This window comes from Rhyacophila brunnea, unplaced genomic scaffold, assembly GCF_057557595.1.
Source record: "Rhyacophila brunnea isolate RB1 unplaced genomic scaffold, BYU_Rbru_1.0 scaffold_18, whole genome shotgun sequence".
Classification (NCBI taxonomy): Eukaryota; Metazoa; Arthropoda; class Insecta; order Trichoptera; family Rhyacophilidae; genus Rhyacophila; species Rhyacophila brunnea.
Genome location: NW_028232837.1, coordinates 31,817,764 through 32,966,795, shown reverse-complemented (window position 1 = coordinate 32,966,795; position 1,149,032 = coordinate 31,817,764). Strand labels below are relative to the sequence as shown.

Below are 1,149,032 nucleotides of genomic sequence, written 5' to 3'. Positions count from 1 at the left end.
ATTAAAAATATTCTGGATATTTATCACAATGAATAATTTTTAAATATTAAAAAAATAATTTAATTTACTGGTGGTGTTAGTAATTATGTGAGGTTACATTGTCAATTTATTACAGCTGTCCAAGTAAGTACGTTTTTTGTACATCCAATGAAACTCTAGAGTTTGTACCTAGGTATCAGTAAATATAAGTTATAACATAATTACTATTTTTACTTATGAAAACGCATATTCCAAATTTGAAAAATGTATGTATGAACGACATTAGTACGAGATGTAATATTGCAATTTTGCAGATACGTGATTGGTTACACCCCGGAAATTGTCCGAAGCGAACCAATCGTATGCTTTCCCGCCAGCCACATGGAGTTATTAATTAATACAATTTTAAGTTGCTGAACACGGAAATGAATTTAAGATCCGCAATAATCGGTACCAAGACTCGGAGAAGGAATCAAGTAATTTAACAGCCATGTTGTTGGTACAACTTAGCTCAAATATTGTGTATCGTGTTGCATTCGCGGATCGATAGCCACATTATTAAAAAATAACACTTTTGAATGCAGGTACACCTAAATTCCAATTAAATAGCCAAAAATATTGATCCACGTTACATTATTAGTGTTTTAAATTACATGTACCTACTATGATGTGAATAGGTTTATTTTTGTTAAAGAAAAAGACTTTGAAGGTCATTGGCTCATTGCACGATTAACACACTTTTTCGTACCTATAGAAAACGTATAAAGAATAAAACAAAATATATAGCAGTATGAATTTGAAAAGAGACCCATAGATCGCGCGGTCCATTGACTGGATGCCACAAGCACTATGTAGTCGGATGAGGATTTAACGATTTAACCATATGTTGATACGGTGCATAGTTGCAGCATCAGTCCCGTGCGGCTCCGTCTCGAGACAGAATGAGCACTTAAAATCACTTCTTTCAAACACGTTTATAGGGTCATAGAAGGCGGCCGTGCAAATCCACGGCTGTAGATACATGACGGGTGGTGGTGGGAACCTAGGTAGATCTCTGACAGCCATTTCGATCATACAGGTCTTCTATTTTGAGACTAAGCACCTTACACTATCGAGATTCGTTTCGAGTAATAAGTGTGGTATCTAGTTGTCAAATGTGATACCTACCTGAACTGAACTAATCCTTTGGCAAGTTCATCTGGTTATTTGGTCGAGCGAGTCATCTTATCTTGTTAATCTGTTTTCGTGTACCGTTTGAAATATTCTCTGTTATTGTTGATTAATCTCTGTGAAGTCAAAATAAATATTAAAACTAGAAGTGTTTCTATTTTATAAATATAACATACCTACTATAACTGGCGACCAACGTGGGCCTAAAGTATTTCTATGTTATAAATAAAAAAAACCATCCTATATATTATAATATAATATTTTTAAATATGGATATATTTATGTGAATGTAAGCAAAACATTTTTTCTATCAAATGTTCAGAAAAATAGTCATGTCAAACGAAATGTGAAAAGTTTGCATCGTAATATTTGAAGAAATAAAAGCGGTAATCGTAAGTTTTTTTTTATAAAACTATATTGTAATAGGTACTATTTAACTACTTATACTGCTAATTTTGTTTTTTTATTAGTTCAAATTGAAATATGCTTTATTAACCATATTTATTTACTCCTTTGCAAATATTATGGAGTAAATACGCAATTCGAGTAAGCTCGCCAACGTGGCAACACGTATTTATGTGTCATTTCTTTTGATCGAAGAAAATATAAAAAAAACTATGCCTGCACTAAATGTAAAATCATTATAATCAATAATTACCCCAGCACGAAAGCGACGATAAAAAAGGATAGGTTTATATAGATTTAATACACCAGGGTGATTATTTGAAATTTCATAACGATTACCTAAATTCTTACATTTTTAAATTTGCGTCGGCTACGAATCGTTTTCCGACTATTAATTATTATTGAATGACTAAATGCATACAATAATACAATGAATATTATGTAGGCACTATTTTCTTTAAAAGATCCCTCCGCAATGTGGAAGTATCATATTTTTTACGGGGATGATTATTAACCTTTTGCCAAACCTACTGCGTCGAAAGCTCTCACTCAGCTGGATCGAAAGATATAAAACAAAACAACATTCAGGGATTCGAACCTGCAATACAAGGAATAAAAGGCGAGTGTTCTAGTCTAGGGTTAGATAACCTTTTTATGTACGAGTGCCAAAAATTCCCAAATATTATTTTTCGACTGTCTGACGTGCCGAGGAGTTTTTCACGGGGAGAAATATTTTTTAAGAATCCTATTTAAAAAATGATGATGTTCTAAATACCACTCACAGAACATAGCACACATTATAGTCTTATAACTTTTTTCAATTATGTCATACGTTTCGGTCCACTAATTTTGAAACTGTATGCCAGAATTACTACTACTAGCTCCATCATGTTTTTGGAGGTTATTTGGTGCAACCATTTTTTGTGAGTAGACATGAAATTGCTTGTTAATGTATTAATTAGTTTGGTTCTTTACGCACAAATTGACACCAGAGTTGCTCCGATCACATAAGGCATTCTCTACAGTGGTTTCAAGCATTGTAAATCGATCAAAATTAGAGGTTCGCGACGCGGCATTCTCCGCCGCCTGATGAGGTTAGTGCGATAATATTATATGTGACGCATAAACCTAAGCAATTATATATTTACATTAAACGTAATGCTTATTCTTGAAGAGTATTTACATGCTATTTTTTATAAGGCGATCTGTCATTTATTATTATTATAGGTATGTTTTTTCTCTTCAAATGCATGCCATGCAAAATCATCTCGCGTGCCATAGGTTTGCTACCACTGTTCTAGTCTCTAATATAGTTGTTATATCATAGTAATATTATATTTGTTGCACAGCTAGTAAAATACCTAGTAGGTACAATAAAAATATAATTAATTAGTATAAAATCTTTATTATTTTCTTAGTAAAGTACAATTCAGATCAATATATTATTCTTGTCATGCAGAGACAAGAGATTGACAAACCTAGCTATAAATATACGATACTATATTTATATTTAAAATCACTCTTATACTACAACACCTAAATATTTTGTTTTAAATGCATTATTTTTGACTTTTTATATTATTGATATATTACCGTTTACATGAATCAAACAAATTTATTAAAATAAACAGTTATTTTTACATATAACAAGTACGTGTATATGTATTCTGTCTGTAGGTATTTACCAACAATTATGTTAAGTTAAAGCTACCAATGTCCATTTTTTTTAGATTATTGACTTAAATTAAATCTTAAAATATTCAGTACAACTTCTATCGATCTATAATATAAAAATACATATAAAATATTATGTTATACTAATGAGTATAAATTGGAGTCTTTATATTTTCACAAATCATGTTACTCAGGTTTATGCTTCTGACTGTCGATGTATTTTTTAATCTGTGGTAGTTCAGATATGTTGGTGACGAGCTTGAACAAGTATGGGTATTTTCCTTCGATTACTTTATCTCCCAGATAGAATTCAAGCACCTCTACGGCACCAGCGAAGAATATGTCCAACCAGGTCATCTGAAATAAAAATATAAAAAATATTGTCAAAAAACAAATTATAAGCTTTAAGGCCACGCGCAGACACGCCAACTAATTAGACAAGTGCATCGGTGATTTTCTTTGACGCAGATAACTCAATCGATTCGTCAGAAAATTTAAAAGGGGGCCTCATAACAATTCACACCAGTCATTTAATAATTATTAAATTATAATCTTATAAAATATGCATATTTCTTCGTAAAAAAGATTATCCTTGAATGTACAAAAGGTCCTATAACATAACCACTCAAACAGACGCGTACTTACACATAAAAAAAAAACAAAGTGTCATCATTGTCAATAATAGTTATCTTTGTTACCTACTGGATGTGATTCTAGGAAGGGTTATACATTGATATTTTTATTAGTTGTAATTTCTGGTTTTTATTTTATCTTTTATCGTAGGGGGCCTCAAAATCAGTCGGTGCCTTGGGCCTACAACTCCCTAAATTCGCCACTGTATCGGTTCTTAATATGCGCTGTATTCCTCTTACGGCTCATCTTACGTGAGCGACAATTCAAACGTATAACCGTATAAACGTACAACCAAAAAAAAGACTACGAACATTTTCACACACGGTTATACGTTTGAGTTGGGCGTGCCGCTCAACGCTTCGCACGACTTCGCCCACATAAAACGCCCCGTTACTGTTCGTATGTGATGTACGCACATATTATGCTACGTTGGACAGGTTTTTCTACAAGTAATTAGTGTCAACCACTAGTGGCTGTGGTTAGTAGTTACGTCTAAGCATGGTATAAAGTACAAATATTTGTTCTGTATGTATGACAATTTTAAGCCCACTTTAGGATGACGTCAGCGATATCAAAAATGCAGCCAAACATAGTAAAGAATTTTCACGAATATTATAAAACAGTGTTGACACGTAATAATGCTGATAGTATGGGATTTAAAATAATATACTATGTAAGGTTACCGTACCCCAAATCTATATATAGTATGTTTTGTTATATTGACTATATACAGAATGAAGACATATACTGATTATCAAATCAATGAGAGTATCTAGACGCGCGCTCCTCTACCTGCACCTCACCACACCAGTCCACCGCTGCTACCTGATCACTTTACATAGTCTCGATGAGTTTTTGCAAGTGCGTTATTCGACAACGTTTGGATGTAGACTTGTGCCATCTACCCGCACCTCATCTCACCACTCAATCGCTGCTACCTGATCACTTTACATAGTCTCGATGAGTTTTTGCAAGTGCGTTATTCGACAACGTTTGGATGTAGACTTGTGCCATCTACCCGCACCTCATCTCACCACTCAATCGCTGCTATCTGATCACTTTACCTAAATAGTTCAAGAAGTTATATCTCGCAACGTTCAGCGCTCGAAATGGAAAATTTTACGAACCGGAGCGTTTGATAATTTTACGAAAATATTAAGAAAGTTTATATTTAATTTTATATGTATTTTATCTAAAGAATGTGTTAGATTTTTTGTTATAGGTACGGCCTATCTAGCTCATATTGTCAAATATTTTTTTCCACGAGACGGAGCGATAGTTTTGGGGATTTTATGGAGTGGTACGGCGCTCCGGTGCGCACCGGTCCATTTCAAGCCCTGGCAACGTTATAACTTATAATAAAATAATTAATGCATTTGTTTATACGAATCAATTCTTGACGTATATTAAATGGAAAAATAATATGTATTAAAAATAATATATTACGTATTTATATTATGCTTGTCAATATAATATTATTCATTGAAATATGAAAACATAGTCACGATTGTTGTAGTGACGTCAATTGCCGAAAATATTAATTGAACACTCGAGCGGTAATGCAGTTTACTGCATTTTCATTTGTTTTAAAAACAAATGAGACACGCTCTCACTATTTCTTATTTTCATTTGTTTTGAAACAAACTTTTCCACTTATTTCCTTTGATTCCATCATTAAACATGAATAATTAAAAATTGCTGTGTTTTTATTATTTGCGAATATTCTTCAGCACAATAAAAGTTTTAATTAGTAGAAACTGAAGAATACTACTTTTTATCAATTTTAAACGATAAATTGTGATTTTTCTCTTATTGAAATGTTTTAACTTTAAAATAAGAAATAATATTTATAAGTGATAATATAATGATTAGTTAAACCTTTAAGAAGAAGAATCCACCATTGTCTTTTACAATATTTTCAAAATTCGCCAAATGAACGTGCAAAGTTTCTTTCTCAAACTTTTCAATTAATTCTGCTCTTTTAACTTCATCTTTTTCTTGAAATACAGCTTCGTGTTCTGAAAAAAAGTAAGTATAATATAATTAATATGCCTTCAGAAATATAAAAATGTATATTTTATTTTTATTTGGATAAGGTTGAAAACATATTGGGATAAAAGACGAGGCAAAACAGCGTAGTCGACGAGCATTCAGCCAACGACACGGCCCTTGTGATCCAATGCGTAAGGCACTGGGTTCTTACCTGGGGGCTCCGGTAAAAACTAAATAAATGACAATAGTTTGTATTCTCATCATGTGTGTAAGTATTTTGTGAAGAAATTTTTACTTGTTGATTAAAAAAAAAGAAATAGGTTTTGAATTCATGTATTTTATTTCGATAAATAAAAATACGAGAAATAATTAAAAAAAAATATATATATATATACATAATATACGTCTTAAAAAAATGTTTCCGCCCGGGATCGAACCGGGGGCCTTCCGCGTGTTAGGCGGATGTGATAACCACTACACCACGGAAACGATGTCCGTAACGGCGCAATTTAAAAATTAAAAAAAAATAAATAATAACAACGTCTTAATGTTACACCTAGATTATTAATAATTATATCCTTACTTGTTGGTCTAATCGCAGTGTTGAATTTTTTTTATTTTAGCATGGATACATGCTTTTGCCTGTGTGGGTGATCGTTTCTATTCTACTATTTTTTTTTTACTAGACTACCGTTATTGGGCCTCACTGCATGTTGTAGATGTAGGTAGTATTAAAAAGAATATTGAACATACATAATTTAATTAGAAAAAAAGTTAGACACCTCGCAGGATCGAACCTGCATCTCTCGGGTATAGCGCCCACGTACATAGACCACTATGCTAAAGAAGTCATACTTTTTTAACTAATGGCTTTTAATACTCACTGAAGCGCTTTCCAAATAGAGCTACTATTGACGATCGGCTTTTGTATTTTAAATAAATGTAGGAATTAATTTAATTACTAACCGACGTCACGGATCACTCCAAGATTTTTTGTTGTAACTTACTTGAACATGCTAATCATTTTTAATTAACCACTTTTTTTACTTACTTTTTTCTAAAAGATTTTTTCTATTGGTTATAATATATTTTTTCAGAAGTTTTCAAAATTATGTATGTTCAATAATTATTAGAATGTTATATTCTTAAATTTTGTAAATTATTCGTGGAATAAAAGAAATAGTATATTACTATATATATATTAATTTAAAAACAAATATATATATTTATAATCAATGATCAATATTATGATAGATAGTAATGTAGAGAAACAAATTATATTATAATCAAGTTATGGAAAAGTTAAAAGATTAATGCCAGCAGCGAATAAGAATAGTGGCGCCTCGTCATGCTTCCGAGTATGTTTTCAGCTTTAGAGAAAATCGTAGGTATATCGTTTAAATATAACATAAAATTTCATGTAAGTGGTATATTTATTTACTCTCTAAAATGTCATAGATGGTCATGGCAAAGGCGTCCAAACGGGCATCATTGGCTTCGTCTCCCGATAGTATTCCAATAGCAGCTCCCAGGAACTTGGCTACTTCGACGGCGTGCTGCTTACCAAAAAGTACTCCTGTAATAATACATAATACTTATAAGTACATATTATAACTTTACTTATGGGCACAACATATTTTTATATTGGTAGGTACATTAATGTTAATAAATAACAATTAACCAAAATTTAATATAACAGTAGGCATTTGGCACTCACATTTCGCATACATTTTTTTACAATTCACCAAAGTGTAGAGATTTTTCATTTACCTACCTAGTGTGACTACTGACTACTAAAATGTTTTTGCAAAGCCTCGCGGAACCTTATAGCCGTTTTACACGGGACACCTGTGTCCAGCCACTGGTGTGGCGAGATTTCGCATTTACATTTAAATGGACGCGACACTCGTGTGTCTCCGTCTGAACACGCCCATTCAATTATATTATTTAAATGCGGTATCTAAACACATCGGTGGCTGGGCACATGACGTATCCCGTGTTAAACGGCTCTTAACGTTCAGAAGAAGCCTAGTTTATTGGGTTTCACTAAATTAATCGATGACCCGTTAAGGGCGAAGATTTTTGTAAATGTTTTATACGTATATTTCTTAGGTAAATGATCAGTAACGTCCCGTGGGGGTAGGCAGATTGAGCGTCGCTTGGGGGCGGCAGTTACCCAAAGGGCGACAAATCGAGGAGAATCACTAGGTATATAATAAATAGAAAAATTCATTAAAAAATTCAGCTCACTGGTTGGAAACAAAATGTATTAATTAGGTACTATAAAAGTTTTAACAGGATTTTTTGTCGGTTCGCGATGTCTAGTTTACTCCCGTTGTATCCATACAATACATTTCTTAGATATTGGAGTCATGAATGGATGATAAAGTACCTACAGTATAAAAAAATGTGGCGGCATTTTGGCACTGCCTAGGGGCGGCATTTTGACTAGGGGCGTCACTGTAAATGATAAATTTAATACTTTGCGTATACTATAATACTGCGTATAATATTGCGTTACCTACTTGTATCAATATACTACTTAATCTTTATTGTTTAGTTATAGGTATTTTAATCGATATATGACGACATTGAAGCAATGATTTTGTATGTCCAGTTTTGACCGAAATTGAGTTATCATACACAAAACACTTATTGCATATTATATGCAATTACATATTATATACAATAGAGTACCTATTTGAGAAAATATTGTCCATTCAAATATACATAAATATTTACTACGCACCTACCTACATTTCGTCTTCGATTTTCAATCGATTCGAATCTTCTAAATTCAATTTTCTCAAAATATAAAAAAACTGGACATGCTCAATGATTATTTCATTCTCTATTAAAATACATGTTATCATCATCGGCACTACAACCCAATGTGGGTCTTGGCCGTCTCCAGGAAACGTCTCCACTCCCCTCTGTCTGTCGCAAGCTCCCTCCACCGTCTCAGTCTCAGGGATGCTGGGTTTCTTTCTATACAGTCCAGCCACCGCAGTCTAAGTCTCCCGACCCTTCTTTTCCCTTCTGGTCTGTTGAAGAGAAGCCTCTTTGGTGGTTGGGTGTCTTCCATCCTTGAGACATGGCCTGCCCAACGAAGTCGCCCCACTTTCACGTGTGAGACTATAGGGGGATCTTCATACAACGCATATAGTTTATGGTTGTACCTTCCTCGCCACGTGCCATCCTCCTCACATACAGCTCCGAAGATTCTTCTTAATATCTTTCTTTCAAAGATATCCAGCTTCCTTTCATCTTTTTTTGATAAAGCCCAGCATTCCGACCCATAGGTTAATATGGGTCTGATGAGGGTATTGTACCTATAACTTTATCAATGTACTTATTTATAAAATACATATTATAATATTTACTGTATTTAACATATTTGGCTTTATATTATATTATTATTAATTAAGTATTATTATATAAGTATATTACCTATGTGGGGCATTGGCCATTGTGCCATAATAAGTATTACAAAATAATAAAGAAATACACTTGTTAGGTTATTCACTACACAAAAGTGTCGAAGGGTGATTTTTGGAATAAGGTGGGCTATGTAGATCAGAGAAAAAGAACACACTTGTCAGGTATATTTACGGGAAATAACAAAATAATACGATATTATTACTGATGAATCGGTAATTTGATGAAATTTTAATAATTCACTGGCGACATAAAATTGAGCGATGAATTCAAATTATGAATATTGAATGCCATATAAATATATATTTTTTTAAATTATCTATATATTTATTATTTTAATAATATATTATACGGAAAGATTTTAGGTTTACGCAGTAGCGCCTATCGTTTTGAATAGACTGCTCCAAGCAGCATGAGATCACGTGATATAAAGTTTATACAAAAAAACATCACAAAGGCAGATGTTGCATATATTTTTTTAAACCTTTGTTTATAATACATTCCTACTTTTCTACGTATGTGACAGATGTCGTTGAGTTGTTGACAAATTAAATTATTTTTATAAAATAAAGTGATTGTTTAAATACGTCAATCTGTAATTAAAATATTTTTCTTTAGAAAGTAGGCTTTAAATAGTAATCGCCTATTATGGAGTCTTCGTCACTGCTACACAATATACATAATATATATAATTTTTTTTAAATGTCATGTATTAAGTAAATGCTGAATCTCTTGAGAAGAAAAAATCAATTAACATTCTTATATTTATCTCACTTTTAAAACACGTTATCCATATAAATAAGTCAATTTTCGAGTACTGCTTTTGATGCAGAATGTCTCTACAACTTTTGCTTACTTTTTAGAAGGTCACGTGGGACAAACTATTTTCGCAAAAAGTCATTTTATTGTCCAATTTTAAACGCAAAGTTCAAAAATCCCTCTTGAAAGCTCGTATATTTTTAACACGAAAATCAAACAAAGAAAGTGAGATGACTGTAGTAAGTAAAAACTGAAAAAGTTGAGTCTTTTGTGAAAAAAATACTCATTTTGTTACCTACGTCTAGAAGATTGGATTGTTATTGTAAGGCTTTAATTTCTAAAACTAATAACATATATTGAATCAATTAATAGCATACCTGACAAATATTGCAATACGGGCCACAGACTGAACTTTATCGTGTAAACTGAAATAAAACAAATTTATTATTCTAAAAGGTATAATAATATTTATTTATTAATCTAATTTTTGTTACTACCGAATGTCTATTCTATAAAAAATATAAAAAAGTTATTGGGCGAAAATTACAAATGTGGACGGGGTAATGAGTGGTTTTATAATAATTATTATAATAATGAAATAGTCCTTATTAGGTATTGGATGGCGTATATACCTATACAATTTCTACATACGATTAAGCTTCTAGGATTTATCATGCGACAATCCAAAAAATGTCCTACGTACTACACTCTACGTCTCATTAGTGCGTAGCATCTTGAATATGGGTCGATTATCTGGTGTCCTTATGAGGTTTCCAATAAGCTTATTTTAGAACGCGTCCAAAAGAGATTTCTTCGATGTCTTTATTTTAAAATATTTAACTATTTTCCTTTCGATAATAATTCATCAAATGATTATTTTCCGACTGCCTTTCTACAAGGCATGCTTACTTTTCACTCTCTTGAATCTCGTAGGTCTCTTCTGCTCTTCAAACACTTTTGCCTGTTATCGCTAGGGATGGTTTCCAATACTGGTGTCCAAATGAATTTGAATTAACAGGCGCCTGTTAATTACCTACGTGGTAGCAGCCATGATTTATTCTGGATCGGAACCGTTTCCTCGTGTCAAGCCTATTAGGCACCATTAGCGACGGGTGCAAGATTAGTAAATGCGCTTCCTAAAGATAATTTTAATGATGTACTTTGCATTTCGTTTTTGAAAATTTGTTTTTCTGTATAAATTGTTTGATTTTTTGTTTTCAAAATTTCATTTTTCTAACCACATGCCCAACATGCCAAAAATGGAATTTTCAAAGCATTACCCTGAACATTCCTTAAACGTTGTAGATAATCTATTTATATAATTTTAAAGCGTTATTATCCTTTATATTTATTATAAACATTTGATGACTGCATAAAGTATTTTTATTGCATAAAATAGTATTCTTTTAAACCTCTCGATCTAATGTTTTAGAATATAGTCATATTTCAGTACATCCATGTGCAGTGGTGTTAATTTTTTTTAGTTTTATTAATTTTTAAACGCATTTACAAAACCATTAGTAAAATTAATGTTAACATTATATAGTGAAATATTTACGATAAAAAAATTATATTTTATAATCTCTGCGATCCCAAATTCGACAAGAATTAGGCATTTTATTATTAAAAAAATGTGTACGATTAACACATTTGAAGATAATTATACAGATACTGATTATAAGCTATATCTTTGACCATTCAAATGTGATAAACATCCTACGAATAATGATTGTTTTATAATAATTATTGACCTAAGAATAAGGTAGTATTTTTTTGAAATACGCCATTTCTATTAGCACTCCCCAGTGGTAAAGCTACAACATACGGTCGTAGCCATAAATCGAAAAACGATAAATGAAGTAGAGAGTAAGATCATGTTAACACGCGTGTTTGAACATGTACCGTTTTAAAAAAAAAATCGGCTAGGTACATGTTCAAAAATGCGCGTTCACATGATCTTAAATCCCTATGTCAGTAAAAAAATATTTCGTTGATTCATAAAAAAATTAGGACAACAAAACATACAAAGAATTAGTCTTGACTTGAAGAATTCAGTCAAGGTACACAGGATATATAAATCTTGAATGGAACAAGATTAGAAGAGACTGATATTGAGATACTGATAAGGGTAGGAAAATATGATGATATGGAGCGGAAGGTATATGCGTTGTATGCATCATGCGATGATTCCCAGTCGTCTTAGACGTCAAAGTGGGATGACTCAGTGGGCAGACCATGTTTTAAGGATAGAAGACGGCCACACACCAAAGAGGCTTCTATTCAACACACCAGAAGAAAAAATATGGTCGGGAAGATCTAGAGTATAGTAGTTGGAGTATGTAGAAATAAACAGAGCACCAAATCCTTCAAATCCAGAAATGTCCACAGAAAAACTAAGACCCGGCTCTATAAAACCGTCATACGCACAGTCGTTGCATACGGGTGCGAGTCATGGACGCTAAATGTGAAAGCAGCTGAAATGGTGGATTGCTTTGGGAGAAAGATCTTGAGACGGATATACGGACCCATGAATGATGGTGGGGAGTGGAGAATTAAGTACAACACGGAACTATACCGCTTATACCAAGATTCAAAACTCTCCACCTTCATAAAACTCCAGAGGCTAAACTGGGCAGGCCATGTCCAGCGCATGTCTGAGTCATGGATACCGAAGATCCTTGAAGGAAATCCAGGGGGGAAAATGCTAGTAGGAAAGCCACGCAAACGATGGGGTGACAACATTACCAAAGATGCCAACCAGCTGCTAAAAATCATGAACTGCGAAAGACGTGCAGAGGTCCGTTCCGGCTGAAGGACGGTTGTGGAGGAGGCCAGGGCTCGACTTGAGCTGTAGCGCCATCGAAGAAGAATAGTTTTAAAAATGTAAATAAACAATATATGTCACATGTTTCAATTGATAAAAAAATAGATAAATGTTACTATATATTGTGAAGAGGGTTGAAATTAAAACATTACTCGTAGGTACCTAATATGTTTAATGTTTAATATATAGTACTTACCTATGTAAATACTATTATATTATATTGTCTGCAATATACGCAGTACCTATCAACAATATGTATTTATTCAAAAGAGTCTGATATAAAAATAATATCATGGATCAAAGTTCACTAAATCTCGAAAGACAAGATGTCGTTTACATATTGTTGTTTAATATACATGTTGTTTAGTATCAATAATTGATACTATTATTTTAAGACTGTATAACTATAACATAAAAGATTTAAGAATGTGTTCTTATTTGTTAAAAAATGTGTAGCTGTAGTATCATGCCTGTTTGAAGTCATTATTAACAGAATTTGAAAATAATTCTGTTAGCCAGAAGGGCAATTGGGTCGGGCGAAAGTTGTACACATGTTTGAATTATGTCGGGTATAATATTAATTATTCTGGGAATTATCTTATAGGTATTCATTTTTTTTTGTTTATCTATATAAAATTTAATATACGTATCTACGCAGTAATCTCATACAACAAACTTTCTTTGTTGACAGCGCTTGAAATGGACCAGAGTGCACCGGAGCGCAGCGATGTTATCGCTCAACAGGAACGCAATATTTATACAGCGTTCCTGTTCGTGAATTATTAAAAAGTAATTCACTGACTAGGTATATTATATTATATATTTTTTTAAAGTTTAATGTTAATTTGTCGTCATGGTAAAAAAAATAATATTTATGAGATGTCGTACACCTCGTTTTTCGCCTGCTACACTGATGCTGACTGCCATAGGATTAATGACTATTATTTTATTTTACTTCCAGACCTAAGTAGGTATGTAATCGAAACATTTAACACACTCATTTGTACGAGTATAGTATAGCCCTCGTAGTCCAGCGCGTGAGGCTCTGGCCATTCATCCGGGGCCTCGAGTTCAACTCTCGATAAGGTCACAATATATTTACATAATTTTCTTAAAGCTTAATTGAGGCGCCGAGCGCCAAAGGAGCTCAAGCACCATTTAACAAAAGTGCTACAAAATGGCCGACAAGTTTTCAGTGAATTTAATTTTAAACTTGATTGTTGAAATGGACAATTATTTTTTAAGCAAAGCAAATTTAAAAAAATCGAAGTATTATTTGCAATAATATTTAATGAAAAATATCTATTGGATTCCGAAAAAAGGTGGCACTTGATACTTTTTTTTGCTGCATAAGCATCTGTGGCATAAACATTTTCAAATTCAAATAATGGCATTAATTTAAAAAAATAAATCATTTAAAAAAAATGTTTTAATGTAAGGGTTTGGATAGCAATAAAAAAACATTTTGATATAAACAAATTTTATTATGCCAAATAAACACTGAAAAAATGGTCAAATTTGTTACATGAGTTTGTTTGGCATAAAATTTGCCTTATAATATTAAATACGTTTTTGCGATTACAGCAATGATTTGAAAGCCTTTGGATTGTTTTTTTTGTAATAACCGTCTATATACCCAATATTATTAATAATACTAAATTAAATCGTTACTCCAAACTGGCCAAAATAATAAATTCATTATTCAAATTTAACAACATCATTTTTTCTCAAGGATTCGGGTGATTTTTTAAATACTTTTTTTAGTGTATATCAATCGTAAGTGGATATAAAACAAGGTGTAATTAGAAATAAGAGTTATTTTCCTTCGTGGAAGTAAAAGTTTAGTAGACATAATTACTAAAATGACGTTAATAACCATATTTCAAAAGTAATCTAAAATATTTTAAACAACAGCGTATGTGAAAGAAAAACGGATAAAACATGTTAAATTTACCGCGATTTTCCTCGTTTACAAGTTTAACACACATCGAAACTATTTTTCTAATCCTTCTTGAGCTCATTTTTAGTTTTTTTCATTGTTGAGAACGTATATTCAATAAGACAAATCTGACAGCTGTTTTGGTGTCGCGCTCTCCATAGTATAATGGCGGATAAGCTTCTGTGGCATGCCGACATAACGACCAAAACAATTATGCCACAGAAAATAAATCTCTATTGTAAAATATCTATAATTATTTGAGTGATAAGACTTTGTGGCATGATACATATCGATTTATAGAAAAAACCTACATTCAAATGTCAAAAATCGTAAAGTTGGCGCTTGAGCTCCTTTGGCACTCGGCGCCTCAATTGTTTATGATTGTTTTTCTTTTATTAATAAATATACAACTGTTTCACTACACTACTGTCATTAGGCCTCATGGCCTGTTGTAGTGTTAAAAATAATATATAGTGGAGTTGCTGCCAAATGTTGGTAAGTTGATAATATAAGTATTTAGAGTTAGTAGCGGATTATGTGTATAAATAAAAATATTGTCTGCTAGAAAAAAAAATCATGGTCATCCGATGTATAGGACATGCACAATATAAAGCACAAAGAAATTAGTAATATGCCTGATTTTAGAGGGAATGTCAAACTTCCATAGCATGATTTCGAAACTTATCAACTTTTCGCAGTAACTTATAATTATAATTATTGACTTATAATAATTATTAAAAGTATATATTTTAAAATAATTAAAAAAATAAAATAATAATTTAATATTTTCAGATTGTACAATTTTCCATTTCGAGCGTTGTTTGTTTTTTGTCGTATTTCCCACAGACATTATAACAAAGACAATTATTACAGTTTATTTTCTCAGTCTAAAAAAAAAATTTAAGTTTAAAATTATTCTTTCATTTATTATTAATTAAAAATTGCAAATTTTTAACAATGTTATTAAAAAAAATACATAAATACCTTCTTCTTTTAGCCATTTTTCAACGGAATCCTTCAGATGATCAACTTTACCCTCTCCATAATGAAGCAAATACATTATAGCCTGTCCAGTTCCATGTTGTTCGGTCTTAACTTGTGCCACAGACATTTTTCACTTAATTAATATTATGGAAATATACAAAAAATGAGAATAATATACCTAATATTAAAAATAATAAATTTACTGTAATATTATTCTTTGTTAACTTAACAACACTATGTTTGGACCCAGCGGAACGCAGCTAAAGTAAAATGTTATTATTTGTGAGGTTATCTAAATGTGAGCTGACATACGAAATTGATAACAAAGCAGCTCGTCGCGTGACGATTATTTTGTAAACGTAAACATTTCGACGCAAAAATAACATTGAGTCACATTGATTGTGCATTTGAAAAAATAATAAAAACAGCTGCATTTTATTTTCGGCGCGGCAACATTGAATGATATTTATTTTTATCGCTACTGGAACGTTTATAAGTTTTAAACTCTACTATTGCCGGCGCTCCATTGGCACGATTTACAGTCTTCGGACTTTTTTTTCGCGTGGAGCAGCCTAGATCTGCGGACTTTTTAATCCGCAGACCAGGCTCGTTGGATTTCAAACATGTTTGATATTTTACTCTCCGAGTTGCCAGACTTCGTCCGTCGATCACTATGCAAATTCGATATTAATACGCGATCATTCGACCGAAAAAATCTGTAATTGTTTTAAATTTTTTCATTGATTAATTTGTGAACTTACACATTAGAAAATGAGAGATTTATCGATTATTTTTTTATTGTATATATATGAAATTCATAAAAGAAAACGTAAAACTTGTGTTGTTTTCAATGCCATATTATTTTATGCAAGTCTACATATAAATAACACAAAATTATAGGATTATCGGAAGACATTACGATAATCGCAACTTTTAACTTTTGACAGCTCGACTTTTTTATTCGTTCGTTGATCAGTAGCAGAGCTTAGACAAATCGGACGATTTATTCTCCTCGGACTTTTGGCTTGCCAATGGAGCGCTGGCATATGGTAAGTAAAGTTGTGATTATATTATTGAGATGCACGTCGTGTACTGTCACGCTGTTCGGCGACAAATTTACTCTATGGTTTCGTCATTTTGCAGAATATTTTGAACGATCACCATCTCTGTAAATTCTATTATGGACAGTGCCAACGCTAATGTATTAGTATTTTGAATTATTATTCATTATTCATGATATTTCAATTAATTTTAACAGTTTCTACGTGTGCGTACGTTAGAATTACTATTATCTCCATAAATAATATTTTGAACAGAACCAAACCTGTAGACTATAGATAATAGACAACATTCTTATACATCCCAACCGCTAAAAACAAAAAACACGCGATTTGACAGATAAAAGAAAATGATAAAAAACGTTCATTGAGTCATGCAGGTGTCGATGCAGTGCGGTACATCATGAAGTGACCTCATTGTTGTTCTGGTGATTTCGGCAGATTTTGCTAACTGAAAATGTTCGTTTAAAGGTTCAAAATGTGCTACGGGATGGGACCATCAGTCTGATAACATTTAAGCACTAAGAAAAACGTCATTACATACTTTTTTCCGTAGCGGCAGCGTACTGCGACGTCACGTGGCAGGTCTTGACTGCACTTAGGGCCTTACGTTTGACGTAACAACACAAGTTTAACATTTACTATTATACATAATGTAGGTTGCTCGATTTTATACATAAGTACTTTTAGTAGACAATAATAATACAAATCGAAAATAATATCCTAATAAACAGATAAATCAGCAACTTATTACATAATATCTAAATGTAATCTCCAATATTTTTCGTTGTTTAGTGTTACCACCAAACTGACCAATAGATATTTTTTACTTAATATACCAGGCTCCCATAGACTTTTCGTAAACATAATATGCGGAACCAGCGCCATCTTTAGATTAATAAAGCCTGAGTATATCTTTTTGCACAAGCAACGAGTGGTCCACTGTTCAGCTGTCAAAATCAGATCCCAGATTGCTTGACATATTGATTCGCCCTTTCTCGTTTCAAATTGAATTATAAAAAAAATCTCAAATCAAATATATTAAACTAGCAGTGTTATTTATAAATAATATACATTCCTCTTATTTATCAGCTGTCAAAGTCAGACTAGTCCTTCACACAAAACCGGTGGTAAAATCGATTTCCAAAAAGTATGCAGCATTGATCTATGCATTACATTTGCAGAAGGTGCATGTAACTCATCTATCCAAATCAAACCATTCCCTGTGTGAACATGACAGACGCGTCAGTATGAGTACTCTATAGAACAATGACAGGTCATCCATAGACAACAACGGGAGGGGCGGAAAAAGTAGGACAAGTCGTTGTGAATGTATCGGCTTTCTACTTGAGTCGGCAATGGCGGAACGCATTCTGACAATTGATATAGATTTTAGAGGTCACAAAGATATATACTATCGATGTTGCCAGGACATGTTAGTGGTAACTTTTTTTATTTTGGTAATAAAAAATATAATAAAAACCAACCAAAAATTGTTCTCAGTTCTTCAATAAAAGTAAGACCGAAGCACGGATCGATTGGAAATGCGATAATTTTTAACCAAATCTTTTACACGGGACTACAGCGACTTTCTGTTATCGTCGAGATCTTGTTGTGGACTAGTTATTTATATTGAAAGTAATGTTGACGATTTGCTACGTGTAATACGGGCTGTTCCCTTCTTCGTCGCAACAGCCGAACCCAACCGAACATAAAAAAGTTAACGTTTATGTTGTCGGACTATTATTAATAGAGCTGTCGATCATTGCATTGCCGCTTGGGAGGTTGAGAGGTCACTGTTAATAACAATAACAACATTTTATCTAGTATTTGATTGATGCATAATATGTTTCCATAAGCCAAATCGCATTACTGAGTTGAAAATTATTTATTCATACATGCAAATACATGTATGTTAAATTTCCTCTCCGCATTCTGTGATTTTATAACCTTCCAGTAAACTGTATGTCGTCCTTCTGACCTCTACCTCTGAGATAATGCAGTTAAGTTGCACATGTCACAACATTACTACGGCTTCCGTGCAGTTTACTTCATGTGAGCTTTAATCCACTTTGCTTGAAGTACGTCGCACCAAGCATGACATGCTGTACACATCTGTAAACTAGAATTATAATTGCAAAGATATTGCATGTCCAGTTTTGTATGTTTTGAGAAAATCTAAATTTAAGATGCATGAGAAATGGATATATATTATTTGAATGATACATTAATATTTCCTCAAATATCTTATTCAGACGTACAATATTTTTACAGCACAAAGATAAATGCAGACGAACGTTTTGTATACTATGTTAACTCAGTTTCGACAAAAACTGGACAAACATCTTTGCACTAAGGCCCTCCTCCCACGGTGCAACTGAAATCTGACAGAACTGGTTTGTGAAGGAACTCATAAACTGGCCAATGTGATGCTTCGCACACGGCGCTACTGAAACCACTTGAAATAATAATCACATAACCTCAAACTGTCAAACTGAACCATCAGCTGTTTTGTACAAAAACCGACAACACGCACGCTGCTGCGTTTATTCGATTAGAATTAAGCTATTTCAATTTTTCTTATCTTGTACTTTTTAAGTTTTGGGTTGTTAATGATTTTTATAGCATGACACATGTTCGCAGTGTGACCAATTTTGATAAAAAAATATGATTTTTCACCGAATCTAATGATGTTGGTACCACTGTTTTACGGTAACTGGAAACTTCAAAGACCGCGCGACTAGCATGTCGCGTCTCTTCGCGACCGTTTTGAAGCTGAGAGATTCCATTCTCGCCGTCAGCGAGCCGCCATTGAAATACATTAGCTAGATACTGGCTGGAATTTTAGTTTCAGTTCCGACGGACATAAGTTGCGCCGTGGGAGGATGGCCTAAACGTCGTAATACATAATATAATATCATCAGACGATGACGGACGTACATAATGATAATATGTTGAATAGATAACAAAATACCTACATGAATTCACAAAATATATTTTTTTAACTTTTACTTTGTAACAGTTTTGTAGCGAGGGTGCAAGAAATGCACTGTATTATTATTATTATTATTCCAGGAATGTCATTATGCTATTTTTAGTAATATCACTCAGTGTTCCATTTTCTTATTTATGGCATATTTAAGACTACCACTACAAATATAGTTGTATTTCCACCATTTCCACTACATACGCAGTGTAAAAATATGTGAGCATACTGTAATGAGGTGACATGTTTTTTTTAACGAGGAATAATAAAATTATTATAGACCGTTTGATCAATTACTATTATTTTTATGGATGACCATGGATGGAGGTCCATGGAGCTAATAGGTTGAGCAAGTGGCTGACATCCATTTCTCGTAAAAACCTGTTAATACAAACCTCCGCTGTGGAGGCCAATATAATCCTATTAGGATCGGACATGGTCAAAAGAAAGAAAGAATAAAGGGGAGAAAAATGGGAACATTGTATACATCGATGATTTTAATTCAAATAAAATACTAAGTTTGCTCATAAGCAAAGATGGACCTCAACAAAATAATATATGTATCGTTATTAGTCATTTGCTTATACATTAATAAAACGACATAATACCATGAAATTATGGGACTTGTCGAATGGTAACCATGGTCTATCGTAAGCATGTCTAACATCAAGCAGGCTTTAGGCAAGTAGTCATTGTTCAACGTAAACAAATGTATCATATTTGGCTGAGGACACTTACAGGAGGCATTATAAATGAAATGACATCCCTTGTATTAAATTTTATCATCATAAAGAAATATGTACAAAATTTACCATTCGTCGTGAAAAATATTTATATTTATGTATTCATTTATTTATTTATTTAAAATGAAAACATATTGAGTAAGTACATGGCAATTTATTAATTAAAGACGTTCACAACGTGACATTTAGAATGAAAGGACCAGTTTAATCAAGTTAGTAGGGAACAAAAAGTCAAAAATAATTAAGTAATTGAATATAATTTTAAAAATTAAAAATATCTACGTCTCTAGGGAGTGCATTGATTAGCCGCAAATTGATACGTTTTGATCTTCTTTTGGGCACTTATTGCGGTCATCGCCAAACTATTCTCCTACTATATAAAGAGTCTACTGCATGACGGTAAGGGGACCTATTTTTTATTATTTTCTGATCCCAATAAGATCATATGGGCCTCCACAGATTGGAGGTTTGTATTAACAGATTTTGTTTTTACGATAAATAGATATCAGCCACTTGCTCAACTTAATAGGTCCATACTCTGACTCATACAAAAATTGAAAAGCAATATGTGTACATGTAAGGCTCAGGATTCGAACCTGGGACCCGCGACGCTATATGTCGACGCTTAAGTCTCGCGGCCATCGTGACGTAGCGAATCACTAAACATATCTACGTCTTTAGGGAGTTAGTTAGGTCATTGATCAGCCGCAAAATGATAAATTTTTATCTTCGTTTGGGTACTTATTGCAGTTATCGTCAAACTATTATCGTACTATGCAAAGAGCCTACTGCGTGAGTTCCTCAGTTTAAAACTACAACAGTTGTTTTACAAAGAACTGCAGAACTTACCAGCCAACGTTTTACATTTATTTATTCAATTGAATATCATGTAACTACAGTCATTGGCAAACGCATCAGAATAAAGGTAGAGTGTCTGCTTCATAACGTTGCACTATGGCTCTAGGATGAAAGTGATGTAAGTAATGTATTCTAAAAATATTTTTTTTCATGTAGATATTATCTGTCTATTTATTTATTACTACATATAATTAATACAAGTAAATATCATTTGATCTAATTTTATGCGAAGTAATCAGGCATATAGGCGTTTCAGTATAGTAAACAATACATAAAAGTGCAAAGGTTTAAAACGTATACTCTACAATATATAATGTGCAAGAGTAAGTGCGACGGATAAGCGAAAACTGAAGAAATGATAAAGTTAAAACAAACTGATTTATATCATTTTTCAGGATTACCAAATGATTGTTTCAGTAATTATAAATGAAGCTTTAACTGTTATTTATATATTGGGAAAAAATATCTGTTTCTAAGGACAATTAAGTACCTAGCGTACATATATATAATAATCGATGCTTTTATGGATGCTAATTTTTTTTACATTTATAAGGTCACGTTGGGGTCTTAAATTTTGAATGATAGCATGTAGTATAGCGACGTGATAATGGTATTATTATAATAATTTGAATTTGTTGCATAAGTCTTTTGAGTGATCTTTGACATTTGAGGTAAATTAGATAATAATATTATGCACCTCACCTTATTGAATTTGTTTGTAAAAAACAATTTATTAATGTAGTGAAAATAGTGTTTACTGATGAGAATTGAAATAAATAATCATGAAGGCCTTCATATTCGAATTTTACAACTTTTTACGTACATTTTGGAATATGCACAAACAGTATTTTTGTTATTTGGAGTCCAGAATTTCTACTTTTGAACCTTTTAGTCACCGGTTTAAATCGTGCATTTTTATATAGTCTATTTTAGGGATTACAATACCGGTATTTAAAAACCGGTATTCAAATATTTATCGATATCAAAACACCCGTTTCAAAAATCCAAAATACCCCTATTTTCTGTATTAAGGTTATACCTCAGTTGAGGCATGGTCTAAAAAGATCGTGGCTAGGCGATGCGCGGATTGCGGGTCGCGGGTCGCGGGTGAAGATGACGCATGCCGAACGAAATATAATTTGTCATATAAATGCAACATACGTCCATTTAATGTTCTGTTTATCTCCTTCCCGTCTTCGGGAAAATATTGGAAAGATTGATAAACAGCAGGATTGAGTCCCACCTGTCGGAAAACTGTCCAATCTCGCAAAGACAATTTGGGTTTAGACCCGGAAAGTCCACCGAGAATGCGATTCGCTTTGTGATCGATTCTGTGGAGAGCTCTGGCAAGGACCTCGTTGCCGGGATTTTTCTCGACATTGCGGGCGCGTTTGATACTGCGTGGTGGCCCTTGGTTCTGGCAAAGCTTAGGCTGAAACAGATTCCCGGGGACCTCTTTGCCTTAGTTCAAAGCTACTTCAGCAATAGGGAGATAACCTACGACTCCGGCCCCAGCCTGATTCACAGGAGAACCACCATGGAGTGTCCCCAAGGCTCCGTCCTGGGACCCCTTCTGTGGAACATACTGTTTGACGACGTTCTGTCCCTGCCACTGCCTCCGGGCTGCACGCTCGTTGCGTACGCCGATGACTTGCTCCTGCTTGTTGGGGCGACGAGCCGACCGGCACTTGAGCGTGCAGCCACGGACGCCTTGGGCAGAATCCTTAATTGGGGGTTGCTGAACAAGCTGACCTTTGCCCCGAGCAAGACGGAAGCTGTCCTCCTCAGGGGTAGTTCTCGGGTCAACATAAATCGACGGCCGCCCACGGTTTGTTTTGGCCAGACCTCAGTGCGTTTCTCCAAAAGGGTTACATATCTGGAAGTAATTATTGATGAAAAGCTGTCTTTCGTTCACCACGCCAAGACGGCCGTCTCTAAGGCTAATTCGGCCTATCAGAGAATGGCCCGAATGGCGGGCAGCAATTGGGGACTTAAGCCTAGAGCCCTTAAGGTTGCATACGGCGCAATTTTCATGGGAATTGCCGGTTACGCCTCCAGCATTTGGCATTCCCGAGTAAACTCCTTAACTCTCGTGAGACGCGCACTACTAAGCGGGCAGCGACTTGCGCTAATCTCGCTTACCAAAGCCTACCGCACAACTTCTACTGACGCGCTTGTCGTACTCGCGGGGGTGCTACCCCTCGATTTGCACGTCCAACTCAGAGGATCGATCACCCTCCTCTTGAGGGGGATCAGCACAATACTCGCCGGTGTCCATCTGACACCACCGCAGAGATCCGAGGACGTTCCTTACAGGAAGACTATAAGTGACATTGTGTACAAGACCGCATTTGCGGCATGGCAGGCGAGGTGGACCGCCTCCCCCAAGGGGCGGCACACTTACCGTTTTTTTCCAGACGTATTCTGCAGACACCATACTAGAAGACTCCAACCTTCGCACTGGATTAGCCAGTTCCTCACCGGCCAGGCTTCGCCGCCAGACTCCACGAGTTTGGCTTGATAGTAGATGGGCCGGGTTGTACCTGCGGGCATGACCACCAAGATGTTGAGCACATCCTCTGGGATTGCCCGCTTATGGAATTCGAACGAGCGGAGCTGTTTGCCAGGGTCCGTCCTCACACGGGCCCAATTGGTCATGGAGATCTGGTAGCAACCGAGGCCAACTTTGCGGCATTTGAGAAATTTGCAGCGTCGTATGGGGAGCGGGATAGTCCCGACTCTTCTGTAGACTCATCCATTTCAATTCGTGACACTCAGTATGCGGGTACACAAAGCGCTTAACGTCAGCGGACAGCAGAGCCAGTCCAAAAACAAACATTTTCTTTCTTAACTTTCTTCTTTAAGCACTACGGTGCATGGTTGCAGCATCAGTCCCGTGCGGCTCCGTCTCGGGACGGAATGAGCACTTAAAATCACTTCTTTCAGACACGTTTAAAGCGTCATAGAAAGCGGCCGTGCATATCCACGGTTGTGCATATATGACGGGTGGTAGTGGGCACTTTAACGTATGTTGTATTAGTAACAATAATAATATATTCATTGACATGTTTTCTTTTTCAAATAAATGGGTAACGTTTTTAGTCATCTTTACACGATTTAAGAATTAATACCCCCGACGCCATCACGAAACAAATTGACGTATTGACACCTCGACGTTCGCTCTCCGAATGCCAGCGAATCCAAAATTTCGTCGCGCCTATAGTTAAAAATTATTTGCCGTTTCACTGATGTATCGTCTTAAGAAAGCATACACGTTTATGTTTTTCGAAAATGAATTTAATGTTATTTTTCATTACTACTACCTACTATACCTATTGTATAATGTATATTCAATTTGGTGTATAAAATTAATGCTGTCAACACGCAAATATATTGACTGAAACCAATGACATTAACAAATATTAAATAATAATAACAAAATCCCTCAAAAATACTTATAGAATTGTCACGATGAATTAAAATATTTCAAAAAAGAAAACATTCATGGCATATATTTTCAATTATTCTATAACTTTGATTCAACGTTGATAGTAGGTACATCCAACAAATGTTAAATTTGAGAGAGATTTTCCGGTACCCGGACTTATAGTATTTGTAAAAATTAGCAGTTCTAAAATATTATGATCTGCACATATAAAGATCAATATAATACATGTAGGTAGGTACTTTAAGTTGATATAAAATAGTGTTTTAAATAGATTTTAATAGATGTAATTTAAGGTTTAATTGGATTGTATTTTTTTTTAAAGATCGATTGTATTTTTAGTTCAATGAAAACAAATAAGTATGCCTGACAAAGTTTAGTGTGCACTATTTATGTCGGATTTTAACTGCCTCACGGATCTTTGTATAGCTTATGCAACTCAATATTGCGCCGGAATCCTCAATATTTTACAGGTTCATTTTTTCACCGCAGGGTTCTAATTTCGAACCTAATTCGCGATCGATGGCTCAAACTTAGGGCCGTTGCTGTTCACGATTTTTATAAATGACAGCATTGGTAATAAAAAATGCTATGTTTTTGTTGTTGGCTGATGACTTGAAACTCTTTTTGGAAGTTGTCACCTTGGACGATTGTCGTCAGCTCCAACTTGATATAGATAATCTATTAAATTGGGGCAGGCGTAACAAACTAGAATTCAATATTGATAAATGCAATCTTTTATCGTTTACCAGAGCCTCAAAAGTGTTGTTTTTCCAATACTCGATGCATGGCAGAGTTCTGTCACGAATATCATCTGTAAGGGATCTTGGCATTACGTTTGAGAGTAAACTGACATTTATTAGCCATATAGTTACCATTTGTAACAAAGCGCTTAAAATGTTGGGCTTCGTCATGCGTGCTTCCCGGGTCTTTTCAGATGTTACGGTATTAAAACTTTTATTTAATTCTTTAGTTCGAAGCAGACTTGAGAGTGGGTCTATTGTTTGGGCACCGCACCAGTTGAAGTATGGCCTTATGGTGGAGAGGGTACAGAAGAAATTCTTGAGACTCCTTTACTTGAGGTTGTATGGATACTATCCGTGGCTTTATCCAACTGACTTTCTCTTAGGCATGCTTACATACTGCAGTCTGCAATTTAGAAGAAATCTTTATTTAGCTACGTATTTTTTTCGACTTATACAAGGTATAAATGAGAACTCTGCCATTATGGGCAGTGTTGACCTGTGTGTCCCTGATAACTATCTTAGAAATAGAGACCACCAGTTGTTTATTCTCCCAAGGTGCAGAACCAACCTGCCACTGGTAATGCCAATTGGGAGAGTGATAACTATGTTCAACGAAATTGCTTCGGGTGTTGATATATTCCACCTACGTGAGAATGAGTTTAGGTGGATGTTGTTTTATAAAATCTTAAAATAGGGTCTGCTTAACTCATCCGGTGTACTTCCTTGTACCTATCTAATTCATCTACTGATATATCTCTTTTTTTATGTAATACTGTTATATTTATATATCTTTGTTTCTAAATGTCATGTTGTGAACGTCTTAAACTTATAATTTGTAATGTCCACAATATGTTAAAAAAATAAATGAAATGAAAAAAAATGATTTCCTCAAACCCATAATGCAGGAAATTTTATAATTGATCACGTGGGCAAGAATGATTGCTAAAATAATAATTACTATATTTTAAATATACTTCAAATAAATTGATATAAAATTGCATTGATAATTGCATATCAATATATTATTATTGCTATCTGAATATAAGTAGATTAGGGGAGGTATAAAAAGGTGATTTTGGATATGTATCTTCAGTTAGTGGATGCCCATTAATTCATAAACTTCTCTCGTCTTTTTCGAAAAGTTTAGGAAACCAATAAAGCAAGATGGCCCCCGTTTATAAGCTGACGTATTTCGACTTCATGGGAATCGGCGAACCGATCAGGTACATGCTGTCCTATGGCGGAGTCAACTACGAAAATATTATGGTCAACCGTAAGACCAACTGGCCCACCATCAAGCCCAGTGAGTACCTAATTTATTATTTTAATTAATTAAAAATTACTAACAGAGTTTATTTGAATTAATGCTTGTAACTGTTAAAAATAATAGTTTTTGGTGATACTTTTCTATTTTACAACGTTTTTATTAGCTCGTATTCTTATTTGTCCGGTGGTTGTTTATCCAGTACAAATCTTGCAATCGATTTTTAACTAACTTCCCGACTAGATAGACATTTGAAACTCTTAGAATGTATCAGAACATGATGCCAATGCATTCTTTTAATACTTTTAGCCATCTTTAAGTAGAATTGAATTCATTTTCAGTTAATTCTGTTTTGTATGAAAAGTATTTCGGAAGAAATCCGTAATCCAATCCACTATTATTAGTTGCTAAGTTGGTGGTCCTAGCAATTAAATTATTAATATATACGTGCGTTACTATGGAAATCAAAATGACATTTCAGTATTCTATATTTGTTTGTTTGTTTTTTATTTACTTCATATCAAGTACAAGTTTGAGTATATTGAGCATAATAATTCAACAGAAAATTTAAAAACGTGGTATATAAAAAATATTTTTTAAAAACAAACAAATAGAAAAAAACTAATAAAAAATTTGGGTAGGATTATTATTTATGAGTTATGAGCATGGCCCCCACACCCTGAAGCGGGACCCCAAGCCAAGATCTTTGGTAGGCCCCCTACCTTTCACTCGGATTAAAGGCAGTAAGACGCTCTACCGTATCGTTTTCCAAATGGTGTTCGACGTAAAATTAAGAGAATTTAGTATATTTTTAGCGATTTTTAGTATTTTTTGATACATCCACTTGAATTATTGAATAATTGTCGAGTATCGATACACATCAAAAATTGCATCGCATAACTACATGTTTTAAAACCATAATTAACATTAACACTTGGAGTACGCTAGCGCCACAGGCACCTTTTTTACTGTTATGGTCAATTTGTGATCTATGTTTATCTCACTTATCTAGTTGACTAACCACGCCGGATGCCCTCAGCCCGGGCTCTCAGGCTAAAGCCCTGTCAGCCCCCCATTGTGGGGGGCATTGTTATGAGTATTTTATATATTCAACGAAATGTAGTTTAATAACATTTTTATATTTTATTTTACTAGAAAAAGCATTGATTTTTCTAAAATGTATAATAATTCTTCTTTGTAATTTTCTTTTATTATTGTCCAATGCTCTTATTTCAACGACGATTTTTAGTAAGTTTTACGATAGTTTTAATCCTTTGTTCTATAATTTTGAAATAAATAACATGCCTTATTATTTTTTCTTAATAGCCGTTCCCTTTGGACATTTGCCAATGTTAGAGGTCGATGGAAAGCTTCTGTACAGATCCATGGCCATCTGCCGCTACCTGGCAAAGAAGTTCAACCTCCTCACCGGAGACGACTGGACCAATGCCCAGCTTGATGCTATGGCTGGCACCATCTATGAACTTTCAGAGAGTAAGACACAAACTTTTTATACAAATTATTAATAAAAAATAATATGTTGATTATTCTAACTTAGAATCCAGGTTAGAAAGATATGTAGAAATAAATAAAAGTATAATAATTATTGAAAAATTTAAAAGATTTTTTTTCCAGTGATCTTTCATTAATTTTTATAGGATTTACAGTATTATATTTTGATGGTGAATTTTATAAAAATGACCAGTGATCTTTTATTCACAATTTTATAACTATTCTTAAAAAAACACGAGGCTTACATTTATCATAAATTCACCAAATTTAAAAAAAATACTGGATTTTTTTAAAACATTATTGAGTTTTTTCGTTGATATTTTGTTACAACAATTTAATAGTCAATGAATAAGTATTTTTGTCGATGGCTAATTGGTCGTTATATCATTATCAAGAGTCAATACGATTAAATTTAATAAACTATTTCTCACTACTTATGTAAGTAGGTATCTACATTTCTCACAGAAAAACACAATATCTTGTTGTTTATTCACTTGAAAAAATATTTGAAAATTAGTAATACGTATTTCAGAAAGTGCATTAATCATAATGCAATTAATTTTAAATTTGTATGTTATTATATTATTTGTTGTCAGAACTGATAAGGTTGCATGACCTCAACCATATATTTATGGTTCCTAATATGTTATTGAAATATATATTTTTTGTTTAAACAAACCAGAGTTGAGATACATAAATACATACATTGCAAAAACATTTATAGATGATCTAATTAATGTAGATGTGAAATCTTTAATAATCCCCTTTTATAACTATTTTAAAGATAAAGTAGGTGTAGTTTCAATAAGGTATATACTTTATTTATAAATAAAATAAAATTTCATTAGACAATTAATAAAAACATAAACCTACGCCGGTATATTATAGTACCCTCCATATTATATACCCTCCTTTGAATTGCACACAGTGACAAGGTTTGTGTGTAATACGCACTCCGTATGATTGTATTAGTAACTTACAGGCACCTGTTGGTTTAACTCACGTTTAAGTATTCAAAATAATTCAAAAAATTAAAAATAATTTAAAAAAGTCTATTCCAAATTGCAAGGTTACATGACGGGTACTCTACAAGAAATAATGAAGAATAATGGTTTATCTTCATACATAGGCTCTTTTTGGGGTAACTTACGACTTGCAAGCATTTCAGTTGAATTTAAAAAAAAATTGTTTCCAATCTAAGAAATAATCTTTGGAAAAATATATTTGTCAACAACTCAAATATCGTAGAATTAGCAATATACTTTGGTTAAAACTTTTATTGGAGTGCAACCATGTAACTTATCTACATAATTGCTGCACAACTAGTTATATAATTAGCATGTTATTTAAATGTGGTATTTAAATATTAATTAAAAGATCAGCAGCGAATCGGTTTATCAGGCTGGAGTCACTTGATAATATAATATTATGTATTTACTGTTCCAATGTGTAATAATGTTAGAGGTTTTTGTTTATAATGTTATTTTCTTTGGATGACCAGAGGTGACAGAGTGGCATCGCGAAACCGATGTCACCAGGAAGACCCAGCTCCGCAAATACTTGGAGACTGAGTACTACCCTGTCTACCTCGATCGCATGGACAAGTACGTCGAGAGCAACGGAGGATTCTTCGCGGGAAAAGTAAGAACATTTATTTTGATCATTTCCATTTCATTTAAGTGACGGAACCCTTACATATTTTGTACAGCATATCGCAACCCCTAAGTAATTTAACGTAGCATATACCACGGTGGCCGCGCGGCTTAAGCGTTAGACTATCACGCCGTGGGTCCTAGGTTCGAATCCTGGGTCTGGCAAGTACACGTCATATTGTTTATCAAGTGGCTGACTTCCATTTCTCGTAAAAAACAAAATCTGTTAATACAAACCTCTACTCTGTGGGATTAGGATCGGACATGGTCGAAAGAAAAGAAAGAAGAATATAAGACAGACAATTTTGTCTATAATTGGAAAAGAGCGTCAGAATAAGTACAATTTTATTCATAGCAGAAGTCTAACATTGCAACTACGAAACATTGAAACCATTATTTGATCTTAAAAAGAAATGCTTACGTTTTGTAACCGTGCAGTAATCGTTTAATTTTGTGTCTTTGTGGCTAAGATATATAATTTTGGGTAACCACAATTTATGACACATAAATTATAGGTACCCATAACTCTTGCTGTATTTGAAATATTTAACCCATTGCAGACAGAATTAATTTTTCAGGATCACTTAACAAGGCACACTGATTACTAAAATTGATATAACTCATGTATTATTCATTCAATTCAAATAAATCTTTTAAATATTATAGGTTTTGAATTTTTCTATTAAGTATTTACATTTTAAGTAAAATTTGTGTATAAGTGGAATGAAAAAAACATGTCAAATATAGTTTTTTGGGTTTTTTAGCCTTTTTTTATACAAAATGACATAGATAAAAAGTCCATGATAGAAGTAAATAATAAAAGGAAGATATACTAAAACTGGAGCTAAATATAATACTCTTCAAGATATTTAGAAGATGAAGGGCCATTTTATGTTTATTATCATGTTTATATCAAACATTATTTTGACAAATTTAAGTAAAAATAGATTTTATAAATCAAATATTTCTTAAAAAATATATCGGACTGTATATAACTAACATCATAAAATGATAGCTACATATATTAATAAGTAATTTCAACTTAAAAAAAAAACAAAATATGATTTAAATTTTTTGATTTTCATCATGTCCTACATCCTGTAACACCGGCGCCAAATTGGCACCGATAGGGCGCGAGTATTATATCGTGATGCCACCGAAATTCTGAATGCTGATTGATAACCCAACTTAAATTATTATAATGGGCGACTTTTAATACATATTATGTAATAATAATCTGATCTGCTTCATGTAGCATCGTTTGAAGTATGCTTGAAATATTTTTAGCCAGTCTTCTTTAATCCTTTTGTCAAAATCTTATATAAAAACATAAATCGCGAAATTATTATTAAGGGAACCTTGCATCAATGTAATAATAATACTTAATGCTATTCCTCGTTAGCCATCGAAAATAGTTGACCGACATCTTAGCATACCGTCACTGTTCTGGCAGAAAACACTAATTCGAAAAAATGACATATTGAGTTAGTTATACCAAAATGTTCCTTATTTCAAACTTTACCGTCTGGAAACCTTCTTAATAAATAAACAGTCTTTATTTTAAAGTCATCCTTTTTACGATTACTTAATAAACTCACATGATAGACCATTTCAAACATTTTAACAACTTCAAAGTCAAATTACTCAAAACTAGTATTCTCCAGTTAGTGTGTTCTGCCAGAACAGAGACGATACTTTCTTCACCCTGTAATACTGCAGTCTTAGATATAAAACAGACTGAAAGTCACGCCACTTTTTTCACCCAGCGTCCGTTTCCACGCTACGTCGTTGCCATGCCTATGAGATAGTAAGAATGTGTCGCCCTTAAGCAAACTTTTCTGCCTGTTCTAAGACCTGAACAAAAACGAACCATAAGTGCGAGTTAGTAAGTATTCGGCACGCTTATATTTCCGCACTATGAATGCGTTAGAGTAAGATAGAGTTTCTACGGCTAAATTAAGTATTTTTTCAATACGTCGCCGGTAAAAATGGATTAGACTGTTTACATTCATTTAAAAACAGCGAGCACGTGTTGCTGAAATTTATTGTTCTTGTGTTAAATATAAAGTTAGTGGTAATTATTTTTAGTTATTTTAGTAGAACATATTGTTAATTATGTTGTGTTTAAATTTGGTAGCCGTACTGAGAAGCAAAACGATGGTGTAACGTTTCATAGTTAAGTTGATAATAATAAAATCGAGGTTCTACTGTGCGTTATACGCAAGAAACATGGCTTCATTTTGCCGAAAAATAGGCGCTCTCTTTAAATCATTACTCTGAGGCCTGTTCCCATTTTTAGTCTGTCATTTTATTTGGTATTTACAATATTTAATTAAAATTATTCTCAGTTATATATACAACAGATAAATACAATGATTTTACTGTCGTTTACAGAAGGCAGACTGTGTCAGCATCGCAGGCGAAATAAATTATTAATTTCGCTTAACATACCATCAAAAAAGCTAATATTTGCATTTTTTTTGTTTATTTTCCGTATTTAAGTAGCTTTTAATTTATTTACTCTAACGACATGTCACTATTTACAACGGTTATGATCTGGAAATACAAGAATATTGAGAAGTGGGATGTCTTTTGTAACAAGTTTTAAATATTGTGTATGGTTAAATATAGGATTTGTTTATTATGGTATTACAGAGATTGGCCAATGCGTCATAGTACATAATAAATAATACAAAATCAGGGATGGAAATGGAACGGAACGCCGTTCCGGCTCGTGAAATTTGTAAAATTATCGCTCCGTCTCGTGGAAAAAATATGTTGACCGTCTGAGCTAGATATGCCATAGAATAGAAAATCTGACACACTTATTGTCATAAAATACACATACGATTTGATGACTATGTACCTAAATATCTTCAGAAAATTTGTCGAGCGCTCCGGTTTGTAAACTTTTCCATTTCGAGCGCTGATTACAAAATATAAAATGATTTAATTACAAATAACAACCGATGTAACCGATATAGAAGAGAAGGTATGTTCATTAAAGTAAAATGATAAAACAATTACAAATAATCTATTTAACACATCCAAGAATATTATATACATAGTTCAATAAAAATAAATCAACCTTTATGTTGCCATTAAACAGGTTAATCGCTCGATAACAGCATCATGAAACATCACATCCGTCCTACGACGAGGTATCATGAAGACCGTAGAGTTACGAATGATATTGGCGGGAACGTAAATATTAATATTTGCCAGTGTAGATAAACTATTAAACACGCGTTGCCTGACCTTTATAATATAGTAAATCAAGTCCGGCTTCAAAACCGTCATCCATGGCTACTGGCTTTCACATTTCTATCTATTTAATGTGTTCTGTGGCAGTGCTAATTTTCGAAAGTTGAATTATGATTATAGGGGTTGAAATACATAGGGCCCGGATTAGCGGATTACCTTAATCAAGTTACATGTACAATTAGATCAAGGGGGTGGATTTATTCTCATTTTCCCCTATTTTCTCATTTTTTGGATGAGATTAAAGAGTAATTTCCTATGCAAAAGTTTATTATATAATGACTAATGTGTAGGTGCATATTTATGATAAATTGATTAGGTATTAAATAAGTTTACTATAATATTATTTTCGTTGATTTCCAGCTGACCTGGGTTGACTTATGGTTCGTGGGCATCATGGAATACATCCACGGTATGTGGGGAGTCAACCTCTTGGAGGGAAAGTACACCCATCTCTACCAGCAGCTCCAGAAAGTGTACAACCTCCCGGCCATTAAGACCTACATTGGCAAGAGGCCCCACTACGAATATTAATTTTATGAATTAATCAACGACTAACCAAAAAAAAATAACTTCTCAAATACCCACCATTAATTTAAATTCAGTAAACTTCAAACATTCGTCTATGACAATCGCGATTTTAAATAAATCCTTACCTGTATAAATTAAAAACTGTTTTCTGCTTCTTTTTGATGTCATTTTGCATATATTTTAATTTATTATTTATTGTTTTTAACTGTGAAATATAATAAAAATAAAAAAAAACTGAATTCCTGTATTTTATTTTTATCTACGAGTAAGTACGTACATTATTATTGTGAAATGAAAATAAAAACAAAATTTAATTAAGCATGTTTAAATTATAATAAGTACTAAATTTCACAATTATAATTATTGTTAAGAGCGTACATAAGTGAAGCGGAAAATAATTTTCAACACTATGTAGGAGTGGGACGTAATTTCGGCCGCGTTGCCATTCGGAGAGCGATAGTCGACCTGTGAGCACGTCAATTTGTTTTGTGATGGCGTCGGAGGAATTTATTATTAAATCGTGTAAAGATGACTAAAAAAGTTCCGCATGTACTTGAAAAAGAAATTATTATTAGTAATATGACGATAAACATTAAATTAAATGGACGCATGTTGGATTTTTATGACAAATTATATTTCGTTCGGCTCGCGTTATTTGCACAATCCGCTCATCGCCTAGTCACGATCTTTTTAGACCATGCCTCAGCTGAGTTATAGCCTTAAGGGGAGAGTGTAGTATTATTAGGGACATCTAGCGACATAATAGTAAGCACAGTACCGAACATCGGTTCGATATAAAATATTAGACTTTTACGTGGTGTGACATTCTTGGTGGTATTGACTTGTGTGTCCCTGTCTAACTATCTTATAAATCGGGATCATCACTTATTTGTTCTCCCAAGGTGCAGAACTAACCTGCCATTGATACCTAATGCTAATTGGGAGGGCAATAACTCTGTTCAACCAAAACGCTTCGGATGTTGATATATTGCACCTACGTGGGGATGAGTATAGGTGGGCGTTGTTTTATAAATTCTTAAAATAAGGTCCACTTAACTCATTCGGTGTGTTCCATGCTTTATAATTTTTGTACCTTTTATTTTACTTTTCATACTGTTTTCATGATAAGTAGATACTGCATATATTTATTTCTTCTTTACACTGTTTTAATACGTACTTACTATTTCTTTTATGAACGTCGTAAATTTATAATTTGTAATGTTCACATGTTTGAATTTGAAATTGCAAGTTAAACTTTAAATAATTACAAGATAAAAAGAACTTTTAATATACAACGCTTTTAAATTTTCTGTTGAATCATAATATAAACTTGACTTGACTAGCTTAAACGACCAAAAAAATTTGTACTTGATAGAAATACTGAATATTGAAATTAATGTCATTTCATATTGATTTCCATAGTAATGCACGTATATATTAATAATTTAGTTGCTAGGGCCCCCCAGCAATCAATAATGGTATAGAAATAACTTTTCATAAAAAACAGAATTAACTGAAAATGAACTAAACGTATTAAAAAATGCATTGGCATCGTGTTATGATATATTCTAAAAGTTTCAAATGTCTAACTAGTCGGGAAGTTGGTTAAAGATCGATTGGTAGATTTGTACCGGACAAACAACCACCGGAAAAATTAGAATACGAGCTAAGAAAAACGTTGTAAAATATACATTATCATCATAAATTATTAACACATTCGAGAAAACTTATAAAAAGATAAATATAATATAACCATAAATATTATTTATGCAATAATAAGGCGAAAGCCACTAACGAGTGAACATTTTAGTACAGGTTTTCTAAATTGTAAATTGTGTTGTATTGTATTGTATACCTATACGTGAATTAAAAAAAAGTTTATTAAAAATTTTAGTGTCTTGATTAAATATAACAATTCACTTCTGCGTATTCTGTTGTTAGATGTACATGGTAGCATTACCCTACTTCACCTTAAATTGTATTGTTCAAGTATCATGTCTTTCCACTAACAGATAACAGTATCTACATAAATTATAATTTATATTACATAGTTGTTATTATTTTTACTTATTCATATTATTTCAGTTTCAAACCATTTTATTATGTTATTTTTGTTTCGACAGCTAATGATTTTTATGTCAGTGACATCTGCGCGGAATAATTATCAACTACCTACTATTATAAGTCGAGTATCATAAAATTATCATAAATAGATGTCTCTAGCATAGTATAATAATATTAAGAGAAATGTTAAATGGGCAATTTATAACTTAATCTTTTAATATAAATTAGAATAATAATAATAACATTAATCTGCATTATGTACCTACCCTCTTTATTTATAACCCACATTAGCAAGGTAATAAGTCAACAAGGATACAGCAAACCAATATAACAAACGTACCTACGTATTAAGGTGATGTCTTTACCTACCAGAGGCACCTAGCCGACAAATACGAAGCTTGCAATTTGAGATATTTTTTTTTTAAATTTACAATATTAACTGTTTTAATTAATAAATATGTATCTGAAAACATTAAAAAGAAATTTTTTTAATTTAAATCAAAGATAAACTTACAATTATTGTAATAAAATGTGATTTTTTTGCTGGACCCCATCTAATTATTACATATATTTTATGGTTATATTTATTATTAAAATTTAGTTTATTAAGTTTTCTATGTTTTATCGTAGAGATTTTTGATTAATTCATAGTTTTAATAGTTTTTATATTTATTTTCAAAAACATCGATTTTTATAAAAATATGAATGTGTATAACTTGAAATCCTTTTTATTTACTTATATCAAATTTTATTGAGGTATGGTCCCAATTTGCCTCCTCATGACACTTTGCTGCTATTATTATGAAGTCTTTCCCGCAATTATTTTATTAGATTTTTGAATAATTTAAGTTTAATGTATTTTATTTGTCCTTATAGAAAAGATAGATATGGGTAGCTCTCGTGATTTCATATATTGGTTGACTACATGTAACAAGTTGCATGTATCGAGATCTAATGACCAGGAGACAAAGATGTTAGCCTCTGCTCTAGTCGGCGCTCAGTAAAAATATATTATTTAATATTTTTTATTAAATTTGAGAGCGGACATTTTATAATTTTATATCACGGTGTGTATTATGCAAAGGTTGACACGTAGGTCACGCATTCCAAACGCGTCTGGAAAAATAATGATATCGCGAAATCTGTCATCAAAGGGGATGAGAAATGGCGCGAAAAATGGGCGCGAAAAACGGGCCCCTCAAAGAGAAAAAATACAGACAACTATTTTACCGACATAATATACCTATATATAATGTAGAGGTAAATATGTTTTGACGCAACGCGCGAGATTTTTTCCACAGATTCTGTAGACCCAATTCATAATGAGTTACTTTGTGTTGCGAGAAAAATGTCGCCTTTTTAAAATTATTTTTATTATTACAAGGTTTTTCGATTTCGGTAAATATTTTATAGCATATTTTTTCAAGGGTGTTTGCAATGAAGAAACATTTTCATTAAATTTGATGAAATATGATGCATTGTATATTACCGCAATCATATTAAAGATTGTCTGTTAATGAAGTTAAATAAAAAGTAAATGAAAAGAATTGTACACACTTCGATAGTTATAGTAAGTAAATAGGTATAAGTGGTATGGTGACCATGACATATGCAATCGATAATGATTTAGAATGTTAAAGACGGTAATATTTATTTCGCTGGGCGAAAAACCGAGTGTACATAATATATAAAATAGACAATTTCGGTATGGTCACAATATTAAAGAACAATTATTTGTTATAAATAAAAAGGATTTCAAGTCAGTGTCGCACCCAGGGGGGGGGGGGAAGCAAGGGGCCCTGGCACCCCCCAAAATATGAAAATCATCAGAATGATTTTACCCATTGAAATTTAAAGCCAATAAACTATACCTTGGGCTTAGACAAATAACACGGCAAAAAAATGATTTGTAATTCTCCAGCACCCTTTTTAGAAAAATGTCTTAGATTTTAATTTCTAACACAAAAATTTCAAAACACTAATGTCGGGTTTTTTTAGAAACCCGTTCCCTAATGAATTGTCAAAAAATTTTCGGTGTCCACCCGAATTCCAGAGTGGTGTAGGTCATGGCTGGGGAGGGCTGACAGGGCTCTAGTGGCTGTGGGGGGCCCGGCGTCTCGCGTTGACCAGATAAGTGAGATAAACACACATCATAAATTAGTTTTAATAGTAAAAAAGTCGCCTGCGGCGCTATTATACTTCATAGCCATGAACATTTTCAATTACTTATATAATTTTGCAATATATTTTTTGATTATTATGTGTCAATACTCGACAGCTTCATTATTAAAGTAGATGTATTAAAAATCGCCAATAATTCACTGTATAAGTACCCTTAATTTTAACTAAAACACAATTTAACGTTAATGTAGTGTTTCACACTGCCTTTAATCTTAGCGGTAGGTAGGGGGCCCCCCAAATATTCTAGCCTGACGGCCTGCTTCAGGGTATGGGGACCATGGTGTAGGTACACCGAGTGCAATAGACAAAAGACCGATAAACGAGATATTAGGCTGTGTTGTGTTGAGTAGGTTGTGTATAAGTTAAATGCAATAATACTTTTCTTTGTCCATTTTCAATTAATATTTTGGAACCTCAATATTACAAAACCAAAAATCTACGATAAACATTCGACGAAAAGAACGACTACATCCACTACAGTCGGTGGTAATGTAAATCAAAAGAACATTTTTTTCGGTGGAATTCGGCATAAATATTGTAGTTCTCTAGACCAGTGTTCCCCAAACTTTCGACATCTGTGTACCCCTTCTATAATTTCCGTAACACTGAGTATCCATCGTCAAAGAAAAATGCATATAAGTTATTTTAATAACGTAGTACATAAACAAAATAATAATAAACGAAAAATAAATTCATTCATAATAAAATATAAATAAAAGTTATATTATAAAAAATAACATTCATTGTAATCAATGAGAAGGATGAAATTGTTTATGTTGAAACGACAGATCATCGTAATTTGGTTCCCTGGTTATTAATTTTAATCTGAGATGCGGTTCCACACCATGAAATTGGAAAAGGCAAGATGTATTTCAGGAATTTCTCTGTTAAAACTGGATACACATGTTGCATTTGCAACCTAAATGATGTTTAAGTACACTCCTTAGATTTATTTTGCAAGAATCCGTTTGAAGCTAATAATTGCTCTTCTTCCGCATGCGATAAACTTTCTAGCATGGATGTTGTATTAATGCTTGTTGCACCAGGTGCAGCTATTGCCCGGTGTAGCGCGTTCCCACCAAACTCTTCCCGTACCCCAGGGGGTACGCGTACCACCCTTTGGGAAACACTGCTCTAGACCAAGCGGGTAGCACAGTCGATATTGTTTGAGTAATGTTTTAGCATACTAGGTGCACGTGTCCAGCATGGTCGCTGTTAGTCACTTCCAATCCGCCAGTCGCTGATGACACGCTCAACGGTTACCGCCACTTTGTCTAGTTAGTCGGAAAGTTAGTTAAAAATCGATTTCAAGATTTGTACTGGATAAACAACCACCGGACAAATAAGAATACGACCTAATAAAAACGTTGTAAAATCCGAATGATGAATATTTGTTAACAATATAATATACTATATGACTTAATACAAACTCACAATTAAATAGAATTAAAATTATTTGAGTGTTTTGTATGCAGATTCATAAAGAATATATATATTAAAATAAACAAATATGCGTGTGTGTCAATTTATGTGAAAAGTATTTGCATTATTTTAATACTTCAGGCTGTTGACAGTTGACAGGACACAATCTGTCACCAAAATATTCGCAAACACCATGAAGTATTTACCACGACTGTGTATCCCATGGAAGTTGTTTAACAATGTCGATGGGATGAAGGGCAAGGGATACAAGTGCAAACGAGATGAATAGATCAAAAGAGATAAGAGATATAATATAAAACGGAAAGGGTGAGATTACGAACAGTGAAAGTAAACCCTAAAAATATTTTTTATACATCATTCAGAGCGAAGACTTGAAAATAAGCGAGTATTTAACATTTACCTTGACTAGAAAATGTACATTAAGGCGAAGTTTTTACCTACCAGCGCATCTATTTTATACATAAGACTGCTTTCGGCCTTTACGGCAGCTAACTAGGGTAGGAAAGTATCGAAATATTAACACTTATTCAGCACTCGAAATAGAAAAGTTTACGAACCGGAGCGTTTTACAATTTTCTGAAAATATTAACTAACAGTCATCAAATGTTATGAAAATAAGTGTGTTATTTTTTTTTGTTATATGGCCTATCTAGGTCAGACGGTCAAATTATTTTTTCCACGAGACGGAGCGATAACTTTACCGATTGCACGAACCGGAATGGCGCTCCGGTGCGTTCCGGTCCATTTCGAGCACTGCACTTATTGTAACAATTATAATAAGTTAGCCGTCTGAACTGTCAAAACTGTATATCTCACTCTAAAATTTATCACAGCCAAGAGAGGTGCTGTTAAAATATAGAACTTATTGTAACAATTACAACTAACTTATTGCAATTGTTACAATAAGTGCTAATACTTGGACACTTTCCTACCCTAGATAGCGCCCGAAAGCAGTATTGTGTATATAATAGATGCGCAGAGGCACCTAGCAGAAAAAAGCTTGCAATTTGAGACATTTTTTGATAATTTACAGTTTCAACTGTACAATTAATTAATAAATTTGTATAAAAATGAAAAAGATTTTTTATTTTAAGCCAAAAATAAACTAACAATTAAAAAAATGTTATAAAATGTGAATTTGTTAAAGGGTCCCCACCTTATTATTACATTATTCTTTAATGTAATAATTTATTATGTTTATTTAAATTAAATTTAGTTTATTATGTTTATTATTATGTTTAAAATATAGAATATTTATTGAAAAAAACATAAATGGGTATAACTTGAAATTCTTTTATTTACTTGTATCAATTCGAGCTTGAATATTGGGACCATACCTAATTAAAATTTGATTTAAATAAAAAGAATTTCAAGTTATACCCAATATATTTTTTTTATAAAAATCGATGTTTTTTAATATAAATACATAAAATAAAATATAATAATATAAGTACAAATTCGGTTAACTCTTTAACTCGTTAACTTTTTTCTTAATATTTTCATGATTCCGGTGCTTTAATTATGTTAATTTTGTGTGTAAATTCAATAAATATCAATTCTAGCCCGTTAAATTAGTAACATAATACTATTAAACTTACTTTGGTTGCAATATCAGTTATATTCTTCAGTAAAAATTTTAATGTTTTTCGACCAAATTTAGTGTACATAAATGTCAGATTAGATAATAATTTCATTTTGCCGTTACGATCAGAAATGTCAACAGAGAAACAAAGATTTGTCTATATTATAAAACTGTTATAGACACATTGATAACATAATATGAAAGCAAATTGTGCACATTGACTGTAAAAGCAGCTGAAATAACGATTTTGTGGGTAATATACTTTATTGGCGAGGGATGGAGCTAGGCTAAGATCCGACATATATACTGCAAACTAAACTTTATCAGTTATAATTGTTTGTTTTCATAAATATTCTTCTATCTATAAAATATCTAACCGGCTTCAATGGAATATCAAAACTAACTGACACTATCTGCAATTTGTAGTCTTAGTTCAATGAAAACAAATACGTATGAATGACTAAGTTTAGTGTGCACTAGAGGTGGGAAAACTGGTCGATTTTGAAGACTAAGACCAGTATAAAAAAATACTTAGTATTGAAACTTGTTCTAAAATACTTACTACTATTCTATACTAGTATTTTAAATACTATATAGAGCGTTTGTCGTGCGTATGCGTCAAAAGTTTCATACTCAAGTGGAACTAAAACCAACTCCATATTAATATTTTGAAATACGTATCGGCTCAGTGAACTCAGACTGTGTATCGGCTTCAATAGAATCGCTAAAATACGCTTAGCTCCGCTTGTCGAAAAGTCCCATTTATTATAAAATTTTAAAAACATTTTAAATTTATGAGTTGTTTTTCTGTTAGGTTACAATATTCTTGTTAAAAGAAATGAATAACAGTGATTTTTTTTAATTTTAAACATGTTTTCAGCGGTCATATAACAAGCCTGTGCGTCAAGTTACCACTGTGCTGCGACACAAAATGTATGACCTATTTATTCATACATTCGAACGCAATAGAATAATGAACTAAAATATACCTATTTTCAATTGCTATCTCGTTCGCGCACATTTAATATCAATAGTGTTGAAAGTCTACCAATTGGCGAGTGGACAGAACAGCGACTTGCGATGGTATTATCATCACAAGTTTCTTGGAATAAGTTTATTGGGCCACACATACTCAGTATTTGTAGTTTCATCCGAAACTTGAGTACACAAACTGGTGACAGTATTTCTAACTCACCTCTAGTGTGTACTATTTATATCGGATCTTCACTCCACACTTCGCGACTGATATACGTACTCATGCGTGAATGTTAGGTGTATAGAATCTGGTATAATGAATAGTTGTATCGCGACTAAAGGCTGGACTGGGCAGCCCATGCCCAGGCCATGCCAGAGACTCGGGTACCAAAAAATGACCTCGTTTGAAACCAAAGAAAAAGTAGGCTACAGGTACATTATATTGAAGGGGTGAAGAAGGACGCAAAAATCCTTATTTTGAATACTACACGCCAGTTGAAGAAAAGCGTTGTAGGAAGTCATTTAGCTGTGACGCCATAGACGAAGAAGAATTTGAATACTTTTATACTCTACATAAATTAAATGAGAGAATTAAAAATGTAAAATGTATTGATTTGTCTTCTTTGACTATTTAACAATCCCAATGGCTCTTGTTTCAAACTATTTTCCTTTTGATTATTTAACAAACGAGTAGTTTCCGACTAGTTTTTTTCAAAGCATGGTCGCTTTTCATCCCCCTGAAGTTCGTAGTTCACTTCAGCTATTACATAATTTTTCCCTACTCCACGTGGTATAGTTTCCAATACTGAAATCAAATTTATATGAATTCGTCAGTTATGACCTCTTTTGGATAAAAACTGTTTCCTCGTGTCAGGCTTATCAGGCACCAATAGCGAGGGCTGTGCGAATGGTCAATGCACTTCCTCAAGAAGTAGACATTTTTAGTGATGCGTTATGTATTATATTTTATTGTTAATTTGTATTTTTATTGAATTATTATTTTTTATTTTGTTTTTAGCTATAAAATTATTTTTTTGGTTTGTTTTTTTATCTCTCTACTAACTTGATTTACCTGTTCTTTTCAATATAAATATCATTTTGTGAGCGTCTTGAATTAACAGTTTGTTATGTAGGTACACCGTACACCACATATTTTTTTAAATATGTACTTAAATAAATTATTCCCATTTAATTTTAAGGGGATCGTAGTTAGATATCTCTGTTTTATCTATTCTGTAACAATAAAAATCGTTTTCCACTATTTGCAGCATATACCGTTTAAATGTGCATGGGTTTACTGCTGACAGTAAGTATTATCACGGCGATAACAAGAAAATGTACCTACGTGAAAACATGTATTATCCTACGGTTGCAAGATTGCATGCGAGAATCAAAAAAGTTCGGAAGCTTCTGAATTTTCATGCGACAATTGGGTTTTTTTCGATCTACGCCTGCGCAGTAGAAAGAAAGTGGCGAACCTGCCGGAGAGACTCATTTTGAGGTTAACCGATTTTTAGGACCTGTCAAATAGAGCCATAAAATGACACCATCGCGTGTTCGCTTACTATTGAAGAATGAGATTGGAGAGACAGTCAGCACTTTTACGTATAAACAGTTATTGTCACGATAGTTTAACATACACACCATTGCTGTCAGTAAATCCACGCACGTGTACAAGCGCTATTAAGCCTTAATTATTCGAGCATGGGGAAGGTTTGGCGAGAGAAAAATATATTTTAAATAATCGCAAAGTTATCTAGATAATTTTAATTCAACGATTAAAAAAATATGAATCAAGTTTGTAACTTGACGGATATTTTTATTTCTTATCAAAGCAAGTCTGAAAGCAATTATTAAGATTGTTAAATCTTGATTAAAAAACTTGAAAGCGAAAAACCCAAAGAATTTACATAAAGTCATGTGAAGTAGGGTATAAGCATATTAATTATTATTACGACTTAAGGGTTAAAATGCAAATTAAGTCATTAAAATATGAGCATATGACACGCAAAGCAATTTTAATTATTGGAACCATTTTTTACATAAGAAGTATCTCATAATTGAATGAACTTAAAAAGAAAGCGGGATTTTAAGATGTTATAATATCGTAATCTATAAAACAAAAAAAAATGTATTTTATAAATCAAATGTAAATTATATTCAAATTTTCCGTTTTAAGGTTTCTGTTTTTACGAGAAATGGATGTTAGCCACTTGCTTAACCTATTAGGTCCATAATCTGACTCATACACAAATTGAAAAACAATATGTGTATTTTCCAGACCCAGGATTGGAACCTAGGGCACTACCCTTAGTGTACAAAGATCATGCACTCTAAAATTGTATCTTTTGAACAGAAAATAGTCACCCCCAGAATCACGTTGAACAGCATTTTTTAGATTTTTTGAATGATCGACGATTTGTTATTCGAAAATGAAATAATATCGACTTACACTCCGTGCGTAATGTCTGCGATAAAGAAAGAGCAGATTACATTTTAGTATCGCTTAGATTAGATGGTCGAACTAAAATATACGTTTTTATACAGCCTGCGGTGCCTCAAGGTGGCATAGTACACACTTTAGCAAAGATAGGTAATGGTAATGAACTACTGTTGTATTGCTTTGGTTACTTACTTACGTAAGTAGCTAGGTACATACGGTTATTTGCAATATTACGTAATTGTTCTTTTAAATAATGATGGTTCATTGTTTAAAATAAATAAATTATGTAATTACATATTATTTATATATATATATATCTAAATATTATTAAATAGAGTTCTTCCAAGTAAATGTTATATCATACCTACCACTCGCGCGGTATTGTTTGTTGGGTTACCCGCTGCGTGGCACTGGACGGTACACTGTTGATGGATAATATATGGAGTTTATGAATGATGATGATAAGTTGTATAAATGATGTGAGCCCTTAGACTATAGATACATCTAGACGCCACCCGTTGAATTGCTAAATGAAGCCGCGTGCCTTGCGTTTGGTTTGTGGGCGAGCGAACACATTCGTCTACAAATGTTCGAGACCATAGACCATTTCGCTAGTGGTCGCCCAAAGTGCTCGCACTAGACGCTCAGAATTAAAATATAATTTTCTATTTTTTTACGTTATGTAGTATTTTTAAGCGGTCAAAATGCAACCATTAGGTAAAGATATCCATAATTTAAGTTATTTTAAAGAAACACTAGGTCACTGATATTAAAATATATAATAAAATACAAATAAATTATCACGAACATGTATCAACTTACCTATGAAACGTAATACCATCTTCTTGCATATCAGTACGGCTACCACATTTTAAAACAACACACAAAACCATCTTTTCTACTTATATAACTAAAAATATTTATCATTGACTTTATGTTTAACTCAAAAAATAGCAATTTAGCAACACGAGCTACGACGCTACGTGAAGCGATTCACCACGATTTGTCGGCGATACTTTTGGAAACTAACTCAAACATGTGTAGACCTTTTATCTTACTCTAGCGCGTGTCGCAGAGATTATAAGGGTGCCGAATACTTTCTCACTCGCACTCATGCATCGTTTTTGTTCAGGCCTTGTGTGAGCCGGTATCGGGGCTTGCCAGGTATTCAGAAGTATCGCTTGGACGACGGTCACACTATATCAAGCTGCCCCGGCCGTGGCCCACGGACAACTTCTGAATCAGTCATTAGAATCAGTCAACAATATTTAAAAGGTTGAAACACACTGAGGCCATCTCATTATATCGGTCAAAATGAAATAATACGAGTAGTATAAATCTGAAAGATGATCAAATTGTAACTGGATATAGATTGAGAAGCGATCTGTTGTGTGCGAAGTTCTTGTTGTTGTCAATTTGAATGCTAATATTCAGGAATTTAGTGATATTTATTTTATGTTTTGAACGACTTTCAAATGTTATTTTCAATTATGTAATTATTTCAATATGTAATGAATTAATAGTAGGTATATGCAATTTTTTTACAACTGCATCTCCAAAAAAAAGTCATCGCACACCACTGATAAGAAGCATATTAATATCTTAACATGTTATTTTTACTTCAGTGTTAGCTTGTAAAAGATTACTAATACCTATACTTTATATCGATATCAATATCTGGAAGTTATCTTTTTATTTATCGATGTGGACGATATTCCATAGGTATTTACTTAAGATAGCATTATTTACCTGACTTAGTTGATAACAATATTCTTGCAATGTGCTTAAGTTAGTAGGTAGGTATTGATACCCATTGATTAAAACTTGATCAAACATTTTTTGATCGAAAAAAATTAGTTTGTATTTAAATCTTATAATATGTTTATTTTCATTAGCTCTTAAATTCTGTGCGATTCTTGACCGCCTCTTAAAGAATTATCTTTTTTTTTTTTTTAAACAGAAATGGTTGTCAGTGATTATGGTCAACTTATTAGATACATACATAAATTGAAAAACACAATAACCGACCTCCGGGTTCGCTAGCGGATATTTTCCCCATTTGTAAAATTTAGGTTCCTTGATAGATGTTTCGGAGACGCTTTTCCTACGTTACGCCCCTATACCTATATGCTTGAGAGGGCATAAAAACGTGGCGGGTGGTAAATAGAAAGTATGCACCATGTTGAATTAGAACCAATATTATTAAAAATAAAGAAATTTAGGGAACTCTACATAACATTGACCAGAGTCGGTACGGAATAAAGGCACTTAGGGTCCGCATAATTTAAGGTTCTATAGTAGACGTTATAATATATAACAGTATTTTTTAATAAATGAGAATTAATTTCAGATTTTAGAAAAACCTCAAAACGAACGAATCAACAACTGACTTTACATCACTTAATAGTATATAATCATATTATTATATTTATATGAGTAGGGATTCTTAACCTATTATGGTTCTCGAAATAATTTCCGCAAAAACAATATTTTTAAGATAATGCTTTATACCTACATACTATATTATATACACAAATCATTTTAATAAAAATTGTACATACCACTCGTCGATAGTGAAAATGATGTTATTAAGAATCCGCTATAATTTATTCGTATACCCACGATAACCGAGCGGCTTACGCGTCGGCTCATAATGTCGTGAGTCCCAAGCTAAAATCTTGGTTCTGTAAAATACACATATTTTTTTCCAATTTGTCTTTGGAGTCAGAGTATGGACCTAATGGGTTGGGCAAGTGGCTAACATATTTAGTAAAAACGAAAAAATCTCTTAAAACAAACGTCCACTCTATGGAGGATCACATTTATGATCTTATTAGGATCGGACATGGTCAAAAATAATAAAAAATAAGGTACCTCATCATATTCTGTATTTCTGTAACTCGAACTGGCAGTACTATCAGATAATGTGAATTACAAATTTGTCAACATTATTAACTTACAAAAGAAATTCAGCAATTCGGTACGATTTTAATACAATCATATATAATTTGTGTGCATTATTGTCGATATTAAAAATCGACCAATATTCAGTAAACACTTAAATAATTGTACTACTATCCAATGGCGAAAGGCGGAGGTAGGCTATTAAAATTCAACATAAATAGTTCACAATAAACTTGTCAGTCATGCGTATTTGTTTTCATTGAACTAAGTCTACAATTTACAGATGGTTGGTGTTGATAAGTTTTTTTTTGAAATTCAATTAAACACTGTGAAAACCAAGCCATACATTTAGTCAAAAAATAATCGTCAATATATAAAATGTCTAAAATTATGCACTTAAACCGTACATAATTTTGTATACCTTATGAATAGAATAACAGTTTTTATCTACTATTGTTTACTAAAAAATTTAACCAACAACATTCTTAGTTCAACGAAAACGAATAAATACGAATGAAAAAATGTGCACAATTTTGTTAAATTGCCCATAACATACCAACATTATTATGGTTTGGTTCAGGCAAGGTTTAATTGATTTTTAAAAAAACTAACCGGCATCATCTGTACATTGTAGTCTTAGTTCAATAAAAACAAATACAAATGACTGACAAAATTTAATATGCACTGATATGTCAGATGTTAACAGCCTACCTCCACCCTTCGCCACTGCTACTACCCATTACCTGTGCGAATCAGGGTTTTTAACACTAACTTTATTAAAATCAAATTTACATTAGACAAATATTTGATGAGCTTTCCAAACTTATTTAAATCCATAGTTCATATTACTGAGATTTACTGTTGCTACCAAAAATGAGTACTAATTTTTTTTATTACTAAAAATAAAATGCATTTCATATTGTATGAGTTTTTTTAAGTAATACTTTTTGAGTCGCAGAAATAAAACTATTACAATAATATAATAAATAAAAAGGTTAAGAAACCCTATAATACAGGAAAATAGATAATATAAGGTAGGTAAATATGAAAGAAATCATTTATATTTTACTTATTGATAAGATATTGTTAATGTTTACTTAGGTAATAATGTTTATTGCAAAGCATAAAAAATGGTTAAGTACCTAGTCAAGTTAAATAAATAGATATTTACCTCATTTTCTGCAGTTTATTGAAGTAGGAAGACGCGTTTGCGTTGTATTTAAAAGATATTTACACTTGAAAAATGCATACACACGTACTACTCTTAAACAATGTTAAAAAAAGCATTACATCATTTACTTATAGTGTTGCTTGGTTGAAACTTAAAGACAAAGCTGGCTGATAAGAAAACAAAGCAAGTTAGTGACATCTATTTATTTATTAAACGCATTATCATAGAAGGGCGAAGGCATCCGAACTTGTTTATTATGTAGAACTCGAAAGGTTCAGAATTTATGAGAATCATGTATGTTGGTGAGGTGGTCATAATTTGCTAATTATCGTTCACATTTATACATAAAAAGGGGAAAAATACCGCTAAATTACATTATATTATTATATGTTGAATATATATAATTACAAGATAAAAAGAACTTTTTATATACCACGTTTTTAAATTTTCTGTTGAATCATATAAACTTGACAATTCTATGTATTAATAATTTAGGACAAATAAGGCAATTATTGTCAACAAATCATTTTTTCGCTATTTTGCAACAAACAATTAAATATAGAACACTGAAATGTCATTTTGATTTCCATAGTAACGCACGTATATACTAATAATTTAGTTGCTAGGACCACCCCCTTAGCAACCAATAATAGTAGATTGGATAACGGATTCCTTCCGAAATAACTTTTCATACAAAACAGAATTAACTGAAAATGAATTCAATTCTACTTAATGATGGCTAAAAGTATTAAAAGAGTGCGTTGGCATCGTGTTCTGATATATTCTAAAAGTTTCAAATGTTTAGCTAGTCGGAAAGTTAGTCAAAAATCGATTGCAAGGTTTGTACTGGATAAACAACCACCGGACAAACAAGAATACGAGCTAAGAAAAACGTGGTAAAAATGGAGCCTACCGTTAAGTGCATTTTTATGGTCAAATAGTCAATTGATTTTTATGAATCAAATTTGAAACATTTTAGCTTAAATAAATGGTCATAATATCTACTCGTACACGCAATGTCAGTTTTATTTATAGTTCATAATATTAATATTATAATTTTTCAAATTACAGTATTATTTGTGTATCTACTATGATATGTCATAAACATCGTTCATGGTTGGAAATACTGCGCCAATCACTGTTAGGTCAAATATTTTTACGAAAAAAAGTTCAACTCTTTAAAATCTTTTGCGTACCTCTAAGGTTATGCGTGCCACAGTTTGGATAACATTGGAATGTACAATATGTGTAAAAAATATACGGTTGCCATTTTCGTTTTTTAAATCTACAGCCCAAAACCTACAACAATTTTCCATAACCATAACGTGTCACGCCTATAATCTGAAAGAATAGTCGAACGATACGAAAACGCTTGGTTTTCGTTGTAATAAGAATATGTGAAGTATGTACACACAAGCATTGATTGATAAGTTTTTTGATAAGGACGGAAAAAAAATCATTGATAAGATAACAAAAAGAAAACCTTACTAACTTAAAAAATCGCTAGTAAAATTCTTAAGACGGTACTTCAGGGAAACGGCAAATAATTTTCAACTATAGGTGCGATGAAATTTTGGACTCGCTGGCAATCGGATAGCGAATGTCGAGCTGTGAACACGTCGATTTGTTTCGTGATGGCGACGGCGCTATTAATTCTTAAATCGTGTAAAGATGACTAAACAACGTTACCCATTTACTTGAAAACATGTCAATGAATATATTATTATTGTTGCTAATAGAACAATAAACAGAACATTAAATGGACGCATTTTAGATTTATATGACAAATAAGATTTCGTTCGGCACGCGTCATTTGCATAATCCGTGCATCGCCTAGCCTCAATCTTTTTAGACCATGCCTCATCTGAGGTATTGCCTTAACTTCTTACAATGATATTTTAATAATATTATATTCAAAATATACATTACTTTGAAATGCCTCAAAAACGTACCATTCAGATAAATTATAGATAAAAAAGGGTTCTTCTTAAGTCGAAGAGACGCTGGTTCGATTCCTGTCGGGTGTCTTACTTTTTTCGAAAAAGATTTTTTCTATTGGCTATATTTTCTCATGAGTGTTTTCAGAATCATGTAAGTATGTTCAATAATAAGAATATTACATTCTTAAATCTTGTGAATTATTCGTTGAATAAATGAAATAGTTAATTAAAAACAAATGTAGATAGCTATTAATAGATACCATCCAATTTTGATATAGATCCAACTGTCCTTTTTGGAAATAATTACCAACGGTACCTATCTGAGATATTTAAAATTCAGTAAAGAATTGGCTACCATTTTTGTCGTTCAAATCAAATAAATAATAATACTGAAATGCTTAATATCATAAAAGGCATAAGTGACAATGTGAAATTTTACAAGAGAGCTATTAGATTTTTTTTATTGGTTTCGTCATAATTTTACACCAATTAATTACCATACGAAAAATATGTAGTTGTAACTTCGTTGTAGTATAATTTTTACTGACTCTTTTGGAACGCTATAAGAGATCAATTAAAAATAATATGACATTATAAATAAAATATGTCAATTTCGACGAAATGTTTCTAACTTTTTTTATTTTTTTAAAACCTTGATATTAAAGTATTTAAATTTAAAAAAAAAATGTTTTATTAAAGAAAAGAATGCTACATTTTAAAATCTTGTATACTTATAGCGTTCTTCAATACAAAATATTTCGTTAATAATACTTAATATTAAGTCATGTGGTTTACGGATTTTTAACTTCAATTACTAGTTATCCCACAAGCGTTACTTGTTACACTTAATTCCATTATATAGTAATCTTAATTAACCACTGTAATATGGGAGATAATATTATATTAATCTTATTTAATAAAATGATAATATTCGCAATTTATAATATTAAAATAACCATTTAATCAAGGCATACAATGTGTCGAGATGAATACTATTTTGACAGCACTAAAATTAAACAAAAGAATATCAAATTCATATTGAATTAATAATTCAAATTTGGTATGAATAAATATTATTACAATATGTATGGTTGTTTATTATACTACTTTGTATTTTATATAATTCGGTGTTGTTTGGGCATAACCTGATACAGTCCTACAAACTTATCTAAAGAACGGTCAAAAATAGAACTACGAACTATCAGTGGCGCACTCAGAATTTAATATTGGGGGGGGGGGGGGCAAGGAGAATATAAATTAGATTTTTAATACATCTACTTTAATAATGGAGCTGTCGAGTCGACATAATAATCAGAAAATATATTGCACAATTATATAATTTAAAATATTCATGGCCATGAAGTATAATAGCTCCGCAGGTGACTTTTTCTTTAGCTAATTTATGATGTGTGTTTATCTCACTTATCTGGTCAACCCGACACGCCGGGCCCCCCAGAGCCCGGGCCCCCAGGCTAGAGCCCTATCAGCCCTCCCCAGCCATGATCTACACCACTCCGGAATTCGGGTGGACACCGAGAATTTTTTGACAGTTCCATTAGGGATTGGATTTATAAAAAAACCCAACATTTGTGTTTCGAAATTTTTGTGTTAGAAATTAAAATCTAAGAAATTTTTCTAAAAAGGGTGCTGGAGAATAATAACAAATCATTTTTTTGCCGTGTTTTTATTTGTCTAAGCCCAAGGTATAGTTTATTGCCTTTCAATTTCAATGTTTAAAATAATTTTGATAATTTTCATGTTTGGGGGGTGCCAGGGCCCCTTGCCCCTCCTGGGTGCGCCACTGCGATCTACCATATGGACGCCATTTTGTAAACGTTATTAGAATGTCAGATTCTGTCCAGTTGCGAGTCTTATTTGGGTAGTTGTCGACAGTGGTTCCCCCATCCATTCTTTAGATAAGTTTGTAGGTCTGTAACTGATTTTATGATAATTTTATGTTAGGAGTTAAAACTGGGTCACTATAGTATATTATTTTCAATTTGATAATAACTTGATATCCATATTTCATTTGAAATGCACAAAACGCTATGGTAATAATAATATGATGATATGTGAACAAATACAGTGGTTAGTTTGGTCAAAACATGTCAAAAGACCTTATCGTAGTTTGGTCACTGATAAGTGGCATTATTTTCCTAATTAGTGGAATATATAGACAATCTAATTATTGTCATATTCTTCTTTAGTTATTTATTTCAAATTGTTTTCTCAATGTTAGACAAAATAATTACAAGATAAAAAGAACTTTTTATATACTTACCACGTTTTTAAATTTTCGGTCGAATCATATAAACTTGACAATTCTATGTATAAATAATATCAACAAATCCTTTTTTTGCTATTTTGAAACAAACAAACAAATATAGAACACTGAAATGTCATTTTTATTTTCATAGTAACGCACGTATATATTAATATTTAAGTTGCTAGGACCACCCTCTTAGCAACCAATAATAGTGGATTGGATTACGGATTTCTTCCGAAATAACTTTTCATACAAAACAGAATTAACTGAAAATGAATTCAATTCTACTTAAAGATGGCTAAAAGCAATAAAAAAATGCATTGGCATCGTATTCTGATACATATATTCTAAAAGTTTCACATGTCTAGCTAGTCAGAAAGTTAGTTAAAATCGATTGCAAGATTTGTACTGACGAGATTACGAGCTAAGAAAAACGTGGTAAAAATGAACCGAGATTTATGTGGGTAATTCATAGCTTAAAACTGCTCTCCTCTAAATTCAACATTTTGCAGTTAGCAGGTTATGCCCAAACAACACCGAAAATTTAGAGTTGAGAAATAAAAAAAAACTCTTCAATATATTTATGAGATATTTAATAAAAATTCTGTTTACTAGATGTTGTTGAAAAGTTAACATTTTTTCTGCCACTGGTTTATTTTCTAACCTAGTCTGGCATATTTTCATGAACTACAGTTGGAAATACTGACCTCAAATGGTAATTTTTTTCTAATGTATAATGTTTGGGGTTCTTAACGAGTTTTATCGTTGAATCGACGATATATTAATGATTACAAAACGGTAATGTAAGTGGAGGGATGAGCCGAAAAGAAAAAAAATAGGGGTGCGTGTAATGGTGTAATAATATAGCATTAACAGAGGCTTTCCTAATGTCTGTTGCGGCAGACTTATTTGTTTCCTCTATAGCTTGTCGAAGGCCGTGGCCTTTATGAATTGTTATGGAAATTATACGCTACACCATTTTCTTATGGTGTTCCCCCAATCATGGTTACTTAAAACATTACAGTATCGAAGATCGGATCTATGTGATTGTACGTTGAAATGCTTACATATTTATGAAAATATATCGACCAACACGAAATCTATTTATAATTTCAGTGATATTCGAAACGCGTTTAGTTCAGAATAGCCTATAATTAGTTAAACCTATAGTAAGCCAATAGACCCAATTATGTCAGAACTAATTGTATCCATAAATTGAACGTTTTTTTTAGAAATAATTCAAGCCAGGTTGACAGCTTAATTCAAAATGGCAAAAAGGCTTTGTGGTGTAGAGTATTTTTCTGGTGTAAAGGAGTGTCACGCGTGTATAAGCAGCAAGCATGTAAAACCTATATAATATACGCTTAATTAATTTTGTCTATGGTTTTGTAGCAAAGTTTTTAACAAAAAACAAATACGAATGAAATACAAAAAAAATCACATTATTTCAGGACTCTATTTTTCATAACGAACAAACACCTTATGATTAATATTATTAATTTGAAAGAAAACAATATGAGAACCATAATATAATATATTATTTTTGATATTTAAAAATATGTATTCGGTTATTTATCCAATCCTCAGACGTTATTTTATAACATATCGTAAATAAAATATCAAAAGTTTGTATCGAAATATTAAAATATTACATAGTAATTATAGTGATTTATCGATAAAGCTATTTTATTAAAACGTTTTTCTTAGGTCGTATTCTTATTTGTCCGGTACAAATCTTGCAATCGATTTTTAACCAACTTCCCGACTAGCTAGATATTTGTAACTTTTAGAATATATCAGAACACGATGCCAATTCATTTTTTTAATACTTTTTGCCATCTTTAAACAGAATTTAAACAGAACATCTTTAAACAGTGTATTCTGTTTTGTATAGAAAGTTATTTCAGAAAAATCTGTAAAAAGTAAAAGACTATTATTGGTTGCTAAGGAGGTGGTCATAGCAACTAAATTATTAATATATACGTGCGTTACTATGGAAATCAAAATGAAATGTTAAAATGACATTTCAGTATTCTATATTTGTTTGGTTTTTATTTACTTCATATCAAGTACAAGTTTGAGCATATTGAGTATAATAATTCAACAGAAAATTTAAAAACGTTGTATATAAAAAGTTCTTTTTATCTTGTAATTATTTTATTTGATTTAATTTGAAATTAGATCGATAATATATAAATAAATTTTTATTCTTATTTTCGTGAATAAATAGGCGAGTCGAGCCGAGCTGTCTCCTTCACGATGTTGTCAGCTTGTGTGCGTACATACGAGAGACAGCAGTGGTAAGGGTGGAGGTCAGGTGTTAAGATTCGACATAAATAGTACACACTAAACTTTATCAGTCATATTTATTTGTTATCATTAAACTAAGAATACAATTTGTAGATGGTGCTGGTTAGTTTTTAAAATTGAATTAAACCCTGCCTAAACCAAAGCACAAGAGTTTAGGTATCATATGAGCGATCGGAAAAAAATAGTACACACCTTTGCATTGATACTTATTTGTTTTGGTTGAATTAAGAATACAAATTACAGATGGTGTTAGTTAGTTTTTTTAAAATTCATTAAGCCCTTCCTACCGAAATCATAATCGATAAAAAATATTCTTATATCTGTAAAATATCTAAAATTATGTATGGTTTATTGGCATAATTTGAGATTTTTTATAGATAAACGAATATTTTTGACTGTTATGTACCATGGCTTGGATTAGGCTGAATTTAAAAATACTAACAAACACTATCTACACTATTCAATGAAAACACATACTTTGACTGACAAAGATTAGTATGCACAATTTATGTCGGATCTTAACAACCTACCTCCACCCTTCGCCACTGGGAGACAGCAATCGCAATAATTATGAGATGTCAATATTAATACGATTAACAAAAAACATAGCTCACCCATGTTTGTAAGCTATCAAACAAATGTGAAAAAATCGGGTTAATAAAATAAATGGATTTTAACAATCAGTAAAAAAATATACAAATCATTTAAAATAACTGAATATTTTTTTTTCTAAAATTAGACCCAATTTTATTTTTACAGTTTTTTTACGACAGAAGATAAAATATTTTCCAAAGCATAGAGATTTCTATAAGAGATTCAAAAAAATATAAAAAAACACTATTTGCCTACCTTATAGCTTTATGATTAAATTTCATTATAATGATTTCAAGACTAAGGACCGACAAGTTTAACGTGGGGCTCCGCGGCGTACCTGCCGCGTTGCCGCTGAGCCTCACGTTAAACTTGTCGGTTTCTACACTGTGTTGACTTCAATCATTGCACAAATGATTAAATAATTTTAATTCGACTGTAAAATATATCGATGGCTCATAAATTTAATCGAGTCATTTGTTTATCAGAAAATATTAAAATATAGAGTTAATTTTTGTTCAACATTAATTGAATGTTTATAATATATTTAGAGTTTTCGAATCGAATCGTCGGTCAGAAAATAAAATTGGATTGTTCAGTGTAATATGGTCATTGATCAATGTTATATGTTGAACTTGCAGAAAAAAGCTTCGCAGGTTTCTAAAATCATAATTTTTGATAACATCTGATGCCTTATCAAAGGTGAAACGTTTATTTTGAAAAGCGTTTGGGTCGTTATGCTGTACGTAACTCCGCATATGATTTTTTACGCATTTCAGGTGAAGTGTATTACAATTTATGTGCGAAATAATATAGTAGTAAAAGTTTTAGAATATTATTTTTAATGTTATTGTTATTGCCAATAATAAACAACTAAAGTACATTTTGTCGGTGGTGAAATGCTGCGTGATATATTATATTTAATATTGATTCCATATACTTCATGGTTTATGAATCGGTTAAGTTTTGTTGAGATAAATGGTGATTTTACTTATCATCGCATGCGATGCTGGCAACCTAATTGAATTTGCACATTAAAATGGTAGTGATATTATATTAATACTATCGTCACAGAAGATACTTGACGGAATTTGAATTTAAATTCTAATGGATTTAAGTTTTGTACTATTCCATTTGAGTATTTTTTGGCGACCCGGGCTTAGCCTTTTGGCATCTTCAGGCACTGTGTACATTCATCAAAAGGCAAATACACACTGTCAACAATATTATAAGTTTAAGAAGTTCACAACATGACATGAAACATTATTATAAAGAAGAAAAAAAGTAATAAAAGCGATAAAAATGAAATTATAAAAAAAGAACATATTATAAACATAAAAAAGCAGTGACAATACTGACAATACAATTATACATATTCTATAGAAGTTCAAAGAAGTACACCGAGTTTATTAAGGAGGCCCTATTTTAAGAATTTATAAAGTAGTGTCCACCTAAACTTACCCTCACGCAAGTGGAATATATCAACACGCGAAGAAATTTGGTTGAACATAGTTATCGCCCTCGCAGTTATTGGCATTACCAGTGGCAGGTTGGTTCTGCACCTTGGGAGAATAAAAAACTGATGCTCTCTATTTCATGACCTGTAAATATATCTAATATTGTTATATTATATATATATATATATATTATTATATTATATGTATTATATATATTATTTTTTATTATGCCTTTATATTATTATTTTAATTTATTTACGTTTAATTATATTTTATTCGTCAAGTAGTAGGTGTGTGAGCATCTTATTAACTAATATTCAATCATTTACCTATTTTTTTTTACCATTTAACTAATTATCAATAATTATCTTGTAATTATAATTACATGGCTATAATAAGAAGAATTTTAATGCACATATACCTAATATACGAAACTATACAATGAGCATTAATATTACTAAGGTTTTATTCTTTGGATTTCTAAACCATTCAAATCATTTTGAAGTACTTTATTTTACATTGATTATTCGATCAGTAGTTGAGTACGCTTCTGTTATGTGAGATCCATAGGTTACATACATAAACCTTCTCGAAGGAGTACAAAATACATTTCGAAAGCTCGTTAATTTCAAAGCTTACTGTTATTTTTTTTTTATTTTTATTTATTAAGGAAACAAACAGTTACATATTGATTACAAAAATTTAAAATATAATAATGAAAAGTTATTGCAACCAGCAAAGTTTCCATGTATACATTATAATAAAGTTAAGCATAACCAGACAGAGAGTAAGAATAACATACATATAAAGAAATTACATGAGAAAAATGAGGAAGAATAATGAATAATTAAATTATATACAAAAAAGGAACCAAAAAAAAATAATATAATATAATATATAAGTATAGGTATGACACCCCGGAAGTCCGGGTAGGGAGAGAGGTCGGGGCCGCACAGCCCGATCCGATCTCCGCGTTCGACTCTCCGGTCGACCGGGCGTCGATGACGCCCTTGGTAGCGTGCCGTCGGTAGGCACGTGGGAGTCACACGACCAGCTTCCACCCTTCGACTAGCTCAGTGATTTAAATTGTTTAGGGCGGTCAATTGAAGCTGGGTTTTGTGTTTGGATAGAGCACGTTCAGTGTAAGGTTAGGTTAGGTTAGGTAAAGATGCAGGATTGACAGTTGATGATGGTGGACATTCAAAAGGAAACACATGTTGTTCGTAGCACAAATCTTTGCCGAAAGTTTTATTATTAACAGTTTGGGTTCATAGAAAGTTACATACACAACACAATATCAACACGCATTAATAATTTCACAACAGTCCTACATTTATTATTGATGGGCGCCGTGGACTGCGGCAATTAAAAATTTAAGGATCTAATCCTTCCGCGTACGTAACACGTGAACTCCGAAATTATTTTTGACAATCGCCGAAAACACTAGGAGGGGTACGCGGGGACACCCAGTCCATCCTACCCAACGGCCTCGGTTTTACTGCCTGCCAGACTGGTTATGTCCTCGTTTCCGCCTTATCGCTGTCCCTCTCGATCTACCCCTGGACGCTCATCCCTCTCTGTCGTTCTCGCCTGCGGCAGAACGCTTGGGCCTTTACTTGGGTTTTACCGTAAGGATCGTCCAGGTCACCCTTTTTGCTAGGTAGTCAAGAGTTACAGCGATTTAGGGGAATTGAGCCCAAAAGAAACAACATTTATAGTTAATTAATACAAAGCATCGTATTCATACAGCGGCGATAGAAGGACTTTGGCTTGGCGAACTATAAGAACCATGAATGTGGCATCCATATCTTCGCTCGTATTTTACCCTAAAGGGGTCTTCCATGCACGCAGAAACGTAGAGGTATCAGGTATATATATCAATTTATACAAAATTTTGGAGATAGCGCGTTTAAATTGATGATTTTATATAATAACAGAGACGAAACAGTAAATTATTTATTTATTTATTGCGTCTTTCATGGTACCATCTTTGAAAAATCGACGTTCTCTATAAGACCAGTAAATCAATGGTTTTGTTGCCGCCAAACCTTCTCTAAAGGGTGTGTTTCCACTGCCCGTTAAGATTTACTATCATGTCAGTCGTATTGATTCTAATTTTATACGAAACTTCTTTATTCGGCGCTCTTGTTTAAATTATGATAGTTATTTCTCCACCGTTGATCCATTCAATAATTCACCTGCTTCATTTAAACGCGATATCTACAATTTTTTGTATAATAATTGATACTAATTAAATTTTAAGTTCTAATGGATTAAAGTTTTGTACTATATGTATGAGGATGTATGGATGTGGATGTAGGTATATATACGTGTGTATATAAATATCTATATATTAGGTGGGTTTATTTGTGGATTTGTTATATTTAAAAAATAATATTAAAAAAGTAGGTATCATATTGTAATTAATAAAATAACTTTTTTTTTCTTTTATTTTGTTAACTGTCAATTCATGGTGGAACTGCATTGTATTGTTGTTTTTATTTAATAAAACGCAATTTTTTTATAGTACTTATTCCACTTTTAATTAGTATATTAGGACCGGTTTCGTCCGCCTCAGTGGGACATTTTCAACTGAATACATTTTTTTTTTAAAACAATATTTATCAAACAAAATTCAACGCGATAGAAATAATATAACAATAGGTACATAATAATTATCCGTCCAATAATACCTTCCCAATAACAGACTAATTTAAAACTAATGAGGTTGGACATTAATATTTCATACTACGTCAGGGGCATTAAACAAATTATTTAAAATATTAACAAACCACAAAATATGAAACAATCTACACTTACAATAACATTAATATCAACAAATAATTATAATTAGTCAAAATTAACAATATTTTTTTTTTTTTTTTTATATAAAAAATAAAATAAAATTATCAATTGAAGTGAGATGGAATAAAAAACAAATACAAACAAAATATGAGTCAGAATTCAATAAAAATAATAAATAATGTACAATATATAAAGTTATGTTATGACAATCCCAAATATTAAATAGGGTACAAAGAACATTTAGCCTGTGCCAAAAATGGTAATGAATCTTCAGCTTTTGGAAATCATTTAAGTTTAAATAATCACTCTTTTAATATCAGTAAAAATTTTAAAATCCTGCATTTGAATGAGAAATCTATAAAATTGGATAAACAGGAAATTCTAGAAATTAATAGGTATAAATTTTTGCCCAATTCTAATTTGTTAAATGATCAATTATATTTTGTGTCTTCTCCATTATTGTACCCTATTTAATATTTGGGATTGTCATAACATAACTTTATATATTGTACATTATTTATTATTTTTATTGAATTCTGACTCATATTTTGTTTGTATTTGTTTTTTATTCCATCTCACTTCAATTGATAATTTTATTTTATTTTTTATATAAAAAAAAAAAAAAAATATTGTTAATTTTGACTAATTATAATTATTTGTTGATATTAATGTTATTGTAAGTGTAGATTGTTTCATATTTTGTGGTTTGTTAATATTTTAAATAATTTGTTTAATGCCCCTGACGTAGTATGAAATATTAATGTCCAACCTCATTAGTTTTAAATTAGTCTGTTATTGGGAAGGTATTATTGGACGGATAATTATTATGTACCTATTGTTATATTATTTCTATCGCGTTGAATTTTGTTTGATAAATATTGTTTTAAAAAAAAAATGTATTCAGTTGAAAATGTCCCACTGAGGCGGACGAAACCGGTCCTAATATACTAATTAAAAGTGGAATAAGTACTATAAAAAAATTGCGTTTTATTAAATAAAAACAACAATAATAAAATAACTTTTAAAGATTGATATCAGAGATAATAATATATCTCAACAGTTAGCTACATTAATTCCCAATACGTTACCATTGTTCCTAGAATGGACGAATTTACACCACTTGAGTATAGTATTTTTATTGTTTAATGACGATTTATTATACGCTTATCAAGTATATAATTAATAATAAGATAGGGGTTTTTTTACAAACACTTAAACTATTCATAATTTGTTTGTTATACTTTTTATTGTGACCCTTGACTTGATAGGTAGGTAATTGAGTTTTTACTTACTTTATTGTATTGATTGGTTTTATAAGTCAATAGTATTCGTTGTCAGTGTTTATTTGGCTTTTGGTGAGTGTACACAGTGCTTGAAGATGCTTAAAGGCGAAACCCGGGTCGCCAAAAAATGACTCAAATGGAATAGTACAAAACTAAAATCTATTACAATTTAAATTCAAGTTCGATAGTATTCATATTATAAATTTTAAACGAATGTCTTTTCTCTTTACTTATTATTCTTTTTTATGTTCTCTTTTACATTACTTATACATACTCGTATTATGTATAATTTTGTGTCATTGCCAACTTATTGGGCTTCTCTATATTATAATTTATATATGAAAAATTTACTGATTGCCATATTATCTTCTCTCTAATATATATTAATAATCAATATAACTTAACTGTTTGTTTTCCTGAATAAATAAAATAAATAAAAATGTTTAAATAATATATTGGTCATTGAACTTTCAGCACTATTGATCACCGCTATACTTCACCTCAATTAAGCTTACCGTATTATGTGACATTTATGTCAATACTGTGTAATAAAAAAATAATCTGGGTAAACATGAACATTAAGGGCTGTGTGACCTATTCACCACAGAATAATATTTTATCCAATGCGGACGTTGTTCATATTTACTTCTTTGTTCTCATAAAAGTAATGATTGAACTTAATGTATAAAACATACATTTTTGTAGGCTTGAAGAAAATCTTTTACTGGACTAATATATTATATTATAAGTGCCTACATATATGATAATTAGCGTACTTGCTAACGTGAGTTACTTTGATACTATGATTATTAGAAATAGCTAAAATTATAAAAAAACATGTATTACAAAATCCAAAACCTATCTCTCAAAAATGAATAACTATTTAATAATTGTTAAGTTAAAGAGTTTGAGTGGCTCTACTTTTACTATAATATAGTACTGAAACGTCATTTTGATTTCCATAGTAACGCACGTATATATTAATAATTTAGTTGCTAGGACCACCCCTTAGCAACCAATAAGAGTGGATTGCATTACGGATTTCTTCCAAAATAAATTTTCATACAAAACAGAATTAACTGAAAATGAATTCAATTCTACTTAAAGATGGCTAAAAGTATTATAAGAATACATTGGCATCGTGTTCTGATATATTCTAAAAGTTTCAAATGTCTAGCTAGTCGGAAAGTTTGTTAAAAATCGATTGCAAGATTTGTACTGGATAAGCAACCACCGGACAAGCAAGAATACGAGCTAAGAAAAACGTGGTAAAATACACTTGAATCTTTTGATAGTTAATTGGTTGGACTACTACAAGACTACTACAAGTTGAAGTACTACATTTGGTATTATAATCGAGCCTTATCGAGAATTAATAATATAGTATAATGGTAGTTAAAATAAATGTATTAAGTACTAAATACTGAATCACAATTTTAATTAAATAATTAAAATGTTAAACAGTCTAACACTATGACTTACATTTAAGATAGAGAGCGACAAAGCGAGATTTAAATTTGATAGTGTGCTTAAAAACAGTAACTACCACGTGGTCATTATTTTTTATTTATTTATACTAGTAAATACAGAGATTATTTTATTAAAAAATCACTTATAGGATATTGACTAATGTGTCTGCTCTTGCTCCGAAAATATGTCCTATTATAAGGTACCTAACAAACGCACTGTTATAATAATTGTTTTGGAGACGTGCATAGCCGTTTGCGGTGTTTCTCGACTGTCCATCATTTTCCATTTTTTTTATTCCCTGTCTGAGGACAATTTTCTTTTGAAGAATTAGTGGTTCTTGACGGTTTAAGGGAAGCCAGCGGCAAACAATTTTTGAAAATAGCCGATATGCTGGATTATTCGTTAGGTTTGGTTAGGTTAAGTTAGGTTAGGTTAGGTTTTCATTCTTGAATTTTGCCAAAATTTACTAAGAAAATTCGCGCTGTTACCGCCTGGCTTCCCGTAAACCGACTTGTACATCCGGCATCCAGCAGTAAATTAACTCCAGCTGACGATGGTGATTAGGGAATCCAATCGCGAGCCAAAATTCTGATCCCGGTATTTCGGGATTACAATTTGACAATCCCGGGATTGGCATTTTTTTCCATTGTTAATATATTTTTTTTAAATTTACAAATAACATTATTTAAGACATTTATTGTTAATATTGTATACGTTCAATCTTGGAAATACATCAGTTTAATGGATTAAAGAATAATTTGAATTTAATATGAGATTGCTGTTTCTGATAGTAAATACTTAATGAATGGGTTAGCTAGATTTAAAATAGTAAAGCAAATCATGGTGTACTTATGGCCTTTTCGCTTCATAAATCTAATTAGTTAGCCAAATATGAAACTGTCGTAAAATGTATGAGATCATGGTGGAATTACTTTGTTAAAAGTGCAAAGCATTGTTTTTTCCAATCCTTCTCATTTTTATTGTGAAAAAATAAAATGAATCGGCAACTTACACATGGGTATAAATCAAACTCAGTTTATTTATAATGTAGTTATTTGTTATTAAAAGTATTTTTTTTGTTATATTTTCGTTTTTATTTTATTTTCCATAAAAATTGATAAAAAATCAATCCCTAAAGTTTCGGGATTATGTTTATCAGTCCCGGAATTCATAGGTATCAAAAAATAGCTCGGGATCCCGGGATTGGAATCCCTAATGGTGATAATATTTATTTTGCGTTTAAATTATTGTTCGTATTTGACAAAAGTACGTTTAATGAATATGTACCTATGTGGATTTTAATCGACTGGATTATTAGGAGATTATTATGTTTACATTACTAGAGAATTGGCCATTAATCGATCGATATGTCCACGATTGCTACGCATCAGGTTTATAATATCGTGGGTCCCAACTTTAAATCCTCGGGCTTGGCAATTTTTTAAATGTGTGTTTGGACCCAGAGTATGGACCTAATTGGTTGATCAACGGACTATAACCTAGTACTCGTTAGTAAAAATATCTGTTAAGACGTGTCCGGAAACTTGTACGTATGCAGTTTGCCGTATAATACTTCACCGTGAAATATTATATTGGAAACATTTGGCCGTACCTATATTAAAAACCGTCCAACCCAACCTTTTGTGGTCATATAGTACTGACATAAAATTCATGTCTAAATAAAATACGGTTCTTGTCAGTTTACACTTTATAGGAAGCCAGCAGTAAATAAATTTATATACTGGATTATTTTTGTAAGGTTAAGTTAGGTTTTCATTCTTAAATTCATGAATTTTGCCAAAATCATCAATGTAAATTGAATTAATGTTCATATTGAATCTAATAAAATTGGAGACCGTATAATATACGATCATCTCTTTCCGATAAGAGAGCTCACAGCGAACTGTGCTACGGTGAAATGTTTTACGTACAATTTACATGTAACCCTGTTAAGCAGTCTCATCGAGAGGTGGCCCAGACCCAAATAGGATTGTAGGGCCAATTAAAAAAAAATCATCAACATCATGATATTAATTCTTGCGTGAAGCTATCAATTTGTTATACAATCTGATTAGGTTTCTCACGAACGCCTTGTGATCGTATCAACTGGGTATATAAATGACCTAATTTATTCAATTTCAACCAAATTCGTAAAAGTGCAAATTTATTCTTAATATGGTAAACAGGTTATTTTCTTTAGTACTTTACATACTTACATAATTATGTACTTTCGAAAGTTCTAAGACGATTTAAAGAATATGTATTTAGCTAAATTTTTACTTGACAGAATTCAAGTTTATTTTGATTTTAATAAGAAATCATTACATGAACATAATATTATTATGTTGTCGTTCTTTAAAAATCATGGACAATTTAGATAATAACATATAATTAATATAATTATTATAAAATGTCTTTGTATCCATATTATCATAAGTAATATTATAATATTGTAATTTTTTTTTTTGTAAATCTAAGAAATTTTAGTTATCCATCCTAATAGCTGTTAAAAACTCATCTTTAAAATGATCACTAAAATAATACGTATAAAAAAACTCTAACATAATATTTGCAACTCTAAGGCATCATCATAATTTTACCTTCCTCTTACCTCCGTCTTATCTTGTAATCGATTTTTAACTAACTTTCCGACTAGCTAGACATTTGAAACTTTTAGAATATATCAGAACACGATGCCAATGCATTTTTTTTAAATAGTTTAAGCCATCTTTAAGTAGAATTAAATTCATTTTCAGTTAATTTTGTTTTGTATGAAAAGTTATTTCGACACCATTATTGGTTGCTAGAGGTTTGGGGTCCTAGCAACTAAATTATTAATATATACGTGCATTTATATGGAAATCAATATGACATGTCAAAATGACATTTCAGTATTATTTCTATCAAGTACAATTTTTTTTGATCGTTTAAGCTAGTCAAGTCAAGTTTATATGATTCAACAGAAAATTTAAAAACGTTGTATATAAAAAGTTCTTTTTATCTTGTAATTATTTTTTTACCAACTTAACATATTATTATCATTGTGTCTGAAAACAGTTTTATGAAAGAATCATACATAAACACCAATTTAATTAATATGACCTTATTATATTTTAATATGTTTTTCGTTAATGATAGCTAAATAATATACTTAACATTTTTTTTCAAAATAATAATATAGAAAATGAATAATAGTAACCGATGGTGGTGATTGATCTATTAAACAAATATTTTTATAAGTTTCTAAATTTTTTTTATCGTCGGAGTTTTAAGACTGAAAATGTTGGAATTGGATGGGAATCATAAATTAATAAAACTATTTTTTTTTATAATGCGCATCTCAAATTAAAATATATTTGTATTTTTGTTACCTACTACAAAAACGGTGTTAAATAAATAATATCAATATGACATAAATAAACATGAATAGTATTCAAAAATTATATAATATATAACTACAAAAATGTATATTAAGTATATAATTATATAATACAATAAATAATAAAACTAATTAATTTATTAATATATTAAATAGTCATAGCGTGTTTTATGAAGTATCGAATTTACTATCGTATAAAGAAAAAAATGTGCTTTTATTTTTTCTATGGCAAGCAATGATGATAAATTAATGGTGGTTTTCAGAAGGTCATCGCAATAAAATAAATCTAGCATAATTATAATTTTCTACAGAGTTTCAACCATCACTGACTCCGTCAGGTGAAAGCATCAGAAGAAGAGGAAAATTAGTGTACGATTTCAGTCAATTCTAGTCAAATAATACTAACTTAATATTAAAAAAAAATCTATTGCCGTGCAGTCAAAATCGTCAAAGTATATCCATTCTACATTTCGGTCACGGGTCGTTTCTCGAGATACTTTTGCACACTGTCCTTGGACTTAATTCTTTCCACAATCCCTGCGAGGTTTGGATATGGTGTAAGGAAATCGGGTTTAAATATAGAAATGGTTTCCGTAAATCCAGTGAAGTAGATATCAACCCACGTAGGCTGGAAAAAAAAGAAAATTGTTTTAGAATATATTTTATATGATTCTTTTGGGAGGGTAACTATGTGAGCATTTTAAATTAATTTATCAACAGGTATTTAGTATATTTAGAGATGTTAAAAAAAGAATCCATACTATTGACGTAATAAACAAATCATCTTTAAAATCACAATAAACCGCCTGAACAATGATAACCTCTGTGGTATGAAGGAAGCAACCACAAACATTGAATTCGACCCAGCGGGGAGTTTATTTGATGTAAATTATCAAACCGATTAGTCAGAAAATTTAAAAGGGGTCCTCCAAATAGTTCAATTCACAAAATACAATCGAACTTGGTTATTACTAGGAAGATGTGACCGACTGAATTTGCTCGTTATAAGCATTACTCGTTCTTTCGTTATATTACATTTTTTGCGCCACGTTCTATTTAAGCTTAAAATCTGAAAACCATCGTAAAAATCCTCAAAACAAGCATGGCATTCATAAACTATAAAAGAAGTTGTTTATTGTAATGAAGTGCTGAGCCGCCGGCGCTGATAGGTACCTACTGACTTCACAAAGCTTGGATTTTTTAGATACCTTTTTAATGTTGTCGGCGAAAACACTAATTAGGTGCTTAGACACTTAACTAGTGTCATAAACGTAATCCGATCCCGGCGGCATCGGTCTAGTTAACTGCTCGGTCGGATTTTATTGCTTAGGGCCGAAAATGTTGTTTTTAAATGATCGACACATTAACAGTTTTGCTCGGTATTCTAGAAGTAGCTCGTTATAAAAACGAATAAATATATAGAGAAAATCATAAACTAAAATGTCAACGAAAGTTTCCTCATTACCTAAATCCGAGATCTCGCTATTTCTGTGATCGTAATAACCAAGTTCGATTGTAATCAAATTATATTGAAAATGAAAAAAAATGCGCATTTCTCATAAATTGAGTGTAAAATACTACCCAAAGCACACCAAAATTGTTGCATTTGTTATTTGGAAAATTAGAAATAGGTTGTTGTTTTATCGTAGGGGACCTCTAAATTGCGTCGGGTATTTACGTCACTAAATGCGCCACTGATCCAAACCCACGACGCATTGTTAGATAGTCTAGATTCTGGAAAGACTTGTATCCTGTGCAGCTCGCGAGTAATGAAAAAGCATGACTAATTTGGCACGAGATGATTAATAGCTATATCTCAGTTTTGCAAAAATTACATTTGGTCTATACTGATATCATCATCATCATCAGCCGGGGTCATTCCACTGCTGGATGAAGGCCTCCCCAAGCTTTCTCCAACTCTCTCGGTCCTGTGTCGTTCGCTGCCACGTATTTCCGCCGAACTTTACCGGTTTGTCAATCCAGCGGCTTTTAGGGCGACCCTGTGGCCGTTTCGTACCCCTTGGGTACCATTGGATGACGGCATTTGTCCAGCGGCCGTCCTTTCAGCGAGCAATGTGCCCCGCCCATCTCCATTTCAACTGTTTGGCAACGTCTATTACATCGCGTACTCTTGTCTGCTCGGACCCTGCGATTATCTGTATTTCTGGCAGCCAACTCGAGCAAGTCAGCAGCTACGTCTATCTCGGACAGCAGGTGTCCATAGACGGAAGCATGCACGATGAAATTGCTCGAAGAACAAAGCTGGGATGGAGTGCTTTCGGACGTCTGAATAGTATCTTCAAGAGTGACCTACCATTATGTATTAAGCGTAGGGTGTTCAACCAATGTGTGCTACCCGTGCTCACGTATGGCTGCGAGACGTGGACCCTCAACACAAGAGATGTCCAAAGGCTAAGAGTCACACAGCGAGGCATGGAGAGGTGCATGTTGGGCATCACGCGAAAGGACCGTAAGAGAAACGAATGGGTTAGGATACTGATATAATGCATTGTAAATTAAATTCATTTTAGTACCTCAGACCCGTAGAAGAACCCATCACTGGCGTTATCATTCAGACGAGAGAAGTAAAATTCAATAGCTTCATCACACTCCTTTTTTGCTTCCGGAGTTTTCAATGTAAATTCCTCTCTGAATTCTGTTGAAATAAAAAAAAATATGTGGGTTAATTTCGAATGATTTTATTAACCCTGCGTGTTTGAACATGTACCGTTTAAAAAAAAATAAAAAAAATTCGGTTAAGTACATGTTCAAACACGCGCGTTAACATAATTTTAATCCCTACTTTAATTATAGTTTGTCAATTTATGGCTACGGCCGTATGTTGTAGCTTAACCACTGGGGAATGCCAAAAAAATGGCGTATTTCAAAAAAACACTACCTTATTCTTAGGTCAATAATTATTATAAAGCAATCATTATTCGTAAGATGTTTATCACACTTGAATGGTCAAAGACATAGCTTATAATGAGTATCTTTAGAATTATCTTCAAATGTGTTAATCTTGCCGATTTTTGAATAATAAAATGCCTAATTCTTGTCAAATTTGGGATCACAGAGATTATCAATATAATTTTTTATCGTGAATATTTTACTAAAATTATCTCGTCATAAATTATACTAATGGTTTAATAAATGCGTTTAAAAATTAATAAATGTAAAAAATCTTAACACTACTGCACAGTTATGTACCGAAATATGACTATATTCTAAAACATTAGAGCGAGAGGTTTAAAAGAATACTATTTTATGTAACAAAAATACTTTATGCAGTCATCAAATGTTTAAAATAATTATGAGGGATAATAAGGCTTCAAAATTATATAAATAGATTATCTACAACGTTTAAGGAGTGTCCAGGATCATGGTTTGAAAATACAATAAAAACTCAATTTTGACTTACAACGAGCATGTCCCCCTTAATGTACTTAAATAATATTTAAGTACATTTTTTCACCACGTGATTTATGCAATTTATTTGAAACTAAATCTTACAATCTAGGCTCAATTTTTATGATGTGAATGCGCAAAACAGATACAATGTGGTTGTCTGTTGATTGTGTTCTTAAGTTTTATTTATCAATGCTCATGGTAAAAAACGTTTTTTCACAAATATAGGTACTTCCAAATAAAGAAACCATTTGATGAGCATGTTTAACTATATTTGGATATACCTCAAGCGAAAGTCCTCATTCTTGCCAGAGGATATTTAATTTTAAATGTATTTTTTAATATTTGGTATGAAGAATAAAAAAATAATACAGATTTAACATAATTCTCGCGGGACACACTTTGTGAACCCCTGCATTAGGACGTATATAATAGTGTAACAAATGAATAATGCCCATTAATGTTTGCCGCACACGGTTTGAGTATAGCAATTTGATTCACGAGTTACATACTCTCTATTCCACGCAACCAAGTACCTATACCTGTTAATCCTTACAACAAATAACCATGTCCAAACTTCCACTGAAATGAGCACCTGATTACAACGTCTAGTAATTGTCATGTGATAATTATGAGCCTAAAACGATGTTGAAAGTACCTTAAAAAACATATACAAGACTCCAAATACCCAAGATTGAATTATAAGAAAACGTACACTATATTAATTATATTCAAAACATCATATTTTATTGAATAAGTTACTCAAGCCAGTTGAATTCAAAATAAATTATGTAATACCAAGGCTTGAACAAAAACGAACCATACGTGCGAGTGAGAAAGCATTCGGCTTGCGGTACATCTCCGCAATATGCGTTAGAGTAAGATAGAATTTCTACGGCTGAATTAAATATTTTTTAAAAACGTCGACGGTAAATATTGATTTTAATGATTAAGTTCATTTAAAAAATATGAGTACGTGTTGCTGAAATTTATTGTTTTTGTGTTAAATATAAAGTTAGTGATAATTATTTTTAATTAATTTCGTAGAAATATGATTAACTATGTTGTGTTTAAATTTGGTAGCCATACTGAGAAGCAAAATGATGGTATAACGTTTTATATTTAAATTAACAATAATAAAATTGAGGTTATACTGTGCGTTATATGCAATAAACACGGCTTAATTTTGCTGGATAATGTCCACTCGCTTTATATAATTACTCTTTTTTTCGTATTTAGGTCTTTTAAATACTGAAAAAATCTTCAAAAAAAAATTGTCACCTTGCATAAAAGTTGTTTTTATGTGGTTTTTTAAGTAAATGAACCGAAAGTAAAGATCTTTGATAAACAAAAGCTGTGATAGCATCTGATTTCTTTTTCGTTTGAAAAATAGTATCAGTTAACATCTAAAGTTTACTCAAACATGCAACGAACCTAAATGTCACGAACGAACCCAATTTTCAATAACCTCACGACGTATTTTTGGCTCAGAAACCAAGGAAAACAGTGCAGCTCTTTACGACATAGTTTCTCGTATAGAAAAATAGTGGTGTTAATGTAATGTAATATTAATGTTTTTAGATTTTAAATATAATCAGGTCAATTTAAAGAAGCTGTGAGACTCATCTGAAAATATAATAATTTAGAATACCTCAGAAACTTACTTAGTCCAAAAAAATATTTGTATCGAAATAATTAAAAAGAGGAATACATTTTGTCCTGGCGCGATTGTACAATTTAAGCGTTGTCTGCCATTTTAATATTAATGTATTAATTAAGTGGTCTAATTACTAACCGACGCCTGGATCACTTGAAATTTTAGTTATAACGTACCTGTTTAAAGCACAAAACCCGATAGCCAACATTTACGCAATTTGACGAGTATTTAATGTAAAAATCACTAGTTAACTTCGTCGTGATTAAGTAGGACGCCCCTAGCTTAAATGTTAAAGCACATTGCCATGAATCCAGTGGTTATTGGTTCAAGTTCCATCGGGCGTCGTATTTTTTCAAAAAATGTTCAAATTATGTGTATTTAATATACATAATGTTATTCTCAAATGAGTCGCCTAGAGTCATAAATCATATTTTATAAATTGTCATTATTGAGTTAAATATACTAAGAACTAAAGGCATTAATCTATATAAAGAAAAAAACCATGGTAAAATCGTTGATGAAGTTGACTGTTGGCGTCATAACTCACATATATTGTTTCAATGAATAATGTGAGTTCTGTCACCAAGGCCTCTAACAAATCAGGGAGTTCTATTTCTCATAGTATGCTGTGTGTCTACAGCCTTAGGAGTATTATATAATTTATTAAAAAAAATGGGTACAGTTCGGTTATGAGGAATACAGCGGAAAACACATTTTGAAAATACCCGATATACTGGATTATTTGTTAGGTTAACCAAACCTAACCTAACCAAACTTAAACTAACCTAACCTAAGCTAACAAATAATCCAGTATATCGGGTATTTTCAAAACGTGTTTTCCACTTTATTCCTCATAACTGTACCAAAAAATGTAAATTGACTCATTAATATTCAAGGGAGTTCAATACCTTTCTTCTAATTACAAAAAAAAAAAACAGTGCTACGGTGATTTTTTGCGATTATCTCAAAACTCGATTTTTTGGAATATATGAGTTATGACTCTAGGCAACTCAAATATTCACTCATCCTTATCATGTCATATAAGCCTAAAAATATATCAGTTTGGTTTACTGAATTGTTAAATTTATTTATACAGACTAAGCTGCTGTAGGCAATAATGTAATAACACCTATTAGTTAACATTTAATAAGGGAGAAGAAGATGAGAATATCCGAATATACTCGTATCATATGTGTTTAATTATTTTAGTTATGGTTGGTTTATGTCTGTTGTTTTTATAAAATAAAGTTTTTGTTATTGGTTAAGTTGAACATATTACGGGTACAACGTGACAGTCGCAAAGGGTGGAGGTAGACTGTTAAGATCCGACATAAATAGTGCACATAAAACGTTGTTAATCATTCGTATTTGTTTTTATTAAATTAATACTACAATTTTCAGATGGTGTTAGTTTTTAAAAAATCAATTAAGCCTTGTCTAAATAAAACCATAATAGTTTTGGAATGTTATGGGCGATTTGACAAAATAGTGCAAACTTTTACTTATTTGTTTTCGTTGGATTAAGAATATATAATACTGATATTGTTGATTCATTTTTTTAAATTCATTGAGCCCTGTATAAACTCAACTAAAATGGATAAAAAATATTATTCTTTCTATAAAATATCCAAAATATGTATCATTTAATGGCATAATTTTAGACAGTTTATAGGTATACGGTTATTTTTGATAATTATCTATGATGGCGTGGATTTCGCAGGGTTTAATTGAATTTTAAAAACTAGCTAACACCATCTGTAAATTGTAGTCTTATTTCAATGGAAACAAATACATATGACTGACAACATTTAATTTGCATTATTTATGGCGGATCTAAACAGCGTACCTCCACCCTTCGCCACTGCCATGCGACGCTACCAAGAACCACTTTCCATAGTCAGTGTCTCTCTGTAATAAATGTTTAAAATAAAATCTTACTCGTTTGTAAATCTCTCAGACTATCGACTACGGCTTCGAGAAGCGCCTCTTTGAACAGGTCCTCGGTGGAAAGTCCAAACCGCTTGCCAATAAAGCGGGCAATAGCCACTGACTGCGTCAATGTTTTTCCATCCACTTCCAGCACAGGTAATTTGTGGAAAGGTTGACCTAGAATCGTACAATGTATATTATTTCATAGAAAGTAAACGAAGTCATTAAAAAAATGTGCTATGCCAATTTAGTTTGATTTATTATATTGTGTCAAATAGTTTAACGTAACATCGTCAAGAATAAAACGGAAGTTCACCGGTTTTATAAATAATATACGCAATGCCACTTTTATAAATTATTAAAACTAAACAATATAATTTCCAGTATTAATACTATCGACCAAAGGTACTTGATGGAATTTGAATTTAAATTCTAATGGATTTAAGTTTTGCACTATTCCATTTGAGTCGTTTTTTGCGACCCGGGTTTCGGCTTTCAGCATCTTCAGGCACTATGTCATAACTAGGGAATCCAATCCCGAGCCAAAATTCTGATCCCGGGATTTCGGGATTACAATTTGACAATCCCGGGATCCCGGGACTGGTCCCGGGATTAGGATTTTTTTTCCATTGTTAATATAAAATTTTTATATTTACAAATAACATTGATAAAATCGGTCAAAAATAAATCTAGTATAATTTATACTATTTACGACATTTATTGTTAATATTGTATACGTTAAATCTTGGAAATATACAAGTTTAATGGAGTAAATAATATTGTAATATAGATAATAATGTGAATTTAATATGAGATTGCTATTTCTGATAGTAAAGACATAATGAATAGATCAGCGAGATTTAAAATAGTAAAGCAAATAATCATGACGTACTTATGGCCTTTCCGCTTCATAAATCTAATTAGTCAGCCAAATATGAAACTGCCGTAAAACGTATGATATCATGGTGGAATTACTTTGTTAAAAGTGCGAAGCATTGTTTTTTTACCAATCTTTCTCATTTTTAATAATCTATGTGAAAAAATAAAATGAATCGGCAACCTACACATCAAACTTCATTCAACTCAGTTTATTTCTAATGTAGTTATTTTGTATTAAAAGTATTTTTTCTGTTATATTTTCCATAAAAATTGATAAAAAAATCAATCCCGAAATCCCGGGATTATGTTTATCAATCCCGGGATTCATAGGTATCGAAAATAGCTCGGGATCCCGGGATCCCGGGATTCGGGATCCCGGGATTGGATTCCCTAGTCATAACTCCGTTAATTCCCAATACGTTACCACTGTTTCCAGAATTGACGATTTTACACCCCTTGAGTGTAGTATTTTTATTGTTTATAATTACTAATAAATTATTATTAGGTCTTGGCGATTTATATAATATGCTTATCAAGTGTATTATTATTGATAAAGTGTGGGATTTTTTACAAACACTTCAACTATTTATAATTTGTTTATTGCGATCCTTGATTCAATAGGTAGGTGATCAGAATTTTACCTACTTTATAGTATTGATTTGTTATATTAATTGTATTTTTTGTCAGTGCATATTTGCCTTTTGGTGAGTGTAGTACATGGTGCCAGAAGATGCCGAAAGGAGAAACCCGGGTCGCAAAAACGACTCAAATGGAATAATACAAAACTTAAATCCATTGGAAGTTAAAATTTCCACTATGTATATTATTTTTACTATCAAATAGAAAATCTCACACCACGCCATACGTGGTCCCGTGGCGAGTAGTACAGGGCAGCTAGTATTAATACTAACATGATTATTCATATTATTATTCTCACGAGGAGAATTTGTTGTAACCATTTGTGTTTTCTTTGTAAATAGGTCGATAAGTCTTTTTATGTTGTCTTACACTTTTCTTGGGTTTTGAGATTATCTACATACTTTGTAAAATACATTTCCATAATATTTAAAAAATAGCATTTTCATATTTTTCAAACTTTTTGATCTATTGTCGAATAATATATTTTTCAATTTGGAGCCCCTTATCTGCGTGGGGCCATATTCCAGATACCGATAAACCATCCCCGATTACTAGTTAAAAATAGGTTTGTTGCAATTCAATATAATATATAATATAATTTATTAAATTACATATTTTTAATCATAGAAAAAACATAATTCGATTCGGAAAGATTATATTATTTATTCAACTGTATTTCGAATTTAAGATAATTACTTTAAAATAAAAATATCATCACTTTAAAGATTAATAATTTACACTGATATTAAAATTATTAGTCTTTTATGTTATTTAGAAATTATGATAGTAAGTGGCATCTTTAAATGACAAACAATATGACTTACACTCTTTTATCGAAGACCAGCTAGCTTTTTCTACGCGATTATCATCATATTCCACGTCGGCGTAAGCAAAAATCAATCTAATGCCTTCTGCAATACCTCGCAGGTTGAAATAAGTGAATTTGTATTCGGAATCCACCATTTTAGAAAGATTTAATTGGAAACTGAAAAAAAAAACATTTTAATGAAAATACATCCGTTCAGAAAACTATTATGGTTTCAAAGATTGTTAAACAAAGGGCATTTTAATAAAAAGTGAGATACTTTGAGGGATTAAAGTTTAAGTTAAATTTATTCTGTAACAAAGTTACATTTTTTGTAGGACGTTAGTTAAAAAATATAAACTAATAAATATTTAATTATCCGCTCCTGAAAAGTTGTAAATTGTCCTTTAAAACCTTTAGGCTTTACACTCTTTACAGTGCCAAATTCAGTTGAATTATATCACGCATACACTTATGGATGACAATTATTGCTAGTAAAACGTTTAAATTAAATAATGAGAATGTAGACGGCAAAACATGCTACCCAAAAACAAAATAACAACTACAGAAAAATATTTTTGAAAATAAATTCGTACAAAGTGGACACGAACGAATGTGCTTTATTTTTTCAAAAATATATTAAGTGGGTATGTATGTTTCCGAAGCGTTCCAATAATAATTGCTACATTATTAAATCTTGTGACTTATTCATTGAATATAAAAAATGGTTTAGCTAAAGAAACATATAATTAAGACAAAAAATGGTTCTAAAGGCTTAGGAATAAAATGCTTATGTTTTTACAAATACAATAATAAAGACGTGATTGAAACACATAAACCCATTTACTATTTTAAAATACAAGAAAATATATAGTACTCAATTTGCATAGTTTTATAATGACCAGGATCGGTTTCACTCGTTTAGAAAGAAATCGTATTGTACAGATTTTTATATAAATAATTAAAAAAAAAAACTTTCAAAACTTGACTTTAGTTTGACAAAAATGCAAGTTACGACCATTCGTTTTATGAAAGTAGTATAGGTCCATGTTCCTTTGAAAGTATTTTTAAATCACTTTTATTTCGCTAATTGAATATATTTTACATATACTTTAAAGCCATTTAATTCTCATAAGTGAAACATTTTACTTTACCGACAATCAATCCGACGTAACTAAAAATGATTTGGAGTTACATTATATTATACATTTTTATTTTTAAGAAAAAAGTCATGTTTTTGTTAAATTAAATAAATAATAGAATAATAGATAGGTACATTAAAACTATAAATTATTAAAAAATATTTAAGTATATGATTTTGACAAGATGATAATAACTAAATTTTAATGATCAAAATGACCATATTATATTAAAATATATTATTATAATGTAGTAATAAAAATCGGATTTTCAACGAAGGCATATTGTTAACGGATTTATTGAATTAATTGTGAGCTTATATTTGAATGCAAAAAATATTTATTTTGTTTAAATAATATGTACGAGTACTTACTGGATATAATATAAATTATTAAAAACACGTCTTAAACATGTAAATAATAATTTGAAAATTACATGCTTTGTATTTTATCGGTAGACACCGCTGGTGGATATACTATATCACTTTACTTCGGCTTAATACATTATCTGACAAATTATAAAAATACTAGATACCTATTACATATTTTAAAAGTAGGCAGATATATACATTGGTAGCGGTTTTACTTGTGCAATAAAATTACTCTGTACGGTGTTTTATAATTTAGTTGGCTACAGTGGCATAGTTATAATTTTTTTTTTTAGATATGATGGAACATAATATTATATTACATTACACACAAACCGAATTTTAAAAGTTAATTTATTGATGAATGTTCTTAACAAAATGATATTAAACTATAGTTTTTCGACAATTATAGTTATTAAAAATAATAACTTGAAGTTTACATTAAACTACATATTATTATAATTATTATTCTATAAAATTGTGACATATAAAATGTAAATCGTAGTTACCTTAATAAAATTTATTAAAAGTAAAATAGGTAAAATATGAAAAGTATATCTTGTATCTAGGAAATAATGTTATTTAAATAGGTGGAATATCATTTAAAATGCTATATAAAATGGTGATACATATGTAAATGTGTGGTCTATTATTAATTCTGATACAATATTATTTCTATTATAGGTACGATATCTAGAATTACTTCTAAAATCTAAAGAGATTAATAAATCAATAGGTAATGAGAGTATTTTTTTTATTGTGCTTTCAAATATTTTTGTTGATATAAAGATAAATTACTAAACATATCTATTTTTATTAATACTAACGTATTTTCTAACTGAACTTAACTAACGTTTTAATACTAACGTACTAAAAATACTACTAATTACTTCCTTCATGTGAAAAAAGTTTGTTTGAAAGAAAGATCTTCATCTCATACATAGCTTTTTTGGGTTGGTGTCTCCGAATTTTTACATTATTGAATATACTTTGAATATATTTTGAAATTAATTTAATTAGTGAGTGTAAAGAGTTAAAAAAAACATAAAATACATGCAGATAAATATTATTTTAATGATGATTGAACGTGGTATGAAGACTGATATGGCTTTCGAATAAATCTAGATTTATTTTAATATAAAGTTATTAAGTATAATAGTGGTTAATAATTGTGCATATTGGTAAAAATATGAATTAATTAATTTTATAAAAACATATTATTTTAACTGTAACTTTCGTATCACACGATATTACGTGTTGTTAATATATTTTTTTTATTAAATTAAAACCTAAAATTATATTACCTATACGTATATATTTAAAGTGTTGATAAAAATAATTCTTATTTAAGGCAGTATTAAAATACTGTCAGATGTTATGAAATAAAAAATGACATTATTTAATGATATGACGAAGTTATAAAAGATACTTACCAACAATTGAGACGATAGAAAACTGACCAACCTCGGAGGGCAAATACAACCGACTGAACTAAAGTAAAAAGTACGCCGAACAAAACGAAAGGGAACGAAGTTAGGTTCAAATGCGTCTCTTTGGTAACCAGGAGATCAAAACATTGTCATAAGGTTATGTAACTTAATGGGACTACAGTAGTCAAGGACAATTGGTAGAACAATGATGGATTTGTACGAGTTTTCACGCTATTTATTTTGACACAATAAGTTGTCAATGTCAGCAGAATCCAGCGTTTAATTGTTATATTATCGTATTTACTTATAGATAGGATACTACATTTAAATGGTTTGTCAAGATTCCCGAAGCTAAAAAAATGCGTGGAGTAAACATACAAATCTGAAATATACACTGACATAATAAAATAAGTACCCTTAGTTATATAAAAAATTAATAAATACATATTTAAAAACTTTCACTTTGCTGACAGATAAATTAATGTAATTCATCCATTTTATCGTTCATTTAAATAAAATAATATGAAGATGTCATGCTAATTAATGAACGTTCATACTGTCAATGCTAGTAATTTAACTTTAATCTACTTAAGTAATCCAATGCACATCTTTGCTTGCTAGTAGAATACAAATATTGTTTTTTGTTTCCAGTGTCTGATCAGAAAATGTTTTAGATTAAAAGCCTTAAAGACCAATTAATTACAGGCTCCGAGAGGAAAATATGAAGATTGTAATATGAGGTAATTTATTGATAATTGAAAAAAGTATTTTTTTAAAGTGAAAGATGCATGACCAATCTATTTTTTTTATAAAATATGAATCCGTTAAAGGATGTCATCTTAATATTTTATGGTTATATTTAACATTAAAATTTAGTAAAAGAAATTTTCACTCAATCAGCAAAGTATTTTTCAATAATTCATAGTTTAAATATATTTTATATTTATTTAAAAAGATAACTTAGAATTCTTTTTACTTATATCAATTTTAATTTCAGTGTAGTGGCAGCATATTTATGAATTATTCTAAGAGTTTTAGATTATCAAAGTAGCTCTTACAGCCAAAAAGGTTTAACACAACTACTTTATATCCTACCATTGATAGATTGAAGCGCCTTGTTTCAAAACCACCTAAAACGGTTTTTGAAAATTTTTGAGTTAGATATGTATTTAGATGAATATTTTTGTTACCTATATGATAACTAAAGTTTGAATTAAAAAAAAACGCCAAAAACCGTCAATACGTATGATCAAAAATTAGTGTAAATTTCAAAACCCGCTAAAATGGTTGGGTGTGGTTTTCAATACCTTTAAAATGGATAAGCCAAAATCCTCTTTATAATGTACGAATTAAATAATAAATACATAAAGTTCACAGATTTAATAGATATGAGTATTTATTATTTTGCTCAAAACTACCTAAAATCGTTTTAGAGGGTTTTGAAACAAGGAACTTCGATTTATGTTTTTTTTGGGAACTGCTTTTATAGTAAATTCAGTCTATTTACAATTTTTCGATTCGATAGTGCTTATTATCCACGTACTTTAAAATTGTGCCAATATGTATTATTTTATAATCCTGAATAATACAACTTTTTGAGGTTCGCCCTTCTATGGTTTTCGACACCTGATTAATTAGCTGTCAGTGGTCACGCTATGTTGCCGCCACGTCATTTTGAATAAGTAGCCATCCAAAAATTCGTCTATTGTGTTGCGCAACACTCGCTTGTGTGATGATTACCTATTCTGACGAACTAAAATCAATGTTAACGCGAGGCTTCGTCTCTAACCAAAAAAAGTAACGAAAAAAGCAGTTCCATAATTCATTAGAACCGCAGACGATAAAAAATTAGGTATTCCAGTACTAACAATTTCGACAATTTAGTACTTAAATAATATAGTAGCAAAATATCCATGCTTCGTATATGTAAACACTTTTTATTAAGTATGTGACATAAATATTATTCAAAGTATCAAGCATGTTATAAAGGAATGAATTCATTAAATTACAAACATGTAATCTAATAGTAAAATGAAGTCTGCATTCATATATAATATATATATTTATACACGCCTACGATGGCCGAGTGGTCTATATTTCTTACATAATATATTTATTTATTTATTTAAGAAAACAAAACATTGTGGACATAACAAATCTAAATTCAAGACGTACACAACATGAGATTTACATTATAACAAATATTACCCTCACAAGATAGAAGAAGATAATATAGAAAATAATATTAATAATAACAAAAAAATAAATAAAATCAAAACATGCTTAAGTACTAGTATTTAATAAAGAAAAATAAAATTTTGAAAACAAGAAACATTCAATTTTATACAGAAAAATAAAGTTTCAGAAAACAAAATGGAAAGTACATCATTGAAAATATCTATGTCTTTAGGGAGCGCATTTACTAATCTTGTACCCCTCGCTTATGGTATATATATTATACACATGGCACCCACATCCTGAAGCGGGCCCCCCAACCTATTGCTAAGGTTCAGAGCAGTGTAATGTTCTAGCTCTCTCGCTCTTTTTAGCGATTTTGAACATGAATTGTCGGCACTTGGCATCATATTATGAAGCACTGATCGCGACCCCCTATTGTGATAGCCAAGTAACATGCGACCCTTCACCATATGCACTTTTATTAATCAGGAAACACGCTAAAAATAATATAAAATTAAAATCCACTTGTGAAATAGCGCCGCAGGTGACTTTTTTTACTATTAGAGCAAATTTGCAGTGTGTGTTTATCTCACTTAATAAGTCGACACGCCACGCCGGGCCCCTCCTAAGTCCGAGCCCCCAGGCTAGAGCCCTGTCAGCCCTCCCATGTGGGGGCCATGTATATAATATTATTATAATATTATTTTTAACACTACAACAGACTATCGGGTCCAATGACCGCAATGAAATGAAACAGTATTCTATTTAGTAACAGAAGAGAAACAAACACAATACTTTGAGAAAATTACATACAAATATTGTGACCACACTGATATCGAACTCGGGGATCCCAGTTTATCATACGCACTGGACTACGAGGGTTATATTATATATAATTAGTCAATGAAATTATTTACTTTTTAATAATTCACGAGCAAGAACGTAATATTTAATTGAAAATTTAAGTGAAAATATCGGGAATTTCATGAACTCATATGATCCTATTAGAATTATCATTACCATCACCGGCTTGTTTATTTCGACTGCTGGATGAAAACGTCCTCAAGTTCTCTCCATTCTTCTGGGTTCATTGTCTTTCGCTGCCACATAAATCCGCCGAATCTTAAAATTTCATCAATCTAACAGTAGCTTGGGGCGGCTTTTTTAATCTATTGAGAAGTTGACAATGTCAAACGCAAAGCGTATGTGGCATAGATGTTCACCATTAATACGAAAACTACTGTGCTCATAATTGTATTGTCTTAACAAATTTACTAGGGAAGCCATAAAAACTTTAGATACGATTGTATCACCTTGATGGATACCTTTGCTGAATTGAAATCTGCGAGATATTTTGTGGGGATTGACGGATCTTATTGCGTGACTGTACACATTAATAAATGTATTTATATATTGTCTGACGGTTCCTTGGTCATTAAAAGTTTCTAGAATGGAAGTATAATATTAATAAACTATTTTTTTATTCAAGGAATTAGACACAAGATTTTAGAATGTAACTTCCTTTTCTTGAATATGTATAATTTGAAAACATCTCATGGATATACAATTAAGGAATTAATTGATACCTACCTTAACTCATTTAGTGCTGACAACACGATGGTGCGTTTGCATTACCTAGCCATTAGATATAATTAACATGCTATTTAAATGTTAATATTACTAAATAATTAAAAAATAATTAAATACTAATTAGCAGATCAGCAGTGATTGTGTTAATTTAATATAGGTACTAAAACCGATAGCCAACATTATAACGCAATTCGATACACATTCCATGTAATAACTACTAGTTAAAATTTTTTAATTAACTAAGATGCTCGTAGTTTAATTGGAAAAACATACTGGCGCGAATCCATTAGATACAGGTTCAAGTCCCGTCGGACGTCGTATTTGTTTACTTCTACAAACTGATTTTTTCTAGTGTGTATATGCATGAGATGCTTTCAAATTATGTATATGAAATATAATAATATATACAATATACACAATTATTAATATGTAGGTAATTGTTTAAAACGTTTTTTTTTAAATTAGCATTCAAATTTATTTGTTTTATTATATTAATATAGATACTCTTGAGTACATATTATACTATTAGTATTTGAGACTCATATTGCGTATCTAGAAAATTGCATACTTGGATAGATTCACAAGATTATTCAAATCTTTAACCCTTTGCTACCCCGGGTAATGTTATGCCCATATAACCCATTATGGTATTGTAAAACAACATTTTTATATTGATCAATTTGTTTTACCACAAATACCATTTGATGGAATGTTTCATTCAAGTTTACAGCCAATTAAATGAGTTGGGCCCACAAAACAAGTTAGCACGATATACCTACGAAAGTCAGTCGCCATATACCAAGACTTTGATGGCAGTTGTAGTTTATGGCATAATGAGGGGTAAGCCAACGCAAGAAATACGAAACTCCCTCTGACTGTCCTCAAAATATAACCAATACAGCATATTATTATGATGAAGACGTAAATAATAAATAATTACAGGATAAAAAGAACTTTTTATATACAACGTTTTTAAATTTTCTCTTGAATCATTTAAACTTGACTTGAAAAATTTTGTAATTGATAGAAATAATACTGAAATGTCATTTTGACATTTCATATTGATTTCCATAGCGACGCACGTATATATTAATAATTTAGTTGCTAGGATACCAGACCCCTAGCAACCAATAATAGTGGATTGGATTACGGATTTCTTCCGAAATAACTTTTCATACAAAACAGAATTAACTGAAAATGAATTCAATTCTACTTAAAGATGGCTAAAAGTATTAAAAAATGCATTGGCATCGTGTTCTGATATATTATAAAAGTTTCAAATGTCTAGCTAGTCGGGAAGTTAGTTAAAAATCGATTGAAAGATTTGTACTGGATAAAAAACCACCGGACAAATAAGAATACGACCTAATAATGTTGTAAAATAACAGGTTCTTTAACAGGTATTGTAACAAGGTTTATTCCATATTTTTCCACACTTGAGAATTGCACATTTTACAATCACACTCAGAAGATAGCGTACGTCCCATTATTTTTGTGTTCTCTGATTAGAATAGTGAATTTTTAGCCAGTTCTGAATAATTTATTAACTATAAAATAAATTGAATTAATGAAATTTGAAATCAGATCTAACTATCATTAAAAGTTAAAACTATATTAAAACTGATAATAAAAAGTTTGTCTGTGATTTCGAATTATTTTCGTTAGTGTAGTATATTGACTAATTCAATGAAAATTTAATAGGGCACTGACGACATAAAATTGAGCGATGACTTTAAAAATAAGTACCTATGTATGATTAAATGCCATATCTTTTTTTTAAATTATCTAAATATTGATTAGGTGTTTTGGACAAAGCTGCAGTCATAGTAATATTCTGCGCAAAGGTTTTAGACTTTTCGATCAGAACCTGGCATATTGAATACAATGCGATAGACAAGACTGAGGTCACGCGACGTAAATGTCATACAAAAAAACATCACCATTCCTGACCGAATAGTTCGATAAATATGTTAAAGACACATGGAGTGCTGTGGCATATTTTTTTTAACCTTTCACAGATGGTTCAGTAATCTGTATTATTCATAGTATATTCCTACATATACGATACTGATGTCGTTGGTAAATAAAAATATATTTATAGGTAGAATATAAAATAATCAAATGATTATTTATATAAATATGTCAATATTAAATCAAAAATTATTTTTCTTAAGAAGGTAGGCTTTAAATAATCGCCTAGTATGGAGTCTTTGCTACGAAACGATATTCATATAAATACAGCGGGTGGTTAGAAGAGAACAATCAATTCGATTTTTTTTTATTGTGTATTCCGTTTTTCACGCCGGGCGATCGTTGTAAACATTTTCATTTTTATCTTACTTACCTCTGTATTATTACGTGTTATACAAAAACTTCACGTGTGTAATTATATATCGATTTCCATATTAAATAGTTTTAATTTTTGATACAGCTAGCAATTACTATTACTGTACGGAAGGAACCGTTCGTTTTAAATTATTCATAATACACTTTCTAGTCAGAGTGTAGTTTGACCTTGTACTCACAAATTTAGGAATATTCAAAACATAATCTAATTTTAATTGATTGAGAACGAAATTATGTTCGAAATTCAATATTCTATGATTATTTACAGATAGGCACACTTATGGTGATAAGTAAAATTAACATCCATCGTCAATATATTTTTGTATATTATTATATGGACGAAGTATGTGAAAAATAAAATCACACCAAAATTTTATAAAGTTTACTTTGCCAGAAACATCCCTTATTACCACGTTTCTCTTAGCTCGTATTCTTGTTTGTCCGGTGGTTGTCTATCCAGTACAAATCTTGCAATCGATTTTTAACTAACTTCCTGACTAGCTAGACATTTGAAACTTTTAGAATATGTCAGAATACGATGCCAATGTATTCTTTTAATACTTTTAGCCATCTTTAAGTAGAATTGAATTCATTTTCAGTTAATTCTGTTTTGTATGAAAAGTTATTTCGGAAGAAATCCGTAAAAAGTAAAATACTATTATTGTTTGCTAGGGGTGGTCTTAGCAACTAAATTATTAATATATACAAGCGTTACTATAGAAATCAATATGAAATGTCAAAATGACGTCAAGTATTCTATATTTATTAACACATAGAATTGTTAAGTTTATATGATTCAACAGAAAATTTAAAAACGTTGTATATAAAAAGTTCTTTTTATCTTGTAATTATTTTTTGTATTCTTTTGTAATAAACTGATGATTACAGATAAAAGTAACGATGAATGAACTCTATGTATAGATCAATATTATTTCTAAACTGCGTTATTTTTTATGCATCATTATAGTTTTTTTTCTCTCACCAATGCGTCTGTAATAATAATTATAATACCTGTTGTTCATATATATCAATGGCGATGGGTGGAGGTAGGCTGTTAAGATCCGATATAAATAGTGCACACTACACTTTGTCAGTCATACGTGTTTGTTTTCATTGAACTAAGACTACAAATTGCAAATGGTGATGGTAATTTTTAAAATTCAATTAAACCCTGTCTAAACCAAACCATAATCTAAGATTATATTGTATGCTATGGGCGATCCGATAAAAATAGCATCTACACAGTTTTTCAGTCATACTATTATTTGTTTTTGTTGAATTACGAATACATATTATTACAGAAGGTGTTGGTAAGTTCTTTTTAAATCCATTAAGCCTTCTATAAAATATGTAAAATTATGTATGAGTTAATGGCAAAGTTTTAGATATTTTATATTATATTATAATATTTTTTCACCATTATCTATCATGGCTTGGGTTATGCAGGGTTCAATTTAATAATTATTAAAAACTAACCAACATCATCTGCAATTTGTAGTCTTAGTTCAATTAAAACAAGTATATTTTACTGTGTTACTCATTTGTACAGCTTTATTTGTGTTGTTTTATTCAGAAATTTAATCCACAAGTCGACCTGAATTTCCATTTTATGCTATTGTCAACTCTAGTGTATACAGTTTTTAAAAAATTGGAAGAAATTACGTCAGTGATTTTAAAACATTTTTTTTTCGCGGTACCTTTACTGTAAGTATAAAAATCCTTTCTTTGTATATTCTGAGCAGCTAATGGCAAATTTTACCTTAATAATCACGATAACGAGCGGCTTACGCGTCGGCATATACTGTCGTGGATCCTAGATTCGAATCCTGGGTATGGCAAATACACAGTATTTATTAATTTGTGTTTGAAGTCAGAGCGTAGACATAATAGGTTGATCAAGTAGACAACATCCATTTCTCGTAAAAATAAAAAAATCTGTTAATACAAACCTCCACCCTGTGGAGGTCCTTATGATCTTATTAGGATCGGACATGGTGAAAAAAAACACGGTTGACAGTTATTTTAAAACTTTTATGAAATGTGTTAGTTGGTGATTAGCGGGAATGGAACAACTAGGCGCCATAACAATTGGGCGCCGCACTGTCGAATGAAATAAATAGAAGTTCGTTACTATTTTATACAGAAACTAGACAACGAATTATTTTGATCAGTTTATATAGTAGTTTTAATTAATTTTGATCTTAACATAAAGTTTTTTTATTGTGGATTGAAAATTATTATCATGCCCGAGGCTTTATGTAAATATTTACAAGATAAAAATAACTTTTTATATACAACGTTTTTAAATTTTCTGTTGAATTATTATGCTCAATATGCTCAAACTTGTACTTGATATGAAGTAAATAAAAAACAAACAAACAAACCAATATAGAATACTGAAATGTCATTTTGACATTTCATTTTGATTTCCATAGTAACGCACGTATATATTAATAATTTAGTTGCTAGAGCCACCCCTTAGCAACTAATATTAGTCTCTTACTTTTTACGGATTTTTCTGAAATAACTTTCCATACAAAACAGAATTAACTGAAAATGAATTCAATTCTGCTTAAAGATGGCTAAAAGTATTAAAATAATGTATTGGCATTGTGTTCTGATATATTCTAAAAGTTTCAAATGTCTAGCTAGTTGGAAAGTTAGTTAAAAATCGACTTCAAGAATTCTACTGGACAAAGAATCACCGGACAAACAAGAATACGAGCTAATAAAAACGTTGTAAAATAAAGGAACTCTCTTCTCGTTAGAACCTAAACATATGCACAATATAATCGTTATTTACGTGTGTATTTAAATTCTTACCAAGTATTAAATAATAATATTAGATATATATTTTTAAAGTACCTATAATTCGCATACGTGTGAATTTCGATGCGTTGCGCCGAGAGTGTCCGGAAACTTGTACGTATGCAGTTCGCCATATCACACTTCGACGTGAAATGTTGTATCGGAAATATATGGCCGAATATTGAAGACCGTCCAACGTCGTTGTGTCGTATTACAGTACTGACATAAAATTCATGTCTGAATAAAACACGGTTTTTGTCAATTTACACTTCACAGGAAGCCAGCAGCAAACAAATTTTGAAAAAAGCCAATATACTGGATTATTTGTTAGGTTAGGTTTTCATTCTTGCTATGGAAATTGAATTAATGTTCATATTGAAACTAATAAAATTGCAGACCGTATAATATACGGTCATCTCTTTCCGATAAGAAAGCTCACGGAAAACTGTGCCACGGTGAAATGTTTTACGTACAATATACATGTAACCAGCGCCCAGTTGTCCGGCGCCGAATCGTCCTAGACCCTGATTAGCCTTCGAAAGTATTATATTCGACATCGACTCCATACATTATATCTGATATACGAGAAGAGCAGTTACATTATTATGAACAGCGCATAATTATTAAGATTGCTTGGATTTTTTTCTGAATTACCTGCGGCGACCCTGAAATTTAATACAATAATTCTGTACAATGTTATTTTTAGATTTGATATAAGTAGACAATAATGGTTACGAATTTTTTGTGATATTTTTCGTGGTAGGTACCTATTTCTTTAAGTTTTTTTCTCGGCGTAAAAGGTGATTTAAAAACGACCGCAACAGCATAGTTAGAGACAATTGAATTTAAAATTAAAAGTATGGTGGATGATCTTCTTCTTCTTCTTTGGCTATATCCGCCCTTTAGTTGGAGCATATGGACACCACGCGGCGCCTCCAAGAATTCCTGTCGCTCTCCAGTCTTTTTGCTTCGTTCCCGCAGTATCCGTAGCTCGGTCGTATACACTCTATAGATAGTATTTAGCGGCCTTCCAGGATGCTGGAATCCGGTCGGCTTGAAGAATAGGCAAGCCAGTTTGAGGTTCTCTTCTGGCATCTGCAGCACGTGGCCGAGCCAGGTCCAATGACGCCTTTTCACTCTCAGCGTGATGACAGGCTGCTTGGTGCGTTCTCTTATCTCCTCGTTGCTCCTAAAGTCATACCACCACCGCACAACCAGTATCCGTCGAAAACATCTGTTTTCGAAGCTCAGTATACGGTTGCTTTGAGCCTTCGTAAGGTGCCATTATACGCTACCGTAAAGCAACACCGTCAAAATGCAAGCGTCAAATAGGAGGCATTTGGTTTTGACCGAGTACAAACGTGAGTCCCAGACACTCCGCATCGATATTATATGATAATGAAAAAATAATTAAATAATCATCAATTATTTTTATTTATTTATTTAGAAAAGGAGTATTATAGCATTACAGCGATTGCCCAATGCGCCATAATACATAATAAATGTCAGTGTCATTTTTTATGTCAGTGATAAATTCAAAATTATAGCTAATTATTTTTTAAATACCAATTTGTTTTTTTATTTCCAATTTCATTAGGAAATACTCACATACTAATTATATCTATGTTCATTGGGTATATATTATTTTATCAAATTAGTTTTTTTATCCATTCTGAATCTTTAAATTAACAGCAAAAGGGGTTTTGTTTATTAATGAGAAATTAAAATGTAATCCTTCATGTTTTCAAGAACAATTAATTAACTAATTTAATATTTTAAAAACGCTACAATTATTATTTTTTTGATGAGAATATTGATTTTGCACTTAAAATAAGACTACATAGTTTTGTGTTACCACGGAATAATGGTAACTGAAATACCTAACGGGTAAGGAGAAGCAGGCAACCGATCTCAAGTAAGGAAGAATAGGGGATAAATTTTAACACGTGTCAAGAATCAATACGTCATACGTCGAATACTGATAACTGCTCTCGGTTTATACATTGACGCTAATTTACAGTGACGTCCCGTGGGGGTAGGCAGATGGAGCGTCGCTTGGGGGCGGCTGTTACTCGAAGGGCGGCAAATCGAGGAGACACATTTGGAATATATAGAAATAGCTACCTAAACTTAGTAATACCGAAAATATCTTCCCATAAAAATTTCAGTTTACTGATTTTGTCGAGTTCGCGATATCTAGTTTACTTCCGTTGCCCTTCGACGTCCTTGGTGACCAAAAACGACACGTGCACATTTGCGAATAATTACAGTCTGATATTTTGTTAGTAATGTATCCATACAACATATTTCTTAACTCATGAAAGGATGATAAAAACACTGTAGGTATAAAAAATGGGGCAGCATTTTGGCGCTGCCTAGGGGCGGCATTTTATCTAGGGACGTCACTGCTAATTTAAAATTGGTATACTATTACACACACTATTGCACGTCTATAATGCGTGGTTCTTGTTATTAGGACACTCACACATTCAAAACCCTGCGTCAAAATTTACTGTATTGGTATTAGACTATCAAAATTCTATTTATTATCTGTTCATTACCTATTTACTACCTATTACATATTTAAAAAAAAGAGAATTTGTATGCTTATTTGTATTTAAAATACATTTCTCTCCTATTTACCTAATAAAGAGTTAAAGTTATGAATTTTCTGTAGATAAAATTGTGATGAGAGATACATATTATTATATAAATAAAAAAGCTTAACAATATATTTTGAAAGAATTTTTATTGGTCCTTTTCTTATATAATAATAATTATTATTGTTTGGTTTTCAATCTTTTTGTTGGTACTATAATATACATTAAATTATTTATGTGCGTGTACGTCGTATGCGGGCCGATTTTCAAGATACTTCTTCAAGCTGGGTTTGCTTTTGACGTTTTCGACAAGTGCGGTCAGATTTGGGTACGGCTTGAGAGCATCTGACTTGTAGTCTGAGAGTGTGTCGGTGAACCCAGAAAAGTACACATCTACCCAAGTTGCCTAAAAAATAATATAACAATATAAATTAATATTTAATAATAGCTCCAAAGCATAATAATTATTACAGATGGGCTAACAAACAAACGAAATATTAAAACTGTTACATAATATTATTTTCTTGCATACAAGTCGGTTACGGGGAATACAGCGGCAAACATATTTTAAAAATAGCCGATATACTGGATTATTTGTTAGGTTGGGTTAGTAGCAAAGAAACATTAATAAAACAGTATTATATATACAAAAAAGAAATAGATCAGCATTAAGCAGTAGAAAAGTGTAAATAATACAAAAAAATATAAATTATATACGAGGAAGTAACATCGAATTAGCTATGCAGATGAATTTATAAAACAATACGCAGGTGGAATATGTCAATATCTGAAGTGATTTCTGATTTCCATAGCGGATGGAAAAAATTTGTGAACTCACTGATTAAATAAATAAGCAAGCGTGGACAGGTTTTGAGCATTTTAGCAGAAATAACGACTCGTGATCTCGTCAAGCCGTGTTAGATTTTTGTGTTTAGCGAGATATTTTTTACGATGTGGACTGTACAAACCACATTTTCATTGCATGATGTTTGGACGTGTGGACCACGGTAAGGGTGGTTGCCACCCCTCAAATATAAAAATATTTTAAAATGAAATTATACCGAATTTAAAACAATTGAAATCAATATATTTTCACTGAAATGTTTAATAATATGATGGAAAATTCTACCATTTTTTGAAAAAAAAAATACTATTCATAAAAACAGTTCATTATGATAATCACCCTTCAAATAATATAGCTCAGTTAACCTCCTGGCTGTATGCAATTATTTTTTTTTGTAGAAACTTTTATGGTAATAATAAAATTATGATAGGATACTGGACAATTCCATTGAAACTTCCCTGAGTGTGGACGTGCGTTTAGCTCCAAACAATCAATTCAAGTACGCGCATTTGTGTAGGACTAAAAGTTCAATATCATTGTATACTTATAGATATCTAAACCTTACAGACAAAATTTTCTCTAATATAATACATACAATCAATTATTGAGCGATAACATATGTTAAATATATACAATGTCTCAAATCTTGTGCATTATTTATTCGTTGAATAAAAGAAATAGTTTATTATATTATTCTCTATTAATCGAATATAATTTTACGATAGATCAGTAAAGTTATTCTAAGATCTAATGTTAAAGCCTCGGCTATATGACACCGTTTTCTATGCGAATTAATAAATGATTAAATTGTTACAAATAATATGACGCATATTGAAACTTCAATAATTATCCATACAGATTCAGAATAAAATAACCTACTTAAGATATTATATATATATACGTTTGGATAATATGTAATATAATATAATCCATTAAAAAATAACTTAATTATTTTTACGAATAAACATATTGTTTACACTTCACTATTCACCTCATTATCTAGCCAGACTCCATTTTACTCTAACTCATATAAGATTTTTGTCCTTAAACGTTTTTGAAAATTCCTTCTGTTACTCTCATGGCTCTTTTGAGGTTTAAACCTTAAAATATTATTATGTTTCGTGTCCGGAAAATTGTATGTATGCAGTTCGCCGTATTACACTTCACCATGAAATGTTGTATCGGAAATATATGGCCTTATATTAAAGACTATCCAATCTCTTTGGGTCGTATAGTTCTAACATTTTGAAAATAGCCGAAATATTAGATTATTTTTGTTAGGTGAGTTTAGGTTCGATTTTCATTCTTGAATTCATGAATTTTGCCGAAATCAGCTATGGAAATTGAATTAATGTTTATATTGAATCTAATTAAATTGGAGACCGTATAGTATATGGTTATCTCTTTCCGATAGAAAGCTCACGGTGAACAGTGCCACGGTGAAATTTTTATGTACAATTTACATGTAACCATTATGTTTACCTTAGTTCCGTAGAAGTATCCATTGGTTGCCACCTTGTCAAAGCGAGAAAAGATAAAATCTGTCGCTTCTTCGGACTCTTTCTGTGCTTCAGCCGTCTTTAGCATAAACGCATTTCGCATCTCTGTTAAAAAAAGAAAAAAATATTTTTTACTATTATTATATTATGTTGGTAGAATATCATAGTTATGTTTTTAATTTTAAAAGGGTAGTATTTCTACATTTTTACATTTTTTACCCAATTGTAAGCCAAATGTCGCCGGTTTGATCCCGCGGCTAGACAATAAATAAATGTTGTTTTTCAATTTGTGTTTGATCCACTGCACGAACTCATTCAACTGGTATAATTAACCATTTCTCGTAAAAAATAATAAACTTATACAACCTCTACTGCTGAAGTCGAATTGCTCTACTTAGGAACAAACAAGATAATTTATTTATTTTTATTCTACATACAAAATACGGTACAAGTCGGTTATGGGGAAGCCAGCGACAAACACATTTTGAAAATAGCCGATATACTGAATTATTCGTTAGTTGGGTTAGTTTAGGTTAGGTTAGGTTAGGTTTCTTGAATTCACGAATTTAGCCAAAATCACAATAATTAGCGCGGTTCCTGCCTGGCTTACCCATAACCGACTTGTACCAAAAATACATAATATAACAAGTATTCTTTACATAAAAAGCGCTATTATACGGCAAGCATAACATAATTATACATAAGCATGTAACATTTTTGTTCAGTCAATTAATATTCAAAAAGTAATTACGATCGGATTATAACCCTCGTTTACAAAAAAAACGGGTGTATTATCAATTTCAATATTGTTATATCTTACTTGACTGCAAGTCTTTGAGACTATCCACCAAGGATTCCAGTTGAGCATCCTGGAACGCATCAGTTGGTGCTAAGCCGAATCGTTTGCCAACGTAACGGGCCATGGCTGTCGACTGGGTCAGTAATTTTCCATCAATTTCCATTACTGGCAACTGATGTAAGGATTTTGCTGGAATAAATAATAGTAAATATAATTAAAGTGAATGGTTACTCCTTGAAAGAATCTTTGTTTTGCTCCAAAACATGTAGCTTTTCAACATATTGTAAGTATTTCTTGAGATTGCATTTTGGAAAAATGTTTGTTAACATATTGCGTCAGAGAGTGAAATAGACTTGAGCAATGTTGATAACAAGTTTCCGTTAACAATGTTAATCTTAGTAGACGAAACCAGTCCTGCGCATTTATTCTAAACACAAGACTGCTATTGGCCGCTATCGGCAGCTGTAGAGGGTAGTTTTTCATATTTTTGTATTATATTAGCACTTATTGGAACGATTACAATAATATAGTTGTAATTGTTACAATAAGTGTTATCTTTTAACATTACCTCTCTTGTCTGTGCTAAATTTTAAAGCGAGATTACTTCGATACAAACATATAAAAAACCACCCTCAATAGCTGCCGATATCAGTTTTGTGTATAGAATAGATGCGATGGTCGTTATTAAAGTATGTAGACCAAGAACTACCCATATAAAGCATTCTCATTGAATTAATTTACACGTATTGGTGAAAAAAATAACTAACTAGCAGCATTGGAACCTATATAGAACTCTGTTTTCTTTTACGGTATGCGGTGCAAGAGAATAAATACATAATCACTATTATAATGAAATACTATAAGAAGTAGCTATATTAATCTTGTTAATGTATTTTTGGTGGGTATTGAAAATTTGAAAATATACTAAGTATAAAATACTGTACTCACATAAGTTGACAACATTAAAATCAGCAACTCAAATGAAGGTTCAATTTTGGAAAAATAAAAAAAATAAGTTATTGTTAACTAATGAAATTACTTACATTCTTTGAGGGCTGGCCAATCATCTTTCGATATTCTGTTATCTTCAAATGGCACATCGACGTAGGCAAAGATATACCGGATTGATTCTCCCAATCCTTTCACGTTGAAGTATGTGAGTTTAAACGTTGAATCGGCCATATTGAAGTCTTGAGGAATATCTATAAAAATCATAATATATAAACCCATCATATAAAATTATGTAATTATTGATAATAAAAACGACAATAATAAATTGACAAAACTTTTGTGGATTATTAATACAGATAGCCCTGCGTCAGTGTATTAATTTACGACTAGTAGTCTCGGGATAGAAAAGGTGACATAATCCATTATACCGTGTTTCAATCTTACTGAGATTTTATAGTCCAAAATTTTTTTTATTATATTTTTTTAATTTTTTCTAGAGAATTAAAATTTTTTGATTGATTTTTCAAGATTCTCGAAATTTTTACGATTTTTTTTTACGGGAAAGACATTTCTCCAGGGGAAAGAGATGAGAATTTTCCATCACAAACCCTAGATTGGACCTCTAATTATAATTATGCTGTCTTTATTATTTTTCTATCCTGAAGCCTTGTACACACTGAGAAAAAGGTGATAATATCACAAAATATAATATTATTGTAATTATCATGATTTCTTTGATATTAAATTCTTTTATTGGGTTGTTGCGTTTAGTATATTTGTTTTATATACTATTTCTTTGAGATTTTATAGGGTAGTCAAAATAGTTGTCTTTATTATGATGTTGACAACTTATATATGGATATTTTTTTACACTCAAAGTTCTATACAATACGTGACAAAGATTTTGCTATCGGGTAACTTTATCGTATATAAGATATTACTGATCTATGATAGATATTAATATACTTACCTAAATAAATACTATATACGTAGGTAAATAAAATATTGTAATGTTAGAATTACATGCATTTATAATTTTTATCTTCATTTTTGTGAAAAACAAGTTAATCATAAAAAATGCTAAATCATTGCTACTAATATGATATTATTTGAGTCACAAAGATAATAATTATTATTCTACCTATCATGGTATAATTATATTATCGTAGTTGTACAGACGAGCTGTTTCTGTTGAAAAATGAATCGTTTATTTAAATTGAGATTTCTAAGTCTAATTTCTAACAGGAGACCAATTTGAGATAATTGAGATAATAATTGATATTCATTATTTCGTCATATTAAAAAAATAGTTGTAACGTCGTCACGGAATAACTCAATATGACGTACTTTTTGGACTTTGAATATGGTATTCAAATAAATATTACACAATAATAAATTACTTTTGTAGTATTCTGGTTCAGCAGAGGATACGTATTACAGATGAAAAACGGTAGTAGTTGATCGTGATGATGGAGGAGGCGAGAATTTATTTACTGTTTCAAATAACTACAAATTCTACAATCGATGCAGTATAATAAAAAATGTACCGGCAATTTGGTGCGATGTGTCTTTAACGGAAACTTGTAATCGAGTGACACATCCAATCGATTCTGACCCGCTATTTATTGACCGGCGCACTATGGAATAACATGTTGAAATGATTATGAAATAATATTAAGAGCGTACATAAGTGAAACGGCAAATAATTTTCAACAGTATGTGGGGCGTAATTTCGGTCGCGTTACCAGTCGAAGAGCGATAGTCGACCTGTGAGCACGTCAATTTATTTTGTGATGGCGTCGGAGGAATATATTCTTAAATCGTGTTAAGATGACTAAAAAATGTTCCGCATATACTTGAAAAAGAAAACAAGTCAATGAATATACTAACTATTATTATTACGAATATAATAATAAACATAACATTAAAAGGACGCATGTTGAATTTTTATTACAAATTATATTTCGTTTCGCGCATCGCGTAGTCACGATCTTTTTAGACCATGCCTCAGCGGAGGTATAGCCTTAATTAATAATGTTATGAAATTGTGGATCTGCTATTTCATAACATTACAAAATCATATTAGGTATATTTATGTACTGACTGATTTTACCTGAAAAATGAATATTTAATAAATAATATTATAATTGAGATCTGGGTCATAGGAATCCGATTAGTCACAGATTATACCTTACATAAATTTCGGTACCTATATCTAAAAAAATATTAGTTAAAAGTTGTAATAATCATTAAGCTTAACTAAATTTTTCTAGTGAATAAAATAATTTCAAACATTGAAGTTCAAATAATTATTAAGAAAAACTAGGATTGCAAATTATGTCGTAAGTATAAGAAAAAAAAAACGCCAAGGTTATTATTATTATTTGGGTATCTCACACGTATTTATGTTCAGGTAAACAACTAACAAGTTACCTGTGACTAGTATCTTAATACTAACGTATTATAAGAAGATTACAATATTACCTATCTGATACTTTGTATTATCTTACATAATATGATAGTATTTTGAAATATGGTAATAATTTGTTTGATATAGTATTATTAATTCTGTTTTTCCATAATAATATGATACCCGTCAATGGTAGGTAGGTATATTATAATATGGCATGACATCGCAATTATTACTGAATTGTGTTAAATTACGATTGTCCATGTCGAAATACTCGTATATATACGAATGGTTTGCAATAGTTTACGCCCATTTCATTATGATTATAGGTACATAATATTATACTGTCTTATTTTATAACTAACTGAATAATGTTGTATTTTAAATATAGTATATAATAAGAAATACTCACCGGCAAACAAGTAACCGGCTTTGACAGGTGTTGCTGATAGACTAAATTGACAATAATTTATATTTTCTGTCAGCTATTTTGATATGAATCATCGTATCTATTTATTATGAAGTTTTGTATATATCACGTTGGCTCCACTGAATAATAAATAACTAGACATCGTTTTTATCGATAGAATGTTTTTTATGCAAGAGTTTTGAGAAGCCAGTCATAGATGGCAGTAAAAAGAAATTTATTTTTTGAAAAATGTTTTGATAATATTTTGTTTTGTGGAAAACGACATCTGATTTAATATTTTACATACTCGATTAAATCAAAATAACCATGGTAGTATTGTGATAATAATACATCTAACGCGTACTTACTTATTATTACTATTTTGAATAAATTTTCAATATTAAATCCACCAGCATAATAATTATTTTAAAATTCGAATAAATACGCAGTTGATGAGTAAATTAATCACTTGTGTAAGATGAAAATTAATAAATTAAATAAAAATAGACTCAGTATAATAGTGATTACTATAGTACGACAACATCTTTTTGGCTACGTGTTAAAACTGTGAACTAGCATACTCCGCCCATTTTTACCCGCAATTCCATTATAAACTAACTAGCTCCTCACATTTAGTAGACAACAGCGCCTAGAAGCGTAGCCAAGAAGATGTTGTCGTACAATAGTGACATCTAATAATGGAAATCCGAAGCAAGCAATTAAATACTAAATAAAAAGGATTTCAAGTTATACACATTTATATTAAAATCGATGTTTTTTAAAATATATATGAAAAATATTAAAACTATGAATTACTCAAAAATCTGTACGAGGAATAATTGAAATTTAAATATGACCATAAAATATAATGTGATAATAATGTAACTGTGGACATAAATATAGAACAAATTCAGATTTTTTTACAATTGTAAGTTTATCTTTGATTTTTATTTTTCTTTTTAATGTTTTTCGATACATATTTTTTAATTAATACAGTTGAAATTGTAAATTATCAAAAAAATGTCTCAAATTGCAAGCTTGTATTTTTTCGCTAGGTGCATCTGCTGGTATTCCGCTGGTATAAGCATCGCCCTTAAGTTTTCAATTTTTCCTTGTAATGATTTTTGACTAATTCATAGTTTTAATATTTTTTATATTTATTAAAAAAAAAAAATCCATTTTTATAAAAATATAAACGTGTATAACTTGAAATCCTTTTTATTTCGAATAGATCTTCAATATTGGGACCATAGCTAAATAAACCTCTAGTAGGTAGAGGATTCGCCTACGGATGAAGACTATTTTTTTATGTTTAGTTTATATAAAAAATAAATTTGTTATAGGATCCCATCTTATTATTACATATTATTAATATGGTCATATTTATTATAACAATTTAGTTTATTAAGTTTTCTATATTGTAATCAATAGATTTTTGGCAAATTCATTGTTTTAATATTTTTTGTATTTATTTTAAAAAACATCAATTTTGATAGAAAATTAAAAATGTGTAACTTGAAATCCTTTTTATTTATATCAAATCGATCTTCAATATTGGGACCATACCTAAATAAACCTTATGTAGGTTGATGATTTGCCTACAGATGAAGACTATTTTTTTAGTGGGATATTAAATATTAGTTTCTATTTTATCCACCGATATAGGTGACTGTATTTGTTGATTGGAATAAAAATAATAATATTATGTTCGTTGCACTTTTACTACTTTTTATTCTGATAATGTTTGTTCACACTTTGATCTGAATTCTCTGAATTCTCTGATTTTCGGTCGACGATATTATGGAGTATCGATTATTCAGGAGATTTTACACAAAATAAATGAATTTAAAATTTAAATCATGAAATTTCATATAAATAAAATCAACACTAATCGGTAGTATGTTCAGACACTGAATTTTTTTTTATGGTGATATATTTATATACCAGTCAATATTTTTCTAAATTATTTAGTTAGCAAACCTCTATAAGAAAAGCTTAGTGACCCCCATGTGAACTTTTGGGTTGAGAACTAGTATCTTAAATATTTGTTGAGGAGATAATATAAATTGTTTATAAAATAAAGATTATAATCACATGACTTATGTGTGAAATCAGAAATTCCTTCGTTTAAAAGTGAATTTATACAGGTTGATGATGATGATGAAATCATCAAATTATTAACCCTTTACTGCATAGTGTCGCAAATTTGCGACATTTCAAACTATTTCGATATAGCCAATGCCATCTGTGTAAATTATCAAATAATATCTTTTTTCGATGCCTAGAAAACTGTTTTACCATAAACATCCTACTTTACCGATTTTGTTTGGACATTTCAAGAAATAAAGCATTTTTGTATTATAGTCTCTGCATTTCTGCTTTGACAGTTGACGAATTCGTATGTACGCGAAAATCCGCATTTGTAAATAAATAAAAAAATGTACAGAAGATTGAAATTGATTGAATAAAAATATCTACACATTAAATTAGGTGTGTACATTAGTTTTTTATAATTGTTATCAATTGATTTTGTATTATGTCATACTGAAATGTAAGATTTCCTAATGTCGTAAATCTGCGACACCACGCAGTAACATACAAAATTTAATGGAATTTTCGAAAAAAAAAATATTTTTCCTTCATTCACAAGGCATTTTGACACTAAAAAAATGAAAAATCATGCAGTGAAGGGTTAAGCAAGCAATTAACCTCCATAATTAAATTACCATTAAATAAAACATTTTTTTAAATAATATTTTGATTGTTTAGGATTAAGGATTATTGGAGAAGTCATACGTATACTAGTATGTAAAATAAAACATATTTATTGATTAAATATATATTTTTTTTTAAAATAAAATAATCGTCGTTATATTATTATAATATTACCATGCATAATGACATAACTGAAATTTACGAGTTTATTTTTGTACAATTAATATTCGATCATGACGTATCCAAATTTATTAGTGATTTTTAGAATGGGAAAATGAAAACAAATTACATATTTTATAAATTTCATTATCGATTGCTCGTAAATTGTACAATAGTGAAATTATTTATCGAATGAATAGGACTATTGACTATAATATTATGAAGTTATAATATTATAATGTCCCATAAAGTGGTAATACAAAATTTACTCATGTACACCATCATACGGAGGTCGCGCTGTAAGATATCTTTTCATTGAGGCTTTACTCTTAACCTTTTCAACGACTGCTGAAACTTTTGGAAATGCATCCAGCATGCCTGGTCTGAAATCTAACAGCATGTCCATTGTTCCTGCAAAATACACCTCTACCCACGTCGCCTGAAATAATAATAATAAAATAAAACAAGTTTTTGAAACAATAACCCAGCTACAATATGGAGAGCAGTAGAACCTCGATTATTCGCATTATTTTTAATATCACCGATATGTCATCAACAAGAAAACGTCTCGTAGGTATTATCATTAAAAGACAAATTGGATATAATCGATGCTTTGAAACGCGGTGACTCGGGACTAGGGATTCTAATCCCGGGATCTCGAGCTATTTTCGATACCTATGAATCCCAGGATTGATTTTTTTATCTATTTTTATGGAAAATAAAATTAAAACGAAAATATAACAGAAAAATACCTTTAATAACAAATAACTACATTAGAAATAAACTGAGTTTGAATTAAATTTGATTTATACTCATGTGTAAGTTGCCGATTCATTTTATTTTTTCACATAAATTAATAAAAATGAGAAAGATTGGAAAAAACAATGCTTCGCACTATTAACAAAGTAATTCCACCATGTCATACGTTTTTCGGCAGTTTCATATTTGGCTGACTAATTAGATTTATGAAACGGAAAGCCCATAAGTACACCATGATTTGCTTTACAATTTTAAATCTCGCTAACCCATTCATTAAGTCTTTACTATCAGAAACAGCAATCTCATATTAAATTCAAATTATTATTTATAAAACAATATTATTTAATCCATTAAACTTATGTATTTCCAAGATTGAACGTATACAATATTAACAATAAATGTCTTAAATAGTATAAATTACTTAGATTTTTTTTGACCGATTTCATCAATGTTATTTGTAAATATATTTTTTTTATATTAACAATGGAAAAAAAATGCCAATCCCGGGACCAGAAATTGTGATCCCGAAATCAGAATTTTGGCTCGGGATTGGATTCCCTACTCGGAACGTCAAGTATCTTGGATATGAAAAAAAAACAAAGTGAAACTATTATGAAGTTTACTAATAATTGTTTAATGTCAGAAGATGGAAGCTCAGAGCGGAAAGTTATGAAAAAATCAGGAAATAAAGAAGTTGAAGAGTGTATTTTTATGTGGTTCATACAAATACGAAAGAGTCACGTAGGTAATACAACCGATGGATCAGGGTGTAATAGAAACATTCAAACATTCATATTATAGAAAACATACGCTTCGACGATTATTGATAGAAGACGAAAATAATGAAGAAACAGTTATCAGCTTCTACAAGAAAATAAATTTAAAAGATTGTTGCTACATGGCAGCAGATGGTAGGAATTCTTTAGATGTGTCAACTTTGAAAAAATCATGGAACAAAATTTTGAAAAGACCATTAGTAAGTTCCAGTAACGCGGTGGAAATAATTGATTTTTTATACATATGTGTATAATATATATGTAAATCTAGACAAATTAAAATTATTCATACTGAATATACTTGTCTTTCCCTGTCAATTATGATTTTTTACGACCGGACTATCTTCATCCCCAATTAGTCCGGATAATAGAGGTTCTACTGCATGTTGAAGTTAAACTAATAGTCATTTCTTAATTAATTATTGAATCAAAACGTACGTACAAAATAAGTAATTAAGCTATAATCATCGATACCATAACTTGGTGCTCTTCGGGAAACGTCTTTATGTTTAATGATGTGTTTATGTACACACACGTGTCCGGAAACTTGTACGTATGCAGTTCGTCGTATCACATACCACCATGAAATGTTGTATCGGAGATATATGGCCGTATATTAAAGAGCGTCCAACCTCTTTGGGTCGTATAGTACTGACATAAAATTCATGTATAAATTAAACACGGTTCTTTTCAGTTTACACAAAGCTAGTAGCAAACCAATTTTGAAAACAGCCAATATACTTTGATTATATGTGAGGTTAGGTTAGATTTTCATTTTTGAATTCATGAATTTTGCCAAAATCAGCTATGAAATTTGAATTAATATTCATATTGAATCTAATAGAATTGGATACCGTATATTATACGGTCATCTCTTTCCGATAAGAAAGCTCACGGCGAACTGTGCCGCGGTGAAATGTTTTACGTACAATTTCTAATAGGAAAGTTTCAGACGAAATGTCATGTTCAATCCAGGGATTCCCAGATCGAAATCGGAATCCTGGAAGAGAAAATTCTATTTGTGATTGAAATTATTCATACTACCTGCTTAGCCTATACATGATTTGTGGAAGTATTTTGATATATTATAATCACGTAAGTATTTAAATTACTTTTTGTCCATAGAAGAATCCATGCGTTGACGCAATTCCCTCAAACAACGAAAAGAATTTATAAGTCGCTTCATCTGCCTTCTTTATTGCTTCGGGAGTTTTCAGAATGTATTCGTCATACAAAACTGAAAACAAAAAATAACAGTGATAGATATTAATTATTATAATCACTAATCAGTCAAGGATACATTTTTTCACCACAAATGAATCATCGTATACATTATGTGCCTACAATGTGCGTCGCTGGCTTTTCGTTTATAACTGCTGTTTTTCTGGTGGGTTAGTGGGTAGGGTACCCTTCACGTAACCTTGCAATTTGGAATAGATTTTTTTGAATTAGTTTGAATACTAAAACGTGAGTAAACTAATCAAGTGCCTGGCATTTACAAATACATTGATACGGAGTACGTACACACAAACTCTTGTCACTGTGTCACAAAATAAATATAAAGGATAATAAGGCTTCAAAATTATGTAAATAGATTATCTACAACATTTAAGGAATGTCCAGGATCACGCTTTTAAAATGCAATAAAAACTCCATTTTGACGTACGCTGAGTATGTCCCCCTAAATTTAGGTAGGTAAAAGGTAAATACAATAATAATGGTGTTGTTATTATGTATTTAACTATCATGGATTTCTGCCAAGAATTAACAGTAGGTACCGATCAAAGAGATCAAAGACCATCAAACCTCTTTCGTACCGATAGAAACGTAATTACGGTAACGACCCCGTTTTTTGCGGCTGGCGTGTTTCAACCCCTAGCAAAGTATAACTAGTCAATTAATCATTTTGCATTATGATTTTTATATATATGTGCATAATGGTATAGTTTGCCCCCATATGCAAAAAGGCAACCATTTGCCAAAATCACATTTCAAGATAATGAGTAGGGAGCGGATTTGTATGCAACAAAAAACATGATTATATTATGCACTTAATTATATACTTAACTATATTAAAATCAATAAAATATGCACTTAAAACCGAAGAAATATGCAGTTCAAAATTGACATTTTTTGTGAGAAAAAATTGTAAATACCCACTTTACCCAATATTACTGACGAAAAATCGAATAACTAGTTAATAATTTTTCAACATAATACGATATCAGAATAAAAAAACAATCAATTACAATTTTCAAAATAGTTTTTTCAAAAGTACAAATAATAAAAATAACCAAACATAACTTAAAAAACAAAAACGACACACTTAACTATTCCTAATTACTATTTTGTTTTTTTGCACGAAAAAAAAATTACAATATTTTTTCAATGAGTACTCTGGCGTTAAATTTTTCTGCATAGATCTGTCAGTATTTTGTTTATATGCGGAAAACGACCTCTCAACGTCCACAGAGGTGATTGGGAAAACTTAAAATAATAGTCCCCGAGTTGACTTCACCTTTTCTGATAAATCCACAGCTCGGAGATTGCATTAAAAATGCATCTAAACTATCTACCTTCCTAACTTAGTTATAGGTATTTCGATAAAATAATTAAAAAAAACTAAAATTATAAATTAAAAAGCTCTAAAATATGCATTTATTCATGAAATGTACACTAATGCCTCAAATATGCTCCAACGTCTCAAATATGCATTTATATGCACAATAAAATTTATTTTTGGATTCTGTATCTTTCAAAACAGATTTCTGTGCAACTCTCATAGCTGTGAATACACCCTAACAAACCATGCACTAGCATATAAATCCGGGCTCTAATAATGAGACATTCACGTTTTTTCAACTTTTCTTACGAAAATTTTTAATAATGTGGACGAATCTTTTGATTTATGGTATAAACAAAAACCAGTATTATTTTCAATCGATGCGGTGTTTTTGCTCTTTATACTGTCTACTTATTTAGAATAACTACCGTTTTCACGAAAAAAAATGAAAAACAATGTGTCGATTTTTATCGTGTCCGGAAACTTGTACGTATGCAGTTCGCCGTATCACACTTCACCGTGAAATGTTGTATCGGAAATATATGGCCGTATATATAAAACCATCCAACCTCTTTGCGTCGTATGGTACCTACTGACATAAAATTAATATCTAAATAAAACACGGTTCTTGTCGGTTTACACTTTACAGGAAGCCAGCAGCAAACAAATTTTGAAAATAGCCGATTTACTGGATTATTTGTGAGGTTAGGTTAGACTTTCATTCTTGAATTCATGAATTTTGCCAAAATCAGCTATGAAAATTGTATTAATGTTCATATTGAATCTAATAAAATTGGAGACAGTATAGTATACGATCATCTTTTTCCGATAGAAGGCTCACGGCGAACTGTGCAACGGTGAAATATTTTACGTACAATATACATGTAACCGTTTTTTATACTGAAATAAATTTTATACCGTTTTTGACTTTATGTCAATTGGTTCAGAATTTCACGTGGAACATATCCGTACACTAACTCAATTTGTGATTTTTGTCAAAAAGCTGCCTTTTTCCTTATGGAGGCAGAGTAGATAACTAACCATAACTAGGCAGTAAGGGGACGGTGGGAATTTCAAAATGTTTTGGAAACCGAGATTTGTTTATTCAAAATTTTTGCTTTTAACAATTAATGCATTTGCGGATCCAGGGAGTTGCATTGAGATAATGACACTTGGATGGAAACGGATAGTTTTGTATTCAGCTGTCGGCTGAGAGTCTTGTGGATGGCCAAATATACATTAATCAGCGAGTTCCAGATTCACTACTAAGTATCTTTGGTTTGCCTTCAGATTTTTCAAATTTTTGGTCAATGTAGTTCACAAAGAAGATGAAAATTTGAAAAAATTGTTGTACGGACTTAATCAAATATGTCTAGCGGTTTTCACTGACACAGACCTTCCGTGCCGCTGAATTCGTAGAAGGCTGTCAAATGTTCAAATCATCCAAGTCCCAATCCTCAGTCACGAGGTTCCAACGAAAAAGAAATCCTTACACAAAAACGGCGACTGCGACGTTATCTTGTTCAGTTTTATTTACCATCATAAATAAAAATATTCCAAACTTTTGCAATGATCCACAATTTTAATTTACAGCTTCGAGATTGGAATCACTGCTTAGAATCGTACCGTTGATACACAATTCTTTTTATCCCTTATTTTGATACGTTTTGAAATTAAATTAACACTCTTAGGCTTGATCATTTGCTAGGGCTTGGCTGTTTGATGCTTTACCCATAAATTAAAATGGTCTAGTTGAAAATGTCCATCTGAGGAGGATGAAACCGGTCCAGTTAATGTTTAATAAAAGTAAAATAATTAGCACTAAAATGTGTTTTATTTTATTTAATAATATAATGCATTATCACCGTGAATTGACAGAGTTAACTGTATACCTAAAAGAAAAAAATGAAATGAATTGAAATATCTTACTCGATTGTAAGTCCCTAAGACTGTCCACCAATGATTCGAGTTGAGCATCCTGGAATGCATCAGTCGGTGCTAAGCCAAATTGCTTACCAACGTAACGGGCAATGGCCACCGACTGGGAGAGTATTTTTCCATCTACCTCTAGCACTGGAAGCTGATGTAAGGATTTTGCTGAAAAAAAAATCAGTATATTTAATTTATTAATGTAGACTATTTATTTCAGAGTGCGACACACTTTCTGGAACAACCTCAAGGGTTCCGTCGTCGTGGCCGACCCTTCTTTACCTTGCAGCGGTGCTACAAAGGCGACCCACACGCTGCAGGTATAGCATGGCGGGAGGCGCGAGAGGTGGCGATGGATTGAGGGAAATGGCGCGGACTTGTGCTTGTTATATGACCCAATCCTATGGCGTGACAGGGTGAAGTAAGTAAGTAATTTCTTACTCATCGCTTATCGTTTCAAGAGAGAAGATATTGGACCTCTCGGTGTGTAGATATTGACGATACTTGTTTTGAGAGGATTAGTCGCTAGCCTTTCACTTTACCATGAGAATCGAATTAAAATTATATATCTAATTTTGAAAAACATCAATTTAAATTAATGGTAAAATACGTACATACTTGGAAAACATTGAAGGCATGAGTTCAATGCATAGATTGGGGGATATATTTTAGTCGATCGCACACTCTATACGCCCATAAAAATTAAGTCGTGAAAATATAGAAATTAAAAGGTTTCAAAACTAAGGAGTCTACTAAAGCGTTGAATTTTTTTCTGAAGATTTTTTTGGCCAAAGTTAGGATCAATGCACGAATTTTGAGTTTTTATTGTTTAATTTACAAGATATGAACATTATAAGTTTCCATACAATATCAAGATTTGAATTTATGGTCATTTACTTAATTTTATACTTTAATAACAATCATTAACCTTGGCAACGGAACGATGAAAAATTGTTCTATGGAAACAATATTCCAAGTCAAAATATATCGAATTGAATTTAGAATACCTAATTTTAAAAACAAAATAACCAAAATTCAATGTGCAAAAAACACAGTAATGATATAATATGAAAGTGATAATTAAATAAGTCCTATATAGCTGGCAATTTTGTCAAAATATTTCTATTCATTCCAAGCGATAAGAATATTAAGATTAAAGCATCAATTATGTTACCTCTCATCTAAAACATTTTTGATTTGTTTATCAACCGGACATGGAGTCTCAGAAACATTTGCTGTCACTCCATGTCTGTATACGCAATATTCCTAATTTATGCGTTAATCTGCCAATATGTCGTATGCTGCATACATACCCGATGTCCATATAACATGTACGAGTATATCATGCATGCGTAGGGGTTCTACCAGTGCAACCTAGGGGCGGCAGGGTATAATAATTATGAAAGTATAAGAAAGAATAAGAAAGTAAGTAAGTAAGAAAGAAAGTATAAGAAAGAAAGGCAGGCTGGTAATCAATATGCGGCAAAATTTCCACATTAACATTATATTATATGGGTACGTTATAATGACTAAAGTAAATCCACTGTGATACCCTGCATTTTTTTTAATCGCGTTGCTATTTCTCGTAAGTTGTCGGCTATATTGTTGGCCTGCTTCATTCAGTTGTATGAGAAAGCCGATTCCTTGCCCCTCTTTTTATTTAATACCTCTATGGGTACAACTATGGTGTTTTTGTCCTGACATAGATATGCTTTTATGACTTTGATCATAGTTTTGATTGAATATCTATATAATAAATGTCGTCATACGAGTTATAATCCTTTACGAATTATAACGTGTTAAAATTATTGATGTTCAAATTATGAAAATATAAGGCTTCAATGAAATCACTTACATTCTTTGATGGCTGGCCAATCAGCTGTTGCTATTCTGCTATCTTCGAAGGGAACATCAGCATAGGCAAACATATATCTGATTGATTCTCCCAATCCTTTCACGTTGAAGTATATCAGTTTGAACGTTGAGCCTGTCATATTAAAGTCTTCAGAAGAATCTAGAAAAGTGAACCATAAAGGCATCAAATAATTTATATATAAATATGGTAAAAGTATTGAGTAATATCGGAAAACAAGCTACCAAAGAAATTTCACTATTAAAGTGGACACGGAAGCAGAATAGGTCAAAATATGATCACTAATTTTCAAAAGTCACCATTATTCATGGCCCCCACATCCTGAAGCGGGCCCTCAGGCTAGGATCTTTGGCGGGCCCCCTACATATCGCTAAGGCTAAAGGCAGTGTGACACACTACATTAATATTTTTCAAATTGTGTTTCAGCTAAAATTAAGGGCACCTATTCATTGTATTATTATCGAATTTTTTTCATTTTTAATACATCAATTTTAATCATAGATTTGTGGAGTATCGTCAAGCAATAATCGAAAATTACATCGTTCAATTATATATTTTTAATGTAATAAGTATAATAACGCCGCAGGCGACTTTTTTACTATTAAAGCAAATTTGTGATGTGTGTTTATCTTACTTATCTAGAGGCCTGTCAGCCCCCCCTTATGGGGGCAATGCCATTATTGCAATATAGTTAAATTTCAAATGACATTCAAATGGATAGTATGTGCATGTGGTAAAGTGGACACCAGTGTAGTCGCATACGCAGAAGTATAGCACACCAATGTTGTATAGCCATGGACGCAAGATTATTGCATGATTATTAATGAAAATAAGGTAGTGCAAATTTTTCAACCATGTTCTCATGTATTCACCTGTTTGCGAATGAATTACATTGGTAGGTATGAGCAAATCCGGATGTCTATAGGGAGGGTTATTTTGTCAGGGGCGTTTTGTATTCGCTCGTTGTATCTATCCATTATTAAGCAAATTAGTTCTATGGATAACACAATATATGAAAACTTTATGTATTAAGATTACAAGGCTCTCTTATGAAACACAAAAATACTTATCTCCTCTGACCTTAAGCTTAGTGCTACTAGCGGTGCCTAGTGACAAGCTTAGAAGCAAGAAGGCAATTATTGTCTGACGAAGGTAAATATTTATGTTTGTAAATTTAAAGATAAAATTATATTTTTTAAAAATCCGTTATAAAATATACATTTAGTAAAAAATCTATTTTTTGTCAGAAGTATATACTTACACTGTTTTTATTGTTATTTTTTCATCAAAAAACGTATTTTAATTAGTTCTTTTGGAGTTGACGTAAAGATTTTTACTATTAATTATGTAGTTGAAAAATAATATACAAATGTGTAGGTAATTAAATGTATAGGTAAAAAGGTAATTTGATTTTTTTTAATATCGAAGCGACCTTCAGTAAAGTCACAATGAGGGATTCCAATCAGGGGATCCTGAACTATTTTCGATACCTATGAATCCCAGGATTGGTAAACATAATCCCGAAACTTTCCGGATTGATTTTTTTATCATTTTTATGGAAAATAAAATAAAAACGAAAATATAACAGAAAAAATACTTTTAATAACAAATAAATACATTAGAAATAAACTTAGTTTGAATTAAGTTTGATGTATTACTCATGTGTAAGTTAATAATTCATTTTTTTCCACATAAATTATTAATAAAAATGAGAAAGATTGGAAAAAACAATGCTTTGATCTCATACGTTTTACGGCAGTTTCATATTTGGGCGATGCTTATACAAGCAGATGCACCTAGCGGAAAAATACAAAGCTTGCAATTTGAGATTTTTTTTAATGATTTGATTTAAAAAAATCTTTTTAATGTTTTCAGATACATATTTATTAATTAATACAGTTGAAATTGTAAATTATCTAAAAAATATCTCAAATTGCAAGCTTCGTATTTTTCCGCTAGGCGCCTCTGCTGGCATGCCTCTACCCCTTAAGGCCTTGTTCAGGTGGCGCGATATGACTCGCGTGCATTCCAGGTACATACGTCCTCATTAAGCCGTCCATACGCACTCGCGACGAGTTATCTCTCGCGCCCGGTCGAGGTACAGGTGACTTCATTAAGCCGTCCACATGCGCTCGCGACGTATGGCGACGAGACACACGTCACCTGGACAAGGGCCAGTTAATAATATTCTATTGTTTTGTTCAAATATGTTTATCCAAAAATCTCGGGAATTTTAAAATTTATAGAATTTAAACTAACATGTTTACGTTTAACAATAATCTCAACCATAATAATGCAACGATATACAAGACGACACAATATTACGATGGTGACAGTACATACACAATATTATAGTTAAGGCTATACTTCAGTTGAAGCATGGTCTTAAAAGATCGTGGCTAGGCGATGAGCGGATTGTGCAAATGACGCGTGCCGACCGAAATATAATTTGTCATAAAAATCCAACATACGTCCATTTAATGTTATGTTTATTGTTATATTACTAATAATAATAGTATATCCATTGATATGTTTTCTAATTTAAGTACATACGTAAAGTTTTTTAGTCATCTTTACACTATTTAAGAATATTTTCATCCGACGCCATGACAACAAATCAACGTGCGAACACCTCGACTGTCGGTCTCCAATTGGCGACTAGGGAGAAATTTCGTCGCACCTACTGTTGAAAATTATTTGCCGTTTCACTGAAGTACGCTCTTAACCAATGATAACATATTATTTTATTTATAATTGAGAATTTTTGTATAAGATCGACTCTTATCTATAATGTATTAAATGCTATCGAGAGTACTTGATGAGAAATAAAATTAGATTTTTAATATATAGTTTTGTATCTTCATATTTAAAAAAAAAGTCAAAACTCATATAAATTAGAGTCTTATCTCTTTTGATATCAGTTAAAAACAAGTTAATCCCAAAAAAAATAATTACTAAACATAATACATCATCGCTTCTTTATATCATATTCAAGTGAAAAAGATTATTTATCGTGATACCAATATTTTAGGCGTCCTCAAAAAACAAGCCGGAACCAGCGTTTGGTGACCAAATAAACGGAGCAGCTGTAAATTATTAATAATATTATTTTATGTACGCATGGAAAGACCAATAGTTAAACAACTTAAGGCGAATTCTCTACCTACCAGGGGCACCTAACGAAAAAATACGAAGCTTGCAATTTGAGACATTTTTTTGATTATTTACAATTTAAACTTGCATAATATATACATGGCGGGTGGAGATGGCGCAACTCAAATCATTGTATTAATAAATATGTATCTGAAAACATTAAAAGGAAAAATATTTTTTTATTTTAAGTCGAAGATAAACTTAAAAAAAATGTTATAAAATGTGAATTTGTTAAAAGATACCATGTTATTGTTAGGTATATAATATTAATTTATGGTTACTTTTATTATTAAACTTTAGTTTATTAAGTTTTCTATATTGTAATGAAGAGATTTTTGACTAATTCATAGTTTTAATATTTTTTATATTTACTTTAAAAACCTTGATTTTTATAAGAATATAAATGTATATAACTTGAAATCCTTTTTATTTATTCACCTTAACCTTGAAATGGCGCAGATTGAGAGTTATTCTCCTGTGCACGAATTACATAGGGTAAAATTAATTATTGTTACCGTTATTATTTCCGATTCCTCTTACATGATGCCTATTGCATCGTTTTCTCTCGTTGGGCGTCGCTCTAACTACTTCAGATAATCTGTCAAAACTATCGAACTTCACGCTTATGTGGTATGTTTACAAGGAAAAATTCCTGCCCAGAGCGTGTTTGTGCAATTCCGGAAAAACAAGGCGTATTTCCCAACGTATTCCGTGGCCAGCAAAATGTTTCCACCCTCTTTTCAATCTCTCTGAATATATTTATGTAGCCCGAGAATGATATATTAACGCAACATTATTTATTATACAATTAACCAATACTTTTTTTTTTTTTGATTTTATTGATCGTCTTTAGTACCTATTTATTTACTAATTATTATTCTGTATTATTGTTAAAAATAAATCCGATTTACTGCTTATGCCTTAGTATATGAAATGTATGGTAATTAAATAATCGAATTATTGTACTTTTAAATCCATTTTACTCACCTGTGCGCAATGAGAGCGACCGTCGATAAGTGGGTCTATTCTATACTTATCGAACACTAAAGTGATAAATAGTATCAAACTTAGGGTAGGTTTGTATCAAAATATTAGCACTTATTGTAACAATTACACGAAGCTGGTTTTTATTGTTGCAATAAGTGCGATATTTTAACAGAAGCAAGATAGGTGCTGTTAAAATATAGCACTTATTGCAACAATAAAAACCAACTTCGTGTAATTGTTACAATAAGTGCTAATATTTTGATACAAACCTACCCTAAGTTTGATAATATTTATCACTTTAGCGGTCGATAAGTATAGAATAGACCCACAGGTAATAATTATTAAAATGGTTTAGATTATTTCATCAGCAAAGTCTCAAACCACATATCATAGCTGTTATTGAACAAGAAGTTTGATAATAAATTTTATATTATATTATAGTCTCTTTAAAATAAAAAAATATAGATGTCAGTGACAAATTCTAAACTTTAAAACATGACAACGCGCAAATTGCGCAATTCAAGATAAGTGTTACGATTGCGCAAATTATTCCAGAGACAAAAAACCATTTTTTTATCTCTCTGAATCTTTTAATTATTTTTCGGGATTTCGGCCTTCGGGATTCCGGCCATTCGTGATTTCAGCATTCGGGATTTCGGCATTCGTTATTTCGGCCTTCGGGATTTCGGCTTTTGGGATTTCGACCCATTGATTAAGACAAGATAAACCTAAGCATGCCGACAACACCGAGTTGAGTCCCGTTTAATAAATTGAGGCTATAGATGGGCAAATGGTTGGCTAGGGCCTCAATGAAATGCACTAATGCCAATAGGTACATTTCTATAAAGTGTTGAGACGCTACTCTACAGATGGCCAACAAATCCTATATCTAGCCTCCACGCGGCGTCTCCTGGGCAATGCAGATGTGGTGTGTCTTGTGACAGTATAGCTCATCTGTAGCTAATAGAGAAGGGTGAAAGGCGAAACTCGGGCGCCTTAAAACGAGAGACCCCTTGGCTACGGGAAGGAAAACCCAGACAGAAAACCACACACCAACCCGTTTGGACAGCGTGGTGTGTTATGTCTAAATACCCCCATGGAACAAGAACAAAAATCTCGGCCCTTATTCTCCGGAGGCCAACCTGACACTGATCACGGCAGCAATCAGCAAGGGAAGGCAGAGGGTGCTAAGAATCCCCGGAAAGACGGTAACGGCTGCCTACCGATGACCATTGCCACGTATAACGCGAGAACATTATCCAGCAACGCCAAACTTCTAGAGCTCGAAGAAGAACTCGAAAAAATCCATTGGGAGTTGTCGGGCTCAGCGAGGTAAGACAACAAGGAGACGATATCGTCAATCTCCACAGCGGACATGTACTCTGTTATAATAGGACTAAGAGCGGACGCACAAGCGGTGTCGGATTTTTAATCCACAGACTCTGGAAAGATCGCATAGTTGAATTTGATTTCTCCTCAGATAGAGTAGCAACTTTAACACTTCAGCTCAGCAAAAGATACCAGATTCTGCTTTTGCAAGTTTATGCGCCCACTCAAAACTCACCTGATGAAGAAGTGGAGGAGGTATATGAAAAAATCAGTACGTTAAAAATAAACGGAAATGTCACTTCACTATCATCATGGGGGACTTTAATGCACGAATCGGATCTCAACACCAGGATGATGTAGCGGTCGGGCACTTCGGACATGGCACCAGGGATGGCCGAGGAGACATGTTAGTGGAGTTTGCAAAAAACCACAATCTCTACATCATGAACTCATTCTTCAAAAAGAAGCCTTCCCGAAAATGGACATGGCGAAGCCCAGCAAAACGAACCAGCAAAATCGACTACATCCTCACCGACAAGAATGATATTTTTCTAAACTGCACAGTCATTAACAGATTTAATATTGGCAGCGACCACCGAATGGTAAGGTGTAAAGTACGATTTAACATCAAACGTGAGAGATCCAAACTGATGCAGAAGCCCAGAGTCCGCAGAGGCTTGAGAAGCAGAGTCGAATTCCAACAAGAGCTGGAGAACAGGTTAGCGGCTTTCCTGGCTGAAAATGACCCCATCTCCCTACAAAACACCGAGGCAATAACAAAAATCATTATAGATTCTTCGGAAGAGACAGTTGCTGCTGTAGTTGAACGAGTAAGCAAACTTTCAAAGGAAACGTTGTATCTTATGAAGCTGCGTAGGAGTACAAAAAGCGAGCAACAAGTTGAAAATGATCTCGAGTACTCCACGCTGTGCAAAACTCTACGTAAAAACATACGAGAAGATCTTCGTAAGTTCAATATGAACCTTGTTGAATCAATTGTTGCGTCAGGAAGGAGCTTACATAAGAACAAGCAGCATCTGTCAATAGGGAGACGGCAGATCACGACACTAAAAGCGCAAGATGGAAGTATCGTGCGTAACTGGGATCATCTACTGGACACTGTTGTGGGGGTTTGCAGCGCAATATACAAAGATGACACTGACATCAATTCAGATCTTCCGGTAAACGGAGAATATGGAGATCCTCTTCCCGAGGTTACTACCACAGAGGTGGAATATGCTATAATGTGCATGAAGAGTGGGAAAGCCCCGGGAGAAGATGGGCTGACTATCGATGTTCTCAAACGGGCCGGGAGGACGGTGAACGAAGTGCTCGCACGTCTGTTCACGTCTTGTCTGCACGAAGAGAACATCCCAGAGTCATGGAAAAATGCCTCCATTATTATTCTCCATAAGAAAGAAGACACGGAAGATCTGAAAAACTATCGACCAATTAGTCTACTGCCAATTCTGTATAAGGTTTTCATGAAAATACTCTCAAACCGTCTCGAAACAATTCTAGACGAGAACCAACCAAGAGAGCAAGCCGGATTCAGAAGAGGTTACAGTACTATGGATCATATACAGGTCGTCAGGGAAATCATAGAGCGCTACCAGGAATACAAACTGCCATTATATCTTGCTAGACGAATTATTGTTATGCAGCCCGTCAATTGTCTCTTGAACGTCCTCTAATGAGTTTTTGACATAAACAGCATAATCGGCGTATTACAGGTTGTACAAATTCACTGTGAGGATGACAGCAAGGGCTTTTCAACTAAGTTAAACCAAGCCCATAATTGGCTGAAGGCTTTGTAATTTAATACGGTTAATCGTTTAAAATTCTTATCACCTCAGTATAAAAACCAAAGAAACAAACGTGTCCAAAATAGTGCGTGAAAACTATTAACGAAATGGCGCGTCGCAATAATACTCAATAACACTAATGAAATCACCTGCATATGTTACTTAATCATAATCACATACGTATCCTTTAAATGGCTTAATAATAATGCTTTCATAAAATAATAAATTGTCAATAATGAACAATCGTCAATATACATAAATGGGAACATTATAATAATAAGTAGGTACCTTGGTATATTATGGTACTTGGTATATTGTGCCGTGCTGGGGCAAAAATATTGTTTTGATTTATATTTGTTTCAAAAGCGTTAATTTTTATTTTTTTATTAAATGATTGCAAAATCAATTAAAATAACTATATCTTTATCAAGAGGTGTGCCGAATTCATTTTAAGTAGATAATAGGATTCCTGTCGACATTTTGATAACGATTTCAAAAAAATATTTATGCTGTGAAATTCTAGAATGAGATTACAAAAATATTGTCTAGCTACGTTCACATATTTTTATCTGAGCGATAATATGTTTTTAAATAAATTAGTACCTACTAGACAGTCTGGCGTTATTTGAAAAATAATATCAGATATGATTAGATATATATATAGATATGTAGGTAAAAAATTAAAATCATATCATACTTGATAATAATAATTTAGTACACCCTTACTCGATAGTAATTAATTAAATCTTCTAGTATCTAATAATAATTAATCTAAACCTCAACAATAATCACACGGTGACTTGCTGTGGATATAGGTATTCCTGATTATTAAAATTCCAAACAACAATTTAAGAACAGGAATAATAAATACATAATATAAAAATAGGTAATGTTTATAACGACCTAATTCACTATAGCAAAGACGGGAATGGGACGATTTGGCACCGCGAACTGGTCGCGGGAAATTGGCCGCCGGGAAGATTGGACCCCGTACGATCGAATTAATTGCGCAAAGGAATATACGTACGCAGTGATTTGGTAGAGTAAATAGTAATTTTTCCTCCAGTTAATTGAATGCCGTACAGTGACAGATATGCCTTGGTCCGGCGGAAATATAATTTATGAAGTCAAAGAGGACGATGAAAAGAAACGGAACAAGAACACTCTATCCTATCTGATACCGGTCGTGACCCCGAACTATTCTGTGACAGGGTCACCAATTACGATACAACATTCACTATTCTCATACAGAGATTTGATTATGGCGACGATATTGGGAAGAATGCCGTATGGTTCTAAAATCCCCCAGAAGGAGAAACGATGCGGACTATCGAAAACCTTCTTGGAATACACAAAAAAGTAGGCCAACATACTGCTCAGCATATGGCTCTGCTTGAAAACACATTGAAGGTTATGGATTTGGTCCGCACACGCTCAAGCTCATCCAGTTAAAAATCGGATAGGTTTTTCCTGAGAACTTGCATTATCAGATCCCTTATTCTCATCAAGAAGATGTTTGCCAAAATCTTTCCCGGAACGCTGAGTAGCGCAATGCCCCAGTAATTATCGTAGCTAAAAGGCTCATTTTTTTGTGAAGTGTGATGACTTCATCGTCCATCCAGTTCATCAGACAGCGCTTCTATTCCTACACCTTTGTCATCAGATAGAAGATCGATGGATAATTATTGTGCTCAGGCTATACTTTAAAGAATTCAGGGTGTATGTCGTCTCTCACGGTGCCTATCCGTTATATAGCCTTTTCACAGCCAATTTTATCTACGCAGATCACTTGACTACCCTGTCTTGTCTCTGCTAGTTTGTCTGGTGGTCCTCAGTTTGATCAGGATCTTTTTCCGCGTTTCTCAGGATTTTAAATTGCGCTCAGTTTCCAATTTCGGAGTCGTCTTTGGGCGACTGAGTTTTAACTGGATACTTCCGATGAATAAGTCGTAGTTGCTGACATTTTGGTTATTGTTAAATTCGTTGATGAATCTAGTTAAGGTATAGCCATACTCGTAATTACGTGTAATACAGGGCTCGAAATGGACAGGAACTCACAGGAGCGCCGTTCCTGTTCCTGAAATCGGTAAAATTATCGCTCCGTCTCGTGGAAAAAATAATTTGACCGTCTGAGCTAGATAGGCCATAATATAATAGAAAATCTAACATACTTATTTTCACACATAAAATTAGATCAAATGATATTCACTTGTAAAATAAATAAATAGATATATGTATATGTAAAAAAAGTATTTTTAGAATAGCATCCTAGAGCCAGAGTGCAAAGGTATTAAGCATATTATACATTATAGAAGACTTTACAATAAAGTATATTTTAATAAAAAAACATGGCCATAAAATAATATGTAATAATAAAATAGGATCAATAATTAACGAATTCAAATTTTTCTTGTTTCTTAAATTGTAAGTTTATCTTTGTCTTTCTTCTTTTTATTGTTTTCAGATTGATACGTATTTATTAATTAAAACATTAACAAATGTAAATTATCAAAAACAAATGTCTCAAATTATAAGCTTCGTATTTTCCGCCTGTGCCTCCGGTAGGCGGCGCATTCACTTTAATTTAAGTCATAGGGCTGATCCTCTACTTTGAGGACAGTGGCGGAGATCGGTTGTCAGTTGGGCGACTGTACAGGCAATTGCCGCTTAAGTGAGTATCTGAAATAACGGATAGGCATATTATAATTTCGCTCACCGTCGACATAATCTATATATAAAAAACAAAGTCGGGTTAGTTACACCATTATAACTCAAGAACGGCTGGACCGATTTGTATGATCTTTGATTTGTTGGATTTGTCTCCGCCCCGAATAGCAGAATTTAAGCATTGGAAAATTTTACGGAAAAAAAAAATATGAAGAAAATTTATTTTCTCATACATTTCGTATGGAACGGCATTTTTTATGATATCCCGAGAACTGATTGACTGATTTTTCTTTGTTCGTCTCGGCCTCGAGAAGTTTCCTCGCGCATTGGAAAAGTAAGAAAAACACAAAAAAAAAATCTGTATACAACGCCATCTCTGATACATGACAAAAACAAAACACGGACAAGGATGAACATGGCGTTGTATGCTGGTTCCAATGGTGTGGTGTGCCCAACATTTCGTGCTGCATGTCATCAGCTGAATTTGCTTGAAAACGATACTCATTGGGACATGATAAACGCTGAAGCAATTATTTCTGCATCTCCAAGTCAGATACGCACATTATTTGCTATCATTATTTCGACATGCTTCCCATCGAATCCACCTGAACTGTAGAACAAGTACAAGGATGACATGTCAGAAGCCATTTTACATCGAATTCGTGTCAGTTCAGGGAATCCCGATCTCGAGGTGAATGAGGAGATACATAACCAGGCTTTACTTTTGATCGAAGACATGTGTTACACGTGTTGTTAGTCAAGTTAGGAATGCTAACGCCACATCGTGGAAAGAACGACGCTTGCAATCAAAAATTGGAACGTGAACGTGAATATATTCGAGATGCATTGAAATAATCAGTTCGAACGAATGTACCACTGTTGAGCCCCCAACAGAAGGGAGTGTACGATACGTTAATAAAGGCAATTGATGATGGAAATGGTAGCTTATTTTTCCTCGATGCGCCTGGTGGAACTGGGAAGACATTCCTCGTGTCATTGATGTTGGCCACTGTTTGTGCGAGATCCAAAATTGCTGTAGCAGTTGCTTCTTCTGGGATAGCGGCCACGTAGAAGGATGCCGACTGGCTCATTCAGCGTTAAAATTGCCGTTAAACCTTCAACCGACATTTAACATTGCGAAACACTCAGCAATGGCCAATGTTTTGGTAGAAAGTAAAATCATCACCTGGGATAAATGCACAATGGCGCACAAACGCGGATTGGAAGCATCCAGTTGAACTATGAAAGATCTGCGCAATGACTCAAGATGTTTTGAAGGCGCAATAATTTTACTATCTGGAGATTTCTGCTAAACACTACCAGTCATTCCATGATCGACAGCTGCCGATGAAATAAACGCTTGCCTCAAATCATCGACTCTGTAGCCCTATGTGAAGAAACAGCTCAGTCAGCTGATGACAAACATTTGCTGACTATCGGTAACGGCCGTGTTCCTGTAGATGAATCGAACGGATTGATTTCGTTTCCGCTGAATTTTTGCAATTTCGTCTCAGCGAAGGACGACCTGATCAACAAAGTGTTCCCAAAAAATCATTGCTAACCACAAAAATCACAATTGGTTGAGTGAACGAGCAATTCTTGCGGCAAAGAACAAAGATGTGGATCACTTAAACTTCACAATTCAAAATCAAATCGTTGGTCTACTGCATTCCTTCAAATCTACCGACTGTGTAATAAACGAAGACGAAGCAACCAACTATCCAACTGAATTTTTAAACTCTTTGGATCTGCCTGGCTTGCCACCGCACAATTTACAGCTGAAAGTTGGCTCGGTAGTCATCATGCTTCGAAATCTGAACCAACCAAAACTATGTAACGGAACGCGTTTGGTGGTGAGAAAACTCATGGGCAATGGGATTCACGCGACGATAATCGAAGGAATGTTCAAAGGTGAGAAAGTTCTCATTCCGATAATTACGATGATCCCAACCGATAAGCCATTTGAGTTTAAACAAATTCAATTTCCGATTCATTTTGCATTCGCCATAACGATCAACAAATCACAAGGCCAATCCTTTAGCGTTTGTGGCCTGAATCTAGAAAGTGAATGTTTCTCTCACGGTCAATTGTACGTAGCATGTTCACGTGTCAGCAAACCATACCCTTTGTTCGTTCTCGCTCCTGACAACAAAACGAAAAAAGTCGTATATCACAAGGTGCTTCAATCGGAAGGAATCGACCTGAGTGCAACCCATCCAGCAAATAGTTTAACAGAAAGTAGTGCAACAATGCTACGCGAATCATTTCGATTCGCTTCAATAAAGCACATGCCTTGCTGCCACGTGAATTACATTCATTTCGATGTAATTAAAATACTTTTCATTTTGATTTGATTTTTGCACATTTATTGAACTCAATTCATTTTGAGTATTCATTTTAACTTAATAAAAAACTGAATTTAATTCGGCTAATAAGTTAACACAAGATTTAGTGATTCTGAGGCGGTACGAAGTTTGCCGGGTCAGCTAGTTATTATTAAATTTAAGTAACCAAATTCCGAAGACAGGTTTTTTTCTGTCCGTAGATTTGATTTTGTAGAATTTCAATGTTACAAGATGGATTAATTTAATTGTGTTAATATGTTGAGTATTGCTGTACAAATCAAAATTATTGCGGATTTTTCATTTTCATAAAATTGTGTTATTTTTAGTAAGCGTTAAAATAGAAAACTGAGTTTTTAGAAAACGTTACGTTGTTAACTTTACGAAATTATTGCCGAATTTTTATTTTATTAAATGTATGTTATTTTAACATACCTATCGTTAATATAGAAAATTGAAATTTCAGAAATTAATTCTTTGTCTAGTTTGGTAAACATTAAAAAATATGATTACGGATTTTAGGTTGGAATTACTACATGACATAATTATGTAAATGTAGTAAATGCCCACTGCATAGAAACAATAAATATTCGATTCAAATATTTAGTTAAATGATTTGATTCCTTATACCTACATCTGATAATAATATTGACTGGTGCGACAGATAATATTGCAGCCATACGGATTTGTCTAATAATGCAAATGACCAAAATTTGAAAGCTAAATTTTGGGTATTGGTAACGCAGATTGATTTTCTTAGTGGAATATTAAACGCAGTATTGACATATTATCACATTTAAGATTCAAAGTAAACAGTCCCAATTCTAACTAATTCGAAATGTATATTATAAACATTCAAACAAGAAACAAATTTCTGCATGCCCGTTCGCGATCGTCTAAAACAGTATTTATTTGTTAGTTTCAAAAATATTCCACTAGCGTATCCGGGGCTTAATTATCAGTTGGGTAGAAACACCCACGGTGGCCGCGCGGCTTAAGCGTTGGACTATAAAGCCGTGGGTCCCAGGTTCAAATCCTGGGTCTGGTAAGTACACATATTGTTTTTCAATTTGTGTGTGTCAGGGTATGGACCTAATAGATTGAGCAAGTGGCTGACATCCATTTCTCGTAAAAAAACAAAATCTGTCAATAGAAACCTCCACTGTGTGGAGGCCCATATGGTCCTATTAGGATCGGACATGGTCGAAAAAAAAAGAAAATAGTTTTATTAATATTTTAAAAGTCTGTACATTGAAAAAAATATTTTGATGTAAGTTTGTTATGATTGCGAATTTCTTTGATGTTTATTTATTTATTTAATAAAAATAAATATACATATATATTGTGGACATGCTGTATCATCTGAATTATGGAGTGTAACATGACTGATATTATTGATAGCGTATCAGTTTAATCACTAGATTGATTAATTATTGTTCTGCATCAGCGAACAGGCCTAAAAAAAAATAATTATGATAATAATAATAGAATTAGTTCGGATCGGAGCACCCAGAATGGCATGATGAAAAAGTGTGAGTTGCTTTTAATATTTTTAATGTAATGGAAATTTAAATAACTAAGAAAAACACGTCTTGTTAGAAATATACCATCATCATTTATAGCCCTACAATCCCTTGGCAAGTCATGGCCTCCTTCGAAAACTTCATCCATCCTGGACGATATAGTGCTGACACTCTCTAGTTATTTTGACTGAGTATTCTTAAATCTCCTGTGGCGCAGTTCAGCTATCTAAATTTTGGCCGTCGAGGACTTCTCTTGCGCTCGGGGGATGCGTACATAGCCCGCCTTGCTGGTATATCCTCCGGTTTTCTATCCACATGGCTGAAACAGCGCAGTCTCTGAATTTGCATATATCACGTGATCTTTTCACCACTATAAAGTGTGTACAGCTACTCATTATACCCTGACCTCCAAATGCCACTTTCTTCTACTAATTCATAGTTTTAATGCTTTTTTATATTTATTTTAAAAATCGTCGATTTTTTATATTTAAAACAAAATGTGTATTTCTTGGAATCCTTTTTATTTACTTATATCAAATCGAGCTTCAATATTGTGACCATACCAAAATAAAATCAGATTTTTGATATGAACAACTTGATACTTATACGATCCCTTACTAGATTTTTTTTTATATAATTTGTACTTATTATTTTATAAATACCTAAGTTATAATATCAATTTTATTCTGTTTTTCCCATATGTGTATATTACCGGTGAGGTTTATTGCGTTATTTTTAAGCGTTTTATGTAGATATGAATTTTATCTCAATACTATACGGCCATCTATTTCCGATGCATTATGGTGAACTGTGTTATAGCCAACTTCATACGAACAAATTTCTGGACACGCGAGATTTACCTTCTTTAAGCGAACAAACAGAAAGATAGAGTGATTTTTTCGTTTTTTTTGTACCTATTCTCTATGTACGAAACATAGTAAAGAAAGATGTTAAAATAAAATAAAAATGAATTTATAAAATCAATAATAGTAATATTATTGAATTAAGCAAAGAAAATTAAGCTAGAATGAAAATTACCAATTAAAAGTAACCATAATTCACCTTCGAGTGATTTTACCGCAATATGTAAAACAAATCTGAACTTAATCATAGTCAACAGTTTTTAACTGTTCCCCCAAAAAATCATCAATACGACCGATTTTTCAACTTCAATTGAAAATTCCTTACATAATCCAAAGCATCAGCATGTTTTACCTCTTCCACCAGAATACAAGTGAAAAGCTTTTTTGTGTCGCTCCCCACGTATGGTATTTTTTAAATCATGTTTGACCCTACGAAGAACATAATTATAAACATTTTTTTTGTTTTTTACAAGAAACGGTTGTTATCCACGTAATCTATTAGGTCCAACATTACAAGATATACAATTATTATTATTTTATATATAATTACGTGCATTATAGCTTTAATTTGAATTATTATAACATTATATAGAAAAAATATACATATTCGATAAACTTTGAGGCTTGCATTTTTTTGGCTCATATGATATAATATGTTTATGTTCATTTTATAAAATTCAAAAATCTATACATTGAAAAACTTTTTTTTAAAATAACCATGATTATGGGGGATGTATTTTTATAGTTTTTTATAGGCTTTTAGAATCACCTATATTCATTGTGATAAGTTTCAGTTGTTTCAATATTATTTCACAAAATATCTATTGCATTAGGTACCAACGGCTTTAAAGGCATCTGAAAATAAAACTCAGTAAATGTAATTCATAATAAAATACATATTTCGTTCCATTGTTAACATTATTTAAGGGAGATCCTACATTTTTTTGTATCTGAAAACATTATTATTTTTTTTTAATTCAAAGATAAACTTACAATTGTAAAGAAATGTGCAATTCACATTTTATTACATTTTTTTACAAATGTAAGTTTATCTTTGAATTAAAAAAAAAATATATTTTTTGTTTTCAGATACATGTTTATATACAGTTGGAATTGTAAATTTTGAAAAAAAAATCTCAAATTGCAAGCTTCGTATTTTTCCGCTAGGTTTTCTGTTGGTCTCGATCTATTCTAGATCTTTTGAGGGGTGTAGTGATACTTAGGGCACCTAGCGGCAGAGTACGAAGCAGGTTATTGATTAAAATTTTAGGGAATATCTACTTTACCGACGTAAGCGTAAAAATGGTGAAAATATGTGATTATTGCGGAAAGATGTCGTTATTTTTTCTCAAAGTAAAATATTATTATTATATATTATTAATTTAATTTAATTATATTTTCATAATTAATAATGTGTAATTAAATATTTTAGTATAATTTGAAACGTAATAGGATTGAGTATGTAATATGTTTTTCTTTTTTCTAATATATTTTTACACTACTTTTCCACATGTGAATTAGTGCCTCCATCCGACTGTAGGTATTGTGGACATAATAATATAATTATTGTTTATATAGTAGTTTTAAAATTAATCGGTATATACAATGACAAAAGTTTAAAATCTATCACCCGCTCCTCATGCCCTAATCGCCGAATCTAATAAAGAAAAATCTTATTTTTTTTATGTTAGTCAAATAATCATTTGAATTTTTAAAAATATGAAGTGTCTGAAACTAAAAATAATGTTACGCGTTTTTTAATTAATTGCGATAGATACACGTCAGCCTATAAGAGACACCTATCTGAAAAATACAAAGCTGGTATATTGGGACAATAAAATTGTTTATAAATATTAAAATTGATCAATAAGAGTCGCGATAAAAAAAGGTTATTTGTACGTATGACATATAATTATTTTATGGTTATGTTTATGATTAAAATTAAGCTTTCTCTAATATATAAAAAAATATTTTTGAATAATTTATAGATTTTATGTATTCTATGTTTATTTAAAAAAAAACGATTTTTTTTAAAACTAAAAAAGTGCATAACTTGAAATCATTTTTATTTATCGGGTATAATCGGGTAATCATAAAAAACCATCCATAAGCTTTCCTTTAGTATTACCAAATTGTGTTTTTATGTTTATTGTTATTATAATTTTGTCGGTAATTTATACTTAACGGAGAGACATGGTAATATTGAAAATCTCAATAATTTATGTAAGATATATTTTTTTGTACTTTACCAGAAATTAATTAAACCATTAACAAACAATTTGAAATTACAAAAAAAAAAAATCAGGATGAAATCATAAAAGGAAAAAGTACAATACATAATTAATTATAGCTAATGTGGATGTGTCCGATCTAATAAGATCATATTGGCCTCCATAGAGTGGAGGGTTGTATTAACAGATTTAGTTTTTATGAGAAATGGATGTTAGCCACTTGCTCAATCTATTACGTCCATATACTCTGACTCATGCACAAATTGAAAAACAATATGTGAACTTGCCATTTAAGCGTCGGCCTATAGCGTCGTGGGTCCTAGGTTCGAATGAAATATTTTATAAATCATAAAAAAACATAAAATAAGAAGTAACTGAAAGCCTATCTTGGTTTTGGTTAATTTGTTTGTAAGCCTATCTTTGAATTACAAATTCAATTTTCTTCTGAATATTTTTTGATACGTGTTGATAAAACTACATACTGAAGTTTCATTAATTTTCAAGAAATTATATCTATTGAATTGTATTCTGTCACTAGATGGCCTTAGTAGCACTACTGATATATATAATTAATATCGGTATTGAACATTGAACCCACTAACGTTTCGGCCGATGATTTTAGGTAGTTACCTAATTATTGTAAAACATATAATTGTTGTAGTGTGTTATTGCATCATTCAGGATAAAGGATAAATAAATATTGCATTTTTCCTTAATTATTGCTATTTCAAATACAAATAGTTCAAGATAATATGTTTAAACAGGGCCGATCTTAGGAAGTGTAAAGCCCGATTGGAGTATGTGCGCGAAGTCTCAAGATATATTTTACTAAACATTTTGGTAACATTATAACAAAATTACTTACTTAAGTCATCGAAATTATATTTGTCTTATCTTTAATTGGAACATCTTAAACATTTAAAAATCTAGCTTTTTTACTTTCAATTGATAACAGTTTTGGGCACTTGAGTCTTGATTGAATTCTTGAACCACAGACTATTTTTTATTAACTTTAAACGTGCTTAAAAAAACTTGTTTTTCTTAACGTTAAAGAAACTGGAAGCGTGTTATAAAATTCTCAGTAAAATAAATAAATTTGGAAAGTGAGTATATCTCTGCCACCAATATTTTGTATTCATATATCTTTGGTTACATCACAGGCTCCATCGATTAATTTGGCAAATCATTAACACTGGCATCAGAAAAATTTAATTCTAACTCTGCTGGGTATTATATTTTCTTGAAATCTACTCGAGAAACTGAGGAGATTAATAAGATTGACTTACAGCTCGAATCTGGTTTAAGGAACCGCATTGCTTTGATTAAGAGCTAACTCGTAATTCTAACTCGTTTCAAATCACACTAGCAGAACCTGAACGTAAAATGTCATTTTGGACCGTTATAGAGAGTCATGGCCATTGTAGAATAGTCGTTTTTTTTTTCTCACGGTTAAATTCTTGGTAATAGTCAACCAAACTATTGCTGACTTTCGATTAAGTCATACGCAAAAAATAAAAACTATGCTACTTTGGCCACGACTCCAGTGAACGATCCAAACTGACATTAACTGAGCGTGCGGCGTGAGAATATGCAAGTGGAGTTGAGCTTTACCCTTTGCGAAAATTTTGCCGGTTACTTCGGATTCTGTCGAAAGCTCAGTGGAGTTAACTAAGGATTTCGTCAAATCCAGTTTCAAGTTTCTCTCTCATAACATTGAACCAGGACATATTCTCCAGTTTTGGTCATTATGGTAATCAGTTTTATGAACTGTTTATTCACACTGATTCACACAATAAACGATTTTCCTTGATATACCTATTTATATAAATAAGTTCAGTTCTAAAAAGAACCTAGCCTACTCGTTGAATTTTTCGAATTAGTAATGCCATTTTTAAATAAATATAAATGTGTAATGTAAATCGTGATTTCTGTCAACTAAAAATTATTAATTTGATCCCGAAATTCGAAAGGAATATTTCATTCCATAATATTGTTTTTTTTTAATCACTAACATTATTATTAAGCAAAAAACTTGAGTTATCACAGTATATCACCATATTGGATGAATAACTATTTTTTATTAATCAGAAAACATAATTATAAAATAAATTTCTATACGTGAATTATCATTTAATTATACTTATCAATCATCAACTCACATCAAATTGTATTGCACAGCCACACATTTTAAAATAGAAGTAATTTTTTTCTATCGGAGAAAATTTGTGATGTGTGTGGTTATCTCACTTAGCTCGTCGACCTGCTGCGCCGGGCACCACCTAAGCCCGGAGCCCCATAGAGCCGTTTCAGCCTCCCTCCTTGTGGGGGCCATAGGGTAGACGATACTAATTTGGAACTGTTGTGTATCACTATTTCCCTATATACTTCGTTTCTTTATGGTGCTGAGTAGGTACAGGTAGATACCAGTGGCGAAGGGTGGAGGTAGGCTGTTAAGATCCGCCATAAATAGTGCACATTAACCTTTTTCAGTGAAATGTATATGTTTTTATTGAAATAAGACTACAATTTACAGATGGTGTTGGTTGAGTTTTAAAAATCAATTAAACCCTGTCTTAACCAAACCATAATAGTATTGATATATTTTAGGCGATTCTTTCATTCTTACTTATTTGTTTTCGTTAGATTAAGAATACGTATTACACATATTGTTGGTTCATTTTTTCAATTCATCAAGCTATGCCTAAACCAAACTATAATAGATAAAAAATATTATTCTATCTATAAAATATCCAAATTTATGTATCATTTAATTGCATAATTTTAGATATTTTATAGATATACGAGTATTTTTTGACTATTATCTATTATGGCTTGGTTTTCGCAGGGTTTAATTGAATTTTAAAAACTACCAACACCATCTGTAAAATGTAGTATTATTTCAATGAAAACATGTATGTATGACTGACAAAGTTTAGTGTGCAATATTTATGGCGGATCTTAACAGCCTACCTCCACCCTTCGCCACTGGTAGATACTATTAAACGTATTTTTGAAGTAGGCAGTAATTTTGAATATGTTTATTAGACACACGTCGAACTTTTTTTGTTTCTTTGTTAATTGCTTTTTTTGATTGGGCTCAATCTGTCCAATCACCCTAATACCGGCTCTGTATTAATTGAAGATCTGAACAGAAGATATTTCAGAAATTTTATAGATAATCATTTTATTATTGATAAATAATATAATATTGTACGCAAATTATGTGTACATGTAATCAATTATATTTTGATTGTATACAAATGGTGCCTATTTATTAGGTATGATTTAATTTCATTATACACCGGTGGAATAATAAATACACTTGTCTTACATACTTAAGGGGGATCCTTATGCCAACAGAGAATCTAGCGGAAAAATACGAAGCTTGCAATTTGAGATTTTTTGTTAATAATTTACAATTTAAATTGTATTAATTAATAAATATGTATTTGAAAACATTCAAAGTCGAAAAGTCAAAGATAAATTTACAATTGTAACATATGTGAATTTGTTACATATTTATGGCATAGGTTACGTTATTATTACATTATTTGTATGGTTATATTTATTATTAAAATTTAGTATATTTAGTTTTCAATTTTTTACAGTTTAAATTTTTGACTAATTCATAGTTTTAATATTTTTTAGTTATTTAAAAAAAAAACGATTGTTATAAGAAATATTATACATGTGTATAACTTGAAATCATTTATCATAATATATCATATATTTTTTTAGTATAATGTAAATGTATATTTATCTATTTAACACGATCGATAAAGTACCTGAGAATGTGCTGATGCTTGAATCCAATGGTAATTTTCACATAATCAGTGTGTCAAAAGATAAAAAATCCTTTAACTTTTTATTTATTTTTTGCCATATCTTGCCATATCTCTTGATTGCATATTTTTTAATTAAAAATCTGCTTAATTTAATAATTACGTCGCTCGTTTATTTGAAATAGTAAATAAACGACAGTTTTTTAAAAAATATGTACCTATGATTATTATTCCACTTTGTAAATTTAATAAATTACTAATTTCTTTACCAGAAAATGATTGGTGTTACAATATATTCGTATGAATGATGCAAAATTTTGACACCCGATTATAATAATTAGGTATTTAGGGTTTAAAACTTACAATTAATGCATATAACTTGTATCGGAGTTTCAAAAATTAAAAAGAAAGAAAGCCTTTTTTTTAAGAGATTTGGTTAATGGTAATGGCTCTTTCTCGGGATGACCACGCTTAGCATTCACCTCTTTGTAAACCACGAAGTCTTTGTTTGGCTTCAGGACCATTAACCGGTTAAGTGCCCAGAGCGTCTTTGGACGCCTTAATTACACCGATTCTTATGTTAATTACTATCAATTAACTAATTGCGGCATAGAAAGGATTAAACGTGAAACGCTTTGCATGTGATAATAATTCGTAAATAAGTCTCATGTTTTTTTCTAATAATCTTTAATTAATCCTAATATTGACGGAGCGTTGGACATTTCTAATATATATTCAGTTTTTTTTGATTCCACATCGTGTACAACAGTATATCCTAAAGCACTCAACGTGTTGGTGGAATATGCTAAAAAGTAAACAAAGTAGAAAGAAAATTATTGACTGATTCTTGATCGAATGTCTGAAAACTTATTTTATTTTGAAAATTGTATTACAGATCGTAAAATTCTTAAATTAACAATAATTTTATTTTAAACAATGTTGTGTCCCCTTTACAACAGTCTAAACAAGGAAAATGATAGTGTTCACGTAGTGCTCAGAAGACGATATAAGCGTTGACCAAAAAAATAATGTTTAGCGTCTATCGACACAGTGTTGTTGATTCAACAAGCATCAAAAGGTGCCAGAATTTACCTAACTTGGGCCATTGTGCAGGGGGCGATAGATTACATTTATATTTTTGGTATACCAAATACGTAGATAATAGTGTAAGTATATAAAAAAAACTGCAGTTAACATTATTGTAATATGATTTTTTTTTTATTTAATTCATTGTATTTATCTTTATGTAGAGTTTTTATTAAACTGTTTGAACTTACAATATAATTAATACACAAGGTAAATACGACGTAGTATTCTGTACAAAGTGACTAAGCTAATTATCAAATTTTATCAATTCCAACTAAAGAGATATAAATTCTAGATAATATATTTAATTTTATATGATAAGTAATACATTATTCCTCACAACAAATTAGAAATAGGTGAAGGCAATATATTTAAAAAAAAAAAATTATATAATAATAATACACTGAAGGCGATGTCTTTACCTACCAGAGGCACCTAGCGGAAAATATGAAACTTGCAATTTGAGACATTTTTTTGATAATTTACAATTTTAACTGTATTAATTATTAGATATGTATATGATTAGATAAACTTACAAAAAATGTTATAAAATGTGAATTTGTCAAAGGACCCCATCTTATTGTAACTTATATATTTTTATGGTCATATTTATTATTCAATTTAGTTTATTAAGATTTCTATGTTGTACCTAAGAGATTTTTGACAAATTTATAGTTTTAATAAATCTCTATGTCAAAACATAGAACACTTGATAAAATAAATTTCAATAATAAATATGACGATAAAATATATGTTTTATTAGCATATACTTTCATGGTTTTATTATCATATACTTTCTATTACATAGTGTATAATATATCCCCATAACGAAAACAAGAATGACTGCTACTCCAATAAATATAATTTGGGTTGAATATGGCTTGTCATTAATTACACAATTTAGACTGTTTTTATTCAAATGCATCCCATCAGGGCAGGAGCAGATTTTTTGATATATAATAGATGTGTCTTCATTAATCCTAGTCATATTTATTCGCTGCAGCATGTCGAAAACCTTCTCAATACTTTTTCCCCCGGTTTTAGATTTAAATACTCTGTTCGACTTGGTAACATAAATCTCGTTATTTATCATCATCATAGATGGTGGAATATTCAAATTTTCATTAATGGTTTTGAAAATCACTTTTTGATCATTTCCGTTGTAATCACAAGAATTTAATTTGAAACCAGTCCAATAAAATATGCGCTCGTTTGCTAAATCGACACTAAAATTTATTATTTTCTCGATCTTAGAATTAAGTAAGATTTTTATATCAGTACCGTCTAAATTGGATCTCATTACTTTGGCGATGGCTTCCGGTTCCATCCAGAAAATTGACTTGCGAAAAGGATCAAAAATAATATTTTCTGGCTTTTCAAACCCATTTCCAACTATGGCTGTATCGACACTGTTAATAAAAAATAATAGTTCAATTAGGATCTTTTCGTGAGAGTTGATAATTTGTTCATTAGTCAAATGTTTAGAAAAGTCGTCAGTAACCAAATTAATATCATCAACAAACACATTTCCATTCAAATTGCGTTTCTTATTTTCTATTTCCAAGTATGAATAGACTGATTTATAGTCATGGAACACAGTATAGTCTAATAGTTTCACAAATAAATTTGCAAATTTATCATTTTTAGACGTTTCTAACATGCAGGTTGTATTTGAATACTCATATTGAACAACAGGGAAAGAATTAACAGAGTGCAATATCCATATTCCAATACAGATAACTGCTATGTTATTATGGAAAAACATTTTTCTTCCTTCTTTGATGTTTGATCAATAATTTTATTTGATATTTATGTTTCGAATCTTCGGTGGATTACAGATGTTCTTGCTGAAAAATAAATTGTATAATACATTAGTTAAACTAGATTTCTTGTAGTATTATCATCATTTCACTTGGTATAAAAAAAAACAATCATAACAAATAAAGCAAACATGTTGGATAACAACTTCAGAAATCCACGGTATTGTGTTCATACTGAATCTCGATTCGATATATTAAATAAAAAAGATTTCAAATTTAATATTTTTTTTGAAAAAGTTAATGATATTAAAAAAAATTAAACTATAAATTATTTAAAAATTTCTCATATAATATATATTCGAGAAAATTTTTCTATATTTACAATACAGAGAAAGCTTCTAAAGATATTATAACTTAATTATTAAAAATCTTAATTAAAAATATATTTTTATAACGTTTTTGTATAGTTATATCAGTGACGAAGGGTGGATGTAGGCTGTAAAGATCCGACATAAATAGTGCACACTAAACTTTGTTAGTCATACTTTCTTGTTTTAATTGAATTGTTAAGGTACAAATTGCAGGTGGAGTTGGTTAGTTTTTTTAAAATTCATGTTACTCTTGCCTAAAGCAACCCATAATAGATAAAACATATTCTTTTATCTATAACGTATCTAAAATGATGTATGTTTTAATGCTATTATTTTAGATGTTTTATGGATAAAAGAATATTTTTTTGTCTGTTATCTATTATATATTAGTTAAGGCAGGGTTGAATTGAATTTTAAAAGCTAACCAACACCATCTGAAATTATTTGTATTATTAGTTCAATGAAAACAAATAAGAATGGCTGACAATGTTTAGTGTGTACTATTTATGTGAGATCTCAACAGGCTACCCTCCAGCCTTCGCCACTGAGATGTATTATCAGTAAATAATCCATAGTAAATCTACCCCCCACCCCCTTGACGGAAGTATTATTTATATTGACATTCTAATTTGGCAGTAATACTAGCCACAGACGACATTCGTCTCAAGAATTGTACTATCTCTGTACCGAGGGAAGATAAAACGTTGGAAATTTTGGGATAAAATATTATCAATTTTATATAAAGATTACAGATAGATTATAGATAGATATGTGAAAATAATCGAATATTTATTAAATTGATTTTTTATTATTTGAAGCCATCTAAAATATGTCATGAGATATCGAAATGTTTGGAATAATCTTCTAGCAATTATCATCATTAAATGATTGATTATGACATCTGTGTAAACTGTAAACAAATATAGTTTATACATAATTCTGAAAACACTCGACATTCGGCAGAAATCGAATCTGCGTCTCTTGGGTATCGCGCTTTGTGCATTACCACTATGCTACGACTGCCATGCTTATTTGCGACATATTTTAACTATTGGCCTTTTTAATACCTGCTCATAAGCACTCTCCAAATTGATTTACGGTAGGCGATCGGTTTTTGTATTCTAAATTAAAGTATTCATTACTTTTTTTTAATTACTAACCGACGTCACGGATCACTCCGATATTTTCTGTTGTAACTTACTTGAACTTGTTAATAATTTTGATTAACTATTTATTTTATTCAACGAATAATTCACAAGATTTTAAAAAAGTACCATTCTAATTATTTAACATACATAATTTTGAAAACACACATGAGAAAATACAAATAGAATTAAAATAATATATAGGTCTATTATGTAGAATTTATTTCATATTATTGCGACTCAATTTTATTTGGATAGTAACAAAATGTACTAAAGCATTATTCTACATTATACAATTAAAAACAAACCTTGAATATCGTTTAGATGATCTTCTATAATCTTCTGATGTAGTCAAAACAGTAAGTCGGTGCTTCCGGGTTAGGAGATGAGTATCGAGGTAGGGGTCTGCTAATTGAAGAATCCAGGAGGACTGGCTTGACGGAATCCTTAATAAGGAAGATATAATATATAATTTTTCATATATGTTTAGAAACAGGATTCGAACACAATTTTTTTACTTTCCAGGTGAGTGCTCGTCCGACGGACGTCGCTTCGACATTCGCCCGGCACCATTTTTTTTTGTAGATTTTGTAGTAGTAGTGTAGACAAGTATTTATCTGAATTGTGTATACATTTTTGACATTGTGTACAATGCTGGCTAATGGAGGTTGCCCCTAGGTTTAAAATTAATAAAGTTGCAGTGATACTGACAAAACAATTTTGATAATTTTTTCTCAATCAGATAAATTGATTTACTTTAATTGACATTTACTTAAATTTATTTACATGTTGTGGAGCTTATTTTGGACCGTGAATTGTTTCTTTAGAGCGTTGGAAAGTTTCTTAGTGACGCAAAATCAATATAAAAATAAATAAATATTGTACCTATCATTTTTTCTCTCGTCTAACACTATATTAAAACTATTTTCAGATACATTGCGTGGTCGACTTTGCTGTCAACGATGAATCCTGAGAACACGTCATTCGTCATTCTCTGGATGGTAGAAATAATGCAGATAAGACATACTCTTGGAGATGGTGTCAATACCTCTACGTATTGTTTTGAAGTTGGAAATATTAAGGAAATATTAATAATAAAATTATAAGACGTGTAAGTTATATTATATAATTATTCTAAACTTATTAATCAAATTGTGATTTCGAAATATTTTAAGGCGAATCGATCAGCGTTTTGACTATTCCCATGATCATAATGTACACAATGCAAGGTTTTTTAAAATTCTAGTCTATCTGTATGCTTTTTTCCAATGTTAATTATGATATACTAGTGTTAGTACCAATGAAATCGTAGGTAATATTTTAGTATACCCGGACCTCTCTTCAACACTCCACCGCTACTATATGATCAATTTGCCTACTCACAACGAATGATTGTATGTGGGTTATTTGACAATGGTTGAAAATAGGAACGCGCCCCTCTATCTTTACCTCACCACTGTATTGCTGTTATATTGACTAATGACATAAGTCAAATTTGATCCCTTTTCAAATTTGATTATCGATTCTATGATTCTCAAAATTGACTTTTCAATGCAGTTCATTTTCATTGATATAAACGCATTAAAATCGTTAAAAAAAATATTATTTTATTCATTAGAAAGAGAGATATTTTTTACAATCATCCAAGAAACCACAGTACAAAACAATCATTCGGTATTGGTTATCACAAAGTGTGGACTAAACGGCGCCAAGGGTTGTTATGCGGATACTGCCTCCACTACTATGATTGGTTAATAGATCGCTTATCCTTTTCTAATATTAACGTTATGTAGCTTTACTGACTACTTCCTCATTACACATTTGAATACGTTATAATTTTTATATTACTTTTGTGAGAATTCGAAGCGATCGCTACTAAAGTGCAGTATCTGCTCTTAAATAAATACAAAGTCTTAATTAAATGGGTAGTAATATCACTATTTTAATATATTCTAATTTAATGTATCTCTCCCTATGTAAAATAAATAAATGTGAAAGATTTTCAAGTATTGAAATCTAAGGTATTGAACTTTATTTTTCATCTACTGAACATTTCATATATTGTCGCTTTGGACAAACCAATACTAAGGCGACGAAGCGTTTGAAATATTTTTTTGGACACAAATATTCAAACAATAAGTACGTTTTTTTATAAGCTATAAGATTGGTCATAAGTGGAAAAGGCGAAACAGAAAGGATTGCAAAAAATGCGATGACACGTCTTACCACTATACGAAAGGATCTGGAAATGTTAAATGCCACGAAAATGATGCTTGTGAACACATTGATAGTTTCCATTTAGTTATTAATCCTGCGAAAAGCAATTAATTCCTTCAAAATGTGATGTTGACAACAAATTTAATGCTTCGTATATTTTGGGCAGAACATAGAAAAAAACAGTCAATAATACAGAGATCTGAGAAAAGAAATGGCTCTCGGCAATATTTTGAGACGCATTTTGAATTTTTTCGGACATATTGTTAATAATATGTCAGAAAATATTCTGGAGTGACTGGTGGTTTTGGTAGCTTCTAAGAAAAGTGAAGCAGAGGAAGAGAGTTAGCATGCTGTAGTAATGAAGTGAAGGAACATACTGAAGGCTGGCTGCCTTCACTCTGCACTGAGAGAAGCAGGAGTCCGTGAGGGGTTGGATGTATTGGTTTGATTGAATGATCTTAAATCTGATTGCTTAATATATAAAGTTTATTAGTCAAAATCCGATGGCTACCGGTTTGAGTCTCACTTAGTAGAATATTTTTCAGAAATAAACCATTTATTTTATTCAAATGAATAAATCACAAGATTTTGAGAATGTAACATTCCATATATTGAACATACATAACTTGAAAACACTTGAATAAAAGAAATGGTTTATTAAAATTGTTAGCAAGTTCAAGTAGACGTTATATGAAATGTTTGGCGAGAGCCAGGCGTCGGTTAGTAATTAAGGTAATTAATATTCCTTGATTTAATACACAAAAATCGATAGTCAATAATAACGCAATTTGATAAGCATTTAATGTAGGACCTACTAGTTTAAATTATCATTATTAGATAAGAGACTCGTCGCATAATTGGTTAATGCACGGATTGGCGCGATACTAATGGTTATACGGGTTCAAATCTCGTCGAGTTTCGTATTTTTTTCGAATATAATTTTTTATAGTGGGTACATATCTGAGACGCAACGCACAGGACCGAGAGAAGTAGAAGCAGCTTGAAGAGCCCTTCATCCAGCAGTGGATATATTCAGGCTGATGATGATGATATATCGGAGGTGTTTTCAAGTTATGTTTTTTCAGAAGTATTTTTTCTACTAGGAATGTTTCTGATTAGTTCCAAACTTATGTACCTACGTTCAATAAAGTATGTTCGTTTTTTATATCTTGTTTATTATGCATTGTTTAAAGATATTATCAAACGTACTTATTGCTTAGGGGTGGAAAATTAAGGAAGGAAACATGTGTACTGATGATGTATGAGGCATGCCTACTATAATTATTGTCAGTAGACATGCATGTAAAAAGTAGATATATTTATATTATATTTATCTGTTTAAGATGACCGGTGACAAATATTGTTTAAATATAACAAGTAATGAATTTAGGTACATGCGTTCAATTGGAAAGAACATCGTTGAAATTAGGAAACCACATATTATGTAGCCAGATCAGTAATTCCCACTTAACAAAATATTTACGCTATTTTCAGATACACTGTATGGTCGAGTGTCAACATTGGATATTAATAACCCTTTATCATCGTCTGGAATCTGGATGGTAGACATAATTAGAGTTGAGATATGTCCTCGGGGATGGTGTCGATACCAATGTTTGGAACTTTTTCAAGATAAAAACATTAAAGAAATGTTATTATAAGATAAAAAGACATGTAAGTAATCTATAAGTACATGTATTAATAATAAATATAAATGAAATTAAAATTGCGATTTCAACATATTTATTATAGATATAGATATAAAATAGTCCCAGAATTAATTTATGTATTATCGATTGATATTTGATAGTTGACGATAAATCATAAAATAACAAATAAAGATTGTGTAAAAAAAAATTTAATATATATAATCTTATATATTCACTGAAATAATATATCTATCTTTTGAAAGGATCGTATTATTTTATCGTAATCAAAAGGGTGCTTATAATAAAAAATATAGTGACTTGAAACATTTTTTTGTGTTTCACATGTGTGTCGTGTTTGATGTAATATGAATTTAACTTTAATTGTTAAAAATATGATCAAGTGGGCCCAGTGTGATAATTATTATCTTAATTCTACTTAATTTATTTTTATTTAAATAATTATTAAATTCTTTCAGTCAATTTGTCAAATAACAATATAAGTCTAATTAAACTATTTTCATGACAACAACGTAAATGTTGTTGGTCGTATATTAAGTATAATATTAATATTGCCACCAAAATTAAAAAGAAACTAAATCTTTTATCGTTGTGTAGGTGAAATTTTATTTATTGTACGAGTATTATGATATCATGATAATGGTGTAATAGCCAAAATGCTACAGACTAAAAAAAATAATTATCGCATCCCATTAGTACTGTCAGGTATCTCATATTATCCTAGAGCTCTTTCCGTTTTGACAAGACCGTGTGCCTTATTTTTAATGCCCGATAGGTGCAAAAAAATCGATCCCCAATTATTGTTCTTTATTAAAAAAAAAAGTACGGAATTTGAGTACACATTATTATTCTGTTAGGGTTTATTTGATTAATCCATAATCTTTTACCATTTTTACCACCCATTTATGTGAGAAAATAGTTTTTTGATAAGTGTGCAATATTAGGCAAATAATTATTTAACATGGCTGCGTATTCTGCAATCATCTGTAATTATATTTTAAAACGCATTTTTATCAATATCTAATTATTTTTGACAAACCATTCTTAATCATATCAAATGATACACATACTTTATTTAAGTTCTGTTGAGATTTTAATTGCGAATAAAAACTTCTCCAAGCAGATTTTATTCTTTTCGATTATATTATGCAATGCTGTGCAGTGACGTCCCGTGGGGGTAGGCAGATTGAGCGTCGCTTGGGGGCGGCAGTTACACGAAGGGCGGCAAATAGAGGAGAACCATTTCGTAAATATAGAAATAGCTACCAAAACTTAGTACCTAATAACGAAAATATCTTTCCATTAAAAAAAACAACTCACTGGTTGGAAAAGAATGTATTAATTAACGTAAAAGCCTTTACAGGACTTTATTATATATATTTACATTGACTTTATTATACCATCGTTAGAAATCCCACTATTGGGGAAAAATATTTATAAATTTAATTTGGTATCTGGTGGTAAGTATATATTTTGTTAGTACCTAATGTAGCCATATAACACATTTCTTAGATATTGGAGCTATGAAAGGATGATAAAAAAATTCTGTATAAAAAATGGAGCGGCATTTTGTCTAGGGACGTCACTGTTGCTATGGTTATTAAAATTGGTGATATTATGTATACAAATTTGATAATATAACAAATATATTATTTAACTAATCAACATGATATTTTTTATGCCTTTTTATTGGCACAGTATTAATTATGGCCTTTTAAAGATGAAGCTTCTGTTTCCTTCGGTAACCATTAATTATTAATAGATAAACTGGAAGAGTGCAAAATACAGAGTGCTTTTATCCGTTTAAAATTGTTGTTTTGCTCTATATCTCACATGATGCCAATTAGATTATTTTGAATGTGTTATTCAATTGTGAATATATTTGGAACATGTCGATCATGATTTTTTTCTAAAAATTATATGATTCTACTGCACGTTTTAACTATTTTATACTTGAAATTAAAATAAACTTTAATCTATCGTTTCACTTTTTTCCTGATTTAATTGCAACTCACTTAAAACGCGATGTCTCCCAATGCATGAGACCCGATTGGGACCAATCAGTCCAATTACCCTAAGACCGGGCCTGAGTAGGTTACTAGCTTAGTATATTAAAACTCTTTAAAAAATATTTATGTTGTTTTCAGATACACTATGAATGGTTAATAATAAACTCTGGAATAACGTCGGTACTACTAATTTGAAATTGGAACGGTCTATATTAACCTGGGATTGACTAGTTCTGATTGCTGCTTATAAACCTGCCGCATGTCACCATTGATAAAATGCCGCCATCTTGATTAAATACGACCAAAACGGCCGTAAAAAGGTTTCTTGCTTATTATTATATTTGGTAAGTATGATGGTTTTATAACAATGTAGGAAATTAACGAAATTTAATTTATCCTAGAATATAATATCTATAGCTATAACGAATAATAAAATAATATACAAAAACCATTTTCCAAGATGGTGGCATTTTCCAAGGGTGCCAAGCCCGAAAGATTCGTAATCAATGGAAATGAAAATTCTAGTCTACCCTAATAGACCCGGATCTCACCTCAATACTCCATCGCTACTATATGACCAATTTGCCTACTCACAACGAATGATTGTAAGTGGGTTATTTGAAAATGGCTTGAGCCCCCAACAAGCAGAAGCAACGGCGTACGCAACGAGCGTGCAGCCCGGAGGCAGTGACAGGGACAGAACGTCGTCAAAAAGTTTGTTCCACAAAAGGGGACCCAGGACGGAGCCCTGCGGGCACTCCATGGTGGTCTTCCTGTAAATCAAGCTGGTGTTGGAGTCATAGGTTATCTCTCTATTCCTGAAGTAGCTTTGAACCGATGCAACAAGGTCCCCGGGGATCGAAGTTTTGCCAGAACCAAGAGCCACCACGCGGTGTCAAGCGTGCCCGCGATGTCAAGAAAAATTCCGTCAACGAGGTCCTTGCCAGAGTTCTCCACAGACTCGATCACAAAGAAAATCGCATCCTTGGTGGGCTTTCTGGGTCTAAACCTAAATTGTCTTCGCGAGATTGGACAGTTTTCCGACAGGTGGGACTCAATCCTGCTGTTTACTAATCTTTCCAAAATCTTCTCGAAGACGGGAATGAGCGTAATCGGTCTATATGCTTTCGGTTCATAAGGAGGGCGACTGCCGGCTTAGTTGCATGATCTCGTGTGAGGCAATATTTTTTTCGATATAAATCCAATTAAACAAGTCAACCCTTTAACTTATGTTTTTTGTTATCCCCTTTCTGGGAAGAAACACAAACCGCTCTCTTCCATCTGGAGAGACACTTAATCCACTAATCTTAGAATAAGCTTTTCCACAGCAACACCCCAAGAGAGGCAATGGCATGGGAAACCGTGCGGACGACCCGGAAGACCCGACTGCGGAAGGTAATCCCAGAGGACTGGTACAATGTACAATCTGACCCCTTCTCCGAGGACTTTGACACTGATGCAGTGCACGATACGACCAAATCCGGGAAGGAAACGGTGAAACTTGCTAATAATTTTGATTAACTATTTATTTTATTCAACAAATAATTCACAAGATTTTAAAAAAGTACCATTCTAATTATTTAACATACATAATTTTGAAAACACACATGAGAAAATACATATAGAATTAAAATAATATATAGGTCTATTATGTAGAATTTATTTCATATTATTGAGACTCAATTTTATTTGGATAGTAACAAAATGTACTAAAGCATTATTCTACATTATACAATTAAAAACAAACCTTGAATATCGTTTAGATGATCTTCTATAATCTTCTGATGTAGTCAAAACAGTAAGTCGGTGCTTCCGGGTTAGGAGATGAGCATCGAGGTAGGGGTCTGCTAATTGAAGAATCCAGGAGGACTGGCTTGACGGAATCCTTAATAAGGAAGATATAATATATAATTTTTCATAATATATGTTTAGAAACAGGATTCGAACACAAATATTTTACTTTCCAGGCGAGTGCTCGTCCGACGGACGTCGCTTCGACATTCGCCCGGCACCATTTTTTTTTGTAGATTTTTTAGTAGTAGTGTAGACAAGTATTTATCTGAATTGTGTATACATTTTTGACATTGTGTACAATGCTGGCTAATGGAGGTTGCCCCTAGGTTTAAAATTAATAAAGTTGCAGTGATACTGACAAAACAATTTTGATAATTTTTTCTCAATCATATAAATTGATTTACTTTAATTAACATTTACTTAAATTTATTTACATGTTGTGGAGCTTATTTTGGACCGTGAATTGTTTCTTTAGAGCGTTGGAAAGTTTCTTAGTGACGCAAAATCAATATAAAAATAAATAAATATTGTACCTATCATTTTTTCTCTCGTCTAACACTATATTAAAACTATTTTCAGATACATTGCGTGGTCGACTTTGCTGTCAACGATGAATCCTGAGAACACGTCATTCGTCATTCTCTGGATGGTAGAAATAATGCAGATAAGACATACTCTTGGAGATGGTGTCAATACCTCTACGTATTGTTTTGAAGTTGGAAATATTAAGGAAATATTAATAATAAAATTATAAGACGTGTAAGTTATATTATATAATTATTCTAAACTTATTAATCAAATTGTGATTTCGAAATATTTTAAGGCGAATCGATCAGCGTTTTGACTATTCCCATGATCATAATGTACACAATGCAAGGTTTTTTAAAATTCTAGTCTATCTGTATGCTTTTTTCCAATGTTAATTATGATATACTAGTATTAGTACCAATGAAATCGTAGGTAATATTTTAGTATACCCGGACCTCTCTTCAACACTCCACCGCTACTATATGATCAATTTGCCTACTCACAACGAATGATTGTATGTGGGTTATTTGACAATGGTTGAAAATAGGAACGCGACCCTCTATCTTTACCTCACCACTGTATTGCTGTTATATTGACTAATGACATAAGTCAAATTTGATCCCTTTTCAAATTTGACTATCGATTCTATGATTCTCAAAATTGACTTTTCAATGCAGTTCATTTTCTTTGATATAAACGCATTAAAATCGTTAAAAAAAATATTATTTTATTCATTAGAAAGAGAGATATTTTTTTCAATCATCCAAGAAACCACAGTACAAAACAATCATTCGGTATTGGTTATCACAAAGTGTGGACTAAACGGCGCCAAGGGTTGTTATGCGGATACCGCCTCCACTACTATGATTGGTTAATAGATCGCTTATCATTTTCTAATATTAACGTTATGTAGCTTTACTGACTACTTCCTCATTACACATTTGAATACGTTATAATTTTTATATTACTTTTGTGAGAATTCGAAGCGATCGCTGCTAAAGTGCAGTATCTGCTGTTAAATAAATACAAAGTCTTAATTAAATGGGTAGTAATATCACTATTTTATTAAATTCTAATTTAATGTATCTCTCCCTATGTAAAATAAATAAATGTGAAAGATTTTCAAGTATTGAAATCTAAGGTATTGAACTTTATTTTTCATCTACTGAACATTTCATATATTGTCGCTTTGGACAAACCAATACTAAGGCGACGAAGCGTTTGAAATATTTTTTTGGACACAAATATTCAAACAATAAGTACGTTTTTTTATAAGCTATAAGATTGGTCATAAGTGGAAAAGGCGAAACAGAAAGGATTGCAAAAAATGCGATGACACGTCTTACCACTATACGAAAGGATCTGGAAATGTTAAATGCCACGAAAATGATGCTTGTGAACACATTGATAGTTTCCATTTAGTTATTAATCCTGCGAAAAGCAATTAATTCCTTCAAAATGTGATGTTGACAACAAATTTAATGCTTCGTATATTTTGGGCAGAACATAGAAAAAAACAGTCAATAATACAGAGATCTGAGAAAAGAAATGGCTCTCGGCAATATTTTGAGACGCATTTTGAAATTTTTCGGACATATTGTTAATAATATGTCAGAAAATATTCTGGAGTGACTGGTGGTTTTGGTAGCTTCTAAGAAAAGTGAAGCAGAGGAAGAGAATTAGCATGCTGTAGTAATGAAGTGAAGGAACATACTGAAAGCTGGCTGCCTTCACTCTGCACTGAGAGAAGCAGGAGTCCGTGAGGGGTTGGATGTATTGGTTTGATTGAATGATCTTAAATCTGATTGCTTAATATATAAAGTTTATTAGTCAAAATCCGATGGCTACCGGTTTGAGTCTCACTTAGTAGAATATTTTTCAGAAATAAACCATTTATTTTATTCAAATGAATAAATCACAAGATTTTGAGAATGTAACATTCCATATATTGAACATATATAACTTGAAAACACTTGAATAAAAGAAATGGTTTATTAAAATTGTTAGCAAGTTCAAGTAGACGTTATATGAAATGTTTGGCGAGAGCCAGGCGTCGGTTAGTAATTAAGGTAATTAATATTCCTTGATTTAATACACAAAAATCGATAGTCAATAATAACGCAATTTGATAAGCATTTAATGTAGGACCTACTAGTTTAAATTATCATTATTAGATAAGAGACTCGTCGCATAATTGGTTAATGCACGGATTGGCGCGATACTAATGGTTATACGGGTTCAAATCTCGTCGAGTTTCGTATTTTTTTCGAATATAATTTTTTATAGTGGGTACATATCTGAGACGCAACGCACAGGACCGAGAGAAGTAGAAGCAGCTTGAAGAGCCCTTCATCCAGCAGTGGATATATTCAGGCTGATGATGATGATATATCGGAGGTGTTTTCAAGTTATGTTTTTTCAGAAGTATTTTTTCTACTAGGAATGTTTCTGATTAGTTCCAAACTTATGTACCTACGTTCAATAAAGTATGTTCGTTTTTTATATCTTGTTTATTATGCATTGTTTAAAGATATTATCAAACGTACTTATTGCTTAGGGGTGGAAAATTAAGGAAGGAAACATGTGTGCTGATGATGTATGAGGCATGCCTACTATAATTATTGTCAGTAGACATGTATGTAAAAAGTAGATATATTTATATTATATTTATCCGTTTAAGATGACCGGTAACAAATATTATTAAAATATAACAAGTAATGAATTTAGGTACACGCGTTCAATTGGAAAGTAACAGATATTAACAATTAAAGGGGGTGGCACTTGGAATATTGTTGAAATTAGGAAGCCACATATTATGTAGCCAGATCAGTAATTCTCACTTAAAAAAATATTTACGCTATTTTCAGATACACTGTATGGTCGAGTGTCAACGTTGGATATTAATAACCCTTTATCATCGTCTGGAATCTGGATGGTAGACATAGAGTTGAGATATGTCCTCGGGGATGGTGTCAATACCAGTGTTTGGAACTTTTTCAAGATAAAAACATACAGACGTGTAAGTAATCTATAAGTACATGTATTAATAATAAATATAAATGAAATGAAAATTGCGATTTCAAAATATTTATTATATATATAGATAGAAAATAGTCCCAGAATTAATGTATGTATTATCGATTGATATTTGATAGTTGACGATAAATCATAAAATAACAAATAAAGATTGGGTAAATAAATAAATTTAATATGTTATATAATCTTATAATATATTCACTGAAATATAATATCTATCTTTTGAAAGGATCATATTATTTTGTCTTAATCAAAAAGGTGCTTACTATAAAAAAATATAGTGTCTTGAAAAAATTTTTTGTGTTTCACACGTGTGTCCTGTTTGATGTAATATGAATTTAACTTTATTTTTTCAAAATATCAACAAGTGGGCCCAGTGTGATAATTATTATTTTAATTCTACTTAATTTATTTTTATTTAAATAATTATCAAATTCCTGTGAGCATGAAGAAAGCTCGTCAATTTGTCAAATAAAAATATAAGTCTAATTAAACTATTTTCATGACAATTACGTAAATGTTGTTGGGCGTGTGTTATTTGTGTGTGTGTTTTTAAGTATAATATTAATATCGCCACCAAAATTAATAAGAAACTAAATCTTTTATCGTTGTGTAGGTGAAATTTTATTTATTGTACGAGAATTATGATATCATGATAATGGTGTAATAGCCGAAATGCTACAGACTAAAAAAATAAATTATCGCATCCCATTAGTACTGTCATTATCCTAGAGCTCTTTCCGTTTTGACAAGACCGTGTGCCTTATTTTTAATGCCCGATAGGTGCAAAAAAATCGATCCCCAATTATTGTTCTTTATTAAAAAAAAAAGTACGGAATTTGAGTACACATTATTATTCTGTTAGGGTTTATTTGATTAATCCATAATCTTTTACCATTTTTACCACCCATTTATGTGAGAAAATAGTTTTTTGATAAGTGTGCAATATTAGGCAAATAATTATTTAACATGGCTGCGTATTCTGCAATCATCTGTAATTATATTTTAAAACGCATTTTTATCAATATCTAATTATTTTTGACAAACCATTCTTAATCATATCAAATGATACACATACTTTATTTAAGTTCTGTTGAGATTTTAATTGCGAATAAAAACTTCTCCAAGCAGATTTTATTCTTTACGATTATATTATGCATTGCTATGCAGTGACGTCCCGTGGGGGTAGGCAGATTGAGCGTCGCTTGGGGGCGGCAGTTACACGAAGGGCGGCAAATAGAGGAGAACCATTTCGTAAATATAGAAATAGCTACCAAAACTTAGTACCTAATAACGAAAATATCTTTCCATTAAAAAAAACAACTCACTGGTTGGAAAAGAATGTATTAATTAACGTAAAAGCCTTTACAGGACTTTATTATATATATTTACATTGACTTTATTATACCATCGTTAGAAATCCCACTATTGGGGAAAAATATTTATAAATTTAATTTGGTATCTGGTGGTAAGTATATATTTTGTTAGTACCTAATGTAGCCATATAACACATTTCTTAGATATTGGAGCTATGAAAGGATGATAAAAAAATTCTGTATAAAAAATGGAGCGGCATTTTGTCTAGGGACGTCACTGTTGCTATGGTTATTAAAATTGGTGATATTATGTATACAAATTTGATAATATAACAAATATATTATTTAACTAATCAACATGATATTTTTCATGCCTTTTTATTGGCACAGTATTAATTATGGCCTTTTAAAGATGAAGCTTCTGTTTCCTTCGGTAACCATTAATTATTAATAGATAAACTGGAAGAGTGCAAAATACAGAGTGCTTTTATCCGTTTAAAATTGTTGTTTTGCTCTATATCTCACATGATGCCAATTAGATTATTTTGAATGTGTTATTCAATTGTGAATATATTTGGAACATGTCGATCATGATTTTTTTCTAAAAATTATATGATTCTACTGCACGTTTTAACTATTTTATACTTGAAATTAAAATAAACTTTAATCTATCGTTTCACTTTTTTCCTGATTTAATTGCAACTCACTTAAAACGCGATGTCTCCCAATGCATGAGACCCGATTGGGACCAATCAGTCCAATTGCCTTAAGACCGGGCCTGAGAAGGTTACTAGCTTAGTATATTAAAACTCTTTAAAAAATATTTATGTTGTTTTCAGATACACTATGAATGGTTAATAATCAACTCTGGAATGACGTCGGTACTACTAATTTGAAATTGGAACGGTCTATATTAACTTGGAATTGACTAGTTCTGATTGCTGCTTATAAACCTGCCGCGTGTCACCATTAAGAAAATGCCGCCATCTTGATTAAATGCGGCGAAAAACGGCCGTAAAAAGGTTTCTTGGATATATTTAGTGAGTATAATGGTTTTATCATAATGTACGGAATTAGCGATCTTTATATTTTTATCCTGGAATATAAGTAATATCATTTTCCAATAAGGTGGCTTTTGCCCAAGGGTGCCAAGCCCAAAAGATTTGTAATTAATGGACAAAATTTAGTTAGAATCAGTCAAAAACCATTTATCCCCCGGCATTTTCAGGTCATGCTAAACATTACTCAATTTAGAAAGATTTAAGAAATACTGTAATAAATTAATGAAAATTGTTATTATCTGCCGACTGATATATCTACCTACACCATAATCACATAATAATTCTCCTACTCACCGTTGATGAATAAGTAGAATTTACCAATATACCTAGTCCCTGATATATATACTCGTATATATATTATATGAAGGGTATGAGGAAAAAAAATGGTGTTACTAAATTTACGAAATTGAGATTTGAATGTCACCCAGTGAAATATTTTTTGTACTTCGTCGCAACACTTCTTCTTTCACCCTGTCACGACCCAGTATTGGGGCATAGGGCAAGCACAAGTTCGCGCCATTTCCCTCAATCCATCGCCAACTCTTGCGCCTCCCAAATGTCAGACCTGCAGCGAGTATATCACTTTTGTAGTACCGTTACAGGGTGAGGGAGGGCCGGCCACGATGACGGAACCCTTGAGGCTGTGCCACAAGGGTACGAAGTGTCGCACTCTTTGGCGGCATCGGGAACACATGTACCAGCCACATAAAGCGTCTTTTCGTGATTACCTCAATCACCGAAGGCTGCTGTATCCACTCACGAGCTCGGGTGTTTGTAACGCGGTCGTACCAATGTATTCCGAAGATTTGGCGGAGACATCGATTCTCAAAATTTAAAAGCCGTGACCTTTGAAGTTTAGTAAGATGCCATGTCTCACAGCCATACAGGAGCACAGGTAGCATGCACGCGTTGAATAAACAAAATTTGGTTCTCACATAATACAGCCTTGACCTGCGTCATCTGCATACTCTAAATCACATAGTCTTTCTTCGCATAGTTCGGTTGTGTCATCATGGTACAACTCCATGCTCACCAAAGTCTACAAGCTGGATAGCGCGAGGTATGATGCTAACAAAGTCGAGTCCTCTCGTACAGAAACTCAGAATCCTAGATCACAAACCAGCACTCAGGAAGAGTCAAAGCAAACCACGCAAAACGCGGACGCAAAGAAAAGGTGTGACTGGAATGTAGAACTAAATGGAACGTCAGACAAACCACGATCTGCAATTGCGCCAACAGCCATGCTTGACAATACTAATAGTCAAAATACCCAAGTCATGAAAACCATGAAAGCGGTGCAAAATAATCAGAACCAGCCATTTTTCGCGAATGTCGCTGAACAACAGGATTGCGAGATGGCAGATACGCCTCGGAGAAAAGATGATGATACATCTAACGATTTCAAAACCAAAATCGCCCTTAGGAAAAACCGTTCCAAATCTGGGACCCCTTTTGAACGCAACAGATTCGAACAATTGTTGCAATCAATCATGTAACAATTCTCCGATTCAAACTCTGCATCAGGCATCAAATGCCACTCCACAATCGGGGGAAACCAGCCACAACTCGGCCACACCCCACAATCACTACAATACAATCAGCCAAGACCAAGCTCTTCTTCATCCAGACGATATCATGGACTAAGTATATTGGCAAATCAACGGTACAATAGGAGAATTATTATGCTGTTTGACTTTCGTTACGCTAAATCTGATACGGTTTGAGCAAACGTTGTGTCTATCATCCATCGTTAACTCGTCATCATCATTCATCCCAAAACCAAATGAAACCGTGAGAGTGACATTCCGAACCCTCCGTTTATCAGTGCGTGAGTGCGTGAACACCGAACCGGCTTCAGCGTGCAGCCAGCCATCTTCAAATTACAGTCCACTGCAAAAGCGCCACCACACACTTAACCTTTTGAAGCGATCACTTAGCTTTTAAAATGCCTAATTTCTAAATATTTTTTTACGACGGTTTTTAACAACCTTTGCTACCCCCCCTCCCCCATCGCCCCAACAAAGCTATCAGGAATCGAAATGGCTGCCCTCTTTCTTTTCACTACCGTTGACCATTCTTCTCCGGTAGTGGAATTTCCAAGAGATTAATTATTTCCGGATACCAGTGTCCCTTCAGATTTCTGCGATGTCGAGGTCTTTGGAGCGAATTCTCGCTTTCCCGCTAACGTCTTCTCGGCACATGTTTTGTCCTTCAAATCTCCGGCATTTTTTTGCGATCTAGTTATTCTAGATGTTGCATTAGTAACGGGTATAACATTAGTACGGCTCGCCGAGTCGTTATGTCTTGATAACAGTTGTTTAGGGTCATTAACTGCATTATCGTCAATTAATGTTGATGTATGTTGCATGTAATTGTCTTCAGTTGGCATTATTAACTGATTTTAACACCAACAGGCAAATCATAATATTATAAAAAATGCTTAGAACACACAAAAGACGTTGTTACAACACTATGGCCATATCCGCCCCTTAACTGGAGCATATGGACACCACGCGACGCATAGGTGGCATTTGGTTTTGAACGAGTACAATTGTGAGTCCCAGACATTCCGCATCGAGTTGAATGTTGCTCCATTCCCATTTGGATAGCGAGCTCTTTCTGCAAAATGCCATCTCCCGTGATGTGTACCCCCAAGTACTTGAAGCTGTCGACGCTCTCGATATTTTGTCCGTCGCTAATCAGAGGAAAATCTGGATCAGGACAGGTGCTATTATACAAGACGTTGGTTTTCTTTGCATTGATTTTCAAACCAAAGCGAGAGGAGTTGTTATGCAACCTGTCGATTTCTCTTGAATGCCCTCGATTGAGTTGTCGAATAGGACAGAATCATCGTCTTATTCCAGGTCGCATAGCTTCACTGTAGGGGTAACAGGTATGCCTCGGTCGGGTGGTATTGACTTCCGTAGTATGAAGTCAAAGATAATGATGAAGAGAAACGGTGAAAGGATACAACTTTGTCTGACTCCGGTCATGACCCCGAACCATTCCGTGACAGTGTCTCCAATTCTGACACAGCATTCGCTATTCTCGTGTAGGTTTTTGATTATGGAAATGATCTTGGGATGGATCCCGTATGCTCCCAGTATCATCCAGAGAGAGGGGCGGTGCGGACTGTCGAAAGCCTTCTCATAATCTACAAAGCAGCACGCCATCGAACTGTTCAGCTCATGGCTCTGCTGGAGAAGACATCGAAGGTTGTGGATTTGGTCTGCACACGCTCGACCAGGTAGAAACCCGGCTTGGTATTTCCTGAGGACGTGCATTATTGGGTCCCTTATTCTCATCAAGAGGATGTTTGCCAAAATATTTCCCGGAACACTGAGTAGCGTAATGCCTCGGTAATTGTCGCAGCTTAGAAGGTCACCTTTTTTATGAAGTGTGATGATTTCACCGTTCACCCAGTCTCTTGGACAGCGTTCTTCTTCCCACACCTTTGTCATCAGATGAAACATAGGGTGCAGGATTGCGCTCAGGCTGTACTTGAGGAATTCAGGATGAATCCCGTCTCTCCCGGTGCCTTTCCGTTCTTGAGCCTTTTCACAGCCGATCTTATCTCGGTGTGCGTGGACGGGCAATTGAAAATATCGGTCGCTTGGGGAATGTCCAAAAGTAAAGCTTCCGCAGATATGTCGTAGGGATCCAATGGGGGTGGGCGGTTCGGCACTCCGCAGAAATAATTCTTCCAAATCTTCTTGACGCATTCTGCGTCAGACTCTATTGTTCCACTGGGACCACGAATAGCTCCGGGAGTCGGTGGTCACCTGCCGCAGACTTCATGGGTGATTTGGAAGAGTTTCCTGGTGTCATTTCTGTTTGTTGCCTTCTCTGCCGCTTCAATTTGCCTGTTCATAAAATTTCACTTGTCCAATCGCAAGGATCGTTTGACTACCCTGTTTTGGGTCTGGTAGTCAGTCTGGCGGTCCTCGGTTCAGTCGGGGTCTGTCTCCTTGTCTCTCAGGGCTTTCAGCCTGGCTCGTTTTCCAATTTCAACCCACGTTTCGTCAGACATCCACTTTGGCTGCTCACTGGTACCAATGACGGTACGGGCTGACGACACAATCGCACTTTTTATGAGGCTCCATTCTGCCTCAATGAGGTCGGATTCAGATTTGTGCCGTTCATAGATACAATCTACACTATCTCGTACAGCAGTTTCGAAGTCGATCCGAATTCTGCGGCGTCGGAGCTTCTCAACGTCAATTCGCTTTGGAGGCCTCGCCTGGCGACTAAGTTTTACCCGGATATTTCCAATGAGTATCGCATGATCGCTATGGATATCGGCAACTCTGTAAGTACGTACGTCGAGAAGTTCCTTTCGGTGCTTCAAGCTGTACAAGAAGTGGTCAATCTGCGTCCTAGTGCGTCCATCAGTAGACGCCCACGTATATTTGTGAATGTCTTTGTGGGGAAAAACAGTGCCTCCGATGGCGAGCTCGTTTAGAGTGGCGAATTTTATGAGCCGTTCACCATTATCGTTGGGGTCACCGAAGCCGTATCGTCCCATCACCGTGGGGCCAAGCACCGGGTCTGCTCCTACTCTCGCATTATAATCCCCCATTATAATCATGCGGTCTCTTCGGAGGATAGCGGAGACTGCCGCGTGGAGAGAATCGTAGAAGGCATCCTATATCAGCGCGTCGGCATCCTCAGTGAGGGCGTAGCACTGAAAGACGATCAAGAAGCTACCAGGCGTCTTGAAAGAGGCACGTATCAGTCTTTCCGAGATTGGTTCTCATTTTACAAGGCAACGGGCCGCTCTCTTTGACATCAATACTGCCACTTCCTGGCGATGATATTGCTCCTGACCTGAGTAGACAATAGAGTGACCCTCAATCAACTTTCTCCCGGCTCCTTTACAGCGCACTTCGCTCAGCTTTATGATGTCCATACCGTGTGGCGTGCAAGTCCTTTCCGGGGGTGCGCAGACATTATAAATGTCCCAATGCGCATACTCGAGTTGTTAGAGAGGATTACTCTACCTGTTTCATGGTCCATTTCCATGCAAGGTCGTCGTTTTACAGAGCCGGTTGTCGTCCGAGGCTGCTGTGAAGGTGTTGTGTTAATCTTTTTGTTTAACTGTTAGCTACAGCTTACGCTGCATTGCCCGGAAGTCGCCGCGGGGAGGCCAGCAGATGGGACTTGCTGGCAGTTTGGCATTTCCCAACTTTTGCTATGAACACATCTACTGGTGTCAATGTGTCCACTTGAGGCCGACCAGCCGTTGACACCCTAAGCTACTAAATACTACTAAGTTACAACACAGCGGTACTAAAAATAAAGCCATATTAATTTCGTACATACCATAGCTACATTTTAACATACGGCTATGAAACTTGGCAAGCATTTTATGTTAATCAAATAATAATAATCATAAAAATTGTACATTTGTATTTTGGGCGTTGGCTATTTACGTACATTGTCAACTATTCTGCAGATCGAAAAAGTGCCAAGTTTGTTGTTGAGTTTTGAAATTGAGTGTGAAATGCACAGGTAAAACATATCGGTTTTTGTTATTAGTCGCCACATATTATTATGCTATTTACAAAACTTACCAGCAAAGTAATCACAGAATAACAATACACGACTATAATTATTATCAAAAAAATATTGATTATATTATATTGTTATCACTAACGTTCAATGTTTTCATAATAAAAAAACCGTAATTAATCGACTTGTTTACAAAACAATATAGAAAATTGTTTATAGTAATTATTATTTATTTATTTAAAAAAATATTTTGTATAAAACAAACCCCCGATCTTGTTATTTACGCCCATGTACTCTACCAACTAAGCTTTGTTCATCCTATATGATTCGCGGGTTTGAATACCGCTGGGCATCGTGTTTTTTTCAAAAGATTTTTTCTGTTTGTTATATATTTAATATTATTTCTCGAAGTTGTTTTCAAATTATGTATGAATACATACATATTATGAATTATTCGTTGAATAAAAAAATGGTTTACAAACAAATTTGTTACTATTGATTTCAAGTTTATTTTGTTTCAACCAAATTACGATTATATTGAAATATGTGACAATTTAATAAGCTCATTGAAAATTTGGGCATATGATTACTAATCGTTTGCAAAGAGTAAAAACTTGATTCCATTTATAATATTCTTAATGTCACTAATAAAATATAAGGCCAAGATTTGATTGATTTTTTGTGTGGAACACCTGATTTTTTCCCCAAAAAGGTCTGAACACGTCAAACAAACTTCATATATAATTATCGGGGATGCAAAAAGTAGGATTTGAAGATAATAATAAAATTAATGGATCCTTCTACTGTACACAATTTATTTAGAAAACTATAGGTAAGTTATGTTAGTACAGATACATAGGCAATATAAGGTATGTATTAGTTATATATCATTTCAAAATCCTCCCTAAATGATAATCATAAAAACATATGTAGTTATGTACAGGACATAATAAATGAATGATATATTTGATTTGTCTATTTCCATTTCGATTATTTCGGTTTGCAAGTTGGAACTTAGATTAGGTTGATGGCGTCATCTACTGCCTAATGGTGGATATGTCACATCCAAGGTTGACTATCTACTGTACTATTTTTTATTTAGGTATTTAAATTATTTTTCGAAATATGAGGCTTTTTATGCGGTTGATTATAACGCCATGTACCTACTCGGCATTCGTGTTTGATATTCCTACAGTCTTACATTTGATGGGTCACAACTTGTGGAATGTCTGGAAAATTTTAATGTTGTCTTTTTAATGTGTGTTTGGATTCAGTGCATGGTTCTTATAGGTTGAGCGACTGGTTAATAATCGTTTATATTTAAAAAAAAAATATACATGTATTAGGAAACTTCTTCGTAAAGTGGTTAAAAAATAATAAAAATGTATTTAATATTTAATTATTTATATGAATTTTGATTTTAATATCTATCGTCAAAATATTAGAATAAACAACTATTTTTAACCATCTCACATTATTTTATTTGCTGTTGTAAAATAAGCACCTCTGAATAATAATTATATTAATAAATTAGGAGTCGCCTTTATTAATGGAACATTATAGTTTATTTTCAGTATTTGTAAAAGTCAGCAGTAACACTTTTTTATGATTGATGTTTTGTGGATTTTTCATGTCAATCAGTAGCAACCTCTACCTTAACTATAAAAATTACTAATAATATAATTTAAGTCAGTAGGTAATGCAACTCAGTAAAATAAAAATGATTGAAGCTCATTCCTATAGTAATATTTTTAATTGTATGACTATAAATAGTTAATGTAGATTGCTTTATTTACACAATATAATATTATATACTTACATAATTTTTTCCTATGCTCATGGTTTCCAGTCCCGATGTTTTAAAAAATGTGAAAGATTAATTACCTGAGTATATTTAAGATTTTTCCGTCAAGGTTAAGACGTATCTTGTTGTCAAGGTTATCAAGTAGGTAACGCGAGGGATGTAAGATTAATCAATGAGCTTCTCATAGACACATCGACGTCACTATTCAGAGTGCTACCCCTAGGTAGAGTTTGAATGCTGTTTAGTTTTCAACTTTGTGAAAATTCGATAGGCATCTACTTAGATATTTTTATTTTTATATTATTTATTTCCGGATACCTTAGGCTTAGATAGACAAATAGTACACACCATCTTCTGAGACTTAGAGTATTTCCACGAAACTTAATCACAAAAAGTAATGGTTTTAGATACATGGAGGTATGTGGTGTGACAAGTTTTGAAAAACTCTTATAAAAATGTTATGATTGCATTAAACAGCTGTTATAATGTGTATTACAATAGTTATTTGAATTTGAGTTAAAATGTCAATAGGTACTTTATAATGAAGCACAAGCATCTTTTGCTTCATAAAAAACCGTCAGTGTTTTCAAAAGTTATAATAATAATTGTATTCGTTCCTTCACTCGCCGCCCATTATAATGTGCCGACCTTATGCAACACATAATTTGCCTACCTCCACGGGATGTTACTGCATAAACGTAGAAATTTCCTTTGAAGTGTTGTATAGTAAGTTTTATATTATTGTTTTTAAGACTAGTCTTTCTTTATTCATGTTTACCATTTAATTTGTTCCATTTTGATCTAAGTAATATAATTATATTATCTAGTAAACATCTTAAATTAATATTTTGTGATGCTTGTAATATATTTTTGGTAATGAATTAATAAAAAATGATTGAGTAATCAAATTGTTCAGTTAACAACGATTAAAGTGAATAATTTAAATACTTACTTTACAATAATTAAATATTTGCATATTTTATAAAATTTGAAATATGGAATCTCGAAAAATTAAATACGTGTACATTTTAAAATTTACTATCTACCTATATCTATAATAAATTTGAATTATTATATGTATAATAATTAGATGTCGTCATTTTTATTTTATAAACATTTCACTGCTCACAACAGCCTCTTGTAAAAATCACCTCAACCGGTTTCAGATTTATTAAAAGTTTATTTTGTTTAAATATTATATTGCAGATGAAAGTGTAATTATATGATTATACCAATAATTATAGAATAGGTTTCTAATACTGACTACTTATTTAATTTTCATGAAAAGTAGGGTGTACTATTCAGTAAAAATTAAAACAATATGCTTTTGTTTGGTATATTGCCTTTTTACCTTTAGCTGGAGTTCCGGGGCTTGGCCCCCTATCTCCTTCATCTTGTGTTTGATGGCTTTTGAGAGGCTTTGGCGATTGTGCGTGTCCTTGTAATTGCATACAAGGGCACGCACAGGTTTACTATCTCACATACAACATATTTTTTTTATGACATTTAAAAAAAATAAAAAATACACAGAATAAAACAAATACAGGGAACATTCTTTTATTTATAAGTAACAGAGATATGACCCAGCTTCAGGTCGTATCTCTGGTCGTTTTGAATCCGGTGATGATGATCTCTGTAGTGACATTGATAGTCCGATGGTCCAACCCCGCCGAGCAGTATTTAATCTTTTATACTTGAATCCCAGTGTCATGATAAGTGTAGTGTGTATTTAAATTTTTTAATACTTGGGTGGAAGGTTCCCTCCGCCTGCACCTATGTCAGGCGGCGGGGTGCCCTTCGTCTTTTATTATCCTCGGGGGGAGGTCGGGAATCAATGCCTTTTCTTGGTGCGCTGAAAAATAACAGGTTAGTCGCTTGGGTGAAAGGGAGTCTCTGGTGAGGATGTGAAGGAACTATGGTGGATGCTTGTCCAGCAGGATTGCCTTAGGCCTCCTATAGACGTAGTCTGTGTCGCTTCCATTTTCGATCAATAAATTTTTAATAGACGCGTTGGGATGGTTTATCATGGATTTGTAGAATCTCTTCGACAACTTCATGATATGTTCATGGATGGTTTCAATGTTAAGGTCTCTGTGGAGTGTAGTATTGCGTACATACCACGGTGCGCCCGTGATTCGTCGCAATGTCTTGTTTTGGATGGTCTGAAAGAGTTTAATGTGTCTAGGATTTGAGTAAGCCCATATGGGGCTTGCGTAAGTGATTGTTGGTCTGGTGATTGCTGTGTAGAGCAGAAGTTTTGCTCGAGTAGACAGTTTACTCTTGGGACCCATCATGGGTAGAAGTCTTGAATTAACTATTACGGCTTGGCGTTTTTTCTCTAGAATATGTTTATTAAATGTGAGTTTGTTGTCTATCGTAAGACCTAGGTACTTAACCGACTTATCCCAAGGGATTATGTGGTTGTGCATTTTGAGATTTATCATTTTAAGGCGGTGCCTATTCGTATGCCTGGCAAAGTGAATGGCTGCGCTCTTAGCTGGATTAATCTGAATACGCCATTTATCGCACCAGTTGGATATTTGGTTTGCCGCTGTCTGGACTTGCTTAATTGCTTTGTTGAGATTGAGCGATTTGCTTAGGATAGCTGTGTCATCTGCGTATTGAGCAACGATGGTCGAGCTACCGTAACTGTCGGTGGGAATCGGTATGTCCTTTGTGTACAAGTTGTACAGGGTGGGACCTAACACGGATCCTTGTGGGACTCCGGCTGTGGGTATTTTTGTTGTGGATCTAATTCCGTTAAGTTTAACATTAAAGCTCCTATTCCGAAGAAAGGAGCTTATCATGTTGATCATGGCAATGTCGAGTCCTGATTCTGATAGCTTGACTATAAGGCCTTTGATCCAGACCTTATCAAAGGCTTTTGCTATGTCTAGAAAGAGTCCTGTTGTAAAGACTTTATAATTGAATGCTTTGGTTATGTATTCGATTACCCTAAGTAGTTGATGGTTGGTCGAATGTCCTGCTCTAAATCCGTGTTGGATTTCTGGGATGAGGTCTGCTTCATCGATCATGATTTGAAGTCTACGTTTTATGACTCGTTCAAAGATTTTACTTAAGGTAGGTAATAGGCTAATAGGTCTATGATTTTCTGGACACGTCAGGTCCTTGCCGGGCTTTGGAATAAGGACTATGTCCGCTACTTTCCAGGCTGCTGGAAAGTATTGGAGCTCTAAGCTGGCGTTAACTATCTGCGTAAGTATTTCTATACCTCTGTCTGGGAGGTTTTTGACGGCTCTGTTTGTTAGACCGTCATTACCAGGGGATTTCCGGTTATTAAGCCACTTAATGAGGCAACCGATTTCCGTGACCGTGGTCGGAGTTAGAGGATTTGGTGGAGGATCTGACCTCTTATTGTAAATATCCCTGGCTTTCCTGGTGATTTGTCTGACATGGTTAACTATTTCTGAATTATTCCTGTCTATAGTGTTTGGAGAGAATTGTTTTGCTATGCTGATTGCAAATGCTTCAGCTTTATCTATAGAAGAATATACCGGGCCATTCGGTCCCTGGATATGTGTTATCTTCTGCCTAGTCTGTCTTAAAAGTTTTGTTAGGGACCAGTATGGTGGGCTGCCCTTGACTAAATTATTGACTTTTTGGCACCAGCTGGCGTCATCAAGTTCAGCTAATTCTTTCCTAATCTCTGATATCAACCTGTTGTATATCGTTTTGGATGCGCGGAGTTTTTGCTTCTGCCATTCCAAACGTGCTTTATTTTTCTCTCTGATTTTATCTTTAAGGCGCTGTGATATGTCTGGGCGGAGTGTATGATTTGATGGTCTAACTACGGTGGCTGAGTTTACGGCTTCTAGTATTTCGCCCGTGAATGTCGCGACTGCGGAGTCTATGCTCTCCTCAGTGTTGAGAAGGGTTGGTTGCGTGAGCTTTTCCTCTAACGTTGATTTAAAGTCTTCCCATGAGGTTTGGGTTCTGATGCGTCTGTTAATTGCTAGGACCACATTTCATGGGTCTCCTAAGTGTAAAAGTACCGGCTTGTGATCTGAGGATAGTTCGTTAACTACGCTGATTTCGTGAAGGAAATCAGTATCCGCGAGTAAAGCAAAATCTATAATAGAAGGTTGACCTTTGTTGTTTAAAGGATAGCGCGTGGGCTCTGATGGAGCTGCTAAGGTTATGTTGTTATCTTCAATGAATTCGTAGATCATTTTACCTCTGAAATCCCTAGAGCGATTGCCCCAGGCAAGGTGCTTGGCATTGAAGTCGCCCGCAATGACTACTGAGGTAACGTTAGCGTCCAGTAAGCTATCTAGATCTGATCTGTTAATAGAGTCGTCCTTTTTATAAGGAGGAACGTAAACTGAAGTGAATTTAACACTGCCGGAGGAGCGAGTATTAACTATGATTGAGCATGATTCTAGTGCCCGGCTTTGTGGGGTCGGAGGTGCCTCACAATGGTCTATATGAGACTTAATAAAAATAACGGTTCCGCCGCCTCTGTTCGTTAGTCTGTCTGTTCTGTAAGTGGTGTAGTTTGGAAAACGGATGCGGGAGGTAGGTTTAAGGTGGGTCTCGCTAACTAGGAGTATGTCGATGTCGTGCTTGGATAGGAAATTGATGATTTCCCCCTTATCAATAATTAAAGTACCGCGAGCGTTCCAGATGGCCGTCTGTAGGGAGGACGGATTGGTCTTAGTAGCCATTTTGCTGGACAAGTTTCGTGGCTTGAGCTACCATGGCGGTAGCTTGCTCCATAGTCTTTTGCAAATGGATAATTGCAGTTGCCAGACTTTTGAGGTCTGAGTTGGAGTTGGTGGAGGGCGTGTTGTTTGGAATCGGATATTTGTTAGGGAAAGCGACCAACCTGTTATTAGTGTGCGTCGTCCTTCCACTGCGATGGTCCGTTTGCTGGGGTCGTGTGTAGTTCTGGGTAGGCTGGGCCAATCTGGGTAGGCTGGGTCGGCTAAGTTTGTCTCTGCCAAGGGGGGGACGGCCAGGTTCGTCTGTGGTTGGGGTTGGTCTGTCCGGGACGCGGGAATTTCGGGCATCCCCGATAGTTTGCTGGATGGGGGCCCGCGCAGTTTGCGCATGTGGCAGGTCCCATTTCCCGAGTGTGATCGCACTCGTGAGTCCAGTGGCTATCTGCGCATTTGACGCACTTTGGTGGTGCGTGGCAGTGGCTGCCCGAGTGGGCGAAGCCCTGGCATCGGTGGCATTGTCCGGTGGCCGTTTTTCTCCTTAGAGACTCCACCTTGATTCGGTGGTAGAGTAGAGTCTCCATTTCAAATATTCTCTTGCCCGCGTCGCTTTTTTCCAGGTCGACCAGTACAAGGGGTAGCGGCTCGTGGTCATATCTGCGGCGCATCCTCTGGACGGCAATTACCGGAAATTGTAGGTCTATTAGTTCTTTTTTAACCTCGTTGACGTCTGTTTCTGTTTGATTAACCTATTTTAAAATAAAATAGAGTATATCATTTTAAATGGTTAAATATAGTCATTAAAAATAAAGACACTTGAGTGTAAGTATACCTATTAAGTTTTCAATATTGGTTAGGTATTAAGTGTGCCTAATATTATTGGTTATCCAATATAGGGAGACATCCATAGTCAACAGCAACTGGTTATGTAGTTCAATAAATTTATTCAAATTCAAGAAATTAGACCATCCAATATTATTATAGTAGTAAACATATTTTTAAATAAATAGATTAAGAATAAAAAATTGTAATACATTTTTTTGTTATTTATACAATAATATTAGATTAGTAACAATTCCCCTATAAATAGCTATAAAATTTACAAGAGCCAATTGAAAGTAGAAGTTCTGATATTTATGCAAAAATTTAATGGTAAATATAAAAAAAATTAAAACATCTCACATACTTACTAGAAAAATCTTTTTGAAAAACAAAATACGACACCCGATGAGACGTGAACCTGTAACCACCGGATTCGTGCCAATGTGATTTAACCAATTAACCTACGTGCATTCTACTCAATTATGATGAATTTAACAAGTAGTAGTTATTACATGAAATGCGTATCAAATTGCGTTATTTTTGACAATCGGTTTTAGTATTTTAAATTAAGATATCATTAATTTCGGTCCCGTCGGGTGTAGTATTTTTTTCAAAAACACTTTTTTCTGTGTTTTAAAATTGTGTAATAATGTATTATAGAATGTAACATTCAACAATTTTCTGAATTATTCGTTGAATAAAAGAGATGGTTTATTTTTTACAACGTTTTTTTTAGTTCGTATTCTTATTTGTCCGGTACAAATCTCGCAATCGATTTTTAACTAACTTTCCGACTAGCTGGACATTTGAAACTTTTAGAATATATCAGAACACGATGCCAATGCATTTTTTAATACTTTTAGCCATCTTTAAGTAGAATTGAATTAATTTTCAGTTGATTCTGTTTTATATGAAAAGTTATTTAGGAAGAAATCCGTAATCCAATCCACTATTATTGGTTGCTAGGGTTCTGGGGTCCTAGCAACTAAATTATTAATATATACATGCGTTAGTATGGAAATCAATATGAATGTCAAAATGACATTTCAGTATTATTTCTATAAAGTACAGATTTTTTTGATTGTTTAAGCTAGTCAAGTTAAGTTTATATGATTCAACAGAAAATTTAAAAACGTTGTATATGAAAAGTTCTTTTTATCTTGTAATTATTTATGATTATTTTTTTATAAAAAGTATTCAGTAATCAGTTCAGTTTGATTTAGTGGGTCTTGTCAGTTACTGTTAAGTGTTAAATAAATGTATATTTTTAAATTTTAATTCCCTCGTATGATATTTTAATATCGCACAATAGGCGTAAAAAATATGATGATGATATGTATGAAATGCTGTTACAATTATCACTCATTTCATAATTGCATTGTATGCAGGTCGGTTTTTAATATATTCCCTCATAGAATCTTTTGCTTTAATTTTTCCAACGATAGCTGTAACCTTTAGAAACCTATTGAGAATATCTGGCTTGTAATCCAAAAATGTATCCATTTTACCAGCAAAGTAGATGTCCACCCACGTCACCTGAAAAATAATTATTATTTATAAGATTTAATTAATGTTGTATAATATATCACTAATAATTTATTCACCACATAAAACAATGTTTTATTTGTATAATACATATTTTCTTTACACTTAAAATTTCAATAAGTTGTTATTATTCAACTATACATTTTAATGGTAAATACTATAAAATAACAAAAAAAATCTTCCTCATCGGTATTTTTTTAAAATATTTTTGATACATAATTAAAGATAAATTAATTTATTGTTAAATATAAATTGTATGTCATTTATGTGATGATTATATGTCAGTCAATGTTTCTCAATGTAATTGTTTTCTCTTTAATTAGTTATGTTATGAAATATTGTTTGTTAACCCTATGATATAACAATTAAATAAATATTATTCATGGAAAGGCATTGTTTTAATTAAAATAAAATAACAAGTGTATTGATTTACTACCATATAAACGATATGTGGAATACATAGATACATATTATGTTTGTATTTTAATTATGAAGTATTATGTATTTAAAACATATTACATATCGACTGTAACAATGAAAAAGGGATTTAACCCTCAGTTTTTTCAAAATAGGTTTTATTGGATTATAAAATGGTACACGACTAAATACACGTTTTGTCCAAAGGATTTAAGCTGACAATGTCAAATTATTATCTAAATTTAGCTATTTAAAAAAAATGGATGTAACAAAAAGACTTCAAGTTTATGTACGAGGGTGGGTCAATAAGTCCTTAGAAAAGCCGACAGGTGGCGCGACTAGTACTGTAAGCGGTTTGTTTTCATGCAGCGGCACTACCGATTCAGTATGCTGCGAAGTTTCAATCAGATTGGTCGGGTTGTTGTGTGTTTCTCGTACATTTAAAAAAAAATTTGCTTGTGGAAAATGGAAAAATGGAAAATGGAGAAAATTGAGTTTAGAGCTGTTATTAAACATTTTAATATAAAAGGGTTAACAGCAAAGGAAATAAAAAATGAGTTGGATTTAGTTCACGGCATATCTGCTCCTTCACTTGCAACTATTTATAACTGGTTAAATGAATTTAAACGTGGTCGTACATCAACAAAGGATGAACCACGCTCAGGACGTCTTGTAGAGGTGACTACACCAGAAATGATCAATAAAATCCACGATATGGTGTTAAGTGACCGAAGATTAAAGTTGAGTGAGATAATTGAGGTTACAGGGATCTCAAAAGGTAGCGTCATTTCTATTTTACATGACAAATTGGGCATGAAAAAAATTTCTGCAAGATGGGTGCCGCGTTTGCTCACAGTCGACAATAAACGCAATAAGGTGGTGGCCTCTAAAGCCCTGTTGTCGCTCATGCAACGCAATCCGGATGAATTTTTTCGTCGCTTTGTGACTGTAGATGAAACATGGATACACCACTATACTCCCGAGACGAAAGAACAGTCAAAGCAGTGGATTGCGAAGGCAAACCATGTCCAAAGAAGGTGAAAACCGTAAAATCAGCTGGTAAGGTTATGGCTACTGTATTTTGGGATGCACGTGAAATTATTTTCGTTGACTATTTGGAAAAAGGAAAAACAATAACATGGGATTATTATGCATCTTTATTGGACCAGCTAAAAAACAAAATTGAAGAAAAACGGCCTCATTTAAACAGGAAAAAAATCCTCTTTCATCAGGACAATGCCCGTGTTCGCACATGTTTACGATCAATGGCTAAAATTGAAGAATTGAAGTTCGAATTGGTCGACCACCCACCGTATTCGCCAGATTTAGCCCCCAGTGACTTTTTCCTTTTCCCAAACTTAAAAAAATGGCTAAGTGGACAACGTTTTTTTTCAAATGAAGAAGTCATCGATCGGACAAATGCTTATTTTGAGGACCTTCCGAAAACTTATTTTTCTGTCGGTTTAAAAAAAATTGAGAAACGTCTAACCAAGTGTATTGTCCAAGGAGATTATGTTGAGAAATAAAAAAAAATACAAAAATAAAAACTGTTTTAATGCTTTTTTCTAAGGAATTATTGACCCACCCTCGTATATTACCACTATAACCATAACAAAAACGTTTTTGTGCCACCTATAAATTTTGATTCGTGTGGGTTAAGTCATGTTTCTTTTTAACAGTTTATATGTAATTATGTACATTATATATTGTTTAATGTACACAATTAGATTAAACAAGAAAATGTTATTATAAGACAAGTCATAATAGAATAACAGAGAAAAGATTATTGTTAGAATAAATATTTAAAAGAAAATACAGTTGAATCTTGAAACTGGTGAAATTCACTTTTTTTCAATGCATATTTGGAGTCAGAATATGAAACTAATAATAGTTTGAGCAAGTGCCTAACATCCATTTCTCGTAAAAAATATAAATTTGTTATTACAACCTCCACTCTGTGGAGGCCTATAAATGATGAATTTTGGATCCCACATGGTGATGTAATGTAATTTTACTGAAAATCTACGTATCTAGGGAACGTATTGATTTGTCTCACAACCTTTTCTATTGGTGCCTGATAAACATGGCACAAGAAAATATTCAGAAGAGGTCATTCATGGGTGTCTGCAGGTAATTGATATATGTACGCATACAATTAATTGGTAACCATACCTTATGGGGAGAGGCATACATAATTTTAAGATTGTATTATTCAGAATAATATGTCCAGCATATACTGGAAATATTGACACCAAGAAAATCTTCGTAGATAAGTCCCAAAAGAAAATATGGAAGATTTAAGGGAACTCTATATTTAGCCGACATGTATTTCCAGTTGCAATTTGTACATGATCCTCTTCCACGGTGTTATACCAAACTTATAATATGTGAATGTATAACAATAAAAATATTTTTATTTCTCACTTCCATATTCTAAAATGAAGGTGTTAAATGCAAGTTTAATTGCATACGTGAGTATAATTTGTAAAAATAGATGTAATCTATAGCTTGGTAAAGAGATTCTGCCAAGTGTCACCCGTTTGCATGAAGGTGTATTGAATTATCTAAAGTCGTTCTTTGTCAATATCAGAACAGCAGGTTCTATTAGGTTCATGAAACCAAAAAGGCATGAAAAGATAGCACCAGAATTTATAAAATATATACAAACAGTAGAGAAATAATATATAGATCGCAAATAATATCCATATTTAAAAAATATATTAACCAAAGCTTTTTTTACAGATAAAAAGATTCGTATATCGTTCTTGACTCTACCATCCTTGGCAATATTAGCCTTCTTCATCTCAAAGTCACCCTTTACTAATTATTTTGACATTTAAAATCTTCAGTAGTGAAATTCTGTAATAATTTCAGTGTGGGTACTTCAGGTTTTATTTTGCTTCAAGGGGTGCGTATGTTGCCCGCCTTTTTAGTAACTTATCTGTCATTTTATTTTTATATACTATATAACCCAGTGGCAAAGGGTGACTTTTGGAAAGAGGTAGGCTGTGGATATCTGAGAAAAAGAGCATACTTACGGGAAATAAAATTGAGCGATGAGTTTAAATTGCGTATTTTTCAAAATATTTATACACATCAAAAATCATTAGATAAAAATTTATTTTTATTTTTAAAAACAATCTATATTTATTAACATGCGATTAAATTTTTTTTTAACGTCCATCTAATTATTAATTATTTTGGACAAAGTGCAGTTATGACAAAAATAATATGCGCGAAAGTTTTAGGCTCTGTGATAGGAATCTACCATATTTCATACAATTCGATAGACTGTCTGTCCATACTAAAAATATCACAATTTTATTCCTTGAGAAATAATCCGACATTTATTTACGTCAAGACGCTGTGATATATTTTTTAAAACCTTTGCAGATTGTTTTGTAATCTGTATAATATATTCCTACATGTTATACGACATCTGTCGTTGGTAAATAAAATTATTTTTATATAATATGAAGTAATCAAGTGATTATATAAATATGTCAATATGTAATTAAAAAATATTTTTATGAAGAACGTAGGTTTTAAAAAATCGCCTATTATGGAGTCCCCCGAAGACAACACTTATTTGTACGTACGTACTTTCTTTCGTTGTTTGCCATTTTTCTCTTGTGATCCTCTGGTCATCAAGGGACGTCAGCATAAGCAAACATAATATATCATATCGGTTTCGCTGCACCCTTCACCTTAAAGTACTATAGCTTATATTTCGCATCGGGTTCCGTCATTTTTTTTTGCTGGCTAAAAAAAGAAATAATTAGTTAACTGTCGACCTATGAGGTACTGCAGTCACAATAATAGGATACATCTTAAGTTAATAAAGTTGCATTTACACTAGCTCTGATAACCCAGAAAGAAAACTGTTCATTAATCACTATATTATAGTTAACGTGCGATTACAAAAATCTACACGTAATGTCACAAAATTGCTTTGTTGTATCGTTCTTATTATTCTTAAACCGCCATTATTGTTTTTTTGTATAATAAATTGGATATGTAGGAAAACCTTGGTAAACTATTAAACAGTATTTTTAGCTGTTATTTCGTTAAATTGAATTAAATGAGTAGCAATGTATTACTTTATGTCAAACATTTCACGTACATCGTCTAAAATTGATGTATATTAATAGATATTATCAATTTATTTTATCAGTTTTTAAAAAGATAAAAAAGCATTTATCTTTCGTAAAAAAATTTATGTTCGAATTTATTTTATATTACAGTATGTAAATTTCAAAACGCAATAATTGTTATTGTAAATGCATGATGATAAAATTCTTACACCGAGTGGAATTTAAAACAATCTATATCGACCGTGTTTTAGAAAAAGGGCGAAACACTAATTTTTTTCGAAAAGTGCTTTTATTATATATTTACAATGTATAAAACTAAATACACGTACTGTAAAGGAAATAAACCGCAAATGCCGAATTATTATCTAAATTCAGGTTTTAATTGAGCCTTAATTAAGTTTTAATTTAAGGAAAAAAGCATTTACCCACAATTTTATTGATTTTTCTGTAATAACTTCTTTAATTATTATTAGATCGAAAAGATATTACACCAAATCATCAATCATCATGCATCCAATATCTATGCCTATTATTTTTTTTTAATTGAACCAAAATCATTCGTTTTGAAAAAAAAACGTTTTTTGCCCCTCCTGTAAAATTTGTTCTGTAAGGGTTACGCCCTTTTTCCTAAACACACTCGATATGATTTTACATTGCATATTCTATAACATTATTGTCTATTTACTATTTTAGTATACATATGATAAGAATATAATATATTTGAAATATTTTTGAATGACATTTTATTGCATTTGAATCATATAATATAATGTAAATAAACTTTTCCTATTTGGTCATTGACGTATTATAATAATTATAGATGAAGTATGTAAAAAATAAATTGACTCCAAGCTGACCGAGCCGCTTATCTTTTTTTTTAGAATCATCTGATATGAATGTTATTCTTTTGTAAGAAACATATGAAAGTGACGGAAAATGAACTCTGCCTACATTATAAGGGTTGATTCATGAGCTGTGTTGAATTATACGTGAGTATAGTATTTTTCTCCCCAACCTGTTTGTATTCTTACGCCAGATAAAAACATATTGTATGACAATTATCTAATTACTAACTAAAAATTGAAGTCTACCTTCATTGAAATAAGGGTGCTTCATACGAATCAAAATCGTTTTTTGGAAAAAGTACCCATTTTTTCTTCGGATTTATATAGAATGGTATATACCGTAGATATATTAACATTCAATAATTAGGGATTGCAATACCGAATGAATATAATATCAATACCGGTATTTCAATATTCCATATTGAATACCGGTATTCGTGAAATATATGAAAAAACAGTAGTAGTATATATCTACCAATGAATTTTGTATCATATTAATATTTTATAGCAAAAATATCTAAATATGTACCTATAATTATGTAAACGTTTTAAAATAGATAAAAGTATGATATGATAGAGATGCTGATGTTTTCAAATACCGAGTAGTTATAATAAATTTATATTATTTAGTGGTGTGTGGATTTTTATACCGAGAGGTACATGTGAATACATAATAGATAGATTTTTGTTATTAAATTAGCAATTATAATAACATTATCCTATATTTTTAAATAGCGCTGGTACCGCGATTCATTTTTTTAAATTTTAGATAAAAAAATAAGAGGCACAATAATTCTGTGCACTCTGTTCAGAAAGCAAGAACTAATGAACGAAATCGGAGCATCTTGAGACCAAAACTCAAATTTACTAAAATATAATATAATTTTATAATAATAATTGTAGTCAACCAATTCGGAATGTTTGGAAGGCGTCTATTATAATGCATGACGGCAGTCTAAATAACGTCGTCCTGATGCTTTATATATTACAATTAAGGGATGAGGTAACATTATGAAAACAGTGCTATTCACTTTCAAATCGAAAACATACGAAAATTCAGCGCACTTACTCGGCTAAGATTGGAAGATGGTAGATTATTGTTGTTTCACTTGATGAAAAAAATGTAACGCAATAATAAGTATCAATAATTATCAATTCAGATTGAGCAACCTGTATCCCGTTGATGACGTTCTAAAACCTGATAAGCAAAAATTGATGTTACATTGATCATTTTTATATACGAGATTTGGTAGGATTTAAATTTTTTTATTTCAAAATAAATTCATTAATAGATAATCAAACAGGAAAATTGTGAGATAAAGGTAGGTAGAAAAATTCTCAACCTCGAAAAAATAATTACTAACTGATCTCGTTTTATTATTTTTTCACCTTTGACAACTTTACAGCTATTGTCGATCGTGAGATATTGAGATCGAAATAATATTCTCAATATTGACAAAGGTCCGGAATATGTTAAGATCAGTACAGGACTCGGCAGATGTGTAACAGATAAACAGTCGCGGATGCCCGAAAAAGTATGTTGGGTCACTAATGTTGGTGTCACCACGGTGGTGTTCGATGTATGGGTTATGGTTACATAATTAATAATTAATTATGGTTACATAAGTACATAATTGTATTGAATGAGTCAGCGGTTTAAATACGAGTAGCTTGTGAATTTTATTTATTATTACAGTCATAATATAATATGATACTATGGAAAAGGATTATTCGACTAATTTTCAATTGCGATACCGTATTTCATATCGCCAATCAATCTGCTGATCCAGGTGTACAGTAAACTTGTTTACCGTTATATGAGTCGCTGAGAAATTATTATTGTGGTCGAATAATTTGATACATTAAAAAATAGATATTTGATCGCTAATATACTGACAGCTACACGTATATAGGCCAAACTTCTCGAACGGTAAAGAAACGTGTGAGTGAACACGAGAGGGCATACCAACTTAAACACTACACGATGTCAGCAATTGCCGAGCATTCGATGGATACAAGACCCAAATTTGACTTTGAAACCAAGGGAATGAGTCGGAATAAGAGATATTTCTCACGATTGGTAAAGAAAGCCATGAAAATTCATAGAAACCTTGAAAATACTAATATTGAATATGGGTTACGGTTAAAAACGTCATGGCTTCCGGCACTGTCAGCAAAATCTAATATTCGATCCGGCATCTCTGGTCGTAACGATTGACACATTACTCTAAACAACATTTTCTCTTAGCTACGAGTACGGTAATAGGATTGCTTTAGGTATTCTTAGAGCGACGTTTGCATTCACACACCTACACTACAATTCATCATAATTAATACATATCTCTTGATAATTGCCTGTGCAATGAGCTTGAAACGTCGAGGAAAGAAGGAAAAAATACACGCAGTAGAAACCCAAGAATTTATTACAATAAAAACACAACAGTGAAAGTCCCAAAAATTATGTCAGTTTTGCATGTTTGACATATTATTTGTTTTATTATTTTTTATCAATGATGTTGGAAATATTGTCCGAGTCTTCTTCATTATATGCAATTATTTTAAACTTTTTTTTTATTTATAAGTTATATTTATTTAGTTGTATGATGCCAATAGCTGCAGTAATTTTTAGAAATATCAACAAAGTCGTGGGCTTGGATTTGAATTCGTTACACATTTTCTGGTAAACGATTGAGTTGAGTTACTGAGCAGGTACAAGATTTCGGCATATTGATTGATGCAGAGTTCATATTCAATTACAAAATTCTTGCCATCAGTTTTAAAGCTTGAACGACGTTTTGTTTTATTATGAGAGTTTTAAGATAATTCGAAAATGTTCGCGTACTACTTAAATTATAATAATATATACATTTAGGTTGATTATTCTAGCATACGTCAGTATTATTTGGCCTCAAATGAAGCCACATAATGTAGTTGGATCGAGTGAACAATATATTATTTCTTCGATTTTACTACGAAAGGAATTTTTTTTCTTAAGATAATGATAGTACTTGTTTCCTTCTGTGTATAATATTTATGCAATCAGTGTCCATCTGAAGTTTGCTTTTTTTAAATTGACTCAATTAAGATATTATATAATATGGTTATAGATTATAATATATAACAAATTTTAACTATTGGCCACTTTTAATACCCACCCATCAGCGTTCTTCTAAATCAAGCTACTAAAAGTGGTCAATAGTAAAAAATTGTCGCAATTAGTATGTCACTGCGTAGCATAGAGGTAATGCGCGGATGGGGCGTAAACCCGGGAGATGCAGGGTTCGATTCCCTGCCGGGGTGGCTTACTTTTTTCAAAATGATTTTTTCTATTGGTTACAATATATTTTCTCAGAAAGTGTTTTCCAAAATTATGTATGTTCAATAATTAGAATGGTACATTCTTAAATCTTGTGAATTATTCGTTGAATAAAAGAAATATTTAATAATAATATATTGCTATTTATGATCATTCTTTATACGATTAGTAATTATTATGAATGCGCCCTGAATCCTAGTAGTGATAGAAAAATATAGGCAACTAAGTGTCAAAATAAAAATAAAATAGCTACAGTATAGTGTTTAAACTGTTAAGTTAGCAGGATGCTAGTAACCATTTTTGAAAATTTTACAGATATAATCATGATAGAGTACTTAGAAGAAAAACTAATAAGTAAGATTATTAAGGATAAAACAATAATCACACAGTATTAAGTTAACCTCAGAAAATCAAAAAGAAGAGACTTTAAAGGGCGACACAGTATTGCAGTTACAGTGCATCCACGTAGGTCTTACTTATTTTCAAATGTATCCGATTAGAATTTACACTCGAATGGACTGCGATGCTGTGTGCATGAGTCCTTGATTTACAGAGCGGCAGCTATACATTGATGACCTATCCATCTTAGTCATCGTTAGACAAAGCATCTCAGCAAGAACAAAAATGTATCGAAAAATACCAAATGATAATAAGTGTAATTGAAATCGTGGTTCAGTATATTTAAGACTATGAATACTTCTATAAAACTAGGCCCTAGGGCAGAGATGGCAAATAGGATATGATCGGCGTGCCAAAATGAGCCGATTTTTTTTTTAATTTGTGGCGCGTGCCATTCCTTTTTAGGTGTACACGTCATGATAATCTAAATCATATTTTTATGGAATATAAAAAAACTAATTAGGTACATGTCTCTATAATAGTTATTGAATATGAGCAAATGATACACATAAAATGGAGGAAAATAAGGAAATATGAAAACATTATTAATAACAATTATTTTTGTTTAAGGTTTTTTGTTTCATGTAATTTGCGAGACTTTTTATATCAGGCTGATAATAATATCGTTGATTGTAAATTATTACATGCTGCTGGATCTTCTTTCGTCAACTTATTTATGGTCTTTGAATGTACATGATTTATTATAGAAAAAATATTTTCAAATGATTACTTGGAAGAAAAAATGGTCAACAACGAGATTGCTAGTTTTTTAACAGATATAAAAGTATCAGCGGGTCTATTCTATACACAATGCCGCTAAAGTGATAGTATTTATTACATACATTATGAGTATTGAGATATTATAATTGTTATAATAATTAAGTCATATCGTCAGACAAAACTGTCTCTCTCTCACTCTAAATCTTAGCACAGCCAAGAGACGCACTGTTAAAATATAGCACTTATTGCAACAATTACAAACAACTTATTATAATTGTTAAAATTAGTGCTAATAACTTTATACAAACCTACCCTAGTTAGCCGTAAATACTACTATTACTTTATCACTTTAGCGGCTTTGGGTATTGAATAGACCCGCAGGTATACTTTTCATGTTTTTAATAATATTATGTTTTCAATTCGGCATTCCGATTCATCAATTTGAGAGAGCCGATGACATTCCAATTCTTCAATACATTTTCAGATGTTTACAAAATTTTCAGTCCAAATAAAAATAGATTGAAAATCATTAATTTCCATTTCAAAATTTTCTAATTGCATCCAATCAAGAGGGCAAGAAAAGAATTTTTGGTACTGTTCGGTTATCAGGAATACAGCGGAAAACACATTTTGAAAATACCCGATATACTGGATTATTTGTTAGTTTGGATTAGTTTAGGCTAGGTTAGGTTAGGTTTGGTTAGGTTAACCTAACAAATAATCCAGTATATCGGGTTTTTTCAAAATGTGTTTTCCGCTGTATTCCTGATAACCGAATAGTACCGAAATTTTCCATATTGAATATTTCTGGATAGTTGATTTTTATTAACTTTTCAATTTTTTTTAAATCGTCAACCTTTGTAAAAACTGTTCTTTGATGGAATTAAGGATTTTGGAAAATTCATCTATGTAATTGAAAGTATTTTTTTCAAATATTTGTGATTCATCCAAAATTGGTTTCAAAATTATTCAAATTTGGCGGCTTTGATATTTCTACTGAATTTAATTTTAAATCCTTTTATTTGTAGAATGTTGTAAAAATAAAAGAATTTTTTTTGCGTGCCGTCAAAGTTTTTTAGCGTGCCAAGTTGGACACGCGTGCCATGTATTTGTCATCGCTGTAGCTTAGAAAACTCATTGGAGAATGTTTAAATCTTCCAACGATACTCGTTTTTTTCGAGGCCGACATTTTTCAGCCTACCCTCTTGCACTATGTACCAATCTATTATGTTCAGTTAAATACACCTGCCAGCAGAAATTCAATATAGTATAGTATTGGATCTAAATAGATAGAAACAATGGTACAAACAGCTACAACACATGTGAAATATTGATTTAAAAAAGGAACAAAGAACAATTACGTATCTGCCATATTTTCTGGTTTAAACAAAATAATAATTTGTAAGTAGACGAATATATTTAAATTTTATTTATTTAACTTAGAAACTATTAAGGTTTTATATACAATGAAATAATATTTATTTTTAATGAATTTTAAATAATGGAATTTCATAAATTTTTTAACCAGGTTATTAACGGCAAAAAATAAAATAAAGGGCCTTTTTATTAATAATGTTCATTAATTTTCTGAATAATCTATTATAGTGTTTCACGATGTAATATTTTTTCAAAAAAAAAAAAATACTATAATCATGTGTTTTATTTATTTGGCTCTACTTGCTGGGCGTTATTAAACGTTCTTTAATACTTCAATATTAGTTTTAATTAATTTATAAATTTATGCGAAGTGCAACACTAATGTACTTTTACTAGAAAATCTAGCAACAGCTTACTACGAATTCATTTTACTATATTATTTTACTAGTAAAATGTCAAAGTATTTTTAGCCGTTAATACATACATATCTAAAAATATAAAAAAGAAAATTATTGAACTTGAAATTTAAAAATCTGTTAGACAATATCGACGGTCTCTACGTAAAATCGGACAAACTACCAAAAAAGCATTTTTTACTTTTTTATGCCAAAACACTTAAAATAACTTCCCCCTTGATATAAAATTAAGAGAAAAAAAATCTCACTTAATTTCAGAAAAAAATGTACGTAAAAACGGACAAATACTGTAATTTTATTAAATGAACCGCGTAAACACGGATATGTTAATATGTCCTTATTTACATCGGACACCAGACAATCTCTTCTGGTCACATAAACAGATAAATGCTAGTTGTCTTTATGTACGTCGTGCAGGTGGCCAGTTGTCTTTATATACTCCGTGTAGGTGGCCTAAACAAATTACATTAAAAACGCACGTGTATTATTTTGACTGTTTTTGTTCGTTATATCAGAGAATGTGTATTTTTAAATGAGCAGTCACATAACGAAAAAAGTCGAAAAAAGTCGAAAATAAAAAATCTGAAAACCATCGTAAAAATCCTCGATACAAGCATGGCCTTCATAAATTACAAAATATGTTGTTTATTGTAATGAACGCTGGTAGGTACCTACGGACTTCACAAACCTTGGATTTTTCAACCATAATATGCGTAGATAAATTTTCATTATTGTCGGCGAAAACAACAACTAGGTAGATACTTAGACACTTAACTAGTATCATAAACGTAATCCGTCACCCTGTCACCCGGCGGCATCCTGTCCTATCGGATTTTATTGCTTAGGGTCGAAATGTTTTTAAACGATCGACACATTAACAGTATTTTAGCTCGATATATCCGATAAATTGCTCGTTAAAACAGTGAATAAATGTATGGAGAAAATCATAAACCAAAATATCAACAAATGTTTCCTCATTACATCCGAGATCTCGCTATGTCCGAGATCGTAATAACCGAGTTTGACTGTAGTGTTATTAATGTTTTATTCGCTGAATGATACCAGTCTCAAGATTTTTTAAATAAAAAATGTTAGTTAATAGGAAGATAATAATAATCTTCTAAATAGTTAAAATTATGAGGATTTCAATAGTAATAAGTAAAGTTGCTAATAATTGATATGATTTTTTTCCCACGTAAAGTGAGACATTGTGGTAGTTGCCTCATTAACGGATGTTTGGAAGTCGACGTAAAGTCGGACAACTACAGTTCTACCAAAAGTATATAATTTAGAAAGAATGTAATAATGCATAAATAAACTGTGCATAGTATTTATAATACTCCCTAAATTTCAGGTGTCTAGTAATAAAAACATAGAAGTTCAGTAGAAAACAAACTATTTTTACTTCAAATAGCTCTCCTGTAAAATTACGTTTTTGTAGATATCCGAGTTTATGTAGGGACCGTCGATATGTGTTTCTTATAAAAGGTTATTTTTAATAATTTGTAGGTAGAGTTTAAATAATAAAGTATACAGTTTTTATTTTCCATCGATTTTTTTTAAATTAAATAAAACTATTTTAATTAGAAATTAAACAAGATTTTATGGTAGCAACATACGTAAAATGATATGTACCTAATAATCAAAGGAAAGCCTTCATCGAAGACAAATTTGTAAATATTTTTTTATTAAATTGTAATAAAATACGCACTGATTCGTTTTGATATTTTAAAATGTAAATTGTATTAAATATAAATATGTAATTTTCATTTAAAATATTAATGAAAATATTTATAACACACAAAATACACAATATGCAGTAACACAATAATGATAATGTGAAAAATATATAAATATTTTTTTTTTTCAAATTATACTGAATGGATATTTTTGATGAAACTATATAAAAAAATATTAAGTCTTTTAGATATATTGTGAGAGGTACCTAATTTTATATAATATAATGTGTATTTAAACTTTTACTCATAATTGGTTTTATTTTTATATTTTAATAATAATGATCAGACTCAATTTATTGACTCTTATTAAGTATCTCTTCTTGCTCATTCCGTCATGGCTAAGGGTCGTGACCACCTTAAAATTCTGCCATTTTCTGAGCGTTTAGATCCTTCCACCCCTCTCGGTTCTCTCAGGGCAGCATTAATTATTGCAGTATTTTCATAATACATTATGACGATCAGTTAATGTGCAACGACTAAAAACTCCCCATATACTTATTAACGAAAAAATGTAAATTATTGGCACATATTAGATTAGTGTATCAATTAATCCTTGAAAATAAAAAAATAAAAACATATAATTATCATTTCCTACAATCTAAATGAATTATTATCAAAGTATTGCTTCAAAATTATCTAAAAAAGCTTTTTATCTAATTATATTTATTCAGAAAATTGTAATCCTTTTCTATACATTTATTAATTAATCTTTATTTAGATAATATTATCAAAAATAATATATTGACGTCATTATAATAATATAATGATGAGATATTACTGATTGTAAGTCAATAGTTGTCAGTACAAGTAGACGTAGTGTTCAACTGAAAGATATGAAATTTAATCCTTTGTAATACATACTCTACAACACGTCAGATAATAAATCGAATACTGTTTTCTTACTTCACCAGTTTTATGTTTTTAATATGACAAGTGCCTATCCGAATAAAAGTTAGTAATTTATTGTTTGTAATAACTTCATCTAAACTTTAATAGACTACAAGTAATTGAGCCGTTGCCCGGAATAATGTTGTATCCAACAAAAATGTCAATGTTGAGTTATTGATGGAATAATGTTGGGTATGTTTTTATGCATCGTTTAAGGTAGGTAGTATGGCAAAGAAAAAATATTTAGGCTTGTGGCAGCAGTTTAAAGTTATTGGTTTGTGGAAGAACGTTGTATATGCTATTGTCAAAATAGCGTCGCCATCCGTCAATATCACGGAGCGTGGTATAATTCACTTGAATAAAGGAAGAAAACGGACATCTAATGTTTTAAATTGGACAAATATCAAAGCTAGGAAGCTGAAGGATGTAGGAAAAGAGTGTTTATCCAGAAAAAATATTATTAAGCCTGCAATTTACCCGTCGAAACAGTTTTGTGGAATAATGTTGTATACCATTTGACAGTTCTGTTGATCTCATGAAAAAAATTATTATGTTCGACATATTATTAATATGTCGAACATTAATCGATTGTATTCAATTGATTTATCCATATTGTTATTGGAAATGTTGTTTGATAATAATGCTGGCATTATAGTGCTCTATATATTGTAACTTAATCTAATACCGTTTCAATTTTTTTTAATCGTTCCTAGTTCTATTTTGCAAGGTCGCGTTTGTGCCAAAAAAAATTTAATCCGGGATGTGTTCTCGATTTTAATATCAAGACAAATATTCAATTAGCATTCAGGTTACTGAATCACAATGGACAAAGTCATCATCTCGTCTCATGTATTGAGAGTCGAATGTCGGACGCTATGTTCAGAAAGCAGACGAAGATAATTCTAAGCTCAAAGACCTCAATGACATGTGTGAATTCATGTTAGATGAGCATGCTGCCTTTTTTAAGGCACTATTCAGTGAAGCAGAATGAATAAAATACATTTTGTGGAATAATGTTGTATGTGAAATTTTCATATACAACATTTTTCCACTAATTTACTATATTTTTTTGTAATAAATCCAAATTTAATTGCCTTTCTTCGCCACTTTACATTTAAAACTCTTAATAATTGTATGTTTATTGTATTTAAAATATAAAATGTAATAAAACATAACTGGTTTATTTTTTTCCATTTTTCTCAAAACAAGAATATTGTTGGATACAACGTTATTCCGGGCAACGGCTCAATTATAAAGTCAAAAAAGAACGTGATTACTAGAAACATCGAGAATCATAAAAATATGGTCATACATTTCAAATTTTAATAGAAGACGTCGTTAATAATATTATTATGCCATGACATGTTCAAATTTGTAAATCAATTGGAATACAAAAGATTTTTTTATAATTCATAAGTTGTACCACCTGTCAATAATCGTGTATTTCTTCTCCCTGTTTCTCATACGTTTACGTGTATATTTTGTTTTATCTGTGAGCTGTTAAATAAACCATGCAGAGTATTTGTAGAGTCTCCTGATTTTGCTGAGCATGTCATCCCATAACTCGTTCATTTGTCAAGCGACGACGCTTAGCCGATAGTTCTTTAACATCCATCATGTTTCTATTTTTTGATTGATTGTGTATGTTGCCCAAGGTTATAGTAGGTTACAGCACCCTATCTATATTATAATTACTCATAAATATGTTGCATAACATACAAATATTTTATCAAAACGCCACTTTGTTGATTTTTTAATACTTTCACTTGATCACAGCCAAAATCTATTTAATTTTATTCGAGTATATTCTCGTAGAAATTGACATTTTTGGAGTCGTTCAAGATTTCAAAATCGTATTTTCTATCTTACACTATACTTCTTTACACCTTTGCTCAATCTGTCACAAATTAATTGTGATTTCGTTGTATACTGTCTAATCACTCGATATGCTATTACCACATTATAAGCATATATCAAACTATTATGAGAGTATCATATTTCACAACCTGATTAAAGTAAACGATTTTTATTTCTTTATTACTATATTTATCAAATTTAGAATTTGCGTTTACGTGTAATGTGCCATCTCCCTGTCTCGCTCTCTCTAATACATTTTCATATGTTTTCTCTTATGTGTTACAGATAATTCAAGACAATTATACTTATACATATTTATATGTGAGCCCATGTAAAAAACAGAAAATGGAAGTGATAATTTTCAAAAAAAACATTGATTGAGACTTCTGACACCTATCGAGCAATATATATTTGGTAAGAGCCTGTTGGTGCTAAAAAAAACTAAATAGTCATCGTGTTTTAAATCTATTGACACCAATTGATAATGCAGTCAGCGCTCGAAATGGAAAATTTTACGAACCGGAGCGCTCGATAATTTTACGAAAATATTAACATTGTTATCTAATTGTATATGTATTTTATAAAAATAAGTTTGTTAGATTTTTTATTATATGACATATCTAGCTCAGATGGTCAAATTAATATTTTCACGAGACCGAGCTTAATATAATGTTTATGTACTAGAGTGCGAAAAGTTTACGGTGATGGGCGGCGGCTTGGAGAACTAGATCCCCTCCTCTTGCGTTTCAGTATTCATTCCCCTCACCTTGAACGCATTTGACGTTTCTTATAAGTGCGCGGTATCAGTCATTTAGACGTGTGGCAAAAATTTTGAAAAGTGACAGCAGGAAGATTATAAGTCACCTTATCTTCTACTGTGAAAAAGAAAAACGTCAAAATAAGCTCATTCGACCCTTTGATAACGTTATCAAAAGAGTTGTTGCGATGACAGGTACAAAACACGCTTGAAATTTTAATGTTGCCATATAAAATGTATACTAAGTTATTGGGAAAAAATGTTTATCATTGTATTTGATTTCGTAAAATTCAATTTTTAGAAGTATCAAAAGCGACCGTGCAGAGGATAAAAAATCAATTCAAAGCAAATCTGATTGGAAAAAAAGAGTGCGATCATTATTATAGTGCACATAGAGGAAAAATATCACGAAAATGACATTAGCATTGATATAGCGATGAACAGTTTAATTATATCGTGTAACAGTGGAAATAGTGACAAAAGTGTTCTAAAATACAATGATAGTGATTTATCAGTGACAATTAATAATTCAATTAATTCTGGTATTAAAGAATTATGTGAAGATGAATCTGATCCAATTCAACCCAATTCTAATATAAATATATAGCTTCAGTAAGTATTTTTTTAAAACTGTTGTACTATCTTTTAAATTCATGTGCAGTGGATATAACAAAATAGTTTCATTTTACATTTCAAATGATACGAAATACAAGTTAAAAATTTGCGAAATTATGTACTTATTTAGGGAAGTCGGAAATAATATCTTCCAATACTGGCAATACTCACAATAGTTCGACATCGAAAATCATATATAATATCATTCAGTGGCGAAGGGTGACTTTTGGAAAGAGGTAAGCTGTGGAGATCAGAGAAAAAGAGCACACTTGTCAGGTAACTTACGGGAAATAACAAGATAATACTTACGATATTACTACTGATGAATAGGTGCACACTAATGACAACGACACACTGGTCATAGGTTTCACCGCTGAATTTGTCAAATTATTTAAATCACTTATGGCAGTAGAATTCCTTCTTTACCAAACAATACGCATCGCCAACAAAAAAGTTTGTTTAATGTATAACTGCCAGTTAAAAACAAATATTTATCATTTATAAATTGTTGTGAAAATGTCTAATATAAGTTTTTTTGCTGTATTCAAATCTAAATGAACCCTTGGAAGGTCAAGCTTTGATAATTTTTAAATGCAATCGTTCGCACATTTTCTACCGGCACACTACACAATTTAATAAATACTTATATATTTAAAGCACTGGCGAATGATTTCGGTACAATATGAGATAATTTATCCACATTCACAGTAACACAATGAATTTTGTATTATAAAATAAACCTTTACCACCGCTTTGAAATGTCAAAATGACATAAACTGTGAATAGCATGTTATGTTTGTCTATGACTGAAGTAACCTAAATAATAATCGCGAATTAATACAATATTTATTTTTAATAACAATTTATAAATTATATGTGATCGAACACAATAGTTATTATTTTTTTAATCATCCTTATTATTTATTATTTGCTTTTAAAGATAAGCAAAGACAATAAACAAATCAACATTTCGAATAAGCTTATCGCTTAACGCTTCCGAGTCTAGAACAAAAACGCAGACATGCATGAAGTTGGCAACTGAATTGCGGTAGAAAATTCGGCTTGGATTATCGTTGAAATAATTCTAAAAATAGCACTCACGTTGGACGTTCCGTCATTTATTTTTGATTCGAAACATGACTAAATTAAAAGCTATACTTATAAATAACGACGATAGATGGCAATCAATATTTTTATTATAACCTACAATGTCCTACAATATAGATATTTATTTATATAAATTAAATACTTGTCCTACAATATAGATATTTATTTATTTAAATTAAATACTTGAAAATAGAAGGTAAGCTTTAAATAATCGCTTAGTATGGAGCCTTCGCCACTGATATCATTATATAACAAGAGCGCTGCCGCCAGGCTTGACGTTGAACTTTTCGGTCTCTAGCATAAAAAAATTATGTTGTTATTTCCTTTTTACTACAATAGTAGTAAAAAATAATAATATTTGATGTTACCATCTAATTTGTATTATCTGTTGTTATATATATCATAATGTCGTGAGTCCATAGTTAGAATAAAATTCCGGGTCTGGAAAAAATCACATGTTCTTTATCAATATGCATTTAAATCCAGAGTATGCAAGTGACTTCCATTCATGTCTCGTAAAAACAAAAATCAGTTAACATAACCTCCCCTCTGTGGAGGCCCATATTATGGTCTTTCTGGGATCGAACATAATAAAAAAATATTATTATAACAATGGAATGTAATATTATGGTGGTTTTAAATTGACTATGAATTACTAACACGCCAGCAAAATACTTAAATATATGTATTTACAATCGAATGGAACTTGAACCAACAATGGGCGATGCCCTACTCACTAACCATGCCATTTTTTTTAAACAATATACCTACCTTCAAATGAAGTGTCTTTAAAATTCCATTCTGATTTTAATATATTTATTTTATTCATAGATCTGAAACATCATTGTCATTGTTGGCACTTGTGGCCAACTTGGAATTCTTTAAAAATTATCCAGTGCCATTTTCCAGTTGCATTGGACGAGTATCCTCAAATCTACCAAAGTGTTATCTTTGAAAAATGTTTTTAATGTTTATACATAATAAAAAAATATTGGTAACCGAATTTTACATCAATAGCCTCATTTACATAAAATATGTTGCTAAGTAAAAAAGACCTCTGTCTACGCGCCATTTCAACTGGATGATTGACATCTTAGCACCGGTAAATATATATAATGCTTATTATCTTCTTATTTTTCGGCCATATCCGCCCCCTTAGTTGGAGCATATGGACACCACGAGGCGCCCACAAGAATCCCAGTCGCTCGCTAGTCTTCTTGCATCGTTCCAGGGAAAACCATAATTTATCCAAAGTATACACTCGATTTTAACTTGTTTAGGATGATTTGGCACTGGGACAACTGGGCGCCATGTAATCAAATGAAATTTGAAAATAAATAGACGTTTGTGAATTATAGCTATTTTTAAAATATATAAGTATGTAATATTATTATTTATATTTATATTATTATAGTATTATTATTGAATACTTAATAAGAATTTAAATATGCACACATCCATAATGATTTATTGTGCATATGTTTAAGTTTCAACGTGAAGAGAGTTCTTTTATTTCCATATAAAGCCTCAGGCATAATATGTATCAATCCGCAACAAAAAACATTATGTTAAGAGCAAAAAGAATTAATACTATTAAGTGCTAGATGTAATTACTCGTCTACTTTCTGTATAAAATCGGAACGAACGTTTATTTATTTCATTCGACAGTGCGGCGCCCAGTTATTCCATTCCTATTTATTGACCTTCCGGGACGCCGGAATCAGGTTGGCTTGGAACAGACAAGCCAGGTTGTGGTTCTCCATCCGCAGCACGTGGCCGAGTCAGGTCCAACGTCGCCTATTCACGCTGCTTGGTACGTTCTCTTATCTCCTCGTTGTTGCTAAAGTCATACCACTGCACACCCAGTATCCGTCGCAAACTTCTGCGACTCTCGTCACTGATGCATAATAATATACACGTTTAAGCTTTATTATAATATTAATTCAAGAAAACATTGAAATATAAAGTTATTTTCATTCTAACATCTAAAATTATTTTTAATATTTGTTGTAAATATAAATAAGTACCCATATTATAAAATAATTAATTATGCACATCTTTAAGTTCTAACAAGGGAAGAATTCTTTTCTTTTTATAAACATCATAAGGCATAATAATTCTCAATCAGTATTAAAAATGTGTCAAGCGCGAAATGTTTAAGGTACAACTACTAAGAAAATATAAGCATTCATTAAACTGACCTGTATACTTTCTTACGTACGTCTATTTCTTCACGCATTAAATTAGACCATGTGGCGTCCAATTGTACCGGCCAGTTTGCGGCGCCCAATCGTCCTAGACCTCACTGAGGCGGACGATACCGGTCCAAATTTATAAATTAAAGTGGAATAAGTACTAAACAATCTTGCGTTTTATTAAAATAAACAATAATACAAAGCATTTTCACCATGAATAAATTGACAATTAACACAATAAAAGAAAATATGTTTTAAAGAAAAACAAACTTATGCTTGTACGAAGGTATTTGAACAAAAACTTTAATTAAACAGTTTTCGTCCAGCCATATGTCTTAATAATATGTACAAGTCCAAAAACCTATCTACTTTATATATGAACAACTATCTCAATTAATGGCCCACATGCTCAGCGTAGGTCAAAATGGAGCTTTTATGGTATATTCAGAGCATAACCCTGGACATTCCTTAAACGTTTTAGATAATCTATTTATTTATAATTTTGAAACCTTATTATCCTTTATATTTATTTTAAACATTTGATGACTGCAGTATTTTTATTACATAACATAGTATTTTCTTAAACCTCTCGCTCTAATGTTTTAGAATATAGTCATATTTCAGTACATCCATGTGCAGTGGTGTTAAGATTTTTTAGTTTTATTAATTTTTAAACGCATTTAAAAAACCATAAGTAAAATTAATGTTAACATTATATAGTGACATATTTACGATAAAAAATTATATTTTATAATCTTTGTGATCCCAAATTTGACAAGAATTAGGCATGTTATTATTCAAAAAATTGGCACGATTGACACATTTGAAGAAAATACTGATTATAAACTATGTCTTTAGCTATTCAAATGTAATAAACATCCTACGAATAATGATTGCTTTATAATAATTATTGACCTAAGAATAAGGTAGTATTTTTTTGAAATACCCCATTTCTATTGGCATTTCCCAGTGGTTAAGCTACAACATACGGCCGTAGCCTAAAATTGCCAAGCGATAAATGAAGGAGGGAGTAACGCGCGTGTTTTTGAAAATTTATCGTTTTTAAAAAAATATTTTTTTTTTCGGTTAGGTGAAATATGACTATATTCTTAAACATTAGAGCGAGAGGTTTAAAAGAATACTATTTTATGTAATAAAAATACATTATGTAGTCATCAAATATTTAAAATAAATATAAAGGAAAATAAGACTTTGAAATTATATAAATAGATTATCTACAACGTTTAAGGAATGTTCAGGATCATGCTTAGAAAATACCATAAAAGCTCCATTTTTACCTACGCGGCGCACGTCCCCCCTTAAATGATTTATTACCAATATTAAAAATAATAATGAAATTGAATTTTTAATATACTATTCTTTTTAACCGGCGTTATGAGGAATGGAGATATTAATTATTAAGATAATTATAAAAATTAAGAACAGAATAAATAATAGTATAATGCTGTTCCTTGTTGATATTTTTTTCTAAATTAGCAATTGGTACGCCGCCAATTATTATTAATATTAGTTTATTGTTTTAGTTCCCAAGTATAAAAAAGATTACCCATTTCTGTCATTAGACACTTTTAACTTTTTGAAGTCTCCATTGGAAAGTAAGTTTCCTGAAACGTTGTTTTAATTTTTAATTTAATTTCAGCGGTGCCTACTATGGACGTCTTCAAAATGATAGCTGCCATCGTGCTGATATCTGGTTTGTGTGGTGTATCTGCAAAACCATTGGGCAATAACAGTAACAACGATGACGTAGCTTTATTTGTATGCTTATTTCTTATTACTGTTGCCTTCCTTATTTTCTTTTTTAATAAAATGTGTATGTATTTTTATAATCATTATTATGATGTATTATTTAAGATTATGTATATTTGTATTATTATTTTAATTGTTCTTTTTATTATTATTATTTTTCATGAATTCATGGATATGATATATAAGAATTATTATTATCCGTTGACATATTATTTCAACGGATAATAATAATTCTTCTGAAAGAAAACAAAAAACTCAAATAATTCAAAATCTCCGCCCAAGTATTTTAAAAAATGGAGGTTGTGCACATACCTGAAGTCTCAGATCCAAGACTCGGAAAACCTTTAAAGCTTAATCCAGATCAAGATTCATACATTTTTAAGACTCCTTTACTTGAGGTTGTATGGATACTATCCGTGGCTTTATCCAACTGACTTTCTCTTAGGCATGCTTACATACTGCAGTCTGCAATTTAGAAGATATCTTTATTTAGCTACGTATTTTTTTCGACTTATACAAGGTATAAATGAGAACTCTGCCATTCTGGGCAGTGTTGACCTGTGTGTCCCTGATAATTATCTTAGAAATAGAGACCATCAGTTGTTTATTCTCCCAAGGTGCAGAACCAACCTGCCACTGGTAATGCCAATTGGGAGAGTGATAACTATGTTAAACGAAATTGCTTCGGGTGTTGATATATTCCACCTACGTGAGAATGAGTTTAGGTGGATGTTGTTTTATAAATTCTTAAAATAGGGTCTGCTTAGCTCATCCGGTGTACTTCCTTGTAGCTATCTAATTCATCTACTGATATATCTCTTTTTTTTATGTAATACTGTTATATTTATATATCTTTGTTTCTAAATGTCATGTTGTGAACGTCTTAAACTTATAATTTGTAATGTCCACAATATGTTAAAAAAATAAATGAGTTAAATTGAATGAATGTTTGTAGACAAACAACCAATGTATAAAGATTGTTCAAAGGTCGTACCAGTGTTTACAAATACTTTTTGCAAACAATTTTACAACGTTTTGATACATAAATCCATGGTCAGTTTTTTTAAATTCCGCCGCCGATAGAAAAAATCGTTCACTTACGTATTTTATTTAGTAAAATTAGACTATAAAAGATCTTTGACAAATATCTTTTTTGAAGTATATTACCTAACTAACATCTATTGCAGTGCAATAATCTATATTATTTTTATAAAATGTCTTTTATAAAAAGTAATAGCGTGACATTAACATCACCTTTTATCAAAGATCTGTTCTTCGTCATCTCGGGTCTTCAATCCAGAAGTTGGCGAAGGCAACACCATTTTCCTCGACATGTAGGATCAAGTTGAAATTGCAGCTTACTAGGCAAGCCATGCGTGCAAATAGGTATTCCATGATTTGTATTTCACCGCACTTGCTGGTTTGGTCATCGGAAAACCCCCATTTCACCATGTTGTTTCGATGTTGTCTCGACACCATGATTTTCAGTTGTCTGTTTAGGGCTTTCCATGTACGGTACCTGAAACTGACTCCGGATGAGAGATGCTCTTTTAAATATTCTTTGGTTGGCTAGAAGCTTTTCAATTATTACTCTTGTTATATTTAACTCATTCAAGAGGTTGTAAAGTTTACTTAGCAAATTCTATAGTTTACTGTATCGTACGCGGCTGTCAAGTCTATGAAGACACCTCCGGTTGCCAGTTCCTTTTAGAATCCATCTTCTATGTGTTGGACGAAGTACTTGTCTGGTGCATGATTTACTTAGTCGGCTAGTCTATGGTAGCGATGGCAAATACGTAGCACGAGTGCCTAACTTGGCATGCTAAAAGTTTTCGACGGCACGCGAAAAAAAAATCTTTTATTTTTTAATATTCAAAAGGTTTATAGCGGGAAAAATATAAATTGAAAGCAAAATCATGTCGATGTATATGTATATTGGATCGAAAAGGAAATCGGCTTATTTTGGCACGCCGATCAAATTTTATTTGCCATCCCTGCGGGTCTTTTTTATACAAAAGGCTGTTTTCGTCCGCTACAACTGCTAACTGGGGTATGTTTGTATCGAATTATTAGCAAATATTGTAATAATTACAATAAGTTGGTTGTAATTGCTGTAATCACGTTAGCGGTCGATAGTCGCCTTTTGTAAAGAATAGACCCGCAGGTCGATAGTATAATGTTTCGTAGAATTACCACATAAAAATTTCAAAATTCATTAGATTGACAATATTGATGTACAATAGTCTTATATTAAAAATACGTATTTGAATGTATATTATTATTAATACATCCATATTATATGCAAAGCATAGAATTATAGCCATATATATTATATTATGCTAGTTGTATATAAAAACAATAATTATTATACCCATTTGAAAAATAATCTCCTATATATTATTATCCTACGACTTTTTCCGTTTTAGCGAGCGATTGTGTGCTTTATTTGTCATGTCCAATGGGTTCATATAAATAATTCGTTCCCGAGAAGTTCGAAATTCGAATGCCACAGTATGGAATATAATTAGTTTCCATACAGATACGGTGATATTTGATTGTTTCCCTGTACATTTTCGATCGATACGCGATTTTATTCACTATGTATATTATTGGGGAAATATTTTTTTGTGTTTGCAACACTGAACATGTATAATATTATCTATGCTGAATAATGGCGGCCGCGGTATACGCGTCATAATGTTTTTCTATAAACTAGGTACTGATACTACAAGACGTGATTTATTTAGGTTTTGGCAATGTTTCAATCTATATACTATTCTCAATCAAGTTATTTGGCGAATTATTTATGTTTTGGTGAATTTTCAATCCGGATATTATTCTAAATCAAGTTATTTGGTGAATATCCAATTCGGAGTTGTTTAGGTAATTTACAATCATAAAATAGACATAATATTGGTCAATCCCTTTGATTGAATGCTAAAGGAAGACTATTTTCACTCATTGTACGTTATTTACCTACTTATTGTGTTATGCTGTGTCATTTATTCTGTTGTGAATAAAGTTATTTAGCTATTGTTTTGTCGCTGTTTTTTTTACCTGTGTGTACTACCAATATTTTGAAAGTACACTCAAAACATAATATTACACATTCAGAAGGTCTGGTGCTAGGTAGAAGGTTAAATCAAATTAATAGATGTGTACCTATATATTATATTAATACACTATACATACGTTTTATCCTAATAATATACATATACAAACATTTGAAATTTTTAAACATATGTACGCCATTTTATTTATATTCTGTCATGTGCAGGGATTTGAACGATGAAAGAATGTTTCAAGTGATGACAATGCCTCATTGGAAGTTTTAACTGACAATCTCCTTTAAAATGTGGATAATGTTGACATGATATTTGCTTTGAATAGTGATTTACGGTATGTATTAATGAAAATGGTGATATAATACATTCTGCTTCTGACTGGTATTACTGAATGAGTATTTTGAAATGTTATAATCGAATGAATGTTTTGAATTCTGAAAGTAGTATACTTAAAACCTAATCAAAGAAAACATAAATCTTTTATAAATGGTACTAACAATTCGCACCCCTAGTTTTAAACTATTACAAGTCGAAAAAGTGACATTTTGAGTTAATAATGCAGAATGGTTGAAAATACCATTATTTATCTGGTCAAAGACTATCACAAGTCTAAATGAATTCTACGGAAATACAGGACAGAAAGAATAGTCTATAATTTTTATAAATAGTATTATGTGATATTTAAAGACTATGCTATTTTGAGTTGTTATAGTCTTAAATTAGGATTCAAATTTTTAGCGAGTTTAAGACTATGACATCTTGAATTATCATAGGTCAGGAATGGACAAAGTAAATAAAACTTGTGTTGTGGTCACACTGGTGACTAGCCATTCTGAAAACATTGACAATTTGACAGTAGTTTGTTGATAAACACAATAATAAATAAAACAAACAGTGATGAAATCATAGAAAAGGATCTCAGAGGAACACGTGAAATCGTAAGAAAATTGATACCGAATTAAAACAATATGTTAGAGATCACATCGAATGCATTCCTAGGGTAGACTCCCACTTCCTGAGAGCTCAAACTTTCAACCATGTCCAATCTAATAAGATCATATGGGCCTCCACGTGTGGTTTGTAATAACATATTTTTGTTTTTTACGAGATATGGATGTCACCCACTTGCTCAATCTATTAGGTTCATACTCTGACTCATACACAAATTGAAAAACAATATGTGTACTTGCCAGACCCAGGATTTGAATCTATGACCCACGACGCTACACCAGACTAACTACCAGACAATTTATTGATGGCTCTTTAAATTTAGCAACACTATAGGCTATACAAAGGAAAGTGTCGACAAAATGATCGACCTTTCGTGAAGTTATCTCAGTATTCTACGATCTTTAATACAGAATTTAATATTAGGCGCTTTCAGTCAAAAAACGATCGATGGTCAGCACAGCATACCTATACAAATTTAAATGATACACAAAAAGCAAAACAATTAATTGCAGTTCTCTCATAACCCTGTGGTGAAGTCTCAAACTTCTATTACACCAGAAAACTTGCAACATATTTCACAATCTTTGATATTGGTGAGAAAAAGGGTTCTGTTGTATCTGGAACGAAGTGACTCCTAAAAGAAATTCTAATGAAATTGGTAGTTGTATTTACACACCATTAATTGAAAAAGAAATTCTAAAAAATAAGAATGTGCATTTTTGGTCCGATAATTGTGCTGGACAGAATAATAATAAATATTTAGTTGCGTTGTATTTATTATTGAAAACAGAAAATATAAAGTCTATAACGCAAAAATATTTGACCACGGGTCACACCCAAAATCAGTGTATTGCGATGCACTCACTCATTGAAAAAGAATGCTAAAAGTGCTCCAGTCTTCATACCAGCTCAATGGATACCCATTATAGCCATGGCTGAAAAGAATGATGAACCTTATAGAGTTAATGCAATGGCAACTGATGATATATTTGACCTGAAATTGCTGTCCGACGAGCTGGGACAAAATTATGTTATAACTACCGTAGGTACGAAGGTAACATGGCAAGCAATCAAAGTCATGCATTTGAAAAAAGAATCACCGTATAGTTTTCTCATTATTTCCAATTTTATTGATTCTTCATACGAGGAAATTAATATAATGCATCGCATGACGGGTCGTCCGGTTCACATGAATATGATAATTTTATAGAAAGCTTATAATGAGCCACCAGGAATAACCATGCAGAAAAGGCAAGATCTTTTAACTATATGCAAAAGAATTGATACCGATGACGTACCACGATTTTTACAATAATTTGAAAGTCGCTAATAGTACTCAAGTGGCAAGAAATGATTTGGTTCACGAAGAGAGTGATGGAAATTACTCTGATTAATTCTAAATTATATAATAATTTTCATTAAGCCGCGTTGACACGGTCCAAGTACGATCCAAGTACACTTGGACAGAATGCCATCCAAACGCATTTGTATGAGACAGCTTCATACAAATTACTCGGATGCGCACTTGGATGACGGCGTCCGATCCAAGTACACTTGGATCGATTGCCATCCAAGTGACAGCTTCATACTATTTATTCCTATCCAAGTGCACTCGTATGAGACATCTTCATACTAATTCCTATCCAAGCTACTTGGACCGCGTCCTACTCATCCAAGTTAACTTGGATAGGAATAAATAGTATGAAGCTGTCACTTGGATGGCACTCGATCCAAGTCTACTTGGATCGTACTTGGACCGTGTCAACGCGGCTTTACATAATATGCAAGAATCTTGGAAAGGTAATCATAATCTTATACAATTATATATTTTAAAAATTCAGTAGGTATGTGATGGTTTACCTGTTCCAGTTATTTTATTTTGAAATAAAAATTTCAAATAACCATTTCGTTTATTATTTTACTTGATATGCATAATATATTGAAGAGATTTTATGTTGTTTCATATTAGTTTGTATTGTGTGCATGATGGGTTATTTCAAAATTTATCAAAATAGTCCAATTTTAGACTATGACATTTCAAAAAAACTACCAAAAATATGTGTTCTGTATAATTTTTCATTATAATAATAATTTCATACAAAAATACAAGACCTCATACATATTGAGCAAGAAAATCAGTTTGGTACATACATTTTTAGATTTAGTTGAGGGGGTTTGAATCTTTGAATCCAATTATCTCAGAATGCTGTTTTTTGACTTGTCATACTTTAAAACTAGGGGTGCGAATTATTTCATAACCTACTCCAACCAACCATTGTCTAGCATCAATGAATAAAGTTTGTTATGTTGCACATTGTAAAGCAGTTAATTTTGCCAGTGAACGGAGTAAATTATTACATAGCTGTTGTCATAGGGGTACAATTTTACATTAGAATAATTTACAATATCCTTCTGAATTGAAAGAACTATTAACGGGAACCTCGAAAGACTCCACAATTTTTACGGAATTAGACAATATAACAGTGCTAATGCCTTTGCTTCATTTGGAGCAAATCTCAAAAGTATTTCAGGTAAAGGTATATATTTTTTAAGAGTCTTCATGCACAGACAGGAGAGACCATCGCATGCTCAGTTGTATAGAGATATTCAATTTCTTTTTACGCGGTCAACAATAAAATTAATAGATGACCAGAGAAGGTATAATGCCCCACCAGCACCAATGAAGTGGCTATTATATATGTATTATAAAGGTTCATAACCTCACACGATAGATGGAGCTATTTATCCAAGAAATTTATAAGGTTCAGAACGCATAATCATGTTATTTAACATTTAGATCATTTTTTTCATTTCATTTCATTCATTTAGAACACCATTCTGGGTTTGCTACCAAGCAATGTAACACTGTGACCTATATGCAATGTTATGCCAGTAAGATAGCTGTACATCGAAATTTATTTAATCCTCTTCATTTTTCAGAAAAGCTATTCCAGCAATATTTTGACTCATGATCATAATATAGTTAGCGAATCTGGTCGCATTAATTACCTTAAGGAGATTCAAAAAAACTTAGGGTGGAATGTTATCAAAGCTTGATCACTCTAGGAACCGCACCTGCAATGATGTTATTCTTCCGTCCACTTTCATCGGAGGGCCACGTCATATGCCTAAACTATACCATGATTCAATGGTAATGGTTCGTAAATTCGGTCATCCAGATTTATTTATTACTTTTACCTGCAATCCTAAGTGGCCAAAGATATGAAATGAGCTGGAGACTACTCAAACTGCTATAAATAGACCTGAATTAGTTGCTAAAATTTTTCAATTAAAGATAAATGAATTAACTTACACTCAACCTGGGTATCTTTGAACTCCTGGGTAAGATTGAACAACACTGTAATATTTCGTTTGACGATTTTTATCTCCTGTATTATTAGTGTGGGATACTTGATCTAAATATTTTTAGTATGTTTAATGAATGCACCGTCTACCATAGACAAAAATAATATGATACCTGTCAAATATTAGCGGGAAATCTGAACTGAAGAGAGTCGTCAAGCGTCAGCTCTGATTTCTTTAGCTGCTAAGCCTGGTTTTACGGTAAGCTATTACTCTTATTGCCTTCTATAATCATTATACTAACTACAACTTTATTAGAGAATACAAACTTATGTGTTTTTATAGTAAAATTAATTCTGAAACTAACTCATCCTAAATATGATCATGAATCTGGGTAACATTGAACATTCAATGTTACCCAGAGCAAAATTTATCTTGATATGGGTAACTTTGAATAACAACATTGGACTGCTATAATTATAACAACGTCATATTATTATATATTTTACCATGTTACATAGTAATTTTATATTGTTAATGTTATATGTTATACACATAGTTATGTGAAAATGACTTAATTTTTTTGTTTTTTTGGTACCAACGTCGCGATGCCTAGAAAAAGTTTAACTGCGAAGCCAGGAGTCAGAAAGTACTGGCTAAAATCAAATTTCTTAGAAGCAACATTAAACAAAGCACTGGAAAAAATTTGCTCTGGGGCTATGACCTCCCAAAAGGCTACCAAAGAATATTCGATACCCCATACTTCATTATATTATAAGTTGAAGTCAAAACATTTGAAGAAAGTTGGGTGCCCAATAATTTTAACAAACGACGAAGAAGAGATATTTAGGGATCATCTTCTTGCTATGAGTGTCAAAAGTATACCCATTTGTATGAGTGGTTTTAGAGTAGTGGTGAAAAACTACCTCGATAAAGAGGGGAAAAATATTGTACGTTTCAAAAATAATTTACCGGGCTGGGAGTGGGGTCAATTATACTTAGAAAGACACCCTATTTTAAAAGAAAAAGTGGCCCACAATATCTCCCGTAAACGTGCTCAAGTCAACGATATTGTAATCAAGGATTTTTTTGACAAATTATACGTGAAAATTGATGGAGTACCGCCTGAAAATATCTTTAATGTTGATGAATCTGGATTTCATGATGATCTAGCAAAAAGGAAATTATTGTTTCGCCGCCAATGTTGTCATACGGAAGCAATAAAAAATTCTACTAAATCTTGTTTGTTATACGCTTGTCTGTTGTGGAAGTGCCGCTGGGAAAATCTTACCACCTTTTATTTTATTTTTAAAGGCACAAACAAGTGGTTCGATTGGCTTATTAATGGTCCGCCAGGGTCACGTATAGTTGTTTCTAAATATGATTGGATTGATGCAAAAATTTATGAAGAATGGCTTAGGAATCAATTCATTCCATTTGTTAATAAGAAAGAGGGGAAAAAATTCTTATATGTGTTACATTGAGCTTACATATTTTTGGCAATGGGCTGAGATTGTGTGCAGATAATCAGATAAATTTAATCTGCTTGGTTCCAAACTCCACGCATTTACTGCAGCCCTTAGACATGGGGTATTTTTCTTCACTAAAATCAACGTGGCGTGATGTTTTAAATACTTGGCGACAAACAGGGAGGGGAATGAAAGCCTCTAATCTTCCAAAGAATTTATTTGCCCAGCTAATCAAAATTACTCTTGAATTGAATATGCCGAGTTCTAAAGAGAATTTAAAAGCTGGTTTTAGAAGCACTGGGATATATAGCTTTTCACAGAAAGTATTACTTAATAAATTAGCAGGATACGCAACCGCTAAAATTGATGTACAAAATGCTATAGGGGAAAACTTCAAGGAATACATAGAAGAAAGATGCAACATTGATTTAAATGTTAAAAGATGTGATAGGTTTCAAATACCAGTTCACACAGGTAAGAGTGTTGTTAAAAGATCTGCAACTCTACTATAAAGCAATTGTGGAAACAGCTAGACAAAAACTGACACAAACTTCTAAAAGAGGACGTCCAGGCGGATCGAAAAATAAGCCAAAAAAAAACTATTGTCACAGAATCTGCTGAAATATATACTAACCCCACGCATCGTTCTTCATCGTCACATTCTGAAAATAATTCTGTATCCTTGGAAATTACTGGATATATTGAAGGCAGTGAATCGAAAAACGAAAATACCATCAATTTGGGCAAAGAGACGAACAATGTTTATCATAATTATACAAATTCTATAGACCAGGAACAAATAATACAAGATTTTTTTATTTCCAATAATAACTCTCTAATTGAAGGCTTCGATCACGGTGAAAATGGCGTTCTAGGTAAGATGGCGTTCTCGATGAACATGGTGTTTTCATCAAAGACAGTGACAACTTTGAAAATATAACGTCTCCCAATGATGCAATGTCTGTTGGTAATTATTGTATTATAAATTATGAAAGTTGTCTTTTTCCTGCAATAATTACAAAAATTGACACTCATCAAGTTGGGGTACGCACATTCCAAACAATTTTTGGTGGTATGGGATGGAGGCTGACATGTCCACCAGACAATTTATTGACAAAGTCCAAGAACATTGTAAACCTCCTAAAGCCTAGTGAGATTACAAAAAAATGGCGTGTTTGTCTTCATCGATGCCCTTTTGTCCATGGAGTGGGGCGATTAATCGATAATATTTTTAAATTTTTTTATTTTATATGTTATCTAATAAACTCTATAATTTTTTTTACTCCCATGGTAACGAAACTATCGATATATATTGTTATGATAATAAAACAGTGAGCATATTGACGTAGTTTCTTTGGTATTTTCCGCTTTTCTTATTTTTTTTAAATATTGATCCACCACTTGCAACACTGAACTTTTCTGTTCTGTTTTAGAAAGACAAATTGACAATTTTTATAAAATTTGTTTGATTCAAAGATACCCCAAGGTCTTATATTATTAAAAATATTAAATTTCGATACAAACTATAATGGTGTTCAATGTTACCCAGTTTACCAGGTAACATTAAAAACTCGCTTTTTCTCGATTTTTTCCTTCAAAAAGTCTTTAAAGTTCGTATTCGGTGTAGAATTCATAAAATATACGAATAAGTCCTCAATATTCATAAGAACTTTATCACAACTTTCATAACAAAAACAAATGCAATCGCAAAAAAGCAAAAATCATCGGGTTACCCAGGTTGATTGTACATGAGTATTAAATTTGATTATCTTTGTCTATTGATTAATCAATCAATTGCATCGCTGAATATTAAAATATACGCCTTCCAAGAATTTTAAATTGACTGAATTATTGATTTATATAAATATTATTTATATAAATACTATTGATTCGAAATTATCGATATACGAGAATACGAATAGATTAAATAATATAATGTAAATAACTAGTAAATACCTAATAAACACTGGAACAAGTAGCAGTAGTAATTAAAATATTGGAAATAGGGGGTTTTAATTATCAAGCAAAAATTATACGAGTAGTATGCTAATAATATTAATTTCACCTCCATTATATATTTTTAATAAATTAGATAACATATTATGTAATTTAAAACTTTTTTACTTTCTGTCGTTTTCCAGTTGATTATTTCATGGTAAAAGAAAGTGCTGTTGGATCAATATATTTTATCAAACTTTGTACAAAGTATATCATTATTTTTTTTCTTATTTATTGGTACATATCCTTGAGGGTAGACCTTAGAAGTAGGCATTGTTACTATTTTACTACCTACTGGTACTACCATTGGTTTTGAAGCGTAGCGCCAGGCTATACAATTACTATAAAATGTTCTAAGTTATGGTAGAAAATAAAATTTTAATATACTTAAAAAAAAAATTAATAAATTATCACTCGGAGCTGAACCGAAAACCGGAACGGTATATATTTTTTTACTTGAACCGGAACGAAAACCGAAACGAAAAAAAAAACGGCTCGAAGCTCTGATTATATTTTAGAAAAAATCGTAGATAGGTACTCTGAAAAATATTTTTAAATTCAAATTATAATTATTTAGTGTTTACATATTGTGACGATACCAAAATTAAATTTGATAAAAATAAAAAACGATATCAAGTTATCGTAGAATACCTATACGTGCTTATAAGTTTTTAAACTTTTTACACACTGAAACTTCTTCTTTGCTTCTTTGCCTGATTACCTCGCATAAAATTAGATCAAATGATAAATTCACTTATCAATACTATACAAAATAAATAATATAGATAATATATGTAAAAAAGTATTTTTAGAATATCATCCTACAGCCAGAGTGCAAAGTTATTAAGCATATTATACATTACAGAGGACTTTACAATAAAGTATATTTTAATTAAAAACATGGCCATAAAATATTATGATAAAATAATAATACAATAGGATTAATAATTAACGAATTGTTTTTTTGTCTTCAAATATTTTCTTTCTTCTTTTTATTGTTTCTAGATTGGTACGTATTTATTAATTAAAACATAAAAAATGTAAATTATCAAAAATAAATGTTTCAAATTATAAGCTTCGTATTTTCCGCCTGTGCCTCCGGTAGGCGGCGCATTCACTTTAAGTCATCGCGGCTGATCCTCTACTTTGAGGACAGTGGCAGAAATTGGTTGTCAGTTGGGCAAATTATAATTTCACTCACCGTCGATACATTATTTAACGACCCACAATATTTTGTATTATATTTTCAAAGCATTAGCCTTTTTGAAGCCTTATTATCCTTTATATTTATTTTAAACATTTGATAACTGCATAAAGTATCTTTATTACATAAAATAGTATTCTTTTAAACCTCTCGATCTATTGTTTTAGAATATAGTCATATTTCAATACATCCATTTGCAGTGGTGTTAAGATTTTTTAGATTTACCTGTTAATTTTTAAACGCATTTATAAAACCATTAGTAAAATTTATGTTGACATTATAGTGCAATATTTACTATAAAAAATATATTTATAATCTCCGTGATCCCAAATTTGACAAGAATTAGGCATTTTATTAATCAAAAAATGGGCAAGATTACCACGTTTGAAGATAATTCTAAAGATTATAAGCTATGTTTTTGACCATTCAAATGTGATAAAACATCCTAGGAATAATGATTGTTTTATAATAATTATTGACTTAAGAATAAGGTAGCATTTTTTTAAATACGTTATTTCTATTGTCAGTTCCCAGTGGTTAAGCTACAACATACGGCCTTAGCCATAAGTTGACAAACGATAACTGAAGTAGGTAGTAAGATCATGTTAACGCGCGTGTTTGAACATGTACCTAACCGAAAACAAAGATTTTATTGTGGGCCCTTACCCAAATTCCGAAGACGGGTTTTTTATGTCTGTGGATTTGATTTTGTAGTATTTGAATATTGCAGGTTGGGTTAATTTTATTGTGTATGTTGAGTATTAGCTGTACATTTTCATTTTCATAAAATTGTGTTATTTTTAGTAAGCGTTAAGATAGAAAATAGAGATTTCTAGAAAGGTGTGTTATTTTCACATACCTACCGTTAATATAGAAAATTTAAATTTAAGAAATTAATTCTTTGTTCAGTTTGGTAAAAATTAAACAAATATGATTACGGAATTTGGGTTGGAATTACTACATGACATGTTTAAATGTAGTAAATGCCCACTGCATAGAACCAATAAATTTTCGATTCAAATATTTAGTTAAATGATTTGCTTCCTTATAAGTACCTACATCTGATAATATTCGACTGGTGCGACAGATAATATTGCAGCCATACGGATTTATATAATAATGCAAATGACCAAAATTGGAAAGCTGCATGCTGGGTATTGGTAACACAGATTGATTTTTTTAGTGGAATATTAAACGCAGCATTGAAATATCACTCATTTAAGTAAATAGTCCCAATCCTAACGAGTTTGAAATGTATATATACCCATTCAAATAAGAAACAAATTTCTGCATGCCTTTATTTATTTGTTAGTTATAAAAACATTTTGTATACTATGGCACTATAGCAGTGGTTTTTAACCTGGGTTCGATCGAACCCCAGGGGTTCGGTGAGTCAGTCTCAGGGGTTGGGCGGAGGTCAAGACATACACCCGACTCATATGATTCGTGATGACACGCTCATTTAGTGTTGAGACAAGAGATGTCAATGATGAATCCCTCGATGAAATCATTGAAATTCAGCAGAACCAGGTTTAACACCAATTCTTCAGAACAACAACGCTCTCAACGTTTTGGTGTCAACAAATGGTAACGTACCCTGTAATTGCTAAGAAAGCTCTGGAGATTTTCATACCGTTTATTATGACATATCTTTGCGAGCAATCATTTTTGAGGATGCTGTACATAAAAACGAAGAAAAGGAGCAGACTTTGTTGCGAAAATAACATGAGAGTGGCATTTGCCAAGGTGAAGCCGCGCATTTCTGAACTGGTCTCTGAAAGGCAACAGCAGAAGTCACACTGATTGGCAGTAAATATTCATTATTATGTTTTTGTTTTTGTGTGAAAATCATGTTTTAATGGTTTAGTTCTTTGAACACAGTGATGTTGATGCACGGTTCATTTTGTGCACCAGTAAAATATATAAGTACCTATGTTTTGAATTTGAATTAAAAAATGTTCGGTGATTGCGCATAAGAAACTGGTGGGGATCAGTACCTCCGACAAGTTTTAGAACCACTGCACTAGAGTATCTGGGGCTTAATAATTCTCTGTTGGGTAGAAAATAATTTTATTAATATTTTAAAAGTCTGTACATAGAAAAACTTATTTTGACGTAAGCTTATTATGATCGCAAATCTCTTAATTCTCTTTGATGTTTATTTATTTATAAAAAAAAATATATTGTAAACATGCTGTATCACTTACTCACTGTATACTTGCATATTTGTGTATTTTGAAATATGATTCGTAGTAATTTGATAGGAGTATTGAAAAGATAAAAGATAAAAAATAAAAATTGTTGTTTGTGATTGGCAGTAATGATACTAGTGGGGTAAAAACATGTGAGTCACTTTTAATATTTTTAATGTAATGGAAATGTAAATAGCTAACTAAGAAAAATAGTTACAAACACTTGTTAGAAATATCATCATTTTTATGGCACTACAGCCGTTGGCGGGTCGTGGCCTTCTTTAAAAACTTCCTCCACCCTGGATAATCTAGTGCCGATACTCTTCAGTTGCTTTGACCGAACATTCTTAAATCTCATGTGGCGCAGTCCAGCCATCTCACTTTTGGCCGTCCAGGTATTCTCTTGCCATCAGGGGTTGTGTACATACCCCGCCTGGCCGGTATATCCTCCGGCATTCTATGCACGTAGTGTGTACAGCTCCTTATTATACCTCCTAATGCCACTTTATTGAACAGGCCCAAAGATTATTGTCAAAACTCTCCTCTCAAATATATTCATATTCCTGTTTGCCGAGTGCCCAGCATTCTGATCCATACGTTAATTCTGGGTATAGGAGAGTTTTATATAAGGTTGTTTTGGTTTTTATTTTTGGATACCAAAATAACACCTATTGACGAGGGTGATCCGGCGACTTATTTCGTCGCTTCTATTATTAGTGTTTGTGACAAGGGACCCTAGATAAATAAATGAATCCACAGTTTCAATAGCGTCGTCGACAATAATAAAGGTGTTATAATTATCTGTGACTAACTTCTTGTGCTGCGAAGAACTGGCATGCATTTTGTTTTACCTTCGTTTATCCGGCGTCCCACGTTTAAGCAGCTGACTTTACGGAAATAAATGCCCGATTAAGAGCTACTGGAGACCAGGCAATGACATAAATATCGTCGACATAATATGCCAATACTTGAATTGATTTATGATTTATTTTTCTTTTTATGTGTCTTATATTATTTAAACAGACATTCACATGGTAGAATTCGATAACGACCTTAATCCGCAGGTTTTGAGATTTTAAATTTTATTGATTGATTGATTTAGAGTTTAAGTTGAAACAAGTTAAAATCTTCCGTTCTACTACAGTGTAGTTTTTATTTTATTCCAAATAGCTGGTTATAATAGATATCGAGATATAAAATTGGTATATTATATAGAATATTAATATAGTAGAGTCCACAGAGTGAAGGTTGCATTAAGGCGATGTCTTTACCCACCAACCTAGCGGAAAAATACGAAGCTTGCAATTTGAGATTTTTCTTTATAATTTATAATTTAAACTGTAGGTATTAATTAATAAATATGTATCTCTAAAATCTCTCCAAAAATCTCCACGTCAAGACATAGAAAATTTAATCAACTACATTTTAATAATAAATATGACTATAAATATATGTAATAATAAGATGTGGTCCTTTGACAAATTCAAATTTTAAAACATTTTTTTCAATAATAATTGTAAGTTTATCTTTGACTTAAAATAAAAAAAACGTTTTTCTTTTTAATGTTTTCTGATACATATTTATTACTTAATACAGTTAAAATTGTAAATCATCAAAAAAAATGTCTGAAATTGCAAGCTTCGTATTTTTCTGCTAGGAGCCTCGATTTGATGTTTAAATCAAAATGTATATAACTTGAAATCACTTTTGTTTATATAAAATCGAGGTTAAATATTGTGACCATCAACGTTCCCTTTAATTTTTCTATTGTGTGTGTGGATCATCAACGCATCTGAGCACTGGCGTAACTAGGGTCGGTGCGGTAAATTTACACCCCCCTCCCCTCACACACACAGATATAATTTTTCATTAAAATCTATATTTCTAAGGTATTTTTTAATTTCAGTCATTTTATATAATAATAACACTAACAACGATAATTTTTGAAGTACATAGAAAGATAAACACTTAAATACGTATCTTTTTTTCGTATACTTTGGCACGCGATAGAAAGGAATGGATATAGTGATCCCGCTCGACGAAAAATTTTACTTGCGTGCTCGCGTTAGTCGCACTTGACCTTCGCCTTCCGAGAAACGAGTTGCGCATGTGATGGTTTCGTGCATTCGAGCAAAACTGAAATCTGTCAAAGGAAAATTTTCTTTTACAATACTTTTGTGTAAGGACTGTGCGGGGGATAGGTTAGGTTAGTACTGTGACTATGTGATAGTAAAGCTTTTAATGTACTTGTAAGTTGAAGTTATTCCAATAAATTATTAAGGGTTGTTGGCAATTCAACAAAAGATTGTTAAATAATTATTCTTTGATAAATGCAAGATTATTAACTAATTTGATGATGGTTAGAGCTAGTAAAAAGCTGCAATGGCTGGTCAAGAGTTATTCATTAAGAGTTATATTATCCTTGGTACGTTGCCATTAGATGGCCATTAGATACTATTAGCATGTTAATTAAATGTGGTAATTAAATAGTAATTTAGTGGTCCGCAGTGAATGTGTTTCTAGGAATCATTAATCTGGTTATGGCGAACTGTCACAATTATTTTGTTAAGTATAGCGAAACTGATGAAACTGTCACCATGCTTTGGTTGGCGCAAAATAACCTGATACTAGACTTTTTCAACACTAGTTCTACTTATAAAGTTTGCAAAACACTGATTCTTACTTTCTATTGAAGATCTTGAAGCAGGACGTCAGTGTTGCGATGCTTGATATTGCAATGTTTATCTGTCACAATGACAGGTGATCCAAGATGGCGGTCTAGCGGCATGACGTCATCGCTACAAGTGACGGTTGACCCAAGACGGCGGTCTAACAGGCGTGACGTCAGTCCCTCGGTGACAGCTGGCAATCAAAATAGTAGATGGTTGGCTGTAGGCTGTAAATTATGACTCAACCCAAGCGGCTCTTCGCCCAGTCGCACATAAAAAATCATCTCGACTGGGTTAATACTCATAAATTAAAACTCGGCGCGACATGCAACTTTCTTATGTGCGTTTAGGCAAGCCAAAATGAATGACGAAGTGCGACATTTCGGGATTATACCTGCGCTGTATGTCGGTTGAAAATAGTTGCATGTGACTCCAGCTGTTTTTTTCAAACTAAAATGACGCATTCCACCAATGTGTGGAGCTCCATTTGGCAACGTGTATTTTGTGAATAACGATCATGTCACATTCGACACGTTCTAGACGAAACGAGTTTAGATGTGCAAGCCGGCTTCTAGATGCGGGGATCCAAGTGTGGAGGACGTTAGGCCAAGCTGTCAATGCAGATGCGGGGTCTGGCTACTAGTGACGTCATTCGAGGGAAAGCTGTGAACAATAAAATGCTCAGACTCTCGGCAATGAGGAGTCCAAAGATTAATTGGTTCTAGCTGGCTGCTTTATTACAAGAATTAATCTAAGATTTATTAGACGCTTTCTTCGAATTATTACGGTCCAAAGAACTTATGACGAACGAAGGACTTCATATCGATGCTGATGCTGTGATTTCAAGGGCCGATGAATGACATTCAATAGAAGAACAGGTTTGGACAAATTACTGGCTGGTGAGAGAATTAAATAATTATTATTCTTTCGAATAATTACCTAACATATTTAATTCGCGTATATTTGAAAAAATGCGATAGAGTAGTAGTGGGAGAGATCTTTCTTGCATAATAGCTGGAAGCGGCGCATTTTCGGCGCTTTTTTATATGATTTTGATTAATCGCTCTTTCTGCTTCATCTCTTTCCTGTAAAATGAAATAGATCCCTGCGTATCGTTCATACCTCATCTGCAGGGGATGGTGTGAAAAACTACGTTGATCCCCTCGGATCTTTTTATGCGATCAAGATTTTGAATTGAATATATAACGGTATAATTTTGCTATATTATCACTTCAGTAATATTTGTGGTTGTCTTCATGCTAGATGATTATCTCTATGAATTCATAGGCCTGGCCGTTTCTCTTTGGAAATATGCAGAGTTTTTTTGAGACTTTGGTGGTCCTTGGAATGGATCCACCAAGTCAACTTCCACCAAGCCAACAGACTCCAGGCAATCTGAATCCGTTTAGTTACGGCCGATTTCGATCGATTCACTGAGTAGGTCTTAATGCGGCCGTGGTCATTTTTGGCTCCTTTTCCTTGACGTGGCGAGCTCATCTGTTTCAAGCGTTTGTCTCTTGGTGAAACTGATGGTGCTGAGTTTAATGCTGGGGAGATGTTGTGGAGTATTCTGGAGACTGTGTAGTATGAAATTTAATAATATGCTATATTTATGTCTTAATTGGACTTTTTGTGTAGTCTATCTAGTTGATAAATTGGCTTGTATTTAGGTCCTAAGGTGGTGCTTTTTGAGAAGGTGATACTTTGTGCGGTATCACTGTATGCGGCTTATAGTGGTTATACATATTTTATATTTTTATAATAACAAAATTATTAATTGGGATTTTATGAATACGTGTCATTTTGTTTGTTTTGAAGAGGCCAAAATTTTTGATTGCATACTAACCAGCAACACATTTAATTATTTATTCGCCACAAAAATATTGTTTTTTTTTTTAATATGATTTCAAGTAAAAAAAGCTTCTGCTTGTATGAAGGAAGGTATATGAACAAAACTTCAATTAAATAGTTTTCGTCCAGCCATATGTCTTAATATACCTACTAGTTAAAGAAACCATCTACTTTATATATTAACAACTACTATCTCAATTAAATGATTTTTTACCAATATTAAGTATTTATAAGTAGTTAAAATTGATTTTTTAATATATTATTCTTTTTAACCGACGTTATGAGGAATATTAATACATAATGTGATAATGCTGTTTCTTATTGATATATTTTTCTAAATTAGCATTATTGGTACGCCACCAATTAATATAAGTTTATATTTTTGGTTCCTAAGTATAAATAAGATTACCCATTTCTGTAATAGACCCTTTTAACTTTTTGATAAGTCTCCATTGGAAAGTAAGTTTTCTGAAACGTTGTTTTAATTTTTTATTTTTGATTTAATTTCAGAGGTGTCTACTATGAACATCATCAAAATGATAGCTGCCATCATTCTGGTATTGCCTTGGTGTGGTGTATCTGCAAAGTTTCTGCACCACAAGAATCTAACATCTATAACTTATGTTACATGTGATGGAACTACTATAAATACACAGAAAGGATACGAATGTACATCTCATAATGAAATTGATCGTCTTTGGACTTCGGATACACATAACGATTGCATTGACGGATTTGATGAAATTGGATGGCATCCAAACTCGGAGTGCATCCTAAAATTAACGAGACGTAACATTGCTAAAATTTACGAAAGTCCTAGCCTAAGATGTGTAAAATATAAAAATCTCGAATGCCAATGCCAATGCAATGTCGATTTTACATTACATGGGGATTATTATGTGGATGAGCATAGATGTGCGCGTCCTGGAAATAATTGTGATAGTCCTAATAACTTTGAGAATCATCCAAGAAACCACAGAGAATATGACGAAATAGTGTATGAATCACTTCCTTCAATACAAGCTAATGAAAAAATGACGTTGCGCAAAGGAGAATTGGATAATATTTTAGGTTTTTGTATAGTTTTACTTGTATGCCTTATTTTAGTTATCTTTGTTTGTTGCTTATATAAAATGTTGAAATATTTAAATAAATGTATTATTCAACAAAATATGTCAACGGATAATAATAATTCTTGTGCTCTAGAACAAATACCTAAAATAATTTAAATTGTCAGCCCACGTATATCTAAAAATGGAGGTTGTGTACCTGAAGTCTCAGATCCAGGACTTGGAAAACTTTTAAAGCTTAATCCAGATCAAGATTCATATGTTTGTGAACAATTAACCGATGTATAGAGATTGTTCGAAAGTTGTACCTATCAATGAATACTTTTTGCAAACATTTACAATATTCTGATGCAAAAGGCCATGGTCTTTTTTTTAAATTTTGCCGCCGATAGAAAATATCGTTGATCTTTGACAAATATATTTTTTGAAGTAATTACGTAGCTAAAATATTTTGCAGTGAAATAATCTATATGGAAAGCATTTTGTGTTAACACATTCCATGCTGGCCAGTTAATTACCAGAATACGGTCACTGCTAAAGACATGTTTGGCGTGTATTGATACATGACAATTAAATGGTGACTTTTTATTTAAAAGCGAGTATAAATGAAATTTAAGCTAAAGACCAAATCTACCCTATAACTGATAAATAAAATATTTAAAAATTTAATCAAATTATATTATTCATAAAAATTTTAAATTTGCATGTTGGAAATTGGCTTTTTAGATTGTTAATTTTTTTTGTTTATCTAAAAAGTGTCAAGTTTCTCTTGTGTCTTGTCGAGTTTTTTTTATTATATATGTTATAGATCATTATAGTATGAAATTGCACATGTAATATGAAAGTATTTTTGTTAGATTTTGACAACATGCTGACTAGGGATTGCAATACTGGTATTCCAGTATTTATCAATACCGAAATACCGGTTTTAAAAATCCAAAATACCGGAATTTGAAAACACACTCGATTACGTTTTTGAAAATGAATTATAAATTATGTGCTGCTAAAATGCAAATATTACAATATTGAGTGAATCCAACAGAGGTGAAAAAATAATAAAAAAAAATTCATCAAATATATTTTACAAATTATCATAACATTATTACGAAATATAAAACATCCGTGACAAAAATGTTCAATTATTCTATAATTATTGATGACTGTACAAGCTTTGAATTTAAGAAGCTTTTCCTGCAGCCGGAATTATTTGCACTTAATGAACTTCTGAGGACTTTAGTTAAAATTATTAATATATTCAAATTATTTGTAAAAAATCACTGTAATATATTGTAAAAATTCTACAACTATGATCAATACATATTTTTATGTATAAACATAATAAATGTAGGTAACTACTCATGTAGGTTTTTGTGATAAAATAATATTTTAAAAAGATTTTAATAGCTATATTTATTGATAAACACCTACTTCTGTTTTTTTAATGTTTAAGAAATACTGAAAGACCGGTATCGATATTTTCATTCGGTATTGCAATCCCTAATGCTGACGTATCGGTATCACATAGATATATTATGCTAGTGTATAAAACAATAATTATACCCATTTGAAAAATAATACAACTAAAAATTTACCGGTAAGACAACTTTACTATTGATCGAAAATATATACACGGAACAGATAATTCTCAGTTCCCTAGACACACCACATTGTACTGATTCTAGTATCTATCAAAAACGTCTTATATGAAGTTACTACAGCAGAATCATAGTATATTAGTCTATGAGCAGAATATAAATAATGTTTTAATCCTTGCATAATAAAAAACCCCAATTCATCGATGTGTTTACAAAATAATTCCTATTTATATAAATTGTCATTCGATAATAATATGAAGATTATAATATAATATAATAAATGATAGTTAACGAAATGTTGTTACCTTTCACATATTAATTATTATAAATACAATACACCATTAAAACTTTATTATACATACCTAAATACCTAACATAAATTTATTTAATTATAGATATTAAAAAACACTGATTTTCAATGAATAAGAACAAGGAGACCTTTTATTGTTTTATATAATAATTTATTGCATAATTATTATTTATTTATTAGAAAAAATATTTAGTATATTATAACAAACCCGCGCTCCTGGAATTCAAGCACATGCCAACTAAACTTTATGCATCCTATCTAATTTGCGGGTTCGAATACCGAATCGTATTTTTTTCAAAAGATGTTTTCTGTATGCTATAATATATTTCTCTGAGGTGTTTTCAAATTATGTATGTATTCTCAAATATTATTTGTTGAATAAAAAAATAGTTTACACACCAATTTGTTAATATTGATTTCAAGTTTATTTTCTTTCGACCAAATTACGATTATTTTGAAATTAGTGACAATTTTATTAAGCTCATTGAAAATTTGGGAAAAATTGACTTCGAATCGTTTGCAAAGAGTAAAAACTTGATTCCATTTATAGTATTACCAATGTCATGTCACTGATAAAATATATCGCCAATATTTGATTCGATTTTTTTTTCAGTCAGGGATGCAACAAGTAGGATTTGAAGATAATAATAAGCTTAATGGATCCTTCTACTGCAAACAATTTATTTAGAATAATAATTAATATAGATAAGTTGAGTTAGTACAGGTATATAAGCAATATTAGGTATGTTTTAGTTATATATTATTTCAACCCCCTCCCTAAATGATAATAATTATAAAAAAATAAGTTATCTACAGAAAATAATCAATTAATGATTTAATTGATAGTTATACTAATTTATCGATTCCCATTCCGATTACTTCGGTTGGTAAGTTGGCACTTAAATTAGGTAGATGGTGTCATATACTTCTGCCTGATTAGAGACTGAAAGTTGAAGACTGAAGATTGACTACCTACAGTATTATTTTTTATTTACTTAAATTATTTTCCGAATTATATCGCTTTTTATGCGGTGGTTGATAATGCCATTTGTGTTTGATAATCCTGCAGTCCTACGTCTAATGGGTCACGATTTCAAATTTAATGTCTGGAACATTTAAATGTTGTCTTTTTATAGTGTGTTCGGATTCAGAGTATGCTTCTTATAGATTGAGCAACTGGTTAATAATAGTTTATATTAAAAAGAAAATATATACATGTATTAGGAAGCTACTTCGTAGGGTGGTCAAAAAATAATAAAAAATGTATTGAATATTTAATTATTTATATGAATTTTGATTTTAATATCTACCGTTAAAATATTAGAATAAGCAACTATTTTTTAAACATCTCACATCCTTTTATTTCACTGTGTTTTTGCTGTTGTAAAATAAGCACCTCTGAATAATAATTTTATTAATAAATTAGGAGTCGTTGTTATCAATGGAACATTATAGTTTATTTTCAGTATTTGTAAAAGCCAGTAGTAACACTTTTTATGATTCATGTTTTGTGAATTTTTCATGTGATATCAGTAGCAACCTCTACCTTAACGATAAAAATTACTAGTAATATATTTAAGTGAGTAAGCTTAGATTATAGAAAAATATAGATAGAGCTATTGCAAGTGTTTGTCCCTCAAAACATGACGCACTTGCCTCGCCCCCTTCACGCTTCCTCCGCGACCCTTTCCCAAGTTATTCGAAAATATGTGTGACTGTGTGCGTGTCGTAGTGTTGCCAGATGTCGAATATTTATTCAAATGTTATAATTTTACAAGCGATGTTTTTATAAATTATATTATGGCAACACTGGCGTGTTGTAAAACAAAAACGATTGAAGCTCATTCCCACTGTATTCTTCGTTGTATGCCTATAAATAGTTAATGTAGATTGCTTTAATTACGCAATATGCACTTACATATTGTTTTCCATGATTACATGATGTTTTAAAAAAATATGAATGAGAAATTATTATCTGAGTATATTTAAGACTTCACCATCAAGGCGTATCTTGTTGTCGAGCTTATTAAGTAGGTACCGCAAGGGATGCAAGATTAATCAATTAGCTTCTTATATACACATTGACGTCACTATTCAGAGTTCTATCCTTAGGCAGGATTTGAATGCCGTTTTCTTTTACTTTTAGTTTTAAACTGTCTGAAAATTCGTAAGGTATCTACATACATATTTTATCATTTATTTCCGACTACCTTAGATAAACCAATAGTACACACTGTCACCAGATGGAAAAAACCCCCGGTCCGCAGTTTCAAATCACATATCCACAACCTAATCATACGCCCTCGAATTAGGGTTCACCACCCCTGATTTACGAAATAACATCGCCACGGGACATTTCAACAGCGGCAAAAAGGGCGAATACCTAAGCCCAGCTACTAGGAAATGGTAACTTGCCGAGAGACAAACAAAAATTTACCGTAATTTTTGTTTCATCCCTTTGCCCCTCCCTCTTGCCTCATCACCCATAGATCCGTCGTAGATAATTGCGGGGAGTACAAATTCTCCCGGGAGAGTGGTAGGTGTCCAGGACCACGTGCTCGGCGTGGCCTGGCCACGCTTGTCTCAATATGATAAGTTAGTGAATCTCTTTCCCCGTTATTGTGTTATTAATAATCCCTATAACCACCTCAAAACCACGCGTCGCGTCCCCGACAAAACGTTTTCGCGCCAGTTTGGCCAATGTGTTCAAACACGTGCTCCCACATAGTGACTGTGCGATATATAAATCTAAGACTCCTGTGCAAGTGTAATTAATGATGTAATCCAACCAATGTCTGAAAAGTTAATGTAATTAAACGTCCCCGCGCAGGGAAATTGTCAAATCAAAAAGACGTGTTTTATCTTGAATTATATGTCCTGATGTCCACACAACCCTCAATCAAGGTGATACTCGTGAAGAACGCTGCCAGCATACATGTGAGTTCCCCACCCATTCTTCTCAGTATCATTCTGGCCCCCGAACGTGGTGCGACAGGAACCGATGGGTTCCGCGAACGTACGCCCTGAGAAACCCAAGTGTGTGACATCAAAAACCCATAGTTTTGTGAATTTTATAAATAAAAATAAATTCTCTGGCGCCCTATTATTAAAAACCCTAAACAAACATAAAAATATAAACTCGCCCACGCTACATACCGATAAAACATAGTGAAAATGAAGAGACAAAGAAATCCGACAAGAATAAATTCGCGCGTAAACCAACGAAATAAAAATCAAAACCAGGGGTGTTCAACCTCATAAACAGTGTTTATAAAAATAAATGCGAGCCTTCAAAAATTAAAACGATGTTATAGTCCGTGAAAAGAAATCTAGTGAAACGAAACCCGAGAATGCCATGAACGTGGGTTCTCACAGAACGGACGTTCCTACGATGCTGCAGCCACCCCGTCTACTGGCAGCTGCCGGGGACCACCGACACCGGAGGTCCTGGAAAAGTCCAGGGTATAACCTGCCTGTCAAGGTCGCCCCCCTCTGCCCGACAACCCCTAGCACGAGAACTCAGCCCTGTCTTCGCATCCCCGCGTCAATCTTGCGACGGCGTCGCCGGACTCGAGCACACGTCCAGATTGCACCTCCCGCCGAACGACACCTGATCTCCGCAACCCTCCGCCTACCCCTGAATAGGCAACCCAGCCCCGACCACTGCAGCAGTCCGAAGAAGCCGATCATGTGACGACACCCTACCGAAACCGGCTACCCCTCCAGAACCGTTGGCACTTGCTGAGGGTATCTCGCAAGACGAACTAGAAACCTCGACGACATCACCCCATAACCACAAAACGTGCCCCATGAAAACATATCAATGTGTTACCAACGCGAACCATTCGAAACCCCCGCAATTTATTAGTAAGATTTTCTTTGTTTTGTCAATACACGCTCCATTCACATTACGTGGTTGCCGATATGAAATTTGAAACAAAAGATGGCAGGGTGGTTTGTCACCAGATGGAAAAAACCCCCGGTCCGCAGTTTCAAATCACATATCCACAACCTAATCATACGCCCTCGAATTAGGGTTCACCACCCCTGATTTACGAAATAACATCGCCACGGGACATTTCAACAGCGGCAAAAAGGGCGAATACCTAAGCCCAGCTACTAGGAAATGGTAACTTGCCGAGAGACAAACAAAAATTTACCGTAATTTTTGTTTCATCCCTTTGCCCCTCCCTCTTGCCTCATCACCCATAGATCCGTCGTAGATAATTGCGGGGAGTACAAATTCTCCCGGGAGAGTGGTAGGTGTCCAGGACCACGTGCTCGGCGTGGCCTGGCCACGCTTGTCTCAATATGATAAGTTAGTGAATCTCTTTCCCCGTTATTGTGTTATTAATAATCCCTATAACCACCTCAAAACCACGCGTCGCGTCCCCGACAAAACGTTTTCGCGCCAGTTTGGCCAATGTGTTCAAACACGTGCTCCCACATAGTGACTGTGCGATATATAAATCTAAGACTCCTGTGCAAGTGTAATTAATGATGTAATCCAACCAATGTCTGAAAAGTTAATGTAATTAAACGTCCCCGCGCAGGGAAATTGTCAAATCAAAAAGACGTGTTTTATCTTGAATTATATGTCCTGATGTCCACACAACCCTCAATCAAGGTGATACTCGTGAAGAACGCTGCCAGCATACATGTGAGTTCGTCATCCATTCTTTTCGGTATCAACACCATCCACTAAGAATTAGAGTATTTCCACGAAACCTACTTACAAAAAGTCTTGGTTTTAGGTACATGGAGGTATGTGGTGTGACAAGTTTTGAGGAACTCTTATTCAAATGTTATGAGAGCGTTAAACCGCTATTATAATGTGTATAACAATGAATTTGAATTAAGATACGAATATATTATACTTTGTATATAATAATCGATAAAAACCGTAAGTGCTTTCAAAAGTTATAATAAAAATGTATTCGTTCCTTCACTCGCCGCCCTTTTCAATGTGCCACCCTTATGCAACACATGACTTGTTTACCTCCACGGGACGTTACTGCATATACGTAGACATTTCATTTGATGTGTGGTATAGTAAGCTTTATATTATTGTTTTTAAGACTAGTCTTTCTTTATTCATGTTTACCTTTTAATTTGTTCCATTTTGATCTAAATAATATCATTATATTATCTAGTGAACATCCTAAATTAATATTTTGTGAAGCTTATAATATTTTTTCGGTAATGAATTAATAAAAAATGATTTAGTAATCAAATTGTTCAGTTACCAACGATTAAAGTGAATAATTTAAATACTTACTTTACAATAATTAAATATTTACATATTTTATAAAATTTGAAATACGGAATTTAGAAAAATTAAATACGTGTACATTTTAAAATTTACTATCTACCTATATCTATAATAAATTTGAATTATCGTATTATGTATAATAATTAGATGTCACCATTTTTATTTTATAAACATTTCACTGCTCACAACAACCTCTTGTAAAAATCACCTCAACCGGTTTCAGATTTATTAGAATTTTATTTTGTTTAAATATTGTGTAAAATATTATATTACAGATGAAAGTGTAATTATATGATTATACCAATAATTATAGAATAGGTTTATAATACTGACTGCTTATTTAATTTTCATGAAAAGTAGGGTGTACCATTCAGTAAAAATTGAAACAAAAAATGCTTACTACTATGTAACTAGTAGGTACACCTTTCGAATCTATTGTCCTATTGTTTGCTCTAACACTGGCTATTAATGCATGTTTTGATAAAGGTTAGGTTTAAATGAGTGTCATTATGATTTTTTGATACAATTTTTAAAAAGAAGTGAGTATATTATTTTAAATGGTTAAATTTATAGCCATTCAAAATAAAGACACGTCTTGTAGAGATGGTTTATTTTTTTATAAAAAAGTATTCAGTAATCATTTCAGTTTGATTTAGTGGGTCTTGTTTAGTGTTAAATAAATGTATATTTTTATACTGCGATATCCCCTCGTATGATATTTTAATATCGCACAATAAGGGTAAACAATATGATGATAATGTGCTGTTACAATTATCACTCATTTCATAATTGCATTGTATGCAGGTCGGTTTTTAATATATTCCCTCATAGAATCTTTTGCTTTAATTTTTCCAACGATAGCTGTAACCTTTGGGAATTTATTCAGAATATCTGGCTTGTAATCCAAAAATGTATCCATTTTACCAGCAAAGTAGATGTCTACCCACGTTACCTGAAAAATAAATATTATTTATACGATTTTTTTTGATGTTATATGTATCAGTTTTTATTCACCACATAAAAATGTTTTAATTGTATAATACATGTTTTCTTTACACTTCAAATTTCAATAAGTTATTATTATTCAACTATATATTATTTTAATGGAAAATACTATAAAAAAAATCTTCTTTATCGGTATTTTTTAAAAATGTTTTTGATACATAAAGATAAATAAATTTATTGTTAAATATAAATTGTATTAAATTGTCCGTCAGTCAATGTTTCTCAATGTAATTGTTTTCTCTTTAATTAGTTATGTTATGAAATATTGTTTGTTAACCCTATGATATAACTATCAAATATATATTATTCACGGAAAGGCATTGTTTTAATTAAAATAAAATAAAAACTGTAATGATTTACTACCATATAAACGATATGTGGAATACATAGATACATATTATGTTTGTATTTTAATTGTGAAGTATTATGTATTTAAAACATATTATTACATATCGACTGTAAAAATGAAAAACGGATTTAACCATCAGTAGGTTTTATTGGATTATAAAATTGCGCACGACTAAATACACGTTTTATCTAAAGGATTTTAGCTGAAAATGTCAAATTATTATCTAAATTTAGCTACTTAGTAATTATTTAAAGAAAAGAAGGATGTAACAAAAAGACTTCAAGTTTATGTATATTACCACTATAACCATAACAAAAACATTTTTGTGCCTCCTATAAATTTTGATTCGTATAAGTTAAGTCATATTTCTTTTTAAACGTTGATATGTAATTATGTACACTATATATTATTAATTGTACACAATTAGATTAAAATAGAAATGTAGTCACAATAAAATAATAAAGGGAAGATTATTGTTAGAATAAATATTTAAAAGAAAATACAGATGTCCTGGGTTTGAATCTCGAGACTGGTGAAATTCACATTTTTTTCAACGCATATTTGGAGTCAGAGTATGAAACTAATAATAGGTTGAGCAAGTGCCTAACATCCATTTCTCGTAAAAAATGTAAATCTGTTATTACAACATCCACTCTGTGGAGGCCCATAAATGTTGATTTTAGGATCCCACGTGGTGATGTAATGTAATTTTACTGAAAATATATTTATCTAGGGAAGGTATTGATTAATCTCACAACCTTTTCTATTGGTGCCTAATAAACATGGCACAAGAAAATATTCAGAAGAGGTCATTCATGGTTGTCTGCAGGTAATTGACATATGTATGCATACAGCATACAAATGCAAATTTTTCATAATATCTGTATTAATTGGCAACCATACCTTGTGGGGAGAGGCATAAATAATTTATGAGCAAAAGTGATCTACGAGAGACCGTAGCAAGAAAATAATCCTTATTTGAAGAATAACTGATTGAAAAAAAAATAAACATAACTATGTAAAAATACATAAATCGAAGACATTTCTTTTGAATGCATTCTAAAAATAGCTTTTAGAAAATTGTATAGGTATGTAATAATCCAGATGATGGACATATATTCAAGAACACTAATCACTTACGAAATGCAAAGTGTAAGTACCTATGTAAGATGTTTTGGATTCCAAAATTGCTTAGATTAACTCACGATGAATCCTAAAGCCTTACTTAAAACTGTAAAAATACAACTGAAAAAATAATGCTGAGTCAAACTTTATGCCAAGATCTTTTACCACAGATTGACACTTATTTAGTATCATTGTTATTATTAATAATTTTATTGTTGAAGTGTTGTCCATTAATTAGTATAAAATTTACCTTATGTCCGCAGAAGAATCCATCTGCTAATGCCATATTCTCAAACAATGTAAAGAATTTATGGGTCGCTTCATCTGCCGCTCTCTCTGATTCTGGAGTTGTTAGAATATGTTCATCATGCAGAACTGAAAATTAAATATTATTGTATTTTTTTTTAATATTATGAAATGCATTGAAGATGTATTATTAAAAAATGATTTATCTGTACTTATATTAATGTTTGTGTTTATACACTTATAATTTATTTTAAAATAAATTTATTTTTTAAATTGAATTGGTGTTTACTTGGTAGAATTCCACTAAAATAGTTTTATCTTTTATGATTAATATTAAAATAATATTGTAATCTATCAACACAATTTTTATGATTTTTTGTGAATAACTCAAGCTTATCGCTAAATATTTTAATTTGAAATTCTTTTTACTTTCTATTTGTTTCCTTAAATTTAATATTATTAGAGTTTTATCTAGTAAAATACAGCAACTGTATTAGCGGGTATTAAATTCAGGAATATTTATTTAGGATTTGGAGCTCTTTGTTTAAATTTCATGCACTATTTTAAAAATGAATATAACATTATTATTTCATAGATGTCGCGATATCTATCACTTTTTCTATTAAAAGATTACATTAAATTGTATCTCATTAATATCAGAATTATGTAAGGAAAGTAGAAAGAGTTGGTCTTAAAATGAACTCCTTAATCCATAATCCTAATGCAGCCATATGGAAATAATATAACTATTGGGAATAACTCATTTGAGAAGCTATACCATTTTTCTTTCTGAACTCAGTTGTTGTTTACCCTAAAAATGATATGAAATCAGAAGTCATAAGACGAATACAGACTAAGTGTTGTTTTGGAATCTAACCGGAAGTAATCATCTAAAATTCGAAGTGCCAAATCGGAATACAAAAACTCAGATATACAAACTACTGCCGACGTCAGATTTCATAATATGGATCAGAAGGTGGCTCTCGTGGTGCAGCATATAAGCTGCTGGCATTTGATCAGGGAGCTCCGGGTTCGAGCCGGTGAGGTCACAATATATTTATGTGATTTTCTCTAAACCTGGGTGTTTGCGATTATTACATTTCTATTACTAAATAGACTACTGTCATTGGGATTTTTGGCTTGTTGTAGTGTTATAAAGAATATTTATTTACATGTATATTTTTTTTTTAAATATTAAAAAAAATGTTGACCCATCACTATCAGTGATTGATTATGATATTTTAAAGGAAGATTCTATGAATGATATCTGGAGCCAAGAATGAATATGCAGTGTGACGCACACGAGGAGTTTGGTGAAGACATCATGATCCAAAAATTGTTACCGTCAAAATTGTGTTGTTTGTTAATGTTTAGTATATTATGTTATAAAATATACTTTATGTTGCTACATGATGTACATGGGAACTGATGTCAGGAAAATCAACGACCGATAAGGGTGGAAAGAGAAAGCCTTCATTTTTTAGTGGCTTGACGCTGTACTTTAAACAATGGGTGACTATCGATTTATCGAAATTGATGTTTTACTTCTGAATAAATACATTTTTATGATCATATTTTCTTTCATTGATAATAAAAAACGTGGTAGGTATAATAAAAAAAACAAACCCTTCGAAATTTAAGTTACAATTTATTTTTTGTACTTTTCCCACAAGTAATTTATAACTTTGTACAAAACCAGTTTCATTCAGATGGGTGTTTTTTTGGCTATCCTGTGTAAACTTAGAATCTTTAAATAATATGTTCATGTTACATAGTATTTATATAAAACGTGAGAAACCCTAACTTGTGTGTCTGTATGTCAACCACAAAAGTAGTTACCTTCATTCGATCGTAGGAATCAATATTCTGTAACCCTAATATAGTATTTTAAGTAAAATTAGATAACTAATAAAGTAGTGAATGTAAAAAAATAACCTTCTTACCTTTTAGCAAATCTATAAGATTATCCACCAATGATTCCAATAATGCCTCTTGGAATAGATCAATGGGGCCGAATCCGTATCTTTTTCCTATATATCGTGCAATAGCAATTGATTGGTTTAACTCTTTTCCATCGAATTCCAGTATAGGTAACTTTTGAAATGTTATTGCTAAAAAATATTAAAAATTATATTCACATACAAAATTAATTAATTGACTTTTATGTAGTAGGTATAACTCAATGATAATATGTTATATTATTTAATTTATGGAATGGTATGTACAACGAAAATAATAATTACATTCATTGAAATTTACCACCCACTTCTCTGGCGTACCTACCACTTATTTTTGAAAAAGTGTATTGACAATAATCTATTATAGTCATGGCCCGCCCCACAAGGGAGATAAACAGAATCACAAATTTTATTTTAAAGTAAAAAAAAAAATTCTCTACACTATTCTATACTTCTTATGTATTCAATTTAAAAAATATGTGGTTTCACGATGCAATTTTTGATTACTGTGTATCGTTACTCGACAATTCCATAATTCAAGTGGATATATTAGAAAATATAAAAAATCTCTATATATATAAAAATCTCGTGTCACGATGTTTGTGGTCGCACTCCTCCGAAATGGCTTGACCGATTTTTATGATTCTTTCTATGTATATTTTTTAGGTATGAGAATAGGTCAACAAGTATATTTCATACCGCTAGGTGATTAGGGTATCTCTATCCAGAAAAATTTTCTTTTATTTTTTTGACAATTTTTTTTTTGTATTTTTTTTATTATTTGGCATAAAAAAATACTTGTAACTCCAAATTTTCACTTTCCTACCCCCACCCTCCCATTTTTTAATCGCGATTATATTATTTTTGTATGAACAAATTTAACCGTCGTTCGTATTTCAAACAGAACGAAATTATTTATGTTGTTGAATAACAGATGGCGCTACGTCCGAGAAGAATTCAAGAGAAGCATCGCATCATTTTGACATTTCATTCGGCATATCACAACGCAGTGCGTGCAAAATTTTGTACGATTTATTTTAATTTATATATTTTTATGTGGGTGTATCAAAGTCACAATGCCAGCAAGACGCAAGGGGGGCCATTTGGGCCGTCGAACGAATAAAGCAACAAACATGCAAAATAGTAGAGCAGAAAGAACAGACGAACAAATCCAACAAGATAACAAAAACGTGCGTGTAAGCATGTCGCAATTGCGTGCATCCCAATCACAAGAGGCACGAGCTGAACGAAATCAACAACGACAATTGGAACGGAGCCAAGCGAACACACGCAAAGCAAATGACCGACAACGCCAACAAGTACATCGAACATTTACATCCGCTTCGTTCCTTCGCCTCGCATTCGAGTACGAGTCAGATATTGAATATTTCGCTCATCCGAAAGTGCTATGGACAAAGAATGTCCCCATTGTCATGCGCTCAAATTCAAACATGACTCAGCGCGTTGTGTTGCGCATCAGGAAAAGTGCAATTACCAGAAATTGAGATACCACCAGAACCATTGAACGGCTTGCTCATCGGCACGGTTCCAGATTCAAACCTATTCCTGAAGTCCATTCGCACATTCAACCCATGCTTCCAAATGACTTCGTTCGGAGTAACAGAAATAGTTCACAATACTGCGGCAAATGGTCAAAAATTCCATTCTACGTTCAAAATCAAAGGCCAAGTATACCACAAAGTAGGCTCATTGCTGCCAATGCCAAACGAACCACATAAACTTTTACAAATCTACTTCATGGGCGGTGAGGACATCAATCACGTGGATGCACGTTGCAACTATAATAGCCTCAATTCGCCTAATGCCAGGCGCATCGTCGGCGAACTGGACGCCTTGTTGAATGAGCACAATGAATTATTGAAATTCTTCAAAGCACACATGCACGAATTGCAAAGTGAAAATCACGCTATTGTCATCAATCCTGATAAAACACCAGCTGGAGAGCACGTGCGTCGATTCAATGCGCTTGTTGTTGACGACATTGCTGGAATCATGGTTGGCGACCGCACATCAACGCGAGACATCGTGATTCGAAAAAGAAACAATAATCTGGAGTTCATCGCTGACACACACCGTTCATACGACGCTCTCCAATATCCGCTAATTTTCTGGAAGGGACAAGACGGATATTGCATAAACATTAAACAACGAGATCCTGTCACAGGTAATTCATTCATTATGAACATCATTACTCATTTTGAATTGAGAAAATGAATGGTTGATGTTTTTTTGTTTTTATCGGCGGTCATCGTCTACAGCACTCTATTTCTCTTTCTGTCATAGATCCCATCCCCACACACTTACGATACATTCGTTATTTTTTATTTAACAACCGAAATATTCACTAGAAATAATTTATATGGCAGAACAACGTTTGCCAGGTCAGCTAGTAGTTTTATAAAAACAACGAATATGTCCTATTTGGATTGTAGAGCGTCACACTTCCTTTAACCTTAGCGATATTTTGGGGGCCACTAAAAATCCTGGCTTGAGTGCTCGTTTAAGAAATTTGGGGCTAGGATTATTGTCATTGGTATGAAATCTGGTAAAGTAATTAATTATTAGTTGAACATTACCAAAATGTGTTTTATTTTCTTTACAATTCGTATATTATATACGTACTTGACAATTTGCGTATATTATTAAGGCTTAGAATATGATTAAACAGACAAAAGAGTCTATCACTATTAAGCTTGACATACAATCGAGTGAGAGCGACTGTATTCGATTTGCTTAGGTCCCAGGCTATGCTCTTTAGTGTAAAATCCGCATGAAGGATGATAAGTTGAAAAATTTTGGGTTATTTTTTAGGTTTAAGATTGGAGATGACGAGGAGTTCATGTGAATTGGCTTGGCAAAATTAAGAGTATTATGTGGTTTATAGTGAGCCTTGAGAGAGTTTAGCTAAGAAAGATAGAGTTGATCTGTGGAGAAGGTTATTGCCTCACGGACAAATCATTAATGTGACGATATTGCTTATATTGCTTATATTACAATTTAAAATTCTACATTTAAATAAAATTTCTAAGATTGTATTATTCAGAATAATATTATGTCCAGCGTATACTGGAAATATTGACACCAAGAAAATTTTCGTAGATAAAACCCAAACGAAAATATGGAAGATTTAAGGTAACTTTATATCTAACTGACGTGTATTTCTAGCTGCAATTTGTACATGATTACCTTCCGCGGTATTATACTATAATATGTGCATGCAATAATACTCGACGCACTCAGAAAACATGGATTCCCTGGGCGCTATTTAAATATGTTCAATAATATATACAGTAGCGCAACAGCATCTGTCAATCTCCATAAACCATCGCGCAGATTTCCTATCAGCAAAGGAGTCCGACAAGGTGATACAATTTCACATAAACTATTTATAGCTACCCTTGAAGACTTATTCAGGCAACTTGATTGGAATGACAAAGGGTTCCCCATAAATGGAGAATATCTGAGTCATCTGCGCTTTGCCGATGACATAGTAATTTTTTCGCAAGACTCAGAAGACCTCCAAAGCAGAATGCAGGAACTCGCTGAAGTAAGCAACAAAGTAGGTTTGAAAAAAAATGTATCAAAGACGAAAGTCATGTTCAACTGTTTTGCGGGCCAAAAATAAATCCTCATCAATGGCACTTAGCTCCAACAGGTGAAAAGCTACATCTATCTGGGACAACAAGTGTCTATAGATGGATGTATATTTGATGAAATTGTTCGCAGAATAAAGCTAGCCTGGAGTGATTCTGGCCGCCTGAATAATGTCTTCAAAAGTGACCTTCCACTGCGCCTAAAGCGCAAAGTGTTCAACCAGTGTGTGGTTCCCGTGATCACATATGCGTATGAAACATGGACCCTAAGTAAAAGAGAGATCCAGATACTTAGAGTAGCACAACGTGGTATGGAGAGGTGCATGCTGGGCATACCGTTAAAGAACAAAAAGAGGAATGAGTGGATAAAGAAGCAGACAAGAGTTTGCGATGTAATAGAGTTTATTAAAAACCTTAAATGGAGATGGGCTGGACAAATAGCTCGAAGAAGAGACAATCTTTGGACAAATCTAGTCATCCAGTGGTATCCAAGAAGTACAAAACGTCCGCAAGGTAGACCTAGAGGCCGCTGGATCGATGACATGATAAAGTTCTGCGGAAGTACATGGCAACGCAATGCACAGGACCGAGAGAAGTAGAAGCAGCATGAAGAAGCCTTCATCCAGCAGTGAATAGATTCAAGCTGATGACGATGATGTGCATGTATAACTTTAAAAAGATTTTAATTTCTCACTTCCATGCCCTAAAATGATGCTGTTAAACGCAAGATTAATTGCATACGCGAGTTTAATTTGTTAAAATTGATATAATCTATAGCTTGGTAAAGAGATTCTGTCAAGTGTCACCAGTTTGCATGAAGGGGTATCAAATTCACTAAAGTCGGCCTTTGTCACTATCAGAACAGCAGGTTCTATTAGGTTCATGAAACCACGGAGGCATGAAAAGATAGCACCAGAATTTATAAAATGTATAAAAAAAGTAGAGAAATATATAGGTCGTAAACATCCATATTTAAAAAATATATTAACCAAACCTTTTTTTAAAGATAAAAAGATTCGTATATCTTGACTCTACCATCCTTGGCAATATTAGCCTTCTTCATTTCAAAATCACCCTTTACTAATTATTTTGACATTTAAAATCTTCAGTAGTGAGATTCTATAATAATTTCAGTGTGGGTACTTCAGGTTTTATTTTGCTTCAAGGGGTGCGTATGTTGCCCGCCTTTTTAGTAACTTATCTGTCAGTTTATTTTATATACTATATGACCCAGTGGCAAAGGGTGACTTTTGGAAAGAGGTAGACTGTAGATATTTGAGAAAAAGAGCATACTTACGAGAAATAAGATAATACGATATTACTACTATGAATAGGTACATACTAACGACATAAAATTGAGCGATGAGTTTAGATTTCGTACAAAACATTTATACACATCAAAAATCATTGATAAAAAATATTTTTATTTTTAAAAACAATCTATATTTATTAACAAGTTTTCGGCTCTGTGATAGAAATCTACCATATTTCATACAATTCGATAGACTGACTGAAACCATAACTGTCCATACGATAAATATCACAATTTTATTCCTTGAAAAATAATCCGACATTTATTTACGTCAAGACGCTGTGGCATATTTTTTTTAAACCAGTGCAGATTGTTGTGTAATCTGTATAATACATTCCAACATAGTATACGACATCTGTCGTTGGTAAATTAAATTATTATTATAGAATATAATATAATCCAGTGATTATATAAATATGTCAAAAAGCAATTAAAATATATTTTTCTGAAGAATGTAGGCTTTAAAAAAATCGCCTAGTATGGAGTCTTCGCCACTTACATGACCGGTTTACCCCCATTAGAGGTTTATACCTTTTTATAGGTACTTACTTTCTTTCATTGCTTGCCACTTTTCTTTTGTGACCCTGTGGTCCTCGAAAGGGACGTCAGCATAAGCAAACATATATCGTATCGGTTCCGCTGCACCCTTCACATTATAGTAAGATAGCTTGTATTTCGCATCGGATTCAGTCATTTTGTATTTTTGCTGGCTAAAAAAATAATAGTTAGTTAACTGTCGGATGTAATGCAGTCATATTAATAGGATACATCTTAAGTTAATAAAGTTGCATTTACACTAGCTCTGATATTCCAGAAAACTGTTCATTAATCACTATATTACAATTATTAACGTGCGATTACAAAAATCTACACGTATAGACACAAGATGACTTCATTGTATCGTTCTTATTATTCTGAAGCCACCATTTTTTTTTAAATAAATTAAAAAAACAGAAAAATACTCACGATAGATGACACCAAATATTTGCCCTGGAAAATAATTAAACAGTATTTTAAGCTATTTTTCCGATAAATTGAATTAAATGAGTAGCAATGTATCACTTTTTGTCAAACTGTTAATCATTTTATACAAATGCTCTAAAATTGGTTTACAAAAATAGATAGGTATTATCAATTTATTTTATCAGTAATTAAGATGATAAAAAGCCCTTATCTATAAAAAAAGTCAACATTCTAATTTATTTTATAATATTAAAAATTAATTATTGCGCCTGCACACGAACATGTATTTACTGGCACCAAATAGTGCGTATTTTAAACTATTGCAATAATATCAGTTTACACGTAATAGTGTTGACAATATAGAATTTTAATACTACTATCAATAACTAATTTCAGACTTACTATAGGAAACTACATACATGATGTTTATATTTATTAATAATAAGAAAGATATGAACTAATAAAGTTTCATTCAAGAAAGCATTACTGACTATGTAGTCTTAAAAGATTTATTTCAAGTTAACCAAGTAAAATAATAGGTAGTCATTTGATTAATGAGATATTTTTATCACCTGGTATTTACCATGAACAAAGATTTTATCACAACACGTGTTTTTGACTAATATTATAAATTGTTATGAATTACCATCAAGTAACCACTGATCCCTCACCAGACCTAGTGTTTAGAGTCAGAGAATGGACCTAAACTAGGTTGTGTAATTAGTGGCTAATATCCATTTCTCGTGAAATCAAAAATCTGTTAATACAAACCTCTACTTGGTGGAGGCCCATATGATCTTCTTAGGATCGGAAATGGTAAAAAAACACTGATTTCTTAGTTTATGAATAAAAAAACATGGATTACCAATTTACATTGCATCACCTTTTCGTACGCATTTCAATATACCTAATATATATATATATTTTTATTTCAAAAGTTTTATCTATATTCACAGTGGCTTCAATACTTTGATTTACATATTTTGTAAGCATAAAAATATATTTTAAGTAGATAAGAGCATCTATCAATGATAATAAATATTTTTGTAAACAAATTTAAGGTGCGGCCGCCCGTTGGATTGGTAACAGATTACGAATTGTGTTAAGGCTATACTTCATTTGAGGCATGGTCTAAAAAGATCATGGCTAGGCTATGCGAGGATTGTGCATATGACGCGTACCAAACGAAATATAATTTGTCATAAAAATCCAACATGCGTCCATTTATGTTTATTGTTATATTACTACAAACAATAGTATATTCATTGTAAAGTTAAGTACATAGTAAAGTTTTTTAGTCATCTTTACACGATTTAAGAATATTTTCATCCGACGCCATGACAAAATAAATCAACGAGCCGACACCTCGACTGTCGGTCTCCGATTGGCGACTAGTGAGAAATTTCGTCGCACCTACTGTTGAAAATTATTTGCCGTTTCACTGAAGTACGCTCTTCAGTAGATATAGCCGTCATATTAAAAAAGATTATTCCTATTTGGTATCAAAATGAAAAAAAGTATCGGTCCAAAGGTAACGATGGTTAAAAGTATTTAGTAGTAAATAGGCATTTATTATACATATTATTAACAACCACGGTGGGAAATTTTGAAGAATAATTAATTAACTTGGCTTGCCTATAGATGCATACAAGTTTGTCGGACTGTCTATATTTATTATGATGGTGACAAAATTTGATTCTCAAAGTAAATAAGAACGAGTTGCTCAAGGCGTATTTATCCGAGAGCCAAAACACTATCCACGCAAAATAACATCATTTTTATTAAAATGTAGTTTTTCAATAATACTCTTTATTGGTTTGCAAAATCACTTAGTACGTTAAAATATATTATTGTGATCGCATACGCAAAATTGATTATTGTGATATTCAGCCAAAATGCATATTGTCAAATAGGAACTTCTTATCCACGTTAAAAAACTGTAAACAGTGTAAACTAACCATCCCTTCCAGTGCAGTGATATGGCACTTCCGTTTTTAAATGAGAAACGCGCTCAAATTTTGCATTTTATTTTACGCTCCCGTGATGTACGGATCTATTAATTTACGTAATTTGAAGCTTTTTATAATAAAATATTTCTAAAATGACCAGGAGTAATGTTAGAATTATTATTAATAAAGTTTTGGTTTATTGCGAATAAAATTTGTTGCATCTAAAATGAGAGCAAATAAAACATTTAAACACGCCACTAGCAAGCGTTGCCGCTATGACAGGTACATCAAAATGCAGTGCACTGAGAAGTCCTCTACATGTGACTATAGCGACTTCCGGTTCTCGATTAACTAGTTTTGTCAGACATTAGTAAAGTGCACGAAATGTAGAATCGAGTGCGATAGTCGCGTCGCATTCACAAGTAAAATCACCGCCATTTGAATCTATACATTCAATGCGAGTTCTTATTATTTTTCTTCACCATACATAGCATTGAATAAATAATATATTCTTGTGACTGCAAAATTATTGTTCAATAGTTTATATAAAATAACACTAAAGCTTCTATATAACGAAAATTTTCGATATTAATAATGACTGGCAGTAAATTAAAATTATATTCATATTTCGCTGTACTTGTCACATCTTACCAAAGTACAGTTACATTACTCATTTTTGTAAAACACATAGGTATATCAAATTATCGACGCATTTTTAATTAAAAGATGTTGCCATATTTGAGTTCACCCCTGTAAAAAAATTCGATTTATTTCATCTCTCTACGATTATAATACTTGTGTATTAACCTATAGGAAGCAACATACTTATCCAGTTATGACATAGTAACAGAGCTTCTGATGTTAGATATCTTTACCGATAGTACTAAGTAAATAAAAATTATGCTAAAAAAGAAGATAATAATACACTTTTTATGACTAACTAAAATTTTATATTCAAGTATTGTAGATAGTATGTCTCACACATAAAATATTCATGAAAATTTATCAAGAAAACATTTTAGTTTTTTTCAGATGACATTCTGTCATTATAATGTTGTGTTGTGAGTGGATAGTCACTGAACAAATACTGTGGAATTTAACAGGTACTGACTGGATACAGAACCATGAAGTCGATGGATATAAGAAAGAACTTCGGCAAAAGTACGTAGCAGAAAAATAGAAAATGAGTGACTGGAATAGAGGTCTTCATCGTGCAGTGGATTAACGCCGTCTCATGATACACACTAGCCGATGGGTGAGCTCAAGGAAAACTGATATGTAAAAATATTACTTAGTGTTTTGTAGTTTTTTTTTTGTATAACCCGTTTCTAATATCTAATTTTTCTGTGGAAGACAACTGAAATGAAAACATTTTATAATTATTTTACAAATAAATTTTCTCTTAGGGAGTTTCAAACGTCTTAAAAGCTTTTACGAGTATATGTATACCTACTTGTAAAGCTATAATACTAACTATACCAGTCAATTAGATAGGGTTCAAGAGACTTTTTGACTATTTAAAGTTATACAGATACCTATCTAGTTATGTACATATTGTATATAATTTAAATAGTTTCAAATTTATTATTTAGTCTAGAAAATAAATTGCCTTATTTTTTTCTATTTCTATAAAACACAAATTTTTCAAGAATATATTCGTAATACCTCAACACAGCATTCTTGAAGCCAAGGAAGCCAAACGGATAGTTAAAGCATAATAGAGTCCTGTTTTACTATATTGAAAACTATTATTTCAATGTACAATTTATTTTATTCTATGTCCGCTTCACGTATGTTGTAGTATATAGAGACTACGAATCGATAAGGTTGGTTTCCTTTGTATTGATTTTTAGGCTAATTTGAGACGAGTTATCTTATAAAATAAATAAATATAATCTTAACGAGATTGGTAAAATGCATCAGTTGCCTGATGCTGAGTACCTCGGCTACACGGAAGTACATTGGAACATGTATGTGTCTGAGAGCGATTGAAGACGCATATCCACATTACAATGTACTCCCTTAAGAAATACATAATATTAATAATAAAATACAAAAAGTTGCAACGGTCGGGAATCAAACCCGGGTCGCCCGCGTGGCAAGCGAGCATTCTACCACTGAACGACCAATGCATACCAGCGATTGTTATATTTTATAAAATTTTATTTTGCATATTACAATATGTATTCACTTTTTAACGTATATTAAATATTAATATTAAGGTTAAAAATATAAATGAATAAGAAATACATATTAATAAAATATAAAAATAAAATATAAATGTTCCCAAGCGGCCACCCATCTAAGTACTATCCGCGCCAGATGTTGCTTAAGGTAAAGTTTACCTACCAGAGGCACCTAGCGAAAAAATACGAAGCTTGCAGTTTGAGATATTTTTTTGATAATTTACAATATAAACTATATTTGGAAACTATGTTTAGAAACCCGTGGTTACCCGGTTTCAATCTAAACCGGTTTTGTTTTAAACGAATTGTTCTGTATTCTGTCAATTATTTCTTGAATGCCCTAGATATTGGATCATCGAATAAGACAGCATCATCGGCGTATTCCAGGTTATATAAATTTAATGTGAAAGTTAAAGATACGCCTCGATCAGCCGGTCTTGAATAGTATGAAATTGAGCAAGGACACAACTCTGGCTGACTCTGGACACAACCCTGAACCATTTCATTAGTTTCGTTTATAACGTTTCACCAATTCTGACAAAAAATTGCAGTTCTCATACAGAGATATGATTATTGCGAATGATCTTAGGACAGGTGCCGCATACTCTCAGCATCATCCAGAGGAAGGAACGATTAGGACTATTGAAAACCTCTTCATAATACATAAAGCAGCAAGTTAATGGACTGCTTAACCTATGGGTCTGCTGGAGAAAACATTGAAGCTAGTAGACTTGTTCCGCACGCGTTTGTATCCAGGTAAAAAATGGCCTGGTTTTTCCTGTGATGGATGTTTACCAAAATCTTTACCGGAACGCTGAATAGCACAATGCTGCGGCAATTGTCGCAACTAAGAGGGTCAACTTCTTTGTGAAGTACATGCCTTCATCGTCTATCCTGTTCATCAGACAGCGCTCTTTTTCCCACATCTTTGTCATCAGATGAAACCAGTGGCGCACCCAGGGGAGGGGGGGGGGGGGGCAGTGTGCCCTGGCACCCCCCAAAATATAAAAAATCATTGAAATTTAAAGCCAATAAACTATACCTTGGGCTAAGACAAATAACACGGCAAAAAATGATCTCTAGCACCCTTTTTAGAAAAATGTCTTAGATTTTAATTTCGAAACACTAATGTCGGGTTTTTTTAGTAACCCGTTCCCTAATGAACTGTCAACAAATTATCGGTGTCCACCCGAATTCCCGAGTGGTGTAGGTCATGGCCGGGGAGGGCTGACAGGGCTCTAGCCTGGGGGCCCGGGCTGTAGGGGGCCCGGCGTGTCGCGTTGACCAGATAAGTGAAATAAACACACATCATAAATTAGCTTTATAGTAAAAAAAAGTTGCCTGCGGCGCTATTATACTTCATGACCATGAACATTTTAAATAATATAATTGTCCAATATATTTTCTGATTATTATGTGTCGAAACTCGACAGCTCCAGTAGATGCCTAAAGTAGATGTATTGAAAATCGCCAATAATTCACTGTATAAATACCCTCAATTTGAACTAAAACACAATTTGAAAAACGTAAATGTAGTGTTTCACACTGCCTTTAATCTAAACGGTGGATAGGGGGCCCGTCAAATACCCTAGCCTGAGGGCCCGTTTCAGGATGTGGGGGCCATGGTGTAGGTACACCGAGTGCAATAGACAAAAGACCGATAAACGAGATATTAGGCTATGTTATGTTGAGTAGGTTGTGTATAAGTTAAATGCAATAATACTTTTTCTTGTCCATTTTCAATTAATATTTTGGAATCTCAATATTACAAAACCAAAAATCTACGATAAACATTCTGCGAAAAGAACGACTACAGCCACTCTAGTCGGTGGTGGTGTAAATCAAAAGAACATTTTTTTCGGTGGAATTCGGCATAAATATTGTAGCTCTCTAGACCAGTGTTCCCCAAACTTTCGACATCTGTGTACCCCTTCTATAAATCTCGTAACACTGAGTACCCCTCGTCAAAGAAAAATGCATATAAGTAGTTTAATAACAATCAAAATATATTTATATTTTCCTTTTGTAGTACATAAAAAAAATAGTAATAAACGAAAAATAAATTCATTCATAATAAAATATAAATAAAAGTTATATTATAAAAAATAACATTCATTATAATCAATGAAAAGGATGAAATTGTTTATGTTGAAACGACAGATCATCGTAATTTGGTTCCCTGGTTATTAATTTTAATCTGAGATGCGGTTCCACACCATGAAGTTGGAAAAGGCAAGATGTATTTCAGGAATTTCTCTGTTAAAACTGGATACACATGTTGCATTTGCAACCTATATGATGTTTAAGTAAACTCCTTATATTTATTTTGCAAGAATCCGTCTGAAGCTAATAATTCCAACAATTGCTCTTCTTCCGCATGCGATAAACCTTCTAACATGGATGTTGTATTAATGCTTGTTGCACCAGGCGCAGCCATAGCTCGGTGCAGCGCGTACCCCCACCAAACTTTTTCCGTACCCCAGAGGGTACGCGTACCACACTTTGGGAAACACTGCTCTAGACCAAGCGGGTAGCTGTAACATAATAAATAGGTTCGTATCGCTCAGATGCCGCAATATTAAAATATATGAGTGTAGGTACCTACAATGTTATCACATCCGACTTAGCTCAAAATAACACAAATGGCGGTATAGCATAAGAATTCCCATCCCTGTAAGAAATAATACCTACTTAACAGAGGGTCGTGAATACCATGATGTCTGTTTGAAACGATTCCTCCAGGTTCCAGCACTTCGGGTTAATAATGTTAAATTAATTATTGTGTAATGGTATAAAGGGGTGCCATCTTGGCCAGATTTCTCCTACGGCATATTTCAATACTCGGAACGTATCAGGACAAGAATTTAAATAATAAAACCGTTTAAATACGTTCCAAAATGGACACTATGAAATTTATTGAAACAGTAGAAGCAAACAGGTAACACGCGGATAACCGCCGAAGTATAATAATAAAGGTTACAATTTGAATCGAAACAAATGCCAATACCTAATAACAAAGCTAGAGTTTTCTGTAAGGAGTTACTACGAGGTTAAGACAAGTAATCTAATCCTGTATACAAGTGATACAATAAAATACCGGTTGCGTGAGTCCGCCATGTTGGAACGGCCGTCCGAAAGCCGTCTTGCTCGTACAAAAATGTGACTGCACCCTCCCAGATCCGGATTAAGACTGACGTTTGCTGCGACGCGCATTTTTTGCGGGCCAGCGCAGGCAATACCAACTTAAGAATTCGTTCCGCGCAGTCTGCCACGTCAACGATATAAAAATATCTCCGGCAATAGGTTGCCATGTGTTCAAACGTATTTTATTCGTGAATAAATTACGTTACAATATAGCACAGCCGATATTATTTGAGTAATGTTTTAGCATACTAGGTGCACATGTCCAGCATGGTCGCTGTTAGTCACTTCCAATCCGCCAGTCGCTGATGACACGCTCAACGGTTACCGCTACTATGCCTCCAATTTAATAAAAACTAGGAAAAGCTGTACAAATATATCGCCATGTATTGTGAAAATATGTAAAAATAATTATATGAAGAAAAAAAGAGCCTATGGGACTAATTGACATTCTCTTCCTTGCCCCCCCCCCAATATTAAATCCTGGGTGCGCCACTGGATGAAACATTGGGTCCAGGATTGTGCTCAGGCTGTATTTCAAGGAATTCAGGATGTATGCCATCTCCCTCGGTGTATTTCAGTTCATGAGCCTTTCCACATCTGATTTTATCTTGGCAAGCATCGGTAGGTAGTCGGGAATGTTGGTCACACTGCAGATATCTAAAAGTAATGTTTTTGTAGGAATGTTGAAGGGGGTGGGCGGTTTAGCACGCAATAGAAATGATTCTTCCATATCTTTTTGATGTATTTCACGTCGACTTTATCGTTCCACTTGGGTCGCAAACGGCTCCAAAAGTCAGTGGTCGCTTGCCACAAACATGACAGGTGATTTGGAATAGATTTTTGGTGTCATTTCTGCGGATTTGATATGCTGGTTCATAAATCGGTGCTTGTCGAGCCACGCAGACCGCAGGTCCTCGGTTTGGTCGGAGTCTGTTTCCTCGTCTCACATGGTTTTCAGTTTAATTCGGATTCCTATTTTGTTGTACGTTTCGTCAGACAATCTAAACACAGAAATTACGAGGGTGGGTCAATAATTCCTTAGAAAAAAGCATTAAAACAGTTTTTATTTTTGTATTTTTTTTTTATTTCTCAACATAATCTCCTTGGAGCTCAATACACTTGGTTAGACGTTTCTCAATTTTTTTTAAACCATCAGAAAACTAAGTTTTCGGAAGGTCCTCAAAATAAGCATTTGTCCGATCGATGACTTCTTCATTTGAAAAAAAACGTTGTCCACTTGGCCATTTTTTTAAGTTTGGGAAAAGAAAAAAGTCACTGGGGGCTAAATCTGGCGAATACGGTGGGTGGTCGACCAATTCGAACTTCAATTCTTCAATTTTAGCCATTGATCGTAAACATGTGTGAACACGGGCATTGTCCTGATGAAAGAGGATTTTTTTCCTGTTTAAATGAGGCCGTTTTTCTTCAATTTTGTTTTTTAGCTGGTCCAATAAAGATGCATAATAATCCCCTGTTATTGTTTTTCCTTTTTCCAAATAGTCAACGAAAATAATTCCACGTGCATCCCAAAATACAGTAGCCAAACCTTACCAGCTGATTTTACGGTTTTCGCCTTCTTTGGACATGGTTCGCCTTTCGCAATCCACTGCTTTGACTGTTCTTTCGTCTCGGGAGTATAGTGGTGTATCCATGTTTCATCTACAGTCACAAAGCGACGAAAAAATTCATCCGGATTGCGTTGCATGAGCGACAACAGGGCTTTAGAGGCCACCACCCTATTGCGTTTATTGTCGACTGTGAGCAAACGCGGCACCCATCTTGCAGAAATTTTTTTCATGCCCAATTTGTCATGTAAAATAGAAATGACGCTACCTTTTGAGATCCCTGTAACATCAATTATCTCACTCAACTTTAATCTTCGGTCACTTAACACCATATCGTGGATTTTATTGATCATTTCTGGTGTAGTCACCTCTACAGGACGTCCTGAGCGTGGTTCATCCTTTGTTGATGTACGACCACGTTTAAATTCATTTAACCAGTTATAAATAGTTGCAAGTGAAGGAGCAGATATGCCGTGAACTAAATCCAACTCATTTTTTATTTCCTTTGCTGTTAACCCTTTTATATTAAAATGTTTAATAACAGCTCTCTAAACTCAATTTTCTCCATTTTTGTAAACAAGCAAATTTTTTTTTTAAATGTACGAGAAACACACAACAACCCGACCAATCTGATTGAAACTTCGCAGCATACTGAATCAGTAGTGCCGCTGCATGAAAACAAACCGCTTACAGTACTAGTCGCGCCACCTGTCGGCTTTTCTAAGGACTTATTGACCCACCCTCGTATTTTCAATTTTCGTAGTCTTTTTATTGTATTATAAAATAGCCCAATCTGTGATCGTTATATTCAATATGTATGCAATAATTTGTGAATTTACTATCTTGAATACGTTACTTTATCAATAATTAGATATACCATTTTGCAGTGGCGGCACTAGCATATTTTAGTATGTGGGGTCAGATGGCGTGAAATATCTCATATATATAGGTATACCTAATTAATATTAATCAAAACGTATATTATATTTTTATTATTATTTTGAATTATGAGATTAATTGTGTGTACTTTAGTTATTTATTTTGTATAGAGGCTGTTGCTTTAGATTCAATAAATAATTCAAAGAAAACATACCTTTTGTAGCTATTACTTCATCTTCATATGCCTCCTGTGTCCAAAAGAGTCTTATAATTATATAACATGGAAAGTGCGTTCAGCCGTTCCTCACAAATTGTATTTCTTGTACATGTTTTGATACGTTTCAGCGTCAAAAAACACCTTTCTGATTCTGAAGTCGTCATTGGGATCGTAACAATAATTTCTAAAAGTTTGGTGACTTCAGCAAATATCTCTTTTAGATTATTCTCGTCCAATGTTTTTGGAATTGTTTTTGAAGTCCCTTTAAATGACGGCGAATTTTCGTAATAGTTTTTTTAATATTACATCATCTTCACATAGTAACTGGAACATTAAGCGAAACACTCGGCTTTAAGGATTCGGAAGTCTCATCGCGGTCACGGATTCCAATTTGGCACGAACCACAAAGTCTTAACACAGAAATTATTTTTGAAAGTATATATCTATTTTTGTCAACTTCTTGATTATGGCGTTGAATATTATGCCTATAGACACTGTCTAATTTTTCAACAATGTTTGATTTACAAAAAACACACAGCATTTTTTATGTGAGACAACGAAGTTTCGTGTGAAGTTAGCCTCTCTGATAAATGTTTTAAATCTGAATAACCAGACTGAGCCCAAACACTTTCACCACCAAAAATTAAACAAGGAAAACAAAATAGTCTTTTTAAGGATACATTCCGATTTAAATGTTATTTTTTTTTGGTTTCACTAGTTCATACACACTAAATCACTAGGTTGTTGAGGTCCTAATCGTTTCACTTCTAGTTTATATTCAAATGTCAATGTACTGAACTTATATTTCATAAAATAATCCACCTTATTCATCATAGTATCTACATAATATTATTTAACAAAATTATTTTACTAACGTGTGATGAAAACTCCCTACAAATAGTACTTTACAATACTAATAGAGAATATGTATTGACAAATATAATTTAAAACTTATTTTAATATATGGATGACCGTTGATCACTGACGTCTGACTGGCAAACTAAAACAACTTGTGACAGGATATGCCCCGACCAACAAGATAATATAATAATAATATGTACGTTAACTTTTACCTAGGTAATAACATTTATGCAGGAGTGGGTATTTTGAATCGCATCCCCGAACCAGCACCAATACATGTAAAACTAAACGTGCATATGACGTGCTTAATGTTCTACACAGTTACCGCAATACAGAATTTTAAGAATCATAACTGATAATCGCATATAGCGTCTCATAATTGCATGCTTGCATAAATATTCGCTTTGATTTGAAACGGGCCATTTCAGAAGGCCCCGGCCACAGGGAACTTGGAAATCTGTTCTCAAAAGTTCTGTGACCCGACAGTATCGTTGTACGTACCTGCTATGTAAGTAGACTGCAGCATTACAAGGGTTGCGCCAAGAAACAAGAATCAAGAATGGGTAAACGGTACAAATAAAAAATATAATTAATTTATACTTAAAAAAGTCAATGTACTGTGGCAGGCATGTGTAACATAAATATTTAATTGAATATTAATTAAAGAATGATGGGGGGGGGGATCGTATCCTCGGCCCCTTAAAGTAGAGCCGCCTCTGCCATTTTGATATACCTTTTTGATATAAATATGATATCATGCATTGTTTTCAGATATAATATAATATTTGAATTATCGAGATATTGTTTTAAGATAAAAATTTTCAATTTTATAGAATTTTCAGTAGATATAAGCGGTTACTCAAAGCATGACCTATCTAAAAACTGTAAGACATTTTTTATATACACTAATATATTATCATCCATGTCACATATCAATCTATAAAGATTTTTTTAAGATTTAAATTCAATAAATAATTTGAAAACACTTCTGATAAATATATAACCACTAGATTTTTTTTAAAAATTTGCGATTCGCAGCAGGACGGTTATAATGTAATTTGTACGTATGCATTTGGCTGTAGCATATTTCTTCGTAAGCGGTTTTCCTGAAATTATAATAATATAATATTCATAATAAATTCATTAAAAATAATTTAATGTTAAAACTACATAAATATATACGATGTTTACATGTAAGTTGTACGTATGCAGTTCACTGTAAGACACTTTTTCGTGAATCGTTGTACTTGAAACATGACGTGTTCGTATAATATTTCATCAAATGACGCATCCGTTGGTCATTGAACATTGTCTCGTGAAGCAAATTGAGCGTAGGTATGTTACAAAATGTGGCAGTATGTTCCAATTAGATTTATTATGAATTTTACGAGATGTCTTTATTGGTTTTAAATGATTTAATGTTAAAAATACATAAGTTTATACGATGGTTACATATAAGTTGTACGTATGCATTTCACTTTAAGACACTTTTTCGTGAGCCGTTGTACTTGAAACATGACGTGTTCGTATAATATTTCATCAAATGACGCATCCGTTGGTCATTGAACATTGTCTCGTGAAGCAAATTGAGCGTAGGTATGTTATAAAATGCGGCAGTATGATCTAATTAGATTTAATATGAATTTTACGAGATGTATTTATTGGTTTTAAATGATTTAATGTTAAAACTACATAAGTTTATACGATGGTTACATATAAGTTGTACGTATGCATTTCACTGTAAGACACTTTTTTGTGAGCCGTTGTACTTGAAACATGACGTGTTCGTACAATATTTCATCAAATGACGCATCCGTTGGTCATTGAACATTGTCTCGTGAAGCAAATTGAGCGTAGGTATGTTAAAAAATGCGGCAGTATGTTCCAATTAGATTTAATATGAATTTTACGAGATGTCTTTATTGGTTTTAAATGATTTAATGTTAAAACTACATATGTTTATACGATGGTTACATATAAGTTGTACGTATGCATTTCACTTTAAGACACTTTTTCGTGAGCCGTTGTACTTGAAACATGACGTGTTCGTATAATATTTCATCAAATGACGCATCCGTTGGTCATTGAACATTGTCTCGTGAAGCAAATTGAGCGTAGGTATGTTACAAAATGCGGCAGTATGTTCCAATTAGATTTAATATGAATTTTACGAGATGTATTTATTGGTTTTAAATGATTTAATGTTAAAACTACATAAGTTTATACGATGGTTACAAATAAGTTGTACGTATGCATTTCACTGTAAGACACTTTTTTGTGAGCCGTTGTACTTTAAACATGACGTGTTCGTATAATATTTCATCAAATGACGCATCCGTTGGTCATTAAACATTGTCTCGTGAAGCAAATTGAGCGTAGGTATGTTACAAAAATGCGGCAGTATGTTCCAATTAGATTTAATATGAATTTTACGAGATGTCTTTATTGGTTTTAAATGATTTAATGTTAAAACTACATAAGTTTATACGATGGTTACATATAAGTTGTACGTATGCATTTCACTGTAAGACACATTTTTGTGAGCCGTTGTACTTGAAACATGACGTGTTCGTATAATATTTCATCAAATGACAGTCCGTTGGTCATTGAACATTGTCCCGTGAAGTAAATTGAGCGTAGGTATATTACAAAATGCGTCGGTGTGTTCCAATTAGATTTAGTGTGAATTTTACGAGATGTCTTTATTGGTTTTAAATGATTTAATGTTAAAACTACATAAATATATAGATATACGATGGTTACATGTAAGTTGTACGTATGCATTTCACTGTAAGACAGTTCTTCGTGCGCCATTGTACTTGAAACATGACGTGCTCGTATAATATTTCATCAAATGATCGTTGATCATTGAACAGTAATTTACCATGAAGTAAATTGGACGTAGGTATGTTACAAAATGCGGCACTAGTTTGCAGACAGTAATACTTCAATTAGGTTTGATACGAATTTTACGAGATGTATTTATTGGTTTTAAATAATTTAATGTTGAAAATACATAAATATATATGATATGATTAAATTTACGGTGATCGGACAAAACAGAACATGACAAAATAGAACAGTGACAAAACAGAACAGCCAGGGGAAAAAAGAAACATTAATTTTTGTGGAATCTATTTATTAATTAAATTTTAAACGAAATACATATACTTATATATTAATACTTAATATTTAAAAAGAAATCAATTTTTAAGTGAAATCATCAAGGTATATATTTTCTATATATATTATATACTTTAATTTTTTTTACAATACCGTTATTTTGAAAATAATGCATTTTTAAATATATAAGGTATATAACATTGTAAAATGTAATCACTGCATGTTGGCGATTCGGTGTAAATACCTCAATTTATCAGTTTGATTTTGGTAATCATGCACGACTGTTGTCACTCGATTACTAAGGGTCTCATACTTTTTCTTTATAACTTCAAGGCGACCTGTATGAGCACTAGCTTATAATAATCGGGGTACCGGCCGAAATCAAAAATCACGAAAAAATGATTTTTTGTCTCTAAAAAATTGCGCAATCGTAACACTTATCTTGAATTGCGCAAATTTTATAAGAAAAACATAAAAACCATTTTTTTGTAGAAAAATGGGGTTTTGTCTCTCCTACAAAAAATTGTGCAACCTCAACACTTATTTTGAATTGCGCAAATTTTACAAGAAAGACAAAAAATCATATATTTTGTAAAATATATGATTTTTGGGTTGGTCCTAGTAGGTAAGAGGCCCGATTGGAGTATAACCGAGGCCTCTAGGTATATTAATTTCCACCATAAAAATTACGGAGTGAAGGGATTGCTTATCTATGTTTTAATTTTTTTTTTTTTAATTATTAATAACCATGTCCTTGTTAGTAATTTTGTACAATCACACCCAGGCTTTGTGAAAAACACATAAATAATTTGTACCCTCACCGGGAATCTATTATACGAATCTACCGGGAAAAATACTATTTATTATAGTCATATAAATTCTTGATTATTTGTATGGTTATATTATTATAAAATATAAGGGACATTTTGATAATATTACATATCTATTTATAACTTAAGAGGGGACATGCTCAGTGTACGTCAAAATGGAGCTTTTATGATATTTTCAAAGCATAATCCTGGATATTCCTTAAACGTTGTAGACTATCTATTTACATAATTTTGAAGCCTTATTATCCTTTATATTTATTTTAAACATTTGATGACTGCATAAAGTTTTTTTATTACATAAAGTAGTATTCTTTTAAACCTCTCGCTCTAATGTTTTAGAATATAGTCATATTTCAGTACGTCCATGTGAAGTGGTGTTAAGATTTTTTATATTTATTAATTTTTTTAAAAGCATTTATAAAACCATTAGTAAAATTTATGTTGACATTATTATAGTGAAATATTTACAATAAAAATTATATTGATAATCTTTGTGATCCCAAATTTGACAAGAATTAGGCATTTGATTATTAAAAAATGGGCAAGATTTACACATTTAAAGATAATTTTAAAGATACTGATTATAAGCTATGTTGTTGACTATTCAAATGTGATAAACGTTCTACGAATAATGTTTGCGTTTTAATAATTATTGACCTAAGAATAAGGTAGCATTTTTTTGAAATACGCCATTTCTATTGGCATTTCCCAGTGGCTTAGCTACAACATACGGCCGTAGCCATAAATTGACAAACGATAAATGAAGTAGGGAGTGAGATCGTGTTAACGCGAGTGTTTGAACATGTACTTAACCGATTTATTTTAAAGGTTTGACGTACGCTGAGCATTAATCAAGATGGTATTTTTCTTGCCTGTTTATTGTAAAATTATTCAAAATGTCATCTCATTATTTTACAGTACCTAATAATTAATTTACTGATTAACATTTGAAGTTGCAAGACAGAAAAATACTGGCTGCTGTTATTCGTCTAACAATATTGTTTTGTGCCGAAATCCAGTAATAGTATTATAAAATTGTACACCTGATTTGACATGATAATTGAATGCATTTTACTCATTAAAAGTCTTACGTTAAATAATTAGCCATTTTTATAATTTCAACCAATCACAATTTCAGCGTTAGAAATAGTGGATATATACGTCGTAGTAGGATAGTATCTTACAGATTTTATCTGTAGGATATCTGTGAGATATATACCTATTATCTAAATAGAAGTATGATCCATAAGTCAAAATTGGAACCCACCTTACAATGGCATGAACAATGTATTGACGTCATATTAATGATTATAATCTAACTGTATCATATTTTATTATTATTCCTAAAATGTATTACCTTATTTATTTATTATTTAATAATACACAGATCCGCATAGTAACTCATAGACATCGTCGATAGATTAAGGGTGAACGTAGCGATTAAAACGTAAAAGTTTCGCAAACAGTTTCGTAAAACCAGAGCAGTTGGCATAACTCCAAAAGGGGCAGGGAGGTATTGATACCAAATGATGCAATAGGACGTGCCTAAATTCCCTTTAAATCTTGTAATCGACAGAGTTAGGAAGAAAAGTATTATAAACTCGTATACTTTTAATATAATATAATAATGGGCGACCTAAAAGCAAAAATAGGCCAACCCAGACAAGACGAATACTTAGCTACGAAATCAAACGGGTACGGAGAAAGAAACCAAAGAGGCCAGAGATTAACACTTTAGAGGAGGCGTTAACCCGAAGAGGGGTTCTTACAAACCAAAAAAACCAATTACATACCATTATTCAATTTATAAATATTATCTAATAGTATTATATACAAAAATAAAAAATCTTAATATATGTATTGATACCGTGAAAAAGGACTCACATGTAGGTTGGTAGATATTCTTGATCCAGCACCACTTCAAGTTGGAGGTTTTGTGTGACATCATGGCAGACAGGATAAATTACAACACGAAAATTTTTAATTTGACAGTTCCACGCGGAACTATTTTTTTATTTACACTAGATCAAACAGGTTTGGAATGCATGGGTTGAGCATGACTGAAAACAAATACCTCAAATTGACGGAGGTTACGCATGTCAGTGGCTTGCTGGCGCGCGGCATTCAACTGGATCACACTTCACTTTGTATTTTTTTTTCACGTGGACGTGTTTACAAATTGGCGAAATTGACGTCGAAGCACTTTGTCGGAGGCGCGATGCGTGTTTAGGGTAGTTATAGGAATTAATATTAACACATTATCAGTAAAAAGGGTGCACTGATATCAATTTAGGGTAACATATTATCCGGCTTATCTTGACAATCGCGCCGCTTCCCGCAGGAGCGACGCGTCCGTTGAGAAACGATTCCTCCACCTCCGGTATATTTAGGGCTTGCGCAGACAGAGAGCGGTCAGGCGGTCTGCGTTCCGCGTTCGAAGTTCTGCGTTCTTTGTACTGTATGGACTTCATACTGTATGGGTACACAGCCGGCGGTCAGACCGCGCCGGTCAATTGGAACGCTAGCGTTCTAGAGTTCTATTCCCGGAATTACAAAGAACGCCGTACCTCCCGTCCAGTCCCGTCATAGGAATTTGAGCAGTCACACAACATAGAGCGAAACCACACGGGGGAGTGAGTACGCAACAGCGGTGCTTTTTCACTTCCACTCGCAGTCGGAATATAGCGGTCTCGCATTATGCAGCGCCTGTGTCACTACAACGTTTGTAAACAAATGGAACGCTTATTGTTGACCGCCACCTGTCTGCTGTTCCTGAACGCTAGCGGTCAATGGTCGGTTGAATGCAGAACTCCGACCGCTCTCTGTCTGCGCAAGCCCTTATTGGATGCACCCAGTGCTTTCGTTTTTTTTGGGACGCCAGTAAGCTCCACAATAGCAATGCTTCGTCTTCAGAAGAGGAGCTGTCAAACGACATTTTGCAACAACGTTTGTATACGAATGGAACGCATATTGTTGACCGCCACCTGTCTGCTGTCCCTGAACGCTAGCGGTCAGCGGTCGGTTGAACGCAGAACTCCGACCGCTCTCTGTCTGCGCAAGCCCTTCGGGGTTAATGGCCAATGCCAACTGAATATTTTTTTTTCAAAAAGCCTGTTGGTTGGTAAAGAGGCGGGAGATGCATCGCCACGGCTGTGGGGTGAGGGGAAAGGGAAGTTTTCGGCTGGCTGACCGTACCTTTTACTTAGTGTACGTCCTGAGTGGCAGCATTTGGCGCAGCGTTGAGCGTTTTGCGCAACTCAAACGTATAACCGTGTGCAAAAATGTTTGTAGACAATGTCTTTTTTTGGTTATACATTTATACGGTTATACGTTTGAGTTGTGCAAAATGCTCAACGCTGCGCCTAACGCTGGCACTGAGGCCTCACACTTAGGGTTTGCAAAATGACATTGGCCTCGACCGTTTCAGGTATAATGCGTTTTGCAATAATATTACTATGTTGTAAGTCAGGAAAGCTAAACCTTTAGTCGAGGTGTCCTAGTGAGGTCTTTGAATAGATTACTGATTTGGAATTTGGAACGTTATCGCGCTAGGGTCTTTTCGTTTGATGACAATATGTATTATACAAAAAATTAAAAAAAAATTAAATAATATTATATAAACTAGAAAATAAGTAGATAAAACGACCATAGATAGATATATATCAATACGTTAGAGGATTAACCACGGAAGTCACGTTTGGACTTTTGTTCAGGAGAATGATTTTAGTGTAGGTTAAATGTTTGAAACCCTATAACTTTTTAAAGAACTATAGTAATTAGGGTCTGGAAACGGTATTATTCATAATTAAATTTATTTTTGACCATAGTATAGATAGAAATACAAATTTTTTTAGAATTAATAAATTAATGGACTTCCGTGTTTTATGTTCTAACCAGTGGCGGCCGGTGATAATAAAATTAGGGAGTGCAAATAAAGACATGCATTTTTCTTTTCATGGTATTGAAAAAAAATCTGCAATAGCCTTCGTGGTGGAGGTAGGCGAATGCTAAACGACGCTTACATTCACGAACAGCATTTATTTGTTGTCAAAGCTACAAAGTTCAAGCCTCTGGTATGATAAGTATGATGCAAAAGGCAATAGGTACACACATTTTTCGATTTTTATTGTACCTAATTACATTTCATATGTGCTGACATAGTTACCATGTTTGTCACTCGTAACTTCCATAAATCGTAACTGATGTAAGTATTTTAGACGTGTGTCATTGAGAAAAAGCCGTAAAATCCTCATTTGTCATCCCACATCATTCTCATATGCGCGTTGTATCATTTTTATAAATACTGGGCATGGATCATTAATTTTCCAACGGGATATCACGTGTATTAAAAATTTGCCACTTTTGTACACCTCCACTCCAAAATTGCACTCCAAATGGGACTGATTTGAAAGACATTCAACATCAAAAATAATAGTAAGTATAAGTAGGTATATTGTATGTATTATGTTACTGACTTACTTTTCTGTAGATTTATTTATATTAAAATTATTTAGTGTTTAATTTTGATAAAAATTTAAATTATAAAATCGTATTTGTATGGTGAGACGGCTGTACCTAACTTAATTATCACAATATTACTCTAATCGATATGTTGATTGATTCAATATTAATATGGCACATCAAACAACAGAGCATTTACCTCATAACGTCATAACGTATGAAATAATAATATACCTAGTATTTTTAAATACTGCGCGGGAACCTTTTACCTACTTCATACGTACGTACAATAATATTATTATAAACGCGCCAGTCAATGGCGACATCCATCGGTCATACTTGAAGCACTAAGAGGGAGGACATTGCTCAAAGCAAGGTAAAAATTGTACGTTCAGTGAGGTTACAATTCGGCAGCATGCAAAAAAATCGTCTACGGTCGGGCACTCGGGCGGTACAGGTCGTCTTTCGAACATTCAACAAATACCATGAAAGACGTACATTTATACACATCTCCAGCTCAGCGGCTGGTTAAAAATACGCCAGAAATACTTACGTGGATGCACTTAGCGGACGGGCGACAAATTAAAGATATTTTACAATAATTAATTATTACAATAAATGTAGTTATTTGAATACGTACATATTATTACATAATAATTTGGGAGATCAGTACACATTTGCTCCTATACAATTGCCGTCCCTGGTTCTAACACATAATGTAGAAGTACCATTAAGCAATACTTCACCTATAGATAATACACGGAAGTCCATAGTACATCATATTATTAATAAATATTTTATTATAAATACACAACATATTTCTGTAAGTCTAAATATGAAAAGGAATTATATATTTTTTAATTTACATAAGTACAAGATTATTTGAAATTTATTATTGCTCTAGAAAAAAATCAACGCAATGAGAATTATTCCGGGACATCAGCTGATTGTGTGGAATTCTATCATAAAATTCTTGAAATTCTGGAGATATCCATTGTTTCATAGTTTGCAGATCTTAACCGGACACGCTGGTTTTGCCTCGAATCTCTTGGTCTAATAGAATCTCCGACTTGCTTATGTGCCGAATTGCAGGATGCCGATCATATTCTCTGGGAGTGTCCCCATATTATGTCGGTTGAAAGGAAAGAGCTACTCAAGTCGGTTTGACCCTCAGTTGGACCGGTCGGCCATTGCGACTTGGTATCTACGGGAGAAAATTTGTCAGCTTTTAAAAAGTTTGCGGCGTTTTACGGGAGTGAGAATGTCGGAGGTCCACAGTTTGGAAATCTTCATCGGAGAACTTCGCCTTATAACGTAGATAACCAGCGCCATCTTAAGATATAAATAAAACAAAAAAAAGGTGTGCCATCAATATTCATTTTTCGAGCCACAAAAGGACCTGAAGATGATGCATACAAAGAGCAATAATTGTTTTATATGTCCCTACAAACTGAACCCAATCCCATGGAGTAACAATCTGCATACCGTTCAGCATCTTTTTTGACGTTCTGTTATAGAGTGGTCAGTGTTTATCTCCATGTGTGTATGGCCTCGTAATAGGAATTTGTGATTTATGATTTTTAGCGTAGGAATGGTTTTAAGAAACCATGTATATGAAAAAACAATCATGATATTCCTATTTTGGCCAGGGCAATTAATTATCATACCAAATCGTCAGCTCTTCAATATTTGCTAAAACATTGCTAGATACCCATTTCATCAAGCAGCAGCCGATCTTATTGTCACCCCTTCCACTTTTTATTTCATCCACATCAGTGTTGTGTCTCACTCACCACTTGCATCATCGTAAATTGTAAAATTCAGGGTCCACAATTTTCTCAGATGGAAACTATATGGCGTAGGTAAACACTTCTCCAAGTCAACCATTATTACTTTCATACTGGTAATTTTTTCTGTTGCAAGAGTTTTATCAATCTTATTTAATTGCAGCTGCTTCCTGTATGTGGTCTTCCAAAAGGTGTCTTTGAATTACTTTTTCTTCAAAAGAAATATGTATTGACATCTTTAAGACTCATCTTAAGGCTATCGCTGGCATCACAGGTATCATTGCTTGTCAAATCAAACCCGAATTATTTTTTTATTTTATTTAATTAAAAATCCATTTTGAATAGCTATATGGCGATAGAGCCACAATTTTGGGTTCATTTATGTAGTTAAATTCTTTGAAGAATAAATCAAACATTTGTGTAATACTTATATATGTATAACTAGCTGCATCACCCGGCGCTGCCCGGGAGTTACGTACAGTGCAAGGGATTGAATTAAAAAAATATATATAATATTTTTGATTTTTATTTTTTTGTACATTTATGCATTTAAATTTCTAAAAAAGTAGTACAAATTCTATTTATTATTATAAAACTGTCCCCGAGGTGCAACGGGCTAAAACTGAAATTCGAGACCCCGACCACGCACTCCGGCTCTGATGCGTCCCCAGGGTGCAACGGGTTAAAACTGAAATACGGGACTCTGACCACGCACTCCGGCTCTGATGCCACTACATACTATTGATACCTCCACGTTTATACGTGAATGGAGGGCCCCTTAAGGTTAAAGTACGAGCGAAGTTATGGATGCCACATTCATGTTTCTTGTAGTCTGCTAGCCATAGTCCTTCCATCGCCGTTCTATGCATAAGATGCTCATATTAATTAACTAAAAATGTTCAAATTACCAGATACGCGAGATAGAGGCTGATCACTTTTTGTTGTAATCCGCTATATGTAAAACTTTGTGAAAGATAGTGTGTTCGCGAAGTTTTCAGTCCAGGATTTTTTTACCCCTGCCAAATGCGAAGCCGATAGCCGTAGGCGCATTAGCGGGTTGGGTTAACCTGCGAAAGGATTTCTGAGAAATGCGTTGGTTGACCGTGCATCAGACGCATGTAATCTAGCGGGCAGTACAAGCGAGGCCGTTGGATAGGATGGACTGTGTCCCCGCGCACCATTCCTAGGGTTTTCGCCGATTGTGAAAAATAATTTCAGCGTTCGCGTGTTACGAACGTGGTGGGATTAGTTCCTTAAATTTTTGATTGCCGCAGTCCACGGCACTCATTAATAACAAATTTAGGGCTGTGGCGAAATTATTAATGTGTGGTGATATTGTGTTGTGTATGTACCTTTTTTTTGTTGTGAACCCTAATTAATAATACAACTTTCGGCAACGATTTGTGCTACGAACAACGTGCGTTCATCATTTTACCATCCCGTCAATCCTGCATTTACCCCCAACTGTCAAGACCTACCGTACACTGAACGTGCTCTACCGAACTAAAAACCAGCTACTATTGACCGCCTTGAACTATTCTGAGCTAGTCGAAGGGTGGAAGCTGGTCGTGTGGCTCCCGCGTTCTGCCGACGGCACGCTACCAAGGGCGTCATTAACGTCAGGCCGACCGGAGAGTTGAGCGCAGATCGGATCGAGCTGTGCGGCCCCAACTCCCCTCCCTACCCGGACTTCCGGGGTGTCACTATTATAATTGTCCGCGAGTGAAGCATTCCGATCTACGCGTAACACGTCGCCCGCGCCAACCTGGCGGTTATTAATTTTTCTAGTCTAACTTTTCCATTTGACCTCCAATCAAGCTGATATAAACGCCAATATTTTTTAAATGTACACATTCTAGCGACATTTTCAATAAAAAATGGGGATTGCAGCATTAACTTCCGCGTTTCAAGACCTTGTACGCGGCGACTTTTTTTCCGCAAAAACTGTAAAACTGTCTCCGGGGTGCAACGGGTTAAATCTGAAATTTGAGACCCCAGCCACGCACTCCGGCTCGTCAGCCCCCGTCTACGGTCCAAATTTTGTTGAAATCCGACTGCGCGCGTGGATTTTTACAAAGAAAAACGAAAATTATAGTATAGATAATACGTACCTACCTAACGTTTGATGGACTTCCGTGTTTATGGAATTATTATAATGGTTTATTAACATTTTTCTTAGAGCATAAACATCGTAAAAAGGACACCCGTTGTTCATGCACTAAAGTGAATTGGACTTCAGTGATTTATTAATTAGCTATATCGGTTAATTTACTACTTATGGACTTCAGTGTTTCATTCATTTGTGTAATGAAATAAAAGAAAATTTTCTGCATAACTCAGAAACGGTAAAAACTGGACTTCCGTGGTTAATCCTCTAACGTACAGATATACATAATAGATATATGCATTAGATATAGTCATTTAACTGTCATTTACTTTTGTTTGTGAGAAATAAAAAGGCTTTTTATTATTATTATTTATTTATTATACATATAATAATATTTGTAACTTTAAATTAGAAGATCGTCGAATGCACAAATGCTCGAATGACCGGGATGTACAATAAAATAATCAATTCCACGAATCGTGGTACAGTGGAAGTACCGTTACTTGAATCTATGTAGCTGGAAGAATAGAGGAAGGCTAGTCCTAGTCAGTAGTTAGCCCTTGACTGCCTTTCTAACGCGTTCGAATTTAATTCGCTATCCTTTTCACTCCAAAGTGCGCGTACCAAGCAGTCTAGTTTTGATAATAACGAATCTAACTAACAATAAATACTATCGACCGAAGGTACTTGATGGAATTTGGATCTAATTTCTAATGGATTTAAGTTTTGTTCTATTCCGTTTGAGTCGTTTTTTGCGACCCGGGTTTTGCCTTTGCGCATCTTCAGGTACTTACTATGTACACTCACCAAAAGGCAAATATACACTGACAACGAATACGATTAACTCTTTTAAAAAAACTTCAAAAACTAAGAACACGTTATCACCTTCCTATTAAGTCATTTTTTTTTGACTTAGGGTCGGAAGGCGCCAACAAAATTTATTATAATTTGAAACTATAAATTAAAGGGGGTGGCATTCTAAGTCTACCGTAGGGCGCATTTTGCCTAGGGACGTCACTGATTGATTATAAGGTAAGTTTTTTGAAAACCTGATTTTGTCTATATGCCTAAATACACCTTTTTTAATTTTTCAGAGTAATGCCAAACCTGCTGTTGAACACGACAGAGGTCGAGCCTGGCCCTCATAAATTGCAGCAACGAAACACAGACCACAGTTTCCCTCAGTGTTGCTCCTGCGATATTGAAGACATTTTTTACGATTTTCTAGATACTTCCCCCTGTGGTGACAATCCATAGGTAAAAATCATATTACTCCTATACATTAATTTTGGTTGACTTAAATATTTTTTGTTATGCTTAGTACAGACCTGCCCGAACACAAATAATTAGTATATAAACAATGTATGTAAGCAAGTGGCTGACATCCATTTCTCGTAAAAACAAAAATCTGTGAATACAAACCTCCACTTTGTGGAGGCCCATATGATCCTATTAGGATCGAACATAGTCGAAAGAAGAAAGAAACAATTTTTGACATTTCTGTTAAACACTTTAACAAAAATAAAATCATTTTCAATTCTAATGGATTTAAGTTTTGTTTGTACTATTTCGTTTGTTAATTTGATAATCATTTTCATTAACTCTTTCAGTGGTCTCCAATGCTACTTTTTTCCAAATTTGAGGTAAAAAGTTAACTACCTAATTGCAAATTAACAATATCGACCGTGGCTACTTGATGGTATTTTAATTTAAATTCTAATTGATTTAAGTTTTGTAGTATTTTATTTGAGTCGTTTTGTTTTCATTTATTGCATTATGTTTTTATGTAAGCGAGAATATAAGTGCAAATTTGCGCAAAGTGCCTGAAGATGTCAAAAGGCGAAACCCGGATAGCATAAAGCGACTCAAAGAAAATCATACACAACATAAGTCAATTAGAATTATAATTTAAGATTTACAAAAATTATACACACACATAAACTATAGACAATTAAATTCTACTGGATTCCTTTACCTATTAATTGGAATTTAAGTAAATGGGAAAGCAGATAGCTTAGCGAAAACAATAACTGTTATAAGGAACATAGATAACTTCCCTATATTTTACAAAGATTTTTTTAAAATCATTTTGGAAAACAGCTAAATTATGGCAAAAAATACTTTAAAAGAACAGGGTATAAAAATAAAGAAGGTATCTTCAATATTGTTGTAGTAGTAAAACAAAACCATGGTATGCCAATAAAATGCTTGATAAGAAAACAATTGTAACAAATAATTGCTGCAAAATAAATTGATCAGTACAATCGCAGGATCACTAAACTTATAGACAAATAAATGATCGAAAATAATAATGGTGAAACGACAATGAAGATGAATTTATAATGATCAAAGCCGAAAGCTTCCTGAAAGAAAAATTCAAATTTATCAATTACCACTTGATTTCGGGATAACTCAGCCAAAAATAAAAGCATGTTTCTGTATCGAAATGTTTTTGAAAGAATGTAACCAGCAAATTGTTGTGTGATAATATATTTTGGAACTAAAATGTAATATGACGTAGCTACCTACGTACATTAAGTTATTCTCAAAACTCGGTATTGTTGTTTTATAGGAATTATTACCTATCTATCAGAGTTTCGAGATACGTTGTTCGAAATAACAGGGTCTATCTTGTGAATGTTGATGTGAATTAGGCTAGGTGACACTAGCACAGTAATTCTATTTTGCGCGTTACATACCCTTAAACCTCTTTGAAGATCATGCCCTTAATTAATTTTATTATTGATTGTATACAAAATTATATTGACTAATAGGAACACATTTTATATTTTCAGTACTACAGATTGCTGCATACAGTCCAACGAAGTCTTTACTTTAATACCAGCTACAATGAAGAACCAACAGACAGTGAAAACAATGACAACTTTACTTATATTATTACGTTTTATAATAATTAAATTGGGAACTGTCGATTCTATTTCCATTCCTATATGCGAGTATACAAATAGGAACTCCAATTTGAAAACATATACGAATGATAAATATGCTGAATTGATTTTGAAGCTTGATAACTTTAGTCGTTACGACAGTAGTAACAGATCATTTTTAGTATTGAATAAAAACTATGGCAACGCCACTACTATTAATTTCAATGTAACGACTTCTTCAGTAAGTCATGATATATTGACCAAGTCGCTTATTAAATCACACAAAGAAACAATAAATGAATTATCAGATTTTGTTCGAAAAATGAAAATGGTTATAATTGGAAAGGGCGGTACAAACAAAGAAAGCATTATAATTGATCATTTTGAGAATTGGATATTTTGGTTGGAACCAGGAGACCATCTTAAGATAATGAGATCGAGATTAGATGGATCGGAAAAACAGATCGTATTTGATTCTGGTCTTCAAAAACTGAAAAGCTTTGGTGTGGATTTGGCAAGTAAACAAGTAATTTATAGGACTACTTCGAATGTAATTGGTTCATGTAATTACGATGGGAGTAATAAAATGGTGATTTTTGAATCGAGCGACAAACTTTTAAATATTGCGTCATCGTTAATCGTATCTGATCAATCGATTTATTTGGTAGAATCAAACGGAATAACGAAAGTTAAAACTTTAGCTGGAAAAAATACCATAACGACAGTACTCGCACAAGTAAATATGACTATGAATAATGACGACTTTATATCACATGAATCCTGTTCTTGCCCTGATGGAATGCATTTATATGCAAATAAATACAAGTGTGTTGTTAATGACGACATGTTCTATGGATTTAATAAGAAAGAAACAATAACATTCAAATTTGTCTTTATTTTAGTAGGAATAGTATTTTTCATTACAATATTGGCTGTTTATATTAATCACAAGTACCAACAATAGATTAGACAATTTTGAATAGATCAAGCCATTCGGTGTATAATGTCATGTACTGATAATAATGTCATTGTTTGGGAAAATTGTACATCATTTGATAAGGTAGAGACAATATAAATGAAGTTTGGCCTTATTTTAGCAAAAATAGTAATTGCCATTCTTATATTAAGTATTTGTTTACAATATTAAATGTACAGATGGTACTCCTAACAACGATTTTACTGATGACAATTTTATTTATTCCGTATGTAATCGGATCCTATTATCTTTATTTACAATGAATTCTACGGCATACAAAGTGGAGATGAACCTATGGCATGGGTGTCACCTGCCGGCGGAATACTGTTGCATTTCAAATAATGTGCCATTAAAAGTTTTGTTGGACGCATTGTCTTACAGCGCGCGCCCAGTATAACGTCTGACTTTGACCTCGCTATATATCCCGTAGAGACCTCATCCGTAGACACTTTCACAGACTTTATATGGATGAGGTCAAGTCGCAACGGCCAGAGGTTTTAGTTGGTGCAGACCGTTGCCAATGGGCGCAGTATTTGAAGAATAAGAGTGCAAGCATTAAAGAGCCCGCTCATAGAGTTTTGTATCATCAAAATCCATTATTTTATAAATTGATAAATAAATTTAGTTGAAAATTAATCTCTATTTGTAATATATTATTTCAAATCCGGATTTATATATTATCTATAGAGATGCAGTCCAGTAGTTACCATGACTTTCATTGAGACGTAGATGATTGTGAGTGGGCTTAAAATGAAGAATTAAATTAAATTTATCTTACTATATAATTTATTATTTAAAGCAAATCCTCTATCTACCAGAGGCACCTAGTGGAAAAATACGAAGCTTGCAATTATTTATTATGCTAGATATTTTTTGGATAATTTTAAATTTAAACTGTATTTATTAATAAATATGTATATGAAAACATCAATAAGAAACATATATTTAATTTTAAGACAAAGATAAACTTACAATTAAAAAAAATGTTATAAAATGTGAATTTGTTAAAGGATTCCATCTTATTATTAAATATTATTTTACGTTAATATTTATTATCAAAATTTAGTTTATTGAGTTTTCTATATTGTTTGAAAAGATTTTTGACTTTATTTTTTTATTTATAAGATTTTTATATTTATTTCAGAAAAAAACATGTATAACTTGAAATCCTTTTTATTTATATCAAATCAACCGTTAATTTTGTGACCATACCTAAATAAGATTGTACATACTACGATTGTTAACTTATGTAAAATAAAGTTATAATATTATAATGAACCAATGAAGTTTCATTCAAGAAAATATTACTGCCTACATACGTGGTTTCAAAAGATTTATTAAAAGTATTCTCAGGGGTTTCTTGTAATAGGTACTCATTCATTTGATTATTGAGTGATATGTGTATCACTTGGTATTTACCATGAATAAAGATTTCTTTAGAACGCATATTTTTAATTAACTAATTTTTATTCAAACGAATTAGATAAGATTCCTATATCATAGTGGTCAATGCACGTGGGCGTTAATCCCGACAGACCCAGGTTCAAACCTGCTGGGTATCGTATTTTTTCAAAAAAGATTTTTTCTATTGGTAATATAATATATTCTCAGAAGTGTTTTCAAAATTATGTATGTACACATGTTTTTGACTAATTTTATAAACTATTATGAGTTACCATCAAGTAACCACTAATCCCCCACCAGATTACGATATCCGAGCGGCTTATAATGTCGTGGGTCCCAGGTTAGTATCCTGGGTCCAGCAAATACGCATATTGTTTTTTAATGTGTGTTTGGAGTCAGAGAATGGACCTAAAATAATTTGAGCAATTAGTGGCTAACATGATATTATATTTCTCGTAAAAAAGTATACAAACCTCTTCTCCGCTGATGCCTATATGATCTTCTTAGGATCGGACATGCTAAAAAACACTGGTCTCTTGAAACGATTATTCATTTGACTAAATTCCATGAAATACAGTCATAAAATACGTTTTAATTTTTAAATCGAATCACGATTCATCTGGAAGTGCGGGCAACTCATTTACATGTTGGTATCGTAACTTTCAAATTGCACTAACACCGTTACAAGGTGATTTCATCGTGGCCACAATGCTAGAAGAATTTGTCCTTCCTCTACTTAAAAATATACGTAGGTATTCTCAGAAGTTTATTTTGAATAATAATAATATACCTAAGCCTAGAGGGATATGTTAACAATATCAGTTTAAGTTATATGGCTATTCTTGTAATTTTTGTTACCTATATCTTTTGTAAACTAAAAAGAAATAAGGCGTGCACACATGTTAAGGGATACAAACCCCTTTCCATAGAAAAGAAAAGAAACGCATTTTGGGTAAATGGAATATTACTTAGGTACAGTAAAAACGAAACAACGATGCGGTTCGTCGATTGTATATGTACGTATATGTACGAATACGCGGTCATCGGATGCCAGGCATTTATCACGGCTCCCCATATGCACGCACACTATCGACCGACCGCATTATTGTTTCGTTTTTACTGTATTATAGTAGTGACATTATGAAATATTTAATATTAACATGAATGATAAAAATAATTAGAATTGTTAGGCCACGTGCACATGATAGCCACTTCTGAGTGCAGGCTAAGGTGTTCATTAGAATCAAAAGTGTATATAGCATATTATAAAGTGGGAAAGTGCGGGAAAAACCGACGAGTCGATGTAATTAATATGAGGCGGGGTAAAAGCGGGGTCAGTGGTATTGGGTTACTTTGAACTATACGATCTCCGTAACGAGTCACATCTGGTATATAAAAATCAGATTGTAATCAAAATTTAAAATTAACATTTAATTTCCTCCGTAAAATATATAATATTATCCAATATTACGGAATTTTTCAGACTTGACACTCCCTTCATATCATTTATGAATGCAACTGTCTAATACATACAGTCTGGTAAATTGTTTATGTATGAATGCAATAATTGGTTGGAGAATAATTAATAATATTATTGAAAATGCGTTATATTTAACTATGTATGTTATTAAATGCATGTAATATACTTCATGTTGATTGCTAGTACATGCAGAATTTTCCATTTAACATTTAGGTACATAAAAAAAGACTAATTCAAGAAAAATACAAATCAAACAATAAAATAGAATTTAAAAAACAGAATACATAATGCATCGCTAAAAATATCTACATATCTATGTTGTGCATTGACCAGCCGCACAGCCCTCGCTATTGGTGCCTGGTGAGCCTGATATTATGAGGAAACAGCTTTCATCCAAAATAGGTGATAGCGACCACGCATGTAATGGACGGGGGGGGGGGGGCATAGAAATTAAATTTTTCCAGAATATCGGAATTGGAAACTATACCACATGATAGTAATATATAGGTATATATTAAAAAAATGATCACTGAAAGAATTTCCGTAGGTACTTAAAGAAAATAAATATCATTCCATTATTAAAAATAATTAAATAAACAAGCCATGAAATGGTATCACGCAGAATTAAAAGTATTTTAATTAGGTATATAAAAAATGTATCGTGTTGTAGTTAGAAAGTAACAGAATATGTTTTTTTTATTAGTATTCGTATATTATAAAGAGATTGTGTTCAACATCTTCGATATATTGTACATACATTATAACACTCATAATAGTAAACCTCTTTCAATAAAAAAAAACCTCTGTGTTGTCTATGATTTTTATCTGACTTTCTGGTAATCACACCGGTCCGGTACATAGGACGTTCAGTAATTTATCTACCTTAGTACGAGTAAAAATTAATAATTAGCTCGTTGAAATCGTCGGTGTTTTGTAAAAAGGGCGAATTAACCAAAATGCTACTTTACAGGAGGAGGGTTTTTAACTTTTTACATTTATTGGTTTTTTACCTGTAGATGATTATAAATATCTAACAAGTTTATAATAAAGCTTAGAAAAAATATTGTCATTATAATAGGTATTATTATAAAATATTTTAAAAGGCCTAATAATATGTCACATTTGCTTTTTATTTCGTAGTTTTAATTAATTTAATTTTAGTCGATTATCGTTTTTAAGTACTTTTCTGTGGAGATAAAGATTCGCCGTTTTTACACAACAAAGCTAGTGAGGTACATATTGTATTTTCATTAAAATCTCGATTTCGCCAAAATGGTTGATTCGCCCTTTTTACAAAACACCGACGAAATGATTTCATACATTTGGAATGTCGTGAAGTAGTGCAAGCATAGTTACAATTATTTAGTTAGACTATGACTTTAAAAGTAACATCATGGCAAGCGAGTCGTCGAGTAAGAAGTACCTACTAACACTTCCCAAGATTTTTTTTTATAATATCGTTCAGTGACACAGTTCTGACCAAGGATGAAAAGGATATTAAAGAACATATTGGCCTTTTTCTGACGTTTTTCTGTCTGCTTCTTTTAACTAGAAAGTGACGTTTTAAATCCGATAGAGAGTTCAGAAATAAAATTTAATCATCATGCCTACTCGGGACGCATTTAATTAACATCTTAAGAAAATGTGCAAAATTGTTAAAGATTTTCGCATTCAGGTGAAGATTTACCAAATACCCGAAGGATCAGAAACATTAGTAGAAATAGTTTGGAAAGTAGCTCGTGAAATATTGGACATATCCAAGGTAAGAATGGGTTATATCTCACCAATTTTCAAATGATTACAGATGGATCCTAGGGACCAATGCTACCAGGATAACTTGGAGCTGCTGAGTGGAATCCCAGTACTATTTTTCATAAAAAAATGGAGTAATAGAAGACTAAGTACAAGACTACCCCACTCTTAAAAAAACAAGGTACAGGTATGAGAAATTGTTTTTGTTCCCAGAGTCCAAACCATACAATACAATCGAGAGAACTAAATTATTATGCTAATAGAATATTATTGATTTGCGGTAGTCTTGTCAAGATGGTTAGGCACGAGAAGTTTATATTCAGAGTTTTGCTTCTTCACGATAACTCGCTGGTGCGGTTTATTTGATTTTAAAATACGAATACAAACAAAACTTGTTATTTTGGAATCCGTAAATAACTGAAATCCAAAATGTTGTCTTGGAACACAAACATCCAGATATACAAAACACTACTGTCAGTTTTCATATATGAAACAGAATTTTAGGTCACCAGCAAAAAGTATGAAAATACTCGTAGACGCCACGGTTGCAACTATAAAGTCTGCAAGGAATTTAGGGAATCTCAAATAATATAAGCCATCAAATTTTCGTAAATTAAATGTGTTATGTATAAATCTATAAATAGGTTATGTTCAACGAATTGTCCAGGGCTGACCAACGAAAGCCACCTTGCGGTGGTCAGATGGCGTGGCCCAAGATGCTGAAGAGACAGGAATTCCGGATTAATTTTAAAACATTTATTTTTCAAATAAATTTTGTATTCAATGTTTGTCGTGTCAAAAAAATTATATTTAAAATATTTTTATTTTTATACGAAAGCTTTTTGACCTGGAGATTTATTTACTATGCTAATTATTGTAGGTGCTAGGACCTCATTCAAAAATAAAAATATTTTACATTAGTTGGCATTTTTAGTGATTGTGGTGCACTTAGAGATGTGGCCACATTGAGGATTAGTGCATTTCAAAGAACAAAATTTAAAAACAGAATAATTTACAGATGGTCAATTCTGCCATATGACTACCGACATATTATTTAAAAACCGCGGTGGGAAATTTTGTAGAATAATTAAATAATTTGGCTTGTCTGTAGATACATACAAGGTTTTCGGACTGTCTATATATATTATGATGGTGAAAAAATTTGATTCTCAAAGTAAATAAGAACAAGTTGCTCAAGGCGGATTTATCCGAGAGCCAAAACACTATCCACGCAAAATAACATCATATTAAAATGTAGTTTTTCAATAATCGTCTTTATTGGTTTGCAAAATCATTTAGTGCGTTAAAATATATTATTGTTATCGCATTAGCAAAATTGTTTATTGTGATATTCAGCCAAAATGCATATTGTCAAATAAGAACTTCTTGTCCATATAATAAAACTGTGAATTAACCATCCCTTCCAGTGTATTGATATGGCACTTCCGTTTTTAATTTTTAAATGAGAAACGCGCTCAAATTTTGCATTTCATTTTACGCTCCCGCCCTGTACGGATCTATTTATATACGTAATTTGAATCCTTTTATAATAACATATGTATAAAATGACCAGGAGTAATGTTAGAATTATTATTAGTAAAGTTTTGGTTTATTGCGAATAAAATGTGTTGCATCTAAAAGGAGAGCAAATAAAACATTTAAACACGCTACTAGCAAGCGTTGCCGCTATGACAGGTACATCAAAATGCAGTGCACTGAGAAGTCCTCTACATGTGAGTACAGAGACTTCCTGTTCTCGCCTAACTATTTTTGTCAGAAAGTACACAAAATGTAGAATCGAGTGCGATGTCACATTCACAAGTAAAATCACCTCCATTTGAATCTATGCATTCGGTTCGAATGCGATGATCGCAGACATAGAATGACCACTCAGTGCCGTCATGAGTCCTTATTGTTTTTCTTCACCATACATTACATTAAATAAAATATATATTCTTGACTGCAAAATTATTGTTCAATAGTTTGTATAAAATAACACCAAAGCTTCTATATAACGAAAATTTTTGATATAAATAATAAATCTTGCAGTAAATTAAAATTATATCCATGTTTCGCTGTACTTACCATATCTTACTATAAGTACATATTTTACATTACTCAGCTTTGTAAAATATATCAAATTATTAACGCATTTTAAATTAAAAGATGTTACCATCTTTGAGTTCGCTCCTGTAGAAAAAACGATTCATTTCAATACTCTACGGTTATAATACTTGTGTATTTACCTATAGGAAGCAACATACTTATCTAGTTACAGAGCTTCTGATGTTAGATATCTTAATCAATACTAAGTAAATAAAACTTAAGTTAACAAATAAGATAATAAAACACTGTTTATAACTAAAATTTTACATTCAATTTAGTAGATAGTAGGTATTACACATAAAATATTCATGAACATTTATCAAGAAAATATTTTAGTTTTTTTCAGATGACGTCCTGTCATCAAAAGTTAAATATAATGTTGTTTTGGGAGTGGATAAAGATGGATGGAGCTGAACAAATACGGTGGAATTCAATAAATACTGACTGGGCACAGCACCACGAAGTCAATGGATACAAGAAAGGACTTCGGGGGAATTACGTGGCAGAAAAAAAAATGAGTGACCGGAATGAGTTAATGGAGGTCTTCATCGTGCAGTGGATTAACATCGTCTGATGATACACACCAATCAATGGGTGAGCTTAAAAATGCCGATAGTACTTAATTGTAAAAAAATGAATTGTGCATTCAAAAATCTGCAAATGAATCGTATGTTTTGAAAAGCTGTTAACCTATTGTAGTTACTATTTGTTATCAACACGACAAAAAATGAATGTAACAATAATTGAAAAGTAGATCATTAAAAATGTTTTTATAATAATATAAATATGCCACCTAAAATAACTGTAAAATCGTCAAGTTACGAATTTACATAATTTAAAATCACCCATGATTGGATGCATGGATGAAACTGTCACGTGGTAAATTATTTTGTTTATCTCAAATTTTCAAATTAGTTAGTGTGTCGTATCTTGTCTTAAATTAGGTATCGGAGTCAATAATTTCTGAAAATTACCATCGTTTTCCCACTATGTTTTAAGCAACACTAGCTTTTTTATAAAATTAATAAGCACCAGTAGAGCTTTTAATGTTGTATAAACTGAGTATAACTGCTATTTCAATTCATTTAAGATATCACTTGTTTGTATTTGGTGATTAGTTGCTATTCAAAATGTAACTAATTTCGTAACACCCCAACTCCAGGATGTCACCAAAAATGGGATCGATTTCGAAGACGTCTAAAATATTTTTAGATTTATATAAAAAAACTCAATATTGTCCATATATTCAAGGGCTCGGTACCTGCTAATGAGAAAATCTTTATTGTATTATTATCATACTTAAACTTTTCCAATTGTATCGATGTGCCTAGGTCGTGATCAAAAATTGTCACACTAATTTTAACTAAACCTGTCATAAGATAATATTAGAATTATACAATATATTTAACATACTTACCCGAGTCTCGTAAAAAATATGACATCAAATGATGAATGAAATATGATCAAATTTCGGAAACGATTATTAATTTTAGTTTAGTCATCGTTTACATCCGCTCAATAATTTCATCACCTGATTGGTAATAAAAGTTTAAATTAAATGGTTGCGCTTTTTGCAGTAGACTGTACTTTTAAAGGATGCTTGTTGATTACGGATCTAGGGGGGGGGGGGGTTAGACGGAGTGTCAGACACTAAACTTTTTTGTTGAGAGAGCTGGCGCGCGTTTGAGCCGGCTCGGTGTTCACGCACTCACGCACTAATAAGCGGACCGTTCGGAGTGTCACTCTCACGGTTTCACTTGGTTTTTGATGATGAATGATGATGACATGTTCAGGAAGGATGATAGATGCGACGTTCGCTCAAATCGTATCAGATTTAGCGCAACGAAGGTCGAATGGGTGTTTTGTCTGAATCACTCTGTAGTGAGCGACGGCTTAGCTATAATAAACCTAGGCGTGCCCGCTGACTAGATGTAACTTAAGCTAACTAGAGTATACTTATGCTTCATAATATTGCACTCCGAATCCAGGATGAAAATGATGTAATATATTCTAAAAATATTTGTTTAACATATATTATCTGTTGATTTATTTATTTCTACATATATTAATAGGTACAAGTAAATAGTATTTGATCTAATTTTATCTGAGATAATCAGGCAAAGAGGCGTATCAGTATAATAAAGAGTGAAAAAAGTGCAAAGTTTTAAAACATTAATATACTCTACGAAAGGGTACTCGATGGACGAATTACCATATACGCAAAGCAGTTTACGAACAATTCACAAGTACGAGTTAGCGACGGTAAAGGTATAAACAGCATTGGTGTAACTAATATTAGTCAATTACGGTCGACTGATGATCCGTAATTGCTGGTCACCTGGTCTTGTGACAATAATACTAGGATTTGAGGGAGGTGGGAAAAAAGGAATGAGAGCCATCATAATTGGCCCAACCATTAAAATTAATCGACACTTAATTATTGGTATATTATTTATGCTGGAGTTGGGGTGCCGCCCGACATTGGGTTATGCATCAGTGACACGGTAGCGTGGATTCCGGCGTCAAAATCTGCAGCACTACTTCAAGAAAGAGCAAGAGATGCAATACTTGACGATCGACCGAGGTAAATGGCCTGACTGAAATTTAAACCTAGCGTTGGAACGCTATGTTTCTATATGAAAAAAAGCCGGGAACCTCTTAGGATATTATGTCCATAGTATAAATTCAAATTCAAATTCAAATTAAAATCCATTATTTTTATAAATCTAGTGAACTTTATAAATTAAACATTACAGATGTTCACTACATGATATGAAAAAAAACAAAGATACACATGCAATATTATAATAACAATAAGAAAAGAGTAAATTTATTACAAAAATCATAAAATATGATAATACAGTCGAACTCGGTTGTTGCGATCTCGGACTCGGTTGTAATGAGAAAACATTCGTTGACATTTGGTTTATGATTTTCTCCATACAATTTTATAACGAGCAACTTATCGGATATACCAAGCAAAAAATTTCTTAAAACTGTCAATGTGTCGATCGTTTAAAAACATTTTGACTCTAAAATAAAATCCGACCGGACAATATGCCGCCAGGATCGTATTACGTTTATGACACTAGTTAAGTGTCTAAGTACCTACCTAATTGGTGTTTTCGTTGACAATATTGAAAAAGTATCCACGCATATGGTTAAATAAATAAAAAATCAAAGGTTTCTGAAGTCAGTAGGTACAATAAACAACTTCTTTTGTAATTTATGAATCCCATGCTTGTTTCGGGGATTTTTACGATGGTTTTCAGATTTTTTTTTATTTTCGACGTTTTTTCGACTTTTTGTGTTATGTGACCGCTCATTTAAAAATACCTATTCTCAGATATAACGAGTAACGCTTATAACGAGTACATTCAGTCGGTCCAATCTTTCTCGTAATAACCAAGTTCGACTGTATATGAATAATAAAATTGAGGTTGTTCTCTTTGACATAATATGATGTACTATAGAAATTGTACCGATATTATGTTTAGAACTCCATAAAGATTAATGTAGGTCTAAGAGGTAAATCTATTCTTATTCATCAAAGTACTTAATCTGATTTCCAAAAATTACCAAGAATTCCTGTCACCCGTCAGTCTTTTTGCATCTATCCAGGTCATGCCAGTATCTTGTAGCTCTGCCTGGTATTTCGCAGCTTTCTAGGATGCCGGAATCCCGTTCGCTTTAAGAACAGGCCAGGTTGAAATTTTCTTAAGGCACCCGTAACACATGGCCGGGCAAGGTCCAATGTTGTCTCTTCACTCCCAGCGCGATGAGATGCTGCTAGGTACTGAGAAAGTTATACCACCGTACACCCAGTATCCGCAGCAAATATAATATATTCTCGGAGCTCAGTATACGGTTGCTATAAGCGTATTGCTCCAGCCGTTCGCATTTGGATAGGAAGCTCTCTTTGCAAATGGCCATCTCCCGTGATGTGAACTCACGTCCGACGTATTGAAAGCTATCAACACTGTCGATGATTTTCCCGTCAGGGAAAAATCTGGATCGTGACAGGTGCTATTTGGTATTTTTCGCGTTTATTTTTAATGAGATGCTAGACCTGCAGCCTGTCAATTGTCTCTCGAACGTCTTCTAATGAGTTTTTGACATAAACAGCATAATCGGCGTATTACAGGTTGTACAGATTCACTGTGAGGATGACAGCAAGGGCTTTTCAACTAAGTTAAACCAAACCCTTATATAACTGAAAACCTTGTAATTTTACACGGTTATCCATCTAAAATTCTTAGCACCTCAGTATAAGAACCGAAGAAACAAACGTATCCAAAATAGTATGTGAAAACTATTAACGAAATGGTGCGTTGCGATAATACTCAATAACACTAATGAAATCACCTGCTTATGTTACTTAATCACATACTTATCCTTTAAATGGCTTAATAATAATGCTTTAATAAAATAATACATTGTAAATAATGAAAAATCGTCAATATACATAAATGGGAACATTATAATATTAAGTAGGTACCTTGGTATATTATGGTACTTGGTATATTGTGCTGGGGAAAAAATATTGTTTTGATTTATATTTGTTTCAAAAGCGTTCATTTTTAATTTCTTATTGAATAATAATTGCAAAATCAATAATATAATCAATCTTTATCAAGTGGTGTGCCGAATTTATTTTAAGTAGATAATAATATTCCTGTCGACATTGATAACGATTTCAACAAAAAAATTGAATCTGTAAAATTCTAGAAAGAGATTACAAATTTATTGATTAGCTACGTTCACATATTTTTTTCTGAGTGATAATATATTTTTAAATAAATTAGTACCTAGTAGAAAGGTGTTATTTGAAAAATGATATCAGATATGATTAGATAATATATAGATATGTAGGTAAGAAATTAAAATCATATCATACTTGATAATAATAATTAAGTACACCCTTACTCGATAGTAATTAATTATTTTTTCTAGTATCTAATGATTTCATTAATTAATCTAAACCTCAACAATAATCACACGGTGACTTGCTGTGAATAAAGTATTACTGATTATTAAAATTCCAAACAACAATTTAGGAAGAGGAATAATAAATACATATAAAAATAGGTAATGTTTATTTATTTATTTATAAAAAGAGTATTACGGCATTACAGCTATTGGCCAATGCGCCATAATACATAATAAATACAAATGTATAAAAATATCTTAATTACAAATAACAATAAAAAGACAGCATGTGTAAATATTAATGAAATATGATAATTTATACAATTATAAATTTAGCCTATTTAATACACATTATCTACAAACATTATATAGTTAATAAAAAACAAATCAACCTTTATGGTGCCATCAAATAAGCTAATTGCACGATACACAGCATCATGAAACATAACATCTGTCCTGCGACGAGGTATCTTGAAAACCGTGGAGTTACGAGTGATATTGGTGGGAACATTAAAATTAATATTTGCCAGTATATACGGATTGTAAATGAACCCACGAAGAAGTAAAAAGAAATGCTTTAAAAGAACAATCACTCTTCGGGTAGAGAGGGATTGCATTGATAGCATACCCAGAAGAAAACGAGTCGGGAAATTCATTTTATTGTCATTATCATAAGGAAAGAACCTGTATGTTCTTAAGTAGAGAAATCTAAGAAATCTATTGTGGACTCGATCCAACTTATAACGACCTAATTTACTATAGCAATGACGGGAGTGGGACGATTTGGCACCGCGAACTGGTCGCGGGATATTGGCCACCGGGAAGATTGGACGCCGCACGGTCGAATTAAATGCGCAAAGGAATATACGTACGCAGCGATTTGGTAGAGTAAATAGTCATTTTTCCACCAGTTAATTGAATGCCGTACAGTGACAGCTATGCCTTGGTCCGGCGGAATCATAATGTATGAAGTCAAAGAGGACGATGAAAAGAAACGGAACAAGAACACTACATCCTATCTGATACCGGTCGTGACCCCGATCTATTCTGTGACAGGGTCATCAATTATGATACAACATTCACTATTCTCATACAGAGATTTGATTATGGCGACGATATTGGGAAGAATGCCGTTTGGTTCTAAAATCCTCCAGAAGGAGGAACGATGCGGACTATCGAAAACCTTCTTGTAATACACAAAACAGTAGGCCAACATACTGCTCAGCATACGGCTCTGCTTGAAAACACATTGAAGGTTATGGATTTGGTCCGCACACACTCAAGCTCATCCAGTTAAAAATCGGATAGGTTTTTCCTGAGAACTTGCATTATCAGATCCCTTATTCTCATCAAGAAGATGTTTGCCAAAATCTTTCCCGGAACGCTGAGTAGCGCAATGCCTCAGTAATTATCGTTGCTAAAAAGCTCATTTTTTTGTGAAGTGTGATGACTTCATCGTTCATCCAGTTCATCAGAAAGCGCTTTTATTACTACACCTTTGTCATCAGATAGAAGATCGATGGATAATTATTGTGCTCAGGCTATACTTAAAAAAATCAGGGAGTATGTCGTCTCTCCCGGTGCCTTTCCGTTATTTAGCCTTTTCACAGCCAATTTTATCTACGAAGATCACTTGACTACCCTGTTTGTCTCTGTTAGTTTGTCTGGTGGTCCTTGGTTTGATCAGGTTCTTTTTCCTCGTTTCTCAGGGCTTTAAATTGCACTCACTTTCCAATTTCGGAAGCCTTTTTGGGCGACTGAGTTTTAACTGACTACTTCCGATGAATAATTCGTAAATGCTGACATTTTGGTCATTGTTAAATTCGTTGATGAATCTAGTTAAGGTATAGCCATACTCGTAATTATGTGTAATATCGAATACATATATAAATACCAACTGATTAACTAGGTATCTACTTTTATGTGTCTTATTGGGTGAGGAAAAACCGGTCCGCCAATCAAAAAATAGCCACAAACTATTTTCAATTCTCGGGGTGTTTTTATTGTATTTATGTATACACACATATATATGTAAAAAATAAATAGTCCAATGTGGTCGTAGTTTTCAACATTTTATTGTCATGTTGTTTCTCTCTGCGGATTATCTTTCATTTTATCAGTTTGTTGTCATAATCTAATATATTTTTGTAATTATCACGTGTTAGATGCAATATTTTTCATTGTTTTTAGATAAAATATTTGAGAAGATAGCGCTGTAGAGTTTTAATCTTTAATTTGATTCCTTTCATTGTATATTGGGCGGTCTTTCGAAATAGTACCTACAAGATAATATTCAGCAAAAAAACATATTTAAAACGAAGAACTGCATACCAAGTCCTGCTATTTCATCATACTTTTGTAAGATATTTTTTTATATTATACACTATATTATTATATACATGTCATAAGTCAATCTTTAAATGCATTTTTAAATTTAAACTCAATAAAAAAGTTAAATTAATTATTATCCTATTTCCTTCTTTTATAAACCATATTGTGGTTGTACCTACTGTTCACTTAATATTTTCATTTGAACGTACAGAGCTATAAATGGTTAAATTAATTCCAATAAAATTAGTATTTTTCTTCTTTTTTTATTTTGCTAAAAGTCAAAGTATGCATTTTATTATTGATTTAATTTATTAAAACGCAAATTTTTTTTAGTACATTTTAAACTGTTGAAAATGTCCCTCTGAGGCGAACAAAACCGGTCCAGATTTATTTATTAACATTGGAACAAGTATCTACTCAAAAAATAGCATTTAATTAAATTAAATCGAAAAATTCAAACAGAGTATGCATAGATTAATAAATCTCTGGTAGTATATAATAATATAGTATCAAGTACCCGACATGCATTGCAATGCCACTCATAGAAATAAATCGCACCACGATTATTTTAGTGTTTAAGAGCGGAATGCACAATCTAAGATTTCGTTCCTAAGGATAAGTCGCCGAAAAGCATGACTTAACTATAGACAATCCTGAGTATAGAGTTAAGGAATCCTTAACCATAGACTACTTTTGTTATGAACACGCCCCCTTCTGTATTACCATTTACCACTGACAGCTGCTGTCAAAATAAATTCGCATGTCTATAACACAGTCCATACACTCAAATTCATTTAACAATGTATCTCAATATGGATATTGATAGTGTTAATTCTTTTGGCATGTACTTGTAGAATATTATTTTACTTTTATACGCCAACCCGCAGAAATACAAAATACCAGGTGAAGAATAACGCTTAACGCTAGTGTTACCATGTTAAAAAAATATCTTGCGGTACCTGTGGAATCACGTATAATGGCTTATAACGGAAACATAAGAGTATTATAATTTAATATTAATATGTATTTACAGTTATTGCATTTATAAAATGCAGTTGTCATATTTTTGTCATCGTTTAACAATTATAAAATAATTTACCTAATTTACCTAACGAGAGTTTTTAAATATGGTTTTATTTTCAATAGAAATGATCTTAACTAAGGACAATGTTTCTGCATAGTGTTTTCTGCTAAGGAAATTTTAGTTATGACAAATGTTTCTGCATTCCGCTCTTAAAGTATAGTTTTGAGATATCAACATTCGAAGTTACAAATCATTTATTATTCTGTAATATTGCGATAAGTTTAAAAACTTCGTATAAGCTTAATATTATAGTACCTATATCAAATCAAAAATATACACTAATTTACCAAAAATATACATCATATTAATGCATTACCATAGTATATCTTAATAATATAGTGAAGCAGTCAACGTCTTAAAATATTTTCAAAATACAATTACAACGCATTTTGTTTGAGTTACTACGTTAAAACAATAAATAAAGCAAATGATTCTGAATAAAACTGCATTATTAACTACAAAATGATAATTTTTGACTGAATACACTAAAGTACTCATGGTGCGAAGTGTTTGTGTTTCAAGTTTTAATTCTGTTTATTGAAGTGTTTTTGGATACACAATATTTTTTGTTTTTCCATCTGGTGCGTACACGAATAAATCTGAAGGTTTTCCAACGCGTCTTCAGGCCACATACAGCTGTCCATGTGAGAAGCATGGATTTTCCAAATTTGGTATAGGAACGCATACGTATAGAAGAAGATAGTTGTACTAATTCAAAAATCTTTGCGGGCGTGCGTACAACAACTCACCAAAGTTTCATTGCAATCGGATGAATGGTATAGGAATGCATACAAATAGAAGACGATAATATAATAGAAGAAGAAGAAGATAGTTGTACTAATTCAGAAACCTTCACGGGAGTGCGCACAACAACTGATCAAAGTTTCATTGCAATTGGATAAATTGTATTTATAGGAACACATACGAATAGAAGAAGATAGAATAGAAGTACTAATTCAGAAACATTTGCGGGCGTGCGCACAACAACTCACCAAAGTTTTATTGCAATCAGATTAATGTTATAAGAACGCATACGAATAGAAGAAGAAAAAGAAGAAGATGGTTGTACTAATTCAGAAACCTTTGCGGGTGCGCTCACGACTCACCAAAGTTTCATTGCAATCGAATAAATGTTATAAGAACGCATACGAATAGAAGAAGATAGAATAGAAGAAGAAGAAGAAGAAAAAAAAGAAGACGGTTGTACTAATTCAGACACCTTTGCGGGCGCGCTCACAACAAGTCACAAAAGTTTCATTGGAATCGGATGAATGTTATAAGAACGCATACGAATAAAAGAAGATAGAATAGTAGAAGAAGAAGAAGAAAAAGAAGAATATGGTTGTACTAATTCAGACACTTTTGTGGGCGCGCTCACAACAACTCACCAAAGTTTCATTGTAATCGGATGAATGGTATAGGAACGCACCCCACTCTTGATGCCGCTACATACAATTATTGTCCGTCAGTGAAGCATTCCGATCTAATGTGGCAGCAATGCGTTGCTCGCACCAACCTGCTGATTAGAGATTCTAATAATACAATTATTTGCATCTAACTTTTTTTTTCTCAAATTTGCCATTTGACCTCCGATCAAGCTAAAATAAAGGCTAATATTTTTTAAATGTACAAATTCTAGCGACATTTTCAATAAAAAATGGGGGTTGCAGCAATAACTTCGGCGTTTCAAAGCCCTGTATGCGGTGGCCTTTTCCGTAAAAATCGTAAAACTGTCCCCGGAGTACAGCGGGCTTAATCTGAAATTCGAGACCCCAACCACGCACTCCGGCTCGTCGGCCTCCATCTACTTTGTCGAAATCCGACTGCGCGTGTGGATTTTTATAAAGAAAAACCGAATGACAGTACAAACATCCAAACATTCAAATAATGTATTCTTCAATTTATAGTACCTATAGATATTTTAATCCAAGATTTTCAGAATTTATATATTTGGCATTTAGTGATATGCTTTAATTTTTATTTGGTGGGTAAAAAGTTTAAAAGCAAGGTATTTTTTCAGTCTTGGAAAACGAAAACCAATGCATATTAAAATAATGTCACCCTTTTTGAAATTATTATTACGAAAAAATATCTTTAATGAAAATATTTTTTTTTTACTTGTAAGGTATGTAAAAGATGATTTGCCATCTCTCAAAATAACCAGAAGTGGTTAATAATCATAATTTTCTATGATTTAACCATTTATTTATATTATACTTGTCTTCATCAATAATTATTAATAAAAAATATTGTTTATTATAAATGAAAATAATTTAATAAAATAATTAAATTATTAGAAATCTAAGAATTCGGGGATGTTTAATAGCGGAGCTTGGGATTCTGGGATGCAAAACCAAACTTTGAAAATTCAGCAGGTGAAAGAAAAGATTGTTGACATACCTGGGGGCTAATCATCCCCGAATGTATTTCAAGATTAGCTATTAGATTTGATATGAAAATTGAGTGTATTTTATCCATTAAAGGTCTTAACCAACCAATCAAAATGTCAGCGTTCGAAAGCATTGTATAAATATTATAATATTATCTAAGCGATAATAATAACGAGTATAAGTGATTAAGTAAAATTTTATATTAATTAAACCAGCTATCAGATAAATTTATTGATGCCATTATAATGATTTTGAACTATATCATATTTTATCGATTTTATTATTTATTATCTTATAGTTTATTATCTATTTATGATGACATTGTTTATGATGAGACAGATCATCATAATTCGGTTCCCTGATTGTTCATTTTAATCTGAGATGCGGTTCCACATATAAAAGCCTGTTCCTTTTTTACTTAATGTCTACAAATGCTGAAAAAGCAACTTCACATAGATATGAAGTTGGAAAAGGCAAGATGTATTTCAGGACTTCTCAGTCAAAACATATTGCATTTGCTTCTTCACTTCTTATATTTATTTTCAAGAATCCGTCTGAAGCTAATTCAAACAATTGCTCTTCTTACGCATGCGATAAACCTTCTAGCATGGATGTTGCATTGATGTCGTATTAATGATTATTGCACCAGGCGTAGCCAAAGCCCGGTGCAGGGCGTACCCTCACCAAACTCTTCTCGTATCCCAGAATGTACACGTACCACACTTTGGAAAACACTGCAGTCTAGAGCAGTGCTCCGCAACCTTTTCTCACCCACGGCACACCAAAGGTCTTCCGAGAATTTAAAGACAGTGTGATACTGTAAAATAGCGTTTTTCAAATGGTGTTCGAGGAAAAATATTGGTCAATTGATTGTATGTTTAGCGTTTTTTTGTATTTATTAATACACCCACTTAAATTATGGTTAGCTGTCGGGTTGAGAACAATTTTATTATTTGTCGAGTATTGACATAATAATAAATTGTATCTTACAATAAATTGGATGTTTTAAAACATTAATACCAGCGCAGTGAAATAGCGCCGCAGGCGACTTTTTTTTAACTTTTCGAGCAAAATTGTAATTTGTGTTTATCTCACTTATCTGATTGACCTACCACGCCGGCCTCCCTTGAGCCTGGGCCCCCAGAGAGCCCTGGCAGCTCCCCCTTGTAGAGGCCATGCACCATAATTACTTAATATAATAATTATTTGTATTATTAATAACTAATTAATGTGATAACTTAGCTTTTTCAATGAGCGTAAAAGTTTTATATATTTTGACTTGATATTTGAAAGAGTAACCCGAAGCCGTCGGTCAAGACCCTTCAAGCAAGACTGCTTATTATTTTTAATTATAACTTAAGTTGAAAAACTTTGCTCACCTAGATATGTCGTATGGAGTCGTAGGTCGTGGGAGCTGAACTGCGATAGCCTTGTCGGAAATCCGAGGATATTATTTATTAACCGAAATCCTGAAAATAGCCAATGGAACATCGGCAAAGTTCAGTTTTAGCGTCCCGTCGTTTCTCAATTCAACCAATTCCTCTCGAATTTATAGGGAAAACCCTTCTATACAATTTTCGGCATTATTTACAAAAGGTTTTCGAATCCAGTCGTATTGATTGTATGAAAGTTATGATGAAATTTCTTTTGCAGCAAAGTTAAATGTTTTTGAAACGGATCCAAAATTAATTGTTTGTTTTCAATGGTGGTCTAGTAGGTTTTTTGGTACATTTGTAGAGATCCTTGTCTTAAAATTATTTGTGTTTTTTTGGAAGCAATGTACCGCGGCACACCTAGCATCGTCTCACGGCACACCGGCTGCGGAGCACTGGTCTAGACTATGGTACGAGTTAATTATTAACTGGTCATGGCCGCTTTCCTGGCCTCATCCTCTCCCAGTATTTGTGGATTAGCTAACATGTTTTTTTGACTATGAATTGCAGGATATATACTACATATTCTTGGAATGTCTTGAAATGTTTACAGAGGAAGCTATTTAGTCGTTTAGACCATCCGAACTAGTCACCACAAAGGCCAATTTTAATATTACGACGACATACGGTGAACGAGAAGATCTTTTTGGTAAGTAAGTTTAAGTTTTTTTTTTTGATTTTTCTTTTGCTAGTTTTTCTATTTTTCTGTTTTCTCCCAATTAGTAAAATATAGTCAAATACACTTGAGTACGTCGCGATAGCAGGCTTGTTAATTATATAATGATTAATAGTGGAGCCTATAAAATAATTGTTCTCAATTCAAGGCATGGTATATAATACCGCACATATAAAATGATTTTGCTATTATGTTATGTCCCTGAAAAGTCCTGGGACTATTGGTGCAATACATTAAATGTGAATATAAAAAAACATGATATAAACATATTATATATATCGTTAAAAACATAAAATGCCTACCACATCTTCTGGGAATGCCATGGAATATGTACCGGATGGTAAAAGATAATCATGTCAGTCTAACCAGTTTTTGTGTCAATGGCACAAAGGCTAATTTTAGGGAATTCAAAAAAAATGCGATGTTATACAACAAGAGAGAGGATCTGATTCATTAACTCGACCATGGTTTTTTACTCTGCCTTGCGATGGGCAATATTTTTTACCACGTTTTTATTAGCTCGTATTCTTGTTTGTCCGGTACAGATTTTTTCTTGTGCAGTACAAATTTTTTCTTGTATTGACCAAACATACATTGAAAAACAACATCTATTTTCTGTTATTTTCAGACCAGGAATTCCAACCGTGACTCACGACATTATAGGCATACACGTTACTCGCTCGACCATTGCGGGTAAACATATTTTACAACGTTTTTATTAAGTCGTATTCTTATTTGTCCGGTGGTTGTTTATCCAGTACAAATCTTGCAATCGATTTTTAACTAACTTCCCGACTAGCTAGACATTCGAAACTTTTAGAATATATCAGAACACGACGACAATTCATTCTTTTATTACTTTTGGCCATCTTTAAGCAGAATTGAATTCATTTTCAGTTAATTCTGTTTTGTATGTTTCGGAAAAAAATTCGTTAAAAGTAATATTTACTACTCACTATTATTGGCTGCTAAGTAGGTCGTAGCAACTAAATTATTAATATATGATACGTGCGTTACTATGGAAATCAATATGAAATGTCAAAATGACATTTCTGTATTCTATAATATTTATTCAGTATTTCTATCAAGTACAATAAAAAGTTTTTATTAATACATAGAATTGTCAAGTTTATATGATTCAACAGAAAATTTAAGAACGTGGTATAGAAAAAGTTCTTTTTATCTTGTAATTATTTACTGATAAATATGGACGTACAACGTAATTACGTTAACGTAACAACGTTAAGACAACTGAAAATGTATCTCATCGCATTTTATGGCTCGGGACACTCCTGATTAAGACCGCATTTGGTAAGAGTAGAGGTAGATGGATTATTTTATTTGTCCCCATAGTATAAGGTTAGTTTGTTGAAAACATGTTTTTGCCTATATATGTCAAAGCACCCTTTTTACATTTTCAGAGTAATACCAAGTCTGCTTTTGACACGGCAGAGGCCACACCTGACCCTTAAGAATTACAACAAAGAAACAGAGACTACGACCATAGTTTGCCTGAATTGATTCCCGCGACGATTTTACAGAAACTACCCCGCGCGGTGACAATCCATAGGTAAGAATAATAATTATTACTCTTAGCCCAGTCGCACATTAAAATCGTCTCGACTGGGATAATAGTCATGAATCAAAACTGAACGCTACATGCAACTTTCTTACGTGCATAAGATAAGGCCGTGCGAGGACAGTAACGTCACTCGGCAATGAATGGCATAGTGCAACATTTCGGGATTATACCTGCGCGTCAGGTGAAAATAGTTGCATGTGCCTCCAGATGTTTATTTCAAACTAAAATGCTTTATTCCAGCAGTGTGCAAAGGTCCATAAGATATCGTGTTGTGAATAACGATGACTTCACGTCGACATATTAGACACTTTGCAGATGAGATGAGTTTATACTTGGAGTATAGACTTGGCCAACAAAAAATAATATATAAAAAATGTTTGACATAGCTTTAAAATACGATAACATGCTCTCCAATGCCTAATTTACCAAAAAAGTTGACGTTATAAGAAATATCTGAAAATTAAAACATTCGACCAAGTGCATTAATTTGATGCAATTTGAATTAAAATTTGTACCATTCCATTTCTTTATTTTTTTTCTCTTATTGAATGAACTTGTTTTATTAGTGAAAATTAACTGTATTCATTGTCAGTGTGCATGGACCTTTGATGAGTGCACATAGTACCTGAAGATGGCGAAAGGCAAAACTCAGGTAGCAAAAAATGACTCAAATGGAATATTACAAAACATAAACCGATTACAATTTAAATTTTAATATATTTGACATTTAAAATGATATACACAAATATAAATAATAGAATTAAATTCTACTGGATTCTTTCACATATTAGAATTCAGACAAATGACAAGAGAGACAGTTTAGCGGAAACAATAACTTTACTGTTGGGAGGAGCATAAATAAACTCCATATACCGCATACAGACTTTTTTAAAATTATTTAAGAAAACAGCTAAAACTATAACAAAATTAATTACTGCAGAACTGATCATTACAATCACGGCATCACTTATGGACATATAACAAATGATTCAAAATATCAATGTTGAAGCGATAATCAAGATAAAAATCATGTTATTTGGCAATTTTCACTTTATAATGGTCGAAGACGAAAGCTACTTGAAAAAAAAAAAAAATTATCAATTACCACTTGATTTCGAGATAGCTTAGCCAAAGATGAAAGCATGTTTCAGTATTGAAATGTTTCTTAAAGAATGTAACCAGCATGTTTGTGTTATAATATATTTTGAAACTAAAATATAATATTACGTAGTTATCTACATACATTAAGTTATTCTCAAAACTCGATTTTTTTTGTTTTCTAGGAATTATTACCTATTACCACAGTTTCAAGATAAGTTGTTCGAAATAACAGGGTTCATCTCGTGAATGTTGATGTGAATTAGGCTTAATGACACTAGTAATCAGTAGTTCTATTTGGCGAATTATACACATTTAAACCTCCTTGAAGACCATGTTCTTAAATTTATTATTGATCGTATATAACATTATAATAAAGGTATTGTATAAACACATTTCATATTTTCAGCACAACAGATTGCTGCATACAATCCAGCTACAATGAAGAACCAACAACATACAGTGGAAACGAAAACTACTTTAGTTATATTATTTTGTTTTATAATTACATTAGGAACTGTTAATTCTATTCCTATTCCTATATGCGAGTGTCCAAATGGGAACTGCATATTGGAAACATATACGAATGATAAATGTGCTGAATTAATTTTAAAGCTTGACAACTTTAGTCGTTATGACAGTTACAAATCATTTTTAGTATTGAATGAGAACAATAGAAACGTATATACTGTAAATTCCAATATTGCCACTTCTACAGGCAGTGACATCATGACCAAGTCGGTTATTAAGTTGCATGAAGAAACTATAAAGGAATTATCGAATTTTGTTCGAAAAATGAAAATGGTTATTATTGGAAATGGAGGTGCAAACAAAGAAAGCATTATAATTATTGATCATTTTGACAATTGGATGTTTTGGTTAGAGCCAGAAGACCATCTTAAGATAATGAGATCGAGATTAGATGGGTCGAAAAAACAAATTGTATTTGATTCTGGTCTTGAAAAATTGAAAAGCTTTAGTGTGGATTTGGCAAGGAAACAAGTAATTTATATGACTACTTCGAATGTAATTGGTTCATGTAATTACGATGGGAGTAATAAAATGGTGGTTTTTGAATCGAGTGACAAACTTTTAAATATTGCGTCATCGTTGATAGTATCTGATCAATTGATTTATTTGGTAGAATCAAACGGAATAACGAAAGTTAAAACTTTAGCTGGAAAAAATACCATAACGACAGTACTCGCACAAGTAAATATGACTATGAATAATGACGACAATATATTATCACATGAATCCTGTTCTTGTCCGGATGGAATGCGTTTATATGCAAATAAATACAAGTGTGTTGTTAATGAGGACATGTTCTATGGATTTAATAGGGTAGATACAATAACATTCATATATGTATTTATTTTGATAGTAATGGTACATATCATTATAGTATTGGTTGTTTTTTCTATAAAACATAATCAAGAGTACAAAAAATGTAGTCAATTTTGAAGTGTTAGCCATTTGGTGTAGTCTGTAGTTAGGCTTTATATTTTCAGAGTTTAAATTTCCCAAAAACAATGAAATATCTGAAAATATAAGTTTTACCTAATCACATATTACTAAGCCTAATGGCACATTGATATTTTTACAAACATTTTGGTATTCGCAATAACGATATTATCCTAAAAATATAGGTACGCACAGTGTACATTCTATTACATAATTGAATTTATTATATCTAAATGATAATTTCTCTTTTAACTTCGACATGTTTTTCACTGAATTCACATTACATCTTGAACTTAAAGTTTATTTAGGCATATTATAATATATTTACAGTTATCCTTAAAAATGCTTTTGAGACATTTAGTATTATTTATAAGTTGTCATATAAGACAAAATACAAAATCAATTGGCATTCACCAGATATTTTACGACATGACGTTTTATTTTAAAATGGTTACGTTATATTATTTTTCATATAAACGAGTACAAATGGAGAAGATTAACTCCAAATTTACTTTTTAAAATAAAATAAAAAAAAATGTTTTCTTTGAAATAATAACACATTACATTGTACTTATTGTATTTTTGGAAAAGAAAAACGACACACCTAAATTATCCACGTAACACATGAGTGTCTTGTAATACAGCCCAACCAGGGTGTAACATATTTGTAAAAAGAATCATTATTTTCTTCTTCTTATATAAACATATTTTGTTAGTGACTAATTTTATAAGTTAAGTTTATCCAAATTTATTAATTATTTATTTTAACTTTAGTGTTATTTATAGAAATAGTTACAAACTAAAAATAACTTTTTATAATATATACAAAGTTTTTAAATTTTCTGTTGAATTATTATGCTCAATATGCTCAAACTTGTGGTTGATAATATGAAGTAAAAAAATATTTACAAGATAGAAAGAACTTTTTATATACAACGTTTTAAAATTTTCTGTTCAATCATATACACTTGACTTGACTAGCTTAAATAATAAAAAAAAAATTATTTGATAGAAATAATACTGAAATGTCATTTTCACACTCATATTGATTTCCATAGTAACGCACGTATATATTAATAATTTCCTAGCAACCAATAACAGTGGATTGGATTACGGATTTCTTCCAAAATAATTTTTCATTCAAAACTGAATTAACGGAAAATGATTTGAATTCCACTTAAAGATGGCTAAAAGTATTAAAAGAATGCACTGGCATCGTGTTCTGATAATTATATTCTAAAAGTATCAAATGTCTAGCTAGTGGGAAAGTTAGTTAAAAATCGATTGCAAGATTTGTACTGGATAAACAACCACCGAACAAACAGGAATACGAGCTAATAAAAACGTTGTAAAATAAATAATATGTAGGTATATGCTTAACTGCTTTTTACTTATGTGGTAAAAAATACTATAATTTTATATACATCTAATTAACCTCACTCTTTTATATAATTCATATACTGTATTATCCTGAAGAATTTATTATTAATTTCTACCTTTGACATTTATTATTATGATATTTATTTTATGATAATTTTATTATATAATACTATACTTATACCTACTTACTTAAATAAATAATCATCTACATAATATTATATGCCTTATTTATTTCGGATTTGGGTCGAAATCCCGAAGGCCGAAATCCCGAATGCTGAAATCCCGAATGGCCAAAATCCCGAATGGCCGACATCCCAAAAGCCGAAATCTCGAAAACCGAAATCCCGAATGCTGAAATTCCGAATGGCCGAAATCCCAAATGGCCGGAATCCCGAAGGCCGAAATCCCAAAAAATAAAAAAAATACAAACATAAATAATTGCGCAATCTTAACACTAGAGAGACAAAAACCATTTTTTGTGTAAAATGGGTTTTTGTGTCTTGTAAAATTTGCGCAATTCAAGATAAGTGTTAAGATTGCGCAATTTTTTGCAGGAGAGACAAAAACCCATTTGTTCTACGAAAAATGTTTTTTTGTCTCTCTTTTAAAAACTGCGCAATTCTTTCGGCCTTTGGGATTCCGGCCATTTGGGATTTCGGCCATTCGGGATTTCAGCATTCGGGATTTCGGCATTCGGGATTTCGGCCTTCAGGATTTCGGCTTTCGGGATTTAGGCTTTCAGGATTTTGACCATTTGGGATTTTAGTCATTCGGGATTTCAGCATTCGGGATTTCGGCCTTCAGGATTTCGTCCGGCATCCATTTATTTCGTAATATCTTTCCGTTTTCTTATTATATGAAACTACCACTCCAGACCAATACTCACAAAACTATTATTTTTACAATAATTTATCCTTATACTTGGTTATTATTATTTCACATAGTGCATTCGGGTGTTATATAACTATGATTAATTTTTCTTTAAATCATATGTGGTGACGTATCTAAAGAAATATATTTAAAAAAAAATTAATTGAATTGGCGTTTACATGGTAGAACCTATTATAATGATTTTGATAACATAGTATTTTGTTAATTTTATGATATTTGTATTAGACACAGGTGTGGGCTATAGAAACATTTTCAGAACGATACTGTGATATAGTTTATCTTATAGTCATCCTGAAGATATCTTTATTGACCGAAACAGTGGTGAATATGCTTTACTGAATTATAGAATTAGCAGAATATTAAGTTTTATAAAATCATAAAAGAAGAAAATTACCACATTCGCTTCTTAGCAGAACACCTCCAAGTGGTGAATGCTTTATTGAATTTTTATGAGAAATGATTGTTTATCATTCACTCTGTGTTGAGCTTTTTGCAATTGGAAAAACGATAATATATACCTATTTATATCAAGCTAGTGAAATTTTCCTGAAAATACAAAAATGAGTTGACTTCTGTGGAAAAATCCTGATTCCTTAAAGGTACCGTGGTAAAGTTCAATGACCAATCAGAGATCACCCATGGTCCAGCCAATCAACAGTCGAGCTGCGAGACTATTATTTGTCACTGATGTCATGTCATTATTTTAAAATTCTTCATGGAATTTTCAAAACAAAAGCAATCGTGCAATATTTTTCAAGTTGATATTGATGTACATAAAATAAAATATAATATTATCTAATAGTGTCAGAATAATATTGATATTCGGCGTTTTTAAACCATACTGATAAAAAGGTTTTGCAACACGTACAGCTGATTATAAAATAAATTAATGGGTAAGTCTAATTTGTATTAAGTACCAAGTTTTTCTTAGCTCATATTCTTGTTTTTCCGGTGGTTGTTTTTTTTGTCGACCATATCCGATCCTAATAGGATCATATGGGCCTCCAAGGAGTGGAGGTAGATTTTATTTTTACGTACAAATCTTGCAATCGATTTTGAACTATTTTCCCGACTAGCTAGACATTTGAAACTTTTAGAATATATCAGGACACGATGCCAATGCATTTTTTAAATACTTTTAGCCATCTTTAAGTAGAATTAAATTCATTTTTAGTTAATTCTGTTTTGTATAAAAAGTTATTTAGGAAGAAATCCGTAATCCAATCCACTATTATTGGTTGCTAAGAAGGTGGTCCTCGCAACTAAATTATTAATATATACTTGCGTTACTATGGAAATCAAAATGATATTTCAGTATTCTATATTTGTTTGTTTGTTGCAAAATAGCAAAAAAAAGATTTGTTGACAATTACCTTATTTGTCCTAAATTATTAATGCAGAGAATTGTTAAGTTTTTTTTTTTTAGAATTATTAATAACCATGTCCTTGCTTTTTCGTACAAGGTGGTTGTTAGTAATTTTGAACAATCACAGACACCCAGGCTTTGAGAAAAACACATAAATGTTTTTGTCATGACCGGGAATTGAACACATAACTCTCGGGTGGAAGGCCAGCGCCTTACCCACTGCACCACGAGAGCCGCCTGAATTGTTAAGTTTATATGATTCAACAGAGAATTTAAAAACGTGGTATATAAAAAGTTCTTTTTATCTTGTAATTATTATATATTATTTTTATTCGCTTGTTGAGTTCGTTAACTTAAAACTAATAAATCGCACTTACGACTCGTGAGAACTGGTGTGACGATGCGACATGAGCACTCGTAGGGCACTTTGTGAAGAATATTTGCGACCATGTCCGATCCTAATAGGATCATATGGGCCTCTACGGAGTGGAGGTTTGTATTAACAGATTTTATTTTTACGAGAAATGGATGTCAGCCACTTGCTCAACCTATTAGGTCCATACTCTGACTCGTACACAAATTGAAAAACAATATGTGTACTTGCCAGACCCAGTATTCGAACCTGGGACCCTCGACACTATAGACCGGCGCTTAAGCCAAGAAGCCATCGCGGGTGTATTTAATATTTAATATTTAGTTATAGGTAATAATAATGTATTGCAAGTTTTAGGATATTTTATTTAGAATATTTTAACAACTAGATTCTTTTTTTCGAACAAAACGAAAGCTATTTTCATTCTTTGTTTAATTATTTTAAAATAATAAATCGATTACGTCATTAAATTTGACAGTAAACTGACGTTTAGTGGTCATATAAATACCATTTGTAAAAAGGCGCTAAAAATGTTTGGCTTTGTCTTGCGTACTTCCCGGGTCTTTTCGGATGTTACGGTACTAAAAATTCTCTATAACTCCTTAGAACAAAACTTGAGAGTTGGTCTATCTTTTGGGCCCCGCATCAGTTGAAGTACGGCCTTATGGTGGAGGGAGTCCAAAAGATTTTTTTCGAACTCCTTTACTTTCAGCTGTATGGATATTATCCGTGGCTCTATCCGACTGACTTTCTCTTAGGTATGCTTACATACTGTAGCTTAAAATTTAAAAGGGATCTTTATTTAGCCACATATTTTTTCAGACTTATACGTGGCGTAAATGTGAACACTGCCATTCTTGGTGGTGTTGGCCTGTGTGTCTCTAATAATTACTTTAGGAATCGAGGGCATCCGTTATTTGTTCTCCCAAGATGCAGAACTAACCTGCCATTGGTGATGTTAATTGGGAGGGCAATAACCATATTTAATGAAATTGCTTCGGATTTTATGTCGTGTCGTGAACGCTTTGAATTTGTAATTTGCTATGTTCATTATATTATGTAAAATAAATACATTTGATTTGATTTGAAAAAGCGCTAAAAATTTGGTTAGTAATAATTGAAAACGAGAAGAAAGAAATTACTGAGAGCAAGGTCGACAAAATAATATCAGATTTGCAATCATTAAATTAATTGATCTTAGAAATGGGGTTGAAACCATTAATTTCTTCCATGTATATACACAATATCATGTAATGTACAATGATCGAATGTAACTGTGTAGTATTATAATCAACCGATTAATATGACTATGAATAATGAAGACTTTATATGAAATAAATCCTGCTCTTCCCAGATTGAATGCGTTTATATCAATATAAATTAAGGTGATGTCTTTACCTACCAGAGGCACCCAGCGGAAAAATACGAAGCTTGCAATTTGAGACATTTTTTTGATAATTTACAATTTCAACTGTGTTAATTAATAAATATGCATCTGAAAATATTAAAAAGAAAACTATTTTTTATTTTAAGTCAAAGATAAACTTACAATTTTTGTACAAAAATGTAATAAAATTTGAATTTGTTGAATCGGACCCCAGGTTATTATTACATATATTTTATGGTCATATTTATTATTAAAATTTAGGTTATTAAGTTTTCTAAGCAACTCTTAAGAGATTTTTGACTAATTCATAGTTTTATTATTTTTTATATCTAATTTAAAAACATCGATTTTTATATAAATATTAATGTGTATAACTTGAAATCCTTTTTTTATATCATATTTTATTTATATATATAAAACATAAGTTTTTTCACTATATTTTAAGCAGAACAAGTTTTTTTATAAAATTATTAGACGCACCGGTAGAGCTTTTAAAATTGTATAAACTGACATTGGTATTTCAATTCATGTGAAAAAAAACTCGACTCTCCAGTAAGATATTACCATTTGTTAGTATTTGCTGGCAGAAAAATACGAAGGTTACAATTTGAGATTTTTTTTTGATAATTTACAATTTCAACTGTATTAATTATTAATAATTAATATGTATATGAAAATATTAAAAAGATTTTTTTTAACTCAAAGATAAACTTACAATCGTAAAAAAATGTGAATTTGTTGCAGGGTTACATCTTATTATTACATTGTATATTGTATTTTTAAAATTTAGTTTATTAAGTTTAAAATTTTTTAACGTTTAGATTTTTGACTAATCATCGTTTTAATATTTTTTATATTTATTTTAAAAAACTTCGATTTTTATAAAAATATAAATGTGTATATCTTCAAATCCTTTTTATTTTTATTATAATTCATATTTATTAATTAATACAGTTGAAATTGTAAATTATCAAAAAAAAACTCAAATTGCAAGCTTCGTATTTTCCCGCTAGGTTCTCTGTTGGCATAACAATCCCCCTTAAAAATGTAACTAATTTTCTAACACCCAACTCCAGGAAGCCTCAAATAAGGCAACGATTTCAAAGACGTATTCTACGTCCAAAATATTTTTAGATTTCTATACAAAAATAATTTAAACACAATATCGTCCATACTTTCATGGGCATGGCAAATAAGAAAATACTTATATACTTATATTATTATCATACATGATATTTTCCAATTGTATCGATATAGGTTTTGATCAAAGATTGTCACTAGTTTTAACTAAACTTTGTCATAAGATAATGGGTAATAGAAGTTGAAATTAAAATTAATCGACCCTTATTTATTGGTATATAGTTCATGCTGGGACTTAGGTACTACCTGACTGTTCATCTTCGTGGCATGGCAGTGTGGATTCCGGCATCATAGTAAACACTGCGGTTCTGCTACAAGAGTGACCTTCACGTTGCAAGACTTGATGCTCGACCGAGGTAAATGGCCTGACTGGTATTTAACAGTCGCGAAAGGTGGAGGTAAGCTGTTAAGATTCTATATAAATAGTGCACACTAAACTTTGTGAGTCATACGTATTTGGTTTCATTGGACTAAAGCTACAATTTATAGAGGGTGTGGGTTAGTTTTTAAAATTCAATTAAACCCTGCGAAAACCAAATAATAATAAATTCTAATGGGTTTAAGTTTTGTACTATTCCATACTCAAATGGAACAGTACAAAACTTAAATCCATTGAAATTTAAATTCAAATTCCATCAAGTTCCTTCGGTCGATAGTATTAATAATATTAATATTCAAATCATAATATGTAATAGTCAAAAAATACTCGTCTATCTATAAAATATCTAAAATTATGCCATTAAATCATACCTAATTTTGGATATTTTATATATATAATAATATTTTTATCTATTATAGCAAAGTTTAGGCAGGGCTTAATGAATTTTAAATAATTAACCAACAACGTGACGTGTAATATTTGTATTTCTAATTCAACGAAAACAAATAAGTATGAATGAAAAATTGTCCACAATTTTGTTGGGTCGCCCAAATTATACCAAAACTATTATGGTTTGGTTTTGGTAGGGTTTGATTATTTTTTTTAAATTAACTAATACCGTCTGTAAATTTTAGTGTTAGTTCAATAAAAACAAATACGAATGACTAACAAAAAAATAATGTGCACTATGTAGGTATGTCGGATGTTAACAGCCTACGTCCACTCTTTGCCACTGGTATTTAATATACCAAGCGTTGGAAATATTCGAGGCTTAAAATTCATAGAAAAGCCGGGCAACTTTTATGATAGTATGTCAATAATATAATGCATTCAAATTCATTATTTTTTAAATTGTGAAGGAGAAACGACGCGGACTATCAAAATTTTTTTTGTAATACACAAAACAGTGGGCAAACGGACTGTTCAATTTATAGCTCTGCTGGTGAAGATCACAGTGAATGTTATGGACTAGGTCCGCACACGTTCGTGCTTATCCAGTTAAAAAATGGATAAGTTTTTCCTGAGAACGTGCATTATCGGGTCCCTTATTCTCATTAAGAAGATGTTTGCCAAAATGTTTTCCAAAATGTTGAGTAGCGCAATGAAATATGATGACTTCAGATGAAACATCGGTAAACGATTGTGCCCAGACTATACTTCTGAGAATTCAGGATGTACCTCTTCCACTCTCCGTTCTTGAGCTTTTTCATAGCCGATTTTATATACGCAGATCACTTGACTACTCTGTCTTGTCTCTGGTAGTTAGTTTGGCAGTCCTTGGTTTCATCAGAATCTGTTTTGTCGTTTCTCAGGGATTTAAATCCCACTCACTTTCCCATTTTGTTGCACGTTTTGTCAGTTATCCGCTTTGGCTGTTAATCTCTTCTGTAATCACGGACGATATGAGTACATGATATAGTGCCATTCTCCATGAGACATCAATCCATGTAAACGAGGTCAGATTGATATCCATGCTAATCATAGACGTGATTAATACTTTCTCGTAGAGGAGCTTCGAAATTGATCTGGATACTGCAGCCACATCGATTCTCAATATAGAATCGTTTCGATTTCGAAGGCCTCTTTGGGTGACTGAGTTTTAACTGGATACTTCCGATGAGTAAATTATAATTGCTGATATTTTGGTAATTGTTAAATTTATTTTAATTAACTATTTATTTTATTCAACGAATAATTCACAATATTTAGGAATGTTCCATTCTAATTATTGAACATCCATAATTTTGAAAACACTCATGAGAAAATATATCCAATAGAAGAAATCTTTTTCGAAAAAAGTGAGACATCCGGCTGGAATCGAACCAGCATCTCTTGGGTATCGCACCCTGTGCGTTATCACTATTAACTATTGGATTTTATTAATACCTTCTCATTAGTGCTCTACAAATTAAGTTACGGTAGGCGATCGATTTTTGTATTCTGAATTAAAGTATTTATTACTTTAATTACTAACCGACGTCACGGATCTCTCCAATATTTTCTGTTGCAACTAACTTGAACTTGCTAATAATTTTTAACAAGTTTAACAAGCTAACAAGTTTTATTGTTTCTGTAACATTTTCAATTTGATTGCTGCGTCCAATACGATTAGTATTAATTCAAACGGAGTAGAAACTAAGACATGCAATCTCGGGTATCTAGTATATCTATATTTTATTCCAAAATTTTTAGAACGCATATAATATTTGGTATTTAGTGATAAATGCTTTTATTATAATCTGGTAGGTAAAATGTATAAAAAAGGTATTTTTTCAGTCTCGGAAAACCAAAACAAATGTACATTAAAGTAATGTCACTCTTTTTAAAATTGTTATTACAGAAAAAAACATTTTTTAAACTAGGTATAAAGTATGTAAAAGATGATGTCAATTCTCAAGAAAACAAGAAGAATGTATAAGTAGTTATTAAGCATAATTTGCTTAGACCTAACCATTTTCTTTATATTACACTTCATCAATAATTTTTAATAAATAAATGTTGTTTATTATAAATCTGGGGTAGTTAACCTGGTCCCTACCGCCCACTAGTGGGCGATCCAGCTTTCATGGTGGGCAATTGGGGTTTAAAAAAGATTTTATAGCCAGATATCCAGTATTTAGTTTCGCAGCATCAGCCTCCGGGATCTGGGAGATCCGGGATTGTATTAATAATTTAATTAAATAATGAAATGTAATTTCATCAGGCGTCATGCTTCTATGGATGGATGTTTATTAATTCATAGATCCGCTTAGTAAATAAATTTTAATAATCATCGATAGCTAAAAGGTGAATGTAGCAAACATTAAGTGGCATATGTATATTATGTAGTATCAATTCTAGCTCTGGTCTATCATACAAGTTAATTATACACTGGTTATGGACGCTTCCGTGGCTTCTTTCTCTTCCAGTATTTGTGAACTGGCCTTATAATTGCAAGATCTTTAATACACCTTTATGTAATGTCCTGAAATATCTATAGAAAAAAGTTTTATATCATTCAGGCCATTCAAACTAATCACCACAAAGGTCAGTTTTAATATTGCAACGTCGTTTGGCGAGCGAGAACATTTTTTTGGTTAGTCAGTTTTAGTTTTCATTCTTTGATTTTTATAACTTTCTGTTCTCTGCTAAATAATAAAATATAATCAAAGCACACTTGAATACGTAGCAAAATCAGTATTTTTAATGATATAAGGATGGTCCCAATTCAAGGCGTGCCTGAAAAATCCTGGGACTGTTGGTGCAATGCATTATAATTATTATGTGCGTATAAAAAAAAATATATAAACATAACATAAATATATATATTATACCCTATCGTATTATTCCTATTTTATATTGTAATACCTAAAAGCGGTTTATTTCATAGGAAAAAAATCACGAGGGCACCCTATAATCTGTCAGCGCCCCAGACCTCCAAGTTCGTAAAAACACCGCTGTTTGAGAATATAGTGTGTTTCGTTGAAATGCTCTAATATTTGGTAGATTATGACTAATAAAATAGGTCGGTAGGTCCCCAACAAATTTTCATACATTTTGAGATTTAAAATAAAAGGGGATGGCATTATAAGTCTGCCCAAGGGCGGCACTTTGCCTAGGGATTTTACTAATTATAATTTTAGTTTTTTGAACACATATTTTTACATTTTTCAGAGTAACACCAAATCTGGTGTAAACACGGCAGAGGTCAAACCTGATCCTCAAGAATTGCAGCAAAGAAACACAGCACAGTTTCCCTGAGTTGTCTGTTGCTCTACCGACGGCATTTTTTACGATTTTCCAGGCACTACCCCGTGCGCGCTGACAATCCATAAGTAACAATCGTTATACTTTCATCCATTTGCGAAGCAATTCGATACACAAGGCGGCTATCAGGGGCTATCAACGGTAGTTTATCATAATTATGTATTGAGGTAGTAAATTTTTACAATAAGTTAACCGTCTAAACTAGCGCTTCTCAAACTTTTTCATGGGGCCGTGCCCCCGAAATCAGAAATTAAAAATCGAAGGCTACCTTGTCTTTAGTAACCAACAGTACTTTATTTACCATTAATTATTTTTAAAGGTACATTTTTATTTAAAATAATAGAACATTTTATATACTAGCTTGTCAAGCAAAAATTAAAAAAAACAAACAAAAATTAACTTAAAATTTATTACAGCCACAGCCTACAAACACAATTTAATGAGAGGGGAATGATTGCATATTTTTAAGTCATAATAAATCAATATCCGGTACAATGTTTGAAATGATAATTCTCAGGGTTTGCTCCAAAGTCACCATTGAAAGAGATGACCTGTGTTTATTTTGTATTACCAGTAATGATTAAAATGCTGTTTCGCATAGGCTTGTTGTCGCAATTAGGTCAATATAAATTTTGTAAAATATTTGTTTTAACTGAAAAATCCAAATAATTTATAAAATATTAGTAGATTATTTATCCATTTCGGATAGAGTATTGTGATCGTGTAAATTTTAACTGATTTGTATCAGGTATCGTCCAGTGATCACATTTTTATGATTTTTTTTCAAATACTGAAATATTTCGCGGTTCCTTGGCAGGAGCTCCAGCGCCCTAGAGGGCTGCGCCTCCCAGTTTGAGAAGTACTGATCTAAACTGTCAAAAAGTTCTATGTTTTAACAGCATCTTTTGGCAGTGTTAACTTTTATAGCGAGATAGACAATTTTGAGAGTTTAGACGGTTAACTCTTTGTAACAATCAATACATAAATATGATTAACTACCGTCGATAGCCGCTTTGTATTTAGAATAGACCCCAAGGTTAAATTTAAGATTTTTATTAAGCTTAGTGCAGACCTACATAAGTCTGGCTGAAAACAAATAAATAATAATATAATATAAAAAATATTTGACATAGCAGTCAAACACGTTAACAATAATATAAGGCGGCTCTCGTGGTGCAGTGTGTAAGGCGCTGGCCTTCCATCCGAGAGTTCTGGGTTTGATTCCCAGTGAGGACACAATATTTACGTGTTTTTCTCAAAGCTTTGGTGTTTATGATTGTTACAAATTACTAACAATCACCTTGTACAAAAAAGCAAGGACATGGTTATTAATAATTTAAAAAAAAGACAACATAATCATTTTCAACGATTCTCTCAGTTTTATCCAATGTTTATTTTTTTCCAAAATTTGACGTAAAAAGTAATACGTATTGTAGGATTCCATTTGAGTAGTTTTTTCATTTATTGTTTTGTTTTATTATATAAGGAAGAATTAACTGTATTCGTTGTCAGTGTGCCTGAAGACGCCAAAAGGCAAAACCCGGGCAGTATAAAACGACTCAAATGGAATCGTATATAAAATAAATCAATTTGAATTTATATCTATTATTAGAGATTTAAAAAAAATATACACACACATTAACAATACATGGTATAATTAAATTCTACTGAATTCCTTTACATATTGGAATTCAAGCAAATAAGGAATCAGGCAGTTTAGCGGAAACAAAAACTGTTGAGAGGAGCATAGATAAACTTCCCATACTTACCGTTTACAGACTTTTTTAAAATTATTTAAGAAAACGGTTAAAACCATAATATAGAAATACAGGGTATGAAAAGGCTTAAATAATTAGTAAAACTAAACACTGGTATGCCAATAAAATAGTTGATAGGGAAAAAATTGCTGTAGAACTGACTATTACAATCGTATCATCAATTATATAACCTATAACAAATGATTCAAAATATTAATGCTGAAGCGACAATGAAGATGAAAGCTTCTTGAAAGAAAAATTCAAAATTGTCAATAATTACGACTTGATCATGAGATAGCTCAGACAAAAATTAAAACGTGTTTCTGTATTGAAATGTTTCTAAAAAAATGTGACCAGCAAGTTTGTAGTATAATATATTTTGAAACTAAAATGTAATATTACGTAAGTACATAAAGGTTATTTTCAAATCTCGGTTTTTCTGATTTCTACGATTTGTTACTTATCACAGTTTTGAGATAAATTGTTCGAAATAACAGGGTTCATCTCGTGAATAATGATGTGAATTAGGCTAAGTGACACTAGTAATCAGTAGTACTATTTTGTGCCTTACACACCCTTAAACCTCTTTGAAGACCATGCCTTAATTTTATTATTGATTGTATATAATATTATAATGACTAATAGGAACACATTTAATATTTTCAGCACAACATATTGCTGCATACAGTCCAACGAAGTCTTCACTTTAATACGAACTACAATGAAAAACCAACAACAAACAGTAAAAATAAAGACAACATTACTTATTTTGTTATGTTTTATGATTACATTGAGAACTGTGTATTCTATTCCCAATCTTAAGTGAGAGTGTACAAATGGGAACTGCAAATTGAAAACATATACGAATGATAAATATGCTGAATTACTTTTGAAGCTTAACAGGTTTAGTCGTTACGATAGTAGTTCTAATCATTTTTAGTATTGAATAAGAACAATACCAACGTCTTTACTGTTAATTGCAATCTTACGACTTTTACAGTCAATGACATTATGACCAAATCGGTTATTTAGTTGCATGAAGAAACTATAAAGGAATTATCAAATTTTGTTCGAAAAATGAAAATGGTTATTATAGGAAGTGCAAATACAGAAAGCATTATAATTGATTATTTTGACAATTGGATGTTTTGGTTGAAACCAGGAGACCATTTTAAGATAATGAGATCAAGATTAGATGGATCAGAAAAACAGATCGTAATTAATTCTGGTCTTGAAAAGCTGAAAAGCTTAGTGTTAGTTTGGCAAGGAAACGAGTAATTTATAGGACTACTACTGAATGTAATCGGTTCATGTAATTATGACGGGAGTAATACAATGGTGATGTTTGAATCAAGTGACCAAATTTTAAATATTCCGTCATCGTTGATAGTATCTAACCGATCGAATTATTTGTTAGAATCAAACAAAATAATAAAAATCAAAAATTTAACGGGATAAAATACCATAGCTACATATTACTCGCTGAATAATGAAGAGTTTATATCACATGAATCCTGTTCTTGCCCCGATGGAATGCATTTATATGCAAATAAATTCAAATCTGTTGTCAATGACAACTCGTACTATGGATTTGATATGGTGGATACAATAAAAATCAAATAATATGGCTTTATTGTAGCAGGAATAGTAATTTACAATATAGTATTGGTTATTTACGTACAATATACTAATCACTCGTACAGTAGATTAATCGATTTTGAATAAGTTAAGTCGTTTGGTATATACAGGCACATACTGATAATAATATCATTACTTGGGGAACTGTAAATCATATAGAGTACTATATAATATTTTCAGGTGAAAGTTCCCAAAAAAAAAATATTCTAAAAATTAGCTATTGCCAGAGAGGTTAATGACAATTTTAATGGAAAATAAAACCTTTTGTTACCTATTCGCAATAACGATATTATCATAAAAATAGTGCACATTGTGTTGCATAATTGAATGTATTATATGTTAATGATAATTCACCTTACAATGTGAATCGGTGGGTATTTTGGTAAATGGGAAACCTATTAACAGTATACGATATGCCGATGACAATTGCTGATAGCTTAAAGAGTTTGCATCAACTGGTAGAAATCAGCAATTCTTATGGTTTAAAAATTAACCTCAAGAAAACAAAACTATTACTAGTATCAAAAATAGCGACACCAAACTCCAACACAAGTTTTGCCATTAGCAGCAAACCAATTGAACGTGTGACCCATTATAAATATTTGTGGGTCAATGAGAAATGGGACCAGTCTCAGGAAATAAAAACTAGAATAATTGAGGTCGCAAGGAGTACCTACCTTTCTCAAAATTAAACGTTTCCTTAGTAATCAAGACCTCAACTTAGATCTGAGACTGAGTATGGTACGTTGTTATATTCTCTCAATTCTTCTCTATGGTATAGAAGTAAAAAGGCTAAACTAAGAGATGTAACGAAGAGTTGAAGATTTCAAGATGTGGCCATATAAACGCACCCTCAAAATTCCTTGGACTGACCGGGTGACAAATTTAATGTTGAAGTTGTCAATCGTATGGAAAGAACCCAGAAGTTCTGCATAGTATCAAAGCCAGGAAACTACAATATCTCGGCCACATTATGATATGACAAAAGTAGAGCATTCTTCAACTTGTTATCCAAGGAAAGATCAATGATAAACGTAGCAGAGAACGACGACGCATTTGGTGGCTTAAGAACCTCCGTGATTAGTACGAGTCCAGCTCCACTGAACTATTCTGGATAGCATATGATAAAGATACATCGCCTTGATGGTGGCCGATCTCCGCTAGGGGATGGTACTACAGAGAAGAACAAATGATGGTTTCTTTTATAACATCGACATGTTTTCACATAATCTCACCTAAAGGTTATTTAGGCATATAATATATTAACAGCAACCCTAAAATACTTTCAAGATATTCAGTGTTTATTAGTTGTCATATATGAGGCGTGTATTTTCAAAGTGAACTTATTCCACTTCAACAAATTTTTGGCAAAAGCCAAAAAACTGTTTACGGTGTTGACGTTATATATGCTTTTGTGTTGGATTAACTTTTGTAACTAACACCGGTTTTGAAAGTGATTTTCTACTGAATTGAATGTTATTAGGTTCTTCTATACAAAAACACTTGTTAAAAATTTTAACCTTTAAATTCTGACATTCATCACTCATTTTTGTCAAGTAGTGGAATAAGTTCACTTTGGAAATATACCCCTCATATGAAAAATAATAAAATCAATTGACATTCACCGAATATTTTATAATATGTGGTTCAATTACATACCTGAAAAGCTTTATTTTAAAATGGTTACGATATATTATTTTCCATATAAACGAGTACGAATAGAAATAAATGTATTTCTAAATTTACGTTTTAAATCCAAATAATATAGTTGTATTTTGAAAAGAATATAGTTGTATTTTGAGCATTTTTTAATTAGCGTTACATGTTAAAATTAATAAAACATTCATGATACACCAAAATAAATTAAATTGTTTGAAATATTAACATATTAAATTGCACTAATTATATTTTTTGAAAAAAATACAATACAGCATCACATACAACATCAGCGTTTCGCGACACGCTGGTTGGGAAACTCAAATTCTCTATTTCTAGAATAATATTCTAAGCAAATATCATTCGCAAAAAATGTTCTCTTTTACAGTTTTGTGGCCAGTTATACTCTACTTTTGAATTATCAATACTTTCTGAAATACTAACAAGTCTATTTCAACATGGATTGTTGAAATAGTCGGTAACTTAATTGGTTAAACTCTACTTCTATCAAATACTTCTAACATACTTCTTAACTTTATGTATTATTTTGTTATATATGTGTGAATTAATTATATGATATTAATTCTATCGATCGAGGGTACTTGATGGATTTAAGTTTTGTACTATTCCATTTGGGTCGTTTTTTGAGACTATTATTATGGTGTAATGCTATTGATATAAACCATTTATATGTCTGTATCATACGTATGTGTACATAATATGTATATATATTAGGTAGGTTGATTTGTGGATTTCTTGAAAAAAAAGTAGCATGTAAGAATATTATTGAATATTTGTTTAACTATAAACTTTTAAGACCGATATATTTGATATTATATCTCATTAGTTAACTCCATTAAATTCCCAATACGTTGCCATTGTCCCCAGAATTGATAATTTTACACCTCTTGAGTCTAGTATTTTTATTGATTATAATCAATAAAGATCTATTATTAGGTTTTGACGATTTATACGCTTATCGAGTGTATTTATTAGTAATATGGTGAGGGTTCTTTTACAAACATTTCAACTATTCATATTTTTTTTTTATTATATTTTTTATTTTGATCCATGACTTAATAGGTAGGTGATAAAGTTTTTACCTACTATATTATATTTATATATTATATAAGTTAGAATTAATTGTATTCGTTGTCAGCATCATTTTTAATCCTTCTTATTTATATGAAATTTTATTTAGGTATGGTCTCAATATTGAAGCTCAATTTGATATAAATAAAAAGGATTTCAAGTTATACACATTTCTATTTTAATAAAAATCCATGTTTTTTAAAACAATTATAAAAAAATAATAAAACTATGGATTAGTCAAAAATCCCTTAAGTTAAGCTTAGAAAACTTAATAAACTAAATTTTAATAATACATATATGTAATATTATGTAATAAGAGGATAGGGTCCTGCGATAAATTCACATTTTATTAAGTACATCTTTTTACAATTATAAGTTTATCTTTGACTTAAAATAAAAAAATTATTTACTTTTTAATGTTTGCAAATGCATATTTATTAATAGTGTTGAAATTGTAAAATATCAAAAAGATATCTCAAATTGCAAACATCGTATTTTTTCGCTAGGTGCCTCTGGTAGGTAGATGAATCGCTTTAAGCCACCGCCCAGGTTTTGCCTTCCTGCATTTACAAATACTAGAAATAATATATTATAATATACAACTGACATGTAATTATTATTATAGTTATTGGTTATATTATATTATATAGATACTAAATTAAAATATTAAACCACTGTAAAAATGTTTATTACAAAAAAGTAATAAAATAATCATATGTAGGTACATATTATAAAAATAAATTACTCACAAACAGAAGTAAATAGTAGTGTTTGGGTAAACTATAAATGGTTTTTTGTGAATATAATTTTGAAGAATCTATTTAATGATATTATAGAGTAATAATATGTATTACGTTGACATTGTTTGGCATTCCCCAGTGGTTAAGCTACAACATACGGTCGTAGCCATAAATTGACAAACTAAAACTGAAGTAGGGAGTAAGATCATGTTAACGCGCGTGTTTGAACATGTATCTAACCGATTTTTTTTTTTAAACACTACCTTATTCTTAGGTCAATAATTATTATAAAGCAATCATTATTCATAAGATGTTTATTACACTTGAATGGTCAAAGACATAGCTTATAATTAGTCTCTTTAGAATTATCTTCAAATGTGTTAATCTTGCCCATTTTTTAAATAATAAAATGCCTAATTCTTGTCGAATTTGGGATCACAGAGATTATCAGTATATTTTTTTATCGTAAATATTTCACTATAATAATATCGACATAAATTATACTAATGGTTATATAAATGCGTTTAAAAATTAATAAATGTCAAAAACCTTAACACCACTGCACATGCATGTACTGAAATATGACTATATTCTAAAACAATAGAGCGAGAGGTTTAAAAGAATACTATTTTATGTAATAAAAATACTTTATGCAGTCATGAAATGTTTAAAATAAATATTAAGGATAATAATGCTTCAAAATTATTAAATAGATTATCTACAACGTTTAAGGAATGTCCAGGATCATGCTTTGAAAATACAATAAAAAGCTCCATTTTGACCTACGATGAGCACGTCCGCCCTTAAAGAATGTACGTTTTCATAAAAAATCAATAAATAAAATAACATTTTTATGAAGAAAAGAAATTTTAATAATATCTACTATAATGTTTTACTAAATAAAAATAACGTTTTTATATCTTAGTGGAATACGGGTAGGTATATATTAATTTTATAAATATGGCCGACTGGTAACTAATTCACATCACATTAACATAAGTATAGTCGGGTAAAATTTACATGTTAGTTTAGTAGTTAGATTCAAACAAATCTAGATTCTAGAGCATGGAACTGTAGTAGGTTGAGCAAGTTGCAGACATCTATTTTTCGAAGAGACGTCATCGTGAGTTGGTCAAAATACACATCGGATTGTAGAACCATTAAGAAAATATATTTTTACATTATATTATTATTATTTATATTAATTTTTGTTGGGATTTTATGACTGAGTATCGTGACTTGGATGTATTAGTTATCTGACAGCCTTCTTCGTGTCTTGGAAAATTTCCTCTTAGTATTCCTTGGTAAGCAGGATCTGTGTCAGTGGAAACCCTGTAGCATTTATGATGTAATTAGTTCATCTGGAGAGAGCTCCTCATCGTCATCTTCAATTATCGACCTAAAAGAACGCGAGTTTACAATCAGGTAAAAGAAAATGGTAGACATGTATAATTATGTGAATGTATTGACACTTTTAAGCACAAACCATTTCAATGTAAAATGAAGGAAATTAAGTTTTATAGATTTATATCATATTATAAGCATAATTTCAAATAAATATTTTTTTAAGTAAATATATTACGAATATCAGTAATGAATTAATATTAAGCACTAATTAACAAAAACTTTCACTAAAAATGTATAAGTTTTCCATGCGCATTTAAAGGGTTCTATAAATGATGTTTCTATGTTACTTGGTGTTAAGAACACATCAGTTATTATTTGAACAGAAGTTTTCATTTGCGCGCATGTGTAACATATTGAAATCGGTAAACGTTAATGATACACTTGTTGGCATTTTGGTAAAACTTCCATTTCGTCGCATATCATTAATTACATTACACTTTATATTACATTGAAGCTGTAAGGTTTTTCATAAACCTTTTTAACTTGACAATTTTAGCGGTCAGGAGCGCCCTTGTCTTGGTCTACCGGAAGAGAGTTATAAGCGAACAGTCAGATTCGGGCGTATCCGTTTCTACCATTATCTATGCTCCAGACACGAGCATAGACAATAGTATGACAGTAGTTGAGTTTGATAAAACCTCTACAGTTCATCGTGTTATAAAAACCGTCAAGAAAAACATATTGAAAACGGACGAATATAAGTTGACGGTATATTATTAATAACCATTTTACAATATTGATAGCACTCAATTTTTGTAAAAAAAAATGGTGACGGAATTTGATAGGTACTCAATTATCATTTATGTTTATTAGTTATTAGTGTTTATTCATTGCATATTATCAATTTTGATTTTTTCAATTTAATACCATATACATTTTTTCTCACTACTCCTTCATTGCGTTTATTTCTATTGGATTTAAATGTCAGATATCAAAGAACAGTTATTACTTTATACCATAAAAAATAATCAATTTAATGTTATCAGTGTACGGGGGTACATTACATTCCCTTTTGCAACCAAAAAAATTTGACATTAATGTATGATATACGTACGACCTATAACTTGATTCAATTATTGCAATTTGTAATAAAATAATTTAAAAGGATTATTCAAAGTCAATCATCGAAGACAAAGTGCAATAGCTAAATTAAATAGCGGAAGCTATAAATATTATTATCATAAAATTGATAGCTATTATTTTTTTACATCTTGTTTCATTTTTTTATTCCAAATAAATAACTATTTCTTTTATTCAACGAATAATTCACAAGATTTAAGAATGTACCATTCTGAGTGTTGAACATGCATGATTTTGAAAAACACTTTCTGAGAAAATATGTTATAACCAATAGAAAAAATCTTTTTGAAAAAAGTAAGCCACCACGGCAGGGAATCGAACCCTGCATCTCCTGGGTTTACGCCCTGTCCGTAGCATTTACTTTTATGCTACGCTGTGACATACTAGAGAATTACATACATTTAGAAGAACTAGAATTAGTATGTCACTGCGTAGCATAGAGGTAAATGCGATTCCCGGCCGGGGTCGCTTACTTTTTTCAAAAAGATTTTTTCTATTGGTTATAGGAATATATTTTCTCAAAAAGTGTTTTTCAAAATTATGTATATTCCAAATAAATGTAATCAGAGGTTATTATTTTTATGGTTAAATTTTATTTAGATGTACCTACTTGTAAGATTTTTAAAATTAAAAAAAATGATTGCGTAAATATTCTTATAATAAAAAATATTTTTCCAATATTGCAGTGGAAGTATTTACGGTCATATACAATATCTTAATTTAGATTTTATCAAATACGTTCATTAATTTTTTTGAATAAAATACTTCTAAAAATAAGTGCATTATTTTTGATACAATAAATGGTCCTAGTTCAAACAAAATTCAAACTATTTTATTACAAAACGAATTATTTTTCATAAGTAGATGAAAAATAATATTTATAATATATAGCTTTACAATTATGATATTAGTATCATGTATACAGGATATGATTTAGTTTTTTTTTTTTTTAAATATTTCGTGTTGTCTATTGATTTGTAAGATAATCTTAGGTTTGTTCCAACGAATCAAACCAAACCATTCAAACCAAACCAAACCAATAAAACAAATTATTTGGTAATGCGATTTTGAACTACTAATTCGTGTTGAAATACCTATGACAAATTCAAAATTTTGTATAAAAAAAAAACAACACGTTTATTCAAATGTTAACTTGCAAACCGAACACCTGAAGTCATGAAAATCCAACCTGCTAAGAACACATCAAATTATTTGTCGTTGTCGTATTTATTTATTTTAGTAATGCTCAATGAATAGGTACCTACCTAATTCTTCTATAAGACAAAGAATTTAAGAAAATAATTGTGCCTAAACCAGTGGTCGGCAACCTTTTGAAAGACTGGTTAAAAAAATTCAATTTCGAAAATCTTATTTCGTTAGTGGGTAAAATTTTGAAACCATTTTTAAGAAACAATTTTATTTTTATAAAATAAAAAATAAGTATATACATATATATAATATAATACATACGTATATTTGCATTATAATGTATGTGTAAATACAAATTTATTTTATAAAAACATTCATATAACATAATATTTTTTTTTGTGGCTTCCTAGGTTTTAATTTTTTTTTTGTAAGTTTTTCAACATTTGGCAAATACGTAGTTGTATTAAGTCGAGCACAGGAATCAAGATTCTCTGGTGTTAACCAATTTTGCATAGTATTCTGGACATATTTCATTTTCAGAAAAGGTTTTTGATAATTTGCTGATAATAGAGAAAAAATGCAAAAAAAAATTGTGGTAATGACGCCCAGCACGATGACTTTGCATTCATGTGATCGTGTTCTGTGTTTTCAAGATGTTGGCGAAGATCTTTAAATTAGAACTGAACATTTGAATTCAATGTATTCTAATGCCAGATTATTTATTCCAAGATATTCAAAATATTTAAGCTCAAGCTCGTTTAAATCCATCTCATCCGGTTTTATAATAAATCTAAACATTGGACCACACGTCTTTAAATCCTAAAATCTCGAGTCAAATTCCGTTTTTATAGCGCTGATATATTTCACAATTATAATATTCATATCTACATCTTCAATGCCTTTGTGTGTTTTTATTGATGGAAAATATTTAAATATTTAACTTTCGATATCATTTTCAAATACAGATAATTTCAAACAAAAACCTTTCCAACATTCAAATAATTTTAGAAGCAAATTGAGGAAAAACTGATCTCAATTTAAGTACTTACTTCAAATTAATAAGTGATAAAAATATTATTATTTATTAATTTAATTTTTTTTTAATTATTGGTATCTTCAATAAAATAATTTTATAAAAATAATAATTTGAAAAAAAAATATCATATTATCTTGGCGGGTAACTCAAAATGTTGTAGTGGGGAATTCAAATACCTGTGGGTAGTAGGTTGCCGACCACTGGCCTAAACCCATTCGAAACCTTATAAAATTTTTACATCGACATAATTTGTATGTACGAATGTAAATTGAGTTAGATAATCAAAACCTGGTCATTTTTAGTCGATTGCATATATAATATTATCCAAAATGCATGAAAATAAATTGTTGGTCTTAGACATGATATTAAAATGAGATTAAATCAAACTTTTCGAATAAAAATTGAATTATGAGATAGTGATAACTAAAAATAAACGCCGTTCTATGTTTGCATATAATTATTTATTAATAATATGTATTGAGTTCTTAGCTATAATAAAGGTACCTAATTCAATGAAATTCCTAGGTCCTATGTATAGACGTCTAAAATATTAATATGAACATCACACGATGTATAAATGCCGAAGAATGCTGTGTTTAGCATCTCGATTTTTCTTAATCCTCTAAATATCATAATTTTCATAGGTAACACAACATGTCGAGAAAATGACAGATACGAAATATTCATAAGAAAATAATGAATGAATGAAATGAGTCGGAGAAAAGTGGTCTGCCTGTAATAAAATCAGAAGAAAAAAGAAATCTCAAATCTCAAATTATGTCCGGTTTAATTACTGCGCATGCACCGCTACAGTACAAACCATGAGAAACGTTTGTTGGAATATACCTATTATCACAGTAGATAAGATATCAAAAGATTGATTGATTGTTGATTGATCTTCATTGATTCTTCGATTTTCGTTGATCCTTCACATTTTCGAGAGAACGCAAGCTAAGACGTTGTATGTTTTATTAGTGGTCCGTCGTATTTCAAAGTGGGATTTTCTTCTTTAGGTAGGTGCAAAATTTTATGATATCATTTTTAGCATGTTTTAATTAATTTATTTTTATACATATTATATTTAAATCATTGTTATTTTCTAATCATACAATAAACTTGATAATAATATACAACGGCCATCTATGAAGGTGCGGCGACCAAGCGGGCGGGTTTGGGGCGTTTGCGCGTGGACTTTAGCGTGCAATTTATAGGATTAATTTATTATATTCATGAAATGTGTTATGTTAGGTTAGGTTAGGTTAAGTTAGGTTACGCGTCTCCGTCGCAAGTAATTTCAATAACTTTCAATGGATAAAATGTTCATGGATAGCTTTGTAAAAGAACCATTTAATTTTAAATAGGATGTAATTTTGGATCAAAAGTTATCTTAGGTAGGTAATTTTCTTTAAATGAGTACTCAACAATAAAAAATACTATTATTTTGCGCGCTACTGTCGGCGCGTTAAGGTCCCACGCGCTGAAGTCGGGGTTGTATTGCGCGCTAATCCCGGAGCGCTAATGCCGGAGCGCTAGAACAGTCCCGCGTGCGAAAGTCGGGATGCCGTCTATGACATCGTAGTTTGTAGATTGATTTCTTTATCCGTGTGTACTCGTCTTTCACATTGTACGTTATTTTCTCAATATAATCAATTCTTGCCGCGCTGGATTTTTATTTGTTTCTTCTATTCCGAAAAGAAAATAAAATTTATGATAATATATCAATAAAGAGAGGTACCTAATAAAAAATATCTTCAGACTATCAAACCATCCGTAGACTAAAACCGCATGTGGTTTTGAACCATGTGTTTATACTAAACTTATGATTTCTGTTCATGGAAATATAATATTTCAACAAAGTATATTGTAACAATCGCTTCGTATCCGTTTATACCATACACTTACAAACTCAGTGAAAATATATTTTCATGAATAAATATCTTAAGTTTGGTATGAATGGCACACGGTTCTAAGCCGCATACGGTTTCGGTCTATGGAAGGCCTCGATTCGGGGTGACACAATGTTGATAGGTTTTATCGAAAATGGATGATTACAATATATCGTAAAAACTTCTTTAATTAATTCATAATCAATAAAACTGAATGTAAAAATCAATAAAGGTTGGTTAGAAAATGGCTTGTTTAATTAAAAGGAAGTTATTGTGTAATGATACATCTAAATTAAACCGAACATAGCTTTGCATGTTGAGTGTTCTCTTTTTATGGGGTTAATACAAACGGGGAAGTTTTTTCACTCGCTTACTCACGTATAAGCGACAGTTGTTTGCTTTAGTATTTATTACAGTGCTTCGTGTAAATATGTTAATGTGAAAATTAGAATGATTATTATATATTATCTGAAATTATGCAATGTGAGAGAATTAAAATATATTATATAATAAATGCTATTATCTACTTATATTATTATTCTACTTGTTTTTCCGTTTTGGGGAGCGATTGTGTATCTTATATTTTGTCATATGCGATAAGTTAAAAAAAATCATCCCGAAAACAATAGTTGAGAAAATAACAGTGTCTGATATCGGTATGATGGTAGACAGGAGAAATTTTGAAAAATAGTGTTTTTCACTGTTACCTGTATTCGGCTTGGAGGGATTATACCTACATATTTTGTATTTGCATAATAGCAAACATTGAAATTAACTGGTGTTTTATCAACATACAAACAGAAGGTATTTTTTTCACTTTAAAACAAATTCAAAAAAAAATATAATATGGAATTATTTATAATTCATAATTAATTAATTAATATTATTATGAACAAAATTTTCAATTAAATAGTTTTCACCCAGCCATTATCCATCATATTTCCACATATATAATACATTCCCAAGTACAGGAAACTGTCTAATTTATATACGAACAACCAGGGCTCGAAATGGACCGTAGAGCACCAGAGCGCTGTTCCGGTTCATAAAATCCCTAAAATTATCGCTCCGTCTTGTGGGAAAGATTTCAGCTAGATAGGCAATATTACCAAAAATCTAACACAGTTATTTTTTAAACTATACATTATAATTATTAGATAACTATGTGAATATTTTTGAAAAATTATCGGAGCGTTCGTAAAATTTTCCATTTCAAGCACTACGAACAATTATCTCAATTAAATGATTTTTTACCAATATTAAGTATTTTAAGCATTGATATACTACTGGATGAATCATATGCTTCTTAAAATGACGCCCGATTTTCAGCGACTCGGCCAGTGTTAAAACTTACTGTTTTAATATCAGCGGACTTAACTCGATATAAGCTCACTTAATATTTGTCTCAAAAATGACCTGGCAATAATTATGAGTAAGCCCGATCTAGCTTGAATCTTACTCTAACTAATAGTCAGCACATGACGATTTGCTCTGTCCGCTCAGACATGAATTTTTGGTAGCTTGCAAGCTTTGGATTGGAGAAACCCTTAGGGTCACTATTCCAAGAACGCAAATTTAGTTTTACAGCCAGGGCAATACGGGTGAAATTCGGGAATCCATGTTAACTGTCTTAATGCATTATACATACAAGGAAATATTATAAGACGATATTCGTAATATCTTCTTTTGTGGTACATTTTTAAAATGACACTTGTATGGGAACTGCTCATCTAGTAGTATATCAATGATTTTAAGTGGTTTAAATTGAATTTTTAATATATTAGTTTTTTTAGCAGACGTTACTCGTATAAGAAATATAAATAAATACTATTATAATGCTGTTCCTTACTGATATTTTAATGGATTTTTTTTGACCATGTCCTATTCTAATAGAATCATATTATGGGCCTCCACAGAGCAGGGGTTTTTTTTAAGAGATTTTTTTGTTTTTTTTTACGAGAAATGGATGTCAGCCACTTGCTCAACCTATTAGGTCCATACCCTCCCTGACACACACAAATTGAAAAACTTTTATATAATACACTTAAAAAAATATATTTGTCATTGATATTGTATAGTCAAAAACCATTATGTAAAGCCTAGTTCAGGCCAATAACATTAATTGTGCGTCAACGATTCTTTCCATTGGCGGCGGAATTTGAAAAAAAAACGATGGAATGTTGGAATATTGTAAATGTTTGCAAAAAGTATTCGTAAACAGTTTTGACAGGTACCTACAACCTTCAAACAATCTCTATACATTGGTTGTTTGTTCACAAACATATGAATTTTGATCTGGATTAAGCTTTAAAAGTTTCCCGAGTCCTGAATCTAAGACTTACAAATCTCCACTCTGCGGAGGCACATAAATGATCCTATCAGGATCGAACACTGTAATTATGTAGGTAATATTATCATATTTTATATGTATCAAATATATTTTTACCCCACTGTTCTAAGTTATTCATAAACTATGTATTGTCCTGAATAAATTATCTGACTAATATAATTATTGTAAGTAGGTACTAAATTGTACTTTTTTATTCTGTATAAATGATATTTTTGTTGTGATAATTTTATAACGCAATACTATGTGCTTACCTACTTAATAAAATATCTCCAATAATTAATAATATGCCTTATTTATTTCGTAATATCTTTCCGTTTCCATCTATATTATATATATATATATATATATTATATATATATAAAAAACAAAGTCGAGTTAGTTACACCATTTATAACCCAAGAATGGCTGGACCGATTTTTTTGATATTTGATTTGTTGGATTTGTCTCCGCCCTGAATAACAGAATAACTATTTAAACATTGGATAAATCACGGAAAAAATAAAAAGTAGTGTGCCCAACATTTCGTGCTTCATGTCAACAGCTCAATTTGCTTGAAAACCCATGGTATATGACAATCGCTGAAGCAATTGTTTTTACATCTCCAAATCAGATACGCACATTATTTGCTATCATTATTTCGACATGCTTCCCATCGAATCCACCTGAATTGTAGAACAAGTACAAGGATGACATGTAAGAAGACATTTTACATCGAATTCGTGTCAGTTCAGGGAAATCCGATCTCAAGGTGAATGAGGAGATACATAACCATGCTTTGCTTTTAAAGATCAAATACATGTGTTACCTCATGTGTCGCAGTTTGTTAGTCAAGTTAGGAATGCCAACGCCACAACGTGGAATGAACGACGTTTTCAATCGAGAATTGGAACGTGAACGTGAATATGATCGAGATGCATTGAACCAATCAGTTTGAACGAATGTACCACTGTTGAACCCCAGACAGAAAGAAGTGTACGATACATTAATGAAGGCAAATAATGATGGAAATGGTGGCTTCTTTTTCCTCGACGCGCCCGATGGAACTGGGAAGACATTCCTCACGTCATTGATTTTGGCTACTGTTCGTGCGAGATCCGAAAATGCTGTAGCAGTTGCTTCTTCTGGGATAGTGGCCACGTTGCTAAAAGGATGCCAAACGCCTCATTCAAAGTTGAAATTGCCCTTAAACCTGCAAACGACTAAAAAACCGACATGAAACATTGCAAAACACTCAGTAATGGCTAAAGTTTTGTTAGCAAGTAAAATCATCACCTGGGATTAATGCACAATGGTGCACAAACGCGCATTAAAAGCACTCAATCGAACTATGAAAGATCTGGGTAATGACCCAAGAAGTTTTGGAAGCGTAATGATTCTACTATCTGGCAATTTCTGCCAAACACTACCAGTCATTCCAAGATCAGCCGCTGCCGATAAAATAAATGCTTGCCTCAAATTATCGACTCTGTGGCGCTATGTGAAGAAACTTCAGCTGACGACAAACATGCGAGTTGCATTGCTAAACGATCCATCTGCCAAAAATTTCTCCAAACAATTGCTGACTATCGGTAACGGCTGATGAATCGAATGGATTGATTTCGATTCCGCTGAATTTTTGCAATTTCGTCTCAACTAAGGACGAACTCATCAACACAGTGTTACCGAACATCATTGCTAACCACAAAAATTACAATTGGTTGAGTGAACGAGCAGTCTTGCGGCAAAGAACAAATATATGGATCACTTAAACTTCACAATTCAAAATCAAATCGTTGGTCCACTGCATTCCTTCAAATCTATCGACTGTGTAACAAACGAAGACGAAGCAACCAACTATCCAACTGAAATTTTAAACTCATTGGATCTTCCTGGCTTGCCACCGCACAATTTACAACTGAAGGTTGGCTCGGTAGTCATTATGCTTTAAAATCTGAACCAACCAAAACTATGTAACGGAGTGCGTTTGGTGGTGAGAAAACTCATGGGCAATTTGATTCACGCGACGATAATCAAAGGAATGTTCAAAGGTGAGGAAGTTCTCATTCTGAGAATTTCGATGATCCCAACCGATATGCCATTCAAGTTTAAACGAATTCAATTTCCAATTCATTTTGCATTCGGCATGACGATCAACAAACTATAAGGCCAATCCTTGAGTGTTTGTGGCCTGAATCTATAAAATGAATGTTTCTCTCACGGTCAATTGTACGTAAAATGTTCATGTGTCGGCAAACCATCTGCTTTGTTCGTTTTTTCACCTGACAACAAAACGACAAATGCCGTATATCACAAGGTGCTTCAATGAAGGGAATCGACCCGAGTGCAACCCATCCAGCAAATAGTTTAACAGAAAGTAGTGCAACAATGCTACGCGAATCATTTCGATTCACTTCAATAAAGCAAATGCCTTGCTGCCACGTGAATTACATTCTTTTTTTTTCTTTTGACCATGTCCAATTCTAATAGAATCATATGGGCCTCCACAGAGTAGAGGTTTATATTAACAGATTTTATTTTTACAAGAAATGGATGTCAGCCACTTGCTCAACGTATTAGGATCATACTCTGACTCATGCACAAATTGAAAAACAATATGTGAAATTGCCAGACCCAGGATTTGAACCTGGGACCCTCGACACTATAGACCGGCGCTCAATCTACGCGGTCATCGTAGATGTACAGTGTGTACAGTTTAGTGTAATTAAAATACTTTTCATTTTGATTTGATTTTTGCACATTTATTGATCTTATTCATTTTGAGTATTCATTTTAACTTAATAAAAAAACTGAATTTAATTCAGCTAATAAGTTAACACAAGATAATTGATTCTGAGGCGCTAAGAAGTTTGCCGGGTCAGCTAGTGTTATATAAAACTACCACTCCAGGCCAATACTCACAAAAGCACTTTACAATAATTTATCCTTGTATTTGGTTATTATTATTTCTCAAAGTGCACTCAGGGTATTATGTATAATAATTATATTTTCTTTAAACCATATGTGACGACGTATCTGAGGAAATATAATATTAAAATAAAATTACCCGAATTCTTGATTTTGTGGTAGAGCCCATTATAATGATTTTAATAACAAAGTATTTTCAGATATTTATTTTGACACACGTGTGGGTTATAGAGCCATTATAAGAACGATACTATGATGCAGTTCATCTTAAAGTCATTGATGTTCTTATAGACCGAAACACTGGTCAAAATAATTTACTGTAATTTAATATAGAATTAACAGTATATAAAATCATAAAAGATGAAAATTACCACATTCAATTCTAAGCAGAACACTTCCAAGTGGTGGAGGCTAAATTGAAGAATGATTGTTAATTATTAACTCTGAGGTGAGTCGTTGCATGGGAACAACAATATACATTTTTATATCAAGTAAGTGACATTTTCCTGAAAACACAAAAACGAACAGTCTTCGTTTTTGGGTGGATTTTTTTTTGACAAAACACCAAAAAATAGTCGACTTATGATTAGTGTAGTGATCAGTATTTCCCAAACTTTCAACATCTGTGTAAGTACCCCTTATATAGTTTTCGTAACGCTAAGTACCCCTCGTCAAAAAATGCATATACTTTAATAACAATCAAAATATATTTGTTTTTTCCTTTTTAGTACATAAAAAAAATACCTAATAATAAACGAAAAATAAAATTCATTCATAATAAAATATAAATAAAAGTCATATTATTTAATAACATTCATTATAATTACTGAGAAGAATGAAATTGTTTATGTTGAGACAGATCATCATAATTTGGTTCCCTGGTTGTTAATTTTAATCTGAGATGCGGTTCCACACCCAAAAGCTTGTTCTTTTTTTTGGCTTAATGTGTACAAATGCTGAAAAAGCAACTTCACATAGATATGAAGCTGGAAAAGGCAAAGTGTATTTCAGGACTTTCTCTGTTAAAAATGGATACACGTGTTGCATTTGCCACCAGAATGATGTTAAAGTACACTCCTTATATTTATTTTTCAAGAATCCGTCTGAAGCTAATTTCAATAATTATTGCTCTTCTTCCGCAAGCGATAAACCTTCATGCATTGATGTTGTATAGATGACAGGTGCAGCCAAAGCCTGGTGCAGCGCGTACCTTCACCAAACTCTTTCCGTACCCCAGGGGGTACGCGTATCACACTTTGGGAAACACTTGAGTGTACATTATAGAAAAATCATGATACTTTAAAGTCTTGAAAAAAAAGTTTGGTAACCTCTGATCCTGTTATTTTTATTCACTTGTTGAATTCGTTAACTTAAAAATAACAAATCATGTATATGATTCGTAAGAGCTGGTGTTACTATATGACATGAGCACTCGTAGACCACATTGTGAAGAATATTCAGTGATAATAAATAATAATAATAGAACTGGTTTTTAAGCAATTTTATTCAGACTATCTGGACAAGTAGATAAGTAATTTTTTGATTTATTAGAACATTACGCCCTATTATTTTGTTTTTTTTTCGAATAAAATGAAATGTGTCGCTAGATTTCAAAATCAGCCAAGTCCATAATAGATGAATAGGAGAAAACAGCATTTTGTTTTTTCAAATACACAGTCACAAGAGTGAAAGTTTATATTATTTTTAGTATATAATATTTAAAATTAATAAATTCCACATTTTCATAATGCAGAAATGTTAGAAAGCAGTAGTTCTTTAGCAATTTACAAACAAGTAAAAAATACCTAAAGGTGGACTTAGCGACACAAATGTACTTTATATTCTTTTATTGAATTATTTTAAAAATTATTTAAAAAAAAAGAAATTTATTGGTAATTGAAAACGAGAAGAAAGAAATGACTGTGAGCAAGATCGCTTTAAAGTTTTTTTTGATCTTCTAGTCCGAAAACAAAGTTAACATTCCATCTTTAGTATGTCAACAAAATAATACCTCATTTGCAATCATTAAATTTAATCTTAGAAATAGAGTTGAAAATATTAATATCTTCCACGTGTATACATACACAATGTAATGTTATCTAATATTATTAAACATAATGATCGAATGTAACTGTATTATTATCTTACTGTTTCCATTAAAATTAATTGGAACATAAATAATTTGAAAACACCTGTAAGAAAATAATATTATATTACCACTAGATTTATTTTTTTAAATACGACACCCAGCGAGATTCGCGCCAATATAGTCTAATCACTAAGCTATAATATTTCATTGGAACGAAGTTAACTAATAGTTTTTTAAATTCTTACTGAAACGGTTTCATTATTATTTTGTGCAATTGGCTTTTGTATTTTTAATCAAAGTATTAATATTATTACCATCATTACTAACCGGTGTGAGGATTTCTTCATCTAGTGGTTATATCGGTGCTGTTTGGGCATAAAATATTAACTGAAAATGTTGAATTAAACCCTCAATTAAAATCTGAAGCGATTTGGTTGAACAAAGTTATTGCTCTCCCAATTGGCATTACGAATGGCAGGTTAGTTCTACTCTTCGGGAGAACAAACAACTGATGCTCCCGATTTCTAAGATAGTTATCAGGGACACACAAGTCAATAAGATCACGAATGACAGAGTTCTCATAAATTCTAAAACTACAGTATGTAAGCATACCTAAAAGAAAGTCAGTTGGATAAAGCCACGGATAGTATCCATACATTATAACCTCAAATAAAGGAGTCTCAAAAATTTCTTTTGAACTCGCTCTACTATAAGGTCATACAACTCATACAACAGGTTTCAACTGATGCGGGGCCCAAACAATCGACCCGCTCTCAAGCCGGCTTCTAACTAAGGAATTATAAAGAATTTATAATACAGTAACATCCGAAAAGATATTAGAAATATATTGGTGAATGTTTCAGATTATAATTAACAAAGAAGTTTTTTTTTGAAGGAATGTTGTATCGAGGTACCATGTTTGTAATTTAAAAAAAAGTTAAACGCTCAACCTAGTAACAATTATAATTATTGTCTATAAGTCGTCTAAGTTTCATAAATCTAATAGTTTCTTACTTATAAATAAAGGAATAAAATGACGGACAGATATTCCAATTTTATTATTTTTACAACGTTTTTATTAGCTCGTATTCTTATTTGTCCGGTGGTTGTTTGTCCGGTACAAATCTTGTAATCGATTTTTAACTAACTTACCGACTAGCTAGACATTTGAAACTTTTAGAATATATCAGAACACGATGCCAATGCATTTTTTTAATACTTTCAGCCATCTTTGAGCAGAATTGAATTCATTTTCAGTTAATTCTGTTTTGTATGAAAAGTTATTTCGGAAGAAATCCGTAATGCAATCCACTATTATTGGTTGCTAGGGGTCTGGGGTCCTAGCAACTAAATTATTAATATATACGTGACTTACTATGGAAATCAAAATGACATTTCAGTATTATATTATATTTGTTTGCTTTTTATTTCGTTCATATCAAGTACAAGTTTGAGCATATTGAGCATAATAATTCAACAGAAAAATTAAAAACGTTGTATCTAAAAAGTTCTTTTCATTTTGTAATTATTAGTATATTATATTTATGTAGATGTGTTGATATGAAAGCTTAAAGTGTGTTATCCAAAAATGTGCCAACTTGATAATAAAATTGAAATTAGCAGCAAATGAGCTTAAAGCTGTAATACTGTTTACCTCTTAAATTTTATGAAGACACTCTCATTCAAAACGGAAAAGGCAAGCTTCGCGGGCGATACTAGCGCCTGCGACCGGAAAAGGGGTGTCGGGAAACTTTTACAATTATGGCCAGCAATAAGTTATTCCTCTTAACTTTCTTTCGTTTTTTCTCAGCAAGATTTAAGACACAGCCTTCGTGCTGCGAAAGCTTTGCAAATAAATTGAAAACAGCTCGAGCGTGACTTAGTTGCACTTTTATGCGAAATCTCTAGATTTTCAATTACCTACGTAGTGTTACTTATAATGCTGTGTTCAGTTCAGTGTATTTTTACTGTATGGTTAGAAAACCTAACCATTTTTTAAATCAATGCCACATATTAAGAATAATTACAATATTTCAGCCCATGGTGGACCATGGGTATTTCAGGTTGTTCTCCACGGTCCAATTTATTCTTCAAATTTCTCCATCAATAATTACGATCACCAGACACCATGAATCACGCCATCTGACTACCACAGTTTGGGTTTTCCAAGGGTTATCCTGAGGGCTTTGCATCGAAAACTTTATAAATAAATCGACCCAGCGGAGCTATTCCTAAACAATACGGTTATCGACGGTAGTTTATAATATTTATATATTGAGGCAGTTAATTGTTAAAATAAGCTAACCGTCTAAACTGTCAAAAAGTGTAATGTTTTAACAGCCCCTATCGTGGCTGTGTTAATTTTTAGAGCAAGATAGAGATTGTTAGTCGATTATGATTGCGCCAAAAATGTGGCCGTTATCCTTAGTCCCCTCCTACTCAAATCCCCTTATTTAGTATTGTAACAAGACCAGACGATAAGCAATTACGGGTCATTGATCGTAATTGCGAAGAACATTCAGTTAGTTCAAGACAACTGGTGCGTATTGGCCTGTTATCGCTAAACCACAGTTTATGGATTAGTTCAGTTATACAGTGATTCAACAGTTAGCTCAATACAACTAGTGCGTGATGGCCTGTTATCGCTAAATCACAGTTTATTGATTATTTCAATTATTATACAGACTGATTAAAAAGTCAGCTCAAGTGATATCCAGAAAGCGGACGTAAGCAAGTTGTTATACTTTACCTACCTACAGCGTGACTCACACAAAACGTATCTGTTCGACCTTCGTTGCACTAAGTCTGTTACGGTTTGAATGATCGTCGCGTCTATATCGTCCATCCATAAAACCTATCATCCAACCTCATGTTATATCATCTATCAAAGTGTATCGTCTATCTACCAGCGTGTGAGTGTGTGAATACCGAAGCCGCTTCAGTGCGCGCCAGCCAATGACATTATTAATAGACAACTCACTCAGTACAGTAGCTAGCAAGTGAATTCGCTCATAGCGACATTCGCACATGTATAGGTAGACGTCAAGCAATTTCCATTACGCGATATCACGCATCGGGAATTTATAGCAATATCACCTTTATTGTAATGGCGTTAGAACAGTGTTTCTAGTGTCAATGTTAATTTGAGCGAACCCGTTCGAACCGAACCATTCGGCAGACCCGACAAAGAGCATCGGGAATTAATAGCAATATCACCTTTATTGTAATGGCATTAGAACAGATTATGCCATTCAGCAGACCCGATAAAAATGTGAGTGTCATTTTTTTGTCTAGATGCTTCGTCTATATTAATGTCATTGGCGCCAGCCCTCTCAATATAAATGTCAATGTCTGGCATACTGTGTAAACCCTCCCCCCCATAGATTCGTAATTCACCATCCACCATCACCTTAAAATTATACAGTCCACCAGCTATGTATGTATATTATATTTGCACTAATTTGGAGTGATTTTAATAATTCTTTTGACAGCTTAGTCATAGTATGTTTACAATCTCGATAAAATAATTATAGTTTTTATTCACAGATCTAAAACTTTTCTCTCGTAAATAATTGTATTTTTTCTATTTTTCTCCCTGTTGGATAGGAAATCTTACGCTACTGTAGATTATTATGAATATAATATGTAGGTGTCTTAATATGTTAAGATATACCTAAAAGTTTATATATAAATAATTACAAGATAAAAAGAACTTTTTATATACAACGTTTTTAAATTTTCTGTTGAATCATATAAACTTGATTTGACTAGCTTAAACGATCATAGAATACTAAAATGTCATATTGACATTTCATATTGATTTCCATAGTAACGCACGTATATATTAATAATTTAGCTGCTAGGACCCCAGACCCCTGGGCAACAAATAATAGTGTTTTACTTTTTACGGATTTCTTCCGAAATAACTTTTCATACAAAACAGAATTAACTGAAAATGAATTAAATTCTACTTAAAGATGGCTAAATGAATTAGAAGAATCTATTGGCATCGTATTCTGATACATTCTAAAAGTTGCAAATGTCTAGCTAGTCGGGAAGTTAGTTAAAAATCAATTGCAAGATTTGTACTGGATAAACAACCACCGGGAAAACTAGAATACGGCCTAAAAACGTTGTAAAATGATATTGTATGATTCAATCGTTATCAGAATGTCTCAATATTATTATTCAATATTCAGATTATATAGAATGATTACAGCCATTTGTGGCATTTATCAACATAGCTTTGAGGTTGTTTTTGAAGAATGTCGAATTCTCTTACTTAGGCTTCTAAAAACATTGCAGAAATATTTGCTGAAAGCATCTGAAACTTTTTAATTAAAAACAACCTTTTGAAAACGTTAATCCATCACCAATTATATGGGCGTCGGTAAAGGAGGTTCTTTGAAAACATCCCTTGCCAAACAAATACAAGAATTTCAATCCAATTTAACAACAGACAACAAATTAAAATGGGGTCGGGCGGGCTTAGGAGGTTTTCTGGGGACCGTATTACACCGACAAACCTAATTCCAAGTTCTGGACAATCGTAATTGAATCAGTTATTGAACAAAAAGATTTAATTGTTAATTGAGAATTCAAAGAACCGCTAGTTAATTTAATCACAAATAGATAAGGCACACATATATTAGTGGTCGTGAAACCCAGTGGGCACAGGTTAGAATCCTGTTGGATGACGTATTTCTATCAAAATAATCTTTTACAGTAGTCATATGTTTCTTTCAGGTGTTTTCAAGTCTCTGTAAACTGAGTCAAAGCACACTTGAGGTCTTAGGCATTTGCTCCTGAGACATTCCTAGGCGTAAAAAACTGCTGATGCTTCACATCCAAGCGTAGGGCCTCGTGATACGCTCGATTAAGACTGAGTGTGATGCGGGGTGGTTGGTTTGGAGGAAACTATTATGTAGGCAGCCACGATTGCCGAACGGCTTAAGTTATTATATATGTACGAGTATATATATATAAACACTCAATACTTGGAAGTAGACATAACTATCTCGTCAATACAGCAATTTCTATCTTTCGGAAGTTTTCTACCTTTTGGTTATCGTTTAATGACTAAATTTGTGCAATTATCCCTAATAACTAGAGTCCTTTATGCTGGCGTTCACATCACGTCACTCGCGGACGGAAAGCATTGTCATCGCGTTCGACTGTATCAAGTTTTCAATGTGAGGGAACGAGAGGGAATGCAGTGTTAAGATGCTGAAGAGTACTTTAAAAAGAAGCCTAGCTAGAAAAAAGCCAAACTAGAAGAGCCTTCCCGAGTACAATACCCAGGGTCAGATACTAGCTTTTGATTGATAGCTTTCAATTATAACCACCGGTGGGATACTCACCATACCCCCTAAATCTTAAGCAGACCCCCAGGCCAGAATCTTTGGCAGGTCCTCCTACTTATCACTAAGGTTAAAGGCAGTGTGATGTTCTACAGTAGCGTTTTCCAAATGGTGTTTGGGATAAAATTAAGGGTAGGTATTCACTAGTATTCAGTGTATTTTCAGGGATTTTTCGTATTTTTTAATATACCTACTTGAATTATAGAGATATCGAGTACTAATATACAATAAAAAAAATTGCATCGCACAACCACATTTTTAAAAATGTTAATATTTCTGAAGTAAAATAGCGCCGATGTCGACTTTTTTTTACTATTAGAGCAAATTTGTGATGTGTGTTTATTATTACTGTGATATGTGCCGTATAAGTTGCTGCGACCTGTCGTACTCAAAAGTTACTTGTTTAAGTCTTTTAGACGTCATGACGTAATATGGCAATATTAAAAGCAAACATTCCTTCAGTGCGGTAAGTAAATCGTCGAGGGCATTCAAGTTGCATAACAACTCCTCTCGCGTTGGTTTGAAAATCAACGCGAAGAAAACCAACGTCTTGTGTAATAGCACCTGTCTTGATCCAGATTTCCTTCAGATTAGCGACGGACAAAACATCAAGAGCGTCGACAGCTTCAAGTATCTGGGGGTACACATCACGGGAGATGGCATTTTGCAGAAAGAGCTCGCTATCCGAATGGGAATGGCTGAAACAACATTCAACTCGATGCGGAATGTCTGGGACTCACGATTGTACTCGGTCAAAACCAAATGCCGCCTATTCGACGCTTGCATTCTGACGGTGCTGCTTTACGATAGTGAATCATGGCACCTTACGAAGGCTCAGAACAACCGTGTTCATATTCGAAAACAGATGTTTGCGACGAATACTGGGTGTGCGGTGGGTATGACTTTAGGAGAAACAAGGAGATAAAGAACGCAGCAAGCAGCCTCCCATCACGCTGAAAGTGAAAAGGCGACGTTGGACCTAGCTCGGCCACGTCCTGCGGATGTCAGAAGAGAACTTCAACCTGGCTTGCCTGTTTTTCAAGCCAACCGTATTCCGGCGTCCTGGAAGGCCGCTAAAAGTGTGTATACAACGGAACTATGGGATGCTGGTTTGACCTGGAACAAAGAAAGAAAACAAGCGAGCGACAGGGATTCTTGGAGGCACCACGTGGTATCCATATGCCCCAATTAAGGGGCAGATATGACCAAAGTAGAAGAAGAAGAAGTAAATCGATCTAAAAATTTCTGATTCGAAGTCCTCCTTCATTGTGTATAGGCCTGGCTTCACGTTATGTTGACATCGTTTTTGTAATTTGTGTAGAAATATCTAATTACATCGAACCCCACATTTGGAATATTTGAATTGCAAAATAAATTTAATGGATATTGTGTTTGGTTGGGTTTATTTGAATCCAGTCTTTCAGTGTAATGCATGCATAGTAAGAAAGCGGCGGACTTAAGGGGGTGGTTTGAAACTTCCTGCGATATTTAATTGAAATTTAAGGAGGCGATAATTAGTTTTTGGCCGCGGAAACAGAGGTCGCTAGAGTCACCTGGCGAAAACGAATTAAGGACGCGGTTTTAATTTACAACCTGTTAAGGTAAGGATCCGTAGGCAGAAAGCGTCTTGGAGCCTAAGGGATTAATAAAAGATAATCAAAAATTCAATTTGGCTTACATTTATATAAAACAAACCAAATTGTTATATCTTAAATCAATTTGAATGTATTTTATTAAAGAAAAAAATATATTTTAACTTTAATAATCCAAGAAACAATTTGAGGACCTAGTTCACTGGCAAAGAAATGATGTGAGTGAATGAAAAAGGCAGTAACTGACTCTCACACACTTTCGAGATAAATAACATATGTTTTTTTATAACTTTAGTAATGTGAACTAATAAAAATCGGTGATAATTTTTATTAGGAGGATGTTAACATACAAATTAAATAATAATAAAAAAGCAATAATTGCAATAAATAAGTGCAATTACTGGCTTTTTGCTAAGAAATTTATATTATTTTAGCAGATGTCCATTTTTTCACTAAGGATTTTAACGGTATTTTAGTGTTAATAATTCTGATTTTTAAGTGAACAGAATATATAGCTTTCAAAATTACTTAACGGATGGCATTCATAACTCAATTTCACAAATTTTGCGAGTTACTGCCTTCTTCCTTGGAAGGGCAGTATAGGCGTCGAACTACCTTCGTCTGCCTACTGGTATACTTTTTATTTCTTATTAATTATAGGCAATTGTAATTCTTTTTTTTTTACATAGTACCGTGAACATTACAAATTATAAATTTAAGACGTTCACAACATGACACTAAAAAAACAAAGAAACAGTGTAAAAAAGAAATCAATATATGCAGTATCAATAGAATAAAAGTAGTACACAGTAGAGTAAAACAGTACAATTATAAAAAAAATATAAATTATAAAGCATTATGGAAGCACATCAAATGAGCTAAGTGGACCCTATTTTAAGAATTTATAAAACAACGTCCACCTACACTCATTCTCACGTAGGTGGAATATATCTATATCCGAAGCGATTTGGTTGAACATAGTTATTGCCCTCTCCATTGGCATCACCAATGGTAGGTTAGTTCTGCTCATCGGGAAAATAAACAACTGACGCTCCCGATTTCTAAGATAGTTATCTGGGACACACAAGTCAATAATACCAAGAATAGCAGAGTTACCATTTACACCACGTGGCCAAATATTGATATTATCTTCTAGAATTTAAACAACAATATGTAAGCATATCCAAGAGAAACCCAGTTGGATAAAGCCATGGATAGTATCTATATAACCTCAAATATAGAAGTCTCAAGAACAAATACATGACATGTTACATATTACAATTATTCCAGCACCGAACTACAAGAAAAGCACAAGATCGCGCCCTTTCCCTCGGTCTAAGTCATGTCCTGTACCTCCGCTTTATGAGTTACACCTGCGTCGTACATATCGCTTTAATAGCACTGATTCAGGATACTAGAGCGACATTCACAGCGATGGAATCTATCCGGCTCTATCGCAAGGCTGCAGAATATGGCACTCTCTGGTTGCATCTATAACACCCACGTTATGTGCCTCTTCGTGATTACATTCATCACCAAGTACTGAGTGTCAACTCATGAACTCGAGTGCTTGTAACTAGAGCGTTGGAGCAAAGCTCGGAGTAGGTGCAGGGCACAGTGGAGCAATGTGGTTATATTTTAAGTAGAAGCGGAGCTGGAGTACCAAAAATTTGAAGTGCTTCACTGCTCCGGATGTTTTTTATTATTATTAAATTTTTGTCTTAAAAACCAATGAAAAAATATTATTATTTGATACTTTGCAACACTGGAATTATTTAAAATACGGCAACACTGCTGTGTAAATAACCTCATTTTTTAATAATGAAAATGACGAATAATAAACCTTGTTTTAAAACTACTTATTTTTTAAGATTTGTATACATATAATAACTATTAAAACTTTTTACCCGGACCGGAACAGATCCTGGAGCGGAGTTGGAGCAAGTATTAGGTCCCGGAGCGGAGCAACTCAAAAAAGGGTCCGCTCTAATCCTCTGCTTGTAACACGGTTATACATTTTTTTTCGACCATGTCCGATCCTAATATGATCATATGGGCCTCCACAGAGTAGAGGTTTGTATTAACAGATTTTTGTTTTTTTACGAGAAATGGATGTCAGCCACTTGCTCAATCTATTAGGTCCATACCCTGACTCACACACAAATTGAATCCACGAACCGAATCATTGTTTTGTTTTTACTCTATCTTGATTCGACAGAGAACTGGACTAATATCATAAGCATTATAATATAGGAGCACAAGTAGCGCGTCCATTTTGATGTATCGGCATTTGGTATTCACTTAATACAACGGTGAACTCCATGCAAATAGACACAGTGTTTATTGTGTTATAATATACATAAAGTAGATAGGTAGTAATACCCCGTTTACACGTGCATGAATTTACTGCTGACAGTACGTATTATATGCACGTGTAAATAAGTATTATCGTGCAAGTTGCAAGATTGAATGCGCGAATCAAAAAAGTTAAGAAGCTTCTGAATTTTCACGCAATAAATGGTACTTGCATGCTGGTTACACATGCGCAGTGGAACTTTAGTGGCAAACCTACCGGAAGAAATACGAACTACACCGCACAGAATATTTTGACGTTTATCGAACCTGTCATATAGCACCATACAATGACAGCGACACGTTTTCGTGTACGCTTGAAGAATATTATTATATTTACGTGTAAACAGTTATTATCGCGATAGTTTAAAATACACGCTATTGGTGCAAGTAAATCTATGTACGTGTACAGGCACTATAACGCAAAAAAACGTGCGAGAATTTATAGACTTGAATAGACTAGCTTAAACGATCAAAACAAATTGTACTTGATAGAAATAATGAATAATGAAACGTCATTTCATATTGATTTCCATAGTAACGCACGTATATATTATTTATTAATGATTAAGTTGCTAGGACCCCCTAGCAACCAATAGTGGTATCGAAATAACTTTTCATACAAAACATAATTAACTAAAAATTAATTCAATTCTACTTAAAGATGGCTAAAAATTAATTGGTATCGTGTTCTGATATATTCTAAAAGTTTCAAATGTCTAGCTAGTCGGGAAGTTAGTTAAAAATCAATTGCAAGATTTGTAGCGGACAAAAAACTACCGGACAAATAAGAATACGAGCTAAGAAAAACGTTGTAAAATTGGTATGGCTTTTATAATAAAAAAATGAATAAATCCAATATTATTTATGGTCCATTTATTGCATTCGAAAGCACAGAATATAACAACTCATCGAGCACACTACCTCAAGGATATATACTAGACATCTTTATTTTAATGTATATAATTATTTTTCTTTTGACAGCTTCTCCAACGAGTATTTTCCAACTAAATTTATTCTAGGCGTGCTCGCCTTTCATTCTCTTGAAGCTCGTAGGTCACTTGCGCTCCTAAAGCATTTTTCCCTGCTCTCACGTGGTATTGTTTCCAATCCCGATATTCTAGAAAAAATGTTTATAATTACATGCGTGGTCACAGCCATGACCTATTTTGGGTGAAAGTTGCTTTCTCATGTCAGGCTCAACAGGCACCAATAGCGAGGGCTGTGCGGCTGGTCAATGCACTCCCTAGAGATATAGACATTTTTAGCGATGCATTATGTGTTCTGTTTTTAAAATTCTATTTTATTGTTTCATTTCTAATTTTTTTTTGAATTATTGTTGTTTTTTTTATTTTATATCTTTTCTATAAAATAATTTGTTGCTTTGTTTTTCTTCTAGTTGATGCACTTGTACTTTTATTCTAAATGTCATGTGAACGTCTTGAATTCATAATTTGTTATGTGCTCAGTGTGTATTTTTAAATAAATAAATAACTAATAACAGAATGCAAGTGCAAGTAAGTTACATCATAAAAACTATTGGAGAAATCAACGACGTCGGTTAGTAATCGAAGTAATAGGTATCTATTTTGATTTAAGAAACAAAAATCGATTGCCAAAGTAGCTTGATTTTGAAGAGCGTTGATGAGTAGGTATTAAAATTGACCAATAGTTAAAATCTGTCGCAATAAGTATGTCACTGCGTACATAGTGGTAATGCGCGGATGGGGCGTAAACCCGGGAGATGCAGGGTTCGATTCCCCGCTGTGGTGGCTTACTTTTTTCAAAAAAAGATTTTTTCTATTGGTTATAATAATATTATATTCTCTCAGAAAGACGTGTTTTTCAAAAGTATGTATTTTCAATTTAAGAATGAATAATAGAGCCTTCGCCTTATGGAAATTGTATCACAATACATGGCGGCATTGATGTAGCGACGTCGTTAATGACTCTGTATTTCCGGTTCACCTTTAAGTGACCGAAAGGGCGCGAAGTCCTCCGACCTAACCCGAGTCGAACTTTTGACCTGCCGACCTCTCACCTTGCAGCATTGGGAGGGAATGGCCGGAGTCTCACTGGCCGGACACCGTGTTTATTGGTTTGACCCTATCCCAGCCTTAGAAGATTCGTTTCACACTTCGTCGTTGAAATCTCAGGGGGTCCATTTGATTTGGTACGTAATTTTGCTATCGCTGTACCAATAAATCCAAGAAGATGCCGAGGATTAAACCACTACAAGTGACATGTGAAGCTTCATTTTATAGTACACAATATATCTAATTTTACGTAATATATTCGTGTAAAATAATTAAAAATATTTGACCCAAGTCTCCCTATAAAGTTGGTAGGTTAAATTCCATTATTATTTATTTATCAGCATCAAGGAAAATATATTTCCCAAGAAAAGGTATTATTTCCATAAATAATTATTAATAAAGTCATCCAAATATCCAGAATGTCTTCCAGTGGGTCTATTCTATAGTTATCGAAGCTAAAGTGATAAATAGTATCAAACTTAGGGTAGGTTTGTATCAAAATATTAGCACTTATTGTAACAATTACACGAAGTTGGTTTTTATTGTTGCAATAAGTGCTTTATTTTAACAGCAGTAAGATAGGTGCTGTTAAAATATAGCATTTATTGCAACAATAAAAACCAACTTCGTGTAATTGTAACATTAAGTGCTAATATTTTGATACAAACCTACCCTAAGTTTGATAATATTTATCACTTTATCACTTTAGCGGTCGATAGGTATAGAATAGACCCACAAAACCGTTCAATAAATCTTTTTCATGCTTTAAATATTGTTCCCTATATCGTGAGGTAAGTCGATAATATTTATGTGTATATACATAAATATGTATGCTAAAAAATTCAAGGTCATCCGATGTATAGAAGATGTACACGAAACATAAAGAAATTAGCAATATAAATGGATGATTTTAGAGGACATATCAAACTAAATGGGTGGTTCAAAACAATTATGGATCAATTCAATCAAAATGGATCCTGAGATATTTGGACTTAAAGTTAAAACTCCGCTTGTAAAATTCAGGAATGTTTTCACTGTATATATCTACCATATTTTGATAGTATATGGACCAATTTTAATAAATATTCGAAACATAAAGTATATTCAGGCTTTATTAATATTAGAAACTTAATGTTAGCAAATACCTCTTTATACTGCTGAAGTAACTGTCAAAATTGACATGTTTCACATTCAATTTGATGTCTTATCAATACTAGTATTGTCATTTATGCGGAAAATTTTAGAGCTACGATTGTGATAATAACACATTATATAGAAATGTGTTTTATCTAGCCACTGAAACAAAAAAATTGAATTTTATGAAAATTGGACTTGATCGATAATTATTGGGAGCCACCTAAATTGTAATTACTCCATAACATGATTTCAACTGTTTTTATTACGTAATATGAATAACAATAACAGTTTTGTTAATCCAATTCAATAATTAATCAACATAATGTTTAAACGATTGAATTGTGCAGAATTACTTCTTAGACACCATATGATTGTGATTCTCTCAATATATTTAATTTATAGAAAGTGGAATGCGGACATAACACAAGACATTTGAAGAAGTCACAACTCTCAACAGTAAAGAAGTAGAATGAGTAACGATAGTGTTGAAAATATCTTTAAGTTGGTATTCAATCGATAAAAAGCCCTATTAATTATTGGTTCAATGTTTTACCAACCTAGCCACAGCTGCTGGTATAGATAAGTACGTATATAAATTCATTTAGAGACTGTAAAGCCATATATCAATAAAGTTTTAACAACCCAACTCTCCCATTGAAATCTGCATCTATTTAAACGACTTCTACTTAAGCAGGCATCTTCATAGGAAGGCCCGCGTATGAGATGCTTAAAGTTGGCCACACTGAGTGAGATGGTTGAAACGGAAAACTTGTTTCATTTCCGGTGCATCCCGCTACTGTGAAGTGGAGTACCCAATAAATTGTGGATGCAAGCAAAGCCAGCCACACGGTGTATAGACTATAGATACTGTATTTAACATTCATATTGTTCATAATAATAATTATGTACCTACGTTTGCACGCACTGCGTTCGCTACATCGAACATATGCGCTGAAGTGGTAAAATGAGACGTATGTTTTGTGTGTCCGGTGCACCGCCATGTTGTCACCTTATTTTACATCGAACACATTACTTTTTTATGCATTATCGTTAGTTGGAAATGGTCACCACTTATCGGGGGGTGAGCGTATGTCCTGTTCTTACCCCCGATGTTATTTTTTATCTTATTTAGAAGGTTGCGTTGAGTGTGCGTAATATGGTAAATTCGAGTAGTGAGGAATAATACACAGTGGTGGTATTTTCTTAGTTTTATATTGTAGATAATAAGTTTGGATAAACACGGCACTAATACAAGACTATCAAATTAGTTTTTATGTTGAGTTTGAAGGTTTAAATTATGATTTGAATTTAGGCTGAACGTTACGCGGAGTTGTGCGCGTATATTGACTATATTGTTGAAAAGCCAAAATTCAACTGCTATATTGACTATCATTTCCTGTTTGTATTATTATCTATGCTATGTAAATGAGCATAGACAATGATGCGTCACTTGTAGGGTTGAGTAAATCTCTACAAAGTAAAGGAATATAAGTCGTAACAAAGTTTAATTCTTCAGTGTGAAGAAATCTGGGATAAAGAATAATATATTTGTTTCAATATGCATCGTAAATGTATTAAAGTTTGTCATATAAACGAAACGTTCATTCAATATTGGTGATATTCGTAGAGATTCCGAAGGGTTTGTATTGTTTGTTTTTACAATCTGTGTTAAACCCCATACCATGAATCCAAAAGGTTACACAAGTAGCTAACATCTTTTTTCATTAATAATTCTTCGGGAGGCGGTCAAGATTCACAATGATTCATAAGAGACAATGGAACGTCTCAAACTATATGCGGAAATCATTATGACGTTTACCAATCTTCGTAGAATACAATATGGTACTGAAAGAAGAATAATAATTACAAGATAAAAAGAACTTTTTATATACCACGTTTTTAAATTTTCTGTTGAATCATATAAATTTGACAATTCTATGTTTTAATATATACTTTTTTTTGTACTTGATAGAAATACTGAATAAGTATAGAATACTGAAATGTTATTTTGACATTTCGTACTGATATACCATAGTAACGCACGTATATATTAATAATTTAGTTGCTATGACCCCCTCAGCAACCAATAATAGTGTTTTACTTTTTACGGATTTTTCTGAAATAACTTTCCATACAAAACAGAATTAACTGAAAATGAATTCAATTCTGCTTAACGATGGCTAAAAGTATTAAAAGAATGCATTGTCATCGTGTTATGATATATTCTAATTTTTTCAAATGTCTAGCTAGTCGGGAAGTTAGTTAAAAATCTTCAATCGTCCAATACAAATCTTGGACAAACAAGAAAAAATTTGTGCTGAACGAACAAGAATACGAGCTAATAAAAACGTGGTAAAAATGATGTGATACGATCAAACAAAAAACTGATTAATCTACATCAAAATTTTGTGTATAAAAATGTACAAGTTATATATATTATATGGGATTAAGAACTAGGGTGTTGTATTGTCAATGCAGACGTTTGTTATACATATGTGGCGATAGGTAAATATATAATATGCAAATATAAGAAAATATAAAGAGATATTGTATTTATTATATAAACCTTAATACTAATCCAGAACTTGTAAGACATAGTTGCAATAATCAACTTCTGAAATCAGGCCTACCTCTGCACTGGATTCACCCCTATGATACCTGAGCTGATTATAGTTATTCTTAAAGTTAACTTTCTACAACATATGCTCAAACATAACTAGGTTTGTTGGTTATAGTAGGTAAAGTTGCCAGGGATTCCTTGAGGAAGCCTTGAGGCTAATTGCTTTATAGAAGACCACATCAAAACTTTGAAACGAGCCTATTCAAAAGAATGCATGGTATTTTCACATTTTACAAGAGGCTTACTACGTAAAAAAAATATCCTTATAATATTCTCTTTTTCGACCATGCCCAATCCTAAAAGGATTATAAGGGCCTCCACAGGGTGGAGGTTTGTATTAAAATATTTTGTTTTTACGAGAAATGGATGTCAGCCACTTTGTTAAACCTATTAGGTCCATACTTTGGCTCATACATATATTGAAAAACAATATGTGTACTTGCTAGACCCAGAATTTAAATCTGGGACCCACGATGCTATATAGGCCGACGCTTAATAATATTAGTTTATAGTTAGTAATATATGTTTATTTGAGTAGAAAAGCTGTTGAAAAATATTTACTTGCATATAATTGGAAGTTAGTAGCTAAAATAAATAAGAAAAAAAAGACTAGAAGCAGTGTAACTAATTTTAAAAGAAACTCTAAAATGAGAGAAAATCTTTATAATTTTGTTTGCATACAAAAATGACACAAAAAACTGAGACTTGCGCTAATAATTTTTATGGGGAAACCCCGTAGACTGCTTCATTTAGAAATATATCCAATATCTTTGGTAATATTACGAATGTTCATCGTAACTGGCATACGAAGAATATAATTTCTCAGTTAGAATCCCACTTGATCCATTTTTCTAATATGTATATTTACTGAGGTTTTTCAAAATAATATAATATTTTGAATAATATTATTAAATTGACAACTTCTGTTGATAAACCATGGGCAAACTAGAAACTGTCCTGCGCTTTTGGGTCTGTCCACAGCTTGTTCTGGAGTAAATGTCCCTCGTGAGATGGGCAGGGTTTAATGAGACGTCGGAAAGGGACAGTACACAGTTGTGTTGTAAAGCCGGAATCATACATAATATTATGCAAACAAGCATAGTTTGGTGAATAATATATCCAGTTGAAAACTGTTACCCAGATTTATTGTCGATAACTATTATGCGTAGTCCTTTTATTTTTAATTAAATAATAATAACCGATCAGCAAAAAAAAATTAGGGAAGCATTATTTACTTTTAAAAATTAAATAGAGTTTCTTCTTCATAACATTGCCGGCTCTAGGATGAGAATGATGTAATATATTCTAAAAATTTAATATTTTTTTACATTATAATATTATTATCTATTTATTTTCTTGTTGCTACATTTTATTAATACAAGTGAACATCATTTGAACTAATTTTATGTGGAGTAATTAGGCAAAGAGTCTAATCAGTGTAGTAAAAAGTGCAAAAAAGTGTAAAGTTATAAAACGTATAATAGTCTAATAGATCTCCTGCTGTATCTTTGCTAGAATAGTTGATAGCTTTAGCCGGCTCTCACATCAAAACTCGTCTCGCCTACATAAGAAGTTATAACTACTGTCGAACAAGATATTCTTGTCAACGTGTTGGAACTAATAAGCCCCTCCTACTTTTAACCGCACTTCGACTGCAACGACATCTGGTTATCTACGAGTTTTCCACGTGTTAAAACTGTGAACTAACAAGCCCCTCCTATTTATTTAATCGCATTTCGACTCCAGCGACTTCCGGTTATTGCCTAGATGTTCGTGTCGGACAGTAACATATTCTGACTTGATGTCAAAGCGGGACAGAGTATAATAATATACCATCATATACCGGTATATTATGCTATCATAATAGCCAACAAAATAAATGTGTTTAATCATTGCCGACTGAAGAGAAAGCCGATACATTCACGACTGGTCCTACCTTTCCGCCACTCTCGTTGTCTATGGATGACCTGTCATTATCTATAGAGTGCACATACTGACGCGTCTCTTGTGTTCACTTATAGATGAGTTAAATGATAAATAATACACTAGCATTAATACACCTTCCACAAATGTAATGCATAGATCAATGCTACATATTTTTTGAAAATCGATATAACCACCGGTTTTTGTATGAAGGACTAGTCTGACTTTGACATCTGATGAATAACAGGAAATAAATAACACTGATAGTTAATATATTTGATGTGAGAATTTTTTATAATTCAATTTGAAACGAGAGGTGGCAAATCAATATGTCAAGCAATCTGAAATCTGATTTTGACAGCTGAAAAGTGGACTACTCGTTGCTTGGGCAAAAATTTATGCTCAGGCTTTATGGCAATATATTTTTTACAGACAATGATGGCGGTGGCTTAATACATCTTTCTTTAACCCTATTTTAATAAAGACCACAGGTAAATTTTGTCATATACCTAGACCTCATTATGTATCATGTGTATTTTAGACTTCAATACAATTTTTTTATTATCCATCTCATATCCAAGATGGCAAAATATGAATATTGTGTTTTCTGTATTAACATAATATTTTCTGAGTAAGCACGCTGTCCGTAGAATAAAAAATAACTTCTGGCATAATATATATTATACATTGTAATATTATAGTGGAATCCCTTCTTAATGCAGTGGCGTAGACCATTTTCGTTGCAACCAGCTTCGCGATTGTCAAGCTGGGAATCGTTTGCATGTTTGTCAGACACCCTTGACGCCAATACGAACTCCACTGGAATAATTGAGTTTCCTCTAAAAAAAATACATTTTTACAGTGCACGACGGTTAAAAATGTCATTCGTTTTTTCTATCTTGGTATATACAGTAAAGGGTACATACATTCTAATGAATATTACACGTTATAAGTTATCCACATTGGCATAGTGGCATATTATAATATGTAAAGTAATTACTTTTTACAAATCCATATAATTTATAAAACCTCAGAAACAGCTAATATATTTTTTTTGAAAAATATGTACACCGAGCCGAACTTAAATCATTAAAATATTAATTTTTAAATGCATTTATAAAACCATTAATATAATTTTGACAATAACACACTTGAATGGTCAAATACATAGCTGCCTGAAGATGCTGAAAGGCGAAACCCGGGTCGAAAAAAACGACTCAAATGGAATAGTATGAAACTTAAATCCATTAGAATTTAAATTCAAATTCTATCAAGTACCTTCGGTCAATAGTATTAAAATAATAATCGTTTTATTTGCTTGTAATATCCAAGATTCAACGCCGTGTTGTAATATTATTGCAATAAAAATTTAATATACAATGATAAAGAACGAATGTGATTTTGTTCTGCTTTAGAGCGTCTATCTATAATAATGGGAAAGTTTAGTACTGTCTTTCTATGATACCTTACTTACTTACACTAAACCTAAAACTCTCACTGGCTTATCCGTGCGATTTATCCGTCAGACAAACAAGGAGAATAATACTTTACTTCTATTATGACATAAGCCCTTGACATAAATCCTTTCTGTCCAGTAAGTTCGTTTATCGCTGGAATTTGTTCATACTGTAAAGAATAAAAAACTATTTGGAAACATTTCGTTTTCGTTTCACAGTATGTAGTCGATAGTCGCATGGAGGTCAAGGCTGTATTCTGTGAGGATCAAATTTAATATTATTTGTTCAACGCGTGCTTGCTACCTGTGATCCTGTATGGCTGTGAGAAATGGCATCTTTCTAAGCTTCAAAGGTCTCAGCTTTTGAGCTTTGAGAATCGATGTCTCCGCCGAATTTTAGGGGTACATTGTTACGTCCGCGTGACAAACACTCGAGTTTGTGAGCAGACACAGCAGCCTTTGGTGAATAGAGGTTATCACAAAGAGACGCTTTACGTGGCTAGGACATGTGTTCCGGATGCCGCCAGAGAGTGCCACACTTTGTACCCTTGTAGCACAGCCTCGGCCCTCCCTTTTCCCTGCAGCGGTGCTATAAAAGCGATTTACGCGCTATAAGTCTAGTATGGCGGGAGGCGCGAAAGTTGAGGATAGACTGAGGGAAGTAGCGCGAACTTGTGCTTGCTCTATGCCCCAATGCTGGGTCGTGACAGGGTGAAAAAATAAGAAGAAGAAGCTACTAAGCAATGGTACTCGTTCTTTGAATAATGCGTCAGTTACAGTAGATTCTACTATTGAATTCCATATCTCGTATAAATCACTTTTTCGCCTTCAAAATAGAGCAAATGAGGTTATTGCACAGTTCCCTAGGTTATTGGTTTCAAAGTTATTTACCTCCATTTTTATATTTTTTTTGATTATGTAATTAACTTATATAATTTTTCCTTCCACCAACCGCCATGTTTTTACACCCGTTATGCAATCGTATACCGTGGCGTAACGAAAGTTGGGCGCCCTTTAAAGTTGTGGTGAGAATGTCCCAGGAGTAACTTTCCAAAAGAGTTCGAGAAGAGAGGAGTTCTCGTGATTCCTATTTTGATATAATATATTACGGTAAATAAGTCTTGATGAGAAAAGACTTTCTTGCTCGCCGTAAAATGCAATTGCAACGGCCGATCGATCCAACTGATGTGATCGGCATCCTGCAATTTGCCACATGAGAAAATCGGAGATTCTATTATTCTATTATATGCATAAACTATGAAATCCAGCTACGTTTGTTGGTCGATTACATTCATTAGCCGCATTTTTTTTTAAATTTCAACCAATTTTAAAAATGGGTAAAATATTTGAATGACATTTAGTTTATTTTCTTATCAGCAATGATTTTGAGCGTCAATCGCCGCGCGCACATAGTGACTCATCTATTAGTTACCTTTCAACCTTCATTGCTTCTATATCTACCATGATTAGAGCGAACGTTGCATCTATTATAAACTCAATACCATTTTTATTCCAAACAAAACCGGTGTAACTGTGAGAGTGACAATCCGAACCCTGGATAAAATTAATTATGTGAGTGTATGAACACGGACCCAGCTCCAGCACGCCATCCACTTCAACATCAAAGGTAAGTGCCTGGATTGAATCGCTGTATAACTTCTACCCCCCGGCATCCGGAATCAACCCCAATTATATTCCAATGAAAAGCGCCGTTAATGTATTTTAATATACAACAATAATAAATTTCTACAAATAGTTTTCCATATTGCATTTGAAGAATGAGCAGTAATTAGCACTATCATCTAAGTTTAGAGTTTAATATCACGGCCTGATTATAGTAGACCCTGAGTGTGGTGCCTACCTAAGCTTACAAGGAGTATTACATTATGTATTTTGAGTATATCGAAATAATATAGGGGAAATGAAAAGCTTGGAATAGTTTGTAAAGTTAGAGTCTGAATAACTCAAGGGTAAATCGGTTTCCTTGACACTAATATTATTTGAAAAATGTCTTTTCCATTCAATATGTACTTATATTGAAGAATAAGAGTATTCAATTTAAGCAAGTAAAATAGAGAGGTAGCTTTAGAAAAGATTTTTTAAGACACGACCATATATTTGACTTGAGTTTTATAAAATGTAGTATTTGTAGGGTTAGTGCCAAAAGTCTCAAAACTATGTTATGGAGTAATTGCTATTTTAAAGTGTGACATAATTTTTTTAGGTTGCTCAATTGGCGTTTAAAAATATGAGTTAGGCATTTATACTAATTATTTTTCTAAAAAATTAAAACATCAGAATTAAATCCGTTGTTTCATTTTTTAGCAGCCGATGTTTACAACAAACTGAAATTAGTTCAAACAATTTTGATATGGTAACTTAAGAAGGCTGAAAAATATACACATGGCGTCCTATAATGTCTATTTCTCCTTGATTGTCAGATTTTTAGCAAGGAGCGGCACAACCGGGACCTTCCGGGTACCATAGCAAACGAGGCCGGAAGAGATGTGCTTTTTAATTTCTGTATTGATGTAATAAAAAAAAATATAATAATGAACGGTGACATATAGAAATGATTCATGACTTTCAGATCCAATGATTGTAGTCATATAAGAATATCTGGCCTATGCGACATTTCATTTTAAACGAACAAAACTCGGCTATAAATTGCAGTTTCCAGTTCCTAATCAATACGTCAAAACGTTCACTAGATTAACCACCGCTTTGTACTACAAAGAATTTTCCATGGTTTTTGCATGGTGGTTTCATTTCAAATTTAAATTAGCAATACAAAGCATTTTTCTCAGCTGGCATAACTTTCCTTTGACTTAGCATCAAGTAGAGTAGTTTGCGTGCCAAAGTTTTTAATGAAATCTAGAAAGTAAATGCAAGGTTAATAATAATAACAAAAATAAACTAAAATGGTCCTATCTTATTTATTATATATTATATCTTTTTAGGGTTGTATTGAAAAACAAGCAGCCTAAATTCTTATTCTCTTGAGGCATCTGCAGTAAGTAACCGAGCCAAATTCAATATACTTAATTGTGACCAAAAGTTTCATACATGACGATGTAAAAGATGAGTGAAACAGGTGTCATATATTTTTTTAAATATAATATAGTGAAAACCAAGTGATTTTATAACCAATTACTAAGGAATATTTGATTCTTTTGAACAGATTAAAATTCAACCTGCATTGTATTTATATTGTCATGATACTGCGGTTTGAGCTATTAAAAATTCTGGTACAGTGCAGCTTGGCTACTCAATTTTTATCAGCACATAATACAACGTGACTTTGACATGCTTTTCCACTTGATTATACGTCAGATTGTTAAGGCTTTGACTAGCGTCTAAAAATAGTATTTTAAGAAAAATAGGGGGTTCCAAATTTATTGCCTTCAAACAATGTACAAGTACAGCCCCTTCGCGTTCTCTATTCTGTCTTGCCTTATTTATTTCCAAGTGTCTAGGTACCACTTTAACTAAACCAATCTACTTCTACGTTTCATCCCATGAGATTCTATTCAATAAAACTTTTTAGTAGAACTTCAGAATTTATTTAAAATAATGTGTTTATTTTATGTTTGATGATTTACGTCAGAAATTCTCAATCCATTTTAATTGGTGGAACCACTGAAAGATTTTAAAAATTCTCGCGGAACCTGGTTAGTGATTACTTCATATGCAACTTCAGCAAAAACACCGTAAATATGCAGTGACAAAGATCACATGCTGTAGATATTATTTGTACTATTATTAGTTGAAGAATCGTCCGTACCAGATACTAGATACAACATTTATTGTCGTCTCGGTTAATTTCGAAGTGGTACCCTCGCAATTCTACCATTAATTTCTAATCTTCAAGCAGCTTGCCACATGTCGCATCCATAATCGTTATCGTATGCATAAGGCCTAAAAATAGTAATTGGGCGTCAAAAAATACATTGTTGTAATATTGTCTGTGATAACAAGTCAAGTAACATAGGTTTTTAAGTTTTTATATGTCAGTTATTATGCTTGTGATCTACAATTATTAACGTAATATTTCTGAGGTATTCATAATATAACATATTATTATAACCATTAAACCTTTGCGGGTATTACCACAACAACTGACGAAGGTTTCATCGCAATCGGATGAATGGTATAGAAACCATATGAATAAAAGAAGATATAATGAAGATGAAGAAGAAGAAGATAGTTTTTCTAATTTAGAAACCTTTGTGGGTGTGCGTACAACAACTGACGAAAGTTTTGTGGCGATCGCATGAATGGTATAGGAAGCATACGAATAAAAGAAAATATAATGAAGAAGAAGAAGAAGAAGATGATGATTTTTCTAATTCAGAAACCTTCGCGGGTGTGCATACAACCATTTACCAAAATTTCATCGCAATCGGATGAATGGTATAGGAACGCATACGGGACAGACAGGCAGACAGACAGACACAGGTAGACATTCATTTTTATATATAATATATAACCTATACTCTTTGCGAAAGTGCAAGCAATAAGTTGACAAAGTTTTATCCCAATCGGATGAACGGTATGGCAGCGCATTAAATACGAACAAACAAACAAAAAAATATTGATTTTTATATATTAGGTAGTATTTGCAGGGTTACTGCCAAAAGTTGGTAAGTTCTGAAATTATGTTATGGAGTAATTGCTATTTTGAAGTGCGACATAAATTTATTTAGGTTGGTCAATTGGCGTTTAAAAATGTGAGTTAGGCACTTACTAATTACTTTTTACTAATTATTTTCCTAGAAAATTTAAACATCAGAATTAAATCCGTTGTTTCATTTTTAGCAGCCAATGTTTACAACAAACTGAAATTAGTTTTAACAATTTTGATATGGTAACCTAAGAAGGCTGAAAAATACACACATGACGTCCTATAATGTAACATAGGTTTTTAAGTATTTTATATGTCAGCTATTATGCTTGTGATCTACAATTATTAGCGTAATATTTCAGAGGTATTCATAATATAACATATTATTATAACCGTTGATAAAATACTATAATATATTATTTCAAAGAACAAGAAAGGCATACATTGGTAGGTATGTAAACAACTATAATATGTTGCCAAAATTGGTATTTTCATTTTAAATTAGTGTAACTGTCGTATCGAAAAACTACCATGGTAATGAAATGTGACTGTACAAGACTAAATGAAATTTAATGGCACAGTATGAGAAAGGTATATTAAAATTGTAGGTGCATAAGAAATACCATTATTATACACCACGTTTATTATTGTGAAACAAGAACTTCTTGTCCACGTCTTAAAACTGTGAACTCACAATCCCATCCAGTACAGCTAATCACACTTTCATTTTCAAATGAGGAACACTCCCAAATTTATCATTTCATTTTACGCTCCCGCTATCTATCTAATCTATCAATTTACGTAATTTGAAGCTTTTCATAATAAAAATATGTCTAAAACAATCAGGAGTAATCTTGGAGTCGTATCTAAAAGGAGCGCCGGTACATTATTTAAACACGCCTCTGCCACGCGTTGCCGCCATGACAGATACGTCAGTGAAAATTCTTCTATATGTGACTACAGCGACTTCCTGTTATCGCAGATGTCTTGTGGTCGGACAGTAGTGATTTGTATGAGGAGTACATTGTTTCAAAACCTCTTTACACTTACCAACCGGTAAAAATAGGTCACAGACCGCTAACGTAACTTAAAAACTATTATTTATATAGTATTTTGTTATGTTATGTAGTTTTAAATCTCACACTATAACAGTTCATTTCCGTTATGGAATATTGATGACATAAATATACCTTTATTATTGTTTGCGATTTTTGCAGTGGACTGTAATTTGAAGATGCTTGTAAATTACGGATCTAGGGGGAGGGGCTTAAACAGGATGCCAAGCACTGACCTTTAATATTGAGAGGGCAAGCGCTGGAGCTGGTTCAGTGTTCACGCACTGGTAAACAGATGGTTCGAAATTTCATTTTCACGATTTCACTTGGGTTTTGTTATACATGATGATGACAAGTTTAGGATGGATGTTAGACGCAACTTTTACTCAAGCCAGATTTAGCGCAATAAAGGTCGAACAGATGCGTTTTGGATGAGTCACTCTGTGGTTAACGACGGCTTAGCGTTAACAAACCTAGGCGCATCTGGTCTCTTGAAGTAATTGAATGTAACTTACAATCACGGTCGACTCATGACCCGTGACTGCTGGTCGCCTGGTCTTGCGACAATAACTGAGATTTTTGGTAGGTAGGAAAACAGGAATGAGGGCCACCATAATTGGGCCAACCAATTAAATGAAACGCATATTCTCATTTTGAGGAATGTAGTTTATCGGATATTTATATTATATTATTGACATAATATATTAATTTGTTATATTATTGTATATTTTTTGTTATATATTATAGATGCGAAGAAACTTGATGGGAGGATAGGTAATTAAGTAATCGGGAAACCTTATACCAACGTTATGACTGAGCTATTTATTTTATAGAATATAATATATGTCATTGATACTGGATAGTGTATTTCTCTATATTAGTGCTTTTCAAGTTTATTCCCGTTACAGTACACTGACATACATATCTATCAAATTTTTCAAAATCCTAAATTAATATAATTTGCGGATTATAATTAAAAAATATCACATAGTATTTATTATATAAAACTCATATAAATGTATAAAAATTGCTTGTTGACAGGTAAGTTCCATAACCACATTAATAGGTAGGCAGTAAAAAGGTAGATTGTAGGGAGCAGTTTTTTAACGGCTATTAAAAATAATTATAGATTATTAATTATTCTCTTATTAAGATGCTTGTTACATTGAATATGGCTTTTTATATGTCTTGCCGATGTTTGGAAGAGCTACTCGTAATAAATTAATAAATGGTCAGTTAATTTTTATGCCAATAGAGAACGGATAGTTTTGGCCGAGATGGGAATACTGTGGTGTAGAAGGACATGGGAATCCATGACATATAACTTCCAGAGAAAACTTTCAACGTAATTGTTATTCTGGTCAGTAAAGTTGGGGACAGTTAGAATAACATCCACGAAAAAGAAGACTAAGTAACCAAACCTTATTTTATATTATGAACATACATATCTCTAAAATATTTTTTCTAATATATATATGATTTTATGTATTTTTAAATGGTAAAACATTATGTTTGGATAAGATTTAGCATCGCATTTTGAATAAATTAATTTAAATTTACTTTATTTCAATTTAATTTAAAATGTATCATTTTTAATAATTTTTCTGAGAAGGACTGATAAAATGTGTGGTTTAAAAATGGGCGATAGTTAAAAATATGTATTTTGCGGAGTTTTTATAAAAACATGTCCTCAAAGAAAAATCTACTTTATCGGTTGTCTGCCCAATCGCAACATTTGTTTTCCTTACACAAAATATTTAATATTACATCTTTATTACGGCTCCGGAATAATAATAACGTTACGTAAACAGGAGTGCAATGAATTTATGAAGGAATATTAATGAAAAACTAACATTAAAAAAAACAACAAAAAGACTGCATGAGATATTTAACAAAACGTAATCATCGAAGTAACCATCGCGCAGATTTCTTACCAGCAAAGGAGTCCGACAAGGTGATACAATATTACCTAAACTGTTTACAGCTACCCTTGAACACTTTATTCAGGCAACTTCACTGGAATGACAAAGAGATCCGTTGACATAGTAGTTTTCTTGCAAGAAGAAGGTGAAGTAAGCAACAAAGTAAGCTTGTAAATAAATGTATCAAAGACGAAAGTCATGTTCAACTGCTTTGCGGGCCAAAATGAGATCCTCATCAATGGAACTCAGCTCGAACAGGTGAAAAACTACATCTATCTGGGACAACACGTGTCTATAGATGGATATATATTTGATGAAATTGTTAGCAGGGTAAAGCTAGGCTTGAGTGCTTTTGGCCGCCTGAATAATGTCTTCAAAAGTGACCTCCCACTGTGCTTAAAGAGCAAAGTGTTCAAGCAATGTGTGATTCCCGTAATCACATATGCGTATGAAACATAAACCCTAAGTAAAAGAGAGATCCAGAAACTTAAGAGTAGCACAATGTGGTTTGAATAAGTGCATGCTGGGCATAACGCGAAAGGGGACAGACAAAGGTTTGCGATGTAATAGAGTTTGCTAAAAACCTCAAATAGAAATGGGCTCGACACATAGCTCGAAGAAAGGTCAATCGTTGGACAAATTTAGTCATCCAGTGGTATCCAAGACGTATAAAACGTCCACAATGTAGACCTAGAGGCCGCTGGATCGATGAAATGATAAAGTTCTGCGGAAGTACGTGGCAACGCAATACACAGGATCGAGAAAAGTGGAATAAGCTTTGACAGGCCTACATCCAGCAGTGGATAGATTCAGGCTGATGATGATGATGAATCATCGAAGTGTGTTCATAATTCCTTAATACATTGAAAAATTATTTACTAGACGGAGATTCGATTTAAATTATCATGTACGAGTATTTGTATTATATAGGTAAAGTAAAAGCTGATAACGTTTAGAATTTGAACATTAATAAGTGAATTTACAGACATTAACGCAAAAAAGAACACAATATCAAGATAAGCTCTGATTTGTTACAAATTGCATTGTTATACTTACATATTTTTGTTTTATTAGTTTATCAATTGGTACATACATAACGTTTGACGTAATTTATGCCAGATATAATAGATTGGAAAGACGCCGTCCTACCTTATGAAATGCCACGCAATATTAACAATATTTATTATATTATAAACCATTGCTTTTATTCAAATCACAAGATTTTGAGAATGTAACGTTCCATAATATATTGAACATACATAACTTGTAAGTGTAACTCTAGTAATAAGTTCAAGTAGACGTTATAACTAAAATATTTGGCGAGAGCCGGGCGTCGGTTAGTAATTAAGGTAATTAATATTCCTTGATTTGATACACAACAATCAATAGTCAATAATAACGCAATTTGATAAGCATTTCATGTATGACCTACTAGTTTAAATTATTGTCGTCATTAGATACGAGGCTCGTAGCATAATATTGGTTATTGCACAGATTGGCATGACACCAATGGTTATACGGGTTCAAATCCCGTCGAGTTTCATATTTTTTTCAAATATAGTTTTTTTAAGTGGGTATATATATTTTTTTTGAGTTTTTAAGTTATTTATGTTTAACATACATAATTTTGAAAAACACTTTCTGAGAAAATATATTATAACCAATAGAAAAAATCTTTTTTGAAAAAAGTAAGCCACCCCGGCAGGGAATCGAACCCTGCATCTCCCGGGTTTACGCCTCATCTGCGCATTACCTCTATGCTTCGCGGTGACATACTAACTGCGACAAATTTTAACTATTGGCCACTTTTTTAAAACCCACTCATCAGCGCTCTTCTAAATCAAGATACTTTGGCAATCGATTTTTGTTTATTAAATCAAAGTACATACCTTTTACTTCAATTACTAACCAATATCGTAGATTTCTCCAAAATTTTTATGATGTAACTTACTTGAAATTGCTAATAATTTAATTTGATTTTTAATTTAATTAATAAATCTTGTGAATTAATCGTTGAATAAAAGAAATAGTTAATTATTTATGTTCAATAATAATGGAATGTTACATTCTCAGAATCTTGTGATTTGGATAAAAGAAATGGTTTATTATATAATATATATATAAGTTATGTATATTCAATATATTATGTTCTATCGTGTTTTATGACAAGATATGGTGTCACTCTACATATTATGTGGTGATTCATCGCGTAGTGTGGCGTGTTTCCAATCTGTTCCTTGCTTATGTCGAAACCCATGACACACAACAGAGTCGAAGCAACATCTACAAATCCAAAGGTATAAAGAGATGGTCAGTAGGAGTCACCAATTCTGCTAGGTTGTTAGTTATTAAGTAGGTGACCTCCATAGTATGCCATTTTGACATAATCGCAAAATACCCGCAAGCACACTTTAAAACAGCAAATAGATTTTTTTTTAGAACAGAGCAAATAGCGAAATAAAATATCTTAAACATCGTAAAAACTAATAAAAAATCAGGTTTAAAACATTAAACAAATCGGCTGAAGAATAGAAACATCTTTGCAGTCAACCTTCTGTTTGATTAACAAACAGAGCTGGATTTGATATTTTTAATGTACATTTTGACTGCTTAATCTACAAACAAGTTAACGGCATTTTTGACCAAAAATTAGATTTTGATGGCATTTTGTTAGAAAGCACGGTTTCAATAGAGATAGCCGGTTTGCAGATTAACACAATGCTTACGGGCCCTTTTAATTAATTTTGTAATTAACGTGTTAATTTGCATTTGAAAAGTAATTAGCAAAAACACAATTTTGTGCGGCCCGTAAGCTATGGGTTAACGCTTTCGCTGCTGAATAGATAATGAGATTTTAATTGCCCCCTTTAAAATGCACGTTAATTACATCGATTGGCCGCCTGGTCATTACGCACCGTGTGCGTCTTCCGCGTCCAAAGTATTAAGCAGTTGACTAGATGTTTCATAAGCAAACAAATTTCTTAAGCAACTGAGAGACCGTATAAAAGGTATAGGATTACGAGGATTAAAGAATTTTGGCCGCAAAAACAACTACTAAAATTTTGATTGGTCACAATCAAAAAAAGAGAAAAATATCACCAATCTGTACTTTTGGCCAAACATAAGATTTTGATAACATTTTGTTATAAATCTTGTTTTCGATGATCATACAAAATTTCAAACTAGTTGCGAATTTTTAATGGTTATGGTGATTGAACAACATAACAAAAAATATTAAATAGGGTCATTTTAAATAATCGATTTATAACTACACTCGCACCCCTTGGATCAGTAGCTGAGCAAAAGCTTTAGTAAAATACACATTAATAAAAACTCTGAAGTATTTCAAATGGAGATGCAATGAACTAGGTATTAAAGTATTGTAAAATACTTAAAATTATGTTTAATATAATATTGTAAGTATCTTAAAAGTATATATTACCATTCTATGGAGATGTTTTTAATCTCATAAATTCTATAACGTACACAATTTGCATTCCGATTCAATGATACAGACTATAAAATGATTTCGCGGTTTGCAAGATATTTTCACGAGTCTGTTAAAGGGGAAATCGTTTCTTCTTTCATCGGGAAATTCCCTACCCGGGGAAAATGTTTCAATGAATAAGAATTGAGACATTTCCACGTTGAATGCTTGCCGGAACGTGTCTTGCCATTAATATATATGTAAATTTAAATTTGCAGTAAGATATTTTCCTTATAAATATTTATTGCAGTGTATATTATAAGAAAATATTATATAAACTCTTGAAATTTTAAAAACGTTTCAAATAGAATACTTACTGCCAATGTAAAAATCAGTATTTATTACATTATATTATAAATGGTCGATGAATAATTGTATTACCAATTATTTTACGACGATAGATTAGCGATATTTTGCTCTTTTCTTGATTGTGACCAATCAAAATTTTAGTAGTTGTTTCTGCGACCAAACTTCTTTAATTCTCGTAATCTTATGCTTTTTTGGGTCTCTCTCGCTACCTAAAAAAAACTCTACTTATGAAACATCTAAATCTGCAAACCGGCTAACTCCATTTGGGAAAATTGTTCAGTAAGGAGAAAAACTTAATAATTTAACTATCGAACGGAATTTAACAATTCCAAAAATATACTTGATTTTTGTTTATTAAAAATAAGCTATACTATCATTTAATACATTATTTTAGCTTACCTTTTATTTATAAAGAAAATTTATCTAAAGAGCGGAGTGGTACTATTTACAATATTGAAAATTTGGCACCTGTAGTTGGCTGTTTTGTGTGAAGAACAATGACGCATTTATTTATAAGTTTAGGAGTTTGAAATTTTTTGCGAGCATAGAAAACATGCTTACTAATAAAATGCCATCAAAATCTCATTTTTGATCAAAAGTGCCGTTAGCTGGTTTGCAAATTAAGCAGTCGAAATCTTTTAAAGTGTTAATTTAGCCATAATAATAAATTTGCCAGGGAAAATTAATTCGTTTCCGCAAAGGAAAATCATAAAGACTTGTTTTTTTCCTATTATTAAGTTCAATATAGAGATAACCACTAAATTCCAAGTAATTAAGAATAACAGTAAAATATTGATTTATCCACCCACCGCCATCTTTAAATTAATAAAGCCTGAACATAACTTTTTGCTCAAGAAACGAGTGGTCCACTGCCATACTATTTATTGATAAAAAAACTTGCAAGCAGAGTTTGGTATTCTATAATGACTGAAGAGTATAAATAGGTTATTAGTTATTGTCGTTTAGAATTGACTGCCACATTCAGACAGACAGACAGACGTCCTAGTTTATGATATTATTATACACAGAAGAGGTTTACTTACGTTGATCGACACTTCTAATTATTGATAGCACAGAACCACTAAATCAGATGAACTCCAAGGTCTCCAAGATACGTTAAAATAATCTGAAACTAAGAATACTCCGACAAGTGAACACGACAGACGCGTCAGTTTGAGCACTCTATAGAGTATAGACAATGACAGGCAATGACAGGTCATCCATAGAGAACGGAAAAGCGGAAAGGTAGGACCAGTGGTGAAATGTATCGGCTTTCCTCTTCAGTCGGTAATGATCCACCCCATATCTATTGAGATATTATTGTCAAATACAATAGGTGCTGACTAAGAATACATTGTATTGTAATTGTGTTATTATTTATAATAATTAAATCATTTTTATATTTTATATTTGGCGCATTGGCCAATCACTGTAATGCTATAATACCCTTTTTTTAATAATCAATAAGTAAATTTACGAAGCATTGTTCAGTGCATAATGCTCTAGTGATGCCTACCCATGCTTGGTCCTCATCGTCTCGGAAAATAGATTAACAGTATATTTTTTTACATTCTAATCTGAAAACCTATTGAAAATACGATCGATGGGATTAATAAAAAGTGGATTTGGTGGTACAGTGATTCAAACAAGCCTCAGTAGGTAAAAATTGAACGAACCGCTCACTGTCGCCTCCTGTAGGTTCTTCGGTATTTGGTGTATTGCGATATATTTTAGAAATTTTCCAAAAGTTAAAAATACCAAAAAGTATAAAGGACATCAACAGCATTATTCAATTCATCTGATAAGTTAACCAACTCTGTTGAAATGTGGTTCCCACTTATAAAACTGTTATTCAACAGATACTTGAACGACAGAAATCGACGGTTACATGTAAGTTGTACGTATGCAGTTCATCGTGGGACACTTATTCGTGCGCCGCAGTACGTGAAACATGAGTTCGTATAACATTTTATCAAATGAAGAGTTCTTCGTTGAACATTTCACAGTGAAATAAATTTGTATGTATCTTACAAAATGCGGCGATAGTTTGCATATAGAACTATTCCAATTAAGCGTCAATTGCATTGAGCTTCTTTACGAGCTGTTTATTGGCGAATTTAAAAGCGGGCAATTCAGCTACTGCAATTTGATGATTACACACAAAACTTTCCATTCGCTGAGTAGCCACATAAGCCAGCGACAATTTTGACAGAACGTAGTTCGTTTTTTTACCGGGAGGTTGCCACTGCGCAGACGCAGTAGGCCCACACGCCGGCGTGTAGTGTGTAAAGTTGACCGGCTTTTAATTTTTCTCGGTAGAGTGTTTACAACCTGCTTGTTAGCTTGTTCAATGATTACACTGGGCGACTTTACAGGCTGATTATAAATTCGCCAACAAATAGCTCGTAAAGAAGCTCAATGTAATTGACGCTTTAGATTAACTCTATCCCCACCTTACCTAACCTAACCTAGTAAAGACATCTCATAAAATTCGCCACACGTTGTAGCATACGTGCAAATATACTCCACGGTGAAATGTTTAACGAAGAACTCGTCATTTGATTAAATGTTACACGAACTCATGTTTCACGTACTGCGGCGCACGAATAAGTGTCCTGCGGTGATTTGTTTACGTAAAAAATTCCGGATACGGAAATCGACACGTGGGAACGCCACAGAAAGATTGTTTTTTCACTGTAAAATGTAAATATTTCTAGTACTGGATAGTAACTCACTCATCGAATTTAATAAAAAACAGAAAATCAATAATACTTAAGTTTTTTGTACTGAGTAGTTAGTTACATGTATTATTGGTATTTATGTGACTCAGATGCTGAAGAGAATTTATGCTCACGTTGAGTAGAAGTTTTGTGCGGGGTGAAGTTTGTAACAGATAGCCCGCATTTTGTTCCAAGACAGTTAGTACAAGTCATGAGATATAGTATAAGTGTGTGAAACGAAAGTAGTTTGTTTTATTTATTTAGTAAAAATCAAAAATATCGCTTTTGATACCTATATTGCTTATATAGTGCCTATTAGGCACATTATATGGATGGAAAATGCAACAATAATTATTTTCATAGCACTCACTAACAGATAGGCCAAGTCGAATTATATAATATGAAACATGGTAAGCCTTTTCCCCTGTTTGAGTTTCAAAATTTCTTGATTCTCGATTAAATTAAATAATTATGAGGTAGTGAAGTATTGTAAAAAACTGAGTGAGCTTAGCAATATTTTAGGAAAATAAAATTTACCGATATGATAATTAACATTTCAAAATCAGCCAAATCCACCTTTAGGTATTTTTGATTTTTTTGTGAATTGCTGAAGAACTACTGCTTTCTAACATTTCTGCATTATCAAAATGTGGAATTTATTAATTTTAAATATTCTATATTCGAAATAATATATACTTGTGACTGTATTTGAGAAAACAAAAAGCTGTTTTTTTCCCATTCATCTATTAATATGGACTTGGCTGATTTTGAAATATAGCGACATATATATACGAGTTTATAAAGTGATTCGATAGACATGGATATTATCAAACTTCACAATATACATGCACGGTTATAAGTCATTATTAAACATTTTTTTATATATTCTAATTAAAATTTTAATGGATTCAAGCTCTGTACTATTCCATTTAAGTTCCACGAAGAAGTTTATTCCACTTAAATGGAATAGTACACAGCTTGAATCCATTAGAATTTAAATTCAAATTCCATCAAGTACCTTCAGTCGATAGTATTAATAAATTCTATTTTTTTTTTGAAAAAAAGGACGTAAATACGATGTGGCTCGATCTGATATACGCAAATCAACGAACGTCCTTCAAGTTAAGTACCCACTGATTACAGCTTACTTGGTTGTTTAATCGTCAGTATAGGACAACTAAGCAAAAAATATAGTATCCCTTAAGTTAATTGCTAGTTTCTTGCTACCCTATATAAATTGCAAAATCAGGATACGACCTAATATCTTACAGTGACCATAATAAGGATATAAATTAAAAATAAATGTTCTTATAAAAGTAGGGAAAAGATATTATTCCATATACCTATCTAAATAATATATTTATTTATTGTATTTTTTTTATTTTTACATAATAAAGTGAACATTACACATTATTAATTTAAGACATTCACAACATAACATTTAGAAATAAAGAAATATTATTAAAATAGTATTATATAAAAAAGAAATCGATCAATATTAAGTTATTAAACAGTAGAAAAGTGTAAATACAAAAAAATACATTAAATTAAATACAAGGAAGTACACCGAATGAGCTAAGCAGACCCTATTTTAGGAATTTATAAAACAACGTTCACCAATAAATACTCATCCTCATGTAGGTGGAATATGTCAACATCCGAAGCAATTTGGTTGAACAGAGTTATTGCCCTCCCAAGTAGCATCACACGTGGCAGGTTAATATAATCTATCCGGCAGTAAGGCCTCTAAGTATCATTCGCAATAATATCTCACATTGTCTTAAAATTATTTGGTGCTCGTCAGCTGTATTTGGAACATTGATCGCCTCAGGAAATAACGAACATGTTCAAAATCGTATTAAAAATCATATACTTATTAATATATTAACATTTCCTTTACTGTCATGTCACCTTAGGTTACTCAGCCATTAAACTGCAAATATTTCTGTTAATATTCACTTCTTCATAAGAATTCTTTATTTTTCGACAATACCTAGTATTACAACACCCTATTAGAATGTTATTGGTGGCGCTTTTAACAGTGGATTGTAATTTGAGGTGGATGGTGGATTACGGATCTAGGGGGGAGAGGGAGGGCTTACACAAAATGCCAGGCACTGACCTTTATGTTGAGAGGAATGTGCGCGCGCTGGGGCTGGTTCGGTGTTCATGCACTCACGCACTGGTAAACGGACGATACACTTTGATGGATGATTTATGAGGTTGATAAATGATGATGATATATTTTATGAATGATGGACGCGACGTTCGCTCAAACCGTAAAAGACTTAGTGCAACGAAGGTCGAACAGATATGTTTTGAGTCACTCGGTAGTTTACGCGGGCGGCAACAAGCACTCGTTCATTGTCTTGAGCTAACTCATGCACGATGGCTGTTTTGAAGTAGGTAACTCAATGTAAATTGCAATCACGGTCTAGTCATGACCCGTAACAGCCAGTCGCCTTGGTCTGGCGACAATAATAAATAAGGGATTTGGAAGTAGGTGGGAAGAGAAGGATGAGGGGTAACATTTGGCCCACGCAGTTATTATTTTCAAAATCGATAGCAATATCCAGTAAATACATATAATTCATAGCTATCCACCAAATTTTCTGTACTATCTATATTCTATATTCTATTCTATCTATTATAGATTAGAAATGCACATTGCACATACAGACCGTCGTATTATATTACGAACAAAAGAGATAGGTCTAAAAGTATATGCAAAGAGAGACATACACAATTGTAAGAAAGATATATAAAAATAAGTCGTGAGATTCACATAGTATTAAGTAAGAATGTATGGAAGTAGCCGTGTAATTGTCATTAAGTTTTGATGTTTTTTTTTAATCATTTTATGGATGAAACAAATAAAAAATAATGATGATGAAACCTTATAAGATTTATTTATTTTGAGAAAATATTCATTTTCTTTTTACATACTGTAATTTAAATTGTCAATCTCGTACGATAACCTAAGGTGACCCACCAAAACGGATGAAATTTATTAACATCGGAAACAAAAGGTTAAGAAAAATTCAACAAATTTTAGATTATAAAACAATATTGCTTTTGCTCGATCATGTGCATAAGATGAACCAGTACAACATGACAAAAAAATATGATATTTGGGAAGCTTGAAAGAAAATGAAGACTTGTTTGACCACGTACGAGTGGTAGTGATTATGTTGAGTTGAATTTATTGACAGGTTTTGTATAGGCAGATGCTGAAAGAGGTCAAAACCATAAAGGTTATAGTGCCAGAAAGAAGAATACGTGTATATTGAAAACTTTGTAGTGTACTCTTAAAGTATTGAATGGTTCGAGTTTCAAGATAATTAATTGAGAAATTATGTATTGATATAATATAAAAGAGAAATAATATGTACTGATTAAAATAGTTTTCGGAAGGCTCTTCAATTGTCTCATGCATTGTTGATCAAATCGTTCCATTTAACTATATAGATGTGCAGTGTATATACAAGTATTTCCTATGCTGAACGGAGAAAGTTTTGGGCGACCTGTACTTGACATGTCAGATGTAAATTTCAGCAAACTGGGTTCGTCGAAATTCCAGTCACTTATCCTCGTACATAGCTATAGTGGCACACAGCATGCATAGTTGAATCCTTATTTGTTTGCTTAAGTAGTGGTAAAAGACGAGGGACCTCTAGTATATTATGATGTATATCATTTTGGTCTATGTTTAACATTAGGATTAAAGTCATCTATATTATATTATAATACGTCTTATAATATATAAATATTTATTTTCTTTACATAATATCTCGAATAATATTGCTTAAATTAGTAGACACTATTATTGATCAAAAATCAAAAATGGAACACCAGCAAACTTTATATTACGAAATATTAGTTGGTTAGGCCAGTTGTGGTGGCCGTCATTCCTCTCTTTCCATCTACCTTTGAATCCTTATTTATTATTGTCACAAGACCAGGCAACTAGCAATTACGGGCCATGACACGACCGTGATTGCGAATTTCAGTTAGCTCTATACAACGGGTGCGTGTAGGCCTGTTACCGCTAAACCATTCATTTATTCAATTGTACAGACTGATTCAAAAGTTAGCTCAAGTGACATCAAGAAAGCGGTCGTGAGCGGGCTTATTATAGCTTAGCCATCGTTAACCACAAAGTGACGCAAAGCGCATATGTTTGACCTTCGTTGCGTTAAATCTGATACATTTTGAGTGAACGTCGCGTATATCATCCATCTTGAATTTTTCATCATCATTTATCCAAAAACCAAGTGAAACCGTGAGACTGATATTCCTAACTGTCCGTTAACCAGTGCGCGAGTGCGTGGATACTGAAGCGGCTGCAGCCCGCGCCAGTCCTCTCAACATAAAAAGATCAGTGTCTGGCATCCTGTTAAACCCCTCCCCCTAGATCCGTAATCTATCAACCAGCATCATTCAAATTACAGTTCACTACCAAAAGTGCTACCACAAGTAATTATTTAGATTAGAAGAAGTGTCAACAATAATATTCCAACGCTTACATCAGATGTACCATCAACCGAGGTCTAATATAAGGTCCTTCTATACTTAAAGGTTTCTAGTTTTTCGGTACCATATACATTCGTCGAACTTAATGGGTTCATTAACTCAACGGATTACGGACTTGTAATCCTCTAATAAGGACAAATTGTCCTTGTAATCGTTTAATGCCCTAATGTACCAATGTATGAATGCATTTGTCCAGCGATGGTCCATTCTGAGTATGTAGACGAATATTGTATGAAATTATTCGTATAATATTGCTAAGTTTAAGTGAGCTAAACATGGACTCTCAGTTGTCAAGAAACTTAAGTTAGCACTGAGTCAGCGTGGAATAAAAATGTGCATGCCAGTTATTCGTCGAATTTATATTTTATAACATTTATACCTATAATTATGTATGGTAGATTTACAAGTAGATTGGCTATCTTCGAAGCCGTTTGTTTGTTACTGCGACTGAGAAAAAGATTTTTCTGTGTCTGTTTTATACACTGTATGGACACAATATTGTATGAATGGTTGAAAAACATTTCTGTTCAAACGTCAGTTAATATAATCTCCGTCAGGTTAAGATTCATACATTTTACATAATATTTGATGAGGGTATACTAAATACCCAAAATGGAAATGGACAGAACATACCTCAAATAAAAGACGATCTGTAGATAAATCTAGTTATCCACCTGTACTTAAGAGAAAAATATTTCTCTCAGGTAGACCTAGAGATCGATGGGTTAACGAGTACAGGATGGATATTGATCATTATGACCAATTAAAAAAGTAGGTAGGTAAATGCATTTAATTATTTTAAATAGTGGATTGGGTTAGTTTAGGTTAGGTTAGGTTAGGTTAGGTTAGGTTAGGTTAGGTTAGGTTAGGTTAGGTTAGGTTAGGTTAGGTTAGGTTAGGTTAGGTTAGGTTAGGTTAGGTTAGGTTAGGTTAGGTTAGGTTAGGTTAGGTTAGGTTAGGTTAGGTTAGGTTAGGTTAGGTTAGGTTAGGTTAGGTTAGGTTAGGTTAGGTTAGGTTAGGTTAGGTTAGGTTATGTTAGGTTAGGTTAGGTTAGGTTAGGTTTAGTTAGGTTAACCTAACAAATAATCCAGTTTATTGGCTATTTTCAAAATGTGTTTTCCGCTGTATTCTTCATAACCGAACAGTATCAGTGGATTTCTTAGAAGTTATTTGATTATTATAATTATTATTAGTAATAAACAGCTACACTGTATTATTGTATATTGTTTACTATTATTTTTTGGCAATGTTCAAATCGAACGAAACAGGTCCAGTACAATAATAAAAAAAGTGGAATTAGTTACTAAACATTTTTAAACGTTTTATTTAATTATTAATACAATGCATTTCTACAATGAATTAACAATTAACGCCATTAAAGAAATATATATTGTTGTTTTTTTTTCTTTCAGAAAACCGTTCATATATGTTTATGCGGCAGATAATAGGTGTTGTGCAAATTTGACATGGTTTTTTTTTGTTATTTGAGATTCCACTACGTGTATAAATAATAATAAAAACATAGAGATAAGATAGCGTTTTATGTCACTATGAGATCGAACTCGGAGTAACATAAAATCGCAACATTTCATAAACTGTGAGAATTTTCTAAGCGATACGTTATGTTACGTTTGGCCTCACCTACGGGTAACTTTACCAATAGATCAGTTGAAACTTTAAAAGTTCGGTGCAACTTCAAAGTATCCATTTATTTATACACCCGATAGCAACTAAATGCTAGAAAAGTATTTTGTCGGTGTTTCAAGCAGGGGTGCATTCAAGGAGGCTGCCAGTCGAGCCCCCACGACGTCTCCAAACGTTTATAAATATCTTTGAGAAGATACTGTGAATAGAAACGCATATCGTCACGCCATCAGGTGTCATTCGAATTTTAATTAGGGCATTCTTGCACTTGCTAATTGATACAAAATATATACCTACATGTCTATAAATGATTTGAGAATATTAAAAAACCTAAAACAGTTACTGATACCTATACATTTTACGATTTTAATGCTTATTGGCTGTTTAAAAAATGGCTATCTGCCAAAAATATATAACAATTTCCCTTATTCCGATGTATATAGATAAGTTGTATGTACTAATATCTGGAGAACGACGAACTCAGGTGGTGTGATGAGTGAAGTCCTGGTACTTTGGTGATGAGAGAGAGGCATCGGGAATTGATCACATTATATTAGGCGGAAATTATAATATTGATAACACATATATTTGGTAACGCTCCGCGCAGAGAAACATTACAGTTACACAAACATTGATTTTACGGGTATATTATAAAGATTAGATAATTAAACACAATGCAATATTTTTATTATTTATAATTATTACTTATGATCTATTATTAGATTTTCACGATTTATATGTTTATCGAGTGTATCACCAGTGTTAATATAGGGATTTTTTACAAATACTTCACATATTCATATTTTGTCTGTTATATTTTTTATTGTGATTTAATAGTACAAAACTTCAATTCATTAGAATTTATATATTAAGTATTGTATATTATTTTGATCAATTCTTTGTTCAAAATTTTAATTACTTCTTTGGTGAGAGATATTACTATTATTTCCATAATATGGAAGGTAATTAACAACTCTATTCCAAACTTGAGTGACAGATAGCTGTTACGCTCTCACGGTTCCACCCTTTTCCTGCTTTTAAGGCTTTTCTTTGGCATGTTGAAGGTTTCGTGGGTAACAGAGTCTGCCAATGAATTGTCTCCGCACAAAAAGAAAAGCCGGAAAGTTTTCTTTAAGTCCCACGCAGACTGCGAAATTTAGTCCCTCTTCTTGATTTCCTAAAGTTTTCCGCTAAGCAAGCTCTATTCATCGTTTTAAACTTGTGGAAAAAATATGCTAAAAATCATATATTATGGAAATGCGTTGGATACATAGTTCAAAGAAAATCGCAGGATAAATTTGGGGGACCCTAAGAGAATACGTCCAAAAATTAGTTCTAGAAAGCATTGGATAGTTGCGGTAGATATTGTAATATAGTAGATAAGTTTTAGGTGTAGTGCAAGCTGTACTACTCTCAGACAACAGATTATTCATAGTATGTTACTTATACTCATTATAAGGCTTTATTAGTGTCTTTACATTCCACTAGTTCTACTTAAAAACTGCGCATTTGACAAATATTAGGCGTCACCATAAATTCTAAAAAGTCGTAAGCCATATTTTTTATTTCAAGGTTGGCTTGAAAAGGGATACATTTTACGCGGATATATACTTAAGTACAGTAGAAACTCAATATAAAAGACTTTGTTGTCAATCGTCAAAACCTAATAATTGATACGCTTATGGAGTCTATTTTTTTTTTAGAATTATTAATAACCATGTCCTTGCTTTTTCGTATAAGGTAGTTGTTAGTAATTTTAAACAATCACAAACACCCAGGCTTTGAGAAAAACATATAAATATTGCATCCTCATGGGGAATCGAACCCAGAACTCTCGGATGGAAGGCCTGCGCCTTACGTACTGCACCATGAGAGCCACCCTATCGAGTATATTAATAGTGATAAAGAAGGGTTATTTTTACAAACACTTGAACTATTCGTAATTTGTATGTTATATATTTTATTGTGATACTTGAGTTAATATGTAGGTGATAAAGTTTTTACCTTTTTTATTGTATTAATTTGTTATAAAAGTTAGAGTTAATTGTATTCGTTGTCAGTGTGTATTTGCCCTTTGGTATACACATAGTGCTCGAAGATACCGAAAAGCGAAACCCGGGTCGCTAAAAAACGACTCAAATGAAATAGAACAAAACTTAAAACAATTAGAATTTAAATTAAAATTCCATCAAGTATCCTCGATCGATAGTACTACCTATTAATATTGAAAATAAACAAGTTGATTTAACCTAATGGAATGACAATAAATGATTGCGTATATATCGATAAAACTTCTCGGTATATCTTCGATAAGATAATCATTTTATGTCGATCCTGTTCTATTACTGTAAGGATATTTAAAAATATTGGTGTGTTTGAATATTTTTTATAGAGCAAGTTAAAACATGATTGACTATACTAATTTAGCAGTGGAACAAGAGTTAATTTTGTTGTCGCTATATCATTTTGCACACGAATTTCCTCTACATCGAAAGTTATAATATTTAATTGAAAAATCATGTTTTTCGAATTTATAGAATAGATGACTCAGTTCATGCGATTTCGAAATATTAGTATATTGTCTATGTATGAAAGATTCAATATAATTTAATATATAAAAATCAATATATGTTTGTTTGTTTGTTTGTTCGTATTTTATGCGCTATTCATCCGATTGCGATAAAACTTTGTGAACTTATTGTTTGCACTTTCGCAAAGAGTATAGGCTATATCTTATATATAAAAATGAATGTCTACCTGTCTGTTTGTCTGTCTGTCTGTCTGTCTGCCTGTCTGTCCCGTATGCCTTCCTATACCATTCATCCGATTGCGATGAAGCTTTTGTCAGTTATTGTGGGCACACCTGCGAAGGTTTCTAAATAAGTATTATATAAAATAAAAAGTTGTTGTTTGTTTGTTCCATCCAATATTGATTTGTTTACTACATATTAATAACATTAATAACGTTTGCATATTTCGGATTCTATTTTAATTTAGTGTCTTTTGTTTGACCTTTACTCATATTAGAATTATTTTAATATTGCCATATTGTATTACACAGATATTTTAATATTAAAAAAATAATTATCCCATATTATTTTTTAAATATCTAAGATAAATATAACCACGAAGCGACCCTATGCGAAGCTGGGTACTTCAGATAGTATTATATATTTATCAATGTAGTTATAATAATACATAATTATCAATAAAACCGTATCAGCTATTTGAGCAATTAGCAACACATTTGTCATGTTTCAGAGTTTATCTTGGCAGTATTTATATACAATTTTGACATCTATACTAAATTAATTACTGTTTGATTGAATTTTAAATGTGTTAAATTGATATTATTTATCTGATGACATTGTGAAGTTAATTATAAATTAATTTATAATGCATAATAACTTCCAGCGATGGCTGAGCGCTTCCCGCGCCGGTTTATAATGTCGTAGGTTCGAATCTCGGGTCTAACAAAATTCTCACGTTGTTTTCCAATTGGTGTTTGGATGGATCTAGTAGTTTGAGCAACTTGATAACACCCATTTCTCGTAAAAAGAAAAAAAAAACTATTAATATAAATAACCTCTGTGGAGGACCGTATGATTTTCTAAGGGTCTAACATGATTAAAAAATGTGAATCGGTCTATCATCATTCAATAATTATTAGTGAAAAGATTTGGAAGTCATTTTTTACGACATTTTTTTCATAACACTAAACTAGAAACGAGGAAGTAATAAATACTCTGGTTATCAGTCTTTACACGTCATAATATGTTAAAATCAGCTGTTTATCTAACTTTCAATCATACGTTTTATTTAGTACGTATTTATAGGTTAAACCACCTATGATTACATTGATAGCAGGTAATAATATAGTTCGATTTGAGTGCTTCCGATTCTGAATGTGTACGATACATAAAAAATAAGTGTACAAAATACCTACTTCTACCTAACAAATAATGTATAGTTTTGTGATAAGTATGTATCACATGAGCTGTTTGAAGTGTAGCACGATTTTTTAGAACTAGAGATGTCCCCGATTCAAGTATCAATTACAATCGATTCTATTTAAGTAGGCAATAATAAATCGATTCTAAAAGAAATCGGAAACAAAACACAACTTCTTTAATACTATATTGATTTATGAAATTTTATTTTACATAATCATAAACACAAAATGAGCTTTTATAATAATTAATAATTTTATCATATTAAAAAAATATAGGTATTTAACACATTGTTAGACATATAAAAAAGAACACTAAAACAATGAAAATACATCACATATTGTGACGGCTTGCTGTAATGGCGAGAAAAATGGTATTTTGACCATCACGCTGAAGTGGGTTTACCCTTTATTAGGTAGGACGTGGCGATAAGCAATCATAGAAAATTGACACAATTGTGAATTTTACGCATATTTCAATGCCGGTGAAATAGTTAGATTTCGGTAGATATGTGTAAATGATATTTCATTGATATAAAAAATAAATCTATTTATAATATTATGGAATCATAAGCAAAAATCTGAAAAGTTTTTCAGTCACGGTTTTACACTAAATTTTCGTCTACTTTCCGGCTCTCGTGTTGCAGTGCATAAGGCGCTGGCTGTTCATCCGGGAGCTCCGAGTTCGATCCTGTGAGGACACAATAATATATTGATGTGATTTTCTTAAAGCCTGGGTGTTTGTATTTTTTTCATTTCTATTAGTAAATACACTAGCATTAAACTACACTACTGTCATTGGGCCTCTAGGCCTGTTGTAGTGTAAAAAAGAAAAATGAAATAAAATATATACTTAACATAAATCTATCTACTCTTTAATATGAAATGATAAAGCAAAAATCTGCAACGTTTTTTGGTCACAGTTTTAGACTAAATTTTCGTCTACTTCCCATATACTAAAAGGCTAGAAGCTAGATACATAGATTGTAATGCGGTGACAATACATTATATTTAAATAAAAGGCCTCCCTACTCCAAACACGGCGTCATATATTATAACGCTATTAAATTATTTTTTTGTGAATGATGTCGTTAAAAAAAAAACATTAGTGTCGTCAATCAACTTTTCAAGATAATGGAGCTTAAATATTGCATAAGTAAGCATTATCGTTTTGAGCGTATAATAAGGGGCTATCGGTGAAGGATCGGTGAGAGGAAAAGGGCAGCCAAAGAGCGAAGCATCCTAATGAGGAGTTGGTCCACCCTATATGATGGAGTTGGGGATTGCAATATCGCAGGAAAATACCAATACGGGTATTTCGTTAATTCCTATTAAATATACAAACAGAAATATCTACCAATAAATATAATAATCATATAAAAATCTTTTTAAAATATTAATATTTTATAGCATGACTTATCATTGCTGGTCACCAAAAATAATGAAGGACCACGGAAGTAAACCAAACATCGCGTAACACGACAAAAAATACAGTCTTGTTTTTATGTTAATTATTACATTTTATTTTCACTGACAATACCGGAAATATCGGTATTAGCGGCCTGCGGGCGCACAATCTTTCCTGCATGAAAGCGTAGTATGCACGATGTTGCGCGGGAATGATCATGTATCTAAAGTCGCGTAGCAAACAGCGGAAAGAGTGAGGTTAGTCGCTTCCAATATTTCACGCATGCCTCACGTCAAATCGCTTTTACATGCACATTTTTTACCGCGTGCTCAGGAGCGTACGCGCCAGATGCATTATTAAGTTTTGAAATGTTTTAATTATTCTGAGAATTTTATAGATGATTACTGTTAACATAATATAATCATGTCTTCTTGTTTTTAATTTTACCAATTTTGTCACTATAAATAGCTGTAATTTTGCATTTCTTGATATCAGTTGACAGCTAAAACCGTTGAATTGTTGTACGCTCTAGCGACTTCCACAATCACGCGGTAATGAATGCGCGATATGCCTTTAGAAGATCAATCCCGGCGTTTGCTCCTTAAAACCCTGTGCAATCTTGCAGGATATAGTTGAGATGTAAATTTTAGCAACAGAAATCTGACACGTGTGATATCACGCGCCAATACCGGGTTCTGGCGCGTACGCTCCTGAGTATGTGGTAAAGAATGTGCGTGTAAAGGCCGCTATTGTCTGATTTTTAAAACCGGTATTTTGGTATTGCAAAATACTGACATACCGGTTTTGAAATACCAGCATTGTAATCCCTAGATGGAGCCTCACTAGTTAAATATAAAAATAGATAAAGAGTAAAAATCTAAACAGCGTCTGTTTAAGGGCATTGGTAGAAATTATATTTTTTTGCATAATTTTCGAGTTTAATATTCAAATAGTGTAACATCGAACGAAAAAGTATGCAGTGCCGCAGAACTCATAACAATTTCTCATCTATTGAAGAGAAAAATATGTTAAAGGTGATTGAGATTTACGTCGCGACGTGAAAACGTAGAAGCGTAAAAAATCTACAAAATTTATGGAATTCGAAAGCGTTTTCTTAAGAAACTCGTGGCATAAGAAAAAAAACCGTAAGTTTTTCTGAATACTAAATTTTCTATGAATATAATAAAGTCATATTTCCTGTTACCGCAGTCGGTACTATCTGAATATTTCGTTTCTTCGTTTTGTTGTGGTGAATCAATACCCTTTGTCTTTAACCTTACACTAACTTCACTCGGGCTATAATATGTATGTAAATGTGTAATATAACATAGGTAACTAACTGTACATACATATTTTTGAAAACACTCATGAGAAAATATAGCCAATAGAAAAAGACACCCGGCAGGATCGAACCTGCGTCTCTTGGGTTTCGCGCCATGTGCATTATTACCACTATGCTACAAATACCATGCTTAACTGGGACAAACTTAACTATTGGCCTTATTATTATCTGTTCATAAGCGCTCATTCAAAATTATGTATGTTCAATAATTAGAATGGTACATTCTTAAATATTTTGAATTATTTGTTAGGTTGGGTTAGGTTTTCATTCTTCAATTCATGAATTTTGCCAAATTCAGCTATGACAGTTGAATTAATATACATATTGAATATAATAAAATTGGAGACCGTATGGTGTACGGTCATGGCAAACTGTGCCACGCTGAAATGTTTTACGTACAATTTACATATAACCTAACTCGCTACGATCTGTGCCCAGTAATTTTCGTTGTTTTATCAATGGGAGTCAATCATATTTCTCATAGTGAAAAATATGGTAAAACTATGCAGTATTTCTGATTTTTATCACGTTTTTATTAGCTCGTATTCTTATTCGTCCAGTACAAATTTTTTCTTGTTTGCCCAAGATTTGTATTGGAAGATTGAAGATTTTTAACTAACTTTCCGACTAGCTAGACATTTGAAACTTTTAAAATATATCAGAACACGATTACAATGCATTCTTTTAATACTTTTAGCCATCTTAATGTAGAATTGAATTCATTTTCAGTTAATTCTGTTTTGTATTGAAAGTTATTTTGGAAAAAAATCGTAAAAAATAAAACGCTATTATTGGTTGCTAAGGGGGTCCTAGCAACTTAATTATTAATATATATATGCGTTACTATGGAAATCCATATGCAATATCAAAATGACATTTCAGTATTCTATATTTATTCAGTATTTCTATCAAGTACAAAAAAAGTATTTATTAATACATAGAATTGTCAAGTAATCGTCGGTCTATCTTGTAAACCTCGTAAATCCCGTTTTGGTCAAAAATGAGATTTTGAGCGAATACGTTACAATGGTTGAATATCTACGTATGTGTTAAACTCTTATATCCACATCACGTTTAATAATTTCAAAAATCAATCCACAAAAACCTCGTAAATCGCGTCCATACAACAATAAAATGTGCAAACCTCGTAAATACCGTAATCCTGCCATTTCGTATGGAGAACTGTCTCAGTGTGTTGAGTATTACATTACCTTTGTCTTGTTTCGTTATAAAACTATACTTTGGGTATCATATTACGAGGAATTGATTTATATTGATACAATATAGATTAAATATTAAGGTAAGCGCTTTATTTATAATGATTTCCAATAATATGCACATGATATTACATTTATAATAGAACGTTTTTTTGAGGTTAGAATTTCATGACATGTATATTTAATGATGTTTGGTTGTTTTCAATGGTTTTTAGTTAGAGAGAAAAGAAAACAAATCAAATTACATTCAAGTACCCACTTACTACGTGAATGCAAAATTTACAAAGTTTAATCTGTTTTCAGATGTCACGAGCTCAAAAAATTATGGATATGCTACAAATAAAAAATAACACAATTGAATAATAGAAGGAAATAATATAGAAATAATCCCAATGGAATATTATGAGACCATACATATTATTCCATTATCACCGCCATATTATGAGGTCATTTCTAACGATGACAATGTTTTAATGAATGATTCACAACACGAAGGTTTGTACAATATAAGTGTGAGACCCCAACTGGCAGAATTATCAGGAAACAATATAATCGACACTATTGACAGATCTTCAAACTATGAAAATCTCGTGAAAAAGCCATTATTTAGTTCCTTATTCCGATACTGATGATTTGTTACAGGAAATCAGTACTGACACTCAAAGGAAAAGGAGGAAAAAAAATGAATGCAAGGCAGATAAGTCTGAGTAGAAAAGTGAAAAAATAAGGCAAATAGAGAATGAGGTGAGCAATATTTCGGAAGGAAAAAAAAAGAACATGCATGGGAGCATGTTCTGTTAAGCATCAAAAAAGTTTTTGCCATCTCTATCGGAAACAGACAGAAGAGAACTACTCCTATATAGCGATGGTTGTACATATCAGAATAGAAATTCGACGATGGCAAATTCACTATTGAACATTGCAATGATGAATGATATTAGGATTAAACATTTTTTTAGAAAAAGGACACACCCAAATGCCAGTTGTTCGATGCATTCTACCATTGAAAGGTACCTGAAAAAACGGGATATAAATGTTCCTGTAGGATATATGAATATAATATGCCGTAATGCTCGAAAGAAACTAAAGCCATATTATTGTGAATATCTGTATCACAACGATTTCAAAAAATTTGACTTTAAATTTATCAAAAGTGTTCGTCCTGGAAAAAAAAAGTTGGTAATCCGGTTGTCACTGATATAAGGGCATTATTATATGAACCAAATGGCACTATACAGTATAAATTAAGATTTTCAGATGTTTGGAGTGTAGTGCCTCATTGATTGCCTAACAGAAAGGACAAGGACGTCACACCTAAAAAGTTTGCTGATCTTTCACCTCTACATGGCAGTCATCTTAAAATCAAACCAAGGAAATATCATGATCTGCAAGAACTGAAGACTGTTTTGTCGAAGGATTTTCACGATTACTACGATAATCTACCACATTAAAAAAAATAACATGTCCATTTATTATTTTTTTTAAATATACCTATATAAGTAAAATTGTTAATAAGTTCAAACAGTACATTTGATATTTTTGTAAACTATACAATGTGTCTTAATTTTCCCCAATACTCGTTTTTATGACTAAAAACCTTCTAAATCCATAAAGGCCGAATACACTTAGTATAAAAGCGTAGTATGAAAACCTCATAAATCCAAAAAAGGCTATTTTTAATAAGTATAATGAAAATTTATTAAAAATAATTACTAAATACAGTTGCTGATTTAAAAAGTAACCAAATGGATTTTTGAAATTTCGAAATTCCATTTAAAACCAAAATTAGACAGTTTTTATTGTCTCCTGAAAAATTAGTTGATTTGGATGTACGAGGTTTACAAGATAGACTGACTATAAATGATTCAACAGAAAATTTAAAAACGTGATATATAAAAAGTTCTTTTTATCTTGTAATTATTATATTATTAGCTATAAACTATCTAATCTAATCATTTTGTATTAAACCTCCGCGTTAGTAATGTGATCAGTCAAGAAAATATTCCGTATAGCTACATCTCAAAAGCATCTAGTTCTTATGGTTTGTTCAATCATAATCTAGGATTCGATCCCGTAGATCAGTACAGATGCAATGTATCATCTGATTACCTTTTGAGCATGAAGTTTGTCTCGATTGCAGAGAAAATAAATATTTTCATTTAAGTTCTTCTTTGATATAGTTTTATTGTGATCCTTGACTTAATAGGTAGGTGATAAAGTTTTTACCTACATTATTGTATTAATTTATTATATAAGTTAGAATTAATTGTATTTGTTGTCAGTGTGTATTTACCTTTTGGTGATTACACATAGTGTTTGAAGATGCCAAAAGGTGAAACCTATGTTGCAAAAAAAGACTCAAATGGAATGGTAGAAAACTTAATTTTAGAATTTTATTAGAATATAGATATTTTTGGTTTATTTGTAATATTTTTAACACTAGAAACTAAGAGTATATTAGGAGAACATCAAATTAAGGATCAAGACGATTGAGTTGGTAGCTGAATTATTATTCCATGTTATTGCTATTTAAAGTTTACGATTATTCACGATGATCGTTGTATCAGGTTGGATCAGGTTGGATCTGGGAGACTGCTAGTGTAATTAGGTCTTAAGGATAGACTTAAGTAAACAGCACCATTTATAGGAATCCCATCTTCAGTTGCATAGTACTAAGTGATCATTGATCAGCGTCTTGTCTTAAAATGTTTGTACATACATTATTGCAGTGGTGGCAAACCTATGGCACGCATGCCACATGTGGCACGCGAGATGATTTTGCATGGCACGCGTTTGAAGAGAAAAAATACATATAATAATAATAAATGACAAGCATTGTATAAAAAATAGCAGGTAAATACTCTTCAAGAATAAGTATTACGTTTAATGTAAATCTATAATTCTATAGATCGGTCTTTAGGCTTTATGTGTCACATATAATATTATTGCACTAACTTCATCAGGCGGCGGGACATGCCGCGCCGCGAACCTCTAACTTTGATCGATTTATAATGCTTGACACCACTGTAGCGAGAGAATTCCTCATCTGATAGAAGCAATTAATTCTGGTGTCAATTCGTGCGTAAAGAACTAAACTAATTTATATTTTAACAAACAATTTTATTTCTACCCACAAAAAATGGCTACATCAAATAATAAGAAACAAAACGTGGTGAAGCTAGTAGTAGTAATTCTGGCAGACAGTTTCAAGATTAGTGAACCGAAATGTATGGCATAATTGAAAAAATCTATATATGTTATAAATATTCTGTTAGTGGTATCTAGAAGATCATAATTTTTTAAATAGAATTATTAAAAACTATTTTTTCTTCCATGAAAAACTGTTCGGCACGCGACAGTTAAAAAATAATATTTGGGACATTTTGGCACACGTACGTAAAAAGGTTTGCCAAGCCTGCATTATGGGTTACCTAATATTTTGTCAATTTGGTGATACGTTGTATAGCTTATTTGTTATATTATAAACATCTCTTTTATGGAGATATCGTTGAATGATTATTGGCTGTTCACGTATCTTGCAAAATTTGTTTGTTATGTTCCAGAATATTTTCTAGTCTGTTTGTTCATAAGTTTCGGACTAGCTATACTAAAATGCAAGTTGTATAAATGCTTACAAAAAGGTTGAAAGCGTTTCGCGTGAGGTGGGTTGTTAAAGTTTTTGCGTATTTAGATACTTTGTATGCGTGTGCGCACCAAAAACTTTCTTTTTGGTTAAACAAAATTGAATATTATAAATTTGGAGAGCTGGAACGTTATAAACTTTTGTTTTGCAAACAATTTTCGTGAGAAAGGTTCTTTGTTTTTCAAATGGTTTACTACCTCAAACCAAAAAGTTTATTTAACAATATTTTCGTTTAGAGTAATGTTTACACTTTAGAGTAACAACGTTTAAAGTAACAGTAAGTCAAATGCTAACGAAAAAAATATAAAGCATGACAGATATAACAATTGGTAAAACGACCAGAAGAAAAAGAGATGGGTATGTATTAAAAGGAGAAAACAGAAGTGTAGATGGCGAGTGAGGATAACACAGCGCATAGAAAATATATACATTTAATCTTCACAGTAGTTTTCAATCATTTTTGCATCATGACACACTATAAAAAGTACACAAATACACACTAAACAATATTAGTTTCTGGTACCTAACTATAAAAAAGTAATATTCTGTATGGACGCATATCAAAAAACGTTAACTATGAAATTTCGTTTATAATCATATTATAATATTCGGCAAGGTTATTTTGATATTTTATTGTAATGTAAGTAATATGATATACTGGTGTTTTCAAATTTTAGAATAATGTGTTATATTATGGTTGAGCAAGTGGCTGACATCCATTTCTCGTACAAACAAAATCTGTTAATACAAACCTCCACTCTGTTAAGGCCCATATTATGATCTGATTAAGATCGGACATGGTCGGAAGAGGTCAAAAAATAACTTTGATTTTGTTAAGCCCGAACGTAATTGTTTCACTACTACTTAATCGGATTTGGAGACTCGTGATATGAACCAGAGATCCATGATTTTATAATCTAATACGTTACTGCTTCGACATCGTGGGTTTTCTCTACTACTGCCTTAATATAATTGAACCTCGTATAGCCTGTTATAAAAATAACTACAAGATAACAAGAACTTTTTATATACCACGTTTTTAAACTTTCTGTTGAATCATATATACTTGACAATTCTATGTATTAATAAATAATTTTTTTTGTACTTGATAGAAATACTGAATAAATATAGAATACTGAAATGTTATTTTGACATTTCATATTGATTTCCATAGTAACGCACGTATATATTAATAATTTAGTTTCTAGGACCCCCTTAGTAGCCAATAATAGTTTTTTTTATTTTTTCCGAAATAATTTTTCATACAAAACAGAATTAACTAAAAGTATTAAAAGAATGCATTGTTAACGTGTTCTTATAATATATTCTAAAAGTTCAAAATGTCTATCTAGTCGGGAAGTTAAAAATCGATTGCAAGATTTGTACTGGACAAATAAGAATACGAGCTAATAAAAACATGGTAAAATGTGCAACAATGGCGAATGTGTATATGTAAGAAATATAATATTTTCAAAATACAGTGCTACGAGGCGGTCAGTAGAGCGACTTTTTTTGGCAGAAACGGCTCAGAGAAGAACGAAATGTGTACTAAGATGTTTTTTTCCCGGTGTTAAAAAAGCTGTGCTTATTAAAATTTAATATGTCAATTAATTAATTGATCATCTCAATAATGCGTTTTTTTTCATTCCTTGCATGCATTATTCTGTGGGTAACAGTATATAGGTATGCTACGTCATACTCATTGAATCATTTTCAGACCAGTAAGCCGAATAACGATGGCAAATGTTCCAGCTGGGTTGCAATTTATTTAAGTTAACCCGATCCACGGGGAGTCGTGCAGTCGTGATGCCGTGCGAGGCTAACTTTGGCAATTTACTCCAATTGTCGGAGCGAAAAACAGCCCCCGGAGGTGCGATTCGCCCAATTGATGATTCGTCAAATGGAAATTATTATTGCACAACTTGGTAGTATTACTTGTAGCTACGAACCCAGTACCATCGAACAGAGATTTCGTATTTTATTGTTAATTACGTGCAAAGGATTACTTTTTCAAATCTTCTTTTTTCTGGCCTCTTTAGTGTTAGCGATTATATAGAGAAGATACATAATACAATTCTTAAACATCAAATTAATATTGTTAAATTTCTTTTATTTTTAATTTCTTTTATTTTGTTAACTGTCAATTTATGGTGGAACTGCATTGTATTGTTGTTTTAATTTAATAAAACGCATTTTTTTGTAGTACTTATTCCACTTTTAATCAATAGATTAGGACCGGTTTCGTCCGCCACAGAGGGACATTTTCAACTTAATATTGTTTTATAACGCACTCAGAGTAACAGAAATTACTTGTAGAAAGTTGAGTTTTTAGTCTGTGACGACCAATGACATTATTAATAGACAACACACTCAGTACAGTAGCTAGCAAGTAAATTCGCACATAGCGACATTAGCATATGTATAGGTAGACGTTAAGTGACAAAATTTCACAATTCCATTATGCGATATCACGCATCGGGAATTTATAGCAATATCACCTTTATTGTAATGGCGTTAGAACAGTGTTTCTAGTGTCAATGTTTATTTGAGCGAGCGATATTGATATAATATTATGAATTATGTCATTCGGCAGACCCGACAAAAAGCATCGGGAATTTATAGCAATATCACCTTTATTGTAATGGCGTCAGAACAGATTATGCCATTCGGCAGACCCGAAAAAAAGTGAGTGTCATTTTTTTCCAGATGCTTCGTCCATATTAATGTCATTGGTGACGACTGTTCCATTTAATCTAAATATGAAATTTTGATACAAATACCACAGTGGAATTGTTATAAATTTAATGATAATGTGTTAAAAGTTACAACTAGGGATGTGAAAAAAGTATTTATACTTTTTGACCGATACTTCGTTACTTTTTTTTTGATAGCAATAATGATTTTGCGATTTTTTTTCCAGAATAAAATCCCTTGCGGACTTGTACCATTCGAGTATCAGCACTTTCTTTAAAAATAACATCCCCAGTTACAACCCTTTTAAAGTATAAAAACTAGTACTGGAAAAATTATCATTAGCTACACGCATCTTATTCTGACTAACCTTCTGACAAGAAGCAATAAAATTAAAGATATTTTTGAAGTTATACTTCTTTTGGCGCGTTTGGGAAATCAGACCAGAGTGTATTTTTGGTGTGTGACATGTAACACATAATTTATTTTTTCACACGAAAAAAAAAACGCGGTCGATTGGATTCGAACCACCGAATGTTCGGTTATCAGCCGAATACACTACCTTTACGCCACATTATGATACTGCAATCGTGGCGATTATAAAGTCTAATATTATAGTTTAGAATTGCTCCGTTGCCTAGGCAGCGAATTCATTATTGTCGGCCATTTGCAATTCCTTACGTAAACAATCTATTAAACGTCAGAGTGACAGTTGGTACATTAAAAATAAAAACAACGAGAAACCATTACATAATATAAGTTAAAGTGTATAGTAATAAACCAACGGCGTTCCAATAAGCGGTCCTTTTTCTTGAGTGTGTAATTTAACAAGATAATTAAGAGCTGGTCAAAGAATCTAGTTTATCACAAGTTTTGTTTTTGTTTTGTTACGCCAAAGAAGTATAACTTCTAACGCGCGTACATAAGTACACACACCGATTTTTTATTTATTCAATGATTTAATAATATAAGATTTGTTAGTTTAAATAACTAAAGTAAGAATAATAATAGGTAATAATGTTGTTATAAAAATTTAAATACCCAGAAATTAATCCATTAGGTACCTACTTTCATAATAATACGTATATGGCGAAGACTGAAATTATTTTTTTACCTGTATATTCCTACTCTTGTACCCTTTTTTCCTCAGACTATAATCTTTAATAATATTCACCATTTTTCAATTTGTCAACAAACAGTATAATATTTAATAACACCTATCGACAGGAAATTGTACTAATTATAGTTTCTACTGATATTAAATTGTAACTTCAGTCGTATTTGAACAATCATATAGACATGGCCTAAGTCCAAACTCACCAGGTAGCCTAGAATCATCAAGATGTCTGGATACTACAGGATACTAACAATAATAATAATTATGTCAACATAATTACAAGATAAAAAGAACTTTTTATATACAACGTTTTTAAATTTTCTGTTGAATTATTATGCTCAATATGCTCAAACTTGTACTTGATAAGAAGTAAATAAAAACAAACAAACAAACAAATATAAAATACTGAAATGTCATTTTGACATTTCATTTTGATTTCCATAGTAACGCACGTATATATTAATAATTTAGTTGCTAGGACCACCACATTAGCAACCAATAATATTCTTTTTCTTTTTACGGATTTTTCTGAAATAACTTTCCATACAAAACAGAATTAACTGAAAATGAATTCAATTCTGCTTAAAGATGGCTATAAGTAGTAAAAGAATGCATTGGCATCGTGTTGTGATATATTCTAAAAGTTTCAAATGTCTAGCTAGTCAGGAAGTTAGTTAAAAATCGATTGCATGATTTGTACTGGACAAACAACCACCGGACAAACAAGAATACGAGCTAATAAAAACGTTGTAAAAATGTCAGATAATTTAATAGTTCATTAATTAGAATTGAAAAAAAATAGATTGTCCGTTTAAAAAAATGAAATTATAAAAATTCTGCATACATAATTCGGTTATTGTCATTCATTATACATCAACATAACTATAAGCATCAATGAGATGATCCATGAATGATGGCTCGGAAAATATGCTTGCAAACTGTATACACGTATGGCGTAACGGCGTGTCAGAAGAACGTCCAACGTAAAATTGGCGCCAGATTTGAAAGATTTACAACATTCATGACAGATTTATGCGCTACGTATCCGACTGTACTGGCTCTACGTCGCGTAGCTCCATTCGTAGCACTGACGTAGAGCTCTAGTATTCCACAGTGCAGTGCTAATTTAACCTTTTCGCTCAATAAAATCTTTTTGTTATAAATATTCAATATAGTATATAGTCTCATTTGTGCTCCTCTAAGTAAGGTCAGTAAGAAATAGTAAATTGAACAAATAGGTATATAATATTTTAAATTAAGTTGATTTATAAATGCGTTGCTTATTTTTATACAAATACCGCGCTGTATTACCATCACCACAATATGCCCAAATTTGGTAAAATAGAGTTGACGCTGTGCCAATTGAATTTTAATTCTATATAAAAGTGCTTCCCAAACTTTTTCATAGCATGGTCCCCAAAATCTGAAAAACATAATTCCCGACCCCAGTCCGGCCGAAAAAAATTTCGACAGAACAAATCGTCATAAATTTTTGAATCATAATGATTACTAATAAAAACTACTAAATATGCGCAATATTATGTAATAGTATCAGTGGATTCATGGAGCTGAATTACAAATATTCAAATCAAAATTTGGTGAAAATGAGTTATCACCATACTGAAATTTCATATCTGCTTGCTCAGTTTACTTGGTCTGTTTAATCCGAAATATTAATTATTGACTTCTAATATTGTCTCATATACAATAAATTCTTCTTTTGATAGTATTTTTTTCAGTCAATATAAATATTTCAATATAAAGTTTGTATAATGTGTAATTATCTGACAAATTAAAATATATACATAATATTATATAATTGTAAAAAATATTTATAAATAAATAATTGCTCTACTGAAACATTTTCCGGCTCCCCCGTAAGGCCACAACTCATCAGTATGAGAAGCACTGCTCTATAATATGATAAATACAAATAATTCATAATATCTTCGATAACAAATAAAAACGTTAAAAAAAACTTCAAAAAACATATTTTAGGCATGAAGAAAAACTAAAAAAAAATATATTATCATAATCATCAGCCTGGGTTACCCCACTGCTGCATTAATCCCAAGCCTACTCTAGCTTTCTCTACTTTTTACGGTCCTTGGTTCTTTGTTGTCACTGAAATATTCACTGAAATCTGTACTGAGATTCATTGATTATGAAAAGACATTCGATTCCATCAAAGAATAATCAATTTTAGACGCATTGAAAAACTAAGCATAATATAAACATTCTAAATAACATATATAGTAATGCAATATATCCGGCATGAAATTTCATAAGCCGTATTGCAAGTTTTCTAATAGTATGTTTAGATTATGTAATTTTATTAAGCGATCTCTTCTAAGACTGTAGGTACAAGTAATGGATTTGTATGTATAATGTATTGCTCCATCAAAAACTTAACGCATTAAAAACAGTCATCATGTAAAACTGGTTAATTAAAATTTTGTTATGACGATAAGGTGTTATTAAAATTATCATAAAACTTTTACTCGAAAGATCGTATTAGACGAGACAATGATAACTAACAAGATAATGTAAAATAATTACAAGATAAAAATAACTTTTTATATACAACGTTTTCAAATTTTCTGTTGAATTATTATGCTCAATATGCTTGCAATTGTACCTGATATGAAGTAAATAAAAAAAACAAACAAACAAACAAGTATAGAATACTGAAATGTCATTTTGACATTTCATTTTGATTTCCACAGTAACGCACGTATATATTAATAATTTAGTTGCTAAGACCACCCCCTTAGCAACCAATAATAGTCTTTTACTTTTTATGGATTTTTCTGAAATAACTTTCCATACAAAACAGATTTAACTAAAAAATGAATTCAATTCTACTTAAAGATGGCTAAAAGTATTAAAAGAATGCATTGGCATCGTGTTCTGATACATTCTAAAAGTTTTAAATGTCTAGCTAGTCGGAAAGTTTGTTAAAAATCGATTGCAAGATTTGTACTGGACAAATAACCACCGGACAGACAAGAATACGAGCTAATAAAACGTTGTAAAATAAAATCAAATTTAGGCTTTTTCAAAAATCTTACATTATTTATGAGGACTAATCTGAATGTTTCTATGCTAATTCATCATCGGCATTACAATATAATACGGGTCTTGACAGCCTACAATAATGTCTCGTCTATCCTCTGTCTACTTCAAGATCCCTTCACCATTTTAGCTTAAGGACTCTCTTTATACATAGTCCAACGACTGCAGATTGGATCTTCCAACTCTTCTGATTTACCGAAGAATAGGTTTTTTTTGGCTATTGTATTCTTCCGTCTTTGAATAATGAAAATATATTATTATTATTAACATGTTCATAATATAATTGTAGTATTTGGGCTTATTATCATCCTAATCTGATCCCTAATCCGCACCAAATATTTCCTACTTACTTATTTTAATCCCAGGCACGTTAATAAATAAATAGTTAGTTACATTATGAACTCCGTCGATTCAATACCTGTAAAGTCGTCAATACTGACACTTCTGAATTGACTGTAAACCGTAGAGAGTACAGGGTGACTCATCCATTCAGTACCTCTTCAACCTCCATCGCGCCGTGATATGATAAGATACGACCGAAGCCGCGGCAACAACACAAGGTGACTCATACATGACGCATCTATTCGACCTACGTTGCACTAAATCTGATATGGTTTGAGCAAACATCACGTCTCTAATCCATCTCGCACTTATCATCATCATTCATCCCAAAACAAATGTGTAACCGTGATTGTAAAAAAACTACCGTCTATTTACCAGTGCGTGAGTGCGCGAATACGGAATCAGCTTCAGAGCACCAACCATCTCAACATCAAAGGTTAGTACTTGGATTGAACCCCTGTGAAATCGCCCTCCTTCAGCATCCAGAATCCACCCCAATTACTGTCCTACTGTCCAATGAAAAGCGTCGCCATGTAGTATCATAAATTGTGAATATCTTAAATTAATAAATATATAAAATTTAAACCGCATTATGTAATCAACATTGTAATAGAAGTATTTTGTTATAATTTTTATTAAAGTGACTGTTTATTTCAATTTGTTTAATTCTCTTGAGAGATAAAAAAGGATGCGAAATTGCGTCCTTCTATCTAATACTGGCTAAAAGAATGCTGGTGGGTTTAACCATCGTATAATTTACGCCAAGTCCGGCACCGTCTTTATGAAGCGATGCAGGGGTGAATTAAGTGTAAGCCTTTCTAATGAATTGAATTATGACCAAACTCTTGGGTAATGAAATTAAAAGGGTGAAAGGGTAAATTGCAATGTAGATTTTTTGGTAAGTAATGGATGTACTAATGAGTTAAATAGAGTTGAAAGTAAAACTATTAATAATTCAATATATTAGCGTATATTTTATTTTTTATATTTTTGCGTTCCTTATATATTTTTAAATTCTTACATAAATAATTACTTGATGGAAACTAAATACCTTCTAATAATTCAATAGCTGAATTTTGACTGTTCTGCTTTATGATGAACATCTTGTGTAGGTAATTGACCATAAAAATCGGAAAGTGACACCATAGGCGAAGTTCCGCGAACATAATTTCTTAATGTCCCCAAAAAGTAGGTAATTTGTATCGTTGCTATCGCTTATCGTATTATCTAACTCGGCATTTCCCATGTTCGAACATATTACTCGCCAGACGAAATGTATATAAATATTATGTACCTACAATGCCGAGAAAACTTCTATGATTCATCATGCGACAATATAAACATTCTAAACCATTGAAGAATCCAAATGTCTTACATACTAACACTCTACATCTCATTAGTGCGTAGTATTCTTGAATATGGGTCGATTATCTGGTGTCCTTATGAGGTTTACTATATTTAAGCTTATTTTCGTCAAATGATTATTTTCCGACTGCCTTTATACAAGGCAAGCTTACTTTTCACTTTCTTGATTCTCGTAGGTCTCTTCTGCTCTTGAAACGCTTTTGCATGTTATTGCGAGGGATGGTTTCCAATCCTCAATGAATTTGAATTTATATGTGCCTGTCAATTACCTACGTAGTCACAGCCATGATTTATTCTGGATCGTAACCATTTCCTCGTGTCAAGCTTATCAGGAACCATTAGCGATGGGGTGCAAGACTAGTCAATGCGCTCTTCAAAGACGTCGACATTTACGGTGACGTGCAATGTATTTTGTATTCGAAATTTTATTTTTCTATATAAAATCGTACTTAAGTATGTTTTTTTTTTATTATTATTATTATTTCATATATTTTCTTCTTCTCTCTTGTGAAGGTAATATTTTTATAATGTTAATCTCATGTTGTGTACGTCTTGAATTTAGATTTGTTATGTCGAAAGAGTTTTGTTTTCTTAAATAAATAAATAAAAACATGGAGAGATCTTGTCCCATTAGTAATTTGGTTCAATTTAATAACGATAATGAAAACTAATTAGTTTAAATACGAGAAAATGATTTCGTAAACGTGGCAACATCTATGAAATATGAGACTGCATTTTTACTGTCGCTTAATATAGTTTTAATGAATAAATTTGTAATGAATTGTCGCGAATATAGTATGAATGACTTATGTAATATTAATACCATCGTTACATATTATTGTCTACTAATATCCAAAATTTACCGCCAGATTGCATTTGTCGTGTCCAGTAAGCCATTTGTGGTTGCAGTAATGGTGCACGTTCAGTTTCATTGAATTCTGCAAATTTAGGTGGAACATTGAAAACGCTGCGTGGCGTTTTTCAAAGCAATTACATTATAATTTGAAACTTTCTACTTACTGTACACGGGACTAAAAAAAATATAAACGTAGTTGAAACATTAATATCACTACGTGAAACTAAAAAAACATTTTTGAATGTGAAAACTCCACTTCTTCTGTCGTGTCCTGGCGAGAGATTGGCCTTAAATTTTGCCGTATATGCTCCATCATCATCATTATCATCAGCCTGAATCTATCCACTGCTGGATGTATACCTCTCCAAGCTGATTCCACTTGTGTTGGTCCTGTGCATTGCGTTGCCAGGTACTTCCGCAGAACTTTATCATTTCATCCATCCAGCAGCCTCTAGGTCTATCTTGCGGCCGTTTTGTACCTCTTGGATACCACTGGATGACTAAATTTGTCTGACGATTGTCTCTTCTTCCAGCTATGTGTCCAGCAAATCTCCACTTAAGGCTTTTAATGAACTCTATCACATCGCAAACCCTTCTGCTTCTTCATCCACTCATTTCTCGTTTTTTCCTTTTGGGTTATGCCCAGCATGCACCTCTCTATACCACGATGTGCTACTCTAAGTTTTTGGATCTCTTTTTTGCGTAGGGTCTATGTTTCACACGCATATGTGATTACGGGAAGCACACGCTGGTTGAACACTTTACGCTTTAGGCACAGTGGAAGGTCACTTTTGAAAAAAATATTCAGGTGGCCAAAAGTACTCCAGCCTAGCTTAACTCTGCGAACAATTTCATCAATAATATACATCCATCTATAGAAACTTGCTGTCTCAGATAGATGTAGTTTTTCACCTGTTCGAGCTGAGTTCCATTGGTGCTGATCTCTTTTTCGCCCGGAAAGCAGTTGAACACGACTTTCGTCTTTGTTACATTTATTTTCAAGTTCCACTGTTATTGATTGTATAATAATTATAAATTGATAAACCTTCCAGTATATTCTATCTGTTTCTTTTGCACCACATTTATATTTTGTGTGGTCATCGAAGATTATTATATTGTTCTTGGTTATGGTTACTCCAGTCTGCAAATATTTTGTCCTCATCCAAATTATAAAATCCTGAATAAACATAGTCGAAAATTTTGTATCTAGCACCATAAGGGAGTTGTGTGGTCACATATTTTATGCTACCTACCCAGTTTTGGTATAAGGAGGCAAAAAAATATTGTGATAGAAAATTAATTCAAATTCAGATTTATTTATTTTACATATAATGAACATAACAAATTGTAAATTTAAAGCGTTCACGACATGACATAAAATAAGTGTTAACAATTTTTGAAATAAAAATACAGGGCAATGTGAGTTAATAATACAATAAGTAATAAAATAAACTAACAAAAATAAAAGTAGATGGAAGCACACAGAGTAAACTAATGATAGACCCTATCTTAAAAACTTATAAAACAACGTCCACCTAAATAATTTAGGTGGATTATTCACCCTCAAGTAAGTGGAATATATCAATATCCGAAGCGATTTCATTAAACATGGTTATTACCCGCCCAATTGGCATTACTGATGGAAGGTTAGTTCTGCACCTTGGAAGAACAAACAACGGATGCCATCGATTCCTAAGATAATTATCAGAGACACACAAGCCAACACCACCACGAGAGGCAGTGTTTACATTTACGCCGCGTATTAGTCGGAAAAATATGTAGCTAAATAAAGATCTCTTATAAATTTTAAGCTACAGTATGTAAGCATACCTAAGAGAAAGTTAGTCGGATAGAGCCACGGATAATATCTATAAAGCCGAAAGTAACGGAAAGGAAACGGGTCACATATTTTGTTCTGCAAATGGATGACCACTGGATAAATACAGTCATATATTGTATCATCTCCAAAGAAAGAAGAGAGAGTTCTCCCTCTTGATTGTGAGTACATAATGATATCATCTTGCTGGGTTATCTTTCGGCGACATATTGACAACAACGGATGTTTGTAGAGAGACGCGGTGTAATTTATTTTCCAGAATACTTACATACAGGTAACAGAGTATACAATAAGCTTTGTTTCTCTCTACTTGGAGTCTGTGATGCCTTATCCTTTCACTCTTATAATGGGCTTTTACGTGTATGTCTGCTTTACAAAATTTCTCAGATTTCTGTCTGATCCGGTCAATTTAAAAATCTATAAAACATGTTATATTTATATGCTATGTCTCGTCGTTAACCCTGTTAATATCTCTATGAGTCAGCTTTATAACGATAACGGCCTCTTTAGGGTTGTGGAGTAGAATTCCCTCAGGGGTGTCAATTATTGATACCCAAATGGAGATGATTATGATTCACATCGGATTGTAAAATGTACTAGAATCTATGATGATTACAATATTATTATGAAGCCGTTTTTTTTAAATCATGTCGATTAAATAAACAACAATTTTAGCCATTAGTATTGCATAAAGCATTGAATTGAGTTTCTGATATTTAAATAAGTAGTTTTGTACCGTTATCTACGGGGCCAATTTTTTCTTTTACAGTGCAATAAATTTAATTAGTATAATTGCATTTTCGTACGTTTTGGATTAAAATTGCCGGCAGCTCAAAACAAAAGTGCAGTGTACAGCTAATTGGAACTTTTTTCTTTCCATCCTCTTTGCGAAAAAAATAGCAAAATATGATCTTAAAATATTCACATCTCTGGCATGGTTGAGTTTTTACTAACTAAATGTTTTGGTTGATTTGTTTCAGCTATTACAAAATATTTTTTGAAGATTTTTAAATACAATTTTTGTTTCATTACGATATTTGAAATGTTTATGGCCTCCCTCACCCTGCAGCGATGCTACAAAAGTGACCTACGTGCTGCAGGTCTGACATGGCGGGAGGCACAGGAGTTGGCGATGGACCGAGGGAAGTGGCGCCAACGTGTGCTTGCCCTGTGCCCCAACGTTGGGACGTGACAGGGTGAAAGAAGAAGAAAAGAAGAAGAAGAATTAAAAAAAATCTGATAAACGCTTGCTCAACTAATAATTTTGATAAAAATACTACCCGCTTAAAATAATAATATTACCTTATGCCAGTTGTCTGCCAAACTGTGTACCTCCTAAGGTTCCAGGTGTGTCAGAGAAAGAAGAAGTCTATGAATCTATCCGTAATTTGTTTTACAATCTATTAGACATAGACATATCCTATAAATTTTGTCAGAAGTACAAAAGACAGTTGAAAACCTCTCTGATTTATGTTTGAAATGTATTTTCCATCATGTACGAGTGGGTCAACAATCCTTTTGCATGACGATACGTCATACTTTACAGTAACAGTGGAAAAAAATAGTAGACTTAAAAAACGATTCAGTGGATAAATTTTCATCTTCTGTAGTAAAATTGTTAGCATTTTCGATTTTGATCTGTAGTCAATATGTTCGATTAGCTATATAATTACAGTCATTAAATTTCTGTTGCGGTTAAATAGCTTAGTAAAAAATGAGAACGAATACGGATAGTAGAAGACTAGTTACGTTTTTTTATCCAATTTAAAAGTGCGTTTTGACATTATTCTTTATCAAAATCAATATTGATATTACTTACAAAACAAAGTTATTTAACTGTTGCCGGTACATACTACGATATATTTTTATTTTTAATAAACTATTTCTTTATTCAACGAAAAGACACAAGATTTCAGAATGTAACATACTATATACTGAATACACCTAATTTGAAAACATCACTCTAGCAACCAATAATGGTATCGAAATAACTTTTCATAAAAAACAGAATTAACTAAAAATGAATTCAATTCTACTTAAAGATGGCTAAAAGTATTTAAAAAAATGCATTGGCATTGTGTTATGATATATTCTAAAAGTTTCAAATGTCCGGAGTTCCACTAAGTTCCGCTAGTCGGGAAGTTAGTTAAAAATTTATTGCAAGATTTGTACCGGACAAATAATAAGACTACGACCTAAGAAAAACGTTATAAAATACGACACCCGACGGGATTCATGCCAGTATGATTTTCCAATTACACAACGGACATCTCAGTTATTTACGACGACCTTAACTAGTGGTTGTTTCATGAAATCGAATTGCGTTATAAGGTTGGCTATCGGTATTAGTACCTTAAATTTAATGTTTACGGGGCGCACAAAATTGTGTTTTTGCTAATTGATTTTCAAATGCAAATAACACGTTAATTACAAAATTAACTAAAAGGGCCCGTAAGCATTGAATTAAATTGAGGTAAGTATCAATTAATTCCCTAATTACTAACCGACGTCGCGGATTTCTCCATTATTTATTTTAATAACGTACTTAGACTTGTTAATAATTTTAATAAACTATTTCTTTTATTCAACGAATAAGACACAAGATTTCAGAATGTAATATGAATACTGACATATTATGTATACTGAATATATATAAGTATGTAATTTGAAAACACCTCATGCATATACACACTAAAAAAAATCATGCGCGAATCCAGCAGATACAGGTTAAAGTCCCGTCGGGTGTCGTTTTTTTAGTGTATGTGTGCATGAGATATTTTCAAATTATGTATATTCAATATATTTTTATGTTTAGGGAGATTTTTATGTGGTGTGCCACAACAAATTCTACTTCCTCAGTGTTCTTTGAAGTAAAATAGTTGGGCAAAGACTACCCTATATAATAAATACAATATATAAATGATATATTACTATTTTATGTATGTATTAAGTAGTATATGGAGTTAAGTTAAATAGTAGTGTAAATCGCAGGCGAAGTTGCAGTAGGGGTACTTACTAAAGGGTAGATAAATAATTTATCTAACATCAAATATTAACCCGAAGGCAATTACTCATTCTTCTTCACGAAATCTTTTGTACTAAAACTACTTTGTGAAAATGCAATAGAGTGCTTTTGAATTGAATTAAAGCACCGATAGCTAATTTATTTTCCCTTTTTAATAATAATTCCCTAAACAAAATATATTTCTTTCATACATGCAAGGCATTGAACAAATTCTAAAGATATTATTTATAACGAGAATTCAATAGACTATTATTTCACACAATAGATTTTCTGGAATAAGTGTTCGGCTAAAGATAGTTTCAACGAAATGTTAGTAATTACGTCAGTTTAGATCATAGAGGTATTAAATAAAAAGATGGGCAAGGAATCTGCTTTCTCATACAATTGAATGAAGCAGGCCAACAATAGCCGACAACTTACGAGAAATAGTGACTCGATAAAAAAATTCAGGGCATCACGGAGGATTTACTTTGGTCATTATAACGTACCCATATAATATAATGTTAACGTGGAAATTTTGCCGCAACTTGACTACCAGCGCGCCTCACCATACTTTTTAACCATACTAGCCGGCTTCACCATACTTTCATTATAACTTGCCGCCCCTAGATTTAGATGACGTGTTTAATATTAGCGAGGCACATTGTTTGATTTCAATGTAGTGTTATCGGTATATCTGTAATATATAATACTTAAAGTTAAGTATCTGAAAAATCGAGACCATTTTATTATGTTGTTTGTTCTCCCGTTCTATAAACTATCGCTCAGTTTCAAAAACTTCCAACTACGAGATTATATTATTGATTTTCTTAAAAATACTAGTGATAAAAGATTATTATTATATAGGAAAGGATTATTTTAATTTTAAATGTATTAACCTTCCCTTTACGAAGCTAATAAATTCAGTCCTTTTGCGTGATGTCACCTTAGGTTACCATACGAGATTGACAATAAAATGCCTAATTTGGCAACATAATTAAGTCTAATAAGGTTTCATCATCATTATTTATTATTTTTTTGTCTTACGTATAAAATTACCAAAAAGGCATAATAGCTCGATTTAAATCATACAATCATTTCTATACATTCTTATAGCCTAAAAGTTATAATACTATTTCTTTCTCATAACTGAGTACCTATGTCTATTTTTGTTGCATATGCTTTTAGATCTATTTCTTTTATTTGTAATGGAATGTGACGCTTTATTTTAAATGTCATTTATAATTTATACCAGTTAAATAAAATCTGACGGATTATGTTTTTACTGGATAATTATATCGATTTTGTAAATAATGACATTAAAATAAGATATAATATGGCTGATTATCGGAATAGCCGAACACGACGATTTCATATTAACTGTAATACTTGCAATTTAATAGGCTGGGTAACCTAAAGTGACACTACAGTAACCAGATTGTTACAAACTTAAATACAATAAGTGGTAAATAGAACTATTATTACTTGTAATTTTTCAGATTCATAAAAAATTCATGTATTTTGCAGCCTATTTCACTCATACAAATTATAAATATTTACGCTAACAACATCATAAATAATAACCCAATACTGTACAAGTAAACTTGGTAGTTTTTGACCAGCTTACGGTATAATGTAAAAATAAAACTTTGGATACGTATATTTAAAAAAATGTAGTAAATGATTTACTAATCAGTTCTTACACTAGTTGTGCAGTTTGTTTCAAATATATTTATCTCTCATTCTTTGTAGTAGGTTCTTAATAATATGACCGAGTTGGTGGAGTAGCCGTTTATGAATTCTATTTTACCTGATGATGTTGTTATTGGGAGATCTAGAGCTATTCATAAAGTTCATGAAGGAATCTCAGTAGATACAAGTGGCGTAGGGTGGAGGTAGGCTGTTAATATCCGCTATAAATAGTGCACACCACACTTTGACAGTCATACGTATTTTTTTTCATTGAACTAATACCAAAATTTATATTTAATTTAGTTTGGCTTGGCAGGGTTTAGTTGATTTTTAAAAACTAAACAACACCACCTGTAAAATAATTGTAGTCTTAGTTCAATAAAAACAAATACGTATGACTAACAAAGTTTAAAGTGCACTATTTATGTTGGATCTTAACAGCCTACCTCCACCCTTCGCCACTGGTAGATACTGGTGGAAAAGATAGACTGCACCAAAAGAGATATTGTGTAGAGATTAAGTGTGACTAAATGGAGAGAAAAACTTTAGGATTAACATGCCGAAAAAATAATAAAATTATAACATGAACCATTTGTGTAATCATATAAAGAAAATTATGATTGTTGATCAAGTATTTCCTTCATAGTATTGTAACCGTATTAACCTGATAATTTGATCGTAAAAAATTAATAGTATTATATTACAAAACAAAGAATTTTTCAATATACATAATAATATTGTATAATATGTATACATTTCTGTTTGACGAACCCGTAACAAGTATAACGAAGCTGAAAGTAAATGGCTGTCACATGTTCACCAAATTTATGTTTTTCTTTATGCCAAAATTTTTACGGCAGCCTCTCTTAATTTGTTTCCTTGTTATGCATTTCCTTGTTTTCTTCCATAAATACTCACTTCTGTTTATCACCAAGGAGCGTGCCTTTTAGTTTTTTTTTCCCCAGCAACCTTAGCGGTGTCCAAACCGTACAATTTTATAATAAAAGTTTGTATGTCTCTAAAACATTCTAAAGCTAGACATCTTCTATAAAATAAGTCTTACCCAAACCTATTAAAATTAAGGTTTTCTTAATAATTTGAGTATTTTCTATTATTTCAGTATACTGTCCAACAACAAGATGTCGTCAATAACCGGAAGTCGTTGTAGTCACATATAGAAGACTTTTCAGTGACATACCTGTCATGGCGGCAATGCGTGTTTAAATAATGTATCAGCTCTCTTTTTAGGTACGACTTCTTCTTTGCAATGAACAAAAAGTTTATTAATAATAATTTTAAGATTTTTCCTGATCGTTTTAGACATATTTTTATTATAAAAAGCATCAAATTGCGTAAATTTATACATCTGTACACCACGGAAGCGTAAAATTAATCGATAAATTTAGGGGCGTTCCTCATTTGAAAACGGAAGTGCGATTAACTAAACAGGAGGAGCTTGTAAGTTCACAGTTTCAACACGTGCACAAGAAGTTCTTTTCCGACTATAGATCACACTATTCAAGATTTACACACAAAGATTATTTATCAAAAAATGGTCATAATTACCAACCCTTGGCAGACAACATTTTACAAATTTTCTCGTATTACTGTGAATTCAAAAGAAATCAAGGAAGAATATCGTCAAAAGTCTTTTATATTGACACAATGGTAATTATAATTCGTCATCAATATAAAAGATAATAATAATTATTGATGATGTTATAATAATAGTACTATCAATTTTTCTTTCGACCATGTCCGATCCTAATAAGATCATAATATGGGCCTCCATAGAGTAGAGGTTTGTATAAACAGATTTTTATTTTTTACTCGAAATGGATGTCAGCCACTTGCTCAACCTATTAGGTTCATATTCTGACTCATACATAAGCCTTAGTAGATAATAGTAAAAAAAAACTTGGCGCTCTGCGCCTAGCGGGGGGCCTTCGTCCCCAGGGCCCCTCAGATGATGGTTACTTAAACCCTGATGGCTAAAATTATTAAACATGGAACATGCTTTGCCTACTGATTCTCTGAATGCTGGTTGTCCAAACTTGAAGGATTCAAACAATTTAACTTTTCTGAAAATTATCTAATTACAATAATAAAACTAAAGAAGTCATAATAACAGTCGAAGAATACGTCGCATAGAATGATGATTGTATACTACTATACGTAAAATCAAAAAAATCGGCGCGCGTAAGTAATCGGGGCGGGCTACGCGTCTATAGTTATTCTACGTATATTTTTCGTAACGATTTTGCGTCGGAAATCATGAGTAAAACATGTTCCATGTTAAAAATTTAACTATAAAATATCTAAAACTATGCACTTATAGCTTAATGGCATAATTTTAGATATTTTATAGTAGAAAAATATTTTTTATCGATTATGGTTTGATATAGGCAGTGCTTAATGAATTAAAAAAAAAAATTACCAACACGACCTGTAATAGGTATTCTTAATTCAACGAAAACAAATAGGTATGATTGAACATATTGTTTGCATTATTTTTGTATCGGATCGCCCATAGAATACCTAAGTTATTATTATGGTTTGGTTGGGCAGGGTTTAATTTTATTTTAAAAACTAATCAGCCACATCTGCAAATTGTATTATTAGTTCAACGAAAACAAATAAGTATGACTGACTAAGTTTAGTGTGCACTATTTATGTCGAATCTCAACAGCCTACCTTCACCCCTTGCCACTGGTAGGTACAGTATTTATTTATGAGTAAATCAATGTCCTGATTTTTGGAGATGGAATAGAGCGGGGCGTAAAATAGTCCGAATTGCGTCAGTCTTTGAACTGCAGCTACCCGTAATATACGAACTACGTACAAGATCGTCTAAAACAGTTAGACTAATAATTATGAAGATAGGTTACGATAGATTTATGAATGCTATAGCCATACGAAGTTTCAAAAGTGGCAAAGGTAAACACATAATAATAATATGCAAGGTATATAATAATAACTCTGTAATCAACAAAATTATACTGACTTAGTAACTTTGTAATCAAATAAATGTCATGCTTCAAATAAATTATCATCACGTTATGTGCTGTCACGTCCTGTCACAGTAAGCTTCCGTTACGGTAAAAAAGTGTTTAATGTCGTTTTTCTTGGTATTTAAAATGTTATCAGACTGATGCTCCCACCTTTTCGCACATTTTGAACCTTTAAAAGAACATTGTCAGTTGTTAGCAAAACCTGCCGAAATCACCAGAACAACAATGAGATCACCTCACGCGTACCGTGCTTCATCGATACCAGCATGACTCAATGAACGTTTTTTTATCATTTTCTACATGCCTTCGAAAATAGCGTGTTCTTTGATTTTAGCGGATTTTCTATTAAATTATTATCTATTATCTATGGTCTGCAGGTTGGGTTCTATTCAAAATATTATTTTTGGCAATATCGTATGTAATTTTAACGTAAAAACTCTGAAAATTAATTAAACTTAGCATGAATAACAAATTATAATTAAAAATTCTAATACACTAGAGTTGGCACTCTTCATCATTGAATTTATAGAGATCATTCAAAATATTCTGCGGAATGATGAAACCATAGATTAAATTTGCCGCCGTACCAGCAAGCGACAGTACGTGAATATAATTGCAGCTTAACTGTCATTTAATTTCTCATGACGTATTCTAGATTAAAACATACGCATAGCTCAACAATGCAGGTTACCGCCATTTTTTTTTTGTAACCGGCTAATTTATATAATTAATGATATCAAGAATATATTAATTGTCATAACCAAATTTCGTGTTACAGATTAAGGGTCGCTGGCATAGTGAGTGTTGTCATGCTTTTGACTTCGGCTCAAATCATATTTTTTGTAGGTACTTCAATTCAAAAGAAAATAAAAATGAACCTTTTAACGTAAGAGTTGAACGAAGTGTACTCCTTATAGGTACTCTCCTTACGGAATATTTACATTACATTTATTATGCTATTCTATGCTTTATAATAGAAAGAAAAACTGTGCAGTGTCACATTTCATTATAAACCAAATATATTGTAAAACTAGGTAGGTATTAATAACAAAAAAATATGTGACAATTAAAAAAAACTTAGACTAAAAATCCAAAAATAAAGTTGTATCATTGAATCGATATTTTTTCCGACCATGTCCGATCCTACTAAGATTATAATATGGGTATCCGCAGAGTGGAGGTTGTGTATTAATAGATTTTGTTTTTACGAGAAATGGATGTCAGGCACTTGCTCAACCTATTAGGTCCATACTCTGACTCATACACTAATTGAAAAACAATATGTATACTTGCCAGACCCAGGATTTGAACCTGGGACCCATGGCGTTATAGGCCGACGCTTAAGCCGCTCGGCCATCGTGGGTTGAATCGATATACTTACTGTATGTTATCAGAATAAATTAAATCGAAATTAAAATAAATTTTATAATTTCAAAAACATCGATTGTACGTAAATACGTCATCGTCATAAGGAATGTTTGCTCACATTATCAGTGTCGACTAAAAATGGTTTAAGGTTCGGTCATTCTCTTTGCTACGCTATACATCGTTATTAATTGTTTAAGAAAAATGCAACATTTTAAATTAAGTTGTTTCATTCTATTTGTTAATAATATAATAGCTTAAAGTGCAACCAATGCATTTATATATCATCTTATGGGCATTTTATTAAACTTTTAACTTAATTTTGAATACTGTAGATTAGAGGTGAGTTGGAAATACTGTCACGAGTTTGTGTACTTAAGTATCGGATGAAACTACCCATACTCAGTACGTGTGACCCAATAAACTTGTTCCAAAAAACTTGTGATAATATCATCGTGAGTCGCTGGCTAGTTGGTAGACTTTCAATACTATTGATATTAAATGCGCGCGAGCTAGGTAGCACTTAAATACAAAATTATATTTTAATTTATTAGTCTATGCACGCGAATGACATCATCTTATGTATGAATAAATAGGTCATTAATTTTCTGTAGCAGCATATTATTCCCTCGGAAATGTGGTGAGGTGACTGAGGTGACGCAGTTTACAATAAAAAAAATCATTGTTATTCATTTTATGTTAACAAGAATATTATAACATAACATAAAAACAACTCATAAATTTAAAATGTGTTTAAAATTTTATAATAAATGGGACATTTCGAAAAGCCCAGGTCAGCGTATTTTTAGCGATTCTATTGAAGCCGATATTTTAAATACTAATATGGAGTTAAGTTTTAGTTCCAGTTTAGTAAGAGACTTATGTCGCATACGCACGCCAACCAATCTATATAGTATTCCAAATACTAGTAAGTATTTTGGAACAAGTTTTGATACTAAGTATTTTTTTATACTGGTAGTAAGTATACTTAGTCTTCAAAATCGACCAGTTTTCCCACCTCTACTGCAGATGTCTGAAAACATGACTAACGATCTATTATATTATACAATACGTAGTGTAAAACTTTTACGATAAAATAAAAATCCAAACGCAATCGCTATACATTCCTCCATATCGGATTTAATTTAAATGTGAACATATAAATCACACCAGCATCCCGTGAAGATGTATTAAGTTTTAGCATGGAGGTAATGCATTGTTCACTAGTTTCATTAGATTTATTGATGGTATGGAATAAATCAAAATATTATGATTGATAATAATAATTATTACCGTATATATATAGCAATGTTAGTAGACAGCGTGTAAGTGTTTTTTAATATCTCATGAATCACTACAGTGACCCAGCGCCATTAGCATGCTGGGGATACCTGACGGAGTAAGTACCTGCGCTTATCAAAAATTAATTGTTTACGTAAACTGCTTAGCAACATTCGTTTCAGCACTTAAAATTAATTTGTTTCATACTATTTTCTAATATTATAATGGCTTAAAGTGCAACCAATGCATTTATCTGTCATCTTATGAACAATTTATTAAACTTTAAACTTAATTTTGAATACTGCACACGTCTGAAAACATGACTAACGATCGTAGTGTAAAACTTTTACGATAAAATAAAAATCCAAACGCAATCGCTATACATTCGTCCGTAGCGGATTTCATTTAAATGTGAACATATAAATCACACCAGTATCCCGTGAAGATGTATTAAGTTTTAGCATGGACGTAATGCATTGTTCACACGGTAAAATATGTTCATTTTAGGAATAATAATTATTTTAAAAATAACTTGTCACAAATCAAATAAGGAGTTCATTATTGTGCGATTAAGTAGTAACAAAGATTGAAATAACGCAGTCGTATGTTTCGTAAGCATTCAGCCAGGTCGCATATCTAAACTCGTATCGACTGCAATACGTCGAATACATCGAAATGATTTAGTTGGTGTTCACAAAACACAATGTGTAATTTAATATACCTTCGCACATAGCTCAAATGCGACATTTTAGTAAGTATTAAAAAAAACCAGCTTTTCAATCAAAACAATTTTCACTCGGTATGGGGCGCAGGTATAAAACCAACAACTCGCATTCATAGCTACGTACTGTGCATGAGTTGCTTTTTAATTTGTTTCGGCTAGCCGCGTGACGTCACTATCTCGGCATGGCTACATATGTGCGCACGAAAGAAAGTTGCGATATTGCACCCAGTTTTGATTTACATTTACGACTATATCCCAGTCGAGACGATTGTCAATGTGTGACCGGTCGATCGCAATACTGTATAGCTAGCCAACTACTTGCAAACGTCCCCTTAGCTATCTATAGTCGGGTCGTGGCAAGAAATTGTGAATTTTGACCATAGTGCTATTTATTGCCTATAGTTCGCCGTCAATTGTGATTTTTGAGTTAACATTTCGTTCGTAATAAATAAATAAAAACTAATAGTTAATATTTGATGAAAATTTTATTAAAATTAAAAATATTTTTTTTCTATTTCTAGCATTGTGGATGACTATGATTATTATTATCCAACGATTATTCTGTATTTGAGTTATGTATCCAATGTCCAGTGCAATTCTAATTGAGGTTTTCAGTGAACTTGATTACTTCACGTATCATTGTTTCATACAATACTATTAATTAATCTTTAATATTATTTATATATTGCCAACCCCTTACCCCCAACCCCAACTCCTACCTAGCCTACCGTCTTATGATATTAGGTTTGTGAACCGAAATTGAGTCCATTATAATATTAACGGTACTGACCACTAGGTATAGTTAGATCCTCGGATAAAATATAGTGAGAAAATGACATTTCTGAAACTTCGAAAATTATTCTCATTTCTCGAGAAATCGGAATATAAAACGTTGGACTGTAGGCCGTAACTAGAATTTTAAAAAACTCACCAGCGAAAAATAGCTTTCAACTTTCATTCTGAACGAAATGCCTAATTTTGAACGTAATTTTATTTTATATTATTATAATTTATTTTATGTTATTGTGCCATGAAAAGCAGAAAAAAATACGTTAGGTACTGGGTGAAAAATATTATAAAATTATCTATGTGCAATATTTCAACATACAGTAACAATATTTCTGCTAATGTGGGCGTTTAATTATATCTTAAATATTAAATATGGATCAAAAGTTCTGCAAGTATTTTCTTGAAAAGTATTATAATATGAACGTTTCAGAATTATTAATGCACACTTTTAACAAGGTTTCGAAATTATTTTTTTATTACGTTAACGGATTATTTACTGCTTAATGCTAAACAATAAAAATATTTTAACATCATAACAATATGCATAATCTAAATCTACAGAATATGAGTGTATAATAAGAAAAAAAGTGATGTAATAAAAGCTATCAATTTAATATGATAAGTGATGAGTGATGACTAAAGAAATAATATAACATGTGTAATGAATATACCTATTTGTAGTCTGATAGTAGTTTTTTTAATTATCTATGACAATAGTTTTAATGTTGAGTCTTGAGTTTTGAATACTACTTTTTTACTTTTAACATTAATACATTTTTGTTTTGTTTTAATTTAAAGTCATGCTGTAAACGCCCTGACTTCGTACGCTATTTTTTCATTGTTCCTACAATATAATGTGGAACTTGGTTGCATCTCAAAAAGGTTACTGAACAGATTAAAAAAAAATATGAAGTAGGTATTGTCCATTTGCTCAACATTTAGGAGTATTCTTTGGATTCAAAAATGCATTCAAAATAATATATTGAATTGTCAGAAGCAGAGTTAGAACCCACGACTTGCCACTTAATAAGCGGACTATACCTACCAATCTTCTATTGGGAAGGTTATATTATGAGATATTTCAAGAAAAATACTTGTTACTCACTCTCTCCAAAAATGGTAATTTTCGTCTATATAACGAATACATTGACGAAACGCAAACAAATATTCCGCCTACAGCTGGTAACGAACTATCATATGACCTTGACATTCAGATAATACGTTATTTTTCTTTATCACAATAATTACTACAATGAAGGCTGATTTATATAATATCTATGTAAATAGATACAGTACCTACAGAAGCATATCGGTTAGATAGGAATTGGTAAACATAAATGTAGTTGTAGAGTATACATAAACCAACCATAATATATCAACATACAGTCATATTGTTGTCCACCTGCGGGCCTATTCTATACACAAGGCGACTATCGATCGCTAAAGTGATAAAATGATAGTATTTATTACATATTTGTATTGAGGTATTATAATTTTTACAATACGTTAGTCGTCCAAACAGTCAAAACAATCTATCTCACTCTAAATTTTATCACGGCCAAGAGAGGTGCTGTTAAAATATAGCACTTATTGCAACAATTACCAACAACATATTGTAATTGTTACAATAAGTGCTAATACTTTGATACAAACCTACCCTAAGTTTGATATTATGTATCACTTTAACACTTTAGGGGTACATAAGAAGTATAGAATAGACCCACTGCACCTGAATATCTCACACATATGTACCTATTATCTAAATGTGAGGACATCAATGAACGAATTAATTAAACGTCACAAAACTATATAAATAGCGGCCACGACCCCTTCGTCTATTATCTATATTATACGTTGTAACGCTTGTCCTGCAACAACAGATGTCGTTGGCAAATAAAATTATTTTTATAACATAAAGTGATTATATAGGTACGAGTACGTCAATATGCATTTAAAATATTTTTCTTAAGAAAGTAGGCTTGTAATAATCGCCTAGTATGCAGTCTTTGCCATTGGTATATTACATAATTCAAATATAATTTATATATTTAAAAAGTATAATATTGCAGAAAAAGATGTCAATTACAATATAACAGCGTAAATCGTTTCCAGAGTTCTTATAAGAAGAAGTAATGAATAATACTTAAAAGTAAAAAATCTGGTGCAGCAAGATGCGTCTCCCTATTCCCTGAGGGCTAATGGCATTATAATTTTCTTCCCTTTTTCGTCTATCTGCGTTTCGCGTGTGTTTTCCTCGACTAATTATTCCATTAACAATGAAAAACGGCTCAAATGAACGTCTTGATTTCCATTTTGAGAGGGGATGCTCGAGTTTTAACCAGGGATTTTAACAAAAACACTCAAAAAATATTTTTAAATTTTTGAAGTTTAGGTTGGTTTTAGAGTGTAAAGATGATCTGAGTAATTCATTAATATTACGTTGTAAGTACGATAAAAAGAAGGTAAAGTACCACAGTTGTTCTTAAGTAGATCGCAGAATAAAGGTTATATTAACAAACGTTTTAGTTTGACCATCATACAAAAAGGCAACAAAAAATGCACCTTTTCCAGCCACGGGACCAAACGCGTGACCCATAGATTCAGTGACGGCTGATAAACAACTCAACTATCGTAGGTTACGAAAATTAGAGTCGATTTACTCAACCATAAACTCACAATAGTTGGATTGGTAGAGTACGCGTTTATGAGGGGAATGGGACGACTTGCCTCCGGACAATTGGACGCCGCACTGTCGTAGACACGTATACAGAACGTAGACGAGATTTTTTATTCAGTTTCTATCTACTAATTAGTAGTTTTAATTCATTTTACTCTTAACATAATGTATTTTTTATTGCGGATTGAGAATTACCATGCCTAAGGCTTTATATAAAATAAAAAAACTCTTTTTTCGTTGGAACTTAAACATATCCACGATTAAATCATTGTTTACGTCTGCATATTTACATTCTCACCAACTATTAAATCATAATAATATAATCATTTAAATATAAATATAAAAAATATTATTAAATATTTTTTTTAAAGTACATATAAGTACCTAACATCTATTTATTTTCGAATTCCGTGGCATCCAGATGTCCCGGTGCCAAATCGTCCTAGACCCTTTATGAGGTATTAAGTATTGTTGTTTTTATTTAATAAAACGCATTTTTTGTAGTACTTATTCCACTTACGCGTCAATTACTACAAAAAAAAATGCGTTTTATTAAATAAAAACAACAATACAATGCAGTTCCACCATGAATTGACAGTTAACAAAATAAAAGAGGTATTAAGTGACGGTTTTTTTTACATAATATAAGATAATATACATTCAATTATTGAGACTTGACTGTAATATATTATATCAAAATAGTAATCGCGCACACTCTAGTGGTCTTGGGAAGTTGCTCCTGGGACACTCTCACAACAATTTTTAAGAGCGCCTAACGTTCGTTACGCCACGATATAGTCTGTACAACAGGTGTGGAGACGTGGTGGCTGGTGGAGGGTAAAGCAAGTACCTCGTATATTTAGATTACGAGTATAATATTCAGTCAGTAGTGAATACCATATAATATTGTTATGTTACTCCATATATTTCCAAATATTTTATAGTCAGTATTATATATTTTGTGAGGTTTTTGGAATATACGCTTATCGAGTGTATTATTATTGATAAGATAGGGGTTTTTTTTACAAACACTTAAACTATGTATTCATAATTTGTTTGTTATATATTTTTTTTATTGGACTCTTGACTTAATAGGTAGGTGATACAGTTTTTACCTACGTTATTGTACTGATTTGTTATATAAGTTAGAGTTAATAGTATTTGTTGTCAGTGTGTGTTTGCCTTTTGATGATTGTACAAAGTGCCTGAAGATGCCGAAAGGCGAAACCCGGGTCGCGAAAAACGACTCGAATGATATAGTACAAAACTTAAATCCATTAGAAAATAAATTATTTGATGAGATGTTTTCTTTTAGTGTTTTTGTCTACCTATGTGGTTTATATTTTTTAAATGACGTGTTGGTTACTTTTGATCCTGTGGTTGGTCACAAAAATACATCCAGTTTTTTTTCAGAGTAAGATCCCGATGAATTGGGCGAATGGCCATCAACAATTATTTTGTAAATGTGTGTTAATAGTGTTAATATAACCTGTAAATTTATTTTTATTACTAAAGGCGATCACCTATGCAAATGTTTTCAAAAGAATCGCGCAGTAAATTTAATAACATCTGATATTTGATTTCTTGCAATCGTACCTATATATTTTTGAAGAAGAAAAGCAAAATACAATTTGGGGATATATTATTTTACAATTTAAGAAATTTACGATTGTAATGCCAAATTTATTTCTGCCAAACACAGTGATAATACCCAAAAGAGTATTTCCTATGCTTTTTTACGAAATAAATAACCAACGCTGACGACCGTAACTAATATATGAGGGGAGCGGTTCGCGCATTAAGCACACCTGGCTCTCAGAATATTACGTTTTCCTTGCCCTTAACTAATACGTCCTTAAAATAAACCAGCTTTACACAGTAAAAAAACGTAGATAGAGCTTTTTTTCAAAAGCTGGATATATAGAGTATAAATGGATACCATAACCATAAGATGTTATTAACATTAGTGAAAAATAATTTATTACTGGACAAGATTATTATTGTAATATAGTGCTACATACCAGTGGCAAGGGTGACTTTTGGAAAGAAGTAGGCTGTGGAGATTAGATAAAAACATCACACTTATCAGGTACACTTAGGGAAATAAGAAGATAACACGATATTTCTAATGATGGATAGGTACACACTAATGATAACGACACACTGATTCGATGAAATTTCACTCACTGATGACATAAAATTAAGCTATGAGTTTATATTATGTACTTTTCTAAACATTTATATACATCAAAAATCATTTTAGATAGAATTATTTTTTATTTTTAAAAATAGTCTATGTTTATATTAAAATATTATGATTGATCGCCATATAATTTTTTTTTTTAAATTATATGATTATTAATTATTTTAATAATATATTTTACGCAAAGATTTTAGGCTTACGCATCAGAGCCTATCGTTTTCTATACACTGGGATAGACATGCTGAGGTCACGTGACATAAACTCCCTACAAAAAAACACCTCAATTCCCGGCAAATAATTCGACAGACTTGTTAAAGACAGCTGATGTCGTTCTGTGGTTTTTATTTTTTTAAACCTTTAACAAATGTGTTGTAATCTGTATTTCTTTATAATAAATTCCTCATTTCCTATATACATGACAGATGTCGTTGGAAAATTAAATTATTTTATAGAATATAAATGATTATATTATACGTGAATAAGTGTGAGCTAAAAAAATATTTTTCTTTAGTAGAATGTAGGCTTTAAATAATCGCCTAGTATGGACTCCACTGCTATATATGCAATATGCCTGCATATATCAAACTCTAAAAATGTTAGGCGATGTAAATTCTTTTTACACGTCTTGAGATAATTCAATTTCTAGAATTGCCGTGTAGTGTGACCAGTAATGTGATTGTATAATTAGTATTCGTATTTGGACATGAAAACCACTACTCACAATCAATAGATTTGCGAAAGTTGACAAAATCATAAATTATATGCGATCACTTATTACCTACTCCTAAAATGATATCAGTCAAGAAGTTAACAGAAGAATAAAAAAACTCATATTACTTAGTAATATTAATATGGGTTTAATGAGGGATGAAATTAAATGGTGAACTTTCTCAAAAAATATTAGAAGAAACTAGAAATCTTTGAAAGAAAAATATTGAAAAGGATCTTTGGAGTTGAAGGCGAGAAAAATAGCGATGAAGGCACAGCCATGTACTTTATCTGATCCTTCCGTTGCCTTAAACGATTCCTGTGACTTCATTAGATAGATCATATTTCAAGAAGTAAAGACACACAACCACCAAAAAGAATCCTCTTTAACACACCAAAAGGAGAAATAAGGATCTGGATACCTATACTGCTGTGAATCTAGCTTGAGGCACAAAAGTGAGTTAATACATTTTCTTAAGGTAGAAAGATCCACATTATGTAATTATGGGGATGATGATAATGAATTATTAAATTGCACATGATGGTTTTTTAGTTGATAGTTATTTCGGTTGTCTCATGAATGTACAAAGATAACGATGATACACAGCTTAAATGATAAGAACAATCACGTGGACAATTAAATATATTGTGAGTTCAATTCCATTGGATCCAACTCTTTTTTCTAGTTTTTTTTCAAAATTGAAGGGTGAGTTACAAAAACAACATATGTCCAAACTGAACAATTGTACAGGAGATCAAAAAAAGTGAATAGAATCTCTTCCTTGTGAATTATGATTTTTTCTTTCTTTTGATGTGCTACACAATAATGTGCTTATTTTTCAATAAGGAATAATAATCATTATAACTTTTGAAGTACCACGAAGAAAAATATGTAATTGACAGATGTCATTTGACTTAATTATTATGATGTACCTATGTGTAGAAAATCTTTTGCCAAATATTTTTTTTTGCTAAAAACTTTATTACCTTTTAACACATATTGTTATGTGCTGTTTTTTGAACGAACGGTAAATGAGAGTATATAGACAATATTTAAAAAAAAATTACATAATATTATGTTGTTTTTGTAAGTCACCTTTCAATTATGTGTAATATATTACTATTAAAAATAATAAAACTTCACAATAATTCTATTCCAAATTTTTGTAAATCTATACAAAAGTATATATCAATAACATACACGTAAACAGGAATTTACACTTTGTATTCCGCTGAATTCTAAGAATTTAATAACATATATGTGTCACTAGATTTCAAAATCAGCCAAGTTCATAATAGATGAATAGGAGAAAAACAGCTTTTTTGTTTTCTCAAGTACATAGTCACGAAGGTGAAAGTTTATATTATTTCGATTACAGAATATTTGAAATGAATAAGTTCCACATTTCGATAATGCAGAAATGTTAGAATGAAGTAGTTCTTCAGCAATTCACAAAACAGTCGAAAATACCTAAAGGTAAGACTTGGCTGATTTTGAAATCTAGCGACACATATGTTTACGTCACATGAGTTAAAAATGATGTCACATCTTTAATTAGTCATGAAACCAATTTTAAATTAAGTCATTGAATGTAAAACTGATAGAATTGAAAACTGTTATGTGAAAAGTTCTGTTGTGTTGTTTTATATTATATGTATGTATCTACGCCTAGAATGGAAAGTAGATCGAAATTTCTTTCATGCATCTTGTCTGGTAAGTTGCCAACAAAAACGTTTCTGTTGTATTGATTTTCGCTCCACTCTTTAAATTCTATTGCAGCTAACGGTTTGGTTTAAATCAGTGCAAAATTATTTGTGTTTTTATATTACATATATATATGTCAACATTCATTCTTGATATATTATTTAAATCTTGATCTTCTTCAGCATTGTTTGCTATTCAAGTCTGCCTAAATTCGTTTTCCTTTAGTTTTAGACTCCATCTTGAGATTATTCATCCATGTTGTATCTCCATTTACCATCCAGTTTTTCTCATGTGTGAATCATATATTCTAGTAATTCTCAAACTGGGAGGCGTGGCCCACTAGGGAGCCCTGGAGCTGCTGAAATCGCCGCATTTTGTAAAATACGTACAAAAGTATTCCACGGTGAAATGTTCAACGAAGAACTCGTCATTTGATAAAATGTTATACGAACTCATGTTTCACGTACTGCGGCGCACGAATAAGTGTCCCATGATGAACTGCATACGTACAACTTACATGTAACCCATTGATATATCTAAATAAAACATGCATCACGCTTTACGTTACCCAGTTGTACCAAGTTTTCGAAGTTTATTTGAATAGTCATATTAATGTCAAAGATAAAGATTTCTTATATCTTATTTTAGTCTTTTTGGATCGCCGATCGTACCTTTTCCTATTTAATTAAGTATGTCTGTGGCTATTTAGTATCCTTGTGGTACTAATGTATGGTGGAATTTGTCGTACGATTATCAAGGGAATGGGACGATTTGGCACCGCGAACTGGCCTCCGCCGATTGGCCTCCAATAATTGGCCGCCGGTACAATCGGACGCCGGCCCAATTGGACGCCGACCCAATTCGACGCCGACCCAATTGGCCTCCGGGAGGATTGGACGCCGCACAGTTGAATTAAATGCGCAAAGGAATAGACGTACGTTACGATTTGTTGGAGTAAATAATCAAGTCAGTTTAATATGCTTCTACCTTCTCAGTAGTTGTACCTTATACATTTCGCGCTTGACACATTTTAAATATAGATTGAGAATAATTATTATGCCTTAGAATGTTTATTAAAAGAAAGTAATTTTTCCCTCGTTAAAACTTAAAGATGTGCATAATCAATTAATTTATTGTCTATACATGGGTACTTATTTATATTTACAACAAATATTAAAAATAATGTTAGATGTTAGAATGAAAATTACATTATATTTCAGTCTTTTATCGACATAATATTATAATAAAGCTTAAACATGTATATTATTATGCATAATTGGTTATTTTAAGATAGTATGAAATTACAAACAAAATATTAAGTAAGTTATCTGCTTAGTATAAATGTTTCAGTAGTTTGATTGATAATCTACTTAGGTACTGGGTGCCGGACGAAATCCCGAAGGCCGAAATCCCGAAAAATAAAAAAATACAAACATCAATAATTGCGCAATTTTTGCATGAGAGACAAAAACCCATTTTTTGTGGAAATATAAAAAAATGTTAAATAAAAACATCAATAATTGCGCAATTTTTGTAAGAGAGACAAATCCCATTTTTGCGGAAAATGGGTTTTTCCGATTGCGCATTTTTTTTTTTCAGGAGAGACCATTTTGTAGAACGAATGAATTTTGTGTCTCTTGCAAAATTGCGCAATTCACGATTGCGCAATTATTGATGTTTGTATTTGACATTTTTTTTTATATTTCCGCAAAAAATGGGTTTTTGTGTCTCTTGCAAAAATTGCGCAATTATTGATGTTTGTATTTTTTTTATTTTTTGGGATTTCGGCCTTCGGAATTTCGTCTGGCACCTAGTACCTTAGTAGTTTATCAATCAAACTACTGAAACATTTATACTTAGCAGATAACTTACTTAATATTTTGTTTGTAATTTCAGAATATCTTAAAATACGCATTTATGCATAATAATATACATGTTTAAGCTTTATTATAATATTAAGTCGATAAAACGCTGAAATATAATGTAATTTTCATTCTAACATCTAACATTATTTTTAATATTTGTTGTAAATATAAATAAGTACCCATGTATGGACAATAAATTAATTGATTATGCACATCTTTAAGTTTTAACGAGGGAAAAATTACTTTCTTTTAATAAACATTCTAAGGCATAATAATTATTCTCAATCTATATTAAAAATGTGTCAAGCGCAAAATGTATAAGGTACAACTACTGAGAAGATAGAAGCATATTAAACTGACTTGCTTATTTACTCCAACAAATCGTAACGTACGTCTATTCCTTTGCGCATTTAATTCAACTGTGCGGCGTCCAATCCTCCCGGAGGCCAATTGGGTCGGCGTCGAATTGGGTCGGCGTCCAATTGGGCAGGCGTCCGATTGTACCGGCGGCCAATTACCGGAGGCCAATCGGCGGAGGCCAGTTCGCGGTGCCAAATCGTCCTAGACCCATTATCAACGTAACCAGCAACTAATTGAGGTAATATATTGTTGGCCGATATTCACTACATTGAGAATGCTTAATTCAAGCCTTTCAAAGCACGGATGGCTTGAAAGGTGTTTGAAATAATTTTTGTACATTTGTAATATGTTATAAAATATTATTCTTAATGTTGAAAATATATTTGGGGGCCTACTTAATATCCCAAACAAACCAACTTCAAGCCAGATTAAAGACTTATGCATTAAATGCCTAATTCCTAAAAGCACTTGTAAAGCCAGTGCTTACCTACGCATCGGAAACCTGGACATTAACTCTGCAAAATGAACGAGCCCTGAACATCTTTGAAAGAAAAATTCTCCGCCGTATATATGGACCGATCAGGGATGGCACCAATTGGAGGAGAAGATATAATGCTGAGCTCTACGGGCTGTACGAAGATTGCAGCGCAGTTCAATCAATGAAGATTGGGAGACTGCGATGGCTAGGTCATGTGCACCGTATGAATGACAATGAACCGGCAAAGAGAGTGATGTCCAGCAATCCAATAGGACGTAGAAGAAGAGGGAGGCCAAAGATTCGCTGGTTGGATGGAACTGCCAGTGACTGCCGTATTCTGGGGGTACCAAATTGGAAAGCGGCCACACTGGATAGGATAAGGTGAAAGGAGCTGTTGGTGGAGGCCAAGACCCACACCAGGTTGTCGCGCCCTGATGATGATGCATTAAATGCCAAAGTTTTAAGGTATTACTGATACTATGAAAATTATAAACGATTTTAATTTCTTGTAAAGTTAAAATAAATACTATTCATTATTAGTTAAAATTTATTAGACACATAATATAATTTTACTTACAACTTAAACTAACAAGATTTATAATGAAAAACAAATCACACATTTAAATATGAAGAAGAAACCGTCCCGAATTGAGCATTCCCAGAATTGATAAATTATCAAACGGTATAAAAAGATTGTAAATTATCTCAGGGCCGCATCTTGAATTGCTCGCAGGCGCCGTGAAACTAAGCGAAAGAGCATCTTTTTATTGAAATCCACGAGAGCATAGCGTCATACAGGCGTGATAATTCAATCCAAGGAACTTGAAATATGTACAATGCTATATCTAGTTTTACTTTGCACAAGTACTATCAAAATATTATCTTCTTCGGTCATATAAAAAGACATAATATTCTTGATGTAGTCATTCATACTTATACTTTTAAAATTATGAGCTAAAGTGATGAGTGGGGCATATCTATAAATGTGTCGCTAGATTTCAAAATCAGCCAAGTCCATAATAGATGAATAGGAGAAAAACAACTTTTTGTTTTCTCAAGTACACAGTCACAAGGGTGAAAGTTTATATTATTTCGAGTATAGAATATTTAACATTAATAGGTTCCACATTTTGATAATGCAGAAATGTTAGAAAGCAGTAGTTCTTCAGCAATTCACAAAAAAGTCAAAAATACCTAAATGTGGACTTGGCTGATTTTTAAATGTAGCGACACAAATATATGTAGATTTAACTTATTGGCCCCACTAAACCAGACCGCCCCGCACCATATCCGGTCTTTATCCGGCGATCGCGGTAACTTATGTTTGAATGTGAAGCACCAGTATTTTTATTACTGAAAATATCTCAGTAGTAGTTACCCAAGACTAATGTTGTCATGCGCTCAAGTGTACTTTAGCCAATGACATTATTAATGGAAAACGCACTCAGTACAATAGCTAGCAAGTAAATTCGCGAATAGCGACATTCGCACATGTAAAGGTAGACGTCATGTGACAAAATTTTGCAATTACCATTATGCGATATCACGCATCGGGAATTTATAGCAATATCACCTTTATTGTAATGGCGTTAGAACAGATTATGCCATTCGGTGACCCGACAAAAAAGTGAGTGTCATTTATTTTTCCAGATGCTTCGTCCATATTAATATCATTGACTTTAGCTGAATTTACATTACTTCAAGTTAAAAGTGTCCATGTAAAGGAAGAGCACATAGAAGCAAAACTAAAAGTTGTAGTAAATATCAAAAGCTGATACGAAATTCTTATAAATATACAATAACGTAATTACGATTTATAGAGTGCAATAACTCAGATAAGTTGTCACATGTTGTTACCTGTTATTGATAATAGGCCGGTATGCTACCGACAAAGGAGATGGACGGATAACGTGACGAGTGATGCAAAAAGGCTAAGTATGATCAATTGGGTAAAGAAAGCTCAAGATAAATATAGGTACCTGGATTATATCTGGCACCTATGTAATATGATTAAGAGTTTATATTATTTAGTTTTCATATTATTCATGCTCGTAATACTATAATGGCAACCTATTTACTTTACAATAAAAATTCACCGTATATAATATATGCTAATAATTAATAACTATGTAAGTACGATTGTACATCTTTCCGATACTGCCAACAGAGTTTCTATAATATAACAAACAAAAGAGATACGAAGAATTTTTAAGTTTAATGAAAATTTTAATAAACCATTTCTTTTATTCAATGCATAATTCACAAGATTTTGAGAATGTAACATTCCGTATATTGAACATACATAACTTGAAAACACCTCAGATATATACCACTATAACTTATGCAGAAATATTTTGTTAATTAAGTTTAATATTCAGAGGTTTTTAATAATTCTTGAGTATCGCTATAAGACTAGATTTATCTAGCGATTGTCCCTTACTTGAGCTACATAAATGTTACCCATTTATATAATATAGTTTTTTTGCAAAGTTTAATACGTTCTAAAGAGTTACGACTTTTTGTTCATTTTTTTGATTCCTTCGCAATATGCCCAACATACATCTTTATATAAACCGTGTGTTATTCTTAGATTTCAATTTATAATTTATAGTGTATGCTGTGTACTGACTAGATAAATATATAGGTTAAACACGCTTCAGAGAAAGGAAGTCACTTTATTCATAAGTTCAAATACACCCTATCATAGTTTTGATCTTCAATTTATATACAAGTACAACATAATGTTAAAAATATTGTTTTAAGTGACTAAATCTTCTAGATATTTAAACTGAAATATATCATTTTTCTCTAACTTTCATTGTGAACTTTATTATTATATTTATTGAATAATATATATGGCAAAACAAGCAGCTTTCGTGTGGTAAACTATAGTTATGTTTTTCGTTCATCCCCTCTACAATCCGGCGTAGCACATCGGAAGATGTATCTCGGTTGTACTCTGCTACGAGCAGTCGAGTTAGGTGGTCGCTACGCAGCAGTCGCGTTCTGTTTTACCTGGCGTAGAGGCGTAACTGCTCACTTACGTCTACGGTTAAATAATTATTGTTTTGGTCAGATTCATCACAATACCACCCGAGTGTTTTCATACTGTCCTGATACCAGAATTGTACCAAGTATTACCAACTATCGACATATTTATCAGTTGGAAAAGTCATTTACCCTGTCTTTTCATCTGAATTCGTTTAAGTGTGCATTGTCAGTGAAAATACATTAGTCTTGTAACTATATAATTTATTAGAATAAATTGAGGTGAAGTGTTTCTATTTTTTTTTTTTAAATTTTGTTTATTTATTAAAGTTGGGTGAGTTTGAAAGCACGGAGCGAAGAATCGTTTACCTGAGATAAATTGCTTCGTAATAAGGTAAAGTATATTTATTATGAACATTATAATTGTGAAATTTAATCACTTTACATATTATTATTTATCAAACATATATTATTATATATCAAGAAATTAAATTATTTTGAAAATAAACCTCAACACTATTAAAACGATTAAGCGATTTAAAAAATATAATTATTGGTTGAACTATGAATATTTTTTGATTCCATACATCAATAAAATAATTTATAAATTCATAATAAAATTATATCTACAGGATTTTTCTTGAATTTTGAATTGAAATTTTTTGTCAATTATTATACAAAATTAATTATTTTTAAATGTATAATTTGGTAACATATTATTTTATAGTAGTATTAGATCACTTGCTTGTCAAGAAAAATATGTCTGTTCGATTTCCACTCAATCGAAGTTTTTTTTTCAAAATTGTTCTAATTTAGTTTTTAAGCTGTAAGAATTGTACTATTGAGAATGAGACTATTTGAAAGGCCACAGAGTTTAATTATATAGTTTTTTATTGTCTTTTTTATAATATATCGTGGTTTCCCGACGTGGGATGCGTTAAAAAGTAAGTTGCATTGATAAGCTTAGAGCTTAATGTAGATAAATTTGTACCACAACACACTCATCTACTTAATTATGTATAATTTTTAATTTTATTGATTTGATTATTAATAATACATAGCAATCAAGTATGTTTATGCATAATTGTATTTTTTTATTTAATTTTAATAAACGTTTTTATATTTTCAGTTTCTAGTTATTTTACTTTTCTCCTCTCAGAAAAAAAGTTAATATTTACTTGCAAAAAAGTGTATTGAGCCAAACAAGTTTTTAAAACTAAAAGTAAAACTATTTTATAGTAATATGTACATAAATTTCTGTTTCCAAAGTATTTAAACTTATTATTATGCCATAATCTATTGCAAGATGATGCACGCAGTATCATCTTGTAGCCAAACAGTTAGATAGAGTTACACTTGTAATAATCGGAGAGGTTCTTAATTTACAAAATGCGGCGTCTTCCTCTGCTACATTTACGGTTGATTTTTTATTTTGGGGAAAATTGTAGTTTTGTACTTTCATAGTGTAGTTGAGGTACTGTAGTGTTTAAATGCCTTTTACCATTCATTCGAGTATACCATTATTTTCACCCTATCTGTCCAAGGAATTTTGTAGATAGATCTTTACAGTCATATATCAAAAGCCTTAACTCTCTGTAATATTTGAGAGTTTCACAAGCATAGTGAACCAAGTCCATTCTGGGTTTTTTTGAGTAAGCTAGGTTCAAACATAATATTTGAGTATTTCTAATTCTGTAAGGGTATTATTGCAATTCTGAAGTGTTATTTTGAGTACGTTAAAGTTATTATGTAAGAGAAATCATAGCCTTACAGAATAAAAAATACTTAAAAATTATGTTTGAACCTAGCTTACTCTAAAATAACCAGAATGGACTTGGTTCACTATGCTTGTGAAACACTCATTTACTGGTTCTCTTTTTCTTCTTGGTCATTCCTTCGTGGTTGAGAATCGTGATCACTTTGGAATGTTGTCATCTTTTGACCGACCAAAACTTTCCACTCCTCTCGATCCTCTGATTCGCTCAGGGCAGACTGAAGACTGCCCCCAGTCAGCTTCTTTACTCGGTAGCTACAGCGTTCCGATGCACTTTCTTTGCTTCACCTTACTTTGAAGCTACCCATATCCACCAGTTTCTCCAGGTTATCCGTTCTGCGATGAATAATATGTTGAAAAAAACTACAGAATACGTCTCAGATATATTGTTCTTTATCTACAGTTCTATATCTACATTTGGCTACATCACAACATTTAGAAGGTTCACCACATTGATTTTCTTCTGCTTCTTTGCTTTCAGGGTTCATGATTCGACACTTTGCAAAAATATGGAGAAAACTTATGTTTGCACAAGCATTATTTTCGTGCCAATTAAAATTCTTCCATCCTTCCATTATACTTCCACTTTACAGATAGATACTTATATATAAATAATAGATAAAGGATCATTAGAATAAACCATAATTTCAGGTCTAGGTTAAAGTCCTAATTTTTGAGGAAACATATCATTTGCAGTACTGCACTGTAAAAATTCTGTTATTGGAAAAAAATGGGAGCAATCTCAGTTTTACTGGGAAGGTTTATACATTTTCTAGTGATAGAAGTTTTTTACTTTTCCAATACATAGTATGCTATTATTTATATGTGTGTTATTTACCAAAATTTATAAATTTTGCAATCATTTAATGATATTATAATAGATTATATTATATAAATGAGTATATTAATATAGAATGTTTTATAAAAGTCAGTTTTTCCTATGCTTGGTAAATTATTGTTAAAAATCTTTGTTCAAAATGTTTTCATGATATTTCAATATATCTATTTGTTTGGTAGATAAATGACAATTAACTTTATTATCTGTCAGTTGAGCATTAATAATTGGTGAATATGCTTAATATATGTAGATGCCATAATATGCGACCCGGATTGAAAATAAGCACAAAACTTAAAACAATTAGAATTTAAATTATATTGTTATTTTTTTATTATTAACAATAAGTAACCGATGTATATTATGATTACCATAATGGAGGTGTTGAGGTAATATGATTAAATATATTTGTAAGATGAGATAAAATAAATGGAATGTGTAATTTGGCATAGCTTTCTCCGATATAGTTTTTTGCCTATTCTCATACCATTCTAACTGTTGAAGCAAAACGACTCGGTTCCATAATACATTTCCCTTCTTTGATTCAAAACCTTTGAATGATTTACTTTTGATCTTAATACTTTCTCCAAGGATTGCCTTCAACGTTTCCATACAAAAACGTATTCGGCTGGAAAAATAACAAAGGGATAAAATGAAAATGACCGTAATTTGCCAAAGTGCGTCGAACAGTAAACGTTGGGTTTTTTATTTGAATCAAAATGTCCAAAATAAACTTACGTATACGGAGAGCTTTTTTGTTCTCGAAATTAAGCAATTTTTGTATGAAGAGAGCTTTTTGATTGCCGCTACAGCATGCAGTATGCTTTTTATGAGCAAAAAGTTTTTTATTTGTATTTTGCAAGCAGACATGAGAATATTCATTTTTGCTAGCTAGACTTGAAAAAAAAACGAATTTAATCTACAAGTATAATATAATCTGGATTCCGAGACGTACATACATTGATTTAAATTAAAAAAGCTTTTTTGCCAGAGACAAAAATCTAAATTTGAATATTTTAGCCTAATTTATATCCATAGTCCACTAAAACACTCTGAAAATATTGAAAGTATTTTTATTAATATATGAAATACCTCAAAAACTTACCTCTAAGAAAAATAAATCTTTAAAAAAGGTTGACCATGTAGGATTTGAAGCTCACATATCTCACTGTTCAGGTGAGTGCTTTTATCTCTTGAGCTACCAATCGAATTACATTTTATGAGGTACTTATTTCAAAAGTATCTGTGTATTTTCAATAAGAAGATTGATTATTCATAATATTGTGTTATTGAATAAATAAAATATTATTACTATCGACCGAAGGTACTTGGTAGAATTTGAATTTAATTCCATTAGAATAAATAAAATCTAATTTATTTGAGATACCCCTTATTAATTATACACGTATTGATTCAATGATTGCTGCTTATTTTTAACTTCACATATTTTTAATATTAATACTATCGACCGAAGGTTCTTGATAGAATTTAAATTTAAATCCATTAGAATTTTACATATTTTTGTTTGCTGGTATTTTAATCTCTCTATTAATTATTAAAGCCAATGGTTTTTAATGGTACGAGGGTGGGTCAATAAGTCCTTAGAAAAGCCGACAGGTGGCGCGACTAGTACTGTAAGCGGTTTGTTTTCATGCAGCGGCACTACCGATTCAGTATGCTGCGAAGTTTCAATCAGATTGGTCGGGTTGTTGTGTGTTTCTCGTACATTTAAAAAAAAAATTTGCTTGTGGAAAATGGAAAAATGGAAAATGGAGAAAATTGAGTTTAGAGCTGTTTTTAAACATTTTAATATAAAAGGGTTAACAGCAAAGGAAATAAAAAATGAGTTGGATTTAGTTCACGGCATATCTGCTCCTTCACTTGCAACTATTTATAACTGGTTAAATGAATTTAAACGTGGTCGTACATCAATAAAGGATGAACCACGCTCAGGACGTCCTGTAGAGGTGACTACACCAGAAATGATCAATAAAATCCACGATATGGTGTTAAGTGACCGAAGATTAAAGTTGAGTGAGATAATTGAGGTTACAGGGATCTCAAAAGGTAGCGTCATTTCTATTTTACATGACAAATTGGGCATGAAAAATATTTCTGCAAGATGGGTGCCGCGTTTGCTCACAGTCGACAATAAACGCAATAGGGTGGTGGCCTCTAAAGCCCTGTTGTCGCTCATGCAACGCAATCCGGATAAATTTTTTCGTCGCTTTGTGACTGTAGATGAAACATGGATACACCACTATACTCCCGAGACGAAAGAACAGTCAAAGCAGTGGATTGCGAAGGCAAACCATGTCCAAAGAAGGCGAAAACCGTAAAATCAGCTGGTAAGGTTATGGCTACTGTATTTTGGGATGCACGTGAAATTATTTTCGTTGACTATTTGGAAAAAGGAAAAACAATAACAGGGGATTATTATGCATCTTTATTGGACCAGCTAAAAAACAAAATTGAAGAAAAACGGCCTCATTTAAACAGGAAAAAAATCCTCTTTCATCAGGACAATGCCCGTGTTTACACATGTTTACGATCAATGGCTAAAATTGAAGAATTGAAGTTCGAATTGGTCGACCACCCACCGTATTCGCCAGATTTAGCCCCCAGTGACTTTTTCCTTTTCCCAAACTTAAAAAAATGGCTAAGTGGACAACGTTTTTTTTCAAATGAAGAAGTCATCGATCGGACAAATGCTTATTTTGAGGACCTTCCGAAAACTTATTTTTCTGACGGTTTAAAAAAAATTGAGAAACGTCTAACCAAGTGTATTGAGCTCCAAGGAGATTATGTTGAGAAATAAAAAAAAAATACAAAAATAAAAACTGTTTTAATGCTTTTTTCTAAGGAATTATTGACCCACCCTCGTATTCATCTACAAGAGCGAATTTACCAGTTCTTAATTAAAATTTTAAAATATTAACATATATTATTTGCCAAAATAGTTTTTGTATATTTTTTAAGTTTCAAAATCGTTTAAAAATAATTCAAGAAAAAAATATGGTCCATGATTCTACGTATCCAGAATGTCGAATTGGAAAAGATGGTAGTTATATTTTTTTTCAAAAACTTTTAATTTATTCAATATTTGAAAAATAAATAACTATTGTTTAATTATACTTACATTTAAGAGATTAAAAATATTTATTCATGCAGTTCTTTGCATTGTTTGATATTTTTTATAGTGTACTTATTACATAGATACTATTTACTATAATACATAGATACTCGTTTTTTTAAATTATATATTAATCTTCTATTAAGTAGTTGTAGTAAAATTCGACTGGTTAAATTTACCCTCGCTGGTATAGAAAAGTAAAACGGATTTATCATATATATTTTGTCAGTCCAAAGTAAGAAATAATGGTAAAAATAAGTACAATGAAGAATGAAAAAATAAAAAAAATAAACATGCATTTTTCTTCTCCTCTTTGTTCAAGACAGTAAAGTCAAAACATATACTGACATATTGTAGAGGGCTCGGTCGTGTATTTCTACACCCTAGCTTGATTGTGCGATGTTTCTTCCAGAATTCAAGTTTTTATCCCTACGAAATACACTTCCTAAACTCTCCCCTCAATGCTGATATCCGTTTTATAGCGTGGCGTCCCAGAAAACTGGGGTGTTAAATATTTCATACTTTGATGTGCGTACAATACATTTCGAATCTTTGATAATAGTATATTATTTGATATAAATATTAAATTTAATAGTATATTTCGTTAACTACTGTTTGGTTATTATAAAAATATGAATTTTATATTCATTCCAAGGTCTAACATAATATAGACCTCTACAGTGTGTGGTAATATAGGGTCTTTCAAGAGATTTAATTAAGTATTAAAGCATTGATTAAAAACATCATCTAATACCTCACTCAGATCCTCAATAATTAGCAGAAGCGATTAAAATAACAAGAATTTTTTGCCAATCAAGATCTCAACCACGGCCGCTCTACCAACATGGCTAAAATGGATGCTTCTTGTCATATAATAAGGATATCGTAGTTGTTTAAGCCACTCTGGATCCACTGCTCAATGAGCACACTTCCTTGCTGTCTCCACTATTCTTGGTGTATTGTTGCCACATACTTTTGCATGAATAGAGTATGTCATAGATCTGATGAGGTTTTAAAAATATGTATCATTATGTCTCTCTAGTATCTGATGATCTGGTCTTCGAATAATATTGCCCGTTTATTACGACTTCAAATTATTAATACTTTTGTTTGTTCGCATGTACCTGTGCATTATACACAACATACATTTTTACATGCCGTGTTGCGTTTATATTGACATTTGAACCTTTTTTTAAATTAAGTCTCCCGTTTCACACTGTTACGTAAATATTTATAAAGGATTTTTGTTAATTGGTTCATAGATGCTGGCAGTTGATTTTTAAATGGAGTATGAAGTCTTTGAAATACATTCTAATAGGTAATAAATTAATATAATTATTTTATTATGAAGGAAGTAGAAAAAAAATGTACCAAAACCTTGTACGAGTACGTTTCCATAAAAATACTTTGAACAGATATGCAACTTCTCCAATAAAGATTTAAGAAATTATACTAGATTAATTTTGAACGATTTAAGTTTACAGCCAAATAAATTAGATATACCCTTCTTTTCATCAATTTTTTGATAATATAGAAACCATAATAATCATAAAAAAATACAGTATAAAATATTGACATTTGGTTTCGTTTGCGATCAATTTTGTCTCTGGTGAACAAGTTTCAGTAAATTAATTTTATCTACATGACAAGTTATTAAATAGCTTTTGACAAATTTTGTTCCACACGACAGTTGTCAGCTTAGTGATAGATTCCAGAGTTGCCTTAGGTCTTAGAATTACTGAACTGTATTTAAAAAAATGAACATTAAAATAAACATAATATCTTAAATTTAATACAAATAAAATTAATGGGTATTATTTATTATTATTCTTCACCCACAATATATTTTTGCAACGTTTTTATTAGCTCGTATTCTTGTTTGTCCGGTGGTTGTTTATCCAGTACAAATCTTGCAATCGATTTTTAACTTACTTCCCGACTAGATAGACATTTGAAACTTTTATTATATATCGGAACACGATGCCAATCATTCTTTTAATACTTTAGGTCATCTTTAAGCAGAATTTAATTAATTTTCAGTTAATTCTGTTTTATATGAAAAGTTATTTCGGAAGAAATCCGTAATCCAATCCACTATTATTGATTGCTAAGGAGGTGGTCCTAGCAACTAAATTATTAATAATATATACGTGCGTTACTATGGAAATCAAAATGACATTTCAGTATTCTATATTTGTTTGTTTGTTGCAAAATAGCAAACAAATGATTTGTTGACAATTGCCTTATTTGTCCTAAATTATTAATACACAGAATTGTCAAGTTTATATGATTCAACAGACAATTTAAAAACATGGTATATAAAAAGTTCTTTTTATCTTGTAATTATTATTATTCAACACTATATCTGTGAAAAGTAACTCATATAGCAAACATATTAGTAGGTAATACATGATTATAATGTCGTGGATCCCGGGTTCGAATCCTGAGTCTGGCAAGTACAGATATTGGACCCAATAGGTTGAGCAAGTGGCTAAAATCCATTACTCGTTCAAACAAAATGTATTAATACAACCTCTAATTTGGGGTTGACTATTTCTACTGCTTAATCTCCTAACTCTCTTAACTCCATTAAGGTACATTGTTCAGAAAGGAGAAAAAACATACTAATTTAACTATCGAGCGGAATTTATTAATTCCAAAAATACACAATTTATTAATTACAAATAAGCTGCACAATGAATTAATACACTATTTTATGTTCTCTTTTACATATTAAGAAAATTTTAATAATGATCGTAGTTATTTCATGTAAGATATTAGAAATTTGGCACCTGCTGGTGGCTGTTTTGTATGAAGAACGATAACGCATTTATTTATAGGTTTAGTAGTTTGAAATTTTATGTGAGCATAGAAATCATGCTTTATTAAAAATTGCAATACCGGTATTGTAAAACCGGTATTCTAGTATTTATCAATACCGAAATACCGGTTTTAAAAATCCAAAATACTGGAATTTTCGGTATTAAGAAAGCACACTCGTTTAAGTTTTTGGAAATCAATTATAAGTTATGTGCTGCTAAAATGCAAATATATTGAGTGAATCTAACATAAGTGAAAAAATAATACAACAAATGTCATCAAATATATTAATATAGGTAAGTAACTGTCGCGATGAGTTATCATAATATTATTTCGAAATAGAAAACATCCGTGACAAAAATGTTCAATTATTCTATAATTATTGATGACTGTACAAACGTTGAATTTAAAAAGCTTTTCCTGCAGCCGGACTTAGTTGCACTTGATGAACTTTTGAGGTTTTAGTTAAAATTATCAATATATTCAAATTATATGTAAAAATCACTAGTTCTACAATTATGATCAATACTTACATATTTTTAATTGCTATAAAATAATATTGTGAACAGATTTTAATGGCTATATTTATTGATAAACACCTACTTCTGTTTTTTTAATGTTTAAGAAAAACCGGTATTAATACCGGTATTCAATAAAAAATACCGAAAAACCGGTATTGACATTTTCATTCGTTATTGCAATCCCTAATCAAAATCTCATTTTTGGTCAAAAGTGCAGTTTATTGGTATGCAGATTAAGTAATCGACATGATCCTCTAAGGATCGATCATGGCGAAATAGTATAAATGATTCACATGACTTATAAGTGAATCGACGAATCAAATGATAAAAGCACTCACTCGGATAGTGAATGATGTGAGTTCCAATACTTTGTTTATATTTGTTATAAACGTATATAAATAGTATTATAATAAAGTTCGCTTGATTTCGACTCATTTGATTATTTCGCCGTATAATACACATATCCGCGCAACATATTTCAAATGTATCTGCTCTCTGTCTTACTTTTACTTATACTATACAAGTCACATAATATACATTTATAAGATGACGTAGACTATCATAAATATTCAAGTCGACCGAATTTGTAGTTTTTTTTCTCTCTTGTATTTTTACAAATTGAAAGAAAAAACATCATATAACTGTATAGCAATGTGTACCGTGACAAACTTGTTCAAAGAATTTATACAGCTTTCGAGAAAAACATCTTTTTTAACATAAATTTTATGAGCTGTGAGAAACAATATATTTCAAAACACGGACGGAATAATGGAAGAAACCGAAGAAATAAGTATTCGTAGCCATAACGTAGAACTGGCGTAGAGGATCGTAGAAGATCGTAGCACAGTGCTGTGAAACTGGTGTACCGTGATACACTCGGTTGGCATGAGTTTTATATAATAATAATGGTGAAAATAATGCATTTTTTTAAATAAATTATACAGTTTAAAATTAATCTAAATTTATTAATTCGCTAGCATGGATTTATGACGGTTCATGATGAATTGACCGCACACAATAATATATTTCAATATCGCGATGTTTCTATCATCTGTCAATTTACTTTTAGAATTATTTATATTTAATACTAAATAAAATCATGTTAAAATATTGTTTCTTCTTCTTCTTTCACTCTGTTACGCCTCAGCATTGCCACTTCATTCGGTCCATCGCCAACTCTCGCGCCTTCCGCCATACCAGATATGCAGCGCGTATATCACTTTTGTAGCACCGCTGCAGGGTGAGGGAGGGCGGGCCACGGTGACGGAATCCTTGAGGCTGTGCCACGAGGGTACGAAGTGTCGTACTCTCTGGCGGCGTCCGGAACACATGTTACAGACACGTAAAGCATCTCTTCAATCACCAAAGGCTGATGTGTCTACTTATGAACTCGAGTGTTTGTAACACGATCGTACCAATGTACCCTTAAGATTCGGTGAACACATCGATTCTCAAAGTTTAAAAGCTGAGATCTTTAAAGCTTAGTAAGATGCCATGTCTCACAGCAATATATGAGCACAGGTAGCACGCACGCACGCACAGCGTAAAACTAACAATAATATTTAAGATGTTCTAAATTTTAATTACATATTAATCTTCCATTCTTCTCAGTCCCTAGTTATTTTGAACAGTTTTGTTTTCTGTTTTACCTATTTTTCCGTGCTCCTCTCACTTATGGACAGTTTTTAATTTAGTGAACGCACACTTGGGTGCGTTGCAAACTCAGTACCAATAGACACCGCTTTGAGAACAGTCAGTCAACCTGAGAACCCTTTTTCAATCGTATGGGTCTTATGTTTATGTAAAACACTGCACCCGTAACATTATTATCTGCACATAAGTTCACCAAATTGTAAATTTATTTCTATAAATGTAACTAAGCTCATTTTTGAGACCTATCCACACACGACTGACAGTTTATAATCCAGGATAAATAAGAAATGAAAATATAATTAATATTAAATTCTACTATTGAATTATCCAAAAGTAATCACATAATTAATGAAAATTTGGTAATGCATTTGTCGCCACTATTAGATATAATTTAAACACACGAATAATACAATTATACTAATAATATTTTAATTGATTAATAATGTCAATCTCGAACACTGTAATTTTGATAAATTTTGATATCCTTTAAAAAAACCCACTTAGGATTTTCAAAGTATTAATAATATTACAATTAATAATAAGTGTACAAATTCATAATATTGCTGGAACGAGTAAGAGAATGTATTCTGTCTCTATCTATACACGTGTAGTATTTAAGCAAGGGCAAGCAGCCTTTCTGAATAGTCTTGATAATGGTGTTACAACCGAAATAGCTATCGACAAACCTTTTTTAAAAACCTGTAGAATTTAATTTTAATTATATTTTCATTTCTTGTAAAATGGAATTCTACCAAGTAAATGCTAACTCAATTAATACAGGATAAATAACCTTCGAAATATGGAATACTATAATGAATCAATTTTTTATTGATTTTGGGCTAGAAAAGTTAGAAGTAAAAGATACTATATATAGGTATATGAGGTGCCCAGTATCAAAATGGGCCGAAGGCACTTTTCAGAGTTTTTTTTACATTTTAAGGGCAAAAAATTTTTTATATCAATATCTACCACTCTTATAATTTTTTTGCATCAAAAACGACTAGAACCTATGCTAAATCGAATTTTAAAATGTGCATGAATATCAAAAACGGCCAAAGGATTGACAAACCAATCACAGGCCTAAACATTTATAGAATCTAATATGGCCGCTATAACACATCATTCGTCTGCAAGACCTATCATGTTTCAATAATTGAAAATGAAAATTATTTTTAACCGTGTTTTATTCAAGTTATAAATAAAAAAAAACACTCAATAAGTTTTGATAAAAAAAAATACGGCCATCTGCATAATTAGTTTTAAACTCGTCCAACAGATCATCACTTATTATCAAAAACGGCCAAACCTAATAGTCAGTATCAAAAGTGGCCGAGAGAATATTTTAGATGTAAAATTTAGCTTTATTAATAAAGTTACACTAAAATTTACTATTTAAAAGTATTCAGTAACATTGTCAAAAGTATAACTATAGTTTTTCAGCCTTTCTGTAAAAAAACTTCAACGTATCTTTGGTCCACTTCGATACTGGGTGCCTCATATATAGAAAATCCCAAAAATACTATTTCAGTTAGCTACTATAAAGGTCTTGTAGCACTGCTGTAGAGGTTCGTAGCAAAAGCGTAGATAAAACATCCCTGGGCCAATTGAAGAATAAAACGTTTGCTACGTGAGTGGTCCAACCAGCAGAGCCTTCGCGAAAAATGCTGCGTAGCGGAAACGTAGCAGCCATGCCTAATATACATTATTTTTTATCGGTTTTGCTTCTGTTGTGAGGCACAAAAGATTCCCAGCGAATACATGCAAGAGTAATTTTATTTTCGCAGTGGATACACTAAAAAAGTTGTCTTTTTTATTGAAAAGGAAAAAAAGTTTGGATAATTTATTCAGTTTCAAAGTTTTACAAGTGGATTGTTTCTCGATAACTTTATATTCACAATATGATTTATATCACATGTATGAATAAGTCAAAACTATTTTATAATTATTATTATCAACTTATTTTGATAAATAAAATAGATAATAATTATTATAAATTACAATCCAATATTGGTTGTCTCCTAAAGTGGTTATATGATAAATTTGTTTTATAAAAGATATTGATAATATACGAATAATTAATTATTTGTTAAAAGAGTTCATATCAATACATCATAATAAGCATGTCAAATAACATCTGTTGATTATATATTTTTTTCTGAAAGGTTCTTCAAAAGTTCTTATGATTATTATTTCTCATTGAAAAATATGCACATCATATTGTGTGCTATGCATCAAAAATGTTATTCATTATGATTCACAAGGAAGGTATTCTATTAAGCTTTTTTGCTCTCCTGTAAAATTGTTTAGTTCTGATATATAATATTGTTTTGTAATAACCGCTTCAATTCCGGTACCTACCTATAATGAAAAAAGCTCTTTTTATAACAAAAAAATGTGTTTTACAAACAATAGATACTAAATGTCATCTGAATATAATTATTGAAATTTAATTATTATACTAAGCTGAAAAAAATCATTTCGATGAGTTGTTGTTGTATACTAATACCAAAAGTGACTAATACTATACTAATACTATACTAATAATACTACTACTATACTAATACTAATAGTGATTGTAACATACATGACAACTTTCGTAAGTTTATCTTTAATAAGATGTTATGAAATAATATTTCAAAATAATAACCAGAGAAAACTTATTACTTTGGGTTGACAAGAAAAATTCATTACATCGATACTTCGATGAGGCAGGTACTTCTCGTAAATCTTATCAAACCTTTGTCTCAGAATCGGTTTGGTCAATGTCAAAATATTGCTAAAATATCAAAAAAGGTCTTTTGTGCACTAATCTTACTATTTTACATGATTTTTCTCTATGTAAGAATATATTGCAAGTAGTACAGGATACGCTACAATAGTGAGAATTTTAATTAAAGTCAATACTTAGAAGTAGAATTAAAAGTAAATGCCACTAATACTAAATTAATGACAAACTGATATAATTTTGATAAGATTATTATTATTATCATTAACAGCAAATCAATCGAACATGTGACCTTTCAAACTCAAATTGTGACATGTGTGAAAACTCAAATTCATGTACTTATTGTAAAATATGGCTGTTCTTGATCTTATTTGCAGTTATCTACCTCTGCCACATCCTACTTACTTTCAAAAGGCACCCCTCATCACTGAAAAGTCTATTATAAATATAAAACCATAACTATTAATATTAATCTTTTACTAGCCAATGTGACAAATTGCATATTACACCAATAGAAAGTATCACCATACTTCACTTTTAAGCTTGACTACTCAGTTATTACGACTAATTTTTACGAGGAGCAACTTTGTCATAATATTATATACTTAATTCCTTATTCTTATGCACATAATAATCTTTTTCTTCTTATTGTGCCATCCCCTAGCGGAATTTGGCCACAATCAAGGCGATCTCAGATTTGTCGTCTGATACACCTGATACACGGAACAGTTCAGTGGAACTGCACTCGTACCAATCATGGAGGTTCTTATGCCACGAAATGCGGCGACGTCTTCTGCTATGCTTACCATTGATCTTTCCTTGAATGACAAGTTGGGGAATACTGTACTTTTGTCCTCTCATAATGTGGCCGAGGTACTGTAGTTTCCTGATTTTGATACAACGTAGAACTTCTCGGTCTTTCTCCATTCTATTGAGAACTTCAACATTTTTCACCCGGTCAGTCCAAAGAATTTTGAGAATGCATCTATACAGCAACATCTCGAAAGCTTCAAGTCTCCGTGACATCTCTTGGTTTAGCGTATACACATCCATAATATAGAAAAGAATTGAGAGAACATAACAACGTACCATACGCAGTCTCAAACCTAGGTTAAGGTCTCGATTGCTAAGGAGGCGTCTCATTTTGAGAAAGGCACTCCTTGCAATCTCAATTCTAGTTTTTATTTCCTAAGACTGGTCCCATTTCTCATTGACCCATATACCTAAATATTTATAGTAAATTACACGTATAATCGGTGCGATGTTAATAAAAATACTTGTGTTGTTGTTTGATGTCATTATTTTTAGTAGTTTTAATAATTTTGTTTTTTTAATATCCATTTCAAACTATAAAAATCGCTGACCTCATTAACTCTTTTTACTATTTGATGTAAATCTTTCATATTGAAACTTTATGTTTTAACAATACTCTTCTGAGGTGCACAGACAAGAAAGAGTCGAAGTTTCTGTTAAGGCTATCTGACAAAAGCTTACGGCGCAAGTTTTGACGGACGCAAAGCTCTTTTCCTGACGATAACAAGTAACCTAATTTTCCATTTCCTTCTGCCATTGGTATATTTGATTGCTTCACGCCATCTCTTTTGGAAACCTTCTGCATTATTATTATTATTTTAGGGTGAAAAATTGATATTGCGGTGCAATGACCATGGACGCTTTTCAATCAAAAATTATCACCGCTAGATTTGGGTAGGTATTTCAAGTTATATACTTACAGACACAATCAAGATTGGAGTGCAGTAATCGCTTATTATTTGAATTGGTAAAAAGAATACCATAGAATACATGAACATAAAGTAGTATATATTCCTTATATATTTTTTTTCTATTTGCAAGCTTATAATAACCTATTTGTCTGATTGCCAGCCCATATAAACGTAGCTTGATCTAGTATTATTGGAGTACATACTAATGATTTTCGACTGATCCTGACTTAGTGTTCTTCCCTTAATCTCTCCCTAATCATCTTTGTGAAACGTAGTTTAGAGAAACTTTATTTTCAATCATGTGTTTTACAGTCATTGAATGTCTGTTTAAAGAGTAGTTTGGAAGTTTAAAAAACATATTTAGAAGATGTTATATGGAGAATATAATATAATGTACCTAATGAAGTATGCCAAAAGCTTTAAATGGAGATACACCGGACTTGTAGATACGTTAGTCGCTATACAATTTATATGATCCAGTGGTACCTGATGTTAGTTAATATGGCTAAAAGGCCATCCAAAGGTATGCCGGATTGGTAAAATATTAAGGGTCAGTGGAATTACGTGGAAATAAAAAACAAGGAATAATTGAGACGAGTAGATTAAACTTGAGAAGGTTATTATCTAGCTGTATATTGAAACAGACTGATGATGATGCAAAGAATTAATGAGTTATTTTAGCAATACAAGTCGAAAAATTGAAACAGATAAATGATAACATTAATTTCTCAAATTGTGGTAAAATCATTTAACTTACCAATGATATGTAACATGTCTTTGCGCGATATTTCTTTTATCTGAGTATAAAATTTCTATAAGGTTAACGGTTACGGAGTTAAGATAGTTAGTTTATGTTTAATTAACTCACTCAGTATACACCTCACTATATTAATTACTGTTATAATTCTCATAGTATCATTTTAATCTTCTTCAAATTTGAACTAAATATGATAAGATGTTAATAATTTTAAATACTAAACGCAAGGCTAGGGTTTTGCAGTGCGGAGCGTGCAACGTGCATATCGTGGACACTTGTTTAACATGCACGTTGCATTCCCCACTCCGCAAAAAGCTGTCACTGAGACCTTATAGCGCCTGTACACGTGCATGGATTTACCGACAGCAATAGTGTGTATTTTAAACTACCGTGACAATAATTGTTTAGATGTAAAAGTGCTGACTGTCTCTACAATCTCATTCTTCAAGAGTAAGCGAGACACAATGTTGTCATTTTATGGTATCCACTATTTGACGGGTCAAACCAAACCTCAAAATTAGTGGTGTAGTTAGTTTTTTACTCGGCAGGTTTGCTACTATCGTTCTACTGGGCAAGCGTAGATATCGAAAAATCTCCTACTATCGCAAGACAATTCAAAAGCTTCCAATTTTTTTTGATTTTTGCATGCAAGCTTGCAACTGCAAGATAATACATGTTTATCCATACGTTATGTAATGTATTATGTAAAATAATTAAATACCAATTAATTTAACAGGGTAAGTTTATAAATAATTATTTATAAATATCCATATAATGTAATAATTTATTTAAGAGACTATCCAATTTAATTCCAATTTTTATGATCATCATAAGACTAGATTAATCCATTGCAGGATGAAAGTGTCTTTTATTCAATTCTATTCCTTCGTGTGGGTTTGAGGATTGCAATATCGAATGAAAATATCATTACCGGTTTTTCGATATTTCTTATTGAATAACGGTATTAATACCGGTATTCTTTAAAAAATATAGAGAAAATGGAAGTATCTATCAATAAAAATACTTTAAAATATTGATATTATTATTAGATAATATATAGGAAATATATCTTACCTTATCTTACCATCATAACATTCTGTTGACGTTTGAAAATATGTATAGGTAATAAATTATAGAACTATTGATTTTTACAAATACATTGTGTGTATGTTCCATTTTTAATAACGAATATACAGGTATTTTGGATATTTAAAACCGGTATTTTGGTGTCGACAAATCTCTGAACCGGTTTTTAAATACCGGTTTTGCAATCCCTATGTAAGTTGTATTGGAACGTACTTCAGCGGAAATTTCTTTTCATTTCCGTTTTGAATCTTTTGGACATTTTCTATACCTTGGTAACTACTGGATGATCAGATCAACTAGATTAATCTTTTTTTTATTCTTCGATGGCGCTACAGCTCAAGTCGAGCCCTGGCCTCCTCCACCGGTCCTCTGCACGTCTTTTCCAGTTCCTGATTTTTAGCAGCTGGTTGGCATCTTTTGTAATGTTATCACCATATTATATCCAACTAGATTAATATTCGACTGTAATACAATAGGTAGGTACTTGATAACGATCAAAAATCACATTTGGACATAACTAGTTTTGATTCGAGTGTAATTACTAATTACGTTATTTATGAGGCTACTTATATATACATCTTGTCGAGCTTTGTCCAAAAGCCGATATAACACGATACACTCTGGCGGCAGATTGCTTTGTGCAGCTGTCGGAGAGATCGGCTTGTTTTGCGTAAGGAAGTGATACATTAGTACATGGCCAGTAGGATGTGGGCAACTATTAATCTGTTTAGTTTGGACTGTAATCTATGTAATGTCCACTAATACTTTCCCTTTGGAGGACCAAAACAGTTAATGAAAGGACTATTTAGTGTAGAATGGACGTAAAATAATATAACGTTAGATAACACTGTGTTTTATATTGTATATTTGTGTACTGTTTAGGTATGGTGGCATGTTGTATTAATGGTTTTGTACTGTAATAGTATATTATTAATTGTATTTGGTATGTTATGTACAAGAAAATGTTTATCACAATAGCTGATTGGATGGCATAAAAGCAATACTTACCAATAGTACTTAAATCGAGCATTGCAAAAAAATTTAAATAGTATTTATATTTATTTCAAGAATATATCGGCTGCTCCAAGCCAAAACGGCGTTAGTAAAATTTTGGTGATTTTGAGTTATTATGAAGTTAGGCTTACAAAAAAATATTTACAGACCGGCAAAAGGGCGTTCTTTGGGCGATGATTGCAAACAGAGTTACGATTTTCCAATTTAAGCGTAAGTGATAACACTACAGAAAGCCAATGGGGCTTAACGTACTTTCCACTAATGTAACGTAACAAAATTAAAATGATTATAATAAACAAATAAAACATAACAGATATACAAACAAAAAGAATAAAATCTTCTTCCTCTTCTTCTTTCACCCTGTCACGACCCAGCGTTGGGGCAAAGGGGAAGCACAAGTTTGCGCCACTTCCCCCAATCTATCGCCAACTCTTGCGCCTCCCGTCCTTCCAGACATGCAGCGCGTAGATCGCTTTTGTAGCACCGCTGCAAAGTGAGGGAGGGCCGGCCACGACGACGGAACTCTTGAGGTTCTGCCTCAATTGTATGAAGTGTTGCGCTCTTTGGCGGCATCCGGAACACATATCCCAGCCACGTAAAACGTCTTTTCATTATTACGCCAATGAACGAAGGCTGCTGTGTCTGCTCACGAACTCGGGTGTTTGTAACGCGGTCATACCAATGTACCAATTCGGTGTTTTCTTTATAAACTTTGTATTTTTTTGGCCAAAAGGAATTAATGATTATCTAATGCAAATAAATACATAAATTAACACTAAATACCTACTACAAAAAAAAAATGGTTCTATCATAAATGAAAAAAACAAAAACTCCAATGCTATGAAAGAAGTTGTTCTCATTAACATTAAATTTTTTCACTATTTTTGCTCTCCTGATTAGAAGCGATTTGTCACTAACGCCCCTTTGTCTTGGAAAAGTTGATATCAGGAAACTCAGAAATAATGGGAACTGAAATACATAACGGGTAAGGCGATAGCAGGTAACCGACTTGAGTTAAGAAGAATCCAAATTAAACTTACACACGTGTCAAGAATACGTTTTACGTCGAATACTGAAAACTGCTCTCAGTTTATGCATTTAAGCTCATTTAATGTTGGTATATTACGCACACTATTGCACGTGCATAATGCGTGCTTCATTTTCGTAGGACACTCAAACATTCAAAACCCTGCATCAAGATGCGACGTATTGAATATAGCCTATCGGTATTCTATTTATCATCTGTTCTGTGGTCGATATATATACAAAATTTATTAAAATAAGCATTTTCATCGAGCCAATATGCCGATTAGCTATGGAAGACTTTAAATAACCACATATTATGGAGTCTTCGCCACTGATACTGATAATAAATGATAATATTTTTACACGATTAATCATTTGGCACATGTCGGTATATTTTATTGCAATCATTTTGACAGATTACAATTTAATGGCTATATAAATTTAATAAGGGTGTTGTACATATTACTTAATATTTAATGATTTTACCTGAACCACTCTTACCCAGTAGCGAAGGATGACTTTTAGGCTCATTAGGTCTTGAAAAAGAGGAAGAAAAAGTAATATCCCATTTCATTAAATAAATTTTATTTTTCCGGACCATCTTGTGTACACGACTGCTGTAGGCTATTCTTTATAATGTCAAGTGTTTGAATTGTATGGTGCAATGTCAAAAAGATTGAGGAAACTATGCTAAATAATATTTTTTAATTCTTTATCGACAATAGATTTTTTACTACCATAAATTACGTTCTGTAGATAAATCACAGGCCTTGTGCTACAGTAATATATTATTACGTTATAAAAGATACAAGAGCAAAGTTACTGGGCTTGGACTCGCAGCTTTAGCAAAGTTTTACACGAGTTAATACTGTATTAGCATTTAAACGAAGTTTACTTTGGGACAGGTCGCTCAAATGGATCCTTACGGGATTAGAACCTGAATATGTTAATGCCAACTTATTCAACATGCCTGCCCATCATAGATGAGTGATGAAAATTTCCCTCCCTTATGGGGTATTGCGGAATTCTCGGAGCAGTAAACTTTGGCCCGTCTCCCGACGAGAAAATGTTTGACACAGTTTTGATTATGTTTATTTTGGCATGTGGAAAAGTTGAAAGCTTCAATCTATAAATCAAAGTCATGTTTTATCTTTGAAAGAAAATTTTCTTCAAATTTTAATCTTTAATACGAGGTAAGTAATATATTATTCATATATAAAATACACACGAGCTTTCTAAATACTTACAATCATAAAAAATGTGTTTTAGTGTAATAATATAAACGATAATCAACATTGTATTTCTTACGTATGCACATAATACTACAATACTATGTTAAACCATATTCTTTCTTTGAATACTGAATATAGGTACACAAGATTTAAGATTATTATATTATTTATTAAAGAAAATACATAACGTTTAAAAAACTTCAAATAGGTACAGATTTTTTTTTTATATATTTTACTTTCTGGTTAAACGGTCTAGTATTTAAGCCGTATATTCAGAATTATAATACTTGTGTATTATTAATATTATAATAATACCTGATGGAATATAATAATAATGCTCTAATACAAGCATGTCTTACTTCAAGTAGGGTAATATAATCGAACCTTTTTAGGCACTCATTGCAAAAGTCATCAATATTATACTAATATGCAAAGAGCCAACTGCGCGACGACTCGAGTAAATATTATTGTATCTTATTGTAAATCATATTGCCTTTGCTGCGATCGTATAAAGTACGTAGTAACGCGACGCACATGATAGAAGGGGAAATATAACCAGATTGAAAAAGCTCTTATTCAGCAGTAGATTGATATACTTACATTATTCAGAAAAAATAATATTTTTTAAAGCTCCGGTTGTTGTATATAAAACAAAATAAAGTAATGCGGAGCTTTTTTGTTACGTTATCACTATAACATTTTTGATTGAGCGTAGAATAGCTGTTAAAATAGCTATTAAAGCCGTGTTAACCCCATTTAATAATACAATTTAGAATGTTGTCACGAACATAGGTATTTGGGTCATTCTATTTTATATATACCTTCATTCAGAAATTACCATTTATTTTCTAAGCAGAACATTTTTGGTCATCTAGAGCAGTGCTCCGCAACCTTTTCCAACCGATGGCACACCAAAGGCCTTCCCAGAATTCCGCGGCACACCACACGTAAAACAATTTATACACCAAAACATGGACTCCACATCTTGAAGGGGGACCCCAGTTCAAGATCTTTGGCGTGCCTCTTACCTATAGCTAAGGTTAAAGACAGTGTAATACTCTAAAATAGCGTTTTTCAAATAGTGTTCGAGGTAAAATTAACGGTATTGATTTTATGTTTAGCGATTTTTTGTATGGTTATATTATATTAATATAATAATTATGGTTAGTTGTCGGGTTAGGAATAATTATTTGTCGAGTATTGATACAATAATAATAAATTGTGTCCTACAATCACATGTTTTAAAATATTAATACTTACTAGCGTAGTAAAATAGTATACTTTTTTTGACTCGAAAATGGGAGCTGACATTCTAACCTTTTATTAAATTTATGCAGGTGCTCAAATATATTAGCAGCCATGTACGAAAATTTGGCTATTGCACCGCAGCACACCTAGAATTGTTTCGCGGCACACCAATGTGCCTAGATGTACATAGCACTGATCTAGAGAATTTAAGGTGATTTTAAATAGATATTTTATGAGGAAGCTTTTGCTGCTTACCTTGGGTAAACACATATAAAATAACGTGATTTTTGCTACTTGTAGAAATCGTATTCATATATAAAACTTGAAAGGCTACTAGATACTACTATGTATGCTTTCAACCAACCGTGATGTCTTGTAAACCATTCAGGCATGTATCATGGAATAATGAACGAGATTTTTTTCTTTATCGAATTAAACGCATATTATCCGAGGACTTTGATATGGTTCATATTATTTTTATCCTCTAAATTCAGTTTATTATTTTCGATCATTTTAGAGATGCTATAATATTATAATAGAGTTGACAAAAACTTCAAATATGGCAATGGAAAAAACACACAGCTTGAAGAAGAGATATTTGCTGGATCAATCTAGTTATCTAATCATGCTCAGTTTATAGATAACGTCTGAAAGTGAAGTTAAACCTAAGAAGCATTGAACCGAATCAATAGCTAGCTAATTTTCTAAAAGAATATGACAACACACAGTACCAATATAAATGCAATTTTAAATATAAATATCTTCATTCAGCAGTGGATTGATCAAGCCTGACATTATACACGGACAAAAAGTGATGTTAAAAGTTATCTCATAATTTTGGACAATTTAATCAGACTTTCTTTCTATTTTAAGATATTCAACCTGGTCTTTTATTCAACGAACAATTCACAAGTTTTAAGAATGTATCCTATATATTTATTGACTATATTACATAAACCGATAGCCAACAATAATAATGTAATTTGATAATCATTTCATTAAAAAACTGCTAAGTAAAATTGTCGTAATTATGTAGGATGACGGTTGCTTAATTGTAAAAGCACACTAGCGCAATTTCAACGGTTACAGGTTAAAGTCGTATTTTTTTTTCAAAATGTCGGTATATGCATGAGATGTTTTCAAATCATAAATATTTTAAGATATTATGTTTAGAGTTGATATCGATTAGCCTTTGTGATACATTTTGTTATTTGAAAAAAATTACCGTAGGCACGAAGTTATTGAAAACTGTTTTCACCCACCAATCTTGCTGAGCTTGATGATTTGACTGGGATAAAGCGATAAACCGCCAGGGTACTCTTTTGTGTATTATAATAATATAGGGGTGTAATTTTTATTATTTATTTCTTCAAGAGTTGTAGGAGGTTTTAATGTATAATTTTAAGCGACAAAATAATATTTTTCTATGCTTAAAACTGGGAAAGTGGAGATCCGGAGAGAACGTTAAGATACTATAGTCCTACTATACAGGGTGGAGGTGTAGACACTCACAGAAATAACGCTCAGAAAGCTAGAAGCTTTTGAAATATGAATATACATATTCGTAATGTTACCATTCCATGTCATTTGTGAGTTGGTATAGGTGAAACACTTTACAGAGTCACTGTTGTATGCTAAAATTGCTTCGCATCTGTTTTGGTATTACAAACGAAGGAAGTTATATATAATATATATACACACGTAACAAATAAAAACGAAATGTGTAGTGAAAGTAGTGTTGTGACAGAAGTTTCTAATGCATCAGGAGTTGGTTTAAGAACGGTTTGGCGTGTTTTAAGAGAAAAACAAAAAACAGGAACCTTTTCGAGACCTAAAAAAGGGTAGTAATTGTTCTCCAAAGTCCTAATGATTGTATGTGTAATTAAATGACATTGCCAACAAAATTATGTCTTTACGGTATTATAATTGTCTTTAATTGTTTAGTTCTCTATAAATCTATAACTAATCTGTTAAATAACGATAGTGATATCGTTAAGGCGAATTCATAATTTCCAAAACATTGTATATTCCTAATCCTAACTAAATAAATAATAATAGACGATGTTTTCATTGAATTGTAACCATCGGTATAAGTAAATAATATATAGCTACCTATGTTCTAATGTACGCATTTTTATTCTTTATTTTATTAAAACAATTAGTTATAAAAATATGGTTATTTACCGTAATTCGTCATGCACACCCTGTGTCAATACTACCAAAGAACACCAACACAACTGCAAATCATTTTTAGCGTACAACAGTGTCCATGTAGAACGAAACATCTATACATGCTGTTATCGTATTGCTAGGTTCTTTTTCGGCAACGTATTGACTAGGAAATCCAATCCCGAACCAAATGTTTGATCCCGGGGTTTCGGGATTACACTTTGGCGATCCCGGGATTGGCATTTTTTTGAGAGTTCATATTAAATTTTGGTACTGTTCGGTTATACGGAATACAGCGGACAACACATTTTGAAAATAGCCGATAAACTGGATTATTTGTTAGGTTAACCAAACCTAACCTAATCTAACCCAACCTAACCTAAACTAACCCAAACTAACAAATAATCCAGTATATCGGGTATTTTCAAAATGTGTTTTCCGCTGTATTCCGTATAGCCGAACAGTACCTACCTAAATTTTTATATATACAAAAAACATTGATAAAAATGGTAAAAAATAATATAGCCCAAATACCAAAGCATGGAGTGTTAGTTTTTTCTATTGTTGTTACGATTGCGCTAGACAGCGAAAAATGGTTATGTATTATCCGGTGATTCCCCCTTGACTAGTGAGTCTCCAGAATAGAATTTTCTGGTAGAAAAGTCTAACTAAATGTTTCTTTATTTATTTATTCTATTTCTCAAATTCATATCACGGATGTTACAAGAATCGTACATATTTTATATTATGTGGAATTTTTAATTTATGTAAAAATATTTACAAATCTAAATGATTTTCATTTATAAAATTTCGTAGAATCAATATTATGTTTAGTATGAGATTGCTGTTTCTGATAGTAAAGACTTAATGAATGGGTTAGCTAGATTTAAAATAGTAAAGTAAATCATGGTTTATGGCCTTTTCGCTTCATAAATCTAATTAGTCAGCCAAATATGAAACTGTCTTAAAACGTATGAGATCATGGTGGAATCACTTTGTTAAAAATGCGAAACATTGTTTTTTTCCAATCTTTATCAATTTATTAATTTATGTTAAAGAATAAAATGAATTGAAAGCACATAGGAAATAAACCGAATTTCATTCAAACTCAGTTTATTTATAATGTATGTTATTAAAAGTATTTATTCTGTTATATTTTCGTTATTATTTTATTTTCCATAAAAATTGATAAAAAACATCAATCCCGAAAGTTTCGGAATTATGTTTACCAATCCCGGGATTCATAGGTATCGAAAATAGTTCGGGATCCCGGAATTGGAATCCCTAGTATTGACAACAACGGATGTTTACAGAAAGATTTTATTAAGGCTTACTGGTATAGGTATCGACGTGCCAACGGACAAAAATCATGTGCCGTTATTGATCTCGATATAAAAACCTGTAAGTGAGAATCAAAATAATAAATACGGATTTTGCAGCCGAATCTGGAGAAAAACTCCATTTCTCTACCCGCAGTATGGGGCTGCGTTTACGAGTGTTTTACCTGCATGTCTGTTTCACAAAATATCTCGAAATTTTGTCTGAGCTAGACAAGCTGTTAATATCCAGACAATATTATTATTCTAAAATCTACAACTAAACCAAACTAGTTTTTATATGCCATGTCTTGTAGTGAACCCTGATCATATCTCTATGAGTCAGCTTGATAATGATCCCGGCCTATTAAGGGTTCCATAATAGATTTACTTAAGAGATGAGACTTTTATAAATGTCTCGCACGGTCCTTATTAGATGGAAGGACAAAGTTACGAACGTCGAAAATGAAACTTTGACTTCGTGAAATCATATAAGATATATCAACGTCTATATACTATAATTTAGAGAATAATCTTTGATAAGTAAAGCTTTGAAAGAAGAAGAACCTTTGGTTTAAGTATCCTAGATAGTGATTTAAGGTCAGTAATCTATACATAACATTTAGAGCAGCCGGATAAGGAAAAAAATAGCAAAGTCATTGCCAACATCCGATAGTGGATATAGCACATACTGAAAAAAAGTAATTTGTAGTCTAGACCAGTGTTTCTCAAACTTTTTCATACCACGGCCCCCGAAATCAGAAAAAAAAATCCAAGGCTCCCCTCCCAAAAAAATTTAATTTTTCGTGACCAACTGTACTTTCTTTACCGTTAATTATTATTATAGGTACATTTGTATTAAAAAAAATGAAAATTTTATCTACTTGCTTGTAAAGCAAAAATTAAAAATAAAAACAAAAAAAAATAATTTCAAATTTATTATAGCTACAGCCTACAAAACAATTTAATTAGATGAGTATGATTGCATATTTTTACATAATAAATTGTGTTTATTTTTTATTACCTACCAGTAATGATGAAATGCTGTTTCGCACATGTAGTTGTCGCAACCATATCGGATAAGTATTAATTGTGATCATGTGAGAGACGTTGACTGATTTGTATGAGGTATCGTCTAGAGCAGTTCTTCGCAACCGGTGTGCCGTGAGACGATGCTAGGTGTGCCGCAGAGCAATGCTTCCAAATAAAACACAAATAATTTTGTATATTATACAATATTTACTTAATAGCCAAATTTGCGTACATGGCTGGTAATACATTTGAGCATCTGCATGAACTTAATAAAATAATGCAAGGTCAGAATGAAAATATATTGACGTGATCTGATAAATTAGAAGGAGTTAAGACAAGTATCTCTACAAAATGTACCATAGGACCTACCAGACCACCAATGAAAACTAGCAATTAATTTTGGATCTGTCTCAAAAACATTTAAGTAACTTTGCTTCAAAAGAAATTTCATCGATACTTTCATACAATCAATACGACTGAATCCGAAACCCTTTTGCAACCAATGACGAAAATTCTATGGTAGCGCTTTCCCTATAAATTCGAGGGTAATTTTTTTAATTGAGAAACAATGCTGAACTTCACCGATGTTCCATTGGCTATTTTCTGGATTTCGATTTATAAAGAATATCCTCGTATTTGTGCTTAATTTTTGCTGTATTTGGCTATCACAGTTCAGCTCCCATTTTCTACGACATATCTAGGTGAGCAAAGTTGTTCAACTCAAGTTAAAATTAAAAATAATATACAGTCTTGCTTGAAAGGTCTTGACCAAGAACTTCGGGTTGCTCTTTCAAATATCAAGTCAAAATATATTAAACTTTTACGTTTATTGAAACAAGATCAGGTATCACATTATTTGTTATTTTATTAATAATACAAATACATGGGAATATGTACATTTGGTTCTTCATCTTGAGTTACGTATATTTAATTATATATCAAATAAAAAACATAACATAAGTATGTAATGTAATTTTGGTGCATGTTCTCCACAAGGTGGGGGGCTCTAGCCTGAGGGCCCAGGCTCAGGGGGGGCGGCGTGGCAGGTCAAGCAGATAAGTGAGATAAACACAAATTACAAATTTGCTCTAATAGTAAAAAAGTCGCCCGCGGCGCTGTTTCACTTCGCTGATATTAATATTTTTAAACATACAATTGTGGGATACAATAATTTATTATTATTGTGTCAATACTCGACAAATAATTATTCTTAACCCGACAACTAACCATAATTCAAGTGGATGTATTAATAAATACAAAAAATTGCTAAACATACAATCAATACCATTAATTTTACCTCGCACACCATTTGAAAAACGCTATTTTAAAGTATCACACTGTCTTCAACATTAGCGATAGGTAGGGGTGGGGGCGCCGAAGATTCTAGCCTGGGGTCCGTGTTTTTGTGTATAAATTGTTTTACGCGTGGTGTGCCGTGGAATGCTGGGAAGAACTTTAGTGTGCCGTGGGTGAGAAAAGGTTGCGAAGCACTGGTATAGAGGTCACGTTGATATAAATATTGAAATATTTCGCGACTTCCTAGCAGGAGCTCCAGGGCTCCCCAATTTGAGAAGTACTAGTGTAGAATATATTGAAAACTATGATATTACATTCTTTTATACTAGAGTGTTATTATGATTGTGTTTAAAAGTACTATTGCGAACTGTATTGTAGAAAACAAATTGCAAATAGTCTACTTTGTGCTTCAGTTGAATTTTATACTACATATACTATTACGTTCATTCTGAACCTGAGCTGTTAAGTTCTCTCATAGTACTACTAAAAGGGGTTGAAAATATACAGAGAGAGAGAGAATAATGGAAAGAAAATAATAAGTTGTATCAATTATATTCTTTTATAGTTTAAATTCCAAATATCATCAGTTCTATAGAAGTTTTTTTTAATAGAATTTATAATATTAATACTATCGACCGAAGGTACTTGATGGAATTTGAAATTTGATGGAAGTTTTGTACTATTCCATTTGAGTCGTTTTTTGCGACCCGGGTTTCGCCTTTCGGCATCTTCAGGTGGTGTGTAATTTTTATTCAACGAATACTTCACAAGATGTAAGAATGTAACATTCTAAATATTGAACATAGTACATCATTTTGAAAACACTTCTGAGACAAAAGCCGATCGCCAAATGGTATCTCAATTTGGGAAGCGCTTCAGTGATATATAAATATTCAAATAGTTAAAATTAGTCGTAATTAAGTATGACTGCTTTGGCATAGTGGACTATGTGCGTGGGCGCGATACCCGAGAGTATCAGGTTCGATTACTGCGGGGTGTCTTATTTTTTTCAAAAATATTTTTTCTATTGGTTATAATAATATAATTTTCTCAGAAGTGTTTTCAAAATCTCTATATATATAAAAATCTCGTGTCACGATGTTTGTGGTCGAACTCCTCCGAAATGGCTCGACCGATTTTTATGATTTTTTTTATGTATATTTTTTAGGTATGAGAATAGGTCAACAAGTATATTTCATATCGCTAGGTGATTAGGGTATCTCTATCCAGAAAATTTTTCTTTTTATTTTTTGACAATTTTTTTTTTGTATTTTTTTTAATATTTGGCATAAAAAATACTTATAACCCCAAATTTTGACCTTCCTACCCTTACACTCCCTTTTTTTAATCGCGATTTTATTATTTTGTATGAACAAATTTAACCGTCGTTCGTATTTCAAACAGAACGAAATTATTTATGTTGTTGAATGACAGATGGCGCTACGTCCGAGAAGAATTCAAGAGAAGCGTCGCGTCATTTTGACATTTCATTCGGAATATCACAACGCAGTGCGTGCAAACTTTTGTACGATTTATTTTAATTTATCTATTTTTATGTGCGTGTATTACAGTGCACAATGCCAGCAAGACGCAAGGGGGGCCATTTGGGCCGTCGAACGAATAAAGCAACAAACATGCAAAATAGTAGAGCAGAAAGAACAGACAAACAAATCCAACAAGATAACAAAAACGTGCGTGTAAGCATGTCGAAATTGCGTGCATCTCAATCACAAGAGGCACGAGCTGAACGAAATCAACAACGACAATTGGAACGGAGCCAAGCGCGCCGGTTTGTAGTTAACACACGCAGAGCAAATGACCGACAATGCCAACAAGTACATCGAACATTTACATCCGCTTCATTCCTTCATCTCGCATTTGAGCACGAGCCAGATATTGAATATTCCGCTCATCCGAAAGTGCTGATTGGTGCTATGGACAAAGAATATCCCCATTGTCATGCGCTGAAATTCAAACATGAGTCAGCCGGGATGTGTTGCGCATCAGGAAAAGTGCTACTACCAGAAATTGAGATACCACCAGAACCATTGAACGGCTTGCTCATCGGCACGGTTCCAGATTCAAACCTGTTCCTGAAGTCCATTCGCACATTCAATTCATGCTTCTAAATGACTTTGTCCGGAGCAACAGAAATTGTTCACAATACTGCGGCAAATGGTCAACAATTCCATTCTACGTTCAAAATCAAAGGCCAAGTATACCACAAAGTAGGCTCATTGCTCCAATGCCAAACGAACCGCATACATTTTTTCAAATCTACTTCATGGGCGGTGAGGACATCAATCGTGTGGATGCACGTTGCGGCTACAATAGCCTCAATTTGCCTAATGCCAGGCGCATCGTCGGCGAACTGGACGCCCTGTTGAATGAGCACAATGAATTATTGAAATTCTTCAAAGCACACATGCACGAATTGCAAAGTGACAATCACGCTGTTGTCATCAATCCTGATAAAACACCAGCTGGAGAGCACGTACGTCGATTCAATGCGACTGTTGTTGACGACATTGCTGGAATCATGGTTGGCGACCGCACATCGACGCGAGAAATCGTGATTCGAAGAAGAAACAATAATCTGGAGTTCATCGCTGACACACACCGTTCATAGGACGCTCTCCAATATCCGCTAATTTTTTGGAAGGGACAAGACGGATATTGCATAAACATTAAACAACGAGATTCTGTCACAGGTTATTCATTTATTATGAACATCATTACTCATTTTGAATTGAGAAAATGGATGGTTGATGTTTTTTTGTTTTTATCGGCGGTCATCGTCTACAGCGCTCCATTCCTCTTTATGTCATAGATCCATCCACTTACGATACATTTGTTATTTTTTATTTAACAACCAAAATATTCATTAGAAATAATTTATATGGCAGAACAACGTTTGCCGGGTCAGCTAGTATACTATAATGTAATGTTCGATTATATGCTAGTTTGTAATATAAATTATTCTTAACTATATTTGATTGAAACAAAAGTAATATAAGAATATAATTTATTTATATTAAAACTTTGTATGGAGTATGCAGGATTTTTTTTAAAGGTTAACAGTTTTACCAGAAATACTGTTAACGTAAGTTGTACATGCCTGAGTCTTTGCAGTCACTCCTATTTCGCCAAGGCATTTTTAATGGACTCGGAAGGTGCGGCAAAGAATTTTCACGTACGATTTTCCAGCTACACTTAATGGCAACGCTTCATGTTAACTAAACATAAACCACCCTTTCGCTCGAGCTTTCATTTGATGTACCTAATGAGAAATAATGTGATAATTTAAGTATTATTTCTATCTTAACATTTTACAGAATATTATTCAAGATTATATTTTATTATTCAATACTTAATCATTATCATCAGTTGGGCTCGATTCACTGCTAAATAAAGGTTCTTCCACTCTTCTTGATACCCTGTTGTACTCTACCGAGCTTTATAAATTTTCTTTATAAAGGTCCTTTGATTCAATTGAATTCAATTTTTTTTAAACATATTGTGGACATTACAAATTATAAGTTCAATACGTTCACAACATGAAATGAAACATAATTATCAAAAAAAGTAATAAAAACGATAAAAATGAAAATATATAAAGAGAACATAATATAAACATACAAAGTGGTGAAAATACAATTATTATATACCTATAATATAGAAGTTCAAAGAAGTACATCGAGTTTGCTTAGGAGACCCTATTTTAAGAATTTATAAAAAACTTGGCCTACGCTGTGTGACTCCATTTGTCCAACGACTACCTAGGTTCCCACCACCAACAGTCATGTATGTACAGCCGTGGATATGCACGGCAGCCTTCCATGACGCTATAAACGTGTCTGAAAGAAGTGATTTTAAGTGCTCATTCAGCCTCGAGACGAAGCCACATGGGACTGTTGCTGCAACGTGTACCGTAGTGCTTAAAGAAAGATTTTTTTGGTCTGGCTCTGCTGTCCGCTGACGTTAAGCACCCTGTGTATCCGCATACTGAGTGTCACGAGTTGAAATGGATGAGTCTACAGAGGTGTTAGCACTATCCCGCTCCCTATATGACGCCGCAAATTTCTCGAATACCGCTAAGTTGGCCTCGGTTGCTATCAGATCTGCGTGACCAATTGGGCCCGTGTGAGTACGGACCCTGGCAAACAGCTCCGCTCGTTCGGGTTCCATGTCCACTGTTAAGTAAACACGTCCAGTTCATTTGTATTTCATCGAATTGGCGACCTTTATCATATCGCTTACCTTATCTGCCACGTTATGTCCGTCATGCACCTTTTTATACCGTGTTGCACTATTCATAGTTTCTGGATGTCTCATTCATACGTAAGCATTGGTAATACACGTAGGTTTAACCAGGAAAAGAATGGGAACTGACTTACCCTACCGGATGTGGTAGGAGTTTTGAAATAGGCTTTGATTCATTACTTTAAGCCATACAACCAAGGAATACAAAGCATTCCGACTGTTCTCAAATTTGACGGAGCGTTATGTTTACGTGAACAACGTGAATGCATTATATAGACGACGTAACTATTAAAAATAACATATGCTTTAACACTTATTTAAATGTATCTCATATTTTTACACACTCGATATCTGTAACTATGTATACCATGCCGGTAGGTTAAGGCAGTTTCCGTTGATTTTGTATTTCCTGAGTTATACAATTTAAGTTTTAGGAATAATGGGATGACACCTTTCTTACATACTATTCAGCCACCCAAATTTAATGTGCTGTGCCAGTTTGATTCTGAGAGAGTTCTCGTCATACATGTTAAACTTTCGTTAATATTGACATTTCTTGCCCGAGATAGACGTAGTTGTTGACCCACCGAATGTCATCAATGATGGATCGTTTTTGGGTCAAAAAAGTAGTTTATCACTGCTTTTCTGTTACATATAAGATTTTTAAATCTTGGATTCTTATTAATGAAAGTCCATAATTTTGAAACACTGAAAAATTTTGACGGGCCACGCGGAAGGGTAAATCTTTCAGCAGTTTTTTTTTTTACTTTGGCTTACAACAGCAATCAATTTGATTAATTTCACGTATAAGAGAGTTAAATTATATATATTTATTCAATAAATTGTGCTTGAAACTACACTATGCACACCAAGTAAATTAGTAAATGAGTTTTGTAGGTAGCTTAGTTTCAGTTTCAATTTTAATATATATGATAATGATCAATATTATGATTATGAGGTTATTAATATAATTATTTTCGTGTATTCATTCTATTGTGAAACAGCATTGTAATTGATGAACAAATGACTCATGACACCCCCTGCGTCACTTGGGCGTGGTGGTTTAATACCCGCAAAAGCCTTAAGCCAACCCCCGTCTCAAAATAACCCCACAACCCCCTAACTCCCCTGGGAAACTAAATTTAATATTTAGGAACAAGCCCTTTTAACCCTCAGGTATTTACTAATGTCGAACAAACTGCGCATAGGGGTAGAAAAAACGGTACGGTAATCTGTAAGGGTAGGTCTGAAAGGAATTTAATATTCCTGGATTTATTAAATACGATTTCGCATGATGTTTTGAATGTTTAAGTACCAAACATAATATAAAAGAATGTACTGTATTTCATTAAGTTGTGAACGCTTTGTATTTTGATGAAAAATAAATTTGTACTTAAATTAATTTAATTGCAATTCTTTATATATAAAGATATGTTGTAGACTTCTTACAGATCATATAAAAATAATTAAAATGTGAATTAGTTACGCAATATAAAAATATAAAAAATATTGCGTAACCAAAAAATAATGTTTACATTTTATCCGATTGTCAAATTTATAAATAAAAATATTAACAGTTAAAATATCAGTATTATACAACAAGATGTATGTAGAAGTATTAATTGACATCAACAACAGCTAGAGTATCCGTTTTATAACTTTGTACTTTTTTTGCAGTTTTTACTACACTGATACGTCTCTTTGTATGATTATCTCGCATAAAATTAGATTAAAATGATATTCACTTGTATTAATATCTGTAGTAATAAGAAAATAAATAGATGATAATATAATATGTAAAAAAATCGGTGCGTGTACTTTATGTATGCGCGTTAGAATTTATACTTATTTGGCGTAACTAAACAAAAACAAAACAAAAAAATAATTTATCCCTCGTGCCAATAATTCACGTAAGTAGAAAATACCGTCGGTCCCTATTAAAAAAGTCGGATCTGCAAAATGTTATTTTTCAGTGCGAGCAATCAAAGATGCTTCATCAAATATCTTTTGTGACCTATTGCTTGCCATAATGAATAAAAATACGGGTTATAGAAACTTTTCTAAACGTTTATAAAAACATCCGTCTGTCCGGTGAACATAGCAGCAACTGTCAGATCCGACGCATCTTGCTCACCCACGCCCAGCCAACAATATCGGTTGGTAAGAACCGACATTGTTATTCGGACACTCTCGTTAGATCCGTCATTTTTAACTTGAGTATCTCGAAATTTTTCAAACAAACAAAAAAAACTGATTGTGGTAAATTTTTTTAAAGTGTTTAAATAACTTTTACGTAATAATCCAAAAATGACGAAATTTCAGATCCGACTTTTTTAATAGGGATCGACGATACGATAAAATAATTGAAGAAAGATATTTAATACAATAAAAAAAGTTTTGATTAAAAAATACTTACAAAAATTAACCTCAAATACTTAAAAACACTTTTTAAATTTATTTATTATTTTGTCACTGATACATTTTTCACTGCACAATGTGTAAATATAAAATATAAATAAAATGCAATACATGAACTGCTTCACTATGGATTTTAACAATAACCACGTGTTATGCTGTGTACCTTGCGTTTGTATACAGCGTTGGGTAGGTATACCCCAATCACGTTCACTGCTAACTTCATCATGTCGCACTTTCGTAATGGTGTGCGCACGCAGCTCTCAATTTTACCCTTTACTAAACGCGCCAAAAGAACTTCAAAAAATATGTTTAAAATATAATATTACATCATTTTCATCCTGCCGCCGGAGTGCAAAGTTATAAAGCAGCATCTCTAGTAGCAGTATTAATACATGTATTGTTGGATGACAGACTTTCCAAGTTTATAACACTTTTCTCAGTCGCATTGTGGTGTGATATTTTATATTCTTACTTCTACTATTTTCTATATATTGGATACCACTGGAAGACTAATTTATCTACAAATTGTACCCTCATCTAGCTACCGGTTCATTTTAATTAGACGCATTTAGTTAAGTATATTACATCGTGTACCTCTATTGGTTCCCGTATCCAGTCGCTTTGTTTTTTTATGTTTTGCGTTATGTCCAATATGTATTTCTCATACCCATAGTGCGATATCCTAAAGTTCAGACTGCATACATCCGGTTAGGTAATTTCCCCATTTCCAGTAATCTTATGATGTCTTAGCTGGCTAACTGTGGGTTCCATCAAGATGAAGAACACATAAAGCTATAATTCGTTAAAAAAAATATACCAACCATGACGTTAAAAACTCTATGATGAAAAATTTTATATGGTGATTGCAGCGTAGTTCAATCAAATAAATGAAAACCTACATTAAACTCTATTTAGTATGTTATTACGAAATTTCAAAGATTCGATGTCGTCGCCGAGTGTTTATTGTACATTGGTACGACCGCATTACAAACACTTGAATTCGTGAGTGGATACAACAGCCCTTGGCAATGGCGGCTGGCCCTTTAGGTCAAATCGTCAATGACCCTCCAAAAATAAATATCTTACAATCTATATACATTGTACAATGTCAAATATCTCCTATATATTATTATCGTACGACTTTTTACATTTTAACAACCGATTGTGCGCCTTATTCGTAATTATTATTATCGACTAAAACGTCAATGTGACGCACGCTAATTAAAATGTACATGTGTGTCTAACCACCATATTTATTATCATATTTCTTAATAATTTTTCTTTCTCTCTCATTTTTCATATGTGAGACGGATAAAAAGCACAAAGCACGCTTTTTTCATATTTTTTTCTCGCCCGTATATACAAAATTTTGGTCAATGCTGAAAATCAGACAGCTATATATTTTCAATGTGTCAAATGAAACAGAATGATATAAAACGTCATACCTACTCAAAAAATTTTCCTTAGCGTGCTTTGTATGTTTCAAGAGTTTTGTTCTGTGGTTTCAAGGTCTCATTTAAGTGGCAAACCTTGTTTATACTTATTTGTTGTCGCTTATTATTTACAAATTACCATTGTCAATGTTTTTTTTGTAATATACTCGACCAAAATAGGTTTTAGTTCAGTTTAAATCCAACCTTTGAGTAATAAGCATCGACTGCATTCTCTGTGTTAAACCATTGTATAAAAGTTACCGATTAAAATGTAATCTGCTATATTAATAATAAAAATTACATTCTAATAAAATCAGTGGAAATATAAAAAGTGTTTATATAATATAAATGATCCCGCCGTTCCATAATACTAGGTATTATAACGGAGTTTTAACTAAATATATTTGATTGTTTTATTCTTATGTAAATAGTATTAGGTACAGTTTTTACGTATATAAATAGACACACAAAATTTAGTTTTTGACCTAATTTACAAAAAAATGTAACGTGTTGCGTGCAATTTCGGTTAACAATGGGTTGGTAATGTGACAAATGGACATTTTATTAAGGGTAAGTACCTACCTATAACAATTTCTAGCACTTCTTCTATAATGTATAAAAAGCCAATTTGCAATACGTTTTTTAAGTATACAACGAAAAGGCAAATAAAATTAATATATTCAAGATTGACCTACCACGTTTTCAGGCCTAAGGCCGCCAGTAGCCCTTGGTGATTAAAGTAGCCACGATGGGACGCTTCACTAGGTTGGGACAAGATGTTGCCAGAGAGTGCGACACTCCGCACCATTGTGGCACAACCTCGAGCGTTCTGTTGCCTTGGGCAACGCTCCTTCAGCCTGCTGTAGTGCTATAAAGGCAATCTACGTACTGCAAGTCTCACATGGCGAGAGGTGCAAGTACTGACGATGTACCTTGTGATTGCTTTATGCCCCGATACTCGGACGTGTGAGGGTGTACTACATTTAAATTCAGTGGTGAAGGGTGGAGGTAGGCTGTTCCGACATAAATAGTGCACACTAAACTTTGCCAGTCATACGTATTTGTTTTCATTGAATTAAGACTAGAATGTGCAGATGGCGTTTGGTTAGTTTTTAAAGTCAATAAAACCCTGCCCAAGCCAAACTATAATAGTTTTGGTGCCTTTGTTATAGGCGATCTGATAAAAATAGTGCACACTTTTTCAATCATACTTGTTTGTTTTCGTTGAACAGATGGTTTTGGTAAATTTTATTTAAATTCGTAAACCATAATAGATAAAAAAAAAATATTCTTCTATCTATAAAATATCCAAAATTATGTATGCTGATAAGGTTTTGAAATCTGAGAAACTTTTGCGAGTCGATAAATTATTAATTCCCTTTGAAGTGACATACAGATTGGCTATCGGCGTGTCCAGAAGATTATACTTCTGTGATTGCCCGTATGATTAAGTACGTAATTAAAAGTATCAATTTTATTTATTTGTACCTACAAAATGTCCGATAATATTGGCGGCGTTTTTGTTAGATATTTGATTTGAGCAATCAATATCGAATTAATGAATGTTTTATTTGTAATATTAAAAAAATTATAGATATGATTGTCTATTCAATCATATTTTATTAATATAAAATACACAGGTTTACTGTTGAAAGATAAAAAAAATACTTTGATAACAATATAGATAACTATAATATTAACTCATCAAATGTTGTCTTTGATAAAACTCTCCCATAAGATCGTTATAAGATTTGGCATTTTTTTTAAGAAATGCCAGAACCACAATAATATAATAAATAATATGGAAGTAGACTCATCATTCCTTTACTCAACTCAAACAGAACAGTGACAAAACAGAACAGCAGGGGAAAAATGAAACATTAATTTTTGTGGAATCTATTTATTAGGTACCTAATTAAACTTTAAACGAAATACATTACTTATATAAATATTTAATATTTAAAAAAATCAATTTTTAAATGAAATCATCAAGGTATAAAAATTATATACTTTCTTTTTTTTACAATACCGTTATTTTGAAAATAATACATTTTTTTTATACGAGTATATAGAGTTTATAAAATTGTATAATGTAATTACTGCATGTTGGCCATTCGGCGTAAATACCTCATTTTATATTTTTGATTTTGATAATCATGCACAACTATTGTAAACACAAATATTGAAATTCCGTTCTTTATCTGATTAATATAATCTATATCTATAAACTGATAATTTCGTTGTACCTAGTCACTCAATCATTTTGAACATATTATATTGATTAAGATGAGATATCCTAAGCTTGCTGGCAACACCGAGTTGAGTTTATTTGAGGCTTTCTAGCGATTAGTAATGCAAAAATTTGATATATAATTTGATTTATGATGGCGTATTGAATATCTGTGCTATTAAAAATCTATCAACATAATAGAGATAGGACAATTTCAATATTAAATTTATATTTTTCCTAAAAGGTCATAGTTATATTTATCGTTGTTCTGTTTTGTCACTGTTCTGTTTTGTCATGTTCTGTTTTGTCATGGAACCGACGTCACCAAACCTAACCATTAGAAATTGTATAAGAGACAAGAAAGACAATAATAATATTCAAAATGAAAGACTTGGAAATATTGTTGATCGAACAACATAATCTGTTATTTAAGAATACAAGCAAGACTTACAATTAAATAATTTTTAAACAATTATTATTCTGATCAATACAAACGAGTATTAACGACAAGTAACTTACATAATTTACAATTAAATGTGACGTCGAAAATGCCCAGCGCGGTGTAGTTAGTTTTTTTCCCGGGTGGTTTGCTATTATCGTTCTACGGGCAAGCGCAGATATCGCACAAATTCCAACTGTCACGTAAATTCAGAAGCCTCTGAAGTTTTTTGATTCATGCATACAATCTTGCAACTTGCACGATAATACGTATTTACACGTGCATATTCTTGTTATTGCCGCTGTAATACGTACTGTCAGCAGTAAATACATGCACGTGTAAACGGAGTATAATAGAGTGAACGAAAACTGTTTCCTTTCCGCATCGATAAATGCAACATGACTGCAATATCGATATTATTAGTCTATCCTGACCATATGCTGCCATGTAAGAAACATAAATAAGTTGCCAGGACGTACACTATACATTCCAATGTATTTGGCAAATTCAGTAAATAGCTTACTGCAATTAAAATTTCTGCAATATCCGTTTTTCCACATAGTCAGCCATATTCAATAACATAAACTCCATATAGAGTAGAGTAGCAGACTCAATTATAATAATTATTTAATAAATATTATTTTCATGATATTATTTTGATTGTAAGTACCTACATCAATAAATAGCAGATCATAATTCATTGGACATGTCACTCGAATATAATATGTTCCCGGTTGGTTAGTATCTCAATCTTCCGCTCCGCACAACATCTCATTCTACCGAGATCGGAAATACGGACCTCGGAACAGTATCATAAATATTGTAACATAATAATTAGTGTAACATACTCTTGTACCAACTGTTTACGCTGCAAATAAAACTCGGTCCTCCATCCATCGGAGCAACCACCAAATCGCGACTTCTTCATCCACAATACTATGCCTACCACAGCGGTGACTATCACAGATAATATATTTGGTGTACAATAATATAAAGAAGCCATTTTGGATAAGTACATAGACATATTGGAGGGAGCGAGGACCACTCAGAGTCTTTGTATTTCTGATGATGATCATATTATAAAATACCCTATTCAAAATGCGTAACCGGCGTCTCAATTTTTACACTCTACTGAATTGCTACAATCGTCTAGCTGTGTAACTTCTTTGTAGCACTGCCTTTGATATTGCTCTACGAAGGTCACGTTTGTTTGCAGAGTGTTTTGTGTACTGGATTATTTAGTTGTAAGTTGATTTCAATGCTCAAGTGAATTTAAAAATAAAACAAGAATAAGGATAGCTTGTAAATTTGTAGATAAAACAAAATGACTCCGTAAAATATTTACATAGATAATGATATAATAGTAAAAGTATATCGGCTGTTTTCAAAATTTGTGTGTTGTTGGCTTCCTGTAAAGTGTAAACCGACAAGCACCGTGTTTTATTTCGACTTGAATTTTATGTCAGTACTATATGATCCAAAGAGGTTGGACTGTTTTTAATATATGGCCATATATTTCCGATATAACATTTCACGGTGAAGTGTGATACGGTGAACTGCATACGTACAAGTTTCCGGACACGAATCTCTACGTGACTAGTGACACATTGAGGTATAAGCGGGTAAATGATAAAATACGCGTAAAAGCAGTATAGTGACATACTTTGACAATTTCCATCGTTAAGCATAGGTATTTAAGTTACCACACCGTACTAGTTTTTGTCTAAAATTGTGTATAAATTCATAATTATATACTTGTATGTATTTGCCTTTTGGTGAGTTTACATAGTGCCTGAAGATGCCGAAAGGCAAAACCCGGGACGCAAAAAAACGACTCAAATAGAATAGTATACAACGTAAATCCATTAGAATTTAAATTCAAATTCCATCAAGTACCTTCAATAGATAGTATTAAAATACTTCAATTAGTGTTGTCGCTAGCCCATCAAATCAAATCAAATTTATTTATTTTACATATAATGAACATAACACATTATAAATTCAAAGCGTTCACGACATGACATAAAATAAGTGTTAATAAATTTAAAAATAAAAATACAGAGAATAAGTAATAAAATAAGAAATAAAATAAGTAACAAAATAAAAGTAGATGGAAGCACACAGAGTGAACTTTGATAGACCCTATCTTAAAAACTTATAAAACAACGTCCACCTAAATTCACCCTCACGTAAGTGGAATATATCAATATCCGAAGCGATTTCATATAAACTTAGTATGACCTGGAAATAATGTCGAGAGACGAAGAATCTCTAATACATTGATTCTGATAAAGTTTTTTTTTTAATTGATTACGGATTTGGGTGAACGCTGCCATCTTTATTATCCTGCTTTATTAAAATATTTTAAATTTCAGTACGCCATCGGTCGAAGTGAAAGTGCAAAAAAATCAAGATAAACACATATAATTTAGTTTGAAAAGCATCGCAAATGTATTATCATTAAATCGCTGATGTAAAGGGCTTTTATGAAAGTTTCTATTGGTGAAATACATTTAATAATTCAGTGTTTGTATGTAGGGAGCTTTCAAAATTTACCCCTATCAAAAATAGGTAACTCTGTATTTAAAGTACCGTATTAAAATATAAATTTAATATGTACCTATAAAGGTTATACACACATTTCCTTTTATATTTAAATTGTTGCTATTATGGACATCAAAAATAGTATTTCATTACACACAATTTTATAAATACAATAGTATAAAATAATATTATTTAAATTTTACCGGTATATACCACTTTTGACGAGAAAGTATGAATTTTGAATTTAAAAAATACGGTTTAACCACATTCTTTTACATTCCGTCAAATCTTTTGTGTATCAGTGAGGGTATACGTACCTCAGTTTGAGAGACGCTGTTATATAGTGACTAATAAATCGTATGATACAGGCGGTGATAATCATATCGAAAATATATCATTGTACACTCATTACGTATTTAATCAGTTTGTTTTTATTTATTATTGTAATTAACCACTCCTTCTAAATTTTGCTCATAAGGTAGGTTATGATCTTTAATAGAGTACAGCTAGACTAGATAGTTATTAAAGTGTGTGTAATTTCAACTACATATATATAATATACGTATGAGAGTATGATTGCATAGTAAAGACGTGCGATGAAAACTTAACGTAAGGTGGATTTTAACAGTTTGGTTATGTTAAGACTGCTAAGTAGTTAAGTACGGTCACCAAATGTGACCCTAAGCCATTTTAATAATATCCACAAATTGGACTAGTATGAAAACCCGAGAGGGTAGCAAAGTGATATGATTAAAAAATGCAACCAATTATAATATATCCAACTAAAGCTCACGCCAAGAAAGCTCTTTTTCAAGATTAGCAACTTTCCAATATTTTAGTTAAATCTATTATAAAACATAATACATTTTAATATACTTCATCATCATCATCAGCAGCCGAGTTCAATTTACTGCTAGGTAAAAACATTCGATGATCTCTTAAGTACCCCGATCTAACGAGTTTTAGACTGCCTTTCCAAGGAAGAAGGGAGTAACTGACTCTCACATACTTTCGAGATAATTGACATAATGTGTTTTTTTTTCAAATTTTAGTATTGTGAATTAATAAAAAACGAAAATATTTTTTATTAGTAGGATGTTAAAATACAAACAAAGTAATAATAAACACGTAGTAACTGCAATAAATAAGTGCAATGACTGCCCTTTTGCTAAGAAATGTGTATTATTATAGAAAATGTCCATATAAGTATTTTAACGGTATTTTAGTGATGATACTGATTTTAAAGTAAATATAATATAATATAGCTTTCAAAATTATCTGACGGATGGCATTCATAACTCAATTTTACAAATTTTGCGAGTTACTTCTTAGGACGGCAGTAGAGCGGCCCTGTGATTGTTTTGGTTCATGGGTACCACTGTAGAACTGCATTATATTTTATTAATTATTGCAATTGGTAAAGCAATTGAAAGTAAATAATACTTAACATTTAAATTAGTTATAGACGTTTTACTAAAGTAGTATTTAAAATACAAATAACTTTTAACCAAAGGTGAAACTAAACAATGACGCTTATAAATAAATATGTAAATAAATAAAAGCTTATTATTTGTTCTTTAGCAAAGGTTAAATTGTGCAACTTTTGACAATTTATAAGAATTTTATTTATATAGTAGGTATATACTGTGCAAGCTCCTTCCATTGCATTAATCAATGCTCTGTCGCAATGTTAATGCCTATTGAAAAGATACCACAATCTTACTACTTATTCTACTCAATAATAACAGATTAATTAGAAACAGCACGATGATAATATATGCCAAAGCGGAATAAAAATATACCGTATTATTTTGTCTCTCAAACTGATTTTTATTTCTATTGCTGTCGATCTTGAATTGTATTTAAATTTAAATTCAAATTTATTTATTTTACATAATATAATGAATATGACAAATTATACATTCAAAGTCTTCACGACATGACATAAAGAAAGTGTTAAATAATACAATAATAAAATAAGAAAAATAAAAGTACGTGGAAGCACACAGAGTGAACTAGTTTGATAGACCCTATCTTAAAAACCCATAAAACAACGTCCATCTAAATTCACCCTCACGTAAGTGGAATATACCAATATCCAAAGCGATTTGATTAAACGTAGTTATTGACCTCCCAATTGTCATTACTTCTCTTCTTGGTCGTGCACTCGTGGCTGAGGATCGTGACCACATTTAAATTTCGCCATCCTTTGAGTGACCAAGACTTTCCATCATTCTCGATCTTCCGCTTCTCTCAGGGCAGAATGGATGGTGCCCCCAGTCAGCTCTTTTACTTGGTCGCTCCATCGCGCAGACGCTCTTCCTCTGCTTCGACTTCCCTGGAGGCTACCCCAAAACTACCAGTCTCTCCAGGTTGTCTGGTCCGCGCCTGACAATATGTCAAAAAAAGTGCAGAATTCTTCTCAGACATGTCGTCGAGAGCCGTTCCTTTATCTTCAGTCTCTGGACGATTGACTGGTTTGTCCTGTGCTCCGTCCAAGAAATGCAAAGCATTCGGCGCCAACACCACATCTCAAAGGCATCAATTGCCTTCCGTTCTTTTGCCTTCAGGGTCCACGACTCGACTCCGTATAGGAATATCGAGAACACTAATGTTTGCACAAACATAATTTTTGTGGCAATCGAAATTCCCCGATCCTTCCATATAGTGGTAAGGCGTGTCATCGCAATTTTTGCAATCTGTGTGCGCCTTCTTATTTCCGCTTTGCATCCGCCCTTTCCACTGATGGTCGATCCAAGATATACAAACTCGTCGACTGTTTCGAGGTTTTGGAGTGTACTTGGTGTTGGTAGAAGATTGGCCCGATCAACAACCATTAACTTGGTCTTATTCCTATTAATAAGGAGGCCGATTTTGCGACTCTCTTTCTCTACCCGGTGTAGCAGCTCTGTAGCATTACTAATGGCTGGTTAGCTCTGCACCTTGGAAGAACAAACAACGGATTCCCCCGATTCTTCGATGATTTTTTTTTGTTCGTCATTTGTTCGTCGTTTGTTGTTCGTTTTGTACGTCAAAATCGAGACGGAGCGCTTCACTTTCATTCGGTTGAACCAAGCCAAACTGCATTCAGAGGAGTATAATATTCATTTACGCGATGCAATCAGCACCGAAGGAGATGCAGCTAATGTTGGTCGATTGATTATTCTACTGGCGATGTACATTGGCAGCCCGCGTCATATGCATGAATATGCGCAATATGCAATGACATAATATTATGTTCGTCATTACGGTCGTCCAGATCTATCACCTTTACGTGCAATCCAAAATGGATAGAAATTGTTCAATTGCTGCCCCCGGACAAACATCAAATGGTCAGTTCGACATCACCGCACGTGTCTTCAAACAAAAAATCCTGTCGCTGATGAACTACATTGTTAATCATCGCGTCTTTGGGGATACTCGATGCTGGATGTATTCGATTGAATGGCAAAAACGAGGCTTACCGCATGCACACATTCTTATATGGTTAGTTGAAAGAATTCGACCAGACCAAATAGATGACATCATATATGTGACGAGATTCCTGATCCCGAAATCGATCCAGACCTGCATGACGTTGTAATTACTAACATGCTTCACGGACCGTGTGGCGCCATCAACCCCCAATCACCGTGCATGGTCGACGGCAAGTGTTACAAGCGTTATCCACAAAATTTGACGGCGGAGACTATCACTGCGAACGATGGTTATCCACTATATCGGCGTCGATCACCCGATGATAACGGTAGAACTATCACAGACCACAGTTTATATTTACGCCGAATTTATTTGAATGAAAAGATACTACTGTCTGACACCATAAATACATTAAATACCTAATAATTTATTATGTTTCGTGGAAATTAGTCAGTATTAGTACCTAAAGACGATACAGTTTTTATATCACCCTATGATATAAGATCAATGACCTCAAGCCCCGAAGCAATGGTTATGGTGTGTAAGTTAATCACTAAAGTAAAGCCGCTTTGGGTGCGGCCATTGCTTGGATAAGATGTTATTTGTTTGAAAAGTAAGTAATCGATAGGTAGCATTGATAACTTTACTGTCTGGTCTAAAGGAGAAATTTGTAGGTAGGAAATGTTTTTAGATGTAAGAGTCGATTTTATTTAGAATATTTGACATATAGTTAATTACACGAATAAACGGGTATTCAATTAATTTGTTTTCCACAGTAAAGCTTAAATATCTTAATCCATGGTCGCTCTTAGAGCATTATGGACACCATGCGGGCATTCAGCAACTCAAAGAATCCCTTATTCGATTTAAGGTAAAGGAGGTTGCGTTAACGAAAGATAAAGTAGGCAGCCATTGTTAAATTAAGGGAAATAAACGGAGAAAATATTACTAAGAAAAAAGTTAGATGTTAGGTTATAAGTATTTTTTTTCTAATGACACGACTATTTTTACCTCTTAACTGGCTCAACTGAGCAAGTATCTAATCTAGAATAAGTACTGAAAATTGAGTGGCGGTAAATATTTCGTGGATAGCTATGCAAAGTTAAAGTATAGAAAGTAAATATCACCAGCGCATATATTCTATATACAATACTGCTTTCGGCCACTATCTAGGGTAGGAAAGTATCCAAGTATTAGCACGTATTGTAACAATTACAATAAGTGCTATATTTTAACAGCACCTCTCTTGGCTGTGATAAATTTTATAGTGAGATAGACTGTTTTGACAGTTCAGACGGCTAATTTATTGTAATTATTACTATGAGTGTTAATATTTTGATACTTTCCTACTCTATTTAGCTGCCGTAAAGGCCAAAAGCAGTCTTGTGTATAGAACAGATGCGCCGGTGAGTTTCAGGGGCTGAGTTCATTGGGCTAATGTTTCTAAAGAGATAATATGAAGAAGTAGAGTTTATCCACATGGTTATCATCAGAGGAAGAAAGGTAATCATACAAAGATGAATAGAACGTTGTCCCGTATTTTATATCAATGGTTTACAAGTTAAAATCTTCAAAATTTAATGGTTAATTTATAGCAACTTACTGAAATGAAACACATTGAACCTGCACCGATAACAACAATAATCACTTTAGAATAAGGAAGATATGCATCGACTGAGCGATCACATTGTTGATCGATATAGATCTGAATAGAAATAACATACGTTGGCATCACCTATATTTATTATAAGTATTTACAAAGCTCATAGTCTATAACTTTTAATTATACTGAAGGTATTAGTGGTAGTACTTTTATATTTTTTTATAGTATTTTTATGATATAGGTATCTAAGATGAAATTTTATATTCCACATTCTTTACTCTTTGTTTCCGGTTCCCTCAACGTATGCATATACATACGAATTGTATTAATAATATTTTTTATACAAGGAAAAACATTTTACCAAGAGAAATGATATACAAGTTTTATAGAAACCACTAAATCACGGAAATCGTAAAACATTCCGCAAGCAACATAAATCTAGAAGTACCTACCTATACTTAGATAAATTCTCGAGAAGCAATATGTTGTATAAATACGCCCGGAATATTTTTATTAATCAGGCAGAGGAAATTGCTCTGACTTCCGATATTAGATTCCCACCAGCAAAGAAAACAGGGTGTAGTTAAACTTATGTAATTTTTTACAAGAATTTTTGAATAATACAGGTTATACCTATATATATTTTTTTTTAATTTCAAAATTAAATTACATTATCTGTTTTTTAATAAAATAGCCGCTTGATTATTTGATCATAAAAACCCAAAATATTATAGATCACGTTTATTCACAGACTATTTCAAATTAAGGCTATACTTCAGTTAAGGCATGCGCCTAGGCGATGGGCGGATTGTGCAAATGACGCAAGCCGACCGAAATATAATTTTTCATAAAAATTCAACGTGCCTTCATTTAACGTTATGTTATTGTTATATTTGTAATAATAATAGTATATTCATTGACATGTTTTCTTTTTTAAGTACATACGTAAAGTTTTTAGTCATCTTTACACGATTTAAGAATATTTTCATCCGACGCCATGACAAAACAAATCGACGTGCGGACACTTCCCTGTCCGTTTCCGATTGGCGACTAGTAACAAATTTCGTTGGAAATTATTTGCCGTTTGCGTACGCTCTTAAAATACGCATAAATTTGTATCATAAAATAAAAAATAATAATTATAATTAACTTTATTAAATAGAGAAATGATTTTTTCTAATTAGTGTAAATAAAATGTTAATTACAAAATCGTTTTAAATCATTATGGCTAGTGCGGGTAGCAGGTATGGTTACCATTAAGCCGGCTTGCACATCAAAACTCGACTCGTCTGCAACGCGTCGAATACGTCGATGTGACGTCATCGTTATTCACACACACGTTGCCAAATAGACATTCGCAATTGCTCGAATGCGACTTTTCAGCTTGAAAAATTATTCGCACACCTACAAATTGGTCATTCCTACACCGGCTCGCTGATTGTCGCATCCATATATATATATTATATACGTTTAGAGAGGTTACGCGCGCTTTTTGCTAGGTAGATATGTGCGGTCTTCAAATGCAACATCGGAGCGACGTTTGTAGATGGTTTGATTTGGAGAGATTTAGAGAGACTGGTTGTTTTGGTAACCTCCAAGGAAGACGAAGCAGATGAAGAGCATCGGCGTGTTGGACCGACCATGTGAAGGAGCTGACTGGAGGGGGTAACATTTACTCTTCCTGAGAGACGAAGAGAATCGAGAGTTATAAGAAAAGTGAATTAAATATAAATTATATTATCAACAACTGGTGTCGATTATCTGCTATAATATAAAAGTCTCTTTTACTTCCTTCGACTTTTGCTACGTAGGTACAATATTGGAATATATTTTTGTTTACTATGTCAATTAAAGATGTATCGTATTTAATATTTTTTATGTGCTGTGAATACCGAGTGCCACATAAATCGTATGAAGGTAGTTCAAGAAATTCACGTTAAATAATGAGTTTTTTAAACTGTCATTTCATTATTTATGAATACAGTAAATATGAAAGAAATATATTGGTATTTTTCCATAAGGCTTTCCGTCGAAAAATTCTCATTACTTCGCCGAAAAAACCAATGAATCATAATCGTAGGCTTTAGTACTCCACCCTTTTTAGGAGGCTGTATATAACACCAACCTCATCCCTTAGAGCGCCAGTTGGACCGTAATAACTGGCTGCGCCCTATTTTGTGGAAGTGTTTCGGTGAAGTGGTTAACACTGTCATAAATTTCCTTAAGTTCGTTTGCCTAAAATATCTTCGGGCCGAAAGGGTTCGGTAGAGTTTTAATTTGAAATGGCTTACATCGTTAGGGAGAGTTTGCACTCTTCGAGATAGAATTATGGGAAACAAAGGTGATAAGGGGGTGTTATTTATAATAGTCTATCTGTGGTCATATTTACAAACAAATACCTGCTTAATTTAATATATTGCATTTCTTTCCTTAGTGCTAACTCCTAGAAGGATTTGGCCACACCTACAAATAGTCTCTACTGACTCTCCATTTCTCCACGCAGTTAATCTACCTTACTTCTAGTTTTTTACTAAATTACATCCGTCGGGATACCTACAAATGGGTACCTACATATGGAGTTCTATAATCGAGCATTCTAAACCATAGCAATGTAAACCAACCATCGCAGTCTTAGTGCTTTACTGAATTTAACATAAGTTTTGGTATTTCATTATGATATCGAGATCATAATTAATTTTTCATCGGTAGCCCCCGATTTATTAAAATTAGTTCAAAGATTCTTTACAATATATTTTTTTAAAGAGTTAATTATTTATTATTATTTATATATATTTAATAATTATTAGTTATTTAAAATAATTAATTTATTTTCTTTGATCTAGACTAGTCAACAAGTTTTGCAACTATAAGTTAACACAGATATTTTTTTATTAATCTCTAAGTTAAGTATATCATGTACCCTTTTAAAGCATTTTTTTTTTAAATATTATTTTAATATATCGTTTTCGTCCTGACAGAAAACACTAAATAACACTGAGTGTAATCAGTACCGCTGAAAACGACAAAATGTGTTCTGACAAAAACACTAACTCGTTTTTTTATAAATAAATAAGAAAATAAACTAAATTATACTTTATTTTTTACTTAAACCTTCATATTAAATATACATTCTTTATTTTAAAGTCATCTTTTTTATGAAACTCACATTATAAACCATTTCAGACATTTGAATTACTCAAAACTAGTATTCTCCAGTACTCCTAGTACCAAAACAGAGACGATATATTATATAGGTTCTGATTTTCTATACTGTCTTTTAGACTAGATCTTTATCAATATCCTGCCCTTTGGAGTAAGGTCATTAAGACTGAAAAATAAAACATTCCAAAGATTCCCAAACCGGAAATTTATCATTTTAGATTTTGCCCTGTAAAATTTCACTAAATAATTATTAGACGCAGAATACTTAATTAGCCCGGCGACCCATTTGCAGTCGAGTTTATCTTCCACTGAATTATTTTAATTGGCAAAAGCTGAAAACGAAAATGGCTGCCGCGCCAGATAATGTAATTACATTACGTTATGATCGGGGCAGAGTAATGCGTCACGTGGTGGAGATAAATTATTTATAAATGAGGAAGAACGTCAAATAATAATTATTATTTTATATACACTGAGCGAAATTTCAATTATCTAATTATTCCTGTTTCCAAAGTTGCGTCTATTACTTAAAGAGGAAAGTTTAATATTAAATCAGAGCGCTGTAAATAAACACAATTTTACGTATAATTATTAAATAATAGGTAGGTATTTAAATAAGGGATGATTTTAAGGGATACATATTTTCATATTTGATAAAAAAAATAAAAATAATGGTACCTAGGTAATAGGTATAGTGTTATAGAAAAATATTACGTATTGTAATTAATTTTGTAATATATCAATTTATTAATAAAGGCTGCGCCAAACCATTTTATTAGCCAGTAAAGGCAGTGACATAATGTAGTTATGTTAAACTTATAAAACATGTTTGAGCCCTTCGTTCGGGGCTTGATATCCGGGAGGCGAAGGCTGGACCTTCTATCTGCCGGAGCTCCCGCGATGATTGTCGATGTCTTTAAAATGCCGTATAATTAATTATTAAGCCGTATAACTTTTGACACTGTTTTAATTTATTGAGAGTTATTTTAACACAATCGACATCGGCAGTTTATTGATAAAACGTTTAATTGTATCGCTGAGTTTCAAAATCCGCTATAACACTTTTTCATTATGTTGAGAAAATCAACAAAAACTTTTTGAACTAAAAAGGTTTTTGAATGTTTCAGTAGTGTTATAGCGGAATTTGATAGACACATTGATTTTGTTTCATAAATGACAGTTAATCGTAGCGGATTTTGAAAGAGGCGATAAAATTTTCATGTAGAGATTTTAATAACGAATCCAACGATATATATATATCTTAATTATTTAAAAAAAAGTGTTATAATGGGTTTTGAAACCCAGCAACACAATTAAACGTTTTATTAATAAATTGCCGATGTTGATTGTATTAAAATAACTCTCAATAAATTAAAACGGTGTCACACGTTATCATTATTACTGTACAGAGTTCATTATTGCCGAGGTGGTTAGCATGCGGCTCTCCCTAAACCTTTGCGCTACCGTTTTGGGCTAAGGCTTCCCAAGGAAGCCATTGCCTAACATTATATGGGTGTCAATAGTAGCTTGGTTAATCCGTGCTATAACAATAGATCCACCAGTATAAGTTGTCTCCTGAGTGAGGGCGCCATATGCTAACATATGACATATAATTTGATCTAATATTATCCGACCATGTTCGATCCTAATAAAATCATATAGGCCTCCACATGGTGGAGGTTTGTATTAACAGATTTTGTTTTTACGAGAATTGGATGTTAGCCACTTGTTCAACCTATTAGGTCCATACTCTGACTCATACACAAATTAAAAAACAATATGCGTACTTGCCAGACCCAGGATTCAAACCTGAGACCTACGACGTTGTAGGCCGGCGTTAATATAATATAAATTTAATAATAATTTTTATTATAACGGATTTAAATTCAAATTCCATTAAGTACCTTCGGTCGATAGTATTAATATAATATGGATATGCCACCAGCACGTGGTATCATAGATGTAAGTTATTGTCCATCCGGAAAACTCTTCTCAGCTGTCAACGCTCAGCATTACTTGCCCTCACTAAGGCTTATAAGACGACTTCTACCGACGCTTTGCCTGTCCTTGCTGGAATGCTTCCGTTAAACCTGCATATACAAATCTTTGGTGCTACGACCGTCTTTTTCGGAGGTCTGGGGGCGGAGGTTGGCGGAATCTTTATATCGCCGCCTTTAGGTCTTGGATCAAATTATTGTACGCGACCTGGCGTATGACATGGCGCTGCGTGCGTGGCAGGGGCGATGGACCACTTCTTCCAAGGGCAGACAAACGCATTTGTTTTTTCTAATATAAAGTGGCGCATGGAGATAACTAGATTGACTCCAGACCATTGGACTTCTCAGTTCTTAACCGGACACGGTGGTTTTGCTTCCAAGCTCTGTCAGCTGGGCCTAATAGAATCTCCGACTTGATTATGTGGCGAATTGCAGGATGCCGATCACATCCTCTGGGAGTGTCGATTGAAAGGGAAGAGCTTCTCAAGTCGGTCCGAAACTCAGTTGGACCGGTCGGCCATTGCAACTCGGTATCTACGAGGGAAAATTTCTCAGCTTTTAAAAAGTATGCGGCTCTATACGGCGAGCGAGAAGGTCTTTTCTCATCGAGAATTGACCGTAATACATTATATGGAAGTAGGGATCACGCACAGTCTAGTGCACGCCAACAAAGGTCTTGGGAAGTTGCTCCTGGGACATTTTCGGTACAAATTTGAACAGCGCCTATCGTTCGTTATGGCACGGTATACGCCTGCATAACAGGTGTGGAGACGTGGCGGGTGGTGGAGAGAAAAGCAAGAATTATTAGTATTAATATAATAATAAAATTTTTATACTGTGATGAGCTTGGTTCTAAATTCGAACACCTGACTATTTATGATGCTATATCACTATAATAGTAGGTAAATATTATTAAAAATTAAAAATTTGCGTACATATTGGAGGTTTATTCTTTTATATAAAAATATTACAAAAAATATTTAAGTAGTAATTTATTGAAGAAAATTTTTATATAAAATATAAATAGTGTACTAGAAATATTTTAAAGTAAAATGTCATTTTGTAAAAAATCTGCAAACGAAAAATGTTTTTAATCAAATTAGTCAAAATTTTTCGTAAAAAATACTATAGGTTGAGGCATGCTAGTTACTTAGTAGCTATTATTTTATAAACTTTATTTCAAGTGATACTAATTATTTATTCTGAAAGCCAAAACCCAGTACTCATATCGAGTATTAGAAACCGGTTTCATATTCGGTATAGTTCCTCTCTCTACAATAGATTGAGTCAAATCGTATAATAAATTGCTTATTTTCATTTTTTTTGCAGGTATGTCGATCATCTGTCATCATTGATACATCATCATAGGTGCTACAACGTCACTTTTCAGCATTAATTTTTGGCAGTCATCGAATTGCGGTATGTTGTTTTTGAATACACTGCTTAATTCTAATTAATGTTAATTTTTAGGCTTTGAAAATCGATTTATTTACTACATTTAGAGGATACATTGATACGACCGCGGTAAAAATACTTGAGTTCATGAGCTGACAAATAAGTTATTGGTGATGGATGTGTTCACGAAGAAGCGCTTTACATGGATTTCGGATGCCGTCCGAGAATGCAATGCTCCGCAAATCCGTATGTCGCTACAACGAACCCTTCCTCACTTTGAAGTAATGCTAAAAAAATGATTTAAGTACTTACAGCTGGTCTCATAATTATGGTAGAAGGGGAGGGATGTGACTTAGCAATCGATCGAGAGAAATGACGTGATCCCGGAGAATTCGTTACCAGGTAACATAATATAATAATAAAAACTTATATTTGAGTTTTATATTCAAAAGTACACCTGATTATAATTTAATATTTACAACTATGAACAATACACATTTATTGTAGATAATTAATTCTCTACATCATAAGTAAAAGGTCGGATGTCACTTCTATAATTTTTTTCAAGAGAGAAAAAAATGTAATATGACATACTCAATGGATTAATTTATTATTTTTTTCCCTCCATGTTATTTTATTTTACAACGTTTTTATTAGGTCGTATTATTATTTGTCCGGTGGTTTTTTATCCAGTACAAATCTTGCAATCGATTTTTTAATAACTTCCCGACTAGTTAGACATTTGAAAATTTTAGATCATATCAAAACACGATGCCAATGCATTCTTTTAATGCTTTTAGCCATCTTTAAGTAGAATTGAATTAATTTTCAGTTAATTCTGTTTTGTATGAAAAGTTATTTCGGAAGAAATACGTAATCCAATCCACTATTATTGGTTGTTAAGGGAGTGGTCCTAGCAACTAAATTATTAATATATAGGTACGTGCGTTACTATGGAAATCAAAATGACATTTCAGTATTCTATATTTGTTTCTTTGTTTGTTTGTTTCAAAATAGCAAAAAAATGATTTGTTGATAATTGCCTTATTTGTCCTAAATTATTAATACATAAAATTGTCAAGTTTATATGATTCAACAGAAAATTTAAAACGTGGTATAAAAAAGTTCTTTTTATCTTGTATATATTATTTTTCGTATCACTAACCGAATATTACTGTTTTGTTGCAATTTCATATTTTATATTATGTATTTAAGTTTTTAGATAGGTACTTATCTGGATCTTAAAAAAATGACTTTTAAAAGATCTTTTAAGACTGGAAATTTTATACGACGACCTAATTTGTTCATTTTGTATTATCATATGGGATTAATTTTTTTACCAATACGTAGACAAATAAAAATTAAAAGTTATAATGTCTATTTCTCATGTTCGATAAAAAACGGACACCCGACCTTTTATTTCTGATTTGTAGAATGATTGTAACGATATATGTTTTTTGAATGACTAATCAGTTTTGTATTTTGTAGAATTTCAAATCATTTACGTACCGTGAAAATAATATATAATTCGCACCCCCAGACCTACACAGACTTACGCCAAAGTCTGAATTTTGCTGTTTTGAGTTATGAATGCATTTCAATTACAATTATTTTTCTCTATCTCAGGAGAACACTGGCGTATCTCTAAAAAATATATTTAACGAGATATACTCCTAACTCCAGTGTTATTTTAAATAAATTGATTCAAATATTGAGAAGAACACTCCAGTAACTCTGATACTGGAGTGCCACTAGAAAGATATTTTTTTTCCAATTCTACAAAAAAAAAATTGGACATTGTTAAGCCATTGGACATTAAATCAAGTACTATAAACATGGTTCAAAAAGTTTGTTTCGGCTCTCCTGGAAAATGGCTGATTTTGACTTACGTCAGTGTAGGTCTGGGGGTGCGAATTATAAAAATCCAAAATATTTTTAGATATTAGAGAGTTCTACTTTTGATTTTATAAAATTTTACTAATTGATAGGACTTTTTATCAATAAAATTCTTGGTCACAAGTCAAACAATTGTACTTATGGTTTTTGCTTTTTGTACAAAAATTCACCCAAATCGTCATATTCACCATCGGACTTGTAATTATTTAAAATGAAAATTTGAAATTGTTAGGCCGCTCAATAAAATAATAACAAGGAGTTTTGCGGTACTACCATCGGGTAATAGCAACTAAACTGCATAATATGTAGGTAAGTGTATTATTATGTTATATACAAATCACATAAGTGTCGAGAAGATACAATTGTAATCTGAATCGTATAAGAATGTTTTTGTAGATTGCTGATTAGTTATTGTTTTCTGCGTGAACCTGGTACTCGTCGTATTCAGATATGAAATATTTTATTAAACATTTTTTTACTCCATAGTTTCAAAAGTGTACGTTTCAAACTTTTTGGCTTCAAACGTCATGGAATATATCAAAATGCTTAAAAGGGTCTTATGTAATAACTTGAAACAGTTCATATAATATTCATCAAATAATTCTCGTATATGTAGTAAAAACCTCGCAAATTTATCATACAAGTATGTTTCAAATCCACTCCCGACATGTTAAAATTGCTTTTAAAGTAAAGTTAGTTAATATTTCATATTATTACCTATTTCAAATTAAATATACATAATATAGAGATACGACACGTGTATTAATATTATAACAGTATTAAAGCATATATTGCATATATAAATATTATTTAAATAACATTAAATATTATATGGTATGCCGATGTTACAGTGCTGATTGGTTATATATAGCTTGAAAGGCTTACATCAAATAGTAGAAAAGGTTAGGTAAAGGGGTTAGAAACTTGTATGGCTTAAAATTGAATATCAATGAATGAAAATAATTACAAATTTCAACGATACCAATTAATTCAAGTTTTGTTATTAACAGCTAACCAATTTTATTAAACGGATGCTCCAATATAAATATTTAGTAAAATGGGTCAGAAATAAGATCAGTCTCATAAAATAAAAATACGAATTGATAACTGTTATGTATCCAAAACTTTCCTACTCTGATATCTCCCCAATGACAATAAATTTTCTTTTGTTTAATTAAGTGACACCATAAGTAACTAATTAAGTAGGTACCTATTGTTAAGAATATTCGAATGGTATGATTTTGACGATTCCATGACAAAACAGAACAGTGACAAAACAGAACAACGATAAATATAACTATGACCTTTCAGGAAAAATATAAATTTAATATTGAAATTGTCTTATCTCTATTATGTTGATAGATTTTTATTAGCACAGATTTTCAATACGCCATAATAAATCAAATTATATACCTAATTTCTGCATTCCTAATCGCTAGAAAGCCTCAAATAAACGGGACTTTGTCGGCAAGCTTAGGATAGGTATCTCATCTTTATCAATATGTTCAAAATGATTGGGTGACTAGGTACAACGAAATAATGACCTAATCTAACATAACACAACATAACCTAACCTAACCTTACCTAAATAGATTCCAAAAAAATTAATGTTTCATTTTTCCCCTGGCTGTTCTTTTATGTCACTGTTCTCTTTTGTCATGTTCTCTTTTGTCATTTTCTGTTTTGTCATGTTCTGTTTTGTCATGTTCTATTTTGTCACTGTTCTGTTTTGTCCGGTTACCGATTTTGACTATTGCAATGTACCTACTCAATATTATATTATTGATCAACCCCAATTCAGTCACCGTAATATTATTATCTAGCTGTGTTACTACATACCAGTAGCGAAGGGTGGAGGTAGGCTGTTAAGATCCGCCATAAATAGTGCACATTAAACTTTGAAAGTCTACGTATTTGATTTTATTGAACTAACACTACAATTTACATAATTATGGTGTTTGTTAGTTTTTAAAAATCAATCAAACCCTGCCTAAACCAAACCATAATAGTTTTGGTATTCTTTGGGCGATAGGAAAAAATTGTGGATACTTTTTCATTCATACTTATTTGTGTTCGTTGGACTTAAGAATACATATTACGTATATTGTTAATTTTTTTAAAATTCATTAAGTCCTGCCTAACCAATACCAATACAAATAATATTATTCTATCTATAAAATATCCAAAATTATATATGATTAATTTGCAAAATTTTAGATATTTTATAGATAGACGAGTATTTTTTTACTATTATCTATTATGGCTTGGTTGTAGCAGGGTTTCATTGAATTTTAAAAACTAGCCAACACAATCTGTAAATTGTAGTCTTATTTCAATGAAAACAAATACTTATGACTGACAAAGTGTAGTGTGCACTATTTATGGCAGATCTTATCAGCCTACCTCCACCCTTCGTCACTGCTACATACATAATATAAACCCATGTACATGAACTTACTAAGCGTCACCAATATTACTTTTTTCATATTTATAACATTGTCAATGATTTTTATACCTTTCAACTCGGACCATTTAATTTGTTCAAACTTAACGCAGTTCTCCTCTCCGAGTTGTTTTACTGCGAATTGAACTCTTCTGAGTTATTTCCAGGGCTCAAAATAGACCGGAACGCACCGGAGGGTCGTTCCAGTTAATAAAATCTGCAAAATTTTTTCTCCGTCTCGTGGAATAATAATTTGACCGTCTGACCTAGACAGGCTATATAACAAAAAAATCAAACACTTTTATTTTTTTATAAAATAAACATTTTTATGTAAATGTTAATATTTTCGTAAAATTATCGAGCGCTCCGGTTTGTAAAATTTTCCATTTCGAGCGCTTGTTCTTTCCCTTTTATTTACACCATATAACTATACTTTGAGATTAATTGACGAATAAACAATACTAGAGATTAACATCAACGGAGTCTTATTACCGACATAAATCTTCCACTGGACCACACGAAGGATCGGGGACCGTTGTTGCTTCCGTTGTAACTTTCGTTATCAAAGACATAATTTATATTAAATTTGAGTAGCATCTTATAGCCCTCTATCGAGTGCCAAGACCTACGTATTGATAATATCATAATTTAAATGTTTATTATTTACTTATTGGCATCTTTATTTTGATCTTAAAATTTTAAATTCTTTGAATAATATTTAAATTCTTTAAATGATATAACTTTTTCAATGCGTAATATTGTATAAATAATTATATATTTTTTTTATTATACATTACTATACATTATTATTCATTACATGTTATACCTACATTATTATACATTCAAATACACCCACTATGGCCGCGTGGCTTAAACGCCGGCCTATAGAGTCGAGGGTCCCAGCTTCAAATCCTGGGTCTGGCAAGTACACATATTACTTTTCAATTTATGCATGAGTCAGTGTATGGACCTAATAAGTTAAACAACTGGCTGACATCCATTTCTCCTAAAAATAAAAATCTGTTAATACTATCTGTGGAGGCCCATATGCTTTTAGGATCAGACATGATCGAAAGAAAAAAAATACATTCAAATTAGTTAATTATATTATTAGTAAGTACAAGTAAGTTACAACACAAAAATATTTTCAAGTAATCCGTGAGTTGGCTAGTAATTAAAGTAATACATACTTTGATTTAAGATACAAACGTCGATAGCCAATCGTAGCTCAATTTGGGAAGAGATTTATTGAGTATTATAAGACCTAATAGTTAAAAATTTGTCGTAATTAGTATGACAGCTTTAGCATAGTGGTCTATGCACGGCGAGCGCGATACCCGAGAGATGCAGGTTCGATTCCTGCGTTACTTTTTTTCAAAAAGATTTTTTCTATTGGTTTATAATACCTACATTTTCTCAGAAGTGTTTTCAAAATTATGTATGTTCAATACTTAGAATATTACATTATTAAAGCTTGTGAATTATTTGTTGAATAAAAAAAAATCAGGGTGTGTACTTATGTACGCGCGTTAGAAGTTATACTTCTTTGGCGTAACAAAACAAAAACAAAACTTGTGATAAATTAGCTAGATAACTAGCTCTTAATTATCTTGTTAAATTACACACTCAAGAAAAAGGACCACTTATTAGAACGCTGTTGGTTTATTTCTGTACACTTATATAACTAAATTATATATTGGTCTCTCGTTGTTTTTATTTTAAAGTACCAACTTACTGTCACTCTGACGTTTAATCGTCTGTTTACATAAGGAATTGTAAATGGCCGACAGTAATACATTTGCTGCTTAGGCAACGGAACAATTCTAAACTGTAATATTATACTGTATAATCGTCACAATTGCAGTACCATACCGTGGCGTAAAGATATTGCATTCGGCTGATAACCGAACAATCTGTGGTTCTAATCCAATCGAGTGCGTTTTTTTTCGTCTGAAAAAATAAATTATGTGTTACATGTTACACGCCAAAAATACACTCTGATCTATAACCTATAAATCTGAAGTATAACTTCAAAAATAGTTAATACATTATTTAGTTCTACAAAGGTATTTATAAAATAAGATTATAATGTACAATACAATAAAACATCTTTTCATTTTATTTATTTTTGGGAATAAAATGAATTTCATAACCTCTAACCAATTTCACAATTGCTTTTCCAAATCTTTTCCAGAACAAAGATTTTCCTTTCAATGAAATCAGTGAAAATTTTCCACCTGTCGAAGTAATTTAATTCGATCGTATTCGAGCACTAACACTGAACAAATAATAAAATATATGAAGAGAATAATATTATTATGGTGCGAGTTTTCATTGTGAGCAAATATTTTGTCTATTTTGTGTTTTTTTCGTAGGAATGTCTAGACGGGCTTTATATAACAAAAGTTGACGCACAATTGACCTTCAGTCTAATTTAATTTGCAAAGTATATTCTGACCCTCACTGTGTTTGATGAGAATGAAAAAATATAAGCCTCGGCTTTTAAAATATTCATAACAATTTATAATTGTATTACTGAAATGTTTGACTTTAATAATTATATGATTTAATTATAAAAAAAATCGGTGTGTGTACTTATGCACGCGCGTTAAAAGTTAAAATACTTCTTTGGCGTGACAAAATAAAAACAAAACTTGTGATAAACTAGATTCTTTGACTAGCTCTAAATTATCTTGTTAAATTACACACTCAAAAAAAAAAACCGCTTATTGAAACGCCGTTGGTTTATTTCTATACACTTTAACTTATATTACTAACTGACGTTTAATCGTTTGTTTACATAAGGAATTGAAAATGGCCGACAATAATAAATTCGCTGCCTAGGCAATGGAAAAATTCTAAACTATAATATTATACTGTATAATCGTCACGATTACAGTATCATACTCTGGCGTAAAGGTAGTGCGTTTGGCTGATAACCAAACAATCGGTGGTTCGAATCCAATCGAGTGCGTTTTTTTTCGTGTGAAAAAATAAATTATGTGTTACATGTCACACCAAAAATATACATTCTGATCTGTTTTTCCAAACGCGCCTAAAGAAGTATAACTTCAAAAAAGCAGTTATTATAGAAAGTCATCACTTATATTAGAACCACTACTTAATGAAAGCTTTCCCTAGGTATTTCGATTCTTAGATTTTCACCGGAATATTATATCATAATTAAGAAATTTGTCCAAACAACTTCATTAGCACATCTTGGTTATAACTATATGAAGACATTCTTCATAGCTGGTGGTTACCCAATAGTTTAGCAACATTTTAAAACTGTTAATATTACTAGAAGTTTAGCCAAATCTATCTTTTCTTAAAGTTTACTGAGTTTAATAAAATTATTAAAAATGCTTTGCGATAGAGAAGAAAAGAGATAATCACAAGATAAAAAGAACTTTTTATACACAACGTTTTTAAATTTCATAATCTTTATTTATATATAAAAATCATATAAACTTGACTTGACTAGCTTAAGCGATCAAAAAAAATTGTACTTGATAGAAATAATACTAAAATGTCATATTGATTTCCATAGTAACGCACGTATATATTAATATTATTAATATTTTAGTTGCTAGGACCCACTCAGCAACCAATAATAGTTTTCCTTTTTACGGATTTCTTCCGAAATAACTTTTTATACAAAACAGAATTAACTGAAAATGAAATCAATTCTACTTTAAGATGGTTAAAAGTATTAAAAAATGCATTGGCATCGTGTTCTGATATGTTCTGATATATTCTACGAAATGTCTAGCTAGTCGGGAAGTTAGTTACAAATCGATTGCAAGACTTTTACCGGACAAATAACCACCGAACAAATAAGAATACGAGCTAACAAAAACGTTGTAAAAAATAGGACGCTCTCGAGTCAATACGGAGAAATAGGTTTCTAAAGGTTATTTTTTTTTATTCCGATAGAAATTTAAATTGTAAAAATAAACCCAAAAAATCTTTATTTTATTGAAAATATCAATACATATTGTCATTAATGTTTGAAAACTATTTCGGGCATATGTCCACCGCGGATTTTGGGTAACTTTTTCGAGCACTGATGGCTTTATATCACGAATTGACGGGTCAATTTCTCGAAATCAACTTATCAGCAAATTTGGATTTCAATAAGTCAATGGTTGTTGTGACTACATGACACGTAGCGTTATCCTGTCGAAGCCACGTCTTGCCAATGTCATCCATATTTTTTAAAAACCATCGATGGTGGTCCGATAACAATCTCAAAGTTTGATGATGCCACCAGCATATAAACCACACCAAACTTTGCATTTTTGTGAATATAATGGAGTCTGTAGGATGTGTCCATATGCGGCAATTTAAAAATAAGCAAGAACGCAATTTTGTTACAATTAATTATGATTTTTGAAATTATACTGACTATAAAATAATGTCAAAAAGAAGCACAGTATCACAGCTCGGATTGACAGTTAACACTTTCGTAACTTCCATATATGCAAAAAACGGTTACATGTAAGTTGTAAGTACGTAGTTCATCGTGGGACACTTATTCGTGCACCGCAGTACGTGAAACATGAGTTCGTATAACATTTTATCAAATGACGAGTTCTTCGTTGAACATTTCACCGTGGAATACATTTGTACGTATCTTACAAAATGCGGCGATGGTTTGCAAATAGTACTGTTCCAATTAGATTAACCATAGCCTAACATAACATAACAAAACATAACCTGACCTAGTAAAGACATCTCCACATGTTGTAGCATACGTACAAATATACTCCACGTTGAAATGTTCAAAGAAGAGCTCGTCATTTGATTAAATGTTACACGAACTCATGTACTGTGGCGCACGAATAAGTGTCCTGTGGTGAACTGTTTACGTACAAATTTCCGGATACGCAAAAAAACACCTGATATGATGAAAATATCTGTAAATTAGGTGAAATGCAAAGCATAACATAGTTTCTTGATACATAACGTCAATCGTCTGTCAAAGATACCATTTACCTATTGAAAGATTCTATATTAAATTATCAGGCCTACTGTGATTGAAGTATGTATATGTTTTTAATGGATTGTGTTTGAATTTAATAATATAATATTTCAAATTTATACTCACAGTAAAATCGTTTTAATTACAAATTTTAGAAGGGCTTAAAACGGATGTCGTTTTTAATCTGCGCCATAGGTACCCCCACAACTTTTGCATTTTGATTTTAAACCCCGAAAAATTACATCGCACACCGAATATAAAAAAAAACTTTCCAAATCAGGCAGATGTTTCTGTCACGGCGGACAGGAAAAATCTCAATTATCTCCACCCCATTTTTCGAAAATGAGTCCAATTTATTTGCGTATTTTGGACGTTGGATGAGTGGCCGATCGGATATTATAATGCCCTCAAGCCAAACACATCCGGAGCTCATAACGATTTAAAAAAGATTAACGAAATCGGTTAGTCACGTGGGATTACTGGATTACAATATGGGATGAGATTAATTACAACTGATAATCTAACTGTACGCACAGGTGGATTGCAGTAAAGGCTGTTATATTCATTTTATGCATTGGCAAATTTCAGCCAAAGCTAGAGGTCAGTAAAATTTTGACACAGAAAAGCCGAAGAGAGAAAGTAACATAACGAAATTGAGACGAGACAGCATAGTGACGCCTTAGTTTTTTTTAACTTGACCCTGTGTTATTCCGCTGCTTGCCCACTACCTGCAATTTTCGAAAATGGAGCCGCCCAATTAGCGAGGAAAAAGCCTAAATACAGACATTTCCAATGATGTATTTTGAATTTTGTTTTTGAAACTTTATTGAACTGTATAAAATTGTATGATTTTGTTTTCAAAATTTTATTTTCTGTATTAAATTATTGTACTTAATAATATGTTTTGATTTAATTTTTTTCTGTTATTATTATTATATTCTATATTCTCTTTATCTCTCTTGTGAGGGTACTATTTGTTATAATGTGAATCTCTTGTTGTGTACGTCTTGAATTTAATTTTTTACGTCCACAATGTTTTGTATTTATAAATAAATAAATAAATAATATTAGCCAACCATGGCTTAGCGTACATATCGATTTAATATCCGTGATATATATCCAAGAATATATTTTTTTTATACCGTATTTTTACTTGGTGACTAATTCTTTCGAATTTATAATTAATCTTTTTTTATCAACATGATTCTTTTTTTGCATATTTAGACAACAAAAGACGGCATTATTATAACTGTATGTCCTATAAAAAACACACAAACTGGCTTACTAAATAAATTATCGATTAAAATTTCCTGTAATCCGTGGCCAGATGGTTGTATCTACATATTATATTGTAGATCTTCTATATAGTCCAATTATATTGTTACATATGTTTGAATTTTTCTTTTTTTAAATGTCTTTCATATTCAGTACCAAGAGTGAGGTTTCATATTACAACGTTTTTATTAGCTCGTATTCTTGTTTGTCCAGTACAAATCTTGCAATCGACTAGACATTTGAAACTTTTAGAATAAATCAAAACACGATGCCAATGCATTCTTTTAATACTTTATAGCCATCTTTAATCAGAATTGAATTCATTTTTAGTTAATTTTCTTTTGTATGGAAAGTTATTTCAGAAAAATCCGTAAAAAGTAAAAGACTATTATTGGTTGCTAAGGGGGTGGTCCTAATAACTAAATTATTAATATATACGTGCATTACTATGGAAATCCATAAAATGAAATGCCATTCCAGTATATATTTGTTTGTTTGTTTGTTTTTTATTTACTTCATATCAAGTACAAGTTTGAGCATATTAAGAATAATAATTCAACAGACAATTTAAAAAACGTATATAAAAGTTATTTTTCTTCTTCGACCATGTCCGATCCTAATAGGATCATATGGGCCTCCACAGAGTCGAGGTTTGTATTAACAGATTTTGTTTTTACGAGAAATGGATGTCAGCCACTTGCTCAACCTATTAGGTCCATACCCTGACCCACACACATATGAAAAACAATATGTGTACTTGCCAGACCCAGGATTCGAACCTGGGACCCACGGCATGATAGTCCAACGCTTATGCCGCGCGGCCACCGTGGGCTTTTTATCTTGCAATTATTTTCTATATAAGTCTAGCAATTGCATTTCAATAGCGCACGTGTCGTTTGTAATAAAACTAATTGGCCGACATTGGCATTGAGAGGATTTGTAATAAAACAAGGATTGATTTATTATTTGTGTAGGTATTTCAGAAAACATTCTCTATGACACTAGCGAACGTGTCATGCTGTATTCACAACTTTAACCAAGAGCACCGTAGTGAGGCCAAGTGAGAGAATTTTGTAGGTGTGCTTGGCGCCGTCATGTACGAAATAGTATCAAGTAAAGTTCTGGCAAGAGTGTGAATACGATTTGAAAGGTTTGTGACCGATAAAGGCTGTACTGTATGCTATTGTTAAGGATCCCCAAAGCGATTCTTAAATAACTTAAGAAACTGATCGAGATTTTTCTTCAAAATGCGATGATCAATTCTGTGGAGAAGTCATTGTAGATCTACAATATTATAATATCTGATATTAAACAATCATAATTGAGATGAATGGAGTACCATTGTTTTGAATTTTAGTTACAGTACATAATGACTTTGGTTTCATAACTCACAAACTCCACAATATATCAAAAATGAGTTATGAATGCACCAATGTTCTCTATATTTACACCATCCATTCAAAATATGATAAAGCATTTGATTCTAAATACACAAACTCCTATTTAAAACGAATGTGAAAATACGATTTATTTTCATAAATAACATTCTCCAAATACTTGTTATTTTCTAAACTAACAACCTCCATTCCAGCCAATAAGAGTACCGCATTGAACTATCATGGTCGACAGTTTTTGTTTATCTATGATGGTGTTAACAAATGTTGCATGGTTATAAACTAGCAATATCCATAGACTCACAGCAAAACTAAAATTCTCCATCTTTAAATTGAAGATATTTAGTATTTGTAGCAGAAATTGTACCATTTATTTATCGAGAATGCATTGAATACAACAATAATCACACTTTTATTTTTAAATTGTACGGAGAAAACGTTTTTTTTTTGACTTTGCCAAAAAAAAGCATTGACGGAGATTGTGAGTTATGAAACCAGAGCCCTCACATATCAGTTAAATATCACCGCTTAAACTGGACGGATCATAATTTAGTAGCGGACTGAACTGACAATGAAACTGTTTGTGTAAGTTAACCATAATATTATTTTTTTTAAAAACGGTGAAAAACAAGAAAAAATAATTGAAAATAGCTGGAAAAATAAATTTATTAAAACAACTGTCCCTGTCTCTTTACAAGTGACGTCAAATAATGTAAAAAAGCCCCTTCAAATACGGGGTGGACGACATGAAAAATATTATCTTAGTCAGTTGTACTTTAAAAAATTACCTTAATGGAGGGTTTCTTATCAAAGTAAAAGCGGACAGTATTAAAATATAATTTCAATGCTTTGAGAGTGAGTGTGTTTGACATTTATGAGGCGGCACGCAATAAATGAGCGCTAATGAGCAAAATACGATACGATTAAAATAAATTTTGTCTTTTAAACGTTGTAATTATTTTAAAATATAATAATAATAGTTTCCTTCAAAATATTTTGATTTTTTTTAAACAATAACGAATAGTTATACAGTTTATTTTTGTTTGCAGTGTTCATGCCATATGGATTGTTTTATATTATCTCGTGATTACAGAGAAGGGGAATAAATAGGGGATAAATGATGCGGCTGTAAAATAACATTTATTTAAATTAAAATAATGATGCCTTGAAAGCATTTTGTTTTTAATTTTGATGACTTTTTTTTAAAAGAAAATAATTAATCTCCATTATTTTATAATACGACTCTATGAAAATGTTTATTAATTAAAAATGTGTCCATTTTGATATTAAAACTCCGTGGATGGTATTTAATGGACTTCTAGGACAACGAAATCCAGTTGACTTGAAGTAGTCATGTTAAGACTGCCATCAAGCAAGATTCAACGTTGATTTCTTGCCTTGGATATGATAGGACGTTGCGTGGTCCACTTTTTTTGGTTCATGGTTACTATGAGATGCGATGATTGGTGCCAATCTTGAGTGGCGTATATAAGAAGTTGGGCGTATTCAAAAGAAAGTGGTGAGTTTTTGATGACCATACTTCATAGCCCACACATTCTGGTCAGCCACAAGTCAGGGTATTTGGCGGGAATTTCTATCTATCGTTAAAGTGAATAACGGTGTGATGTTTTACACTATTATTTCTTTATTACTTAATTACTTCTTACCACGAAGTAAACGATAAATGCTTTGAAAATATTATTTAAAATATTTTATAAATATACAATATTATCAACGCAATTTCAAAAAAGATTAACTGATATAGGTACTTAGAAAGAGTTTTAAAACGACTGAAATGGCGCCATTTTTGTAGTTTTTTACTAGAAAAAGACCTATTACCAATAAGCTCATATCATAATGATTTTGATAGAAGTCTGAATGAACACGAATGTATCCGCATAATACATATTGGTTTAAAGAAGTTATCGCGCTATCACGTGGATATGACTATCAGTGAAACTTTAATCTAAAAGATGGATAATTGAGTAGAATGTGAAAGATGTTGAATTTAAGAATATTATATTAATGATCTTGGCGCCAAGTATGTTCTAAATATGTGCATAATGAAATACTACAAATTTAAAGAAAACACTGTTATTAGATTTGACAATTGTTTTTTACAAGCTAAAATACATATTAACTTGAGAAAAACGAAAGATAAATAGAAACATGATATTACTGATTATAGATACTCGTGATCAATGTTTGCAAAGACATTATAATGTATCAAAGTGAGCACTCATCAGCTCATTCGAACATATTATATTCCTCGGAACAACAGAGTTCAGCTAGGTAATATAAAGGGTATTCCATGTATTTTTCGCGATTTTTTGTATTTTTAAATAAATCCACTTGAATTATTGAGTTATTGACACTCGTCATCATACTATCATGGATGCATTTTGTAGTAGCCAAGTACCTGGATCTGAGACTGCGTATGGTACGTTGTTATTTTCTCTTAATTATTTTCCATGGTATGGAAGTATGGACGCTAAACCAAGAGATGTCACGGAGACTGGAAGCTTTCGAGATGTGGCTGTATAGATGCATCTTCAAAATTTCTTGGACTGACCGGGTGACAAATGAAGTTGTTAATCGTACGGGGAAGGACCGAAAAGTTGTACGTAGTATCAAAACCAGGAAACTACAGTACCTCGGTCACATTATGAGAGGACAAAAATACAGCATCCCCCAACTTTCCATTCAAGGAAAGATCAATAGTAAGCGTAGCAGAGGACGGCGCCGTATTTCGTAGCCTAAGAACTTCCGTGATTGGTATGAAAGCAGCTCCACTGAACTGTTCCGGGTAGCAGACGACAAAGATAAGATCGCCTTGATGGTGGCCGACCTCCGCTAGGGGATGGCACTATGGCATATTAGATAAATAATAGTCATAATATTATAGGCCTCCAGAGTGGAGGTTTTTTTTAAAACAGATTTTTGATTTTACGAGAAATGGATGTTAGCCACTTGCTCAACCTAATAAGTCCATACTCTGACTCAACACATAAATTGAAAAACAATATGTGTAGTTGCCAGGCCCAGGATTCGATCCTGGGACTAACGAAGTTATAAACCGACCTTTAAGCCGCTCGGCCGTCGTGGGACTGATATAGAAACATTAGTTGTTTTAATTTACGCCTATTTTTCAATTAAAACAAAAAGACGCTCAGTATAATATTATAACTGCTCATGTTTATAAATCACGATTTTTTACATAATAAAGCCATTAAAACTAGCAGCGTGTAGCTAAATCATTGTCACAGATGCATTACATATGGCTTAAATATTACAGTTACATACATTATGGGAATGTCAATATTGAATAATTATAGTATATAGGTACATAGCTACAGTAATAATAATATTATGTATGTACAATGCTATACACCTTTAGCAAGATATACAGTTATACATATATACACCTTCATGTGATCTATTTAAATAAAATCGACAACATTTATTACGATTATATTTTGTACATGGTAAAAAGGTATAACTAAATTTATCTGATCGGTGTTGTTGTGGTTGAGGGTTAAAATTATTATTGTCGTAGTAGTTTGTGGGTTCGAACTAACTCCCGGTCATTTTTATGTTTGATCCAGAGCGAAATGATAGCTACCAATTCTTGTAAATAATTCTGTTAAGATAACTTCTAGCGCTTTTTTTCTTTGTATGAAAATGTAAAATTATTTTGCATATCAAATTATTCCAGTAACATATCAATAAATTTATTGTTAAAGTATATTTTCCGATGTTTATCATTGTTTTAGTAACAAAGATTTGAAATTTTGTCACCAGCGCTTATTGAATTTTTGTAGTTATTTTATAGAGGTTCGTAGACTAGTAGAATTAATAGAACATACATCAAAATGTCGCAAAACGTTGCTGTCACAATTTTTGTTGGCCCCATCGGGCCGGGCCGTTCAATCTGGTCGCCATAAAGACCAATTTTATAGAATTTAAAAAATTTCAGCGTGTTATTGCGGACTTATAGATCTCTCCACATAGTTTTTAATTTGTACCACCATTAAATTCATACATTTAATATTAATTCTCTGTGATTTTTAAATCTCTCCCATGGCATTTTTAATGAATTATGTAAATGGGTAAACTCAGTAAAAGCTCACCTGAGAGCATGATGATCTCAATCTCAAAACTACGGGTGCTTTACACCCAAACGTAGGACCTCACGATGTATTCGGTTGAGACCGAGTGTAGTGCTGGGCGGAGTTTGGAGGAGTCATTGTTTGTGTTGTCACATTTTTTGTTGTTAAGAATGGAGAAGTAACGGGAAGGTTAACTGAATTTGTTTGCTTTTCTCCATACACATTTGGCTGGGCAGATGGAGCCCGCACCCCCCGAATGCTGCAGGTATATCAATCGTCGATATTATGAGAAGAGAATTGAAAAATTATATTAGTTACTTCAGGCATGGCCTCCACATCCGGAAGTGGACCCCTAGACCAGAATTTTTGGTGCGCCTACTACCTATCGCTAAAGTAAAAGGCAGTGAGCTTTTTTACATTAGTGTTCCCCAAATGGTATTCCGCAGAACCCCAGGGTTCTTTGAGGTCAAATTAAGAGTGTTTTGTATATTTTTTAGCGATTTTTGTATTTTTAAATAAATCCAGTTGATTTATTGTATTATTGGCTCATCATATTATGAAGCACTAATCGCGACCCCCTGTATGGTGGCCAAGTAACATGCACCTTTTGACATATTGGTTAAATAGCCATTTTTATAGTCAGGAAACACACTTAATATAATTAATCATTCTCCGCTGACTGGATAATGATTTTTTAATTACCACCTTTACTACGTTAATTACATCGATCGTCCGCCTGGTCATTATGCGCCAGGTGCGTCTTCAGCGTCCAAAGTATTAAATAAAATCTACATATTAATTATCTTTTAACTTTATCTATCTTCATATCATATCAAATTTAATAGCATATTATGTAACTGTTTTTTTATATTATAATAGCGCCGCAGCAAACTTTTTATGTATGTTTATCTCACTTAACTGGCTACGCAGGGACCCCTCTAAGCCCGGGCCTCCAGGCTAGAGCCCTGTCAGCCCCTACTTTGTGGGGGCCATGACTTCAAGCATAATAACATAATACTCGTACATTGTGGAAATAAACACTATTTAAAAAAAAGTATAATTATTTTTCATTTACTGTGATAATTAGTCCAGTGGCGAAAGGTGGAGGTAGGCTGTTAAGATTCGCTATAAATAGTGCACACTAAACTTTTTTAGCCATATGTATTTGTTTTTATTGAACTAAGACTACAATTTACAGATGGTGTTAGTTAGTTTTTAAAAATCAATTAAACCCGGCCTAAGCGAAACCATAATAGTTTTGGTCTAATTTGGGCAATACGGCAAAATTGTGCACACTTTTTCATTCATAGTTATTTGTTTTCATTGGATAAAAAATACATATTACACGTATTGTTGGTTAAGTCCTGCCTAAACCAAACTATAATAAATAAAAAAATATTATTCTATTTATAAAATATTCAAAGTTATGTATGATTTAATTGCATAATTTTAGATATTTTATAGATAGACATGTATTTTTTGACTATTATCTATTATGGCTTGGTTTCTCAGGGTTTAATTGAAACTAACCAACACTATCTGTAAATTGTAGTCTTATTTCAATGAAAACAAATATATATGTCTGAAAAAGTTTAATGTGCACTGTTTATGGCGGATATTAACAGCCCACCTCCACCCTTCGCCACTGATAATTACTATGGTAAATATTGAATCCATTAGTAATCATTTAGCCCTATTAGGATAACGTCTATTTTTCCAATATTTGGTCCTCTTAAAAACACGTTATTATAATGCTCTTGAAAACAAACTAGTTTTAGTTTATCGAGCCAATTCATACTACGTGTCGAACATGTCCCGTGCAATTAGTTCCATGTAAAGCTGTGCTCGGTTTGGTTCCAAAAGTTTTCAGTTTTACTTCTATAAACTTTGATAACAACTTCAATAAAGCTATGACGTATAATACGTACGTGAGAAAAATACAGACTATCCGAACAAAGTTATTGGTGCATTTCAATAAACTGAAAGAAGTCAAATTATGTCTCTACCTATCTAAAAAATGTCTAGGTATTATTAAAAAAGTATTCATTTTATTTTTTGGTTAATATATATAGATACCACTAGAAAAAAATCATATTTGAAAAAAATACGAAACTCGACGGAATTTGAACCTGTATAACCATTGGTGTCGCCAATATAAATGCATTAACGAATTATGCTACGAGCCTCTTATCTAATTGTTTTAAATGAGAATTTAAAGAATTTAAGAGAATTAGATTTAAATAATCTAATACTGGCCCTGATATAATAATTAATGCTAATTGAGGCATTGTTTTCTGATAAGTTTTATGAATAATTATTGCGTTCAATATTTCCGCGCATGGCGTAGGAAAGAGCAACACGCGGCTTACAGTTTGACATCTACCCCAAGCCATGGCTCATGAGCCAACCATGCTGGCAATAAATTGGTTAATGTTGAGGTCCTGTAAATTAAAGGATAACAATATATAGACACGCTTTGCACAGTAGCTTCCTTTAACAGTTATGAGAACATATTTTACCACGTTTTCTTAGCTCGTATCTTGTTTGTCCGGTGGTTGTTTATCCAGTACAAATCTTGCAATCGATTTTTAACTAACTTCCCGTCTAGGTAGACATTTGAAACTTTCATAATATATCAGAACACGATGCCAATGCATTCTTTTAATGCGTTTAGCCATCTTTAAGTAAAATTGAATTCATTTTCAGTTAATTCTGTTTTGTATGAAAAGTTATTTCGTAAGAAATCCGTAAGCCAATCCACTATTATTGGTTGTTAAGCAACAACATTATTAAAATATACGTACGTTACTATGGAAATCAAAATGACATTTCAGTATTCTATATTTTTGTTTGTTTGTTTGCAAAATAGTAAAAAAAATGATTTGTTGACAATTGCCTTATTTGTCCTAAATACATAGAATTATCAAGTTTATATGATTAAACAGAAAATTTTAAAACGTGGTATATAAAAAGTTTTTTTATCTTGTAGTTATTTTGTAGTGATATGGCCTATATATATATTGTCTAAGGATATGGCCAATATTTCAGTTACATTTTTCCTTTGATAAAAATACACAGCGCGCCATGAAATGAAATATTTTTGCTCATTTTAAAATAACGAACCGTGATAACCTTTTTACGAGAGCTTTTAACCCGTTAAGTTTCAAATATTGTTTTAGTACCCACGAATGTTATTATTTTATTAATATTTATATAACTATAATATTAAATAAAAGTTTAATGATTATTTTGGAAACATACTATCAAATAAATTACGTGACATGATGAGGTTGTAGTATTGCAATAACATAACTTGTTTTAAAACAATCATTCAGTCATCTACGAAACGGTATTATAGTTGAGTGTTGTTGTTATTTATTTAAAAAAAGTAGAACTGAAATTACTTACTTAAAAACTATTACCTATCGTATTTAAAAAAATATTTTGTCTATTACTTCAATCATAAGAACAGCTGTTTCCATCATTCTTGATCTTCCGCATCTTGCAGGGCAGAATGGATGGTGCCCCCAGTCAGCTCTTTTACTTGGTCGCTCCAAACGCTCTTTCTTTGCTTCACTTTCCCTGGAGGCCACCCAAAACCACCAGTTTCTCCAGGTTGTTTGGTCCGCGCCAGGCAATATGTCCAACTGCAGAATTTGTCTCAGACATATTACTGTCGAGAGCCGTTCCTTTATCTGCATTCTCTGGATGATTGACTGGTTTGTCCTGTGCTCCGTCCAAGAAATACGAAGCATTTAGCGCCAACACCACATCTCAAAGGCATTAATTGCCTTCCGTTTCCTTGTCTTCAGGGTCCATGACTCGACTGTTTATTGATTAAATTTACATTAATATGTCAACGTCTGTAAAAGAACTCGAAATGCATCTGGAATAAATTATGTAGGCGTATAAAATGGTAACAGTAAATGCATTGCAATTTGACGTAAGTAAATAAATGCTGCGAGAAAGACAAATAATATAATAATTATATTCTGTGTCATTCTTATAGAGAAATTAAATTTTATCCATTTTATATTCTAGTGCTCTAGACCAGCGCTGTCCAACTGGCGGCCCGCGAGCTGTACAGCAAATTTTTCATCAAACATTGGGGAGAGAATTACCCATCATACATTAAAATATTATGAAAACATATCATTATAATATTAAACTTCAAATCATTTCTGTGTTCGGAAGTACATATATCTGCGAGCGTGCCTTCTCTGACATGAAATACATAAAATCAAAATATAGAAACAGATTGAAGGACTCCACGCTTGAAAATATAATTATTAGACTTTATTTTAATTATTAGATCTTTGTTTTGTAAACCTAATTAATTTATGATGAATATTTTTTTTTACAAAAAAAAGGGGAAACATGCTCAGCGTAGGTCAAAATAGAAAATATCAAAAGAGCTTTTATTGCATTTTAAAAGCATGATCCTGGACATTTATTCAACGTTGTAGATAATCTATTTATATAATTTTGAAACCTTATTATCCTTTATAATTATTTTAAACATTTGATGACAGCATAAAGTATTTTTATTACTTAAAATAGTATTCTTTTAAACCTCTCGCTCTAATGTTTTAGAATAAAGTCATATTTCAGTACATGCATGTGCAGTGGTGTTAAGATTTTTTACGTTTATTAATTTTTAAACGCATTTATAAAACCATTAGTATAATTTATGTTGACATTATTATAGAGAAATATTTACGATAAAAAATTATATTGATAATCTCTGTGATCCCAAATTTGACAAGAATTAGGCATTTTATTATTGTAAAAATGGGCAAGATTTACACATTTGAAGATAATTCTAAAGATATTAATTATAAGCTATGTCTTTGACTATTTAAGTGTGATAAACATCCTACGAATAATGATTGCTTTATAATAATTATTGACCTAAGAATAGGGTAGTGTTTTTTTTAAATACGCCAATTCTTTTGGCATTCCCCAGTGGTTAAGCTACAACATACGGCCGTAGCCATAAATTGACAAACTATAATTGAAGTAGGGAGTAAATGGTGTTAACGCGCGTGTTTGAACAATATGTACCTAACCGTTCTTTTTTAAACGGTACATGTTAACCTATTAAGTTAGTTAAACTATTAAGTAAACTTGTATATTACACATCGTATAGGTTTTTTTGACTTTTTAATCAACCGTTCAGTCTTAACGTGATAGTGGCAAGACTGAAATTTTGAAACTTTTGTTTGGATGCCAGATCTCATAGCTGTACAAGAACACACTCAATTACACTAAACAATTAATAATTGGTTATTACAATATTATAATACAGCGATAATATACAAAATATATATTACCATATACTAAATTAACTCCCTTCAGGGATTTGGCCGGCTTCTGATGGTCTCAAAATAAGGAGATGGCTGTAATTTAAAATAGTATTATTACTATGTTTTGTTTTATATAAGTTAAGATCACCTGTTAGATTTGTAATATAAATTTACTTGAATCGTACCTGGTGCCAAATTATAAGAAGTCAAATTCAGGTATGATGGCGTCCAGTCATACATCACATCGGCAAATAATCGGCAGTTGGGTTTAAACTTTTTACCGGGGCGGGTTACATGATTTAAATTCTTAAAAAAGCTACATTTTTGTAATGTATAAAAAAATATTATATCACCCTTTAATCTTCCTTTTTTAAATATAAACTATTCTACATACGCCAAGTTGTTTATTGGATGGCCAGAGAATTCAATTTTAAAATGTATTATTTTAATAATAATTATTTTATTCAGGATTTTATAAACAAATAAAAAACCTCAACTTAAAAGCTCAAGACTCAATTAATGGAATATAACAAAACTCATAAATATTAGAAAATTTAAAAAAATATATTCACTGCACATTCGCATTACGCATTCGAGTGGGGAAGCTATATATTACTAACTTTACTTATCTAGAAATTAGTTTTAAATGTTGATATTCTACCTATATTTTAAATTCCTACTGTATTAATTTTATTTCCCACTAACTACCAGATCCTCAGTCTAATACCATACCACATTTGCTCCCAGATATAGAGAATATTACCTGGCAGATAGTTATGATTTTATAAACGTATCAACCGAAATGAAAGGGTTATAAAAAAAGAAAAAACATCAGTCCAAAATGAGCAGAATGTTAGAGAAACCTTTCTGTATTTAAAAAAGAAAATGCTAGAGAGAAGTTTTCCTTGAAAAATACGAGGAAAAAACACAATTATCCATTTTCCGTCTCATTTGTTTTATTCGAATTTCCAATGAAGAGACTCGTTTGCCATTAGATGAAATGGATAGCGGATCCTCTTATATTTTATATAATTTCAGAGTTGGAAAACCTAGAAAAAGTATTAAATTACCTACTGAAATATTTAAATTTCATTAAATATTATTGATTTTGGCAACTTCAATCAAAAGTTGTGATACACCTTTTGTTGTGACTGGGATGTAAATTCATCTAAACCAGGCCCTCTAATCTTACAGTACGACTGAAAAGTAAACAATAACACCGATATATAATATCAGTGACGTACCGTGGGGGTAGGCAGATTGAGCGTCGCTTGGGGGCGGCAGTTACTTGAAGGGCGGCAAATCGAGGATAATTATTTGGAATATATAGAAATAGCTATCTAAACTTAGTGATAACGAAAATATCCTTACATCAACAAAATCAGCTCACTGGTTTTATCGGGTTCGCGATATCTAGTTTACGTCCATTGCCCTTTGACATACTTGGTGATCAGAAACGACACGTGCAGATTTGAAAATAATTAGTCTGATATTTATGTATCTATAATGTATCCATACAACACATTTCTTAGATATTGGACTCATGAAAAGATGATAAAAATACTGTATAAAAAGTGAGGCGGCTTTTTGGTGCTGCCTAGGGGCCGCATTTTATCTAGAGACGTCCTTGTATAATATATCCAGGCAAACGACGTAATCATACCTTTTTAAGTCATGAGTGTCAGTTTGTTGTGCGCCGTCCTTTGTAACGTATCTTATCAGAAAATATTGTTTTTAATATTATATACCCCGGCAAAGTCACTGTTTTTATTATATGATGTTATGTTAAATCTTCAAGCAGCAGTATGTATATAATTAAGCTGTTAATTTATATTGTATCATTATTTACTCTAAACATATTAGGAAAGCTTTGCGCGAAAGCATGCATGACTTGAAAAGAAGATAGAAGATTGTCATGTAACAGAGAGTCGTCTCAGATTAAAATTATTGTAAGTGAGCTTTGTCAGTTTTGAGTTGTTTGATTTTGAAAATTGAATCCAAATGTCAATATATAATAAATATAAACCAGAACTACAAATTAATATATTATAGTCATTGAAATTAATAAAAATATTTTTGCCTTACAACAAAAATATAAAAATACCATAATGAAGTAATACATCTTCTACTTTTAGAGCCGTTTTACATCGAATGTTGGTGATCAACTTGCAATACACCTCCATATCTTAGGTCAGTTGTATCGGATCCCTAACATATTGGAAATTGATCCACTTATAGAGACTCAGTAGCCAAGAATTGCTTATACTCCACCTGATTTATGAGCTGGAGTAAATCATACGTCGTTGCGAAAAAATCGAGCAAAGTAGGTATATAAATGTTCTTTGTTTGATAGTGATATTGGTACAGAAGATCTCATATCTCCTTGACTTATTGTAATGTGATTATTATTTTTATTATTTTGCAATAATTTGTTATTCTTTTGATACTACAATAGGCTATAAGATCCAATGTCAGTAGTGTAACAGAAACAGTATCGTGGTAGTAAAAGTATCACATGAAAACCCAGACTTTGATAAAAATCACATAAATTTATTGTGACCTCACCTGGAATAGAACGTAGAGCCACGGGATTATAAGCTAGTGACTGATGCACTGGACTACGAGGGTGATAATATATGCTTTTGACCAATTTCAAATTAAATTATTTTTTATTCAATTAATAATATAAATAAAAATATTTTTTAAAAATCTATGCCAATGAGATTTACCAATTTTTGGATGGTACTGTGGATTTCATGTATGGTGGATAAATAGGTCGAGATTTGATGGTTGCTCTGATGGATGGAGGAGCGAGTTTTATTTGCAGCGTAAACAATCGGTACAAGAATATGTTACAGTAGTTATGTTACAATACTTATGATAGTATTCCGAGGTCCGAGTCTCGGTAGAATGAGATGCTGTGCGAAGTGATACAGAGACTGAGATACTAACGGACCGGAAGCTTATATTCGAGTGACATGTCCAATAAATTATGATCCGCTATTTATTGACGTACTCACAATCAAAATAATATATTGAAAAGAATATTTAGTAAATAAGTATTATAATTTGAGTCAGCTACCCTACTCTATATGGAGTTTATGTCATTAGATATGGCTGACTATGTGGAAAAACGGATATTGCGGAAATTATAATTGCAGTAAACTATTTACTGAGTTTGCAATAATTGGACACTACGGGAAAGGAATTTGTAATTGCGGTCAGTTAGGAATATCGCCGATCAATATGCTGATACGGATTGAGTTGTTTATCCCCATAGTACTTACTATCTCAGACGAATAAAATTAGTTATGGTTAATTTTGTTTTGAGTAAATATGTTGCAGGTTATTAAATTGGTAATAGGTACACATTAGCTAGATTAATTTTGAGTACCGCCCACGAACAGTTTTTAATATGTATTATATTATTATTATTTATATAAATAACTAAACAAATTATGTACTTGTATTAATTTTAACAAAATAAATAAATTAGTTGTAAAAGTTTAAATATTTCGGTTTTATACAAGCTGACTTGACTGTGTAATATTTAATGATTGGAGTATTCTTCGTTCAGGTTTTATGAGATGCTTTGAGATTCTTTGGAAGACGTTGGCGAGGGGCCAAGTAATACTTTGAAACGGTTATTTTTACGGTTTCGAATGGTGTACGGAGCATGGTGTTTGGCATGCTCATTTTTCATTAATTTATTATTCATTCCAATCAATATGAAATTTTCCGAAGGTCAACCTAGCATGTAAGTTGAAAATAGTCTCAAATTTAAAGAAATCGTAAAATATTAATTTTGTTACATAATTATATATTTCTAATTCCCACGACTTCATAAGAAAATTTTATCACTCATCCATCGTGGGAGTAACAATACTAGTATTGTAATTAATTGTTATTTTATTCAAAACAGAATATTTTTAAGAATGTGCATTATTTTTGAAAACATAAATTAAAAAAGTGGTAGATGTTTAGTGACTGAAATTAAAACATTTCTAATAAAAAAATACTATCGACTGATATAAAATCTTATTAATTAAAATTTTTTATGTACTATTTGAATCATTTTTGCTACCCGTGTTTTTCCATTCTTACAATAAATAGAAATATATTAGAATTTGAAAAAGTATAGTTATTCAGAGTTAATTTTATAAAACATACACTGAATCGGTAGCTTATTAAATTGGTTGAAAGCATTTTCCCGCATTAGGTTTTTTTTTTTTAAATATGTGCATTTTTGTGTATTGTCAGATTATCGTATTATAATTATGTAGCAATTATACCCAGCGTCACAAGAGTGACACACTTCGATATTTATGTTTTGTTGTCAAAACAATCAGCGTGGTGGAAGCAATCGTCAGCATTTCCTCAATCAGAACTTAGATCGATAGTGTTTATTACGATTTATTTAATTGCATCAATGACTCTTGTAATGTATTGATTTACTTTGTAGAAATATTAAGGACGTTCCATAATTCATCACTACTCCACTCGAGTCTGGTCACTAGACACAGTTACTCCTGACTCGTCAAATTGGTAGTCATCTCAACCAGATCGCAGCTCGGTCTGAGCACGAGCTCACTCTCTGTATTACACACCAAGACAATAAACATTCACATCCATCTACACCACTACTGCCTCAATCAACTCACCTGTCTACCTCCTCATTAACGCTAAAATACAAATTATTATGTTTTAAAGGTGAAAATTAAGCAGTTAGCTAACTAATTTGGATTGCAAAAATTATTCATTATGGATGATCTTCCTGTCAAATTGAAAACAAAATGACAGACATGTATATAGGATGGTCGTACTGAAATTCACTATGAGTAATACACCGGGAACTGAGTAAACATTCTGTTTGTGACAGATCAATCAAATACCCTCTCGATCAAAATTTATCGTATGAGTTGTATGGCCTTAGCATATTCTATATATATGTATAATATAATGGTAAATATACCAATACGTAGGTTATAAAATTGGATATGCAAAATGCTTCTACTGATATAGTATTGTATATTATGCAATAGTTTGTGACGTAGTAATTGGATTTTATATTGGTGGCGTTATCAGTTATGACAAACCTATTTGAAGTTAATCTATTTTTTAAATAATTTTTTTTATTAGATATAAATAAATATGTAATTTTATTTTGTCTATTATATATTTACTATTCAGGATTGTATTGTAAAGATTACTAATTAAAATAATTACTTAATACTAGCACGGAGGGGATGCAATCCTGCGCCCCCATAAAAGATGGAGGAATTCAATTAAGAATGATTACACATTATATACAACAAAGCAAGTTTTAAAATGGCCACTGATCAGACGGATACTCATTTTAATAGGAAAAGAACAACACTATCGCAGTCAGTTTTAAGACAACAAATGTTTTGAAATATTCTGTCACATGATGGATTCCTTAAAACACTAATGCATGACCTGGTTATAATACATATAATACTAGGTATATACATAAGAGTGGTGAATGGTGGAGGTAAGCTATTAAGATCCGAAATAAATAGTGCATATTAAACTTTGTCAGTCAAAATTATTTGTTTTCATTGAACGAATACTACAATGTGTAGATAGTGTTTTTTAATTCAATTAAACCCTGCCTAATCCAAGCTATAATAGATATTATTCATTTATATATAAAATATCTAAAAGTATGCCACTAAATCATACATAATTTAAGATATTTTATAAATAGAAAAATATTTTCCATTGATTCTGGTTTGGTATAGGCATGTGTTAATGAATTAAAAAAAATTGTATTCTTAATTCAACGAAAACAAATAAGTATCATTGAAAAAGTGTGCACTATTTGTCGAAATGCCCATGGAATACCTAAACTATTATGGTTTGCTTTAGAAAGGGTTTAATTAAATTAAAAAAAAACAACCAGCACCGTCTGCCAATTGTATTCTTAGTTCAATGAAAACAAATACGTTTGACAGACAATGTTTAGTATGCACTATTTATGTGAAATATTAACAGTCTACTTTCACCTTTTGCCACTGATACATACATATTCAAGTAAAGTTAATGAAAAGAGAGCAAAAAACACAAAATTATTTTTGAAAAATATCACCCTGAATATTCTTTTCAATGTTCTTCACTTTCGAACGCAAAAAAAACCTTCGCGTAATATTGTCATTGAAAAAAGGGAAATTTCTTTTTTTCTGGCTCAAGAGCAGTGTTTAAATGCCTCCTTTGAGCCGGATGAAAGAACCCTGTGCCACAACAAATGCTCAAGATTTAGGTCAATGATAAAGGTGTATCATCACTTAGAATGTCGTAAAAGAAGGTAAATGGAATGTATCTATTATATAATATAGAAAACACGGTTAAATATTATTTACTTCGGCCAATACACTGTATTAAAAAGTCTATTATTATGGTTTTTATATATTAAGATCGACCAACAGGGCCAATTACAGAAGTATACGATATTAATGAGTACCTATGCGATACAAAGTAAATAAATAATTAGTTATGGGCCCAATAATCGACTGCCAAAGAAAACATTAATGATGGTTATCGAAATTTGTAACAAATAGAAGGAGAAATTAAAATAATTACAAGATAAAAAGAACTTTTCAAATACAACGTTTTTAAATTTTCTGTTGAAGTTGTTTATTATGCTCAATTTGCTCAAACTTGTACTTGATATGAAGTAAATAAAAAAACAAACAAATATACAAATAATGTAGAATACTGAAATGTCATTTTGATTTCCATAGTAATGAAGGTTTATATTAATAATTTAGTTGCTAGGACCACCCCTTTAGCAACCAATAATAAACTTTTACTTTTTACGGATTTTTCTGAAATAATTTCCCATAAAAAACAGAATTAACTGAAAATGAATTCAATTCGGCTTAAAGATGGCTAAAAATATTGAAAGAATGCATTGGCATCGTGTTTTGATATCTTCTAAAAGTTTCAAATGTCTAGCTAGTCGGGAAGTTAGTTACAAATCGATTGCAAGATTTTTACTGGACAAATAACCATCGGACAAACAAGAATACGAGCTAATAAAAACGTTGTAAAATGACCACTGTTTGAAAGGAACAAAGAGAAGGAAAATAAAAAAGGTGATGAAGGTATTCAATTTTACTTTATTTTTTAACATATTGTGGACATTACAAATCATAAGTTTAAGACTTTAACAACGTGACATGAAGCATTATTATAAAGACAAAAAATAATAAAAACGATAAAAATGATAATATAAAAAGACAACATTACATAAACATACCAAAGCGGTGAGCACAGCAGTTCTAAGACCGACACCGAGTTTGATAAGGAGACTCTATTTTAAGAATTTATAAAATAGCGTCCATCTAAACTCATCTTCAGGCAAGTGGAATATATCAACACCCGAAGCAATTTGGTTAAACATAGTTATCGCCCTCAAAATTGGCATTACCATTGGCAGGTTGGTTCTGCACCTCAGTAGCATAAAGAACTGATGCTATTTATTTCTAAGATGGTTATCAGGGACACACAAGGCAATACTGCCCAGAATGGCAGAGTTCTTATATACCTCGTATGAGTCGACAAAAATACGTACGGTGGGATAATTGATAGAGTACCACCGTCTCTGAAGCCATTTTTCGTGTGTTGCTACATTTTGAGTAAAAACCTAATAGGTGAAAACCATTATTATTTGTAAAAAATCTGTTATTATAACTTCCACCCTGTGGAACCCCAAGTGCTCTGCTTATGATGAGAACATAGCAATTTACTTTTTAAAATTTCAATTTGTACAGGCGTTTAATTTGTGGTTACCTCCAGTATAATGGATTTTAAACTGTTCATTTTACAATTTTTGAGTTAATGAACGCTATACTTTTATGAGATTCTATAATAGATTATTATGTAGATCAATAGTTAAAAAAAGCTAACAAATTACATAATTAATAATCCAATGTTCCATAATTAACAATAATACTTCCTATTACATACATTTTTTTTTATTTATTAATAAACCTTTACATACTTTAATGTTTTATCTATTAAGATTTACGTTGTTTTTACCATTACAATAATTATAATAAAAAAGAATGTTTAGTAAATATTATATCTATATAAAAAAAAACGCTCTAGGCTGCACAAAATGGTCAAATAGTACCAATAAACATCTCAGATAAATGAATCGTTTTATTGCCTATGTCTTATTAGGTATTAATATAAAATTTTAAAAAAGTCTCATATTATGAAAGATTTTTCATCATGTAATTTTATGTGTTTTTAAGCAGTGGTACATTCAGCTTGCATAAGTACGAGTATCGCATTTAAATAAGTGTTGATACTTTAAGACTCCATTGCAAAATTGTACATCTGCAAAATATGCGTTTTTGACATTTTTGTATAATTTAAAACCGCAAAAATCGCCTTTACACACATGCAAAATAACACAATTTACTAAAATTGCATTTTCGTTAAAATTATGAAAACCTTTTTTGAATTGATTCAAGTGCCATACTTTTCGTAAACTGTTTTTATGCTTCCCTGAAAACTTTAGATTTTGCAGATACATAATTTTTCAAAGGAAACGACGATATTTTGAAGGGAGTTAGTTATATAGCCCAAAAAGACATCCTCAAATATGTATAAAGCTCAGGATATGTCCAATTAAGACTGTTTATGGTTGAAAGTGTGTTGATCGGGAGGCAATATATTTTTTTTAATATCGAAGAAAATCAAATTGAAAATAAAAAATATACTGCCTTATTTTGCAGCCGGTCAAAAATGAATGATGTTTTTGACTGTGGTACTGATTCAGTGCAATGACCAGATATTGTGTTGAACGAATAGTTAACACATATCATCATCATCAGCCGGGGTCAATCAACTACTGGATGAAGGCCTCCTCAAGCTTTTTACAACTCTCTCGGTCCTGTGTCGTTCGCTGCCACGTATTTCCTTGAGTACCACTGGATGACGGCATTTGTCCAGCGGCCGTCCTTTTGGCGAGAAATGTGCCCCGACCATCTCCATTTCAGCTGTTTGGCAACGTCAATTACATTGCGTACTCCTTTCTGCTTCCTAACCCATTCGTTTCTCTTACGGTCTTTTCGCGTGATGCCCAACATACACCTCTCCATGCCTCGCTGTGCGACTCCTTTGGACATCTCTGGTGTTGAGAGTCCACGTCTCGCAGCCATAAGTGAGCACGGGTAGCACACATTGGTCGAACACCCTACGCTTAAGACACAATGGTAGGTCACTCTTGAAAATACTATTCAGACGTCCGAAAGCACTCCATCCCAGCTTTGTTCTTCAAGCAATTTCATCATGCATGCTTCCGTCTATGGACAACTGCTGTCCGAGATAGACGTAGCTGCTGACTTGCTTGAGTTGGGTGCCATTAATACAGATAATTGCAGGGTCCGAAAAACACATATATTTCTCGTAAAAACTCTTAATTTAATCTTCACCCAGTGGACACTCGAGTTCTTCGATTAGGATCAAACATGGTAGATTAGTTTTCAAACAGATGCAGTTACATTTAAAATTCAACATAAACTAGATTAATTTTTACTTCTTGACTATTTATAACGAAAGTAAAGTTAACCCCATTAATATTCATCACATTGAGAAAGTTTTTCCAGTTTTAAAATAAATTGAAGTATGACTGTCGGTTTTTCAGAACAAATAAATATTGACGTAGTTTTGTGGAAACAATCCATCTACGAAGATACTACGTGCTTCACATAAAACAATTACCTATCCAGTCACAACAATCGTCGAGGGAAATTTACATAGAGCATTTAACTCCGACGGTTGGTGTTTGGAATGTTTTCTTGTGATTGAGTAAATTGCTAAGTACACACGAATGAATTGTATAAATTAATATATACTTCATTTATATGATTATTAAATGTGTTATTATAATCAGCACCAACCTTACCCTATCCACTGCTCGATTAAATCTTCCCCGAGCTCCTTAAGTTGTGATCAAATTGAGATGCATGTCACGTCACAGTCACGCTGCAACGCCGACAAATTTAATCTATGATTTCGTCATTTTGAACAATATTTTGAACGCCCACCAACTCTCTAAATTAAATTATAGAGAGTGCCAACTCTAATATTTTAGAATTTTTAATTATTATAAATTATTCATGCTAATTTAAATCAATTTTAACAGTTTCCATGTGTGCGTACATTAAAATTACTTGCAATATTAAATCCATAGATAATATTTTGAACAGAACCCAACCTACAGACCATATTTAATAGACAATATTCTTATGGAAAAAACATAATGCCAACCACTAAACACAAAAACCCTGATTTTAACATGATTAAAAAAATGTGGACATCTAAAAAATGATAAAAACGTTCAAAACGTCATGCAGGTGTCGATGCAGTGCGGTTAAATGTGTGGTGACCTCATTTTTGTTTTGGTGATTCCGGCAGATTTTGCCAACTGACAATGTTCGTTTAAAGGTTCAAAATGTACTACGGGATAGCAGCATCAGTCTGATAATATTTTAAGCACCAAGAAAGGCGATATTAGACACTTTTTTCTCGTAGTGGCAGCTTACTGTGACGTTACATGATAGTCCGCGACATACACCATAATATATTTCGCGCTTCACACTCGTCTAATTCCCAAGTTATTTGCTGATGCGTACGTCCACTAAGCTTTAGGTTTCAGGACAGCCATGTAAATTTATCCAGCACTCGTCTACTCACCAAGCGATATTTTAGTGTGTTGATATTTCATTGACTTACGACTCTATCACACTGTGTTCTCCTGTCAGCTTTCTTTTGTAGTCTTTCTACGTCTCACTCAATAATATTGAGTGAGAAATCAAAAACCTAATAGCGTACCATAACTTGATAATGTGTATATTGAGTCAATATACACATTATCAAGTTATGGTACGCTATTAGGTTTTTGATTTCTCATTCTTCAGGGTTAAATCTTTCACATGCGTATGTGAGGCCGTTTCCGGAAACTTGGACGTATGCAGTTAGCCGTATCACAATACATAACCGTGAAATATATGGCCGTATATTAAAGACCGTCCAACCTCTTTGGATCGTATAACACTGTCATAAAACTCACGTCTAATAAAACACGGTTCTTGTCGGTTTACACATTAAAAGAAGCCAGCACCAAACAAATTTTGAAAATAACCAATATACCTACTAGATAGGTTAGGTTAAGTTTTCATTTTTGAATTCATGAAATTTGTCAAATTCAGCTATGAAAATTGAATTAATGTTAATACTGAATCTAATAGAATTGGAGACCGTATAGTATATGGCCATCTCTTTCCGATAAGAAAGCTCACAAAGAACTGTGCTATGATGAAATGTTTTGCATACAATTTACACGTAACCATTACGAGGCACTAGTAGCATAAATCGTATAAGGATTTGGAGTGGGCGAATCCAATAATCAACCTAAGCTTTAACAGCCGAGATGTATTTATTGGAAAAGACGATTACAGAATTGTCAGGTTGCAAATATACCTAAATTAAAACTAGATATAGGAATGAGCAACTAGAAAAAAGGCACAAAATTGATTCTCAGGAGTTTTGACTTCTGGCATTTAGTCACTTTAAACTTGGATGGATCTCTTTGCTAAACAATTTACCCATACGGATGCTCTTTAACGGCATCGAATTTAAGATTTAATTTAATTATGTAACTTAATTTGACATTTTAAATATAATCAGTTTTATATCTCAGGATGAAGAAGGTTCAGATAGGTAACCATGTATCAATAATGTTTGTATAAATTCTCTGTCACTCCGAACAAAGATCACGAGTCTATATTGTTTATAATAAAATGCCTTAATTTTATTTTATTAATTTTGATTAGTTAAATTATATTATATACTAGCTGAAGTACCCAGCTTCGCACAGGGTCGCTTCGTGATTATATCTTAGATATTTAAAAAATAATAAGAGGTAATTATTTTTTTAATATTAAAATATCTGTATAATACAATATGGCAATATGAAAATAATTCTAATAGGAGTAAAGGTCAAACAAAAGAACACTAAATTAAAATCGAATCCAAAATATGAAAACGTTATTAATGTGTAGTAAAAAAAAAATCAAAATGCAATGGAACAAACAAACAAATACTTTGTATTTTATATAATACTAATTTAGAAACCTTCGCAGGTGTGCGCATAACAACTGAAAAAAGTTTCATTGCAATCGGATGAATGGTATAGGAACGCATACGAATAAAAGAAGAAGATGATTTTCTAATTCAGAAATCTTCGTGGGCATGCGCACGACAACTCACGCCCCAATATTAATATATCTAATGGCCACCTAATGAGGACACAACAGCTGTGCCGTCAGCACTGTAAGGATTAAAATAAGTGCAACAAATTGTGTTTTATTTTAATTGGCAATGTTGGTTTTTGTCTGAATTTTCTAACTACGCGGTTTATTCAATACAATTTTCGATTATCGTCATTTACGTATAGCCAAAATGAAATGAAGCATACTGAAATGCATAGCGTTATAAGACATTACGTTCACTTGATTTGTAATGTATTATTATGACGTAGGCTCCAGTAAGGCTCTTGCTAAAGCTACCAGTAGTGTGCTTATCAGAATACCGCCCACGGTATCGCGCCGTTCGGGCGTTAGGAGAACTCTAACGACCCGCGGATTCGCACCACATTCGCTAAATATCGCGACTAACGGCTAATCTTTTTGCAATCGCCTCAACGTTATTTCGTTCCTCACTTAGGTGAGAACTGACTGCATTTAACAAGCTGGATCTATGTAAGCGGACAATATAATACATCATAATATTTATTAATTTATAAGACATAATGAGTGATCAACACTACATCATTAAGACGATACTTCATAATTTTCAACTATAGGCGCGACGAAATTTTGGACTCCCTGGCAATCGGGGAGCGAACGTCGAGGTGTGAATACGTCAATTTGTTTCGTGATGGCGATGGGGGTATTAATTCTTAAATCGTGTAAAGATGACCAAAAACGTTACCCATTTACTTGAAAAAGAAAACATGTCAATGAATATATTAATATTGTTACTAATAGAACATACGTTAAAGTTCCCACCACCACCCGTCATATACGCACTGCCGTGGATATGCACGGCCGCTTTCTATGACGCTTTAAGCGTGTCTGAAAAAAGTGATTTTAAGTGTTCATTCCATCCCGAGACGGAGCCGCACGGGACTGATACTGCAACCATGCACCGTAGTGCTTAAAGAATAAAGTTAAGAAAGAACAAACGTTAAAGTGCCCACCACCACCCGTCATAGTTATTCACAGCCGCTTTCTATGACGCTTTAAACGTGTCTAAAAGAAGTGATTTTAAGTGCTCATTCCGTTCCGTGACGGAACCGCACGGGACCGAGAAATTCCACGACGTCGGTTAGTAATCAAAGTAATAGTAATAGTTACCTACTTTGATTTAAGAAACAAAAATCGATTGCCAGAGTAGCTTGATTTGGAAGAACGCTGATGAGTAGGTATTAAAATTGACCAATAGTTAAAATTTGTCGCAATTAGTATGTCACGCCGTAGCATATTGGTTAAATGCGACGGATGGGGCGTAAATCTGGGTGATACGGGGTTCGATTCCCCGTCGGGGTGACTTACTTTTTTCAAAAAAAGATTTTTTGTATTGGTTATAATATACTCTCTCAGAAAGTGTTTTTCAAAATAATATATGTTCAATAATCAGAATGATATATTCTTAAATCTTGTGAATTATTTTTTGAATAAAAGAAATAGTTAATACAGTAATTTGATAAAATTATACTTCATACAAGCTGTATTATGTCATAAACACTTTCACATATAATACGATATATTTTGTTTACTCGCTATTTCATTTCACGTAGTAATGATGTATGTTTAAGCTACGGTAACCGTTGCCAACTAATATAATATTAAGCCGTTTGATGAAAATTCATACGACTTATATAATATAAGGGGTTGTAAAGAACAAATTTCTATAATATGCAATAGTGGCTAATGCATGTTACCATACAAATCAGTATGGTTTTAGTTTGGTACGGAAATTGTATATTATAATAGACATAAACGAAATATATTTCAGAGTTAGAATTTATCAATAACATAATAAAAGTACTCAGAATGGAGAATTTTACAAACCGGAGCGCTCAACAATTTTACAAATACATGTCATATTATACTAAAGTATTATGTATGTAATCGATTTTTGGATGGACAAATCCAATCTTATCTACTGAAGAGTTGAATAGGTAAAGTTCGTCAGCGCTGCAAAAAAAATGTGTTTATTTAGAATTAATCTAATTTAAACAGTACTTTTATCGTATTTTATTTCTTTATCAGTGCATGGTTCTTTTGTACTTATAAATGATAATATACGTATTATTTACGATCATTTAGTAATAACATACAATATAATATCAATACACCCCGAACCCCAAATCCTATGAAATATTATAACACTTTAATTATTTATAATTTATATTATAAGTATTGCAACTAATATTAACATAGTTATTAATATGAATCTTAAATTATCATTACAAAAATAGAAAATGCTTTGATTAGCTAATGTCAATGACATTATTAATGGACGACGCACTCAATACAGTAGCTAGCAAGTAAATTCGCATGTATAGGTAGACGTCACGCAGTTTCCATTACGCGATATCACGCATCGGGAATTTATAGCAATATGACCTTTATTGTAATGGCGTTAGAGCAGTGTTTCTAATGTAAATGTTCATTTGAGCGAACCCGTTTGAACCGAACCATTCGGCAGACCCAACAAAAAGCATCAGGAATTTATAGCAAAATAACCTTTATTTTATTGGCGTTAGAACAGATTATGCCATTTGGCAGACCCGACAATAAAGTGAGTGTCATTTTCTTTTCCAGAAGATTCGTCCATGGCTAACGTTGATTGAACAAACTTTATTTAATGATTGATGTTGCTCAAAAAAATATGTCTAGCAAAATAACACAAAAACTCATTATTGCTTGTAGGAATAGTAGTTTACGACATATTATATATTATGGTTTGGCCAATTGTGGTGGCCGTCATTCCTTATTTCCCCACCTACCCCGAATATTATTGTCGCAAGACAAAAGCGACTAGCAATTACGGGTCATGAGTCGACCGTCATTCATCCCAAAACCAAGTGAAATCATGAGAGTGATATTCTGGACCGTCCGATTACTAGTGCGTGAGTGCGTGAACACCGAACCGGCTCCAGCGCGCTAGGCCTCTCAACAAAAACGGTCAGTGTCTGGTATTTTGGTTTACCCCCCCCCCATCCCTTACATCCGTAATCTACCACCAACACTTTTAAATTACAGTCCACTGCTAAAAGCGCTACCATATTATTTTTAATATTAAATGCTTGATTATTCATAATAAACGTTAAGCAATAATAATAAATAAAATAAATAAAGTAATTTAATTTCATAATACTTTACAAACTGGCGGAAGGATTCGTATTTGTACCAAGTGGGATTTGAACTATGTCTTTTGCCTTCCTGGAAAACCGTCTTACTTCTTCTTATTTTGGCGCTGTCTTCTATCGTAGGTCGGTGGTGAAAATCCAGAGGCAATCGTAACAGATCACCAACGCCATGAGAATTCAATTATTTACGGTGATTGTGTACCCAAGAGAATCTTTTTCTGCTACCTTCTACCTTTCTGTACACCACAAGTTCGATTAAATAGTGCAGAAAATACGTGAAAATCCTTCAAATCTAAATTTAATATTCCTAATTTAATATATTATTGTATTTATCCAACTCATCTCACTCGCACTGTTTTATCGTATACGATTTTACTCTGTATGTAGTATGTAGTATTTCCTGCAAAAGTTTCAGTTATACCAAGACAGCAGGAAATCTTATTTTCTTAGAGCTGAAAGCTATAACCGGTACACTATTGCTCTATGCATGTATTTTATTATTACATTTTACCTAACATACAGAACATAATATAACGGATGAACTGTAAGAGTTATCTAACTATTGAGAAATCTAATATTGACGTATAAATATAGCCTTCTTATATTCACCCCTTCATATCAGTAATAACTCTTTATTGATATCAGTATAGTTTTGATATCTTTCAAGATAACAACCATGACGTAATAAACGTGTCTGAATAAAAATATTTTTATTCCTCACTTTCTTCTTCCAAGACGAAGCCAGACGGTAATTGTGTAACAACCAGTAGCGAAGGGTGAAAGTAGGCTGTTGCGCCATACATAGTGCACATTAAACTTTGTTAGTCATACGTATTTGTTTTTATTAAACTAATACAAAAATTAACAGATGGTGTATGTTATTTTTTTTTTATCAATTAAACCCTGCCTAAGTCAAATCACAATAGTTTTGATATACTTTAGGTGATACGACCAAATTGTGTACACTTTTTCATTTATACTTATTTGTTTTTGTTGAATTAAGAATACATATTACACATATTGTTGGTTGATTATTTTAAAATTCATTAAGTCCTTCCTAAACGCAACCACAATCTATAAAAATATTCTTCTATCATTAAAATATCTAAAATTATGTATGGTTTAATGGCGTAGTTTTAGATATTTTATAGATAAATGGATATTTTTTGTCTATTATCAACTATGGCTTGGATTATACAGGGTTTAATTGAATTTTAAAAACTAACAAACACTGTCAACTCATTGTAGTCTTGGTTTGATGAAAACAAATACGTTTGACTAACAAAATTTGGTGTACACTATTTATCTCGGATCTTAACAACCTATCTCCACCCTTCGCCACTGGAACAACTGTCTAGTATGTACTATGGCGCTTAAAGAAAGTGTTTAAAGAATATAAATAATCTTGACTTGCTTTGCTGTTATTTATCTTTAGCGACATTACTTAGATCCATATTTTTCCGTGTAATAAGTAGGAGTCAGAAATTGAAATAAATGAATCTAAAGAGGTAAGAACCTACATGAATAATTTATTCCATTCTTTTCTGTGGATCTCAGGTCGTATGGCTGGTAACTGATTGTATCTAAAGACAACTTAAAACAGTATACGATACCATTTTCATAACGATCACTACCTGCGTTTCCAGTATATGGTACATGTATATCCACCAAAGTGTTAAACAGGGTTAGGTGTAAAGCGGATTGTCTATTGAAAACTTGGTAGCAAAAATTGGATGCCTACATTGAAGGCATACACAAATATGTATCCTTTTCTAATAACTAATGGCGATTAGACATGACCAAACTGACTCTTGACCACTACATCTGTCAATTTTTGACGAGTCATGGTGGATTCACTGCCAACCCTTTTAAGCTGTCCGTGTGATACAACAGCTACATGATGCAAAATAAATCCACGGGAAATGTCCAAGAATGTGGTCTAAAAAGAAGAGAAACTCAAGACTGTCAAACAAGCTGTTGGTCGGGCCCATTGAGCCATCTTGTTTGGTCGCCACAATAGCCATTTTGTGTCTATTAAATTCACTACTATAAACGCAGTCAAAGCACACCTGAATGCATATTGATCTCAGTCTCAGGTATTTGATCCTAAGATATTCCCAGGCATAAACAACTGCTGACGTAGGGCTTTGTAATACGGATTAAGGCTGAATATGGTCTGGGGCGGCTTGGTTTAGTTAGAGTGTCCATATTTGTGTTATTCCTTTCTTCATACGATGCTTCAAGCTTTAAAATATCTCAAAATCCTAGGTTTGGGTTAGAGCCTTGAAAATAGCTCTGGTTGATCAGATCCCATCAGTACCAGATGATGTATATATTCGGTATCTACATTGACGTGTTTGTGGGCATGCATTCCTGACAATTTTCTATCTAATGACAGCTATTTGGCTTGGCCGCAAAGTCACCCGTCTGTAGGACATAATCTAAAAAATAGATAGTGAGATATTTATCGCTTCTTAATGAATGCCGACACATCCACACAATCTGAAATCAAGTGGTGTAATACAATTTTAACTTATTAATCGACTACAATTGATAATATCTTCACTGTTCCGGCAGAAGACTCTAATTCGAAAAAATGACATATTGAGTTAGTTATACCAAAATGTTCCTTATTTCAAATGTTACCGTCTGGAAACCTTCTTAATAAATAAACAGTCTTTATTTTAAAGTCATCCTTTTTACGATTACTTAATAAACTCACATGATAGACCATTTCAAACATTTAAAAACTTCAAAGTCAAATTACTCAAAACTAGTATTCTCCAGTTAGTGTGTTCTGCCAGAACAGAGACGATATTGTAATACACTAGGTAATCGATTATTACAAATTATTATTAAACAATTATTAGAAATTTCATCAGTTATTACGCATAATCTGATAAAATTGGCGGGACTGCCTAACCTACATATTCCCAAACTTATTTAACCTACCTCCCCCTTTTCAGAAAAAAAAAACTTCTCAACGCCCCCATAGAAATCTAGATACTTTAAACGAAGATGCATTGACAAATTGATGTTTTTTATATACCTATTAACTTAATACAACGCAACACAATTAATAAGTAATTAAATCCGTAACCAGATATTATATACTTAAGTAAAGTGCCAACAATAAGCAGATTCAAATTGTTGTACCATACTACCCGCAGCCTCAATTATTATCAAATATTTTTAATGCCTTCTACACTTTTTTATTTCTGCATGGCTAGGTATCTTAAATGGATAAATAAATAAAAAAATCTGATATATACAAATAGTCAACACAATAATTTAGTGCTGAAGGTTGAAATTTCTGTAATATTCAAAGGTATCTACTCTCAAAAGTTATATCGTTCGCATTCATTCCTTAATTTTCCACCACCTTAATAATGTGCTGTCCCTAAATAATGATACGTTTGATGTGAATCAAACAAAATTTTCAAAACAATTAATTGTTTAAAAATGGGATACGCAAAGCTTTTATTTCCAAAAACTTTCGCGAAACGCAAAACGCATTATTCACTGAGCACTAGGGTTCCACAGAACTTGGTTGGAAATCATTGCCATATTATATTCTAAATTTTCTTACTAGGTCCAGTCAAGATATTATCTGAAAAAAATAGATCGCTCGCTAGATTTTGCCCCCAACAATGAGGTTTTGTAAAATGTAGAATATGGAAACGTCGACCAGTTTTTGTTGATATAAAAATGCATTTTGTGTGTTTATTTGGAAAATATTTAATCAATAATTTATTGTAAGTATTATACAATACATGAAACATTTACAAAAAAAAATCAAAAATTTTGTTTTTGATTCCGACCCACCAGTGCCTCTGAGGCTATTACCGCCAATAGATAAATCTAGTACCTCTTAGGAGGGGGATAACACCTACTTTTGGGAAGTACTGCTAATCAAATTAGAATGTCTACAGACCTCTCAATACAAAGGTATACCTACACGCACATTTTAAAATAAATGGAATACATTTTTTTACTTACATTCACCATAATAAATTATCATCAGCTGAATTTGGTATACTGTTGTATGAAGTTATACGCATGTGACTTTTATTATTTATTTACTTTCTAGTTTTTTTATAATTACCGCATAATCTGATGAATTCTTTATTTCAGCAGGTTTTAGGGTCAGTATATCTGATGATTGATACTATCTATTTCTGGATGAAAGTCTCTCCAAACTAAAACCATTCTTCTTAGTCTTGTATGTTGCGTTATTATGTACTTTTGCGTAATTTAACCATATTATTGATCAAAGCGGCCTTGTAGGTCTATCTTATGGACATTTTTTTACTTGTTTTTCTATATTTATAGAAATTGTGTAGTATTCAAGATCATTTTCATTTAATGTTTTTTTCTAATATCGCACAAATCTTAATTTAAGATTTATTTTATGAGTAGCCAATGTAATATATGTATAGTATGGCCTTATATTCATGTAACGGTATTTTATTCCATTGATTTCTATCCAATTTTTATTGAAATAGTGTATTTTTAGATAGAAATTTCGGTAAGATGTTTTATTACATTTATCGCAATTCTCTTAGGCACTGAAGCAAAATATATTGCAAAAAAATCACGATAAATGTGACATAAACTAAATCGGATTGAGAAAAAAAGCTTTTCCGACCATGTGAATCCCAGGTGTAGGTAATAACGCGGATCCCGGCGAGCCCTGTCATCAATAAGGTGGGCGGATTTTAAAGATTTGCGAACGGAAAAAAGGTTCGGCACCCCCACTCTGCCCCGTCACTCCTCACATGAGACACGGTTTTGCGTAAACAATGAAAGGAAATGTTTGCCAAACGACAGAGGTCGGGTGTGTTTGGTCGGCGGATTAATTTTAGTATGCGATATGTTTTTCTTATTTAGGTAAGATTAATTGGAAAAAATATTTATATTCTATTTGAAAAAAAACTCGGAAATATCTAAAAATACTATGTTATTAAATTTTATTATCCTGATATATTATTTATACCGAGTTTTTTAAAAATGGTTAAGAGGGAAAGGCATGCCAGCAAAAAACCTAACGGAAAAATACGAAGCTTACAATTTGAGATTTTTTTTTTTGATAATTTACAATTTCAACTGTATTAATTAATAAATATGTATCTGAAAACATTAAAAAGATTTTTTTTTAATTCAAAGATAAACTTACAATTGTACAAAAATGTAATAAAATGTGAATTCGTTGTAGGGTCATATCTTATTATGACATTATATATTATGGTCATATTCATTACAGTACATTTGAAATTGTAAATTATCAAATAAAAACTAAAATTGCAAGCTTCGTATTCTTCCGCTAGATTCTCTGCTGGCATGTCTCTCCCCTTTAAGGAACCATATTAATTTCACATACTTAAAATTATTGTATATTATGTGAGAAACTTTCTTCATGCAACCATATTTCTTGTGGTATCCAAAAACGCTTGTGACGGCTAGAAAATGACAAGGAAAGCGTAAGAGCTTATCCAGATGACGCGTGCTTCGCCGCGATACGTCGCGAGTGCATGTGGACGGTTCAATGGGATCATCTGTACCTCTACCGCGCGCAAAAAGTGACACGTGGCGATTATATGTGGACGGCTCAATGAAGTCACATGTATCTGGAATGCGCGAGTCAAATCGCGCCATCTGGGCAAGGCCTTAGAGCTTGTCCAGATGACCAGTGTCTCGCTGCAATACGCCGCTAGTACATATGGACGGCTCAATGAGGTCACATATACCTGGAATGCGCGCGAGTTAAATTACGCCAACTGGACAAGGCCTAATAAGAATGTAGGAATCTACGAGGTGGCCTATGTTCCATCCGTATTGTAGCGAAAAATTTAAAAAAATCATTAATGCAAACGTGTAAATTTAATCGTCTGATATACCTATTTGTGACAACAAATTAGCTTAATGCTAATCTGTATTTATTTTTAGCATTTATTGCGTCTAATCGACTAAATAAAACAATATTGCAACAATGAATCGTAAATTGCGTTCATTCATAAATTATACTTACTGTAAATATAAATTATACTTACTGTAATTATATTATACTGAATATGTAATTGAAATATGCTTTAATACTATTAAAATTTACTATCGCCATAAGTTGTTATGCGACACATACAATGATAAAAATTTATTAAACAGTGAGTATGCAAAAATAAATAGCTTGTCTCCTTTCTGTTTGAGAAGCTGTGAATCCAAGTTTTATCTTGTAAATATAATGCAAATATAGATAACCGGACTTCGTCATACGTAGATATTTAATAAAAAATAATACTGTGTTTAGACTCGGAAGACATTAATTATTATATAAATTAAGTATGAATTCTCTAGTAAGTATAAATATTTTTTTATTATACGCCCATGATACCCGAGCAGATAATATTATGTATCGGCCTACTGGCTATCATCAAAGATTCGTATGTTGTTTTTCAATTCAAATGTTTTTGGACCCAGAGTATTGGTCCAAACACACCAATTTCTTGTAAACCAAAAATATGTAAATACAACCTCCACTCCATGGAAGCTTATAATTTATGATCTTAGGATTGCTAGTTTACGTTAATTTAATTCTTAAAAATTTAGAGTCTCATAACCTATATAATCAATGACGTCCCGTAGAGGTAGGCAGATTGAGCGTCGTTTGGGGGCGGCAGTTTCTCAAAGGGCGGAAAATCGAGGAGAGTCATTTGATATATATGGAAATAGCTACCTAAACTTAGTACCTAATAGAACGAAATGTATTAAATAGCATAAAATTTAACAGGACTGTAATTTTTTTGTCGGGTTCGCGATGTCTATTTTACTTCCGTTGCCCTTCGACGTCCATGGTGACCAGAAACGACACGTGCAGGGATGATAAAAATACTGTATAAAAATTGGAGCGTTGCCCAGGGGCGGCATTTTGTGTAGGGACGTCACTGTATATAATAGTCTGTAACAATATAACCAATCAATTTGCACATTACGTATTGAATTGACGACATCAGCTGTTCACTTATCATATCCAGGTTGACATTGAATTTGATTGCCCTTGTATTATCTATTTATAGAGTTCGATGATGTCATATAGATAAATTTACTACGTGTAGATAATCTATATATTATTATGATATATGTCATTGAATTATGCAAACACTGTTATATAATGATAACATTGATAACATAATCAGGGCTGGAGTCACTATGCGAAGGTAGAAAAAAAATATATCAAGACAAAATTAATTAGGGAATCCATAATGTTGCATTTTCTCTAAAATTATGAGTCGATTATAAACTCTATTGCATAATTTTGCGAATATTTGACTATGATTTATTAAATTTTATAAAAATTGAAGAAATATTGCGTATGTTGACAAAATAGTATTTTAAAAGAGTGGTAGAATAGAATCACCGAAAAGATATGTTATCGAATTGACATAGGTTTTTCCTACAAAGTGCACATATTATATAGTCTAGACCAGTGGTTCTCATGTGCGGCCACCGGAAAATTTTGTTGCGGCCACCAACATCATTTTTGGTATATAATTTAATTAACTGGGATAACGTTAAATAAATATTTTAATGGAAATGAGTCATGGCCCAGTACTTAAAAACAATTTTAATAATACCACGGTTGAAAAATTTTGGCCGTTGACCAAGAATCAAGTCAATTCAAAGAATTGGCAACAATTGGCTTTATTAATATTGTCGATTTTTCCTACTACTGTATACTGTAAAAGATCATTCAGTGTTATGTACTTCATAAAAGACAAATATCGAAGCCAGTTGATATATGTAAACTTAGAAGCAGCCATGCGGCTCGCCCTGTAAGAAAGGAGTATTGAGGAATTTCCATTTGCATTATTTTAAAATAAATAAATATGTACTAAAATGTTCAAATGTCTTTTATTAAATGGACTTCCAAGACACCCTCCACCACCCGTGTTTGTACAACCGTGGATTATGCACGGCCGCCTTCCACAGCGCTGTATTGCGACATAATGAATAATTAATTGCTCACATTTCATCCCGAATAGAGCCGCACGGGACCGATTATGTATATAAATAAATTGATTCATTTTTTTAGTAAATAAAATTTAGCTTTAATTTTTTCAATCACAAAAAAGTGAAATTTGGTGCGGCTATTTCCATAGAACTGTCAATGTCGATTGTGCCGCCATAGTTAGTTTTCATATGAGAACCGCAGGTCTAAACTAAGCTTGCAACGATAATTAGAATTCGTCATTTTAGACCCTCACACAGCACTCCACCACTTAAGGTGAATGTTTACAATATGATAAATGAACGATACAATTGATAAAAAAGTAAACATACTATAATCGGTCATATTCAGTGTTGCCATCTGTCGTTGACAAAAACATGCCAGACAGGGTACGAAAACAAGCTATTTGGTAGGAAAAAATGATAGATTTTATGAAAATAAAATTGCAAGTAGGTAAATTTACTTATTCTAGTAAGAACGAACTCAATAATACCTCTCCTCATATCGATAACAATCGAATAATAGTCTCATCACAAATTTTTACAGAAATATATTTCAAAATTGACAACAAAAGCCTATATTGTGTCAACAACGTTCAAGTTTTATTTTATGTTATTCCGATAATCATCAAAATGATGTCACATACCTAAGCACATATTATATTATATGATACAATTTTCACTATAAGACCATTAATGCTCCTATTGTTTCAAGTGTTATTATGTTGTTTATTTCTCACATACTTAAATAGGTACAGACCTACCTGCATTAAATAGGTAATATATATGATAGTCAGCAATTTGATGCGCATGAAAATAAATAAACTAAATATCTAGCGTATTTTCAGCACACTTAAAAGCTGGTGGAGGCATCCAAAAATTATGGTAAAAACGCCACAAGCTAGATGCGTTTTTTGCAAGCTATATGCCTATCGAAAAATGCAAGATCTGGAAAAATTTACACTAAATTGGCAAGGCTGGTCATATTAAATATATTATAAAATGAGGTTATCATTTAAACATATTGTATGTATGTGTATATTATTCGTTATACAGTCCTACAAACTTATCTGAAGAACAGTTATAAATGGAACTATGAACTGCCATATTGAAAACGTTATTTGAATATCAGGTTCTGTCCAGTTGCTAGTCTTGATTGGGTAGTTTTCAACTGTGCTTCCCCCATCCATTCTTCAGATAAGTTTGTAGGTCTGTAACATTTATTTTTCAAAAATCAAATGGCCGTTAATAACAGTATAATTCCATTTAATAATACTAACTAGTTACTAGTATTTACTTATTTATTATAATAATTCTACAATTTTAATTTCGAGTTATTGGTATTGAGAGCTAATTCAGACTTAGGATAATTCGACAGTAATTAACGTGAAAAACTACAAATACTTATTTTAAACTCTATTTTTATGGGGTGGGAGTTTCTGAAAATATATTTTTATTTATCTTTAATATGTTGTAATAAAAGATGTACTAATTAACACATTTAGTTCACTACAAGATAATAAGTATATCAATTTGGATCAAGAGTGTTAATCATTATTTAAATCATTTACGAACTATCTCTGGATCGAACATAGATTGAAAAAATAATGTGCTATTGTTAAACTCGCGACCAAGAGATTTAGAAGTGGCCACGTTACCATTAACGATTCTCATTTTATGGAAAAAAATAGCATTCGATTTTTAAAAATATTGACATTGTTATTCACCACTTATGACAAGGGAGTTCAGAAATAATGGGAACTGAAATACCTAATGGGTAAAGAGAAGCAGGCAACCGATCTCGAGTAAGGAAGAATGCGGGATAAATTTAAACACGTGTCAAGAATACGTCATACGTCGAATACTGACAACAGAACTGCTGTCGGTTAATGCATTGATGCTCATTTAATATTGGTGTATTACACATACTATTGCACGTACATAACGCAAGTTTCATTTTCGTAGGACACACATTCAAAACCTTGCGTCAAACTTTACTGTGTTGGTATATCGGAATTTTATTTATTATCTGTTCTGTGCTTATGATATTATTTATTATTTACGAGATAAAGATCTAGTATATTATTATGTGCCATAAAGTAATCGCTGAATAAAAAATAAAAAAAACATTATGACTTTAATGTACGAGGGTGGGTCAATAATTCTTTAGAAAAAAGCATTAAAACAGTTTTTATTTTTGTATTTTTTTTTTATTTCTCAACATAATCTCCTTGGAGCTCAATACACTTGGTTAGACGTTTCTCAATTTTTTTTAAACCGTCAGAAAAATAAGTTTTCGGAAGGTCCTCAAAATAAGCATTTGTCCGATCGATGACTTCTTCATTTGAAAAAAAACGTTGTCCACTTAGCCATTTTTTTAAGCTTGGGAAAAGGAAAAAGTCACTGGGGGCTAAATCTGGCGAACACGGAGGGTGGTCGACCAATTCGAACTTCAATTCTTCAATTTTAGCCATTGATCGTAAACATGTGTGAACACGGGCATTGTCCTGATAAAAGAGGATTTTTTTCCTGTTTAAATGAGGCCGTTTTTCTTCAATTTTGTTTTTAGCTGGTCCAATAAAGATGCATAATAATCCCCTGTTATTGTTTTTCCTTTTTCCAAATAGTCAACGAAAATAATTCCACGTGCATCCCAAAATACAGTAGCCATAACCTTACCAGCTGATTTTACGGTTTTCACCTTCTTTGGACATGGTTTGTCTTCGCAATCCACTGCTTTGACTGTTCTTTCGTCTCGGGAGTATAGTGGTGTATCCATGTTTCATCTACAGTCACAAAGCGGCGAAAAAATTCATCCGGATTGCGTTGCATGAGCGACAACAGGGCTTTAGAGGCCACCACCCTATTGCGTTTATTGTCGACTGTGAGCAAACGCGGCACCCATCTTGCAGAAATTTTTTTCATGCCCAATTTGTCATGTAAAATAGAAATGACGCTACCTTTTGAGATCCCTGTAACCTCAATTATCTCACTCAACTTTAATCTTCGGTCACTTAACACCATATCGTGGATTTTATTGATCATTTCTGGTGTAGTCACCTCTGCAGGACGTCCTGAGCGTGGTTCATCCTTTGTTGATGTACGACCACGTTTAAATTCATTTAACCAGTTATAAATAGTTGTAAGTGAAGGAGCAGATATGCCGTGAACTAAATCCAACTCATTTTTTATTTCCTTTGCTGTTAACCCTTTTATATTAAAATGTTTAATAACAGCTCTAAACTCAATTTTCTCCATTTTCCATTTTTCCATTTTCCACAAGCAAATTTTTTTTTTAAATGTACGAGAAACACACAACAACTCGACCAATCTGATTGAAACTTCGCAGCATACTGAATCGGTAGTGCCGCTGCATGAAAACAAACCGCTTACAGTACTAGTCGCGCCACCTGTCGGCTTTTCTAAGGACTTATTGACCCACCCTCGTATAAACTATGTATTTATATTATACAAAAATATGTTATTACATAATATTTAATAAATCTTAATACGAGTAGGTATAACAAAAACTAACAAAAATTGTTTGACTCAAGAATAGAAACCTCTCAAATTGCATTTACATTAAATGAATTTGCGACCCCTGACTAAAACAAATAAGCAATGGTGCAAAGGAAATGAGGAACACTTGAAAAGATAAAGCGGCAATGTGCTTCAGGAGTATTCCTTGGCCATTTATGCTTCGCGTTTTGTTTATTCAGACCAACGAAAGGATCGTGGCATGAAATTTTTTTCAGTAAAATAATATGACCATTTTCTTTCACTGTAATAACTGTTACACAGTACCCGTTTCACAATATTATGACAATATTAAAAAATTGGTAATACCAGTTTTTGTAACATTCATAGACAATAATTATATTTCCACTATCTCTTTACTATTTTGTTTCACAGGTGTTTGATTATATCAATATCTGGATGATATTTTTATTATAAATATACTACATTGGTGTGAGGTTCAATAGTTTTAACCATAGCGTTGCAGTGGGACTCGAAGCAGGAGCACGGAGCAGTGGAGCAATATGGTTTTACGGATTGTTGCTGCGGATGTTTTTTTTTTTATTATTAAATTTTCCTCTAAAATCCAATGAAAATATTATATTTGACACTTACTGCTGAGAGCTGGACAAAGTATTTGGTCCTGGAGCGGAGCAACTCAAAAAAGGTACGGTTCAACACTCTAGTTTTAACAGATACTAGCTATTTTCATCGCAATTAGATAGGACGTACGAGTATATAGCGTAGTTGTAATATAATAATTAGTAAAGTTGAAAATACTTACTATCAAAATAAATGCCAAAGTAAGATATGGATACCATTTGGTTAGACGCAGTGGAGAGTAAGTAATACTTAAAAAAACATGATTTTGTAAAAAGTAGATAAAATAATTATAAATAAGTACCTAGACAATATTAAAATCTCGGTATATTAAAAAAGCACGCCTGTGAATAGTATTTCTGCCCACTTTCAAAGAATTTATCATCACACATGGAAGACGCAAAAGACTCATTGCAAACAAATTTCCCATCAAAAGAAATCGTTACGAATATCACCTGAGGCCATATGCAAAGAGCTTTTAACCCTTTATACGAGAAGCTTTCAAAACTTATGACTCGTATCGTGCCAATATCTTTATAAGCGAGGCGGTACGGAAGAAAAGCTCAGAGGTATTACGTAGCAGGTAAAACATATAGAATAATACACCGGATATTTTTATGTTCATGTAATTTGATATTTTAAAAAAATCAGCTTGAGTGGTCTATTATTACATAAATAAACAGTTGAATAAAAATAATTAAATAAAAATAGGAGCAAAGTAAAAAAAAAATAGATAAAGACTACGCCACTGTTACGAATGAGAAGAAAAGCAGATATAAATACAGTGCACCCCTTGATATCAAATATCATAATGCCTAAATCCCCCATCAAAAATCCTTCAATCGACAGAGTTGGGAATATAATGATATTATTGAAACTGTAAATGAGTCAAGGCTAGACCAGGATGCACAGCGAAACAAACAAAAAGAAAGTTACCGTTATCTGTTTCTGGACGGACGAACGATCGAAAGTAGGTACGGTCAGTCGGAAACCTACCCCTGAGTCTTGAACGTCGCCTCTAAATACAATTTTCCACCTTTTTGCGTCAAACCGTGCGTTTACAAATGTTACTAATAATCAATTGTTACTTGTCAAGCGAAATATTTTCTTTCTTTTGACCATTTCCGATCCTAATTGGATCATATGGGCTTCCACAGAGTGGAGGTTTGTATTAACAGATTTTATTTTTACGAGAAATGGATATCAGCCACTTGCTCAACCTATTAGGACCATACTCTGACTCATGCACAAATTGAAAAACAATATATGAACTTACCAGACCCAGGATTCGAACCTGGGACCCTCGACACTATAGACCGGCGCTTAATCCACGCGGTCATCGGAATACTTAATGTCCCTGAATTCGTGTTTTTAATAAGTGGAAAAGTATAAATCAACACCCTACGTAAGCCCATACCTATCACCCTTTATTAATTTTATGACTTGATTATATATTTGATGACTATTTGAGTATGAACCTTTTTTTCTGAATATTTAGTATTAGTTTATCCTAGATCGTTTCAATAATGGATTTATAGCTAGAAACAGCTGTTGTAAAGATAAATAACTTAAAAATCGTAGAATTACCAAAAAAAAAATCAACATGTTTAACAGTCAGTAGATTTTTTTGAAAATGCATATTAGGTATGTCATTTTTGACCCCAATCTAGAAATTTACTCTTTTTATCATATGGAATTACATAATATTATAAAGGTATTTTTAGAGTTATTAATAACCATGTCCTCACTTTTTCGTACAAGGTGGTTGTTAGTAATTTTGAACAATCACAAACATCCAGGCTTTGAGAAAAACACATAAATGTTTTTGTCACGACCGGGAATCGAACCCAGAAATCTCAGGTGGAAGGCCAGTGCCTTACCCACTGCACCACATAAAGGTATTATTCTGAACGTCATTGTTTAAAACTTTAGTTTTAGTAGGTACCTACATCTGGTTTCCGTGATTATATAACCTTTTGAAATATCTACAAACGCATTCAATAAACCATCAATAATAATACATAACATTTTACAGTAAAACGTATTCGGTTGTATTGGAGTTTACAATTGACTTTTTATTTTAGATAATGTTTATATAACATGACTAAAATATATATATATATTATGAAGTAATGGTATGTAATTTGACATAATATTATTTTGGATTTTTCAAACAAAATTGCGAAGCGTTTCGTTAAGTTCATGTTACGAGTATTTTAAACCTAACATTATTCTTATAAAAACATTTGAAGGAACATCAATTTATAAATACAGGTTCAAATAAAATTTAATTCATAACTCGTGCTTTCAATTAAAATCCACTAATATCATTATTATAGTCTTTCGTAATATAATAAATGATGCAGATTGCGTTCGTACGCTATATTATAAATATTTACGACGGCTATTCTATTTACTTAGACTACGATTCGTATATTTTCTTATCATGGACTACCGTATCCACAAACGAGAAAGAAAAATACATATTTATATATTAAAAGATAGCAGTGGTAAACCTTTTAAGGTCGAGTACCATTTTTATGGCCTGTGTAACCAACCCCAAATTGCCCGCGGGGTTTTGTGTTTTTTTTTCTACACTGCAAACATTCCCGGTTTGTTTGTTTGGTTTCCTAGTTTTGAATGACATGTATGCATACTTTGAAATGTTTTTCTAGACGAAATTTCACGCTAAAGGGCGATGGTATAGGGATTTTTTATATACGTTTTTTTTTAATTTGCAATTTTATTTCTTACTTATAGGCTGTTTCTATCTTATTATTATATATTATTATAAACCATAAAATTAATAGAAATCGAATATCTATTACAAAACTCAATAAAATGACAAATCCCCAAAATAAGTATCTTCACTGGTATTCTTTGTATAATTAAATAAACCTTTGCAGCTACCATAAACACACATTTTGCGGTGATATTTTTTAATGGACTCTATATTTTTTGGATTTTGAGTTTTATAGGATATATGGATAGGGTAGACTTCGGGACTTTGGGGACTAACCTTTAGATTTGGTGAGCAGCGAAAGTCTTTCTTTACTCTTGTATCACTCCTGCGTATTGGGTCACTCATTAGCACACTTTTTTGTTATCTGATTATATGTTTGAGTTATTAAATTATACACTCGAGCGCGCGGTCACTTTGTATTATTCTTGTATACGGGTCTGTAATAATAATTATTTATTGCCATTGGTCATGTCTGTCGGATTGACGTTGAATTAAAATGTGCTCATGAAACATAAACGTTCGGAGGGTGGAGTAGCAATTTGGACGTATTGGCATAAACAGTAAAGAATAATAAAAATCATGTATTAAATTTGGTGAAGTCTGGTCTGGTCTACCATCAAGTCACCTGATGTGGAAATCCCATTAACTGAATTCTGAAACTGAACCTGTCATTATTAGATTGACATTGATCGAGGCTTTGCGTGCGTTTTTTGTATACCTACCTACTTATAAATATTATATGATTAAGGGGGGACATGCTCGTCGAAGGTCAAAATTGAGTTTTTATTGTATTTTCAAACCATGATCCTGGACACTCCTTAAACGTTGTAGATAATCTATTTAAATAATTTTGAAGCCTTATTATCCTTTATAGTTATTTTAAACATTTGATGACTGCACAAAGTATTTTTGATACATAAAATAGTATTCTTTTAAACCTCTCGCTCTAATGTTTTAGAATATAGTCATATTTCGGTACATAACTGTGCAGTGGTGTTAAGATTTTTTACATTTATTAATTTTTAAACGCATTTATAAAACCATTAGTATAATTTATTACGAGATAATTTTTGTAAAATATTCACGATAAAAAATTATATTGATAATCTCTGTGATCCCAAATTTGACAAGAATTAGGCATTTTATTATTCAAAAAATCGGCAAGATTAACACATTTGAAGATGAATCTAAAGATACTTATTATAAGCTATGTCTTTGACCATTCAAGTGTGATAAAAATCTTATGAATAATGATTGCTTTATAATAATTATTGACCTAAGAATAAGGTAGTGTTTTTTTGAAATACGCCATTTCTTTTGTCATTCCCTAGTGGTTAAGCTACAACATACGGCCGTAGCCATAAAATGACAAACTATAATTAAAGTAGGGAGTAAAATAATGTTAACGCGCGTGTTTGAACATGTACCTAACCGAATTTTTTTTTATTTTTTTTTAAACGGTACATGTTCAAACACGCGCGTCAATATTATTTTACTCCCTACTTTAATTATAGTTTGTCAATTTATTGCTACGGCCGTATGATGTAGCCTAACTACTGGGGAATGACAAAAGAAATGGCGTATTTCAAAAAAACACTACCTTATTCTTAGGTCAATAATTATTATAAAGCAATCATTATTCATAAGATGTTTATCACACTTAAATGGTCAAAGACATAGCTTATAATAAATATCTTTAGAATTATCTTGAAATGTGTTAATCTTGCCGATTTTTTGAATAATAAAATGCCTAATTCTTGTCAAATTTGGGATCACAGAGATTATCAATATAATTTTTTATCGTGAATATTTTACAAAAATTATCTCGTAATAAATTATGCTAATGGTTTTATAAATGCGTTTAAAAATTAATAAATGTAAAAAATCTTAACACCACTGCACAGTTCTGTACCGAAATATGACTATATTCTAAAACATTAGAGCGAGAGGTTTAAAAGAATACTATTTTATGTAACAAAAATACTTCATGCAGTCATCAAATGTTTAAAATAATTATAAAGGATAATAAGGCTTCAAAATTATATAAATAGATCATCTACAACGTTTAAGGAGTGTCCAGGATCATGGTTTGAATATACAATAAAAACTCAATTTTGACCTTCGACGAGCATGTCCCCCCTTAAGTATTTATATTTTGGTAGCTTTAAAAACAAAGTTCTTTTATTATTGCGATATTTAAGTAATTTCAGTTGAAAACTTTTTAATATTGGGTTGTTAAATTATAATTAAATATAGTATATAATATATAGCAATGAAAGATTTTTTCAAGTTAGAATATTATTTTTTCAAAATATCGAGGCTCGTTAGAAAATATATTAAAAATTCAAAATTATTATGTTGGTTTGTTGGCTATATTTTTAAGAATTAAAGGCAGTAATTACTTAGTTTTTCACATCAAAAATGTGTAAAATAAAAATATTTTTATTGATAATAAATATTATTATAATTTATGTGCTTAATAAAATACGACTATTTTTATTGTTCATAAAGAATAATGATCTATTATTATGTTTTGACGATTTAATATAATATGCTATCGAGTGTATTGTTATTAATAAGATAGGGTTTTTACTACTTCAACTATTCATAATTTGTTTATTGTATTTTTTGTAACCTTTGACTTGATAGGTAGGTAATGGAGTTTTTACCAACTTTATTGTATTGATTTATTATATAAGCTAGAGTAAAGAGAGTTCGTTGTCAGTGTGTGTTTACCTTTGGTGAGTGTACACGGCGCCTGAAGATGCCGAAAGGCGAAACCCGGGTCGAAAAAAACGACTTAAATAGAATAGTACAGAGCTTGAATCCATTAGAATTTAAATTCAAATTCCATCAAGTACCTTCAGTCGATAGTATTAATATTAATATAATATATACTTAAAAGACAATTGAAGTATTCTAGTTATAATGAAACCTACATCCATAAATTTTTATTCCAAGATAATATTCAAGAAACGTTCCAACTTTGCGACTAATAATTACGTAATAAAACATCATGACTGTTTTCGTCCACTAATTCTTAACTGATGAAGTGATTAGGCAACAGAGCCCTCCAGTTATTATATTAAATAATTTGGAATGTTTTACATTTTTTTAATACAATATAATATTATGTCTACGAAGAATTTATATTTAAATTATGATTATATAATAATAATTATAATGAACATGCCATAATATGAATTCAAAGCATTTACTACATGACATAAATGACATGAGGGTGGCCGCGCGGCTTAAGCGTTGGACTATCATGCCGTGGGTCCCAGGTTCGAATCCTGGGTCTGGCAAGTACACATATTGTTTTTCAATTTGTGTGTGATTCAGGGTATGGGCCTAATATGTTGAGCAAGTGGCTGACATCCATTTCTCGTAAAAAACAAAATCTGTTAATACAAACCTCTACTCTGTGGAGGCCCATATGATCCTATTAGGATCGGACATGGCTGAAAAAAAAAAAAACTTTTCATTTACCACGTTTTTGAATTTTCTGTTGAATCATATAAACTTGACAATTCTGTGTATTAATAAATACTTTTTTTTGTACTTGATAGAAATACTGAATAAATATAGAATACTGAAATGTCATTTTGACATTTCATATTGATTTCCATAGTAACGCACGTATATATTAATAATTTAGTTGCTAGAACCCCCTTAGCAACCAACAATAATAACTTTCCATACAAAACAGAATTAACTTGCAAATGAATTCAATTATGCTTAAAAATGCCTAAAAGTATTAAAAGAATGCATTATCGTCGTGTTCTGATATATTCTAAAAGTTTAAAATGTCTAGCTAGTCGGGAAGTTAATTACAAATACAAATTAATTAAACAATAAATTAATACAAATCTTGGATAAACAAGAAAAGATTTATACTGGACACAAAAAAAAAATCTCTACCGGACAAACAAGAATACGAGCTAATAAAAACGTGGTAAAATACGTGTTAACCATTGAAATAAAAATATAACGGGTAATATCCATACAGCTGAAAGTATAGGAGTCTCAAAAAATCTTTCTGAACCATCTCCACCACTTCCCCGTACTTCAACTGATGTGGTACCTAGACATAAGACATACTTTAAAATCTGTTTTTAAGTATGGGGTTATAAATAATTTTTAATACAGCATTTGTGACGACTAAACGCCAGTTTACTGACAAACGTAATGCCAAGATCCCTAACAGATAAGACACGAAAAAACTTGTCATGTTACATTTCACGTGACATGTCTACTTTTCAAACGCAGATATTAAATAAATAATGTTAATTTAATTAACAATAAATTTGGCACAACCTTGTTAAAAGTATGTGTCAACCTTGTTTCTAAAACAATGACGGTTAAAAAATAGGCCAATGAGGTTTCTTCCCGCCTTTTTGAAAGCGTCATATCAACAAATAACTTATTTCCGCCCAGAAGATTTCACTCCAAGATTAGATTCAGTTCAGATTGGACGTGCTCGGTTAACATAATAGAAACAGTTCAGCGCAGAATGGCGCTTCTTCTTTCGGACGGAAAGATAGAAGACAAAATGAGATTCCAGCCATTACACTTAAAAGCTAAGTAATAATTACCATCTTACAACAAAAACTCTAATGTACTCTACCAAGTGAACGCTTCTCAAATTTGTATTAGAATTTTAATATGTTTCCGTATCATTTTTAAATTTCAATGTAAATTGTTTGTGTGTAATTAAATGACACTTTTAACGATTAGCTGTGTTCTTATTTTTATACTGTTATATTTAATTTGTAATTACACATCTTTCAAGGCGCCCAAAAATTATAATTTAATATTTCAACGAGTTTACAAATGACATTTTATTTGAGGTAGATAAATGATTTATAAGGCATTCTTTACAAAGGGTTAAGTTGGCAGAAAGCCGAATCTTATAAGCTGTGAGATTAATAGTACTAAATATTTCATGTTTTATTGATGAATTAGTTGGCACTCCATGTTTAATAATTGTGCATTACAATTATTAAACTTCTTTTACTATTATCATTATAACGTTACTATAACTATTTTACTCTTTTCCCATTTCTTAATTTGACAAACTCTGTAATGTATCGAATATCGGAAAAGCAATACTTGTGAGGCTTTAAATGATACAATGTTACATTTATTAATATTAAAATCCAGTTTATTACGCCTGTCCAAAATATAAAATAATATTATCTATATCAAGTTAGAGTTGAAGACAATCATTCAAAGTGACAACTTAGAGCTAATACTATTGAAATAACATATTTATAAAAAATGAGACGGGTTTAATAATAAATAAAGTAAAACATTGTTGAAAAGTGGTTTAGTTAAGAAAAAAATGTAGGAAACTACCGTTGTCTTTTTTTCGATATTATTAAATATTTTTATATACATTTTTTCGATTTATCTTAATCTAAAATACCCATTATTTGGAGCTACAGGAATAGAAAATTCTCTAGCCTTTGTGCAAGGGACATAAAGTTTACCCACCTAGAAATGCGTAATGTCACTTATCGTTTGCTCACCGCTGCTGAAGATTTATCATATAGAATAATATAATATGATATTATGCCCCTCCCCGAAAACATAAAATGCACGCATCGCCCGTTAGAGGATCGCCGTACCGCCCTTTTAATATTCTCATGTCGGTTACACTTTTACGCATTATTTTATCGTTCAGCCCAAAAAGTATTCTCTTCCCCGCAAATGGAAAGTCTACGCCACTGACATTCAAACATATTTTTTTTATAAAAGCTTTGCCGCATTTTTTGTGGTTTAATTATGTATCATCAGCAGTTTAATACACTAAGGCCAAAATGGAGATTTTATAGTATTTTCAGAGCATAAGCCTGGACATTATGTAAACGACCACTGCACATGGATGTACTGAAATATGACTATATTCTAAAACATTAGATCGAGAGGTTTAAAAGAATACTATTTTATGTAATTAAAATACTTTATGCAGTCATCAAATGTCTAAAATAAATATAAAGGAAAATAAGGCTTCAAAATTATATAAAAAGATTAGAAAAGCATCTTCAAAATAATTCCATTCATGTCGTTGTATTGAAATTTTGTTAATCCATCGGCTTCTAGGTCATTCTTTCCGACATTATTTTACCTCTCGGATACAACATGACGAGTTTTTTTTATTAAACTATGTATCCTATCCATTACCATAACCTGACTTTTATTTGACAACTACATTTGTCAATTTTTGACTAGTCATGGTGGTTTCACTGGTCTAACCAACTCTGAGCTTTCACGTGTTACCCTACGAATGTGAGAGAGAAATACAGGATGTAAAATACATCATTTAAGAATACCCTGAAATATGTATAATACTCAAATTGGTCCAATTAGTTATTAGGCAATCGAGCCGTTCAACCTGGTCGCCATAAAGACTAAATTTATTGCTTTTAAAAATTGTCGGAATTATACTGCAAATGTGAAGATCCTTTCACTTAGATCGTTTGGCAGTTTTATATTAGAATTTAATTTAAATTTTAATATTCATTTCTGTGTGTTCTCCGTAATTGTATGGGTACTCTTAATTTAAGGTCATGTAAAGTCAGTCTAAATAAACTTCATTCAGCCTCAGTACTATGTAACTATTTCTGACACATTCATAGGCATAAACAACTGTTAATACTTTATACCAAATGTAGGAATTCGTGATACGCCTGACTAAGACCGGGAGTGATGCGGGGCGGTTGATTTGGAGGTGTAGGTATATGTTTGTGTTGTATATTAGTATGTTTCTTCATTTATTATCCAAACAATTATTTTTTTGATATTACGCGATTGACTAGACCCAGTTCAAAGAAAACATAATGCTGAATACGAGTGGTAGAATATTTCACAAACATAGATCTAGAACCAGCTGGGTCGATAAAATAGTTTATAAAGTAAAAAATATATTTGTAAAGTGGGAATGCAATTATATATGCAATTAGCTTTAAGATGCTTTCATCCAGCAAAATATTGATCCAGGTTGAGGACGATAATATATTATAATCAAGCGATAAAGCTTACAAAAGGAACACAAAAATAAAAGTAGTCAAAAGTTAAGTTTTCCGAAATACGTGGTAGTACAACGCTCATGATAGATACATTAAGAATCAGCTCGTAAAGGCTATCATCCAGAATTGGACTGATTCATAATGATATTGATCATTTTTGGTAGTACAACTTTTAGCAGGTCCAGCTGATTTGAAAAAGCATTCCAGGTCTTCTCCTGGTCTCAGGGAATGCGTAAATAGCCTGCATTGCTGTTAAATCCTCCGTCATCTATTCGTGTAGCCGATCCAGTATAGTCTCTTCATTTTCATATACCACTCTTTTCACACCCATAAAGTATCTACATCTCATTATACCTTAACCTCTAGATACTATATTATTTAACAGACACAAGCATGCTTTACAATAATACTATTCTCTCAAAGATATATAATACAATATTATATTCCTTCCTAACACGTTAGCTCAAATAAACGATGTTCTGATACATTTGCTAATATTGGGCGCATAAAAGTTTTATGATGAAATATAGTCATCATTATCATCGTCGTCAGACGGGATCGATCTACTGCTTTATAAATGCCTCCTCTAGCTCACTTCACTTTTCTTGGTCCTTAGTTCTTCACTGCCACGTACATCTACCGAATTTTTCCGTTTTAGGGCGTCCCTGTGGATATTAAATTTAGTGATCCTTGTGCGAGGTTGTCCACTCGCTGAGAAACATGTCCAGTCCACTCCTATTTCATCTGCTTAGAGGCCACAATCATATCGCGAATACATGTACCTTATTGATTAGTTTATTTTGTGATCTTTCCGCCTTATGCTCAACATGCACCTTTCCATGCCACGTTGCGCTACTTATAATTTTTGGATTCCTCTCACACTAAAATTGCATTTTACATGTGAGTGTTTGTAGCACATATGAGTTGAATTACGTTTTAAACACAATGGGAGGTTATTTTTGAAGATACTATTCAGGAACCGAAATGCACTCCATATCAGTTTGGTTATGCAAGTAATCTCGTCATACAGGGCAATAACTCGAGGGTAATAACTCTGTTCAACCAAATAGCTTCGGATGTTGACATATTTCACCTACGTGAGAATGAGTAAATAAGTCAACGTTGTTTTGTACATTCTTAAAATAGCTTAGCTCATTTGGTATACTTCCATTTACACTTTTATACTGTTTTTTTGTAGTTTTACCGAGGCTTTGACTGCAACTCGCTATCATATCGCCTCTTCTCTTCTAGAAGGGGATCCGTCGATCAGGTCCTCACTCCTATTCTGTTAAATAACTTTACAATTTTGCCTAGCTCTTTCGTCTTACCCACCGCCAGGACACCCTTCAATTTGTCGACATTCTCATAGATATCCGCAATTCGCAGCTGTACTCTGTGAAATTCATATTTAGGGCATTGTAGTGCTATATGTACAATGTCCTCTAAAATATAACATTCATCGCAGAGCTGCGATTCGCTTCTTCCCACGAGGACATCAAATCTTTTGCCCATTGTGTGCCCTGTTCTTAGCCTCAGTATTAACTTAAGCTCATTCTTTGTCAAAGGAGACTCTACAAACCAGGGCACATCTCGTGGTGATGGTAGAATAGACTTACTCCATTTCCCCTTTTCTAATGATGCCCTATGGTGAAAATCTATCCACATACTTTGGCCCATTTTCTTTATAGCCTCATTCCAGTCCAGGTTTTCTGGTATCCACTGATATGGTACCCATGAATATTTCTACTGTTTAATAACTTAATACTGATCTCTTTCTTTTTTATACAATACTGTTTAAATATTATTTCTTTTTTCTAAATGTCATGTTGTGAACGTCTTTATATAATACCACCGTTAATTGACATTTTTTGTTGTCCGAGATAGATGTAGTTGCTGACCTGCTCAATTTGAGTGCCATTTATGAGGCTCGTCTTTGATTTAACAAAGTAGTTTATCATTATTTTTGTGTTCAAAATGTTTATCTTTAAACCTATTTTACACAACTTGCGTGGAAAGAAATGTAGTTACTTATTTTTGCTTTCGTTAATTATTATGAACCGACTTATAAAACACTAATATTTGCCTTTTTTCTTAGTTAAAATATTTCGTTTTCCATAAATAATTATTATAATGAAGTAATTTTATTCATACAGAGTTATTTATAATCAAAACTGCGTCTAAGTGAGTGATAAATGAGGAGCATTGTTGTATCCTTTTAACAGACAATGGGTTTCCGCCCACATGGAATACATTTTAATTTATTATAATAAATATTTCGCTCCCTCTCTTTGATGTCAAAAATGTTTTTGCGGGAAGAATAGAAAAAAATACTATTCTTGCGTTTGACATTATTTTTGCGAGAAAAAACCAAATGACAATATTTGCATTGAAATATCAGGCAAAATGCGTCACTGAGTAAAGAAAATATTGCAATAATAGTCTTTATAAGGGATTTTAGCCACTATAATATTGGCCAAATGTTTAACTTGCAATTTTTAAATATTGACACGCGTCTTAATTATTTATTTAAAATACAATTACGGCCATGGAAAGTGGTTTATTTAAAATATATTATGAAAAACCTACACTTTACATATTGTAATATTATTAATTTAATCTAATAAAACGCAATTTTTTATCGTACTTCTTCCATTTTTATTTAATATCTGGACCGGTTTCGTCTGAACTGACCTTAAAAATATCCTTCTAAGGCAGACAAAACTGGTTCAGATATTAAATAAATGTAGACAATAAAAATTTGCGTTTTATGAAATTAAATTAAAAATCTAATGCATTTCCACCATGAATTGACAGTTAACACAATAAAAGAGATATTATATTATAAACCAATTCTCTCGTCAATATAAAAATCGATTATATTTTAAACATATTGAATTATTTAGAAAAAAAAATATTTTGATGTAGAATTAATTATAATGATATCTTCGTATTCAGTATGGTATATCACCAACAGCTTGGTAATAATATAAAAGTTTTATATAATTAGGTTCTCTTTTATAACTTAAAAAAAAAATAATATAGCAAAAAAACATACTCCTCTTGCGTAGACATTCTATTTAAACCCATTATCACGTGATGAGATTTGGTTGAACACAGTTACTGCCCTTCCAATTGGTATTATAAATGGTAAGTCAGTTTTGTATTTTGGCAGAATAAACAAAAAAAGATCCCAATTTTTCGGCCAATGCAACCAAGAATGGCAGAGTTCTTATTTAAACCACGCATAAAATGAACACATTACGTAGCCAAGTATAGATAAATTCTTGCGTTTAGACTACAATATATAAGCATACTTGTGAGAACTCTACCAAATCGTAGACATCGATGGTGAATGCTGTCCTAATTGATAATTTATAAAGAAATAATCTAAAATACTGTAAGACGAGACATCTGCAATGGATCAGAATTTCCTGGATTTACAACAATATGCTCAATGAATTTCCAGGAAAAAACCAATACTTCATTGGGGAGACAATGTAGAGGCTAATGCCAGAGCGCTGGTATTGGTGGTTGACTGGGTCATAGCAACTGATGACTGATTGATGTGGAGATGAATAATAAGAAGCCGAGAAGAATGAAATTTCGTGGATCGTTATTTTGATCGGTAAAATTACACTGTATGTTAGTTGTTATAAAGCAACTAAATAAAAATACACCGTCCAGCCAAGTGAGTTGTTCTAAATGGCATAATAACACAAAAGCCACAATTGGCAGGCTCTATCCATCAAAGCCTCCGAGTAAAAGCTTGCGTTACGCAATATTCTGCGGGACACAAAGCTATCTGCGAATAGAGGCAATCATTCTTCGATATCTTCCCATGTAAGGCAAAGCGGTTCCCATTCTTACGACAGCAGATGCTTTTAATGAAATTACAAACCAAATTATTTTATATTTCTTTTAATATCAAACTATTCCAATAATATATTATTTTCATTTTAATTTTATAATGGAACTCAGATTAAAATATATTTATTTACATCAGGCAAACTTTACAAATAATTAGTTTAAGGCGTCAAAAACATGACACATAAAATAAAGAAAATTACTATCAAATAAATTAATGGTTTTCAAATACATATAAATAAAACCAAGTATTAACGAAAATATTACCAAAAAAAAAAACCGAAAAGAGATACCTAAAATATTTTCACTCAGTTGTATGATGACGTAATAATGGACCTCAGCTGTGGAATGTAGCAAACTGAAGAATCTAAACTTGAATTTGGCGAAAAAAAATGCAGAAAGAAGCAGCATTTTTTATGTATCTACTACTCTAAAATATTTTAAATAAAATCTTTGTGTTATAACATGGTTCCGTGAATAAACTTAATTGAGAATTGAGAATAATAATAAAAGTGATAACGTCTCCATTTTTGAAGTCATCACTATCGGATTCTAATTACAGATCTTATGATTTATATTCATGTGATGTTTTTCAACCCAGAGTAGGGATCTTATTGGTTGAGCAAATGGCTAACGTCAATTTCTCGTAAAAAAAATACCTCATCGCAAGGCGGTAAAGAGGCAATCTCGTATTGTATAGCCATTAGACAAATTAAAGAATTATAAAAAAAGATATTTGAGATATCTCTAGGTTTTATAAAATATTAAATAACCGATGCTACCGAATATTATTCTGGTTTCTGTTCACAATATGAGCATTTAAAAATAAATATGTTTTGATACGTAAGCGTAGATGCTGCAGAGAGAGACAAACATAAGAAAAGTTGCATTGTGTGAATACTATGCTATAAAATTGTATGGTTGAAAATAATGAACATTGAATAGTAATAATAATGTATTATTAATTAAATCATCATAAAATATACATAACAATATTAAAATTTTGTTTGACTCAATTGTAAGTTCCAATAGAAAGTTTACCAAATTATATACCTATGTAATATTTTTTAATAAAAATTAAAGATAGTATTGACAAAAGAAAAACTATAAAAATCGCTGACCGTACTACATTACTAATGTACTAAAACTGGAAATATTTTAAATTTAATAACAAATTTAATTTAATAACAAAAAGGGATATAATTTGTAAATTTTAATAATGAAATTTACAAAGTATATTCCTTTATTGTGATTATATTATATTTTTTATTTATTCATGAAAACAAATAATTACCTATATTGTTTATAAAAATAGATTTATAATAGATATTCCAACCAGCAAAGTTTCCAGATATAAATTATTATAATATAGAAAAGCCTACCAAGATATAAAGTAAGAAGAACATAAAATAGAAAGAAATTACATTAAAAAAAACCGAAATGTAACATTTTTATAATATATATTTATATATATATTATAATTATTGAAATTTATAGACATGAGTTATCTACGATAGAATAGAAAAAGAGAATAATAAGGACAGAGAAAATACATTTTAAATTTGATTAGTGTCAATTATAGATGATTTTGGAGATGGCGCGTTTAAATGAAGCAGGTGAATTATTATTGAATGGATTAACGATGGATAAATGAAAATCATTATTTAAAGAAGAATACCTAATAAAAGAGTTTCGTGTAAAATTAGAATCAATACGACTGAGATGGTATAAAGCTTGGTTTTATGTAAGTTTTGATGGACAATGGAAACTCACCCGTTGAGTAGGTTTGAGAAGTCAACAAAACCATTGACGATTTTGAAAATATATAATTTACATGATCATAATAATATTATGTTATTTCTACGATGAGAAAAGAAAGCATTATAATCAAGGCCTGAACAAAAACAAACCATAAGTGCGAGTGAATAATCATTCAGCACTTTTATATCTCCGTACTAAACGGTAGCTATTAGAGTAAGATAGAATTTCTACGGCTGAATTAATTTTTTTTTGAAAACGTCACCGATAAAAATGGAATAGACTGATTAAATACATTTAAAAACTGCGACACGTGTTGCTGAAATTTATTGTTTTTGTATTAAATATAAAATAATTGGCAATTATTTTAAGTTATTTTATTAGAACACATTGTTAACTATGTTGTCTATAAATTTGGTAGCCGTACTGAGAAGCAACACGATGATTTAACGATTCATAGTAAATTTGATAATAATAAGCTTGAGGTTCTACTGTGCGTTATATATGCAAGAAACACGGCTTCATTTTGCCGAAAAACTGGCGTTCTACTCTGAGATTATAATGAAATATATACATATTTGAGACGAACTTTCCAAAGTCATCAGATTTTGCATCTACAACCCCAAAAAATCTTAGTGTTTGACCGTTATACGTTCCCTGGCTCATACACACATGTGACTCAATGCGTTTCATATCATTCATTACAATTTTTTTGCCTACCTTTTCGTTTCTTATAGAAAACGAACAAAATTTTATGTGTAATTGACTTGCGTCTAGAATATCACAGCGATTATTATATAATAGCTGTGCGTATTGGGGAGATCTGCACGGGCGACCCTGGTTTGGACGCCGTCTGATAAATAGCGTCGATTTCCCTACGCACTCCTTTCGGCGGTAAATCACGTTCAGACAATTATTTACCGAGGGAATCTGAGGCTGCCCTAGCCTTGGCCGATCAACCCCCTCCCCTATCTGGCGCACATTTCTGCGATCGTCCACCCCCGATATCTAAAGCCCCCGCGCTGAGCCGGCGAAGAAATGCGGCGGATTTGAATATGCATTAGGTAAACTAGCTTTTTTTGTCGGAGTCGTTGAGCGTAAAATCTACAAGCTGTCTATATACTTTCGATGGGAGCATTTCGTGAAAATGAGAATGTCTGGAAAATGTTAACGTATTATGAAGGCAAGCGAATAAATATTACCCGTTCAAACTAGAGAAGTAAGGGAAATCATTCTATGATGTCAAATATAATTTTCTTAATGGTTATTTTTTATTCCTATTAATTTTATATTAAAACGATGGATCAAAATATAACAAAAAAGCCTATTATAAAATGATCTAATTAAGAAATACACAAATAATTTATACATATTTATAAAAAAAACTGTGGCATATTGTTATTTACAAAAGAAATTAAACCAATTTTGCTGTCAATCTTATTCAGAAGAATTCATTGCCTAATCTTTATTCATTTAACAATTAGTATACGAAGCGCCTAGTTTCAAAAGCCACTAAAACGGTTTTTGAAAAATTTTGAATTAGATGTGTATTTAAATGGATATTTTTGTTACCTATATGATGGCTAAAGATTGAACTTTAAAAAACGTCAAAAATCGTCAATACGTATGATCAAAAATTGGGGTAAATTTCAAAACCCGCTAAAATGGTTGGGAGTGCTTTTTAAATACCCTTAAAATGGAAAGCCAAAATACTCTTTAGAATGTAACAAATTAAAAAATAAATACATAAAGTTCATAGATTTCATAGATATGAGTTTTTCTCAAAACTACCTAAAATCGTTTTTATCATTTTTCTCAGAATTACCTAAAATCGTTTTAGGGGCTTTTGAAACTAGGCGCTTCATAATGTTTCACAAGCATAATGAACCAAGTCCATTTTTGTTATTTTTGGGTAAGCTAGGTTCAAACATAATAAATTTGAGTATTTTTAATTCTGTAAAGGTTATAAAATATTGAGAGTTGAAATTGTTACTTATTAAGTAGCAAGACATGTTGAGATTATTACTAATTTTTAGTTTAAATATTATAATATAAACTAAAGTTTGCTAAAAACCTCAAATAGAAATGGGCTGGTCACATAGCTTGAAGAAGGGACAATCGTTGGACAAATTTAGTCATCCAGTGGTATCCAAGAGGTACAAAACGTCCGCAAGGTAGACCTAGAGGCCGCTGGATTGATGAGATGATAAAGTTCTGCGAAAGTACGCGGAAACGCAACGCACAGGATCGTTAGAAGTGGAATCAGCTTGGATAGGACTTTATCTAGCAGTGGATAGATTCAGATTGATGATGATGATGATATTATAATATTTTTAATCTACATCGTATCATTGCCAGATAAAGCCCTTACCTTACTGTTTCCAGTTTCCACGTTTTTCGTTGTCATAAACTTTCGCTAAGCTTGATTATGTCAACAGATCCAGTTGTCTCATGGTTACCTTTTAGGTCTTCTAATATCTCTGGAGTATCGCTAGATGATGAGTTTTGTACAGCGATGATCTGTTTTCTGCATCATCAATGCTAGTTATTCAATATCAGTGGCGAGGGGTGGAGGTAGGCTGTTAAGATTCGACATGAATATTGCATACTAAGCTTTGTCAATCATATTAATTTATTTGTTTTCATTGAACTAATAATACAATTTTCAGATGGTGCTTGTTAGTTTTCAAAATTTAATTAAACTCTACTTAAACTAAACCATAATAGTTTAGGTATGCTATCGGCGATCCGAACAGCGGGTGATGTTTTGCGTTATTTCTGTTTCACTGAGTCATCATTACAAATGTCGGAAAATAACTAATATTAAGTACTACCCGTATTCATACACAAATTGAAAAACAATATGTGTACTTGCCAGGATTAGAACCTGGTACCCACGACCTTATAGGCCGACTTTTGATAGGCCGTTTATTGGCATCATTTTAGATCGTGCAATCATTAGATCGTAATGCCATGCGTCTGCGCCATAAGGCGTGCAGATAACTAGATTAATTCCAAACCATTCGAATTTCTAATATTGGTAACCGGCCATGATGGTTTTCTTCTAAATTTGGTAAATTTGGCCTTATAGAATTCTTTACATATCAATCTGGGAAATTGCACTTTAAAATATGACAAATGCTGTATTTCTATGCAAGAAGATTTTATGATATAGAAAAAATTAAATAAAAATACTAACTAAATAATTGTTTCTCTTTTGGTTCAAAATAAAATTAATCGATGCGTACTTATCGGTAATATTTCATTTTTAGAATATAACAACACGACGTGCTGTAATATTAGTATGAAAAAGGTAGTTCGTCGTAACGTGTGACAAGTGAGAGGCATGTTATCGTTAAAAAAGTAAAGCACTCTGTTACATAACGTGTCATAAAGTTTCTCTTATCGCATTATGAAACCCTTCCTTTTTAGAGCTGCATGATCGATGTAACAATATTTTTTGTTACACTAACTTGACTTATTTTCCGAATTATAAAAGCTTTTCAGGCATAAGTTACATGAAAAAAATGACGTGACTACATTGGCTTGAGTTATTGCTCAGTGATGTAGAAATATTAGCTATAATATACACTATATATTATTTTTAAGTATTTTTTTATGCTCAGTACATCAATTTTACCGGTAGAGTAAATCTAGTAGAAGCATAGCAAAATATCGTCAAAGTCAATCCGAAAATTGAAAAACAAAAACACAGTGACAGATGACTATAACTTGAATCTTTGGATCAATAACGCAGAAATTTATTCCAAACAAAAACTTAATCTACCATCACTACAAACATAAAAATATCATACAAACTCACAAAGATACTAACAGGCCACGGAGCGGTGCGAGCCTATCTAAAAAGATTTAAATTAAGGGTTGATGACTGTTCTCCATGACGTGACGGCAACACATCTCAAACTGTGTGGCATGTCATCAATGACTGCCCTATACTAGAAAGGGAGCAATGGACTCTTAGGACTCTGTGTAGATAGCATAATCATGAAATTGACCTCCAAAAGCCTCACGAAGTACTAAGCAATAGAACAACACAAGAACACTACACAAAATATTTAATTCTGGCCATAAAGAAAATTAAAGATATAAATGGAGAAACATAATTAGCTACACATAAATGCAACTAACCCTCCCAACCACCTTGTACGAAAAAGCAAAGGCATGGTTATATATATTAAAAAAAAAACTTGAATCTTTGAGGCCGTGAAAAATTATCGTAATGTGTAATAACATAACTGTGGTGATTAATGAGTCATGTGAGAACAAGCATTGCCAGCATAATCCGTGACATACGGATCGAATACGGAAATATTTTTGAATTATTTGTATTTACATTTTTTCACAGGTCGTCAGCGTATCGGTTAGTGCTTAGGTACTCAGTGAGAAAATGTTAACGGCAAAAATAAAACTGTTTAGTTCATACATTTTTAGCATACAAATTTTACATGGATCTAATTACTAATTGCAAATAAGAACTTTTACCTCAATAATATTTATGTTAAAATGCATATCTCACCGAAGGCATGGGATACTCTATAGCGGGGATGAACCCCGATGTTATGTTTAATCGTCGAAGGTTGCTTGCTGTGTGGGTGACATGGTATGCTAGGGTAGATACTAATAATACATGGAGTTGGTAGTTTCTTGGTTTTATATTGTAGTAATAATAAAAGAAATTGATTTTAAGTTTGAGTTTGAGTTGAACGGTTTACATTAATTTTGAATTTTGATAAAGTGAGAGACGCGGGACGCGTGTCGAATACATTGTAGGGAGGCCGGAAGATATCAGTCTGATTTTCATTGCGTTGTTGTCTGTGGCCTATCAATGACCACAGACAACAACATGACAGTTTGTAGAGTTATACAAAACCTCCACAAGTCAATGTCAGCATTATTCAATCGTGAGGAGTTCAATAGAAATAAGTTTTCAAGATTGAATGAATATCTCACTCCGCTTTTATCTTGATCGTGTAGCAATCACTCCATATCAGTCACTCAGTATCGCCAAGCCTCGGGCTACATATCTCACTAGTTTTTATATTTTAAAATATTGTCTTTATTGTACCTATGTAAACTGAACGTGTTAATCTAAGAATAAACTCATGATCTCCACCAGCAACTACAAGTCTTCATACTCCGTTCATCATCTTTAGCAATCTCCATCTCCACACATACACACCTATAACCCCAAACAACTACTTGACAAGTGAATAGAGTGAATGACATAGATAAGGTGGATTAGTGTGAATATATAGGTTAATGCTCATTTTGACTGTACTTTATCTCGATTTTGGCTACCTACAGTAAACATTCAACTTTATCCACAATTGTTTCTACTACCTGAAAGATAGTAAACATGTGCTTCTTTCTACACAGTGTACCAACCTTAGATCAGCTGTCCTAGCCCTCCATCTTCCCTATGGTCTTTCACAGATAAAACTCTTGGGAATCATTTCTCCTGATGTTTTACTGAAATTATTTTTCAACATTTGCTTATATTATCAGTAAATTCATGCCATATATTTGAATATATTATACACATTGATTTTACAAATAATCCATTCATTATTTATTAACCAAGTAATGGAATTTGAACCTCTGGCTTTTAATCGTCACTGTATTATAGGACCGTATAATTTTACAGAATTTAAAACGATGCTTTCTACTAGGAAGTTATACAAAAAAAACATGACTACGACATAATTACTCTAGTCTGGTTTTTCAGTACACTATGTTGAAAATCAGAAAATGTTATATTATGGTTATGGGCAACACGGTTGAAAAAAAGAACCAAACGACGTGTCCCAATAGAGTTGAGCGATCAGATGAACGAAATAACTGAAAATAAATCTAAGCTGATAAAAAAACGGTAGGGATGTGTGATCAAGATGGATTTTTTAAGAAATCGATTATTTTGATTTTAGTTTTATCGACTTTATTGTAAACCTAGGACTATCCAAGTTCCGACATCCGATAAGAAGAGTTTTTCAAAATTATTAGTCATATTTATCAGTTATTTTAGACAGGTTAACGATGGCTGATTTTATACAAAAAATAATGTCCCACGTGCAACTTCCTAACACCTTGGTTGACATGCACTTCTGTGTGTGTGATTCGTATTCTGATGTGATCTAAAAGATCAAGCTCAGAAAAGAAGAGACAATTTGCTCATTATTACATCCCGTAATCTTTTTTGAAAGCTGTGAAATTATCTCATCGACCAATTCTAGATGGGGTCAGACTGATTTCACAAGTTATTTTTTCAACTGATATATGGAAACACTTCACGTCAGAGAATGTTATTAATATTCCAGATTTCACCACATAAATAAATAAAAATATTAGGTCACACAGATACACTATGACGGCAAAATAGCTATATCTGGGTAAGAACTGAGAATCGATAAGTTCTTTGCCTTTTTGTGCCATATCAGTTATCGCACGTTGGCGGTGAGTTCAGTTATCTCTCCCTGTCCATTGCTGTTCTAAATAGGGATAGAGTGTTGAGGATCAAAACAGTCTCTGATATTTTTGAGCCGGAACATACTTCTTTTACTAAAAATTTGCTTACCAAAGAATTTCCTTCAATGATTAGGTGCAGAAGTTGATATCTCTCGGGATGCCGCATGATGTAACTAAAGTATTTTTAGTAAACTTTCTTGTTTTTATTTCTGATTAATTATCTGATCTGGTCCATTTTCGATATTACCTCAATATTTGTAACTTTGTCATTCTAACTGATGTGGAGCATGCGTATGTACACCAACATTTGGAAACCTTTGCGTTTCTTGAGAATTGTTTCTTTGGGTATCCACGCCTTTACTTCATATAATATGACTGACAAAACATAACATCTAACCATTTCCCCCAGATTTAGGAGGTAGCTACATAGTAATTTCCTTAATCTTGTAAAAGCACTTTAGATTTCTCAACTCGGCATTTCAGTTCAATGGTATGGTTTGATCAATTATCTTTTATGAATATATATTAAATATTATTGGGGATAAGATGCAGCCCTGTCTCACTCTTCTTTGAATTTCGATGATTTCGGTTACTTTATTGCTGACTTTAACAGTGGAATTTTATTGCCAGTAGGAGTATGTTTGCAACTAGTCTAAAGTCTTTATTATCAATTCTTGTCGTTTTCAATACTTCAACCGATTTACTATGTTATACTCATTGTGTTAAGTGTCTTTTGAAAATAAATGATACTAACAATCGATCAGTATTAATCAACAGCAAAGCTTCTTTTGCAAGAATTGAACACCCGAAAAGATAGCAGACGATGGACACTGTGCTTTAGAAAGAGTTTTGCATACTTTAGAAGTACTTGTTGTTCTGAGTATCATAAACAAGACGGTATAGAAGAAGGGAGCAAGTAACAACATATTATAATATTATATTCCGTTATTTGGCAGTAAGTTGGCAGTATGAAAAATACCATTACAAAGATTTTTGCAATATCCGCACATCAGCAAAGCAAACAATATGATCCCATTCTTTTCTGTTTGTTACAAAACCCGATTAAGCCGGATAAAAAGGTAATAGTAAAAAAGGGTATTCTACGCGAAGTTATTACCTCCGCAAACCACATAAACGTCAAAAGAAAGCCGTGAATTTCCATTTCTTTTCGTTTGATATTTTCCTTCGAGAAATATTCGCAGACTTCTGCATATTTTACACGCGTTTTCTGCACACTGCCTGCATGCTATATATTATTCTCATATATATTATATTTAATAGACACTCGGTGTTTACAAATATTATGGATAATTTAATACATACCCTACTTATATCCTAATATAAAAAAAATACAAGGTTTCTGTTAATAGTAAGATTCTACCTTGAAAGATTTTAACGTAGATTATATTAATCTATTTTAATTATTCAACAAATAATATTCACAAGATTTAAGAATGTAACATTATTTTTATAGAACATACATAATTTCAAAACACTTCTTCAGAATTATATACTTAATCAATAAAAAATCCTGTTGAAAAAAGTACGACACCCAGTAGAATATTAAGATAATTTTATTCCTACTTTGATTTAAAATACAAAAGCCGATTGCGAATATAATAACTCAATTATTTAGAAAGCGCTTCAGAGAGTATTGTAATAATAATTAGTTAAAATATGTCGCAATTAGATAAGATTCCTATAGCATAGTGGTCAATGCACGTGAGCGCGAGTACCGAGAGACGGAGGTTCGTTTGCTGGGTATAATGTTTTTTTTCAAAAATATTTTTTCTATAGGTTATATGTCTCTCAAAAGTGTTTTAGATTTTTATGTATGTTAGATTATATTTTTTTTTGGCAAGATTTAGTCGGTGGTGTAGGTTTTTTCCATATCTATTTTACAAAGGAAATATTTTTTAATTTTCTCACACGGTTTCGATTGTTCCACTGTTGAATTGTTTGACCCATTCTCCACAAAAGTCAATTTTGTTGAATTCTCTCTGAAAGATCTCTTCATTTGAATTGATCTGCAGTTTTGTATTAGCTTTTGTTAATATAATGTGCGAATATAATTATAAAACGCGCGTCAATATCATTTTACTCCCTACTTCAATTATAGTTTGTCGATTTATGGCTACGGCCGTATGATGTAGCCTTACTACTGGGGAATGACAAAGGAAATGGCGTATTTCCAAAAAATACTACCTTCTTCTTAGGTCAATAATTATTAAAAAGCAATCATTATTCATAAGATGTTTATCACACTTGAATGGTCAGAGACATAGCTTATAATAAATATTTTTAGAATCATCTTCAAATGTGTTAATTTTGCCGATTTTTTGAATAATAAAATGCCTAATTCTTGTCAAATTTGGGATCACAGAGATTATCAATATAATTTTTTATCGTGAATATTTTACTAAAATTATCTCGTCATAAATTATACTAATGGTTTTATAAATGCGTTTAAAAATTAATAAATGTAAAAAATCTTAACACCACTGCACATTCATGTACCAAAATATGACTATATTCTAAAACATTAGAGCGAGAGGTTTAAAAGAATACTATTTTATGTAACAAAAATACTTTATGCCGTCATCAAATGTTTAAAATAAATATAAAAGATAATAAAGCTTTAAAATTATATAAATAGATTATCTACAACGTTTAAGGAGTGTCCAGGATCATGGTTTGAAAATACAATAAAAACTCAATTTTGACCTACGACGAGTATTGGCATTAATAGTATTATTGACACCAGTTTCTCATTATTAACACATTCTCAGAACGATAAACAGACAACTAAAATTAAACTGTAAATAGTGAACTTTAATGCTTAATTTTAATATCGTGAGAGGTATTCTTGGAAACCTATATAGTAAATTTCATCCCTTGTAAATGACGTATTGTAGCAAATGGTATTATGATGAAGGCTAATTGAGTAAACCTTAACAATTATGCTAGGTGTATTCTTTTATCTTACCTTGAGACTATCATCTCATTTTCCCTCTGAACCACAATTTTGAACATGTAAGTCATCTTGTATCAAATTAATATAGAACGATCATATAATATGTGGCATCTAATTTAAAAATAAGTTACACATATTATTATCAAAATTTAACAAAACATTTAGAAAGCGCTTCAACCATTAGTTAAAATTTGTCCTTTAGCCTAGGTACCTTTAGCATAGTGGTCTATGTGCGTGGACACGAAACCCGAGAGATGCAGGTTCGATTCCAGCGAGGTCTCACTATTTTCAAAAAGATTTTTTCGAATGATTATAATATATTTTCTCAGAAGTGTTTTCAAAAATTGTGTATGTTCAATAATTAGAATATTACATTCTTAAATATTATGAATTATTTGTTGAATAAAAAAAGTAATTAACTAAAAATGAATAGCAAGTTCCAGGAAGCTACAACACTAAAATATCTTAGAGTAATCTGTGACGTCGGTTAGTAATTAAAGTAATATTTGATTTAAAATACAAAAGCCGATAGCAAATATTAGCTCAATGTAGAAAGCGCTTCAGGGAGTATTATAAGAATCATTAGTTAAAATTTGTCGTAATTTAGTTTGGTACCTTAGGCATTGTGGCTTATGTGCGTGGGCGCGAAACCCGAGACATGCTGGTTCGATTCCAGCGGGGTTCTTACTTTGTTCAAAAAGATTTTTTCTGTTGGTTATAATATATTGTTTTCAAAAATATATACATTTGCGCAAAAACCACACTTAAAAAAGTTTAAAAGTCTAACAAATTACGGAAATATATTTTTTTTTGTTTATATAATTAAGTATTAAAAAAGGCGTATATCAGCTAATAAAAAAGCTTGTTTTTTATGTTTTTAATTTAAAAATAAAATTGGATATAAAAAAGAAATTTACATCCAAATCAACCCGATACACCTGACACATAAAAACGTATTTACCCAGTAATATTTTTAATAACATTAGCATGTATTTTCTATATAGACGATATTGGTAGTCATGAATAATTAGGATGTGATTGGGTTTTGATATTGCCTTTTCAAAATCTATACGATATATAAAATTCTAGATAATAATATGTTTATTTAATTTTCTTTTCCTACTTGGTCCCGAACTGACATCTGCATAAATTAATAATTACAACATAAAAAGAACTTTTTATATACCACGTTTTTAAATTTTCTGTTGAATCATTTACATTTGACAATTATATGTATTAATAATTTAAGAGAAATAAGGCAATTGTCAATAAATCATTTTTTTTGCTATCTTGCAATAAAGAAACAAATATAGAATACTGAAATGTCATTTTTATTTCCATAGTAACCCACGTATATATTAATAATTTAGTTCCTAGGACCACCCACTTAACAAACAATAATAGTGGATTAGATTACAGTATTTCTTCCGAAATAACTTTTAATACAAACCAGAATTAACTAAAATGATTACAATTCTACTTAAAGATGGCTAAAAGTATTAAAAAAATGCATTGGCATCGTGTTCTGATATATTCTTAAAGTTTTAAATGTCTTGCTAGTCGGAAAGTTAGTTAAAAATCGATTGCAAGATTTGTACTGGAGAAACTACCACCAGATAAACAAGAATACGAGATAAGAAATACTTGGTAAAAATACAAAGTTTGTTTGTTCAAATTACCTTTCCTGCTAATTCTAATTTTAAATTTTCTTTTAATTTGATGTTCTTTTATTTGACTTAGCTGTCAGAATTATTTTAATTTTGACATACTGTGCGCCTACATTTAGATATTTTAATATCGAAGAATTAACCTAATTGTAATTGTTTTGTTGAGTGAGATGAATGTATATAGATCAATGAAGTAATTCAGTACAAAGCCGAGGTTAGTAACAAAGTTAGTCTAGTATAAATAAACAATACATATTAATACATTTTATTAAAAAAAACCTTTGTGATCACCATACAAACTATGTATAGGAATAATATGTTACAATTTTACTTGAAAACTGCTCTAGACTTCCAACTTTAGTATGATCGCCGTAGCAGAATTTCTTTTCAAGCGACGGCAGAAAAGCCTGGGTACCTACCTACCTTATAATAAATCCTTCAAACGATACACCATTTTATTATGATATACTTTTAAAAATATATATATACAATTATTATATTAACTAAATAATAATATAAAATTTGTACATAAAGAGTTTTACTTCTAACTAATTATTTTAACCTAATCATTATGTTAGGGTCTCCTTATTAATAGGAACAAGACTAAGTCAGCGGCAAGTATACTACAATATCTAGAAGTAGTGAACGAGATTGTATATAAATAGGATCGACTATTAGTAGAAAATCGGATGTGAAGCAGAAATAAGAAGGGGCACACGGACTGCGAAAATAGTGATGACTGATAGTGAATAGTCTTAGAACTATATGGAAAGATCGAGAAATATCAATTGGTACGAAGATGATATAAATATAAAGGACTTCATATTATACAGGTTTAAAATTTTTATAAAAATTGTTGTGTTTTTAATATACTTATATTATAAAAACATTAAAACTTAAAAAAATAAATTATAATATTAAACATAATAACAAAATAATATAAAAAATGTAAGTTTAGATAAAAAAATATATTTCTTTATTATGTTTTTAGATATTAAATAAAATATTTTTAAATTAAATTTATCAAAAAAATGTCTTAAAGTCCGTTTTAAGTATTTTCCGCTAGGTGCATCTGGTAGGTGGAGTATTTTAAGTTTCATTCTGTTAATTTTTAAATATAATTTATTACAATATGTATATTTCTAAGGTTGTTCAAAGGAAATAGTATGATGTTCAGTTCTCATATCTTATATATTATCATTTAATGAATGAAAATAATATTATATAAGTGTTAGTAAGCTACATTTAAATTAGGAGAGATCCTGACGCCATCTAAGAATCAAAGCTAGTATTGTTAGTACCTTGATTGTACAATATACCTAATGATCGTTGATATTGACGGAATTTAGAATAATACATCGCAATGAATGATTAGTATCGAATAGAAAATGTGGGATGATGAGGAGTGTAGAGATAAAGTCGTAATTGAAAGTTTCGAGGAGAGAGTTTATTTATCGATACAAGAATAAATAAATACAATGATAAATATTACAGAGTGATGTTATAATTACGGGTACGGATGTACTGATGAGATTGATGTTATCGAGAGATTAATAGGATCTCGAGACTAGACTCGAGTGAATGACAGTTGACTGTGTCGAGTGACCGGACTCGTGATGAGTGACGAGGTATTTATTATTATGGACGCAATCCATACATTACAAGAGATATTGTCGAAATTAAACAAATCATATTAGACACTATTAATTTTGTTTACTACTACTAGGTCCTAGGACAATTGCTTCCGCTATTTTGTTTTGTTTTGATAACAAAACATAAATATTGAAGTGTGTCACACTTATAATGCTGAGTGGTATGATTGCTTTAAATATATACCGAACTATTTCTAAAGTTGTTCCATATTATGTCTGTAAATTTAATTTATTATAACTTGTGTACCTTATTTTGAAAATAATGTATAATTCTTGCGCAAATTATTAGACCCTCTTTGATTATTCTGTTGGAAAATTTCCTTTTGTTACAAACTTTTTGATATTGGAGAGACTTGAAAAACTTGTATTACATTTTTTACGGGTAACCTTTTGTACTGAATTCCAAAGAGCACTTTTATGTTTCCGCAAACAAAATTTAGGATATAATATACATGTGCATAAATTTGTCGTCGTAAAAAAATACTTCTCAAGTTGGATTATTGCCATTGTTTCATTTCGCTATATAAAAAAACTATGAAAAGGGTTTATAAAACATATATTGCTTCCTTTAAAAACAGAACAGTTTAACTTCTTTGTTATTTGAAAGAAGTACCTGCAGGAATTGTATGAATATTAAAAAATATTAGATTATTACATTTTTAACCTTGAACTTTACTTACATAACGTCTACACTCTACACCGATGAAGCGTCTTTATTCGAGGAATCCTTTCTGAAATGCTTCAGACTGAGAACAAACAAGAGGATGCCTGGTGACGTAAATGGATAACACTTATTTAACGTAAGGATCTCCCATCTACAAGTAATTTCGAATCCGCTGGACGAGTCTTTTCTCTTTAGGCTTTCACGCAAATACGGTACATGTACGCCATTTCAGTGCATCTATTCTATATACAAGACTGCTGTCAAAGGTTATCGAGGGTAGTTTATCATATGTTTCTATTGAAGTATTATAAATAGTACAATAAGTTAGCCGTCTAAACAGTCAAAACTGTCTATCTCGCTCTAAAATTTAGCACAGCCAATAGAGGTGCTGTTAAAACATAGCACGTATTGTAACAATAATTAAAACTAATTTATTGTAAAAACTATAATAAATCGATACAAAATATGATAAACTACCCTTCGATAGCGGCCGATTGTGTATAGAATAGATACGCAGGTGTGCTTATATAATGCATACGTAGGGCTTGAAAGACTCTCCACCTTGCGAGTGCGGTGACATTCAGACCATGGAGCACATTATGACGTCATGTATCATATTATTATTTACCTTCTCCAGAAAATATTCAACCATAATACACCAAGCCAAACCTGAAGCTACAGTGTGGATTGAATCCTTGCCGGTTCCACTGTAATCTTAACGACTACATCTGTGATTTTATTTTCTGGTGATTCTTTTTACTATCTTAAATAATATATACTATATGTATAATGTATAATATACTTAAATAATAACTTATATTAATATTAATATTGGTGTGTCCTTGATTACTATCAAAGTTATCAGGAGTGGTAGTTACTTGCTCATTTAAGGCGTTCATTGACTGCCGTTGGAGATGATAATTTGGAGAACAATAATTTAGTTCTGCTAAACCAAGTTGCTTTAGATATTCCACTCATATATGGTTGCGTTTAGATTCTTTTAGAATGCTAAGGATTATGTTCTAACTAATCTCACCATATAACATTTTAGACACAACGATTATATTTGGCTCAAGATCCTCTATAAAATATTGGCACTTTTGAAATTTGTTTAAAACTATTATATTGAATATACATGATTTTTAAAACACTTCTGAGTAAATTTATATAACCAATAGAACAAAATATTTTTTGAAAAAATACGACACCTAGCAGGATCAAACCTGCGTCTATCGGGATTTGCGCCCACGCACATCGACCACAATGCTATGGGCATCCTATAAAATTGCGACAAATTTTAACTTACGGCTCTTCCACTACTCTCTGAAGCGCTTTCCAAATTGAGTTACTATTGGCAATCAGCTTTCGTATTTCAAAACAAAGTAGTTATTAATTACTTTCATTACTAACTGACGTCACAGATCACTCCAAGATTTTTTGTTGTTATTTACTTGAACTTCTTAGAATTAAATAACTATGTTTTATATTCATCGAATAAATCACAAGATTTTATGAATGTAACATTATTTTTGTTGAATATAGATAATTTTAAAAACACTTCTGAGAAAACATAAATAACCAATAGAAAAATCTTGTGAATTATTCATTGAATAAAAAAAAAGTTAATTAAAATATAATGAAGTTCTACCACTTAAATTCCAGGTCTTATAGCTCCGTTTTCTTTTAGTGTCATATCCATTTTCCGACGTCGGTGATGAGTTCGGTAATTTTCTCTATGTCCATTATTACTTTAAAATATAATTTAGTGCTTAGCTGAAATCTGTCTCCAAGGTTTTACAGTCAAGATCATTCTTCTTCTTCAATGGTCTCGCTTGCCGCAGATGCAGAAGTTTATATTTCTCAAGATTCCGTACCTATAACGTGGCAAAAGTATAGTTTTATAGTCTAGTAAGCATTGAAATCATTGACTAAATTATTTAAGTTGGCTATCTTTACAAAATCATTGCTACCCGCTAAAAAAAAGTCATGAAAACTTTTTCAAATATTTTTGCTCTTTTAAGTGGGTTGGGTTATATGAAAATATTTATCTTAAAATCCTCAAAGAATATCACAGCTTTCATAAAAAAAGCAAATTAAGTAACAAATTTTCCTGAGACCATTTTTCCTTCTTTTATTCAGACTGTGTTGACTTTTGGATTAACAGCCGGAAAAATAATAAGAATAAATAATATTTTCAAAAACGAACTTCTCAGTTTCATAGAACCAATTATTTTTCACCGCGGGGATTTCCCGAGACAATTAAGCTTTCAAAGTCTTTATTATTGCTATTATTATTATTAGCAGTGTCCCAAAAATATCTCGCCGGTTACAATGGGGCTTCCTTTGTACCCTTTTCTATGCTTTTGCACAGAAGTTAAAAATCTTTGTGGGCGTAAAATATAGTTATGAAAACAAAACATGATAATTAAAAACAAAAATATGCTTTGTTTATTTTATTCTGATTTACATTTAAAGCAGTATGAAAAATATATTGGTTCATCCATAAATATTAATTTAATTATTGTTTGTCATTAGACTCATTAGGTACTGAGTTGTCGTAAATCTAAGCATTGTCATCTTATAATGCCGGGTTCTAATCTTGGGTATGAAAAATTCACATGATATTTTTCATACGGTAAAGAAATTAGCTTATGCCTGATTTTAAAGGGCACGTCAAACTTCAAATTGCAATAAATCCATAATATGATTTCGAGATTCACCAAATTTTGGCAGTAACACTACGAATATCGATATCTCAAGCCATTTCGTTTAACATAGTTATTGTCATCCCAATTAGCATATCAGAGTCCCAGGTTCGAATCCTGGATCTGGCAAGTACACATGAATACGTGTATTAATTAAGGCGCTAAGTACCAAAATAATAAGAACAGACATTTTTTAGAAAAATGTTCTACATACCAACGCCGATAACTTCAACTATGGTCTAAGAGCCTCAAGCAAGTCAAAAAAATACAGCAAAATATTTAAACCTATCGACATTGTAAGTCCGTTGGCGTGTTTTATTTATAATGGTGTAAATAGCACTGCAGTGGTCAACGGCATCCAATATAAAATGGCTGATGATGGTGTGTTGACACTTGCGAATTCTTAATACCTAAAATTATAGAAGCTGCCGTGATTGATTCACACTGTAAAACCACATTTTTCAAAAGGTCTGCTTCATGAAATTTTTTTGCAATGACTCGGTGTTTTGTAACTACAGGCATACTACTTTTTGGTACTTAGAGCCTTAATTAATACACGTATTCACACATTGTCTTTCAATTTGTGTGTGTTAGGATATGGATCTAATAGGTTGACCAATTGGCTGACATACATTTCTCGTAAATAATAAAATTTGTAAATACAAACCTCTACTCCGCGGAGGCCTATATGATCCTATTAGGATCGGACATGGTCGGGAAAATTTTAACTGAATAATTTCGCTGTCTGACAGCCTTCTACATAGTTTGTAGTCTGTATCAGTGAAAAGACTGTGGCATTATTGTTTTGTCTGTTCATCTAATGTGAGATCTTTCTCTTAATCTTCGATCTTCGGTTCATGACAAGCTCCAAGTTTTTTTAGGTTGTCATCCTTTCAACGTGCAATATGAGCAATATATTATATTTTTCTGCATAGATAATCTAAAAAGAGGCAGTCTCAAGTGTCGAATTTAACTATAGTTCCTATATACATTCATAATTAAAACGCTTCTAAGAAATATATTATAACCACGAGAAAACATCTTTTTGAAAAAAATATACGACAACTAACAGGGTTCAAACTTTCTCCCCTCAGGATCTCTAAATTATAAGCAAGTACAAGTACGTTTTAATAAAAAAATGAGTGATCCTGACACTGGTTAGTAATAATTAAGGTAATACTTTGTTTTAACATGTCCGGTCTTATGAACAGATTGGAGCCCGCTGAAGCTACTTAGAATTGGAAGTCCACCTGTCACCAATAATATCAAACGGTACAAACTGGTAATAAAACGCACGTAGATAAGAATTATTAGTCTCAAGCTCTGGTTATTTTAGACATCTTTAAATGATTATAATCTTATAAAAATCCTTGACATTTTACTAAATAAAAAAAACTCAATCACTAATTGTCTAAAAAAACAATTAATTATTTAAACATTATTATTTTCATACGGTATAGGTATATGAAATAAAAAGACTTGAAGCTTTCGAGATGTGGCTGTATAGACGCATCCTCAAAATTCCTTGGACTGACCGGGTAACAAATGTTAAAGTTCTCAATCGAATGGGGAAGGACCGAGAAGTTCTACGTAGTATCAAAACCAGGAAACTACAATACCTTGGCCACATTATGAGAGGACAAAAATACAGCATTCCCCAACTCGTCATTCAAGGAAAGATCAATGGGAAGCGTAGCGGAGGACGGCGCCACATTACGTAGCTTAAGAACCTCCGTGACTGGTACGAGTGCAGCTCCACCGAACTGTTCCGGGTAGCAGACGACAAAGATAAGATCGCCTTGATGGTGGCTGACCTCCGCTAGGGGATGGCAAAATAAGAAGAAGATATACAAAGTGCATTTAAAATATGGTAGAAGAGATGATGTTTAGAGTGTTAGTAAAGACCTAATAGACAAATTTAATGTATACATTATTGGTAAACTCGACATTTGAGAATAGATTATTCTTGGGTTTCCTGTGCCGGAATCTATAATAATATATTGAAAACACATAATTTATAAATACCTAAGAGAAATATTTATAACTACTAGAAAAAAAATTTTTCAAAGAAATATGACACCCAGCTGAAATTGAACCTGCGCTAAATTGCATTATTGGAACTAAGTGACAGGTGTTTTCAAAGTATGTATGTTCAATAAAGAATCATTATTAAATCTTGTTAACTATTCGTTAAATATTTATAACGACACTATTAAATACGTTATGAAATGAGATATAATGCATATCAAGTATATCAGAATAGTTTCAATGGATATATACATACATATTGCTTAATATTTTATTACGTCACAATGGTTATTAAGCTCTGTTATATGTGAAACTTTCACACAAAAGCTTTCGAAAAAGCTGCGAATTGCGCGATACGACGAAAGCCGGGCCGCTTGGAAAGCGAATAAAAAATAATTGCAGGCAGTTACTGTGGCTCGTGACCGTTCGGAATGATTCGGCCGGAAAATAGAACCTTCGAATTCCGAATGGGATCTCTCACCGGATGTTAGGTGAAATATTTTCGGTTTTATTGTGATGGAATCTTCGGCAATCGGGATCTTTTCGATACAAAATAACGCAGTAAAACGAATTGTGGTACATGGTCAAAAATGACAAAGAAACCTATTGTAAGGATCTTGCAAGGCACTTTGTAGCTTGGACATTATATTGACAAGACTAGTTATTTTTATCAGCTATAAATTAAGTAAACCGTAAATTTATGCAATATAACCATAGAGATAATATTATAAGGTTTATATTACTTATGGATTAACCAATGCACGCATATTTTGTATTGCTATTTATCATTTGTATCCTGCGAGATTTATGTTAAATCTATATTATTTTTTTATTTTTCATATTAAATATTAATAATTACAAGATAAAAAGAACTTTTTACATATTTTATAACGTTTTTCAATTTTCTGTTGAATTATTATGCTCAATATGCCCAAACTTGTACTTGATATGAAGTAAATAAAAAACAAACAAATATAGAATACTGAAATGTCATTTTGACATTTCATTTTGATTTCCATAGTAACGCACGTATATATTAATATATTAGTTGCTTGGACCCACTTAGCAACCAATAATAGTCTTTTACTTTTTACAAATTTTTCTGAAATAACTTTCCATACAAAACAGAATTAACTGATAATGAATTTAATACTGCTTAGATGGCTAAAAGTATTAAAAGAATGCATTGGCATCGTGTTCTGATATATTCTAAAAGTTTCAAATATCTAGCTAGTCAGAAAGTTAGTTAAAAATCGATTGCAAGATTTGTACTGGACAAACAAGAATACGAGCTGATAAAAACGTTGTAAAAATGACTTTTAAAATTAAAATATCCTTGTTCTATTATTTATATATTATTTAAAATTAAATGGCTTATTTATTTATAAGTAGGTACCTGTGTTATTGTGAAAAAACATTTTCTACAATGAGAATTAATAAATCAAAAATAAGATCAAATGAACAGATAAACATATTGCATCTGTTTTGCGTAATCACACCACAAAGTTTGAGCCTCGATTGCAGGATTTAGTTTCAAACAAACAATTGCATAAACCACATTGTAAAAAAAAAATTGTTATTATTTTTAGTATATTAATAATAGTAATAATTCTATTATTTGAAATAATATATTAAATTATTATCATCCTAAAGCCGGAGTGCAAAGCGCTTTTTTCTTTTTTCACGCTGGCGGTATTGCAACAATTTTAGTCGCAAAAATGATCGCGGTGACGTGTATGTCTCGATATAGAAAGCGCTGTTTAGGTGCATTTCGTTGATCTGACTAATATTAACGGTCCGAATATTGTACTCTTACTACGGATAAAGGGTGTGCGGTTGATGTATTTTTTTAAATCACTCTTTAAGACGTGTGATCTAATACTAAATGAGGGTAAATGGTGATTATAATACAACCTAAAGCTCTACAATTTCCTCCAAAAAGGATGAATCACATACGTGAATGTTATTAGAATCCAATGGGCAGAACATGTAGCAAGAATAAAGAGTACGCAACTGCCGGTCGCAAATCAACTGACAGGTCAAAACTTGAATTAGATGCTGATGACAATTATGTAGATACATGGAAGATATTGGCAATGAATAGACAGAGATATGGAAAAATTTTTGGAAGCAATTTCAACCTGCTTTAGGCTTGTTGAAATTATTTTTTCTTTATATATCGTCTGGTCTACAAATTCATAACTCGTCTAAATAAAATATGATATTTTAATTTTTAGTAAAGTAAACCATGTTAATACATTTGAAGCTAAAGACGCATATAGCGCGTAACGATTAGGTAGCCATTCGATATAATTAGCATGTTATTTATATGTGGTAATTAAAAAGTAATATTAGGAAAATAATGTCTCTTATCAGTGATTAAACTATAACAAGGTCTTTGGTGATGTTTTGACCAAACTAACCGCTGTGTTTGGTCACATTTATCATCATATTATTATTTCCATATCATTTGAGTATTTCAAATGAAATAAATGTAAGATACTACAGTAACCCAATTTTTACTGCTAACATAAAATGACCAAAATGCAAAATGCCCAAACAACACCGATATAATAAAACATATCAATACAAATATTAAACTTAGAAAAGAGAAAAATAAAAAATAACGTTGAACAACAAAATTAAATTATAATAGAACATACCTACACCGCGCACCACTGATATGTCTACTTCTGGGGATCGCATCGAGACTCAGAAGGGATCATCGTTGCGACCTCGCAAGTAGTAAAGTTGTTAACAGGTGCATATTATGAATTCAAAATTTCTGAATATAAATGTAAGAAACCATCTCTCACGAGAACAGGTAAAAATGGTTCAAAAGTAGAAATAACCTTTAAGCTTCGAAACAAAGTTATACTTAACAATTTTATGTTTATACATTTCCATTAATTCAAATAAAAACAATATGTGGTACTAGGTATGTAGTTCCATTTATTTTAATATAAGTCAGAACCGACTTCGTCCGCTTCAAAGGGATATTATCGACTGGTAAATAATAATGTACAATAATACAAATATTACATATTATATCAATTAAGCAATTTTAATATTTTTTCTGAAAGCTACGTAAATGTATTTTTTATGATTGTAAGTCTTAATGTATTGTCTGTCCCCTGAATTTTAAGATATTTTGACCCCAGGGACCATCTGCTTTGAAGACGGTGGCTGAGATTGGTCAATAAAACAGGTGAGTGCTATTCAACTGAGTACCTGAAATAGCGAATAAGCATATAAATCCAAAGAAATAATGCAGTAGCTGTTTTAAGATATCCAGGGAACTGGAGGAGGTATTTTATATATTTGCGGAAAACTACTATATTAGTGATTTTATAATTATTGTTTGGTTCGTTTATATATATTACGTGGGTAATATTATTAATATCAATACATGATTAGGAATTGGAAGGCAATAATTAATTAATGGTCACAGTTTATGATTTATCATTAGAAAATAATTATTATTAAGAAACTTAATGGACATACGAGTAAAATAAATGGTAGGTAGGTAAAAACATGTATTGACAAAATTAAGTGGTAAATTAACAGTATAAAAGTTACAGTAAAAATATAAATACAAAATAAAATTTAATATTTCAATATCTCCACATTACATTGTATTTTTAATTAATTTATTTAAAGAAGACACATTGAGCACATAACAAATTATTGATTCAAGACGTTCACAAAATGACAATGATTAGAATAAAAAGTACAGGTAAATCAAATTAATAGAGAAAAAACAAACCAAATATAAAAAAATAATTTTATAGCAGAAGAAATTCAAGAAAAATACAAATTAAACAATAAAAATAAATATTATAAAAAATGTCTACATCTCTAGGGAGTGCATTTGTCAGCCGCACAGCCTTCGCTATTGGTGCCTGGTGAGCCTGAGATGAGGAAACAATTTTCACCGAAAATAGGTCATGGCTGCGCTGCGACCACACATGTAATTGACGGGTGCATACAAATTCAAATTTTCGAAAAAAACAGGATTATAAACTATACCACGCGAGAGCAGGGAAAAATGCTTTAAGAGCAGAAGTGATCTACGTTATAATTGCTATATATGCTAATTATAAGTTATATGATAAATAAGTAGCACAAAATTGAGAGATATTACTGTAAAATTCGTGACTTATATTCTTAACAGGTGGCGAAAATATGACAGATAAGACTACGCGAAAATGAGTTAGTCGACCGAGCGGATAATTACGTCAGACGTGCTACTTTATGAATTGTAACAAGAAATGAGTGATCTTTATTTTATTTATCAATTTACACTTTAAATACCAAAATCTATAAATTAAATTATACATTTAGTGGTACTGGAAAATTATACAATAATCAGGGTAATTTTAACCCAATTGGATTCCGTAACAATACATGGCAACGCAGAGCCAAGGTTAAGTATATAATTTAAGGTGAGAAAGGAGATAATATTAGAAATATCCAGCTGTAGATCAACCATGTGTGATGATGATTAATTACTAAAAAAATAGCCGTTATTTTTACAGTTATAATTCTACATTATGCAATAAGCATTCTATATATGGTTTAAATAATGTTTATTTTTATTTTATAGCGTTATAACCCCAAGTGGATTTTTTATTTAGTTGATAAAATACTAGCAATTCTGTAAAAATGTAATATGATAGAGTAAGAAAAAATGCATCAAATGGGACTTGAATTGCGCGAACCATTGCGCAGTGGTGACGGTGTTTAATTAAATTAAAATGTTTCAAATTATTTATTTAACAATAGTTGATAATCGTAATGGATTATGGCATGACTTTTAATCATTGGTATCAATAAATTTAAATATTATTCTAGACTTATTTGGTATACTAGATTTGGATAGATATTATATATTATGTCAAAGCAAGATAGTTATGGAATCACCTTATCTCAGTGGTTAAGTGGGGAGGGAGGCTGTGGATATCCGATATAATTAGAAAACACTAAACTTTGTCGTATAATATGTTATTTTTTTTTTTTAATTAAATTAAAACACACTTAGACCAAACCATAATAGCAACGATAGGCTGTTGAGATCCGACAAAAATAATGCATACTTTGTCAGTTAAACTTATTAATTTTCATTGAACTAACAATATAAATTTCATTTAAATTATTTATTAAAGCCTGTCTAAACCAAACCACAATAGATAAAAGATAAAAAAGTATATTATATTGTGATTTAATGATAATATTATGATGTAAGATATTTTATAGATATAAGGAAATTATTAAAAACTACATGTATTTTTTACCATATTCGTAATTCGAACCCGTGATCCATGACATTATGGGCCGACAGGTCACCGCTCGGCCACCTTATATATAAACACGATGCCAATCAAATATAAGTAATTTAATAATAATATACGCTATCGATTGATATGAATTTTTAATGCAATCTTTACATAATAAATATAATATGCTAATATGGTGAACACTTTACATTATTATAAATAGTGAACATACTATTTTTTGTAGAGGAGGCCAAATCCCGCCCCGGGATGTAGTGCCGAGAAAGAAGAAGAAGAAGATTATTTTTAATTCAAATAATAATCACAAGATTAAAGATTGTAACATAATTTTAAAATACCTCAAATATTCAGATGCCTGCTAGATATTAAGGTAAGTACCAATTATTTTTGGCTCATCGCTTCAAAACACAAAAGCCGGTAGCAAATATTCACGAAGTAAGAGAAGCAATTTAGTTTCTTTATTTATTAAATTAGTTAATATCATCATAATTAGGTAGAATGCAAGTTGATAAATTGGTAAAGTACTCATTTGATGCGAATTCGAGTTGTAATTTTTTTCTAATAAGCATACCTATTTCTGAAGTGTTATTTACAAATTATGCATATTATAATCGTTTTTTATTTGCTATTTTTTTATATAATATTGAAATAATTAAATATATGTTTTTTGAAATTATTAAAAGCGCTACCTGTTGGGACTGCAAGTCAATTTTAAGTTTAAATAAACAAGGTCTATCGTCATAAAGTCAAAAACCTCGTGCAACACTTTGCTCTCGCGAATTCCACCCTTAAGGTCGCAGTGGTGGCTTTAATCCACCTTTCTAACTGCCATCTGACGGTAGCTTGGCTTAGCTAGATGTCTAGACTAAAGGATTTATTACTGCCTCCCCGTGAAACGTTCTCCTATTTTCAGGAGATATAACTCAAGAGCTGGACAAACACGTTGATTAAATGGAACCCTTTTCGCGGTATTAAAATACTGCGCGGCTGATTTCATAGACTGTGAGATACTGTCGTCAGCCTCAAGGGGTTACGATCTTCATTTCTACTGAATAGTTTTATTTTCCCCGTGTCTGAGTGCGATTAAATATTTAAGTTATCAAGTGAAGATTCTAGGTATTTTTTACGACTTTAAGTTTTTCTAAAGCAAACCATACAGATAAATTAACGTAAGCAAGCAGTGATTTTTTTTCCCTTTATTTGGAAGCAATTGAGCTCTTCTCTGAATGGAAGGCTATTCTGCTTTACAATGGTTTACAAAAGTATACATACACTTTTTAATTACAGACATAAATAGTTACATTATTAATAATACAAAATTACATTTTTGTTACATTATACAGTAGACATTGACGTTACATTTTTGGAGAAATTCATGTTCAATTTTCATAACTGAAATATTTGGTTTTGCCAGGAACGAATTAATCGTGAAAAGTGGGTATAACCTTGCATTTTCCCAATTTATTCAATAACACCTCTCTCTCCTGGTCATAGGCATCACATTGCCAGACAATGTGGTTAAGATCTTGAGTATGATGTCCACACTGACACTGAGGGCTATCTACCACTTTAATTTTGTACAATAATTCGTTGAAACTGTAATGCCCTGTCCTGCTTCTAGCTATTGTCACTATTACATCTCGCTTTATTTTACAATGTTTACTAACAAGCAGTGAATTATTAACGGTAGATAAGTTAAAACAATCATTGTGCTAAAACACAGTTGTAAAAAAAATAACATTTTGTATTTTTCTACTTTATTATGGTATATTTTGATAAAATACCTGTCTCCGATCGTGAGTCGTTATTAATACCGTGTCTCGAAAAAAAACAATGTAGGAATGTTTCCACCTCTACGAGTTGGAGAATATTTAGAAACACTAATTATGACAAGTACCTAATCATTGTTATCTATTGACACAACTCATTAGATATGTGATCAGTGTTTCCTAATCCTATTATACCTGCGGACTGGTGAAAATATCAAAAATATATTAAGATGTGCAAATTATGTATATTCAGTATACAGAATGTTACATTCTAAAATCTTGTGTCTTATTCGTTGTTGTATAAGTACGTTATAAAAACTAAATAATGGAGTAATCCGCGACGTCTTTTAGTAATTAAAGAATTAATTAATACCTACCTTAATTTTTAATATACTAAAACCGATAGCCAACATTATAACGCAATTCGATAAGCATTTCATTTAAGAACTACTAGTTAAAATAGTTGTAATCAATTAAGATGTCCGTAGTTTAATTGGAAAAACATACTGGCGCGAATCCAGCAGATACATCTTCAAGTCCCGTCGGGTGTCGTATTTTTTTTTACAAAATGATTTTTTCTAGTGTACCTTTGCATGAGATGTTTTCAAATTATGTATATTCAATAAAGTTAGTGCCTAGCATCCTAACATAACCCCCTCCAGCATCCACATCCACATCCACCATCATAATCATTCTGTTACAAAACTACAGTCGACTATAAATAGTGCAACCAATATCTATAGAGGTCCATATGCTCCGATTATGAATGAACATAACAATTTATTTATATAACAATAGTTGGACAGGTTTAAACACTATAAATGATACTCACTTAGTCTTATCTAAGTCATGCTTTTGATATGTTGGGGAGACAGTCGACTATAAATAGTGCAACCAATATCTATGGAGGTCCATATGCTCGGATAATGATTGAACATAACAATTTATTTATATAACAATAGTTGGACAGGCTTAAACACTATAAATGATACTCACTTAGTCTTATCTAAGTCATGCTTTTGACATGTTGGGGAGACAATGCATAGCGTTATTAGAAATCGCAATTATTTATTTTATTTTATTTATTTAAAAAAAGACACGTTGAGCACTTAAAAAAATATGAATTCAGGACGTTCACAAGATGACATTCAGAATAAAAAGTACAAGTAAATCAAATAGAGAAAAAATAAGGTAGAGAAAAAAAACAAAGCAAAAAATGATTTTATAGAAAAGAAATAAAATAAAACAACAACAATTCAAAAAAATACAAATTAAACAATTAAATAGAATACATAATGCATGTTTATATCTCTAGGGAGTGCATTTACCAACCGCACAGCCCTTGGTATTGGTGCCTGTTGAGCCTGACATGAGGAAACAGCTTTCATCCAAAATAGATCATGACTATTTGACATGTGCATTGTCATGTGCATAAAATTTTTTCTAGAATATCGGGATTGGAAACTATACCATGCTACTATATTGTAGATTTATAAAATAATAATATATGATAACTCATCGCTGATGATAGCAATAGACAAATTTTATAAAATAATGTCTAGCCTCAAAACTCTTGTAAGAAAAGTAAATGCAAAATTCTCAAAATTATTTTTATCGCCGATGTAAAAAAAAGGCACATAAATCTCGCTATTACATTCGAAATCGACAGCAAGTTTTCGTCTGCTCGGCGCTTTTCCGAGATATGAAACCATATAATTCCAATCTGGGGGCAGCCCGCCAAGTAATGGGAAACTTTTACCGCTCTCGCATTTTCTTTAAAGGGCTTATTGGCCCCTCGCACCATAAAGAAAAGCCCCAGGGCGATTTTTATTGGCTTATAGGCCCCGCGCCATGCGTTATCTATGGACCCTATCATCTTCAGCTCGCAAAAGGTGCGGGGGACCTTTTAAGATGGAGGGTTAAATAGTCCTAGGATTGAACTTATAGTTTCAGGGTACTACTGAAGGATATTTTGTTTTATAAATTGGAGCGTTTTGTTTTGAGACCCACTAGTAACAATTTATGTAAATATATTATGATACAAACCCTTTAGAGTAATACAACATGTAATCAATTACTAATACGTGATTATTATAATAATAATGTTTTCAGCTGAAAATTCTTACTGAATATACAAATAAATTTAATCACAATTTTTATAATGAATAATGAATATTCGCACGATTTAATAATATCATTAAAAATACGTCATATAAAATATAATTATTTTTTTAATATTAATACTATCGACCGAGGGTACTAGCTTGATGGAATTTGAATTTAAATTCTAATGGATTTAAGTTTTGTACTATTCCATTTGAGTCGTTTTTTGCGACCTGGGATTCGCCTTTCGGCATCTTCAGGCGCTATATATACTCACTAAAGGCAAACACACACTGACAATGAGCACTCCTAACTCTAACTTATAAATCGTCAAAACCTAATAAAAGATCATTTATTAGTACTTATAAATAATAAAAATACTACACTCAAGAGGTGTAAAATCGTCAATTCTGGGAACAATGGTAACGTATTGGAAATTAATGGAGTTAACTAATGAAATATTATATCTATGATATCAGTCTTTAAAAGTTATTAGTTAAACAATTATTATTCAATAATATTCTGACGTAGTATTTAAATTTTTATTTTTTATAATATTATTTTTTTAAATATAACAGATCCACAAATATACCCACCTAATATATATACACACGTATGCATACTTAAATCCACATCCATACATTCTTAACATATTATATAAATGTTGTATATCAATATTACTGACCATTTTTTATAGTTTCGCATGCAAACTATCATATAGGATATAGCAATGGGCTACTTGGATAGCTAAATTGATCATTCAAGAAAGGTATGCTCTACAACTGTGATCTATTTATTTCTAATATTTCTTGTAGAATAATTTATAATCATGGTCATCATAGTGATTATAAATTATTCTATCAGGAAAGGGTACCTGCGGGTCTATTCTATACACTAACCTGCTCTCTGTCTGCTACGGCAGCTAAATAAGATAGGAAAGTATCGAAATATTAACACTTATTGTAACAATTACAATAAGTTAACCATCTAAACTGTCAAAACTGTCTATTTTGATCTAAAATTCATCACAGCCAAGAGAGGTGCTGTTAAAACATAGTACTTATTGTAAAAATTATAACTAAATTATTGTAATTGTTACAATAAGACGTGTTAATAATTCGATACTTTCCTCTCTTATTTAGCTGACCCGCTGGAGCGATTTTTGTTATAACGTTTTACTTCTGTAATATTGGTGTCATCGTTACCGATTATAGCCAATGTATGGTAACAGGCAGTACTCGTAGTTCAAGTGCTGGTTTTTCATCCAGCGACCCCAAGTGTGATTATAATATGTGAGGTCACAATATTTATTTATCGGATTTTATGAATCCTGGATGATTGTAATTGTTTCTCTTGTATTACTAAATACACTACTCTTCTCGAGTCTTATGGCCTGTTGTAGTGTTGTAGTGTTAAAATAATACATATATTTTGGTTTGTTTCTCCGCTGGCTCAAATAATTCATACCTGTCTATATATTATTTATTCGTTGATAGATATTATAATTCGCTTGACTTATTGCGGGTCGATAGCTCAACCGATGAAAGCACTCAATGCAATAGTGAAATACGTTTTAATTTCACTCCATACATTTTTCTATTTGCGGTTTCTCGAAATTATATTTATTATAATATATATATATATATATATATTCAGAAATATGAGTTAAAAATATAAATTAAAATCTTACATCTATTTAGGTTCTAAATCACCCGATAATATTACGTTTGACAAATGTTGTTTTTTTTTTTAAACGAGAATCTTTGTGAGGTGTTTTAATTCTCTAATTGGTATATTTATGGTCTGTTGTAACACAGAAAACATTTTTCTAGGATTTTTTTATAATAGTTATATTTTTCAGGGTTTTTTTTAAGTTTTCTTGAGTATATATTTATTGTCTAGAATTATCACAATATGTATTCAAATTAGTAGCTAAATGATTGAAATCCATCTATGACTTCTAGCTCTTTTGATCTTTATTTAATACAGATTGAGCAAAATGATTCATCATCTCACCTCAAAATATAAAATAGGGAAACTCTACGTTGTATATTTATAATTTTATCTTTTTACCACGTTTTTATTAGCTCGTATTCTTGTTTGTCGAGTACAAATTTTTTCTTGTTTGTCCAAGATTTTTATTGGACGATTGAAGATCTTTAACTAACTTCCCGACTTACTAGACATTTGAAACTTTTAAAATATATCAGAACACGACGACAATGCATTATTTTAATACTTTTAGCCATATTTGAGCAGAATTGAAATAATTTTTAGTTAATTCTGTTTTGTATGGAAAGTTATTTCGGAAAAAAAATCGTAAAAAGTAAAACACTATTATTGGTTGCTAAGGGTTGTTAACTAAATTATTAATATATACGTGCATTACTAAAGAAATCAGTATAAAATAATGTCAAAATGACATTTCAGTATTCTATATTTATTCAGTATTTCTATCAAGTACTAAAAAAAGTTTTTATACATAGAATTGTCAAGTTTATGATTCAACAGAAAATTTAAAAACGTGTTATATAAATAGTTCTTTATATCTTGTAATTATTTAAATTAAGAACATATCGTCAATATTCAGGCAGAAGACACTAATTCGAAAAAATGACATATTGAGTTAGTTATACCAAAATGTTCCTTTTTTCAAACTTTACCGTCTGGAAACCTTCCTAATAAATAAACAGTCTTTATTTTAAAGTCATCCTTATTACGATTACTTAATAAACTCACATGATAGACTATTTCAAACATTTTAATAACTTCAAAGTCAAATTACTCAAAACTAGTATTCTTCAATATCGTCTCTGTTCTGCCAGAACAGAGACGATATTATATATTTCAATAGAATAAATATTCTTTAATCTGTTTTACATAATAATTTAGACTTAATAAATTTTATTCTAATAATTCGCAGCTTAATTAAGTTTTAAAGTCCTGTAAATTAACGCGGTATATTTTTGTTTCCAGATTAACTAGAGGATTACAGAAACTTCAGTGACTCAAAGAAAAAAGTAAGTTATTTTTTTGGTTTAATTCTTATATAATTAATTGGCCCGGAGTTTATCGTTACCTTATTCATTATACATAACAGTAGACATAAGTAAGGCATAAATATTTTATTATTAATAAATAACAATTTGTCTAGATTGTATATAGATAGATGACTCGTCCGCTTAGAAAAACTCTGATTCCTTAACTAATTTAGTGCTAACAACGCAACTGGCGCGTTTGCAGTAGTTGGCCATTAGATATAATTAACATGATATTTAAATATGGTAATTAAAAAGTAACTAACTGGTCAGCAGTGAATGTATTAATTAACAATGAACAGCATCTAAACACATTGAAAAATATGATGTAATTGAGCGTAGTTATACTCAAAGCAGCCAGTCCACACAAACCTCAAACAGAGATAGAAGCACTTTTATGTAAAGTGTGTTTCTTTAAATCCACAAAGCCTGTGTATACTGTTTATAGCTTTTGAATGATAGATATTATATATATATATACATATGATTCTGTGTAACTTTTAAAAAGATAAAAGGATAACATCTATGAAATTATGATGTTTTAGTAGTCCAGGGTGTTTTGTGCAAAACCGTTTTTTTAGAATGTTCATTCTGGAATGCAGCCAACTCTTATTTTTGTAAGAAAAATATTTATTTTTGAAACTATTTAAAAAAAAAACCTTCTAAGATACCTACTCAAGTATTATAAGAAAATTCAAAGTTCTGAAAATAATTCAAAAAACTTGTAAATTGTAAATTAATATTTAGCTGCCTGGCACTAATTTTTACTTGAAAAGTCTATATATTAAGTTATATTATATATAATAAAATGAAAAACATATAATCTAATTGAGAAAATAATGTTTGTTAATCGTATGTAGAAAAACACAGTCAGGATTGTAATAATTATGTACATAATATTATCATGTGGTTGCTTTATGCAGATCGAAAACGGCATATTTTTAAAAAGTATTTATATGACATTTTTGTATGACAGCAGTTTGGCTGATTTGTGCAGAACGTAAAACAAACGCGTAAGATTATGAAAATCACAATAACTCATTTTTTTCAAAATTGTGGCTTGGCTACTTTGTGTATAACTACGCTCAATTTGTCCAATCCGGGATTTAAACACGAGACTCATGACTAAATTAATAATATGAGTGTAGTAAAACTACTACTTTAAAATAATTACTAGTTACTGAAACAGTACTGTATAGCTATACTTAATATTATGTACAGGATTCTATCACGTAAATCTCATTTTACAGTATATTAAGAGTTTTATAATCACCTAATATATTTTAATTCTATTAAATTACAGAATGCCAAGTAGTGAATATTAATAAGCATTTAACTGTCTTTGAAACTGTATTTACAAGCTTAAATTATCTCGTATAAAAAAATAGTTTTTTTATGTATTATAAAATGACTAACAAAAATAAATTTATAGGAAAATGTTGTTATAATAACTACTCTATGGATGTATTTATGCTCTAGTGATGAACAAAATGAATATTTATATACATATTTAAAAAAATATACTAACAATAGTTTTTGCTGTAAAACTAAAGGATATAATATAATGTATGTATATATCGTCGTCTTGGTAATATCTACGTTGTTATATTGTCATATGTGACTAGGACATAGGAAAGCCTCTAGACGGGGGATTATCCTATACTTGACAATGCTCGTAACTGAACGTGGTGGGATAAAAACTGCAATTCCGTAGAAGTTAGCTTTTATTAAATAAAATGATGTAGAAAGCTTATGGTAAGCTTATTCTGTATTAACATTAAATTGAAGCAAAACAGAATATTGTTTCATTTTGTTTTGATTTCGAAATAAAGTTTTTTGTTTGTTAATTCTATGATATCGTTTACAATTATTAAATATTATTAACATTATGCCCGTAAGGCAGATAATATCAACATATTCAAGTGGAGGTTAAACTAACGAACTTTTCTACATGGAATTTTATTGTTATTGACTATTCTTTCAATGCAATGAGTTTGTACTTTGTACCAAACTCACTTGAAAAAAAAACTCACCCAAAGCTCAAAAAAAAGGCGCATTACCAATTTATTGGTTACGGTGAAGCGGATAAACTCCTACCCCTATTATTAAAATTTGATCTAGTGTATTGGAATGTATTTTTTGTATACTTACATAAATATATTATATTATAATTAAAGACGCGCCAATTTAAGGTGTTGGGGGTGCATAGGACCAGGGTGGCAACATGAACAGAAAATGCATTTTAAAATACCTAATATTCATTATTAAAAATATAATATATTATGCAACTCAAATACATAAACTAAATCTAATGTTGAAATAATATATAAAGTAACTAAGGGTGACACTTATTAAAGGGGAAAATCGAAGAATTACCGAATGATATAATTAAATGTATGCACAAAATAATCATCGTATTTATGAGTTCAAGATTAATTGATGTATGTTTAATGACATGCATCAAAATATACTGAAATGCATTTCTTTACATTCTAGAAGACATCTTCATAGAACGGTTTAGTGTTCTATCATGGTAAACATACGATATTTTGGAAAATAATATATATCCGGGATATTAAATAAATTATTTACCTATAATATGTGAGATACATTAACAAATTGGTTTAAGGGGGGCGTGGTGAAAATAGAGTTTTAATGGTATTTTAAAAGTGTGATCATGGATATTCCTTTAAAAAACTGTTTAAAAAAAGTTTTTTTCGGTTAGGTACATGTTTAAACACGCGCGTTAACATCATCTTATTCCCTACTTTAGTTATAGTTTGTCAATTCATGGCTACGGCCGTATATTGTAGCTTAACCACTGGGAAATGCCAAAAGAAATCGCGTATTTCAAAAAAATACTACCTTATTCTTAGTTCAATAATTATTATAAAACAATCATTATTCGTAAGATGTTTATCACACTTGAATGGTCAAAGACATAGCTTATAATCAATATCTTTATAATTATCTTCAAATGCGTTAATCTTGCCATTTTTTTTAATAATAAAATGCCTAATTCTTGTCAAATTTGAGATCACAGAGATTATCAATATAATTTTTATAGTAAAAATTTCACTATAATAATGTCAACATAAATTTTAGTAATGGTTTTATAAACGCGTTTAAAAATTAATATATGTTAAAAATCTATACACCACTGCACATGGATGTACTGAAATATGACTATATTCTAAAACATTAGATCGAGAGGCTTAAAAGAATACTATTTTATGTAATAAAAATACTTTTTGCCGTCATTAAATGTTTAAAATAAATATAAAGGATAATAAAGCTTTAAAATTATGGAAATAGATTATCTACAACGTTCAAGGAATGTCCAGGATCACGCTTTGAAAACACCATAAAAGATCCATTTTGACCTACGCGGAGCACGTGGGCCGTTAACGAATAGAAAAAAATCGAAACATCGTAGTAAATATCGTTGGTATATAAATATGTTAATGATAATAAAATAATGATTTAAACTATTTTCATTTATTGTATATTTAAATTTTCAACCACATTTTTATATTTGAGAGGGGGCGGTAACTTTGTGTTGTGGGCTAGCAACCACCCTTGGCGCAGGCCTGATTATCACATGAAGTGATTGAAAAAAATGTCCGTTACCATTTCAGTAGATAGACCAAATTATTACGTTCCGTATACTTTACAAATTTGCCTCCATTCATTCCTCGTTACGCTACTGTTTTAGTTAAATATTTTGGATGCAAACGTGACCACTGTGATACCGAGTGATAACGTCCTGCGTCTTGAGTTCGAGTCCCGAGTGTGCCAAATTTAAAAATTGTTTTTTTTTCAATGTTTGTTTCACCAAGAGCATGGACTTAATAGGTTGATCAAATGGCTAAGATCCATTTCTAAAAACATTTTTTTTTTAATTCAATCTCCACTCTATGCAGACCCATTTGCTTTGATTAAGATCAAATATGGTAATTCACTTCTTTTTTAAAAATTTTAATCGATTCTTTATCAAATAGAAAAAAACTGTTTGCCTTTAGAAGGTTTTCTTTATTGCGTATGACCCCAACATGAAAGCAGATCGGCGTACTGGTAGTACTATTGCACTCAGTTAAGCTCTATCATCGGAGCATAAGGAAAGCATTAGATCACGCCATTGTATTTGGTTCATCGCTACGTTGTACGCTCCCCACCATGTGCAATATGCAGTTCGTAGATTGGTTCAGTGTAAAGTAGAGTTAAGCATGGCTATATGCTGATGCCTGATGTTTGTCAAAATTACTGTGCTCAACTGAGCTATTATCACCTTTTGTCATTTTCATTTTTCGTGATACACAATATTTAATAAATAACCGAGAAATACACAAGTGAATCTATTAGTTAAATATAACATTATATTATATTAATGACTTTTGAGTGAAAGCTGTTTCCTCATGTCAGATTTACCAGGAACCAATAGAGAGAACTATGCGGCTGGTCAATGCACTCCCTAGAGATGTAGAAATTTTAGCGATGCATTATGAATTCGGTTTTTAAAATTCTATTTTATTGTTTATTTTGTATTTTTTTTGAAATATTTTTTTTCTTCTTTTCTATAAAATTATATTTTGCTTTGTTTTTTTTCTCTACCTTGTTTTTTTCTTACTTTTTATTCTAAATGTCATAATGTTAACGTCTTGCATTCATAATTTGTTATGTACTCGACGTGTCTTTTTTTTAAATAAAAAGAAGCAATTATAGTATTAAATATTTTGAATTTAGTAACCAAAAAACCTATTGATAAAATTCATATCATACAAAAGTCCTAAAAATAATATAACTTTTTATCGAAATCCAATATCTACGTTCTGAAATATATGGGGTAATATTTTGCGTCATATTTCAAGAAGCGTTTCCAAAGAATAGGATAATACTCGCTTTCAAAACAAACTTTGTTTAGTTTCAAACAAAAAGACACCGTGAACGTAAACTATGTTTGGCAGGGAGAGTCATTCATTTAACTGTAAAGCACACTTTTCTTTTAAGACACAAAGTGCTACATCAAACTTTGATGCGAAACCGTAGCGGCGTTACGACTCTTTGTAGCTCTACGATTCTCTACAGACTTCTACGGGCGTCTACGAATCTCCACGAAAAAACGTGCAGCGAATGGTACAAAAATCTCTCTCGGGTAATGCATATTTTATAACTCGAATCGAGTACAGAACTTTGGAACTAAATTTATGAATTTATATTTGTTCCTAAAACTGATCACACTGTGGGAGTATGGAAAATACAATCAGTATGTATATTTAGATATATTTAACCCCCAAATTTCAATAAATTTATATATTATACTTTTACGTCGCATGGAGGTCAAGGCTGTATTCTGTGAGGACCAAATGTCGTTTGTTCAACGTGTGCGTCCGACCTGTGCTCCTGTATGGCTGTGAGACATGGCATCTTACAAAGCTTCAAAGGTCTTGGGTTTTGCCTTTTGGCTTGGCCAAATATTAGGGGTACATTGGTACGACAAACACCCGAGACACACAGCCTTTGGTGATTGAGGTAATCATGAAGAGACGTTTTACGTGGATGGGATATGTATTCCGGATGCTGCCAAAGAGTGCGTCACTTCGTACCCTTGTGGCACAGCCTCAAGTGTTCCATTGTCGTGTCCGGCCCTCTATAACCCTGCAGCGGTGCTACAAAAAGGATCTACGCGCTGCAGCTCTGGAATGGCGGGAGATGCAAGAGTTGGAGATGGATCGAGGGAAGTGGCGCAAACTTGTGCTTACCTTATGTCTCAATATTGGGTCGTGACAGACATATAGACGACATACTGTCGTACAATGTAGTCCACCTCATTCAAACCGTAGCAAACAATTGGTTTGTCCAAAATACGTGATGCAAAGGTTAGCCTATCTAGACCGTTACCGTGTGTGTGATAAAAAGAGCGTAATTTGCTTTCCTCACCTTAGAAATAATAAGTGATCATTCGGTTTCAATTTTAGTTACATTTAAATTTCCAGAAAACGTACTTATAATCGTGGCTTCAATAGTTCTGTTAAAAAGCTTTAATATTTAAAACGTGACTAAACTGAATAATAAAAAAAGTCATATTTTATTTAGTTTACTAAGAAAACTTTTACCTAAAAACACGAGCATTGTATATTTCTCCAGCCATTTTTATCTCACACATTGATTCAGTGTCCGTTATCTCGAGAAAGAAAGCTAAGGCAACAAGGCACTGGGCTTATCTTAAAAACCACCCCGTGGGAGCCTTAAAACTTTGAATGTGTAAAAAGGACAAACACTCTTCTGTCCATAATAAATGGAGATTGTATTTGCTTGTTCGCTTTTTAAGTAAACATGTGCCGCTTTTATATAGGTCGTGTCTTTTATTCAGTGATATTTGTATGTGAATAGAATGAAATATGTAAGCATTTATGTTTTACGATGTGGCAAAAAAACAACGGTTTGTCGTAAAAAAGGTATATTATATTATATTTACTTGCAATATGTTATGAACTTACGAAAAAATTCCGAATTGAATACAAATGTTGGTACTGATAACGCCAGAGGGGTAGTAGTATCGAACTTGTTTCAGCCCTACGTGGTAATTCTTAAAAAACTTCTTCTAGTAATAAAGAGGACAAGTTAGTGTTACTATTTGACCCTCTTCAAATGAAGATGTTCAATATTATCTTTTATTTTCAAGAGTGAAATAAAACAAATTTTACAATCAGTTATTCATTTCACTTGGATTAAGTTCATTTTGAAAAACTCTGATAGTTCCCTTAATAAAATTATATGAACAATTATTCAATTTTGCAATATTTGTAATTTCAAAACCTGAACAAAAGTCAACCATAAATGCGAGTGAGAAAGCATGCGGCACGCTTATATCTCCGTAATATGCTTTAGATTAAGATAGAATTTCTACGTTTGAATTACATATTTTGGAACACACCGCCGGTAAAATAAATATTTATTTGAATAAATATAATCATTCAAAAACGTGCGAGGATGTGTTGCTAAAATTTATTATTTTTGTGTTAGATATAAAGTAAGTACTCAATTAACTTTATTTAATTTAGTAGACAATATGGTCAACTATGTTGTGTTTAAATTTGGTAACCGTACTGAGAAGCAACATGATACGAGGGTGGGTCAATAAGTCCTTAGAAAAGCCGACAGGTGGCGCGACTAGTACTGCAAGCGGTTTGTTTTCATGCAGCGGCACTATCGATTCAGTATGCTGCGAAGTTTCAATCAGATTGGTCGGGTTGTTGTGTGTTTCTCGTATATTTAAAAAAAAAATTTGCTTGTGGAAAATGGAAAAATGGAAAATGGAGAAAATTGAGTTTAGAGTTGTTATTAAACATTTTAATATAAAAGGGTTAACAGCAAAGGAAATAAAAAATGAGTTGGATTTAGTTCACGGCATATCTGCTCCTTCACTTGCAACTATTTATAACTGGTTAAATGAATTTAAACGTGGTCGTACATCAACAAAGGATGAACCACGCTCAGGACGTCATGTAGAGGTGACTACACCAGAAATGATCAATAAAATCCACGATATGGTGTTAAGTGACCGAAGATTAAAGTTGAGTGATATAATTGAGGTTACAGGGATCTCAAAAGGTAGCGTCATTTCTATTTTACATGACAAATTGGGCATGAAAAATATTTCTGCAAGATGGGTGCCGCGTTTGCTCACAGTCGACAATAAACGCAGTAGGGTGGTGGCCTCTAAAGCCCTGTTGTCGCTCATGCAACGCAATCCGGATGAATTTTTTCGTCGCTTTGTGACTGTAGATAAAACATGGATACAACACTATACTCCCGAGACGAAAGAATAGTCAAAGCAGTGGATTGCGAAGGCAAACCATGTCCAAAGAAGGCGAAAACCGTAAAATCAGCTGGTAAGGTTATGGCTACTGTATTTCGGGATGCACGTGAAATTATTTTCGTTGACTATTTGGAAAAAGGAAAAACAATAACAGGGGATTATTATGCATCTTTATTGGACCAGCTAAAAAACAAAATTGAAGAAAAACGGCCTCATTTAAACAGGAAAAAAATCCTCTTTCATCAGGACAATGCCCGTGTTCACACATGTTTACGATCAATGGCTAAAATTGAAGAATTGAAGTTCGAATTGGTCGACCACCCACCGTATTCGCCAGATTTAGCCCCCAGTGACTTTTTCCTTTTCCCAAACTTAAAAAAATGGCTAAGTGGACAACGTTTTTTTTTCAAATGAAGAAGTCATCGATCGGACAAATGCTTATTTTGAGGACCTTCCGAAAACTTATTTTTCTGACGGTTTAAAAAAAATTGAGAAACGTCTAACCAAGTGTATTGAGCTCCAAGGAGATTATGTTGAGAAATAAAAAAAAAATACAAAAATAAAGCCTGTTTTAATGCTTTTTTCTAAGGAATTATTGACCCACCCTCGTAGTATAACGTTTCATAGTTTCTTAAAAATAATAATAGTGAGATTCCACTGTACGTTATACGCAAGAAACACGACTTCATTTTACCGAACAATACCCACTCTACTTATAGTACTAATCTGAATCTAATATAAAAATTATTTTTCAGTAATTTTTAATAAATTGTGTAACAAGATCATACGAGAATAAAATTATAACAAAAATGCAAGTATTTCAGTATCAATTTACGAACGCCGCTCTAAGTGGCATTTATAAAAATCTCTTTACCGCATTTTTAATAATAATCAATAATTTTAAGTTTCTTTATAACCAACGCCTAAAGAATGCGGATGTCATTTTTGAAAATAAGTGAGGTAGGTACCCAAGTTCAGTTTGCTAGGTACAGTAAAATACAATAATACGTTTATATATATATCGTATATACATAAAAATAATGTAATTAATCTTTCTAATATCGAATTTGCTTAATGATATTGGTATAAATTTTAAATCATCAAGAGATTAAATAAATATAACAAAAAAATACTGCTCTCAGGAATAAAAAGGACCGTGGCAGTTTAATTAAACTTATTTTTATTTAAAAATAAAATAAATTTTTTTGCTTACAATTTTATTTATATAAAAATATCACATTTCATCATTTTAATTTAAATCTTGGTATTATATTTCAACAACAATTCACGGAAAATAAAAACAAAATGATTGTGTTTTCTAGTTAATCACAGCATAAAAGCTAAATAGAATACGTTGTATTGTTTAATTATAATAATTTAGTAAACGTGGGAAAATTGAATTCTATTCAGTAGACATTTAATTAATTATTACAGTAAAATAAACATATTTTTGTAATCGAAAATGTAGTAATGAGAAAATATGCGATGAACTGTATGTTTAAGATATAATGGTATTATTATAATGTTAGTTTACTAACACGACTTTAATTAATAATCATTTCCGACCATGTCCGATATCCATCATATGGACCTCCACAGAGTGGATGTTTGTAGTAACAGATTTTTGTTTTTACGATAAATGAATGTCAGCCACTTGTTCAACCTATTAGGTCTACACTCTGACTCATACACACATTGAAAAACAATAATATATTGTATACTTGCCTTGAATGAACTTTTTTTTATTATATTACTATTGGAGTAAGTCATATCGTATTCTTATAGTCATCGGTATTTGGTTACCTCCAAATAAATACAGATAACGTAATTGGTAAAACACATAAGCCAGAATCTAGTGCGTACAGGTCCAAGCTCTACTCGGAACCCATATTTAAAGAAAAATCTAATTAATATTACTTCTGAGGTATTCAAAATTATGTATGTTCAACAACTAATAAAATAATACTGCTTCAATACATGAACATAATATAAATATTAGGTAATACTATCCACCGAAGGATTCTAGGATCTAATGGATATAAGTTTTGTACTATTACATTTGAGTTGTTTTTTGCGACCCGGAGTTCGCCGTTCGGCATCTTCAGGCACTATGTGCACTCACCAAAAGGTAAATATACACTAACAACGAATACAAATTAATTCTAACTTATATAACAAATCAATACAATATAGTTTGTAAAAACTTATCACCTACCTATTAAGTCAAGGATCCAATAAAAAAATATAACAAACAAATTATGAATAGTTGAAGTGTTTTTAAAAAACCCTCATATGATTATATACTCGATAAGCGTATAATAAATCATCAAAACCTAATAATAGATCATTAGTAATTATAAACAACTAGCTGAGCCAGCTGGCTCTCGCCAGTCTGTCTCGCTAGGTCTTGCAGACAGCTTTTCATCATAGTGACTTGGTGTTGGATTTTAATATAATAATTGTAAAGTGTGTATAGACGGCGCCATAGTTTTCCCTTTGGGATGGATTTTCATTCACGTCAGACAATTGAAAATTTATCTGATTTGTCAGTTTTACGATATGCATGTCGTCACTGCAAATACAAATTTGGAGTCATGTGCGTGTTCTATTCTGGAGTCTGTCCTTCTCAATATCGTCTGACACCATTTCAGGCTGCTAGGTTTAGCAGAACAGCTGGCAATCGCCGATTGCTGCCACTGTTATTTTAATTTTAATACAATATATGTGTAGGTATGTGCATTTAACAATGATAAGTAATTATACATCTCAATTGTGATTATCATAAATAGCGATCCAATATAACGCGAATATTAATCTCTTACGGGTCCCATGTACATAATAGAAAAAGTTAGCAGCATAAAAAATAAATTTAAACATTATTTTGTTTCATTGTCTATAAAAAATAAATGCTTGGAGTCATAGAATAATATTTTAAAAATCATATTTTGATTTAAAAATTAACCTTAAACAATATAGTTTCCCGGTGCGGGACATTCATATCGACACAAATGTTGATAAATAATGAAGCAATACATATTATATCTGATAAGAATAGGAATTTATAAGACCTAAAGATGTGGAATCAGCTTAAAGAGGCCTTCATCCAGCAGTGGATTGATACAGGTTGATGACGATAATGACGATATAAATGGGTAGGTACAGTGGCGGCTCGACGACTTTCTAGGTGGTGGGGTTTAGCCATTAATTGTTAAATATACATACATACCTACATATTTTCTCATATTATACAAATGATACTTATAATAATATGACGTTATTAATGAGGAAATGAGTAATTTTTCAGAATAAATAATATGATTATCTGAATCGTCACTTAATCACATTTAAAAAGCGTGTTTAAAAATATTAACTTAATTAATACATACCTATTAATAATTATTATAGATTTACCATTATCAGTTTTGAACAACGACAAACAGCGAGCGTTTTAACTCATCATGGGGTCATTTGATTCGCTCCTCAGAATGATAAAATAAATTAAATAGTTAATTTAATCATGTTAATAAGTATGTATATTGTGACAGTGATAAAAATATCGAACTTTTATTTTTGACATAACGATGTGGGGATGGTCCCTACGAACCCTTAAGGTAGAGCCGCCCCTGGGTAGGTATATAAAATCACAAATTTAAAAAAATATTGCAGTTTATATGACCAAGAAAAGTAGAATAAGGTTGGGATAACCTTCATCCAGCAGTGGATTAATCTCGGTTGATGATGATAATGACGATATTATGAATGGGTAAATATAATATCAGCAATTTTGATAAATATAGCAATTCATATGACCGACAGAAATTTAAACAACTTAAGAGAGGCCTTCATCCACCGGTGGATTGATTCAGGCTCATAATGATAATGGAAATATAAATAGATATAATATAATATCACCGATTTTGATAAATACAGCAATTCAAATGACAGAAAGGAGTAGAATCCAGGCATGGGAGGCCTTTATCCAGCAGTAGATGGGTTCAGGTCAATGATGATAAGGAAGATAGAAATAGGTATAATATAGTAGTAGAATCAGGTTGCGGAACCCTCCATCCAGCAGTGAATTGATTCTGGTTGATGATGATGATGATGACGATATGAATATGTAAATAAATATAATATCACCGATTTTGATAAATACAGAAATTCATATGACAGAAAAGAGTAGAATCAAGCTAGCGAGGTCTTTATTAAGCAGTGGATTGTTTCAGGTCGATGATGATGATGATGATAATGATAATAATGACGATATGAATATGTAAATAAATATAATATCACCGATTTTGATAAATACAGCAATTCATATGACAGAAAGGAGTAGAATCAAGCTAGGGAGGTCTTTATTAAGCAGTGGATTGGTTTAGGTCGATGATGATGATGATGACGATATGAATATGTAGATAAATATAATATCACCGATTTTGATAAATACAGCAATTCATATGACAGAAAGAAGTAGAATCTGGCTAGGGAGGTCTTTATTAAGCAGTGGATTGGTTCAGGTCAATGATGATGATAATGATAATGACAATATGAATATGTAGATAAATATAATATCACCGATTTTGATAAATACAGCAATGCATATGACAGAAAGGAGTAGAATCAGGCTAAGGAGGTCTTTAAGTAGTGGATTGGTTCAGGTCAATGATGATGATGATGACGATATGAATATGTAAATAAATATAATATCACCGATTTTGATAAATACATAAATTCATATGACAGAAAGGAGTAGAATCTGGCTAAGGAGGTCTTTATTAAGCAGTGGATTGGTTCAGGTCGATGATGATGATGATGATAATGATGATAATGACGATATGAATATGTAAATAAATATAATATCACCGATTTTGATAAATACAGCAATTCATATGACAGAAAGGAGTAGAATCAAGCTAGGGAGGTCTTTATTAAGCAGTGGATTGGTTTAGGTCGATGATGATGATGATGACGATATGAATATGTAGATAAATATAATATCACCGATTTTGATAAATACAGCAATTCATATGACAGAAAGAAGTAGAATCTGGCTAGGGAGGTCTTTATTAAGCAGTGGATTGGTTCAGGTTGATGATGATGATGTTGATGACGATATGAATATGTAGATAAATATAATATCACCGATTTTGATAAATACAGAAATTCATATGACAGAAAGGAGGAGAATTAGGCTAAGGGGGTCTTTATTAAGCAGTGGATTGGTTCAGGTATATGATAATGATGATGATGATGATGATGACGATATGAATGTGTAGATACATATAATATCACAGATTTTGATAAATACATACATTCATATGACAAAAGAAGTAGAATCAGGCTAGGGAGGTCTTTATTAAGCAGTGGATGGATCCTGGTTGATGATGATGTTGACGATATTAATATGTTTTTAAATATAATATCACCGATTTTGATAAATACAGCAATTCATATGACAGAAAGGAGTAGAACCGGGCTAGGAAGGCCATTATCTAGCAGTGGATTGGTTCAGGTCGATGATATAAGAATGATAGAAATAGGTATAATATCACAAATTCGTTAAACCGATAGTAGTAGAATTAGGTTGCGGAACCCTTCATCCAGTAGTGGATTGATCCAAGTTGATGATGATGATTATGATGACGATATGAATATGTAGATAAATAACATTAGAAATTAAATACTGTCAAGAATACAATCAACGTAGAGAGGCCTTCATCCAGCAGTGGATTTATTGAGGCTCGTGATAATAATGGCATTATATATAGATAGGTAGATAATAATATTATATCACTGATTTTGATAAATATAACAATTCATGTGTAAGTAAGGAGTAGAATAAGGCTGAGGAGGCCTTCTTCCAGCAGTGTATAGGTCAAGATTGATGATTATAGGGACGAAAAAAATAGGTAGGTATTATACAATATCACACATTTTGATAACTATAACAATTCGTATTAATTTCTTTCATTGTTTGCAATGGCAACTTTTTTAGTATGGAAATTAGTAGCCTAGGTAATTATTCAATAACAAAAATAGTGGGTGAACAGCCACAAAGAAGTATTTAAAAAAATCAAATTTGGAATATCACGTTATCTATGATATGACGGACAGTGGCGGACACACCTGTCAGATTTTTATTTACGCAGTGAATTGTAGTAAGATTATGGTTTTTTCACCGGAAAAAAGTGCGCCAATGCCTACATTACGATATTTGAATAAAAATAATCGAATCCGTTTGTCAAATAAAGGATTAGAAGGTCTTAAGCGACGAAGACGTCATTCTGCTGTATGTTAAAAGAAGTATGGCGAATTGTATACGCTATATGAGAAAATATCAGTTATAAACGTCACGTACCTGTAAAATCATTGAAAATTTGTGAAATGTGGTCAATTCAAACGGTAGATGAATCGGTAGCGCACATTTCGAAGTGAAGATGTAAAAATAACAATAAAATGTCGCTTAAATGAGCCGTTAGTGAATTTTCCAAAATCTCTTAGGATAATAATATATAGGAGATAATTCCATCAAGTATATTCGGTCGATGGTATTAATACAATAAATTATCATTTGTAAGCATCAGTTAGTAGGTATTAGTTTTTATTATATGTTTTAATGATGTATGATGTATCTATAGTCTAAGGTTTTAATGTTTATTGTCAATATACTAAATATTATTGTTTTTGGAAATTTAATAATCAACCCAATTTTGAAGTTTTAAACTGATTTCAAAAAATGATATAATATTATAGTCAAAATATTTACGTATTGGCTGATTATTATCTATATTTTATAATAATAACAAGACAAAGTAGAATAATATACACTTAAGTCATTATGTTTCTCTTCAGAGGTCGGTTATAACAAATTTTAATGCGTCGTTCCGATTGTTGCCAGTTTTAAACGTGAAACTCAATTTGTATAAAAAAATCGGAAGTTGCCCGGGAATTTCTCATTGTGTTTATAATAGCATTGAAAAAGCTAAGTGCGTTAGGATTTTATTACAAAAAAGGGGTTTTATGCCCGACCTTTTTAACAATTAAGATTTTTTACGAAGCCGTGATTTTTTTATATGCCCGATCATGTTATCCAAAAGAATATATTATTATTACATCACAGAAGGTTATATACTCGAGTTTTATATTACATTAAAAAGGGTTGAGTTATTTTATGCGAGAAAAAAATACTTTTGTAATTTTAGGCTATTTGGAATTTCCTGAAATATTTCGGTGGATACTCACTCGTGAATACGCGGCTAATTTATTGCTTATTTTATAAATTAAATGATTTAATAAAAAAAAATATTTGGTAAATGTGCCGCAGAGGTGGACATGAGATTTTACAACTTTCTTTTTAGACCAAACCAAACCTAACCTAACATAATCTAACCTAATCTAAACTACCCCAACCTAATATTACCTCATATAATCTTAGTTTGTGATAATGGTTTATCAAAATGTATTAAAATTTCAAATTTTCAATTAACGATTATTGGATCGAAAAGCCGATGCGCCGCCAGAAAAAGGTTTTTATTATAATTGTCTACATGGAATAAACTGTTTTCGTAAAAAAAAATATATAAAAGCTCGTGTTACAGTTACCAAATATTTTAAAAACATTTGAGAACATTAATTGTTTCTAGCTTCGTTTTATATTTTATTGAATTAAATTTTTAATGTAAAGTAACTGAAATTATTGCATGAGATGTGTGGTTCACAATAATTCTGTACCAAGTCCATCAAAATGGATCCTGAGATATTTGGACTTAAAGTTAGAACTCCGTTTGTAAAATTCAGGAATGTTTTCACTGTAATATACTTACCATATTTTTATAGTAGCTACATGGATCAATTTAAATAAATAGTCGAAACGTAAAGTATATTTAGGCTTTATTAATATTATTAAATTAATGTTAGCAAATAACTCTTTATAGTGATGAAAGAACTGTCAAAATAGAGATGATTCACATTCAATTTTATGTCTTATCGATACTAGGATTGCCATTTATGCGGGAAATTGTAGAGTTATGATTGTGATATCAATACACAATATAGAAATCTGTTTTATCTAGCCACTATTTATCTACTGAAACAAGATAAATCGAATTTTATAAAAATTGGACTTGATCCGTAATTATTGTGAAACACTCACATATTAGTTGACCTTTGTTGCGGGTTCGAATTCCTAAGTACATAAAATTCGAGTTGTTTTTTTACCTGTGCTCTTCTCAATTTAACATACGCCTTGCGTATGCTTGAGTAAAAGCGCCTTTTTACGTCTTCGCCACGTAATAAATGTAGACGGTACGGCGTGTATACTTCACAGATGTTCTATAATATTTACTGCATATAAGACGACGTGCCATCCAAATAAATGTTTTGACAATAATTCATTATTCATTATTGATAAAAAAAAAAAAATTAATACACATTGAGTGAATCATAATACGCACACACATACACATATATTAATACATACACACATTACTGTGGGTCATCACCTGCATACCCTAGAAAACAAAATACTACAAAATACGAGAATTAAAGTACATAGCCAACGGGAATATCTTATTAACCAATTATTGGAATACTTCATAGCGATTTTATATGACATTAATACTATCGAAAGAGGGTATTTGATGGAATTTGAATTTAAATTCTAATGGATTTTATATGGATTCAATTTTATCGTAATTCTACTCCAAATCCTCCAATACATACGTACATTTAAATGCAATGGGGTGATTGTCACGATGAATTTATCACATTGATAGTTAGTCTAATAACAACATTCAATTTTATCCCATGCGGAAAGGGTTGCTGCGGCTATTTATGAATGATTTATTATCGCTATCGCCGACAGTGTTAGATCGTGCTTGTCGTAGCGCTTTTTCTCGCTTGACGCCTCTTCCAATATTTTTTATTTCTGGTTCAAATTGTCAAACCTCACTTAAAATGTGATAAGTAGTTACCTATATTATACTTTGAACATGATCGAAATCCTAGCGAAAAGTTAGGAAACATAGTTTTTGTTGATTCTACGATAATTGAATTTTTATTTGGATAGCTGTCTTAAACTCTAAAATTTTTCAGAATAATCGAAATTCATGTGGCGTAGTGCAAATATATTTTCATATATTTTATTTGTTTGTTATTTATTTTTAAATAAGATTAAAAAAAAAGTAGTAATGGGGGAAGGTGAATATAATTGTAACAAAACTAATAACTTCTAAGGTTTATATTCACGTACTTAAAGTTATTATTAATAATTCTCTGTTGTTATAATAATAAGTAGGTTATACGCAATAGCAAAGAGTGGAGGTAGGCTGTTAAGATCCGACATAAAAAGTGCACATTAAACTGTATTAGTCATACGTATTTGTTTTTAATGAACTTAGACTACAATAATTTACAGATAGATGGTGTTTGTTAGTTCACAAAAATCAATTAAGCCCTGCCTAAGCCGAACCATAATAGTTTTGGTATATTTTGGGTGATACGAAAAATTTGTGCATACTTTTTCATTCATACTTATTTGATTTCATTGGATTAAATACATATTACATATACTGTTGATTCATTTTTTACAACGTTTTTCTTCGCTCGTATTCTTATTTGTCTGGTACAAATCTTGCAATCGATTTTTAACTACTCGTAACTTCCCAACTAGTTAGACATTTTAAACTTTTAGAATTTATCAAAACACGATGCCAATGCATTTTTTAATACTTTTAGCCATCTTTAAGTAGAATTGAATTCATTTTCAGTTTATTCTGTTTTGTATGAAAAGTTATTTCGACACCATTATTGGTTGCTAGGGGTCTGGGGTCCTAGCAACTAAATTATTAATATATACGTGCGTTACTATGGAAATCAATATGACATTTCAGTATTATTTCTGTCAAGTACAAACTTTGTTGATCGTTTAAGCTAGTCAAATTTATATGATTCAACAAAAAATTTAAAAACGTTGTATATAAAAAGTTCTTTTTATCTTGTAATTATTTCTAATTCATTAAGCCCTGCCTAAACCGAACTATAATAGATAAAAATATTACTCTATCTATAAAATATCCAAAGTTATTTATGATTTAATTACGTCATAATTTCAGTTATTTTATAGATAATCGAGTACTTTTTGACTATTTTCTATTATGGCTTTTAAGTTTTAACTATTAAGTTTTCGCAGGGTTTAATTAAATTTTAAAAACCAACTAACACCATCTGTAAACTGTAGTCTTATTTCAATGAAAACAAATACGTATGATTGAAAAAGTTTAGTGTGCACTATTTATGGTGCATCTTAACAGCCTACCTCCACCTTTCGTCACTGGGTTATAGATGTTTTTAAAAAAACAAAATATTGTTAAAATAATTCACTCGTATTCGTGTATTGGATATGGCTTTACGTTCAAAATAACTTGTTTTGATTAAAACTGTACCGCTCGGGATTGGAAAAGACAGTTGCGGTCGATTTTATGATTACTATTTCAAACAACATCGTGGGGATGAGAGTATGTGGCTATGAGCCAAATAAGAGTATTGCATTTTAAATTGGATTCAATGGATGATTTTGTTTTTAATGCAATATAGCTTTTACGTTGTGTCAATTAGAATGTTATAATGAATTTAATTAGATATAATATATTAAATAATAATATGTAACATACGTAATTTGATATAACAACTAGAATAAAAATATAATTCCCAGCACTTTATTCAAATACGCGCCCACTGGATTTTTTCAAATGTACCCCACCAATTAAGCTACGTGCGTCCCATCTAATTACGACGAAATTAAAAAGCAGTTCTTTACACATCCCTGAAGTGCCTCATAAATTGCGTTAATTTCGCAGTAAACTTCAATCTATGTATGTTCAATTCAAATTCAAATTCAAATTTATTTATTTTACATGTAATGAACATAACAGATTATAAATTTAAAGCATTCACGAGATGACATAAAATAAGTGTTACCAATTTTTGCGATATAAATACGGAGCAATGTGAATTAATAATACAAGAAGTAATAAAATAAGAAAAGAAATAAAATAACATAAATAAATAAAAGTAGATGGAAGCACACATTGATAGACTCTATCTTGACAAATTATAAAACAACGTCCAACTAAATTCACCTCACGTAAGTGGAATATATCAATTTCCGAAGCTATTTCATTAAACATGGTTATTCTCAAATCTTATGAATTATTATTAGTCGAATAATAAAAATAGTTTATTAAATAATATGTAGGTATGCTATGTAAATAATTAATAGGTAGGTAGGTACTAAGATTTGGTTCAGTAAGAATTTATATCAATTATTAGGATATTTCAAATAATACTTTTTGGCATACCTACTAAATCTAAACTAAACGTTATTTTTTATTGTCATTTTCATGTGAATATAACTATTGATTATAAAGTGGAGTCATGAAGTATCCGAAATAATAAATTAGTATAATATCATCAATATAATATCATATTTATTTATAATATCGTAATTTTAAAAGATGTACAAGTAATATAATATAATTCCTGTCTTTATAAACGGTACCTAGGTATATTGATTTTTTTAATTAAAAATTAAGTAGGTAGTATAGAAAAATGGCTGGAGGATTTTAATTTTATTAACTAAGAACCCAAAATAAATGTTTTAAATAAAATAAAATTACTGAATATATGAAGTACAATTTTAAGACAGAATAATGACGGATTTTATTAACAGACTATCTTGCTTATTTGTCAATAATTAAGGAAACGCTAAAATAAAATAGTTAAAATAATTAAAACAACACCCAAACCCTGAAATCTTAAGTAGATTGAGTTATTTGTGGGACCCCATAAATGAATTTAGAAATGAGGCAACAAAAAACAAGCCTAAATTATAATTGCCATGTTAATATGTGTTCATTGTTACTTACTATAATGGATTAAATTTAACGTCGTCATTATTTCAATGGTAAAACTTTCATTCATTAATATAGTGTTGTAAAAAGTTTCTCGACGAAACTTTCAATATGGCCGCTCGAAATAATGGAAGCTTTCGTTTTTGAAGCTGGCAGTGAATAATGAAAGATTATCACGTCTTCATTTTCCCATAATTACCCATAAGAGAAAAGTGCCCGCCTTGTTACCGCGCAAGTTTTGCCAAACTTTTAGGAATTTTATTAAAGAAAGTAGCTTTTCATTTTTAAATAACTTGCCACGTATTAACATTTTTATTAAAGCTCCCGCGCTCTCTCTCTCCATGAAAGATTTCGCACCATAATTTTTAATCTCTTTTTTTAAATAATCTTATTTGAAAGTTAATTTGTTGAAAGTTACCAAAAATATACTTAATTATAATAACTGGTATTTTACCTTAATTATTATGGCGACATTTTTTTTTACTCAAAAGAGTGTTAAGACAATTTATTGGTCTTGTTTGCGTATTTATAAAGATGTTTATAATCCATATACGATTAAAGTAAACGGATATTATAATATATATGGGGTAAGAATAAGGACAAGGGTAGGTGAGGTTATAATGAGAAGATCAAAAAAATAGGATGCGTGTGATTGAGAATAATTACAAGGTAAAAAGAACTTTGTATATAAAACGTTTTAAAATTTTCTGTTGAATCATATAAACTTGACAATTTTATGTATCTATAATAATGAAATATTATTGCAACCAGCAAAGTTTCCATGTATACATTATAATATAGTTAAGCCTAACAAGATAGAGAGTAAGAATAACATAAATATAAAGAAATTACATAAGAAAATTACATGAGAAAAATGAGAAAGAATAATAAATAATTAAATTATATACAAAAAAAAATTATTTAAAAAAATATATATATATATAAAAGTATATATATATATCTATTTATACAAAATTTTGGAAATAGCGCGTTTAAATAAAACAGGTGAATTATTAAAAGGATCAACGGTGGAGAAATACATATTATAATTTAAACAAGAGCGCCGAATAAAAGAGTTTTGTGCATAATTAGAACTGCTACGACTGATATGGTACAAAGTTTGGTTTCGCGTAAATCTCGATGGACAATGGAAACCCACTCTTTCGAGTAGGTTTGGCGAGTCAACAAAACTATTGATAATTTTAAAAAGAAAATATTGATCAGATATAGAACGTCGACTTTCCAAAGATGGTACCATAAAAGTTGCAGTGGTTGAAATAGAATTAGATAAATCATAACAGTAAGCTTTAAAATTGACATGCTTACGAAATCGCTTTTGTACCGCTTTTGTTTTTAATATAATTATTATTACAAAAATGAAATTCACTACAAACTACGACTGCGAATCAAATTACAATAGATAACTGAAATATGATAGTCCTAGTAAATCAAGCAGATTCTAATTTACTATGAAATGACGATGAGTGACCTAACATATGTGACGCGATTGTTTAGGTATGTTCCCAATATTTAAATGGTTGAACGGACTTTAATATGCAGCCATATATATGTCGCTACATTTCAAAATCAGCCAAGTCCACCTTTAGGTATTTTTTAGTTTTTTGTGAATTGCTGAAGAACTACTGCTTTCTAACATTTCTGCATTATCAAAATGTGGAATTTATTAATTTTAAATATTCTATACTTGAAATAATATAAACTTTCACCCTTGTGACCGTGTATTTGAGAAAACAAAAAGCTGTTTTTCTCGTATTCATCTATTATGGACTTGGGTGATTTTTAAATCCAGCGACACATTTATATCCGATACAACATTTTCACGGTGAAGTCTGATACGGGAACTGCATACGTACAAGTTTCCGGACATGTACATAGGTACGTCACATTTGTGGCATTCTAAGAGATTTTTAAAATATTTTTTTTTAAAGCGAAAACTTTTTTTTTTATATATTTCATTGTATATTTTTTTATATTTTCCCAATCTGAATAGTCAATAAAGAAATCGATTCAAAAATTATGATAGGGTTTAGTTGTGGAATTGAAATTATATTAGAGCAATTTATACCAATGTATAGATATCTTTTGAAACAGCTCAGAATCTAACGAAAAATCTGTCAAGAATAAATATACGCGTATGTGAGTAAGTACTACAAATTACAAAGCAGACTTAAAAATTTCTCTGAAATTTATACAAAATAATGTTCTATGCCTATTCCACTCTGTCGAGCGTAAGACAATTTTAAACCGTGGGTCGCTAATATTACAAAATAAATTCTCAAACTTACATTGTATATTACAGAATTATACAATATACAATAGTTCAAAGAAATTAATTTTCATGAAAAACAATATAGGTATTTTACAGAACTGAGCTTTCAATAATTTAAATGTTGATTTTGTTTTATTTACTTGAGAAATACATACCGCAAAGTTACCTGTATAAAACCTTAAAAATTTTGTTGAAAGCTTCGCAAAAAATAATGCTTTAGGTATATTGTTTTTTTTTCTGCACACAATAATATAATCTTTAAATTTAATTAAAAATATTTATTATATATAGCAAAGATGCATACTCAATACATATTTTGGTAATTTAATATTGTTCCATATAGGTATCTGTAAGAAATACGGACACTAGAAAATATGTTTGCAGAATTTTATTCATATTATATGAATGCTTGTTAATTTCATTTGTTTATTTATGTGCTATATGTATTTATATGTTAATTTTCTTTAATATCACGTTAAACAATACTAAATAACTATTGTAAAATTATTATATCAGTCGGAAGCCAACAGCGGTGGAGTGAGGTTGTACAACTTCGCTTGCGTATTCGGGACGCTACTCGCCTGGTTACTCGCGAACGGTTATAAATACGGGATACAACAAAAATAATATTGTTTGTAAATGAATTTGACAATAAACTCAACATGTGTGGTCCCATGTGATTTTGACAATCAGTGCCAGTGCTTGAGAAAAAGTGAAAAATATTTATTGTTGCACGGATAGTGCACTTTGTGCGGGGAGTGCGTCAAACGCGGTGAAGCGAGGGGTTGTCCACACTGTTTTTTGTTCACACTGTTGCGCGAATTCCAAGACCGCGTGAACGGCAAAAGCAATAAAATGGAAAACACCACGATGGAAGTGAATGAAACCAAAAAAACGAAGAAGAAAAGAAACGATGATGAAGAGGAAGTGGTTGGAGAAAAAGAAGAAGAATGGCAAACGGTGACCTCTGGAAAAAAACCCAGAAGAGACTCTGGGGTCACTCCAAAGGGAAACCAAAACATCGTCATGATAGCGACGGGAAGTAAAATTCCATTAAAATTGAAAATAGCGCAGATGCTGCATAAGGCAGGAGTAAAAGTACAGAAAATTTACAATAAAAATTTAAAGACGTACATCCAAGTAGAAGACGAAAAAGAAGCAGATAAAGTGAAACAAGCTGGAGAACTCAAAGATCTCGGTTTTGTGACCAAAGAGAATGACTCCTGCTCTTATGGAGTAATAAGAAAAGTCGATATTGATATGGACCTCCAAGAACTGCAAATGGAAATCAAAAGTGATGCAAAAGTAATCAACCTTAAGAGGTTGACAAGAAAAGGTGATACAGGAGAGCTGACAAAGACCTCGTCAGTCAGTATTAAATTTGGGGAGAAAATATTGCCGAGAACAATTTACATATATGGAGTCTCTTTTGCTGTAGAACCGTATGTATTCAGGGTTATGCAATGCTACAAATGCTGGCGATATGGGCATATCGCGAACAATTGCGGACGTACAGTAGAAACGTGCCCTAAGTGTGGTGAAAACCACAAAACCTGCGAAAAAAATGAGGAAATTACGTGCATCAATTGCAAAGGTAACCACGCGGCAAACAGCCAAAAATGCCCAAAGTGGCAAGAGGAAAAGAATTGCAAAGAAGCAATGAAAAAAATGAACATACCTTTCAAGGAAGCAAAAAAAAATATGTTAAATAATAGCTATGCTGACATATTAAAACAAAAAAAAATCGTAGGAAGAGATGAAAGCGAAACAATTCAAAAAACTAAGGAAAACAAAAAGAAAGAAGAAGCGGTGGTAGAAGCTTCAGGCTCAACAATAATATCTACAGGTAGTAGCGTAAAGCCTACAAAAAATAAGAAAAATTCAAAGGGGAAGACAGAGGTTAACGCGATGGGAGAAATTATGAAAGTCTTGCTGAAAGGGGGAGACTGGCAGCAGATCATTAAACAACTAATAATTAAAGCAGTGGACTGGGTATGCAAACAATTCAAAGAAGGACACTTAAAGGAAATTCTAGGGGAGGTTCTGGAGCAAAATGGATAATAAAAAACAAATTAGGATTTTACAATGGAATGCCAGAAGTATGAAGCAAAAAAAGGATGATATAGAACTCTACTTAATAAGACAAAAAATTTCAATAGCATTAATCTCAGAGACTTGGCTGAGGTCTGAATTAGACTATCTGAAATTCAATGATTACACGATGTATCGAAAATACAGAAGGGATGGATACGGAGGAGAGCGATTCTGGTGCATAAAACACTGGCGTCTAAAGAAGAAAGAAAGAAAGACGGAAGAGCTAGACAAAATAATTATAAAGCCATTTAATAGAATAGGAGTGAGGACCTGATCGAAGGATCCCCTTCTAGAAGAGAAGAGGCGATATGACAGCGAGTCGCAGTCAAAGCCTCGGTAAAATCACAAAAAAAAAAAAAAAAATTATTATATGTTTTATTTCTCAATAATATGGCTGTTTGGTGTAAACATAAAGCTTTAAGAATTTGTATTCTTAAATAATATTTAAATAATATAATAATGAGAAAAATATTTACTTTTGTCCATATATAATATTTAAACCTTCGACTATAAATAATAAAAATACATTTTATGAAAAGTTCATAGATTTAATATCTCTCTGTAAACCGAGAAAAAACAACAATGCCAAATAATATTAAAAAAATAACTAATTTTGGATCATTATGCAAATAGTTGACATTGAGTTAGAGATCAAATAACTGTATACCTATATCAAATTAACAAACTATTATTGGGGCAAGTACTATCAAGTAATATTGATTTTTAGAGAATTTTATGAGTCAATTGCCATTTACTGTCAATTGATCTGGTTTATTTTAGGTTTCAAATGATATTCAAAATTTTCATAATGAAAGAAAATAGATAATTTTTGTTATGCATTGCTATGTATATGACTGTAGCTGCAGAATAATAAGCAATCAAATATCTATTATATCAAATTACTCTGCAGTAATATATTCCCAGCGAATCCATTTCCAGCAAACAATCTTAGCTAAATCAGCAAGTTGTTTGGCGACATTAAATACGGTATATTATTACATATCACAGCACATTATAAATTATTACGGTGTATTAGCTGAATAATCATTTTTATAGTATCATATTTTCGTACAACTGTAATAACAAATAATATTTCATTTCGCTACTCAATTTAAAATGCTGACTCCATATTTAGTTCAATATGATTATGTAACAGAATTTAATGTTAATGTATTACTTTTAAGTGTATAAATAACGAAGAATAATGTATCTAAATGTCACTCGAATCCAAGTACCTAGCTCGTAACTATCATTGTATAATATACTATTGTACCGATACACTGCTAATAAATCTCACCCTGCTACATCGAAAACTTCGTTATCATCATCCTCTACCTACAAATCGAACACCACACTAGTGACCCAACATGACTAATTTTAATACGTACCTATGAATAAAAAATACTCTATAAATATTAAGTCTGTTACCAATATTTTTATATCAGTTTGAATGCGTTGGGCTAGTTGACAAGTACCTACTAATTATTTAAATTTTCTTTGGAATACCAATTTTCTGCTAAGTACTTCTTAGTACAGAGGACATAATAATATATACTGTACAGTAATAATCAAAAATAATTGTACCGTTTTAAGGTGTTTAAAAAGGGTGAAGAATTAAGACCAGTGTAAATTGTTTGCTAGGGTTGCCACATACGAACATTTTACAAAGCGCTGTACCGAAGTAATGATCTTCTTGTGCAAACGTACCAAAGCCGACGAGATAACGTTTGTACGTTTGCGAATCATGTTTGTGAACATACTTAGCAGACGAAATGATACCCAAGGCCTTTTGAAAATAAGGGAAAGGAAATTACGAAGACGCAAAGAGCTTGTTTAAACATTCTAACATTCAACGAGGCGTTTAAATTTCTTAGACAATTAATTGTTTTGTAAAAATGTGTGCTCAAACATTTAAAACGAACATCCTGCGACGTCTAAGCTGTACTATTAGAATTTAAGTACCCCATATACAAAAATACAAATAACTAATTACACTGATTTTGATATGGTATACGGCATATCTGGGACAACAAGTGTCTATAGATGGATGTATATTTGATGAAATTGTTTGCAGAGTAAAGCTAGGCTGGAGTGCTTTTGGTCGCCTGAATAATGTCTTCAAAAGTGAACTTCCACTGTGCCTAAAGCGCAAAGTGTTTAACCAGTGTCTGCTTCCCGTGATCACATAGGCGTGTGAAACATGGAACCTAAGTAAAAGAGAGATCCAAAAACTTAGAGTAGCACACCGTGGTATGGAGAGGTGCATGCTGGGCATAACGCGAAAGGACAAAAAGAGGAGTGAGTGAATAAGGAAGCAGACAAGGGTTTGCGATGTAATAGAGTTTATTAAAAGCCTTAAATGGAGATGGGCTGAACACATAGCTCGAAGAAGAGGCAATCGTTGGACAAATCTAGTTATCCAGTGGTATCCAAGAAGTACAAAACGTCCGCAAGGTAGACCTAGAGGCCGCTGGATCGATGAAATGATAAAGTTCTGTGGAAGTACGTGGCAACGCAATGCACAGGACCGAGAGAAGTGGAAGCAGCTTGAAGAGGCCTTCATCCAGCAGTGGATAGATTCAGGTTAATGATGATGATGATGATTATACGGCATATATTAGTATCATGGACAGAACACTTAAGGGTGAGCTTATTGCTTCTAGTAACATAATGCAAAAGCTGCCATTCAATTAAATTTTTTAGTATTTGAAATAATCAATTTTTACATAATATGTAATCATTAAGTAAAGGTGTGGTCATAATAATTATTAAAGCTAGAATCGATATAAATAAATCAAATTTATATTTATTCACATATTTAAAAAAAAATACCTTTTTAAGATTTAATTAGAATATACATTAAAATCATGAGTTACCAAAAAACCTACAACATTCGAGGCGACTTATTAAATTATATTTAAAAGATAAAAAATAATATAAATATAATATTATCTATAGGTATAATATAATAAAAGGATGAACTTGTTCAATGACCGCACGTTATGTAACTTTTGTTTTAAATTAAGTCATCGAGTTGTTATGTCCCTCAGGGAAGAAGGCAAAGGAATCAGGTGACCTGTGTTGAAAGGAACCTGCGGTGGTGTGATGGTGTTCTCTTTCTTCGTATCAGGTGATTTACCTTCAAGGATGTGTTTAGACTAGATGGCGAGAAGATGATTAGGAAACAAGAAAGTTTTTACGAAAGTTAAAACATTAAAGTTTATTGAACGGAAATAAATGCAAGTATATAAACGTTATAATGCATTAAAAATAATAGCCAAAGCGCGAGGTGCGTTTCCCTTTTTATACATTTTGGTAATATCATAATTATTAATTAGTTTATTAACGTCCTGTGTGTGATATCCAGGTGTGGGTCCATAGTATTGTGACCGTTTGCTGGGCCACCTTGTGTTTATCAAGCTAGAATATTTCTGTATGTATTGCATCACATTACATGGCTATTGTTAATTAACCCTTATTAACTTGCAATGTTTGGTAGGTATAACATTTTCTGAAACTTGGGACGTCATATGACGTAAGCGCCCAGGGATTCCTTGTTTTCTGAGTGCGTCGAGTTGTCACTTTAAACCTACTAAATAAATGTGGTATATATAATTATATGTTCTCTTCATTATAACTGATATAAAACGGTGATACCAAGTTCTTTTTATAAAAGAAGTGGTTTCATAAATAAATGACCACAGCGAACTTTGCAAAATAATTCTCGATACGGATTTACGACACATTGCGAAAAATAAATCTTTTTAATACCTGTAGACACATACCTTTGCAATGTAAATCTTTTTTCAAATGTTTTAAACTTTTCCTATCCCTAGTGTATCATGAGTGGATTATTGTAACATTGAGTGGATTTGAAAGCTAATTTAAGACAACTAGTACACACTAACACCACATAGACTTTGTTGCAAAACAATTTTTACTTCATTATTCGTATTTTGTATTATTACTGGCTACAATAGAATTCAAATATACCTACTGTATTATTTATATTGCAGTATTGTAATGGGGAAATAAAGCGATATTGGCCCAAAAATGTTGAAGGAATTATTAATAGTTATACTAGAGGGAATCGTCTATTATAAAATAGTCTGCGCTAGAAATGGAAAATTTTATGAACCAAAGCGCTCAATAGTGTTCCGAAAATATTAACATATTTTATGTAATTTTATGTTATTTTTTTATATGGCCTACCTAGCTCAGATGGTCAAATCATTTTTTTCCACCAGACGAAGTGATAATCTCGGGGTCTCGAGGAACCATTGAAGCAAATTACAATTTTATATGCCACTTCAACAAATTCCTCATACACTTCTACATAATGTCTCTTTCCACATAATATACAGTGAAAAGTCTTTCAACCTTCTTTTTATTTTCTAGTCTGTTGATGAAGAGGTTTCTTAGTAGTTAGGAGTCCTCCATATTTGGGACATAGCCTGGCCAAGGGAGTCATGATTCTTTGTTTCTGAAGATTAATGACCGCGATGGGTTATAGTGTCCTAAGCCTGACGATCTGAAAAGTGCAAATCCAGGGTCTAGCTAAATTGAAATTTTGTTTGCAAATTTGTATTTGGACCCAGAGTATGAACCTAATATGTTGAACAAAAGGCTAATATAAAATAAATATCTCATAAAACAAAAAAAAAAACATGTCTGATCTTAAGAAGATCGTAATATAGGCATTTACAGAGTTAAAGTTGTATTCATAGATTGTTGTTTTTACGAGAAATGTATGTTATCTAATTGTTTAACCAATCAGGTCCATACACTAGTCCAAACAAATTGTAAATTTGCAGACCCGGGATTCGAAGAAGCCCTAGTTTGACTATATCATCATATTCGTATAATTTACTAAAGTACATGGCACTAGTTATCGAGAAGAGGCGTAAAGATGCCTTTATCCATTACTTAATGGACCGATTGCAGCTTTTATTTTTTTTAATTATTAATAATCATGTCCTTGTTTTTTCGTAGAATTTTTGTTTTGAACAATCACAAACACCCAGGCTTTGAGAAAATTACATACTTAAATATATATTGATCTAGCACTCCCGGATGGAAAGTCAGTGCCTTACGTACTGCATCACGAGAGCCTCCTCCAACTGTTGATTATCATCATTACTATGTGTTTACTCACAAGTTTTGATCTAGTTGTCGTCTAAGTTAACCTTCTCTCTTTATAACCAGGCAGATTTAGGAGGTTGAAACAATTTCAAACAATTTAAAGTATGTTTGAGCAACCATACCACGTTTCATATAATAAACACTGCCGTCACCGGTTCATTAATTCATAATATAAGGTACTAAGTCACGGGCCTATTATACCGCACAAAATAAATTAACCCATTGTACCCCGAAATTCGCATAAACTTAAACTGGGGTCTATGCAGTACTCCTATTGTAGCCATTTACTAGTTAACCCATTGTAAACAGTTAGCCGAGAAGCGCAGTTACACTGTATTCACAATAAAGCTTTGCACAGAGTTACATAACTGAAACAACAACTTGTTTCGCAAACAAAGAAGCAGTTTTGTTTTGCGCATTCGAGCGAATTTCAAAAATTCTTTCATACCGGCGGCCGTTCTTCGCGCATAAACTGCAGGATTTTAAGACTTGCATTTTATTTTGTAGACTTGTATATAAAATTTTAAAAAGTTAATGAGTTTCAGTATAAAAAATCATGAGCATAATATAACTATACTATAATAATAATCAACATCTGTAATTTTACATTCTTCTTATGTTATACATGGATTTTTGCAGAGGTCTGCTGGAAAAGTAACGGTCTGTGTGTGCAATCTATCCAATACTAGATGAAAGCCTCTCTAAGCTGATTCCACTTATCTTAATCCTGTGCGTTGCATTGCCACGTACTTATGCAGAACTTAACCATTTTATCGATCCAGCTATTTTTGTGATATGTGTCCAGCCTATTTTCATTTATGATTTTTAGCGTACTCTATTACATCGCAAACCCTTGTCTGTTTTCTTATCCACTCATTCCTCTTTTTGTTCTTTCGCGTTATGCCCAACATGCACCTCTCCATACAACGTTGTGCAACTCCAAGTTTCTGGATCTCTCTTTTACTTAGGGTCCATGTTTCATACGCATATGTGATTAAGGGAAGCACACACTGGTTGAACACTTTGGGACAGTTAGGCATAGTAAGAGGTCACTTTTGACGACATTATAGCACTCTAGTCTATCTTTACTCTGCGAACAATTTCATCAAATATACATCCATTTATAGACACTGTTGTTGTCCCAGATAGATGTAGTTTATCACCTGTTCGAGCTGAATGAAGTTGATGCGGATCTCTTTTTGGCCCGCAAAGCAGATGAACATGTCTTTCGTCTTTGTTATATTTATTTTCAAACCAACTTTGTTGTTTACTTCAGCGAGTTCCTGCATGCAGCTTTGGAGGTCTTCTGAGTCTTGCGATTAAATTACTATGTCATCGGCTAAGCGCAGATGACTCAGGTATTCTCCATTTATGGGGATCCCGTTGTCATTCCAGTCAAGTTACCTAAATAAGTTTTCAAGGGCAGCTATAAACAGTTTAGGTGAGATTGTATCACCTTGTCGGACTCATTTACTGAAAAGAAATCTGTCCGATGTTGTTTCACTACTGTATTGAAAATATTTATATAGCACCCAAGGATTCCTTGATTTTTGAGTAACAGTTTGAGCACAGATGGATATTATTTATATTCTCAATTAATTATTTAAGATATATTACACATTGCATATTATTAGATTAAGACTTTTACAACAAGATATGAATAAAAAACAAAGAAAATACGGAGCAGTATTTAAACAAAGAACAATTAATTAGTGTTAATTCAGAAGAGTTTTTTGAAGAGCGTATAATTAAAAATCACACATAATAATGTTATATAGATTCATAAAATGTTGAAATATAATAATTTTTTGCTCATTACAAAAGTAGTTCATCAATTAATATTATTTACCAATTATTTTAAAATGTCAATTTGTTGCTGAGTTTAAAATACGCTTAGTTTAGATTCTTCTAACTAAAACTAGTTCCCCGAAAACCCCCCCTTGTATGGCCATATTACTTGAACCTTCGATGGTTTACGTTTTTCTCCCCGAAGCGAAACAAAAGTGCGGTGGCTAATTTTGCTATTGTTCCCTCGCATTGTTTGTTTGCCTTATATGAGATTACACTTGTCTGATTGCTTGGATAATGAACAATAGAGTTGAACCAGTGAAGCAACGTGTTTAATCGAATCAATCGTTAGGTTTACTTCTAGGTATATTTATTACATAAATACAGTGTTTACACAATAAAGTTATAAATTTATAGATATTGTGGATTTGTATGTATTTTCTTTTTCTTTCTTTTCATTTTATATAATATACTTCATGCAACACCAATAAGAATCCCGTTTGACTATATAATATATTATAGATATCTTCTTCTAGGTAACCGGACAAAATAGAACGTGACAAAACAGAACAGCCAGGGGAAAAGTAAAACATTCATTTTGTAGAATCTATTAATTAATTAAATACTTATAAAACTTAAGTTTATAAACGAAATATATATAAATATTTAATATTTTAAAATTTTACAATTTTTAAGTGAAATCATCAACTGATCATTAGGTAAGTATGTATATATATATTTTTTTACAAAATCGTTATTTTGAAAATAATGATTTTTTTTATTTATTATAAAGTAGGTATTTAAAATTTTGCATGATATGGGAGCTGGTGACTCAGAAAGAATATTGGCATTGAGAATGGTGATCTAAGAATTGAGCAAAGATGTTATTTATGGAGACGGAATATATTTGATAAAACACCCAGCATGTTTTATCAGTTGTATTATACATGGCATGAAAAGATTGGAAATTCATATCATCCATGTATTTATTTTCTTTTGCAATTAAATAATATGGATACATACAACAGAATGTTTACCATATTAAAAAAATTGGTGACCAATATAACACCCCAAAAGATTTTATTGGACTTTAAAAAGCATGTATGTCTGCTGCTAAAGTTGCTTCAAATGGTACGTCCCGTGGCAAAGTGCTGTCCTAAGAAAGCCGTGGTATTTTCTTTAAAGTTTCAAGTGCATACTTACCTAAATGATTTCGCACTTCGGTGCAAGGTTGCATCACCAGTCCCGTGCGGCTCTGCTCAAGACAAAATGAGGGCGTAAATTCATTGATCTGGCAGACGTAAGGGTTATGTTAGCCGGCCGCGTATGACGTGGCTGCATATACATAACGGGTGCGGAGGTGGGAGTTTTACACACTTACCTAAATGATTATCTTAAACTATACTTACTAAGCAGACAAATTCAACAAAAATCTTGAATAAAAGTGACATACTAAATTATACATAATGAATTAGAGAATTTCCACGAATAGTACTCTAAAGTAGCAGAGAAATCTTACGCACATAAATATATGCTATTTTTAAAATATCTTAAAGTAATATTAAGGCAGCAGACTCTTCGAAGCCGAATCCAAATAAGATGGCAAGTGGTGAAATAGTTACAACCATGAACTGTTGGCTGTATAGTGGTCTCCACCTTGTTGGACCACTCAGTTCAGTAGGCATATATATTCAGGATGGAATACACCTAATTAATAAAAAAGCTTATCTTCAATAGGCCACAAGGGAAGAGAAGACATAATATTATACTGCGGTGGTTGGACTGTGTAAAAAGAGACAGCATCACAGAGAGAGCTTGTGGCAGATAAAAGGAAACAGAGTAGGCGGCCAATACTCATATTGGATTTTTGTGTCCGTGATGATGATTGTGGTAGCATAATAATATGCAAGGGGGTGTTTAATTACTAAGTAAATAATCTTGATGAATATTAAGTCAAATTTTAAATACATTAATTTAGAAATAAAACAAATAAAAATCTTTCTTTATTATATTAGAAGATGACGATTTTTTAGTCTTAAAATTAACTCCGTGTATGGCGTAAATATGTTGATAAGTCGAAATACCGATCAATTCACAGGGAATCTATTTGTATGATTATTATTCTGTGGTAAATCAGATTACTTATATATTTTTTAATGATTTTTAATTTTAGTAAACTCTTGTAAATTCTCAACAAACTTATCACATCTAGATATCTATTATTACTTAGACTTTCAATAAATTCACGCCATACACAGATTTAATACCTTTATTTGAAGTAATACGTTTTATTGGCAGATACAAAATTATGTTAATTTTTTCAACACGTTTCACAAAAAATATTCAAAGCATTGCAAAATTCATTATGATAAACTGATTAGATACCTAGTAAATTTAATAAATTAACTATCAAGCAATTAAGTGTATAGTGTTTAAAAATCACTTGTTCCAGCTAATGGACGGTTGCCTTGACCGTGTTTAAGATATTTATTTCATTACCGAATTGTTTATTTTTCTTTGTGGAATTTTTACAGCTCAACAGCAATTATTGTTTTGTGAGCAATATAAAAGCAACGAGCAACATTCCACATTATTATCTTTGGAATTGACAGAAGTTTATGGAATAGAATCAGTACTTGAAATGGAAAATTCTACTAACTTTATTATCATTCGTACTATCTAGGTAAACTCAGTACAAATTTATAAGACAGTTTTGCTTAGCTTTTTGTGCTCAAAAATAATAGCTTAAACTGAAAGATTATATACAATAAAATTTAAATAAAACAACTGATAATACTGACTATTTATATCGGCCAATGGGTAGCCATATAAAGCAAATTCTATCGGATAACAAATATTATGTTAGTGTAATTGACCGTCTTAAATATTAAATTCACCTCTACTTATTTTTTTTCAGTTGACTTGTGGAGGTAAAATGTGCCAGAATATTCCTCGATTATTCTAATATAGTAATTATATTCACATACATAAAAACCAATTTTTGGTATCATTGTTCTGTGCCTTGATTTTGCAGAATTATCAATTACCATAATAATTATTGAGTGAGCTGTTGTGTTCTCGTGCCTCTTTAAATATAATTTGTCTCAAAACTAAATTCATAATAACTATATTGTTAATTAATTTAATTATTTTAAAAATTTTCTCTGTCCTCTCTCTTCTCTTGCCTCGACATTATTGTTCCAAAAACCATTCTTTGCACCTGCCAAAAATTTTGGGCGGAAAAGGAGGAGAGAGACATGATGACAACTCAAAAATCTATTACAATAACAAATAACCGTGAGTGTTAATTAATATATAAAAAAGAAAAATAAAAAATATAAAGATGCCAGACAGAGTTATATAATTATCACATAAAAATATAATTCTTCTTTTCTATCCTAACCTAACATTAAGACTTCTTTACATGGGTTTAGTAATAATCTTTAGTACATGATAGTCGCACTAGCCATTACGTTACTTAAAACGTTGAGTAGAGTTTACACGATTTGACCAAATAGAAAAGTGTAATATTTAGATATCGTAGCACCATTATAGCAAATACAATAAATAACTGAGACGCAAACTCATGAATGTAATCTTATCAATCACTAATGGCCTGTTCGGACTGTTCCAATGATTTAGTAGAGTGGCGAGTGATTTAGTGAATTAGTAACAGAAAAGTGTCCGAACACAGTGCATTAGTGACTGACGTGTCAAAATGAACAGAGCAATGGATATTTCAAAACGGACACCATTCGCGCAACACGAGAGTGCTGCCGTCTGTCAGATAAACTTGTAACTTCAAAAATAATTCAAATGACACGATACAAAAACGGCGTTGACGTAATTGAATCGATTTATGCTCCAAATTTCTATTGATAAATACTAATTTACATAGAATACCTACCTTTTATATTTTTGTGGTTTCATAAATTTTTGTATGCGTACTTATGTATTTTTGTAGTTTGTTTAGGTAATACATAGGTACTTTATGCACACTAGGATAATGTGTACCTAATTTTTTACCTATTCTCAATAACAACAAGTTTTCTGTGAAATATTGCCATTGTATTTATCAACGTATTAATCAACAAATTATCCACACTACCTACCGATATGACATAATATCCTTCATACTGAGTATACACTATACAGAATAAACAACAAGCTTTTTGTAAAATACTGCCATTTATCTGCGGATCTATAAACACACGTTTGCGACGGTTTGTCGCATTGAAGTATAATAACTATAAGTTATATTATTTCGAGTATTATCCTCACTCCAAGGCTGTGTTATCTTTGCGGCAGTCGGCTACTAATAAACTCGCCTATTCAGACTTGTTTAGTGGCTTGTTTAGTATTTAGTGAGAGGTAGTGGGGGTTGCTACTTGGCCAAAATAATAGAATAAAATGGATCGACTGGACTGGCGATTTAACTAAACTACTCAACTAAATTTGTTTGTACTAACATGGTTTTTTACCAAATCACTGGAACAGTCTGAACAGGCCTTAAATACAAGTTGGTCAAGAGTTGGACGGTTTGCATGTTGCGACAAGTTAACAGTGTAAGTTGAGTGGTGTTGACGGTATTTAATATTAATAATTAGTACATACATGGGATAGGTTTCAATTTACTGGCATTTGTATTTTTACTACTCTTTATTAGTATTCGACCTGTTTACACCTGTTGTGTCGGTATAAGTACGGCTAACAAGTACAAATTATTAGTATCATATCCAAGTAAACAAGCTTTTATCTTTACTATAAATTGGGATAGGTTACATAGATTTATCAATCGGTTATTACATACCGATTAACATATCTACAATTCAAGCCCTGGTCCTAATACATTCTTGCAACTTTCAGAGTTTCCAGATTGTTGAAGTGAGCTAACTCTTCTCATCTTGGAAAAAATAATTAAATGAACCTTTTATCGTATCGACTCTGCTTCTGTTTTATTGTTGGAATAAATTGTAAATTTAGTTTGACTGTGTTTAATTAAATTAAAATGTTTCAAATCGTTCATTTAACAATAGCTGATAAGCGTAATGGATTGTGGGATCAATTTTAATCATTGATATCAATAAATTTAAATATTATTCTAGACTTATTTAGTATACTAGATAAGGATAGATATGACAAAAAGATAGTTGTGGAATCACCTTACCTTAGTGGTAAAGGGTGTAATAGATTTGCTGTTATGATCCGATATAAATAGTGCACACTGAACTTTGTCAGTCAAACGTATTTGTTTTCATTTGTCTACAATATTTCGATAGTGTTTATTAACTTTTAAAATTCAATTAATCCCTGCATAATCCAAGCCGTAGTAGATATTAGTAAAAAATTAGTCTTTTATCTATAAATATCTCATATTTTGCCATTAAACCATACATTATTAATTAAAACGTTTTATAGATAGAATAATATTTTAATCGATTATGGTTTGGTTTAGGCAGGGCTTAAAGAATTTTCAAAAACTAACTAACATCATCTAAAATAATATGTATTCACTAAATGATTACGGTTCGCACAAATTTGTGTTTTGCGAAGCGATTTTCAAATGAAAATAACACGTTAATTATAAAATTAATTTTATTAAAAGTGTCCGTAGTCAATATGTTAATTCAACGAAAAGAAATAAATTTGACTAAAAAAGTGTGCACTATTTTTGTCGGACACCCATAGCATACCTAAACATAGATTGGTCGAAGCAGGATTTAAGTGAATTTTAAAAACTAGCCACCACCATCTGCACATTGTTTTCTCAGTTCAATATATGACTGACAAAGTTTAGTATGCACTATTAATTAATGTCGAATAATAACAGCCTACCTCCACCCCACGCCACTGCCCTATCTATACAATCTCTTTATCTACTAACCAAAATGTATATTAGTATATTAAAGAGAGCGTGTTTTTAAAGACATTCATTTACAATTAATGCAACATGCTGCACTTTGAAAAAACATAATATACCCACAAATTTGCATTGTGTAGTTTTAATGAAAAATAATGTACGAAGGAAGCTTGAAAACCATCAGTGCGATTCACAACTCGTAGAATATAAATGAAACAATGAATTATTTTATCTAATTTTTGCCTACGAATTAAGAAATTAGTATATTTTTTTGTGATATTTATTTATTTTAAATAAGATAAAATAGATATTTATTTTAAAATATTGATGTAAAATAGATAGGTATGTAAGAAATTATTACACACCACGTATTGAGAACAAATTAAAACTTCCAATATTGAATAATCTAAGCATACAAGAATTTATATGCGGGTTCAAATAAGCCTTTAAGCATTGTGTACGGAATTTATCAGATTATACCTAATATCGAGCCTCGAATTTCTAACTCATTGAAAATATATCGTATCTTTAGCAGTTTATTAGAATTTTTCGTCAGATATGAAATATTATTAGAGATGTCGGTATTGTACACCGCATTCCACAATGTTGTTGTATACAACTTGGAGCGCAGAGCAAAACCACAGCAACTGGAAACCGGCGACAAAGGAATCCACATAAATCTCCGATTATACTATTATACCACATAGACTATAGGGTACAGAGCCATAACACCCCCTCTTCTCTTCCGCAAAGACAATGACACCGATGGTACTTCTCACATTAACCGCGTGCAGTAAATTAAATAAAGCAGATGTTTTTCATCTGTCTAAGCTTAGGGTGCTTGAAATAAAAGTATTGAAAAATAAATTGGATGTAGGGATGCCTTCCATATACGAGTAATGTAGTATCTAAAAAAAGTTCAGAAGTCAAACTTAAAAACAATACTACTAACTAGTTTGGCAAAAAGCATTTAAAAATATTACGTAATTGTGATTTAACTCAGTCAGTATTGATATATTAAAACTTATGGTAATTTACGTTAAACGGCAGTAAACTCAATATAATTTTGATTTAAGGGGGTTAAGCGGTAGGTAATTGATAATAGGTACTTTTTTTTCAAATTTCAAGTAATTTTATTTTGATGCTAAATTATACAGTCGACAAAGCACATTTTTATATAATAATTATTATATAATATTAGGGTTATGAAATTTATTTTTAACTAATTGGAAGGGGCTCAAAATTACAACACGCTCCATTTTTTTCTAAAAAAGAATCACCGGGAAATTCACATTTTTAATATGATGCTAGCATCCAGAGGATAAGGTATAAGGACATTTGATGAAAGATTTGGATTACTTAGATACTTATCAAGTACTTACAGATTTGAACTAGTAGGTAAATAGCTGAATAATATAACGGCTATAGTAGAACAACTTCTTCTACTGCGCTTGAATTACATTATTTGGTAAATTTAATTATTGTTACCAATTTTATTTACGACGGCCTCTTACACGAAGCCTATTGAATCGTTTTATTTTACTCGACGTTGCTCTAACTATGTCATATTTTCTGTAAAAACTAACGCCTATATGATAATATGTTTATAGAACCATGTATAAGCCGAAATAAAGATGTAGTTAACCAAATAATGATGACATCAAAAGAGTACCTATACATAATTTACTATTAATATGGAATGTTATTCATTTATAGTTTCTCAGATATAAACGTTATTAATCATTTCTAATAAACCCTGATTACGTTGTTATAAGAACCGTATCATAGCGACGTTTGCACTACAATAGTGTCACAAAAACAGCACAATCCGATATAATTATTACAGCTTAAAGCCACAATGAACATCGTGTAATGAATCATTAAAGCAATAATAATTCAGAGTTTGAGAGCCTTTTGAATAAACATTGTTTATCTTAGACGCAAACCATTTAAAGTATAAATCACCACTGCCATCTCTTGGCAGCCTTACCGCGACTGTTTTTGAGCAGCCAAAGATGTGGGAGTAAGCCTTTCTTGCGTCATAAGAAATATTACTCCGTCGGGTGGATTTGTATTTAATTATCTATTTTAACGATACTGAAATGTGAGAACACAGTACTTATCTTTTGTTCTGTGAAAATTGATTAAGACTTGCTAGAATATTTAGAGATGAAATTACATAAATACAAATAATTATTAATTATTACGTCGTAGAAATCAACAATCTTTTATCTTAAATAAATGCTTTAATATTAAATATAAATTAATTAATACTGTCAGTGGTGTAGTTTTGATGGCAATCGGAAGGGTTGCATTTAAGAATTGCAATACCGAATGAATCGATACCGGTATTTCTTATTGAATACCGGTATTCGTCAAAACATATTATAGAAAAAAAGAAGTACCTATCAATAAAAATATAACTATTCCAATCTATTTGAAACACTATTTTATAGCAACATAAAGTACCTACCTACATTACTATCCTTACCTACAATAACCATGTTTAATGAAATCGCTTCGGATATTGATATATTCCACTTACGTGAGAGTGAATTCAGGTGGACGTCGTTTTATACGTTTTTAAGATAGGGTCTATCAAAGTTCACTCTGTGTGCTTCCATCTACTTTTATTTTATTTATTTTCTTATTTTATTTCTTATTTTATTACTTTTTGAATTATTAACTCACATTTATCTGTATTTGTATTTTAAAAATTGTTAACACTTATTCTATGTCATGTCGTGAACGCTTTAAATTTATAATTTGTTATGTTCATTATATGTGAAATAAATAAATTTGATTTTATTATTATGTTGACCTTTATAAATATGTATAGATCATAATACTTTAGAATTGCTAATTTTCCTATTAAGTCAGGGTACAGGAAAATCTCTCTCAAATTCAACAATTTGTCGGATATACTACTGACGTTGGATCAATAGCTGTTATAGAATAATTGGAAATATTTTCCATGAATATTTTCGTTTTTGAAATAATATGTTTATTCATCACATCAATTCTATAAGTATATTCGAGGGATTTTGTTTAAATGTTATTTAACTTCTGTTGGTTTAGGTCAATATATTTGCATTTTGGCATCATAAAACTTATAAATACACTAAATTTAATATATAATACTATAGTAGCAAATAAAGAAAAAATACCATTATATTATTTTGCGAAAAACATAATCGTGTATGCTTTCATAATACCGAAAATACCGGTATTTTGGATTTTTGAAACCGGTATTCCGGTATCGTTAAATAATTGAATACCAATTTTGAATTGCAATCCCTAGTGGCATTACGGTACCTAATATTTTTTTTCAATTTCTATATGGGTATGTGGGTAGCAGTTTGTTCTTTTAGTTTGGAAACGGTGTTCGAAAATAATCCATAATAATACTAAAATGAAAATATTTTAATATATTTTACAGGTATATCATAAATATTATTATTTTCGTTTGTTATTTTCATTTACCTAGTAAGTAGTCTTCGCTACTGTATACTAGATATAATTGATAATAAGAAAAATATGGCCTTTAAGCATTATTATTTAAAGGAGACACTACATGAAGAAATAGTCAACCAATGCATACTCCGGTATTTAATTTGAAAAGACTTGCACAACCTGACGACGTTCGGGTATGTCCCATCTCATAATATTACTAAAACCAATTAAATCGACCAAAATTTTAGGAAGTTGCTCCAAATACTCGACAGAACTTTTAAAGTCAACTACTAAGGTTTGTTTAGTAACAGTTTACGCAGGCACAAAAAGTACACACATATTGTGCCAGCGTGGCCAGTGGTAAAGAAAAAATAATATACTTATAAAAAATATGAATACATTTTATGGATAGTTTTCACAATGCTATAGAAATTTCTGTAATTCATGGAATTTGAAATTCTAATTATATTTAAGTTTGGTACTATTTCATCTCTCCAGCCTTGCAATATCTTTAGACGTAAAGGCACTAAATTAATACATTAAAATATTGTGAAAATAATAATAATTATTATTCTTCTTCTTCGGCCATATCTGCCCCTTAGTTGGAGCATAATATGGACACCACGAGGTCTTCAAGAATCTTTATCACTCACTAGTCTTCTTGCATCGTTCCATGTCAAAGCAGCATCCCGTAGCTCCGCCATATATACCCTATATATAGTATTCAGCGGCCTTCCAGGACGCCGGCAACTGGTTGGCTTGAAGAACAGGCAAAGGTTGAGGTTCTCTTCTAGCATCCGTAGCACGTGGCCGAGCCAGGCCCAACGTCGCCTCATCACTCTCGGAGAGGCTGCTTGGTGCGAATAGTCAGCACAGTTGCCTTCCAATAATAATTATTAGTAAAGTAATAAGTAGAACCCTTGAAGTTTTGGGAAATTTTGAAACCGTTGGAATTTACATAGATACTCACTATTAATACATAATGTTTGTAACAGACGTATGACAATGAAATTACTTTGTAATAGAATAACCATATACCAATAAAAGTGATAATGTATCAAGTTTTATTGCCTATGTTGTAATAATATTTTAATATTTCGACGACATTTTAATAAATCTGTATCAGTGTGCATTTGCCACTATTGGTGGATTAGAACAATTTGAATTATTAAGGTAAAAAATATGAACTTGTAATACAAAAATAAGCACTAAAATGATATAGTATTCTTATATGACCATATAGCATTTTCCACACTTAGCAGTAGCAAAAAGCTTGTAACAAAGTTCCATTCGGAAAACTGATCGTAAATTGTTTATATTGCATTAGAAAGCTGTAAGCACATCTGTTTTGAAATAAATTTGAACTATTCCATTAGCACAGATACAGTTTGGAAATGGCTTTTAGTTTGTTCACGTACGTATTGTTTGTAATACGTAGTACCACCAGATGACGATATCAATGTATGGACTCGAAACAATTTGTATTTTATCAAATTTCGAGCTAATATATTATCTTTGTCTTGTTTTACCTGCATGACAGAAAACATAATATGTAAATGTGAAGAAGAGAATGAGACAGGTAAAAGACATTAAATGTAAGCGCAATCTTTAAATTTGAAAAATAAACTGACACACAAATATAAAGGAATCATTTATTTTAATCAGGTCGCAAAAAAAACAATTGATATGATACACTCATAATACTCGTAGTTTGATAGATGCTTACAGTGTAGTACTAGCATATTATTGAGTATATAATTGTAATTAAACGAAATTAATTACAAGTAATTTGTGACAAGTTAATGGAAAGGTAATAAAAAATATGACGAGGCTAGTTTATCATATTTATGTATTGAGGCATATACAATAAGTTAACCATCTCAACTGTCAAAAATTACCTTTACTTAGTCATCTCTCCCATGGGTACTCTTAACTAAAAGTCATGTAAATTCAGTTGAAGCACATTTGAGTGCATGCCGACTTTAGTCTTGGGTAACTGCTCCTGACACATTCCCAGTCATAAAAAAATGATGCTTTATATCCAAACGTAGGGTCATGTAATACGCCCAATTAAGGCCGGGTGTGGTTTTGTGGGGCCATTAACGTCAATGTCAAAATGTGCTATATTTTAACAGCACCTCTCTTGGCTGTGTTAAATTTTAAAGCGAGATAGACAGTTTAGATGGCTAACTTATTGTAATAATAAATTATTATAAGCCTTAATACATAAATTTTATAATCTACCTTTGATAGCCTCCGATAGCAGCCTTGTATATAGAATATATGCGCTGGTATTAGTAAGGGTTAATCAAAATAATTTGTGTTGCAAATCTAAGCCATATCTAAGAATATTGACAGTAAGTATTGTCATATGGTAGTTTAAAAATAAGTATTTAACTGTTAGTAGTTGTTTGAGTTCTGTGAAAAATACTGGCAGGACGTAAAACCGTCATCCCATCACATTTCAGTATATATATACACACATCCATGTGACTTATAGTTTCTATGTTTTATTGTTTTAGAGCTTTTTACCCCAGTCATATTGCGTCAAGCCACGGAAAGAATAACATAATATGTCACCATATACCGAGCTTTATGACTTGTAATACTTTTTATAATAATTGTTGGATAACTAGCAAAGTAATTGCGGTTTATCTTATTCAAAATTATGGATTTTATTATTGTTCTAACAACCTATTTTAATTTTCCTAGCTGTCCTATATCTACGGAATTGTTGTGTTGATTTAGATTAAATAAATAATCTCAGTTGGTTATATTATCTGCTGAAGAAAAACACCCCCGATCTTCTTCATCTTCTAGGTTCATGTTCTTGGCATGACATTTTGAACCCATTCAAAAAACATTATTAAGTTTACGAACAGCTTTTCAGCTTTACCACCCGTTTTGAACTCATACAAAATATTGGTCTTAATTTGAAGCAAGATTATTAGCACTCAAATAGAAACAATATAATGCTTTCTAAAATTATGTTAAGATAAATGCAAAAAAAATATTTTTTGTCAAAGAAAAGTTAAAATTAAAAAAACAAAAAACGTAATTATACTCCTAGCAACCAATAATCTGTATATTTTTAATGTCTCTTCCATGTATCTGTCCTGCCGGCAAAAAACTCTTAAGCTGATGTTAAAATATTATTTTTAAAATAAATCATTGAAATATTTTAACTGTTTAAAACATTTTTTTTGTAAAAAAAAATATATTATTACGTATATTTAACATTTTTAAAATGTGATGACAGCTTTTGTAAAAATTCTGACTAAAATAAAAATGTTTGTTCATGTTTTATAAACCTGTCATATTCAATTACAGTATTTATAAAATAATAAAATATTTATACAATATGTGTTATTATAATCATAATAGGGTTATTATGGTTAGGCTGAAAGGTAAATAACGCACGTACGTCTTTATGTCGTCTACACAATTTATCACGTCTCAGGTGAAGATATAATATCATCCATTAATTGTTAGGTATCAATTTTATATTGTATTATTGTAATATTTTATATTTACAGACTACTAACATAAATTTAATTATTTGAAACCGAAACGTCCAATAAATACTCAAAATATTAATTATTTTTTTAATTTAATCAATTATATTCACTATTTCTTTTAAATAAATATTACACTTATGATAATATATAATATTTTTACTTCTTCAGAGAGATACATATTTTATCGACAGGGAAGAAAATTTGAAAATTGACCAGTTATTCATTTTCCACATTCTCTCCTCCCAGCCGTTCTCTCGAGCAGCCATCTGATACGCGACTAAGATTCCAAATTTCACGGTTTTTTATTCTTCTTCTGTTGAACTCTACAACATACCGTGCGGCCCGAGGTAGACATGTAGTATTAGTTAAATAGTACTATAGCAGTACCAGTGAAATGATATATTATATTAATTATGACCTCACCGACAATCAATCCCGAAGCCTCTAGATATGAAGCGAGTACCTTACGCATTGGACTGATTTGAATTACCACATCTCCACACGTCATATATATGCACCTTACATGACGCCATAAACATGTTAGAATAAAAAGAATGGTGCTACACTTCCTTGTCCCGAAGCAAAGCTCCACGGGACTGATGTAGCAACCGTGCACATTGGTGATTAGAAAGATTTTATAAAACAAAAAATGAATCTTGATTCTCTGTAGTCATTTATCTTTAGTGATATGAAGTGTCCTCTAGTGACATGAAGTATTGAATCTATGAATGACATAAAGTTTGGTGCTTTTCTAAGTGAAAAGTGAAGGCTTCCACCAGTAAGCTCCTTTAATTAGTTGCGCCAGAGCCCCTACGCTATTCCTCTGAGTCACCTTCCCGTATGGCTATCCTAAACTGCCAGTCTATCTAGTATCCGGTTAAAAACTAGAAAAATGGCAGTTTTTTTTAAACTAATCTGGGTTTCACCTATCAGTATCCTGAAACCCGGTTTTATTATAGATTTTTTTTTATTATATCTTATTCTGTAGGCTTACTTTTATTGCCTAATTTCGTCCATATTTCATCAGTGAGCATAAGAACATGATTATTTAAATAAGAAAGATAATAATTTTATATTATATACCAGCATATTTTTGCGAAATGTTTTGAAGCTTTGGTTGATAATATGATACTCGTAATACATAGATAAGACGATTACTAAAAAAGTATCAATAACGTCATCGAGATAAAAATATCAATACTTTGGAGTATAAAAATACATGCTTTAGTATTGACTTATCAATGTTAATACAATAATGCATAGTGTTAACTATTAGCATGGATAATTAATCATTTTTATGTATTTATGAAACAACTATTGGAAAATAATATTTTAAACTACGCATTTATTAATGATTTGAAACATAATGCACGTAGCAATTAAATTGAATAAGGCAAATAAAAATTTCAATAATAAAAATATTACTATTTTATTTGGCAACCAAATAATATAACGATTTTATGCTATTTGATGATGCATTTTAATCTGTCAATGGATTGTTTGTTTGATTTGAAACGCCAAAGTTGTGAAAATATTTTAACTGCATGTCGCTTTTAAAAAAAAGCTTTGATAGAAGGGAAACGGAAATAAATTGTGAATACTCGTATAATAAATTTTATAACAAATTATCAATATTTCAATAATTAGACTATGAATAAATCAAATATTCTTGATGAGATTACAATAAAATAGAAGTATAAATACCGAGCATACATACTGGATCTAAAATTATATATGAATAAGCTCTCTCACTCATTATACTATGATGATTCGATATATTTAAAAAGATTTTGATAATTGCTAAGTTTCCTATTATAAAAATCACTCTTAAAGATCTTGCAACGATGATACAACATATTTTTTTATATTTTTAAGTAGGTTCTAAATATATTAAATATTATTTGTAATATAATATTAAATATTAATGTTTATGTAACAATATAAAGTAAATAATTTTATTAAATAAAATTTTATATTTGTGTTTGCAATTAATTGGATAATAATTTTGAAGAAATTGTTAAATTGACATACTCTATCTCCCTCTAAAAGTTAGCACTGCCAAGTGAGGAAATGTAAAAGATATCACTTTTGACAGTTAAATTCCTGTGATAAATAACTGCCTGAATACATAAAGTGATATGTTAGAATAGCCTCGCAGGTCTAGATGAGAGTAGACAAATAACGCCCTTTGATTATTATCTTAAGATATTATAAGATTGTTTATTTAATAAAAAAAGAAACACCTCCGGTTTTAATTAGTATAATTAGTATAATAAGATAAGATGACTCGCTCGACTCTCAGCAGATGAACTTGCCAAAGGATTGGTTCACTTCAGGTGTGTATCGCATTTGACAACTAAATAACCACATTTTGCACTAGAAACGAATTTCAATAGTGTAAGTAGCTTAGTTATTTGATAAAAAGGATCAGAGTTAATCAGATTAAGCTGAAACTGAAGAAATGTGAGTGAAGATTACAAAGCAAACATAGGGTTAAATCATATTCCATCTGCATTACGCTTGCGACTTACATAAAAGTAGTGGGCAGCGCCATATGTGTATCTCTTTTCGAATAATTCATAGCCACTACAAAGATACATTCTTTCACAATGGCGTCAAATCGTTCCCGCAGTTTCTTTGACTTAACCTTCGATATAAGTATTTTAGCAATCGAATTCCAACAAATTTATCAGTATATCATAATAAAATTACAAGATAAAAAGAACTTTTTATATACAACGTTTTTAAATTTTCTGTTGAATCATATAAACTTGACTTGAGTAGCTTAAATGATCAAAAAAATTTGTACTTGATAGAAATAATTCTGAACTGTCATTTTGACATTCATATTGATTTCCATAGTAACACACGTATATATTAATAATTTTGCTGTTAGGACTCTAGACCTAGCAACCAATAATAGTGGATTGGATTACGGATTTCTACCGAAATAACTTTTCACACAAAACAGAATTAACTGAAAATGAATTCAATTCTACTTAAAGATGGCTAAAAGTATTAAAAAAATGCATTGACATCGTGTTCTGATATATTCTAACGGTTTCAAATGTCTAGCGAGTCGGGAAGTTAGATAAAAATCGATTGCAAAATTTGTACCGGATAAACAACCACCGGACAAATAAGAATACAACCTAATATAAACGTTGTAAAATAAAACGTTGTATTAAAATGAAGCATAGTAGATAACTAGATAAATATTAGTTAATTATTGTCAGTTTTTCTCTTCACATAACTTAAGTTTTTAGTGCAGGTAACACCCATTAGTTGGTTATGAATAATTAAACATTTTCACACCGCACCGTAACAACTATGAAAATTTTCACATACAACTTTCCCACATAACGTGAGTGCTATTATAAATAATACTAGATAGTAGGGAAAACTTTCTTAATTAAGGCATAGCTGTAGTGCGAACTAAAACTTTGACATTAGGCCAATTTAACAATAACACATAAATGTGTACCTTCCCATTTTCATGATGTAATACTAGCCTTTAGTGTACGGTTTGTCGTTAAGTTCGTGTACTAAATAGAATATTTATTTTGATTTTGTCACGACATGTGTTTATTTACCTATATAGTATGTTTATAATATTTTCTTATATAATATGTTTATAAATTTACTTGTAAGGCATCTGGCCTCAATATATGCAAAATAATTTATGTTTAATATCTCGAAAAATAAATCGACGATACGAATTTTTTGGTACCACAGATTCCAATAAATAAATAAATAATCTCTATGGTAAAGTATTAAATTTAGGATTTTTATTTTAAGTGAATAGAGCATTTTTACTGTCATTTGTATTATAGTATTATATGTTGGTTAGACTTATCTACAAAACAATTATAAAAGTAATAATATATATTTTTTTCGACCATGTCAACCTATTAGGTTCATATTCTGACTCATACACAAATTGAAAAACAATATGTGTACTTGCCAGACCCAGGATTTGAAACTGGGACCCACGGCGTGATACTCCAAAGTTTAAACCGCGCGGCCATCGTGGGTGATAATAATATTCAACTTTTATGTGTTATTAAAACGAAAACTTAAAATTTCAAGTCTCACATTATAACATTTTTGCTCCCATATATAGCAGTACTGGCCAACTGATATATAATATAATCTAAAAGGGGTATTAGTGATGTAAAATTTATTAATTTTTATTTTTTAACGGTGGCCGTGCGGCTTAAGCGTTGGACTATCACGCCGTGGGTCTCAGGTTCGAATCCTGGGTCTGGCAAGTACACATTGTTTTTCAATTTGTGTGTGAGTCAGGGTATGGACCTAATAGGTTGAGCAAGTAGCTGACATCCATTTCTCGTAAAAAACAAAATCTGTTAATACAAACCTCTACCCTGTGGAGGCCCATATGATCCTATTAGGATCGGACATGGTCGGAAAAAAATACCTAGGGAAATTGTGTGCAGTTTTATAACTTAGTTTTTTTCTTATAGGATATTGTAATAATTATCTGACCTACCTAAAGCAAAATTAGTTGAAATAAAAAAAAATCTTAAAACAAAATAAAATCTTTTAATGCGTTGGAATGAAAACAGTAAAACAATTTATAACGTAATAAAATAAATTTATTTTATCGATGAAAAACAAACTTTTATATTAAAACTACATGAATTGGGATATAAAAATCGCGGTGGAAAAATAACAAAAAAATTACCCTCGCCAGGCATTGTTATCGTAAAAATTTCATCTTTATTTTTTAATATTTAAGATATGGGAGTGTTTTCTTAGAGGGCGAGAAAAAGTGCCTTTGTTAGGTTATACCCGTGGATATTACCTAGACGTTTTTTTAGAATTAAGGGATATGCCTCTACAAATTAAAAAAATATTGGATACGTAATTGATTTTTTTTATGTAATGGATTTTATCAATTATAAGACACGCCTTTATTTTTTTTATACAAAATAAAATTATTATTACAAAAGATATTTAGTAAATATACAAAACGATAGTAAACGGATGTGTTGAAACGACGAATATAGTACGTTTTATTAAAATGTCTAATTTAAGTTCAGTGATTCTATTCCCTTGCTCCAGGCGAACAAAATATATATTTAGTTTTCGTTTCAATTCAGAGTAATATTTAAATATTCTTGAGTAATATTTAAGAGATACAATTTATATACAGATTCAAAGTATGTAAACAGTAAAGACTACATCTTAATTTTCATCCATCTACCAAAATACCTATGAAGTATTGGATGCCACTGCAATATTTTTTATTACTAATAATATTTACAAAATGCATTCCGAATATAGAGATAAGAAAATATGAAAAAATTTCCGTTTTATAATCGATGGAAAAATAGGGTATTTGATGATAAATAAATATGCATATTTTTTTATTGATGAGATGTACAAATAATTCATGTTAATTCGTTTAATTACAACAAGGAAAATTTTCTTTCACAATCTATTGTTTCAAATCTACCCACGGTATATAAATAAATTAATAATAAGATTCTTATTTGTGTAGCCTTTTTAATAAATTTCAAAAATTTCAACATTGTTTATATTAATAGTTCGGGATTGCTAAAAAGCTTATTTTAATACTCCCGCTACCCTAATGTCACCTTAGGTTAGTTACATGTAATTTGTACGTTAAACATTTTACCGTTGCACAATTTGCCATGAGCTTTCTAATCGGAAAGAGATGACCATATACTATACGGTCTCCAAACACATTAGATTCAATATGAACATTAATTCAAATTTCAAAACCCATTTTGGCAAAATTCAAGAATGAAAACCTAACCTCACCTAACTTAACCTAACAAATAATCTAGTATATCAGCCATTTTCAAAATCTGTTTGCTGCTGGCTTCCTAATACATGTAAATCGACATGAATCGTGTTTTATTTAGACATAAATTGTATGTCAGTACTATACGACCCAAAGAAATTGGACGGTCTTTAAGGTACGGCCATATATTTACCATACAACATTTTTCATGGTTTAGTGTGATACGGCGAACTGCATACGTACAAGTTTCCAGACACGCCTTAGGTTACCCAGCCCATTAAATTGGAAATATTTTACTTCGTCATATTCATCAATATAACATTTATTTAATTAACATGTTTTTATTTTCAAAATCGATAGAATTATCCAGTAAATACATTTAATTAAAAGATATCCATCAGATTTCTTTTACCTGAAATAAATTTTATTATAAATGCACATTGCACACAGAGCGTCGTATTCCATTACGAACAAAACAGATAGATTGAAAAGTATATGCGACAAAATGCGATCTACTCAATTGTGAGAAAGAGATATGAAAATAAGGCATGAGATAAAGATAGTATTATTATTTGCAGGCTATAAGAATGTATAGAAATACTCCCCCTTTGATAATTTGTATGAATTAAAAATACAAATAATGTTGATGGAAATATGCATTCTCCTTTTATCTATATTAATACTGTCAATCTCGTACAGTAATCCGAGATGACATTACTGGAATGGATGGAATTTATAAGCATCGTAAAGAGAAGGTTAAGAACAATTAACAATATAAAAACTACATTAAAATAATATGGTGTGCTGTAATTGAAATTACCCTATTTTAAGGAATTATATAACTAATTTCATCTAAAATAAATTACTTAATAAAAGTACTTGTTAGTTATTAGCCCTCTTGTTAATTTATTGAGTTCAAATCCTATATGAAAACATTCATATACATTGTTTGAAGAAAACCAGACTTACATTTTTTTTTCATGGGCTTGGTTTCTTCAAGAGGTTTCTTATTAAATGTTAAAACGTCTAATGTCAATCACTCAATCATCTTATATTATCCTATAGTTATCTGAAATTATTCATTGATAGTAGTGTTAAAATTCTCCATTATTATTATTGGCAATGAATACACATATAATATTGCAATAAATGTCTATGCTATTTGAAATGTCACATTACTGTTCGATGTTTTTTTGGATTTTCACAAATTCTAAATTTGAAAATATTTATACTGACACGTCAACTGATAAGCGAAAAAAAATAAATGACAATCAGACTCTGAGTTTGACAGCTGATATGATTTCCAGTGTCATGTTCTTAGATTACAATTTTGTAGTTTTTAGTGAGGAAATATGCATTTATATCTTGTATATTATAAATACCATGCTCTGGATTTACTTAAACATATTTTGAAAGAAAATAAGTAAATTTGCGAGATTATTTTGTATACTTAGTAATTACTTTTTTTACTTTTATTAATTATATCTGGACCAATTTCGTCCGCTTCAGAGACGGATGGAACTGTTCCAGATATAATAATTACAAGATAAAAAGTTTTTACATACAACGTTTTTATGCTCAATATGCTCAAACTGGTACTTGATAATTATGAAGTAAATAAAAAACAAACAAACAATCAAATATAGAATACTGAAATGTCATTTTGACATTTCATTTTGATTTCCATAGTAACGCACATATATATTAATAATTGAGTTGCTACAACCACCCCCTTAGCAACAAATAATAGCCTTTTACTTTTTACGGGTTTTTCTGAAATAACTTTCCATACAGAACAGAATTAAATGAAAATGAATTCAGTTCTACTTAAAGATGGCTAAAAATATTAAAATAATGCATTGGCATCGTGTTCTGATATATTCTAAAAGTTTCAAATGTCTAGCTAGTCGAAAAGTTAGTTAAAAATCGATTGCAACATTTGTACTAGATAAACAACTACCGGACAAACAAGAATACGAGGTGATAAAAACGTTGTAAAATAAGGTTAAATTTATTCACTACAGTTGAAAATGTATTTTATATTTCAAGGTCGTAGTTTATTTCCTTTCATCCGGGGGCTCCGGGCTTGATTCCCGGCGAGGTCACAATATAATATTTATGTGATTTTCTCACTTGTGATTTATTTACTTCTATACGCTACTGTTTCACTATACTACTGTCACTATGATTTGTATTGGATAAACAACCACACGACAAACAAGAATATGAGCTAATAAAAATGTTGTAAAAATGAAAAAAGTAAAAATTTACGTTAATAAATTAAATTGATAATACAATGCATTTCCACCATGAATAATTGACAGTTAACACAGTAAAAGATTTACAAGAACAAGGATTCAAATCAGCGACGCAAAAACGGACTCTCTCTCATTCGTCCAACGCAAGAGCTTACTTACAATACGTAAAATCATTATTTTTGTTATGCCGTTTCCTTTACATTGTCCTTTTAACTCTTTCAAATTTTTGGCGTATTTTAATAGAATGATAAAGCTGCAAGGCATATTCGTTCATCTTTATTGTCACGCGAAATTCTTTCGTTCAAAAAAAGAAAGGGATGAAAAATATACGAGACGCGAAATGTAGAAAAATAGCCATAAAATAGAAGTCATTATGAAGACCTCTCTACATATTTTATAATATTTATACAGTAAAGGCAAACAAATTCACGGAATTAAAGGCATACGTATGAAGAAATTGGATTTTAATATTTTATAAAAATAAAGTTTGCGGGAAACAAATTAATATAATTATTGTTGAAGTTCAATTAATTAAATTTTAAAGTACAATAATTACAAGATAAAAAGAAATTTTATATAATATATTTTAAAATTTTCTTTTGAATTATTATGCTCAATATGCTCAATATGCTCAAACTTATACTTGATATCTCAAAATCACTTTATTTGGACATTCACTGGTCTTACAATGGACCCTTCATATTAGCCATATATATATAATATTTAACAAAACTGACCGTTTATTATTCCTAAAACGAAAAATACACATACAAACTAGTAGGTATGTCTTTCCTATATTCATAATAATATTTTTATATTTAAAATAAACATCACCTATAATATTCATTAATTCGACTGGACACACCGACTTGTCTTTGGACGAGCTATCGTTGCGAGTCGTGTGGACAAATTTGGCGATGTTGGAATTTCCGGAGACAATGTCAGATCGTGTGGTGTTACTGTAGAAATAAGGCTTTTTGATTTTGTCTGCCGCCCAGAACAGTTGTACTCCGGTTGGGTCTACCCAATATTAATCATGGACGTCACCTAACGGAGCACGATAAAGCCGTCGTGTCAAGAGTCTCTGATCGTTTCAATTTGGGTATTTTAAAACTATTTATTTGATTCACCATTCTTGCTGTATTTCTTTTCAAACTTAGCCGCTTGTATTTAAAGTTAGTTATTTCAAATTTTAGTATCGAGCTGCTTAATATCCATTTAATGTATTTTAAATTCTTGTCTTTACGATAATATAGTTTTTGTCAAGTATAAATCGCTCTTTTATTTTATTTGTTCCCATATTCCACACTGTTAAATATTTATCATCTTTCACGGTCGTAAGATCGTGTAGTGCCCAGAAATTTATTATGTACATCCTAAACCCTGGATTGCACGAGCCTTTATCCGTGCAATCCCATTTATTAATCATCAAAATCCAGTTATCAGTTGCGAGATTTCTGAAGGAGTATCGGAGTTCGGCTTGGAAAAGATCAGGTAACTTCACGACCCGGTTCTATGTCTCATGCTCATGCTTTAACTATTTTTATTATAGATAACTATTTATTTTGTAATTGTGACGTCAAAAATCGCAATTACAATTTTTTTTATACAACAATGTGTACATTCGAGATATGGATTTTCAGTAAAAGAATTATCCAATAAAACTTACAATAAAATATAACAATTCGATTAATGGAAAATGCGATGTAATTGAGTTGAGGTACTTAAAGCTCAAAATTTCAAAAAGTGATAATCGCGTTTCTAATAAATGCAGTGGAATCCTAAATGTATAAAACTCTATAAAACTCTGATGAGACCCACCTCATAGAGTAATACAACTACTATAAAAATTTGTTCCATCCATATCATCAAATTAATATAATTTCTTAAATATTATATCTAAAATATGTAATTGGATAAAGATACTTAATAATATTAATAAAAAAACTAATTATAAAAATTCTCTATTTTGTGAACTTTACAGCCCACCTTCTTATACTACTAGGTACATAATACATACTATACGAATATGAAAAAGAAGACCGCAAGAAACGGTGATTGTTACACGTCCGTGGATAGAAAAACATATTTCATGTTATTATAATTTCATGTATATTTATGTTATCCTCGGAATCCACACAAATTTCTCAAATAGTATATTTCAGTTCCATTTTATTTGTCGTAAAGTGCGAAAATGTTTAAAAATAAAACGTGATAAATGTCAAATAATATATAATTTATAAAGATGATTTTTATGTTGATTCTATGATACAAATTAGATTTATGTTTGACATCGTAAATGCCAGTTGCTATCAGCAAAACAATATGTATAATTAATAACAGATACACAAATACTTGTATTTGTATATCTTTCAATGTCTAGAACTTCAAAATTTAACAAATATAACATTGTTATCCTCAGTTTATAAGATTTTGTTAAAATTGAATTTTAGTGACCATAATATGCATGATAACATATTTCACCATCATCAACATCAGCCTGGGTCAATCCACAGTTGAATGAAGGCTTCCTCTAGTTCTCTTCACTCTTATCAGTTCCTAGTTTTTTGCTACCATGTACATACACCAATCTTTATGAGTTCGTCAAGCCACCGGACTTTGGAGTATCCTTATGAAGGGTTAGTGCTCCTTAGGTAGTACTATATGAGGGCATTTGTCCAGCTGTTGTCCAATCGCTGAGTGACAATCCAGCCCAATCCCATTTCATCTGCTATATATTATGTATAAAAATAATGACATATTCAATACTCTGTATTTCATCGGATATGCATTCTTATAGTTAGTTCAAGAATATTTGTTTTTAGGTGAACATGTACATTTGTATGGCAACATTTTTAACGTTTTTATACAATGTTCGAGAACAGTAAGTTTTTTTTATCACTTTCGATTTGTTCTTATTTATATACGACATTCATTTGTTCACGCAAAGATGTATCTTTGTCTGGACTTGACATTGGTAATCTAGTGGTTGGGAAGTTGGTGATAGACACTTTGCTAGGCTTATCCACTCTCCGAAACCCGTAGTTTTTATATCCTCCTTAATTTTGTAGGTAGTTATCTGATATTATATTATAAAGTTAATCGATTATACCAAAACTATTTATTTTACTAGAAAATAAGAGAAAAACGTACTCTATGGCGTCGATATTATCAACTATCTTCGATAAAAACAGGATGGATTTAAAAATCAAATTACAAGAATATTAAAATTACCACTATTGTTCCTAAATAGTCCCCCATAGAGTAAAGCAAGGATTGCCAAAATTCTTGCATGGCGGAAACCATGAAGCATTTTGTAAAATTTCGTGGAACCCTTTACTACGAGTAACATAGAAAGAAAAATTATATAATAAACTCAAACTGCCATCTCTTTTTATTATTTAAAGATAGTTTGTATGCAAAATTAATCTGTAGGCAAATATTTTTTCATGGTTATATCAGTCTCATACTTCCCTTAATTTCGTGCCTTTTTAAAATGTACAGTCCTGAAGCAACGCATGAAGAATTTTACTGATTTTATTAATGATTACATATCTATTAATTTTGGAAAAAAATATTAAAAAGTTGACGTGCAAATTTTAAAAACTTTGGAACAAAAAAATGAGCAATGGTGAGTAAGCGATGACATTCAATAATGATAACTGATATTTATATCATTTTTTATTCTTTAATTCTTTGTTACCGCACGTAAAAGTCTTGTTTTTAATATACAATTTAAAAATACTGTAGTATTTAGAATAGATCGCGTAAAATTTTGTAATTATCCTATTACCGAAACATTTTTAAGTTATCCTTTTTTTGCAAGATTTTACGAATTCTCGCAAATTCCCTGTCATAGCTCATGCAGCCTCAGAATCCTCAAAACCTTGGTTGAGAATCACTAGAGTAGAGGATACATTAACAGAGTATTTAATGAAAAATCGTTTCATCCAAGTCCTTGTTTTACAATAAAATACATTAAGAAAACAAAGTATTCGTTGCCAGACATGGAATCAAATCCACACCCACGGCGGTCTTAAAATTAAGCCACACCGTGGGTGGGTTTGACGAATGCCGACTAAATAACAATAACTAAATTTAGCTGTCGTCTGAAACTAATAGATTTTCTTCGAAAATACAAATACAAATCTTTCACAACAAGATTCCTCACTTAAAATTCATATCCCGTATAGGTGTATTATTCAAACAAATAGGTCATCGTTCTACCATTATCCAATAGTAAATAAAGTAGGTTACTGGTCCCGTTTTGTTATATAAAAGGTGTGTCATTTGGGAGTCTCTTCACGTCGCAAAGACATAAGTTTAAATAATGTATTCAGCAGGAAGAAAGGCGCAATTTTCTTATAAAATAACATTTGGAACACCATAGGCATATACATTAAATTTCGCTATTCCAAATTTGTATTCATGATACAGGTAACTTTTATGCTAGACGCTTTATGCGAAGATCTAAAAAATATGACTAGATGTTTTGATGATTATAATAAAATGTAAATCTTACCTCATATTATAATATAACAATATAATTTTAATATTTATCTATTTCTACACCAGCGAATACCTCAGTCACCTGCATTTTGCAGACGACATTTTAGTCTTTGTAAGCGACTCAGAAGACCTTCAGAACATAATGCAGGAGCTTGCAAATGAAAGCCGCAAAGGAACCTTCTTAACATATATGTCTCGAAGACAAAAATAATGCTGTACGTTAGAACTGAAAGTCTGTAAGTTACGTAGTATTCAAAATTTTGCATTAAAGCAGAACCAAAACTGGCATAGAGTGCATTTAGGCGCTTCAATAGTACCTTCAAAAATTATCCCCTATTATGTTTTAAGCTTATAGTGTTCAACCCGCTCACGTATGCAGACATGCGCATCTATTCTATACACAAGAATTCTTTCAGCCGCTATCTAGGATAGGAAAGTATCCAAGTATTAGCATTTTTGTAACAATTACAATAAGTTTGTTGTTATTGTTAAAATAAGTGCTTTGTTTTACAGCACCTCTTTTGGCTGTGATAAATTTTAGAGTGAGATTTAGCGATGATGCCCACAGAACGCGTCGGGCGCGCGAAGTCCGCGTATACAGTGTTTATTCATAACCATAATCACACGTCTCTTCCCGCGCATTACCCTTCACCTATGTTATAAGCGGCCCAAGCAGCACAAAATAAATATTATTACAGCGCCTCTCATAACAAAGCAATAAAAATATTATATTATTTCGGGGCTTGTAATTAAAATTTACGATGACATTATTCAACCAGCGATAAACTGAACACGCAATAAAATAAAACAATGACTTCTCTGTAATTAAATAATTGCTTTCCGCTGTTGTTTTTACTCGCTGTGTTCAATGAATGGACTCCATTGTATTTTCTTTCATTCGTATCGCCGAGAAGCGGTGATTCGCGAAAAAACGATGATTCATGCGGCGCGCGCGTAAAATGCGTTGTCAAATCCAGTGGGCGCTGGCGTATTTGATTACGTTGTATTTTCGTTGATTTACGCGCCACTTGTAGAAATTTTGCGCGAGCGCCGCACTCGCTGCGTCAATGGGCTTTATGCCTTAGAGTGACAGTTTTGAGAGTTCAGATGGCTAACTTATTATAATTGTTATAAAAAGTGTTAATATTTTGATACTTTTCTACCCTATTTAGCTGCTGTAAAGACCAAAAGTAGTCTTGTGTATAGAATAGGTGCGATGGATTCTTAATGTAAAAGAAATTAAAACGACATAATAGTGTTCTTACTACATATTATTGTAGTGTTATGTTTTCAGCAACGGAAATCCTTACCAACGGGCCCCGATCCTTCACGTGGTCCAGTGGAAGGTTTATGTCAGTAATAAGACTCGATGAACTCACACCGATCGAATATTCTTAACAATTAATAGTACATTATTAGTAACTTAGGGTGTCGATGAATTAAACAAAAGACACTTTATTGTCATTGAAGAGATATCATAGAGAGAGAGTTGCAGATCCATAACAGTAGAAACATCCCAGTACTACATAATAATGTTTTAAAAGATAAATGACTATTTTCTGATAAACAGATAAGACATTTATTATATTTTGTTTTGATTTTTCTTTATCATTGTGAAATACTTAACCGAAACACAAAGTCTTTCTGTGTGTTTTTGTCTTTCTGTGTGTTGTGAGAAACACAAAGTCTTTCTGTGTGTTGTGAGTGTTTTCTTTTTTCAAAGAAATTAGCGAGCCATCGGGTAATATAGGTACCTCTCGGCGTTATTTATAATGGTTTAACTATTGAATATTCCTTCACCATCATGTAGTAATGGTGTATAATTTTTACTGGCTGTACCATTAAACCACTTTTCTCCGAAAATATATTTTTCATTGTGACAACTTCTTTAATATTAATATTATTGCTAACATTTTAATAAGTACAAACACCTTGCAAACTACATCTCTATTTTATCAAAAATGTGAGCTAGTACTATTCATTTATTTTTATGATGGCAAAATATGTTTGTTACTTTCGTGTTCTTTTTCGGCTGTGACATATTTTCAAAGTATTGGCATTTAAGTTTTTAGAGGTGATATTGCAGTAAAATTCTAGGGATATACTACTAGTATGATCGTGTTACAAATTCTCGAGTTTTTGACTAGCTGGTTACTTGTGAGGGATATTATTACTAAGAGGTGCATAAAGTCCACAGTATCAGGACCAATTATCATCATGCAGTAATACAATGACAAGAGCTCTATAATACGTGCTGCAAGGTTGTCATGGTGAAAGATGCAAGATATGGCTCTAGAGTAAGGAACCGATATATCTTTTTGCATACATTATTCTTCATATACTTCTTAAATACATGAAAGTAAAAAGCAAAGCTGTCAGTTTTGAGATCCGAGACAAGTAGTTAGTTTATTTTGCTTTTTCATTACAAATATAGAAGGTTGCAAAATTGAGATCAACCTCATTGTAAATAACGTAAAGAGAGCAATAATCTTCAATAATTATGTAGACGGTAAAAAGTAGATATTATTATGTGAAAGATATACCTTGAAACATAAACTTGAAATGAACGATGATCCTTAAAAGTGAAGGACATGAAAACAAAAAAGGAATGTAATTAAATTTATCAAAAATCTTTAATTTACAAGGTTTTAATAGGATATTTCAAGGATATTTGGAGTATTTCAATCTCAATAATTTAAATAATAAAAGAAACAATAAATTTATATATATGCGAGATTCTTGAATTGACTTCTTACTACATTTTCCCTCCAATGCCCTTCATACCTTGTAGTCAAATAATGATCAAGGCTATAATTTCTCAAACCAGATGTTTTGGGATCAATTTTCGGTGAGCTTACAGATAAATGAAATTTTCTGTTTTTTGAAAATTTTGAAATTTGAAATTTTCCTGGGTGTATTTTTGATGTGTATTTACTAGGTATTGTAAAAATAGGCCCTCGTCACTTGTTGCATTGCAAAAAATATATGATTGTATAATTTAATTATATACGTTATATTATGACTTCTAACTTTTCCCAAATATTTGGTACTAATAATTATATAAATATTTTAAATACTGGCAAAAAATTTTCTTCAGAGAATATTTTGAAGTTCTTTATCCAATTTCGTATTTAAAAATTTTCGCGGTATCCGGTACTTACCATTAAATTTGGGCTGCCATTTAATCTTGTATTAAAAATCACACCTTTTCACAATATAATAGAGTAATTTCCAATTAGTATGGATAATCGACGTTCTACTGTATTGTAAGTCCCTCATCCCATAGAATTTGTATGTCCCGGGGGAAGGAAAATGTCGCGCTTCTTGAATAACAATGTTGCATGTTATAGTTATATTGCGAACTCGAGTTTGATGTCCTTCCTGAGAGGGGGAGGGAAAAGGAAAATGGGAAAATTTAGTTACCCTTCTGAATAGTTATATTGTTATATTATTACTTTGTTATTTGCAACTGTAAGGAATGGAAAAAAGAACTGCGAATTCTGGTTAATGTATCTATTTCGTTGATGTTAATATAATAATATACTTATATAATAATCTACCATAATAATATGATCTGATTAATCACCCCTTAGTTAACACAGGACGTCTTAATTTATGTTATTAAATAGTTGGCATATAATAAGATGTAGATACACAATAATTTATGGAATCTAATAAAATAAATATTAAACAATCCATTATAAATTTAAATTTTACAATCAAAAACTTATCGAATTTAAAATATAAAATTTATTTGAGTAAGTGAAAAATAAAATTGTTTTTATTTCTGTTTATGCGATAAAATAATATAATCCATAAAAATAATTAATGTTTTCTTATTTCTAAAATAGTGAATATTATTATTATTTGTGTAGCAATCGTACCACTTAGCATTAAATGAGTGACACACTTTAATATGTATGTTTTGTTGTCAAAATAAAAAAATAGAATCATAATGAACGTCAGCATTTCCTCAATTATAAGTAGAAGATTTAGGGTATGTTTTGATTTGTTAATTGTGACAATATCTCTTGTAATATACCTATGTACTTAATTTATATAAATTATAAGAAAAATCCATGAGTCTTCACTCACTAATCGAGTCCGTCGCGTGACTCACTACAATTGTCACGAGTTCTTCGCTCGACGTAGTCAACCGTCATTCCACTCGAATCAAGTTTCTCAGTTCATTAATATAATTTATCTCTTGATCACATCAATCTTACCCGCGATTTTAACCTCACACCATCATCGTTATCATCCTTATTATTGTATTTATTTTATTCTCGTATCAATAAATAAACTTTTCTCCCGAAACATCCATGCAAATATAACTTTTTATCTTCACACACCTCATCATTATATCCCCAAATTTATAATTAAACCCGTTTCTGTATACGTAGCATGATTCTAAAATATCTGTTTTGAAATAATAGAGATTAAACATGATGTGATGGTTTAAAAACGATGCCACAATTTGTACTGCGCGTCACCATTATAAGAATTTTAGTATCATTGTGTTGTAAAATTAAAATAATGATTTTTGACAAATCAATTGAACTGATTTACCAAAAACTAGCTTAATCACAATATTGCTATTTTTCCGGAGAATGACTCAACTGTCAATGAATAACTTACTTTTTCATACACCTTTATATGTATTTATTACCATACAATCAAGATAATTTTGCTCCAGAAAAGCTTCCATTCTAAGGTATAAAAAAACGCTACACTTCGCTTAATTAAAATTGAGTTGTTTTGTTTTTAAACATAAAAATATTTTAATGTAAACGTATAATATGCACAGGGTGGTTTCGAAGCCACAGTAGAGGTGCTCAGGGAGGCATGCTTTTAACCCACATTGTTGCATGCATTACAACCCCACACCCCCTTTTTCCGCATTTAACTACCCTTCTCGAGGGGTTGATTTTACGTGACTGTGAGGAATGTGCTGGTAACACTTACCCAAGAAAATGAAATAAGTGTAAAAGTTTTACGTTTTATCTGCATCAGGTTTCATATCCCTAATTTAGAGAAGATCTCATATACTGGTGGTATTACGAAGATTCCATGGAGAGAATGGAAATGTATGGTTTGAGATACCACTGTGGTAGGTACACTAGCGCCATTTCACCTGCATAAATCAGTTCAATCATTAGCTTCAGCAATTATTTTAGCTGAGTCTTATAAAGTCAAAAAAATTGACTATCTGTCACTAATTAATTATATCGTCTGTTCGCTGGATTTAGACATATTTAGATCCTGAGAATCCTCTTCTTTGAAAACGGTGACTGAGATCGGTCATCGATTGACTGATAAAACAGGTGAGTGCCGTTCAACAGAGTACCTGAGAGAGCGATTAAGCATAGCAATCCAAAGAAGTAATGCAGTTGCTGTTTTAGCTACTATTGAGATATCCAGGAGGACAGGAGGAGATTTTTTATATACTTAGAGAAACCTAAGACATTAATATTCTTATAAATATTAGTTTCCTGGTTTTATATCACACGTACTCATAATATTAATACTATCGATCATTTGAGTCATATGTATTTATATCGTCTAATTTTACACATTTCTCATTTAGTGTCTTTTTTTATTATATTAATTAATATAAAGAGGTTTACTCAACTCTTTAACCGACGTATTAATGTATATGTTCATTTGCATAGCATAGACAATAATACTAAGCGGAAATGACTGTCAAAAATGAGTTGCAATTTCGGCCTTCAACGGTATATTATTATAGTCAAAAATATGCGAGCAACTCCACATATCGTTTCAACATTGTAAATTACAATATAAAGAACTGTTTTTTTATAATGAAATAATAAGCTCACATATTATATACCTAATCAAGATGTAAATATTATTTTGATGTGCTATTTTTTTGTGTAAAAATGCTTTAAGATAATAGAACATCACGGAATGTAATCAAATATGATTCACTCGTATGCCAATAAATTTTGCAATCATAATTATTATTAGTGTAATGAAATTATTTTAACAAAAAAATATACATAGGTACCTAAGTAGGTATATCGTCGCTATAGGATTTGTTTCCCGAATATCCATTTTTGTCGAAATCGACATTTTAATGCAGTTCAATTTCTTTTATCGAACTCTACCGAAATCATTTATAAAAACAATATATTTTTATCTAGGAACAGAGATATTTTTTAAAAAAACTCGAATACGCCATGTTAAGTTACAATTACTCCGTGGTGTTCTCCCGAATGTCCAACTATTCGTACCTGAATATCCAAGTTAATTTCGGTCGAAATATATCTCTGGCTGAGTGTTTATTTCCCGAATATGACTTTAGCCAATCAAACCGCGCTCACGCCGTGCATCTCGCTCCCACATTCACGATGTCTAGCTCTAAAACAATCACGCCCACTTTCATATTTTTCGGCCGTCTGGAGACTTCTTTCAAATTTCGTCTTATTGATATTGTTTTTAACGTTACTATTGTTTTAATAGTGAATTCATCAAATTTGAAGAGATCATTCATAGCTGATACATCACCAGTTTGCCCTGAACTTTACTGTAAGTGTGGAAGTGAGTATTTTAACCTAAATAACTGCATTTTGTTTTGATAAATGACACAAAATCCCAACGGTTATATGAATTCTACAGTATGACCCAGCAACTACTATGACGTAAAAAATAATTATTATTTCAAATTATTATTAATCAAACATTGTTTGTCTTTATTTTACTTTTAATCTAGGTATTTCTATGAAAATAAAGGCGATGCTATTATTTATTTTTGAATGCGCTGATAGTTAATTAAATTTAATATGTATGTTAGTAACTATTTATTTGGTGGATATTATATACTTAAGATATTGGTACCTACCTAATATTAGCAGCCAATGGTAATTAATTTATACATGCTATTATTTTGTGTTGTTATTCCTTACAATAGTAAATATATAATATTTATTTGGTGGTTTGTAATAAGTTTAATTGTCAATTATAGAAATATATAGATATAATAATATACAGATATATATAAATACATTTTTTTTTGAAAAAGTATTACTATACAATTGTTAGCAAGTACGAGTAAGTACCTACCATCATAAAATATTGGAGAAATGACCATGACGGCAGTTAGTAATTGAAGTAGTATGAAGATATATATAAATAGATTTTTTTTTTTTGGAAAAAGTATTAATATAAAATTGTTAGCAAGTACGAGTAAGTACCTACCATCATAAAATATTGGAGAATTGACCGTGACGGCGGTTAGTAATTGAAGTAGTACCGTATAATATATTTTCTTAGAAGTGATTTTAAAAAATTATGTAAGTATGTTCAATTATTAGAATGGTACATTCTTAAATCTTGTGAATTATTCGTTCATTAAAAAAATAGTAATTACTTAAAAACTATTTTATTACTTAATCCGAAGAAAACCGAAAAAGCGATTGCCGCATGTTATTATTACATACGAACTTGGGTAATTACAATCATTAAGTATTTAAATAGTAGAGGTAATTATTAACAATTATCATGTAAATAAATATAACATTTGAGGCGCGTACTTTTTGACCACTCAGTAATCTGTAGGCCGTGCAGCAATACGCTACGGTCTTAAATCACGAACGTCCATGTTTTGTCCCGAATATCCATTATTCTGAGAGAAAGCTAAAAATTTCCCGAATATCCACAGTGAGTACTTGTAAATAAAACGTATTTTCTGTGCATTTAATGATTTATACCAGTATATTATTCTTGGAATCTATTCTTAGATAATGTTGCAATCTTACAGTATAGAAAGAACGATTGATACATCTACCGATATTAAAATATACGACAATGAAATTTGTTTTTCGTCTCCTGTAAAATTGACATTTGGTCTATTCGGGAAACAAATCCTATAGCGACGATATAATAAATCCCATATAATAATAACACATCGTTGCCCAGAATTAAAAGAGTATCAGCAGTGTTGTTATAGTTTTATCTGATTTATAATTCCATATCTTATTTTTAAGTAGGTCCATATTATAAATATTTATAATATTTCAAAAGAATATTTGAAAATAGATTTGTATTGACTTTAAGCAAGACCAAATTATGGAAGAATCCTACAATTAGTATTATAGTATCGTTGGAAATAGTAAAGAAACATGATTTAAAAAGCTGATTTAAGAAGCCGTTTTAACATCATGCTTTTATTATTACATTTACATTACATTTATGCGTGAAAAAGGATTTTAAGTATGAAAAGTTTTGGCATTATATTTCAAGCATTGGGATAAGTTTGATAAACTATTGTGTATAATATGCTGTTATATTATGTTCATATCAGTATGTCGAATTTGTGTGTCTTACCTCAAGTTTATTCCACCAAATACTAAATTTAATATAGGCTGATAAACATAATATAGATATTTATATATTAATTGGTCACATTTTAAGATGCGGTTTTAGATAGTTTAAATAGTGAAATTCTGTGACGTTTTTCAACGTGTCTATAGTAATTTATTTAGAAAAGGGCGCATAGGTACATGTCCTTAAAATATTTTCCAACTTTCTAGGCAATAAGGTACCGTCACTTTGACTTTTCCCGTTCTTTTCTGAGTGCCAAGTAAAATAAATTTAACTATAGAATAGTCAAAATAAAATATTAAACTGACAACAAAACTGTTACCTAATTAAACAAAAACATTTGCCAATTACTATGTGAGTACGGTATTTATATATTTCACTATCACTACCAGTTCTAAGTGGAGATCTCTAAGCCTATACCATTCCGTTTGGTTGATATTACCACATAATTTCATAATTAATATAAATTTGCTGTGTAGTCAATCTAGTTCAAGGGTGGCCAACCTTTTCAGCAGCCGGGCCAGATTCTAAAAATGAGATGTCCTACCGGGCCGCAAAACCGATTTTTTTATAATACAAAACAAAAAAGAAATATATATTATATATATTAATAAAATAAAACAAAAATCAGAATCAAACATATTTAATAGATTAAACTTTTTTTAAATAATAAAAAATAAACAAAATAATAAATTTTAGTGAGAAGTTTGATTTTGTGTGGCAGAACTAAGTGCATCAATATCGATATCGAGTGAGGTTGTTCCTACACGCAAACAGTTTTCCAAATGCACATCAGTGATTCGTTTTCTCACTCGGGATTTGATAATATGCTTCATCCGACTAAAAAGCTGTTCACACGTGTAAGTGTATCCAAATAGCGAAGTCATCATTAGAGCATGTTTGTAAAATGCAGGATATTTCTCCTTGTCCAAATATGTTTTGTAAAACTCTTCCAAACCAACCTGATGGAATTTATTCTTTAACTGTTCATCGCAACATAGTTCACACTGTTCCATTTGTAAATTTCCTGGTAATAAATTCACGTCTACAGAGAATGGGGAAACAAATGGAGACACGGTGCTTTTTAAAATCTTGAGCCAATATCGAATCTCAATTTGCGAAATTAGCACATCTAGCGGTAGCATTTGATGTTATTTTTATTTTCTCACTGCTCCACGGGCCACAAGTTTAAACCCAGCGGGCCACATGCGGCCCGCGGGCCGCGGTTAGCCACCCATGATCTAGTTGCATATAGTTCTAACAACTCTTGAATAACACTCGATGACCACTTAATATCCAACGATCTTCTTTAAACTATGCGTAATCCTAATTTCCAGTTAAAGATTTTAGCAAACTTAATTACTTACATAGTATATGCTCGTTTATTTCATTCTGTATTTTTCCATAATACATTGAGCATTAGAGTTATCTAACGCATGGTACTAATTTCATAGTATTGTCATTATTTGTTACCTGTCAAATATTTTGCGCATATTTTTTGAACTTCTACCATTTAATATAAAAGTTGGTTTCTTCATCTAACAATGCATAAAAAATTAACAATCATACTACGAAAATAGAAAACGTTTGACAGTCGTATCACAAAAAACAAACATTTTGCAGTCGAAATCATCACCCAACTGAAGGTTGATTTCGCTAGCTAATATAAAGAATTGATAATTTGAAGAAACTGGTAGCATTTTGAATTGCCTGAAACTTGTACCAGTTTGTCCAGCCTATTTATATGAAAATATTGTTGATGTTTGTGAAAGTGTGGCCGAGGAGCCATAAACGTCGATTACTTGACCTCGCATTCGGTTCTTTATGGCAAATTTTGCATAAAAACCTTCACCTACACCAGCCGAATCAATAAATGCAAGAACTAAAGTCTGCAGATCACGGATAGCGTCACATATTTACCGATTGGGTCTTGGAAGAGCAGGACACCATTGATCGTTTTTCAAGAAAAATCATCTTAAATGATGACCATGACCTTTTTTGGGTGAAAGCTGTTTCCTCGTGTCAGGCTTACCAGGGACCAATAGCGAAGGCTGTGTGGCTGGGCAATGCACTCTCTAGAGATGCATTATGTATTCTGTTTTTTAAATTCTATTTTATTGTTTAATTTGTATTTTTTTATTTTATTTCTTTTCTATAAAATTATTTTTTGCTTTGTTTTTTTCCTCTACCTTGTTTTTTTTCTAATTGATTATCTTGTACTTTTTATTCTAAATGACATGTTGTGAACGTCCTGAATTGATGATTCATTATTTGCTCAATGTGTCTTTTTTAAATAAATAAATAATATCAATTGGTAGGTTAATAAGCGAAACTACAAACAGAAGAAAACCCACAAGTGATTCAAGAGAAAATGATAAAAATGACCGTTACTATCAATGTTGGCGCTATAGGCAAATGATAACTAACCTTTTCTGGCTGGAATCGCAAAATTTCGATTTAGAAAGCATGTGGTTTCAACAATTTCTTGTTTTTCTTCAATTTTTCAATTTCTTACAAACAACGGATTGTGAAACACGTGTCCGGAAATTTGTACGTATGTAGTTTGCCGTATCACACTTCACCGTGAAATTTTGTATCGGAAATATATGGTCATAATAATATATCGTCTCTGTTCCGGCAGAACACACTAACTGGAGAATACTAGTATTGACTAATTTGACTTTGAAGTTGTTAAAATGTTTGAAATGGTCTATCATGTGAGTTTATTAAGTAATCGTAAAAAGGATGACTTTAAAATAAAGACTGTTTATTTATTAAGAAGGTTTCCAGACGGTAACATTTGAAATAAGGAACATTTTGGTATAGCTAACTCAATATGTCATTTTTTCAAATTAGTGTATTCTGCCAGAACAGTGACGATATTAAAGACCATCCAATCTCTTTAGGACGTATAGTACGGAGATAAAATGTATGTCTAAATAAAATACGGTCGTGTCGATTTCCAGGAAGCCAGCGGCGAGGAAATTTTGAAAATAGCCTATATACTGGACCATTTTGTTAGGTTAGGTTAGGTTTTCATTCTTGAATTCAGGAATTTTGCTAAAATCATCTATGAAAATTAAACAATGTTGAAGTTACTAGATTATTGTTACGTAAGGTAAAATTAGAACATTGTTGTTTGCAATGCTCCACGATCAACATGTATTTTTTTCATCTCGATGCTTTACTCTCCATACCTACATCTCTTTCCGATAAGAAAGCTCACGGCGAACTGTGCTATGGTGAAATGTAATACGTGCTATTTACATGTAACCGTGAAATACTGGATTTATTACGTAAAAAGTTAGATGGCCGTTTAATTTTGAGACTTAACTATTTTAATTTTCTTTAACGATAATTTATTCTATAATATATTTGAAATTTATGACAGTATAATAAAAATATTAATATAAATACTTAAAACCATACACTCTTTGATAACTTCTATTCAACATTATAAAATATAATACTATAAAATGCAATATTATAAAATAAAACAGAAAGCGTAGTAAATTTGTTACAGAAAAAAATATAAAGCTTGTTTTCACAAACGAAAACAACGCTGGAGGAAACCACCATAAAAGCTCCACTGAGCTTTCAGTAAAAATAAAATCTTACCATTTTATTCTCAGTGTGTGTTTTTTATATGACGTCATACTATTTACTAAACGTGCATAATCACTCGGCCATTTTAAAAGCTCTCTGTGCAGACGTCATCCCTTTGAAACATTTTAATGAGCGCTTCCACGACGGACGGCTTGCCAGTGTGCCAGTTCATTATAACCTGACCTTGAACTCTTCACCTGTTGTTATTGAAAGCAGTGGTGTAATGGGGTCAGATATGTATCAGTATTTTAACAAATCTTATATTGACATCATTTTATGTTTTGAAAAGATTTGGTTAAATCGACGTGGCTCTTTCAAGAACTAAGATACATCACACATAGAGTAAAACCATTACTAGCTGAGCCAGCTAGCTCTTGCCAGTCTGTCTCGCTAGGTCTTGCAGACAGCTTTTCGTCATAGTGACTTGGTGTTGGATTTTAATATAATGATAATGGAAATATAAATAGATATAATATAATATCACCGATTTTGATAAATACAGCAATTCAAATGACAGAAAGGAGTAGAATCAGGCATGGGAGGCCTTTATCCAGCAGTAGATGGGTTCAGGTCAATGATGATAAGGACGATAGAAATAGGTATAATATAGTAGTAGAATCAGGTTGCGGAATCCTTCATACAGCAGTGAATTGATCCTGGTTGATGATGATGACGATATGAATATGTGGATAAATGTAATATCACCGATTTTGATAAATACAGAAATTCATATCACAGAAAGGAGTAGAATCAGGCTAAGGAGGTCTTTATTAAGCAGTGGATTGGTTCAGGTCGATGATGATGATGATGACGATATGAATATGTAAATAAATATAATATCACCGATTTTGATAAATACAGAAATTTATATGACAGAAAGGAGTAGAATCAAGCTAGCGAGGTCTTTATTAAGCAGTGGATTGGTTCAGGTCGATGATGATGATGATGATAATGACAATATGAATATGTAGATAAATATAATATCACCGATTTTGATAAATACAGCAATTTATATGACAGAAAGGAGTAGAATCAGGCTAGGGAGGTCTTTATTAAGCAGTGGATTAATCCTGGTTGATGATGATGATAATGCTGATGATGATATGAATATGCAGATAAATATAATATCACCGATTTTTATAAATACAGAGATTCATATATTATCAGAACGGAGTAAAATCAGGCTAGGGAGGTCTTTATTAAGCAGTGTATTGGTTCAGGTCGATGTGATGATGATGATGATGATGAAAATATGCATATGTAGATAAATATAATATAACCGATTTTGATAAATACATAAATTCATACGACAAAAAGGAGTAGAATCAGTCTATGGCGGTCTTTATTAAGCAGATGATTGATCCTGGTTGATGATGATGATGATGACAATATGAATATGTTAATAAATATAGTATCACCGATTTTGATAAACACAGCAATTCATATGACAGAAAGGAGTAGATTCGGGCTAGGCCATTATCCAACAGTGGATTGGTTCAAGTCGATGATGATAAGATGGATAGAAATATGTATAATATCACAAATTTGTCTAACCAATAGTAGTAGAAACAGGTTGCGGAACTCTTCATCTAGCAGTGGATTGATCCTGGTTAATGATGATGATGATGACGATATGAATATGTAGATAAATAACATAAGAAATTCAATACTGTCAAGAATACAATCAACGTAGAGAGGCCTTCATCCAGCAGTGGATTTATTGAGGCTCGTGATAATATTGGTATTATATATAGATAGGTAGATAATAATATAATATCACTGATTTTGATAAATATAACAATTCATGTGTAAGTAAGGAGTCGAATAAGGCTGAGGAGGCCTTCATTCAGCAGTGGATAGGTCAAGATTGATGATGATGGGGACGATAAAAATAGGTAGATATTATACAATATGACTCATTTTGATAACTATAACAATTCGTATTAATTTCTTTCATTGTTTGCAATGGCAACTTTGTTAGTTTAATATGACTATATTGTGATCTATGGAAATTAGTAGCCTAGGTAATTATTCAATAAAAAAATAGTGCGTAACAGCCACAAAGAAGTATTTAAAAAAATCAAATTTGGAATATCATGTTATCTATGAAATGGCGGACAGTGGCGCACGCTCCTGCCAAAAGATATTATACGTAGTGAATTGTACCAGGATTATGGTTTTTTCACCGGAAAAAAGTGCGCCAATGCCTACATTACGATATTTGAATAAGAATTATCGAATTCGTTTGTCAAATAAAGGATTAGAAGATCTTAAGCGACGAAGACGTCATTCTGTTGTGCGTTAAAAGAAGTATGGCGAATTGTATACGCTATATGAGAAAATATCGGTTATAAACGTCACGTTTCTGGAAAATCATCGGATATTTCTCAAATTTGGTCAATTCAATCGGTAGATAATTTGGTAGCGCACATTTCGAAGTGAAGATGTAAAAATAACAATAAAATGTCGCTTAAATGAGCTGTTGGTGTATTTTCCAAAATTTCTTAGGATAATAATATATAGGAGATTAACAGATAACCTAAACCGAAGCCTATACCAAAAATGGTAATGAATCTTCATCTTTTGTAAATCACTTATGTTTAAATAATTACTCGTTTAATATCAGTAAAAATTTTAAAATCCTGCATGAGAAATTGAATGAGAAATCTATAAAATTGGATAAACAGGAAATCCTAGAAATTAATAGGTATAAATTTTTGCCCAATTCTAATTTGTTAAATGATCAATTATATTTTGTGTCTTCTCCATTATTATACCCTATTTTATATTTGGGATTGTTATAACATAACTTTATATATTGTACATTATTTATTATTTTAATTTTTATTTAATTTTGACTCATATTTTGGTTGTACTTTTTTTTGTATTCGATCTTTATTTTATTATTTTTTATAAATTTGTATTGTAAATTTTGACTAATCATAAATATTTTTTGATAATAATGTTACTATAAGTGTTGATTGTTTCATATATTGTGGTTTGTTAATATTTAAAATAATTTGTTTAATGCCTCTGATGTAGTATGAAATATTAATGTCTAACCTCATTAATTTTAAATTAATCTGTTATTAGGAAGGTATTATTGGACGGAAAATTTATGTACCTATTGTAATATTATTTCTGTTGCTTTGGATTTTGTTTGATATATATTGTTTTAAAAAAATGTATTCAGTTGAAAATGTTTCTTCTGAGGCGGACGAAACCGGTCCTAATCTATTGATTAAAAGTGGAATAAGTACTCCAAAAAAATGCGTTGTATTAAATAAAAACAACAATTATTAACATAAATGACTAAATTTAATTAAACGCCATAAAAATTCAAAGTCACTTACACTGAAATAATTATATAACCTTTTGTTGTTAATGTGTTATTTCAATTATATTGATAACATTACTATACAAAGTGGTTGGGCCGATTATGATCCCAATTCCATCCTTAAACCCGCAAAAAAATATGTCAGACCTACCATCCTTATTATAATTATCATCCAGGCACTTAACAATCACGGGTCATCAGTAGACCGTGGTTCAATGACAGTCAGTTATTAGTAGACAACGAGAGAGTCAACTTGCTACAGTATGGACGTCGTTTAAGCAAGAAATCTATACGAGACAATCAAAACATCTATTCAAGCTGTGTTACTGGCACAGGGTGTCTGATCACTCATACAAACGTCATCCTTATTCATATTAACCCAAGTGTAACAGTGAGAGTGACACTCTACAACTATTTACCCATTAGTGCATGAGTGCATGACCGGGACCAGTTTCAGCGCACGCCAGCTCTCTCAACATCAAAGATCAGTGCCTGGCATCCTGTTTAAATCGCTCCCCCTCATATCCGAAATTCACAAGGATCCTTCAAAATTACAGTCCACAAAAGCTCAACCACAAAGCTTAATGATAAAACGAGAATGTCCAGCCACAAAAAATGGTACCCGAATTGAGGGACCAACAATTAATTATTGTTATATTTTAATATTCGAATATATAGTATAATAATTTACAATGAAAAAAACATAATTTTCTATAATTAAAAACTTAAATTTAATACACACATTAAATATAAAGCATTGCTTGGCATAGGCTCTTGCCTAATATGCACACCATTGATTAACAAACGACATTACTCAGAAACCAGAACAACTTTTAAGGTGTGCTAATTTATACGCTGTTACATATTGTATACTAGCAAGGTCTGATTTCAATGGGCTAAACATGCGTTTCCGGAACATTAATTTAAGTGAATTGTATTTTTTGATGGAGCTTTCAAAACATTCACCAAGTATTATTCATTTTTTTTATGTTAGGTAGTAAATAATAAATACATACCAACTGATTTAACGTGACTTAAACATATTTTTTGAGAATATTAAGACTATAAAATAAGACTTATATGAATATTGTTTTATTTATTATTATGTATATTGAGGTACGAAATCTCAGCTGAGGATTATGTAGCCGTACATTTTTATACACTGCTATGGTTGAAGCTAATAATGTAATATTATTTACATACCCCAGGAGCGAAGGGTGGAAGTAGGCTGTTAAGATCCACCATAAATAGTGTACATTAAACTTTGCTAGTCATTCGTATTTGTTTTTATTGAACTAAGATTACAATAATTTACAGATGGTGTTGGTTAGTTTTTAAAAATCAATTAAACCTTACCTAAACTAAACCATAATAGTTTTGATATAAGTACCTACTTTAGGCAAAACAGCAAAATTATGCACAGCTTTTCATTCATACTTTTATAACATAATTATAGTGTTGGTCCATTTTTTTTAAATTTATTAAGCCATGTCTAAACCAAACTATAATAGATACAAAATATTATTCTAACTATAAAATCTCCAAAATTATGTATCATTTAATTGCATAATTTTATAATTGTTATAATATAGACGAGTATTTTATGACAATAATCTATTATGGCTTGGTTTTCGCGAGCTTTAATTAAATTATAAAACCAAACACCATATGTAAATAAAATTGTAGTATTATTTAAATGAAAACAAATAAGTATGACTGAAAAAGTTTAGTATGCACTATTTATGGCGAATCTTAAAAGCCTACCTCCACCCTTCACTACTGACATACTCATTATATATTTTATGTACATCTAAATAAGTCTCATCTGAAACTTTGTGGTGTAATAAAAAAATACTGCAATTTGGATATATCCTGACGTTAACTAGGAATCAATGGCTGTTTTAATATTAACGTAATTCAACCAAAACTCAATGCGAGTTCGAGTCCCGCTTAGTATCGTATATTTTTCAAATATTTTTTCTTGTACCTACGTATATTTCTGAGGTGTTTTTAAATTATATAGGTTCAACATAAAATATAAACAATTAATTATTCGTTGAATAATACAAGTTTGTTAAAAGTATTTCTGTTTTTTTGTCATTAATAACCTGCCCCCACGAGATATTTCTCGCGTGATCAAACCAATTAATAATCACACATAACACATTATTCGAACATAAAAAACGGGGAATTTATTTATAAATAGTCAACATGACATTGTTATATTTACCATGGCGCAGGTCAAATAAAATCATGAATAAATAAATGAAACAATAGATTCATATTACTAAAGGTTTTTCACATAAAACGAATAAATAAAAATAATAAACATACAGATATATAGAAATGTATACTTAACAATCTATCAACGTCGCTTTTCAATAAACAAAAAAGATGAAAAATTCTTAGAATATTTTGAAAACAAGTCTTTTCAATAGGCTTTAGTTCTCTCATGTTCAATTTAAAACAATTCGTCAATATTTTGCAAACAACGTATTAATTTTGTTTTATAATGTCATGAAGTACGATTAGTTTTGAGTTACAATAAATTAATATTATCACTATTGGGTATGAAACTATTGGCTGATCTTGACCTACTATAGAAACTTTCTCCATCCTGGACGCTCATCGGTGGCGCATTTAAATTTATTTGTCTGAGCATATTAGTAATCATGTATCATGTATAGATTAATGCCTTTAGATTCATTTGGTATATTTAACTAAAAAACGACAAAATTGCAAAATATGAGTTATATAGCGACTCTTGTATAATATGCATAGCGCTAATGCGCAGTGACAACATACCTAAAATATCAAGTGCATGCTGTTTAATGGAGCCATCTTGGAAAATGATGGATATTTTTTTGGTATTTACTTTAACTTATATCTTATGTTGAAAAACATTTTTAAAATTTTAAAAATTCTCATAGTATTTAAAAAAATAAATATTGTATTGCATATTAATATGTAATAGAATATGTATTGTAAGTATTTAGAATGGTTACTGAGTTGATGGACAAGAAAAATGAAATAGACCAATTTTGAATTAATTAAAGTAATCGTCTTTAATTATTTAAATAAGTTAATTAAATATACTTAATTGACTGTGGATCTTATGCACTCTCTTTTTCATAGATGATCTTTTGAAATTACAACTATTTTCTAAAATGGTGGTAGTAATAGTGATTAAAAACGGGTGATGTGAATAAAATGCAAAGTCCCCAATTTAGAGCAATAATAATTCTTTACAGGTAAAAATTTTAATGCAAAAATCAACATTGTAATAAAAACAAAAAAATACCAATGCAAATGCAAATAATATTTTTATAATATTCTGTACTATAAAGAGAAAAATACATTGAAAAGTGAATCAAAAATATCACGATGTTGATGAATTGTTTAGCAATGAAACAAATTCCTAGGTCTTGTATCTAATTTTTTATTCTCATGTAATACACCCTTCTCTCGGGGGAGAAGGAATTAAATTCACTCGACTTGAAAAACTATCTACATTATTTATTTTCTTGTAATAAATTGCCCGTAAAGAAAAAAAACCTCCGAATGGGAGAAGTGGTTGTTCCGGGAAGTTGATCTATGGCAAACCTGGCAGGGTTCCTATTTATACAATTAATTTTGAAGTGTTTACTTCGCTTGTCTCAAGAAGGGTGACGGCACCAAATTTAATATATTTTCAATAGTGCTTCAACGTCTCGCATTACGTTGATCTAATTCACGTTTTTTTAAGTGCTAACCTTTGTTTTACTTTCATCGTCATCTTGTAAGATGTCTTATATAAAACGTGTTATCATGTTTTTTTCAAAGCTTACTATACTCTTAAAATCATGTCGAAGCTATGGCTAAAGTTTTTTATTATTCTGATGCGATGGCTAATTTTAATTTAAAAAAATACTTAAAACCCACATGTGTTATATATCAAAAGTAGGTAATAATAAGGTTTATACTTGTCAAATTCAATGTAAGCATTTTTTCATGGTAATCTTTTAAGTAATACATACAAATAAGTTAAAACAATCAGTCTACTTCCAAAAACCGTTCATACCACATATTTTAGACAATATTTTACAATACATAATAAATATATATGTTATTTTATTTTAATTATATCGAAATAAATATGTAATGCATATGATTTAAGAATATAATATTCTGATTATAGAATATACATAATTTTGAAAACACTTCTGAGAAAAATGTATTAACCAATAGAAAAAATCTTTTTTGAAAAAAGTGAGACATCCAGCATGATTGAATCTGTATCTCTCGGGTTTATAGTATTTATAATATATCGGATGATATTGATTTTTTTTCCTATCGCAAATATTTCTGATAATTATTACAGATACATATTCCGTTGTTAACTCTAAATACCTCAATTAGCGACATACCAACTTTTGGCAGCGACCTTAGGAATTAATATTAGAAATGTTGAGACAATTTATTCATTTATTATTGTATTTGTATAAATGGCTATAGAAAAATATTGTAATATGTGGAAGAGTCATTATTAAATTACATGAATGGTACTATGTTATTGCTTTATATTATTTTAATTAATAAACAGTATTTTTTGTATATTCATCGAATACTTTTTTATGTGGGTATTATCTGAAACCTAAACATTTTTAAGTCTAAAACTTTCGACCTTGTTTTCTGTATAATGTATAGTTATTTATTTAAATATATCAGTATAGCTCCATACATTTTGTTCTAATAAGTTTACTATATTATAAAAATTATATCTATGGATTATTGATATAACACAATGTCTAGATAGTATAGTTAACTATGATCCACAGGAATCGATGGCTTAATGTTAATATCCCGTGAGTGACTTTTTATAAATTGTTCAGGAAGATAAAAAAAACTAAATATTTAATATCCCGTTTCTGACTGTTAATAGTTCACACAATATATTATTGTAATTCCTTAGCATGCCAATAACCCGTAACGAAAAACATGGTAAAGCAAAGCACATAACGCCTAATATAATGATAACATCCAACAAAATGTAATATATTATTTATTATCTAATATATAAAAATTAATATTTGTGTGTTTGTGTGTTTGTGTGTTTGTTTGTTCGTATTTAATGCGCAGCCATACCGTTCATTCGATTGCGATAAAACTTTGTAAACTTATTGCTTGCACTTGCGGGAAGAGTATAGGCTATACTAATATATAAAAATGAATGTCTGTCTGTCTGTATGTCTGACTGTCTGTGTGTATGTCCCGTATGCGTTCCTATACCATTCATCCGATTGCAATGAAATTTTGGTAAGTGGTTGTATGCATACTCATAAAGGTTTCTGAATTAGAAAAATCATCATCTTCTTCTTCTTCTTCATTATATTTTCTTTTATTCGTATGGTTCCTATACCATTCATCCGATTGCAATGAAATTTTGGTAAGTGGTTGTATGCACACCCATACAGGTTTCTGAATTAGAAAAATTATCATCTTCTTCGTCTTCTTCATTCTATCTTCTTTTATTCGTATGGTCCCTATACCATTTATCCGATTGCGATGAAACCTTCATCAGTTGTTGTGGTAACACCCGCAATGGTTTTTGAATTAGTACAACCATCTTCTTCTTCTTCTTCTTCTTCTTCTTCTTCTTCTATTCTATATTCTTCTATTCGTATGCGTTCCTATTCCATTCATCCGATTGCAATAAAATTTTCGTCAGTAATTGTGCCAACACCCGCAAAGATTTCTGAATTAGTACAATCATCTTCTTCTTCTTCTTCTTCTTCATTCTATCTTCTTTTATTCGTATGGTCCCTATACCATTCATCCGATTGCAATGAAACCTTCATCAGTTGTTGTGGTAACACCCGCAATGGTTTTTTAATTAGTACAACCATCTTCTTCTTCTTCTTCTTCTTCTATTCTATATTCTTCTATTTGTATGCGTTCCTATTCCATTCATCCGATTGCAATAAAATTTTCGTTAGTAATTGTGCCTACACCCGCGAAGGTTTCTGAATTAGTACAACCATCTTCTTCTTCTTCTTCTTCTTCTTCTTCATTCTATCTTCTTTTATTCGTATGGTCCCTATACCATTTATCCGATTGCGATGAAACCTTCGTCAGTTGTTGTGGTAACACCCGCAATGGTTTTTGAATTAGTACAACTATCTTCTTCTTTTTCTTCTTCTATTCTATATTCTTCTATTCTATATTCTTCTATTCGTATGCGTTTCTATTCCATTCATCCGATTGCAACAAATTTTTCGTCAGTAATTGTGCCAACACCCGCGAAGGTTTCAAAATTGGTACAACCATCTTCTTCTTCTATTCTATCTTCTATTCGTATGCGTTCCTATACCATTCATCCGATTGCAATGAAATTTTGATCAACTGTTGTGCTCACGCCGCAACGGTCTCTGAATTGTTACAAATATTTTCTTTTTCTTCTATTCTATCTTCTTCTATTTGTATGCGTTCTTATACCATTCACCCGATTGCGATGAAATTTTGACCAGTTGTTGTGAGCACGCCCGCAAAGAGTTCTGAATTAGTACAACCATCTTCTTCTTCTTCTATTCGTATGCGTTCCTATACCATTCATCCGATTGCAATGAAACTTTAGTGAGTTGTTGTGCCCTTGCCCGCAAAGGTTTCTGAATTACAACAATCATCTTTTTCTTCTTCTATTTGTATGCGTTCTTATGCCATTCATCCGATTGTGATGAAATTTTGACCAGTTGTTGTGCGCAAGCCCGCAAAGGTTTTTAATTAGTACAACCATCTTCTTCTTCTTCTATTCGTATGCGTTCCTATACCATTAATCCGATTGCAATGAAACTTTGGTGAGTTGTCATGCGCATGCCCACGAAGGTTTCTGAATTAGAAAATCATCTTTTTCTACTATTCGTATGCGTTCCTATACCATTCATCCGATTGCGATGAAACTTTTGTCAGTTGTGTGCGGTTTCTAAATTATTATTATATAACATACAAAGTTTGTTGTTTGTTTGTTCCATCCAATTTTGATTTTTTTTTACTACATATTTATAACATTAATAACGTTTTCATATTTTGGATTCGATTTTAATTTAGTGTTCTTATGTTTGACCTTTACTCCTATTATAATTATTTTCATATTGCCATATTGTATTACACAGATATTTTAATATTAAAGAAATAATTACCTCTTATTATTTTTCAAATATCTAAGATAAATATAACCACGAAGCGACCCCGTGCGAAGCCGGGTACTTCAGCTAGTTATATATAAATAAATATTCACATTTGTTATATTACTTACTGTTTTACCTTTTGAATAATTCAAAAGTGACATTTTGAAGCTGAATTTAACACACGTCATGCAACACGCTTGACAGCTTAGAGGCAAGATACGGGCTATTACAAGTTTATTCCTGCAATTTTCAGATACGGTAAATTACTAAAATGGCTGTATCATTTTTGTTAAAATTACTACCGATACAGGAATTTCGCAGTCGATGGGCAGTATTTTTATAGTTTTTAGTATTTTCATCAAAAAGTCATTTTTGTTATATATGTCAGATACGGGGTATTAACATTAGACCATCGATATAACATAATGATAGAGGCGTACTTGCGTTATGCCACCGCAATGCACATCATATAATATACGACCAAAATTGTTCGCAAAGAGGCAAATTTAATCAAAAATTTAATATACGCGATACGAAACAGTGTTCACTTTAATATCGCAAAGTGTTAATCAAAGTTGAGTTATTCAGTTCTCATATTTCATGAATTTATTTTAATTAGAAAATCTTGTTATTTTCAGAACGCCACTGCTGAAGTTGTAATTATTCACGGCAGTGGCGCGCGGTGAACGCCCTGGGGAGGGATGAACTAAGCGAGGGTAACGAGTCTACACGCGCTATGGCACGCGCTATTGCCCGCTTTACTAGGCGCGGTGTTGCGGCGCGAGTCCTACTAGCCGCGCTATTTGCCGCTCTACCGAACGCGATACAGGCGGAGAAGTGTACAACGTAAGTACCATTAAATATAATTCGTTATCATATTGTTTATAATATTGTTACGTTAAGTTATCCCACATTTACTCGTAACCGAAAACACAATCACATATATAAACACATTGTTAGTATAACAACACAAAAGAGAGATAGATAATCTCAAACCAAGCCAACGCGTTTTCACCAGGTTAATGGATTCCAAAAAGTCCCTCATGGTACAACTCAGCAGTTGAGATTACTCCATACTCGCATAGAAAGGTAATTTAATCACAATATAAGTAATGGCATTCTTGAATAAAATATGGAATAGTAATATCAAAATAGACCACAGCTTACTTAAAACATTGATTTTTTCCATTTTCGTTACGAATGTCGATACTTGTACAGGCATGGGTCTCACGGTTGTTTTTCAATCTGTGCTTAGCTCATTCGCTGCTGACTATATAATAAGATTTTAATTAGAACCTTTAAAATGCACGTTAATTACATCAATCAGCCGCCTGGTCATTACGCGCATGTGCGTCTTCAGCGTCCAAAGTATTAATGTCAGAGTATGGACATCAAGGCCTGAACAAAAACGATGCATAAGTGCGAGTGAGAAAGTATTCGGCACACTTATAATCTCTGCGACACGCGCTAGAGTAAGATAAAAAGTTTACAGATTTGTAAGATGATTTGCTATGGTGTCGCCGCCAAATCTCAGTTTGTTGCTTAACAAAGCGTTGATCACCTGCGAGCGCGTGTAGATAAAATTGATATTTTTTGTGCTAAACATAAAGTCAGTGGTAAATATGTTTAGTTTATTAAGTAGAAAAGATGGCTCTGGCTCTGAGCACTAGCGAAATGGTCTATGGTCTCAAACATTTTTTGTATAAGAATGTGATCGCTCACCCACAAATCAAACGCACGGCACGCAGCTTCATTGAGCAATGCAATGGGTGGCGTCTAGATGTATCTATAGTCTAAAATGGACATAATAGGTTGAGCAAGTGGGTAGGTACCATCCATTTCTCGTAAAAACATAAATCTGTTAAAAAAAAAGTCCACTCTATCTGTATGATCTTATTAGAATCGGATATTTTCAAAAAAAAATACCAATAGAATTTATTTTAAGTGATAATAAAACTTATACATTCTTACATCGGTATAAATGCGATTTTAAAAAAGATTATTAAAATTAATGTTTGCACTATATACTAATTATTGTTTGTAGTGAATATACATCAAAATAGGAAAATGTATTACATACTCTTGACCCATAATATAATTTCGTTGATTTAAAATACAAAAAAGTGACATTCATTTATTTTAACAAAATTTAAAGCATAGCTATTATGAATTCTATTGGATCGGTTACACATTCGATTAATAGCACTCATTTGAAAGTTAAAATATGTACCTATGTTTCTAAAGATTTTTATTCAATTCATGTTTATTTACAATATAAAATAATATAGTAATTATTAATTACTCTATAAGTTGGTCTTCAATAAAGACAATATGATTTCTAATAATTAATACTATGTACATAATAATTAATATAAGAGTTCAGATATTATATAAATATTTATATATTGTTATATTATCTGTATATTAAACATACATAATTTTGAAAACACTCCTGAGAAAATATGTTATTAGAAAATATCTTTTTGAAAAAAATAAGACACCCCACCCCGCAGGAGTCAAACCTGCATCTATCACGTATCGCGCCCATGCACGTAGAACCACTATGCTAAAGGATTCATACTTAATTGTGACATATTTTAACTAATAAATGGCTTTTAATAATCACTGAAGTGCTTTCCAAATTGAGCTACTATTAGCGATCGGCTTTTGTATTTAAAAAAAAATCAAAAAGATTTTTTTCTATTGGTCGTAATATTATATTTTCTCAAAAGTATTTCAAAACTATTTATGTAGAATAATTAGAATATTACATTCTTAAGTCTTGTGAATTATTCGTTGAATAAAAAAAAAATTAATCTATATATTAGTTGTGAATGTTTCTAATGCTAGTTTTAATATAAAAAGAAGACATCAAAATATAATGAGAAAAGTTAATATTCCAGACTCAAAAAAAGTAACAGCGTAACTAACAATACTTCATGACTTGGTTTAAAAATATACTTTTGCTATAACTCTCACAAAGACTTTTCCATTTATTTAATCACACTTCTCCTCTTTAATATGTTATCCACGTGTAACGACCATAAGTTTTAGGTCTTGTAATAACCCAAAGGCTAGCGTTTTTTGATGTTATTTTTTGAGGTCTTTCTCTTACGAGGCGAATCCTCGAATTTGCCAATAAACAATTCCGGTATCCTTGTGAAGTCAGCTTATAAGACCAGTGACGGAATTCATCCAATAAATAAATGAATAGAGATGTACTTGCTATGTTTGGGGTAAAATAAGTGATCCAGAAACTTTAAAATATTATATCTAACATAACTAAAAAATATAACATTATTAGTTTATTAGAATCCATTTATTATATAAAATTACTTTCAAATGTTAGTATTTTATGAAGGAAAACTGTAAGTTAGTAACCTAACTCTTAACCAAGCCGCAAAAACTTATTAATACATAATATTATACCCGTCATTTATATGTGAATTGAGGGGTGTATTTTCAAAGTGAACTTATTCCATTTCAACATTTTTTTAGCAAACGCCAAAAAACTGTTTACGGTGTTGATCATAGAGGTATTAAATTAATACTATGGACGCTGAAAACGTACATGTGCGTAATGACCAGGCGGCCGATCGATGTAATTAACGTACATTTTAAAGGTGATAATTAAAAAAATCATTATATAGTCAGCAGCGAATGAGTTAAAATAGGGGGCAGGGAATCGGCTTTTTTATATAGCTAAATGAAGCAGGCCAACAATAGACTAGAACTTACAAGAAATAGCGACGCGATAAAAAAATTCAGGGCATCACAAAGGATTTACTTTTGTCATTATAACGTACCCATATAATATAATGTTAACGTTCAAAGTTTGCCACAAATTGATTACCAGCCCGCCTCACCATACTTTTTCACCATACTAGCCTGCTTCACCATACTTTCATATAACCTGCCGCCCCTAGGTGTTGATGTTACATAATAATGTATTTTGTATTGGAATAAGTTATTTTTCTAACTTACACCGATTTTAAAGTTGATGTTAACGAGTCTACTAGATTAAATGCTATTAGGTTCTTCTACACAAAAAATAGTTGTATCCTTTAAATTCTGTCATTCATAACTCATTTTTGTCAAGTAGTAGAATAATTTCACTTTGAAAATGCACCCCTTAGTTATAATCTGTAATCATCATCATTTATGGTACTACAACCCTTGGTGGATCTCGGCCTCCTTCAAAAACTTCCTCCATCCTGGACGATCCAGCGCCGAAACTCTCAACGTACTGTAACTCAACGTCTCAGCCTTCTCAATTTTGGCTGTCCAGGTCTTTATTTACCATCGAGGGTTGCGTTATTAACCCACCTTGCCGGTATACCCTCCGGCATTCTATATACGTGGCCAATCTAGCGCAGAATTATAATAATAATATGTACTTATGACAATTACAGTAGGTATAAAAAACTTCTGAAAAATTATGTGGGAACGTTTTTTCCATAGCAATGTGGGGAATATTAATTATTGTCCAATAAAACCAGCCAAATTATATGTGACAAGAATTTTCTCATGACCTAATTAAAATACTATTTTAGAAATACTTTTGATGTTTTGTTGATTACTTAACTGCATATTATAAATTAGCGTTCATTATTGAAAACCCAGCACTAATAAAAATCTTCAATTATAATATTTTACACTCTTAATATAAACATTAACTTCAATAATATTACACTTTTATATTATATTATTCATTATAAAATTAAAATAAATACAAGGAATTACAAAGAAAATAACTAACTAAAACTCCTGACACGATTTTGTTTATAGTAATATTATTAACTTGTTGACCGCAGAGCATTTAATTACTATTACTTACTACATTTAAATAACATGCTAATTATATAAAATAGCCAATTAATGAGGACACAATAGGTGTGCCGTCCGTGAAAGGATTAATTATTACCTTAATTTAAATCCATAGCTGATTTGTGTTTCCTTGGCGGAATTTGAAAATATCGTATAGTTTATAACATTTATCTTACATGAGTCATATACGGATCGATAGGTTACCTAACTTAGAGCACTTACCTGGACAGTGAAAGATGTGAGCATGAATCCCACTCAGTCAACATTTTTCTAATATGTTTTTAAATACGTAGTGTAATTCTGAGGATTTATGCATATGCTGTAGTGATTAAAAATAATAATTCAACCAACAAAATGTATCAAATGATGAATTGCTTAAAATTATCTAATTAATAAATAAGCTAAAAAATATTTTTTTGAGAGGAAGACTATGAAATGAGTGTTGACACTGTTTTAAACTAAGCTCTTAAAATATCCCACACACTATTGATTAAATTACTTTATCCGATTGAAAATCGGATTACAAAAATCTGTCTGGTATACATATATGAGTATATAGTTACTCAGTTAAATATTATTAATGACCAATTGGCAAATGAAATATTCTGAAAGTAATTTACCGTTATCTGTTATTATAAAAGTAAATTTCTTTGATTTATACAACATAATATAATAATCCTTGCAATATTATTTTTAGTACGTGATATGCATGATAGAATCGGTGGTAATTTGTTATCGCTCGCTACAATATTAACAATGGTTTTCAACGTCTGATAAAGATCGGCGTGGAGTTGTGGGATATTTTAAGTTTCGAGTCACGTTTTGATAGAAGGAGAAGTGAGGATGCTGCAAAGGAGAAAGAGAAATAAAAAAAGTCGTCCAACTTAAACAGAATATCGAACTGGACTCGCTGTTAAAGTCACTTGGAATATTTATTGCTTTGATGTAAACGTAAACGGACTCACACACAACTATCTTTATGATACACTAATCATCAATTTTACGTCAACTATGCTACACATTAGATTTCAAACACAAAAACACACCATAGATAGATCAAATAAATATATTTCGTTGCCTCAATAATTAATACAACTAGATAACTCTGATTTGGTCATTCCTTTGAAATTTAATTTTAACCTTAATTTGATTAACATAAATCTAGACTACAATCATTATTTAAAATTAAAATAGAAAATTGCGCTTGCCTAATTAGGAACAATTATTGTTCAATTATATGAAAAAAATATTGTAGATATATTATTTTACTTATTTAATGCTTGCATGGTTTTAAAGTTAGGTATCTAATATTTTCAAACATAAAATTAATACAGTTCCCACTTGTGACTTACATAGTTTTATCGTTTTGAAGAGAAGGAAATGTAGAATCATATTCAGCAGCTATCTCAAAAACGGTGAAAATCAAGTTATGTAGCTGTAGTATAAATTGAGGTGACGATTTGATCTTTTAAATTGATTGACCGAAAAAATTTGAGCATTACGCTTGTTAAAAGTTATGAATACAAAGATTATGAAAAATGGGTATTATATTAGAAGTTTTATTTTATATCATAAAATACATATCCACCAAAAATTAACAGACAGAATCATATAAACTTGACTTAACTATTTGATAGAAATAATACTGAAATGTCATTTTGACACTCATATTGATTTCCATAGTAACGCACGTATAAATATTTATAATTTCCTAGCAACGAATAATAGTGGATTGGATTACGGATTTCTTCCGAAATAACTTTTCATGCAAAACAGAATTAACTGAAAATGAATTTAATTCTACTTAAAGATGGTTAAAAGTATTAAAAAATGCATTGGCATCGTGTTCTGATATATTCTAAAAATTGACAGACCATACAAAATAAAATAAAACAGAATAATATTTTTTTGTTAATTAAAATTTAACTTCATTAACATTATTTTTTAGACTTCATGATATGTATATTTCTATTAAATTTTCAACGGATTTCTAGCCTTAATTCCATTTATTATAATTTTTGAATTAACATATTTGAAATAATTACAAAATAAAAATAACTTCTTATATACAACGTTTTTAAATTTTCTGTTGAATCATATCGCACCGTGAGTGTAAAACCAACGTATGTGCAAATTACATAGTTTGGAGATATAAGGGTTTGAAGTTTTCATTTGGTCAGGATAAATAGAGTTTCTAAAATAAAACCATAATATTTGGTGTATGTATACATTATGACATGTTCTTTTATTAATTTTATTTTTTTTCATATAAATCCATCAAGATTACAAGTTTTAGCAGTTGCTATGGTTTTACACTTCCATGATGCATAGAAAATGTTGATATTTCACAGTTACCTGAATTGCAGTAAGATTTTTATTGGGAACTTTGGTAATACCATTATAATATAATATATTATATTATTATTAAATAAATCAAGAATGATATTTACCTATAATATTTTGATATTTTAAGCTTACTAACTATAGTTTATTAAAATAGATGCATACAATTTTAAACCAAAATAAAAATAGCAAATTACAATAATTGTATTGTTTTTATAATTAATTTTATCGACGTCAATTATTATCTGAATCTGTATTTAAATGTGTAGATGAAAGTTTTTTTTATAAAAATTGTGGTGTATTTCTGGTATCACTTTTGATGAACATAGGGAAATCAAGTCATTTAATTTTGCTTCGGTGATCCGAGGTGGTTTTATAAATGCTTTGTGTAGTGTAAGTTGTACTGATTGACGTCCGCCCTGACGTTTTCTAATATTTATTACATCAAACACTTCTGTTTCATACTTATTTTTATAGAACAGGCAATAAGGATTGTTTTTCCTCACTTCAATAACGCAAATGTCTACCCAACTAACATTTTAACTATTTTTGTTGAGTTGACAATTATTGCCCATTTCATTTGCTAACTTGTGAAAATCAAAAATCTCGTCAGTGCCAATTTCCAGTGAATCACTGGAATCCACTGTATTGGTATATAAATTGGACCTGGCTTCAAGACTATTTTTTTGTTTCTCTATGCAAGAGTGTTATAGAGTCACACTCGTTCTAGGTGTGTCCTACGACCAAAAAGTTGTGTGTGATTTTTGGGATATTAAAATTCTGGACGGCGTATAAATACATTGCTGTAATAAATTTATTTTTATTCTGTCCGGCACAATTATCCGAATAAAAAATTACTTCCTTCCCAATTGATTGGTCTTCCAAAAATTTTACAACACAAGAACCAATTGCATTGGCCCCTTTGTTTGTAGTCCCTTCATGCTAAACAAAACAGTAACCATTTTTATTATTAATGTGTGTAAGATGGTAAAATTATGGGTTGAAAGCTTTCTTTTATAATATAGCACTGATATCTGGGCATTTGGTGTTGATAATACGGCCTGCAGATTATAGCAACATACTATTTTATTCGTCTTTCGCCTTCTGTGTTCTCGATAATTGTTTATTTTTTTTGATGAATGTCATATATTATTTACTTGAATTATATTTTTCTCTTCGCTACTGCAATTTTTATATTTTTCACAAAAGTCACATAGGTCCTTGTTTGGTTGAAAAAAGCTTATATTATAATGGGTATTGTTCCTCTTGCAAACCAGCAGCATCCTTATCTATATCCAACATGGGTTCTTCAGCATCAGGAAATGTACTTGTCACATTTTTGAAAACTTGTAACATTGCAAAAACAAAAATATCATAGATCTGATTGATATACTGTTGTGTTAATTGAAAGAGTTTATTATTGTAGGTGCATAAAATAAATACATAGGTACATAAGATAAGTCGATAATAATAAGTTTCATAACAATAATAATATTAAGGTTAGTTTTGTATATCATTTTAGTATAATATTTATCACAAAGTCTTACCTTTTTAGAAGTTTTTCAGCTTTTAAAGCTAACTCCACCATCATTCGAATCCTTAAACTCATATTTGATAAAAACAAAATACACTGCACTACATTACTTGAATCAAAGGAAACAATAATGTGTTGTAGAATACGTCTGGATGCGTTATCAAAGTCTTAGCACTGATCATTTCAATAATTGCCTGCTATCACAATAATAAAAACAATGCCACATTGCATTCACGAAAAGAATGCGTCTGATGCTCGGGTTTCACAATTAGTCATGGATAATCATTTGCAGATACTATGGTTTTACATTAACAATGGAAGTAAATCTTTGTATTGTAAAACCCAAATATCTGTCTTTTTTAATGAAAATTTTTAAGTTTGCAGTAACTTCAATTATACATTATCAAGTTTATGACTTTTGCAGTTGTTTTGCATTTAAATCTCGAAATTGAAAAATTTGCACTTGCTATGGTTTTACACTCACGGTGCGATATATACTTGACTTGACTAGCTCAAACAATAAAAAATGTATTTGATGGAAATAATACTGATATATCATTTTGACACTCATATTGATTTCCAGATTAACGCACGTATATAATAATATTTTTTTAGCAACCAATAATTCTGGATTGGATTACGCATTTCTTTCGAATTTAATTCTACTTAAAGATCAGATCGAAGAAGATATCAGATCGTGTTCTGATATATTCTAAAAGTTTTAAATGTCTAGCTAGTCGGAAAGTTAATTAAAAATCGATTTCAAGATTTGTACCGGACAAACAACCACCGGACAAATAAGAATACGACCTAATAAAAACATTGTAAAATGAGTGTTTTTACTCAATTCTGATTGTTTAAAAACGTCATATTCATTAATAAACAAAAAAAAAAAACAAACCTTATCTACGCCATAAGTTATATTTTTGAGTTTATGAAATAAGCTTATTTTTTTTACATTAAAATGTATATGAATTTTATTCAACGTTTAATTATTAACCTAAGTATTTTATATTATTTCAATTGGCGAAAATTCATTTAAGCTTTAAAACGTTTCAAATTATTATAAGTAGTTAGCTGCCCAAAAATCCAATATACGGTTTGTTTTTAAATACTTGTTTTTTACCTGCTCATATTTAATTACCTGTGAAATGACTTTTATTTAGAGTTACATAAAATATTGTTAATTTGGTGTATCTTTCTTTTTTTTCTTTTGACCATGTCCGAATCTAATAGAATCATATGTGTATCCACAGAGTGGAGGTTTGTATTTACAGGTTTTTACGAGAAATGGATGTTAGCCACTTACTCAATCTATTATGTCCATACTCTGACTCTAGATACAAATCGAAACAAAATTTGTATTTGCCCAACCCACGATATTACAAGCCAATGCGTAAGCCGCTCGGATATCATAGGCGTTATCTATTTTTAACGAATTATATATTAATCTTAACTTAAGGAGTTTTATTGTTCCTTGGAGATTGGTACTATGGCCCCCACAAAAGGGGGGCTGACAAGGCTCTAGCCTGGGGCCCAGGGTTCAGGAAGGGCCCGGCGTGGCGATTCGACCAGATAAGTGATATAAACAAACATCACAAATTCTCTCTAATAGTAAAAAACGGCTTTTTTTTAAATTATGTGGTTGTAGGATACAATTTTCAATTGCGTATCGATGCTCGACAACTCCATAATTATTTAAATGGAAGTATTAAACTATACAAAAAACACTATATATACACATTAATTTACTGCGTACACCATTAAATTTAGAAAATGCTACTGTAGAGCATCACACTGCCTTTATCTTTAGCGAAAGGTAGGGATGCCCGCCAAAAATCCTAGCCTGGGGGCCCGCTTCAGGATGTGGGTGCCATGATTGGTACTAATGGTTGGTCGTACAATCTCCGTGTGCGAGACACCCTAGAATATTTATAAGCAATATGTAAGTACACCTTTTTTTAAACACTCGTTAATATTTGATAACACATCCGAATGATCCTTTTAAGTGTTCGGAACGTATTTCAAAGGTGTTATGAGACGTAAAAGATATGGGCGTAAAGTTGTATTTTTACCCCTCGTATTAATAATAACTGATACTTTTATCCCTGCACGTGTTCTGAAATCCTTGGTTATACAGTATTATTTAATAACTTTTTATTTTATAGACAATTCTCTATATTATTATTAACCTGCGTAAATACGTATATAGATGTTACACCGAATGTGTGAAATTGCGTATTACATGAAATCGGCAAAATTTTGCCTATTTCATGAAAAATGCAAGCCCGTTGCCTTATTCATGAATTAGGAAAATTATCTGTCCAGTGCGTGAATTCGGCAGGGTATGGAATTCTTAAACTGTCAACATGACAGTAGAAAAAGTAAATTTAAGTTAATTTTAATATTTAATAACAATTTTGAGGTTAGATTAGGTAAGGTTTTGTAATTCTGAATTCAACTAAATGTCCATTTTAAGGTTAGCTAACAACTGTCAACAAACTATCAAATCATACTATCACAAACAAATAATCGACCATTGCCTGATATCCAAGCACGAATCAAATCGCGAGAATACCTTTGAATAAAATTCTTCCGTTATCATATTGTTCTAGATTTTTTTGGGCATAGTAAATGGAAATGAACGTCATTGTAGTTATTGATTGGTATATTTTTATATAATCAATGACATTTGACACATTTGGTTAGTTTGATTAGTTTGATTAGTTAGTAGTTAGTAGTCACCACCGGAGTACTACTATCTATTTTGCCCAATGCATGAACTAGGCAGAAAAATTACTGCTGAATTCATGCACTCGGCAGATATTTTGCCTAAGGCAACGAGCTTGCATTTTTCATGAATAGGCAAAATTTTGCCGATTTCATGTAATACGCAATTTCACACATTCGGCGTAACACATATATTATAAATATAATATGTTATATAAACTTATTTATATAATTAACTATATAACTCCGTTTTCAATATTGACGATTAAGACTATCATTTATTTTTGTCCCACACATAGCTGACGTAATTAGTGTAACATCTTTCATTTGGTTGGACCTGAAGGCAATAATTTCTATCTTTCGTATCGATTCTCAATATCTTGAGCCAATCCAAATTACTGTATATACTATCCTGGACATGGGCGCCACATCTTGAAGCGGGCCCCCAGGCTAGGATCTTTGGCGGGCCCCCCTACTTATCGCTAAGGATAAAGGCAGTGTGACGCTCTATAGTCCATAGTATAGCCAAAATGATGATGACCATAATGTATGATGTACGCGGTAAAATTAATGTGTATATATTTGTTTGTATATTTTAATACATACCGATTATGGAGTTGTCGAGAATCGATACACAATTAAAAATTGTATCGTACAACTGTATAATTTTAAATAATAATATTATTGAAGGAAAATAGCGCCGCAGGCGACTTTTTTTTCTAGTAAAGCAAATTTGTGATATGTGTTATTCTCAAATATCTGGTCGACTCGCCACGCCGAGCCCCTCCTGACCCCGGGCCCCCAGGCTACAGCCCTGTCAACCCCCCCCTTGTGGAGGCCATGATCCTGGATATATTATGGTCATAGATTTGCAAATATTTTTATAGACATTCTAGAATGTTTTTACGTTTATTAATTTTAAAATTGGTAAGAATACTTTATTGCTTTAGATTTATTTAATAAATCTTTCGATATTTAACATTTAGTAACGCTTATACAAATTTAAAAAAGCCCGCCTAAGAAATTTCCCCTACCTATAAATACCCAGTCGATGCAAGAAAAATAGTATTACGAGATGTGACCATATAATTATGTCTTAGAGTAACCAATTCAGATGACCAGATGGATCTAACATGTCCAAAAGTATATGATATTCATCAGCAGTTTCATCTAGTCATCGATTTTTTTTATACTCTAGCACTAGCTTATTCAACCTTTAATGTTGATTGTTTGAAATATTTTTAATTATTTGTACTAATAAATGAGACGAAGTTGTATATTTTTCTTCAATAGTTACATTCTAATAAATGTGAGATAGAATACTAAACTTATTACAATTTTAAGTATAATATATTGAATTTTTTTAAAAATCATAATATGCGTTTCAGAGCCCTATTTAAAATTCTTTTCTTCTTTCGACCATGTCCGATCCTAATAGGATCATATGGGCCTCCATAGAGTAGAGGTTTGTATTAACAGATTTTGTTTTTTACGAGAAATGGATGTCAGCCACTTGCTCAACTTATTAGGTCCATACCCTGACAGACACAAATTGAAAAACAATATGTGTACTTGCCAGCCTCAGGATTCGAACCTGGGACCCACGGCGTTATAGCCCAACGCTTAAGCTGCGCGCCCATTGTGAATGTAAAAAAGTGCATGTCAAAGGGAAAAAAACCACTCACCTCTACATTGACCAATATGTGCATATTATTATCTCACATAATATCGTTGAGCTGATAATGCACATATTATAAATATAATACAGTTAGCTATCCTGTGGCTCCTTTTATATATTATTATATTATATAGGTTGACAGAAAGATGAAGACAATACATTCGGTGGATGTACGTGACAGTGAAGAAGGAGCTAGAGTAAGCATTTATCCTACAGTGGCTTGACCCTGGCTGATTATGATTATGATGATGATCCAAGTGACTCATTTTAAATATTCCATATATTGATATTAGACTCGAAAAAGAGACTCTGTTTCTTAGGCAAAGCAGACAGAAACAAGTCTGACTTGTGCCAGACAGAGGAGAAAATAAACGTTTTTTGAAGACAGCTATTGGGTCGTAATGCCAGTGATAATGATTGTAATCAAATATTTGTCTATTGTCAAAAATTTTATAAAATTATTAATTCATTAAACACGGTTAACAAACTTTTTTTTAACATATTGTGATCAGTTTTCCCAAATGTTTGTAGATTTGGTCTTTTTTCAATAATCGTTACAATAGTTAAGTTTATCAGTTGAGTCTTTGTTATCCGGAATTATACTGTCTCATTTAGAATCAACACAAAATCAATTTTCGAATCCGAATAAATCAAAACAAATATATCATATGTACTCACAACTATATATAATATTTAGGTGTGACGAAATGTGATTTTTAAAAGGTTTTAATATAAATTAATAAAAATTAAAACAACCTTTAAGTATTATGTTTTATTCATATTTTTAAAATGTCCTTCTGATCGCGGTCACCAATCTCTTATTAATTTATTCCAACAGAATGGCGCATTAACATCACGAAATAATTACAGTGCAACTCAATCCAGCCGTCGCATTAAGCTTCGTTTAATGGGTCAGCAAAAGCTCCGGGAGAGCTTTCGCATGGCGTCATATCCGGTGATCATTATCAACCACCGGATATGTCGTATAACTTTACCGATAGCGGCGGCCGATGCGAAATTAAACTGTCGCTCGCGTACGCGTCGTAAAACCTCCTTCACTGAAAGGGGCTTCGAACTCAAATTTGATATTATTATTATTATAAAATGGAAACTTTTTGGCAAAGTTTGTAATATGAACTTGGTAAATCGAAGGGTTTCATTTTTGTTCAAATTTAATTAAGTGTGCTATCTATGACAAGTGCCAAATAGTTAAACTGTGTCACGAAAATGTAAATTTAGACGGTAGTGCTAGTTATTGCTCATACTACAAATACAATATGATAAACTGTTTGTAGAAAATGATAATTTTCTTTGAACATGTCATCGCATTGCATTCGACGATAAATAATACTACCACAGTACTTTTCAAATCAGTGCCATGGCCTGAATATAATCGGCTTTATAAAAACTTCAACTCAAAATTTGTAAAATTCGACAATAGCGTTTTTGTACTAGGATAATGTGGCAAGTCAGGACGAATTTATTTCGATTCTGTAACAATCGTGCTGCGTTAACGTTATTTGTAATAGATTTATTATTTGTATACATATTTTGTATATATAATATTTATATGAATGTATATAATATTATATCGTTATGTTACTGGTTGCGCATTTCATACTGGACTGTAATTGATTGGTGGTATGATTATGATCGTGGATGTGAATGTGGATGCTGGGGAGCCAGTTACACAGGAGTTGGTCCAGGTACGGACCTTATTGATGTTTAGGTGTCTGGCTGAAGCTGGTCACTGGTGCATGCCTACACGTTCTAGTAGCCATTCGTACGCTACACTTTTAATGAATGATAAATGCGGAGACACTCTGTACTGGTAACACGGACACAGATGGTTTGATAAATGGAGTTTGTACGGAGACTTGAATAGAATTATGGTTTACAAAACAGTTGCACTGTACATGCTCGTGGTCTACACTTACCTTTTTGAATCAGTGTGTATGTTTGGAATCACTCGTTAAACGACATTCTAGCTCTAACGAGCCTACGTGTGCCTGTTGTCTTGAGGTAACTGCATGCTATTCAATTAATGTCCACAGATGACCCGTAACTGCTGGTCACCTGCACTTGCGACAATAACTGGGGACTTGAGGTAGGAGGGATAAAAACTTCTATAATTGTCCCAAGAAGTTATTTTTTTCTTATGTACAGTCAGTGAATTACGATAAAAATCACAAGTAATTTATGGGGCATATATATTTATTTTATTATGTAGTATATAACACATACCTTGAATGCGGCCCGATTTCGTGAACTGCGTAACCATAATTGATGGTTGTGATAATTTGTGGCATTTCTTCTAATTAGTACATGCTATATGCGGGTGGTCTGGGTGTATTCTATCAGGATTGGACATGGGGATCTGGTAGCAACCGAGGCCAACTTTGCGGCATTCAAGAAATTTGCAGCATCGTCTGAGGAGCATGATAGTCCCGAATCCTCTGTAGACTCATCCATTTCAATTCGTGACACTCAGTATGCGGGTACACAGGGCGCTTAACGTCAGCGGACAGCAGAGCCAGTCCAAAAAACAAAAAAAATCTTTCTTAACTTTCTTCTTTAAGCACTACGGTGCATGGTTTCAGCATCATTATCATGCGGTTCCGTCTCGGGACGAAATGAGCACTTAAAATAACTTCTTTCAGACACGTTTAAAGCGTTATAGAAAGCGGCCGTGCATATCCACGGCTGTGCATATATGACGGGTGGTGGTGGGAACTTTAAGGGGCCGTTATATAAATGGGTATACATATAAAACAACCTGTAATTTGACAACAGTGTTTATTACATTATTATTAGTGGACAGTAGATATTAGAGTATTGTAAGGAGAGAAATATCTATCGACTGGTAAAAACTAATCAGTAGAATTTAATATTCCATTTAATATAATCCTCTTTGAAAAACATGTGTGTATTATATATTATTTATATACAAATATATTGTTTTTATAGGTTTGGGTTTTCATAACCATAAAATTATATTATTCTACGCGTACGTTCAATATCACTGATCAAGATCATAAAACGACTAACACTTGACCCCGGTCCAAGTTTTATCTCCGCTCGAAATTGTGTGTCAGGTGTTGCCATACGACAAGGCGAGTGTGTATTAAGATTTTTGATAACGATTTTATGGGATTCATACTTTTCTATTGGGGAAATAACAAACATATTTTAGTAATTGTTTATTGATGAATTTTATTTCTTTCTTCAGTTTCTTCAACATTTTTCAGGTAATTACTAATGCAAAATAGCTCATAAGTATGTTGCTATTATAGCGATGCAGATTATTTTTTGCAAAGCTTTACAACTCATCTCATTCTTTCATCTGTCATCATTTTTTTGTGAATCTTGACTGCCTCCAGCATATCTCACCAAACCTGTTTATCATGAGCTGCACCCATCTTGAAATTCTGTTTGGAGGCCCAGTATGGTGACTTTCCACGTAGTCAAGCCATCAAGGCATCCCACTTTGATAGATGTTGCTCTCTTTAAATTTATATTAAGAATACATAATATACAAATGGTGTTCATTAGTTTTTAAATTCATTAAGCCCTGACTAAACCAAACTTTAATCGATAAAAAAATATTCTTCCGTCTATAACTAATTCCGTTTATAATATTTAATAATCAGTAATTTGTATTGTTAACGGTATGTAAAATAATTTGAAATACCGTCAAAACTTATAAATATAATAAAAGTATGCATGGATGGATCCAGAAGTAGAATTCATATGCAAGGTAGTATATCAGAATCTTTTGAGGTGACAGCAGGACTAAAACAAGGCGACTCCTTATCACCAATGCTGTTCAACTTAGCTTTAGAGAAAGCCGTTAGAAAAGCTCTGAGAGCAGAAGGTGGAGTTACCCTGAATGGGTCCCATAAAATATTGGGCTACGCAGATGATTTGGTGGTGCTCGGAGAATCTGAAGAAGAAGTCAGAGATATTTTCACTCCTCTGGAGGACACAGCGAAAAGGTTGAACCTACGAGTAAATGTGGGAAAGACCAAGTATTTGAAAATGACAAGAGGCATTGAACCCTCTGGAAACATTGGAATAAGAAACTCCTCGTTCGAGAAAACCTCTCTCTTTAAGTACTTGGGCTCAGACATTACCTCTAAAAATGAAATGTCCCTAGAGCTCTCTGACCGACTGAGAAGTGGAAATGCAGCGTACTTCGCGCTGAGTCGTCTGTTCAGGTCCAAAATGCTGTCCATCAAAACAAAATTCCGGGTGTATAACGTGGTCATCAAGCCAATCGTCATGTATGGATGTGAAACGTGGGGTTTAACAGAAAAACAAGAAAAGGCGCTCCAAGTGTTTGAAAACAGAATCCTCCGGAGAATACTTGGACCCGTCAATGAGAACCACCGGTGGCGCATCCGCACAAACGCTGAGCTCTTCGACCGATACCAACCTAGAATCACTAATATTCTGAGGTCAAGAAGGTTCAGATAGGCGGGCCACGTTGTACGATCTGAAAGATCTAGAACTCTCTATAGGATTTACAAAGGCACACCAGCTGGCACTCGACCTCTTGGCCGCCCTCGACGGAGATGGGCGGACAACATTCAAAGGGATGCGGAAAGGCTGGGGATAGTCAACTGGGAAGAGAGAGTGCTGGACAGAGATGCCTGGAGAAACGTTGTGCAGTCGGCCATGGACCTGAACGGCCCCTAGCGCCAGTTTAATAATAAAATAACGGTATGTAAAAAATAAATAAATTTGAATTTGAATAAAATATCTAAAATTATGTATGGTTTAAAGGCATAATTTTAGATTTTTTTATAGATAAACGAATATGTTTTGACTATTAATTATCTACTATGGCTTGTATTAGGCAGGGTTCAATTAAATCTAAAAACTACCAAATACTGTATACTCATTGTAAACTTAGTTCAATGAAAACAAATACGTTTGACTGACAAAATTTTATTGTGCACTAATAAATAGCCTATCTCCAACCTTTGTCACTGCAATATATATATATATGTAATTATTTATTAATGAAGTGTTCCAAACTTAGTATCTACAGTAATTAAGAATACTACATTTTTAAATGTTATCTACAAAATATTTTATTGTATCTTCAAAAATATTTTTCTCTACATTTCTTGCATCAACACATTCGTTTTACTTTTTCCTCGTAATATCTTTCTATTTTACTTTCCTAACCTTACTTTCAAATAGAATAGATCTTTGATAGCAGTTTTTATGGCCAATGTCTTTATCTTTAATGCGAAAAATAACCGAAGTGGTCAAAAAACCGAATACAAAAACTAAACGAATCTACTTAAAACAAATTTGTTACCATTACTTTATGTCAGGTTGACAGATCACTACAACAAGATGCGTTGTTTTCATTTAACCTCTAAGAAGGAAGACTTCAGACTTTGCCAGCTTCACATAAATAGTTCACAATAAGCTTCGTCAGGCATAGGTGTCAATTGTTTTCATTCATTCATTGAACTAAGTCTACAATTTACAGCTGATGGTGTTGGCTAGTTTTTTTAAAATTCAATTAAACACTCTGAAAACCAAGCCATAATAATAAATAATAATAAAGTAATCGTCTATCTATAAAATATCTAAAATTATGACATCATGCATAATTTTGGATATTTTACAGATATAGTATTTTTTTTATCTACTATGATTTGGTTTAGATAGGGTTTAATATAAAAAAAAACTAACCGCCCCCCTGCCTCTTAAGATCCGGAATTCACAACCTAAATTATAGTCTACTATAAAAAGCACCGCAAACTTCGATACGATATCGATACCAGGTATTGACAGCTCTTCTTTCCATATAATGATCCAAGATGCTTTACCATAATACCATTATCCCATTTCTGTCATTTTATAATAGTAAATCAACTACTATACACTATTTTTAGAAGTAAAATAAAATTATAGATACTCATTACAATACGTATTGTTAAAAATACAATGAAGATGTATCTAGCTACCTACCTTTATAAAACACAATTTATTTTACTATACAGTAGGACATGATTCTTGGTCCTCGGAAAATAGGTCAAGTATTTGTATGCAGGTCTTGGTTATTTTTTCGAAAGCACTGACTTAACGACTTGTTCATGTTTTATGGAGCTGCCAACAGATGCCCCGTTTTGTTTCAAGATGGCGTCCTGGGAGCTTAAACATGCAATTAAGCTGTTTCTCATGCAAACTTTCCTGACCTGATGATATAAATAATGGATTTTTGTTTAGCTATTCGCCGATGCAATGTTGCATTAACAATGTCATGTTCATCACTTTATCATTAAACGGCCCACATGCTCAGCGTAGGTCAAAATAGATCTTTTATGGAATTTTAAGAGCATAACCCTGGACATTCCTTAAGCATTGTAGATATTCTATTTATATAATTTTAAAGCCTTATTATTCTTTATATTTATTTTAAACATTTGATGACTGCATAAAGTATTTTTATTACATAAAACAGTAATATATACCTAATCGAAAAAAAATATATTTTTTAAAACGGTACATGTTCAAACACGCGCGTTACCATGATCTTACTCCCTACTTCATTTATCGTTTATCAATTATGGCTTCGGCCATATATTGTAGTTAAGCTACAGGGAAATGCCAATAGAAATGGCGTATTTCAAAAAAATACTTCCTTATTCTTAGGTAAATAATTATTATAAAGCAATCGTTATTCGTAAGATGTTTATCACATTTGAATAGTCAAAGACATAGTTTATAATCAGAATCTTTAGAATTATCTTAAAATGTGTTAATCGTGCCCATTTTTTGAATAATAAAATGCCTAATTCTTGTCAAATTTGGGATCACTAGGATCATAAAATATATTTTTTTATCGTAAATATGTCACTATATAATGTTAATATTAATTTTACTAATGGTTTTGTAAATGTGTTTAAAAATAATAAATGTAAAAAATCTTAACACCACTGCACATTTATGTACTGAAATATGACTATATTCTAAAACATTAGAGCGAGAGCTTTAAAAGAATAATATTTTATGTAATAAAAATACTTTATGCAGTCATCAAATGTTTAAAATAAATATAAAAAATAATAAGGCTTCAAAATTATATAAATAGATTATCTACAACGTTTAAGGAATGTCCAAGGTTATGATCAGAAAATACCATAAAAGCTCCATTTTGACCTGCACTGAGCATGTGGGCCCTTAATAACCCTTTTTTTACGAACAATGTGATATGTTAGCCACTTGTTCAACCTACTAGATCTATTAATTATTAAGGTTCAACACATATACAAACACTAAGTCAAAATTTTTAGTTTAGTCATTATTCTTCCCATCTCAAAATGCCTTAGAGTCAGGGGCGGCTCTACCTTAAGGGTTTATACGGACCATCCCCACTTCGTTATCATGTCAAAAATACACGTCCGATATTTTGATCATTGTCATAATATAACTACTTAATTACATGATTAAAGGAACTATTTAATTTATTTTATCATACTAGGGAGCGAATCAAATGACCCCATGGTGAGTAAAAACGGTCGCTGTATGTCGTTGTTCAAAACTGATAATGGTAAGTCTGTAATAATTATTATTAGTTATTAATTAAGTTAATATTTTTTAACACGCATTTTAGACGTGGTTAAGTAACGACTAAGATAATCATATTATTAAAAATTACTCATTTTCTCATTAATAACATCATATTATTATAAGTAGCTTGGTGCATAGTGTTCAATAATCATTATGAGAAAGTAGGTAGGTATGTTTATTTAATAATCAATGGCTAAACCCCACCACCTAGAAAGTCGTCGAGCCGCCACTGCTTAGAGTTATATATTTATGTAACAGTTTTGACACAAGTGTGTACTCAGCAATATAAGCAACCTTTCAATTATTTGTCATTGCAATAATAAACAGAATTTTCTCCATCCCTTCTACGGAAACAATTAATTACATTATTAGGCCACTGGCAAGAAACTTTTTAATTATCTCAGGCAAACAGTACGAGTTACCCACATGCCCTAAACTTTTTGCTCTTCCCAGAAAGTTTATGACTTCTCTCTTTTCGGTTAAAGCTTTCAGTGCGTACTTCAAAAGACTAGAATAATTATTATAATTGAGAAAATACTTTGAGTTGGTAAGCACTTATAACACTATCAAAAATTGTATATACTAAATTATTTGTTATTTTAGGATAATATTGTGATTCAATATGAATACTACCAAATTAAGATATTTCGTATTATTAATAATAATAACTATTATCAATCAATAGATTAAACAAATCGCTAACATTCACTTCTTGTAAAAAAATCGTTCAAAACCCTTTCATGAGACCAGCAACATCCACATTGGATTATAGAACCAATGAAAAAAATACATTGAGTAGATAAGATAATGGATACCGCATAAATATTAAAAATAATAGAGCCTGTCTATATAGTATCTGGGGCTGCTATGTAATTCTATTCTATTCTATTCTAATCTATTCTATTCTATTATATTCTATTCTATTCTATTCTATTCTATTCTATTCTATTCTATTCTATTCTATTCTATTCTATTCTATTCTATTCTATTCTATTCTATTCTATTCTATTCTATTCTATTCTATTCTATTCTATTCTATTCTATTCTATTCTATTCTATTCTATTCTATTCTATTCTATTCTATTCTATTCTATTCTATTCTATTCTATTCTATTCTATTCTATTCTATTCTATTCTATTCTATTCTATTCTATTCTATTATACTCTATTCTTTTCTATTCTATTCTATTCTATCCTATTCCATTCTATTCCATTCTATTCCATTCCATTCCATTCCATTCCATTCCGTTCCGTTCCGTTCCGTTCTGTTCTGTTCTGTTCTGTTCTGTTCTGTTCTGTTCTGTTCTATTCTATCCTATCCTATACTATCCTATCCTATCCTATCCTATTCTATTCTATTCTATTCTATTCTATTCTATTTTATCAGCTATAATATGCCGATAGAATATAAAATTTATGTTCCGGAAAAAACCAGATTTCAATACAATATTCGTATTCCGGAAAAAGCAGATTTCAATAATTATTTTAATTAATTTAATTTATTTGATTAAAATCGCACTGATTAAAACATAATATAATCTAATATCCAAAATCATGAATATGCCATTGTGATAATGATACCAAGTAGGTATTGCAGTTGGTTACCATGTGGCATGTAGGTATAATATACTGATTGCATCTGATGTTAGCAAGGTCTTAATGGTGCAATAATTGGGCTAGAAACGTATATAGTCCGCATCTGGTCATCGATCTAGGATTTATAATATTATGTATATTGTATATGAGGCTATATAAAATTTTGTATTTTATAAAAAAATGCTATATTATAAAAGTTAATAAGCTTTTGCCCAACACTGTTATATTTTTATACAGTTAATATACAACATTGATATTGACAGCTTACTTATTCTCGACAAAGTTACAAATCCAATTGCGCTAACCAAGCAATCGTAGGAAAGTGTCGAGTGAGCTTATATTTTATGAGAAGCTTTATTCTCATACTTACAGTAAAAAGTTTATGTCTAAGCAAATCTCTTATTTTTACCTAATGACCCAAAGTTTTCAATTAAGATCCAATATTTATGGGGTATATAAATATTTGCGAAGGTACAGAATCTTTGAATTAACCCTTATTATGTGAACCACGTTCATTTCAAATAATAATTCTACGTTAACTTACCTAGTTAATTTTTATTCATTATAATCTAAATTATATTGTCGTAGGTACATACTTGATTTTTTGTCTACGTATTTCTTTAACGTTATTAAGTTATATGGCTCATTGTAGAGCCCATTCTCGGGAAATAATATTATATTGAAGTTGATTCTGTATGAATAGTAACGTTCGATGTAAACCAAACTGAACCTTTCCCGAAGCACTTATATCAAAATACCAAAGTGCCTTAATTTCATACATTCACAATGGCCGATCGGCTTAAACATCGTGGGTCCCAGGTTCAAATAGTGGGTCTGGCTAATACTCATACTGTTTTTCAGTTTTTATTTGAGTCAGAATATGGACCGTTTCTCGTAAAAACAAAATCTGTTAATACAAACATCACTATAGAGTAAGTTAGTACGTTGATGTTTTGGGAGAACTTTCTCCAGTTTGTTTTATCATCCGTAAGTTTTGTGGTGAATGCTATTGAGTAAATTAAATGATGAACCCTTAATAACAATGGTGCATTACAAATGATGTGGATAGGTCAGTAGCGAAGGGTGGAGGTAGGCTGTTAAGATCCGCTATAAATAGTGCACACTTAATCATGCGAAACCAAGCCATAATAAATAATAGTCAAAAAATACTCGTCTATCTATAAAATATCTAAAATTATGCAATTAAATCATACATAACTTTGAATATTTTATAGATAGAATAATATTTTTTATCTATTATAGTTTAGTTTAGGCAGGACTTAATGAATTTAAAAAAATGAACCAACAATATACGTAATATGTATTCTTAATACAACGAAAACAAATAAGTATGTATCAAAAAGTGTCCACAATTTTATTCGTATTTCCCAAAGTACACTTGGAATGGTTTAAACTGTGATGGTTTAGTTCAGGCAGGGATTAATTGATTTTTTTAAATTAACCAACACCATCTGTAAATTGTAGTCTTGGGTCAATAGAAACAAATACTTATACGGATGACTAACAAAGTTTAATGTGCAATGTTTATGGCGGATCTTAACAGCCTAGCTCCATCTTTTGCTACTGGTATAGGTACCAAAATATATAACCTCATGATTTAATACTCGATAACTAGAAAAACAAAATATTCGAATTTTAATGTACGTAATCATTATATTAAAACCAATTAATAAAGTTATAAAATACAGTACAATGAATGGAATAGCAGTGCAAACTTTTAACAAGCATTGTTTTCAAACGTGAGGCAATCATATATGAAAAATATAAGAGTTGTTTCTTTGGTTACACGAATGTTGACAAAATCATTAGTATTACATACAAGTAAACACCATAAAGAATATTCTAAGAAACATTATGCATGTTATATGCCTATACATTTTTAATACTTAATATATTTCGCCACGTCAAATTCGAATTTAGGAAGAAATTATTTTGATAGGTGCCTATTTATTTTATACGTGATTTTTAAAATAAATAAATATGGAATTTATTGCCATATGGAAGGCGTCAAGTGTTTACCCAAAGGTATTTACTATGTCTTGCACATACGAATAAAAAGTTAAAATAACGTGAATTACTATAAATATTAGGTCATAAGTAAATTATAATTTAAAATTATAAATTAAATTGTAATTCTAAGTATGTACCTACGTAGGTTTATTAAAAAAATCTATTCTCAATAATAGTGAGGTAAGGGATGGAGTGAGATGGAGTAGGTAGGTTCCAATGAATAGAAGGATTTGTGCGTGATAAAGTAGTCCCAGTTTATTTCACTTAACGACAAAAAGCTACAATCGTTAATACAGACTTGTACAAAGAGATTAATGAATTTTACAATTAATATTTACGTAAGTATGTTGTGAAAAAAATTACCAATCGTGAGATCGTGGATGCGACTGTAAGTTAGAATGGCGTTATTACTTGTGTTATTTTGATCATCCGCCCTCTTGGTTTTTATAGTGAATTGAGACAAAGGAAACGCCAAGTTGGCTTGGGACAAATGACCGGTGAGTGCAATGCATGATTATTTCGTAAATTATAAACAATTGATTTTTATTTGAACAATTATGCAGTTTCAATAATTAAGTAAGATTGATTTTCATACAAACAACTTTTGTGCATATCATAGCAAACTTACATAGCATTATTTCTTAATTTGCGATATTATTGATTCATCAAATTATTATATTATTTCACTAAATTAGCTTTCAGTTGAAATTTTATTGACTCACATAAATCGCTTGTTTTGTAATTTTAACAATATTATGTTGCAAGATACAATGTAGTTTTAAATTAATGGTTTTTTTGCCAAGCCATGCTGAATGGTAGGGTATTAAAACAAACTTAAGTTGAAAACTAAAAGTACACTCTGTCTGAAGATCCGTGTAGTACCCACAATGGGAATCTAATTTTATTAAGTATTGTATTGATTATTAAATAAAATAATTATATTTACATATATAAATGTACCAAAGACCACAGATATATACTTAAATACTTGCAAAGTGTTTATCTACGCAAATATCTAATAAATTTTAAAACTTTCAGAAAAGTAATGATTCATTTTCCAACATAGCATAAAATAAATGACGGCATTCAAAATAAAAGGGTAAACAATCATCAATTTTCCTGATTTTATTGATGAAAAATGTTTACTCAGTCTAAAAGTTCTTCTTTTCACTTTAATGGTCCAAGTTTTTCAATTAGGAATCAAAGTTTTCATTTGGTTTTTATGTATGGCGATATAAAAACGGGTACATAAAAGAGCTGACAAGAACCGACTTGTGAAGTGTTTTATTTTGACAGGAGGTCGTAAATTTATATAATTACGTTTTTGAAGAAAGATTTTTTAGCCAGCACGACTCACCTTGAAAGGGTTGAAATCTTTTTGTTCTTCTTTCTGTGGCATGTGTATTATCAGCATTGATTTAGAATTTTTTTCCTGTCTGTCGCTATTTTATACAAGAGTAAAATGTTGAGCTCAAAACTCCAAGATCTAATACATATGGATCTAATTCCATGGAACCCTAAATAGACCAGAATCATTTGCATTTAGATATAGAAATACAAACATCGTTGACCGCAAGACTATCATCTATCATATATTCAACTATGCATATTACACCGCATTGTAAAATTAAATCCACAATGTTCTATGTACCAACAAAGTTGAAATAAAATTATTTATAGCAAACTCTAATTGTTATTTAACATATTGTTTCGTTTTAAATTACATACATCACATCGAAGAAAATACAAATACTTAATGATGACGAACCGTTTAGTGTTAACTAAATTGATTCACAGATAATATTGAAAGTCTCACATAGCAGAGTATCAAGCAGTTTTTGTCTCTCATGTAAATTTCGTTTTTATTATATCATAGGTTTCGACAAGTTAACGATGATAATTACCTAAGTAATAATCTATATTGATTTTATTATTTATAATCAATTCAGACACTGGTATTTCAAAAGGTTTATGTTTAAGGTTTCAATTTTACAAATTCCGGAAACGGATTTCTTTTACCTGAAATTTATTCATTATTAGTCCATTTACAATTGCGTTCTTAGTTCATCTCTGAAATAGCATGTACAACATTTGAATAGATAGTTGTTTGGGTACATTTAAAATATTCTCAGCGCGTACGTCAATGAATACTAAAACCACCCTTTCTCTTCATTTCCAGCCACTGTTCCTCTTGTGAGGGTGAAAAAATTTAAAAGAACCTCTCGGCAAGTTGACATTTATTTCTTACAATTTTCTTTGTCGAATCAGCTTTAGGAAATGCCTTGTTTTCTTAGGCGAGAAAACGTGGACGTTTTTTAAGAACCTGATTTTATATCAGTCTTAAATTTTAGTATGTATATAGAATATTATTTTGCAATCGAATAAAATATTGAGATAATCTATACTAATAATTAAATTGGAATACCAGTATATCAATTAATTTATTCCGTTATAATTAAAAAATACAGGTTTCAAACCCGTGTACTAAATGTCTTGTAACCACCGGAGATGATATATTTGGTTATTACAGCAAAAAAAACTTATTGTAAGTAGCCCGGATGCAAAAAACATAATTTGTATTGATAAAACTAAATATTATGACGTTTTCTACGCAAACTATTTTAATGATTTTTTTTTTATTTTACTTATATCAGTCAAACTTATTTAGTCATTGACACTGGAATTATATAATTCCATCATCAGCCGATGTTGATTCACTGGTGGATGAAGACCTCCTCTAGCTCTCTCCATTCTTTGTTAATCTCTGTTTTTTTTTTTTTAGAATTATTAATAACCATGTCCTTGCTTTTTAGTACAAGGTGGTTGTTAGTAATTTTGAACAATCACAAACACCCAGGCTTTGAGAAAAACACATAATTATTTTTGTCATGACCGGGAATCGAACCCAGAATTCTCGGGTGGAAAGCCACCGCCTTACCCACTGCACCACGAGAGCCGCCTTAGTCTCTGGTTCTTCGGTGACATGTACATCCGCCGAACTTTTTGAGTCCTTGGTCCTATGGTCGTTTAGTGCACCTTGGGTACCACTGTATAACTAAATCTGTCGAGCGGTTGACCACTCGCCAAGCAACATGGCCGGTAAATTGTTATTTTACCTGCCAAGCTACCTTTATCTCATTACTCTTATCTGCTTCCTCATTTATTGATTAATTTTGTGGTTTTTCCGTGTTATGCCCACCATGAAGATGTCATGCCAAGTTGCGCTATTCATAATCTTTGGATTTATACTACATTAAGGATCAATGTTTTACATACATACGTGAGCACTGGTGGCATATATTGGTTTAACACTTTACGCTTAAGACACAATGGGAAGTCACTTTTGAACATACTATTCAGACCCCAATACACACAATGCCAGTTTGGTTCGAGCAATCATAAATATGTTCAAACCATTTGCTCACCACTAAAATAAACAGCGGTCAATACTCATTCTTAATTATTAACCAAAATAACTGCTGTGTCTATAAATGTTGTTTATCACTGTTAAATACCTTTATTGACCTTAAAATCTCATTTTTAAACTTCTTCACTTATCATGTACCTAAACTAATATTTACGTATAAAAGTATATATTACAATTTAAAAGAATAAAAAATGATAGTACCTATATTATCTCCTATTGTAAATCGATTTTCAATCATTCCTGTCTTTTATACCAGATCTCGCAAGACCAACTCAGGCTTTCACGGAATGCGCTATTAGTTATCGGCTTGTATGGCCACACAGCCTACAATATGTCACCCCTTCGTCACCGTGGGGTTCATCTACGGCCAGAAGAGGGGAAGGGTTCGTCTGCGGCCAGAGGGAGTGGGTTCAACTGCGGCCAGAAAAGGGGTTCGGGTAATTTGTGGTTAGCTTACTTACTTGCCATGAAGAGGAGAAAGGACCGTTGAAAAGGGTCTGTAGCTAATTTTTTTTTCAGCGTCGTTTTTTGTTGAATTTATTTAAAAAAAAAAAAAAAAAGTCTCGACCTAGTGTGATTTAAATTTATATGCTGATAGAACTGCGGTTCTCTACTCTTTTGCAACATCTTGTTGGCTACGCTTCTGGGCGCTGTTGTCTACTAAATGCGAGGAGCTTGTTAGTTTACAATGGAAGTGCGGTTACAAATAGGCGGAGCATGATAGTTTGCAGTTTTAACACGTAGACAAGAAGATGTTGCTGATGAGTAGTGCAGGATTTTTTAGAAATTTTTATCTACTTCAGAATATTGTTTTCGTCGTTGCCTCGTTACTGAGGATCGTAATGAGTTTTTAATACAATATGTTGAGAAATTTTGATTTAATCGGTTCCAGGTGACAGTGCTCTTCTTCTTCTTCATTTTTACCATTTACCCTGCCAATCTTGACGAGTGCCTCCAATATCTTTCACCCCTTCCTCATTTGAGGCAATATCTGTAAAGTAATAGCACTTGTACACGTGCATAGATTGACTTGCAGCAATAGTGTGTATTTTAAACAATCACTATAATGTGATAAGTGCTGACTGTCTCGCCAATCTCATTCTTTAAGAGTAAGCGAGACGCGATGTTGTCATTTTATAGTACTATTTGACAGGTTTTGGAAATCGGTTAACCTCAAAATGAGTCTGTATGGCGTAGTTCGTTTTTTTACAAGCAGTTTTGCTACTAATAGTCTACTGCGCAGGCACAGATATAGAACAAATCCCAACTGTCCCGTGAAAATTCAGAAGCTTTCGAACTTTTTTGATTCACACATACAATCTTGCATTTTCTTGTTATGGGTGCGAAAATACTTATTGTACTGTCAGCAGTAAATCTATGAATGTGTAAACGGAGTATTAATCACACATAGGTGAAACAGTCTTTCAGTGGCGTGTAGTCCATTGATGCTGTAGATACGGAGCATCTCCAGAATTAATTGATAAAATATAATGTTATAGTATTATGTAAGTTGGTAGTTACAATGCGATTATTGTATGACAAAGTTTACTTGACTTACTCTTGTTTATATACTCGTAAGAACTACATATACAGCAATAGCACCCTACTTATTAGATCATGGTTTAATTAGGGACAAAACCTTAAGCAAATAATATTACAAGTTTTGTGAAAAATAACAACGACAGGAAATATGAAGATACACTAGCCCTTGGCATGAATAAATAAATATCATAATATTATATTGAGAGCTCCAGAGGGAAGCAAAATTCCAACCACTATCCACAGCCTCTTGTAATAACTCATTAATATTCTAAAATAAGTCGCACATGAACAGCTGACTTGAAAATGTGGGTGTGAGAAGCTGTCTGTATACCAGGTTTTATGCGAATGCAAATGATTCAGATGGCATGGCCAAAAACTACGTTCCCATCCAACCAACGTCTTTCGTGAACGCTATGAAGGTAGGAGAAAGTCGGACGGTACTTTGTCAATGATGTAAAGACAGAAGCAAGTCCGAGTGCTCTCCGTGTATACGTTCAAAAATGGGAATTTTAGGTATATGTGACTCAAATGACCTACTCAGTAAAATAAAGACGTGAAATAATATAATTGATAGAAGCTGAAGAGTAAGTTATCTTTAAATTTAAGTGACTCGTTTTCCATGACTAGCATCAACTGATCGAGATTCGATGTGTAAAACGTCTCATACCATCAATCGCTCACTCTCACCACGTAAAATGTTTGTTACAAATCTGTATACATAGTGAAACATATGAGGTGTCTAATTACAAAAAGCGATAAGACCACAATTCAATATTTTCGGGAAACAACGTTTTTATGTTTCAAGCTTCAATTATTTGTTTTAAAGTGAGATTATTTTTTTCCGTTGTATTCTATGTCGAAATTAGAACCTAATGGTAATTTATTTCAGCCGATAAACTCTTAAATGTAATAAATATAGGCAAAATAAAATTGGACGTAGCGCTACTTGTACCTCACTTTTCAATTTATTCCGCATAATGCACATATTTCCGTGGCACTATCATGAGTTTATCAGATACTACAGCATAGGAGACGCCCTTTTCAATATTGAACGTTCCCTTATTGGTTGATTTAAACACGCGCGAAATCAACAAAGCTTTAAATAATATGAAACACGAACGCGCTTTTTGTAATAAATCGAGACTTAAAATATTTTTTTTTGTAGGTTTATGTCGCGTTTTGGAATTTATAAGTCAATACATATTGTGTAAAATTATACAAAGAATACGTGCGTATTTTTTCTCAATTTTGACCAAATGTGAACTTATTGCTTTTTGGAATTAGACGCCTCATATAAAGAAACATACATATTTTGAAAAATACTTCTGAGAAAATATATATAACCAATAGAAAAAATCTTTTTGAAAAAAGTAAGACATCCGGCAGGAAACGAACCTGCGTCTCTTGGGTTTACTCCCCGTGCGCATTGTCCACTATGCCACTAGGTGACATACTAATTACGACAAATTTTAACTATCGGCCTTTATAATACCTGCCCATCAGCGCTTTTCCAAATCAAGCTACTATTGGCAATCGGTTTTTATTTATTAAATCAAAGTACGTACCTACTACTTTAATTACTAACCGACGTCACAGATCTCTCCAATATTTTATGTTGTGACTTACTCGAACTTGCTTATATTTTTTAATAAACTATTTCTTTTATTCAATGAAGATATAAGAATGCAATTAGAATGGTACATTCTTAAATGTTGTGAATTATTTGTTGAATAAAATAAATAGTTAATTAAAAAATATAAATAAAGACCTCCTGGTTATGAGACTGTCGGATGCCGGTTCCGGAAAAAACTCTAAATGGGGGTTAATTTGGTGAATATCTATCTATTGATAACGTATTCTTTGATGTCTGTATATGATATGGTATACAATTATTGCGCTCCCCTCTAGTAATATGGAAGGGGATATGTTACTTGAACTACCTACCGTAAAAAGAAAAAAAGTAAGTTTACCTCAAAAGATTTCAGTTTCTTTGAAACATTATCCCCTTTTGATACAATATGAGTATCGTTAAAAGTTCCAGGTCCATTTGAAGTTAAAGTATTAACTTCAGTGGTCTAACTGCTCGGCCGACATTTTCATGAATGTGGTTCGCATAAAGCAACTTCCTCTGCTGAACGAAAGAACTTTATTAGATTGATTAAGGGTCATTTTACTCATTGCCTAACTCTGATCCGAAGAGAAGTTTTGCAGATTACTCCGCCCTAAAAGTGAAACTTTTCACACAACCTATTGCCACATTAAAGCTATCGCCAATAAATAGATATTATGTATTGGATATTTTGGAAACACCTTATCCTTACTATCTTCGTACATATATTTTTTAATTGATTTAAGTTTTGTATGTAATTACATTTACTATGTTTAACTTATATCCTCCCGACCATGTCTGATCCTAATAGGATCATATGGGAGTCCACAGAGCGGAGGTTTGTATTACTACTTTGGACGCTGAAAACGCACCTGGCGCGTAATGACGAGGCGGCCGATCGATGTAATTAACGTGCATTTTAAAACTTTGGACGCGGAAGACGCACACGGCGCGTAATGACCAGGTGGCCGATCAATGTAATTAACGTGCATTTTAAAGGAGACAATTAAAATCTCATTATCTCTTCAGCAGCGAAAGCGTTAAAGGTGGTAATTAAAAAATCATTATCTAGTCAGCAGCGATTTTGTTTTTACGAGAAATGGATGTCAGCCACTTGCTCAATCTTTTAGGTCCATACTCTGACTCATACACAAATTGAAAAACAATATGTATACATGCCAGACCCAGAATTCAAACCTGGGACCCACAACGCTATTGGCCGACGCTTAAGCCTTGCGGCCATCGTGGGAGATATATAAAAAATATGATATATATACAAAAATATAAATCAGCTCATATCCCTTACTCATACAAATTATTATTTTGGTTTCAAGAGGCTATAAAAAATATATTTACAAAATTTTCAGTCAGTTACTGTAAGTATCTACTTATGTACTATTCAAGGACAACACTTAATAGCTACTCTAAAACTATCACTGAGAGCCCATATTATTCGTGTCACAAAAAACTCCTCACGTATAAAAGTAGCTGGCGAATATTTTTCGTCAAGTGAGTTGAGTAAAATCCCGCCCTGAATATAAAATGTTTTAATATAAAAATAAGAGCGGACCACAACATTCTTTGGGAAACATAAAAGTTTTCCCTTCTCACAAAAGAACTCTTTCTCAATGCAAAAACTTGGCAAGTTCGTCCGGTCGTTACATGAAAGGGAAAAAAGTTTCGTTTTATAAATCAATCTTGTATTTAGATCGCTGTTTTCGGTTCACGTAACTTGTTTTTACACGGATCCTTAAAAACATGAGAAATTTATAAATTGGTAAGTAATAGAAAAAGTTTAATAATCGTAGGTACCTACTTAGCATAAAATTGTAATATTTTGAATTAATGACTTAAACATTAAACATGTTAGATTTATTTGATAAGTCATTTAATAATCCGTATACGTAGTAAATCTCCATTATTTATAGTAATGTCGGAATTGGACATCCTACCATCCAGCATGACTTGGCAGAAAACCATTACTTCATAACTATAATGTATATCGCAACATCATATTGTTCAAAATCGCGAAAACAATACGTATGGTGAAGCAAGCCATTTATGTAGGCCAATTAAATATCAAAAGATAGCTGATTTCTTCTCCTTCTTCGGCCATATCCGCCCTTTAGTTGGAGCATATGGACACCACGCGGCGCCTCCAAGAATCCCTGTCGCTCGCCAGTCTTCTTGCTTGGTTCCAGGTCAAACCTGCATCTAGTAGCTCCGCAGTATACACTATATTATATATATATAGTACTGGACGCCGGAATCCAGTCGGCTTGAAGAACAGGCAAGTCAGTTTGAGGTTCTCTTCTGGCATCCGCAGCACGTGGCCGAGCCAGGTCCAATGTTGCCTCTTCACTCTCAGTGTGATGAGACGTTGCTTGGTGCGTTGTCTTATCTCCTAATTGCTCCTAAAGTCTAGTATCAGTCGCAAACATCTATTTTCATACCTCAGTATACGGTTGCCCTGAGCCTTTGTAAGGTGCCATGATTCGCTACCGTAAAGCAGTACCGTCAAAATGCAAGCGTGGAATAGGCGGCATTTGGTTTCATATTTATTTAGAATTTACTCATACACATGACTAAGCAACTAAGGATCAAACATGCATTTAACTGTCATTGCAAAATGTACGTACGCAGCAATTTTTTGTCAATAAATAATGCACTCATAGATTCTCAATCTTACCTCCATTTCAGACGGGACACCGGTGTCGCGCTCGTATATAATAATGAGGCATTTGTATTCGAATAATGGGGCCTTTGTATTTTGTGTTTATGAATACCCAGAGCTAATGAGTCAACCCATAATTTTGCGATATAAATTGGAAAATAAAACTGGCTGCGGTCATGAAACATGTGTATCGGGGGCTTGAGAATGTAGCGGCCGACGGAAAAGTATACCAGACATGCTTTGACTCATTAGCTTGGGGCGTTCATAAACATAATACAAAGGCCCTTTTATTGGAATACAATAGCCTCCTTAATATATAAGAGCGCGACACCGGTGTCTCGTCTGAAACGGGCCTTACTCCTTACATCGACGTCACTCGTTACGTAAATTCCAAGAATTCATTCATCAGTATTTTTCATTGTTTCTATTTATAAAAAATGTTATGATAATACAAGCTACTATGAAATAAATTATTTATCGTTCGTAGTATTTCTTATCTACGAAATTTGATCCGTTGTCAGATTCATAGTAACGTGTATTATCATAATATTTATATATTTTTTTATGTGGGAGAATAAACTGGGGATTTTTGTATAGTCACACGCATCCTATCTGAGTCTTATCAATATAACCTCATCTATCCTCGTCCTTATCCTCATCTCCATAGTAGTTATTAAAAACGATGTTATTAATTATGTACCAACCGTGAATAAGTAGGTAACTACACGAAAATATCTTTTCAGCGGAACGATTTACGCTTTGTTATGTGTCATTATCTAATATTATATTTTTTTAACCACACAAAAATAGTATACCGATAAAGTTTTATAATTTAGTCGTATTTTACCTAACTTATTTAATTTATAAGTTATTACGTATGATAATCTGTGGTTGGGCCAATTATTGTGGCCGTCATTCCTTTTTACCCCACCTACCTCAAATCTTTAATTATTATTGTCACCAGACCAGGGCAACCAGCAGTTATGGATCATGAGTTAACTGCGATTGCGAGTTGAGTTAGCTGAAGTTACATCAAGACAGCGGACGCGCTAAGGTTTATTAAAGCTAAGCCGTCGCTAACTGGCACTTGTGAATTATTCGTAGACCGCTGTGCGTATAGGGTAATTCGTCCATAGAGTACCCTTTCAACGTTATAAGCAGTTACATCACAGCAACGAGCGCGTGTAAGCTTGTTACAGCTAAGCAGTCGTTAACCACAGACTCAGACAAAACACATCTGTTCGACCTTCGTTACGCTAAATCTGATACGGTTTCAGCAAACGTCGCGTCAATCATCCGTCTTGACCTTCTTATCATCATTCATCATCAAAAACCTAGTGAAAGCAAGAGAGTGACATTCCGAACTGTCCGTTTACCAGTTCGTGAGTGCGTGAATATCAAACAAGCTCCAGCGCACGCCAGCCCTATCAACACAAAAGATCAGTGGCTGGCATCCTGTTAAGCCCTCTCCCTACTTAGATCCGTAATCCAACATAATCTTCAAACTACAGCCCACTGCTAAAAGCGCGACCAATCTGAAAACAAGACTTACCTACTTATTCCCAGTTGGTACAGAATTATTTATAGTGACAGCTGTTTCGGGCTATAAAACAATCTTCGAGTAAGCTATAAACTATACTTTGGAGCGTGACCACTACAGCAATAAATACAATATGCAGTATTATATATATTATATTATATATTTTGGCGTTGATGGCGGGATATTATTATATATACCGCAGTTTCCAATTTTTAAGCTGCGGTAATATTAGTTACTTTATTCTACACACTAAAATTAGTATTTTAAAGAGCACATTTATTATATACCATTATTTCATATTATAAGAACATAATAAAACTAACGAAATTAACAATTACTCTCCTGCAACATGTTTTTGGCTATGCTTCTAGGCGCTGTTGTCTACTAAATGGGAGGAGCTTGTTAGTTTATAATGGAAGTGTGGTTAAAAATGGACGGAGCATGTTAGTTTACAGTTTTAACATGTAGCCAAGACGATTTTGCTGATGTTTTTTTTTTATATAATATAAAACAACGTTGAACAGGTAGCGAATGTAAGGTATTTTTATACGAAAATTGTAATAAGGGCTTTCCAATAGTTGCAAAATAATTCTTTATATTAGAAATATAAGAAGTTAGATAATCTTTATAATGTTTTAAAAAAACCTATTGTTATACATTTAATCTGAATGAATCGTCACTTGGGTTTTTTTATTTTTCGAGTGCAAACATAGAGTTTTTTAAGAAATGTTATTAAAATCAAACAACCAAAAATTTTGGGATAAAAAAGCGTGTTGCCACGTGGACTTACTACGACTGCGTAATCACGCAATAGTTTAACGAATGAAAAATATTGCATATTATTTCAATTCAAAATCGACTTATTATTTAAACAGGATTATATGTAATAATATTACGACAAAGTGAAATAAAAAAAACTTATGATTACCGTTTTTATTTCTCCAATACAAAAACTATTGATCGGTTAAAAAATATAAACATTAATTTGATATAACCATTTGATAACTGTAAAAATATTATTTTGACGAATTAAATGAACAACCATTTTCTGATTAGCAGGTATTTTATTATTTTTAAAGGTAAAATAACGTTAACATTATCCACAGACAGTGGGTATATTGAAAAAAATTGCTGAATTAAAATTATTGGCTGTGGTCGATATTTTTAATGTACAGTCATCTAAAAAGTTATACAGATTTTGAATCTCTGTTTCGCAGAGTTTTAAAAGAGGGTGAAGGTGGTTGCCTCAAATCGACGCCCCACAAGGACGGGCGTCAGGACGCTGTTATTGAGTAAAAGTGCTTTGAAGGTTGATGTTCAAAGAGATGGATATGTTCTTCCATGTTGTTGTGCGGTAGAGACATTTATTTATAAGAAAACATACATAGGCACCCGCTCATTTGTCATAACCACACGTTGATTTTATTAGGTTAAAATATCTTTTAAATAAATTGCTTAAGAATATTAAAAAATAAATAACATTGAACAAATAAAAGATAGGGGACAATGAAGTTAAAATCCCTCCACCAAAATCCGCCCCGCACCACCCTCGGTCTTAATCGAGAGTATAACGGAACCCTTCAATTGGTGATGTGAAGCATCTGAATCAATTGGACTGAGAGTGTCCTGGGAGAAAATGTCCAAGACTTAAGTTGCTACGCTCCGAGTGAGCTCTGACTGATTTTACTGAGTTTTCTCTAATGCAAAGTGCCAGAGAGAGAAAAATCACATGGAAATTACGAAAAAGAAAGTGAAGTTACGTTGCATATTAAATCAAAAGAACGAAGTTAATCACATACAATGACAGCAAAATTTATGTGAAGAGATCTTCACGCCTGTGAGATGCCGCAAAATTTTTTAAAGCAAGATAATTGGCCTACAGTACCAATTATCGGTCTGCTATTTAATATCGCTGATGAATATGCTGACACGGCTTGGGTTGTTTATCCCCATATAGTATATTCAGCGGAAATACGGGATGCTGGGTATCACCTGAAACGATGCAAGAAAACTGGCTAGTGACAAGGATTTTCGGAGGTGCCACATGGTATCCGTATGCTCCAACTAAGGGGTGGATATGGCCAAATAAGAACATTAACAAATTACATGGCCAGAAGATAAATGGTTTTAACGCCTTAAATATTATAAATGGTAGATCTTGTGAATGGTGTTCTTAACCATTTAGTCAATTCGGTGACCTCTAAGTTAACATTTCTGACATAAACTACTTGTTAAGTATCTTTGAATGATTGGATTTGCCCAATATCTATAGATCATCGATAAAATACAAGATAATAAATTAACTATTAAATATAATTTTATTTAGGAATGTATTTGTTCGCTTATAATTACACTACTAAACAGGTGTGCATACAAATAGTTTTTTTTAACGCAAATAACGCAATTGATTTATCAGAGTATTTCAAAGGGGGTCTTGAAACAGTTCAAACCAGAAATACAAATAATATATAAAAACCTTAATGCATGTATAACACAAATATTATCGAAAGCATAATAAATGTCCTGCAACTAACATCAAAGTACTTACTTATATGAAAAACCTCTAATATTATTATGAGCCAAAACTGTCATCTGGAATAATTATTATTTTTAGTTAAATGAAGTAATTCTAAGAACGATACGTTACGTTGCAAGGTAGATTTAAAAAAAAAATACATTACGAGGGGTTTCGAGATCAATCAGTCCCTCTGGTCTCCACGTTCCCTAACTGGTCATATGCTTAATATTAATATTGTAATTATTTGAAGGCAGTATTAAACTATAAAAACCTTTTCCAACCGTAACCAAAAATTCAAAAATATCAATTTACGAGGGGAGTATTATATTATTATTTCAATGGTTTCAGTAATTTCCGTACGTAATAATGACATGGCGGTTTAAGAGCATACATAAGTGAAACGGCAAATAATTTTCAACAATAGGTGGGACGAAATTTTTCACTCTTCGCCAATCGGAGACTAACAGTCGAGGTGTAAGCACGTCAATTTGTTTTGTGATGGCGTCGGAGGAATATATTCTTAAATCGTGTAAAGATGAATAAAAAACGTTACCCATTTACTTGAAAAAGAAAACATGTCAATGAATATACTATTATTATTACTAATATAACAATAACATAACATTAAATGAACGTGTGTTGAATTTCTATGAAAAAATATATTTCGTTCGGCCCGCGTCATTTGCACAATTCGCGCATCGCCTAGTCACGATCTTTTTAGACCATGCCTCAACTGAAGTATAGCTTTAATAAATAAGCATCACAGTTGATAATTAATCGCTGTTTGAATTTAACATTGAAAATATGGTAAAATAACCTCATTTATTAGGTGTCCGTCTAGTTTTCCCCCTTTCATTAATATTCATTCCGCATATTAAGGACTACGCTAAAAGCTTTCGTGTTACTAGGTCATTTACAAAAGTAAATCTCCCCTGATAAAATAACTCTCATATTTCCTGGCACACCTTCCAGATTAATGCACATGTCATATAGCAGGCGGATTTGTCGCAGGTGCGATGAGTCGTGGCGCAGAGTGGGCGCTTAGGCTGATCCGAATTAGCGTCACATGCACAAGTGGCTCCTGGCTTTAGTATGTACAATACAAATCGAAGCAGCAAAAGAAAGCGACACTATATAGTATTTCACAGTTGCATTAAATATACGATTTCAACTATTCGTACCTATTAGTTTACCTCCGTCGGCTACGTCTATATTCCGCCATTTTGAGTAAATCTCAAAATACAACCAATCCAGAGCTCAAAATGGTCCAGAGCGCACAGGAACGCAGCTCCAATTCAGGAAATACTCAAGATTATCGGTTCGTCTCGTGTAAAAAAAAAAATATTGTGCTTCTGTTGATTTACTTACCTACTAACCGTAATATGAAATTTGTCATGCTCAAATTACATCGGCAGATTGCGTGTGACCCGATCGTCTGCCACAATTGCCAAAATCTATTATCTATGGTTTTCCGGGATCGTTAACGATCGTAAGCAAATTGGAACCAATCCGATTTCCATCTACCACGATTCACGAAGATTCAAGTGAAGATTACCGAGAACGTACGAAAATATCCAAAGCTACCGCCCGCTTGCGGGGTTAGGTTTTGACGTAAAATTGCGAGGGAAAACAGTTTTCGGTCAACCAATATTTTTAATAATAGTAACACTATGTTTATTTTAAACCAATCAAAAGTAAGAACCAACGCAATCGAATCATTGCGTGTAATTGCTTATAGTGTAAAAACGTTGGTCACGACGGTCGGCGTGGATCGTGATAAAAAAAATATGACATGTCGTAAATCCAGTCCAGGAAAAGCACACTGTCGCGAATCCAACGTCGACATATTCAAGTCCCGCTGGGTGTCGTATTTTTTTTTTAAAAAAAGTTTTTTGTAGTGCGTACCTATGTACATGAGGTTTTTTCAAATTATGTATGTTCAATATTTAGAGTATTGTTAGTTACTTATATATTCCTTTGGAACTTATTTGAAACAAATAACCCATGAAACATTACAATGTGTCAAAAAAAAAACACTTTAAAAGAGGTCTAAATACAACAACTAGGACTGACAAGATAGCTGGTAATCTATGAGCTGTCAGGGATAAATGAGTATTATAATATAAATGTTAAGAGGAGCAACGGGATCTATAGATTTAACTAGCCACTACAATTAATTAATTCTTAGTCATAAATAAATATTTAAAAATAAATCTAATTTTATCCATAGATTAATAAAAATTATATTCTAAGTATGCCTAATAATCTTCATAAGTGTAGATCGTTCATATTAGTGCATTACAATACGAAAAATACCAAACTTTATTCGAAATATATTTAAAATACTAGTAATAGTATGTAATAACACTAGGTATCTTTACGTTTGTCGTCGTATATTATTTTAATTTGATATGACCTTTTTTATAGGGATACATATTTGATTAATACACAGATGTGTTTCAATGGTTATTTATGGGTTCATGTCTATTTTAATATTACGATAGTATATTATAGCTTTAATATTTTGCTCATTTTTTGTCTATTGCGGACAAACACAGTATGCTAATATGATCGAATATTCAGTTGAGAGATTATTTGTGAACAACTTGATTGAAAGGTTTGATATCGACTACTCATATAAACATAATAAGTTCAGTTAATGTACGTTTATTTTAATTTATTTTTGTGACGAGTGCTTCATTATCAACTGAGATGGTGAGTTCTATTTTATGTCGATAGATGTTAATATACGTTACCACACTCAACCATCGTCACGTAGCCCACAAAATTGACTCAAAGCCAACGTGTGTAAATATCAGTATTTGTAAATTCATATATTTTTCGTTACGCAGTAAACATCAAATTCCCAGTCGAAATTTAAAATGAAGTACCATGAACTGACTGTAGATTCACTGGAGGTAAAACATTATCACTGAGCTACTGAGCCGGCTGTGAATGTACCCTAATATGAATTAGCGTCACATGTACAACAACTTCCAAGCTAATGAGGCTGCGCGGGTATTTCCCGGAAATTCGAAGCCAGGCGACCCGGACACGTGCGGTCACGTGTGTATCTTCCACGAAATACGTGATTCGATTGATACGGGTGTCGATAGATGGAAAACGAAGGGCTCGGCCGTTTAAATAATTCTTCAAACTGGTACGCTTCGTGGGTGGAATTTAAAAAAAAAATGAAAAGGAAATAAGAGATTTTGTATTGAGGCTTTGAATTATGTATGTTTTTGTGCTGTATGATGTTTATTTGACACTTGACTTAGATGCTGTATAAATATAGACAATGAAGAATTTAATGCAAGGAAGGAATGTAAAGGTCGTAGGGATGAATTATAACGGGGATTATTGTAGGCGTCGCGTGATGTCTATATACCCAAAATTATAGAGTGGACATGAACTAAGTAAGTAAATAAGTGATTAAACCCGAACAATCGGTTAATTTTGTAGGAAAGATTTGCCATTATGATATCATATCTTTTCTTATCATACGAATTAACACTCAATTTAATTGATATAATATAATAATTACAAGATAAAAAGAACTTTTTATATACACCGGTTTTAATTTTCTGTTGAATCATATAAACTTGACTTGACTAGCTTAAACGATCAAAAAAAATGTACTTAATAGAAATACTTAAATGTCATTTTGACATTTCATATTGATTTCCATAGTAACGCACGTATATATTAATAATTTAGTTGCTAGGACCCTAGACCCCTCGCAACCAATAATAATGGATTGGATTATGGATTTCTTCCAAAATAACTTTTCATACAAAACAGAATTAACTGAAAATGAATTCAATTCTACTTAAAGATGGCTAAAAGTATTAAAAATGCATTGGCATCGTGTTCTGATATATTATAAAAGTTTCAAATGTCTAGCTAGTCAGGAAGTTAGATAAAAACCGATTGCAAGATTTGTACTGGGTAAACAACCACCGTACAAATAAGAATACGACTTAATAAAAACGTTGTAAAATATGTTTACCCGCGGTGGTCGAGCGAATGACGTGTATGTCTACAAATGTCTAGAGTCCCGGTTCAAATTCCGGGTCTGAAAATAACAAAAATAGTTGTTTTTCAATGTATGTTTGGTCCCAGAGTATGGATCTAATAGGTTGACCATCCATTTCTCGTGAAAACAAAAAATATATTAATGCCACCACATATTATTTTGATATTTTAATTATACGACAATATAACGTTCGTTTTAGATTATTTAAAATATAGTCATATTTTACTACATGAGACGTTTGTGGTTAAAACATATTTTTAAATATTTTTTTATCTATACGTGTTATAAATTTAATATGATGCTTACTGTATATTACACAGTATATTATATTCGGTGAAACTTTGTATTTTAATAAAGAAGCTCACTTGTCATTTTAAGAAAACTAATATATAAAAAATAATATTTGTTTGTTTGTTTGTTCGTATTTAATGCGCAGCCATACCGTTCATCCGATTACGATAAAACTTTGTCAACTTATTGCTTGCACTTGCGCAAAGAGTACAGGCTATACTAATATATAAAAATGAATGTCTGTATGTCTGTCTGTCTGTCTGTCCCATATGCGTTCCTATACCATTCATCCGATTGCGATGAAATTTTGGTAAGTGGTTGTATGCACACCCATGAAGGTTTCTGAATTAGAAAAATCACCATCTTCTTCTTCTTCATTCTATTTTCTTTTATTCGTATAGTTCCTATACCACTCATCCGATTGCGATGAAACTTTCATCAGTTGTTGTGGTAACACCCGTTAAAGTTTCTGAATTAGTACAACCATCTTCTTCTTCTTCTTCATTCTATCTTCTTTTATTCGTATGATCCATTTATCATTCATCCGATTGCGATGACACTTTCGTCAGTGGTTGTGCCAACACCCGCAAAGGTTTCTGAATTTGTACAACCATTTACTTCTTCTTCTTCATTATATCTTCTTTTATTCGTATGGATCCTATACCATTCATCCGATTGCGATGAAACCTTCGTCAGTCGTTGTGGTTACACCCGTAAAGGTTTCTGAATTAGTACAACTATCTTCTTCTACTTCTTCATTCTATCTTCTTTTATTCGTATGGTCCCTATATCATTTATCTGATTGCGATGTAACTTTTGTTAGTGGTTGTGCGCACGCCCGCAAAGGTTTCTGAATTAGTACAACCGTCTTCGTCTTCTTCTATTCGTATGCGTTCCTATACCATTCATCCGATTACAATGAAATTTTGATTAAGTATTATGCTCACGCCCGCAAAGGTTTCTGAATTGATACAACCATGTCTTCTTCTTTTTCATCTATTATATCTTCTTCTATTTGTATGCGTTCTTATACCATTCATCTGATTGCGATGAAATTTTGACAAGTTGTTGTGCGCACTCCCGCAAAGGTTTCTAAATTAGAAAATCATCATCTTCTTCTATCTGTATGAGTTCCTATACCATTCATCCGATTGAGATGAAACTTTTGTCGGAAGTTGTGCGCACACCTGCAAAAGTTTCTAAATTAGTATTATATAAAATACAAAGTTTGTTGTTTGTTTGTTCCATCCAATTTTGGTTTTTTACTGCATATTAATAACATTAATAACGTTTGCATATTTTGGATTCGATTTTAATTTAGTGTTCTTTTGTTTGACCTTTACTCCCATTAGAATTATTTTCATATTGCCATATTGTATTACACAGATATTTTAATATTAAAAAAAATAATTACCTCTTATTATTTTTTAAATATTTAAGATAAATATAACCACGAAGCGATTCTGTGCGAAGCCGGGTACTTCAGCTAGTATTTTATAAAATGTCTTTGGCATGGTATATTATAATATATATATATATATTTTTTAATATTTAATGACCATGCCCTTGCTTTTTTGTACAATGTGGTTGGGTAGGTTAGTTGCATTGATGTGGGGCTAATTAGGTTCCTCCATTTATTTCTTTATGGCCAGGATTAATAATGTTGTGTAGTGTTCTTGTGTTGTTCTATTGCTTAGTACTTCTTGAGGCTTTTGGAGGTCAATTTCATGATTATGCTGTCTACATCGAGTCCTGAGAGTCCATCGTTCCTTTTCTAGTATAGGGCAGTTGTTGATGACATGCCACACAGTTTGAGATGTGTTACCGTTACATGGACAATAGTAATCATCCCTCAATTTAAATCTTTTTAGATAGGCTCGCACCGCTCCGTGGCCTGTTAGTATATGTGTGAGTTCGTGTGATATTTTTTTGTTCCTGGAAAGAGTGATGGCAGAGTTTATGTTTGGAATAAATTTCTGCGTTATTGATCCTGTGGGGGATGTTGTGTATCTGTGGTTCAATAGCTCTATTGTGTCTTCGCTTAGTTTTTGTTTTGCGTAATTTAGAGGGAAGTGTGTGTAGGTTGAAGGTCTTTTATCTGTTGTGACTAGGGATTCCAATCCCGGGATCCCGAATCCCGGGATCCCGGGATCCCGAGCTATTTTCGATACCTATGAATCCCGGGATTGATAAACATAATCCCGGGATTTCGGGATTGATTTTTTTATCAATTTTTATGGAAAATACAATTAAACAGAAAAAATACTTTTAATAAAAAATAACTACATTAGAAATAAACTGAGTTTGAATGAAGTTTGATTTGTACCCATGTATAGGTTGCCGATTCATTTTATTTTTTCACATGAATTATTAAAAATGAGAAAGATTGGGGAAAAACAATGCTTCGCACTTTTAACAAAGTAGTTCTACCATGATATCATACGTTATACGGCAGTTTCATATTTGGCTGACTAATTAGATTTATGATGCGGAAAGGCCATAAGTACGCCATGATTATTTGCTTTACTATTTGAAATCTCGCTAATCCATTCATTATGTCTTTACTATCAGAAACAGCAATCTCATATTAAATTCACATTATTATTTATATTACAATATTATTTACTCCATTAAACTTGTGTATTTCCAAGATTTAACGTATACAATATTAACAATAAATGTCTTAAATAGTATAAATTATACTAGATTTATTTTTGACCGATTTTATCAATGTTATTTGTAAATATAAAAATTTTATATTAACAATGGAAAAAAATGCCAATCCCGGGACCAGTCCCGGGATCCCGGGATTGTCAAATTGTAATCCCGAAATCCCGGGATCAGAATTTTGGCTCGGGATTGGATTCCCTAGTTGTGACTTGTTTATTATAATAATTATAATTTTATTATAATATATTATGCATATTATATATTTATATTATGATATTTTACTATATTTATATCTGTATGCCCATTATTTTCCATTCAACATGTAAGTGGCCACTAGTCATATCTCTTAAGCCGATGAATTTGAAGACGAATATTGTGTTTTATGAATTAATGTTAATTTTAAGCATCATAATGGCATTTAAGTACATCCTTTCTACAAAATATATACATACCGTTGAACAAAAACTTCTTGTCCTCATGATGAAACTGTTAACTAACAATCCCCTCCAGTGCAGCTAATCACACTCCCGTCTTCAAATGAGGAACGCCCCCAAATTTATCATTTGAATTTACGCTCCCGTAGTGTACGGATCTAACAATTTCCGTTTTTTAAGCTTTTCATTATAAAAATATGTCTAAAACGATCAGGAGTGATGTTGGAATTATTATTGATAAAGTTTTGGTTTATTGCGAAGAAAAAAAGGCGTAGCATCTAAAAGAATAGCCGATAGATTATTAAAACACGCCTCTAACACGCGCTGTCGCCATGATAGGTACGTCACTAGAAGTTTTCTACATGCGATTACAGCGACTTCCTGTTATCACCAATTTCTTGTTGTTGGACAGTAGGTACTCGTACATTGTTTGAGCTTCGTTCCCTAACATATTATCTTGAATTTACTGTATTCAAGCTTTAAATGGTACGTGGGCGGTTATGTGTTTTGTGATAATATTAAATTAATGCTGTATCAGAATTGGTAAATTCGAGCTCTCTAATGGAAACAGATTTTATTTTTATCTTCAAATTAGGTATTTAACTTCATCCAAAAGAATATAAATGGATAGCTGGTATGCCAATTGCCAAGTATTAATTTACATAATTGTATGTTTTTACAAAATATAATTTTTTTATCTAGTGTGTCCTATTTCTAAATAAATTAAAAATAAAATTGCATCTTTTGTTAAACAGTATAATATAACAATTATTTGAATGCATTTGTATATTTTCAATCAATGTAAGTATATTAATTATCTCTATCACTAAGCTTTAGTTTCTATTTACGAATATATTGTAAAATATTCACCAAACTATAATCTTTCACAAATAAATTCGCATTAATAAAACACACGTAACCATCAAACCGTAATCTGTCATTTAGCTCTATTTTGAGAGGATGATACTTGTAGCATAGCCTGAAGGCAAACATTATGACTGAAAGCTTTTCTATCCGAAATCACGTCGCCAGCTCCACGTGGCATCTGTGACGTCGACACGTGTGGCTTAGGAATGACACGTGTTGTCCAGGTAAGGGCGTGTTTGCCTTATTCAGAAGACTAATGACTGCCAGAGGATATCATTGATGTGTGCCATTATTTCGAAGCACGGCTGAATTTTGGAGAGGCTTTTTGTGTAATACGAGTTTTAAAGATGATAGCTTTGTTTGACGTGCTGTTAAATAACATTTTGCGCAAAAGCTTGTTAAGATATTACAGTGGTTAAATTTTTTTTCACAGTAAAACTAATCAAATAAGTAACAAGTTTTTTCAGAAGTAAGTAATAAACTAAAATAGATTCCATGTATTTATAACGTACCTATTTCCATTATTGATTTATAAGTCAAGTCTAGATTCTGACAAGTAATTCTTATTTAAATTAAAAATAATTACAAGATAAAAAGAACTTTTTATATACAACGTTTTGAAATTTTCTGTTGAATTATTATGCTCAATATGCTCAAACTTGTGCTAGATATGAAGTAAATAAAAAACAAACAAATATAGAATACTGAAATGTCATTTTGACATTTCATTTTGATTTCCATAGTAACGCACGTATATATTAATAATTTAGTTGCTAGGACCACCCCCTTAGCGACCAATAATAGTCTTTTACATTTTACGGATTTTTTTGAAATAACTTTCCATACAAAACAAAATTAACTGAAAATGAATTCAATTCTGCTTAAAGATGGCTAAAAGTATTAAAAGAGTGCATTGGCATCGTGTTCTGATATATTTTCGGGACATTAGTTAAAAATCGATTGCAAGATTTGTACTGGACAAACAACCACCGGACAAACAAGAATATGAGCTAATAAAAACGTTGTAAAAATATATCCGATCACCGTCTTTTAAAAATGGGAAAATTCATTAAAATTTTTTATCTCAAGAAGCAATTACTAGGAAACAGAGTTACATTCAGAAATTATAACAGTGTACTTAATTGCTGTCAGATTGATTACAATGCAACGAATACAGTAAGTATTTTTCAAGAAATAGCATTATCAGAAGAACTACAATCTGGTGTGGATCTTTATCACCTCCAAGTTATTTTTCCATATCTGCATATAAAGTGCACAAGTTGCAATGCTTTAATCCGGAGGTTCAGGCTTCAATTCTGGTGAGGTTACAATAATTTCTATTTGATTTTCTTAAAGATAATAAATATATAAATTTGTGATTGTTTCACTTCTATTACTAACTACACTGCTGTTATTGGGCATCATGGCCTTTTTTAGTGTTAATGATATAGGTATATGACGTATAATATAATATATTATATGTAGTTCTTCAGCTTAGTGGCAGAGTGAGGTGGCGTAAATATTAAATCAGTGATACTACCTCGCATTGGCATCCCTCGTAGTCCAATACGTAATGCGTTAGTTTTTCATCCGGGACTCCGGGTTCGACCCGATGAGGTCATAATAGATTTATGTGATTTTCTCAAAGCCTGGATTTTTGTGTGATTGGGTCTCAAGACTTGCAGCTGTAGTGTTAAAAATAATGTACCTTATGTAATGTATCTCGAGTTACGTCTTCCATTTTTCCTTTTCCATCTTCGTTTTTTCTCATTTAGAATGTTCTTGATACATTCTTAAATCTTGTCAATTATTCGTTGAATAAAAAAAATAGTTAATTAAAAATTATTAGCAAGTACGAGTAAGTTACATCATAAAATATTGGAGAAATCCGTGACGTCGGTTAGTAATTGAAGTAGTACGTATCTACTTTGATTTAATAAACAAAAACCGATCGCTAATAGTAGCTTGATTTGGAAGAACGCTGATGAGCAGGTATTAAAAGGCCAATAGTTAAAGTTCGTCGTCGTTAGTATGTTATATCGTAGCATAGTGCATAATGTCTAATGTCCACAATATGTTAAAAAAATAAATGAAATGAATATTATGGTTTAGAAAATTATAATGCGCGGATTGGGGCATAAACCCAGGAGATGCAGGTTCGATCCTGCAGGGTGTCTTACTTTTTTCAAAAAAGATTTTTTCTATTGGTTATAATATATTTTCTCAAAAGTGTTTTTCAAAATTAAGAATGGTACATTCTTAAATCACGTGAATTATTCGTTGAATAAAAGAAATAGTTAATTAAAGATTTGTTATACGCTTATCTAGTCTATTATAATTAATAAGGTAAGGGTTTTTTTACAAACACTTAACGGCCCACATACTCAGCGTACGTCAAAATGGAGCTTTTATGCTATTTTCAAAGCATGATCCTAGACATTCTTTAAATGTTGTAGATAATCTATTTACATAATTTTGAACCCTTATTATGCTTTATATTTATTTTAAACATTTGATGACTGCATAAAGTATTTTTATTACATAATATAGTATTCTTTTAAACCTCTCGCTCTAATGTTTTAAAATATAGTTATATTTCAGTACGTCCATGTGAAGTGGTGTTAAGATTTTTTATATTTAAACTTATATCTATTAGAATTTAAATTCAAATTCCATCAAGCACCTTCAGTCGAAAGAATTAATATTATATTGCTATCATTGGACCTCGCGGCGTTTTATAGTGTTGAAAAGAATTATTATTCAATGTAAGTATTTATGATGTTTCTTATCAGGATAACTGAGTGGAAAAAGTAGAATTCTAACCATTTGCCTTTTCATTTACGTCCGTACTTAATAAAACAAATCCCTGCACTCTGTCTAGATTTCCATAAATTCACACGATATTCGCCAGATTTCTAAAAGATATTGGCCCATACGTTTTGTTCGCCGGGCTATCCATTTCACGCGCCATGTCCGTAAATAAGGCTTTAAGCCAACAGCCCGTGATGAAAACATATTTTCGCGCTGAAAAATCCTAAAACATTTGCGACGAAAATTGTTTACCGTACGCACTTCGCCCTGGAAAAGGTTCACCGGGTTATGGCATATCGAAAAAATTTTCAATTTATTTATAATGTGTGTATTGGGAAATTGAAAATCATAACGTAACAGTTTGGTACATTTTAAACAAGCTTAAAACATCAAATTACTTTTTTCCCTTCTGTTATTATCAATCCATCATGCTTTGTTATTACAAAGGTAACACCAATGTTACGTAAACCATAGAATAAGGTCACATTTAGGTACATTGAATAATAATATAAAATTTTGAAATAAGAATTTTATTAATTTCTTTTATTTTGTTAACTGTAAATTCATGGTGGAACTGCATTGTATTGTTGTTTTTATTTAATAAAACGCAATTTAATGTAGTATTTATTCCACTTTTAATCAAAAGATTAGGAACGGTTTCGTCCGCCTCAGAGGGACATTTTCAACTGTCCTCTGTATCCCTCTGAGGCGGACAAAACTGGTCATAATCTCTTGATTAAAAGTTGAATAAGTACTACATGAAAATTGCGTTTTATTAAATAAAAACAACAATACAAGAATTTTATTAGCTTCGGCATATTATCTTTTTGTAATTATATAATATATATAACGGCATGACTTCAAAAATAGACAAACAGATGTCGCGGCCCATTAACTGAACATCGCAAGCGCTATGTATATATATTAGGATTTAACTCTATGTTTAGCGGGGTGACTTCGAAAAGAGACCCATAGATGGCGCTGCCATTGACTGGACGCCGTAAGCATTATGTAGACGGATGACTATGTTGACTCCGTAATTGATATCTCACACAGATTTCTCACAGTCTTACAGCCAGTCAATTAAGTCTGATTAGCTCTGACCCTTTTGAGCATGCAGGTCCTCTATTTTGAGACTAAGCACCTTACACTGTCGAGATTACACGGTCGAAAAAAAATAACTAATATAAATAACCAAAACTAAAAGACAGGTCGATAGCTTATAGGCAAAAACACTCACCCGGAAAGTGAAAGTTCCTCCAGTCAAGTCTCTCCAACTCGGTCTAACTTTTTTTCTAAAATGAGAGGTATTTCAAAAATTGTGTGTGTATTTATTTTAATAGGTTTGGCTGTTCATTATAATAAAAATGTGTACGTGCTATAACAGGTTAGCAACATAGAAACGTAAACACTCATAAATTTTCTCGTATTCTGAGTTACCAAGACTCTTGGGGCGAGATTAAAGGGTACTCCAAATAAGCTCCACCACCAGGTTCCTTTAATGCACAGATGCTCTTCCTTTGCGTTGCCTTTTATGAATACTAGTCTCTTCAGATTGCAGAATGCGGCATTGACATACTATTATTCATATTGTCGACAGCCATTCCTTATATTTAGAGCCTTTACAGTCATGATATTATTAAATAATATGTCCGTTCTATATATTAATTATCCGAAGAATTTAAATATTTTCTATAAAAACATCTATTGATCAAATTTTATGTGTAGGTATTTATTATTGACCGTAGGGTTAATGATTTTATTGTGACGTTCTTTATAATCAGTATAAATATAATTGAATTTAAAAAGCATATTATGTCGTTTCTCTCTCATTATCTATTATCAAACATACATCATTTTGAAAACACTTCTGAGAAAATACATTATAACCAATAGAAAGTAAGTAAAAACCTGCATCTCTCGGGCTTCGCGCCCATGCACATAGACCACTATGCTAAAGGCGCCATACTTAATTGCGAGAAATTTTAACTAATGGCTCTTAATACTCTCTGAAGCGCTTTCCAAATTGAATTACTATTGGCGATCGGTTTTTGTATTTTCAATCAAAGTAAGCATTACTTTAATTACTAACCGTCGTCACAGATCACTAAAGATTTTTTGTTGTAACTTACTTGAACTTGCTAATAATTTTTTAATTAACTATTTTTTTTTATTTACAAGATTTAAGAATGTAACATTCTAATTATTGAACACACTTACATCATTTTTAAAACACTTCTGAGAAAATATTTTATAACCAATAAAAAAAATCTTTTTTGAAAAAAGTAAGTAAACAAGTAAGAAAAAAGTAAACATCTCTATAAAAAAAAATATTTTTTTTAAAAACGGTACATGTTCAAACACGCGCGTTACCAAGATCTTACTCCCTACTTCATTTATCGTATGTCAATTTATGGCTACGGCCGTATATTGTAGCTTAGCGACTGGGAAATGCCAATAGAAATGGCGTATTTCAATAAAATACTACCTTATTCTTAGGTCAATAATTATTACTCGTAGACTTTTTATCACATTTTAATAGTCAAAGATATAGCTTATAATATCAGTATCTGTAGAATTATCTTAAAATGTGTAAATCTTGCCTATTTTTTGAATATTAAAATGCCTAATTCTTGTCAAATTTGGGATCACAGAGATTATGAATATAATTTTTTATTGTAAATATTTCACTATAATAATGTCGACATAAATTTTATTAATGGTTTTATAAATGCTTTTAAAAATTAATAAATATAAAAAATCTTAACACCACTGCACATGGATGTACTGAAATATGATTATATTCTAAAACATTACAGCGAGAGGTTTAAAAGAATAATATTTTTATTAATTTTATAGTTTATTAATTTTTATGCGCATTTATGAAACCATTAGTATAATTTATTACGCGATAATTTTTGTAAAATATTCACGATAAAAAATTATATTGATAATCTCTGTGATCCCAAATTTGACAAGAATTAGGCATTTTATTATTCAAAAAATCGGCAAGATTAACACATTTTAAGATAATTCTAAAGATACTTATTATAAGCTATGTCTTTGACCATTCAAGTGTGATAAACATCTTATGAATAATGATTGCTTTATAATAATTATTGACCTAAGAATAAGGTAGTGTTTTTTTGAAATACGCCATTTCTTTTGTCATTCCCTAGTGGTTAAACTACAACATACGGCCGTAGCCATAAATTGACAAACTATAATTAAAGAAGGGAGTAAAATTATGTTTACGCGCGTGTTTATTAAGAAAACCAGCGTAAAATTATTTACAAAATGATATTTGTAAAATATCATGTCAAATAATATGTGCTTTTACTTAAGAAAAATGTACAGTTGAAGTCAAAATGTTTTAAAGGTTGTAGTATTACGTCCTTATTTACCATAAACCTTTTTTCATAGCGTTTATACATAAATATCCAATCATTTACGATTTATTATTCACTGGCCCCTGAAAACGTAATATCCCGAAGGTAAAGCGTTAAAGAAAGATTATTTTACCTTCTACAAGGTCGGAAGGCCTCATAAGACGAAGGATGAAGGCTTTGATTTTAAGCTCTGTGTAGTTAAGTATGCTTCAGTGCACCAACGCGTATAGTACGTAGCAAAGCGATGAAATTGTTTGCCTGTCATTGGCTAATCTGAGTTCAAGGTGACGGAACTAAACGTATCTCTAGTTTATGTTGTACTGGCAAACTTTATGATCTGTAAGTCACAAAAGCTATGACAATAAATCAACAACACCACAATTTGATATGGGATTAGGTATGCTGTTACTTACCACACTCACAACCGTATTCCTACAGTCACGAACCACACTCAACGCAGTTAGTGGTTTATCGGCCGAATAAGAAAACTATAAAAAATGCATACGTCACGAAGATGCGTACAGGAATGCGCACCAAACTTAAAATGGCGGCGATCTGAGCAATCTGTCAGTGTCACTTTAATAGACGTCTAAAATGAGTTCATCATAACAAGCGTTTAGTAGGTTTAGTTCGTCTTGATTGAAGTTAACTGCCCGTCGTCGTTAGGCTATAGATGGATTCATGATGGTAAAAATGCTAAAATTGTAAAAATGTATACAGATATCGAAGATCGAGGGAAATGTCAATATTGTCAATGAGCCCGTGAAGTTGTATTGCCATATTAGGGAAATGTTTACAGGGTATACTTTATCGTTTTGTGCATTAAGAAGTATAAAATAAATATGATATTATAACAAATAAATTATTTAAAGTTCATGATAATTATTCATTTGTAATTATTAAATTTATATGGTACCGTTTGCAGATTTTTACACCTATTCACAGTTAATTATCGGGGAGTCAAAATTTAAAAGTTGGTAACATTAGTCACGGTATGACGCGTATTACGTCAGCGACGTGACGTCACTCTACTTAGGTTACTATTTAGACTCTATTTAGGTTTATGCATGCAAATTTGCATTAAATAGCTTGAATGCAGTTTGCTGTTATATGCATACGCCAGTCAGTCTGTTAGCGCGTTTTTCGATGGCGAAAAATCACTCTCATTGCTAGAAATATTTAATGACGTTGCCAAAGCACGCGGCGCGTCTCTCGTATCAAACCCAAAGTAACTGACTAGTAGCGCCATGTATGTACGTATGCATATCTGGGCGGCATCCGGTGGCAACATATGTTTGCACCTTTTTTGATAAATATGTACATACATACGTATTTGTATTCTTTTTAGTTTTTTTTTAAACCATGTGAAAGCAAAAAAACAGTGTAAATAAAAAATAATTGGTACTTTTTTTAAACCGTGTTATTTCGAAACCCTGCAAAAAAATCCGTGTAAAAGGAGGATCGTGTGTATATCATTCTAGGGTTACGTGGATCTGGCAGAAATGAGGTGCATGGATAATATAATATATCCACCCATAAGTTACATATTCAGTGATTCCGTATTCCCCCGGCATGATATCGCAATATCCAAATGAACCCTGACCTACCACTTCCTGGGGTGGTAAAATCTTGTGGTTACCATGTGAAATACATGGTTTTAGATGCAACAGGTGGTGATTATTTTACCACGTTTTTATTAGCTCGAATTCTTGTTTGTCCGGTACAGATTTTTTTTTGTGTATCCAGTATAAATTTTTTCTTGTTTGTCCAAGATTTTTATTGGACGATTGAAGATTTTTAACTAACTTCCCGACTAGCTAGACATTTGAAACTTTTAAAATATATCAGAACATGACGACAATGCATTCTTTTAATACGTTTAGCCATTTTTAAGCAAAATTGAATTCATTTTCAGTTAATCCTTTTTTTATGGAAAGTAATTATTGTTGGTTGCAAAGGGGTCCTAGCAACTAAATTATTAATATTCACGTTCGTTACTATGGAAATCAATATGAAGTGTCAAAATGACATTTCTGTATTCTATAATTGTTCAGTATTTCTATCAAGTACAATATTTTTTTTTATTAATACATAGAATTGTCAAGTTTATATGATTCAACAGAAAATTTAAAAACGTCGTATGCAAAAAGTTATTTTTATCTTGTAATCATTTAATACTTAGTATCTCTATGGATATGGTGGCGTTTAATTAACTCCGATCCTAAAATAAGTATTTTATTATATTAATACTATCGACTGAAGGTACTTGATGGAATTTGAATTTAAATTCTAATGGATTCAAGCTCTGTACTATGCGTGTTTTGCGACCCAGGTTTCGCCTTTTGGCATCTTCAGGCGCCGTGTACACTCACCAAAGGTAAACACACACTGACAACGAACTCTCTTTACTCTAGCTTATATTATAATAAATCAATACAATAAAGTAGGTAAAAACTCCATTACCTACCTATCAAGTCAAAGGTTACAAAAAATACAATAAACAAAAATTATGAATAGTTGAAGTGTCAGTAAAAAACCTAATTATTAAAAACACTATCTTATTAATAACAATACACTCGATAGCATATTATAATAAATCGTCAAAACATAATCATAGATCATTATTCTTTATGAACAATAAAAATACTACATTCAAGAGGTGTAAATCGTCGATTTCTTAGAGTATTAAGGGAGGACATGCTCGTCGTAGGTCAAAATTGAGTTTATATTGTATTTTCAAACCATGATCCTGGACACTCCTTAAACGTTGTAGATAATCTACTTATATAATTTTGAAGCCTTATTATCCTTTATATTTATTTTAAACATTTGATGACTGCCTAAAGTATTTTTGTTACATAAAATAGTATTCTTTTAAACGTCTCGCTCTAATGTTTTAGAATATAGTCATATTTCGGTACATGAATGTGCAGTGGTTTTAAGATTTTTTACATTTATTAATTTTTAAACGCATTTATAAAACCATTTGACCATTTAAGTGTGATAAACATCCTACGAATAATGATTGCTTTATAATAATTATTGACCTAAAGGTTCAAATAGACTATATGACGATCGGGCACATTTATGCTAAGAGCGTTTTATTGTCTATGATCAAATCTATGCCATTCCGACATTTATACATACATATTGTATGACAGCTATGACATCGTATTTACACTCTGTGACACCCTGTGACACAGGACGCCAACATAAGAAACGGGGTTTTCGACATATATATGACCGATCGTCATAGAGTGTATTTGAAGCATAAGAATAAGGTAGTGTTTTTTTGAAATACGTAATTTTTTTGGCATTCAGTAATTAATGTACCGAGTAGTCGTATCTGATGTATTTCTCCAGAACATAGATAATAAAACAGTATAGGAGCTATTAGCTATTGCGCAACAACCGGAAATTAAACATATAAAATATGCAACAGTTAATACCGTACAATAAACAGAGTAAATACAATACAATGGTTGAAAAAACAATTAACCCGAGTATTTATCAAAGGGCTTGAATTACCACTCTAGAGAAAATGATAAGATCTTTTTTGTTCTACAGTTAATAAAAAAAGTTTCTTTTAAATGGTAGCCATCGAAAAAAAAATAATATTCTATGCGATGACGTATTGACCTGCTTTAAACATGTGGCTTATTTTAATGTTAGGTTACACATAATATATGTACCTATGGCATACTATTATTTGTGATAGTTCATCTAAATATTCAAAATAATAATAGCCCATTATATAAAAAAAATACTTTTTATAAATTGTAAGTTAAGTATGTAGAGTAATATAGTAAAAGGTAGACCTACAGGCCGCTGGATCGATGGAATGATAAAGTTCTGCGGAAGTACGTGGCAAAGCAATGCACAGGACCGAAAGAAGTGGAAGCAGCTTGAAGAGGCCTTCATCCATCAGTGGGTAGATTGAGGCTGATGATGATGATGATAATAATAAAATTAGAATATACTTATAGTTATTTTATTTCGCCATTTAAGAGTATGCGTATTGTACGAAGATATCAAAAATAAATAATAATAATTGTATATTACAGATTTAAAAATAATAAAATAATTATAAATAATATTATTTGTAGAAAAGATATTTCTGACACTATTATACTCAGTTTTTTCCCATCATAAAATATAATAGTAGGTACCCTACCATTATACAGAATTTAAAAAATATTAAGCAGATCCTTAAAACATTTTTTTTTTCATATTATATTCAATTAAATTATTATAGTAAAATATGAATGTTAAACCTTCTAATAGAGTTTACAATTGACTATAATTTGTCATCTGTATTTTCCATGCTGTGGTATATTATATTATATAATAATATAATAAGGCATAAAGCCCATTGACGCAGCGAGTGCGGCGCTCGCGCAAAATTTCTACAAGTGGCGCGTAAATCAACGAAAATACAACGTAATCAAATACGCCAGCGCCCACTGGATTTCACGACGCATTATACGCGCACGCCGATATCGGCACGCGAATCACCGCTTCTCGGCGATACGAATGAAAGAAAATACAATGGAGTCAATTCATTGAACACGGCTACCAAAATTACGCTGCTCGAGGCGTTGTCGATGGACGGGCGAAAAGCAATTATTTAATAACAGAAAATCATTGTATAATTTTATTGCGTGTTCAGTTTATCGCTGGTTGAATAATGTCGTCGTAAATTTTAATTACAAGCCCCGAAATAATATAATATTTTTATTGCTTTGTTATGAGAGGCGCTGTAATAATATTTATTTTGTGCTGCTTGGGCCGCATATTACATAGGTGAAGGGTAATGCGCGGGAAGAGACGTGTGATTATGGTTATGAATAAACACTGCATTCGCCGACTTCGCCCGCTCGACGCGTTCTGTGAGCGCTATCGCTTACAGTCATAATTAATATCACGTGTGGTTTTCATGAAAATGTCGGAATAAAAGATTAGGGGATAACTTACTGGTTTTGTATTAAATTAATACCCTTAATTAATAGACGATTAAGTTGTCGTAGTTAACTTATACCATCTGTTGTATAGAATAATATATAATATGTGAATTATTATTTATGCTTTATGGCAGAGTTTATGAGCATAATTAATATATATTTATGAAGAGGTATATTATAATACTATTATATCTTATTAATTGTATTATATATTCCAAGAAATATAATAATATTATCTTCCCGAAACTCAGCCCAGTAGATCTTTATTTAATCTTCGTCTATCCAGAAACTTGAAATTCGATACCTCAATAATTATTGAAAAGGTAACTTAGGTTATTAAGGTAATATATAGTTTAAGTAGATACAAAATCTGCAGTTGAGTAGGTACTAGTCATTTTAGGCAAAATTGGACTGGTAGCCCTTTTAAGTGGACTACAAAAACACGCCCCGCCCCGCACCACACTTGGTCTTAATCGAGCGTATCACAAGGGACTACGTTTGATTTGAAGCATCTGTCAGTTATCTACGCCTGGTAATATATCAGGAGCGGTTGCCCAATACTGAGGTCGCTACGCTATCAAGTGAGTTTTGATTGAGTTTACTGATTTTACTCTAATGCAAAGTGCCGTGGGAGAGAAAAGGCACGGAGAATTAACAAAAAGAAAAAGGTATTAAAATATATAAGACAAAAAAACGAAGCTAATCATACGGACAGTAAAAAATATATGAAGAGATCTTCACAACCACAGTAAGATGCCGTAATTTTTCTAAAAGCAATATAATTGGTTTTTGTGGTTACCAGGTCGAACTGTACGATGAGCCCAACAGCTGCTTGACCAACTCCTCCATCTTGGAGCACATTCTCGGACATTCCCAGAGGATGTGGTTTGCATCCTGTTTTTCTCCGCCATATGAGTATGTCGGTCAGGTAGCATGTCTAAGCTCAAAAAGCTTGCCAGCGAACCTACCGTGGCCTATCAAAAATTGACTTCAAAACAATGGTTATCTCCAATCGCCATTTTATATTGTAGACTATAGTAAGAGTATGGTTTGGATTCTGAAAAGGGGGAGAGGGTTATACAGGTATTCTAGACACTAACCTTTCATGTTGACAAAGCGGACTAGCTCCATGTTACCGCACTCCCCACTAGTACTATCATTCTTGCGGTAAAACTGTCTTGGGATGAAGTTGAGTTTATGATATATGGTAGATGCGACGTTCGCGGTAACAAAGGTCGCGCGATAACTTCTTGTTGTCACCCTGTGTTTTGGTCATCGACAATCAAAACATATGTCGATAATTATGTCTCGACGGGTAACAGGTAAATAGGTATTTATACCACTAATATTGAACAATGCCTGTTATATTAATAGTGTGCCTGGCGCACAAGTGATAATGGTGGGCATGGCCCCCACATCCTATAGCGGGCCCCCAGGCCAGGATCGATGGTGGGTCCCCCTACCTACTTCCAAGGTAACGGGTAGTGTGATTTTCTACAGTAGTGTTTCCTAAGTGGTTTTCACGGAACCCCAGGGTTAAGGGTATTCCATATATTTTTAGCGATTTTTAAATAAACCCAGTTGGTTTATTGAGTTATCGGCACTCAGCATATTATGAAGCACTGATTGTGGCCTCCATTTGCGGTACCGAAGTAACATGGAATCCTTCGCCATATTTGATAGAAAGCCATTTTGTAAGTCAAGAAACACACAAAAAATAATTATAAAATAAAATTCTACGCATGAATTATCATTTAATTATATCAGTCATCATATTATCACATCACACAGTCACATATTTTGAAATGGAAAATAACGCCGCAGCCGACTTTTTTTACAAAGTATTAGAGCAAATTTGTGTATTTAAATGGTTGACTTGCCACGCCGGGCCCCTTCTAAGCCTGGGCCCCCAAGCTAGAGCCCTGTCAGCTCCCCCTTTGTAGGGGCCATGATGGTGGGAGATAGGTAAGAAGTTTGTATTAGATTAAGGTTCTATAATTAGCCCCAAATAGGACCTTAAGGATACTGGTTTTAAGGTATAAATATCAAAACATGATAGTAATTACATTTTAGTATATTTAATCACAAATCAAGTGAAACGGATTCATCGTTAAGCTTAACTAAAATATTTGGTTCAAGTGTTTCAACAGGATAATCAATAGCGTTAGTGAATGATCAAACTTGAGGCAAATTGCATCTCGAGAAAGGAGTATTTATCCTACAGAATCGTTTAATGTATTGCAAGTTTGTATGCGGTTTGAAGCCATTGATAGAATTTAAATGGTTTTCAACTATCGTATTTACATTTCCTGAGGAAGGATTGATAATTATTTAATGTTAATGCAAGCGATGCATTTCGGTAATGTTTGAAAACCACTATATAGTTCCTTAGAATTTCATTACATAGTTAGGTAGGTATGTAGTGCTATGTACTCTTAATTAGAGTTAGTTTTTGTTTTAATCCAGACGCCAGTCATGGAATATAGTCATGGTTTTAAGCCTAATAAATAAACTTTAGCATTGTAACTACCTATATGCTATCAGAATGAAAAAAAACAACTCAGATTGACAATTAAGAAATATAAGAAGAACACTTTGATCGACCGTTTAATTGGTACGAACACTCACTTTATTTCGTACAAATGTATATTTACTATTGATAATTGATTAAAATGTAATAATGGGTTCTTTCAAAATTTCTCAATTAATTTGAAAATGTTTCGTTAAAAGTTATTAATTACTTGGTAATTAATATAACCTTACAGTTAATTTATTAGTTGATATCTGGGAAAACAAAATCAGTAGAAAATGGCTTGCCCTATCGCGGAGGTATAACATGGTATAGATATAATATAGATATAGGGAATATGGAATAAACTTACACATATTTGGTTGAAGAATATGATATTTTCAATAGTTACGTCTGTCTCATAATATGCATTAAAGTTTGTCACGCAAATATAACGCCTATTCAATATTTTTGAACAGTCGGTTCGCTTTGTATCTCTTGGTGTTATGCTTTAAAATAACAACGCTGACCCTGCTTCAAAACTGGTACAACGTACGACGTAGGGTAAGCCAGTTCCCATTAATGTTGTGTTCATTAAATGAGTTAGCATTTACTTGGTAGAATTCCATTTTACAAGAAATGAAAATATAAATAATATTAAATTCTACAGGTTTTTTAAAAAGGTTTGTTCGATAACATGCTAATGACCTCTAATGGCCTTGGGCCAGGCGCGGTGTGCGCACTCAACGAGTTTTACAAAAGCAGTTGTTCTATCCATTTATCAACTTACTATCATTATAATAAATTGAAGGCTCCTTAGGTTTATTCACTTTTAAACTTAGAACACAATTGTTTTATAATAATATTTGTTTTAAAAATATTTTATACTGAATTTTAGATACATTATCCATTAATATAGAATAGAACATACCATCAATTTTCTGTCAAAACCCTTTCAAGTCTTCATATAAAATGAAACATCAAATGATTTGTGATATGATGTAAACACACTCATGTTATTCAGAGGGTAGAGGGCGATAATGGATTATCGTATATCGTTAGACCAATTCTATTTACAGTCATTTTGTTGAACAGCATATAGGTATTACTATATTATAAATTGAAAATGTCGTTTACAATGAAAATCGATTAAAATGATCTCATATACAAATGTTCCTGTTGTACTTACTTAATTTCCGTTATTAATTATTAATTTTATTCAGAGTTAAAGAAATCCTTTTGAAATGTACAAAATAAACAAATTAGCAATTATGGATTGGTAAATGTGTACCTAACTAATTAATTAATATAATAGAATAATATTAATACTATCGACCGAATGTACTTGATGGAATTTGAATTTAAAATCTAATGGATTTAAGTTTTTAAGTATTCCATCTGTCATTTTTTGTGACTCGGGTTTCGCCTTTAGGCATCTTCAGGCACTGTGTACACTCACCAAAAGGCAAATACATATTGACAAAAAATACTATTAACTCTAACTTATATAACAAATCAATACAATAAAGTAGGTAAAATTCTGATCACCTACCTATTGAATCAAGGATCGCAATAAACAAATTATAAATAGTTGAAGTGTTTGTAAAAAATCCCACACTTTATCAATATATATACACTCGATAAGCGTATAATAAATTGTCAAAACTTAATAATAGATCATTAGTAATTATAAACAATAAAAATACTACAATCAAGTGGTGTAAAATCGTCCATTCTGGTAACAATGGCAACGCGTTGGGAATTAATGGAGTAGACTAATGAGATATATCTATGATAATATCATTGATTAACTGATATTATCAGTCTTTAAAAGTTATAAGTTAAACAATTAATATTCAATAATATTCTTGTATGAATGGTAGTTCATCCGACCGAGCGGAGCTGTTTGCCAGGGTCCGTCCACACACGGGCAGAATTGGCCACGCCAACTTGATATAAAGCAAGGCCAACTTTGGGGCATTTGAAAAAATTGCTGCGTCATATGTAGGACGGAATAATTCCGATCCCTCCTTAGATTCATCAATTTTATCTCCTGACTCCTCTATTTTGGCAGAGTTTCAGTATACGGGTACAAATGACACTGTCATTAATATAAATGATGGCAGAGCAAGTCAAGATTCTTTTTATTTTCTAAAATTCTTCCTTTAAGTACTAAGGTACATGGTTGCTGCATCAGTACCGTGCAGCATTGATTCGGGACAAGGAAGTGTGGCACTAAATGTTTTCATTCTGACACGTTTATAGCATCATGGAAGGCGGCCGTTCACAAAACGCGGCTGCATATATATAGCGGGTGTAGATGGGGTAACTCAAATCATGGCTCGTGTAACGTATTGATTGCTTTTATAAGGATGATTGATAAGAACCACTCCACTTGAGTCCGTCACTCGACACAGTCACTCTCACTTCTCACTCGACACTTGTCATACGACATTCATCTCTCAAGCACAGACTCCCGAGCTCGTGCCAATCATAATTACTACTGGATCGCGGCTTGGTCTGAGCACCTAGCTCACCGCGGTACTCTGTACTCTGCATCAAGTTAATAAACATCTACATCACTGCTGTCTTTATCACCTCAACCGATCCCTAAATATATTATATTGAACGAGAGTTATTTCTAATAACATATCTTGTCAGTATGGGGTATAATTTATTAACTGTGGAATAAGTACTAATGAAATTATATCTCAAATTTTGAATTGTTTGTTTTATCTTCTTAAAAATGTATAAGTAAGTACTTTGTTTCATCAAAAAAAATATTATAATTTAAAGTGAGTTTTTAAAAATAAGAGAGCTATTAAATTTAACGTAGGTAGATGCATGCGAAATGTTTATGTACATAATGGCACCAGATTTACTGTACAGTATTATGAACATATTTAATTAAACTGCGAATATTAAATCCCCAGTGTACTTTCATAACTACTTCAAATTATTACTTAAACAAAAAAATATTTTTACATTTTCGCTCTTGTACAATGTAAAAAAAATAATAAAAAAACTGAATAATTCCAAGCTTTTCGGTAATAAACTGTACACTTTATAATGTATGTCTGCTTACAACAGTATTAAAGAATTAAATTTCCCAAGTTTAATTAATCCCCAGCTGCCTGCTCGTGAACATTATTAATATGAGACCCTGCAGTATTGCCCATATATAAACGTACGTAAATTATACGTTATTTCATAATATTTAACCTTTATCAAAGCCCCAGCTAAGATTAAGGCACATAAGCTAACTCTCTTAAGTTAAGTTGCCTTCTCTAATTTAGTGTAGTAGCAGAGCTTAAAGCTTAGAGATAAGACACTGTCTAAATAATAAGTATTATCGTAACAGACGAGATGAAATTTTATTAGTTTCTTTAGGTGCTTAGAAGTTTGTTTTCTTGCCAAATTATAATATTCTTCACGCAGTAAATAGCAGCTAAGTTATCGTACTTGTGAAATTTTAATCTTCTGACAAATTTTGTAATGCCCGAATAAGACTGGAAAGACCATAAACCCAGACGTGTTTATGTTTTTGACAATGTAAAAAGCAATTTATTGGCTTTGATAAAATTGAGAGACTTATGAAAAGCTAAGCAGAGATATTAAATAAATAACAAACCTTGCTACCATAACAAAGACAACTTTTAGTTCAATTAGCAATTTCAATTAAATATATTTTTCTCTCTTAAAATTAAATTACATGTCAATTGAATAATTTTCTTCTTCGGCCATATCCGCCGCTTACTTGAAGCATATGGACACTTCAAGAATCCTTGTCGCTCGCCAGTCTTCTTGCATCGTTCCATGTCAAACGAGCATCCCGTAGCTCCGCCGTATATACTCTATAGATAGTATTTAGCGGGCTTCCAGGACGCCGAAATCCGGTTGGCTTGAAGAACAGGCAAGCCAGGTTGAAATTACATTCTGGCATGCACAGCACGTGGCCGAGCTAGGTCCAACGTCGCCTCTTCACTTTCAGCGTGATGAGAGGCTGCTTGGTACGCTCCCTTATCTCGTCGTTGCTCCTAAAGTCATAAAAATCAATTAAATCAATTGAATAATACAGCTAATAAATTTAATTTTCAAAAATAAAACTTACTTATTTTGTTTTTATTATAAAATTCAAAGGTATACTCAGTAATTTGGAAATATTATGTTGTTTTGACATTTTCTCTTTTAGACTATTTATATAAAATTGTGTAATAACAAAATTTATATAAATATGTACACTGAATAATTGGCGTTAATTTATCAAATATAAATTAGGTTTCTAAACGCATTCTTAAATACCAAGTTATTCATCATTTCATTATTGATTTTTTAAGACTGCGAGAATGGGTGGGGTAAGAAAATCTAGCAGATACCGTACCCTAATAAATAACGTCCCCTCAAATTGTGCACCCCGTACTTTTCTAGATTCATATCCCATACCCTGACATTTCATAAATTTGAGTCTCTGGTCTGTAGCCATACTCACAGATGATCATCTACGAGTGACTGCAATAATATACTGCACCTACAAGTGGTTATAGAATGAACATTGTCTAATCGTTATAATAAAGTTATTAAAATTGTCAGTGTCCGTTTGTGTCAACCACGCTATCATATTTTTAAGATATGCCACGACAGAATTATAAAGCAACTATTGGATGCCCCAGATAGTGCCGCCAATTCTTGAATGCCACGGATCTTTCTCTGACACTTGCCTTGCATGTCGTAGAATGCCGAAAGAAGAGTCAAGAAGACTGTTCAACAACCCAATCATTCAGGTCACAATCCTCAGTCATGAGGTCCTAATGAAAAAAGTAATGATCTATTCACCTAAATAATTTGACTTTATTATTTATTCCTGGGGGGCAGTCCGTACCCGAAACCCTGTCTCTCCTTGTGTGCATGCTTAGTTTATATTATTAGATCGTAAAACTACGCGTTCAATACTTTTTCAAGCGTATAGGCAATGTAGTAGTTTTTAAGTAGGTACCTAATCAAAACGTCTCTTATAATTCTATATGTTCGTTTTGTTTTCAAATAATACCTCGAACTTCATTTATATATAAATATGGAGGGGAAGAATGTCATAGGCAAGCTCTGTCTACAGGATTATTCAGGATATTTCTTGGCGATAGGCTACTTTTCCATGTATCAGCTAACACAAAGATATCCAGGGCTGGTCATATTGACAAAGATGAGGTTTTGAGACAAACTAATAAGATAAGAAAACGATTAGTTACTATCAACCGCAGACCAGCTGTATATTTAACCCATATTTAACGCAATTCAATGTGTGATTTACTCCATAGCCCCCACAAGAGGGGGGGGGGGCTGATAGGCCTCTGGCGTGGGGGCTCTGGCTCGAGAGGGGCCCGGCGTGATAGGTCGACCAGATAAGTGAGATTAAAATAAAAAAATTATTACACATTAAAAATTTGCTCTAATAGTAAAAAACTCACCTGCCACTTACTTCAAAGATAATATTAAAATTTTAAAATATTTGGTTATGCAATAAAACTTTTGATTATTGTGTTTCAATACTCGACAACCCCATAATTTAAGTTGGTAGATGTTTTCAAAAATACAAAAATCGCTGAATAATTTTACATCGAACACCATTTGGAAAATGCTTGTACCTATAGTATAAAATTGCCTTTGACCTTAGCGATAGGTAGGGGGGCTCACCAAAGATTCTAGTCTGATGACCCGTTTTAAGATGTGGGAGCCATGATTTATTCCAAATCATAAGGCAGAGGAACGTAGAAGACAAAAATACAGTAGAAGCGAAGGTAGAAGAATATTTTCCTGGCTCAATTCCCAAGGCGTTGAGGATCTCATACGACTGACAAAGCTACGGAATATCTACTAAAAATAGAATACGGCACCAAACGAAGAAGGCGTATTAGATAGTGTCAGTATAATCTTCATATGAATGATATTGAATTTAAATGTTTTTGCTTGAATTTTTATCCACCTTCAAATACTAAAACAATCAATAAACATAGCAATAGAAATTATATTTGAGAAACATTATATTTTATAGATTGTAAATAACAATTACGTCGAATTTACAATTGTGTATTTAACTTTTCGGTTTTAATTAAAATTTTTTTGCTTAAATTTTTATCCAACTTCAAATACTAAAACAAATAATAAACATAATAATAGAAATTATATTAAAGAAACATTATTTATAGACTGTAAATAACAATTACTTAAAATTTAAAATTGTATATTTAACTTTGCGATAACTAACGGTTCATCTCTATTTATTTAATCCTCAGGAATTCGATTATTCAATATTATTAAAATAAATCATTTTTCCTACATAAAAATAACAATACTTTAAAAAAGCAGTGTCGTGCTAAATGATAAACACACAAAAAGCAAAATAATAACATTATTATGTATGTATTCTATTTGCTTTTTTAACCGACAGAATTTCAATCGGCAGAAACTTTCACCAATATATCAATTCGAAATTTTAGAAATGACGAAAAAAAAAATACAGAGAAACAAAATAAGTTTTCCGAAAACCTGACGCGAAATTGAAAATGTTTCGACGCTTTAGACTGCCAAAGTCGGGCGCATGTGGCTCAAAGTTGAGTCACAATGCAAAAGTTTCACCCGGTAATGTACACCGCGAACTACGAGGCGACTGGGGAAAACTTATACGCGAAACTGCAATAAAGTGACTCGTCTAAATAAACATCGAGAGAAGTGTCACTAAAAGGTACTAAAAAAATAAGAAGTTGGTATTTTCGAAAAATTCCTGCTAGTAATATAATAGTATACTATCACTACCTACTAACAAGAATGTAGTAAAATATTTTCTTGGCATCTAGTAAAATAGCCAAGTAATATTGACTTTTTCGAGAATTGACTGCTATCGTTACTACAACTATCTGAACTTTAACAATATTACTAACCAAATATACCTAGAGCAAAATAATTATTTCGTTATTATTGTTAACGAGCTTTTATTTTTGGGAATATTTGTTATTGCAAGCTATTGAATATGATTCTACATTTCCTTCTCTACAAAATGATAAGACTAGATATGTCAAAAGTTAATGGGAACTGTATTAATTTTGTGTTTGAGAATATTATATAAATTTAAAACCATAAATGCATTAAATAAATAATATAATATCGAGGGTATTGTGACAAAAACCATAAACTCATTAAAACAAGTTCTGAGATAATCGTAAAATTTTTTTTTTCAAAGCGTTCTCCCATGTAGATTTTTTTATGATTTAAAAACATTTTTTCTACATTAAAACTATACTTCTACACTACGTTACAAAGACTAACCTTTATGGCAAACACAATATACGACATGTTGCAAGTCCTGTATTTTGTATACGCAGAACGCATTAGGTCATTATTATGCTTTCTATCAGAATAAAAAAATAACAATATAATTTAATAATGTTTCTATTTTCTCACCATTATATCCTATGCCTTTGTGCGTTTTACCAGGACGTAGAGCGTAAAATTGTATACATTTTGGCATTTAAAACAGAAAAACAGCAAAAACTGAGTTAATACGTTCTGTCAGTATACCCTTGATATATTATTTACAACATTTTTTCATACAATTGAACATTATTTAATTGTTCCCATTTTTATTTTACATAATAATACTTATAATTAAAGATTTATGTTAATCAAGTAAAGTTTAAATTTCATTTCCCAACAATGACCAAATCAGAGTTATCTAGTTGTAGTATTGAGGTTATGATTTATATTGACGTGTTACTTATTTTGATCATTATTTTCATTATGTTTTAATAATAATTAATTAAATTTAATTACAGATTAAAATTTATATACATTTATAAATCGATTAATATTCTAATTTTGTATTATAATATGCCAAAATTTTTAGCTATTAAGTAGAATTTTCATTGAATAATATTATTATAATAATGTATACTGAATTTTATTGTTTTATGTTAACAATTTGAGGTTTCGTTATTTAATTCCTAATACTATTCATTATGAAAATATCAATATTAATTTTATTCAGTTTAGTCATCACCATCATCAGCCGCGGTTGATCTACTGCTAAATGTAGGCCTCCCCTACTTTCATTATTCTCGGTCTCTAGCTCTTTGCTGCCACGAACATCCACCAAACTTTATGAGTTCGTCTATTCAGCGGATTTTAGGGCGCCACTCTGGGCGATTTGTGCCCTTTGGATACAACTGTATAACGGCATTTAGCATATTGCCATTTCATCTGCTTAGCGACCTCATCGTGTAGGTACTCTTATCTGCTTCTTTATTAATTGGTTTATTTTACAATCTTTACGCGTTGTGCACAATATGCAGCTCTCCATGCGACGTTGCGCAACTCATAATTTTTGGATTTGTCTTACATTAAGTGTCCATGTTTTACATGCATACGTGGGCGTTGGTAGCACACATTGTTTGAACACTTTACGTTTAATATTAGTTTTTTATAATGTCTTCTGATAAGCTAGGATTTTATTTATTTTAAACACTGGATTTCTTATAAGTTTATGTAATTATTTAAATTATCTTTTACTTAATTTTTAAATTTGTTAGTATATTATGTTATTATGTTTTATTGTATACTTTTTACTAGTTGATAATTTTCCTCTGAAGGGTACGAAACTGGTTCAAAATAATATTAAAAAGTGGAATTAGTAGAAATATAATGCATTTCAATATTGAATCAAAAAAAACATATGCATACATATTATTATTAACCATAAACGGATAAATAAATTTGTTGGTACAGCTATATAAATTTATAAAAATGTTTATAGCAAAGTATATTAATTTATGTTCCCCGTGGATGGAAAAAATGTAAATATTTACTTATTCACATTACGAAATTTAATTTTGATTAAAGAGCACAATTTTTTACAACGTGGATTGTCTGAGCTACATTTTAATTTGATAGGTATATTTGAAGGAAGTGTAAACATGGGGCATTGGCATAATTTAAATGTTTGCGTATATGTATTTGTATATATTTGTATATATATATATAGTGTTAATTTTTTAATTTACTTGCAGAAATATGTATTTAATGTTTTAATCGTGTTGTTAACTGGAAGATAAAATTTATTTATAATCAATTACTATTATCAATAAAACTGATATTTATATTCGTTGCATAGCATGTTCTGGGTTGAATAAAGACCTAGCAATAGCGTTAACAATACGAAAGAATTTGACATATGGAAACACCTGCGTTTTCATATTTCCTTTCGTAAAATTTATCGCTGAAATAGGTGGCTAGAATATAAAATGAAATATAAGGCATTTGTTACTACTACTACTGATAAAATATGTGCCATGACCTCTGATTTGTAACGTTCTGCTAACACTGGTTTACATTTTTTTTATGTTAACCCCTACCTAGTACGTGTATGTAATATTTTGGTCATAACTCAAATGTATTTTTTCACATAGAATGTTTTTGCGTCGTTATGAAACTGTAGTAATAGAAAAAATGGAAGATTTATGAACAGAATTTAAATTATATTTTAACGTTGTAAACATAAGTTAACTAAACATAATAGTTCATTCTTAGTCTTCATCATTGGCACTATAATCTACAATCAAGTAGTAGTCGAGTGGTAATCGAGTGTAGACAATGTCTTTTTTTTTGGTTATACGTAATGATATAAAACGTATAATAAATAAAACTAAACTAAATTTTAGACTTAAGGTATTAATATATCTATAATGGTAACGTATATTATTTATTGTGGTCACGGTGTTGTTGAAAGTGAAGAGGCGACGTTGGACCTGGCTCGGCCACGTGCTGCGGATGCCAGAAGAGAACTTCAACCTGGCTTGCCTTTTCTTCGAGCCGACCGGATTCCGACGTCCTGGAAGGCCGGCGTGTATACGGTGGAGCTACGGGATGCTGATTTGACCTGGAATGAAGCAAAAAAACTGGCGAGCGACAGGGATTCTTGGAGGCGCCGCGTGGTGTCCATATCCTCCAGTTAAGGGGCGGATATGGCAAAAGAAGAAGAAATATTTATATGAGCATACATAATTACCTAATCTAACGTAAATACTAACCAGTTTCAGTCGACAATTCAGAAGATGGAGTCATAACACGAAATTGCTGCTAACATAAATAACTTGGATATTGTAGAATTGACAAAAAACGTTCGTTATACTTAATGAAGTTCTACCATGTAAACGCCAGTTCAAAATAGGAAATTAGTGCCGTATTTTTGAAAGATAAGAAACATTTAGTTTATAATATACATAAATAATACTTTAAATATTTGTTATATACTTACTAAATTTATACAGAAATTTTCAAGGCAGACTGAATATGATATTATAATATTAAAATGTAACACATTTCGAAGCATTAATTAAGGTTACTATAAAATATTGCAGGGATATAGTGAGACTATTGTAATAAATACAAAAATTGACATAAAATCAGAGTGGAGAGTATATCGATCATGTTTGCAATAATATTACGATGCTGCAAATTTTATAAATACATAAAAATTTACCTTTATGACGATTAGGTTGGAGCTTAATAACTTGAACACCTCATTGTTTTCCGTATATATTTCCCAGAGGATGTAGTATTTCTCTATCACATGGACATATTGAATAGATGACAATAACAAAATCATATAGCTTGATATTATAGCCACTATTTTCAGTTCATAATTATTAATATCACTTGTAAAATAAAAAGTCAAACATATCATACTTCAAACAATATTTTTAAAACCCCTTCTCTTTTTTTGTTACAGAGGTTTTTCGGTAGTCGCACCAGAGGCCGCAGTTCCTGGAAAGACGACAGCTGTCCTCGTAACTCTTCATCAAGAACTTTATGAAGCTAAGAGGCTAGTGAATGTCACTCTTCGGCTGGAAGCGCAGAGAGATAGTGATGGCAACGAATCCACTATTATTGCAGTCACATCGAAAACCATCTACGGTAAGAAAATTTTATTGTGACAGAAAAACTTTCATTATATTTTTTTATTAATTTGGGTAAGAAAATATTTTTTTTTTTTTTTTTTTTTTTTCGACCATGTCCGATCCTAATAGGATCATATGGGCCTCCACAGAGTAGAGGTTTTGTATTAACAGATTTTTTTTTACGAGAAATGGATGTCAGCCACTTGCTCAACCTATTAGGTCCATACCCTGACTCACACACATATTGAAAAACAATATGTGTACTTGCCAGACCCAGGATTCGAACCTGGGACCCACGGCATGATAGTCCAACGCTTATGCCGCGCGGCCACCGTGGGTGTATAAAATATAAAATATTATTACAGGTTACTATCAAATAATATGGTCGTATAATATTCAATAAGTGATAATAAAAATATAGTTTTTAGAGGTTTTATAAACATCATCAGACGGGTCGATCTATTATTGAATAATAAAAACCTTCTCTAACTTTTCCCGCTGTAAATATTATTATTACAACGTTTTTATTAGCTCGTATTCTTGTTTGTCCAGTACAAATTTTGTAATTAATTTTTAACTAACTTCCCGACTAGCTAGACATTTGAAACTTTTAGAATATATCAGAACACGATGCCAATGCATTCTTTTAATACTTTTAGCCATCTTTAAGCAGAATTGAATTCATTTTCAGTTAATTCTATTTTGTGTGGAAAGTTATTTAAGAAAAATTCGTAAAAAGTAAATGACTATTATCGATTGCTAAGGGGGTGGTCCTAGCAACTAAATTATTAATATATACGTGCGATACTATGGAAATCAAAATAAAATGTCAAAATGACATTTCAGTATTCTATATTTATTTGTTTTTTTATTTACTTCATATAATCAAGTACAAGTTTGAGCATATTGAGCATAATAATTTACTTATTTATTTAATAACAGAAAACTTTAAAACGTTGTATATAAAAAGTTCTTTTTAACTTGTAATTTTTGAAATAAAAAATCATGTTATATGAATAGGTATTAGGCGATGTGATATATTGTATCAAATTGTCGCACTATAAAAGATTATACACATCGATCGTTATCATCATTAGACCTATAGTCTTTAATATGTCTTTGACCACTTCTGGAATTTCTCTCTATGATTACCTATTAATTCTGAGCTATCAAAAGTCAGCCAAACGTCGTCAAGTAAAGTATATGATTATTAAATTCCTAGGTATGACGATTTTAGACCTCTTGAGTGTAGTATTTATTGATCTATTATTAGGGTTTGACAATGTATATGCCTACTGATTGTATTATTAGTAAAAGGGGTTTTTTACAAGGACTTCAACTATTCATAATTTGTTGCATACTAGATAGGTGATAAAGTTTTTACCAATTTTATTGTAATAATTTATTTTATAAGTTAGAATTATTTGTATTCACTGTCAGTGTCTATTTATTTACCTTTTGGTGAGTGCACACAGTGCCTGAAGATGTCGAAAGGCAAAACCCGGATTGCAAACACGACTCAAATGGAATAGTACAAAACCTAAATCTATTAGAATTTTAATTCAAATTTCATCAAGTACCTTTGGTCGATAGTATTAATATATAATTATTAATATAATATGCATTCGTGCCATAAAATTATTTGTGTATAATTCATAATATATGAGAATAGAGAGAATAGAGTACTTTTTTATAATTTCACAATATTTCAGTGTTTCTTATAATATAGCATTAACTCGAAGAAGGGATAATCGTTGGACAAATTCAGTCATCCAGTGGTATCCAAAAGGTAAAAAACGTGCGCAAGGTAGACCTTGAGGCCGCTGGATCGATCAAATGATAAAGTTCTGTGGAAGTACGTGGGGACGCAATACAAAGGACCGAGAGAAGTGGAAGCAGCTTAAAGAGGCTTTCATCCAGCAGTCGATAGATTCAGGGTGATGATTATGATGATTATGATAATATTAATGTTGAATAAAATATTTTCCAAATAGGAATCATTAACAATAATTATTTTGACTATGTATGCTTATCTACTTTATAATATTAATCAATGGCTAAAATGCGTTTGTAGCGATCAACAATACCAAACGTTGTCAGCGTAATTACAACAACACAATAATCAGTGATCTACGTACACAGTCACCACATTCTAAAAGTGTGACAAATGAGGGTCGATAACCCCAGATCTTATTGAATATTCATTTCAATGAATAGCAAAGGATTTATTAATAGAAAGATACACTCTATCATAACTTCCCGGACGTAGTGTAGTGTCAGGTACTTTTAACTTCGGATCTGTATTTTGTATCATTGTATTTCTCCATTCAGTAAAATAAACTCTCTCCTCGATTCACTCGAGTAATCTCCAACAGTATTCCATCTCCAACATCACCCTAAACGTTCAATATAACTATCGATTTATTTTTAAAGATAAATATGAAGAACTTAAGTATTGCATTTTTTTGATAAGTTTATTTAAATTAGGTAAATATTAGCTTATATTTATGTACCTATCTTTGGACCCACATTGGAAAATGGGAACTATAGAATAAAAATGAACCACGAGTTGGAAGAGCTGATTAAACAGCAAACAATCATAAGATACTCAAGAGTCCCAAAGTCCCAAGTCCCAAAGACTACGATGGGCGGGAGATGTGGAGAGAATGCCTGAAGTTAGAGCGCCAAGGATCATGACGAAGTGGCTACCCCAACGGAAGAGACCCAGAGGCCGTCCAAGAAGGACATGGGCTGACGCCGTAGAAGTGGACTGACTTCATATAGGAAGACCCGGTAACTGGAGAAGTGTGGCGAGAGACCGAAGTGAGTAGAGAGCGGTTGTGGAGGAGGCCAAATAACACCCCGGGATGTAACGCCGTGGAAGAAGATGATTTCAATAGATTAATTATTGTATTGAATTATAGAATTATAAATTTATAAATAATTTTAAATAATACAAAACAAAACTGTGACTGCATATTTTATTAGTCACTATTCACCAAAAAATGTTTCTAAGACTTTTCAGCATTTTCAAAAATGAATGCAACATTCTTAAATGTTGTGTAGATAAATAAATAAAAAAGACAATCAAAATTGAATATTAATAAAACTTTTTCTCAACGAAGGCATTAAAGTTTATTACTCCTAAAGTAAAAACAAAAAGCTTTTGAAAAACCTCAGCGTACTGCACCACCTTTACACCACCGCCCGCATGTATTTATTCCCCAATACATGCCACTGATTGAAGCCTTGCTCCTCCCATACCCCGCGGAACTTTTCTTTTCCCTTCGTTATTTTATATTCCTTTGCTTTCCACCCTTAGATTTTCGCACTTTTTAAAGCTTGGATTCTCAAAAGTTTGCGGAATTTTATAACGGTACCTGCGTAATTTCCTTTGTAGAATAGATTACTAACATGTTAAAGAAATGTTATATCTTTAGGCTTTTAGAGATAGAAGAAACAAATTACTAACTTTTTTGCTTGTGAGACTTCGTAGCATGTAAGTATGTTATACTGTTTTAAATTACCTTTATGTCCACCTTCTTATATGTAAGTATATATAATAATTATTATTAAATGTTAAAATATAATAAAACACCCAAGGGCGGATATAACCAATTATTAGGCCTTTCTTAGAAAAAACATTTTCAATAAGTTGTTACTGGTGTTTTTGTAGTGGACTGTATAATTTTGAAGGTGGTGGTGGATTATGGATCTAGGGGGGCGGGGCAATTTAACAGGATGCCATACACTGACCTTGTATGATGTTGATGACGGCTCCATGGTCTGGTTGCACTATCTATTGCACTATAGGTTGATGAATGATGATGATAAGTTGTATGAATGATGGACGCGACGTTCACTCAAACCGTAACAGATTAAGTGCAATTAAGGTCGATCAGATATGTTTTGAATCACCCGGTAGTTAACGACGCAGTGCAGCAACACGCACTTGTATTCAACACGTATTCTTGAGCTGACTCAATGTCCTTCGCAATTACGGTCGACTGCTGGCCCGTAATTGCTCGTCATCTAGTCTTGCGACAATAATAAAAAAGGAATTTGAGTAGGTGGTGACTAAGGATGACGGCCACCACAATCGGCGAAACCAGTTACTACCTACAAAAAATGACGCGAAAATCTGCATTATGGCACTTAATAATTAATTTACTGTTACATTAATTTTTTTGCCTTTACATGTAAAATACAATTTGACAACTCATGTATCGTAGATCGATGACTTTTTTTAAAAGGCTCTTAAAAAGATTTGCAGAGTATTAGTCAATTTCAAAAAATCCTAATTACAGGCTCTACGTTATGCAGCTGAAGTCTATATAGAGTAGCGACATCACTTAATAGTGACAAAATTGAAAAACGCAATGACAGTAATCAAAATAATCGAGCATGAACGTACAAAAGCAAACGATTTATTGTATTTCATTGGAGTTTCAGTTAAAATATACGTGCTCTTTACCTTGCGTACCAAAAAACAAAATACAATACCACATTTTTTTACTTATAAGAACGATATTCTCAGTTATTTCGATAAATATCACTTGCGTTTTAAAAGTCTGTCGTTATTTAGTGGTGATACCACATAAGTTAATTATTTAAGCGCTCCCAGTACGCAAGCGGTAACAGTTAGCGATAAGTGGTATCGTGGCTTTATCCAACTCGCATTCTCTTAGGTATTCTTACATTTTCTACCATGTCAAATCCCAATAAGATCATATGGGCCTCCATAGAGTGTAGGTTTGTATTAACAGATTTTTTTACGAAAAATGGATATCAGTCACATGCTTAACCTATTATCTCCATACTGTGACTCATACACAAATTGAAAAACACGTATGAACTTACATAATATTGTAGTTTAAATTTTAGAAAATATTATGTATATTTGGCCATGTATTTTTTAACACACATAAATTTCGTGTCCAGAAACTTGTACGTATACAGTTCGCCGTATCACACTTCACCGTGAAATGTTGTATCGGAAATGTATGGCCGTGTATTTAAGACCGTCCAACCTCTTTGGGTCGTATAGTACTGCCATAAAATTTATGTCTAAATAAATCACGGTTCTTGTCGGTTTATACGTTACAGGAAGCCAGCAGAAAAAAAAATTTGAAAATAGCCAATATACTGGATAATTTTTTTAGGTTAGGTTAGGTTTTCATTCTTGTATTTATGAATTTTGCCAAAATCAGCCATGCAAATTGATGTTTATATTGAATCTAATAAAATTGGAAACCGTGTAGTATACGGTTATCTCTTTCCGATAAAGAAACTTATGGCGAACTGTGCCGCAGTGACATGTTTTACGTATTACAATTTACATGTAACCCATAAATTTGCAGTGTAAAAAATGTTAATTTTTAAAATATATCTATTTTCTAGAAGTTTTTTTATTATAGTTAGAATTACAATAATATTAATAGAAAGTATTTTACATATTTTATAAGTAGGTAAAATATAACGAATACGTTTATAATGTTATGTTGCCATTACTAATAAATTGAATTTACTTTGTGAGAATATAAGTTAAAGGATTTATCTGACACATTATTTAAAATGTAATAAATTAAAATGTAGATTCGCGAGTACAATGCGTGGGCCATATTTACTGAGAAGTGTCTAAGTAACACTTGACAATGACAAATAAACCCAGTTTGACAAGCCTCTCCATTTTTAACACCAACCCCTCCCTGTCTTCGCACAGCTCCCAAATTCACCAGCCACCCCTTCCGATAACACCAACAACCCCCCGCATTAACATCTCTCATCCCTCGGCTATCAACTCTGCGACAATCTTCCGGCCCAGTGGAGCGAGCGCCCCTCTCCCTTATAACCCCCTATGAGTGAATTGGGGTGGGGGTTCGTTTCGTTTTGCGGCACTTTGCTTTTCAGTGTTTTGCATAGGGGGGCGGGGGCACCATGACTGCGATGGTGTTGAATAGATTATAAGGCTTAAGATACCGAAAGACTGACAAACTATTCCGGGAAATTGGCTTGAAATCTTGCAAAATCTAAATTCCCTTTTCGGTTAATCAGTAATGCAGACTGTTATATTCGTGTATATGAAGTACATTTATATACCAAGATATACTATTGCCTATAAAAACGCAATATTAATTTTAACATATTTTGCATAATAGGTTATCATTACCTGATAAATATCTACAATAATCACCATTATCAAGGCTATATAAATAAACAATCTGTCCTTGCTTAAATATTTAATCACAAGAAAGATATTTTTTCCACTAAATGCATCTATCTGCATACAAGGGTATAAAATAGGTCAGACCTTATTACACCCATTTGACCATAGATAGGGTCGTTTACGAAAGATCTTGTACATTTTACATAGTATATAATATTCTGTAGCGGTCAAAGACTTCGGGCCTTGTCGGCATTATTTTGACAGTGTAAGAATTAGCAAGTCATTTAAACTATCGTACAATTGTCACATCTATAAATAATCAGCATATTATCGATTATTGCAAACTTCATCATCAATGACTCGCAATTTTTAGAATATTCATGCATATAATTAGCAAGTCATAGTGTTGATGAGTTAGTCTGTCTAAATACTTATTAGTATCAATCTTAATCTCAGTCCGATCAGTAAGCTTTGTGTCAGTCGCTCTGCACAGCATTCTGTTCCATCGAGCTTTGGACCTCGGAACAGTATCATAAGTATTATAACATAACCATCTTGTAACATACTCTTGTACCGACTGTTTACGCTGCAAATAAAACTCGCTCCTCCATCCATCGGAGCAACCACCGCTTAATCTCAACTTCTTATCTCTCCTCCTGACGACTCTTTATCCACCAGACTAGGACTTAAACATATAATGTGGTAATTTTTCAAACATATGATTTTAAAATACTCAAATTTAATATGCAGTGAGATATCTTATAAAATATGTGTGCTCTGCAACACCCACAATGGCAGAGCGGCTACGCATCAATATTATATTGTCATGGATCCCTGTTTCGAGTCCCTGGTTTAAAAAATTCTCAAAGATTATTTAACCGTAAGGTTATCGTTCAGCTTTCCCCGATCGATTTCGTATATCCATCAGAATGCATAATCGTGATTTCATTCAACTAAATTATAATCTGTAAACTTATCTGTAATAATTAAATTAATATTTATTTGAAAGGAGATAATAAAACCAGGGTTCATTTCATTCACGCACCAAATTCTGAGTTTTTCATTTTGGAGTCAACCTACCCTGCCTTTCCTTATTCCATCTCACTTCTAAAGATGTATGTATGGAGTTAAAGTATGGACCTTATAGGTAGAGCAAGTGACTAACATCCATTTCTTGTAAAACAAAAATCTTTTCATGAGGCGGCCCAGATCCACATAGGATTGTAGAGCCAATTATAAAAATATATATTAATAATTTAAATAATTACAAGATAAAAAGAACTTTTTATATACCATGTTTTTAAATTTTCTGTTGAATCATATAAACTTGACAATTTTATGTGTTAATAAATACTTTTTGTTGTACTTGATAGAAAATAAATACTGAATAAATAGTATAGAAAACTGAAATGACATTTTGACATTTCATATTGATTTCCATAGTAATGCACATATAATATATTAATAATTTATTTGCTAGGACCCCCTTAGCAACCGACAATAATAACTTTCCATAAAATGGCTAAAAGTATTAAAAGAATGCATTGTCGTCGTGTTCTGATATATTTTAAAAGTTTCAAATGTCTAGCTAGTCGGGAAGTTAGTTAAAAATCTTCAATCGTCCAATACAAATCTTGGACAAACAAGAAAAAAAATGTACTGGACACACAAGAAAAAATCTGTACCAGACAAACAAAAATACGAGCTAATAAAAACGTGGTAAAATGTGTAACACTTTGATATTCCGCATTCATAAACACAGGGGTGGTAGTTTTAAAACAAGTTCTAAAACACGGCCTTCAATATCTCGACCGATTTCACCCGGCACGGCCCGCTGCACATTCGCGAGGCGGCTCACATTCAAAGCGACCGACGTAATTAGATGTTCCGCGATCGCGTACAGGTGATCGGAGCTCACTGATTGGAATGGGAATTTATAGAATTATCTCTGATTAACCACCCTCACTTTCCAAAGGAAAATTTACTTCGGTTCTATTTTTTTTCACCGTAATTTTTATTTATTTTTTTACATAACATCAAATGGATTTTAAAGCTCATATGCGGAATAATATAATAAATATTTTGATCAGTTGAGTATAAAGAAGAATATATTGTTTTACCTGCAGTGCTTATTCATCTGTATTATAAATCATTTTTATAACAATGTTATCGACAAGTTAATATAGTCTAAGATTTTCAATGGCTTTATATTATTTAATAATAATTCATACTTAATAATATACAATATTCTCTGGAATAAAATCGGTGTTCAAAAGTTTTGCATTTTTCATTTATTTAGACGGTTTGCATCTAGAAACATGAATCTCCATACTTTCTTATTAATAATTAGCTTATCGATCTCAAATCTTTACTAATAGATTCCTCGAGGATAGCTTTAAGACAGAAATGAAAAAAAATGTCTTTGATTTATTATTCGAAATAATGGAACTTAAATATTCATTGTTTTGCACATGTAGGAACTCGAGCGGGTGATCGGGATAGCGGCGGGATCCCACTTTTAATAATACATTTTTCTGTAATAATATTATACTTAATAAAAATGATAATTTTATGAAGATATTTTAAATACAATTATTAATATTATTAAATAATATACAAATTGTACTTTGGATATAAAATGATTAGAGGACCCTCTGTAGAGGTTGTATAACCCTCCAACTACCATGTTATGTTGTTGTCTAGGGTCATTTATAGACCATAGACAATGACACAACGAAAACACAGTCATCATCGAGCTCTACTAAAATGTAGTCGACACGCGCCGCTCGTCTGTATCTCTTTTAATATCTAAATTCTAAAGTATAATTTAATTCTTGACACTTAAACTAAAATTAATAATATACTGTATATTTTCATAGTGCCACGTTACCAAACTTTATTGCAATAATATTATAAACAAAAAAAATACCAACTCGTATTTCCATTCATCACTGCCCGAACATATTATGTCACACACACACACAACGCAACCATTAGAACAAAATACCTAACATCGAGGGTAAGATCACATCCTACAACATCCCCCCGATATCTTAATATCATATTTGAGTGGAAGATCTTAAAGATTTTTTAAAGTCACATTAGTTTACAATTGGTTTTTTGATCCATGAATAACAAATTATATTATAAGAATGCTTACAATTAGTGAGTCATATTAAAATGACAGATTAAACACAAATGACACTAAAAAAATTATTATTATTGTTAACAGCGAACCTGGTATGAAGAACAATACTGTAATACCTGTAAGTAGAGATAGATTGACTGTGATAATTTGAGTCCTCGTAGAAGGTCCCTAATTGATTAATAATTTTCATTGATGATCATTCAACAAGACTAATTAAACTAATAAAGTAATAATATTATATTCTCTTCCTTTTAACCATATTCGATCCTAATAGGATTATGTCCGCAGAATGCAGATTTGTATTAAAAGATTTATCTTTATACGAGAAATGGATATTATCTACTACATGATCAACTTATTAGGTCCATACTTTGACTCCAAATACAATTTTAAAAACAATATATTATGCCAAACCCAGGATTCAAACCAATATTACATAATATTATAATGTTACTTTTTTAGTATTCATCAAAATAGTGAGTAATGATAGGATAAAATAACATTATTAAAAACTAAAAATGACTATGCTGAATTATTACAGAGATGTTCTAGAATAAACCAATTATTTAAATCAGGATGTTATTTTACATAGTAACAGGACCTCCTCATTTAGGTTTCTTGAATAAAACTCTTAAGGGTGTTTGTCACACCATTTAATTTTCGGATGCTGAAAAATGTCAAGTAATTCAATTTAGTCAGAATTAAATTTAAAACGCCAAATTCGGTTTGAGTTCCGGATTGATAATTGAATTTTTCATTCATTAGTGACATCTGTCGGCTGTCTTCCGACACCTTCGGGGCTTAAAATGGGGATATCATGTACACCTAATAAGATTTTATCTCCCCGTTTAGATAATCTTTTCTAAATATTATTCACTAGCAACTCGTACTCCGCATAAACCTAGTTTAAAATTATAAAAATATTTTTTATAGATTTATAGGTATGGGTTAAGTGTAATATATATGAACTATTTTTTTTTAAATAATAATGTCTATATAATACGTGGAATCATTTAAATAGAAACGTGAATAAAAAGTATATATTTTTAATCATTTGGCTTCAGCCGAATTAAGAGATATTTCTTTTTACTACGATTTGTTATTTATCTGTCCCTATATAGGGGTGGATTTAACACAAAATAAATAATATATTAATTATAAAGACAAAACATATTAATATATTATTATTACCTTTATGAAATAAAATGTGCATGCGCATATTAATGTATTAATAATTGATTCCGTCTTAGACTTAGTCAAATTGGTTTCGTAATTAATGATGTTTTATTGTAGTTGGATACTAACTAACATACAAAATTTTGATGTGAAGATGAGATACGTTAGCAGAATTTTGTCAAGCATAAATTAGAGTTTAAACTTTAAAAAATACCGGGTTTGTTTTTTGTTACTAACAAACGAATAATAAAGGGGGGACATGCTCGACGAAGGTCAAAATTGAGTTTTTATTGTATTTTCAAACCATGATCCTGGACACTCCTTAAACGTTGTAGACAATTTATTTATATAATTTTGAAGTTTTATTATCCTTTATAGTTATTTTAAACATTTGATGACTGCATAAAGTATTTTTGTTACATAAAATAATATTCTGTTAAACCTCTCGCTCTAATGTTTTAGAATATAGTCATATTTCGGTACATAACTGTGCAGTGGTGTTAAGATTTTTCACATTTATTATTTTTAAACGCATTTATGAAACCATTAGTATAATTTATTACGAGATAATTTTTGTAAAATATTCACGATAAAAAATTATATTGAAATCTCTGTGATCCCAAATTTGACAAGAATTAGGCATTTTATTATTCAAAAAATCGGCAAGATTAACACATTTGAAGATGATTCTAAAGATACTTATTATAAGCTATGTCTTTGACCATTCAAGTGTGATAAACATTTTATGAATAATGATTGACTTATAATAATTATTGACCTAAGAATAAGGTAGTGTTTTTTTGAAATACGCCATTTCTTTTGTCATTCCCAAGTGGTTAAGCTACAACATACGGCCGTAGCCATAAATTGACAAACTATAATTAAAGTAGGGAGTAAAATGATATTGACTCGCGTGTTTGAACATGTATCGTTTAAAAAAAAAATAAAAAAAAATTCGGTTTGGAGCGGTACGGAAGGGTACGACGAGCACGTGGGCCGTTAAGTAAATAAATAAAATCTGAAAAATTACATAAATTAAATGTGAAAAAGGATTAATAGTTGCCTTATTATTTATATACCTCAGACATAGTGTTAGACACTTTGTACCTAAACAGAATTATCAAATCTGTCAGATCTAAGTCACACTTTGAATCTATTCTTAATAGAAATTCAAATTTCTCAAAATAATTAAGCCTTAAGGGCATGAAAAGTCTATAATTTTATCATCGCGTTTTCCCAAAGGTGTTATTTTTGGGCTTAAAGTAATCTGGCTCTCAGATACAGATAATAATATGATTCAAATTTATTTTTTATTTTACATATAATCAACATGACTAATTATAAATTCAAAACGTTAACGACATGACAAAAAAAATCGGTGTGTACGCGCGTTAGAAGTTATACTTCTTTGGCGTAACAAAACAAAAACAAAACTTGTGATAAACTAGATTCTTTGACTAGCTCCTAATTATCTTGTTAAATTACACACTCAAAAAAAGGACCGCTTATTGGAACGTCGTTGGTTTATTTCTATACACTTTAACTTTTACTAACTTTAACTAATAATAAATTATATAATGATTTCCCGTTGTTTTCATTTTTGAAGTACCAACTGTCACTCTGAGGTTTAATAGTTCGTTTATGTAAGGAATTGCATGTGGCCGACAATAATAAATTTTCTGCCTAGGCAACGGATCAATTCTAAACTATATATACTTGGGTGTATATGATAAATAAGGAAACACCTTGTACCGGCAACACGACTTGACAAATGGTGTGATTTACTGAGTTTGCACGGATACTCGAATAGAATTATTGCTTCCACGACAAATACATTGTACACACTCGTGGTCTTCACTTAATTTTTTTAGTTACTTAGTATGCGCTTTGCATTACTCGTTAACGATGGTCAAACTATAACATGCCTAGACGCGCTCGTTATTTTGATGTAACTGAAGTTTATTTATTAATAACGGCTGACTGATGATTCGTAACTGAGTTGTGCCTGGACAATAATTTGGATTATAGGTAGGAGGAAAATATTGGGATGAGGGTGACCATAATAATTGATCCAACTGAGTTCGGAGAGATGCACTTTTTAATTTCTGTATTGATGTAATAAAAAGAATCACAATAATAAATAGTGACTTGTAATGATGAATCATGCCTTTCAGATCCAGTGATTTTAGTCATATAAGTTAGGATAAGTATATGCTCAGAATATCAGTCATATACGACATTTCTTTTACCACGGGAAAAGCTCGGCTACAAATTGCAGTTCTCAGTTACCAATTAATACGATAAAATATTCATCATAATCACCACAGCCTTGCGCTACAAAGAATTTTCCGGAGTTTTTGCAAAGTGATTTTATAGGCCCTGGCGGAATTCAAATTAACAATAACCGATGCGGGTAGACGAATGGTTTCCAATAAGGCATATTTATCAGCCGGCACAATTTTGATTTGACTAGCATCAAGTAGAGTAGTTTGCTTGCCAAAATCTTTAAAGAAACCTCGATAGTAAATGCGAGGTATCCATAAAAGCATCTAAAGAAACCATTTTAGTTGATTCAATAATAATGGTAACTAGCACTATTGGTAAAGTAAGTAAAAAGTTAGTAAAAAAAAATAAAAAAAAAGTCTATAGCATAACTATCTAAAATCTTTACTTACGTAATAAACTCACATAAGTAGTTAATTCTCCTCGTAGTCCTCGAACCATCGCGGGTGGCTTACCGCCATCAAAAAGAAGCTAACTCCGTAAAGAAATCGAATCTACTTGGTAGTCGATACTCGAAAGTAATCATACAAAGTATCGAGTTTCAACTTAAGTAAGATTGATTACTGAATTATTCCCAAGTCATTGCTGTAAGGCGGCGATCCACTGGTGCAGAAGATGGCGGATAAATGCTAGTTTATAATGGCGCATTTTATCACAAATAATACCTTATAACGCTTTGTTATATTTTCAATAAACCGATGGCCCCCAGAAAAACCGATATAAGTCTGAATACAGCGTTTTATTAGCTTTTTATAAATTTTTGTTGTGCATATCCTGTAAAAATTTCAGGTCTCTCGATAAACAACGTCGTAGGCTCTCTAAACTACTTCACAAAAATAAGAGAAAATTGTTGTACATGTACGTTAGTCGATCGTGTTTTATTTATTTTTTAATAATATATTATAACATCACTAACGTCATTATAAGATTTCTGCCAGATTTCTGCTGATATCAGTTTTTAAAAATTAAATAGAGCTTTATCTTAGGTATGTTTACATCCTACTGTAGCTTAAGGATTAGAAGGGATCTTTTTTAAGCTACATATTTTTTCGACTTGTACGCGGCGTCAATGCAAACTTTACCATACTAAGTATTGGCTTATGTGTCTCTGATATTTATCTTAGAAATCTGTTATTTGTTCTATCAAGGTGCAGAACTAAGCTGCCTAGTAATACCAATTGGGAGGGCAATAACTATGTTTAATCAAATCGCTTAAGATATTAATATATTCCACTTACGTGAGAGTGAATTTAGCTGGACGGTGTTTAATAAGTTTTTCAGATAGGGTCTATTAACCTAGTTTACTCTGTGTGCTTCCATCTAGTTTTATTTTTCTTATTTTATTATTGTATTATTAAATTTACTCATATTAATTACCCTGTATTATTATTGGAAAGTTGTTAACACTTACTTTATGTCATGTCGTGAACGCTTTGAATTTATAATTTGTCATGTTCATTATATTATATAAAATAAATAAATAAATAAATAATATGAAATCCAATTACGGAAACCTTAAATATTTTTAACGTATTATATAAAAAAACAAAATAATATGCCCATAAAAACATTATTGATTTAATATCAAATACTTTTAAATTTTAATTCTTATTTTTGTGGAAGAGATTAGCGAGGCATTTATCCCTCATTCGTGTCCAATCAATAAATGCCAGCAAGATTTTAAAAATCTATATTAAAAATTGATTGGATTTTCTTGTACCTATTCTTAATTTTTTAATAGAAGAATGGTAGATTTTTTGCTGTATTTTTTATTCATATCATAGCACCCAACCATGTTGCGGAACCTTTGATTTCACTTTGCGAAAACCCATAGATTAATCTGACTCGGGTAAATTAGCTGCACTGAAAGATTTGTAGGGTTATTGAAAAACTACCTAGATAATCACTTTAAAAATAAGTCATTCAATAATAATAGCATTAGATTATGTTAAATATTGTTTGCCTGCAGGGCCTAATTAGGTTTTTTGTATAAAAAAATTGTCAAATAATACCATATTTAAAATAATTTAATTAATTACAGTCATTGTAATGTTCGATGAAGAATAGATTACTTAAAAAAATAATGAAAAGATTCGCTACATTTTTATCATATTATGATATTGTAATATTTATGATGGCATATAATTTTTTTTAGGTTGCAATACCGGTATCCCAGTATATAACGATACCGAAATACCGGCTTTAAAAATTGAAAACACTGATATTTTTGGTATTAAATAATATATTATAATAGCAGAAACCAAATGTATTTAATTCAACTTTAAAAATGTGCCTACAAAATTATTGACAGACGACGCGATTTATGATTCAATTTTTTACAACGTTTTTATTAGCTCGTATTTTTGTTTGTCCAGTACAAATCTTGCAATCAATTTTTAACTAACTTCCCGACTAGCTAGACATTTGATACTTTTAGAATATATCAGAACACGATGTCATTGCATTCTTTTAATACTTTTGGCCGTCTTTAAGCACAATTGAATTCATTTTCAGTTAATTCTGTTTTGTATGGAAAATTATTTCATAAAAATCCGTAAAAAGTAAAAGACTATTATTGGTTGCTAAGGGGTGGTCCTAGCAACTAAATTATTAATATATACGTCAAAATGACATTTCAGTATTCTATATTTATTCAGTATTTCTATCAAGTACAAAAAAAATATGAACACATAGAATAATTTTCAAGTTTATATGATTCAACAGAAAATTTAAAAACGTGGTATATAAAAAGTTCTTTTTATCTTATAATTATTTTGTCTTTAGTGACTAGCAAACGGCACGTGTCGATGTTCTGAACAATATTAAATTGTAGGTAATACATCTAAATGCTTTTCACCAGTCAGTCATGGTTTTTAGGGGTTGTAAATCGTAGACACTTTTTGATTTATCTGAAATCGCGGATTAATATTTGAACGTTTTTATTATTCTTGGTGGCCCGCCACCATAGTGTGTCTTGATAAATTTCTAAGTGAAAAAAGTTTGCAGCCGGATTTATTTGCACGAAGATAAGATCTATACCTGCATACTCTACCTACTCTTGACGAATCAGTCTTTTTGATGGCATATTTTAATTTAAATCGTCAATAAATTCAAGATATTTGTAATAGTCACCATTTCTACCATATTATTTTTCATATGTTTGCTGAGTAGGTACAATATAAATGTGTTAATTGAAGTTATACTTCTTTAGGCGCGTTTGGAAAATCAGATCAGAGTGTATTTTTGGCGTGTAACATGTAACACATAATTTATTTTTTCACACAAAAATAAACGCACTCGATTGGATTCGAACCACCGATTATTCGGTTATCAGCCGAACGCACCACTATTACCCCACAGTATGATACTCCAATCGTGACGATTATACAGTATAATATTATAGTTGAGAATTGTTCCGTTGCCTAGCCAGCGAATTTATTATACAGTATAATATTATAGTTCAGAATTGTTCCGTTGTCTAGGCAGTGAATTTATTATTGTCGGCCATTTGCAATTCCTTACGTAAACAAACTATTAAATGTCATAGTGGCAGTTGTTACTTTAAAAATAAAAACAACGATAAATAATTATATAATTTAGTAATATAAGTTAAAGTGTATAGAAATAAACCAACGGCGTTCCAATAAGCGGTCCTTTTTCTTGAGTATGTAATTTAAAAAGATAATTAAGAGCGAGGTTCGTTTTTGTTTTGTTACGCTAAATAAGTATAACTTCTAATGCGCGTACATAAGTACACACACCGATTTTTTAAAAATATTTATACGGTATAAATGAGAACTCTGCCATTCTGGGCAGTGTTGACCTACGTATTCCTGATAACTATATTATAAATCGGGAGCATCAGTTGTTTGCTCTCCTACGGTACAGAACTAACCCTGCCATTTGTGATTCCAATTGAGTACTAAATAACTCTGTTCAACCAAATCGCTTCGGATGTTGATATATTCCATTTACGCGAGCATCGGTATGTCGTCGCTATAGAATTGGTTTGTCGAATATCCTTATTTTGTCAAAATCGACCTTTTAATGCAGAATGTTTTTTTTGTATCTAAATGGACCAGAACCATCCTTTTCTTTAAATTGCTTTGTAATGAAAACAGCATTCATATGCTGTAAAAATAACAATTTAAATACCTTCGTATATTTAAATATAGGATAATCAAATTTGTTTTTAGTCTCCTGAACATTTGACATTTGGTCTATTCGACAAACCAATCCTACAGCGATGATAATATGTGGGCATTGTTTTATAAATTCTTAAAATAGGGTATGCTTAGCTCATTCGGTGAAGGTACTTCCTTGTATCTAATTTATATATATATATATATATTGTATTTAAACTTTTCTACTGTTGAATAACTTTTATTTTATAATACTGTTTTAATAATATTTATTTTTTTCTAAATATCATGTTATAAAATGTCTTAAATTAATAATTTGTAATGTTCACTGTATGTAAAAAAAATCAAATTTAAATTTGAATAATGATATTTTTCTGTATGTTTTACTAATACCGGTATTGATTCAATTAGAAATACCGAAATACTGGTTTTGATATTTTCATTCGGTATTGCATTCCCTAGTTCTGGTAAATTTGTTTGAGACATAAAATAGTATCATGTTGTTATATCAAATTCTTAGTTTATTATTTCAAACAAGGTGGTATAATAATAATTTAATTGGGTACCATTAGAACATTATAACGTACTTAAAGATGAGCTTTATAGCCATACAAATGAGTGGTTCATCCATCATGAGACGTCTGAAATTAAAGTCTACGTATACAATATCATAAAGTTAATTTTCATATAGAATGTAGATTTTGGTCGCCTCAAATATGTACAAATAAAGATGGAAGGTGGATAATCAATCAAAGTCGAGGATTATCTTTATAATTTAATATTGACTTAATTATCTGTGTCGAGAGATTAAAAAATATAGTATGTTAATGTTTAATATTGTCACATAATATATAGGTACACATAATGTACTAAAATATTAAGGTATTACAAGATTAGTATTTTAAGTAAATTCGAACTAAGGGTTCCGTTTGATTTTATGTAATATAGAGTTATCAAATAAGAGATATATTCACTTAACCTTTCTCTCAATAAGTTGATTGTGTGACTAGCTATATGGCTTATTGCATCATTGTGTTTGAACCACATATCGCCCAGATCAAAATCATCTAATTAATGCCAAAAAAAATCAGTATCGTGTTTCTGTAGCGTTCTCCATTGATAGTAGGTAAATATATTTCCATTTTAGTTTTAAAAAAATACACCTCCAAACCATAAACCACAGAAAAGTGTTTATTTTTGTGGGTGTAAAGGTGTTTTAAGAATAGCAAGTCAGTTTTCATTACTACAAATGCGACAATTGTGCTAATTTACTAAGCTATTTATCCAAAAATTTCAATTTCAATTCAATTCAATTTATTTATTTTTGGCATATTGTGGACATCACAAATTATAAGTTTAAGACGTTCACAACATGAGAAACAAAGAAATATAAAACAGTATTACATAAAAAATGAGATAGAGATAGATAGTAAGTTATTAAACAGTAGAAATGTGTAAATACAACAAATATAAATTAGATAGGTACATGGAAGTACACCGGATGAGTTAAGCAAACCTTATTTTAAGAATTTGTAAAGCAACGTCCATCTATACCCATTCTCACGTAGGTGGAATATATCAACACCCGTAGCAATTTTGAAGATCATTTTTTTATGAAATAATGGGTCTGTTTCAAGTTGGTCTAAAACCCAATCAGTAAAATTTCGACAAACCAAATAGTCATTCGATTTAAGTTCTTGTGTTGACTATATTTTACACGCATACAAATGCAAATCATCATGAAGAATATTCCATGTAGTGCCATAAGAAAGTCAAAGTTCTTGAGAATGGTGTATAATTGATTATTCTAGATTTTCGTACACACTTTGATTCACAACATCAATATGACGTGTTGGATTCTTAACATCACTCAAATTAATCAAAACGTAACTCGAATAGATTTATTATTGTAATAAAATTTGACAATTGTATACGCTATACAACTGTGTATCTAATGATTTTCCAAACAATTGTGAACACAGAAATGTCAATTTAATGGAAAAATGGTTATTATAACGTTTCAAAAATTGATAGTACTGAACCCTTTGTGAGATAGAGATATTTCTGATAAAATAATTAAGTTAGCAAGCAATATATCATCATCATCAGCCGGGGTCAATCCACTGCTGGATGAAGGCCTCCCCAAGCTTCTTCCAACTCTCTGGATACTGTGTCGTTCGCTGCTACGTATTTCTGCCGAACTTTACCAGTTCGTCAATCCCGCAGCTTTTAGGGCAACTCTGTGGCCGTTTTGTGCTCCTTGGGTACCATTGGATGACGGCATTTATCCAGCGGCCGTCCTTTCGGCGAGCAAGGGAGATCAGGAAGACCTGAAAAATTATCGACCAATCAGCTTATTGCCAATTCTGTACAAAGTCTTCACAAAAATACCCTCCAACCGCCTAGAAACTGCTCTAGATGAGAATCAACCGAGAGAGCAAGCTGGGTTCAGAAGAGGCTATAGTACGATGGACCACATCCAAGTCGTCAAAGAAGTTATAGAACGGTATCAAGAATACAGACTGCCACTATACCTTGGTTTCATTGATTATGAGAAGGTATTTGATTCAATAAAAAAATCTTCTATTATAGACGCCCTTAGCAACCAAGGAATTTCCAGACGCTACATAAAGATATTGAACAGTATATACAGTGATGCCACGGCATGCGAGAAACTCCACAAACGGTCATGTAAATTCCCCATTAACAAAGGTGTCCGGCAAGGTGATACCATTTCACCTAAACTATTCACCAATACTCTTGAGGAAATATTTAGTAAACTTGATTGGGAGGAAAAAGGTGTTCCAGTTAATGGGGAGCACCTCAGTCACCTGCGGTTTGCAGATGATATAGTTATACTTTCACAAGACCCGAAAGACCTCTAAGGTAGAATGCAAGAACTCGCGGATGTCAGTCAAACGGTCGGCCTAAAGATAAACGTCTCAAAGACAAAAGTGATGAGCAACTGTTTTTCGGACCCTGCAATTATCTGTATTAATGGCACCCAACTCGAGCAAGTCAGCAACGTCTATCTCGGACAGCAAGTGTCCATAGACGGAAGCATGCACGATGAAATTGCTCGAAGAACAAAGCTGGGATGGAGTGCTTTTGGACGTCTGAATAGTATCTTCAAAAGTGACCTACCATTGTGTCTTAAACGTAGGGTGTTCGACCAATGTGTGCTACTCGTACTCACGTATGGCTGCAAGACGTGGACCCTCAATACGAGAGATGTCGAAAGGCTAAGAGTCGCACAGCGAGGCATGGAGAGGTGTATGTTGGGCATCACGCAAAAGGACCGTAAGAGAAACGAATGGGTTAGGAAGCAGACAGGAGTACGCGATGTACTTGACGTTGCCAAATAGCTCAAATGGAAATGGGCAGGGCACAAGCAATATATACATTTTATAAAAAAATGTCATAAATTACCACCAAATAAACGATGAAGCTCTTGGAAAGACATCCATTTCATCATTAAATAATAGTTTTTATTATATCTAGATTCCGAAGCCTCAGACATTTTAGCGACTTGGTAAAGAAATTTAAAGTCTTAATGAACTTAACTGGAGGTAGTTTAAAAATATTTAAAGCTACATTTTAGCTTACTGGCTAATAAATGAAAACCGTTTGAAGATTTTTTATTAATAAATTTTATATTAATATTGGTACATACTAAACGTTTAATTGTTTTCGATTTATACTTAGGTTAATGTTATGGATTCGATATTAGCTTTCAACATAATATTATTATCATTGACAATGCAGGTGGGCGCAGCAAATGGATAGACAATCACGACGTATTCCGCTGTTTAGTTATAACAACGGTCACAGTTTGTGGATTCATCGGCGTATCCCCACATTATCATAACATCATTTATTATCATTGAATCTGGTTACCTCAACCCATATGCTATTTATCGTTCTCCAATCTGCGAAGCCTTACATAATATATCCAGATGTTATGTCGCTATTTTTCCACTAGGTACCTACCTAGTTCGTCTACTATTGCCACATCATTAGAAAGTGCCATCTCTATGTAAAGCGATGCTCTTAGGCAGACTTATAATATCATTCCCTTTTATTTTTAGTCTCAAATTCTAACCAAAAATATGCACACCTACCAATTTAATCATCCCAAACAGAAAAATCAAACCAAAATCTTGAAAAAAATTAATCGAAATCTACTTTAAAACCACGATAGTTTTATCTACGTAAAGGTCTGAGGCTCTGACAAGTTTGGAGGCCTCCTTGTGAATGTTTAAAATTTAGTTGTCAGTACTTTCTAACGAAGTGACCATGTCGTCCGCTTCATGGAATATCACCACTTCTTTCAAAAGCTGTTATAAACGTAGTTGTTCCTTCACTTGCTACCTTTATAATTTTCCACCCCTAAGTAAAGCATGACTTGCCTACCCTCCTGAGACGTCACTGTCATTAGATATCACGTATTATATTCTATAGGTCTATTGCGTAATGGAGTCGACTTCTGGACGACAAGGCAACTGGCCGACGGACATCTAAGTGCCACATAATTATATTATATTATATTACATTACATTAATATAATATTATTATGATTTTATTTACTTACCTATAAAATTTATTATTATAATTTTTTTAATAACAAAGGTACATCTTTTATGCTCTTTATTAATACCGTTGCATTAATTATATTGTACAGCTATTAAAAAAAATATTTAGCTTACATGGCTTAAAATGGCTATCACGGACGATACGATCTCTTGGAATTGGTCCAAATTAGAAAACGGAAAAATAAAACTGTGTACGGTTATTTCTAAAACGTTGTTAATCATCAAAAAAACAGCGCTTCTACAACAAAAAGATAATATTGACAAAAATATATTGTATTTATTTTCATTTTACAATATTACCTACAATTAATAAACTTATGGTATTTAAAATTTGATATAATTGTAGCACTTTTTGAGTGATTATTAATAATACTAGCATAATTATAACATCATGAATTATTTGATCCCCAATTTACCAGTAAAACTCCAAAAAATGGTATCACCACAGAACACATTAATATAATTCAAATAAGTTATATTATTATACTACATTTTGAAGCAGGGTTTTGAATATTATGTGAGTGTTCTACGAAAATGAAACACATATAATATACATGTAATAGTGTGTGTTGCCACCTTAAAATACACCAGTATTGAATGAGAGTTAGTGCATAAACCAAAAGCAGTTGTCAGAACGAAGGACATGCTTAGAATGACGTATTATTGAGACGTGTTTAAGTTTATTTCATATTCTTCCACACTCGAGATCGGTTGTGTATTACTACACACCTGTTACCTATTTCAGTTCTCATTAATTCTGTGTTCCATGGGTATGACGTTACCAATTTAAGATTAGTCAATATGCCTATTCAAATGTATGCCTTAGAGTAAAAAAGGCATATTTCTTAAAGGAATGAAAAATACATAATTATTTTGATAGTTATTTAATTTTAATTTTTATTCCTATTTACGACGTTTTTAATTTAAGCCATTACCAATCGAAGATATTTTAATACTTTTACTTAATAATTGTATTAATTTTTGTACCTAATTTAATGAAAAATAAACTGACAAATAAAATTACGTATTTGGTATTTCATTAAAACTATGTCTTTTTACAGAGAAATTTAAACGAAAGCTTATTTATTGGTTCATTTTTAATACATAATGGTTTGTCTTATTTAAGGTGTTGTACCAAAAAGCATCATAATGTTTATTTTTCTTCAAATTAATCGGCTTAAGATAAATTCTTACATAATCAAAACTGTGATTTGTTAAATAAAACCTTTTTGTGTCAACAAGTGTCATGGAGGTGGAGAATTGAGGAAGCCAGGATTTGATTTTGGATAATTGATAAATGATTGTTAAACCACTTTTCATATTGTGTGAAGAATACTCCGCTTAGAACGGAAATAAAATTGTTCCTCCAAGCCTTAAAATCTTTCCAAGTTTATTATAGAAATAAAATTTAAAAAAACCATTGTCGTTTTAATTGTTAATTTATAAGTATTTGAGCCAATACGTCCAAAATATCACCTCACCTTCGAAACTTTTATGTTTTCTGGGCATATTATTTTATATCTAGTGCCCCAGGTGACCGCCGCTAGGCTGATAATCAATTAAACAATTAAATTCAACTAAATCAATAACCTTAAAGTACAAGGTGACCTGCCGCGCGAGTATTAAAGTAACTTGACCTAACCATATAAACATAATATGGGTGCGAGTGAGTGATCCAAAATCCTGGAGTCTCACCATTAAAAGGTTGTTGCCTGAAGTCCTTTCGCCTACCGTACTCCACCCAAACTCAACATATCCAAATACAGTCCATTTAAATTACCGCCAATAAGTTTTTTCACTGTCTATCAGTATCTTGAATTTTTTTAAGATAAGTATTATAATGTAATATTAGTATTATAAAAATTATCTTTTTAGTAAGTTTAAAGATTTATTATTAATGATAAACGTCTTGAGAATAATATATGAAATAGTTGAAAAGCCACAGTACAAAGCATTCTTTGATACTCGAGAAGAAAATTTACGTCGTGCACAACGTGAACAGAATGCATTGGAAACGAGATAGCTTAGCAAAACCTTTTAAAGTTTCTATTGCACGTGTATAACATTCATTGTACCTCCTGCATATATACAATACGAATAGTATATACTTCTGTATATGGAAAAGATATTTTGAAACTCAAGTAATATCGAAATATAATATATTTGATAATGATATATAAGAAATTCCGCTACCATATATATTATATATTATATTTGAAATCTAGATGGTAGAACATAATTTTGATTACGTTCATGTGATTTTATATTACTAACATCATGAAATCAATCAACTGGTTTACATTTAAAACTTCATAATGACGTATATTTTCTACTATTATTATTACAGTTTAATTTGGTTTGAGACTGCTGTTTTTAATTACTTACGTAGATGATTTTGATTTAAAATATTATGTAATATTGATTAATTTATTAATTCAGTTGTAATTCATTGCGTATATGTATTTCAATTAAAAAATATCTTTAACAATTGTAATCTGAATGAAATTCTAAAAAGTTTTCAATTAAGTCGATAATTATTTTGACATTCAGAAAATTGTGATAACGAGTTCTTTAGCGAATGTATATGAATCTCGTTTACTACGAGATTTTGACTGGTGAACCACATTTTTAGAGGCCAGTAATTATTATTAACTTGATTAAGTTGAATTATAAAAAAATATTGATAACATATTTTTTTTATTTTATTGCATTATTAAATGCTACAGAGGTATAAAATTGCAGGCTTTTTTGTACTCAATTATGTGTGAACTAAAGGAACTATTTTATTTCTTCTCATAATTTATTTAAAAATGACCTATTTTTTGAAAAAAAATCTGTTTAAATATATTATATATTTTATTAAAAAATAAAATCTCTCAAAAGCGTTTTGAAAAACCTCGAGTTTTAATTCATTTTACTCTTAAGGGCGGACGTGCTCAGCATGAGTCAAAATGGAGCTTTTATTCTATTTTCAAAGCATGATCCTGAACATTCCTTAAACGTTGTAGATAATCTATTTAAATAATTTTGAAGCCTTATTATCCTTTATATTTATTTTAAACATTTGATGACTGCATAAAGTATTTTTATTCCATAAAATAGTAGTCTTTTAAACCTCTCGCTCTAATGTTTTAGAATATATTCATATTTCAGTACATAAAATAAATGTGCAGTGGTGTTAAAATTATTGAAATTTATTAATTTTTAAACGCATTTATAAAACAATCAGTATAATTTATGTCGACATTATTATAGCGAAATATTTACGATAAAAAATTGTATTGATAATCTCTGTGATCCCAAATTTGACAAGAATTAGGCATTTTATAATTCAAAAAATGGGCAAGATTTGCCAAAAGAAATGGCGTATTTAAAAAAACACTACCTTATTCGTAGGCTGTTTATCACATTTGAATGGTCAAAGACATAGCTTATAATCAATATCTTTAGAATTATCATCAAATGTGTTAATCTTGCCCATTTTTTGAATAATAAAATGCCTAATTCTTGTCAAATTTGGGATCACAGAGATTATCAATATAATTTTTTATCGTAAATATTTCACTATAATAATGTCGACATAAATAATACTGATGGTTTTGTAAATGCGTTCAAACATAATAAATGTAAAAAATCTTAACACCACTGCACATTTATGTACTGAAATATGACTATATTCTAAAACATTAGAGCGTGAGGTTTAAAAGAATACTATTTTATGTAATAAAAATACTTTATGCAGTCATCAAATCTTTAAAATAAATATAAAGGATAATAAGGCTTCAAAATTATATAAATAGATTATCGATTATCTACAACGTTTAAGGAATGTTCAGGATCATGCTTCGAAAATAGAATAAAAGCTCCATTTTGACCTACGCTAAGCATGTCCCCCCTAACATAATGTTTTGTTTATTGCGGATTGAGAATTACACTGCCCAAAATGCTTTATATAAAAATAAAAACTCTTTTTCCGTTGGAACTTAAACATATGTACGATTAAATCATTATTTACGTGTGCATATTTGAATTCTCATGAACTATTAAATCATAATGTAATAATTTAAATATAAATAATAATATTGAATATTTTTTTTTAAGTACGTATACGTACCTAACGTCTATTTATTTTTCAATTCCGTGGCGTCCAGTTGTCACGGCGCCAAATCGTCTTAAGCCCATAAATCATCAGTTTAATAGATAAGAACATTTATTTAGTCAAGAAAAGGTGTGAAATCGAATCCCCGGTATCTATGGTTTTAGATTTATGTACAGTTTTCAAAAAAAATAGCATGTTGGATCCGTTTAAAAATATAGTGGTTCCCTTAAAATGATAGGTAATTAGTGTCAATGTACTTAATTGATGTTTTGTACAAAGGATATATTTTAATAAAACAAAATTTAATATACGTTGACTTACTCACTTATGTAGGTAAGCTAATATGATTCAAGTTTACGTTGCCGTAAAAATGTAGATGATCAAGCATTCAAAGAATGACAAGTCCATTCAAAAGAAGACTTGCACGCCATCCCGGAAAAGTTGACCCTTTTTCCGGGCAGACGGTTTTCCATTTTCCGGGTCACCTTTGTTTTCAGTTCGCAGTCTGTATATTGTTATTTTTAACAGGATTTTTACAAAGTAACTTACGCCCTCTTCAAATTACCCTTTATAAAAATGGTTAAGCCAATTTTTTGTCAATTTCGTCGTGACATGGTCATTTTAGACTATTTTTATAAGACTATTAGAAAATGTAACCATAGTTACAAAATACTTAATGAAGTAACAATTATTTTAAGGCAATGAGATAAATAATTCTAATGGGTATAATTTTGTACTATTCCATTTCAGTCGTTTTTTGCGACCCGGGTTTCGTCTTTTGACATCTTCAGGCACTTTGTGCACTCACCAAAAGGTAAATTACACACTGACAATAAATACAATTAATTCTAACTTTTATAATAAATTAATACAATAAAGTAGGTAAAAACTTTATCACCTCCCAATCATAATAAAAATATAACCAAAAAATTATAAATAGTTGAAGTGTTCATAAAAAACCCCCATCACTATTAATACAATCAATAGGCATATATATCGTCAAGACCCTAATAATATATCAATAAAAAAAATAATCAATAAATACTGCATCCAAGAGTTGATTCTATACTACTCAATAAGATAAGTCAAAATTTGCAATGTTTGTCTGTCACGTGGTACAACTTAAAAAGCATTTTTGCCTACTTCCCGTATTTTCAGCGACTTAAAATTAGATAGGTACACAGATGCTTATATGAAGACAATGCGTTACAATAATTTTGGGGCGGTTCAGTACTATAAAACTTTTTATTTAGGATTGTATCGATCGGAAACATTCACTAATAGATTTTTTATAGACGGTTTTAATATAAAAATATTTAACAAATAATATGCGTGTCATCGATATACTTTTCGAGATTACAAACTATAAATATTGCATTAGTGAAAGTTATCATTTGGCGTGGGCAGAGAAGGAAAAAAAAAGGTTTCTGGAGGGCAGTTGAAGCGGATTTTCTTAATCCCTAATGGTGGTTGGGCAGTCGTCGAAGGTGACAAAGAGTGCAAAGCCTCACTAATGTTATCTTATTTTAAACATATATGGGCCAGAGCACTTGGTTGTAATTCTTCATTTATTAGTATGTAGTGCAACTATAATATTATAATACTGCAGATACATTTATTAATCACCCGGTAATATTATGACACTACACATAATTCAATGTTATCTTTAGTCATTTTGTTTCAGTCTCGACGTCAGGCCCTTTTTGGTGTTTTCTCATCCCCAAAAAAAAACCTTTTGCTTATATTCACCTTTGCGAATTACCCCATTGTGAGAAAAGTCAACCCGCTCATGACCTCCTTAATAGAAGGTTGAATAAACTTTGATTTAGAGGATTCAGTTTCACCGATGTTAACACTATACAATAATATTTCATTTTTTTTTTTTAAATTTTATGAAAGTGATATTTTAAAGGCAAATATAGAAAGAAGAATTTTGTAATGAAAAGTTTTCTAAAAATATTTTACTAATTTATTTATATAAAAATTATTAATGATTATCACAATGCCGTTTATAATACTACTCTTTTATAATAGTATTAATATATTTTATGTGATTATCAAATATGAATTTCTCAGATAAGAAAAGACAGCGAATCATAATAACATATACATATTCTATCCTTTAAAAAATACATATTGTTCAGACCAAGCCTACAACATACTAATTATTACTATGACTTGAAATGATAATTTTTGATTTTCACACGGTACCTGTGTGCTTAAAGACCTCTCGTAGAGCCTTAATATTAGACTGGTAACTTCTTCACTCCATTTTCAGATAATTGCAAGAAACAGTCAAGCGTATTTAGGATTATTAGGATATTTTCTCTTTGCAACCGTATTATTAAAATAATTAGAAAAAACAAATAGCGAAAAAAATGTAGTTAAAGTCATTCAAATGTTCTAAATATCATTTAGTTTTAAGAATCAAGAAACATATAAAAATTGTAATAATTTAGATTACTTAATGACTTTGAAACTAGTAGTCTCACATTATATAGATCTTTTAACAAAGTTTTAATAAGGTACTGCATAATATTTTTTAATAATATATACGTTTTCAAGGGTCAGATTAATTATTGACTCATATGTTAAAAAAGTATTGCTCTTTCCCTTAATCTTTTGTGATTTATGTTTATAATCTTTGTACATTTGTGATAAAATCAACGTCATAACCATAATTTAAAATATAACACCATATCCATCAAATATTCAACATAAAATACTGTTCGATATTAACATTTTAACGACTCAAAATAGAATAATATGGAAAGAGTAATATTTAAAATGCAAAATATAGAATATATGTATGGGTCGCCATATGATGGAGGTTGTTTTATATAGGTTAATTTTACGAGATTTTATGTTAATAACATTATTACAACCTATTGTTAATAAACATTTTCCTAACCCGCACGTATTCGATCAAATGAATGGAAATCAATGGAAAAAAAATGGATCTCTTCAAGCCATCGGACTAAATTTGCATCTTACGATTTTATATACGTCCATGGGAATGTGTTTTACTTTGGTAATATATTTTTAGAAACCAACCAGATACTTTATTCAGCCTGGTCTGTAACCACTAAAGCATATACATTAAATACGGTCTTAAAATTTCTACTAGTATAATAATTACATAAGTGTATAATATTTGATAGAATTTATTTTGTATATTATTAAAATAAAAAATATTTTTCTTTTTATTTTATGCGTAAAACCTCGTATTTTCTGGGCAAATTCGGGTTAAAAGTGGCATTTTAATTTGACAAAATGTTTTTTTTCTAAGAGCTTTCAAATTTAGTCGCTAGATTTTTTTTTTATCTTTCATAAGCATCGTGGAAATTACCGAAAAACAGATGAACAAAAATGCCTTTGTTTAACGATAATTACAAAAATTGTAATCAACTCCAGTCATTAATCCTCTTATCTTAGCCTGCCCTCTAGTGACAATAATTGTTATTATTACAAAGGGTGGAATAAAAAAATACATAATTAATGCGAAAAGATACTTTTTATGATCACAGATAATAAAACAATGCTTTAAGAATGGAGAGGTTTTTTTATGAATTTTATTTTAAGAGCTGAATATAAATTTGTTTTTATGTGGTTTTTTATCTATGCCATATTTTGCAGAAAAAAGATAATTTACCACTTGAAACAAAAACAGCTGACTTCTGGAACTGCAGAGATATTGAATTGTTTTAAATGTATAAAGGCGCGATTCCACGACTGGTATTACTTGACAAATATTAATAATATCCTCTTGCCAGTTGTCTGTAAATGTCAAAGGACTGCGACTAATTTCCTTACTAATCGTTGAAACATTCAACAATTATTATTCGTTTATGAGCTAATTTAACCAGGTCTACGAGTGCATAATTTTACTGATACATTTCCAAGTACACCAGTTGTAGAATTCTACCCCGACGTAAGTGCAATTTTATTAAATTTGATTTAATTGAATTTGAGGGTTGAATTAGAAAATGATATGTGGTATTATTATTTAACGTAGAGTTTAATTTAATATAACAATAGTCTATTTGAAAAAAATGTGGAAATATCCAAATAAGAGTGGCGATAATTAAGTATACAGATCTTACAATTCAAAAACATTCCTTTGCTTTACAATAAACATTTGTATGTAAATAAAAATTTACTATATACCAACCTGTATTTGAATCCTTCGGCTGGATTAAATTCACTTGTTGTTCTTTCATAACATAAAATTAAACTGGGCGAATGGCTAATAATCATTTCTTCTGTCTAACATTTATTTTATTGGTTGGCTTTATTTATACACGTATATATTTGACTTTAAATATTTTGGCTAATATACTACTGACTAGATCAGAGATTGGCAACTTTTCCTGTGGAGGGTGCAATAAAAAATAAAATTGGAAATGCAATATGTACATATCTATATTTAAATTCAAATATCGTCACTGTTCTGGCAGACGACTCTAATTCGAAAAAACGTCATATTGAGTTAGTTATACCAAAATGTTTATTATTTCAAACTTTACCGTCTGGAAACCTTCTTAATAAATAAACAGCCTTTATTTTAAAGTCATCTTTTTTACAATTACTTAATAAACTGATACTGATACTGATTTTAACAACGTCAAAGTCAAATTACTCAAAACTAGTATTCTCCAGTTAGTGTGTTCTGCCAGAACAGAGACGATATAAACAAATATTACCCACGTAAATCTTATATACTAATTTTAAAAAAATTGCGCCGATGGTGACTTTTTTACTGTAAGTACACGGAATAAATATATAAGAAAAGTCTTATTAATAAACCCTACCATAATAAGAGAACATTATCAAAATTAGATTTAAGTGAAAAAATAAAAGAAATCCTGACATTTTTTAATGTAAAATGGCTTCTTTTCTTTCTTTGAAAGTTGGCAACACTTGTGAGGGCAGATCAATAATAATTATTTTCTCCGTAAACCGCATTGCTGAACTCATAATATATCATAAAGAATACTATACCATAATATGATACAAATTTAATCATTTTTAAACTACATGATAGACATAATTATGAAGAAAACATACTATTTCTTCGCCTTATAGTAAAATATTTTTACGTTAACAAAAAACAATATAAATAAATTATGAAACATAAATATTAATATGTGTGTAGGAAAAGTTAATTATCATCAACGAAGTTGCCAGCAACTTTTTGCCAATGTGGACACGGCAAATAACATAAAGATAGTAATAGTCACCTCCGTGAACTTATTATCTTCACTCCCGCTGATTCTCCACATGTCTGCACTGGCTGTTCTAACATCCTTAGATACTCTCTGACAGTCCGGTCTGGTATATATTATGATGTCCCTTAGTGGCTAAGTATTGTCCATTATTGTTTAATGACCCATGCATCGGATTCTATTGTCGAGTTTAATGAATATAGAGACACATTCTTATAAGATATTAATTGTAGATTTCCTGGTTATTACTGACAGCAAGTCAACAGTTTTGTATTTGTCATAAAAATAATATTGTTTATCTTTTTGTTTTAGGTCATGGAATAATACCATTGAAGGTACCCATGAGTCCGCCTGGAGCTCACACTCTTCATGCTCTGGTAACGTGTCCTCATCTAACTGCATCATCAAGCTCAAAAGAATGCGAAGTTTTAAGGAGTCACTCCCTCCTACGGCTTGTTGGACCAGTTCGTGACGTCATCGTGAGACCCGATAAGCAAACATATTTTCCAGGAGAAACTGGTAAGATATTTAATTAGTATGTCTTTAAAAAGTCATTAAAAATTTATAAGATAAATTATAACTTTGAAATATAATTTTTAATTTGGTTTTATAAAATATTAATATTGTTAATAATCTGCTTTCAAAGAATTTTACTGAAATAAATGAAAACAATATTTTATAGTAATTTACATCATTTATTTTTCTATAAATAGTAGGTAACTACCAATAATAAAATGATATATAGGTAAGTACACAGTTTAACATCCATGAAGGTGTTGGTAATGTCATGGGTCCCATGTTCGAATCCTGGGTCTAGCAAATACACATATTAATTCGTGTTTAGAGTCGGAGTATGGACCTAATAGGTTGAGCAAGTGGCTAACACCCATTTCTCGTAAAACTAAAATCTGCTAATACAACCTCCACTATGTGGAGGTTCATATGATTCTCTTAGGATCGAACATAGTAAAGTAGTAGTAATAAGTACACAGTTTACTAATTGCTACTATTATTAAATTTTATATAAATAACATTTTGACATCTCAGAAATATAACTATATTCGATTTTTTTTTTATAATATTCCTACTAATCAGGACAAAATTCTAAATCCTACTATTAATTCTAACTTCTAAACTAATTAACTTCTAATCCTAGAATATCCTTTACTTCCCCCTTATTGAACGAATATTCTTATTGGGCCAATATCCACATAATATACACCCTATAACCCAGGGAACTCAAAAATAATGGAAACTGAAATACATAACGAGTAAGGAAATAGCAGGTTATCGACTCGAGTAAGGAAGAATCCAAGTTAAACTTACACACGTGTCAAGAATACGTTTTACGTTGAATACTGAAAACTGTTCTCGGTTTATGAATTTACGCCCATTTAATGTTGGTGTATTACACACACTATTGCACGTGCATAATACGTGCTTCATTTTCGTAGGACACTCACACATTCAAAACCCTGCATCAATATGCGGCGTATTGAATATAGCCAATCGGTATTCTATTTATTATCTGTTCTGTGGTATAACCAGATTGGGTTAAGTTTTGGAGCCCAGGTTATGTTGTATACGTCAATCGCCTTCTAGTATGGACTCATTGTATATCATATGCAGAACCTATCTCTCGAATATACCAAGTGCACGCTCATAGACTTTAGTGATAACCCAATACTCTTACCCATATATCAATATCGGTTGGTTAAACGTCTTGCATAATTATAACGATTTTGATACAGCGCAAAAAGATAATAGGCATTATTTTATTTCAATGACTACAAGAACCTGTTTGATATTATAGTCAACTCTCAGTTTAGTAAAGTATAATAATGAAATAGTTTTAGAGTACGTATTTAAATTTTACGATGATGATAGGTAAAAAATCTGAATAATTCAAAGTCTACTTACATAATATGTATATTTATAATAAATATTTATAATACAAATGAAAGCATAATGGTAAAATTACGTATAAAATACTTCACCATGCGCAGAGATTCATAACGAAATATTTAATAAATGGCTTAATGAGGGATACTACTTAAACAGAAGTTAAACTAACTTAATGCGTCTGTACTTTGGAACTGTACCGATTTCTCAAGCAAATGCGGATATCTTTAGAAATAAAGTTTTAAATGAATCATATTGCTGATGCATTCATTTGGATAATGAATGCACTTATAAGCTGAAAGACTAAAAGCAGTTGATACTGGGGGTTTATACATACATACATTATATTTAATTTTAAGTAATTTAAAAGACCTAAATAATTATTTTCGTAATTTGGAATTACTCAGAATCATTCACATTAGAAAAGTATTAGTACTAAGTGAGACCTAAGTTTGTAAAAATCAGATTCCAACCAATGTAGTTTAGCAATAATTAAGTAATCTGTGCCATACTAACAACACTCGAATAATAAATTAAATGTTCGAAGTGCTATCTCAAATTTCTCTAGTACATATGTACAGATTTTTTCCACAATCGATAACAAATCTTATAGTCATTAATCTTATCTGAGTATTATTCATTGAATAAAAAAATATTAAATAAACGTATTGGCAAAAATAAGTGCGTAACATCATTAGTTTTGAGAAAATTTTGTTGCCATCTATGAATCAAGGTAAAATACAAAATGACAAAATATTATCGCCAATGTTAGTGAGAATTGAAATAAGCTGATAATAGATTGATTGTTATGTAACATTCTTCTTATTTCACCCTGCACGACCCAGCATTGGAACATAGGGCAAGCACAAGTTCGCGCCACTTCCTACTCTTGCGTCTCCCGCCATGTCAGACCTGCAGCACGTAGGTCACTTTTGTAGCACCGCTGCAGGGTGAGGAAGGACCGGCCACGGTGACGGAACCCTTGAGACTGTGCCACAAATTTGCGAAGTGTCGCACTCTTTGGCGGCATCCGGAACACGTGTGCCAACCACGTAAAGCGTCTCTTCGTGATAACATCAATCACCAAAGTGAAGAATGTTACATAATTAATATTTAACAAGTTACTTACTTGGTAAAATATATAAGCCAGAATTCTATAGATTCGAGTTCTGAGATCTCAAGAACAAATAGCATCAAACTCGAAAAAAAATGGATTATTCCAAGCTTTTGTTTACACTTCTTAGTAGACGATTCTATAGATTTAAACATAGTATAATATTATAATATATGTGTGTATAAATCCTATATTAAATACTCAAGACCAGATGGTTCTGTTGGTAAATTTTACCTTTAAAATATCTTTAGTTTATTTAAATTTATTTATTTTAACGGATGTGGGCTTAATTATGGTATAATATTCCGGCGAAAATCTATGAATCGAAATACTTAAGGGGGACGTGCGCCGCGTACGTCAAAATGGAGCTTTTACGCTATTTTCAAAGCATGATCCTGGACATTCCTTAAACGTTGTAGATAATCTATTTACATAATTTGGAAGCCTTATTATCCTTTATATTTAATTTAATCATTTGATGATTGCATAAAGTATTTTCATTACATAAAATAGTATTCTTTTAAACCTCTCGCTCTAATGTTTTTGAATATAGTCATATTTCAGTACGTCCATGTGAAGTGGTGTTAAGATTTTTTATATTAATTAATTTTTAAACGCATTTATAAAACCATTAGTAAAATGTATGTCGACACTATTATAATGAAATGTTTAAAATAAAAAATTATATTGATAATCTCTGTGATCCCAAATTTGACAAGAATTAGGCATTTTATTAATCAAAAAATGGGCAAGATTTACACATTTAAATACTGATTATAAGCTATGTCTTTGACCATTCAAATATGATAAACGTTTTACGAATAATGTTTGCTTTATAATAATTATTGACCTGAGAATAAGGTTGTATTATTTTGAAATACGCCATTTCTATTGGCATTTTCCAGTGGCTAAGCTACAACATACGGACGAAGCCATAAATTCACAAACAATAAATGAATTAGGGAGTAAGATCATGTTAACGCGCGTGTTTGAACATATTCATAACCGACTTTTTTTTTAAACGGTACATCTACAACGTTTAAGGAAAGTCCAGGATCATGCTTTGAAAATAGCATAAAAGCTCCATTTTGACGTACGCTGAGCATGTCCTCCCTTAAAAAGGAAGGCCTTAATTAATAATCGCTTAGTATAGAGTATTTGCCACTGCTGCATTAGTTGGATTTTAATCAATAAACTTTATTCCCAAAATTAATTAACATCTTTTTCATCCAATCAACCGTCTCTTGCAATTAACAGCTTGACTTATTTAAAAGACAATCTATTCGAGATCCTTCCAACAGGAGAAGCTATATCAAGTGACTAATTGCATTCTGAGTGCATCACGCTATAATTTGCTATCTACTTTAGTAAGAAGTCCTTAGCTTTACTTGCCTTCAAAAGTATCAGCTTATACAGAAGAAACTTCTTGGAATTAAGTTGAGACTTAAGTTGGGGGTGGCTTGAAACCACATCGTTATAAAGATAATTGAATTTTGTCATAATTTAGTAAAATCAATTTGATATGCGTATAATAATATTACAACATATTAATAAATATATTTCACTACTAAAACAAGATCCTGAATTTACAATATAATGATATGTCTAATGTCAAAATAGTGCCAGATTAATTTCTCTTTGGAATTTTTTTCTTATAATAATTATTTTCTTTTCAATGTATGTTTGTGATATAACGTAATATGTCAATATAACCTCCACTCTGAAGAGGAGCATTAAGTTTTATTGGGAGAAAAATTTCTAATTTACTTTTAATTATTACCAAATAACAAATTTTATAGGCAGGTGATTGAATTTTATTACGATTTTATATTAGCAAGAAATTTTACATGGTAATCTGTCAGCAATTTGAAACTCTAAATTTAAGGCAGAAATGTAAAATCGTTTCGATTATAAAAATCTTTGTTTATCATATAATTATATTAATATTAGCAGTATTTTAATGGGAAAGAATGGAACATAAAATAATAATTAAATACATTTATTTTCTTATAAATGAAATCATAAAATCTTGATAATTATTCGACTGTTCAAAGTGAACAATATTGTCTTATTAAAAATACATTATAATAATTTTGTATGTTAAATGTGCAATATTGAACTTATATTATCATAATTTATATTAAAATATATTTACTCCTAAATTTGACATTTACTTTATATTCACGAAATAAATCTTGCGTGTTTAATTCAAAATTAGTTTAATAAACTTTTTTATATTCAGCAATGTGACACAGTATATGTAACATAATTAATACGCATAATTAAAAAAACCCCTTGTGCATTTATTATTCGTTGAATAAAAATAATAATTTATCAAATTAGTAGTAAGTGCAAGTAAATTATTATAGATGGCAACCCTTTAAAGTTGGTTTATGTTACTTTTCTAATTGATCACATTTAATGTTTAACATTAACAGGGGCACCTGTGAATAAAAACTATAACTATTCTGTCGGTACAATTTATACACTGCAGATAACGGCAAGTTCTTAAATAACATTTCATTCACATACAAATATAAAGAATAATAAAGTTTAATGCTGCACAGTGCAAGTAAGGGTTATATTAATAATACTTTGATTTAAAATACAAAATCCGACTGCAAAAACAATAACGCAATTTGTGAAAATTATGGTAAAAATTAAAGGAACCGTTAGTTTATTTTGTCACAATTAGATAGAATACACATAGTTTAGTGGTCAGAGCACATGGACGCGACTTCTAAACCCACTGGGTGCATATATTTGCATGCTAAATCAAAGTTTCCTATGACATACTACTTAGATTAAAAACATAATGGATTTGACCAATTTTGATACCAGACAACACAAATATGAATTCATAATTTAGAAATACTATTAGAAAAAATGTATGTAATAATATAACATTGTCTTAACTGATATGGGTTTTGTACTTTTCTATAGGAATTGGTTGAAGCAATTTCGGATGTCGTCCTTTAGAATTTAGAAAACGTGAATTGCTAAATCCAAAGAAATAATACAAAAACTTTCAAATAAATTAAAAACATATTGAAAACCAGTACTTTCAATATACAGTATTAATTTTATAAAATTATTGTTAATAAAAAATCTTGATTTTATTTCTTTTGTAGTGACTTTCTGGATATTAGCACTGGACCACGACCTGAAGTTGCCAAAGAATGTCCTCGGAACCGTATCGCTGAAAGATCCTGCAGGAACAAAAGTGGCTATCTGGGATCAGATTTCTTTGGATGAAGGTAAATAAATACTAATAATACTTACAAGTAGTAGTGTCTTGTCTCAAGTGGTTTTCATTAGAAAGATAAGTTGAGTAGGCTAGTTTAACTGGGCGATTAATCAAAATAATCAAGCATTTCATATATCTGGCATAGACCAGCATTTACCATATTATATTATAATACTGGACTAATGCATAATAATATGATACAATTAATGACTATGTATTTATTTGATGTATATACAATATTAACAAGCGTAGCTAAAAAAATATATGTACGTAAACTAGCTACTTAAACCATAGTTCGGTGGTCTCTACGTAAACACGGATATCTACAAAAATGCAATTTTACAGGAGAGCTATTTGGTGTAAGAATTCTTAAAACTTCTATGTTTTTAATACCAGGTACCTGAAATTCAGTGAGTATTATAAATTAATACTATTCACAGTTTATTTATGAATAAATTATTACATTCTTTCTAAATTATAACTTTTAGCAGAATTATAGTTGTCCGACTTTACGTATACTTTCAAACATACATTAATTAGACAACTACCACATGTCTCACTTAACGTGGAAAGAAGCCATATAAAATTATTAACAACTTTATTTATTACTATTGAAATTATCATAATTCTAACTATTATGAGGAATATTATCTTCCAAAATAATACACTTGTGTCTTTAACCTTCGTTAACGTCTACCTGTGCGAAGTACATACAACTGGCAGTTATCTGTTTATGACTGTTTTATGCCCTGAAGAAAGACGGACATAGTAAGTTTCCTAACATTCATTTACGCGGTTCATTTAATAAAATTAGAATATTGTCGATTTTTACGCACATTTTTTTCCGAAAGTATGTGAGGTTTATTATATACTTTAATTTTATATTAATTATGGAGTATTTTAAGTGTTTTAATAGAAAAAAAGTGAAAAATGCATTTTTGGTAGATGTCCGAGTTTACGTAGGGACCGTCTGTACAATAGTTATAATTTCCAACAAAATCTCTAATGACCGCTACCAGCAAAATGCACTTAAAGAAGAAGTTAGTATTCATCATTTTATTGGTCAAATTTTTAGTAATAATTAATAATACTAGCAAAGAAAGCTGGCGACGGCCACCTATCTCGATAGAACTTGCACTCAACTTGGCATCCTAACCACATAGTTGTTAATTTTAATATTATAATTATGATATATATCTTATATATCTGATATACATTGAGTCGGGGTGCTTGATTACTTTTTGTAGTAGGGATTTACGATGATTTCATGATTCGTCATACCTTTAAGATATTATGATATTCTCTCTAATATCACTTTGACGTGATTTTTTCGCCGACGATCTTCAAAATCCCTTGGAGTAATACCATTGACGTATAATTAACCATGTAGGTATATGGAATGATACCAGGTCTCATAAAACTATCTTTTATATTTTATACGGCGTTACGTATTTTTCATAGTGTTTAAAAATGTTCATAATGTCATTTTTATTTTTAAAAATTGTGACATAATATGCTCACATAGTGGAATAGAGGCTAGAATACTTGCATCTTATTTTCATGAATCCTTAGAGAGAATCTCACTACTAGGTACAGTTGGCAACGTATCCTCGTAAAGAATCTGTAAAAGTACCTTCATATTTTTGAAGTTTGAGTATGTACCTACATAATGTAGTAATATTATTCTATAATATCGATACACATCGTTATAATAATATGTTCCAGGAATACTCAACCAAAATTTTAAGTGCCACAAAATTATATTCTAGTGATGCAGTATATTAAATTTCTTGGAATATTACGTAGGTATATAATAGCTAATAATGTAAAAACAATATTACGAATTTTATTATTTTTCCCGTGTTTTGCTAAATTTTTAAATTGAGACAAATAATAAAAAACATTACGTTAGAAACATTTTTAATATTTGTCTAACCTTCGATATTTATGTTTAATAAATATATTCCCAACGAAACGAAAAAATTATATAATAACTTCAATATAACAGGAAATACTAAATACCGAAAAATGGAAAAATAACAACACGTTTCATGTATTATATACCGTTATTATTTAGAATGTTTTCAATGAAAATATACACAGAAATTTTCAGAAATGTATTTATTATTTTTGAAAAATCTTTGAGAGGCCAATACAAGTATCCACTTAAATTATAAAAGAAAATTTCTATAAAACTCTATTGGTGAAATTGTATTTTAATCATAATATTATAACTGACATAAAAAAATAAAAAAGTAAAATCGTATATGCGACACACAGACTCTTAGGTACAGACTTTTATTGTTTATTATTTTAATATCTCTAATGAAAGATTTTATGTAAAGATATATACTGATAATTATAAAGCCTTTGATACGCTTATACAATTCTAATGAATTTAAGTTTTGTACCATTCCATTTGAGTCGTTTTTTGCGACCCGGGTTTCGCCTTTCGGCATCTTCAGGCGCGATGCATACTCACCAATGGCAAACACACACTGACAACGAACACTCTATCTTATATAATAAATCAATTCAATAAAGTAGGTAAAAACTCCATTACCTATCTATCAAGTCAAGTCACAATAAAAAATATAACAAACAAATTGTGAATACATATTAAAGTTGAAGTGTTAGTAAAAAAAACCCTTATCTTATTAATAATAATACACTCGATAAGCATATTATAATAATCGTCAAAACCTAATAATAGACCATAAGTACTTATATAAAATAAAAATCCTACACTCAACAGGTGTAAAATCGTCCATTCTAGGAACAATGGTAACGTATTGGAAATTAATGGAGTTATCTAATGAGAAATTATATCTATGATATCAGTCATTAAAAGTTATTAGTTAAACAATTAATATTCAATAATATTCTTACATGGTACCTACCTCTTTATTTCATATAATATATATTTTTTAAATATAACAAATCTACAAATATAAGCCCACCTAATAGATATAATATATACACACACGTATTTATACATACCTAAATCAACATCCATACATTCTCATACATATTATATTATATAAATGTTGTATATCAATACCATTGACCATAATATTATAGTCTCGAATGCAAACCTTCATAATATATTATATAATATAGGATATAGCAATGGTCAATGAGAAATGGTAGAGCAATAAGCAATGGTAAAATTGAATTTTAAGCATAATATTATATAAGAACTAATTGAAAAAAATAAAAAGTAAAATCGTATATACGACACACAGACTCTTAAGTAAAGACTTATATTTTATGTTTTATTATATTCATATCTCTACTGAAAGATTTTATGTAAAGATATTTTTACTGGTAATTAATTGTAAGGCCTTTGATACTTTTATATAATTATTGTTATTGACATGTTGATCTGTCAACAGGGGTAAAGAAATTCTCAATCGACCTGAACGATCACGCAACGGGCGGCTCGTGGGCAGTACACGTGTCTTGTGGCGGCGGCACGTGGAGCGGTGCCCTTAATGTCTCCGGGCAACAGAACAGTGGAGGAGGAGGTATAGGATTTGGAGTCTCAGGAGGCAGGCCACCGGCGGCTGAGGAACATTACGTCGAGCTCAGGTTTGGTCCTGGCACGAGGAGACGATATAAACCGGGACTGCCTTTTGTTGGGAAGGTAAGATGCAATGTGATTTTTAATAATAATTATGAATGTAGGTATATTATTTATAAAGATTTTAGATGGAAACTATATAAAATCAATCGATTTGTAGCTTATTGCATGATTAAATGAATTTTTTTTATTACAATATACAATAATTATTAATCGTGACCCAGATGATTAGGCTGTCGTTTTAGCTTTTTCCGTCCTCTCGGCATTCTACGACATGCAAGGGCTGTGGCACCCATAAATCAGTGTGACTATCTAGTATTTAGGGGGTTGGGATATTGTGGGTTTGCTTTAATATTACGATGCGTCATTTATGCAGCGTGGACGACACAAATGGACACTATCGATTCTAATAATTATAACCATTGAGTCACGTGTATTTAGACTCAACGAAGTATAGAGTGTCTAGATACGGAGAATGTACATAGAAAATCACAATACTCCGCAGTTAAAGCGACGAAAAGTAGCAGGCCGAGTAAATGTGGAAGTCATTGGCACCTGGTAGATTTTGTTATCCTAGACCCCTGAAAAATCAATAAAAAATATTGGAGATATTGGGTGCCAACACCACATTTTAAGGCATCAATTAATAATTGCCTTCCGCTATATGCCTTTAGTGTTCATCGACACAAAAATATAGAGAAAACTAATGTTTGTATAAGCATCATTTTCGTGGAAATTGAAATTTCCAGATCCTTCCATACTGACTGCATTTATACATTATGAGCCTAGAAAAATCAAAGTACAGTAACGGATATACCACGGTTAATAATGAAACGATAGGAATGATCTTAATTTAAAATATATTGTCGATAAAATTGCCACAATTAGTTTTGTATGCGTGGACTTTTAATTACGACGTATAAAAAATAACAACACAATATGTCGCACCCGGGGAATAATAGTAGCACAACTCGAAAAAACTTGTTTTTGCAGGAGAGCAGATATTTACTGCTGAATATTTTATTTTGGTTTGTTAAATCAGTTTTTTTTTAAATTTACTTTATAATAGCGTGAAGTTGGCACACTCGAGTCATCTCATTTTGAATGTTATCCGCAATGACAATGGCACAATGACCACTGTGCCACTATTTCTGCTTGAATTCAAGTAAAATGTTAAAATATGATAATGAAAAAAATGCTTTTAAGGCCACCATTATAATTTTAAGAATTATGCCGCTATTTGTGCGGATAGAAATGATATCTTGACTCACTCTTAACTTAACGACTTGACTCAAAAATGACAAATTTGGACTTGTGCCACTATTATTCCACGGTGCAATGTATTTAAACAGGCCAGAGGATTTGACACCACGACAAACGAATTTAGTAGTATGCATTCAGTTGACTACTACTTTACAGCAGACACATATAAGTTTTAAGCTAGTCGATGAATATAAATCAGCGACAAACAGCGTTGGAAACTGAGATTCGATTAATAGTCTACTGCTAAAGTTTCTCGTAACACCAAAATAAAAACGAGAAATAAGGATGAAAAATAAAATATTAAATATAAGCCAGCGTTATTCAACCAGAAACACTTATCCCTCGGGCGCACTGGAGATTTCCTGGGAATACGCGAGAGATTAACAAATAACAAAAGCATTTTAGAATAAATGAAACGATTTCATTTATATAAAAATATTCTGTTGCCGACATGATTACTAGTTTTTTTCTAATTTGTGTTTTATATTATTATTAAACCCAAATTAACTTTATGGAATTGACCACAAACTGCTAACCTAATCCATTATTTAATTTTGATAAATAACACGTGTGATTATATTGAGTGTTTTTTTGCTAATATGGAAATTACAAAAGGTTTAACTGTCAAACTGAGATATGACACTACACTCAATTTTTATTACTATATATTACCCGGTGGTTGTTTATTCACTACAAATCTTGCAATCGACTTTTAACTAACTTCCCGACTAGCTAGACATTTGAAACTTTTATAATGTTATCAGAACACGATGTCAATGCGTTCTTTTAATACTTTTAGCCATCTTTCCATTCCTGATTTAATTCATACATTAAATGGATGCATATTTCTCTTCTTTTTTTACCTAACCAAATACTAAGAGTTTTTTCCAGGTGTTCATCTTGTCTACTTGTAGGTATAGGAATATCGAAAAGAGTCTATAGAGTTGGCTGTTAAACCATTCTTTTGTTCATTAGACGCCAGCATATATACATGAGGATGACTTTATTTTGGTATATGCAAAAAAATGTTGAATAACGCTGATTTAAGCCACTGCTATCGTTTATATAGTAGATATGCCAAAATAGAAGCATACTAATTAATCGAGAATGGATATTGACGTACTAAATTGTAGTGTGAAATTCTTAAGTACAAACTGTCCAATTAAACTGAGAATACTTAGCAAAATATAATTCAATCTACCCTACGTTTACAGTGTTACATACAATATCCCAAACTAAGGACTCTAAACATCCTCTCCAAGGACAAACTGTCCGACCCTCGTTACCTTCCCGGCGGAGGATGAGTAAATCTGTTTGTATGTCAAAGTCTTTGAGAATGTTGAGTCAAGTAGCTTGTCAGTGTCGATGGCACTTGTTTGATGATAACCCGACCACCAGCTGAATGGACTTGACTGATATGTTTTGGATGAAAGGGGCCCTTAAGGGCTTTGTTATGTTGATCTTAGGTGTCTTCTTGAATGAACAAAAATTATTGTATAAAGTTTTGGTTAGATACATACTTTATAATAGATGTTTTATACTAACCGTCTCCAACCGGAAGCTTACAGGTACCTAGTATCCTTTGTAGCTATTGGAAATGAAATAAATAAATATATTATAGATACATAGTATGTACCTACAAATTAATGAAAAGAATTATTTTTATATACACCAACATATGAGAATATGACGATGTAAATGGAAAAGAGAGATAAATCTCGGATACAATTGGAAAATTAGAGAAGTATCCCAAATTAAACATAATGTATACTATGTTTAAATATCTAAATGATAAACGGCATGAATCCAATCAATGAATTGGGTTTATAAAAATTCTCACAGGCATAATAATATAAAAGTTCACAAACAATATGATTCTTAACTGTTTTTTGGCTCTCCTGAAAACTAATATTTACTTTGATGTTAAATAAACGTGATGTCGGTTTTTTTAATTTTATTTTTGTGCATTAACATGTCAATATTATTATTTTTCCAAAGTGCGGCGCAGGTTATATCCATCCAAATATTGGTTACGATTACAAATCCTATAATTTTATAGTAGAGGTAACGTCAGTTTTACCGTTGTATTTTCATTGCGCATTGCAATAATTATAGTGTAAGTGTTATGTTTAAAAAAATTACAAGTCAAAAAAGATATTAAATAATCGCTTAGCATCTTTTTTTAATTCGTTATAAACCGTACCCTCACTTTTTCGTACAAGGTGGTTCTATTATTCTATTGAGATTTTAGAAGATGACTGTATTTAGTACTACGTCATTATGTTCCCACATTTATTTTTTAAATTATTATAATTTCCAGAATTTTGTGTAGTTTTCTTGTGTTTTTTTATTGTTTAGTGTTTTGTCAGGTTTTTGGAGATCAATTTTGTAATTATGTGTGTCTGTCGTCCTCTTATAGTATTGGGTAGTAGTTAATGACATTTATTGTAACGCAAGGATAAATAATGATATAGGTACCGCGGGCGTTTAGTTACCGCGATATATGTGTGTACAAAACAGTTAGCTACTAATTATCTGTTACATACCAGTTAGTCAGGCTTCAATCCACTTTATTATGAATAGAAAAGAACATGAGACTCAGTGGGATAAAAAATCGAATAGGTATATAGATTAAGGTGGAATGTATTGACTAGTTTTACCCATTCGCTTCTAATATCTAGCGTGTATCTAAATGTGTAAGAAATAACATATAATTATGTCCAGAGGGCACCAACCTTATTCGTATTATATCCTAAACAGTGTAAGGTACAAATAATAAATAAAAAAATGCTTTAAGATCAAGTCCAAGATGGTATATGTTAGCACAAGTAATATTTATATAAAGAAAACTAGACTACAACCATTGCGATGGAGAACGAACGTATAAATACTAATTGACTTATAGATATCATGTGGATGTCAAGAACTAACCTCTTTTTGGTCATGCACTCATGGTTGAGTATCGTGAACACACTTAAATTTCGCCATCCTTTGAGCAACCAAGACTTTCCATCCTTCTCGATCTTCCGTTTCTCTCAGGGCAGAATGGATGGTGCCCCAGTCAGCTCTTTCACTTGGTCGCTCCATCGCGCAGACGCTCTTCCTCTGCTTCGCCTTCTCTGGAGGCTACCTAAAACTACCAGTCTCTTCAGGTTGTCCGGTCCGCGCCTGACAATATGTCCAAAAAATTGCAGAATTCTTCTCAGACATATTGTCGAGAGCCGTTCCTTTATCTTCAGTCTCTGGATGATTGACTGGTTCGTCCTATGCTCCGTCCAAGAAATGCGAAGCATTTGGCGCCAACACCACATCTCAAAGGCATCAATTGCCTTCCGTTCTCTTGCCTTCAGGGTCCACGACTCGACTCCGTATAGAAATATCGAGAACACTAATGTTTGCACAAGCATCATTTTTGTGGCAATCGAAATTCCCCGATCCTTCCATATAGTGTTAAGGCGTGTCATCGCATTTTGTGCAATCTGTGTGCACCTTCTTATTTCCGCTTCGCATCCGCCTTTTCCACTGATTGTCGATCCCAATATACAAACTCGTCGAAGAACTTATAATAAATAGGTAAAAACAACGAGGAATAGTGGTGATACAAAGTTACCAGCGGCATCATTGTGTCTTCATTCCAACCTGCCGACGGATGGGGCTCCGAATAACATTTTTTTTTGTCACCAAGGTCTGCGAACTAGCGAGCGATCTTCCGTTTTGATCGGATATTTTTTTCTCGCTCATCCAGGCAGCCAACATTGACGTCCAAGAATTAGTTCTTTATTCGGCCACGAGGCATGGTTAAATATTGCCAGATGTTAGGAACGTTAAATCCTTTATGGTATAAAATATTAAAATATCGTTACACATTCCACATTATTTGAGACGTGTTATTTTGATCAAGATATTATTAGAATATTTTTTATCTTACTTAGAAAAACTATTAGGTAACATTTTATGTGGGTACAATATTATAAATGTAGTAAAATTAGAATATAATATAAAAATATTCAAGAGTAAAATATTTAAATAATAAATGATACATCGAAATATTTACAGTATGAGCTACCTTATTTTTTATTGCTTGCCGCGCTATATCGCTATGTCATGATTGAGTATATTATATACTTAGCTACTATAACATGGTAGGGGGCAACTTTTTTAGGACGGCACTGGATGAGAATACCAATATGTCTAATAAATTAATTCTTAATAATGGGGCGCTACAAAACATTGTCTGGTAATTTATACTATATACTATATAATATATATAATATACATGCTTTTTAGATACGAGGGTGGGTCAATAAGTCCTTAGAAAAGCCGACAGGTGGCGCGACTAGTACTGTAAGCGGTTTGTTTTCATGCAGCGGCACTACCGATTCAGTATGCTGCGAAGTTTCAATCAGATTGGTCGGGTTTTTGTGTGTTTCTCGTACATTTAAAAAAAAAAATTGCTTGTGGAAAATGGAAAAATGGAAAATGGAGAAAATTGAGTTTAGAGCTGTTATTAAACATTTTAATATAAAAGGGTTAACAGCAAAGGAAATAAAAAATGAGTTGGATTTAGTTCACGGCATATCTGCTCCTTCACTTGCAACTATTTATAACTGGTTAAATGAATTTAAACGTGGTCGTACATCAACAAAGGATGAACCACGCTCAGGACGTCCTGTAGAGGTGACTACACCAGAAATGATCAATAAAATCCACGATATGGTGTTAAGTGACCGAAGATTAAAGATGAGTGAGATAATTGAGGTTACAGGGATCTCAAAAGGTAGCGTCATTTCTATTTTACATGACAAATTGGGCATGAAAAAAATTTCTGCAAGATGGGTGCCGCGTTTGCTCACAGTCGACAATAAACGCAATAGGGTGGTGGCCTCTAAAGCCCTGTTGTCGCTCATGCAACGCAATCCGGATGAATTTTTTCGTCGCTTTGTGACTGTAGATGAAACATGGATACACCACTATACCCCCCAGACGAAAAAACAGTCAAAGCAGTGGATTGCGAAAGGCGAACCATGTCCAAAGAAGGCGAAAACCGTAAAATCAGCTGGTAAGGTTATGGCTACTGTATTTTGGGAAGCACGTGGAATTATTTTCGTTGACTATTTGGAAAAAGGAAAAACAATAACAGAGGATTATTATGCATCTTTATTGGACCAGCTAAAAAACGAAATTGAAGAAAAACGGCCTCATTTAAACAGGAAAAAAATCCTCTTTCATCAGGACAATGCCCGTGTTCACACATGTTTACGATCAATGGCTAAAATTGAAGAATTGAAGTTCGAATTGGTCGACCACCCACCGTATTCGCCAGATTTAGCCCCCAGTGACTTTTTCCTTTTCCCAAACTTAAAAAAATGGCTAAGTGGACAACGTTTTTTTTCAAATGAAGAAGTCATCGATCGGACAAATGCTTATTTTGAGGACCTTCCGAAAACTTATTTTTCTGACGGTTTAAAAAAAATTGAGAAACGTCTAACCAAGTGTATTGAGCTCCAAGGAGATTATGTTGAGAAATAAAAAAAAATACAAAAATAAAAACTGTTTTAATGCTTTTTTCTAAGGAATTATTGACCCACCCTCGTACCATTATATATATAAAACAATATTCTATTTTGGATGGAAAAGAGGGTTTAAAAATTAACGATATAGCTGAAAACTCACTTAAATCCCTAGCATTGAATTTATTGGTTTTAAAAATCGCTGGTAAATGACGATGGTTTATTTAAAAGGTCAAAGAATATTGACTCGCTAGACAGAAGTTCTCGTATTTTTTGCTCATTGTTTTTAATGCAAAATAAAAAGGCCAATTCAATTTAAATTTAGTGTCCCATTAAACTTTGAATACGACCGTATAAACCTTACTCTGAGAGAAGTTTATGTATTGCACTCTTTTCAATTTCATGAAAACGCCCCCTTAAAAAGGTAATAAATAGAAGAATACCATCGTATATTGTAAGCTTATACCCTTACAAAAAATGTTATTTATTTAATCAAAAAATATACGACAAAATGTATATTAATTGATGCCAGAAAAATGACACCTATTTATTATATCACTATCACACATGGTAGTTTTTGGTCATGTTCATGGGTAAGGACTAGGGATTACAATACCGGTATTTTAATATTTTTCTATACCGAAATATCCGTTTTAAAAATCGTTTAATACCGATATATTCGGTATTGAAAGTGGAAACAAAATGTATTAATTGACGTAAAAGGTTTAACAACATTATATTTTTGTTGGGTAACGCGATGTCTAGTTTACTTTCTTTACCCTTCAACTCTCTTGAAAATCAGCAATGGCACGTATTATTATTATTTATTATTTTTATACATAAGTATATTTATTTATTGGTAGATACTTCTGTTTTTCCATATTATATTTCACCAATACCGGTATTATTATTTTTATTCGGTAAAACAATCCCTAGGTAACACTAGTAGATCAGCAGAGATTCTCATTTACTGAATCACAGAATTATTATTCTGGATCATTAGTGAACCGTACTAAAGATTATAACCTAATTACTTAGTCTTAAGAATGTAATTCATTCATTGATCTAAACCGACAGAGTAGCTTTGTAAACATTTCAATACTTATGGGTCTCATTATTTTGATAAAGTAAAAATGTATCCAGCAATTGTATACTCATTCATTCATAGTATATTTAGCCATTGACGTGTTATAAGACATACGTTTCCATTCATTTTTTAATATTAGATTAAGCACAAAGTCTGGATTATAGATTCACTAAAGCGAGGTAACTTTTATTATGGCATTTTCACTAACTGGCAGTATAAAGAAAAAATCTGATATGAAGAAATGTATTACTAGATTTCACCTTTAGGTATTTTTTACTTTTTTGTGAATTCCCGTAGAACTACTGCTTTCTAACATTTATGCATTATCGAAATGTTGAACTTATTAATTTTAAATATTCTATACTCGATATAATATAAAATTTCATCCTTGTGACTGTACTTGAGAAAACAAAAAGCTGTTTTTCTCATATTCATCTATTATGGACTTGGCTGATTTTGAAATCTAGCGACACAAATAGTGTGGACGGTCACATCACGTGTTCATGATTCACGAAATTAACTTAAAATCCCTGGCAAATTATTTCATTATATTTCAGTATAGAAACACTCTATGTTTCACCTTCATTCACTAATTGTATTCTATATAAGAGAAACATAAAGGAAGATAGGTAAAAAACATAAATGCAAATTGAATAAAAAGGTGTACTTTGTAAATAACCAATTTTAAATATTTTCAAGTTGTGTGTATCAACAAGTATGCCCACGATAGCCGAGCGGGTAACGTATCGGTTTATTATGTCCTTAATTTTGAGTTCCAATTACGGCTCTGGCAAAAAAAAAATAACACGTTGTTTTTCAATGTTTATTTAGACCCGGAATATGGACGTAATAATATGTTAAACAAGTGGTTAACATCTATTCCACTGAAATTTAGATTATTTTGTGATCGAAAATTGTAACCAATTGGATACCGGTCATGAATAAAATTGAAAATGAACTATGTATTAATAACAGTACCTATAAGTTAAAACGTTTGTTTTTTTCTTCATAACATGTCGTTTCAGTGAATAAAAGTATTATGTCTTGTTTATCTTATTGTATTTATTTGTAATTTTCCCATTATATTCTTTAAGAAAGAATAATCTCTATGCAAAAGGAAATCATATGCCATGAACGAATATTTTTCTTTGATTATGTAAACATAATCATATTTCCAAAATCGTCAAATTGTATACATTTTTAAAGCCGCTCTTTGAAAGAGATTTTTGTTCATTATGTACTAGCTTTTTTATTCGGCCTAAAAGCTACATTGTATTTTTAATGACAACTCGTTTATATATTTTTTTTGAAAAGAGCCTATTTATTTTTAAAAGCTTCTTTTCAATGTTTCTTAAATATATTTATACTTGTAAAAAAATATGAAGAACTTACTTAATTCTTACCAACTATATAAAATTAGGCACCTACCTCTTAAACAAACAATCATATTATTTATGTATATTTAAGGTGTAAGGGATATTTTCCGATACACTCGTATATAATAAATACATGGTTACACCAATGGCCCCCATATCCTGAAGCGGGCCCCAGGCCAAGATGTTTGGCGGGCCCCCCTACCTTCTACAATAGTGATTCCCAAATGGTATTCTGCGGAACTGCAGATTTCTGTGTAAAATAAGGGTTTTCCAAGATTTTTGGCATTTTTAAATAAATCAACTTGAATTTTCGGCACGGTAGATGATGTAATGATCGCGGTACCCCTTTTGTGATAGCCAAGTAACGTGCGGCCTTTTGCCGTATTGAAAAAATAGTCGTTTTTATTAACATAACAGGAAACACACTAAAAATAATTATAAAATAAAATTTCATTCGTGAAATATCTCCGCAGACGATTTTTTTACGATTAGCGTGAATTTGTAGTGTGTTTATCTCACTTAAGTGATCGACCTGGCACGCTGGGCCCTTCCTAAGCCCGGGCCTTTAGGCTAGAGCCCTCTCAGCCCTCTCTTGTAGGGGCCATGGTTACACCATTACATACCGTTTCCATTATTCCAATTTCAAAATTCATTATTCCTAAAATCTCATATTATACTTATGCAAGATTAAAAAAAAAACAAGTCATTTGTCATGATTTGCTATTTACAAATGTTTTCATGACATTTCTCGGTGAAAAAATGATATTCAAAAGAAAAGCATTTTAGTGCTAAAGTCAGAAAGTGATATTTCTAAAACGAATTTTTTTCGCCAATTTAAAGATCTTTGTATTTTCATTCTGCTCCTAATTTAAGAAACTCATTTACATTTTTTTTCAATAAAATAAAATAACTCCTAGTCTAATTATTATTATCCTATATAGATTCACAAAAACAAGTGAAATAGACACTGCTGCTCGGCAATAAACAAAAAAACGAACTGCTTTCAGGGAACACAAAAATATTGGGAAGTATGTAACCTTTTTGGGTTTGGTTGTAAGAAAGTTCAATTCTCAAGTACAGATAAATATGTCAAACAATTAAACACGTAGATGGTAAAGAATAAAATATGTTATTATATTATAACGACTACATACTTACATAATACGTAGCTTCATATTTTATCAAGTAATTTTAATACTTTTCAGCATCGGAGCATAAATAGTAGTTATAACGACGTGCCAATTCTTTTGGTTCATCGTCATTGTATTTTACCTTTTGTCATGCAGTAGATATAGCGTAGACATGGCGTAGACATGATGTAGACACGACGTAGACCTAGCGTAGACATGATGTAAACATGACGTAGACACGACTTAGACATGGCGTAGACATGGCTTAGACATACCATAGACATGACGTAGACATGGCGTAGACATACCGTAGACATATAATACAGATTGCTTTTACGTTAGTAACTTAAAGTTAAAGTTACTTTGAGTAACATCACCGAAACAGGATAAAGGTATATAATTAACGGAGAAAAAAATCGTGCCACTGTGCTAAAAGAATTAAGAGTGTCCCAATCTTGCTCATAATCTATCACAGTGGTTCTTAACCTTTTTGAAATCACGGTGTACTTTTGATTACATGAAAAAATCACCAAAAACAAAAAAATTAAAGAAAAGATACATACATGGAAAAACTGTAACTAAAATTACCCATAACAAAATAGAATTTATTTGATGTAAAAATCAATTAATGTGATACCTGAGCTTGTCGGATTTTGCAGATTTCAGAAAAATGAGGTCTAATATTTGATATAGCTACCCTCAATAATTCTTCGTCTAAATTCGTAAGACTAGTAGTTTTTTAGTTGACATGGTGACCAATTCTTTGTTTTCTTGGTACAAAAATTCACAACTCGATGTACCTATCAATCGTAGCAAATGGATTTCGTATCCAGTCATAATTTTCTATATCGAAGGAAGGAAATTAATATGAAATATTTTCTTCCAATAAACTTAAATGTTCTGTTATAAATAGTGGACATAGTTCCCTCGGCAATGTTTTCGTTAAGTGAAGGTTATTCTGTTTTTATCATTTTTTCACGGTGTACCAGTGCTCCGCGGTGCCCCGGTTAAGAACCACTGATCTATCATAATATGTCCAAACAGGTAGGTGATGCGCCTAGTTGTGACCTCATCCCAAGGACGAGAATGCTAGTTCACGTAGTCGTACCAGTGTACTCTAAGGCCATCGAGACATTGGTTGTCAAAGCCCGTAATCTTTGCAATCCTTATACGTTGGTAACTTATTACGTTTCACAGTCTATCAGCAGAATAAAATAGCACGTACATTTTGATCGAATGATACGTCATAGTCCTCACCTCACATAATATAGCAATGGTTTTCATACAACTCAAGTTTGCCTGAATGTAGTACCCATAATCGGTTTTCAAATTCAGTTCGTAAGAAAAAAACAGTTATTACAGTTTGTAAAATATTACAGTAAAATTATCCAAAGTTTTCCACCGCCAAATTGTGCCTGGAATAAAAGTAAAGCAGATATTAATCCGTTTATTTAAACAAAATTTAATATTTTCCTCCGCGTAGGTACATGTGATTTTCGAAATTAGTTATTCCATTATGTAACAAAGCAAATGGGATTTGCATAAATTTGTAAATCTCGCATGAGGCGTAATTGGATACGGGAAGAGAGTATCACGCAGGATATCCGAAGATTAAATTTTACAAGTATCGCATTCAGTACTTACTTCATAAGAAACTCTGCAAGCGGTACCCAACTACTTACTGACATTTTCACATAATACTATTACCTCCGCAACTTAACAACATAGTAATCTACTGTAATAATATTCATACTTAACAGAGCTTAAATTACCTGTATAGTTAGTTAATTAATAGGTACTTACTAATTAATTGAAGTATGGACGCTAAACCAAGAGATGTCATGGAGACTTGTAGCTTTCGAGATGTAGCTGTATAGGCGCATCCTCAAAATCCCTTGAACTCACCGGGTGACAAATGTTGAAGTTCTCAATCGAATGGAGAAGGACCGAGAAGTTCTACGTAGTATCAAAACCAGGAAATTACAGTACCTCGGCCACATTATGAGAGGACAAAAATACAGCATTCCCCAACTTGTCATTCAAGGAAATATCAATGGGAAGCATAGCAGAGGACGGCGCCGCATTTCGTGGCTTAAAAACCTCCGTGATTGGTACTAGTGCAGCTCCACTGAACTGTTTCGGGTAGCAGACGATAAAGATAAGATCTTCTAAAGAAGATAAGATTAGAAACCTTGATGGTGGCTGACCTCCGCTAGGGGATGGCACAATAAGAAGAAGACTAATTAATAAAAATGAACATTTTCTTCTGTAGCAGAACTCGTTTTGAGAACGATTTGAACGATTATGTACTATTCTTGCTATTATTGTTATCGCAAGTATTCCTGAAAAATCTTCGGTTGCTCTGAGAAAACATTTTATGTAGGTATTTGATTCGTGATTGCGGATATATAGAAGATATAAGAACCAGTACCTATCGCGCCTGCAAAGCGATCTTTATCTTACCAGCAATATTATCTACTCTGACCAACTTATTATATTGCAATTACACTAGCGGCGTGCTGTGACTTTTACTTATAGGAATTCTGTTAAAAAAAACATACATGCATACCAGATACCTAATGATTGAGAAACTTTTTCAAATTCTTACTCCATCTTCCAATCATTTATATCTCCTGTAGATATTTAAAAATCAGTACCAATCGATTGCTGTAAGGTCAACAATATTTAAACAATTAAATTTAACTAAAACGAATACACGTAGAATACAAGGTGACCCCACAATAAACAAAAAACGTGTACAAGTGAGTGACTCAAAATCTAGGAGTCCCATCATTAAAAAAATGTGCTTGGAATCCATTCCTCTATTCACTCTACTCCACAAAACTTGGCCTTATTCAAATACAGTCCATTTAAATTATTGACACATATTATTACCTACTTATTATTTTGTGACTAATAATTGAGTCTTATCAGATGGCCAATAAAAGAGTATGCTATGTCGTGATATAATATAACAATAATTACGTTATATTAATAATTACATAAAACAAAGACAGCGTATTTTACGATGCGGTTTTATAATAAATACCTACATAACTTTTATTGGACAGTATTATATAGATTATTCATGAGATGCATAGCAATTAAAGCATCTACGTACGGCGCGCCACTAAACTATAGTAATACCTCTTCAGATTCTCGCAACGTGACATAAAAATGTGCGTATTGCGAATAAAGCAAAAACACCTAAAATCAATAGGTAATGAAGCAAACAAAAGTATTCTAAGTAATAAAATGTACTTAAAATCAGAAAGAGTCATTTATAGTCAACATGGATCGAAGAGAAAAAAAAAATGCTGAACAAACATAGCCAGGTACCTACCCAAGAAGTAGAAAAGATTTGAAAAGTAGATATAGAGCCTAACTAGCGCCATCTCTAGATTAAGCACAAGCAACGAGTGGTCCACTGTTCAGCTGTCAAAATCAGATCCCAGATTGCTTGACATATTGATTCGCCCTTTCTCGTTTCAAATTGAATTATAAAAAATTCTCAGATCAAATATATTAACTATCAGTGGTATTTGTTTATAAATACTATACATTCCTGTTATTCATCAGTTGTCAAAGTCAGACTAGTCCTTCATACAACAACCGGTGGTAATATCGATTTCTAAAATATGTGTAGCATTGATCTATGCATATCATTATTGTAGAAGGTGCGTTAATGCTAGTGTATTATTTATCATGTAACTCATCTATCCAAATCAAACCATTCCCTCTATGAACGACAGACGCGTCAGTATGAGCACTTTATAGAACAATGACAGGCAATGACAGGTCATTTGTAGACACTAACGGGAGAGGCAGAAAAGGTAGGACTTCGTTGTGAATGTATCGGCTTTCTACTTGAGTCAGCAATGGCCTAACCCAACCCGATGAAATTATGATAACTTGACCATGTCACTCGGCAACCTGTTAACCATAATCTGCAGGATTGATTAATGTTTCAATGCACAGGTAAAAACCATGGTAAAAAGTAGAAGTGGTTATGAGAAAGCCTTGGATTGCCCGTGGTTGATGATTACTATTAATCGAATACAATAATAATGAGTATTCAACAGACACTAAGGCATAATATTATATGATTAAAAAGTTTTGATACTCACCAAGAGACGAACCCTTATATGAGAAACCAGTGATTATGCATTATATTGTGATGACTACCAATGATTGACTGTTTACAAATCACAATATTTAATATATAAAACATATCCTAAAAGTGTGACAGCAAGGTTACAGTATCAATCATTCTAATCAGATATTATGCAAAAGCTCAACTGTTAATTTATTCCTACCTAAGAGCTTTGGTTTGCAAGAGTGCGTCCAATCTGCTCAAATAGCCCATTGAATTACAAATGATTGTTTACTCCTCAATTACAAATTGCAAACTTCCACTTCGCTGTCAAATAATAATAACCTAATTGGGGTTTGAAGACTTACGAATGCCATAACACTTCGTAAACATATTATTTTTCAATACGGATTAAGATTTCAATTATACAATATTCATTTTGTATTCAATAAAGATATTCACTCAGTCAAATTCAACCAAATAATTTTATTAAGAATCATACATTTTGGCTCTATTTTTATAAAAGAAGGATTTTTTCGACATCTTTGATTCAATCAAAATTTTGAGTCAAAATATTTCATAGCCAAACAAAATAAATATATTCTCGCGTCGGTCTGGTTGGCAAAACAGCTGTTATCATTGCAACCGCCAGTGATCCTGTGAAAGGTTCGGCAAAAACCATATAACCATTCCCAGTAATATAAAATAATATTATAATACATATTATGTATATATATTATTTATATGACCTCCACATATACGAGGTTTATATTATGCTCTTGATATTGTATGATTTTATAACGTTTTTCATATCTCGAATTCTTATTTGTCCGGTAAAAATCTTGCAATAAATTTTTAACTAACTTCCCGACAAGCTAGACATTTGAAACTTTTAGAATATATCAGAACACAATGCCAATGCATTCTATAATACTTTTAGCCATCTTTAAGTAGAATTGAATTCATTTTCAGTTAATTCTGTTTTGTATGAAAAGTTATTTCGACACCATTATTGGTTGCTAAGCGGATGGTCCTAGCAACTAAATTATTAATATTAATATATACGTGTCAAAATGACATTTCAGTATATTTCTTCAGTATTTCTATCAAGAACAAATTTTTGTGATCGTTTAAGCTAGTCAAGTCAAGTTTATATGATTCAACAGAAAATTAAAAAAAACGTTGTATATAAAAAGTTCTTTTTATCTTGTAATTATTTACTATTTTCTTTCGGGAGTAATTTACATTTTGAAATATTGTTTTAATCAATCCATAACTATTACATAATATAAATAATATAAACACTTATTTTTTTAAACAAGATAGTTTTTAAAACCCATTATGAATGTGCGTTTGTTAAACCGTTATTTTTGAGAAAAAAACATTTTTATATATTTTAAATAGGCAGTGAATGCTACCTTCATAAATCTAGTGTTCTATTCATTGAATAAAGATATAGTTTATCATTTTAAAAATGTTGGAAATTACAAAGTACTCTGTATGTATTATATTAAAATATATAAATCGGAATGTGTATAATTTTCCATCCCACATAGACTACAAATCATTAAGCTCCAACCAACTGAAAGTTTTAAATAAGATTTTTTTTTTTAATTTCAAATATTTGTTACATAGTATTTTAATTTCTATTACCAAAATGCGTACAACATAGAAAGGCAGACATAGACAGTTACGTTGAAAAAAAAAACGACCCTGTATATTAATGCTAATAGATTATAAGGCTTAAAATAAGGTGTTTCATTTTATCAACGTACTGCAATGTTTTCAACAATGCTCATTAGCACTTAATTTATATAATAACAACATAATAATTTATGTTAAGCTCTATCAATTAATCACATGAAACACCGTTATGAAGTTTCTAAGAAAACACGAAATTAAACGTTAAAATTCCGTGGAATTTATAAAATTATGGTTAAACAAGTCCTACAAAGTGTATAGGGGTTTATATTTTCCCAAAAAGCCTTTTCAGGTTCATTAAAAATTAATTTAAGCTCCTGGAGAATGGCTCATATCGAGATATTATTGGTACGTAAAGAAAAGCCTAAGCTTACTAACCCAAGATGAGAAAAGTTTGCTTTTTTCAGCGTCTGTGGATAGTGGTCTTGTAATTAAATTTGTTACTACCCAAGTCAAATAATATACGTCTGAGTTTTTTTATAATATGAAGGAACCAAAGTATGTTCTAAGAGTTAATGTAAACTTTCAGGACAAAAATAAACTTTAGTTTTGGATGGCGACAATTTTACTTGGAGGTCTACGCCGCGTGTAGAGGTAGTTACGGCGTAGCTAAATTCTACAAGTGCTACGGAGCTTACGATTGAAAATAAATCTAGTTATTTTATTGAATTTATTTAAATTAAAATAAAAAGTTTTTAAATGTGTATTCATATTATACACTTTTATACAAATATGTTTTTGTTTTTTTTATATTGAAATACTACAAGTCACAAGGTCAAAATATGGACTAATGGACGGTGTAGTTAAATAGTAGTGTGTTATAGTAGAATCAGTGAAACAACCACAGAATCACCCGTCTTTGAGAAAATTGCATACAATGTATTATGATATATCCAAAAAATTTACCCGGAATCCATATATCGTCTATACAGTCTGATATAAAAAGAATTCTGATGATTTTGAATTAAAATGGTTCTCTTTCATCTACTTTCAACAAAATGAAAATTTTCTTGTTTAGTGATTATTGTGTTCCCAAAATACACCAAAAATAGTTAAAGCAGATAATATTTGATATGCTCTACTTTTATAGTGTTAATAAATGAACTGTTAAAGTAAATACAATCAACTGATTTGACGTTATTGAAATGCTGATACAGAAAAGAATAGAAATTTCTCACTTTAGAAATATTAAATAGAAGTATGCAGAAAATTGCTTATTAGCCTTCAAAATACGTACCTTGGAGATAATAATATGTTGTTTTATAAAAATATTGAATTATTGATACGGAAATGTTAGATTTAGGGGTACCAATTTAAAGGAGTAAAAAAGAGATTAAGATCAAGAAAAAGTCAAACATCTGCTCGAATATGATGTGCCAAATAGTTGACTGGTATGTGTTTTCAAAATTGATAAATTAGCATCGAAATACCATATTTTAATGTGATGGTAATTAAATTATAAAACAATGTTTTATAATTTGAATTATTCCATCACGAATACGTGAATACGTACATATTATTATAAAGCCGCATGTTTCTAAAAATTGTGTACGCAAATTTACTCACGCTTTACTAATGCAATTACAAACATAATTGAAGTTTTTTCGTTAACAGATTATTCATGAGTATCTAAATCGAATTTAAATAAAAATCTTTTAATTAATCACACAATATAGAGTTCTTTAGATATTTTAATATAACGACTTTTCTGTTATATATAATTGAAATACTTACTATGTATATTCCCAGATAGTAAAGTAGTAATATCTAATAAGTTTTATACTATTCGGCATCTTCAGGTACTATGCGCACTCACAAATAATATCTAATACACACTGACAACACATACAGTTAATACTTGTTTATATAGTAATTTAATACAATAAAATAAGGTAAAAATCTAATTATATTCTAATTAAAGGATTAGGTATTGAATATTTTGAATATTTAAAGTTTTTGTAAAAACCCGTAGTAAAGACATTAGATTCAATTAAAATTCCATCAAGCACCCTTGGTCGATAGTATTAATTTAGTAAAGTAGTCGATTAATGACAGAGAGAGAACCTGTCTCTGAAGGCATGAGTGCTGGTTTAGATTTCGCATCCCACATCTTGTCAACATACGTAATTTTTTCAGTGTTTGAAAAAGAGCAAAAACCTAATGGCTTTCTTGTTTATTTAATGACCATTACTGTTATTAATGATATTATAACATATATTCTGGGAAGGTGCATATATATATATATATACTTTGCTTATTCTTCTACTTCTCGTACCATCCACTATCGGAGGTCGGCCACCATCAAGGCGATCTTTGCTCTATAATTTTTTACTTGGAACAGTTTGGTAGACCTGCGCTTGTTCCAATCACGGTCCACGGATGTTCTAAAACCATAAAATGTGGCGTTATTTTCTGCTACGTTGACCGTTGATTTGTCATGGGATAATAAGTATGGGAATTTTGTACTTGTGTGCTCTCATAATGAGGTTGGTGTACTGTAATTAAGGTTTTGATACTATTCTCTGTCATTTCGCATTCGTTTGAGGATATCGACATTAATTGTCACCTATAAGGCAATGATGGGTGCGGCGTTGAAAACCCAGGAGCAGGCAATAGGGTGCAAGTGTCCAAGGGGAGGCACACATATATTTTTTTTCCAACTGTTAAATAGTAATATGAGATAACCGGTTTCACCCCTGACTACTACATCAGTCAATTCTTGACTGTTCCCCGAACAACATGTTCATCTGACAAATATCAACATGATTCAAACCACATCTTCGGAAAAAATTCCAAGGATGTGCTCCAAAAGGAAAGAGATGCCCAAGTCATTTCAACATCTATTGGATCCATTGGACCATCTGAGTTGGTTGCCACAAAGTCCATTCCCGTTGCAAATCATTTTTGTTAGTTCACCATGCTAATTTCTCCTATAGGCACTTTTCATTAGATAGTCTCTATAAACTCAATCAAACACACTTAAGTCCGTGGTGACTTCAGTCTTAAGTATCTGCTCCTAAAACATTTACATGCCTAAAAATTACTTATGATTCACATCGAAACGTAGAGTCTCGTGTTATTCTCGATTAATATCGATTGGTTTGAAGAGGTCTAAGTAAATTTTGACTCTTCTAAAATTTCTTCTTATTGTTTTTGACCATGTCCGATCCTAATAGTACCATATGGCCTCCACAGAGTGGAGGTTTTGTATTAACAGATTTTGTTTTTACGAGAAATGAATGTCAGCCACTTGCTCAACCTATTAGGTCCATACTCTGGCTCAGACACAAATTGAAAAATAATATGTGTACCTACTTTTTTGCCAGACCCATGATTCGAACCTGAGATCCACGACGCTATAGACTGACGCTTAAGCCGCGCGGCCATCGTGGGTGCTATTTACTGTTTTATTGTTAAGACGGTACTTCAGTGAAACGGCAAATAATTTTCAACTATAGGTGCGACGAAATTCCGGACTGGCTGGCAATCGGAGAGCGAAAGTCGAGCTGTGAACACGTCAATTTGTTTCGTTATAGCGACAAAGGAATTAATTCTAAAATCTTGTAAAAGATGACTAAAAAACGTTACCCATTTACTTGAAAAAGAAAACATGTCAATGAATATATTATTATTAGTAATAGAACAATAAACAAAACATTAAATGGACGCATGTTGACTTTTTATGACAAATTATGTTTTGTTCTGCATGCGACATTTGCATAATCTGCGCGTCGCGTAGTCACGACCGTTTTAGACCGTGCCCTAGCTGAAGTATTGCATAAGTGTTATAATTTATTAAAATTGCCATTTAATCAAGTATCTGAATATTTACTATTTGGTAATCATATTCACATGCCCAAAACAATACAATAATGTAGATTTCAGTGTTTTCAATAGGACAAAACAAACTTTTTTAACGCTCGAACGTTCGTATATATTTTGAAAACTTGTCTCGTTAAAATAACATTACAAATTTGCCATACGGTATATCACTGATGTCTGTTTTTTGCCTATGTTATGCCATCCAATACTTCAGACGCAAAAAAGAATGCGATAGAACACGCCTCAAATAAATATTTTGTTATTTGCACGCACCATAATTTTAACAAAGAAATATAGTTTCTTTCTATCTGTTATTTATAAACGCAATTCTCTCGGTGAAGATATATATTTCTCTAATGTTACACATTTTTTTTTTGCTCGAGCATATCTCAAATTCGTATCATTCGAGGTGCCTCTAGTACTTATCATTACAAATAGGTCTAGGCACGAACTCTATTCTGTTTAGTGCAATCTCAAAGAAGTGATATATGTACGTATGTAACTTTAATATTCATACAATTAAATTAAATATAATATGACAATAATATCGTAATTTAATTAACTATTTTTTTATTTTTATTCAACTAATAATTCACAAGATTTTAGAATGTAACATTCCTTTTATTGAACATACTTATATAATTCTAATTGTTTTAAGTTTTGTACTATTCCATTTAAGTTGTTTTTTGCTACCCAGGTTTCGCCTTTCGGCATTCTCAGGCGCCGTGTAATAAGCCCTATATGGTCTATAATTTTCTACAAACACGTATCTCAAAAAACACAACTTTTCAGGAGGGGCAAATAACAACCTTATTCTCTCAGTTTTTAATTAAGAAATAAATGTTCTTCTATGAAATATCCATTTAGTATAGTTACACATATTTTCATGAAAAAAATGTTATGTTTCTTCAATTTATCGCACTATACTTTCGACCGATTTGTCATATTGTCAATGATACGAATATTACTGCAGTAAACACATATCTGGACTTACGAGAAAGAACTTCAGTACAATCATCTGTCGGAATTCAGTATTCTGTATACTTACAAACACGTAACTCAAGATACGAGTTTATAATATTTATAAAAGTCTTTTATTGTGATACGAGTTTTTGTTGTTACTTAAATCTATTATGTTGTAAAGTATGTTTTGAGATACGTGTTAGTGGAATATGTGCGTATTCAAATTCTGAATTCATTACACCATACAACTCAAAACTGACAAAAAATGAGATACGTGTCTGTAGAAAATTAGCGACGATATATTATGCTAATCTAAAGATTTAATGTATTTGTAAATAAATTTACCTTTCACAAGCTTGCGCGTATAAAATCAATGTTGATTTTTTTAAATTTATATTTTCTGTATGAAATTTTCTATGTGCGGTATTTTCTGTTCGGATTTTTTTTACGCGGAATCTTCCAATCACCGTAATTAGATACAGCTCATGTCTCTGGGATTGAGCTGTGGCAGTGTTATTCGGCGCACGTTGCGTATATCATGTCTTGTCTTGGCAAAAGAAAATCTAATCTGTGATATCTTTATTGTAATTCGCGGATTTTCGAGAATGCTTTCAGGCATTATGGTGCCTTTTTATGAATTTTCTACGAATTATTTCATTGTTGTGCCCAAGGGGATTTGTATTACTCTACTAATCAGCGCTCGAAATGGACAGGAACGCACCGGAGCGCCGTTGTGGTTCGTGGAATTCCAAAATATACCGTTCCGGCTCGTGGATTCATCTAAAATTGCGTTGCGGTTCGTTAGATTGAGGTATTTATGTGTGAATGTATCTTTTAAAGTTTTTCTCAAAATTAAAAATTAACGAAGTTATGTCATGCCGGGCGTGCAAGGGTTAAAAATAAAATTTATGACATCCCTAAATTTCTTACAATTTTCTTTTTTGTGTCGATACATCCGTGTCTAAATGCATTGTCTAAACACTCCAAATAATTGCATACTTACATAAAAAAAGTAACTACAGCTGCAAGCTACAAAAGAATTGTGCCTTTGCTGACATTGTTTGAAAACCTTTTGTACTTAAATAACTTAAATTCAATAAAAAATAAAGATGGCTCCTACATATTTGTATAATAATTTCTAAAGTATGAAATATCTCAGTACAGTTTCGCTTTTACCTTTGACTGGTATGCATTGCGAATTTACTTACCTACTAATTTATTACTTATATTTTATTGTGAGTGATAAAACTTATTTATTTTCATCGCCATCTAATCGCCGTGTTAATTTTATACCCACGTCTATTTTTGCGGGCAAAATTTTCGGTGGTAAAATTAATATGATAAAGTTTGGTAATTTAAATCGTACAATTCCGCTAAAATCTACTTATTAGTGATAATCGCTTGTTTTTTAAAACATTTTGTATTATTTAAATTTGTTCTCTTGAAATTTGGTTAAACATCTCAGCAGGCGATACCTTTCTATATATTACATATAAGTATATTTTTTGTCGTTGGTATCCAAACTGATTTAACATATAATGCTGTTGACCAGTGGCCACAAGCAGAATTTTTTCGTTTTGAAAATGATAAATATGAGTGGATATTTATAAATTTTATGAAGGTTTAATTAAGTAGTAGGTACTTCGTGTAAATCTGCTAAAAAATTAAGAATTCACTCCGATAAGCATTTAAGATCGACAATACAGTTAAAACAGGGTTTTCTGATTCAATGTCATTTCGACAATTGACTCGACGTGTTAAAAATATTTATGACGTGTCGTAAACCCTTATTTTTACAATGAGTAATAAATAAATGCACCATTATGCCATTTTCCTACAAAAATGTTTTTGGTATGAAACTATTGAATAGCCTACCGTAATTAGTTTATTTTTAAGGGACGTTTCTATTGTGTTATTACATACGTTGTAACTTGCTACTTTAAAAAAATAGAAATAATAGATACCTACTATGTAGAGAACTTTTAGTTAATTTTTGTTTGTAAATTTGTTTTAAAAAAAAAGATCCTCCAATAAAATTTTATTACTATCATAATAATAAATTATTGTTCTGTATTATCATTATTCATCACCGTGGCAATAATAATGACTATAATGAGACTAGGTAAGGACAAACATCACAAATTGAATCGTTTAGTTTAAAATACACTCACAAATTAGGTAGGTACGTGTTCAGTGCGGACAACAAATAATTTTAGATGGTAGTCATAGATTAAATAAATACGGTGGTAAGTTCTTTAATCTGAGGTGGTAAGTGTACGTATATTACAATAATGGTAACCAAAGCATCATCATTGTAACATATATGTCATGGTCTCCACAACGAGGGGCTGAAAGGGCTCTAGCCTGGGAGCCCGTGCTCAGGAGGAGCCCGGCGAGGCGAATCGACCAGATAAGTGAGATAAACACACATCACAAATTTGCTTTAATAGTAAAAAAAAAAGAATTTTCTTACAATACTATTATTTATAGTTATGTGGTTATACGAAACAATTCTTAATTGTTTATCAATACTCGACATCTCCATAATTCGTATGGATGTTTTAAAATATACAACAAAACACTAAATATACAGATTATTGTTACCCCGTACATACTGCCTTTATTCTTAGCGATAAGAAGGGGGCCCCACCAAAGATCCTAGCCTGGGGGCCAGCTTCACGATGTGGGGCCTATGGTTTAGGTATATACATACACTACAATATTAGTCCTTATAATGTTGAATATAGGTAGGTACCTACTGATTAATGACAATTTTATATTATTCTATAGGAATCGTGTTTAGCAACTCGAGTTGCACCTTCCGTCATGTTTTATCTTATATAATTAATGATACTTCTTCTTCTACCCTGTCATGTCTTAATATTGGGGCATAGGGCAAGCATTGGCGCCACTTCCCTCGGTCCATCGCCATGAGCCTCCCGCCACGTCAGACCTGCAGCAAATAGGTCGCTTTTGTAGCAACGCTGCAGGGTGAGGGAGAGGCGGCCACGGCGATGGAACCCTTGAGGCTGTGCCACAAGGGTACGAAGTGCCGCACTCTTTGGCGGCATCCGGAATACGTGTCCCAGCCACGTAAATCGTCTCTTCGAGATAACTTCAATCACCGAAGGCTGCTGTGCTCACGAACTCGGGTATTTGTAACGCGGTCGTACCAATGTACCCCTAAGATTCGGCGGAGACATCGATTCTCAAAGCTCAAAAGCCGATAATTAATGATACACCATTGGTGATTTAAAATGCTATAATTACGTAGTTTGGTGATGATGGCTTGAAGCTTTTCTTAGAAGTAGGTATGGCCTAATGGCCCTTATGGTGGAGAAGGTCCAGAAGAAATCTTTGAGGATCCTTTGTTTGAAGCTGTGTGGATGCCATCCATGGCTTTATCCGATTGATTTATCTTAAGAACGCTTACACACTGTGTTCAACCAAATCGCTTCGGATATTGGTATATTCCTCCTGCGTGAGAACGAGTTTATGTGAACGATTTATAAATTCTTAGTTTGATAACTTCTTAAATAATTAAATGGCGTAGTTAGCTCTATCGGTATACAGATATGTACTGTATAAATTTTGTATTTACTCGTCTCTGTATAGGTACTTACTATTTTTTCTAATAGTTGCTGCATCTATTTCTTTATTTTTAAACACTATTTTAATACTATTTCTTTAATTTTTTTTTAAATATTCTGTGCTCGTCTTGAATCTATAATCTGTAAAATTTGTTATATGTAAATTAATTTTTAATTTGAATCTTTATGGTAGGTATGTGGATATGTTGTTTTTTAAGTTTAATTTTAACAAACTGTACTATCCCAAATGAGACAGTAATATAAGTTATAAGCAGTGACGAGTGGTGGTAGAAGTAACATGCCTGCTGATTATGGGTGGTAGATAAAGTAAGAGTAAAGAATAATACAATTCTTGACGGTATACTTTGTTGAGACGAGGTTCTTTCGCCTGCGGCGCTGACAATCCTTGCCCACTTGCTCAATATACATCCGCGTAAGAAGTTCAAAGTTTATTGTTGCATTTATACATCCAACGTACGTACGTATGTAAAGAAAAAAATTAAGCATACCGTTTTTTCGGAAAATTATAGAGCGTTCCTGTTCGTGAAATTTTCCATTTCGAGCACTGCTACTAATGTGCTTCGTTATTATGACTCTGCGTGGCTTCTTTGGACATTTTTTTTTCCTTTTACATATTATTACTTGGCTTGGAATCTATTTGTAGATAACTTTTATTTTGAAAGAAAAAGGAAACCATCTTTTAATGAAAAAAAAGATACTTACCTACCTACTTCATTAATTTTTTTCATAACAAAAAATATTCACAAAATTAAAATTTCATCTAGTTTTATCATGTATTTATATTTTATTTTTTATGGCCATGACCATTGCCAACTCAAGTAGAAAGTGGAAACATTCACAACGACTGGTCCTACCTTTTTCACCCCTCCCGTTGTTATTTATAGATGACCTGTCATTGCCTGTCATTGTTCTATAGAGTGCTCACACTGAAACGTCTATCGTGTTCAAACAGGGAATGGTTTGATTTGGATAGATGAGTTACATTATAAATAATACACTAGCATTAACACACATTCTACAATAATGTAATGTATAGATCAATGCTACATATTTTGTGGAAATCGAGATTACTACCGGTTGTTGTGTGAAGGACTAGTCTGACTTTGACAGCTAATGAATAACAGGAATGTATAGTATTTATAATTTATTATATATTTGATTTGAGATTTTTTTATATTACAATTTGAAACGAGAAATGGCGAATCAATATGTCAAGCAATCTGGGATCTGATTTTGACAGCTAAACAGTAGACCACTCATTGCATGTGTAAAAAGATTTGCTCAGGCTTTATTAATCTAAAGATGGCGCTGCCATGACCCAACGAAAATCAATATAGGAAATTCTAATCGATTTAAGTTTTCTTTATGCGTATTCAGGTACTTTGTAAAACCACCAATAGGAAATCAGCTAATGAGGTAATTTACTGATAATACATAATTATACACAATTCGGTACTACTTGTTTACATAAGTAACAGGTCAAATACTAAAGCGTACTACTAATTTGGCCTCTTTATACGTGGCGGTGTTAGTGCGAGTAGTGATTACTTAAATGATTAGCACTAAGCCTATGTAAACAAGCCTTTAAACATAATATTTTATTATTCTATAACGTCTTTGAAGATGTCATTAATTAAAAGGGGGGACATGCTCGTCGAAGGTCAAAATTGAGTTTTTATTGTATTTTCAAACCATGATCCTGGACACTTCTTAAACGTTGTAGATAATCTGTTTATATAATTTTGAAGCGTAATTATCTTTTATAGTTATTTTAAACATTTGATGACTGCATAAAGTATTTTTGTTACATAAAATAGTATTCTTTTAAACCTCTCGCTCTAATGTTTTAGAATATAGTCATATTTCGGTACATAACTGTGCAGTGGTGTTAAGATTTTTTACATTTATTAATTTTTAAACGCATTTATAAAACCATTAGTAAAATTTATTACGAGATAATTTTTGTAAAATATTCACGATAAAAAATTATATTGATAATCTCTTTGATCCCAAATTTGACAAGAATTAGGCATTTTATTATTCAAAAAATCGGCAAGATTAACACATTTGAAGATGATTTTAAAGATATTTATTATAAGCTATGTTTTTGACCATTCAAGTGTGATAAAAATCTTATGAATAATGATTGCTTAATAATAATTATTGACCTATGAATAAGGTAGTGTTTTTTTGAAATACGCCATTTCTTTTGGCATTTCCCAGTGGTTAAGCTACAACATACGGCCGTAGCCATAAATTGACAAACTATAATAAAAGTAGGGAGAGGGAGGGAATAACTATAAAGGATAATAAGGCTTCAAAATTATATAAATAGATTATCTACAACGTTTCAGGAGTGTCCAGGATCATGGTTTGAAAATACGATAAAAACTCAATTTTGACCTACGACGAGCACGTGGGCCGTTAAGTGTTTTTTATTGATGTAAGACAGACTATTTATTATTTTAACATTAGAATATACAATACTAATTATTACTTAAATAATATTACGAAGTACACATCGGAGCTGGTTTATATATTTTAACTTGTGTACTATCTATTTAAACATTTAATTTTGGAAATCGACGTAAATTTAATTGAATATTTAACCAATATTTTTTTATCTTAACATAAATAACAAAACACGTATTATTTTTATTTATAGTAACTGTTTCATATTTACAATAATATACCAAGCCCTAACTCTTCTCATAGCACACACATGAATTACATTAATAATTATAATCAAATAATAAAGAAAATATATAAAACAAGACAAGTATAGTAATTGTTTTGTTATTTCATTCCAACTCTAAGTAATAGTAAAGAAAATTGATAGCTTGTTATAATTGAATTATTTTGTAGGTGTACATAATATGTGAACATTATTTTTATATCAATACAACATTTTTATTTACGTGAAATATATTGGCTGTGATAGTTGTATAATTACGTGGAATAAGTAATATTTTTATATTATTGTTTAATATTTTAACTAATCTGGATTGCTTATAATTTAATAAGTTAATATCAGAATGCTTAAATGTCAAATCATGTGTAACACTGCTTAACGATACATTACTGTAGTTAATGACACTAAAACACTATAACGACAAGAATTTTACAACGTTTTTCTTAGCTCGTATTATTATTTGTCCGGTTCAAATCTTGCAATCGATTTTTAACTAAATTCCCGACGAGCTAGATATTTGAAACTTTTAGAATATATCAGAACATGATGCCAATGCATTTTTTAAATACCTTTAGCCACTTTAAGTAGAATTGAATTCATTTTCAGTTAATTCTGTTTTATATGAAAAGTTATTTCGACACCATTATTGTTTGCTAGGGGTCTGGGGTCCTAGCAACTAAATTATTAATATATACGTGCGTTACTATGGAAATCAATATGACATGTCAAATACATTTTGTTTGATCGTTTAAGCTAGTCAAGTCAAGTTTATATGATTTACATGACAGAAAATTTAAAAACGTTGTATATAAAAAGTTCGTTTTATCTTGTAATTATTTCGCTTCTTTTGATTCATGTTCATATTGATAACTATTTTTATTCAACGACTATCACACAATATTTACACAATTTACTAAGTGCTTCATTTGTATACACTACTTGTTAATTTCGTCGTAATTAGGCTCAATTTTTTAAAGCGCATTATCCAAAATCCAATGGATATAGATTCGAGTGCCACCCGGTGTTTCTTCTAGGATTATTCTTCTAGGAATTTTTTCTTGGATGTAGTTGAGTGTTTTCAAAATTACGTAATTTTATAATATACTATTAATTATTAATGATGTCTACAAAATATATAAAATATATTATATTTACTAATGATAATTTTCTTTCCAGGTGGAAGCTGTCAGCACTGAGAAGTCTGTTCGAGTGCGAGTGAAGGTGTATGATAACACAACTTCCATCTATAGTCAAGATATAGAAATATCACAAGGAGAAGGAACTTTCACTGTACCTGCTATGCTGGCTGATAGTGACGTCATCCACTTGCAGGTTAGTTATTTTATTATTAAGTATATTCTAAAACATCTTGATAATATAGATACCTAACTACCACTGAATATATTATATTATTATAGGGTTATTATCAGCATGATAAAAATTCTACGAAGGAATATTGGTTTAAACCATCAGACCGATTCAATGATGGCGGGAAATCATTCAAATATAATTAAAATGGAACTATCTTTGTCTAAAAAGTTTTTCACGAATTATTTATTTGAAAATAAAATGTTTCAGATATTTTAAATTAGAAAATTAACAGTAGAAATGTACTTAGGATTCTATTTGGTCATTTTGAATAGTTGCAGTACTAAACTAGGTACTTATGTGTTTTTATATATAAAAGTGATGAAATTTTATATCGAAATGAATAGCAGAGTGTCATTTTTAATTGTAAGTATCTTAAATAAAATATATCCACTTACTTATTTTTGAAAGGATATAATCAAAATTCTCATTTCACTATAATGGTTTTCAGCCAATTAGGAATCATACTGACACTGTCGCCCCAGAAGCAACAATTAATAGTAGTTTATATAATAAAATTGTTTTTTTATAACTATTCTAATTTCAAACAAAAATAATTGGTGGTAGCTCGTATCACGAAGAAATGCAGTTATTTGAATGTAGAATACATCTTGGGGATAGGGGTTGAAAAATGATATGATAGTAATATAGTATAGTAAACTATAAAGCCTGCTTCATTTTATTTAGTACAGGCGTTTGTTGTATGAGAAGTACGATGGAAAGATAATAGTAACTACGTTGACATTTCTTAGAAAAATAATGTTAGATCTATATCATCATAGCTGGGTGAAGGCCTCTCCAAGCTTTTTCCAACCCTCTCGGTCCTGTGTCGTTCGCTGCCACGTATTTCCGCCGAACTTTATCAGTTCGTCAATCCAGCGGCTTTTAGGGCGACCCTGTGGCCGTTTCGTGCCCCTTGGGTACCATTGGATGACGGCATTTGTCCAGCGGCCGTCCTTTCAGCGAGCAATGTGCCCCGCTCATCTTCATTTCAGCTGTTTGGCAACGTCTATTACATCGCGTACCCCTGTCTGCTTCCTAATCCATTCGTTTCTCTTACGGTTCTTTCGCGTGATGCCCAACATACACCTCTCTATGCCTCGCTATGCGACTCTTAGTATTTGGACATCTCTCGTGTTGAGGACATTAGGGGATTAATGGCACCCAACTCGAGCAAGTCAGCAGCTACGTCTATCTCGGGCAGCAGGTGCCCATAGACGGAAGCATGCACAATGAAATTGCTTGCAGAACAAAGCTGGGATGGAGTGTTTTCGGACGTCTGTATAGTATCTTCAAGAATGACCTACCATTATGTATTAAGCGTAGGGTGTTCAACCAATGTGTGCTTCCGGTGCTCACGTATGGCTGCGAGACGTAGATCTATATAATAATATATAATCAGTGGTAAATGGTATCTATGCAAAATACAGTGAAGCATAAAATGTTGGTCCCTGTATTCAACGCAATAGTTGTTATTGGTGCTCACGTTAAAATCGCCAGCATATATGGTTGGTATATCCATGTTTTCATATTTCAATAAAAAGGCAGTCTTAACCACTTCAGAGTAGTCAAGTAAGGCTTTGAAAAAAAAAGATTTTGATGTCTGACAATCTACCGCCAAGATGTACGTAGACCACGTTTCAAATGACTATAACTTTCAGAATTCATATTCAATGCATTTTCCACAATACTTTAATTACTTTCGATATCACACGCCATGAAAAACGTTAAATTCTTCGTACTATTTCTAAATTATGATATTATATGGATTTAAAAAAAATATTATAAACCAGTGGTTCTCAAAGTTTTTCGACTGACGGCGCCATAAGTGAACAAAATTCTTTCACAATATTCTATAAATATCCTAGGATACCCCACGATGCTCACTTTAAATATCATTGGTTCAAACAATTATACATAGTTTTTTGTGAATATAAAACAATAATTACAACATAAAAAGAACTTTTTATATACCATGTTTTTAAATTTTCTGTTGAATCATATAAACTTGTATTAATAAAAACTTTGTATTGTACTTCATAGAAATACTGAATAAATATTATGGAATACAGAAATGTCATTTTGACATTTCATATTGATTTCCATAGTAACGCACGTGTATATTAGTAATTTTGTTTCTAGGACCCACTTAACAACCAATAATAGTGAGTAGTAAATATTACTTTTAACGATTTTTTTCCGAAACATACAAAAACAAAATAGAATTAACTGAAAATGAATTCAATTCTGCTTAAAGATGGCTAAAAGTATTTAAAAAAATGCTGATCAGTTCTGATATATTCTAAAGGTTTTAAATATCTAGCCTAGTTAGGAAATTAGTTAAAAATCTTGGACAAACAAGAAAAAATTTTTACTGCAAAAGAAAAAATCTATACCGGACAAACAAGAATACGAGTTAATGAAAACGTGGTAATAAAATACATATAATGAAATAAGGGTCAATAGTATGAACAAAAAATAACAATATTTTCTAAGTTGATATAAATATTTTTTATTACAAAAATGAAATACTCAATATTCCCAGTCTTGTACAATCAATTTTCGATTCCCAGTGCTGCAATACGTTGCTTTATGGCATCAATTTGATTGAATAAGGAACGATCGCGAATTGTATTGTGCATTTAATCTGTTGCCATCGACGACTGATGCCACAATTTGCCACCAAAGCATCAATAAGATGTTGTTAAGAGCTTTCAGATAGCTTTCGTTTCCTTTTGCAGTTCTACTTACAAACACTGAGCTTTTACGTTTATTTTATCAGTAGATTTATATTATTTCATTTCGTTTGATAACGTTATTTTATAAGTACGATTTTTTAAATCCCAATAATATAAAATCTCATAAAGAAAAGGAATGTGAGACCAAAATTTAACACACAATATCATATAGTATCAAGGTATACTGACGGGATGTAGTCAATTTGACACACAAAGCAGATTTAAAAAATAATAACTTTGAAAGTGAAATCTATGTTTCACACCTATTGGTTACATACAACATAAATGCTCGGCATCATTATGGAGAATTTACTTTTCTGTACCAATAATACAATTTTTCAACAAAACGTTATTTTTGAATAATTGTATTGCAGTTATGATTTTCTTTATATTTTTAAATTTAACTTTATAAATCATTTTTAATACACTATTTTATGTCTACATAAATTATGTAGTTTCTTCTGAACATGATTGTTTTATATTATGAATAAAAACAATAGTTCGTCAGAAATAAATTGTATTCAAGTCTCCAAATAATTCATGGCTCAAAGTACATCCATTATACTTGTTAGGCAAGTTACATTTTAATATATATGTTATATAACTACAATAAAAAAAAATGAAAAAAATACGACAACCAGCTAGATTCAAACCTGCGCCCCCAGGATTCGCGCCCATGTGCTCTACTAAGCTATACGTCTATTACTTTATTGCGACGAAGTTATTTAATGATTTTAATAATACTCTCTGAAGTGCTTTCTAAATTGCGCTACTTATTGGCAATCGGCTTTTGTATTTTAAATAAAATTATTAAATTACCTTACTTACCGATTGGGTTCAGGATCATTCCAAATTCTTATTATAACGTACTTGCATTTGCTAAAAGTTTATTAAACCATTTTTGTTATTCAACATATTTATTAATTCACAAGATTTAAAATTCTGCTATTGAACAGAGAATGTCACATTTTATAATCTTGTGAATTATTCTTCGAATAATAAAAATAGTATATTACAACTAAAGTAATTAATCGTCTCACGTAGCCGAAAATAATTTTGGTACTAAATCAAGCAACATAGCACACGTAATATCTCACTGTTCGTGAACAATGCCATACGTTTGTGATTTATTTAACCATCCAATCCCCGGGCCATGCTCTCCCCGGAAGAAATAGTCATAAAACAGAATACCGGATATTCTGTTTTCTGTAAAGTAGCTGTAGGTATGGCTGTATGTATGCTGGGTGTATTGCAAAGTTTATCTTAGGTAGACCTCAGGGGTTGGCATGTTTGAATTTGAGAGACAAGAGTTGGCGCCGAAGCAAATTTACAAGGAAAATAATCAAAAAGATAATAAAAACAAAATATTTCACATATGAGGTTAACTACTATGAATGTCTTCTTTTTATCGTGCTAGCCCTTAGGAAGGTCGGCCATACCCACGGCGATCTTTGGTATATCATATGCTACCCGGAATAGTTTTATGGAGCTGCACTCATACGAATCACGTATAATCTTAGCCACAAAATCAATACGGTATTATCATCTGCCAATGACAAAAAAATTACACTCACTTTTTTGTCGGGTCAGCCGAATGGTTTGGTTCGAACAGGTTCGCTCAAATTCACATTGACACTAGAAACACTGTTCTAATGCCATTACAATAAAGGTGATATTGCTATAAATTCTCGATGCGTGATATCGTATAACGGAAATTGCGTGACGTCTACCTATACATGTGCGAATGTCGCTATGTGCGAATTTACTTGCTAGCTACTGTATTGAGTGAGTTGTCCATTAACAATATCATTGTTCTCTGCTATGTTTACCATTGACATTTGCTTGGAATAAATAGGTACAACTATGAATGATAATATTCTGGCAAAATACTGAGTAAGCTAACTGAAAGTAATATAAACTTAAGAAAGATGACTCTTATTAAAAGTAATCAATTTATAATTTTTGCATTACATAATTATGTAATTCCCAATACATAAAACTAAATAAAAAATAATTGTGATGAGCAATGTCAATTTATGGTCACATCAAATTTAATTAGGTATATAATTCACTCAGCGCTAGTCACGGGTCTGGCAAATTCACATCTTATTTTTTAATGATTATATTTTAGATCCAGAGTTTGGATCAAGTAGGTTGAGCATGTGGCTAACATCAGTTCTTCGTAAAAAAAAAACAATATTCTATTAATTCAACCTTCACTACGTGCAAGCTTACATGAAAATATATATATATATAAATATTTCACATCGAATTTTAACTTCTTAAAATAAATGTTCTGTTTTACTTAAATTTAGACCAAAATATGGCATCAAATGGATTTAAAGCTTTTTATAAAATGAGTTTTTTACTTAGTATTCAATACATATAAAAACCATTATACAATAATAACTGTTTGTTTTTCATATTAGATAACTTCTTTTTTAGTACCACCATACAGTATTGAAAATAAATTATTATAATAGGTACCTATAAGAACTATACTCGTACGAATTAATAAGAAATCAAGTAAATGTTTAATCTCTTGAAAAGTATTTAAAGATCATATATTATTATTTCTATAATTAAAATCGACTAAATACATTTTTACTCAAACACGGTCTGAAGAATGAAAAAGTCCTATTCTATAACCAGTACTAAAATTAAGTAAAAAGAGTTATTTTTACTATAATTTATCTTCGAAATGATTGAGTACTGAAAAATTATTAAATGAACAAAAGGTTTTTTTAATTTTATTTTACTAATATGAACTTATTTGTATTTTTTTTACAAACTATGCTATAATATATTTTTTAATGGCCTGCCGTGCTATCTAGTCACTTTCTTTCACACCTCTCATCACTTTTTTAAATAAGTTTTATATCAGCAAAACTTGTTTTATACTAAAAATATGTCATGCATTATCTAAACCCATGAAAACATGAAACGACTAATAGTCGAGACAATTTCGCTTGCAACGCTGATTCATTATTGATTATTTAGCTGAAAGATAAAAAACACAAAATATCTTATCGACAAGTATTGTTTAAAATAAAGTTTAAATACACAGTGGCCTAAAACTTTTAAATTTATCATTGTCTTTATAGACAGTAGATACAAACTTATCTGTCTTGATAGTGCATTAAGGCGAAAACGTTCCGGAATAGTTGATTAAATTTCAACTACTAATTTCACAAAGTTTCCACTCGAAGAAAAAAAAGAGGCCGACTCCTGCTAGAAATGCTGGTGACATTCCGAAATGAGACTATGCACGATTTATTGGAGGTTGTGGGTTTTTTTCATTTAACTCCATTCGACACGAGGGACTATCAATATTAAATTTCTTGCATTTTTTAAATAAATCAAATTATATGTGTGTCATGCGAAATATAATTGATTATATGAATTACATCATGAAGTGCTATAAAAAAGATAACTGCCTTCTTATATTATGAGATTCACCATGAATATGTTATCAAAAAGAAGTTTTTATAAGTTATAAATTTACTTATATATTATAATATAAAATAATGCATAAATTTTCACACAATTCACAAAGAATAATAAACTCTTATGGATGTGTCTAATGAAGGACAAACTATAAAACTTTGAAAACTGTAAAATGCATACAACTTCAGATTATTGAAACGTAGTTAATTGTCTTCTTTTGAAGCCTAATATTTATTTATTAAAGAAAGAGTATTATGGCATTAAAGCGATTGGCCAATGCGCCATAATACATGATAAATACAATTTATAAAAATGACTTAATTACAAATAACAACCAACATAACAAGAAAGTATGTACTTATGTAGATATTAAAGTAAAATGATAAATGCAATTATACATTTAAACTATTTAATACGTCCATAAACATGATATAGTTAATAAAAAATAAATCAAGCTTTATGCTGCCATCACATAAGTTAATCGCACGATACACAGCATCATGAAACATCACATCCGTCCTGCGACGGGGTATCATGAAGACCGTAAAGTAACGAGTGATATTGGTGGGAACATGCCATTATTATAAATAATCTTTATTCATATTATTTTAGTGAAATTTATTAAAGAAATATCAGAATAAAAATCTGAAATTTTTGACCAGCTACTTACTGAATTAATTTTTGTGACAAATAAAAAATTAAACTTTTCGGTGATTTATTGATTTATTAATATTTTTCACTAATTTATTATTATTATTGTTTTCAGCAACCCGAGTTTTGTAAACTAGGTATTTAAATGAAAACAAATCTTACTAATAAACATAACTTTTGCAAAATACTGAGGCAATGTTTTAATATTATGGTATATTATAATTATATATACTCCACGTGAAAGTGTGATCAGTGTGAGTTGTATTTGATTGTGGAAAGGAAAAAAGGCATGATCCACACTAATTAAATTTTACAGGAGGCACAAAAACGTTTTTGTTTTGGTTTTCGCTCAAAGTTAAAATTCAAAATAGACATTGAACTTGAAGTGTATGATAATTAGTAATTAGGTTTTTATATCCCGAACTTGATATTAATTATTGAGTTACCTAATTTAAAAAAAAAACCAACAAAAATCATGGTTAAGTCGTTTTTCCTGTCACTTTCTTCTTTTTTTTTTTTAAATCTAGCTAAATTTAGATAATACAACGGAATTTGCAGCTTACATTCTTTGGACACAACGCGTATTTAGTTGTGTATAATAATATTATTATGCAATAAAACCTCTTTTGAAAAAACTGAGGGTTACGCCCTTTTTTCTTTCTAAATTCAAATATTTATATAATGACTGAATAATACGTCGAAAGGTAACTCTTAAATCAGATATAAATTATTAATTATAAGTACTTTTGCGGCCATTAAATAAAAATAAGTTTCTACACTAATCCCAACACTGCAAAAAGAAAAAAAAAACAATTTATCTGAAGAGCAATTTTATTTCTTTAAAATAAATCGTAAATTTAAATTGACCACAAAACTTTATCTATGTTTTGTATATTACGGCATCCATAAGATATCTAACTCGATCACGAAATGGCGGCGTCTGGCATTTTTAAACAAAATGGTGGGCGCGGCCTAGTCTCCCGCCAAATCACAAACAGACAAACGCCGCAATATAAAAACACTTTGCAAATTGAAAACAAACAGACACTTTGAGAATTGAAAGCAAACGGTGCATGTCTGAAGGTTTCCCCCGTTAATAATAATATCAGAGCGGCGGAAGTGGTGACGCCTGGCGAAGGCGCGAACCGGAAATTCGATATGTTATTTAATGCTGTTATAATATGAAATAGACTGTAAAGCGTTCATCATTATTAACATGTTTAAGCTAAAACTTTCTCTGAGGTTATTTTCAAAATAAATATTATTTAGCAAAACAAAATTACAGAAAAAAAAATATATTATACAGATAAAATCACACAATAGTACCCAAGATACACTAGATGGCTTCAGTGCATCCCTTAAAATTCAGCCCTTAATGATAAATAAATATAATTTTAGTAATAAAAAGTACCCATGATCTATTATACGTAACTTTATATTATAACTGCCTTGATTTTAGTTATATAGGCTTTTCTAGAATAGTTCCATTACATACAAATTTCATTGTTTTACTAGGTAATGGTTTTAGTATTTATCTAGAAATTCTTTTATATACTTGGTAATAATATATGTACATTTATATCATCATGCCATTGCACTTGGTAACGGTAAACTATTATTGGCTTAAGCCTTAGATCGTATCTACAATTTATCTTATTATTATTTTCTTTTACTTAGCCTCTGGTGACTGTTTTTTTTCTTGTGTTCGAATATTATGCGGGTTTCAACTAAAAGCTAAAATATCATCATCATAAGTAGGTCACAAACTAAAGGTGGATCCGAGCCTCTTTTTAGAACTTCCAATATCTACCTAACTTAGGCCAGTGTCGTTCAGATGCTTATATCAGTTGCTCTAGTATATTTGTTAAAACTTTTCAATCACCTGATTATAGGCCTACCATTTTACCCAGGATCGTCTAGTCTAGTATCCAGGATTATCCTCGACGGCTAAAGACAGTCCATTATTGCTGTGTAGCATACCTTCTTGATAATGTATTGTCATATAAAACTATTTTAGTCTTATTTCTTTTTATAATATTATGATAATAACTGTATTTAATAATTCAAGTTAAGATGCAGACGAAAATTGGTCCAAATCACGTTTTTTTTTCATATTGATAAAACATGTTTGTCTCATTATTTTTACTTGCCCCGCTCATATACTTGCTTTCTCTTAAAAGAGTGCTGAAAGGAGGTGTCATAATGATTATTTATACAATTTTATATAAATATTATAATACATACAGTTTTAAGATTGCTTTTTGAGCATTATTATGATCATTTTTTTCACTATTTTCACTATATTTATCACTATTATAATACTTACAACAATTTTAATCAAATCAACTACCAAAAAGGTAAAGCAATCAGTTAAAAGAAATTAATGAAAATCCCTAGCATCCACATTCAAGTTAAAATAATAACTGATTGGAAAATTTTGCAATATTTCAAACTGTTTTTGATGAAAAAGTTCACAAATATTATATGTTCTTATAAATGGTAGGTATACAATTACAGTCAAAAATAAATATTGATTATATTATTGACCTAATTATTTAAATAAAAGATATTTGGAATATGGCTGTGCTTTATAGTGGACTGTTATTTGGAATGATTGTGGGTTCCGAATCTGGGGGTGGTGGTAGAGGGCGGTTTAAACAGAAGTCGATCCAGGCACTAACATTGATGTTGTTCGACTTTATGGCTGGAGCAGGTCTCGGGTCATGCACTTACGCACTAGTAAGCAAAATGGTTCTGGTTATTACTCGCACGGTAAACACTTATAAATATGAATGATGATAACAACTTTGTATAAGACACCTGTGCCGGTAGCACTGCTTGATAGTCAGTCTAATTGACTGAGTTCTTAATGAGACTCGAATTGAATTATCGCTTGGACGACGGTCAGACGATGGTCGTAGTCTACGAATAAATGCTTGTTTATCAATTACGGTCAACTGATGACCCGTAACTGAGTTGCGCCTGGACTTTCAACAATAATTTGTTTTATAGGTAGGAGGAAAATATTGGTATTAGGGAGACCATAATTGGCCCAACCGGAATATAAGAAAATATACAGCACTAGTTTTATCCCAATTTTACATATGTTCCGGTAAGGGACATTTGGTTTAAATTACTTCTACAATAATTATTGTAATGTTTGTATAAATTGTGACATTATGTTAATTTATTTATACTTTGCATATTACGTGTGTATTCAGATTTCAAAGAAAATTTATTTCGATCCAATTAAGCCTCATTAATTAGGTATATCTTAAAACAAGTTTGCACGAGTGACGATACGTTATAAAACATTGAATTTACCCCGTAGGTGTATTTCAGATTGAAAACATTACATCCACGCTAAATATATTCTTATATTCTGTTTCAATTTTGTACTAAATAAATAACTAAGCCGTCCAAATTTTCCAAAAGTGTCTATTTCTTGGCACAGTATGACAGAACAAACAAATAACACACCAAAAAGCTTATACATATTTCATGATTTACTGATACCACATATTGAGCCTGAAATTGCTTTTAGTCTGAAAATATCATTCTTCAACTATTCGTAAGTTGTTCACTCGATATTGTGTACGTAACTCAGTTTTGAGACAAATTTAATATTTTTCATGTCTGTTTACTGTAGAAAAATGTATTAACGTAATATGTAATAAAATAACATTTCGTAGGTATATAATATAAAAACTTAAATAGCTTAAGAAAATATTGTTTTTATGATACTAAAAAGTTACTTTTCAAAATAGCGTTTCCCATTTTGTGAGTCCGATAATAATATAAAGAAAGGGTCACGGTAAATTGTACCAAAAGTATCTAAATAAATATACATTTATCGAGTTCGTCATTTTTTCCCCTTGAATTTTCTATTCCAGTTGCTCATTTATTTTGGATATTTCACAAAAATGAGACATCAATTAACAATTTTTATGCATCATATGCATCACGGTAATTGTTTTATATCTCTATATTAGAGCTTGTGAGATTTAATAAAATATGTAGGAAAAAAATCTTTAATGTATAATAGTTATAAGTATTGTATTATATTTACATAATTCTACGCCTAGTCAATGCCTGTCTCTAGAGCCATGGATCCCGGGTCCGAGTACTGCGTTTCTAATATTCATCCGTAGTTTTTCATTATGTATTTTATTCTGGTCATCGACCTAATATACTTGAGAAACTGTCTAGCATAGATTCTTTTTTTTATATAAAATAGTATGTTGCTACTCTATTTTTTGGAATTCTCTATAGTTTACACATCAATAATGCTGATTTATACTTTACTTTATTAAAATTTACTTCAAACGAATATTTGAGTTTTTAACTTAGGACGATTTTAATTAAATAGTAAGCGTCTGTATTAACATTATCCACCATCACGATTCAATACTTAAAAGTAAATTATGGTGTGTAAACAGTACAAAAATGGTTAATATTCAATATTTTTAACCAATAATAAAGAATCATCAACATATTATAATATACATTAAAATAAAAAAAATGCGGACAACATATTATACTGAATACTTCTAATTATTACGACTTACAATAAGCGTACTGAATGAATCAGTAGATGACTTGTCTCTAAATCCGTGAATTGTAAATTCGATCTCACGACTGTCAAAAAGGCATATTGTTTATTTTTATAAATTTGTTTGACATATTGGAATGAATCAATAGTTGGGCAAATGGCTTAAAATAATTAATCCTAAAAAAATCAATTAAAATAATTACCTTCACTCTTCATACTCCCACTTTATTTGACACATAAAAGATTGTTGACGTCAGTCGATCCAATTAATATAACTTAATTAAATGTTAAACAAAAATATTTTAGCCATGCATTTCATTAGTTACATAATATATTATGTATACTTCTAATGTAGTGTATATTAAGTCCGATTGACGAAAATTAGTAAAGTACAGGCTTTTTACTAGTATTATATTTTTAAAAGCCAATTCACTTTTTGTTATTTATAACAATATGAATACTATCGACCGCAGTAGCGAATGGTGAAGGTAGGCTGTTTAGATCCGTAATAAATAGTGCACATTAAATTTTGTTAGTCATACGTATTTGTATTCATTTTAATAAGACTACAATTTACAGATGGTGTTGGTTAGTTTTTAAAATTCAATTAAACCCTGCAAAAACCAAGCCATAATAGATAATAGTCAAAAAATACTTGTCTATTTAGAAAATACCTACAGTTATGCAAATAAATCATACATATCTTTGGATATTAATTGATAGATAGAATAATATTTTTTATCCATTATAGTTTGGTTTGGCAGGGCTTAATGAAAACCGACTATATATTATGTAATATGTATTCTTTATACAACGAAAACAAATAATTATGAATGAAAAAGTGTGCATAATTTTTTCATATCGCCCAAAATGTACCAAAACTATTAGAGTTTCGTTTAGGCAGGGCTTAATTCACTTAAAAACTAACCAGAACCGTCTGCAAATTGTATTCTTAGTCCAATGAAAATAAATAAGTATGACTGACAAAGCTTAGTGTGCACTATTTATGAAGAATCTTAACAGCTAACCTTCACCCTTCGCTACTGATTAGACCGAAGATAGTTGATAGAATTTGAATTTTAAATAAAAGTTATCACAATTTATAAAACCGTAAAGTTATTAATCCATTTACTATTATTATTGAATAAAAATCATTTAATTCCATTTTTTCAGCAGTATTTTTTATGCTACACTAGTTCTCAGTTAAAGTTATTATTCGATTATCATAATAACACGATAAGAATGTTATTCTGGATAAAAAAAATCGCAAAAATCACGTTAAGTTACGCCAGTGTATTAAATAACATTCTTGGAATATTCCCGAGCTAATGTTTGGCGTGGGAAGTATTCGAGAAATAATGGGGGACGAAGAAGAAACGGGAGCGAAAGGAAATTCTCACAAAGAAGAGAAAGGGAATCCATCCACGTCATATTGCTGCCATTTTTATCCGGCACGTTAGTAATGTGCTGGAAGGTTAATTATCTCTCCATCTACCGGATCGGTTATAACAATAACGTATCGACAGTTATTTTTTTTCTTTTGAAATTATTAATTTTTTTTGAGAGTACTACTTACAAAGTGAGAATCTTTACAAACTCTTATTCAATACTTACAAAGTGAGAATCTTTACAAACTTTTATTCACCACCGCATGTGTCATTCTATAATAATATTATCCAAATATTAGAGATAATTTTACCTATGGTGCGATTGTATATTTAAATGACTACCATTAAGGGGGGACATGCTCGTCGAAGGTCAAAATTGAGTTTTTATGGTATATTCAAACCATGATCCTGGACACTCCTTAAACGTTGTAGATGATCTATTTATATAATTTTGAAGCCTTATTATCCTTTATAGTTATTTTAAACATTTGATGACTGCATGAAGTATTTTTGTTACATAAAATAATATTCTTTTAAACCTCTCGCTCTAATGTTTTAGAATATAGTCATATTTCGGTACATAACTGTGCAGTGGTGGTAAGATTTTTTACATTTATTAATTTATAAACGCATTTATAAAACCATTAGCATAATTTATTACGAGATAATTTTTGTAAAATATTCACGATAAAAAATTATAATGATAATCTCTGTGATCCCAAATTTGACAAGAATTAGGCATTTTATTATTCAAAAAATCGGCAAGATTAACACATTTCAAGATGATTCTAAAGATATTTATTATAAGCTATGTCTTTGACCATTCAAGTGTGATAAACATCTTATGAATAATGATTGCTTTATAATAATTATTGACCTAAGAATAAGGTAGTGTTTTTTTGAAATACGCCATTTCTTTTGTCATTCCCCAGTGGTTAAGCTACAACATACGGCTGTAGCCATAAATTGACAAACTATAATTAAAGTAGGGAGTAAAATTATATTGACGCGCGTGTTTGAACATGTACCGTTTAAAAAAAAATAAAAAAAAATTCGGTTAGGTACATGTTCAAACACGCGCGTTAACATAATTTTACTCCCTACTTTAATTATAGTTTGTCATTTTATGGCTACGGCCGTATGTTGTAGCTTAACCACTAGGGAATGACAAAAGAAATGGCGTATTTCAAAAAAACACTACCTTATTCTTAGGTCAATAATTATTATAAAGCAATCATTATTCATAAGATTTTTATCACACTTGAATGGTCAAAAACATAGCTTATAATAAGTATCTTTAGAATCATCTTCAAATGTGTTAATCTTGCCGATTTTTTGAATAATAAAATGCCTAATTCTTGTCAAATTTGGGATCACAGAGATTATCAAAATAATTTTTTATCGTGAATATTTTACAAAAATTATCTCGTAATAAATTATACTAATGGTTTTATAAATGCGTTTAAAAATTAATAAATGTAAAAAATCTTAACACCACTGCACAGTTCTGTACCGAAATATGACTATATTCTAAAACATTAGAGCGAGAGGTTTAAAAGAATACTATTTTATGTAACAAAAATACTTCATGCAGTCATCAAATGTTTAAAATAACTATAAAGGATAATAAGGCTTCAAAATTATATAAATAGATTATCTACAACGTTTAAGGAGTGTCCAGGATCATGGTTTGAAAATACAATAAAAACTCAATTTTGACCTTCGACGAGCATGTCCCCCCTTAAATTATTTCATATTATACAAATTTAATTGTTTTACCATTAATTAATAGTATGTAAGGCGATGTCTTCGCCTACCAGAGGCACCTAGCAAAAAAATACGAAACTTGCAATTTGAGACATTTTTTTGGATAATTTACAATTTCAACTGTGTTAATAATTAATAAATATTATGTAAGTATCTGGAAACATTAAAAAGAAAAATGTTTTTTTATTTTAAGTCAAAGATAAACTTACAATTGTATAAAATGTGAATTTGTTGAATTGGACCCCATCCTATTATCACATAATATATTTTATGGCCATATTTATTATGAAAATTTAGTTAATTAAATTTTCTAAGCATCGCTTAAGAGATTTTTGACTAATTCATAGTTTTATTATTTTTATATATATTTAAAAAAAAACAGATTTTTATAAAAATATAAATGTGTATAACTTGAAATCCTTTGTATTGTTTTATATATTTAAGTGTTTTCAATTTATCTATGTTCAATAAAAGAATGTACATTCTTAAATCTTGTGAACTATGTAGGTAAGTTTAAATTTCTGTTGTGTTAAATTAAATTAATCTATACCTGAGACCCAGATAATCATAATGTTAAATAAACACTCATTTAACTAGGAAACTATATTTAAAATATATCATGGCTTTGTTGTTTTAAGAATTGAAGGGGTTATCGCAAGACAATGATATGCCACATAATTATGAATTTGTTGATATTGAATAAAAACAATTCCCAGGGCATACACTCACGTTTTACTTAAGACACTTTTTTTATTATTTTTTTTAAGACACATGTCTCAATAATTATGATCAATGTGTAGTTCTTAAAAATTGAAATTTTGCTAAAAAAATGGTAATAACAATAATTTGATATGCCATGCCAGTCAAAATTAATATCGGTCAGTCATCCATGCCTTCTGCTCCAAACAGAATAATTAGATATGAGATATATCGAAAATTTTAATGAGGATAGTAATTTTTCTTTTTACAATAGTGAACGAACAAGAACATTAAATTGTTCATATCTCCACACTATGTTTCTGTGGCATATCATTGTCTTGCAATAACCCCTTAAATTTCAAGTTTATAGTATGCTTGGAAAACGTGATATTTTATGTACAAAATCTGTAAATTTTTAGAAAATTTTGACTCAAGAGACACTCTAGTCTTGAGTTAAAGTTTTGTTTTTTAATATCTACATAATTCAAAATAGTTTTACCAATAATTTTATAATAAAAGATATTGTATCAACCGGTTCGCTTAGACAGGGGGGAAATATTGTGCAACAGCTCTGTTGCCACACTTGTATCGCCTGTTTTTCATTAACCTCTATTATCTGGTGGCGCCCAACAATGGAGAAAAAAGAAACACAAACGTTATTTCTACTTTAGTCTATATTGATCCATTCCTTTTGTACGGAATGACATTAGATTAGATGCCTACCAACCGAAATCGAGGAATTACATCCGAGCTTTTGTACTCCATAAAAGAGATTATGTTTTATATATGTGACGAGACCGTGTAAGTGTAATTACCAGATAGCTTTGAAGATATTCTTAATTTATTATTTCTTTTATACTTAAACTTTTAAAGATATCATAAAATATAAGTGAATAACTCAGTGGTTAACTTTCAAAACTGGACATGTCCCACATATGCCGAAAATGGGTTATTATCGAAATATCATTATATAACCTCATACACACCTTGTTGACTTTCAAAAATAGCCACAAAACATCCATTTCATATTGAAAAGAGGTTTCAAAAAGTAGGTTGACATTCAAATAGAGACACGTTTAACGTTGTTGACATTCGAAATGAGACATGTCACTTTCAGCTAATGGCGGGACTGTATTGAGTCACGTGACCAAGTATGTTGTCATACAATCTGACAGTTTGGTTTTTGTCGCGTGCGTGTTTTCGGTTTGTGTTTTTATATTAAAAGTTCATTTATCTCTGAGCAGTGAATAGTCGACATGTCCAGTTTTGAAAAATATTATTCTCTTCTTCTAGTATTCAAAATTAAAATATGAGTTATTAATTCTTATCAAAACTGGATTAACAATAAATATTATTTTATATTTTTAAAATATGTATTTAATTTATTTATCAATTAATATTAAAATTAAAATAGGCTATGAAGCTTTTTTTATTAAACTCCGAAGTCTCGTCTGAGATTTATTTAGCTTGCCGTTTACATAATTATAATATAACAGACACTGTTATTATTACAAAACTTTTACAGTGTAAATTTATTGTACGTATTACATTTCACCGTAGCACAGTTTGCCATGAGCTTTATTTTTGGAAAGAGATGACAAAATTACACGTTATTTGTGGAGCAATAATGTTCCAATTTTATTTGATCCTAACCTAACCTCACCAAAAAAAAATAAACCAGTATATTGGCTGTTTTAAAAATTTGTTTACCGCTGGCTTCATGTAAACCGACAACAATCGCGTTTTATTTAGACATGAATTTTATCTCAGTAATATACAACCAAAGAGATTGAACGGTCTTTAATATACGACCATATATTATTTCAAATACAAAATTTTACGGTGAAGTGAGATAAGGCGAACTGCATACGTATAAATTTCTGGACACGATTATTACAATCAAGCATGCTGCTTTACAATTTAAATTTACAAAAAAAATACACTTGAAGGCCACGATATTCCCATATACTTGGAAACGCCTTGATATTTGGCTGAGCCAATCACGTAGTTTGGCATCATACAGGGTACATTGCCAAACTACGTGATTAATGTCTTCAATCCCACTTCCGCACTGGATCTAGTGTCATTTATTATACCCGCTACATTACATTAGCACAGTAAGCGTGTTTGATCACCCGTTATGGTTGAATAGTAACGTGTTGGTTTATGATGTCATGGGTCCCAGATTCAAATCCTGGGTCTGGCAAATTCACATAATCTTTTTCAATATAATATGGACATAATAGGTTGATCAAGCGGCTAGCATCCATTTTTCGTAATAATAAAAAAAACCTCTAGTTTTGATGCTAAATATACAAATCAGCGCGTCTGTAGATACATAGATATATTATTGTAATAATTATTACATTATATCACGTATATAATATATATATTATATTAGTCTGTTACTGATTTAAACAAAATGCAAACCACATCCTCTGAGAATTCCCGAAAATGTGCTCCGAAAGGGAGGAGATGCTCAGGTTAGTCCAACTAGTTGTAGGGCCCATCGGTCTGGTCACCACATAGGTTAATTTTATTGCTTTAAAAAAATTGCGGCGTCTTACTGCGTTATATATATTATTAAATTGCTTTCTCTTGTTAATTCTTCGTGCCTTTCTCTACGACAACACTTTGTATTAGAGTGAAATCATTATAATCAGTCAAAGCTCACTTGAAAGACTTCGTATCCGGATATTCATACATAAACAGTTCACCAAAGGACGCTTATTCGTGCGCCGCAGTACGTGAAACATGAGTTTGTGTAACATTTAATCAAATGACGAGTTCTTCGTTGAAAATTTTACCGTGGAAAACATTTGTACGTACTACGTATGCTACAACATGTAGAGATATCTTTACTAGGTTAGGTTAGGTTAGGGTGAATCTAATAGGAACAGTACTATTTGCAAACTATCGCCGCATTTTGTAAGATACGTACAAATGTTTTCCACGATGAAATGTTCAACAAAGAACTCATCATTTGATAAAATGGTATACGAACTCATGTTTCACGTACTGCGGCGCACGAATAAATGTCCCAAGATGAATTGCATACGTACAAATTACATGTAACCGAAAGACTTGGGTTTCTGTTCCTGAGACATTCCCAGGCATAAACAACTACTGATAGTTCACATCCAAATCAGACAGGTTGGTTTGGGGAGGTCTGTGATTGTGTTGTTACTGCTATAATGTATTTTATTATAAATTTTATTAAGGAGAATTTAATTAATAATGCCTAACAAGACGTATTCGCCACTGGCATAAGACAAGTAGTGTATAATAATTTACGATACAAAGTATGATCCATCTAAAAGTAAAAAGTATGTATTGTGAAGGAGAATATTATTAAAACTTGTTTACCCTTTGAAAGCACAAATAATAAACACGTTCCACTGAAAAGCAATGACAATCGTAAAAAGATGAAAGTTTATTCTGACTCGGAATAAATACGTTTCGAGAAAACACTATTTCCGAGGAAACTCTTTGACAGCTGTCGCAAATGTCCGACTAGATGCTTAATGAAGAGGCTCTTACACTATATAATAGTTGTTTGTTTTGAGATTTTTCTGTACTGTTTCTAACTTACTTGCGCTTGGCTATTGAATTGCAAATTTCAACGAATATTGTTTTTAAATCTATAAAACGAGACATTTATTGTACGTATCTATAATATTATAGTCATTGCGTAATCTAATAACGTTTATAATATTAACACTATCGACCGAATTGAAATTTGAAATAAAATTCTAATGGATTTAAGTTTTGATGCTATATGATGGTTATGATCATGGCCCCCACAAGGTGGGGCGGCTAACAGGGCTCAGGAGGGGCCCGGCGAGGCAACTCGACCATATAAGTGAGATAAACACACATCACAAATTTGCTTTCATAGTGAAAAAAGTCGATATTTTCCTTCAATATTATTATTATTTAAAATTATGTGGTTATACGGTACAATTTTTAATTGTGTATCGATACTCGATAACTTCATAATACAAATGGATGTATTAAAATATACAAAAAAACACTAAATATATCGCTACACTATTTGGAAAACGCTACTGTATAGCGTCACACTGCCTTTATTCTTAGCGATAGGTAAGGGGGCCCGTCAAAGATCCTAGCCTGGGTGCCCGCTTCAGGATGTGGGGGTCATGGTTATGATTGTTTATAATATGCGAGGCTATAATATGGTGGAATGATATTGAAATAGTAGTAGGTATGTATTGGATGTATGTATGTATACGTGTGTGTACCTAATATGTATATAATATATATTAGGTGGGTTTATTTGTGGATTTTTTATATTAAAAAATCATATTATCAAAACGTAGGTATCATGTAAAAATATTGTTGAATATTAATTGTTCAACTAATAACTTTTAAATACTGATATGATAGATATATCTCATTAGTTAAATTCATTAATTCTCAATACGTTACCATTGTTCCCAGAACGGACGATTTTACACCTCTTGAGTGTAGTATTTTTATTGTTTATAATAATTTTAATGATCTCTTATTAGGTTTTGACGATTTTTATTATACGCTTATCGAGTGATATTATATTATTGATAAGGTATGGGGGTTTTTTTACAAATAATATTTTTTTAATTTGACTTCTATGTGCTCCTCTCCCATGGGTAATCTTATATCTTAAAGTCATGTAAATTCAGTTAAAGCAAGTGCATGGCGATCTCAGTTTTAGGTAACTGATACATTTTTAGTCATAAAAAAATAATGGTGCTTCACATTCAAGCGTAGGGTCCCATGATAGCCTGATTGGAACCGGGTGGGGTTTGGTAGGGTTATTAACATTAAGTAATTTACAATTTTCGGCATATTCGTTAAATTCTTTTACGTAACAATATATGATTTTTATGAAATGGGCAGGACACATAGCTCGAAGACGGGACAATCGTTGGAAAAATATAGTCATCCAGTGGTACCCTAGAGATACAAAACGTCCGCAAGGTAGAACTAGATGCCGCTGGATCAATGAAATTATTATGTTCTGCGGAAGTACATGGCAATGCAACGCACATGACCGAGAGAAGTGGAATCGGCTTGGAGATGCGTTCATCAAGCAATGGATAGATTCAAGTGTATGATGACTAACCTTATGTTTTACTTCACTTGGGGTTTATCTTCCAATGAAAACACAAATATTTTCTAACTGCTAACTTTCTAATATAATATTTTAATCAGGTAATAGGTATATTTTATAATATTGTTATTACATACGTGCAAGGAATAATAATTAATGGATGTTAACCATTTCCAAAATAAACAATGGACAACAAGTAAAAGATAAACTAACCGTTTAATTAATTTTCATTGATATTTTTTGATTAGTAATTTTGAATCCTTATTCCTTTAGCACACACAGTTACTGTTGTTGTTTGTAGTTTATCAGATTGTAAACAAAACATTGTTAAAATTAACTAGTTAGGACCTATATAATTTTATTTAAAAAACAACTATTTAAAATGAATAACTGGTAGAACTGATTAAATATTTGAAGTACGCTGATGACGGAGTCGTTGATTAGTTTAGTAATCCGCCAAAGTTTTTGTATCCTAAACCTTCGTTCTCATTTTCCTTGCCTTAATCATAATATAAGTATTAGATCTCTATATAGACAATTGTTACTATACGAATAAGCATAATATTATAAATCCATATAAATCCAAATGCATATCTGAAGCAGTGTGTATTCATAGGGAACTCACGATTGTACTCGGTAAAAACGAAATGCCGTCTATTCGACGCTTGTATTCTGACGATGCTGCTTTACTGTAGCGAATTAACTGTGTACTGAGTTTCAAGAACAGATGTTCGCAACCGATCCTGGGTGTGCGGTAGTATGAGTTCCTGAGAGTGAAGAAAAGACCTTGAATCTAGCTTAACTACATGTTGCGGATGCCAGAAGAGAACCTCGACCTGGCTTGCTTGCGTGTTTAAAGCCAACGAATTGCGGCATCTAATAATATCTATAGAGTGTATACAGCCAAGCTACGAGATATTGGTATGACCTGGAACGATACAAGAAGACTGCTTAGCGACAAGGATTCTTGAGGGTGCCGCATGGTGTCCATATACTCTAACTAAGGGGTGGATATAGCCGAATACGAAGAAGAATCCAGGACAGGAAGAGATCATTTACGTACCTACATGGGTTTTGATTTTTCATAAATGTTATATGTATTTTTTAATATTATTATTGATAATAATAATAACGATATATACCTATAAATAAAAAAAAACTTATTTTTATTTAACATACATAACTTGAAAACATCTCAGATATATATATATATATATATATATATACCCACCAGAGCTCGATGGGATTTGAATCCGTATAACCACTGGTATCGCGCCAACTGTTGCATTAACCAATTATGCTATGAGCGTCCTGTCTAATTAAGAAAATTTAAAGTAGTAGGTCATACATGAAATGCTTATCAAATCGCGTTATTATTGACTATCGGTTTTTGTGTATTAAATCAAGGAATATCAATTACCTTAATTACACGGAATGTTACATTCTCAAACTCTGGTGAATTATTAGTTGAATATAAGAAATAGTTTATTTGTATTTATGTTAAAATATAGGTTATTTATTTTTTAGTTTTCAATAATATTTAGCAGCTGAAAGAGAATTTAATTGATTTATTAATAAAGCAAATATTTAAATTTATATTTCATAATAATAATTTATAAGTACTTAATGCAAATTTTCTAACTGACTCATTTTTACCAGGCTTATTGTCATCGTTTACAGTGTGGAAAGGACTATTTATCATAGTCCTTATCAACAACTCATTTTACGAGCCTAGTTGTCTCGCGACTCTTCTTATGGGATTATCTTTTCTTTTGTCTTCTAGCCTGTTTCCGGTATGGAGTAAGTAAATTTTTCATACACGTATACAATGTTGTAAGAAAATGACATTTACACTTTTATACAGTTCATATTATTATTTCACAATATACTTGTATAGTATAATCTTATTATTTACCCTGGCGTTTGGCAATTCTTTTAAAATAATGGTTTGTTGAAAGTTATAATGAATAATTAATATAAATATGTAACTAAATCTTAATTTATTAATATTTGAGAAAGTTTATTTATCGTTACCTACAAGAATAAATAAATACAATAATAAAGATGACAGCGTGATGTTATATTCGCCGATACGGATGTACTTATGAGTGGTGTGTCGAGTGACGGACTCGATGAGTGAGTAAAGATTCATGGATTGTATTTCTTATTTATACAAATACAGTACATACATTACAAAAGATGTTTTTGCAATTAACAAATTAATCATAATAGATCCTACTAATCTAGTTATTATTGAATAAATGTTGACAATCATTTTCGTTTTATTAATTTGTTTTGACAACAAAAAATACATATTAAAGTGTGTCACCCATGTAATGCTGAGTGATATGATTGCTTTGATTGATTATTTAATATATCCTCAGATTTTTTTTAACATAGGTGCATCATCACGTTCGATTTTAAGAGGATCGTAAAGGGCCTCCAAAGAAGATTATATTAAAAGAAATGGATGTTAGGCATTTTTTCTACTATTATATCTATAATTTGGGTTAAAATACAGATTCGAACCCGGGATTTACGACATTATAACCCTGCAGTGGCGAAGAGTGGAAATAGGCTGTTAAAATCTTACATAAATAGTGCACAATAAAATTTGTCAGGTTAACGTATTTGTTTTCATTTAACTAAGACTGCAATGTGTTGATAGTCTGTTAGATTTTATAATTCACTTAAACCTTGCCTAATCTAAGCCATAGTGTATAATAGCAAAAATATTCATTGATCTATTAAATATCTAAAATTATACCAGTAAATCACACATGATCTTTGATATTTTATAAACACAACTATTATAGGTTGGTAAAGGCATGACTTAACGAATTAAAAAAAATATCATCACAATCTATAATAATAATAATATGTATTTGTAATTCTACGAAAACATACTCTAAGTATGAGTAAAAAAGTGTGCACTATTTTTGTGGGATCGTCCATAGCATACCTAAACTAATATAATATGGTTAGATAGGATTTAATTGAATTTATTTTAATTGATTTAATATTTAATTTAACTGACAAAGTTTAATGTGCACTATTTATGTCGAATCTTAACAGCCAACCTCCACCCTTTGCTACTGTAATCCAGCATGTTATCACTCAGCCATCGTCGGCTACCTAGCTTCTGACTGGCCACTATTAATTGCTTTGTGATACCATTTTTATTCTGTAGTTCCCATTTTCCAACGTGGGTCCAAAGATTTTTCGGAGTATTTTACGCTCGAAGGCAGTTAATTTGTTGTCCTCGTTTTGAGTTAAGCACCAAGTCTCACAGCCATAAGTGATCACTGGCCTTATAATTGTTTTATATATTAGAAGTTTACTTCTTCGGCCTAGAATTTTCGACCCCACCAGTCGCTTGCAGGCATGCCAGCAATTATTCCCGTAGATAAGGCGGATTTTTATCTCCTATTTTATCGAGTTGGAACAGCAAACAATCATAAGATACTGTAAGTCCCAAAGACTACGATGGACGGGACATGTGGAGAAAATGCATGAAGTTAGAGCACCAAGGATCATGACGAAGTGGCTACCCCAACGGAAGAGACCCAGAGGCCGTCCAAGAAGGAGATGGGCTGACTTTATATAGGAAGACCTGGTAACCGGAGAAGTGTGGTGAAAGACCGGAATGAGTGAAGAGTGGTTGTGGAGGAGGCCAAATCCCACCCCGGGATGTAGCGCCGTAGAAGAAGAAGAAGAAAAAGTGATATCATTTTTGACAAAATGAAAATAAGCGCTCTAACAATATAAAAAAGCTCATTATTTGACACAGCATAAAAATATACTAATATTAAAAAAAAAACAAAATTCTTGGAACGAATGGATTATTCTCCCACATTTATCGCATTATTAGTGAAAGTTTTATCGATTAAGACACCAATCCGAGTATGCATATTAGATTTTTTATAATTTTTGTCGATAATGATAACTATGACGTATTGTAATTTTACTTTGATTCGTAGCTAGCGTACGTTTTACGTAGGTATAATACCTACTTGGACAATGTAATGGATAATGATATTTATGAAACAGCTTAAAAAATATTAAACACACATAATTTTGCAACACTTTGATTTAAAATACAAAAGCCAATGTTGCATTCTTAAATCTTGTAAATTATTCATTGAATAAAAAAGTAATTAATTAAAAATTATTAGCAAGTTCAAGGAAGCTACAACACTAAACTATCTTGTTGTGATCCATGAGGTCGGTTAGTAAAAAATAAAGTAATACTTTGAATTATTCGTTGAATAAAAAGTAATTAGTTCTTCTTCTTATCATGCCATCCCCTAGCGGGGGTCGGCCATCATCAAGGCGATCTTATCTTTGTCGTCTGCTACCCGGAACAGTTCAGTGGAGCTGCACTCGTACCAATCACGGAGGTTCTTAAGCCACAAAATGCGGCGCCGTCCTTTGCTACGCTTCCCATTGATCTTTCCTTGAATGACAAGTTGGGGAATGCTGTATTTTTGTCCTCTCATAATGTGGCTGAGGTACTGTAATTTCCTGGTTTTGATACTACGTAGAACGGTCCTTCCCCATTCGATTGAGAACTTAAACATTTATCACCCGGTCAGTCCAAGAAATTTTGAGGATGCGTCTATACAGCCACATCTCGAAAGCTTCAAGTCACCGTGACATCTCTTGGTTTAGTGGTTAAAATAATTAAAATAAAAATTATTAAAATGTTTATTATTCAGTTTTTATTAAAAAAAATATTTAATTGAAAACACACTATAATACTAAAGTTTGGGTACAAATCTTTATGATATATCACTATGATTTATTTGTTTATTTTAGGTTGAAAAATATATGCCACAGTTCAGTTTTAAATCAAGCAATATTCCTTTGTTGTAGACGCCGCTTGGCGTTCGTTATCAGACCGGAAGTTTATTATTATTATTTCATATCGCCCCGAAAATAACATACTTTGACTTAAGCACTGTGTAAAGAAGAAAATGGGAAAATATTCGACGGCCGACTTTCCGCCGTCCTCTTATCTTTTCCATCCCTTGGGACTTTGTGGATTATACCGCCGTAATAGTGTTATCTTTCTGACAGGAAAAACAGCAAAATAAACTTAATTTGTATTTAAACCGAGTTAATACGACTCATTGAAAGTAATATACAGGCCTACCTTGGTAATTTATGGTTCCCATACAATATATTATAACCGCATAAACCTGTAATGGGTAGAGCTACTACAAACGTTGCCTAAAACGTAAGCATACTGAGAATAAAAAAGACATATCTTTAATGTAATGTTAAATAAAACAGTATATAGTGCGGTTATGTCTATGAAAATATCAACAGAATATGTGAAAATGCATACTTTTAAAAAGCATCAAAAATAATTACAAAGATTGTAGTATTTTGTGAACAAAGTTTGAACACATATGTGTCTTTATTCTATACACACGGATATCGACGGAAGGTTGTCATATTTATGTATTAAGAGCATACTTCAGTGAAACGGCAAATAATTTTCAACTATAGGTGTGACGAAATTTCGGACTCGCTGGCAATCCGAGAGGAAAAACGAGCTGTGAACTCGTTAATTTTTTTCGTGATGGCGAAGGGGGTATTAATTGTTAAATCGTGTAAAGATGACTAAAAAACGTTACCCTTTTACTTAAAAAAGAAAACATGTCAATGAATACAATTATTATTGTTATTAATGGAATAATAAACAGGATATTAAATGGACGCATGTTGGATTTATATGACAAATTATATTTCGTTCGGCACGCGTCATTTGCACAATCCGCGCATCGCCTGGCCACGATCTTTTTAGACCATGTCTCAACTGAGGTATAGCCTTAAAGTATTATAATTATTATTACAATAAGCTAGTTGTCTATACTGTCAAAAATGTCCATCTCTCAAAGTTAACACAGCCAAGTGTTAAAACATGGCACTTTCTGACAGATTAAGGTGTTTAGACGGTTAACTTATTGTAATAATTACCCACTTCAATGCATAAATATGATAAACTACAGTCAATACGTTACATAATCAAATAAAAAATAATTAAACAGATGTATTGATAAAAATTCTAGAGGACTTCACCAAATGAATGACGCTATCGTCCTCTCAATACTTTATAATCAGCCATGCGGACGGCTGAATGATATAGAGATATCTAGAGACAAGTGACAAAATGAACCTTTTGAATTGAGGCATGATGATGAAAAAGTGTTTTGTCGTTAAATTTGATATAAACCGATACTTTTTTAAATAAATAATTTTGGAAAAACCCAAAAATTGCGAGTAGCGCAACGTGGAATGGAAAAGTGTGCAACGCAAAAATATCACAAAAAACTAATGGATTGGGAAGCCGATTAGAGTGTGCGATGTGATAAAGGTCGCTAAGTCAAAATGTCCATCTCGCTCTCAAAGTTAACACAGCCAAGTGTTAAAACATGGCACTTTCTGACAGATTATGGTGTTTAGACGGTTAACTTATTGTAATAATTAACCACTTCAATGCATAAATATGATAAACTACAGTCAATACGTTACATAATCAAATAAAAAATAATTAAACAGATTTATTGATAAAAATTCTAGAGGACTTCACCAAATGAATGACGCTATCGTCCTCTCAATACTTTATAATCAGCCATGCGGACGGCTGAATGATATAGAGATATCTGGAGACAAGTGACAAAATGAACCTTTTGAATTGAGGCATGATGATGAAAAAGTGTTTTGTCGTTAAATTTGATATAAACCGATACTTTTTTAAATAAATAATTTTGGAAAAACCCAAAAATTGCGAGTAGCGCAACGTGGAATGGAAAAGTGTGCAACGCAAAAATATCACAAAAAACTAATGGATTGGGAAGCCGATTAGAGTGTGCGATGTGATAAAGGTCGCTAAGTTGATAAAATGGAAAATAGACTGGATATATTGCTCGGCAAGTGGACAACCGCTAAAAAAATGCCGTTGACACATTCACGTTATACATTGGTACCCAAGGGGCAATAAAACTCATCGAATAAATTGACTTAAATTAAGTTTTGGTAAATATACGTGGAAGCAAAGATTCAGTGATTGAGAAGAGTGAAAATAGATAGAGGAGGCTTTAATCAAGCAGTGGATCAACCCGGCCGATGATGATACATTTTGAAAAATCTATCAAATTATAGTGAAAATCTCAGAAAAACTGTGGATAGATGGTGTCATTCGAACTCACAACATTAAAAATTTTGTAATTTATTAGGTATTATGTATCTAGTAATAATTGAACATTTTTAAATTTTGGATAGGTATATTTAGGTATAATTAAATATTAGAAAAAACAATATATTATTTTACGTATGATTTCAATGCTCTCATAACTTTAAAATAAATACAATCGACTGAAGGTACTTGATGGAATTTGAATTTAATTTCGTACTATTCCGTTTGAGTCCTTTTTTGCGACCCGGGTTTCGCCTTTCGGCATCTTCGGGCACTATGTACACTCACTAACAGGCAAATATTCACTGACAACCAATATAATAAACTTCTATAACAAATCAATGCAATAAAGTAGGTAACAACTTTATCACCTACCTATTAAGTCGAGGATCACAATAAAAAAATTTATAACAAACGAAATAAATAAATCGTCTATTCGATTCTTAACTATCCTAAATCGCAAACCATAAAATGTTCAGGAAAGCAAAATTTTGAAATTACGAACCAATGCTTAATTTAATTTTAGTTCTGTAATATTGAAATATTAAAAAAACTTTTTTTTTGTTTCAAATTACAATTAATTTTGGGGAATTTTTTCGAATTTCAAATGTATGAAAAATTTAATACATTGGCATATAATGTCACTTAGGATAGATAGTTAATAAGTGGCATGAAAATAATTGTATCTTACATTCAATATAATCCTATGCATTTAGGTTTATACAAAAATGTTGGAAACTTCATAGAGAATCGATTGAAGTAAAAAAAACGTATTTCGAAAAAATGGCGTTTAAGATAGTTTAGAAATGAATAGACAAAATTATGAATAGTTGAAGTATTTGTGAAAATCCCTTTAATTAATTAATAAGCATGGGTCATTATAAAAATATATTATACATTAGTCTAATCATGACAGAGCCTATTGAAATAAAATAAATATCGAAGCTTAAACCATGAATCAATTTCTGTTTTCAAATTTAACTTACCGGTTTTACTTTTGTCTGCTCCGCGCATTTTTGCGGAGTATAATACACGTGATATAATATTGTGAAAATGACAAATTTCTAAACTTTTGATCGATCGGTGGAAGTTGTCACATAATAAAGAAAATGAACAGTGCTACATCAAGATATGCTAAAAAGAAAAACTCGTTTCTTAGCCTCGTGATGGATTGCGCAACATAAACAAAGAAAAATCGCTTTTCCTGGAGAACTTTCCGTATAATAATAATAATATATACAATCTTCCGCGAGATACTTAGAATCGAATTATGATAATATAACTATCATATTCATACACTCGTGTAAGTAAATACTGCTTTAATGAAAATGGCGGAATATAATCATCAAAAGGAAACTTATTTATATAACATTAATGTTACTCAGTAAAAACAAAGTAATTATGTATGTAAAGAAACCTTTTTATATAGTATTATTTATTATAAAGAGCCTTTATTATAAATGTGAAAACTTGATAATAAAGAGTCTCAAATACCACTAATTTTCGAACAAACTTTGAATAGGTAAAAATGGTACCTAGTCATTTTTTGTATACTGTGCCTTAACTGTAACACGTCGAATTTATCAACGTAATTTTTTTATTATTATTATACATGTAACCTAATGTTCTACCGCACATAGAGTCAATGCGACATTTTTTGGAGAAAAAAAATATCTGTTTATGGGCTGGTGGTAGAATACCTAACCAGTGTTGGTTTTCACGGGTAATAATTCGATTAGCCGAGTGACGTCACTTCCCGGCATGGTTCAGTCTGCAGAGTTGCAATATTGCCAGCCGTTTTGATTTTTTTTTTTTTGAGTTTTGATTTGAACATATAAGATGTGGATAACATCCTGTAAATTACAATCACAGAAACAAGAAAATATTGAATTCATAATAACTATTTCACGTAGGTACTCTACATTACTTATTTATTTCCTCCATAGTACATACTACGCCTTTTGTCATATCAACCATGCAATATGTAACGTCGCTCTTATAAAATCATTGCAAAGCAAAAAGGGATATCTACAACGACCAAATCCATGGGATAATTGGAAACATGGGAAACAACAAATATCTATGACATTTTGAAAAATGTTAGGAAATGTAATGGTAATAATCCGTCCGCAAATTAACTTTTTTTTTTGAACCGTTTGTTATGTTATTCAAATATTGAGATACTAATTTAAATGATTTTTTATATTAAATGTTGCATCATATAGTCATCATTTTTGACAGTTTACTATTAAAGTAATTTACGTCATCCTACAAAAAGTTGAGTTGAAAACTCTTAGTTTAGTGTTTAGTGATTTGAAAGTAGGTCAGCAGGAGATATTCTGTGACGAAGTCTCAACCAATTGCTGATATGGTAATTAGCGAAAAAGATAAATGACGTAACCCAGTGGTGGTTTTAGGGGATTAGAGGTCTGAGGTACTGGCTGATTTTGGGGTCCCCTACAAAAGGTAATAACATACCTAGTAAAGATATAAATGTATGTTTTTTCTAGAATCACATCTTGTAACTTAAAATAATTATTATTGAAGATGACAGTCATGACTTATAATCATTGTATCAGTGTTTATATTTTATGTTAAAATACGTATCTGTTTAAGTGATTATATGACTGGCTATTTGAAGCCCTCTTTGAAATCTTCTGCCGAATCGATCGCATAAAAAATGCTGACAAAATCGGTAAAGTTCTTATTTTAAAAATTTTCTCCTCCTACAATTTGAAAATTTTCACTTACGTTCTTTTAGCAGTTTGTTATACTTGAATATTTTCAACACGTTTGTGTCACGTGTTTTTTTATTCCTAGAAAATGTTCACACTTCTCTAAAAATGCTTACACATCTTATTCGAAATCACAGCGAGTTAATACGAAAGTGTTCTCTAGCTATATATAAAATAATATAAGCCTGAAGCATCAATATTTACTCGCAAGTTCAAACAAATTACTCTCTTTCTGGAGTCGCATTTCTGGAATCTTCACTTATTTTATGGAATATTTTCACCTCCGATCGCAGAAATAACAATATTATTTGAAGAAAATTTCGACGCCAGAAATGCCGTGATTCTACTTATTGAGAATAAAATCAATTTTGGTTGGGAATATTCTTGATTTTTGTGTTCAACGACTTTTTTACTTACCTACATTATATGTGTTTTCAATTTCATTCCAATTCGATTTATTTATTTTAATACATTATAGACGCAACGAATTAAATTTCAGTACTTTGATAATAATAAATTTAGTTCGCTTAATCAAAAAGGTGTAAGGGATATTTTGTCGAAGATAACTTATTTATTAGGTTACATTATTAAAAAGTTCATCCTTACCATTCCATAAATGCGTCAATAAGGGTTGTTATAAATGAAAAAATTAATAAATTATTAATTACATCCAGCTTAGCAAACTAATTTTACTTTAACATTTTTTATTTATATAAAAGTTTTAAGGTAAATAATATAAATAACTACGAAGAATGTCTCTTCTTGGTCGTACCCTCATGGCTGAGGATCGTGATCAATTTTTAATTTTGCTATCCTTTGAGCGACCAAGACTTTCCATCCTTCTCGATTTTCCGGTTCTCTCAGGGCAGAATGAATGGTACCCCCCCCCCAGTCAGCTTCTTCACTTGATCACTCCAGCGCGCAGACGCTCTTCCTCTGCTTTGCCTTTCTTGGAGGCCATCCAAGACCACCAGTTTATCCAGGTTGTCCAGTCCGCTCTGGATAATATGACCATGAAAAATGTATGAAACAATAATTAATTATGACAAATTACAGTAGGAATAGTGAGGAGTAGGGATTCCAATCCCGGGATCCCGAGCTATTTTCGATGCCTATGAATCCCGGGATTGATAAACATAATACTGGGATTTCGGGATTGATTTTTTTATCAATTTTTATGGAACATAAATAAAAACGAAAATATAACAGAAAAAATACTTTTAATAAAAAATAACTACATTAGAAATAAACTGAGTTTGAATAAAGTTTGATTTATACCCATGTGTAAGTTGCCGATTTATTTTATTTTTTCACCTAAATTATTAAAAATGAGAAATATTGGATTAAAACAATGCTTCGCACTTTTAACAAAGTACTTCCACCGTGATCTCATACGTTTTACGGCAATTTCATATTTGGCTGATTTATGAAGCGGAAAGGCCATAAGTACGCCATGATTATTTGCTTTACTATTTTAATTCTCGCTAATCCATTCGTTAAGACTTTACTATCAGAAACAACAATCTCGTATTAAATTCACATTATTATTTATATATATATTTAATATTATTTACTCCATTATACTTATGTATTTCCAAGATTGAACGTAGATATACAATATTAACAATAAATGTCTTAAATAATATAAATTATACTAGATTTATTTTTGACCGATTTTATCAATGTTATGTGTAAATATAAAAATTGTATATTAACAATGGAAAAAAATGCCAATCCCGGGACCAGTCCCGGGATCGCGGGATTGTCAAATTGTAATCCCGAAATCCCGGAATCAGAATTTTGGCTCGGGATTGGATTCCCTAGTGAGGAATCTACCGTGTATGTATGTATGCATATCTACCTTATTTTTAGAAAATATAAACTTTTACCATCTAAATATACCTTCACGTAAAGGAATATATCAAAAACTAAAGCATTTCTTTAAACACATCTATCACAATTTAACATCATCAATGGCAGTATAGTTATATTAACTTTTGTTAGACAAAATAGATCAATAGTAATTTTTATTTATTTTACACTGCATATTATATTTTTTTTAAAATACATAGCTTAAAATAATTTATACATATTAACTTCTTAGGCTTTACACACTTTTCTGTAGGTATTTAATCTATCAACAGATTTTCAAATTACGTAGTGCGTAGCATTCTTGAATATGGGTTTATTATCTGGAGTTTAATACAAGCTTATTTTTGAGTGCGATCAGACGACATTTTATCTATGTCTTTACTTTAAGATATAATATACTTAACTATTTTCCTTTTAATAATTTGTCGAACGATTATTTTCGTGCTGCCTTTCTACAAGACATGTTCGTTTTTCAATATCTTGACTCTCGTAGGTCATTATTTCTGCTATTGGGAAATTTTTGCCTGGTATCATGAGGGATGGTTTCCAATCCTGGTGTCCTAAGAATTTAATTTAATATTTATCACAATGCACAATATCATGATTCTTATTATGTCATATAACTGATAACTATCAAAAGTAAAATTATGAACATTATATTATTTTCTAACATCAATTTTCATTCCATGTGTATAAAAAGTTGTTGACATATTGTAACGTTATCTAATTCATATATTTTCATATTAATACTATCGACCGATGGTACTTGATGGATTAATATCGCATTAGTTAACTCAATTAATTTCCAATACGTTACCATTGTTCCTAGAATGGACGATTTTACACCTCTTGAGTGTAGTATTTTTATTGTTTATAAGTACCGATGATCTCTTATTAGGTATTGACGATTTATTGTAATATTATGCTCATCGAGTGTATTATTATTAATAATATAGGGGTTTTTTTCTAACAATTCAACTATTCATAATTTGTTTGTTATTTTTTATTGTGACCCTTGACTTGATAGGTTTGAGTTGGATGGTGATGGAGTTTTTACCTACTTCATTGTATTGATTGGTTATATAAGTTAGAGTTAATAGTATTCGTGGTCAGTGATTATTTGCCTTTTGGTGAGTGTCTGAAGATGCCGTAAGGCAAAACGCGGGTCGCCAAAAATGACTCAAATGGAATAGTATAAAGCTTAAATTCATTAGATTTCATATATTTTCCTTTAGCATCGGTATAATGTACCATTATTTGAAAACTAAAGCTATATTTTTATGGAATGTTGAAAATAGTTATATAGAATTTATAATCCTATATTTAACTATGACTAACAAAGTTACATAATGTAAACTTCGATTTTATTAATTTTCGGCTTCTCAATACCCTTTTAGCCACACTTTTCTATACGTAATAATAATAATCTACAAATAAGCAATGGAGTATTATATAGTTTTCAATACATTTATGACAAAGTCCTCTTGTATATCCGTTAAGGTTTTATATTAACACGTAGGAGTTTGTCTCAAATCTGTCGGATTACTAGCACAGCACGTTTTGGAGGTGTCGCGGGGTGAAAATATACCCCGGGGGCCAAAGAATGGGGTTTTATTATTAAAGACGTTTGGGGTATTTTTTGTTTACTTCAAACACATTTTCGTTATAACCTCTTTTCCCTGGCGGAAAATTTGCTTGAGTACTTGATCATTTCACAAGTATCAAAATTCAGTATGAATTTTAAATAATATTGTGTAAAATCATACCAGCAATTTAGTTTTATTATCATCTGCCAAACTTGCTTAAGTTATTGGTATGGTAGTTTTCTACCCATTTAAGCTTTTTTAACTATAGGAATTAAAAATCATAAAAACACTTTTCAAGATAACTATGGTGCCACCGTGATTGCACAAATTGCATTGAATTTTTATAGCTGTACTCGTCGAGTGACATTATTTCATCATCTTAGCGTCCTCCATATTCTTAATGCGTTTTTTATCTGGCCCTTAAGGGTGGACGTGCTAAGCGTGAGTCAAAATAGAGCTTTTATTCTTTTTTCAAATCATGATCCTGGACATTCCTAAAATGTTGTAGATAATCTATTTATATAATTTTGAAGCCTTATTATCCTTTATATTTATTTTAAACATTTAATGACTGCATAAAGTATTTTTATTACATACAATAGTATTCTTTTAAACCTCTCGCTCTAATGTTTTAGAATAAAGTCATATTTCAGTACATAAATGTGAAGTGGTGTTAAAATTTTTTACATTTATTAATTTTTAAATGCATTTATAGAACCATCAGTATAATTTATGTTGACATTATTATAGTGAAATATTTACGATAAAAAATTATATTGATAATCTCTGTGATCCCAAATTTGACAAGAATTAGGCATTTTATTATACAAAAAATGGGGACGATTAACACATTTGAAGATAATTCTAAAGATACTGATAAAAAGGTGTGTCTTTGACTATTTAAATGTGATAAACATCCTACGAATAATGATTGCTTTATAATAATTATTGACCTAAGAATAAGAAAGTGTTTTTTTGAAATACGCCATTTCTTTTGGCATTCCCCAGTGGTTAAGCTACAACATACTGCCGTAGCCATAAATTAACAAACTAAAACTGGAGTAGGGAGTAAGATCATTATAACGCGCGTGTTTGAAGATGTACCGTTTAAAAAAAAGATTTTTTCCCGGTTAGGTACATGTTCAAACACGCGCGTTATCATGATCTTACTCCCTACTGCAGTTTTAGTTTATTCATTAGTTTATTAATTATTAATTATTAATTCATTAGTTTATTTTGAGATCCTTTTGCGCTATGCCCATAATGAAAACCTGCAATGCAATGTTGCGCTAGATATTATAAAGTTTAGAATGTTGTTTACATTAGGTAATAGTTTATATTTTGTATGTATACGTTAGTACTTGTAGTGGTTTTACACTTTTAATTTTAGGCACAAATAAAGATCATTTTTTAAAGTCCCACGATGGCCGCGCGGCTTGTGCATCGGCCTATAGCGTTGTGGGCCCCAGATTCAAATCCTGGGTCTGACAAATACGTATATTATTTTTTAATTTGTGTATGAGTCAGAGTATAGACCTACCAGGGTGTACAAGTGGCTGACATCCATTTCTCATAATAACAAAAATCTGTTATTACAAAAATCTCCACTTTGTGGAAGCCGATATGATTTTATTAGGATCGGAGATGGTCGGATGATTTAAAAAGGGTATTTTACGATTTCTATGATTAAACGTCATCTTATGGCATATTTTCGCATCCATAAAAAAAATGAGAATTATTTATAAAAGCCGTTTTACTAAACGACAATGTACTTTCCTTGTTTCAGGCTGAGCTGGTGTCAGTGGAAGGCAAGGAAATTGAGAGTCACTACATATTGGCGCAGGAACCAATACAAAAATGGAATTCATCTTCGGAATGCTATATCCTCATCGAAGGAATGGATAAACCTTTTCAGGTAACATATACAATATTATCACATTGATTCTGGCTTCATTAATTTTATTATTATATAATACAACCAAGTTTAAAGAACCTATTCCGAGGTCGGCAAATAGAGATATTACCTGAAAGTGTGGTCTACACTCTACTGTAGATATCAGATATTAATGGCGAATAATGTTTGGTGGAGATTTGCGATTTGTAAACAAATAATATAATAACACGATAAAAATATAGATCGTCACTAAGAATAACATGTTTACAAAAGAACCCAATTATCTTGAAATATTATATTAGATCTATATTATTATTGTAACTGTTTATTTCAGGATTATATTATTCTCTACTCTACGCATATTTTACCAAATTTAATAATAAATATACATTGACATTATAATATTTCACCTGTATTTGTAGTAATACTGTCTAAGATCTAATGTGAAGTGTAAATCTGAAAACAAAACGTGCAATATTATAATATCATATTTAAGTTTGTATATTGATTAATTTTATCAATCCAGGTGTTACCTTTTGGCATCTTTATATTGTATGATTGCATACTCATGCCTCATCATTTGCTGCTGAGTAGATAATGATTTTTAATTAGCACCTTTAAAATGCACGTTAATTACATCGATCGGCCGCCTGGTCATTACGCGCCGGGTGCGTCTTCCGCGTCCAAAGTATTAAGTGAAAAACTGTTGAAAATTTAAGTATGTTTTCTACTGTTTTTGTAGCTCATTATTTAAATAGAAATAGCTGGAATAATAATCATGTCAATAATTCTCAGTTATATTTGGTTAGAACTAAATGCTGCTGGTGCTGCTGTACACCAGGGAGTTGGAGCAGTTTACAAAGACTCAGATCAACCAAATATTGATTTATCATTTATATTTAGTATATGGATTTATGCAGAGATAGACCTGACTATACAGTCACTAGTCACGTCCAACTGTCGATAAATTTCTATAGGCGTAGTGTCCTTAGCACACAAAAAACGAATAATAGAACATAACTCAGAGACAGCCACATTAGACTTTTTTTGTCTACACGCTACGGATGCATGAATAAAGTTTCAATCTAGCTTGCCTTTTCTTCAATTAAATGGATTTGAATGTCCTGAAAAACCGTTTTATACTCACATACTATCACAGTGTGTCTATATAATATTATGGTAAAGTTAAAAAATATTGGTATTACCTGTAAAGACACGAGAATATTGGCAAACAACATTTATGGAAACACAGATTCATACGACCCACCGAAAGAGAGAATATGGAATAAATGTGTTTTTTATGATAAAATATTTAAAATTCTTAAAATTTAAAAAATACAAGAATGACAATAATATGCAGACCTTCAAACTTATCTGAAGAATGGAATGGGGGAGCCACTGTCAAAAACTATCCAATCAAGACTCGTAACTGGACAAAATCTGACATTCCAATAAAATTTTCAAAATGGCGTCCTATGGTAGTTCGTAGTTCCATTTTTGGTCATTGTACAGATACGTTTGTAGGTATGTACTTGGCTAATGCTGGATATTGGTTACGATATAAGTGACATCAATTGGCGAAAATAATAAATGAAAGCTCGAGCGGTAATGCAGTTTACTGCATTGTCATTTGTTTAAAAAACAAATGAGTCATGCTTTCACTTTTTACTATTTTCTTTTGTTTTGTTTTGAAACAAGTGAGTCACTTTTTCACTTGTTCTTTTTTTGATTTCATTAAATATGAATAATTAAAAATATTTCTGTGTTTTCATTATTTGCGAATATTTTTCCAGACAATAAATGTTTAAATAAATTAGTAGTAACTAAAGAACTCTACAAGATTATGTACGTGATGTAATTTACCTTAAAGGCAGACGTGCTCAGCGTGGGTCAAAATTGAGCTTTTTTTCTATTTTCAAAGCATGATCCTGGACATACCTTAAACGTTGTACATAATCTATTTATATAATTATGAAGACTTATCATCCTTTATATATATTTTAAACATTTGATGACTGCATAAAGTATTTTTATTACATAAAATAGTATTCTTTTAAACCTCTCGCTCTAATTTTTTAGAATATAGTCATATTTTAGTTCATAAATGTGCAGTGGTGTTAAGATTTTTTACATTTATTAATTTTTAAACGCATTTATAAAACCATCAGTATAATTTATATCGATATTATTATAGTGAAATATTTATGATAAAAAATTATATTGATAATTTCTGTGATCCCAAATTTGACAAGAATTAAGCATTTTATTATTCAAAAAATGGGCAAGATTAACCCATTTGAAGATAATTCTAAAGATACTAATTATAAGTTATATTTGTGACCATTCAAGTGTGATAAACATCCTACGAATAATGATTGCTTTATAATAATTATTGACCTAAGAATAAGGTAGTGTTTTTTGAAATACACCATTTCTTTTGGCATTCCCCACACATAATTTATTTTTTCACACGAAAAAAATTGCACTCAATTGGATTCGAACACCACAGCCAAACGAACTGCTTTTATGCAGTATATATTATCGTTTTAAATTGTTCCGTTTATTAGGCAGAGAATTTATTATTATATGTACGAAAAATTGTTCCATTGCCTAGGAAACGAATTTATTATTGTTGGCCAAAATAAAATAAAAACAACGATAAATAATTATTGGTGAAAAATATTCTTTCGCGTTGTGAATTGTACCTACTCCTTTTTATATGTGATTAGCTGTCAAAACTAAGCTTATTATTTTTAAGAAGTGTGATAGGTAGGTTACTTTTGTTTGCTATTACATATTTAGTTTATGTGAAAACTATTTTCTAACTGTTTGAATATTTTTGGTTGATGTGAATTTTGACTAACGCGGTGTGCGATTATTTTATTTTGTTACGCCAAATAAGTATAACTTCTAACGCGTGTACATAAGTACACATACCGATTTTTTTTATAATAAATAATCTTATATTAGATGTATTCAGTATTGATTAAAAAAATATTAGTAAATATACATAGGTACCTATGTATAAATTATAACTGTGTACAAATTATAACTGTTGTCATCACTATTATAATATACAATCAAATATAAAGACATTGAGTACTATTACGATTATTCTTAAGATTATAAGATAGTTATTTTATTAGTCGAATGTTTTCTCCCATAGACACTCATCACGAGCAATGATAAATCGCTATATAGGTATGTGATATTTATTATCTTTTTCTAGGCCGGATCAAGAGCACACGCAACAGTTGTATCTACTTGCCCGTGCGATAGAGATACTCATATTGCAGCGGTGACTGACGGTCAAGTAACTCTATGGGCAGAACGCCGAGCACCCATGCAGCCTCTGAAGGGTGTCCCATCGAAGGCACCTGCCGCAATCATATCCTGGGGAGGAGTCCAGCCTGGTATCGATGGCGCTGCACTATGCAGGTTCAACTATAGGTAAGTTTTGTTAATTAATAACAAAATAATTACAAAATAAAAAGAGCTTTTTATATACCACGTTTTTAAATTTTCTGTTGAATCATATAAACTTGACAATTTTATGTATTAATAATTTAGGACAAATAAGGCAATTGTCAACAAATCATTTTTTTGCTATTTTGCAACAAACGAACAAACAAATATAGAATACCGAAATGTCATTTTGATTTCCATAGTAACGCCCGTATATATTAATAATTTAGTTGCTAGGACACTAGACCCTAGCAACCAATAATGGCGTCGAAATAACTTTTCATACAAAACAGAATTAACTGAAAACGAATTCAATTCTACTTAAAGATGGCTAAAAATATTAAAAGTATGCATTGGCATCGTGTTTTGATATATTCGAAAAGTTTAGGATGTCTACCTAGTCGGGAAGTTAGTAAAAATCGATTGCAAGATTTGTACTGGATAAACAACCACCGAACAAACAAGAATACGAGCTAAGAAAAACGTGGTAAAATCCGTCATCTTTCATGTTTTAGAAAAACAATAATATGTATTTGTCAGACCCTGGATTCAAACTTGGGACCCACCACATTAAAACCGACTCGTAAGCCGCTCTGCCATAGTGGGAATAAATGTCTACATATGAAGCGCCTAGTTTCAAAAGCCCCTAAAACATTTTTTGAATTTTTTTGAGTAATATATGCATTTAGATGGATAATTTTGTTACCTATTTGATGGCTAAAGATTGACCTTTAATAAACGTCAAAAACCGTCAATACGTATGATCAAAAATTAGGGTAAATTTCAAAACATGCTAAAATGGTTGGGTGTGCTTTTCAAATACCCCTAAAATGGAGAGCCAAAATACTTCTTAGAATGTAACGAATTAAAAAATAAATAGGTATATAAAGTTCACTGATTTAATAGATAAGATTTTCTCTAATTTTTCTCAGAACTACCAAAAATCGTTTTAGGGGCTTTTGAAATTAGGCGCTTCATATAACTTTTTTAATTCGAAAAATATTTACAAGATTACAGAATATTACATTCTTTATTGAACATACATAATTTGGAAACATTTTTTGTATTTTGTCGCTGTTTACATTTTTTTATTTATGGAAAGTTAAGTTTGTGATAGAAAATACGAATTTAATCTAAATCAATGAATGATAAATATAATATATTGTTACAGGTGGTTAATATCTCAGTTGCTTAAATGGTCCTGGCAAAGCACTGAGCGATAAAATTTAGGCTATTATTCCATCTAAGATGAAATTTCTCTGCGATAACTATTATCTAACTACAATAGATATTTGAAAAATATTATTTATGTAGATAATTAATAATCCTTTATAGATACATAACATCAGTCAATTTAAAAAAAAAAAAAAAAAATGTAAATTCTAATGGATTTTAATTGTGTACTATTCCATTCCGTTATTGAATGTTTGAGCAAATAGAATAGTACAAAACTTGAATCGATTAGAATTTAAATTAAAACTCCATCAAGTACCTTCGGTCGATAGTATTAATATAAAAATAAATGTATTTAATATTGAATGAATATTACTTTGCAGAGTATATTACCATGTTTTTATTAGCTCGTATTCTTGTTTGTCCCGTATAGATTTTTTCTTGTTTGTCCAAAAATTTTAACTAACTTGCCGACTAGCTAGACATTTGAAACTTTTATTATATATCAGAACACGACGACAATGCATTCTTTTAATACTTATGGCCATCTTTAAGCAGAATTGAATTCATTTTCAGTTAATTCTGTTTTGTATGTTTCGGTGAAAAATCGTTATAAGAAGTATTTACTACTCACTATTATTGGTTGCTAAGTGGGTCCTAGCAACAAAATTATTAATATATACGTGGGTTACTATGAAAATCAATATGAAATGTCAAAATGTCATTTCAGTAATTTATTAATACATAGAATTGTCAAGTTTATATGATTCAACAGAAAATTTAAAAACGTGGTATATAAAAAGTTCTTTTTATCTTGTAATTATTTTTGAATTAGGTACTGCAGAAACTCAGTATATTATAATATTATATTGTAAACGAGGGAGAAAAGTGTGTTACACACTTCGTGGAAAGAGATTTTTTACTCGGAAGAAGTGTTTTAAATTTATGTGATATATGCTGGGTTCGATTTGAGTTACCAATGTGGGAGTCGTCGACGTGTCGTAGGTCATGGTGTTGAGGATGATGATGAAGAAGTCCAAGATGGATGCAGGAGCGAGTTTTATTTGCGGCGTAAACAGTTGGTACAATAGTATGATACAGAGATATTGTTCCGAGGTTCGAATCTCGGTACAATGAGATGTTGTGCGAAGCGATATAGAGACTGCGATAGTAACGGGCCGGAAAGGTATATTCGAGTGACCTTTCTAATGAATTATTATTCGCTATTTATACATAAAAATAATATCTACCCATTATAATTTAGTAACTATTGTACTATAATTTGACACTACGGAATTGCATATTAAAGAATTTCTAGGTACAGTATTTAATTTTGCCGAACAATCTGCTGACACAAGTAATGAGTTTTTTATCGTCATAAATATTAACCTCTTGAAATAATAAATTCTCTAAAAAAACTCTAAGTAAAAAGTGCATAACTTTTTAAAAGTTATATTAAAAATTAAGGATACTGGTGGCGCTTTTGGCAAGTGGACTGTAATTTATGAAGGTGATGCTTGATGGTGGATTCCAGATATAGGGGGGGTATGATAATGTACACAGGAATACCAGGCACTGACCTTAGATGTGTTGATAGCTGGCGCGCACTGTAGCTAGTTCGGTGTTCACGCACTCACACTGGTAAACTGACAATGCAATTTTGATGGATGATATATGAATGTATATGATGTGCCGTATGAATGACGAAGTCGCGACGTTCACTCAAACCGTATCAGGTTTAGTTCCACGAAGGTCTAACAAATGAGGTCTATCTGGGTCACTTTATAGTTGACGCGCGTTGCTCTTATCATATCAGATAGAGCGCTAGACCCTCGGCTGTCTAGTAGTAACTTTTTGAGTAACGCTGTAGGTAAGAAACAACGGAAAAGTTTAACAATTTCTCACGTTCACTTATTGAGCTAACTGAATGTTGTTCAATTTACATGCGTTTTTGACCCGTAATTGCTAATAGTCTGGTCTTGTAACAATACTAAATAAAACTCGGCTACAAATCGCAGTCCTCAGTTTCCAATGAATACGACAAAATATTCATCATAATCACCACCGCCTTGCGCTACAAAGAATTTTCAAGGGTTTTTGCAAAGCGGTTTCATAGGCCCTGGCCGAATTCAAATTAGCAATATCCGATTCGGGTAGAAGAATAGTTTTCAATAAAGCATATTCTCTCAGCTGGCACAATTTTCATTTGACTAGCATCAAGTAGGGTAGTTTGCGTGCCAAAGTCCTTAAGAAACCACGATAGTAAATGCGAGGTATCCATAAAGGCATCTAGAAGAAAAAAAAACCAAATGAGAGGATTTTAGTAGTATAAATGCGACCACAATTTGGCTCAACCAGATACTTAATAATATTATGAAGTTTATGATACAGCCACGTGTTTTATATTATTGTATATAATTAAATAGACTTACCATTCCTGAATAAATTGAAAGCGGGCAAGAAATTCGCAATGTTTTATAGAGCCGAAGAGAATAAATTTTATATCGAAAATTCAGGTGGCCTAATGGGCGCACTTATTGATTAACGTTTTGCCCGAATCCATTATTTCATAATTCCCGCCGGAAATTAATTTACATAAATTGATTTCCTCGAGGGTTGTAATAAAACTTCATTTCCGGTCTTCGATTTCTTACACCGCCCAAATTTCGTTTATAATAATATTTTGCTTCCTGGAATAAAAATAAAAAAATATCCAGATAATAATTTAAATATACCTAACAATAATGAATTGAAAATATTTATCCGTTTATCGCTACGGTACTCAAAATAATATTTACTTGGGCATTCTTTCAAAAACTCGTTAATTATATATGTCTTACATAATTAATTATATTTTTAATTCATGTATACAACATATTTTATTGAACATTATTATATAATCTATGAAAAACAAAAATTAGAAAATATCAAAAACAAATATATTTACCACATGGAAAGTGAACCAACACGTATTTGAATTCTTTGAATAATATGATTATTAATCTCATGGAAACTCAGTTCACTTCATGTAGTACCTACTATAAATTCCATTAATATATCCGGACATCTTAAAATAATTTTAATCAGCGTATTTACAATAATTCCTAATCAATTTGATTCATATCTTTTCTTGGTCGTACACACATGGATGAGGATCGTGACCACATTTGAATTTCGTCATCCTAGTTTGAGCAATCTATACTTTCCATCCTTCTCGATCTTCCGCTTCTCTCAGGGCATAATGGATGGTGCCCTGGAGAATTTTGGAGAATAGTTTTTTGTCCATTCTAATTCTGGTCGAGTATTAGAAATACCAGGAAGCCTTGAAGAAAGGCAGCCGAAAGATAATTGTTTAAAGAACGTTTAATAATCAATAGCTCTCGAGTCTTCGCTAATATTATTTTACAACGTTTTTATTAGCTCTTATTCTTATTTGTCCGGTGGTTGTTTGTCCAATACAAATCTTTTAATCAATTTTAAACTAACTTCCCGACTAGCTAGACATTTGAAACTTTTAGAATATATCAGAACACGATGCCAATGCATTCTTTTATTACTTTTAGCCATCTTTAAGCAGAATTGAATTCATTTTCAGTTAATTCTGTTTTGTATGAAATGTTATTTCGGAAGAAATCCGTAAACCAATCCACTATTATTGGTTGCTAAGTGGTTCTAGCAACTAAATTATTAATATGGACGTGCATTACTATGGAAATCAAAATGACATTTCAGTACTCTATATTTGTTTGTTTGTTGCAAAATAGCAAAAAAATGATTTGCTGACAATTGCCTTATTTGTCCTAAATTATTAATACAGTTTATAATTATGATTGAACAGAAAATTTAAAAACGTGGTATATAAAAAGTTCTTTTCATCTTGTAATTATTTTAGGATAATTAGTAATAATTAATTGTAATTATTAAGTGATTAATCTACTCAGTTGGTCTTTCTGTCATATTACATGACATTTTGGTTTTTTTATGCAATCCCAAATTAACATGTCAATTAATTATTAATACTAACTATTCAAATATTATTAACGAGGTTTTACTCTTTCTGTTCGAATGTTTAAAATAACCCGTTAACCCCTTCTTTGTATAATACACCAGTAACTAAATCCCAAGTAATTATTATACCGTGTAGAGTGTATTATGGCGGGTGGTTAATGAGGGGTTTGTGTATTTGGGGTTGCAGAAACAAAGTGGAGAGGGATTCGCAGTTTATTGGTGCGACAGCTGCATACATTCCGGCCATAGTAATTGGCACTGCGGGAACGTATATAATTATGTAAACACCTTAAAGGGAAGAGAAAATTCCACATAAATAATAATAATAATAATTATATTAAACTATCTTAATAAAAAAGTTTCATTTCATAATACGCAGTTCAATTTTGAGTATTCTTATAGTAACCTCACTTACACTTGTGTATAATTTTTAAATACATATTACATATCAGTGGCGTGCGGTGACTTTTACTTATAGGGATGCTGTTCAAAAAAAATAATAGATAATAAATTTATATATATTATATAATAATATATATATCAGAGTAATAATATAAATGGAGTCACTATTGTTCGGCAAAATGAACTCGTGTTTCTCGTATATAACGCACAGTAGAACCTCAATTTTATAATTATTAACTTAACTATAAAACTTTTTTTTTTAGAATTAATAATGACCATGTCCTTGCTTTTTTGTACAAGGTAGTTGTTAGTAATTTTGAACAATCACAAACACTCAGACTTTGAGAAAACACATAAAAATTGTGTCCTCACGACAGCGAATCGAACCCAGAACTCTCGGATGGAAGGTCATCGCCTTACGCACCGCACCACGAAAGCCGCCTAACTATGAAACGTTATACCATCATGTAGCTTCTCAGTACGGCTACCAAATTTAAACACAACATAGTTAAACATATTTTCTACTAACGTAACTAAAAATAATTACCAATAATTTTATATTTAACACAAAAACAATAAATTTCAGCAACACTATGCTCGCAATTTTTAAATTAATGTAGTCATTCAAATCAATATTTACCGGCGACGTTTATAAAAAATATTTAATTCAGCAGTAGAAATTCTATGTTACTCTAACGCATATTGTGGAGACATAAGCGTGCCGATTGTTTTCTCACTCGTACTTATGGTTCGTTTTTGTTCAGGCCTTGATACAATATACTATTTGCTACATATTATCTATCTAGGGTTTTGTAATAATTGTTGAATCGTAATAGTTGGCCGATGAAGTTGTATGTTGTGTGAGAAAACAACGTTGATAGCTTTGATATAATATTCTACTTACATCACATTATTACATACGATGTACGTAAGCTATTATTTTTGGACATGCTTCGTATCTGCAGCATAATATTATATTGCACCTCAATGATATAATATACTAACTAACGATAACTTTCTTCGTTATTTTCTATATATCTGGATTTCAAAAACGAAGGCTAATTTAATTCTGCAATATATTTTATTTAAATTTACGGGATGTACAGTAGGTACTCCACAACAACACATCGATTTCATATAAATTGTACATTTTTGAAATACTTTAAATTTAATATAAATGTATATTATTATATAATTCTATAAAATGGCACTCATTAAAAGTGCAAAGAAAACTCCTAATGCACGACGATGACGTATACATGGTTTTATTAATACTATCGACCGAAGGTACTTGATGGAATTTGAATTCAAATTCGAATAGATTCTAATGTTTCTACAAACACTTCAACTATTCATAATTTGTTTGTTATATTTTTTATTGTGATCTTTGACTAAATACGTAGATGATAATTAGTTTTTACCAACTTTATTGTATTAATTTGTTATATAAGATAGATGTAACTGTATTTGTTGTCAGTGTGTTTGTCAGTTGCCAAAAGGCAAAACTCGGGTTAAAAATATGATTCAAATGGAATAGTATAAAACTTAAATACATTAGAGTATACATAATTACTTTTAATTAGAATTGTATCTTAAGTACATTGATAAGTTAGGTTTTTTAATATAACTATTTTTCTCCAATCCTAAATATTCAAATAACGAACGCTACCGATTCTAAAAAGAGGTTATACCTACTCTGTTAATATCTGCTTTGCTCATTGTACACTTTAAAATTATTGTAGAGGCTTTCAAGGTTATGTTAAATAAATAACTCAAATATCTTAGAACTAACAAAAAACGATGTTGTTTATTAAAGAGGGTTGCTCTATGCCAAATTAGCTAATAAAATATTTTTTGAATTAATTTTGTTTATTGAATGAATAAAAGATTAATTATAAAATATAATATAAACCTCCGGATCGGTTGAGTTCTAACGGAGTTCTACGAATAAAATAACCGTCAGAACGCAGTTATTGCGGCCATTTTCTTTTATCTGTCTCGCTGACCTTGAGGGTTAGCCAGGTTAAACTGAAAAGTTAACCTTCAGTTTCCTCACCTTTTTAGTGTATTTCTTCAAATGTTATATGTGATCATAACCCCTTACCTAAGCCTACATTGCTGAATAAAAACATGTAATTCTACACCAAAATCATTATGTTATAACTATTATAATGGAGTTCTACTACGTAAACGCTAGTTAAATAATAAAATACTGACAGTATAAAAATTAGGTATATTTATATTTTCAATAAACTATTTCTTTTATTCGACGAAGACACAAGATTTCAGAATGTAACATTCTATAAATAATACTTAATATACATAATTTAAAAATATCTCATGCATATTATATACACACTAGAAAAATATATTTTGAAGAAAAAATACGACACCTGGCGGAACTTGAACCTGTATCATTCTATTGAATTCACGCGGGTATGCTTTTTCAATTAAGCTATGGGAATCTTATTGAATCACGATAATTTTAACTAGTAGTTATTACATGAAATGTGTCTTATTCGTTAAATCGTTATAAAAATTAAATAATGGAGTGATCCGCGACGTCGGTTAATGATTAAGGAATTAATTGATATCTTTCTTAATTTAATACACTAACACCGATAGCCAACATTATAAAGCAATTCGATAAGCATTTTATGTAATAACTAATAGTTAAAATTTTTGTGATTCATACTGGCACAAAAACAACAGATACTAGTTCAAGTCCCGTCGGGTTTCGTATTTTACAACGTTTTTCTTAGCTCGTATTCTTATTTGTCCGGTGGTTCTTTGTCCGGTATAAATCTTGCAATCGATTTTTTACTAACTTCCCAACTAGCTAGACATTTGAAACTTTTAGAATACATCAGAACACGGTGCCAATGCATTTTTTTAATACTTTTAGCCATCTTTAAGTAGAATTGAATTCATTTTTAGTTAATTCTGTTTTGTATGAAAAGTTATTTCGACACCATTATTGGTTGCTAGGGGTCTGGGGTCCTAGCAACTAAATTATTAATATATACGTGCGTTACTATGGAAATCAATATGACATGTCAAAATGACGTTTCAGTATTATTTCTATCAAGTACAATTTTTTTGATCGTTTAAGCTAGTCAAGTCAAGTTTATATGATTCAAAAGAATATTTAAAAACGTTGTATATAAAAAGTTCTTTTTATTTTTTAATTATTTTTCTACAAAATGATTTTTTCTAGTGTGTAGGAAAAGCATGAAACGTTTTTAAACTATCTATACAATATTTATATGCAAGAAGACAACTGATTATATCTGCATAATATTATTTAAATTCTATATATTTAAAGTAAATTTCTACGCTTCCTTAAGGTGTTGAACGTCAGAAAATCCTATACGCTCCAGAACGCAGTGGCAGCGTGGTAGTTTTATGCGGAAGGGGGACTCGTTTTGGCTTTGCTACATACGTCATTAGTCTTTACGACTTTCAATTAATATTGTACAACGCATGGATATGAGACGGATTTCGGAGGGTATGTGATTTCGGTAAAGCCTTTAGTGTATTTGATTAGACTAGTAACTATATCAGTGAAACTCAGCGTAAAACAATAACAATCTGTCTATATACTACGTTTATAGTATGTATGTGATTGATTATTGCTGTATATACAAATCCACTAACACTAAAGCATATTATACAAAGAAACATTTTTACGAATATTATTAATTTGTCAGCCTTTTGAATAATAATAATAATATATGTATAGTATTAGAAATTTAGGTAGACTGTATGGATAACAGTGGCGAAGGGTGGAGGTAGGTTTTTAAGATTCGATTTAAATAGTATACACTAAGCTTGGTCAGTCATACTAGTTTGTTTTCATTGAACTAAGAATACAATTTGCAGATGGTGCTGATTATTTTTTTAAATTTAATCAAACCCTGCGAACTCAAACCGTAATAGTTTAGATATGCTATGGGCGTTCCGACAAAATAGTGGACACTTTTTGAATCATATTTATATTTTATTTTCGTTGAATTAAGAATTCATAGATAGGTTAGTTTTTTAAAGTTCATTAAACCCTGACTAAATCAAACCATAATCGATAAAAAATATTCTTCCACCTATAAAATATCTATATGTCTGCTTTCATGGCATAAATTTAGATATTTTATAGATAAATGAATATTTGTTTACGATTATCTACTATGGCTTAGATTAGGCAGAGTTTAATTGAAATTTTAAAACTAACAAACCCTATCTACACAGTGTTGTCTTAGTTCAATAAAAACAAATATGTTTGACTGACAAAGTTTAGTGTGCACTATCCATGTCAAACCTTAACAACCTACCTCCACCCTTTGCCACTGATGGATAAGAAACGTTGAAATGGTGGAAGTGTGGAAGCATGGATACTATCCTTTATGTTAAAGTTTTGTGAATAATCTAAAAACTCACAATGTTCACTGTCTCGTTGACGGTTTTTAAGAATACATCTTGTAAGAAGGCTGACTAACCATTAACTGAGTTTATTAGCATACATTATGCAGTTGAAGAGCGATATATTCTCAATGATGGTTTATAAGGTAAAAATATCTACATATTTCTTGAATAATACTGCAGTAGAACACTGATTATAAGTCTGCACGGAATTGATTTGGTGTCACTTACTAGTCCATGTTTTTATTGTACAGCCGTGAAGGTAAGAAGTAAGTTTGGAGATTTTGGCGCCAATCTCATCTGCTTAAAGCGTGAAGTTTTCAATCAATATAATTACCAGTGCTCACATATGCGTCTAAAATATGAGCTTTTACTACAAGAGAAATCCATAAACTACGAGTAGCATAACGTGGAATGGAAAGGTGGTTGTTCGACGTAACGTAACGTAGACTAATGACTGCATTTAAATATTAATTATATTTAAAATGTTCTCTTTTATGATATGATATTTTTGGTTCCATGATAAAACAGAACGGTGACAAAACAGAACATGACAGAACAGAACATGATAAAACAGAACATAACAAAACAGAACAGTGACAAAACAGAACAACGATAAATATAACTATGACCTTTCAGGAAAAATATAAATTTAATATTGAAATTGTCTTATCTCTATTATGTTGATAGATTTTTATTAGCACAGATTTTCAATACGCCATAATAAATCAAATTATATATCTAATTTTTGCATTCTTAATCGCTAGAAAGCCTCAAATAAACGGGACTTTGCCGGCAAGCTTAGGATATCTCATCTTAATCAATATAATAATATGTTCAAATCGATTGGGTGACTAGGTACAATGAAACAATGGCCTAACCTAACCAAACCTAAATAGATTCCACAAAAATTAAGGTTTCATTTTTCCCATGGCTATTCTGTTTTGTCACTGTTCTGTTTTGTCATGTTCTGTTTTGTCCGGTTAGCAATATTTTTGATAGACTCATTAATATTATAACACAGATATTTTATAATTTAAAATAATTTGAAATTTAGTTTAATGGTTTATTATGTTTGACATTGATTTGATATTGCTTTTTATGATAAATTAATATTCCGCTATAAATTTATAATACCTAGCTCGGACATGATATAGTACCAAAGAAAATAATACCCACCTTAAATCACTAGATCACGAAATTAATACTAAAACTAAAATCACATACATTACCTAATCATTGTTCTAATTTACATTATAGCTAGAGTTGGATTAATAGGCAAATCAATAATCATTATTAATTCTATTAAATACTTTTTAAAAAATCGTACATGTACGACTTTAGCGAGCCAAATTTTTAATTCAATCCTTCAATTATTAGGATGAGTGGAGAATAATCAATATTTCATAATATAGGTAAAAATTTATCTTCTTTGCGAATTTCTCAAAAATGCCACAAAGATCCCATTACTGAAGCAATAAGCAATAAGAAATAATCCTCGATGAGAGTAGTGAAATATTTGTCTTATTACAACGTTTTTCTTAAATCGTATTCTTATTTGTCCGGTGGTTTTTTGACCAGTACAAATCTTACAATCTTGAAACTTTTAGAATATATTATCAGAACACGATGCCAATGCATTTTTTTATTACTTTTATCCATCTTTAAGTAGAATTGGATTCATTTTCAGTTAATCCTGTTTTGTATGAAAAGTTATTTTGACGTCATTATTGGTTGCTAGGGGTCTGGGGTCCTAGCAACTAAATTATTAATATATACGTGCGTTATTATGGAAATCAATATGACATGTCAAGATGACATTTCAGTATTATTTCTATCAAGTACATTTTTTTTGATCATTTAAGCTAGTCAAGTCAAGTTTATATGATTCAACAGAAGATTTTAGAAAGCTCTTTTTATCTTGTAATTATTTTATATATCAATACTGATATTAATACTATCGACCGAGGGTACTTGATGGACTTTTTGTACTATTCCATTTTATTCCTAATTTCACTCAAATGGAATAGAAAAAAACTTAAATTCATTAGAACATAAAAATACGTATATACTATTATTATGTTGAGTAAAGAAACAAATTTCTTGAACATACATCATTTGAAAAAATATAGAAAAAATCTTTTGAAAAAAAAATACGACACTCAGCAGTTTCGAACCCGCGTCTCTCGGGAACTATGCCCACGTGCACTAACTACTAAGCTATGGGTATTTTATCTAATTGCAACGAATTTTAACTAATGGTTTTTGACAATACTTTATGAAAAGCTTTCTAAATTGCGTTACTATAATCTGCAATCGGCTTACAATCTTCGGCTTTTGTATTTTAAATCAAAGTAAATGTTAAATTACCTTCATTTTAATTACTAACCAACGTCAAAGATCACTCTATAATATATTCAATAAAAACATTATTATATTCTTAATTCATGTGAATAATTCCTTTAATTAAAAAAAAACGTTGGTTTAACAAATTCATGTTATGTTTCAGTTTACTAGGAGTAGGTATATTCAATGAATTTATTTGTTTTCTTTATCTTTTATTTATTCAATCCAGAAAGATTTTTATAAACATTTTTATTGAATCGTATAAGATTTAGTTTTCGAAAGCGCTATTACGTATTTTAGATATAAATATTAACGAGTTTCTTTCGTTTTGTTTCAATATTTTGTATATTTATTATGAACATGAAAAGTAAACACCGAGAACACGCAACCATTACAAATATTTTCAGACTGTAAACATTATCTGTATTGTATAAATAGTAACGTTGTTTCACGATATATAATGGTGGTTCGAAGTATAGCTTTATTTCTCCACGCTGAGGTCTTGACAATAATTAATTTAATACCCTCAAGTGAATCAGTATATACATTTATGTACAATTGATTCGATGTTGATAAATGATAAAAAAAGCTTATTAAAATTATATATTGATTTATGAAAAATATTATGGCAAGTTTTTATATAAGTTTAGTAATAATAATATTTTAATAATAACCTATTTCAACCATATACATAATTAATAATTTGCTAATGGTGCTATCAAATATGTTAACCACACGATAGACAGATTCTCTAACATGTTGTATAATCGACCCTGCTCGGAATTCAAATCTATGTTTTATTTTTCTTTCTTTATTATTCTCTTCTCTGTTCTCTCTTAAACTGTAAAATATAAATTAATACTGATATATCCATATTATTATAAAATGGTCATCTTTTTGTTTATAATTATTTAATATTATTTTTCCGTACTTTATTTAAAAGTTATGTTATCGCTATATCACTCGACTTTAATATATTATAATTTATATATGGAAGCTTCGCGATATTTTTTCTTTAATCTATTTGTATACATATTACGTATAATGAAAACAACTGTCTGTTTTCCTTAATAAAAATAAAATAAAATATTTTATAATAATACAATAAACTATTTCTTATATTCAACGAATAATTCACATAATTTGAGAATATAAAATTCTATATATTATCGGAACATATATATTTTGAAAACATCTCATTCATAGACCCACTACATTTTTTTTCTAACTTCAGTTTTACATTAATTTTGTATTTAGATATGGTAAGAGACACAGAAGTGACGCGTGTCGACTACATTGTAGGAAAGCCAAAAGACAAGTGTTCTATTTCCGTTTGCGTTATTGTCTATGGTCTATCATTGACCATAGACAGCAACATAACATTTGTAGAGTTATATAATACAAAACCTCTACCGATTTTTTCTAATGAAATGTTTTTAAATTATATATGTTCAATATAATAGTACCTTTTCCTTGGTGTATTTAAAATTTTGTTGGTATAAATGGGCAAATAATAGTGAAAAATTAAAAATCTGAAGTGTAGAAGGATTATTAATGAAACTAAAAATTAAATTGACGGTAGTATACTATTTACGTATTTAGCAGTAGCATTTATCGTAGCATTGAAAGGTGCATGTTAGACATAATGCAGAAAGATCACAAAAAACAATGGATAAGGAGGCAGACAAAAGTATGTGATGTAATAGAGGTTGCTAAGCAAACTGTCATTCTCCGTAAATCTATTTATTTTTCTCCGCATTTTATTGAAATAAGGAATTTATCTTATATCTTCGGTTTATCATCCGATAATAAAAAGGTTTCTAAATGTTAATGGAATAACACAGTAATATGAATACCAAAATATATCGCTCACGTTTTGTCAATTAACGTTAAAATACTGAAACAGCGTCGTTCAGTCGTCATAATGTAATGAAAGACAAACAACATAATATATTGTGTTTAAATAAATCAAGACAACAGAAAATGTATTGGGTACTATTTCAAATAATTTGCTACAAAAATAAAAGATTATATTTTACAAGATGTTTATTGAATAATATTACTTATTGTATTCAATAGTAAGTTACATCGACGACTCCTAATAAAAGCGTTCTAAGTTTTAATTTTTCATTTTTTTTTTTATTATTCTGTACACTGTTTTTATAAATCTCATTAAAATTCATCTGAGGATTTTTGAAATGACATAGTAAGGTTGTTATATCGTGTTTTATAACATACATAATTCGAGTCATACAATTTTTCAAAAAGTAAAGTGATAACTCTAGAGCTATACCTAACATGTACTAACTAATTGAGAGAGAATATCTAATATATATTTTTAATAAAAAAATATGTATTCAAGATTAACTAAGGTTAACAATATCTATATTGTATTATGTCAAACTCTACTATTGTAGAGATATAGCCTAAATATGTGAAATTGAACCAAAAAATGACCATTGATCTAGATATGAAATTAGCTTCAAATGACTTTGCATTGCAAGCTCATTTAAAAAAACTTCACATATTCTCTAATATGACATTTATTTTTCAATTTGCAGGACTTGTAAAAAGACAATATGTTAAAATTGGTAAATAAGTAGCTGATAATACTGCACTTTGAAATAATTATTTAATTGAAAAATCTTTAAAAAAAATCTCTAATGTCGTTTATAACTGCAGTCAAATAAGTATCATAATAACCATCGCAGCCATTGCGTCTGTCATAAAATCGCAATGCCAACATAACCACGCTTCATGCGTTTGCTAAGCAATTTCAAATGTCACAACAGATATAACGTATAAGGCTCCTCTATTTGTAGTCAAAAGTCTTTAATATTAATAACTGAGATATATGTCAGAGAGTAATATATAAATGAATAAATTTCTGTACGAATTGTTTGGAGATCAAAACTAAAACAGAATACATTCGGATGTCAAAAATAAAACATACAAAAGTAACATGCGTATCTATTCTATACACAAGACTGCTATCCGCAATTATCAATGGTAATTTTTCATATGTTTCTATCAGTAAAAACTGTCTATCTTGCTCTAAAATTTAGTAGGTACACCCCAAGAGAGGTTTGACAGTTTTGACAGTTAAATTATTGTAACAATTAACTGCTTCAATACATAAATATGATAAACTACCGTCCATAGCCGCTGATAGTCGCCTGGTGCATATAAAAGCTTCGAATAGAGGTGTTCAAAAATAATTGCCAATCATCGCAATTAGATGGGACGCACGTAGCTTGGTTGATAGATTTCTTCCAGAAGTTTAATATTTCTCTCTGAGGTATTTTCAATATTATGTATGTTAGATACATATTAATGTTTTTAGTTTTTTAAAGATGACAGACAAGTCAGGCCAGAACATTCAAACGAGATACATTGATATATTAGTAAAAACTACATTTATACAATATATCCACGGAATATAACCCAGTGTAATTAACTAGTCATACAAATTAGTTACATGTTTAAATATTATTCTATGCATAAATATTTTTTTTGATGATGTGAAAAGTACTTACAATTTGTTTTAATTTGTAGGTACATACGTATCATAATATTAGTATTATTTTAATCCCAACTATTTTAATTATCTCTTGATAATTAATTAAATTAAATGCCTACTCAATAATATAATATTCAAAAATGTAACGGTAATCAAAGAAGCCTTGATTCTACTCTACATCATGTAAGAGTGTATTGATTAAATTTATATCAAATTTAATTTACAAAATATTATAAGGGATTTAACAGGTAAATAAAAATTATTAAGTTACGCAACTCTCACGTATATTGTGAAACAAATTCCAAACATTCGAGATGTTCATTAATCAAGAGTTTCGCTAGAAATACTTCGAACATAATTAAGTAATATAATCACGACACTTCTTAGGGCTATTATAAACCTTCCGAGTAATTGAAATATTATCCCCAATATCAGTTATTCCCCTTCATTTGGCAAACAATTCAATCTACCACATTCCAGAGCCATGACATGTAATAATACGCGCCGATATTTGAACTACATACCTTCTATCTGTGGAAAGGGTTCGAATGGCCTGGGGGTTTTATAGAAGTCAAAGCGATACAGCACCATGCAATGGAATTTAGACTAGTCTTTAGAATCTCATAGATCTCCAGTGGTACACCATTATGTGAATTTCAATTCTAAAGGAAATTTTAATAATTGATAATCATTGAATACTTGTCACGCCAATCTCAAGGTTGCGCAATTTTTCGTGTCTCGTTGTTTGTAATTGTGTATTTATTTATTTACTTGAGTAAATTTTTTTTCGACCATGTCCGATCCTAATAAGATCATATGGGCCCACACAAAGTGGAGGTTTGTATTAACAGATTTTGTTTTACGAGAAAAATTGATGTCAGCCACTTGCAAACCTATTAGGTCCATACTCTAGCTCATAAACAAACTGAAAAACAATATGCGTACCTACTTGCAGACCCAGGATTCGAACCTGAGATCCGTGACGTTATAGGGAGACGCCTAAGCCCCGCGGCCACTGAGGGTGTAAATATAATATAGTATGTAATAGTTTCTAGTTTAATAAGTAAAGTTGGTTTTGGAAATTATCACAAACGCTTAGGTAATATAATATAATAGATTATGATTATATATATATATTATAGATTAGGCCAAAAATCAGACATATCTCTCTATGGAACTGACAACTTTACAATATCAAGTTAACATAATGTTCTTTCTTGACGTCATCCTAAAATATCAGTCAGATCTCCAAAGTATTGTACTTAATTAAATAACTATCTCACCATTTTTTTGGTATTAATTAGCAAGTAGACAGAGACGATAGACCCCCACGCATTTCTGTATTGACATACACTCCTATCTACTAACTTTCTCAACTTTCATACATCTTCTCATGCAAACTCATCATGCCAAATCAATGTCCATTTCATTTTACATGGTATTTTTTTCAAAAATTATATTTAGTTTATCAATACTGCTTTATAATAAAATTATTCGTTTATATATTATAATTTTATTCTCATTTATGTAAAACGATAATAATATAAGTTCTCATTCTAACGTGCATGCGCCATTTATAAAAAAAAATAGATTAATAAAAAGTTAAATCATTCACTTAAACTAGTAAAATAATACGTATAATAATATGTTTCTGCATTAACACCAGCATTCTCTTATCACATGTAGCACGTAGGTTGGGCACTATGTAAGAGTCCATGTGGATATGCCACAAGAGCGTGGAGTGTCGCACTATCGATCAGTTTTCCAACCGCATGTAAAACGCTTCTTCATGATCACATCTGAAACCAAAAATCAATGAGTATAATCACAACCACGAGTGTTTTCAAAGTGATCGTACCAGTATGCCTCAAAGATTTGGTAGATACATACATTATCAAAAGGGTGTTTAGTCCTTTGATTCTTATTTAAAATTCTAAAGACTCCCAGCACTATATCACCAATGAATGTACTTTATAATCTGTGTATTAACTCGATAGTCAGATCATGAATTCCCAAAAAGGTTTTAACGCCAATGCATGTATGTAGTAGGTACAGCACACGTGTTTAATTTTCTCCACATTCAACGCAATGGACAGCTTTTCAGAGTAAAAAACTCATCATTATATCAATATTTAAAAATGCTGATTTCTCTGTAAATGAGTTTCGCTGGAAATGGAATTCGAACGTATTTGTGTCTATAATTTGCATACTATTTCGTAATCTGTAGTAAAATAATATTAATTATTTGTGATTCCGATCATTTTAATGGTGATGTACTGCAGCTGGACCTTGGCGCTTCAAGCACAGTCTGGAGCTCGATCTTCCGCTGTCCTTATCATCTTTCTTGCTAACTCCCAGCACGCGTTTTGCGGTGGCATATTGCCAACGTGAAGATCGCTTCACTTAGATTATTTGGCAGTTTTGTGTTAGCGTTTGTTACAGTTTTTAATTTTACCTCTACGTGCTCCTTTCTTCTATGGGTACTCTTAATTATTTAAAGTCATTTAAATACAGTCAAAGAACATTTTGAGTGCATGACGACCTTAATCTTGGGTAACTGCTCCTGCGACATTGTTAGTCAGAAAAAAATGATGCTCGATTAAAACCGAGTGTGGTACGTGGCGGCAGTATTTCGTGGGGCTATTAATTACAATGACTCCCAGTACTTCCATCAATCGTGTTTTTTGTAAAAAAATAATCAAATTATCAATGTTATGGTATTATTAATTGTTTCCTGATTAATATACTTATTGAAAAAAAGTATATTCATTAAATTTGTGCTCAGCTGCAAAATCCAATCCACGGCATCAAAGACATCCGCTCTACTCACAGAACAGATAATAAATAGAATACCAATAGGCTATATTTAATACGCCACATGGTGAAGCAGGCTTTTGAATGTGTGAGTGTCCTACGAAAATGAAGCACGCATTATGCACGTGCAATAGTGTGTGTAATACACCAACATTAAATGAGCGTAAATGCAAAAACCGAGAGCAGTTTTCAGTATTCGACGTTAAACGTATTCTAGACACATGTGTAAGTTTAACCCGGATTCATCCTTACTCGAGTCGGTTACCTGCTATCGCCTTACCCGTTGTGTATTTCAGTTCCCATTATTTCTGAGTTCCCTGGCTCTACTATTCTAGATATTGTGGGTCAATTTTATAGCATACTAAATTATGCGCAAAATTATCCAATGTGTAGGTATTTGATCCAGAGAATGAACTAGATGAATTGTTTAAATACGTAATAACGATTATAATGTTTTCACATTGCAATTCATGGCACGTTGGTATGCTATGGTGAACCGATTTAGGAACTCTGTAAGTTATAGGCTATAGCGGGAGGATGCAAAGGCTTTCAGGCCAGCCGGAACTTCCGGTCAGCGAGGATGTGACGTCGCGTTAACGCTGTCACATGGTTCCCGTGGCCGGAAGTCGTATGTTAGATGCTCTGCATGTGACGCGTTTTGCAATCGAAACCCCATTATATCACAGCCTTTGAAATATTATATCGCCATTGTATATATGTAATATCAAATAACTCCTTTGTTTTGATTAATTCACTAGCTTCAAACAATAAAGATGAGGGATTAATGTGCGACGTTGTCATAAATTAAGCTTACACTTAGTTATAATTTAATTGGTGGTTTATACATGACTTTTCATTCAATTCTTCTTCAAATTTATATCATTTACGAGTCTTAAAATTTATTTTCACATTTTATTAACAAAAATATATTTTGATCAAATTTGAGGTTTCAATCAGTGTTTTTCATGTTGAATTATCAATATTTAAGTGCGCATATACGGTAAACAAAATGTAGCACTTGATAATAATATGTGCGTTTTCCTAAAGGCGAGCATACAAGGCGAACATGTCTAATATTTGAGTACGTTATAATATTTTTCCCATCTCATTTTCTCGGTGAGATTATGGCTTCCTCACAAGACTGTTCGTTGTATAACACAAATAAGGTTGCCTCTTGTATAGGTAACGTAATCATATTCCTAAGAAATTCTCGTTTAGTAAATAATATAATAATTCTGGAAAATGTTTAATCAAAAATACCTTCATACGATGGCTTCCACAGCAGAGGAAGGTATTTTATATATTTTTCTTACTTATAAATAAATTAACTTTTATAAAAAGGTTTTTAATTTCTTTCCTGGAAAAAATGCGGAAATATTGTGTGTGCTATTTGAAAATTTATTCAGTTGAGGAAGAAAAATATTTTTTTATCGCCAAGAGACGTGAAAATATCTAAAATATTTTAATTAAATATTGTATCTGCCTTAATTTTTAAATATTTTTCCAAATATAAAAAAAATGCAAAATAGAAATCGAATCGGGTTAAAACTGTAGTGACAGTAAAAACATACCGTTGGGTGTGAGAAATAATTAAGAGTAAGCGAAGCCTAACATGGCTGATGGATTGTTGAAATAATGAAGTGTTTGTTGCTAAAAATACTGAAAATATGAAAAAATTTGGATCAACCAACTACTCGGATTTTTCATTGCATTGATCTAGCGACCTCTAGGTCTATCATTTGGACGTTGTTGCGATAACCAATTTAGTGTTATAAATATACATTTTTTCATTCTCATTGATTAATTAAAATTTTACTATTAATATTAGTAACCCGTTCTCGTTCACTCACTGCTTTTGCGAAAAAGTGTATCGTCGAAACACTGTTAAATCAAATTGATCAATATTAATCATTCTATTCTTAAGGTTTTGGTACATATTATTACGTTTATTTATTTTTCTATTAAAAGTATTATATTTTTTTTAATTGTGTTAACTATCAATTCATGGTGGAAATGTATTGTATTAATAATTTTAATGAAACACAATTTTGTGTTAAAGTCATATAACTTTTTTCAATAGGGAGTGATGGTTATTTTTTTTCAAAATTGTTCTCATGTCAAAAATAAGTAAATAACAAGTGGATAGATATCACACCATAACAAAATTAATATTTTAAAGTCTCGTTAGGTATTAAAAAAAACGAATGATTTTGTAAAGTCATAAAAATAAAATAATTTATACGACGTGTCGGTTTAGTTTAAATCATGGCTTGAATATTCATGTTTTCTTATAAACAATGAAGAAATAAGCGAATCGCCTTAATATCTTTATATTTTTATTACAATTTCCTGAAATTAAAACTCAGCAATAGCACCCTTCCCTTAGGTACTGGAAAACGTAATAAATGCAGTACATAGGGGAAATAACGACAAGGTGGCCACGTATTTTGCGGCCGACCCAGTCACCCAGATTCCAGGTGTCACGTGCTTCGCGACACATTTCCCCTAATGAAAAATCTTTTTGTTTTGCTAGGCGCCATCTCCCCCGCTTTTCCTCTTCTGGCCGGATGTAACGTTTTACTTTCTGGCTCAAAAGACTTTTGTTCCTTCCATCCAAGCGGAGAATCCCCATTTTGTAGCGGACTTGAGTACAATTTTATATACATCAAGAAGCTTTCTTATTGTAACTATGTCCAAATTGTTTCATTAAAATCCCGTTCTTCTTGTCAATTTATTTTTAGTTATTTTTAACTTCTATGATTTAATATTAAAAATGCCATCAGTGCAACCTTTTCAATGCAAATAAACTTTTTCTTCTTCTTCTTTATATTATCACAATCGTATCCGGAAATTTGTACGTAAACAGGGCACTTATTCGTGCGCCGCAGTACGTGAAACATGAGTTCGTGTAACATTTAATCAAATGCCGAGTTTTTCGTTGAACATTTCAACGTGGAGTATATTTGTACGTATGCTACAACATGTGGCGAATTTTATGAGATGTCTTTACTAGGTTAGGTTAGGGTTAATCTAATTGGAACAGTACTATTTGCAAACTATCGCCGCATTTTGTAAGATACGTACAAAAAATGTATTCCACGGTGAAATTTTCAACGAAGAACTAGTCATTTGATAAAATGTTATACGAACTCATGTTTCACGTACTGCGGCGCACGAATAAGTATCTCACGATGAACTTCATACGTACAACTTACATTTAACCATATCATAATAACTGAATATCGTGTCCGCGTAATTTGGTAATCACTGGAAATCGAGTCGAAAACGAAATCAAAAATGTATCAGACCCCAAAATTACAAAAGATCTTAATGGCTCCGACATAATTATCCCTGGTAAGGCTTGTAGACTACAAAATCTACTAAAAGCCATTATAAGAACATTTAATTATATTATATTTATAGAGGTAAGCAACATTATATTCTAATCTACAAATTGTTTTTCCCATTCCGATATCAATGAAACTCACATAACTTATTTATAGACTACATTATTTGTATTAAGTTTTAATTTAATTTAATAAAACGCAACATGTTAATAGTAATTTTTCCACTTTTAATAAATAAATTTAATATGGAAAGGTTTGTACGCCTCAGAGGGACATTTTCAACTAAATAATCTTTATAAAACAGGCATTTATCAAAACAAATTCAAAAGGTGACACAAATAATCTACCAATACATTGAATTATACATCGAACAATTTTTTGTCAATAACAATTGAAATTAATATTACAATGCATTTTCATCATGAATTGACAGTTAACACGATAAAATAAAATAAATGCAATATTCGTAAAAAAAATAATAGAACTTCATCTCGATGTCTCAAAAGATTAGAATATAGATAAACCTACTCAGAAAAAGTAGGCAGATAGTAGTGTTGGAGTAGTGGGGTGGGGGTATGTTTAGAAGGGCACGTGCCTAAATCCAACCGTTGTCTAAAACGTAGTTACAAATTTGGTTGAAAGGCAGATTACATTTTTCGAAGTCAAACAAAGTATGTGGGTGACGGTGTTAAGAGCTTTGAATTTACATTTCAATGATTTTCATATAAGATAATCCGCTAAAGAGGCTAGGTAGTGATCTAACATTTCAGGCGCCCTCCAAAAATAAGTCGGAATCAGCGTTTTCGGCCAAGTAAACGATGTTAGTTACATTTTTTTTTAAAAAATATAAACTAGTTTATTGACAATTACCATTTACAGAAAATGTCTACACAGACACGTTAAATACAAGTTTATGGTATCCTACATCGGGGTTAACTTCTACGTTACAAAAATACATTATCACGTAGCGATAGCGCTCATAGAACGCGTCGAGCGGGCGAAGTCGGCGAATGCAGTGTTTATTCATAGCCATAATCACACGTCTCTTCCCGCGCATTACCCTTCACCTATGTAATAAGCGGCCCAAGCAGCACAAAATAATTATTTTTACAGTGTCTCTCATAACAAAGCAATAAAAATATTATATTATTTTGGGGCTTGTCATTAATATTTACGACGACATTATTCAACCAGCGATAAACTGAACACGCAATAAAATTAAACAATGACTTCTCTGTAATTAATACTTTGGACGCGGAAGACGCACACGCTGCGTAATGACCAGGCGGCCGATCGATGTAATTAACGTGCATTTTAAAGGGGGCAATTAAAATCTCATTATCTCTTCAGCAGCAAAAGCGTTAAATAATTGCTTTTCGCCCGTCGATCGACGAGGCCTCGAGCAGCGTAATTTTGGTAGCCGTGTTCAATGAATGGACTTCTTTGTATTTTCATTAAATCGTATCGCTGAGAAGCGAAAAACGGTGACTCATGCGGCAGGCGGGGCGCAAGGCATCGTTAAGTCCAGTGGGCGCTGGCGTATTTGATTACGTTGTATTTTTGATAATTTACGCGCCACTTGTAGAAATTTTGCGCGAGCGCCGCACTCGCTGCGTCAATGGGCTTTATGCCTTAGACCCCATTTGTTGCATCGTAAATACTCGCTTATACTTGCTTGGCTTCAAAACTCTGTACCTACGCCATTTTTGTTATAAATTTAAAAATAAATACCATTTTCCGCAACAAGTACTGGTCATTGAAATGTGCCCTATTTCGGATCCATTACTAAGACGACGTTATCAGTAAATAATAATCCAACCATTTTTTTTTAAGCCCCAATATCAGATTATTTTAGTGTGCTATTACTCAACCTATGTCAAAAATTCTATTTGTTATAAATTGTTTCGACCAAGTCAAGGGGTGTAAGTACGTCAACGGAGAAACTGAAATTACTTCTGTTTTTATTACAACCCGCTTGTTTTGTATGTAGAAGTTTAATGTTAGTGGCGCGGCATATTTTTCAGGCAAAGAATCTTTTCGACATTGTGAAACTTATCTCTTCGCATTTTATGGTACGTCATGTTCATTCTTTGTCCTTTGACACCTTCTATTGTGAGTTTAAGATTTTTATTGTATTCCTCAGACAAAAAAAAACGCAATCAAGCGCTGTAATTTTGGAGACAATATTAAAACATAACAAAACAGTTACAGCAGGTACCTATCTCTAAATTTAAATAAAAACATCTTTTAAAAAGTTAAGCTTATATTATTCTTCCTGGTTTTTACTCTAATTAAAATTAAGTTAAATCATCATCAGCCTACTTAGTTACTATTGTATGAAAGCATCCCCTAGCTCTTAGCACTCTTTTACACCCATATTCTTTTGATTTCACGTAGATCCATGGAAGTTTATGAGTTCTCCAATCCAGCAAGTTTTATGGCGTCCCTTTGGTCTCGATTAACCTTCTTCGCAACCTCTATGCCAATGTGTACTATTGCCTGTATTAATTAGCCTTGCATATTATTTATACTAAATAACGCAATAAATTCATAAGAGCGTACATAAGTGAAACGGCAAATAATTTTCAACAGTAGGTGGAACGAAATTTCGCAGTCGTCACCAATCAGAGACTGACAGTCGAGGTGTGAGCACGTCAATCTGTTTTGTGATGGCGTTGGAGGAATATAATCTTAAATCGTGTAAAGATGATTAAAAAAAGTTCCGCGTGTAATTGAAAAAGAAAACATTTCAATGAATATACTATTATTATTACGAATATAATAATAAACATAACATTAAAAGGACGCATGTTGATTTTTTATGAAAAATTATATTTCGTTCGGCTCGCGTCATTTGCACAATCCGCGCCTCGCCTAGTCACGATCTTCTTAGACCATGCCTCAGCTGAAGTATAGCCTTAAATCTACCATCAATAATCCCGATATCGGAAAAAATAACTCGTACATCATAATATTTGTAACATTAACTGAGATTTTGTATTGTTTATATTTTTTATTGATTATGTATTAATATTGCCTAAAGATACAGTGAGTTACAACGGCAGCATATCCCTTTTATAATTACAAATAATTAAATTTCTTCGATAACCCATTGTAAACATCTGTCATATTATTATGAGAATATCACCCTATTAAAATAAATTATTCCTCAAATTTTTGAAATATATATAAAATTTATTGGTATAGAAAATAATATTCTTATATGTATCATATAATATTGTCAATACCAATGCAATAAACGTAAAAATATGATGTATTTAAGTTTGGTTTATCAGTGTTTTACATACATTAATTATGTATTAAAATTTTCATTTCATTAATCATCGTATCGAAACGTGACGGCATCGTAATTTTACCGACAACACTATTTAAATTATTATAATACACAATACGTCATAAATAAAATTTACTTGTAGTACCTATATCATAGTTACTCTCACTATTTTTTTCTATAATATTTTTGCTTAGCACCAAAATTTCAAAATTTTTAGAATATTATGTTCAGTGGTTATCTACAATTTTATCGTCATTAATTACAAAAATACCTTCCACCCGGGAATTCGCAAAAAAGTCTTTTACCCAAAGTTAATTGAAACTTAAAATTGTTAGAATAATAATTATTTAGATATCGATTTTCTACACGCAAAAATCAGTCGAGTCATTTTTAGAGCGGGAAATTCCCGAAATTGTTCCCGGGGCTAGAGTAAACTTTCCTCAAAGCTTTTTGAAATTCTTCGAATTCCTAATGGATTGTACGTAAATCACCTTTATGTTATTATGCCACGCAAAATGGTTTTGGAAGAGTTGATTTCATTAGCATGTAAATTTTAATAAAGAAATTTTGTTACATCGTAATAGTCTAATTTGATGGGAAGATGTTATTATCATAATATTTAAATTTAAAAGTATACCAGAATGGCCTTAATTTGATAATACAAGACCTACTAAGTAATAATGAATTACATTTAATATCGGTACTTACGCACAAAATTTTTATGGAATAAAATATATCTAACCAGTCTATTGTTTTTAACGAGTTTTAATTAAGTTGTTTTTTTGTCAGTATATTTTAATATTATAGTCTATGGTAATGTAAATATTCATTTTTATTCCTAAGTGAAATACGCGGTATATTAAAAAGTGGAGATTTACTTAACGGATTTTAACGATATATGTATTTTAACCATAAAAATGATAAACGATAAGCTGGACAACCTAGAACAAACAACCTAACAAACCATTGCTAAATTCTCAAAGTCAAATATCAAGATTCTGGCCAAGTGTGTAACTCAATGGAAGCAACCTAGAGACAGATCATAAAAAAGTAGCTCAACTGAGTAAATGGAGACTGGATCAGGGCGGAATTATAAGAGAAGGTTGGCAAACTATATGTAGCTACTGCAGGACATTATTTTATTTAAGCTGTAAGTTTGGATAAATAATGATAATGTGGAATAATGACTGGTGGAGCACAAAAAAAAACATTGGTACTTAACTGTTGACGAGACCTCAATCTAGGCTTGAGCTTACGTATGGTTTGCTGTTATATTATTATCTCAATTTATTCTTTTCTGTGGCTGATAAGTAAGGGTACTGAAACAAGACATATCACAGATAGTTAAGGCAGACGTTTACTAAAAAATCATTTGACTGACAGGGTGACTATATAAGGATATTTAAATGAATAGGAAAAAATTAAAAAGTTCTGCATATAATGATAACTAAAAAATACTACCTAATACCTCAACTACATTAGGGGATGAAAAAACACATAATTCAGCAGCTTATTATTCAAGGAAAAAATCAAACGTGGTAGACGAACAAGATTTTATAGTTTAAGTTTAGTGCTTTCCAACATCTACTGACGGCATTTATAAAATAAGATTAAATTCAATAAAAATAAATACAAGATAAAAAGAACTTTTTATATTATACAACATTTTTAAATTTTCTGTTGAACCATACAAACTTGACTTGACTAGCTTAAATGATCAAAAAAAAGTACTAGATAGAAATAATACTGAAATGTCATTTTGACATGTCATATTGATTTCCATAGTAACGCACGTATATATTGATAATTTAGTTGGCCGAAATAACTTTTCATACAAAACAGAATTAACTGAAAATGAATTCAATTATACTTAAAGATAGCTAAAAGTATTAAAAATGCATTGGCATCGTGTTCTGATGTATTCTAAAAGTTTCAAATATCTAGCTAGTTGGAAAGCTAGTTAAAAATCGATTGTAAGATTTATACCGGACAAAGAACCACCGGATAAATTAGAATACGAGCAAAGAAAAACGTTGTAAAAATTAGATTTATCTACTAAAATGCCAAATTTTTCGAAGCTAACAATTAATTGCTCTTCTGAATGATTTAGAAAAACAGACATATTGTGTTTTGCCATCTTACTACAGATTTATAACCTATTGCATGATTATTTTTTGCAATAAAATGTAGTTTAGTAAGTGTTCTTGATGTTATAGAAGAGAATAATAAATATTTTATAGTTGTAATATATTTTTATATTTTATTTTTAAAATATCGGTTTGCATAGAAAATAAAAAATATTTAATTTTATCGATTAATATTTAACTTAATTTTGATATTGTCACAATATTATATATTTTGTATTATAGATCATTTATTTAGATACATGAATTATTTAATAACAGTTGAATGTAACCATGATTGAACTAACGAGTTAATCTCAAACAGATGATAAACCTAACCACGAACAAGTCAAAATTCTAAACGACCTAACAAAACCATTCCGTACATTAGGTGGACTGACTATACATAAAAGATGTCTTATCTTTTGTTCAATATCTCCTTAGAAAAATCTATCAGGGACTGAATTTTATGGCATCATCTTTCATAACACATGCCGAATTATAGCATTCTCGCATTAGTATAATAGTATAATAGGTCGATCAGAAGCTGACATAAAGGATTCTTTCGACATGCTAATATTCGAAGCAGAAAACAATATTATCTTAAAGACTAAATGCGTGATGATGGGAATCATTATAACCATTGGGAATTTCTCATACAGATATCCAACAAATGACACTTTGGAATCCAGATACATGGACCAAAATGTTGGTTTACCGTCAACAAAAGTCTCAAAATGATATTTTGATATTTGAACAAAAGATCGTCAAGAAAGAATGAAGATGGAGTGTAGCACATACGTCACAATCGCGAGGTCTACGAGAAATTTGGGGGAAAAAATACTTCGAACCGTCAAAATTTGCCGACTAAAATGGGCTGGTCATGTCGATATCAGTTATACCCAATGACATTAATATGGACGAATCATCTGGAAAAGAAAATGACACTCACTTTATTGTCGGGTCTGCCGAATGGCATAATCTGTTCTAACGCCATTACAATAAAGGTGATATTGCTATAAATTCCTGATGCTTTTTGTTGGGTCTGCCGAATGGTTCGGTTCGAACGGGTTCGCTCAAATGAACATTGACATTAGAAACACTGCTCTAACGCCATTACAATAAAGGTCATATTGCTATAAATTCCCGATGCGTGATATCGCATAATGGAAATTGCGTGACGTTTACCTATACATGCGAATGCGCGAATTTACTTGCTAGCTACTGTATTGAGTGCGTCGTCCATTAATAATATCATTGGTTATACCAGCCTAAAATTGTGAAGGTTTGCATAATATGAGATGAAGTAAGGAGGTCGGTACCGACTCCAAGCTATTATGTTTTGGATGATGATGAATTTAAATTAATGTTTATTAAATTGTATTGGTTTGAAAGTTTAGTACTTCTATTGAAGTTGGTTGGGCCAATTATGGTATCATTCATCCTTTCTTTCCACTAACCTCAAATCCCCAACTATTGTCACGAGACTAGGCGACCACCAGTCACAGGTCATAATCGACCGTGATGAAAGTTAAATTTAGTTACTTAAAGACAGCGGACGCGCCTAGGCTTGTTAAAGCTAAGCCGTCGTTAACTACAGAGTGATTCAGCCAAAACGCATATGTTAAAACTTTGTTGCGCTAAATCTGATATTGTTTGAGCAAACGTCGCGTCTATCATCCATCCCGTACTTATCTTGTCATCATAATTTATCCCAAAACATTTCAAACTGTCCGTTTATCATTGCGTGAGTGCGTGAACATCAAATCAATTCTAGCTCGCGCCAGCCCTCTCAACATAAAAGGTCAGTATCTGGCATCCTGTTGAAACCCCCACCTCCCCAGCCATCACCTTCAAATTACAGTCCACTGCAAAAAGCGCCACCAGCATTACTAAACTTTCCTTAAGAATATTCGCGATCAGTACGATTGCAGCTCCACTGAATTGTTCCAGGTAGAAGTCAATAAAGTAAAGATTGTACGAAAGACGGCACAATAAGAACAATCTGATGATGCCTTCGTCTTACTTTACTATAAAAATGCGGTATTGATTTTTCTCCTTAACCCATTCAAAATGGACGTGTTAAATTCCTCCGCTGTCATTTATCAGCGGGACAATAAAAGAAAACCGTTCCGACGATAGATGAAACATGCGATGCTTCAGAAAAGAGGCCCGCCCCCACTCCCCCCTAAGCCAGCGTAATTCCGTTTGATTGAAGCCTTGCTCCGTCGAAGGCTTACGAAAATTACTTATCTGCGCCCCATAAAACCTCCTGAAAACCTTCTGAAAAGAGAACGGTTTTATACGTTCTAACGTCCGGGGGATAGAATAGATGCAAGGCGCGGCAGATGTTTTATGCTAAAAAAGGTCGGCCAGCGCGAAAGGTTAATCAATATATTTTTTTTAATATAAGCTTTTAAATATTTCAGGTAGTAATATTTTTTAATGAATTTTTCAAAATTTATTAGGCATTCGTACGTAAGTTATATTTTTACATAATATTAATATTATTTTTACCATATCCGATCCTAAGACCATAATAAATATATTATAGACTTTCACAGAGTGGAAATTTCTTTGAAAGTTTTTTAGGTTTCCAGCCACTTGTTCAACCTATTAAGTCCATACTTTGGTCTAACCACACATTGAAAAGCAACAAGTAAAATTTTCATACCCGGGATTTGAACCCGAGACCCACATTTCATATTTTTACTGTGTAGACCTTGGTACTTACAATAGGTAGATAAAAAGTTGGTCTATTCATTTTTTTATCCTACAAATGCTAAAACAGACTAAATTTATATATATAATATATTTTCACCGTGGATAGACAATATTATATATTTACATATGAATGGAAATGTATATTCCATTGCGTTAACAGTTGTTTATTTAGTTATAGAACATAAACAATACTAACACCCAGGCTTTGAGAAAATCATATAAATTAATATATTGTGACCTCACCAAGTCGAACTCGGGCCCCCTAATGAAAAGCAAGTGCTTTCCGCACTGGACTACGAGCCCCGTTAAGTATACGTACGTACAATTGCTGCAACAAACTGCTGTTATAGCTGATATTAATGGTTTAAGATTTCAAAACAATTTGCTCTACCCAACTTCTCAAAGAGATGCCAATTTAAAGTTATACTATTGTGATCTTCTTGGAATATGTTAATGATTACTGTACGAAAACATCTTCTTGGCTACGTTTCCAGGCGCTGTTGTTTACTAAATGGGAGGAGCTTATTAGTTTATAATGGAAGTGCGGTTAAAAATGGGCGGAGCATGTTAGTTCACAGTTTTAACACGTAGCCAAGAAGATGTTTTCGTACAGTACATATGCACATATAAAAATATGATTTACTGATGATATAAACTTTTTTCTTTGCTATATTAATAAATACCGTTTTTAGAATCAACAGACTACATATATATAAAAAGTATCTGTAGACCAGCAATACACAATTAATTTGAGTCATTTATAACATAACCTTTCTATATTTTTTACAATATTATAGTGAAACCTTTGTATATTTTAGCGTTGACTATAAAAATGCACACCGTACGAATTTTTTCATTCTCGTTTCGAATTTCTTTGCCATGCTCAAATTCATACTATTGTTTGAAAACAAATCTTTTATTGTTTCCCAACCAAAATCAACATAATATATAATATGCAGTGAATTAATTTTATGCATTGCATTATAAACAATATTAAATTTTATTTTATTGGAGTAGTAAACCTAAAGTCTATGATCCAAAATATGAAAACAACTCTTGCCATAGTTTAATATTAAAATTTAAAAAAAATATAATATTTTTTTCTTTAATTAATAGCCATGCCTTTGCTTTTTCGTAAAATGTATTTGAGGAGGTTAATGACATTGATGTGGAGTTAATTATGTTCCTCCATTTATGTCTTTAAATTTCTTTATTGCCCAAATTAAATATTTTGTGTAGTGTTCTTGTGTTGTTTTTATGTTTAGTATTTGGAGGTCAAATTCATGATTATATTGTCTACAGAGTTCTGAAACTTTATCGCTCTTTTTTTAGTATTGGGCAGTTATTGATGACATGCCAATCAGTTTGAGATGTGTTGCCGTCACATGGATAGCAGTCATCGTTCCTCAATTTAAATCTTTTTAGATAGGCTCGCAGTGTTTTGTGGCTTGTTAGTATATGTGTGAGTTTGTGTGATGCTTTTATGTTCCTGGCAAGAGTGATTGCAGAGATTATGTTTAGAATACATTTTTGTGTTATTGATCCTGTGGCAATTATTGGATATTATCAGCTGTTCCATAGCTCTATTGTGTCTTCATTTAGTCTTTTTTGCGTAACTTAGAGGGAAATGTGTGTAGGTTGAAAGTAGTTTGTCTATTATGGCTTGTTTAGTATATTTATCAGCTTCCTCGTTTCTTATCCATAAAAATTTAGCGTTTATTCCTATCATTTGGAGCTGTTTCAATAGTGTTAAAATTTCCTTGACTAGTGGGTATGTGAAGAGATACTAGACTAGAGTGGCTGTCTAAAATATGTTTACAAGGTTGTATTTGTACGATTTAGTTTCTTTAGCGCCCACTCAAGAGATTATCTGATTGATGGATTATCTGAGCCAATATTTATGCTTGGAAAACAGTGCAGTAGTTTTCGAACTTAAATTTTTGAGGGGTTTTTACAATATAATAATATGGGACTTAATACAAAACGGTGCTGAGTGATAATAACTAATATCGTTACATATACTCGTAACTAGTAATTATCATGATTGTTATGGTATGCTTAACATGTATAATTATATATTCTAGACAGCCTTTTCTAGCATTGTTTAAAGTCTGATTTAAATGTTTCTTGTTAGTATTCTTTAATCGTTTTATCAAAATATAAATGTTACAATAACGATAAACCTTCACAGATTTTTTTAATTTTATTCCGCGGATACCATTTGAGAACCGCTTCTCTAGAATTTTGTATTTATTTTTTTTAAATATTTTTATATTATTGAAAAATGCTTCTCTACGCTTTCCGATTTGTTTTTTCAAAACATTTATATTATGTTAGTAGAGAAATATAAATTAAAAAAAAGAAGATTACAAACAATCTGTATCCATATATTATTTTGAAAAAAACACTTTCTGATAGAGTATATGATAACCAATAGAAAAAATCTTTTTTTGAAAAAAGTAAGTCACCCCGACGGGGAATCGAACCCTGTATCTCCCGAGTATACGCCTCATCCGTTACCATTATGCTACGGCGTGACATACTAATAGCGAACAAATTTTAACTATTGGTCAATTACTATACCTACCCATCAGCGTTCCTTCCAAATCAGCTACTTTGGCAATCGATTTTTGTTTCTTAAATCAAAGTAGGTATATTACTATTACTTTTGAATACTAACCGACGTCGTGGAATTTCTCCAATATTTTTTAGATGTAGCTACTTGCACTTTCTAATAATTTATAATTAATTATTTCTTTTATTCAACGAATAATTCACAAGATTTAAGAACATATCATTCTGATTATTGAACATATATTATTTTGAAAAAAACACTTTCTGATAGAGTATATGATAACCAATAGAAAAAATCTTTTTTTGAAAAAAGTAAGTCACCCCGACGGGGAATCGAACCCTGTATCTCCCGAGTATACGGATGAGGCGTATACTCGGGAGATACAGGGTTCGATTCCCCGTCGGGGTGACTTACTTTTTTCAAAAAAAGATTTTTTCTATTGGTTATCATATACTCTATCAGAAAGTGTTTTTTTTTTCAAAATAATATATGTTCAATAATCAGAATGATATATTCTTAAATCTTGTGAATTATTCGTTGAATAAAAGAAATAGTTAATTATAAATCTGTATCTAGATACCCATAATATTATATTATGATAAGTGGCTTCTTCGGACAATAGCCCGTCTAGTGGTACATCTGGGTATTGGTCGCTTGCTTAGTCTTAATTATTTTATTTGTGAAATAAAATATCTTTCTACCTATCTGGTCTTTCATTCAAGACACCAAGCACCAAAGTAGGTTCAGTGATTTTTGCATTATTTATATTACTTTATTTAGGAATTATAGAAAGGTAGAAAAAAAATATATTTTATAAAACATGATGAGATTCAAATTATTTACCCGTGTATTGTAATTATATATCACAGTAGTCACCACTTCTAAAATAAAAAAGTATTATTTATTTATAATTCATTATTATAGTATAAACATATTGTATTATAAATTAGATATATAGGTACGTAAACACTCATGATAGAATATGAAAATGATGAGATTCCCAAAACTTCGATTTCAAATAACATTTGCACTTAAACTTTAGCACGAATAAAAACAGATAGATAAAAGCTTTATTGACAAAATCCATATTGCATTCATACCCATAAAACTTGAAATATCGTTTATTTTATTACAGAGATAGCCGCAAAACACGAACCATAAAAAGTGGACATGCATTTTTATTCGATCGCTATGAAAAGTGCACTCGGAAAAACGCATCGGTTGCATTTAAGCCAGAAAATATTTATCATTGTCCGGGTGGTATATTATAATATTCAAGTAGTTTTTCTAAATAGCATATGCGTATAGAAATATATTATAAAATACAATAAAAGCAATTATTTTTTTTTATTCAATACTTAATAAGTATATAAAAATATATATGGAATGCTACATTTTCAAGTCAAATCTTGTGAATTATTCATCGAAAGAAATATATACTTAGTTTATTTTATTTATATAATATATTATTCCACTATTTCATTGTTTTTTTATGTTTCATTTCATATTTATTATGAACACATTTAAATTTTTTAATTTGCAATATTCACAATCTAAATAAATTGATTCAATCACTGTCTAACAAAAGAGACTAGAGTGCACAGCATCAATTTTAAACATGTATGTTATGCAGCGCTCAAAATGAAAAATTTTACGAATCGGAGTGCTCCATAAGTTTACGAAAATAATAAAATATTTATCTAATTTTAAGTATATTTTATAAAAATAAGTGTGTTAGATTTTTTATTTTCTAGCTCATATGGTCAAATATATTTTTCCACGAGACGGAGCGATAATTTTGGGGATTGTATGAACCGGAACGGCGCTCCGGTCGATTTCGAGCCCTGATGTTATGTTAGATAAAAGAATCAGACATATCCATTTTTATGGTGCCTAATGTAGATTTTACGTAATTACGTTTGAGATTGATGTGATGACCACTTTTTGAAAGAAATTTATTACTTATCATATATATATGTGTATTTTTCTAAATTTATATGTCTAGATAATAATAAAATTTTAAAAACTCCAAAGAAACTGTATAGATATACCAGTGGCAAGGGGTGGAGGTAGGCTATACATATTCATCATCGCATCAGTTGAAGTATAGCCTTATGGTGGAGAGGGTTCAGAAGAAATTCTTGAGACTCCTTTATTTGAGGTTGTACGGATACTATCCGTGGCTTTATCCAACTGACTTTCTCTTAGGCATGCTAACATACTGTAGTTTTCAATTTAGAAGCAATCTTTATTTGGCTACGTATTTTTTTCGACTTATACGAGGTATAAATGAGAACTCTGCCATTCTGGGCAGTGTTGACCTGTGTGTCCCTGATAACTATCTTAGAAATAGAGAACATCAGTTGCTTATTCTCGCAAGGTGCAAAACCAACCTGCCACTGGTAATGCCAATTGGGAGGGCGATAACTATGTTCAACGAAATTGCTTCGGGTGTTGATATATTCCACCTACGTGAGGATGAGATAGGTGGACGTTGTTTTATAAATTCTTAAAATAGGGTCTTTTTAACTCATCCGGTGTACTTCCTTGTACCTATCTAATTAATATTTTTGTATGTGCATATTTCTACTATTTAATAACGTACTATGTATCTCTTTTTTATGTAACACTTACTGTTTTGAGTATACTTCTTTGTTTCTATATGTCATGTTGTGAACGTCTTAAACTTATAATTTGTAATGTCCACAATATGTTAAAAATAAATTTAAATTGAAAAAAAATCGTAAATAGTGCATACTAAACTTTGTCAGTCATACTTATATTATGTTTTCATTGAATTAAGAATACAATTTGCAGATGGTACTGATTAAATTTTAAAATTATTCAATTAAACACTGTCTAAATCAAATCATAATAGTTAAGATGTGCTATGATGGATGATCTAATAAAAATGATGCACACTTTTTCAGTCATACTTTATTTGTTTATGTTGAATTAAGAACACATCATATTACAAATGTTGTTAGTTATTTTTTTTTAAATTCATTAAGCTCTGCCTAGCCAAATCATATTCGATAAAAATATTCTTCTATCTATAAAATATCTTAGATTATGAATTGTTTAATGGCATTATTTTAGATATTTTATAGATAAACGATTGTTCTACTATTATCTCCTATGACTTGGATTAGGCAGGGTTTAATTGAATTTTAAAAACTAACAATCACTATTTACACAATATTATATAGTCATTCAATGAAAACAAATACGTTTGACTGACAAAATTAAGTGTAGACTATTTATGTTAGATCTTACAGCCTATCTCCACCCTTTGCCACTTAGGTCTACTTGGATAAATGTATGTAAAAACAACTATGTATTAATTTAATATTGTAGTATCTACCTATCGAAAATAGTAATTATTAAAGTAGCTATGATTTAATATAAGTTTACTTGCTCTATTAAAAAAAATATTTGAATAATAACTTGAACTGCATTTTAGTAATGAACGGTATGTTTATTAATATGATTGTATGCTTGTACCTATCTATCGCTAATTGAATTAAAAACATTAATCATTCACTACTATAATTTGGATACGGTCCAAACAATACTGCGGCAGACAGGTGAAATGGTGTGGTGGGACTGTTCTATTTTTGTCTAAATTTAAGTGGAACACAAAAAGCGCATTATTGCTCCCATAAATTTGGATTCCCTTAAATAATTAACGAAACAAAACTCCCGAAATTGAGCTCATAAAACGTTCAGTTGCACATTTTTACGCTCCGGCAGCAAAATAATATATTTCACCTAGCTGTCCTGGTACACGGTACCTTAATATTGTTTATCAAATTAAATGGCGTGAGCTATCATCTTTTTTAATTTAAAATTATAAATCGAATTTATCAACGCGCGGTATTCGAATATTGTCACTTTGATACTCCATCAAGATAACTTCCATTTTGATTTCGTTAGGAAATTGAATATTTCTACAATATTTAGTTATCTTGTAAAAAATGACAAAAAGCAGTATGACATAATATTATAGCTAGAATATACATGTTGTTCCACTTTGACATTTCTCTCGCGCAGTGGTCAATAGAATTTAATACGGAATACCCAAAGTTAGTACAATTTAGGGCAGTGCCTACCATCGGTATGTAAATAAAATGAACATTTTCAATACGTTGTAACATTTTATTATCGTTAGTCGCATTTTAATTATAAGAGTTTTCTCAGGCTATATTCTGAAAATGACGTTAATTAAGGTTTTTTTTTTACAAATCACAGTGTGTATAAATTCATAGTTGAAATACGAATATATAACATAATATATTATGCTAAAAGACAGTAAAAGCGTATTGTCTGTTTTTTACGGCATTTACCTACTATAGGTTACCTACTATAATTATTATTGAATTTATCGCGTTAATGTTTTCAAGATATCTACTTATTTTCAAAGGGTCGTATGCATGAGATTCGCAAATACTTTATAGGCTAAATACTGCTCATTTGTATGCATGAGTGCAAATGTAATCCGTTGGTTAGCGACGTCACGATGTGACGTCATAATGTGTCATGGCGTCCATATAATAGCAAACTTATAAAATTTCATTCCCCGATCATTAATTTAAAATTTTGAAATTGTTAATGTGTCTGAAAGTGTGCGAACGGCACCATATAAATTTAATAATTATAAATGAATAATAATTATTATGAACTTTAAATAATTTATCAGTTATTTTATCACATTTATTTTATAATTCTACTGTACGAAAGAATAAAGTATTCCCAGTAAACATATCCAATTGGTGGCAATACATAGTATACAGTTATAATATTATGACTGACTTCACTTCTATTATGAGATGTCAAAACGGAATAAGAATAAATGAATGAATGAAATGAAATGAACACCACAACTATGAACTGTTTTTAAAGTTCGCAAATGTCTACAAAATGGACGAGTGCCTCAAGCAAACGTTTTTTTGTAATGAATGCATTATTAAAATGACATTTGAAAGTGACAGATGAAGCAGCCATTTTGAATGACGTGCGACGTCAGATTGCTTACGTCACAAACAGTGCTATACGCTATATGGTGTAAAATTGGTTAAATAGCTTATAAAGAATTTCCGAATCTCATACATACGGCCCAAAGCTTTTATATGAACGATATTAATACTGTCGACCGAAGGTACTTGATGGTATTTGAATTTAAATTCTAATGGATTTAAGTTTTGTACTATTCCATTTAAGTCGTTTTTTGCGACCCGGGTTTCGCCTTTTGGCATCTTCGGGAGCCGTGATACAAAGGGGCTCATAGCTTGTAGCTGTCATTTATAGATGCGCTAATGTACAGAATATTATATTTCAATGACTACAAATTTAAATGCGTAGCCGGGGCCCCTATTTTCCGATGTACAATGCACTGGCTTCGCATTCGAAAGCTCCAGGTTCAATTTCCGGCGAGGTCACAATATATTTTCTGTAATTTCTGGGTTTTTATATTGTGATGTTCACTTTTGCTACAGTTTCATGACCGTATATTGTTAAAAGACTATTAGTATGAACTAGTCGCCTAGAATCATAACTTACATTTTTCAATTTTGTCATTTTTTAGTTAAATATACTAAGTAATTCTAAAGACATTAATCTGTATAAATAAAAATAATTGGCTATCAAAAATCACAGCATGTAAAAGTCGTTGATACAGTTGAGTTTTGGTATCATAACTCACATTTTTAAATTAATAATGTGAGTTCAGTCATCAAGGCCGTTTTAACTAATCAGGGAGCTTTATTTTTCATATGTGTCTACAGCCTTAGGAATATTATATATTTTTAAAAAAATATGTAAATCGACTCACTCACTCATTACTATTCAAGGGAGTTTTTCACTGATGGTTTTTTGCGAGTATCTTAAAATTCGATTTTTGGAATATGTGAGTTATGACACATTTACTCATACATGTATTGTATATTGTTATTAAACTTGTGCACAAAAAATGTTGTAGAATTTCAATCAAATAATATTGTAGCATAATGAAAAATAATATTTTTAATTTAAAAATGATCTCACCATTTAATTCGTCCTGTAGTTAGTAACAGTTGATAAAAATAAAGTTTTCCAATTTATTATACAGTGAAGTCAGCGAATGCTGTTGCATTTCCGAGCAAAACTCTAATATAAAACAAAGAATTTCAAACTGATTTTTTTATTGGATTATATTTCATGGCTAAAGTTCGCGACATCGTCCGTATGAAATAGAGCAATATTAGTGGAGCAATTGATATACATAATGAAGTAATAGACGGATTCGATTTAAATTTTTAAAACTATGAGATATTATTGAATCTTAGCAGTCACTTACACATGCCTCACCTCATCAATCCACCGCTGCTATCTGACACGCTTTATTTACTCGGAATTAGGGATTCCAATCCCGGGATCTTGAGCTATTTTCGATATCTATGAATCCCGGGATTGATATACATAATCCCGAAAGTTTCGGGATTGATTTTTTTATCAATTTTTATGGAAAATAAAATAACAATGAAATAATGCCGATTCATTTTATTTTTTCACATAAATTAATAAAAATGAGAAAAATTTAAAAAAAAAACAATGTTTCGCACTATTAACAAAGTAATTCCACCATGATCTCATACGTTTTACGGTAGTTTCCTATTTGGCTGACTAATTAGATTTATGAAGCGGAAAGGCCATAAGTACACCATGATTTGCTTTACTATTTTAAATTTCGCTAACCCATTCATTTGTCATTACGATCAAAAACAGTAATCTCATATTAAATTCACATTATTATTTATATTACAATATTATGTACTCCATTAAACTTATGCATTCCCAAGATTGAACGTAAACAATATTAACAATAAATATTTTAAATAGTATAAATTATTATACTAGATTTATTTTTAACCGTTTTTATCAATGTTATTTGTAAATATAAAATTTTTATATTAACAATGGAAAAAAATGCCAATCCCGGGATTGTCAAATTGTAATCCCGAAATTCCGGGATCAGAATGTTGGCTCGGGATTCGATTCCCTACTCGTATTGTATTATTGTAATTAATACGTAATCGTATTTGTGAGTGTGTGACGAATGTAAAACCATTGAATAAATAATAATACATTGACAGCATGGGAAGTTTTGTTTTCTTTAAGACGGTACTTCAGTGAAACGGCAAATACTTTTCAACTATAGGTGCGACGAAATTTTGGACTGGCTGGCAATCGGAGAGCGAAAGTCGAGCTGTGAATACGTCAATTTGTTTTGTGATGGCGACGGGGGAATTAATTATTAAATCGTGTAAAGATGACTAAAAAACGTCACCCATTTACTTGAAAAAGAAAACATGTCAATGAATATATTATTATTATTAGTAATAGAACAATAAACATAACATTACATGGACGCATGCTGACTTTTTATAACAAATTATGTTTTGTTCTGCACGCGTAATTTACACAATCTTCGCGTCACCTCCGTGCCATGCCCTAGCTGAAGTATAACCTTAATACACCATTCTCCGGCATTAAATTACGCATCGTGGTTCTCTGGCGTTCGTCGGAAGGCAACAGACTACCGAGGTTTTATCAGTGACGAAGAGTGGAAGTAAGCTGTTATATCCGAAATAAATAGGGCACACTAAACTTTCTCATTCAAACGTATTTGTTTTCATTGAACTAAGACTACAGTGTATAGATAATGTTTGTTATTTTTTAAAATTTAATTAAACCCTGCCTAATCCAAGCCATAGTAGATAATAGTCAAAAAATATTCGTTTATCTATAAATGACATTAAACCATACATAATTGTATAGATATACGTATATTTTTTATAGATAATGATTCAGTTATAGGCATGGTTTAATGAATTTAAAAAAAAAACTTACCAACACCATGATATATAATATATAATATAACGTCATGTATTCTTAATTTAACGAAAACAAATAAGTATGACTGAAAAGGTGTGTACTATTTTTATCGGATCGCCCATATCATACCTAAACTATTTTGGTTTGGTTACGTAGGGTTTAATTGAATTTTAAAAACTAACCAGCACCATCTGCAAATTATATTCTTAGTTCAATTAAAACAAATATGTTGACTGACAAAGTTTAGTGTGCATTATTTGTTCTATGTTCAAAAATTGTTATGTTCAAAAATTGGCTGGTAATCAATTATACAAATCAACGTTTAGTAATACTTCACGATTGTTTGCCTTCTCTTAATCTGAAGATGAAATAAGTTCGATAACAGGTACAAAATCTACTGAAAATCTTTCATCAAACTTCAAACAATATTTGTATTGTGAATAAGTCATTATAGTTTTGTAACTTTAGCTATTTGCTAATGGGCATAGGAGCTGAGTTGTTTCTAAATATAGTTTCCACCCTTCAGTAATGGACTTAATTAGTAACTTTAGAATCCCTTGTTAAAATCTTGTTTTGTAAGCAATAGCGATGACCCAGATGGAAATAAACAAGAGCTTTGTTATACTAAATGGCTCCGTGGTATCGCTTACTCGACCGTTTTGCGGATCATACTATCATTTCAGATTCTGAGAAACAGACGAATGAATTTCACCAATTTTAATTATAAACACTTTTAATTAATTATCATACGATTAAAATATAATTAATTAAAACTTTTATAGAAGTTGTTTTAATACATTTTTTTGCTTAGCAAATGCATCAGATATAGTTATGGTTCTCTATAGCAGTGCTCCGCAACCTTTTCCAACCCATGGCACACCAAAGGTCTTCCCAGAATTCCACGGCACACTACACGTAAAACAATTTATACACAAAAACATGGACTCCACATCCTGAAGGAGGACCCCAGCTCAAGATCTTTGGCGGCCCCCCTACCTATCGCTAAGGTTAGAGACAGTGTGATACTCTAAAATAGCGTTTTTCAAATAGTGTTCGAGGTAAAATTAATGGTATTGATTTTATGTTTAGCGATTTTTTGTATGGTTATATTCTATTAATATGATAATTATGGTTAGTTGTCGGGTTAGGAATAATTATTTGTCGAGTATTGATACAATAATAATAAATTGTGTCCTACAATCACATGTTTTAAAATATTAATACTTACTGGGGTATTAAAAGAGCGTTTTTTTTACTCGAAAATGGGAGCTGAACTGCGATAGCTTTGTCGGAAATCCGAGGATATTTTTTATTAACCGAAATCCAGAAAATAGCCAATGGAACATCGGCGAACTTCAGTTTTAGCGTCCCGTCGTTTATCAATTCAACAAATTCCTCTCGAATTTATAGGAAAAGCGCTTCTATAGAATTTTCGGCATTGGTTGCAAAAGGGTTTCGTATCCTGTCGCATTTATTGTATGAGAGTACTGATGAAATTTCTTTTGCAGCAAAGTTAAATGTTTTTGAGACAGATCCAAAATTATTGCTTGTTTTCAATGGTGGTTTGGTAGTTCCTTTGGAACATTTGTAGAAATCCTTGTCTTAACTCCTTCTGCCAAAGTTCCATTTTATTTTTGACTTCTAATTTATCAGAGCACGTCAATATATTTTCATTCTGACCTTTATTGTTTTATTAAGTTCATGCAGGTGCTCAAATATATTACCAGCCATGTACGAAAATTTGGCTATTGCACCGCGGCACACCTAGCATCGTCTCACGGCACACGGGTTGTGGAGCACTGCTCTATAGGATCATTATTCAACGTCATCATGACATTGTCTTTTGTAGTACTACTGGAAATAAGCGAATGAATATATTTCCAAAAACAAATAGGATCTAAGACAATATTTGACCAATCGACGTTAGATATGATTTGTGAGCCGAAGAGATGTCACATTTCAATGAGTTTCTGAGACAGAAAAATTTACTATAATCTGCAGTCCGTCTATGTTTTTTCCACAGTGCGTGATAATATGCCTTTGACCTTAGATTGTAAATCATTTCTGGCGTTAACCACTTAGGATATGAGTACTTCAGTAGATGAACGAGCCGGCGAAGGAAACATGAGTCCAGACTGTTATAAAATGTATTATAGAAAATATCTTATGCCGTGTTTACATCAATTTGTTTATATCATCATCAGCCGGGGTCAATCCACTGCTGGATGAAGGCCTCCCCAAGCTTTCTCCAACTCTTTCGGTCCTGTGTCGTTTGCTGCCACGTATTTCCGCCGAACTTTACCAGTTCGTCAATCCAGCGGCTTTTAGGGCGACCCTGTGGCCGTTTCGTACCCCTTGGGTACCATTGGATGACGGCATTTATCCAGCGGCCGTCTTTTCGGCGAGCAATGTGTCCCGTCCATCTCCATTTCAGCTGTTTGGCAACGTCTATAACATCGCGTACTCTTGTCTGCTTCCTAACCCATTCGTTTCTCTTACGGTCCTTTCGCGTGATGCCCAACATGCACCTCTCCATGCCTCGCTGTGTGACTCTTAACTTTTGGACATCTCTCGTGTTGAGGGTCCACGTCTCGCAGCCATACGTGAGCACGGGTAGCACACATTGGTTGAACACCCTACGCTTAAGACATAATGGTAGGTCACTTTTAAAGATACTATTCAGACGTCCGAAAGCACTCCATCTCAGCTTTGTTCTTCGAACAATTTCATCGTGCATGCTTCCGTCTATAGACACCTGCTGTCCAAGATAGATGTAGCTGCTGACTTGCTCGAGTTGGGTGCCAGAAATACAGATAATCGCAGGGTCCGAAAAACAGTTCCTCATCACTTTTGTCTTTGAGACATTTATCTTTAGACCGACCGTTTGACTGACATCCGCGAGTTCTTGCATTCTACCTTGGAGGTCTTTCGGGTCTTGTGAGAGTATAACAATATCATCTGCAAAGCGCAGGTGACTGAGGTGTGCTCTCCGTTAATTGGAACACCATTTTCCTCCCAATCATGTTTCCTAAATAAGTCCTCAAGAGTAGCGGTGAATAGTTTAGGTGAAATAGTATCACCTTGCCGGACACCTTTGTTAATGGGGAATTTACACGACCGCTTGTGGAGTTTCACGCATGCTGTGGCATCACTGTATATACTGTGCAATATGTTTATGTAGCGTCTGGAAATTCCTTGTTTGCTAAGGGCGTCTATAATTGAGAATTTTTTGATGGAATCAAACGCCTTTTCATAGTCTATAAAACCAAGATATAATGGCAGCTTGTATTCCTGGTAGCGCTCTATGATTTCCCTGACGACCTGAATATGATCCATAGTACTGTAGCCTCTTCTGAATCCGGCTTGCTCTCTTGGTTGGTTCTCGTCTAGAATTGTTTCGAGACGTTTTGAGAGTATTTTCGTGAAAACCTTATACAGAATTGGCAGTAGACTAATAGGTCGATAGCTTTTCAGATCTTCAGTGTCTCCTGTCTTATGGAGAATAATAATGGAGGCATTTTTTCATGACTCTGGGATGTTCTCTTCTTGCAGACAAGACGTGAACAGACGTGCGACCACTTCGCTCACCGTCCTCACGGCCAGTTTGAGAACATCGATAGTCAGCCCATCTTCTCCCGGGGCTTTCCCACTCTTCATGCACATTATAGCATATTCCACCTCTGTGGTAGTAACCTCGGGAAGAGGATCTCCATATTCTCCGTTCACCGGAAGATCTTAATTGATGTCAGTGTCATCAAAGAGGTCCAATATGTAGTACTCAGAGAAATACACAATGCTAAAAAAATTCCATTTGATAAATTCCATTGCGGATTATGCCTATTCAGTGGCGGAATCGACGCTTCATTTCTGCGTAATACATGCTTAAAAGATACAATTGTGCAAGTAGAGGGATGATAGACATCTTCAGGAACGAGAGGTTTGTCACACGCGCCAATCACCGTGCAACCAATATTCATAATTTTAAAACATGTCATGCATATACACACTAGAAAAAATCATTTTGTAGAAAAAAAAAATACGACACCCGACGGGACTTGTTACTTGGAACCTGTATCTGCTGGATTCGCACCAGTATGTTTTCCAATTTAACTATGGGGATCTTAATTAATAACGACAATTTTAACTAGTAGACTTGTTACATTAGATGCTTATCGAATTATAATGTTGGCTATCGGTTTTAGTATATTAAATTAAGGTAGGTATTGCTTAATTCCTTAATTACTAACCGACGTCACGGATTACTCCATTATTTAGTTTTTATAACGTACTTAAACTTGTTAATAATGTTAATAAACAATTTTTTTTATTCAACGAATAAGACACCAGATTTCAGAATATAACATTCTGTATAATACTGAATAATATACATAATTTGAAAACATCTCATGCATATACACACAAGAAAAAATCATTTTGTATTATATTGGGTACCTATATGCACTAGATTGGCTAGATGTTTTGAAATTATGTATGTTCAACATATAAATTTTTGCTTTAGGCGCGTTTGGAAAATCAGATCAGAGTGTATTTTTGGCGTGTGACATGTAACACATAATTAATTTTTTCACACAAAAAAATAAATTCGATTGGATTCGAACCAACAATTGTTTGGTTATCAGCCGAACGCACAACCATTACGCCACAGAATGATACTGCAATCGTGACGATTATACAGTATAATATTATAGTTTAGAATTGTTCCGTTGCTAGGCAGCGAATTTATTATTGGCGGCCATTCGCAATTCCTTACGTAAACCAACTATTAAACGTCATAGTGGCAGTTGTTACTTTAAAAATAAAAAAAATGATAAATAATTATATAATTTAGTAATATAAGTTAAAGTGTATAGAAATAAATGAACGGCGTCCAATAAGCGGTTCTTTTTCTTGAGTGTGTAATTTAACAAGATAATTAAGAGCTAGTCAAAGAATCTAGGTCATCACAAGTTTTGTTTTTGTTTTGTTACGCCAAAGAAGTATAACTTCTAACGCGCGTACATAAGTACAGACACCGTTTTTTTTAAGTAGTGTGATAAACATAAAAAAAATGTATATAAGAAATCCATCATAAATTATTATGAAAATAACTACAGACAGGCAATATTATAATATTTATAGCTCTTTGTCAATTTTCAGTCGTTCAACTGCATTATAATATATGCATTAGCAATATGGCGTATCAGAAAATTGATGACTCCAGAGATTTGAGAAGACGCGACGTTAATCAACTTGATATATACATAGTCTGGATTAGTTTAATCCATATCGTCCTGTTTTAAAGCGACATTTAAACTAATTTTCAAATATCTACATAGTACCTGAAAGCAACAATGGGATAGTCTAAAAAACTAGTTTCGAGATAGTTTAACTTTGATGTCTGTTTCATACAAATCAAATCGGTAGCTATAATGTATATTATTTGTTTTTTTTCTATTGTTTATTTATAGTAGATGATAATGGTAAGATTTTTTGTATAATATTATTATCAGTAGATTATTTCAATAATTCCACTGTTTCTTTGAAGTTACTTATTTATACTGATGTAACATTCGTATGTTTCTTTTAAATGAAGTAGGTATTTTTTTTAAATCTCATTGATTCATTGTGTAGGTAAAACTTTTTTCAAGAAGTTGTTTATTATTGTAATCATAATATATTTAAGATGGTTGTCAAAGTAAATTATTTTATTTATAAATTAACTATTTTATTGTATGTATTTTTTATGGAAGTTTATTGGACACAGTATTAGAATACTCACCAGTGAAATCATTAAATTTAAACGAAAAAGTGTCTGAAAGATTTCCGGTTTCCCCTTGTTAATATGTATTTTATTACAACGTTTTTATAAGATCGTATTCTTATTTGTCCGGTGGTTGTTTGTCCGGTACAAATCTTGCAATCGATTTTTAACTAACTTCCCGGCTAGCTAGACATTTAAAACTTTTAGAATATATCAGAACACGATGCCAATGCATTTTTTATTAATTTTAGCCATCTTTAAGTGGAATTAAATTAATTTTTAATTAATTCTGTTTTGTATGAAAAGTTATTTCGGAAGAAATCCGTAATCCAATCCACTATTATTGGTTGCTAGGTAATTATTAATATATACGTACGTTACTATGGAAATCAATATGAGTGTCAAAATGATATTTCAGTATTATTTCTATCAAATACAATTTTTTTTGATCGTTTAAGCTAGTCAAGTCAAGTTTATATGATTCAACAGAAAATTTAAAAACGTTGTATATAAAAAGTTTATTTTATCTTATCTATTCTATCTATTTATATTAACTTATAACATTCAAATAGGGTGTATTGTCTTAAAATATATAATAAGAGATAATCGTTGAATAAATATAGTCATCCAGTAGTACCCAAGAGGTACAAAACGTCTAAAGACCTAGTAGACCTAGAGGCCGGTGGATCGATGAAATAATAAAGTTCTGCGGACGTACATGGCAACGCAACTCACAGGACTGAGAGAAGTGGAATCAGCTTAGAGAGGCTTTCATCTAGCAGTGGATAGATTCAGACTGATGATGATTATGATGATGATGAATATATATTAGTATTTTACTACACTAAAAAAATCAAAACTATTACAGAGAACTAGGAGACAGAAGACAGGAGAAGAGGGAGTACATAGCGATTTAAAATTATCGTAAACATAAACAAAAATTGGAAACGTAATTAAAAACTATAGACTGCATGAAAAAGTGTCATCCCATCTTCTTGACTAATTACTAATTAATTTATAATTCCAGCTTCACGGTGAAATCCGACATGGCCCCCTCGAGTCAACTGCTCGTGTACTACGTCACACCAGACGGCGAGCCTGTCAGTGACGTCGCAGAGTTTGAAGTCCAATTACTGCATAAACAGGTAGGTCTCTCTTGATTGCTTTGCTATTAGGGGAAGATTGGACGAGTTATCAAGTAAATTGAGCGAACTCACCATACTCCTAGCCATGACAGGCGTTTCGCGTCACAGTAACGTGGTGCAAGGGATTTCGGATAATTACTATTGGTGGTTTTGGCACACAGTGTATACAACTATAATAATACAGGGTGTCCACCGGAAAGCTTTACTACTTTTTTTGGTCGCCATTTTGGTAAAAAATAATTTTAACAGTTCATCAGAGTTCATCAGATACATGGCAAATTTACTATGAAAAAATATTCGATAAACCAATATGTTTTAATCGTAAAAACATTTTATCAAAATCAATCATCAATAATTATTGTGACGACTAGAAAAGTATGTAAAATTTTGGGTGAAATTATTGTGCCATCAAAAACCACTATTTATCGATAAGTAAATGATTTTGAAGGAAGAGGTATATAACAGATAATTAGAGGCCAAATTATTCATCAGTCACCATTGCATCCATTAAAAGTGACTGTATGGTGCGCTATGTGGTCTGGATGAATCATTGGCCTCTTACTTTTTTTAAGATGAACGTGGCGTTACGGTAACTGTTAATGGAAAACGTTATCGTAACATGATTGACAACTTTTGACACCAGAATTTAATGCTTTCTTCTTTCTTCTTCTTTTTTGTCCATATCCTCCCCTTAACTGGATCATATGGACACCACGCGATGCCTCCAAGAATCCCTGTCGCTCGCCAGTCTTCTTGCTTCGTTCCAGGTCAAACCAGAATCCCGTAGCTCCGCCGTATATACTCTGTAGATTGTATTTAGCGGCCTTCTAGGTCGCCGAAATCCGGTCGGCTTGAAGAACAGGCAAGCCAGGTTAAAGTTCTTTTCTGGCATCCGCAGCACGTGGCCGAGCCAGGTCCAACGTTGCCTCTTCACTTTCAGCGTGATGAAAGGCTGCTTGGTGCGTTCTCTTATCTCCTCGTTGCTCCTAAAGTCATACCACCGCACACCCAGTATTCGTCGCAAACATCTGTTTTCGAAGCTCAGTATACGGTTGCTCTGAGCCTTTGTAAGGTGCCATGATTCGCTACCGTAAAGCAGCACCGTCAGAATGCAAGCGTCGAATAGACGGCATTTGGTTTTGACCGAGTACAATCTTGAGTCCCAGACATTTCGCATTGAGTTGAATGTTGCTACAGCCACTCCCATTCCGTGATGTGTACCCCCAGGTACTTGAAGCTGTCGACGCTCTCGATGTTTTGTCCATCGCTAATTAGAGGGAAATCTGGATCAGGACAGGTGCCATTGCACAAGACGTTGGTTTTCTTCGCGTTGATTTTCAAACTAACGCGAGAGGAGTTGTTATGCAACCTGTCGATTGTCTCTTAAATGCCCTCGATTGAGTTGGGCTTGGTTAACATGTCGTTCTAACAAGATGATACCACTTTACATACAGCCAATGTTACAATGGCATTACTGAGAGATCTGTATTCACAACAAATTGTCTCAAGAAATGGTGATGTCGATTGACCTCCACGGTCGCCGGATTTAACAGCCCCCAACTTTTTTTTGTGGGGATATCTAAAGGGCAAGGTTTATGCCAATAAACCAGAAACACTTCAGCAACTTAAACAAAACATTCGTGACTAAATTAATAAAATACTGGTTGAAATGTGTGAAAATGTGATGAAAATGTTGTAAAAAGAGCCCGTATTTTTAAGGTTAACAGAGGCAAACCTTTAGCTGACATTGTCTTCCATACGTAATTCCCAACATTTAATAAAATATTTATCAGCATTAAACCATTTTGTTTTAATTTTCCATAAAGTTATACAAAATTAAAGTAGTAAACCTTCCCGTCGGACACCCTATCCTATATCACCTGTATATGACTTTATCATGATTTCCAATATAACGCTTTAACTCAGTTTCAGATAATAATATCTACTATTGAGTTGTAGGTATTGTGATATTTCCGTACCTAACAGATGAATATTATGTTTTATTAGTTTTTTATGATTCCTTTATAATTTAAATGCCAAAGTGATGTCATATTATATAATCAATATTTATATTTAATCTGTAGTACTTCAAATTTCACCATTTAGTGGGCAAACTGCTTTACGATTGTAATTGTAAAAGGCGTCTGATTCTCTAATCAAATTTATTTATCGACGTTCTTGTACGTTGGTTTTTAAAAATTCTTTTCTATAATAAATAATCTAACATTCTATATTGAGTATTGAATAAAAAGATAATATTTTCTTATATAACGGTCCAAAACTCTTATTAATAATTAACATAATTCGAAAAAACCTCGGAAACACACCTATTAGAAAAAATCTTGGAATACATATCGGTGCTTGGTGAGACTTTGCTTTGGTCAATGTGCTATATCAATTGAATTACCTGTACCATACCTAATTACGACGAAATCAACTAATACCTATGCAACTGAAGATTTATCAATTTTTTTTAATAATCTTGACCGGCTTGTGTAGTTTGGCTCAAGATACTAATGAGACAAACTTACCTAACTCATGGCAGGCGTCAGTATATCTTAAAATTTCAGTTTTAACGTATGTAATTCTACTTGAAAAAGCTCAAAATGAGAAAAACACATATCATTGAAAAAAATATCTATTTGTGTTTAAAAAATTAATAAGTTAATAAATATTAAAAACTGAGGTTTACAAAACCTATTTTAATTTGGCTTATATTATCTGCCTCACGGAATACATGTCAATTTTTGAAATTGCACTAATAATTTGAAATATTTTTTTTTTTTGAAAAATAATACCATCATAAGATTTACTTAAGATTATACATAATTCTTAAGCACATAAAAACACAGATATTACGAAAAAAATGAAAATGTATCCGATAAACACTGAGAATAATAAATGTATTTATTATGTTTGATGCAACCTTTTATACTAGGATGATTTTTTTCAAAATACACTAAAACCCTATTACGACCGTTAAAAAAGAGTAAAAAAACAAAAAAAACATTGGATAACATTGAGTTAAAAATATATCATAACAGATCTATAAACATACATTTTGCCTTTTGACTGGTTAAATAAATAAAAGTGTTAGTGTTAAATTAACATCTACATACATATTATTATCTAGCCAAATACTAAATAATATTTTCTCTAAGCATAATATTATATTAGGTACATTAATAACATATTTAGATAATGTATAAATTTTGGCTAGTTATGACCTACGTTATAATAATATTGTTCAGTACCCAATTACTTATGTACTCCAAACAGTACCTGTGTGAATTAAAACCGTTATATTGTATCTACCTACTGACAAAGAATGTTAAAAAATCGTCGATTAAGCAATCAGCGTTTTCATAAAATTCTGGCGCAATTTTGACCTTTTTTCAGAGGACGAGTAACGTAACTGAATTATAAGGAATTTTCTGATAAAAAATATTTTTTCATTCTTGCGAGACATATAATTTTACGATACAACTTTTAACGCGCCAAGTTTCCCAGGCCTAACTAATTAACGTGTTTCTGTCCGAAGTCACTATAAGACAATTCGAATAAACTGAATGCCACGTAATGAAGCTAAGCATTTGAAAAATTAAATATATAATAGAACCAAAAAAAATTAAATAAAAAAGGTCATGCTATAGTATATAATTTTTACTTTTCAAAAGCCCACCCCATTCTATAGATATACCATCATAAATCGTAAGGTGTTCGAATTTAGAACTAAGCTCATTACAATATAAAAAAAGTATTGAATGATATTATGTAAAATACTAGCATATTGTGACACCCTCACTCATCTGACAACTTATACTGGTGGATCTAAGTAGTAAAATTTAAAGGAAACATATTATATAATTAGTCTGTTCAGTTGTTCCGTGTGATCGACGACAGTAGGACGTCTCCAATAACGAGATAGCAAGTGTTTACAAATTAATAATAACCAGTTGTGCGTGCGGCGTAACAATAAATTATTGTTACAAAGTTGTTTACATTTAAGTGTCTCTGACTACAGGGGCGCTTATTAAAAATCAAAAAAATACAACGTTGCCAGCAATGGATCACCAAAAAGAAACCCAACAAACAATGTCATATGCATCAGTTGCTCTTTAAATGCAGTTTCCGAAGAAGGAGCAAGCCATCGTTCTAGATGCTATCGATGGCATCTCTATACGAGAATACACGCTATCGATCGGGAATAAGGTAGGTCCATGTAATATAAGATATGTATCTAGGATTTCCCAGGGAAGAATATTTATATACTTGAGTAGTGAAGAACAAGCAGACAAATTAACAGAAAATAAAGAAACAGTTAAAATTGGAAACCACATACTAGAAATCAGGCCGCTGATCACCAAATTAAAGAGGATAATAATATCAAACGTATGTCCTATAATCCCACACAGCGTTTTGGAATCAAAACTCAATGACTTAAAGATAAAAACTACCTCACGTATCACAAGCATCAGAGCTGGTATTAACGAACCGGGTTATGCACATATTTTAAGTTTCCGGAGACAGGTTTATGTAAACACAGAAGACACCATAAAACTGCCAGAGTCAATGCAAATAAATTTTGATAATACCCTGTACTGGATTTACTTCTCCATCGCAAAATTGACATGCTTTATTTGCAAAGAAGAGGGCCATCTGGCCAAATATTGTAAAACAACTGTAAATAATGAACGTCACACTGTACAATTGCCTGACTCTCTCAATGTACCAAAGGTGTTAACCTCTCTTTCGTTAGAGAGAGAAAATACACTCCAGGAGGATGAACTAGCCGCAGATATAGAGTCGGACAACTCTATTATCAACAAGGATACGCCAATCGGTTCAAAAAGGCCGTTGACCAGTCCAACTGATATCAGCAGTGTAGAATTTGAATTTTAAGATACAGTGAAAAGGAATGCAATCACACGCATTCCTGCACTCCAACAGACACCAAAAAAATCGAAAAAAGTATCCACTGAGGATACAAATGAACTTTTGTTACCTGCCAAGGAACATGTTGAAAGTAATCGTCATAGATTTCCCATCGATTATGAAACATTACTCAGTTTCCTTGTGAAAAAACATAGAAATCCCAATACCGAAATGATTGCTAATGAATTTACTACTGATAAAGAAGCTTTTAATAACATGCTAACAGAAATCTATAGTCATTTAAAAGAACGTAGCATTAAAATTCGCATAACAAGGATCAAGGAAAGACTCAGTAATCCACAATTAAAAGTTTCCAGTGAAGATATTAGTTCGTGGGAAGGACAAGAGGAACAATAACATAATGCATAATTCCAGCAACAAAGTTAACCAATTTATTCAATCTGATATACGTATTGTTTTCTGGAATACAAGAAGCATTCTTAATAGACTAGAGGAGCTTAGAGTGATGATAGGCGTGGAAACATGGTTAAACGACACTATTTCTCACATAGTTATTAGCTTCCCAGGTTTTATGGTGCTTCGGCGAGACAGGACGTACGCCAGAGGAGGAGAAAATCTTGGGAAAGAAAAAGGAACACACTACTATCAAAACTTTTATAGTAGATCTCCTAAAACTTGGTTTAGTAAACATTGTAAAATAAAGCGAGATGTAATAGTGACAATAGCTAGAAGCAGGACAGGACATTACAGTCTCAACGAATCATTGTACAAAATTAAAGTGGTAGATAGCCCTCAGTGTCAGTGTGGACATCCCACTCAAGATCTTAACCACATTGTCTGGCAATGTGATGCCTATGACCTGGAGAGAGAAGTGTTATTGAATAATTTGGGAAAATGCAGGTTATACCCTCCTTTTACGATTAATTCGTTCCTGGCAAAACCAAATATTTCAGTTATGAAAATTGTACATGAATTTCTCCAAAAATGTAACGTAAATGTCTAGTGTATAATGTAACAAAAATGTAATTCTGTATCATTAATAATGTAACTATTTATTCCTGTCGTAAAAAAAATGTATGTATACTTTTGTAAACCATTGTAAAGCAGAATAGCCTTCCATTCAGAGAAGAGCTCAATTGCTTCCAAATAAAGAAAAAAAAATAATTAGTCTGTTGATGTGTTATGTCAGATACAAATGCGCCTTTTTGAGATTTTAAATATATACCTATATATATTAGAAGTGTCAACATGATCTGAAATGTACATAAAAAAGTAAATAAATGAACGTTGTCGCTACAAGATGGAGTAGGTGTATCATCACATAGCATAATTCGAATAATATGCTTCCAATTCGTTCAACCACGAATTAGATTTATGTTTTATATAATAGGTCGTGCCAAAGATATAATTTTTTGTGAGATTCAATGTGAAATAAGAAACGAGTATGCTGGATTTTGCCCCACATTGGGCGCCATTTATAAACTGTTTATATAATTAATATTGTATTACTTTAGTAACGTTGATACCCATATTTTGTAATCCCTTCTAAATAACCGGAACGAGCGTTTGGTGGCCTTGTAAAAGGAGTTAGATTCAAATTTATAATATTATAAAGTTTAACGTGTGTAAAAAAAATACCTGTAAGATTTTCATAATGTCTCAAAACTTTAAATACAATATTCGTGAGTCAGTATGGTGGACTCAGTCTTGGTTGCACAAATTATCTTACGTGTAAATAGAGCTTTGCCCCATCCTTGTGATTTCGACGACAATACAAACATTTGCTATTCACACACCTAAATATAAACTCTTGAGGCTATATTTGGACTGGTACTCGAGCAAACTGTATCAGCCATCAAAGCCCCGAGATCACACACGCGTATTTTTACCGGAAGAAGGCCGCTCCTGTGTTTTTTGTACGAAGGGTGGTATTTTTTACCGTCTACGATGATGCTGTAATCACAGCAACATACCAACATTTTCATGTTTTATGTTAAAACACAACAATTCTACAGCATCGCGACACTGGAGGAAAGATTTCGACGACGGTCCAAGGTTACAAAATCACCAAACTAAACAAATATTTTCTCGCTTCACTAAATTCGCCAAAACATCTAGAGATCCACACTAGACATGAAAGGATAGATGCCAAACGCATAGGCCTCTCGTAAAAAGTAACAATATCCCTAATAATATGCAGTTAGACATTTAGAATCTACCTGTTCTTTTGTACTCACTCAAACTTTGACCATTACTTTGTCGATACCTGCGCATTTATTCTATACACAAGACTGCTTTTGGCCTTTACGGCAGCTAAATGGGGTAGGAAAGTATCGAAATATTAACACTTATTGTAACAATTACAATAAGTTAGCCATCTGAACTGTCAAAACTGTCTATCAAACTCTAAAATGTATCACAGCCAAAAGAGGTGCTTTTAAAATACAGCAATTATTGTAACAATTACAACTATCTTATTGTAATTGTTACAATAAGTGCTAATACTTGGATACCTACTTTCCTACACTAAATATCGGCCGAAAGTAGTCTTGTGTATAGAATAGATGCGCTGGTCGGCAATAATGTTTCGAGTATTCATGCGCTGTATTTTTTCTAATATTATCAATAAACAACGTTTTGATCATTGGATTCTACTTTACTCTATCCTCCTCAATAAATCACGCCACCAAAGAGTCTTATCAAGATAACATTCACCATATTTTATACAAAAACTCTGATTATTTTGGAAGATTTCCTTTAAAAAGTACGAAGTAGTAACGGCAATAAAACAAGTGATAATAATCTTACAAACAAATAAGCTACGGTTTAAGTAAATGTTGATAGTACTCAACTCTTAGTAACTTCCAAAAGTTAGTAAGTAGCCGCGTAACTCGCAGGAGCAGAGCAGTGATTGTCAAAGTTTTGTCGCGAGTCATTGGTCCCATGTTACTGTCGTTTTCGCGCCACTCGGCCCGTCCAAACTTTGGAAAGCTGTTTTATTGAGTTGGCTTCTGGAACAAATGTGTTCCGGGAATCCCATAAGGTTCCCTACGGAGCGAAACAATGAGCGCGGGAAACTTGGGCATGTCAGTATTATACTCCTCGGTGATTGTATTATTTAATGTAATGTTGAAGTCTGATATTTAGTTAAAATACATCATACAGGTCGAAAAATCTTGTATCTATCAAGAGATTCTTGAAATTTTCTTTAAAAAAAATAATTACAAGAAAAAAAGAACTTTTTATATACAACGTTTTTAAATTTTCTGTTGAATTATTATGCTCAATATGCTGAAACTTGTCCTTGATATGAAGTAAACAAAAAACAAACAAATATAGAATACTGAAATGTCATTTTGACATTTCATTTTGATTTTCATAGTAACGCACGTATATATTAATAATTTGGTTGCTAGGACCACCCCTTAGTAACCAATAATAGTCTTTTACTTTTTACGGATTTTTCTGAAATAACTTTCTATACAAAACAGAATTAACTGAAAATGAATTCCATTCTGCCTAAAGATGGCTAAAAGTATTAAAAAAATGCATTGGCATCGTGTTCTGATATATTCTAAAAGTTTCAAATCTCTAGCTAGTCGGGAAGTTAGTTAAATATCGATTGCAAGATTTGTACTGGACAAACAACCACCGGACAAACAAGAATACGATTAATAAAAACGTTGTAAAATACCGGTAGCTCACGATGGCAATGCGTGTGTTGACTGTTTCTTCTAAGTATTGAACTTGAAGATTAAAAATGAATGTAGATGCTTAATAATTAAATAGAAAAATTGATTTTATTTTTCATAATAAATTCACTTATTTGTATTACAACATAATATCGTCGTTTCCATTACGAAATTGTATATATTCTAATAAATATGCGTTTTTGTCATTTTTGTATAAAACTCATTCACTGCGGACCAGATAATTAATATTTTTAATATTTAATTATCGCATTTAAATAACATGTTAATTATATCTAATGCCGACACGGCAGCCGTGTCGTCAGCGATGTATGAGTTAAAACCGCAAAAATCGCCTTTACACACAATATGCAAAATAACACAATTTACAAAAATTGCGTTTTCATTGAAATTATGAAAACCTTTTTTGAATTGATTCAAGTGCCATATATTTTTTTAAACGGTTTTTATGCTTCCGTGAAAACTTGAAATTTTGCAGATATACGATGGAAACAACAATATACATAGAAATGTATACGAAAAAAATAGATATCAACACAAAATTACATTTTTAGAAATAGTTATCACTAGATTGGCAGCGCTTGTACCCACACAAATTCATGTCAGCGCATTTTCATCAGCTTGGTGAATGATAAAAATACACTTTTCCGAAGAATAAAAATAAACCGGTTTTAGAAAACTAAGAATGGTACATCCGTACGAATTCTGAGCTTTGCAAATAATTTCAGCCCGACAGTCTTCAGGGACGCTAATACTATATTATTTATTTTATTCAAATCTCGTCGGACGTAGTATTTTTTTCAAATACGAACGATTTAGATTTTATTGTTCCTTCACAAGCGAATAACCTCATTGTCTTTTTGTGACGGTTCTTTTCAGTGGACTGTAATATGACGGAACGATTCGGATGCTGGGGGGGGGGGGTTATATCAAAAATGCCAGGCGCTGACTTTTAATGATGCTGAGGCTGGCTCTGTGGTCTGGTAATCATTCGCTCGCACTACCACTCTCGCGTGTTACTGTTTATTGAGTTACTCTGTGCGCATTGACGGTCAAAACCAGTACACGTACATGACGTCTTAATGTTTTATAGGTGCTTACAAGCGCACGGTTCTAGAATGACTCACTATTAATAATCGGCCTGGCAAGGATAATGATATCAGGTGGGTAGGACATTTATATTGTATTATGGCCACCATAATTGGCCCAACCATGTAATGAAAAAAAGAATGTTACATTTTCAAATCTTATGAATTATTCGTTGATTAGAATAAATACGACGTTATGTTATATAATTTTATCATAATATCAAATAAACATTGTGTATTTAATTATATCAGCTTGCTACGCTATTAAAAAATAAATATGAATAACCATAACATCATTGACTCTTATCATGTCCTTATTTCTATCATGGCATAGGGGATTTTTTTTAATTGGTGAGAGAATTACTTTACATAGCGTACAGGTAAGTTTATCATATTTTATTTACTATATTATTAATTTTTCTTTTTATCATATTAAATTTTATAGAAAATTATTTTAAAAAAATAATTAAATCCTATTATGTTGAGAGAATTAAACTTTATAAGAGAGAAATTAGCCATTTCACTTGCACTACATTGCCCCAAAATCAACTCACTAACATTATTCTCCTGGGAGCGCAAACAATGAAGAGAAGAAAGTTGTCCCGCGAAATACGAACCGGCTCGCTCCGACAAGCACTTCGCCAAACTTCCGAGGCCCTCCGCGGTCGTCTAATGGTTAACTTTAACTTTTCCTAGGGCGTAAATATTTACAGCACTACCGTACCATAATAACAAAGCTGGAATGAACCTTGTTTATTTGAACATTAACACGTGTTTCTGGTAGCAAAAGAAGCCTGCGTAATATTTGAATAATAAATTTAGCGCTCATTTTTCGCGGATTTTGAGCAATGATTAATATTTAAAGTTTCTTCCAAAAGAAAGTATAATAAAATGTGCTAAAATTTACAAAAAAATAAGCCAGTTGCGTTGAGATATACATAAAATTGAGAAAATATGTTTGAAAGTTTTGACTGATTGACTTGAGGAACTGAAGAATGGTGATTGCTTTCCGTGTGACGGCAATACCTCTTAATTAGTGTGGCATATAATTAACGTGCTTTGGGCTCTCGAAGCTTTGTGCATACTACATAATATTATGAAATCGACCCCCAAAAGGCTTAAGCGTTGGACTATATGGGTCCCAGGTTCGAATCCTGGGTCTGGCAAGTGTACGTCATATTGTTTTTCAATTTGTGTGCGAGTCAATAGGTTGAGCAAGTGGCTGACATCCATTTCACGTAAAAACAAAATCTGTTAATACAAACCTCTACTCTGTGAAGGCTCATATGATCCTATTAGGATCGGATATGGTCGAAAAAAAAATATGTAATACTGGTCATAAAAAAATGAATGGAGGAATATCTAGAAACAACTGAAGTCACTACTAACTCGTAATGTAAATATACTAGGTACCCACCTCTATCTTTTTTATATACTTAACCACACATTATAAGTATTTTCCTTATGGGTCGGAGTGCTGTGTGAAGGTCGAAAATGAAGAATTTGCGGCATCTTTGCGAGCTTATCCTAGATAATCTGTAAACGCTGTAGGACAGCGTATGTGTCATTATGATACCTTGTTTTTTCCCATCTTACAAATTAACATTTAATGACTATATTATTATAAAATATTATATGAATACCATACAAAGGTATTGTTGTAAACGTCGTCTTAAAATTGATGGGTATACCCCGTTTACACGTGCATAGATTTACTGTTGACAGTAAGTATTATCGCGGCCATAACAAGAAAATGTATGGAAAAACATGTATTATCCTGCAGTTTGTAAGATTGCATGCATGAATCAAAAAGTTTGGAAGCTTCTGAATTTTCATGCCACAATAGGATGTTTTCGATCCGTGCCTGCGCAATAGAACGATAGTGGTGAGTTTGCCGGCAAAAAAATACTACGAACAAATTTTCAGGTTGACCGATTTTCACTACCTGTCAAATAGTACGAAATAGTACCATATAATGACAACATCGGGTCTCGGTCACTCTTAAAGAATGAATTGGAGAGACAGTCAGCACTTTTACGTGTAAACAATTATTGTCACGATAGTTTAAAATACTCACCATTGTTGCCAGTAAATCCATGCACGTGTACAGGCGCTATAAAGCTATATTTAGTCATCAGATGTCCCTGGTTATAACACTTTTTTAAATTATTAATATGTCAATACATGCATTATATGATATCCAATTTTCATCAAATTTTACAGATTACAGTCAAATATATTCGGTAAATTATTTAATGGAGTTTGTATTCGAATTTTGCGTTCCGTATTTGCCTTTATCTCTATATATATAAAAATCTCGTGTCACGATGTCTGTGGTCGAACTCCTCATATTTGATAGGTATGAGAATAGGTCAACAAGTATATTTCATACCGCTAGGTGATTAGGGTATCTCTATCCAGAAAAATTTTCTTTTATTTTTTTGACATTTTTTTTTTTGTATTTTTTTTTTATTATTTGGCATAAAAAATACCTATAATCCAAAATTTTCATTCTCCTACCCCTACCCTCCCATTTTTTAATCGCGATTTTATTATTTTTGTATGAACAAATTTAACCGTCGTTCGTATTTCAAACAGAACGAAATTATTTATGTTGCTGAATGACAGATAGCGCTACGTCCGAGAAGAATTCAAGAGAAGCGTCGCGTCATTTTGACATTTCATTCGGCATATCACAACGCAGTGCGTGCAAAATTTTGTACGATTTATTTTAATTCATCTATTTTTATGTGCGTGTATTACAGTGCACAATGCCAGCAAGACGCAAGGGGGGTCATTTGGGCCGTCGAACGAATAAAGCAACAAACATGCAAAATAGTAGAGCAGAAAGAACAGACGAACAAATCCAACAAGCTAACAAAAACGTGCGTGTAAGCATGTCACAATTGCGTGCATCTCATTCACAAGAGGCACGAGCTGAACAAAATCAACAACGACAATTGGAACGGAGCCAAGCGCGCCGGTTCGTAGTTAACACACGCAGAGCAAATGACCAACAACGCCAACAAGTACATCGAACATTTACATCCGCTTCGTTCCTTCGTCTTGCATTTGAGTAAGAGCCAGATATTGAATATTCCGCTCATCTAAAAGTGCTGATTAGTGCTATGGACAAAGAATGTCCCCATTGTCATGCGCTCAAATTCAAACATGAGTCAGCCGGGATGTGTTGCGCATCAGGAAAAGTTCAACTACCAGAAATTGAGATACCACCAGAACCATTGAACGGCTTGCTCATCGGCACGGTTTCAGATTCAAACCTGTTCCTGAAGTCCATTCGCACATTCAATTCATGCTTCCAAATGACTTCATCCGGAGCTACAGAAATAGTTCACAATACTGCGGCAAATGGTCAACAATTCCTTCTACGTTCAAAATCAAAGGCCAAGTATACTAAAAAGTAGGCTCATTGCTGCCAATGCCAAACGAACCACATACATTTTTACAAATCTACTTCATGGGCGCGGCGGTGAGAACATCAATCATGTGGATGCACGTTGCGGCTACAATAGTATCGATTCGCCTAATGCCAGGAGCATCGTCGGCGAACTGGACGCCCTGTTGAATGAGCACAATGAATTATTGAAATTCTTCAAAGCACACATGCACGAATTGCAAAGTGACAATCACGCTATTGTCATCAATCCTGATAAAACACCAGCTGGAGAGCACGTACGTCGATTCAATGCGACTGTTGTTGACGACATTGCTGGAATCATGGTTGGCGACCGCACATCGATGCGAGAAATCGTGATTCGAAGAAGAAACAATAATCTGGAGTTCATCGCTGACACACACCATTCATACGACGCTCTCCAATATCCGCTAATTTTCTGGAAGGGACAAGACGGATATTGCATAAACATTAAACGAGATCCTGTCACAGGTAATTCATTCATTATGAACATCATTACTCATTTTGAATTGAGAAAATGAATGGTTGATGTTTTTTTGTTTTTATCGGCGGTCATCGTCTACAGCGCTCTATTCCTCTTTATGTCATAGATCCCATCCCCACACACTTACGATACATTCGTTATTTTTATTTAACAACTAATATATTCACTAGAAATAATTTATATGGTAGAACAACGTTTGCCTGGTCAGCTAGTAATATAATATTATTATATAGAACAGGACGACATTATACTAAAAAGCAGGAATATGAGTCAGAATATAATATATATATATAATATGTGTACTTTAATAATGATTATATCAGTATATTCAAATATTAAACAATATAATAAAAAAAAAATCGTGAATGTTTTTGTAAAACCATTTTTCATAATAATTATTATTTGAAAGCTATCTGATTGATAGTTTGTTAATTAATGATATCTGATAGATGTAGCTCGATTCCAACATAGTTTAGTTTAGAGCCTCTATTCAAGTTTTAAATTAATTTTCTGTCTGGCATGACAGACGCAATTAGTAATCCAGTTATAAAATCTATGTTTATAGTCTTGTCATGCCCGCGAGGCATAATATTGTGACATATTGATTTCATTAGCAGATTTCAGCTTCAAAGTGAACCCTCTCCATTCGAAACTTCCCATTTTGGTCTGGCCAAACAATCTTAAGAGTCCTGGGGCGAAATTTCGGGATATCGTTTTGCTTTCGAGAGTCACTCTACATACATATTTTTAGTAAGTTTTATTGCAAATATTGTTTTATAATTTACAATGACGGGTTTTTATTTAGATTTTTCTCTAAACTAATCTCTCAACATCGATGTTGAAATTATTAAAGTATATGCACGTACAAAATCTTATATTAGGTAGTAAGTTGTTTCTATTAATATTCATGAAATTGACCCCCCCCCTTAAGGCATTAGACTAGAACCAACTTCTGGAAGTCTCACAACTAGGAGTTAACTTCAATTTAGCGAATAATAATTCAAAGTTTTATTTTATATGCTGCTGTGTATACAAATATGCTGTAAGATTTAGTAACGATTATATTTTATTACTCTTATAAAATATATTCTTATGGTAGATATTGGGGGTGCAGTGGTGTGACTTTAAAAGTAACGAGAGTTCATGAAAGAGGACCATGCAGTATCGTGTCATATATTACGTTTCACCTGGCTGGGTCACGTGTTACATGCGTCCCATGAGAGTCTCAACCTCAACCAAGCTTGCTCTTTTTCAAGATAATCAAATTCTGCCATCTTGGAAGCCCGCTAAAAGATACGGTTTGCTAGCATGATTTGGAAATGCGCAAGAAAACTGGCGAGTCAGAGGTTCTAAGAGCTGCCACGTAGTGTCAATATGCTCCACCTAACTTGGAATAATATATTAAGAAGAAAATTCTTAAATTTGTTTGTTTTTTTAATATGTACTGCCATTCATACAAAATTCTGCTGCTAATAATATAAATTATGTTATTAGTGTACATGTGTAGCGTCTAGCTCAAATCAGTCCATTGCAGGCCTTCAAGTGCAGTACAATACGCGTATTACACACTCACGCACACAAGTCAAAACTACATCTTTATTTAATCAACACAAATAAATCTAATATCAAAAGTGCCCTTACGTTTTTCACTGATCAACCACCAACAATACCAATTCCACAATGTGACCCCTACGTGATAAATAAATAACTAAAACAAAAACAGCAATTAATGATTGTATTTATCATACATTTTCGTTTTAATACTGTGAACTTGGAGATATATTTACTTGGATTATTCGACTAGTAGTTTTTGTTATTTACTATTTTTTTTTTATTTTGCGGCTATATGCATCTCTCTTTCATGGGCAGTTTTAATTCAAACTCATGCAACTTCTGTCAAAGGACACTTGAGTGCTTGGTAACTTCAGCCTTGAGTAACTGATTCTGAGACATTTCCAGTCATATTAAATACCGATGCTTCACATTTTAACGTAGGGTCCCGTAGTACGACTGATTAAGATAGGATGTGGTGCGGAGCGGTTGTGGTTTGGTGGGCCATTGAATTCAATACCTGCAATTTTATTTTGACTATCAGTACATAAATACGTCATTTTGTCGATGAGGATCTAACAAATGAATATCTACATACGTACTGATAACTACACAATTGACCTTTCTTCGAGAATTAGACCAGAACCAATCAACTTATTAAGAGTATCTTGCAAATTTTGTTTTTGCCACAAATAGCTTTAATAAGACAAGTACAAACAAAATTGTAATACTTCCTCTAGACTGGCCAAGCTATCTAAATTCCGAGAAGGCATGCCGCAGGTTAACTCACTGGCTGGTTGGGTCATCGAAATTTTACTTTTATTACGTTATAATCTGTATTAGACCGTTTTTTTCTTGTTCTTAAAAGAATTACAAGATAAAAAGAACTTTTTTTATACAACGTTTTTAAATTTTCTGTTGAATTATTATGCTCAATATGCTCAAACTTGTACTTGATATGAAGTAAATAAAAAATAAACAAACAAAATAAATATAGAATACTGAAATGTCATTTTGATTTCCATACTAACGCACGTTAATATTAATAATTTAGTTGCTAGGACCCCAGACCCCTAGCAACCAATAATAGTGCTTTACTTTTTACGGATTTCTTCCGAAATAACTTTTCATACAAAACAGGATTAACTGAAAATGAATTCAAATCTATTTAAAGATGGATAAAAATGCATTAGCATAGTGTTCTGATATATTCTAAAAGTTTCAAATGTCTAGCTAGTCGGGAAGGTAGTTAAAAATCAATTGCAAGATTTGTACCGGACAAACAACCACCGGACAAATAAGAATACGAGCTAATAAAAACGTTGTAATAAAAACCGTTCTCCGCAATACGTTATTGACCAGATACCTAATAATATTTTTTCATATCAAATTATAAACATCTATGTGAATATAATATGTAACTATATACATACATAGAAGCACAACTCAGCATTCTTGGAGAGAGAATCTCTTCAGTGCGGTGCGCCCAAAAAGTTATTGGGTATATAATTAATAACAAGTCTTATGGACTTACACTATACAGTATGGCATCGTTATCTTGATAAATTGAGGTCAGAATCGAGAAAGGACATGATGAATTATTTCCTGATAACGTAATCCGAGCTTTATAACAAGTGCGATAAGAGCCCTTTTTCTCGTACACTATTGAACTACGAATGGGTTTAATTATCTGGATTTTATCCACTTGATTCAGTGTTCTTGTGTGAAAGTTAAGATAGCCAAAGAGAGTCGTAAAATTTATCGAAATTTCTTATCGAATAAGTGCTGTAAATTAATGATCGTAACTGGAGAGGTGGGCACATATTTATTTTTTACCATTTTTAAAGAAAAACTTAAGCAAATCGGCAAACATTTTTTTCCTTATTTATTATATAGATCAAGCACAAATAGCAACAATATAAAATAATTTCGTAATATAAAATTAATAATGTCAGCCACCAGTATTTGTTATAAAATTCTCGTGAATTTTCTGTCAGAGAATATTCTTTAAATTGAAATATGTACGTATCACGTAAAGAAATATCTTCAATCTGATTTTATTTTTTCGTAATCAGATAGATACAAATGAATGTTTTAATTGAGTCTGAATGATAACAATATAAATAGTAGCTCAATTTGTGAAACGCTTCAGTGAGTATCAAATAATGGCCAATAGTTGAAAAATTGTCACAATTTGAATAATTATTTGAAGTATAACTTCTTTAGCATAGTGAACTATGTGCGTTGGCGCGATACTTGAGAGATGCAGGTTTGATCCTGCGGAGTGTCTTACTTTTATCAAAAAAAGATTTTTTCTATTCTCAGAAGTATTTTCAAAATTATGTATGTTCAATAATTAGAATGTTACAGTCTTAAATCTTGTGAATTATTCATTGAATAAAAAAATAGTTAATATAAATATTATATTATACTATCGAATGTTTATTTCAAGTCGAAAGCTATTCTGGTAGAAACACATGTGTGTCTATTCTATACACAAGTTGGCTATCGATGACTATCGATGACTATCGATGGTAGTTTATCATATTTATGTATTGAAGTATTATAATTGTTAAAATAAGTTAACGTCTAAGCTGTCAAAACTGTCTATCTTGCTCTAAAAGCTAAAATACAGACAATAGAGGGGCTGTTGAAACATAGCACTTTTTGACAATTTAGACGGTTAACTTATTGTAACAATTAACTGCCTCAATACATAAATATTACAAATTACCATCGATAGCCGCCGACAGCAGGCTTGTGCATGGAATAGAATTGACCTACTGATGTAAAAACTACCTGATAATGGTATTACAATCTAAATAACTCAGTGGTTATTTTTCAAAACTGGACATGTCCACTATTCACTCCTCAGAGATAAATGAACGCTTCAAATAAAAACACAGCAAAAACACGCACGCAACAAAAACCAAACTGTCAGATTGTATGACAACATACGTGGTCACGTGACTCAATACAGTCCCGCCATTAGCTGAAAGTGACATGTCTCATTTCGAATGTCAACAACGTTGGACGTGTCCCTATTTGAATGTCAACCTACTTTTTTAAACCTCTTTTCAATATGAAATTGGTGTTTTGTGGCTATTTTTGAAAGTCAACAAAGTGTGTATGAGGTTATAGAATGATATTCCGATAATAACTCATTTTCGGCATATATGGGACATGTCCAGTTTTGAAAGTTAACCACTGAACTATTAACTGACGAAAAACATACTGTAAAATTTAATATAATTTATATCACCATCTTGCAGATGAGTGTAATTAAACTTCCTATCTTCGTTAATCCTACATTGTAATACGTGTCATTGCTGCAATTCCGTATTCTTGTCTTTACAGAATAATTGTTCAACTCTGACAAAGTGGCTCCATGGGATCACTTAAATTTGAAAACATACAAATACAATGCATTTGTACGAGTATATAACTCTAGTTGAAAAATTGATTTAGCTACATTCCAATAAAGTACGTGTCAAGTCTTTGAACTATTCTTCCAACGTTGGTAATAGTTTTTTTTTTATGTGAGTGTATGTACGTTTATATCAAATTGAACATAATATGTTTACATTTTTAAATTACCATGAGAGTTAATCTAATTGTAGTACTATAATACGTGTGTACACTATGTACATATCAACGTATTATTTGCACCATGTTGAATTAATCTGACTCAAAAATTTATTGTATTCTGTCTAGTATTGAACTGTACATAACGCCAATTGAGAAATATTCATTAGAAAGAAACTGGTTTGGGAAATAATTATGGAATAAATACTAATAAAACTTATGGAAAAACATAAACTATGTATTTTTATTGTTCAGCGAATAATTCTCAATAGTTAAGAATGTAACATTCTTTTTTTGAACATACATAATTTTAACTCATTGACATTCACAGGGTAAATTTTTGAGGATAATTAAGAAGCACACTGATTACTAAAATTGATATAACTCATTTATTATTCATTTAATTGAGATAAATCATCCTTTAAATGTTTATAGGTATTGAATTATTTTATTATTAATTTAAATTTTAAGTTAATTTAGTATTATCAGTGGACTCAAGAAAACGTTTCAAATATAGGTTTTTGTAAGGTAAAAAGTCTATGATAGAAATAAATGATAAAATAAAAATATTAATAAAAATATCTGATTTTAACTATGTCCTGCATTCTGTAATAGCGGCGCCGAAATTGGCGCCGATTGTTTCTAATAAGTTAAAATACGCCTGAAAAATATATAATCCCAAGAAAGAAAGAAAAATAAGACATCCAGCAGGATTTGGACCTGCTTTATCCGTGATTCGGGCTCATGTGCTCTGACCACCAAACGACGAAACTAACGAATGTATTTATAATACTCTCTAAAGCATTTTCTAAATTATATTATTTATTGGCAATCGGCTTTTGTATTTTAAATCAAAGTAATATTATAATTTATAAAGCAAGTTTAAGTACACAATAACAAAAATTTGGAATGATCCTGACGCCGGTTAGATCTTATTGTAATTATACTAAACAAAATTTACAATATAAAAATATTAATATTAAAGATAAGCAATAGATTTATGGTACCTATAGCTATAAATTAAAATACTTTTTACTTAACCTTACAGACATTAACAATTTCACAAACTATCTAACATAACTATTTAAAAAAAATACTAGCTTCCATTAAATTGTATTCTAAAGATGCAGTATTTTATTTTCTCTATAACAGTACCATTTTGGCAGTTAATAGCCACATTGAAACTTGAAACGCCGTACTTAACATTGTAACTTTTCAGCTTTTCAGTACTATCTCCATCCAAATCCCCGATATTCTCATACTATTCGGTATCATAAAACGTGACGTATAGTACAGCCGTGCACTAAAATCTGAATATCCGAGCGATGATACGCAGCAATAATAGAATCACATACTCGACGAGGCCATACTAACTCGTTTTACATGAATACCTAGTCGCAAACCATACATGAACGCGTATACACGGTAAAATTAAATTTTTTTATATATTAGAGTTTAATATTATGTACTGGTAGTTGATACCAGTGGCGCAGGGTGGATGTAGGCTGTTAAAATCTTCCGTAAATAGTGCATACTAAACTATGTTAGTCATACTTATTTGTTTTCATCGAAATAAGACCACAATTTATAGATGGTGTTGGTTAGTTTTTAAAATTCAATTAAAACCTGCGAAATCAAGCCATATTAGATAAAAGCCAAAAATACTCGTCTATCTATAAAATATCTAAAATTATGCAATTAAATCGTACATAACTTTGAATATTTTATAGATAATGTTAATATGTTTTATTTATTGTAGTTTGGTATAGGCAGGGCTTAATAAATTTTATAAAAATTAACCAACAATATTTGTAATATTCTAAATCCAACGAAAATAAATAAGTATTAATGAAAAAGTGCACACAATTTGGTCGTATCACCCAAAATATACCAAATATAATGGTTTGGTAAGACAGGTTTTATTGATTTTTTTTTCTATCAATATCAATGAATTTTCCATTAAACCTATCAATTTAACACATTATGAATTTAGATATTATTAGAACGATATTAGAAAAGGCTAAAAATTGACTAATTAAAAGTTCTTAATTCTAAATTTATCGATTAGGACTAAATATGAACATATAATATATATATATATATTGAGCCTTCATGTAACAGACTAAATAAAATTAAATTGAAAAACTCTGCAATTTGTGTAGCAAACATGAAATAAAATAGGTACATACGTAAAAACACAGTACTTGACATGCCAAAAAATCATTGCACTATTATAGTAGTAATTGATATATCTTGCTCTAATAGTTGACATTTATTTTAATGAATATTTTCGTTAAGAAAATAATGTGTAGATATAAAATAAATATTACTCATATAATGAAGTGTTTCTTATATGGAATATACAAGTAATAACAATGGGAAAAATAATAAAATTAAATATACCAAATATATTAACATGATCTATATTATATGGCAAAGTATTCCGAATTTATTGATTAATCCACCTGTATTTTAATAGATTTGAATAAGAATATTATTAGTCCCACAATGGCCATGCGGCTAACGTGACAGCTTATAATTTCGTGTTTGGAGTCAGAGTATGGAGCTAATAGGTTGAGCAAATGGCTATCATCAATTTCTCGTAAAGACAAACATCTGTTAACACAAACCTCTATTCTGTGGAGGCCTATAATATGATTTTCTTACGATAAGACATGGTCAAAAAAATATGAAAGCCAATCTAATTGGTCTCTAGCTCTGCATTCGTTTTTATATGGGATTCAAAATTAGCTTTAAAAACGGGTATTTTATTCACTACTGAGTAAATGTTTATGGGTAAAATAAGACAGCTTATAGAAACATTCATCCAGCACTGTATTGATGATGATGATAACGACGAATATGTGATGTATGAAACCCATAAGTTAGCATAATGTATACCGTAATAGCAAAAGTTGTATCTATAATGTATGACGAGCGCTTAAGATCAAAACTTTTCCAAGTAATTCCAGAGTATGGCTCGCAAAATATCTTTGTAATAAATTCGGCCCGCCGCGGGATTTCCCCGAGCCGAAACTTCGATGAATTTACCGCGAGAAATATAACAAAGCCTTTGTGTCACGTTGGGATATTCAAATAAAATAAAACTTCACTCAACTCAATCTTCCTGAAAAAGGTATTATGATTTTGAACGCATATAAATAGGTTACTTTTCAGCAAAACAACTTGATTGAGTTGAGTTAATTTTAGTTTATGTCTCCGTATTATATATTTTCGTTGAAAAGCACATACCTAACAAATTAAATATTTATTTAAATGTCAAATTAATGGCGCAATTTACATATTTTAAAGGATAATAAAAAGCGAATTAAAATGATTGCCATGAATTGGAATTTTTTGACATATTTACATATAAAAAATACCTACTATTTTTTAAAATTAATTTCCATATTTTTAATAACATTTCAACTATTCATAATTTGTTTGTTATAAATTTTTTTATTGACTTAATAGGTGGGTGATAAAGCTATTTCCTACTTTATTGTATCGATTTTTTATATAAGTTAATTATATTGGTTGTCAGTGTGTATTTGCCTGTTGGTGAGTGTACATAGTGCCCGAAGATGCCGAAAGACGAAACCAAGGTCGCAAAAAACGACTCAAATGGAATAGTATAAAATTAAATACATTAGAATTTAAATTCAAATTCCATCAAGGACCTTCGGTCGATAGTATTAATATTAAAATTATGAGCGCATTGAAATCACACGTAAAATAGTATATTGTTTTTTTTTTATTATTTAATAATACCTAAATATACCTACACCTACGGTGGCCGCGCGGCTTAAGAGTTTGACTATCACGTCGTGGGTCTCAGGTTCGAATCCTGGGTCTGGCAAGTACACATATTGTTTTTCAATTTGTGTGTGAGTCAGGGTATGGACCTAATAGGTTGAGCAAGTGGCTGACATCCATTTCTCGTAAAAAATAAAATTTGTTAATACAAACCTCTACCCTGTGGAGGCCCATATGATCCTATTAGGATCGGACATGGTCGAAATAAAAAAATTATAAAGATTAGTTACATATTATTATTATTATGAGTATGAGAGACTGACGTTAGATATATTTCCAATTGATATATTACTGGAAGACAACTGTGCTTTTTTACTACGTTTTTCTTAGCTCGTATTCTTGTTTAACCGGTATTTGTTTATCCAGTACAGATCTTGCAATCGATTTTTAGCTAACTTCCCTACTAGCTAGATATTTGAAACTTTTAGAATGCATTGTAAAGCATATTCAGAGGTAAATTATTTATTAATTCGGGAGCCCTAATGGTATCACTAATTGGGGCTCTCATAAAAAAAAATGGTATCCTTTTCTTAAATCGAATACGTACTCATTGATTTTAAAAACCCTAGTCAATATTATACATACCTACTATAACATTAAATATCTTCAATATCGATTTAATTGATTATAATATTTTCTCCACTTCCAAAACTACTTCTTATATAATATCAAATATATATAAGAGGTTCTCTACTGACAAAAAGTTTAAATTAAAACCATATTTACCAATTTCAACATTACGGAGAGTGACTGCTGTGAACTTCAAAAATGAAGAGAAGTCTTTTTGCTCCTATGCCACTCACTTTTTTTATAATGTTTCATCCTAATAAGTTCATAATATGGGCCTCCACAGAGTAGAGGTTTTTATTAAAAGATTTTTGTTTTAAAAAAATGGATGTTAACCACTTGCTGTACCTATAACGTGTACAATTATAAAATCAATGTGTATTTATCAGACCCAAGATTTGAATCTGAGACCTACGATATTATTAACCGACTCGTAAACCACTCGGCGACCTAATTATTCAACTGTAATTTCCCATTGCAATCGGTTTGATTATATCTATTACACAACGTACTCGCGCCTGCTTCAATATGCATTAGTTTATTTCATAGTCATTTCGCATTATACCAAACATGCACTTTTCCATTACACTGTTATGGATCCGTAACTCCCCTCTCTATGATTCCTCCCCAATGACAATAAATTGTCTTATATTTAATTCATCGACACCCTAAGTTACTAATAATGTACTATTGTTAAGAATATTCGATCGGTGTGATTTAGACTATTACGATGTAGGTACTCAAAATTATATTATTGATCAACCCCAATTTATTCACCATATCTAGTTGTGTTACTACACACATTTAAACCCTTGTACATGAACTAAGCATCACTAATATTACTTACTTTCTATTTCATATTAATACTATTGTAAATTATCCTTGGATTCATTCAACTCAGACCATTCAACTTGTTCAAACATAATTCAGCTCTACTCACCGAGTTGTTTCACTGCGGATCGAACTCTGTTGAGTTCTTTCCCTTTTATTTATACACCATGTGATTGTAAATTGAGTATTGAAGAATAAACATCTCTGAAGATTAACATCCATCGAGTCTTATTACTGACATAAACCTTCCACTGGACCACGTGAAGGATCGGGGACCGTTGGTTAGGATTTCCGTTGCCAGAAACATACACTACACTATCCTTATTATTATAAACCTCTCTTACGAGTGCCTTCATTTAAAAAAACTATCCAGGTGCCTTAAACTTTTCCATACCAGCTTGCTTCTGAGTAGGGAATCCAATCCCGAGCCAAAATTTTGATCCCGGGATTTCGGGATTACAATTTGACAATCCCGGGATCCTAGGACTGGTCCCGGGATTGGCATTTTTTCCATTGTTAAAATAAAAAAATTATAATTACAAATAACATTGATAAAATCGGTCAAAAATAAATCTAGTATAATTTATACAATTTAAGACATTTATTGTTAATATTGTATACGTTCAATCTTGGAAATACACAAGTTTAACGGAGTAATTAATATTGTAATTTAAATAATAATGTGAATTTAATAGGAGATTGCTTTTTCTAATAGTAAAGACTTAATGAATGGATTAGCGATATTAAAGCAAATAATCATGGCGTACTTATGGCCTTTCCGCTTAATAAATCTAATTAGTCAGACAAATATGAAACTGCCGTAAAACGTATGATATCATGGTAGAATTACTTTGTTAAAAGTGCGAAGCATTCTTTTTTTCCAATCTTTCCATTTTTAATAATTTACGTGAAAAAATAAAATGAATCGGCTACCTACACATGGATATAAATGAAACTTCATTCAAACTGAGTTTATTTCTAATGTAGTTATTTTTTATTAAAAGTATTTTTTCTGTTATATTTTTGCTTTTATTTTATTTTCCATAAAAATTGATAAAAAAATCAATCCCGAAATCCCGGGATTATGTTTATCAATCCCGGGATTCATAGGTATCGAAAATAGCTCGGGATCCCTACTTCTGAGTGATATACATATATTTTTGTATAATAATAATGTATACGTTGTATTAATATTACTGTTATAATGTTAATAAGTTTCTCGTGAAATATATTAGCATTTTACTGTTGGTACTTAATAATACGAAACCGACGTTGTATCATGTTAATTTAATTCGTATGACTACCAGCTTTTTGCAAAATATCGATACATAAGATATAGGCTTTAATCCTTCGCTCGGTATTCTGGCCGCATCATCAACTATGCCGTTTCCTTCAGCAATTATCATATTTTAGCGTCGCAGGCGCCGGCGTCACGGCTGTGGTCTCGCGAATGGGTTCGCAGTACTGCGCCTACAGGGACTTGCCTGCTTAAAATATGTAATAAACCACAAAGAAAAGACCTTGTTATTATATCTGAAAATTTCAGCGTGAGATTATTATATTTCAAAAGGTTTTCACTTAGCGGAATATTAATTTTTCGATTCTGAAATAATTTACCTACCTGATTAATGGTATTTTATCTATAGAATAAAATTAATACTTCTCATCTTTAATGAAAAATGTTTTTGAAACATCTCAGTTATATCCACTTTATTTAAAAAAAATGATTAATTACTGTGTTATCATATTACATAGAGATATTATAATTGAATATTGTTAATAATTTTTCACCATTTCCTCAATGATAATATAATATATAAAGGTTTTTAGTGAATAAATTATTATATTACACATAAAAGCCGTACTATTTAAAAGAGAGGCAGTGGACTGTATAGCATTGGGGTGTAACTACCTTCATAGAAAAAAGGGTTGCGGAAAGTATGAACTGAGGAGTACTACAGGTGTACAACAATGGACTATCACTGACAATTATCTGCACTATAACTTAAACTTAAAGTTTATGGCACGTCTATTAGAAGTCAATCTTGGTTTAAACTTTTTTTTATACTTAGTAGTACGATGGTTCTTCGTAATCACTTTTTTTTATAATTATTAAGGACCTAGAAGCTGTACGTCAGAATTATATGGTATGAATATAATATGAGTTTCTCTACTCCACGTCAAATCTATGGAGTCACCGATTAGTATCCACGATATAATAGAGCTAACGCGTAGAATTTTAATGGGACATTGTAGGATCATCTGTTGGCTTTACATAGTATGTGATTCTCTCAAAGCCTGTGTACTTGATTGTTTCATTTATACTACTACATAACTGTATATATATACTACTGTCATTGGGCTCATGGCCTGCAGTAGTGTTTAAAAAGAAAATTATTATGTATATAAACTGGTTCAAATATAATGTAGTTATAGATATGTTATATCAATTTTTGCAAAGATTGTAATTATTTGATTAAATAGGTACACATAGTACTAATTTGAACAACATTATATCAATTTAACTCAAAAGTACGATTCAAATACAAATGACTCAGGAGACAAGTGATTCATTTTTCTTTAGTAGGTCAAAATTACGTACCTACCTAATACAAAGTGATCCTTATCCATAGACAATAAAAGCCAACTATAAATTGAACGTAGGACCTTTTACATGCCAGCTTGTTGATGGTATGACAATCTTTCTATAGATTTTACAATATTTTTACTGTATAAAAATTCAATTAATATCTTTTACACACAACTAGCTGAAGTACAGGCTTCGCACGAGATCGCTTTATTTATATATACACATTTATCTCACTTAACAAAACAATAACAACTATATTTATTGAAATATCGGTACCTATCTATTCATACTCGTACATATCAAAATGAAAATAGTTCTGACAGCAAAGTTAAACAAAATAAATTAAATTCTAATCCAAAATATGCAAACAAAAATTCGAAATTGGAATTTGCAGGAGAGGTAATTTAAACAAAAAACTTTATATTTTTATATGTAGATGCCAGTGTGTTCAATTACAAAAAGGAAATCAAAAATATATATTTTGACTTTTATAATAATATACATAATACAGATAACGAGGCTTATAATTAGATTAATTATTAAAAAACATATTTTTCGACATCATAAAAGTTGTATCAGCAAGAGTTATTGCGTGACAAAATTACAAACATTGTTGTTAGAGTGTTAGTGAAAAATCAATATACAAAACCAACAAACTCTTTATTTCATTTTGGTCTTCTACAAAGTTACAAACTCACTTACCCAGTTTGACTTAACCTACTCAATTTTATTATAATCAAAAATCTTCACAGACAGACTTGTTTTTGTTTAACCGTAATTCTGCTAAGCTTGATTGCAACCGCAATTTAGCGGGAAATTATAATATAATTTAATATATTAAATTATAATAATTATATTCTATATATTATATAATATTATATTCTACGAAGGATGTGACCTGGCCATATCCACTTTGCACACACAATAGTACTTATAATATAATAAACGTAAAAAGCTTTATGATTCAAATATTTGGTATTTAAAAAAATCAAAAACCCTGATTGTAATATTATGAATAATATAATAAATCTACCAAGAAGTGTTTAAAAAAATACACAGAATACTAGAATAGTTAAAACTTAGTGAAAATTTTTTTTGTCAGTGATGATATCACTTTGTATTATATTGTTTTGAGGGGTTTTAAATAAAGTACTTATTTCAAGCCGTTTTTGATTCAAAAACATCAACACTCAAATAATTCTTTTAAGATATTCAGTGTTTTCTCGATGCCAATTCAATTCAAGATAGGTAATATATTTCTTATACAATACATTTAGAAGTGGCGTCAAGTTTGTGAAATGTATATTTTTGAGAATAAATTCATCTAACGTTGTGAGATGAATTTTATCGAACTGTTAAGCACTCGCTCCATGTTTTATTGGTGTTTATTCTTTCTTATAATGCACTATAAGCAACTTTGGATCAGTGGCGTTCTCGAAAAAGGGATTTAAATTTTTTTTTAACCACACGTTAAATAAATCATAAAAGCACTACTCACTGAAGAACTATTAACCTTATATAGAAGATTAATTTATATTAAGTCAATTAGTAGTAATATGAATGTCTTTAAAGTCCACAGTAGTATTCTGCAATAGAGACAAATAACTTGTTTTATTAAAATTGTTTTGAGTCAAGGAACAATGACGGATGAACTATTTCTTAGTGGGCGAAGATTCAAATAATTTTGATTTAACCAATTGCGAAATACTGATCGTCATTTCCTTTAAATTTCGTGTAAAAAGGAATTTTATTTGTCATCGCCAACAATGGGTTGCTAAGAATATGGATAGCAAAAATTACACTTACTACATACATATTTAAATCGATATATATTATATTATTTTATATTTATTATTTTATGAAATATAAAACAAGACTTTAGCTATTTATCCATTACATTATGAATACTCTATTGCTGAACAATAATTTAAACGTATGTTTTAATTTAGTGAAAAGTATTTATAAAGAAACATAGGTGAATTTTAAATATAATAAACGTATTAGCAAACGGTCTTCGATCACAAAGTAATATATCATACAAAATTTTACATTAAGCCATTGAAATTGAATTTAAGATTCAGTTCCCTTTTTAAAGACAAACACAGCTAAATGGTAACCAAACTTAAAATTGTTCTATAATTTATAATTGTCTTTTATTATTAATTTTCAGTTCAAATAATTTTATTTTATGGTGTTGAATACTAACGTGAATTTCATATTTTACAATAAAAAGTTCATAAAATATGAAGATAGCGGCTAATTTTATTGAAATATTTCAGAATCACACAACAAAACCTTACCTAAGTATTTAGTTACTAGCGATTACCCACGACGTATGAAAGACTGAAGAATACAAAAAAATACAATGAATAAAATAACAACATTCGTATTATTAATTCTTTACCTGCACCTTACCTTATAACATTGCGTTATATTCGAAAAATTTCATTCCAAATACCAAAGTATTGAGATGAAATTTTACTGAAAGTTTACTAAATTAGCACCAGCATTCTGAACAAAGCTGTTAATTGAAAAAAATTTAACCTGAGCGTTCAATTGTTTTATAATAATTATTAAAATCTAAAATATAATTATATAATTATACCCATGATGGGCAAATTGGTAGAGAAGCTGAGAAAATTAATGTTGTATTTTTCAATATATATAATAATTATATAATCCAGTTTAAGTTTACAAGAAATGAAAATATAATTAATATTAAATTCTACAGGATTTTAAAAAGGTTTTTCGATAGCTATTTCGGTTGTAACACCATTATCAAGACTATTCAGATAGGCCGTTTGCCTTTGCTTACATACTATACGTATAGATAGAGACAGAATATATTTTCTTATTCGTTCAACAATATTATGACTAAATAACTTAGGGTTTTCAAAGTAATAATAATATTACAATTATTAATAATAACTATACAAAGTCATTATATTGTTGAACGAATAAGAAAATGTATTCTGTCTCTATCTATACGTATAGTATTTAAACAAAGGCAAACGGCCTATCTGAATAGTCTTGATAATGGTATTACAACCGAAATAGCTATTGACAAACCTTTTTAAAACCTGTAGAATTTAATATTAATTATATTTTCATTTCTTGTAAAATGGAATTCTACCAAGTATATACTAACTCAATTAACAGTTTAAGTTTCTTGAGAAAGAAAGAAGGAAAAATTGTTAAGACACTGCCTTGTCGTAAAAAAGTCTATTAATGTATCCCTTCGGTAAAAAAACATGAAAGAAGCCAAATGTGGTTTTACACAAAAATAAAATAACTTACATATCATTAGGCTTAAGAAACGCCGCTGCTCTAAAAGTTCACTTTTTAGATTATACGAGAGCTTTGGTTTGGCAAAGCTCTGAGTGCGTTGCCAGGCACCGTGCTTTATGATAATGCGAGCATTGCTTTATCGATGTTGTTGGTTTATCGAAGGAAATAATACGCCCCCGAGTGGAATTTATTGTGGTGTTTATGACTCGCTTGATAAAGTATTGGGTCTCAGTGACCGGGGAAACTGATGATAAAGTATGTGGGCATAGGAGATCGCCTAAAACTGATGATGGGCCGGAAATTCAGTAAACATATTCCTATTTCGATGCCAAATCCAATCCCATAAAATCAAAAAGTGTTTCGTATCAGAACTTATTATTTTTAAGTTAGTTTTTTTTATAATCCTCGAGACCGATCGAGCAGTTAAAGCTCCAATATGATAATATTAACATTTTAATTCAGTAACAAAAAACATTAAGAAATGCTTATAATTTTCAGTTGTGGAGAATTTTTTTTATACTAATGACAACTAGTAAAAGGTCATCATTGAGTAGTTATAATGAACTTCAGAATATTAATCTTATAATAGTGAAATATTTTAGGTCGGAGGTTTTTTTAATTTATAATATTTGAATGATATACATGACATTAAGAGAAATTGAAATTATAAAAACACTATTATAACAAAACATTATATCGGAAAATGCTTCCCGCCTCGAGCAGTGGCTACCGCATTAGCTTTTCAACTGGTGGGACACGTGATAAAGTCTGTCCAAGTTAACAAGTTTTACACTTTTTTCTTCGGTAAATATTATAATAGTATTATATTATGCATTCATTATTATATTGTAAGTTAATGACCCATGAATACAGTGATAGTATTATTATATTGTTCAATAATGATTACTGAGATCGCTTCAATTCTCAGAACAGCCTGATTTTTTATTGATGGTTTACATATTATATTCCTCAACGTTGTTAATAATATGTTTTTTATTTCGATAACATTTTCGATATAATATATTTAATTAATATATTTAAAAAATTATGCTGATTATACTGGTAGTTTTATTATAAAGAAATGCTTCGAAATATATCGAAAATGAAGCAAGCCTTTTTTGTGGAACGTTTAATCGTATTCAGCCATTAACGGCATTATTTGGATCGGTTTAATCAGTCCAAACGCTCGGCCTCGCTCAGACGCGATAATCCCAGTATCGATCAAAGTTAATTTATTTCAAGAACATCCCTTAAGGTAATTTCCACCCCCTGGCGGCCATAAAGCTCGACACTTTAATCAAGGCAGCCTCTTGGTTTTCTATCGCGGGACAGATCGCGCCAGAGCCTTATCCGCCCAGCCTGATAATTCCCTTATCATGAGAGGAGGAATTACGGCTAATTAAGGCATTAGAATTCATGGGGACCTTACCTACGCAGGGAAAGCTCCCAAAAGCTGCGAAAACCTCCTGTATATAATCGTAATACAAATGTTAAAAGCAATCTAAAGTCGGGCCCCTTATTTTTTAAGTGATCTTTTATGATATTTAAAACGCCCTTAAAAGAGCACCTTGCTTTTTGACATCTATTAATTGGTGCTTGGAATAATAATAGCTCTTTACATTTTCTTTGACGATGATAATTTTATCAATATTTATATTCCGTAAGTTTTCAAAGTCTTTGACATAATTTCATTACAAAAAATATTATAAGATTAATAAGCATCGTTCATGACATGAAATTAAAATGTAACATTTCCTAAGGCTAGAAATAAAATATTTTTGACCCTAAATTGTGAAATTTATAATCTTTACATTTTATTAATATTTATCATATACAAAAATTTGGTTTTCAATATTTAAATATTTTGTATTATTATGGTTATATGTATAATATTGAATTTTAATTATGTTTCTAATATTGGTCATTATTATAATTAAAATAAAAAATATTTAATTTTTTCCATTTTTTTAATCCAACAATTAATAGAATATTCGGTTAAGATTTTTTTACTGATGAAACCGGTCCTGATTCAAGAAATAAAATTTGTGAAAATGTGTAAAAATAATTTTATTTCCAATTTCACTCCTAAGCGGAATATCCATACAGATGTTCACATAATGTATTTACGGTTTTTTTACGGGGTACGGTTATTGGATATTTATTTTAACCCTCTCACTTGATTAATCTCAGCATACATTTCTTCCCACCTACGGTTATATTTGAGGGGTGTTCATTTTCAAAGTGAACTTATTCCACTTCAACAATTTTTTGGCAAACGCCAAAAACTGTTTATGGTATTGACGTTACATATGTTTTTAGTATTGGAATAAGTTACTTTTGTAACTAACACCGATTATTAAGTTGATTTTTTTTACTGGATTGAATGCTATTAGGTTCTTCTATACAAAAAATGTTTGTTTAAAATTTTATCCTTTTGTCATTCATAACTTATTTTTTTCAAATAGTGGAATAGTTCACTTTCAAAATACACCCCTCATTTTATAATCATTCACCAATGGCCAGCCTGCGAACTTGGCTACCGTAGGTACGAGTACACTGCAGTAAATTAAATACGAAATCATTGTAATAAAATCGATGACAGACATTTATCATAGACTTTTTTTTTTTTTTTTTTATTCTATAACTTTTGTTATATTTTTTACAATTGGTGTAACATTATACCTAAACACCGTGTTTTATTCTAAGAGAGGCATGTAAAACACTTTTCATTATAAAATACTGTATTTTATATTAATGGTTTACCCTATGCACGAGTATATCATGTCCAAACATATTACTTTAATTAAGCAATGAATAAACGTTAGAAGGACTTAAATCCTGCGCAACATGCACCCGAATAATAAATTATTACAAAGGTAGATGGTATACGATTATACTTTAAATTAACTCCAAAAGCTTTGCAGTAATATTTCACATTATACCTATTTAAATAAAAGGTTAATGCATCACACTACTCGTGGCAAATATTTATTTAGTATGCGGTAAACTATATTTTGAATATTTACCTGTTCTTTCACTCTGCTTTGTTTCCAATAGCAGAATTTTACATACCTAGGGAATATTAATAGTTATTTAACTTTAACTAATGTTAAAATTAAATTAAAGGAAAATCTTGATTATATAGATGCCAATTATACTAAAATATCAGTTTTGTATTATCACCTGTAAATTGTGTGAATTAACAGACTAAGAAATACGATCAATTCTTTTTTCGATTAACTGGATTTCTCATTACTTATGCTGTCTTTATCGCCACTTTATTTGAATAATTGAGGTTATTATATACTTGTTCTACTCCAAGTTGAAAAAAGTTAGTTCCATGTGTATATTTTCAAAATGCTCGCGATGGCCTAATGGAATCGTATTCGTTTAGTATGTTGAGGGTCTCGGGTTCAAATTCTGGATCTGGAAAATTCACATGTTATTTTTTTCCTTCAACTTTGTGCTTTTGAAGGTAATTTAACATCACAAACCAACCTTGCCATGTGACTTTTTCAATTAAATTACGAATAGTAAGCTCTGTAGGTTGATTTTTTTGGCCATAAATTTCACGTTTTATCCGAAACGTAGCTCAAATAGATTCATTATTGTTTTAAAACAATTTAACGATTTTTATACACTGTATTTCTTTGTAATAATTATTGACCTAAGAATAAGGTAGTATTTTTTTGAAATAAGCCATTTTTATTGGCATTTTCCAGTGAATAAGCTACAACATACGGCCGTAGCCATAAATTGACAAACAATAAATGAAGTAGGAAGTAAAATCATGGCAACGCGCGTGTTTGAACATGTACCGTTTAAAAAAAAAAGGTTATGTGCATGTTCGAATACGCGCGTTAACATGATCTTACTCTCTACTTCATTTATCGTTTGTCAATTTATGGCTACGGCCGTATGTTATAGCTTAGCTACTGGGAAATGCCAATAGAAATGGCATATTTCAAAAAAATACTATCTTATTCTTAGGTCAATAATTATTATAAAGCAAACATTATTTGTAGGATGTTTATCACATTTGAATAGTCAACGACATAGATTATAATCAGTATTTTTAGAATTATCTACAAATGGGTTAATCGTGCCCATTTTTTTTAATAATAAAATGCCTAATTCTTGTCAAATTTGGGATCACAAAGATTATAAAATATATTTTTTTATCGTAAATATGTCACTATATAATGTTAACAGTAATTTTACTAATGGTTTTGTAAATGCTTTTAAAAATTTATAATTATAAAAAATCTCAACACCACTTCACATGGACGTACTGAAATATAACTATATTCTAAAACATTTTGAGGGTTAAAAGAATACTATTTTATGTAATAAAAATACTTTATGCAGTCATCAAATTAATGTTTAAAATAAATATAAAGGATAATAAGGATTCAAAATTATGTAAATATATTATCTACAACGTTTAATAAATGTCCAGGGTTATGCCATTGACAATTGTAAATATATTATTTCTAACATCAAAAATTACTTATAAAGGGTGATTTATTGTATTCTTTACAACATTATGTATTTCCTTTGTCTAAATAAATATGACTGAGAAAATATTTATAAAAATGTTTGATGTCATAAATATTATGTGTGAAAATAAAATTACCATAAACTTTTTATGTTCTTCCTGTAAGAGCAAAAAAATAGTTTTAATAACGACGTCGTTTATAACTTTCATTTTAACATATTACTTTTGTCGGTATCCCACATTCACGGCGCACGTGGAAAATGTTTTTTTTTTACTTTAAAGTAAAAAAATAAATAAAAACAAAAAACACTCTTCTTATGTGATATATTCTGCCGAGGACAAGTTATTTATCGTATGAAAGTGCTGGATTTAATGTGAGTTATCGCTCGAAAACATAAAAAAATACATACCGCGTTGATAAAACGAAACGGCCGTATTATATTGTGAAAATAAGCGATTACGTTTTATGTATGCGCCTGATATATATCATTTTGGTGTAGGTACCCACTACCTCTGGATATTCATAGAGCATGAGGGAGTGTGGAAATGTACTTAGTTTTAAACCCTATAAAGTTAATACTTCAATTATGAACGGTGACACCAATGTAATCCAATTATTAATCATAATTTTTAGACCTTCTAATTTAACGTGGTTGACAAATAATAAATATTACATACACCACGCGTAAATTAAACTACGTCAGTTTTATAATGTCAATTCAATTTATTTTTTAATATATTAAAGACATTATAACTTTAAAGTTTATTACGTGCATAATATGTCATGAAATATTATCATAAAGAAGGAAAAACAATTAATAAAAGCAATAAAAAATAATATAAACATACAAAAGTAGTGAAAATTATACACCTATAGTAGTTCAAAGAAGTACACCGGGTTTAATAAGGAGACTCTATTTTAAGAATTTGTCAAATATTGTTCACTTAAACTCACCTCACGCAAGTGGAATATATCAACACCCGAAGCAATTTGGTTGAACATATTTATCGGCCTTCCAATTGGCATTACCAGTGGCGAGTTGATTCTGAACCGTGGGAGAATAATAAATAACTGATGCTCTCTATTTCTAAGATAGTTATCAGGGATATACATTATCATACGTCCCGGGTTTGAATCCCCATGTTTAAAAATTCACATGTTGTTTTTTAATTTGTATTTGGACCCAGAGAATGGACCTAATAGGTTGAGCAAGTGGCCTTATATGCATTTCTAGTAAAACAAATTAATACAAACATCTACCCTGTGTAAGCCCATATGATCTTCTTAGCATCGAACATGATAATAAGAAACAAAATAATAATTATACACACACGTCACGGTGGCTGAGTTGGTAGAGCGTATATAAATACAATCGTGGGTCATGGTTTTGGGAAAATATTTACGTTATTTCATTTCAATATACAGGATTAAAAACCCATTGCAAAGAGACAATAGGTTGTATAATAGCTTACAACCATTCCGCATAAAATGTTAATATAACTTTCACTATTCGAGACTCGATAGCGTAAATAGTATTTTTTATTATTCATTGTTAATATTTATTTTTTACAACGTTTTTTTAGCTTGTATTCTTATTTGTCCGGTAGTTCTTTGTCCGGTACAAATATTGCAATCGATTTTTAACTAACTTCCCGACTAGCTAGATATTTGAAACTTTTAGAATATATCAGAACACAATGCCAATGCATTTTTATAATACTTTTAACCTTCTTTAAATAGAATTGAATACATTTTCAGATAATTCTGTTTTTTATAAAAAGTTATTTTGACACCATTAATGGTTGCTAGAGGAGTCTGGGGTCCTAGCAACTAAATTACTTTTATATACGTGCGTTACAATGGGAATCAGTATGACATATCAAAATGATATATTAGTATTATTTCTATCAAGTACAATTTTTATTATCGTTTAAGCTAGTCAAGTCAAGTTTATATGATTCAACAGAAAATTTAAAAACGTTGTATATAAAAAGTACTTTTTATGTTGTAATTATTTAATATTTAAAACGAAGCATAGATATAAAAGCGTACTGGGAGGTTTATATTCTTACTTTCAACCTTTGGTGTTACCGTCTACATTCTACATTAATCAATTATTACTTTAAATTAAAGTTTGGAAAACCAACAATGAACTTGTCTTAAAGTCAAGTTTTAATAACATATTTTTTAAAAATACACATGCTGCAATCAAAATAGCATACATAAAAAATTAATAGTAATAAAGTCCTGTCATTATTTTTGCGGTGACTATTCCCGTTTCTTTTTACTGTTGACCTATATTTTAAATAGTTTTACTGAAAAGGAAGGGGTATAAGGCTTTTTTGTAACAAAAAATTGAACATATTGTAATTGTCATTGAGAACCCTTCATCCGCCGCTATTTTTGGGCGAGCGCGTACAAAAATCTGAAGGGATGTGGCGATGAGTATCTAACTAAAAGAAAACATTTTTATTTATTAGATAAACAATTTTAATATGCTTTTGAAATATTCGTATTCATTACTAATAGCGTGGTAGCTTTTTAGAGGCATCGTAGAACTTTTCGAGCTCGTGGAAGCTACAACGTAACGCTATTTCGTAGGCGGGATTCATCTACGAAAAATAAAAGAAGCAATTGTGCGTTTTTGTATGGAGAGAAGGCTATAAAAATAAACAGCTGGTTTTATTGACGCCGTGCTGCGTAGACACGGTAGAGCGTCTACGAAAAGCTACTAGCAAAATTCTTGGTTGTGTCATTTGTAAAAAGTAAATTACCATTTTTACTTTTACATTGAGCATATGGACTTGGTGAATTTATATTCACCTTTTACGAGAAATTGACGTCAGCCGTTTTCATTTACATCCAACCAATCCATTGGAACCTTGCATAAAAATTATTGGTAGAGCTTTTAAGTGGACTGTAATTATTTTGTGAAAGATAAGGAGGTTGGATCTAGGGGCGGGAGCAATGGAACAGAATGCCAAACACTGACCTTTGTGATGATGTTTGATGACTCCGCAGTCTGGTTTAAACTGTCACTCTGGCGGTAAAGTTGTTTTGGGTCACTCGGTTCATACACTCCCGCACTTTGTGATACAGTTTTATGGATGATTATGATGGTGAATGATATGATGATGATAGATTATGAATGAGTCTGTATCTAATAAGTCAATCACTTAAGCGACGGTAAACTATTAGAAGCTCGCAGGCGTCCACTGTCGAGATACAACTGAATGTTCTTTGTAACACCATCTCTCGTGACCCCTAATTGCTTATTGAATGTTTTGTAACAATAACACTGGAGATTAGGAGGTGGATGAGGAGATAAGGAGTGGAATGGGAACGTAAATGGCCCAACCAATTATATTCTTGTCAATTGCGATATTAGATGGTTGTGATACAGAATTGGCGTCCCAAGAAATCTCTTAATTCGCAATAATTTAAGACAATTTATGATTAAAAAACTTTATATAACATTAATTATATTTACCGGTATATATTATTATCGTTTAAATTGATTAATTTATATAAAATACATATTTTCGTTAATAGCATCATAGTTTAAAATCTGAAAAATACCTGCTGATTTTTTAGTATTTTATGGTTACTTTTTTTCTAGAGGAAATTTTAAATGTATTCAAACGCTACTTATAAAAATCCAATTAAAGATTTAACCGGAAAATTTCCCAAATATTCACAATAAAATAAAAAATAACCTGTAACTTTTGAATTTTCCATTTCTCGAAACAAGAAACGAGAATTGAATAAAGTTAAGAATTCACAACTTCTTCGCAGGATCAAACTTGCTGCATACTTCTTGAAAAACGAGTGCTATAGCAAATACGTAAGCTATTCCTACTTTATTTCCAGATGAAATTTTAAATGTTTTCAAATACTACTTATTTCTTCCCGAATATTCTTAAGAAACCAAAATCAACCTCTAAATCTACAAAATCAAATATTCCAATATTTTTGAATTTTAGAATTCTCCAAGAAAGGAATGAGAATCGAAAAAAGTAAAGAATTCGCAAGCTTCAATTCAAGCAGTAATTCAAAAGCTTCGTTTGCATGACTGTTAGTAAATTTTGTCGTATTAGATGAGACGCAGGTAGCTAAATTGGTAAAACACATTGATCGGAATCCAATAAACGCAGCTTTAAGTCATGTCTGGTACAATATTTTCAAAGGTACTTCCAAGTTATGTGTAAAAAGTTTGCGTTGAAATGTTGACATCGTAATAGAGTTTTATCTAGAAATAAATCTCCCAAAAGGGAGGCTCTGCATAGAGCTAGTATCCAATAATAACATTCAAGATAGCGGCTATAAAAGCACGAAGTATAATAGATTAAGAGTATAATTACTAAGTACTAGCACTATGCAAATCCAAGTTTACTCTTAAAATACTTCTTTACAGGTAAGGGGTTATTTTCACTTAACATGCATTTACTGCATAGCGACCAAAAATATACAAATTTATGACAACTAATGGCAATTCAAAAGAGTAAAGTTTTCTTATAATAAATTAAAAATAGGGTGACGATTTATTAAAATTCCGGTGAAATAAAAATTTATTTCCGTGTGAACTTTATTGTAAAGTATGCACGAATAAATTAGGCGGAATGGCGGCAGACAAAAAAATATTCATAAACCGGAAACACGGAAAATGGGCGGAAACGATGCCGATTGAATGAAAATTATTCTCAAAGAACGAACCAAGTTTTCTGCTGACGCTAAGCTGAGGAGGAGAATCGTTATTTCAAAAAGATTTCTCTCTTTGTGGAAACCTCGTTGGAATACAAAAGTAGCCGGTATTATTATATTCGAAATTAAACATTTTTATAAGCAGAGACTAGAGCAGAGCTAGATCAGTGTTTTTCAACCGGTGTATCGTTAGTATACTAGCTATCGACAAATTTTCATAATAAATCAATAAATTCATTCACAACCCTCGATTTATTACGAGTATAATTAATAACCAATTGCAGATAATATTTTTGTAACTATCTAAGCATTATTATTAAGTGTTCATTGTTTGACAGCTCATCGATACGTATATTATTTTAGCATAACGATCGATCAAAAAATTATCATTAGAGACGGTTTCCTCACATTTCACGCAATCGCGCCGTGTCTCGGCCAAACAACGTGACTTACTCTATATTTATAGAAAGCATCATATCTAATTATTAGTATATACATACTATAAGTGTGATCTATAAGTTTGGTAGAAGGTCAAATGTGTCGCGTTAGTATTAAGTTTAAAAAACACTAATCTAGATTAATTCGAAATTCTTATTCTTTTAATGATAATATCACCATCAGAACATTCTCCACATTACTTGCGCTTCACGTTCTTACATCCAAAATAGTTCGATGGGACTGCACTAGTTGAATAGACACGCTTATAATATAATATATTCTAATGAATTTAAGTTTTATACTATTCCATTTGAGTCGTTTTTTGCGACCCGGGTTTTGCCTGTCGTCATCTTCAGACACTGTGTACACTCACCAAAAGGCAAATAAATACTGATAACGAATACTATTAACTCTAACTTATATAACCAATCAATAACTTTGCTAGTTGCAATAACTTTTCATTATTATATTTTAAATTTTTGTAATCAAAATGTAACTGTTTGTTTCCTTAATAAATAAAAAAGTAGGTAAAATCACCATTACCTACCTATCGAGTCAAAAGTCAAAATAAAAAAATATAACAAACAAATTATGAATAGTTGAAGTGTTTGTAAAAAACCCCTAACTTATTAATAATAATACGATCGATAAGCGTATAATAAATCGCCAAACATAATAATAGATCATTAGTAATATTATAATCAATAAAAACAATACACTCAATAGGTGTAAAATTGTCTATTCTAGGAACAATGGTAACGTTTTGGGAATTAATGGAGTTAACTAATGAGATATAATATTTTTGATATCAGTCTTAGTTAAACAATTAATATGCAATAATATTCTTAAATGATACCTCCTTTTTATTTATTTTTTAAAAACCTTCGGTCCATAGTATTAATATTAGATATTATTAAGGTCCTACCGATTTGAGGTCGTTTCAGCATATTGTAATCGTGGTAAGTTTACTAAAAATTATGGTGTGTATTTTTTAGCTGCAAGTTTTTTGTTACACCCATACTATAACGTATATTAATACTTAGTGTATTTGAAATAAAGAGCGACTATTATATAAGAAATCTGATAATATCATTGTGTACGCGTGATAGCGAAATCTCGCTTTATAGAATCGTAAGTACCATTTTGTACATACAAATGAAAAGATGTTAATACATTTATAAAACTTTCATTTGGATTTGGATGTAACTTAAAGCTCTGCTATGTTATAATATTATATAGTTTCAGCTGTGGATAAAACGCCCGCCTCCGAATATGTACGTTTAAGTTATTATTTTGAGGCTCAATCGAGTTTTTTCAATTTGTTCCTAAGCATATACCAAAAGTATTCTATAATCAAAATATTAGCATTAAGGGGGGGCATGCTCAGCGTTGGTCAAAATGGAGCTTTTTTTTTATTTTCAATGCATGATCCTGGACATTCCTTAAACGTTGTAGATAATCTATTTATATAATTTTAAAACCTTATTATCCTTTATATTTATTTTAAACATTTAATGACTGCATAAGGTATTTTTATTACATAAAATAGTATTCTTTTAAAAACCTCTCGCTCTAATGTTTTAGAATATAGTCATATTTCAGTACATAAATGTGCAGTGATGTTCAGATTTTTTACATTTATTAATTTTTAAACGCATTTATAAAACCATCAGTATAATTTATGTCGACATTATTATAGTGAAATATTTACGATAAAAATTATATTGATAATCTCTATGATCCCAAATTTGACAAGAATTAGGCATTTTATTATTCAAAAAATGGGAAAGATTAACACATTTGAAGATAATTATAAAGATACTGATTATAATCTATATCTTTGACCTATCAAATGTGATAAACATCCTACGAATAATGTATGCTTTATAATAATTATTGACCTAATAATAAGGTAGTGTTTTTTTGAAATACGCCATTTCTTTTGGTATTCTCAGTAGTTAAGCTACAACATACGGCCGTAGCCCTAAATTGACAAACTATAATTGAAGTAGGGAGTAAAATGATGTTAACGCGCGTGTTTGAACATGTACCTAACGGGAAAAAAATATTCGAATATCGAATTTTTTTTTAAAACGGTACATGTTCAAACACGCGCGTTAGTCTTGGTCTAGTTTTGGTCTAAAAAGATCGTGGCTAGGTGATGCTCGGATTGTGCAAATGACGCGTGCCGAACGAAATATAATTTGTCATAAAAATCCAACATACGTCCATTTGATGTTATTTGTATTATTATATTGCTAATAATAATGTATATTCATTGACATGTTTTCTTTTTTAAGTAAACTACGTAAATATTTTTATTTTATTTTATTGTAAACATACGTAAAGTTTTTTAGACATCTTTACAAGATTTAAGAATATTTTCATCTGACGCCATGACAAAACAAATCAACATGCGGACACCTCGACTGTCGGTCTCCGATTGGCGACTAGTGAGAAATTTCATCGCACCTACTGTTGAAAATTATTTGCCGTTTCACTGAAGTACGCTCTTAACAATCAATAAAACTAGAAAGTAAAAAAAAAAAAAATTTACTGCTGTAAATAAATGATATTTAGTGACATTAATAATATGACTAACTGCAGATAATTTTATTCAGTCATAATATCTATTACCTCGGTAACTATTTATCGCAAATTTCTTCCAAGGATTTATAACATAATAATATTATTGTGTGTCAATTATTTTTTCAGGTGTCAGTATCAGTCGAGGCGCAAGGTCAAAAAACACCTGGTGATCCAGTCGAAGTGAAGATAGCAGCTGAACCCGGAAGTCTTGTATGTCTCATTGGCGGCAGTACGACAACTGATAAATTTGATCCATGGACAAGGTAAGAAAATCAAATTATTTTATATTAATACGTATATTGAAACATAGTTAATATGTTTTATAATCTTATAAAGTTTTTTGATGATAGATTTTTCATAGTTTTTTTAAGTCTCTTAATATCCATACCATTATTTTCATCAGAAATATTAAAAAAAAAATATTTATTTCAGATTTTGCAAATTTCTCACATCAGACCTTTGTAGAACATTTTTATTACAAAAAAGTATTGTATTATTTTGACACTGAAACAATCCAATTTGATTATAATATCATTTAAATATTTTTTAATAGCTTTACAATCCAACAAGGTTTTGGTCACTTCTGAAAAATTTGACTTATGATATTGGTATAAATTACCAAAATAGTGTGTAGATTGACTAATTTTTAAAAATATCCACAATAACAAAGGTTTTAGAAATTATTCGCGAGAATGGCACTTATAACTGTTTATTGGCTATATACTGGCTATCCTAAGTTATATATTATTGAAATTGTAGAACAGATTAATTAATATAAAAGAAATTTACATAAACCATGGTTTAAAAGCAGATTATTTTATGATAGTCGTGCCATAAAATCTAAGTAAAATAAAGAATGGTGACTGCCATCAATATTGAATGTATGTTAAATTAATGTGACAAATTTCAATATATGTTATTAACGGCCCACATGCTCAGCGTACGTCAAAATGGAGCTTTTATGCTATTTTCAAAACATGATCCTAGACATTCCTTAAATGTTGTAGATAATCTATTTACATTCAGTTTTGAAGGCTTATTATCCTTTATATTTATTTTAAACATTTGATGACTGCATAAAGTATTTTTATTACATAAAATAGTATTCTTTTAAACCTCTCGCTTTAATGTTTTAGAATACAGTCATATTTCAGTACTTCCATGAGAAGTGGTTAAGATTTTTTATTTTTATTAATTTTTAAAAGCATTTATAAAACTATTAGTAAAATTTATGTCGACATTATTATAGTGAAATATTTAAAATAACAAATTATATTGATAATCTCTGTGATACCGAAATTGACAAGAATTAGGCATTTTATTATTCAAAAAATTGGTAAGATTTACACATTTAAAGATAATTTTAAAGATATTAATTATAGGCTATGTTTTTGACCTTTCAAATGTGATAAACATTCTACGAATAATGTTTGCTTTATAATAATTATTGACCTAAAAATAAGGTAGTATTTTTTTGAAATACACCATTTCTATAGTAATTTCCCAGTGGCTAAGCTACAACATACGACCGTAGGCATAAATTAACAAACGATAAATGAAGTAGGAAGTAATATTATGGTAACGCGCGTGTTTGAACATGTACCGTTTAAAAAACGGCTAGGTACTCGTATTATGTAAATAGATTATCTACAACATTTAAGGAATGTCCATGATCATGCTTTGAAAATAGCATAAAAGCTCAATTTTGATGTACGCTGAGCATGTCCCCCTTAACATAATAATATTACAGTGTTCCCTGATTAAATTAAGTACTTTTTAGGCACTATAGGACAGCAATTCTTATTCGGTTATTTAATCTGAACAATTAAAATATAATTGTATTTATATTTTATGATGCTTCATAAAAATATAAGATTTTTTTTGTTTTTATTGTTTAAAATTATATTATTAAAAAGAAGATGAATTCACAATGGTTTGTTTATATAAGGCCATATTTCTCTATTTTTATGTACGATGCTAATTCACTGTGAATATGAAAACAGGCTCGCCGGCTGAATGCACTGTGCACTTATAAAATGTACGCTGAATTAGAGTGGAAGCTCTTCAGCATCATAACGGGGGGTGAAGCATCTACAAGTTCTATGAGCGGATGCTCTAATCATTTGTAATTAGCCTTGCGGCTCTCTGGCTTGTAAACTGTGTTTCGCTCGTGGCAGAAAATTGCGAATGTTGTTTACTCGAAATAATGAAGTTAAAAAACGGAATATTTTTGTTAAAAAATAATTCAAACGAGTAGTGGACGTTATTAATCTTATAATGTTGCATATATGTTTGGAATTAAATTTTCTATTGCATTGTAATTATATATTATAACCTACTCAAAGTGTACAACTATAATTTTGGACTTGTATACATTTTTGAAGACTTCAAAGTATTTGTAGAAAATATTAAAATATATATATATGTATACTATAAACATACCACATAAACGTGAAGTTCGATAGTTTTGTCAAAAAATATGATATAATAAGAGCAACACCGAGCGAGAGAACACTATGCAATTGGCTGCATGTAAGAACAGTCGGATATAATAACGGTGTCGGGTTAAATTTACCCGTAATAATCAAATTTACCCGTTATATGCAATCCCTGTCTACCCGAAGAGTGATTGTTCTTTTAAAGCATTTCTTTTTACTTCTTCGTGGGTTCATTTACAATCCGCATATACTGGCAAATATTAATTTTCATGTTCCCACCAATATCACTCGCAGCTCCACGGTCTTCAAGATACCTCGTCGCAGGACAGATGTTATGTTTCATGATGCTGTGTATCGTGCAATTAGCTTATTTGATGGCACCATAAAGGTTGATTTGTTTTTTATTAATTATATAATGTTTGTAGACGTTTTAAATAGGATAAATTTATAATTGTATATATTATCATATTTCTTTAATATTTACACATGCTGTCTTTTCCTCTTTCTTGTCATATTAGTTGTTATTTGTAATTAAGATATTTTTATATATTTGTATGTATTATGTATTATGGCGCATTGGCCAAAAGCTGTAATGCCGTAATACTCTTTTTTATAAATAAATAAATAAATAAATAATTTGTATGTATATAAAATATCTCCTCCTGTCTCTGGATAACTCAAGAATACCCAACGCAACAAATGCATTGCCTATTTGTATTTAAGTATATTATACTTATTCGTTATCTTGGATACTCAATTGAATGGCACTTACTTGTTTTATCAGTCAAGACAGTCTACCCCATATTAAATATCCAGTACTAGGTAATATCCACTATCAAATATTTAAGAATAATTATTTAAAATATTGAATGAAAATGTTTTACATTAACAATAGGTTTTCTCTTATAATTGCGTATTTTCGAGTAAAAAGCTACTATTTTAAAAACTCGACAGATGAGAAATCCGTTAAACCACCTCTTGTCACCATTTCTCACAAATGTACCATATATTTTCGCAAGGCGAGCTAGTTAGCTAGTAGCAAGTGTTTTATAAACTCTGCTGGATAACAATGGGTACCTACCATTATATAAAGTCGAGATTCTGGTATTAGGAAAATAATATCTCATAGGTAATCAGTTCAGTTATCCTACTAAATTCAATATTAAAACTTTGGTGTAATATTTGTTACGTGTCAAATGTAAAAATACACTAAGCCAATATGTTTTTCTAGCAGATCATTTATATAACATACGTTACTGGGGATGTTTTTAAACAATATGGCTACTCCATTTTCTTCTATCGTATCCATGTAAGAGAAGCGCCTTAAATTTTTCCAACCTCGCCTTGGCCACCGTGATGGATGCGTCATTGTCTTCAACATTGGTGTAATCGGACGCGACTTGCGGACAGACACCGCCATCTTTAGATTAATAAAGCCTGAGCATAAGTTTTTGCACAAGCAACGAGTGGTTCACTTTTCAGCTGTCAAAATCAGATCCCTGATTGCTTGACATATTGATTCGCCCTTTCTCGTTTCAAATTGAATTATAAAAATTCTCAAATCAAATATATTAATAAATTATAAATAATATACATTCCTGTTATTGATCAGCTTTCAAATTCAGACTAGTCCTTTAGACAAAAACCGGTGGTAATATCGATTTCCAAAAAATATGTAACATTTATCTATGCATTACATTTGTAGAAGGTATGTTAGTGTATTATTAATCATGTAACTTATCTATTCAAATGAAACCGTTACCTGTGTAAACACGACATACGCGTCAGTATGAACATTCTGTAGTACAAAAACATGATTTTTTTATTCAAATAAATGACTGTAATATCGTCTAAAACATACCCGTATAAAACACAGATTTTCTTGACGGGAGAGTACTTTATCTATGAGTTAACTCATTCGCTGCTGACTATATAATGAGATTTTAATTAGCACCTTTAAAATGCACGTTAATTAGATCGATCGGCCGCCCGGTCATTACGCGCATGTGCGTCTTCAGCGTCCAAAGTATTAAGCTACAAATCTACGTGTCCTTTTTATTGAGCCTGATTTTAATAAAATATAATATTTATTAAAGAATTTTGACTGTTATAATATTTAACTAATATTAATATTACTAGCGTCTATTCATAAATAAAATAATGACTAGATAAAAAGAGCTTTTTATGTACAACGTTTTTAAATTTTCTGATGAATCATATAAACTTGACTTGACTAGCTTAAACGATCAAAAAAATGTACTTGATAAAAATACTGAATAATGAAATGTCATTTTCATATTGATTTCCATAGTAATTCCGACCATGTCCGATCCTATTAGGATCATATGGGCCTCCGCAGAGTAGAGGTTTGTATTAACAGATTTTGTTTTTTACGAGTAATGGATGTCAGCCACTTGCTCAACCTATTAGGTTCATACCCTGACTCACACACAAATTGAAAAACAATATGTGTACTTGTCAGACCCAGGATTCGAACCTGGAACCCACGGCGTGATGGTCCAACGCACGCCATAGTAACGCACGTATATATTAATACTTAAGTTGTTAAGACCCCCAAGCAACCAATAATGGTATCGAAATAACTTTTCATACAAAACAGAATTAACTAAAAATGAATTAAATTTTACTTAAAGATGGCTAAAAGTATTAAAAATACATAGGAATCGTGTTCTGATATATTCTAAAAGTTTCAAATGTCTAGCTAGTCGGGAAGTTAGTTAAAAATTGGTTGCAAGATTTGTACCGGACAAATAAGAATACGAGCTAAGAAAAACGTTGTAAAAAAATAGCCAAAGGTAGGAATTTAAATAATTATAATTTTGACCTAATTTGATATCACTGCGAATTAAAATAGAGGTAACATTATACCACCGATGTTACTTGATAGGCTAATGATCTAATTAGGGTACCTTACACCTCGAGCGTACTCTTATAATACATAATAGGTATAATTAATAGTTTGCGTTATGTTGGAATGGTGCCTATTGGTAGTGTTGCCAACCGTACTAATATTTAATAATATTTTATATTTTTTATAAACCAGCTATTGTCACGATAGTATAAAATAAGCATTTTTGCATCCAGTAAATCCATGTACGTATACAGGTGCTATTATACTATAAAGTAATTAATTCACATTGCTAAATATGTCATAATATGAAGTCATTGCTAATATTTGATTTGAATGCTTCTTAGAACAATATGTAGAAAGGAATAAAAGAACATATCAGTATGGGTTCCAAAATTCACTATCGACAACTTACTGTCCAATTGTATAACATACGACAGATCTTATATTGATACCCACCATTCATAGACTTTAGGACAGCATATTTGATAAACGTAAACATAAACAGACGGGCACTGTGGATTATAACGGAAAAACTCTGATTTTCTTCAAAGCTTGTGGAATTAACTAGAAAATAAGCATTTACTTTCTAATCACCTAGTAATATGTTAAGGTTGATTGCTTCAAAAGATCAGAATTATTACATTTCAATATATTTCAGTTTTGATAAAACATACAACATATAATTTGTATCTACATAACATAATATACTAACACTAAAAGTTTAATCAATGGACAATAATTAATGTACCAATACCCGATAATATAAATGAGCCGTTATTATTGTAATCAAATTGGTTAATCCTAAAACAAACCAAATCAAAATACGCAAACATAAACAATGACATAACAATTTTGCTACATTGTATTGTTCTGTGGAATGGCAGACATTATAATTTTAATGACGTAATTAAATATTTATTGATGCATGATTAACGACACCATTAAAGATTTTATTTGCATCATTGTTTCCTGATTGTAATTAAGCCACGGCATGAAGATTAGCATTGTTCATGAGCAGGTATATTAATTGTTTAAAATGTAGTAGATTTATAATACAATAACAGTGCCCTCCTGTCCCTCTGACCTCTGCCCTCCTGACCATCTTCGGTGGCCTAACCCATCACTAAACCCCTATTTTTATGACGTTATACGTTCAAAATGACAACACAAATTAATGTAACTTCATTATCTCAAAAAATTAGATCAATGACACCTATATATTTTGTTATATTATATTGGAAAATCTATAAGTGAAAACTTTAGATCGATATCTTCATTACGAAAGATGTTATTTTTTCAAATAACATTTTTTGGAGACCATATATTTGCGCAGTTATTCATAACAGTTAACACTTTAGTTTAGAACATTCAGTCATTTTCATTGGTCCAAATTAACACAAAAAGCATTCAATACACAAGGCGGCATCGACGGCTATTGGCAGTTATCTATAATGATTGGTAAATTCGTAATACGGAAAAAATTTAGGTTGACATATTCATCCGAACCCCAAAATGTTGTATTCGTCAAATATATCAATATAACCTACAATTTTATTAGTCATGTCATTGCGATTGCAGCATGTAATAAAACAAATATTATGTTACCACTAACCACTCGATATTTGACATCTCGCGGGAGATGGCCGTGACGTAATTATTTTTCAAAACAGTCATATCTTGCATCTCAATTCTCAATATGTAAAACTAACGTATTCTATTTCACTCAAAAAGTTAACAGAGCCAAGAGAGGCGTTATTAAAAGATAGCACTTATTTATAGATCTGACGGTTAATTTATTGTAATAATTAATTGCCTGAATATAATATACAGTGTTAAATATTATTATTATTATTATATTATATGTGATATATTTATCATTTTTGGATGTTTAGTGATATGTTACAATAACCTAGTTGAAGTATCTAATGAAAAAGGTTATGTTAGGTTAGATTATTGATACTAATTTACGTTTAATGAATTTAATAAATCGTATCAAAAATTAGTCAAACAAAATATTAACTTTCCTTTACAATGCTTACTTCAACATCACGATTCGTTACATTGCTCTTTTCTATTGATTCAATATTTCAATATTATCCAAAAGCGACCTCATTAGACGTACAAATTCTGTTTTATTCGCGCTGTAAATATCGGATAGAATTTCGTAAAAAGTTTCTCTTTGCGATTTTTATTCAATATTATTTTATTATTTGTATGAACAGATTATAAATTATCTTCTTCGCAAAGATGTGTACGGAGAGCCCATTTCTTTGATGTGAGTGTTCCTGCAATTAGTATAATAAAGCTGGTCGCAAATATTTAGTTTAGTCAGTGGACTGTATATAATAGGGACTTTCATAACAACCATAGTGTAAAGTGTTTGGAGCAACTTTGAGGACAAATGGCAGTTTCTGTAATTGGCAATCGTAAATATTCAGTATGTTAAATTTCGATTAATAATTTTTGGTGAAACAAGTTTTGATATTTATCGTGACATTTAATGAGGTTGCCAGCAACTTGTTGCCAGTGTGGACACGGCATAACGTATTAAAGGTCATACCTTATCTTAGATATGTCTACACTTTTAAATTTGGTATTGCTTATTCAACGTTCTGCTTTACAATTGAGCAGGTGTTGACAAGTTAACATACTGTTTTATATTGATAAATGTGTAAATTTCTCAGCTCCACTTCAAATTCATTAATAATTGAGATCAGCTATTTATCATTTGTCATCGTAGATTTATAGCATTCTTATCATGATATTATGTGCATTGAGATTTAACGCTTTATATTAGTAGTACAAGCCTAAAATGAGTTTTTTATACAAAGTGCCAAGTAGTTTCTCTTCACAACCCTACGCGTCTCCAGGAAAACTTGAAGCTTTGATTATAAATGTCTTACAATACGTTGTGCACGATTCCTATCTTGATTTCTGATATTGGTTTGGTTGAGATTGCAGTTGAATTTTAGATTAAAAAATACCTTCTCTCTTGCTGTATAGTGTCATAAATCTAATAAATTAAAATAATTAATATATGTACAATATACTATGATTGCTTAGTTCAGATAGATTATTTACATATAACCCCAAATAGCAGTTTGTACGTTACGTTAGTATTCAACTAAATTAAACATATTGCGATATTCTTCTTTTTATTTACAAACAAATCAGAAAATATCAATTTAATTTGATCACCAATCCGACTACACGTAAATCATTACTAATTGAATACGAAAAATATAACTCGCTCTAAGTTTACCATAATATCTTTAATGATTAATTTAATATATATTATATTATAATATAAAGAGAGTAAAAACGCATAGTACAAAGTGTATCTACAAGATTTAATTCCTAATGTTAAGTTATTAGTATTATATTTCACCATATCGGTAATTCTGTTTATATTCATATTTTTATGCAATCTTAAAAATATTGCAATCAAAATAAAAATGTAATTATTGAACGCTGATATTCTGACGACACTACTTTATTATAATTCCTCTAATTATTTATTTATTTATTTATTTATAAAAAAGAGTATTACGGCATTACAGCTTTTGGCCAATGCGCCATAATACATAATACATACAAATATATAAAAATATCTTAATTACAAATAACAACTAATATGACAAGAAAGAGGAAAAGACAGCATGTGTAAATATTAAAGAAATATGATAATATATACAATTATAAATTTATCCTATTTAAAACGTCTACAAACATTATATAATTAATAAAAAACAAATCAACCTTTATGGTGCCATCAAATAAGCTAATTGCACGATACACAGCATCATGAAACATAACATCTGTCCTGCGACGAGGTATCTTGAAGACCGTGGAGCTGCGAGTGATATTGGTGGGAACATGAAAATTAATATTTGCCAGTATATGCGGATTGTAAATGAACCCACGAAGAAGTAAAAAGAAATGCTTTAAAAGAACAATCACTCTTCGGGTAGACAGGGATTGCATTGATAGCATACCCAGAAGAAAACGAGTCGGGAAATTCATTTTATTGTCATTATCATAAGGAAAGAACCCGTATGTTCTTAAGTAGAGAAATCTAAGAAATCTATTGTGGACTCGATCCAGCTTAATTGTGTGCATGAACCTATTAGGACTCCAAATAATGCTGGCATATTAAAGATAATTATATCGTATCCTGTACTTTGAAAATAGATCCTTGCAACATAATATACTAAGTGTGCAGTGGTACTTTATTAAAAACTAAAGGATAATAAAAAAATAAACTACACATCCCTATCATCACATCTACTACATAATTTCAGCCATCATCCCTTGAAAGAATCTCAACATATCCTGTGACTTCTTCATTATCTAAAATTAAATTATCTTGGAAGATTTCTAGAAATATTATGGTATATCAAAATTAATCTGAAATATTTTAAAATAATGACAAGCGTTGAGGATTTTTAAAAGCATCGCATGGAGTTCATATTATGATTCACCTTAGAAGCGAACATAGACAGAAAAAGAAAAAAAGAATATTTAAATGTTGTTAAATCGTTGTATTTCGTGCAAATATTTTAGAGAAAAAATAAATTAAATAATAATTAATGTGCATTCACAGTATAAAAAATGTCTGAAAACAATATATTAACAGTTCAGAGGCGTAGATTAGGAAATAACTGCTCCACTTTTGTAAGACAATAAATCACTTTATTGAAGTAAGAAATTCTATCGTCGATCATAAATGATCGTCATTGGTATATTCTTATTTGATTTATACAGCAAAGCGTTTATATTTTAAGTAAATACTTATTCATTTATATTATTTTAATTTAGTACACTTTTTATTGTAGGTTATGTATTTTTATTGTAGTGTTATTTGTATTGTTATGTATTATGTATTTTATTATAATACAATTTTAATAAATTAAGTACATCTATAATGTTGCTAATTATACTGAGATAACTCTGGCTCATGCAAAATAAAGCAAGAATTTCAATATACTTACTGAATAACATGATTCCACAATGTTTTTCACTCAAAAATAATTGATTACTATGTACCTACTTATATAGGCATCCATATAATTTATTGAAAAAAAATATATATCTATAACAATAATAATTACCTATTTCAGACTTATCCTCTTTTTATAGCTATGTAGCTAAAATACTTTCAATTCTTATGGATTTAAATTCAAATTCCATCAAGTACCATCGGTCGATAGTATTAATATGAATATACTTTCAATGCTGACCAATTTTAAAAATACAATCGAACGCTGCTTTGAGTGTTAACAACCTTGGTGACGTGATAAAATTATATTATTAATTATTCATACTCAATTTTGAACAATTTAAAAAAATTATACAGGGGGTGTTAGGAATATTGTGTGTAATAAATATATTATTTATTGAAAATCACGGTCTGAATTTCTTTAAAATTGAGGGGTTTTTTTATCCTGAATATATGGATTCATTTCGGGACGGTGAATATTTTTGCAGGCCAGTTGACAATCCCATAATGTTATTATAAGACACTACTTTAGTTAAATATATTTTTTTAAGCTGTCATTACTTCCCAAGAAAATAATTTTATGTCACCCGGGTTACATCTTTCAACATCTTCGTGGTTTATAATATATTATACGTTATCTATATTTATATTTACATTATATACACCCTAGGAAGCCCAGAATATTGTGTATTCGATTTCACCGCTGTTTAAATTAATATATATTATTATATTTATCAATGTGTGCTTGATTTAGCAAGGGCTTAATGGTTTAGACAAAATGCTAACAATCATTTCTCTAAAATTAATATAACAAGAATTTTTGTTATACTGTAGAGCCAATTTACTATTTGTTTATTGATTTTAGTTGAGAGGTTGTTTATTGCTACGTATTGTCTAGATACTCATATTATAATAGTAGTAACTTATAACAGATCAAAAATAAATCGATGTTACCACGTGCCGCCCCTTCTTTGATAAACTTTTGTCAACTTTTCAATACATACCTAAATAAGGAAAAGTTTCAAACATTAAATTATACATAAGCGTTATGAAATTTTTGAAACTTATTGGGAAATTTACCAAAAAGCAACACACCTTGATGGGTTTTCGTGACATCGGTTTCGTGCCAGTGGCTTACCAAAATGACAATATTATGATTTTAGTAACGGATAATAGACATCTGTACCAATTTAATAATATATTATGCTTTTTTTATAAATTTATATATTTCTTTTTAAGTATGATAATAATTTTAGTAGGTAGGTAATTGTGAAGGTTTTGTATATAAACCTACAGACTGTCATGGTGTAATCTATGATAATTATTGATAGACATAGACAACTACGCCAAAACAGAAAAGGAAACGGTTGCATCTCGACCGTCCTAGAACAGTTTCATGTTAGCCTTTCAACAATGTTGTCGATGACACATCCTTGTTCCGCGTCTCACTTAATCTAAATTCCAAATTATAATGTGAATAATATATCAACTTAAACTTAAAATCAATGTGACAGCCATTTACTAAGTGTGCCATGTTTATACTAAATTTATTACTTCAATATAAAACCATGAAAATACCATCTCTGTGTGTTATTCATCACGTCCCGAAACACTTCATGTCACGCAATAAACAGTAACCTTCAAAACAGAATATATTCATAACATCTGGTACTACATAATGTCATTGGGTACTACCAAGCATCTTCCTATTACCCCCGATATAAGTCTGTGTTAGTTTTATGCGGTCAAATATTAAACGTATAATTTAGTTATGTGAACCTAATTATTGATATGTGTTCAAGCAGATTCCATGTCATTTTAATTGTATTAAAATAAGTTATTTATTACTTATAATAATATTATATTGTTCTCCGTGCTCTAGATTTTATCCAATAATATTAACTGAGACAGGAATATATTCACTCATTTATACCCCGATTTGATGCTAATCACACTGAAATCAGTTCATAGTAAAGTTGTTGCAGTAGGATTCTGATATTTACCAAGGTGTATATACAAAGTGTCATGTAACTATTTGATCAAACAAAATCTTTCATGTGTGAGTGTAAGTTTATTTTGCATAACCTCTTTACAGTGTGTTTATAGACTCGTTAATATTTTTAAAAATACTAACACTCATTAAACAGTGTTTATTTTTAATAATTTCTCATGCAAGACAATATAAAATGTAAATCTGCGCACGTATTTCATTTCGTTGTAACATGATTTGTTTTTAGTATTTTAAGCCATCTTTTATAATACCTATCTATGTCCACATATCTATTATTATTTCTCGCCGTTGCATTCTAGGGTGGGATTTGGCTTTCTTAACTCACTTCAGTCCATGTTTTTTTAATCTCATTACCTTTGCATCTTGCCCTTTCTTCGCATATCTCATCTACATTTTTCGTGGCCTCCGCCAATATAAACATACATCGCTGCCCGTGAAGTACCAACTTGGCCAGAATCTTTAGCGACCTATTATCTGGCACTATTTCAATATGTATATCTCTATGAATCTTTAAATGATTCTTTGTTTATTTACATTAACGAAATCATGGTTCACATTCATTTCACTAGCCTCATTATTTGGTATGAAATCAAGAAACTTGCATAAAAGTTTTCTCTCGAAATTAAAATTCCAAGACACGATGTTCACAATATCACTACTATAAGTTTTTACTGGTCTTGCACATGGTTTTGTATATCAAAAGTTTGTTTCTCGATCCAATATTTTCAACTCGGCATTCGGAAAAATTGTCGAACATGATCTAATTCCTGCTATAAAGCATATTTTTACTTATCCCGGAGTCTTGTTTTGCGTTTTTGTTATATTACAGCTATATAATATTATCCATCAGCATGCACATTGCAGAATCCCTCCCTATGCATGCTGAGCGTTTACTTAGTTTTTGAAACATTGATTATTAATCTATATGCACGCGTGCAGTTCACGCATATCAAAGTCTCTGAAAATTGCTCCTGGGACACTCTCAGCACAACTTAGTGACAAAATTGCAGGTAACGTTCGTTACATCACGATGCACACCGGTGTGGAGTGAAAATACATAGTCCATATTATGCTTCAGCTTTCAATTTCAATGCACCAACGTGGTCTAATTTCAAAAACCACAGATTTACATAATATTAAGAATATCCTACAACACCTATTAGAATATTAGTGCCGAGTGGGACTCAAACCCGCATCTGTCGGTATAATACTTAATCATGATGAAATTATCCAATAACTATGCATTCGAGGAATTTCAATATCAAATCAATTTTGTCGGACTTGTCGGTTCTAGTTAGGCCCATTACTAATATATATATATATATATTTTTTACTAGTTATCTTTCTGAGGAATTTATGTCAGAATAAAGAACCATACCATGTTCGATCCTATGGGCCTCCATAGAGAGGATGTTTGTTTTAACAGATTTTGTTTTTACGAGAAATGGATGTCACCTTGCTCAGCCTATTATGTCCACACTCTGACTCATACACAAATTGAAAAAACAATATGTGTACTTTCTAGACCCAGTATTTGAACCTGGGACCCATGACGTTATAGGCCGGCGCTTAAGCCGCGCGGCCACCGCGGACTGCCCTATTCTTAACATGTGTGTAATAGATTTGAATAAAAATATGACTGAACTAAGCACACACCAAACTTCACTGAGCTGTAGGGTTTGGAATATCTATCAGCATCGTCGCTCAGTACTCTAATATACACGAAATATTCATAAAATATTTAATATTTTTGTGAAACATTCATTTTCTCGGGTACATAAAATTGATAACCCCCTCATTAAATATTTCGTTGCGTCCTCGGCCGTCTTACGTCACCTCGACACTGTAATTTATTTTGTTTGAAGAGTAAATTAGCCAATTACTAAAACTTGCCAGCTTCTCACCGAGTCTCGGAGACTTTGCAGAACTCCAACTTTTAATAATGTCATCAGTCTCCAGACTCTGGCTGCGTGGCATTCAATAGAGTGGTATTTTTAATGAAACGCCTTTGGAAGTTTTGCGTAATTAAGATTATTATTATTCCAAAAGAGCCTGGCAAAAATGTCTTTCTAATTGATAGGCTTTACAAAACTGAAATCAGAATATCTTATTACAGATCACCTGCATTAATAATATCTCAGTTTAGTTTTCTTAGTTTACATCTTTGAAACAGTAAAGCGGTAAAGCTTACCTGCAGGTGATGCAGTATTTTGTAGCCTCACCATATATGGATGTATACAACTAAAGGGATAAACAACTCATTCCGTGTCAGCATATCGATCGGCAATAATAAATAACTTTCCGCAATTATAAATTCTTTAATATACATTTCCCGTAGAGTCCAATTGCAAACTCAGTAAATAGCTTACTGTAATTATAATTTCCGCAATATCCGTTTTTCCACATAATCAGCCATATTCGATGACATAAACTCTATTTAAAATAACTGACTTAATTATAATAATTATTTCCTAATTATTCAAGATAATTTTGGATTGTGAGTACGTGAATAAATAACGAATCATAATAATTCATTGGACATTCACTCGAATATAAGTTCTCGGTCTGTTAGTATCTTAGTCTCTATATTGCTCCGAACAAAATCGCATTCTACCGAGATTCGGACCTTGGAACCGTATCATAAGTATTTTAATATAACTACTATAACATACTCTTATACCGACTACTTACGCTGCAAATAAAACTCGCTCCACCATTCAGAGCAACTATCAAATCGCAGCTTCTTCATCCACCATACCTGAAACCCACACAGCTGAGGATCATTTACATCTCGATGAAAGCATTACTAGCTTCTTCTATTCCTGGCTTTACGCTGCTATGTACTTTCATTGAACTCGAACTATCGGTTTAGTAGGTTTTAGTGTTTCCTTGTGCTCGGTTGATGTCTTTTAGTAACCAATGTACCACATTTTTCTAACGGCTATATTCACTTAGCAACATCCATAAATGATTTTTATTTCTTCAGGTCGGCAATATATTTTGCAACATGTACTGATGTCTATCTACTTGTCTAATAATTATTTTATTAATTTCTAGTTTATTTTGTATTATATTTGCGTTTTGACTAATATATACATTTACATGCCTTATTGCCATAGTTAAAATTTACTATAATATATTTACATGCGTACATGCGTACTTTAAAACTGTTCATAGAAAAATGGTGCAAAACTTTAGACTTATTGAATATTATAATTATTATAATTATATGTGACGGTGATAGAAAGAGAGCTATGTGGAAAAGGGATAGTTGATAAAATTTCAAATCTAGTTATAATTGAGTAAAAGGGGTGGAAAATTGTTAGGTTAGGTTAGGTTAGGTAAGGAAGCAATTAGGCTTTAAAAATAGTGATTGTTACTTTTGTGTGATGAAAATTTTAAAATAACTATTAGGTAATTTTAAAAATGTTCACCACCTCTACTCAATTATAACTTAGAATTTTACTAACTACACATTTTCTACATTACATAGCTTTCATTCTATCCCCAGCACACAGTATTGACAATAATAATATAATATAACATTACATAAACTCAAACAACAATTTCGGTAGTCGTATGTGAGCAAAACAAATATCGTAAAAACAATCCTCATAATATTTGGTGAATACCATGCCATGAACCTATTTTAGAGATTATTATAAACGCTAAATCTCTCGAAAAGAATATATTATTATTAACTGAAATTTTGAAAAAAATTAATTAACAATTATATAGTTTAATAATTATATTATCGAGGGTATACTGACAGAAAGCATTAACTCATTAAAACAAGTTCTGAGATAATCGCAAAAAGGACTTTCATTTTTTTTTCAAAGCGTTCTCCCACGTAGATTTTTTTATGATTTAAAAACATTTTTTCTAAATTATAAAGACTAACCTTTATGGCAAACACAATATACGACATGTTACAAGTCCTGTATTTTGTATACGCAGAACGTATTAGGTCATTATCATGCTTTCTATCAGAATAAAAAAATAACAATATGATTTAATAATGTTTCTATTTTCTCACCATTATATCCTATGCCTTTGTGCGTTTCACCAGGACGTAGAGCGTAAAATTGTATACATTTTGGCATTTAAAACAGAAAAACAGCAAATACTGAAATAATGCATTCTGTCAGTATACTCTCGTTATATTATAATAATATAACAAATAAACAATTAACATAATTGATTATAAGTTATCTTGTTATCTATATATTTTTAAATATTCAGATTATGTTTTATTCTTCCAAATTTCTGAACCTCAGTAGATCTTGTCTACTGTTAAAAAATAATATATTATTAATAAACACAAAAAAATCAATCATTAATAATTGTACATGTTTCTTTATATTTTTACCCTCAATCTGGATGTATTGCAATATTTTTCTCTCCGAAAAACTAATTCCTCTTCCCATTTCCGGTGCGCGTCGTAACACAAAAGGTCAGAGATATTCACTTTGCGAATGAATCGATCCAGGCACGCCGTAACGTATCTGCAAAGAGAGGCGTGTTGTTATTAGGGCAATTCATCATAAAGCGTTCTCGATATTTATAGCTCGCCGGGGATTCCAGAGCTTTTCGAATAAAGTGAAACACTCCCGCTCTGTATGACGGAGCTTTTGCGTTTCATCATATTCAAAGTATCAGAACCAAAAAGCTCAAAAAACCAGTGATTTTGGTCTGCATAAATTTACTTTTTCAATTCCTTTGAATTGATTTACTCTACTATAGGTACTACGTATTTCTATTGAACATATTTATTTATTTTGTGACCTTTCAAGTAAACTTTCATCGCGTGTTCGTATATAAATAAAATTGCTATGTCGGTATCAATTGAATGAAAAGCATTTTATTTCCGATATCAAACGCATTTTCAATTTAATTCACAAAATAAAAACTTAAGTTTTGAGTGAACTGTGAAATTCTAAAAATAGCGAAATGTCATTAGGTGAAGATTTTCCCAAACAAAAGTACGATAAATTAGACATGTATCCTCACCACAGTTTTTGCTTTACATAACGTATGATTTCTTAGTTTTTGAGTTAATTAAGATTCAAGATGAATTAATCTGAATACAATACGCAACAGTAGTATAAACGGCAGAGAAGAATAAAATTACGGATAGAAAATGCGGATCAAAATAATATAGCAATGCCTAATCTAGCTTCACATTATAATTCCTTTTTAATTTTTGCCAAAATTTCGTAGACAATCCGAAGCTTTTTTATGTATATGGGTGTAGAATGCAGCTTCCAAAAATTATTTCACGATTTCTCCATCCAGATCTGTTCCACTTCTCTCCATTTTTGGGCACCCAATATCTTTAAACTCAACTTAACACTATCCCTCCATCTTGTCAATCAGGGATTTTTTACCTTCCGGCTTCCCGAATGTTAGGTTCTTAGTCATGTGTAAATTTGCCATCCTGACTGAACGTCCCAGCTATCTTAGGCAATTCATTTAATCAACTGTATGGCGTACGGGCTCCTGTTTAAATCATAAAGCTCGTTATTGCACTTCCGTCTCCACCATGTCTATATATTGTTATTGATGGGTCTAAAGAAACTCGCAGCATGCTTTACTCAAATGGGAGAAACACTCGTTTAAGTATCGGTCAAATGTCTTGGAACGTAGCACCTTCATTTGACCGACACGACATCTGTTGCCACACACAATTATTCTTTTTTTAATTTTAATTTTTTTGCTTTTCATTGTTACTAAAAAAATCCCAGTAAATAAAAATTTAACCCGCCTGTATGTACCTTTAAACTGTCACAAGGTCTATCTTACCCTCTGGATATAATCATATTAAACATATTTGTTTTTTCCACATAAACATTATTTGTATAAATAACTATTGGTAAATGAATGAAACTTATACGATTAATTTTAATAGACTTTGTGGATTAAGTAGTATATTATTATTAGTATGTTTAATTGAAACATTATTAATCTATTTAAAAAAGTATGAGCATTTTTATGTTTACGTCTTTAAATCGTTACTAAACTAATGTGGACGTATAATTATTTAGTTTGAGATATGCACTAAATACATATTTTAAAAAACTGCTATTATAAAATATGCTACAAATGTAATTTTACACTTTCTGTAAGGTTATAAATGGGGTGACGATATTGTATTGCGAATATATGTATGTATATAATGGGTTTACCTATTTTTTGCGAATAATATAGAAAAGTCCTTTTTGCGACAAAGCCACAAATAAAAATAAAATCTCTCACAAATCACATATCGAAATCTTTGAATTGCCTATAATATATTTTACGATCGTAGTTAATCCGAGTTATTTCATCTTATTACTATGTTTTATTATTGTTACATAAAATTGTGAAAGAACTCAATCGGCGGAATGTGAATTGGTATGAGGTTTTTCGTATGCTGTGACGTGATGAATTTTCTTCGGTTTTCCACGACGCTTTCTAGTGGTCACTAGTCACATAATAATTATGGAAGCTGAAATTTATTATTTTCATGTTAAGGCTCTGTTTGTAAGATATATTCAATTAACTTGAAATACATATAATACATATTATTATCGTGTATACTAATAAAACACGTTTTATAAATCGTCACCTCAATACTACAACTAGATAACTTGATGCTCACTGTACTTAATTAAGATAGAATATAATATATTGAATATAATTCTACATTTTATTCTCTACAAATTGATAAAACTAGGTAATTCAGTAGTTAATGGGAACTGTATTAATTTTGTGTTTGGAAATATTAGCTAACTTAAAAACCATGAATACATTAAATAAATAAAATAATATATCTACAATATGTTTTCATAAAATAATTGAACATTATTAGATAAACACAATATTCCATTTTTATTTTAAAATATAAATATAGCCTAGATTTTTGTTAATCGAGTAAAGTTTAAATTTCATTTTTTCAACAATTACCAAATCAGAGTTATCTAGTTGTAGTATTGAGGTGACGAAATAACATTGAGTAATGACTAGCGATTACCCGCAACGTCTATATGAAATACGGAAATAAAAAGTAGGCTGATAATTTATCCAATTAGGAAATCAATCGAATGAATTTTAATGTATTTTTCCCCTAAGTAGACAACAGTTGGTTCCAAGTGCACGTTATTCCACTAGCACTACATTTCACCACTTTGCCGCTGCTATCTAACCACTTTACTCACCCCTAATAAATGTTTGTTTACAAATGAGTTAATTTTGAGAAGTTTTATCATGTAGGTATCTTAAGAACCTTTATAAATATCTTTTTTTTTCGACCATATACGATCCTAATAAGATCATAAATGGGCCCCAACAAAGTTGTATTAACAGATTTTGTTTTTACGAGAAATGGATGTCAGCCACTTGCTCAACCTATCAGGTCCTACCCTGAATAAAACACAAATTGAAAAGCAATATGTGTATTTTCCAGACCCAAAATTTGAACCTCGGACCCACGACGCTATAGGCCAATGCTTAAACCGCGCAGCCTTCGTGGGCGTAATAACATTCTAAATTGAATGTAAAAAATGATTATATATATCCGGAATATTGACGGTATATGAGTTCAAGTAAGTACGTAGTAATTAAAAATGTTTTTCATTCTAAAAAATCCTAAGTATCAAGTAGGTAATGAGTAAAAATAATGAAATATTATATTTTAATAAACTTATAATTAAAATAAAATCCTGACCAAATGAATTTTAGTCGATTTTCTGATTAAAATGTTTGCCCTTTTATATCAATAGTCTTGACATGATGCTTTACATTAAATCAAATATAGTGTAAATACGTATTTTATGAAAATATTAATATAATCATGTAGGTACTTTTGTTTGCTTAAATATTAATAAACCAAATCGTTTACCTGTATTAGCGATCAAAATTTGTGATTGATTTTTCTAATCTAAAATTTTATGTAGATAAATAAATGTTTGCTGTACAGAAGAATAAATTATTAGTCGCCATGATGCTATTATTTACGTCGTCACAGAAACATCTGTCCTGATTTATGATCTTCTGTGGACAAAATCAATCAGAAGCTTCACAGTGGTAATTTATTATTTCGCGTAACGAATCAATGAATGTTCCTGTCGCATTGTGTTTGCAGTCTTCCATCTATCAGTGATGATTGTTTTCATCCGATGTTTTCGTAAATTTTATATTTAAATTCAACTTCCTAACAAAAATATATATTCTATACTTATTTAAAATTTGAAAATGACCAGTACGATAGTTTATTTATTCTTTAACACTCTCGTTACTATAATATCATCTTAGTTACCCAGCCCATTAAACTTAAAATATTTCTGTTAATACACACTTCGTTATCTTCACATATTGCATCGATATAATGTTTGAGGCTTTCACTGTTGTTTTTTTTATCGTAGTAGATTTTTGAATTTCCACCGTGTATCCTTCTTCCTTCTTTCCTCGACGTTTTGAGCTCGTTGCAGACGCCATTATCAAGAGATGATATTGTTTTATGATGAAATGTAGTGTAAGTATATGAATGTAAACGTTGCTCTAAGAATGTCAAAAGGAATCTGATTAGATAAGCGCAAATTTTGCTCGGAGTAATGTGTCAATCGTTACAATCAGAGATACTGGCTCGAATATTAAATTTTGCTGATAGTGTTAAAAGCCATGACATTTTTAACCATAATCCATAATCCCTATTAATATTTTAAGGGTTTCTATGGATATAAATAGCCTCTTTTACCAATCGTATGAAATATCCTTTATTTTGACCCAATATCTTGGTTTCAAAGTCCAATTTGCGTCCTGTATCCATCAAGTGCCCGGCAATTGCTCAAAAATCCAAATCAAAATCCAATATTACATCTAATTAAAATGTTATTATTTTCAAAATCGATAGTTTTATCCAGTAAAAACATAAATAATTATAAATACACATAACAAACATAGTCGCATTACATTACGAACCAAAGAAATATATCTAAAAGTATACGCCACAAAGGGAGAGATACTCAATTGTGAAAAAGAGATAATGAAAATAAGGGGTAAGATCAACATAGTGTTATGACTTGTATGTTGTAATAATGTATAGAAATACTAGTATGTTTATAATTAAGTTTTGATGCCATTTTGATTATTTGATAGATAAAACAAATAATCTTATTAGAAATATTTATGTTGCCAAAATTGGCATTTCCGTTTTACAAAATGTAATATTGTTAATATCTTACGGTAATGGACAAAATTTATTAGCATCGTAAAGGAAAGGTTAAATTAAAACCTATATCCGTCTTTACAAAAAAATATCTTACTAAGGGTTGACAAATTATACAGTTAATATGTATTAGGCTAACAGAAAGCTTCGTTTATTTAATCGATTGAAATTCAAAATATACTCACCCCAAGGTATAAAATAACAATCCCATATATCAGTTTACAATCAATATGGTATAAAAGGCTCTTGAACCTAACATAGACCTTTTTATAATTTACAAGCTTTTTTGTCACTTTCGATTCCAGTTTTTATGCGTTAATTTGAAATAATACATGCGTACTGATTGGCAAACTATGTATGTATTTGTTTGTTTTATTTTAACTGCTTTTGAAGTGAAATTACTATTAGTAAGTACCTAATTTAGAAAAATTAAGTCAAATTTCATCTAAGATCATGAGTAAAATCAAAGCTTTCTCATCAAGAGAATCAACAAGCCATACATTTCCACTATCTGTTAATAAAATTCTACTATAATAAGTAAACCGTCGTTTTTTAGATTTTTTGGCTGGTCGATAAATTGCGATATTTACTTCAAAAGGTGATTTTCAAGTTATATGTACCATCAACTAGACATAATAATTATTTAAAAAACTAAATTACTTATGCTTAAGTTAAATACACGAAGAAATAAAAGACTGACGTAATCGGATACATGATAAGACGCTAAAAATACTAAACCACTTGATCGCAGTGTACTAGATCTAGAATAAAAAAAATACTACGAGTTCTACGCAATTTTTTTCAAAATTGAATTGTTATAAAATATGTTATGTTTACTACGTACTTACCAATCACCTCAAGTATAAGACTTGAAAAGATAAAAACTAAAGCTCATTCATCCCATAATTTAAAAAAGTCTCTTAAGTGAAAATATACATAATATAGTATTCTACTTGCAATCTTCACAAATAAAGCTTAAAAATGGTTGAAGAGTCAGTAAGTAAAACTGGCTACATTTATCAATACTTTCATAATCCATTTGTTAAATAGACCTACCTATATCTAAATGAAAAATGAACCTATTTTGATATATAAGAAACCCTTGTTACATTGTCATGTTTTTTGTCATTACACAAAAATGTCAACTCACGTGAAAGAGTAACATTGTTAGTCTATGATTAATTTATCATATCACTTAGATCTACATCATAATATATATAACATATGTAAGTATATACGCAGAAATATGTATGCCGGCATATATTATATTATATACCCTTCATGTATCGTTTATAACTCCATTCCACGTCCCTAGATGACGTGACAAAAACCATTCACCGTGTCGATTGTCACACCGGATGCAGCTCAAAATGATAACACCGCATATCCGGTTTACAGTGGTGCGCCTCAAAGTGATTAAGGGGGTTATTTATATATCAATACTAGCGGTCTATAATAATAAATGTAGTATAATACGGGTGTTTAATGGTAAATAAAGATAGAAAATTGTAATAAATTTATTTAAATACTATGTTTTTGTAAATAGGGATTTTTAGACTAACTGGCTTTAATTTTCTTCTTCTGTCTATCTTAAATGTAGAATTTGCAACCAAATTTTTATATTTTATATACCCTAGACTAATTTTATTTAAGGGTGCTGTATCCTAATGTCAAATTTGTGCATCGTACGTAGACAACAGAAACTAGGAGCGACTCCAGACTACCTCTTGAATTGGTTTCTCTGCAGCAGCTGCCAATTAGTTCGGCAGTGTTCGTTTGTGATTTATTGGGAATTAATAATCGCAGAATTTTTTTTTGATGAACATAATAAGAAACCAGTCTGAATATAAATAAAATTTGAGTTATGGTAGTGTACGTTGTTAATGATGTAAACTTCCGATTTAAAGGTTTTCCAATTTTTTTTTAAAACGTAATGTTACTTATGATGATTTGGATAAGTATCATTATTTTTTTTCCTACATACTGTATTTACGTCATCAAAACTATGGCTTTTGAGGCTCACCATACACGATAACCATGAGACGTTGAGATAACTTGCAAGCCAGATGTCCATTGCAAGGATAGTTTGGATAGTGGGATTTGATAGGGATATCACGCGTTGTTCAATTTACACTCGATTTCAGATTTTTTTTTTAGATTTGCTTCAAATTATTTCATTTATGATTTTAATTCATAATTCTAAGCCTGGAACCGCCCCTGGTATCAATTGTAAGGCCTTTCCAGACAGTTATGAAGCTTTCATCTACCATAAAAAACTTTTAGTTATTTTTTGTCTTGCTTTTTTACTAGTTATGATATCTCATATAAGACTTTGGCAATAAATAAATAAATATAAAATGAGAAAAACTTCTTATAAATCAATTTATATAAGTAATTTCCTTTTTTTCGATTGAATAAAAAAATCTATCAAAATATTACTCGCTGTTATATTTTCATACAACGGCACGTGAAATAAATTTATTTTGAAGTAACATAAATAAAATAAACTAAACAGTTCAACAAGTTTCATAGACAAATACATAAGAAATCAACTCATAAAACAACCTCATAATGAGAGTTCATTAAACTAAAAACATATTTATTTTTCAAAGCTTATTTGAAGGATGTTTAATTGATTTTTCTGTGAAAAAAATGCTTTTAATTTATTTCCTCAAAAGCATTTATAGTAAAGTTATAAGATGTATAACTATGTGAGATATATAATATATGGGTAAATTCTTTAAAAAAAAACAAGTATATTTATTATCTTATGTACCATTTCACTAATATATTACTTCTAAAATCATACTAAAACACGTTAGTGACCTAAAGATATTTTACAGATACAGATTATAACTCTTTTTTTGCAAATAAATATAGGTTTATCAGCTAATTGAAATATTCATATAGTAACCATACGATAGGAAAAAGAAGCTGGCATCATAGTTGATACCGAAAAAATGTCATTTACCACTATTAATTATTGAATATTAGAATTAACGTTTTTTTATAGACTATAATTATGATAATATATACATATATCTATAATCTAAAATAGTGCAGTAGTAAAAACTGTTCATTAAATGGAGGTAAATGATTATAATAAAAGATACTTACTTGCAGTACCCAATTATTTATTTTTTGAAATTGAAAATATTACATATTGAGATAATAACATTCAGAATACTGCGACGATGCTTAAAATATAAATATAACCTTTTATAATATTTATCGAATGAATAAATATTGAACAAACATAATTTTTGAGAAACACTTCTGAGAAAATATATTAAAACCAAAAGTAAAAATCTTTTTCAAAAAATTAAGACACCCCGCAGGAATCGAACCTGCATCTCTCGGGTTTCGCGCCTACGCACATATACCACTATGCTAAAGGTACTTATACTCTCTCAAGCATTTTTTTTAAATTGAGCTACAATTGCCTATCGGTTTTTGTATTTTAAATCAAAGTAGGTAGTATTTAATCACTAACCGACGTCACGGATCACTCCAAGATATTTTAGTGTTGTAGCTTTCTTGAACTTGCTAATAATTTTTAATTAGTTACTTACTTTTTTATTCGATGAATAATTCAAGATTCAAGAATGTTCAATTATTAGAATGTTGTATTCTTGAATCTTGTGAATTATTCGTTGAATAAAAAAAGTAATTAATGAAAAAATATTTATTTTCAGGATGAGAAAACATATGACATCATAATGACATATACATATTTCCAACAAAAAAAATCAGGTGTATCCCTTGAACATACACCAAATTATTCATGTTCAACCTTTATACGGCACGTGGACCCTTAATCCAAAAAAATGAACGTAAAGCAAATGGGGTTAATATCACTTTTACTAAGCACTTTCCCAAATATTCCGCACACCTCTGCCATCTATCAAGGGTGATAATAATTAATCCAGGTTTTTTGGGTCATGCGGGGATCCCTGAAAGAAAACCGGAGGGTCCCGGAAGCGCGACGCTCCTGAAAAGCCTTTATGATTAATGAATGACGCGAAACCCCGCCGGAATTTCCCGCGTAATTAATCGTTGTTTTATAGTTTTAATATAACGGTCAGCGAAAATGGTACCTATATTTAAAACTTTCCGGTTATTAATTTGTATCGGGTCTATGTGGCAAGTGATGGGGCTAAGTATTTTTCTGCGTAATAAATTGACCTTTTGTTGTATGGAATCAAAAGCTTCACGCTTAAATTTTAAACTACAAAACATATCGACTGCTTCATGGAATAACACACTAACTCTAAAATTTATACTATTCAGGAGAGCGAAAAAAAACAATCAAAAAAAATGTGTAGCAAAACCGCTTACATTAAGCAAGTTATAAGTTACATCATTAAAATACGAGTCATATAAGTACTCATCTACGTCTCGATTTTGTGACCTAAGAAATAAATAGCTATATTTCTGACAGATAGTTTTCATAAAAATACAGAAACAAAAAAGTGATTATTGATAAAAATGGTGAGTTTTGATTTAATTGGTTTACTACGGCAAAAACGACGTATCCATTCAGTGCTTCAATACTCACTGTAACACTACTCACTGTAACATGTTTACAATATTTCTACCAACCGACTTTTACCAGTATTTTGACAAACTTTTCATGATTATTTAAAAAAACGATATTTATAACAAAATCTTTTTGCATGTGCCAAACTAGGAGTTTTTGTTTTAAATTTAACTAATATTCATTTTTTTACTGAAAATGCAATATAAAATGCAATATAAACCTATAACGATATATTACTGGTCCTGATAACTAAAAATGTAGATTAAGTCTAACAAGGCACCTATTTAACTAACAAAATAATGTAACTTTTTCATAATATTATTAATTCATAGTTGACCATTGACAGCCAATTGTAATAAATGTGCAGAGCACTAGATAACATGTAAAAAGTCATAAAAAATTACATATATTAGAGGTACTTAATTCATTTTGATATTATATTAATCATCATAAGACTGGTTTGATCTTATTTCTTCTGTATGAAAACCTCCCCTATCCCTTCTTTCTGATATAATAAAATAATCATGTATACCGATATTAACCAAAAAGTCTAACATTAAGTTTACACTCAACGCCATTGATGTATTGTAAATATCTAATACTGTTTTCTACTTTGTTTGCAGCCACTCTCATCACAGAACGGGAGCCCAGCATGAAGAAGACTTCCTAGAGGCGGGAGTCTCTCTTTTTCAACGCCGCTGTGGATCAACAACATCGAAAGGATCTGGATTTGGAACGAACCAGGGAAGCGTAGCCAGGTCTAGTGTCACTTACAGAAAAACTACACCGGCTGGTATGAGAAGAAGAAGACCACCGCTGCTGCCTCAGCCGGCTGATAGGATCTGGATGTGGGATTGTTTTAATATAACGTAAGTTATTACTGATATTATAAAATCAATTATTAATGATTACATTATTCTCTGAAAGTATGTAACTACAGTTATTTTAATTAATTCAAAATATTTTTCCATTAATCTATAATATAAATAATATTCATTGAACCTTTACTTTGAGGTTTTGCTAAGCTGCCCAAAATATTTATGTATTTAGTTAATCACTTTGTTTTGTTTAAAATAATTTAATACTTATGTTTAAGGGCTTTTGAAAATATTTTACCTGTACTTATTAAATTTCAATTAACATAATCATACATTTTATTGGTTTATAATATATATATATATCAATTAATAATCAATTGAAAATAATAATGTATTAAACAGCGTAATAATATCGTGTTTTTGAGAGATTCAATGGTAATGGTTTTGATGGTAATTTATAAAAAAAAATTATATAGTACACCAATTACTTGGTCACCAAATGAAAATATTTTATGACACGTGTTTTGATGATATAGTTAGTTTTATTAAGTATGACCACCAAAATTTTATGTCGGAGTTTTATAACATTATTATGATTTATCAATTAATTTACAAAAGGGTATAAAAATAAATTGAGCTCTCATTGCTCTCCATTTCTTTTGAGTTTACATTAAATTAATATTCTCACTCCCACTGCTCAATTTGTAACTAATAAATACTATCATAATAATTATATAAGTATCTTTCTCACAATATACATTTTTTTAATGGATTTGATTTCAAATTCCGTTAAGTACCTTCGGTCGATCGTATTAATATTATACATTTTTTTCTTTATATATTATGCCTTATCACATTGATGATATCGCATGCCGATTATACAATCAATTTTAGCACTAATACTTACCCTTAATTGCTCGGTCTTGTTTTTCAGCAATTAAGTGTATGTGTAAATGAAATTTTATTTAAAAACTTTCAGTTCTCTGCAGTGGAAAAGGTGAGCTGACAAAATAGTTACAATTTTTATTCAATGATGCCACTGATAATGTAATTGTATAAGTGTATAATAATATTAAAAATGAAATGTGATCGATTAGAAAAGTAATATACACGGTAAAGTGTTGCCATCATGAATTTAACTGTTAATAATGCTTACAATAAGACCAACACACGTGTTGTTATATATTTTTTATACGTGGCATATACTACATAATATTATATATATTAGTCATTTTTATCGGAATTACAACCGGATATGGATATTGGCGGTCTTCGGGAAACGTCTCTACTACCCTCTGCTTTCTGCCATAAACTCACTCTATTGCCATTGACGTAGATATTATGCTCTGTCACATTCAACACAAACTAGTTCTCGGAGTCTAGACTTTCCGACCTCCATTTTTCCTTCTCGTCTATTGAAGATCAGCTTCTTTGGTGATCGGATGTCTTCCATCACTGAGTCATGGCGTATTCAACAGAGTTACCCATTTTCACGTGTGGGGCGGGGCGATGGATGGATTATTGTGCAATTCTTAGTTGTATCTCTTTTACCACTAATCACTACACGCATGCAACAAATTAATAGTATAGTATTTAAATACAGTAGTATCGTAATAAACTTTACATTAAATGGCTGAATATTTGTATATTCTTATATTAATTATACATTTTATATTCGAAGAATAGAATAGTGAAATTCTAAGCTTCTTTTTCATCGTGTTGGGTCTTCAATAGCTACAATGTGTCGCTATAGAAGTTGGTGAAGGAAACACTATTTTCCTTGGATTGTAAGATCTCGTCAAAATTGCAGCTTACAGGGCAAGCCTTGCATGAAAAAAGGTGCTCCATGCTTTGCATTTCACCGCAGTCGCAGGTTTAATCATCGAAAAACCCCCACTTCACCATGTTGCCTCGAGTGCGCCTTACCATGGTTCTCAGTCTGTTTAGGACTTTCCATGAACGGTACCCGAAACTGGCTCCGGGTGGGAGATGCTCTGATGGCTTAAAAAAATCTAAGATTACATTAATTTTTAAACAACTTTAGACATAATTTAAATGCTATAAAAATATATTAACTCAACTACACGTCGTGTGCATTTTCAATACAATTTTAGATTTCATATCACTTAACTTTCAATCAACGCTAAAGCGTTTCCAAAGTATCTATTCAATCAAAGCAATAATATTCTCTTTACACGATTTAAAAAAAATCACCAAGTTTGTTCCTTCAAATAAACTTGTATAAAAGCTTCCGATCTTTTATATTATTTGAAAAGCTTTCGTTCAATTAAGCCTTCAAAAAGCTCAGACCAACTTACTCACCGTCCGACAAGTTTTATTCGACGTTCAATAAATTCGAAAGCCTATTTCAATGCCTGATAAATTGTGCCCAATGCACAATATTACATATTGCCAGCGTATGGGCCCTTCAATATTGTATTACCAATAAAGCATTTCGTTGGAATTGGGACGAAATTCAGTATCACTGATTTATGGCTGCTAAAATATATTCTATACATTCGTGTACATGACGTTGATGTATTATTATTTGGACAATTTCATAATTTATTTTTTTTGTAGAGAAACCAGTAAAAATATTTGAAATAAGCTTTTTAAATAATATCTATCATGCTACGTTCTCGACCAGGCTATATCAAAAAAGGGAAAGAATGGCAGTTGTTTCGGACTGCACAATTTGAGCTTTAATTTTGTATATTCTTCGTAATATATGATAACAATATCTCTTTGTTTTACATTACATATCAATTAAGGCATAGTTTTTATTATGGTGGTTTTATTTTTAAACCACGTCTATGAGACTAGAAGTAAAAATAAACGTACACCTACTTACTAAAATGGATTAAAAGCTTACTCGATAAATATTAGGTTAAAAACAAGTAAGTAGACTAGATTGAACATACTTTCAATTACTTATGCCAAAAGAATCACTTGTGGCTATCATAGGATTCCCAGATCTCAATTATAATATTATTTATTAAAATATTAATTTTTCACGTACAATCAGTCAATACTAGGGATTCCAGTTCCGGGATCCCGAGCTATTTTCGATACCTATGAATCCCGGGATTGATAAACATAATCCCAAAACTTTCGGGATTGATTTTTTTATCAATTTTTATAGAAAATAAAATAAAACGAAAATATGACAGAAAAAATACTTTTAATAACAAATAACTACATTAGAAATAGACTGAGTTTGAATGAAGTTTAATTTATACCCATATATAAGTTGCCGATTCATTTTATTTTTTCACATAAATTAATAAAAATGAGAAAGATTGGAAAAAACAATGCTTCGCACAATTAACAAAGTAATTCCACCATGATCTCATACGTTTTACGGCAGTTTCATATTTCGCTGACTAATTAGATTTATGAAACGGAAAGGCCATAACTACACCATGATTTGCTTTACTATTTTAAATCTCGCTAACCCATTCATTAAGTCTTTAGTATCAGAAACAGCAATCTAATATTAAATTCACATTATTATTTATATTACAATATTATTTACTCCATTAAACTTATGTATTTCCAAGATTGAACGTATACAATATTAACATAAAATGTCTTAAATAGTATATTTTTTTTTTCTTTATTTTTAAGCAATTGAGCTCTTCTCTAAATGGAAGGCTATTCTGCCCTACAATGGTTTACAAAAGTATACATACAGTTTTTTAGTATTACATTGTTAATGATACAGAATTACATTTTTGTTACACTATACACTAGACATTTACGTTACATTTTTGGAGAAATTCATGTACAATTTTCATAACTGAAATATTTGGTTTTGCCAGGAACGAATTAAGTATAAATTATACTAGATTTATTTTTGACCAAATTTATCAATGTTATTTGTAAATATATTTATATCCCGAAATCCCGGGATCAGAATTTTGGCTTGGGATGTAGTACTTTATATATATGTAGGTACTAGCTTCAGTACATATATATAATATGATTTCGTATTGTTATGAGATAGCGGATCTGCAATTTCATAACATTACGAATTAATGTTACTTATTTCAAACAATTATTATTTCATAGTGTAAATAGTATAAGTTTCCATGAAATACACATCGCACCGAATTGCCGTTATGCCTATTTATTACATTGCATCGATTGTACCCTTGTAGTTATTTGAATCAGTAAATACATTATTCTCGCCTCCTCTATCATCACGAACAACTACTACCGTATCTCTTCTGAAATAACTATCCTCTATGCAACCAAAGAATACCACATGTATAAAAGAATACTACACACTTAATTTGCTTGTTTGAAATTATGAAAATTATTTTTTTTTAAATATGTTCATCTAAATATTCTAAATAAATAATATTACCTAGCGTAAACAAAAACTAGCATTTAATAATAAATTCTTTCTTTTCGATTTCAATTTTAATGGGGGGAGAGGCTCAAATATATAGGTTGCACTGGGTTACGCATTTTTTCTGATGTGCTTTGCAATACTTTTCAATTTTAGTATTTTTTTAATATATTATGGAACATAATATTTATAAGAGTATAAGTCTATCAATTCAAATATTAATATCTCTACATATAACTAGCAATACGCAAAATGAAATTATCGTTTATGAATATGTGGGATTAATGCTCTGTTAATCTACTAATTCCCAACCAGCATTCCGTGATCATTCCCAAAATTTTGGCGAAACATGCTATTTTTACCACGTTTTTATTAGCTCGTATTCTTATTTGTCCGGTACAGATTTTTTCTTGTGTGTCCAGTATATATTCTTTCTTGTTTGTCCAAGATTTGTATTAGACGATTGACGACTTTTAACTAACTTCCGACTAGCTAGACATTTGAAACTTTTAGAATATATCAGAACACGACGGGAATGCATTTTTAAATACTTTTGGCCATTTTTAAGCAGAATTGAATTCATTTTCAGTTAATTCTGTTTTGTATGGAAAGTTATTATTGTTGGTTGCTAAGGGGATCCTAGCAACTTAATTATTAATATATACGTGCGATACTATGGAAATCAATATGAAATGTCAAAATAACATTTCAGTATTCTATATTTATTCGGTATTTCTATCAAGTACAATAAAAAGTTTTTATTAATATACAGGATTGTCAAGTTTATATGATTCAACAGAAAATTAAAAAACGTGGTATATAAAAAGTTCTTTTTATCTTGTAATTATTTTGTATTTAATAAGGAAATAAAAGTACATTATCAAGATTTTCATGCGACCTATTGATAAAATCTGTGGTTTCCGTGTAAGAGTGCTTAAGTCAGCTGAGATAATCGGTTTTGAAAGAAATCACAGTTTTAAAAATACTCTCGCTTAGAAGCTAACTGGTGTATTATTTTTTTTATTTCTTTTACATTTTTATGTAGAATAAGTTTTTGATATTGTATTGTATTTAATATTTTTAATAAATAATTTTACTTTAAGTTATAAATGATTGTCTCAATTTAAGATATTTCTTTAAATTAAAATATCTATTTATTTTCAACGATATACAAAAAAAGAGCACAAGTTTTTACACAAATATTAAAATCTTAATTTTGTAAAAATGCGACTGCAACCACGGAAATAATGAATTATTTTTAAAGTTTATTTTTGTGTATTTTGGTATTCATTTGAATAAATAATTTTGAATAAAAAAAATATTGTCAATGTATAATAGGCCGTTTCTACTCGGTAGCCTGGCTTACAAAGGCGTAAAGTCAAAATTTTTGTCGTGTTTTACCCCTGTCAAACCTAGTGAGTGTCATACATGTAGAAGTTAACCAAGATTTTACACCATTGTAATCAAAGAGGCTGAAAATTACTGATTTCCATAAAAATATATAATAATTTTTCATTTAATTACTATTTATTCCTTTTCTTAAGATGTTTCACGTAATTTTTTATGTTTTTTTGTAGACTGAATTGTTATTATATTCTTCTATTTGTTTTAATAAAATTATTTTTCTTTTTTTGTAAAGGTCCGACGTATCCCGTCGCCAAGTCGTAATCCCAGACAGCATATTCTCCTCATCGGTAGTCGGCGCATCAATATGGGCTGCGTCAGTAGGAAGTGGTGGTTTGCGAGCTGGTGCAGTTCAGCAACTTCCAAGACCTGAGAGAGCCTTGAGGGCCGCCCTTGCCAATCCGCCTCCTCTGACCGTTGGAGAGACTCTGGAGCTGGACGTTGGGATTGCTAATGATCTTGATTCTTGCATGGATGTAAGTCGAGTAGTTTTCTTATTTTTAAATTCTTACGTTTACGTTTCAATTAACTATATAATCCTTTTAAAGGGATTTAATAATTATCGATATGATATTAAGCCATTTTATATGTGACATATTAATGTAAAACACCTCATAAACATGCTTATTAGAAAAATTCTTTAAAAAAAATATGATTCCGGATGGGAATCAAATCCGCATTCATCTGCTTTTGGCCAATGTACTTTGCCAATTCAACAACCTGCACCGTACTTAATTACGACGAAATTTAATTAAGCGTTTTTCAAATTTGATTGATATTGACGTCCAGTTTTTACGATATACGTATGAAGAATATAATATCATTCTTCTTTGAACAAACATTTTTTTTCCACTAATTTGATATACCTGTCCTTTTCATTCCAAATGTCATGTTGTGAACGTCTTGAATTAATAATTTGTTATGTACTCAATATGTTATTTTTTAATAAATAATTTGGGATAACCTTAGAAACCTAATATTACGTACATATTAGCAAAATTCTAGTTATTTTAGGAACTTGAGCCGATATCCATCGTTATACAGACATTAAAATTTAACAATTAAGCTACCATACGTCTCGATAAAATACTATTTCTACATTAAATTTCAAATCAAGGTAAAAAAAAAAAGATAATTACTGCGTAGATTATCATTTTGCTATTATCCATGCGGAAATTTCCCCATATGGTTCAATAAATTATATTTCCATTATATTTTAAATCGAATTATAAAAAGAAAAATTACAAAGTAGATCATTATTGTAATATGATACGTAATTCAATTGTGTCTGTAGTACCACTATGTTACAGTAACCTTGTTCAACTCACATAGGCTTAACATAATATGACGCTTTCTTACATCAAAGCTGCGATTAATTCAAAGCTCCTCATGCATAAGCTTTTCGGTTAATTACAAAGTCAATTTCGTTTAATGAATTTTCTTCGTGGATAAGCATGCTCCGGATAAGCTTGGTGACGTAATATCATTGTAAGTAGGAACACCGTTGAAGGTGTTTTTTTTACAAAATGAGTTTTGTCTAATTGTATTTTTATATATGTGTATTTTTAAACTTTTAATGGTTAAAACTAATGAACAGTAATTATTGGAAATTTTATCATATTTCTTTATAAATTATGTCATCTTGTAATAAGATTAAGATTAGTGGGTACATATGGTTAACCGTATAATGCAAAATATACTTGTAGGTGCCTAAGTGTTGTAAAGTTTGTTATTAATGTTTGTGAAATTTTCTATAGTATATTCACACTTATCCTAATAAATGTATCAGTATAATACCTACTTAAATACCATTTACTTGGTGGTAGTTAAATTACGAATATAGTTTATTATCTATGCTATCATGTAATTTTTTCAGTACGTGTATATTTAATGCCTTAAGGGGGGACATGCTCAGCGTACGTCAAAATGGAGCTTTTATGCTATTTTCAAAGCATGATCCTGGACATTTCTTAAACGTTGTAGATAATCTATTTACATAATTTTGAAGCCTTGTTATCCTATATATTTATTTTAAACATTTGATGACTGCATAAAGTATTTTTATTACATATAATAGTATTCTTTTAAACCTCTCGCTCTAATTTTTTAGAATATAGTCATATTTCAGTACGTCCATGTGGATTGGTGTTACGATTTTTTATATTTGATAATTTTTAAAAACATTAGTAAAATTTATGTCGACATTATTATAGTGAAATATTTACAATAAAAATTATATTGATAATCTCTGTGATCCCAAATTTGACAAGAATTAGGCATTTTATTATTCAGAAAATAGGCACGATTTACACATTTAAAGATACTGATTACAACCTATGCTTTGACCATTCAAATGTGATAAACATTCTACGAATAATTTTTGCTTTATAATAATTATTGACCTAAGATTAAGGTAGTATTTTTTTGAAATACGCCATTTCTATTGGCATTTCCCAGTGACTAAGCTACAACATACGGCCGTAGCCATAAATTGACAAACGATAAATGAATTAGGGAGTAAGATCAAAGTAACGCACGTGTTTGAACATGTGCCGTTTAAAAAAATGGTAATGTACATATTCAAACCTAACTACCTACCCGAAACGTTTGATGTTTAAATATAAAGGATAATAAGGCTTCAAAGTTCTATAAATAGATTATCTACAACGTTTAAGGAATGTCCAATATCATGCTCTGAAAATACCATAAAATCTCCTTTTTGACCTATGCGGCGTACGTGGGCCCTTAATAAATTTAAAAAAAACTAATTAACCATATATTATAATATTTCAGCGTATTCTTAATTCAACGAAAACAAATAAGTGTGAAAGAAAAGTGTTATTATATAATTATATAAAGCATTATTTAGGTCGAAACTTAACAAACTACCTCCACCCCTCGTTACTGATGCACATTAGATACTATCTATACGATATTAGTTACTAACATTCTTTATTGACTTAAGAAAGAAATTTAGATTTGGTTGGAAACTTAATAATAATTATCAGTGTATTTTAAATAAGATGAGTATTTTATTATAAAAAAATTGTAGGATTTTCTAACAATAATATAGATTTTCAAAATTACCGTTGAATTTATTTGCTCAGTTAAGCAAAAATAAGTAAATCATCTATTCTACAATCTGATTTCTCTACTAAATGTTAAATTTACCTTAATATTTGGATAAAAATTATTATTACTTGGATCGATACATACATAGCCGTGTAGTCATTTTCACGGTACACTAATCATGCATCCCATGCTATGTCTGCGCATTGTAGCATTTCGCAAACTGTTGTCACGCATATTTGAAAGGGCTTCCCCTAGAAATTGTTATCCAACACTGAACACTGTAAAGGCGTAAATGGCAAGCAGTGGATACATTAAAATACGCTATTTGTCTGTTACAATTATGTTTTATTTCATTGTATTTGACTTGCAATGCGCTACATTGTTTTTAGTTTCTAAAGTAATATATTAGTAATTGAAAATAAATTTATATTACGTAATCTGTAGGTATATTAAAAAGAAAAGATTTTATAACAAGTAGTAAAAAATATTAACATAGTATATATTATTATATCATATTAAATAAGTCATAAATTTGAAACACGTCAGATAGCGTAATTATAAATAATTAATCACAAGAAATACACTTGAATCAGAGGTTTAATTGGCTAATGTTAGTAATTTTTTTTTAGAATCGTACTAATTTCTTGACAGTATTATAATTCTCTAAGCACTTGATTAAACTAACTCAACCGGCAAGTTAAAGATTTTATTAAAAAAAAAATCTGAGCCATAATAAAACAATATAAACAACCTTCGTAATTTTACTATATTGATACTGGGTAAATCGTTAAAGAGTACATACTTTACCGCGTACTTACCTTCGCAAATTAGATTGTATCGGGAAGCCAGTACGTATGGATGGGAAAACTGTAGCTTGTGCAAACCTAAAAGCGCGGCTTGCGTGATATTTGGCTTGCTTAAAATTTTGGTTTGTACAAACTCGGTTTGTGCGGTAAAAATAGTACGCGTGGACGGGAGATAATAATATGTGGTATTTATTCGTAAACTATTTTTGAAATATCAACTTTATATCAATTCGTACTCCTACAGTGGAACTTAGTCTAATTTTTGACGAAATACTCAAAATTGTAATATTATAAGTTTGAGATGGTGCAGTTTAATGGCAAGTGTGCAAAATATCCGTTTAATACGTTAAAGCATTCCAATGAACATAGTTTTAACTATTCATATATTATAGTAATGTTTATAAGCACCATACAACACGGCAGTTACACATTTAGTTTGGAAATGATTTTGCATGTAAATTTTAATATTCTACGCGGTAACTAGAAATACTTTGCCAGAATAAAGAGAGATACATTCCCCTAACCGCGCGTACGTGTTCGCCGACTCCAAAGTTACATAGCTGCAATAATTTCCCAGCGAGACGAGAAAATATTACAATTCACATTTTAACACCGTAATATTTCACATGTCATATTTCTGACCGCTCCATTGTTTCGCAAGCTCACAGCAGACTATGGAATGAACAGGAATTATATTGTAGCTGCTTACGGACTGGAAAATATAAATAATACGCAGGTTTCACTGTGAAAATCCATATTGTGCAAATCTAAGCATTTTTCATAATATTATAATATACAAGTAAAACTTTTTCTCATGCAGTACAAATCGGGATGGACCTTTACTGCTTCCGGTAGGTTTCTCAACATTCGATCACTTCCGGCTCTCTCTTATCATACCATAATTCTCTTTATAATCTTTAGAATTTAATGGATAGGTTCTTAATATAGGTATGTATATATTTCTATGGTTATTTTCATGATTTCAAAGATTCTTGCTCTAATATTCCACGTGAGAGATTATGGCTTGTATCTGAAAGATTTGAATGGTGTTCTCTTAAGTATTACTTACTTATTTCACCCTTTCACGCTCCAGTATTGGGTAATAAGGCAAGTATAAAGTCGCACCACTTTCCATAGTCCATCGCCAAATCTCATGCCTTTTCGCTATGCCAAACCTGCAACACGTTGATTTATTTTGTAGCAGCTCCGCAAAAGAGTAAGGGAGGGTCAACCATGGTGACAAAACTCTTGTTGTGCCACAAGGGTACAGAGTGTTACAACACTCTCTGGCGGCATCCAGAACACATATCTCAGCGACGTGAAACGTCTCTTCGTAATTAATTCAATCACTGAGAGCTGCCGTGTCCGCTCACAAACTCTAGTATTTGTAACGCAGTCGCAACTAAAATACCTATAATATTAGGTGGAGTCATCGATTTTCAAAGCTTAAAGGCCAAGATCTTTGAAGCTTACTAAAGTGCCACATCTCCATGCAACTCCCAGTTGGCTGAATGCTTAACAATTATTATACTCTTTTTCCATTTTATAAATGTATACATCTTCTTCTTGGTCGTACACTCATGGCTGAGGATCGTGACCACATTTGAATTTCGCCATCCTTTGAGCGTCCAAGACTTTACATCCTTCTCGATCTTCTGCTTCTCTCAGGGCAGAATGGATGGTGCCCCCAGTCAGCTCTTTCACTTGGTCGCTCTAGCGCGCAGACGCTCTTCCTCTGCTTTGCCTTCCCTGGAGACTACCTAAAACTACCAGTCTCTCCAGGTTGTACCATCCGCGCCTGACGATATGTCCAAAAAACTGCAGAGTTCTTCTCAGATATTATATTGTCGAGAACCGTTCCTTTATCTTCAGTCTCTGGATTATTGACTGATTCGCCTTGTGCTCCGTATAAAAAATATGGAGCATTCGGCGCCAACACCACATCTCAAAGGCATCAATTGCCTTCAGGGTCCCCCACTCGACTCCGTATATTATGTTTTATCTTTTTATCATTTTCAAGAGTCCGTTAACTTCGATTAAGTAAATTCTTCAAAATCTTAAAATATCTGTCCTTTTTCAAAGTAGTCAAGTTTACAGTAGTCATATATAGTTTCCTATACCTACATACACATTATTTTCCTCAAAATTTCTGTATTTGTTGGATGGGGCACGTCCGTTTATTATATGGTACGCGTACAGTCTAGCCAACAAAATCTAACGCTTATAATTAATGGAATTACGAAGAAAACTTTGAATTGACGATATTGTATATTCTCAAATTTTTGCCATCATAAACGGACCCATAAATATACGGTGTATATTTTTTCGTTCAAAATATTTATGAGTTGTTCATTTTACAAAGTTGTCCAAGTATCTAATGCATATAATATCATCACTGCCTTTGCAAGTGTCTTGCACAGGATGCATTCAGTTTTGTGAAATAGTAGATGGCAATTATATTTTATTAATAGATCGAAGATCCAAGCACCTATTTGTCGTCATATTTTATAAGAATATAAAATCAAATGTAATATCGGTTGCTGCCTCTGCATTGCTATAAGGTTTCTTTACACGAACAAAAGATGTATGTACAATAATTTAAAATGTTCCTAAGTATAATACTTTCCCTTAGGTAATTGTTATAAAAATATTAAAATTTATTTTATGACTTGGCCTTTTAGTCAATTTTAAAGCATTCAATAAATTCCATATATTAAATTGCATATAGAGACTAATCCTATTATTAAAATCCATTTATGCAAAATACCGGTAAAATTTCACCATTCCCCATTCAAATCGCAGGAATTCCAATCCGCCCCTGTTCTGGGGATCTTCTTTTGTTCATATCTATGGAATATTAAACGGAAACGAACGGCAGTAAATAGCGGCGGGCGGCCCACTAATTTATTTCGCTCAGCCGCGCCTGGTTTTGTTGGCCACTATTGTATGAATGCTTCTCTTATTCATTGAGCTTTTAGTTACAACCTTCCGAAAGCTTTCGCACGTGATCGTTTCGACTGGCCACGTGGGAGCGGCGATTTGTGAACAATAATTGTCTTCATGTATAAATTAAAAGTATTCATGTTTCACCCACAGCAGCGCAAAGGTTACAACACGTCTTGGTAGTACGCCACGTGTTGTTATACTTATTGCGTAATCTCAGTTAAATTCACAGTATTTTTAACTCGGCATCTGGATTCAAACGTTGGGCATAAATATCACCAGTCTTGTACACTACCAATACGCTACTGACATATACAAGGTTACTATTTTTATATGGAATAATGATATAAATAATATACATTTTTTTATATTTTATAAAGAAAATAAAGAAAGTGACAGCTTATAGTTTCAAACCTCAAATTCAAAAATTATCAGTCGCGTACAGTACTAATACGAAAATACTGACACCACGTTAAATATAAATTTATATGGGCTTCCACAGAGTAGAGGTTTGTATTAACAGATTTTATTTTTTACGAGAAATGGATGTCAGCCACTTGCTCAACCTATTAGGTCCATACCCTGACTCACACACAAATCGAAAAACAATATGTGTACTTGCCAGACCCAGGATTTGAACCTGATACCCACATCGTGATAGTCCAACGCTTAAGCCGCGCGGCCACCGTGGGTGTCGATTAATTTTAGATATATTTGAAACCACAATAAGAATAAATCCACTAAGTTTTGGTTCGTACCTATTAGCATTTTCAATATGCAAATTATTCCTTTAACAAATAATAGATATTCTTATTTATTTAAATAATTATATATTTTTTTCATAGAAATGAGCGTTGGAATATCATTTTTGAGGTATTTTCAATGAAGAAAGTTACATTCTCAAAACTAGTGAATAATTTATTAAATAAAAAATAGCAAGTACAAGTACGTTAAGATTAAAATTTTGAGAGGTCGTAACGACATCTAGTAATCATTTTAAGTACATATTAATATTATTGCATGCTACCTTGATTCAAACCATAAAAACCGAAAACCAAAATTAACGCAATTTCATAAACGCTAATCAGTTGTATATTATAATACTGGTTAGTATCGTCTTAATTAGGCAGAATTCAGGTGGTTTAGCTGGTAAAGCACATTGCCCGGAATCCAATGTATGCTGGTTCGAGCTGCGCTCGGCTTTCGTATTTTTCTTCAAAGATTTTTTCTAGTAGGCATTGTGTTTTTTAACTTTGTATGTTCAATAAAGTATATAATATTTTCAAATATTGTGAATTATTTATTGGATAAATTTTTTTATTAATGCAAAAACGATAAGTAGCTATTCATATTATGTAATCATTAAATACATCGTATAGATCACTTATTTTAAATTATGAATTATTTCAATCGTAACCTAAACCATCTACAATGGTTGTCCAAGAATTGAAGACCTTTATTAATTTTTTGGCAAATCAGATATTATTTTACAAAAAATGGCAGCACTGGCGTATACCGTAGACTTCTCTCTCCAGAACGAGTGATGATCTGGCTCGGTAGCTGCTTTAGTATGACCTTTGCGTCCGTTTGAGATGGACTCTCCACTGTCGAATCCTGCCGCCTGCGAGGTGCATTCAATCATTTGGTTTCTCAACCAGTCCACCCTGATGAATCAGCGGAATGTCATAAAGTGGTGTACTGAGTTTTCCAGGGGTAGAACGATTGATCATGAGGAGAAGGGGAGAGGAAGGAGGTCCTCAATTGCTTTGTTGAAGAAAATCAATGATAAAGTTCGTGAAGATCGCCGTCTGACAGTCTGTAAGTCTACCACACAAACAATTTTGAAGAGAAAATTGGGGTATGCAAAGGTGCGCTCGTTGGATGCCCAAAATGCTGACGGAAGCTCACAAACAGAATCGTGTGAAAAGCGCTTAGGTCTTTTTGAACCTTTTGAACCCATTCAAATAGGATGTCCTCCGTCGTTCTGCTCATAGGCTGGCGCCGAGTTATTTCCATCTTTTTCTTCACCTGAAGCAACGTTTAGCCGGAAAACGCTTCGAGACCGACGAGGACGTGGAGGAAGTGGTGAGAACATTATTGAGGGTGGCAGTGGCGGCGGAGTTCTACGACAATGGAATCAAGGACCTGTGCCACGGTTCACAATGTGCATCGATCGCAACGGGGACGACGTTAAAAAATAATTTTATAAAAATTTATTTTTCCTGATTTTTAAAATAATAAAGGTACTTTACTTCTTGGACAACCCTCGTATGTCGATATTACTTTTTGACTTAAAACAGTTTAAAACATAACTTTTTTTTTTAAACATTTCTATTGACTGGGAGGGACTTCAAATGCACAAATCTCATGTCAATCAAAGTGCTTGACTAACAACACTAGCAATAACGCCGATAGTATAACTTTTATATGTCTTCTGTTTCATTCTTCTAGGTGACCGCTCTTCTTTCACTGTCAGGTGGAGCGCAGTTTGTGAGCAACGGAATGATGTACGTAACGGAAAGGCTGCGGCTGGGACCTCGTGGTGCAACGTCCTTGGTCGTCAGAATCTTGGTAACAAAACCGGGACTGAATAATCTGACAGGTAAGAAAATTAAAACATTTCACAAAATAATAATAACACACCGATGTATAAAACTGAGAATATTTTTCAAAGCTCCTTTGTATATATTTTTCCGTATTTTCTTTTTCAGATTTTTACTGATTTAATCCCCATTTCCATGAAAATAGTCCATGTGGACTTATTAATATAATTTTTTCCATCTCTAGTAACAAGAATTATGAATTAAATTTATAAAAAAACGTAATTTCGAGCTTTCAAATAATATTCTAAAAAAATAAGCTTTTTTGAAAAAGCTGTTATCAACGGTATTTCGCTGAAAAGGTTAGATATTTTTTTCATTTGATATTTATTATAAAAAACCATTGAAGTAGGTACCTAAGAATTTTAGTATTTATATATTTTTTAATACAATTTTATTTACGATATTTAAGAATTACAAGAAATACATATTTTCTTTGAATACAAAATATTATACTTACCTGAAAAATATTGGAATACCTTATAGACTGCAATAGATATTTTTTTCACAGGACAAAAACAATAATTACCATAGTTTACGAATTCACTGCTGAAGGAAACTATATTTGAGCTCTTTCAATACTTCAATAAGCCAGTGAGGAATACTCGTTCTTAAGCAGTTATTTTTCCATAATTTTACCATAAAACACAGTAAAAATATCTATGGTGAGTCAACATTAAAAATTGTATAGTGTTAAATAAAACAAAATAATACCTAATTTATGAATCACTTGTCATATAAATCTGTTCTCGTATTAACTTTGTCTTATCTTAGAAGATAATATTAATTAAATTTATTTAAATAATACACGATAACTTTATCATTCAATTAGATGTAATTATCATTGGTAAGTTTTTATTTCTCATCATTTCAGTATTTTATTATCATTATTATCTACTTATGCCTCAAAAATAATATTGTCCAAGCTTACACCGATGTTTTTAGGTAGGTACTCGCCTTCGATACTCTTCTAGGCACCATTGCTGTTAGCTGAAATATTCATGTCAATTTTAATGATTGATATTTTTCTTCATTTTCTTGTCACTCAGGATTGTAGCTATGTGATGTTTATGTTTCAGATTTTGACATACTGTTATAACATGATTTAACCAGGATGCTATAACTATCCAAAATTAATAATTAAAGATTTTATCATAAATTAAATGACAATTTGAAATCATGGATTTGGTACAAAAGCTCTTCATACATTGACAACATGCGCAATATATAGGTGGAACAATAAACAGAGATTTATTATTACTTTGGATGTTCCCATGGGCAAGAGTCATCATGAGAATATCTAAATCCCTTGTAAGCTGGTAATCGACCGAAACATTAAAAAATATCGATTTTTTGGTGTGAACATTACAATTCATAGCATAATTATACAATATTTATTTCCAACGGAAATTATTATTTATTGAATAAATAAAAACATTGCTTATGCAATAATGTGACAATACATAGATAGGTTTGGGTCGAAATCCCGAAGGCCAAAATCCCGAATGCTGAAATCCCGAATGGCCGAAATCCCGAAAGCCTAAATCCTGAAAGCCGAAATCCCGAATGCTGAAATCCCGAATGGCCGATATCCCGAAAGCCTAAATGCCTAAAGCCGAAATCTCGAAGGCCGAAATCCCGAATGCCAAAATCTCGAAAGCTGAAATACTACTTTTTATAAAAGAAAATGCAATAAATATAAATATAGATATACATATAAATAAGTATATCTATATATTTTGACAATTTATTATTATCATCTAAGTTTCCATTTTTCCACAAAAAAATGGTTTTTTGTCTCTCTTGTAAATTTGCTCAATTCAAGGTGTTAAGATTGCGCAAATTTGTACAGGAGAGACAAAACCCTATTTTTTTACAAAATATAGTTTTATAAAGTATATAAGTTTATAAGTATCTTTTGTAAAATTTGCGCAATTCAAGATAATAATTTAAGATTGCGCAATTTTTGCATGAGAGACAAAAACCATTTTTTTGTGGAAAACTGGAAACTAAGATATTAATAATTGTCAAAATATATATATATATATTTATTTATTTATTGCATTATCTTTTATAAAATGTAGTATTTTTTGGTTTTGAGTTGGTAGTTGTTAGTTAGTTAGTTAGAGTTGGTAGTAGTAGAATTATTACTGTTTGTATTTTTTTATTTTTCGGGATTTCAGCCTTCGGGATTCCGGCCATTCGGGATTTCGGCCATTCGGAATTTCAGCATTCGGGATTTCGGCATTCAGGATTTCGGCCTTCGGGATTTCGGCTTTCGGGATTTAGGCTTTCGGGATTTCGGCCATTCGGGATTTCAGCCATTCAGGATTTCAGCATTCGGGATTTCGTCCGGCACCCACATATACAATATATTATTGTAGGATTTATAGGAACTTTCCCAGTTCTTATCCAATAAATTTGAACTAAGTCTATTCAGTATCTATTCTAAAGGTGGTACCTCCTATTTATATACAATATAACATATTACTGTGGGAATTTTGTCTGGTATTAACTAAATTATTGGTTCATTTATGACATCTAATATTATATTAAAATAATATCAAATATCTATCAGTTGACCTGGCCATTGTAAAGAGTTGTAGAAATTTTTCTATTCTTTTTCACTGTTGACCGTCAATACTTTTGCAGTCGATAAGATATGTCTTCATAAAATAAGTAATTTCATAAAACATATTTTCTAAATAGCATTGTTCGTCAGAGCTGGTGTTTCAATTTTTCTTTATTCACTCTTTACCAACTACAGAAACCTTATCAAGCGCCTTTATTATCATCATCAAGCATCAATCAATCTTACGAAGATTGTTTTTAAATTTTATGTTCAAATTCCTAATACCTACTACCTACATAATATTATTATAAAGAAATAATATGTAGAAGAGCAGAAGTTTTCGCAAGCTAAATTTTGTTCTATTTTGATTATTTTTGCAAACCTCGCATTGCTTTTAGAGGCTGTGAAGAAAATTTTTTTCACATTTTAATCATTATATTTTGATATTTTTGAAGTTATACTTCTTTAGGCGCGTTTGGAAAATCAGATGAGAGTGTATCTTTGGCGTGTAACATGTAACATATAAATAATTTTTTCTCACAAAAATAAACGCACTCGATTGGATTTGAACCACTGATTGTTCGGTTATCAGCCGAACGCACTACCTTTACGCCACAGTATGATACTCCAATCGTGACGATTATACAGTATACTATTATAGCTTAGAATTGTTCCGTTGCCTAGGCAACGACTTTATTATACAGTATAATATTATAGTTTAGAAGTGTTCCGTTGCCTAGGCAGCGAATTTATTATTGTCGCCATTTGCAATTTCTTACGTAAACAAACTATTAAAAGTCATAGTGGTAGTTGTTGCTTTAAAAATAAAAACGACGATAAATAAATATATAATTTAGTAATATAAGTTAAAGTGTATAGAAATAAACCAACGGCATTATAAGCCAATAAGCGGTCCTTTTTCTTGAGTATGTAATTTAACAATATAATATTATTAAGAGCTAGTCGAAGAATCTAGGTTATCACAAGTTTTGTTTTTGTTTTGTTACGCCAAAGAAGTATAACTTCTAATGCGCGTACATAAGTACACACACCGATTTTTTTTTAAATAAATTATATTTGTTTACTATTAAACACAATACGTATATTATTTACTAGTCAATCCGTGAAATATAATATATTAAAAAATATAATATATATTATATAAGTATAGGAAGCATGAGAAAAGCTCTCGAATTTAATTGTTTTAAAAATTTGTTCTTAATAGTATTAAGTAAGTAATTAATTTGATTTCAAAATTTGAATTAGTGAAAAATATTTTTTTTGTGGTAAATAATTTAAATCTTCTTTTATATTCAAATTAAAAACGTGCGTCACGTAGTATGTAAATAAAATAATACTCTTGCAAAATAAATCTATCCCACGTAGCAAGGTAAGCTAGCTCATCCGGGCTTCGGCCGTATACAATTACTTCGGTTTGGGGCCAGGCAGACGAAATGTAATCAAAACTTTTAGAAACTAGATCGGAATATGTATGCGATCCGGCTCGGAATATCAACTGGAGCCCATTAAAATGTTGACATGGCGTCATTGTGATGTTGGCACAACAAGAAAATTCCCCGGAATAATAATGTTTTGTTATTATTATTATTATTATTTCAACTTTGACTGACTTCGTGCCATATGCCGCATTCCGGTTCCGATTAACACAGTAAACAGAGTGATCGAAAATAATGTTGACGGGAATTTCCCATTTTCAAACGTAATTGAGTAATATGTTTATTCTGCTACAGCTATATAAACAAAACTACATAGTTACTCGGGCTGGCTTTTATTTACATTTTCATTCGGTTTTTCTTGGAAGTATATTAATTTATGCTATACCGATAACTATAACGTGTTCGAATATTTCTCTGATAAAATTGTTTTCTTCTATTATATTTAGTAAGGAAATTAATTGTGTATATATTATATAATTATAGTTTATTGACACATTTTAGGATCACTTCAATATTTGAATACCAAATCCTTACAGATGTATCTTTTAAATTTTACAGTAAGTTTTTCACGACGACACGAAATGATAAATAAGAATAGCCGCGTACATAAAAATATATTAAATAATTACAAGATAAAAAGAACTTTTTATATACAACGTTTTAAAATTTTCTGTTGAATCATATAAACTTGGCTTGACTAGTTTAAACGTCAAAAAAATGTGTACTTGATAGAAATAATACTGAAATGTCATTTTGATATGTCATACTGATTTTCATAGTAACGCACATAATATATATTAATAATTTAGTTGCTAGGACCCCAGACTCCTAGCAACCAATAATGGTATTGTTGTTTTTATTTAATAAAACGCAATTTTTTTTATAGTACTTATTCCACTTTAATTAATATATTAGGACCGGTTTCGTCCGCCTCAGTACGACATTTTCAACTTCAATTCAGTTGAAAATGTCCCACTGAGGCGGACGAAACCGGTCCTAATATATTAATTAAAGTGGAATAAGTACTATAAAAAAATTGCGTTTTATTAAATAAAAACAACAATACAATGCAGTTCCACCATGAATTGACGGTTAACAAAATAAAAGAAACCAATAATGGTGTCAATATAACTTTTCATACAAAACAGAATTAACTGAAAATGAATTCGATTCTACTTAAAGATGGCTAAAAGTAATAAAAATGCATTGGCACCGTGTTCTGATATATTATAAAAGTTTCAAATGTCTAGCTAGTCGGGCAGTTAGTGAAAAATTGATTGCAAGATTTGTACTGGACAAAGAACCACTGGACAAATAAGAATACGAGCTAAGAAAAACGTTGTAAAATACAAGGATAAAACAACTATGTTCAGTTATTTTAGTATTTTAAAATATGTATATTATGTCATCTTGTCACCGCAATATGTACCTACATTAACTCTACATAATAAAAATATATATCTATATATAATAATATCTCAAGAAACAACGAGCTTTATAGTTGAGCGTATCATAAGGCATATTAACAAGTAACGAGATGCGTTTGCTGTTTTTAGATCTGAGAATATCTCGAGAACTACTTAACTTTACTAATGATAGAAAAGCAAAGAAAAATAAAATGATTAACACACACTTTATACACAAAAGCGAGTGAGGACAGCGGCTCTGCTGATAGCGTGGATTTTTTTAAATCATTAGAGCCCTTCAAATTGGCGTGTTTTAGAAGCGCTACTTGGCAGCAACATTAAGTAGCGTTTCTTCAAGGGCTATCATAGTTTATAAGTATTAACAAGTGATGAATAATCTTAGAATATACCTTAGAATATATAAGCACCGCGTGGTTGTGCCAAATATGGTAGCCGTCATTTCTTATTTCCACACCTACCTCACACTCTTATTTGGAAGTATTTCTGCAAACAAGATCCAACCCTCACATGTTGAGAAAATTCAATATTTGAGGGATGATTGATTTAAAAAATATGATTTGTGATTAGTTAATGTAAACATCTGATGGGATACTTTAATAAAATCAAATAATCACATATCATTTTAAATCAATACTAACTCAAATATTGTATTTTCTCAACAAGTTACGCATGAGGGTTGGATCTTGTTTGCAGAAATGCGTAAATTTATTATTGTCACGAGACCAGGCAACCCGCAATTACGAATGACATTCAGTTAGTTCGAGAGACATGAAGAAAGCGGTCGTGTGCGGGCCTGTTATATACTTAGCCGTCCATTAACCACAACTCAAAACGCATATGTTTGACCTTCGTTGCGCTAAATCTGATACGGTTTGAGAGAATGTCGCGTGTATCATCCATCCTGAACTTTTCATCATCATTCATCTCAAAACCAAGTGAAACCGTGAGAGTGACATCCCGAACCGTCCGTTTGCCAGTGCGTAAACACAGAACCGAATCCAGCGCGCGCCAGGTCTCTCAACATAAAAAGATCAGTATCTGGCATCCTGTGCAATCCTACCACCAACCAGCATCTTCAAATTTACAGTCCACTGCCAAAAGCGCATATCACCGCATTTAGCTGTTTTTTTTTACGCAAAAAGCCATAAAAACGCTAATGTCAACAACGTGCGGTAACGTTGCTCGCTATGAATTGAGCAACTGACTCGACCAACCTGAATAATTATTAATCTTTCGTTACGGTAAACAATTGATGATATTCAAAAATGATTTAATATAATATTATGGTTTTCATTCTTTAAATCAGAGGAAGATTGCAGAAAAGTTTTTAAATTTAAAAACTGTCAATTATTTAAAAAAATGTTTTCTGTTGCCCCAGTAGTTAGCCGAATATAATAATTCGCCTTAAAGACAGTGGAGGGGGGGGGGGGGAGCGCGCGAAAGTATCCCGCAGTTCCTTTGCGCGGAGCAGTCAAAGGAAATAAATTAACTCGCTTTGAATTCGTCAAGTCTTAAAAAGGACAACAAAGGGAGAGGAGCGCGCAGCAAACACGACTATATTAATTATTCCTTTGAACTACTCTTAGTACCTACTGACTGTGTAGTTCACAAGGAGACAGGGTGCGGATTTTGGTGGATATAATGGAAGAATTTTTGATGAAAATATTGGCGGATTTTTTGGAAAAATATAATGGGAAAAAATATTTGGTATAAGTCGGTTAAGGGGAAGCCAGGCGGGAACCACGCTAATTGTGATAGCCGATTTTTGCAAAATTCGTAATTTCAAGAATGAAAACCTAACCCAACAAATAATCCAGTATATCGACTATTTTCACAACCTGTTTGCCGCTGGCTTTCCCATAACCGACTTGTACCAATTATTTAATTTCATTTTGTATCATATCATTTTATTCAAATATACGTGGTCTTAGACGTTTCTGCCACAAACAGAATCATTTATAGGTGTTATAGGTCACAGCCACCGGTAGCTAAGAACTCTGACGAATAGTTTCAGTCGCAAGCCAGGTTCTAGATCGGTTACATGTACCTAAATTGTACGTAAAACATTTTACCCTGGCACAATTCATCGTGAGCTTTCTTATCGGAAAGAGATGACCGTATACTTTACCGTCTCCAATTTTATAAGATTCAATATGAATATTAATTCAATTTTCATAGCTGATTTTGGCAAAATTCATGAATTCAAGAATTAAAACCTAACCTAAAAATAATCCAGTATATCGACTATTTTCAAAATTTGTTTCCTGCTGGCATCCTATAAAGTTTAAACCGACAAGAACCGTGTTTTATTTAGACATGAACACGGTCTTTAATATACGGCCATATATTATATTTCCGATGCAACATTTCACGGTGAAGTGTGATAAGGTGAACTGCATACGTACAAGTTTCAGGACACGATACGATCATGTCTTGGTATGAGGTATGTACGTGGGAAAAAAATGATAAGGCACGGTTAGGTAGTGTAGGAATGGATTTTAAATATATGACAACGAGAGCGTACATAAAAAAATCAATGATATTAATAATTCTTTTGAACTAGTATTGGTAACTAGTAACCATGCAAGAAACAAGGTGAAGGTATTTCCCAGAATATCAGGATTTTTTTGAGAAAAATATTAGTAATTTCTTGGAAAAAATGTATTTTTTTAAGAACGGTATTGAACGAACTATAAATAAATATTTATTCTGTCAATTAGAAATAATATTACTATATCAATACACTCTATTTTCCAGTGAAAAAGGCTGCCTATTAAATGTAGGTAGACTTTGCTTGGTAACAAAAAGAAAGTCCTGAGATCATAGTCATATTTACAGAACTTGAATTTGAATTTTGTTCATCTTCAGTAATGTACTGAAGAAAAATTATTATATTTTTCTTTTTATAATAGATATTTCACGGAAAGGGACAACAAGCACTAAGATAGAAAAGACCGCGATTTAAATTCGAGCTACAAAATTCTACTGTCTCGGTAGTCCAACGTTTTGTCGAAGCGATCGTTTTGGATCGGATCCAGCGCTAAAACGTTGTAAAATGTACCAAATTAGTTGAAACCTTTGGCGTTATTAGATTTTGTCTATGTTATAGCTCGTTACATATATATAATAGTGGTATTACTACATACTATCTTGCTGACCAAGTCGGCAATCAATTTATTATACATACATACAGAGAGACGACGTGGGCATTTTTTTGGTAGAATATAAAATTAATAATGAAAATATTATTTAAAAAGTTAAAAGGATATAATTTTTTTATTAAGAAGGTGGGTTTAAGTCACAATCACTGCCGACATTTTAATTACCACATTTAAATAACACGTTAATTATATCTATTGCCCAAGTCATGGCCCCCACAAAGGGGGGGCTTGTAGGGTTCTAGTTTGGGGGCCCGGGACCAGGAAGGGCCCGGCATGGCAAGTCGACCAGATAAGTGATATAAACACACATTATAAAGTTTCTCTAATATTTAAAAAGTCGCCTGCGCGCTATTGTTTTTCGATATTGTTATTATTTCAATTTATGTGGTTAAACGATTTACTTTTTAATTGGATATCGATACTCGACAACTTCCATAATTCAAAAGAAAGTACCTATTAAAATACAACAAAAAAAACATTAAATATACTAGATATATTATATATATAATTATAGAGCGTCACACTGCCTTTATCTTTAGCGATAGGCCCGCCAAAGATCCTAGCATGGGGGCCCGCTTCAGGATGTGGGGGGCATGGCCCAAGTACTCCAAACGTGCCAGTCGCGGTGTTAGCAGTGTTAGCACTAAATGAGTTAATTGCCTGGTGTTGACTCTTTGCCACAAGGACATTCTTCAAATTCTTGCACTAACCTACGAAATATCTTTAAAGTATTATAATTTAACCTTAATTAAAACGTAACCTATGGAATCGGTATCATGACTTGTACTATAAATGTTGTGGAAATATTCCAAACTCTTTTACCATTGCATTCATAAAGAGGGTGCAAACGAAATCCGTCTGTGTATAGCTTCAACTGAATTATTAGGGGTGATGTTTAGAACCTGAATGAAAAACTTCCCTCCATCGGATTTCCTAAACGGCAATCACTGCTAAAGTTACTTTAAAACTGCAGTCTTTTAATGTGCGGTGGTGCATTTTTCTTCTTTTACACGCGCAGGGAGTTGAAATCTTTTAAATTAAAAGAAAGTACGATTGTAAAAAAGTTTGATAACATTAACATTTTTATGAACGGGAAACTTTCCCTGAATTTAGAATTTTTGGTATTTTAAGGTTCTAAATCTTGGAGAATATATAGACTTTGTGGGAAAATTAGCAATGGCCTATCTTTTTAAATCATTTAAATGAACATTTTAAAGATCATGTAAAATACGTTTACACCAATTAAAATTAGTATTCGTTGCATAAGATATCCATAGTGCTATGAATTATTCCTAATTATAATACGCAATATAGGTATGTATTTAATTCAATATTAATGGAGTAAAATATCATTGGTAATACTTTCATTTAGAGTATGTATAAATATGTATATAATTACTATTATTATTCAACTCAACTCAACAGTCAATTCTCAGTAAAAAAAAAAAAATTTCGACCATATCCGATCCTAATAGGATCATATGGGCCTCCACAGAGTAGAGGTTTGTATTGACAGATTTTCTTTTTACGAGAAATGGATGTCAGCCACTTGCTCAACCTATTAGGTCCATACCCTGACTCACACACAAATTGAAAAACAATATGTGTACTTGCCAGACCCAGGATTCGAACCTGAGACCCACGGCGTGATATTCCAACGCTTAAGCCGCGCTGCCACCTTGGGCGTGTCTCAGTAAAAAGGCTTTTAAATAATATAATGTTGAGAGTTTTTATTTAAATCTTCATGTATTTAATTAAAATCCTAATTATGTATACTTTAAGAATCTAGCATTTTTTGTTTATATCTTCTCATATTTTTCGCTACAAATATATTTGTGTAATACAATATAGTGCCTCAACGTAATCAGTAACGATTTCAGATCATTATTAAATATATTATGGAATATTATATAATATTTTTGTTAAAATTTATTTGGTAAGTTATATTTTTTTCAGCCAATATTTTAACACTATGACCCATCCTAATGATCATTGGAGAGTGAAAAAAAAATATTAGTAATATTTTTATCACAAATATTTTTAAATAGATCGGTTAACTACCATACATAACTCAAAATCAGTATTTTTTCATTTTATTCTATATTGTGCTAATATTACGGCTAATAATATAGGTTTTAATCACTTATTCACTATTTATTAGACTATGCCATTGCAGAAAGCTATGTGTTTTTTTATCATTTGACTAATTTTTCATAACTTTTAATCTTTTAAAACTTTTTGGATTTCAATGAAAAGTGGGCCTAGAGAACAGCACACTATGTCAAAAGCTGATTCATTGATTGAGCCATTTTTTCTCTGATTTTTCACTTCAACAATTTTTCTTCTTATCTGCCATGTTCAATAATGGACGTCTATAAAAGCATTGATATCCTGTCTGTTGCACCTATAATAACAGATATTGTGCTGTCTTCAATCCAGTCTCTAAGACTCTTGATTAAGAAGATTCTTCCTTTGCAGCTGATGCAGAAGTCGTTAATTCTTTGATTTTCAATACACTATTTTATTCTTTTATTGTGTTGACTGTCAATCCATGGTGGAACTGCATTGTTTTATTGATTAATTTAATAAAACGCAATTTTTTTAAATACTTATTCCACTTTGATTATTTAATAAATTTGAACCGGTTTTGTCCACCTCAAAAGGCCCTTTAAAATAATCAAAATACTAAAATATTTAGCTTTTTATTAAATTATTCAATAAAAATACACTATTTGACATTGTGACTATTTCATAAAGGTATTTAAGCCGCCAATAATAATAATAATAATGAATGTACACGCAAGTATGCTAAAATACGTTCTATCCGCGGCGTGGCTGCCGGCGACTGGTCGCCCAGTGTGGCAGCGCTCAATACATAGTTATAATTATGTTTTCATACATCGCTACCGATCGCCCGACCGGAGAGACCAGAGAGACCGGGAGACCAGGCCGAGCGCACGAACGAGATTTTACTGGTCGCCCGACTTTATTGCTTGCGCGACTACTGGGCGACCAGGTGTGGCATGCTCCATATAACTGCATGCATCGGTCTGGTCTCGGCGACTGATCTGCCGACCAGAGTCGCCCGGTGTGGCTCGGCACTAAGTAATTAAAAAAGCATACTTAATTTAAATTTACTAGAATCTCTGTAATTTCATCAAAATATTTTTAATTTATTCAGTAGTAAAGCACAAGGGCATCAGCCTTTTTGTTCATCCGCAAAAAGCCAATTTCACTTAATAAAAGTAATGTCCCAAATAAAAATTCCCTTTTGTTATAAAACAGTTCACTGAGCACGTCATTAACGACCGTCTGTTTACGTGTTGCAAAACTTTGAAATGAATCGAAAAAGGGTAGCGTTTTCTTCGTCCCTTATTTTCTTACAAAATGGGAATGAGGATTTTCTACAGGACAGCGACAGACTCAAGCTACGTATGGTGACCAGTCGTTGATTGGTATAATTTTTCAGTGATGAACACGTTGACTTGTACACACTTATATAAAATTGTAGAAATTATTATCAAATGTATAATCGCGAACTTGTAATAATGTTGGTAAACTATTTTTCAACTAAAAACAAATATAAAAATCAAAACTCAAACAATCCTTTACTCTATAAATTATTGATATTGCCAGGGAACACATAGTAGAGTATGTTATTTTATTGGTGTGGTAATATAAAGGCTTAATTCTTGGGTGTAAAAAATACGAGATAAACTTGTTAAAGAATAATATGTTACATATAAGCCGGCTCGCACACCTAAACTCGTCTCATCTGCAACATGTCGAATACATCGATGTAACGTAATCATTATTCACAAAACACATGTTGCCGAATGGAGCTCTACACAATGCGATACCTTTGTTTGAAAAAAAAATCTAGTGTTACAAGCAACAAATTTTATGCGATTCACGCTGCGAGTCAAAGGTGCCAGTGTTGCGGTCACGCATGCGCACAGGCTACGAGTTGGTCATTTATATACAGACTTCAAGCTCGCCGGTTACTAGTCAGAGTATATTTTGACGTTTCGAGTGGTTACGCGTGACTGTCGCCAGGCGCTTATGTGCGCGGTTCAATATAACATCTGTGCGATGTTTCTAAAAGATTTATTTTATGGATGTGGAGTTTAGATGTGCGAGCCGGTTTACAGTTGGTAACATAACCGAAACATGCATTAAATATTCGTATTATTTTAGACGTTGTACATTACGCATTTTATAGCATGGCCGTCATTGAATCAATAACAAAATTCAGCGCGACTGGCGCATTTGGAGTAGTTGGCCATTAGATATATTTAACATGTTATTTAAATGTGGCAATTAAAAGGTACTTAAAAGGTCAGCAGTGATTGTGTTAAAATCTTTGTCTTTGATGACTGGCTTTTCATTTATTCAAATTGATGATATTATGTTATTTATTACTCCATGCCAAAATATTCACACTAGAACTATACATTAAAGAAAATACCGCATTAGTTATTGTACATAATGAATTAGGCAGCCCAATATAATCAATTGAAACAGTTTAGATGGACAATCACAAAAAAATCGCGTATATCATACATACGTTATAGCCAAGGATTCCAATCCCGGGATCCCGAGCTATTTTCGATACCTATGAATCTCGGGATTGGTAAACACAATCCCGAAACTTTCGGGATTGATTTTTTATCAATTTTTATTGAAAATCAAATAAAAACGAAAATATATAACAGAAAAAATACGTTTAATAACAAATAATTACATTAGAAATAAACTGAGTTTGAATGAAGTTTGATTTATTACCAATGTGTAAGTTGCCGATTCATTTTATTTTTTCATATAAATTAATACAAATCGGGAAAATTGGAAAAAAACAATCCTTCGCACATTTAAAAGTAATTCCACCGTGATCTCATACGTTTTACGGCAGTTTCATATTTGGCTGACTAATTAGATTTATGAAGCGGAAAAGCCATACACCATGATTTGCTTTACTATTTTTAATCTCGCTAACCCATTCATTAAGTCTGTACTATCAGAAACAGCAATCTCATATTAAATTTATATTACAGTATTATTTACTCCAGTAAACTTATGTATTTCCAAGATTGAACGTACACAATATTAACAATAAATGTCTTAATAGTATAAAATATACTAGATTTATTTTTGATCGACTATATCAATGTTATTTTTAAATATAAAAAAAATTATATTAACTATGGAAAAAATGCCAATCCTGGGATTGGATTCCCTAGTTAATAACTAACCATCTAAACAGACTGCTGAAAATGGTGATAATGAAAACTATTATTTATTGCCACCATGATATATATATAATAATATTATATATAATAATATTATATGACTGTAGATTTAACTAAAATAAAAACGTTGCAGAATTGTCATAAAGTATTTTAATACAAAGGGCCTCCAGTTGTTGTACACAGTTTTTGATAATTTCCAATATAATATTTGTACATAAGAACCGGAATACTTATTTTCAGTGACAAAAAAAAAGATTTTTCAGATACTTGATGTTTATGGTTTTTGAAATTTATTATTTATGTTATGAATGTGTTATTCAAAGTGTGAATTGGCTCTTAAAGATATTAATACTTGTATAATATTTTTGGTAAATTCAGACTGAGCATATGCTGGCTCTATACAGATGTATGAATTATTCATGTATATTATTATAAAATCTACTAGTCACCTTTATTTTGAGTATCTACACAGTAATCTTAAACCCTCGTTATGAATTACTGTTTAATAATAATAATTAATCTGTTGATTTGGTCACACCACAGGATGTTTCAAGCATTATTATTAGCTACAGTAACTACCACTGTTACGGTCGCATAAAAAAGTATGACGTTGCACTTTCCTTTGACCAATATTGCCCTCCAGACCTCGCTCCCCTACTCCACCCTCCGGACTGACGTAGAAGTCGTTAGCTGCGTCGCGACGCGTCCTGGAATAAGGTGTTCGCAACCTTTTAAATATATGTAGATATTAATATTATATAAAAATAGTATGTATAATACTTTTATATATTATATTTTTACCATATCCAATCCTAATAATGTGGAGGGAGTGGAGGTAGTATTAATAGATTCTTTTCGTGAATTGGATGTTATCCACTTGCTCATCCTACTAGGTTCATACTGTGGTCCATACAACATGTTAATCGTCTAGTCTTCAACGTGTCGAATACATCGATGTGATGTCGTGGTTATTCATAAAATACACGTTGACTAATAAATAGAGCTCCGCAGATTGGTCGTATGCGACTTTTTAGTTTTAAATAGCGCTGCTATAAACAAATTGCATGCGTCTCGGGCTGCGAGTTGAAAATGCCAGAATGCATACGCAGTCATTCCTATACCGCCTCGCCGGTCGCCGCATCCAATTATATATACGTTTCGAGACGTTACGCGTGACTGTCGCTAGGTAGATGTGCACGGTTTTCATATGCAATATCGAAACAACGTTTCTAGAAGGTTTGATTTATGGCTGTGCGGCAGACGGGCTAGCTTAGATGTGAGAGGTGGCTTAATTTGCCAGACGCGGAATTTACACCCGGGAACCACGACATATTATATTTTAAATGCTTTTTTTGTCAGACCTTGTGTATTTAAATATATGATAAATATAACAAGTCGCTTATTGAAACAACAGCCTCAATCTAAAAGCCTTAGCCTTGCGAGTAAATAGTAGAGTTTCGTCTCTTTGTAAAATATTTTTTTACCATCGGGTAAATTTATTAACAAATATTTTTAATACCTGTACCTACTGATTGTTATGTATACCTGTTATGAGAAGTGTCTCATTTCTCTATTTCTTTTTTAGCGTAGGATATTCCTGTGGCACATTTTCTGTTAAGTTTTTCTTTCAAACAGGATAGTACAGATGCGCTGATAATTTTCCATAAAACCCCGTAGACAATCATTTCATTGACAACAGTGGTTATTACAGGTAATCACTTGAAATAATGTATACATATTAATTTTAAATAATATATAATAACATGAATAATATATACAATGTATAACATTAACAAGTTTAATCTATTCACAAACTTTTGTTTAAATAATATTAATGATATTATTTAAATCTTGTTAAGTAATCATAATAATATATTTAATTAATAATAGTATTTTTTCAACCGATATTTTCTCAAAAAATATAATTTTAGTATTTTTTTCAATATGATTCATAGTAACAATTATTAATGTAATTAAAATATACGTAATAAAATTGATAGCATTTTACATAGAAAAACTACAAAGACGAGTAGGTATATTGAAGACAGTTTATTTAGTTACCTACCTTAGGATTATAAAATATTTCCTCCGGTCCCTTGGTTACATGAAGTATATAATATTACCTTTTTGAATTACTCTTCGTATTTGCCTTCTGCACTCACACTTTCTTTCGATCAGTGGACTACCTAACTATGCAATATAAATCAATTCAGATGGTCTCTAGGGTCATATTATGTTTAATTATATTACAATTATTAATTATATTCACATGAAAATCAGTAGATATCTACATTAAAAAATGAGAAATTTTAGTTTTGTTAGAGATAATATTATATCACACACTGAGATATATAAGGTCATAACTGCAAATTACATGATCTTGAGTAATTTGAGTTTGAATGTTAAATAATTAACTACAATTTAATTAATTGCAGTAGACTGCTGAAAAATACGACAGTCTAGCACAATAAATATTGTACCCAAGATGTAATATTTTTTAGACAAAAGGGCCTCATGTAAGATAATGCCTCTATATAGGTCCAAATTACAATTTTAAATATCAAATAACCATTGACACAATTGTGTAGGAGGCCACAACTTCCAAGTAGCAGTTAATGCCATATTATAGCATTAAAATAGATTTTTTTGTCTATCGAACTGCATTCATAAGTAATTTTTGGGTTTTTTTGCAGTTATTACCCTATAGATCTCAGTGTGCGATATGAACGAGTAGCGTATCGTCGCATGATGGGTATAATGCGAAAAGACTATATTATAAGAAAACAATTACAAAAATAACAAAAAACTAACAGCAACAACAAACCATCAAAGGAGGCAGACAACAGTACGCGATATTAAAGAGTCGCCAAGCAAATTAAAAGTGCAGTGATCTTAAAACCCGCTGAATCACCAGCTGATTATGATGATATTATTTGGAAAACTGTATAAATATTATATTCCTTTTTTCACTGGCTCTTTGATTCGATATGGATCATAGTTTACGGTCTTATTGCAGACACACATTCAAAACTAATATTTGAATTGGCCAGAATTGTGGTTCGAAACCAAGACCCATGACTTCATAAGCGAATACATAACCACTATTGCAATATTGAATTGATAATCATTCACTGATTGAAATGTTACTATTAGTTGGCATAACTCGAAAACTACTTCGTTAAAGTATCAACATGCCTTGGTAGCGGATAAGTACCGGATACAAATTACACCTTCTACAAATGTACTGCAATGTGAGTACCGAATAGTAAAAGTTGATCAAGTCGGTCTTAACAGCTGTTGAACTCATAGGGGTATCCGGTTTGGTCGCCTCAAAGATTAATTTGGTTGCTTTTAAAAAAATTGTGCCGTCATATATACTGCAAACGTAAGCTCAGTCGCACATTAAAATCGTTTCGGCTGGGACAATAGTCATAAATCCAAACTGAACACAACATAAAACTTATGTGCGTATAGGCAAGGCCATGTGAGGACAGTGACGTCACATGGCAAGCCAAAATTAATGTGGCAGTGCGATATTTCAGGATTATACCTGCGCTGCATATCTGGTGAAAATTATTGCATGTGACCCCACATGTTTTTTTTGTAAATAACGATTATGTCATATCGACTTATTCGACACGTTGCAGACGAGATGAGTTTAGATGTGCGAACCGGATAAAGATCTTTCACTTATATTATTCAACAATTATTTACTAAGTATTGATTTATATATTAATTATAATTTTTTGACGGTTTTACGTGGTTCTTCCACCGGTGGGTACTCTTAACTTGAAGTCATGTAAATTAAATCAAAACACTCTTGAGTACGTGGTAACCTTAGCCTTTCGTATATTTTCTACTGATATATTTCCAGACATGAATAGCTGGTTATGCTTCATACTTAAATATAGCAGCTCGTGATGGTGCATTTTATATTGGGACTTATGCGGGATGGGTATGGAATAAGGTATCACGACTTTTCAATATTAGAATAATACCTACTAAAATATCACGGTTTTATCACTATATTATAAACCCAATTAAAAATAGTCTGTTCCTATAAAAATTAATATTAATTTTAGTTTAACAATATCAGAATACTGCGTTAATATAATCGTTGAAATATTTCTTATATACTAATGATAACATGTTATTCTATTTCACATTATCATACTTTCAAAGTTTATGCAATACCCTATTGTAGGAAACTTTTAAATGGTTTGTTGTTGAATAGATCCACTAAAGAAAGCTCTCAACGCTGATGAGTTTTTAATGTAAAAGAAATCATAGTACATATTATACATTGTAGTTAAAACTGATGGTGTTTTATATAACTGAAACATAAATTAGTAGCAGAACTATACATGGTGGTTTTTTTGAAGAGAAAGATTTCGATTTGTTAGTTAATTTTTATTCACTAGTTTTATATACATATATCGATACATTATAATATTCATTTAATTTATAAATTATGTTTTAACAAATTCTGTATAAGAAAGTCGGGAATAATAGAAGTAGGCATCTGTGGGCTGGTAAGTTAAGTAGTAGTGACAAAGGGTGGAGGTAAGCTGTTAAGATCCGACATAAATAATGCACACGAAACTTTGTCAGTCATTCTTTTTTGTTTTCATTGAACTAAAACTATTAATTAAAGATAGTGTTGGTAAGTTTTTAAAATTCAATTAAAACCTGCGCAAACCAAGTCATAATAGATAATAGTTAAAAATATTCGTTTATCCGTAAAATACTTTAAATTATTCGATTAAATCATTTATAATTTTTGATATTTAATGGATAGAAGAATAAACAGTGTTAAATTTTTTTTTTAAAAACTAACCAACATCATAATAATAAATAATTAATAAGTGTGACTGAATAAGTTTATTTTTAAGTTTAAGTTGAAAGAATATTTTTGTCTAATCGACCACAATAGTATAACAAAACAATTATGAATTGATTTTGACAGAGTTTGATTAAATTTTAAAAACTAACCAGCACCATCTGCAATTTGTATTCTTAATTCAATGAAAACCAATAAATAGGACTGACAAAGTTTAGTGTGCACTATGTATGTTGGTCGGGTCTTAGCAGCCTACCTCCATGCCTTGCCACTGGACTAAGTAGGGATATCAATTACCATAATATATGCCTCAATCTCTCATCAAAAATCGTGTAATAGACAGAGTACACCCCCTAATATTTGTATAAATGAAACGATCGAGCAATGCTAGACCGTGATGTACAACAAAACAAAGAATTCCACGAATCGTCACATGGTGAAAGAAAGTACAGTTATTTTACTCTACGTGACTGGAAACGATAAAAAGAGGTAGTCAGGAAGTAACCCCTGAAATCTCTTCGCTGCTGAACTGCATCCAAACCTAATTTTCCACCATTTTTGCACCAAATTACGCGTATCTACTAGCCTAGTTTTAGCTATAATTTGTAATCCAAAATATAAACTAAGTTTTTAATTAAGTTTAACCAGCGCATAAAAAACAAAACAGTATTTAATCTCCAATAATAATAAAGTTCCCGTAACATATTGACAATTATTATATAAACTTACATTATTTTGGTTACATATATTATCCTATATCTCGTGTAAAATATATTTGATATTATTCAATTGCCTTAAATCTGTGGATTTAATTAAAGTCGTGACAAACACTCCAAAATAAATACCTCCATATCAGTAGGCATTATAAAATTTATCGACGGGCAGTAAAGTTATATAATTATATTATATTATTGTAATATTTGACCACGACGTTTTGAAGCAATATGTATCATTACATACATACTTGTGTTGCTAGTCCATAATAGATGAATAGCAAAAAAAACAGCGTTTTTTCTCAAATACACAGTCACAAGGGTGAAAGTTTATATTATTTCGAGTGTACTCCAGGTTCGACCCGATGAGGACAAAGTATATTTATTTATTGATTTTCTCAAAGCCTGGATGTTTGTAATTGTTTCACTTCTATTACTAAAATTCACTACTGTCATTTGGCATCTAGGTATGTTATATTGTTAAAAATAATATAATAATATATGAATATAATCCTTTTTGAAATAACGTTACTACAATGCTACATTTTAAAATGTTATTTATTGAATTTAAAAAAATGTATTAAACTTGTTATTTTTTTAAACGTATTCATTATTATTATGTAGCTATGTAGATATAAAATTTAGCAAATGGCCAGATTTGTCAACACCTGATTTATCTACTCCAGAGGCTCTAAACTAAAATTGATAAATTCCACATTTTGATAATGCAGAAATGTTAGAATGCAGTAATTCTTCAGCAATTCACAAAATACCTAAAAGTGCACTTGGCTGATTTTAAAATGTAGCGACACAATTAGTTAAATTCATATTGAGTCACCTTTTAAATGTTAAGCAATGATACTCATAATGTCTATCATAATTTTACGCGCTAATAATAACACAGATGAGAACTTTTGTTGGTTCAATATTGTGATATACAATAGATTGTAGTTATAATTTTATTAGAAATACCGCATTATATTATTAACCTTGTCTTCTTAACGTCTTCTTCTTACTTTTTGCAACATTTCAATATTTAATTTAGTTAATATCACAAAAAACAACCAGACTTTAATAATATCGAGAAAAAAATTGTAACCTCACTAGAAATCGAGCCCGAAGCTAAAAATGTTGCTTTTTTTATAAAATCATTATGTGGAATTGGAAAAAAAAGAATGATCATCAAAATAATACGAATATTTTTGCTTTTATATTTGCAGATAGTAATGTTTAGTAGTTTCTAGTTTACCTTCAACTCTTGTTCATCATAGTATTATCTACTTTTTGGAACGATCGAGTTCATACATTATTATTGAGGATAATAAAATTATTTCTTTTGGTATAGAATGTAGAATTGAGAATGTATATAATACAAAGAATAAAGTTAGACCTGTTATTCATACAACTACCTGTACATTATTTATTAGAAATATATTTTTCCAATACATAAAATACTCTACTTATGCCTTTATTATTCTGACGGTATTTTATATCTTTTTGATATTACGGACAATCGCAGATAAATATTATGATCGCAATAAATGTCATATATCAAATTTGCTAAGACAAAAGACCGTAAGGGACATTTTTCGAATTAAGTAAATACTTATTTATAGAGTTGAATTGTTTAGAATACTTGAATGTTATCTTAAGTGTCCCAAAATGTGTTAGCAAATAAGATTCTGTAACAATGTAAGAAATATTTTTGGCAGGGTTCATCTATATTTATGACGTCACACTTTAATTAGGGGATCTGATTTAATATGATATTTTTATGGAAGGAAGGGGTTCAGTATAAAATGTGACGTAACATAACTAACCATATACTTTTAAATTCCTTTTTTATTAAAATAAAATATTCTGTGAGCACATTTGAAGGCAATTTAATGTTACGTAAATGTCATTTTCATAAAATAGAAGAATCATTAGAAAATTCAATGAAACGATTTAAGAATGTAACATTTTTCATTGAACATACATAATTTAAAAATATCTCAGCCATATTATTATGTAGGTATACCAACTAGAAAAAATCTTTTAGAAAATATACGACGCTCAGCAGGCCTAGAACCCGCAATTCGCGCCAATGTGCCTGTAGCTTAAAAATTATTTATTACATTATTTGAAAAAAATATATATATATTAGCAAGTGCAAGTACGTTATAACTAAAATTTAGATTAGATCATAGAGTTAATTATTAAGATAATAGATACTTTGATTTAAAGACGCAAAATCCGACGGTATTAAAATTAACGCAATTTATGAAGTGCTTCAGTTATATTGTAAAAACTACTAGTTGACTTCATCGTAATTAGATAGGCTTAATTTATAGAGTACATTGGCATGAATCCAGTGGATGTCGGTTTGAGTCCCGCTTTTTTATTCAAAAATATTTTTCTTAGTAAGTATACATAATATATTATATCTAAGGTATTCTCAAATTTTGTAAAATCATTAGAGTTTGTATGAAAATTATTGTTTTTGGTGATCCTTTTTCCATTTTCATACCTTTAGGGTCCATCTATATACAATTATGTTCACCATCGTTGGACGATACCAGCAAAATTTTATGTAAAGTTACAAATTGTTACTTACACGCTTTTGTCTTAGCAAAACGATATTATTATCGGATACACAGACGCGTACACTTTACTTTACTTCGTTTCATTTTCCGTTTCCGGATATAAAACTTTTATGTTTTCTTCCATTTTCTTGTGAATAAAATCAATAAACAGGTTTATTTTTGATCTCTCCAATAAAAAAATAGCGAATTGCGTATTTTTTTTTTGAACACGACACTCATAATTTTCTGTTTATTTCCAAACCACTAAATCAGTGTTTGTTAGACTGTAGTACAGATACCATTAAGGGAAAATTTGAAAGATTATACTCTTGATTTTTTTTAAAGTATCAGTGATCTGCATAGTATTGCCGATCGTGTACGAAAGTATGTATAATATAATATACTATGTATGTATGAGAAAAATAATATAAATTGCTATACTAATATAAAAAATGATGTGAAAAATGATTCAATTCATCGCCAAAAGTGGCGTACGCCGGTACTATATTAAATAGGTACTAGCATGAAGAAGTTTGGGATACACTATAAAAAGTTAGAAAATCAAATAACACTTTTATTAAATTTAGAGTATTTAAAAATTATGTTAATTCACATTTAATTTTAAAAATGTAATAAAGAAAAATGCAGAGCACTAAATGCACGTCGTGTGATCAGGAACGCTTTTGCCAAATTTAATTTTGTGAATTTTCAATGAGCCTTCTTCAATCTATATTATTATAATAACATACATAATTTGAAAATACTGGTAAATTTATAACGACTAGAAAAAATCTTTTTGAAAAATATACGACACCCAGTAGGATGTCAACCTACGCCCTTCGGAATCAGCACCCATGTGCACTATCCACTATGCTATCCGTATCTTATCTAATTGCGACAAACTTAACCAATGGTTTTTACGATACTTTCAGAAGCTTTTAAATTGCGTTATTCAAGTAAGCAGATTCAAGGTATGTATGTTCAATAAGAGATTGTTACATTCTTAAATCTTGTGAATTATTTATTGAATAAAAATAAATAGTTTGTTATATTTTTAATTGAGATCTAATTATATTAATTATTGTAGGTGATATAAAAAATGCCATCAATTATATTTAATACGTTTATTTTTACCCATTTATTTAAATATTACATTAAGTGAACTGCCGTCTACATGGTAGATCTTTATTATAATGGTTTTAAAGTAATTTTGTTATTAATTCTACAAACTATTCTGACATCATTCAACTCCTCTCTTGATTCTATATTTTTATTCGTAAAATACAGCAATTTAGCTTAAATATTTGCATATTTGTTTAAGTAAAATAACGCTCACTCAACCAACAAGCATTGTTTATTTCGCTTGTACAAACTGTAGTACAAAGTGAATGCTACAAAACACAATATCCTGATGCAAAATAAACTCGTACTTTATAAAATAAATGCATCTGGTACTGCAAATAATGATTTTGTTACAAATATATATTCATGTCAGTTGGATACTACATTCTAAACATTACATTATCTATATAAGTATTCTTCATTCTTTTTATATTTTTTTTTATTATCTTAACACTTTTCTTTTTTTATCAGATACTTCCACTTAACTTGAATTTCACAATGATTCAGTATCATCATGGTCGCCTTTAATTTTTTTTATCAATCTTGAGCACCGCTAGAAAATATTATTTGTAGAGCCATGAACTTTTTTATTCATAAAATATAACCTGCTTTTATCTACTTTAAAGTCTTAACGAAATGCCGTAAAATTATATCCTCTTACTTTGCACACTTGAGTGCAAGGTGACCTCAGTATTCGGTAACAACTCCTGAAGCATTTCCAGTCATAAAAAAATATACTTCACACCAAACGTAAGGTCCACTGGATATGCACGAATATTACTGGATGTGGTGTGAGGCGAGGGTGATTTTGTGGGGCCACTATTAGGAATCTCCTATCAGTATTAGGAAAACTAGCTGTAATTAGGTCCAGGTTGTGATCGAGAAATCTTGGCTAGAAAATTCTCGAAAATTATTCAAAAAGATCAATCTCAAATCTCGAGAAATTAATTTTTCGAAATTTTAATAACTCTCATATCTCTAGAAATCATCAATCAAATTCCCGTGAAATCACAACCGAAATTTTGAAAATTTGATTTCTCAAAATAAATGGAATTTCCCGCTTATTTTTTTAGCCACAATATCAGAAAAATTAAAAAAAAATCGTCAAAAATTCTCGAAAAATCAAAAAGAATAATCTCACATTCTCGAGAAAATAAATTTTCTTAATTTTGAGAATTCTTGAATTTCGAGAAATCAAAATAGTTGAAAAATCACAAATTCTAGCTATAACTGTTAATCTATTTTAAAAATATAATATTAATACTATCAACCGAAGGAAATGGAATTCCACTCAAATGGAATAGAACAAAACTTAAATCCATTAGAATTTATTTCATAAATTATTATCTTAAAAAGGATAATATTGATGTTTGCCAGCCACGAAGTCCAACCTGCGACCCACACCTTCAGATACGGGTGCTCTTACAAGTAGGCCAACATGAATTCCAACGAAACAGTGTATAATTTATGTAGGTAAAGAAATATATTATATATATTTTTTTTACCAAAATTATTAGCGGGTTTAATAATCAAACATTCTACGTTTTGCATATTTTTTTTCTGTCCAATCAAAAACCTTTGAATTACCATACATACGGCACACTTTTTTATGCCGGAATTAATGAAAAATAAAAAAGTACCTGTACAAAACAAACATTTCAATTTATTTTAACAAGCATGGAAAAAAGTGCGAAATGAAAAAAAATATTTACACGATTCCGAACGAATTTTTGACGCGAAATAAACAGTCAAAGGAAAATAATATTGCGAATTTTCTCTCTGAGAGGAGGAAAATTGACCTGAATTTAGTGACCTGGAAGAGAGCTGGTACCATTATCAACGTAAACATTATATTTTCTGGGGCACAGTTTGCATTGGAAATAGGTTGCATTTGTTGAAAAACTATCATTAGGAAGGGATAATCTGGATTTGCTTTCATAATGTATTTACAGTTAGTTTATGTTAGTTGAAGGTTTATTTGTACCAGTAGGTTTGTTTTCGTTAAAAGTTTATAGTTAACTATATGAAGCACTACATTTTAAAGCGTATATTCAGTAACTAGATAGACCTAAAGACTTATAGTTACTTTTAAAATGGAAGATAGACAGCTTGATAGATATACTATTTTTAGAAGGGTGGCTAGCAGTGAAACAATATACATAATTTATTTACATACACTTTTATTTTATTATACGATACTGATGAAGAAAGATGGATTATCTATCCTGGCTTAAAGTGTATTAATATCCAATTATACCGCGGGGAGAGACTGTCGCGCTATTCAAATAAATCCAATTGGGAAGATACCTGGCCAGTATTCAAAAACTGATTCGTGTTGTAGATTTATCTGCCTCGCCTAGTGTTTTTGTGTGTTGATTAAACTATCAAAATATTTTAATTAGAATTAACCGAGCCTTGCTTGGATCACATTAAAATAAGCCCATTTGTAAAAATTGCACCTGCTTATAAGCCTCGCCTAATGGTGGTAACAAAAGTTATATAATTTAATAATTTTTTCAGTATACTGTTAACCTTATTAACGACGTTAAAAGGATCCAAATATTATAAAAGTTAAGATAAAAAAATATTACTTAAACCAAGTTGCTGTTCATTCAATAAATGGTTATTGTTAGTCAGAGTGTATAAAATGTGAATAAACATTAAATTTCAAATATTAATTTACTTTTTGTACAGTATAATAAAACATCAATTATTGTAGTAATATTTTATGCAAAAATTCATACAATAAATATTTTTCTCTGGCTACCAATTAATTCATAATAGTAAAATGTACTGGAATATAATATTATGTATATTCTATTATTAAGGAGCCACGTGCTACATGAAAGCCTAAAATAAAGAAGAAGAAGATAGAAAGATCATAAGATCTGAAATGATTGGCAAAGCACGAAATATACATTTATTGTTTATTAATATACTTTATAGTAATATATTTACAGTCGGAATGTTTTCTATTGGATTTCATAATTTATTTTGAAGATATTGCAACATTTTCAGCCGCGCGGCATAAGCATTGGACTATCACGCTGTGGGCCTTAGGTACGAATCCTGGGTCTGGCAAGTACACATATTGTTTTTTCAGTTTGTGTGTGATTCAGGGTATGGACCTAATAGGTTGAGCAAGTGGCTGACATCCATTTCTCGTAAAAAAACAAAATCTGTTAACACAACCTCTACTCTGTGGAGGCCCATAATGATCCTATTAGGATCGGACATGGCCAAAAAAAAAGACCCCTAAAATATTCAAAAATACTTTTGGTTATCAACAGCACCATTATAACAATTACTATTTCAATTTAATATAGTTTTGATAATAGTATAACACCCGAAGTAATTACAAAATTTATATTACAATATATTTTTATATTTGCAAACAGTATTAGGTAGGTAGTGATACCGGGGGGAAGGAGGAACTCACATGTCTTCTGGGTAGATGTCCTGATCCGGTATCACTTCGGGTTGCAGGTCATGTGTGGACATCAGGATACATAATTCAAGATAAAACACGTCTTTGATTTGACAGTCCCACGTGGAACTACATTTATTTACGCTAGGGCATAGGCAAACATTGATAATATTACATCGTTTTACATCTAAAGAGGTCTTAAATTAGTTACCGCACTGTCTTTATATTAGGGGTCGGTTTATCATTATTATCCCGCGCACTAAGCACTGATTCACTTTTTCGCTCACTAGGGAATTGATTAACTTTCGTTGGGTTTTTGCGCGAGTCACCGATTGGTATTACAACGATTACGGGTTATTGACGATTGATTTAAAAATGGGCCGGGAGCGTCATTAATTGCGCGGGGGCACGCCTCACGCCCCTCCGGCGTGAAACTTATTTCATGTTATCGCTTTGGTAGGTAGGTCCGGACTGACTTTTCTTTTCAAAAGCATCTTTTAATTTTGGCGGGTCCATTCTACGGAGGGGAAGAGAGAGGGGAAGGTTACTGAACAACGGTACTTCACTTGGCCGCTCGATCCCGTGCTAGGTAAAAAAAATTATGCACCCTTGTCCCTCGTCGGCACGCTGCTTTGGCCGACAGAATGCGTTTTGCAATTATTATTACGTGGATCAGGGAAGCTAAACATTTAGCCGGGGGCGTTTTGATTAGGTTGTGGATTTGTGATTTGAAACTGCGGACCAAGGGTTTTTTTTTGTCTGGTGACAGTAGGTACCTACTTACCTATTCAATGTCTCCACCGCAGAGTTTATCATATTTACTACCTATAAGCTACCATTTTAACTGTACTTACGAACGTTGTTCTGAAATTACTATTAGTGTTGTAGTACAAAAAGTTCGTAATTATAACTCATCTACTACAGTACCTAACTCTTTTGTGAATGTGGATTTTACGTATTAAATTGGGTTTGTCGTTTGCAACATGCAATATTACTTAATAATTAGTGAAGTTAATTGAAACAGCAAGCCTCATATAAATTATACCTTGCTAAATGATAGGTAGGTACTTAATTAATTATTATAATCTAGTTTTCCTGTATGTACCATGTACAGTGTACGTGTACACCGATGTTCCTTATGATCGGGTATGTGCCTATGAATTATTAAATTTAATCTAATCGTTGATCAAATACAATTATCGAAATTTTGATGTAATCATTAGACTATTGTTGAATAGAAGTATACTAAGTAAATGTAAAATCATTGCATTGATCTCTTGAAATCTTGGAAACTCTATTTATCATTATGTATTTTATGGAAACGAGTTTTAGGCTATTTTTTTCATCAATTTTATTTAGTATACTTTACTTGAAACAAATTTTACTGTGCAATTAATTAATGTAATATTAGTGCACGATAATCTTCTTCTATCTAGTTAATCCGTATACAGACTGTGCCAGATTATCGGCTTATTTGTCCACTGTATATTGCATTGCAAATATTCACCTGTATCGGTAGTTTGCTTCGAAGTTGTGCATCGGCTGCACCGGTGCGCAGGACTTGTTCACGGGGACTAATTAATGCAAGCGTATTGTAGTACTAGAGACAGTTTGAAGCCAAACTATACCCAACTTGACCCTATACCGTAAATACTTGAATAGGCTTAGACTGCGGTACTTAACCTAGAAACTCTACGAACTTTCATATATATAAATTAACTGGAATCAAAGATATAACTACCCAATATAATAATATACTATATAGGTTATATTATATACCTTTGATACCAGATGACTTATATATCGACTAATGTTTAGTAGTTTACAGTAATTAAAATTCAACAATACAATATATTGATAAATTATTTTGTTACTTTCATGTTGTAATCCAATAGAGGCTTTGTCACAAACTCACTACTTTATATTGAAACTCCAAGAAGAGGATTTCTGTTAAAATGTATGCAATTTATGTTGTATAATTTATATTTAACATATTATTATATATCACGGATGTTCACGAAAAGAATGTTACATTCTTAAATCTTCTGAATTATTCGTTGAATAAAATAATAGTTTAGTGCAAGTACGTTATAACAAAAATTTTGAGTAATCCTATACAATAATTTAGAAAACGCTACTTAGAGTATTATAAGAAACTACTAGTTAACTTTGAAGCAATTAGATAGGATACGTAAAGCTTAATGGTCAGTGTACATTTGTGCGAATCCCTGAGAACACAGGTTCAAATTCTGCTGCGTGTCTTTTTTGTGGTTATTTAGTTCTCGTAGTATGTAGATTTATTTTGTACTAATTATACACATGACGTGTCTACTATTGATTTCCATTACCATTTCTAACAGATTTTGTATTCGACAATAATTTATTTCAACTTACATACATATTGCAATATATTTTATGTATGTTTCTTTGTTATTTTTTTTTAATAATATGGATATATTTCAATAATATATCCCTTAATACAAGACTGTTAACTTATCCGTTTATAATCATATTATTTTATTTTTCATTTTCAGATATATTTATATTATATGTGGAAAGTTAAATAGTTATAATATTATTTTTTGTCTATTTTTATAGATATTCTATTACACTGAATATGTATATCACTACAGATCAAAGAAAATAATATAATAAACCAGAATATATAATGTATTGAATCATCAGTTAGGTGATATTGATTTCCGTAAAATATTGAAAATACAAGGAGAAAGGATAAAACCAGGTTATGTTGTCTAATTTCAGACATAACATTGATCGAATCTTTGACATTGGTGTCATAATCCACTGTACTTACGTATTTACATAGTTAAGAATACATTAAATGGACTAATTCAGAATAATATAGCAGTAAATCCCTGTTCTTAAATAAATTTACTTAAACACTAGTCTGTTTATTTTCATGACATAATCGTGGTTCGGTGGTTTACAACAATTCCACGGGTGGATATTGTCACTTTTCAATAAGTACGTGTTTCAATTTATAACATAGTATACTACATAAATGTTAGAAAAATGTCTTTATTTTTCGTAAAAGCGTTTGTTAACTTTCACTCTGTAAAAAGACCAAAAGCTTTTCCATGTCAGTTTTGGAATGCATAATATTTTCAAAATTTATTTAAAAATATAAATTAATATAATATAGAAATGTATTCCATAAAATTAAATATATAACTTTTACAGTTCACAGAAGACTTTCTTAATAAAACTATAATAGTTTTATAAAAATAATGATTTTAATTGGGGGTGAATTGTTTGATGAAGCAATTTAATCAGAGCAATATTGCGCCATGTTTTGTCTCAAAGGAATTATCGCGGAAACAATTTCCAACGACATAAAGAACAGGTCAGTGCAACATTTAAGTAATTATTGTTTTCACAATATCGTCGTTGATTCTGTAATACGAGATTCTATGTGCACGTTTTCGGGATGAAATATAACTGTAAAGTAAATAACGTAATGAATCTACTCACAATGTGAGTCTGACATATATATAAGTAAGATATTATAAACTTATAAATCAATCAGGTAATATGTCTAAGTTCGTTCCATTAGGACTAAATCTCACTTTTTTCTACTTGACAGGAGACACAAAAACGCAAGTAAATTGATATTTAATTAACATTAACATGAAAGTATTTTCAGGAGTTGCTTAATGAAATGTTTTTTATCTATTGAATCTGTTATTTTATGTTCAGTAACATTTACGTAACTCAAAATTATTAAAAATCGGGATAGAATTCTTTGCTTCTAAGAGTTCGAAATTAAAACCGTCTTAATGTACATAACAGGTAGATTTTGCAGAATCAACGGCGATGTACTGCAAACATAATGTAATTATCAAAGAAGTTTTAGAATAGTTCAGTAAAGTTAACCCACCACTCAATTACGCAATAAATAAAAAACCAAAAAATGTAAAAGGTAGTTTTTAAATAATTGGATTTAACGGCCCACGTGCTCGCCGTAGGTCAAAATTGAGTTTTTATTGTATTTTCAAACCATGATCCTGGTCACTCCTTAAACGTTGTAGATAATCTATTTATATAATTTTGAAGCGTTATTATCCTTTATAGTTATTTTAAACATTTGATGACTGCATAAAGTATTTTTGTTACATAAAATAGTATTCTTTTAAACCTCTCGCTCTAATGTTTTAGAATATAGTCATATTTCGGTACATAACTGTGCAGTGGTGTTAAGATTTTTTACATTTTTTAATTTTTAAACACATTTATAAAACCATTGGTATAATTTATTACGAGATAATTTTTGTAAAATATTCACCATAAAAAAATATATTGATAATCTCTGTGATCCCAAATTTGACAAGAATTAGGCATTTTATTATTCAAAAAATCGGCAAGATTAACACATTTGAAGATAATTCTAAAGATACTTATTATAAGCTAAGTCTTTGACCATTCGAGTGTGATAAATATCTTATGAATAATGATTGCTTTATAATAATTATTGACCTAAGAATAAGATAGCGTTTTTTTGAAATACGCCATTTCTTTTGTCATTCCCCAGTGGTTAAGCTACAACATACGGCCGTAGCCATAAATTGACAAACTATAATTGAAGTAGGGAGTAAAATGATATTGACGCGCGTGTTTGAACATGTACCGTTTAAAAAAAAAATAAAAAAAAAATCGGTTAGGTACATGTTCAAACACGCGCGTTAACATAATTTTACTCCCTACTTTAATTATAGTTTGTCAATTTATGGCTACGGCCGTATGTTGTAGCTTAACCACTGGGGAATGACAAAAGAAATAGCGTATTTCAAAAAAACGCTACCTTATTCTTAGGTCAATAATTATTATAAAGCAATCATTATTCATAAGATATTTATCACACTTGAATGGTCAAAGACATAGCTTATAATAAGTATCTTTAGAATCATCTTCAAATGTGTTAATCTTGCCGATTTTTTGAATAATAAAATGCCTAATTCTTGTCAAATTTGGGATCACAGAGATCATCAATATAATTTTTTATCGTGAATATTTTACAAAAATTATCTCGTAATAAATTATACTAATGGTTTTATAAATGCGTTTAAAAATTAATAAATGTAAAAAATCTTAACACCACTGCACAGTTATGTACCGAAATATGACTATATTCTAAAACATTAGAGCGAGAGGTTTAAAAGAATACTATTTTATGTAACAAAAATACTTTATGCAGTCATAAAATGTTTAAAATAACTATAAAGGATAATAAGGCTTCAAAATTATATAAATAGAGTATCTACAACGTTTAAGGAGTGTCCAGGATCATGGTTTGAAAATACAATAAAAACTCAATTTTGACCTTCGACGAGCATGTCCCCCCTTCTAAGCCAAGATTTTTTTTGCTGATTTAACGATAAGACTGTGATCATAGATTAGATATTTAAACATTGTTGAAGAAACATTTTTTTAATTTACAATATTACTTATCACGAGGGTACCAATTACTTAAATGAAACAATAACAGAATTACACAGACTTTTCAAATCACAAAATATTGTGATTCGTGACCATAGATACCAAGAATTGAACCCGGGACTCTGAGTATGAGAAACCATTGTCTTACGCATTACGAGAGCTGCCAAATTGTATTTTTTATGTAAACAAAAGATTATCCCATCGCAATTTTTACTGTTATTATAAAATTATAATTATATTTAACGACCTACGATAAAATTTAATATTGCGATGTGGTTTATATATTTTTTATAATATTGATATTAAGTTCGATTTTATTATTTTTATTTTTGAAAAAAAACGTTTTGGTGGGGTTGCCAAAAGTTGGTAAGTCTCGAAATCATGTTATGGAATAATTGCAATTTGAAGTTTGATTTGTCTTCTAAAATCAAGCATAATGCTTATTTGTTTGTACTATATTATGTGCATGTTCTATATCTATATCTACATTTGATATATTATATCAGTATCTACATACTTATATATAGACACATATTCCTTTGTTAACTTTAAATAATTGATTATCGACTTACTAATTTTTAATATATTTCTTAGTGAACAAAACTACCCCTTTGATTATTAATAAATTATGGAAATTAGATACTGTATGTTAAATTGTTTCATTTGTCTCGCCAAAAACTTCAGCGTTTTAATTTTCTAATTTTGAGAGAACAGAATACGTTACGAACATCATTTAGAGTAGTTTTCGTGCAAACTACATACCTAATTGACATATTAAGTTAACAAAATTATATATCTGAGATTATTTCATGTTCATTCAATTCATAATAGTTAAAAAATGGACAAAACTATATTATAATATTATAAATGAAGCGCCTAGTTTCAAAAGCCCTTAAAACAGCTTTTGAAAATTTTTGAGTTAGAAATGTAGTTAGAAGGATTTTTTGTGACCTATATGATGGCCTAAGATTGAACTTTAAAAAACGCTAAAATTCATATAATCAAAAATTAGGGTCAATTTCAAAACTCGCTAAAATGGTTGAGTGTGCTTTTCAAAAACCGCTAAAATGGAAAACCAAAATACTCTTTAGAATGTAACGAATTAAAAAATAAATACATAAAGTTCACAGATTCAATAGATATGATTTTTTCTCATTTTTCTCAAAACTACCTGCAATCGTTTTTCTCATTTTTCTCAGAACTACCTAAAATCGTTTTAGGGGCTTTTGAAACTAGGCGCTTCAAATACTCTTTTGCCTCAAATACAGGAAACTATTATTATAGTAGGCTTTATAGCATATATCTACTACATAGCACTGGTTATCAACAAACTCAATATGCACGGGCATTCCGTAGATTAATTCCACTCTCCGGTCAAATGTTTTCCACCGGATTGCTTCACCAATCCAGTTCATACGAAAACAAGAGGCACAACATACAGCCTCGAATGCAGCAGCTATTCAATATGACATTTATGTGCCAAGTCGTGTACTTATCAAATTGATTGGCTTCGGTAGTCAAATTGGCATTGCATTATATTTTCATATTTATTTATGTACATACTATTTGTCGTTGATAAAATGATATAATACAATATACTATTACGTAATAATACATGTCAAAATATCATTTTCGTATCTATAATAATAGTAATATTAATATTGACTTGTTTATTAAAGTTATATAGCGGCATGACTTCGAAAAGAAACCAATTCAATTTATTCAATTCAATTCAATTCAATTTACTTATTTTACATATTGTGGACATTACAAATTATAAGTTTAAGACGTTCACAACATGACATAAAAAAGAGATAGATAGTATGTTATTAAACAGTAGAAATATGTACATACAAAAATGTTAATTATATAGGTACATGGAAATACACCGGATGAGTTAAGCAGACCCTATTTTAAAAATTTATAAAATAACGTCCACGTATACTCATCCTCACGTAGGTGGAATATATCAACACCCGAAGCAATTTTATTGAACATAGTTATCGCCCTCCCAATTAGCATCACCAGTGGCAGGTTGGTTCTGCACCTTGGGAGAATAAACAACTGATGTTCTCTATTTCTAAGATAGTTATCAGGGACACACAGGTCAACACTGCCCAGAATGGCAGAGTTCTCATTTATACCTCGTATAAGTCGAAAAAAATACGTAGCTAAATAAAGATTTCTTCTAAATTGCAAACTGCAGTATGTAACCATGCCTAAGAGAAAGTCAATTGGATAAAGCCACGGATAGTATCCGTACAACCTCAAATAAAGGAGTCTCAAGAATTTCTTCTGAACCCTCTCCACCATAAGGCCATACTTCAACTGATGCGGTGCCCAAACAATAGACCCACTCTCAAGTCTGCTTCAAACTAAAGAATTAAATAAAAGTTTTAATACCGTAACATCCGAAAAGACCCGGGAAGTACGCATGACGAAGATGGCCAGATGGCCAAGAAGACCAATAGATGGCGCGGATCATTGACTGGAGGCCGCAAGCGCTATGTAGACCGATTAGGATTTAACTCTATGTTTAGCAGCGTGACTTCTAAAAGTGGCCCATATATGGCGCTGCCCATTGACTGGAAGTCGCAAGCACTGTGTAGGATGTAATTGATATCTCTCACAGATCCCTCACAGTCTTACAGCCAGTCACTTTAGTCTGATTAGCTCTCACCCTTTTGATCATACATGTCCTCTATTTTGATACTAAGCACCTTACATTATCGAGATTTGTTTATAGTGATAAGTGTGGTATCTAGTTATCAAATGTGATACTTACCTGAACTGAACTAATCTTTTGACAAGTTCATCTGGTTATTTGGTCGAGCGAGTCATCTTATCTTGTTAATCTATTTTCATGTACCGTTTGAAGTTTTCTCTATTATTGTTGGTTAATCTCTGTGAACTCGGAATAAATACTAAAACAGGAAGTATTTCTATTTTATAAATACTATAACTGGTGACCAACGTGGGCGCAAAGAGTTTTTATGTTATTTAAACCATCCTATAGTTTGTCAATTAACAAACAGTAACGCTTTTTGATACAAAAAACACACAATGACATAGCTAACACTTCAAGACTTCGTGATATTTTATTTACAATTTTAACGTACCTATAGTCTAATAAATAAAATAAAATAAAATACACTATTTATTGTGATGTTTAATCCGTGTTATTTGATAAATATTAACTCCGGTTTCATCCAGATTATATTCTTAAATAAACAAAGTGTATTCCCGTTTATTATTTAACAATATACGATCCTCTCATTTAGAGCATTGATTCCCTAAGTAAATACTGGAGGACTCAAGGTGGTTTCAACAGGTAAAGAGTGGTGGGGTGGGTAATATGATAAATTAATGCAATATTCAAAAGCGCCGGCAAAATACATGTATGTCGATACCTGTTAACTTAACTTTTAATTATATGTATTTAGTTATTCATAAAATAAACAAAAATATCATTTAAATAAATTGATTTATGGTATATGTCATTTTATATATTTTTAAGTGGTGCTTGAGTTTTTAACGTTTTTTTTTTCAATTAAATTGTCAATGTATATTTTTGTAAGACTGTGTCCTCGTGACCACTACTGAAATTTATATAGGTGGGTGTATGGGAAGTCTTTTAATTTTCACTCCAAATGGGAGTGATTAAAGTTGTTTCTTGGACGTGTCTAGTACCCCTATAGGATTTTTTATATAAGCTATAATACTTCTTTCATACTAATACGTCCAAGTATACCCCCTTTTCAAGTTACTGTTTTTTTTTTAAAGTCAATTATTGCATTGTCAAGCTTTCAACTCACTGCTAGATAAAGGCATTCTCAAATTGTCTCCAATCTTCTCTGTAAATTACTCTTTGGTTACTAAGTACTTCCGTTTAACTTTATCATCTCATTTGTTCATGTTCATTTAGTGCTACTGTCTTTTTAAGGCTAAATATCTACAAATTATATACAAACATTATATTATTCTGTTGACCACTTATGTTTGCTTTCTTAACCATAAACTTATTTTTTATCCCATAATGATGAGTCAAGCATGTATCTCTATATACTACGTTTTGTTACTCTTAGTTTTTGAATTGAATGACTAAACTTCGTATCTAAATATTAATACTAGAATAAAATAATATATAGTATAAATACATTTAATATACGATTAGTGTCGCTATCTAATACTCTCTAATCGTTTTAAAAATGAAATTATGAATATAAATCGCAAAATTTACTGAATCAGTACGTCGATTTTGAGATAAAATAAAATTATAAGTTCCACCTTCAACTTTCAACTTTTGCGAGATGAATAGAGGTCAAAACTTTAATTGGGTCACAGTATTGCAGGGTCGGCTATTTATCTTGCACCCCAGAGCGAGGCGAAGAGATATCTCCATTACGCAATACATGCTAACCTACTCACAGCAGTAATAAATTTTGATCGACCTTTTAATACTTCATATAATATTATGTTTATATATTTAAAATCATTCTTCGTCTATAATTTCAATTACTGATTTGAGTTTGTTGGTCATATTAATTCTTGACAGATTATTTTTTTTAAATAAATATTGAAATAACTTTAATTGTTTTCAATTTAATTTTATATGTACAACAAAGGGTCTGCAAGATCATAATTATGGTTTCATACTTAAGTATTTTTAAGTTGTAGAAATGCCGAAATCCAAAACCTAGAGTTGTCTAAATAGGTTCTTATTCCTAAAATATAAAAGTACAAAAATCTCACTCATAATAATTTTAATTTAATTTCTCAGTTATATAATTATAGTGTATTCAGGTATATAATTATACTCTACTCTACTAATTATACTGTACTCAGTTATATAATTATAGTGTATATATAATATGTGTATTCATATTTATTTGTATAAAATTATCATACCCGTAATATGTTTATAAGTTGACATAAAAATAGTAAAATTATCACCATTTCTCTTTTTGATAGCCAATATTGTTATAATACTCGATAAAGCGACTGGATATGAAGGGCATTCGTTGGTTTTTCCGGGTCTTGAGTAAGAAGTTCAACTGCAAAATAAATTAAACAAAATTTATAATATTGTGACGAATGTGACGAAATAGACACTCCTATTTTTGGAGGTGATAGAGCACCAAGAATCACTCGCGAAGAGGGAGTGGGAACTTGTTGCTGGATTATCCTTTAGCGACATATTGACAATAATGGATGTATAAAGAAGGAACAAGTGTTAGTTATTTTTCAGAATGAGTAGGTACAAGTTAAAGCATATAATATAATAAATTCTTTCTTTTTTACTCTGCGTCGGCAGGTTTTTTACCTACATATCTGCTTCATGAAATTTCTCAGAATTCTGTCTGAGCCAGATAAAAATTTTGCCAGACAATATCTACAACTGAACCAAACACATTTTTATATGCTATGTCTCGTAGTAAACCTTGCTCATATCTCTATGAGTCAGCATGGTAACGAAAATATTATTAATCATAATGTGTGTAAATTAATACACTTAACTAAGTAAAAATATATTTTCGCCATCTACTGGGAAAAATTTGTTCACTTATAAATTATAAATATATTGAAAGTAAGCGTGGAACAGTACAATAATAGTTATTGGTAAAACAAAATAGGTAACTATTTATATACTAAGTATATAAGTTTGCCTTCAATGATTAAAAGATATATGATTCCACCACACTAATAAAAAAATTGAAGCAGTCCCCTTTACGGCCCACATGCTCAACGTACGTCAAAATGGAGCTTTTATGCTATTTTCAAAGCATGATCCTGGACATTCCTTAAATGTTGTAGATAATCTATTTATATAATTTTGAAGCCATATTATCATTTATATTTATTTTAAACATTTGATGACTGCATAAAGTATTTTTATTACATAAAATGGTATTCTTTTAAACCTCTCGCTTTAATGTTTTAGAATATAGTCACATGTTGTACCCAACCGATTTTTTTTTAAAACGGTTGTTCAAACACGCACGTTACCATGATCTTATTCCCTACTTCATTTATCGTTTGTCAATTTATAGCTACGGCCGTATGTTGTAGCTTAGTCACTGGGAAATGCCAATAGAAATGGCGTATTTCAAAAAAATACTACCTTATTCTTAGGTCAATAATTATTATTAAGCAAACATTATTCGTAGAATGTTTATCACATTTTAATGGTTAAAGACATAGCTTATAATCAGTATCTTTAAAAATATCTTTAAATGTGTAAATCTTGCCCATTTTTTGAATAATAAAATGCCTAATTCTTGTCAAATTTGGGATCACAGAGATTATCAATATATTTTTTTATTGTAAATATTTCACTATAATAATGTCAACATAAATTTTACTAGTGGTTTTATAAATGCTTTTAAAAATTAATAAATAAGTATAAAAAATCTTAACACCACTTCACATGGACGTACTGAAATATGACTATATTCTAAAACATTAGAGCGAGAGGTTTAAAAGAATACTATTTTATGTAATAAAAATACTTTATGCAGTCATCAAATGTTTAAAATAGAAGGATAATAAGGCTTCAAAATTATGTAAATAGATTATCTACAACGTTTAAGGAATGTCCAGGATCATGCTTTGAAAATAGCATAAAAGCTCCATTTTGACGTACGCTGAGCATGTTCCCCCTTAAGGAAAGAATATTGATCATTTAGTAATATCGTTCATATTATATGATAATAAATTAATTACTTAAAGCGAAAAGTGTGTATTGATTATTTTTACAATAACTATTCGATACTTAAAACTGTAATAACTTCCGATTTCCACTATTATAGTTGTAGGTAATTCACTAGATTCTCCAATCTCCACTTTCCGTGAAAATTCAAAAGCTCTCAATATATTACACGGACAGTGTCCGGTTTCTTGTGTTGGTATGTATTTACGGCGGCGCTTTGACATTATGAGCCGCTTAGGTGGTGCCGCTGTACAATAACACGGTACGGACCGCAGCGGCCGGCACAGCTTGGAGAGATTCCCGCTTTTCCGGTCTGGCGGTCAAAGCGTTTATTGCAGGAGTGGTCTAGTGGAATAATTACCCTTGTTTATAACCTGGAAATGGGGTGGATGAAAAAAGGAATAGCAACAAGTTCTCAAAATAATGTGTAGGTGTATTCAGTATTTAGTATATGCGTTATTGTATGTTTTCATCAAGAAAATATAGAATTAGAATAAATACTTATTAACAAACCATAAAATGTGTTCATCGTGTCAATATATTATTTATTAATATCAAAGATATATTATGGATATTTGAATATTTCAGTTTTTATGAAAATCTCAAAAACATATTTATTGGAAAGAAAGAAATGGACCGAGTAAAACTCTCACTCACATCTTTCACTTTCCGGGTGAGTGCTTTGGCTTATTACCTATCGATTGGTTTATTATCCATGCGAATTATTTCTTACATCTACGTTTTACCCGAGTAACTTAAAATTCTACCAATCAGATTTTTTTCTAATCGTGTTGCTGAGGGTTTTCAAAATTATGTTTTTTCTATGATTAGACTCTAAAACTTTATGTTTATTCTGTATTTAATGAAAAATCTATTTTTACTGTTACCACAAATGATTCACTCTTCTAATTGCATGCCATCGCAAAGTGGACGTTTCTACTAAAATCATTGAACAAGTATTAAATATTTTCTTTATTATGTAATATAAAACTAGGTACTTATTGTATTATTCTTTAAGATTTTTATCAGATTAAAAATTTATTTATATGGTGAATTTATTTCCCATAAAAAATTAAACAGTGACATAGAATTCATAATGTAACACTATAACTTTCAGACAGTTCAATGACTGCGGTATCTATGAAATAAAATTAAATAACTGTGGCCTGATCTATAAATATTGGAAATAGTCAGCGCTCTTTTCATATTAGAGGTAGGTAATAGAAATATTAAACCCCCAAATTTAAAACAATCGTTAAATTCCATTTAATTTTAAAATTATTCCATAAATGGGATAAAAATTCTTAAAAATAACTATTTTAAATCCGTATTACTTTCCGACTTTCACTATTTTCTTCGCTTTGCTCAAAATATTTTTTTTTCTGTTTTTCATCTCAAAGTATCGATAAAAAAAAGTATAATAGTACGTAAACTCAAACGTTATATTATGGTACTCATACTTTAATATAGCTCACCGTGTGAGTAAAACCAGTATCGTAAATAATTTTTAATATGCCAGAAATACATAAATTTTATAAATTATCATAATTGACAAGATTTAATGTGATGTTTTCACCTACCAGTGGGTCTATTCTATGCTTATCGACCGCTAAAGTGATAAAGTGATAAATATTATCAAACTTAGGGTAAGTTTGTATCAAAATATTAGCACCTATCTTGCTGCTGTTAAAATATCGCACTTATTGCAACAATAAAAACCAGCTTCGTGTAATTGTTACAATAAGTGCTAATATTTTGATATAAATCTACCCTAAGTTTGATACTATTTATCAATTTAGTGTTCGATAAGTATAGAATAGACCCACAGAGGCACCTAGCGGAGAAATACGAAGCTGGTAATTTGAGACATTTTTTTGATAATTTACGATTTCAACTGTGTTAATGTATCTGAAAACATTAAAAAGAAAAATATTTTTTCGGACCCCACCTTATATTTACATCAAATTTTATTGATGTTTGGTCCCAATATTGAAGCTCGATTTGATGTAAATAAAAAGGATTTCAAGTTATACACATTTATATTTTTATAAAAATCGATGTTTTTAAAATAAATATAAAAAAATATTAAAACTATGAATTAGTTAAAATCTTAGGTTATGCTTAGAAAACTTAATAAACTAAACTTTAATAATAAATATGACCATAAAATATGTAATAATAAGGTGGGGTTCGATTCAAAAAATTCACATTTTATAAAAAGTTTTACAATTGTAAGTTTATCTTTGACTAAAAATAAAAAATATTTTTTCTTTTTAATGTTTTCAGATACATATTTATTAACTAATTGTAAATTTTTAATTTATTAACTAATTGTAATTGTAAATTATCGTAAAAATGTCTCAAATTGCAAGCTTTGTATTTTTCCGCTAGGTGTCTCTGGTAGGTAGAGGTATCGCCTTAAGCTCTAAATCTCGTGGAAATATCAAATTCATTTGATATTAACATTTTTTTATTAATAAAAAACAAATAACTATATATCGGGATAAAATTAAATGATATTTAAATGTATAAATAATATTACATAAATTAATAATTTTCAATATTGATATTTTTTTTTTTTAATAACAACATATCAAAATAAATATTATGTATAATAAATAAATTAAAAGCATTATTCTACTAGAGGAAGACCGAAAGAATATATTAGTTTAACTGACGTTGACATGTCATGATTAAAATTCATCATGATACCAGAAAATAAACTTCAGTGTAACTTCTATAGTTTTGAGTTGGTGAACTTGATTGCTGTGATTTGTATCTCAAAACAGCTGTCATTGCTAACATTTATGTCGAAAATTAACGAAAACTTCAACGTTCGTCTGTACGTAAAATATTAATTAATAAAGTTATTCTGTTTTCTGGTGTTTGAGTTTATGCTATGTTCTTCTACATAGACACCACCTTAAAATATGAAAATTAATTTGAAGAATGGTTACTAAAAACAATTGATCAAAATAATCTATCTGCATGCAATTTTGTATATCAGATTCTTTCGTGGCAAACTTTACACTATTTTGGTAAAATTTTTATATTCACTCAATCAGTTAATTGCATTACTTGTTAAAATGTTCAGATATTACTAACACACATTCTAAAACTTGATTTTTTTATGAACTAACGGTACGGTTTAATTAATTATTACATACATTGGCTACTTTGAAAACAAAATATGGTCAACTTGACCCGAAACCAAAAACATTCAAATAATTATTATATACTTATACTTGTGTGAAAGGACATTAAGATTAATTAATATTTAATATATTTGTATACGAACCCACTGATATAGTAATCAAAAAAATGGGAAAATATGTCATAAAATACGTCTGTAATTCACTTTAGATTACAACTCCAATATTTCATTTCGAAAATTAAGTTATTTAAAATTTTCTATGGAGTTTTTAATTCAGTGATTACACTTTGCATACTAAACATGCAATAAAAACTTGCGATGATGTTAATATGTATTTAGTTAGAAGGATTTTTCCAATTTGTGTCTTATAAAAAACGTACGAGACAAGTCAATACCTCGTTTCACGTAGCTATATAACATGTACATATAGCAAAGTTATCCGTGAAGCTTAACTCAGGTGAGGAAAGCTAATTAATCTGCCAGTACTAAATCGATTATGCAGCAGCAGATAATCGTACCTACCTGATTATACCTATCAGGTATAATCCAGGTATTATTATTCATGTTATCGTCATTCAATTATGTAATCTAATCATATGAGCAGATAATATGCTTGCTTGATGCTTGAAGTACTAACCTGTTTAAATACGGGGTCGTGATTATCTAATAACTACATTAATCGGATTACCTGGTCGTAGACTTATGAAAGTTTTATGGAAAAATTAAAGCTATGGACTATCCTGCATATCATGCATTTTGTTACTCATATGATCGTTAATACAGTTATAATAGAGTACTTGATTATGTATATTTAAGTAAATAGTTACCTACTTTGGTTTAAGAAACAAAAATCGATTGCCAAAGTAGCTTGATTTGGAAGAGCACTAATGAGTAGGTATTAAAATTGACCAATAGTTAAAAATTGTCGCAATTAGTATGTCACCTCGTAGCATAGTGGTAATGCGACGGATAGGGCGTAAACCTGGGAAATACGGAGTTCGATTCCCCGTCGGGTTGACTTACTTTTTTTCAAAAAAGATTTTTTCTATTGGTTATAATAATATATTCTCTCAGAAAGTGTTTTTCAAAATTATATATGTTCAATAATCAGAATGATATATTCTTAAATCTTGTAAATTATTCGTTGAATAAAAGAAATAGTTAACTAATAATTATTTCTAAACTTCATGCATCATGCTGAATGCTCATATAATGGGATGTAGATACATCCAGATGATATATCCAGTATTGATAAATTTATAATAAAATAATTACATATATCTTGAACTTTCATGTATATCTACTGCCACTTGCATTGGACCACCCAACAGTATTTGTATATATTATACTATACAAGAGCTGAACTAAATAGACATATAAACCTACTATTATTCACATGTTAGGTATCAGTATAATCACAGGATTTATGCGCAATATGGCTCTTCACCCGTCCAATAAGTTTATCTGTTAATTAATTGTTCGGATTACCTTCACAATTATTCATAATAGCTGTGTGGGCCTGTTCGAAAATTTCACGGAGTGTTAGCGGCATTGCTTATGTGAATCGTATTTACGAACAGACCTTTTGCATTTCCGTATAAATTTATTAGTATATTTGTAAATATCACGCAATTTTTTTTGACTTTAGAATGTTTCAATATCTCTTTATAATAAGTATATTTTAAGAGTGGAACAAAATATATAACTAATACAAAAAGGGTGATTTTATTGATTATTAAGATTTTTTAGGATGAAATGTGATTTGTACAGACGTTGTTCCCATTCCAGATGAAAACTATGATCACTTGATACCTATGATACCCGCCACTGTATCTCAGCACGTCATCCATGACGTAATAATAATTATTTGCCCTTCAATGGTGTGAAAGAGCCCGTGTTCAGGAGGGGCCCGGCGAGGCGAGTCGACCAGATTAGTGAGATAAACACACATCACCAATTTGCTGTACTAGTAGAAAAAGTCGCCTGCGGAGCTGTTTTCCTTCAATAATATTAATATTTAAAATTATATGGTTATTTTTAATTGTATATCAATACTCAACAACCCCATAATTCAAATGGTCATATTAAAATATACAAACAAAACTCTAAATATTCACATTAATTTTACCGCGTACGTACACCGTTTGGATAATGATACTGTAAAGCATCACACTGCCTTTATCCTTAGCGATAGGTAAGGGGGGCGCCAATGATCCTAGCCTAGGGGCCCGCTTCAGGATATGGGGGCCATGGCTGAGAGTATCTAAAAATGACTTTCTAATATCATGGTTGGTATGATTCCCATTTTAATATATAATACTATCGTTAACCCTGAATGAGAAAAAATCTTCTCGCTTGTCGTAAAAAGCCGCAAGCGTTTTAAAAGTTGATATTTTTTCCTTTGTAGATATCAAAACGCAATAACTGATTGATCCAACTGAAGGTCATACCGACTTGAGAAACTCTTACACCAAAGTTCTGTGTTAAAAATCTAAATCATGAATGTTTCCCAAAATTTACCATTGCTAAGGATGTTTTCAAGCTCACTTGATACTCTTACCAATTTCAATAGCCTTTAATTAAAACTCTAATTATTAAGAAAATATTTTTTTATCATTAATTTATTCATTCTCCCTTAGCTTACCTGTCGTCTCAGCACCCTTCAGCGATCGCGGTTTTGATAATCGCTTCGTAAAAAAAAACAATGCTACCCATCCTCCGTCAACCACCCCTCTTGCGCCGGATTACCGCCCGCGGAAAATTGAATTGTTACAATTTGTAAAAGGGCGTTTTTGTTTTTTTCCCACCCTCCCCCACTTTAATAATGCACCTATTTCAGAGAGGCATTGGATTATCAAACCTTTTTGAATACCCATTATTTTCTCAGCATTCAATCGTTGATATTTGTGTGGTATTGTAAACAGGATTTCAATCCACTGCAGCATTTTTTTTATAACTGCATCAGATAAAAAAAAACTCTATACCAATCAGCAGTAGTTATACGCAAAAGTTATAGCCACAATAAACTTTGTTAGTTACATGTATTTATTTTTTTGAGCTAAAACTACAATTTACGTATGGTATTGGATAGTTTTTAAAATCAATTAAACCCTGCATAACCAAACCATAATAGTTTTAGTATATTTTGGGAGATACGACAAAATTTTGCACACTTTTTCAATCAAACTTATTAGTTTTCGTTGGATTAGGAATATTATTGTAGGTAATTTTTTTAAAATTCATTAAGCCCTGCCTAAACCAAACTGTTATAGATAAAAAATATTTTTCTGTCTACAAAATATTCAAAGATATATATGATTGAATTGTATAATTTTAGATATTTTATAGATAGATGAGTATGTCTTGACTATTATATATTATGGCTTGGTTATCGCAGGGTTTAATCGAATTTTAAAAACTAACCTTCACTATGTGTAAATTGTAGTATTATTTCAATGAAAACAAATATGTATGACTGACAAAGTTTAGTGTGCATCATATATGACGGATCTTAACCCATCGTGCCCTATCGGCGCCAATTTGGCGGCGGTGTTACAGGATGCAGGACATGATGAAAATCAAAAAAATTTAATCATGTTTTGATTTTTTTTAAAGTTGAAATTACTTAATAATAGATGTAGCTATCATTTTATGATGTTAGTTATATACAGTCCAATATATATTTTAAGAAATATTTGATTTACAAAATCTATTTTTATTTAAATTTGTCAAAGTCAAAAATCATCAGTTCGCTAGGTATGAGATATTTGAGAAATTAATAATACACATAAAATTGGCCTCCATCTTCTAAATGTCTTAAAGACTATTATATTTAGCTCCAGTTTTAGTATATCTTCTTACTTCTATCATGGACTTTTTATCTATGTCAGTTTGTATAAAAAAAGCCTAAAAAACTCAAAAAACTATATTTGACATGTTTTTTTCATTCGACGTATACAAAAAGTTTACTTAAAATGTAAATACTTAATAGAAAAATTCAAAACCTATAAATATTTTAAAGATTTATTTGAATTTAATGAATAATATATGAGTTATATCAATTTTAGTAATCAGTGTGCCTTTTTAAATGATCCTGAAAAATTAATTCTGTCTGCAATGGTTTAACAGCCTGCCTCCACCCTTTGCCACTGCCAAGCAGTTACATTTAATATTTACTTTAAAAATTCTGGTGGACACATAAATACTACATATCACAAATGACTATTTAACATTATTTATCGCTTATCTCGACTTATAAAGAAATCATTCCAAGAAATAATATATATAAATTTGGCAGTGACATCCATCTGGCTGTCCCAATGTTACAATTATTCAAGCCTACTCAACTCCTTCAAAATGTAAACATTCATTGCAATGACTTCATAAACCAAGTGTATGTGAAAATAGAATTTTAGTAAGTAATGGCGTAGTAATGCAATTGAATATTCGTGTGGATGTACGCTGATGATGGTGTGGTGAGTAAATAAATGAAGAACCGAATATACAGTGTGATTGTTGGGAGTGGTTGCATATTTATTTGATAGATTGATGCAAGTATAGTGATTCAATGATACAATTGTAATAAAGATAACAGCGAGGACGATATTTTAGCTCGAGGCACGATGATACAAAGCGACAGTTCTCTACTAAGATAAAATGCGGAGTGAGATATTCGTTCAATCATGATAGCATATTTTAATTGAATTCCTTAGGCTTAAATAATGCTAACACCGAGTATCCCATACCTTTGGTGAGAAGTGCATTTTAACATATTATATATTAATAATATTGTTGAGGTTGAAGTTCTTATTTGCAATTGGTAGATACCTAATTAGATTCGTGTGAAATTTATGTGTACTAAACGGATCTTATGTTTCGTCGTCCGCGTTTTTCACTGAGTAAGCGCTAAGTGATATCGCTGACGGTCTGTGAAAAATGTATATAAAATTATTTAAATAACATTTTCTCGATCGATTTGTATGTCACAGATTTTGCTGATAATATATTTTTATTCTCACAGAAGTCGTTGATCACCACATTCGTTAAATGAGATTTTGGTAAAAGAATAATCTCAATATGAATTTAAATAATGTAGTAACATCGCCATCAGACCAATCTCTATAAAAAAAATATTTCTGATACCATAGATAATTCTATTGTTTTGAGATAGTATTATTCTTGACCAATCCACACCTGATGCTCGCATTTTTTCTATGCCATAAATTTTGGGTAAAAAAGGATTTCGTAGCATTTTTTATTTGGGTGTATTTATAATGCAGTTATAAAAAACAAATTAAATATGACCGAGTAAATATTTAAAAACCTACTAAACATATATTATAATTATCTCATTTTTTTAATATTTTCACGAGTGCTAACTTTAGAAGTATGAAAATAAATTTATGATTTTAGAAGGCTATATTATGGCTTATATGTATAATAATTTTCGTTGGTATAAATTGTATTCTTCTGTTTTAATTCAAAATTATGTGTCGCAGAATGTTGATTTTTTCAAGAAATGTTTTACCTGTAAAGAATTTCCCTAAAGTGGAGGCTTTGCTAATGCATAGAATTATAGCGCTTGTACACGTGCATAGATTTACTGCCAGCAATGGCGTGCAAATTAAACTATCGCGACAATAAATATTTATACACAAAAATGATGATTGTCGCGCCATTTTTTTTTAATATCAGCGATACGCGTGTGTTGTTTTTGGGTGCAAATTGTGCGTGTTTCATATATTAGATTCGCCATTATCGTTTTACTTTGCATGCGTGCATATTACGCAACTTACAACTATTGCGTGAAAATTTAGAAGCCGTTCAATATTACCGATTTACAACTGGCAACTACAAGTGGCAACTTACACGACGATAAGTTAGTGTTTACATTTCCATTATATTACAATTGTCGGCAATACGTACTACCATCAGTAAATCCACGCACGTGTAAAATGGGCTATTAGTTCCAGTAATGCTACAGTTTTGAAAATTTTACCTGTACATTTTAACAAATAATAGCCCGTTGAAAGTTTACAACTACTTAAAGTGCATGAAATGTATAGTGTGCGAATCTACATTTTTTATATACTATTTACCATCCCTTTTGCGGAATTAATTCTAGGTAAAACCTATTAGTATAGAAAACTTGAAATAGGTAATAGTGTAATAAGAGGAAACATTCCCTGGTAGTAACCTTAATTTTGTACATAGATGTTAGCAATGTTAAAAAGGCCATTTAAATATACTTTTAATCAAAAATGTTACATATCACTGCGTTTTTAGATTATCAATACGTACGTGTTTACTTTACATATGTATTAAGTAAATATCCAGATTATAAAAACGTACATACCGACATACATAAGGGTGAAATTACAAAAAAGCTTTTACAAGTTAATACCTAATTTAAAGCTTGGAAGAATGCGTTGTAACGTAAAACACGTTTTTATTATGTGGGATGACGTCAGCTTTTTTACGCACGCGAAAGTTTCGGATGTCATTTTAAAATTGATTATGTTATAAAACGACATGGAAAAATAAGTTTTAATATACTGTAAACATACCTAATTAGATAGACTATACGATAAGAAAATAACAACGTATTTATTATTGTCTTGACAGCGTGTCTATTTTCTAATATATAATTATTTTATATTTTATGACAAAGTATATTTTTGAGCCATGAACCCTGAGGTTATAGAAGTGGTAAGTAATTGATACCATTGAAATTTAGAGTAGGCGGTGAATGTTTTATATATCTCGGATAGAACACCAGATAAAATAGTCCATCATCCAGAGACTGAAAAAATTCTGAAACGTATTCTTCAAACATATTGTTCATCACGGAACGGATACTAGTAGTTTTGTATAGTCACCATGTGATACAAAGTAGAGGAAGATCTTTACCGCGCTAGTTCAACCGAATAAAGGAACTTATTGGGAGCAGCTTTCACTCTGTCTTGAAATAAATAATCGTGAGAGTGAAAAGCTTTGACCGTAAGAAAAATGACTACATTTCAGGGTAGTTGTAATCAGAGCGTTGGAGCGGACCGTTTTTTGAGTTGCTCCGCTCTAGACCTCCAAGACCTATACTTGCTCTGGCTCCACTCCAGTGTCTGCAGTAAAAGGTTTTAATAAGTATTATAAATGTATACAAATGTTAAAAAAAATAATAATAAGTGGTTTAAAAATAATCGTCATTTTCGTTATTAATTCTATTAAATAAAATTTTCGGCAGCAAATCGTCTCTCATTATTTACCTCTCCTGTCAAAAAAGTGAGGTCATTTATCACTCGGCAGTGTTGCCATTATTAAAATAATTCCAGTGTTGAAATGTGTCAAAATATACTATTTTCATTGGATTTTAGTACGAAAATTTGATAATAAATAAAACATCCGGAGCAGTGGAGCACTAAAAAATTTTGGTGTTCCGGCTCCGCTCCTGCTCCGTGTAAAATCCCATTGCTTCAGTGCTTCGTGCTCCTGCTCCGAGCTCCGCTTCAACGCTCTGGTTATAATACTAAGCCATGAAAGAATGACCGATTAAAGAGAAAAAAATCACGGACTGATCAAGATCTAAGTATACGGTCTGAGTGGACAGTGTTCGGCGGGGCGTGAGCGCAAATTAAACGTATAACTAAAAAATGACATTGTCAACGAACATTTCACACAAGGTAACACGTTTGAGTTCCGCACGTCCTACCTAACACTGCCCACTCATGCCGTACACTAAGGCCTTATCGACATGGCGCGTTCTGACTCGCGCGCATTCCAGGAACATGTGATTCATTGAGTCGTCCACAAGTATTCGCGCGCGCCTCGAAGCGCGCGGTCGAAGTAAAGATGATCACATCGAGTTTTCCACATTCACTTGCGGCGAATCGCGGCGAGAAACGCGCCATGTGAACAAGTCCTAAGAGAAAAGTTAGACAAATCTGATGATTAACTGATGGGACTGAGAGGGCATAAGACATTATGGTAAAATATATTTATTTTATGTTTCTTATATCATTTTAGCATCCCAATATTGCTTTTAAAATATCAATAATTTGAGATAATCTCATTCATAACGTCCGCAAACAGAGTTATTATAACTACTCATTTATTCATGCTTACACTACAGACCATTCAGGTCTCTGTTGGGCAACACTGCCATCTTCAGTCATGTATCTCTATCCCAAGTTCTCTCGCAATCTCTGGCCTAATATGGTTCCTTCGAAACTATGTAAAGAGCTCTTAATCTATGATATTTAACAAGATATTAGCTTGAACCAAAGAAAGATATCAGTGTTAGTATGGATTTTAATGGTCAACCGTGAAGCTTGTTAGATTATTTTCCCTCCATCAAACGACTAAAAGCTATCACACATCGAAATATTTGTCAAATTAGCATGATGATCTAAAGATATACCTAGACAATATGCTCTTATTGTTAGAATAATATTTCCGCCCATTGGTTGAAACATATTATTATGTATACCACCTCTAAGATTCACCATTGTCCGCCAGTCTTCGTCATCCCGTCATATATAGCGACTTTCCAGGACCAGATGCTCTTAACTATCCTCTTGTAACATATCTTTTATCAGATACGGAAATAAAGCTTTGACTCACACCCTCGGAGACAAGCACTCAAGAGAATTAAATACTATAGAGTAATACTTTATTATTCAAGTTTTAAATTATTCCATTTGCATTTTGCCTTTTGGCATCTTCAGCACACTATATGAACTCACCAATGTCATAGTTAAATTTGGTTCATATAACAAATTAAAACAATAAAAAACGTAAAGAAGGAAGTATGTATAAAAATGTATCGTAGAAATTAGAAGTGTAAAAACCGTAGTATATACATTAGATACTCATTATTAATTTTATTATTATTACATTTAGTAAACGCATCAAAATGTCACTACCCATATACAATGGAACCAAGTAAAGTTTTGGGAGTATTGGCCATTTGTGAGCACGCAATGCGCATAGTGCTTGAAGACGGCAAAATGCAGAGCCCAGCTTGCAAAAAATAATTGAAATAGGTTGTTTAAAACTTGAATTAATAAAAATTCGTATTGAAATTCCAATAAATACCCTCAATGAATAGTATTGATATGGAGCACGCCAACCAAGGTCTTGGGAAGTTGCTCCTGGGATACTTTCGGCATAAATTTGAATAACGCCCAACATTCGTTACGCTATACGTATACGCTTTCATAATGGGCGTGGAGACGTGGTGGGTGATGGAGGTAAAAGCAAGTATTACTATGGGTAAATATTTTTAACAATCGGGTGCTTATATTATGAGCTTAAAAAACCAATTTTATTTCAAAGCCGTTCCAATTACCTACGCTTAAGTCCTGCGGCAATTTTCCCCAGGTATTTATTTATTTTGTTTATTTATTTATTTTTTGTTTTCGTATTCAGAGCAGGTCTTTTTGTTTTAGAGTTTTGCAGAATCCGCTAACAGTCTAATAATACGTCGCCCAATTAGGCCCCGTTCGCTCGCCCAAAAACGTTTGTGCTGTGTTTTATCAAAACAATGGAAACTATGTACACGGTGTTTACAAACAAACTTTGGAAATACTCACATACAAAAACATTGAATACCAACCCCTAACTTCTCAATAAACTACCAGGGTTAATTATTAGTATGCTATAAATCAGTAATCGCAATTTGTTCTTTTAATGTTACAATTATTTCACTAGCCAAATATAAATAAATTTATATTATACACATTTTAGATATAAACTATAAGACGGTTTGGAAGGAAATAAATATAAACAAATATATGCTTTATAAATAAATTATGTTGTATTCAAAAATCAAAATAACACAAGCAGGCGCGCACATAAGAGTTTTTGGTCTGGACTCCCCCCCCCCCACAGAAATGAAAAATTACAAATTATTTAATGGTAAATGATATATTAGTTGAACATACATAACTTGAAAACACCTCAGATATAACATACCCACTAGAAAAAATCATATTTGAAAAAAAACGATGCTCGGCGGGATTTAAACTCAACTTGGTTAATACAAAGAGTTGGCGCGATACCAGTGGTTATACGGATTTAAATCTAGTCGAGCAGTGGGTATACAACTGAGGTGTTTAATTATCTCGTATGTTACATTCTCAAAAATTTGTGAATTATTCGTTGAATAAAAGAAATGGTTTATTAAAAGACATATTAGTTGTTCGTCTTCTGCGTCAGGATCTCACGACTGAGGATCTTGGCCCAGATGATTTGACTGTTAGACAGCCTTCTCAACGGGTTGACCCCACTCCTCTCGGCATTCAATAATACGCAAGGCCTGTGACCACTTGAATACATATGGTACTCATAAATTGGTGCAACTATCTGGGGTATATTAATGTTTGCTTTAATATGCTGTTGCGTGTCTAAAAGACAAACGATCATAATAATTAGACTGTTAATTCATGCGCATTCGATAAACATTCATGGATGCGATAAATCGTAATAACACTAGTGGGTATATTCTATACTTATCGACCGCTAAAGTGAGAAAGTAATAAATATTATCATACTTAGGGTAGGTTTGTATCAAAATATTAGCACTTATTGTAACAATTACACGAAGTTGGTGTTTATTGTTGCAATAAGTGCTATATTTTAACAGCACCTATCTTGCTGCTGTTGAAATATCGCACTTATCGCAACAATAAAAACCAACTTCGTGTAATTGTTACAATAAGTGCTAATATTTTGATACAAACCTACCCTAAGTTTGATACTATTTATCACTTTAGTGTTCGATAAGTATAGAATAGACCCACTGATAGGTGTTTATTGGTAGACTCAGTGTAGTGTAGTTTATGGTCTGGAGATGTAATTGGACCGTATTTTTTTGAAAACAAAAATTTCAATGCAGTTACTATTAAAAAACGTCATGGCTTCTGGCACTGTGCGAAAATTCTAATATTCGATTTCATTCGATGGTATCTCTGGTCGTAACAATTGACACATTACTCTGAGCAATGTTTGCTCTTGATAATTTGATTCCTTTTGGCATCCTTAGAGCGACATTTGCATTTATATACCTACACTACACTTCATCATTAAACAAATCGTCTCTTGATAATAGCCTCTACAACGAGCCCGAAACGTCGACGAGAGAAGAAAGAAGTGCAGATGGTGGAAATAGAAAAATCTATTACGATGAGTGTTGTACTTCGGGAAAAAGGTGATGAGGGTCGTTCAGATATATAGTCGTAATAAGGTAGGTACAGCATAAGTATTAAATTCAAAGAGGCAATAAAGTAATTGTCTTGGGACACTATAGAGAAAGAATTTTACTAGTAGAATATCATTAATAATAATGTGCTTACCTTTACACAAATTATAATAATGATTAATACAGTTTTTTTTTAACACTGTTCCTTTTTCAATATTTTTTAAAATATAATAAATATACGGGATTTAATTAAATTTAACAAAGATTCTTTCTAGGATTAAATATTATTATCTATGCTTTTGAGGTTTTACCGTGTTGTATTTTCACTGAAGAAGCCTACGTTCTCAAATCTTCAGTCTTGAATAAAAAATAATTAAATTAATATCCCTAAATTTAAATAATGCCCGTGAAAATAATTAGCAACTCTTACACATCGTGTATTCGAAAAGCACCCCAGGGCTTTGGGGTTAGTAGGGTCGCGACCTAATTAAGATAACGGCCTTGTTCATACGCGAGTTTTGTTCCTGAACTTACCGACCCACCTGATGCCTCCCCTGCCTTAGGAAATAAATTACTTACTTTAATTCAGAGAATTGTGATCTTTCAGTCTGCCCTAAAGCACATTTGTCATATTTTTAATAGCCCGGAGTTTTCTTTTATCTGCGCGTGTAGGTTTTATTGTGAAAAATAAATTAGTTTTTTTTTCATTATGTGTTCTTTTCTGTTGATAATATTATATGTGTCATCCAAGCATATTATGTTTTTTTGAGTTAACGAAACAAACGACTTTTTATAATACGATATTGTGCCGGCATATTATATTAGGTATGTATAATATGATTTAAAAAACTCAATTACTATAGGCAACAAAATTATCTATAATATTTTATTTAATACACCAACGATGGCTGCGCGGCTTAAGCGTCGGCCTATAGTGTCCTGGGTGCCAGGTTCGACTCCTGGGTCTGGCAATTACACATATTGTTTTTTAATTTGTGTATGAGTCAGAGTGTGCACCTAATAGGTTAAAAAAATCTGTTAATACAAACCTGCGCTCTGTGGAGGCCCATACCTTATTAGGATCAGATATGATCGAATTTTTTTTTATATAATATCAACATTTTTTTTAAATTAGGCTAAAATTACATTGACAAATTAAGCACAGACAAAGAGAAAAAAATAAACAAGTTTTTCATCAATTCTAGAATTCTTATAATTAAAATTATCATAATTAAGTAGGATGCCCGTAGCTTAATTAGAAATGCACATTGAATGCACATGTTATACACGTCATCTAAATACACGTAGTGTCCAAAGGATTTAAACTGAAAATGCTGAAAATTATTATATAAATTTTGCTAGCAATTTAAAAAAGAAGGAAGTGACGTGGGAAACACGACTTAATCATCATTTTAGTTAGTATTTTATTTAATTAACTAAATAATTAATATAAAAACCAAATTATCATGCATTTCAAGGTTACGTTTATTTTTTATTTTAACTTTGACCGAAAACCGTAACAAAAACGCTTTCGTGCCTCCTTTCAAATTTGATTTGTTTGAATTACGCCCTTTTTCCTTTCCAAAGTCGAATATATAGAATGTTACATTCTCAAAGCTTGTGAATTATTCGTTGAACAATAGAAGTAGTTTGTTCTGTAAGTTTTGTTTGCTGACGAATATCTTTATAAAGTACTGATTTTATAGTCAATATTTTTATAGCATCGGTCGTTTCATCGCGTTATAATAGATTTGTTACCAAAATCAATGTTTAATGAGATATTTTTGAGACATTTCGATATAACACATTTTTTGTATGACTGAAATCCTCAATAAGCTAAATATGGCAGTATACTACTTTGACTAATAAACACTTTTTATCATTCATTTAAAAGCTTGCTCGAGATATTAACTAATAAATATTTCGCGACCCAAAAACTACGGGGTTTTAAGTGAACAACTGCAGCAAAAAAGTTATGGGCTGTTGAAGTTTTGAACGCTTGTATTTTGTTAATTATGAATGTTTTCAATTATTTTTTTGATTGAATATATTAATGATGGTACTGCTATGTTGTAACTGTCAATAAAACTGCGTTAAAACTAGTTTTTAATGGTTAATTTTATATATCATAAATTCAGTTAGAACTTTGTCTACCTGAAACTCAAACAACTCGCCTTTACTACAAGGTTCTAACTGAAATTTGTATGGAAATCCTGGTGATTCAGGACACGTAGTTTCACTTTTTCATGTTAAAATAAATAAAATTCTTGAAAGTTATCTAATATAATATTTTTTTCCGGAGAAAATGTATGAAAATTGTTGGGAAAATGGGAAATTTGGAAAAATTTCAATATTTTTTTGTAATTTTTGTTTAATACCAATTTAAAATGAAAATTATGTTGAAATTTTTTTTTATAAAAAAACAAAACTATTGTTAATTAATGCAACAAGCCTAATGTTTATTGTTCAATTTCAACTGGCTTGTTGTCTTCATCTACATCAGATACATTTATTGTAATTGAGTCTACAAGATTGTTGTTACTAATGGCTGAGCGAATGTTGTGTAAAAATTCTTCTATTAAATTATTCGCCTCAGTTTTAGAATAAACTTCAAGCCAGCAAGAGGCATATCTTTCAGTTCCATTATAACATCTTAATGATATTGTATAATTATTAATATACTAAATCTCTAAAGTGTGGGAATTCTAAGGAATAGGGATTTTAGAATACAACATAATCATTTCCTCACCTCATCTACTGAGATTTGAAACATCTCAAACATTTATATCACTTTCAGGAAGACTTTTAAACCTAAAACATTAAATCAATGAATGAAATATTTAGACATTATTATAGATTGTTAATATCTAACTGTAACGTCGTTTGTAACGAAATTTTAAAATATAACGATAATATAATTAAACCTTACTAACGTTTCATAATATTATTCTTCATCTATTAGTGAGTTCACAATTTACTGTTGATATCAAATATCACGAAATATTTTTTGACGTTATGTATCTCAAAGCTATAGTAGTTTATGTAAATACTCGTGGTTTATTGTTAAATACACTGCATGAAATCTTAATAATATATTTAAAATACAAAACAACAAGATTTTACTATTCATATTGCAAATTAAACCATTTTAATAACTTTAAATGTATTCACAACCATGAAATGTCAAAGCAGATAGAACTAAGCAAAATTAAGCATTTCATGAATGACCTACTAGTTTAAATTGTCGTAATTATGTAGGAGGCTCGTAGCATAAATGGTTAATGCAGATTTGGTGCAATACCAGTGGTTATACGGGTTCAAATCCCGTCGAGCATCGTATTTTTTTTCAAATATGATTTTTTCTAGTGGGTATATATATATCTGAGGTGTTTTCGAGTTATGTATGTTTAATAAATATTTGTTAATTGTTTGCGGCTTGGATTATTAAATAATTATATAATATTTGTATATCACACCTACTGCCAAAAATTAATAGATTACATAACTAAATAAGATAAAGTAACATGACCATCAATTTTAGTCAAACTTAGTTAATTACGTAAACATATTCCGTTCTTACGTAAACATTTAGCATCAAACCCTTATCAAAGGGTTTTTGCTAATCTGCATACATAAACCAAAACTTGGACTGCCAATAGGTACTGCATTCCTTATTTAAATTTTGAAAGTGGTGTTATGCTTTATTCTTCTGGGATTTCATATATAAATATTTACCTCTGGCAATTTTATAAGCTTTAAGCAATATAAATAAAAGCATGTTTTCCAAATAAAAACTTTATCTGATGGCTAAGAAATATTACATTAAAATACATTAAACCGTTTAGAAATCAATCTATCAATTGTTAATATATAATTCAAAGCTTAAAAAAATATTTGCTGGTAACAACGGAATTTTATATAAAAAGGTGAACATAATAATATAATAAATTTTAGCATGGTTTGTATTGCACCATGTGCTTATTTCGTAAAAACATGGTCAGGTTAAAAGTTATTTAAAGCCAAAAGAAATCAAGACTCTTTGAATCAAAAGGAGACATAACGGTGTCAGAATAAATCAAATCAAAATATATATTTATACGATATAAATTAATGCAAAAAATGCGTAACTATAGTAAATACTAAATGTAATAGATGAGGACTTTATTATTGTATTTTTGGTCTTTGGTTCATGGCTGAGGATTGTGACCACTCTGAGTTATCTTTTGCACGAACAGGACTCTCTACTTCTCACATTCCTTTAATTATCAAAAGGCAGAGTGAAAGCTGCCTCCAGTAAGCTCTTTCACTCAATCACTAATTCATGTCCTCCTACTTCACCTTCTCTTGAGACTACCAAAATCTACCAATCTCTCCAGGTTGTCTGGCTTGCGCCGAATAATATTTTCAAAATACTGCAGAATGCGTCTCTAGCACATTGTCGAGAACTGCATCTTTATCATTCTGAAGTCTGCGTGACTGAAATGTTGAGCCCATCGGGCTGTCCAACCCGGTCGCCACAAAGGCCAAATTTCTTGCATTTAAAAAAATGCGGCATCTTACTGCGAACGTGAAGATCTCTTCACCTTGTTTTGCATGTCCGTATTGTCTTAGTTTTTTTTGCACTATAATTCTAATTAATTAGATTTTTCTTAACTCACCGTACTCGACTCTCCCATGGGCACTTTTTATTAGAAAGTCTATGTAAAGTCACTCAAAGTACACTTGACTGTTCACACAAGACTTGGGGTATTTGCTCTTAAAACATTCCCAGGCGTAAAAAACTTCTGATGCTTCACATCAAAACCCAAAGCTTCGTGATACGCTCGATTAATAATATATATAGTGTCGCGGAGCAGGTTGGTTCAGAGGTTTCATGTTTGTGTTGGTTCATCCTGTGCTCTGTCCAATAAATTCAAAGCATTCAGTGCCAATACCACCAGCCTTCTGCTCCTTTGCTCTTAGGGTCCATGATACCATACAAAAATATGGAAAATATGTACCAATATTAAATTTGCATAAGCATCATTTTCATGGTAATTGAAATTTCCCCATCCTTCCATATGGTGGGTAAGACGTGTCATCGCATTTTTCGCAATCGTTGTGCAACTTCTTATTTTTGCTTCACATCTGCCTTTCCCACCAATGGTCGATTCTAGATATAAAAACTCGTTTACTGTTTCTAAGTTTTTGAGTATAGTTTAAAGCTAGCCCAATCGATATAGGTATATATTATATATATGACGATAAACATTACCCGTGTCAACAGATTGATCGGCGATATTAAATACTGTACCGCAATTACAAATTCTTTAATATGCATTTCCGTAGTGTTAAATTATAGTACAATAAGTAAATAGCTTACAGCAAAGGTTATTTCCGTGATCTCCATATATTATAAAATAGTCAGCTATTTGTATGTCCATTGACGCAAATGACAGTGTGTAGCTGACTCAATTAATATAGTTATTTCCCAAATTATAATGGGTAGATATTATTTTGATTGTATAAATAGCGAATATTAATTCATCGGATACGTCACTCGAATATACATTTCCGGTCCATTACTATCTCAGTCTATGTACTGTCAGTTTATGTATATTATTGTGCCGATTGTTCCCGTGTACTTATGTAACCATAAATAAACTCTCACTCCTCCATCATCACGAATAACCACGATCGTCTTTCATCCACAACACCATGACTCCCACAGTGATGACCACTTACAGTTATGACCCCCCAAAACGATGACCCTCTCATAGATATACAAATTACGCAATCCTTAATAATCTATCAATCCAATATAAAACGTTGTAGTATACTACATAAAACAAAATTCAATATAGAACGAATATTGTTTCGCTCAACTTTTGCGCTCGCGTACAATAAAAAACCAAAAAGGCGGGAAATTTAAAAATAATGTGCCTCCACTCTCGACGTTTACAAAAGTTATTGCTGATAACTTTGCGCCGGTCATGAATAAGAGAAAAAAATATATATAAATATACGGGCAATGATGCCTTCGGGGTGCGCGGTGTATTTCCGGGAAAATAACAACAGAGCCCGGGAAAATTTTTCAAAAACAGAAGCCTAAAGGGGCGGGAGAAAATGACAACTTACTTTGACCAGTTTTCTAACAAACTGACAGCAACTCTAAATAATTTACAATGACAAAAGACTGACTGAAATTTTTCGAAACAATATTTTTGTTCATGGTTCTCCTTATAAAACAAATTTGAGTTTTAAAAAATTAAACGAAATGACAAGTCTTCCTTTTTAATATTATTTGATCTAGGGCTACTTTGTAATATTTTAACGCGATTATTTTAATATCGGAAATTAAATAAATTGTGTATAAAATAATTATGGATGATTTTTGTTAATTAATTACTTATAGGAAATTTAAAACAGAACGGATGAGTTTTGTTGTATGCATATTCAGTATTTTTTATAACATATTTATTTTATGTGGCATAATATCCTGTTAACATGTGCATAGATTTACTGCTGACAGTACGTATTATTGCGGTCATAACAAGAAAATGCACGTATAAACACGTATTATCGTGCAAATTGCAAGATTACATGCATGCATTAAAAAAGGTCAGCGGCTTTGAAATTTGTGCGATATCTACATCTGCGATAGTGGTAAACCTTCCGCAAAAAATACTAACTACACCTCGCAGACCATTTTGACGTTTAACAATTTATCAACCTATCAAATAGCACCATACAGAGACAATTTCTCTATCACACTTGCAGGATGATATTGGCGAGATAGTCAGCACTTTTACGTTGAAACCGTTGTCATTGGGATAGTTTTTTGGTGCCAGCAAATTCATGCACGTCTACAGGCGCTATATAAGTATAAGTAAGTTTAAAAAATACTAACCTTTAGACCTACCAATAACTTGTTATAGTTAAGTTATGTTAAGTTATAGATATAATATGTTTAATTGAGATTGAACATTGGTTATTAAATCAGCAGGAACGATGATATATAGCAGGAGTTCTTAACCGCGTGTCCGTGGAGCCATTTTTGTGCGCTCTATTGATCAACTAAAATCAGGACTATCTACACAGCAAACGTTTTTTACTAACCGTGTAAATAAAAATAAAAATGCCACCATTCTTCCTTTAAAATTTCTCATTTGTTGGCACAAAGTAAAAAACCATGTTTAGACGGCGAATTAATTAAGAAAGCATTTCTCACTGGCATTTTCATTATCTTAAAATCGAACGGACTGACTGAAAATATTTGAAATTTAGCTGACCATAAAAAGTACCCACGGTGGCCGCGTGGCTTAAGCGTTGGACTATAACGCCGTGGGTCCCAGGTTTGAATTCCGGGTCTGGCAAGTACACATATTGTTATCAATTTGTGTGTCAATCAGGGTATGGACCTAATAGGTTGAGCAAATGGCTGACATCTATTTCTCGTAAAAACAAAAATCTGTTAATACAAACCTCTACTCTGTGGAGGCCCATAATGATCATATTAGGATCGGATATTGGCAAAAAAATACCCTCTTTGAAAAAAGGAGCTTATAAAATTAAATTAAATGCAAATAAAGAAATGCAATGTCAAAGGTCGCACTAACAACATGTGTTATTTTGAATATTTTTTTTACTCTTTATTGTATTTTATCTCTTTTTACTTTCTATATTATGTAACTGTATGGGTGTTTTATGCTTATTTTATAAAGGCCCTTACAGCCGTTTATATGTAAATAAATATATGATCTACCGATATAATAAATATAACACATAATACTTAAATCTTGTTTTTTAGAAATGCGATGTGCGCCCGCCACTATTATCCCAAATCTCAAATGCGTCCGCTACCGCAGAAAGGTTAAAAAACCCTGATATATAGGAATTAATACTTTTACAAGCCTTGGTAGTCGAGCGGTTACGCTTCAGGCTCTGCCAAAAAATGTAGTTTTTCAATGTGTGTTTTTAGATCCAGAGTATGAACCTAATAAATTCAGCAAGTGGATAACATCCATTTCTCGTAAAAACAAAACTCGGTTAATGCAACTTCCACTCTGTGGAGGCCCATCTCTCCGCTCAAGATATAACATTGTAAACTACATAGGAAGTATTGTGTAGTACAATTCTGTTAAGTAAATGTTCTTTTTTTAAATTAAGGTATGATTAATATTACAAATAATTATGTAGGATAAAGATTAATACAATTAATAAGTCATTGTTACTATAGATGCAATTAATCAGTGTCTACGTAATATAATATAAAATTGTAGCATTTTTATTGTACATAAATAATTTATATATCCAATTTAAAACTCAATTGTTGTTCAGTGGAATGCTTTTTTTTCTTTCCATGGTGCTATAACTCAGTTCTACTATTTTTTCCAGCAGAAACGATACGCTCTTTCACATTGAGAACCATTTTTTAGATGTTTCTCTGATGCAGTAATGTCGCGTGAGGGAAAGCAGGCAATTCGTTGCTTAGGATTGGCAATTTATAAAGGGCGGCAAATACTATCATTACAACATACTTTTGAATGCAGTGACGTTTTTTAGCTAAGCGGGCGATATGGTCGCTTCGTTAAAAGTACCGATATCTTAATTTAAACACACTCACACACACGTCACTGCCTTAGATGTCTACGTACCTAACAATCGCTGTTTGAGAGTAGGTTTCGAAAAAATGCTCTAATCCTCAGTAGATGATATTAACGTCATTTTTTTTAAGGTTTTTGTTGCATTTGTCAGTTTAAAATGGTAAGATATGTGGGTATACACCTAAAGATCTTTGCATACAATTTACGACTAAAAATGAGATGGCATTCTTAGTTTGCCTAAAGACAACACTTTGCTTAGAGACGTCACTGTTCTGATGTGTGTTGGGCATAAACTTACCCAGTTCAATTTAAAGAGTTTTACAAAAGTAACGAGATTCGAATCTTCATTTTACAACGTTTTTATTAGCTCGTATTCTTGTTTGTCTGGTATTTGTTTGTCCAGTACAAATCTTGCAATCGATTTTTAAAACTTTTAAAATATATCAAAACACGATACCAATGCATTATTTTAATACTTTTAGCCATCATTAAGCAGAATTGAATTCATTTTCAGTTAATTCTGTTTTGTATGGAAAGTTATTTCAGAAAAATCCGTAAAAAGTAAAAGACTATTATTGGTTGCTAAGGGGGTGGTCCTAGCAACTAAATTATTAATATATACGTGCGTCACTGTGGAAATCAAAACATTTCAGTATTCTATATTTGTTTGTTTGTTGGTATTTTTATTTACTTCATATCAAGTACAAGTTTGAGCATATTGAGTATAATAATTCAACAGAAAATTTAAAAACGTTATATATAAAAAGTTCTTTTTATCTTGTAATTATTAATATTTATTTTTATTCCGTAATCAATAAAAAAATTCATAGTCCATTTCTTACACTGAGAGATAGTTACTTGAAAAACTTCATTCTATGTTATAATAAAAACGAAAAAAAATATTCTCAATCGAATATATTTAGATTTCTTCGTCGGGCCGAAGTAACGACCCAATATATTTAAGTGGTCTATTTAATGGAATCGTTGCGAAAAGCGACGCTCGGGTGAAACTAGTAACGGAATATTCAACGGTGACGTAGGTATAGATACGTACCAACGAAAATAACGACGCGAATCTTCTATACCCTACCACGCCGCCGTATTGTAGGTAAATTTTCATTAAACAATATTTTGTGAGATTTTGACCCGGAGCTGTTTTACGAAAATTAAAGCTTACGTAAATTGTTGTTTCGTACCTACAGAACGCTTCCATAAGCATTCGTCAATGTATATAAATATAATATATTATATAATATATACATTGTAAACTTACTGTTAAGTAATGAGACTTGAATATTAATAACAACCTTGTTTGAAGGTTTTCAGGGTGATTGTCTAATATTTTGGAAAACTTAAAGTTATGTTTTTGGTGTTCTGTAAGCTTTAAGACTTTGTCGTATTTTTATTGCTTACAGCAACTAGACACGTCAACGCTTAAAATATTACAAAATCTGTACATTAATTACTTAATTTAAAATCTTTCCAGAGTTATGAAACATTGGATTTCTTTGACAGTAATTGTTAATAAATTTTAGTGCGCCGCGTAGGTCAAAATGGAGTTTTTATGGTATTTTTAAAGCATGATCCTGTACATTCCTTAAACGTTGTAGATACTATATTTATATAATTTTGAAGCCTTATTATCTTTGATAATTATTTTAAACATTTGATGACTGCATAAAGTATTTTTATTACATAAAATAGTATTCTTTTAAACCTCTCGATCTAATGTTTAGAATATAGTCATATTTCAGTACATCCATGTGCAGTGGTTTTAAGATTTTTTACATTTATTAATTTTTAAACGCATTTATAAAACCATTAGTAAAACTTATGTTGGCATTATTATAGTGAAATATTTACGATAAAAAATTATATTGATAATCTCTGTGATCCCAAATTTAACAAGAATTAGGCATTTTATTATTCAAAAAATGTGCAAGATTAACACATTTGAAGATAATTTTAAAGTTACTGATTATAAGCTATGTTGTTGACCATTCAAGTGTGATAAATATCTGACAAATAATGATCGTAGTATAATAATCATTAAACTAAGTATAAGATAGAATTTCAAAAAAATACTACCTTATTCTTAGTTTAATAATTATTATAAAACCATCATTATTCGTCGGAGGTTTATCACACTTTAATGGTCAAAGACATAGCTTATAATCAGTGTCTTTGGAATTATCCTTAAATATGTTAATGTTGCCCATTTTTTGAATAATACAATGCGTAATTCTTGTCAATTTTAGGATCACAGAGATTATCAATATAGAGCACGTGGGCCGTTAACTGTCACTGTTTCACTGTCAATGTTTGATGGGATACTAAATATGGGTTACTAAAAATGACAAACTCTTCAAAATGTTTATTTACTTATTAGTTGTATAAGTATGTTTTCTAAACTAGTACGTAAACTTATAACTAAACATTTGTTTGTTACTTACATAAAAGTATCATTATATAAACAATTAAGATGCCTACTTAATTTTAGTCATACTTTAGTTTAAAAGGATGTATAATTTACGCACCCGTATACATTTATTGACTAAACATCGATGGCTCAGTTCCATAGTGCTACAACTAGGAATTAGTAGTTTTGAGTAATGGCTGACTTAGAGAAAAATGACAAAAATATCGTTCCTACGAGGATAACTAGTAATTTTTCGAGTTGTAATTTTATGGAACTAAAGTGGAGCAATATACCAATATAATAACTAACATAACTCAAAACTCGAAATTTTTGACTTATTGTAGTATGAAACTGAACCATCCACATTTTCACAGGCTTATTTAAAAAACTATAACACAAAAATCAATAGTCAGCACGATATTATAAACCAATGCTTACTATGTATTAACTAATGTATATCATCACAAATAACGTTTAATAATACGCATTTAAATACTTTCGGCAGAATTTCAATTAATTCTTAGGGTCTACTAGGTATATATAAAATAAATATATTTTTTATAAATTCCCAATAATTAATATATTATTTTGAGTATCTCTACAGTAATTTGATCTAGAGCTTCGCCTACTCATGAAGACTGCTTACTAGCTACATTATTTACTAAATCAATTCGAAACAATAACACTTAAATTTAAATTAATGAAATAATTAGATATTGGTCCAAAAATATTCTTTACAAATAATTACTACGGTCGTGTTTGGCTGTTTTTGGCATACCCTGTAAGTAGATTTATTTAGTATGTAAAGGTTTTCATGTATTCTTATTTGCATAATATTCAAATTTCTCTTTGACTTTCATATAAATTGGGTTGAATAATATTTACGTAGCTTTTAATATCATGATTAATAGTAAAGTTAATAATGTATTAAAACTATAACAAACAAAATTAATTATTTACGTAATTGCTTCAGGATCATTGTTGTTTGTTGTTTAACGGGTCCTCAGTTAGTAAAACAAATTGTTTTCTTATCATAAATCTATTATTTATTTTAATTTGTATCTAACATTTGTAATCAATCGATTAAATAATAAACATTTTTACGTAATTTTAACAGAGTTTATTTCATTCACAATGGCATTTTTCTGTTAAGGTTGAGAATATTAAAACTATTTTTGTTAAGTAAATTATGCAATCATTCACAAACTGCTGGATTTTTATGACAATATAGATTTTAGATACTCCTTGTCTCATTTACGCGTTTTTCACATTTTTCAATACCTGTAGGACCGAAACTATAATTATTGTACTTCCATAATTCTTTGGCCGTCTTTCATAATTATAGATAATTTTAATAGTAATATAATGTAATTGTAATATAATTTTATGAGAATCGTCTCGTCTGGGATATAGTCGTAAATCAAAATTGGGCGCAATTTTTCAACTGTCTTCCATGCACACAGATAAGGCCATGCCAGGATATGTGCCAGTGCAGAACCTTGCGTAAAAAGAGGGCAGATCCAAATTAAATTAAAAAAACAGTTAATAAATAAAACTTTATACTAACGCTTAAAAAATAATAAAGCATCGTTTTTTACACGTTATAATATAGTTTTTAATGTAAATAAATACGTATTAGAATTTTGGCGAATTTGAAAGTTTGGATCTGCCCCGTTTTGCACCAAAATGTTAAAAATTTACTATAATGTTTAAGTGTTATGGATAATAAAACACAATGATATTAATAATGTTTTATTTCAGAAACTATTAATCAACACTAAAATAACTAACCATTTATAACGAAGAAATAAATTAATAGCAAAATTATTTTGTTCGTTGCAATAAGGGTGCAGGTTCGTATCTGCTCCATTGTTGCACCAAACGAACGTAGGTGGCAGATTCAAATTTTGCAAAAACACGCTTATTTTTTTTTACGGAATTGTCTCTGATATACATCAATCAATATAATTTTTTTGGTTATATTGGTGGGTGACAATCACCTTCGCCCCATGTCGAGTGATATTTTTGCTTGCAAACTAGTAAACAAAACAGATTAAAATGAGGTACATTGGGTTACATGTGTTTTGTGAATATTAACAAAATCACATCGACATATCAATAAAACACGACAAAATAAAATTAAAATAAAATTTTTGACGTGTCGCAGTCGTGACGAGATTATATGTGCGATCAGCTAAGAATTATAGATTTGTATTCAGTACCCTTTTATCTTCTACGCATAGGGTTGTATATCAGATGATTTTATTGTAGAGCTGTTCGACATATGACGTTTAATAGTGAAGTTTTGCTTGGCTGGCAAACGAAAGATATGCGTTCAAATTCCACTGTCTAAGATTTTTTAAATTCGTTTTTTTTACCATTATATTGCTGAACATGTCGTTAAAATACCATGCTAATGATATGTAGAGGTTTACCCAACTCTGCAATTGACGTATTATTGTCTATGTTCATTTGCATAGTATTGACAATAATACTAAGCGGAAATAATGACAATCAAAAACTAGTTGCAATTATTTCGGCCTTGTTTGACTGTAAAATACACGCGCAACTCCGTGTTATATCCAAGACAATTAAAATCATATTGTAAATCCTACGTAACAAACTTCAATATCAATTTGATAGTTTTTTTTAATGCCATGCATAATCTAAAATGTAGTGCTACAATATAAACGCGAGAAAATACTCACTGTGTCTTATTTCAACCCTGTCCCGAAGAATCATATCACGGATATAACGCCACTTTCAGCATAATGTAATAGATGTTGTATCCTCACACCAAACCACAAAAGATCATACATCTAGAAGTGGTTACCCCGACGTTCCTCTCATTATAATATTTTTTAAATAGTATCGTAAGGCTACAAAGTCTGTATTAATTAATTCAACGCGTTGACGCTTGTATCCTTAAAAAAACAAACCTAATTGAATTATCTCTATTAACAAAATTAGCGCTGTCTGAAAACTTCCCTGTGTAGTATTTGATAGAAGATTGGATTTCTAATGGGTACTATTAAGTAAAAAAAAAATAAGCATCGAAATTGTTTTGAAACCATTAAAAGAGCCAGAGATAAAACAGGAAATCCTACAAAACTAATTAGAAGAGTTTCTCAAACTTTTGATTAAAGAACAAACTAAAGTTTCCCCCTGTAACTCAACGTGATAAATAGAATCTGAAATCTTCAAAGGTAAAGATGAAAGAAGTAAATATTTACAACGAATAAATACTCCAAATGGATTTGAGAATTTTTATAGTTCAATATTTGTATTTTCTATAAAATGTCAAGAGAAAATTTATTATTCTAAAAGCGTATACTTAATTTATTTACCTTCCTACTTAATACTCACTTATTTATCGTTTTTCGAAGCATGTCAAAGATGTAAGTGGAAATCGCCTTGTGCTTTGGCTTTATCAAGTTGTCTTTATAACATATTATGACTAGGTACAATACGACGGCAAATTAATATGTGACTGACGTCCTTAACTACACACACATGAACGTCATCACTAAGGATGCCATACATAGATTTATCTTGAATCTTAGCAAACCAACTCTTACCATATCCAATGCCTTTCAGCATGACCCCCGCAAGAGGGGGCTGACAGGGCTCTAGCCTGGTAGCTCGGGCTTAGGCCTCAAGCCAACCAGTTAAGTGAGAAAAACAACAAGTTTTCTCTTACATTAAAAAAAAATCCTTAATAATTACTAACATTAAAAAATATGTGGCAGTCCGATGTAATTTGATGTGATATGATAAGTGGTATAATTAAATGATAATAATTCACGTACCTAAGTATAGAATTTTATTTTATAATTATTATTTTAACTGTGTTTACTGACTTACAAAATGGTTTTTTATCCAATATGGCGAAGGGTTGCATGTTACTTGGCTACAACAAAAGAAACTCGCGATCAGTGCTTTATAATTTATACTAAGTGCAGACAACTCAATAAATCAACTGGATTTATTGAAAAATCGCTCAAAATACTCGGAATACCCTTAACCCTGGGGTTCCGTGGAAACCATTTGGGGAATACTAGTGTAGAAAATCACACTGTCATTAAAGTAAGCGATACGTAGGGTAGCCCGCCATAGATCCAGGCCTAAGGGCCGGCTTCCGGATGTAGGGGCCATGCCTTTTGGATACCAAAAAGCAGTTTATGCTTCGGTTAAAGGTTCTATAAAAGTTCTATCCAGGCATTGGTAAGATTTTCTTCTAGGAAACAATCCATTTATATTGCCCATAAAGTTGATTTCTTGGATAATGTGACTGCTATATTCTCTTAACGTTAGTCGCTACATCTCTTCGCATATTTTATCAGCCGGTGTTTTTCACGGGCATTCCGTGCGACATAATTTCTCGCCGATTCAAATTCTAATTCATTTTTTTTTTTTAAATTGTAGTTAACATTACAAATTATTAACTTAAGACATTCACAACATGACATTTAGAAGAAAATGAATATTAATAAAACAGTATTGTATGAAAAAAGAAATAGATCAGCATTAAACAGTAGAAAAGTGTAAATACAAAAAAATAATTAAATACAAAGTACTAACACCGAATGAGCTAAGCAGACCCTATTTTCGGAATTTATACAACAATGCCCGCCTATAAATACTCATTCTCACGCAGGTGGACTATGTCAATATCTGAAGTGATTTGGTTGAACAGAGTAATCGCCTTCCCAATTGGCATTACCAATGGCAGGTTAGTTCTGCAGCTTGGCAGAACAAACAACGGATGCAATTGATTCCTAAGATTATAATCAGAGACACACAAACCAATACCACTAAGAATGGCAGAGTTTCCATTTACGCCGCGTATAATTCAATTACCATTTATACATATGCATGCACAGATGCGTTCAATACTGACGCTGGTATTTTTCGACTGTTAGTACAAAGCGTGCGTAGGGAGTGTAGTTGCTCTCCTAAAATGAGCCAGTTAGGACCATCTCCGTGAGCGGTGAGCCTTAGTTTCTTTGCTTTCCCATGTATACCAACTTTATATTTTGTAACAATCCAACTTATTTCGATTTTGAAGTACCTACGCCTGGATATTTCGACATTGGGCAGTGGTGAAATTTATCGCTAGTTTAATAAAACAACGGCACCTATATTATAATATACTAGTACATAATAATATGTAACATCTGCAGACTTTTTACCACACCACCATAAGTTTTGTTTTTATATTATGGTAGGTATAAATTTTTGTGATACACTAGTAAGACTACATTTCGTTATGCGATATAATGTATTATGTTGACTATTGAGTTTTACTGACTTCATTGTGATAAAATCAGCCGCACAACGTTCAACGAAGTATTTTGAAAGAAATCTTACGAATAAGGAAAAATGACCATTGTGACATGCCATTACCAAGAGAAAATACACGATCTATTCCATTATAATATTTACAAATTACAATTAACGGGTATTATTTTGTTACTGATTAAACATTAAAACAGTTTAGCAATTCTGTCATACTGTTATAAATGAATTTTAATTAACTATCATAGTTATAATTATTCACAAAATTAAATTTACCGCATATTAATTCCGGACAAAACAATAATGATGTATTTTGAATAGCAATGAAGCAATGATTATTATTCAAACCAAATTTAAACCAACCTTTAATCCATACATAAATCCAAAATTAATAATATTCAAATATATGATGTATTATCAGTGAGTTATATATACGCGTATATGAATATATTATCTTGTACTAATTGCGTTTCGTGTTAGCTACGATCGACCGGTCCGAACTGACAAAAAAATATACCGCGTATATTCAAATTTGGAATACGCTAAATGTGTGTACACTGGCAGTGGCATGAACTTGCATACAAATTGGACCGGAATTTGAATATCGACGTTATTGGCATCGGAGAAAATTCTACAGTTATATTCAATCGAGTAGTACCTACATTTGAATTTTAATCATAAAAATAATATTTGCGAAAAAATGTCGAAATGTTTTATGTACCTTTCTGTGTGGACGAAAGTTTTAGTAAAATAAAATTTATTTCAACAATATATTCAACATTTTCGCTAGGTACCTTTCCTAATTATTATACTAGTGAAACGTTCAGTTCTTACTTAGTACAGTATTTACTTAGCACATAAGTAGTTTTACACAATGAATATTTGTATGAACAATCACAATACACACGATATTTTTGGCTCAGCCGGATATCAAGGCGTTCCAGTGTGTCCAAATGTTTCTGAGTGAGTGTGGCCTACAAGTTTAAACTGTCTTTGTTCTTTATCTTTCTTTTTATTTTCCTCTCCTGTAAATTTGTATTGTTATAACTGTATGAGTAATTATTGTAATAATATTATGTATTAATAGTGAATGTTAAAAATTAAAGCTAAATAAGACTCAATTAAGACTTGGGAGCTTAACGGCCCACATGCTCGTCGTAGGTCAAAATTGAGTTTTTATTGTATTTTCAAACCATGATCCTGGACACTCCTTAAACTTTGTAGATAATCTATTTATATAATTTTAAAGCCTTAGCACTAAGGAATGACAAAAGAAATGGCGTATTTCAAAAAAACACTACCTTATTCTTAGGTCAATAATTATTATAAAGCAATCATTATTCATAAGATGTTTATTGCACTTGAATGGTCAAAAACATAGCTTATAATAAATATCTTTAGAATCATCTTTAAATGTGTTAATCTTGCCGATTTTTGAATAATAAAATGCCTAATTCTTGTCAAATTTGGGATCACAGAGATTATCAATATAATTTTTTATCGTGAATATTTTACAAAAATTATCTCGTCATAAATTATACTAATGGTTTTATAAATGCGTTTAAAAATTAATAAATGTAAAAAATCTTAACACCACTGCACAGTTATGTACCGAAATATGACTTTATTCTAAAACAATAGAGCGAGAGGTTTAAAAGAATACTATTTTATGTAACAAAAATACTTATGCAGTCATTAAATGTTTAAAATAAATATAAGTGATAATAAGGCTTTAAAATTATATAAATAGATTATCTACAAAGTTTAAGGAGTGTCCAGGATCATGGTTTGAAAATACAATAAAAACTCAATTTTGACCTACGACGAGCATGCCCTCCCTTAATAAAAAAATACGAGTACAGCACAACAAAGCAATAAATATAGCAATGTCTTATTCATGCTGCCATCTTTTGGTACAAATTGACATTTTTTTTATAATTACCTATCAATTCAAGCATACTAAAACGGCATGAATTTTTATATGATATTATCCTTCAATTAAGTAATTATATATTTGAATTTTAATTACCTATAAAAGAATATATTTGAAAAAAATATTAGAATGTACATTCTGTGCTAATCAATTTATTAATTATATTTCAACAATATTAAATTCCTACTACTTTTGTTATATAATTCCATGTTGTACTTAAAATTATGCGGAAACTAATAAGCATAATATATCGGTGTTTTATAGCCTGCTTTAGACCTGTGTGCTAAAATGTATACGAAAATAAAAATTATTACAAACAAATTATGGTTGAGCATGGAATGCCAATTATTGTCTACTACTACCCCTGTATTAGAGTTACTGTCTCAACAACCCACTATTTAAAATATATAAATGTACACTAGTGGCGTGCGGTAACTTATTCTTTTAAGGGTACAAAAATTCATATTTATCAACTATTCGCTACTTATTATGTACCTACTTTTTTAAGTAATTGAATAATAGCAAGCACCCTATGAATTAGTATGATGTGTGATATTATGAATTATGTTTTTTATAATTTGTGTACCTTTTACTTTACTTTTCATACTGTTTTTGTGATATTGCATATAAATTTTTTCATAACACTGGTCAATACTATTTATTTGTTTTAAAATGTTATGTTGTGAACGTCTTAAATTTATAATTTGTAATGTTTACCGTAATATGTAAAAAAAATATTTGAAGCCGTTACTCTGCAATGTTCCAAATATTCTTAATATATAACTCCAACGATGATAATTTTATTAATCTAGGTAGTCACAAACATTATAATTTAACATAGTACATAGTGCAGTTTAGTATTTTTTTCTATGGGACTTCGCAATAAATGCATAATTTATTATTGTTTGTAATTTACCGTATATTTATGGCGATGCATCTTCAGCATATATGGACAGCACGCCACTGATGCGCACATTTAAACATATAGCATGTCTAAATAATTTCTTAATTATGCTAAAATATTTTTTTTGGTTTTTGATGGTTTGAATGATAGCAAACATAAAATTTATTGCGAAATAACTAAAACCTAAGCGAGCGATGCCAAGTTAGTACCTACCCCTAGATTGGGATCATTGTCCCAATAAACCACAAGTTCAAAATAATGTTGCAATCAATTTTTCATATGATTACAGTGTAGGTATTTATGATAAATTCAAATATTACGTACCTAATAAAGCAAAATGAATTTAGTGATTTAATTGTATGATTAATTCTTGTATAAAAATACTGCATTTTTTCGATATTCTTATACTCAAGATTTATGTAGATAAAATAATTTTATTGTACCCATATTATTTAATATAATATCAATTAACAACAAAAATACTTATCTCAGGCGCTAGTCAACATGCTATTGTAGTAAGTATATTATTATATTCACTTTTTTTTCTAAAGATGTTGTGGAAAACCTTTTTCAGCTTAAACTCTTCGATTGGTATATATTCCACATAGTACTTCCTTCTTTTATTTTTCAATAAGCTACGTCACCTTCGATCGGTCATCGAGTCTTTGTTTTTTAAGGTTGACTGGACCATCTAATACGTACGTGGTCGACTGACACTATTGTTTGCCTTCGATCTTCCTAAATGTCAGTTGTTTAGCCGTGCGCTATCCCTTCATTCTACGTACATGACTCGAGGACGATTCTGAGACGAGCATCCTTGCTTAAAAAGCCGACGAAATTTTTGTCCACAAATTATTACAAAAGCCTATGATATTAATTTTAAAATATTATATGAATAACATAATAGTTTGTGTATACATAACAGTATTGTTGTTATTTATTTCTAATATCTAGTTTGTGAATGCTGACCAGTGACAACTAACGTATTTACTGCAAAATTCTATACAATCCATTTCATCACTGCAGAAAATATTTAAATAAAATTCTATTTTGTTATCCAATGGTGTGAACAATGGTGCCTTTAATATTGTATATTTTGTATAAGTTGATAATGATCTATTAAAGTCACTGAATATTATTAAACTATGTAGAATAGATACTCCATATTATCATCTTTTATTTAAAATAATGCAATATCTTTTTTATCAATAATCCAGTAAACACTATTAAAATTAAACAATATTTTTTACTTACATACTTAAAATATTTTAGTAATAAAAAAAAACAGTTAAGTCTTATAAAGGCATTGATATTATATAAACATCTTTATTGAACCTTGTAGATGTGCTAAAATATAGTAATATTTTGTTATAACCGTATTGTACGAACATATTATACAAATAAAAACCCATACAATTTTGACGAACATTTGAGTTAAGGCTATTAAGCATTGTCCTCTCAATCGGTATCGTCAATAGTATGTTAAATGTAATATTTAGCAAAAAATTAGTGGATTCTCTTCATTTTTCGAATATTTATCAAGGACACACATCGTTGGCCCCCAAAAAAAGCATTACAATTCTGAAAATAACGTTTTAACTTTTATTAGCTTTTTATAATACGTAATTTGTTATGCATGTCCTGTGGAAATTTGAGATCTGTAGCATTAAATTTGACGAAGTTAGATATTCAACAATGGTGCTATATTAACTCAATAATCGTGTTTACCAAATTGGTGTTCACAGAAATATCCGAAAAGTATAGTCATATTTCGTATAAAAAACATGTACTGTGTTTTATTTTACAAATAAAAGGGTTATGATACTTGCTGATACCTATTTTATTTATAGGATGACTTTTAAACTGTAAACATTTTGGTTTTTTCGCCCACCTTAACATTTTGGATTTTAGATTTATAAAGTTTTTTGGGGCCCGTCGACATAAACACTTGCCAGAATGGTTTTATTTTATTGTGATTTTGCAACATTTCTAAACTTTTATTTTTTATTTTCAGCACATTCTAACTCGTGCAAAGGAAATAGAGTGAATAATATATTATAATATTATTGAAACTTATTATTGATGTTCTCTCATGCATTAACAAACAGTTTGGCAACAATATTATTAAACTCAACAACTCGGTTATAACTACAGGCATTAGTTTGATAAACTAACGTATTGAGTTTAAAAGTTTGAAATGCATTTATAGTTAAACGAAATCACCTTTTTATAGCACGTTCACGTATTATGAGTATAATAATTGATAGTTGAAAATACTAGATATAAATCGGTTCAATTCTAAGAATTTAAAAAAAACAACCGTTCTATGGTCTAAAAGATTGTGTCTAAATGTACCAATTTGAGGAATGATTTTTATTTTAAATATTAATAATGGTTCAATTATCTGAAATTTATTTCTCATTGCAGATTCATTTATAACAAACTTCAAACTAATATAAAACAATCATAAACATCGCGTATGTACCGAAATTTTAAACCAACCTCGAATTCTGACGTACATATTATTATTTTATCAATAATAGTTTATATCTTTCATATTTATTCTAAATAGCATCGGTGCTGAATCGTCCATGATGGAAGACATTTTTATAGGAAGCCTATAGCCTCAAAGAGTTAAAGTGCCCATAATAATCTCACTCACAATATTTAAATACAAGTTATATTTATGTTATTAATACTAACGACTGAAGGCGGAAGATGGAATTTGAATTTAAATGCTAATGGATTTAAGCTTTGTACTATTCCATTTAAGTCGTTTTATGCGACCCGGGTTTCGCCTTTCGGCATCTTCAGGCGCCGTATACACTCAACAAAGGCAAACACACACTGACAACGAACACTCTTAACTCTAGCTTATATAATAAATCAATACAATAAAGTAGGTAAAAACTCCATTACGTACCTTTCAAGTCAAAGGTCACAAAAAATACAACAAACAAATTATGAATACTTTAAGTGTCAGTAAAAAACCTAATTAGTAAATACTCTATCTTATTAATAACAATACACTCGATGGCATATTATAATAAATCGTCAAAGCCTAATAATAGATCATTATTCTTTATAAACAATCAAAATACTACACTATGCTATCCGAGTGTAGACACTTCAAGTATTCATAATTTGTATTGGTGGTAGGAGAGGAAAATTTTTTGCATTATTTGTTAATTGGCAATGTATTATTAATTTTATTTTATTTAGAACTGTTTGTCACTGAAAGCAAAAATGATCTTTTTTTTCATTAAAGCTGCAGTGGGGGAAAACCAAAAAAAGAGTCGACTGGGAAAATACCCACTGCGAGTTTCATACGACGCCGCAGAGCTTTTACGTCTAGTTCATATAATTGAGGGCTGCAAACTTTTAACTTGGAGACCGCTTGCATACGTTTACATTATAATATAGGTAGTTAGCACTGAATTTGAACGGTTTATTAATATATATATATATATAATAAAACGTATCTTTTACTTACTAAAAGCTGAAATGGTGGACCGCTTTGAGAGAAAGATCCTGAGGCGGATATACGGACCCATGAATGATGGTAGGGAGTGGAGAATTAGATGCAACACGGAACTATACCGCTTATACCAAGATTCAAAACTCTCCACCTTCATAAAACTCCAGAGGCTAAACTGCGCAAGCCATGTCTAGCGCATGCCTGAGTCACGGATTCCGAAGAAGATCCTCGAAGGAAACCCAGGGGGAAAAGGCCAGTGGGAAAGCCACGCACACGATGGGGTGATAACATTACAAAAGATGCCTACCAGCTGTTAAAATTCAGGAACTGGAAAAGGCGTGCGGAGGACCGTTCCGGCTAGAGGACGGCAGTGGAGGAAGCCAGGGTTCGACTTGAGTTGTAACGCCATCGAAGAAGAAGGAGATTCTATTACTTAATCCAGTTCTATACTAATTATGTGTCTCTGAGATAATAATAATAAAAATGAATTACTCCGTATTACATTCGAAATATATGTACGTACATTTCAATCCATACCTGCAGTGCCGCCCCGTGGGGGTAGGCAGATCATCACCTAAGGGCGGCACGTTATGAAGGTCGGCAAATTAAAGAACGTATACAATATATTAGTTAAAACTATATTGGCGACATATTCTATTGTAACTGTTATACCTTATGGCGATTTATCGCATATCGTCACCTTACTATTGGATTATGGAAAATTTAAGTTTGTTCGAAAAAAATTAAACAAAAAAACATTTTAAATCAAATCAAAACCTCGGTTCTCTAGACTAGTATGCGTATGCTGTCCATCTATTGACAAATTTTAAAATCTCGTAGGTCTCGTGGTTTCAAACATGGAATTAAAACCTTGTATTTCAAGTGTTAGCAGATTCGATTAGAGAGTTGTTTAAAATATTGTTTTTATTACGTTTTTTCCTTCCCCTCAACATTCTTCTCAAACAGACTTACGAGGTTTTAATAGTAAGGTGACGATATGTAAAATTTCACTGGGGCGCTCCAAACTTGTCAGCCCCTCAAGTCTCTACGTACCTAAAACATTGCTGTTTGAAAGTGTGTTTCGTGGAAATGCTCTAATCTTCAGGAGATTTATATACCTATGTCATTATTTAAAAGATTTTTGTTGCACTTATCTATTTAAAACAGTCAAAAATAAATAACAAAATAGCTGAGTAAGTACATAATATATTTGCATACTATTTGAGACTAAAATGAAAGGGGGTGGAGATTCTAAGTCTTCCTGAGGGTGGTATTTTGTCTAGGGACGTCACTGCACACTTGGACTGCATTATACATTTTTTCAATATTACTAAGTGAAGTAAATAATTAATTAGAATCTGAAAAATGATGTTGGTATATAATTATGTAACTAGAGGAAGTCTTTAGTATTAAGGAGCTTTTAGTATTAAAACTTAATTCCGACTCCCAACATTTTTGTGTGGTGGAAGCAAGCCCCACTATATTCAGGTCGCGGCACGAAACTATGACTTTCGATTGTATTGTTAATTATTGCTTATTATTTGAATTAAATATGGTAAGCTACCTGTAGAAAATGTGAGAAAAACTAAATTAATATAAATAATATTAGCAACCAAAAATTTTCATTTACTCATTTACTGCACACAAGTTACCAAATTCTTTTGATGTTAATTTAACAGAACTACAATAATTGGAACTTGCTATTGAGCACTGCGGCCTGACTGGTGGAAGTGGTAGCCATAAGAAAATATGCTCCGTTTTTAAGAAGAGTGTTTCTCAATCTAGATTCAAATAGCCTCATTCGTTGCACAGAAACCCACAGACCACAGGTGATAAGAGAAAATTCTCAAAATAATTTTATTTAAAATTATTAAGTGAATTAAAAAATATGTTTTCTTTTATATCTATTTTTTATTTATGATCAGGTAGAATTAGGCAGGCTGAATCGAAGGGGGGTACATACAACTAAGAACCTCAAAAGGAAGCTGGTAACAAGTCAATAAAAGGTTGAGAAACACTGCTAGATAAGGTTTTCTTCAACGTTCGATTTTGCTATTTTATTGATATTTACATAGGCTGGGTTACCTATTTCATTAAATTCGTCATAGTATGTAGCATTTCAAGTATTTAAAATAGAGGACTGGTATTGTAGGCGTTCGAACTCAAATGAAATCCACATCTATTGCAAAGTGGGCAGTAAATTTTGGCGATAACGATTACCTCTTTTACGTTTATGGAATAAAATCTCATTTTAAATATTTTTGTTAATTGCCTGAAACAATATTTGGAAAATCATATTACCAAGTCCATAGTAAAAATGTTATTATTAGCTGTAATAAAATGAATAATTTGCTTCGCGAGCAATATTTTATTTTAGTGGTGTAAAAATGAAAGGGTAAAAATTTACCGCTCCAAAATCAACACAGCCCTGGGCATTAGCCATCGTCCGCGATGTAAATAACGCCTATCCCACTATTTAGCAAGGTATTATATTGGATAACAAGGCGTTTAAAAGGAATGGAATAAAATATAGATTAGTAAATAAATATAGAAATATACTCTCTATTGTATTAAAAATCAATATTTATTTTGTTTATGGGAATTATATTATTGTAATTAATTAATATCAAACTTAACAAAAATCTTTATAATAATAATATATAACTAACGAAAACTAATTAAAATAAACTTATCTTAAATTTTAATAATTATTTATTAATCTTAAGTTTTTAAACAGAAATGCTTAAAAAACATGAAAAGATCATTTTAAAAATAAAGTCAGAGTAACAACCGACTAACTTTCTTCAAGGCATGCATGCTTTTCATTCTCTTGAAGTTCGTAGGTCACTTCTGCTTTTAAAGCATTTGTCCCTGACCTCACGTGGTATAGTTTCTAATCCCGATATTCTAGAAAACATGACCTATTTTGGGGAAAAGCTGTTTCCTAATGCAAGGCTCACCAGGCACCAATAGCGAGGGCTATGCGGCTGGTCAATGCACTCCCTAGAGATATAGACATTTTAGCGATGCATTATGTATTCTTTTTTATTATTCTATTTTATCGTTTAATTAGTATTTTTTTTAATTATTGTTTTTTTTATTTTATTTCTTTTTTACAAAATTATTTTTAACTTTTTTTCTCTACCTTGTTTTTTATTTAGATGATTTACTAGTACTTTTTATTCTGAATGTCATTTTGCGAACGTCTTGAATTAATAATTTGTTATGTGCTCAAAGTGTCTTTTTTTAATAAATAAAAAAAAACATTTTTGCAGTGTCTGTAACCCGTGGCTATTGAAAATAACCGGTTTGACTCCTGATCACTACACCAGTCAATGTTTGACTGACGATTGAATAAAAAAAATCATGAATTTACAAAATAAATTAATACAAAATCCCGAAACAACCTATACTGAACGCATAAAACAAAATAATTCGCGGGCAGATTGGGAACGTGAATGTGAGATATTTTGAGCGTCGGATATTTTCTCTGGTATTTATTCATGTGCTCGTAGTTGTTATTCCCATGTAAATTGGACATGGCGTATATTTGCTGAAATAATTCCGGCTTTACAAAAACATCCTGATTGCTCTACGTATTCAATACTCACCAAAATAGTTTGGTATATTTACACAAGAGATAGAACTAATATTATTAATTTATTGTGACATTGGATTTAGTTTTCGACATACTTATGTTAACATTATTATCAGTTGCCACCCTGTTTGATAAAGATCTCCCTTAGTTTTATATTGTTATAAGTGGAGAATTTTCACGCATATTGCAAACCACTTAGGATCAGCCGATATGATCCTATTTTCCTTATTATTTTAAAGTTTATTACACTGCAGATTACTGTACTTCACCCATTGGCTTCTTTTCTTGAAACATATCAGTGGTTATTTTTCAAAACTGGACATGTCCACTATTCACACCTCAGAGATAAATGAATTTTTCAAATAAAAACACAGAGCGAAAACACGCATGCGACAAAAACCAAACTGTCAGATTGTACGACAACATAGTACTTGGTCACGTGACTCAATAGAGTCCCGCCATTAGCTGAAAGTGACATGTCTCATTTCGAATGTCAACAACGTTGGACGTGTCCCTATTTGAATGTCAACCTACTTTTTGAAACCTCTTTTCAATATGAAATTGGTGTTTTGTGGCGATTTTTGAAAGTCAACAAAGTATGTATGAGGTTGTAGAATGATACTCCGATAATAACTCATGTTCGGCATATATGGACATGTCCAGTTTTGAAAGTTAACTACTGATGTGTATGTAGTCAATAGTATCTATTAGTCTCTAATAATCAAATTTATAGATTCAGTTATAAATAAAATCAAAACTGAATCTCTTTATAACACTAAAGTTAAATTCATTTTCTTCCAAAACACATCAAATGGTAGAGAAATCATAATTGTTTTTTTTAAATTCATATTATAAAAAAATACGTAAAGCGTTGCTTTAAAAATTGTGATTAAAATGTTATTGTAATTAATAATATTAAATATTCCTACAAGGCCCGGAAATCAAACCCAAGACTCGCGACTTTATAACCTGACTCGTTACTGCTCGGCCACAGCGGGCGAATAGTTTTTCATGTAAAATGGTAATTTTAAAAGTGAAACAATTCAATAAGTTTCTTAACACAGCCAAAACGTATAATATACCTATAGTACCTACTTAATTTTCCCTGATAAAGTTAATATAGATTTAACTCAAATTTTCGTCGAAATGGAGTTCAGGTTCAGAAGGTATTTGTTAATACACAAATAGTAAACTTATTTGGGGAAACTATGTACCACCATTATTATTATTAGGAATTTAAAAAAGGGAATACTTCAGTTGCATATTATTACGAAATTTGGGCATATTACGTGTATCAATAGTTTGAACGGTAAATCAAAACGCCCGCAATGTGATGGTTGTAATATTAATAATATGTTGAGACATATTGATACAAATATTTTTTATTTATTTATAATGAAAGTATGTTTTAGATGTAATCATTTGTTGATATGATCACGTATCTACCTAATTTTTTTATGTAGACATAATATTATAAAGGTTATCGGACTTAATGCCTTTTCAAAATATGATTGGCGTCTCACATGGCTTTTATGTTTTTTTGTGTACTTATATAAAATAATAAATATTTTTTTTATTCAACGAATAATTCACAAGATTTAAGAATTTAACATTGTTTAATTGAAAGTACATCACTTTGAGAAATATGTAACCACTAGAAAAAATCTTTTTGAAAAAAATATGACATCCAGCAGGATTCGAAGCTGAAATTCGCGCCCATGTTCTAAATAAAAAAGCGCTTCAGTGGGTCTATTATATACACAAAGTGGCTATCATTGGCCATCGATGGTAGTTTATCATGTTTATGTATTGAAGCGGTTAATTGTTACAATAAGTGAACCGTCTGAACTGTCAAAAAATACTATGTTTTGGGTGTGTTTACCTTTAGAGAGTTTTGACAGTTTAGACTTATTGTAACAGTTATATTACTTCAATACATAAATGATAAACTACCTTCGATAGCTGCCGATAGCCGCCTTGTGTATAGAATAGATCCACAGAGAGTATTGCAAAAACATTAGATGACTTTATATACCTTATAAATAATTGATAATTTCATTAAAAATTGTTTTTTAAATATATTGTCTCTCAGATACAGATAGATTTGATAGATTTGGTCTGTCTCAATTAGACAGGAAACGTATAGCTTAATGGTCAGTGCACATGGGCGCAAATCTTGGAGGTGCAGGTTTGAAACCTGATGGGTGTAGCAATTTTTTTCAAAAATATTTTTTCTAGTTATATATTTCATTATACAAATTATGTATATAATAAATGACTAAAAAGATTTTCCCAATCAAGTATTTTCATTGAATATTATTAACGTAAAAATGTATTTTTCTTATTTAGTAAAATATGTTTTTTTATTATATTAATATACGAGTAATTCTGAAATATAATAAAGCCCATTTATGTGTTTGTTTTCATAATAAATCTTCACGTTGTTCTCCAATATAATATATGGGTGATATATTATTTGGCACATATATACGTTCAATATGTTGAGTTGCTTGTTGTTAGGAAAATAACGAGCTCTCGACTCGACGATTCGTCTTATCGAATAAATCCATCAAAAGTGTCGAGCGTCCGGACGCACCCTCGTTATGGCAGGGCTTGGCAATAGACCATCGGCCATTAATGGCAATAAAATATATTATATCATGATTTTTTTGTACAGTTTAATATTGATTATTATACTGTTGGGATTAGAGCGATTTTACACGGATAATACACGTATGCGATACCAGTATGACGAATACCGAATTTACGTTAAAAGAAATGAAGTCTTTCACACGGTGATACTTGTGTGATACTCAACCTTCATATTATATTATAAGCAATATTAATCAGACTAATAGGTAGCTCGTATAAAGTTTATGGGGGATGTTGTAAGATGTGATCTTACCCCCGATGTCATGTATATTGTTCGAATGGTTGCGTCGTGTGTGTGTGACATATGTTCGGGCAGTGATGAATGGAAACACGAGTTGGTATTTTCTTGGTTTATAGTATGGCAATAAAGTTGGGTGACACGGCAAAACGAAATACAGTATATTAATAATTAGAATTATTCTAGTTTGAGTGTAAAGGTTTAAATTAATTATACTTAGAATTTAGATATAAAAAAGAGACACAGGCAAGCGGCACGTGTTGGCTACATTTTAGTAAAGCTCGATGACGACTGTGTCATTTCCGTTTAGTCATTGTCTATGGACTATAAATGACCATAGGCAATAACATGTCGGTTTTAAGGTTATACAAAACCTCTAAAAGTTCCATTAATTTACTACCAGCAATATCGCGCCAATTACTTCATACGGTATACACAAAAATGCTGATTGTCGCGCTAATAGTGTCAGCAAGACGCGGTTTTTTCTTGCTGCGTGTATTTTTTGTGTGCCGCATGGTGTAGTTCATAAATGTTGCTGATATGGTCTCCATAATCATTCTACAGTGCATGCGCACATGTCGCGCAAGTTACAATAAAATTACTGTCGCGTGAAAATTCAGAATCTGCAAAACCCTTTTAATCCATGCATGCAGTGTTGCAACGCGCACTACAATAAGTGTTTACAATAATTGTATTGTATCGTATAATATGTACTGCTAGTAGGAAATCTAGGCATCTGTAAATAAGTAATTAGGCATAATGTGGTATATGTGTATACTCTGTATTAACTATCCTTTTAAACGTTGATAATTTATAATATTTCATATAATATTAAAGACAATATAATTTATACTTCGATAAACGTAATTTGTAACCCTATACCCACACACCATATATATGCAACCGTGATTTGGGCACACCCGCCTTCCATGATGCTATAAACGTATCAAAATGATAAGAGTTTAGCGCCACACTTCATTGTCCCGAAACGAAGCTGCACGGGACTGACTGGTTGCTACCATGCACTTTGGTACTAAAAGAAAGAGTTTTAGGAAATTAAAAAGAATCTTGACTTGCTCTGCCGTCATTTATCTTTAATGACATGAAATTTCCTCTGTACTCGTGTAGTGTAACACTGCCGATGCCTCAAAGTTGGCCTTGGTTGATGTCCAGTCAGCGTGGTCAATCGGGCCCGTGTGTGGACGGATCTTGGCAAACAGCTACGCTCGATTGGTATGTGCAGCTTGACTGCAAAGTCACCATGGCCGGTCAGAAACTGGCTTACCCAGTGTGTTGATATTAGTTATCTCATTTGAAACCTGCAGCACACATCTGGAAAAACCGATACGTTTGTCGTTTTTTGGTGGATGCCGACCTGGTCGAATGCCATGTACGCCACGAGTGCTATCTTGTAGACTAATGTACTGACAGTATGTCTGTAAAGTATGTTTTCAGATTTCAGCAGAGGCGTCAAATGGACGCCCTCAATGCTGGTGTTGATCCCTCTCAAGGGAAGGGTAATCGATCCTCGTACTTGTATTTTCTGGTCAAGGGGCAGTACCCCTGCCAGGACAGAAAGTGCACCTGATGATGTCGTCCTGTAGGTTTTTAGTTTGGATAAGAATTTTATTCTAAGGTGCCATATGCTGGAGGCATAACCGGCAATTGCCATATATATTGCGCCATATGTTGCTTTAAGGGCCCTAACTCTAAGTCCAGATAACTTATCGTCAAGAATTCTCTTCGAAAAACGTGCGGTGGATAGACCCATAACAATATGTTTGTACCACGAATATACGTACTATATATTACATTCATAAAAGATGTATGTTTGAACATGGCGAAATTGGCCATACAAGTAATTTCCACCCTTGTTCTCCCATCCGAAATCATGTTGGCTTTCTCGCCACAAATGAGGGATAACATGAATTATTCATCAACTTTTACAAGTAGTGTTTGACGACCAAGTCTGCCGCGCGCGAATATTACAACTCTGTCGAAATATTATATAATATTTTATCTATATACCAACTCACTTACTTGCTTACAGTATACACACTCTTTTAAAGCACCCACTACAAAATATTCGAGGGGCTCTATTGTGTTTCTTGCCTTAGGCTCACAATCAAAAATCTAAGTGATTTTGAAATATCGATAAAGTCATATTTTTGATTTGCTGAGTTTTTTTTTGTTGAATGTATCATTATGGTAGCATATATAATATATATTATATAATATGGATCAGTGGCGAGGGGTGGAGGTAAGCTATTAAGATACGACATAACTAGTGGATACTAAACTTTGTCAGTCAAACGTATTTATTTTCGAAAATACATAATTTTTAAAAACACTTTTTTTGAAAAAAGTAAGAAACCCGGCAGGAATTAAACCTGCATCTTTTGGGCCTACGCTCCATGCTCATTGTTCACTATGCTATAAGGTGACATACTAATTACGACAAATTTTAACTATTGGCCCTTAATACCTGCTCATCAGCGCTCTTCCAAATTTAGAAAATCCCTTGAAAAGCATGAAAGACGAATAAGTATTACATACGGCTTATTCGTTTAATATTTATTATTATAATATCATAATAGATTTTACGTGAATTATTATTAAATATAACTCTCTAAATAAATACCATTATGCTGCTGTAAAGTAAGCGAATTTTCCAGTCAATTTAACATTTGATGGTGAAAATCTCTAAATTCAATTATTGCGAGACAGCTCCTTTATCAGTTAAGCTCCTCGATTTAACACTGATAAATACTGCGAATCAGTGATTTCAAAGAAAATACACTTACCCGTTTAATATGTTAGAAATTAAGGGAATATTATTTAGTCAATGTTTTGAATTGCGAAATTTTCAGCATTATTTTCTAAAGCCTCCCTATATTAGCTTTTATACTTGCTAAAACGGCAAAATCTATAATGAATTATTTCTTATAAGCTTTCTTACTACATAATTAAATTAAGTAAAAATCCCGTTTGTAGGTAATATACAATATCATCTATCTATATACCATGAAATACCGAAATAAGTTCATAAAGCACATTTAATTTGTTTTACTATTAATCTTCGATCGTTAACAACATAAGTAATAATTACAAGATAAAAAGAACTTTTTATATACAACGTTCTTAAATTTTCTGTTGAATTATTATACTCAATATACTCATACTTGTACTTGATATGAACTAAATAAAAAACAAACAAAATATAGAACACTGAAATATCATTTTTATTTCCATAGTAACCCACGTATATATTAAAAAATTTGTTGCTAGGACCACCTCCTTAGCAACCAATAATAGTGGATTGGATTACGGATTTCTTCCGAAATAACTTTTCATACAAAACAGAAATAACTGAAAATGAATTCAATTCTACTTAAAAATGGCGAAAAGTATTAAAAAAATGCATTGGCATCGTGTTCTGATATATTCTAAAAGTCTGAGCTAGTTGGGAAGTTAGTTAAATATCGATTGCAAGATTTGTGCTGGATAAACAACCACCGGACAAACAAGAATACGAGCTAATAAAAACGTTGTAAAATGTAAATTAAATAACATATCAAATAACTTACTATAAACACCAATAATTTTCTTATTTAATTATTAAATTTACTATATATTATATTATGTACTTATACATATTCATATCTTATCTACATGTCAGAAATTTTAAATGTGGATATTTATGCGTTAAGTACCATTATATTATATTTTAATTAATTTAACGCCTCAATTATAATTGTATTACAGCCCAAGTTTAGGCATCAAAAAGGGATATATCCATATTACACTCCCACAGAAAATAACGATATTGTCAATCCAAATCCATTTTTTTACGTTTTCTACCGCTATAATATATCTATGTTCGTTCAAGAATTATTTATTCTTTGAGCTATGTTTCCATAGTTAGCTAACTCGATAATATTGCCTAGTCTTGGTTATCACTTTTTCATTTTTTGTCACCAAGCGTTATGCCCAGCATCCACTTTTACATACCACGCTGTGTTACTCTAAGTGTCCGTACATTTATTTTACTGTGTATCCATGTTTTCTACGCATAATATTATTATATGAAAACGGAAAGTACCTACACACTATGTAGTTGAAAGCTCTTTTAGCCAAAAGTCACTATTGAAGACATTTTAGTTGAAAGGAGCAAAGCATACTGCGTAGGTACGTTTTTTAGTAAACTTTTATTTTAGTCAATCTTTATTTGAAAAAATATATAATTTATAATTTCTAAAGATTTTTATCTTACAAATATTTAGTGTTTATAAAACAGCGATGATAAAAATAAAAATATAAAAAAACTGCTTAAAATTGGAGTTGTTTATATTGAAAATAAATAAAAAATTCAGTAGATACATAATATACGACATATTAAGTATTATAGAATATAGGGTCAAAGTACTCCAATTTTCAATTACTTTTAATAAATCATGTTAGGATAGCATTAAATAATTAATTATATAGCAAAAAGTACTAAAAATATAAAATATTTAAATTATAAAATGATAAAATCGTAGGAAAATTGTATGATACAATTTTTGCTTAGGTACTAAAATTCACCTGCGTTATTAAAGTAATAATGCTTATAATTTTTAAGTTGAAAATTTCATTAAAGTTTTGTGAAAGCTCTCATCCAATACAGGCGTACTTTTCCAGATTAATATTATCAGCAGACGTTCATTACGTAATGAAATAATTCAGTCAAGTGTATGATGATGATAGGCATACAAGACTTCGAGTATAAATATACGAGATCAGTGCCCAATTTGTAAAAGGTGTGCTATAAACTGTTATTAAACGAACATAGTTTTTCTACATCAAAAACAACAATAATCAATTTTTTTATTGTATATTTTTATATTTTTGTTGATTACATACGATTTGATAGATATTTTAATACAAACTTGACAAACACATTCTTTTAAAAAATTTTCTATACTTTTATACTATCTAAAGTTTTGCAGACATCCATTGAAAACATTTTAATACTTTGTATTTTATAAAGAGAGAAATAAACAGCGTACAATCATTTTTATATGAGGGAGAGAACATTAAAAAACTTGTACCTACCTTCTTACATCTTAAAAAGAACATAATAGAGGTTTTATCAATATATATATATATATTACGGGAAATGAATGTTTGCCACGTACTCATCCTATTAGGTCCATAATCTGTGTTCAAACACACATTGAAAAACTGAAAAATAACATGTGAATTGTTTTAACACAGCCGGATTTAATTTAATTGTTATCTAAATTAGTGACACAATTCATTTTAAATATGTTTCACACTATTGTAACATTCTTTTGTTTATTCAAAATATTTATAATTTTAATTCTTTATACGATTTGATCTCAAGTAGTTTATATTAAAGTTTTAAGTTTTTTTTAAACATTAATAAAAATACATACTTGTCTAATATAAAGCAAATATTACCCACACAAGAGAGAAGAAAGAAAATAAAAAAAAAACATAAACAATGTTATACAATAAAATAAAATTTCAAAAACAAAATACGTAGCATACCATTAAAAACATATATTTCTTTGGGTAGCGCATTGACAAGTCGTGCACCTCTCACTACTAGTAGATACCTTCCTCAGTATGGGTCATGTAAAATCAAAACGTATCAATATGATTTTTAAATGATTACTATCAATAAATGACATATTATATTATACAATTGAAATATTTAGTGTCGAGTATATTATTATTTCTATGTAGGAACCAATGACATATTAAATGGACAACTCACTTCATACCGGCGCGCACGAGAAATTGTGCATGAAAGTTATTCACAGATGTATGGTAGATGTCACGTGACCATATGACGTATCCATTTCCATTATGCGATACAAGCTTCGAGAATTTATAGTAATATAACCTTTATTATAATAGCGTATTAGTGTCATGACTCATTGCGTTAGAAACAGATTCTCGGTTACTTACGACTTCTCGGATATTAGACGCAAGTGAGCTAGCGCATCACAGGCGACTGTCCAATGGTTTCTGTCATTCAATTGCATTGAATAAACATTATCTTAAAATGGCATTTTATAAATAATAAATAATGCTAACACATGAAAAGTGATATCCCATCTTTCTTGGAGTGTTTAGTAGATTTTTTTTACAATTTTTAACTAGGCACATTGGCATTTTGTAACACAATAATAACGGTAGAGTCGAAACCTGACAGTCAGAAATTTTGTATGGGCAGACCCAGCGGTGTCGCCAGACCGCTTGCAAGCAGAATGTTCATTTGAGCGTAGGATACCGATATTAAAATATGAATTTCGCCATCCGGCAGACCCGACACAAAGTGAGTGTCATTTTATTTTCTAGATGCTTCGTCCATATTAATGTCATTGGTAGGAACCATACATTTCTAATCGGAATTTCTTTAAAATCTGGAATCAATGAAAATACCGGGGGGTATGATAAATAAAATTATTTTTGGATTTTTGTTTTAAAAGTTTTAAAATATTATCATAAATTTCATCATTCACCTTACTTTAGCAATACTACGTAGACGGCAAGACGTGGATCAGACTCACTTAGCTAATGATATTAGCTATTAATCTACTAATTACGACAGGTCTGTGAAACTCGAATATCTGATAGCGTTTTAGATTAATATTTAACGATGCTAAAAGCTCGACCAAGTGCATTATTGGAATTTGATATTCGTAATGGATTATTATTTTTATTTTATATTATACTGGAATACACGTAATAATAATATTAATAATAATATGTTATCGACCTTTTTTAGTCTCGTTTGCTAAATTACTTCATTTTCCTAATCTATTTCTATAGTTATACTGTCGTAATTGTTATTTAGAAAATGTATTTTTCATCTCACCCAGGGGCGGACTTGGATCGACTCGGGATTTTTTGAAATCAATTAACCAAAATTAAATTATGTACATTGCAGTGGTGAAGGGTGGAGGTAGGCTGTTAAGATCCGATATAAATAGTGCACAGTGAACTTTGTGAGTCAAACTTTTTTGTTTTCATTGAACTAAAACTACAATGTGTAGATAGTGTTTGTTAATTTTTTAAATTCAATTAAACCCTGCCTAATCCAAGCCATAGTAGATAATAGTCAAAAAATATGTTATTGTTAAACAAATATTTTTTTAAGTATTATGGTTTGGTTCAGGCGGGGCTTAATTAATTTAAAAAAACTAACCAACACCGTCGGTAATAATATGTATTCTTAATTCAACGAAAAGAAATAAGGATTACTGAAAAAGTGTGCACTATTTTTATCGGATCGCCCATAACATATCTAAACTATTAGGTAGGATTTAATTTAATTTTCAAATCTAACCAGCACTATTCGCAAATTGTATCATTAGTTCAATGGAAATAAAGTATGACTGACAAAGTATTTAAATCTTAATAAAATAAATTTTATCTTAAATCTATATATTTGTATGTTGGGTTGTTTTTGTTTAATATAAACAGTTAACAAACGTAACGACGTAAAATTTCATTTGCATGCTCACGATGGTTTCGTACATTCGAGCAAAACTAAAATCTGGCAAAGGAAACTTTCTTTTACAATATTTTTGTGTGAGGACTGTGCGGGGGATGAAAACACGTGTGCGGACATATGTTGGTAGGTGTGCGCGCGCACACACGCACACCTTACGGGGAACATTGCCTACATACACATCTCGCTACTCGCACATTGAATTAAGTCCATTAAAAGTGTTGACATAATAACATACATTGACATATAAAATTAAATAAACGCAACACAATAAGGTGCAAAAAATCATTGCATATAATTTCAGTCAACAGTTAAAATGTATTTGATATTATGTTATATTAAATGAACTTACGTTGTTCACAATTTGAAATAAAAATATTCAGTAATATTTTTGCATCTTGCATCTTTGCATCTTGCATTTTTTGCATCGTCAGCCTCCCGGGATTATTCCCAGGTACCTGTTAATATTTTCATTAGTTTATTAACTTTTTTATTATTCCATGCTCTTGCATCGGAGCATAAGGCACAGCCATTAAAGATCCTGCTCACCTTGCCTTTGTAGCTCATTCTTATAATCATGTCGGAATTTAAACAGGATTGATCACAAATCCAGAATCTGTAAATCGTAGTATCAGGTGACATGCTGCATATATTCTAGACACCAGTGACGAAGAGTGCCTGTTGAACGAAGGTAGTGTTTGTAATATAACTGAAAAAAAAAACTCCTAGAACATCAATAATTACGGGACTTGAATTTGATTTTTTTATATTCAATATTTAATTGATGTACTCGTATACTACCCAACTGATATTTCACTAAAAAGAAGACAACACGCACTAAAATAGTCATTATACTAAAATAACTATTGCCCAACCGCGAATAGAACTTGCGCTAAAAAAATTTAAGGCCTCATTAGTCGAGTTTTTTTATCCCTAAGAACGCTTAGACAGAATTAACTTTACATAAAATAAAAATAATATACGCAAAGATATAGTCGTTAGAACCATGAGTCGCAGCATATTATAATAAACCAGACAAAACAAACATTTCAAGGACAAATTATGTCAAACAACAGATAAAAAAACTTTGGATTATCCCAAACCTTTGCTTTCGTATGTTAGTAGAATATTGTATAGATTCGGATACAGTCTATCTATGTGTATGTTAATTCTGAATTCAATTAAGTTATACCTAATACTCAGAGACAGATTGCTCTATTTTTTACTTTTAAAATGTATTTAAATGATAAACATCTATTTTTGATATTAACATCTATTTATTTTAAGAAAGTAGGCTTTAAATAGTAGCCTAATATGGAGTCTTCACCACATGAAAATCCTCTAAGTTAACAAATCTACTGATCCTGTCTCCCAGCGATAATTTTTTAAAACGATTATACCTACCATTACTCGTGTTCATTTGTATTATTATGAATATTATGAAGTCATTTCTGATACTCTACGTCTACAACTACATTATTACTCTATAAATATTACTTATTTTCATTTTTGTTATACTTAATAGCTTTTATAAATGTTAGTATATGTTAATAGAGTATATTTATTTGCTTAAGAAAATGATACATTGTGGACATAACAAATCAAAATTCAAGACGTTCACGATTTACGATGCTTTCTGTTTTACACGTTTTCTTCGGGACCTTATACATACTGAGAATCATGACTAATAGAATTAATTTGACTGTCTGTTAGACTTCTCAGTAACTGGACTTCACTCTCCGCATTTAGTAATATGGTTTTGCCTCTGTGAAAACCGCATGGCACTAAGACAGTTTATCTAAATGGAGGTTTTCTTTGTCATCATTGATCTTTGATCTGACCAAATAACATATTTTTTTTCATCTTGTCATATTCTTTAAGAATTAAAAAAAACAGGTGAGTAATGTTGTACTAGCAACCCGAAATTTTATGTCTTAAATGTCTATCTTACCAGACAGTATGCTTTTGTGTTATTTTTTCTATTTATGAGACACAACATCTCAACATGAATGTTATTTTTTTTCTATATTGTTTTTATCGGCATGAAACTATTTTTACTGTAATATTTTTAAAAGAAAACAGAGAAAAACCTTATATTGACACTGTTAAACTGCTGTTCAACAAGATTATTATTCTTTGTAAAAAATAAAGGCGGACTGAATTGAGACGTTTATCTTTTGCAATGTAGCCATATATTTTTTCTTTGTGAGTTTTCCCATTTCGCCTTTCGTGAGAATTCCCAATTGTCAGTGACACTTGCTTCTTCTATTGTGTGCACTTCATTTATTTTACCGAGTCTTTAATATCATTTAAAAAAAAAATGAAACTAGGCGTACCAAACACTTTCTAGATTCTCTTTGACAGCTATTTCTATCTCGGTATAATTAATGTTACCCCATGTTAATTGGATCATCAATAAAGATTAATAAGCTTTATAGTAATATGTATTAAAAGCATACACATTTTTTAAAGTTATAGGCGATAATTGTAATTATTTGGTTTCCGTTTTATAAATTTAAGAATTGTTTCAATAATATCCAGTAATTATAATTATTTATTACGTGTTGATGAAAATACACGAATATAATAATTTGGGCAATCGTTATTATCACATAATCATTTTTGGTGTTTTAAACCACAACAAAGCATCATTCTTATCGTCACATTTATGCTGGAATAATAATTATTATGTATTATAAAAAATATTAGATAGATAGAAGTATAGAAAGTTTTTTTGTAAAAACTTACGAACCTATTAAATGAACGAAAAAAATGACAAAAAATCACAACTGCGTAATTACGTCAACATTTTCGAATATCATAAATTAATTAATGAATTACAAAATACGTAATAAAAAGCACCAGAATACAAGGAAAGATAGAAAAAATACATAGGCAAGTAAATTAGAAATTAAATCATATTATTGTATACTTTATGTAAAATTCTGTTTAGTGCTCGTAAGTATTGTTCACGGTGAACTGTGCAGTATAGTATGGTGAAATGTTATAAATAAAATTTACATGTAACCTCCTACGATATCTGAATTGTTTTTTTGATTTATTTCAATACCATTATAATGGAGTTTTACCGCGTAAACGCCAGTCGATTTATTAAAAAAAATGCTTCTAGTCATTAAAAATTATCTATATTTCAAAATACCCATGAAATATTTCTTTCAATAAACGTCTGCTATGCAAGAAAAAAGTCATTAACGCAAGTCATAGGTAGTGAAGGACATAAATTGATTAAAAAATTGACCATTGTCCATTATGAAAAATTCAAATCAAAGGTAGAACTTTGCTGATTTTCAAAATTGACTGAAATTCTCTGGTAAACTATTTTGTAGTATTTTTATATAGAAATACTACATCTATTTATTTAACTGGAATTAAATCCTGGGTCTGGCAAATATACATATTGTTTTTTAATTTATGATTGGAGTCAGAGTATGGAATTAATAGGTTAAGCAAGTGACTTACATCTATTTCTTGTAAAATGAAATCTTTTAATACAAACCTCCACTATGTGGAGACCCATATGATCATATTTGTCAAAAAAATAATAATAAGAAGAAAAAGATGTTTATTTACACTTTGGTGTATTGAAGATATGATTCATTAGTTTTAACTCTACTTATTAGAATAAACATTGACTGTCATCAGTAAAGCTATACAAACTCGTATTAGGCATTGCAATACTGAATGAAAATGTCAATACCGGTTTTTCAGTATTTATTATTGGATACCGGTACCGGTATTCGTTAAAACATTAAAAAAACAGTACTTATCACTAAATATAGCTAATCAAATCTCTTTAAAACATTATTTTATACCAAAAACCTATATACTTACATTAAATGTTGACATTTAAAAAATTGTATCGATCATAATATTATAGAACTGGTGATTATTATAAATAATTTCAATATACATATTGATAATGTTAACTAAAGCCTTCAATTCAAATGCAAATAAGTTCGGCTGCAGAAAAAGCTTTTTAAATTCAACGCGTGTACAGTTATCAATAATAATTATAGCATAACTGAACAATTGTCACGAATGTTTTCTATTTCGAAATACGTGACGCTACATTTCAAACTCAGCCATGTCCATAATGGATGAAAAGGAGAAAAACAGCTTTTTTGTTTCTTCGTGTACACGGTCATGAAGATGAAAGTTTATATTATTGCGAATATAGAATGTTTTAAATTAATAAGATCCACATTATTAGTTTTCATGTAATGTTCATAGATTCTTCAAAAAATGGATTTTTTATATGGACATGGCTTATTTTGATATTTACGTGGCAGCCATTTTACTAGCTATGATTGTGTCATTCTTCTGGGCTGGACTTGGGAAATGAAAAAGGGCGAAATTATAAATAAATGTTGATGATAACATAAATTTATTTTTAGAAAATTTTCTCTATATAATATTATTAACTTAAGAGGCGTATGCATAGAACAGCAAACTATATTTAAGGGTATACTTCAGTTGAAGCATGGTCTCAAAAATCGTGGCTAGGCGATGCGCGGATTGTGTAAATGACGAGCGCCGAACGAAATATAATTCGTTGTAAAAATCCAACATGCGTCCATTTAATGTTATGTTTATTGTTATATTACTAATAATAATAGTATATTCACTGACATGTTTTCTTTTTTAAGTATACACGTAAAGTTTTTTAGTCATCTCTACACGATTTAAGAATATTTTCATCCGACCCCATGACAAAACAAATCGACGTGCGGACACCTCGACTGTCCGTCTCCGATTGGCGACTAGTGAGAAATTTCGTCGCACCTACTGTTGAAAATTATTTTCCGTTTCACTGAAGTAAGCTCTTAAATAAACATGCACGAATAATTATTATTAAAATCTTTAAATTAATTAAAGAGTAGGTACGATGTGTGTGTTTTTTAAAGAAGTACAAAGGGTTCTATAAGTCTCATAAATTAGAATTGTATAAAAACAAATTTATATTTTCAGTACTTATGACTAAAAATGTCAAATGCGACCCTGCTTGACACCGGACGCTTTTTAGGATGCAGGTTAGACAGAATAAAACTTTCCGATTTTCCCTATCTTTGGCGCGTTTTGTCGATTCTGCCTTAATTATTCGTTTTCTCGCCTTAGCGGGGGGTCACTTCTGATATTTGAAACATTATTTTTATTAATTATTTCTATTAAAAAATGTCAAAAAAGACACTATTGACACTCACTCACTCAATGGTTTGTAAACTACCGACGGCCATGTTGTTGTAATCGCCATCACTGATTGGCCTGAATGGACATGGTTGAGTGTGATAAAATGACTTCAGTGGACATGGGTGAGTTTGAAAAAACTGTTCATCTTTGGCTTCCATTTATTTATTATACATACGGATTAGGATGGTTTTGATAATGTAGAAATGTTAGAAAGCATTAGTTCTTCCGCAAATCACAGAAAAGTCAAAAATACCTAAAGGTGGACTTGGCTGGTTTTGAAATGTAGCGACACAATTACTATCATGATAATTTATTCATCGCGACTATTATGTGAACATATTTTGATGGATTTTGTTTCATTGTTATTTCACCTTTGTTGGATTCAGTCAATATATTTACATTTTAGCAACACATAACGTATAATTCAATTTCAAAAACGTAAACAGGTGTGCTTTCTTAATACCAAAAAATCCTGTATTTTGGATTTTTAAAACCGGTATTTTGGTATTGATAAATACTAGAATGCCGGTTTTAAAATACCGGTATTGCAATCTCTAACCCGTATATAATATAATATTTCTATACTTAATAACATTGTAAGTACAGTGTTATATTATTTATTTTAAGTTAAGCTGAATTAATTTCCTTATTAAACAAATTCTAAAGAATCGCAAACAGTAATTTACCTTAATTTAGCTTATTATACATGTGTATGACAAAAATAAATATCATTATTTACACATGTATAATTTTATTGACGATGAAACAAACATTTTCACTTATTTAATAATTCAAAATAATTATTTATCAAAGGAGTTTAAATCATCGCTGGAACGCAAATATAGAATTCGACACGCGACCAAGTCAATTGGAATTATTTAATATCCTAATAATAAAAATTAGCAAAACTGTTTAATTTTTATTATTATTTTCTAACGAAAAAATAATTTTCTTCTTTATGTATTGTCTTTATATACTTATTGATTCAGAGTGTAAGATTAAAATTCAAAAAACAAAAAATCGATTATCAGTTCCCAGGTTGACTATATAGCAGTGAAGGGTAGGGATAGATCTGAGATAAATAGTGCACACTAAATTTTGTCAATCATACGTATTTATTTTCAGTGACCTAAGACTAAAAATTGCAAATAGTGTCGGTTAGTTTTTAAAATTCAATTGAAGTCTGCGTAAACCAAGCTAATATAGATAATAGTCAAACAATATTTGTTCATCTATAAAATATCTCAAATTATGCTATCAATTCATACATACTTTTAGATATTTTATAGATAGAAGAATATTTTTTTATCTGTTATGATTTGGTTTAGGCAAGGTTTAATTTAATAAAAAAAACTAGCGAACACCATATTATGTAATAATAGTATGTATTCTTAATTTAACGAAAACGTTTATAAGTATGACAATAGTATGATAAAAGTGTGCACTATTTTTGTCGAATCGCCCATTTAATACCTTAATTATTATGGTTTGGTTTGGGCAGGTCAAGATTTCACAACCACTCCTTAGTACTTGTAAGAGTGCAAAGTCGCATTTGAAAATGATGTGTATAACCTTACTCTAAGATTTTTTTTAAATAAATAACAATTATTTATTTATTTGTAATGTATTCCTAATTAATAGTAAATAAATAATAAGTACCTATACTTGTTTTTTAATAATATATTCATTGATATTAATTATTGTTATGACTAGTAGGATTTAAATTTTTTGAAAACACATCAGAGAAATAATGACCACTGGAATAAATCTTTTTAAAAAAATACGAGACCCAGCGGGATTCGAACCCGCGATTCCTGGAATTTACGGCCATTTGCTCTAACAACTAATTTATGACGTGTTTCCTATCTGATTGAGAGGAAGTTAACTAGTGTTTAATAATTCTCACTGAAGCGCTTTCTAAATTTCGTTATTACATATTATAATTTTCTCAGGAGGTTTTTTCAAAAAGATTTTTTCTAGTAGTTATATATTGTAATTGTTTATGTTCAATAAAGAATGTTACATTCTTTAATATTGTGAATTATAAGTGAATAACAAAATATTAATTAGATACTGAATATATTATCTCGTTGTTTGAATACCCATTTTAATTATGTAATAATAATAATATAATATTGTTTATGTTGTTCTAGCTGAGATATCCGGCTACAAGGCCACCGGATGTACGACAGGTCCGCCATCTCCAGGACTGGCGGAACCGGAAGCCGCCCAAGGCGACGCCGCCGGCAAGGTCGTGCGAACCGCACTACTCAAAGTGCGATCTGAAGGACTGCGCAGAACTGACACAGAAAGCGCGTACTTCTGCGCAAACGGTAGGAAAAATTGGACACTTAATATTGTTAGAATTAAGTTTTTTTGTTAGTTAAATTATAATTTCTAAATTAAGGCAATCTTAGTGTCATGTCTTTATTGAATATATTTTAAATATTTACAAGATAAAAAGAAATTTTTATATATAACGTTTTTAAATTTTCTGTTGAATTATTATGCTCAATATGCGAAATATACAATTGAAAATCTTTACTATAAATAAGTTACCGTGTTGCATTCGAAAATAATCAATAACTAGCACTACCATCGTAACTCTCATTTCAATGCCCGGCCTATTTAGAACCAGCCTTTATAATAGTTAAAAGCGTATTTTTATAATACTATGTTAATGGTGGTTTGGATAAAAAAAAACATTAAATACGTGTTGTAATATTTTCAGAACATACGCTGATTTCGACCAAAGAAAAATACAAATACGAATGGATATCCGCCCCTAGAAACCGCGCAGCACTTGTGTTCGAGGTGAGGGCGGGGCACACTGTCAGGGTGGCTCTTTCCGATGAGCGAGGTGTCACAGACCAGATGTACCATGTCACTTTTGGGGATGCTGATAACTCACTTACTTGGATTGGACGAGGAAGCCATGGTAAGTAAAAATATTTCCACACATTTCTTAATTCACGTAATTTAAGGCTCTGAACCGAGAGGAGATAACTTGTTTTAAAGACTGCGTTTGAATATTTCATCTATAAAATGTACATCATAATTAATTGTCAATCTGTATTTGGATTGAGAGTAATCATTTTTTAACGTGTTATGAATCTTTTCAGAAGGACGCCCAAGGTTTCGACCGGATTATACATCCAGTTATGATGATGGTTAATAACTAAAGATGTCTTGTTATCGGTACCATATTGAAAAAATGTAACAGTTTTAGAATTATATTATTTCGAAACAATCTATTTACAATATTTACAGTAGATCAGTATTGGTATTATTGCTTTGAGAAAATGAACTAAGAATGTTCTTTTGTTATTAATATTGAGTTTAGTTAGTAATTAACTAATTATATCTTAGATGACATATTTAAGGATGATGCTTCTATCTACCAGAGGCACCTATCAGAAAAATATGAAGCTTGATTTTGAGACATTTTTTTGATCATCAAGCATCAAGCATCACCCTTAAGCTCTCCGTGTGAAAGAGTCTTTATAATATTTTATTTATGAAAAATGGCATCTTTTTTCTTTACTGTAAGTTGTGTAGCAAATACAAAAAAATATGTATTACCCCAGAAACTCGTCATTTCAAAACCAATCAATGAAACGTCCATGAAAGTGTAAAACTGTAAACGATACTATATGAGAAACTTTGCCACGAGCGAAACGAGAAATTAAAGCCACGTTTGCATAATATTATCAAATCGTATTTAGTAATAAAGAGGCGATAGGAGCTTAGTTGTTAATTGAATCATACCAATAGGTTACGTAATTGAAACGTATGTGTATACTTTGTATTTACATTTACTTTATTAATTATTTATGTAATAACATATCATTAGATTTAGAAGGATTCTTTGTTTTCATGTACCTAACTTACTGTTGATGAAATATTGTTAAATTCCATAAATTTCCCCAGTCACGTCTCGTCAGCTATCTTTGCATTTCATTTTCCACATAGCTGAAGGCACTGAGAGACACGTAGCGTTCTTCACTTGGTCAAATCATAGTGTAAACTATCTGCTTCTTCCACATTAATCTTTCTTATTTTCAATGACGAAAAACCTTTCTAAATTATTGTTTTATTTTCTGACTGTGACATATATTTTTATGAGATATATTTTAAAATTTGTAACACAGCCAACTTTTCGTTTTGACAGTAGAGGTACATCAAGTGTCAGAGAAGGAATAGCTTGTAATAAAAATATTTGGTTATTAAGTAAATTTATAAAAATACAGAAACTTTCAAAGTATAAAATATAAAACAAACATGATTAATAAAAAACGGAATAAACACATAATATTAAGTTAAAACCAAAATAATATATTAAAATTTAAATCCAGTTTAAGTATCTATATAATATTATTATGTGTCGGTTTTTAATGTGACTTTTAATGACTCTTTTTCTTTAGCTAAATCATCTGATCTACTTTAAAACCTGAGGTGGAAATTCAAATTGAGGCACACAGATGTTCATCAGTCAGGCCAAAAGATTTTTTTTGTTATTTAGAATAGGTTTTAATGAAAGTATAACTTATAAAAATAACATTATTTAAAAACCAACATAATAAAATTTATTATTCTTAAATTCCATTGCAGAAAACGCTTGTTCACAAATGCATGTGCTTTCACTACGATCGTCTTTCCAAACTGATTAATTCCATTTTTTTCAACGAAAATAATTTTTAATTGTTTCATTATATTATTTTCCATCCATTACTGATTGAGTACGTCATTACTATCTAAAATAAATGAGTTCACAAACATTCATATATTTGTTCATTCATTTTTGTATGATAATTATTCATAAATCGTATTCAATATTATGTTCAACCATTTATATGCCAAAAAATGTATGTTTAGACCGCCGCTTACCGACCACTGATGTGTAATATTGTATAGTAGAACACAAAGTATTTTTGTTGTAAAAGTAACTTACCAAGTCATGTCGAAAGCGTCTATTTTCTCAAATTTGAATCAAGCTCACTTGATTCAAGTATCATGAAATGCATAAAATTGTAATAAAACTAAGCAATAAAAAAAACAGGGCATTTCTCAGAGCGTAGTAAGAAAAAAAAGCTTAAGTTTCAGCAGCTGAGAAGTTGTAACGACAAAACTTTTAATTCAATTTGTATTCCGGTAGTGGGGGAGGGAGACAAAGTGATGGGAAGGATGAAAGATGGAGAGGGAGGTGATGAAGGGATTCGGTTATGATGTTTTCATTATCTTTTGGGACAGCCTGTGACAAGTCGTGAACAATTTATCAGCTGGTAGTTGGACTCCGAAAATTATTAGAAAAATATAATATACAAGACGTCACAGACGTTAAATAAAACCTTTTCTATATATATATATATATATATATATATAGTTAAACAGGGCCTTAATACAATTAAATCATTATTATATTATAATAATTTTACTTTTCCGGTTCATTTATGATTTATTAAATCATCTTTTTTTTCTTTTTAGTGATTATTGTGTAGATAGTGAAATTATGTAGCAAAATAGTACAAAATGTATTACGGACGTACACACTACATCAAGAACCATGCGTAAATTGTCACTATTTTCATCCAAAACTTATGAAGAATTCATTAAACACTGTTACTTTCTAACAAAATTATGTACGATGTGCAAAAATGGTCATTGGTCTATATTTCTTTGAGAACCAAGTCAGCTGAATGCAGAACTATTCTAACTTACATTTGAAATATTTCAAAGAAGAGTTTTTTAAACAGTCTACCTTAGTTATTTATTATTTATATAGAAAAGTGTATGCACCATTTTATTCATCAATAATCCTACTAAAATATGATGCGTACATAAAAATAATAAATAATCTCAGTAATTTGATTCAAAGAACTCTCCTAAAAAATTCAAATGTAAGTAAGAATACGAGTATATCTGCATCCAGCTGACAAAATAGTTTTGCAGAATCTGTCAACGATACTACAGAAAAATCATGTGGACGACAAACTTTTTAGACCCTTAATATGATAATATGGAATAAATAATATATGTTTTCAATTCGATGATACCACATCAGACACCACGAGACAAATAATAGAAGTTTTAACAGAATTATTAATTGGTCACAATGTTCACAGAGTCAGCAATAAAGAACAACCCACAAATATTATTGAAATAGTTTAAAAGCAACATTTGACATAAAAATCAGGATTTAAGAAGCGACATGATGCAATTATGTAAATCGCCAGAAAAAGGCCATTTTTGTCACGGCACACAGAGGCGGCTACTTACTCTTGCGTCAGCGCTAGAGAGATCGTTGATATTTCATGCTGGTATATAATTTTATTCGTTGTGATGAAAATCATTTTTTGAGACGTCAAAGGTTTTGTAACCAGATTTTTTCTGATACAAATTGCATTGATAAATGCAATAAGTGTACGCAGATTTTCGCGAGGAAAAACACAATAAAATTTTTCTTCTCCTAGTATTGTACATAATAATATACGTGTCTCTAGATTTCAAAATCAGCCAATTCCATAACAGATGTATAGGAGAAAAACAGCTTTTCTCAAATACACACTCGCAAGGGTGAAAGTTTATATTATTTCAAGTATAGAATATTTAAAATTAATAAATTCCACATTTTGATAATTTTCAGATATGTTAGAAAGCAGTAGTTCTTCAGCAATTCACAAAAAAGTCAAAAATACCTAAAGGTGGACTTGGCTGATTTTAAAATGTAGCGACACATATATCAATAATTTATATTATGTTATCAATATTATGACAATCAATCAGTTCATTTATTAATTAGGTATATATATCAGTTAATTAAGTCGCGGGCTACTGCTAGTAATTTAATCCATTCTAAGAGACTTTATAAGGTTTTTTTTTAATAACCCTGTTATAATATTAATTTTCTTCATTGTTACTTTTTGGTAAAAAATACATAATAATACTTAATACTATGATGCTTGCAAAGACTAGTATGTTTTAAAATATTTTCAAATAGTAGCAAAAAGCTTTATAAAAATATTTGTCACCAATTCAAAATATTTTCATGGTTAAAACTAAACATGTGGAAAATCCTGCAAATAAATTAAGAAATATAAACCAAGCATAATTCTCTCAAGGAAATTAATAATAATATAATATTTTACAAAACCATTACCAGGAAAAATAATAACATTAAAAGAAACTGGACATATTTGGACGATATTGAGGAGCCGTATGCTAGGAAGATATTACAACGACCTACAAACGTCGTATGATGACCAGCTATTGCATTATAGTGAGGCGATTCCGTCAAGCAGAGCATGTGTCATGTATATAATATTAGACATACAACTACCAAAAGGGGTTCTTTTCAATATGGATACCAGAAAGGAATATAAAAGTTAGGTGACATAATTATTATACTACTGTGACTGTACTGTGTAAACAAAGGCACAGTATGCTAAGAACCCTGTAGATAAAGTGGTGAATGAACGTTTCCTGGAGATGGCCAAAACCCTCATTGGGTTGTAGTAGGGACTGCAAATAGGTACCGAATAAAAGAACAATACCTACCGGTATGTCAATTTCAAATTGTAAACCGGAATTAATACCGGTATTCCTCAAAAGAAATGATTCGGTAATTTTAGATACAGCGTTGGCATTTTCACCCTTTTTATAATAATATAAAAATAATTTCAAGATAAAAAGAACTTTTTATATACAACGTTTTTAAATTTTCTGTTGAATTATTATGGTCAATACGCTCCAACTTGTACTTGATATGAAGTAAATACAAAACAAACAAACAAACAAATATAGAATACTGAAATGTCATTTTGACATTTAATTTTGATTTCCATAGTAACGCACGTATATCGTCGCTTAAGAAACAACACCGCGGAAGTCAATTAATAAAAATTTTCAGGGAAAACAAAAAACGTCTCAAAAAATTGAAAATTGATACCTTTTAACTTATTTTTTTTTGTGTTTAGTTAAAAAAAAGTTTTTTTGTTTTCCCTGAAAATTTTAATTAATTGACTTCCGCGGTGTTATTTCTTAAGCGACGATATATTAATAATTTAGTTGCTAGGACCACCCTCTTAGCAACCAATGAGAGTCTTTTACTTTTTACGGATTTTTCTGAAATAACTTTCCATACAAAACAGAATTAATCGAAAATGAATTCAATTCTGCTTAAAGATGGCTAAAAGTATTAAAAGAATCCATTGACATCATGTTCTGACATATTATAAAAGTTTCAAATGTCTAGCTAGTCGGGAAGTTAGTTAAAAATCGATTGCAAGATTTGTACTGGACAAACAAGAATACGAGCTGATAAAAACGTTGTAAATATCGGTATTTTGGATTTTTAAAATCGGTATTTTCTGTCTCTATGAATACCGGGATTCCGTTTTATTTAATACCGGTATTGTATTACAAAGTGTAGTGCCGATGGTGATGATATTCATTATGCTGTCAACTCCATTAACTATTACATATTATAGATCGTACGATACATAATTTTTTATTAGGTATAAGTATACAAAAGGCCCTTTCAAATAGTTATTGTCACAAAGACATTATTCATACATTCATTAAAACCACTTAAAACTTTCTTCCATCGTTTCATTTAAAGAAAAATGTATTGAAAATGTGCGGCGACGCACAGTCGGCAAACGTCAAAATCTCTCGGGACAAATCTTCACAGACGGATTTCTGCGAGACGAACTTACCGTCCAGGGGCGGCTCCCGAAACGCCCGGGGCGCTAAGCCACCGCACAGGGGCGCTATTCAAATCAAAGTGTAAGCCGCCTACCTTCCCGCGACTGTGACGGACACCGCGGAAAACTTGGCAATCCGGCCAAGTTATTTATTGTTAGGGAGAAGATTGAGCCAAGTTATTAGGAAAGTTTAATCGTGTTCGGGACTGGAAATGTTTTGCTGTTTTACTTTGTGCGGCGGCTTTATTGTCTTTGTAAAGTAGGTACGTAGTTACTACTCGAATGTTGTATTAATACTGTTTTCTCTCCTATATTACCATATTATTTGAATAAACACCTACTTTTTTACCGAGATTTTGACTGCGAGCCGTATTCATAATATTGCTTCTCATCTTCTGAGTGAGAATACACTTTTAAGATCCTCCTTCTAAATCTGTTGGTTTCATTTTTTGCTATCTTCAGACACAAACTACCTTTTTCTTCTTACTACATGTCCGTTTGTAGCGTGTGGACAACACGCGAAGCCTCTGCTACAGAATATATTTGCCATCTATTAGCTTATGCGTGAAGATGCCGAAAGGCAAAACCAGTGTTGCTTGAAATAATTAAAATATAATAGTTGGTAACCTCCTTATTTAAGCACATTTGGTACTGCAAATAGAATAATATTTTAATTGTGCAAACATATTTTTTTTTCGACTATGTCCGATCCTAATAGGATCATATGGGCCTCCATAGAGTAGAGGAACTCTTAGAAAAAGCGAAAAGCGAAATAAAATTTCATTAAACTAATTAAAATAAAATGAATAAATATTCATTATAACGACTTTGCAATCATTCTAAGGCTTAATTCTATTTAACTTACAAACGAGGCTGAATTTGATATTTATGAATGTAATATAAAAAAAGTTCTTACAGAATCTGAATCAAGAAAAATATCAAAAAAATATAAATTGAGGTTACTGATTTAAAAACTAATACCCTCATATTCAAATGCCTACTGTTAAACAATAATTTCTAACCCATACAAATATTTTTATGAAAAGACGTTGTTATCATTTTGTAAAATACTAATAACAATGTCTGTTAAATCTATTCCAGGATACGGTGTCCATTTATCATCAGCCCCAACACCAGACACTCTATCCGGTGGCTCCTTCAGGACTTTCTGGGTATCTTGGGAGCGAGGATCTCTTTCTGCAGGTCGTGGCGCTGTACCAGCCAGCGACGCATTGGCTAAGTGGCGTCTCGACGCTGCCCATCGCGTCAGACACGTTGGTTTTTCGACGGCTTGGGGACAACAGGCTGAATTCAGGTAAAATACACTATACTATGATATTATACTTTCCAAAAAAATATTAATAACACCTAATTATATTAATCTGATATAAGTAGCTTTTTTATAAGACATATTAAAATAAATATATTATTACATAGTTACAAATTTACAATAAATATACTTACATCAGCAACAATAAACACGGTCAATTTTAATTCTATAATATAATTACAATTTCATATTGAATAAATATTTACTGCATTTGTGTCGCTAGATTTCATAATCAGCCAAGTCCATAATAGATGAATAGGAGAAAAATTCTCAAGTACACAGTCACAAGGGTGAAAGTTTATATTATTTCGAGTATAGAATATTTAAAATTAATAAGTTCCACATTTCGATAATGCAAAAATGTTAGAAAGCAGTAGTTCTTCAGGAATTCACAAAAAGGTAAAAAATACCTAAAGGTAAAACATTTAACCGATGTTCATTAAGTTTGAAACTGACTATCATAACTTCACGTGAGCTCATTTGCTAAAAACATCAGAACATTCAATAATAAAAACTGATCTACAAAATCATTATGTATATGGTTCCCTTCCAAATCATTTTCAGTTTGGTTCTTATATATTTAAATATCAAGCAAAATAATATCGCCTATGATGCAAGATTGCCATGAGCTCACTTGTGCTCACGTAACGTGATGGTAATGTATTTCTAGCATTATTGTAACAAACAAATGGTTTGTTTAATGAGAAAGGAAAGTGGCTGATCATTCAAAATGTTTTAGACTTAATTTAATTTCATATACTGTATATTCTAAAATAAGCCATTGAATAAAACCACAATTGATTAATTATACATAAAGACTAGTTTGTCCAGTTAGACAACTACACATTTTCGATAGTTATGAATAATATTATATTTAGTATAATGAGAGTATACTATTTTAACTATTTTTTTTTAAACTTATTTAGGGTCTGGAACTTTAACGATGAAGCTGGCTTCTCCCAAGTTGTTCAGCTATCTCTCCCACGCTGGGCAGTACCAGGTTCTGCAGCAGGCGAGCTTCTGGTAGCTGGAGGCCTCGCCCTCCCATGGGCAGGGCTTGGCTTTGATGCGTCGGCTATTTCACCGTCTAGTTTGGCGGCCGCTACTGCTGTGCTGGCTCCATTGCTTTCATTACAGAAGGAAAATGCTACTAAGCATGAGGAGACCTTGAGGAATGTACCCGGGCAGGTGAGAAAACTATATTAGTTACATTATAGTGCATTTATTGACTTAATTAAACATTTTTCTGTTTGAGTACATAAGTAAATGACGTCATCTACTAAAATTTTGAAAAGAAAAAAATATAATAACACTAGAAGAACTTTAAAATTCAGAAAAATATATGTACTACAATTATAATAGAAAGTCTTAAATTTTTAATAAAAAACAATTTTTATCAAAATAACGTCTAAAATATATTTTCATGGCATATGCTGAACCTTATGATATAACAAAACATATTGAAATATTAATATTATTCTAGCTTATATAATGAAGAGAGTTCGTTTTCAGTGTATGTTTACCTTTGGTGAGTGTACACGGCGCCTGAAGATGCCGAAAGGCGAAACCCGGGTCGCAAAAAACGACTTAAATGGAATAGTACAGAGCTTGAATCCATTCGAATTTAAATTCAAATTCCATCAAGTACCTTCAGTCGATATAGTATTAATATTAATATTATTCCTTAAACTATTCTTCTGAAAAGTTCTCCCAGCAGTACTAGAGCTAACGTCTTATTGATAAAACCCATTATGGGAGTAATTATTTTGTTCAAACAAATCACTTCGGGTATTAATATATTCCACTTGTGTAAGTCGAGTTTATTTTATAAACGCTGTTGTGGGTCCTAACATACCTAAATACTAAATAAATAAAACTCTTAGAGAACGTCAAGAATAACAATATTTATCTTTAAAAAACAATTATAAACAATATTTATTAGAAAAATACCCTCTAAAACAATAGTTACCAATAAGAAATATTTTAAACTTTCAGATTCAAAAACTACTGTCCTTCCGCAAGAATGACAACTCGTTCAGCGACCACCAGAGCATGAGCAGCCATCTAGCGACTGTCCACGTGCTAGAGGTCCTCACCAAAACCCAGGCATATTTCGGAATAGATCCTGAACTTCTTCAATCTATCAAAAGATGGGTGCAATTACGACAAGAAGACGATGGAAGCTTCACACCTTTACCAGCCGATGTGAAGATATCCCTTCTGACCACCGAAGCAGATTTGGAGACGAACTCCATCAAGCGAGGACCTGTAAACGCTTACGAAGAGTTAGATTATGGCATTGTGGAGAAGTGGAAGAATCTTTCTAAAGAAGTTTTGGAGCTTGAAAGGAATGTAGAAGTCACAGCAGAGACGTTAGCAACATTATTGGAGATCGGCATGGAAAATGAGGTGGTTATACCTATATATTTTTTATATTAATTAATATTTAATGGTCTAAAATAGTATAATACTCATAACAAAATCTTTTTCATACTTATGTGGCAAATCGCATATGTCCATAATGTCAATTGAAAGGAACAAACTCATCTTTTTATCATATTATGGGGCGGGGCTCTAATTTAGAGGCCCCATGAGATAAAAAGTATTGTTACATTCCAAATAATAAATGCCAGAATGCTAGTATGCTTTGGGTAATATTATACACTCAGTTTTTGAAAAATGCGCATCTTTTTTTTTTAAATCTAAATATAATTTAATGACTATGTGACTGGTTTAACTCTGCGGAGGCCCCTTTTAAATGGTTTGACGAATTGGTTGCGTCATTTGCGTCAAATAAACGTGCTACTGGGTAATTTGGCTATTACTACCTGGTTTCCTCGAGGGTTAAATAATCATCATTCACAAAGTTTACAGCGTTTAGAAAGTTTACAGCGTTTTAGGACATGAGAGAATAATATTTAAAATATTCAGATTAAAAATTTTATACTCTCTAGTGCACGCCATTCATACCAGGCCAGGGTCTTGGGATTTATTCCTGGGTCACTCCCGTCACAACTTTGAAGGACGCGTCTCATTCGTTACGCCACAGTATATTTAAGAGTTTGGAGACAACTCGGATGGTGGAGAAAAACTGTGTGGTCTAAAATAGTGTTATCCAAATTTTACCAATAATTCTTTGTAATAGTGGTGTTTCATATAAGTAAGCGTACTATTATAACATATGAAACTTACATGATGACTGCATTTTTAATAACAAAATTGATAGTTTCATGTTCTGAACCCAGCTTATATATTGTACAAAGTCAAAGTTATTAAATCTGATACCTACCAAAGTATTTGCTATTATAACCATTGTATGGACAAAATATTATTAATTATATCAATTATACTTATTACTGCAATTAGTTTGAGGCCTTGACAATTTTTGCAGATGCAACACGCTGCAGACTCCCCAATCTCCCACCGTAAATTAGTTGGGAGTTTATGGTCAAAATATTATGACATATATAATATATGATATATAGGCCAACTAATTAACTAACTTTGGCAGGTCCGAATTCCAGGACAATAACCCGTAATCATTTAATATAACCTCATATAATAAACTTTTACTTCAGTAATCTTCTTAATCAGTTGTATATTTACCATATATATTTAACGAGAGATCAATCTGGTTTTTGAATATTCTAATACATATCTATTTTCAGCTGGATTCTGATACAATACTGAAAGCTAAGACTTACCTCGAAGCAAATCTTCACACAGTAACGTCGTCTCATCCACTTGCTTCGCTTGTCTACGCATTGGTCTTATCACAGTAAATACCTTCATTTATAATTATATTTTGTCCTAACACACAGACTTATAAATCTTGCACTTTTTTTTACAAATTTAACGATCGCGGACGCTTGTCGAAAGATATTATTTGTATTTATAAATAATATGGTACAAGTCGATTTACAGGAAACTAGGCGGGAACCGCGCTGATTTTCATAGCCGATTTTGGCAAAATTCATGAATTCACCTAACCTAACTTAACCTAACATAATCTAACAAATAATCCAGTATATCGGCTTTTTTTCAAAATTGGTTTGCCGCTGGCTTCCTGTAAATCGACAAGAACCATAAATATTATTAAACGATGAACATAAAGATGATATATTATATTTATTAAGAATATGAGGGTATATACTAGGTAAGTAGTAAATGCTTCAGAGACATAATATTATGTACTTAAAAAATCGAAGAAAAAATCTTGGATCGAGTGGTATTCTAATTTACATCTTTCGCTACCCGGGTGTATACTCTATCATTAGTGCTTTCCTTGCTAATTTCTCCAATATAATATCTAAGGGTACAAAGTTTCTGTCAACCGATGGATACTTACCATTTTATATGTAATTTAAATCAAGGTATAACATTTGATATATAGATGGCGTCAGGTCTTGTACAATTTGTACCTCCCATTTATTTTTTTGTATTCATTACTGAAGCAGTCATACATGCTTTATTAAAAATATACTAAGTGTACCTATATTTATTCTAAACAAGAAGACCGTATAAAGAGATTCATAAGCAAAAATACAGCATCGATTAAAAATATATTGGTTTTTGCTTATACCGTAAATCAAAATATTTTTCCACATTATTGACAATTTTCTTAAGAAATGTTGAAAAAACTTGAAGGTCTCATTATCTTAAAATGTGACTTTGGAAAATAGTTAGCTGCTTTTTTTTACGGGGCAGAATAGTTGTTAATAATTTTTTGAATAGTATTATATTATAACATTAATGTATCATTTACTTTCAGGAGCCCCATGGTACCCGAAGCCCTCGAAAAGCTGCGTAATGCTTCGACCACCGAAGAAGGAGACTTTGGATGGCCTCATCCATTGCCACGCCGTGATGCAGACTGGCTTTATGAAGAGGATTCCACCCGACGCGTCAATCCACCACTGCTAAGTAAGTATTCATTGTATCAACTTTATTTTCTACGCCTAATAAAATATTCAAACACCAGTGTATCATACGTATGCACATTATTAAAAAAACAAGCCGTGAAAACCAGCGGTTATGCGTGCATACATAATAATATTATAAGTTTATAGCCACAATTTTTAAATGCCCTTACGTACAGATTTTATTACAGATACATAGATACATATGAATCATGCAAAAAACGTCGTGGAAATGGATCATTCAACTTTCTCTTGTCATATAAGAAAAACCGCGTATAAAAAAAATTATGTCAATCAGCCTCGGACAACATAATACAAGAGCGAAGACAGGTTTTTTTATGTATATAATATACTTAATGAAATCTTTTATTTTACAGCAAGCCTAGAAGACTTCAGGGCATCGTTATGTTGCCTGCTGGTCTACACAGAACTTGGCGATCTGAGGAGTGCTGAACCAGTCGCCAGATATCTCTTCTATCGATCACACCTTCTTGATAGACATACTGAGCTTCTGTACCAAGCCATCAAGGCCTTTTCTGGATTTTCTACACTCGCGTACGACAGGTAGGTGTTTAATTTAAAAATTGTATATTAACTCTACTTGTGAATTGCATTAAAAATACGACAGATATCTATAATATATTTTAATGTTATACCCCAAGTTTTTTCATTTTGTCTTCTCTTCAAAAAACGTAGAAGTTTTTAAAGTAACATTATACAAATATAAATAAAAATGATTTCAAGTTATACACGTTTATATTTTTATAAAAATCCATGTTTTTTAAAATAAATATAAAAAAAAATTAAAACGATGAATTAGTCAAAAATCTACACGGTAAAAAATTTAAAACTAAATTTTTATTATAAATAAATAAATAATGTAACAATAATGCAACTGTTGACATAAATATGTGATAAATTCACAATATATTTTTTACAATTGTAAGTTTATCTTTGACTGAAAAAACTTTAGTGTTTTCAGATACATATTTATTAATCAATACAATTTAAATTGTAAATTATCAAAAAAATTACTCAAGTTGTAAGCCTCGTACTTTTCCGCTAGGTGCCTCTGCTGGTATAAGCATAGCCCTTAAGACATAACTATTTTCCTCTCGATAAATCGTCAAATGATTATTTTCCGACTGCCTTTCTACACGGCATGCTTACTTTTCACTCTCTTGAATCTCGTAGGTCACTTCTGTTCTTGAGACATTTTTGCCTGTTATCGCGAGGGATGGTTTGCAAGCCTGGTATCCTAAATAATTTGAATTTATATGCTCCTGTCAATGACTTACGTAGTCGCAGCCATAATCTATTCTGGGTTGGAACCGTTTCATCGTGTCAAGCCTATCAGGCACCATTAGCAAGGAGTGCAAGACTAAACGCGTTCCCGAAATGTTATGTATATTTTTATGAAATTTTATTTTTCTGTAGTATAAAATTATACGTTTTTTATGTTTTCTTCTTCTCTCTTGTGAGGGTAATATTTGTAATAATGTAAATCTCATGTTGTTTTGTATTTAGATTTATTATATCCACAATGATTTGTTTCCTTAAATAAATAAATAAAATGGTACCAAATAGGTAGAAAGCTTCTGAAAGACCTATAGATTGATCATTACTAAGCTCCACGGAAGTATGAGATAAATTAACACACAGTAGCGAGACAAAAAAATAAGTTTGGAGAGGCTATTATTCAACTGTGAAATGATCCAATATTTTGAATCAATAACAACAAAATCAAAAAATACGTAGGTAGATTTATATAGGTATCCAAAAAATGACAAACTTTTAAATTTATTTGAAATATTTTTATTCAGTACCTATTCTATCTATATACAGAATGTGAAATGCTTTAGGGAATATAGACGTGCGATGTTCTCTGTTTTTATATGAATAACTAAAGCATGTTATTTTATCTTTATTGCTTTTTGTTTCAGGCATCGTTCGCTAACCGTATCCTTGGCAACGGCAGGAATGGAACTCACAGACACAGTAGAGCTAAAAGCTAATCATCCAGCTCGACATCTTCATCTTCCTTCTCTTCCCACTAAGGTGTTTGTCTATGCTACTGGAGCAGGGTGTGCCACAGTCCAGGTATTTTTAAGTCCCTATCAATTAGTTATGGTAAAAGTAATAATTTTAATAAACAATCTATATTGACCGCCTATCTATATTGATGGCCTATAGTGGCCGCGTGGCTTAAGCGTTGGACTATAACGCCGTGGGTCCCAGGTTCGAATCCTGGGTGTGGCAAGTACACACATTGTTTTTAAATTTGTGTGTGAGTCAGGGTATGGACCTTATAGGTTGAGCAAGTGGCTGACATCCATTTCTCGTAAAAAACAAAATCTGTTAATACAAACCTCTACTCTGTGGAGGCCCATAATTATGATCCTATTAGGATTGGACATGGTCGAAAAAATAAATATTCTCTTTACTGCTTTTTCTTGACGTAAAGACTGTTAAGATAATATTAATATATATCAAACACTATTTTTATATAAAAACAAAAAAAAATATCGAACATATTATGTTTTTTTTTAGTAAGTAACAATATTTTTATTTTTTTATTTGAATGGCCAAAATTACTGTACAATTATTTAACGGTTGATTTAATAATATAACATATAATACAATCAATGGATTAATTGCCACAAAAAGAACGAATTCTACTTATGGGGGAGACGCATGCCAGCAGAGAACCTAGCGGAAATATACGAAGCTTGCAATTTGAGATTTGTTTTTGATAATTTACAATTTCAACTGTATTATTTAATAAATATGTATCCGAAAACATTAAAAAGATTTTTTTTTTTTTTTTTTATTTATATCAACTCGAGCTTCAATATTGTGACCATGCCTAAAATAAAATTTGATATAAATAAAAAGGATTTCAAGTTATACACATTTATATATTTTTTAAAATCGATGTTTTTTAAAATATATATAAAAAATATTAAAACGATGAATTAGTCAAAAATCTACACCACATAAAATCTAAAACTTAATAAACTAAATTTTAATAATAAATATGGCCATAAAATATAATGTAATAATAAGATTTGACCCTGCAACGAATTCACATTTTATTACATTTTTTTACAATTGCCAGTTTATCTTTAAATTTAAAAAAAAAATAAAAAATCTTTTTAGTGTTTCCAGATACATATTTATTAATTACTACAGTTGAAATTGTAAATTATCAAAAAAAGTCTCAAATTTCAAGCTTCGTATTTTTCCGTTAGGTGCCTCTTTTCGCCTCTGATAGTATAAGCATCACCCTTAATGAAATTACGATAGGAAAATCTATCGAAATAATATAATATTATTTGTCTACAACCGTAGGGCTGTCAAATAAGTATCAATATTTTGAAGTATCGTTTCTTTTTTACCGATAAAATGACGCTAATCATAAGAAATATTTTTATGAAAATAATAAGCACCTTCCTACGGAAAAATCAAAAAGTTCTAAACAAAAATAACAGTTCAGTTTATTCCACATCGGAAAATACCAAGCACCAATAATTATTGCCACATGTTACTAGATTTTATGTTACAATTCATACAAAGTATCTATATTACAATATTATTATGTATATTGATAACTTTACTGTATAAGCGTACATCTACATATTACTATTTCGTTTGCTCGTTGTTTTACCTCATCGTTTAATTCCGTTTGACAGGTAAACTTCGCTATTGATAGGTTGTGAACCTGAAAAAAATGGTAAAAAATATACAATAAAAAACAATCAATTTTCAGGGCCGCATCACCTATTCCACATACACTCCATCAGCAGACAATGCTCTTCTCACACTCTGGTCAGCTGTTATTGAAGAGATAAGGCCAGAACGAAGCTCGCTAGAAGAACTGCAAGGGAAGCTTCCTACGTTGAATGTCAAGACATGTTTCAGGTTTTTATTTATAATATTTCTTAAAAGCAAAATAAAAATACTTTGATAATATAATAAAAAGAACAGTCTATCTATTTTAATATAAAAATATTTTTTATAGTAATGTAGCAGAAATTTACACCATAAACTAATGCCATCTATCGATGAAATACAGATAATTCATTAAAATTGTTTAGTATGAATTCAATAGATGCCTCTGTGAAAATAAATGATTTTTTTTTTATAAAATAAAATTAATGTGAGACAATAATAATTTCAGATGGAAAAGTCAGGATCGTTCAGGAGTTCTTCGTTTGGAAGTCACTTTATTCTCAGGATATGAACTCGTGAGTGTCAGTCCGGTCGTGGTGGATGGAGGAACTTTTGCAGACCTGCAGCATGGATTCAAAGATAACTTTATTTGGTTCGCTTTTGCCAATGTAAGTGGGTGCCTACTTTTTATTAGGAATCAGGATAAATTGTTATATTATATTAAAATTGCATTACACTACGTAAACTGTTATTTTAATTTAAACACAGCTTATTTAAATTGAAGAAATAGATAAGCTTTGATTCTTGTGTTTTTTGAAACATTTTAATTTTATAAATCTGGGTATACATTATACAATATTCTCATTCTCGTTAGACATAAATATTAACTATTAAAATCAATATTATTTAAGAAGATACTTAGGTACTTACTTTTCATTCATAATTTCATGTTTACAATTCCAGATAAGCTCTTCATGCCCAGTCTGCATCAACTACCAAGCAAGATCAACATTTGTTCTCAGTTCCCTCCGTCCAGCGTTTGCCAGCATCTATCCAGCAACTAGACCAGATCTTGCAGCCGAAGTATTCTTCCACACAAAACCAGGAAGTCTTCTTTTGAAGGGCATCACAGAAGATGACCTAATAACTTGGTTCGGGAAGACAGACAGTGGAATTCCAAATGTAGGGCAAGATCTACCAAATATATGTGAATGTGGGAAGATATGCCATAACAGGGCCAGAGAAATAATCGATACAACAATTAACCCAATTGAGAATGAGTCAATAAATATTGATACAAATGATAATGAAGAAGTAGTTGGTGTTAAAAACCAAACTTCCGATGAATCAGAAATCTTTACTACAAATAGTAGCAATGCTCCAAAAGATGTGCCAATTATTGTGCCCTCACTCGTGATTGTCAACGACTCATATGAAATAAATCAAATTAAAAATAATTCCAGTGTGGTACAAAAAGTCAATAGAAGTGGTGATGAGATTGTAATTCAGCAAAAGGTTGTAGGAATCAAGAAATCAAATATTGCTAAGATGCTGTATGATTTAGACAAAAAGCAGCCATATCAGAAAAAACAACCAACAACTAGGAAAAAGGGGACATTGAAACACACTTATGGAGATAACCATACAATGTTTAATAAGCCCAATAAAATAATGCTCAATTCATTTTATGTAAGTTCAAGTACTGTACTTCCAATAATTACAACACTTAAAGAAGTGAAAGTTTCACAAATGTATTCAATTACAGAAGGAACTGTCAAGAGTAGTACTACAAACAGTTTGTCCGATGTGAGTTTGTCCACAACAACAGAACATCCTATTGGTGACGTTATTATACTAGAAGAAAAAGATGTTGATGTAAAATCAGAAATTGCTTCATCAATATTGGAAAAAAGTACAGTCGCAAGTATTGAATCTACTGAAGAAATATTAACAATGTCATCCGGTATTATATCAGAGCGGGAAACGAACATGCATTCAATTTTCGATACTGTCACCATTAATTCAAATAACAATATTAAAATCGTAAATTCTACGAATAATGGAAGCATTCCTACGATATCTACACCACCAACGACTCCATATCAACCACCGCCGATGCCAAAGTCCATAAACCGAGAAAAACATCATATTCCTTCAGTGCCAATTTCTGAAACAACTTTGGAGCTTGTGTCAGAGTCACCTCCTGCCAAATTCTTGCCCGTCAAAAACGACCAACTTTTGGTTGTCGACAGGAACGCGTTATGGGGACTACTCAAAGAGGTTGTTCAGATAGAGATGGATAAAAATCAAGAGAAAATAGAAGCAGAATCTAATCGAGCGGACAAATCAGAAGAGCGAATACTTTAAAAGTGAAAAAATTAACAATGACATTTTCTGCAATATTACTAAATTTAAAAGCAACGCGTTTGCAGTGTTTTGAAGACATTACTAGTATAAGTGAAATATTGTTTATTATTTTGTAAAAATAAATGAATTTTTAGTGAGTAATTATTAATTATTTATTCCTGGTACGTTTCGCTTAAATATTTTTACTCGGAAGTAATTACTAGTTGTAAGTTATAGGTAAACTGGATTAAACTTATGATACTGTTAGTGATTTTGATGAATCATTGTGAATATATTATTATATTAAATAGATAAGCGTAAAGTATTGTATTGTATAAGGCAAGCTTTGTGTAATGTATGTACAATCGTAAATCCCTAGGTCTTGTAATGATAATTACACCATTATTTAAAATAATTATTATTGATTATTTAAGATATGAATCTAAAGGTATTTTGTAAATATTTCAATTAATTATTTTGACCGTAATCTTTTACAAACCGCCATTCCAGTTTACTTTGATAAAATGTATTACTATTCAATACTGTTTTTTGTTTAAAGAAAAGTTTTATTTAATTAATAATATAATTTCAAACGTATTCCAACAACGTAACACCATATAACATCTTTTCGTTATTTTTTGGTATCTGAGATAACAATATTGTGTTACGGATGTATTCGATGTGTATAACCAGAGAACACAAAATTAATGGGAACTGAAATACCTAAATAACGGGTGTGGAGTAACCAGCAACCGATCTCGAGTGTGGAAGAATGTGGGATAAACTTAAAGACGTGTCAAGAATACGTCATTCTAAGCTTGCCCTTCGTTCTGACAACTGCTTTCGGTTTATGCACTGACGTTCAATAAATATTGGTGTATTTGAAGGTTGCAACACATTATTATACGTCATTCGAAGGAAACTTGCACATTTAAAACCTTATTGTATTGGGGTATAGCCTATCTGAATTATATTTATTAATCTGTTCCGTGTGCATAACGGTTATCTTGGCGTTAAGCGAATCTTTGAATAATAGTAGCCCATTATTCGTGTTTTTCTGCAAAATACATATTTTGTTGATTAATGATTACAGCTTATTTAATTATCGCGGCCGGTAAAGGCGCTATAAGCAATCATTATTTTTGACATTTTCATAACACCGATATACCTTACGCTTGGAATACATTATAGCATTTCTATCACTATTTTTCACGATTTTGAAATTAATTGTTACGTTGAAATATATATATATTCAAAGACTTTAAACTTATTATTATCAGTTTTTTTATGATTTAATGAACATTTTAAAATAATAAAATATGAGTAACTCGCCAATACTTTTATATTTCAGTTATTTGTTTTATATTTATCAATAAATAATATATGTAACAGCACTTCATGTTTTTCTTTATAAGAATATTTTTGTTTATTGTCATGCATTTATTATAACTAAGGCAGTAGTGTTAAGCACCAGATGATGAAATGAATAATATAAATCTATTATGACGAAAATTATTTTTTTTTCTCGCTTCAATGACAGTGAAATTGAGGATTGAAACATAAATTCAATTTATCAGTTTATGCGCTGTATATATTTAAACTGTACCTTATTTGATCGACTATTATGGCTACTACAATATGGCTAAACACAAAAAAGCTCGTTTTTTTAGCAATAGTATTGCATTGTAGATATCTTTTAGTGCTTTTCAATACTGTTATTTTTCATAATAACTATGGAAATACCATTGGCAAAGGGTGGAGGTTGGCTGTTAAGATTCGCCATAAATAGTGGACACTAAACATTGTCAGTCATACGTATTATTTGTTTTCATTGAATTGAGACTACAATGTATTTAAAGATGGTGTTGGTTTATTTTTAAAGTTCAATTAAATAAATTAGTCATAATGGATAATAATATAAAAGTACTCGTCTATCTATAAAATATTTAAAACTATGCAAATAAATCATATAATAAAATCTATTGTCGTTTGGTTAGGCAGAGAAAAAAAATGAACCAACAATATGTATAATATGCATTCTTAATCCAACGAAAACAGATAAGTATGAATGAAAAAGTGTGCTCAATTTTGTCGTATCGCCAAAAAAATATACCAAAACTATTATGGTTTGTGTTGGGCAGGGTTTAATTGATTTTTAAAAACTAGCCAACACCATCTGTAAATTGAAGTATTAGTTCAATAAAAACAAATACGTATGATTAATAAGGTTTAATGTGCACTATTTATGGCAGCATATTTCCACCCTTCGCTACTGGAAAATACTGACCCCCATTTACATCTTATTATTTCATTAGAATTTCTTAAACCTATTCCCAAACTTATTAGGAGTGATTGTTTCCCAACATGGATAATATAATTAAAAATATATTATTATTAGAACTTAGTGTTTACTTGTTACTAGATATGTTGAAGACTTACCTCGTAGTTCTTACATAGATGGATGAATGTTACTTTGTAAACAATTAAGTAAAAGCTAATGCCCCAGAACTTCCATCCGTTTTTCTATCACTTATGACTAAATCTATTTCTACTTCTTCTATATAATTAAATGTCTTCATAGTTGTCAAAATGCGTTGTAGATTTTGTAGATGTTACTCTCGAATCTGTGTTTTAGATGTCTAACGCCTAAATTTTAGAGTCAATATTGTAAACTAATATATCTTTATATTTTTAACGTGACGTAATCTTAAATTATATATTAGAATAATGATGTTGATTTTTAAAATAGGCGGTCATAATAATATTCTATATTTCAAATATTATTTATATAATATATAACTTACTTTCTTTTTGTATGCTGCAATGTGTGAATTATTTTAAATCATCCAATTATAAAATTAGTACATTTGGTCATATAAATAGTGCATTTATAATAATTATAACAAATGTAGTGTAATTGATTTTATTTATATAAAATTTATGCAGACTTGACTGCAACCCGCTGTCATATTGTCTCTTCTCCTCTTGAGTCAGGATCGTTGTTCAGGTCCTGTCTCCAATTCTCTTAAAGTCTTAAAAATCTAACCGAGCTCTTCGATGTTCTCTAGGACATCTGTAAGTTACAGCTCTTCTCTGTGTCAAATTTACTACTATTGCGTATCATTAAGAGTTGATAATTAACAATAAACATTTTTGATAATTCACGAAAATACAATTAAACTATTTTCATAGGTACTTCATTACTTGCATGAATCAGCATAATAATTAAATTGTTTATTTATAAATTAATTATTCTTATTTTCTCCTCCAGCTCAAGTTTTTTTTTATATTAATTTAATATATATAATTATGTCCTATTGTCTCAGGTATATTGAATTTATATTATAAAATATTTGCTAGACTAGTAGTGAGTACAAACCCTAATACTTAAATAATAATTTATGTGATAGGCGTTTCTTTAAATTGTTATTAAAAATTTAATAGTGATGTAACTATTTTTTGGTTTATTTAATATAAATATGATTGTTGTTTTTGGTAAATTAATGTACTAACTTAGATAATATCAATTTATTGTTTTTTATGGTGACCAATAATTATTATTATTTCAATTAATATAAATTGTAGTGGAAAATTTAAAATATTAATTTTTAATAGACATATTTTTATATTGATTTGGCAAGATTATTTAAGCCAGTGTTCCTCAACCGCCGGTCCACAGATATTTTCTGCCGGTCCAAAAGTCGATCGATCTATATGATCTTCCGGATTTTCAATTTAACTGTTCATGTGAGAAGACATATTCAGCCATATCAGTAATAAAAACAAAACAGAGTAACTGAGTGTCAATGTAGAGTTTTGTTTTATTGAAATAATACTGAAACCATGACTATTACCTATTTTAGCAGATGTAGCAGCCGATTTTTCTATATTAAAAAAATATATTTTGATTTCTCAACATACCCGAAGATGTATTATTAACAATTTATTTACTGATTTTTATTTGCAATAAGATTGGTAGGTATTTCTGTTATAATAATATCATATTATGATTTAAAACTAACAAACAAAAAACACAAATACTTATTTTGTTAGTGGTCCGCGATACATTTCTCATATTTTTAACGGTCCGCATGTATAAAAAGGTTGGGAAACACTGATTGAAGCCAATATTATTATAATGATATGTATGTACCTATCTATACTTAGTAGTGTAATCAATTTTAGTGAAAGAGGTATGATAGTAAAATGTGCCCTCCTATAATACTCATTATTAAAATACTATCGTCAATAATTTTAAAAACCACATTTTTTTGTTAAGATCGGGAAAAATCATCGACCTATTTTCTATATACCCATTATGCACAAATATAGTATAATACCCTCCACGTAACCTTGCAATTTGGAATAGATTTTTTAAAAATATTTTCATTATTTGATGAAATCAGCCAATCAGGCGCCTGGCATTTACTAATAATGTACACTAATACGGAGTGCGTATTACACACAAATCTTGTCACTGGGTACAATTGCAAAGTTACGTGGAGGATACTTTACCTACCTACATATTATTGATCTATGACATAACACACAGCGTTCTTAGCCTATAATATATGCAAAGAAACGAATGTATTCTTAAATGATTGATTTTGAACTGTATGTATCTCTTCATATCCGACTAAGGATAGCAATCACAGAAATTACAGAATCAATCTTGGGTGATCCTACGATTATTTCAGCCACTATTAGTTAATTTGCTTTCTTGCTGATGTCATACTTTCGAAGCCACCGATGATAACCTTTCTTTACGTACTATTTAGATCTCTTCTGGTCGAAATTTGAAAAACAGGGGCCTTATGTTAGAACTTGCGAGTTGAAGTTGCCCGGTCGACATGACGTCATATGACATCATTGTGACGTACTACCGGAGTGATAATAGCATTCAAAAAATTAACGCTACTAAAATACTGGCGTTATCCATTGTCCCCATACACCATGCGTTTCAGCATAATAATATCTATGGTAAGCAGTGTGCGTTAGGCGGCTTGCCTCGAGCGTGTATTGGCTTACGTCACAATTACGTCATGTCGTCGGGTGACTTCATATCACCAGTTATAACATAGGCCTGCAGGTCTTGTGCATAAGATACATTCTTCGATCACAAGCTCTTCAAATTTCTACGCATGGCCGTCTGTGAAATGCGTAGCATCTTTTGCCAGCACCACCTCTAAATGTGTCAATACTCCTCTACTCAGATTCTCTAAAAGTCCATATTTCAAAATCGTGTAAAAAATGAGAATATCAGTCTGTCATTTTCCAGTATTTTGTCGATATTTTTTTATTACGGTTCTTCTTAGTGAAATAACTTATGGCGTTATTAGACATCTACATTCTTCGCCTAATTTCGTTTTTGCAACTACCGAAGGTATTAAGGCTTGAGACAATGTATGTTATTAAGTCAATAATATGTATTGACATTTAAAGTCATTTTGAAATACCAACTAACAATAAAATGACTATATGGACACTCTTAACTTAAAATCATATTATACACTAATATTCAAGTTTTATTTTATTCATATCCCAGTTTTGAGTAAATGCTAATGAGATATTCCTACTCATACAACTTGCTGATATTAAATTTCCAAACATCGCTTATACACCTGATTTAGAGTTGATATGGTGTATATAATTTCATAATTATATAACATATAATTTCTTTTTGTTTCAATTTTGGTCATCTTGTCTATGTATATTGCTGATTTGAACAGATATGTAAAAAGAAGCGCGAAACAGTTCCAGAGATTCTTGAATCAAGATTTTATTTTACCAAGGTCTCGTTTACCATCATTAAAATAAATAATAATATGCAGAAGATGAACTTGTCTGAATGTTGCCAAAGTGTGCTAACTTTCTAGTTTTGACATATTTCTATTTTTAAACGTTATTTCTGTGAGCGTCTAAGGGTCATCTTCTTTAATTCATCCAGTAAGTCCGAAAAGACATTGCTTCTTACCACTCTCATTCTGATTGCCAGAAGACTTACATATACGTGTTAATCCTACCCTCTATATTATATTATACTGAATACAATAGTTTTTGTTATGTTTTTTTCACTTAATAATATAAGATTTATATCTTTTAGTTTAAACATAATCTTATCACGATGTCATGTTTTTTATAAAACCTACTTAACACCAATAAATTGATTCCTATATATAAAATCAAACTTCCTAGTATTTTTGTATTTTAGTGCCAAATTCAGAACCCTTTTTCCAATCATGACTGCTTTTTTTATAAATAACAATTATTTTTAAACGTTATTACCAAAAAAAAGTGCCAAATAGGTCAATTTTTCATACCTCTTATGGTCGTACATAATCTATTCAATGTAATAATAATTTTAAAACGTAATAATGTCCTCTGATTTGTTTATTTTTTTCTGTAACTAAATAGGTTTAGAAAATAATATAATATTACTATAATACTATTAAATAAGCCAAGCAAAATTCGTGTAATTAAGCAAAATGCCTGTTATATAATTATTTTCGGCCACTACTAAGTAATATATTATAATAATAAAAGTAATTATTGTCTTTTTTGTATTAGAAGATAAGAGAGAAAGATGGTCAATTGTGTTTTGATTTATTTTTTCCTAATGGATAATATTATAATATAATAACGCTGTCTTTATAAGGTTATGATATTATATTTTGATGAACTCACTCGGTGAACCATTAGGAATTATTTTATTATTTTCTCGTTGTTGAAATTTAATGTAAAATATTTACGCTATGCCTGTTGAGCAAATGATGTTTGTTTTTAAGCACAATATTATTATTCAATAATAACACGACACTAAATTATTGCTGTTTTATTTTACTTACTTATAATATTATGTACCTACCCTTTCAAGATCTCATACAGAATAATAGACTACAATAATTCTATTTTACGAATCTTTATAAAAACACCCGTAAAACAGAGTCATCCAGTTTTAATGACTCAAAAAAGCCTATGAATGATCAGCAGCTCAACAAGACACAACAAGACAAACATTTCAGTATAGAGGCACTCTAAATGGAATTATATAAATTAATTAATATTCATTATTCATCAGTCTTAATCATTTTAAGTTGTCCAACCTCATGATTATGCTAGACGACATTGAGTTGAGAGGAATTATTTCCCTGGGCCGTCTACATTTCAATAAGAGTGGTTTTTTATGTATTTCTGTCAAAAAATCCATCCAACATTAGATAGACTTTTTTCCGTAAAAAAGGGTAAGGTTTTAGGACCACTATTTGCGGCTGATACCGCTTTACGTGAACGGTTAATCTATACCTATTAAGTATTAATATAACTACATAATTTAAATTCATCACTCAAATGTATATAGGTACTTTACCAGTCAGTTAGTTAATGATATTTCATCTACTCCATAGGTATGTCGTTAACGTTAGAATGTAGGTCGATCCATGGATGCTTTTGATACGGAGCATCTTCAGAGATATTTGATAAAGTACTATTTTTTTTAATAATATAATGTGGCACATTGAAAGATTACAAGTAGCGCATTGCATCTTTGCGCCTACTTATTCTTTTGAAGAAGGTGCCATAACTGAATCCATCTTCATATTTTCAACAACTGAGTGCTCTCATAGCATCAGTTCATTTAAAATCAAATTAAAACTGTTTATCTCTCAGTTAGGAAATGAGGGTTTGAGTCAATTTCCACACTTGAAAGAGTAGAATGAGTGTGCTGCGAGGATAATAGCAATTTGACCGAATATATTGATAAAATCAAGATATTGCAAGGGTCATTTGAAAGTGACATGATTTTGCTATAAAAAAAAACTGCATGCTCGCATTTATAAATCAATTTTCACTTAGTGAACAAAATGTAATGCAGATGCATAGTAACATACAAATGAAACTGATTGATTTAAAAACAAATTCATTATTGCAAATGAATTTGATGATTTTTTTCCCGATCAAAATGCTGGTGTGAAAATTTCCCAGAGCTAAGAAAATTTGAAAAAAATATGTATGTCGCTTTGGATTGACATACAAGTGTTAACAAGCATTTTCATCCATGAAATTGATCTTCACCAAACGAGACTCTCCAACAGCTGTAGCACCATCAGCGGAGTCTGCGACAGCGATCACCCTCTTTTCCAAGAGATCATTTCTGACTATTTTAGATAGTGCTTCAATAAACATGTGTTTTTGAACTGGCACAAATTAATTAATTTAATTACGTGATTGAACCCCCAACCCCAACCGTGAACGTAAGAAGGTAGAAAAGGTCCTTGAGTTGTATGGAATATCTGAACTCGTCTGTGAAAAAATTGGCGCATGGTACGCGAAAGGTTGGCCACCCCTGATGTAAGTATTTATTATGGAATCATATGGTGAATTTTATTTGTATTCGTCTAACTTAAGCATAAATAAAGTTTATCAATAATATTATATTAATATTTTTTTTCAATATTTCAAAGCTTCCAACGCAACACGATAAATAAAATTACTACATCGGCTGCCCACTCAAAATTCAGTTGGTTAAAAAATACAGATAATTTATATAAATCTGAATTTAGTTCAACAGCATCCTTATTAGCAAAAGTCACCGCTCGTCACTGATACATAATATTATACTTAATCTATAGTATGATCATAATTAATACACCTATTATTATTATATTATATTTAATTCTCATAATTATTACTGCGCATCTATTCTATACACAAAACTGCTATCGGCTGCTATCAGCGGTTATTGAGGGTAGTTTATCATATTTATGTATTTAGGTATTATAATTGTTACAATAAGTTAGCCGACTGAAGTGTCTATCTCTCTCTAAAAGTTAACCCAGCCAAAACAGGTGCTGTTAAAACATAGCACTTTTTGTAATACATAAATATGATAAACTGCTATTGGTAGCCACCGATAGCGGTCAATACCGGTCGTTTGTATTTAATAGATGCTCTGTTCAAGAAGTATGCAATATTCTTTTTCGGGGGAGACTCTTGTAGATAATCTGAACAATGGTTTATGTGTTTAGAAATAATCAAAAAATATGGGTAAGGGAGCAAAATAAATATAGCAGATAGTTAATTAACCAATAATCTTGCTTGGCAATTGGATAATGATGTTATGTCGCCATAATTATTAAAAATAATATGAACCTATAAATGATTACTATATAATAAAAGATGGATAATTTTTAATTGCTGATTACATAAGATAGATTTCGTTTATTTTTTTAAGACAATTTTATTTCATCTCAACTTTACACATATCCATTACATACTTTTAAATTAATATTAATTCAACACTTGATATGAATATTTTTAGTGCATATTACCATAATATTCAAACATGAACAACATAGTGTTGCCTATGATTTTATTAATCCATGCATGTTTTTAAAGAAGTAGGTTTAATAAATTTACTTTATTACCTAGCACATTTATAATATGCATGCCTTACACATTTTATAATTTACTTTGTAAATATACTATACATAATACTAATTTTATCGAAATTCATAAATAATTTAGAAAACTCCATGTTTTAACTAAATTGAAGCGAGATCCAGAAAATAATTTTTTTATCAATGCATTTTGAAAAAAACTAAAATGATTTTTAATTTAATACAACAGGTGCTTAAATTTAAAGTATGAAAAAAGTAGTTGTACAAGTATTGAATAAACCCTAATATTTGTAATGTATTTAATAGAAATAGTGTAGGAATAAATAAATAAATGTTTTGTCAACATAACTGTAATAAGAAATCGGACTAATTCAACAATAAAAAAGTGCTGTAGATAAGTATTGTAAATATGACAAACTGTGCAAAAAAATAATACAACTGATAACACAAAAACTATTTTATAAAGTAATTTAATAATTAAAATAGTAATTTATAAATTGAATATACATAATGATTTAATTTAACTGAAGTTTTATTAAAATTTATACGACAATACAAAATACATTTTCTATTTATCATTATTAACCATATTATTACATAAAGGAAAATTAAATATTTTTTTTTACTTTTTATTATTATTTCATCTTGCAGTGACGCCATTTTTAAAAACTCCACAAGTGGCCAGCAAAAGATATATTTAAAAAAAAATAATGATTTTAATACGGCCAATATATTTTCCATGCGGTGTAATTATTGAAATGATTGACACCCCTAAAATAACAATATTAATCATAAAAATTATAAAATATATTATGAAAATAAAAAAAACATTTAATATATTTTTATAACCATTTTAATTTGTATGTTTGTCAGAAATATCTTTACAATCCAGTATTGAATAATACATGTAAGAATCGGAAATTTATACCTAAATGAACATACCTAGATACCTACTAAAATGTCAATAAAATAAATAAAAAATAATTATAAACAAATAAAATATTTTTTAATCCACCGCATGGATATTTAAAATGAAATTTATAAGTTAATTTCATTGTTGACTTTGCCATTTTGTATGTATTGAATTGTTTTATGACAGAAAGAAATAATAATGTTGATGTGCATAAATTTAGTACAGGTCTGCGCTTGGACTCGTTCATCTTAAGTCGTCGGAAAGGGGAGGGGGTAGGTTCCTCATCTTCGACGAGAGAATGTCAGCCAGTTTTCGGGGCGGTCGATTTCCATCTGAAATTAAAATTATTACAATTATAAATTTACTAAAATTATAAATTTCCGTTATCATCCAGAATAGCATCCCATCCATCTGTTCAGATTGTGTAATGAGAAACAAGTCGAAGGAATCTTTTCATGCTATTGTCTATAACATTAATTGATCACGTCATGTTCCACTTTACTTCTTCTTAGACCATGTCCGATCCTAATAGGATCATATGGACCTCCACAGCGTGGAGGTTTGTATTAACAGATTTTGTTTTTACGAGAAATGGATGTCAACCACTTACTCAACCTATTAGGTCCATACTCCGAGTCATACACAAATTGAAAAACAATATATGTACTCGTCAGTTCCAGAATTCGAACCTGGAAACCACGACACTATAGGCCGACGCTTAAGCCGCGCGGCTAACGTGGGGTCCACTTCACTTCACAACTTTTTAATTCTGGTTTCGATATCGAGTAGTTTTACTCATGCTCTAAGTAGAAAGCCTATTACGTATGCCTCTCAAAAAGGGGTATATATGAAAAAAAAATACAGGAGAAAGGAAAACAAAATAAACAACATGAATTTCAGTGATTTATAGTACCTACTTATAATTTTTTAAGGCAATGAATATCAATGATTAAAAATATAACCATACATGACTGAAATCCTTGTTATTTATTTATTTAAGTGTGTTTCCTCTCTCCTATATAATTTTGGTTATTTCATATAGACCCTTTTTGAGGGGCACCTTCCTGTCCAAACGTGTACGTCAAGTTTTAAAATGTTTCACGGGAAGCAGTGTTATCATTTTTATAATACTATTTTTTATACTAAGATGTAAACATTATAGTATATGTGTAGGGTCAATACCCTACCATCCAGCATAACTTGGCAGAAAACCATTAATTTATAACTACAATGTATCTTGCAACATAATATTGTTAAAATTACAAAACAAGCGATCTATGCGAGTCAATCAAATTTAAACAGAAAGCTAATTTAGCAAAATAATTTAATAATTCAATTAGTCAATAATATCGCAAATTAATAAATAATGCTATTTAAGTTTGCTATGATATGCACAAAAGTTGTTTGTATGAAAATCAATCTTACTCAATTATTGGCACTGCATAATTGTTCAAATTGAAATCAATTGTTTATAATTTACAAAAAAATCATGCATTACACAATAAACTTCATAAGCATGATATTCAAAATATTCAAGTAGTTGGTAGCAGCATTTTCTACCGTATCGAATCACTATATAACACTCAGTAGAAGAAATCAACATAGTCATTCAGTCATCAAAGGTTAAACCGTAAGGTTATCGTTACGCTTCGCCCGATCGGATCTTGCAATTCATCAGAATGCATACTCGTGATTTCACTCTGTTGTTATAATCTGTAAACATATCTGTAATAAATAAATCAATACTTATTTGGAAGGAGATAATAAAACCAGGGTTCATTTCATTCACGCACCATATTCTGAGTTAATCATTTGGGAGTCAAACCTACCAACTCTGCCTGTTCCCTGTTCCATCTCACTTCCAAATATTAGTACACAGGACATTTTTCGTTTTGAATCCTTCGAAATTATAGTATTTTTGGCTTATTTATTATACATTTTTCGCGAAATCTTTCGATTGGCAACACTGAAGTGAAAAGATGTTCATCGGTGATGTAACTATATATATAGCAGCTATTTTGAAACTGGTTTGAGACAGGCAATGAGCAGGAGTTGCATGCACTGTGATATCTTCATCTCGCGATCAAAAAAATTCCGAATGTTGAGAAGACTTTAAGTAGTTTAGTTGAAGATAAATAGTTTACTTTTAAATCCCATTGTTGAACCACATAATATATAGCACTCCGCGTGAAAAAATTAATAAAAAATATATTTTCAACTCATTGCCACTACGCATAATATCTTCACAGTTATATTTTGTTTTAAATACGATTCATTAGTCTTTATTTAATCGAATTTTGGAATAAATCGATAAGTGAATGCGATAGGTTCCTATTTATACACGATAGAAAATGATTCCACATAATAAGACTTACGCCGATTGATGAAATTTAATATGGTTACATTACATACAAAACACATTATGTAAAAAATTACACAGCATGTTTGTAACAACTGGTATTAATTAGAATCAAGTATTTTTCATCTAAAATAATTTTAAAACGAGGTAAAAAAATGTATTCAGAAATCAATTAATAATATATTACGTACTTAAAATGAACAGTATCCTAAAACATGTTTTATATTCAAATGATTGACGTAAAATATCCAGAGAGTGCCTAGCAAAAAAAAATCATAAGAGAGAATAATATATCAGTTCTCAAAAAGTAATCTGCCTTAACTGAAAATTTCTTTTTCCACAATAGAATTATAAGTAAACTTAATAGCATCTTGATTTCAAGTATATTAAAAGCCGTTGGATAAACTTGTAGTACTTTACAAAATAGTGATTATAAACTGTATTCTCAAGACTTAGAGGTTGGTTTATTATCAATACTCGTTACACAATTATTAGTGTTGAAAATAATGTTACAAACAAATTACTTATTGAGTAATAAACGAACATTTATAATAGTATATATTTAGCTTTTTTTAAATGGGATTCTATCAATTAAATGCAAACTCAATTGATTAAATGTAATACTTGTATTATACTAATACATAATATATTTAATATGAGGTATTACGCTTAGCAGCTATTTCATTTTTATTACCACTTTTTTCTTAGCTCGTACCGGTGGTTTTTTATCCAGTACAAATCTTGCAATCGATTTTTAACTAACTTTTCGACTAGCTAAACATTTAAAACTTTTAGAATATATCAGAACACAATGCCAATGCATTCTCTTAATATTTTTAGTCATCTTTAAGTAGAATTGAATTAATTTTCAGTTAATTCTGTTTTGTATAATAAGTTATTAATAAATCCATAATCCAATCCACTATTATTCGTTGCTAATGGGGTGGTCCTAGCAACTAAATTATTAATATATACGTGCGTGACTGTGGAAATCAAAATTACATTTCAGTATTCTATATTTGTTTGCTTGTTGCAAAATAGCAAAAAAATGATTTGTTGATGATTGCCTTGTTTGTCCTAAATTATTAATAAGTACATAGAATTGTCAAGTTTTCAAATTATTTAAGAAAACTTTGTTAATTCAAATATATGCGAATCATATTAAAGTTATGTTTTGTATTAATAGTGTAATTTTTATGTTTTATTTGAACCGTGATATTAAGGGATGTTTGATTCTTCCAAAGTGATCGATTCATTATTAAAATAGATTCGATTTGACTAATAAAAATTTGATTGAAAATAATTACAAGATAAAAAGAACTTTTTATTTACAACGTTTTTAAATTTTCTGTTGAATTATTATGCTCAATATGCTCAAACTTGTACTTGATATGATATAAATAAAAAAACAAACAAACCAACAAATATAGAATACTGAAATGTCATTTTTATTTACATAGTAACGCACGTATATATTAATAACTTAGTTGCTAGGACAACCCGCTTAGTAACCAACAATAGCGAATTGGATTACTGATTTCTTCCGAAATAACTTTTCATACAAAACAGAATTAACTGAAAATGAATTCAATTCTACTGATTGTGGCTAAAAATATTTAAAAATTTATTGGCATCGTGTTCTGTTATATTTTAAAAGTTTCAAATGTCTAGCTAGTCGGGAAGTTAGTTAAAATCGATTGCAAGATTTGTACCGGATAAACAACCACCGGACAAATAAGAATACGAGCTAATAAAAACGTGGTAAAAATAAGGTCACATATTATATTATATTAGTTTAATAGCAATGAGTATGTTTTTTTAGATTCGAGTAGATTATTATTTATTAATATACGTAGGTAATAATAAGTTTTAATTCTTAAATCTCAAAAATATCATTCTAAAGGAAATTAAAAAATCACCTTTTCGATTCAATTTACTAAGTTTTCAAAGAAATTAGAATTTTAAATCGTTATATAAAAATCGAATAATAAATAAAAGAATTCTATAACTACGGCACTATTTTCATATACAATAGTAAACGGTCGTTTCTTACCGGATTATCCCTGCCCCAAGCAGCGTGCGTGTATGACCGTTTTCCAAATCTGAAACAACAAAGAAATTCGTGCATTAAAATAACTATCAAATCAAAATGTATTTCAAAATATAAACTTACTGACTATAAAACAAATTCAAATTAATTAAATTATACATACATATAGCAGAACGGATAATGGTTATGTTGTTAAATTAATATACTTCAGAATTATTTTGTATTATTTATGGGTACCTTCAATATTAATAACATAACAATAAGACCACTAAGTATGACTCGAAAACCTGACACATAATAAAAAACTCTATGCTCGTTTATGCGAAACTTGCTACGTGGTATATACGAACCCGTCAATAACACACAGCATTGCCGACTCAAGTAGAAAGCCGATATATTCACAACGAGTGGTCCTACCTTTTCCGCCCCTCCCGTAGTTGTTTACGAATAACCTGTCATTGCCTGTCGTTGTTCTATAGAGTGATCATACTGACGCGTCTGTTGCGTTCACACAGAGAATGGTTTGATTTGGATAGATGAGTTACATGATAAATAATACAATAGCATTAATACACCTTCTACAATAATGTAATGCATACTTAGATCAATGCTACATATTTTTTGGAAATCGATATTACCACCGGTTTTTGTGTGAAGGACTAGTCAGACTATGACAGCTGATTAATAACAGGAATGTATATTATTAATAAATAACACTGATAGTTAATATATTTGATTTTCTTTTTATAATTCAATTTGAAACGAAAAATGGCGAATCAATATGTCAAGCAATCTGGGATCTGATTTAGACAGCTGAAAAGTGGACCACTCGTTGCTTGTGCAAAAAGTTATGCTCAGGCTTTATTTATCTAAAGATGTTCGGTGCACACAGTTAAGGTGGAAAATAATATACAACAACAAAGTGTGCTTTTTACCAGACCCTAGAATTCATGGTGCAGCTTACCTAATTGTTTGATTTGATGACAGGGCAATGTACGCCTGACATTACTAATAGACACATAATTATAATTGGCGAAGCCGCAAGGCATACAATGAGCTAGTTGATCTTGTACAAGATAGTATAATAGTGCCGAATCAGATATTTTAAGGACCTTGATATTCAAAACTTTGGGGTAGTGGCTTTAGACAGATCTTGATTACGAATACTGGTAAATACCCACGTAGGGATTTAGCACTAGGAAAGAGGATATTTAGTTTTTGACCTCATTTTAATGTTTATAGCAACATATTATAATAAACAGTGTGATAAAATTGTATTTTATGAGCTAATATTATAATAAAGTACATATCGCAAAAATTAGTTGTATCTTTGTGCTATTACTATAAAAGCTCCGAGGCTGAAAAGAAGGTTACAGAATAAGTGAGTATCTAAATGAAAATGTAAATTTAAAAATAAAAAAAGGATTGTCTGATTTTACCATTTAATCTTTCCCTATGGTTTTCGCTAATATTTTTAAGGCATCATTAACATTACGATTCATAACAAATTGCTACTTAACATAATTTCATGATAATTATAAAAAGGTGTTCTATGAATGAGGAAAACATCACAAATCCATAAAATTGTTCACTAAGTAAAAAAATCATTAAAATTCAGTTAACGAGCCTTGGAAATTATATCTTAAGTGCTCCATTTCCGGTAAATTTTGACGAAAGTTAAATTATTTCAAAAATGTTTCTCTATTAAATACCTGATAAAATTTATAATACCTACTTACTTAATTCTAAAATAAAAAAATTATACCAATTCTGTTAATGGGTAGATAAATACAGTAAATACCAAAACAATAAAAGCACCAATAAATTTTATTTTTTAATTAATAAGCACAGTTTTTTATAAATATTGAAATAGGTATAAGTTATTAGTAAACTATTTTTTTGTATTCAATGAATAATTCACAAGATTAATGAATTTAAAGATTTTTTCTGGTTATATATTTCTCAAAAGTATTTTCAAATTATGTATGTTCAATAAAAGAATGTTATATTTTTAATTTTTGTGAAATAGTGGTCAGTGCACATGGGCGCAAATCCCGAGGGGCGCGGGTTTGAATCCTACTGGGTGTCGTACTTTTTTTCAAAAAGATTTTTTTCTAATGGTTACACATTTTTGAGAAGTGTTTTCAAATTATCAAAGACTGTGTTTTATCTTTTTGTGAACAATGGGTACCTATGTCATGGCGTGCAGTAAAAAATAGTCAACAAAAATCTTATTCCTGTAATAATACATATGAACTGGGTTAAATCCACATAAAAATATTATATCCGTTAAAAATATCGTAATTATAGCAGACTAGCACATAGTTTTGATTGATATTATTTGTTGTGCCTACCTATCAGTGATTTTTTTTAATGGGAACATTTTAAATTTGTTAATAAATAATTACAATATAAACAGAACTTTTTATATACAACGTTTTTAAATTTTCTGTTGAATCATATAAACATGACTTGACTAGCTTAAACGATCAAAAAAAATTGTATTTGATAGAAATAATACTGACATGTCATGTTGACACTCATATTGATTTCCATAGTAACGTACCTATATACTTATTAATAATTTAGTTGTTAGCACCCTAGTAACCAATAATAGTGGATTAGATTACGGATTTCTTCCAAAATAATTTTTCATACAACACAGAATTAACTGAAAATGAATTTAATTCTACTTAAAAATGGCTAAAAGTATTAAAAAATGCATTGGCATCGTGTTCTGATATATTTTTAAAGTTTCAAATGTCTATCTAGTTGTTGGGAAGTTAGTTAAAAATCGATTGCAAGATTTTTACCGGACAAACAACCACCGGACAAATAAGAATACGACCTAATAAAAACGTTGTAAAATAACGTATTATTTTACTATTCTAATCGAATGTTTTACTCCATACGTAATTTGAATTTAACATATAATCCCAAAAAGGTTCTATTAATTAAGAATCTACATAATATATGGTAATATTATACTTAGAATTAAGAAGAAAAAGGTTAAATTCACTTTGAAATTGCATCCTTTGGGACTAAGTAAGTGAATAAAAACGGAGAAAAAAACATCTACTATAAAATGAGACATTTAGATAAAACTTGTAACGGCCCTCATTCAGTAACTATTAATTAATGGAACTTCTCAACTAAATTATCGTGTTATAATAATCACGTATATTTGTTATATAAAAAATAAATTGTAATGTGATCCTATCCTTATACCCTTGAATAAGAAGATACAATCCTAAACCCAAACATATTATGTATTAGTTGTCTACATATTATATTATTCAATAAAATAATGACACTATGTATATCTTTTTATTTACACATGCGTAAAAAAGAGAATAGTTAATACACATAATGTATTTTTATTATGTAAGTAATTTAGTTTTAGGAGGCAATATACATTCCCTGCGCATATATTCTATACGCAAGGCTGCTATCGGCGGCTATTGAGGGTAATTTATCATATTTATGTATTTTCCGACCATGTCCGATCCTGATAGGATCATATGGGCCTCCACAGAGTGGAAGTTTGTATTGACAGATTTTGTTTTTTACTAGAAATGGATGTGAGCCACTTACTCAACCTATAAGGTCCATACCCTGGCACACACAAATTGAAAAACAATATGTGTACTTGCCAGACCCAGGATTCGAACCTGGGACCCACGGCTTTATAGTCCAACGCTTATGCCGCGCGGCAACCGTGGGTGTCAATTTATGTATTGAGGCGGTTAATTGTTACAATAAGTTAACCGTCTAAACTATCTAAAACGTGCTATGTTTTAACAGCGCCTCTTGGCTGTGTTAACATTTAGAGCTAGAAAGACAGTTTTGACAGTTTAGACGGCTAATTTATTGTAACAATTATAATACCAATACGTCATATATATGATAAAATACCCTCGATAGTCGCCGATAACAGCCTTGTGTATATAATAGATGCGCTGGTCATCGACATCAACTATAACGTTTTGCTATTACAGTAATAGTCTTCCAATACATTATATGTGAGACATTATGGATAGTTTAGAACGGTCATAAACTGAACTAACTAATTTAAAATAGATTCTATTTAACAGTGACAAAGACTCTATACAAAGCGATTGTTTAAAGCCTGGGTAACTCTCTATAATAAAAATAAATTTTAATTGTCTATTAACGTATTTTAATAATAACTTATTTATTTTATATTCTACAAAAAAATATAAACTGCCAACGACATAATTCTGTCTGTAGGTATGTATTTCAAATTGATTGCCGACTCGGTCAGCCAGAAGGCACATAGCAATTTCACTAATACGTAACGAGCTACAACATAGTCTAACAGGCGGCTCTCGTGGTGCAAGGCGCTGTTTCCGGTGAGGACACAATATTTATGTAATTTTCTCAAATCCTGGGTGTTTGTGATTGTTCAAAATGACTAACAACCACCTTGTACGAAAAATCGAGGTCATGGTTATTAATAATTCTAAAAAAAACACAATCTACCAAACTCTTAAACCAATTTGATACACTTCACGCATACAACGCATACAAACAATTTCACATGTATTGTAAAAAAAAACCACGCACATAATGTCAAAACCTGAGGCTATTGGTGTAAAATCCAGACTTGTTTACAGTGACGTATTTTTGCAAAACCATCCCTTCGACAAAACGTTGAACTATATTACATGTATATCTTTATTAGTGTATGTTGTCTTTTTTGTGAAATATTTATTATAAGAAGGTAACATATAATAGTATATTTTGTTCAGTAAATTACTGAAGGTGAAAAAAAATTCACGTAAATATTATGACTGCCCTAGAACTTTCTTTCAGTTACCCACCACAGCCTACCAACACCTCAACATGCATCCTTTTCCCCTGAGATATAAAATATCTTAAATAAAATATCATTCAATAATACAGGTTTTTAAATAAAATATTCAAAAAAAATCAAATCCACAAGCAGAGTAAATGAGAAGTGAGAAGCGATTTAAAAGCCAAACAAATAAATAAATATAACATAATAAATTATTATAATATACGTGAAATATAAAAAAATCTAAATACAAATAAAGCTAAACCTTATGTGCATTGTGCAAATAAAAAACACATTAAAATAAATTTCGATATTTGGTCGACCAATACCATCCATAATGCGTTGAACGAATTTTCGCTCTAAGAGCATTTATTTTAATTTATGATTTTTAAACGAAAAATGCAATATATTTTGTTATGTAGGTACGGCCTCTATTGATTGGTTATATTATGAAACCTCCGCAAGAGACGGCCAATCCATGGAATCGTCGCTATCCGGTTTGTAGAATTAATATTTTTTCTTAAATCTTCTCCATTGCTTGTGCGCGTAGAATCTCGTTGGCATCTTCAGTGTCTTCGATCTTGCGTTGAAAGCCTTCTTAAGTGGCATAATAGAATATTTTCTGCATATTATTTATCTTCCTCGCACTAAAAAAAGCATAATTCTGTTTCCAAAATCTTGCGTGTAGAAAATTCTTTGGGCTCTTCATGATTTCTCTTTCTGTAAAGGGTCTTTCTAAGTCTACAAGAAGTCCTACGTAATGATTGTCTGCTGTACCTTGGTCTCGTATGCTGGGAGTACAACTTGTCGAGGGAATGCAGCTGAAGTAGTCTGACGGCTCTCGCGAGGTTGGGGGACTCTCCTCCCGCATCGTCATCCTCGTCACCAATTTCTGGCTCCTTCTCTCCAAGATCCTGGGGCGCTGGTGCTCTTTGTACTTCGCTCCGTGTAAGCCTGGTACAATACCACCAGGTAATGAGTAGGCGAAATGACTCCGTTAAAAACATCCGTTTTATCGGAATGTATGGATTTGTTACATTTATATAGAGATAGACTAAATGGGCCGATTGGCAAAAGAAATGTATAAATACACAATATGGATATTCCATCATAATTAAATATTAAAATAATTATTATATGGACCCGTGTGTGACAAAAACTACTGGGTATAATAACAGTAAATATCCAATTGATTGGGCAAATAATAGTAAACAACTGTTTTTCATAAAAGAGTCCGTTCATTTAGCATCTACTATGTATTGGCCCAATTTCTTCCGCTTTGGAGTAAAACGGTAGTTTACTGTCTTTCGTCAAATGCAATTTTTGAAGTTATACTTCTTTTGTGGCGTTTGGCAAAGAGTGTAATTGAGACGTCAAGAAAGTGCGCGACAGTACGAAGTTAGCTTCGAATCAGTCAGCTGTATACAAACGCAAGTTTGATAGTATAATTATTGTTCCGTTACCTAGGCAACGAATTTATTATTGTCAGCCATTTGCAATTCCTTACCTAAACAAGCAATTAAACGTCAGCGTGACAGTTGTTACTTTAAAAATAAAAACAACGAGGAATAATTATATAATTTCGTAATAATATATAAGTTAAAGTGTATAGAAATAAACCAACGGCACTTTTTCTTGAGTGTGTAATTTAACAAGATAATTAAGAGCTAGTCGAAGAATGTAGGTTATCACAAGTTTTGTTTTTGTTTTGTTACGCCAAAGAAGTATTACTTCTCGCGTACATAAGTACACACACCGATTTTTTTAAATGCATGCAGCCGATGTTCATATCACATAATGCATAACAAAATGACAGGTGTTTAATGAATACGTATTGTAACACCCACGATGGCCGCGCGGCTTATACGTCGGCCTATCGCATGGTGAGTACCAGGCTCGAATTCTGAGTCTAGCAAGTACACACTATATTGTTTTTCAATTTGTTTATGAATCAGAGTATGGACCTAATAGGTTGAGCAATTAGCTGACATCCATTTATAGTAAAAAACAAAATCTGTCAATATAAACATTCACTCTGTGGAGGCCCATAATTTGATCTTATTAGGATCGGACATGATCGAAAAAAAAATTTAACTGATATCAAGTAAACACCAATGAATGTCATTCATTCGTATTCGACCATGTAAAATTTTATTGAATACCGATTATCTACGCAAACACGAAAGACTAGCAATGAAGAAAATATTTTTTTTTTCATACTGTATCCATTCCACCGAATGTTACTTTAAAAAATAGGGAGAAATTGGAATTTAAGAAGTGACGTTTCCGTATTATGTATTGTTTTGCTACTACTAATTATGCATATGGTTCATAATTAGTTAGTTTTACATGACTTCGACATCTTTGCATTGGGTCTTAATCCTATAATAAGATGCTTGTTACATGTTATACATAATGCCCACCTGTTCATATATTTATTTATCTCGCGAATGTCAAGGTAAAACAAAATCTTCGATAATAATTTTCCAGAAATACGATTAAATCAATTGACCTCGTATAATTGCTATGGCTTAGTATATTGTCAATCGACAAGTCCAATCATTCACAATGAATCCCATAGGTACAAAGAGTATTCCCAGATTTTTTTGACAGTGGCGGAAACTGCCTGTTGAATGGAAGTAAACGAATATAACATTATAACACACGACAAGAATAACGATATACTCAGAATAATGGGTGTGTTATAAATATTATGAAAAAAGATACTAAAAAAGATTCAGTTTTGCTATACGATGTTAAAATTGATTCCTAGAGCATCTTATACGATGGATGAAACTTTGCATTCCACGCACAACTTTCTCTATATTGAAAAGATTTTACATCAAAAGACGCGTTATTTAACAATTCTTCAGATAAGTTATTAGGATTATTAATGTATTAGATCGCGATGACGTCCTAGGGTCGTATGCATGAGATTCTGAAATACTTTATAGGCTAAATACTGCTCATTTGTATGCATAAGTGCAAATGTAATCTGTTGGTTAGCGACATCACGATGTGACGTCATAATGTGTCATGGCGTCCATATAATGGCAAACTTATAAAATTTCATTCCCCGATCATTAATTAAAAATTTTGAAATTGTAAATGTGTCTGAAAGTATGCGAACGGTACCATATAAATTTAATAATCATAAACGAATAATTATTATGAAGTTTAAATAATTTATCAGTTATTTTATCACATTTATTTTATAATTCTACTGTACGAAAGGATAAAGTATTCCCGGTAAATATTTCCATTTGATGGCAATACATAGTTATATTATGACTAACTTCACTTCAATCACTTACATTATGAGATGTCAAAACCGAATAAAAAATGACCGAATTGAAAATGTATTTAGTTTAGAATGTAATGTAATGATCTTTGTATAATATTATACAGATACAGCAGAAGGTACTTATCTTTGCGGTCGTTTAGCGGAGGTATTTTATCGTAATCTTACGTAAATCTATCTTATCCTACTATCTATCTATCTATCTATCTATCTACTACCCTACTATCTATCTAGATTATAGACTATGGATCAAAATTATACGTATTTTGTAAACAGCACGACTAGGGACTGTTTTTAAAGTTTGCAAATGTTTTACAGAGTCTACAAAATGAACGAGGGCCTCAAGCAAACGTTTGTTGTAATGAATGCATTATTAAAATGACATTTGAAAGTGACAGATGAAGCAGCCATGTTGAATGACGTGTGACGTCAGATTGCTTACGTCACAAACAGTGCTGTACGCTATGTGGTGGAAAATTGGTTAAATAGCTTATAAAGAATTTGGGAATCTCATACATACGGCCTTTATCCTAAAGCGACTAAATTAACGGCAACACCACCTTAATCATCAGTAATGATGCAAAGGCTTTGAAGAGGTGATTTACATATAGCATACATAATTCTGAAAACACTTCTGAGAAAATATATTATAACCAATAGAAAAAAAAATGAAAAAAGTACGACACCCGCAGGAATCTAACTTGCATCTTTAGGGTATCGCGCCCATGCACATAGACCACTTTAATTACTAACCGACGTCTATAGTTAGTTTTTTGTAATCTTATTGTATTTTCTATGTCATTGCTTCAGATCCAGGAAACTATTATAGGACACAATCTCAGCAGTGGCACAATTCTGTCTGTGCCCTCCAAGAAATAAGCAGTGCACTTTTAAATATCTCCAGTACAGTAATTCTGAGCAAGATTGATGAAATTACGATCAAATATAACTTTACACTGCACATTTACTAATTATTAGATATTTCTAGAGAGACTACATACAATATTTTTCGTTACTAGGTAGAACAAAATGTGGGAGTGGAGTTTATGATTTGTCAGACATGGGAGTCAACCTCTACTTATTGTTTCTACAGGGTTATTCTAACATATCACTAAACTCTAAAAGTACATACCCGCAGGTAGAGTTGGGTTTCGGTAATTTCCCGACGGGAATTCTCGAGAAATTTTTGCGATTTTCCATCCCGAATCTCGAGCATTGAAATTTTTAATATTTCAGGAAATCTCGGATCTCGAGAATCTTTTCTCGGGATTCGGGATTTCTTTATTATCATTGAAAAAACGCTTTCCTATATGAAAAAAGTGAACAGAAAACACAAAACGCTCAAAGACTGATCGGGGGCATTTAACAAATATAAGCCAATGTCGACTCAAAATGAGCGCAATTTTCGCAACATCAAAGAATTTTATGTCCCAAAAGCGTACGCAATTGACAGACGCAGCGATTGGCAGTCTGTGTTTTTTGAAATTCTATTTTAATAGGTAATATTTTGAATTATTTTTGTTTTCCTACTTCTATTTTGTTTGTCTTCTTACATAAATAAAAAAAATCATATTTTTTTGGAATTTGTCTGTTTTTACACTGATTTTAGGATTTTTTCAGGTTTTTTTAAAATTCCCCGATATCTCGAGAATTCTCGAGAATTCTTTTCTGGAAATCCCGAATCTCGAGAATTAAAAAATTCATCATTTCGGGAAATCCCGAATCTCGAGATTGAGATTTACTCGGGAAATACCCAACTCTACCCGCAGGAATCTAACCTGCATCTACTCTCGGGTATCGCACCCACGCACATAGTCCACTTTTAATGAATGTTCAATAATCAGAATGTTACATTCTTAAATCTTAAAAATAGTTTATTTAAAATTCACATATTATGAATTATTATTGTCTATGTAGCTCATAAAGACTGCGATGCACAACGTGAATACTTTTCATTACAATATTTTAATTATTATTAATACTATGTACGTAACACTTTTACTAGTGTTATACTGGGAAAAAAATATTTCATGAGTCTTAAATACGTAGGTAACTATTTTAATCAAAATAGCATTGACAACTTTCCTGTTTCTCTTTAAAAACAAAGGTTTTAATTGTCAGTCTATTCACACAGAAGAAAGGATATCGGAAAATACTTAGTAGTAATAAAATAAACGCGCGTGTATTGACTTCTTTCGAGGATTATACCAACATACAAATAAAGATGCGGCACTCGTTAATATATTTTGATGATTTTACTGTAGAAATTTTTACACTATTACTTGTAATACAAACGAACTATTAGGTAGGTAAGTATATATTTTTTTTATATATATGAATGTTAGTATGATGTTTGGTCATGGAGTTTGAAGGCAAGACAAGACAATCGATGAATTTAAAATGTGGTGCTAGCTACATTTTAAATTCATCTGTCACTTAGATACTTAAAACAATTACAAGATAAAAAAACTTTTTATATACCAAGTTTTTAATTTTTCTGTTGAAACATACAAACTTAACAATTCTATGTATTAATAAATACATTTTTTTGTACTTGATAGAAATACTGAATACATATAGAATACTGAAATGTCATTTTGACAATATTACTTTTAACGATTTTTTTCCGAAACATACAAAACAGAATTAGCTGAAAATGAATTCAATTCTGCTTAAAGATGGCCAAAAGTATTAAAATAATGCGCTGTTGTCGTGTTCTGATATATTCTAAAAGTTTCAAATGTCTAGTTAGTCGGGAAGTTAGTTAAAAATCTTCAATCGTCCAATACAAATCTTGAACAAACAAAAAAAGAATTGTACTGTACACACAAGAAAAAATCTGTACCGGACAAACAAAAATACGAGCTAATAAAAACGTTGTAATAAAGGAGCGGCTGTCAACATTATGTCCAAGTTCAGTTGCAAATTGAAAATTGTCTCGACTGGGATATAATCATAAATCAAAACTGGGTGCAATATTGCATCTTAATTCCGTGTATATAGGCAATGATATGACGGTACAGTGACGTCAAGCAACTAGCCAAATAATAACGTGCAACATTCTAGTATCATACCTTGACGTCAATTGTTTTTTTTTTCAAACTAAAATGTCGCTTTCGAGCTGTGTGCGGAGGTAAATTAAATTACACGCGTTTTGTGAAAACCAACAAAATCACATCGACATATTCGAAGTGTTGCTGTCGAAACAAATTTAGATGTGCGATCCGGCTAAGAATTTTTTTTGAACAAATTACTTTTCATAAACTTGAGAATTTGATGAAAATGATGATTTTTAGTAGTCTTCAGTGAAAGCGAAGTATAGAAAGAACGTAAGTATGCATAGGCGATTAAATTAATGAATTTTCAATGTACAGTGAGTGGTTAAGACTCTAGTTTTTCTTTCATAGAAGATGGCTGCAATTTGAAGTTATCACTTTCGTCAACCATTAGGTAACGATCGATAAGCACAACAGGAAACGAGGAGCAATTCTTACAATAGTGCAGAAGCAAGAAGTATTTAAATAATAATATTACAGAAATACAAAGGCTAGAAAAATTACAAATATGTAGGTATTATGACCTCATATGGGAAGCCCGAGCTTAGGTATTAGACGAAGTTAACTTTTAAAAGTAAAAGCTAAGTAAAAGTAGTTACTAAGTAAAAGTTAACTTTTTCTTGGTCAACTTAGGCCGAACGAAGCTTGAGCATATTCCGATAAACCAATAATTTAAATTAAATCTAAATGGCGGAACTAAAATAAGTATTTGTGATAATTTTCAATTATATAAAATAAATAAATCAAATAAGAAATAATAACTAGATAAAAAGAACTTTTTATATACAACGTTTTTAAATTTTCTATTGAATCATATAAACTTGACTTGACTAGCTTAAACGATCGAAAAAAATTGTACTTGATAGAAATAATACTGAAATATCATATTGATTTCCATAGTAACGCACGTATATATTAATAATTTAGTTGCTAGGACCCCAGATCCTTAGCAACCAATAATGGTGTCAAAATAACTTTTCATACAAAACAGAATTAACTGAAAATGAATTCAATTCTACTTAAAGATGACTAAAAGCATTAAAAAAATGCATTGGCATTGTATTCTGATATATTCTAAAATTTTCAAATGTCTAGCTAGTCGGGAAATTAGTTAAAAATCGATTGCAAGATTTGTACCGGACAAAGAACCACTGAACAAATAAGGATATGAGCTAAGAAAAACGTTGTAATAAAAATATAAAATATATAATAAATTCTTAAATTTTACTGTAAATTAATCTTATTAATATACACATCCTATCCATATAAAAGTTTCTAGCGTATTAGCGTTGAAAGGCGGTATGGAGTTTAGTACAAGGTGTGAACAGTTTAAAAATAAAGATGTTATTTTGTCGCAATATGAAGCCAAGCGTCACCGAATAACAGGATGTTACCAGTGTAGCGGAATTGTTTTTCCCCCATTCAATTCTATCACGAGGCAAGAACCTTCGCATCGATGTAAAAATTTCGCGAATCGAATCGAATATTGTCATGGCAATAAATATCGTATTAGATATTATTATATTTTTTTTAACAACGTGATCAGTGACGTCCCGTGGGGGTAGGCAGATTTAGTGTCACTTGGGGGGTGGCAGTTACCCAAAGTGCGGCAAATTGAGGAGAATCATTAGATAGATATTATATAAATACGAGCACTGGTTGGAAACAAAATGTATTAATTAGGTACCTACAATAAAAGTTTTCAGATGATTTTTTTGTCGAGTTTGCGATGTCTAGTATACTTCCGCTGTCTTTGAACGTCACGTTCTTGGTAAACAGCAATGACACGAGCATACTTAATTTTCAAATTGATCCAAATATGTTTTCCAGTCACTCGCGAGTTTTGGAAGTTGTTAAGTATATTTTTTAATGTACTTAAGTACCTATCTGAAAATGTAGACTCGCAATATTGTCTATTGAAGCAGATATGGCATTTAAATTAGATTTAGTGGTATATATCTTGTTAGTAATGTATCCATAAAACAAATTTCTAAGATATTGGAGTCATGGATGATAAAAAGTACTGTATAAAAAAATGTGTCGGCATTTTGGCACTGCTTAGGGACGGTATTTTGTCTAGGAACATCACCGAACGTCATACATAGTAACACCGTTTTAATCATCATAATCAGAATTTCAACTGCTGAATCTGTAAACCAGCTAACTGCACTTTTGACCAAAAATGAGATTTTGATGGCATTTTATTATAAAGAATGTTTTCTCTGCTCACACAAAATTTCAAATTCCGAAACTATCATAAATGGAACAACTCCGCTCTTTATATAAAATTTCCTTTTAAATAAAAGGGAATCTTAAATAGTGTATTAATTCATATTGCAGAGCTTATTTGTAAAAACATTTTTTTCCAAGTGTATTTTTGGAATTGTTAAATTCCGTTCGATGGAGTTAGCCAGTTTGCAGATTAGGCAGTCAATGTTAGCTTTCTTATTCGTATTGGGTCTTCAACTTTTATTGGATGTCACTCCAAAAGTTAACAAAGGCCACGGTATTGACATTGCATATTGTGTATTCCATACTTTAAATTTCAGTGCCCTTGTAGACTTGATTATCAAAAATCCCCCATTTGACTATATTATTACGAATACTGTCTCCCATAGCTCTCAGCTTATTGTTCATCCATGTTCAATACTCGCGACTTGCCCCAGGTGGGAGATGCTCTCTTCATTTTACCGAACCTTTGAAAGCCTCGGAGGCCAGACTCCCACAACCAGCTAATCTTTACCCAACGGGAACGTTATTACTAACAAGGCGCTACAAGTGTTGAGCTTTGTCTTGCATACTTCTAGGGTATTTTTGGATAGATACGATATTAAAATCTCTTTATAATGCATTAGTTTGAAGCAAACTTTAGAACAGGTCGATTGTTCGAGTCCAATATCTGTTTAAGTACGGCCATTTGGTACCTAATAGATCATAGTATTTCAAACTTTTTTTTTACTCTCTCCCCATTTTTAAAAAATATTTTTATTCAGCACAAGCCGGGAACCTTACATGTTTCGTCATTTCCTAAATATTAACAAAATTTCCGTAAAATTACCCAATTTACAACTTATTAATGCAACAGTGAATATTTCTTTTTATTAAGAATAGGTAATTACGAGTATTTAATGATTATTTCTATACAGAATTCAAAATATCTTTAAAATACCAAAACCACTGGATTATTTAAAAAAAAAAAAAAGTAAAGATACTTTAAAAACCATTAAAAATACTTTAGATAATTCCAATAATACCTACTTTTATCTAGGACAATAATAATAATTGTCTATTGACAGAGATCACACTAGAACGCGTTTAGGCGCCTAATGCGACAATTACATTGAGCTACTTTACGAGCTGTTTGTTGGCGAATTTAAAAGCGGGCAATTCATCTACTGCGATTATGATGATGACACACAAAACTTTTCATTCGCTGAGAAGCCAACAAGCTAGCGACTATTTTGACAGAACGCGGTTCGTTTTTTACCAGGAGGTCACTACTACGCTCTACTTTGCAGACACAGTAGGCCCACACGCCGGCATGTAGCGTGCAAAGTTGACCGGCTTTCAACTTTTCTCGGTAGATTTTTTACAATCTGCTTGTTAGCTTGTTCGATGATGACACTGGGCAACTTTACGGGCAGATTGTAAATTTGCCAACAAGCAGCTCATAAAGTAGCTCAATATCATTGACGCATTAATAGTATCTAAATGTATTCAACCAATGTATATTAATGAGTACTTACGGATACATATTATGAAATATGGACCTTTTACAGAAGATAAATCGAAAAACTCAAAGTAGCGTAACATGACATAGAAAGGCGCACGCGAATATAACGCAAAAAGACCACAAATTAAACCAATAAATAAAAAGACAGGCAAGACTTCACAATAATTGTTTAAAAGATACTAGATAAGCCACCCTAAACTCCCTGGATTATTAAACTCAGCAAGTATATGGTGACCGTATCAGCAAAAAACTGGAAACTGAGAAGAGTGTATCAACCCTGACTGATGATGACGATATTGCTATTTTCAAATTTCACCTAACGTCATGCTACTGAATATTGGCAAGCAAATTAATCTCATATTGAACACTAATTTAACGATTAGAATGACATTGTAGAGATAGTAATATTTACTAAACACTACTGTTTTGATCGGAGATACTATGATTTATTTTGCCTATCTTGCTTACCATAATGTTATTATTTATTATTTCCGATAAGGATTTGCAGTTTGCCTACTATTGCGCAAACGTGCGTTATATTTAAAAATTACTAACACAAAATTCAAACGCCTGCTTCTAATTCGTAATGAGTTATAGATTGTTTTATAATATTATGAACAGTATTGTTTTTATATTACTATACACCCACGATGGCTGCGCGGCTTAAGGGGGAGAGGCATACCAGCAGAGAACCTAGCGGAAAAATACGAAGCTTGCAATTTGAGATTTTTTTTTGATAATTTACAATTTCAACTGTATTAATTAATAAATATGCATCTGAAAACATTAAAAAGATTTTAATTTTTTTTTTAATTTAAAGATAAACTTACAACTGTAAAAAAATGTAATAAAATGTGAATTCGTTGCAGGGTCACATCTTATTATTACATTATATTTTATGGTAATATTTATTATAAAAATTTAGTTTATTAAGTTTTCAATTTTTTGTCGTTTTCATTTTTGACTAATTCGTCGTTTTAATATTTTTTATATTTATTTAAAAAAAAAACATCGATTTTTATAAAAATATAAATGTGTATAATTTGAAATCCTTCAAGCTTCGTATTTTTCCGCTATGTTCTCTGTTGGCATGCCTCTCCCCTTATGCGTTGGACTATAGCATTTGGGTCCCAGGTTCGAATCCTGGGTCTGGCCAGTACACATATCGTTTTTCAATTTGTATATGAGTCAGAGTATTGACCTAATAGATTGAGCAAGTGGCTGACATCCATTTCTCGTAAAAACAAGCTCTGTCAATACAAAGCTCCTCTCTGTGGAGGCCCATAATATGATCTTATTCGGATCGGACATGGTAAAAAAATACTGTAGTGCCTACTATCAATCAGAGGTTAGCATACTATACTTATGATCGATGGCTCATGCGTTCGAATACTGCGACGAGCAAAATTTTCATATTTTTGTCAAGAGTCACAACGTAAATTCATCTAAGTCGGCTTAATGACACCGTATATCGTGGCGTAATGAACGTTAGGCGCTCTTCAATATTGTGCTCAGAGTGTCTCAGGTGTAATTTCTCAAGATCTTGGCTGGCGTGGTACACTAGAGTGTGCATGAATCTTATTTTGATATTATATATTACGGTCAATCCTCAATGAGAAAATACCTTCTCGGTTGCTGTAAAATACGGCAAACTTTTAGATATCAACTCGCATTGGTCGACCGGCCCAATTGAGGGTCGAATTGATTTGAAAAGTTCTTCCCTTTCAACAGATATTTGGCTACATCCTCAGGGGATGTGATCGGCATCCTGCAATTATCTACCCTAGCAATATTATTGATAAATCCTAACACATAGCTTACCACACTCTACTCGAATGAGCCCATATTGTCAGTGAGATACCATTATTAAAAATACATTATTATCAAAATCCTTAGACACATAACAATATATTAGAAAAATCTGGTTTTACCTTACCATTATTTATCTTATGTTTAGTTACTTTAAATGGCAGACCCATTTATATACGATAAGCAAGTCACGCATATAAAAAATTCAATTGGGAAGCCGGAAGGTACGTAAACGAAGACCTAGTTGATATTTCAGAAGAAGGAAAGATCGTATTGATGTTGAATTTAAAGATCTTTTAAGTGCAAAATATGAGGGAAGTAGCTTTTGACATATCTGTATGGAAGCCGACACTCACGTCATATGGGTTGAAGAAGAGAAAAAGAAGATGATCTTCAATTAATATAATATTACTTTAAAAAACATTACGATAAAATTATATTGAATATATTATATATTATGTCTACCTACTATATAACGTGGTTTATTTAATTAATACAATGTCTTTTCACCAAGAATTGCTAAATACGTATGTGAAAATCAATAAGATATGTTTGATTTTCTAAAAAATATACATGAACACACATTTTCATCGTTAGTTAGTTAATTGTATAATATAGGTGATTTTATATAACTGTTAAGTGAAGTCATATTTTAACAGAATCTGACGTCGTTAATATGCTTATATGACATGAATTGAAATAAAAATATTTGATTAATTAATTTCAATGACGATAAAAAAATAAATTGTGATTGCTTAAATTTTATCAATGAGGGGAATTAAAAGTGAATTTCAACTTTTGGTAAAACAGGATAAGTACTCATTTAAAACAGTAAAGTTATCCTTAAGAACACTAAATAGTACAGATAAAATACATCTTTATTTCGAAACACAATCTCGGCATAGCAGTTATTATTTAAGTTTTTAAGTAATATTTTTTTAATCAATAGAAAGACAGCTGATAAAATATTCATCATAACAATATTCTACCAATTAGTTATGAGAATTATAACAAATTTACAAGTTTTATCAATCAGGATGCAAACTATTTGATAATATTTTGATTAGAAATAATTTGAAAATATTATATAAAATTATTGTATACTTAAGGCTATACCTCAACTGGGGCATGGTCTAAAACGATTGTGACAACGCGACAGGAAGATTTTGCAAACGACGCTTGCAGAACAAAACATAATTCGTCATAAAAATTCAACATGCGTCCATTTAATATTCTGTTTGCGGTTCTATTATTAACAATAATAATATATTCATTGACATGTTTTCTTTTTCAAGTAAATGGGTAACGTTTTTTAGTCATCTTTACACAATTTAAGAATTAATACCCTCGTTGCCATCACGAAACAATTTGACGTGTTTACAACTCGACTTTCGCTCTCCGATTGCACAAAATTTCGTCGCACCTATAGTTGAAAATTATTTAACATTTCACTGCTCTTAAGTGATTGTTGGTTGGCAGAAATTTTATATATTTATATTTACTTGAAAAAATGATATTTTGGTGGGAAGATGAAGGTAAACTAGCTATCATTTTTATACCGATATTAATAAAATACGTGTTCGTCCAACTCACTTAAAAAATAAAAATCATGCTTTCAAAAACTTTCTTAAAAATATATATTATAATAAAGCTCTTTGACATTCAAACCTAAAGCTTTTCCAAGTACATCCATAGAGATATAAATTATTTTATATTCAAAAATTAATGTGAACTCTTCTAAAACAATCGTAGTCATCATTAAAGACTGTATTTAATAAGGTATTGACATTCTTCAATATTTATACAAACGAATTATTTAGTACTGAGTTTCTTGGAGCTTTATTGATAGCCAGAATAAATTTACCCTTGTGATGAAAAGTATAATTTCCCTCTTAATTAATATTTATAAGAAAAATATAATTTTATGATAAAATTACTGACAGCATTCGGCCTTTTGCAGTCCATATTCCTATATTTCGGAGACAAATCAACAACAAAATGTTGTTATCGTAGCAAACTAAGTGTGAAATATATCATACCTACTAAAAACTACTAAACGACTGCATTTTGTAGTTTCCAGGGTTTCTATATTCTGTGAAATACTGGTATTCCGTCAAACGTGAATAGTTGTCCTGCGAATTTATTAGAAGAGTATCCCAGTGTGTCAAAACAAGCTAGTACTGTTTAACTTCCATTTTTTATATGACATATTTATGCAAAGCAGGGTTTTCTTATGGTGCTGCATTGAAGTCAAAGTCCAGGAACAGGCTGTCATGTCACACCAGATATAAGAATTCAACAAGATTTTGCAATTCAAGGATTCAAAATAGTCGATGTCATTTAAAATTTCATTAACTTAAATTTTTAATACAATTATTGTCCTTTCTCATTTAAAAATAATTACAAGATAAAAACAACTTTTTATAATATACAACGTTATTAAATTCTGTTGAACCATATAAACTTGACTAGACTAACTTTAACGATCTAAAAAAACTGTACTTGATATTTCATATTGATTTCCATAGTAACGCACGTATATATTAATAATTTAGTTGCTAGGACCCCAAGCCCCTAACAACCAATAATGGTGTCAAAATAACTTTTCATACAAAACAGAATTAACTGAAAATTAATTCAATCCTACTTAAAGATGGCTAAAAGTATTAAAATAATGCATTGGCATCGTGATATGATATATTCTAAAAGTTTCAAATGTCTAACTAGTCGGAAAGTTAGTTAAAAATCGATTGTAAGATTTGTACCGGACAAAGAAGCACCGGAAAAATAAGAATACGAGCTAAGAAAAACGTTGTAATAAATAAATATTGTTTTAATACTATCGACCGATGATACTGATGGAATTTAAATTTAAATTCATGTGTATTTTAGTTTTTACTATTCCATTTGAGTCGTTTTTGGTGACCCAGAATTTGCCTTTCGGCATCGTGCCTGAAGATGTCATGTTCATTAAAAATTAAACAAAGATTGAGTATGCATTATTTAACTACCTACCCTGCAAAATAAACAAGGAATACCATTTTAATTTCAGAATTTACGAAGTATTCTATCGCAGAAAATGTTTGCAAAACTCTAGTCTGCACGGATCTACAATATGGTAGTATCGACAACATGATACGATTCACGTGAGAAAATACTTTGCATTCAATATACTATTATTACACTAATGTATTTATTAATGCAGATAACTAGAATGTTATCTAATCATAGTGTAGCAATTACTACACATTATGTACATACTTACCTGCTAAGTGTAATAGTGTATTGATAATATTAAGCATTTTGTCTTGTCGAATTAGCAAAACGTTTTCAGAGATTATGTTGAATTACCACTTCAACAAAAATGCAATTTATTTTGACCCAATGCAAACAAGTTGGCAATCTGTAAGTATGTAGCTTATATTGTTTTTATATTATTATGCATACATTAGACATACATTATGTAGTTATCAGTAGTATCTACATATTACCGATAACTAAGTAACATGTCAATGTTTTATGTTGTTTTTTTTTTATAATGTATATAGAAATCTCATACAGACGTAATTTAATGTAAAAATCAATTCAATACTATTGTTTTTACTTATAAGGCGTAATAAAGGACGATTCAATTTTCTTACTGTCTTGTGATTTTGACACATACCGTTTTTTTTCTTTAGCATCTGTTACTCAATCAATCAAATATTTCAATCAATCAATTATTATTGTATCAAACCACTTTTATTCTGTTTGATTTTGTAGGCTTTATTAATAATATAGTAATATTTATAAAAATCTGACAATCTGATTATGTACATAATATTTTTTTTGCTAGTGTTACGTGATATGAATTGATTTAAAGTCGAATATATTATTTTAATTTAATTTAAAAAATATTTACATACCTCTTACTTTTAAAAAGCTGTATTTGTTACTTACAGTATGCATTTATTCTCGGTACTTTCTGAAAGATTATAGAATTAGAATACTTTCTTACTTTTTACTTTGAAGGAAATCCAAAGTAGTAAAAAATTATCAGACATAGATTGTTGGCTGTTTTAACAGTCAAAATAATTAATTCATTTGTATGAATGAAAGATAGCTTCAACCATGTAAAGAATTAATTTCATAATAAGCTTGGTTTAAATAAACTGTTTCACCTACAACACTGGGTATTAATTTAAAAAGAGGTGTTCAGAAGTTCACAAATAAGAGTGTCAAATTTTCAATCTGAGTTAATTTATTAAGAATATAAGTAAGTTATTATGTAAACAAGTTTGGTAATTCCGAGAAAAAAATGTTTAAAATGCTTTTTGTAGTTTGAGAACTTTAATGGTTTTCGAAAAACAGAAAAATTAAACTGAAATTTTCAAATATTATAATGTTTACAAAAAAATGTAATTAACCTTGTAGTGGTGATGATTGGTGGTGCGAATGCTGTCATTTAAAAAAAAGTTATTAAGTATACAAATAATGTTAACATGGTTTTTTTTTTAATTTCACCAGAGTTTGTGTTCTAGTATATTCGCCGAATATTGATAATAGTATCAGAAATGTTAATCATGTACGTATATAATGTAATATTTAATATCACAATGTTTTCATAATGTTAACATAAAAACACTATAATATAGAATAAAAATGATTATTATTCAACGAATCACTTAAAGCAACCACCTAGGTAATATTGTAAATGGTACAGGTAAATATATATGTCGGTCTTCTTTGATGATAACTTTGAATGAAATCAGGTGATCACTTATGATAACGGAACATAGCTCTTTATAAATTTATTACAAATATAATATTATGGTGATTCGCTGAAGTTATGTCGTAGGTGATTATATTATAATGAGTGACGTAAAGGCTTTGATACCGTAAATTAGTCGAAATTTAAGAATTTGGGGTATCTCTTGGAGCTATGTCTGAATAATTTTATATTATCTTTTCTCATCGTCTTCCATCTTTGTGATATAGCCTACCCAAGGGAGTTACTTCTACGTCGTGGCTGTACCTTCATCTCCATACCATTTGGTACTCGCACATGGGTTCAAATACAGTTTTTAATCTTCTCGTATTTTTATACAAATAAATATAATACACCCATGATGGCCGCGTGGCTTAAGCATCGGCCTATAACGTCGTGGATCCCAGGTTCGAATCCTGGGTCTGGTAAGTACACATATTGTTTTTTTTTAATTTGTGTCAATATGAGCCTAATAGGATGAGCAAGTGGCTGATATATATTTCCCGTAAAAACAAAACATGTTAATACAAACTTATACTCTGTGGATGCCCATATGATCTCATTAGGATCAGACATGGTCGAAAAAAAATATATAATTATTTACAAAAAATATTTCATTAAATATTCTTGCTAGAAGTTTATTTTCATTCGTCAATTTGACTTGTTCAATATCCAAAAAATTCTATCATTCACTAATAATTGATATAGAATCTGATCGTAGACACATTCAAAACTGTATTTTACAACGTTTTTCTTAGCTCGTATTCTTATTTTGTCTGGTGGTTCTTTGTCCGTTACAAATCTTGCAATCGATTTTTAACTAACTTCCCGCCTAGCTAGACATTTGAAACTTTTAGAATATATCAAAACACGATGCCAATGCATTTTTTTTAATACTTTTATCCATCTTTAAGTAGGATTGAATTCATTTTCAGTTAATTCTGTTTTGTATGAAAAGTTATTTTGACACCATTATTGGTTGTTAGGGGTTTGGGATCCTAGCAACAAAATTATTAATATATACGTGCGTTACTATGGAAATCAATATGAAATATCAAGTACAATTTTTTTAGATCGTTTAAGCTAGTCAAGTCAAGTTTATATGGTTCAACAGAATTTAATAACGTTGTATATTATAAAAAGTTGTTTTTATCTTGTAATTATTGTATTGTCAGCACGCAATTTTGAAGTAGATAGGTAAATAATTCATTACCTAATATACATTATATTTACGCTTTCAAATATTATTTATTAAATAACAGATTTCATGAGAATACGGTTTATTATTGACGTAATTCATCATTAAAATTTTGAGCAAAAACACTATTGATAATAATAATATGTAGAATTCTTAATAAAAAGTTATTATATTAAAACATAAACACGATAATCTGATTAACTAAAATTATACTGTTAAATTATTTCTTATCATTTGTTTGACAAAAAGTTTTCTCATAATATGCGACATACTTATGATATTTCGGAAAATAATAATATGACATTTCGGTTTTGTCGAATGATAAAATTCATATGCTTAATTATAATGAGCTTGACTTAAGATGTTTTATTTAAGTTGATATAAGACGTTTTTATCATAAATCAAACAGACAATATAAATGTCTACATTACTTGTTAATTTTCGTTATTTACTTATATACATTATAATGTCTCAATTTAACGATTTATCTGCAAAATAATTACAAGATAAAAAGAACTTTTTACATAAAACGTTTTTAAATTTTCTGTTGAATCATATAAACTTGACTTGACTAGTATAAACGATCAAAAAATTTGTACTTGATAGAAATACTGAATAAACATAGAATACTGAAATGTCATTTTGACATTTCATTTTGATTTCCATAGTAATGCACGTCTATATTAATAATTTAGTTGCTAGGACTACCCCCTTAGCAACCAATAATAGTCTTTTACTTTTCACGGATTTTTCTGAAATAACTTTCCATACAAAACAGAATTAACTGAAAATGAATTCAATTCTACTTAAAGATGGCTAAAAGTATTAAAAGAATGCATTGGCATCGTGTTCTGATATATTTTAAAAGTTTCAAATGTCTAGCTAGTCGGGAAGTTAGTTAAAAATCGATTGCAAGATTTGTACTGGATAAATAACCACCGGACAAACAAGAATACGAGCTAAGCAAAACGTGGTAAAATAAAATATAATGATTTATAACAATATTCTTCTTATCAATATTCTAAACATTAAAGATGGCTATAATATTATTCATAAATAGATTCATAGTGACGCTCTTATGCTCAAAAATCATACATAGTTTATTTTTAATTTCGAGTTACCTGCACGTTAGCAATATAAAACTTAAATGCTGCAAACTACTCAATATCAATCGGCCATACCTTGTGTTGCTGCATATACCCTAATACTAATAGACCGACCAATGAACAACCCCGGTTAGCTTACAAAATGTTAAAAATTATGTACGCGATAAATAAATTATCAAAAAAAAAAAACTATCGCATATTATTAAATTAAGTTAAAAAATAAAATATTTTACTATTAATAATAATTTGAATTAGTTTAATAGAAATAAGTTTATTACAGATTTCGTAGCTAAACTAAGTCAATTTAGTTTTTGAAGCTAGAAATTCCCAAAACGATGAGACCACTAGTCCACCAACTATAAAAATCAGTTTTATTTTTATTTTTTGACTTATGATATACTGGCTTTGTTATAAAAATATATAGAAACATATGTAAGAAATAAATCTTTACAGACACATCTCAAAACAATTAGATGCCATAAAAAATCTTTACTAGGACACAATACTTACAACTGTGAGGTAACAGTAGGTAGAAGCATATTTTACTTGACGTAAAAGTAATATGTTTTCATACAAACTTCTCAAAACAAATGGCTGAGCACACTTTTGGGTGATACATCAACGAGTTTACACCTTGGGCAGATGACACCCATAAGCAGGGGTAACTAACTATTTTAAAAAATAGCATATTATTTTCTTTTTTAACAAAACTAATCGTGTATGTATAATATATAAAGAAACAAACATGATTCTTATTTATTCAGCGAATAATTCATAAGATTTAAAAATAGAGGTGTTTTCAAAAATATGTATGTTCAATAATTCTTAAATCTTGTGAAATATTTGTTGAATAAAAAAATGGTTAATTAAAAATTATTGACAAGTTCAAGTAAGTTACAACAAAAAATCTTGAAAAAAATAATTCCTACGTTGATTTAAAATACAAAATTATTAACAGTACTAAAAGCCATTAGTTAAAATTTGTCGTAATTAAGTCTCCTTTAGCATTGTGTTTTTTTTTTTGCAAATTTCACAATTTCCTACAACTTGTTAAATCAGCTCTAAATTGGCGCCAATTGTTTTGAATGAGTTAACTTTTTCCATCGAGGAAAACTGAAAAAATATATTCAAGGTAAATTTATTTCAACCACAAAAATAAGTTTTCAATATCTGCCTCAAAACATATCAACTTTTAAAAGCAAAAACCACCATTGAGTAAAAGAAGCCAAATAAATCTTCCATTGTATTAGATGATTCCTCGTGTATTTTTTATTTATTTATAGCTAACATTGCAGGTTTGTCTTTTATTCGCATACGAAATAAAAGCAAAATGATTATTATACTTCATTCTCGTGGCATAACAAACAAAATACCGAATATTGTCAAAAGCCTGGCTGATATTCTGAAGCACTTGCATACCGGCCTTGTTCTTATATTTTCGTATGCGATAACTTTTCGCGGAAAATTAGGAAAATTAAATGCAAATACTTATTAAATTCAATTTCATCCGGTATTGGTTTCGTTCGTATGCGATTAAATTTATTCATTGAATCATCCAATCCAATCCAAAATATAGACAAATGTTTTTTTTTCTTTTTATTTTTGTTTGTCAGACAACTTTTATATCAAAGGTGTATTACAATATATTCACCTAAAACTTTTTTATAAATCATTTCATGAATATTTTATTAATTTAATAAAAAATATTGGATATATATATACAGAGCTTAGGTAGATTACAATCTCATAAAAAGTTTAATCTACTTCATAATACTGTGTTGCATAATACATGCAGCAAAAATGAGGACCATAAAAGCAACGAATCAAAAATGAATCGATGCATTTCAAATGTGGAATCGAAAGCATATACTCAATATCTCCTGAGATGTGGCTCTCGTAGTGCACTGGCGTTGGCCTTCCGTTCGAGAGTTTTGGGTTCGATTCCCGATGAGGACATAATATTTATGTGATTTTCTCAAAGTCTGGGTATTTGTGATTGTTTAAAATTACTAACAACTAGGGATCCCGGGATCCCGAGCTATTTTCGATACCTATGAATCCCGGGATTGATAAATTTAATCCCGGGATTTCGGGATTGATTTTTTTTATCAATTTATATGGAACATAAAATAAAAGCGAAAATATAACAAAAAAATACTTTTAATAAAAAATAACTACATTAGAAATAAACTGAGTTTGAATAAAGTTTGATTTATACCCATGTGTAAGTTGCCGATTCATTTTATTTTTTCACGTAAATTATTAAAAATGAGAAAGGTTGGAAAAAAACAATGCTTCGCAGTTTTAACAAAGTAATTCCACCATGACCTCATACGTTTTACGGCAGTTTCATATTTGGCTGACTAATTAGATTTATGAAGCGGAAAGGCCATAAGTATGCCATGATTATTTAGTTTACTATATTAAATCTCGCTAATCCATTCACTAAGTCTTTACTATCAGAAACAGCAATCTCATATTAAATTCACATTATTATTTATATATATATATATATTTAATATTATTTACTCCATTAAACTTATGTATTTCTAAGATTGAACGTAGATATACAATATTAACAATAAATATCTTAAATAGTATAAATTATACTAGATTTATTTTTGACCGATTTTATCAATGTTATGTGTAAATATAAAAATTTTATATTAACAATGGAAAAAAATGCCAATCCCGGGACCAGTTCCGGGATCCCGGGATTGTCAAATTGTAATCCCGAAATCCCGGGATCAGAATTTTGGCTCGAGATTGGATTCCGTACTAACAACCACTTTGTACGAAAAAACCAGGACATGGTTATTAATAATTCTAAAATATATATATATCTCTTGAGCTGGCAGGACTACCAACAAATTCATCTTTGAAGAGACTACTACCTGTCTAAGACGAATCCTTTAGTTATTTGGTATTTTTTTATGCATTGTAAAGATATACTACTGTGCGTCTTCAATATATTGACATTGACTCAATGACATATTAAATGGACAACTCACTTCATACTGGCGCGCACGAGAAATTGTGCATGAAAGTCATTCACAGATGTATAGGTAGATGTCACATGACCATATGACGTATCCATTTCCATTATGCGATACAAGCTTCGAGAATTTATAGTAATATAACCTTTATTGTAATGGCGTATTAGTGTCATGACTCATTGCGTTAGAAACAGATTCTCGGTTACTTACGACTTCTCGGAGATTAGACGCAAGTGAGCCCAGCGTATCACAGGCGACTGTCCAATGGTTTCTGTCATTCAATTGCGTTGATTAAACATTATCTTAAAATGGCATTTTATAAATAATAAATAATACTAACACATGAAAAGTGATATCCCATCTTTCTTGGAGTGTTTAGTAGTTTTTTTTTACAATTTTTAACTAGGCACATTGGCATTTTGTAACACAATAATAACAGTGGAGTCGAAACCTGACAGTCAGAAATTTTGTATGGGCAGACCCAGCGGTGTCGCCAGACCGTTTGCAAGCAGAATGTTCATTTGAGCGTAGGATACCGATATTAAAATATGAATTTCGCCATCCGGCAGACCCGACACAAAGTGAGTGTCATTTTATTTTCTAGATGCTTCGTCCATATTAATGTCATTGCATTGACTACATGAAAAAATAAGCATTCAATACAACACTTGTTTCGCCCATATAGTAAACTATATTAAGTCAAAGTATACAGAGTGGTACGTATGTTTGTTACAATATACTATATATATAGTTTATGTTTTAAAATATTGCATATGTGTAGTAACTAAATCAATGATTTTCTATTTTCTTTTTTTCACGGCATACTAAGCATTGACCTGAAATTTTTACGGAATTTTTACCACTACTTCTTACATTTTCATACCTAATAATTACGTGAAAATTTACAGTGGTGTAATCAAGGTTAAGGACACTGAAAGTATCCCACGGCGGGTGAAAAATCATAAAAATTTAATATATAGATTTTATTATAAAGTATTAATATTTTTCAATGAAAGAAAACTTAATGTCGTTTGAATTTTTCTTTTTAAGTCTATTTAATTATATACCTGCTTAGTTGAGTTTACAATATAAATTCAATAATTTACTTTGTATCATAATAATATACAAATATTGTTTTGTACGATATCCTATAATAAGCCGTTATATATAAGAATTAATCTTGTACACAGTATATTATTAAGTACTTTTGCACTGTTAATGATTACTTAATTACATATTATCAGGGAGGATTCTCGCATTGTTGTATTAATATTAATCCTATATAAAGACTAGATGGATGATGTATCACTTATAATATTTCGTGCAACGAGATTATTAAATTAGTAATATGCTAATAATATAATATGTAGGCCAATAATTTCAAACAGGCTTCTGCCGGAATCATGTTTTAACAGGCGCTATAATTGATTTCCTCAAAATAACAATTTATCTATTATTTTTCACACTCAATTATCATTCAGTTAACTCATTTGCTGCTGACTAGATAATGATTTTTTAATTACCACCTTTAAAATGCACGTTAACTATATCGATTGGCCGCCTGATCATTACGCGCCAGGTGCGTCTTCAGTGTCCAAAGTATTAAACATGATTTGAATTAATGATGATAGTAAATATACTATAAATATTTCCAATAGTTTATGGTACCTGTTATCATTTAAAAAAAATGAATTTCTATTTACCATTGTTACCTAACTAACTGATATAAATAATGTAGATATGAAAAATATAATAATAAGAAATAACATTAATTTTCTCTTATACAGTCTCAAAATACATTGATATTATCTCTACTAAATATTATCATCATCATTAAAAGTGGCCCAAAAACCTAAGGTTGATCTTAATCTCCTTCAAGAACTTATTCTATCTTTCGCTATTTTGTGCCAGTCTCCTTCAGGTACGCCGGCCAGTCTAGCGTATTGGTTGACACCATCCTACCACCGGAATCTGGTTCTGCTAATCGACCTCCAACCGTCCGGTCTGGTATCCAGGATTCCCACAGCAGTTAAGCACCGCCCATTCTTTTAACATAATCTACCCGTCGCAGCCTGCCAAGTTTAACGGATGCAGAATAGGTACATTCTTCATAGAAGAGGTTGTAGAGCTCCAAGTTATTAGCATCTAGTATAGTGCTCATCGGGCTTAGTGAGAATCCAACACGGGGTCAGTATTGGTTAGATCAGCGTCTTGTAGATCAAAATTTTGTACAACTTATCTCTACTAACCATAAAATGAATCCTTTTTTTTGTAAAGTATTATCATATTTTAAGAAGTCAGTAATATACTAATATAATATATAGGTGTGTACAATAGGTTTTAATTAAATCATTTCACGATGTGCACAAAAAAGGGTAAATACATATGTGTATTAAAAGCAAACTTTTTGTATCCTTTTGTAAAAAATAAACACTATCTTGTACCTACCTTAGTTTTTGAGAGAAAAAAAGCGTACGGTTTTATGCGTTGATTATTGATCATCAAACTTTAGTCCTTTTTGTATAGAAGCTTTACTGTGGTCAAGTGTTTTGCATATCAAAGACTCCGGAATGAAAGTTCATAAAATTGAGTTACTTCACTTATATTTTAGGTCAAAACTTTCATTTCACTTCAAAGGTAAAGTTTATTACTCATAAAATTTATATTTTAAATATTCAACCGTTAAACGATTGGTGAAATTTAGGTTTTCCCTACGCCCTTTCGATAGAATTTTCGTCACTATATAATATAGGTACATAATATATATTTAAAAATTTTACAAATTATATTGGTCAAGTCATTATTCGAATTATCACAATATTTGATTACCTGATTAAATATGTAGCTGTCAGTATATTATTGATCAAATATCTATTTTTAATGTATCAAATTATTCGACCGCATTAATAAATTCCCAGCGACTCGTATACCGGTAAATAACTGCTTACCTAGTGTGTCAGTAGATTGATTGGTGATATTAAATACGGTATCGTAATGGAAAATTAGTCTAATATCCATTCCTATAGTATTATATTATATTATGACTGTAATAATAAATAAAATTCACAGCTACTTGTATTTAAACCGCTGACTCGTTCAATATAATTATGTACTAGAATATAATGCTTAGGTATTACTTTTGACTGTATAAATTACGAATACTGATTTATCAAAATGTCACGCGAATATAAGTGCCTGGCTCGTAACTATCTCAGTACATAATAATAATATGTACTGTCATTGTATTTATACTATCGTACCGACCGTTACGCTGCAAATAAAATTCACTCATGCATACATCTTCGACTTCTTCATCATCATCCTCAACACCATAACCCACACATCGAACACCACAAATAATACATTATTTTTGAATTTTGAACAAAAATACCGTTATCAAAAAAATATGTTAACGTGAACGTTATTGTGAGTAAAAAATACTAAATGCTAACTTTGTAACCTTGTGACCTTGGCGGTGGGTAACATATTATCGACATTGCTAAATTGAAATGACTGTTGTATTGTTGAGAGCAATTTGAAAAAATATCTATTTTGGTTTCATCATTTATATTTTTTAATAACCACCTGACCAAAAGTAGTCGTAACTTTGTTACGGAGTAACTTTGGATCTTTTGAAAAGCTGAAGATGATTTTCTAATTAATTAAGGCTCATACATTAGTAATTTTCTCTATAACATCCGTAAAGCCCCTTTAGTGTAACAAACCAATATATTTACGTTTTTATATTTGAGAAAAGCCCTCTTTAGCGTATTCTTGATGGATTAATAATATAATATTTATTTATTAGTTGATATTAGTAAAAAAAAATATATAACAATTATCTATTGTGTTATTATATGTTTATTGAACTGGCGTATACGTGGTAGAGCTTCATTAATAAAACAAAGTTTTTTTATAAATTCTATGATATTAAGTTATTTACGATTTAGTGCATTGAAGTATATCTTTCTATGAACTAAGTAAATTAACTGAAAATATGTCACTGTTGTGTAAAAGGGTACAAATTACAATACACCATCTATTTTTTTCATGACTTAGAGTTAAAAGCATTCGTTGTGAATTTATTTATTTATTGAAAATCTAAGGATTATTTCGTACTGGTTTCTTATATCAGGGATTCTAGGTTTGATTTCCAATGAGATGCCAGACGCGTACATGTGATTTTATAAAGCCTGAGTATTTGCTTCACTTTGTGATAGTAATCACGAAAATAATTAGAAATATATTACATTATATAAATGTGTGGTTAAAAAAGGAACGATCTTCCTATGTAAATAAATACATTAAACATAAACGCAACGAAAATTCAATATTGATAATATTTGAAGACATTCATTTTCTTGTATTTAATGTATTGTCTCTTATTATTTCATAAACAAAAACTGCCATCAAAAATTGATCTATTGCGACAGGTTTTCACATTTTTATCTTATTAATCTGTTCTGTATTTTTTGATTTTTTTCACTACTCTAATAATCGGTGATCTCATAGTATGTTAGTGTGTTTATTACCCGAATCCAATATCATCATAAATAAATTGAATATCCTATACTTAACAGGAAAGCTTTATTTTTAAATGATCAGAAGTGACTAGGGATTCCAATCCTGGGATCCCGAGCTATTTTCGATACCTATGAACCCCGGGATTAGTAAACATAATCCCGAAGATTTCGGGATTGATTTTTTTTATCAATTTTTACGGATCATAAAATAAAAACGAAAATATAACAGAAAAAATACTTCTAATAACAAATAACTAAATTAGAAATAAACTGAGTTTTAATGAAGTTTGATTTATACCCATATGTAAGTTGCCGATTCATTTTATTTTTTCACATAAATTAATAAAAATGAGAAAGATTAGAAAAAAACAATTCTTCGCACTTTTAACAAAGTAATTCCACCATGATCTCATACGTTTGAGACAGTTTCATAATTGGCTGACTAATTAGATTTATGAAGTGGAAAGGTCATACACCACGACTTGCTATACTATTTTAAATCTCGCTAACCCATTAATTAGGTCTTTACTATCAGAAACAGCAATTTTATATTAAATTCACATTATTATTTATATTACAATATTATTTACTCCATTAAACTTATGTATTTTCAAGATTTAACGTACACAATATTAACAATAAAAATGTCTTTAATAGTATAAATTATACTAGATTTATTTTTGACCGATTTTATCAACGTTATTTGTAAATATAAAAAAAAATTAACTATGGAAAAAATGCCAATCCCGGGATTGTCAAATTGTAATCCCGAAATCCCGGGATCAGAATTTTGGCTCCGAATTAGATTCCCTATAAGTGACATACTATAATGTGTCATTTTTAAGTTTAACATAATTATTATTGTATTGTTTGCGAAAGCTCAATTTATGAGCTTTATTATTTTTAGATATAAAATAATGAAAACATCACCATACACTATATAACTACTGATATCCTGCTATTTGGCATTGGTAACAGAGCACCATAAAACAAAATAAACAGGACGCGTTAAAAGTTGATGGGTGTAATATCGTTTTTAATAGGCAGAGAGACCTTTTCAATGATGACACAAAAAGTACATATTATATTCATGTTAACGCAAAATAAAGGCGAATTAAATCTACCCACATTTTTGTGGGGGGCGTATAAGTCTTGAGCGATAATATTACTAATAAGTAATATATAAGACTCGCGTTCACCAACGACTTAATCCTTTTGAAATTTGATAATAAAAACGAGACAACAAAATAAAGAAAGGAGGAGAGGGCTGATGGTAGCCACGGAGCTAATTATTTGGATGAAAGTTTGAGCTACCAAGGGCGGCCATGGGGGGGGGGGTTGAGCTCAACTATTAATAGCTTAATATTTTTTTTACATAATGTTCAACTGCCAGTAATAAGAAATACGACACCCGACAGGATTTGAACCTGCATCTACTGGATTCTCGCCAGTATGTTTTTTTTCAAATAAGCTAAGATAACCAACCTTATAACGCAATACGATAAGCATTTCATTCAACTACTAGTTAAAATCTGTGTAATTTACTAAGATGGCCGTAGTTTAATTGGAAAAACATACTGTCGTAAATCCAGCAGACACGGGGTCGGGTGTCGTATTTTGTCTGCAAAATGTTTTTTTTATAGTGTGTATATTATGTATGAGATGTTTTCAAATTATGATTATTCAGTAAGTATAATATAGGTGTAATGTTACATTCTGAAATATTGTGTCTGATTCATTGAATAAAAGAGAGAGTTTATTAAAAAAATGTAAGTATAATAAAAATTTGAATAAATATATTGTACAACATCGGCATATTTTGATTTAGGCAATGTCTGTCTATCTGAATAACATCGCTTCCCGATTGTTATCAAATTGAGTAAATTAGATATATTAATATAATTGTATTAAACACAATATTTCGTTCCTACATAGTCCATAAAAATTAATATCGATCAGTACAAATTTTTCCACTTCAATAATATGTAGGTACTTTTTCGACTAATTTCGTAAGGTTCTGGCCTTTCATCCGGCGGCTCCGGGGTGGACGCGGTATATTTATGTTACTTTCTCAAAGCTTGTGTGTCAGTGATTGTTTCACTTATATTACTGATTACACTAGTGATATTGGGCCTCGTGGCTAGTTGTAATGTTAAAAGGAATAAAATATATACTTATATTTCTATATACGTGGTGTTACTGCCAAAAGTAGGTAAGTGTCTAAATCATATTGTGGAGTTATCTCTATTTGAAAGTTTGACATGCCCTATAAAATCAGGTATAATATTATTTTTTTTGTGCTTTATGTACATGTTCTATATTATATCGGATGATTTTTTTTTATAGCATACACATTTATATATTGACACATAATCCATTTTTAACTTTAAATACCTAAATTATCGACATACCAACATTTGGCAACAACCCCACAAATTAATCAGTATCAGTACCTAGGTATTTATTTAGTTTAATTAGTACAATGTCTTTCCACCAAATTACATTTCACAGTTAACAGTATGAAAGTACCTATATTAAAATAATAAACAATATTATATTGTTTTACTTATATTATATTAATTATATTATATTATTGGTCGTGGATTAGAAAAAATTAAACTCTGAATCAATTAAAAAGCCTAAAAAAATATTTCTCCTTCCATTGTTTTTAATATATTATCTTCTTATTTAAGTTTTATTTTGCAGAGGCGTACGTTAATATTTAAACGTTTTATTGTTTATATAAGCGACGAGATTCGTATATTGATTGGTGCGTGCAATAAATTCGTCTTAATCCGACGTCTCTGAGCCGCAAAGATGTTTATAAATTAATCTCACCTGGTGTGGCTTAAATAGACCTTAAGATTCCCCGTGAACTTGAACATTTTACCAAATTTATGGGGTATTTATCAATAATTTTGACTAAGGTACGGGTAATACTTTTTCTTTTTAAATATGGAATTTTTACTTTAAATAATTTATTATTACTTTAAATAAATATATTATTTTTGGAGAAACATATTAAAAAATATTTGACCGGGTGGTATTGAAACCTAAATCTATCGAATACTAATCGACTATGTAACTAATTAAGTAACTGGTTCAATTACTAGTCAGAAAAAAATTCCATTGATAATAATTAATAAAACCTACCTATTCTAAATTGTTGATTTTCAATGAAAAATGCTCCGTTTTGTTTTTTATAAAATTAATTTAAAATAAAAATATATTTTGGTTTCAGTTTAGAGGCAATACTTCAATACCATACATACAATAAACTATTGATTTGAAATACTTAAAAATAGCCAAATATTGGATACGATTTTTAATGAATATATTAAACTAATTCTGTTAAAATGAAACCATTTGAGAATATAATATATTTCCATCTAACAATACCTGATGCTTAATAATTAAAATAAATCACAATATTATGTAATATTTGTTCCACTTTTTTTAATATGAGAAACGACCAGTTTTGCCAGATTCAAGGAAAAATTATTAACTGGTATAAAATATACAATAAAACAGACATTATTATATTAGTAAATTTTAAAATGCAAAATATTTATTGAATAATATTTACATAAAATTGAAAAAAAAATTCTATCAAAAAATAAATCGATTAAATTGGTCTATCTTATCAAAAAACATTAATATGATTGCATTAAGGTACTTACACTGCATAAAGTGAATATGAATATTATTTCTACACTGAAAAGTTACTAGAAAGACAGAAATTCATTAGGAATTGGAAAGCAATTAATGGACTTTAAAAATAGAAATAACCTGTCCTAGTTAAAATTAAAATAAGTAATATGCATACTTCATAAATATATTGAATTTTATTTTAATTAATACAATGCATTTCTACCAAGAATTGACAATTAACACAGTAAAATAAAAAAAAAACAGATAGGTACCGTAAGAAATACAATATCATCTTTAAAATTCTCAGAAACATACCAATTAGAAAACAAACGACATCGATTGGGACGCGAGTTTAAATATTATTTTCATGTAGATGCTTTACCATTATTTAAGCTTTATATTATTATGTTTATTAAGAAAAGTGACATTCGCAAACCTTGTGAATTATTTGTTAAATAAAAAAATAGCATAATACTGTGTTCTTCAAACCTGGCTTTACTTTCTTTTCGATACATATTCTGTGATAAATCTCATTTAAAATGTTTAAGTACATATCTATATATATACGCTCATAAGAAATTTTCTACCCGACATAATTATCTTCCTTTGTCTTGACAGTTTAAAGAAAACCACACCTGTTTAATATTCGCCATTAATGTAATATGTAAACATTGCGTCATTTGTCTGTGAAGTTTAATCATTGTTTTTGTTTCACGTTGATTATAGCGTAGGTATAAATATAAAATAATTAATTGTAATTCTGTGAAATTACAGCATGTATTTAACAATTTTCATTAAATTTAAACACGATTTGAGCATTCAATTAAAAATAAAACAAACATGTGGGAGAAATGTTTCTTATATAAAAATTGAGCATAAATATATCAAAAGCTACAGCTAGGTACTTTTGATTGAATTACCTATTAGTCAAGCTTCAAACGTAAAATCTAAGAAATATTTTTCAAAACTACACTGACATGAAAATGAATCGCACAAACATATCATAAGTTTTGGTAATAGTGCCACAAATGCCCTCATGCGGTTTTATAACATTCTTTTTAGACCAAAACCAATCTAACATATCCTAACCTAACCCACCCTAACCTAACCCACCCTAACCTAATAACCTAATATAATCTTAGTCTGTGATAATGATGCATCGAAACGTATGAAAATTTCAAATTTTTAATTTACAAAATCAAAATCAAATCGAAAAGCATCTGCGGCGACAGAAAAAAAGGTATTTAATATGTATACATGGACTAAACTATTTTCGTAAAATATATATATATATATATATATATATATAAAAGCTCATGCGAGCATCTGTGGCATATTTTCCCTAAGTTTTTTTTACACAATGAACCGACACTATCTAAATAAACGATTATTAAATAAATACCTAACCTAATACTTAAGTATATAAAACATAAAGACAGATCACCATTTACTATTTTCCAAGCAATACTGCCAACACACTAATAATATTTATATTTGGTTATAACTATAACTATGTTGAAATCGTTCTGCAATAAATAAAACTGTCATTAATTCATGTAATATAAATCTATTTTTTTAAATGATTTCCTTTTGTATATACAAAACAGCTATTTAATAAAGAGAGTAGAACATACGTCTTTAAAAAGGTTAAAAAACATTTTTCATAATAAATGATCATTTAAAATCAAAAGTCAGAATAATAAGTTGAATTACCTGGTAATCGTCTAGCTAACATAACAATATTATAATGTTTCCTCCTCTGTAACCTCTGAATTTTAGTACAATGTATTGTCATTGCATTGGCATACGTGTACAAAGTGTCTCTAGATATATGGAAAATAAGAAGTAACTTCACGGTAGATTTGTGAAAAGTTATATAATATTATAATATAGACTTTGTATGAAATTAATATAAGGTAAGTATAACATTAAATGTAATAATAAGGAAATGAGGAAGTATTCTACATACAGATAAGAAGGGATTTTCTTTCTTGTAACCAAAAAATATTATTTTCAAATTATTTTCTTCCCATATTAATCATGTACCTATTTCTTATGCTTTCTATCCCAGGTTTATAACTGTCAAAATTTAATATTGCCATAAATGTCGCTTTACTGGAAATTGTGGATGCTACACAAGGTGACTTAAGATTTAAATTTTCCAACGGGATTTGCATTCGTTTTATATGGAAACACCTGTTTTTGGCGTTAAGTTGACTTTACGACTGTAATTGAATTAAGTTTTGGCTTTCAAAACTCCAATGCTTCGTTATGAAAATAATGATTCGTGTTACTTCAATTGTATACAAAAATACATATGTCTTGGCACAATTAAAAATAATTTAAATCGCATTTGAAAACAGTATTTACTATAATTAATGCATACAGACACAAATATACTAAACCGTACTACCTCGTTATAATAAATCATTAGATCAAACGAGGAGACTAAATTAATTGTTTATAACCAGATTTTTACTGCTATATATTGCTACAATGTATTAATTTTAATTATTTTATCAAGGCATAAGACAGAAAAGTATCTACTTACAAAAAATATTCTGTGTTGTGTGAGATATTTGCGAATGAAAAATAAACTTGATATAGTGGAAATCTCAAATTTTGATTTTCATAATATTACAAGTGGAATAATATATGTATAGCGACGTATAAAATTATTTAAAAACCCACTTTACGTGTATTTTTATTATATGGCAATTCTTAGATTTAAACTGGCAAACAAAACTATAAATATATTATAAATCGACATAGAAAAAAAATATTTAAAAAAGACCTAAACCTGTTTACCTTGCCCATTTTACATGAAAATTTGTTAGATAAGCAATAATTCTGAGATCTTACTAAGCTCGGAAAAAAACGTATGAAAATTTATTATAAGTAGACATAGAAAATACATTTTTAAAATTTTCAGGGCACAAAAATTCGTAGCAATCAATAAACAAAATAATAATTTCGTTTTAAAAATGATACTTTCTGACATTAGAGAATAAATATTTGTATAAACAGAGTTTTTATACAAGTGACAGAAGATAGATTAGGAATTTGTTGTTTTAATATTCTAAAATGGGCGGATAGTATGCAAGTGACAGTATTTGCGACTTTCATTTGTTTTTTTTTGTAATCTTGTACAAAATGAGTACATAGATATAAAAAATGTATTTTGAATTTGGAATGATTACCTATATGAAGAAACAGAATAATATTATATCGGAAAATACCCCCTTACAAATTTAATATATAAGATAATCTCTTTACATTATAAATTATTGATATTCAAGTCATCCAATATGATTAAATATATCAATATAGTGGTAAAAAGACTAATAAAATAGAATTTACAATATTATTTGATCTTTTTGTGGCATTGCTCATTTTGATTCACTTTTACATCAAATAGTTAACATGGATTATTGAAAATCTAAATATAAATTTGATTACCAAACTTAAATCATACATTACAAACTAGACGAATACTACTTATGATATTACGTCTCAAATTAAATTTAACTTCATATAATATATCCGAGATCAATTAATTTACTGTTGCAAGTTTTGGCAGGTAAAATCAGCGTTGTACATGTCGGTTAGTGGAACATTGTAAAATACCAATGTAATTATTTACATAATAATATGTACATACATAATCTGAAAAGAAAAGCAAAATGCCATCTTAGTGTATCGACCTAGATTAATGCATACTAACGGTATGCCGCGATAAGAAAATATACATTACAATAGATTTTATAGAATGTAGTGTTCATGGTTTCTCAACACAACAAAATTTACTATCCTTCAGTCATATTTTTCTGATAATAAATGTGTTTTGGTTAGTTAATTTTTTTCTATATACTTGTATAAGAATACAAATCAAAAACCTATTTAAACAATATAAATACCATTTGCTCATTTCATTATTAGTAGATAAAACTGATCCGGATTATTATTGTGTAAATTATTAAGATCATTTGTTTTTTTTGGCTCTTCAATCCGGTGTTAATCTTGATCGCCTCACAAAGAGAATTCTTAACATTTTTTTTAACGAGAAATGGATATAAGCCACTTGCTCAACCTATTAGGTCTATGCTATGCGTTGAAATAAATATTGAAAAATAAAATTTGACAGACCCGGGATTTGAATTACCCCCTTAAATTAGCAAGCGAATAGGTTATATATTTTCGTGGATCTAGTGGTTACAGATTTAAGTCCCGTCGTACGTTGTATTTGAAAAAAAAACACTATTTTAGTAGGTACCTACACCTGAGGTGTTTTAAAATTATGTATGTTCAATTTGAAGAATATTACTCTCTCAAATCTTGTGAATTATTCGTTGAATAAAATAAGATAAAATAGACATATATTAAATTATATTTGAACTGTAGTAAATATTTTACTATAGTCAATTCCAGTGCATGTGAATAATTTCATTAGAACTAAGACTGTATTATTTTATGAATAACTCTAGAATTAAACTAAATTAAGAAACCTATGACAATTTAACTGTTGAATAGAGGATTAGAAACAGTGATAAAGTATATAATAACTCAAAAATTTTTTTTAGATATTAAGTCTGATTCCAAGCGGCAATATAGTCATCCAATATTATTTTTCTAATGCTATATTATTGATCGACAGTTAGCTTGTTAGTTAGAAACTAGATCTATACACAATAATTAATAGTCTACAGTTTGAGTTTTAAGTACGGGAGTGGTACTGTTATATTAATAAATCATTCATAAGCCGTTTCAGTACTTTATTATTTAATTGGTCATATTTTAAATTTTATATTTTTATCTTCCATGAAAACGGTATCTACTGAATTATGAAAAGTATTCAATCCTACAGATTTTAAATTAAAACGATTATTTCTGATCATTACGAAAATTCCAACTTCAATCATTTCAAAGTTAAAATGTCATAGCGATTAATATCTTAAACGGAATAAATGACGAAGAATATAATGAAATTTACTATTTACTTTTATTTCAATAAGACAAACGACTCCAGTAGTCGCTCATCTAAAAATATTATTACACTTGCAATAGATGAGCTATGAATAAATCGTCACTGTTCTGACAGAAGACACTCATTCGAAAAAATGACATATTGAGTTAGTTATACCAAAATTGTCCTTATTTCAAACTTGACCGTCTGGAAACCTTCTTACTAAATTAAAAAAAAATTATTTTATAGTCATCTTTTTTACGATTACTTAATAAACTCACATGATAGACCATTTCAAACATTTTAACAACTTCAAAGTCAAATTACTTAAAACTAGTATTCTCCAGTTAGTGTGTTCTGCCAGAACAGAGACGAAATTATAATAAAAATGTATTCAAATTTAAAAAAAATCTACGCGGAATAATATTATACAAATATTTATCAACATACATCTATTTTTTAAGCATTTTAACCAGAGTATGGACCTAACAGGTTGAGCAAGTGGCTAACGTCCATTTCTCGTAAAAAAATCTGTTAATATACCCCTCCACTCTGCGGAAGCCCAAAATGATCTTATTAGATCGGACGTGGTCAACAAAAAAAATTAAATGTTACATTAAATACGGTGGTAATTTTTATGTATAGGTATAGCTAATAATTATAAGATATAGGTATCAATCCCTTTTAATTTCTTTAAATCTATATGGATAAAATTTTGATTTTTTTATTACACATAACGTTTAAATACTAATATTTTATTTTTGTGTTCTTTTGAACAAATATTGTACACAAAAATATTATTATTTGATAGTGGTCATATTATGGTTAACATTTGTAAAAAAAAGGTGCTAGAGATGTTGGGCTGCGTCTTGCGTACTTTCCGGATCTTTTCGGATGTTACAGTATTTAAAATTCTTTATATTTCCTTAGCTATAAGTAGACTTGAAAGTGGGTCTATTTTTTGGGCATAGCATCAGTTAAAGTACGGTCTTATGGTAGAGAGGGTTCAGAAAAAAAGCATAAGACTATTTTACTTAAGGTTGTTTGGATACTGTCCGTGACTATATCCAACTCACTTTCATTTAGGTATGCTGACATACTGTAGTCTTATAGTCAGAAAATATATATAGTTAACTACATACTTTTTTCGACTTATACACAGTGTAAATGCAAATTCTGCCATTTTCGTTGGTATTGATCTATGTGGTTCTGATAACTATCTTATAAATTGGGAGCATCAGTTGTTTATTCTCCCAAAGTGCAGAACTAACCATCCATTGGTGATGCTAATAATTGGCAGAGCAATAAATCTGTTCAACCAAATCGCTACTGATATTAATATATTCCACCTACGTGAAAATGAATTTAGGTAGACTTTGTTTTATATTTTTTTCTTTCAAATAGGGTCTACTTAGATCATTCGGTTTACTTACATGTAGTTTATATATATATATATATATTTAATATTATAGGTATTTACGATTTACAATTAATATAATACTTTTTTTATTTAATATCAGTTCTTTGTTTTTCATGTCATGTAAATAAATTATATGAATTTAAGTATTTTTATATGAAATATGTTGCATTATATCTCAGTATCTTAAAAAACACAACATTATAAGGATTGCGCTAATCCTCAACGATAGACGTTGATATAATGCGTAGTTTATTAAGGTTGTTACGTTATTTTATAAATTTTAGATATTTAAAAGATTAATCCATTTAGTAAAATGCCATAATTCAGCAGAAATGTCAATTATAAAATATAACTGAAAATAAATATCGTAGTCCTAATTTAGCGAGGATCATTATTTTTTATTATACAAAATTTAACCTTTTATTTGACTTATGTCCGACATACCTACTTAATATTATATCAGTTATATAATGGATGAATATTATTTTAATTATATAAATAAGAACACAATCATAAGGTACATTTGTTAAAATGAATATAATGAATTAAAATTAAAATAAATTAATGAATAGTAACTTTTCCACATTTATAAATTTCCAAGACCTATTTTGCCTTATTTCATTATAAATTATAACATGTATTAAACTTAAAATTTAGAAAAAATTAAAATACATATTTATTATAATAATAAAATTGTATTTTTTAAGAAATAGCAGTGAAGAAAATTTACAATATTCATTTTTATAAAACCGTATATTGATTAATTTTAAACAATTTTCATAAATATTATATTATTAGTATGCTATCTATGAGTATAGTTTCACTTTGCTGGGTATTTAGACTTTTGTCTACCCACAGATTGAAAAACAACATGTCATTTTTTGTCAGGACCTGGTGATTCGAAAGACCTAGACCCACGGCATTATAAGCATAACGCGTGGCGGCTCAGCGATCGTGGGCGTCATTACTAATAAAAAAATAATTACTTAACAAAAATAAAACACATTTTCACACAACATTTGTGTTGTCTTCAGAAACACAGATACTTAACTGAAAATTCTTAGAATAAAAACAATTCCCAATAGTAACTACTTGTAGGTACCACATCCAATTTAATTTGTGTGGTGAGGCAGTTCCAAATTAATTATATATTAAGTATACTAAATAATGAAACATTCTAATATCTTATTTATTATTCATTAAATATAAAAATAATTATGTTAATAAAATATTTGGATAGCTCACGTTTTGTGTGACAGTCCATATCCAACCCAGTAATTTAAGCGGTCCTTACAAAAGCGGAGCTCCCTCATTAGATCTTAATCAAGCCTTCAATATCAATATTACGATATTACGAAACCCACCGGATTGCGAAATTGGTTCCCGTTCCAATTCGGCCCTGCTCTGACGCAGGGTCGTACCGGTTTACCTCCTGCGGTGATTAATTTTACTTTAGACGTATTATTGACATCCCATTTACAGGTGGAAAAATCCTGCATATTGTATTCATTCCGTAATTCGGTCGGTTATAAACTCAGCCTATCACATAGCGACGCTCCTTATGTAAAATGATATATGAGTGACTTTCATGTTATTATCTGATGTCACTATGCTTTATGAAGTATCTATATTATTTATCAACATATTCTTACAATAAATTTTGTTATATCTACATAAAGATATGCCAACTAAACTTGAAGATAAGTCTATAACAGTGGTAGCAAACCTATGACATGCGTGCCACTAGTGGCACGCGAGATGATTTTTAATGGCACGCAAATGTTTTATTTCGAAGAGAAAAAATATACTTACCTATAACAATAATGAATGACATATCACATTGTATAAAGAATAGTAGGCAAATACTCTTCAAGAATAAGCATTACGTTTTATGTAAATATATAATTGCATAGGTCGGTCTTTGGGCTTTTTGCATCACAAATAATATTATCGCATTAACCTCATTAGGCGGCGGGGAAAGCCACGCCGCGAACCTCCGATTTTGATAGATTTACAATGCTTGAGATCACCGTAGCGAGAGAATGCCTCATTTGTAGGTCTATTCTGTACTTTTAGACCGCTAAAGTGATTAAGTGATAAATATTATCAAATTTAGGGTATTCTTTATTTTGTAAACTGTCAATTCATGGTAGAACTGCATTGTATTGTTGTTTTTATTTAATAAAACGCAATTTTTTGTAGTACTTATTCCACTTTTAATCAAAAAATTAGGACCGGTTTCGTCCGCCTCAGAGGGACCAGTTGAAAATGTCCCTCTGAGGCGGACGAAACAGGTCCTAATCTCTTGATTAAAAGTGGAATAAGTACTACAAAAAATTGCGTTTTATTAAATAAAAACAACAAAACTTAGGGTAGGTTAGTATCAAAGTATTAGCACTTATTGTAACAATTAAAATACATTGATTGTAATTGTTGCAATAAGCGCTACATTTAACAGCGCCTCTCTTGCTGCTGCTAAAATATAGCATTTATTGCAAGAATTACAATACGTTAGTTGTAATTGTTGCAATAAGTGCTAATACTTTTATACAAACCTACCCTAAGTTTGATAATATCTATCACTTTATTACTTTAGCGGTCGACAAGTATAGAATAGACACACTGATCGGAGTAATTTTATTCTGATATCAATATGTAAAAACTGAACTAAGCAATATAGTAAAAAAAAATCATTTCTACCTACAAAATGGATGCATCAAATATTAAGAAACAAAAACTTGATGGAGCTCGTAGTAATAATAAAATTCTGGCCATCCAGTTTCAAAATTGGTGGACTGAAATGTATGGCGTAATTGAAAAAAGTGATAAAGCTATAATATGTTTTGTGAGTAGTATTTAGAATATCATCATTTTTAATAGAATTCATAAAAAACTATTATTTCTCCATGAGAAACGGCTCACCACGTCAGGTAGTCGATAAATAATATTTGGAACATTTTGGCACGCGTACATAAAAAGGTTCGCCAAACCTCAACCCTCAAATATTCATTATACAATACTGGTGTTATAGCCATGGCCACCATAAGGGGTGGTGGAAGGCTGACAAGGCTCTAACCTGGGGCCTGGTGTAGCGGTATCTAATTCACGTGTAGAATTTTATTTTAAGTATTATAATTTTTAATATGTTTCTTGATTAATAAAAATGGCTATTTATCTAATATGGCGAAGGGTCGAATGTTATTTGGCTACCAGAACCAGAAGACGGCCGGAATCAGTACTTTATAATATGATACTGAGATCCGACAACTCAATAATTCGATTGGATTTGTTTAAAAATCCAATACAATGTTTAAAATACATGGGATATTAAATTTGGGGAACACTACTATAAAACCTCACACTGCCCGTAACCTTTGTGATAGGTAGGGGTGCCTACCAAATATCCAGGCCTGAGAACACGCTTTAGGATGTGGGGCCATGAGTATAGTATATTATAATTTATAACTAATAATATTATTTCGGTTCTCTTATATAAATATCGATGCCATGTGTATCAACCCAATTACGAATTTATACAAGAAAATAGATGTAAATATGTTGCTATTAATCAAATTGCGGAAGTGAATGGAAAGCATATTATATTTATAGTATGTATGTAAACATCGTTTAATTTTTAATATACGTTCACGTAAAATAAAATATTTTAATGGGGAACCTTTTATTTAAACAATCGCTTTGCTTCTATTGATTTCATAACATAGACAAAGACGAAATTTTGGTTTTTAAATTATATTTTTTATATATTATATAACAATAAATATATAAAATATATCGATAATATTATTATCGATAGCCCGCAACGTGATACACGCGTATAAATGAGACATCTATATAGATATACTGAATGAAATAAAAGACTGATACGATATTAATGTTTTCAAATTGATAAGATAGACAACGGTTGCATCTAGGCGCTAAGCCCTCTACCGCCACCTTAACTCATTACACCACCGCTGATGTCTGACCACTTTAACTGCTCATGAGGAATTGTTACAATTAGTATTTTCAAGAAGTAGTATATAAACTGAACAAATATATAATCAATATTACTTTATTATATGTTGAGTTATATTGAAAACAACAGAAAGACATATAAACATTTAAATAATCTATGTTATGTGCTTCAAATTGCAAATATTAATTAATAGGCAGTGAGACTTTAATTTAATTTTAAATAAGTGTATTGTTATAATATTGTAACTATATAAGATGAAATTTTAGTTTTAAAATCAATGTTATGTACAAAACACTAAATAATACGGATAAAATCCATATAATTAATAATATTAGAGTATTTTACCGCATGCCTACCTATCGAAACTTTATATGGATGTCACTGCAATAAATCATCATATTATATTATTATAATCTGACATACATAATATATTTTTGTAATTAATAAATAATAATAATATATGATGTACGAGTACTTACTTAGTAATTGCAGACTAATTTGCAATATAATAATTAATGTTTCAAATGCTACACCTGCTTAGCTTTGTAATAAATAACACACGGTGTAGATAAATAAGATTATTAAATATATTTTTGACATTTCATATGATACATATAATTTGATAATAATATGTTAGCTTAAAAGGCAATTATTCAATAATGTCATTATTTGTAATACAGAGTGTTTTATTTAAAAAAATAAATAAATCATTATTAGTAAAATAATCTACTTACAAAATATTACCTTATGTAAATGCTGATACATTTCAAAGATAATTTATTAGGATTTAAGGATACGTAATTTATATAATAATAAAATATATAAGTAAGTCATTTTATATGAAGCTTTTTAACGACTCCCTCTACTTAGCATTTCATTCCAGCAAAAGAAATGGCGTATTTCAAAAAAATACTACCTTATTCTTAGGTTCATAATTATCATAGGATGTTTTATCACATTTGAATGATCAAAGACATACCTTATAATTAGTATCTTTAGAGTTAATTTCAAATGTGTTAATCGTGCCCATTTTTTGAATATTAAAATGCCTAATTCTTGTCAAATTTGGGATCACAGAGATTATAAATATATTTTTTTTATCGTAAATATTTCACTATATAATGTTAACAAAAATTTTACTAATGATTTTGTTAATGCGTTTAAAAATTAATAAACCTAAAAAATCTTAACACCACTGCACATGGATGTACTGAAATATGACTATATTCCAAAACATTAGATCGAGAAGTACTATTTTATGTAATAAAAATACTTTATGCAGTTATCATATGTTTAAAATAAATATATAGAATAATAAGGCTTCAAAATTATATAAATAGATTATCTACAACGTTTAAAGAATATCCAGGCTTATCCTCTGAATGCTCATTAGTCGTCTGCTAGAAAGAAAGTTCTCTCGAAACATTAAAGCTACTTGCGAGTCAGTGAAACTTACTCTTAATATTTATGGTTCTTGGGCATGAAAAAAATTTACTTAAAACACCTATCTTTATACTTAAAATTTCATAATACTTCTTTACATTAGAATATCACTATATTCGATCCTAAGAGGGTCATAATATGGATTCCACAGAGTGAAGGTTATAGATATTAACAGAATTTTGTTCTTACTAGAAATGGATGTTAGCCACTTGCTCAACATACTAGGTCTATACTCTGGGTCCAATCACACATTGAAAAACAACATGTAAATTTTCCAGAACTGAGATTCGAACCCAAAACCCATGACAATATAGACCGATACATTACCGTTTGGTCATTGTGGGCGTCTAATTATTAGTAGTTGATTGAAATGTGTTGTATGGTTTTAACTGTCTATTCCTAGCAAAATTCCATTATATATGTACTTAATAATATAAAAAGGTAAATTGCTATGTTCGCTCCTAAGCGGAGAATTAATTGCATTGTTAACATTTAGTTGCGTTTAATTCGTTCAACCTTTCAAGACAGCGACCATCATATTATGTTACGGGGTGTTTGGTCTTGCAAAAGCATTTTATTTTTTTCCATATTCACTCCAGAGTTAAACATCAATTTAAAAAGGTTATACATATGCTATGTCATATTCTGAAAGTTAAAAATTATCTCGGTATATAAACTGTTAGGCGTGACGATTTTTAACGCGGGTCCAAACAACCACGCTAACTATTTAGAGTAAGATGCAGGACGATAATTGCATATCTACATGCGGTGATTTGGAAAATTAGTACTAATATCATGCCATGTGCTAATTCAGAGTTGACATATTACATGTCTGCTGTTAAATTTAATGTAATTGATTATGCGAAACATTTTCTACAATTTTCAAAGCCAATGCCTATGTACAATGTTTGATACATAATCTAATATAATATATTGCAAACTTCCTATGTAATACAACAATAATTACTAACGGAGTTATAGCCCATACATATATATATATTTTCTAAGTTGAACAAACATCAACGTCACATAATAAATAAAAATATATCAATGGCATGGCAAAGAAGTGTTAACTTGCAATTTGAATAGGTAGGTAATTACTTTGCACACAGAATTGATTCGAGAGATATCCATGTTATTTTAGATAAAGAAAAATAATGGAAACGTGTTATCGTATTAACTGATTAGAATAGCTTTAAATAAACCTTTTTGACATACCGCTTGTATGTATCTATTACAGCTTACTTGGTTTTGATAATTTCTCAAAACAAAATTAATTATAATATGTTCATACTTAAAATGTATAAATTAAAATAATTTCCGTCGTAGAAAATGTATCATTTTATAATAGTTAGTACAATAACATTTACATGAAGTCATTAATATGCATTGATATTCATAGCAAGTTTATCCCGAGCCACGCAGTATGAAGAGTTGCTTTAGCTAATTAAAAATGACTAGTGACACGGATGCTTTTCGTGATGCGGCTACTGTAATTTTATGAAATTCGTGAAACATAAGCTATTATTTTAATGCTCTTCTATTACAAACTAGTATAGTCAAAATAGTTTAATTAAATAACAACCCTTAAATAGAACACTCAATGAATGATCACTGATTTGAGTTACCCCATCTCTAACCGCCATGTATATGCAGCCGCGGTTTGTGCACGGCCGCCTTTTATGATGCTAAAAACGTGTCAGAATTAAAAGATTTTAGTGCCACATTTCTTTGTCCCGAAGCGATGTTGCACGGGACTGATGTAGCAACCATGAACCTTAGTGCTTAAAAAAAGAGTTTTAGAAAATAAAACGAATGCTCTGTACTTGCTGAAGAACTTGCTTTGCCGTCATTTATCTTTAATGACATGTTCTCTGTACTGAAACTCTGCCGAAGCAGGGGAGTCAGAAGTTGAATGAGGTTAATCTAAGGAGGAATCGGAATTACTCCGTCTTCCAAATTTTTCAAATGCCCCAAAGTTGGTCTTGGTTGATATCAAGTCGGTGTGGGCAATTGGGCCCGTGTATGGACGGGCCCTGGCAAACAGCTCCGCTCGGTCGGATCCCATCAATGGACAGTCCTAGAGGACGTGTTCAGCGAAAAAAAATATTTGGTGAAAAAAAATTGTGTTGGGTGGTATATTACGCATGTTATTATGCATATATTATATGCAATATATTACGCATATAAGGCATGAATATCGTCAGTCGTCCAACAATCACCGCACATAGCAACTGTACCGTATTTGGCACCACACCAAAATTTGGTCTTATTTATCTTATTTAATAAGATGTCAAACTTTTATCTTTATGAGTTCTAAACGTGCGTGCATGTACTATTCAAAGTCGTATTTGAAAGTTATACAAAAAATATTTTGCCGAAGCATGAATTTTCTGACAATATTAGCATATTGTATAAAGCAAAAAGATACCACTTATGCTACAGAACGTTCTAGACTTTATAGACAAAGAATATAAAAGGAGACCACTCGCGCTAACAGTGACATTGTATCACCAGATACAAAACTAATCATAATTACTTAAATCATCAGAATATGTAATTGCTTGTACCTACTTTCATTTATAAAACAATCTGACTTCCTAAAAATGTAGTTATACGACAAAGCACAATGCCTATAAACTTGAATACAGCCACCGCGATTTTTTTACGTATTTTATGCACGGTATATTTGGCTACTTCCTTTTCAGTAAAAGTAATGTATTTTCATACATATATCTTCATGATAAAAGTAAATATAAATTTCTTTATACTTCAAAAACAAAGTTTCATCTAATTTTACAGTATTTGAGTTGTTTATGGCGACAGCTGTTTGGAGTTAAATACATAACATATTATTTTTGGTTTGTTTTGCTGATGAGTTTGTAACGTGAATGAACTGTCATATTACGTAACTCAAATATTGTTGAATTGACAAAAACTTCGTTTTAAAATCATTATAATTAATTTTATTTAATGTTTTTTTTAAATTCAACATAATTTGATGTCGTTATAATAACTAAGAGGTCATACAAAATGTTTGGTACAAGTCGGTTATGTGGAATACAGCGGCAAACACATTTTGGAAATAGCCGATATAATGGATTATTTCTTAGGTTAACCAAACCTAACCTAACCTAACCTTAACTAACCCAAACTAGCAAATAATCCAGTATATTATAGGGTATTTGTTTGCCGCTGTATTCCACATAACCGACTAGAACCAAATATTTTCATCTGAAATTAAAAGTAGTTCTCGTAGGTACCCACTAATTATATTTTAAAAAGGATTCCAAGGATTCGCTTACTTGTGTAAAAATAGCCTTCATATAAATGACTTTACAGGTAATATGTATAAACCAATGTGTTTTTTTCAACCTGGTTCAGATAGAACCCATAGAATTAGGGGTAAACGTTATGTAAATAACGTCACTACTTACTTACTTACTATCTAGAAAATATTTAATCTTAATTAATAATATTACTAACATCGTGTAAAACAGTCCGTTTCTAAAGTATTGTGAACACAAAACATAATATTATACAGAATATAAATTATAATTTACCAATACATATTATATTAGTGGTAGTTTTCAGATTGTGTATTCAGAGATCTATCAATTATTTAGAATGTTGAATGCGAATATGAATTTTTCCATTTCTATTACAATGTTCAAATTGTTACCAATAATAAGATATTATTTGGAAATCAAGAATGTTTCGTTGACGAATTTTTTACACCATTTTCACACTCTCAAAATCACCATGTCGAGCATTCCAGGTTGATATCTCTTGCTGTAACTATTGGTAGGAATAATTAGATAATATTATATTATTCACATCGGATTACGACCTTGATGGATTAATGGTTAATTGTCCGCTTATTAAGCCGTGGTTTCGATCAAATGTTCGTGATATTGTTCAATGTGTGTTTAGATCTACATGTTTGGTGACTAATACGCATGTTTTGTAAAAAAATATATGTTTAAAAAGCTGCCAAGAACCACATCGAATCATAGAACCAATGACAATGGATTAGAAATCTACAATTAAGTCTATACTAATAGAGATTAATTCTCACATAATTTCAAGAGATTTATACGATACGTAATTATATATTGATGATTAAACGAGACAAGTAAAAATTAGATATTATGTAAAATAGTTAAAAGCAGTTTTTATATCATAGCATATACCCAACAACGCGTGTAAATATGATGCAAATATGTAACTATTTTGTATAAAAAGTAATAAGAAATTTACTCATATTTCTGATATTAGATTATATATTATCGACAGGATAATACATAAAATACTATTATTATGATTAAAGCAACGTATATAGACTGATTTGTCCATCTTAAATAATATCAACTATATTTTTTCTTTGAACGTTAATTATTTATTGAGGATATAATATATAGACATGGGTCCCACACCCTTAAGCGGTCTCCCAGGCCAGGTTCTTTGGGATAAGGTTAAGGGTACTGTGGTGCTCTAAAGTATTGTTTCCTAAATTATACACACACTTATCATCATATAAGTTTTATATAAAATTGCAACGCACAACCACATATTTAAAATATTAAATAGCTCTGAAACAAAGTAGTTTTGTTTTACTATTAGAGTAAATTTGTGATGTGTGTTAATCTCACTTAGCTTGTCGATCCACCACGCCGGGCCCCCAAGTTAGAGCCCTGTTATACCGCCCCTTGTGGGAGCCTTGGGATTAGATCTCGAATATAGTATTCAAAACACGTAGAATTTACACTAGTATAGTCAACACTGAAATAGACTTACTTAAAATTGGTCACCGGTGCAAATGCATGTGTCCAATCATGTCCAATTATAAAACTTGGATTTACATAGCGTGTTTTACATAAAACAACACTCATCTCATATTTTTGTCACTATAAAATTATCCTTTAACTAAAAACCGCGAACTTTTCTTGAATAATGTCAACCGATTGGATTAGTATTCCGAAAATGTCTCAGACAATATACTCATACCGTATCTACGCCCACTATGTAGCCTAGCTATGTATGCTTCTGTAAATATTTTACAAAACCTTTTCACAAAAAAAATGTTATGTTATTTATTAAAAAAGTTAATTTTAGGTACGTATCGTACAATGTATTTTGTTATTTATATCTTTATTGAAGACATTGAGGGGGTGTATTTTAGATAGATGATGTAGGAGTGTTACCATTTATGGAAAAATAGTTTATAAAATTCTAAATAATATCAAGATACCTAGATAATTTTACAATGCAAATAAATTGCCATCTTCATATATTATCATATAAATGAGATAAGTATTAAAATGTAAATTTAGTATTCTGTTTAAAATGTCGGTCTCTCTTAGACAGAATTTAACTTACTTCTTGTGGAAGCAGCAGGTTTACCTTGAAAAAGCGTCTTAATTACTACAAAGAGGGTTGAAAATAGTCAGTGACGTACTAAAATATTCTGGTATTGTAAATGTAAAACTAATTATTAATTAACTTCTCTTAATCAAATTCAAATAGAATTTTGTTCCGATGAGGTACATATTATAGAAAAACTATTGATAAACGATTGATTTCACAAAACATATTATGTCCGAGATAATATGATCTCCTCAATTTTTTTGTTAATCCGTAATTGAGTGGTTCACAAGCATAGAGAACCAAGTCCATTCTGGTTATTTATGAGTAAGCTAGGTTCAAACCTTATATTTGAGTATTTCTTATTCAGTGAGGGGAGGGTATTTCCCTTACATGATAACTTAAATGTACTCAAACTAACACTAAAACTAGCACACAGATGTGCAATCATATCCTTACAGAATTAGAAATACTCCAATATTACGTTTGAACTTAGCTTATTCAAAAATAACCAGAATGGACTTGGTTCACTATGCGTGTGAATCACTCAATTAATATTTAAAATATGCACAATCCCGTGATTATAATTCAAGAATTCTAAATTCTGGAAACTTGTTTAAATTTCTTTTTAATCCGGAAATCGCAAGATCGAATGTTGGAATCCGGAACTGTCTATCAAATGGTCAATACTTTTGTCAAACAGAAAAGTTAAGTTAGTGATTTTTTTTCTGGAAACCGATCAAAAATAATTATATATTCTTGAAGATTTCAAAATTATTATACCAATTAATAATACAATCTAAGTAGAATAGTAGTAGCAACTAGTAGAAGTGTAAAATGAGTGACCTACGCGACAGTTTAAAGTCATCGTGCACACTGGTAGGACCTTTCCTAGAAAGTGAAGTCATGCGGCTAGCCAAAACAAATGAAAAAACTGCATTTAACATGCAATATTTTACTATCTACATGCGGCCAATCTCGAGTAAAAATTTTTACGTGTAAATGTTTTTTTCTAATAAAAAAGCAGTACCGATTCAGTACCATGTGTGGTGGTACAGTATTTCAGAGTAATGATATATAGAGAGAGTCTATTATTCGGCAAAATGAAGCCGTGTCTCTTGCGTATAACGCACATTAGAACCTCGATTTTATTATTATCAAAATAACTATGAAATATTATACCATCGTGTTGTTTCTTAGTATGGCTACCAAATTTAAATACAACATAGTTAACTATATTTTCTATTAAAATTACTAAAAACAATTACTACTAATTTTATATTTAACAAAAAAACAATAAATTTCGGCAACACGTGCTCACAGTTTTTAAATGAATCTAATCAGTCAAATCTATATTTACCGGCGACGTTTACAAAAAATATTTAATTCAGCCTAAAATTCTCCAACGCATAGTACACAGATATAAACGTGTCGAATGCTCACTCACTTGCACTTATGGTTAGTTTTTGTTCAGTTGGTCATATATATTTTGTGAATGACAACAAAATCAAAACGTTAAATTCGTTTCGTTCGAGTTTGTATGTGTGACCAGGCTTAGTGGGTTCTATAATATTATATCACATCAAGTTTTTCGACACAATGTTTATTATTTTTGCCAAGAACATTCTAATATTATATACACCCACAAATAGGACGTCACTGCCAATTGGGTTAGTAAATAATAATTACCTAAGAAACTAATATTTTTTAAAAGTATTATTATTTATTGTTTACACTTTGGATACATGCAATTTTTTAATATATTTCATAGACGTGCTGTAAAACTGAAGCAGTGTTTTTACTCTATTACCAAAAAGGTACCAAATTGTATTTTTAAGGAATCTTTTGAGAATTCTCGTAGAACTCTTTAGTATATTCTATAGGTAGATTTGCGAAAAGGTATAATAATATGAAGTTTTAAAATTAATCAGTGTCCAACCGTCAAATATCACTATTTTATGAAAATCACGCTTTATAAAATATATCTAGTTTTTGAAAAAATTAGTTACTTGAGAAGAAACGCTTTCATCGTCAGTAAAGAAAGTTTATTTTAGTTTATGGATAATAATCATAATTAAAAAAAGCCTAACACATAAAAAGCGCTCACTGTCAAACCCGTTATGTATAAATTTCGTGTATTTAAGAAAAACAACACACACTGCTAGAACTTTTCCAATCTTACTATTTTGGCCAATTGTCGAACAATGTCCCTGTGTTAAAACTGTGAACTAACAAGCTCTTTATATGCAGTTAATCTTACTTCCGTTTCAAATGTGGAACGCGTCTAATTTTTTTATTTCATTTTACGCTTCCGCGGTGTACGGATCTATCAATTTACGTAAGTTGATGCTTTTTATAATAAAAATATATATAAAATAATCAAGAGTGATATTAAAATTATTAGTAGTAAACTTTTGGTTTATATCGGATGAGAAACGTGGTCGCATCAAAAAAGAGAACCGATACATTATTTAAACACGCGTTGCCGCCATGACAGGTACGTCACTGAGAAGTCTTCCATATGCGACTACAGTGACTTCCGGTTATCGACGAGATCTTGTTGTCGGACAGTACTCCATTATTTCTTTCAGACATGTACCTTTAGTGATCCTATATTGGTGTTTGATTTTATTAAAGCTTATAACGTTTTCCTAACTAACTTTTGACTTCTTTGGCATTTGGGTCTTTATTTATCTATTAAAATTTTCATATACAAAATATATAATTCGAGTGAAATTGCGATAACGTTAGCAATAAATTCGTAAGTTGATATAATATTAGACTTATAACTTATTAAAAATAAATTAATATATTTATACAGTTTCTACTTATTGAATCACCTGTATGGCCTTACTTTCTACCCCTATAATTAAATTTGTTTTCCATAATTTCGTAATGCCTATAGGTGTTTATTTGAATTACTTACCACAGAACGATCAAAAACTTTACGGAACTAGATAAACCAATAACGAGCAGGTGAAAACTTCCAAGCAACCTGATCATCAAAAATGTCACATTGATAAATATATTAGTCTTTCCCGAACATAATAAGTAATATAATAAATACTCATTACTCAGTTATTGTAGGTATTTTTTTCATAAACGAACTCGTATTGTCTAAAATAACTGATTTTATTGATTATAACGAATGATTCGTTGATGGTTATATTATGTAAATTGTAATTTGCAGTAGCACAGTTCACCGTGAGCTGTCCTACTAGGAAAAGTGGCCGTATATCATTGAGATCAAAAAAACACGCATTGTTCATGGAGCATTCAGACTGTAATGATTATCCAATTTTATTATATTCAATGAGAACATTAATTAGAAATTGATTAGCATCAAATAACTAATAATAACACTGTTGTTATTAACATATTATATTTGATAGCTACCAACGACTTGATACTTACGAGCACCTTCCAGAATTATAAATTATTATACGATATAATTATATTTCTAATTTACATAACGACCTATTTTCTTTTGCCTTTCCCTTGCATTCCGGTAGGTCTTATTACGTATTTTGTCATTATTATGACATGAATTTGATCTCAATAATATACGGCCATCTATTTCCGATACAACGTTTCACAGTAAACTATGATACGGTGAATTGTGAATGTACAAACTTCCGGACATGGATTTTTGTGTCACCATGAAATACGTTGAAAATGAATAAATATTATTGATAAATACTTTTTTATATCTTATCTTTATTTCAAATATTTTTAATAAATCTATTTTATTCAAATTATAATAATAATTATGTTCCCGTAGTTTTTTTTTTAAATAAATAGTGTACCTACCATATTCTCCATTATAATTATTATAATATATAAATATACAAAATATAATATGTAGGTTTAGGTTTGATTTGTACAGTTTCAATGCTTTATTTACAAAGCCTAGCAAGTTAAATTAAATTAAAAAAATAACCTAAGTTTACCAAAGAATAATATCACATCATACTAATTATTGACTTCGATTTTTAAATGAAAGACTATTAAAAATCGTGTGAAATAAACAATTGAATGTTATTTGTAATGATTTGCAGATATTATTCTTTGTCGAACGCATCATAATTTTGATTAGAATTTTTGTTTGAAAAATGTGGCAATTATTAAATATTTTCTAAACATAAAATGACGTCTTTACTTTTAAACCACGTTTTTCATGCATAAATCCAACTAATTATCCAGGAGCCGAATTTTTAACTTGAACGTCATAAAGTGAATTCTACTTTCTACTTCATAAACCACTTAATACTAAAATTTTACGCACTGTTTCATGTCAACAATAGTTGAAAGATTAAATTTCATTTTCACAAACATTATTTTATAAAATTAACTAACCACTAGGTACATATTCACCACAGTATTGCTGCTTAACAACACGTGTTTCGCTCACAATTTCAAAATCCTTCATCGCACGAATAAGGTAGGTCTTCAAACTAATAATCCAAGGATTTTATTTCATTTATAATTACCAATCTCACCCTTTACCCAAAAGTGACTTAGAATAATTTTACCAACCACCTATTTCCCACGATATGTAGCTCTTTTTCAATCCCCTCCCCCTACGCTTCCCACAAAAAATATTGACAATAATTATAGTAAAAAATAAATTACCATCTTTGTTGCTAATTGGTGAATTTAACCCTTGCACATACACATAATTATTAATTTTTAGCCATTCAACAAATTTCTTGGTTTCTTATACTGGATTTAAAAACAACAATATGCATTTTGACTAGCCACTCGCGACCCACGTCTTCGTAAATACGTGTCTGTATATATAAAGATTATCGCTTTATCAACTATTATACAATTATATGTTAATGTAAGTTCGTACTCATACATAATAATGTACTAACACTGAATGAGCTAAGCACGTGTCGTAAAATTGTGCTATATTATGATTAATACCAAGTGATAAATTCAATTTATGAATCATTATCTATAGGTATATTATAAAATTCAGAACATGTTTGTTTGATTTACTTTCCTTATTAGGCCCCAACTGACATCTACATATAAAAAATTTTAAGTTTGTTTGTTCAAATCACCATTCTTGCGAATTCTAATTCTGAATTTTTACTCGATTTTAATTTGATGTTCTTTTGTTTGACTTAGCTTATTTTTATTTTAACATATTATATTAAATTGTTTTGTTAAGTAAGATGTATATCGATCAATAAAGCAACCTCGTCTAAAGCCAGGTTCTTCAGTTAGTACATAATGAAATGATCAAGCAAACCCTGAATCTCTTGCAAAGATTATTGTATTACTTCATACAATAAAATTAACTTTTTTGATAGCCGACATGCAGAATTCTAATAACACATAGCAAAAAATTATGTGTATTTTGTTGATGTGATATGAAATTAACCGTGGTTAGGTATGGTGGACAAGTTAAACGTAAGAATCAAAAATCCAGCTCCATTGCATTGTAATTGCTTCATGGTTTCCTTACCTGGGTCTTCCAACGACGGAGTAGTAGCGGTCGAGTTGCTGCAGGAACTTGATGGCGTCGGCGTTGAGGTCTTCGGATTCGGTCATTGTGGCGTACGCAATGGACACCATCAGGAGTGATACTCCGAGCACCAGGATCAGCTGTCGCGGGAACATTATGGCTTGGCTACAAATAAGAGACAATAAAAATAACCATTAATTAAATTATTTTGTAACTAATACCGAATGTACACAACGTTTGGGAATATTATGATTATTTTTATAGAAAATTTTTATATAATTTTGAAAAGACTTACATTTGAAAAATCCTTTAAAAAGTTGTCGTATTCAAACGCACATTATTTAATTTCTCGTTAAAGAAATTTGAAACACTACAGATAGCGTAGTTATTTGCATGAATCATTGATGACTGGTGGCTTATTTTACTAAACCACTCGTCTAGACAGTGAATAATGTGAATTCAACTTCCAATCGGCCCGACATTTTTTATGCAATAAGAATGTTTCTTGAGTTATTCTAAAGTAATTCTGCATTTTCAATTAATACATAGTACTTAAACATAATAACCATTTCCGTAACCTTTATCATTATTGAAAAGAAACTTCCTTTATATAGAGAGCTTAAATGTGTAAAATTTAAACAATAAAAATCTCTGATCTAAGGATAAAGTTAGCTACAAATGATTTCGCATTTCAAATTTATTTGAAAAGAACTTCACACTTCTACTAAGACATTCCACTAATAATTTCAGATTTACCCAATTAGTTAATTATATACCTATTTACTTGATTCTACTTAAATTCATGGGATTGGTCGGGTTAAAATTTCATGGGCCCCACGTTCGATGCTGGGTCTGGCAAATACACATATTGTTTTTCAATGTATGTTTGTAATCAAAGTATAAGAGCAAGTGGCTAACATCAATCTCTTGTAATAACAAAAATATGTTAATACAAACATCCACCCTGTGGAGTATATAATATATAAGGATATAATATTCTTAGAATCGACCATGGTCAAAAAAAAAAATTTGGCTTCGATTTGACATTTCACACATCTCATATACGAGTATTATGATATCAAAACAGACATTTGAATATAAAAATTAGCTATATTCTGTAGAGCGACTACGTCGTCAATTTTATATAGGCATCTAAGCACAATACATTGACCATTATTTTAAGGTGAATAATTACGTAATACATCATAAACTGGTTACGTAAACAAAGCAACAGACTTCAAACCAGAACACGGGCCGCCATTTGTTTTTTGGGGATGCCAATATAAAAAAATAATGAAAGTATTACCAATACAACCGCGTATACAATCGTTCAATTCGAAAATCGAACTGCCTTCAAAATTATTAATACAGAATACGTATGACTCATTCTATCTAGAGTCCAATTTTGTTTTGTTTATAACACATTCATTTACTCGGCTTGGTTGTTAGTAGGGAATCCAATCCCGAGCCAAAATTCTGATCCCGGGATTTCAGGATTACAATTTGGCAATCCCGGATTGGCATTTTTTCCAATTTACAAATAACATTGATAAAATCGGTCAAAAATAAATCTAGTATAATTTATAATTACTATTTATGACATTTTTATTGTTAATATTGTGTACGTTCAATCTTGAAAATACATAAGTTTAATGGAGTAAATAATATTTTAATATAAATAATAATGTGAATTTAATATTAGATTGCTGTTTCTGATAGTTAAGAACTAATGAATGGGTTAGCGAGATTTAAAATAGTAAAAAAAATCGTGGTGTATGGCCTTTCCGCTTCATAAATCTAATTAGTCAGCCAAATATGAAACTGCCGTAAAACGTATGAGATCATAGTGGAATTACTTTGTTAAAAGTGCAAAGCATTGTATTTTTCCAATCTTTCTCATTTTTATTAATTAATGTGAAAAAATAAAATGAATCGGAAACTTATATATGGGTATAAATCAAATTTCATTCAAGCTCAGTTTATTTCTAATTTAGTTATTTGTTATTAAAAGTAGTTTTTCTCTTATATTTTCGTTTTTATTTTATCTTCCATAAAAATTGATAAAAAAATCAATCCCGAAATCTTCGGAATTATGTTTACCTATCCCGGAATTCATAGGTATCGAAAATCGCTCGGGATACCGGGATTGGAATCCCTAGTTGTTAGTTATCCGCTAAAACTTTCCCATTTAGAAGAAAGATAACCTTTTAACACCACCATTTATATTGTAATCGTAAATACAAATTCAATAATACACACTGTTATGAAATTTCACATTACTCACAGAAACTAAATTTACGACTAGCTGTAAAACTTGTATTTTCAATTTAAATGGAAAATCAAAACAGTATCATCAGTGGTAAAGGCTATTTGAAAGAGGAAAATAATTATATAAACGAAACGAATAATAATTACAAGATAAAAAGAACTTTTTATATACTTACCACGTTTTTAAATTTTCTGTTGAATCATATAAACTTGACAATTCTATGTATTAATAATTTAGGACAAATAAGGTAATTGTCAACAAATCATTTTTTGCTATTTTGCAACAAACTAACAAATATAGAATACTGAAATGTAATTTTTATTTCCATAGTAACGCACTTATATATTAATAATTGAGTTGCTAGGACCACCCCCTTACCAACAAATAATGGTGTCGAAATAACTTTTTATATAAAACAGAATTAACTGAAAATGAATTCAATTCTACTTAAAGATGGCTAAAAGTATTAAAATAATGCATTGGCATCGTGGCCTGATATATTCTAAAAGTTTCAAATGTCTAGCCACTCTTGAAGTTAGTTAAAAAGCGATTGCAAGGTTTATACTGGATAAACAACCACCCGACAAACAAGAATACGAGCTAAGAAAAACGTGGTAAAAATAGGCACTTAAAAAGTGATAATTATGTTATAACATACAAGCAGTGTATGGTACTCGTACCTAATGCCAAGTAATACACGGTAATTTATTGGAGTGGAACTAAGCTAATAAGTTCGTTCAATGGAAATCGAATTGAAGCAAATATTACAATCAAGAGGTTTGCTGTCTGTCACACTCACAGTATCGGTCAGTCATTGACTGTGGCTAGCGTATGTCACGTTGACGTACAAATTATTTGCTACGGTTCAAATGAGGTGGACTACGATTGACACAGTATTTGTTAGATACTAGTTCAGTTATCATAAACCGATATTTAATTTAATTTTTAAATTATTGGCAAATGGATACTTTAATAAGTGGATTTGAACAAATAAATTACCAATGCTCAGATTACGTGCATAAGGAATTAATAAGTGACGTGATCAGATTTGTAAGTTTAAAAACTACAGTGTATGTTCCAGACATACAACATTTTTATTTTATTATATTCTATCACTTATGTTTATTTTGAATATTATTGATTATAAAGGTATTGATACTTCATAATATTTATTTGAAGTGAAACGTTAAATACGTCGAAAAAAATATTGATTACGATTACTGAACCAATAATTTCTTAGTATTTAAAGATGCAGCTAGTTTCTGACGTTATAATAGTATTACTCGCGGGTAAAATAATAAATTTAATCAATTCACGCCACTTCTGGTACTAATAATTGTAAGTGTTATATTTAGATAATTAAAGTCACTTTTAGTGAATCATAAAAAACGTTTAATAATCGCACAGTATTTTTGCCACTGATATCCATCTACTGACACAATAAACTGACTAAACCAATGCGTCACACATGGAGTTCAGTGTTAACATACTGTTGGAAGCTATTTGAAAAGCGAAAACAACAGTAAAATCTATATTCGAACGCAAGGCATGGATGTTTTAATACTTTCTATTTTGTGCACTATTATTCTCATCCTCTATGGCATAAAGCCCATTGACGCAGCGAGTGCGGCGCTCGCACAAAATTTCTACAAGTGGCGCGTAAATCATCGAAAATACAACGTAAACAAATACGCCAGCGCACACTGGACTTGACGATGCCTTGTGCCCCGCCTGCCGCATGAGTCACCGTTTTTTGCTTCTCGGCGATACAATTTAATGAAAATACAAAGAAGTCCATTCATTGAACACGGCTACCAAAATCACGCTGCTCGAAGCGTCGTCGTTCGACGGGCGAGAAGTCATTATTTTATAACAGAGAAGTCATTGTTTAATTTTATTCCGTGTCCTATATTTTGCTGGTTGAATAATGTCGTCGTAAATATTAATTACAAGCCCCGAAATAATATAATATTTTTATTGCTTTGTTATGAGAGACGCTGTAATAATAATTATTGTGTGCTGCTTGGGCCGTTTATTACATAGGTGAAGGGTAATGCGTGGCAAGAGACGTGTGATTATGGTTATGAATAAACGCTTCATACGCCGACTTCTCCCGCTCGACGCGTTCTATGGGCACTATCGCTTAAGGTACTAGAAAATTTACTTTATTCATCAGTGTCACCCGCTGTCGATTGACTGCTGGACGACGGCCGCCCCTAGCGACTAGCCTAAGGGTTGGTTTTAGCTTAAATGCAGGATTCCAATGACAATATAGGTAAATAAGTAAAAATAAATCTAGAATGTATGTATTATACCTACTTCCCGTATACCCATAGACATGATTTTAAATACATAATATTATGTGCGAGGTGGTAAAAATAGATTCTAATAAAATGTAACGATTGACCAGTACTACAAACATGGGGTTTGAGTTCAAATGTTCTTTATTTTTAATAACGCTATCGATGTGAAAGCTTCTACATATAGATTTCTTATAGACGGTTTCTAGATTTCTAAAAAAATATGGATGCCGTCAATCTATTTTTTAAGATGATTGAACGTAAACACTGCATTAGAACGTTTCGTCGCTTGTGTTGTAGCGAGTTAGGGTCATGGTCGAGGGCCAGAGGTTGAAGGCAGCTAGAGAGTGGACATTCATTGATACTTCTATAAAATATTAAGACGCCATTTCTCAAGCATCCACATGGCATCCTTGGATAATACAGATGATGTGTCATAGAACATTGCAGTGAACATGTAGCTAATAAGAACATTGAAAGGCAAAACTTCTGCTACCTAACACGAAAGAGTGGGCAGTGTTCCTGGAAAGAGGCTGAAAGCTGCCAGAGTATGAACGTCAACTATTAGTACTTCTATAAAACATTGAGACATCATTTTCCAAGCCTCCACGTGGCATCTTTGGATAATGTAGATTGTATGTCACAGAACAATGCAGTGAATATTTATCTAATAACATAAATTAATGGCGAAAATTCTGCGCCCTAAAGCGAGAGACATAATATTGAAACTAGTGCCATGTCTGAGCACCCCCCATGAGCTACCCCTTATTGCTTTTACAAAAATTCTATTACAACTTTACGTAGCTTGTGGCCGTAGCTTAAACTTTCCTTTCACATTTGGAACTCCGTGTAATTAAATTTAAATAAAAAAACATGTTTTCGTTTTCCACACCTTTGACTTTAACGCTCATTGATCAAACATAATATAACATGACAAGGGGGGCAATAAATTATTATTACATAATTTAAGTAGCGGCGGTTGGTTTTTTGTTCGGAAATAATGCTTCAGAGGAAATATTACAAGATGCAAGGTTTATTATCATTGTTTCATCCCAAAAACATATTATAAATATCATTAAAAAAATTGTACCTCGTAAGATATGTATGTACTTGTATTTTAAAGTGAATTTATTAAATAAGTTAGGAGTAACTTGTTATTATTTCGATCACTTAAGTCAAGGATAGAAGATAAACTGCGGCTCTCGAGCCATATGTGACTTCGTTATGCGCGCGCGGTTTTTTATAAATATGTATTTTGAAAATAAAACAAGGTACCTACTATACTTGGAAAACTTGACAAAATATTGTCGAGAAAATAATGAACAATACTACTACTTCACCATGTTTGATCCTAAGAGGATCATAATATGGACCTCCACGAGTGGAGGTTGTATTGACAGATTTTGTTTTTACGAGAAATGGACGTTAGCCACTTGCTCAACCCATTAGGTCCTTACTCATACCACAACAATATGTGTGCTTGCCAGACCCAGGATTCAAACCTAGGACCCACAACGTTATAGGCTGCCGCTTAAGCCACGCGGCCATCATGACCACATAAACGTTTATTATTTTAATATAGGTATTTTAAGCTTTAGGATTTTTTTCTGAGAGGATTTCTCGGATTGATTAATAATAATGTAATCTATTTTTTTACAAATTTTCTCAATGGCAATATCAATACATAAATTTCGTGCTCTTTTTTATATTGGTATCTATGGGTTGGGTACGATTTAAATACAATTACTGTATAATATAACGAGGAAAATTTTACTGAGCTCTATATTTCAACTTCACAATATTAAATTAATATAAAAATACTGGAAAGTAATATGAAATCTGATTACACAATACAATATAATCGATCTACTGTTAAAGATCTTTTTATATATTTGCATATTTAGTTTTTCTGTATCAAATTGTTGCCAACCCCTGACTTAAACTATACCAAAATAGTGCATATTATTATAATTTCCGTCTTTAAAACCGTAATGTGACATAATGCTTGCATATTGAATGCTCTTATTTTGTGTGTTTCATTCCAAAATATGCGCACAATATATTGTGATTATAATTTGGTTTACGTTTAATATTTTTCCATTCACCTTTCAGCATATTAAGATAATATATGCACACTGACACATAATATGTTTAACTCTCGTTTATATAATATATAATTGCTGGCATTTTTAAAACGTCAAAATGATTTAAACAAAACATTGTCACAACCCAACAATCATTTCTCATTAATAAAAAATCTTGTTTGAAAACCTCATCAGGAAGCAGCAAAAATCTGTATTGTAAAGCCATTAAAAATCCCTTAATGAAGCATGAAATAAAAACTGATTAAATATCAAGTCATTTTTAATCAACGAATACTTTAGCGTATTGAAACATTTTTTTTTAATTCATAATTTTTATAGAAATCTGGTAACCATTTTTCCTACTTTAAGTATATATAATTCCATAAAAATCTCACGAATACTCCATAATACTTATAGTATGTATCTCAAAAAAAATATATTTTATTGTGAAAGTATTCCAACATCAAACTTAACACTTAATAAATACGCTGCAATAATCTCATCAGTATATCGGTATAATTTAATTTAAACTGTTCAAACTTTATATTTTAAATGTGTTTGCTAACAATTTGTAACTTCAGTAGGTACATTTATTATATCAAATAAAACGTTAGGAAATAAATTATTATGTACGTATATAGAAGTTCTTTCATAATATTAAAATGTTTACGGAAACAAATTATTAATATGGAAACTGTTAATTAATTCCATAGCAGAAAATATTACATTTGAAAAAAATATCTCTCTTAAATTTATAAAATATTTAGTCATCTCCAAAAAAAGTATTAATTTAATAAATATATTATTTTTGTGACATGCTACTCATTTTGTTTCTTTGAAAGTCCTATTTCACGGATTTAAAATGACAATCAAAAATAGTTTTCTAAAAATATACTATTAGAACACCTAATTGACTTCGTGAATAACACTATCACACTGTATAACTACTGTATGAAACAAGCAGGCATAGAAGAATATAATTTAGATAGCCAAGATCTTCAAAGTATTGTAGAAAGTATAACAATTTTATTATGGGGTATTTTTTAAATATCACGTATGAAATAAATATTTATTCCACAATTTAAATTAGCTCATTAAAAAAAAACATTTATTATATTTTTAGTACGTATTCCATAATTTCTAATTTATTACAAGACAAGTTTCATTTTAACTTTTACAATATTTCTGTTGGCTAATACTACTATAGAATATATAAAATACATAATTTTGAAAAACATTTCTGAGACAATAATATAACCAATAGAAAAAATCTTTTTTGAAAAAAGTAAGCCACCCCGACGGGGAATCGAACCCTGTATCTCCCAGGTTTATGCCCCATCCGTCGCATTTACCAATATGCTACGAAGTGACATACTAATTACGACAAATTTTAACTGTTGATCAATTTTAATACCTACTCATCAGCGCTCTTCCAAATCAAGCTACTTTGGCAATTAAGTGTTTTTCAAAATTATCTATGTTCAATAATCAGAATGATATATTCTTAAATCTTGTGAATTATTCGTTGAATTGAAGAAATAGTTAAGTATACATTGTATGTCTGGTATTGATAATATTATTAATTCAACTGATAAACCAATATTACGAAAATGCGTTACACTATGTAATGATTTGATTGGATCATCTTCATCTCAATTGCCAATATACTTATTATATGAAGTTGTATGTCTATAGAAATATTATAAATTAATATAGTATTGTAAAATGTTGTTTACCAATTTATTGAATGTGACCATTAGGATAAAACTGATCTTGTATTAAATTAAAAATTGGGGAATATTATGATCACACAGATATCAGTTCAACATTTACGTGCTTTTTTGTAATAAAATGTTTTTCCATCAATACTTTTAACAGTTACAATACCAAAATAATAATAATATAACATATTTGGAATACCTTTTTCACTAAACATATTTTTATGATGATATATTATATATTTACCATACTTTAGAGTTTAGATAATCATTTATAAATTACGTTTTGATAAATATTCATAGATACATATTATCCAACGTGTTTAGGAAAAAAGGCGTAACCCACACAGAACAAATTTTACAGGAGAGACAAAAAACGTTTTTTAATGATTTTGGTTTATTATTAATAAAAAAAAATAGGCACAGACATTGGGTGCATGATGAGTGATGATTTCGTGTAATATCTTTACGCTCTACTAATAATTAAAGAAGTTATTACAGAAAATCATTAAAATTGAGGGTAAATGCTTCTTTCCTTAAATTAAAACTTAATTGAAGCTCAATTATAACCTGATTTTAAATAATAAATCGGCATTTGCGGCTTACTTCCTTTTTACAGAACGTATATTTAGTTGTATACATTGTTAATATCTAATAAAAGCACTTTTTGAAAAATTGAGGGTTACACCCTTTTTCCTAAACACAGTCGTTAAATATGTAAACCAAATCTTGAAAAATATAATTTTATTATGTAGGCAAAATAAACATTCAAATTATCCATGCTTGGTTTAATTTCTTCCGCGGACCCTATTTCCATATACGGTCCAAATCACAATGCTTCATAAATGAAAATCTAGATCTCTAAAGGTAGAAAAAGACAAACATGCAGACCTAAAATAATAACAATAAAAATATACCCTGTAGTTAACCTATTAGACTATTACTCGAAGTTTTTATTAAACCTTTTTGGTGAAGTGGTTTTCTTACGCGGGACATGCCGTATCGCAAATAGCATAACCCATCACCATGCTTTTATCATCCGTGGGTGTAGGTACATACATTTTTTATTGTATCACGACGAAATGATCTTTTAGAAATTTAACGTCATAACAGTGTCTATTTTTAGAATAAAAAACACAATTTCGCCACGCGGTGATGTTTTGAAGCTTAAAATTTAATTTTAAAAATATCCAGCTTGTATTTTTTTATGAATATTTACAAATAATAATATTATAGTTATTGGAAACAGACAACCAATTGCAAGGTATGTTTATTTTTATTCTTTTAATTCATCCATCTCATTAACTATCATATTTTTATAAAACGAAACACAACTAAAAATATAACATACATAATATTGAAAAACACTTTTGAGAAAATATATTATAACCAATAGAAAAAATCGGTACTGTTCGGTTATCAGGAATACAGCGGAAAACACATTTTGAAAATAGCCGATAAAATGGATTATTTATTAGTTTAACCTAACCAAACCTAACCAAACCTAACCTAACCTAAACTCACCCAAACTAACAAATAATCCGGTATATCGGGTAACGGGATAACCGAAGAGTACCAAAAAATCTTTTTGAAAAAAGTAAGGCACCCTGCAGGATCGAACCTGCATAGCTTGGGTTGACCCTTATAATACCTGCTCATCAATTAAATGCCTGCTCGTAAATTATATATGTTCAATAATTAGAATGGTACATTCTTAAATCTTGTGAATTAAGAAATAGTTAATTTAAAATATAACCTTTAATAAAAGGCAATTTTTATTGAGAATTTCTCTTCCATTTGTCAAAATTAGCGTCTCAAAACCAAATTCATAGCTTTTAAATCGTGTTTAAAAATTAGGTCTTCGACTATTCTTAACACGTAACTATATACATGGATTGATTTTAATCCAATACAGATACAGAAGAAATTAATATCATAATGATATCTAATAAATAACATTGATTTATTATTAATAATTGACGCCCCAATGAATATTGGAAATTATTTTTATCATTTGTTGCAGAATAGAATAATTACCAATACCAAGTTTTCTAGATAACAACGGAGAGTCATCTCTTTTTTCACTGTGCTGTCATTAATATGAATATTAACAGAAAATTTAGTAATCTATACTGTAATTTCGAAAATATATTTGTTTGTACCGTCGTGTCGGTTTTTCTTTATACAAATCCACACGCAAAGTCGAATTTCGACAAAATTTGGAGGGTAGGCGGAGGCCAACGAGCCGGAGTGCATGGTGGGGGTTTCGATTTCAGATTTATCCCGCTTCTTCTTATTCTTCATTCTATGTTCTTTTATTCGTATGGTTCTTATACCATTCATCCGATTGCGATGAAACTTTGGTGAGTTGTTGTGTGCACACCCGCAAAAGTTTCTAAATTAGAAAAACCATATTCTTCTTCTTCTTCATTTTATGTTCTTTTATTCGTATGGTTCCTATACCATTCATCCGATTGCAATGAAACCTTCGTCAGTTGTTGTGGTAACACCCGCAAAGGTTTCTGAATTAGTACAACCATCTTCTTCTTCTTCTTCTAATTGTATGCGTTCTTATACCATTCATCCGATTGCGATGAAACTTTTGTCAGTTGTTGTGCGCACACTTGCGAAGGTTTCTAAATTAGTATAATATAAAATACAAGTTTGTTTGTTTGATTGTTCCATGCAATTTTGAAATTTTTACTACATATTAATACTATTTATAACGTTTTCATATTTTGGATTCGATTTTAATTTAGTGTTCTTTTGTTTGACCTTAAGGTACTCCTATTAGAATTATTTTCATATTGCCATATTGTATTACACAGATATTTTAATATTACAAAAATAATTACTTATTATTATTTTTTAAATATCTAAGATAAACGTATCCACGAAGCGACCCTGTGCAAAGCCGGGTACTTCAGCTAGTATTATCATAATAAATGACATTATTTTTTTTTTCGACCATGTCCGATCCTGATAGGATCATATGGGCCTCCACAGAGTGGAGGTTTGTATTGACAGATTTTGTTTTTTACGAGAAATGGATGTCAGCCACTTGCTCAACCTATTAGGTCCATACCCTGACACACACAAATTGAAAAACAATTTTTGTACTTGCCAGACCCAGGATTCGAACCTGGGACCCACGGCTTTGTAGTCCAACGCTTAAGCCAGTTTTTGTCCGAAACATTGATAGTAGAGTCACTTTTAAAATACCTACTAATATTAAAAACATAAAACATGCTTTTTTGCACCATTGCAATATGATTTAGACGTTTTAATTGGATCATATAATATATGCAATTATAATTGAAGTATAATATAACCTTTGCAATTAATGACATTTCTTTATGCAAGCATAATGTATTTTTGGATTTAATAAAGAAACAGTTTCATTGAAAAATATAAAAAACATCTTATGTAAGAAATATTTGTATAACTGCAATTTTTAATTGCATTTTTATTTTAGTATTTCTTTCAGAAAAAGCTCCTACATTATTTAAAAAACAAAATACAGTTTGAATTATGAAATACTGACTTTCCTTGTAATTGCATTTATATGGGAACATGATAACGCATTTTCTTTTGAATATATTTTGAAAACCAAAATACAATAGTCTCATTATGGGTTGATTTAATAAAATTAAAATACTTTTGTCACTTTACGCGTAAGACAGGTGCTATAATGCAAGACTCATTAATTTTTAATTTTAGCTTGTGTTTCAAATGTTAATAATTCAATATGTCATATTATCGAAAAACCTTAGATACTCAATATTAGGTATTTCATACTAGAAAAATGTTCTAAAAAAAATTGGATTGAATGGGACTTGAACTCATATCTTTCACATTCTGGGGTGAGTGTTTTTGGCTCTAAATTATCAATCTATCTATTATTCATACGAATTAGTACTTATAACTACGTTTTAACTTAGGTACTTCAAATTGCATCAATTACAAGCCAATCTGATTTGTAAGTTAAATGTTAATTAAGAAAAATGACATTAATAATTGTTGTAATGGGCATTTATTCTAGTACTTATGAATAATGATTTTTTTATTCAATACTAAATATACATTAGTTTTAAAAATCTTACATTATTTATAATAGAAAAATCTCACAAAAAAACAAGTAGAGGAGCGCGCGCCTAGAAGTCGAACATTTTATAATCCTATTTCTTCATTACGTTGGTGTATATTACTTTTTATTCCGTATTTCAAACAAAGCAAGTTGTAGAAAATCGCTGTGGAATATATTCACAATTATTATATTATTTCTAACTCCAGATTTGAGAGAAATTTTAAGAATATGACAACCCAGAAAAACACTCGTGATGTTGGATAGGGTGTAAAATCGGAGGGGGCGAAGAAGAGCTATCTGTAGATGGACACACACAATCAAGGGAGCCACATGTTTCACATAGACGAAGGCATTGAGTACCGCTGAATGCCTAGCCGCTAAGCAAAGTCGAGTATTTTTGGTAGTTGATAACGACTGCGTTTTGGGGCAGGTGTGATACTGTCTCAAGATATAAATCGAAACGTAGTGGGTTATGTCAGAAAAGTATAGACATATAGAGTATATATATATATATATATATATATATATTATATATATCAAATTTTAATAAGATATATAATATATCTCAATAAGTTGATTATGCGATGAGCTGTATGGCATGTTGCACTATCTTGTTAGAGCCACATATCGGCCAGATAAAAATCATCTAATTCATGCCAGAAAAAAATAGTAATCATGTTTCTGTAGCATTCTCCATTAACAGTAACTGCATAGCCATTTGCGTTTTCAAAAAAATATGGTCCAATTACACCTTACAGATTATAAACCACTTGATAACGACGTGTTATTGATTGTTCTAGATTTTCATCACTGATTTACAACATCGATATTTTCATCAGTACGTTTATGCTTTCGACGGGTTAGAATCTAGAATCAGTGATTCTCTACCTAATTTGTTTGACGGAACCCTTAAGATGTTTTTTTAATCATGCAGAACCTCTACTTGGATAATACGTAATATGTATTAAAATCCAGAGTAATTCGAAAATTTTGTAATCTTTACGTCATAATCTATCATCAAAAGTTGTATTATTCATATTTTTTGCCACTTTTTTTTATTAAATAGGTAGTTCAATTTCATTACATAGTTCAACTACCACATTATAAGGTATCCTGATTCTCTCTTTCTCTTCCAGTATATTGAGGAGAAGCCTCTTATGTGGATGGCTGTCTTCCATCCGTGATATGACTTGCCAAACGTAGTCACCCCACCATATTCACGTATGATACGACAGAAAGATTAATAATCATTACTGTTCCAGCGAGGGTACCTATAGTTTGTATACTATAATTTGAAATCAACTGAAATCAGACTAATGTTTTATGATATAACATTATTATAATATAGTTCGATAAAAACTCTATATAAAAGATATAAAATTGATGATAATAATGTATCACTTGACAGGCGCACATAGAAAAATGCTTTTGAAGGGGTTCATTTTGAAAAAAGTATTTGTAATATTTTTAAGGCACCAGGAGGGGGGGACGTTAATATATTATTCATACCCAGACACTCCACACTTTTAGTCGGAGGTATAACTAAAAGTTATTGCAACCTGTCGCATCCACAAATGATTATCAAATGCACGTGGCTTAACGGTCATAATTATTAGGATTTTTAGTGTCCGTTTTTGACGTCCGCACCGTCTTGCCGCATCGGAAGATTAAAACAAACGTCGAATGCCCCGGGTGGTTGCAACAATTTATGAGTGCCACGGATCTTCCATTGGCCACAGGTTTTACGTATGGAGCCAACCCGTTTCATAGGCGGTTCGACAGCAAAATCATTGGGTCACGATCGTCAGTCATGAGGTCCTGACGAAGAATAAAAGAATTTTGTTGCATTTATAAAATAATTTGCAACATCAAACTGCCAACGTGAAAATACCTCAATATAGATTTTTCGGCAGTTTTTTGTTAACTTTTGTTACATACTATAATTTTTAATTTTGCCTCTACGTGTTCCTCTCTCCCATGGGTACTCTTAACTCAAAGTCATTTAAATTAAAAGCATATTTGAGTGCATGGTGACCTCAGTCTTGGGAAACTGCTCCTGGGATATTCCCAGTCATAAAAAAAATGATGCTTCACACCAAACGTAGGGTCCCGTGATCGCCCGATTAAGATCGCGTATGGTGCGGGCTGGATGTGGTTTGGTGGAGCCATTAACTACAATGACGAAGAATAAGATAAATAAATAAATCCTATGAAGGATTATCTTGGACGACAAGATATGTTATTAAATATAAGAGGCTTATACCCTTACCCACAAATGCAATTTTGAAATTCAAATATACGTTGAAGACGGCTTTGCATTTGACCATCACACAATCATAAAATTATAGTGTCTGTCGTGAATTCAAAATATTTTTACTTTTTACAAAACAACAAAATATGTTTTTTTCCTTTAATTTTTGTCTGTCTATAACGCAAAAACTACTGGACCAATATGAAACTTACATCTTTTATAAAATCTTTGTTGGTATGTAACTAATAATTGGTTATCATGGTATCTCAAAAGGTTTTCAAATTAATATAAAGCTTATATTAGCTTGATATAAGCACAGACGTCAATAGCAACTGTAACAATAATTACATTAGTCTTACTATGGTTAAAGTGGTAACAGCAACAGCGTTAATGTGAGCATTCTTATCGGAAAGAGATGATTTTGTTAGATTCAATATGAACATTAATTCAATTTTCATAGCTGATTTTGGCAAAATTCATAAATTCAGGAATAAAAACCAAACCTAAACTAACAAATAATCCAGTATATTGGCTATTTTCAAAATTTGTTTGGTGCTGGCTTTCTGTAAAGAGTAAACCGACAAGAACCGTTTTTTATTTAGACATGAATTTTATGTCGTCAGTACCCAAAGAGGTTGGACAGTTTTTAATTTATACGGCCATATATTTCTGATACAACATTTCACGGTGAAGTGTGATACGGCGAACTGCATACCTACAGGTTTCCGGCTACAATATTATATTGGAACAATTTAATCTGAAATTTGTGCAGTTGCAATTAATTCTAGTGCACAGGGATTAGGCAGGGCTAGTGTAAATATTATTACGATTACTATTCGACTACAATTACATCTAACTAAACGTAACCTAACCTAACAAATAATCCAGTAAATCGGCTTTTTTTCAAAATTTGTTCGCTGCTGGCTTCCTGTGAAGTGTAAACAGACAAGAACCGTGTTTTATTTTGACATGAATTTTATGTCGGTACTATACGACCCAAAGAGGTTGGACGGTCTTTAATATACGGCAATATATTTTTGATACAACATTTCACGGTGAAGTGTGGTACGAAGAACTGCATACGTACAAGTTTCCGGACACGATATTATATTGAGACAATTTAATATGAAATTTGTGCAGTTCCAATTACGTCTAGTGCACAGGGATATGACAGGGCTAATGTAAATATTGTTACGATTACTATTCGACTACAATTGCATCTAACTTATTGCATAACTTTCTCTTGCTCAGCGCTACTCTGACGAGGAATGTCTTGCTTTCTGTCAAGACTATCAAATCTCACGTCAATATTATCAAATTTCTTTCATATTTTTTTATACAAAAATATATTTTAACTTATTTTTTCAGTTATAACAATCATCCAATGCGACACAGACATACGCCGCAAGAAAGTTCGAAAGAAGTGTTTGTTCTTCTACTTTACATGTTGACGCAGCTAATGTACCAACTTAAAAAAGGTAAATTAATTATTACTTCGCAGTACGCCAACTTATTTTTCAGTGCCGGAGCAATTCAATAATAAAGAATAATCGGTATTAGGCAGTGTAGCACCGGTTATGAAACTAAAATATAAATAAAATAATTATCGCATTTGAAGATTGATGCTGACATAATATTATAGTATAATTATACTGATCTAATTGATATATTTTAAAGGTGTATATAATTATTATTATCTGTTAAGGTCGTTAAATTCAAAAAATCACAAAGTTTATTTAGTTTGTTTAAAAAAAGCTCAGTTCATAATATTATTTTAAATCCTAAATCAGATTTTTTTAATACGTGTTTAATAATGATAGATTCGAGTAAGATGTGTAAATTCTAATTTATAAATGGATTATATTCTTGATAAATTATTGTTAATAGTTAGTCGAATATTTTCAGAATTATTTAGAAAAAAACATTTTTTTAAATAAGCTATTTCTTTTGTTCGAGACATAATTTACAAGATTTGAAAATGTAACATTTATAATTTTGAACACACATAATTTGAATACAACTTAGATAATATAAACATACCAGAAAAATTTTGTGAAAATTCAGCACGAGACCCTCCCAGGCAACCATTACGTTACATAAAAGCATGAACCATTATATTATGATCTTACCGATAACACGTTTAAAGTTACGGTGTTAAAATGGATCTATGATCCAGATCTACCTGAAATATACCTTTTAGAAAAGAAAAAAAAAATCTTGGACCAAATGGGATTATTGACTTACCAAAGATATTTCCTAACAGCAGAGATGTTTTCAAAATCAAATCGAAAGAATAATCGAATAAATAATATTATATTGTTAAATTTTGTGCATCATTTAGATCAGGGTTTCCCAAACTATGTTCCGCGGAAAACCAGTGTTCCACCAAACCTGAATAGGTGCTCCGCGACCATTCGGAAAGGTTTTATACACTGCAACACATTTAAAGATCTTCTACTAAGTATAAGTAAAATAAGTAAAACTAAAATAATTAAAGAATCTACTTCATATTGAAAGACGAGTGATGATCAATCTCCATTGATGTTTATGACGTCAAGTATCTAGATTGGTCATGGCTCCCACAATGGGTGGCTAACATGCCTGTAGCCTAGGGGCCTGGCGTGAGAGATCGACCAGCCAATTGAGATAAACACATATCACAAACATACACTAATAGTAAAAAGGCGCTGTTTCACTTCTAGCGTGCTAACATTTAATAATATGTGGTTTTGCCATACTTACAATTTTTGATTATTGTCGATATTTGACATGTCCATAATTGAACATATCAATATAAAAGTGGGTGTATTAAAAATACGAAAAATCGCTAAAAAATACCTTTAATTTTACCTCGAATACTATTTGGAATATGCAACTGTAGATCGTCAGATTGCCTTTAGCCATAGCGATAAGTAGGGTGCCCGCCAAAGAACATAGCCTTGGGGCTTTCTTCGGGATGTGGGGGCCATTATCTAGATACGGACGGAGGACCATCTTTTCTCACACCGTGCGCATGAAAAAGGTGGGGTATATTGTCTTTAACTGACCGGCTGACAAGTCTTGTCAGTTTAACGACAGTTGCCAAAATTGGCAGAATGGTTAGCTGCGCTAATAAATAAGCTAGAAAATAAACTAAGTGTTCTGTTAAAATTTCCGGGTTTGCGATGTGTTCCATTCCAGAAAAAGTTTGGGAAACCCTGATTTAGATATTAGCTATCATTTGAATGAGTAATTATATTATCCTCATGATGTGATACTTAAGTTGAAAAACAAGACTTAAAAAAATTGGTTAGAGTAGTTTCCCATAGATTTAAAGATGTGTGTGTAAATTCAAATATTTAAAATATTTATTATGTTTTTGAAACTTTCCTAAGTAATGTTTTTTAAAGCGTGAGATCTTTATAATAAAATATTTCATAATAATTTTTGAATTAAATAAAGTTCTTAGGTTTTGATTCGGTAATTACAATGTTTATACTAAATTAAGATTATTCTCCCTTCAAAAACCGCTTCGAATAATAACAGTATTACCATAGTGTTCTCTTAGGGGAGATGGAATTTAGCATAATCAAAAATGAACTTTTGACAAGGGTTCTCTACCTACTGATATTCTCAGCTGATGAATTTGATTAAATTGTATATTTCCTTCAAACTGTCTCTTTATTCCAATATAATACAACTAAATGGAAATTATATAAAATAGTTGTGTTAAAATGTATAATTATTATGTAAAGATATGAAATACAGGATAATCTTTTCACAAACTTATTCTAAATCCATTGTAACCAAAACATGGATTGATTCTGAATCTAATTTTTATAATATAAAAAGGTAAGCTAATACTGCAATGTTTTTCTGTAAAATAAAATCTGTTACGTTCATTTTTTGCCTATTAATTAGACTGTTTATAAAAAACACATTCTTCGTCACACAGACACGTTTTTGCGATATAAATGTAAAAACACATGGGTGTCATCGATCTACTTTTCGAGATAATGGAAATTAAACATTGCATTAATACGAAAACTACAGTCGTATCTATCGTCGGGGGCTTAAAAGTATATTCAAATTAATTTATTCTTGGTCAATTTTATTATTAAAACTTTCTACTATATTTTGATACTTATAATTATTGAATTGAATGTCAAAACATTACTTTTAAAGTGGGTGAATAACGTATTATATTATCAGTTGGTAAATATAACTCTGTAGTCACACATAAAATTCCTGCAATTAGCAACACGGAATATTGATTAATCCATCATATTTAATTCACAATAATATTCCAGATTGGATATAAACATGTTGCTAGCCAAGTTCTATTTTTTCTAAATGCTATATATATAATATATTAGTTTTGTGTTAGATTTTAGTTTGAAATTTAAATCTAAATATATGAGATATTTCTAAATATACTGCTGGGCAGAATTCCGGATAGCAAAATCTTAAAAAACTGAAAATTATAGCAATGGATATTGGCAATCCCAACAATCATTATTTCTGACCTTAACATTGCTAGAAACATAGTAACGATTTGGTACAATGCACAACATAATAATCCAAAACATATGTGGACGACAGTCTGAGAGTCAGATATTAATAAGATGCATGATAATGCTAAAATAATAAGTTGCAATTATTATTTCTTATTTTAAAATATTCTACAAAAAATGTTCATAGCAAACTGTTGTCTATCAACGGATGTTTATGTGAAATAATACTCGTAGTTATCAAATAAGTTATTAAATAAAATTATCTTCTAGAACACACTTTCACTTCTATATTATTATTGATTTTTCAGCGGTGGAGTTGTATCAAAGCACCTATCTTTGAATCTTGCACCTGGTAAAAAATTGTATGTATTTATTCATTATATTATGTTCGATTAAGAGCAAATACTTTTGATGAGTTGGAAGAATATTGAAAAAACATTCCTCGTAAAAGATAATTTTATTATAATATCATCTCTCAGAAGACCACTAATTGGAAGCGAAAATGGTAATTTACAATTATATTGGATAATTACTGGTAGCAGCTACTGCCCTCCTTCAGAGTCGATGGCACGTGGTATAGCCTATCATATAATCATTCCCTATCTAAATAATAAAGCCTAATCCTGCTCAATATACATATTATTATGCCCGCAAACAAATAATATAATGGTTTGCGGCAATCTACTATTAAACCAATGCTTTGAAATTAACTTATATTAGATTAGTTCTGGTAGTAGCTGTTGCCCTCCTTCAGAGTCAACGATACGTGGTATAGCTGGTCACTATCTGTATAATAAAGCCTAATCGAGACCAACATACATATTAAGCGTGCAAACGATCATATAATGGTTTATAAAATTCTGCCTGTACACAAATGCACGTGTACAATTATTTAAACATATAATGTATATCTACAAACATTACTTAACATATAAATGTAGTTTGGATAGTCACATCGTAAAAAATGCGTGCTTTAATCAAAACAACCAACAATCACGGGCCGCTACTTCGTATGAAACGGTAAACAAATCCTAAATCTTGCCACACTTGTTTGTTCAACAGATGTCGCCAGCACCATGTCTAGAATTCATTCAACATTTTTTTCATTACATTAGTGTCCAGTTTCTTGAGATACATATTACGATCTACCCATAAAGGTGTCAATTGGATTACAGGTAATTTGACAGTTTATTTACGGATTAATATACCTTGGCTTGGACTGGGAATTAGGTAAAACTAGCTATAAGTACATAAAAAAATGAGTTGATATTTATAATAGATAGTATATACCACTATATAATAGTGTAATAATGTTATTTGCCCGATGCTTTTTGTCCCTGTGTATGATCTAACCAGGTTATTCAATTAGACAAGTCATATACCTAATAATGACACACCATAAAAACGACTATTAAACATTTATTGTCAATTACCTATACCATAGGTGCAGGCATTAAGTGCTTTTTTAAACAGGTAACAAGGTGCTGTTTTAAAAAGCTTTCAAAAGTAACTGTAATAGCTTTCTAAATTCTAGGTACATCACCCGCTATTACAACAAAAAAGCGGTGAAAATAAGAATCATTTAACATAAAATATTTCTGTTAATGCCTCCCCAATTTTTTCTGCATTGTTTCCATCCCGTAATTTGTTCACACATAATTTCTTAAATCGGCAATTGTACACAACGAGGCGTGCAATAAATGAGACTGAATAAGTTTGCTTGCGTAAACCAGGGCCCAACCCGGTTTTAATATACATAGGTTCAGTAGAATACCGTTTTAAAAAAGATATATTTCATTTAAAAGGCATTTTTTTCGCCAAGTTTTCGCCACATAATTTTTCAATAAATGGTTGAAAGTATTGATGATAATTTATGTTGATTAGGGAATCCAATTCCGAGCCAAAATTCTGATCCCGGAATTTCGGGATTACAATTTGACAATCTCGGGATTGGCATTTTTTTCATTGTTAATATAACATTTTTATATTTACAAATAACATTGATAAAATCGGTCAAAAATAAATCTTGTATAATTTATACTATTTAAGACATTTATTGTTAATATTGTATACGTTCAATCTTGGCAATACATAAGTTTAATGGAGTAAATAATATTGTAATATAAATAATAATGTGAATTTAATTAGATTGCTGTTTCTTATAGTAAATACTTAATGAATGGGTTAGCAAGATTTAAAATAGTAAAGTAAAGCATGGTGTACTTATGGCATTTCCGCTTCATAAATCTTATTAGTCAGCCAAATATGAAACTGCCGTAAAACGTATGAGATCATGGTGGAATTACTTTGTTAATAATGCAAAGCATTGTTCTTTTCCAATCTTTCTCATTTGTATTAATTTATGTGAAAAAATAAAATGAATCGGCAATTTACACATGGGTATAAATCAAACTTCATTCAAACTCAGTTTATTTCTAATGTAGTTACTCGTTATTAAAAGTATTTTTTCTGTTATATTTTCGTTTTTATTTTATTTTCCATAAAAATTGATAAAAAAATCAATCCCGAAAGTTACGGGACTATGTTTATCAGTCCCGGGATTTATAGGTATCGAAAATAGCTCGGGATCACGGGATTGGAATCCCTAATGTTGATTTAGTTTATAAAATTTGAGACAATCATATATTATTTTCATACTGCTCAAACGACAGTGGACCTTTTTGCTATCTAACCATTTTAAGAAATTAAATAATTTAAAAAATTTAAATAAGTTTCCTTAGACGACACCACGTACACTTGGCTTTAACGCAATAGGTAATTAGATAATATATTCCTTTACAAATATTTGAATAAACTTATCTACCTACATCAACACGTCAGCATCAACAAAACAATATTTGCGTGTGTAAAGAAGTTAAATTTTTTTGGAGATAATACGAATAATTTTTTTTGCTTTTGCATCCAATATTTTAGAACTAAACTGAATGGGCAAACTAATTAGAGGGTGATTTATGTGCCATTCTGTATAATATAACAATTTATGAATCTTTTGATGGGCCTCTTTTATACTACATAACATGGTGCGGTAATCGAAATTATAAAATAAAATTTATATGTTTAATTTAAACAATAATATACATACGAGAAATAAGGTTGATATTAAATTTTGATATCCATATTATATACAAATTACTGTACACTGAGTTAATAATATACCTGTAAACCAATCATAAAATATATACATTCACGTACTCAAAATTCTTTTTTATTCAACCGTTATACATCACCTGGGCCCTAGAGTAAACAAAAATATATTGATACGACAAAAAGTGTTGAAAACGTAGGTATATATTAATAAACAATTTCTTGTATTCAACGAATAATTCACAGGATTTGAAAATATATCATTCTATATATTGAACATAAATGTGATTTTTTCTAGTAGATATAATTTGATATATTTTCAAGTTATGTATATTCAATATATAGAATATTACATTCACAAATCTTACAAAGTATTCCTTGAATAAAAGAAATGGTTTATAAAAATTATTATTCAGTTCAAGTTGACGTTATAACTAAATATTTGGCGAGAGCCGGGCTTCGGTGAGTAATAAAGGCAAATAATGATTCATTAATTCAAAACACAAAAACCAATAGTAAAAAATAACACAATTTGATAAGTATTTCATGTAGGACCTATTAGTTAAAATTATTATAAAAGTAGGAGGCCCGTAGCCTTAATTGGTTTAAGCATATAGGCGCGATACCAGTGGATATATGGATTAAAATCCCGTCGGGCGTCGTATTTTTTTCAAATGTGATTTTTTCTAGTATATAGGTATAATCTGAGGTGTTTTTAAGTTATGTATGTAGGCCCATATATTTAGAATGGACACATTTAGATATTTTTTAAATATAACATATAACTAAAAGTTTATTGATATTGACTCTATGTCTAGATATCAAGCATTCATAGGGCCAAATTTAATATGACCTTTCTCAATTACACCTTCACATAAATGACGTGTAAAGCAGTGACATTTTTCTTGAACCATTATAACAAAGTAAACATTCTTTCAGTCTTCATGAAAATGGCCTTGAAAATGGATTTTTCAGAATTTCTCATTATAATTAGAAGAGTTTTAAAATTCCGGAAACAAAGGTATGAATATTTTTTTCACGACAGTTTAGAAACTCGTTACTACATTCGACCTGTTGCGCGTAACTGTTTTCATTGCTAATTGAACTTACATAATATACGTTGATTATTTATAAAAAGTTTTTCCAGTAGGTACTACCTGATTTTAAGATTAACAAAAAAAAATTTACTTACTTGCAAATTTGTGAATAATAGAAATTTACCAATCGATTATTAATACAAATATTAACAACCTCAGAAACATAATTATTTCAAACATCTTGGTCAAACGTTCGTATGTATAACATATTTATTAATTAACACAGTTGAAATCGTAAATAATCAAGGTAAGGTAAGGTAAAGACATCGCCTTAACCTACCGACTTTCTTTTCACATTGGCGTAATGAACGTTAAGACAGTTTAATGTGCTAAGTATCCCAAGATCAGTCTCCCATGAACTTTGAGTATGCATGATTTCTAAATATGCTGATTTAACATTTTATTATAATAGTCAAGTCATGATGCAAAGTTACCTTCTCACTCCCCGTAAGACGCCGCATATTTTTAAAGCTCTACATTCAGATATTTCGTACACATTTGAGAAGTTTAATAAATAATGACAACCATCTTTTTGTAATTTTAAATCAATAAAATAACGTCACTTACTTTGATGTATAGATGGCGTCAGGCTTTCTCTAAATTTTGGTTTTAATTGTCAGTAATAATATACGATTTAAAAATGCAACATTTTTCATTGAAATTCTGTTAGAACTGTCTGAAAAAATCCCACCCTGTTTACTTTATAGGAATATATTTTTTTTATTAATGGGTTACTAATTTATTTCTATAGTCTCTGTATTTATAAAATTTTAATGAATAATGTTACATTGTATCGTTCACTCACGAATAAAAAAAACAAAAAAAAGCGAACAATTGGGATTTTCCCTTTGAACAATAGATTTTATGATACTTAAATCTATTATGTAATGAAAATATTTATTATTTACCAGTGAGAATTTTAGAAGCGTTCAATAATTTACATATTAAAAATAATATTTTTATAAGAAATAAAATTTAAAATTCTGAAAATGCACGAATATTTAACTAGGTATGAATTTATTTAAAAAAAAAAAACTTGTGGAAAAAATGGTTACATGTAAATTGTAAGTACCTATAACATTCCACCGCAGCACAGTTTACCGTGACCTTTCTTATCGGAAAGAGATGACCATAATATAGTATAATTATGATGGTTTTTTAGGTACAAGTGGGTTTACAGTTACAGGAATCCAAGGAAGCCAGGAACCGTGCCAATTTCCATAGTCGATTATGGAAAAATTCACGAACTCAAGAATCAAAATATAATCTAACCTAACCTAACAAATAATCCAGTAAATCGGTTATTTTCAAAATTTGTTTGCCGCTGGCTTCCTGTAAACCGACATGAACCGTGTTTTATTTAGAAATGAACTTTATCTCAGTACTATGAGACTCAAAGAGGTTGGACGGTATTTAATATACCACCATATTTTTTCGATACAACATTTCACGGTGAAGTGTGATACAGCGAACTGTATACGTACAAATATCCGGACACGGGAAAAACGAAAACATTTTTGTACTCCAAGAATATTTCTGTTAAATATAATATATATAATATATAATAGATTCTCAAGTAATACATAATGCATGAGAACTGGTACGTTCCTATTCCTTAGCATTCAATAATATGGAATCAATCATTGAAAGAGAATTTCAAATCGTCAGCTCAAAAATAGCGAAGATTTGACATGAATAATTTACATACATAGCTAGTAGATTGTTCAGCAAATGCAGCCAATTTTATTATGATAACGCGATTATAAAATGAATGCCTTTTCTTCTGAAAAACTTTGATGTATATAACTATTTAATTACAATATTTATTTTCATTTTCTTTATATGGGACTGATTTTTCCGGCAGCTTGTCATTATCAATTTTTAGTTAAAAAATACTGTATCAGGAAAAAACACAATATAATATTATTTATAGTAAATACATAATTTTCAAAAACATCAGATACAAGAAATTTAAGGGCGGACATGCTCAGCGTAGGTCAAAATGGACATTTTATTGCATTTTCAAAGCATGATCCTGGACATTCCTTAAACGTTGTAGATAATCTATTTATATAATTTTGAAGCCTTATTATCCTTTATATTTATTTTAAACATTTGATGACTGCATAAAGTATTTTTATTATATTAAATAGTATTCTTTTAAACCTCTCGCTCTAATGTTTTAGAATATAGTCATATTTCAGTACATAAATGTGCAGTAAAACACGCGCGTTAACATCATTTTATTCCCTACTTCAATTATAGTCTGTCAATTTATGGCTACGGCTGTATGTTGTAGCTTAACTACTGGGGAATGCCAAAAGAAATGGCGTATTTCAAAAACCTTATTCTTAGGTCAATAATTATTATAAAGCAATTATTATTCGTAAGATGTGTATCACACTTGAATGGTCAAATACATAGCTTATAATAAGTATCTTTAGAATTATCTTCAAATGTATAAATCTTGTCCATTTTTTGAATAATAAAATGTCTAATTCTCGTCAAATTTGGGATCACAGAGATTATCAATATAATTTTTTATCGTAAATATTTCACTATAATAATGTCGATATAAATTATACTGATGGTTTTATAAATGCGTTTAAAAATTAATAAATGTAAAAAATCTTAACACCACTGCACATTTATGTACTGAAATATGACTATATTCTAAAACATTAGAGCGAGAGGTTCAAAAAAATACTATTTTATGTAATAAAAATACTTTATGCAGTCATCAAATGTTTAAAATAAATATAAAAGATAATACGGCTTCAAAATTATATAAATAAATTATTTACAACGTTTAAGGTATGTCCAGGATCATGCTTTGAAAATGCAATAAAAGCTCCATTTTGACATACGCTGAGCATGTCCCCCTTTTTTTTGACACAATATCGCTCGTTTACTAAATTTTAAATAAATATAATTATAAGATAAAAAGAACTTCTTATATACAACGTTTTTAAATTTTCTGTTGAACCATATAAACTTGACTTGACTAGCTTAAACGATCAAAAAAAATTGTACTTGACATGTCATATTGATTTCCATAGTAACGCACGTATATATTAATAATTTAGTTGCTAGGCCCCCAGACCCCTCTAGCAACCAATAGTGGTGACGAAATAACTTTTCATATAAAACAGAATTAACTGAAAATGAATTCAATTCTACTTAAAGATGGCTAAAAGTATTTAAAAAATTCATTGGCATCGTGTTCTGATATATTCTAAAAGTTTCAAATGTCTAGCTACTCGGGAATTTAATTAAAAATCGATTGCAAGATTTGTACTGGACAAAGAACCACCGGATAAATAATAATACGACCTAAGAATAACGTTGTAAAAAATAGATTTTCTTACGTTATTTTTACCGCCAATTTCACATAAAATAGATCATTTTAATCCCCACAATATGGCGATATTTTTACATATTTTTACAAAAATTTGATTCAATCATCATTTTCTCAACCCTTGCTTGAGTAATTTATGAGACAGAAAACCTAAGCTACATCTTCAAGTATGAAGTGAATTTAATTACTGATACAATGAATTTAATTACTTTATAATAAATTGTAATTATTATTATTTTAAATCAGGTTATAGTACATCCTCATAGGTAATGATGGCATTCTTACTTTTGTGTCCGGAAACTTGTACGTATGTAGTTCTCCGTATCACACTTTACCGTGAAATGTTGTATCGGAAATATAAAGCCGTATATTAAAGACCGTCCAACCTCTTTGGGTCGTATAGTACTAACATAAAATGTATGTCTAAATAAAACACAGTTCATGTCGGTTTACACTTTACAGGAAAGCAGCAGCAAACATCAAAATTTGTTATAAAATAAATAGCCGATTTACTGGTTTATGTTTGAGGTTAGGTTAGGTTTCCATTCCTGAATTCATGAATTTTACCAAAATTAGCTATAAAAATTGAATTAATGTTCATAAATTGGAGACCGTATAGTATACGGTCATCTCTTTCCGATAAGAAACCTCACAAGGAACTGTGCTACGGTGAAATGTTTTACGTACAATTGTATTGGTATGGAAAGAATTAAGAAAAATAAGTTTAAAAACAATATTATGTTTCATATTTTGAAGCCATTGTTAAGCGAAATAACCATTAACACCATGTGTGAATTGCTAATGATATTTTCGTTAGGGCGTAAGTTATGGCTTTGCAATTTATTCTAAACAAAGAGTTGGTTTTACTCCAACAATATAATGTAATGATACACAAAATGTGTGATCAAAAAACAATTACACTCTAAGCTAATTGGCACAACAAGGACTCTGAAGTCTATAATCACTAACATATGCATACTTTGTCCAATATTGTATCGTGATTTAAATCGTACAATTTATAATACTTAGTAAAATAAATTATTGTGCCCAAAAGTTTATTATATATTTTAGTAGTTCTCTACATTATTTTATTCAACGAAAAATACATATATATATTATTTTAAAATATGTTAAGTAGGTAAATCATTAATTAGTTAATTTTTATCATTCTTTTATATTTTCTGTTCATTTATATTATATTCCATAGATTAATAAAACGCTGTAAACGATTTTTATTTTCGAATACCTGTTCTCAAAAATTACCTGTTCACAATAGACAGGCTGAGATGAAAAACCTGACGGGTGATATTTTTTTTATAGATTGAGCTCAGGGCGTTTTTGTGTATGATAATATGCTGTTGTTTGTTTATCGGAAAAGTATGTACATACAGTATAACGGAAATTACTAAGTACATAGTTACAAATAGTAAAACCATGTCTATTTTATTTTAAAAATGTGATAAGTGCATTTCTGTATTATTAGTATTATAGTACCTATTATAATTATAGAGAAATTTTATGTAGTTGAACTAAATGAAAAATCTGCGTACTTGCACAATATGAATAAAATGTATAACGTTTTAAATATATAATATGTCTAGGTTGCTAAGTCAAAAATATATGAGGGAAATTTTGGTGAAAATGAGTTGCTTATGTGGTTTGATTGTTTATAATTTCATTTTCAGCGTCCCAAAAGTACCGTCAGTGAAGTTGTTTCATGTTACACCTACTTAAGTTACAACCCTTAATGGTAGAACGTTAGTGAAAATATATCCATGATTACGATAAAATTTGATTTTATTTTGCTCTCATGCAAAGTTTTAAGCTGTCCCTCATACGTGTTTGGCGTACGAATCTCAATATTGTCAGCTCTAACTTGTTGTAAGTGTAATTAATTATGAAAAAAATACAGTCTAAAATACAAAAACCTAGAAAAAAAACTCGAACCTAACAGGACTCAAACTTAAGTTTTTCACTCATTCTGTGTGTGATTTTGCCTGAGTTATCGACTCGCGTATGACTCTCGCGAATCATTTCTTATATTTACGTGTAAACTGAAGTATTTAAATTAACTATTAATTTCTTTTATTCAACGAATAATTCACAAGATTTAAGAATATACCATTCTAATTATTGAACATACATAATTTTGAAAAACATTTCTGAGAAAATATATCATAAAAAGTAAGCCACCCGGCTGGAATCGAACCAGCATCTCTTTGGTTTACGCCCCGTCTGCGCATTATCCTCTATGCTACGAGGCGACATACTAATTGTGACAAATTTTAACTATTGGCCTTTTTAATACCTACTCATCAGCGTTCTTCTAAGTCAAGCTACTTTAGCAATCGGTTTTTGTACCTCACCAACCTTTTCAACTTACTACTTCAATTACTAACCGACGTCACAGATTTCTCCAATATTTTTATGATGTAACTTACTTGAACTTGCTAATAATTTTTAATAAGCTATTTCTTTTATTCAACGAATAATTCACAAGACTTAAAAATGTACCATTCTAATTATTGAAGATACATAATTTTGAAAAACACTTCTGAGAAAATATATTATAACCAATAGAAAAAATATTTGACAATCTTTTCCAGAAAACATTAATACAATCGAATTTAGGTTACTTAAGCTGCATAAAATGAATAATAATATGTCAACAATGCATGATATGGAGAATTCAATAAATCATTATAAGCATACATAATTTGAAAACATCTCAAAAAATACGAGACCCGACGGGACTTGAATTTCAATCATGTTTTCAAATATATATGTATGTTCAATATATAGAATGTTATATTCAAATCTTGTGTCTTATTTATTGAATATAAAAAATGTTTATTAAATCATTATGAATTAAAATATTACTTAAAAGGGGGATCTTGATACGAGAAAGGATACGAACGAGTACTTTATATGAGAGTGCTAATCACTCAATCACATGAGTGAATTTATTTAAAAAATACAGTAAATCGCTAAAAAAAACATTTGGTATACTCTTTATTACAACGTTTTTATGAGCATTCTTGGTGGTTTTTTGTTTAGTACAAATCTTGCAATCGATTTTTAACTAACTTCCCGACTAGCTAGACATTTGAAACTATTAGAATATATCAGAACACGATGCCAATGCATTCTTTTAATACTTTTAGCCATCTTTAAGCAGAATTGAATTCATTTTCAGTTAATTCTGTTTTGTATATAAAGTTATTTCAGAAAAGTCAATAGAAAGCAAAAGACTATTATTGGTTGCTAAGGGGGTGGTCCTAGCAACTAAATTAATAATATATACGTGCGTGACTATGGAAATCAAAATGACATTTGAGAATTCTATATGTGTTTGTTTGTTTTTTATATTATAAGTACAAATTTGAGCATATTGAGCATAATAATTCAACAGAAAATTTAAAAACGTTGTATATAAAAAGTTCTTTTTATCTTGTATTTATTTTACCTTTAAAACACCGGGAAAAGCTGCTATATACCAATACGCTGCCCTTAACCTTAGCAATAGGTAGGGGGCCGCCAAAAATCCTGGCATGGGACCCACTTCAGGATATGGAGACCATTATCAAAAGACTGAACGGTGGTTATGCTACCGTTGTCGAAGACGAGCCAATAAACTAACTGAACTTACTACTATCAAACGCAGAAAAGATTTTTATTTTTGCCAGTAAAAGGTAGAGTTCAACAAAATCCTTGGTAGTGTGATTGGACTGACTTATGATGGGTATATAATATATAATACAATTAACTGCAATTTTATCGTCAATTTTTAATAGAAGGCGGCGTCAAAAAAAGTAGAATAATTGAATATATAAGTCATATAAAACTGGATAATAATTCATTCGCTTTACAAATTTGCTTCAATTGCATTTTGCCAGTGTTTTATTGTACGTCAATTTTACCTTTCTGACCGATGTTATCAGCGTATGATTAAATTGTAATGTTTATGTGTAATCGATTACATATTCATACACCTACTGCGTATGTACAATTATCATAATTATTATTTTGAGTAATTAAGTCACATTATATTTTACGCTGATGTACCGAATCTATATTTTAGAAATATTGTTTTATATTTATAATATATTATTTAAAAGTACATTTATCGGTAGGTATTTACTTAGTCACATGTTAGACTAGTATGTCGAGCTATTTTTTACAACGTTTTTCTTAGCTCGTATTCTTATTTGTCCGGTGGTTGTTTGTCCGGTACAAATCTTGGAATCGATTTTTAACTAACTTTCCGACTAGCTAGACATTTGAAACTTTTAGAATATATCAGAACATGATGCTAATGCATTTTTTTAATACTTTTGGCCATCTTTTAGTAGAATTGAATTAATTTTCAGTTAATTCTGTTTTGTATGAAAAGTTATTTTGACACCATTAATGGTTGTTAGGGGTCTGGGGTCCTAGAAACTGAATTATTAATATATACGTGCGTCACTATGGAAATCAATATGACATGTCAAGTACAATTTTTTTGATCGTTTAAGCTAGCAATTCAAGTTTATATGATTCAACAGAATATTTAAAAACGCTCTATATAAAAAGTTTTTTTTATCTTGTAATATTATTCATTTATAATTTTCAAGACAAAATGATCGAAAGAATATTGTGTTAACATATTTTGTAATATTTGTTTGAATAAGAAAAATTTACTGATTTTTAGCTATGAAACTACTGTCACTACTTATATTTAAAAATCACCTAATTTTTTAGGTTGTAGGTAAATACTTTGGAATTTAATTTTACTGAAATCTAAATATAGACTAAAATATATACACAAAATTTTACCATAATTTTTTCATCACTATTGAGGTGTACATGATTGAACCAATAAAAGTGCTTCGGTGATCAGTAACTCGATTTCAAAGTTAATTATAAATTATATATAACTGATTTCAACATTTTGTAAATTATGTCTCGTTTTCAAATGATGATTTATTTTTATTTTTTAAAACTCTTAATAATATAGCGTCTTATAAATGTTTCTAATATTTATAAAAAAACAGACAGCGTCGTGGGCCCCAGGTCCGAATCCTGGGTCTGGCAAGTACACAAATTGAAAAACAATATGTTTTTCAATTTATGTGTGAGTCAGAGTATGGACCTAATAGGTTGATCAAGTGGCTGACATCCATTTCTCGTAAAAACCAAATCTGTTAATACAAATTTCCACCCTGTGGAGACCCATATGATCCTATTAAGATCGGACATGGTCGAAAGAAGAATATTTATAAAGAATAATTCGTGCCAAAAAAACCCTTTTATATTCAGTTATGAACATTTTAATGACATTTATACGCCATATATATGGAATATACTCTAATATTGGATATAAAATAATTTTATCTTTTTATTCAAAACAGTTATAATATATTTAATTCAGTAATTGTGTGACTTGTACAAATTTCCTAATCAGCATTTCAATTGTTTTTAATTCATTATTCTTAATTTAAAATTTCAAAGTACCTACGCAAGTAGTGTAGGTACAATATTTTAGCATTGATCCTTTTTAAAACAAGTATTAAGCAAAAGTAGTTGTGCCTGTTATCGCACGGGGATTGCATTCTATTCTGGGCTGTAAGCATGAAGTTATTTTTTCTGTTATTATCAATATTCTGAAATTCTATGGTGTTTCAAACTCCTACATATCTACAAGCGCGAACTTCAAATTATAAAATTAATTAATAAATTATTATAGTTCCCACAGCCTAGTGACTTTATGAACACGAATATCATTGTTGCTTTCCCTACATGGACAAAAAAATACGTTCTACATTATTTAAAAGCACTTATGGTATTTTATTATTTATAAATTAATAATGCCCTCATCATGAAACATAGGTATAAAATTCGTTTCGGCAAGTGTCACGCTATGATTTTTTTACTCTATTCACCGCATTCTTTATTAATAAAATTATGATAATGTGTGATAGAAATTTGTATAAAAATATATCGTATTACTATATTTTTTGCTTTATCTTTAATCTTAAAATCAAAATTACGTTTATTTAAATAAATATTGTCAATATAGCGTCGAGAAAGAATATAATTCTTTTATATAATCACCCACGATGGCCGCGCGGCTTAAGCGTTGGACTATAAAGCCGTCTGTCCCAGGTTCAAATCCTGGGTCTGGCAAGTACACATATTGTTTTTCAATTTGTGTGTGTCAGGATATGGACCTAATAGGTTGAGCAAGTGGTTGACATCCATTTATCGTAAAAAACAAAATCTATCAGTACAAACCTCTACTCTGTGGTGGCCCATATGATCCGGACATGGTCGAAAAAAATAATATTTCCATCTTAATTTGTGGAATTGAATGTATCAAGGAAAGAATTTTAATTGTTATGGTTTATTATATTAATAACATAAGCTTTTATAAATTTCTTACCCATACTACGTGGAAATTATAAATATGGATCAAAAAGAAAACTTAAAAGCTAAATTAATGTTAACTTTCGAAAAGAAAATTTGACGGTCTTCTCTGCTTTCGTATTTCTGACTTAATTGAGTAGGTAATCGTATAATAAAAGATTACAATATGACAAGGATAAGATTATCAATGATTATTATTGACTTGACTAAAATGTTGTCAAATAATTTTTAAAACTAGAATTAAACAAAATAGATTTGTATTTCTTGGTAAACATTAAATTTTTACTTTAATTAATGTTTGTGCTATTTTAACCTCAGTGATTTTAAGAAAGTCTAATAACATTGTACGTGAGTTGATAATTTGGTTAATAATCTTGACTGGTATTGTGACTCATTTAGTAGTTAGTCCACGGTTACCTATATTAACCATCGCAACCATTTTTTAGTAAATATTCGTGGTTGCAATTTGGTTTTATAGATAACAAAATTAGTAGCTATATAATAATAATCGTTAGTGCTTCTTTTTTCAATTCTTAATAATTGTATTACTGATAATAAAAGATGACACATTTTCGGTCGTATTTTTTTTTTCATTTATTATTTAATAAATCCTTAAAATTATCATTACAAGTATTTTATTTTATTCAATACTCAAAATATGTACTACACAAAATGTAAGAATGTTAAATTAAAAATACGTCATTATAAAAATGACTATTAATTTTTATAGAATTACTATTTTTTATAATAAAAATAAACTGGATTAATGTTATACTGAATACATTTATTAATTTTCTTAACTGTTTTAATAATATTTGTCCTTTGACCTTTATATTTCGTCTTAGCCAATTGAAAATGTAAAACACATCGGATTATCATAAAAATGTATAAAACTACTATACATAAAAATATTTATACACCATAATAACGCCGTTATTTCTTATATATTATTAAATTTAATAACTATGTAATATAAATATTTTATTATTCTTTAAAATAAAAACAATATATACCTTGTCTTGATAATGGTGTATAAACATAATAATTTTAAATCAGTGTTATAAACTATTTATAATTAAATTAATTATATTTAAAAAATACTTACGTTTTTATTCTTCTTCTGATATCTTCAAACGATCAGTCGACACGATATTGCACAGCGAACGAGTGATTTCAACCAATATTTTGTATAAAGGGGTATATTTAATAATGAATCTGTCGCGATGTTCAATTACTTGTGAAAACGATGGTCGCAAGTTCTGGGCTACTATGAAAATTTTGGCGCGTCGGCTGGAGCCTTTATAGGGCTGGCGTCGACTAGGACAGAGCGTCACGGCGCCGTCTCCACCGCGCATGTATGCCTCCAATCTACCACTCACAGCCTTTCACAATATTGTATTACAGATTTGACTCTACAGGTAAAGGCATGCCTACTAATGTTTCATATGATTTTATTTAAATATTACACGTGTTGACTACGAATCGAATCGAATTATAATTCATAAGACTTTTGTCATTTTCCATAATATAGTATGTAGATTTTCTTGAGATATAACTAAGTTATATGGAAAGGTATTCTTCATTTAATAAATTCAAATATTTACATAATTCCCATAAGTAAAACGTAATATTAACGTCGTTGTGCCTACTTATTAAGTATTTTCGTTTCAATAATATAATATATTTACGAAATATTTAAGAATATCATCATACACCACTCTGGTATGGGCCCTAACATCCTCAAGTCATCATTTCTAGACCAGTCTATCCTCCGAAATCCACCTTCAATCCGGAATCCAGGGTCACGTCAACCAACCACTGCAATTTGTTTATTATCCCAACACTTTTTCATTCAGATGATTTTTCATGAAAAACTTTCCAGGCTGGTGGCCCAAGTGCATTAATTGAATAATAATTATGATGAATTAAATCGTA

The 1,149,032-nt window shown here is 31.4% G+C and overlaps 8 protein-coding genes and 1 non-coding gene across 9 annotated transcripts; 2 read left to right on the top strand and 7 right to left on the bottom strand.

The window, feature by feature from the left end:
* Positions 1-2,938: 2,938 nt before the first annotated feature.
* Positions 2,939-16,179, bottom strand: LOC147073448 (glutathione S-transferase-like). Its single transcript, XM_085945552.1, has 5 exons — positions 15,798-16,179; positions 10,428-10,475; positions 7,295-7,429; positions 5,740-5,879; positions 2,939-3,585 (listed from the first exon to the last, which is right to left on the bottom strand). The coding sequence occupies exons 1-5, from the start codon at positions 15,922-15,924 to the stop codon at positions 3,415-3,417; spliced, it is 621 nt and encodes a 206-aa protein (XP_085801678.1). The 5' UTR covers positions 15,925-16,179; the 3' UTR covers positions 2,939-3,414.
* TRNAV-AAC (transfer RNA valine (anticodon AAC)) lies at positions 6,270-6,342 on the bottom strand. The gene has a single exon. It is a non-coding gene; the product is annotated as a tRNA-Val (tRNA).
* Positions 16,180-26,724: 10,545 nt separating the features above from the next.
* Positions 26,725-34,092, top strand: LOC147073447 (glutathione S-transferase-like). The gene is made up of 4 exons (XM_085945553.1): positions 26,725-26,936; positions 28,224-28,391; positions 29,911-30,050; positions 33,686-34,092. Exons 1-4 carry the CDS (start codon positions 26,798-26,800, stop codon positions 33,854-33,856), a joined length of 618 nt encoding a protein of 205 aa, XP_085801679.1. The 5' UTR covers positions 26,725-26,797; the 3' UTR covers positions 33,857-34,092.
* Positions 34,093-66,552: 32,460 nt separating this feature from the next.
* Positions 66,553-78,499, bottom strand: LOC147073446 (glutathione S-transferase S1-like). The gene is made up of 5 exons (XM_085945556.1): positions 78,375-78,499; positions 75,454-75,614; positions 73,121-73,288; positions 68,652-68,773; positions 66,553-66,745 (listed from the first exon to the last, which is right to left on the bottom strand). Exons 2-5 carry the CDS (start codon positions 75,590-75,592, stop codon positions 66,581-66,583), a joined length of 594 nt encoding a protein of 197 aa, XP_085801682.1. The 5' UTR covers positions 75,593-75,614; positions 78,375-78,499; the 3' UTR covers positions 66,553-66,580.
* An 11,526-nt stretch (positions 78,500-90,025) lies between these two features.
* On the bottom strand, positions 90,026-96,851 carry LOC147073445 (glutathione S-transferase-like). Its single transcript, XM_085945554.1, has 5 exons — positions 96,809-96,851; positions 94,079-94,237; positions 93,057-93,224; positions 92,220-92,341; positions 90,026-90,299 (listed from the first exon to the last, which is right to left on the bottom strand). The coding sequence occupies exons 2-5, from the start codon at positions 94,215-94,217 to the stop codon at positions 90,123-90,125; spliced, it is 606 nt and encodes a 201-aa protein (XP_085801680.1). The 5' UTR covers positions 94,218-94,237; positions 96,809-96,851; the 3' UTR covers positions 90,026-90,122.
* An 8,308-nt stretch (positions 96,852-105,159) lies between these two features.
* LOC147073444 (glutathione S-transferase 1-like) lies at positions 105,160-107,700 on the bottom strand. The gene is made up of 3 exons (XM_085945650.1): positions 107,562-107,700; positions 105,707-105,874; positions 105,160-105,200 (listed from the first exon to the last, which is right to left on the bottom strand). The coding sequence occupies exons 1-3, from the start codon at positions 107,698-107,700 to the stop codon at positions 105,160-105,162; spliced, it is 348 nt and encodes a 115-aa protein (XP_085801776.1).
* A 102,967-nt stretch (positions 107,701-210,667) lies between these two features.
* On the bottom strand, positions 210,668-220,710 carry LOC147073443 (hematopoietic prostaglandin D synthase-like). The gene is made up of 5 exons (XM_085945375.1): positions 220,649-220,710; positions 220,232-220,392; positions 214,742-214,909; positions 212,803-212,927; positions 210,668-211,025 (listed from the first exon to the last, which is right to left on the bottom strand). The coding sequence occupies exons 2-5, from the start codon at positions 220,374-220,376 to the stop codon at positions 210,852-210,854; spliced, it is 612 nt and encodes a 203-aa protein (XP_085801501.1). The 5' UTR covers positions 220,377-220,392; positions 220,649-220,710; the 3' UTR covers positions 210,668-210,851.
* A 168,528-nt stretch (positions 220,711-389,238) lies between these two features.
* Positions 389,239-1,041,764, top strand: LOC147073442 (C3 and PZP-like alpha-2-macroglobulin domain-containing protein 8). The gene is made up of 27 exons (XM_085945649.1): positions 389,239-389,650; positions 536,229-536,272; positions 615,809-616,016; positions 685,555-685,739; positions 716,867-717,073; positions 722,702-722,827; positions 726,213-726,463; positions 754,825-754,980; positions 790,555-790,683; positions 793,892-794,112; positions 841,531-841,648; positions 883,844-883,980; positions 910,406-910,651; positions 916,594-916,834; positions 925,631-925,781; positions 1,022,814-1,022,993; positions 1,023,392-1,023,598; positions 1,030,464-1,030,677; positions 1,031,619-1,031,880; positions 1,032,688-1,033,101; positions 1,034,361-1,034,470; positions 1,035,464-1,035,615; positions 1,035,989-1,036,175; positions 1,037,555-1,037,711; positions 1,039,381-1,039,532; positions 1,039,792-1,039,951; positions 1,040,247-1,041,764. Exons 3-27 carry the CDS (start codon positions 615,907-615,909, stop codon positions 1,041,648-1,041,650), a joined length of 5,877 nt encoding a protein of 1,958 aa, XP_085801775.1. The 5' UTR covers positions 389,239-389,650; positions 536,229-536,272; positions 615,809-615,906; the 3' UTR covers positions 1,041,651-1,041,764.
* Positions 1,041,765-1,051,898: 10,134 nt separating this feature from the next.
* On the bottom strand, positions 1,051,899-1,148,351 carry LOC147073441 (uncharacterized). Its single transcript, XM_085945332.1, has 5 exons — positions 1,148,203-1,148,351; positions 1,113,928-1,114,092; positions 1,061,943-1,062,119; positions 1,056,350-1,056,398; positions 1,051,899-1,052,269 (listed from the first exon to the last, which is right to left on the bottom strand). The coding sequence occupies exons 2-5, from the start codon at positions 1,114,080-1,114,082 to the stop codon at positions 1,052,219-1,052,221; spliced, it is 432 nt and encodes a 143-aa protein (XP_085801458.1). The 5' UTR covers positions 1,114,083-1,114,092; positions 1,148,203-1,148,351; the 3' UTR covers positions 1,051,899-1,052,218.
* Positions 1,148,352-1,149,032: the final 681 nt, after the last annotated feature.

Coding starts and splice junctions, on each gene's coding strand:
- LOC147073445 (XM_085945554.1), bottom strand. CDS start 94,217: ATGGCCGATTCAACGTTTAAACTCACATACTTCAACGTGAAAGGATTG. Junction 92,342..93,056: donor TCTCAAAGACTTGCAGTCAA/GTAAGATATAAC, acceptor TTTTTTTAACAG/AGATGCGAAATGCGTTTATG. Junction 90,300..92,219: donor GATACTTCTACGGAACTAAG/GTAAACATAATG, acceptor ATTATTTTTTAG/GCAACTTGGGTAGATGTGTA.
- LOC147073447 (XM_085945553.1), top strand. CDS start 26,798: ATGGCCCCCGTTTATAAGCTGACGTATTTCGACTTCATGGGAATCGGC. Junction 28,392..29,910: donor CATCTATGAACTTTCAGAGA/GTAAGACACAAA, acceptor TTGGATGACCAG/AGGTGACAGAGTGGCATCGC. Junction 30,051..33,685: donor GAGGATTCTTCGCGGGAAAA/GTAAGAACATTT, acceptor GTTGATTTCCAG/CTGACCTGGGTTGACTTATG.
- LOC147073448 (XM_085945552.1), bottom strand. CDS start 15,924: ATGTCTGTGGCACAAGTTAAGACCGAACAACATGGAACTGGACAGGCT. Junction 7,430..10,427: donor CGTATTGCAATATTTGTCAG/GTATGCTATTAA, acceptor GTATTATTACAG/GAGTACTTTTTGGTAAGCAG. Junction 3,586..5,739: donor GTGGATTCTTCTTCTTAAAG/GTTTAACTAATC, acceptor TTTTTATTTCAG/ATGACCTGGTTGGACATATT.
- LOC147073441 (XM_085945332.1), bottom strand. CDS start 1,114,082: ATGTTCCCGCGACAGCTGATCCTGGTGCTCGGAGTATCACTCCTGATG. Junction 1,056,399..1,061,942: donor TCCCAGCATACGAGACCAAG/GTACAGCAGACA, acceptor TTGTTGTTTCAG/ATTTGGAAAACGGTCATACA. Junction 1,052,270..1,056,349: donor CTTGGGGCAGGGATAATCCG/GTAAGAAACGAC, acceptor TTTTAATTTCAG/ATGGAAATCGACCGCCCCGA.
- LOC147073443 (XM_085945375.1), bottom strand. CDS start 220,376: ATGACTGAATCCGATGCGAAATACAAGCTATCTTACTATAATGTGAAG. Junction 214,910..220,231: donor GTGGCAAGCAATGAAAGAAA/GTAAGTACCTAT, acceptor AATATTTTTTAG/CAATAACATTTCAAAAGTTA. Junction 211,026..212,802: donor GATTCTTCTGCGGACATAAG/GTAAATTTTATA, acceptor TTTATTTTTCAG/GTAACGTGGGTAGACATCTA.
- LOC147073446 (XM_085945556.1), bottom strand. CDS start 75,592: ATGGTGGATTCCGAATACAAATTCACTTATTTCAACCTGCGAGGTATT. Junction 73,289..75,453: donor CTGGTCTTCGATAAAAGAGT/GTAAGTCATATT, acceptor GTACGATTCTAG/GTCAACCTTTCCACAAATTA. Junction 68,774..73,120: donor TCTGAGAGATTTACAAACGA/GTAAGATTTTAT, acceptor TTATTTCAACAG/AATTCAGAGAGGAATTTACA.
- LOC147073444 (XM_085945650.1), bottom strand. CDS start 107,700: ATGACAGGCTCAACGTTCAAACTGATATACTTCAACGTGAAAGGATTG. Junction 105,875..107,561: donor TTGGCCAGCCATCAAAGAAT/GTAAGTGATTTC, acceptor TTTTTTTTTCAG/CAAAATCCTTACATCAGCTT. Junction 105,201..105,706: donor TCTTAGGGACTTACAATCGA/GTAAGATATTTC, acceptor AACATTTGACAG/CCTTCTACGAATTCAGCGGC.
- LOC147073442 (XM_085945649.1), top strand. CDS start 615,907: ATGGCACGCGCTATTGCCCGCTTTACTAGGCGCGGTGTTGCGGCGCGA. Junction 616,017..685,554: donor CAGGCGGAGAAGTGTACAAC/GTAAGTACCATT, acceptor TTTTTGTTACAG/AGGTTTTTCGGTAGTCGCAC. Junction 726,464..754,824: donor GACTGCCTTTTGTTGGGAAG/GTAAGATGCAAT, acceptor TTTTCTTTCCAG/GTGGAAGCTGTCAGCACTGA.